Genomic DNA, 1,147,650 nt, shown 5'->3' with positions numbered 1-1,147,650 from the left:
GTCCGTGAGTTTGAGCCCCACGTCGGGCTGTGTGCTGACAGCTCAGAGCCTGGAGCCTGTTTCAGATTCTGTGTCTCCCTCTCTCTGACCCCCCCGCCCCGTTCATACTCTGTTCTCTCTCTGTCTCAAAAGTAAATTAAGATTAAAAAAAAAATTTTTTTTAAGTGTTGAAACTCATTACTAGGATAGGTGACCATTGAGAAACTTGAGGCCAAATAGTAGAAGGCAAATTCCACTTTGAAATTCTTACTGGAAATTCAAGCCACTTTTTCTTTAATTAAAATGGTTAGTTTTATTCCTACAAAAAGTAGTCTTTAGATGAAAGGGCTAAACAATTTGAAGCTATGGGTCATCCATTCTCAGTAGTAAGGTGGCCCAACAGAGCTGGTGCTTAGTCTCACCTTTATAACAAGCTCCCACCATTTTCTTTGACATATTGTTAATTCCAAGATTACTCAAGATATTCACATGAATGTAAGTCCAATTTTTTTGCCCAAATAAAAACTCATTCCTCCTCATTCTCTTCATCTTTCTCCTTCCTTTTCATCCTCCTTGTCCTTCTTCTATGCCTCTTTGGGTATTCCCTCCACTTCTCATTCCCATGATTGTACTGACTTTGATATTGGAGGGTGTGTCCCTAGCAGTGTATTAGAAAACGTACTGACATGCTGTGGGTTAGTACAAATGACTGGGAGCTAAATGGTTTTCTTCGGTCTATTCTCAAGATGTTATTTTACACATAACTAAATGTAATCCTTGCAGTTGAAATGAAAAGTCATAAGCAAAGAGGAGTCAGAACTAGCAATTTTGTGCAAAATTAGAGTGTGGTTTCAGCTTCTGGGTTGTGGTCACCACCACTGGCTGCTTTCATTTCCATTCCTGGCACCGTCTCTAGCAGCTGGGAATGCAAAACTCGTCATTACAACACTGTTGTTTTCACAAAGTCTCAGTGGGTACAGGAAACTGCAGCCCACTGTCTTGGTGGACGAGCTGTTCGACTTTCCATTTACATTCTATGTCCACCTTTAACTAATTCTTCAAAAGCCTGAGGACTTTTGAGGAGATTTGGTTACACAATTCTACTTGGGCCATTTCCCCTACCCGGCTCCCCTTGGCCTTGTGGAAAACCCACCACTGAACCCCCCCCCCCCCACTTCTCACTGATGTAGTTGATTCATTTAACTCATACTATTCTGTTTGTTGACAGAATGCTAGACTTATGGTATCAGAAGGGAATTTGAAGAAGGTGAATCAAGCCCAAACCCACCGGAAGAAATGTGAAGATCATGAAGATTTGAAACCTTGCCCATAGGAACACATAATGAGAAAAGGTGACTATATTCACGGCACCTACAGGGTCTTTACACAAACAAGCCGCAAAACAATCACTGTTCCTTGTATCCCAGCTCCTTTCTCCAGGCTTGGTTGGCACATCAGTCAGCTATGTAGATCCACCCAGATAAGCACTTCTTTCTTTTTTTTTTAAATGTGCATTTATTTTTCAGAGACAGAGGGTGAGCGAGGCAGGAGCAGAGAGAGAGGGAAACACAGAATCTGAAGCGGGCTCCAGGCTCTGAGCTGTGAGCACAGAGCCCAATATGGGGCTCAAACCCACACACAAACCGCGAGATCATGACCTGAGCTGAAGTTGGACACAACCGACTGAGCCACCCAGGTGCCCCAGACCTTAAGCACTTCTTCAACTGACCTGGTCCACATAGCAAGGAATTAGAAACCGTGCTCTGTATCTGAGAACTGATCATCTAGTTCAGGAAACTGCACATGCATTCTAAATAACTTGTCCATTTATACATATGTATTCACACACAAACACACCTAAATATTAATGACCTGTGCTACTCATCTGTGAATGGTTTGAAGAATATCACCCTGAAGGTATTGTATTCAGTGTATCTATTTTCATATCTGTGAACACTTTAAAAAGTGAGACTGTGAATGTGAAATCACTTTGGAAATTAGTAAGAGCTAATAGTTTTAATTATTGTTATTTAAAACTCACTTTTTTTTTTTTTTAATTATTTTTATTTTTATTTTTGGGACAGAGAGAGACAGAGCATGAACGGGGGAGGGGCAGAGAGAGAGGGAGACACAGAATCGGAAACAGGCTCCAGGCTCCGAGCCATCAGCCCAGAGCCTGACGCGGGGCTCGAACTCATGGACGGTGAGATCGTGACCTGGCTGAAGTCGGACGCTCAACCGACTGCGCCACCCAGGCGCCCCTAAAACTCACTTTTTTAAATTTATTTTTTTTTTTAATGTTTATTTATTTTTGAGACAGAGAGAGAGACAGAGCATGAACGAGGGAGGGGCAGAGAGAGAGGGAGACACAGAATCGGAAGCAGGCTCCAGGCTCTGAGCCATCAGCCCAGAGCCCGACGCGGGGCTCGAACTCACGGACTGCGAGATCGTGACCTGAGCCGAAGTCGGATGCTTAACCGACCGAGCCACCCAGGCGCCCCTTAATTTTATTTTTTATTTTTTAAAATTTGCATCCAAATTAGTTAGCATATAGTGAAACAATGACTTCAGGAGTAGATTCTTTAATGCTCCTTACCCATTTAGCCCATCCCCCCTCCCACAACCCCTCCAGTAACCCTCAGTTTGTTCTCCATATTTATGAGTCTCTTCTGTTTTGTCCCCCTCCCTGTTTTTATATTATTTTTGTTTCCTTTCCTTATGTTCATCTGTTTTGTCTCTTAAAGTCCTCATATGAGTGAAGTCATATGATTTTTGTCTTTCTCTGACTAATTTCACTTAGCATAATACCCTCCAGTTCCATCCACATAGTTGCAAATGGCAATACTTTTAAATTTACACCTGGTGTTATGATATTTCTCAAAAATATGATGTTGGCCTTTTTCACTGTACTGCACACTTCAAAGGGGGGGTGAGTGGTCTTCTTAATCCAGCAAATCGGGAGTATTTTTTTAGATTTTTTTTTTCTTTGGCATTTTCCTTCCCGCAATTATCTGTTTTTTCTTTCAGGAACTCCAGAAAGAGAGATGTTGAACCTTGTGGATTTGGTCTCTACTCCTGATTGTTTTTCAATGTTCTTATCTCTTTATTCCTACTTTTTATTTCCTTATATTTTGTTCTGTCTCAGGGAAACTTACTTACTGTTATCTTCTAACCCTTCTATTAATTTGGGGAAATGGTTATCTATCACAGGCTTTGTTTCTTTTAAGATTTTATTTTTAAGTAATCTCTACACCCAGTGTAGGGCTTGAACTCACAACCCCAAGATCAAAGTCACATGCTCTACTGACTGAGCCAGCCAGGTGCTCCAATCACAGTTTTTATTGCTAATTTCCCCCCTTTTTCCATCATCATTCCTATTCTTAGACCATCTTGTTCTTGTTTAGTGAAGGCAATAACTACTGTAAACTCAGGACATCATAGTTTTGTTGAGTTTTTCTTCTTGCATTGTTTGTTAATCTGGCAATATAATAGTAATATATGGGATTTGAGGGAGGAGAAAAGGAGCTTAAATGTCCAAGAAGGTAATGCCAGATATCTTCATTTACCTCTCCAAAACCACTCTCTGCCCTGATCCTTCTGTGCCTGTGAAATCTATGTGTACTTCATCAATGGGCTCTCTTCCTTGTATTTCTGGCCAAAGGGGAGTTCTCACATGAAATCAGGGAGGGAAGCAAGTGAAGTTGGAGTATTTATGCCCTCAGGTCTCTCAAAGAATTGACTTGGCCTGACTGCATCTCTTGACAGGAAGTCACAGCTCCTCTCAAGGAGTCCTCTCTGAGTTCCCATAAGCCTGCCAGCCTAGGATGGTAACAACCCTACTGTCACTAGCCCTAGGAGACTGCACTATTCTTATACCCTGCTCACAATTGCATAAAGTCCCTTTATGAAGTCCTTCTTGAATTAACCTAATTTGAATCTGCTGCTGAGCCTGCTAAGCCCCTGACGGATACTGGTGGCTGACATAATAAACATTATACTACATGTGCTATCGTCACTGTTGTCACTGTTATTCCACATCTGCATTGTATTTTCATATGTTGTGGTTCAAGGATACAAAGATCTTGTGGACTCATCAAAGTTGGATTTTGTGTTTCTGTTTCTTATTATTGCAGTGGATTGTTTTATGAGAAGAAACAGGAAAATATCTTTCAAAAACAAAGACAAAATAAACAAGGACTTTTTCAGGCATGCCACATCCCAAAGCCAAAAGACTTCATAACCAACAGACCTATACTACAAGAAATGTTAAAGAACCTTCTTTCAAGAGAGAAAAATGATACTGGATGGAAGTATGGATCCATGCAACAGAAAGAAAAGCCCTGAAAAAGCAACTATGTGGGGAAAATAGGAAATACTCTTCTTATCGTATAAATCTCCTTAAAGGATTGAGTTCTAGCCATTCTGGACTAATAAGGATAGTTTTACCTTTTCACCTGAAACAACAAGAAAAAGGCAGCGTATATGAAACTGTGGCTTTAAAGATGCTGAACATCAGATATTGAAGAACAATGGCCCTGAGAGAGGGAGAGCAAATGACTGAGCCCTGTGATTGCTCCAGCTATGGCCTTGAGAAGGTTTTCAGGCAGCAGTGCAGAGAGTGGGAACCCAGACTGAGTCCAGTGAACTCACTGAGTGGAAGAGATATAGCTAATAATTCTGGGAGACCAAAGCAGCTACACTACAGAGAAGAGAGCAATGCCTGGAGAGAGAACCATGGTGGTCTATAGAGGGACACACTCAGGTGCTCAGCTGAGTACTGATGAGTGCACACACGTGAAGAAACTACCCAAGGGTGGGGGAAACTATCCAAAAGGATTAGAGGGAACTCACACAGTGCTGGGAATAGTGCCTATTCCCACAAACCGCACCAGAAGAATATCATAATTGGGTAAAGTACTCAGAAGGGCCTACTTTCAGTAGTGGGGAATAATTACCTCTACACTAAACACTAGCCTGGTTTGCACCTAACAAGTCTTAAAAGAAAGGCTAAAAAGGATCAAACCATTTCCAAGTAACTTAACTGCATATCAGAACAAAATTCAATTGTTTATACGAATACAAAATTATCCAGCATCTAACAGGGTAAAATTCACAGTGTCTGACATCTAATTGAGGGCTACAAGCCCTGCAGGAAAGGACAACCCATAGTGAAGAGGGAGGAAAAAAAAATTAAAACCAACCCAGAACTAACATAGATGTAGGTGCATCACAAGTTATAGCTGTGTTCCATATTTTTAATGTTAAGTGGAGAAATGAAAAATATGAAGAAAGACCCAAATCTAACTTCTAGAGATGCAAACTACCATGTATGAGATGAAAAATACACTGGATGGGAATAATAGCAGATTATGCCTTACAGGAAAAAAAAGATAATTTTTTAAATAAAAATACTACCCGTATGTCACAAGACAACTTTAAGCACCCTAATGTGCATGTAATTGGAGTCTCTAAAGGAATGGAGACAGGAGACAGAAGAAATATTTGAAGAAATAATTGTAAACATTTTTCTAAACTTGATGAAAACTATTACCCTACAGATCCAAGAAGCTCAAAACCCCATACATAAGAAACAATAGAACTACCCCAAGGCATAACATAATCAACTTGTTCAAAACCAGTGATAAAGGGTGCCTGGCTGGCTCAGTTGGTAGAACATGTGACTCTTGATCTCAGAATTTTAAGTTCAAGTCCCACATTGGGTGTAAAAATAAAACCTTAAAAAAAAAAACAGTGATAAAGAGAAAATGTTAAAAAGTAGCCAGTAGAAAGACATGGTACATACAAAGGAGCAAAGCTAAGGATGGCAAAAGATTTCTTATTAGAAACAAGGCAAGCAAGAACACACTGAATGATATCTTTAAATTACTGAAAGAAATATAACTGAACATGGAATTCCATACCCAGTGAATATATCTTTTAAAAGCAAAATTATTTTCTAACATAAAAAAACTGTAAGAGTACCTTACCAGGAGACCAAAACTACAAGAAATGTTAAAAGAAGTCCTTGAGGCAGAAGGAAAATGATACTAATGGTTAATTTCACATCCAAAATTAGTCAATATAATTCATCACGTTAAAAAAAGAAAAAAGGTGGGGAACACATGATCATCCCAATATTAAAAGAAGTATTTGGGGGGTGCCTGGGTAGCTCGGTCAGTTAAGCGTGTGACTCTGGCTCAGGTCGCGATCTCACAGTTCATGGGTTCAAGCCTCACATCAGGCTCTGTGCTGACAGCTCAGAGCCTGGAGCCTGCTTCAGATTCTGTGTCTCCCTCTCTCTCTACCCTGTCTGTCTGTCTCTCTGTCTCAAAAACATGGATAGAGCTAGAGAGTATAATGTTAACTGAAATAAGTCAATCAGAGAAACCATATGATTTCACTCATATGTAGAATTTAAGAAACAAACCAAACAAAGTGGAAAAAAGGAGACAAATCAAAAAATAGATTCTTAACTATAGAGAACACACAAATGACTACCAAAGAGGAGGTTGGCAGGGGATGGGTGAAATAAATGAAGGAGATTAAGAGTATACTTATCAATGAGCGCGAGTAATATATAGAATTGTTGAATCACTGTATTCTATACCTGAAACATTGAATGCTGTACTGGATTAAACTTTTTAAATGGACTAAAAAACAATAAATAAAAATGGACCAAAGATTTTCACAGACGCTTGACAAAAAAGATCTATACGTGGCAAATAAGCACATTAAAAATGCTCAACATCACTAGTCATGAGGTGAATGAAAGTTAGTACCACAATGAGATGCCACTATTCACCTATTATAAATCTGGAATTAAAAAGACTATAACAAACAGCATATAAAAAGATGCTCAGTATCTCTAATTAGTAGAGAAATGCAGTTCGAAACCTCAATAACATTAGGATGTCTATTATTTAAAAAAAAAAAACAAAAAGATATTAGTAAGGATGTGGAGAAATTGAAACACTTCTGCACTGTTGGTGGGGATGTAAAATGGTGCAGCTGCTATGGAAAACAGTAAGGTGGTTCCTCAAAAAAATTAAAATAGAATTTCCATATGTTCCAGCAATCCCACACTTTGGGTATATATACAAAAGAATTGAAAGCAGAGTCTTGAAGAGGTAGTGATACCACAACCACGTTCACTGTAGCATTATTAACAATAGCCAAGAAGTGGAAGGAACCCAAGTCTATAAAGAGATGAGTGGATAAACAAAATGTGGTATATATACACAATGGAATATTATTCAGCCTTACAAAGGAAAGAAATCCTGTCACATTCTACAACATGGATAAACTTGAGGACATTATACTAAATGAGCTATGCCAGCCACAAAAAGACAGATGCTACATGATTCCGCTTATACGAGGTATTGAGAAATTCATAGAAATTCATAGAAACAGAAAGTAGAATGTTGGTACCCAGGAGCTAGGGGGAGAGGGAAATGGAAGTTGTTGTTTAATGGGCATAGAGTTTTAGTTTTGCAAAATGAAAAAGTTTTAGAGCTCTGTTGTACAATGACATAAATATACTTAACACTACTGACCTGCACACTTGAAAATGGTTAAGACAGTAAAGCTTATGTTCTGTGTTTTTTACCACAATTAAAAATAATAAGAGGCACCTGGGTGGTTCAGTACATTAAGTGTCTGACTCTTGATTTCAGCTCAGGTCATGATCTCATGATTTGTGAGATCGAGCACCGCATTGGGCTCTGTGCTGACAGCGCTGAGCCTAATTGGGATTCTCTTTCTCCCTCTCTCTGCCCCCTCCAAAATAAATAAATTAATAAACATTTTAAAAGTAACAAAATAAAAGATTAACCAGATTTCTGGTGAGATAAGATGATATAGAATCATTCCTCCCTGTTATTCCCTACTAAGTACAACAATAAACCCTGAAAATAACACAAGAGGCAACCACAGGAGAACTCTGAAGGGTAGTAATAGAAAGGTGAACTGGTTTTGGACCTCAGAACTAGAGGAACAACACAGTGGCAGGGTGTCTTCCACTCAACTGAAGGTGACCCACGCCAGCATTTCCTGACGCAGGAATGGGAAGCAGCCCAGGTAGGTTCGGTCCACCTCCAGATCAAACAGACAGAGGGTGTTGAAGTCCCTCTGTCAACACCGGGTGAACTCAGCACTACCTGCAATAGGGACCAATTGGGAGCCCTAACAGTAAGTGCCAGGAAGGCATTCCTTTCCCACCACGTCTGAGGCAACCCTCCCCCACCAAGAGATACTAGAGTAACCAGGTAGCACTGGCAAGAGGGACTCTGCTGCAACAAGTGGCCAGCCCAGGAAGCGTCTTTGCTCCCATGGGCCTTAGACTCACCTCCTCCACTCAGAGACACCTGGTGGTCCAACCTGGGAAACACCCTCCGCCTCTTCAGCACCAGCAAGAACCAGTGGGAGCCCCATCAGCTCCAGAAATTTTATCACTCAGAAAATTAATCTGCCTTTGGAACCACAGCCTCCCAAATTGGGTGAAGACCTGCATGCTAAACCTAGAGTCACTGCCTGCTAAAATAAAATATTTAAATAGCACCTATCCTCCCAACATAATTTTAAAAAAAGAATGCTTAGGATGCAATAAAACAATCACCTATCATACCAAAAGCCAGGAAAATTACAACTTAAGAAAAGCAATCAGTTGATGCCAACATCAATCAATATGTCAAATACTGGCAACATCTGACCAGGATTTTAAATCAGCCGTCATAAAAATACTTCAAAAATCTATTGCAAATTCTCTTGAAACAAATTTTAAAAACAGAAAAATCTCAGCAAAGAAATAGAACTTAACATGAAAAGTTATCAAATAGAAAGTATAGAACGCGAAAATACAAAGAAGTTAAAAAAAATGCTTTTGGCTTGATAGTAAAGTGGAGATGATAGACAATAGGATCAGAAACTCTACAGAAGATCAATAGAATTTACCTGAACCATAGAGAGAAAATAGAAAGAAGTTAACAGAGCCCCAGGAACCTGTAAGACTTAAAAACAAAAGCAAAAACAAAAACAAAAAAACATTGGCATCACACACATCCAATTAAGTGTAAGTTAAACTGGGAAAATCTGAGTAAGATTGGCATATGATATCAATGTGAATATCCTGGTTATGTACTATTGTATAGTTTTACAAAATGTTACCATTGGGGTAAACTAGGTGAATGGCCAACTCTTTGTATTATTTGTTACAACTGCAGGTAAATTCACAATAATCCCAGTAAAAACTTTAGTTACAAGATGGCCTAGCTGCAATGTGGAGCTTGAATAGCCGGTGCTGAAGGAGAAGCATGACTGAGAGAGAACACCAGGAGTTCCAGTTTGCACGTGTTAAACTGGAGTCTCCTATGAGATATCAAGTGGCAGTACAAGTGACTGAGTCAGGGATGTCTAGTCTGCCAGCATTTGGTTTGCAATCTACCGGACTAGGCAAAGATTTATTTTTCGCTTTGAATCATATTAATGAGGTATAATTTACATACATGCAAAATAACCCATCTTAAGTGTACTGCTCACTGACTTTGGAAAAACATTTACACTCATGTAACCACAACCACAGTAAAGATGTAAAACTTTTCCATTATTCCAAAAAATTCCCTTGTGCTCCTTCCCAGTCAATACCTTCACCTACTCCCCATCCTGCCATTGGCTCCAGTTTATTCTTTTTTCTGTTGCTATAGCTTAGGTTTTACTTTTCTAGAGTTTCATATAGCTGGAACAAAGTAGTATGTATTCTTTTGTTTGGCTACTTTCCCTCATCACAACATTTTTAATATTCAGGTTGTCATATATACCAATTGTACATTCTTATTGGAGTATATGGATGTAGATACATGTATGAATGTATATATCCATCAGCATTTTGTTGATGAATAGTATTCTATGATATGAATATACCAAAATTTGTTTATGCATTCACATGTTGATGGGCTTATAACCGAAGTTGCTGTAAACATTCACATGCAAGTCTTAGCATAGATCTGTATTTTCATTTCTTTTGGGTAAATTAGTACAATTGATGGGGTACATTTAGCTTTATAAAAAACTTCTCAATTATTTTCCATATGATTGTATCATTTTATATTCCCAGGAGTAAATCTCAGTTACTGTATGTCCTCAAAAACACATGGTATTGTTTAGCTGTTTCTCCCTCTCTCATGATACTGGTAGGCTTGTCACCATATCTGATAGCGATTTTCACTGTATTTCCCTAATTACTAATAATGTTGAGATTCTTTTCATGTTCTTTATCGGCCATCCTCATATCTACTTTTGTGAAGTGTTTGTTCAAATATTTTGCCCATTTTCATAGGGTTATTTGTGTTCTCAATATTGAGTTCTGAGAGCTCTTTATATATTATAGAAGCAAGTCCTTTATCAAGTTTTTGCTTTGCAAATGACTATCCTTCCATTGATATTACATAGCCTTGATTCTTGTAGCTTTATGGCACTTCTTAAAATTGGATAGTCTAAACATTTTTTTCTTGTTTTTTCATGATTACTTTGGCTATTTTAAATCCTCTGTTTTTTTCCAAATAAATTTTAGAGTAAGCTTATCAATTTTTACAAAAAACGTGCTGAGATTTTGACTGGTATTGTATTAATTAAGATCAATTCAAGGAAAATTACATTTTAATAGTATTGTGTTTTTCTTTTTTTTAATTTTTAATGTTTATTTATTTTTGAGAGAGAGAAAGAGCATGAGGGGGAGGAGCAGAGAGATAGGGAGACACAGAATCTAAAGCAGGCTCCAGGCTCTGACCTGTCAGCACAGAGCCTGATGCCTGAGGGCTCAGACTCACGAACCGTGAGATCATGACCCGAGCCGAAGTCAAGAGTCAGATGCTTAACTGACTGAGCCATCCAGGTGCCCCAATAATATTGTGTCTTTCAATCAATGGACATGTTTTTTGTCTATATATATTTTTGTCTTTGAATAGGTCCTTTGAATATATCAGATTAAGTTTTCTCTCTCCTAATTTGCTGAGAAATTATTTTGCTTGTTTTTATATCTTGAATCATGTTGAATTTTATCAAAAGTTATTTAATTTATTGAGGTGATCATATGGTTCCCCCTTTTTATTTTAATGTGATGAATTATATTAATTTTCTAACATTAAATTAAACCAGCTTCACATTCCTAGGATCTACACTACTTGGTCTTAGAGTATCCTTTTTTTTTCTATTTTATTTTATTTTTTCAATTTTTTATTAACAATTGTAGTTAGTTAACATACTGGTTAGTTAACATATTGCAACATTGGTTTCAGGAGTAGAATTAAGTGATTCATCACTTACAACATCCAGTGTTCATCATAACTAGTGCCCTCCTTAACACACATCACCCATCTAGCCCCTTCTCCACCCATCTCCCTCCATCAACCCTCAGTTTGTTCTCTATCTTTAGAGTCTCTTATGGTTTGTTTCCCTCTCTCTTTCTTTCCCTCCCATATGTTCATGTTTTGTTTCTTACATTCCACATATGAATGAAATCATATGGTCTTTGTGTTTCTCTGCCTGACTTATTTTGCTTAGCAAAATACTGTACACTGTAGCTCCATCCACATCGTTGCAAGATTTCATTCTTTTGATGGCTGAGTAATATTCCATTATATGGAATGGTTATATGGAATATGATGAAATATACATATATATGTGTATACAAACACACACACACACACACACACACACCACATCTTCTTTTATCCAATAACCACATCTTCTTTATCCATTCATGAGTCAATGGATATTTGGGCTCTTTCTGTAGTTTGGCTATTGTTGATAATGTGCTATAAACATCGGCGTGCATGTACCCCTTTGAATCTGTATTTTTGTATCCTTTGGGTAAATACCTAGTAGTGCAATTGCTGAATCACAGAGTAGTTCTATTTCTAACTTTTTGAGGAACCTCCACACTGTTTTTTAGAGTGGCTGTACCAGTTTGCATTCCCACCAACAGTGCAGGAAGGTTCCCCTCTGTCCACATCCTCATCAATACCTGTTGTTTCTTGTGTTGTTAATTTTAGCCATTCTGACAGGTGTGAGGTGATATCTCATTGTGGGGTTTTAATTTTATTTTAGAAAGAGCAAGAGGGGGACAGGGGCAGAAGTCTCAAGCAGAGAGATTGCTTATCAGGAAGCCCAACACAGGGCTGAATCCTGGGATCATGACCTGAGCCGAAATCGAGTTGGACACTCAACGGACTGAGCCATCCAGGCACCCCTCATTGTAGTTTTGATTTGTATATCCCTGATGATGAGTGTTGTTGAGTATCTTTTCATGTGTCTGTTAGCCATCTGGATGTCTTCTTTTGAAAATGTCTATTCTATTCATGTGTTCTGCCCATTCCTTAACTGTTTTTTGGGGTGTTGAGTTTGCTAAGTTCTTTATGTATTTTGGATACTAACTCTTTATCAGAAATGTCATTTGCAAATATCTTCTCCCATCCCATAGGCTTCCTTTTGATTTTGTTATTTCCTTTGTGATGCAGAAGCTTTTTATCTTGATGAAGTCCCAATAGTTCATGTTTGCTTTTGTTTTCTTGCCTCTAGCAACGTGTCTTGTAAGAAGTTGTGATGGCCAAGGTCAAAGAGGCAGTTGCCTGTGTTCTCTAGGATTTTGCTGGTTTCCTGTCTCACATTCAGGTCTTTCATCCATTTTTAATTTATTTGTGTATGGTATAAGGAAGTGGTCCGGTTTCACTCTTCTGCATGTTGCTGTCCAATTTTCCCAGCACCATTTGTTGAAGAGACTGTCTTTTTTCCATTGGATATTCTTTCCTGCTTTGTCGAAGATTCATTGACCATATAGCTGTGGGTCCATTTCTGGGTTTTCTCTTCTGTTTCATTGATCTGTGTGTCTGTTTTGTGCCAGAACGATACTGTCTTGATGACTACAGCTTTGTAATATAGCTTGAAGTCCAGAATCATGATGCCTTCAGCTGTGCTTTGCTTTTTCAGGGTTGCTTTGGCTATTTGGGATCTTTTTTGGTTCCATACAATTTTTTTTTAATTTTTTTTAATGTTTATTTATTTTTGAGAGAGAGAGTGAGATAGAGTGTGAGCAGGGGAGGGCCAGAGAGAGGGAGACACAGAATCGGAAGCAGGCTCCAGGCTCTGAGCTGTCAGCACAGAGCCCGACTTGGGGCTCGAACCCATGGACCACGAGATCATGACCTGAGCTGAAGTCGGACACCCAACTGACTGAGCCACCCAGGCGCCCCTGGTTTTGTACAAATTTAAGGATTGTTTGTTTTAGCTCTGTGAAAAATGCTGGTGGTATTTTGATAGGGATTGCACTAAATATATAGATTGCTTTGGGTAGTAATGACATTTTAACAATGTTTGTTCTTCTAATCCATGAACATAGAATTCTTTTCCATTTCTTTGTGTACTCTTCAATTTCCTTCTTAAGTGTTTTACAGTTTTCAGAGTACATGTCTTTTACCTCTTTGGTTACGTTTATTCCTAGGTTTCTTATGGTTTTTGGTGCAATTGTAAATGGGATTGATTCCTTAATTTCTTTTTCTGTTGCTTCATTATTAGTGTACCGAAATGCAACTGATTTCTGTGTGTTGACTTTATATCCTGTAACTTTGCTGAATTCATGTATTAGTTCCAGCAATTTTTTTGGTGGAGTCTTTCAGATTTTCTACATAGAGTATCATGTCATCTGCAAATAGTGAAAATTTGACTTCTTCCTTGCTGATTTGGATGCCATTTATTTCTTTTTGTTGTCTGATTGCTGAGGCTAAGACTTCCCATACTATGTTAAATAATAGTGGTGAAGGTGGACATGCCTGTTTTATTCCTGAACATAGAGGAAAAGCTCTCAGTTTTTCCTCATTGAGGATGCTATTAGCTGTGGGTCTTTTGCATATGGCTTTTATGATGTTGAGGTATGTTCATCTATCCTTACTTTGTTGAGGCTTTTTATCAAGAATGGATGCTGTATTTGGTCAAAGGCTTTTTCTGCATCTACTGAGAGGATCATATGGTTCTTATCCTTTCTTTTATTAATGTGGTGTATCACATTGATTGATTTGTGAATATTGAACCAAACCTGCAGCCCAGGAAAAAATTCTACTCGATTGTGGTGAATAATTCTTTTAATATACTATTGGATTCAGTTAGCTAGTATCTTGTTAAGAGCTTTTGCATCCATGTTCATCAGGGATATTGGCCTGTAATTCTCCTTTTTAATGGCATCTTTGTCTAGTTTTAGAATCGAGGTAATGCTGGCCTCATAAAAGGAGTTTGGAAGTTTTCCTTCCATTCCTATTTTTTGGAACAGCTTAAAAAGAATAGGTATTAACTCTTCTTTAAATATCTGGTAGAATTCTCCTGGAATCCATGTGTTTTGTTTGTTTGTTTCTTTGTTTTTAAGATTTTATTTTTGTGCTCACTTCAGCAGCACATATACTAAAGATTTTATTTTTAAGTAATCTCCACATCCAACATGAGGCTTGACCTTCAACCCCAAGATCAAGAGTCACATGTTGTACCAACTGAGCCAGGCAGGCACCCCTTAGAGTATCATTTTTAATCCTTATAAATCTATTGAGAATTGTTTTATATCCCAACATATGGTCTATCTTGGTGAATGTTTCATGTGTGTTTGAAGTGAATGTGAACTCGGATAGCATTGGGTAGGATGTCAATCAGTTGAAGTTGGTGAAGTTGGTTTAGAGTGCTGTTTAAGTATTCTATATCAATGTTGGTTTCCTGTCCAACTTTTATATCAATTAATTTTTTAAAAAAGTATTCAGGGGCTCCTGGGGTGCTTGGTTGGTTAAGCGTCTAACTTTGGCTCAGGTCATGACCTCTCACTTCATGAGTTCAAGCCCCACATTGGACTCTGCACTGATAGTGCAGAGCTTGCTTAGAATTCTCCGCACCCCCTCCCCCAACCCTTCCCTGACTTACACTTTAAATAAATAAATAAATGAACAAATAAACTTTCACAAAAAGCATTCAAATTTCTAAGTACAATTTTGGATTTATCTGTTTTTCCTTTTAGTTCTATAAGTTTTTGTGTATGTATTTTGAAGCTTTGTTATTGGGTGCAAACACATTCAGGATTATTGTATCTTCTGGTTGAATTAACCCTTTTATCATGAAATGTCCTCATTATCTCTGGTAATGTTCCTCATTCTAAAGTCTCTTTTTAATATTAATATAACGACTCTAGCTTTCTTCTGATTAGTGCATATATACCTTTTGTCATCACATCTTTTAATCCATATGTCTTTTTATTTAGATAGATTTCTTGCAAAAGGCATTATGGGTCTCACTTTTTTTTTTTAACCTAGCCTGACAATCTCTTTCTTTTAATTGGAGGTTTTATACCCTGTATACTTAATGTAATTATCAATATACTTCATTATAGGTCTACCATCTTGTTACTTTTTTTGTTTACATAGCATTTGTTCTTTCCTTTTTTCTACCTTTAGATTTAGTACTTTTTAATATTTCATTTTATCTCCCTTATTGGCTTATTAATTATTCTCTCTCTTTCTGTCTCTCTCGCTCTCACTCTCTCTCTCTTTTGGTAGTGATTATTATCACAACCTTATCCTAAGTTTTATCATAGTCTACCATGAAATAATATTATACTGTTTCATTTATAATTTAGGAAACTATTACCAGTACACTTCGTTTCCCCTTCTCCATTCTCTGTGCTACTGTTGTTATACATTTGTTTCCTTATGTTAAAACCCTACAATGTGTTGTCATTTTTTCTTAATAAAGGTATTTATCTTCTAAAGAAATAAATTACATAAAATCATGTTACATTTATGCACTTATTTACTATTTGTAGTACTTTTACTTCCTTTGTGTATATCAAGATTTCCTTTGTTATCATCTTATTTCAATCTGAAGAACTTCTTTTATTGGCAGTCTACTAGTAACAAATTCTTTCAGTTTTTGTTGGAAAATGTCTTTAATTTTGCTGTAGTTTTTTTTTTTTTAATCTTTATTTATTTTGAGAAACAGAGAGGCAGAGCTCGAGTTGGGGAGGGGCAGAGAGAGAGGGAGACACAGAATCCGAAGCAGGCTCCAGACTCCAAGCTGTCAGCACAGAGCCCGATGTGGGGCTCGAACTCACAAACCACAAGATCATGACCTGAGCCAGTCAGACGCTCAACCGACTGAGCCACCCAGGGGCCCCTAATTTTGCCTTAGTTTTTAAAGGATATTTTCATTGGACATAGAATTCTAGTCTGATATTTTTTTTTCTTTCAGCACTTTAAAGATGAAATTGCATTATTTTCTGGTTTGCATAGTTTCTGACAAGAAGCCTGTGGTAATTCTTATCTTATTCTTTTATGTAGATGTGGTGGTGAGGGTCAGGGGTGTTTCTTTGTTTTGTTGTTGTTGTTGCGTTTAGGATTGTTTCTTAATTATTGGTGTTTGACAACTTGATTATGACATGACTTGTTATGGTTTGTATCTGTGAATGTGTTTAACTTTCTTGGGGTTCACTAAGTTTCTTGAATTTTTGAGTTTATAATTTTCACAAAATTTGGAAAACTATAGTCCACTATTTCTTCAAATAGTTTTTTGTACTCCCCTCCTTTAGGGATTCCCCCAATTACACACATATTAGATCACTCCATGTATTCCCACGGGTTACTGAGGCTCTATTCATTTTATTTTCTAGTCTTTTAAAAATTTGGGCTTTCTTTCATGTAGATTCTATTGCTAGGTAATCAAGTTCACTAGTTTATTTTGGGGTTTAGCAATGTCTAATCTTATTAATGCCATTTAGAGAAATTTTAATTTCTGATACTATATTTTTCATCTCAGGATGTTCCATTTGGTCCTTTTATGTATCTTCCATTTCTTTCCTCATTGTGTTCATATTTTTATTTAAATATGCTTACATTGTTATAATAGATACCTTAATATTCTTATCTGTTAGTCCCACCAACTGTATAATTTCTATGTCTGTTTTTATTGCTTTTTTTCTCTCAGTTATGAATCAACATTTTCCTAATTCTTGGCATGTCTAGTAATATTTTATCAAATAGTGAACATTACGAGTGTCTGAATTTTATTGTTTTCCTTTATAGAATGTTAGGCTCTGTTCCGGCTGGCAAGTAAGTTAATTATGGAACAATCTGATCCTTTTAAGGCTTATTTTAATTTTTGCTACAGGAGGTGCAAATTGGCCTTTACTCTGGGAATTGTTCAGTCTTACTACTGAGTTGAGGATTTGGGTTAATTGACTTTCCCACATCTCTCCACTCAGCTCTGGGTATTACTCAATTTACAACTACAACTCGCTCAGCCTTATGAAGTTTCACCTACACGTGCATGGTCAGGGGACATCTGAGTAAGAATTCTGGGTCTCTTTCTGCACAGCTCCCTATTCTCTAGAATTCTGCCTTGCAAATTTCAGTCAGCTTGGCCTCCTCAAATTTTCAACTCAGAGAAGACTGCTGGGCTCTGATTGCATTTCCCTCCCCACATACATGCCGGGGAATTGCCTCTAGACAAAAGTCTGAGGTGGCTGTAGGGCTTACCTTTCTGTTTCCTTTCTTTCAGAGATCACAATCCATACTACCTATTGTGTAATGTCTTAATACCATTGTTTTACATATTTTGTCCAATTTCCTAGTTGTTTATACGAGGAGGACAAGTCTGATCTTAGTTGTTCCAGTATGACTGGAATCAGGAGTCCTAAAATCATTTAAAACATTTTTGTTTTAAAATATACCAGGTACATATACAATGGAATATTATTCAGCCTTGAAAAGGAAGGAAATTCTCACACATGCAGCACCATGGATGAACCTTGAGGACATTATACTAAGTGAGCAAGCCAATCATGAGAAAACAAATACCGTATGATTTCACTTATACGAGGTAACCACAATAGTTGAAATCATAGCGACAAAAAGTAGAATGGTGGTTCCTATCAGCTAGGAGAGGGAGAAAGGGAAATTGTTCTTTAATGGGTACAGAGTTTCAGTTTTGCAAGATAATATAGTTCTGAAGAGTAGTTGCACATAATGTGGATTTACTGATCTATATTCTTAAAAATAGTTAAGATGGTAAATTTTTTGTTAGGTTTAATCATTTAAAGAAAAAAATTAATTATTACATATGGTAACAAATATTTTAATATATTTATATATTTACAATGTTATATTAAAGTATTAAGTATTTATGATCTTTATATATTATATTATACTATTGTTATGTTATTACTATGTTTTAATGTGTAATTATATGCAATATAAAAGCAAATACATGAATAAATAATATTGTTAAGTAATAATTTAGCAATAATATTAATAATTAAATAAATTAAAAAACTTTTGAAAAAACAATGAACACTGTTCCTGTCACTAACATTTAATCTTGAGCCCCTTGAAGTACAGCTACTATTATTATCTACCTTTTAACAATAAGGAAATTGAGACACATAGTTAGAATATATTTTTTAAAAGAATTCCACTGAGGCAAGGAGGGGGGAAATGAATACTTATATTCATATACATACATACCTACATAAGAATTCCACTGTACCTTAAACCATGACCTTCGTAAAAGAGTTGACAAACCACCAGCAAATGATCCCATCAAGATATTGTGGCTCATATTGGTTCCCTCCTTCTATTGCCTTAGGTCCTATCCATCCAAGAGCCTTCAGCAGTCTCAGAACTCTGGAAAGAATTCCATTCTGCCTAACTGTAATTCCATGATTACTATGAGAGAAACTAATATATATATTGTATATCAGGTAAGATATAAGTTTAGATATAAGACAAACTAACATATATATGAACATATATAAACATATATATATCACATACTCTTCTGCTGAATATTTAAAAAATATTGTTAAGCAACATAAAAAAGTGGCTAAGGTTTTTAAAAACAGCTTAGTGAACTTTTGCTGCCCTCTGCTGGAAGGTTTATGTATATGCTCCCAAAGGTCTGGTTTGGGGCAACAAAAGGATTGGTTAAAAAGCATCAAGTGTTGTATTTACTAGCCCAATGATAGATTCTGTTCTCAGAGCCTGGATCTTCAAGAAAGTGTCTTGGGGCACCTGGGTGGCTCCCACGGTTAAGCGTCTGACTTCCGCTGGGGTCATGATCTCACGTTTGGTGAGTTCGAGCACCGTGGCTGGAGATGGGCTCTGTGCTGACAGCTCCGAGGAACCTGGAGCTGGCTATGGATTCTATTGTGTCTCCAGCTGTCTCTGACCCTCCCCTGCTCACGCTCTCTCTCAGAAAGCAGGAGACGCAACAGAATCCGAAGCGAGCTCCAGACTCAAAAAAAAAACAAAAAACAAAAACGAAAACAAAAGTGTCTTAAAAAAAAAAAAGAGCCTTAGACATTCTGCAAGTGTCTGCTTCAAATTTTATTTTCTAAACACTGAAATTATTTTTACAATAAAAACAATACGGTGTATTTAGGGGCGCTTGGGTGGCTCAGTCAGTTGAGCATTTGACTTTGGCTCAGGTCATGATGTCACAGCTGGTGAGTTCAAGTCCCGCGTTGGGCTCTGTGCTGACAGCTTGGAGCCTGGAGCTAGCTTCTGATTCTGTGTCTTCCTCTCTCTCTCTGCCCCTCCCCTGCTTGCGTTCTGATTCTCTCTCTCTCTCAAAAATAAATAAATAAATAAATAAATAAATAAAAACAATAGGGTGTCTTTAAATGTTACATAATCTAATTTTGACACACCAGACACCACCTGAATCTAGCCTTAGAATGAAACGAGAAAATCTTAACCCATTCAGTCTTCTTACTATCTGCTCTTCTTAAACTTTTGTGCTCTATCACTCCATTTCAAACCCTATGGTCCTCTGCTATGCAATTCCAATAGGGAAAATACCTTATACTATTTCATAGGGGATGTTTTTTGCTTGAAATTTGTGAAGCATTGTAGGGTCTTCTGCATCTGAGTAATGAATTGGAACTGTTCTCATCCTTTATACAGCTTACTTAAAAACACCTGGCAATATCACTTCATAGTTTACTACTTGGTCCTTTCAGGGAATTCTAGATTCCATATTTTTAAAAAAGGAATATGGTGGCAGGGAGAACAGCAACAGCTTCCTTAGTAACTATTATTGATTTCTTCCATCTCTTTACTTCTTCCCTCTGAAATTCTCTCACGCTGTAACACAGCCTTGGTTTGTATCTAGGCCGACAACTACCAAGGCTGGGAGGTCCTAAGCCATCTCTTACCTAGATTTTAGCAAAGTGTCCTAACTGGTCTTCTGCCTTTATGTTATATCCCTAAAATCCACCTTCTATAACAAGAACCAGAATGATCTGCCTCAAATACACATCTGATTGGGTCAGCCTCTACCTAAAGTCACTAGGTTCTTATCTCTTGCCGTCAGGATTAGGTCCAAGTTCCTTAACATAGCACATGAGCTTTTTCTGTGATTCAGCTCAGCCTGCCTCTTGCATTGCCGCCTCACCCTGTATTCCAAAAAAGAGCCGCCTGTGCTTCCCTGCTGCATAAACCTTTTTGCTTCTCACATTAGTATCTTTGTCCCTTTTTCTCACTGTCCTCTCTACCTGGATTCCCTGAATTCCCTGCCACTTCACTTCCTCTTCATCTCTGGCCTTTGCTAGAGTGAGTCTCGACTAGATTGTCTCCTTTGCTTGATTGCTTTATTGTCTTTACGAGCAGGAACTACATCTTATGTTTAATCTTCTGCATCAGATACAGTTCCTGGCAAACACAAACTGTTCAATAAAGAATCGCTAAATAATTAAATGGGTTTAGCAAATAAGTACCAGTGACATGAGAGTGGTAAGCTCCAAATTATCAGTGTCCCAGTGTGAGGGTATGAGGCATTGTCCTACCTTACAAATTTCCTGGGTTATTGTACACAGGCTGTGATTGAAGGTTGCTTGAGACATTGAGATATGCTTGTATGTTAAAACTTGCAGTATGGTATGCCTGGGTGACTTGGTGGGTTAAGCATCCAACTCTTGATTTCATCTCAGGTCATGATCTCACAGTTGGTGAGATGGAGCCCACATCAGGAAATCTGCTCTGATAGCACAGAGTCTGCTTGGGATTCTCTCTCTGCCCCTCCTCCACACATGCTCTCTCTGAGAATAAATAAACTTTAAAAAAAAATTTAAAAACAAACAAAAAACTTGCAATTTGACTCCATTTCAGACATCTTAGGTAGGAAATAGGGACTTAGGACTTTGCTTGCATAATTTATGAAGCTTAAATATCTGGGATACATTGTCTTGTGTGCAATTCTGCAAAAATGTAAGATCTGTCGAATATGCTTTTTGTAGAAATGCTCTTTACAGAGCACAAGAAATACTTGGAAAAATTTGACAGTATTAAATGTCTTACACGGCTTATTATATTAATAGGAAACAGAAATTCAACTAAAGGACATAGGACCTATGATAGCAAATTGATTAGGATAGTGATGAATTGGTTAGCATTTAAAGAAGAAGCAACACATAATGGTGAGTGTAACTAACATCTCTAGTGGGAATGTGGATAAACATCTGGAAAGGACTTATAGGGTTATATTGTTTTAATGCAATTTTTATTAAAGAAATGTATATAAATAGTATTTTATATTTAATATATATTTTGAGCCTTTGCAAAGTAAAGCAAAATGAATTTGAAACATTATTACCATATGCTGTCCCCAGAGAAACACATTTAGATTCTCAAGAGAATGGACTGATCACCAAATGGCACAAACCACAAGCAGGATTCCTCTAGACAAGTAACTAAACACCACATTTTCTTCAATTAGATAAATGTCTGGTGTTATGTTTCTATAATTTATGTAAATTGCAACTATAGACCTACCAATTATCCTATTTAAACTTGGCTGGTTCCCCAAAGACTTCTTAGAAGAAAACTTATAATAACTAGTTGCCTATCTATATAGAGCCACCGGGGGGTACCAAAACTCTAGGACATATTTTTTGTAAAGCTTTATTTTTACAAATCTCTTCTAGCTAATCAGGATTTTTTTTTTACATTAAATGGAAAAATAATTGGGGAAAACATGGTTTTTTTTGTATGTTTGGGAATATAATGAGAAAGGACATTTGAAATAAAATATTTAAAGCCAAACAATAATCTAACTTTTATTTTAAGTAGCTGAAATGGATTTTTTGGGAAAATAATCTGGAATATTTTATATTGATAATTCATGAGGACTTCTGTTCAATGTTATTTTTATAGGAGTTAATATTAATTAACTTTAATGAAAATTTAAAATATAAAAATCAAAAAAGACACAGCTAACACTTTTCTACTTATATATGCACATATTATAATGGGTGGATATAGACATGTATAGATGTCAATTGTTGCTGCCTTAATTGACCCAGACTATGTTTCAGAGGTAATATTTGCATTATGCCACTGCTGTATGGGTAGAATCTGGTGTTTTTCCTTTTTCTTTGAAGAGAAAACATAGAAAATTGCTTACTCAGCTATCTCTACATAGTCAACACAGAAGTAAGTAACCAGTAAGCAAGTAAGTCAACCAGTAAGCACTGTTTGGAGGTCACAATAACTTCCTACATCATGTGCCTGAAAAAGTGTTTCCCCCAAGTTATTACTGGACCACTTTGTCAATTCCCTTTTCAAAAAAGCTTTATTGATATAATTCACATACCAACAAATTATTAAAGCATGCAATTAGTAGTCTTTAGCATAATCACCACATTTAATTTAAGAACATTTTCATCATCCTAAAAAGAAACCATACCCTTTAGCTTTCACCCATTCCTCCAGCTCTAGGCAACCACAAATGTACCTCTGTCTCTATAGGCTTCCCTATATTCCAGCCATTTCGTGTAAATGGAATCATTCCATACATGGCCTTTTGTGACCGGCTTCTTTCACTTAGCATGGGTTTTAAGGTTCATCTATGTTGCACATACCAATTCTTCATCCTTTAGTATTCATTCCATTGCATGGAGTATACAACATTTTGTTCACCTGTTTATCAGTTGATAGGCATTTGCTAATGTTCTTTTAAAATCACTATTTACTGTGTAGCAAAAGGTCATGTCAAAAGCATCTTTTGTTGCTAGGCTTTTATGAATTGGGAGAAAGTGTCCAAAGTTAAAGTCAGTCTGAATCCCCTGCTGGTACTGTGAAGTTCCAAATAATAAAGGAATAATCTGAATCATGTGATGTAAAAGGGAAAATTCTTGGTTCAGTTTTTGGTCAGTTGAGGAAACTGGATGAGTAATTTGCCTCTGTCTGTCTAAAAACCATCTACAAATCCGTAAGTGCCATTAGAAACAAGTAAAAATGAAAGAAGCTTGTGTTTGTAAGGGATTTGGTGGAACATTTCCTATTGGAAGAATAGACAGACAAAAAAGGGGAGAGAACTGACACATTGGAGAGTGACCGAAGTAAAATAGGGCTGTACTTCATCCTGTTTCTTATCTCTTGAGAGCCTTGATCAGCAAACTAGAGGCATAAAGCAAGTGGAATTTTTCATGAGGTTCCAAAAGCCTGAAATCTGAGTTAGGAGATGCAAATTTGACTGCTGCTCCATCACTTCTCGTGGTGTTTCTTTCAGCAAGACAACTAAGCCATCGTTTCCCCCTCTGCCCAAAGTGGAAATGTTTCTCTGGCAACTTCTGTGAAGATTTAATATGGCAAGGGGAAGCCCCAGATTGTGAGCCTATGGTTAGGATGGATGTTTTCAGCTGTATGCCCAGGAGCCCAGCCTGGGGCCGGGTAGCAGAGAGGATTCCAAGAAGTATTTGTTGAGAGAATGAAGCCTGTGGTAAACCGTAAGGAGTTATTCAAATGTTCTTTCTGTCTTACTACTCCTTTTCTTCTAATTTATTCACTCTTCCAAACTAAGCGGTGTGATGCATTTTCTGAAAACATCAATTCCTACACGACGTTCTTTTGCCCTCCTGTATTATAAGAAACATAAAAGCAAAGACACTTTTAACTTAAATTTTTTTTCACACATTTCACCACTGCTTGCACTCTTGCAATGTACCACTTCCTCTGGAACATTTTTTTCCTCTTTGTGTGACTTGTTTCCTTGGTACCATCCTCCATCTTAGAGACTCTACAATGTAAATTTAGTATAAATCTGAGTCTTTCTTCAGGTGGAAATTGCAGTGGTATAAATGATCTCATGACTAGGTCTGTACTGGTCAGCCAGCAGATAGGACATGACCATCACTTCCAACTGTCAAATCCTTTGGATTTAAACAAATCTTGGATTTGGCAGATGAAGTTCACCTGTCTTCTCAAATGCACTACAAGGCACTTTGAATTTGTATACAATGTTCAAAGGGCATTGACTAGACACACCTCAATTTATACTTTGGGTAAATTTATTTTGTTTATGTTTACTTATTTATTTTTGAGAGAGACAGAGCAGGGAAGAAGCAGAGAAAGGGAGACAGAATTCAAAGCAGGCTTAGTGCTGTCAGCACAGAGCCTGTTGCAGGGCTCAAACTCACAAACCGTGAGATCGTGACTTGAGCCAAAGCTAGATGCTTAACCAACTGAGCCACCCAGGTGCCCCTATTTTGGGTAAATTTAGATTCTTATGTAATGGATCCAGTTTGCATAAAGCCAGATATATCAGTAAACACTTAATGGGGTAAACCCAAATCAGGTTGTGTGAGATATTAGCAATTTTCTAGCAAGAAAATACCAGATGCAACTCTTTGTCCTCAGCAATCAAAACATACTTCGTAAACACCTACTCTGTACCAAGCACTGTGCCAGGCCCTGGGAATACCATGGTAAGCAAACCCAGATATTGCCCTCAGCCCATGGAGCAGACCATAGGGTCTAATGGGAGAGACAGATTGAATTAAATTATCCCACAAATGAAGGAGTAATTGCAGATTGAGGGAAGTGGTAAGTAAATAGTCTGAGTGCAAGAAACAAGATTCTATGAGAGCACCAAACAGGGAACCCAATCTAGACGATCGAGGAAGCTTACACGAGGAAGTGAAGCTTGAGCCAAAGAAAGTGCAGGAGCTAATTGGGAAGAGGGAGGCACGAGAAAGAAGGGCACACCACACTGAGGAAATAGCACATTAAGGTTGATCATGTGGCAAGGAAAGCTTGGCAAGTGTGCCAGACTGCTTAGGGAAGAGGAGTGCAGATGGAATGGTAGATAAGGGTTAGAATCAGCAAGGTTCGGGGTGCCTGGGTGGCTCAGTAGGTTGAACGTCAGACTTCGACTAAGGTCACGATTTCATGGTTTGTGAGTTCGAGCCCCACATCAGGCTCACTACTGTAAACGCAGAGCCCGGTTCAGATCCTCTATCCCCCCCACTCTCTGCCCCTTCCATGCTCATGCTCTCTCTCTCTCTGAAAAATAAGCAAAACATTAAAAAAAAAAAAAGAAGAAGAAGAAGAATCAGCAAGGCAATATGGGCCACGTGAAGAATTCTTTATCCCTTGAATAACGAGAACCCTCATTTTTGTTTTTTTGTTTGAAGAATAACATCATAGGGTAAAAGGCACAACGGTAAAGTGTACAGTCCAATAAATATTTATATACGTATACCCTGTGTAACAATCACCCAAATCAAGATACAGAACATCTCCATCATTCCAGAAAGTTCCTCATGTCTCCTTTGAATCAACACCCTCTCCCCACCATACACAAGGAGACCACTATTCTTTTATCATCATAGATTATTCTTGCCTGTTCTTGAACTTCATATAAGTGGAATCATACTATACACACTCTTTTTGTATCTGACTTATTTCATTTAACATTGTGCCTGTGAGATTCATCCATAGTATTAAATTTAACAGAAGCCTTAGAAGGGTTCGACTCAAATGAAACAAAAACTTAACAGTAACTTAGTAACAGCTCTTGATTCCTGGGTTTAGCCGATACTTGTGGTTACCAGAGTCAGCTGTGTAGTTGAAGAGATACTTGCATACTTGCTCATCCCTAATTATATTCTTATCTTCAACTGAGACTTCTCTTCATTGCGTGGACGTTTTTTCCTTCCAGACATCAACCATGAATGAATTTCAAACAAATTTGTTGTCAAACTACAGGGTCTTTTTTTTTTTTTTCTTGAGAGAGATACGGGGGCAAGGGAGCAGAGGGAGAGAGAAAATCTTAAGCAGCCTCCACGCCCAGCACAGAGCCGGATGTGGGGCTCCATCTCATAACTGTTAGATGGTGACCTGAGCCACAATCAGGAGTCAGATGCTTAACCAGTTGAGCGCCCCCCCCCCCCCCCCCGCCCGGGAGCCTCCCTTGTTTTGTTGTTGTTGTTTGTTTTGTGGTGTGTGTGTGTGTGTGTGTGTGTGTGTTAAACAGGGTCTTTCTTATACCTACTTGGGATACACTCAAGAAATATCTCGTAACAGGATAAGCACTTTGGAAAAAGAAGATTCCATGGAAGAATTGTTGTTTTATCTGAAGTGTAATGGAAGGAATGACACTTTCATATTTTTTGATGCATCTGAATAGGCAATGGAGTTGCCTTGTAATACTGTCTTTATTCATAAAGACATGGGTTGGACTAATTAATCTCTTAAGATCCTTGGAGTTCTATGAATTGAATCTGGTAGTGGTGGTTTTGTTGGTTGGTGTTCATTATCTTTCCATACTGCTGCTTTTCAATGGGCATGTCAAAAAAAAAAAATCTTAGCTGTGTGACCTTGAAGTTTCAAGGTATGTGTGATCATAAGTAGCGTCTATTACCTGAAAAAGACACATGAAAATTGCCTTGCAAATGTTAGGGGAATGTTGTTACTATCCATCTTATTAGTGATTTTGTTTACTTCAGAAGTACTATTAGTGGTGCTTCTGTTTGACTATGTGTGAATCTTGTAACTATTTACTTACCTAATAGCTTTCTTTGACCAGCATGTGGAAGTCTATAATTCCTCTAGACTGAAACATAGGGACCCTTCTAAAATCTCTGTATTGGCTTTCTGGATGATTACTGAGATACTAGTTTTACTCTTGCTAATGACAATGACAGCTTCTGAGCATGCTTTTCTATACCTTCTTTCCCTTTCTTTTTTAAAAAATAATTTTTTGGGTAAGGGATGCATTCATATGCTTTAAAGTATGAGAGGGTGTGAAGTCTCTCCCACTTCTTTCAGAACCTAGTCCCTTTCCGTAGGAAACCAATGTTGCTAATTACTCATGTAGCTTTCCACAAAAGTTTTACGCAAATAGGTGCATATACTTAACTGTATTTCCCCCTTTTTGGTGCAAATGCTACTACCATTCTATCCATCCTGTTCTGTACCTTGCTTTTTTTAAGCACATAATGAGCTACTTCGTTCCAAAAAGGGAATTGTTTTAAGTACCTACCTCATAAAGTTGAGAAAATTGAATAAGCTTAACATACGCAAAGCACTTAGAAAACACCAAGTATATTGTAGCCTCTATGTTAGTTTTCCATTTCTGCATAACAAAATTACCACAAACTTAGTGGCATAAAACAATACCCATGTATTAATCTCACAGTTTCTGTAAGACGGAGTCTGGGCATGGCTTAGCCGGTTTCTGTGCCTGGGTCTCACAAGGCTGAAATCATGATGTCAGCTGGGGTTCATTCTCACCTGGAGACTCACTAGGAAAGAATTTGCTTCTAAGTGCTCTCAAGTGTTGGCAGCTGGAGAACCCGTGGCAGTTTGCTTTATCAAAGCCAGGAGCACAGGAAAGTCTCCACTGCTTGGAGTCTCTGTCCTCAGGGAATAAGTACGTCCTCTATTTTTTTTTTTTCCATTGAGCTATAATTCGTAAGTCACAAAATCCATCCTTTTTAAAAAACAATTTTTTAAGTATGCTCTATGCCCAACATGGGGCTTGAACCCATGACCCTGGATCAAGAGTTGCATGTTCCATGGACTGAGCCAGCCAGGCACCCCAAAATCCATCCTTGTAAAGTGTATAATTCGAAAAAATAATAAAGTGTATACTTCAAGGCAACTGACTGGCTCAGTCAGAAGAGTGTGTAACTCTTGATCTCAGGGTCATGAGTTAGAGCCCCATGTTGGGTACAGAGATTACTTAAATAAATAAAAACTTTAAAAAAGTGGGGCACCTGGGTAACTCAGTCGGCTAAGTCATGATTTCACAGTTTGTGAGTTAGAGCCCTACATCCTGCTGTCTGCTGTCAGCACAGAGTCCGCTTTCCATCCTCTCCCTCTTCTCTGCCCCACACCCCCTTCACTCTCTCAAAAATAAACATTTAAAAATTTTAAAATAAAATAAAAATAAAAATTTAGAAAGTGTATAATTCAGTGGTTGTTAGTATATTCACAGAGTTGTGCAACTATCATCATATCTAATTTCAGAATATTTTCATTACACCCAAAAGAAATCCCATACTCATTAGCAGTTTGTCTTCATTCCCCAGCACCCACCCTGCCCACCCCCCCACCCCCCCCCCCCCCCCCCCAAGCCTCTGGTAACCACCAATCTGCTTTCTGTTACTATGGATTTGCCTATTCTGAACATTCACATGAATGGATATGCAATACAATATGTGGCCTTTCATCGCTGGCTTCTTTCACTTAGCATAATGTTTTCTTCAAGTTGCATCCATGTTGTAACATGTGCCAGTGCTTCATTCCTTGTTGTGGCTGCATAGTATTCCATTGTGTGGATATATCCTATTGGTAGATATTTAGGTTGTGTCCAATCCTTTCCTACTACAAACACTTGATATCCCATTATAAACAACAACAGATATGCCCGAATAAACATTTTGAATGAGAATGTGTATAGCTGTACTATAAATTTCTAGAAGTAAAATTGCTAGAACAAAGTTTTATGCATCTGTCAGGCTCTGAGCTGACAGCATGGAAACTGCTTAGGATTCTCTGTCTCTCTCTCTCTGTCTCTCTCTCTCTCTCTCTCTGCCCCTTCCCTGTTCACTCTCTCTCTCTCAAAAATAAATAAACATTTTTAAAAACTAAAGTACTGTTTGAGGGAGGTGAAATTGTATCTGGACTTTATTTTACCACTGATAAAAGAAGTTAGCATATACTGGTTATTAACAACTCTGCCTCACTTTCTTTATCTGCAAAATAGGGATAACATTAATGCTTTTCATGGGGATTAATGAAACAATACATGTAAAACTTTTATATCAGTGCCTGATGCATAGAAAGTGCACAATAAATGTTAAGTCTTATTAGCTGGCAATGTGATCTTGGGCCACTGTCTTTCTTTATTTTTAAAATGAGAAGTTGAAGTAGGTTATTATGTTTCCAAGTTTTAAAATGTGAATGTGGTTATTTATTTATTTTTAAGAGAGAGAGCACAAACAAGGGAGGGACAGTGAGAGAGAGAGAGGGAGACACAGAATCCGAAGCAGGCTCCAGGCTCTGAGTTGTCAGTGCAGAGCCTGACACCAGGCTCCATCCCACCAATCCTGAAATCATGCCCTGAGCCAAAATCTAGAGTCAGGTAGTTCACCCTACTGGGCCACCTAGCACCCCTGTGTTGTAGGTCGTGATCGCTTATGAACTCCGGACAGCAAAAACAGGATCAAAACAAGTTTATTATGGCCAGGCCAGACAGGGAAATACAACAGGTCCAGAAAGTCTGGCCCCGAACAAGCTTAGGAAATTTCTTATAAAGGCTACATCGACCAATCGAATTGCAAAGGGTGGCAGTTGGAGAGGGCGGGCTCCAATCAAACAGTCCTAAAGGCTTTTGAAATATGGTGCCTGACTCTAGCTAGTTGAATGATGAATCATGTTGTTTATAATATTAGCCTTCTATCTAGTTCGAACAGGATGTGATGACCGAAAATGGGGAAGCGCGATTATGCCAAGCAGGTTTATAGAAGCTCAAACAAGCGGGGCGCCTGGGTGGCGCAGTCGGTTAAGCGTCCGACTTCAGCCAGGTCACGATCTCGCACTCCGTGAGTTCGAGCCCCGAGTCGGCTCTGGGCTGATGGCTCGGAGCCTGGAGCCTGTTTCTGATTCTGTGTCTCCCTCTCTCTCTGCCCCTCCCACGTTCATGCTTTGTCTCTCTCTGTCCCAAAAATAAATAAAAAACGTTGAAAAAAAAATTAAAAAAAAAAAAAAAAAGAAGCTCAAACAAGCAATTAAAAGGGAAGGTTTGTTTTCCAGTAACTCAGCAAATGTGGTTTTAAGCAGAACTAATGTAGGGAACAGCAACAGTATTTCTATGAAAGCCCGAAGCAAACACAGGTTCACCTCACCATCTCATGTTCTGAAGTCCCTTTAAGTTTATATGGGTCATAGCTTATTTTCGGCCTAAGGAAGGCTAGGTCCGTTTGCCCTTTATCACCCTGGATATTTAATTATATACTGTCTCCTATTGTTCTCTAATGTTCCTTGTGTTATTGTTTTGTTCATTACTGTGGATAGGGGGCAACATAGGTTTTATACTTTTAACCTTTGGTAGTCTTTACTCTAGAACCATGTGCATCTGTAGTAGTTCATCCCCTTGCATTTCCTCTCTCCCTCCCCTGCCTTGCCCTACCAAACATATATATATATATATATATATATATATATATATACACACACATATATATACTGGATATCTATATGCATAAATATACATATGGATAGCCTCTCTATCTTACTGTGTTAGTTTTCCTGAGATAGGTAGGATTTAGCCAATTTATGCCTCCTCTATCCCTTTCTTGTAGCTGAAACTTTACTTCATCTTTAGGTCTCTGCTTCTTCACCACCATAGATCCTAATTTTACATATATTCCCACTGATTTGTAAACTTGAAGGAGGTAACCACGTCCATTTGCTTCAGAGTTATAGCCTCATCACATAGCAGTGCTTAGCTCCCAATAAGCAATTAAAAAGTATTTTTAATATTGAATATTAGTAATGTGACCCAGCTAAACCTAAATATTTTTGCTATGTACAATAACTGAATATATAGTTAAGATTATGTTAGAGCTTCCTTTTTTTTTTTCTTTACCTTATGAGATATAATAGTAAATTCATTAAAAAAAATGTAGGGGCACCTCGGTGGCTCAATGGGTTGAGTGTCCAACTCTTAATTTCGGCTCAGGTTGTGGTCTCAGGGTCGTGGAATCAAGCCCCATGTCAGATTCCATGCTGAGCATGGAACCTGCTCAAGATTCTCTCTCTCTCTCTCTCTCTCTCTCTCTCTCTCTCTATCCCCCCCCATCCTCCCCAGCTTGCACTCTCTAAAAAAAAAAAAAAAAAAAAAAAAAAAAAAAATTTAAATAATTTGGAATGGAAAAAATTTTGATCTCACAAAATTTAAGATTCAATCTCTGTGGAAGACTAATGGTTTCTCTGGCCTTAGTTTTAGGTAACTCATTACCAACAACCAGCACCAGCACGTTTGCCTTATATATAGCCTAAGGGTTTCTACTTTCCAAATAGAATGGCTTTTGCTGAGCAAATGCCGAAAGCCTTAGTTGAGTAATGGCACCAGTGTGCAGTTAGCTCCTACTTATCTTTTGATCTGATAAAAATGAGCTTGCAGGGATGCCTTTAATGAACCAACAAAAAAGACAGTTGGCATCTGGAGACCTCAACATCTGAGTCTGATCTTCTGTAACTTCATTTATATCAAGTGAAGCCTCTTTCCCTAAGTTTAAAGGTTACTTTTAACTTAAAATAATGTAGCGTTTTGTCTCAACATAGCCCCACATGTTTTCATCAGCATTTAAAAATGTTTTTACACTAACTATTTACTAAAAGGAGTGACTGTTTTAAACTCACTTTCCTATGGTTTACTGAGCTGATGCAAATATATTGGGCAAGATTAGCTTTTCAATATCGGCTGGGATGGTATTTAACCGGACACAGGAATCCAACTTTCCTGTTGCCCTTGGGAATGTTCTTTAAGTACTAGCCATGTGGCAAGGCCTAGGGTTTTATTATAATTATAGGTTTGGTCAGCCAACTGCTTGGGAGACGGTTGGAGTTTGAAAATGGAGATATGGTCCCAATTCTGACCCTGCTGCTTGGAGACTCTGAGCAAAGTATCCTCATTTCTTCATCCATAAAATTCATAAAGGTGCGGGATTGCTGTGAAGATTAAGTCTTAGAGAAGCAGTGAAGTGCAAGCACTCTGTGTCGGAGTTAAATAGACCTGCCTTCAAATTCTGATTTTATTAACTTAAATTGCTCAATGTCTTGCAACACTTTTTAAATTGTGTAAAATAGTGTGTTCTTGATACCTGTTGTTGTGAAGATTCAATAGAGATAAAGTGCCTGGTATACAGAAAGCACCCTGTAAATACTGACTGTACTCAAGATAACTCATGATGGTAATTTCCATCTAGTTAGCATAAAGTATTTAAACTGCCTTCCACTTGACGGTCAAACTGTTTTAAAGGAGAGCGACCACCTGCTGTATATTTTTTAATGTGGCTGCAAACTTTTGTATTTTTCTTTAATATATACTCAATACAGGAAAACCGAAAACACCAAAGAAGAAAAGTCTAAAAGCCAGCAGTCCCCCTCCCTTCAAGCTCCCCAGAACCAAATCCGGTTAACACTAGGCTGTGAAGTCACATTAAAGGGTCTCAGGTATTGTCTGCTGGCTGGAGGCGTGTCACTGGTTCTAACGCTTTAAGATAAAAAGGGATGCATTAAAGGGTCTCAAGTATTGTCTGCTGGCTGGAGGCGTGTCACTGGTTCTAACGCTTTAAGATAAAAAGGGATGCGGGGAGTAATATATTGTAAAGATGCAGATCCGGTGGTCAAGGCAGATCACTGGGCCCAGAGGCTTTCAGGCTGTCGTCGTCGTAAGACCACTGTCTTATCTCCTCTCTCCAGGTCTATCTATGCACGCAAATACTTCACAAAGCCGGGTTCATCCTGCATCCAGTGCTTGAATCCTGTTTTGGCTGAGGGAACTCGTGCTGGGGGAAGGGCCGTTATCTCGCTAAGACAGGCGACGCCAGAGCTCACGGGACCTATCAGGCGCGCCTTCCTCGCCTGCGGCGCTGGCTAGGCGCGGTCCGAGAACTCGCAGCTCGCGGTAAGCCCTGTCCACCCCGCAGCGGTCCGCGGCGTCGAGGTATTCGCAGGGCGTTGCGGTCGCCCCTTTTGGCGGGCTCGGGCGCCCCGAGGCTCCGCCCCCCAGCGCTGTCTATCCGCACCCGCGGAGGCGGGCACCGCGCCCCCATTGGCGGAGAGGCCCGCGACGGCCCCGCCCCCTCCCGGCCCCGACGCCAGCACGTTGAGTGGCGGGGGCCGGCAGAAGAACTGCCCGAGCGAGGAGCGGCTCCTAGGGCGGGCGGCACGGTTGGGGCGCCGGCGTTGGGGCCCCGGAGAGGCTGTTGGGTCGGGACCGGGGTCCGCGGCCACGGGGGGAAGGGGGTGGGTAGGCTGAGAGCAGCTCGGCAGCGAGGCCGGCCCGTCGCCCCTTCCCCCCACCCCCGCCGACCTTGCCGGTAGAAGCTTCCCGGAGCTCTTCACGCCGGCGCGATGGCGACTGCTGGGGAGACGGAGGCCTCTCCGCCGACGGACGCGAGCTGGGAAAGTGGCGGCGGCGGGGACGACGAGATGAAGCAGGCGCTTCCGGAGCTTGAGTCCTCCCCACAAAATGGCGGCGGCGGCCTCAGCATCGCGGAGCCCGGCGGCGGCGCCGGGCCTGAGGAGACAGCAGCGGCCTCGGCCGCCCCGAGCGTCAGCCACGAGCAGACTCAGGACTCGTCTGAGGCGGGCGCGGCCGCTGTGCCCAAAGGCCCCGAAGAGCCCGAAAGACCCGTTAGGAGGAGTTTTCAGATCCCCAGGAAGAGCAGAGAAAAGAAAGGTGGTGCTTCCCCTCTCCCCCAACCCCTCTTTCTCTCTCCCCTCCATCTTTTCATTAGAACCTCTCTGTCTCCTCTTCCCACACCCATCCGAGACACGTAAACACGCATGCAGCGCCAGCCGCCTCTCCCCTCACTGCCACGGCCACCCAGCTGCTGCGCCTGGTGCGAGAGGAAAGCGGTGGAACCACGCTCCCCTGCTCCCCCTCTCCCCGTGGAAGTTGGAAGTAGCTCAGGTTTGAAGCTTGTCCGTAAGGCTGCAGCTCCCAGAGAGGAAAGATGGTGCTCGGCGCCCCTCCCTCCCAACCCCTGAAGGCACAGAAGCTGGTGTGTCCTCCTCAGGATGCTTCTGACAAGTCTCACTCTGGAAATAGCCCGTGGCCGTGGATTCTGGGGCTTTCTCCAAGGCCATTGCATTCAGAGGACCACAAGTGCTTCTCCCTATGGAAATTCTTCAGCTAGAAGTGTCTACTTGAAATTTGCTCGATGTCAGCGTCTCCCCTTGTTTAGAAATCTCCATTAGATGTGATCCATGCACACTGCTGTCTTCCATCACACTTCATTTCCATGTAGATTTTTCCCCCCTTGTTCAAGCGTTAGATTAAAATAGGTCTCTCTTTAAATCCAAACTTTGGTATGTTTTCTCTTGTATTTGAGAAGAATGGGAAGGTAGGTTCTTGGTGCAGTAATTTCCCTATGGAAAAAATAGAAGTTAGCTTATGCCCAAGAGTCACCAACTTGATCTTGCAGATGAGAGAACTTAAGTTGGTTTTTTGGTTTTTTTAAGGCCAGTCACTTGTTTTTTGGTTTTTTTTAAGGCCAGTCTACTTTTTGGAACCAATATGGGAATAGTTACATGAACTACTTTTACGTTTTTAAAACAATGCTATATTGGGACACATTTCTAATGGAGATCAAAAGTAGTATTATGGTTTTCTATTACACTGTTTTTGACTCTCCAGTGATTTGGACTTAGTCAACTTAAAGTCTCTTTTTCTTTTACCTCATGGTTCAGGTTTTCATGATTTACTTTGGGAAATAATAGGAATTTTTTATTTGCAGAATGCTTTTTTATTTGTAATTAAAGTCTTAGTAGACGTGGAATCTTGATTGAAGCATGTGCTTCTTTTTTCCATGTGCTTAACCACCTCCCATTTGCACAACTGAAATTGTTAGAGCCTTGTATCAAGAAGATACAAATAAAATCAAACTTAATTTCTTTTTGGATGAGAAAACCAAGGAAATCTTGGTGTCAGAAACCATGTTGACAAAGATGAAGTTACCTTTTGCCCACTAGCATGAGGAATGTTTCTAGAAATATCTTTTGGGTGAATTAATGTAATGTATTTTAGAGTTCAAGGGATATTTGTAAAGGTCAAGGCTGTCCATTATTTTGGTTTATTTAGTCAAGATGTATGGTACAGCCTATATGAGGAAAGTTAGGTGTTCTTCCCAAATTAATCAATTGCTAGAGAATAGGTTGGAAGTACATTCACGTGGCCTCTGGTTTATGAGGTAGGAGATTGAACTTTTCTCTTGTTCGTAGCTTGATAAAATTTTGAAGTCCATTTTTCTCTTTTTCCTCTATTTCTTTCTTTTCTTTTTTTTTCCTTTCTTTCCTTTTTTCTTTCATTTTTAAGTGCCCAAGAATATGGTTTATGTTACACCATAAACAATGGATGTACCATCTTTTAAAACTTTTGATAGGACCAGAATATTGGTGTAGAAAGCCTCATAGTTTGGTTTGAAATGAGGGAAGTCACCAGGAAATGTTAAAAGGCACTGTTTACATGTATTTTTTTTAGTTAGGTAAATCCAGAGGTTGCTGTAAAATAGAACTTTATTTGAACACACTAAAAGTGGAAATAATTGAGGAATTAGGAAATATAAAATCTAGCTGTTTTCTCCCCCGAGTCTGATGCTCCATGGGGAAAATTTGTTTTCCATTTTCATGTAGAGGCAAAAGGTTGTCAACCTTGGGGAAGTTATAGCTAAGGAAAATAAAACACACTGGACTTTCTTCATATTTAGTGAAAATAATTGATGCACTAAGCAGCAGCTGTTCAAATAATTCAATAACGACTTAACTAGAGCTTTTAAAACTTAAACAAGCAGGTATTTTACCACCATGGACTTTATCCTATCCAAACTGAAAGAAGTTAGTGCTTGGTGATAGAATTTAATAGAAAAATTCAACTTTTCATTATTTTAAAAAGAAAGTTTTATTAGAAATGGTATAGCAGGAACTGTTAATTTCGCACTTCATCCCCACATCTTTGCCTCTTGAAAGGCTTGAAAGGTATCACTTTATGTATAGGATGTGGCTAGATACTAGTTGTGGTCACAGGAGTCTTTTATCATGACTATTAAATCATTTTCAGGAGATCCCTCTGAACCTTCCAGTATCAAAGATTCTGTTGCATTCATATTTTAATATGGCAGACCTGTGCTTGTGACTGTGCGTTTCCAGTGAAACTTAACATGACTTGATTATGGTACCTCAGATATATGTGAGTATAGCTTGCTGACTCAAAGTTCGTTTCCTTGTCTCGACAGTAGCATAACATGCAGAATACTGCCATTCTAATTAATGGTAGTGGCAAACACTTTATAGTGCTTAGTAAGTTGTGGGCATGTTTAAGGCAGTTTACATGTGTGGACCAAATTCTATGTAGTAGGTACTATTCCCATTTTACAGATGAGGAAACCGAAGTATTGAAAAGTTAAATAACTTGCCCAAGGTCACACAAATTCCAACTTGAACTTGGAATTTGAATTTAGGTGTACAGTACTTATCATTACACAAACTGTAGCAAGACTTCTTTTTTTGTAATATAAGTGCTCTTGTTAGCTTTTGATTTGACCTATTAAATTTTTTAACCAATGTTAAACTTAGATATATTTAGTATGTCTTCATCTCTGGGGTATTTTGAGATTCAGAAATTATGTTCATTATGAAATTAACACATTTAATCTGTGGTGACAGATTAAATGACCTAACTTGACTGGAAGGGTAAAATTTTACTCTTTGATGTATGTTGTGTTGTTTATTGGCTGGGCTCTTCTATAGTGTAAAGAGGCACTGTTCTTATATTTAACCAAATTGTACAATTGGATTTTGTCGGTAGATGTTTCTCTATTGCCTTCTTTTACTCTAAAATCTAATACTATAAGTCATTAAAAGTAAATTAAAATTGGCAATTTGATATAATTTTTCCCTCCAAAGTTCTTGGGACATGAAGTAGTGATGATTCATTTTCTGGAAAGTGTTTATTGGTCAATGTTTTTTTTCTGTAGGACACAAGACTAACTTCTCATGCACCTGTGTCCATACTGGTCTAGGCTAGCACAATTAATGGCTAATTCTCCTCCCCAGCACCCATCTTTTCCCACAGAATTTGCAGTTGTCTTTTTTAAGACTGGAGCAAAGTTTCCTTTAAGGAAATTTGCATCGTGTTTCAGTAGTTGTATATGAATGACTGGGTTCTAAGTACCACAGATTTCTCTATCTACAGGTAAGCAGGGAAGTATAGGCAGAATCCAGTTATCCACATAAAACATTTGATAGGTGTGTATCAATTTTAAGTAATGTAAGTAAAATTTTCTTTGACCTATTCCCTGGGCCAGAAAAAGTCAATAGTTTTTAGTTTTAGTCATATTTGTACTTGTATCTCTAGTTCTCTGCCAGCATATTCGTTCTTAATTCTGTATTGTGTTCAATCTTGATTTAGAGATGAAACGTCCATTCCTAAAGCATTATGTCTTTAGCAATTTTATTAGACTGGAGAAAAGTGATCTTTAAAATATCTTTCAGATAAATTATTGGAAGGAACAAATGGCTAGACATCAGAGAGATGGATTCAGAGAATTGAACACACATGATCTGCAGCCTACTCTTGGCTATTTCCTTTTCTTCCATGAATTAGTTACTTTAAATTGGAATGTTTATTTCACATTGGCTATTTATATGTTTTGATAATAGTGGTCTATCTTTTAAAAGTTTAGCTTATTTTTACATATATATATAGATGGGTTTTTTGTTTTACATATATACATAAATCGTAATACAAACATAAAGATTGGCATTTACACTAAGTAAATTGGTAAAAGTAATTGAAAATTGTTCCTTTGACAAAGGAACAAAGCTGTTGCATGACCTAAATTTTATGTCTATTCCAACTGCTTAAATAGAACATTAAATTCAATATATATTTGTATGCTACCAGTAGTAAAAAATATTTAATGATAGTATAGATAGTATGGAGTCAGGAGACCTGAATTCTAGTTCTAATTTTGTGATCCATTTTCCTTGTCCGAATTATAAATCTCCTAATGTCTTTTTAAATCTGTTCTTCAGTCCCATAAAACATCTATTATCAATTTTGTCCATAAGGAAACCTTGTAAATTATGTACATCAACTCATTTCTGACATGTATGTTATGGAAATCCTATAAATAAGCAAAATCGTGTTTCTCGGTGTGTGGAGGAACTATGGTTACTTCTGTTAACCTTTAGAACCCTAAAAAGGGCACGTTGGCTTTTGGCTCTATTAAAATGAGAAAAACAAGAGATCTGATAGAAGAGACACATAAGAGGGTAGAAAGAGCATAATCCTGGACATCAAGTTCTTTTTCTTTAATACCTAATTTTCTGTGTCTAAGTGTTCTATATGATTTCTTGGTCTAAAATGAAGAAACAATTTTATTCGCCCAGTTCTGTAATGATCAGTTTCAGCTCTTACACACACACACACACACACACACACACACACACACACACACACACACACACACACACCTTCTACTTAGAGTTCAGGATATAAGATTTGGAGCTAGGCAGCCTGAATTTGAATCCTACCTGCCCTGTTATTCACAACTATGTAACCTTGGGTCATATTGGCTGTTAGCTCTCAGGTTCATTTGTGAAATGAGTATAATTGAACTAAGTAGGATGGTTTTAATGATTAAGTGAGATCATTTATGTAAAGCTCTTAGTATAGTTATCTAAATAGTAATAATGACCCACTAGTGGTTAGACTCCGTAATTGTCAGAATCCAGAAAACAATATATTGGATACTGACTTTTCATAAGTGAAATAATTATCATATAAAATGTTCTGTTCCCCATTTGGATAATCACAGGGTTGTTTATTAATTGCCTCAAATAATGGCCTATAATTAAGGTTATGATGTATACATGTTTTCTTTAAGAGAAGTGATAGGATACGTTGACCAAGGGATGTGGAGTAAGAGGATTATTAAGGACAAAATAGGCCACTAGGGAATGTACATTCAGAACAAAAACTTGTTAAATTTCTAATTATGATTACCAGCACTTTGACTTGAAGTCCTTAAAAAGAGTTAACAGCATAATTTTATTTTTGTAGAAATGAAAACTGGGAGGAAAAAGAGAAATTACAACTTTGGCCTAACTAGTAAAGCCAATGGAATCATTTGATATATAAAATAACTAGGACACAGGCATCTTTTTCTATATTTTCATTCACAAGAATGTTTTCCCCCCAATGGCAGTCTACTTGAGGACACTTGACATGACTATAGGACATTGCTTTGGAATGAAACAAATGTTAAGTACTTTTCTGATAATTGGAATGTTAATTTCTCTATAAACTTATATGATGAAATTTTCCCCATATGATTAGATTGATAGTCAAAATAGTGTTGGGACAGCTTAACTAAGGAAAATGCTTTATGTAGACTTGTAAGATTTCATAGAAGTTTAAAGCCACATGAAACTTTTGCAGAAGGAGCATTTTAGATGTCTGAAGTCACTTAGAAACAACAAAAAAAGGAATCGTGCATAAAACCCAATTTTTGAAATCATCCTTAACCCATTTTGGATGTGAAAGCCTATAAAGACTATTCCAAATACATGCTGTTCTCCTTGCCAAGTTTTTCCCAATTTAGTTGGGGACAGTCACAAAGATGTTTTTTCCTATTCTGTAAAACTGATTTTGACTTAAGAGGATTTATTTCAGAGCTTATATTTTGTTTTACATATTACTGAATTATTGAATCTGTGGGACTTAATTTAAGATGACACAGCAATGATACTTTGGTAGGTGTAGAATATGTTTGTATTCAGTATAAACTTTAAGTTTATTTTGAAAGAGAATGCAAGTGGGGGAGGGGCAAAGAGGAGGATAGAGAATCTGAAGCAGGTTTGGTGAGGCCAGCAGAGAGCCTGATGTGGGGCTTGAACTCATGAATAATGAGATCATGACCTGAGCCAAAGTCAGCTGTTTAACCAACTAAGCCACCCAGGCACCCCTCAGTATAAAAATCATTGAGAAAGTTTATTCTCACTTTCTTTACAAACTTACTTATTCAACTTACTTGGGTCCAGTGCTCACAGTTCTAGCTACTGGCATATGATAAAGGTAGAGTAATAAAGCACATATGGTTCTGGCTCTCTGGAGGTTACAACAGTAGAGGTTACAACAGTAGATTATTGAATGTATTCATCTGCTACAAATTTAATTATAGGACACTTTGTGTTTAATTGTTCTATTTGAGGTTTTTTGTTTTTTGTTTTTTTTTTTCTGATTAACCCTAGTCAGTGTCTTCATTGCATTATAACTATGTTGGCTTTATTTCTTTATTTTAGTGTGCGATCCCAAAGTAGTGGGCACCGTATATACACATTTTGTCATCGATATACACATTTATACACACGTTACAGTTTTACAGACACTTTTGTAATAATATACATGGTTTGGTGAAGGGATGGATGGATATGTCATTTGACATGTCCTTTAAAGCCTAATAGTATGTTTAGAAAATACGGTGAAAATATCTTATTTGCTGTCTAGTACTGTTAAGAGTACGTACAATTTTTAGTAGTAGCCTAAAAGTATTTTGACCGTGAAATTTATTGACTCTTTAGAAATAGTACCTCAAAAGAAATTAAGGTAACACAGTGTAACAAGTTCTATGAATGAATACTTCTATATACAGTGAAATATAAGTAGTTCCTTTTTTGGCTTGGGGAAATTTTATGTACATAGATTCTTGAAATTTATTATTAAGTTAAACTATTTCATGCATGAAGTGGAAATTTGAAATTATTAGACCAGTAATCCACTGGTCTAAGAACAAGTGGATATTTAAGTATTTTAAAAATTAACTGGGTTGTGGAATAGTTGTAGGTGTGGGGAGTAAAAACTTTTATTGTCTTACTTGAACAACAGATGTTGTGCTTAGAGCTTTTTCTGTGTATTGTATCATGTGTGGCATGTAGAATTTAGTGGTTATTAGGATAGCTGGAATGAATTCTTACAGGTAAGAGAACTGAGCTTATTTTTGGTTAAGTGAATTGATTTACCCAGGGACTTCCACAAAGCTAGTAAATGCTAGATCTGATATTTGTGTCCATGCTTCACTCCAGAGCTCTACATCTTTCCATTTCACTAAGCTTTCATAATGTCCCACTACTTTGTATTGGTAATACAAGAAGCCAATGGATGCAGTGTATTTTATTCTAACGTTAGTACTAAAAACCAGGTAGGGTAGTTTTATTATATAGATACATAAGTATCTTAAATGTTTTTATGCATTCATTTATGCTGTAAGCATTTAGTTTGCTCAAGTAAATGGTCCTAGACCTATTTCAGTGTAACATAAAAAAGGAGTGGAGACAAGTTGAGCTTATGCACAGATTCTTTCTTATGAGAGTCTTTATGCAATTAAAGTTGCCTGATGTAACATTCTTAAGGTTTGCAAAATTGTAACCTGCTCGTGCATGTGTAACGGCCAGATACTTATTGCTGAAGGAACTGAACAATGTAGGCAATTGATTTTTATTTTCTCTCTGTTAATATGTGTTTCTTTTGAATATCACAAAATTAGCCTTGATGCCTTATTTCAACCTTATTTAAAAGTTATAGTAAGCCCACAAAAGTTTAAGAAATTACGCTTAAGAAGGAATAATCTTAAAATTAATGTTTGTTTTGTTTTGTTTTAGCACTTTTTCAGCCATTAACTCCAGGCTCTCGAGAATTTGAAGACGTTCTAAATATTCTCCATTCATCTTACCTTGAACCAACCTCAGTAACAAATTTTAACTACAAACGTGCTTGCTTGATACATAATGAACTTTTGGAAAAGGAGGTAAGTTTTAAATAGTACTTATTGTAAGATTCTTCATAACCAGTTAATAGCCTGGAAGTTGTTTTATGTTCCTTTTCTTTAAAAATGCTAGTTTTGGGAGAACCTGGGTGGCTCATTCAGTTTAAGTGTCTGACTTCAGTTCATGATCTCACGGTTCGTGAGTTTGAGCCATGCAGGCACCCAATAAATAAAACTTAAAAAAAAAAAAAAAAGTAAACAAAGGGGAATAGTTAAGTATGTAAGATAGTAAATTTAAGTTTCATGTAGATTATAAACGTTTTTAGGAAAAGCCAGAATGAGGAATTCTGCAGTAATACAAATGAGATGTTTAGAAATATTTTGTGTTTGTTGCTTTCTAATGCACATGAACTACTATTAATTTTGTACTTTTGTAAAGTGGTCAACCCAGTGCTACCAGAATTGAACTTCGAAGGAATCCCTGAAGTTACTGGCTACTTGAGAAAATTAAAACCTTGATAGTTTGATATGATTTTAGGGTGTGATAGGGGTTATTTATTAACTTTATATGAAAATTTTGTCTAATAATTCTTTAATTACTGAACATCAGTAATAGCCTGAATACTGCATATTAATCTCTTAGATGTATGTTCCATATTTTGAATGTATATCCATTTGCTTGTATCTAAAAGTGAAAGCAGTTTGGGTGACTTGCAGTTGAGTTATACTTAGAGGATGTCACTTTTATCCAGGAAATATATATGGAGTACATCTTATGTACTTGGCATTGAGAATGTAGTTATAAAGAAAACATTTTTCCTTGTCCTAATTGAGTTTATAGTCCAGAAGTTGGCCATTCCGCAGAGATTTATTAAACCACCTACTTTATGCAGTGTACCATGTTATGTAAAATGAGAGATCCAGAGATAACTATTAACTTAAAAATCTGTGGGAGAGTTGGAATATGGCAAAATTTTAGTAGACATTTAGTTAAAATTCATAGATATTAGATGTTTATTTGATTATTACAAGGTATAAAGAGCTAGTTATAATGGGGTAAAAATTAATCGAAGCATGGAAATTATAGGGAGAGAAAAGATCATTTCTGCTTTGGTTACATTTGGGATTTCTTAGAAATAAAATTCCTGAAGCTATTAGCTTGAAAGACGTAATCACATGCTAAGGAGTTATTACAGATTTTATTTTATTTAGTTCACCGAAAAGCGAAGAGAACTGAAGTTTGATGGTCGTTTGGATAAAGAACTTTCGGAATCCTATGCATTTCTTATGGTTGATCGATATCAGGTGTGTGAACTCCTTTTATAAAAAACAATTTGAGGATGTTTCCACTGTAAGTTACTAATTTTGCAGTGTGAACAATACACTTGGTAATTATAAACTAATGTTTTACATTTTACTATAAATGATATGTGTAAATGGATCTATATGTGGAAGAAATGATTTAGTAGGGCAAGATATTTCATTGTTATGTAATTTATTTTTCAAATGTGCTTATTTTTTCTCTGACCAAGCCTATTTTCTTTGCCTAGGATGTGCTTGATAATAATTTTCTCTTTATTAAAGTAGATTATCTTCTGTATTGTTGATTATATGTACTAGGAGCTGTTTTGTCTCCTTTAATTAAAGTTGTGTAGGTGGAGTTACTTTCTCTTTAAATGTTTTGCCAGTTCTAATTCTCTTTAAAAGGGAATGTTTGTATATACGAGTGGCATGAATTCTGAGTATCTGTCACACCTAGTATAAACAAAAATGGATATCTGCTATGGTTACATTGGAAGCATAAGCCAGTTTCACACTGATATTTAGTCATAAATTGTCATGTGTATAAAATTTCTATAATGTAGAACTTATAGGGTTTAGGAGCTTGTATTTTATTTAAAACAAGTTTATAAATTATCTTTTCATGTTTTAAATGTATTATGATTGCAAGATGAAGTGTTTTGTTTATTTAGGTGCAAAGCATATGTGAAAAAGGATTACAGGTGGGCCAGTCCAAAATAACCATTCTTGGCAGTCCTTCCATGGGTAATCTTTTTTTTTTTTTCATTTATCTATTATTAAGTTGCCACTTAAACATGTTTAATTTTGTTGCAGTCCTTATAATTAAATTCATGTTTGCTTTGTCACGTTCTCAGAAAAAGGAGGATAGTTTGAGGTTATGCAGCGTAAAACCAGTTTTACCCTTTGTTTCTGATTTGCATACTTCAAATTGATCAAAGATTATTATTTTTTTAACTCAGTCCTGGTGATTTTGAGAAATTTGGATAGTTTCACAGGTTTTTTTGTTGTTTTGTGGTTTTGTTTTTTGTTTGTTTTGCTTTGGATTAATATCCACTGTCTTTACTGCCATTACATTTTTTTTAAGTTGTCATACTTTTTCTCTCATCATTAGATTAAATGTTTGAATTTTCTTTTTAGTATTTGTGCCCTTATTCAAATTATTTAATTTTTCCCTCTTTACTAGGTATCTATCTTTCTAAGTATGCTGATTTATTACAAGCTAACCCTTTGGAAGCTGGGGCAGTGGGCGATGTTGTTATTTTTAAAATAATGAAGGTAATTTTAACTTTTACATTTCATATATCAAAGACAGCATTTGGTTTGGATTTTAGTTGGCTCTGTCTTTAGGAGTTTGATTAAAATTGATGCTTGCTTTATTTAGTAGATAAACATACTTTGAAGAGTGGTTTGCCATCTTTAATCTATTTGACTTCCTTTCCAAAGAAAAGAATGAAGAGGTAATACAACTGGTAATGTCATTTAGGCTAATGAACAGTGTTGTGAATAAAATTTTTATTTCCTTGGGGCGCCTGGGTGGCTCAGTCGGTTGAGCGTCCGACTTCAGGTCATGATCCACGGTTTGTGGTTTCGAGCCCCACATCAGGCTCTGTGCTGACAGCTCAGAGCCTGGAGCCTGCTTCGGATTCTGTGTCTCCCCTCTCTCTCTGCCCCTTCCCTGCTCATGGTCTGTCTGTCTGTCTCTCTCTCTCTCTCAAAAATAAACATTTAAAGAAAATTTTTTTTATTTCCTTGTTATTAAATTCAAACAGCACTTTTTTTCATGGTTAACTCCTTTTTACTGCTTCAATATTGGTAAAAAGTGTTGAGTGTTACCAGGTATTAAAGGAAAGAACTGTTGTCATAGGTGATCTGTATTCAGAGAGGTATTTTGTAATGTCATATAGTCAATAATTAGGTTAGGTGGACTTAAAAAAGGTTTTCTTTATTTTAGGGTAAAATAAAAAGTTTGGAGTCTATATTAAATAAAAGTGCTTTGGACCCAACGCCGAAACATGAATGTCACGTGTCAAAGAATGCCAATAGAGTTACATCACTTTTGGCTTACAGAGCCTATGAGCTTACCCAGGTAAGTGCCTGGATTCATTTCAGTGTTAATGACTTCATATCTGTTTTGTCATCAAATCCTTTAAAATGTCTCCTTTTCTGTACCTTCTGCCACCACACCAGTCTAACCTCTGGTGTCCATATAACACTACCAGACTCCAGTGTTTCTCACTACTGTTTGTTCCGTGTTTTCAAGACCATTCAGAAACCTAAGTCTTGTGGCTCCCCAGACTTAACAAAGTAATACATTCCTTAGTCTAGTTCTTCCTTCCAAGCTGATGTTTTGTATGATTGCTGCCCTCAGTAAACCTCATTTTATTTGAAGCCTAGGCTTCTCTTGGCCTAGATCCTGGCCTAGAAAGATATCCTGTCTAATAAAATACTACTCATTCTTCAAGGTAAAGTTGAAGCCCCTTGAATTACCTTAATTGATGTAATTTTGCACTGTTGATTTGATATTTTTTATTTTAACGTTTTTCTAAGACTACAAACTTAGAGTTTTCTAAGATGTAAGTTTTATTCAGATATAATTGATAATACAGTAAACTACAGGTACTTAAAAGTATAATATTTACCAAATTTTAGTCATTTTGTTTTGGAAGTGCACACGCGCAGGCGGGGTCAAGGGAGAGAACCTTTTTTTGTTTGTTTCATTGTACTAGTTTTTTATTGCTGCATAACAAATTACTACAAATTTAGTGGCTTAAAACAACACAAATTTATTATTGTACAGTTTTGATTGGTCAGGAGTCTGGGGACAAGTTAGCAAGGTCCTTTCCTCATGTTTCACCAGGTGAATCATGGTGTTGGCCATTGCTGCCATATTCTCTGAGGCTCAGGATTCTCCAGAGAGAGAATCTCAAGCAGGCTTCACACCCAGCTCCTTAAAAAAAAAAAAAATTGTGAGTGTGAGTGAAGCTTTTGTGTTTTTTTTTTTTTTTTGTGGTTTGTTGTTGTTGTTTTTTTAAGTAATCTTAATCTCTACACCCAACATGGGGCTTGAACTCATGAACTCCAGATCTAGAGTTACACAGTGTACTGACTGAGCCAACCAGATATCCTTGAAACTTTTTTTAATTGAAATGTATAGTTGACTTTTTGAAGACTCTGAATGGGCAAGACGTATTGTTGGGGGCTTTCAGCAAAAATTATGTTCACCAAAGATGTCTGGGCTGACTTGTTTGTTTGCCTTCTGAACAGTAGTTGGAGAAGGTAGCAATAGGCTTTTCTTTTTCTTTTTTTTGTATAGTTGTTTTTGAGAGAGAGAGCGTGCACATGAGCAAATGTGGGGGAGGGACAAAGAGAAGGAGAGAGAATTCTAAGCAGGCTCTGTGCCATCAGTGCAGAACTGGATGTGGGGCTCAAACTCAGGAACCTTGTAAGCTGAAGTCAAGAGATGCTTAACCACTGAGCCACCCAGTGCCCCCCACCCCCCCGCCCTTTTCTTAAAGCAGTAGGTTTTTCTAGCAGAACTTGTAAACTGGCTTGATGTTTCCAAAAAATTTCCAGGCATTTTTAGAGCAGCAACAATATTGAAAATCAGTAGTTTCCCAAGGGAATAAACTTTGAAGGACAATGCTTTCTTTATAAACCAGGGCATTCTTTTTAATGAAAATCACTAGTCTGGGTTGGTGCCTGGGTGGCTCAGTTGGTTAGGTGTCCCACTTCGGCTTGGGTCATGATCTTCCAGTCTGTGGGTTTGAGCCCCATGTCAGGCTCTGTGCTGACAGCTCAGAACCTGGAGCCTGCTTCGGATTCAGTGTCTCCCTCTCTCTCTGACCCTCCCATGCTCTCTCTCTCTCTCTCTCTCTCTCTCAAAAAAAAAAAAAAAAAAATCACTAGCCTGTGAGTCACAAAACCCTAATGAATGTTGTGAATAGGTGAAGGGGAGAAGCAGATGGGTAGTAAGACAATTAGCTACGTTTGTCACCTGTGTTCATAATCTCTTCTACCTCCTTTTTTCTGGTTAGTCTGTGGTTAGAGCCAAGAATATATTTTTCTTTTGAAATAATGAACAGAATACTAGATTTGGTTGAGATTGTGTCCTTAGCATTTTACTTTTCGGATCGAATTGACTTTTCTGGGCTGGCTTGGAGCTTATAAATGTCCATTTGTAACATTTTTATGAGGAAATTTGTTGCACATACCGAGCCCTCAGCTCTTTAGTAATAACTTTTTCAAGTACCTATTAGTGCTCTGGCATGATTGATTGATAGGTAGGTAGGTAGGTAGGTAGGTAGATAGATAGATAGAAGCAGAATACTTTATACCATAAAATGAATATAAAGTGCAAATTATTTTAAATAAATTAACAAGCAGTGCTTAAAGATACTTCCTGTTAGAGATATTTAAATGGTGTTATGTTTCTCTAAAGTCAGGCAACTAAAGATTCTACTCTGTACCTTTTTGTCTTTTTATAGAAGTTAATTTTGCATTTTCTTATTTTTAGTATTATTTTTATGAGTATATCTTTGATGAACTCAGGCGAAGACCAAGACATGTGTGTCCATATGCCGTTGTATCTTTTACTTACAAAGATGATATACAAACTCCGAAGTTTGTACCTTCATCAAGGTAAGACTCATGAGTTTTAGACATCATTCAGAATACTAATTTACATATCCTGCATGGCCTAGAACACTCTTTTCTTCCCATTTTTTTTCTTGCCTTGCAACTAATTAGATGCACAGTGTTTATGATGACTTGTAAAAGTAGAGTGTGAAAAATGTACTTTATATGCAACTAAAATTTACTTAAACCTCACCAGTTAACCCTTTTTTTTTCTTGATATTGAAGGTTTGCATAGTTGAGTAAAATGCAGCTTTTATTTATTTATTAAAAAAAATTTTTTTTTGATGTTTATTCATTTTTGAGAGAGAGAGGGAGACACAGAATCCGAAGCGGCTCCAGTCTCTGAGCTATGGGGGGGCTCAGAGCCCTATGCAGGGCTTAAACCCAGGAGCCGTGAGATCATGACTGAGCTGAAGTCAGACGCTTAACCAACTGAGCCACCCAGGTCCCCCTAAAATGCAGCTTTTAAAAAAAAGTGAAATTTTGTGTGTTAGCTCTCCTACAAATGAGGAGCTTCTACAAAAGATCCCTGATCCTACCTCAAACAAATTAAATCAAATGTGTATTAAGGAGCCTAGGCATTGGTAATTTTTTTTCAGTGTTTGTTTATTTTGAGAGACAGGAGGAGCAGAGAGAGAATCCCAAGCAGGCTGTGCTGTCAGTGCAGAGCTCAATGTGGGGCTCAATCTCACAAACCGTGAGATCATGACATAAGCGGGAATCAACGAACTTAGCCCTCCCTAGGCATTGGTAATTTTAAAAGCTTCCAGGTGATTCTGATTTTCAGTGAGTTGAGTACCACTGATGATTTCTTATAAGCTTTAATACAAAGTGACCAAATGCAAAGTAGTCTCCCTTATTGTTTCGCCCATGTGGTGATTCCAGAAAAAATGTTGGTAAAATTGAATAAGTAAATGTATAGGGATGTAGGTGAAATGGTCAAATGTCTGTTTAAAGTTATGTATGAGCCTTATTAATTTAGAAATACTGTTTTTAAAAAGCCACATATCATGAAACACATTTTTGAGGTCAACCTTTTCGTTGGTTTTCCAGATCAAATCATCTTGTCTTTCTTTAAGTTGTTTGAGATCCAGCACACTTATTTCATGTCACCAAATAGCCCTGGTAACCATCCATCCATAGCCATAAGTAGCAGTTCATATGTTATCCAGACACTTGTGATTTTCATTTTTCTTGTGGCTCTGTGTTTATGATTTCCATGATAAATTTACAATAGGGCCTTTCGATAGTAATCTTTAAAAGACATCCACCACTTAGTAATTATGAGGTCATACCTCCAGGAATTGTAACTGTGTTAATTTTTTTTTTTTTTTGCCTCTTCTTTGATTCTATCTTTTGGTCTCCATATCATTTAAAAATGAGCATTGTTTGAACACCTTTGCTATACCTCAAATGCTGCTATGAATCATTCTGCCTCAGGGCCTCTGCATTTACTGTTCTCTTTTCCCAATTAGCTACATTGTTTACACTAAAAACCTTTATCAGATCTCTCCTTAAAGGTGACTTTATCAGTGAGGCCTTTCATGATTTTTGTTTTTAACCCCATAACCTTATTGCTTTCTCTTTTTCTGGTTTCACTTAAAACCATCATCTGGTAAACTATATACTACTTTTGGTTGTTGCCTGGAATCTTCATGAGGTTGTAAACTCTATGAAGGCAGGGGCTTTGTTCATCCTGGTAATCCTGTTATCTAGAACTGTGCCTGGTAAATAATAGGAACTTGGTAAATATTTATTGAATGATGAATAAATACATTTAAGTGTATTTTGAGGCTATTTTTTCAAATCTTATCACCAAAATAAAGTAATTCACAGAGACTTTAATGGACTCTGTTTTCTCCTGATGACTATTTTTGGGGAAAATAGCTCCCATAAATTTGGACAGATATGATAATTTGAGCCAAGTAAGTAATTGTTTTCTTCATATAGACTTAGATTTTTAAGTGTTGTAATAAGTAGTTCATATGTATTTCCCACTTGGATAAAAAGGATTTAATTTTTCTTGTACCTTATGCCATTAGAAATAGTGCTTATGTCAAGATCCTGAATATTAACTTTCTTGTTACCAATCAGTAATGTTTTCTTTTCTTTTTAAAACTTGTAGATCTAACAGTTTCAATGCAGATAGAAACACTGGTAAGATTCTTTTATTATTTTCCTTTAGTTTTATAAATTGGAAGAATACATAAAGTAAAAAAATTAGTGTTTTGCTTTATTTTTATAATGGACAAAAATCTGCAAAGTATGATAAAGGGGGTGAGGCCATGTTATGATATAGCATCAACATTTGGTTGTCCAAGCATAAGGTCTTCTTTAGAAGCTGCTGAAACTATGAGTAAACCAAAGGATTTTAGCACTTTGATAAAAGTAAACAAACAAGCTTTACAACTTAGATAATTAAAATACATTTATCAGAAGTTTAGGATTTAGAAGACACAGAAAAGATTAAAAGCAAAATTGACATTTTCTGTCATCAAGTTTCTCCACAATGAAAAGAAAGTGAGTAGAGAGGATAGGAGATGCTGTGGGGATTTGTGATTTGTGTAGTTAACTGGATTTAATATAGTAAGATAGTCTCCTTTGGGTGAAATAAGAAGGCAGTAAATGCTTGGTCTTTGCTCTTCAACTGTCTGATATGAAGACATTTAGACAAATTTGTTAATTTTTTGCAGCTGGAATAATCCTGTAGGGGAAAAGATACCTGAAACAAAAATCCTATTATTTGAACTCTCTCCTAAATAGCAATGTCATGGGTGTTTTTTGTGTGATTTTTGTTTTTTGTTGTCATAGATGTTTTTCCCTTATTTGTAGTAAACATGTATTTGCTTCTGGGCTGCTAGAGGCTGAATTATATCATTCTTTTTATTTAGACAAATTTAACTACACCTTGTGGAAAGGACAGCTTTTAAATAAAGGAAAGCTTTTGTGTTATATTTCTCTGAGGTCAACCACTCGTGCTTTTTTGCCTATCAAGCTGTAAGTATGTTATAAGAAATAGCAATTAGCGGTTGCTCAATATAGTTTCTTCTTTTGCTTTTTATTCTTATATTTAAATTTTGCTTTGGTCCACAAGAACTTCAATATAAATGTCGATTTGTTTTAAAAGATTGATAACTTGGGAAACACAGTTGGCAAAATGGGCCCTCTGCTTTTCTATCTTGGTTTGAGAATGGGCTAAATAGTCATATACATTTATAGCATAAAAGTTTCTGAATGATTTTAAATTTTAAAAGTAATTTTTCAGAGTTTTATCCTAATTAGATATATTTGTCATTTAGCAATTTGAACATGGTAGACCTAAAAGTTATCAGTTCTTTGTTGGAAACCTCTTTGATGTGGTGAGGTAAGTTAAAATTTATAGACTGTTTTCAGTCCTGTGCAGCATATATTAGAATAGAATGGTCTAAAATGATCTTTTGCTACCACCCAAACATTATGGGCCTTCATTAAATGTTTGATGATTACTTTCAGGATTCATACTCAAATTGTCTTAATAAAAGGACAGCCTTTAATCCTTTGTGGTTAGGAAAATTGGTGTATAAGATTAGCTTCTGGCTTAAAAATGGAAGGTTGGTGATATTACCAGTCTTCCTATCTACTTCTCTATATATCTGGGCTTCCCATTTCCAATCCTCTTTAGAATCAAGTCTAATATTAATAGTATGTTGTGGGTGGAAAGGAGATAACATTGCTAGAGTTAAAAATACAGGTGAGGCAAACATACTTTTTCAATTTTCTTTCAGTCCCGAAAAGTTAGATGTTGAAACAGTTATGAGTATTGATCATCTGAAACAGAAAATCCCTCCCGCGCTGTTTTATAAGGAAACATACTTAGGTCCAAGTGAAGGTAAGTAATTTAATTTTATTAAAATATATAAGAAGCAGATTTGATTTGAATATTTACCTTGTATTTTTTCTTATGTCAGTTTTGAAGAATGGAATGTATTGCAGCCTTTATGAAGTTGTAGAAAAGACAAGAATTGGAAGTAACATGGAGAGTTTACTACAAAAACTAGAGAAAGAAAAACTTGTGAGTAAAAGGTTTTAAAATGTTCCTCATTCTCCCTTAGAAATAAGTGTTTGAATAAGTGATCATATTAATATTTCAATTTATTTCATTTTTGCCTCAGAGTACCATAGGGTCTCTGTCTTTGTCGATATTATTTAGTGAACCATTTTACTATGGCCTTTAGTAGTTGTTGTCGTTGTTTTTTTTTTTTTTAAAAGCCATGACACTAGACCTTCTGCAAGTCTTCTCCATGAAGTATCTTTATTGTATTTTGTGATTGTGACAACAAATATTTATTGAATATTTTCTTATGCAGGGTGTATAATTCCAAAAAGAATGAGATAAGGACTTTTCTGGATCATATACAGAGTGATAAATGGAGTTACTCAATATGGTTTGTTCTAGTAGGACTGTGCCATATTTGAAGAATCATCAGAACAATTGCTTGGTGAGGTTGAAAGAGAAAGGAACACTAGAGTAGTTGGGGGAAAGTGGTAGGACTTGAGACTAGAAAAGTTGTGGGGGTGGGGCCTGTGTCCTGCAGTGTTGTGTAGGCAGTGTTCAAGTGTTTGGAATTTTGGGTGTGATCCTAAGAGCAGTTGGTTTTAAAGGGAGCGCAGGATATGTTTTTGATTGTGTATACAACATGATCAGATCTGTGTTTGGGAAATTTATTTGGTTACTCTGTAAAGAATAAAGAGGCGAGATGGGGCAGGAAAGTAGCATTACATTAGAGGGTGGTAGTGGGTTAGAGGAGAGAGGTAAGAACGATGATATGAGACTGATTTAAGAGCTGTTTACTAGGTAGTATCCAATAATAGATACTGATTTTATTGAGTTTAGATTGAGGGTTTAGGTCAGGCATTAGTTGTGATGGGTTTAGGAAAGAACAAGATGAATACATGCTATTATGTGTAGTTCTGCTGAAGGAGAGGAGTTGGTTACAGAGAGGGGTTATTGCAAGGTTTTGGTTAACCTTGGAATGTTGGTGAGACATTTCAATAGGGGAAGAAGTTTTTTGCACAGGTATGCCATGTGATAAAAGCTTTTCAGCAGTTAACTTCTTTCTACTCATTTTATTGAGCCTCAATTTCCAGGTAGTCAAATGGAGGTTACTATCAGTGATTTTCAGAACTGACAACTGCATTTTTAATGGTTATGTAGAATTTTGTTGTATGCATATTTATTTTCTTAACCCATCCATTGTTTAGAGTGGCAGAGTCAAATTGTGTACAAAATTTATAGGCAGAGTTTATATAGTTATGAATTGGTGGACATCTAACAATAATTTTTTGACTAACCAGCTGGAAATCTTTGGACTGGGCATCTTATAACACATACATATGGACAGATGCACATTCACCACATATGAATATACTCATATTTACATTTGTTTGTTTTCTTCTGAAAGCTTGCCTAATACAACTATTCCTCACATCAAAATCTGTTTAATTCCTGAGTTCAGAAAGTGAAAGTTCAGATTGTAGGTTTGGGTATGGTGAGATACTGGGTTATCCAAATCTGTTCAGTTCTTGCATTTCAGAGAATGAGTATTGAGAATCTTGACAATGAGGAGTTTATCAGAAAATTACAGTATCTTCCATTCTAATAGTGAGACTCGGGATAGGAAGATACTGGTATCTTATTCTTCACCTGAGCAAGTACTATATTAGATTCTTAGAGGACTGGGTTTTCTCAGGGTTAAGAAATAGAGTAAGATCCTATGTCTTAGAGGGCATGAGCATTCTGCAGGGGTATACTACCTGAGTCTAACGGAGTTGAGATATTTTTGTATAGCTATCCCTTTTCCTGCAACCTCATTGGGAATTATTCTAACTATGGCTACTTTCTTCATAGTTCTAATGAAGATGGGAGATACATTGGGGACTGTTGAGTTCTCAATAGTTTTATCTTGAATATGCACACTAAATGTTCTGAATCAGAGATAGATTTAGTGAATACCTCACGGTAGTAAATATATTGGCCTTCCTTTGCCCCCTAGTCCTTAGCCTTAGGGCATCCCGAGGAAAGACAGGTCTGTTATCCTGTGCAGGTGGCTGGATATTCCACAGGCAAGGGATGAGGAAAAATTACTTTTCTTTGCTTATTAAGGGAAGAAGGCCACTGTCTCCCTCCCCTTCTGGGAAGTTCTCCTTGAAAATGTGATGAATATTAACTCCAATACTGTGATAAATAAATAAAATCTCTTCAGGATACATTCAGCCCTCTGGAACTTAAAACAGAGGAACTAATCTGTGCTGTAACCTCTTGTTCCTCTTGTGTACCCACATGGCACTCTCAGGGAGATAAGAGAAATTTAATTATCTTTTTGGATCAGAGCAGTTACTTAGATAATTGGCTATAAAGTACGTGAGGAGTAAAATATTTCTGGGGGAAGTGAATGCAAACATTTCCCTATCTGTATATTTACTTTTTTGTGCATCAGAAGGCTAGTTTTGGAGGACCACAGAGAAATTAGGGAAACTTTATTTCCTCACAAGGAGATTTGTACTATAAGTAAAATTATATTGAGCTTTCTTTTGGTTGGTTATTGATAAGTTAGTAATTCTTAAAACTAACTTAATATAAAGGAAAATGATATATGTCACTAAATTTGAACGTTATTTCTGATGTGAACACTCTTCTGTATATCTCCCAGTGTGACATGTACAAAAATTTTTTCTCTTGGGTATATATCTAGTATATTAGATTTATTATCGATAAGTAGAATCATTGAATCATAATTCTACATGACTAGCTTTACAAGATAATGTCATATTGTTTTAAATATCTGTACCAATTAAAAAAAATATTTGTACCAATTTATATCCCTTACTACCAGCAAGTTCTCATAAATTCACGGTTACTAGTATAGTCAGACTGTGGCATAATCTTGCCAGTATGGTAGGTATAAAATATATTGTACTGTGATTTTAGCCTGTATTTTCCTGAAATATGATGAGTTGATCATCCATTTATGAATGTATTTCTTTCCATATTCAGTTGCCTATTGTTTGAGTGCTTTGTGTTTCTATTTTATTATTTTTTTTTACTATTTTATTTCTTAAAATTTTTTAAATGTTTATTTTTGAGAGAGAGAGAGCGAGCGAGCAAGCAAGCAGGGGAGGGGCAGAGAGAGAGGGAGACACAGAATCCAAAGCTGGCTCCAGGCTCTGAGCTGTCAGCACAGAACCTGATGTGGGGCTCCAACCCACAACCCTTGAGATCATGACCTGAGCCAAAGTCAGATGCTTAACTGACTGAGCCACCCAGGTGCCCCTGCCTTGCGTTTTCTTACTTATTAGAGAAATTTTTAATACATTTTTGGGTCCTAATACTGAGCTATGTGTGCTAGAATTTTTTTTTCATAATCTATGCTTGCCTTTTCACTTTATTCCTGGTGTTTTTTGAAGAACAGATGTTCCTAACTTCAGTGTGTTTAAATTTATCTGCCTGAATGTTAAGCACTGTTTGTGACTTTAACAAATCTTTCCTTACCCCCTAGATCTTACAGGTATTGCCCCTGTGCTTTCTTCTGAATATGTTATGATTTTGCCTTTGGCACCTAGGTCTTTAAATAAATAAATAGGTTTTTGCTTGTTTTGTTTTTGTGTGATATAATATAGGAATCCAATATTCATTTTTTTCCCCAATATGAATACCAAATTGTTCCTGAAACATTTCTCCACCGAGAAGCCTTGATATGAGGTAGAGTCAACTGACTCTTTTGGGAACTGTTTTGCTATTTGAGATGGAACTTTTTTCCAAATATTTAAATATCAGCTTTGCTTTTTTCTTTCTTTAATTTTTTTTTTTTTTTTTTTTTCATTTTAGAGAGAATCCTAAGCAGGCTCTGGGCTGATGTGGGATCCCATGACTCTGGGATCATGACATGAGCTGAAATCAGGAGTCTGTTGCTCAACTGAGTGAGCTCCTTAGGCTCCCCTCAGCTTTGCTTTATGCAAAAAATGTTAGAATCAGATTTTAAGGTGCCTCCCCCCCCCCCAAAAAAGCCCTATTGAGATTTTGTTAATCTATAGATGAAATTTGAGAGAATTGATGTGTTTTATGTTACTGTCTTATCCATGAACAGGATTATCTCTTTACTCTTTTAGGGTATTCTTTTAGTAGAGCTTTATAGTTTTCTGGGTACATGTCTTGCTTATTTTTTGTTTGGTTTATCCCCAGCCATTTAATTGTTTTTGGTGTGATTGTAAACAGTATTTTCCATTTCAGTACATTTTCTGTTCGTTGTGTATATAAAAATGTAATTGATATTTATGTATTAATTATATGTTAGATCAGAGTATGAAATTTGAATAATTTATTTTTTGTACATTGTTTGAGATTGCTATATAGATTTTATTATCTGGAAGCAACATTGGTTTTTTTTTCCTTTCTAGTCTTCAAGCTTTGTATTTCTCTTTCTTGCATTAGTATTACTGTGTAATCTAGGATCTCCAGTACAATGTTGAATAAAAGTGGTAGTTGGAGGCATTCTCTGGTCTTTGATTTTAAAAAGAACATGTCTAACATGAACCATTAGGTAGGAAGTTTGTAGTAGATTTTTCATAGATACCTTTATCAGTTTAAAAATTTCCTTCATTATTTTAACCACTATGGGTTTTGAATTTTTTTTAATGCTTTTTTCATTTTTTGTTGTTGTTTTTGTTTTTGGCTTTTATCAAGTTGGTAACAAGGTGTATTAGGGTTCTCCAGAGGAACAGAACTAATAGGATGTACATATATAGAAAGAGATTTATTATAAAGAATTGGCTCACACAGTTATGGAGCCCATAAAATTCCAAAATTTGCAGTCACCAAGCTGGAGAATCAGGAAAGCTTATGTGTTAAAGTCATCCAAAAATATTCTCAGAAACAGCCAGAATAGAGTTTGACCAAATATCTGGACACCCTGTGGCCCAGTCATGTTGACACACAAAATTAACTATCACATGTAATATTTATTCTGTAGACTTAGAAGATGAATTACATTTATCTTTTGCCAGTATTAAACTATGTTTGGGGGCGCCTGGGTGGCGCAGTCGGTTAAGCGTCCGACTTCAGCCAGGTCCCGATCTCGCGGTCCGTGAGTTCGAGCCCCACATCAGGCTCTGGGCTGATGGCTCGGAGCCTGGAGCCTGTTTCCAATTCTGTGTCTCCCTCTCTCTCTCTGCCCCTCCCCCGTTCATGCTCTGTCTCTCTCTGTCCCAAAAATAAATAAACGTTAAAAAAAAAAAACAAAAACAAAAAACTATGTTTGTATTGCTAGTTAAGAACACCAACTTCACTTTTTTTTTTTTTTTGTAATGTATGGTTTGATCTGTGAATGTTTTGTTGAAAAATTTTGTATCTGTGATAAGTTAGATTGACCTGCAATCTTGTTCTTGTCTAGTTTTTGTATCAAAGTTATACTAGTGGGCACCTGGATGGTTCAGTCAGTTAAATGTCCAACTTTTGATCTTGGCTCAGGTCATGATCTCATGGTGAGATTGAGCCCTGCATCAAGGTCTACACTGACAGCACAGAGCCTGCTTGGAATTCTCTCTCCCTCTCTCTTTGCCCCTTCCCTGCTAGTGCACACACACACTTTCTCTCAAAATAAATAAATAAAAACTTAAAAGTTACACTAGCTTCTCAGAATTGAGTTGGATAGTTTTCCTCATTTTGTAAGAGATGTTTGTACATATGATTAGAATAATCTGTTCTTTGGATGTTGGCTAGCACTTAATTACAAAACTGTCTTCGTTTTTCTGGATGATTTTAAAGTACTGATTGAATTTAATAGTTAAACTTCTCAGGTTTTCTATTCTTATGTCAGTTTAGATATATTATGGTTTTGTTTGATTTTTAGGAATTTGTCCATTTTTTCTGTGTTTTAGTTTATTGCAATATAGTCATTTAAATAGTCTATTAATAGCTGTTGTGAGCATTATTATGTGATAATATTTTCATTATGCCTTCCCTTATTAGTCACTTTCACCAGGGGTTTGTGTGTTTTATTAATCTTAACCAAATTATGGTTTTAACCTTCTGTTATATCTTTGTTTTACTCTTTTCCTAATTTTAGCTGTTCTATTAATTTCAACTTTTGGGAGGTTCATTTTATTTCTGCTTTCTTAAGTTGGAAAAATGGTCAATGCAAGTACTCTTTTAGTTGCATTCCACAACTTTTAATATGTAGGATTTTCATTATCATTCAGTTCTAAGTACTTTTTAGTTTCCATTATGATTTTCTATTTTGATATGTGATATAGAGGATTGTTTTTAAATTTCCAAATATATAAGAATACTTTTGTCTTTTTTTTTCCCCATTTAATTGTTATAATCAAAACAGGTGGTGATTATTTGAAATGTATTGATACTTGATCTAAAGCCAACTTTGTGGTCAATTTTTGAACATGCCCTGTAGATGCTCTGTAGATTTGCCAAAAAAAGTGTATTCTTTGTCAGATTCTGGTTACACAATTCTGGGTTGACAGCTATTTCCTCTTAGTGCTTTGACTATATTACAATATCTTCCGGCTTCTATTTTTGTTGAGAGGTCAGTTCTTAGTCTAATTATCGTTCCTTTGTAGGTCGTCATCTTTTTTCTGGTTGTTTTTTTTAATCTTTGTCTTTGGTGTTTTTCAACTCTATATCTAGGTATAGATTTCTTATTTATCCACCTTGGTATAATTTGATATCTGGATTTATAGATGCATTTCTATAATACAATTAGTCATTATCTTTCTGATTATATTTCTCCTTCATTCTTTGTAGACTGTTTTTCTAGGAACCTGGAGCATCCTATGTCAGGTCTTTTCATTATGTTCTTGATGTCTGTGAACTTCTTGTGTTTTACATCTACTTGTTTCTCTGCTTCATTCTGAGTGATTTCATCATAGTTACCCTCTAGTTTACAAATTCTGTCTTTAGCTGTGTCTGGTTTGTTATTTAATCCATTCGTTGAGTTTCCAATTTCACATAATATTTTTGATTTCTTAAAAGTTGTATTTGCTTATTTTTAAGACCTGCCTGGTCTTTTTTTTTTTTTCTTTTTAAATAGATTCTTGTTAATATTTTTTAGAAATACTTATTGAGGACATGGAGGTTCTATTCTGATATTCAGGAGGTATATTGAAATAAGCTTCATTTTAGCCATTTCTATTTTTATTATTATTTTTTAGAGAGAATGCGAGTGAGGGAGAGGGACAGAGAGAATCTTAAGCAGGCTTCATACTCAGTGTGGAGCCCAACATGGGGCTCGATCCCACGGCCCTGGGATCATGACCTGAGCCAAAATCAAGAGTTGGATGCTCAACTGACTGATGTTTATTTATTTATTTTGAGAGAGAGAGTGTGAGCAGGAGAGAGGCAGAGAGGGAGAGAGAGAATCTTAAACAGGCTCCATGCTCAGCACAGAGCCCAACACGGGGCTCAATCCCACAACCACAAGATCACAATTTGAGCCTATATCAAGAACCAGATGCTCAACCAACTGAGTCACCCAGATGCCCCATGCCTAGCCATTTTTAAGTGTACACCTTTTCAGTGATGTTTAGTAGATTCACAGTGTTGTGTGGCCATCATCACTATCTAATTTCAGAACATTTTTATCACCCTAGAAAGAAAAGAAACCTCATACCTGGTAACCATACATTCTGTATTTGTTCCTCCTCCAATCCCACTATGAATCTACTTCTGTCCTTATGGATTTGTCTATTCCAGACATTTTATATAAATGAAATCATGCAGTATGTGGCCTTTAGTGCATTGCTTCTTTCACTCAGCATAATTAAAAAAAATTTTTTTTAATGTTTATTTATTTTTGAGAGAGTTGAGCAGGGGAGGGGGAGAGAGAGAGGAAGACACAGAATCCGAAGTAGGCTCCAGGCTCTGAGCTGTCTGCACAGCTTGAACCCATGGCTTGAACCCATGAGCAACGAGATCATGACCCGAGCTGAAGTCGGGGATGCTTAACCAACTGAGATACCCAAGCACCCCTCACTCAACATAATGTTTTTAAGGTTCATCCATGTTGTAGCATGTCAGTACTTCATTCCTTTTTATGGCTGAACAGTATTTCATTGTATGGATAATACCACATTTTGTCAATTGTTTCTATTCTTTGTTATGAATAAGCTGCTATGAACATCTGTGTATCAATTTTTATGTGAATATGTTTTCAGTTCTACCAGTTATTTCTTTAAGCATCTCATACCTGTTTTATATATTACATCTGTTATTCCAGTTTGAAGCCCTTGGGCATTTGAATCTCTTGTTTCTGCTAAATCTCACTTAGGGTAGCTTATTTCCTCCTAGGTTGTGAGCTTGATGTTTTATATTATTAACACACTTTTGTTTGTTTGTTTGTGTGTTTGTGTGTTTTTAAAGATTTTCTTTTTAGGTAATCTCCACATCCAACATAGGGCTCGAACTCACAACCCTGAGATCAAGAGTCATATGCTCCACCGACTGAGACATCCAGGCGCCCCAACACATTTTTGTTTTTGTACCGTGTTACCTGTAATATTTATATGGAAAGTCAAAATAGTAGAATTGAGTAATAAAAATTAATGACTGGGTTAATACTGTTTTCTGAGGGGAAGAAAACAATAAGGTGTAATCGAGGTAGTAGGAGAACCTAGTTAACAGGTGTTTGCTTTCCTATAGCATTTAAAGTATTTCTTGGAGCTAAAGGGCAAAAATACTACTGTTAGGGCCTCTGTCTGCCTGAGTGGTGTTGCTGGGTATAGAGTCCCTGTGCTCCATGAGACTCTGGGGACATTGATGCCCCTTAAAAGACAAGGAGGGTCTTTATGCCACAGAGCCAATGGAATTTTTAAAAACCTGGTACTTGGAGTGAGGCGAGACATTAAAAAGAATCTTTCTCCTTAGTTACCACAAAACATGAAAATCTTACTCATGCTTCCCAACTTCCTGTTCTGACAAACCCGGAGTTGGGTAAAATGTTAACAGAAATATATAGGATGTATAAAACATTTTTGGACAAAAGTGGTTGAATCTGAAACAAAATGTTGCAGGTACATTTTCCACCTTACTTTTGGCTATTCAAACGGTGTTTTTATTTTTTATGTTATTTAAAAAACATTTTTTTTTAAGTTTATTTATTTATTTTGAGAGAGACTCAGACAGTGCAAGTGGGGGAGTGACAGAGAAAGAGAAGGAGAGAGAAAATCCCAAGCAGGCTCTGTGCTGTCAGGCAGGGCTCCAACTTATGAAACTGTGAGATCATGACCTGAGTTGAAACCAAGAGTCGGTCACTTAAATCGACTGAGCCACCCAAGCTCCCCTAAACCACTGTTTTATTAAATGTAAATTGATAGCAGTTACTTTTTGTCCTTTAAATTTGCGTTCTTACACAGACTTTGTTTACTGGAATAGTTACAAATTTACAATACAAATTTAGGTAGCACACATTTCCTTTCAGAGCCCGGAATTCGTTTGTGTGCAACTGTCATGCTCAGTTCTTCCTTTACTTCCCCTTTCTTTAAAATGTATTGTGAACAATTACAATAGCTCCTGAAGTTTCTTTGCATTACATTGTTTTCTTCCCCCTCCTGCGCAGTGCTGTTGGGTTTTTGTTGTTTTTTGAACTCCCGTTCAAAAGGATATATTTTTGAGGGCATTCCTGGCTAACTTGGCATCCTTGTCTTTTTACAAATGAGCCAGTGATCTTTTCTTCTAGATTTGTGTGTTTGTCATAGTCTGTCATTACCCTTTTCCCAGTCATAAGTACTCTGATGCCTGCAAACTGTTCATCAATTATAATTCTGCCTTTGTTCATGATGTTGCCTCTATTGAAATGTTCTTCCCATAATCTCAGGCTCTTGGCAGTATTCCCATCCTTCAACATCCAACTTAAGTATGCTCTTGGCATCTCTTCTAACCATAAATAAATTATAGTTTTTCTCTGTTGTTTTATAAATCTTTTCAAGAACTTTTCTATCTTGACTAATTATTGACATTTCTTGTGTTACTCTCTCCATCCATTTATAAATTACTCTCAAGACTCTTGTGTTGCTTATCTTTGAAGTTACTTCTGGCAAGGGAAATTGCCTTAGATGTGAAATGTGTTCTTTATGTGAAAACATTAGATTATAGCAACACATTTCATTTGAGATTAGCCTGTACTCACAGAAAGGCAATGTTTGTGCTGTAGTTGTTTTATACCCCCAACATCCAACACACTGCCTTAGCAACTAATAATAGGTCTTTTGAATTGCTGAGGAAGATATTTGAAGTCTTTAGTTTGGTCCTTGCATTTTAACTTCAAGGAAAAATCAGCAAGTTGGTTTCACAGTTAATTAGAGGAACTCTTTCAGTAGTAATTTCTTGTTTTCATTCTGAGAACTAAGTAATTTTTATTCGATTGGAATTCTGTTAATCAGAGAGTAGAGCTTTTAATTTAGTAGAATTATTTTTCCTAAAGAAAGATGATCAATAACTTATTGTTTTCTTTATAATTAGTAGAAATTGCTATGTCTTTGCCTTATGAGTAATAATAAAACAGATGCAACTTGTTCCCTCTTCCAAAAATGCAGGTTCTTGTTAAACCTTTGGGAGACCGAGGATACCTATTTCTTCTCTCTCCTTGTCAAATGGTTTCTCCATATGGTAGGTGATCTCTTTAATTTTTACAGTTCTTTCTAAAATTTTTAGTTAAAACATATTGCTAATCAATTTGGCTTCTGGTTTTTTTGTTTTTTTTTTTTTTAGAACATCAGACTGCCAAGTCTCGAGTCCTGCATGCTTTATTTCTATTTCAAGAACCTAGAGGCATAGTTACTTGTAAGTTCTTTGAGTGTCTAAATCTAGTTACTTATAGATACTTAACATTTTATCGAAATTTTCCAAATATTTTGTTTCTTACGTTTTGGGAAATACTGGGAATATTAAGAGGTCTTAGCAAAATAAAAACACATTATATATGACTTGGGTTTTTTTTTAACTATTAAAAATTATTTGGTTGTTATCAGTATTTTCACTAAATAAACATGGGCTGTAATTATTAAAATACTACAGCTTAGATTTTTGGGTTTTATATTAATTTTTATCTTAGTTCAATTTTGCATCCAGATTTTAGTAACGATAAAAGAATCGTGTGCTAGGTTAAATTTATGCCATTTAAAGTTATAAAAGCTTTTCACACTGATTTTTTTTTTTTTTAATTGAACTTAGTTAACATACAGTATAGTCTTGGCTTCAGGATTAGTAGAACCCAGGGATTCATCTCTTAAATATGACACACAGTGCTCATCCCAAAAAGTGCCCTCCTTAATGCCCATCACCCCTTTAGCCCATTTCTCCACCAACCTCCCCTCCAGCAGCCCTCAGTTTGTTCTATTTTTCACACTGAGGTTAGAGAAAATTTGCTATTCACTGTTTCTAAGAACATACTTCAATGCTATATTAAGGTAAAAGTCCCACTAATGGGTTTCACTGTTAGATTAGGAATGTCATTTTCTTTTCTTTTCTTTTCTTTCTTTTTTTCTTTTCTTTTTTTTTTTTTTAATGTTTATTTATTTTTGAGAGAGAGCGCGAACAGGGGAGGGGCAGAGAGAGGAAGACACAGAATCTGAAGCAGGCTCCAGGTTCTAAGCTGTCAGCACAGAGCCTGATGTGGGGCTCAAAACCATGAACTGTGAGATCATGACCTGAGCCAAAGTCAGACGTTCAACTGACTGAGCCATCCAGGCGCCCCAAGAATGACATTTTCAATTGTAGCCACTTGGTGCCTGCATATCTGCTTATGGGGGTAGAACATTTATGTGTAGTTAAAGTTGTTACAGTATAGCAGGAAGGAGTGACATTGCTATCGGTTGCAGGACTCTTGCTAGGAGCCTCATATCTTGCCCTGCTTCTTTATTTCTCCTTACATTTTGCTTGCCATCAGTTGAATTGCTTAGGGACAATGGGAAATGAAGAAGATCTTCAATGAGTGGGTTTTTCCCTTTACAGATATGTTCTGCAATTTTGTTTTAGTTTTAATTTCTTATTGGCCTGTTTTTAGAAGCACGCTATTCATCTATTTCTGTATTACATATATGTACTAGGGTACATACTTCTAGTTTGGTTCGTCATTAATGTATGAATGATTGCATTTCTCTGACAACATATAGATCTGTATTTGATTAATTTCTTGCTTGCTAACATAGTTTGCTTTTTTGTTTGTTTACAGCACAAAAAGGTTCAACTAATGCAGCACCACAGAAGAGACATGAGAGCATGACAGATGTATTAAAAATAACTCAGTTTTTACAGTTTGCTTTGATTCAGTGTCGAAAGGAATTCAAAAATATGAATACTATAAATTTTCATTCTGTTGTTGAAAAGTATGTAAATGAATTTTTTAAGCGAGGTTTTGGTTCAGGTAAACGAGAGTTTATCATGTTTCCATACGATTCACGATTAGATGATAAAAAATTCTTATACTCAGCTCCAAAAAATAAATCCCATATTGATAATTGTTTGCATGCCTATATTTTTCGGCCTGAAATGTATCAGTTACCAATTTGTAAATTAAAAGAGCTTTTTGAAGAAAATAGAAAACTTCAACAGTTCAGTCCACTTTCAGATTATGAAGGCCAAGAAGAAGAAATGAATGGTACAAAAATGAAATTTGGAAAACGAAATAACTCAAGGGGTGAAACTATTATACCTAGAAAGCACAAGTCCTCTCATTCTTTGGATTATGATAAGGATAGAGTCAAAGAGTTGATTAATTTAATTCAGTGTAGGAAAAAAAATGTGGGTGGGGACTCAGACACAGAAGATATGAGAAGCAAAACTGTCTTGAAGAGGAAGCTTGAGGATCTACCTGAAAATATGAGAAAGCTCGCCAAAACCAGTAATTTATCTGAAAATTGCCATCTATATGAAGGTAAAAATATCAGGTTGCTTTTATATAGTATAAAAATAACAACCAAAACTAAAGTAGTTCTGTCCTTTCCCCTAGTACAGGGGTCTGCAAATTACAGCCTGAGAGCCAATCCAGCCTGTCCCCTGTTTTTGGAAAGAAAGTTTCAATGGACTACAACCACGCTTATTTATGTGTATATGGCTGCTTTCACGCTATAATGGCAGAGTTGAGGCAGAGACTGCTTGGCCCATGAAGCCTAAAATATTTATTGTCTGGTTCTTTACAAAAAATATTTGCCAACTACTGCCTTAGGACATCAGGTTTCTGAATTGTGTAGCTTAGGCTGATAGGAGGAAAATAAGTATGCGTAGCTCTTATTCTATTAATTGGAGTTCTTGTCCTTTTATATCCCTTTAATTGTATAATTGGAAAAGTACATTGAATATTGGGTTCTTTTAGCATGTTGCTTAATGAAAGGAACCTTCTGAGCTTTAAAATTAAGTTTCTTTGATGCATACACATTTTTTTTCCACTCCAGGAGCCTAGTAATATGTTTGGCTTCTCTTTTTTTTTTTATTTTTATTTTTTTATTTTTCTTTATTTTGTTTTAGTTGACAGTAAAAGACAGAAATGGGAGACCCTAAACTGTGTGTTTCAGTATTGCAAGTAATACAAACATTTTTCATCTAGAATTTTAAGATCTTTGCTAAAGTAAGCATGAAATGTGTTCCTTGCGTTCAGACACCTTTGAATTTTGCAATGCTGCTGCTGTTCTTATTGATTATGGCAGATCTCAGTATTCCATTCCTGTTGCTTACTAAGCTGTTTTACTTGTATGTGTTCGCATTCAGTGGGTCTCAGAACTAATTTGAATCAATGTCTTTATTGTACTATTCTTCTAGCAATCTGTTTGTATCCTCAGTTACTTTTTACTTACCTGCTTTCCTTAAATTCTTCTCTTCCTGCACATATGGTAGCCACTAGCCACGTGTTGTTATTTAAGTTTAAGTTGAAATGAAGTAAGAATTCATTTCATGCTTTATACTTGATATATTTCATCAGCCATACCACCATATTGAAATAGCACAGATAGAGGACATTTCCATCATTGCATAAAGTTTTTTTAGCCAGTGCTGTTGTTTTCAGTCTTTCAAGTGTTCTTTCTTCACTTGACCTGTGTTCTTTTTCTTTCCAACATTTTCATCTTATTCTTACCTTTGGCTGGCTTTCCTAGCATCTGTCACTCATTTCAGTATCATCTTCCAGTCTTAGCTTCTGTATTTGTCTTTCAAAGCTTTTTTTATAGGCTGGCATGTCCAGCCTGAATAACCATGATTCCCACTCTTTTTTCACATGTTCTTTGATTAGGGCTCATCTCTCTCCTCAGAATATGTCATGGTCAGCAGTTTACTTCTCTTTCTTTCTTCATGTATGAAGCATCTTTGATTTATCTCAAGCCTCATATCTTTGCTTGATCCCTCCTTAGCTTTTTGGCTCTTTTCCTTGACGGTTTTCATTTCCTTTAGCTTACGCTGTGCTGAACCTGTTGACATTTAGTGATCTGCACTCATACTGTTGACCTGTATCTTGAAAATTAAGTGCTTACTATGTGCCAGGTGCTTTACATTTATGGACTCATTTAGTTCTTGAGTGGTAGACATTATTATTCTTATTTTTCAGATGAGGAAACCATCTCAGAGAAGTTAAATAATTTCCCCTAAAGTTCATAGTTCACTAATCCATGTTTAATCCATAACTTACTTGTGACTGACTTTAAAACATTGTTCCTAAACTTGACTGTGTTTCCTAGCACTGAGCACATAATGGTCAAGATACTTAAATTTCAGTACTGTTTTAGCTGTTAATTGACTAATTTTGTTAAAAATGTAAAAAAAATAGTTGTGGGTGACAGGCTTTATCAATAATAAAATGGTGGGAAAGCCATGCTAATTATAATAACTTGAAGGAGAAGCAGGGCAGGGGAGAAGGGAGAAGAGATAGGTTAAACTGGAACAAGCGACAGTCAGACTTGTATTTCTAGGTGTTCCTCATTTGTGTTTCTTTTTAGTCATTTTGATTTTTTAATTTTTGATTTCCGAAAGTAGAGATTTAAAGGTTGGATTCTAACTTTTAAAATACCCTCACCTTGATTTGATGATGAATCTACTCATTTAATAAGAGGTAATCTCCTAACCTCCCTACCCTCTTTCACATTAACTTTTTGAGGTATGATTTATGTATAATGTACCCATTTAAGTGTACAGTTTAAAGATGAGTTTTGATAGCTATGTTACCACCACTCCAATATAGAGAACATTTCCATCACTCCCACATGTTGCCTTGTATTCCTTTGTAATCTCACCCCTCCCTACCACTGAAATGCTTTCTGTCTCTATATAATAGTTTTCCTACTTCTATAATTTTATAATTTCATATATTTAGAATCATACAGTATATACTATATTATTTCTAACTTTTTTTGTTTTTGGTACATTATATATACTATGGTACATTATATATACTCTGTCTGCCTAAATTGGAAATCATGACATCTACTCAGGCTTTACCCTCCTTCAGCATTAAAAGCATGGGACTTTTGAACATCTATTCCTTTTGCAGGCTTTAAATATAATGGTTGTGGGGTGCCTGGGTGGCGCAGTCGGTTAAGAGTCCGACTTCAGCCAGGTCACAATCTCACGGTCTGTGAGTTCGAGCCCCGCATCAGGCTCTGGGCTGATGGCTCAGAGCCTGGAGCCTGTTTCCGATTCTGTGTCTCCCTCTCTCTCTGCCCCTCCCCTGCTCATGCTCTGTCTCTCTCTGTCCCAAAAATAAATAAAAGTTGAAAAAAAAAATTTTTTTTTTTTTTAAATAAATATAATGGTTGTGCAGATTACCCAGATTTACATCTGCTTGGAACCATGTCTTAACATGTTTTCTCTCATACTGCTTTTTGTTCTTAGTGCAGGTTTGGTATAGATTTCTTCAGGATGATTTTGTAGCTTTGTTATGAAATTAAGTAATCTAGTCATTCAAAATAAGGTTTTAGATTATAAGAATATCAGTCATTATCTTAAAGACAAAATCTAGTAGGTATAGTCCTGGTTTGTTTTTTAGTAGATTTAAATGTAACCTGCATATCTTCCTAACATTTTGCAAAATTACAAGTATACAGATATTTTATATAGTTTTCAAGTCACTTGATAGACTTTGGGGTTTTGGTAATAGAGTTTAAGGTGAATACAGTACAGGTATTAATATATATTATTCATACTACCAGCATGTCTGAGCTCATTTCTCCATTGATACAGTTTTCTTTTTTTAAAAAAAATTTTTTTCAACGTTTTTATTTTATTTTTGGGACAGAGAGAGACAGAGCATGAACGGGGTAGGGGCAGAGAGAGAGGGAGACACAGAATCAGAAACAGGCTCCAGGCTCTGAGCCGTCAGCCCAGAGCCCGACGCGGGGCTCGAACTCACGGACCGCGAGATCGTGACCTGGCTGAAGTCGGACGCTTAACCGACTGCGCCACCCAGGCACCCCAATACAGTTTTCAAATTATGAAAATAAGCTTTCATTTATGGGAAATTTTAGTTTTGTGCAAAATTTTAGAACCTGTCATATCTGTAAAGAAAGGGATGGATATTCTTGTACAGTCTAAGCCAGTGGTTTGATTGAATTCCTGCCCACAAATGTCTTATGATAATTTTTAAATATACTTGATTTTTTTAATTTTTATGCTACCATTCCAAACTTAACTTTGAAAGATGGTTTTTCTTTCTCTTTCCCTTCAGAGTCTCTGCAGCCTATTGGCTCTCTTGGGCATGATGCTGATTTGAGACCTCAGCAGCAAGATACCTCTAACTCCGGTGTTGCTGACATCCATCGGCTGTTTAACTGGCTATCAGAAACACTAGCAAATGCACGTCATTCTGATGCATCCTTGACAGACACAGTCAACAAAGCCTTAGGATTGAACACTGATGATGCCTATGAAGAGTTGAGACAAAAGCATGAGTATGAGTTGAACTCTCCCGCAGATAAGAAAGAATATGAGCAGCCTACTTGTGCAAAAATTGAAAATGTGCATTTTAAGGGTACTCAGAGCCCATTGTTAGAAATTGATACATCATTGTTAAAGTATCCTGTTGCTGTTTCTACCAGTGAAGTAGGCACTGACCATAAACTACATTTGAAAGAAGTAAGCATATGTCTTTTGATTACCTTTGTTGCTTTTGTGAATGTGTGTCTGAAAGAGGATGTAGGTGTGTTTCAATGGGTTTTTTTTTCCCCTTTCAAAAAGAAATTACACATTTACAATGAAAGTATCCAGGATAGTATTTCTAAGTTATCCCTGTTACAGAGGGATAAATGTAGATGTAGTTGTTTTCCTTCCTGCTTAGAGAATTATGTATATAGGCTTATATATAAAGTTGAATCCTCAAAAGATTAGTTTTCTACTGGCAGTACCAGAATCCGAAAGTGAGGCAGATGAGGTGACCACAGCCTGTACATCAGTGTCACAAACAAGACTAGGTACTTTGTATTTTTCATGCAAATAGGAATGGAAAGTGAGTGTCCTTTAGGATTACCTCTGAAGTGACTCAGCATTGCTTGACAGGACATCCAGTTTGTTTATGATACAAGCTTAGAGAGTACTGATCTCTAGCTGAGAAGTAACCTTATCTCCTCCAAGAAGGGGTTGTATCTCTGGGGAATAATAATAATAGGATAGCACCATGTTCCTACTGGCTTATTTCTAATTTCCTCTTTCCTCCTGTATTTCTTCCCTGTCTTTGAATAAAAGTTGTATGCATGTCCCCAGGCTTTCTCCATGCAGTTTTAGGATATTTTTTTTTTAAGAGGAGGTTGATGGCAGGAGACCACTTGGGGAAGTATGTAACTTATGTAACTTAAATTCTTAACATTTCTTGACATATTTAATACTCTAAATCAGGTCAATGGCAGCATCAGCCCATTGCCTATTTTTGTAACTAAATTTTTTTGTGGAATACAGCCATGCTCATGTGCTTAGGTATTGCCTCTGGCTGCTTTTGCACTACAGTGGCAGAGCTGAGTATCTGGCCCACAAGGCTTAAAATATTTGGTGCTTTACCAAAAAAAGCTTACCAACCTCTGCTCTAAATCAACATCAAATTATGTTTTGAGGGAAAAAATTATGTTTAAATTTAAGACTAGAGAGTTACAACTTTGTCATGTTGATCTTACTCATTTGTAATGTTTAGATTGAAGCTTGTGGATTTGCTATTAAAAAATAGTTGTTTAGGGGCGCACTGCCTGGCTCAGTTGGTGGAGCATGCAACTCTTGATCTTGAGTTGCGAGTTCAAGCCCCACGTTGGGCGTGGAGCCTATTTTAAAAAAGAGAGAGAGAAAGAAAGAAAGAAAATAGTTGTTTATTCTTGACATAAAGATTAATTGAAAAGAAAGCTATTGAATGTGTACTCTAATTTTTAGGATCCAAATTTAATTAGCATGAATAATTTTGAAGATTGCAGTTTGTGTCCCACTGTTCCCATTGAACATGGATTCCGCAGACAATCTAAGTCAAATGATGTTGAAGAGACTGAAATACATTGGAAACTGATTCCAATTACAGGTAAGAACAAGTATACTGAGACTTAGGTTTGCTTGGTTTTACTTAGGGACCAGTTTCCTGATGGGTTTCATCTTTTCTAGATTCCATTCTTGGGTCACTAGGTGGTTCATCTTACTTGGCTCTGACATCTTGGTATCTTATTTTGAACAATGTAATTGTTCATTATTGAGTGTTGCTGTTTTTGGTCAGTATCAGCAAGTATGTGCAAAACAGCCTATAAAATCAGAAGGATTTAAAACATACTTACTCTTCCTGTGGAGTTGTTAGCATGCAGACTTCCAAATGAAAATTGTTGACAGAAATGGAGTTTCTGATAAGGTGAGCTAGTGACAGAGATGAAATGATGGTCTTTGGGGTAGCGGATTAAATACTATCTTCTCAAATTATTAGAGCAGACTTCACTGTAACAAGCTATCATCTGAGAAGTGGGCATGTTGAGGTTCATCTATTTGAAAGAAATTTCTTAATATTAGATTATCCTAGAGAAATTAGGTCATTGTAGAGAATGGCCTAAAATTATCAAATGCAAAAATCCCTAGAAAGCTTATTGAACCATGTAGGTTAGCAAATGTTGAAAGATCATTTTGCAGTATTCTAATTTCTCTGTGCAAACACATACATATATACACACATATATACATACTCTTAATATTCCAAGTTCTTACTCATCTTTGTAAGCTAAGCATTTTTGGAAATATTCCCAGGGCACATCGTTTCCATTCCTAGACCTTTATATAAACTTTAAAAAGAAAAAACAAATAACTTTTTGCTAAAAAGTCAGTAGACTGGCTTGTGACCCAGAAGCTACTAAGGCCTCCAAGGCCTCTGAGAAGAATTTCTAAAACTTGATGAGTTTCCATGGGCTTTAGCACATTCTCTACTTAGTACCTTACCAGAGGGGGCAAGAGCCTCAGGAGTGATGGTAGAGAGGTAGCTGATACTTAGGAGCTGGAGACATCGGCTTGAGTAGGAGGAACAATAAGAAAGTAGGCAGTTCAAGATGATTATCCTAACCATTCCTCGTTTAGGCACCTTCATAGTTGATGTTCAGAGCTATTTGAAGGCACAGCATCTAGGTGTTGATATTCTATCATCACCTGAACGGAAAGGGAAACAACTTGCTATTTCTGAATGACCCTTCTGGATTATTTTAGGCAAAAGGTGGAATACTTGGATTTGTTAGCATTTGGGGTTGTCTGAAAGGTGCTTAATAGGTATCACCAATATCTGAAGAGAGTCTACAAATCTAATGGATGCTTTCCCTCAGGAGGGAATGCAAGAAGCCCAGAAGACCAGCTGGGGAAACATGGTGAGAAACAAACACCAGGTGAGAAGGCTCCCTTTGCTTTTCTTCCCAATGTGCCCTTCTTCAGAACTGCTACTTGCATTTCTGGTTCTCCATCAATAGGGCATCATATTAAGTTCTGTTAATGACAGAAAATTTGGATAATCTCATATTTGCATTTAAATCATTTGATTTGTATCAAAGAAGTCACTGAATCATTCTTAGAGGTTAAGTTTTCTTCGCCTATAGTGTGATTCTATCTGATATGATGACTTCAGAAGACTGGAATATTTTTCTTAATCTGTTCCTGCAGAATATCCTATGAGAAGCAGTCTTCAAGTTTCTTTAAGACCATTTAAGGCCTTTTACTAGGATTAAGGCCATTTATCTTTTAGGTACATTATTCCTAATCTTGGATTTTTTGACCCAGTTCTTCTTCTAATTATTTAAATAAGACAGTGTAATTAAGAGATTAGGAAACTTTGGGATTCCAGAAACAATTACAGATGTTGCTGATTAGCTAGTTGCCATTGGTTCCTAGAAGACCTATTCTTTTGTCTGAAATCAGTCAATTGAACATCTCTGCAGATGGGCATAGGCATTGTTTTCTTGCTTTGAGTTTGGTGGTCAGACTTTTTTGTTTCCATTTCGTTGTGTCTTACTCTTTCAGAAATCTTCAGTGGTGGTTTGTTTTTTTGTTTTTGTTTTTTCTTAATTTTGAAGAAAAGCCAAGTGACTTTTAATTTTAGTAGATCTTTATGGTTTTCCTCTCTTTGGGGATTAGAAAAAGATTGAATAGTTTTCTTCAAGGACGTCTTTGTCCTAGGAAAAGATGACCCCAAAAAGCAAAACAGGAATAACAGATCTATGACATAAAGTGCATAAATCTTTAGTGCACAGCTCGATGGATTTTTACATGTGCATACACTTATGTTACCTCTATCCAAATTGAGATGTAGACCATTTCCAGCACCCCAGGTTTTCTTTTGTATGCTTCCAGTCAGCACTCTCCCTGACCCAACAGTAATCACTAATCCGATTTCTTTCACAGTAGATTATTTTTACCTGTTCTTAATTAAGGTAAATGGAACCTACACATGTCCTGTTTTGTTTTTGGCTCTTTCACTCAACATTATGTCTGGAATTCATCTATTTTCTATCTGTCAGTAATTCTTTCTTATTAGAAGCAGCAGGGCATCTTGTTTATGCTTCACCATGCTCCCTCAGCATCTGCAGTCCTCTTATTTGGCATACCCATCTTTATATTTTGTGTTTAATAGTGTAAATACCTGAATGATGCTGCCTTTAGAGAACTCACTACTCACACTTAAATCCTGCATTGCTTGAATGTCAGTAGAAAACATGCATTATTCTTGATATCTGTGTGTTTTTCTTTTAAATCATTTACTGATGAAGACATTTTTTAAAATAATAAAGTCAGTGTTAGTAATTAGAATCATATAGGGGAAATTTGTGCAAAATAGAATTAGGTGATGATAATTTGCATTTTTAAGCAGGGTTTGTTTAGAGGGTTTTTTTTCTTAATATTTATTTTTGAGGGGGGTGTGAGCACATGTGCACAGAGGAGGGGCAGAGAGGGAGGGAGACAGTATCTGAAGCAAGCTCCGTGCTGACAGCAGAGAGCCTGATGTGGGGCTTGAACTCATGAACCACAAGATCATGACCTGAGCCAAGGTTGGATGCTTAAACTGACCGAGCCACTAAGGGGACCCTAGAGTTGTTGTTGTTGTTGTTGTTGTTGTTGTTGTTGTTGTTGTTTTAAGGTTTATTTATTTATTTTTGAGAGAGAGCATGCATAAGCAGGGGAGGGGCAGAGAGAGAGGGAGGGAGACACAGAACCTAAAGCAGGCTCCAGGCTCTGAGCTGTCAGCACAGAAGCTGAACAGCTTGAAGCTTGTGCTTCACAGCACAAGCACGTGAAGCTTGAACCCACGAACTGCGAGATCGTGACCTGCTCCAAAGTCAGACGCTTAACCAACTGAGCTACCCAGGCGCCCCTAAAGCTCTGTTCCACTTTAGAAAAAAATTTCTTTTATCCATAGCCCTTCAAGTATAAGCTTATTGGTTTGAACTACAGCTGTACATTTTGGGAAGCAGGTTATTTCACTTGAAATAATCAGAAATTTAAAAATTATAGGTAGTCTTCTGCAACCCATTTGTTATGTAAGATAGAATTTAAAATGTATTTTGTGTGTGTACTAAACCCCATGTTGCAATTTTAAGAAGGATGTTTTGTATTCCTGAGTTATTTTATGGAACTTGAATTTTCTGGTTTCCAGTTCATATAGTTTTCTTATCTTGGTGCATTGGTTATTTTGTTCCCCTTCTACCTATAGACCTGTTGTGGTCTTGCTGACAGGTGTCTGTGCAGTAGTTAATGGGTGGAGTGGCTCATGGTAAATACCAAGATTGGTGGAAAAATGTCACAAGCTGACAGCTGCTGATGCTGTTAAAGCCCTTAGAAAAGTGTGAATATGAGGAAACCCAAACTGAATGTGTGTGGAGAGGGCATGCAGCCACACCTAGGTGCAAACTTGAATAGGGAATTCACTATATCTTTAAAGTACCGTGGTTTTGAAGACTATACTTGTGCCTGCACTTCTTCGTATGGAGGTACCATTTTGTAGACTACAACAGCAATTTGTTGGGGAATATTTGCTAAGATCTAAGAAAATTAAAAATAAAATTGTATAATACCATCTAGGCAAAGATTTTTTCTTTTCCTAAAAATATTATTACTATAAATTGCCGTTAAACATATTTTCCCCTTTTAAAAAAGGACTTAGGGTGTCTGTTTTGAACTGTAGTTTTAAAACCATATTGTGTTTTGAATTTAGAATTTCTGGGGAAAAAAGTATAATCTGTGGATTGCGCTGGTTGTCAAAAGTCAGAGTTATGGTTCCATTAAAATCAGTAGTTAGCTGAATGACCTCTTCATCTCAAGAGTGTAACTGTTAATGCAGATATGAAATATGTCCTCTTCCATATTCTTGAGCCTTTCTTTTCCTGATCTGAGAAGCAGAAATAAGCAAATGACTTAATTTGTATTGTTGCCAGTTCCAAATTGGCATTTGTTCAAACACTTCAAAAGGAATCAAGGAAAATAACATCCAAACTTGTTACTCTAGCTACCTAAATCCAAAAACCAGCCATAGATAGGGCACTTAGAAAATAGGGTTCACATCATTATTTGAGATTCTTATTCTACCTTCCAGTATGTAATTAATTCTAAGTATATGCTTTGATCTGACATTCCTATTTATGAGTTTGTGTTTTCAGGTGTTATTTTTTTGGATTGCTGTTACAATAATGAACTCTTCCTATATAGGTATGAAATCACCAGAAGAACAACTGGTGTGTCTGCCACCACAGGAGGCCTTTCCTAACGACCCCCGGGTAATAAGTAGACAGAGAAGTTCTGATTACCAGTTTCCATCCTCTCCATTTACAGACACACTAAAGGGCACCACTGAGGATGACGTGTTGACAGGTCAGGTGGTGACAGTGGAGGAGCAGTGTGTGCCAGCAGCAGAGCCACCAACAATGAGTGAAACCACAGAGAGGACAGTGTTAGGAGAGTACAGTCTCTTTTCTAGGAAGATAGAAGAGATTTTGAAGCAAAAGAATGTTTCATATGTCAGTAGAATTTCCACACCTATTTTTTCAACACAAGAGAAGATGAAACGGCTTTCTGAGTTCATATATTCTAAGACTTCCAAAGCTGGTGTACAGGAGTTTGTAGATGGCTTGCATGAGAAACTAAATACTATTATTATCAAAGCATCAGCCAAGGGTGGGAATTTGCCACCAGTCAGTCCTAATGATTCTGGTACTAAGATAGCACTGAATCCTCTGGGAAAGCCCGTCATCCCAATTTCCTCAAGTGACTTCAACAATAAACAGCTCCTTGAGCCACTTTGTAGTGATCCTTTGAAAGACACCAACTCCAGTGAGCAGCATTCCTCTTCATCTTTGGGTTTAACCGAAGTAGAAGTGAACCAGCCACACCATGCCACAGAGCTAATGGTGACTTCTGACCATACTGTACCTGGTGATATTGTACGGGAACCAGTAGAAAAAGAAACAACAAAATCGCCCAGTGATGTAAACATTTCTGCCCAACCAGCTCTTTCAAATTTTATAAGCCAGTTAGAACCTGAAGTATTTAACAGTTTGGTTAAAATCATGAAAGATGTCCAGAAAAATACTGTGAAATTTTATATTCATGAAGAAGAAGAGAGTGTGCTCTGTAAAGAAATAAAGGTAACTAAATGAGAAGGTAATAGTAATGCTATATAAACTTGTCTTGTGTCTAATGTCTATAAAATGATTTTTTTTTGTTTTTAAATGTTGATGATATACTTTCTTACGTAATTTAATACAGACTGAAATAAACTAGTAAGTTCAATTAAATTTAGAACCTGTGATCTAAGTATCTTAGGATTAACATCTTGTTTTATTAGGTGGTATTGAAGACCATTTGTATGCACACTGCAAATACCTTTAAACTCTTGATTCAGAGATTTTAAATGCTTTGTACTTGGGTTTTTAATGAAGGGGAGGGAAAGATACAGAGAAGTAGAGGAAGCTATCAGTGTTTACCTCTTATGGGTTTTTTATCAATCAGATAGAAAAAACTGTCCAGGGATGACCTAATCATGATATATGTGATCTTTTGGCATTTTCTTGATACCCTGGTCATGTCAGGATTCCTTATAGCCTTTTTGATCAAAAAACATGATGATCATGAAAGATTCCTCACTGCAAGGTGTATTTTTTTTCTACTGAAGCTACAGAGTAAGACTAGTGTTTCAAGTATGTGATTTTTAAAAACACTTGCGTGTGTCTGTGCAGATGCATAAGTATGTAACATTTGTAACGATAGGTAAATTATAACACAGTAACAATTATATCAGTGTTTTCATATTAACAATTAGCATTCACTAAATTACAGGATTTCAATTCCTTAAGGGAATACCATAGGTTTTAAAATAAATGCCTCCTCCCATTTATGGAATTTACTTACCATGATGAGTTTCTGTTTGTTTTGTTAGAGGAAGCAGAAAGGACTATAAATAAGGGCCTTGTAGCCTACAGTGGCCCAGAAACTCTGTGCTCTGTGCTGCTGACATGTCCTGAGCCTTTGTCAGTTTGGGGATCTCTTTGATGTCAGCATGTTTCATGTAGTGCAGCCATAAGAACATGAAGGGCATGGAAATGAAGAGGGAGGAAGAGCGCTCAGTGTGATTTCTTGGAAAGATGAGATCAGACTGTTCAACCATCTTACCTAAAATGAACTTGCTTTTAAAACTTCTTACTGTAAAAAGACCAAAAATTATACACTGGTCTGTCAGCAATTTACTTTTTCATTACCTGACTGTAAGCTGTTTTGAGATCTGCCCAGAAGCTTTAATTATCTAATAATACAGAAGACGCTGCTTTATTTAATTTAGGGCTACATAGAAACATCCTCTTTGGGGGTGACACTTGTAGACCGTTCTTAACAGAGCAGTAGACTGGTTGTGAGGCAAGCTGGGTTTAGATTTAATGGCTATCTAACCAGCCTTGCCAATCTTGAGAAAATTAATCTGCTCCTGTATCTGTGAAAAGAGGAATGTGACCTCTAGGACCCTGCAGTTTACCTCAGACTTCAGGATTCCACCAGCAAGCAAAGAGCAAAGGAAATTGCCTGTACTACCACCATGTGTCCTTTGAAAGGTAGTACCATGTCACCAACATGGAGGGAGGTATTAATTAGATGGGAGGGTCTATTTCGGCTGAAGGTATAAACTTGACAGACATGGCTAACTAGTATGTGAATGCCATTGTATACGCTGAAGCTCTGTATGAATGACTTTGGGACTGCTGTGAATTAAATGAGCTACAATAAGAAAAGTGCTTTATAACTAAAGGAGTATACTGGCAACCTTGCTGCAAATAGCCAAGGGCTTGCCTTAAATGGAGTGGAAAATGGGAGTGAGGGAGTGGTTGATGATTGGACTCTGGGTTGCCCAGAATAAGTAATGGAACTGGATTAAGAACCTGGCTAACCACTGTTCTTATGGTTCTTTCTATTACCCACCATTGACATTTACTTAGTTTTCACTGCATAGCATTGTAACATTGTGACTGGCCACTTAAATTCTGAGCTATAGGTTGTTCTATAAGAAGAGTGGACTTGATCTCTAGGGTCCCTAGAGTATAAGGTCATCATTGCTAGTGTTCGAACAGTAGTTACACTTGCCAGTTTATCTTGCATTTGTAGTGTTAAATGGATATTTGCAAAAAAAAAAAAAACTTCTTAATGTTGATTTAGTTTTTTTCTTTAACAGGAATATCTTATCAAATTAGGCAATACAGAATGTCATCCAGAACAGTTTTTGGAAAGAAGATCAAAATTAGATAAACTATTGATTATTATTCAGAATGAAGACATTGCAGGCTTCATTCACAAGGTAGAATATTAAGTCAAATTCACTATTATTTTGGCTATAAAAACTCCCTTATTTTAAAATCTTACTGCCTTTGAGACTAAAGCTCTTTGTTTTTAAAATATCCTTGTAAGGTCTGAAAAGAGAGAAAACTTCAAGGTTGGTAGATTTAGGGCTTGAGACCTAAATGATACTTCTGTGAATCAGTTTGTGATCAAGTTTGTACCTTTGCAAAATTTTAAATTGCGGCATGTCCCATACCCTCCCTGTCACTCATCAAGACTAGGAATACTGACTCCTTGAATGTCAGTGGGTCTGTTCACTCTCTTTACATTGTCATTTTCATTCGTATGTCCCAGGTAAAACCTGTTTGTACCCTTTCTCTGCCACATCATTTCCCCTTTCCGTTGCATTTGGAGGAACCCCACCCAGTCTTCTGAGCTTGTCTCAAGTCCTACTGCCCTTTGAAGGCTTTCCTGACTGTTCCAGTACCATAGGCTCTTGCCCTCTGAATTCTGCCTGCACTCACAAGGCCAGACAGGTTGGCCTATATCATTGTTTCCAAGTCCGTTTGTAGGTACCTTTTCTTTAGAGCATTCTGTTTATGGTATTCACCGAGTACATAAATGTTGATTTATGTATTTGAACATGTTGGGAATATTATTTTTGTGCTTGGCTTTCCAGAAGCAACACACTAATATAGATGAGCTGTAGTGCATTTTGTTAGACTTTTCCTATAGGTCACTTCACACTTGAGTCTTAACCATTTCATTCTTTATTTGTTTTTGTTTTGGGATTTAAATAGGTACCTGGCTTGGTGACTTTAAAGAAGCTCCCTTGTGTTAGTTTTGCTGGTGTTGATAGTCTGGATGATGTTAAAAATCATACATACAATGAATTATTTGTATCTGGAGGTTTTATCGTGTCTGATGAATCCATTCTAAATCCAGAAGTTATCACAATTGGTAAGATTTGTGCATTCTTTCGAGTATGAACTTCTGTCTTTTCTAGGTTTTTCTGATTAATGACTCATGGTTTTGTGTTTTGTTTTTAAAGTTTATTTATTTTGAGAGAGCTAGAGCGCATACGAGCAGTGGAGAGGCAGAGGGAGAGAGAGAATGAGAATGAATATCCCAAGCAGGCTCCACATGTCAGTGCAGAGCCCGACGCAGGGCTCTATCCCACAAACTGAGATCATGACCTAAGCTGAAACCAAGAGTCAGACATTTAACTGACTGAGCGACCCAGGCACCTCAGTGACTCATGCTTTTTAAATGTATTGTCCATTCTGCCAATCACAGATAACTAATACATTTTCATCGTTTTCTTGAGGTTTTATTGCCTCAAATTTCTTTACTCTTCTCTTAGTCTTTGCAAATAATTTCCTCTAAATCTGGTATAAAGCAAGGCTACCTGCTCCTACTGCATTTGTATCACTTCTGCTTTGTTATTGTTATCATCCTGTTCTTTTTTTTTTTTTTATGTAGATGTTCTTAAATCTAAGAGTATGTATAGATCTGTCTCCCTCAGAGGGAAAAAAGTGGGGGGCAACACTACATAGGAAAGTAGACATTTATGGAAACCAATTTGACAATAAATTTCATATATTTTAAAAAAAAACAAAGTAAAATAAAAAAAAAGGAAAGTAGACATTTCTGTATAATATCAACAAAAATTTCTTCCATAATTCAGTTGTGGATTGACTATTATTTATTGAATTTAAGGTGAACTTTGTTATCTCTAACAGAAAACCTTAAAAATTTTTTGACATTCCTCGAAGAACTTAGTACTCCGGAAGGAAAATGGCAATGGAAAGTCCACTGTAAATTTCAGAAAAAACTAAAGGAATTGGGCAGGTAAGATTTGAAAAATAACTGTATAATGGTTGCTGATTTAAAATTTTATTTTTCTGTGTTTATAGATTATCATTGATGCTGCTCAGTTTTCACAGGTATCTTTAGCCAGCCATAAGGGAATGTAGATATAATTCTAGCCTATTTGGAAGTAGTATTCTTATTTAGGTAGAGTTTTTCTTAAGTTGAAGTTCTAGTTTCTAGTTATGTATATAGGTAAAATGGTTTTCATCTTTGCCAGTTGGGGATTTAGAATAATCAAGAGGGAATAGTCTGGGTTTTTTTTTTTTTGTTTGTTTTTTTAACCAAACTGTATATGCCAACTAGGTCAGACTCTTTCCCAACTGAGGACTAATTTAGGCAGCTAATCTAGTGACGCGCATACATACTGAGACAAGGATTGATCCCGACATAAGGGGATTTGTGATTAGGACATTTATTTATGGAAATAGGTGATTTCTAGCATACCCAGTGGTCCTTAGAACACTAGTCAGCTTGAGAGGCTTCACAAATGATAGAGGAGTTTTGGATACTGTATCTTCCTACTAGAGAGTCCATATAGTATATTTACATAATTAGGGATCTGAGAGACTAAGACTTCTGTTCTACAGGGGTGCTTGCGTGGCTCATTCGGTGAATTGTCCGACTCTTGATATTGGCTCAGGTTGTGATCTAAACGGTTGTGAGATGGAACCCCATGTCTGGTTCCTCGCTGAGTGCGGAACCTGCTTGGGATTCTGTCTGCCCCTCCCCCACTCACACTTTTTCTCTCAAAATTAAAAAAAAAAACCTACATTTTGTCAGCCAGCATTTCTGAAACAGACTACAAAACACTTTTTTTTTATACCCTAATACCTTCTAATCCCATGGTACACTTAAGAAGGAAATTCAGGCTTCAATAACTGAAAAGTAACTTTTTGTAGTAATTCACTCTTTTGAAACTTGTTTTATCTTCAAATCATGTGAAATAGGCATCAGTAAAGCCTTACTTTTGTATACCAGATAACAGTGAGGCCCACAGGTGTAACTCTGGTACAAAGTTAGTACCTTTATCTTCCTGACAGTAGTCAGTAATTTCTACCACTTGTTGCCTTGTGCTTGGAGGTGTAGAAACAGCTTAGAGCCATGTATTTTTTTGAAGGAGATATTTATATATATTTTTTGTCCTTCTGTGTCCTTCATTCAAGTTCTAAATTAGTAAAGTTAAAGGGAACTGTTGTTTTTTATTAAGTAAAACAACTGAGATTTTTTAGCCTAAGCTGAATAGCCGGCTCTCAGGCTATTACACCCATATGAAGCCCCTGGACTTACATGTAGGTTGCACAATTCCTGCTCCCTTCTCTTCCCTAGGAGAAACCCATTCACTAGGCACTGAACTAAGCAGTGCAGTTGTCATTAGTTGCCTCAATTGAGAAATTATGGTTTTAATTTGAAGCAAAAATTTCCATACTGTAGAAATGCAGATCCAGATATTGAACTATTTAATTTCACAGATTGAATGCTAAAGCTCTAAGTCTGTTGACGCTTCTGAATGTCTATCAGAAGAAGCATCTGGTTGAAATTCTGTCGTACCACAATTGTGATTCACAAACTCGAAATGCACCAGAATTGGATTGCCTCATCAGACTTCAGGCTCAGAACGTACAGCAAAGACACATAGTCTTTTTAACAGGTAAAGAGCGCCCTTAAGCTTCCTATTGTGAATGTAGGTGTGGATGCAAGGATTTTCTGGGCCTGTGGTAGGTGTTGAGCACTTTTATGGGGAATGGGGGCAGGCACCATCATTTGTCCATGTATAGTTTCAAGTGTTTTATACTAGAAACTTGTTTTTAATTTAGAAAAGAATATCAAGATGATTTCCAGTTATACAGATAATGGAATAGTGGTTGCAACTACTGAAGACTTTATGCAAAACTTTAAAAATCTTGTGGGCTATCACAACTCAATCACAGAAGAAAACCTTCCACTGCTTGGTGCTAATGAGAATCTTGAGTCGCAGTCAGGTAACTTTTCCGTAGTTTTCCTTTTCTTTAAGGCAGACAGAAAAAGAGGAACGGTTTTGTTTCATTTTCATATAACGAAATGCCTGTCCTGAAACTACTCACCCTCAGTGTTAATAGCTTCAGGGAAAGTATTTCAAGGCACCTATGATTTTTATACTTAGCATCCACAAAATCTGCTCATTTATACTGTAATCACTACAAGCTGTTAAGAGTTACTGTGTCGCATACTATAGAGTAGGCATTTTCTCGAGGGTTTGTAAGCTTTTATTGGCTGCTGTTGTCAGCAAAGGGGTTCTATTTTTAAAAGGAGGACACCAGATAATGGGGATTTAGCATTGGGCTACTAAATCTCCCCAGATGTATAAAGCAATTTAATTACAAGGTAGTAAGGGATATCCATAGCTTTAGTCTTTTGTGAGATGGCCTCTGCTTTGGTTCCAGGTTTTATGTTAAATGAAAGATGTAATTTGTTTTTGAGGAAAAGCAGAGATGATCAAACATTTGATAGAACTAACTGGTTTAGTCATAATCCAGTGAAGCTAGATGTCAAAATTTTTATTTTTTATTTGTCTTGTCAAATACTGAATTACCGTATAACTTTAGATGCTGTTTTGACATTAACCCCTTTGGAGCTGGGAGTTGGGATTTCCCAACATTAAACGTGAACACATTTCGCAGAAGCTTTTAGCATCGGATTATCTGGACATTCACACCTAGTGTGAGTGTTGTGACTAAGTGAACTTGTGGCAGAAGACCAAGCTTTAAGGGATTGTGGACTTGCAGACCCTGACGCGTTATATTGTGTGAGTAGTGTATAATTTTAAAACTTAAACAAATTGTGTATTTCAATAGAGGAGGACTTTTTGTTTTTTAAATGTAGCTCTTTTAGAAAACGATGAAAAGGATGAAGAGGATATGTCTCTGGATTCAGGGGATGAAATCTCACAAATAGAAGTATGCAGCAATTTTCATTCAGAAATATTGGCGAAAGAGACCAAAGGATCACGTGGAACAGATCAAAATAAGAATATTCAAATTGAGTTGCAATCGTCTCTTGACGTGCAAAAAAGTTTATTAGAAGATAAGACTTGTCAGATTGATTCTGAAGAGAGAGCTTCTGTTGCTCTAGTGTGCTCTGAAGGAGAGAACAGCAGTTCAACTGAACAAGATGCATATAGCAGCTTTCAGGTTTATCACAGTCAATTACATATGTCCCATCAGTTTAGTCATTTTAACGTTCTCACTCATCAGACATTTTTGGGGACACCATATGCCCTTTCATCAAGTCAGTCTCAAGAAAGTGAAAATTACTTTTTATCTGCTTATACTCAAAGCTTGGATAGAGATAAATCTCCATCTCCATTAAGTTGGGGGAAAAGTGATTCTTCCAGGCCGTTTTCAAAAGAGAAATAATTATAGTAATTTTTTTTTGAAACAGGTTGTTATGGACTTTGTTTCTTATAAGTGAAATAACAATTTATATTTCATTCTCTAAACAAAAGGTTTCTTGTCCTTTCTCAAATGTTTTTTTTCCTTTTATTTAAATCATGATGGCCTGTAACAGTTGAAGCATCTGAAAATTGAAATAAATATATATATTTTTAACATATATTGTACTTGAATTATCTCATGTTGGCACTTTTAAGTTTTACATTTATATGTCACCTGTACTTAGACTTCAAATTGAAGCCTGTTTTATACATAAAATTAGATATTTGCAAAACCACAGTAAATAACTTTTTCCCCCCCCTCTGTCAGGATACCAGCTACTTTTGCTGAAATGACATATCAGTCAACTATTGTATTTATTTTAAGCTTTTGTATAGTGTTTTTATACAGGTATAAGCCAGTGATGTCAATAAATAATTTACAGGATTTGGCTCAATACCTCAAGATTTAAGACCTAGGACTTAATACCAGGCAGCATTATTTTTATCTTTAAGCTTAGCCATGTAAAAATTGCCTGTTGCTAAAATTTTGCTCAACCTTTTATTCGAGGGTATTTGATAATTAACGATTTTCAGTACTTAGTGTGAAATTTGACTTACTCAAATTCAGTCTCCTATTTCAAAAGATAGGTTTGTTTATTAAAGGCATTGAACAAATTTGCTATGGATTTTTAAATTGGTAGTCTTAGCAAAATGTAAGTATATTTTTTGAGGTGTTAAACACTTAAGTGCTGTTCTAAAAAATAACTTCAAATTCACAAAGTATATGGCGATCAGTTTTAAAACTATAGTGGTAATAACTGCCTGCATTACAAATGCAAACTGTTTTTGAAAATGCAGTTTCCACAAGTGAAAAAAAAAAAAAGGATTTAGAGAAAAGAAATACCAAATCAGCTACTCTAGTAAAAGTTGGGATGTGTTAAGTCAGACCTTCCTTTGGGCCCGCCCTTCAGGAGAACTTAGAATCTGAGTTCTAACCTTTCAAATCTTTTTATAGAGCAAAATACCTAAGTGGTATCTTAGTAATAAGCTTCATAAGTGTAGAAGAACGTTGTCTGTGAACAGGTCAGAAACCTGTCGTAAGGTAAGTGGAAAGTGTTTTTACAGGACTTAAATGCCTAGATTGTGATAGAGCAGAAATTTTTTTTTTCTTTACTAAGCTTTACAAAAAATGTCCGTTTTATTGTAATATATATATATATACACAGTGTTGTACTACATAATGTACAAGTTTTAAATAAGCATTTTTAAAATAAATCTAGGTTATTTGGAAAATACAGTTATGCAATGAACACATTTTATAATTTAGAAGACAACAAACGTGAAGGATTTGATTTTCTACATTTAAAACGAAGAATTAAAATTCTCTTCTTGATTTGCAGCTAAAGGCATGAGATTAGTTTCCAACTCCCTTTGCTTCTGGAGAAGGCCCTGAAATCACATTAATATGTTAGTGAGGTGTGCAGCAGACTTGCAAAATTATTCCTATTTTACATTTCAGCCCTGCTAACCCAGAATTCTATTTACTTTGAAAAACCTATAGTAATAAATTCCATTACTCAACCATAGCTTGTCATGTTGAATTTTGAACCACTCAAAAAACTTACTCACTTGGATGTTGTATACCCAGGATTACCTTCTTAGGATAAAAACCAAGAGGGATGACTAACTTGTAAAACAAAGTCTCCCCAATGACATGGCTCTTAAAATGGTAATGAGACACACTGAAGGAGTCTCCCCGAACATCCCGTGTTTATCTTGACTGCACTAACCTTAGTGGCTTAGACAAGGCTCTGCTGAAATAAGATGTGGCTACTATACAGGTGGGTCACTGTGTACAATCATATATATTCCTGCCTCTTGACCTCACAACTTTTACCTCTATTAAGTGCCTTGTCACTTTAAAGGAAAATTGAAAATATTTACATGTAGCCAAAGCTAGCATTTGGAGAACTGAAGGATACTTTCTACATAATTCTGTTAGTATGGGTGATTTTCTAGCTCTGTGAGAACTAGTAAGCAACTGTTCAACAATTTGAAATGCAAGAGGCATTAGCAAATGACTGGACATGGAAAAGGGCATTTCTAAAGTGGCAGTTTATTTTTCCTGATAGAAAAAGGTTATAGCCTTAAAATAGTGTGTATGTTACCAGATTTTATTTTTATCTGACAATAATTGGTCTGGGAGGAAAAGATGTAGTCTGATGAGTAAGGTTATATGTATGATTTCACACTGGATTATATTATTCTTTGGGACTTGGATCACTGTTCTGTTCTGAACACTGCCAACACATTCAATTAAAAAAACGTGAACTGCATTACTAAGAGTTTATTAAAGCATAATTGTGTATTTTCTGCTTTTGGTTTTAGGGCCTTATTGATCATGTTTTACCTTTCAAATGTATGCTTTTTTTTCCCCATTCAATAAAATTGTCTTAATATTAGAACTGTCTCATGATTTCATACTGGAAAGATTTTTAAAATATCAAATCTTATTTCCATTCAAGGTTAATACACAGGTGAATTTCTTATGTGGGAGAAGTGACCTAAATCATGTAACCAATTAGGCATTGTAAGTAAGTAAAACACAGCCATTCCAACATACAGCCTTCCAGGGGCTCCTGGGTGGCTTAGTCGGTTGAACTCTCGACTCGGGTCCGGTCATGATCCCAGGATTGTGGGATTGAGCCCTGCATTGGGCCACACGCTAAGCATGGAGCCTGCTTAAGAGCCAACACACAGCCCTCCATCAGTTACATCCACACTTGGTGAAAAAGCTCATCATACCTGTCTCAGTTCTGATAGTCCCTTAAGGATTGCTTGTTGTCGATCCCTGTTTTTCAACAAGTTAGGATTAAGAAGTGGGTCCCTGACACCAAAGTCAAGTAGCTGTCCTTGTTCTTGGTCACAGTCTGAAGCCAGATGAAAGTAGTATGTTAAATATAACTCTAATATGATACAACCCTATCTTAGAGTAGTCTAAGGATTCATTAACAAACTTACATATTCAATTAAAAATTTAGTTATGCACCCCAAAATGGAAATTATACCTCTCCTGGCTAAGGGCAAGAATATTAATTTGGATTTTGAATTTACTTACCATGTGGATTTTGGTACTGAAGATCCTGGGTTAAAGGCCTAGACAGTGGTGCATCTGGATCAAGGTAATAGATCTCATTGGTTCGGACATAGGGGATAAAATGGGATGGTTCAGAAACCCCAAGTGATGTTTCTGTTTGACTGCCTTCTAAGATCAGATTCTCTCTTTCATAATTACTGTTTAGTGTCTGAGTCTGTTGTGTTCTGTTTTTCACCACTGGAACTGGTGGTGGTGATGGAGACCTGTGTTTTTCAAAAAAGCACAATAAGGACTAAGAAGATTTAATGCAAAATCATGCATTTTAGAGTAAGTATATCTGCTCTTCAATCACATTTCAATTTATCCTAAATGTAAAACCTTTAGGAACACTATGTACAGAAGTGAGTTCTAGGATACTTTCCCTAAATAGCAACAGAATAGGATGAGTTTTTACTTGGCAAGGATACATACAGCATAGAGGAAAAAAGGGCGATCAACATTAGCTGGGTTAACGTAAGCCTAATGTTTCTCCTGAGATAATTTAGCATAAAATAATATACTTACCATTTGAACTAAACTCATTAGAGCCACATTCTGACAGAACTCTAAACCATCTGGTTCAAAGGCATAGAATCAAATTCCTAACAATCTAAATCTCCTACTGGTTAACTGAATTTTTCATTATCCCTACTAGTCATTTTTTCATCCAAGTACAATGTCTATTCCACTGTTGACATAGCTAAAATAGTTGGAATTTCCAGTTAAGTTTGCAGACAACAATACCTTACCTACGTTCCCACCCAGGATGTTTAATTAGGCCCAGTCCAAATTGGGCCTTCAAATTTTAGGTAAAATGCCAGCCACATATCCCTTAAACCTCTATGCCTCACGTGGAAGTCTGACCTCCAGTTACCGACTTCATACATGCTCATGTTTTCATCTCAATTGTATTCTCAGCAAATATTGTGTATTTCTTTACCACATATACACAGCACTAAGTAGCTGTGGAATCCATCCAGTCCGTAACATACCTTTCCTTGCTGAAAGAATTAATTTTCAGAGGATCTTCTTCCTAAAAGATAGATAAATGCAGAAAGGAGTAACAGTATTTGCCTTATATACCCACAAATACTTCTGATGATTACTTGTGGAAATAATCTGAGGATAATATTTGAATAACAGATACTGGATGATGGGATAGAGACTTTGTATTTTTCCAGTCACAGGGAACCAATACAGTAATACGTGACCTTGTAAAATTACCCTCTGTCAATATGGACTATAAACAAGAATTCTGAGTAGCTATTTGAATAATGGAATAATGAACAGCATTAATCTAGACAGGGTTTAAGTGTCAAGTTTTTATGTAAAGGGCCAGACAGTAAACACTTTTAGCTTTGTGGGCCATGTGGTCTCTTGCAACCACTCTAAGCCACCCACTGACAATTCATAAAGGAATGAACATGGCTATGTTCCTATAAAACTTGATGGAGTTGCCATAGTTTAACAATCCTTTATAAACTAAAGCACATTTCTTAAACTCTTGTTCAGATACAGAACAGCCTTGTCAAAACATGCATGTGGGGAATCTGGTTTTCAATCTAGAAACATCAATACATACTTCAAAATATATTTTAAGACAGAGGAGTTTTACCTTTTTGATTAGATGCCACCTGAACCTTGGCTCAGTTTCTTGAGATGAAGGAAGAACTGGTGAAGGCCCTCTATTTTGAGAGAGGTGTCCAGGACTATTTCTTTCTACCAAATTAAGCAGTTCCATCTGCCTTCTTACTTTTTTTTCTTCTCTCTGCTTTTGAAGCTGTTTAGGGTACTTTTCTGATGCTGGAATATACCTTTTGAGTGGCTTATTTATATTCCAGTCGGGCCTTTTAGGACCTTTCTTCACTGGTTTTGTTTTCTCTGTCCTTGTGAATTCATTCCACTGATCATTATACCAACTGTTTTCTTTTTCTAAGTTGGCTCCTTTATCCTGATTTGTTAGTTCCTGTTTGTCTTTCTTAGTGTGAAGTTGTTCAATAAATTCTGCAGGAATCTCAGGGGATGAACAATTTATAATTTCCCTCTCTATTACTGATCCACAGCATGATTCTGCATTGGTGAACATTCCTGTATTTAAGTCATCTAAAAAGAAAAACTTCAAAGGCTTAATTTTAATTGTTGTAACACAAAATTTAGGTTTTTTTCTCAAAGGTATTACACAGGGTTTTTTGTTTTGTTTTTTCAAAACAAATCCTATACCCATTAAACTACTCCCCATTCCTCCCTCCCTGCCTGAAGCTCCTGGCTACCACCATTCTACTTTGTTTCTATAAATTTGACTACTCTTAAGTACTTCATGTCAGTAGGATCCTACAGTATTTGTCTTTCTGGGACAGGCTTGTTTCGTATTAGGATAATGTTCTCGAAGTTCATCCAAGCTGTACATGTGTCATAATTCCTCCTTTTTTAAGGCTGAATAATATATACCATCAGAGGTGTCTAAATGCCACACTTTATCTATTTATCTGTTAAGGGACATCTGGATTACTTCCACCTTTTAGTTATCATGACTAATGTTGCAGTAACACTGGTGTCCAAATAGCTCTTCAAGACTTCAGGGTATATACCCCGAAGGGGAACTGCTGAATCATATGGCAATTGTATTTTGAATTATTTGAGGAAATTCTTTATGTTTTCTATAGTGACTACATAGTATTTTACATTACCACCAACTGTGCACAAGTGTTCCAATTTCTCCAAATCTTCCATTCAACCATTTTTAAGTGTACCATTCACTGCAGCAAGCATACCCACAGGGCTGCACAATTTCAGACCCTTTCATTACCCCAAACATACCCTGTATACACTAAGCAGTAACTCCACATTCCACTCTCAACCCCCAGCAACCTCTATTTTCCATCTCTATGAATGTGTCCACCCCACCCTGGATTGCTCACATAAGTGGAACTATGTAATATTTGTGTGTCTGTGCACTCCTCCCCAACCCTATGTTCAGCTTATTTACTCAGCATAATTCCTTGGTCACCCATGCCACAGCATGGATCGAAACTTAAGCTGATTCATTCTTAGCGTCACATAATATAGACCATTTTTTAAACAAAACTTTTCACAGGACTGTCCTGGTTTTCATTTAGAATATACAGAAACCGTATGTAATATCATCTTCTACATCTAAGTGTATTTCTGAGCAAAACTCTTAATTTAATTTTCCCTGTAACAGTAACTGACAAAAGTGTCACAAAAGCAATGTAAAAAATTTCTTCTGAGATGTTAAGTTTTTCTGGTAACTTGTTTTGAAATTAACAACATACAAAAATATACAGGATCTGGAAAACGTCCTTCTGTCTTCACCCCAAAAGTGCTGGGAAAATTTCTTTTATACCTCCCTCCTTGGAACCAAATTTTTAGGGAAATGTTGCTACTGATAAAAGTCACATTGCATTTTGTGTATTTAGATCTATAGATCTCATACACCATTATACTCAGCCTGCAGATCATCCCTGAATCACACACAATGTCAGGAACAGTTCACTCAAAAAAACATCTGAAATTTTACAACTCACATGTTTAGTGATGTGTTCAGCTGTAACAGCTATGGGACCAGTTGAACAATCTTTTAAAAGGTTTTCTTTCACTCAAGATTAAAATTTTAAATACATAATTAGGTCATGAAAAAAGGTTTGTGTTCACATTAAAAAAAATTAACTCTAGCTATTGCTCTCTTATTTTGCACACTTACTAGGTGTGTTATTCCAGGCTGGACATGCTTTAGGACCAATCCATAGTAAGGCTGCCCAGCCTGCATCACTCTCATAGTGGGTATCTTCTTTTGCCACTCTGTACCCACTTAACACCTTTTTCTACCCTGGCAAGATGACTGGTATGAACTGTATTAATGGGTTCCTGATCCTCTGGCTTCAGTCAACAGGGTTCACAAGCAGAGTAAAGGGAGGGAACAGAATGAAATCAGGATATTTACTCCACTGGCTCATTCTCTTAGTTGACCTGAGGCTGACTCTGTCCCTTTACCATAGTTCATCATTCCCCTCAAAGTTCCCTCGGACACAACTTCTGTCTTCTAGGTTCCGGTAATCAGTTTAGTTGCTACCTAGCACAAGAGTCATGCACCCTCTCTGGTTCCCATAAATCTGATATATGCACTACCTCTGATTCTCCTTTGAATCTCTGACTCTCCTTTAGAAATACTCCCTTCCTACATAAACCATTTTGAATTATTCTATTTTGGGACTCTGACTGATTGAATTCCCTTATTTAGAGCTGCTCAGTGAAAAGACACATAGTTTCATTATTTTAAAAACTTATTTTCACTTTCCCTTAATGTGTAGGATTTATATAACTTAGTAATTTATCTGGACCTAGGGATGGAACTGAACCAGATTCTTCAAGCTTAAGAGTGAAGTATCAAAAAATACCAAGAGCTCATAAGCAGAATAATTTTAAGTAAGCAAGTGGCTTAAGTAGGTAAGTTAGTAACCCAGAGCGGCTCCCTAAGGTGCGATGGGTTTGAACCCTACATCAGGCACTCCAACTTTTAAGACCTGCACTTGAGAAATGAGCCCCCAAAACATCTTGCTTTGAAAGCCAACAGGCTCATGCCCATGAGACCCACCAAGCTATAGTGGAGGGAAGAAATGGCTTTTAAAGGGTTGTTGTGTAGACTCACTTGCCCCAGGGCCAAGTGCAGAGGTAGCCAATAGTGCCCAGTGTGTAATATAAGTAGATGAGCCTCTTTCACATAAAGTGAGGGGCAGGCATCTAACAACACACACCTAGGGACCTGCTGGGATACTGTTCCAGGGAACTAAGGCTGGCAAGTACTACCTTCATTTAAAACTCTAGGTATCCCCTGCACCCCTGGCAGATGCTATCTTTAGAGACCTTCCTCCATCCACTCCTGTCTACCTCACTCCAACCAGTAGGTGTCATCTTCACGTTCTTCCTCTGTCCTGTTCCACGGTCCCAGTATCTCCTTATACATGTCTGTTGCCCGGGATTTTATGTTTTGTGCCCTGGTTTCTGCAGCTGCTATGTGCAGGGTGCCCCTTGATCACCTGGCTCTGGAGGCCAGCTACGCTTCTGCTTGTGGTCCTGTTGGGACCGTATATGCTTTTATACGTTAAAAGCTGATGCCTGAAGGTCTGGCTTCCACTCAGCCTGAAACTAGGTGCTGACTGAGATATTCCCCTCTAGGGCACTGACCCGGTCTTGGCACACTCAATCTCCCCCTCCCCTTTTTTTTTTTTAATATTTATTTTTGAGAGAGAGAGCATGAACAGGCTAGGGGCAGTGAGAGAGGGAGACAGAGAATTTGAAGCAGGCTCCAGGCTCTGAGCTGCCAGCACAGACCTGTGTTCATGACCTGAGCCAAAGTAGGATGCCCAACTTAATGAGCCACCCAGGTGCCCCTCAAAATAAACAAACTTAAAAAAAAATAGAAGTAATTTACCTGATAGAGTTCAAAGTAATGATAAAGATGCTCACAGAACTCAAAAGAATGGATAAGCAAGGAAAACTTCAAAAAGAAAATAAATGTAAGTATCAAAGTACCAAACAGAAGTCACAGAGCTGAGGAACAGAATAACTGTACTGAAACATACACTAGAAGGGTACAGCAGACAAGACGAAGCAGAAAAAAGGATCAGTGAACTCAAAAATAAATAAAAGTGAAGATAGCTCAAGGAACTTATGGGATAACATCAAACAGACTAATATTCACATTATATGATGGAATCCTGGAAGAAGAGAAAGGGGCAGAAAACTTCTAGGAGAAAAAAACATCTCCTAACCTGGAGAAGAAATAGATATACAGATACAGGAAGCCCCGAGAATTCAAAATTAGATAAAAACAAAGAAACCATCACAAAGATACATTATAATTAAAATGTTAAAACTTTAAGACAAGGAGCAAATCTTAAAAATGGTGAGAAAACAACTTGTTACATACAAGGAACCCTCCTAAAGACTACATGAAATTTTTCAGCAGAAATTCTGTAGGCCAGAAGGCAGTGACTCAATATATTCAAAGTGCCAAAAGAAAAAACTTCCAACCAGGAATAATGTACGTGGCAAAGTTATCATTCAGAATTAAAGAATTTACTTTCTAGACAAGCAAAACATTAAGAGTTCATCACCACTAAACCAGACTTAAAAGGAATGTAAAACAAACACTAATCAACAACAAATGGAAAACTAAAAATCTCATTAGTAAACATTAATACAAAATAAAAGTAGTAGCTTAATCATTTATAAGACCAGTCTAAAGGTTGAAACCCTGAAACAATAGGAGCGCCTGGGTGGCTCAGTAGGTTAAGCATCCAACTTCCGGCTGAGGTCATGATCTCACAGTTCATGAGTTCAGGCCCCACGTTGGACTCTGTGCTGACAGCTCGGAGCCTGGAGCCTGCTTCAGATTCTGTGTCTCCTCTCTCTGCCCCATCCCTGCTCACACTCTCTCTCAAAAATGAATAAACATTAAAAAAAATTTTTAAAAACACTGAAGTAGTAAAAATCACCATAACTGGAATAACTAGTTAGGGATACAAAAGATAAAAAGATGCAAAATGTGCCACCAGAAGCAAAATATGAGGGAGGGGGGTAAAAACGTAGAGCTTTAGAATATGTTAAAACTTAAATTGTTACCAACTTAAAACACACTGTTCTAAGTTACACTGTAAGTAAACCTAATGTTAACCACAAAGTAAAAACCTACAGTAGATGCACAAAGGACAGAGTCACAAAAGATCAAGAAAAGAATCTAACAATACCATTAAAGTCATCAAAACAAAGGAAGAGAAGCAGAAAGGAACTAGAAAACAATGAAAAAAATAATTCCTCTCAATGTAAATGTACTAAATTTTCCAAATCAAAAGACATGGAATGGGTGAATGGATTAAAAAAAATAATAATAAGACCTATCTAAATGCTGCCTATAAAGAGACTCCCTTCAGAAGGACACATACAGATTGAAAATAAGGGATGAGAAAAGATGTTCCATGCAAATGGACAATAAAAGAAATTGAAGGTAGCCACACTTATATCAAACAAAATGGACTTTAAAACAAAGACTACAATAAAGAGACAAAGAAGGGCATTACATACTGATAAAGAGGTCAATCCACAAGAGAATGTAACATTTGTAAATATTTATACACTCAACACGTGAGCACCTAAATACATGTATATATATATAAAGCAAGTATTAACAGGCATAAACAGCAGTACAACAACAGGAAACTTTAAAACCCCACATACATCAGTGAATAGATCGTCCAAACAGAAAGTAAAAAAACAAAGGCCTTAAATGTTAGACCAGATGAACTTCACACATATATTCAGAACATTCAATCTAAAAGCAACAGAAAACACATTCTTCACAGGTACACATGGAACATTCTCCAGGCTAGATCATGTTAGGCCACAAGACAAGCCTTAATAAAATACATTCATGAAATTTCAATGAATATCTACACACAGTTTTCCCAACCACAATGATATGAAACGAGAAATTAATAATTACATGAAGAAAACTGGAAAATTCATAATTATGTGGAGATTAAATTAAGGAGTCCAAACATCAAAAGAGAAATAAAAAAATGTCGAGACAAATTAAAATGGAAATACAACATTAAAACTTATGGGATGCAGTAAAAGCAGTTCTAAGAGGGAAGTGAAGTTCATCGTGATAAATGCCTACATCAAGAAACAAGAAAAATAAGCAACATAACTTTAAATCTCAAGGAAAAAGAAGACCAACCAAATTCAGTACAAGGAAGGAAATAACAAAGATCAGAGGGGGAAAAAAAGGAAGTGGAGACTATAAAAACAATAGACAGTATCAGTGAAACTAAGAGCTGATTTTTGGAAAAGATAAACAAAACTGACAAACTTTCGCTAGAATCATCAAGAAAAATGAGGATTCAAAAATCAGAAGGAAAGAGGAGACATTACAACTGACACCACAGAAATACAAAGGATCATAAGACTACTATGAACAACTACACACCAACAAATTTGACAACCTAGAACAAATGGATAAATTCCTAGAAACATACAACCTATCGAGACTAAATGATGCAGAAATAGAAAATGTGAACAGACCTATTACTAGTAAGGAGAATCAGTAATAAAGTAAAATAAAAAAAATAAAATAAAAAAAAAAGAACCTCCCTATAAACAAAAGTCCAGGACCAGATGGAATCACTAGTGAATTCTACCCTGCATTCAAAGAATTAATAACCAATCCTCAAACTATTCCAAAAAACAGAAGAGGGAACACTTCCAAACTCATTTTATGGGACCAGCATCGCCCCAATACCAAAATCAGAGAAGAATGCCACAAGAAAATTACAGGCCAATACCCGTGACAAATATAGATGCAAAAAACTCAACAAAATATCAGCAAACAGAATTCAACAATACATTAAAAGGATCATACACCATGATCAAGTAGGATTTATTCCAGGGATGCAAGGATGTTCCAACATCTGCAAATAAATCAATGAGATACAACATATTAACAAAATGAAAGATAAAGATCACATCAATGGATGCAGAAAAAGCAAAACTCAACATCCATTTATGATAAGAACTCTTATACAGAGAGTATAGAGGGAATACACTTCAACATAATAAGGCCATATATGTCAAGTAAACAGCTAACATCACACTCAGCAGTGAAAAGGTGAAAGTTTTTTCTAAGATAAAGAACAAGATAGGGATGTCTACTCTCCCCACTGTTATTCAACATAGTACTGGAAATCCAAGTCACTGCAATTAGGCAAGAAAAACAAAATAAAAGGCATCCAAACTGGAAAGGAAGAAGTAAAACTGTCACTATTTGCAGATGACATACACAGAAAATCCTAAAGACTCTACCAAAATCTGTCAGAAAAATACAAATTCTGTAAGGTGCAGGACATAAAATTAATACACAAAAATGTGTTGCATTTCTATACACTAATACTATTAGAGAAATTAAGAAACCAATCCCATTTGCAATTGCATCAAAAATAAATACCTAGGAATAAATTCAACCAAGGAGGTGAAAGACCTGCACACTGAAAACTATAAGATGTTACTAAAAGAAACTGAAGAAGAATACACAAATGGAAAAGATATTCCATACTCACTGGAAGAATTAATAACATTCTTAAAATGTCTGTACTGTCCAAAGCAATCTGCAAATTCAGTGCAATCCCTATCAAAATTCCAATGGCATGTTTCACAGAAATAAACAATGCCGAAATTTCTATGGAACTACAAAAGCACCCCAAATAGCCAAAGTAAGCATGAAAAAGAATACGGTGGAGGCATTACACCACCTGATTTCAAATTATATTACAAAGCTATAGTCATCATAAGAGTAAGGTACTGACATAAAAACAGATACAGATCAAAAGAACTGGGCGCCCAGAAATAAACCCATGCTTATACAGTCATTTAATTGACAACAAAGGAGCCAAAAAATCCATAATAGGGAAAGGACAGTCTCTTCAATGAATAGTGCTGGGAAAACTGGACAGTCAACTGCAAAATAATGAAACCAGACCACTATCTTACACTATACACAAAAATTAACTCAAAATGGATGAAAAACTTGAATGTATGACCTAAAACTATAAAACTCCTAAAAATAAAAACACAGGCATTAAACTCCTTGACACTGGTCTTGGCGATGATATTTTGAATCTGAGTCCAAAAGCAAAGGCAACAAAAATAAAAGTAAACGAGACTACATCAAACTAAAAACATTCTTCATAGCAAAGGGCACAAGAAACCATCAAAAAACTGAACAGGCAACCTACTGAAGGAAGAAAATATTTGCAAACAATGTATCTGATAAGAGGTTAATATCCAAAATACAAAGAACTCATACAATGCAATAGCAAAAGCAAAAACATAATCTGATTTAAAATGGACAGGGGCACCTGGGAGGCTCAGTCGGTTAGGCGTCTGACTTCGGCTCAGGTCATGATCTCACAGTTTGTGAGTTTGAGCCCCGCGTCAGGCTCTGTGCTGACAGCTCAGAGCCTGGAGCCTGCTTCAGATTCTGTGTCTCCCTCTCTCTCTGACCCTCCCCCACTCACACTCTGTCTCTGTCTCTCTCTCAAGAATAAACATTAACATTTTTTTAAATGAAACAATAACAAAGAAATAAATAATGGGCAGAACATCTGAATGATTTTCCAAAGACAACCTACTGATGGCCAACAGCTACATGAAAAGATACTCAACACCACTGACCATCAGGAAATAAAAAACACAATGAGACATGGCCTTTAACCAATCAGAATGGGAGTACCAAAAAGACAAGAAATGACCAGAGTTGGCAAGGATGCGGAGAAAAGGGAATTTTCATGCACTGTTAGTGAGAATTATAAATTGGTACATTTCTACTATGGAAAACAGTACAAAGGTTTCTCAAAAAATTAAAAGTAGAACTACCACATGATCCAGCAATTCCACTTCAGGGTATTTAACTGACAGAAACAAAAACACTAACTCAAAAAGATACATATACTCCCATGTTCACTGCAGCATTATTTACTATAGTGAAGACACGGAAGCAACATTAAGTGTCGGACAAATATAAAGAAAATGTAGTGTGTGTACACACACACACACACACACAAGAATGATTATCAGGCCATAAAAACAAATGAAGTCTTGCCATTTGTGACAACATGGATGGACCCTGAGAGTATTACGCTAAGTGAAAAAAGAGAAAGACAAATACCATAATGATCTTACTTCTATGTGGAATCTTAAAAAAACACACATAGTCAAAAAAAAAAAAAAATATATATATATATATCCAGAAGCTCATAGGTACAGATACTGTTGCCAAGAGCAGCAGTTGGTGTAAAAGGAAGGACAAAATGGGTGAACGGTCAAAAGGTACAAACTCCAGTTATATGTCTTGGGATGTAATGTACAACACAGTGACTATAGTTAAAAATAATTCTATATTTGAAAGTTGCGAGTAAATCTTAAAAGTTCTCATCACAAGAAAAAATTCTGTAATCGATGGTGAAACTGCTAATTAGACTTACTGTGATCATTTTTCAACATATACAAATATAGAATCACTATTGTACAACTGAAAAAATGTTATATGTCAACTATATCTCAATTTAAAAAGGTGAAAAGATAAAGGGGTTTCCTGCAAGTTCATAAAAAATTCCCAGGAAGAGGGACGCCTGGGTGGCTCACTTGCTTAAGTGTCTGACTTCGGCTCAGGTGATGATCTCACAGTTAGTGAGTTCGAGCCCCATGTCGGGTTCTGTGCTGGCAGCTCAGACCCCAGAACCTGCTTTGGATTCTGTGTCTCCCTCTCTCTCTGCCCCTCCCCCGCGCACGCTCCCGTGCACACACACTCTCTCTCTCAAAATTAAACATTAAAACAATTATATAAAAAAAAATTTTCCTAGAAAGATAAATAAAGGGGAAAGGATTCACAGTAAGCATGGAGATCTATGATAATAATATCCAACATGGATATTACCTTATCAACTTTTTAAAATTTAAAATGAACAAATAAAAAAGATGTTCAACATCATTAGTCACTGGGGAAATGCAGATCAAAACCACAATGACATACCACTTCACTACCATGAGAATAAGTGCAGGGGAACATGCAGAAAAACTGAAACCCTCATACACTGCCGATGGAAATATAAAATGATACAGTTGTTTGGAAAATGGTTTTGTAGTTCCTCAAATGCTAAGCATAAAGTTGGTTATATATGACTCAGCAATGTTACTCTTTTCTCCCAGGAAACCTGAAAATACAGGTTCTGCATGAGTGTTCATAGCATATCTGTAATTAAAAAGTGTAATTAACCAAAAAGTCCATCAACTGATGAAGGAATAAACAAAATGTGGTATATGCACAAAATGGGATATTATTCAATGATAAAAAAAGAATGAAGTACACGCTATAACATGCTGAACCTTAAAACATTATGCAAAGAAATAATCCAGACACAAAACACCACATATGGTATGATTCCAATTATATGAAATGTCTAGGACAGACAAATCTAGAGTAACAGAAAGTAGATTAGTGGTTGCCTATGACTAGAGAGGAGGGAGGAAGTGGACAAAAGCTGCTGATGAATACAGAGGTTCTTTCTAGAGTTATAAAAGTGTTCTAAAATTGTGGAGATGGTTGCACAACTCTAAATATTCTCTAATTGTACTCTAGAAAAAACACATTGCATTGTATTCTTTAAAAGAGGTAATTTTATGTTATCTGAGTTGTATCTCAATAAAGCTGTTACAAAGAAATGAAAAGCCAAGAGATCCCTTTATTTTCTTATTCTTACTGAAAACCTTGAATTCATTTTTTAACTGAGCTCAATTTTAAATTGAGCTTAATTCTAACTGTGATGTTAATTTTAAGTAAATCTTAAACCAAATCACAACTTTTAAACAAATACCTGTTTGCACAGCAGTGTCCTTTTTGGGAGAGGTTGTAGAATTGATACATATATTCATTTTATCAATGACGTCATCCAAGCCATGTCCTAAATTTGAAATGTTAGTAGATTCATTATATTCCACTTGTATTAACTGACAAGAGACATATGTTACCCAACATAATGACACTTCAGAAATGTTAACAGAAATTATGTATAGCGGCAACTAAATACAAAGACGACGTTTGGTGTAATCAGGAAGTGTGAACACTGCAATACAAATTTAAAAGGGCTCTCCTAAAGTTTCTTACAAAAAATTACCTGCATTTTAATCTGTTATTGAATTTTAGGGAGATCACTTAATATATTCCTCCAAAAACTGGGTAAAAAAGCAAACATTTTCCCTACTGTGAGCAAAACATAAAGAGAATTTAAGATTACTAGAAAATGTAACATTTAGTATACTCTTAAGGTGATTTCTCAAATAAAATAAGCATTATAGAGTTCCAATAGCTCAAAGTCTGAAATTCCTTAAAAAACATTTAGTTAATAGGTGTGTTAAAGGCACTAAAAATAAGAAATTACTTAAAAGCATCTTCAAAAGATACTATAAGTAAAATTCTTTTTAATTATTTTATTATTTTTAAGTTTATTTATTTAGAGACAGCATGGTGCATGAGCAGGGGAGAGGCAGAGAAAGAGAGAGAAAGAATACCGAGCCCAGTGCAGGGTTCAATTCCATGAAATGTGAGTCATGAAGTAAACCAAGATCAAGAGTTGGATGGACTCTCAACCGACTGAGACACCCAGGCACCCCATAAGTAAAATACTAGTGAAGCGCTTACCGCCAAGATTTTTAATCAATCCAGAAGTGTCATGTCCCTTTTGAGCCAATTCTCGGATTCTCTGTTCCTGTTTCAGTCTCTGTGCTAGCTCTTGTGCTCTTTGCATTGTCTGGAATAGCTCATTTGTCTTGAGAGCCATGATTTCCTATTGAGGTGCACAAAGGTATTAAATACAATTATCAAACACGTACAGACTTGACAATTCTGAGTAGATAAGCTACTATGTGTCAGACACTATTCAAGATATTGGGAGAACAGTCTGGGCAAAGTTCCTTCCCTTTTGAAGCTCACATTTTAGTATCTTTTCTCTGTATTTAATATCTTTTTATCTGTATTAGATCACAAATTTAAGAACCCTTTTACCCACTCAAATTTATAATAAAGTTTTGAAAACTTCTAAAACCAATGGTCAATTCCATCAGAATTCCATTAAGAGTAAAAATAGATTAAGATGTAGGACACAAGATTTACACGGGGCGCCTGGGGGGCTTAGTCGGTTAAGCGACTTTGGCTCAGGTCATGATCTCACAGTTTGTGAGTTTGAGCCCCGCATCAGGCAGGCTCTGTGCTGTCAGCTGGGAGCCTAGAGCCTGCTTTGGATTCTGTCTCCCTCTCTCTCTCTCTGCCCTCCTCTGCTTGTGCTGTCCCTCTCTCTCTCTCTCTCTCTCAATACTAAATAAACATTAAAAATTTTTAAATAAAAACAAAAAAAAACCTATAAGGTTTATGGCCACTTCTTGCAATTCAAGCACGCGATACTTAGATTTTTTTCATGTATACAGTTATTTCATAGGAGTAGTTAGCTCAGCCTATTCAACATAATCAAATTAGAACCCCGACCATATGCTGTTTCATCAGCTAAGTGTGGAGTGAAGGCTGCAAATGGGAAAAATCAAGAAAATGCAGGCTCTTAGACCCATCTCCCAGCTCCAGAGAAAAGGCTCTAAGGCTCTTCTACAAACCTCCCAAATCCTTGGCAATCAAATGTCACTGTATGACATGGTACTTGACACAACCGTACCTATGCTGCCTGTGCCACTTAATAGAGATGTTTTCCTAGCCAACCAGAGATCTACTCTTTTTGAAAAGACTCTTACTGGGGCACCTGGGTGGCTCAGTTAGTTAGGCATCAGACTCCTGATTTTGGTTCAGGTCATGATCTTACCATTGTGAGATCAAGCCCTACATCAGGCTCTGCGCTGCTTATGGAGCCTGCTTGGGCTTCTCTCTCCCCTTCTTTCTGCCCCTCCCCCACTCAAACATGCTTTCTTTGTCAAAATAAATAAGCTTAAAAAAATCAATTTTTTACTCTAAAATATTATTTATAATGTAAATATTACCATGTTCATGGGCTGGAAGAATTAACACTGCTAAAAGTCCATTCTATCCAAAGCAATCTACAGATTCAATGCAGTCCCTATCAAAACACCAATAGTATTTTTCCCAGAACTAGAACAAATAATCCTAAAACTTGTATGGAACCACAAAGGATCCCAAATAGCCAATGTAATTTGAGAAAGAAGAACAAAACTAAAGGTATCACAATCTCAGATTTGAAGTATATATACTACAAAGCTTTAGTAATCAAAATAGGATAGTAATGGCACAAAACAGACAGAGATCAAAGAGGATAGAGCGCCCAGGAATAAAACCATGCTTAATATGGTCAACTAATCTACAACAGAGGCAAGAATATGCAATGGGAAAAAGAAGTCACTTCAACAAATAGTGCTGGGAAAACTGGACAGTTACAAGCACAAGAATGAAACTGGACCACTTCCTTCACCATACACAAAAATAAACTCAAAATGGATTACAGATCTAAATTGTGAGACCTAAAACCATAAAACTCCTTAAAGAAACATAGGTAGTAACCTTTTGGACACTGGCCTTAGCAACAATTTTCTAGATATGTCTCCTCAAGCTACAGAAACAAAAGTAAAAATAAACTGTTGGGATTACATCAAAATAAAATACTTCTGACCATCCACAAAAGGCAACTTACTGAATGCGAAGGTTATCTATAAACAATGTATGTGAAAAAGAGTTAATATCCAAAATACATAAAGAAGTTATACAACAACAACCTAAACCTCAAATAACTTGATTTTTTAAAAAAAGGGCAGAAGATTCAAATAGAGGTTTTTCCAAAGACACAGATGACCAACAAACACAGGAAAAGATGCTCAACGACAGGGAAATGCAAATCAAAACCATAATTATACCATCTCACATTGGTCAGACTGGTTAATATCAAAAAGACAAGAAATAACAAGTGTTGGTGAGGATATAGAGAAAAGGGAACTTTCATACACTGTTGGTGAGAATGGAAATCGGTACAGCCATTGCGGAACAGTATGAACTTTCCTCAAAAAACTAAAAATAGCACTACCATACAATCCAATAATTCCACTACTGAGTATCTGCCTGAGGAAACAAGAGAGATATGCACTCCTATGTTTATTGCAGCATTATTTACAACAGCCAAAATATGGAAGCAACCGAAGTATCCATAGGTAGATGAATGGATAAAGAAGATGTGGTGTATACATATTCTATATTTTATTTGACCATAAGAAAGAATGAGATCTTGACATTTGCACTAACATGCATGGACCTAGAGGGTATTATGCTAAGCAAAATAAGTCAGATGGGAAAGACAAATACCATATGAAGTCACTTACATGTGGAATCTAAAAAATATTAAATGAAAAGCAAAACAAAAAACCCCACACAAACACAAAAACAGCCCCACAAACTGGTAGGATGGAGTCAGTAAACGGGTGAAGAGGAGTGGAAGGTATAGGGTTCCAGTTATGTAACGAATAAGTCATGGGGATGAAAGCTACAACATAGGGAATATAGTCAATGGTACTCTAATAGTGTGTATGATGACAGATGGTACCTACGAACACACATAACATACAGGACTGCTGAATCACTATTTTGTATAGCTGAAACTACCATTGTGTGTCAACTGTATTTCAATTAAAAAAATTTTTTAATATATACTTACTTCCTTTTGTTTTTGCTTAAGTATGTCTTCTTCATACTGCTTCTGCATTTCTTCTCGCTCCCGTGCTAAGCGACACTCCTCTTCTTGTTCTTCCTTCTTTCTTTGCTGTTCTTCCAGCTGTTTCTTCCTGCGTTTCTCCTCTACCTGAGCAGTGATAGCTTTCTGGTCATAAATCATAAATGACACAAATTACTGTTACAAATTAAAAAATCCATTTTTAGCATTTGTTTATATTCCTAAAATAAGCTTATCGGTATCAGATGATACACAATACGGTATTACATATATAAGTAAAGTTAAATTGTCAAATTCCCAATCTATTTCTCCCATCTCATCTGTCAAGTTCTACATATGCTTTTTCTTTAACCCCAGGAGGGCTGTTAGAAGAACTAATCCAGAAACAGCTGAGTGCTTAGTGCTTAGCATAATGCCTGGTAAGCAACAGATACTCTATAAATGTCTGTTCACTAAACTAAGAGTAACATTATTAAAAAAAGTTTGTAATACTTATTTTTGAGAGAGAGAGAAAGAGCACAAGTGGGGGAGGGGCAGACAGCGAGGGAGACACAGAATCTGAAGCAGGCTCCGGGCTCTGAGCTATCAGCACAGAGCCCGACGCAGGACTCAAACTCACAAACCCTGACATCATAACCTGAGCCAAAGTCAGACGCTCAATCAACTGAGCCATCCACACGCCCCAAGAGTAACATTTTTAATTAAACTGAATTCTTCATGTATCAGTGATTTTAAAGAATTATTCAGAATTTTAAGTCCCTTTAGTGTTAGACTAAAATTAGGAGAGAAATTAAATCTTAGTCTCCTTTCTTACGTTGTCTGCTAGATTTCTCAATCAGAATTCTACTTCAATGCCCTATATAATTCCCTTACAAAGAACTAATTCTTATCCTGAACAGAATTCAGGAGAACTAAACCAATGAAAAAAAATAACCAATATTAACTTAAGACTTAGTGCCACTTCATATGTGCAACTTACATATTAAAGACCTCTTCTGGCAGGCAGGTGGCTGGCTGTACTACATGATACTGTCTAGTTCTTAGCATGAGTGTAATTTTACTATAATGCCAGTTGAAGTAAGAATTAGATTTATCACAGGATTGGACAGGGCCTGTGCTACACATTTAACTGAAATTTTAACTGCCATTTACTTAGGCATCTGCTGGCTATGACTATTATTTATTAAGGCAAAGAACAATATTTTACAGTGCAATACCTGATGTTCTAACTGTTTTTGTCGTCGCCTGTCACGTTCTTCAATCTGAGCTGGGTCCAAGAGAGCAGTCATAGAACGGAGAAAACTGGCAAGACAGACACTTTAGCTATTCAAAACCCCCAAAAGGTGGGTTTAACAAGGTGCTAAATCACTTTTGTTTCAGATATATCCACTATTCATTTATACTTTAAACAAAAATACCAAACCTAAAATCAATTAAGACATATTATAAATATAACAGCTCTTTTAATAAAGCACAGACTTTCTTAAACCTCAATCAATACTGAAGAATAAACTTACTTCGTTTTCTGACTGTTTGCCATAGTCGTATCTCTAAGAGGTTTTGCTATATGTTCCTCCTCTGAAGGTTCAACCTGGCTTCCACTCATAGGTGTATAAACACTGTTGATATCAGCCAGCTCCTGAGTGTCCGGAGAGACACAGAAGTACTCTGGTTGGTTGTATGTTGACCGAGAGGAGAGTTGAGACTGAGAAGCAGGATAGTTCTTTAATGAACCAAAATGCATTGTCCATCTGTCATGTTCCTCACCCTAATCGTGATAAGTAAGAATTACTAAGAATTTTTCCAATTGTTCACATGTATAAAGTCCTATACAACAAACACAATTAAAAAAAAATTTTTTTTAATGTTTGTTTATTCTGTGGGGGAGGGGGGGTGCAGAGAGAGGGAGAGAGAGAATCCCAAGCTGGTTCCACACTGTCAGTGCACAGCACGATGCAGGGCTCAAACCCACAAACCATGAGATCATGACCTGAGCCGATATCAAGAGTCAGATCCTTAACCGACTGAGCCACCTAGGTGCCCCTCAAACATGATTTTTAAAAGTTACCACAGAACAGAATAAGAATAAAATTAATGAAACTACATTCTTTATTGATTCCATATACATTTTGGTAACTAGCTTCAAGAATATGAGAAATTCAAAGAATTAGGAAATTCCTAAGAAGTTAGTTTTAAGTATGCAAAATCACACTTACTAAATGCATTCGATAAAAGTTTCAGAAGAACAACTGTGTAAGAATTTGAATAGTGTAGTCTTGTCAAATAGTTTCAGGATATTTTTATGTTTATGATTAAAGACTTTGAAATTATTTTTTTCACCTTTATATCCACATATATTTGCCACCTTACCTTTGAAGATGTAATTTTTTCCTCTGTTTTTCTTTGCCGATCATCCTCTATTTGTTTGTTCAAATCTTCGATCCATTTTCTCTGCTGTTCTTGTTTCACAGCATTGAAAGAGTGCTCCAGTGGTACTGCTTCCTAAACAAGAGTCATCAATACTAGCTGAAGTTCGCTTCTCTTTTTGTTACCACTTTATATTTATAAATCTTGCCAAGAACTTATATAGATTTAAGCAGAAAGGCACTGATCTCTAAGAGGAACAATAATTTTAAAGAAAAAAATTTGAGTTATACAATTAAATAGATCTATTCCAATTTCTAGAATCATACTTGTAACATACAGAAGTAGAGAACACAGTAAGGTAACTAAATGTAAAAAAAGGAATTTTATAATAAAAAATTCTTTTTCTAAAATAATTATAAGATTTTTAAAAGTTTTTCCTAATATCTCATTTAGACTTTGAAAGGAGTTACTGATCATTTAAGTTAGATGTAAAATACTGTTTTACATCTGGCTTCAGAACACAGGAAATACTGCCTCTGGACCAAGAGCCAGGAAGATATGAGTACCAGAGGCTTTCTCTATTGAATCATGTCTCTCTAGAGATCCCTCTTTTCCATTTCTACTGCTACAGCCTTATCACAGTAGATGACATTTCAATAAGATAAACATATTGTGTCTAGGTTAAGTCCTTGAATTCTAAGAAAAAAACAAAAATTAGAATAGTAGCATAAAAATTTGTTGCTTCTTAATTTATGAAAATTTAGGATACTCTAACAAAAAGAAAATAATATATACTACTCAAACTGTCCTGAAATGCACCAGCTAAGTAACAAACATACTGTTACACGAAATAACTGCAGGACATAATTAAAAAAAACAGCTTGATAGACTACTACAGTCACAATATATCTCATAATACTACTTTCTACCTTTGTTTTTTTTTTTTGTTTGTTTGTTTTTTTTTAACATTTATTTATTTTTGAGACAGAGAGAGACAGAGCATGAATGGGGGGAGGGCCAGAGAGAGGGAGACACAGAATCTGAAGCAGGCTCCAGGCTCTGAGCTGTCGGCACAGAGCCCGATGCGGGGCTCGAACTCACGGACAGTGAGATCGTGACCTGAGTGAAGTCGGACGCTCAACCGACTGAGCCACCCAGGCGCCCCTCTACCTTTGTTTTTAACAGAAACAATGGCAATTGACAAACTGCTTTAGTTAAAGGAAGGAAATATTTATACAACAAGAAAAAATTTTAGTATCTCATGTATTCTTACATGTTTTAAAGAGATAAAAACCGTCACATTTCCTTAAGCCTAAAAGAGTCACTTCAAAAGAAGCATTATCTTCAAGTAAGTAATTCAACAATTCTATTTCTAGAAATATGATTTTGAAGATCAAAATGGAAAAGAAGCAAATGTCCCTTTTTACCTCCTTACAAGACTTTCTCAACATGGCACTCAATCATTTTAGACTCTGTCATCTGTTTAAGTCTGATTTAACTAGACGTGGTTTCAAATTTCAGTCGAGTTACAAATTATTCAGTTTAGGTACAAGTCAAAATTACCCTTGAAAATTTCTAAAATCACTCACAAAATGTTTTGTATACGTGTCTTTACAACCCTATGGAAAACTTAATGAGTTCATTTCTCTTAAATATAGAGAACAAAGAGAGGGTTGCTGGATGGGCTGGGGGAGGAGGGATGGGCTAAATGGGTAAGGGGCATTAAGGAATCTACTCCTGAAATCACTGTTGTACTATATGCTAATTTGGATGTAAATTAAAAAATAATTTTTAAAAAATCAGTTTTTAATTCAGTCTTCCACTTCCTACTCAAGGATGTCTTATAACTTCCTTACCACTTGAATAATTCGTTTTACTTCTCTAACTTACTAGGAAACACTTAAAATTATTATTTTCTCTTGGGGTACCTGGGTGGCTCAGTCGGTTGAGCGTCCAACTCTTAATTTCAGCTCAGGTCATGATCTCACAGTTCACGGGTTTGAGTCCCATGTCAGGCTCTGTGCTAATGTCACAGAACCTGCTTGGGATTCTCTCTCTGCCCCTCCCCTGCTCACACTCTCTCTCAAAATAGACTTAAAGAAATTTTAAAAATTAGTTATTACTGAATTTTTGGGGTTTTAAAAGATATAGTCTAGATACAGCCCTTTATCAGGTAATTTGCAAATATTTTCTCCATGTATTTTATAATCTAACAGTAATATTCGCAGAGTACTTTTTAAAGTTTGAGAGAGAGAGAGAGAGCGCGCAAACCCACAAACCCTGAGATCGTGACCTGAGCCAAAGTCAGACACTTAACCAACTAAGCCACCCAGGTGCCCTCAAAGAGAACTTTTTAAATTTATTTTCAAGTTAGTTAACATATAGTCTTGGCTTCAGTAGAGCCCAGTGATTCATCTCTTACCATATGACACCCAGTGCTCATCCCAAAAAGTACCGTCCTTAATGCCCATCACCCATTTAACCCAACTGCCACCCTCCCGCCCCGCCCCAGCAACCCTCGGTTTTGTTCTCTGTATTTAAGAGTCTCTTATGGTTTGCCTCCCTGTTTTTATCTTATTTTTCCTTCCCTTCCCCTATGCTCATCTGTTGAGTTTCTCAAATTGCACATGAGTGAAATCATAGGATATCTTTCTCTGATTGACTTATTTCGCTTATCATAATACCCTCCAGTTCTATCCACATTGTTGCAAATAGCAAGGTTCCATTACTTTTCATCACCAAGTAGCATTCCATTGTGTGTGTATGTATAAATATATACCACACCTTCTTTATCCATTCATCAGTTGGTGGACATTTGGGCCACCAGTGTTGTGTCCTTGATGTCAGCATATTTTTATATCTTAACCCTTTGATTAAATTTACCTGTCATTCCTCAAAACACAAGGGAGTATCATTGACTTCTGAATGTTAAACCCAGCCTGTGTTCCTTGAATAAACCCAACTCATCATGATGTACCATTTAAAATTCTTCTCTTTCGGGGCGCCTGGGTGGCGTAGTCGGTTGAGCGTCCGACTTCAGCCAGGTCACGATCTCGCGGTCCGTGAGTTCGAGCCCCGCGTCGGGCTCTGGGCTGATGTTTCAGATTCTGTGTCTCCCTCTCTCTCTGCCCCTCCCCCGTTCATGCTCTGTCTCTCTCTGTCCCAAAAATAAATAAACGTTGAAAAAAAAAATTTTTTTAAATAAAAAATAAAATTCTTCTTTCTTGTACTGTCAAGTTTTCATATCAAAATATTTGTCTTGTCAGCTTTGAGTATCAGGTTTTGTTTATTCCACTCTCATAAACCTTGAAAAGCTTTCTCTTCTACTTTAATTACGTGGAAGAATTCACCAATAAAAATGTCTGGGCCTTGGGTTTATTTTGTGAGATTTTTAATGATGGAGTCCAGCTCTTTAATAAATAGGTTCATCAAGATTTTCCATTTCATGTGTCAATTTTAGTAATTTGTTTTTTCTAATATTTTGTCCATTTTCATAAATTCTCTAACGTACTGACAAAAGTTCATGTATTCTCTTACTTTTTTTTAAGCTTATTTTTGAGGAAGAGTGAGCACAAGCTTGGGAGGGGTAGAGGGAGAGGGGGACAGAGGATCTGAAGCAAGCTCCATACTGGCAGCAGGGAGCCCAATGTGAGGGTCAAACTCACGATCCGTAAGACCATGACCTAAGCTGAAATCAGATGCTCAACCAACTGAGCTACCAGGTACTCCCATTCTTACCTTTTTAATGTCCATAGACCCTTTAGTGGTATCCCCTTTTTCATTCATGCCAGTCTTCACAAGGGGTTTATCAATTTAAAAACCTTTATAAAGGACTACTGTTGATCTCTTAATTCTGTACATTTATTTCCAATTTTACTAATATCCACTCTGATCTTATTTCTCTCCTTCTACTTGTTTTGGGTATAATTTTTGCTCTTTCTCTAACTTCTTAAATGAATTACTTAGATCATTAATGTTTTGTCTTCCAGTCTTCCTTTTTCGAGAAATGGATTTAAGTCTATAAACTTACCTCTAAGCACAGAAAACCCATGTTTTTATAAGCAATATTTTCATTTTCAGAGTTCATATACTTTGTTTTTCATTCACACAGAACTGTATTGCTTAAATATTAAACATTTGGAAATTTTCTTTTTACTATTTGTTACTGATATCTAGCTCAATTCCACTGTGATCAGGTAACATATTCTGTGTAATCTGAACCTATGAAATTTGTTAAAATTTTATGGCCTTTCAAATTATTAATCCTCACTTTTTGTCCATAGATGTTTTAGGTTTTATTTCTATATAAATGAAAAATCATTACAATTTTATTTTTTCTTTTCCAGTTCTTATGACTTAATTTTGTCCCCTTGTCTTGCTATACTGGCTAGGACCAATCAATAACAAATAATAACCTGAACATCTTATCTCCTTATGGAATACTTCTAAAATTTCTCACTTAGGATGTTAGCTTTAGGGTTTTGTTTTGTAACTCCAGTATAGTTAACATACAATGTTCTACTAGTTTCAGATGTACAATATAGTGATTCAACAATTCTACACATTACTCAGTGCTCATCAAGTATACTCTTAATCCCCTCCACCTATTTCACCCATCCCCCCTCTGGTAACCACTAGTTTGTTCTCTATAATTAAGAGTCTATTTTTCAGTTTGCTTTTTTTTTCTTTGTTGGTTTCTTATATTCACATTTGGGTAAAATCATATGGTATTTGTCATTCTCTGATTTATTTCACTTAGTATTATACTCTCTAGCTCCATCCATGTTGCAAATGGCAAGATTACATTCTTTTTTATGGCTGAGTAACATTCCACTGTACATATATAACACATCTTCTTTATCCATTCATCTATCAATGGATACTTGGGCCTGCTTCCATAATTTGGCTATTGTAATAATGCTGCAATGAACACTGGGATGCATATATCCTTTCAAATTAGTGTTTTCATATTCTTTGGGTAAATACCCTGTAATGCGATTTCTGGATCATATAGTAGTTCTATCTTTAATTTTTGGAGCATACTGTTTTCCACAGTGGCGGCACCAGTTTGCATTCCCACCAACAGTGCATGAGAGTTCCTTTTTCTCCACATCTTCACCAATGCTCGTTTGTGTTTTTGATTTGCATTTCCCTGATGATAAGTGATGCTGAGTATCTTTTCATATGTCTTTTGGCAATCTGTATGTCTTCTTTGGAGAAATGTCTGTTCATGTCTTCTGCGCATTTTTGAATTGCATTATTTGGGTTTTTTTGGTGCTAAACTTGCATAAGTGCTTTATCTATTTTGGACACTAAACCTTTATCAGTTTTGTCATTTGCAAATATCTTCTCCCACTCAGTAGGTTGTCTTTTAGTTTTGTTGATTATCTCCTTTATTATACAGAAGCTTTTTTACTTTGAGGAAGTCCCAATAGTTTATTTTTGCTTTTGTTTCTCTTGCCTGAGATGAAATCTAAACAAAAAAAAAAATGTTGGCTATGGCCGATGTCACAGAAATTACTGCCTGCGCTCCTTTCTAGGATTTTTACGGTTTCAGGTCTCAAGTTTGGGTCCTTAATCCATTTTGAGTTTATTTTTGTGTATGGTGTAAGAAAGTGGTCCAGTTTCATTCTTTTGCATGTAGCTATCCAGTTTTTCCAACATATGGTAGTGTTTTGATTTGTTTTTTTAAATACTCAATTGGAAATTCCTTAACTGGGGTTAAATTTTATCAAGTGCTTTATCTGCACCTATTGAAATGTTTTCTTTTGTTATTAAAATGGTATAATATACTTGTGGATTTTATTTTATTTTGGAGTCTATAAGAAAATGGATTTTTTTCTCCAAATTTTTATTTAGACTTTAGTTAAAATATAGCATAATATTGGTTTCAGGGGTAAAAACTAGTGATTTATCACTTACATGTAACACCCAGTACTCACCATAACAAGTGCCCTCCTTAATGCCCATCACCCATTTAGCCCATTCCCCCTTGCCCCTCCATCAACCCTCAGTTTGTTCTCTATCTTTAAAGAGTCTCTTATGGTTTGCTTCCCTCCCTCTCTCTCTTCCCTATTGTGGATTTTAAAATATTTCCTTAACTACCTAGCAAAAATCTGCCTTAGTCGTGATATATTATCGCCTTTCTATATATTACTAAATTTTAATTGGGAATATTTTCTTTAGAATTTTTGGGTATATATTCCTGAACAAAATAAACTTTATTTTCCTTTTTTGTTTTGTATTTTTCTGGCTTTAATACCAAGTTTACACAGTCTTATAGAATTAATTGGGAGCTATTCCATATTTTTACTGCCTGATCATGTGAATAGAGTTTGGTAGAAACTGTTAGTAAAACCACTTGGGTATTTTGCATCTCTTGTGGGAAAATCTTTCTAACTAGATCTACCTTTAACAGTAACAGGATTATTCAAGCTTTCGGTTTCCTTTTAAGTCAGTTCCTTTAAGTTATAATTTTTATAGTAATTTGTCCATTTCACCAAGGTTTTCAGAATTGTTGGCATAAGATATTCACTAGTGATTACTCTCTGTAATTATGCCACTCATAATTTTTATCTTCTTGATCATCTTTCCTAGAGATTTATTACTTCTTTCCGAACAGGCAACTTTCAGCTTTAGGTTAGGACTGGTATCCTTATTTTCATGATTTCTTCGAATTTATTCTGTTGTTCTTAGGGCGCCTACGTGGCTCAGTTGGGTAAGTGTCCAACTTCAGTTCAGGTCATGATCTAACAGTTCGTGAGTTCGAGCCCCGCGTTGGGCTCTGTGCTGACAGCCTGGAGACTGGAGCCTGCTTCAGATTCTGTGTCTCCCTCTCCCTCTGCCCCTCCCCAACTTGTGCATATGTGCACATGCACACCCTCTCTCTCAAAAATACACATTAAAAAAAATAATTTATTCTGTTGTTCTTTTTCTAACTTCTTTAGACACCTAGCATTTAAAGATTTTCTTTTCTAATACACTTTCTCTTGAACTTATGATGTGTTTCTGATGTATGCATATACACAGTAATTCTGTTCCAAGTATCTGTGATTTCCACTATGATTTTTTTACTCAAGTTATTCATTAGTGTGATTTTTAATTTCCAAATACATATGTAGTACTTAAAAATCTCTTTTTACACGGGCGCCTGGGTGGCTCAGTCGGTTGAGTGTCTGACTTTGGCTCAGGTCATGATCTTGCAGTTCGTGAGTTTGAGCCCCGGGTCGGGTTCTGCTGCTGATGGCACAGAGCCTGGAGCCTGCTTCGAATTCTGTGTCTCCCTCTCCCTGCCCTTTCCCCACTCATGCTTGCTCTCTGTCTCTCAAAAATGAATAAATGTTAAAAAAAAAAAAATCTTTTTTTAAATCTCTAAAACTTCTAAGTTACTTGTAGTCAGACATCACTGTAAAATAGCTATTTAAATTTTATCTGAGCCTTTCTTTATGGCCTAACACAAATCACTTTTTGTAAATATCCATGTGTGCCTGAGAAAAATATTTCCCAACTGTTGGACAAGGCACCTGATATATGTTACTTAGGACCAACTTGCTGTTCTTACAAGCACGGGCTCTGCTCTGTGCTGATGATGCAGAGGCTGCCTGGGATTCTCTCTCTCTCTCTCTGCCCCTCCCACATGTTCTCTCTCTCTCTCAAAATAAGCAAAGAAACTTGAAAGAAGGAAAGAAAGAAAGAAAGAAAGAAAGAAAGAAAGAAAGAAAGAAAGAAAAGAAAACAATTCCATGTATCATAGCACCAAAAATAAAATACCTAGGAATAAGAAGGCAAAAGATGTGTACACTGAAAACTGTAAAACACTGCTGAGGGAAATTAAAGAAGGCACAAATAAATGGAAAGATACTCTGTGTTCATCAAATCAGAAAACTTAATATTGTCAAAATTACCTAAAGTGATCTACAGATTCAACACAACCACTATGAAAAACTTGATGCATTTTGCAGAAATAGAAAAATCCACCCTAAGATTCCTATGGTATCTCAAGAAAGCCTGAAGAGCTACAACAATCTTAAAAACGAACAAAACTGGAGAATTCACACTTCATGCTTTCAAAACCTACTACAAAGATTGGACAATTAAAAGAGTGAGACAGTGACATAAAGAGACATACAGAACAATGGAATGGAGTGCCCAGAATTAAACTCTTGCATTTACAGTCACATGATTTTTGACCATCATTGAGTCATCATGATTGACCATCAAGGACAATCTTTTCAAATAAATGGTGCTGAGAAAACTGGATACCAATGCAAAATATGTGAAAGAATAAAACTGGACCCTTATCTTACACTATATACAAAAATTAACTCCAAGTGAATCAAGGACCTAAACATAAGAACTGAAACTACAAAAATCTTAGAAGAAAACATAGGGGAAAAGTTCTGTATCAGATTTGGCAATGGTTTCTTGGATAGGAGACAAAAAGCACAGGCAACAAAGGAAAAAAAAACAGATAAAATGGAGTTCATCAAAATTAAAAACTTTTGTGCATCAAAAGGCTCTATCAAGAAAGTGAAAAGGCAACATAAAGAATGGTACAAATCATACATCGGATCAGGTATTAATACCCAGAATAAAGAATGCCTACAACTCAACGACAAGAAAAACCCAATTCAAAAATGGGCACAAAACTTGACATCCCTCCAAAGAAGATACACAGATGGCCAACAAGCATATGAAAAAAATGTTCAACATCACTAATCATTAAGGAAATGTAAACCAAAATTACAATGAGCTACCACTTCACGCCTATTAGGTCAGTTATTACAAAAAAGTCGGTGAGGATGTGGCGAAATTAGAATCCTTGTGCACTGCTGATGGAAATGTGCAATGGTAGAACAACTATGGCAAACAATACAGTTAAATATAAAATTACCAAATTAAAACTGGTAAAACCTAACAAAAAATTAAATATAAAATTATCATACGATGCAGCAATTCCACATATGGGTATCTACCCAAAAGAACTGAGAGTAGAGCCTCAAAGAGATTGTCTGTACACCAATGTTCATTGCAGCATTATTCCACAATAGCCAAAAAGGGGTAACAACTCAAATATCCATCAACATTTGGATGGATGAACAAAATGCAGTATTATAAATACAATGAAATATTATTTAGCCTTAAAAAGGAATGAGACTCTGATACATGCTATAACACGGATGAACCCTGAAAACAGTATAAATGAAGTATGTCAGACACAAAAGAGCAAATATTACGTGATTCCACTTAAAGTATCTAGAATAGTCAAATTCATAGACAAATTAGAATGGCTGCCAGGGGCTAGGGGGAGGGAAAAATGGGGAGTGACTGTAATGGATAGTTTCAGTTTGGAATGATGAAAAAATTCTGGAGGTGGACAGCGGCAATGGTTGACTGACAAAATGAATGTACTGAATCCCTCTACATGTACACTTAAAAATGATCAAAATGGTAAATTCTATGTTTTGTGTATTTTACCACAAAAAAAAAGGTTAAAAAGGAAAAAACATATAATTTTTTATTGGCCAAATGCAGAACTATAGTATGGTGGTAGCATTAAGAAACTTAGCAGAATGATAACCTCCCTTTCTTCCCCATGTTAAAGAATGCATTTGAATATACTTCCTTCACTTAAGAGGTTTCCCAGCAAGGAGTAGTGATTAGGGAAAGCCAAGTCTGCATGGGGGTGAGATGTTCTCAAAAAAGTTGAGGCTAGGGGCGCCTGGGTGGCACAGTCGGTTAAGCGACCGACTTCAGCCAGGTCACGATCTCGCGGTCCGTGAGTTCGAGCCCCGCGTCGGGCTCTGGGCTGATGGCTCGGAGCCTGGAGCCTGTTTCCGATTCTGTGTCTCCCTCTCTCTCTGCCCCTCCCCCGTTCATGCTCTGTCTCTCTCTGTCCCAAAAATAAATAAACGTTGAAAAAAAAAAAAAATTAAAAAATAAATAAATAAATAAATAAACATTTAAAAAAATTTAAGAAAATAATCATAGTATAAATTACTCTCAGATAATAAATGACCTAAAAATAGTACAAATTAAGCAATAAGAAATGATATACTAACATTTCAATCTAAATTTTTTTGGTAACTGAAAATACCTTACCATTTTTAGTATTAAAGATACTTCAATGCTAATGTTGAACTGTAAATAAGCTAACAACTAATTCTTACCAATTTCATGAACAGTTTTAGTTGTAATTTTTAGTAATATCTGCATGCATCAAAGTATTTTGTTTTTGACAGAGTGCACACACAAGTTGGGGAGGGGCTGAGAGAGAAAATCCCAAGCAGGCTATGTGCTGTCAGCACAGATCTCACTAACCAGGAAATTGTGACCTGAGCCAAAACCTAGAGTCGGACACTCAACCAACTGAGCCACCCAGGCGCCCCTGCATGTATCAATTTTTAAACTTTACACTTTAACTTTACACTTAAAATTATCCTTTAAAACTAAGATTTTTGTAAAATGCCTTCTATCAAGACTATTGCCTTTCAACAGTCAAAGTACTTTTGGGAATGTGGAAAAATACAATTCAGATTTCATTCCTTTTGTTAATGTAAAATTATCAACAACTATAGAACTCTTTGATATAGGCAAGTCAGCCCTATATGGAGCAGAACAAACAGCCATGGAAGCCACACAATCTAACCTGGAGGGGTTCTATAAGAAATCTACCAGTGCCGAAAACGTCTACCACCAGAATCATCCCTTTAGGTTACTGCATTATTTTCAGAACACATTTGTTAAACTGTAAACGTTCACTAGGAAAGAAAAATTATTATATATATATATAAAAAAGAAAAGTTCATATTTTTTTAAATTTAAGGAGCATAATGCACTCAGTAAAAATTAACTGTTAATTAAAATAAAATAAAAATATTTAGATTCACTCCTTCAAGGAAAATAGAGATCAAGTACTAAAAGGCTTATATATTCAAAGTAATGGCACTTACCTCTAAAATTTGACCAACTCTAATTAGTGGGTGCCCATCATCCTGGACCACTGTTACCTGACAAGGAGACTGTGACAGAATGCTAGAAGAGCTAGCACAAGTCTAAAAACAAAGAGAAAACACAAGGACACTTTCTTTATATAATATTAAACCTAGGCAAAATTTAAAGGTCACTAAAACACTACTTAAGGGACACCTGGTATATACTTATGTTTGACATAACCTTGTGGTGGATACCACATGGTCACTGGCAGTGTTTTGTGGTCACCTAAAAAAATGCAGAGCTCTTTTACAGGAGCCTGAAGGAGGTGCCTCAGGCCTCTACACTCATCTATATAGTAAGACAATTTACAGAATGCAAATAGAACCTAGTTGAGGTCATAATTAAATTCAAAATAAAATTGTTCTAAAATAAGATATGAGAGGTGCCTGGATGGCTCAGTCAGTTAAGCATCCAACTCTTAATCTTAGCTCAGGTCTTAGCTCAGGTCTTGAACTCTTGTGAGTTCAAGCCCCACATTGGGCTCCATGCTGTGCATGAAGCCTACTAACGGAATGAATGAATGAATGAATGAGATAAAATAACATGAAAAATAATTTTTTTTAAAAAGCTTTATGATATGAACATGGCTTAGAATTTAAAAAAGTAGGGGCGCCTGGGTGGCTCAGTTGGTTGAGCATCCGACTTCGGCTCAGGTCATGATCTCGCGGTCCGTGGGTTCGAGCCCCGCGTCAGGCTCTGTGCTGACCGCTCAGAACCTGGAGCCTGTTTCGGATTCTGTGTCTCCCTCTCTCTCTGACCCTCCCCCATTCATGCTCTGTCTCTCTCTGTCTCAAGAATAAATAAACGTTAAAAAAAAAAAAATTTTTTTTTTAAGTAAAATTAAGATGTCTCATATTCTAAAAATGCTTCATTTTTATACTCTTACCTTAGACTGGTCAAGAATTTGAAATTTTTCCCATACTCTTTTATCACTTTCAAATTTTTTCCAAGGATTGTTCCATTTTTCAGAAGCTTCTTTTTCTTTCTTCTTTAAAGCAACCTGTTCATCTGTAAATAATGTCCTTTTTAAAAAAAATGTATAAAAAATGTAAAAAAAAAATCATGTAAACAAATCATGACCTTCTTAAAGAGTGCAGATTCCAACACAGATCTAATCAAAACTGTTTTTTAGGGAGATTACCTCACAAAACAGAGAAGAATTTTAAGAAATATGGAATAAAAGAAAACATTTAACCAGAACCAAACTTATGTATGGCACAGATGGATGTAAAAATGTTTATCACAATTGGCAATAAAAAGCAATTTTTTCAGAACGTATTTTATAACATGCTAATTATTCTGAAGTTCTACTTTCCTATAATGTTCACTCAGGTATTACAAAGAGATTGAAAAGTGAGACCTCTGGATTCAGAGAACCCTGTAAGCGAATCCTAGTTCAACCACTTCCTATCTGTGTAACGGGGCAAATCGCTGTTCACCTTTCTAAAACTCAGTTTCTTCTTTTGTAAAATGAGAATAGTGCCTATTTCAGTATAGGACCTAGCACAAAGTAAGTATGTAATAAATGCCATTATTATTCATAACTGCTGAAAAGTGAAAAAACAAAATCTTGTATCTAACAAACTAATATAACAACAAGGTCCCAAATCAATAGTTCTTAAAAATTCAGGGATGTATAGGAGCACCTGGGTGGCTCAGTCGGTTAAACACCCGACTCTTGGTTTTGGCTCAGGTCATGGTCTCATGGTCTCACGAGTTCAAGCCCCACGTCAGGCTCCACACTGACAGTGCAGAGCCTACTTGGGATTCTCTGTCTCCCTCTCTCTCTGCCCCTCCCCACTCATGTTGTCTCTCTCTCAAAAATAAACTTTAAAAAGATTCAGAGATGTATAAATCTAAATTTCAAGAAAATTAATGAAAGCAGGACTTTAACAAAGAGAAAGGTGCTTTCTTAACAGTAGAAGAAAGTAAACTCTTTTTAGGTAATAAAACATAAAACACTTTAGTCATTTCCAAGCAGTTCCATCTTACTTCAGAAGTTTGGTGTTACAGTCTGATAAGCAAAATGTGTATTGAAAGAAAATATTTAGGGGCGCCTGGGTGGCGCAGTCGGTTAAGCGTCCGACTTCAGCCAGGTCACGATCTCGCGCTCCGTGAGTTCGAGCCCCGCATCAGGCTCTGGGCTGATGGCTCGGAGCCTGGAGCCTGCTTCGGATTCTGTGTCTCCCTCTCTCTCTGCCCCTCCCCCGTTCATGCTCGGTCTCTCTCTGTCCCAAAAATAAATAAAAACGTTGAAAAAAAAAATTTTAAAAAAAGAAAGAAAATATTTAAAGCTGAAATTATGATATAAAGACAAAACGAATCTCCAGACCTTCAGATACTGTTAGCATACATTTAATTTCTTCAAACTTCTGCTACTTTGACTTCCAACATAAATAATTCATTCCCAATTTCTTCTGCTTATCTCTTTTTCTATATCACCTGTCTCATCAGCGATATGACTGCCTCACAGGACTTTCTAGTTGAGTGGAAGATGAAGCCCATCTCTATGCTTTTACTTTTTTTTTATTTTTTTTTTTAATGTTTATTTATTTTGAGAGTGAGAGACAGACAGACAGACAGAGTGCAAGCAGGGGAGGGGCAGAGAGAGAGAGAGAGAGACAGACAGACAGACAGACAGACATAGAATCCAAAGCAGGCTCCAAGCTCTGAGCTGTCAGCACAGAGCCCGGCACGGGGCTCGAACTCATGGACTATGACATCATGCCCTGAGCCAAAGTCAGACGCCTAACCGACTGAGTCACCCAGGTGCCCCGAACCCAATTATTTTTAAATAAAACCATTAAATGCATAGGGTTTCTACAATAGAAAAATATGAAAATGGATTCTCAGGAACCAAGAAAAGTTTAGGAATCTTTGAGCTCCAGAATGATACTAATGATATTAATGCTCATCGCTCACCTCTGGTCTTTTGGTGCACACTGGGTAGACAAAAAGACACAACCTAATCTATAATAATAACAGGTATAATAATTACCTACCAAGCTCTTTCCTCCACTGGGCTTTTTTTGCTTCCAACAAACTTCTATCACGTTCTCTTTCCCCCAGGGTACTGAATATGTCAGCTGGTTTCCATGCATTCTCTCTAACACAAAAAATAACAGAAACCTTATTATGTGTTTCTATACAAGTTACCCATAAAAATTAAGTAATAAACTTTTAAACAGCTCACAGTTTTCACAGTAAATATTTCACATGCAAGTCAAGGAAAAGCAGAACCATTTTCACCAGATGACCCCACAATAACATATAGGAGTTACATACATGGCAATTTTCTGTTTATACTGCTTAGACGTCTCTTGATTTTTATTTAAAACAGATTTACTTTCATCTAGGACAGATGAAAGAGCCTCAGTTTTTTGGAGTACTCCCATAACGTTTTCGTCATTTGGCTGATTAGAAATATTGTTTAAATGTAGACTGCCCCGACCTAGGGAGTAAAAATGCATGTTTTAAAATTAACACTAAAATTACACATATTACAATACCTTATCTTGGCATACTGCTACACACTTTAAAAATACTGCCTTAACATTACCAAAGTAATTACCTCTCACAGCAATCCTTCAGTAGGTATTATCGTTCCCTTTTGTCAAAAAAGGAAACTGAGCCCAGCGGTTAAATGGTCCAGAAGATCTATATAATCTCGTGTCAAATATGAAAACAAACAAGCAACAACAACAAAAACCCTCCATTTACTCCTGTTGATAATATTTTTACAAATAATATAATACAAATCACAACTTAAAGGAGAATAAATGCAAACAGCTTTATGAAAAACTCATTACCTTGTCCTTATTTTTCTCATTTAGCTGGGAAATCAATGGAAAACTTTATTATGGACCACTGTCTCTATGCCTCTGTTATATCTGTTACAAATGTTTTATACAGGTTCCTATGCTTGGCTCAAACACTGTTCTAATTCTTCCTCAATGTGCTAGTTTTCCCAGTGAAGAGAAAGCATATTTAATATGCAGGTCAATACATGATTAGACAAATTCTGCCTTCAACTTTGTTGATGTTATCTCTCACTATGCATAGTAAGTTTTTATTTTTTGTTCTCTAGGCTACAATTCTAGCCTCTAAAGACCCAGCTCCCTCATTTTACAAAGAATAATCTAGACCAAGAGAAGGTAAATTACTCCAACTTGTCCCCAAGTCAGTTGTGGGGCCTCTTTCTGGTGACTGTTAATTTTAATTTATTTCATTATCGCCTAACAAAATTTGAATGATATTTCTACTCATATTAATTCCTTAGCTCAAAGCTGAAACTGGAAGGCTTTTAAAAACATAACACAATGCCCTAATGAAACAGAAGACATGTGACACTCTACTACTCCTTCCAAATCTATGTTTTACATTGGTTAAAAAGATAGTGCTGCCAATCCTCAACGTAGATTAAGGGTGAAAGAAGGCAAAATGCAGGAGCCAGGAAAAAATCTTTTCAGCAACTCAAGTCAAATATTCAAAGTAAAGTTTCCCTCAATTTTCACTAGAAATTCTATAGTGGTCTTTTAAAACATTTAATATAATTATTGTTAATGTAAGTAGAGCCTTCTATATTCTAAAATAAGTACCATAGCTTTTTTACTCTAGAGTCCACAGAATTGGGTTTCTTAAGGCTATGGTACCATGATTGTACTGTGTTTTGAGCATTAACCTTAAAATGTGGCACATTATAACTATACAAGTAATTCTGCATGAGAAAACTGTTCTCTAAAAGAATAATTATTTTAAAAGATTGTTACACAGTAACTTAGAATTTAAGAGGCACAGTTATATCAAATCCAATGAATGAGAAATTTGAAAACAAGTACATATTGGTAAAGTTAATATTAATTAAAACTTCAAAAAAAAACCTTACATGTTTCCTCCTTTCCATTTTCAATCAGGGAAATAGATCCATTCCCTTGGTTCACAGTCATCAAAATCTGTTGTAGTTGGTCTTGTGTTAGACACACCAAACTGCTCTTCATATTTTCAGCTGTGATGTGTTTTTGGCAAAGCTTCTCTTTAGATACTATAGATGTATTTATGGTGTTTCTAGTCTTCTGTATATTGGGGGTGGCAGGTAAAATCTCTTTCTGGACATAAAGACAGTCTTTATCTACATACTGCTTGCATAAATCCTTAGTGGGTGAAAAAGTCATACTATTTTTTTCACCTTTTGCCTGTGAAGTTTCTGAACCCATTCTCTTCTTTTGCAAAAGTTTTCCACTCTTGATACAAGTATTTTGTGTTGATTTTAGAATGTATCCAGTTTGTTTTGTTCTTAATGGACATTTTGCAATCTTGGTCTTATTTCCCATCTGTTAAAACACGAGAAATTTATACTTTATAACAGCCCATGAAAAAATCAAACAATTATCTTTATTTATATTGTCTGTGATGTCAGGCTTCTAAATTTTTTTTCCATTTTGCTGTTAAAAGATTATATCCATGAGAAAATAACATTTAACCTTTGCAAATCTACTTGAAAGCTTCATCAACAACTGGAAATTATTTTATTTCAAGATAATGAATACAGAAGAATTTTCATTCTAGCTGTTGTAGAATATCTCCATTCTACTCCAGCTTGGAATCTCATGTCATGATTATACCACTCATACTACCAATTTTCTTTATAGGTATCTATAGACCTGTGCATTAGTAACTTAGGTTAGTTACGCCTTGAATAACTTAACTTGTGGGTCGACATCCCTCTAGCGTAACTCCTGTCTTAATTATTAGTGCTTTCATATCCACATAGATCATTTTTCCAATTCCCTGGCCTCTCATTTCCTTAACTCGGTTTTTCTACTCTTGTCCTCCAAGCTACCTCGGTTACTCATTCCCATAGTGATATCTTATATTGACCTTGTTACTCCTAACTTGCAATCCCTCCATAATCTCAATTTCAATCACGGCACAATGACCAACACTCTCCTTGCATATCCCAATTCTGATAATTCTTTAACTCATCTGGGATCTATAATCTATTGATTCTACTACCTTCCTCTTGTCCTCATTTCCTTCCTTAAATTCCACAATCAACCAAAACCACCATTGCCTTCCATTCCCAACTCCTGCTCTGACACACACTTTGCAAATCCCCAAACTGGTAAAATCTAACTCTTCATCACCTACTTTGTGCCTGCACTACTCAGGAAGAAAAATACCAAGCCACAATATTTAGTTTCACCTTAAATACATAGCCCAAACAACATGCTACCCTACAGTCAAACATTTCCCAAATTCATTTACTCTTAACAATTTCAACTTTCTCCTCTTTCCCAAATTCCTAACACTTTCTTTCATAACTTATTCTCAGCTGAAAATCTTGATCAATATTTCACTAAAAATCTTATAGAGAAGCATTCTGAAAAAACTTCAAGAAATTTCTACCACCAAATCTGTACCAGCATCAATAGTCATGCAAACCTGCTTGTACTCCTGTTATTCATACATATTCATATAACCCGTTCTCAGGGATCTTTCTCCAGCAATTCTTTGCTTTCTCCTGAATCAACTGTTTCTTTTCTGCTGGATCACATCATTTTTTATCACCTTAAAAAATACATGATTCGGGGCGCCTGGGTGGCGCAGTCAGTTAAGCGTCTGACTTCAGCCAGGTCACGATCTCGCAGTCCGTGAGTTCGAGCCCCGCGTCGGGCTCTGGGCTGATGGCTCAGAGCCTGGAGCCAGTTTCCGATTCTGTGTCTCCCTCTCTCTCTGCCCCTCCCCCGTTCATGCTCTGTCTCTCTCTGTCCCAAAAATAAATAAACGTTGAAAAAAAAAATTAAAAAAAAAAAAAATACATGATTCCACTTTCTCCTCTCATCTCCCATAATCCCATTCCCAACAAGCTTTCACCCACACGACTCCACTAAAACTCATCAAGGTCACTAATAACTTTTATGTTGCAAATCCAGTGACTGATTCTCAGATCCTCATCCTAACATTATTATCAGCATGTGACACAGTTGATTATTCCTTCTATTTTGAATACTTAAAAAAAATTTAATATTTATTTTTGAGAGACACAGAGCATGAGTAGGGGAGAAGCAGAGAGACGAGAGACCGAAGCAGGCTCCAGGCTCTGATCTGTCAGCACAGAGTCCGACATGGGGCTCAAATTCACAAACTGTGAGATCATGAGCTGAAAAGTCCGATGCTCAGCCAACTGAGCCACCCAGGGGCCCCAACTCCTTCCACTTTGAATCACTTTCTCTACTTCACTTCCAGGACTCCACAATCCTGGTTCTTGCTGCTCCTTTCCCCCAGACCTCTTAAAGTTGCTCAGTCCCAGGATCTCTTCTCTAAGTTACCTCATTCACTTGCTAATTTCTTTTACCCTTGTGGCTCTAAATATTACCCATATACTGAGGACTCCCAAATTTGTCTCCAGCATGGAACTCTCCCCTAACTTAAGGTTCCATCTGTCTATCCAAACACTTCCACTGGGTTTCTAATAGCCATTTAAAACTCGGCATGCCCCACATAACCTATGAAAAGAATTCACAGTGACAAAAGTACATTATACACAGGACTTCCAAACGTTCTCATATTTATCATTTAATGAAATATATACATTCCTGCAAAGTCTGCTATGGACTGTGTATATGTGCACACACAGATTGGATAGGATCAAATAAAATTGTCTTTAATTACAAAAAAAAAAAAAAAAAAAAAGCCTCAGCAAGCCCCAAATCAAACTCTTGATCTCCCACATGCCCCTAAATAACTTCCTCCTTTCAGAGGAAGCTACCCATGCCAAAAATTTTGGAATTATCTCTCATATGCCACACTTGTCATCAAACCTTGTTTTGCTCCATCTTCAAAATATATCCTGAATCTGACCACTCCTGAACATTTCTTGTGCCCTCTACTCCAAGCCATTATAATGCTCTTGCCTGAATTTCTAAAAGCCTGCTTTTCCTACTTCTGCCTTCACTTCCCAGTCTGTGCTCAGCACAGCAGCCACAGGGTACCTTAGTAGGTAAAGTCACATCATGTCACTTTTTTCAAAAGCTTCTAAGGCCTTCCTATCTTACTTAGGAAGAAAACTGAACTTCTTACTCTGACCTAATGATCTGCACATGCTTCACATTTTATCCCCTTACCTGATCTCTCTGATCTCATTTTGTCTTAGCCTCCAGACACGTGGGCTTCTTATTCCTTGAATAAGACTCTCCTAATTTCAGGCCTCAGCATTAGTCAATCCCTCTACCTGGGCCATTCTTCGAAGACCTCATGGTTTATGTACTCACCTCCTTCAAATCTTTGCTCCAACATCACTGGCTCAGTGAGGTCTTCTCTGACCAACTGATTTAAATTTGCAGGTTTCCTGTTCTCCCTCACTCTCTCACCTACCTAACACTTCCTTTTCCAAAGACTGCTGTGCCCCTAAAGTGACTGTGCCTCTTCCCTTTCTCTTTTTCCCTATAGCACTTTTCATCTTGTGACATTGTATATTTTGCTTACTGTATGCCCATTCAACGCAATCTTCTTTTTTTAATGTTTATTTTTGAGACAGAGCGTGAGCAGGGGAGGGGCAGAGAGACAGGGAGACAGAACCAGAAGCAGGTTCCAGGCTCCGCGCTGTCAGCACAGAGCCCGAAGCAGCACTCGGACCCACGAACTGTGAGATTATGATCTGAGCTGAAGTTGGATGCTTAACTGACTGAGCCACCCCAAGTGCCTCTATTCGTTTCCAATGTAAACTCCCTAGGGCAGAGATTTTTTATACTTTGTCCACTGTATAGCTCCAGTACAGAACAATGAGTGGAACAAAATAGGTGTTGAGTGAATTTTTTGTTGACTACCCTCAACTACGCTATTTTAAAGACTGAATTATCTCTCTCCCCCATATTTATTCCCCTTTCCAAAATATCCTATTTCTGTGGCACTGTTGTCCTAATCTCTCAGACCAGTAAGCATGGAGTCATCTTTAACTTTATCCTCTTTCATGGTCTTCTTTGGCTTATAAACAAGTATTGGTCATTTCTTCCTTTCAAATCTTTTTCTCACCATTTACATGATGATAAGCCTAAATTCAGGTTTTCATTACCACACTACTAGATTACAGTCTGCCTAATTCATACCTTTCCTCTATTAATCCATTATACATTTCAGTAAATCCAATTAACCGAAAGTAATTCAACACTCATTTAGTCACTATTAACTGTTGCTTTTTATGTGCTCACCAATACAGAAAAGCACTAGAGGTGTAAAAATGAAGAAGATATTTGCTGTCAAACAGTAGGGCAGATGCCCCACGACTTTCACCCGGCTTATCATATCCCAACTCTCCTGGTCTTTCAGTAACTTATATAATATACAACCACACTTAAACCAATTAGCCATTCACATTTCACCTGACTTTTCAAAATGTACCTGTAGTATCAGCCACAGATCTGTTATTCTCTTCACCTCATCCAAATCCTATTTGCTCCTAGCTTCAGGCTTTTGATAATACCAATGTAATTGGTACCACAATGTAAAATGCCTTTTATCCTCTCATCCCTGTGGCTATTTTAATATAACTAATTCTCTGAGAAATGGCAAACTTGAATACATACTGTAAATTAGGCTAGGTAGGAAACAAGATGAGTTGAAAAGCATTTTTCCACCTAAAGGAGGCAGTCACCATCAGAACCAGCCTACACTGCCAAACAGGAATCCAGTATTTCAAGAGAACCAAAAATGACAGATTTTACATTAAACTCTCCAATGTTTAGATACTGGCAATTCACTCTAGTTTTTGAAAACCATTGTGTGGAATAAGCAAATTATTAGCAGACTGCATGTAGCTTATACAGCTGAGCCCTACCACCTCAGACTCCAACTACAGCTCCTACTTTCTCACCCTTCTTTGACTCATATGGGCCTTTTTTTGGTCACTAATAGTTGAGCATTTTGTTTCTCTAATCAGTTGCTCATTCAAACTAAGTGCAGTGCATGCCATTAACATATCTTGAAGTCATTTGTCCCCTTTTTACCATTTCACTAGCCACCACCCATGTTCAAGAACTTATGACTCTCCCTGGACCATATTTGGCCCATAACTATGGTCTCTCAGTTACAATCTGTCCTTTGTAGGGCTGTCCGAAGCCCTATCCTACAACACAAATTATACCGTATCTACTCCACTTTTCAAAAATACTTTAATGCTCCCTACATACAAATCAAGAAGTTCAAATTCTTTAAGTATATATTTAAACTCTTTAAAGGGTGCCTGGCTGTCTCAGTCTGTTAAGCATCTGACTCCTGACTTCAGCTCAGGTCACGATCTCAGTTCATGAGATCGGGCTCTGCATCGGACTCTTGCACTGATGGCGCAGAGCCTGCTTGGGATTCTCTCTCTCCATCTGTCTCTGCCCCCTCCCCTACTCATGCTCTCAAAATAAATAAAATTAAAAAAAAATTAAACTCTTTAAGACTAAACCCTCCCCTAAGCTTTATGTTCTATACTTCCCTGAGATACACACTATTCCCCAAATGCAAATTAGGCTTTCTATCTTGGTATTGTGCCCAGTATTTTCTCTGAACTTAGAATACACTCCCCTACCTCTTTACCTATAAATATCTGCCTGATCTTTTAAGTTCTAATTAAAATGTCACCTCGTTTATGAAGCATTCCCTGGTCTCCTCAAACCACAAAGAGCTGCTCTTTGCAGTGTTGTCTGCCTTTTATAACCCTACTGTGGTATACATTATCCTACTATAGTACACATCATATTCTACTTGTAATATAGTTATTTACCTGACACCCTCACTTCCAAAACACAAGGACCAGGTTTTGCTCATTTCCTTTCTTTCAATCACAGAAGAAATAAAGCCAAGAATGGCACTCTACTAGAATTTTAAATCTTCAGTAAATCCTTGTTAAATAAAAACTTACTAATTGACGATCTAATTTAAATAGAATTATCCTGCAAAATTTCACTTACAAAAAAAAATAGACCAAAAAATCTTCTAAAAATATTTAATAAAATGGGGGTAGGGGGGTGGGCAGGAAGGGCAATGATGTGGCATGAGGTCAATATATCCTCAGCTCAATTCTGATTATTTTTTGTAGCTAAATGGCAGGGGAGGAAAAAAAAAATAACAAAACCAATAAATGGAAGCAGCAAAAGATCATGAACTACCAAATAAACATTCAATTATGTTCAGGTTACTTATTAAGAAAAAGCAATCTAGACCAAATAATTCCAAGTGTTTACTGGATTATGTGAATTTTAATAGATCAAAACAGATCAAGTTTTCATGTCAAAATTTTTACATAGCCAAATTGTTTTTTAACTAGTTTTAATTCTATCAATATTTTTCATAATACAATGTCCAATGAATTTGTTTAGTACTGGCTGACTTTATCATTTATATGGGGCCAGGATGCCAAAGCTAGAAAGAATCAGAGAAAAGTAACATTTTAAGATATAAAATGTGCTACTTAACACTAATATTGTGTATATCCTTTTGCATGACACCATTCTGCTTCTCACATGTAGAAATACCTATGAAAAAAATTTTTTAATGTTTTATATTTCAACTAATACGTGTGACAATTTTTTTTAATGTTTGTTTTTGAGAGAGAGAGAGACAAAGTGCAAGCAGGGCAGGGGCAGACAGAGAGCAAGACAGAGAACCTGAAGCAGGCTCTAGGCTATGAGCTGTCAGTACAGAGCCTGACCTGGGGCTCGAACTCACAAACCTCAAGATAATGGCCTGAGCCAAAGTCAGACACAACCAACAGAGCCACCCAGGCGCCCAAGTGACAATTTTAAGTGTAAGAGTTTAGAAGTTTATTCATTTATTTTGAGAGAGAGCAGGGGAGGGGCAGAGAGAGTGAGAGAAAGAGAATCCTAACCAGGTTCCACACTGTCAGTGCAGAGCCCAATGCAGGGCTCAATCCCACGAATCAAGTGATCATGACCTGAGCCAAAGAGTCAGACATTTAATCAACTGAGCAACCCAGGTGCCCGAGTATAAGAGTTTAGAATTTATAAATTACTCATGACACTGAATCATTAACATTTCTTTCATTTCTCTTCCTAAAAGCTTAAGAAATTAAACTGGTAACCACCTTTAACTTCATATTCCTTACCACGGATTTAAAAAAAATGCAGAAGGGATTTTGAAAAATTTAAAAAGTACTCGGACCACAGAGGTGTTAAACTTAATCATGACGAGATGAGAGTTCAGCTGTGTTTAAAGAGCACACTATGGGGCGCCTGGGTGGCTCAGTCGGTTTAGCGTCCGACTTCGGCTCAGGTCATCATCTCACAGTCTGTGGGTTCGAGCCCCGCATCAGGATCTGTGCTGACAGCTCAGAGCCTGGAGCCTGCTTCCGATTCTGTGTCTCCCTCTCTCTCTGCCCCTCCCCTGCTCATGCTCTGTCTCTCTCTGTCGCAAAAATAAATTAAAAAAAAAATTATTAAAAAAATTTAAAAAATAAAAAAAAATAAAGAGCACACTATGACAATGACAGTAATTCAACCTATGAGGAAAGGGAAAACCAGAACTGTAGGTAGGTGTTGTAGTCACTCAGGAGCTTCTCCCAGTAGAAGAAAAACACTATGAAGAGAGAATTCATGAATAACTTATGGAAAAGAGAATCCAACATAAAGCTGAATGAGATTTGGGAAATTAAAAACAGATTTAAGCAAAAAAAAAAAAAAAAAAAAAAAAAAGACAAGTACTACTATCTTTGTATTTTACCTTCTGTGAGGAGCAAAGAAAGAAATGAGGAAGATCTCAGCAACCCCTATAAATAAGGGAAGAGAAGCTCCTTAAAGTAAAATCAATCTAGAAGGGAGACTTAGGTTTCATCAGAATTTTTTCCCCAGCTTTATTAAGGTATAATTGACAATTAAAAACTGTATATATTTAAGGCGTACAACTAGATGATTTCATAAATGCATACACTGTGAAATAGTCACCACAATCAAGGAAATTAACATATCCATCACCTTATATAGTTACCATCATCAGTATTTTGAAGTCTCAAAAGCAAGAGGAATAAAATCAAACAATTTGCTCCAAGACAGTGAATAATAATTTAAGATCAACATCGACTGAGACATAGTTACTCTGGAAAAAAAGAATCCTAGAATAAAATATTTTTAGATTGCTAACAGAATCTTGTGATGATTCTATCAAAAGTCCAAGACTAGTAATTTTATTATAGGCATGAAAGGAGATCGCCATATGTTCTAGGCTGGTTAAAAAGACAATAAAATGTCTTCACAAAATGTGGTGACTGAAGCAAATCCATTAAGGACATTGATGGAAGAAGAAACAGGTGAAAGAAAACTGAGGTCAAGGGAAGATGGAAACCAACTATTACAAGCAGCTTTTTATCTAAGAGCTAAAAAAGGGGTGCTGTAGTTGTTAATGTGACTCAAATAAAATAATTAGTTCCAATATTTTAATAGAGCAGGACCAGGAAAAAATATATAATTTGCATTCTGTGATTTTAAAAAGCACACAAGGTATACAACTATATACCATATTCTGAGAGATAATTTTTACTGGTAACATGTGGAATTACTGATTATCATCACCCATTTATGAAGTCATTATTATGCTCGGTACTCAAGGAACTTCACCTTGATCAAACCTGGAAAAAAGAGCAAAGCCATCAAGAGCTCAGAGTTGAAAAGTGCCACATCGTCCAAATTGAGCTCTATTCACAGAAACACAAAAGACTTTAAGATGCTACAATGATAAAGGAAAAAGGAGGGCTACAGTGAATTATGGAAGAGATGAAATTTCTGCTCCTATTAATCTAAACATGGAAAAAAAATAGGGAACAAGAAAAGTATGATATCAAAAAACTGTGAAAGTGGTACTGTATTTTGTAGAAAAAGTCACTATGGGTTCCTGATAAAAATTTAAAAGGAAAATTATCATTAAGCTCAAGTACGACCTCTTAAAGGAAAAGGCAAAATGCATGTAAGTCTGTGAATCAGATACACCGTTTTGATGTGGGAAAATGGAATTTGAATATGAAAAGAAAAATATTCTCATTTTAAAGAATATGTATTTTTAAAGATCTTAGGAACTGCACTGTCCAGTGTAGTAACTACTAAATTTGCACTCAAAATTAAATAAAATTAAAAATTCACTTCCTTAGTCATACTAGCCACATTTTAAGTGCTAAATAACCACGTATGACTAGTTGCTGACGACCATATTAGAAAACAATGATCTTAGAATATTTCCATCATCACAAAAAGATTTACTAGGCAGCACTGATGTAGAGAAAAATGTTCTATACAGCTTTTTAAACTGAAAAATTATGATCCCATTTCTGTGAAAGGACCAGCCTGAAAGCAAGAGAACAATAACTCCTCATCATTATCCCAAACCCATTATGATAATTTCACAGGAATTCTTTTCAAACCACTATAAAGAAAACCACATTTTACATTCAAAAACAGGTCAGGTCATTTGGCTTACCTTCACAGAATATTTTGATTTACATTCTACAAAAGAAAAAAATAATTACTGAGCCATCAAACAAAAACACACTAAGGCAGTCACAAAATAAATTTTAATTAGCATTGTTTTAAGAAGGTATTTAATAGAAATATTAACCCCAGAAGCATTAACTTTAGGTCCTGAGTGTTCTAACTTTTACAGAATAGTTCAAGAATTTCTATTTCACTTCTATTTATTTTCCAAGATAAAGCTATAAACAGATCAGGAAAAAAAAAAATAGTAATATGAATGAGCGGACTACCAAAGTTTACTGAGTTTTAAAACTAATAGTAAAAATGATTTTAGCAACTGTGGTCTTACTACAAATTTAATTTTCTCAAACTACATTCTTTATATACACAGAACATAATTACACAAACTTCACCCAGATTATCCATTAGGCAACATATTAAACATTAAAATATACTGGGACATTTAAGTTTTATGAATAAATACTGAGAGTGGTAAGCAGTGACGTAATCTGACTTTACTTGGCTAAAAATAAATCTGAAAAAGTGAAAACAGCTTTTTGCAAAGAATCATTTAAATATTACTCTATTATAAGCAAAAAGTACATTAAACTCATATGAATTTTAGGTAGGAATATAAAAGTTAACATTTTAGGTTTCCAGTAACACAGCATACCATATGGAGACAATATTAACTTGGTTTTTCCATCCAATAATTCAGTTTCAAGCTTTAAACCATCTCTGAAAAATAAAAGAAAGTTGTCATTTTTAAGAAACAGCAAAGTTTTAAAGAGAAATGAAATACTCATTTGAATCTTGAAAATATATACGTTCTTCCCAATTTATACAAGAACTGTAAATATTAAACCATTCTTTTAATTAAAATCGTTTTTCAATCCAAGATAAAACTAAACACTCAGAAAATTCCTGAAACTTTCCAATAATAAAAGAATTTATTACCTTTAACATGAAACTTCGTATTTTACTGGTAAGCAATGAATTCAATTATCATGCCATTATTTAACTCTTATAAATCCAGACTGGAAAAAATGCTGTTACCAAAACTCTCCACCTAAGTTAAAGTAGCAAAACATATCTAACTACTATTTGTTCATGACTAATACATTCTATGGCCTGCTACATCATTAATCTGAAAGTGGCCTGTAACATTGCCACCACTGTTACTAACTTTTTGAGCACACTGACACTTTGTTACTATAACAACAATAAATCTGTAATAAGTTTTGGCTGTTATAATTTATTTGTGCATGTCCTATGCAAGAGCACAAAGTTAACGGTAGACACTACCAAGGTAACTTGTACAAATCAAGGTCCTAATAAAAATTCCACTGAAAATAAAAATAGTCCACATTTAATTCACTGTTTCCTAAAAGTGGGGGAGGAATAAGTGTGGGTCAATAAACATCAATGGGGACAAATGTGATGTCTAAGAGACAAAATTAAATCCAGCGGGATCACCCAAGGAAAAAGAGAAAGGTTGAAAAAAAGTCTCATTGGGAACACAAAACTGTAGTGTTGGTAAGTAGAGGAAATCAAAATACCCTGTTTTATTAAAACAGTGGGGGAAAACGGACTTTAAAAGTTTCCCTGTTGCAGCGTTAGAATACTCCATGTTTACGCGTTCGTGAAACTCAACAAACAAAAGAATGAAACCGAAAAGTACGTCTGTTCAGTATTACTGCACTGTAAACTCCTTTAGGGGCAGCCTGTCTTATTTATTTTTCTCTCTACAGATTCTAGGATACAAAATTCATTTGCTAAATGATGTGTAGTCTGAGTTTGGTAACTTTTCATCTTCTTAAAACATGAACTTCCCCATCACTTCCCTGCAACAGTCCTTTTTACTCAACAAACTTAATGAGGGCCTATTAGGGGCCAAGCACTGGCAATGCATCGGTTGCTCAAGACTCGGTTCCCCGCATTACGGGCGTTAAACGCCTGTGGGCGCTCCGACAACCTGCAGAGACGCCAAAGGCGCAAAAAAAAAAAAAAAAAAACCAGGGCCGGGGCCAGGATTTCTCCCCGGGAAGCCACTAAACTTTATCTCTCCATCTGCCCTTACTGCTTTCCGCCTCTCTTCCCTCACCACCGTGAGGTTAATGAGAGGGCGGAAAGGAGGTCCCGGACAGATTTACTGCCAGTAACGTTGTGCAAAAGCGGCGGCGGCGACAAACGCCGTCCCGGGCCTCTGGTCCCCTCTCCGCCACAGGCAGCCGAACAATGCCGTATGAGGCGGCGCAAGCCGGGAAGGTGTTCCACGAAGGATTCCAAGGGCCAACCCAGCCTCACCCCGTCTCCGCTAGAGACCACCCTTCTCGCCCCAGCTTACCCTAAGTTCATGGCCTGACCTCTCGCTCTCTCCACGAACGCTCAGGTCCCCTGTGTATGCCGGTTGCCTCCGCCGCTCAACAAGCGCTACGCCCATTGGATACGGTGATACCGGCGAGCTGGGAGAACAGACCAATCAGAATTAGTCGTGCTGGAGGGTGCTCTCTCTACCGGGGAGAAGCCACTGTGGAGACCCGCTGGGTTAGCCTGGCATCAGGCGCTTCGCCCTCGTTCTTGGGTAGTGGGGATCTTCGTTCGTTGGAGTTGTAGGCACACCACCCTCCTCCCTCCGCCCCTAGTTCACTCGAACCCCCCAGAGAAGTGCCTCAGCTCAGGTGGAGGTGGCAAAAATATGGAAAAACTAAAAACATAAGCTTTTTAGGAAATAAACATTTCCCGTATTTCGTATTTGTAAGAGAGGGTTATTCGGGTATAAAATAAATTGGGAGTGGGGACCTGGGGAGAGACTCCTAGGTCCGGTACAGGGTTTGTCCTGTTTCTGGCTCTGACCTCCGCAGGAAGCCTAATGCATTGTAACTCTTTTTTAAATGGCAACAATCACAAGTACTGAATTTCAGCTCTTTTGTGCAGACTGGGAGCTAAGGGCTTTAGGTCTATTGAAGCTTTACATTATCTCTGAGGCACAGAGAGGTTAATCAAACAGTTTAACCCCGGAGCCCATGTTCCGAACTAGTGTTTTATGAGTCTAACTGCTGTTAGTTCTTAAAAATCTAAATTTAAACGTACTTCCTCCAAGAACCTCCTCTGGCTAGTGGGTAAATCAGGAACCTATTCTCTGGAGCTTCCAGTCCCTGCCCTTTTGATCCGCGCGCTCATACGTTTAAGATCCTGTGTCAGCGTGAGCTTCAGAGGGCCAGGCAGTTGGTGTCTCATATACCTCCATAGCCACAGCACCTGGCACTGAAAAGCATAGACAGTAAATAATTGTCACATGAAAACACAGCAAAAAATAAAAAATGCCAACAACTTTATTAAATTTGGCTGAATGCTATTTCGTGATAGGGATTATAATGCAGCTACTAAAAGTTCACAGGGTGTTCATCTACTCAAGCAATTTTTGGAAACTAGTTTTATAGGCACATTGAACTCTCATAGTACATTCAGTGAAAACTCAGAGATCTTTTAATATTCGTTTATGTACCTGGTCTGTGGAAGATATACTTAAATCAACATTTGTTAATCTACTTGACTGAGTAAATGAACAGGTACCAGAGTACATTTGATCCTGTGTTTTGTTTTGTTCTGTTTTAAGGAACACTTACCTAGGCATAGAAAAAAAAAAGGCTAAAAAGATTTAAACTGACATGCTAACAGGAGTATTTTTGGGAGATAGAGTGGTGTGACTTTTAAAATGTTACTTTGGGGGCACCTGGGTAGCTCAGTCGATTGAGTGCCTGCCTCTTGATTTTCGCTTAGGTTATGATCTCACAGTATGTGAGATCGAGTCCTTTGTCAGGCTCTCTGCTGACAGCATGAAGACTGCTTGGGATTCTCTCTCTCCTCTTTGCCCTTCCCCCTACTCGTGTGTTCTCTTTCTTTCTCTCTCTCTCTCTCAAGTAAATAAGCATTAAAAAATAATGAATAACTATAATAATAGTTAATAGATCTGGCATAATGAGAGATTGACTAGTAAGAAATAAAGAGAATTCTAAAAAATATACAAATAGCAGATATAAAGAGCAGTTTAGATAAAGTCCCCAAGGAAGAGCCCCGTTGCCCCACAGGACTGAGATCCAGACCTTACTGGAAGTCATGACCCTGGCTTATGCCAGGAGATCTTGCCGGAAATCCATCTTCTAGGTTACTGGGGGAATCCATTCAAGGTATCTCACCAGGGGCCTGTCACTACAAAACTGCCCGAGGGGGTTGCTGGGGGAAGCTGCTGATGGCTGGGTGCTTCTGGGTGCTGAAGCAAGCTTGTGTGCTGGGGGCTTGACCCTGGAGATGCTGCCCATGCTGCATGAGCTTGATGTTGGAGAAGCTGCCAGTGCTGCAGAAGCTGGAAACTGGGGGAAGCCTCTTCCACTGAGATATTGGATTCCAAGGAGCCTACCAAGTGAACACACTGGAAGCAAGGACAGGATTCTTTTTTCCTGCAGTGTCTCTCCAGAAATCTTAGGGGTGCCTGAGCGGCTCAGTCGGTTGAGCGTCCGACTTTGGCTCAGGCCGTGATCTTATGGTCTGTGAGTTCGAACCCCACTTTGGGCTCTGTGCTCAGTTCAGAGGCTGGAGCCTGCTTTGGATTCTGTGTCTCCCTCTCTCTCTGCCCCTCCCCCACTCATGCTCTGTCTCTCTCTGTCTTTCAAAAAATGAATAAACGTTAAAAAGAATGTTTTTAAAAAAAGAAATCTTAGGGGCACCTGGGTGACTCAGTTGGTTGAGCATCCAACTTTGACTAAGGTCATGATCTCGTGGTTCTTCATTTGAGCCCCATGCCAGGCTCTGTGCTGACAGCTCAGAGCCTGGAAGCTGCTTCGAATACTGTGTACCCCCCTCTCTCTGCCCCTCCCCCACTCGTGAGAAAAAAAAAAAGCTTAACATCCTGTCAGGTACAAAGGAAAAATATTTAAAGGGCCCAGATCCATTTTACATAGAAGATTAATTTAAAGCTGAGTTAATCAGTGTGGAGTTTCCTCAGAAAATTAAAAATAGACCTACCCTATGACCCAGCAATAGCACTGCTAGGAATTTACCCAAGGGATACAGGAGTACTGATGTATAGGGGCACTTGTACCCCAATATTTATAGCAGCACTTCTAATAATAGTCAAATTATGGAAACAGCCTAAATGTCCATCAACTGATGAATGGATAAAGAAATTGTGTTGGGGCGCCTGGGTGGCGCAGTCGGTTAAGCGTCCGACTTCAGCCAGGTCACGATCTCGCGGTCCGTGAGTTCGAGCCCCGCATCAGGCTCTGGGCTGATGGCTCAGAGCCTGGAGCCTGTTTCCGATTCTGTGTCTCCCTCTCTCTCTGCCCGTCCCCCGTTCATGCTCTGTCTCTCTCTGTCCCAAAAATAAATAAACGTTGAAAAAAAAAAATTTAAAAAAAAAAAAAAAAAAAAAAAAAAGAAATTGTGGTTTATATACACAATGGAATACTACATGGCAATGAGAAAGAATGAAATATGGCCCTTTGTAGCAATGTGGATGGAACTCGAGAGTGTGATGCTAAGTGAAATAAGCCATACAGAGAAAGACAGATACCATATGGTTTCACTCTTATGTGGATCCTAAGAAACTTAACAGAAACCCATGGGGGAAGGGAAGGAAAAAAAAAAAAAAAAAGAGGTTAGAGTGGGAGAGAGCCAAAACATAAGAGACTCTTAAAAACTGAGAACAAACTGAGGGTTGACAGGGGGTGGGAGGGAGGGGGGGGTGGGTGATGGGTATTGAGGAGGACACCTTTTGGGATGAGCACTGGGTGTTGTATGGAAACCAATTTGACAATAAATTTCATATATTGAAAAAAAACTGAGTTAATAAATTGATAACTGAATTATCTTTTTGATACTTACCAAGGCTTTCACTAATACCATGAATTTAATACCAATAGAACAGTCTTTCAACAAAGAACTACATCATAATACTGAGGTTCATTCCATGATCTAATGGACGTTGAATACCAATTAATACAGCCATGGATATTGGATGTATTAATGGATACATGGATAGCATATTCTGCTTGAGAAGACTACATGTTTCAGGTGTTTTTACATGTTTCTGTCCATTTTAGAATTTATTTAATAACCCTCTCCTTGAAATATTTTATTTATGTGACCAGTTTATATTCTTAATAAAAACTGATTTTTAAAAAAACATTTATTTATTTGTTTTGAGAGAGCCAGTGAGCATGAGCAGAGAATGGGCAGAGAGAGGGAAGGAGAATCACAAGCAGGCTCCACACTCTCAACTCAGAGCCTGATACGGGATTTGATCCCATGAATTATGAGGTCATGATATCAAGAGTCAGACACTTGGGGTGCCTGGGTGGCTGAGTCAGTTTAAGCATCCGACTTCAGCTCAGGTCATGGTCTCACAGTTCATGGGTTCGAGCCCTGTATCGGGCTCTGTGCTGACAGCTCAGAGCCTGGATCCTGCTCTGGGTTCTATGTCTCCCTCTCTCTCTCTCTGTCCCTCCCAGGCTTGTGCTGTCTCTCTTTCTCTTAAACATAAATAAACATTAAAAAAAAAAAGAGTCAGATACTTAACCAACTGAGCCACCCAGGTGCCCTTAAAAACTGATTTAAGGGGCGCCTGTGTGGCGCAGTCGGTTAAGCGTCCGACTTCAGCCAGGTCACAATCTCGCGGTCCGTGAGTTCGAGCCCCGCGTCAGGCTCTGGGCTGATGGCTTGGAGCCTGGAGCCTGTTTCCAATTCTGTGTCTCCCTCTCTCTCTGCCCCTCCCCTGTTCATGCTCTGTCTCTCTCTGTCCCCCAAAAAATAAATAAACGTTGAAAAAAAAGATTAAAAAAATAAAAAAACTGATTTAAAAAGAAAATTACATATACTGCAATCCCTATCAAAATAACACCAGCGTTCTTCACAGAGCTAGAACAAACAATCCTAAAATTTGTATGGGACCAGAAAAGACCCCGAATAGCCAAAACAATTCTGAAAAGAAAACCAAAGCTGGAGGCATCACAATTCCACACTTCAAGCTGTGTTACAAAGCTGTAATCATCAAGACAGTATGGGACTGGCACAAAAACAGAGCAATGGAACAGAATAGAGGACCCAGAAATGGACTGACAAATGTATGGCCAACTAATCTTTCACAAAGCGGAAAAGAATTTCCAATGGAAAAATGACAGTGTCTTCAGCAAATGGTGTTGGTAAAACTGGATAGCAACATGCAGAAGAATGAACCTGGACCACTTAACACGATACACAAAAATAAACTCAAAATGAGTGAAAGACCTAAACATAAGACAGGAAGCCATCAAAATCCTAGAGGAGAAAAAGGCAACCAATGGAATGGGCAATATTTGCAAATGAGATATCAAATAAAGGGTTAGTACCCAAAATCTATAAAGAACTTATCAAACTCAACACCCAAAAAACAGATAATCCAGTGAAGAAATGGGCAAAAGACATGAATAGACACTATTCCAAAGAAGGCATCTAGATGGCTAACAGACACATGAAAAGATGCTGAACATAACTCATTGTCAAGGAAATACAAATCAAAACCACAAGGAGATATTACCTCACACCAATCAGAATGGCTAACATTAACTCAGGCAACAACAGATGTTGGCGAGGATGCAGAGAAAGAAGAACCCTTTTGCACTGCTGGTGGGAACACAAACTGGTGCAGCCACTCTGGAAAACAGTATAGAGGCTCCTCTAAGACTTAAAAATAGAATACCCCATGACCCAGCAATTGCACTACTAGGTTTTTATCCAAAGGATATAGGAGCGCTGATTTGAAGGGGCACATGCACCCCAATGTTTATAGCAGCACTATCAACAATGGCTAAAGTATGGAAAGAGCCCAAAAGTCCATCGACTGATGAATGGATAAAGATGTGGTATATATCTACAATGGAATATTACTCGGTGATCAAAAAGAATGAAATTTTGCCATTTGCAACAACATGGATGGAACTAGAGGGTAAAATGCTAAGCAAAATAAGTCAGAGAAAGACAAATATCATATGATTTCACTATGTGGAATTTAAGATTCAAAACAGATGAACATAAGGGAAGGGAAGCAAAAATAATATAAAAACAGAGAGGGAGAAAAACCATAAGAGACTCTTAAATACAGAGAACAAATGGAGGGTTGCTGGCCGGGTGTTGGGTGGGGGAAGGGCTAAATGGGCAAGAGGCATTAAGGAGGACACTTGTTGGGATGAGCACTGGATGTTATATGTAAGTGATGAATCACTGAATTTAAATTTTTAAAAAATTTTATATATGGTAAAATGCACAGATCTTAGGGTATAATTCAGAGACTTTTTTGGTAAATATATGTACTCATTTAACCACCACTTCAGTCAAGATACAGAATATTTCTGTGACCCCCAAAAGTTCTCTTGTACCCTTTCCATCAATCCCTACCCCTTTTTGTAGGCAATCACTGTTCTGATTTCTATCACCATAGATTTAGTTTAGTCTTTTCTAGAATGTCACATAAATGGAAGCACACAAGGTGTGGGTTTTGAGTCTGATCTCTTTTACTTAGCACAACATTTGTGAATTCATCATGTTATGTGAGTATAGGAATTTGTTCTTGTTTTGTTGCTGAGTTCATACATTGTAGGAATGTATGACAATCTGAGAATATTTGGATCACTTCTAGTTTGGGGGTATTATGAAAAAAAAGCCGCTCTATATACTCTTGTGCAAGTCTGTTTGTACACATGTATTTTCATTCCTCGTGGGCAAATACTTGGAAGGAGACTCATTGCTGGGTCTGAGGACAGATGTTTTAAAATTTTTGTTAGAAACTACCAGACTGTTTTCTGAAGAGGTTGTGCCATTACACACCCCCAATGTATGAGGATGAGGGTTCTAATAGCTTTCATACCTTCACCAACATTTGGTATTATCAACTTTATTTATTTATTTATTTATTTATTTATTTATTTATTTATTCTTTAATTTTTTTAATGTTTACTTTTGAGGGGGGGGAGGAGCAGAAAGAGAGGGAGACACAGAATCCAAAGCAGGCCCTGGGCTCTGAGTTGTCAGCACAGAGCCCGACATGGGGATTGAACTCACAAACCACAAGATCATGACCTGAACCAAGGTCGGACACTTAAATGACTAAGCCATCCAGGCTCCCCTGGTATTGTCAGCTTTTAATTTTAGCCACTCTAGTGGATGTAAAATGGTATCTCATTTTGGTTTCAAGCTGCATTTCTGTACTGACTAATGATTTTTAATACATTTACTCAGTTTTTATGGAGTTTGCAAGGGGAGGCCCCACTACTGAGATCTTTCTTCCATTGGGTCCCATAGGAGGCTCTGTTTTTTTGTTTTGTTTTGGTTTGTTTTGTTTTGTTTTAAACTGTGGCTATTTCTTTTTTTTTTTTTAATTTTTTTTTAATTTCTTTATTTTTGACAGAGACAGAGTGTGAGCACGAGCGGGGGAGGGGCAGAGAGAGGGGGAGACACAGAATCCGAAGCACGCTCCAGGCTCCAAGCTGCCAGCACAGAGCCCGACGCGGGGCTCGAACTCACGAACTGTGAGATCATGACCTGGGCCAAAGTCGGATGCTCAACCGACTGAGCCACCCAGGTGCCCCTAGGAGGCTCTGTTAAATTCACTCCTGGCACTTCTACCCTACCAACCCATCAGATATACTTAAACATTTCTGACAGACAGGGTGTGGCAGTGCACCATTCGGTCTTAATTTATATCACAATGTGATATAAATACAATATATCATGTATATCAAGCATCTGCAGTGGGTACAGGGGCATTGGGATAGATAAAAACCAGTGGCCTTAGAACTGTGAAGTTGTGATGTCTGTCCCTATCAGGACTACCTAGAACCCCTTTTCACCATCAATGCCTAAGGATTCATGGTTTGTTTCCAGAAGGACTTCAGCAGAACCATTTGTATATGATACAAAATAATTAAAATCCTACCTTGGAAAGTTGCATTCTGGACTGATTTCTGTAGTTTTGTTTGAAACTGTTCCAAAGCTTTTCAGAAATACACATTTGGGAAGATTTTCCAGCATCCCCCATTTGTGGAATCCACTTTCCTCCCTACACATCACCACCATTAGGCAGTTTTTGTGATTCATTTGTGAGTGCTGCTCTACAGAGCCGGTTAATTAGCTGTCTTCTCTGTCTCCAGGAGCAGATGATACAAACCAAAGGACCAATACGTTAGACAAAAGCAAAATTAAATGAAGTAAATTGTTCAGGTGTGAAGGCATGCACAATTCTGAGAAGCATCTTAAGAAATACTGAAAGAGCAGAGGAAGAAGAGAAAGAAAACCACTGTAGGAATAAGTCAACCCTCTCTGACCTCAGGTTCTTCATATAAAAGATTAGATGAGCTGTCTAAAGTTCCTTTCAGTTCCTAAGTGGATTCTAAATTGTCATCATCTCTCTCCATGCCCATTGGTCCACCCTATTTAGAGCCCCCCCCCCAACTCCTGGGGAATCTCTCCCCCGGACTATTCCAACAACCTCCTAACCAGTCTCTATTTTGTGGCCAGAATGATTCCTAAAATGGGAGTCTGTTTGGGTCGCCTGGGTGGCTCAGTCGGTTAGGCGTCCGACTTTGGCTCAGGTCATGATCTCATAGTTTGTGAGTTCGAGCCCCACATCAGTCTCTGTGCTGAGAGCTCAGAGCCTGGAGTCTGCTTCAGATTCTGTCTCTCTCTGTCTCTGACCCTCCCCCACTCACACTCTGTCTCTGTTTCTCTCTCTCAAGAATAAACATTAAAAAAAAAATTTTTTTAATGGGAGTCTGTTTAAGTCACTGTGCTGCTTAAAATCTGGCAATAATTTGAAAACTCTGTTGCCCTTGCTACAAAGTCTGAAGGACATAGCGTGTTTATCAGCCCCATCTTGATCTAAGTTTCCCCCTCACCACTGCCCCTTGAGCCCCGAGCCTCCCTACACTAATGTTCCACTTCCTCTAATGTAGCCACTTTTCCTGCCTCCCATTTTACATAATCCTTTGCACCACAGATTTTATTGGGTGCCTATTGTATCCCAAGAATTGTTTTAGCATAAAGGATAAAAGAGTAACCCAAATCGACAAAAATCCCTGCCCTCCTAGAACTATTTCTTCTTGCTGGAGTGCTTTTCCTCATGGCACTTCACTGAGTAACTTCACTGAGTAACTTGTCCTGTAGGTCTTCGCTGAGATGTCACATCCTCCTGGGAGGCTCCTCTTACTGCCTTCTCTCCTCTTCCCACTTCTCCAGGGTGCATTCTCCACTCCTCCCCAAATAGTATTTGTTACCCTGTGTGACCATCCCTGCATTCCACTAGAGTGTTCTGTGTGAGACCATGGACATGCTCCCTTCTTCATCATTTCCTCCCAAAGCCTGACACATGGTACCTTCTAAATAAATATTGGTTGGAAAGAAGATAAATTAAAATGGCCACAAACCAATGACTTCCTGCTAGAAAAGACATCCTGTAAAATGGGAAAGTGCTACCCATGAATCCATAGTAGGGTAACAGAGGCTCATAATTTATATATTTTCTTAGACATACCAAAGAAAGAGGTACACTAGAGTAGGTATAAGATGTAGCAGCAACAAAGAGAGGTTAGCTGGGCAGCTCTGAGTTGTAAATTTGGGGAAAAATCTCTTTTGTAACAAGTGTATAAGAATACAGATCTCAGGACACCTGAGTGGCTCAGTCTGTTGAGTGTCCGACTCTTGATTTTGGCTCAGGTCATGATCCTAGGGTCATAGGACCAAGCCCCACATTGGAGTACATGCTGAGTGTGGAGCCTGCTTGAGATTCTCTCTCTCTCTGCTCCTCTCCCCTGCTCACTCTCTCTTTCCCTCAAAAAAAAAAAAAAAAAAAAAAAGGAATCGCAATTTCTCTACTAACTCCCCAAGATGAGTTGCTAGCAGAGACTTCTTCACTGGTCAATCTTAATAAAGCACACAGGGGCGCCTGGGTGGCGCAGTCGGTTAAGCGACCGACTTCAGCCAGGTCACGATCTCGCGGTCCGGGAGTTCGAGCCCCGCATCAGGCTCTGGGCTGATGGCCCAGAGCCTGGAGCCTGTTTCCGATTCTGTGTCTCCCTCTCTCTCTGCCCCTCCCCCGTTCATGCTCTGTCTCTCTCTGTCCCAAAAATAAATAAACGTTGAAAAAAAAATTAAAAAAAAAAATAAAAAAAAATAAAGCACACAGAAGTAAAAGGTGAAACCTTTGTGGAAATGAACTGTGCCATCAAGTAATCATATTTATGACAGGTCACATACATGAAAGTACATTGTGGTAGCCAGAATGATGTGTCCCTCACTCCTCACCCCAAAAAGGTCCCTGACGTTCCTAGAATGTTCCCAGAAACTGAATAAGCAACCTAACATGACACAGGGGAATTAAGGTTGCAGATAGAATTCAGTTTGCTACTCAGCTCACCTTCAAATAGGGAGATTATCCTAGATAATCTGAGTGGATCTAAAGTTATCACAAAGGTCCTTAAACATGGAAAAGGGAGTCAGAAGAGGGTCAGAGAAAGAGATGTGACAATGGAAACAGGGTCAAAGAGATGCTATGTTGTTGGCTTTGAGGATGGAGGAAGGAAACCATGAGCCAAGGAATGCAGGTACCCTCTAGAAGCTGGAAAAGGCAAGGAAATGGATTCCTCCCTACAGCCTCCAGAAGGAATGCAGGCTTACCAACATCTTGATTTTAGCCCAGTGAGGCCTATATCAGACTTCTGACCTTACAGTTAGTAAGTCTGTGCTGTTTTAAGCCACTTGGTGTGTGGTAATTTGTTAAAGTGGTAATAAAACTAGTACATATGCTTATTCTGTAAAGCACACCTTCTTTCTAGTATAACAACCAAAAAGAGTTGAGGCCCCCAAATCTGACTGAGAGCCGATCACTGTTGTGATAAACAAATTGTAGAATTTGCTTTGGATCTATGAATGCTTAGGGTTCCTAGCTTTCCTTATTTGTTCCCTCCTACACATGTTTCACTACACACATGCAAACATAAAAACATAAACCACCACCTGATTCAGTAAGACTTGGCCTGCCAGAAATATGCCTAAGATCCCTCTTTAGCAATAGCATCTAAAGAGGTGGCTTTCAGGGCGCCTGGGGATACAGTCAGCAGATCATGTGACTCTTTATCTCAGGGTGGTGAGTTTGATCCCCATGTTGGGTATGGAGATTACCTCAAAATAAACTCTTAAAAGAAAAAGAGGGCGAGAGATGGCTTTCTTCTCCCTATAACCTAGACTCTGCAGGCTCCTCTCTAGTGGTGGCTTCTCTTTTCCTTCCGGTTGGCCTGATATTCATCTAAGCCAGTTTATTCTTACATTAAATTATTGAAGGAGGTGGGGAAAGGCTTGTAGATAGTGCAACATCTCAGGCTCCATGTCTTTCCTCCTGGGATTGCCTCTATTCAGGTGCATTAGAAGAAAAGGACACATGTGAGATAAAACCAAAAGAAAGGATTTGGTTATAGCCAGCAACAGAGGAGTCAGTGCTGGGACAATTGGGATGGGGTATTTTTATCATTCGCAGAGTGGGGTACTGTGGCATCTCAGTACTGACTCCTCCCGTTGTATTTTCTACAACTCTCCTCCTAAGCCCTTCTTCTGACTGCTCATCCCCCACTCACATTTACGATCTTACCTCTGTACAGGTGGCTCTGAAATTGCCAGACTCTACTTCTCTCCTTAGCTACAAAGTCCCCAATTGCTGGCTGCCACAGTTCTCAGGCTATTCAGAATCAATTCAAATGCAGCAGAGGTCATGCTAATTGTGCCATTCTTTCCCCCATTTGACTCTTGTTCATGTTTTCCTTCATTCTGTGAATGACACAATGGGTTTCTCTGCCCTCGGTACTCAGTGTGCCTGTGGTAGGACATGTCCTCTGTATTTCCCCTTCCTCCTAGTGCTCCAGCTGTGACAATCTATTTATTCTTCTCCACATACCCTTTGTATTCTCTCTCATTTCTATGTCTTTTCTTTAGCTCTCCCCTACCTAGAATGCACATCTTCCCACATGAACCTGTAATGGGACAAATAGCATTTTAGACATACCGCAGAAAGGGAGGCACCATGATTGGAGTGTTAGTGACAACCAGGGAGAAGTTACTTGGGCAGCTGTGAGTCTTAAATTGGGGAGAAATACTCTTCGGGACAGGTGTAGCGGAACAGAGCTCTTTCTGCTAGCTAGCTTCCCAGGATGAAATGTTACTACCATAGAGACTTCTTCACTGGAAAACCTAGATAAAGCACACAAAAGTAAAAAGGTGAACATATTTACCTATAAGATGTATGCATTTGCTTATTAAAAACTTTCCAGTGATAAGCATGACATTAAAGAGTGATTTCTTTGGCATGGGTGTAGGAGTGGTGGAGAATGGGACCAGGGAGACAAACAGGCATTTATGTATTTATTTATTTATTTATTTATTTAAATATAGGTGGTGGGGACTTAAGTTTTGTCATACTATTCTCTATTGTTTTTTTCATGTCCAATTCAACACACACACACAATTCCTCTCCACACTTCCAATACAATTTGAAACATATAATTGCAAGCATTTATTTTCCCTTGTGCTCATTTTCCACAATATAGGCTCTCCATATGTATATTTTGCATTCTTCAAGTCCAGTTTATGTGGGTGATTTTTCACCTAATCTTGACACAGCAGATGGCAGTGTGGGTCCAGTTTCCTATGTAGTGATGACACGTTTTCGTTCATAGATGAAACTTAACTTTAGCTGAAAACTTGTGGTTTCAAATGGTTAACATAGAAAATATAAAATTGTAGAAAGTCATGACTCCCTGGAGATTTAGAGACGCATTTTCTAATTATATTCAACTCATTAAAAAATACTTCATTAATAAAGTGAAAGCTAATTCTTACTCAGAAATAGGAATCATCGCCTCCAAAGAGACATTGAGCAACTCTCATTCTCACAAGATTTGAGTGATTATCTGAACTGGTCAGCACTTCAAGTTTGACTTTGACTTTGGCAAATAAACCCCCTTACATAAAATTAGTTAAGAATCTTCATGTACCGTTACCATTGTATAAGATTACATTTTTTGCAAGACTCAAAAAAAAAAAAATCAAACACAAAGAGAGTTAAATTAAATCGATTTTTATTTAAGAGCTGCAGATAGGAGATTTTGCCAGTACGTTTTCTTTGCCTCCCTCTGCTCCACCCTCCCTCACAGTCCCCCTCCCCGACAGTTGCCCCCCCCCCACCTTGGTTTCCCAGATTCTATTGAATCTACAGCTTTCCACCCATTAGTAAGAACTACAGGGGCAGTACCGGAAGATGCAGGAAAGAATAGGCTCTGGTTAAACAGAACCGGATTCAAATCTCTGCGTTGCTGCTAACCACCTGCACGATAAGGAGGAAGTTAATTGGCCCCAGTTAATTGGTCTCAGTTTCCTTCTCTGTAAAATGGAGACAATAATAGATTTTAGCCTTTAGAGTTATGTGATAATATGCTCACAGTATTACCACAGATGACAGCTCTTGAGGATTGCCAGTCTTCACTCTCACTGTTATCCCCTTACATATATTCTCTCTCTCTTCCCTTCTACAGAATGTGTAAAAACACCAACTCCTGATGTCTTTCCTCCCCAGCCTTTCGAGAGATGTCTCCAATATGCTGCCCTTCATTTGGCCCTGATAGTTTTCTTCCCTCCTCATTCTCTCTCCCATTCTGAAACCCCACTTGTCTCTCATTTTGCTCACCAGTGTTCATCTCATTTACTCCTAATTTCTAAAGAAATTAGCAACAGACCTTGTTTACTCCTTCCCTGCTGGGGACACAGGCTTCTTCTCTTCAGGGTCCACCCACCCTTTCCCAAGAAAGGCTCAGGACTACTGAGAACTGCCTGCCTCAGCTAGGAGATGTACCAACCGGCTTTCCTCTCAGTATTAGAAATATTTGGAAATGGGACACTTTAAAAAGGTACTTGAAAGTATTAAGTCATTGTAGATTTTTCATTCTGTTGGAGAGATTTTTGTAGTGGTTTAATTTTGTATTTTATTTTGTGTATATATTTTAAAGGGGGACATTAAAATTTTGTGTGTGTGTTTTATTTATTTTTGAGAGACAGAACACAAGTGGGGGAGGGGCAGAGAGAGAGGGAGACACAGAATGCGAAGCAGGCTCCCTCCAGGCTCTGAGCTGTCAGCACAGAGCCCGACACAGGACTCCAACTCATGAACCACCAGATCATGACCTGACCCAAAGTCAGACACTTAAGCGACTGAATCACCCAGGTGCCCCTATTTTGTATATATTTTTGAAACCTTCATTAATTTTTCCAGAACACAAAATACATCACAGCAAGAATTAATTAACTCTGGGGTACCTGGGCAGCTCAATTGGTTAAGCACTTCACTTTGGCTCAGGTCATGGTCACACTGTTCATGGGTTCCAGCCCCACATGGAAATTTGTGCTGATGGCTTGGAGCCTGGAGCCTCCTTCAGATTCTGTGTGTGTGTCTCTCTCTCTGCCCATCCCCTGCTCTCTCTCTCTCTTTCAAAAATAAACATTAAAAAAAAAAGGAAAAAAAGAATTACCTAATTTTATTTCTACCGAGAATCACTGAATGTTTACAAAAATTTTAATCATGATATTCTTCTTGAACACAGAACAACAAAATAACTAATTTATTAGTTGTTTCACTGACGATACATTGAAATAAACTCCCTTTTATTGAATACCTACTATATATTAGGCATAGTACTAAGAACTTTAAAAGCATTTGTCTCAATTTATTGGTTTTCTCAATTTATTCTTTAAACAAAATCCTCAACTACAGATATTAATATTATTTCCATAATACAGATAATAAAACTGAGGCCTAGAAAGGTTATTTAACTTGAGTAAGTTCAGACAGTAAGTAAGTGCAAAGTAACTCTGAAGTCTAACCTCAATGTTAATTTTTTTAAATTATCATTAAGGTATAATTGATGTACAGCACAATACTAGTTGCAAGTGTACAACGTAATGATTTTTTATGTGTGTATATATTGCAAAATAATCACAATAAGTGTAGTTAACTTATAACCACACATAGTTATAATTTTTTCTTGTGATGAGAATTTTTAAGATGTACTCTTTTAGCATCTTTCAAATATACAATATAGTACTATTAACTATAATCACCATGCTGTATGTTACATCCCAAGACTTATCTATCTTACACCTAGAAGTCTATACTTTTTGACCACCTTCATCCATTTTGTTCAATGTTACTATTCCATGGTAACTAGCCAGTACAAGGCAAGTTTTCCCAGTGAAATTGGCCACTTGGATTCTGAATCAATTCTACAGGTTCATCTTTTTTTTTTAAGTTTTTTTTAACGTTTATTTATTATTGAGAGACAGAGAGACACAGAGCGTGAGCAGTGTGGGTGAGTAGAGAGAGGGGGAGACACAGAATCTGAAATAGGCTCCAGGCTCTGAGCTGTCAGCACAGAGCCCGACATGGGGCTCAAACTCACAAACTGTGAGATCATGACCTGAGCCGAAGTCGGTCGCGCAACCAACTGAGCCACCCAAGCGCCCCCAGGTTCGTCTTTTTAAAACTAGTTTTCAATTATCAAGGAACTTATTTATACACAAATTTATTAGGCACTTACCACATAAAAGTCATTCTTAATTTCTCCCTTTCCCTTCTCACCCACAAGAAATCCATCTACAAACTCTACTGACTATCTGAGAAATGTGTCTCAAGTGGATCAAGTTCTCGCTCCTTTCTCCTCCCTTCCCTCACTCTCTTCCAAGTTAAAATCATCTCTGTTCTCTGGATGGCTGGAGCAGCCTTCTAACTGGGTTCTCTTTTTCTGTTTTCTAAATGTGCTATGCTTTATATGTTTATTGGCTACCTCTTTCACCCCTATGTAAACTCCATAAGAGCAAAGACTCTGTCTTGCTCAATGTTGTATCTCTAGGACATAGAACAGTGCCTGGCATATGGTGAAAAGCTCAGGAAATGTTTATTGGTTGGATGAATTTTTTTTTAAGTTTTATTTATTTATTTTGAGGAGGAGAGAGGGGCAAAGAAAGAGGGAGAGAGAGAGAATCCCAAGCAGGCTCCATATTGTCAGCACAGAGCCTGACATGAGACTCGATCCCACAAACCATGAGATTATGACCTGAGCCAAAGCTGGACCCTTAACTGAATGAGTCACCTAGGCGCCCCATGGTTGGATGAATTTAACACTAGCCACCTAATGAAGGAAATACATTCTTTATCCTCATGGGAGGTACTAGATATTACTGGGAACAGACAAATAAGCAAATATATACAATGCCATGTGATAAATGCAGTAAAGGGGGCACATACAAGATTTAGTTCATAGTGATATGAAAAGGCAGGGGAGTGATTCTACCTGGTGGAGATGGGAAGGTCTAGGGAAAGTTTATAGGGTAGTCTAGGTTAAAGAAGAGTTGTCCAGATGGAAGAGGAGAAAGAATATTCCAGGCAGAAGAAACAGTGTGTTCAAAGAGAAGTAGGTGCTGGTAAGTGTTGGTGGGTGGGATGGGGAGGACAACTATAAATGTCTTGAAATGGCTGGAGCCAACAGCACATGTGGGGGAATGGTGAGGAATGAAGGTGGAAGAATGGGAAGGGGCCTCATCATGAAGTCATGAAATATGCCACACTAAGCAGCTCAAATTTTATTCTAAAAATGAGAGTGCCATAAAAGATCTTTAAGCAGGCAATAATAAGAGATTGATATTTAGGATATTTAGGATTTAGGAAAAAATAAGACTCTGGTGAATTGAGAACAGATTACAAAAGTTTGAGACAAGGTGATCTGTTAAGATTTCATTGCAAGATTTCCTTTTCTGATCAGTACGGAGTAACAGGCCTAGATTTACCCTCCTTCCTGAAATAACACACACACACACACACACACACACACACACACACACACACATGTGATTTTCAAACACACTGGATAACAGGCCTCAAAGGACAGAGATCCCTGTGAAACAGAAAACAATTGAGATGAGCCCTGTGATTGATTGCCCCAACTTACTGCCTTGAGAGAGTTTCTAGACTGCAGTACAGAGAGGGGAAAACAGGTGGGCTCCAGCAGTCTCCCTGATCAAAGAGACAGACTTAAGAGTCTGGGGAGATCAGGACAGCTGAGTTCATAGAATAGAACACCAGAGAGGAGAAAGCAAACAGAGAGGGAGAGACTGTAGATTTGTAGAGATCCCCTCCCTGTATTCAGCAGAGTACTAACCAGCATGTGTATGAGGCCAGGGAAAAAAACATTCAAAAGGATTAGAAAGTATAGTGCCTGCCACTCATGTAGAGCCAGGAGTAGTAACCATTCCCAGACTGGAAAAACCAATAACTCGTGGCATTGGGTAGATCAATCAGGAAGGTTTGTTTTGTTTTGTTTTTCAGTATTGAGGAATAATTATTCCTAGCACCACTCTGGACCTGCCTAACAAATCATAAAAACTAGAAAGGATCAAACTATTCCCAAGTTAATCGACTGCCTCCTGGAACAAAGGTCAAGAAGATTTATCAGATTATAAAAATATTCAGTACTCGGCAAGGTAACATTTACAATGTCTGGTGTCCAATCAAAAATTACCACATGGGGCACTTGGATGGGTCAGTCAGTTAAGCTTCTGACTCTTCATCATGGCTCAGATCATGATCTCACAGTTCGTGAGATTAAGCCCTGCATTGGGCTCCATGCTGACCATGCAGAGCCTGCTTAGAATTCTCTCTCTTTCTCTCTCTCAAAATACATACATACTGGGGTGCCTGGGTGGCTCAGTCAGTTAAGCGTCCGACTTCGGCTCAGGTCATGATCTCGCGGTCTGTGAGTTTGAGCCCCGCGTTGGGCTCTGGGCTGACAGCTCAGAGCCTGGAGCCTGTTTCAGATTCTGTGTCTCCCTCTCTCTCTGACCCTCCCCTGTTCATGCTCTGTCTCTCCCTGTCTCAAAAATAAACATTAAAAAAAAATTTTTTTTTTAAAAAAAGAAGAAAAAAAATACATACATACATACATACATACTAAAAAAAAAAAAAAAGATTATCACATACAAGAAGTAGGAAAACATGGTCCATAATAAGAATAGTAATCAGTTAATTGAAACTGACTAGGAACCCACATAGGTGTTAGAACTAGTAGAGAGAAAACATGAAAACTATTGTTATAACTATATTGTATATATCTAAAAAGCTAAGTATAAATACAGAAGATATAAAAAAGATTCAAATTGAACTTTTTTTTAAGATTTTACTTGAGGGGCGCCTGGGTGGCTCAGTCAGTTGAGCAACCAACTTCGGCTCAGGTCATGATTTCACAGTTTGTGGGTTCGAGCCCCACGTCGGGCTCTGTGCTGACAGCTCAGAGCCTGAAGCCTGCTTCCTAATCTTTGTCTTCCTCCCTCTCTGCCCCTCCCCCTGCTTGCAGTTTGCCCCCCCCCCCCTCAAAAATAAACATTTTTAAAAAATTTTTTTAAAAAGATCTTATTTGAGGGGCACCAAGCTGGCTCATGGTGGAACATGGGACTCTTGATCTCAGGGTTGTGAGTTCAAGCCCCGCTTTGAATGAGGAGATTACCTAAAAATAAAATATTTATTTTATTTGTTTACTTACTTTCTTAAGGTTTTATTTTTAAGTAATCTCTACACTCAACATGAGGCTTGAACTCACAACCCTGAGATCAAGAGTCACCCACACCACCCCCTAAGCCAGCCAGGCCCCTCAGATTGAGCTTCTTTATTTTTTTAATTTATTTTTTTTACATTTATTTATTTTTGGGAGACAGAGTGAGACAGAGTGCGAATGGAGGAGGGGCAGAGAGAGAAGGAGACAGAGTCTGAAGCAGACTCCTAGCAAGCATTCAGCACAGAGCCTGATGCGGGGCTCGAACCCACAAACTGTGAGGTCATGACCTGAGCCGAAGTCATACACTTAACTGACTGAGCCACCCAGGCCTCCCCCTCAGATTGAACTTCTAAAGATGACAAATACTATCAGAATTTCCTGACCGGTGGATAAGAGTGTGGGAGCATAAAAGGAGAGGGAGATTGGATGTGACATCTTGCTATTAATGAGAACAAGGAATAAGGAAGGAAAGATATAAAAGGGAGAAAGGAAGATTGAGTTTTGGGCTTATTGAAGTGCTCCGTGGTAGAACTCTGAGCAACTCCATCGTTAAAGGGATTGATAGTAAAGAAGAGGAACTTATCAAAGTGAGAAAGTGTGGTCCTGGAAAAAGAGGGAAAGCAGGTATATGAGGCTTCATGGAAGCCAAAACCTGAAATTTCAAGGAGGAAATGGTTGGCATGACCAGTGCTGCGGATATCAAATAGGAGAAAAATTGAGAAGTGGCCAAAGTGGTCCCTGGACTTGGCAGGTACGGGGTCCCTGATGGTCTCATGTACATGATGGAAGGGATCTTATCTGTTTTGTTCAGCCAGTGCATATTCTGCAGTTTCTGAAACAGAATGGGTGCTCAAAACCGATTGGTGAATGGCTGGATGAATTCAATAGTTATAAGGTACACTGTGTGTGGGAGAGCACCTTTGTGATGAGAATTGTAGTAGATTTAGTGGGATCAAAAGGGCAGAAGCTAGACTACAGTGGCTTTGGTGCAGACTGGAAAGTGAAGAGAAGAAGGCCATAGGAAGATGCAGCACCCAGAAAAACTTTTATTTTGGGGACGGGGTGCAGGTATTGAGAAATTTGAAAAACACTGAGACAGAATAGCATAGAAAAGCATGTGTTTCAAAACACATACATGTCCAGGAGCTGAATTGTGTGGGCCAAACGTTGTACACTGAACTTAGAGTTATTAACTTCTCTGAGCCTTATTTCCCGGATCTGCAATAGTACTCCCTACCTTATAAGGCTTTGTCAAGACTTAAGGAGGTAACACAGGCAAAGTGCTTGGAACTGTGCCTGGCTCATTAAATGAGCTGTGACTGTTGAGAGGATGGGACCATAAGAGACAGACAGGAGGGCAGAGGTGGCAGATTGCCTTGATGAGGAAGGAGTCTCTCACTCGAAGAGACAGGAGGGAAGGAGGAAGGATGGGGTGGAGGTAGGTAAGCTCCAGAGAAATGAGGGTGTTTATGGAACTGAAGTTTTATGTTTTAGGGACGTGGGGTTTAAAAAGCTGTTTGAATTTTGAGAAGGGTTATCTGGATGTAAAAGAAGCCACACATCACAGCTTGGAAATGAAGGGGGTTTCACAGAAGTTGTGCTAGAAATGCACTAGAGGGATGACTGGAAAAGGGTGTGGCCTGGGTCAGTTCAAAACAATGGGTCCAAGCAACCATTGTGTTTGAGCATGTGTGCAGGTTAAATGAAACGTATTCCTTTAGCTATAATTTTAAAACGGAAAGCATCAATCCCTAGCCTTGAGAAGTGCTGTAATACAGAAGTCTTTACATCTGGTTAGGGTAAAGGAGGTAGGAAAATATAACCGTTTGGGTTCTTTGGCTATGAGCAAAAGAAAGGAACTCTGGCTAATTTAAATAAAAATAAACAATTTGGAAGTAGCTCACAGGATTTAAAGGCAAGTTGAAGAACCCTGTCTCAGACTGAAAGGCCCAAAGGCCCAAAGACCCAAAGGCTCAGACAGGGCCCAATGGAACAAAAGCTGACAGCTTGTCTTCGTAGGACCTCAGGCATTTGACCAGTATAATCCCCTCAATATTTAAATTCCTGGGAGAGAACAGGTCTGATTGGCTTGCCTCAAGGCACATGGTCACAATCAAATTGCTTTCTGAATGTGTGACTTCCATCACCCCTATTCCCTCCTTCAGCGAGATTGGCTGGACCCGAAGGATGGCTCCAGGAAAATAATCTAGTGTGCTGTTTTTCTTTTCTTTCTTTCCTCCTTCAAAGAATACTTTATGTGGTTGCTCTGTGCCAGGCACTTGTTAGTAAAAAGAGATACAATCAATAAGGAGCAAAATGAGACAAGGACGCTGCTCCCCTGGTGGGTAGAACTGTGGGAGATCGGCATTAATTCAACATTTAACTTAATGATTATGCAATTGCAAACCAAGGAAATGCTCTGAAGGAAATGAATGGCTCTTGGAGACTGGAGAGCATATAACAAGGGAGTCTGGTCTGACTTTGGGCCTGCGAATAGATTTCCTACAGGAAGAGACGCCAGAACTGAGATATGAGGGATGAACAAAGAGTCTGGCAAACATGCAAACAGTGTGTGCAAAAGGTCTGTGGCTGGAGAGAGCCTGTGATATACCCTAGTAACAGCAGCTCTTGAATATGGGGCTTCTTTGCTTTTATCATCTAGCAAGTTTGACATAAGTAGTTTTATAGATGACTCTACCTGCTCCTATTTGTGATATCAGTATACTTCAATTAATAAAGGAAGTATTTAAATGTGGGTTTAGTGAGGTCACCTACTTTTTTGAGGACACAAAAGATTACATTTTTTGTATATTTTGACTGATACATATCTGAAGGTTGAATACAAACTTTGCAGTGAAAATTAAGTCCAATTTTATCAAGATGTAACTTTGTATTGTATAAGAGTTATTTTATATAACTCACAATAAAGAAAAAACAATTTAAATCAAGTTCAAGAATTTTACTTTAAGTGGACTATTCTCTGTGGAGAACAATTACATAAAATGTGCAGAAACCGCAAGAGCCAAGATAAGATGTTTTCATAGTTGTGTGTGTAATCATTAATTAAATATGACACCTTAAAATTTGTCTACTAAATAGAATTAAATGTTGATCATAGACATAATTATCGCTTGAGCTTTAAACATTCTGGCAATACTTTATTAACTATAAGATAAAATAGTCATGAAAACTCAAATCAAATTTTGTAATTGTTTTTGAGAAACATTTCTCATACACAAATGTAACCGAACCAATATGAGTTCACTCCTTGGTGAGTCAGAAATTACACCGGGTTGAGTTATCTCACAAAGAAAACTTATTTGCATCAAGTAAGGAGATCAAGAGAATGGCTTCCAAAGCCATGATTCCCCCAGAGAGATGGTGAATGGATTCCTTTTGTTTAGGGTTAGGATGAATATTTAGATAGGCAAGCCTTATCATCCTCCGTAGAGACAGGCTTAAAGTCACGCATGCTCCTTAAGGAAACATGCCCATACATAATTGTGTGTTATGTAAATGAGGCTAAGTCTCCTTCTTGGGAAGAGATTTTAGTATTACAATGAGGTAAAGGTAATCGTAGGTCATTCCAGAGGTCATGCCATGTTCCATCTGCGCAGGTGCAAGTCAGGTTTGGCTCAAACGATGTGGGTGGCCTGGGCCTGCAGGAGGTCTTGTCAGGGGGTCTTCTGGGTTTCATTGGCCTGAGTCTAGACGTAAGCAGGACAGAAGAGCTTAGGGAAAAATGTAAGACAAAGGTTAGTGAGCACACATGCGTTTCGGCAGTAAAGGCCAGGTCTTGGGGTCTGGCTGGTGACACAAATACTTATTTTACATAATAGTTGATATACATAAGCATTTTTACCATTAGTACAAAGTTTCATGATCACATTGGGCCTTATTTTTCAATTCACTGGATTTGGGGAAAACCTTTTGAGAAGTCATTCATCACCACTGATGAGGGAGCCAAAGGCAAGCTGAGGGCAAAACAGGAACTAACATCCTGCACCACCCCCCACCCCCAGGGCACTCCTGGCTGCCCAAGAACAAAGAAAAGGGAAAAACAAATGGTTAATTGATAGAGACCACAGTCATGCAGGACTTGAGTCTCCACTGGTTTACAAATATCTCAGTAAATTACAAGAAAAAGGCAATTTTATCAATAGCCTAACCTCCAGAAACCTATAGAATAAATTTCCTGGAGTGTTAACATCACCCTCCCCTCCATAGTGAGGTGGGGAACAAAGGCAAGAAGAAAATGTAGATAAAATTAAATTTCCTTATAACCTGCAACCCACTGACAAATACTTGAGGCATGCAGAGTATAACATTTCTCCAGAAAATCCCTGCTGTCTTAATGCTTTGCTAGAGGGAAAAACAACCTTAGCTTGACAATAGCTGGGTCTCTAGTATCTAGCTATTCCACAATATCATGTGGAAGTCCTTTTGGAAAACTCCCTTTTTCTTTTACCCACCCTAACTCCCAGGTATATTGTCAGTCAATCCTCACAACCCCAGTGCAGCTTTCTGCCCATAGGTCCTGTGCCCATATCTTAATAAAATCCCCTTTTTTGCACCAATGATGTCTCAAGAATTCTTTTTCGGCCATTGGCTCTGGACCCCCACCACTACTCCAAAACGGCACCAACCACCATCATTCCAAAATGTTCCCTCTAAGATTTATATGCATTTCTTGAAACAACGGTAACCTGAAAGAGTACAGTTGACTCTTGAAGAACACAGGGATTAGGGACACCAATCCTATGCACAGTTGGAAATCCACATATAAATTCTGACTCCCTCAAACTTAACTACTAATAGAATAGCCTACTGTTGACTAGAAGCCTTACAGATAACATAAGCAGTCAATTAACACATATTTTACATGTCATGTGTATTGTATACTGTATTTTTAAAAGGAAGTAAGCTAGAGAAAAGAAAATGTTATTAAGAAAATCATAAGGAAGAGGGGGCCCTGGGTGGCAAAATCGGTTGGGCATCTGCTCAGGTCATGATCTCACGGTTCGCGAGTTAGAGCCCTGTGTTGGGCTTTGTGCTGACAGCTCAGAGCCTGGAGCCTGCTTTGGATTCTGTGTCTACCTCTGTGTCTGCCTGCTTGCACTCTGTCTCTCTCTCTCTCAGAAATAAATAAACATCAAAAAAGAAAGAAAGAAAATCATAAGGAAGAGAAAATATACTTACAGTACTAAGCCATGTTTATTGGGGAAAAATGCACATAGAAGTGGACCCACGCAGTTTAAACCTAGTTGTTCAAGTGTCAACTGTAATTATATGTAAATGGACTGAAAAATGTTTGTTGTTGATTAGGCAAGCCAATCAATCTTAAAAATCCAATTTCAAAAACAAATGAGATTTCATCCACACTCCCTCCACCACCCCCAGGCAACTACTGATCTATTTTTTGCCTCCATAGAGAAGCTTTTGACCTGGTTAAATTTAGTTCAGCCAGAGAAAAATGTGGGAAAAATTGCATATAATGTGGTTCAACATGTAGTTAATAGCACATAGTAGGTACTCAATAAATGTAGTCCTTGGTACATACCATGTATAAATTCTGAATGTATTGTAATTGATTTTTAATATTTTTCTTCCTTCTGGTACCAGTATACAAAATACTATATCCTCAAGGGTTGCAAAGAAGGAGATATAATGCAATTCTATGTATCTTGATGCTTTATTCACATCTTTTTTTTTTTTTAAGTTTTTTTTATTTATTTAGAGAGAGTTAAGATAGTAGGGAGTGCCTAGAGATTAGGCTATTGATAAGTTTGCCTTTTTTTTTTTTTTTGTAATTTACCAAGATATTTGTAAACTGGACTCTAATCAGTTTAACCATTTGTTTTCTGTCCTTTCTTTTATTCTTGGGTAGCCAGGACCTGAAGAATATCACACATATCTCACCTGGAGATGGGGGGTGGGGGGTGGTCTTGTGCTTTGTCCTCAGCTTCCCTTATGCTCCCTTGTCAAAATGTTCTCTGTTTATAGATTTTTTAAAGCATTGGTAAGGTATAAACATTTATCTAGGACGCTAATTTACTATTACATTTTAAAGTAGTCTAAATAATTTTAAAAGTAATGATAATTTGACAATGAAGAATCTTCAGAGGAACAGAACACATTTTGTGTTCAAAACCAAAGGAACTTCTTGGACTTCTTTGTCTGTGGATGGAAGGAAACATGCATGAGAGGAGAGAGTGAACAAGCAAGGAATCTGATGACAACATTCATGTCCTAGGTAGGATCCATCCATGTTTAAGCAATCTTGACTTCTATTATTCTCAGATCTTAAACCAATAATTTCCCCTTGCACTTGAGCCAATCTGGTTGGATTTCTGTTGCATGCAACCAAAACCGTTCTGACATATGTATGTTCTATTTTTCTTTTTCTGACATATGTGTGTTCTATTTTTCTTTTTTAAAAGAAGCTTATTTTTTGAAAATTTCAAGCACACAGAGGACATACATAATGGATACAATCAGTGAACATCAGGGTATTCACATAAGAAGCATATCTTCACAAAGACCATTGGAGTCTCTGGTGTGCTCCTTCCTGAGCTCATCCCTCTCCCAGCCACCAACAAGACCAAAAAGATAAATTTTAGCTATCTATTTTATTTTTTTGCTTTTCATTGTAGCTTTACTTAAATGTAGATATCTGTTATGGGCTGAATTCTGTTCCCCCCAAATCCATATTTTGAAGTCCTAACCTCCAGTACTTTAGAATATGACTATTTGGGGGCAACTGGCTGCCTCATTGGGTAGAGCATGTGATTCTTGATCTGGGGGTTGTGAGTTCAAGCCTCACATTGGGCACACAGCCTACTAAAAAACAAAAGGATTTAAAAAAAAAGAATATTACTATTTGGAGATAGAGTCTTCAAAGAGATAATAAAGTTAAAATGAGATAATTAGAGTGGACTTTAAGCCAGTATGACTAGAGTCCCTATAAGAAGAGGAAATTTGGACACATATGTATGTACAGAGGAAAGACCATGTGAGACACAGGGAGAAGACAGCCATCTGCAAGCCAATGAGACTGACTTCAGAAGAAACCAGTTTTGCTCAGACATTCGTCTTGGGCTTCTAGGCTACAGAATTGTGAGAAAATAAATTTCTGTTGTTTTATGTTACTTTGTTATGGCAGCCCTAGCGAACTAATAAAATATTCCTAGCAGTGTATTCTGTAGTTTTTGATTTGTTCTTGAACTCCTTCCACTGCTGTATAAAACTTACTTATTTGAACATATCACACACACAAAAAAATCCATTTACCTATTAATGAACAGTTAGATTGCTTACATGATCTTTTTGTCTGTTAGTTTTTATTTTTTGCTCATAAGCAATGGTGCTATAATAATTCTGTACCTATTTCTGGTCGTACAGACTCAACTTTATCAGAGAGGACCAAACTGTTTTTTAAATTGTTTCCTATTTTACTCCTACCAGCATTGCACAGGCATTTCTCTTGTTCCCAATCCTCATCAACTTTTGGTATTTCAGATGTGTTCATTTTTGCCAATCTGAAAGATATATAATGGTACCTTGTTTGTTTTAGTTAGCATTTTCCTGATTATTGATGAGGTTTTTTATCTCTTTATATTTTTAGTATTTGTATATCCTCTTCCGTGAAAATTCACTTATATTTTGCTCCTTTCTATGTTAGATTATGCATTTTCCTCTTTATATTGGGTTGTCTGTTTCTTATTCACATATTCTTACAGGTACTCTGAATACTAATCCTTGGTGGCTTACATGCACTGCGCATTTTTGCTCTCAGTTTGTGAACTATCTTTTCCCTTTATGGTGTATTGTTAACAGAAATTTTTTCTTTCTTTCTTATTTTTTAATTTAAATTTTAGTTATTTAACATACAGTGCAATATTTGTTTCAGGAGAATTCAGTGATTCATCACTTATATTCAACACCCAGTGCTCATCACAAGTGCCCTCCTTAGTGCCTATCACCCATCTAGAGTCCATCTCCCACCCACTTCCCTCCATCAACCCTCAGTTTGTTCTGTATCATTGAATCTCTTGTGGTTTGTTTCCCTCTCTCCTCTTCCCCCACCTTCCCATATGTTCATTTGTTTCATTTCTTAAATTCCACATTTGAGTGAAATCATATGGTATTTGTCTTTCTCTGATTGACTTATTTCACTTAGTATGATTCATTCTCACTCCCTCCATGTCCTTGCAAATGGCAAGATTTTGTTCTTTCTGATGGCTGAGTGATATTTCAGTGTGTGTGTGTGTGTGTGTGTGTGTGTGTGTGCGCGCGCATGTGCGTGTGAATGTGTGTACCACATCTTCTTTAGCCATTCAGCAGTCAATGAATATTTGGGTTCTCTCCATAGTTTGGCTGTTGATAATGCTGCTATAAACATTGGGGTACATGTACCCCTTCAAATTTGTGTTTTTTTAATCTTTTGGGTAAATACCTAGTAATGCAATTGCTGGATCCTAGGGTAGTTCTATTTTTAGTTTTTTGAGGAAACTCCATACTGTTCTCCATAGTGGCTGTACCAATTTTATTAACAGAAATTCTTAATCTTCATGTAGTAAAATATGTAAATATTTTCCTTTATTATTTGCATATGTTGTCTCTTAAGGAAATTTTCTCTGTTAAGGAAGTTCCTATATTGTACGTGTGTTTTGATTTAAAGACAATTTTTAAGAGCAATTTTAAGTTTACAGCAAAACTGAGAGGAAGGTACAGAGATTTCCCACATACGCCTTGTCCTCACACATACATAGCCTCCCCTCTATCAGTCTCCCCCACCAGACTGGTACATTTGCTACAATTAAAGAAGCCACACCAACACATTACAATCGCCCAAAGTCCATAGTTTACATTAGGGTTCACTCTTGGTGTTGTATATTCTGTGCATTCAGACAAATGTAAAATGATATATAACCATCATTATGACATACAGAGAGGTCTTCCACTGCTTTAAAAATCCTCTGTGTTCTACCTATTCATCTCTCCCTGCCCTAAAAGTTGTGTTTCTTACATTAAAATCTCATCCACCAGTAACTGATTTTTGTGTGTGGGATGAATTTGGAGTGCTTCCTCCATTGTTCTACAATGCCACTTCTCTCATACGTCAACGTTACATAGTGTGTTGGGCCGATTTGTTTTTTCCCTTCTCCTCACCAGTATATTTCCTTACCTTAATGCTTCATGTCTAAATTACTAAAGCTTTAAAATAAATCTTGATTTCCAGCATGGCAGATCTTCCCACTTTGATTTTAATCTTGGGAGGTCTTTTCCCTTCCATATATATTTTAATATTAGCCTGTCAAGTTCCTTGACAGGAATTGCACTGAATCTATAGGTCAGGTAAGGGAGAACTGAAATCTTTTTGATATAGAGGCTTCCTGTCCACAAACAGGCATACCTCTTCATCTGAGTTACTTTTAAATGTCTTTCAAAAAATGTTACGATTTTCTTCATAGAAGTTTTAAGCATATTTGCTAGATTAAATTAAAATTATCTCAGTTTTGGCTTTGCAAATGGTATCTTTATAATTGTGTTTGTGTCTGTAAAGAGTATCTTTTTGAAAACAATATTGAATCTTTGTTACTCATATCTGTTTATTAATCTTACAAGTTACATTCATAACTTTACAAATTTCAGGAATTTGTAGATTCTTTTAAACAATTATATCATTTTCAAATAAATACAACTTATTTTTATTTATTTTATTTTTTTATTTTTTAAAAATGTTTATTTATTTTTAAATTTTTTTTTTTTTAACGTTTATTTATTTTTGGGACAGAGAGAGACAGAGCATGAATGGGGGAGGGGCAGAGAGAGAGGGAGACACAGAATCGGAAACAGGCTCCAGGCTCTGAGCCATCAGCCCAGAGCCCGACGCGGGGCTCAAACTCACGGACCGCGAGATCGTGACCTGGCTGAAGTCGGACGCTTAACCGACTGCGCCACCCAGGCGCCCCAAAAATGTTTATTTATTTTTGAGAGAGAGACAGAGTGTGTGCAGGGGAGGGGCAGAAAGAGAGGGAGACACAGAATCTGAAGCAGGTTCCAGGCTCCAAGCTGTCAGCACAGAGACTGATGTGAGTCTCGAATGCATGAACCATGAGATCATGACCTGAGCTGAAGTCAGACACTTAACTGATTGAGGTACCCAACTGCCCCCAATTTGTTTTGTTTTGTTTTTTACTATCTAATTTCAATACTTTTATTTCTTTTCCATCTCTTACTCATCTGGTTAGGATCTCTGGTGTAATGCTAAATAGAGGTGATACTAGAGGGTGGGCTTGACTTACTTTTGTTTTAATAAGAATGCTCAAGATCTTGGGACTTCTGCGTGGCTCAGTCAGTTAAATGTCTGACTCTTGATTTCAGCTCAGGTCATGATCTCACGGTTTGTGGGGTCGAGCCCTGCATGGGGCTCTGCTGATAGCACACAGAGCCTGTTTGAGATTCTCTCTCTCTTCCTTTCCCCGTGTGTGTGTGTGTGTGTGTGTGTGTGTGTGTCTCAAAATAAATAAACATTAAAAATAAAAGGGGATGCCTGGGTGGCTCAGTCAGTTGACTGTCCAACTTTGGCTTAGGTCATGATCTCACAATTGGTGAGTTCCAACCCCACATGGAGCTGACAAGTCAGAGCCTGGAGCCTGCTTTGGATTCTGTGTCTCCCTCTCTTTCTGCCCCTGCCCCACTCATGCGCGCGTGAGCTCTCTCGAGCTCTCTCTCTTTCAAAAAAAAAAAAAAAAAAAAAGAATGGTCAAGGTCTTGCCATTGTGAAGGATATTTGTTGTAGATATTCTGTAGTCATCCTTTTACAGGTTAAAGAAGCTCACTTTTATTTTGAAAGGATGCATTAAATTTTATCAAACATTTTTTCTGAAACTACTGAGTTAATTATATGATTTTTTTTTCTTCTTTAATCTATAAATGTCATTAAGTACACTAACAAATTATTCTAAGGTTAGACCAATCTTAGATTTCTTGGGTAAATCAAACTTGCTCATTATGGTAGTATATAGTTTAGTTTACCAATCTTTTTTTTAGGATTCTTGTTTTGATGCATAAGTGAATATAATTGGCCTGGAACTTCCTTTTCCTGAATGTTCCTTATTTTGTTTTGATATCAAGGTTATATTAAGTTTATAAAATGACCTGGGTCATTTTCTTTTATGCTCTGGAGAGTTTGTGTAAGATTGGAATATTTTATTTTATTTTATTTTATTTTATTTTATTTTATTTTATTTTTGAGAGAGAGTGAGTGCATTGAGAGCAGGGGAAGGGCAGAGAGAGAGGGAGAGGGAATCTAAGGCAGGCTCCACACCCATTGCTGAGCCTAACATGGGGTTCAATCTCACGACTGTGAGATCACAACCTGAGCTGAAATCAAGAGTTGGATGCTTAACCAACTGAGCCAACCAGGCACCCCTGGAATTATTTAGTAACTAAAAATTTTGATATATGTATCTTTATCTTATCTATAATCTTCAAAGTTAGGTGTGGAAAGAGAAACATATGGAAACTGACATTTGCAAAGCTAAATAATAAATCAGGGTTTAAATAATTAGTGTTAACAACCAGACCTTCCTACAGTATTCACAACATGTAACTAACAAGAGAGAAAAGATAAAGCAATTACAAATTGTGAGAATTTTCTCTAGGTGTAATGCTTCCTTGGTGAGCATTGATGTAGGCAGGAAAGACAAAAATGAAAAGCTTTGAACTTCCATTGAAATTAAGAGAATCCCTATTTACACAAGACAAATTGAAGCTGATTGCCACCTTTCTCCAGACATACATCTAGCTCTTCTCTTTTGCCATCAGATAGGGAAGATTGATGTGCACTGCCATTCCTTAAAATGTTGTGTTGCCATAGACACTGGCCCAGTTCTCAAACCCCCTTCATTTCATACATTTCCTTCACAAAAGGAGTGCTGATTGAGTTCAAACAAATTTATGTCAAAAAAAAAAAAAAAGAAAGAAAGAAAAAGCATACATAGAAAGGAAACGAAATTAGAATCTGGCTGAGTTTCTTTCCTTCCTAAATCCCCACCTTCAGATTCTTTTCTTAGTTAATGGAAAGAGCAGCTTGCTTAATGGCATATACATACATTTCATTACTCCTTCTAAGCTCATTCAATAATTCGTGAAATAAATCTTAGCCAAAAAAGTAAAGCTGCATAAAAATGAATTGAGAAGTTTTGTCACAAATTTCTTTTTATTAAATGTGGTTTTATTTTGAGAGAGGGAGAGAGTGCATGTGTGCATGGGAGAAGGGCAGAGAGAGAGGGAGAGAGAGAGTCCCAAGTAGGCTCCACACTGCCAGCACAGAGCCTGACATGGGGCTCGATCTCATAAACTGTGAGATCTGAGGTCAGAGTTGGACGCCTTACTGACTGAGCCACCCAGGTGTCCCTATCACAAATTTCTTAATTTCATCACTCTCCTTTTCTTGCACTGAATGTCATTATTAATATTTTCACTTTGTGTTTTTTTTTTTTAACGTTTATTTTTGAGAGACAGAGAGACAGAGCATGATCAGGGGAGGAGCAGAGAGAGAGATGGAGACACAATCTGAAGCAGGCTCCAGTCTCTGAGCTGTCAGCACAGAGCCCGACGCAGGGCTTGAACCCACAAACCGTGAGATCATGACTTGAGCCAAAGTCGGACACAACTGACTGAGCCATCCAGGTGCCCCTACTTTTCCTTTGTATTAATGTTACATTTCGTAGATTAAAACTACTGTTTGTTAAATATTATTTCTATGTCTTTGCAATACTATCTAGTGATATAGGCAAGACAGGCATCATTCTTGTTTTAACAAATGGGGAATCAGGCTAAGAATAGTCATGTATTTCCCAATGGGAATATTAAAGCACCAAGTACTTAGGGTATTTCAATTATCTAGAAGTTGATTAAGATTACTTCATTGAGGGGCCTGGGTGGCTCAGTCAGTTGAGCATCTGACTGTGGCTCAGGTCAAGATCTCCTGGTTCGTGAGTTCCAGTCCCATGTCAGGCTCTGTGCAGACAGCTCAGAGCCTGGAGCCTGCTTTGGATTCTGTGTTTCCCTCTCTGTCTGCCCCTCCCCCACTCATGCTCTGTCTCTGTCTCTCTCTCTCTCTCTCTCTCAGAAATAAATAAACATTAAAAAAAGAGAGAGATTACTTCATTTGAGAACTTTTCTTGCCTAGGAAAAGGAAAAAGTTAGACCCTTGGAAAGCAAAAATATCTTTATGCTATTTAGAATTTTTTTTTTCTCTTGGCTACAGAAGCAAAAGGATAAAAACATGAAACTGCCCGTCTTTGCTGGTGGTGAGATTGAATCTACTTTAATATGGCGCTATTATCTGAAACATTTGTAATTTGTTGGGTCAATTTAGATTCTGCCTGTTATGGGCTGAACTGTGTCCCCCCCTAAATTTATATGCTGAGGCCCTAAACCCTGGTACTTTAGAATGTGACTCTATTTGGAAATAGGGCTTTTAAAGAGGTGAATAAGTTAAAATGAGGCTGTGAGGCTGGGCCCTAATCCAATGTGACTGGTATCCTTATAAGAAGAGGAAATTTGGACACACAGAGGCACACCAGGGACGTGCATGCACAGAGAAAAAAGACCACGTGAGGGCATAGCGGGAAGACACCATCTGCAAGCCAAGGGGAGAGGCCTGAGGAGAAACCGAACTTGCCAACACCTTGATCTTGGATTTCTAGCCTCCAGACTTGTGAGGAAATTAACTTCTGTTGTTAAAATAAGCCACCCAGTGTGTGGTATTCTGTTACAACAGCCCTAGCAAACTATGACATTGGCCTACAAACACTGGATCTGAGGAGGAGAAAGGATCAGTTATCAATGAGAAGCATTCTCAGGCTCCTTCAGTTACTCAAGTCACAAATTAGGGCTTTCAAAAAGGAGTCTTCCCATGAACTAAAAAACAAAGATTGGCATTTCACTATAAATACTCAAAGAATCATTTCATGAATAGCATCCTATATTTTGCAAAAATGGCTCCAAATGAACTGCTCATTACCCAACATTTGACTGAACCACATTATGCAAAAGCATGGCAAGGATTCAGCAGCATTTGCAAGTTAACAATAAGCTATAAACAGCTCTATATTCTTTTTCTGGGCCTTTCTCCAGAAGGAATTATTTAATTTGGAATTAATTTTTGTATTCAAATAAGTGTTTAATACAGTGGTTTTTTTTTTTTGAAAGAGCACATTTGCAGGAAAAATATAGTTTAGGTGCTATCTTTAAAAAAAGTTTATTGAGGTGAAATTCACATAATACAAAATTAACTAGTTTAAAGTAAACAATTCAATGCATTAATTATAGTCACAATGTTGTGCAACCTCCGCTTCTACATAGTTGAAAAACATTTCTGTCACTCCGTAGTAAAACCCTTTAACCACTAAAGAATTTCTCCTCATTGCTGTCTCCCCCCAGCTTCTAGCACCATCCAGTCTGTGTTCTATCTCTAAGAATTTATCCATTCTGAATATTTCACATAATAGAATCATTTTGTCTTTCTGTGTCTGACTTCTTTCACTTAGCATAACGTTTTCGAGGTCCTTTCATGTTATAGGATATGCCAGTACTGGATTCCTTTTTATGGCTGAATAATATTCCATCATACATATATACCACATTTGGTTTATTCATTTATTTATTGATAAACATTTGGACTAGTTTTACCTTATGGCTACCGTGAATAGTGCTGCTGTGAACCTGTAGGTGTATGTACCTGTTTGAATAACTGTTTTCAGTTCTTTCACGTGTATACCTAGGAGTGGGATTGCTGGGTCATACGATAATTCTATGTTTAACTATTTAAGGAACTGTCAAACTGTTTTACAATGGCTGCACTATTTTACATTTACATTAGCAATGTATGAATATTCCAATTTCTCCATATCCTCCACAACCATTAAAAAAATTATAGCTTTTGTTATTTTTCCTTTTAAAAACAAATTACAGCCATTCCAGTGGGTGTAAAGAGCTATCTCTTTGTGGTTTTGATTTGCATTTACTTAATGACTTCTGATGTTAATCATCTTTTCATATGCTTGTTGGTCATTTGTAGGTCTTCTTTGGAGAAATGTCTATCCAATCTTTTGCCTATTTTTATTTTTATTTATTATTATTTTTTAATGTTTATTTATTTATTTTGAGAAAGAGTGAGCATGCACACAAGGGAGGTACAGAAACAGAGGGTAAGAGAGAATCCCAAGAAGGCTCCTTGCCATCAGTGCAGAGCCTGATGCAGGGCTAAATCCCATGAACTACAAAATCATGACCTGAGCCAAAATCAAGAGTCAGATGCTTAACAGACTAAGCCCTCCAGGTGCCCCTGCCCATTTTTAAATTGGATTGTTCATGTATTTGTTTTTGCAAGAGTTTTTTAAAAAATATATTCTGGATATTAAACCCTTATCAAATATATGGTTTGCAAGTATTTTATCCCATTCTGTAGGTTGTCTTCTCACTTTTTTTTTTTAATTTTAGAGAGAGAAAGAGCGTGAACAGGAGAGAGGGGCAGAGGGACAGAGGGAGAGGAAGAGAATCTCAAGCAGGCTTCATGCTCAGCAGAGAGCCTGATGTGAGGCTGGATCCCACTGTGAGAGCATGACCTAAGCCAAAATCAAGAGGTGGATGATCAACCTACTGAGCCACTCAGGTGCCCTGTCTTCTCACTTTTTAAATAACCTTTGGAGCACAAAAGTTTTTAATTTTGATGATGTTCAAGTTATCTATTTTTTCTTTTCTTCTTTGTGCTTTTAGTGTCCTAGCTAAGAATCCATTGCTAAATTCAAGGTCATAATTATTTACTGCTCTATTTTTTTCCAAGAATTTTATGGATGTATTCCTTATACTTAGGTTGTTGATTCATTTTGAATCATTTTTGATTCATTTTTCTGTATAGGGTGAGGTAGAGGTCCAACTTCATTCTTATGCAGGTAGAAAGGCAGTTGTCCTGGCACCATTTATCAGAAACCCTTCCTTCCCCATTAAATGGACTTAGCACCCTTGTCAAAAATCAATTGGATTTCTGGACTCTCATTTGTATTCCATTGGTCTATATGTCTATCTTTATGATAGGATCACACTGTTTTTGATTACTGCAGCTTTGTAGTAAATTTTGAAATTGGGAAATGTGAATCCTCCAATTTTTTTTTTTTAATTTCTCAAGATTGTTTTGGCTGTTCAGAGCCCCTTGCAAATCTGTATGAGTTAGAGGATAGGTCTTTCCATTTCTACAAAAATGGCTGTCCAAATTTTGATGGGGAATGTGTTGCAATTGTAGATTGCTTTGGGTTATTAACTTCTCAATGATATTGTCTTCCAGTCTATGTACATGGGATGTGTTTCCATTTCTTTGGGTTTTCTTTAATTTCTTTCAGCCATGTTTTGTAGTTTTGATATGCAAGTCTTTCACTTCCTGACTAAAATTATTCTTAACTATTTTATTCTTTTAGATGCTATTGTAATGTAATGTTTTTTTTAATTTCCTTTTCAGTTTCTTTGCTGGTATATAGAAACACAACTGACTCTTGCCTGTTGATCTTGTCCTATATAATTTTGCTGAATTATTAATAGAGTCATTATTAGCTTAAGCAGTTTTTGGTGGATTCTTGGGATTTTCTATATACAGAATCATGTCATTTGTGAATAGATAATTTTACTTGTTCTTTTCAATTTCAATGTCTTTTATTTCTTTTTCTTGTATAATTGCTCTGGCTAGAACTTCTAGTACAATGTTGAAAGGCAGTGGTTGAAACTGGCATCATTGTCTTGTTACTGATTTTAGGGGGAAAGCTTTTTGTCTCTCATCATTGAGTATGGTGTTAGCTGCTGTTTTTTCATATAATTCCTTTATCATGTTAAGGAATTTCCCTTGTATTCCTAGTTTTCTGGGGTGTTTTAAAAATATATGTATTTTACAAAAATGAACTATTGGGACCTCATCAAAATAAAAAGCCTCGGGGTGCCTGGGTGGCTCAGTTGGTTGAGCATCCGACTTTGGCTCAGGTCATGATCTCATGGTCTGTGAGTTCGAGCCCCGCATCGGGCTCTGTGCTGACAGCTCAGAGCCTGGAGCCTGCTTCGGATTCTGTGTCTCCCTCTCTCTCTGCCCCTCCCCTGCTCATGCTCTGTTTCTCTCTGTCTCAAAAATAAATAAAACATTAAAAAAAATTGTTTTTAAATAAAAAGCTTCTGCACAGCGAAGGAAATGATCAGCAAAACTAAAAGGCAACTGACGGAATGGGAGAAGATCTTTGCAAATGACATTTCAGATAAAGGGTTAGTACCCCAAATCTATAAAGAACTTATCAAACTCAACACCCAAAAACAAATAATCCAGTGAAGTAATGGGCAAAAGACATGAATAGGAACTTCTCCAAAGAAGACATCCAGATGGCCAACCAACACATGAAAAAGTGCTCAACATCACTCATCATCAGGGAAATACAAATCAAAACCACAATGAGATACCGCCTCACACCTATCAGAATGTCTAACTTTAACAACTCAGGCAACAACAGATGTTGGCAAGGATGTGGGGAAAGAGGATCTCTTTTGCACTGTTGGTGGGAATGCAAACTGGTGCAACCACTCTGGAAAACAGTATGGAGTTTCCTCAAAAAATTAAAAATGGAACTACCCTATAACCCAGCAATTGCACTCCTAGGTATTTATCCAAGAGATACAGGTATGCTGTTTCGAAGGGGCACATGCACCGCAATGTTTATGACAGCACTATCGACAAGAGCCAAAATATGGAAAGAGCCTAAATGTCCATAGATGGATAAATGGATAAAGAAGTTGTGGTATATATATACAATGGAGTATTACTCAGCAATCAGAAAGAATGAAATCTTGCCATTTGCAAATACATTGATGGAAATAAAGGGTATTATGCTAAGCAAAATTAGTCAGAGAAAGACAAATATCATAAGACCAAATATGGAGAACAAACAGAGGGTTACGGAGGGGTTATGGGAGGGGGGATGCACTAAATGGGTAAGGGACATTAAGGAATTTACTCCTGAAATCATTGTTGCACTATATGCTAACTAACTTGGATATTAAAAAAATAAATTAAATTAAAATATATTATTTATTTATTTATTTATTTATTTATTTATTTATTTTTATTTTAGAGAGAGAAAGAGTCCAAGTGAGGGAGAGGGGCAGAGAGAGCAAGAAAGAGAATCTTAAGCAGTCTCCATGCTCAGCACAGAGCCCAATGGAGGGCTCAATCCCACAACCCTGAGATCATGACCTGAGCTGAAATCAAGAGTTGGACCTCTGAGTGTTTTTATCATGCAAGAGTGTTAGATTTTGTCAGATGATTTTTCTCTTTTCTGTGTTGAGATGATCATGTATTTTTTTTTCTTTCATTCTCTCGCTCTCTTTTTTTAACGTTTATTTATTTTTGAGACTGACACAGAGCATGAACGGGGGAGGGTCATAGAGAGAGGGAGACACAGAATCCGAAACAGGCTCCAGGCTCTGAGTTATCAGCACAGAGCCCGACGCGGGGCTCGAACTCACAGACCGCGAGATCATGACCTGAGCCAAAGTCCGATGCCCAACCGACTGAGCCACCCAGGCGCCCCTCCTTCATTCTTTTAATGTGATGTACTATATTGACTTATTTTCTTATGTTTAACCACTTTTGCATTCCTAGGATAAATTCCACTTGGTTATAGGGTTATAACCCTTTTAATTTGCTGTTGGATTTGGTTTGCAATCTTTATTCAAAAAGAATATTGTCCTGTAACTTTCTGTTCTTGTGATTCCTTTATTTGGCTTTGGTGTCAGAGTAATGCTGGCCTCAGGGAATGATTTGGGGTGTCTCTTACTCTTCTAACTTTTTAAAGAGTTTGAGAAGGATTGATATTAATTCTTCTTTAAATGTTTTATTGTAGAATTCACCCAAGAAGGCATCTGGTCCTGAAATTTTTCTTTTTTGGTAGGGAGGTTTTTGATTATTCATTCAATCTCTTTACATGTTATAGGTCTGTTGAGGTTTTCTATTTCTTCTTGTGTGTTTCTAGGTATTTGTCCATTTCATCTAGGTTATTTAGTCTGTTGATGTATAATTGTTCAGAATAGTCTCATAATCCTTTGTTTCCTGTAGCTCAGTAGCTTTGTCTCTGTCCATCTAGCTAAGGTTTGTAAGTTTTGTGGATCTTTTCAAAGAACCAACTTCTGGTTTTGTTGATTCTATTTTTTTAATTCTCTATTTCATTTCTTTCTTCTCTAATCTTTATTATTTCCTCTTTTCTGCTTGCTTTAGGCTTAATTTTTTTCTTTTTCTGATTTCCTAACGTGTAAATTCAGATTATTGAGTTGACATCTTTCCTCTTATTTATTTATTTATTTATTTATTTATAAATTTATTTACTTTTTGTGAGAGTGAGTGGGGGAGGGGCAGACAGGGAGAGACAGGATCTGAAGCGGGCTCCGCACCAACAGCAGAGAGTGCAATGTGGGGCTCGAACCCACGAACCATGAGATCGTGATCTGAGCCGAAGACAGACACTTAACCAACTGAGCCACCCAGGTGCCACTCTTCTCTTTTAATAGAGTCATCTGTTGCCATAAATATCCTTCTGATGACTGCCTTGACTAGATTCCATAAGTATTTTGTGTTTTCATTTTTGTTTGTTTCAAATATTTTATAATTTCCATTTTTATTTCATCTTTGATCCATTGGTTATTTAAGAGTATGCTGTTTTATTTCTACATATTTGTGAGTTTTTAGTTTTCATTCTGTTTTTGATTTCTATCTTCATTCCATTGAAGTCAGAAAAGATACTTTCTATGATTTTTATCTTAAATTTATTGAGTCTTGTTTTGTGGGGTAACACATGATTTATTCTAGAGAATGTTCCAAAACAATGAGAAGAATGTATATTCTGACATTGTTGGAGTGTCCTGTGTGTGTCTATTAAGTTTAGTTGATTTGGAGTTTTTGTGTACTAAGTCCAATACCTCTGCTTCTCCAGGGATGGTTTCTGTGAATGTATTTATTTTTTCCTTTGCATGGACAATACTTCCCTGTTTTGTTTTTTGTATGCCTTGTGATTTTTTTGTTGAAAGCTGAACATTTGAATATTATAATATGGTAACTCTAGAAATCAGATTATCCCTCTTCCCCAGGCTCTCGATTGTTGAAGCTGCCATCATCTGTTTACTGACTTTTCCAAAGTATTTTACAAAGATAGTATTACTTGTTGTATCTGCTGACCAAAGTCTCTGTTTAGGTAGTGTTTTGACAGAGATTTCCTTGAACAGGAAGGAAAGAGGAAAAGAAAGAAAGAAAGAAAGAAAGAAAGAAAGAAAGAAAGAAAGAAAAGGAAAAGAAAGATGAAACAAACAGAATAATTTGCTAGTAAGATTTGCTTTGCTTCCTCCAGAACCAAGTACTTGGGTCCCACACCGAGAACATGAGCTTCCATTTTCAGAATCCACAATGAGCCAGAAAAGGAATGGAACAAGAGCAAATAAAAACAACGCAAGGCTTTCCAACTATTTTTAAATTGCCTTTTTCTTGATTCAATGTTTGCTTGATTGCTGGAAACCTATGTTTTTTCAGGGTTCTGACAAAGTTGGTTCTGAGAGTTTCTGCTTAGTTTTTGGTGTTTTCACGGAGGGACTGGCATTTGGAGCTGCCTACTCTGCCATTTTGCTGACATCATTCCATGAAAACTACTTTTAATGAACTTCCTAGCAAAACCATGTAACATCTAAGACCAAATCTCCACAATATTTGGATCATTTTCTTATCCGCTACCACAGTTCTCCCTTCCTTCTTCTCTGAGTCTGTCAGTAGTATCTCTCAGTCACCTAATTTGACGTAGGAATCAAAATTATAGTAAAATAATAGGTAACATTTATTGGGCATTTGCTATGCACTGCGTCCTGGCCTAAGTGCTTTATATGACTTATCTCATTCAATCCACTTAATAATTCCATGGACATGGACACTTACAATCTCTATTCCATAGGTGAGTAAGCAGAGGTTCGGGGGAGTTTGAGGAACTTGTCTAGAGCCAGCTAGTGGCAAATATGGAATTTAAACCCAGTTCTGTAGGATGACAGAGCCTGAGTTTATTTAAGGTTAGACTTTCTTCTTGGGCAGCTGTGACTCATTAGTCCTCACTTCTTGTTAATTCTCCCTAGGCAATATTTTTCCTGTTTGAATGTTTACCCCTTTCATTTATCATTCTGGTTTCCAGGCCAAGGGAAGGGCCAGACTTGAGAGAGAATGGGGTACCTTCCAGGATGCAGGGTCCACTTGTTCCTTTGGCTTTGCAATAAACCCTAATGTTTGGTTGGCTTTGATTTTTTTTCTCTGCTTTCTTCCTCTTTTTTCTTTTCTACGCCTTCTGGATAATTATTCTCCAGCTAACTTGAACCAGGGAAATTTTAAGGCAGGCTGAACAGCGTCCCAGGCTGGCTCTGGGAACTTACAGAAGTTCTCAGTGTCTAGAAATCTCAGTCTTAGTGATCTGTCCTGCAGGGAAATTTACAAACAAAATATTTTATCTCAAGATATTTTGTTTTTTGTTCTTCTGACTACACAGTCTGCTTGTTTATCCTCTCAGTGTCCCAAGGCAAATTAACCTCCTAAGGACAGGGCAGAGACACAAACACAGGATTAGTAGCATTGGATTTTTTTTTTCCCCTTTCAAAATAGCTGACTTGGAATACAGTTTCCAAAAATTTAGTTTATCTAGAAGTTATATGACAAGCTGGTAGTGGTATCCATGTCAGAGGGATGGGAAATATTTTAGGATGTTGCCACTTATTACATACCATTACTGGACTTTTATAAACACTTGAAAAAATGGGACACCTGGGTGACTCCATCAGTTGAGCATCCGACTTTGGCTCAGGTTATGATCTCGTGGTTTGTGAGTTCTCTGCTGTCATCATGGAGCCTGCTTCAGATCTTCTGTCCCCCTCTCTCTCTGCACCTCTCCCACTTGCATGCTCTCTTAAAAATAAATAAACATTAAAAAAAACACATTTGAAGAAGCAAAGTGAAGGGAGAGGTTCTGATCTTGGCTCATTTTTTATTTATTTGTTTTTTATTTTTTAAATGTTGATTCATTTATTTTGAGAGAGAGAGAGAAAGTGGGGGAGGGGCAGAGAGACCGGGAGAGAGATACTCTGCTCTCAGTGCAGAGCCCAATGTGGGGCTAGATCTCACAAACTTTGAGATCATGACCTGAGCTGAAATCATGAGTTGGACGTTTTAACATACTGAGCCACCCAGGCTCTCCTTGGAACACTTTTTAAAGATTTATACCAAATCACCTTTTCCTAGAGCTGCCTCTTAGAGGCATTTGGAGCTGGCATTTCATATTAATTCCTTCAATAGATATTTACCAAGCACTGCAAGGTAGGTAGGGACTCAGTGGTATACAAGAGAGGCTTGGCACCTTCTCTGCAAGCACTGACAGTCTGGTGGGAGGACATCTAATTAAACAAGCCATACTATGACTCTAAGTGTTAAAGGAACCTCCACAGTGGAAACACATGCCATGAACCCTCTTCTCCATTAGAGAAGCAGAAGGCATCTTATTTAGCATCCAGTTTAAACTCCCTATTTTACACGTGTGGAAACTGAGTGCAGAGAAGGGAAGTGGCCTTTTGGTAGTAACTAAACTAGGACTAAAACTTTTGTTTTTCATTTCTCAGTTCAGCTTTAAAACAAATAAACAAGCAAAAAACAACCTCTCTCCTTTAGCTGGATAATTATCTAGTTGGAATACCTGATTTAGTTGGAAAACATGATCTTTGCTTTCAATTTCTTTTTTCCTCAATTAGAAGTTAGTCTGATTGTTCAAACACTGGAGAAGAGTGCTGGCATTTGTGTAAGCTATCACCATGCAGGCGTCCCATGGCACTCTCAGGACATGTTAGCCCCCACTGGTCTGATCTGTGGACAGGACTCTCCTCATCTGAGCCAAACCTGGGATGAAATCTGGAGTGGTTGGATGATACACAAATTCTTCTAGCAGGCTCTGGGTGACCTCAACCCCACTCCTTTCTTCTCAGACCAACCTTAAACCTGACACCTTCAGATTCACTTATCAATTCAGCCTCTCTCTAAACTGTAACTGCCTGGCAAATTTTTATTGCTTAACTTCTGGTTATGCAATGATATAAAAAACAAACAAACATATTTTCGTTTTCAACATGCACTGGGGCCAAACCACATAGTCATTGATGCTTCTTTGGATTTTTATTTCATGTGACATGAGTAGGGCAAGCAGAGGCATGGCTGGTTTTATATGTAAACAAGACAGCCACCAGCAGATCAGGGCTTGAGGGATCTCAGAAGATCTTCCTTGGAGGTCATCTGGAACCACACAATTTCAGGGTTGGAAGGAACCTTAAAAGGGTCACCTAGTTCAACAAACACCCTTCAACTCTTGCATTTCTTTTACTATATATTTCATATATGGACATTCAGCTAGACTGGTGTCTGTCCTCAGTTGTTCCATTGAAACTGCTCTCTTTTATTTTTTTTTATTTTTTTTTATTAAAAAAAATTTTTTTAATGTTTTTTATTTTATTTTTGAGACAGAGAGAGACAGAGCATGAACGGGGAAGGGGCAGAGAGAGAGGGAGACACAGAATCGGAAGCAGGCTCCAGGCTCTGAGCCATCAGCCCAGAGCCCGACGAGGGGCTCGAACTCACGGACTGCGAGATCATGACCTGAGCCGAAGTCGGACGCTTAACCGACTGAGCCACCCAGGTGCCCCAAAACTGTTCTCTTTTAGTTCACTGATGACTTTCTAGTGGCCAAATACTGGCCCCTTCAGTCCTCATTTTACTCAATATCTTTGAGGCATTTATCTTTGTGAATTACTTTGGCTTCTGGGACATAATTTGCTTCTAATTTTCCTCCTATATCTTTGACCAGTGGTTTTCATTCAGGGATCGTCTTTCCCTACAGGGGACATTTAGGAATGTTTGGAGATATTTTTGTTTGTCACAAGGGGCAGAGGGTGCTCCTGGCATCTCATGGGTAGAGGCAATGGATGTTAAACAAATGCACAAGACAGCTTCCTGTGACAAGGAATTACTGGGGCTCAAATGTCAATCATGCTGAGGTTGAGAAATCCTGATCCTGGACCATTCTTTTTCTGTCTCCTTCATGGGACTCTTTTCTTCTGATCACCCAGCTTTTTGGAATTTTGGAATTCCCAGTTTTCCTTAATTTTTGCTTTGTTCTGATGCACTCTTTGCCCGGCACCTCATCCATTTCCATGGCTTCTATTCCTCATTGGATCCATGCTTTCAGCTCTGACATTTCTCAGGAATTCCAACCTGTTAAGCAATTCCAAGTGGGTATCCCTGCTTCTATATCCTGTAAACCCTGCAAATTCAGCAGTTCACCAAACAAATTGGTTGTCTTCCCCTCACATCTTCTGTTATTCTCTTTCCTGTGCAGGATTTCTTCCACTAGCTCCAAGATCTCTAGGGTTGGTTCTAAGGACTCTCACCTCATGTGTGGAATTTGGGTGTCTGTCAGAGGCTTGAGGACTCCCAAGCCACTTCACAGGATGCTGCTTGATCCAGAATGTGCCGCTCCTTTCAGAACCAGAAACCTGCCATCATCTCCCAATGAAACATTTGCAGTTGGAAAAGATATGTCTGAGTGGTCACATATATCTGTTCTTTATGAACATGTCTTACTTGTGCAGCCAAAACCAAGACTTGGTATATCTATCTGCAGTTGGAAGAGGGATGGCTTGAGCTGACCTGCTGACCTGCTGACCCTGTTGTGCTCTGCACACCCCAACAGAGGCCTCAAAAGCTCCTTGAGGGAGGACATGACTTTTCTCTGAGTTACATTTAGGCAGTACTGCTCTTTGCTGGACTGATGGGTCCTAAGGTTATAGCTCTCTGAATTCTCTTCTATTACCAGTCAACCGCTAGGAAAGATGGATGCATGGGCCACCTTCTGGTTTGGGCTGCCTCTTGTACCTACATTGAAGGTTTCCTTCCACCTGATGCCTGGTCCAGAGGTCAGCACACATTTTCATATTTCATCCTTGGGGCCTCATTGTCCCATCTTCCCATTTCTGTTGCCTTGATCAGGGCCATCCTTAATCCGGACCAGGCTGTAAAAAGTAGACATAACTTGGATCTTAGAGAAAAGGATGACTTAGACTTGGTTTAAGATTGTCCCTTTTGTTGTGCCACTGAGCCAGCATGTACTCAGTGCAAAGGACACATATACAGGACCCAGTGAGTGGACATAGTTTCTGGTGTCTCTTTCATCTCATAGAGGTAGCCCTTAAAAGTGGAGGTCTTAGGGGCACCTGGGTGGCTCAGTCAGTTAAGCGTCTGGCTTCAGCTCAGGTCATGAGCTCACAGTTCGTGGGTTTGAGCCCCGCATCGGGCTCTGTGCTGACAGCTCAGAGCCTGGAGCCTGCTTTGGATTCTGTGTCTCCCTCACTCTCTGCTCCTCCCCCACTCATGCTCTCTCTCTCTCTCTCTCTCTCAAAAACAAACATAAAAAAAATTTTTTTTTAATAAAAGAAAAGTGGAAGTCTTAGCGTTTGCATGGTGTAAGAAGTCTGCAATGAGTAGAACCTTAATATCTGGGTTCACCATCTTTTACCATTTGGTTCAGAGTATGGCCATGTCAGCTCTGAACTGTCCACCCTTATCATACAAGAAAGTTTCTTCTCTATAAGTTACATACTTCCCCATTCTAATTCTTTTTGGGCCATTGGGCCCCTAGGTCTAACTATCCCTTATTTTAACCCCAAGCTACCAGATAAATTTCAATAATTTTGAACTCAAAGGGGTAAGGAGCTTAATTCCAGCCTGAGCAGAATTTTTCTGGTTATAAGCAACAAAACAACTGATTCTGCCCAATCTAAGCAAAACACAAAACAAAAACAAACCAAGATTTCATGGAAAGATATCAGATAGCTTGAAAAATAGGAATCTAGACAGGTACTGGAATCTAAGGATCAGGAACTAGTGAAGGTGAGGGGGTGCTGCTGGAGCTATTACACTTCAAATTTTTTCTGTCTTTGTGTTTTTCAGTTCATGTAAAGAGATCATCTGATTGGTCTTGCTTGAGTCATGTGACCATATCTGGCCTTGGTGGGGCTGTGATTGACAGTCTACCAAGATTGCTCTCAATGGGTTCTGCATATTCAAAGGAAAATCAAGGTGCTTTTACCTGACAGAGCATGATTGGTCATCAAGCAACAACACCGCATATCCTTATGGGCCCTTTCTTCCCAGGAGAGTTTGGTATAATCCCCTCCTCAGCAGCTCTTTGCTCTGAGGGTCAATGTGTTGGGAGAGAAGTGACCAGAATCCATTTGCCTTTAGGGCTAGTGTCCAGGGTTTGGTCAAAATATACTGTTCCATCATATTCTCCTAGATTAGACTACATCTTCTGAACTCAGTCTTTTATTTATTGTAGACCTGAAATGTGAAACCAATATATTAAAATTTATTTTCAAGGTTATGGCATCCTCCAAAGCTGCACATAAGGTGCTTTGTTTTGTTTTGTTTTGTTTTCCAGATCAAAGCACTAGAATATGTCAAGAAGAAAATTTTCTAAGCTCAGTAATGCCCACACAGTGTGTTGTAGCTAGCACTGGTGCAATGCAATTTAAAATCAGATATACTGTACACCTAAAACTAATATCACACCGCATGTTAACTAACTGGAATTTAAATTAAAACTTAAAAAAAAGATATAAAGGCAAAATGGAAATGATAAATATAGAAAATAGAATCCAGTAATTATAATTCACTAGTCTCTTAATCAGCTGTCTGCTTACTCATTTATTCATTCCTTAATTATTTATCAAGTACCTGCTCTGTGCCAGGTGCTGTACTGGGTGCTGGGGAAGGGAACAATCCCTACCTGTGTGGAGTTTGCACTCTAGTAAGGATCACATTCTAGTGTTATGTTAATTTAGAAGAAGATTTATAGCTTGAATATTCAACTATTTCAAATACCCAAGTTATAAAACTATGCCAAAGCACATTGGAGAGTTCAAAAGGAGAATTCACATTTTATATTTGGGAATGAATACAGAGTATTTATTTCTCTAACTTCTTCCTACCTTTAATATATATGCCCACTTCTCCCCAATTTCATTTCTTTTTCTTTAAAATAAAATGGAGACAGTGGGGAGAGGACAGGTTCTCCCAAAATTTGGATATGGATCTGTAACCCTCAATTTATAGTGAATAATTCTTTCAAGGAATTATATTGGAGCTCTCCATGAAACAAAGCAGCTTTTCCCAAAACTTGAAAGACCATGCTTGTGCTTAAGGATTGTGCGTGCATACGTGTGTGTGTGTGTGTGTGTGTGTGTGTGTGTGTGTGTTTCTTTTGAGGTATATCAGGTTGGTTGTTAAATGCTCCATGTGGTTCCAAAAGAGGTATCAGGAGGCTTTGGGGGCTATTCAGAGCAGCATCTGTAACAAGCAAGATTAGAGGCTTGTGGGCCTCCTCCCTTCACCCACCCAACTGAACTGCCCACAGGTGGGGCTGCTGCCTCAGGGAGCACAACTATGGGAGGATAGAGATCCCTGCTGCCATGGTCTTATTGGCATTCCCAGCACCAAGCACTGGCTGCAAAGGTGACACTCAATAAGTAATTGTTATATAAATGAGTTAATATAAAAAAAAAGGTTCTTTGAGCAAGAGAAGAGAAAATTAAATTTCCTTGGATTCCTAGTCAGATGATTTTTACAGCTCCTTTGATTAGTTGATTGGAAATTACATTTGATATACTAAGGGCCCAACCCTTATTGTCCCAATAAAAGCAGACAAGGAATTTGGGTGCCCAGAGACCTCAGTTTTTTTGGGAAGTAGTACCAGGTGCTTCTATGATTATATTTAAAGTTGCCATCAATGCCTTTTTGGCCAGTGCTCTGGTTTAATTACAAATTCTTGTTGATTATAGGTTACATTTTGATTTACATAAGACAATTTGAATTCCAGATACATATACTTGGAAGTTATCATTTTGGGATAATTTTTGGTATCTCAGACATTTTACTAATTAAGAAAGATTTCTGCATCTTGTAAGCTCACAGGAGGTTTTCTTATATTGGTGATGGCAAATAGATGGCAAATGGATTTCATCTTACTTGCTGATTTTAATTGATTGATTTGCCTGAAGTGCCAGAATGAGAAGGATTCTGAGGCCAACCCTGGACCCTCTAGGGAAAGCTACCACACATGATAGATTATTAATTTCTTCCTTGGCTGGTAGAGGTGGGGAACAGCACATGTCCCGCATAATTTCCATTTCTGTTCTAAAAAACTATAATGCAAGTTCTGAAGTACCTCTTCTGCAACTATACATCGAATGCAGCCAAGATCTGCAAACCAGGGCGGCAGCGATTAGTAGACACATCAGCACAGTTCCATCTTGAAGGAGAGTTATTTTTTAGCTTGATGGCAAATGGCCTGAAATGAAATTATTGAAGGAGTCTGGTTCCTTGCTAGAAAGATGAAGACCTAAATGAACACAAAGTTTGTGAAGTCTAGGAGGTCACTGATGAATCTGCTGAACCTGGGAAAAGGGTTAATAAGCCTGGTGGGGATAAAAATAGCCCAGGAATGGTGCCAAATAGCTACAGTTCAGCAGCTAGTGATCAGCTGTGTGCCTTTGGGCGATGCAGCCTCTCTACGTGAGGAGATGTGTTCTCATCTCTAAGATATGGATAACAATACCTGCTCTATAGTTGATAACAGATATAAAAAGGGCTTGGCAACTCAAACAATAGTCATTTTTGCCACAGAAATGTAAATTGCTGAGGTTTTGGAAAATTATCCTTTCAACTAGTTTGGTAGTGTTTATGTTTCAAGCATGCTTTTGGGAAAGCTTCTGTTCTAAAAGATCAATGAGTGTGTCAGCTATTGATTGCTGTATGAATACTTAAATAAAGCAACATAACTGCCATGCAGTAGCTGGCATGCATTTTATCTGGCAACCCCTATGTAAGAAGGCAATCTGGATTTAAGATAAATTACCAGTGAATCTGAATCTACTCGTTTTTATCCTCTAGACTAGATATAAGTTGCCTATTGCTGCTTGCACTGCCCAGCTCAAATCAACTTTACCACCTCTTTAACTGCCATGGTAATAGAGTACACAGATCACAAGAAATTATCCAGAATGGATGCATAACTTAGAAAATAGGCAAACTCTGGTTTCAGGGAGAGATGGTGTCTTGCAGGGAGAGATGGTCACCCTTTCATGTGACTCTTATAATTTTGGGTGCTCTTAGAAAGAGATCTTTTTAAGTGGAAGTTACTTTTAAAATCCAATTTAGGCTTAGACTTACCTCCAGTGGAGTCTTAGCAAGGAGGACTATGCAAACATTGTTTATTAAATGGAACTGTTTTCTAGTTCCCTTTAGAATTTCAAAGATAAAAATTCAGGTAGGAAATTATCATTACCAAAATGGTATGTCAACAAAGAAATTTTATCTGTATTTGCTCACCCGTAGGAAAGCAGTCTAAATACCTGCTCTGACTCTACAGGGAGAGAAAGGCGGGCAGCAGGCAAAACTTGTCATTTGCCCATGATTTTAAAATATAAAAAAAATTCCAGCTGGGCCCAAAAGCAAAAGCTGCTTAAAAAAATCCATTTGGATAGAGGAAGATCTAAAAGGCAGAATAGGACAGTCACATTTTGAGTTATTTAGACAATCTAAAAATATTTATTATGGAGAAAGTAAAAAAGAAGACACACACACACACACACACACACACACACCACTGATTGCTGACAAATGATGTGCATGTACATCTAAGAAAAGAAATTATCTAGACATAAGAGATTTAAGTTTTCTTTTCTTTTTTTTCTTTCTTTTTTTAAAAATATAATTTATTGTCAAATTGGCTAACATACAGTGTGTAAAGTGTGCTCTTGGTTTTGGGGGGTAGATTCCCGTGATTCATCACTTATATAAAACACCCAGTACTCATCCCAACAAGTGCCCTCCTCGATGCCCATCACCCATTTTCCCCTCTCCCTCAACCCCCTCCAACCACCCTCAGTTTATTCTCTGTATTTAAAAGTCTCATGGTTTGCCTCCCTCCCTCTCTGTAACTATTTTTCTCCCTTCCCTTCCCCCATGGTCTTCTGTTAAGTTTCTCAAGATCCACATATGAGTGAGAGATTTACCTTTTCACAGAGCTATTTAATAGCATTTCTGTCTTGGGATACAGTAACCTTCAAAGTTCAACTCTAAAGGCTAACAGACCTGGGTGCAAATCCTCACAACCTCCCAGCTGTGTGACCTTGGGGAAGCTACTCCACTTTTTGGGTCTTGGGTTCACCATCTGTAAATCCACAACAACACCAGTATCATGTCGCTGATGCTGTGAGAATTAAGTGAGACACTAATTGTGAAGTGCTCACTATGGACTTTATACTAAAAAGGTCAGTAATGTTAGCCTCAGTCATTTTAAAATTCTGAGGTTGATGCAGTTGGCAGGAGACTCAGAGCTGTCATTGAGCAGAAAACATCCATCCTTCCCAGGTGGATCTTGCATTGGAGGTGGTGGTGGAGAGGGGGTGTTGTCCTTCTGATTGAAAAGCTCCTTTTTCACAGATAGCTTCAGGTATTATTTTAGGAAAGTATATATATATATATATATATATATATATATATATATATGTATACTTTAAATATTCATGAACTGGTTAAGTCACATGTACCTTTGCATGTATGGTCTGCTTGGATAATGAAGCCTTTTTTTTCTTCTTGAGACCCAGCATGACTGGTATTTTCTCCTTGTTTTGTCTCTTTTTCTCTTTCTATCTTCAAATTTAACTAGATACATTTTAAAATATCCATATCAGAGTCTAAACTAAAAGATAAACATCAGATTGGGAGAAAACATTTCTTCTACTTACATTTGCAAAGGATTATATAATCAAGAAGCATCAAAGAGCTCTGTAACAATGGATTAATATCCTTGATATATGATAATGGTTGTACAACTTTATAAATTTGCTTAAAATCATTGAATTAGATACTCACAACTGGTGAATTTTATAGTATGTAAAATATACCTCAATAAAACTGTAAAAAAAAAAAAGTCCTCGATATACGAAGAACTACAAACCAATTGGCGGGAAAGCAAGTCAACAGCAAAATGTGACAGGGTTACAAGCAGGAAGTTCACAGGAAAGTTGGTATGGATGGTGAATAAAGACATAGATAAGCTCGATTTCACTAGCAGTTAGGAAACTGCACTGTAAGGCAGCAACAAGCGTACTTTTCATTGATCATTTGGCAAATTTTTAATATTTTAATTTAAACTGAATAAATTATTTTGGTGGGTAGTACAGAGTTCAAAGATAAAAAATGAAAAAGGGTGTAAAAATGTACAGTGAAAGTTCCCTTTCCTGCTCTTTCTCACAGACATCTAGTGTTTTTTTCCCCCAGTGCAACCAATGTCATCAGCATCCTGTGTAATTCTCCAGAGATACTTGGTGTGCATATGGGAAAATATGTGTGTCTACTGCCACCACTTTATGTACAGATGTTCAGCCACTGTCTGAGCTGCTCTGCACATTGCTCTGTTCCTCTACCTTTCAAGAGCTTCTTCTATGAGTCCCTAGAGAGAGTCATTATTTTTTTATTATTTTTTTTTAATTTTTTTTTCAACGTTTATTTATTTTTGGGACAGAGAGAGACAGAGCATGAACGGGGGTGGGGCAGAGAGAGAGAGGGAGACACAGAATCAGAAACAGGCTCCAGGCTCTGAGCCATCAGCCCAGAGCCTGACGTGGGGCTCGAACTCACGGACCGTGAGATCGTGACCTGGCTGAAATCGGACGCTTAACCGACTGCGCCACCCAGGCGCCCCAGTCATTATTTTTTTAAAAAGGTGTATAGAATTTCATTGTGCAGATAAACCACAGTCTATTTAAAGGTTTCCTACTGGTGGAAATATTTTTCAGCATTTTCCCATCAACATTGCAATGGACATTCATCACCTCACCTATGTATGAACATGTCTGTGGAGTAGATTCCTACATGCAGTTTTGATAAATATGGCAAAACTTTTAAAGGTTGATTGCATATAGCATCAGTGAGGGTTTGGGGAAGTGGATTGCTCATACACTGTTTGGGGGGGAGTGGTCTCGCTCTATATCACAATTAGAAATGTGCTTACGGGGCGCCTGGGTGGCTCAGTCATTTGAGTGTCGGACTTCAGCTCAGGTCATGATCTCCCGGTCTGTGAGTTCGAGCCCCGGGTCGGGCTCTGTGCTGACAGCCTGGAGACTGCTTCCCATTCTGTGTCTCCCTCTCTCTCTGCCCCTCCCTGGCTCATGCTCTCTCTCTCTCTCTCTCTCTCACACACACTCTGTCTCTGTCAAAAATAAATAAACATTAAAAAAAAAGAAGAAATATGCTTACTGTTTGATCCAGAAGTTCCATTTTTAGGAATCTTCTCTGTAGAAATCCTTACAAATGAGCATGAAGTTATATGTTCCAGCGTTGTTTGACATAGAAAAACACTGAAGTCAACCTAAATACATAGCAATCTTAGTAAACAAATTATGATATATCCATACTATGAAATATTATGATGAGATAAAAAGAAAGAGACAGATCTTTATGAATTGACATGGAAAAGCAGCCCTATTGGATGTGTTAGTAAGAAAAGCATGTTATAAGAGCGATGTGGTCCCACATAAGACAGATGGATAGGAAAGATCGACAAATCTATGTATCTAGAAGCCACATATCCCTCTTCATCCCTGCCTCTCAACCTCTCTCCCTTTCTTTCTATAAATGCATAGAAAAAGGTCTAGATATATACATACACAGTAACATTTAGCAGTGGTTAGCTAAGGAGAAAAGAAAAGCATTGAAGAAGGAAAAAGAAATGTCTGGTTTTTATTTTATTTTATTTATTGTTGGACAGTTTTTTGACGACGTGCACATATTCACATATAACTTCTGTAATTAAAAAATGACATTGGGAGGGTGTCTGGGTTGCTCAATCGACTGAGTTTCCAACTTTGGCTCAGGTCATGATCTCGTGGTTAGTAGGTTTGGGTCCTGGGTGGGACTCTGAGGTGAGCCCTGAGCCTGCTTCTGATCTTCTGTCTCCCTCTCTCTCCATTCCTCCCTCTCTCACACTCTGTCTCTAAAAAAAAAAATAATAAACATTAAACAAAATGACATTCGGGTGCTTGGGTGACTCAGTCGGTTAAGCAACCTACTCTTGATTTTAGCTCAGGTCATGATCTCACGGTTTGTGAGTTTGAGCCCTGCATTGGGCTCTGTGCTGATAGTGTGGCGTCTGCTTGGAATTCTCTCTCTTTCCTTCTCTCTCTCTGCCCCTCCCCTATTTGTGCTCGTGCTCTCTCTCTCAAAATAAATAAATAAACTTAAAATGATATTGATAAATACCAAAGCAAATTCTAATGACAATTATCAGCTACCAGGCCAAGACTTTTTTCTTGCTTCCTCTATCCTGTTTTTTGTTAATCTTGAAATTTTTCAAGTATACATAAGGTACAGAAAATAATATAACAGATATTCATGTATCCACCATCCAAATTTAACAGATGTTAACATTTTGTCAAATTTGCTTCAGCGTTTGCTTTAAAAAAAGAATGAAAATGTTACTGCTACTGTTAAAGCTCTGTGCCCTATACCCTCATGTTGGCAATTTTCTTGCAGTTGTATGTCATTTACAAGTTTTTTTTATCATAAAATAAGATGCCCTTAGATGATTCAAAAGAAAAAAAGTCTTAAACTTAGTTTTCCCACATTTTGTGGAAAACTACCTGTAAGAGGAATTACAAATTGCATCCTTCTTTTCTTGGAGGATTTGCCTACTACTTAGAGGGTTTGCCATTTCCTGTTCATCCTGCCTCCACCCTGCTAAAAATGGTCTCACTTCTGTCTCCCTGAATGAGTGGCTTCCCTGGGCTCTTTGCTTCCATCTTCTTCCCTCTGTTGCATCTTGACAGCTATTGCCACACTATCTGCCTAAACCGGGGTTTCTCAACTTTGGCACAACAGACATTTTGGGTGGATAATCCTTTGTCTGGGAGGGGGATGGTTAGGATTAGGTTAGGGGTTAGGTTTTTTGCATTGTATTATGTTTAGCAGCATCCCTGTCCTCTACCTACTAGATGCCAGTACCACCTTCCCCACTTGTGACAACCAAAAATATCTCTGGACATTGCCACATCTCCCTTGGAGGGCAAAGTCATCCTGGTTAAGAACCAAGGACTTTTGATATTGTTTCCATGCTCAAATGGCTTCTCATCTGCCTATCACAACATAAACTCTTCCCTCACCCTCTCCTGCCCCCACCTGAATTCAAGACTTCTGGTAATCTGCCCTTACTTCCCATTTCTCACTTCTTCCCATCAGTCAGGTAGACCTACCTCCCTGTTCCCCTGCCCTCCATGTTAGGCTAATTCTCACTTCTGGGCTTTCGTGCATACTTTTTGGCATCTTATGGTATCTTATCTGTTTCTGTCTGACTGTCCAACTCCTGTTTGTCCTTAAAGGTCAGGCTCAAGTCCCGTTTCTTTCTTAATGTTTCCTGATGATTTTGACCACTAGCGGTGTCTTTCTATGGAGGCAGTGAAATCTGGTGGTTCAGTGGATGACCTTCAGAATCAGGTGAATGTGGGGACAGCTCTCACATTCCTACATACAAGCTGTGTGACTTGGGTGACTAGTTTAGCCTATGTCCTGTCTCCTCATTAGCATATTGGGGACAACAATCCCTCCCTTACAGGTGATCGAAAAGATTAAATTACATTTTTTGGACCCCACATGGCGTCTTGAGTATGTATGCTGTTTTTTGACTTTTCAATTGTTTTCTGTGTTTGTCTTAACTGTCCAAACAGAATGAACTTCTTCAAAGAAGGGGATTATGGGTTAAACTTCTCCTCTGTCTTGTCAACAACAGATCCTTTGTAGATGCCCAATAGATATGACTGACTGTGTGGAGAAAACTGCTGCTATACACATGTACCAGTAACTACATCGCTAATATACTTACAGCCTTGTCTACATAACTTGCTTCCTTGACCTTTCATTCCTTCCAAATGAATTTCAGAAACACTAGGCTTATCATCTTGATTACTTTCAAAAATAAATATATACCACCAGTTGGTTGCTGTTGTGTTGCAACAGCTGAGATGATGGATTGCCCAAATGATCAATGAGGATTACTCATTTCATAGGGCTCTTTGAAATACAGATGAAAATCATGGCACTCAAAAGATTCAGTTCCATGGTTTGTCTTTGGGATCATCTTCTGTTAAGGTGCTGGATGTTGCTAGTAGTTTGAATTTCTTCTCCTTAGTGTCATAGTTAAGAGCACAGGTTTAAAATTCAGAAGTGATTGTAATCCCAACTCTTCTGCGTAATAGCATTTTGAGTGGAAAAAATGTAAAACTTCTTTAAGCTTCAGTTTCTTGATCTGTAAAATGGAGGAATAATAGCACCTTCTTTATGGAATTTCTATGACTATATATATATATATATATATATATATATATATACCAGTCTTAGCACTGTTTCTGGCACATGGCAAGTGTGCAACAAATGTTAGCCATCCAACCATTATTTTTTTCTCTCCACAGTATTTATCAAGCACCAATTATGCTACAGGTAGTGAAAAAGAAGAAAGAAAGAAAGAAAAAAGAAAGAAAGAAAGAAAGAGAAAAGAAATGGCTCTGACCGCATGGAGCTTACAGTCCAGTTTTCATTATTTTGGCTGTGGTAGATAGTTTTTAAATGGAAGGCTCATTTGATTATGTGAAGGTAAAAGTCCTATTACAAAAATTACTTTAAGAACCAATCAAAAAGTTCAAATAGGAATTATTAGGAAGAGACTTGGTAATTTTACAACGTTATTCTATGGTGATTTTCAATGCTTGAAAATAAGCTTGATTGGGATGTAGAGTCTTAACCTTCCAGAAAACCTCTTACATCAAGTATTACTTTCACTGTTGTGGGAAATAAGTATAGTTGGTGTGGTTTGCAGTGACACATGAGCAAACCTGTTCATGGAACCACAGTGCCAAAGCCAGGGACTTAGATGATCCCTGCCTGGTATGCCTTCAACCCCACTCTGTTGCTCACATCACATCCTCAGCATGCAATACCTTCCATGGGCATATTGCATATATCTCATTTTCTTTTTAGACTTAGAAACCAATTTACAAAAGCATGATGAGAAAGTAACCCACTCACTCTGCACTTTTCAGTTTCACTTCTCAGTGGTAGATAGAAGATAGTTCTGAGACATTTGTAATTATCACTCAAAACTGTTGGGGGAGGGTTTTATGACTGGTCTGGGTGTGAAGTCCCATGAATGTGAAATCCTTTGCTTCCTGGCCCCTAAAACATACATTTTTGTCATGTTTCCTCCAACTGATTATAAAGCAAATCATGGAGTGGAAGACTTAATGGTAGATCACTCATTCTCTGGGTGCTAAAAGAATCCTGTGGATCAGAGGAGCAACCCCCTTTTCCGCTTTCCTGGGCTGTCTCTCAACTCTAAAATGACAGTGACTGTGGTGACGTGACAACTGAAAGGCCCAGGGCTTCTTGAGTTAACATTTCAGGAGAGATTAAGTGAGAAATTCCACATCTTAGAAACTGATCTTAAAGAAATGATAGGAATGCAACATGATCTACCTATAAAGATGTTCACTGCAGTGTTTATTCTAATAAAAAGTGGAAACTTCTCAAGTACCCAACAATATAAGATCCATATGGTGGAATGCGCTGCAGCTGTTAAAACTAGAGTAGACATGGAGAGATGTTCAAGATATGGTAAGGCCAAAAAGCAGACTGCAAACAGTAGGCACAGATGCCATTTCAGTAAAAAGAACATATCTCTATGGTATGTGCATCATTGTAAGAAAATATAGAGTGGGTCCCTGGGGATAGTGAGATCATGAGTGATTTGGATTTCCTTATTTTTGGTTCTCTGTATACTCTGCAAATAACTAGTGGCAGTCATTGTTGGTAGCTGTTATGGGCTGAATTGTGTCCCACCCAAAATTCATATGTTGAAGTCCTAACCCCCAGGACCTCAGAATGTGATTGCATTTGGAGACTGAGTCTGTACACAGATGATTAAATTAAAATTAGGCCATTGGGGGGGGCCCTAATCTAATATGACTGGTATCCTCATAAGAAGTAGAAATCTGGAGGTGGGAACACCTGGGTGGCTCAGTTAGTAAGCATCTGACTTCAACTCAGGTCATGATCTCATGGTTTGTGGGTTCGAGCACTGTGCTGACAGCTCAGAGCCTGGAGCCTGCTTCAGATTCTGTGTCTCCCTCTCTCTCTCTGCCCTTCTCCCACTTGTTCTCTCTCTCTCTCTCTCTCTCTCTCTCTCTCAAAAATAAATAAACATTAAAAAAATTAAGAAAAAGAAGAGAAAATCTGGACACAGACATGTTCAGAGGGAACAGCATATGATGACATAGAAAGACAACAGATGGCCATCTACAAGCCAAGGAGAGAGGCTTCAGAAGAAACTGATTATGTCGACACTTGATCTTGGACTTCCAGCTTCCAGAATTGTGAGAAAATAAATTTGTGTTGTTTTTAAGTTGCCCAGACAGTGGTATTTTGTTATAGCAGCTTTCACAAACTAACATAGTACCCAAACTCCAGCAATCTTCATCCCCTTCTTTTCCAATAGAACCTTGACTTGGTTTAAATGTCTACTTTCCTGTGAGAAGTGGGCCCAACCTATGTCCATGCCACTGGATGCCAGCAACACCTGAAGGGTGCTGAATGGGACTGGTAAGCCCATTCTATTGTCAGTTGTTGATTTAGACGTGCATTTGTGACTCAGTTCTAGCCAATAATAAGTGAAAAGTCCATAGGGTTTCTGAATTTTCCTAGGTCTCGAGACACACTGTAAGGCACAGTCCCCTTTTTTGTCATAGCTGCAATGGTGCCTGGAACAGCATGGCCATGTCAGGACTAAGAGAAGCCAGCCTGAGGAGGCTGAGGAGTTTTGCTAAGGATAGGAAAGCAGAAAAACAGAAAGAATCTTGATTGTTGACAACGCTGTTTAACTTCTGAATAAATCATCCTGGGGTCAGCCACCTCTGGACTTATTTAATGAAGTTATATAGTTTCTTTATTTTAAGCAAGCTGAAATTTGGTTTCCCTTTCTTGCAGCCAAAAGCATCCTAATTGGTACAATTGAAACCCAGAACAAAATACATTAGAGCAAAATAAGTTCTATAAATCCTTGGATGCCTTTAGGCCCATACCAAAAAACATGAACTCCCACATCTAATAAACTGCTCCAGCAAAAAATAACTTTCCTTTGACTAAAGCCCAAGGTCTTAGTGAAGGACTCATTTTGTTCAGAATATTGACACCCATAGAATACACATTTGAATGCTTCCCCTTTCATGTTCTCATGTCACTGAGTAGAGTGTGTTCCAGTGGCCAAGGGCTGTGTTGCATAGCAACCTTAGGGATTAATTTTAACAGCAGCCTCATCCCAGCCAGTTAACATTAGAGTGCCCACAGAATGCACAATGCAGGATCCTGATCTGGGTAGAAGCTGGGGGACTCTGAAACATAAGAAATTAAGTCCTGTCAGCTAAATGATTATGTTCAAGTTAGGGGAAGATGGATGGGGAAGAACTCCAAGATAAATAAAAGACAATGTATAGATAGGTAGGAGGAGTAGAGGGGTGGATACAAGGTTTGCTTTCATTGGAGGAGGCAAAGAAAGGACCAGAAAGTCAGGACTGTTTCCTGGTCCCACATATTTATAAACCATTTGCTATGTTTAGCGGTTTTTGTTGTTGTTGTTTTACCTCATTCAGGTCCCTTTGCTAATTTCATTCATACAGAGAAGTCTTTGTTAACCACTCCATCTAAAGTAGAGTAACCCCACCTATGATCCTCAGTCCCTTCTATGCACTGCCCCTGCAGTGTTTTTCTTCATAGCTGTTATGCCTACACTGACACCATCTCTCTAGGGGAAATTGTTTCTCAGTTTCTCTCTTTGTCAGAAACACTGTGCAAATCAATCAATGATGTAGACTCTCAGAGACTTTGGAAGTTAACTGAAAAGTTTTCACTCTCATGCTGGGAATAGATCTTAAAGAATCATGTACATGTAAGCATAAAGACACATACATACTACAGTGTTTATTACAGCATCACTTACAATAGAGGAAAACTAGAAAACAACAGAAATATCCTTTGGTTAAAGGACCATTACATAATTTATGATACAACCATACTATGGAATTCTATGTTACAGTTAATATGAAATTAATAGTAGTAGTAATAATAATGGTAGCTAAGAGTTATTAAATTCTTACCTACATGTTATCATTTCTCTCCCCTAAAATCCCTCTAAGATATGAATTTTTAAAAATTTTTAAAAATGTTTATTTATTTTTTTTTAAAATTTTTTTTTTCAACGTTTATTTATTTTTGGGACAGAGAGAGACAGAGCATGAACGGGGGAGGGGCAGAGAGAGAAGGAGACACAGAATCGGAAACAGGCTCCAGGCTCTGAGCCATCAGCCCAGAGCCCGACGTGGGGCTCGAACTCACGGACCGCGAGATCATGACCTGGCTGAAGTCGGACGCTTAACCGACTGCGCCACCCAGGCGTCCCATAAATGTTTATTTATTTTTGAGGGAGAGAGACAGAGTGCAAGCAGGGAGAGAGGCAGAGAGAAAGGGAGACACAATCTGAAGCAGGCTCCAGGCTCTGAGCTGTCAGCACAGAGCCCAACGCGGGATTGAACTCACGAACCATGAGATCATAACCTGAGCTGAAGTCAGACGCTTAACCAACTGAATCACCCAGGCGCTGCTAGGATATGAATTTTTATTATCCCTGCTCTACAGATGAGTGAACTGAGGTACAAAGAGGTTAAAAGAGTTGGCCAACATCAGACAATTAGGAAGTGGCAGAGTTAGGGTTCATGACCAGTCTGTCGCCAGCACACACACTTTCAACCACTCCTTCATACTGTCTTCCTTGAATGTGAGGAGACATGTGTTCTCAGATAAAAAAAAAAAAATCTCCTAGGAATTCTTTTTGCTGAAAATAAAAGCAAATGGGTCTAGACTGAATCAGTTCACACACACACAAAAGATGTGGGTAAGTATATGTGTGTGTTATGTATTATCAGTGCTTATCTCTGAGAAGGGAGAGAGTGGGGAGAGTAATAGACATTTTCATATTTACTCTCTATATTCTTAAGATGCTTCGGTCTTACTGCATAACAGTAATGCCTTCGTGTGTCACCTGTGTAATTAAAAAACAGTTGTGCAACAACTAAAGCTGCCACTAGAGGGCTCAACAAACTGCTTACCGTGATCTCCCTCTAGAGGTGGTGCCGAGAGAGCTGTCCAGGTGCTGAAGTGGATAGGACGGGTAGCTCACTGGAGTGACACTGCCACATTTAGAAAGCCTCTTGAAGCCTCCACTAACCAAGTTCTGTGAAGGAGAGTCAGTAGGTGTTGGGAGTTAGGCTAGAGTATGGGATTGCACTAAATTCTTTAGTCCTCTCTGTTATTCCAGCATGAATTAGCTCTAGCATGTCAGGGAAGGGTAGGTAAGTGATTGTATTTCAATATGCTCCTCACTCAAGAAGAGAGGACCCTTTGCCATCAGAAATCCTGTTGAGGTTGGCAGTCCAGAAACTTGGAGTGGAAGCTTCACCTAGAAAAAGAGACTAAGAATTTCTGCCTAGTTCTCAAATAGTTGGGAGAAGATATGGACTAGGAAAAGAAGATAAGTGTTTTGGTTTGCTTTTAAGATTTTGTTGTCCTTAAATAACTTAAAGAGCCCAAACTTTAAACTCTTTTGTCACACAGTTTGTAAATGATAGCCAGGCCCTGCATTGTAAGGACACAAATGTGGAAATAAGAATTTAGTAAAAATGAAAACTGTCTACAGTGTTCAAAGTTGGTGAAGGATGTATACTGCTCCTGAGAGTTTAAATTTTTGCAGCCCTTGGGGAGTCTGACTGGTTCAGTTGGTAGAGCATGTGACTCTTGATCTTGGGGTTGTGAGTTGAGCCCCACATTGGGTGTAGAGATTACTTAAAAGTAAAATATTTAAATTGTTGCAGCCCTTTAGAGAGCAGTTTGGCAGAACCTATCAAAATATCAATGAGTATTTTGGGGGGCCCAGTAATTCCACATTAAGTATTTAACCTAGAGAAATATTAATAAGTATGCAGTATCTTCATACTGCAATCATGCAGACATTATAACATTGTTTCTTATGGTAAAAAGTTGGAACCAACCTAAATGTTATTGTCAGGAGACAGGTGAAATTATGGTTCAGCAATTAGTACACAGATACTAAGGTTGATTTATATGAATAGTCAAGGAAAGAGAACCATAACATTTTGTTGGATTAAAAAACCAAGAGTAGAGAATGGTCTACATAATACAATTTATTTAGGTAAAGAAATCTGAATATGTATGGGTAGAAGAATCTAGAAGGCCATACACTAAAATATTAATGGTAGGTTTTGTTCAGAGACTGGGATACCAGGGGAAAGGTGAGGGACTCTTCTCTTGTTTGATACATATTTATATTGTTATTTATACATACAACAAGCATGTGTCATTGTATACTTTTAAAAAAGATAAAAAGGAATTATTTAAACCAAAATATCGAAGTGGAATATATTACCATTCCTTGTGTCTGTATCTTTTTAAAATTTTATTATTTTAAGTTTGGTATTTAATGCCCTAGGAAACTTGATTCTCTTTAGTCTTTCTTTCCCCCTTTTGGTCCCCAGCAAGAAACTTTATCAGAAATCTGTTTTAAAGGGAGATGGATATTACACTAAAAATTCCTCACCAAAAATCAAATCACAAAAGTCCCTTGGCAGCTCAATAGATCAGCTCACATGTCCGTTCTGCAAGGGTTATGGTAAAAAACAGCTAAGGCTGTACAAGCCACTCACCAAGGCTTCTTGGCTGTGAGGTTTCAGGTGCTACTCTATTGAATCCAAGTTCTGGAAAAACAAGGCTTGGGTCCATGCCAACTTATAAGAATAATTTGTAAATTGCCTTATGCCAAGTTCAATTAGTATTGATTAAACTCTTGACTTTGGAAGTGGCAGTGAGGAAGTGGAGAGTGGGATGTCTGTTTAGTTTTGGAAAGATTCCTGGGCCAGCCATAGAAGGAATCTTCTGTAAAGATTGTAAATTAAAGGTGAGTATTGCAACAGATCCTTCATAAAAGACAATCTAAGTCCCCAGATTTATCAATTTTGCAAATTGTACAATTGTAGGATAATTCTTCTGACTTGTGTCAGTGGGGTTGGGGGAGTGAATCATCACAAAGGCTGATATTCTATAACAGATTACACCCCCATCTGCATGTGGGAAATTAGAAATTTTCTAATAAGATCTTAATACATTTAAGCTGTCTTTCTGTACAATCTGTTCAGAATCATGTTTAGGACATTGGAATTACTAGAAAGTTAAAGCAAAAACCAGAACCTTTACATCTAGGGACTGGTAAGTTTACCTTTTAACATTTCTTCATCCTGACATTTTATGTATTCTGTAAATAGAGCATATTGTAGTTGATGCTCTGGCCATGTCAAATTGCTATTTAAACTGAAACATAACAACTAATGGGACTAGAAAACATTACTGAGGCAAAAAGCATTCCATTTTGGAGTGCCAGTGGAAAGAAAAGGGAACCTGGGTTCCATTATTTTTCTCTTTCAACCAGTAAAATTCTCTCTGGCTCATTTCAAAACAAGAAAAAGTGAAAGGCAAGAGGAATATAGTTCTTCATCCACTGGAGAGAACTGAATCTGCAGTGACTTTGTGTCTTCTGGATTAGACCATTTTCCTTTTCCCAGATGTGGTTTCAGAAGAAAATAATAATGATAATAGTTCTCTTTTAATGAAACACTTATCATGTGCCAAACAATTTTATCTCATTTAATCCCCATTGCAATCTCAGAAAAATAATATTTAAAAAATAAAATGTATTGCCCGTTTACAGCTGTGAAAACTGAGGGTAAATTTATCCCAGGTTACATAGCTGGTAACTAAGGGAAGTGTTTTAATTACCACTTATTTAAGCAAGTTAGATTTGTTGAATGTCCAGAGTCTATATCTTCTCTCTAGGCCTTTTAGAATAAAAGATACTTACATAACCTGATTTTTTTCCCCTATGAGTTGATAATGTGCTTTGGGAGATAAGACACATTTTGATGAAGTAATGTGAGAACAAGGGAGCAGTAAATAGAATAGACTTAAATCTGATATAAAGACTGAAGACAAGCCAGTGTAAACTACCAAAGAGGCAGGCTACATAGAAGACCAAAAATCTCCAGAGGGAAGTGTCTTAGGCTGCTCAGGCTGCCATGACAAAATACTGAAGACTGGGTGGATTAAACAACATAAATTTATTTTCTCACCTTTCTGCAGGCTGGAAGTCCAAGATCAAGGTGTTGGCAGGGTTCTCCTGAGGTCTCTCTTCTTGGCTTGCCAAAGACCACCTTCTCTGTGTCCTCACATAGCTTTTTTTCTGTGTGTTGCACTCCTAGTGTCTTTTCCTCTTCTTACAAGGACACTAGTCCTATCGGATTAGGACTCCATCCTTATGACTTCATTTAGCCTCAATTACCTCTTTAAATGCTCTATCTCTAAACACAGTCACATTGGAGGTAAGGGCTTCAACATTGGAATTTTGGGGAACAAAACTCAGTCTGTAACAGTCAGTATGAGCTAGTGCAGTTAGTAAAGTCTTCCCAGTAAAGAAGTGCTATGAAAGATCAATAAGGTATTGACAAACAGAAATTAATGAGGAAAGAATTTAAGGAACAGGTACTAGAACAAGTAAAGGGCTAGAGAGATAGATGCAGGTAGAAATAGAGACAGAGACAGAGATAGTGTTGGAGGTATAGTGGAAGGGAGTATCCTACCTTCTCTAGGTGCCACAAGGTAGAAGAGACAAAGAGCCTTTCCATGATGAAACAGGAGTAGCCTCCTTTTGGGGTGAATGTTAATCCTCTTCCTATTTAGCATCTTTGGAGCAGGCAAGAAAGAGGACAGCAATTAAGGCAATGCATTGTCTCAGTAGTTAGCAACCCATAAAAGGAAGATTTGTTGCTTCACAGTCACATGAATGGATTTTCATGCAGGGATGATAATATCAAGAATACATGAGATGTGCCTACAAGTTCTCGAGCTGTTGGTCTCATTTCCCCACCTTTTATTCCCAGTCCCAAATCTTTTCCATATGACCTCAGATTCCACCTTCTGCTTGGATTGCTCTGAAACTCCTTATCTGTGCCTCTCCCTCTTCTGCAATCCCAAGGTCATTAAAAAAATATAGGCTCTTCTTTAATGTTTATCTGTTTTTGAGAGAGAGAGAGAGCGCGCGTACGCGCGTGCATGCGCAAGTGGGGGAGGGGCAGAGAGAGAGAGGGAAGCACAGAATCCAAAGTAGTCTCCAAGCTCTGAGCTATCAGCATAGAGCCTGACACAGGGCTTAAACCCACAAACCATGAGATCATGACCTGAGCCAAAGTCAGACGCTTAACCAACTGAGCCACCCAGGCACCCCACGCCTCTTCTTTATCATGTCTCTTCCTTGGCTGGGCTGAATTCTCACATTCACCCACTTTCACTGACTTAATGCATTCTATTTCTACCAACAAATATAAAAAGCAAAACAGCTTTAAATACACATGTCCACATAATCACACTTTTCTGCATACAGAACCTCTTTCAAGTTTGAGCTCTCATCAATATAACTGGATTGAATAATTTTAATCTACATTAAAATAATGTATTTTGCTTCCTGATTATTAGTCCCTATCAGTGTGACTTGAGTGGAATAAAGGAAGTGATCTAGAATCAGGGTTTGAGGCTTTGGAGAAACAGAGTTACAGGGAAGTGGCTTACTCAATACGTAATGCTTATTGAGTCCCTACTATGTGCTGGGCCCAGTGGTAGGGACTGGAGATTGGAAGAAAAGTGACACCATATTGGTCTTCAAAAAGTTTATAGTCAATGAAGAGGGAACAGATGAGTACAGAATAATTCCAGTATCACCTGTTAACTATTATGTAAGAGGGTTGACATGGAGGGGAAAGTGGGGGTACATGCTCAAAACCCCTCATACTTGACATATCTCTGTCACTTTCTGGCTTTGTGACCTTGAACACATTACTAGAGGGCAAGTTTACCCCACTTCCTATGTGAAATATGGGGGTGATTATGTCTATTATGCAGGGTTATTGTATCACATTACATGCTATACTGTCTGGTGCATAGTATGTGTTCAATAAGTTTCAGGTCTTATGGTGGTCATTATAATGATAACATTTGTGATGTAGAACGTGTTCCAGAGACTCAGTGGGAACAGGAATGAGTTCTTATGGAGGTCAGGGATGCTTGCTAGGGGAGATGGTGCTGGAAGTATACCTGCATCTGTAGACCATTTGTCAGGAATGTCAGGGGGGAAGCTCTGCACTAGGAAAGTGTTTGATGAGACAACCTCAAAAAGCCTGTCCAAGTATAAGATTCTATGAATATTAGGTTAGAGAAATCTCCAGCTGGCAGAGACCTTTCAGGAAGAGTGCTTGACAAACATTCTTGACAATGTGGGATGAACTGATCAAGCCAAATTGACCCTCAATGTGCATAAATAAATAATTCCTTTTCCCCTTTTTATGCAGATAGTGTAGTACATAAGCTTCTACCAGTTTCTAGGATTTCTATAACTCAGAAGGTCAAGGGTTTTGTTTTCTTGGATTAAGATATTTATGCCTTCTTTTTTTTTTTTTAATTTTTTTTTTCAACGTTTATTTATTTTTGGGACAGAGAGAGACAGAGCATGAACGAGGGAGGGGCAGAGAGAGAGGGAGACACAGAATCGGAAACAGGCTCCAGGCTCTGAGCCATCAGCCCAGAGCCCGACGCGGGGCTCGAACTCACGGACTGCGAGATCGTGACCTGGCTGAAGTCGGACGCTTAACCGACTGTGCCACCCAGGCGCCCCAAGATATTTATGCCTTCTTTAGAGGGGCATCCATTTTCAGTTGGATCTGATTTTAAACTCCTGGAAACTTTGGAACAACAGATAAATGATAGGTGTTTAGCAAACTAATATGCACTTAGCAAATACATAATCACCTGCATAGATACAATGATCCTTCCTCCCAAAAGATGTTTTATTTTAATAAATATAAAGGATAAAAATGTAATACTGTGTCTTCTGGACATCAGACTTCAGATTTTTTTCAAAAAAGTAAAAAATCCAGATGTTTCTGAGTGTATTGTGTCTCTTCAAGATAAGCCCTCCAGCTGTGCAGGGAGTTGTTCCGGCGATGCTCAGGCAATCTGGACTTGTGGGAACAAATGTGGCCTATATACAATCTTACAATCTCTCCCATTTCCTACTTGATTCTAATTCCTACAGAGGCAGGCCTTGTGGCATGTTTTTCTTTGGCCTTGAATTTCTCGAGGTAATGTGCATTAAAGGGAAAAGTCGATATCTGTAGTTCAAGGGCAAAAGAGACCATAAGGTACTGAAAAAATTAGAGTCCTGCAACCCAAGAAGTCTGCTGTGTTGTGCTGGCATATCAGGCCCCAGCAGCAGAGCGAGCCAATTCTTGAGGCAAAAGCCACAGGAAGGGAATTAAAGGAACTCCAAACCTCTTACTCAGCACATGCTGTTATTCATACAGAAGTGGGGATACCAGTAAGACTCAACATGCTGACTCAGCAACAGCCTACAATTCTTATTATGAATAGAGAAATCCTTGAAAGGGCTAACTCCTAAGGGATGAAACACCCATATTATTTTGGGTGAGCATAACCTGATGTGATTTTTGCAGTGGGCAGCGGAAAGGCGATTTGCCCAAGCAAGGGCACAGATGGAAGGGAGAGAAGTACTTCCACTTGCAAATTGCACACAAACTGTGGAGCCCTTAGGAGCCCTAGTGCTGGGGGTGAATGCCTTCTAGCTGTGCCCTTGGGCAAATGGCTTACCTTCTCTATGTCTCCCTTAGTTTACTTATCTGTAAAATGGGGAATAACTTTGGGGACTGGGGAATGCTTGCTTTGTAGGTAGCCCTGGAGGATTAAGTGACGTAATGTATGTGATATGCTTGCTCCAGTGCCCTAACACTTCATGAGTATTCAATAAGTGCTAACAAGTAATTAAGACAGTACCTCATGATGCTTTGTTTCCATTTGGAACAGCAAGCACTACCAGTTGCTCTGAGGCAACTCAGACTTCACCCCTCATTTTTAAACTTCTAGAATTATGCTCATAAAGATTGCTTTTAAAAAAGTAAATAGAGAAAACTAGAAAACTTATTTAAGAAACAGAACAGGAAATTCTCATCAGTGTTCTAAAAAAAAAGATCAATATTACTCTAGGGTCTTAAAATCAGGATCTAACTCTTAAGATTCTGTTGATGATTATTGTGTACACATTGAGATGCTATGTGACAGTCATGCTAAAGGCTTTGCCTGAAATATTTCATGTAACTTTCTTTTTTATTAAGTTTATTTATTTATTTTGAGACAGAGAAAGAATGAGCTGGGGAGGGGCAGGGAGAGAAAGAGAGAGAATCCCAAGCAGGCTCCATGCTGTCAGCAGAGAAACCGATGTGGGGCTTGGACCTATGAACTGTGAGGTCATGACCTGAGGCAAAACCAAGAGTCAGACTCTCAACCCACTGAGCCACCCAGGTGCCCTTCATTTAACTTTCAGAATAACTTGGTGAAATATGATATTATCCCTGTTTCACAGATTAAGAAACTGAGGCTTTAAGAGATCAAGTAAATAGTATAGTTGCTATACAGTTAACTATTGCTGTGTAACAAATTATTCCAAAACTTAGTGTCTTAGGACAGCACACACTTTCAGGGCCAAGACAAGTGTGTGTGAGGGAGGTGTAAAAGTTAAGGGGATGCCAAAAAAACTCAGCAACAAAAATAAATAATATTATTAAAAATCAAAATTCATGTAAAATACCCATGATTAACAAAATACCCATATTTAAATAAAGACAGGATCAGTATTACTGGTTTTTCCTTCTGCCTAGGCTCTAATATGGATAGCCACGGCACTGCTAGTGATCCTGTCTTGCTTTCTATGACCCTATCTTTCAAATGACCACATATTTCACATTGGTCTGCTTATCTCTATTCCCAAAGCCGCTATGCTAGTTGAAGCTCTCTTCTTTCACTTGTGCTACTGAAATTGTCCCCCCAAATGCCTTTCCCAGCTGTGGCCTGGGTTTCCAAGGAAGCAGATTCGGAGATGGAGATTTGCCTGCAGGAATTTTATTGGGGGCACACATGGAATCGACACAGAGGGGAGGTGAGGAAAGCAGGGACAGGCTGGGGGAGAAGTTGAACTGTGATGCAGTCACAACATAGGCCTCAGCTGATTTCACAGGAAGTCCTGGAGGTATCCCACTTGCTACAGTAAGGAACAGGGACTTTATACTGACACCTGCCCCCCACTCTCCCAAACACGTGTAGACTTGCCACTGGGTGCAAGCTGCTCCAAGGAGGGCCATGATCTTAGGCTAGGCTCCTCTTTTCAGCCAAAGTGGATTCCCAGAGAGGGATCAGATGAGTATCATCAGTCATCATTGCCAGGAGAAGCCAGGGGATTGAGTGCTTCAGTCTTGAAGCAGAAAGAGTATCTGGATGACTTATCACAGCATCTATTACCTCTTTCAATTTATCCCCTCCTATAGATGCCTTCCTTAAGCTATTGGAGAAGCTGAGAGCTGCCCATCCTACCCTAGGACTATCATCCTCAGTCTGGAATGCTGTCTCTACTCTGAGCTTTGTCTTCCCAACTCCTACTTTTTCTTCAGCCTAAATGACCAACTCACGGAGTTCTTGCAAGATCCTCAATTGCTTCTACTGCTACATACCAAAGCACCTTAAAACTTAGTGGCTTAAGATGACGTATATTTATCATTTCTCATGATTCTGTGGATTGGCTGAATGGTTCTTCTGCTGGTATTTCCTGGGCTCACTCTTGGGGCTCACAGGTTGACTTGGGGCCGGGCTCAGCTGGGGCAGCGGGCCTTACCTTATCCACATGGTCTTTCATTCTGGCTTTTTCATGGTATGGTGGTTTCAGGGTTGCAAGAGGGTAAGAATGGAAGCTGAGGGCTTCTGGATGCCTAGGCTCTGGAACATGCATATCACCTCTTCTGCCACATTCTGTGGGCCAGAGTAGGTCACAAGGACAGCCAGATTCAAAGGAAAGGAAGATAGATTATGCCTTTTGTTGGGAAGAGCTACAATGACTTTGTGGCCATATTTGATTTATCTGAGCAACCTAACCTAAATACCCATGCTAATCTCTCCCCATTATGTCCTCCTTCATTGTTCTTCTTATCACAATTTACAATCATGTTTATTTCTATCTATTTTTTTCTACTATACTGTGAGTTCTGAGAGAATGGATAACATGCCATTGTTTTTCCACTCATTCCAACTGCCAACTCTAGTGCCTTACAAATAGTTGGTGCCTAATTAATATTGGTTGGATAAGTGAATGCAAGTTCCATCTGAGATCTAACATTCTATGACTGCCATGGATTTTGACAGCCCAGAGTTATGACTGAAATGAATTCTACAAATCTCAAAGTAGTGGTTCTCAAAATATGGTTCCTGAATCAGCAGCGTTGGTATCACTTAGAAACTTGTTAGAAATGCAAATTCTTGGACCCCACCCTAGACCTACTGGGCCAGAAATTCTGGGGGGATGACTGAGAGATCTGTGTCTTATCAAGCTCTACAGGTGATTCTGAGGAGTATAACAATTTGAGAACAATTGTCCCAAAGTATGTTCCCTGGAACAGTAGCTTCTGGGATTTATGAATGTTAAAGGATAAAAGGATTCAATGGACCAATAACTAGGAAGCACTGAATTAAATACAGATAGGTTTCTATACTGCAGGACTTCACTTGCTCAGAACCTTTTATTTGCTAATTTGTAATGGGAATCTCTGAGAAAGGTTTATGGTGTCTAGCTCCTCTTCCAGGAGCATCTAATGGGACTAGCATTCCATGGAATGGACTTTGACTCTTGGGAAAAAACACTGCTATAAATTAGAAGCAGAGTGTATAAACTGGCAAAAAAGTATTACAATGAAAATTATCTATTGAAAAAGAATTCTACAACTGATCCAGCTATAAAAGACATTTTGGGTTTAAGTCACAATGTGTGACATTGTGTCGATTAGTTTGTTGGTAGAACCTATTGCAATGTTATTTTCAAAGTTGCATTGTTTCTAAACTAAATCTGGGTTTTCTGTTGTTATAACCAATTTGCAGATGAGGAAATAAAGGCTCAGAGAGGTCAAGAACTTGCTTGAGGTCATGAAGATGGGATCTCAAGCCCAGCAAGGTATATGGCTACAGAGAAGTTAACATTGACAAAACATTGCAGAGTTTTTCTGTCTGGCTTCTTCCTGGGGATTCAGGACATTTCCAATGGCATTGAGCCTCGGCGGGGAACCAGCCAGCTGGAGTTGCTGCTGTTTCTTCCCACATAGTGAGGGTACTTAGACACTTGTGATGCTCCTGGCACTGCCGTTACTGTTGTTCCTCACCTTTAACAAGAAAGGCCATCCCCCATGCATACTTGGATGCTAGTTGGTGGATGCTCCAATATCATTTTCTTAAAACCTGGCATCTCCTGCATGGTCCTCATCTGGTAAATCTGCTTTGCTAGTTTTGTAATAGGAGAAGAACTAATAAATTATATCTTTCCACCCTGCTGTTGGTGCTGTTCTGGCTTTCTGTTTTCCAAGCAGAAGCAACCATCACTCTATAATGATTCCAGAATTCTCCCCACCAAACAAAGTCACAAATCTAAGTTTCTAGGAATAAACACCAACAAAATACCCATCAATGAGAAATAATTATTACCAAGAAAGAAGATAGAAAGTTGTCCAAAATAAGGATATTTTGCTTATTGCAGTTAATTATATCCAATTTATTATTGGCAATGTTGTTATGTTACTATGATGTGTCAACAGCAGTCTCTCGTTGAGTGCCCACTATGTAATGACAGCTATGCCAGATGCTGTATGTCACTGAATTCTCACAGCAATGCTATGAGGTGGTACACTATCCCCATTTTACTAATGAAGAAACTGAGGCTTAAAAAAGTTCTCCTGCTTCAAAGCCAGCCAGACTGCTTAACCACTCCACCATGCTATATATAGCAATGGGAAGCATAGAAATAATTTAAATGTTCCTTAGAAACACTTGCCTTATTTTCTTTTTGGCATGCAAAATCATAGGATAATGTACTTTTAAGATCTAAACCACTGAATTACTTTTAAGAAATGTCTTTCCTGGGGCGCCTGGGTGGCTCAGTCGGCTAAGCGCCAGACTTCGGCTCAGGTCATGATCTCACGGTTTGTGGGTTCGAGCCCCACATCAGGCTCTGTGCTGACAGCTCAGAGCCTGGAGCCTGCTTCAGATTCTGTGTCTCCCTCTCTCTCTGACCCTCCCCTGCTTGCGCTCTATCTCTCTCTCTCAAAAAATAAACATTAAAAAAAAATTAAAAAAAAAATGTCTTTCCTTCACCCAGTCCCTTAGTTATAGGAGGCAGCATGGTGTTTGGGTGAGCAAAGTTTGGGTGGCTTTGGTATGAGAAATGCCAAGATATGGGGAGAATTACTTTGTGGGACATGGTCCTTCATTTTGCAAATGGGGAATACTACATTCCACCTCCTAGGATTGTGGTGAGTGCTAAGAGAGGAAACATATTTATGTAAAGCAAGTGTTTACTGAGTGGGGGCTATTCTATTATTATTAGGGGAGTCCTTTGAGTTCAGCTCTAGTATCTCCCTGTGTTTAATCTTCCACATCCCAAACTCCATAGCTTTCCTATGCATCTACATTTATTTAAGGCTCGTATTATACCTACTGTCAAACAGTGTTCAAGACAGAGGCTCTAAGTCAATCTCTGTATAAACACAATTGGCTTTGAAGTTATTGGAGAGGTCAGAAGTCATAATGCTAGTCTCAGCCATGTAAAACTTGGCAAGCCCCGTGCCTCAGTTTCCTTATTTATCAGTGGGGATAAAATCAGCACTCTGTTCCTCAAAGTGTTGTTAGTAGGACGATAAATCAAACAAGTGGAAAGCTAAAATGTGCTACCAGCAGTCATTAGTGTCAGCTTCTAGTGAGTTTATAAATGCCACAGAGGGTATGTTCTGCAACAGGAAACAGCCCGACCCCATAATGAAACACAGTGACAGAATAAAGCCTTATTTGTTTATCTTTGGGTCTTCTTCTGTGAACTGCCAATGTGAGAGGGTCAGCCATCCTGTTTTCTGCTTCTTCTAATGAACTCCCTGTGGTACAATTACTTACCTAAGGTCAAAAGGCAAGTCTTCAAGGCAGAAATCTCATTGTCCTCTCTGGTTTACTTCTGACATGGAACTGTTTCGTCCCCTTGAGGTGAAGGTGCTGTGAAGGTCTACTCTTAATTATGTACTTTCTCAAATCAATGGATTTGAAGTTTCCATTGCCCAGAAGCTGAGGTTCATTTGTCATTTTATGTTTTAGAATCCAGTCTCATGGAAGAAATGTGTTCTTTAACCTTCCTTCCCACTCGAGACTACATCTGTTCCCCACCCCCTGTCTTTTAAATGTTTTGCAGTGTTTGCTCTGACAGATTGCCAGCTGCTTTTCTTCAAAGTGGACTGAATGGCCAGAGCTACTTGGACAATTTAGATTGGAACACCTAGCTACAGCCTACTCCAAGGAGGCTGGTACAAATTTATATCCTCTGACTGTGGGGAGCATCTTCTGAAGAAGGAATTGCTTATTTGAAGGCTGGGATGGACATTCTGGAGTTGTCCCAAATGTGTTAGATGGTGAGAGTCTTAGTTGTCTAGTGGTTGGTCAGGAGCTTAGACTTGGGAGGCACACGACCCAGTTGGAGCCTGACCACACTAGCTGTGTGAACTTGGGCAAGTCACCTCACCTCTTTGAGCTTCCCTTTTCTTTTATAGTGCAGCTGGAATGGTAGATGTTTCAGAGTGTTGCTCCGAAGGTTAAATGAAATTAAGCTTGTAAAGTCCTTAGACTAATGCATAATAAGTAGTAAGCACTCAATGGATATCAGCTAGTGCTACTGACACATGCAAAATGCTTGGCATGAATATGTGTATTGAGGGTGGCTGTTGTAACATTATTAGTGTGAGTTTTGTCCCTTGCCACCTAGACCTTGAATCAGCTTTGCTTCAGCCCCCTGGTCTTACAGAACCTTACACAATGGAAGTGGTTCCATCATTTCTGTCTTAGAGGCTTCCTTGCCACAGAACTCAGATACGACTTCCTTGGGCAGTGGGTGGAGGCCATCACCAGTATCTAAAACAGATTCTAAGTTGTCCTCATCCATCTCAGTCTTTGTCCAAGACTAGTGTGACCTTCCTCTTCTTCTCAACATCCCCGTCCCCCACCAAATGCCTCCAAACCCTCACGCAAACCCAGAAGTTCTTTAGGAAAAATGTATCATTCCTTCTTTTGAAGCATGTAATTGACTTGCCATTAGAGCTCAGTCATGTATAGCAGGTACCCCTCACCCAGTCTTGGTCAATATTTTGGTCAAAACTGGTCTAGAGGCTCTCAATCCTGGATACACATCAGATTTGTCTGGTGGGGGGCTTCTAGAACATATAGGTGCCCCACTGTTGGTAATTAAATCACTGTGTAGGACTGGTCCTGTATGTCTGTGTAGCTAAGACTTTTGAGTGTTTATGCCAGGCACTGTACTAAGAGCTTTCTATGAATTAGCTCAGGGAATCCTCATAACAACCATATGAGGTGTTATCCCCATCCTACTGAGAGGTTAAGTAAGCTGGTCAAGGCTGAGTTTGAGGAAGAGCCTGGGTGAAACTTAGGGAGTCTCTTGCTCTCCAAAGCCATAGACTGCTAACAACCAAGCTATTTCTTCCCAAAATCTATTTGAAGAATGACTCAGTATCTGAGCTTCCCTAATATTTTACAACACTTGTTGGAAAGAGTCTCGAGACTCTGATATTAGTGGGTGCCTGATTTCAGCTACAAGGATAGAGGAGGAGGTGGTGTTGAGGCGATGCCCCCCATTTTCACACCCTCACCCACATTACATCTGCAGTAATTGCAAGGTGAGGCAAGTGTTAGTCATGTTCCCTGAGACCCAGCACGTATTGGCCATTTATTCTAATTAGAAGCAATTAAAGAATTACTCCTTATGGTGTAAGTATTTCCTTGCCCAAAAAAGAAAGGTTTTGGGCTTTGGCAAAACAGAGGAAACATTTGACTTTTCCACCTCTTGTCTTATATTAAAAATGAGGCAGATCTATGGGTTTAGTCCATAATTAAGTTTAATTTATTTACGCATTTTGATTTTAAATAGTTTTGAGAATTAACAAAAGAGCTATAAAAATAACTATAGTGGAGTCACCCTCCAGAATCTTATAAACTCACTACTACTTATGTTGATGTGGCAAAATACAATTATATTTATACATATATACCTGCAACATATAACGCACACTCACACATATACATATTTGCTCATAATTCACACACATCACGAAGAAACTTAGTGGTTTATTATATTTTAAAATACAGCAGTAAGCCTCATTTTCCAAATTAGTAAATATTAGTTTATTGACACATCCATTTATTCTGGTTCTGATTAGTGGAATTAGAGTCAGACACACTTTGGTCTTAATGTAGGAAGAAATTACCTAACCCTTTGAACCATTCAATAATGGAATGGACCACTTTGTGGTCTAAGTGAGTCTGGTCTCACAGGGAGGATTCAAGCAGAGGGTAGGCTCTGAGAAGGGGAAGCTGTCTCAGAATTGTCTTCCTTTCAATATTGTGCTAAAACCTAATGTTGTAGGTGCTTTGAGAAGGTAAGCAGTATCATTAGCAACCCTTTAACACTTTGGCCTTTTTCTGGAACCCTCTTTCAAGAATGCCTGAGTAGGGAGGGAAGGTATGGCTTCATCTTATCTGAGCTTCTGTCAGTTCCTTTTTGGATCTAACCAGTTACACATCCAATTAGTGTTAATTGTTATAATTATCACTTTCTTTCCTGAAACTGATAACCAATTAATTTCATAGAATGTAGATCACATGACATCAAATAGCTATAGGTGTGTGTGTGGGGGGGGGAGGTTTTGGTTACATGGAATAAAGGCAGTCTTCTGGCCCTCTTAAGGAAGTCTTCTTAGCAAATTGGCTACTCTTTGAGTTTCCAAATAGTATAAATTCATGGAATAAAAGATTTTATTCTCAAATTTCAACAGTTTTATTATATCACTTATACTAGGCCTGACATCGATGTCAATGTCATAGATATGGTCCTATTCCTGATGGAGCTTGGGAATATAGGTGCTGGATGTCACTGGGTAGACAGTACTGGGTCTGTGAATCAAGCAGTTATTCCATTATAGTCATGATAAGGACCATGAAATAGAATTTCAGGGGTCAATGAGATTTGGTAGCATGGGCACCTAACAGATGGCTCAGGGAGAGCTTCTGAAGAAGATGCCATGTGAGTTGAGACTGAAAGTTGAATAGACATTAATTGGGTGAACTGGTGAGAGAGGAAGGTGTTAAGCAGAGGAACAGGCAAAAATGAGCCCATTTTTGGAGAGGCACTAAATTGGATCCAAAATCAGGTTGCACTTTTTCCCATGGTAGATTTTCTATGAATATTAGTCTGAATTCCTGAGGTGACTTAAAACCAATATGTGAAAGGCCCTTGAGTTTTATTTCACAAACTGTTTTTCTTATGGCTCTAGGAAATTATTCTTCTTGTACCTGTTTTTATTTTGCAGAACATACTCCAGGGAAGGCACTGTGGATGTTGTATTCCACAGTGGATGTGAGCACTGTGGATGTTGTATTCCAATGCAGGACCATTCTTCCTTCTTCAGCCCTGAAATACCCGCTAGAGAGAAATGAAGGCATGCAGCGTATGTTTGAAATGCCCTGAGAAGGGCATATGCCACTCTAAACAACATCTGACATGCATCATGTTCCAATAAACTCTGTTTTTGAACAAGGTCACAGAAAGAATGAATTTTGATCTTTACTCACAGTGTAATTTTTCTTTTAAAGAGAAACCCAACATTACAAAAAGTCATGCATCCCTTTCTTATTTTTAGGACTGTTTTGCTTCCAAATGTGTTCTGGCTGGCACCCAGCTTTTTATGTGTGTTCTGAAAGTTTAGAAAGAACAGTTTTTGAAAGTCACACTGGCAGTTGAGAAACTCAGAAAGTGGAAACCGCATACAGCCCCAACAACGGAATTCACTGTACATCATGAAGAAGATGATGTTACTTCCCTTTTACTGAGCATTTACTATGAGCTTAGCACAGTCATAGAAACTTTCCATGCAATTTCTATTTTTTTTAATTTTTTTTTTTTTTTAAATTTTTTTTTCCACGTTTTTTTATTTATTTTTGGGACAGAGAGAGACAGAGCATGAACGGGGGAGGGGCAGAGAGAGAGGGAGACACAGAATCGGAAACAGGCTCCAGGCTCTGAGCCATCAGCCCAGAGCCCGACGCGGGGCTCGAACTCACGGACCGCGAGATCGTGACCTGGCTGAAGTCGGACGCTTAACCGACTGCGCCACCCAGGCGCCCCTATTTTTTTTAATTTTTAAAAATATTTCTTTATTTTTGAGAGAGAGAGAGAGAGAGAGAGAGAGAGAGACAGAATCAAGCAGACTCCAGGGTCTGAGCTGTCAGCACAGAGCCCAATGCGGGGCTCAAACTCACGAACCATGAGATCATGACCTGAGCTGAAGTCAGACGCCTACTGACTGAGCCACCCAGGTGCCCCCATGCAGTTTCTTATTTAATTCTTTCAAATTGTCTACAGGGCAAGTACTATTAATCACCTCCTCCCCCCTCCCCTTTTTTTTTCTAATGAAGAAATAGGCTTAGATGGATTATGTAAATAACCTAGGACCACACAGCTCATAAATGGAGGGACTGGGACTTGACCTCATTATTCTGTGACCATAAGACCCAAGTTCAGCTCTATTACACTTGCTCCATGCCTGGGAAACTGCATGGTGGAAACACTGGGTGTTAGATCTTTAGGCAAATTCAAACTCAATAGTAACGGTACTTATGGTTGTGGGCCTCAACAAATAAGGCAAACATAGCCTCCTCTCAAGTCACTGGCTAAGTTCTGACAGAGTTTTAAAACCCCTCTGAATGGATGGATGAGTTTGAGTTTACTACGAGGTGTGGTGGAGACACCTGACATGCAAAAGGCATAATCCTTAGTCGCGTGGCAGAGATGATCATAAATCCCGAAGGGGACTCTCCTTTGGGCAGGTATGATGAGTACTGTATGCTGGTTGGGGAATGGGTGTTACTCACACTTCTTCAGTGCTGGTTTCTCATTTACATAACAACCACCAACTTCCCAGCAAGATTTACCTCTCTCTCTTTCTTTCTTGTTTTCTTCTTTCTCTCTCTTTTTAATTTTTCATTTTGCAAATTTCCAGCATACACTTAAGTAGAGAAAATAGCGAAAATGAACTTAGCTCCAACATTGATTGACATTGTGTCACTTTTGTTTCATCCGTCCTTCTACTCCCCCTAATTTTATTTCTTGAGTACCTTATTTTTAAATTTTACTTTTATTTATTTATTTTTGATTTATTTTTTCATTCTTATTTTTATTGAAATAGTTGACATACAATATTATATTGGTTTCAGGTGTATAACACAGCAATTTGACAATTATGTCCATGATGCAATGCTCACCATGTGTAATCACTGCCTGCCACCATGCAAAGTTATTACATTATTGACTACATTCCCTATGCCATAGTTTTCATTTCTGTGACTTATTTATTTTATAACTGGAAGTTTGTATCTTTTTATCCCCTTTACCTACTTTGCCTATCTCCTTCCCCCTTGCAACCACCAGTTTATTTTTGGTATTTGTGAATCTATTTCTGTTGTCTTTTAGATTCCACATATAAGTGGAATCATACAGTATTTGTCTTTTTCTGTCTCACTTATTTCACTTAGCATACCTAAGAGTCTCTAGATCCATCCAAGTTGTCACGATGGGCAAGATTTCATTCTTCTTTACGGCTGACTAATATTCCTCTGTGTGTGTGTGTGTGTGTGTGTGTGTGTGTGTGTGTATTACATCTTCTTTATCCATTCATCTATTGATGGACACTTAAGGTGCTCCCATATTTTGTCTGTTGTAAATAAATAATGCTGCAATAAACAAAGGGGTGCATATATCTTTTTGAATTGATTATTTTTTTCTTTGGGTAAATACCCAGAAGAGGAATTAGTAGGTTGTATGATATTTCCTTCCATTTTTAGTTTTTTGAGGAACTTCCATACTATTTTTCATAGTGGCTGTACCAATTTACATTTTCACCAACAGTGCATGAGGGCTCCCTTTTCTCCACATTCTTGCCAAAATTTGTTATTTCTTATCTTTTTGGTATTAGACATTCTGACTAGTGTGAGGAAATATCTCATTGTGGTTTTGATTTGCACTTTCCTGATATTAGTAATGTTGAGAATCTTGTGTTTATCACTTTTAAAAATGTCTTGTGTTTCTGGCTCTAGAAGAAGGTCAAAAACATTCATCCATTCAATGGACAATGATTCAGACATTAGAAGAGAAAAGGACAATATGCACTGACATGAACTTTTCCGTGATGTACACAGTTTCAGCTGAACAAAATCAAATTGCAGAAGTGTATGTATACTCGGACTCCTTGGGTTGCAAGTGGCAGAAATAGCTTCAGTGAGAAACAGAACTTACTATGGGTCTAGCATAGTCGTAAGAACTAGAAGGAGTGGTAAGAACTCTCTGGAGTACCTCAGAGAGTTGAAGACAATGTTGCATAGAAGAGCTTTGGGCATGATGGGAACTTTGGGGTCCTCGGCAGTGGAATCAGGGACCTGAATGTTCTCAGAGCCAAGACTCTCTGCCTCTTATCTCTGCTTCTACATGTTTGCAGATTTTCTATAAGAGTGGAGGCATGGATGCCACTAACTCTGTAATTGCCTTCATCAAGCTCCTTTTTGCCAGTTGAAAAACCCCAGGGAAGGAGTCTGCCTGGCCTGGCTGTGATCATGTGTCTAGCCCTTGGAGCAATCATTATGGCTAGTGGGGAAAGGTGATGTAAAACCCCCTGAAGACAGAAAGACAAGGTCTAAAGCTAAAAGGAGAAGATAAAAGATACTGAAAGAAAAATAAAACATAATTGGGCCCAATTTTTGTTAAAATATACATTTAAAAAATTCAAGGGAATATACACTGTTAAAAGTGGTTGGTTGTCTCTGAGGGTAGATTTTCACTTTTCCTGGAATGTTTGAATTTTATTTTACAATGTACTTCTCTTTCTTTTGTAAGCTAATTTTTTTATTTTTTAGGATTTTCATTACAAAGTTAAGCAGAAAACGTTCTAAACCAGTATGCTTTTTGTTTGTTCACTTGATAATATATCTCATTAATCAAACCCAGGAGTATCATCTGAAGCTGTTGCCAATTTGGTACATATTTTTATCATTCAAAATAGCTTGTTTTCTTTTATTATTCTCCTCCAAGCAAATTAGTTCCCTTTCATTTAATTGTGTAGTTAAAGCTTTTGTTTGGAAAAGAACTCTGTTTCTCAGAGCTGATCCAAAGCCTGTTTCAAGAAATGGATGAATTCTGGCAACATAAGTTATGAAGCTTTTTACTGTCTGTAAGAATTGCTTGGCGATAGAACATTCAGTAACCTGAGCCATTTTTGTAGGTGGTAGGATATATACCTAATGGTTGGAAGAAAAACTAGCACCTTCTCCTGTTTTCTGGGTTCAGGCCCTGTTCTACCTTTATCTAGCATCAGCCCCTGCCCTGAGGCAGGTTGATTAATAGGCCCATCACTTATATCTTTGCAGTTTAACTGCAGATTCCACTCTTCATATTACATTAACGATTTTCCTATTACTAAAAAACAACTTATGTTTATGGAATTCTCAGAGTGTTTATTCAGACATTTTTCTAGGTGACTTTTCAAATATGTAGCCTAAAGCTCTTATTTTGTAGACCTTGGGTCCTTGGTAAAGTTGGGTAAACAAGTCCACTTTGGTCCCAAGAAACATTTCTAGGTGTCTGGTTACCCTTTCTCTCCACAAGAACCCACCTTTAGGGGAGGTGTTTTTTTCTCCTTCCCAAAGAGATCCATCCAGGCTGTAAAGATAATAGATGAACACAGACATTCTCACAGCACAGGAATGATGTGCTGGAACCACATCAGGAAGTTGGTTGTTAGTTAAAAGTCCTCGTGTAAGAAATTCTTTTTGGAACACCAGGGTGTAAAATCTCTATAATTGAAGCTCCAGCCTCTTTTTCTCTTTGTTTCCTTAAAAATTTGTTGTTGTTGTTGTTGTTCCTAAAAGTTCCAATAAAACTTTATTTACAAAAACAGGCAGTCAGCCCATGGGCTGTAGTTTGCTGATTTGTTTTTCAAAAATATTATATTATTTTTGATTTACCTTGAGTGCTGAGATTTTGGTGCCTCCTTAAATTTTGCACCCCAAGCTAGTATCTCACTTGCCTTGTTTAAGTCTTGACCATTTAGTGTAGAGTTTCACAGATTTGTTTAAAACTCCTAACAATGTAAGTTTTACTCTTTTCCCTAATGCGATCAGCATTATGGGCAGAGAAGCCACCATTCCTTGAGTCTTCTAAGGATTTTTCCTGGATGGTTTTATTTTATCCTTATCATAGCCATATTCAGAAGAAACTGCGAACTACTCCCATTGTATGAATAAGGAGACTGAATCTCTAAGTAAGTCACGTGTCTGAAGACACATAACTATTAAATGCTGAACTTTTGCCACTATGGAGGAAAAGAGAAAAAATGTTGGCTTTGCTATGTTATTGATATTTCATATATCTTTCATGTTTCAACACCCTCATCCCCATTTTAAAAATGATTTTTCTCTCATGTAATGAATCTCATTATTAGCTCCCTTAAAGTTTTGCTGGGTCTTTTCAGCATCTGCATGGGGGGAAATGTGGATAGGATTCAAGGTAAGAACTTTTCAGGGGTTTCTAGAATAGCTTAACTCTCCATAATGCTGCTAGCTTTTTAGAAAGAGAACATGGTGGTGTTTGAATGTAACTGCTTTGGTAGCAAAAAGCAATAGTCTAAAGGAGTAAGGGTTTGAGTGAAGCCAAAAGAATATGTGAGCCTGCAGTATTTTGAAGTTTTTAAACCTTGTATCTGTAGTTAATTCTCTTCTTAGGGGTTTCCAAGAGGACTTTCCACCTTGAAGTTATTCTTGAAAAATGGGCATGGTAAAAAGTCTTTTTAATTTTACAGCTTTTAGCATAATTTAAAATGTGCTAATGAACTACCTTTAAATAGCCATACCAGGGAATGCAGAAAGAAGGGGAGGTCTAAGGGATGGGCAGTACATCATGGAAAATGCCATAAAGAAACAGACACAGGCCAGGCTCAGGGTTTGGCATGGCCATCTGCCACATTTTCCAGAAGCAGAGTAAGTAATACCCAATAACTATAAGAGTATCTACTTATGAGGTTTCCCCCAGGTTTGTTTTCTTTGGGAAATCTGGTAGCTAGGCAAGTTCAGCCTTTGGATTCTAGTGAACTGGAATGAAGGGCATTGTTTGTTTAAGCATGAAGAAGATGGCTTTTCCAATCAGGGAGTGATTGTGGCTGCAAGGAAAAGAAACTTGCTCACGCTACCTGAGGCAGAAAAAAGAAAGGTACGCATGCATTGGAGGGACACAGGGGCCTCTCATGGAACCCAAGGACATCAAGGGTCCCCAGACTTTATGAGTGGCCAGAATTGTGGAAATGGAAAGTTATGAGAAACCAAGGAACTAAAGCAATTGATGTAATTGTACATTATATGAACACTAACCAACATTTTTGCAAGCCCCTGAAAGACTTGCATACCTTGAGATTACAGATTCATAGGAAACTCTAAATGGGGAATTAATAAATGTTTAATTATGAATGTCTACAAAATATAACTTTATGGTTTTTCATATTTACAAACATTTCATTCCATTTGAAAATAATTGTAGGTTAGATTTCATTCTCATCTCACAATAATTCTTGAGTATGCTCTATTATTATGGACAAATCATGGCCACAAGTGAATATAATGAATTAGCCAAATAATTTTAAAAGGAAAGCTAAAAAAACCTTCAAAAATTTCCACCTGGAAAAAAACATTTTGATGGTGCTGGATTTTGATATGCTTGCTATGATGCTTAGGCCTACAAAGTCTTAAAACATTCATGGCAAAGAGAATTGGCTTAGATTGGTTTAGCTAAACCAATAGGTTGGCTTCCTAAGCGTCAGATGATTATTTCTGATCCACTTAACTGTGGTGGTGTTGGTGCTAGTGACTCAGTTCATTGGACCTTTTTTCTTTTATGGCAGCCCAATGATGTTTCTCTTGAATTAAACTTATCCTGTTGAGAGACATGTACAAATAACCGCATGCCTAAAAACAAATAATTGTGAGTTGTTTAGGGATTTTGCTTCTCATCTAACTAAATTCTTCCCATGGCTAATGACTGTACTGGGTTACTCAGCCATGCCTATGACTCTAATTACCAAATGTAATGACTTCCAAGCACAGTCTTTATATTTCTCTCATCTGGCTTCAAAGCACACTGAGATAGTCACCTTCCGGATATTTCCACCATGAGGTCCTTGGCACCACAAATTTAGAAAGCTCCAGCTGAACCCATAAATTATTTGTAAATTTTCATAAACCTGTATCACCCACCCCCACCTTTATTTCCAGTCTTAGTGAATGGCACATTATCCAGTTGCCCAAACCAGACTCCTGGGAGCATTCTTATATCCTCCCTCTTGTCCCATATCCAATCACTCACTAAGTCCATTTGATTTTGTCTTGTTGATTCTAGAGCCAAACTGCCTCATGTTGGAAGAAGTAATTGAGAGGATATGATCACCATTTGACCCATAAGTTGGACCTGGGTTATTTGAGGCTCCTTATCTGCTTCCCAGTCCTTAGAATGTACACTCTTCCCACTGTTCCCACAGTGGGAGCCATTTCAAGGCTTTAGCCTTGAGAGAATAAGGTGTTGAAAGCATTTGGACAGTATACATGACTGAATGCAGTTAAGGCCTTTACATAAACTTTTAAGATTCTAATGGGCAGGTGCAGAGATTTACTCATCTTGCAATCACTGGAGACAAGCCTTGTATGTAAGGTCCCTTGCTTATTAAACCTGCCACCTACCAAACTGGACTGGTCTGCCTCTTTCTTTGGCCTCTCCTTGCTTTCCACAAAGGGGGGCCAGTTTGGGAACCAACACATGGGTTTGAATCTCAGTCCTGCAACTTCTCTATGTATAAAAGAGAGATGTTGTTGTTGTTGTTGTTGTGTATTATGACCCTATATCATTGTGCAATAAGAACAGTTGTTTCTAACCAGTGCTTAGTTCCTGGGCCACTTGGCCACGATGTCTATCTATTGGGCAGGATTATGAGGATTGGCAGTGGTGAATGAACATATTGGGGAACATGAGGCTATAGATATAGTGGTGTTTTTCCATTGGAGAGATTTTATTACTTTTTTTCTACTTGGTTCAAAAAATATATATAGGAGGATACAGTTTTCTTTTTGCTTCAGGATCTAACATGGCACTGGGCATAGCTGACAAAACTGGTTGATGGAGAAGATGTGTGGTATAAGCAAAAGGGGGAATCAGAGATGCTTCTAGGTTTGGACCTGAGCAACTGGATAAAGGGTAGTGTCATTAATCTGATCCACGACTTTGGGAGAGAAGAGATTTGGAACATAAAAACCCAGAGTCCTGTGTAGAACAAACCAAGTTGAGAAGCCAGTTAGATACCCACATTGGGGTTATCAAGTAAGAAGTCGGATACTCAAATATTTTAGATCTTTAGGAATCTGAGTTTCTGTCTACATAGCTATTCTCCTTTCTGCAGACCAGCAAAGGTCTTAGAGCTCATTTCTCAGTGACTTCGGCATCATGGTTTTCGTGCCCTAGTTCTGATTTGGGCTACAAGCTCACCGTTCAGTACCCACTGGCTGACTCATTCCAATGGCCCAGTTTCAAATATTCTGGAGAGAGCTTATGACAGCCCACCCAGGGGCAGGTGTTCTCCAAAGATTTGATCTCCTACAGTTGGATTCACAGAGTATGCAGGCTGCTGCTCTGGGCTGAGCACAGGGTGGGACAGGAAGGGTGGAAATTTGATGACATTTCCTTGGGAAGCCGTTCCCTGAACTCCAGGGAAAAGATTGGCTGTCCTTCTTATATGCTTCTACAGCACCCAGAGCTTTGTCCCTTCATAAGTGGTATTGTAATGGCCTGTTTTCTTGCCTGTCTCTCTTGCTGTACTGTACCTTAAGATCCTTTAGTCCAGGGGCAACTTGGTGGCTCAGCCAGTTAAGCATCTAGTCTTGATTTTGGCTCGAGTCATGATCTCATGGTTTGTGAGTTCCAGGCCCATGTTGGGCTCTGCCCTGACAGTGCAGAGCCTGCTTGGGATTCTCTCTCTCCTCCCTCTCTGCCCCTCCCAACTCATGCTCTCTCTCATTCAAAATAAGTAAACATTTTTTTTTTTTCAAAAAACATCCTTTAGGTCAGGTTTTAATTTTTCAGATGAGAAAACTAAGCCCCAGAGAGGATAAAGACAACTTACGATCCCTAAAACTTCCAGTCCTTGTTTTACTACATAAAGTTGTTTTCTATTTAAAGTGATTATTCTTAACTTTCTCAAGGACCCAATGTGAAAGAAATCTGTTGAGAACCATAGATCTTCTCTCTGGGGGAAAAATGTACATAGGCATATAAACAAGAAGTTGTCCCTATGAAGTCCAATGATTCCTGTTTAGAACCATGGATCAAAGGAAAAGAGACTGGGTGGATGAGAATAGTGAATTTTAGGTATAGATTTAAATATAGTCTCAGCTGGGTATGTTACCTGAGTTTTCTGAAAGACAGAAACATCTTACAGAGTTTTTGTGAGAGTAGTGGAAAAATGTGAGTGGTGCACATAGGAGGTAGTCAAGAAATATTGGTCACATTTCAAAAGGTAAAAGATTTTAGGATTTCTCAAAGGACTCTCAACAAGGTCTATCTATCTATCTATCTATCTATCTATCTATCATCTATCTATCATGCCTTTTTGGCAGAGGCTGTCAAGGATGTACATGGGAAACTAAACACAACAGATATAGTTTGGTTTTACATTGGAGCACCTGGGTCAATCGAATAAGTGCAGATTTCTTGTGACTGAGAGAAAGAAGAAGGTAAGGGCGAAGAGGTCTCAGGGAATATGAGTCTGTGAAAAACTATAAACACCACAAGTGTAAAAGGAAGGCTTAAGGAACAGGGCATTTGGGTAGAGTCTACTTCCTCCATTTAATATTTGAATTCCCATCATGGGAGGAAGGAAGGAGTCATCCATAGTCATTATGCTGATTCCACACCTCTGCTTATCCAGACATCTCATGGCTGGATTTAGCTTCATTTGCCCAAGCTTCCCAGCAGGAAACATTTAGATCTGGCCACTGAAATTGCTGGCAGCAGACTCATCAGGACAAAAGGAAATCACTGCTCCAGTCTTGCAAATTGACTACTCAGTGAGAGACCAAATCTGGAGCTTCCAGTGAGGTTTGGAGTCCCCTCCCTAATACAAAATGGTAGTGGCTGGGGCTCCAGACTTGTTGGCTGGAAGCTTTTTCCAATGAAAAACGTGTCCAAACTCCTGCTGCAAATTATCTTGAGGTGTATACATGTGTGTGTGAATGAACTCAGACGCCATCTTTCTACCTTAAACGGGATGATGCACGCACATTGCAGGGCACAGAGAAGGCACTCAATGAATGGCGATGATGATGATGATGATGATGATGATGATGATGATGATTTTTTTTTTCCTTGCTCCCTTTTTCATCTTCCATTCGCTGTTCTCCTTAGGAGAACAAGAAAGTAAAAATCTTATGAAGTCCCTTCACCCTCCTAAAGAAGATTAAGTTAATAGGGTGCCAGGGCATGGGAACCTCAACCTCCCCTCCCCTCTAAAGCTTAACTTAAAAGACAGTTTGCATCTCCTCTACCAAGTGCCATCCCTGCCCCTGTCGCCAAAGTCACTTGACTAGTCCCAGGAGTGCCTGGCTGCTTTTGGAGGGGGGTACCCGGGAAGGGGCGTCGGGGAGAGGAGAATGAGGGCCACGTGCGTCAAGACGGCCTCCAGGAAGGAGGCGCTTCGAAGACCCCAGCCACCCAGGGCCAGGCGCTCTCTGCTGCCCCCCGCGGAGGCGCCCGCGTCCCAGCCCCGGCCCCCCCAGCGGCTCCTCGGGAATGCTGGGAATGTGAGTCAGGGCCGCGGCGAGCCGGCGAGCGCGCGGAGCGGCCGGGCGGGGGGCCCGGCGGAGCGCAGCCCTGGCAGCGCTGCGCGAGCGCGCGTCTCGGGACTGCGGCGGGTGCCGCCCCCTCGGCCGTCAGCCCCGCCCGGCCCAGCGCCCGGCCCCGGCTCTCGGAGCCGTGCCCTCCCTCCCCGCCCCGCTCCTCCTCCACCTCCTCCCGCTCCTGCTCGCTCGGGCTCCGGCTCCGGCGCCGGCTCCAGCTCCTCCCGGCCGCCCGGGGCCAGGGCGACGTGAGGTTGTAAAAATCCATGTGGGACGGCCCCGGGGCGAGCATCGGAAAGGTGAGACGTCGACGCCGGGGCCGGGGCCGCTGGGCACCCGGCTCCCTCGGGGCGCCCATGCCGGGCATCCCTCGTGCCGGGTCCCCCTCACTAGTGGGGAGCTGCAATGCGTTATCACGGGGAGCCGAGGGGTGAACCATCCGCCTCCCCCGGGGCTTTCTGGGGCGGGGGAAAGGATGGGGCGGCCTAAGGGCGGATTTGCCTTGATGTAGAAACCCCCGGATTGGAACAAGTGCACGGCTTGCACTGGCGCGCGGGCGCCGCTCGCTCGCCCCGGCGGCTCGGGCCACCTCCTGCAGTCCCTCTCCGGCAGCCACCCTCACTGCCATCGCCTTTCTTTTCTCCAGCTCCCCTCTTTCGCCTGGCTTTCCCCCCCTTGCCTCGAGGGGTGGGGTGTACGCAGGGGCAAGGGTCTGGGGGAACCCCAAGCAGAACAAAGTGGAGAAAGGTGGAGCCCCAGCCCAGGGGGGTGGGGTGCCTGACTGCCTTGGTGGGCTCCGAGGGGAGCGTGTTAAAAAAAAAAAAACAAAACAAAACCCGTGTCAGGGAAAATGAAGCCGGCTTTACTGGGGAGGGGTAGAGGGTGGTGGTGTATGAAAACGAATACGCTGTGAAATTAAACTGAACGGCATTCCTTTCCTCCCCTCCCCGTCTCCGAATTATACAAGACAAGGGTACTTAGAAGGTTGTGCCTTATTTTTTTCTTTCTCCTTTTTTTTTTTTTTTTTTTTTTTTAAATTTCGTCCGAGCGTTTGAAAGATCATCTTAGGACAGTGAAGATTAAGGACTGCTTTGGTGCGGGTTAATAAAACAGCGCTCATAAACTCTCGGATCGACCCGGGCTTATTTATTTTGTACTTAAGGGTCTCTGTTCTCCTTTCCAGAGAGGGAGGGTCTGCTCTGTTATGAGCGGATCGATTTTAGGCGGCTACCTGCCTTTGCTGGATGAAAGGCAATTTACTCCCAGAGTGGTGAATTGTCAGGTCCCTCTGTGATTGACAGTCACACCTGCCACTTATGTGGGCAGAACGGGGACCGGTAAAACCTCAAGAGCCAATCAACGCTCGGGAGAGGAGGGCAGCTCCCACTTGTCATGGTTAGTTTCCTGGTTGGCTTTTTGAATCAGTGGTTTTACTTAACCATTGGTTTCCACCAGGTATGAGGCTCCAGCTGTGAGAGGCAGACAAGCGGGAGGAAAACTCTTCGAAAATGGGCTCAGAAGCAAGTATACTTGACTTGTGTTTGTTTCTTCTCTGCCCCTTCCTCCCCTCACTAGTTGTGGTAGTTGGGGATGCTCAGGCCATTGGCTTCAAAAAGATGAAATGGATCTGTGTAAAAAATAATGCAGTGGTGTTGGGGGGGGGAGTATTGGGGGGTTAGAATTGCCCACCTATTTCTCTAGAATTGCAGACTTCTTTATAAGTGACACCATTTACTGTTGAGCTATCTGGAAAAAGGGTGTGGCACTTTGTCTCCTATGGTCACTCTTGTCCTTGTAAAGTCACATAGTTTTTCGGTATATAGTACTTGGTTCTTGGCTCTATTAATGGATTTGTAAGATATTTTTGAAGCAGACAAGCATGCCTTGTTAGGATAACCACGGATTGAAGGGATTCCGTTAGTTTTTGACAGTGTAACTCAACTTCTGGAAGTGAGGGCTTGCCTTCTTCACTTACAGTTTGGCTGTCAGTTTGGAGGTGGCAGTGGGGTCAAGCCAGATCATTTCTGGAGGGTAGAAGAGTTTGCTTTTAAGGTGAGTTTGCTCCTAAGGTGAGCCATCTTGTCTGTCTGCCTCTGTGCTTTAATAAAAGCCTTGCACAGTTTGGGAGGGTGATGTGTGGATGGTGATGGAAGCATGGTTTCACCAGCAAGATGTTCATGGGTGCAGGGAGTGTGGTCTCAATTCTCTATTAGTGAAAGCCTTATTTTTTTCAGTGCCCTTTTCCTGAATTCACTAGAAAAGTTACTGATCAGAGAGCTGTTACCTTATAGAAGCTGTATCTGGAGGTGACTATAAAGCTGTGCATTCAGTGTTTTGTGAACAGATGGTGAGTCAGAGTATACTGATTAGGGTGGTTATCATGTAGGAGCCAGGTTTGTGAGGGTAGTATTATTACTATTACTATTATTGCTATTGCATATGCTAGCACTTTGTGGAGTATTTTACATACATTATGTTTTTAAAAACTTTCAGAGATCCTATGAGGTAGGTGTTATTATTACCCCCAAATTATAGATAAGGAAGCTAAAAGGAGTTTTGTATCGTGTCACAGTTTAGTGTAAGAGTGATCTCTTCAGCACAGGTTTCTCTGACCCAGAGCCTGTGACCTTGGCTATGGCCTTGAATTCGAATTTGGGTTGTGCTGTCTATGTGTCTGTTCTGAAGTATGGACTCTCCCAGCATACATAGGGCCTGTTCTGTTAAGAGTCCATTGCGATGTTAATGACCTTTGCACTGTCCTATGTGTCTTGCCACTCTGAAGGCTGTCACTTCTTACCAATAGGCAAATTGAGTAACTTCGTGTTTTATATATTTCTGGTAGGTCAACTTTAGCTGAGTGGAAATTGGTTCCAAATGTAATGATGATTATTTAAAAGAAGATAAAACAAAACAAAACCCACACTCTTCTATTTTTATTGATACCTTAAACTTCCAGTTGGAGTTTTGAATAGGTATTGGTTGAATACATGATCTTATTCAGTTGGCTTTTTTTTCCCCCATTTGCTAAGGGATTGAAATTTTATTTTCTCTTTCACTTACAAAGAGACTCATTTTCATTAGTGAGTAAATATAATTGTATTTAAAATTATTCTGTTAAAATAGTTTGGCCTCCTTATTTTATTTTGTTGGAAAGGCCACAATACTTAAGCCTTATCAGCGTCTTCCCATTGGTGAAATTCAATGGTCATGGTTTGCCAAAACAGATACCCTCAAATATGAGTTTAAATGAATGGAATCCATAAATTCACCTCAACAGACAGTCTTTGACTTTGGTGATATTGACTTTGTATAATCTACATTTTTGTTTGTTTTATTACAGACACCCTTAAACGCCTTTTATCAGATAAGAAGTTAACATTTTGGCTGTTATATGGGAGACCTACTTGCCAGTCAACAGTTTAGTTTCAGCAAGGATTATATTATTGCTTGATACTTTGTTGTGACTTTCTTTTAGAAAAATAAACAAATGGAAAATGAAAAAGCACTGATATTAATGGGAATGTAGGTCTCATAAATCTAAAACAGTTGATCCAAAGACAGACATCATTGGATGTACCAAAGACAGATATGCTTCACACTGTTCTTTCTTATGTGAAGAAAAGGAACAAAGTGAATCAACATGTAAGAAATGCTAAAATACATCAATTGATAGAAGTTATATTAGGCAACTTTTGCTCTGTGTCAAAACTTTTTGACTTACAGCAACAGGTATTAATTCTCACACTCCTGAATTTTTAAGTTGACTGTGATTTGGCTGATCTAGGCTGGGCTCTTGGGATGGCTGTCCTGTGGGCTACATGTTGGGTTCTGGTCTGCTCCCCATGTGTTCTTGGGCCCAAGCGGAAGGGATCGCAGCTACTTCAGGCATGCCCCTCTTGTGGCAGGTAACTGGATTTGATAGCCAAGTCAAACTGCACAAGCAAATGTCATTTTCACTAATGACCTTTTTGGACATAGCATGTCACATGGTGAAGATCAACATCCATGGGTAAAAGTAGACTCTGCCCATAGTAGAGGAGGGAATATTTGATGAACTGTAATCTGAACTCCCACAGCTTATAAAAAGTAATGTGTGTTAGAGAATTTTATAATGTTTTTCTTCTTATTCTTAGGGAATACAATCTGCATCCTCTCTGTCCCACAACTAGCTTTATGACATACAAACCTAACGTTTAACTTTTACCATGTTATACATGTAATATACCATGTTTGATTCTAGAGGATTGACTATAAATGTGAGTATGAAATGTACATGAATTACTTAAACTATCAAGGCACTGTTTATTAGAGCCTACTGTGTTCCAAGAGACGAGGCTCAATGGAATAATGAACATAGGAGTTTTGGTCAGATGTGGGTTCCGCCACCATAGAACTTATTATTAGGGGTAGGTGTCAGGAAAGACTTCTTGGATGAAATGGCATTTTCCTGGACCTTGAAGTAGAGATAGTGTTGGAAATACATATAGAGCATATAGATAAGTATATAGTAGAAATGTAAGGAGAACATCTAGATATAATGAGTTATTCCATTTGATCAGAGGGTAAGATAGGTGAGTAATAATAACAACAGTAATTATAATGGTAGTAATTACAGCTCTACCTTTATTGAGCTGTTAACTACTGTGCTTAGCACTTTACCTAAAATGTATAATTTAATACTATGATGGACATTACTGATTGCCTATCCAATATTCATTCTCTCCTTTCTAACTAAAAGAACCTCAATTTTGTTTGAGATGGAAAAATATGCCCATCTCACTCCCCAAGACTCTTTTACAGCCTAGAGTGGCCATGAGACTCAGGTCTTATAATGATGTAAGTGGATGTTGTTGGATGAGGGCTTTCCTAAAAGCTTAGTGAGGAGGACACATGTGGCTAGTATACCGCAACAGCTTTGGCCCCTTTCTGCTTCTTGCTCCTGGGAACATAGGTGCAGTGCCTGAAAGGGCAGCAGCCAACTACCGCAACAAAGATATTAAAAATGGCAGAACCATTTTTAATGGTTCCATGGTTCCATTTTAATGACAGTTCCGTAAAAATGGAACCTGGAGGGGCGCCTGGGTGGCGCAGTCGGTTGAGCGTCCGACTTCAGCCAGGTCAGGATCTCGCGGTCCGGGAGTTCGAGCCCCGCGTCGGGCTCTGGGCTGATGGCTTGGAGCCTGGAGCCTGTTTCCGATTCTGTGTCTCCCTCTCTCTCTGCCCCTCCCCCGTTCATGCTCTGTCTCTCTCTGTCCCAAAAATAAATAAACATTGAAAAAAAAATTAAAAAAAAAAATGGAACCTGGAAGGATCTTGATCTCAATGATGTCATTGAGCCATAGTACCAGCATAGACTGACTTCTCCCATACTTCTTATTGCATGAAACAAATTACCTCCTTACTTGCAAGCCACTATTTGTTGCTTGTAGTCAAACACAATCCTCACTGTTACACACTCTCAAGACACTCTCAAAGTACATGCCATCATACTGTTTTAAGGGTGAGAACATTGACACTCAGATTAAGGAACTTGCAGATCTAGGATTTATTATTATGTTATTTTGACTTCTAGGCCCATCATCTTGCCTTTGGCCTGGCAGGATCAGTACTACAACAGAGATAATGTTGGAAGAGTATTGGAATAATGTTGGAATAAAATTGAGGCAACTGCATTCCAGGTTGAAAAGTTTGAGTTTATTTCATGGGCTAGATAGTATAAGATGATTTGAAAAAGAAAGATTGGGGGTTAGAAGACCATTGAGGCCTAAGTATGTGGCACCCAGTGCTTTAGTGTGAATGAAAGGTGGAGGAAAACTGGGCATGAAGCAAAGCTGGGCACATGAGAAAAGAATGAAATTGAGTGAATACACATCCTAGCTGGCTGTTAACCTGTAGTCTTCTGAGAACAAAATGAAAGTGTCCTGAGGTTAGTATTAACTTCTACTAATGGCTTCACATTTGCCAGCAAATAAGGAATGAGTAATGTAGAGCATTGCTAATGGGATGTGAATCATTATTTAGTGCAGTAGGGTGGGGACTACTTACCGTCCATACCATTTATTGTGTGACATGATTTTGGTGTGGGTCTGGCTCTATTGTGCCAGTTAAAGAGAGCAAAGATGAAGGGTAAGGCCAGAGGGTGGTGCAGCCGTACAACAAATCTATCAATGGACTTATTTCTACATCTGGTAAACATTCTGGAGCTTTCCTGGGGGTGTGGTGGGGTCACTTTAACTTCCTGGGCCTCCTTCCCCCCTCCCCCCCTCTACTTTTTTAATCTGTAAAACAAAGGATTTGGTTTACATTAGTGGTTTTTCTAATGTTTTTCAGCTGTAGAAACTTTTTTTGTGTTTCCTAAATAAAAGCTTATCTGGACCCTCAGTATAGTTATAGAAAAAAATCAGAGTTGCTCTCAAAATTCAGAGTCCAGGTGTTGTTTGAGATGTCTTCATGTTTAGGCCACTGCTCTAAAAAACACCCTCTGAGGTCTAGGATTTGAGAACCTTAGAGCTGTCTAGTTGTTTTATTGGAGCATTCTCTTTAACAAATCCTTTTGTTATTCCACAGCTTGTTGGTCTTAGTATCACCTTTGGTAGAGATTGTTTATGTTCACCCTAGCTACTTTTCTCTCCTTCCAGGTGTATGTTGGAAGTGACTAGTGTCACTTCTATGCTAGAATATTTACTTTCCAGCGTGAGACCGAACAGTGCTTGCTTTCTGCTGTGATAGTTATGGAAGCATGTGTTGAGATGGAGTCTTCATCTGCCTGAGTCCTTTAGTCACTAAATGAGCAACTGGCATTGGACATATAATGAGACCAAGAAATAAACCTTTGTTGTTTTAAGCCATTGAGGTTTTGTGATTGTTTGTTGATGTGGCACTCTTTTTAAAGCATAACCTTTCTGATAGATTATCTTTTAGTACGTGTGCCAAACTTCAAGTATTTTTTTTAAATATATGAAATTTATTGTCAAATTGGTTTCCATGCAACACCCAGTGTTCATCCCAAAAGATGCCCTCTTCAATACCCATCATCCACCCTCCCCTCCCTCCCACCCCCCATCAGCCCTCAGTTTGTTCTCAGTTTTTAAGAGTCTCTTATGCTTTGGCTCTCTCCCACTCTAACCTCTCTTTTTTTTTTTTTTCTTCCCCTCCCCCATGGGTTCCTGTTAAGTTTCTCAGGATCCACGTAAGAGTGAAAGCATATGGTATCTGTCTTTCTCTGTATGGTTTATTTCACTTAGCATCACACTCTCCAGTTCCATCCACATTGCTACAAAGGGCCATATTTCGTTCTTTCTCATTGCCATGTAGTACTCCATTGTGTATATAAACCACAATTTCTTTATCCATTCATCAGTTGATGGACACTTAGGCTCTTTCCATAATTTGGCTATTGTTGAGAGTGCTGCTATCAAGTATTTTCTTTTATACAAGATTTTATTTTAATGTAATCTCTACACATAATGTAGGGCTCGAACCTGGACCCTAAGATCAGGAGTCACATGCTCTACCGACTGAGCCAGCCAGGCACCCCATCATTTAACTGTACTTTTTAAGTGTCTTATGGATCAACCTGAAACCTGGCCAACTTGTCCTTACTTTATGGTTAGGAAAGCAGTGGGCAGACATCTGCGTCAGCTGCCTATGCAAGTCTCCGTACTAATAGATTTCTTGAATTGGAATACTTACGTTTAGTAACATTCTATTTTATGTAAAAAGAAGTCTGAAGATATATTGTGTAGTGCACCTTACTTTTATTTAAAAAAGGCTTTAACTTAATGCCTTGTTATTTTTTTTATTTTTTAACTTTTTTTAGAGTGAGAGAAAGCTAGAGAGTGAACAAGGGAGAGGGGCAGAGGGAGAAAGAAAAAGAATCTTAATCAGCCTTCATGCTCAGTGCAGAGCCTGACGTGGGGCTCGATCCCAGGACCCCGGGATCATTACCTGAGCTGAAATCAAGAGTTGGAGGCTCAGGTGACTGAGCCACCCAGGTGCCCCCTTCCCTGTTGCTTTTTTAGGTAATAGAACCTCAGTGGCTTGGGAAAGAATAATGATTATAAGTTACCATAATAATGGCTACTATTGATTGAATAATCATTCATTGATTTGTGAAATACTCATTGAGCACCTACTATGTGATAGGTACTGGGGGGTATAGAGGTAAACCAGAGATAGTTCTTCATCTGGAGCTCACACTCTAGTTGGGAGTTGTAGCTAAGTTAGCTCTGTTCTGTGAAGGATACCATTCACCAAACATTTATTATGTGCTAGGTGCTTTATATTCCTCATTTCAAACTACCTATAATAGTAGGTATATTATTCCCATTTTGTAGATGAGGAAACTGAGGCTCAAAGAATTTGCTAAGCTCTATGAAGGGAAGAGCTTTTGCCTTTTGCTGTATCCCCAGTGCCTAAAAGAGTCTTTAACACATAGTAGATGCTCAAATAAATATCTGTTGATGGAATAAATGAACAGAAGGATTTGCTCAAAGTTAATGCTGTGGCAGATCTAGAAACTGAACCTGCATCTGCCTGACCCTCAAGGTTCCTAAATTATCGCTTGCCATCGTAGTAGTAGTGTATGGCCCCTTGATTACAGCAGAAACAACCCTGAACCCAGTGTCAGTGCAAAGGCACCAGGAAGAGCCAGGCTGGCTTTCTTTCACTGCTCGGGCTGAGTCCTCTTTGTGATTTGCTATTCACTGTGCCTCAGCTGGGGAAGGTCAAGGCTACAACCACACTGACTTAATTGCTCATATAAATGGTCACCCCTCTCTTGGGCCAGTTCAGCTTCTGCCGTTGTCAGATTGCCTTAGTCCTTGGCTGGCTCTGTTTCCCAGGGTTGTGCCTCAGGTTGTGCTTTTAACTTTTGGGCATTCCTTTTCCACTTCCATCTTTCAGATTTATTGCTTTGAAGTTCCAGGAAATCTCTAGTTGCTGGCACCTAGTGGGCACTCAACAAAATTAAAAAGAGAATGAAGAGAAGTGAAAGAAAGGCAGCCAGCACTTTCAGGAAGGAACTAAGTGATTACTTTTTCTTGGAAGTTAATAGTGAGATTGTGGCCCCAGTGGATGAAAAGTGTGGGTTGGGTCGGAGGGCATCTCTGGGGTACACCTGTGGATGAAAGGCCAGTGACAGTGATCATAGATGCCTTATACAAGCAGCTGTACTTTGCCATGGTTTGTTCTTTAGATTCTACATTTTGCTCACTTGATTCTCTTATATGTGTGCAGTGTGTTTGCACGTGTGCATGTGTGTGCATGCCAGGTCTGTTAGTGTTCCTGTTCCATTTTTTTTCCTTCCCTGCCTTGCAGCTTTCCACCCCTAAAGGTAGTTGTCATTACATGATTTCAGAGTATGAATGAATTGCAGGCAGCAAAGTGCATTCCCTGTAAATGTATTAAGAGCAAACTATTAATTCAAGGCAACTTCTTAGTGACTTAGAAGACGAGAGCTTGAATGGGAATTGAGCAATGTGACTGTTCTGTAGGAATACTCTCGGATCCTTATACAGACTGTCAGAGGCTTTCCACTAAAGCAGCGTGGCTAATTATAATAAGAAAGGGCAGGGTTTTATATGAAAAACTAAACCTAGTTATGCATTGTAGTTACTAGGTCTTATGTAGCAAGTTTCTCTAAAACAAGGTGGGTGTGGTCGAGGTGGGAAGTTCATCCTCTGTGGGTCCAAGGTGACTGAAGTGGGTACAGGGTTTTGGAGTTGCCCTGTTGGTGAACTCTGTTCTGAAGGTGGAGGTTTGAGCTGCTCTGCAAGATGTGTGGTTGGATTGGTGCGATGTTCTCTGGTTATTTTCTTGGTGAACTGGTGGCTGCCAAACTCCTACCAGGATGGCTTTCTTATGCCTAGTTGAAGGCAGTTTAACCATGCTGCCTTCCTTTCAGCCAGCTCCAAGTTAACTGTCATCACCTTGGAGGAGCAAGATTGTGGTTCAAAGGGCAGGATCCTGGGAGCAATGTTGTTGACTCTTTCACGTTTGGCTCTCAGAGGAGGGCTTTTGATGTATCTTCTTTCTTTCCTGTGATGTGTGTGTGTGTGTGTGTGTGTGTGTGTGTGTGTGTGTGTGTGTGTGTGTTCTTTCTGGGTAAAGTTCCCTCCTACCCCTTCTTTGTTTTGCATTTTGGCCCTTTAACCTCTTGTTCCTGGAAGTTCCCCATGGCAGGGTGGGGGTGGGGTGCGGGAAGCAGGAGGTTTGGTTGTGAATGTGTTTGGCATTCTTAGGAGCGTGTTGAAAATAGATCTTGTTTGAGCTGGGTGGATACAAAGGCAGCTGAGTTTCAGTGGCTGCTGTTCATTAGGCTTGTAAGCATGGAACAGTTAGCAGGGGTACACAAGGGAAATTCTTTACCTTTTCTGTTAAGTCCAAGACAAAACTATCTTTTTGTACACAGGCTTCAAATACTCTGACAGGCCACCTTGAATTCAGTAACATGAATACTTGCTTAGAATAACTTCAGAGCAGATCCTTTTGGATATATAGATGTGAGTACTGACCTGTGGGTCAAACAACCTGAGTTCCATTTTTGGCTTTGCCACTACTTTTTTCCTTATTTGGGGATCTCTTGGTATGTGTCAAAATCATCTGGTCTCTTTCCAGATCTAAAATGATATTTTTTTACAATAGTTTTTTTCATGCAAAGAATTAAGTAATTGGCATTTAAAAAAAAATTTTTTTTTCAACGTTTATTTATTTTTGGGACAGAGAGAGACAGAGCATGAACGGGGGAGGGGCAGAGAGAGAGGGAGACACAGAATCGGAAACTGGCTCCAGGCTCTGAGCCATCAGCCCAGAGCCTGACGCGGGGCTTGAACTCCCGGACCGCGAGATGGTGACCTGGCTGAAGTCGGACGCTTAACCGACTGCGCCACCCAGGCGCCCCGTAATTGGCATTTTTTAAATGTTTATTTTTGAGACGGGGGAGGGGCATAGAGAGAGGGAGACGGAGGATCCAAAGTGGGCTCCACGCTAATGGCAAAGTGCCCGATGTAGGGCTTGAACCCACAACCCGTGAGATCATGACCTGAGCCAGAGTTGGACGCTCAACCAACTGAGCCACCTGGTGCCCCAGTAATTGTCATTTTATTAGCTATTTTATCCTGGAAAACAAGAATGGCTAGTGTACTTTCATGATGGACTTTATTAGCAAAGAGTTAAGTGCTTATATTATATATTCAACAAATGTGCGTGTGCTTGCTTCTTGCCAGCCCTCTCCTGGGCACAGGGAATGCAACTGTAAACAGAGCAAGTGATATTTAGGGGCTCTGGGATTGTAGCCTTTAGTGAGGCACTAGACAAATAAGCAGGCTATTGTAATGGGAACTATTATGGGGGAGCACCCAGGGTGTCACGGAGGGCTTAGGAGATTCATGGATGAAGGCTGAAGAGGGCTTCTTGAAGAAGGTGACACCTAGGGTGAGGTGGAGCACTAAGTGGAGTTAGCTGGGGTGCCTTTCGTTTTGATGGTAGAAGGAACAGTCTAGGTCCAAAGATGAGCAAGAGAATAGGAGATTTGGGATTTGGGGAGGTGAAAGTAGACCTGTGGAGCTGGAGATTAGCTTAGCTGGGGATGCTAGATGATGAAAGAGGCCAGACAGAGTGAAGGCATGAAGACCCTGTGATCCATTAAGGAGATGAGGTTCGAACTTAACCATCAAGGGGTTTTATCTCTGACACAACCAAAGATGCTGGATTCTCTTTATTCTTTCATTCTACTTTCATGGCAATAACTACCTGCTTTTGGTGTTTGTGGGAGTATAGGGTTTGAAATTGGCATGAGCAAGTAGTAGAATGACCTGGAAAGCAATAGAAAGATTGTGAATATGGTCTTGGGAATCCTAGCACTGCCCATTATGATTCCATTGACCAAACACAATTTATGCAGTTTTAATACCTTTAAAAGACCACTTTCCAGGTGAAGATGCTCCTGTTCTATAATGGGACTCCACACTGCTTGTTGGCTTTGAGAATCTCTCCAAATGTCATCAGGGACCAAGTTCTTTTCAGTGAGTTTTGAGTAGAGCACAGAGAGTATGGCTCTTGTTTTAAAATCTTTGAACATGTTTACAGTTGGCATTAAACTGACTTGGTTAGGCTAAAAGGAAATTCATAGTATACAGCTTCTGAAAGTGGTGTAAGAAAGTTCACGAACGGAAATGGTGTACTCCCTGAAATGTACAAAACTGAGAGTTATATGCTGGAACCACATTCAATGCCCTATGCATATCAGTTGCCTATGACTTTACTTTCGTATGACTTACACCACTTTGTACTTTAGATGGTAACATTGCTAAAGTTCCTTTCATAACATTAATCTTGACTTCTGTGCTTCAACTTATGAACCAATGTTTTGAGCTATTATAATCATGATCTTAACTCTCAAGAAGTAGTTTTATTTCAGCAGCACTTACCATATTTGTATAGCAGAGTTTGTGTGATTATTTGAATATTTCTGGAATCTTGTCATTATTTTATAAAAAGTAAGTGGAAATGGAAAAATATAGGCAGTAATGTAGGAGAAGTATGAGCCTTATAAACTTAATGTAATTGAGGCAAAGATGGAAACCATTAGACATGCCCAGTATGGATGGTGTTTACCTTCAGTCAGATGCTTTGTACTTAGGTTGGCCACCTGTATATAATTGTGAGAGATAAGAACAAAATTGAAGGCTATGGACATATGAGGTGTTAGAAAAAAGCTTTGGGGGATTATGATAAAGGACAAGATATAATTTGGGATTTTATTATTTATTTGTTTTGGTAACAGAGCTTCCCTTTTTAACATGTAAGTGTAGTCAATTTTTGTTCAGCTTTTAAAAAAGCACATATTCAGAAAGCCATTTTCTACAAAAGTAGGGTATAGAAATTGAATTTCTCATCAGTCTTTTTTTTTTTTAACATTTATTTATTTATTTATTTATTTGAGAGAGAGAGAGAGAGCAGGGAAGGGGCAGAGGGAGAAGGAGAGAGAGAATCTTAAGCAGGCTCCATGCCCAGTGTGGAGCCCAATGACATGGGGCTTGATTTCACGACCCTGAGATCATGACCAGAGCTGAAATCAAGAGTCAGATGTTTAACCGACTGAGCCACCCAGGTGCCCTGAATTTCTCATCAGTTTTATTTATGAGAGTCCACCAGAGTCAGTAACCTATTCCTCTGGTTTGCTAATTGGCACAGTTGATCACTGTGCTAACAAAATTCTCTGTGTATTTTGGCAAGCAAGTAAAGAGAAACCAAAGCAAATAAAATGGTACTTAGCAAAGGATACACTTCAATGGATTTTCTTGATGCTATGGTTTCATTTGGTGCACTAGAGAGCAGAAAAGACTCAATGCATCTTAGTCTTCATCATAAGCCTTAATGATGCTAAGATGGTACATTTGGAGGCAAAGAGAAAGGGTAGAGTTAAGGTTTGTGTATTGTTATCCCCATAGCTCCCTAATTCTCCAGGTCAGGAGGGTATGGTGGTGATCTGTCTGTCTTGGAAAATCTGTTATATCTGGGAGTTTATCTAACTTCCTTTGTGGGCTTACCCCACTTCTAAGCAAAGGCTTGAATTGGATGCAAAATTCTAGTTCCTTTTCATGCCTCTTGTGGCTAAATGGCGAATGATAAATCATGGGAGGTGTTAATTGGGTGGAAGATGGAAAACGATAGCTCTTTGATTTTTAATCTCTTCCTGAAACTGAGAGACTTAGTTTAAAAGGCAGGTGACTATTGGGCTAGAAGTTCACGAAGCTAATAAGTAACTACTATGTGGCAGGCATTTTGCTAAGCATGTTTAAGAATAATCTCATTTAATTTTTACAGTAAGTCCATGATCCAAGTATTATTTCTCATGATGAGGAAGTAAGTGTTTAGAGAAGTTAAGACACTTGCCTTCAGTGGCAAACCCTGAGACAAGTATTCTTGTGAAGGTAATTATTTGCTATCACCAGTAGGTGAACCAGGGTGTGAGGTAGGGAAGAGAAGGCAGATAACAGATGGGACGTTATTCAGGAAGTTACTCCAGTGGTGACTGGAGTTTAATCTCACAAGGAGACTCTGAAAATGGGGTAAAACCCCTCCCTTAGGATGATCTCACATGAGGGTTAAGCGAGCAGGGATGTGTAACCAACCACCAGCTTCTGTCAGTTTTTTTTCTTTTCTTTTTTAAAATATATTTTTATTATTCTTATTTTTTTATTGTGGTAAAACATATGTAGCACACATTTACCATTTCAACCATTTTTAAATGTACAACTTTGTGGTTTTAAGTACATGCACGATGTTGTGAAACCATTACCACCATCCGTCTTCGGAATTTTTGCATCAACCCAAAAGGAAACTCTATACCCACTAAACATTGACTTCCCATTCCCTCCTGCCCCCAGTCTCTTGGCAACCATTATTCTACTTTCTGTCTCTTTGAATTTGACTATCCTAGGTACCTCATGTGAGTGGAATCATATAATATTTGTCCCTTTGTATCTGGCTTAATTCACTTAGTGTTGTATTTTCAAGGCTTATCCTTGATGTAGCATGAATGAGAATTTCATTACTTTTTAAGGATGAATAATATTCCATTGTATTTACATACCACATTTTGTTTATCCATTCATCTGTCAATGGACATTTGGTTTGTTTCTACCTTTTGGATATTGTGAATAATGCTTTGGTGAGCACAGACATATAAACATCTCAACCAGTTGTTTTTGAAGGTGGTTACTTTCCTCGAACTTGTATCTTGCACCCTACAAGAGCAGAGTAGTTTTCCAGGGTTCAAAAGAAGTCTTCAGCAGGGATGCTGATATTGGTGGTGTAAAGTGCTTTGTTCTAAAATGTTCAAGTCAGAGGGCGTCTGGGTGGCTCAGTCAGTTGAGCGCCTGACTTCAGCTCAGGTTATGATCTCACGGTTTGTAGGTTTGGGCCCCATCTCGGGGTCTGTGCTGACAGCTCAGAGCCTGGAGCCTGCTTCGGATTCTGTGTCTCCCTCTCTCTCTCTCTCTCTCTCTCTCTCTCTCTGCCCCTCCCCCACTCGTGCTCTCTCTCTCTCTCTCTCTCTTTCTCTCTCTCAAAAATAAATAAATGCTAAAAAAGTTTAAAATGTTCAAGTCAGAGGGACAGTAGAAGGGTACTTAACAGCATCTATTCATAAGGTTGTTAACACAAGTAAGTGGAGAAGCTGGTATTTGAATCTTGAACTCTTGACTCAAAGCCCATGCTTTTAACTGCTCTGCACTAAGCGGCCTTTAATTACAAGTGTAATAGTACTGGGATACAAAGATGAATGAGACATGGCTATTGCCTTTAAGGATCTATCAGGGTTGAATCATCTGTCTTGTACAAGGCTCACGGAAAGACAGTGGCATCACTTGGTGCAATCTGGAATGCACAGAGCCATTCATTGTAAGATGGAATCACAGATAGCAGGTGCATGGGGCCCCTTTCTTTGACATCCTGTGGTGAGGCATGCTTGGGCCAGGCAAGACTGGGCTCTTCATGGGATTGGGCTCCAGGGCAGGCACTCACACACGTGATAACCATTGATGTGGTGAGTTCTAGCCTACACCCATTGATGTTTCCTGCCCTTCACTTGAGCTGTTTGCATAACTATATTATCTCAGTAGGGTTTATCCCCCTTCAGGCCTCTTCAATGATTGCCTTCCTCTTGATGTCCAAGCATTTGGAGCAGCTATTTGTTAGGAAAGAAATCAGTGCCCAGGAATGATAAAGAGAATACATTTGGGCGCAGTTAAAATGGTTAGTTATGTGTAGCTGTGCCTCAAAAGACATCACTTACAAGTGATTTGCATTTAGAGACCTAAGATGAGACATTTTATCCCTGAAAGAATAACATTACCAGACTGGTATTATGGCAAAAGGAGGAAAGAAGTGAGGGAGATGAATCAGTGAGAAAATGCTCCTCTATATTTTAACCTAAATGTTAAAATTTTGTTTTAGTCCTCCATTTGTGGGATCTGCATGTATTTGTCAGATATTGCTAGGTTATGTTGAGGTAACAACCTCCAAATCTCAGTGGTTTATTTCTCTCCCAGGGGTTGTCTGTAATGCTGCCCTACCTTGTCTTTATTCTGGTTGTCAGGCTGAAGGGAATGGTCCTTTTCTTGGATGAGCCGGTCTCACTTACAGAAGAAAAAACGAATGGATTACTCATAAGATGGCTCCTACACCTTTTGTTTGGATATGGCATGTGTTACTTCAACTTGCATTGCATTCGTCAAAACAAGTCACATGGCCAAACCTGATGTCAGAGAGGCAGAAAGGATTCTTTTTTTATGGGAAGGAGAATATAGGAATGAGCTGACTAGAGAGGGACAGTGAATATTTTGAACAAATGATGCAATTTGCTGCACTAGTGAAAATTTTACCCTCGTGTAAATTGCTTAGCAACTTTTTCAATCAGCCAATCTTTGTAAAGCCATTGCAAATGTTTAATATTGTTATTCCTCTTTTATACATAAGAAAGATTGTGCTTAAGGGTCTAGTTCTCTTCCTGGGATACATGTTAAACCACCTACATAGGTAGTATTATTATTTCTAATAATTCAATCAATTTACTTTCTTTCAAGAACTGATCATAGAGATTGAAGGGAATATAAGGCTCAGAATTTGAATGCTTTTCCTAGTCATATGTGAAATTAATAGAGGGCAAAAACTAATTTTAACAAGATGATCATCCTTTAAGAAAACAATACAATGTGTTTGTAGTTAATATTGATGATGGTGAGTGTTGTTGTACTGGGTATTTACTAAGCCCCAGGCACTGTACTGAGTACTTGCATGTGCTCTGATTTCATTAGGACTGACCTTAGTTTTGTGAAGTAGCCATTGTTACTTCTGAGGCCATTGTTATTTACTGAGGCTCAGAAAGTTTTGTGAACTTGCTTAAGGTTAAACAGATAATAAATGTGGGATTCAGGACTTAACCAGAGTTTCTCAAAGTTGGATGAGATACCTTTTAAAATAAATAATTTGGGGCTCCTGGGTGGCTCAGTGAGTTAAACGTCTGACTCTTAGTTTCGGCTCAGGTCATGATATCACTGTTTTGTGAGTTCAAGCCCCATGTTGGGCTCTGCACTAACAGTACAGAGTCTGCCTGGGACTCTCTCTCTCTCTCCCTCTCTTTCTACTCTTCTCCTGTTCACACTCTGTCTCTCTCAAAATAAATAAACATAAAAAAAGTTAAAGTAAATAATTTGTAGAACCCCAGAGTTGACTTAAATCATTATTGTAATGATACTTTTAATTGTAGGGGAGTTTTTGTGTATTTTTTGTTTGTTTTGGGTTTTTTTTTTTTTTTGGTTTTGTTTTGTTTTTAGCCCTTGCACCTTTATAAAACCTAAATCAATTTAGAAATTAAGTACACTTCAGGGTGCCTGGCTGTGCTCAGTTGGAGGAACATGCAACTCTCCATCTTGGGTTGTGGGTTTGAGCCCCACGCTGGGTGTAGAAATTAGTAAAAATAAACTTAAAAAAAAGAAATTAAGTACACTTCCTTATTACTAATTCAATTGAACTATATTTATTTAAGCACATTAGCTAAATTGCTACTTGTAACAAATATGATACTGACTATTCTGGGTGGGTTCTTTGGCATTCTACTGGTCTAACCTGCTGTATGGTGGATGGTGACTCAATTCTCCCACCATATTTACAGTATTCAACTTCTGTGAAACTTTGATTCATGCTGAGGAACTGGACCTCCCTTACCTTTCACTGAGTGAGAACACATCATTTAGATTCCCAAGTCCATCTTTTTTCCTTTTTCATTGACCTAAGTTGATTCCTGAAGGCAGGACATATTGCTCAGACACAATGGTCATGGCTGCTGTGATCATCAAGGATATCCTTACTTATTTGTTTTCAGAGTATTGAAATAAAAACAACCCTGAGTTCTCACGAGATTTGTAAATTCCCTAGACACAACTATGGATCTGCCCCCTCCTTGGTTCTTGCTCAGGTTACAAAACTGGATTTTCTCTCTCTAGTACTACTCTGCCTTTCTTTCATAGGACTCTCTCCATCTAAGACCACACCCTATACTCCTAGAAAGGTTCTCATCTATTTGCAATATTCATAACAGCTGGCAGCCTTGCACAATAATTAGAGATATTGCTCATGTAAACTCGAATAAAGGGGCTGTGGCTCCCTTTTGATATGGAGGGCTTTGGGTCTCTGGAAGGCCAGAAACCATATTGCAGATTTGTTTTCTAGAAATATTGTTGAAATGCTGTAATTTTCCTTTTAATATATTTATATTTTGGGTAAGTTTATCCTTATCCATGCACTAAGAGATTTAACTAAGTTTCTTGATGACTTAGTACAGTTATTAACTTTCATTAACTATAATTTCAGTTTTTAGAGGGGTTTCTTTTTCTTTTTCTTTTTTTTAAAGATTTTCTTTTTAATCTCTATACCTAAGGTGGAACTTGAACTCAAAACCCCAAGATTAAGAGTCACGCGCTCCACCTGCTGAGCCAGCCAGGCACCCTTAGAGGGGTTTCTGAGTACCATTCAGCACCTTAAACTTGGCTCTTGCTAAAGGCTCATGTGACTCCTCCATGGTCATCAGTCATATTTTTGAGAGACCCTGGAGTTAAGATGTAGCATTTATTCTTTCTTTTCTTTGCAGAATACATAGATAAATGCTTATCTCTCAAATGTGCATATTTAAGCCGTTTCCCATCTCTTGCTATTGATGGTGGTCCTTTTTTCCCCTTCTTTTTTGGAATAGCTTGAAAATTTGCTAAAATTTTTCCTTGTGTACATGATTATGTGCATATTCTTTTCTAGCAAAAGCCTATTAGACATAATCCTTCATGTTGATTTTAAATGTAGAAAAATTTTGTGTGATTGAATTTTTAAGGGCATAGGGGTAGAGTTCTTATTCTTTTACCTTTTTACCACTTTCTCTGAAACATCTGTTAGTTGACAGACTGAGGAATTTTTAGTGTAAGACCCAATAATTCCCAAATATTATTTTTTGTAAGTACACTATAGCCAAAGCTTTGGCAATTGACATTTTACATTTGAAGATTAAAGAAAATGCACAGATGTTTTAAAAATGAATCTAAAAACCTTTTATCTCTTCAGTGCAACCAGCTTAATTTGTTACATTTATGAAACTTTCTGAGGCACTGAATAATGTTGTTATAGTCAGTTTATTATATTAATCATAATTATCTTTTTATTTTTGACTTAGCATCTCAGATTTCTGTATTTACTGTTTATTGTTTGAGATTTTGCTGTATTTTTAACTTGTGTGTCTAACTTGTATACTAGTTAGTGGTCTATTCCTTTTTTTTTTTAGTTAAAAAAATTTTTTTTAAATTTATTTTTGAAGAAGAGAGAGAGAGCATGAGTGGGGGAGGAACAGAGAGAGAGAGAGGGAGACACAGAATTCAAAGCAGGTTCCAGGCTCTAAGCTATCAGCATAGAGCCCAGTGCGGGGCTCGAACTCACAAACTGTGAGATCATGACCTGAGCCAAAGTCAGACGCTTAACCGACTGAGCCATCCAGGTGCCCCAGTGGTCTCTTCCTTTGACAAAAGTTTTTGGGTGTTTCAGGTTTTAAACTTAATCTTTAGAATAAATTGATAAGAGTTTGACATTAAAACTGCGGAAATGGTTACTGGAGAGTGCAGTTAGCTAATACGTGGATCTACAGAGTCCTTACCTTGTTGTATGGAACATAGTCAGCCTCTTCACTTAAGCACCTTACCATAAAATAGAGCCAAGGCAGCTGAACATGTAATCATGCTAAATCTGTACATGGAAAACAGTCATTATAAAGCGAGTTTGAGGAAACTAAAAGAGAGAGTAGTGATGTGTGGATGAATGTGTTTGAGTTGCAGAGTGCTTCTTGGAGAATGATGGGAAAGCATCTTTTAAAATCTCTGCTATATCAAGCTCGACTTTTTTCCCCCAATTCATGTCATTGTGGAATTTAAAAATGAAATGGTTTGTTATTGGGACTTTCAATACCTACAGATGTGTAATATTGTAGCCTGAGGAGGATGGGAAAATGGCCATTTTTTCTTTCCAGTTTTAAAAATGGTTGCTGTCTTGAACAGTTTTCAATAGCAGGCTGAGTTTGACTCAGGAGTGTCTGACAAGGCAAGCTCCGTGGACTGGGAGGACTTAAGACAACTTGGAATTTCTAAACCGGTGTGTCTTGTTCTGGTAGCCTGGAGCTTACCCCAGTTAGCTTTCTTTGACCATTAGCCGTGTGCTGGGTGTTGTGCTAATTACTTTTCTTTTCTTATCTTATTTAAGCTTTCCCAAAACACTATGAAAAGTCTTTTACAGCTGAGAAGAGTGAGGATCGGAGAAGTCAAGTAATTTGCTTCAGGCTACACACCAAGAAATTAAAGATGTGTCTCCAGCCAGATCCTTTCTTTCCTTTGTAAAAAACATTGTCTCACCTTCCTGGTTACAATTACAAAATTGTTGCATTAACTGTCATGGAAGTGATTTCAATGATTGATGAAAATATCATAATCTTAAATATATTCTTTCAAATGTTCAAAACTGTTTTGCGTATCTTCTGTGTGCCCTTGGGTCTGATCAGGAAGAGCCCCTGCACCTCAGGTGCTAGAAGGCAGGCTCTGGCCCTCGTCTGACTGCATCTTCCCCGTGGGGGAGGAGTCTGCTGGCATTCCAGGGTCCACTCTGGGTAGCCACGGGCCTGGGACCTCCCTTCCTAAATGACCCTGAGTGGACTTTCAGGGTCTGTTTGGGCTTTTTTGCCAGGTCTGCCTTTCTAAGGAAAAATCATGCTCCTAGTGTATATACCCTTAGGTCTGAAGTTGCTGAGGGGCACCTATTTGTAAAAGTATAGACCAGGTGTCAGCAGACCACTGCATCCGGCTAATGTGGGCTGCATCCAGCTGATGCTTGTTTCTATAAATAAAGTTTTATTGGAACACAGCCATGCTCATCTGGTTACAGAGTATCTACGGCTGCTTTGTGCTGAAATGCAGAGTTGAGTAGTTGTGACAAAGACCGAATGGCCCACAAAATCTAAAATATTTACTGTCTGGTTTTTTATAGAAAACGTTTGTCAGCCCCTGATCTAGACAGAGCTAGCCTAGTGTTCAGGCTGCAGAGTTCAAGTGTGTGAGACCCCCTGGGCTGTGACTGAGCTAGGGATGGGGAGAGAGGGATGTTGACTAGGGGCAGGACGGCCTCTTGGTACTATGTTTTGGCCAGAACTTTGAAGAATCCAAGAATTCTTAGTTTAACATTCAAACTTTACTTTCCACATTTTTTTTTATGTTTATTTTTGAGAGAGAGAGAGAGAGAGAGAACGAGAGAAAGTGCATGCATACGTGCAGGGAAGGGGCAGAGAGGGAGAGGGAGACAGCAGGGAATCTGAAGCAGGCTTGGAGCTGTCAGTGCAGAGCGCAATGCAGGGCTCAAACTCACAAACAGTGAGATCATGACCTGAGTCGAAGTTGGACGCTTAACCGACTGAGCCATCCAGGCTGCCTACCTTTCACATTTTTATATTTGTCAAGATAGGAAGATAGAATACATTTTATTTACCAGTTTGTTAGCTTGATTTATAACTGTAAAATGTATGGATATATGGTGTTTGGCCTCTATTTGTAGTCCTGCTCTGGGCCCCAGATAGGACAAATGTTAAACCTTGGGGTACAGTATAAGGGTTTAAAGTAGGAGACAAGAGATGATCCAATAAGTAATCACACAAATTAATATGGAATTATTATTTTTTTAATAAAGTTTTTTAAAATGTTTATTTTTGAGAGAGAAAGAGAGACAGAGTGTGAGCAGGGGAGGGGTAGAGAGAGAGGGAGACACAGAATCTGAATCAGGCTCCAGGCTCTGAGCTGTCAGCACAAAGCCCTATGCGGGTCTTGAACTCATGAAATGCAAGATCATGACCTAAGTCAGATGCTTAACCAATGGAGCCACCCAGGTGCCCCTAATATGGAATTATAAAGTGAGGAAGGCTTTTGGGTCATACGTGGATTGTTCAAAAACCTTGCTCCAAGTTTCATTTGTCCAAATTAAACCAAAAATGCTGGAACCCACCTGCCAGCTTAGCTGGTAGTTCCAGGTCTTTTCTCCAGGGCTCCCCCACCTCTCTCCACTCTCCCTGTCTCCTTCCCTGACCCCTGACCCCAGAATTACACTGCCCCAAAATAAGGGGGTTATGGATATAAATCCCACCCCCAAGCCCAGAGATGGCTTCTATCCAACTACTCTGCCATATGATTGCATCTTTGTGCCACAAGGTGTTGCTATTGAGACCGGTCTTCCTCAGAAAGATGCTATGGTCCCCACTATATGGTCCTGTAAGGGAAGGCCAATCCAGTTTCCCAGTGGCCGGCTCAGCCACTGGTGTGTCATGCATGGTGCAGCATATGCCACTGGTGTTTCAGCCACATCTCAGCACTCATGGCCTATATTTGGAACATGAGGGTTTTCTCGTGGCCTCTGTGTAGTGCAGGCTGGATGTACCAGGGGAGCAAATATCTGCAAATCATGAATGGGTACCTTACCCTTATGGAGGTATAATTCTGAGGCAGGTTCTTCACTGTGTTTCAGAGCTCCTTCAGCAGGACTGAACCCAGTTTCCTAGCAGAACTCTCCTTGAAGATGTACTCTATATTGACTTCCTTCACTTCCATGTCTTTGCGCTAAATTCCCTCCTGAGTGCTTCCTGGGATTGCCTTCTAAATGAACTACCTGTACCCAAACCCTTGTCTCAGTGTCTGATTGTGCATAACCCTTCCTGGAACCCATGGGCTTCCTTATGAGTCATATCCTTGTGCATAGCATTTGTGCCCCACTGCACAGGCTCCAAACAGCATGGAATGGTCTCCCACCTCACTCACATGCTTTGTCCATACAGGTTTCTCCATGGCTTTTGGGTACTTGTTTTGAGTCCCAATCACTAGCCTGGATACCCTCTTATCTTGAAGTAATTATTTTGTTTTTGGCAGCTGTAGTATTGTTTGTAACCATGTTTGTCTCCTCCCACAGAGCTCACTTACTCTGAATCCTGGGCTTTGCAGGGGCACCTGGGTGGCGCAGTCGGTTAAGCGTCCGGCTTCAGCCAGGTCACGATCTCGCGGTCCGTGAGTTCGAGCCCCGCGTCGGGCTCTGGGCTGATGGCCCGGAGCCTGGAGCCTGTTTCCGATTCTGTGTCTCCCTCTCTCTCTGCCCCTCCCCCGTTCATGCTCTGTCTCTCTCTGTCCCAAAAATAAATAAACGTTGAAAAAAAATTTTTTTTGAATCCTGGGCTTTGTGACTGGAGTGCCCATGACTTTCTGCCCTGAAGGCTCCAGAATCCTTTGTGCATAGTGATTACTCTCCTTTATGCTGTCCCATTTTGCAAACCAAGGGTCTGAGGAGATGCAGTCTTGATTTGGGTGTTTCATACCAAGAGAAAAGAACATTATGCTTTAAGAGAACACAGCCAAGAGATCTGACTTGGATGGGATGGACCATGTAGAGGGTATGCTATTAGATGTTGTGATCTAAGTAATGACTGGGAAAGAGCCCTGCAGATAGAATAGCACAGTTGAAGCTCTGAGTCAGGAAGGGACTTGATACTACTGAGCATCAGAAAGGAAGACTCAGGCAGGGTCAGTGAAGAGAATGGCAAGAGAGGAGGCTGGAACTGTTGGCAGCAGCCAAATTGTATAGGGCCTCAGGCCACAGAAAGGATTTCGGTCTTTGTGCAAAGAGCACTGGGATGCTTTGAAAGGTTTTAAGTGGGTCGGGGAAGATCTTTTGTGATCAGAAGTATACTTTGGAGTACAATTTGTAAGGCAGAAGGGGGAGGATTTGAAAAGGAGAGATGCTTTGGGATGGTATGGGAGAGCTGAAGCAAGTCATGTCAGTGCAATAGGGTGGTGATGGTAGAAGTGGAAATAAAGGAGCAGATCGTGATTGATTTTGGAGGCAGAATTGGTAGGATTTGATAATGGACTTTAACTGGATGGTGAAGGAGAATGAATTCTTTTTAAAGATATATGAGTAAGAGTGGTAAAATTCAAATGCCTGTAGGGACAAGCATGAAAAGAGGGAATCAGACTGAATGTAAAGTAATAGGGAATGGAGGGGACTGTGGCATACTAAAGGGGGCATGCTCTCTCTTGAAGGGGTGGCTGCTGGTTGGCTCTAGCCAGTTGTTGTCACATAGGGAAATGATTTTGACATTGTCAGATTTTCAGAGTTTTAGGAGAAGCTGAAATCTGTATTTTAATGTGAAATGTCTATATCTCTATGTTTGTAACTAGACCACAATTCTAAAGAACACTGTGCTAGCCATATATAACACACTTGCGGGCAGCATCTGGCTCCTGGGCAGCTGCTTCTTGCTTGAGATTTGTTCTACATTCTGTCTTCTTCTAGAAGGATTTCAGAATTAACTGTAGTCCTGTGACACAAAATTTTTTAAAAGTTTGGGATGCTGAGAAGAAAAAAAAAGGATATTTTAATTTGGGCTAAATCTTGGGAGATACTGATGATCTCAGCTCACACGGTCTGTCAGCAGGGCTCAGGTGATGGGCTGAGGCTGAGATTTGTGGAAATAAACTTAACCTAATTTAGAGCAGATAGCAGGAAGTGCTTTCGTCTTAAAATAGACCATTCCAGTCTGAGACACTTGAGGTAGACAGAAATCAAGACTCTCTACCTTTCCCTGCCCTGAGCTTACAGTTCAAGAGTCCATAAACCTTTTAAAGAATGAGTGGATGAGTGTATACTTTATTTATGAATCCATATGCAATTAGAGAAAGTATTCTTATAGGTTTGTAACAGCATCTTTGATTTGATTTTGTGTGTGAACCTTAAATGGAGCTTACCCTTGAACTTGGAATTTTATTCATGAAGTGCTTTTGAAGTGAAAAGTGTCATGCAATTAATTTCTTTGGTGTTATAGTCAGCAACATTTGTCTGTTTCTATGCTCAGTTTAATCTAATTAATAATTTATCCTTCTTAGGATGGTATATCACAACTATATAAGAAAGCAGGTGTTTTTAGGAGTTTACAAGAAAGCTCAATGATTTAGCCTATCTTGGCTTCATAATAGTATTTAAAACAGTAAGAGCTTAACTTTGGCCTTATTTCTTATAATGCATATATAGGTGGGTGGAAAAGCTTAGAGATGGTTTTCGTGCAGTCAGTCATGGAAAATAGAGCATTATTGATTGCTGAATAAAGTTGATCTCTTTGCTCTTTCTCAGGGATTCATTTTAAAAAACCAAAAAAAAAAAAAAAATTAGGATAGACGTAATTAGGAAAATACAACCCAAAAAAGCCCAAGTGTCAAAACAAGTACCTAAACATATTTCAGGTGATTTAAACACAGCTGGGGATGGGGGAGGGGGTTGTGAGTGACTCAGTAGAATAAGTAGGAATCACGAGGCTTAGGAGGACATGACAGCCATGAGACTTGCCTTGGCTTACCTTGTCAATTGGGCCTACCTCATCTGTGATATGAACATCATGTTATGTGCTAGCTAGCTATAAGGGTAAAATTGTTCCAGGAAACCATCCTGCTCTTTGTAAATCTGGGGAAAGAGACTAATTCCCAAATACAGTGTTGGGCCTAGGTGACTATTTATAATTTATTGTTAAGAAGCAGATGTATACTGATGAAGAAATTATTCTGTTACCGTTTTGATGGACTCTGAAGTTCCTATTTGATTTAGTAAGTTCTGTGGAATTGTATATAATGCCTCTTTTCTGGTGTGATCTTGGAGTAGGCAACATCCACCTGTTTCCTCACTTAATAGACATACAGACTGATGATGATGGACCTGTATTCCTTTTGACGTTTTGGCTTTTCTATTGAGTGTTTGAAAAATAAATACAGAATTGTATTTGTTTCTTGCTCTAATAGGGTCATAACTCCAACCAGTTATTATTTTGATCTTCTGTATTTCCCTTTGAGAGGTCAGTTCTGATTCTTTTGGGTCACTTTCATGTCCTTGCCCTTAAAGCAGTGCCTACTGCCTATAGCTGTCTGCTCCTCAAACCAGGTTAGATCTGAGATGAAGAAAATTCTAAGAAAGTCTATTCTAGAGGATAAAATTTCCATAGACAGAAGCTGTGTCTCAGTATTAAACACTGGGAATTAAGCTGATGCTTAAAAATTATTTGTTATATGAATAAATCAAAATGTTCAGTGAAACATTTCCAGGACTTCTGAAGGGAAAAGAGGTTTTCTTGTCAAATAAACTTGGGAAAAGCTACATTATATACTCACTATTGGAAGAGTCACAATAAACATTAGTGTTCTAAAGTCTCTGACACATCTTGGTATAAAATCAAAACCCCCGTTAGCCTTGTTTACCTGAACATTTGCCAAACTGTCAAGAAAGCAGTGGCATAAAGCAGGACTGGTGTAGCACACTATTGGTACTTAAATACTTCTTAACATGTATTTACCAAATATGTAGAACTATGATCCTGAGTTGGATAATTCAAGGATTTTTGGTAGCCTTGAGAGAAGATGGTGGCTTCCAGGATATATTGAGAGTAAAGAGTAGAGGCTGTGGAGGTGAAGTAGCCAAAGGTAAGGGTGGGAGTGTAAATTACTTCAACATTTCTGGGTGGAATTTTGATACTGGGTATCAAATCTTATAATTCTACTTCCAGAACTTTATCCTAGGGAAATGGTAAGAGATGTATACAATGTTTTATCAATCAGAATATTAATTATGATATTTCCAGTTTTAATTTTTTTTGGTTTTTGTTTTTTGAGAGAGAAAGTGAGAGCATGAGTTGCAGAGGGGCAGAGGGAGAGGGAGAGGGAGAGAGAGAATCTTAAGTAGGCTCCACGCCCAGTATGGCTTACCTCACAACCATGAGATCATGACCTGAGCCAAAATCAAGAGTTGGATGCTTAACCAACTGAGCCACCCAGGTGCCCCTATGGTATTTCCATTTTAAAAAGAAATTACCTAAGTGTCCCCATATAGGTGATTGGTTGAATAGTTGATTAGATAACCATTCAATGAGCATTAAGTCACTGTTTCAATTCTTTTGCTGTATAACAACCACCCCCCTGCCCCAAGCTTTGGAGGCTTTAAACAATAATTCATTATTTCCTATCACTCTTTGGGTTGATTGAGTGGTCCTTCTGTTACACATAGTGTTAATTGTCACTCATGTACTTAATTTCTGATGGCAGCTGGGCTGGAAGGTCTAAGATGTCTTGTCTCTAAGGTGTCTTAATGCTGGCTGTTAGCAGGGATACTTTGGTTCTCCTTCTTGTAGCCTCTCTTCACGTGGTGTCTAATCTTCTGGGTCTTTCTGTGTTACTTCTCTTTCCAGTAAGGTAGCTCAGACCTTAGATCTCTGTTTTTTAAGGGAGCAAAAGCAGAGGCTAGTAGGCCTCTTTAGAGCTAGGCTCAGAGCTGGAATAGTGTCACTTCTGAAGCATCTACTAGCCAAGCAGTCACAAGGTCACAAGGCCAGTCTAGATCAAGATAGAAGGAAAATAGAATCCACTTCTTTGTGGAAGGTAAGACAAAGGTATACAGGAAGCGGAGGAATTGGTGGCCCTCTTGGAGACATATGGTGCACATTAAAAATCATGTTTTATTAAGATATTTGGGTATTAATGTTAAGTGGAAAGAAGGAGATGACATTGAGATAAACATTGACAAAAAGGAGAGTACAAGAATTTATACATACTATAATAATTACTTTTGTCTAAAATTACACACACACACACACACACACACACACACACACGCACACACTGAAAAGAATTAGAACCAACAACATCAACAGATAGGGCCTATCAGTGCCAGGATTGGGAGCGTTTTCATTTTCTTCTGTATGCATATCTTTATTTTAAAGTTTTTCTACAATCATCTATTAGTTGCTTTATTTCAATTAAGAAAACTGATCATTTATTGGCCAGTTAGAAAGTCTTTGACAAATTTCAAATATTAGAAACATATATGTTCTATTCTATGATCCCAATGCCAAAAATTAGAATGACTAACCAAAATTAGAACCAATTAGCCAAGAACTTCTAACCACTTTGACATTTAAGTATATCTTTCTGAATAATCCCTGGGATAGAAAAAAATAAAAAGAAAAATAACAAGCTATTTACAAATGACAAGGGTTCTATACATAAAATCCTGGAATATGCAGCCAATGCGTAATCTTACATGCATTCATCAGAAAATATTATTGAAGATAAATGAACATTTGATGCAAAAAGGCAAAGTAAACACAAAGAAAGAAATTATTATCAAGGATAAAGAGATACTGATAAAATGGAAGAGAGTATGTAGTAGAATATATCGACAAAACAAAACTGTATCTTTAAAACACTAAAAAAGTAGACCTACATTTGTCATATGGTCATCAAGAGAAACAGAAAAAAATAAATGACATTAGGAAGGAGATGAGGACATAACTGGAGGAGATTTAAAAATATTTAAGGAAAAGTTACACAAAGCAATATCACTAAGGCTGAAAAATCTGTATGGAATGGACTGTTTCTTAAGAAACATTTTAATGATCTTTGGTACAAAATAGGTAACATACCTGAATAGATCACTAAACCTAGTAAACAATAAAAAGGTAATCAACAACCAAGCCAATTCAGTTTTATGGGTGTGTTCTGCCAAACATTTCAGGGACAGAGCAGTCTGTTATGCTAACTGTTCCAGAAAATGTGAAAAATGGAAAGCTTCTCAACCCATACCATGACACTACATAAACCTGATACTAAGCCAAAAAAAAAAAAAAAAAAAGAGAACCCAAGGAAACTTGGAGCCATTGTCAACATGTATTGCTCTTTAAATAAAGAAACATTGTTTCAAACAAGTTGCTATATCTCTGTATATCATATGTTATATGTGTGTTATGTGTATGTACGTTTCTAAATGATCAGATCTACTTTTTGTTCTTTATTCAGTTCTCCAAAGCCTGGGCCAGCTGGGCTGATAAAATCACCACAGATGAAATCTGTGTGGGTATAAATTTTATTGAATTTGGATTGGGACCTCCACCCTAGCTAGAGACCTCAGAAATGTCTGCCTCTGGATACAAGAGGAGAAGACAGGGAAAGAGCAAGTTAGATTTTATCACTTCTAGGAAGACAACTCTGTAAGTGGTGGCTCAGCTAGGACCTAGATTCCTAGATTCTAAGCATAGCAAAAATAACACGTTCATTTAACTGTTGGAATTTTTAGAAGGAAAAAAAATATTTTCTTAAGTTCACAGTGATGAACACCTACATTAAGAAAAAAAGGAAGATCTCACATAAACAACCTAACTTTATACCTTAAGGAACTAGAGAAAGAATAAACTAAGCCCTAAGTTAGTAGAAGGAAGAAAATAACAAAGATCAGAGCAGAAATAAATGAAATAGAGACTAAAAAGACAGTAGAAAAGATGTTTATTATAGAAAATTTAACACATGCAAATAAAAGGAAGAAAATGAAAACCACTTAGAATTCTACCACTGTTAACATTTTTTTGAATGCTTATTTATTTTGAGAGGGGGTGGGCAGAGGGGGAGGGAGAGAGAGAATCCCATGCATGCTCTGTGCTGACAGCACTTGAGGCTTGATCTCACAAACTGTAAGATTAAGACCTAAGCTGAAATCAAGAGTCAGACGCTTAACCGATTGAGCCATCCAGACACCCCTGTTAACATTTTGATGTGTGTTGTTCCAGTCTTCTCTGTAGGTTAGTGTGTATGTATGTGTGTTTTACAATGTGGTTAAACCATAAACATGTTTTGTAGTCTGCTCCAACACCCTTGCTCTGACTACTCTGTCATGAACATCTTTCCATCTCATTAACTATTCATATTACGGTCACATTATTCTACTGTCTGTCTCTCTCATCATATATGTAACTACTATTGTTGGAACTGTTGATTTACCTTTCCTACAGGACACATTATCATGAAAAAAATCTTAGATACAAAATGATTTTTTTTAATGTTTATTTATTTTTGAGAGAGAGAGAGAGAGAGAGAGAGAGAGTGCAAGTGAGGGGAGAGGCAGACAGAGAGAGAGACACACACACACACAGAAGCTGAAGTAGGATCCAGGCTCTGAGCTGTCAGCATGGAGACAGCCGGGTGCAGGCCTTGAACCTGTGAACCGTGAGATCATGACCTGAGTGGAAGTCAACCGCTTAACTGACTGAGCCACCCAGGCACCCCCAAAATGATTTGTGTATTTTTTTCAAGTAAAACAAAATAAAGTCCTGAGCAACATAAACATATTTATTTTTAATTCTTTTTAAACAGGAGCTTAATTATTTTTAGGGACTTTTTAGGGAAAGGAGGTACTTTTATGGAAAATATTTTTCATACTATATATGAGGACTCTTTAGGGTATAAGATACCCCAACTAGAATGGAATGAAAAAAGAAACTTATGAGTGAATGTATCCATTGTCTGTTGCTCCAGAAGTCCTGCAGAACATCCAACTGCGAAACATCATGACATGCTAAGAAGTATTTTTTTAGTCCATGAGTGTATGGAGCTCATTGGACTTGCTCATGCATCTGTGGTCAGCTGGTGGTTGGCTAGGCAGCTCTGCTGATCTTGGCTGGGCTTGCTCAAATGTCTTGGGTTTGGTTGGCTATTGGCTAGGACACTGTGGCTCTATTTTATATTTCTCATCTTCCATCAGGCTACACTGGGCATATTCTTTTTTTTTTTTTTCTTAAATGTTTATTTACTTTTGAGAGGGAGAGAGAGAGACACACAGAGTTCAAGCAGGAGAGGGGCAGAGAGAGGGAGACAGAATCTGAAGCAGGCCCCAGGCTCTGAGCTGTCAGCACAGGGCATGGGGCTTGAACTCACAAACCCATGACATAATGACCTGAGCCAAAGTCAAACACCGACTGAGCCACCCAGGCGCCCCTACACTGGGAATATTCTAATTAGTACTACAGAGGAAAATGAGCAAAAGAGTAAATACACAAATGCTACTTCAGGCCTCTGCTTCCTTTGCATTTGCTATCACATTATGGGCCAAAGCAAATCATATGAATGAACTCAGAGTCAGATGGGAGGGCATGCCAAGGGCATAGATTCAGGAAGGGGTAAAGAATTGGGGCCTTTAATGCAGTCACTCTACCTGGCATGTGTAACTAAACTGGCCTGGGGCAGATGTACCTTCAGTGACTGCTAGATCCAGGGTATCAAGTGATGTCACTTGGTTTGATTTCAAACTATCTAAAGTTTGGTTTGCTTTCCTTTGCATTAGTTTCTCTCCCGGGGAAGCCATTTCCACATGGTAGTACTAAGAAGCGCCACATCAAAGCAAGAAAATTCTAGCTGAAAAAGAGCTTATCTTTTCCAATTGTTCCAGCTAAAGTATGGCATAAATCTTTTTGGACCAATGTGGGTCACATGCCCATCCCTAACCTAAGGTCATTCAGCTAGCCAATGTTAGAGTGGAGATCTGAACCTTGGTTTGCCCCTTTCCAAAATCTGTGGTCTTAGTGTCTAAAACGCTGAAGAAAAATAAAGTACTTTACACATATCCTAAGAAGAAGAGCAGGAAGCCATGATACACCCCATTAAGGCCATTTGGGTCCTAACACTGAGGGAATAATCACAACCCTGTAGCCCAGTTACATAAAATTGTGTACCAAAGTGCTTGAGTAACCATGACAGGGAACTTCTACTATTTTTCTCTAGGGGGTAAGGGACCAGGAAATCTAACACGGTGTACTGTTCTTGTACCATTTCTGTACAGGTGTGGGGTAGTGTGGAGTGAATATTTAGGTCAACCAAAATGGAAAAGCAGTCCCAAAACACCAGCCTGAAAGATGTATGTGAAAGGAGAAAAAGCCAGGATTGCCATTTTCTCTGGTAATAGCATTTAGGGATCTGGCTAGATATATATGAGTCTTGATGGTTGAGCCACCTCTTTTTAAAAAAAAAAATTTAATTTTAATTTTTTTTAATTTTATTTTTTATTTTTAAAAATTTACATCCAAATTTGTCAGCATATAGTGAAACAATGATTTCAGGAGTAGATTCCTTAATGCCCCTTACCCATTTAGCCCATCCCTGCTCCCACAACCCCTCCAGCAACCCTCAACTTGTTCTCCATATTTATGAGTCTCTTCTGTTTTGTCCTCCTCCCTGTTTTTATATCATTTTTGTTTCCCTTCCCTTGTGTTCATCTGTTTTGTCTCTTCAAGTCCTCATATGAGTGAAGTCATATGATTTTTTGTCTTTGACTGATTTCACTTAGCATAATACCATCCAGTTCCATCCACATAGTTGCAAATGGCAAGATTTCATTCTTTTTGATTGCCAAGTAATACTCCAGTGTGTGTGTGTGTGTGTGTGTGTGTGTGTGTGTATAAATACTCCATTGTGTGTGTGTGCATATATATATATATATATATATATATATATATATATATACACACACCACATCTTCTTTATCCATTCATCCATCGATGGACATTTGGGCTCTTTCCATACTTTGGCTGTTGTTGATAGTGCTGCTATAAACATGGGGTGCATGTGTCCCTTTGAAACAGCACACCTATATCCCGTGGATAAATGCCTAGTAGTGCAATTGCTGGGTCGTAGGGTAGTTCTATTTTTAGTTTTTTGAGGAACCTCCATACTGTTTTCCAGAGTGGCTGCACCAGCTTGCATTCCCACCAACAATGCAAAAGAGATCCTCTTTCTCCGCATCCCTCGCCAACATCTGTTGTTGCCTGAGTTGTTAATGTTAGCCATTCTAACAGGTGTAAGGTGGTATCTCATTGTGGTTTTGATTTGTATTTCCCTGATGATGAGTGACGTTGAGCATTTTTTCATGTGTCGGTTGGCCATCTGGATGTCTTCCTTGGAGAAGTGTGTATTCATGTCTTTTGCCCATTTCTTCACTGGATTATTTGTTTTTTTGAGCCACCTCTTTTTCTTCTAGCTTCAAAATGGTCAATAGGTTCAAACTCCTGAGTCGATGCTAGTTGATTGGTGGTAAACCATCTAGAATATTATGTTGAGAAGAATTCCAATCTTAGTGGAAATGAGGACAGTGATGGATTACTGATGTCTGGAATGAGTACAGAATGGAGAGGTAACAACCTGCTTGACTGTTATTTGATATCCTAGGAAGCAAAAGCTTCTCAGAGTTACTGTCAAGCCACTTGTGTATGGGGGGGTCACACCCCTAGGATGGAGTATTTTATAGCCAAGTTCTCTATGAGGAGGAATTCTATGGTGAATTTTCTGGACGTCCCAACTGTCACTTAGCACAAACCAAAATGCAAAGCTTCATTTTCCTAAGAAAAAACAAGTTTCCTTTTTGCTGTGAGGACTTTTGACCTTGCTTGGGGGCAGGGTGGGGGAAATATACAAAATGTTTGCATGTTGTAAGTAAAGTTTGGGGTCATTCAAAAAATGAATATGGGTGTGACTCTCTGATGTTCATGTATCTATCATTATCATCATTGATCTATAAATGTATTTTTAAAAATATAATACAGTTTGTTTTTGATTATCTTTTTTCTCATTTTTCAGGTCTCTATTTGGAGTCATTTTCTGGTACAGACGGTGAAAAATATGCAGTGAAAATTCAGGCCAATAGTGGAAATACTGGCTTACCTCCCAACTTAGTATAGCATTCCTTCTCTTCAGTAGCACCTCATAATAGAAGAAAAATGTATGGAAGTGCAAGAACAATCACCAATCTGGAAGGTAGCCCTTCCAGATCTCCTCGTTTGCCAAGGTCTCCTCGTTTGGGCCACAGAAGAACAAGCAGTGGGGGAGGTGGAGGAACAGGCAAGACACTGTCCATGGAGAATATCCAGTCCCTTAATGCAGCTTATGCTACGTCTGGACCCATGTATTTGAGTGATCATGAGGGGGTGGCTTCGACAACTTACCCAAAGGGCACCATGACTCTGGGAAGGGCCACAAATAGAGCTGTATATGGAGGCCGAGTCACAGCCATGGGGAGTAGTCCCAATATTGCTTCTGCTGGACTTTCCCACACAGATGTTCTTTCATACACGGATCAACATGGTGGTCTGACAAGCTCGTCTCATCATCACCACCACCAGGTCCCCTCCATGTTGAGGCAGGTAAGGGATAGCACAATGTTAGACCTTCAAGCCCAGCTCAAAGAACTTCAGAGAGAGAATGACCTCCTCCGGAAAGAGCTAGACATCAAGGACAGCAAGTTGGGATCTTCCATGAACAGTATCAAGACCTTCTGGAGCCCTGAGCTCAAGAAGGAGAGAGTCTTGAGGAAAGAAGAGGCAGCCCGAATGTCTGTCCTCAAGGAGCAGATGAGGGTTTCCCATGAAGAAAATCAGGTAGGTTATGACTCATCTCAGGGTTTTTCAGCCTTGGCTTCTCACTGAGTAATTGATGCTTTGCAGATGGCACCATGACCTGTGCAGAAGGAAGTTTGGCCTCATCAAGAAAGCTATGGCTTAGTACGTGTTTGACTTGGAGACCACAAAAGGGCATAAGAAATATGAAATTATGGCTTATTATCTTATTTTCCAATAACTTTTTCACCCTGTTGCTGAAGGGGAGGAACCATTCTTCATTGCCTAACTTTTGTACTTGGTTAATTTGTTTTTCTTTTTCAGCAGTAACAACAGCAGCTCAGATGTACTTCCCTCTGCATAGAAGAAGAAAATGTTAATTTTTGCCAGAGTAGACACTGTAACAGCAACATTTAGAGAGCCACACTTGACTGATCAATTGACTTATTTTTGAAGCCACAGCAGCTTTATTTCTTTCTAGAATGAGGGGAATTTATTCTCTAAATAGCAAACCAAACATTAAATAGCACTGGATAGAATGGGTTTGGTATCATCTTGGAGAAACACAATAAGTTTTAACCTGGTCTTTCCTTTATCCATTCATATTAAATGCACATGTATTATGTGCAAGGCACCTTCTTATTCTTCTTTAATCTATCTTCCATGTCATAGCAAGATTAGTTTTCCCAGGGCCTACTTGCATTATATGCCATTTCTCTGCTTTAAAGCTCTCAATTATTGCTTATTGCCTTCAGAGTGAAGTCTGCCTCTTTGGCTGAGCTGACAGCATCATCAGCTGAAAGGCCAGAGCCAGCCTTCCCAGCCTTATCTCATACCTCTTCCCTGCACATTTCCTATGCTACCTGCACTATACTTGGTAATTCCTGCACACACTCAGGGTTTTCCACCTCTATTCCTTAGCTTTTTCTGTTCCCTTTCACTAATGGCCTTCTCAGGGCCTCCTCTCCTTGCCTCTCCCCTTTCAGTGCCAGCCAGTCTCCATTTCCAAATCCTACCTATTCTGTGAGGTTCATTTATCTGCTGCCATTTTCATAAGGGTTTTGGAGTCTGATATGCCTGGGTTTAAATCCCAGCTTCACCTCTTACTGATAGTGAGGTAAGTGCTATGAGATGGGGAATAGAGAGCTCTGTGCCATTTGGCTGAAAAATTCCCAGATATCATTTAACTTTCTGTAGAAATTTGAGATAATTCTAACTTGGCTGAACTAGTGATTCTTCAATAATTGGTTTGGATGTTGGCCTAACAAAGCTCTCTGCCTTTCTTGGGGTTATCTGCTGGCCCTCCTGTTTCCCTGGATACCACACTTTGGAGTCCAAGTATCTTTAGAAGCATTTCTGATCTGTATGAGAATCTGCTCTTCATCCTGCTTCTATGTGTAGAAAGCAATCACCTTATCCTTTTAACTATCTGACAGAGCCTTTGCTGGTTTTCAGATGTGGAAACGTGATTTTTAGTTGGAACAGAAAGTTTTGTTCTTCAACCCTAAATCAAATCTATGCTCCTCACTATCATTTCTGCTTTTGTTTTTTTTTTCTTCTGACTTTGCTGGTTCATGATGTCCTTATGAACCTGTTACTGCTATGTGAATTTCCCTAGTTCTGTATTGGTTTTCTTCTTTTTTAGTTGCTTTGGAAAATGGTTACAGCAGTTTAGGAATGATGCAAATAGCGACAAAAAGTGTGAAGGCCATTCTTTAAACTGTCAGTTTCAAAGTTACTTTTATCCTATGCTCCTATCATTAAATTTTTTTGAGCAGAGACCCCAACTTATACATGTATATTTATGATGTGCTATTATGCCAATATATTATGTGTCTATTCTGACATTCATACAGATGTAAATATGGAAGTGACAACATAAAATAAATAATATATTGAGGTACATTTTAATGATGCACAAAACCTTTTTGGTTTGTAAAAACATTTTAAACCCCTTTTCTATTTCATAAGGGTTAGTTTTAGTTTAAAGTAGAAAATATCCATAGTTCTACTTAACTGTCCCATGTTGCCTTAAGCCAGAAACAATTGAACACTTGAGGGTGCTCCCAGTACCCCTTCCTAGTTCTGGAAACTACTATGATCACAGGCTATGTTTGGTACTATGGGTGCCATATGACCATGTGACATATGATCCAGTAAGAGCCCCAGTATTAACCTGTGTATTAAATAGAAGTAAAATGTAATTATTTTCTTTTTTAGGTTAAAAATATAAAAGGAGGAAGAAGCATGGAGAGTTTGAAAAGTCAATTTGCTTGCAATATGAGGTAGTATTACAAAGTAAAGAATCCAAATATTGACAAAAAGCAAGTTATTTTTTAACAATTGAAGCACCTCTCTTTCTCCTCTGGGAATTATGTCAGGATCCCTTTTAGAGGTATTGGAGTACCTATTGGTCAGGATAGGGTGTTAATCAACAAACCTCAAATCTGAGTGGCTTAACACATCAAGATTCCTTCCTTATTCACCTAAAGTGTGAAGTAGGTCAAGTGAGTCTCCAGGGCAGCCCTCCTCCAGGCAGTGACTCAGGATCCCGGCTTTCTGCACCTTGGCACATGGCTTCAAGAGTTACTACACCAGAGGAAGGGAGTGCCTGGAGATGGCACATTGGCTTCACAATTCCTTGGATTGGAAGTGACATGATTGCAAGGGGTCAGGAGGTATAGTCCTCTCCTCTTTCCAGGAAGGAGAGTCAGATATGAAGGAACACTAGAAACTTCTATCAGTGGGGTTTTTATGTTTGTCAAAAAGTGGAGTTAGATGAAATAAAGTTAGGGGAACAATCCAGATTCCTGCTGTTGCTGCTGTTTCTATTATTACTGCTACTGCTACCGATAGACATCTGTTGGGGTTTACTATGTGCCAGGCATTGTTCTTAGAACTTTGTGTACATTATCTTATTTAGTGTTTGTGTCAGTCACCTGAGGTAGGTGCTAGACTTTTTCTCATTTTACAGATGAAAAATAAATGTAAGAAGAATAAGCAGCTTGCCCAAATGCACACAGCTAGTAAATGAGAGAGCTGGGCTTTAAGGCTTTGGTATAGTTTATGCCAACGGCTAAGACTTTATGTTCACTAACTCCTTAGAGGATCACTGAGCTGTGAGTATAATCTTATCATCATATGTGTTAGATGAAAAAAAAAAAGACTAACTCTGATAAAATGATTAAGAATGTGATTTAGTTTAATTGGGATTTTTATTCTTAATTAGGAATTTATTTCTTTTTCCCAGAAGTGTTTTTTGTGCTGTTTAGAGTTTCTGCCATTTACCATAACTGACTATAATTTCCCTTTAGAGGAAAAAATCATGGAAACTTTTTCTGTATGGAAGAAAAGAATGTAAAGGAGATATGGAACATTTGATTGTGGTTTCTTATGCACAACAACCACGGACTACATCTACAAATGTGGTTCTACCAGAGGGTATCTGGATAATTAGAATTTCACTAACCTAAATTTGGGTGATCTAAAACCATTTGAACTATACAATGTAAATACAAATGGGAAGCAGATCCATCATAGGGTGGAGGTCAGGAAGCTCAGAGTGCTCTTGTATATGAAATTCATGGTTCTATGAATTTAATGCTCACTAATGCAAACCTTTCACCCTTATGTGCATTGTTGAAGAGGGCTCCCACTCATGAATTCTTTTGCAGTATATTTGGAAGTTCTAGTGGTTCTGTCCAAGGGAGCTGAACCTAACTGCAGATCAAAGGGAGGATGTTGAGCATTTTCCCTGTGTTATTGGAAGCACACGACTGTTGGAAACTTGGAGACAATGGGTAGGTGGCTGTGACCAAATCTCTTATGTGCAAAGAGTAGCTACTCAGGTTCCTGGATGGATATTTCATCTCAGACTCCCTCCCCACTCCTATCCCCCAGGTTCTCTCCCCGGCCCTGCTTCTCAGCCACACAGAGCTGCATGACTAGAAATATATTTGGGACCATGAAGAGTTACAGTATTGGCAGTTGGCATCATTGGCATGTTTGTATCAACTGGAGTGCATGGATGCACAGTTACTCTTACGTTATCACTTGTACTTTTTACTTCATGATGTGCTGTCTTGAATGGAAGAAGAGGGTGGTAGAGTATTACAGACAGCTAATCTTTGGAATGGTGTGAACTCAATGTCAAACCTGTAGAATGATTTGGGGGAGAGGTGAGAAGAAAAGATTTGGAGTGGACGTTTGGCTGCCACTTGAGGCAGCCCCCTTGTTATTTGTAATTCCTATGGGGTTGGGTGTGGATGTTGGGGGCAGGAGAATGCAACTATTAGAAAGTAAAGTAGCCTAATTTTCTCTAAAAGGTTATATGATCGTCTTTACAGCTCCTTTCTATTTACCTGTGTGATAGAGATCACAGAGGGAACACATGGTAGAGGAGAAATTTTCAGAAATTTCATAAGGACTTATGTTTTGCAGTTTGATGCATATTACATTATTGACTTTTCATATTCCTGGATTTTTTTTGCAATAATTAACTTTATATTTTTAATAGATTACTTTTTCCAAATTAGATGTATATTAAGCAATTTTGAGACATTTTCCTAACTTGCACATGGCTGGCCAAGGATCTGCATGAATATAAATAGCATCACACGCTGGGAGATTGTACTAGATCTAATATTTACCCATCTTGTGAATGCAGAAGTGGGACAAGGTCATTGGGAAATGTAACCTAAGAAGTGTAAGTAAACCTGCCTGGGGAGTTTTATGGCTTTTAAGCAATGGTTATGTGATGATTTCTATTTCTAGCTTAACACAATAGGAAATAATCTACTCTAAATCAATATTAATATGGGTTTTTGATGAGTTTTTGAGCTAGTTTCAGCATATGATTTATTGGTTCTCATTTTGAGCCTGTAACTTGAAAAGGTCGAGATGGATCACATTTCTGTGTTTCTTTTATCATTTTGTTTTGTTTGTATAACTGTAGGGCCATTTCAACAGGGTCATTAAACTCTGTTCTAAAATGCTCATTTCATTGGGAATGTACAGATATGAAGGGTTGTACCACTAGGAAGTGGGTGATAGAATTAATTCTATCTCCTATTGGGAAGGTGGCAAGGCAGCTGCATTGTGAGGGGGTATCCACTAACAGTGAAATGCAGCTGCAGTCACCTTCAGTACTGGGTGTTTGTGGGATTAAGGGCTCAGCCTTGGAGTGTCCAGAACTGTCCAATTTGTGGATGGGACTTAAATATATTCACTATTCAGACCTGTCTTTTCCCTGTGCCTTCTTTCAGGCTCCATTCCTTCTTTTTTTTTTTTTTTTTTTTTAATTTTTTTTTCAACGTTTATTTATTTTTGGGACAGAGAGAGACAGAGCATGAACGGGGGAGGGGCAGAGAGAGGGAGACACAGAATCGGAAACAGGCTCCAGGCTCTGAGCCATCAGCCCAGAGCCCGACGCGGGGCTCGAACCCACGGACCGCGAGATCGTGACCTGGCTGAAGTCGGACGCTTAACCGACTGCGCCACCCAGGCGCCCCTAGGCTCCATTCCTTCTGCTACTCTAAGTCTGAGATCCATCAATCCCTCAAAGCCAGTTTTCCAAAGTGTATCCAGGGAAATGACACTTGGCAGATGGGATTTTCTGGTCAAATAAACTTGAGACATGATATACTAGATACTTCTATCCTGGAAATTAATAATACTTATGTTATGGATTGAATTATGTTCTCCTCAAAGAGATACATTGGAATCTTAATCCCCTGTAACTCATAATGTGTTTTTATTTGGGGATAGGGTCTTTACAGAGGTAATCAAGTTAAAATGAGGTCATTTGAGGGGGCCCTAACCGAATTTGTCTAATGTCCTTACCAAAAGGGGAAATATGTGGGGCACCTGGGTGGCTCAGTTGGTTAAGCATCTGACTCTTGATTTCAGCTCAGGTCATGATCCCACAATTCGTGAGATCAAGCCCTATGTTGGGCTCTGCACTGACAGTAGATTCTCTCTCTCCCTCTCTCTCTGCCCCTCCTCCACTCGTGCTCTCTCCCACCCCCTCCGTCTCAAAATAAAGAAACATTAAAAAAAACTGGGGGGGAAATTTGGACACAGACATAAACACGCACCAAGGGAAGATCATATGAAGAGACAGGGAGAAGATGGCCATCTACAAGCCAAGGAAAGAGGCCTGGATTCTTCACCCACAGTCCTCAGAAGGAAGTAACCCTGGTGACACCTTGATCTTGAACTTCTAGCCTCCAGAACTGTGAGACAATAAATTTCTGTTGTGTAAGCCACCCAGTTTGTTCTACTTTATTATGGCAGCCCTAGCAAACTAATACAATATATCCCCATGTGAAATGAAATGCTCTAACTCCTACAGTTAAAAAAAAACTATTAAGTTTGCTTAATCCCACAAAGTCCACGAAACTTTATCTTAAACCAAGCATCTATGTATTAAGCAGCTATTGCTTCAGTAATGCTGTGTAACAAGCCATTCCAAAACCTACTGTCTTAAAAAAACATTTACCTCTCCCTCACATATCTGCAGGTTGGTTGCAACTTAGTTGAACAGGGCTAGACTCAGGGCATCAGGCTCTAGGACAAAAGTTCAGTTCAAATATGTTCTACATGCATCCACATTCTCCTTGGAACAGAAGCTATTCAGGAATTCATCTTACAGTGGATCACAGATGCCAAGTCTCTAACCAAATCACATAAACACATTTCAAACCTATGTGCATATCAAGTCTACTAACATTCTGTTGCCTAAAGCATCTTACATGGTCAGGCCCAAAGTCATTGGGGCCAGGGGATTGTACTTCCTTCCAAATCACATTTATATGTATATGTGTGTGTATATATATGTATGTATCTGTTATTCTGTTATATATGTTAACATATATGTTATTATTATATATATTGCTTATATATTTTAAATAATCCTATTTGTCATAAACTATAAATATTCCTAGAACTAAAGGCCACACTTTAAGAATGTCTGCATCAGGAGTAGCTCTGGAAGCAATATATTAAAGTTTGAGACTTATGAAGGTAGATGAGCACTTTCAGTGTGGTCAAAGTCTCCTTCAGTGGCTGGGCCTTCCAGAGTGTCCTAATGATGCCTATTTATTTATTTATTTATTTATTTATTTATTTATTTTTTAAGGTTTATTTATTTTTGAGACAGAAAGAGACAGAGCATGAGCAGGGGAGGGTCAGAGAGAGAGGGAGACACAGAATCTGAAACAGGCTCCGGGCTCCGAGCTGTCAGCACGGAGCCTGCCGCGGGGCTCGAACTCAGGGACCGTGAGATCATGACCTGAGCCGAAGTCAGATGCTCAACCGACTGAGCCATCCAGGCGCCCCATAATGATGCCTATTTAATGGCCGAGTGTCAGGCCCCTCCCTTTCTGTCTCATGTAACTGGGCAATGAAACCCAAGTGGGTATCTGAGAGGTTCTGGGAAAGCTTTTGTTTTCCTGATAAAAAGAGTAAATATATGTCACCAGTGATGCTTTTTCCCACTTCTTCCTGTCTTGAGTGTTGATATGTTGCCTGGAGCTGTATCAGCCGTATAATAACCATGAGAGAAAGGCCAAGCCAAACACAGAAACATACGTCCTCCCATCTCTGAGCACTTGCAACAGTACCTACAATGGTTGGCCTCCAGACCTCTAGTCATGTGAGAAAATAGCCCCTTTTAGTTTTTTTTTTAATATGAAATTTATTGTCAAATTGGTTTCCATACAACACTCAGTGCTCATCCCAACAGGTGCACTCTTCACTGCCCATCACCCACTTTCCCTTCCCTCCCACCCCCATCAACCCTCAGTTTATTCTCAGTTTTTAAGAGTCTCTTATGATTTGTCTCCCTCCCTCCCTAACCTTTTTTTCCCCCTTCCCTTCCCCCATGGTCTCCTGTTAAGTTTCTCAGGATCCACATAGATGAAAACATATGGTATCTGTCTTTCTCTGTATGACTTATTTCACTTAGCATAACACTCTCCAGTTCCATCCACATTGCTACAAACGGCCATATTTCATTCTTTCTCATTGCCAAGTAGTATTCCATTGTGTATATAAACCACAATTTCTTTATCCATTCATCAGTTGATGGACATTTAGGCTCTTTCCATAATTTGGCTATTGTTGAAAGTGCTGCTATGCATCAGCACTCCTGTATCCCTTGGGTAAACTCCTAGCAGTGCTATTTCTGGGTCATAGGGTAGATCTATTTTTAATTTTTGAGGAACTTCCAAACTGTTTTCCAGAGTTAGCCCCTCGTAGTTTAAATCACTGTTGGTTGGATATTCTATTACTTGCAGCTCAATACCTTCCTAATAAAATAGTAAGTTATTAGTTGAGAACTATTATTCATAATAATTATCAGTCATGATAACCATAAAAATATGTGTATTTCAGTGGGCTGAAATGAGACCTTAAAGGACCTTACACATTAGATTGAAGAAACCTACTTACTAATTGTATTGGGCAATACTCCAAAGTAGTGACACAAATCTCAAAGCCTGTGTATGCAAAACAGGGGGATCTATTAGTTCTAATAATGAAATTGCAGAAAGGCTCAGATGTTGAGCTTGGGGTTGACTGGATCCAGTGCCTCACACTGTAGTAGGATTTTGTCTCTCCTCATTGTTTCATCTCTGGTTCTTGATCTCTGCCTCTGTCTGTGTGTAAGCCTCATTTTTGTCTTTCATGTGGCGGGTGGTCTTGGCTGCCAGTACCCCCAGGTCATAACTGAATGGTTAAGAGATCCCTGTCTTCACTTCCCATTTGGAAAATTTATAGAAGGATTTTTGGTCCTGCCTTGGTCATATCCTGTCTCTAGTACTTGGTGAGTGTGAATTGCTAGGGCAAGGGGCAGGTATGTGAGAAAGGTTTACTATGACAGGTGAGTCTATTAGACTTTAGGGAGGGGGCAGGGTTTTTTTTTTTTTTTTTTTTAAGTAGGCTTTATGCCCAGTGTGGAGCCTGATGAGGGGCTTGAGCTGAGATCAAGAGATCAAGGGTAGGATTCTTAACCGACTGAGCCACCCAGGAGCCCTTAGATCAAGACCTGAGCTGAGACCAAGAGATCAAAAGTAGGATTCTTAACCAACTGAGCCACCCAGGCGCCCTGAGGGGCAGTTCTTTAAAAAGACTGAGATGAAGGGCAAAGGGATGCTCTAGGACAAAAACAGATGTTCACTGCACTGACTTGAGCTGTCCTTAGTTACCCTCTTTCTTCAAATATTTTAAGGGTTTATAGTCATATTAAGAGACCTGGGAGATTAGGTCAATCAAATACCAATTAGGTATATAACTTTTTTTTTCATTTGAACTCTGATTTAAATTATGAGTGTTTATGTATGCCTTCCCCAATGTGACAAAGGCGAACAGATTTAGAACTGAGTAATATAAACCAGTTTAGCACCACAGTATAACTTGGAATGCTGAATTTTAGAAGGACAACAACAACAAAAAGTCAACCTTCCTCATCTTGAAATAGTCTTCCTCAGCTCCTCAGAGAACTGTAGCTTTTGTCTACCTTTCCAGCAAGGTGGAAAACCCTTTGGTCCAGATTTAGGCAATGACCTACTTAGACTGAAACCACAATTTTAAATGGCTTTCATGGGTAGGTGAAAACTTCCTTTGGTTCTGAAGATAGATGAGATGGCACAGAGCCAACAGTTGATTTCTTTGTTTGCTAGAATGTAGGAGAATGATTTGAAGTGAACTACACACACATCTTTGTCACAGATGTCAGCTGGTTTTTTCCTCAGTAATCTCTTGCAGTCAGCCCTAAGATCAGCCATGTGCACTGCATTAGTAGTCCTACAGATTTTTATTCCCAGGTTTTATTTTATGAAAGACTTGGCTAATGGGGGAAGGAATATAAACATTCCTGTATGCTGGACCTTGGGAGAGCTAAATGACTTCCATCTTCCATTTTCTCTCTGGATCACTTTATTTTGGCAATGGGATAGCAACAACACACAAGGAACTAAAGAAAACGTTTTGGAATATTTCAACAAATAGATTATTATAACCTCACTTGTGCCAAAGGCACTTTTTGAAACCAAGCTCCAAGTGGGGAAAGGCAGAGGGAGTGGTTACCCCCAAAACACTGCCTAATAAAATTCCCTATAGAAGACATCCTCAGAGGATTTTAAGAAGCAAGTATATGTTGACAGGAGAAAAGTAACAGAGTGATTTTATCGGCCAAAGCAGATGGGGTGGGTTCTGAACCTAGCCTCTTCTGGCCAGAGTGCAATTTCAGTTTCTATAATTAGTTGCAGGTGGAGCTCTTGTGTTGTTGTTTTGGCATCCACTGACATCTGTGTGCAAATTCCCACCACCCCCAGTTGGCATTTGGACTCAATAAGTGGTTTTGGCTTTGCAGGAATATAGAAAATTGTAAATCTATTTCACACACACACATAGATAAAGCTGCTCTAAAGGTCAGGTTCTGAAAGCTGTGGAAAGCATTTTCAAAAGTTTGGGAAGTAGGTTTTAGGCAGGGTGTGGGCATGCAGCCAAGAGCTAGGGCAGCTTGACAAACAGAATTCTGGCACGTGCAATTTCTCCTCTGTTTCTCCGTGAAGCCAGCATTTGATTGTATCTTGGAAGTGATGTGCAGCCATTTTGTTTTTTAATGGGAACATTCTGGAGAGAAAAAGTACAGATACTTCCTGTCTTACAATCCCGTAGCTTGGTTTGTACTATCTGGTTTGGCTATATACATTGATCAAGTTAACTTATTTGTTCTCAAGTGAGGGCAAATTGCCTCCTAAGGGACATTTGGCAATGTCTGAAGACATTTTTGGCTGTCACTACTGGGTGGGGTGACATTCAGTGGGTAGAAGCCAGGGGTGCTGCTAAACAGCTCAAAGTACATAGAACTGCCCCCTATATTATCTGGCCAACAATGTCAATAGCTACAATGATGAGAAACCCTGAGTTAATTGGATGATTACTATATCTTCATTTTATTTATTTATTTTTTAACATTTATTTTTGAGAGACAGAGAGAGCAAGACAGCATGCAACAGAGCACGAGCAGGGGAGGGGCAGAGAGAGAAGGAGACACAGAATCCAAAGCAGTCTCCAGGCTCTGAGCTGTCAGCACAGAGCCCAACATGGGGCTGGAACCCATGAACTGTGAGATCATGACCAGAGCTGAAGTTGGACGCTTAATCAACTGAGCCACCCAGGCACCCCTATATCTTCATTTTCTAAATACTTTGCCTATATGCAATTCTTTCACTTTGTGATGACCAAAATTTATGTATTTATGTAAAAATATTCATATAAAAGGTAAAAGTTGATTCATCACTTCCATCATTTTGCGGGAAAGAATTAATTGTGAATTATGTCTTCTTTTTTTTTTTTTTTTAATCTTGACCTGGATTAGTAACCATGAATCTTCAAATACCTTGATTCTTTTATAGGTAGACATTTGGTAAATAGAGATTCATCTTTTTTTTTTAAGTTTATTTATTTATTTTGAGAGAGACAGAGACAGTGCAAGTGGGGGAGGGGCAGAGAGAAAGAGGCAGAGAGAGAGAATCCCAAGCAGGTTCTGCATGGCCAGCACAGAGCCCAACATGTGGCTCAAACCCATAAAGCTGTGAGATCATAACCTGAGCTGAAATCAAGAGTCAGACACTCAACTGACAGAACCACCCAGGCGCCTGGATAGAGATTAATCTTTTAAGGAAAGAGACAACCCTTTAAAAAAAAATGAAATCTATTTTTTAAACCATCATTTCTTTACACCTTTAGTGGATTTTTATGGTGTTTTTTTTGACTATGTCTGACATTGATTTTGAAAAGGAAAGGGAGTATTTTTGAGCTCCTTCTTTGTACTAGGAATTTACTAGTTGCTTTCCATGTGTGTGAGCTCAACAGCCCTGCAAAACACATGGCACCCTCATTTTTATAGATGTAAAACAAGACACGGAGATTAAGTGGCCTGAGGTCTCACCATTAGGTAGAGCTGGAATTTGAATCTCAGGTATGCTTAGCTTCAAAGGTGTGTTCTTTCTATTGTCTTAAAGGGGAAAACAACAGATTTGTTGAAAACCAGGGAATTTAGTGTGGAAATGGAAGTCCTAATGTACAGTGGAAGTAGAAATGTGCTGCTTGACAGTATCTTAAGGATGCTGTCAAGGAGTTATATAGAAAGGACAGAAAGCCAGAATGAGCAAGGGAGCATGTTGTCAAGAGCAACAGAGGAGAGAAGGCAAGCAGGAACGAGCAAATGCATTCTTGTCAAGTACATTAGCAGAGGAGGATGCCAAAGGAAAACTATCTTGGAAACCCACTGAGAAGGATGGGAGGAGGCAATTCCCAAGAACTGGCTGGAAAATTAAAACTGCAGGTGGCAGAAGAATGAGAGAGATTATCTCTTACGATGTTCATTAAAGATCTGGCAGATCCATTCAGGTGGTTATGGCTTTGACAAATTGACTGGATCTATAAGAGCAGGGCTTCAGGAATGGGGAAGTTCTTTATTATGGATTATCCGTACTCCAATGAGGATGGTTTCATAAATTGAGCTAGAATTCTTCCCAAACTTGCCTCTATCTACAGGAACTTCAAGGTACATGGAGAGCTTTCTGGTGCAGGAGTCCTTCAGCTGGAGCTCTCAGTGTCCTTTTCAGTTGGTTTCTGGCCTCATTGGGATAGCCACACCTATTTAGGATTTGTCTTTTGACTTGTTCCAAATCTTGTGTCTCAAAGTCAGATCTTATCCTCTTGGGTCCCAGCATTCCTCATTTCCACCTCTCCCAACAACTTTCCCCTATGAAACCTCTTTGTCCTTTTTGAGAATCCAGTTCACTTATTTACTAATTGATTTAGTCACCACTTACTTAAGGGAAAATGTATTTGCAAGTAGCAGAAACCCATTCAAACATGTTGAAGGGAAAAAGAAAGGGATTTACTAGGAACATATAAAAGTTCTTTTCCAACCCTATGTGTATGTAGGGGCAGCCAGGTGTCCTGGGGGCTAGAATCAAGTTAGTTGGAAAATAATCAGGAATAAGGACAAAGTCAGTTTTCACTATTTCTGTCTCACGTTTCTCTTATTTTCTCTCTTGATATGTTTTTATATGCTGCTTCTGAAAAGGTGGCCACTCAAGGAAAGCATCTTCTCCATTCAAGTGCTTCATAGAGACTGCCTAGAGTTGGTTGGTTTCAATTTCAAATTCAGAGAACCAAAAATCTGATTGGCCCAGCTTGAATCCAGAGTTTGTGATAGGTCCAATTAGCTGTGGCTAAGGGAGTCATGAGATCCAGGCTCTCAACAGAGCTATGAAAAGACTGCTGAAACCAGGGCATGAGGGGTAGATTCTCTAACAAGGAAACATATGGGTAAGGTGATAAGGAGGAAAGGACCGCCCTTGCTGGGAAATACATTTGTGGAACACATAAATGAGAGATTGCCATATTTCAGTTTTTAAGAAGACCATGACCAAAGAAAGTTAACTATTATCATCTGTCTATAGACAGCTATTTCAACAGCAGATTCAGTAGCCTTTTGGGGTCTCTGGGCCTTCTCACCCATGTTGTCAATCCCTACCTCTGATTATGCTCACTGAAGAAATTCCAGAAGTGGTATTAACTGACATGAGGATCAATTCATGCTGTCTTATCTTAGTGGATCCGTGTGGTTTCTTTATATAATGTCAGGTTGCATCCTCTATGGAACTTTAAAAAATTCTCCACTTTTTGTAAGCTTCCTTAGTCTCTTTGGAAAATTAGGTCTCCAAAGTGGATGAGATTATGTTGCCAGTTACAAACTTTTAGAACTAGGCATTTTATAATCTGGCATCTTCTATTTTAAGTTACAGCAGTTAGCTTGAGTTCTAAAAAGTTTTGTCTCCTGAGCATATATTATCTAAAAAGGAATTGAAAAAAATTAAAATTCGTCCCTTGGATGAGCTTTCTGAAATATCCGTGTAAAGTAATATAAAAGTTCCCAAAGAATCCTGGAACCAGAGGAATAAGTAAATATATGAGATGGAAAGTTGGACAGTGCACATGATGACCACATTTAGAAATTGCTCAAATTTAGAAGTGTGGCAAATAATAAAGTTTGCTTTCTCAAATTTTTTAAACTTCTGTTTGTGGTTTTTAACTTTGGGGAGCCATATCCTCTTTTAGAAGCCAATGAAAACTTTTACATTTTCCCTAGAAAAATGTGCATAACCTGAATTGTGCACAACATTTCACTTCCTTATCTCTGCTCTAAACTCCAAGGGTATCTGAGGTTATTTAGGTAAAACCTCTGTCTGGATATTTCCATTTAATATTACATATTGCACATGTATTGGGAGTAGGTAGTTCCTGGCAGTTAATGAAATGAATGAGCTTTAGGTAATGTAAGACATGTCTTCAGCTCACTGGTCTTCAATTTTTACTGAGAAGTAGGGGACATGTGCTAGGATTTTGGTGATAGTTAAAGGTGTGTACATTGGTACAGTGGAAACTGATAGATGGACAGCACCCATTACTAAACATATTCAAATACAATATCCTAAAGGTGATAGATTTTAGTCCACCCTCAGGAATAAGTTATCCCGGAAGAATTTGCATGATGTTGGGTGTCATACTTAAGTATATGTTTAAATATTTTCATTAAGGATTTTTGTTTGGTTCATTACGTTTGTCTTGGGATGCCGAAATTCCCACTTCACCACAGATAATTCTATTTCACTTTTTTGTGATTGCAAATAAAATAGAACACTGCAAACCAAATTATGCTGTAGGCATTTGTGATAGTGCAAGGAACAAAAGATTTTGGGAAGTTACTAAGTAAGGGTAATTGGGCACGTACTGTGTTCCCAGTAACAGGCTACCAGCTGAAGAAGACTCTAAAGTGTAAGACACATTTACTATTTTGTAAAAATCATTAGAGACCTATTTTTTTTCCATGTAGATAGTAACTAAGGAACATAGATAGCAGTCATGTACCTTGTTTTTGATGGGCAGTTTACTCTACCTTGGAACTTGAACATGAAATTTGGGCTAGGGAAGAAATCTTCTCTCTCAATTTACCTACCTTTCTGAGAAGAACCCTTGATAGGACTTCTCTCTCTTCTGTGGAAGCCTACCCAGGGTCCAGGAGAGTGGGCTCAGCATCCTCCCAACAGCCAGATAGTATAAGGTTTCTTGAAGGGGTTCAGGAGGGGGAGTTAGAGAAAGTTTGGGCTTTGCCTTTCTCAGGCAAGCATGTGAGTCTGTGAATCACTTTCCCATCTAGAACACCCACCTGACTACAATATGTTCCCTTGATAAGAATAAAAATGATCAGTATAGCTCGTAAAGCACTTCCTACGTATACCCTAAATGAGATAGTGATATTTCAAACATTGTGCTGATGGGCTCACATATGGTATCTCATTTAATCCTCATGATGACCCTGTGAAGTAGGTACTATTAATAATATCACTATTTCATATGCGAGTAAGGTATGGCTAGAGGAGAGATCACTTGTCCAAGGTTACAGTTAGCAAGTGGCAGAGCTGGAGTTGAGCCCAGGCAGACTAACTCCAAAGTTGGTCTTCAGTCAGTCAGCCCTGACTATGGTATAGAGTGCCATCCCTGTGTACACAAGGTGATCTTAGGACAGGCATGGAGTCTGCATTATACAACTTGGAAGCCCAAGCCACTGGGCTTTCCAATGAGAAAGTCATTGCCTTTCCAGATCTTATCCAGTACTTCTAGTGAACTTCAGTGAGAAAATCTCAACTTGGTACCAGTTTTGAGCACCCTCTTAACACCTATTACGTGTTTCCTTACTGTAGGCTGTGGAATGACATTCCTAAACGATGCTTATATTGTAATCTGGCAGCCCTGGTTTTACCCTTTGTATCTGATATGCTGTCCATTCAGAGTTTCTGTGAGCAGACTGGTAATGTGGCCCTAGTGTGGCCTGCCTTTTCAGGTCTTGCTTGACTATCCTTGACAGTGGTTGAGAGCATCAGCTTTGGAGGCGGATTGCTGAGGTTCTGTTTCCAGCTGTGGAACTTCAGGCAACTTCTCTCTTTGAAATTGTTTCCTCACCTGTAAAGTAGGTGTAATGACAATACCTGCTTTAGGGGTACATTTACTGCTAGTGGAATAAATTTAATAGGATTTAAGTTTAATTGGATTAAATGAGGGAGTTCATGTAAAAATATTTAGCACCATGCTAACCTGAGTAAATATCAAAGTAATAGATGATGAAGATAATCATGAGGGAAAAATGAGGACAAAGGCATCACATGGGGGAGTAAAGTGCTAAAAGAGTGGCAGAGAAATGGTATGGTAGAGCCATACTGAAGATTGCCCCATCTCTGATTATTCTGCAATTTGTATAAGCCAATTTGAGTTGAGGCTTTATTACTAATAGCCCAATGCATCTTGATAGGGCCATGAATATTCAGGGCTCTCTGTTTAGAAGTTTTATGGTTACAAAAATGAGTAGGTCCCAGCTCCTGCCTTGAGAACCTAGTCTAGCTGAGAAAATGCTGTACTCCTAAAAACCCATAAAAGAGGGGCGCCTGGGTGGCGCAGCCGGTTAAGCGTCCGACTTCAGCCAGGTCACGATCTCGCGGTCCGGGAGTTCGAGCCCTGCGTCGGGCTCTGGGCTGATGGCTCAGAGCCTGGAGCCTGTTTCTGATTCTGTGTCTCCCTCTCTCTCTGCCCCTCCCCCGTTCATGCTCTGTCTCTCTCTGTCCCAAAAATAAATAAACGTTGAAAAAAAATTAAAAAAAAACCCATAAAAGAGAATTATAAAAAAAGGGAAGAAATTTGTCCATGCCATTAAAAGATATAATTTGATTTAGGAGTCCAGAGAAGGAAGAGATGAAGGAAGACTTTATATAGAGGTGGTGTTAGAGATAATTCCTGAGGATGGACAACTATTCAAGATGGTAGGTGGGAGCAGGGGTTGGTGGTGGTGTTTTGAAGTTCTCAATGGAGGGAATGGCCAAAATAAATTAGATGGCTGGAGATTTATTTCATAAAGCACAGGTATGAAGGTAGGGCAAAAGTAGTGGTACAAGTATTACACTTACATCTAAAGAGTAGAAAGAGAAATTGACACTTGGAGATCACCTTTTTTTATTTTTCTGAATTAAGAGATGTTAGTATGGTGGTTAATATATATGGAGGCATATGTTGGGACAAACTGTATTTTGCTTCTATGATTTTTCCTATGTGTTCCTGGCCCTGTGAACTCCTCTGGGACTGCCATGGTACAGCAGAAGGATGACTTTAAGAGCCCCTCTGTCAATATGCTGAAGGTTAAAAGGGAAAGGTGCTTATGAATCCAGCAAAAGCTCTGGGTTTGTTGAGTTGAGAACAGCTTGATTTTCCTTGGCTTAATTCTTTGACATCCCTTTTCTATTATTAATGTGTGTGTGTGTGTGTGTGTGTGTGTGTGTGTGTGACAGACGGGGTGGGGGGGAGAGAATAGAGAGAAAGAGAAACAGAGAGAGGGAGAAAGAAAGAGAGGGAGAGAGAGAGATGCCATCTTCAAAATGTCATTGTTGGATGTGTAAGTATTGTTATATGCCAAGGAGATACCATATTACAATTTTGGGAACGGTTTTTTTGCTGTTGTTGTCCTGTTGTTCTTAGGGGTGGCTAGGAGAGTTTTCATGACCAAGGTATTGACCCCTTTAGCTGAATCCAAGCCAGTTCATGTTGTTTTGCAGATGGCTGCTCTGGAAAATTTTGGGCCATAGCCAGACCTTTATCATGCTTTAAAAAAAAAGTAAGAATCACATTACATTTTTCTAGTAGGCTGAATTGAATATTTTCTGCGGTATGAGATGGAAACTGTAAATTTTTGTATCACTATAGGGAGTAATAGAGAAAAAAGATGAGGATGACTTCCCAGTAAATGCTGTTGTCTGAGACCTCAGGAAAGGCAAACTCTCAAGTTGCCCACAAAAGGTCACATGGTTTCCAAGTCTACATAGCTTCACACATTAATCCAACCAGCTAAAAACCTGAGGACTCACAGGAGGTGTTTGATTGATTGATTTTTGTAAACTTTGGCCTGGTTTGCTAATCTTTGTCTACTGAATCCATCTGCTGCATAATCTTTGGCCAACTAAAACTCTTATGATGACACTTTAACAGTTTGTGCCAAAGGAGTGGTCTCTCAAATAAAGTTCTCTAACCCAAATCTCTCCATTGGCCTTAGATGTGTTTACTCAGTTTCCACTGGAGATGTCACTGGTGTCCCCCAAGAGGGTAAAGCAAGATGATGACTGAATGGCTGAAATGGGTCAACAAATATGGAACTTCTACCATGTGTTGGGCTAGGTGCTGAGGGTATAGTAATAGACAAAAATTCCTTCCTGTATGGAACTTCTATCCCTGTGGGGGAAAAGGCATCAAAAATTTTGGGCTTGAGCCATTGGGGAAGACTGAGGGCAAAACAGGTTTAGGATGTAGGGAGATTAGGAGTTTGGTTCTTTGATCAAGTTTGGTTGCAAAGACTCATTTATCCAAGTGGTGATGCTAAGTGGGGATGTGGATCAGGTGGAATTGGCCATCTTGTAGCCTCTGCTGGAACATCATGGAGGTGGTAACAGTGGATATTGGGCTGCAGTGGGGTAGAAGTGGTAATGTTGATGATTATATTCTTCCTGCAAGGAGCTTGGCTTTGAAAAGTGGTAACTGGAGGAGATACAGAATTTGGGGAAGATCCTCTCACCAATATGTGACATACTTGACCATATTCTTACTATGCAGGGAATGGGCCTGTAGAGGGAGGGTTATTGGTGAAACAAAGTCTGAAAGGGGAGGGTGAAGATGAGATCAGCTGTGGGCAGGTGGTGAGGTTTTCCTCGAATCCAGAGAGGAGGTGTTCAGGAAAGGTCCAGATAAAGAGACAGTAGGTGTGGAATAAAAGAAGATTAAACCTAAGGAGATTGCGTGGTGTAATGAAAAGAGAAAGCTTTGGACTAGGAACTAACTTAGATTTCACTTTGATGCCAAATAGGATGTGATGTCGGCCAAATCACCTCCTCTCCTTGAGCCCCAATTTTCCCTATTGTATTACTGTGCTGAATAAAATGGTCTCAAAGGCTCATGTTGACTAAAACATGCCACAGGTATAAGCTAAATTTTCAGGAAAATTGAGTGCCCCGTGGGAAAAGAGTCGTATGTGCAATTTGATGGGGGGCATGTGGCTAGGATGAGGCAGGTGTGGTTGAAACACACAAAGATAGATGTGTTGGTGGTCACTTTGGTGTGTGGGAGGTTTATTCAGGTGCTGCTGGTGGGGCAATTTGCTTGTTGTGGGATGACACAGCAAGCCCAATACTCTGCTTGGTGGAGACAGGAGCCACCAGCTTTTCCCAGGAGACATTTTACAAGTAAAGGCTAATTTTACTTTTGCTGTTGATGGCATTCTTAGCTACACTAATTACCATCCTGATAGAAACGCTGCAGAAATATACCCTGTGTTCCCAAGAGTGCAGAGGAGTAAAGAGGTTGTTCTTAAATAATCCAATAAGAGGTTTTACCTGTGGATTAAAGCTACAATGCTTCCTTAGTTATGGTTTTCATAGTGGAAGATGCTTTGGCATAAACAGAATTTTGGATATCAGATCCAAATTCAATTGCAAATAAAGTTATTGTAGGAAGGAAAATGATAGTTATGGATTAAATTTGTGTCTCAGTTTTGTGTGGGTGTGTATGTCCGTTTTTCAAAAAAGGTATGTTGTAAACTTGAGAATTATGTTTTGCTTTCTTTAGTTCCTTAATAAATATATGGCTGTCCATCCATCCATCCATCCATCCATCCACTTATTAAAATAATATCCCTGAATAATAGCTGCCCTGAAGGTCTGGTAGCCTTGAACCCAGTGAGCTAAAGCTAAACAGGTATTGCTTGCCTTACCTGGGATGTTGTCTCTTCAGATTCCTTTAGAACATTCCTTGGTTTACAGATATACATTCTTAGTTTGAAGGTGAAATGGAGAATATCTTCAAATTCAAGGTTTTAATAAGATATGAGCATCTTTGGCCTCAGAGTCTTGGATGAAAATCCTGACCCTACCCGTGAGAGAGGTGGTTGTGTCATCTTAATTCTCTTGACCTCTAGGAGTTTAAGAGCCACCCACTCAGACTTGGAAATAGGAAAGGGCCTCATTTTGATATATAAGGAAGGAGAAATGGGTAAGGTATATCAGGCACTGGTTAATTCTTGTAAGTCAAAGTCAACCGACATGATTATGGGCAATGGTGGAGGTCTGGTGCCTGGCCTGGAGTAAAAGGGATCAGGTTTCCCAAATGAATGGAACAAAAAGGAAGAGAGAAGTGCTACAAATTCACCATAGACTAAGGTCTGACCCTTTATGCTAAGAAGGCAGATGCTGAGGCCCTTTTAGGGAATTTGCTTTGTAGGAGAGGAGCTGCCTTTGTTTGTTTTTCTGATGACTTGGATTTCTACAGCTGCTCATGGTTCTTGAACTTCCTGGAGAAAGTACAGGCAGATAGAATTGTGATGAAATCAGCATCCCAGCCCTATGTTTCCTAAGGACACTGTTGATTCCAATAGTACTTAGCTTAATTCTAGCAGCTGGCTTGGATTTTATATTGGGATAGATATCATAAGGGGTGTAGTGTGTATTCATGTGTGCTTGTGTGTGCTTGTGTGTGCGTGTGTGTGTGTGTGTGTGTAGACCTGGTGCTATAATTAGGACAGGATAACCATTATACAAAATTGATGGTTATTTGGTTTGGGGGAGAAATGGCTTTAATTTCCCCAAGTATTTCATTTTCTTGGTATTCTTCAAGTGTGCATTATCATTCAGATGACTAATAGGAAGTTCAGTACATTGGAGGACACTTTATAATGCGCATTATTCTTTGTAAAAATTTAGCTTATTGGAGACATTTTCCATCAGAAGGTAATATAAGGTTAGGAGTTTGGATAGGTTTGTAGTGTCTGAATGCTACTGCTTTTTCTGCCCCTCTCCAGGGTCTGACCAAAAGGGATATATGCCTAAAGACCAGCAGTCAAAAGGGAAACGCAATGGCTATATTAATCCCTGAGGATAGGCACAGTATCCCTTCATGCAGGGATTTTTTGACTAGGTGAGATAGCTTAGTATTCCTTCGCCATCAGACCCGCAGATGGTCTTGCCTTCTGCATGTTGACTCCATGTAGCCACCATGCTCAGGGGGAAATCAAGGTTAGCAAGAGGAGGAGGTTCTGCTGTGCTTACCACATGGATACCCAGAAAAGAAAGAGTAAAAGTGGGCAGGGCCCTGTCCCTGCCTGCTTTACTGGTCCTCATAGTTAGAAACTTGGGTGGATGGCAGAACTGCCTAAGAAAGCAGTGTTTTCAGGAGTGGTCACCATGGGAGAGCAGGAAGTAGATGGGAGGCGTGGGGCTACTTGCTCTGTTGGGCCTGCACAGTTGGAAAAGAAAATGTTGGGCATGACAGTGTTCCTTTTGCTAGCACACACATTTCAGTCAATGTCCTGTCCAATCATATTGGCATTCCTTTTTGGGAGTGGGGCCAGTGAAGACTGTCAAAGAGATATAAGTCAAGGATGATGGATATTACCTTTTGAGGTTCAACATCCTCATAAGAAATTGGGAAATAAGGTTTGTCACAAATTTCCACATATAAAGATAAGCCATGCTAATGTGTCTATCAGGTTTTTTTCTAGGCATTGACATATTCCTGATTTTATAATTTGCCCCTTAACAACAGCTAAATAGATATTGGAATAAAATAATCATGATAACTAACATTTATTGAGAGCTAATGCATACTACTTATATATATTGATTCACTTGCTTCCCCAAATAACACTGTGAGGTAGTTGTCATTTCGGTTCCCATTTTGCAGATGAGAAAACAGGAGTACACAACTAGCAAATGGCAGAACAAGGACACCAATATAGGTGGCCAGGTTCTAAAGTGCATGTTTAATTCTGTCTCTCATAGAAGTGGGTTAAGAAGAGGGGGCCAGCCCAGGAATTGGGAGACCAGCATGTAGCCTAGAGCCTGGCTTGGCCCTTCCATAAACCTGTTGTGTGATTGAGAGCATGCTAAAGAATTCCTCATTCTGAACCTCAGTTTCCTTATCTGTAAAGTGAGGATGTGATTTCTGTTCAGGGTTTTTGGGCCCATGACTCACTGTATTAGTTTCCTGGGGCTTTCATAATAAATTACCATTAACTTGGTGGCTCAATTTCACAGCAGAAATTTATTCTCCTCACAGCTGTAGAGGCCAGAAGTCTGAAATCAAGGTGTATGCAGAGTTAGTTCCTTCTGGAGGCTCTGAGGGAGAATACATCACATACCTTTCTCTTAGCTTCTGTTGGCTGTCAGTAACTGTTGGCATTCCTTGGCTTGTAGACACATCACTTCAATCTCTCTGTCTTCACATCACCTTCTTCCCTGTGTCTCTGTGTCTCAAATCTCCCTCTCTTTACCTCTTATTAGGACACTTGTCTTTGGATTTAGGGTTTTCCCTAAATCCAGGAAGATCTCATCTCAAGATCTATAACTTTAATTACATTTGCAGAGACTCTTGTTCCAAATAAGTTCACATTCACAGATTCAGGGGGTAAGGAATTAGACATATATTTTTTGAGGCCACTATTCAACCCACTACACTCACAATCCAGCTTTTTTCTGCTGTAATATGACAATGACAACAGCTATTGGAAGAGAAATAATTAAAGCTAGGTAGTGGGTAAAACCTCCTGGGCAGATTGGTGCAGTGTGTAAGAACCTAGTATGTGGAGGGGCGCGTGGGTGGCTCAGTCGGTTGAGCGACCGAATTCGGCTCAGGTCATGATCTCATGGTTTGTGAGTTTGAGCCCCGCGTCTGGCTCTGTGCTGACAGCTCAGAGCTTGGAGCCTGCTTCTGATTCTGTGTCTCCCTCTCTCTCTGCCCCTCCCCCACTCATGCTCTGTCTCAGAAACAAATAAACATTAAAAAAAAAAAAAAAGAACCTACTATGTGGAGTCCAGATGCCTGGTTTCAAGAAATGGCTCTGCTACCATCAGCCCTGTGACCTTGAACAAATCACTGAATGCCCCCTGGGCCTCAGTTTTCTACTCTGTAAAATGGAGCTAGTAATAGCAACATTATAGGATTGTTAAGTAGATGACCATAAAGTGCTTAGAACAATGTTATGTTAACATGAGCTGCTATTATTGTTGCTGTTGCTGTTGTTACTTCCATTTAGAAGTTAAGTTTATGCCTATGATTTTGTTAGAGAAATAAATTTTATAGGAATGCATTTAAAATATGGCAAGGAACAACCCACAAGTATGCTATTTTTCCACCATATTTTAAATTAGGATGTCCAAATGTGTCTGAAATGTGAGGATTATACTTTCCAGCGTGCTGAAACAATTTTTGGCTTAATCTTTTTAGACATCAAATAAGCTGAAAATGGAGCGAGCCTGGGGCTCACGTTGGAAGAGGCGGGCAAGCAGATGGAAGGTGGCTGAGGGAGCATTTTGATGTGCTCGTGGAGGAGGCGTTAATATTTCAACATCTTTCTTGTTATTTACAGATAATTTTTATGAGAGATTTTGAGATGCTCAGTTTTTTCCCTTTTCTCTGAGTGGCACAGAGTTGTCACAGATCAATCTATTAATATGAAGCTAAAGAATTTAGCAGTCTCCTGTGTGGGGACTGACGCAGTGCGAATTTTGCATCTAAAATGAAGTTTAGTTTTCTGAATCCTGATTTTTTTTCTGTGATAATTCATTGCCTTGCAAAATTCACCCAATAGCCTAGAGTCAGCAGGAGTGATTATTGGCCTGTTTTATTTTAGAAATAGATGAGCTAATTGCTTTGTATTAATATTGTATTCTTATTCTATCTTAGGCAAGGAGGAGACAGAGGTGAATAGGAGAGCCATAAACTCTTCAAAGGTAGATTCATAGTGGAGGACAGACCTTCAAATAAACCATCACAACACAGTATATGATAGGTGCTCTACTTGAGATGCTTGAAGTGGTTAAGACAAGGCTTTGGTAGGCAGATATACCTGCATTTAAAATTTGCCTCTAAAATCAAAATCAGCTAGTTGGTCTCGCTTTGGGTTTCCATTTTCATAGCTGTAACTAGGGTTATTTTACCATTTTCCCAATAGTGAGGTTTAAATGAGATAATATACATAGAGTGCTTAGCATGAAGCTTGGCACATAGTAAGTGCCCAGTAAATATTAGTCATTATTACTGTCAAATAAAGTGTTATGGGAAGAGCTGTCTATGAAGTAATTTTGTTAATTGATTCATATGACTTGCTATTTATGTATCACATTACATGGTACATTTAATGAGTGCATGTTTTATTACCCATCTTTATATCTTCACCAAAGTTCATTTACCAAATTTATATTCTGTATCACATGGACATAAATTAAAATCAGTTTGCCCTCTATATATCCTGAAATTTGACATTTTGGATACAGCTTTACATATAATTTTTTAAAAAGCCATCACTCTATAATTACAGGCACTGATAGATACTTAGACACTTGAAAAGGATATTCTGTTCCATCTGTAAGGAACAGAGCCTCACTCAGACCAACTCGAGTAATGAGTCTCTGTTTTAAGAAAATAAGAATCAATTAATCATAGTGGTTAATAGTACAGACATTTGTTGGAGTCGCAGGTCTACCCCTTACAGCTTTATGACTCCGGGTGAGTAACTCTTAGAGATGCCTCTTGGGGTATAAACACAGGGATAGTGATTCTTGCTTCAATACATACTAGCGAAGACTACGTGAGACAACATGAAAAGCCCTTAACTCAAAGCACAGAGCAAGTGTTCGATACATAATATTACTACCCAAATGGTATTAAGAGGGTTAGAATCTTCCAGAAATCTGATGATAAGAACCAAGGGCTTGGGGTTCTGAATATATGGCCACACTAGGGGCAGAGGAGTAGAGGAGTTTTAAATCTTTACTTGAGTTCTGTTATTAACATATCTTCTCCACAATTACTTCCCGCCCCCTGCCTACTTTTCTCACCTCTAACTGGTTCGGTATTTTCATTCTCCGGGGTTAAGCTCCCGCCAGAATCTGATGGGCGCCTCTCGATACCACGCCCCGCTGGTTGAGTAAAGGCTAGCACGAGGCTGGTGGCCCGGATTGAGTGTGCCGGGGTCACGTGCTAACCTCTGGACCAATGAGCGAAAGCGGGTGGGTCCTGGAGGCAAAGCCTGCCGGCTAGGGCGCCTGCTCTCAGCTGACTGGAACCAGAACGCTGAGAAGGGTAGGTGAACCCGCTGGTAGAGATTTTGGTGACTGGATTGGTGGTCACATGGGTGGAAAAGGTCGTGAATCTGGAGGTAAGATGTGGCCTCAGCTAGCTCGCCCACTTTATCGTGTTCTTGTTCCTTCACTCCCTCAGCGACGGCCGCCCCAACAACGCTGTGTCTTCTCGGGTGTGGCCGCAGAGCCGTGCTTTGGGGCCTTTGCCGGCACGACCTCAGCCTGCATTGCTTTTTCCGGCCTTGCCCGGTCGTCTTGCGGAAAAGCTGGCTTCCTTCCCCTCCAGGTTCCAGCCTCACCGGCACACCCCCGCAGGGAGGCCCGCCTTCCTGAAGGTGTCTGAAGGAGCGTGCAGGCCCTGCCTCGCCACCCCGTTCGGTTCCGTTGTGCATTGAACCAGTTTCCTTGTTTCCTTATCCCCGTTATCTGTCTGGTAATAGATCAGTCGAGTCTATTACTCACATATTTCTAAAATGCCTCCATTGGAGCAGGCACTGGGCGACACATTTGTTTTCAACGGACGAGGATGAACTAATGTGTCTAGCATGCAAATATAATAACTGAGCTGTGGCTGCTCTGGCTTTGTGACCATTACGAAGCGTGTGAGAGAGAGAGAGGGAGAGGGAGAGGGAGAGGGAGAGAGGTGAGAGAGAGACACACACAGAGAGAGGCAGAAAGAAAAGGAAAAAAGGAAGGAAAGAAAGGAAAAGAAAGAAAAGAAAGAGAAAGGAAAGAAAGGAAAAAGAAAAGAAAGAAAGCATAAAAGAAGGCGGAAGGAAGGAAGAAAGAAAGAATGGGAACGCTTCTGTAGTCCCTCATTGTTCGTGTTTCCCTTTCTTAACCTAAATTACTTGGGTTCAAGTCCTGCTTCCTCCACTAGGGGCCTCCAGCTGTGACTCCTTTGGCATGCATCTTAGTCTCTGTGCTTCACTTTTTCATCCATAAAACAGGGATAATAATTATACCTATCTCATAGGATTGTGTGAAGGTGAAATTAATTGAACCTCGGTAAAATATTGAGAACGGAGGCTGGCACAGAGTCAGGTAGATCAACCCACCTTAGCATTTGTTAGTGGGAAGTGAGTGTAACTGTTGAGGTTATAGTGGTGAGTGGAGGACTGGGATCTGTGGCCCGCCAAGGCTAGTGGGGTGAGGTGGGCATTATTCCTTCATTTGCACAAAAATACATCATTATAAAATATGTGATGCTCTGAAGGGTGCTCAGGGTGCTATGAACAGTATAAATGCAGGGACCTCATTTGGATTCACGCTGGGGCCGGTCAGGAAGTCTTCCCTGTGGAGAGGACATTGGAGCTGCAATGTGAAGACAGAGAGAAGGGTTTAATGAGGCCAAGAATGAGGAGGTAGGTGGTAGTGAAGAAATTGTGCATGCAAAGACTCCAAAGTGAAGGGACAGCCTGATGGGAGAGCAGGGTGTTTGGAAGATGATTAGTGATGAATGATATCTCATGTGGGTACTATTCTCATTTTGTAGACAGGGAAACTGAGGCTCAGTTGGGAATCAGAATTGGGCTGCACACTCCAATGTGCAGCTGGAGTGGGAACTAATGCTCTCGGCTTGTTAGAAATGCAGACTCTCAACCCCCTACCCAGACCGAGTGGATCAGAACCTGCATTTTAACAACATCTCCAGGTGATATGTGTGTACAATGAAGGGAGTAGCGGGAGAAGTTCTGGTTTGCACATAGACTCACCCAACATTGGTGAAAAGAATCAATTTCTGCGCTCTGTCCTCAGATATGTTGATTCAGAAGGTCCAGTATAGGGCCCAGAAATCAGCATTCTTAAGAATGTAGTTCAGAAGCAGTTGATCCAAGACCAGATTTAAGAACATGCTCTGGAGAATGTCGGGATGGGAGTTGGGATGGGAGTTAGGACGTGAGAAGGATATGGACTTGAACTTAAACGTGAAAATGGTTCTGGCCTGATGATGTCTGGGGCCTCCCCCCTATGAATCCATCTGCAGAATTCAAATACTTTTTGATCGTCTAAGCTTTAAATAAAACTTGGGAAAAGGGCAGTGTTCACACTAGGGATACTAATGGTCTATTAAATTTCGAGGGTTGATGAAAGTTGTTGAGGGTAGCAAGATTAGTGGTCTGGGTTCCTCTGGAATAGTTTTTATCGGCTCCTGAGACCAAATGTTTTATGTGGCTCAGAATAATAAAAAGACACTTATCCTGTCTGTCTTAATTTTCCAGATGGCCTCCAGGAAAATTTCCAAGCAGAAATCACATTTATTTAGTTCAAGAACCTACTAGGAAGATGATATAGTCATAGCAAAAGCCAAATTCTCATTGACTTTGAATTTAATGTTTTTCTGAATTATTATCTCTCTAGGTTTTTTAAAACTTTGTTTACTTTTTTCTTGTCATGACCCCTCTGAATCTCAGTGACTTTGATTTGACTTCATTGTTTCCCTGAACTGTGTAACTAATGAAATTAAAAGGTAATTTGATAATGACTTTTTTGGAAAAAAAAAAAAAGATACAATTGATGTAGATTTAGTTTGATTTTTCTCCTCCCCCTTTCCTATAAACACAATAATATTGTGCTATTTGGGGGAAGTTTTTAATGTCTCTTATGTGCAACACATCCTCTTAGGCACTATGGGGTATGAGCAAGACTGGCTAATTTTGGGGACTCACTGCACAAAGAAAATGTAGGGCCCTTGTTAAAAAATTTTTGGACAATAGACATTAAACCAACTTGGCGCTTTTCTAAGTCTGGGGCCCTAGGAGGCTCCACAGGTCACACCTGTGAAGTTAGCCTGGGTGTGAAGTCCTGGGGTATGAGGAGTCCCAGTCATACAGAGAGATAAAAATCAACTGTACCTTGCACCTCCCTCGGGCAGTAGACCCTCTCCTCTCTGGTCTGCTTCCTGACACCGCTGAGGAAGGGGGTAGGATATCCAGAAGCCTACATTATTTTGGTGAGATAGATATAGTCACATATAATGAACAAACACACATACCAATGTTGGACGTTTAAATGGGAACCTGTTTTGTGATATGAAATTGGTAAATGTATATTGAAAGTCTTAAAAATACTCCTTTTTTAAAATATGAAATTTATTGTCAAATTGGTTTCCATACAACACCCAGTGCTCATCCCAACAGGTGCCCTCCTCAATACCCATCACCCACCCTCTCCTCCCTCTCACCCCCATCAACCATCAGTCTGTTCTTAGTTTTCAAGTCTCCCATGGTTTGGTTCCCTCCCTCTCCAACTTTTTTTTTCCTCCTTCCCCTCCCCCATGGTCTTCCGTTAAGTGTCTCAGGATCCACATAAGAGTGAAAACACATGGTATCTGTCTTTGTATGACTTATTTCACTTAGCACAACACTCTCCAGTTCCATCCACATTGCTACAAAAGGCCATATTTCATTCTTTCTCATTGCCACATAGTATTCCTCTGTGTATATAAACCACAATTTCTTTATCCATTCATCAGTTGATGGACATTTAAGCTCTTTCCATAATTTGGCTGTTGTTGAAAGTGCTGCTGTAAACATTGGGGTACATGTGCCCCTATGCATCAGCACTCCTGTATCCCTTGGGTAAATTCCTGGCAGTGCTATTGCTGGGTCATAGGGTAGATCTATTTTTAATTTTTTGAGGAACCTCCACACTTTTCCAGAGTGGCTGTACCAGTTTGCATTCCTACCGGCAGTGCAAGAGGGTTCCTGTTTCTCCACATCCTCTCCAGCATCTGCAGTCTCCTGATTTGTTCATTTTAGCCACTCTGACTGGCGTGAGGTGGTATCTGAGTGTGGTTTTGATTTGTATTTCCCTGATGAGGAGTGATGTTGAGCATCTTTTCATGTGCCTGTTGGCCATCAGTTGCATTCTTATACACTAATAATGAAGCAACAGAAAGACAAATAAAGAAACTGATCCCATTCACGATTGCACCAAGAATCATAAAATACCTAGAAATAAACCTAACCAAAGATGTAAAAGATCTGTATGCTGAAAGCTATAGAAAGCTTATGAAGGAAATTGAAGAAGATATAAAGAAATGGAAAAACATTCCATGCTCATGGATTGGAAGAATAAATATTATTAAAATTTCAAAACAATCTACACATTCAATGCAATCCTAATCAAAATTGCACCAGCATTCTTCTCAAGCTAGAACAAGCAATCCTAAAATTTGTATGGAACCACAAAAGACCCCGAATAGTCAAAGTAATATTGAAGAAGAAGACCAAAGTGGGAGGCATCACAATCCCAGACTTCAGCCTCTACTGCAAAGCTGTAATCATCAAGACAGTATGGTATTGGCACAAAACCAGACACATAGACCAATGGAATAGAATAGAGACTCCAGAATTGGACATGCAAAAGTATGGCCAACTAATCTTTGACAAAGCAGAAAAGAATATCCAATGGAAAAAAGTCTCTTTAACAAATGGTGCTGGGAGAACTGGACAGCAATGTGTAGAAGAATGAAACTAGACCACTTTCTTACACCATTCACAAAAATAAACTCAAAATGGATAAAGGACCTGAATGTGAGACAGGAAACCATCAAAACCCTAGAGGAGAAAGCAGGAAAAAACCTCTCTGACCTCAGCCGCAGCAATTTACTTGACACATCTCCAAAGGCAAGGGACTTCAAAGCAAAAATGAACTATTGGGACCTCATGAAGATAAAAACCTTCTGCACTGCAAAGGAAACGATCAACAAAACTAAAAGGCAACCAACAGGATGGGAAAAGAGATTTGCAAATGACATGTCAGACAAAGGGCTAGTATCCAAAATCTATAAAAAACTCACCAAACTCCACACCCGAAAAACAAATAACCCAGTGAAGAAATGGGCAGAAAACATGAATAGACACTTCTCTAAAAATATTCTTTTTAAAAAAAGTTTATTTTTTTTGAGGTAGAGAGAGAGTGCACTCATGTGCACATGAATGGGGGAGGGGCAGAGAGATTGGGAGAGAGAAGATCCGAAGCAGGCTCTGCACTGTTAGCACAGACTTGGGCCTGATCTCAGGGGATTGTGAGATCATTACCTGGACTGAAATCAAGAGCTGGACACTAACAGACTGAGCCACCCAGGCACCCCACAGAGTCTCGAGAATATTCTTTTTCTTTCACCAGTAATTCCTCTTCTAGGAATTATATGCACACAAAGTAAAAATATGTTCATTACGATTGTTCTATTTTAAGTATTAACAAAACATGGGAGCTAGCCTAAATATCCAAAGTAAAATATTATATTACTAAATACCATCCAGACATTTAAAAACTGAAGAATATTCAGTGACATGGAAGTTGCTGTACCTTATGCTGTATATTATGAATAAATAATCATTGATACTTCCCCTTCAGTCAACCCTGATAATAGACACACTTAGATTTTGTAGGGACAGTGACTTTGCTCAGGGCCACTTCCCCAGTCAAGATCAATTCATTCTTTCCTAATATCAAATGTGTCCACCACTTGTCCTCTGGCCTTTTCTGCCTCATTTCCCACCATGCATCTATTACTTTGGCCAAAGTAGATGCATCTGTATTTGCACCTCCCTTGTTCTGCGTCTTTGCTTGGTTGGCCAGGACTAGTCTCCAGATATGTGCACCTACATGTTGAAATCCTATCAGTCTTTCAAACAATTACAAATTCTGTTCCCTCTGAGAAGTTTTTTTCTCTTTCTAATTATCCTGGCTAGAAATTGAGTGGTTCCTCCTCTGAATTTTTTATATAGTTTGTTGATTGTATTACTTATATAGTATGCTCTGTATATCGCTTTCTATCACAATTATTTCTGTCCAAGTCTTTTTTTCCCATCTGATTATTAGCCCTTCAAGGAGGAGATATTGCATATCTTTGAATCAGAAGTCACCTCCCTCGTAAGAGTCACTTGATGTATTAGTTTCCTAGTGCATATGTTCAATTAATATGTATGATGAAGGCAGCATGAATAGGAAATTTCTAGGGATGACACGGAAAAGATATAGCAAAATGAGAAAAGGATAAAAGGCACTGTAAAAAATTTTAAACTCTGGAATTAGTTTAGTGGAAAAATCAAAATAATTTTAACTTATTTGAGAATAAGAGGCCATCTCACAGGTGTTGTCATATGTCTAGTGTTTTTCTTCACTGGGTACATCATGTATTTATGTGGAATATACTTGTAAAAATAAGGAGGAGAACATTATAAGACTTAAAGACAACTGAGTCATTGATGTCAGTAATAAAATGTTCTGTGGGTAGACCACTTTTGTACAATGAGAGTTGATCCTGTCACAGATACAGGTTAAGTGTTGGTAAAGACTACTTTTGTTTATTTGTTTTGATGTAGATGAATATATCTTAATGAAAAGGCTGTCATTTTGGTTGACCTGATTTGGGGACTGGATATAAAAGAGAGTGTCTTGCTTTTGTCATAAAGTATTGGTAGTGAGAGAGGATTTGGAAAAAATTAGCTGGTCTTCAATCTTTAAAACAATAGAAATCTAATCTCATAATTTTGGTTTTTTTTTGCTGGAAAAATTCTATTGGTTTCTGAAACAACACATTTTGGAATTAGTGATTTCAAGTATCAGTACAGTTAGGCAGATTAATAACTGGGTTAGAAATATATCTAAGAGTCTCAGTAGATTCATATAGGCAGGGGGGAAGAAGATTCTGTGGAACTCTAGGTCACTATTCTGGATTTCCTCCTGTTTAACATTTTTGAATGTTTGGAAGAATAAATAGGCATGCTCGTCAAGTTTTCAAAATTGGGTGAAAGAATTGGGACACATTAGGGATTTGGTAGATGAAGCCAAAAGACAGAAGCCAACAAGATTAAATTTAATATAGATAATTGTACATTTCTGAACATCAGTTTAAGCAAGTATCTGCAAAAGTTTATGGAATGTGTGACTTCACTGCAGTTCCATGAAGAAGGCCCAAGGAATCACAAATTTATTACGTGCCTCTAGTGTGATCTGGCTGATGAGAAATTACTAAATAAGGACAAATCTAATGCAAACTGAGGCTACATTGAAAGAAATGTGATATTCAGCTCAAAGAAAGTGATGGTCTCAATTTCAGACCTCTCCTGAAGCACAGCCTCACCTTCTGTCCTTTATAGACTGGAAGATGATAGAGGGAAGTGAAGAGCTGGATCAGTGGAGATTTGGAAACTAGGTCATATGATGAAAAGCTGAGGATGTTTTAGTCTAGAGAAGTAAGGACTTGTGGAATGATGGCACATTTGATAACAGACCTCAGAAGTTTCAGTCACCCAGTGCAATGCTTCTCAAACTTCTGAGTGCACGTAAATCACCTGGAGATCTTGTTAAGATGAAGATCCCGATGTATAGTAGGTCTGGGGTGGGGCCCAAGATTCTGTATTTCTCACAAGCATTTGGATGGTGCCAGTGCTGCTGGTGTTTGAACCACACTTTGAGTGGAAAGATTCTAGAGCAGTTCCGTACAGTGGAACACTCTGCAATGATGGGAATGTTCAATACCTGTGCTGCCCAATATGGCAACCACCTGCCACATGTGGCTGCTGAACACTTGAAATGTGGCTAGTGTGATTGAGGAACCAAATTTTAAATTTTATTTAATTTCACTTAATTTAAATTTAAATGTAGTCCCTTATGGTTAGCAGCTACTGTATTGAACAGTGCAGTTCTAGATGGTATAACTGAAATCAATACTTGGAACTTAAAGGGATTTAGACTTCATTTTAGTTGTATGGGTTTTGGAACAACTGTAGCGATTCAGTATTGAGAGAAAATTAGTATAATAATCAAGTCTGTAAAAAAATCTTTAAACAATATTGAAGAAAGGACACTCCTATTGAATGGAGAATGGGGGGTATTAGTATCCAAGAGGCTGTAGCATGTAATTGGAACAGAGGGTTAATCAACCTAACACTGTAGTTCTCAGCCAGGGACTATTTTGCTCTCCACAGGACATGTGGCAATGCTTGGAGACATTTTTGGTTGTCACAACCGGAGGGAATGTTTCTGGCATTTAGTGGGTAGAGGCCAGGGATGCGCTAAGCATCCTGCAGAACAGGGCAGTCCCCCACAACAAAGAATTATCCAGCCCAAAATGTCAGTAATGCTGAGGGGGAGGAACCGTGCTTTAATATATACAGAGTTTTTATTAGTTAGTAATAACAAGATTAACAATGGAGTAGAGAAATTAGTGAAAAACATGGACAGGCAATTCCCAGGGGGGAAAAGATTTAGGGAAAGATAGTAACCTTACTATCTTTGATAAAAGATATATGCAGGTTAAAATAATGAGATTATTTTCAACTATCATATTGCCAAAGTTTAAAGGGAAAGCTAATGCACAATAGTGGGCAGAGTGGTGAAATGGACCCTAGTCGCTGTTAGTGGGGCTCTAAATTGCTCCATCCCTTCTGGGAGCAATTTGTTGTTATTCCATATTTTAAATGGGCATACCCTTTGCCCATCAGCTATTCTACTTCTAAGAATTTATCCTGGAGAAATAATGGGCCAGATTCACATAGATCTACATATTTGGACATGCATTATAGCCTTGTTTATTTTGGCAAAGAACCTAAACGTCCAATTTAAAGGATTGGGTAAATAAATTATGGTACATTTCTGCCATGGAATATTCTGTAGCTGTTTGCATATTAAGGTGCACCTTGAAAAATGGAAGGATTTTAGTGATAGAAAAAATGTTGATTAGTTTATAGAATAGTAATTTATGTTGAAAAAAATTGTACATATGACCATGTATTTACATTCAGGGGAATGGGCAAATATTAGGATTAGTTGTCAGAGGATGTAAGTTCAAGTCAACTGTTCCTTGACTCTTCTCATTTGATAAATCTGTTAATTCAGAGTCATAGTTTCTTCACGTGTAAAGTGAGAGTAATTCCTGAGCTGCCTACTCATTTTACAAGATGCCTAGGCTGAAATTGATGCTTTGTTTGCAAAAAAACCACTGTGTGTTTAATGCCTCCAGGTTGGCACTGGCCCAATTTAAAATTATTTAAGCTTTTGGGATATAAAAGTTTAAGGGAGCTAGAAGAATTCACAGGCTGTTTCCCCCAGGCATTGTTTAGGTTGTACAACCTTGGGACTTGCTTTCTTTCCTCTTTTCAGTTAATGGCTGGAGAGAAAACAAACTAAAGGAGAATGCAAGAATAGGGCAGCTTTTTTTTTTTTGCAAGATTATTGCTGATTAGGCTGATAAAAATTATTTCACGGTACAGGTGTTGAGGTTTATTACTAGCAAACTTTTTTTTTTTTTTTTAAAACGGAGCTTAAGTTTCTTAGCTTCTATTAAAATCAGACTAAATTATCTTTCTCTTTTGATATTTGGTTGATGTTCCAATTATATATCAGACTAAAAGCTGGAACACAGAGTATTGAACATAGTAAAAACAACTGTTAGAAAAATAATTTGTTAGGGCTTTGTTTATAGTTTTATGATGGAAAATAATTGCTTTTTTAGGAGACAGGTCTTGATTTTGTTGACTTGTAGGAAATTTAAATGTGTTTGAAATTACCTTAACTTGTATTTTTCTTCATTTAATTCATAACGAGTGAGCCAGACCCTTCATGAAGATATTCAAGACAAAGGGTTTTATCTGAATCAATGCATTATTCACCATAGGATATGAAATAATGGGATTGTTTAAATCATTTTTTCTAATGGAATATTATCATATTTCAGATATTTGCAGCTATCCTCAGGTTTTAGTTTAATTTTTTTGGCATGTACTAGAAATTTTTAAAAAATTGTGGAGAATCTCAAACATGCAGAAATATAAACAGAAAGTAGTGTAATGACTCCCTGTGTATACTTATAACCTTTTCCCAATCCATCAACTGGCCACTCCTGCCTTTTCCTCAACTACCTACTTCCTAACCTTCTATTGGTTTAAAGCAGAGCATAGACATTCTATCAGTTCATCCATAAATATTTTAGTCTTTATCTCTAAAAGAGAAGGATCTTCAGACAAGTTCTAAATATAATACTATTGTCACATGCACTGAAAAAGTAACAGTACTTTTTTAATACTACAAAATATTCAGGCAGCATTCAAATTTTTAATCTTCTCATTGGTGCCATAGTTTTTGTTTTTTAGAACAGTTTGAATCAGGGTTTAAATAAGGATCACACATTGTAGTTGGATAATGCTTTTTAAGTCTCATTTACTTTTTTTCCCATTTGTTATTTAGACATTGAGGAGACCAAGTTGTTTGTTCTGTAGAGTTAACTGGCCTGGATTTTGTTGATTGCATCCCTGCAGAGTTTAAAATGTTGCTCTGTCCTTTGTGTTTTTTGGAAATTGGTAGCTGAATTTAGAGACTGGATAACAATCAGGTTCTTTTTTTTTTTTTTTTTAACCCAGTTTGCTAAAGTTTGGAAAGTTGAGTTTTCAGGTGTTTCTCTTTTAGGGAACTAATGTACATAACTTAGCGTGAAAAACATGCTTAGAGCTACAGTTCTTGATTTCTTTGTTATAAAATGTGTGTGCCTGTAAAATCTTGTGACATGAAAACTTTGCAGAGCTGTTTTTTTGTAATCAGGAAGAGGGGATATGAAGAGGTCTTAATTTGTTAGGTTTAAAAATTTTAAACCATATATAGAGAATGAAACCATATATAGAGAACTACTGGCATAGTTGAAATTTTCAGCTTGGTTCCCCATTCCCAGACATTGTTACTATTGTGAAGTGACTACTGAATTTCAAAGGAGTTCTAAATGCTGTAGCATGTCTGTATTCCATCCTTGTGTTCTTCTCTGCATGTATAATAAACCAGAACTCTGGCAAGAATTGCCTACTTTCAGCCTCTGGAAATCTGCATTAATTTAAGCCTAATTTTATTTTGAACAAGAGCAGGTTGGCGCTGATGGATGGATTTACTGTAACCTCCATGGAACAGTTGGTTTGTTACCCATGTATTTATGACATAGAAAAACTCACTTAAGCATATGGCATGGATAGCATGTCTGAACCTTTATAAAAGCTAATCTTTGGTGGAAAGTTATATTCTTTGTAGATTATTGGTGTTCTTTACTTCATTATTAACTAAGTGTCCATTTGACATGTGCATGTTGTACATAAGAAAAATGGGATGAAAGTCAAGAGATTTAAATTCTAAAGCTCTGCTGTAGAGTTGCTAGAATTAGCAAATAAAAATATAGGATGTGCAGTTAAATTTGAATTTCAGAAGGATAATTTTTCAGTGTAAGTATGTCTCAAATATTACATGTGACATACTTATAGTAAAAATTGCTTATTTATCTGAAATTAAAGTTTTATTGTGTGTCCTATATTTTATCTGGCAACCCTACTCTGCTGGGAGATAGTTATGTGATTTTTGGCAAGTTACTTCACTTCTTTGAGTCTTAATCCTCATCTGTAAAATGAGAGAATTGGAACAGGGTCTCTAAAACCTCCCATATTATTCTTATCATAATTTCTGCAAAGATACTCTCATATAAGTGTTCAAAGGCAGATATGTAGGATGTTCTTTGCTGTTTTGTTTGACATGCAAAAGATTGGAAGAAACCTGTGGCAGAGACTCTTCTGTGAATTCCCATAAAAGAATTCTTAGTTTAGGATGGGCACATGGCTGCCTTGAGTAAAGACTGCATTTCTTAGCCCTTGGAACAGAGTGTGACCATGTCACTAAGTTGTAAGTGTAATAGTGTACGGTTTACAATAGTGTAAAAGTGTACAGTTTCTGGAAAGTGCACTTAAAGGGAGGGCATGCCTTTCTCCTTTCTTTTCCTTCTTGTTGTTGACTGGAGTATGGACATAGTAGCTGGAGTTGGAGCTATGTGGTGAACCTGGAATGAGGCCATTCCTTGTGGAATAATAAGAAGGGAGAGACACGGGTGCCTGATATTGTAGAGTACCAGAACAGCCCTGTCATACTGACTTACACACCTTTTGGTAATAAAGAAAGATAATTTTATTCTGTTTAAGACACTGTTATCTTGAGTAAAGCTAGACTTTATCCTAAATAATATACACACTAAATATGTGAGGGAGAGACTGGCTAAATTAGTTGTGGTACAACTATAAGATATGATATTGGGATGCATTTAACAAGATTAATAAGGTATTGATCAGATATGTATGTACCAATATGAAACATTTGCATAATTATTTAAGAAAAAAAAAACAAGCTATAGAACAGAGCGTGTGTTACCATTTGTGTAAAGAAAAGGGGCTATAGGAATGCATATACAATATATATGCAGACTGTCTCTGAAAGAATAGACAAGATATTTAACAGGCATTGACAGGTACTGGGGAACTGAGACTCCAGAATGAGAGGAAGACATTTTTATTCTTTTGTACTGCTTGAATTTTTAAAACCCAAGCCATTAAGAAAACTTTAACAATAAAAACTGTTCTTTAAAAGTTCTGATATGCTTGCTGAAGTTCTCCAGAACACTGTATAGGCATTGTCCTTTATGCTGTGGAGGACCTAGAGATAAACTGAATTGAGTCCTTTGTTTTATAGGAGCTTGTGCTCCAACAAGAGGGTAAAGGCATTAGAATTGATCGATCCATTCAGTAGGTTTGAGGTAGAAAGTGGTTAAATTTCAGAGTCTGGAAAGGAAGGGCTGTGGGAGATAAGAAAAGGGGAGGGGAGTGACTTTTGCAGTGGAAGGTAGAAAGTGGAGACAGTTGCAATTTCTGTCTCTTGCAGTTCCCCCTGCCACCCCACCCCCATTCTCCAGAGAGCCTAACAAAGGAGAGGGAAAATTAAAACAAAACAAAACAATTTTCTTTTTTTCTGCTTGCAAGAGTAATACAATTCAGTCTTGAATTGTAAAACAATTCTAAGTGGAGAGAAATATTTAACATAGAAAATGAAATCCCATCAGTCTTAGATAAGTACCATTATTTTTTTATTTTTTGAAAGTTTGCTTATTTATTTTGAGAGAGAGAGAGCAGGCACTCATGAGTACGAACAGGGGAGGGGCAGAGAGGGAGAGAGAGAGAGAATCCCAAGCTGATAGTGAGGAGCCTGGGAGCCCAATATGTGGGGCTCCATCCCAGGAACTGTGAGATCATGACCTGAGCCGAAATCAAGAGTTGGACGCTTAACTGACTGTGCCACCCAGATTATTATTATTTTTTAATGTTTATTTATTTTGAGGGAGAGAGAAAGAGCGGGGAGAGGGACAAATGGAGGGGAAGAGTGAGAATCCAAGCAGGGTCTGCACTGTCTGCATAGAGCCCAAGGTGTTGCTCAAACTCATGAACCATGAGATCATGACCTGAGCTGAAATCAAAAGTTGGATGCCTAAATGACTGAACCCTGTAGGCTCTCCTGAACATGTATAATCTTAAAAGCTAGTGCCAAATTGTACTCAAGATGGTTGTGCATATTTCTACTTCCACCAACAGTGAGTATGAATTCCTTTTTATTTATTAATTTTTTTTAGAGAGTGTGAGCAGGGGAGGGACGAAGGGAGAGGGAGAGAGAGAATCCTGAGCAGACTCCACACCCAGTGCAGAGCCCAGTGTGGGGCTTAATCTCACCACCATGAGATCATGACCTAAGCTGAAATCAAGCGTCAGATGTTTGGGGCACCTGGGTGGCTCAGTTGGTTGGGCGTTCAACTTCGGCTGAGGTCATGATCTCACAGCTTGTGAGTTCTTGCCCTGCATTGGGCTCTGTGCTGACAGCCCAGAGCCCAGAGCCTGGAGCCTGGTTCAGATTCTGTGTCTCCCTCTCTCTCTGCCCCTCCCCTGCTCATGCTCTGTCTCTCTCCTTCAAAAATAAATAAACATTAAAAAAAATTAATAAATCAGATGTTTAACTGACTGAGCCACCCAGGCATCCCATGAATTCCTTTTTTTAAAAAAAAAATGTATATTTTTAAAATTTATTTTTGAAAGACAGAGAGAGAGCACAAGCAGGGTGGGGTGGAGAGAGAGGGGGACACAGAATCTGAAGCAGGCTCCAGGCTCTGAGCTGTCAACACAGAGCCCGACGCGGGGGTTGAACTCACAAACCATGAGATCGTGACCTGAGCCAAAGTCAGATGCTCAACCAACTGAGTCACCCAGACACCCCTCATGAATTCCTTTTTAACTACACATTTTCTAAACCTGAGCCTTTTATCTGTATTATAAGCAAAAAAGTTAAATTTTGTTTTTAATTTACATTTAAAAAATTCTTAAGTAGATTAGTTTAGCACTTATTTGGAGTTTCTCTTTAGTGAACTGTCCATTCTGTGAAAAGGATGGAAAGAGATCTGAACCTACTGGTGAAAGTGTTCTTTCCTGAAATTCCCATTCAAAATACAGCAGTCTCCAACTGGATCGTTTTTAAGCCACAAAAACTTCAGTTTCCCTTTTAACAATTGAAGACTGAATCCAAAAACAACAACAGGGGTTGGTGGGATGTGAAGAAAGGGGAACCCTCTTACACTGTTGGTGAGAATGCAAACTGGTATAGTCACTCTGGTAAACAGTATGGAGGTTCCTCAAAAAGTTAAAAATAGAACTACCCTATGATCCAGCAATTGTACTATTAGTATTTACCCAAAGTTTACAAAAATACAGAGTTGAAAGGGTACATGCACTCCGATGTTTATAGCAGCACTATCAACAATAGCCAAACTACGGAAAGAGCACAAATGTCCATCAGTTGATGAATGGATAAAGAAGATGTGGAGATCTATCTATCTATCTATCTATCTATCTATCTATCTACTTAAGTATCATGGAATATTGCTCAGTCATCGAAAAGAATTAAGTCTTGCCATTTGCAATGACATGGATGGAGCTAGAGTGCATTATACTAAACCAAATAAGTCAGGCAGAGAAAGACCATATGATTTGTGGAATCATAAATCGACAAATGTGGATTTTATGAAACAAATTTAAGAAATTTAAGAAACAAAAGAGATGGATATATGGGAAGGGGGACAAAAAGAAAAAAGAAGGAAGCAAACCCTAGGAGGCTCTTAACAATAGAGAACAACTGAGGGTTGATGGAGGGACGAGGGTGGGGGATGGGCTAGATGGGTGATCTGCAGTAAGGAGAGCATTTGTTATGATGAGCATTGGGTGCTGTATGTAAGTGATGAATCACTGAATTCTCCTGAAACCAATATTGCACTGTCTGTTAACTAACTAGAATTTAAATACAAATTTGAAAAGAAAAAAAAAGAATGTAGGTTTGAAATAAAGACCCTGGCACTTTGGTTTTTATAGCTTAAAGTCTGAAATTTTTTTAAATAACAGCTTTAATGAGGTATAATTTACATACTATACAATTCACCCACTTAAAGTGTACAATTCAGTAATTTTTAGTATATTCAGAGAGATGAGAAAACATCACTACTATCAATTTTAGAATGTTTCATCTCCTGAAAAAGAAACTTTTGACTGATAGCTCACCAAACATTGTGCTATGACTCTTTCATGGTCTTTCCTGAGGTTTCTAGTAGTGTAGCTTGTGGTTTGCTGATCCTGGCTTTCAGTCAACTAGCCCGTGTTTGATTTGGGAAAAGAATAAAGGAGAAAAAAGGTTCTTTTTGGGGGGGGGGAGGGAGGATAGCTTTTTATTTTGATGCAGTATCAAACAAAAGAAAATTTGCAAGAGAAGTACAAAGGATATCCATATGTATTTTTTTTCTAGAATCATAGATTGTTAGCATTTTGGTGCATTCGTTTTATCATGCAATGCCTATTACCTGTCTATACAGAAGAAAAAGGTTCTTGGTTGGAGAACTTTCTAATTATTCAATTCAGTTCATTCTTTCATTTATTCTATGAATTTATAAAGCCATGTGCCAGAAACTGTCTGAACTATTAGGGATACAGGAGTGAAAAAGACAGACTTAATTCTTGGTTTCAAGAACTTATAGTGTAGCATGATAATTCCTAAATAGCTATACAGGTAATGAATTGCAACATGGTTAAGTGGTATGGAAAGAGGGTATAACTGTGGGCCATAACGGAATCCTCTGTGTAAGACACAGAGAAAGATTCTCTGAGGGAGTGATTTTTTAGCTATAATATAAAGGGTGACTGGGGAAAGGTAGAAGTACAGGATATTCCAGGTAAAGGGAATAGCAGGTGTGGAGACCTTGAGGAAGTGGTGAGTGGGAGGAACTGGAAGGAAATTTTGGAGAAGAAAGAGCTAAAAGGAGGGCAGTTTCAGGTGAGATTTGGGAGCTTGGTAGTTGCCAAGTAGTAGGACTTCCTTGGCCAAGGCAGCTTGTTTGGACTTCGCCAGCCACAGTGAGTGGCTAGTAAGGAGAGGGTTACAAATATGAGGTCTTTGTTCACTGACATTCTGTGATTATAACTAACATTCTCTTTATTGGAAGCCATTTACTATTGAAATTTGTATAAAAGTCTCATGTCCAAGTGACATTTTAAAATACATATTCAGGATTTTTTCCTCCTTTTTACCTCCATGGAAAGCTAGTTAACTCTGCCCCATCCTGTTAGTTTGCTCTGAGAGAGGACTATATTATACTTTTGTGAATTCTAATATAATGGTCAAAGAAGGAGGATAGACAGAAGTTAGTATGAGTACCTTTGGGCAAAATGCATCTCAGTAAGGGAGTCCATGTAAATATTTTTCATCTCCCTGTAGAATCAGTGAGTTTTGAGTCACTGTGTGCATGCCTACAACTTCTTTCTTAAATTGTCCTATTATAAGACCCAATAGGTAGATAGAGGATGCTTTTGTTGGTAGCAAATATCACAATGAAATTAACATTCCATGAAGTTAACTTGGTTCAAGATGGAGAGCCAAAGATGTAAGTGAGATATTTCCACAGCTTATGGTCATAAAATACAAAGGAAATAAAACTGGATGGTGGCATTAAATGTTACATGGGCATTCATATATACACACATACACACTTTTGCTTGGAGGAATCTGCTTGCATCTTGATATTTTTGATGTTTGAAACATTTCTTTAAAACCATTTCTTTAAAATTGTGAATTTGAAGAGCTTCTTCACTTTTATCTAGCAGAGGATAGCATCTTTGCTAATATTTTCACTAAGGGGTTATAATATATTTACTTGAATACATTGCACAGCATATCAGCTGCTTACTATACTTTGTATACAGTAGATGCATGGTAAATGCTTGATTTGGCTTCAAACTGAATAGCGTTCATGGAATGGAAAAAATAATCTTCCATCAGATATGATTTGGGATAATATGATGTCCAGGGGCCAAAGTTTATTATTAGTATTCTTTTCTAAAACCTATAGGCCTATTTTCATTTGGCAAATAAACAAAGTATCTAATTACAGGCATGTTTTTCTACCCCCTGGAGAGATGTTCTCATTAGTAACCCATTCCTGTGAATGATTGCTTTACCAGTACACTCTACCATATATGAAACCTCAGTTTCTACCTCTATAATTGAAGCTCATTTTCTTTGATCTCTTCTTAAGTGATAACAGAGAATATGGGGTCATCATTCAGCTGTCACAATTTATCTACTTACTAGAGTTGATGATTGTTACTTTAAACAATAGACAGGGCATGACATTTGGAATCAAGGTTACAACCCTCTCCCTGTCCCCCACTTCCTATTCCTTTAATCTTTCTCTTTCTTAGGCTTCCTATTCTAAAAATGGGAATGATGGTAATACCACTACTGGATATGAGGGTCTTTTTGTGGTCAATTATTGATAAACTCTAAAGTTCTAGACAGAAGTTAATTATTGACATTATTTTGTTCTTATCCCCTCACTGATGAGGGGGGTGTGGTTAATGGTGCACATTGCAAGCTGTGACTAGGCAACTTAGGTGGAGTGACACTGTGACTTCAATCCAGGGGATGGCGGGGAGGGGGGTGGGAGACTCAACCTCTTGTGCCTCATGGTTATCTTTCAGTGGAGAATAATTTGCAATGTTGGTATTTGGGAACCTAATTTAGCATTTATTTTTGGAGTGTCTTTTAGATGTGAGATCAAAAGGTGTTCAAGGTATGCTATGGTCAGAATGCTTCATTTTGGTTCTCATTTTAACTTCCACAAGAAATGAGATGAGTGCTAGAACCATTATCACCGTTTAATGATGACAAAACTAAGGCTCAAGGGTCAGTCTGACATATTCTGAGTCAAATTTAGAAATTGGAGCAGGTGCTCCAAGTTCAGTTCTTTTTTCTTCATAGCCCTTTGCCCACAGCTCATTTAGGCTGTTCGAGTACAGCAAAATGAGTAGTCTCCTCCAACTGGGGAGGGGTCTTTGTGAATAGTGCTTCCTATTAATCCTGGATGTGATCTAGACCCAAAGCAATAGATTACATTTGGTGGCATCACAATCTCCCCCTTTCATCAGGCCAGGTCATTGAACTCTTATGCTGCATGTGAACTAGCAGAATCTTAAAAATAGAACAATTTAGTAATCTTCTTGCTATTGAAAATGTTTCTCAATTCTTTCCTCTTGTTTCCAACTAGTATGTATATAGATTGCCCCGATGACAAAGATACTTCTCCCCATTTCAATGGCAGAAATTACTAATCAATCATGAGACTTTCCTGCTACACTAAACCTAGTTTTTGCTTTAGAATCTTTCTAAACCCAGTGCTGTAAGGCAGCGAGTCACTACCATTCACTGTTTTTTGTTGCTTTTCATTGTTAATGTAGCTTATAACATTCTCATTACTTAATCACATAGGGTCAGTTTAGTTTGAAAAGCAAGCTATGAGAAGAAAGTCATGAAATTCTATTTTTGTTGTATGAATAAGAACGATATTGGAAACCCAGTGTTGAGTTGGTTGTAATCTTTTTCCCTGAAACTCAGCAGGAGGATTTCTAAGAGGTTGAGTGATAGATCTTTTGTAGAGGGTAAAATACACTTGATGGAAAAGCTGATGGAAAAGCTAATTAACAGAGTTACTAATCAGGGCATTTTATCCTGTTGAGAGAGGTTTTGAGAAAAGGATTATTTTTTTTATTGTAAGAACACTTTATTCCATTCCTGAGTTAAACATGGACATTTATTTATTGACTCACTTGTTTCGAATGGAAGAAGGAATTTTTAACTAAGATCATTTTCATTGTTAAAATTTCAGCCCTATTTTAGGCTCCCTTTCAGAGTCACCTGTAGATTCAACCACAAAATTTAGCAGCCTTTGTGAAGTTGGATTTTTAGAGCTGCGGTTAGTTGTTGTTAACTTCTTGTTCTTGGCCTCCCATCTGGATGGGTCTAGCCCTCCTACATCAAGAGACAACAGATTCCTGCAGGTTTCTTGAATATGTTGAACCTTTCTTTACCCAGAGAATGACATCTGACATTTATGGGTTCTCAGTTTAGGCTTCTTGATTTCTGGGGTTTTCTCCCAAGCACTGAATTAAAGGGTAGACAGAGTGAGATAATGGGAATAGACAATGGTATGATTTATTATCTCTGCTGACTCCAACCAAAGTCAGCTGGAGAAGCAATAGGCCAGCTCTCTTGAGAGGTTCAAGAGAGGTTCAACCTAATGTCTAGTTTTTCTTTTTGGGACATCATTCTTTCTGTAGCACAACTCCTAAGGTGGCACTAATAAGACCATGTGTTGACCTCATCTGCCATTGTAGGTGAGATGGTTTCATTTCATTTGAAGGTGGCTTTTATCATTGTCATGCCATTGGCATGAGCTAGGGTGCCCCTTTCCGAGTAACTGAATATTATGTATGTAGGTCTAGAGATCAAGAACATTGCTTAGTCAGGTTCCTTCTGTGTGCCTTACTCTTATGGTAGAATTAATACAGATCATTCCACAGTGAGACCTGCTTTTTTTTCTGCATTTTGTTTGCTCTTTTTCTCAGTGAACTACGACTCTCACCTCAGAGTCTGGATGACTGGCACAGTTTCTTCTGCATTTGTTAACTCCTTGATATATTTCCATCCCCCAATTGTAGTAGTTTCCCCTTGTGATCAGTATTTAATACCAAACAGCTATTGCTTAACTGGCTTATATTTTTTGTTTTCCCAGGTAGAGTGTGGTCAGACCAGAAAGTGAGCTATTCCTTCTTCATCCTTACAAGAAGAGTACTATAATATGTGCACCATAATTTTTGTACTCTTTGTCTCCTAATACTATGAATGTTCTGTTGCCCCATAATTTTCATAAATGCATCTTCCTACCTGTAATTTCTCTCTAGACTCTGGAAATGTAGTTAGTCCTGATTTTGAAGCTTGCCCCCTTTTTTTTTCCCCTTGTGTTTTTTATTCAGTTTATAATTTGGGGATGGGGGTCTGCCTATAAGCAAGGTATCAGGTGAGGTGCTATTGGGGTTCAAAAATGAATAAGGGCCTAAGCTTCTGGATGAAAGGGGATATGTGATGTGTATGCAGTTGCCATACAAAGTAGTACAGATGTAGGTGTGTAGAATAAGGAAAGGAACCATGGAAGGCCTCCTGGAGGAGGTGACATTTGAAATAGCCATGGAAAGTCTAAACTTTAAGCTCCATGAGGGATGGGTCTGTGGATACTTTTGGGTACCATTGTATGCTTAGGGCTGAGCATAGTCCTTAGCACACAATAAGTGCTCCGTAACTATTCATTATGAAAATGATGAGTTGGGAATTGGGTATATATATATAACATTGGAAAAGTTTTAATCAAAGGAAAGGAGTGATCATGGGGAAGAATAAGAATGGGAGATGAAAACAGGAATCATCTGTGAGGATCATGTCTGTCTACAAATGTATGAGAAGATACAGTATTCATCTGCAAATTCCAGTTTTCTGTACATACCAAATTATTCTAGTTACAAGCAGACAGCTTTTCTTGATAAAGAAAGTTAGAGACAGGAACATGATACCTCTCTGCCCCTTACCCAATCAATCATGTCTCTTTAGCATTGATGGCTGGGTCATACACTTCTTGAGAGGACACTCTTGGAAAAGAAAGAGGTGACAGAAAGGCAATGATATTTTTCTTTGAAATGGAATTTGATTAGCCTCTCCTATGTTCAGGCAGTGAGAAGGCCCAACTAGAGAGGTTTTAAAATCTCATTATTTTTGAAGGCTTGGATGCATTAGCAGAGGCGATGGTGTTGTCATGGTGAAAGTATATTATCCTGCACCTCCCTGACCTAATCTCAGGTTTTATAGACACAACATGGCAGAGACTATGAATAGTCAAACATGGGAGGGACACCAGGGAAATAATCTTTAGTATGGTACACTGCCCACTTTATTGGCATGTTCATTTTAGAAGATTTGAAAAATCACTTTGCATTATGCGGGTTAAAGAGAAACCAGGAACATGTACAATGTGATGAGAATTCTTGAGGGTTAGGCAAAGTTAGATGAAGGTCAGAATTGTTGAATTTCATAGCAGAGATTTCATGTGTGTGTGTGTGTGTGTGTGTGTGTGTGTGTGTGTATGGGGCTGTATAGTCATAATAACAACTGTTAAATCTTTCACAGTGATTATGAATTATTTCAATTCATAGCACTTTTACATTTTTTAAAAGTTCACTTATTTACTTATTTTAAAAGAGAAGAGAGAGAGCATGCAGGAAGAGGCAGAGGGAGAGTCAGAGAGAATCCCAAGCAGGATCCATGCTGTCAGCATGGTGCCCGATGTAGGGCTCCATCTTACAAACTGTGAGATCATGACCTGAGCCGAAATTAAGAGTCAGATGCTTAGCTGACTGAGCCACCTGGGTGCCCCAAGATTTTGCATTTTTAAAGTTGATTTGACATTTCTTAATGTCTATATTGTATTTATAATTTAGCTGAAATTTGGACCCACTTTAAAATTTTAATGTAAGTATTAAATTCGTATATTTTACTGACTTTTGATGCTATTTCACTATAGCACATTTCTGGTATATTTTTTAATAGTACGTATTTATGCATCTTAACATGCCTCAATTCTGGTTGACTGTAGTGAAGCCTTATCTCCTTGGCTTGACTGTAAATCCCAGTTGGGTTAAGTTCCAGACGGAGCCATTGTCCGATCCCAGTTTAGCCCCTGATGTGACTGGCGTAATGGTTGGCCTGTCATAGTTCTTTAGAAATTATGGGATTAAATTAAAGCAAAGCATGTCAGTTCTTTTGTTGTTGTCATATTTATTTCTAAACTAAGGCAAGAAAGTTGTGGTAGAGACTATTTCTACTCAACAACTGTTACTCATCTTTCTTGGTAATAGAAATTGATTTTGTTTGGATCGCCAATATCCAAGCCCAGAAGTTGATATACACTGGTCAAGATAATCCTACTTCCTCTGATAAAATCTTTATTTCCTAGCATCCCTTGTAGTTAGGAGTGATCATGTTACCCATGGACTACTTACTGACACATAAGAGGAAAATTACTGGAGGGAGCTTTTGGGAAAGCTGATATCTTCCCCTTTTCCACTTCCTTTTGGTTTGACATGGACATGATGCTGGAGCTGAAGTGGCCATTTTGCTTTGGTGATACAAATATGGAGATAAGAATGAAGAAAGACTGAAAGAATAGGGGTTTTGGATGGCATCATTCAATGGCACAACTGATGCCAGCAACCACCTACCTCCAGACTTCTTATTTTGTAAAGTAAAACAAAGACCTCTTGGTTGTGATCACTGCAGTTGGATTTCTGTTGCTGTTGAGTTGAAATAGAGACGGTATAGTGAGGGAGAATGTCAGTGCCAGGTCTTCTTTTCATCTAAGGGATATCTGTGACAGGAGGACACTTGAAAACCACCTGAATCTTTCTCACAGGTGGTTCTAGGCAACTCCTTGCTGTCAACAGAAGGGTTCAGGGTCTGTTGTAATCACCTTCATATACTATTCATGTTGGATGAAAGAGCTTATGTTGTATCCATTATTTTACCTGGCCACAATCTTAAATTACACAAAGTGTTTGTATTTGGTGTTGGCTTTAGAATTGGCATTATATTGTATGCACTTCTCCATGTTTCTGTGTGGTCTAGAATTCATGTTTAATAGCAGTAGCTGTCTCCCTGTGACAGTGGTGCCCTATTCACTGCCAGAGCCAATTACTAATGGTATCTCTCTAGCATGGAAAACCAGTAGAGGCGTGGGGTCTGGACCAACAGTTTCCAAGACGCACTTGTCATAAGAATCACCTGGGGGAAATTTAAAAAATAATAAAAAACAGGTAGCAACACCCAACTGTAGAGATTCTGATTTAGTGTCTAGAATGGAGCCTGTATTTCCAAAATCTCTCCAGAAGGTTTGGAGGGTCTCCAGGGTTGGGAAATTCTGAGGGTAATTCCATGATCTGGTTCTATCAAAATAAACTAAGAAAAAGTATAATCAGAGCTGCTCTCTGTAAGCATTGTACCAGGAGCAACAGTCAGAGGAATCTGGGATGCTTGAGGTGTTTCATTCTGACTTAATCCTTGATATTTAATTTCATCTAGAATATTCTGTAGTTGACAACATTATTTTTTCTGTTATTGAATTTGGGGTCTCTCTTGATTTTCTACCGATGGTCATTCTTCTACCAAGCAGTCTGGGGCTTCACAGTGTAGATACAAGCTTTGTTTGACTGTTTTCCTAATAATTTCTAGAAGATTTCTTAATTTTTCTGGAGTTATGTTCACTCTTAAGATGTAGTTGGGTCTTTCATTTATTCATAATAAACAACCCTTTCCATTTTCTCTTTTTGCCCTCTCTTTTTAAAATTTATTTTTAATAGAAGTGTAGTTGTCATATATTAATTTCAACATAATGATTTAACAATTATATACATTACAAAATGTTCATCATAAGTGTAGTTACCATCTGTCACCATACAAAGTTATTATAATACTATTAACTATATTCCTTATGATATAATTTTTATCCTCATGACTTATTTATTTTATAGTTGGAAGCTTGTACCTCTTAATTCCCTTCACCTATTTCGCCGATTCCCCTAACCTCTTTGCCCTGGCAACCACAAATTTGTTCTCTATATTTATGAGTCTGTTTTCTATTGTGTGTTCATTTTTTTGCTTGCTTTTTAGATTCCACATATAAGTGAAATCATATGGTATTTGTCTTTCTCTGACTTATTCATTGCCCAGTACTCTCTAGGCTCATTCGTATTGTCACAAATGGCAAGATTTCATTCTTTTTGGGGGGCCGAATGATATTCTATGGGTGTGTATCTCCCACGTCCTCCCCTCCATTTATATATATTATATTGAGAATGGTTCTAAGGTATTTGGTTTTGGCCATGTGAAACTTGGGATGTCTGTTAGGCATCTAAGTGGAGATGATTAGGCTGTATACATTAGGAATTCAAGGGAGAGACAGTCAGGCTAAAGATATAAATTTGGAACTGATAGCAGAAGTTTGGATCAGATCACCAAGAGCATGAGTGTTATATAAACTATATAGTATAAACAGAGAAGAAAGAATGGCCAAGAACTAAGCCCTCAGATACTGCAACATTAACAGGTCAAGTAGTTGAGGTGGAATGAAATAAGGAGTATGGTATCCTTGAAGTCAAGTGAAAAAAAGTATTTCACAAGGCCAGGCATAATCAATTGTTTCAAATGCTTCAGAAAGATCAGGTAATGTGATAACTGAAAATTGACTATTGACTTATTAAGATTACGAGGACTTCAAATTGCTAAGAGCTCTTTTGGGAAACTGGTGGAAAAAGCTTGATTCTATTTGGACACCATAGCATAGACAACTTTTTAAATAATTTTTGATGAAAAACTAAATAAATATGAATTCTAATGCTCTTTCCTTCTTTGAAATGGGGTAAAGTCATTAAAAAACATATAGTTCGGGGCGCCTGGGTGGCGCAGTCGGTTAAGCGTCCGACTTCAGCCAGGTCACCATCTCGCGGTCCGTGAGTTCGAGCCCCGCGTCAGGCTCTGGGCTGATGGCCCAGAGCCTGGAGCCTGTTTCCGATTCTGTGTCTCCCTCTCTCTCTGCCCCTCCCCCGTTCATGCTCTGTCTCTCTCTGTCCCCCCAAAAAATAAATAAACGTTGACAAAAAAATTAAAAAAAAAACCATATAGTTCTTTAGAATTACTAATGATGAAGTGGTTAGAAAAAAATTCTCATATTTTTCCTTAAAAAACCTGAAATTCCCTGTGAGCAACATTGGAATAATGCCTTGTTTTACGTGTGAGTCTTAGGATTTTCCCTGGCCTAGTCAAATCAAATAATGCAAAACTTGCAAAGCTTGGAAAGTGCTATCTTATTAATTGGTTGTGTGTAGTTAAACTTTTCTGATTTTCCCTCTTTTAGCCTTGGGGACTGATGGTTAAGAAACAGAAAGAAATTGGCACACATAGAAATGTTTTTCTTTTCTTCTGCTGTTGTCCCAGTTTTTAGGTGGTTTCAGAGGGATTGTAGGTGTAAATTGGCCTAGTTTGATATTCAGTTATCATTTAAAATAATTTTGAATTGTTTAACAGGCAGATTATAAGTAATTTTCACATACTAAAATAGGACAAAACAATTAGCTTCTATTTCCCATGTGTTTAATATAGCTTCTATTTCCCATGTGTTTAATATTTCAAGAACAAATTTACAACTTCTCTTTAGATCCATTTGTGAAGTTTACATTTATAGGCACATCTCATTTTATATTAAAGGTGATTTTGTGGCTTTTAATTGCTGTTGGTTAGGCTTTTGTATTAAGAACATGAGGATACGTTCTCCATAAGGAGGTATTTGGGTTTTAAATGTTTATTTGTTCATTCATACCATGCCAACCAGAAAGGTAATTAACCATGAAAACATGGGTAGAAATACAGCTCAAGGAGCACAAGATGGAAGGGGAAGCTAAGGTGGTTGTAGCAGAAGGAGAGCTTCTCAGCAATGAGACACTGAAGATGTCAGTAGTACTGGGATTGAGAAACTCAGTCTTTAGCACAGTGCATGGTCCAGAGCAAAGGCTCCAAGAATGTTAGTTCTTATTAAAATTATAACATAATGATCATTCTCATCCTCCTCCTCCTCCTCCTCCTCCTCATCAGTTGCTGACATAAAAATTTTCAGTTCATTGCCAATTTGTTTTTCCCCTTGAACATGTTTCTTGCTCTCTCCTTTCCATACCTTGTAGATGAATTTATCCTTGTACCTTAAGCCTCCATTTCTGTCCCAGCCTTTTCAAATATTTCCCTGAATCTTTTCTGATCTGCACACTCACATTAGAGTAAGATTTCTTAGCCATTTATCTCCTGTTTTTTCTTTACTCTTTATTGTTGAGTAAGTATGATGAATTAGAGTCAGCCTGTTCTAGAGTCAGCCTGTTTGGGTTGAAATCCAAGCACTACCACCTGCTAGAAGAATGCCTTAGGCAGATTATTAATTTTCTGTGTTCCAGTTTTCTTATATGTAAAATGGGTATTACATTGCACGTTATTTGGTTGTTGTGAGCATTAAATGAAATGAGCTATGTAAAGTGCTTCGCTTCACGCCTGGCATGAAGATAGTGCTCACTATTTATGTTATTTCATGAGTGAATAGAGGCTGCACCAGGTTATTTTGCTTTTGCATCTCTGTGTGGTTGGGCTTTAGTTTAAATTCATGATAGATGACATATGGTAAGTGATAACACAAAAAAGTCTCTACTGATTAGTAAGGTAGGAGAAATGCACTAACCCCGTACTATCCAATATGGTAGCCATGAGCCACATGTGGTGATTGAGCATTTCGAATGTGGGCCGTCCAAATTGAGATGTGCTTTAAGTGTGACATACACATGGGGTTAAAAGACTGAGTACAAACAAGGATTGTAAAGCCAACTTTTAATGTTGATTGCATGTTGAAATGATACTTTTTATATATTGGGTTAAATAAAAAATATTAACATTAATTTTGCCTCTTTGTGTTTACATTTTTATTTTATTTTATTTTATTTATTTAAATTTTTTTTTAACGTTTTATTTATTTTTGAGACAGGGAGAGACAGAGCATGAACAGGGGAGGGTCAGAGAGAGGCAGACACAGAATCCGAAACAGGCTCCAGGCTCTGAGCTGTCAGCACAGAGCCTGACGTGGGGCTCGAACTCACGGACCGCGAGATCATGACCTGAGCCAAAGTCGGCCGCTTAACCGACTGAGCCACCCAGGCGCCCCTGTGTTTACATTTTTAAAATGTGGCTACCAGATGGAGGGTCCTCAAAACATTAAAAATAGAACTACCCTACAACCAAGCAATTGTACTACTAAGTATTTACTCAAAGGATGCAAAAACAGATTCCAAGGAGTTCATACACCCTAAGGTTTATAGTAGCTTTATCAATAATAGTCAAACTATGGAAAGAGCCCAAATGTCCACCTACTAATGAATGGATGAAGAAACACACACAGACACACACACACACACACACACACACACACACACACACACCATGGAATATTACTCAGCCATCAAAAAGAATGAAATCTTGCCTTTTTCAACAATATGGATAGAGCTAGAGTCTGTTATGCTAAGCCAAATAAGTCAGGGAGAGACACACAAATACCATACGATTTCATATGTGGAATATAAGAAACAAAACAGATGAACATATGGTAAGGGGGAAAAAAGAGGGAAGCAAACAATAAGAGACTCTTAACGATAGAGAAGAAACTGAGGATTGATGGAGGGAGGTGAGTTGGGAATGGGCTAGAGGGGTGATGGATATTAAGGAGGGCACTTGTTATGATGAGCACTGGGTGTTGAATGTAAGTGATGCATCCCTAAATTCTACACCTGAAACCAATATTACACTGTATGTTAACTAGAATTTAAATAAAAATTTGAAGAAGAAAAATAATAAAATGTGGCTACTAGAAAATATAAAATTACATATGTAGTTTGCTTTATATTTCCATTAGACCGTGCAGAGCTAACCTAAGGGGCAAGACTTTTTGAATGGAGGTGCATCTGCCAGAATCAGAATGCCCCTATTGCAGTGGAGATGTCACATAACTTTTACTGGCACACCATCAGTATAGTCATGATGAGGCAGGAATGGGTGCCTGCCTCTGAGCCCAATTCATCTTGTTTATCTGGTTAAGTTGTAAACTGGAGAAATGTGGATGATTTTGAGCTCTCTTTGGAACTTGGAATTATATGGAAGAAGTGTTTTCTATCTGTATAAACCTAAAGTGCATCTGGAGAGTAGTTTCACATGGCTGCCTTTTGTTTCCAAAATGGAAGGTATTGAACTCTGGGAAGGTTCCTGTTTTCTGCTATTTTTGTGACTTAGTCCAGTGATTCATGATAAACATATGAAGTTTACATACATATGTGCTAAATCTCTTTCTACTTAATTGACTACATTTGGGGGTAATCATCTTGTAGGTTAGATGCTACAAAACATCTCAGAGACTGGTGGAATTAATGTACTGCACAATCCACAGATTCTCATGTGGTTATTTGTAATATAATATTTTCTCCCATTTGATACCTGTTTTGGGGCCTAAAGTATGAAATGATTAATTATATTTATTGCTCTGCAGGTGTTGATCTCTTATATTTTTTCCACATGGCATTTAAGAATTCAGTTGTCAGGTTGAAAAATTGACAAGCAAGATGACAATCTATTATAAATAAGTCTTTAAACTTGGAAAGTTATGGCAGCAATGTCAAGATGATAAAATTGTAAAAGTGAATGTCATGGGGTCCAAAAGTCTGTTTTACAGTGGTTTCTGGTAGCTCTTTTTGCATTAAAACCATTCTGGAAAATGCAGACAAGTTTATCAAAGAAAATAAAAAATGGAGCTGACTTCCATTTGTGGTCATGACTTCTTATGTTTTGATGTATTTCTTTCTCATCTTCTGTGCATATTTCTTATTATAGAAATGAGATCATGTTTTACTTATTTGGTAAAAATATATTAAATTCTTACTATGTGGCAGGCATTGTACTAGACACTGAGGATACAGTGGCGATTGAGACTGACACTGGCCCTCCACTCTAATGGGAGAAAATAGTAAACAGTTCAGTTGCAGTTCAGAATCTTAAGGGATTTGATGCGGGGAGATAGAGGGTGCCGTGGGAGCGCTGAAATACTATCTTATAATCGAATGTGCATCTTACACTTGAGAAAAATAAATGTAGGGGAAGCTAGTTACCTGTTGCCTCCCAAATTATATTTTAGAAACAGTCTCCTCCTATTTATTTTGACTTCTTTGTTTACTATAATTTTATGCCGTTCTGGTTCTACTAGAATCTCTCTACCCCAATTCTTACACTCAGCCAATTGGCTAAAGAGGGACTTTCTTCATTCACATTTCTTCTCTGGGAACAAGTGAGATTCTCTGTGGAATAGTTGGAACCAGTTCAGTCCAACCTATTGGGAGGGATGATTTCCAATTGTAATGTCAGTGTTACCATATTAGAGCTTCTGGACTTTGGCAGTGAATAATACCCTATGAAAAGTTTCTTTTGGGGCATTTTGGTGGCTCAGTCGATTAAGCATCTGACTTTGGCTCAGGTCATGATCTCGTGGTTTGTGGGGTCAAGCCCCATGTTGCACTCTGTGCTGTCAGTGCAGGGCCTGTTTCAGATCCTCTCTCCCCCACTGTCTGTGCCCCTCCCATGTTTATACTTGCTCTCTCAAAAACAAATAAATATTTTAAAAAATAATTTTTTTTTGTGGGAAACGAGAAATTTGAAAAGTTTAGTGGTATTTTCTGGGCAACCAGTTGTGGTATCTGTATTAGTTTATTTGTTGCTGTGTAACAAATATCTCCAAAACTTAGTGCTTTCAGCAGTGATGCTTATTATCTCATAGTTTCTGTAGGTCAGGAATTTGGGAGCAGCTTACTTGGATCCCCTGACTCAGGGTCTCTGTTATGTTGTAATCAGTGTGCAGCTGGAGCTACAGTCTCATCTGGACAGATGGGGGAGGATCTGCTTCCAATCTCATCTATGAGGTTGTTGCAGAATTTAGTTCCTTGTAGCCTGTTGGACTGAAAGCCCCAGTTCCTCATGGGCTGTTGTTGGTGGCTGTCCTCAGTTCCTTGCCATTTGGACCTTTCCATAGGGCAGCTCATATATGGGAAGCTGGCTTTTCTCAGAGTAAATGTGCAAGAGAGAGCAAGAAGGAGAAAGGGTGTAAGCAAGGCAGTAGTCACAGTGTTTAATAACCTAATCTCAGAAGTGACATCCCATCTTTTTTGCAATATTCTGTTCAATTGAAGCAAGTTGGTAGGTCAGGCCCACCCTGAAGGGCATGTGTATCAGGAGATGGGGATCATTGGAAACCATTTTAAGAAACTGCCTGGGTGTGCCTGGGTGGCTCAGTCGGTTGGGCAAGTGTAAGATGCACATTCAATTATAAGATAGTCGGTTGAGCATTCGGCTCAGGTCATGATCTTGCATTCACGAGTTCGAGTCCTGCATTGGGCTCTGTGCTGACAGCTCAGAGCCTGGAGCCTGCTTTGGATCCTGTGCCTCTCTCTCTGCTCCTCCCCTGCTTGCACTCTGGCTCTCAAAAAATTAAATAAAATGTTAAAAAAAACTGCCTTTTTAAGGCATTTAAAGATGCAGCATCCTTAATGGTTCTCTTCCAATTGGTATTCACATAGGACTCAGTATTTCCACATGGTCAGCTCCTCTACCTTTATTTTCATTAGTGGATTGCCTTCCATCAATTGCCTCTAAACCAGTGAGGGCGGAGACCATGTCTGTGTTGTCCACGGCTACATCCCCAAGGCTTAGGTTTGTGGCACAAAGTGGTGCTCAGTACAAAGGAGTGGAAGAGGCCACAGGTTCAATAAAAACTTTTCCTTCTCTTTTCACCAGTGTCAGCTTCTTTCTTGTGCTCAGTTTCCTGGACCCACCCTGTTTGCCTGACCCCACATGAACACCCTTGACTTTAGACCTAATTCTTGTGTCTCTTTCTGCTCTCTCAGACCTGATGTTTTAGGAGCTCCTTTGGCCCTAGAGTTCACTTCCTCTTGCTTCCATTCTCCCTTTCCTGCCCCTCTCCCACACCTAGCCCAGCCTCCAGGGTCTTGGCTTTGTCATTCCAAGAAGAGAAATGTGGGATTTCTTTCCCAGAGGGAAAGATTTTGGTGAACAATTACAATGTAAATCTCCCTTTGTTTGTGGGCAGATATGACCTGGTAACCTTGGAAGCATGCTGGGTCCCTCCTTTGATGCAAGTACCAAGGAAGAACATGTAGGGAAGGCTGGTGTCATCCATTTGAAAAAAGCTAAAATATGAGGGTGGCCTTTCTGGACAGATTTTTGCAGACCCTAGTTCTTCATACTCACACTCATTGATAAATACTGCTACATTGAAACTGACAGAGTTCACTGTTAAATGAAAGAGATGACAGAACTAGTCATTTTTGGAAGAAATTTAGAAATAGGAGCTTTTCTTAGTGTGTTGGTGGCTGTGACCTGTGATCTGTTGATGTTTCCTCTTTGTTACTCTTCATGTTAAAAGCTTCCTGGTTGACTCTTACTTTTCTCTCCTGCCTTCTGCCCCATAGAAGCCCTTTTAGGAAGACATCTAAAAGTGGGGTACTAATAGTGAGGACTGTGGAGTTAGTCTGCTTAGCTCTAGTCTCATGACCTTGGGTAAGTTACTTCTCTCTCAGTTTTCTCATCTGTAAAATGAAAATAATGATAGAACCCACGTTTAACATTAGGGAGAGGAATGAATGAAATGATACGCTCAAAGCACTTCATATATGTCTGAGCATACAGTAAGCACTTAATAAGTACTAGCAGTATTTATTGTTTGAAAACAGATACTAGATGATCTCTGCACGGAGGTGGAGACACAAGGTGTGAACTTGATTGAGGATGTGATTATAAAACAAAGCAAAACATAACTGGACAATTCTGCTTTAGATCAGGAGTCAGCAAACTAGGACCCGAGGGCCAAGTCACTTCCACTTCCTGTTTTCATAAAGCTCATGAGCAAGAATGGATTTTTATTTTTAAATAGTTGAAAAAAATCCAAAGGACAGTACTTCAGAGCACACAAAAATTACATGAAATACTAATGCCCATACCCAGAAATAAAGTTTATAAAATAAATTAAAAACAAATAAATAAAATTTAAAAATAAATTCATTAAAAATAAAAATAAAGTTTATATAATAGCTACATTCATTTATTTCATCTGTAATGCCCCTGATTTCGAATCTGAGAGACCACCAAGGAGCCGATACCGATGCAAACGCACGAGGGTTTATTTGCAAGCTTGAGCTTGGGCCCAAGTGTACCCGACACAGCAGAGCAGGGACTTGGACCCCTAGGTTAAGAGGCAGAGCAGTTTTATAGGGGCCAGTGGCCAATGAGATTGTAACACACACAGAAAGTTGCATAGTCATGTCAGTCCACACGTAGGTGGCCAACTGAATTACAATTTACCCTATAGTAACTGTTTGAACTAGCCTATCACTCTGGTCAGAATTGGTGCACAAGTTTGGAGGGCAAAAGGCGGGGTTTACATTCTTTGGCAGTTAGGGGTTCTGCATTCCTATATGAGCCAGTTTCCAGTAAGGGTGTGCTCAGCACCTTGACTAGGGTGGGGGAGTGTCTTAAGCAATAAGTAGGTCATGTGGGGGTTATACATGAGATGGTGGGTGTAGCACAAAATGGAGTTAGTCTTGCTCTGCTTGTCCAGGGGTAGGGGATTTTTGTTAAATTCCTTGGGTCCCACACATCATTCTCTCGGGCTGCTTTTGTGCTACATTGGCAGAGTTGAATAGCTGTGACAGAGAATATTTGTTGGCATTGACTAAAATATTTACTGTCTGGCCCTTTACAGGAAAGTTTACTGACCTGGGGTTTAGACCAATATGCTGCTGTCTATTTCTAGCATAAAGTTGGGATGGGTGGAGGTGGTGAGATGGGGAAGCCAAAAAGCTCTGCAACTAATCCCTGGTTGAGTCTTAAGTATGCTTTCATGGTGTGGTGATGTCCCAGATTAGTCATACACCATATTCAGATTTAGGAAGTAACACATCCTGAGGTTGAATAGACTAAATGAGTTTCAAATTCCCTCCTCTTTTTAGTTTATAGAAATGGACTCTCTGTAAAAATATCATGTTATTGAATCTACTTCTTCTGAAATAGCACACATGTTTAGTATGATATATAGATTTTTTTTGTTGTTGATATTAGCTTGGCTTCCATGTAAGTTTATGGGATCTTTATGATTAAAATATATTAGTTAAATTTCCCTTAATATTAGGCTGAAAAATGAGGATGAAATGCTGACCTGGTGCATAAAACAGACTATTACAATATATGAAATTACTTTAGTTGCTACCATCTCAAATAATTTGGGAGACAATTGCTGACATAAAGTCAATTTTAAAACCACAGGAAATTGAAACACTGAAAGGAATTTATATTCTGTATTTGTCAGAGTGCAACACAAGTATCTAACCAGAATTGACATAATTAGTAATAGCTGATTTGATATAAATTTGATTTTATATATTAATTTTTAGATGCTGAGTAATGTTGAATCTTCTCTCCCTTGTATACCTTTGTTTTTCTTCGTATTAAACTATCATTCCTAAGTTGCTAATGTGTGGTCAGTCAAGTATGGGTTATATAAAGCCTTTTAAATTAGAGTTGATAGCTCAGGATATGAAGTCTAACTGATTATAGCTGGGTTCTAGTTTCTCTTCTGCTCTGTGACCTTGCTCTGATTTTATTAGCTTCAGTTTCCCCATCTGTACAGTGAGTTCACTCACAGACCCTGCATCATCAAGCTGTTGAGAGATTCAGAAGAAACGTGTGAATACTTGGTAATAGTGAATGGAATATCATGAAAGTTTATTAAGTGTTCAATATATTGTTATGATATGATTAATCTTAATATTATTTAATATTGCTAATATTAATCAATATAATTTAGATGCTTTGCCATCAGTGGGAATGTGAGAATATTAGGGGTCCCACCTGTTTGGAACCACATTGCAGTTTGTAGCTTTTATATTTCTCAGAATTTGAAAGCACAGAATACCTCCTAGTCACACAACTCTTCAGCTTATTTCCTTGGGGAGTGACTCTCTTGGCCATCAAAAGCATCCTGTTAATGTTTCTCTCATTTTGGGCATCTTGTCAAAGCCCCATATGCCCATACAGATTCCTTCCCAGGGCAAAAACTAGCACACAGTACAAAAGATCCAAGGACTGTGTGGCATGGAAACTTCTTAGTGCTTTTCCAGCTTTCTCAGGCTGTGACATACACAGAAAATTGTAACATTTCTGTGTCACTTTAGAGTGAGAGGCTAATGTTATCCATGTCTGGAAATGCCTGGTTGGGGTGGTTGTGTGAGAATCAATGACTTCTCAGTACATTGGTAACCCACAACCACATGGCTTTGCCATGGTATATGGATGGTCAGGAAGCTCCATCTCTGAGCAGAGTCTGGGTACAGTGATAGGATGTCAGATTATCCAAGGAAGCAAGGGGAAGGGCATATTTGTAGTTGGTTGCAACTGGACTTGAGCTACCTACTGGTGGGTAGGGTAGAGGAACAGTATGGTATCTCACTGAAGAGTGACCCTCCTTTATGGCTGCTGGGATTTCTAATGTCTTGCACATGGTCCTGCTGTGTGTGTTGTGTGTGGTGGTGGTAGGCGTCATGTTTGTGTGGAAATAAATGAAGATCACCTAAAAGAGAGCAAACAGAGGTTATGTATTTAGAGCTGGCTATAACAAGGAATGGAGTCACCATCCCTTGCATTTGACAAAGACTCTTAGGCAGTTGGTGGAATGGGAAATCTCAACAGTGAAAAAGGGGCGACTTAAGTTATATATGGTTTGGTTGGAGATTGTTGGCATGGGGAAACTGCAGAGAGGCTAACTAGAAGCAGGGTATCTTATGTGATTTGTTTTGGGGAGAATATTTGGTTTCCTTTGCTTGGTCCTGAGTTAGAAGCCAGGACAAAAAATAAGGGAGCTGGCTGGCAGTCATTGACCGAAGCCTAATTGTTGCAGGCTGATTGCAGCAGAATTTTTAGTCAGAATTCTGTTCTCATGGCCATTCACATCCATTCGTATATTCAGTCTTTCAGTCCTCTCTTTGTTTTGCGTGTGACTGGTTGACCAATTCAGGAAAGGCTAGAGATTCAGACCTTCCTCTGTCAGAGATGGTCCAGTTGTCTCCATAGACGATTGTATTGCAAGATCTTCTTGGACTTTTTGTTGTATTATCAGAGCAGTCATTTGACCACTATGGCAGCAGTGAGAACACTTAATAGTCCCTATAAGTTGCTTCAGAACCAGGAACACCACAATTTCTACACCCAGTCTAAAAGAACAAATTCCATAGACCATGAGGATCTATGTTAGAAAGGCAAGTAACTATTTCCTTAAGGCAATGTTTAGCCTATTTTACCTTTCCTGTTTTGCTGATCCAGGTATAGCAGGCAGCATTGGCAATGGCACAGACACCACCATCACTTAGCCAAAAAGAAATATAGAGCAATGCAGTTTCATCACTGCTTGTGCCAATGAGTTGAGACTGATCTGTATTCATCTGGGGTAGAAGTAGTATTATTAATAATGTCTGCCAGAGTTAGTCATTAATTTCTTACAGATGTTTCTATTTGTAAGATTCCCATTATTGGGAGAACTGCTCTGATTGTTTGCATAAAGAATGAGTCATTCATTTCCCCAGGTAGAATGCCTGAATAATCAAGGGTGGCCTCATTTTGGAGCTCATGTCCAGCCTTGGTGATATATAGAATTAGAGTCTCTGTGCATGGACAGGTCTTGGAATATTATTCCTAAAGTGCATGAGGTATTAGCCTGAGGCAAACAGGATCAGGCATTTTGGCTGCAAAAGGAGTAGTAGGTGGTTGTGGAGATCCTGGACAAAAGGAGTTGTTTGTAATATGAGATCAGAACCAAAGCATCACATTAGCTGGCTTAGATATTGAATCTCCAAGAGTCTCCTTCAGGTGGCAAGTATTTGAACCATTACTCTAGGAAATTTGTTGAATTCAAATGTGAAATTGTCTAGGATTCGGAACAACAGATGGTGGTAATTCTTTTTTTTTTTCGGGGAGAGAGACTCACTAGCAAAATCACATATTGGTTTGTTTAAGGTCATTTGGCCACATAGATGTAAGTGGAAATGCCATTGACTATAACTCCCAATGTTCTCATTTGATGACACTGGAATTGTCCAGAGGACTGTGTCATGGGTATCCAGTGATGAATGGCATATCAGCAATCAGGAACATGAGGCAGTGTCTAGTGTTTGGGGTGATCTAGGAATGAATATTTTCTTACCTAACAATTACAATAGGAAAGAGGAGAGAAAAAAAAGTGCTATCAAGGATGGACAGCAATCAGGGGTCTATAGAGAAAGAAAAATGACTGCAAGGAGTCAGATTAAAAAACAGCAATTAGATAGAGTTCTGGAGGTGGCCTTGAGTGGAAGCTGGCTTCTATCTGAGGTCATTAGTTTGTTCTAGAGGTCTTGGGTCAGCTATCTACTTCTGAAAATTGGCTGCTTCTAGAGGGTCACAGAGAATCCTCAATTTGAGGTCACCATGTTTGAGTGGCATTCTAGTTCTGTGGAATTCTGTGTATCTAGTTGTGAAATATAAGCCCAGGGACTGACTCCTTGGAGTTTCATTGCTGTATTTGTTGTTAGCAGTTCCAAATAATGTCTCCTCCAACAAGGTTAAAGAGAGGTTTTTCTCTGGTGTTTCTTCTAATTGATAAATCTTCAGATTGAAGATCGTGGAGAGGCTGTTTAGAAAGATGTTGTAGGAAGGAGGCCTTCAACTCTTGGAGGTAGGGTTGGGTGTAGTACATGAGTCCCTGGCAACATTTTGCCATGTCTGCAAGCAGCAGGTCAGAATCTAGTATTCAAAGTAAAATCCCTAAACATATGGCCCTTTCCGTTATTCATTCACAGGAGAATAATGTGTCCCTGAGGAAGTGGGCCACATTGCCATAAAGGGTTAGTGGGAGTACCTTTGGCCAAGATGAAAAGAGCCACTATTAGATTAGCACCTTCTTTAACTCTTGAATGTTGTCAACAGTTAGTTTTTAGGCTATTTTGAAAATCTGTAGTTTCATCTTTTTTCATCTTCAGCATGATTGAACTGCAGTCCAATCTATTTTTATTGGAAACATTGTGGGTATGGCTTTTAGAAGATTTTGCCCTACTTTTCAGGCCTTTCATTTTATTTTGTTTTTTTATCCTCAGGTTTATGGTGGAAAGAGAGATCCTATAGGTCTTTTTCTGGGACAGTCCAATTAGCTTTTGCTACTCAGAATTTAGATTCCAACCAACATGTGTACAAGTTGAAAAAAACCTGATAACCCTGGGTCATATGCACTCAAAAGAATTCCAGATTCTTCTGTGAATAGCTTCTGCTCTTGTCTGGATTTAGGAAAACCCTTAATTATGGCTCTCAATCAGCTTGGGTCCAAGGTTTAAATTCTGTAGTTGCCTAAATACCAAACTCATGGATGGAATGGATCTTTAGACACAACTGGCATCTTGGGGTCTTAGGTGAGTCATTGGGAAAAGGTGGAAGGTTTGGATAAGGGGAAGAGGAGGAGTATGCAAAGGTGCAGATGGAGAAAGCAGAAGGATGAGGGGGAAGAGGAAGAGTTGGCAACTGGAAGATGGAGGTAGAATTTACTAGGGAAATGAGTCTACTAGGGAAATGAGCTTAAGATTGTTAAATTTTTCATTAGCTTCAGCTAAATAATCTTTTAATGAGACAGTTTTTGAGTCAGAATTTTGTTTGGAGTCCTCTATTTGCCAATAACAAATGCTGCCATGATAGGATGATTTCTAGTGACGTGGGATCCCATGGATGTTCAATCCTATAGGGTGGACTGGGTGGGACAGGAAGCTTTCCCTGGTGGTGATGCTTAGGGCCCCAGGAGATAAAATTAGATGGGCCAGTGGGGTCAGAGGTTCATGGAGGGTGTCAGAGGCCAAGCGAGTAGGAGTACTTGGTAATTAGTAGACCTTGGGGTAAGAGGGGAAAAGGTCAGCTGGAACCTCTTGCCCTTACTGAGATGAGGCCTGAGAAGGAGGAATAAGTCTGTAATGTTAGAGCTCAAAGAAGTTATGTATATTTTTCTCTCATCTCTTTCACATTCACATGTAAGCAAAAGTGCACCCACACACATGCACATGCATTCATGTACAGTACACACGCACACACTTACAAGGGCTTCAAATGTAGGAGGTTCTTAATAAACCCAATCAATATGGCGCTTGTAATCTGGGAGGAGGTTTTAGTTTTTACATTCTATAAACGGAGAATTCTAATTCCTAACTCCCAGCTCTTTTAAAAAGATTATATAAGGTAACATGCGTGCACTGTAGCACCTGATGTGTATTAACTGCCCAACAACCATAATTTCCCTTTGCTCTTTGTAACTGTGAAGTGTTGTTCAAGTTAGTGATCACTCTGTATTTTATTTTCTTCTGTGCGAACTCATTAACAAAAATGCTGCTCATTAGGCCTGAAAAGTCCTATTCCTCTTCCTCCTTTTTCCCTTTGGCACTTCTCAAATAAACAATTTTGTTTAATAAATGTTTTCTAGATTGTCCATTGAAGGTGGCATGGATGAAGTGAGGCAAGAGAGGTGCAAGAATTAGGAATGTAATGAAAGTTCATATAAGAAGCAGGGTTTTTTTCCTGCAGGAGGAAGGAATTAGATTTTGATGACCCCATGAGGACTGGCAGCAGTTTGGCTTGTGTACTTAATGTCTTGGACCCTCAACCTGTCCGTGGCTGCCTTCCATTGCAGACCTGGTAATGTGTATCTCCCTAGCAGGAAGACTAGAGAGAGTGGTCTTTCTGTATTAAAACCAAACTCTCAGGACAAAAAATGGAGACGGAAGGAGAGTCTTCTCTGGTTTTATTGATGACTCACAGAAAAGCTTGTCTAAATGGACACTGGCCTGGTGAGAACCACAAAATCAGTCTGTGAGACAGGCTCAAACAACAGGCTTATATGGCCTATTGCCTGGTGTTCTACACTGTGATTCCTTTTGTGACAAACAATACTTTTAGATGGCACAATATAAAATAGATTAAAAAAAATGGAATGGCCTGATTCCTCCAAACAAATGGGAACCAATAACAAAGTCTGGGTACTACCAAATGGAGAATAAATGGTCAAGAACTCAATGCAAACAGAGTGGTGTTCAGACCCAGTGATGATTCATCATACTGACAGAGTTGGCAAGCTGGGTGCAGCAAGGCACAAGGGACCTCGTTGGGTACCACATCTGGGGGTCAGCAAACATTTTCTGTAAAGGCTGAGATAGTGAATATTTTAGGCTTTTCATGCCAGAAGTCTTTGTTGCAATACTATGAAAGCAGATATAGAGAATATATAAATGTAGAGGAGAGCCTGTGTTCTAGTAAAATTTTACTTATGCACATTGGAATTTAAATTTTATATAATTTTCACATGTCATGAAATTTCAGCCTTCTTTTGATTTTTAAAAATTATTTAAATATGTAAAAACTGTTCTTGGCTTATGGGCCATACAGAAACATGTGGTGGGTTGGATTGGGCCCTTGGATCACAGTGTGCTATTCCCTGCTTAGTAGGGGATTGATAACTACTCACGTGAGTGTAGTAGAGCAACAGCAGCAATACAAATAATAACAGCCAATAGTTGACTAAACACTTAGGTCAAAGTACTTGGTGTCAGATGTGGTTTTAAGCATTTCATGTAAATTATCTCATTTATTCTCTTGATAACATTATTACTCCCATTGCTCAGATGAGGAAACAAGAGGGGCCCATTGAGTGGTGGAACCTGAAAGTCTTCCTTGCAATCTTCCTGCAGTCCGTGGCTGCATTATTAAGCTGTATTGACCACCAAAACACATCATAAACAGACACATCGAAGTGGTCAGGGGCTCACTCAGCAAAGGAGAATGCAGGCAGCATTAGGTGCTTAGGGACTCCCTTTGCCAGGTCACCCAACAGGAGAATATCACTGCTTATGTCTTATTTTTATCTTGTTTGAAGTTTTAGTGTTTTTTTTTTTAATTTTTTTAACGTTTTAATTTTTATTTTTGAGACAGAGAGAGACAGAGCATGAATGGGGAGGGTCAGAGAGAGGGAGACACAGAATCTGGAACAGGCTCCAGGCTCTGAGCTGTCAGCACAGAGCCCGATGCAGGGCTCGAACTCACAGACCGCGAGATCATGACCTGAGCCGAAGTTGGCCGCCCAACTGACTGAGCCACCCAGGCGCCCCGAAGTTTTAGTGTTTTTAAAACGACAATTATTCTCCCTTTTCTGGCTGTAAAAGCAGTATGACACAAGCTCATTATGAAACATTGAGAGAATGTAGAAAATCTCAGATAAGAACCTAGGATGTCCTGTATCTTGCCATCCAGAATTCCTGTTACTAGTTAGGAATATATGATCCCTTCTCTCACAGTAGTAGTTTATGTACATGTTGTACATCTTTTTAACAATTGTATTGAGATATAATTTACATGCAATACAATTTATCCATTTAAAGTGTATAATTCAGTGGGTTTGGGCATGTTACATTATTAATTTTAAAAAATGTGGTAAAATACATTTAGCATAAAATTTCTTACTTTAACCTTTCTTAAGTATACAATTCAATGGCATTAATTATATTCACATTTTTGTGCATCCATTGCCACTATTTCTCAAACTTTCTCATTATCCCAAACAGAAACTCTGTAATCATTAAGCAATAGTTGCTCACTTCCCGTCTCTCCAGCCTCCCCTAATCTCCAATCTACTTTCTCTCTCTATGAATCTGCATGTGCTAGATATTTCATGTAAGTGGAATCATACAATTTGTCCTTTTGTGTCTAGCTTATTCACTTAGGATACTATTTTCAAATTTCATCCATATTGTGCATGTGTCATATCTACATATTGCTTTGTAGCCTACTTTTTAACTTAACACCACATTGTGAAAATGTACCTGGTCAGACCTGGTACATTTCTTCCTGTGTTTACTCTGGTTTTGATTGACCAGTGTCCTTCCTTCCATTTGGGAAGAGCGGTGGACTGAGTTTTATAGGCCACACTATAGAGTTTGGATTTTCTCCTGTGGGCAATGAGGGAATGGCATTTTTTTTTTTTTTTTTTTTAATTTTTAAGCAGGGGAATGACATGATGAGATTTCTGTTTCAGAAGGAGCACTCTGGCACAGGTGTATGGAAGAGGCCTGAGACTTGGTGATTTTGGAAGCCTTAGGCTCAAACTTGAGTAAACAGACTTGCCCATGGTGTTTATAATAATGCAGATTCCCTGGCTTCACCTTAGAGTTCTTCCTCAGTGGAATGAGGGTGGGAGTCTGCATTTTAAACCTTGTCCTGGTTGATTGTTATGCAGATGTTCCTGGACTTTATTTTGAGAAATATTGGCTAAAGGTTGGAAGACTAATTTGTAGTTTTTCCCAGTTTGATTTTTAAAATTTTAGTGATAGATGAAACGCCTTTCTATTTAAAATGAAGCAAAAGCCACTTTGTAGTTGCACCTTTTTTTAAGGCGGATTTTAAGGGGATTTTTTTTGACTGGAAGAAACACATGATATTGCAGTGTCACTGCCTGATGACTTTTGCCTCTCACTATATAAATTCTCTTTTTCATTAATTCAGTCATGTACACCTTGCTTGTACCAACTTGGGTTTTAAGCTACTTTGGATAAGGAGCCTGCTTTACTGCTCTCTCATTTGAAAACAAGGGATTAAATTCTGAGGTTGAAATATTATGTGTTTATTTTTCATTCTGTGGATGGCTTATTCAAACAAATTCAGTGAATCTCTTTTTAAAAAAATTATGGCCATTTTTGTTCATTAGGAGTATATTCCTAAAGTCTGATTACACATTTAATCTATTTCTTTTTTTAAAAATCTATTTCTCATAGTCTTTTCTATTCTGCTCTGTTCTCTACTCCTTAATGTTATCCTCACCCACAGATTCAATTCTTATTTTTTCTGTATCATAAAAGTATCATGAAGAAATGATATGCATTATACTGCCATATAGACTGACTACTGTTTGTTTCTATATGTAGCTGTCCTAAAAGCCAATTACAACTATCTTGTTTACTTCTCCCAAAGGAGACCAGGCTGTGAGGAGACAACATCCTTTATTAGGTGTGTCTGCCAGTAGCTAGGCAGATTTTTTTTTTTTTTTCAACGTTTTTATTTATTTTTGGGACAGAGAGAGACAGAGCATGAACGGGGGAGGGGCAGAGAGAGAGGGAGACACAGACTCGGAAACAGGCTCCAGGCTCTGAGCCATCAGCCCAGAGCCCGACGCGGGGCTCGAACTCACGGACCGCGAGATCGTGACCTGGCTGAAGTCGGATGCTCAACCGACTGCGCCACCCAGGCGCCCCAGCTAGGCAGATTTTTGAGACATCTAGAAAGCCCAGGCTCGAAAACCCAAGAAAGCTTATACTGTAAGAAAGAAGAAGCCTCCCAGCAGTCAGATGGAGCTTCCAGAGCAGGATCCCTCTGTTCCAATGGGACAAGCATTCTCATGGGAAGAGGATGGCATCTGTCATCAGATGGATGACAGTGGATGCCCACTGTCAACCTCCTTGCAGCCGTAAATAACTAATTGTCCCTTCTGAATAGGCTTGTATGTCACTGTTCCTGAATTTTCATACTAGAAAAAATAATTAATTCAAGGCACTCTGGAGACACACAACAGGAGCAGGCGAGAATGGAACTGTAAGAGCCATCTATCCATCACCAAAATCAGTTATTTAGAGTGGTCCCAAACTAGAGTGTGACTGGTTTATGGTCTTTCTTTCCTGAAGAGGGGTTTGAGTCTACCAGTGTGGGAGGGGCTTATTATTTACCTGAGGACTTGGGTTCTGGTCCCTAGCAAAAGCAGTATCTTAGAATGGAAAATGTAAGAAGCCCTGATTTCCATCCCCCCCCCCCCCCGCCCCGCCGCTTCTTCCTCCCACCCCGCCACTCCAATGTGCTATATGAGGCTGTGAGTATCTTCCATATTTTGGTCTTTGCTTTTCTGATCAATAAAGCAGAAGTTTGGGAAATATGGTCTCTGAGGAACCTGGCAGCTCTAATACTTAAAAATCACTCCTTTTCCCTGGTAGCTTGTGTATCTTTCTTCCTGTGTTTACTTTGGTTTTGATTGACCAGTGTCCTTCCTTCCATTTGGCAAGAGATACAGTGTTCAATCTTTATCTTGTTTTTATTGGGAACTCTCCTGAATCCCCCTGACAGAGGATTGGCTGGACTTTAAAGTTCTCTGCATCAATAGAAATTTATCACTTTCCTTTTTACAGAAGTGGTCTGTATAATTGAAGTGGAGTTGTTTTTTTTTTAACCTTTAATTTCTGAGTATGAGTCCTGACTTGCAGCCAGCATCACGAGAGCAATATTGAGGATAATAAGGAAGTTGTGCTGTCGTTTTAGGTCTTACTGTTTTCTGGGTTGTACCCTGGGACCCATGCTCCCCATCTGTATATGATTTATGGTTTATGAGGAAAATACAGAAAACTGACCCTTGTGTGCATGACCCTTGTCCCTATAGCAATATATACCATCTTTACTATTTGGGTTGTGTTGGTTGACCATGGTTGCTCTAACTGATGGTACCAGATCACTTCTTGATATCCTCTGAGTATCCTGTGGTCCAGTGATACCACTTCCAAACAAACTAATTGTGTTTGTTTTTATTTTTTGGTCCCTTTCAATTTCTTATGCCATTTAGTTAAGTTTCTATTAACACATAGAATATTGAGTCTTACCTTTTACATTTTGGTTTCTGTTAATCTCTGTTGGAGACCTTGTGCTAATCTCTATCACTTTCACTTTTGAAACTTTCTCTTTTCCTTAATGGTCTAAATCAAATATACTATTGGCTTGTTTTGTTTTCAATTCTGTGTTCCAAATATCAAGGATCCTATACTGCTCTTATTTCTCTTGTGGGATGTTGTCTGGTTAGACCTCCTGTGAGAAGGCATCTTTCTTCCATATTTCATGTCAGCCTTTGATGTCCTTACATCCCTTGTCTCCACCCTGTGAGTGTGCCTTAAATTCACCCCACTGTCCTTCATCCTCTTTACTCTGTTCTGGTGCACCAGTTGCCTTGCTGGTCTCTTTATGCCTGCAACTAGTCTACAGAATCCACTCCACACTCTCTAGCATGGCTGGTAAGGCCTTACTGTCAGCCCCTAGTTTTCCTTTGTAGGTTGCTCCCACTTCCCTCAAAGGTCAGTCATACACCTCCCATCTTACTATCTCTAACATGCAAGAATCTTTCCTATGTCTGTGGTTCTGTTTGCATGATTACCCCAAGCTTGGATGCCTTTTTCCTACTTTTCTGGCTGGCAAATTCTTACTCATCCTTTAATACTCAGCTCTTCACTCCTGGACTAAGTCCTCTCCTCCTTGGAGCTTCTATAACACATTGTTTTTAGTCCTAGAAAACATGTTTTTACATTGTATCATCATTACTTGCTTTGGTCTTTCCTTCCCATTAGACTATATGCTCCTTGAGGATAAGAGACAATCTTAGTTTCTTAGTTTGCCCCTCTGTTACAGAGCTTGGAGAAGTGGCAAGGGCTCTTAGGAAGAGTTTTGTTACCAGTGAGGGTAGGGTCCAAATCTTGACTCAACCACTTACAGCTCTGTGGGCTTGGGCAGGTCACTTCATTTGTAAAAGCCTTGGCTTCCTGATTTGTGAAAGGGGAATAAGAATAGGTACTTTGCATGTTGATTATCAGATTAATGACAACAATACTAAGCAGATGCTAAAAGTATCTGGTGCAGGGCAGCTCCTGGTGTTTATTGTGTGAATAATCAAACGGTGCTGCTCTTTGATACTTTCTCTTACATCCTTATTCTCCTAGGTCTTTCTTTTCCATTTTACTTTTTTTTCTGATCTCATTTCTGAGCTGTATATTCTTGGCATGGGGAAGCAGGTTCGTTTGTGGGAGGGTGATGAGAAGTGGAGAAAGAAAAAAGGAAATTGAGAAACTGCCTTCATTTGGACAGTGATGATCTAAATTTAACTTGACAGTTGTTCTGTGATAGACTCCCCAGTCTGGTTAGATACACGAGGCACGATGATCATGTGGTGGAGTTTTAGGAAATATGCCAGAATTTGCACATATACACATCTCTGCCAATTCATGGACACGTGTACACATGTTGAAATGAATTTCTGCCAACTGAGTTAACCCCATATCAAGGTGTCACGTTAGGCTGTCCACCTTTCTCAGTAATTTTACCTTTCAGCCTTCCCTTTGAGTTCTCCTTTCAGAGCCGCACATTCTTTAGAATTTCCTCAATGATAACAAGCTAACATTAATAATAACAGGAATATCATAGCCTATAGGTATTGAACATTTACAAGGAGTGAGGCAGCATATCTAATTACATTTAATATGGATTTACATGGATTTAATATGTACTTATATAGATTATCTCCTTTCGCAGTTATAACAAGCTCATGGAGTGGGCACCATCATCCCATATTGTAGATCAGGAGGATAACAAGTCTCTGAGAGGCTAGTGGCTTGCCCACATCCACACTTACTAAGTGTCAGAGTTCAGATAAGACCCAAGAAGCCTGACTTTAGTTCCCATGGCCCAGGCCATCAGCCTGAGTGAGCATCTACTGCCCAGTTTTGGATGTGATTGCCTTTTGGAAACTGAGCTACGTCTGTCCAATTAGGTAATAGCTGTATTATATTACCTGCACTGAGTATGTAAACTAGATTGAAGTATGCTTTTGATCTATTAACTATTTCATATACTTGGTTGTGGACCAAAAACAAACCTAGGAAGACTACCACTTTAGATAATTCCAATTTAAATGTGTCACAGTGCCTTTTTTACCTTATGCTAATAACTAGTTGGAAGTTTAAAAGAACATGTATGTGAAGCAAAACAACAGACACTGTGGCGGCTATTCTGTTTCATGTGGTGTAAAAAAATTCCTCATATAAGAGGAAAGTGGAGGGGGAGGACTAGTATTTGGGCTGGTTGCTTTAGAAATATTGTTTCATGTAATCAAGAACTGTCACCATAGTCATTTTTGTTCTCATGTTCCAGATGGCGAACTTGAGGATTAGTGAAGTTCAAGATCACTCCAACAACAGTAAAGTAGCTTTTTGACTCCAAAATTCATGTTCTCTTCAGTGGGTGACATATCAGCCCATGGGAGAAAAAGAATTTATTCCTTTGTAATCAGGGCCCATTTTCCCCTTTTCTCTGCTCAGGCAGCATGGGACTTGTCTTTATCCAATATTTGTAGAATTAGGGCAGAAGAAGTCTTATGGAGGAGGGAATGTCATATGAAGATATGGTTTAATAGGGCAGATTGGTGCCTCAGAATACAATGAGGCACACCTAGAGTGGGGACTGTATATGAAAGGACTCTGGGAAATGATTTCCTTGGTTCTTGCAATATTTATTTATAATAAAAAATTACATTATGGGACATGATGTATTGGATCCCTTGGATCATTCATTTTGCTAAATATAATGGTTCATAAAAGTTTAACAGTAAAATATGAAATCAGGCCTTTTGAAATGACCCTTGATCTTTTAGTTACCTGAAATGTTTTCTGCTTGTTCAAAGCAGTGAGAGGCAGCACTCTCTATGAGACCTGCATCATCAGGCTTGAAGCTGCAGTGGCTACATAAATATCTCCTGTGGACACACATGATGGCAGAGCAGCCAAGATACCAGGACTCCATCCTGGGTGCTCACACTGAAGAGGTGTTGGTTTCAGCTTTAGTTACTGATCATATACAGCTTGTGCAGGTAGAAAATGCAGCTCTGGAGTCAGACTGCCTGGATTTAAGTCTCAGCCTACCAGCTGAGGTAATCAGCAAGGTAACCTTAAGAAGTTCCTTCAGTTCTCAAAGCACATCCACTCAAATGGGAATAGTACTGGCCTCTGCTTTGTGGGAAGATTGTTGTGAGGTCTTCCGGAAACATAGAGTCTGGCTTCTACCAAGCTCCTGGTGTAGGTAGCTATTACTGTGGGTAAGTCTAGACTGTGCACAGTCGGGGGAGGGATATTGCCAAGGTCCAGTAGCCCATTGACTGTGTTTTAAGGGCATGTTTCATACAGGCCTGTGGGCTACCTGTTTTCAAAACTGCTGATGAGCTAAGAATGTTTTTTTTAAATTTATTTTTTTTAAATGTTTGTTTATTTTTGAGAGAGAGAGTGTGTGTGTGAGCAGGGGAGGGGCAGAAAGCTAAGAATATTTTATTTTATTTTATTTTATTTTATTTTATTTTATTTTATTTTATTTTATTTAAAAATGTTTATTTTTGAGAGAGTGTGTGTGTGAGGAAGGGAGGGGCAGAAAGCTAAGAATTTTTTTAAATTTTATTTTATCAAAATATTTTTTTTTTTTTTGAGAGAGAGTGTGTGTGAGTGGGGGAGGGACAGAGAGCAGGGGAGACAGAGGATCCGAAGCTGGCTCTGCACTGACAGTGCAGAGCTCAATGCAGGGCTACAACTCACAAACCATGAGATCATGACCTGAGCTGAAGTTGGACACTTAACTGACCGAGCCACCCAGGTGCCCCTCATTTTGTTTTTAATAAAAATGTTTACTTATTTATTTTGAGAGAGAGAAGGTGGGGAGGGGCAGAGAGAGAATCCCAAGCAGGCTCTACACTGTCAGCACAGAGTCCTATGTGGGGCTTGATCTTACAAACTGTGAGATCATGACCTGAGCTGAAATCAGGAGTCAGATGCTTAACCAACTGATCCACCCAAGCGCCCCATGTTTTTTTTTTTTTTTCCATTTTTAAATGGTTGCTTTCACACTATAATTGCAGGCCGAGTTGAGAGGTTGAGACAGAGAATGTGTGGCCTGTAAAGCCTAAAATATTTACTGTCTGGCCATTTACAGAAGTTTTCTGAGACCTGATTTAGTGCCTAAAAAAGACATGGGTATGAGTTCCAGTTTCACCATTTACTAGCTGTGTGATCTGGGGCAATTTACTTTTCCTCTCCTAACTTCAGTTCTCTCATAGGTAAAGTGGGGCAAGAAGTATATACCTGGCATAGGAAAATTAAATCAGGTCAGTTATATAAAGATTTGGGCATGGTATGTGGAACATTATAAGAGCTCAACAAATAACTGCCCTGATACCCAGTATTCAGAGAATAATGTGAGACTATGTTAGCTAGAATTGGTCAAAGTTGGCTTCTTAGGGGAGGTGAAGCTTGATTTAGGCTGCTGGGTTGTGGAGAATGTATAGAAAGAATCTGGGTAAGCAGACACCAGGAAAGAAAGGGAAAGTCATAATAAAGGTCCCTCATGTAAGAGTACATGCTTAGACAGTGTAGGTGGAATGAATAAAGAGAGAGGTAGATCTTGGTAGATCTTGAGGTCTGGGCTGAGGAGTCAGATGTGATTGGATGAAAGAATGAATGGAGGGATATAGATAGATGCCGATAGATGCCTACTTACACTCCAGACCAGATCTTAGCCAAGGGCTTGGCCCACCCATATAAGCTCACCCACCCCCATAGAATCACGCTAATGCTCAGATGAACTTTACCCCCGGGCAACTTTACTTCAGGCCTTGGTACATACCTGTATTTGCTGTTTTCTTTAAAAAAAAAAATTTTTTTTTAATGTTTATTTTTGAGAGAAAGAGCATGCGCGCACATGCGCGCATACACATGGGTGGGGAGGGGCAGAGAGAGAGGGAGGCATAGAATCTGAAGCATGCCCCAGGCTCTGAGTTGTCAGCACAGAGCCTGACATGGCTTGAACCCATGAACCACTAGATCATGACCTGAACCCAAGTCGGATGCTTAACCGACTGAGCCACCCAGGCACCCCATATTGCTGTTTTCTGATGCTGTTTATTATGTGCTCAGGGAGCTTTAAGGGTAATGTTCAAATTAGTTTAGGAAAATTATATTTGAGAAGTTAGATCTGTTCTTTCAAAGAACAACCTTCAGAGAATTTCAAATGTGATTATTAGTGATTTTGGGGTTCCCTACTGCTTTGAATCTCTCATGCCCCCATTAAAAATAATCTGTGGCTGATTGTACAAAGCAGCCATTGTCTTTCACAACCAGCATGGATTTGATTCTTTGAGAGGTGGGAAACAGTGGGAGCTAATGGCTTTGGTTTAAAGGCCTTGCTGACTGCTGGGTTGCAAGGCTGTCTGATTCACTGGGCTTCTGTGTACAGCCTCACTAATTGGGTGTAATCAAGACACTCCTGTAATCAGAGACTGCATTGTCCTGTCCAGTTTGATTCATCAGCTCCCCATGGAAAGTATAGTGCTAGAGCAGACAGCATTTTGGAGCCTTCTTAGCAGTGTGGGCGTGGTCCCAAAGGTTTTAGGCTATTTGGGATTCAGTGGACTTGTTTTTTTGTTTATCTGAATGTGAAAGAGGAACCTGATTGTACCCTGAGATTGGGTCACAGAGGCATGGAGATATAAGGTATGGCATTTCCCTACTTGGTAGAAAATTCACTGGGATGGTCACTTGACTGGACTACAGATTTAGATTTCTATATGTTGAAAAATAGAGTAATAACTCCTTCTTCCTAGGATTACATATACACAACTCCTACTTGTGCTAACAAGCCATGAGGACTCTTTCATCATTCAGCAAATACATCGGACGTACTATAGAACAAAAATGTTCTCTTCCCTCACAGTGATTTGTGATTTAAAAAAAAAGGATCATTTTTGGAACCTAGTCCATTTGTATGTCCTTGCCTTTCATATGTTTAAGGGGTGAGTGTTTGTGTATGGAAATAAACACCTTCTAGTCCTTGGCATTTGATGATGCTTCTGGGTCTGTCTGTCTCAGTCTCACGTATTGTTTGATTTATCTGATTTTTCTAAACCAAAGATTTGTTTGCTAATTCAACTGTATAGGTGCTGGAGGCTGCTCTGGGTAGGGCTGTGTTAGTTCCAGAAGTAAATTAGCCTTCAGCAAATTCAGAGTAGAAGCTCTTAATTTGGAGGGAATATGTTAATTGTTGAATAAATAACTTTTATAGAAATAAAGCCTACTATGCCTTTGAAATAGATTTAGATTCAAAAAGCATTTATTGGACATTAACCATGTTTGGATCTTAGGCATAGGTTGGGAAAGGTAGAGTGAGAGGAACTCATGAAGTCCCTGCTCTGATGGCATGTAGGTTTATCTTGGAGAGTTAGGACAAATACATATAAAAAAAAATTAGAGAATTTTATATCGATACACATTAGGATATCTCAAACTTGACACTATAGAGACTTTGGGCTGGATAATTCCTTGTTGTTGGGGGGCGGGGTGCCCTGTGCCCTGTAAGAGATTTAGCAGCATCCCTGGCCTTTACCAACAATATGCCAGCAGTACCCTCTCTCTAGTCATGACAATCAAAAATGTCTCCAGACATTTCCAAATGCTCCTTGCAAGGCAAAATCACCCCTGGTTGAGAACAGCTGATGCAGATTATAATCCAAGTACCAAGGCAACATGAGATGGACCACTGATGTCCAGCTGAGGAGCCATATGGGGAGGACTGTGAGGCTCTGCAAATGGTTGCCAATCCACATCATCTGTGGAGAGAAAATGTTTGCACATGTATGTACTGTCTTCTGCAAATATTTGTAGATTCTGTTGTGGGAAAAAATTACAAATGTATGTAAAACTGTTCCTGAACTCAAAGTAGCTTTTGGCTATTTTGTATTTTTTCATTCAGAAGATCCTAAAAATGCAACTGGTGATGTTTAAGTGCCTGGTCTGGCTTTGAGTGTGGGCTCTGCAGTCAGACTGCTCACTACCCACCACTTAATTAGCTATCTGACTTGGACTAAGTGTCGTAGCCTCTCTGTGTCTCAACTTTCCCATGTGAAAAAGGAATGATATTTGCACTTAACTCTGTATCATTGTGAGGATTAAATGAGATATTACATATATGATTTCCAGTAGAATGAGTAAGCATTTAGGAAGTGGTAGCTATTATTTATTTTGGGAGATAATGCAGTTTTCTGACCCTCAAAATCTGGAAACCATTAGTTTAGATTTTAGGTGCTAGAAGACCAGCATGGGAGGGGGGAGGGGGTAGCCTCTTTGGGAAGCTTTCATGAAAGGGATTGAATTTAGAGGGATAGAAGGGTTATGGAACTATATTTGCATACCATTTAGTATCTAGTCACTTAGGCCATGGGGCAATAGGAGGTAAGAACATGGGTCCAAGAGTTTCCAACTTCTGGAGACCAAATGAAAATGAGTGTGGTGGATAGACTGTAAGGCGTCCCTCATGATCCCCACTTCCTTGATCCATGCCTTTGTGTGATCCTCTGAATAAGGTGGGGGATCTATGACTTGCTTCTAACCAATAAAATACTGCAAAGGTGATGATGTATATGTGATTGGGTATATGTGATTATGTTGCATAAGATTGTAATGCCTGTATTGCAAGGAGATGTTTATCCTTGCTAGCTTTCAAGAACACTGTTATGTTATCAGTTGCCTATGGAAAGGCTATGTAGCAGGAAGTGCCAGTAAGAAACTGAGGCCCTCAGTCTCATAGCCTACAATGAACTGAATGCTGACAATAGACATATGAATTAAGAAATGGAGTCTTCCCCAGCTGAGCTTCAGAGGAGCACCCAGCCATAGCTGACACATTGATTGTAGTCTTGGCCACCCAGTTTAGGGCACCTGGGTGGCTCAGTTGGTTGAGTGTCTGACTTTTGATTTTGGCTCAGGTCATGATCCCAGAGTCGTGGGATTGAGCCCTGTATCAGCCTCTGTGCAGAGTGTGGAGCCTGGTTGGGATTCTCTGTCTCTTTCTGTCTCTCTCTCGCTCTGCCTCTCTGTCTCTGTCTCACTCAAACACAATAAAGAAATAAAAAAGACCCAGTTTAGTCATATCTGGACTCCTGACTTGCAGAAACTATGAGATAAATATGTGTTGCTTGAAGCTGCTAAATTTGTGCTAATATTGATATGTAACAATAGATAACTAACACAATGAGTGTGATGTAGACACAGATGACTAGGAATTCTCACCAAAGACCCTTTAAACTCAACATGTCCAAGTCTGAACTTGCTACCTTCCCCCAATCTTATCCTCTGTCCTTTTCTTAGGGAATTTTTCTAGCATCCCCAAACCAGCACAACCAAACTACACACTGAAGCCAACCTTGATTCTTTTTATCCTCTTCATAACCCCTACCCAAATTGGTCCCAAATTCCAACTGATCATCTCCCCCAAGTGTCTCTTGACTCCGTTCCCTCTTTCTCATTCTCCCATCTCTACACAAGTTTAGGTTTTAGTATCTGTAGCTTGAACAATTGCAGTAGTCTCTTGTCTTACCTCCTTGCCTCCGGTATACATGTCTTTCCAATGTGTTACCCACATTGCCTCCAGATTTTTATTTTTTAATGCCAATCTAGACATGTAATCCTCCTGATAATGGAACACTGAATTCCAGCTTTCCATTTCCCTCAGGATAGAATATAAAGCTCTTGCAATGGCAGACAAAGCTCTATCCCTGATAACCTCTCCAACCTTCCTTCCACCTCTTTCCTTGGCCATTCCCCACTTTAAGACTCATATGTCGGGGCGCCTGGGTGGCTCAGTCGGTTAAGCGTCGACTTCAGCTCAGGTCATGATCTCACAGTTTGTGAGTTCGAGCCCTGCATCAGGGTCTGTGCTGACAGCTAGGAGCCTGAAGCCTGCTTTGGATTCTGTGTCTCCCTCTCTCTGTTCCTCCCCCACTCGCACTCTGTCTCTCTCAAAAAATAAAGATTAAAAAAAAAAGACTCATATGTCACCTTTGAGAAAACTTCCTCAGCTCTTCCTCCTGAATCCTTCTGAGTCCTCTAGTCTGAGTTCCTAGAATCCCTGGGACATACTTCATCATTGGTCATATTAATTGATTTATTACTAGCCTGAAAATTTCTAGAAGATAGTTAGCTTCTTAAGGATAGGGACTATGTCTGGTTCCTCAGAGTATCTCCAGCTTCTGTTGATGAGCCAGGCTCATAGTAGGGGCTTGGTAAATGTTGCATGAATGAATGAATGAATACACATGCCAGAGCTACATCTGTGCACTAGTTCTCTAGGCACCCTGCCACCTCCTCTAACCTTCCCAAAATAGTTATCCTGCTTTTCTGGGTGTGAACCTTCTTCCTCTTCACATCTGTCACTTCAAGTGTGATTCTGCAGAATTTGGAAGAAAACACGTGATGAGCTGCTTAGTTTTCTGAGTTGTTAGTTTTCTTTTCTTTGTCTTTCTCTGTCTCTTTTTCTTTCTTTCAAGTGATCATGTCTTGGAGCATTGTCATGAGTAAACTTTTTAGGGGTATGGTCTATAAATGAAATTCTGTCACAAAGAGAGCTATTTCCTTTGCTGATATTACTGCAAGTTTTGTTATCTCAAATATTAAAGAAAAAGGAATAGTAAAAGACGTCTGTTATTTTCCATCCACTAGTAGTTCTGTTTTATTTTCCATCCCAGTATTCTGTCAGTTGTTTTTACACGGGCAGTCATTTGGCCTGTCAACCCCTGGTTTTATCTTTCACCAGAAAAGGTTTTTCTTCTCTTTTAGAATGAATGCTTTAAAGAATTGCTCTGTTTCTTTAACAATTAAATGGGGGATATCAAACCTATGTTATAGGATTGTCCAATGGAAACAATCATGCACTCACTCATTAGCTACAAAGAGCACAGACCATGTACCAGATGCTGTGCTGGAGAGATGTGGTCTCGGCCCTCACAGAGCTGTGGTGGCTACAGAGTGCAGAGAGGTAGGGGCATCATTGAATAGCATCATTCTTTTTCTTTTCTCTCCTTTTCTCGCCTCTTCTCCTCCCCAGGGCAGGCTTTGGAAGTAGGCAGACCTGGAATTCAGTTCAGTTATGCCCTTTCCTAGTGAGGTGACCTTGGGCTTGAACTCTCTAGGCCACTGTAGCTTCATCTGTAAAATGGACATAATACCTACCTCACAGTGTCGCTGAGAGGATTGAGTAAGAAAAAGCAGGTGAAGTACTTGGCATTGAGCCTGCATGCCTGAGTCCACAACAAACATCAGATGCTACTCTGACAGCCATGAGACTAATGATATTTATGTGCTTCTGGGCTACTTCAAATTGGTTCCTTCCTTTTGATCCCAGAGTACTGCCTGTTTGTGTCCTCCCCTTTTTCACAGTCTCTTCCAGCTTTTCAGCAAGTGGCACTGTTTTTTAAGACCTGCTTTGAGCAACGGGCTGATGCAGTCCTCTTCATTTCTTTAATACATCTCCCTTTCTTTTTTGCATTTGGTGTCTCTGCCTTGTGTTCTGGCATCTCACAATATATATGTCCTTTTGTTTCCCAAGTGCCTTTGATTTGTCTTCATACTGAAATATCCTGAGTCTGATTTGTGAACTTTGAAATCAAACAGACTAGTTAGAATTTTGCATCTAGTAAAAGTTAATGGGCTGAAGATACAATAGGTCTCCAAGGAGCCTTTAGGGCATGGCCTTTGTGCCAACCATACAAACTCTGCCGAGGCCTTTTATGATTCCTTTATGGCTTTTGGATATGAGGTTGTGGGGTTTAGATAGGTTAGTTTTCACTGTAGTTGACAATAAGCACCTGTGGAGGTGAAGCAAAGTAAGTTGGCTGTGAGAAATTGTATTTTGTTCCTTCTGTAGCAGTAACACACAGGGACATGTTGGAATAAGAAACAAGAAATTAACCCATTCTCCTCCCCCCTCCCCCAAGCTCTAGCATTACTGACATTGCTTTGTCCCCAGGTGATGGATTTCATGTGGTGATTTGCTGTTAGACATTTCAGGCAGCAGGCACCATACTGCTTTGGAGTTTGCTTTGAGGCTGATAGAGTGTGACTGGGAAATGTAGCTAAGCTTTTAAAAGGGCATGAGTTTTTAGTTCACATCTGGTAATTATAGAGCCAGTGTGTCTTTCTTTTGTAGATTGGGTAATTGTACATGGGGAGGTGGTGTTGGGAGGTAAGTGGGTGTGTGCCCTTATGTGTATCCAAGTGGTCGACTTACTCAAATGACGCCTTCTCCATTTTGGAGCCTTAGGTGTTGGTGAGATGAGCAGAGGGTAATTTACCACCAGATCAAGCCCTAATTTCATTGTCACCATCTTGGTATGTGTACACCAGGCCTACTCTATTTGTGTCATTTAGAACTCTAGAACAAACTGTTCTGTAAATATTACTTAAAAAATAATGTAGCACTGTTATCTTCTTCTAAAATAAACTTTAAAAGCTTAACTTTAGAGAGCTATTTTCTCCTTTAATTTTTTAGAATTGAATCCCAGATTTTCTGAGGGTTTACATCAAGTAGTGTCTTCTGTTACTCAATTGTTTCTTGCCTTCTTTCATTTTCATGGTAACTTGGAAAAGTGGCAGGGAAAAGAATCCTATTTTTGGTTTGCTGTTATGGCTCAGAGCTCTGTAGGTAACTATTAAAAAATAAACGGTTTTAATCATCACATCTTTGTACAGAAAATGGAATATATTGAATGGATTTAGTAAAAGGCGAAAGATTTATGCGATCTGAAGAGAAACCAGAGTATTATATTGAATGGATTTAGTGCCAACATAGGATAGTGGTAGCAAACAGGGCAAATAGGTGGGATTGGGAAAGTTTTAGTTAGCCTGCACAGAGTATGAAAGAAAACTGAGCCAATGTATAGAAACTTAGAGATTTCACATAAGAATCTTGATTTTTTTCTACCTCCTTTGAAAAATTGAAGCTCTGACATGTAGTCAGGGCACACACCTTGCAGTCCCACAACTCCCTATTTTTCTGACTCTGAGGCTGACTGTGGTTGCAATACTATACTTTCATAATGATGGCACTGTAGTCTAGGAGTTCTTATGCCTTGGCAGGCACCTCTCCTGCGTATCCTGCCTTCCCATTTCAGTCTGGGGTGGACATTTCAGTTTCTAACCTCCATCATGAGGAAAAAAACCCGAGGGCCCTGGACCCTAGACTCTGTCTGTTTCGCCACTGTGGCTCATCCTTTTTGGTGGACTGGTCCTTGGGGTTTTGTGATGGAGAATTAGGAAGAAAGGAGTTGAGGAGGAAGATAAGAGACCAGAGGAGAAACAAAGGGTAGAAGGAATTTCAGGGGAAGGGGAGACTCTTGAGGAATCAGGCCTGGGAACAGCTGTAGTCTTTGAGAGTAGCAGGTGGGATTTTAAGTAAAGTTCAGAATCATGTGTCTACTTCATAGTGCTCAAGACACACAAATGTGGATTTGAGTTATTTTGAAATTGCTGGATTTTGTTACTGTCAGTCTAGTTTGAGTCAGGAGATGGAAACCACACCAGTTATTTTCACCAAGAGAATTTAATATTGAAGGTTATCAACTTGATACTGAAGAACTGAAAAGGCAACAAGAGGGGCGCCTGGGTGGCTCAGTCGGTTAAGTGGCCGACTTCGGCTCAGGTCATGATCTCGCGGTCTGTGAGTTCGAGCCCCGCGTTGGGCTCTGTGCTGATAGCCCAGAGCCTGGAGCCTGTTTCAGATTCTGTGTCTCCCTCTCTCTGACCCTCCCCCGTTCATGCTCTGTCTCTCTCTGTCTCAAAAATAAATAAACGTTAAAAAAAATTAAAAAGAAAAGGCAACAAGAGAACATTACGGTATCATGGAAGTAGCAACCATAGGAGGCACTTGCCACTACTAGGGTTGGGATTATAAAGATTTAGAAGCTTGGAGGAGGGACTCTGTGGGGCTGAACTCACATCTCCAAAATGATAGGCTGGTGCTGAGGCCTTTGAGCAAAGGAGGAGGGAACCTGAGGGCCTGGTACCCAGAACTCTGAGAGGTGGTGCTACTTGGTTGGTGTTGGAGTCTTTGAGCTCTGGTGAGGGGCAGCAGGCTGGGGCTGGGGCCTGGACCTGTGGAGGTAGTAGACTGAGACTGTGGTCTTTGAGAGGGCACAATGAGGTTGGTTACAGAAACATCCATAAACTGGATTCAGCAGCTGCCACAGGAAGGAAGTACCTATGTTAGAGTGAGGGAACATAGCTGAGCCACACCCATAGGAGCTGGAAGCCAATAGGAAGCAGACAGGAAGGACCAGGCTCCACCTCTCCTCCTGTCTCATGGCTTTGGTCTAGCACCCCTGTGGGCACAGCCAAACAGGCAGCAGCTGGCAAAGTAGGAAGGTGTTTCACAGAACCCCAACCCTAGCATCACAGAGATGGTATGGTAGAATGGGTATGGAGCTGAGAAACAGTGACGTAATTACAGGCTCAGTGTCCCTTCAGCCAGTATAGAACTTTGAGACTGGACTTGGAGGCCTTCACAAGCACCACACAAAACCCCAGTTCCAGTTTCAGAAGTGTAATTTAGGAGAGTTTGGTTGTTCTTGTGATCTCCAGATTTTCATCTTGCACAACACTGGTTTCCAACTTGGCATTTAATTACTGATCTTTTTATAATGTACCCCCAAATAGTATTATTATTAATTGATTTTGCCCTTTGGTGAAGGGGTTGGTAAACTATAGCCCATGGGCTAGGTGTGACTGTCTGTTTTAATAAATTCAATTTTATGGGGATGGACAGTCATGTCCATTTGCTTACCAGAAAAGTTTGCACACTCCTCTAGTATAAATTTCAGTTTTTCATTAGTTCTGACTTAAAAACAGAGGACTATGACACATAAGTTTAGACAAGTAATTTTCACACTGTGAAAACCATACGCACAGGATAGATCTTTATTTGAAAAAATAAAGGCATTGTCCAAATGTGGAATGAGTAACACCAAAATTTACCTTGACTTTCTCAGAGAATGGACAATTTTTTGACTTACTGATAAAGTCAAGATAATGCCATCTTTCTTGAGAAGATAATAGCTGTTTGGACAGAATGTATCCAAATGCAGCATTTCACTAGAAGCATTTGGGGTGGAGCAGAAAGAATGTTGAGTTTGGAATCAGACTCTTGGAGGCCAGGCGTCACCATATTTGTATTTCTCTGTGACTGGACAAATTAGTTATAACCTCTGAGATACATTTTCTCATAGATTAGGACTAGAATTTTCACATTTATCCATATAGTTCCTCATTCTTTTTAAAGAAAAAAAATTTTTTTTTTAACGTTTATTTATTTTTGAGACAGAGAGAGACAGAACATGAACGGGGGAGGAGCAGAGAGAGAGGGAGACACAGAATCGGAAGCAGGCTCCAGGCTCTGAGCCGTCAGCCCAGAGCCCGACGCGGGGCTTGAACTCACAGAGTGCGAGATTGTGACCTGAGCCGAAGTCGGACGCTTAACCGACTGCGCCACCCAGGCGCCCCTAGCTCCTCATTCTTTATCTCTGACCCTGGTATGTTTCTAAACTCGAGCCTGCACACAAGATGGTCTTCTTTGGCTGTCCAGATGGCATGCTTTGATTGTTCTGCAGGTACTTCAGACTTAACATGTCAGTCATGGACATTACTTCTGACCATTTTTATTTATTTATAAAAGTATTAATTTAAATTCTAATTAGTTAACATACAGTGTAATATTAGTTTCAGGTGTGTAATATAGTGTGATTCACCACTTTCATACAGCACCTGGTGCACATTGCAACAAGAGCCCTCCTTAATCCCCATCACCTATTTCACCCATCTCCCCCAACCAACTTCCCTCTGTTTGTTCTCTATAGTTAGGAGTTGATTTCTTGGTTTGATCTCTCTTTTTTCCCCCTTTGCTCATTTGTTTTGTTTCTTAAATTCCACATATGAGTGAAATCATTTGGTATTTGTCTTTCTCTGGCTGACTTATTTTGCTTAGCATAATATACTCTAGCTCCATCCATGTCATTGTAAATGGCAAGATTTCTTTCTTTTTGATGGCTGAGTAATATTCCATTTGTGTGTGTGTGTGTGTGTGTGTGTGTGTGTGTGTATGTGAGTGTCTGTGCGTGTGTGTGTGTGTGTAGATAATGCTGCTATAAACACAGGGTGCATTTATCCCTTTATTAATATTTTTGTATTCTTTGGATAAATACCTAGTAGTGCAATTGCTGGATTGTAGGTAGTTCTATTTTTATGTTTTTGAGGAAACTCCATAATGTTTCCCACATTGGGTGTACCAGTTTGCATTCCCACTGATAGTGCAAGAGGGTTCCCTTTTGTCCATATCCTTGCCAACACCTGTTGTTTCTTGTGTTGTTGGTATTAGCCATTTTGATGGGTGTGAGGTAGTAGTTTTGATTTGTATTTCTCTGATGATGAGTGATGTTGAGCATCTTTTCACGTGTCTGCCATCTGGATGTCTTCTTTGGAAAAATGTCTGTTCATGTCTTCTGCCCATTTTTTAATTGGATTATTCATTTTTTGGGCATTGAGTTTTGTAAGTTCTTTATATATTTTGGGTACTAACCTTTTATCAGATACGACATTGGCAAATATCTTCTCCCATTCCATAGATTGCCTTTTAGTTTTGTTGGTTGTTTCTTCTGCTGTGCAGAAGCTTTTTATTTTCACGAAGTCCCAATAGTTTATTTTTGCTTTTGTTTCCCTTGCCTCAGGAGACATATCTAGAAAGAAGTTGCTACAGCCACTGTCAAAGAGGTTACTATCTGTGTTCTCTTCCAAGATTTTTATAGTTTAAGGTCTCACATTTTGGTCTTTAATCCATTTTGAATTTATTTTTGTGTGTAGTGTAAGAAAGTGGTCTAGTTTCATTCTTCTGCATGTTGCTGTCCAGTTTTCCTAATACCATTTGTTGAAGAGACTGTCTTTTTCCCATTGGATATTCTTTCCTGCTTTGTTGAAGATTAAGTGACCATATAGTTGTGGGTTCATTTCTGGGTTTTCCATTCTGTTCCATTGATCTATGTGTTTATTTTTGTGCCAGTAACATACTGTTTTGATCACTACAGCTTGTGATATAACTTTAACTCTGGAATTGTGATACTTGCAGCTTTGCTTTTCTTTTTCAAGGTTGCCTTGGCTATTCAGGATTGTTTGTTCTAGCTCTGTGAAAAATACTGTTGGCATTTTGATAGGAATTGCCTTAAATATGTAGGTTGTGTTGGGTAGTATTGATATTTTAAAAATATTTGTTCTTCTAGTCTATGAGCATGGAATGTCTTTCCATTTCTTTGTGTCATCTTCAATTTCTTCCTTCAGTGTTTTATAGTTTTCAGGTACAGTTCTTTCACCTCTTTGGTTAAATTTATTCCTAGGTATCTTATTATTTTTGATGCAATTATAAATGGGATTGATTGCTTAATTTCTCTTTCTGCTACTTCATCATTAGTGTATAGAAATGAAGCTGATTTCTGTATGTTGATTTTGTATTCTGTGACTTTACTGAATTTGTTTAGCAGTTCTAGCATTTTTTTGGTGGAGTCTTTAGGGTTTTCTATATAGCATGTCATCTGCAAAGAGTGAAAGTTTTTTACTTCTTTGCCAGTTTGGATGCTTTTTATTTCTTTTTGTTGTCTGATTGCTGTGGCTAAGACTTCCAGTACTATGTTAAATAACAGTGGTGAGAGTAGACTTCTCTGTCTTGATTCTGACTGTAGAGGAAAGGCTTTCAGTTTTTCCCCATTGAAGATGACATCAATTGTAGGTTTTGCAAAAATGACCTTTAGGATTTTGAGGTATGTTCCCTCTAAACCTACCTTGTTGAGGGTTTTATCATGAACGGATGCTGTACTTTGTCAAGTGCTTTTTCTGCATCTATTGAAATGATCATATGGTTGTTATCCTTTCTTTTATCAGTGTAGTATATCCCATTGATTGATTTCCAAATATTAAACCACCCTTGAAACTCAGTAATAAATCCCACTTGAGCATTGTGAATTATTTTTTAAATGTTTTGCTAGTATTTTATTGAGAATTTTTGCATCCATGTTCACCAAGGATATTCGCCTGTAGTTCTGTTTTTTGGTGGAGTCTTTTTTTTTTTTTGTTAAATTTTTTTTTTAACGTTTATTCATTTTTAAGACAGAGAGAGACAGAGCATGAACAGGGGAAGGTCAGAGAGAGAGGGAGACACAGAATCTGAAACAGGCTCCAGGCTCTGAGCTGTCAGCACAGAGCCCGATGCGGGGCTCAAACTCACAGACCACGAGATCATGACCTGAGCTGAAGTTGGACGCCCAACTGACTGAGCCACCCAGGCGCCCCTTGGTGGAGTCTTTATCTGGTTTTATTATCAGGGTAATGCTGCTTTCATAGAATTAACTTGGAATTTTTTCCTTCCTTTTATATTTTTTTTGGAGTAGTTTGAGAAGAATAGATGTGTTTGGTAGAATTTAAATGTTTGGTAGAATTCACCTGTGAAGTCATCTGGTCCTGGACTTTTGTTTATTGGGAGTTTTTTGATTCCTGATTCAATTTCTTTGCTGGTTATTAGTCTGTTCGAGTTTTCTATTTCTTCCTGTTTCAGTTTTGGTAGGTCCTATGTTTCTATGAATTTATCCATTTGTGCCAGGTTGTCCAATTTGTTGGCTTAGGGTTTTTCACAATAATTCTATTATAAGTGTTTGTATTTATGTGGTGTTTGTTGTTATTTCTTCTCTTGTATTTGTAATTTTATTTACTTGGGTCACTTTTATTTTGATAAGTCTGGCTAGAGGTTTATCAATTTTATTAATTTTTTCAAAGAACCAGCTCTTTGTTTCATTGATCTTTCTATTGTTTTTTAGTTTTCTATATCATTTATTTCTGTTCTGGTCTTTATTATTTCCTTACTTCTGCTGCCTTTAGGCTATGTTTGTTGTTCTTTTTCTGGCTCCTTTAGGTATAAGGATAGGTTGTTTATTTGAGATTTTTCTTGCTTCTTGAGGTAGACTTATATTCCTAGAAACTTCCCTCTAGGTTGGGACTTCCCTCTAGGACTGTTTTTGCTGTAGTCCAAAGGTTTTGGACTGTTGTGTTTTCATATTCATTTATTTCCATGTATTTTTAATTTTTTTCCTTGATTTCCTGGTTGACCCATTCACTGTTTAGTAGCATGTTGTTTACCCTCCATTTATTTGTGGTATTTCCTAATTTTTCTTTGTGGCTGACGTCTAGTTTCATAGCATTGTGGTCAGAAAAGGTGTATGGTATGATTTCAATCTTTTTTGTATTTGTTGAGTTCTGTTTTGTAACCTAATATGTGATCTGTTCTGGAGAATGTTCCATGTGCACTTGGAAAGAATGTGTATTCTGCTGTTTTATGATGGAATGTTCTGAATATATCTATTAAGTCCATCTGCCAACCACTCAGCACTCAGAGCTGTTTCTAAAAAGATTGCAACCTCTTTGCCTCCGTGAAGTTAGACACAATCTTATGTCTATTTTTGGCCAATATTGTGAGCAGAAGTGATGTGTGATACTTCTGGGTCAAAATGTAATTGTTAGGGTGTGAATCTTTAGCACTCCCTTCTCCTGCTTTTGCAGCAGTGTTTTAGATGGTAGGGCCTCCCATCAGTCTGGGACCCAAAGGAGAAGGCGTGTAGATACATAGCATGAGTGAGAATTCAGTCTTTGTTGTTTAAATCACTGAGATTTGGGGATTAGCTGTTACCATAGTTTATCCTAATCTAGGTCAACCAATACATGTCCAGTCACAACTTACTATCTTCCTCTCCATGTCTGCCACTCTTTATTCATTTATTTTTTGTCATAGGATGGTACAACTGTAAGTTTGCTTGCCAGAAACCTGAGATTTATCCTTTTCTTTTCTATCTTCTCTTGCTTTTAATATCCAGCCTATTATCAGATCCCTTAGCTTCTATTTCCTTAATTCCACGTGTATTATACATCTTATTTGATTCCCACCACTATTGCCTTATTTCGGAATGTGTGTCCTCTCTCCTGGACTACTATTTTTTTTAGCTACTTGCTCTTTTTATTATCTTCTCCCAGTGTACCCCCCATCTCCTATAGGAATCCTATATTGGATGTTGTCCCTTCATTTCTCATGAATTAGTTTTATTCTATACCTGAGAGCAAGTCAAACTCCTCAGTATGGTGGGCAAGCCTCTCCATGATTTGCCTAGCTCCCAATATGTCTCTGTGTGTGCTGTCCTTACTAAACTACCTTTAGTGTCCTCTGCCTAGTCCCTCTGTTTCTTCCTGCCCGTCAGTCTCTCAAGTTTTACCTCAAAAGTTACCTCCTCTATGAAGTCATTTCTAAATTTCCCAAATGTACCTAGATGTTCCTTTTTTAATGTTCTTTTTGTTCTTTGTACAAACTTCTTTATACATATTAGATACAATTGCTTGCATGCCTGAATCTCTTACTAGATGTCATCTTCTGGAGGGCAGTTTCTGAATTCTTTTTTTGCTTTTTGGCCCAAGTAATTAGCAGAATGTCTAGCATGTAGGTGATTGTAATCATTGAATGAATCATTGACTGTTACTTCAAAATAAGGAATAAATGTTTTTATAAAGATAAGACACACATACATTATATAATTCAACACCAAAAAACCCCAAACAATTTGATTAAAAAATGGGCAGAGGGCCTGAGTAGACATTTTCCAAAAAAGACATACAGTAGGTCAACAGATACATGAAAAGATGTTCAACATCACTAATAATCAGGGAAATACAAATCAAAACCACAATATCACCTTATACCTGTTAGAATGGCTGAGATAAAAAATAAAAAAGACAAAAAATAACAAGTGTTGGTGAGAATTTGGAGAAAAAGAACGCTTATATACTGTTGGTGGGACTATAAATTGGTACAGCCACTGTGGAAACAGTATGGATGTTCTTCAAAAAGTTAAAAATAGAGGGCGCCTGGGTGGCTCAGTCGGTTAAGCGTCGGACTTCGGCTCAGGTCATGGTCTCGCGGTTTGTGAGTTCAAGTCCCGCGTTGGGCTCTGTGCTGACAGCTCAGAGCCTGGAGCCTGCTTCACATTCTGTGTCTCCCTCTCTATGCCCCTCCCCTGCTCATTCTCTCTCTCTCTCTCTCTGTCTGTCTCTCCCCCTCTCTCTCAAAGAGGAAACAAACATTAAAAAAATTAAAAAAAAAACAACTACAAATAGAAATACCAGATGATTCAATAATTCTAATGGGTATTCACCTAAAGAAAATGAAAACACTAATTTGAAAAGATATATGCACCCCTATGTTTATTGCAGCATTATCTACAATAGCCAAGATATGGAAGCAACCTAAGAGTCCATCAATAGACAGAGGATAAAGAAGATGTGTTGTATACACACACATATGCATGTACACACAATGGAATACTATACAGCCATCAAAATGATGAGATCGTGCCATTTGAAACAACAGAGAGACAACTACTGAGTATTATGCTAAGTGAAATAAGTCAGACCAAGAAAGACAAATGACATATGATTTCACTTATATGTGGAATCTAAAAATAACATGAATACACAAAAAGTAGACTCAAACCTATAAATACAGAGAACAAATTGATGGTTGCCATAAGGGATGCGGGTTGGGAAAAATGGGTGAAGGGTAGTGGGAGATGATGCAGGTATGGAATGTGTAAATCATGGGAATAAAAGGCACAACATAAGGAATATAGTCAATGATATTGTAATAGTGATGTATGGGGATAGATAGTAGCTACCCTTGTGATGAACATAACATATTGTACAAACTTGTTGAATCACTGTGTTGTACACCTGAAACTAATGTAGCATTGTGCATCACCTGTACTCAAATAAAAAGAAATACAAAAAGCGAACAATTTAAGTTCAATAACAAAATTTACTAATATTATGATTGTTATTCTTTTTGAGGGGAGGATAGTATGCATCACATCAAAGACCTTGTATTTTAGCCAAGGCTTAGGTCATTAAAGTACTTTTCAGTCAGTGTCAGTGAAAAGTTATTTTTTATTGTCATTGTCTTATAAAAGGATGAGGGATATTATTTTGATAATCACATGTAATTGGCCAAGATCAGTTTTTAAAATGTTCCAGTTAACAGGTAGGAGTTTAAAAATGAGTGACACAACCATGGAGACCACAGTTTAGTCTCTAAAAATATGTTAGCAAATTCAGAAAGGGCAGCTCTTTTAATATACATAGTAATTTTTTGTATTCCAAGTGTTTTACTGAATTCTGTTTTATAGAGATTTTTAGTAATATAAGAAGCCAAAATGAAATGGACAGAATGTATCAAAACCCTAAAAAAAATCATATCCTATGGCTCAGTGATTCCTTCTCCGGGATGATGTCCCTTTGGGTGATTTTGGTCTCTGTGGGGTCAGGCCACAGAGGGGCAGGTCTCCAAATAATAGAATGAGGCTTTGAGAGCTGTGTGAGATGACTTTCTTCCTCCTCTTGGCTTGGCATAGGCAATAGGCAGGGTGGGAAGTGAGTGTTGCAGAATTCTCAGATTCTCAGAAGCCATTCAGGGCCTCATACACCTAATAAACCCTCTATGTTCCATGATATATGCTTACAGATGACTGTCCTGCGTGTGTTCAACTATCTCATAGTGTTCCCAAGTGTGATTGTGCAGTCTTCTTCTTTGTGTAAATGTCTCATTACTTTTAGACAACCTTGCCTCACCTCTACACTACCCCAGTGTCATTTTCTCTTTTACCCTACAAATGATAGTTTCCATAGACTAGTTGTTTTCATTTCCCTGCCTCAGTGGAACCAGCGCACCTGTGTTATACCTTCACAGCCCCTGCAACTTCTTTGGGTACCATTTGGCTTAGTGAAAACTAGATTGTAAACTCCATGAGAGCTGGGCTGTGTCTTTCTTTCTTAGTGTTCATGTCTTCAGGGATTGACATAAAGTAGATGTTCAATAAATGCTGCTGAATGAATGATTGAACAAAGTGCATTAAAGGCAAACCTGTATTCAGATTTAATTGTTTTCAGAGAATGTAAACTGGATCCTCAAAACGTGGCTTGGTGGTATAAGTGGCCTTGATGAGAATGAACATGCACATTGGGAACTGGTATGTTTGCTTTTCATTAACACAACCCACAAGGGTTTTATCAGTACATCCAACAAAGGTTTGTTGTACATCACTTCTTGAGTGACAGTTACTGTGATTAGAACTGGGAATACAGGGCTCTGTCCCTGAAATATTATCTAACAGATGAATAGAAGTTACAGGGTAATGACCTTTGGCACATAGTAGGCAGTCAATCATTGCTGAGTGAAAGATCCGCTGTCACCAGGACATGATGGAATCAACGGATGTGCCATTAGTGAAAATGCTCCAATTCTGATTTCTTAGTTGCTTCGGGTTAATGGTGTGGTGGGGTGGCTTTATTACAAAAAAGCTACTGAGAGAACAACTCAACCTCATTTTCAAAGTAAATACACCATATTTTGGTGTCAGGGCCCACCTTTTATTATTAAAGAATGGTTCTCTTTTCTTTGTTACTTCTTGAGATTTTGGTGCGAAGGGGGCGGGGTAGGGAGCAGCTTTGGGCTCTTCATTCTGAGTGATGGTGCAGGCATTTCTTGGAGGCAGACATTAGGGCACTTGGTTATTGGTTACAGTAATTGTGAGCTTTGTGCTCAACAGACCATATGAAGGGGTGTTGCTGTCAGGCTCCCTCAGTGTACTAATCAGGGAGGGTGGAAGAGAAGAGGAGGAGCAGGAAGGAAGGGCTCTTCCCTGGGCAGTGGAGGCCTGGTTGTGTTCCAGGGCTTGAAGGCTCAAATGGTGAGTTCAACCTAGGTTATTAAGCATTCTGAGAGGCCTTGCGTCCTTTTCTTACATTTGTTTTCTTTGCTGTTTGTCTTGCCACTTTATCCAGGATATATGAGCAATGAAATTATATTTATTTTACAAATGTGAAAGGATATTTTATTTTATGTGGTATTTGAAATACCCATCTGCCTCTCTCTGCCTGTTTGCTCTGATAAGTCCTAGTAACACAGGCATAGCTGGGTTAGGAGCCAGGGATCATGCAGTGTATTCTCAGGGGGAAAAAAAAATGTTAAATTTCAACAGATAGGATTATTGAAATAAGTAATCCTTTCTTTGTTGTTATTGCATTCTTCAGTCTGGCATGATATTGTGGCTTTTGAATACAAACAGAATTTGTAAAGCTAATGACGATAAGACTTTGTGAGGGAAGGAAATTTATGATTAAAAAACCCAACTTTACAATAAGGAACAACAATTTAGACAACTCTTTTTTGTGGCCTAATGTTTGCTGTTTATTTATTCAGTGAACATTTCTTTTAGTAAGTCACTTTTAGGAAGTCAGACACTTTTGGTCCTGTATGAGCTTACAGTCTTTTGGGAGAGAAAATTATCTAAACATTAAAATTCTGTAATTTGAACAATTATTATGTACTGATTATGTGGCAGGCATTAGAGACAAAGTGATTAGTAGGACAAAGTCCCTGCTCTCATGACTTGTGTAGTCTAGTGAGGAAATGTTAGGGTGTGGTGTGTGTGTATGTGTGTGTGTGATCTTGGAAGGCTGCCCAAAGGAGATGGTACCTTAAGGACAGATCGGGATAAACCTGGTGGAGAAGGAGCATGTGGCATGAAGGCAAGAAAGCCTGTATGGCCTGGCAAGTGCTTAGCTTTGGTAAAGTTCAAAAGGAAGGGAAGTGGGCAACCCCAGGGCCTGAGTGGGGGCAAAGGGAAGATCAGGCAGAGATAGGCCAAGGGGCTTAAACTTCATCAGAGTGAACTCCCCCTTCCTTGGAGAATTTATTTTACCTCTGTGAGCTAAAAGGATCCTCAGAGGTCATTTCCCATCCCATAGATGATCATTTCTTTAGATTCTTAATGACTTCTCTCTCTACTCCAGTCTATTCAATTTTGCACTCCCATTTTATCCCTCTTTCTTCAATTAAGGATTGTTCTAATAAAGATGAAGTCTAGATACATGGATGAATAATCACTCCCTCCTTAGCAGTACCTGACACATACCTCGCAGGTGCCTTGTGGTAATTATCCTCCCCTACTGGAGTGTGAGTCCTCTGAGAGCAGAGACCAGAATGCTTCATCTCCATGTCCCTCATGGTGCATGATGCAGCCTCATGGTTAATGTGTGTTGAATGCAACAGAGGGGAACACTCAAGGATTTGCCATGAGTCCTTTGGAAGTTTGCAGTTATGAAATCATTTTTAAATGGAAATTGACACATCCTTATTAGCACAGTAGCTGGTACATGGAAAATGTGTAATTAATGGTAATTTCCTACCTATTTCAATCAAAAGCTGAATCACTAGGAATATTTATTATTATTATTATGGATTCCAACATTGAAGCTTCATTATGCGACTTCCCTGTTAAAGTCTTACAGTTCTTGCATTGCTTAGTGAATTAAGAGAAGCGGTACATGCTTTTATGGTTATAGTATTTTATTGTGTGAATCTCTTCTAAATTTTGTGATGTCAATAGTAGTATTGTTGGCTTAAAAATCAGGGCAAGAAAGTCTTTGTGCAGCATTTTTAAAGCGGTCTGGAACATTTGAGCTAAAATGTCTGCCAGGTTGAGCTCTGACTGTTTGGAAGAGAGTTGCATCTCTGAGAAGCTGGAGTTCTGTGTTCCTCATGTGAAGGGAGAGGCAGGGCAGCAGGGTGGAGACTGTAGGTTTTTAGAATGCAGTGACAAATGAGCAGCACTATGATCATTGTTAATGCCACCATACCCTTGTTCCCCTTTGCCTCTCTGCCTCTTCAGCCAGCCTTTGGGAATGTCGGCCTAAGTGGGCAACATGAGCTATAGAAAGCACCTTCACAAGCCACCCAGAAGGCCTTGTGCCTGAGATCTCAAACCACTTGTGTGTATGTGGTCTATGGGTGTGTGATGTCTTGCTTAGGAAATAGAAATAAGTGACCAGGAAGTTTACCTTGTGATTTCAGGGATCACAAATAATTAGAAGCCAAAGGGTTGCAATTAAGGATGTTTCCTTGGTGCAGCAATGTTCTGGGGCTAAACAAATGATTCAGGATTGCTAATAGGATTAGAGAACCTTCTTAGGCATGCCCTAGTGGGATGGTATTTGGTGATAGGTAGCTAGGTGGTCTTACAATGGAATTCATCTACCTTGTTATTTTCTTTCAGCTTTTTCTTCTAAAAGGTAGATGACCTCATGACACAAGCCCTTCATAAATAAGCACTCTTACCTGTGGTGGATGTTGCAAATGGGAACAAATAAACTTATCCTAACAGGTTAGCTTTCTCTTCTCATGCTAACAGGAAGCTGGGCCCTTTGAGGTTTATCTATCATTGTGCACAACCTCTGCTTTTTCAAAATGGAAGGCTTGGCTCCCAGGGGTTTAGGCCCAGAGCGCTGTGTTTTTAATTGGCAGAAATATCCCTTAACGCAATAGTGATACATTGTGTCTCTTCCCAGAAAGACTTTCATTTTGGGTTCCCAGAGCTCATGCCAGCCTGGACCAGTTCACCTTAGAATAGCCTTTGTAAAATGGAAGAGGATGGAGTGGGTAGAAAGGAGAAGGTCTCCAATAATCTCATCTTTTTAAAATAACCATGACCTGTTACATTAAGTATTAATTGCAAATCTGTTTCAATTCTTAAATAACATTCAGCTCTTTAAAGATTTACGCTGGCTCTTCTAAGCTCAGTCAAATAAAATGTAAAACAAAGGGAAGAATGATCAACTTCTGGGTATCATTCCGTGTATTAAATTAGCTTCAGGATTTTTCCCCACTGAGAAGTCGGACATTTATTTTTGGACTTACATACTTTTTATTCTGGTGAAAACTGCACAGAAGTAGAACAGGTCTATCTTGAGAAAAGGTCTGTCTACTTAAAAATTTTTCTTACAGGCAACAATACTTTTAACTTTTGTATCATGTAGGAATAACGGGAAGCTAATACCTATAAATCTGGCTCATTGTTTGAGCATAAGCTATAAAGGAACTGTTGTATTTGAACATCTGCTTTACAATTAAAAAAAAAAATTCCCTTGGTTGTCTTCTGGACATGAATTTGGTGCCACCTTGTGGGCAATTGTCAGACTATTGTGCATGCCATTAAAAGAAAACTTGCCCCTAGGCAATTAATAATGCTTGAAAAATATGCTCTGGAAATTAGTTAGATTAAAAAAACCCAAAGTCTCAATGATTATACCACTAGGTTTGTGCAGTTTCATCTTAGAGGCAAAATTGCTACCTAATTTCAGGAAACGTTTGGTTTTTCCTGAGGGATTTTGATACCCTGCTGAGGTACCAGTGCTTTATTACCTGTGGAGAACTTTGTCTGGTTATCTGTATTCTTTTATTAAGGCTTGTTCTTTAAGCATATTTTAACATCTTTTCTTTTCTTTTCTTTTTTTCCATTTCAGCTAAGTATTAGGTATCTATCAATGTAAATTTTCTCAGTGGTAGTATTTAATGCTGTCTTTTAGAGAGAAAATAATAAAGTCAAAACAGATTACTGCAGATATAATATTGGACATTTATAGGTCTGAGAAGTCTTTGTTAATTTACTTAAATAAAATTTAGATTCCATGTTTGTACATATTTACCAAATGATAGGATTAGTATAATTTTCACTAATAAGAAAACAAAGTGTGCCATGTAATGCTATTCTGCGTCAGGATGCTACTTTTACTAAAGTTCTTTGGCAGATTCAAAGATGCTGGGCATGTGATTTTTGACCCACTTTAACACACTTCTCACAAGAGCTGTGTGAAGTGTGTATACATGATCTCATTACTCCTCATTTTGCCCTGGAGAAGATGGGGCCAAAGGCATGGGTGGCTTGCTCTAGCTCACAGGGCCTAGGAGTTGTGGGGCAGGATTAGAACCAAGCTCTCTGAACAGCTGGTCTGCTGCTCTTGTCATTAACTGATGCTGTCCCTATTGCTTACATAATAGGGTGACAGTTGCAAGAAATGAATGTGTTTAGGCTGATGGGAATTTTAGACATTCAGGCCACTGGGGAGGAGAGAGGGAGAGGGGGAGGGAAGAAGGAAGGTGGGGAGAAAGGTGGGATATCTTCCTGCTGTCAGTGACCTTAGGAGACATCTTGCTCTTTCCAAAGGAAATTTGGACTCTGTTTTACCTTGATTGAAGCTTTTCAGAGGCTCCCTTTGTGACCCTTCATGACCAAGTCCAGACTCCTTTATGTGGCTCTAAGCTCTTTTATGACCCACCTTTCTGGCTTCTCCTGCCAACCTCACTTCACTCCAGGAATACTGGAGTACTCTTAGCATCCCCCCAAATTCCTTTTCTTACTCCCCACCTTTGCTCAAGTTGCATCCCCCCGCCCCTTTCCCATTGCCTTGACCACCTTTTCTCCTCTCTTTTCCCTGATGAATCCAAAGCATTATGTAGGGTTCAGCCAACAGGTCATTCCTCCAAAATCCTCCCCTGACCCTTCCCTCTTGTCCAGTCTGGTTAAGATGCTCCACCTCCATATGACTATCATAGTGCTGTTTGACAACTATTTTCCTAGTTAAATTGTGACATCCTTAGAGGAAGCATATATTACTTACTTCTGTATTATTAGAATTGATCACAAAAGCTGACCCATGTTTTGTCACCATAGCTGGGAAGGGCAGAATGGAGCTTATTTTGCAGAAATCAGAGCACCAGTGGTGGAACTGGGGACTCAAGGCTTCCAAACCCTCTAGGCTTTTGCTGGCCTCTGCTCCTTTTGGCATGAAGCCTCATTCTCAGGACTTTGCCTTCTCTCTCTCCAGATCTCAGCCCTCCTTCTCTTTTTTCAGCCTTATTTTTTTACTTGCAGACATGGCTTCCCCACAGAGTTGGAGAAAGTGGCTGCCAGAAGCTCCAAACTTATTCCAAACTCATTTCCTTGAGGCTTGGCAGCCTCAGGGAAAAAGGTGCTTCTTTCCCCCAATATGTCTATATGAATTTTAGAGAAGCAGTTTGGCTCTGCTTGAGTCATATGCCTATTCCTGGGACAATGACTGTGGCCTGGTACTTTGTATATGTTGAATGAATAGTTCATGTGGCATTTCTCCTTGTGTCCCTCATTCCTTGCTTGTGCTGATTATAAGCCTTTCATTCAGTTTTCTTCATTTAATGTCTCAGAAGTGACATGATACAGGACAGGAGCTGACCCTGGGAGTATCCCTTGAGACTGGGCTGGAAAGGGTAGACAGTTCTGTCAAGACAGTCCTAGGTGGTGGGTTCACCTGCTCACCTCTCTTGCATCCTCCCTGCCTGTCAGCCCCCACTAGGATTTTGTCTCAAGCAGACAGGGTTCAGAAAGTCAGAGCTAGCTGCATAAACCACATTCTCCAGTCCTCTGACACTCCTGGGAAGAGGGCATGGATTAGGTGGGGCAGGCAGATTAGTTTTTCAGCTATTTTACAATATCGAAAACATGTAAGAATTGTATAAAACCTAAACATAGAGCTTAATGAATCAATGTAACACTCACATAATGATCATCCGATCAAGAAACAGAACCTTAGAAGCCCTATGTTCTCCTTCCCAATCACAGCCCACCCTCCCCCACGACTCCCCAAAACAAACCATTACTCTTACTTCATGGTAATTTCCTTCTTTTCTTTACTCTTTTACCACCTACATATACATCCTTAAACAATAGAGTTAATTTGCCTGTTTTTGAACTTTATACAAAACTATACTGCCTAGTCTTACTTATTCTTTTGTGTCTGGCTTCTTTCATTCAGCATTGGATTTGAGAGAGTCATCTTGTTTTGGAGTATAATCATAATTTCTTCATTTTTGGCACCATGTGGTATTCTATTATATAAATATACCATCATTTCATCATTTATTTTTCCATTTTACTATTGATGGACATTTGAGTTGTTTCTAGCTTTGGGCTGTTATGAATGATCCTCCTGTGAGCTTTCTTGTTTTTGTCTCTTGGTGTACCTGGGATGCACTTCAGTTGGGTGCTCCCCTAGGGTGGAAGACTGGGGCATGGGGTTAGGTGTGTCTTCACCATTAGCTTATATGCTACTTTTCCAAAACAGGTGACTAATTTACCAGCAGCGTTTTCTTTCTTTACCTCTCCTAAACCCCAATTTTGGTGGCATCGCAGGAACCACAGACAGATAATAATCATAAGTTCCATTTAGTAAGTGCTTACTCTGTATGAGAATCTATGCTAAGTGCTTTTATAAATAGTATATTAAGATGTCCTCACAACAGCCCTTGGAGATAGGTGAAATTGCTTTCTCCATTTTGCAGATGAGGACCCTGAGGATTAGAGAGAGGTTAAGCAACTTATTTAGGGTCACATAAAAGTGTATGGTAGAGCCAGGACTTAAACGTGTGTCTGAGCTCCTTGATTCCTAAACCTGAGCTCTTATCTTTGTGCTGAAAGGCTGGCATTTACCTGGTAGTGAGAATGTGGGAACTGTGGTTTGGCACTCTGGACATGTGCTTTCCTGGTCTGCAGATGTGGATCAAGCCTGTTGGCAGTCATTCCTTTAAAGGAAGAGCCTATTTTCCAGAAGGAAAAAACGTGGAAGAAAATGAGGTAGCTGGGAGTTTGAGGCATTTATTAAGTCTCCTTTGGTTTATGTACCATTAGGGCCAGGTTGAGCTGGGCCTGCCTGGTCCTGAGACTTTGCCTCAAGTACTGGTCCATTCAAATTAGTTTTTTTTTTTTTTTTGAAGTGTCATAAGACTATGCCTTGACCATACCTCCTAGGCCCATATTAATATTCTGAGGTTATAAAATATCAGTTGAGTTTTTTTTAACAGGAATTAGAGTAATAAATGATCGATGGGTCAGTATTTGCCTTTTCTATTAAGTTTTGTTATTAGTGATAAAATTGAAATCTTAGACATGTAGAGTAATGGTGTTGTTTAAACATTATTCAAAGCCTCAGCACTGTTTACATTGACCTTTTTTTCCTTTTAAGCCACACACCACAGAAGCTTTTTTACTGGCCTGCTGGTATGTCTGCATTCATCACCACACCCCCATCAGTCATCCTTATTACAGCCAGTGGATCTTTAAAAAGACCTAGTCTGCTTATGTTTCTTCTCACCAAGTCCTTGTGTGATTTGGCCCCATCTACCCTTCCTCAATCTCATGCTACTCTCCCCTTTTGTCATTGTTCCAACCACAATACTCAGCACTTTTTCATGTGCCAGGCACTGTTATAATAATCCTATTGTATAGGAATTATTACTCCTGTTTTAAATAGGAAGGACAGAGAGGTTAAGTTACTTGCTCAGGCTCACACAGCTAGTAAATGTCAGGCAGAGCTGGGATTCAAACTCATGTCCACTGGCTCCAGAGTCCATACTCTTACTCACTGCACTATGTTGTCTTTCTTTCCTAGACTTCTCTAAGTACCTTTAATACTCCCTATTCCTCTCCTCTGATATTTTTCACTTGGTGTTCCTTTTATCTGAGATGCTCTTCCCTCACCCTGCCTCACCTAATTAACATTTCTCTCCCTTAAGAACCCAGCTTCAGTATACTTACTTTCTTGAACTGCCTATGAGCTAAGATAGATACTTCTATTATTGTTTTTAAAAACTACTTGATGCTTGGGGCGCCTGGGTTGCTCAGTCGGGTGAGCGTCTGACTTCAGCTCAGGTCATGATCTCGTGGTCTGTGGGTTCGAGCCCCGCGTCAGGCTCTGTGCTGACAGCTCAGAGCCTGGAGCCTGCTTTGGATTCTGTGTTTCCCTCTCTGTCCCTCCCCTGCTCACACCTCTGTCTCTCTCTCTATTTTCTCTCAAAAGTAAATAAACATAAAAAAAAAAAAAAAAGAACCTGATGCCATTATAATTACGTGTGAACTGTTTTGCTTTCTTTTGTAGACTATAAGCTGCATGAGAGCCAAGGCCCACCCATGCTGTTTACCCCATGTCTCCCATGCTTGGTGCACAACTGCATACAAAAGTGTTTGTTCATTCAGTGAATGAAAGAATGAATGAATGGAAGGATGGCTCACAGCAGAGTAGCAAAGACAAAGTTGTTTTTCTGTCCCAAGGTATAGTTTTCAAGTAAGCCCTAACTTAAATGAACTCACCTTCTAATTATTATTTAGATGGCTTTTTTGGTCTGGTGCCCAACTGATCTGAATTTTTAATATGTATTTTTAGTTCTCAATCTACTTTCTTTCAGGCATTGCCTTCTAATTTACAAGACTCCATTAGCTTAAGGTGTCCTGCTCATGGTATTGTGTTTCATCTTATGGTTTATGGGTCATTAATAATGCTTAGGCAGAATGTTCGAATCTACATACAGTGCACACTGGAGCTTCTACCTATCAGAATATCCCCCTGCTTTTTTTTTTAAATGACAACTTTCTCAGTTGATTTATTTATTTATTTTAATGGTTACTTTTTTTTTTATTTAATTTTTTTTTTTCAACGTTTATTTATTTTTTTGGGGACAGAGAGAGACAGAGCATGAATGGGCGAGGGGCAGAGAGAGAGGGAGACACAGAATCGGAAACAGGCTCCAGGCTCTGAGCCATCAGCCCAGAGCCCGACGCGGGGCTCGAACTCCCGGACCGCGAGATCGTGACCTGGCTGAAGTTGGACGCTTAACCGACTGCGCCACCCAGGCGCCCCTCTCAGTTGATTTAAAACAATCCTTTTAGTTATGTACTTTGAAAATCATGACCTCTTTGAGGAGAAATCATGGAAGAATTGCAGCTAACATCTGTGTGTCCCATGTGGGCCTTTGTATGCTAACTTGAGAGAAGATGGGACCCTGAGATGAAATGAGCTTTCAGTTCATTCTTTAATTGTGAGCATGTTAACTAGTCTTTTTAGATTACCTAATTGAATAGAGAATCTACCAGCCTTTTAGAAGTCACATTAAAATTTTTTTTAGGGGCGCCTGGGTGGCGCAGTCGGTTAAGCGTCCGACTTCAGCCAGGTCACGATCTCGCGGTCCGGGAGTTCGAGCCCCACGTCAGGCTCTGGGCTGATGGCTCGGAGCCTGGAGCCAGTTTCCGATTCTGTGTCTCCCTCTCTCTCTGCCCCTCCCCCGTTCATGCTCTGTCTCTCTCTGTCCCCAAAAAAATAAACGTTGAAAAAAAAAAAAATTAAAAAAAAAAAATTTTTTTTTAATGTTTATTTATTTTTGAGACAGACCATGAACAGGGGAGGGTCAGAGAGAGGGAGACACAGAATCTGAAGCAGGCTACAGGCTCTGTGCTGATGGCTCTGCTTGACACAGAGCTCGAACTCACGGACTGTGAGATCATGACCTGAGCCGAAGTCGTATGCTTAGTCAATTGAGCCACCCAGGCGCCCCTAGAAGTCACATTTTAAACTAATGTGCTAGTATAAATGCCTTCCATCTGTAAATATATAGATTTTTATGTTCCAATCCTATAAGCTTTGCCTTAAAAAATTTTTAAAGTTAAAAATTTTAAATTTTTTATGAGAGATTTTTATCATCAACTTTATAATCAGTGTGAATTAGCTTGGCAACTTTTCAGATGTTTTCAGCTATTTTAATAAATAAGTTTTTCAGGCATGGCCTTTCCCTAATCTTTAGAAACAAAGCAGTGTTTTTTTCCTTATGTAATATTTCTTAAGGATTCAAACTTAATATTACATGTTTATGGTTGTTACAGATACAAAGAAGTCAGGACATGGTTGTCACCCAAACCAAATCAGCCTATGAAAAATGGGAATTTATTGTCTTACCATAGCTGGGAAAGCCAGAATTGAGGCTAAATTGCAGAAATGGGGCCCTCAGTGCTGGAACTGGGGTCTCTAGGCTTCTAGAATTCTCCCTGTCTGTGCTATGATTGGTCTCAGCTCCTTTTGGCCTTTGGCATCATTCTGCAGCCCTAGCCTTGTCTCTCTTCATTCATAGCCCTCCTTCCCTTTGCCGGTTGGCCTCCTTTTGTTCTCCTGCAGACATGGCTTCCTTCATATGGCTGGAAAAGATGGCCCCCAGATGCTTTAGAAGGCAATTGCTCACACTTTGGCATTTGTGGCACTTTGGGAGGTAGTACTTCTCTCCTTGTATATCCCCATATCTCTTTCTGGACTTTTACCTTGCTTGGCCCATATCCCCTCTCCCTGAACAGTCCCTGTGTCTGGTCAGGGGACTGTGAATGACTGATAGCCCCATCAGAGCTAGGAGGAGGCAGCATAAATTAGCCAGAACAAAGGGGCACCATTGCTTAAAGAAGGAGGACAAGAACATCTAAGGGAATAATGAAACCATGGTTTCCTTACTTGACTAGTGGTTGCTGTTGAAATTAAATAAACATTTGGGTGATTCCTCTGTGTCAGGCACTATGCTACCCACCCAGGGATTCAAAGACTAATAATGACTTAAATGGCATAGATTATAGTGGGAGGGAATGGGTTAAATATAAGGAAAAGCCTCTTGGTAGTGACTGGAGTTCTGTTTTGGAATGTGTGTCATGTTATTCTTTAGAATTTTCTGTTTTGTTGTGTTTTAATGAATTGTCACTTCTCTGGGGGTGATTTGACTATTATAGATATTACAAATCAATTTCCTGAAGTGAACATAGATTTAAAAATTTATTCATTCAGAAAGTTCCTTTTCTTCTTCTGATGAAAAGAATGTATGTTCATTTGGAAAAGATAAAGTATAAAGAAGAAAGTGAAAAATAATTCTAGTAGTCAGGGATAACATCTTGGTTAGCTGCTTAGTATTTTGGAGCATATATGTCTATTTTTTTAGACAAATTGGCAATACTGTTTATATACAGTTTTGAATCGGGCTTTTTATTTAGTGTTTTATTATGAACATTTTCCCTTACCATGAAATATATGTTAGAGATAGGATTTTTATTATTCTGTGCTTCATAGTCCACCAAATGGCTGAACCACAGTTTATTTAACTATTCTTCACATTGAAGTTGTTTGCTAAATTTTGTTAGCATGAGAAATGCAAAGAATGTGCTGGCACCTAAATTCTTGTCTGCCTTTCAGATGATTTCCTTGCATTTCATTCCTAGGAGTAGACTCAGGAGATCAAAGGAAAGACACGCATTTCAGTCTCTGAAACCAGATGGCCACTCTGCCCTTCAAGAGGTTGTTTCAGGTTACGTTCTTACCAGCTGTAGAGGAGAGAGAGCCTATGAGTGTAATGGCCTGTCTCTAACAATTATTAGCGCATGTGTCCAGTTAACTGATTTTATCCTATCTATGAGGGGATACTATGTGTGAACCAACTGTGACCACGTGTTGGATATTGGAAAAGGCTCTGGCAGCATGAACTGAAGGTGTTAATTTTTAAGTGAGAAATAAATGCAGGAATTCCTCCAAATGATTTATTTCTTGATTCAAAAATGCTCTATTTTTACTGTTAAAGCCAAGTAAATGGAAAGTGCAGTGTCCACATCTTTTTTTCTTTACTTTTCCTCCTTTTCCTTTTGCTTCTTCTTCTTTGTCTCTGTCTCTCAAAATAAAAGAGCCTCTTGTTTATCCTCTTGGGTCTGATTCCTAGAAGTGCAGCTTAGGGGATCAAAGGGTGTCACAATCAGTTGAGGCTGCTATAATAATACCACAGACTAGGTGGCTTATAAACAACAAAAATTTATTTCTCAGTTCTGGAAGCTGGAGATCAGGGTGTGAGCATGGTCAGGGTGTATTGAGGACCCTCTTCCAGGTTGCAGACGGCTGTTTTCTTGTTTCATCCTCCCATGGCAGAGAGAAAGGGCAAAAAAGCTCTCTGGGGTCTTTTTTATAAGGATACTAATCCCATTCATGAGTGCTCTCCCATCATGACCTAATCACTTAGTAAAGCCACTCCCTCCTAATGCCATCACATTGAGGGTTAAATTTCAACATGTGAATTTTGAGGAGTCACAAACATTCAGTCTGTAACAAAAGGATACAATAGATCCCATCGTTGACCAACAAAAGCAGTGAAGTCTGATGAGAAGGACCCCAAAGTGAAAGTTATAGCCCTCAATAAACTGGAAGTATGGTTTAAGAAACAACATACTCTTTTACTCAACAGGTATTTATTGAGCATCTACTCTGTGGTAGTATGTTGCCATGTGAAACTAATTGGTCCAGGACAGGATTTGATTCTGAGATACTGGGTATTGTGTCCCCACCCATTTATTTGGTGAAAATGGTTCCTGGTGTGAAATTATGGATGAAGTGGAAGGAACAATGGCTTGGAATCAGACAGATCGGGGTAGAAATCCTGCATCTGCTGGGTGCTTGTACACATTACTTCACCTCTATAAATCTCCATTTCTTCGTAGGGAAATCTAGCCAACTCACAGGAACGTTAGGGGTAAACACAGTGATTCCAGTTACTAATACATTGATGGCATCAGTAGGTGTTCAATAACTGGTAGCTGTTGTTATTTTGGTTACGATTATTATTGTTATGATGATGACAGGGTTATAGAAGCTTGGATGCTTTGACAGTACTTCCTAATACCACCTTAAACACCTTTGCTCAAAGAGCAAAAGCAACTCCATGCATTAATGTGTATGTATGCATACATGGGTGCATGTGTGTGCAATCTATCTACCTATCTCTCTCTCTCTCTCTCTCTCTCCCCACCCCCCCCTTCCTCCCTTGGAATCAGTCCTCTGTATCAGAAGGATTCTTTTTTTTTTTTTTTAAATTTTTTTTTCAACGTTTTTATTTATTTTTGGGACAGAGAGAGACAGAGCATGAACGGGGGAGGGGCAGAGAGAGAGGGAGACACAGAATCGGAAACAGGCTCCAGGCTCTGAGCCATCAGCCCAGAGCCTGACGCGGGGCTCGAACTCACGGGCCGCGAGATCGTGACCTGGCTGAAGTCGGACGCTTAACCGACTGCGCCACCCAGGCGCCCCTCAGAAGGATTCTTATAGGTGGCTGTTGGATTCACATCCTCCCTGCTCTGGTTCCTGAGCCCTGAAAGCTCTTCAGGGTGGAGGCATATGAGGGTGAGCTCCTCTGTGAATCTTCAGCATGAAATCAGGCCTTTCATAATCTGAGTTTTGACCAATAGTGACTGGGAGTGGGGTGCCTGGCTCTGAAAATCGAGATGTGAAGACTCTTCCTCTCCATTCTCATGGCTTTTTGGGTCCAGAAGGCAAGCTTTGGTTATGGGGGAGAGTGAGGAGGTGATGTGTCTCAAAGCCACATGTCCACAAAACACTGGCTGGATTGGGGAAGGCAGTGGGATGGCTACTGAAGTATAATTGATTCCATATGCATTCAGCAGCTACTACCTCCCATGTTTAGGTTCTTGGTGCTTTTATGTTCTCTTGCACTTCTTCTCCTCACCCCCCAACAGATCAAATACTGGTTTAAAATATGTTTGAACATCCTAGTATGTACAAACCTCAGAGCCTTATGGGTGGTAGAAACTTAGTTCTAGAAGCTCCTGAGCCCAAAAGCTATTAATTTGTTGGAATATTATTCCTGTGTTTAAGAAAAAAAATATTGATATTTGTTGAAATAGTAAGGAAGACTTTATTCAGTATTACTGCAATAGAGGCACTAGAATAGAAGAAAGAGGTCGGTTCATCTCCTATTACAGCAAAGGCAGCTGTGAATTACAGCCAATGAGTAGAATGAGAGGCTTAGTGAATGGAAAATTACTAAGGAAACACATCAGGGATAGGGGGATTCTTGCTAAACTGACCTAACAGGATTCTTGGGAAAAGGCAGGTCAAGGATAAGGCATGAAAGGTCCAGGATGAGGAACATCATCAGATATCTAGGGTTGGGGATTTGCTCTTGAATGGACAAGATTCTTGTTAAAACTGGGCTCTGCAGGTTTGGCAAGGGCAGAAGAGAGACCAAGTTGAGGTCTGGTCGAAAAGAGGGCTCAGAGAAGTCTAACTAAAATTTGGTCCAGTGAGAATCTTTGTCTCCTGCCATGATTAGAATGAAGCACAAGTGACAAGTGAGAAATGAACACATGAATTCCTCCAAATGACTCATTTCTTGTTTGATGTGCAACCTTAGGCAAGTGACTTGGCCTGTAGATCCTGAATCTCTTTCCAGAAAATGGACCAAATGGTACATGTCTGATAAAGAAAGCATTGGTGAGCACCCAATGAGATAATGCACAGGAGGGGCTTATCCCAGTGCCTAAAGTAAGGGCCTAAAGTGTCCTAAAGTAAGGGCCTAAAGTGTCCTAAAGTAAGGGCTCAGTAAACGGTATTAATTAGTATTGTAAGTTGGGGACTGTAACCAAGTTTTGATCCAATAAACTTAGTGAACCTTTCTCATCTGTAAGCAACATGGAAGATGTGGTTTAGTGAAAACTGATTTGGGCTGAATGAATGAATAGCTGGGTTTATAATCTGACTCCACCAATGTTTTGCATCCTTTGAGCCTTTAGTTTCTTATTCATAAAATGGGACAATGTCCTATTCCTTGCCTGTCCCATAGGTTGGATGAAGTGAAAGTACTTGGGAAACTTAGGACTATATTTAGCACTTAACCAGAATTTGTCTAATGTTTAATAATCCTGTAATTAGATCTCAGTCTGTGAGTGAGCCTGTGCCCCTGGGCTGTCACCTTCACTAGTGCTTCTCAGTTTTGTTTTGCTTTTCCCCCTTAGGAGAGACAAGAAGCCTGAGGAGAGCTGGAGTTGGGTGTTTCCCTTCCCTCAGTCACTTAGGTTCTGGTAAAATAGTTTCCTTTGAATTTTTTTTTAAATGTTTGTTTATTTTTGAGAGAGGCAGAGACAGAGTGTGAGCAGGGGAGGGGCAGAGAGAGAGGAGGACACTGAATCTGAAACAGGCTGTCAGCCTGTCAGCACAGAGCCCGACGCGGGGCTCGAACACACAAAATGCAAGATCGTGACCTGAGCTGAAGTTGGACGCCAACAGACTGAGCGATCCAAGTGCTCTTCCTTTGGATTTTTTTTTAAGTTTATTTATTTATTTTGAGAGAAAGCAAGAGAGCGCACAAGCAGGGAAGGGGCAGAGAGAAGGGGAGACAGAATCCCAAGCATGCACCGCACCATTAGCTTGGAGCTTGATGCAGGGCTCGAACCCACAAACTGTGAGATCATGACCTGAGCCAAGATTAAGAGTCAGATGCTTAACTGATTGCACCACCCTAGGTGTCCCAAAATAGTTTCCTCTGAAGGTAGACCTTGTTAAAAAAGAACAGAATGCTCTGGGAATATTTCAAAGTAACTGCCTTCCCCATCCCTCTGTGGGAAGAACCAGGGGATATTTCTCCTGTCTTCACAGTGAGTCCCTGGTAGAGCTCCTGAAGGTAAAACACTTGAATGTGTATCGGCTCACCAAGACTGCCTCTCTGGAGTTTTTTTTTTATAACTTAAAAAAAATTAAGATATAAAATAGTAGTATTTTTCTTGTTTTGTTCCCATCAGTCTATAGATTGGACATGGGAAGAGGATTAGCAACTGTTTAAAGAACTTATTTAGAATGAATAATAGCTGATAATAGCTGGCAGCAAAAGTATACCCAATTTGTGGTTATAGCCAGATCCTTCTATCACAAGTGTGTAGTTCAGAAAGACAAAGGGAGTGGATAAAAAGACTAAGTCACTTGTCTTAGGCCCTTTTGGAGGAAGCCAGGTAGTAAAATGGTGGATATTTTAGTAAACAGAAAACCTAATAGTTTCCACTACAAAATATGGTGGATCTTCAAAGTTTACCAAAAGCTAGAAAGTCATAGAAGCTATTGGCTTGCTTTATTTTTTATTTTTTAATTAATTTTGAGAGAGAGAGAGGGAAGGGCAAAGAGAGAGGGAGAGAGAATCCCAAGAAGGCTCCATGCTGTCAGCACAGAACCCCACAAGGGGCTCACACCCATGAGTCATGAGATCATGACCTGAGCCAAAACCAAGAGTTTGATGCTTAACTGACTCAGTCATCAAGATGCCCTCATTGGCTTACTTTAAAATATCAGTTATTTAAACAGTCATTGCTTTGGCAGGTCTTTTAAACTATTTCTTAAAGTATCACTGTGCTGAATGATTTTAATTGTTGGACATTTGGTATAGCCAATTTGCTTCTGATTTATGCTCTAAAGTTAGGTTAAATGAGTAAAAGATAAATTCTTAACTTTCCTCTGAAACAATTTATACTTAATCTGATTATAACAAAATCTTTTAAATATCAGAAGTCTACTTCCCCTGTTGTAATTTGCAAAACTATTTGCTTTTAATTATTTTCAGGATCTATAAGTGTCCTCTTACTGGAGAATAAAAGAAGGTAACCAAGGGTGGGGAGTGTGGGGCACAGAGGGAGGAAATTGGAACATATCTAAACTTCAGTGTCCATGGACTTGTCCATTGCTGTCTGCTCTTCCACTTTCTTGAATTACTTTTAGAATACTGGTAGCTGGGGCTGCATCCTTGAAGAAGCAGCTCTCAGAGAAGATGTTCCTGTACTTTTCCAAACACCAAATCTAGGCTTCTTTCTCTCTCTTCTCACAAAATCTATTTATTCTTTTCCAAATTCAGTGTCAGGTGGTGATGAAGAGTTCAGCTTCTGAGATCAGACTTGCTGGGTTTCAGTCTGGGTCTTAGTCTTCAGCATGTGACCCTAGGTGATTATTTGACCTCTTTCTACTCCAGTTTCCTTGCCAGTGAAATGGGAACACTGATATTACCTCCCTCTTTCAGTGGTTGGAAGAATTAAATAGAGTAATTCAGGTGAAGGCCTTGCTAGAGGATTTGATGAATGTTAGTTGATGCTATTATGGTGTTACCCTTCCCTTTTCCTCTTCTTTTTTCCACTCCTTTCTCACTTCTGTGCCTTTACATAGACTATTCTGAAAATTCCCATTTGTACCTTCTCCTTCTTTAGTGTGGGTGTAGGATATACTACTAATTTCCAGCTCAGTTTCATTTAATACACACACACACACACACACACACACACACACACAGATACTCACACATATTTCTTTAATGAGTACCTGTAGTATGAAAAACACTCTGGTAGATACTGAGGATGAGATACCTGATTTCATGGAATGTGCATCTTGTGAGAAAAATATGGAAGATAATGAGTCAGTTATGAAAGTGGAAGACAGTTCAGGAAGCTGTGGGGTTGTATAGCCAAAGCACAAACCAAGCCTGTGATATTGTGGAAGGCTCTATGAGGACAGAGCATTCTAGCTAAGACTGGAACATTAGGAAGGCCTTCAAGGATTAAATAAAATTCCATCTTCTCCATGGAGGCCTTCATGATCATGGTTTTTTTCTTTGACACTCCTGATTTAGGTTACTGTAGCACTTTATTTCTGCCTCAGGTAGAGCATGTGCAAATGTCTACCTTATCATGTACATATGTGGGTCAATCTCTCTCCCACTGAGTTACAAATACCTTGAAGAATAAGATTAGACCTTATTATCTTTGTTTGGTCAGTGCTTCCTGTATAACACTGTTCAGAGTTCTTTTCAGTTAGTGTTTTCTGAACTTAACCAGTTGTGCTTTGAGGAGGGTAGATCCTGCAAAGGAATTCTCCTTACTCATGCTTTACTCATTTGGGTCTGAGATTCCTCTTTGCATTGTGACTTGTTTTATCATATGCAAGCTGGAAGGATTGAATTAGGATCCTTATAGTTAGGGTTTCTGTGATTCCCTTGAGGAAATCAGGAGGGAGATATGTAGTGCATGGATATCACCAAGAATGGGTGCTTAGAGAAGTGGTGTGTAAATACGGGTACATTATCTTTCAGTGGCCTTCTAAGGAGATACTTTGACTGGGACTGAGTTGAAAGTGCTCAGCAGGTGCCAGGAGCCAGTTGGGCAGCAGCATCCCCTTTGTATGCTCCTTGGCCTCCCAAGTGTAATGGAAGATTTGTGGGAAAGAACTTGAGCTCTGAATTAATGTAAGTGGAATCCAGGCATATGTAGCCCTACCTAGTTTGACGGACTGAGGATCCTGAGAAAGCCAGATTGCTTTCTGAGAGAGATCTGACAGAGATCTTTCTGAGAGAGATTGTGGGATCCTTGAGAAAAGAAATCAAGAGTGAGAAGAATTCACAGAGATCAGAGGAGTAGAGGAGTGGTGGGGCTCACCTAACTGTGAGCAATGCAGCCTTTAGCCTGCTGCTTCCTGGGAATGAGAGGTCTGGGAATAAAGAAAGGGAAAAGAATCATTTGGAGCCCACCAGCTCTGTTGAGGAAATAGTCAGGGGCAGCAGAAGTTGGGAACTGGGGAAGATCATCAGTGGTAGAGAGAGAAAACCCTGAAATCTAGATCTCAGCACTCACTCCTGTATATCTAGGATTAGTTAGTAATTCAAAGTGGTTCTGGATAACAGTTCCAGAGAGGGTCCTGTTGGACAAGAATTTCTCATCCTAAACTTTGTTTTGGTCTGATCAGTCTGTTGCAATATGGTTGCTTATGTAGGTTAAGATTGTTCAAGCTACTTCAAGAAAAAAAGCTGGGGGTTCACTGGAAATGAAACTGAAGCACTATTGGGATCTAAGTCAGCTTCTCTCTTAGGGCATTTCTGTGGCTTTCCTACTCTGTTCTCTCTTCACTCTCTCTTCACCTCAGCCTTCTCCATGTCCATTTTGCTTCCTCAGAACTTAGACTTTCCTGGGGCTTTGGTTTGCCAAGTTCCCCTGTCCTCCTGAGGAATTCCGCTACTGACTGGCTCAGGTTCTCAGTTTCCAGTTCTAATTTTCAGGCAGAGACATCTGACAGCCTAGCCAGGCCATGAGTGAGACACCCATCTCTTGGTCTACTTAGCTTGTGGAATGGTAGGAGCCAGGAGCAGGACCTTATGACATGGAGCTTGGTTATGAACAGAGTGGCTTGGAGTAGGCTGCGATCAGTGCAAGTTGTGATAGACATCTCTAGTTCATAATCCACTCATTCATTCATTGCATTTCCTACTTGACAATGTAGCATTGGGGTTAAGAGCCCAGGTTCCAGAGTCAGACTCAAATCTTGGCTTGACCTTGAGTGACTTCTCTCTGAGGCTTACTTTCCTCATCTGTAAAAAAGGAATGATACTTGTATTCACTTTATAAAGTTGTTTTGAAGAAGACATGAGAAAGTACATATGAACAGCTTAGTATAGGGTCAGTATAGAGTAAGCACTTTGTAAATGTTAATTATTATTTTTACATACAGTCTGTAAGTAACTAAGACAATATAGCATCTGCCTTTATAGAGATTTCAGTCTAACGAGGAAATAATTTTCATGAACCAGTCACATAGAGCACTCTTGGCAACACATTTACAATGCATAGAAGACATCTTAGAGTTAGAAAATTAATTCACTGAACAAATGTTTATTGACCACCTACTAGAGAGGAGGGGAAGATGGCGGCCTAGGAGGACGCTGGGCTCACCGCGCGTCCTGCTGATCACTTAGATTCCACCTACACCTGCCTATTGACCACCTACTAGGTGTGTGGCATTGTCAGCACTGAGTGTACAGTTTTAAAAAAAATTTTTTTTATGTTTATTTTTGAGACAGCAACAGAGCATGAGTGGGGGAGGGGCAGAGAGAGAAGGAGACATAGAATCTGAAGCAGGCTCTAGGCTCTTAGCTGTCATCACAGAGCCAGATGTGGGGCTCGAACCCACAAACTGCGAGATCATGACCTGAGCCAAAATAGCAAAATTCCTGCCCTACTGGAGCTTACATTGTAGTTAGAAGATAAGCACACTTGAAATATATATATATATATATATATATATATATATATATATACACATACACACACATATATATATACATATACATATATACATACATATATATATTGTGTATGTATATATATATATACACACACACATACATACACACACATATATGTAGATATATATATATAGGTAGATAGGTAGATAATGTAGATAGATAGGCAGATAGATAGGTAGATAATGTCTGGTGATGCTATGTGCTATGAGGGTAAAAAAAAAGCAGGGTAAGGCAATAGAGAACGGCAGTGTGTTTGTAGGGACCTCATTGAGGTGGAGTGGCCCAGGATGACCTCTCTAAGGAAGTGGCATTTGATCAGAGGACTACATAAAGTGAAGGAGGAAACCATTCAAAAATCTGGCAGAAGATCATTGCTGGCAGAGGGAAGAGTGAAGGCAACAGCTCCTAGGCAGGGATGCACCTTGGTATACTTGAGGAGCACTAAGGAGGCTGGGGTGACTGGAGCCTAGGGGGTGAAAGTGAGAGCAATGGGAATTGAGGTCTCAGAGTAAACCAGAGGCCAGGGGGTGATTTCTGACAGATTCAGTTACATCTGGTGTCTGTGACTCATCTGGGCTTTTCAGATCAACTTGACCTCCTGGCTTGTCAGTTTCCTCTATGATCGAGAGCAGCAGACAGATGCCCATTTTGAAGCAGTTTGACTTTGGAGATGCATGAAGGCTCATCAGAGTTTTGAACTGTGTTCAGGCTGTTGACTCTTGAGACTGTACTTGGCTTTTCTCCTCACCAGGGTAGGGTGAGTCATGCATGGGAGGGGCTTATGATAAACTTAAGCCTGCTCCCTTTGTCATCACTACCATAGAGCTACTTCCTTAGTCATCCTTTAATCCTGTCTCTGTGTTCTGACCTCTTTCTCCAGAATTAAAATAGCCCAGCATGCTGCATCCAATATGGGCTGAGTGACTCACTGCAAGTGAGAAAGAGGTGAACTGCTTAGCTGTGCCTGAGACCAGCTGCTGCTGAGATAGGAGACCTACACAATACACTGATGTAGGTGCCACAGCAGGGCTATCCTCAATGTCCATGGAAACAAGAAGTGGTATTTCCCTCAGCAGAATCTTGAGAATGTTTCACAGTGGATGTGACATTTGAGTTCTGATATTTCAGGATTCTCTGATTCAAAACATGTTTCCACAATTGTTCTAACTTCCTGCAAGTAAAGAAGGCTATGACTGCTGCATTGGGGCTGACTGCCCTTAGGTATTGGTTTTTGCTGATGGGTGGCAGGGATGGGCCATTTACTGAATATTTATTGCTCATTTTCTATATATACAATATTGTTTGAGACATCTTTTGTGTCAGCTTTCTATTGCAGCATAATAAATCAGCTCAAAACTTGGTGACTTAATGCAACTCTTTTTATTTGCTTGTGATTCTGAAGGTCATTAGTTTTGTCTGGCCTTGACTGGGTTCAGCTGGGTTGTTCTTCTGCTGATCTCTTCTAGGGTTATTCATGAGGCTGCAGTCATCTGTTGATTTGATAGAGGCTGTTTGGTGACATGGTAGGCAACCACAGAGTGGTTGGTGTTGCGTTTTTGCTGGGTCTTTGTTCTCATGGTGTGTTATCCTCAAATAGGGTAGCTTGAGCTTCTTCATATCAAGAGGGCTAAAGTGTAGCTCCAAGTATGGATTCCTCTATCCTTTTGGGTGGTTCTTTCCCTGGCCTTAGGCAGTTTCTTCACACACGTGAAGATTAATAGCTGAGTACTTAATGGGGACCCTCTGAAGCTCTCTGCCCATGAACTCTAGTTGACTTTCTCCTTTCAGATGACCAGCTTCATCTCCTCAAATCAGGCAGACCATACATCTTTGCCTGGGATTCTCTCTGTGTTGCAGCCTGGACACTATTGCCAGGTAGTAGGCTGTGCAGTTTAGTGCTCACCATATTTGATTTTCATCTCTCAGGATCACTGTCCTTGAAACCATTGTTTCATACATATTGTCCAATTTGTTAGCTGTTTCAGGAAAGGAGGTTATTATGTCTCTGTAACTCCATCTTGGCTGGAAGTAGAAGTCTCAGGATGATAAAAGTAGAAGTGGCAAGGTGTCTTGAGGCCTACCTGGGCTTGGAACTCACAGATATCACCTCTGAATTCTAGTAGTCAAAACAAACCCAACACTAGCCCAGACTTAAAGGTTGGAGATACAAACTGGACTTCTTGATAGGAGTAGTGGCAAAGTCATGTTGCAAAGGGGCATGTGGAAAGGGATTGGAGGAGTGATTGAAGCCCTGTTTATAAACATTCTATCCTGTTGTGTGGGTAGGTAGGTAATTATAAGATGATAGCTATCGTTTGTTAAGCGGCTGCTGTGAACCAAGCCCTGTATGAAGCACTTTATACACAGTGCATCTAAACCAAATAACATTGTGAAGTGCTACGAATGTTGTATAACATTGTTCACATGTGGAACAGATTTAACGTTGTGAATCTCATTTTGTAGATGAGGAAACTGCCACTCCTCGAGGGGGTTAATTGACTTGCGTGAGGTTATACCTGGGATCAGGTGACTTTGATACTTGTATGATTTCATGCCTGTGCTCTAAGTCCATCTTTTTACTTTAAACTTTTCTATACCCTTATTTTAGGTATATTTCTTAAGTGTAGATACAGCAGCTTTAAAAAGAATACAAACAGATGATTTCTGTCCTTTTAGGTGGTAAGTTTATTTCATTTACATTTATTGTAATTACTGATATGTTTGGATTAATTTCTACTGTTTTTTTGGGGGGGGGTTCCTACTTACCCTGCATTTTCTAGGCTTTTTTCCTCTTTTTTGATTGTTTGTATTTTCTTTATTCTCCTTTCCTGTAGATTTGAAAGTTTAACTGTATTCTTTATTCTTTTAGCTGTTCCTCTTAAAATTTTAACATATCCACTTGAATTTGTCTAAAGATAACTGTTTTTATCTTCTGTTTTCTAAAAACAAAACAAAACACTAACCATTTGCTTCTCATCTTATGTGTTTTTATTTTTATATCCCTCTGGGGGTATGATAGTTTTATACTTTCCTCTTTCCTTTGAAATTAGGCGTGACCATGTGACTGGCATTGGCCTGTGAAATGTGAGAAACAGGAAGCTTAAAGAGCCAGTGTGTAGTTCATTATGTGACTTGTGTGCGGCAATTGTTGAAGAAGGTTTTGAGGTTAGATCCTTTAGGGGCTACACTGTGTAGAGTCCCCAGCTAGCTCCTGCAAGATATTTAGCATGAGTGGAAGTAAATATTTATTGTTTTCAGCCATAGAGATTTTGGTATTGTTACTGTAGCATAAGGCGATCACCTGACTGATAAACTCCTGATTCTCCAAGTTGTCTTATTATTATTGTCTTATATAGTAAATGCTTATTTAGAATTAAAACACTTACCATATTTACTTACCTTTCCTTCATTCTTACCATCTTCCTTCTATATTCATTTTTCTTTTTTTCTTGAAGTACATATTCTAGAAATATCTTTAAGGTTATTTATAGCGTGCTGGTTACCAATATGTTGTTAAGTGACTCAAAATTCCTGAAAATTTGGCTCTTATGAGCCAGTATAAACACACTGTTATTTCAGGTGGCTTATGTTAGTGGTAAACTCTGTTATTGTCTGGAGATAATCTTTATTTCATCCTCATTTTTGAATGGCAGATTAACTGGGAGTAAAATTCTAAGGTTGAGAGTTATTTTCTTTTAGCATTTTCAAGCTATTGTTGAAATAATATTGTTGCTCCCTTGGGAAGTCCATTGTCATTGTACATTGTTCTTTTGTAGTTAATCTGTTCCTTGTCTCTGGATGCTTTTAAAATCTTCTCTTTGTGTTTAGCATTTTGTAGTTTTACTTTGCTGTGCTTAAGCATGAGTTTAATTATACTTATCCATTTTGCCCCTCTTAATCTTTAATGAGTTTTAGAAATATTTTAGGCGTTCTCTTTTTGAATATCATTTGACTTCTGGCATTCTGTGTGGTCTGGGTCTAGAGACTGGTCCTTGAGAGCACTTTTGTGTTTGTTTTTGCCAAGTATCACCTTGGGATCATTTTCATATGTAATTTTATTTCTCTACTTGGATGTTCTCAGATCTTTAGGCAATGTAAAATGAATCCCAAATTTACATGAAAGTAGACCCTTGGAGAAACTAGTTGTATCTTATCCTGAGCCCAGAGTTCAGGTTTTGTGTCCACCATTTCACTGATCTGGTTTTATGGAAAGGTCTCAGCTGTAACTTGCTTAGAGCCTATTCTGACCCACTTCCAAGGCTGTTAACCCAAGCTACCTCCCTTTACCCCTTTCTAGTCTCTTGATAGCCAAACCCTCAGCTCTTCTCACTTATCTGATTTTTAGTTTTCCTCTTTGTTTTTGGCCCTTGAGTATCTCTCTTACTTTCACGCATGCTCGTCTATACATACAAAGTGATATTGTTGTATTTTCTCTTGATTGTATATTTTCTCTAGCTTTTCCAGGTGTTTGTAGTTATCTGCTCTGTCATATTGCTAGAAGCTGGGTAAAGGTTACACTCTGGGCCCTCACCATCCAATTTCCCTTGGATTATTCCAATACCTTTCCCATTTTTTAATTGCCCATCATTTCATGCTACCTACCTTCCAGTTCTGAAATACTTTCTCCCTATTTTTCTCCTAAATTTGAGTATGTGTACTCTTTTTAAAGTAAAAATTAAAAATAATTCTTGTAGGGGTGCCTGGGTGGCTCAGTCTGTTGAGTGTCTGACTTCAGCTCAGGTCATGATATCACGGTTTGTGAGTTTCAGCCCCACGTCAGGCCCTGTGCTGACAGCGCAGAGCCTGGAGTCTGCTTCTGATTCTGTGTCTCCTTCTCTCTCTGCCCCTCCCCTGCTTGTGCTCTGTCTCTCAAAAATAAATAAATGTAAAAAAATAAAAAAAATTAAAAGTAATTCTTATAGACCTTTAAGAATATTTGTGACAAGTGTGGGGAAACAAAATCTTATTCTCTGAAAAAAATCTTCCAAATATCTTACGCCTTCAGGTCTTTGCTGAAATGTCATTTTAATGAGGAAGGATGACTGACTATTGATCTACCCTGTATAAAATTAACACCTTCTTACCATGTTTATATTTTATTAATCTGTGTAGCACTGTTTCTTGATATGCTATACTTTTGTTTATGGATTGTCTCTCCTTAAGAGATTCTAAGTTCCACGAGGTCATGTACTCTCTCTCTTTGCTCATTGTTATATCCCCAATGCTTAGGATTGTGCCTGGCATATAGTAGATATTCAACAGATATTTTTGAGTGAATGAATAAATGAATGAATGAAATATAAATTATTAGTGCAAAGAAAAGTTGTATCTTAATTTCCAGGTAATTTTATTTTTAAATTATCATTAAAATTAAACAAATTTCAAATTTTATAAAACACAAAGACCTCTCAGAATATATTCATAAGCCCAGTTTACAATATGCAGTACAAAGCACTCCATTTACATCACTCTCTGCTTTATGATGTCTGCATTCTTCATATGGCATTTGGGTCCTTTACTGATGAGCATTACCACCTTTGTACTGCCTCCTGCCACTCTTGATCTTATATTTGGCTCTCAAGCTCCATATTCTTTTCCTTGATTTTTTTCATGCTTTGACACCTTTAACCAAGCCCTTTATCCTGCCTGGAATACCTTCGCTTTTTTGCCTTTAGGAAATTCTTCTGTATTCTAAGTCCCACTCAAAGTTCACATCCTCTGTGGAGTTGTTGCCTGTGCACAGACCAGATTGATGCCTTCCTCTTCTGCACTGCCCTTAGCACATTGTACACCCTTCCTTATGCTCTCATTCCTTTCTGTTGTGATTATTGATCTTCCCATTTGTCACTTTTTCTCTTTTTATTATTATTTTTTAAATGTTTATTTATTTTTGAGAGAGAGAGACAGAGTATGAACAGGGTAGGTACAGAGAGAGGGAGACACAGAATCTGAAGCAGGCTCCAGGCTTTGAGCTGTCAGCACAGAGCCTGACGCAGGGCTCGAATTCACGAACCGTGAGATCATGACCTGAGCAAAGTCCGATGCTTAACCAACTGGGCCACCCAGACACCCCTGTCACTTTTTCTTGACTAAGAGTGTCTCAGGACCAAGGACTATGTCTCATGCTTTCTCTGTCCTTTTATCCTCAATGGCTTATCATACATAGTGCTTAGCACATACAATGAGGTGAGCGAATATTGCCTGGGAGTGGTTGTAGCAAAAATGAATTCAGACTCTCTGGCCTCAAATGAAAGAAGAATTCTTTGTAACATAATGGTTGCCTGATAGGGGGTTGGTGGGAGATTGTGTCATATCCTTAAAAAATCTTTCAAAAAAAGGAAAAAGCCTTCTTTCTTAGGAAGTGAATAAATGTTATCTGGCCTAGAGTTTATTGAATATGTTGCTAAATAACCTTTAAAGATATTTGCCAGCCTAATGGTGTTTTTCACTATTAACACTAATTATAACATTAAGAGAAGTTGTTTATTGAATCCATAGACTATAATAAGCTATGTGTCTGTTTATAAATATATTTTTATATATTCCTATATGTAAACTTACTCATAACTACATTTGTATCATCCTCATTTTACAGTGGAAGAAATTGAGGGAAAATAATTTGCCAGGGATTAAACAGTATAGACAAACAGTGGTAGAACCAGTTCTTGCTTGATACAGGACTCAGCTCTTAACTAGTCTCCCATACTGGATTTCAGCAACTCCTATAATGACAGAGTTTCTTTTCCCCTTTAAAAGGTGATTGGAAAGGTTATTTAAAGGATTAATAAATGAGGGAGGAGGCTCTTTACAGACTGTAAACTGTAAGCTCATCCTAAGTTTATTTTTTCCTCCTTTATAAAACCATGAAGGCTGTAATTCTTTCCACTCTATTTCCCTTTGGGTTTTTAAACCAAAGAAAGAAAACCTTCAAAGATACAGCAAAAGACTCCACCCATTTCACGGTCCCTCCCTCCATTGGTTTTGTAGGGTCCACAGTTAAGGAGGCAAATGATGGTGAGAGGAACAATCATGTTTTAAATGGTGTTACAGATGCATGGACTCAAGAGGGCCATTGGCCTCCCTGTAGCTTGCTGATGGCCCTGGTATGTTGAAATTTATGTAAACCAGGACCAATAGTTCATCTTATTGGGAAAAATGGCAGTAGGACCTAGAGTTACTAAGGTATTACATTAGGACTTGCTTCAATTTAAATTCTTCTTCCATTCAATAATGCTTTTGTTCTGGGCACCGGCAGTGTCTGCGCTGTTAGATACTTTCTTTATATCCCTGTTGGACTTGATAGGTTAGCTCTGTTCCAGAATCAAATTTGAAAGCCATTTTTTTTTATCCCTTCCTGACTTTAAAAGTCTCAAATGAATTATAAAACAAAATAAATATCCAGGGATGAAAAGGGCACTTTGCAGTCCTTGTTTAAGAATACTTTTTACTGTTCTTTTGGAGAAAACTGTACTCTCTTTCACTGGTTTAAAGATTTGAGAAGGAATCTTAAAGCATATGAAATGTATCTATACGTTTATGAATGCATATGTGGGTTTCTGAGTCTTTGCTAAGGAAAACTCTTAATAATATGTAAAAAAATTATCCAGATAAAATAAAAATAACCTCAAATTGATATTATTCAGGATTGGTATCAAGGGATCTTATTTCTCAGCCATATAACATATTCTTCCTGTGAACTGTTCCTTCTGTCTGGTTTTTGCTTTGGCTTCCTCAATGATAGCATGGATCTCCTGTGACTTATCATTATCTTTTCCAGGTTCCTGAGTGGCCCCCTTCATTCTTGACATTTATCTCATATACTTTTTGGGGAAAAATTCCTCTCAAACCTTTTCAAAGTCTTTAAGCTCTCAGGTGGAAGAATGCTATATCTTTCAAAATTCCCTAAAGGTATTCTTTAAGAAGTCCTTTCAGAGAGAAAAGTTACTTCATCCTTCTTGGAATTAATCATTTGTTCCAACTCTTGAAGTCTTGGAGCTGCTGGGTATGGACTGTGGTTACAGCAGCTGTACCATCGGTAGTGTGTGGTGGAAGAGATGCCTCTGGGCCAAAGATGTTTGACTCCAGTGTAGAAATCTGGCTTGTGGCAGCTGTTGCACATACCCTGACACTAATTATGTGGTAACTGGATCCTTTTGCAGTTCAGTGACCAAATAAAACTGGTGCGTGGGGCTAGAAGACAAAGACTGGGACACAGCAGTGTGCTGAGAGTTTGGGGTCTGGGCTTTATAACTAGCAGTGCTGCCATCTCTGCTGTGGCTTTTGGTGACAAGAGGTCCCCCTCTTTGGGCCTCAGGTTATCCTCCTTTAAAAAGAAGCAAAGATGATTATCTTTCTGATCCCTTTCATCACCAATGTTCAGTGATTCTGTTGTTCAGTATTTGCTGTGTCTTTAAAATGCATATACCAGCTTGTAGAAAATCTAGGGTGGTTCTTTCAAAGTATTTTATTTGCTATTAAAAGGTTAGCATCCAAGGTGGCCAAGCCAGAAAGTTCTTCTGGATTAAAGGATTTATTTGTATATGATATAGGCAAACATAATTTCACATTTTTTCCCCTACTCTCATTTCTTTCCATTGCGTTTTGGGAGGGTTTGCAATCTGGGTTTGTATATTCATAACAGAGGCTTTTAAAGATGATGGCTTCCTGTGGGCTGAAGTAGGACTTGCTAAGTATCTGATATGCATTATCTGTTTAACCTTATCATGGTTTTGTGAGATGTTTGTATTTTTAGCAGCTTTTAAAAGAGCTGGAAACTGAGACCTAGAAAACAGAAGTAACCTGTTAATGTCATACAGCCCACTAGAGGCTGTGGAACCCTGTAGCTAGTGTGTGGTCAGATCCATCCCATAGCTACTGAGTGATCATGTTGGAGATCAACCCAAGGCCTCAGACATCAAAGAGAGAGTTTTCAATTGGAGGTATTATTCTCAATAAAATATTTAGGACTTTCACTGTCAACTCAATTTTTTTTTAATGTTTATTTTTTGAGAGAGAGAGAGAGAGTGAGACAGAGCATATGAGCAGGGGAGGGGCAGAGAGAGAGGGATCTGAATCAGAATCTGAACCAGGCTCCAGGCCCTGAGCTGTCAGCACAGCTGTGATTCTAGTGCTTTGATAAAATGGGGAAACAAGAGAATTTGAGTGATTAAACTACTTAGGAACCAGTATATTCACATCTTTTCTATACTGTGCAAGTTCCCTATATTGGTCAAGTTATAATGTGAAAAAGAAGATTCATCTAAGACTCCTCATGGTATTCCCAGTCACTTAAAATTCCACCAAGAGCACAGACATGCATGCGGAAATGCTATTTAAAACTAAAAATGAATACAACAGTTGATTGTAAAGCTTGGTACTGTCATTTCAGATGACTCTTTAAAGCTTCCCTTAGATTCTTTTAAGTAATGGTAACAACAAATGCAGTACAGAATTAAAATTCAGATATTATGTCTCAAAAATAAGCAGTATATATAGCAATATATATTATTTATAATATAATGATATATTTTATATATATAATAAAATATGTTACACATTTAATATTTATTTATTTATATTTAACCTGGCAAGATTTCTTTTTAGACTTGGAGAGGACACTTATGTCTGTCAAATAGCACATAGCTCAGTAATGGTTGAATGAGTGAATGAATGCCCAATTTGTCTGCTCTATCTAGTAGTATCTGATACTAAGGGGCACTACTCATAGTTTATTTAGGTTTAATGAATCACACAAACTAAGTTTTCAGTATACTTCTTAGGACTGGACTATACCACAGTATTCTTTTCATGATGTTTTCCTTCCCCACCTTTTTATTACCAAACAATTGTTACTTAAAGCAGTAGTAAGGGTGAAACTTTTCTGTTTTGAAGTCTGGAGACGTGCTTCTCAAACCTTTATGTGCCTTCAGATTACCTGGCAGTCTTAAAGGCATGTAAAGGCAGTCTTAAATGTAAGAATGCAGATTCTGATATTGCAGGTCTGAGGTGGGACATGAAGTTCCACCTTTCTTACAGGATGCTGCTCTGCTGTTCCTAGGACCACATTCTGAGTCGTGTGGAGGTCAGTTATCCCCCTTACCAGCAGTGGCACAAGGAGTGAGAGAAGCAGGAGGGTAAAGTACTTAGGAAAATTCTCTCCTCATGAAAACTTTGATAGCAAGGACTATAGTTTGGCTGAGGGACCCATGTGGCTCAGAGTAGGGAAGTTCAGTGCATGCCACACAGCTATTTGAATGACAATAATTTAGATAAAACCTCTTACTTGTTTTAAAATATTTAGATGGTTAGCAATTTTGTTAAATAAACATGTCGCGGGGTGAAGAGGAGGTGACAGGGGAGGGAATTGCAATAAATATTTTAAAATGTCATTTACACTAAAGATTTGCTAAGCAATTAAAATCAAAGAGCTGTCCTCTAACTGCATGTGGCTATTAATAATAGAAAACCTCCAATTTTTTTAATTGAAAACATTTTTTTAAATGTTTATTTTTGAGAGAGAGAGAGACAGAACATGAGTGGGGGAGGGGCAGAGAGTGAAGGAGACACAGAATCTGAACTGTCAGCACAGAGACTGACACAGAGCTTGAACCCACGAACTAAGAGATCATGAACTGAGCCAAAGTCCCATGCTCAGCCGACTGAGCCACCCAGGCTCCTAGAAAAGCTCCAGTTTTAACCATTGTTTCCACGAGTACATGATTTGGGTTGCTTCTCTAAACACATTTAAAAAGTATCAATATTTCTTAAACTTGGGTTTTTTTTGTTTTTATTTATTCATTCATACATACACACACACACACACCTGTAACAGGTTGAGCGGTGTCAACATCAGGAGATGCTACTCTCTTTTAGTTGCTTATGTATTACAGGGGACTAGTAGGGGAAAAAACCCTGACTTTCAAAACAGCCATGTTCATGTTGCTATTCCTGAGAGCCCCTTATAGAGTTATTTATAGACCAGTTAATGGGAAATCAATTTTAGCCATCTTTAAGTTGGTCTTAAAACAACTGTTTCCTGTTTCCCTTATTTAAAAAATGCCAAAGTGCTTAGCATTTTGTTTCCCACTGTTGCATTTATTCAATGATCAAAAATGTATGTTCATTATGCTTATGTCTTTTACCTGCTCAAATGGGAGGAGGAAGGAGAGAAATTTTAATTCCAGGCCTCTAGCCACCACCACTGTGTCAACCAGTAACAGTGAACATTTACTGGGTCCATTATGTGCCAGGCCCGGTGCTTTATGCTTTATGGGAACCTGTTCACTTATGTGATGAACATCTCATGTGGTCTTTGTGTGAACCTTGTACCTTAGTTACAATTATTGTTTCTTTTTTATGGATGAATAATTCAATGCTCAAAGTACTTAAGTGATTTGTCCAAGGCAGCATAGGTTATAATAGGTAGATCCAGGATTCAAAACCCAGTTCATCATCACTGTTCTTGGAATCCTAGACAAGATTAGTGATTTTCCCCACATGATATAATTTGTTAGCAGCAAAGCCAGAATTAGAACTTAAGTCCTTAACTCTCAGCTCAGCACAATATTCCAGTACTATGCCATCTTACAGTATTGGTCTGTAATGAGAACCAGAACTTGCTTACAAAAGCAGCTGCCAAGAGGGCTTTTCCATGTATATTGTTCTTAGTGTTATGAATCTTGGCAAAATGTCACATGTTATCAACCAAAGTGGGTTCTGCAGTTATCAGTGACAGTGTATCTGAGGATCCCAGGATCATGGTGCTTTGGTGCTTTTAAAAATCACCTATCAATATTCTTTATTAGTTATGTGTGCATGTTCTTCCCTAAAAGAGAAAGCCTAGGACCATATGTCTAAATATTAGTTTTTTTAATCCTTTCTCAGCAGAACAGCTCTTCCATAGCACACTGGGGCCACATGTTTTTAGCCAGCGTCTGCTGTTTGTCTTTTCACATACATGACGTGGTCCGTGGAAGGGTTGGAGCCACGAGGAGGGCTGTACATCCTGCACATGGGATTATGGAAAAGGGGATCAGACAACCTGCCCTTAAAATTTGATTAGAGACAAACTCAAAAATGATAAATAGGAAAATAAAGTCACAGGAGAAGCAGAGCAGGCCAAGTTGTCTGCAAAGAGATTCTGTTTTCTTTGAAAGTTATGTTAAGCCCTTGCTTGAGAAGGAGTATGGATTTATTAAAAAAAAGTTCAAGACTTTTGGGTATAGGCCAATTCATATTTTTATATAGCTCAGAGACGGTTTTCATAGCAATGAAACCCTAAACTGCTTTATAGCACAAAGCTTTATCATTTTGTTTTGTTTTGTTTTTTCCCCATAGTGTGGAAAAGAGCTTAAGGTCACGAATTTTTTCAAATTTGCCAGGAACTCATATTTTCCATGTTTGGGGATAAGACAGAGTAGATTCTAAACATCTGGCTAGTCCTTATTTAAATAATTGTGTGTTCCATGCACATCATACATATATAATTATTTTTTCATTCTATTTACCTTTTTGTATTTTAGACATGCTGAAATATGGATTAAATTCTGACTCCAGTAGCTATTGGAAGTTATTCTCCTGAATGTTGGCTAAGGCAAAGTATCTTTTCCCCCCTTTTCCATATAAACTCAAGTACGGCTTAGTTTCTTATATTTTTATTGTTCACTTTTTCCCCCCAAGATTAGGTGACTTATAAGAGCTTATAAGAGTTGTACAAAATGAAGTTCTCTATATTTTTTATAGCAGGGCAACTTTAGAATTGGCTGGAGGAAACCTCAGTTTTAGACACTGGCCCATATCTGCTAACAATGTGATTGCAGTCAAATCCCTTAAGCCAGTCCAATTTATCCTCTTGTGAAGTGGACATAGTGCTGGCAGCATCAGAGCAGTCTTGTCAGATGAGTGAGTTGGTGGACGTGAGGCATTTTGAGTTTTGGAGGAGAGAACAGGACAGAGTAATCTGAGGTCAAGGATACCCTCTCCCTCCCTACTGGCCCCACACTCTCCCACCCCTAGTCTAAGTACAGTAAAGCAAAGAGGAATGGAAACCTATTCTCTCTCACAGTGTTCCGCTGTGCCGACCATCTGGTGAGACAATTTCCCTTCTGCTCCTCTCATCTTTCTGCCCATATTTCATTATTTATTGAATACCTATTATGTGCTAGATTTGGGAGTATAATACAAATTTGGCCCAGAACCTGCCCCTGAAAAGCTCACTTTCTTTCTCTTAATCTTTCTCTTTCTTAGAGATTTTCCTTACTTTCTTGTAAGCACAGCAATGCTTTAAAAGATATATTTGGTTTTATTTAGCTGTTGTGTAGTGGGAGGGCTTATCAGAAAACATAGCCTGGTGTAATGCCAGAAACAGAAGTTGTTATGACCTCTTTTATTGTCTGAGACTTGGAATCAATTGAACAGGCTAATCTTATTACACTCGCAGTCTGTTTACCTATGTTTAAAGGACAGACAAATGATTTTAAACTTTTTTTTTCCCTTTTGTGGACTGGAAATGGGGCTAGTCTTTACTATCCAGGGAAGATTTCTTTTTTCTTTTTTTTTTTAATGTCTGTTTTTTTATTTTTGAGAGGTGGGGGGAGAGAGAGAGAGAAAGAGAGAGAGAGGGAGGGAGAACATGAGCCAGGGAGGGGCAGAGAGAGCGAGGGAGACAGAGGATCCGAAGTGGGCTCTGTGCTGACAGCAGAGAACCTGATGTGGGGCTGTAACTCATGAACCGTGAGACCATGACCTGAGCTGAAATGGGACACTCAACCGACTGAGCCACCCAGGCACCTCCAGGGCAGATTTCAAAGTATGCAATTAAGTTTGGCAGGGGGGGGGGGAAGGTTAAAAAAAACTGGGTTGAAGGTATCAGGATATCAGGATAAACATAATGCATTCTATTTGCACTCTTAGCCGAGTGACTGTAAAGAGTAGCCTGGATGCCATTGTGATACCTGCTTTGCTTCTCTTAGTGGTGTCCTCACTGGCAGGCTATGGAGAAGGGAGTTTGCCTTTTGAGCTTTGATACTTTGAAAACAACTGGAGAATGATCCCAGAATTAGGGTAGGGAGTAAACAGCTTTCTGAATGCCCATCTAGTCACAGACTCATTTTTGTTCTTAAAGGGAATTAGCGGTTTTGTCACCTGTTCCACTTGTGCCATAAGTTCTCAGTTGACAGCAGTTTGACTAGGACCCAGGCATGAGGTCAGATCACCTGGTGATGTTTCATCCTAATGAAGGTAGACATTGGAAGGGCTTCCCTCTCCAGATATGCAGTGGAATGGAAGCCACAGAAGAGTGGTTGAGGCTGTGGGAAGTTGAAAGCACAAAGGTAACTGGCAGATTTCAAAGAGAAGGCCCTAGAATACAACCTTACAGATTGCTGGTTTGTAGGTAGGTACCTGATAAAGGTATCAAGCTGAAATGAATGCTCTTGATTATTGATCCAGTAGGGTTTGGGCAATTGCCTTAAAAGAAATGTGCTTTCATGGTTGAGAAGGGGGAGGTGATTCAGTCTGAAGGAATTGAATAATCTGGAAGGGCAGAATTAAAAACTGTGCTTTGTTTTTCTTACCTTTTGGCCCTTAGAGAAGGTGGCTTTGGCTTTGCCAGAGATTTCGCTTGTACTGTGTCTGATCTTCTAGAGCTAGTTTTTCTAGAGCTTGTCCTCTAATAGCTAATTTTAATTAGCTCACAGTCCAATTCTGAAGACTTAGAAAGGAGGTCTCAGTAAATTGTCCTTGGATGTCCCATGCTATTTAACTATTGGATGGGGCCCAGGGAGTAAGTGAAATGATTTAGGTTATCTCTCATCCGCCCTGTTCAAGACATGACTACTGTTTCCTAAGCTGTTAGAGAGCCACCCCCTTTTGTTCTGCTCTTAGCATTACTAGAATACATACCATGATGGAGTTCAGGATTCCAGAAACCAAGCTTCCATGCTCCCAGAAACAGATTCTGGCTTTGGCAATGTGATTGTTCTTTTGGGCCTGCCCTTTAACCTGCGTGATATGATTTTTTCGTTTGTAAAATGAGGTTAACAGGCTAATCTTTAAGGTCTCTTTGAACTATAAGAGTTCTGATTCCTTGTCATCAGTGTGTCAAGTAGATTGTGTCTTTCAGAATATGGGTTTTTGTTGCTGGTGTGAGGGCAGCATATCCTAGCCTATCCTGACTGATGTGATTACTCTGTACTTGGTCCTTTCTACAGCTTTATATGTATTAACTCTTAATTTTCACAATAACCCTGTGTATTAGGAATTATTACTCTTCCCCCCTTTTAAAAATGTTTATTTATTTATATTAGAGAGAGAGAGAGAAAGAGAGAGGTAGAGAGAGAGAGAGAGAGGGAGAGAGAGAATTTCAAGCAGGCTCTGTGTTATCAGCACAGAGCCCAACATGGGGCTTGATCCCACATACCATGAGATCACGACCTGAACTGAGATCAAAAGTTGGATGCTTAACCGACTGAACCACCCAGGCACCCATTACTCTTCCCCTTTTACAAATGAGGAAACTGAGACACAGGATATTCTTTTTAGTGGATTATTAAAAGTGCTGTCTTTGTATTTTAAAATACAAATTGCCTATGTTAAATATCTAGCTAGAAATGACTATCTGGCAAATGAATTTTGAAGCTTGATTGATTTGAATTTCTTAAAAGTAGAACAGTGAGGGAGGATAGAGACAGAGAGAGAAGTTGCTTCAGCTCCCCTTCCCATTCTCCAGTATATGAATGCAGAAAGATGATCAAGACTCTGTAAGGTACATGCCTTTTGTTCAAGAATTCCTTTTTAGGAACAAGGAGAATTCTGCTTAATTTTAAATATTTTAAAAGAGAATGACGGGGTGCCTGGGTGGCTCAGTCAGTTAAGTGTCCCACTTTGGCTCAGGTCATGATATCACAGTTGGTGGGTTTGAGCCCCATGTCAGGCTCTGTGCTGACAGTTGGGAGCCTGGAGCCTGCTTCAGATTCTCTGTCTCCTTCTCTCTCTGCCCCTCCCCTGCTCACACTTTCTCTCTCTCTCTCTCTGAAAAATAAAATAAACATTAAAAAAATTTTTTTAAAGAGAAAGAAAATTAAATGACATGGATTTGAGAAAGTTTTGAACACTAAATTTGGTTGATTATCAGATTGTGTGATCATGCTGAAGTCATTTAATTAAGAAAGAGGCTACCTGGAAAAAAAAATTTTCCTATTAATAAATATGCACCTGAAAGCATCTATCATGATAACCTCTGAATGAGGAACAGCCTGGTTACGATGGCTAACTTTAAATTTGAAGATTTGCGGGGCGCCTGGGTGGCTCAGTCGGTTAAGCGTCCGACTTTGGCTCAGGTCATGATCTCACACTCCGTGAGTTCGAGCCCCGCGTCAGGCTCTGTGCTGACAGCTCAGAGCCTGGAGCCTGTTTCAGACTCTGTGTCTCCCTCTCTCTGTGACCCTACCCCGTTCATGCTCTGTCTCTCCCTGTCTCAAAAATAAATAAACGTTAAAAAAAAATTAAACAAAAAAAAAACAAAAAAAGAAGTAAATTTGAAGATTTGCTGTAAACTGTCATTAATTGCCTGCCTGTCTGCTCTCACAACTCTTGCCTCCACCCTACATTATTTTATTTATTTATTTATTTATTTATTTATTCATTCATTCATTCATTCATTCATTCATTTATCCATCCAGCATCCTGAAGCATTTGTGCCAATTCAGAGGCTACATGGTATAGTGGTTTGAGTAAGGGAGTTGGTGTCAGATAGCCTTCATGAACATCACCTAGGAGGATGACCTGGAGCAAGTTACTTAACCACTTTGCATCTCCATTTCCTCATCCCTTTAATGGAGATCTAAAACAATGGCTACTTCACAGGGTGGTTGTGAGGGTTAAAAAAAGCTTAGGACTATGTGGCATGTTGTAATTGCTATCCAGATTTTTGCTATTACTATTCCTTAATAGGTCTGGTGTGTCTTTGCCTCTGGGCTTTTATACTTTCTCTTCTCTTTCCATATTTCTTCATGGGGCTGACTCTCAATTGTTCTTCAAGATCCAGCTCAGTGGTGGCTCTTTGTTTGGAGTATTTTCTCACAAGTCTCTAGCCTGCGTTACATCCTCTCTGAATTTCTAGCCACCTGGCTATGACTTCTGTCATAACCTCATAACATAGTGGAGCTACTATGGGTTTACTTGTCTGCATGGACTATGAGCATGGACCATTTGTTTTCCCCCTCCCCTCCCTTCCATTTTCCCTTCCTCCATTCCTTCCTTCCTTCCTTCCTTCCTTCTTCCTTTCTTGAGTATAAGGGAGATACCAGGTAAATGTTTGTTGAATGGATAAATAAACCAATTTTCCCTCCATTTCTGTCTCCTTTTTTCCTCCCTCTCTCCCTCCCTCCCATTCTTCTCTTCTACTTTCTTACCTTCTTTTCTTCCTTTCTATCAAACTTCTTCCCTTCCTTTGCTCTCAAACTTGGCACTTGATGCATTACCTTAGTTATTCCTCACAGGAACTCTGTAAATTAAGCATTACGTTTATCCCCATTTTGCAGGTGTGGAAACAAAGGATCAGGATTATGGGCAACTTGCCCATCCAAAGGGGTAGACCCCTTACAGAGTTGTCTTCCAATGTGGCTGTCTCCACTCAAAGCATTTTGGCAATTTTTCCTTGGAATTCCTTTCTGGCTAGTCTATGAACCACATAAGAAAACCAATCTTAGTTTTGGTCACTCTCAGAAAAGATGATTTCCAGTCTCATCATCCCAATTCATCATGTTTGTTTCCAAAAACTTAGATCATCTCATAAATCTGTTTTGTGCTGGTCTCAGTCTATCAATAACTAGTACTGTGGTTGTATTGGCCTTGTGGTTCTTACTGTGATTGCAAGATGCCCTTGAGCAATAATCAGCAAGAAACTTTGAAGGCATATTACTTAAAAGACCTGGAAATTGAACAGCACCACTGGGGGCATACAGTGAGCTCATGGGTAGAGAGTACATGGGCCTGAGGTTCTCCTTTTATTGGGGTCAAGGGAGGAGGGTACCTAGGGTTTTGTGGGCTCATTCTTTATTGGTGAATTTAAAACCTAAGAGGGGAGATTTAAAGTGTTGGAAGAGAAAAAACAAGTAGCTCAAATGTTCAGTTACTGAAATCAATCAAGATCTCTAAAACAAAGGAGCCTCAGTTGGAGGAGGCAGTATGGCTTTTTATCTAGTTGTGTGGTTGGCAATGCCTTTATTTGAGATAGCCATCATTGAAGTGGATGCCTCTTTGAAGTGGATACCTTGGTAATCAAAGCTTATGTCAGGTACTTTCACTGCAAAAGAGAAATAAAACAATTGTCAGGACTTATATAAGTATGTCCATTCTTGCTGCTTTTATTCAACATGTTATTAGAACTCCTAGCCCCAGTAATTAGGTAAGAAAAAAATTAAAAGGCATCCAAATTGGTAAGGAGGAAATAAAACTGTTTCACTATTTGCAGATGACATGGCATTATATATAGAAAACTCTGAAGACTCCACCAAAAAACAAAACAAAACAAAACTACTAGAACTAATAAATGAATTCAGTAAAGTTGCAGGATACAAAACTAGCATACAGAAATCAGTTGCTTTTCTATACACTAATAATAAACTATCAGAAAGAGAAATTCAGAGAACAATTCCATTTATAATTGTATCAAAAAGAATAAAATACTTACAAATAAGTTTAAGCAAGGGGGTGAAAGTTCTGTACTCTGAAAATTTAAGACATCGATGAAAGATATTTCAGGTGGCACCAGCAAATGGAAAGATATACCATGCTCATGGGTTGGAAGAATTAATATTGCTAAATTAATATTGTTAAAATGTCCATACTCAAAGCAATCTACAGATTCTGTGCAATCCCCATCACAATATTAATGTCATTTTTCACAGAGCTACAACAAAGAATCCTAAAATTTGTGTGAAACCACAAAAGATCCCAAATAGTCAAAACAATCCTGATAAAGAACAAAGCTGGAGGTATGACACTCACTGATTTCAAGCTATACTGCAAAGCTATAGTAATCAAAACAATATGGTACTGACATGGAAACAGACACACAGATTAATGAAATAGAATAGAATCAAGAAATAAACCCATACATATATAGTCAACTAATCTGTGACAAAGGAGGCAAGAATATAAAATGGGAAAAAGACAGACTGTTCAATAAATGGTATTGGGAAAACTGGACAGCTACATGCAAAAGAATGAAACTGGACCACTATCTTAGACCATGTAAAAAATAAATTCAAAATGGATTAAAGACTTGAATGTAAGGCCTGAAATCATAAAACTCTTAGAAGAAAACATAGGCGATAAGTTCTTTGACATCAGTCTTAGCAGTATTTTTCTGGATATGTCTCCTCAGGCAAGGGCAGTAAAAGCTAAGATAAATGGGATTACATCACAGTAAAAAGCTTTTGCACAGCAAAGGAGACCATCAACAAAATGAAAAGGCGACCTACGGAATGGGAGAAGATACTTGCAAATCATATATCCGATAGGGGGTTAATATCAGTATATATAAATAACTTCTATAACTTAGTAGAAAAAACAATCTGATTAAAAAATAGGCAGAGGACATGAATAAACATTTTTCTAAAGAAGACATACAGAAAGTAAACAGGCACAGGAAAAGATGCTTAACATCACTAATCATCAGAGAAATGCAAATCAAAACCACACTGAAATATCACCTCACACCAATTAGACTGGCTATTATCAAAAAGACACAAAATAACAAGTGTTGTTGAGGATATCGAGAAAAGGGAACCCTTCTACTCTGTTGGTGGGATGTAAATTGGTGCAACCACTATGGAAAATAGTATGGAGGCTCCTCAAAAAATTAAAGAGAACTATGAACTACCATATGATCCAGTAATTCCGCTTATGGGTATTTATCTGAAGAAAACAAAAACACCGATTAGAAGAGATATATGCACTCCTATGTTTATGGCAGAATTATTTACAATAGCCAAGATATTGGAAGCAACCTAAGTGTCCATAATAGATGAATGGATAAGGTGTGTGTGTATGTATGTGTGTGTGTGTGTGTGTGTGTGTGTGTGTGTTTATATCTCCCAATGAAATATTACTCAGCCATAAAAAAAGAATGAGATCTTGCCATTTGTGACAACATGGGTGGATCTAGAGGGTATTATGCTGAATGAAATAAGTCAGACAAAGCCAAATATTTTATGATTTCACTTATATGTGGAATCTGAAAAACGAGACAAATGAACAAACAAAACAGAAACAGACTCTTAGATACAGGAAACAGATTCTTGGCTACCAGAGTGGATCAGTGTTGGTGGAAGCAGGTAAAGTAGGTGCAGAGGATTAAGAAGTACAAACTTGGGGCGCCTGGGTGGCGCAGTCAGTTAAGCGTCCGACTTCAGCCAGGTCATGATCTCGCGGTCTGCGAGTTCGAGCCCCGCGTCAGGCTCTGGGCTGATGGCTCAGAGCCTGGAGCCTGTTTCCGATTCTGTGTCTCCCTCTCTCTCTGCCCCTCTCCCGTTCATGCTCTGTCTCTCTCTGTCCCAAAAATAAATAAACGTTGAAAAAAAAAATTAAAAAAAAATTAAAAAAAAAGAAGTACAAACTTCTAGTTATAAAATAAATGAGTCACAGGGATACAATGTACAGCATAGGGAATATAGTCAATAATATTGTAATAACTTTGTATGGTGACAGATGGTAACTAGACTTATGGGATCATTTTTGTAATGTACAAAAATATGAAATAACTATTACATACACCTGCAACTGATGGGATACTATATGTTAATTATACTTCATCAAAGAAAATATTTGCCATCATCAAGAATATTTAAATGACTTGAGAGTTGCACTGTCTGTTCCGAAGAGGTTTGGCAGCAGTCACATTACTGGCCCGAAGGCTGTCAATACTCCCGTGGACTTTGTTTTGATGTGATTTTGGGATGGGGAGCTGGTGGAGGGAGGTTATATTACCTTATAATCTCACCTCATGTTTCTTTGTGGCAGATTTATTGAGATACAATTTACGTAGCATACAATTCCCACCTCTAACATGTAAAATTCATTGGTTTTTAGTATATTCACAAAGTTGTACAATCAACACCACTATCTACTTCCAGGAATTTTCATCACCCCCAAAAGAAATCCCATACCCTGTAGTAGTCACCCTCCATTCCCCCTACTCTAGCCACCTTGTCAGTCACCAATTTATTTTCTGTCTGCAGATTTGCTTATTCTGGATATTTCATATCAATGGAATCCTACTACATGTGGTTTCTTGTGACTGGCTTCTTTCACATGGCATAATGTTTTTAAGGTTTATCTATGCTATAGTGATACAATGTGTATCAGTACTTCATTGATTTGTATGACTAAATAATACTCCATTGTGTGGATATACTGCATTTTATTTATTCATTCATCAGGTGATTGACATATAAATTGTTTCTACTTTTTGGCTACTATGGATATTTGTATATGAATCAACTGATGAATGGATAATGCAATGTGGTATGGTTCTATAATGGAATAATATTCACCTGTAAAATGAATTAAGTATGGATACGTGCTACAACATGGATGAGCCTTGAAAGCATGCTACGTGAAAAAGCAACGTATTGCATACTTCCATGGATATGAATATCCAGACTAGGTAAATACATAGAGACAAAAAGTAAACTAGAGGTTTCCAGGGCCTGGGGATAGGAAGGAGGAAGGGAAATGGCTGGCTTAAAAGTATAGGGTTTCTTTTTTTTTATTTTCTCATCTGTCACCATGCAATGTTATTACAATACTATTTTCTCAGTGCTGTACTTTCATCTCTGTGACTTATTTTATAATTAGAAGTTTGTACTTCTTAATCCCCTCACCTATTTCACCTATCACCCCTATACTCCTTCCCTTGTCAACCACCAGTTTGTTCTTTGTATTTATGAGACTGTTTCTGTTTGTTCATTGTTTTATTTTTTAGATTCTGTGTATAAGTGAAATCATATGGTTTTGTTTTTCTCTGACTCATTTTACTTAGCATAATACCCTTTATGTCCATCCATGTTGTCACAAATTACAAGGTCTCATTCTTCTGTATGGTTGAGTGTGTATGTATACACACACACATATTTTCTTTATCTGTTTATCTATCGATGGACACTTAGGTTACTTCAATATTTGGCTATTATAAGTAATGCTGCAGTAAACATAAGGTTGCATATATCTTTTGAATTAGTATTTTCGTTTTCTTTGGGTAAATATTCAGTAGTGGAATCACTGGATCAGATGGCAGTTCTATTTTTGTTTTTAACTTTTTGATAAATCTCTGTACTGTTTTCCACAGTGGTTGCACCAATTTACATTCCCACCAATAGTGCTTAGGGTTCCCTTTTTTTTCCATGACCTTGCCAACACTTGTTATTTCTTTACTTTTTGATAATAACCACTCTGACTGATGTGAAGTGATATTTCATTGTGGTCTTAATTTGCATTTTCCTGATGATTAGTGATATTGAGCATCTTTTCATGTGCCTGTTGACCATCTGTATGTCTTCTTTAGAAAAATGTTTATTCAGGTCCTCTGCCCATTTTTTCATTTTGTGCTCATTTTTTTTTCCCTCCCCTAACTTTGTATCTGGTCTACAGGTAGGAGTGTGTATTTGGTGATTGAATGAGGAACTGCTGTTTTGGAAGCATCCTGGTTTGTTCCTAGGACAAAAATGCCTTCAGGCTTATGGCTGCCTATTCTGACCAGCCTGGGGGTTGGCTCTATTGGGAAGGTGTTGCAGAATTTACCAACTGTTGTCAAGCAACTGTTTATTTTCTCATAACCAGTAACTATTTTGTTTCTCTGGTGTTTTCACTCTGATTTTGGTTAAAATAGTGACCTGGAATAATATGTGGGTACTTGTGGAATGTTTTGCTTTCGTCCCTGGTAATATACCAAAGACTTTGGGTTCCTAGGTCAGAGAGACTTAGGAAAACAAAAGTTGGAATTGACCTAACTTCTTCTTCTTTTTTTCTTTCTTTTGATCACATTTATCAAACAGCAGTGCTATAGATTTTGTGTAGATTATGGGTCTTTGCTGTGATTAGCAGTTGTTTTTATTTTTTTCTTTTTTTTTCTCCGTGAAGGTACTTTATGTTGATTCTTTCTGTTAAATATCCTTTGCTTGCACTGAACTTTTCTTTGTGTTGATTTTTTGCTTCATTTTTGTTTTCCATTTCCCATGCTGTTCAGTTACTGGATGCCCGAAGAACCAAGGTTGGTCCACTGTTTGCAGCTTGTTTGTTTTGCTCTGCACAGCCTCACCTCCTTGTGTGTTTGTGTCTGTCCCTGTCTGCATTTGTTCCCTTTTGCTTGCAGATGCAGTAATCCTGTTTACTAAACCTGTTCACAGCTTTATTTGTAAAAAATAAAGTCCTCGTTTGTGTCTACTTGTAGTGGATGCTATTATTTTCATTTTTTAAATGGAAATGCATTTCTGATGGAAAATAATGGATAGTAGAATAAAGAACACCTTAGGAAACAGGGAATACTGAGTCTGGAGCATTGCGGGCATAAAGAAGGTGTGTTTGTGAGACTTTCCCTTCTAACCCTTTCCACTTACTCAGTTCAATCTCTTTAGATGTATAATTTCCCTGTGACTGACACTAATATACTGTTTCTGTGTATGTGTACATTTCTCTTCTCCTAAGACATTCAGAAAGCATCATTGAATTAATTTCCCCCTCTCCATGTGCTGTACCATGCTTCTGAAGTCACCCTGGAGGACTTCACGGCTGGCCCTCTGGACCTCGTGATTAACATTCCATCTTCATAGTGTGGTAGCAGCAAAAAGCACTTGGCATTTCCATTGACTTTGTCCCCTTCTTTCTCCTCTCCTGCTCCATCTTTCTATCACAGCACCTGCAGTTGACAATCCAAGCCCTTCAGGATGAGCTTCGAACCCAGAGAGACCTCAATCACCTCCTGCAGCAAGAGAGTGGCAACCGTGGAGCCGAACACTTCACCATTGAGCTGACTGAAGAGAACTTCCGGCGGCTCCAAGCTGAGCATGACAGACAAGCTAAGGAGCTGTTCCTTTTAAGGAAGACCTTGGAGGAAATGGAATTGAGAATTGAAACACAGAAACAGACCCTCAACGCCCGAGACGAGTCTATTAAAAAGCTTCTCGAGATGTTGCAAAGTAAAGGTTTGCCTTCTAAAAGTCTTGAGGATGACAATGAGCGGACACGGCGGATGGCAGAGGCTGAGTCTCAAGTCAGCCACTTGGAAGTGATTTTAGATCAGAAAGAAAAGGAAAACATACATCTTAGAGAGGTAAGGATATTTACTCTATTTCCTCAAAGCCATATTTTACAAGTGAAAACATGTTACCAGGTTATTTTCACAGGTTGGAAGATATCTGCAGCCTTAACAAAATTTCCTGGCGTCTGTTTTATAGTCTTCCTATCTGCTTATCACCTTTAAACTAGAATTTTGCATTAGTTCTTCTCTCTGCTCACCATACATATGTTCCATTGTTACTCGACACGTATTCGGGATCCAAGTATGTGTAGCACATGCCAATTCTAAGGTGGCTTACAACTACTTTCCCACAGATGGCCATAGTTTCAGGGTTTAGATGGTTATCAAATATCATCTCTCTAAAGGAGGAAAAGAAATAGGTGATTAGCAAAACAATGAACTTACATATTTTCATAGCTGAATTGGGGTAACATTTGTAGAAAGTAAAGCATATGGATCTTTCCAGGAAGAATGGTAAAATGTGCAGACCAGTTTTGAACACTTAGGTTTAAGACCATCTTTGTCTGCATTTTCTTTTGTCTAAGACAAACTGTTCCAGGTTTTCTGAGTATGCATTTTATACTTAGTGGATTAAAATCATTTGAAGTCCTTCAGAGGCAGCCTCTCTGGCCTGCCACCACTCTTGAATGTTGGGATGCACAGATATCTGAGGATATGTAGTTGGATAGAGCTTATACAAAATGTGGGTGATAGCCAAGGCTTGAAATTTTTATAACGGTTTCTTGCCACTATGGTGGATATGGATCTCAAAAGTACCGTGTAGGCAAAATGCTATGGGAGACACAGATCTCACAGAAAATAGGAAGCAATAACATGGCATTAAGTATATTTAAAAATATGCTATAGCAATAAATAAAAATTCCAAAAGATATTTACATTCAGGCCAAACTAGATTTTTGGCATCATATACCTTTTTGGATGAGCAGTTCTTGTTTTTTATTTTATTTTATTTTTTAATGTTTATTTATTTTTGGGGGAGAGAGAGAGAGAGAGAGAGAGAGAGCGTGCGTGCATGCATGCAAATGAGCAGGGAAGAGGCAGAGAGAGAGAGAGAGAGAGAGAGAGAGAGAGAGAGAGAGAATCTGAAGCAGGCTCCAGGCTCTGAGCTGTTAGCACAGAGCCCAATGCAGGGCTTGAGCTCATGAGCTGTGAAATCATGACCTGAGCTGAAGTTGGATGCTCAACCAACTGAGCCACCCAGGCACCCTGGATGGGCAGTTCTCGTGAGTTACTTGTTTGGTTGTTCAGAATACATGGCATCCATGATGGGGCTTGCTAATGCAGATACTCCTGGGAGTTTTCTCTGATGTAGAGTATATTTGTTTAAAACATTTGAGCAGACTTTTGTGTCTTCAGACTTAATGTCCCCCTTACCTATTCTCCCTTGTTTTATTTTCATGAGACATTAGCAACATGCTTGGGAAACCACATGACTTGGTTTTGTATTGAGATGCTTAAAGAGATGTTTTGTTGGGCCTGGGTCTTCCCATCCATAATGGAATGGGAAGAATGAATGTCATGGGCAGACTTCTAAGATGGCCCCCAATGATTTGTACCTCTTGGAATTCATGCATTTGTGTAAATCCACATCCTTGAGTATAGGCTGAACCTAGTGACTAAACAATAGAATATGGTGAAAGAAATAGGATGCCAATGTGACTTCTATGATTAGATTACATAAGACTTATTTCCATCTTGTTAGCCAACTTTTTTGTGCTCTCACCTTGCTGCTTTGATGAAGCAAGCTGCTATGGAGAGACGCCCATGTGGTGAGGGACTGAGAGTAGCCTCTAGTCAACATGCAGTGAGGAACTGAGACCCTCACTCAAACAGCCACAAAGAACTGAAAATTGACAACAACTATTTTGTGAGGTTGGAAGTGGATCTTTTCCCCAGTGCAACTTTCAGATAAGATGACAGGCCCTGGGCTGACACCTTGACTGCAGCTTTGTGAAAGACTATGAAGCAAAGGACCCAGCTAAGCTATGCCTGGATCCCTGATCCCCAGAAACTGTGATATAATAAATGTGTGTTGTTTTAAGCTGCTGAATTTGGGGATAATTTGTTACACAGCAATAAATAGCTAATACAGTGGAGCAGAAACTAATCTCTTCCTGCCTTACTCCACAGAAGAGGAGCAATAACTGCTGGCATGTAATCCCTTGCACATAGAATGACTGGATTTTGAAATTTTGGTTTTGTTATCTTAGAACTATAGCTAGGAGATCACCATAGTTGAAAAAAAAAAGCTGCTGCTTTATTTTGGGTACCAAGGGGTCATGTTGCATGTACAGCAGGGCAGTGATGCCAGAGAAACCTCTATCTGCAGCATTGACCTTGACTCCATGTTGGGGTCTTGTGGTCAGGGTAGAGTCATTCCCTTTCTGTTATTGAATTCTGCTCATTGGTAGCACTAAGTAGATGGTGCCTTGCTACTGTGTGGATGCCTCCATTTAAATGAATCTAAACACAGTTCAATTTGTGTTTTATGAGATTAGCTTGTCCTCCCAGTGGTCTGGCATGGAAATAGGTCATGTTCAAAGTCTTAAACATCAGTCAAAGAGCCCACAGAGAGTGGTACAGAAAATGTAGCCCAACACATCCAGCTAGTTTCCTTAAGTATCAGATAAAAGTCAGTGGATTGCCTTTTTCTTTGCTTACCAAGAAGGGAGCATGTAGAAAAGGTGTCTCTATATAAAAAAAATCTCATTTTAAACTTAACAAACAAGACTTGGAGCTCTGAAAGGACCTTCCCCAAGAGAAGGATTATTCTGGCTTCAGAAAGCCATTTGCTACATTTTCAGGAATTTTGTGAGCCTGCTTTTAAACCATTGATAACTTGAAATTAGTCTTGGTGGGAGTATTTACACCACAGAAATCAGCAAATGCTACCCCCAGAGCCTACACCTCTGTCACCCCATCCGTAAAGCCCATTCACCACATCTCTGAATAAATGCCAGGAAATGTTTTCCCACAATACATCATGAAGAGGCAAGTTAAATAGTGCAAGAATTATGAGTTCCTCAACCAGTCATCATTCATTGAAAGTTTTCATATCAGCATATGGATAGATGCTTATGTGTCAAGTCGCTTTGAAGAATGCTTTACATTGATTCCTATTTAACTCTCACAACCACCTCATTCATTCATTTATCCATCCATTCAGTGAGCATTTAATGAGGATCTGTTTGGGGATAAAGCAGTAGTAACTAATAAAGTTTGACTTCATTGTGCTTGTATTCTGTCGGGGTGAAATGTAATTTAACAGTTAAACAGAGAAGCATCGGGGCGCCTGGGTGGCTCGGTCGGTTAAGCGTCCGACTTCGGCTCAGGTCATGATCTCACAGTCCGTGGGTTCGAGCCCCGTGTCGGGCTCTGTGCTGACAGCTCAGAGCCTGGAGCCTGTTTCAGATTCTGTGTCTCCCTCTCTCTGTGACCCTCCCCCGTTGATGCTCTGTCTCTCTCTGTCTCAAAAATAAATAAACGTTAAAAAAAAAAATAAACAGAGAAGCATCATGAAGAAAACAAGAGGATGAAGAACTAGTGACCTGGGTGGGGCCAACTTGATTATTTCGTGATCAGGGAAGGCCTCTTGCAGGGGGTGATATTGTGAACTGAGACTTGCATGACAAAAAGGAACAGGCCATGTGAAGCTCTCAGAAGATTCTTCCAGTCATGTGAAAAGACCCATGCCTAGGAGGTAGGTTCTATTATTTTGCCCATTTTACCTGGAGGAGCTGAGGGACGGGTGGCACTTAGAAGCTTGCCCAGTGTCCCACAGCTAATAAGTGGTGAAGCTGTTATTTGAACCTGGCCGACTCCAGACTTTCAGCTCTAAAACCATTTCATTGATCCCTTTTCTAGAGGAATCTTTCCCAAAATGTGCTCTGCAGAACAGCCATTTTGTAGGATGTTGATAAAGTCCTATGAGAGAAAAAGGGCTGCAGGGCCAAATGAATTTGGGAAAATGCTGGATTCCACAGAGTTTACTGTAGGACTCCTCAGACTCCTTAATATGCAAGTGTGTGTCAGTCATTCCCAGGAAGGGGAAGTTCCTCAAGCCCATTTAATTTGCTTTTGTCTTGCTGCACTGGTGTTCTTTTTAAACACTTTGGAAAAATGCTATGCTAGAAAATAAAAAGTGTGCTTTTAATTTGTGACCTGCAAAATACGTAAAAATATACAATTAGTTGTTTCCCATGGCCAAATAACTGGGTAATTTCCTCCATTAGTTATTCTAGAAGGCAAAGTTTATTGTAAGCTGTTTCCATATTTTCTACTGAGTTTTAGAATGTTCTTCTGTCAGGGTATTTTTTTACTTTTTAGTGGAAAAATGTGGCTGACTACTTTTGGAATTAAAGCGGTAAGAATAGCCCAGCTTGAATAAAGAAGTAGCCTGATCTCTGTTAATTTAAATGAATTTAAAACAGGATTTAAAGTGTACTTGAGGTTTTAAGTTCAGTGTGTTCCTGATTTCTTTTTCATTTTGCGTGGTTCAACCCAGTTGGGGCTAGATGGCGTAATGCTGGGGAATAGAGTGCTAGTGGTTTTATGACTCATTCTCAGGCAGAGGTGTTGGATCTCATATAAACCTCATCTCCTGGAATACTGGTTTTGTTTAGGCTATTGTTTGAGGAGATTTTGAGTTGGCAGGAGTTGCACATGGGGAGGGTCAGGTTGCTTTAGTGTCTTGTTATCTTTCGGTGGTCTGGAAAAGGCTGAGGGCGAAACCACTTCTTCGCCTGGCAGGAAACAACAACAAAAAGATTATGATCTCAACTTATTTGGAATACCAAAACTATTGCCCAAGAACTACAACTGATGTGCTAATGTGAGCTGAAGTGTTGGCTGAAACACAGCATTACTCACTAGTGTCGTGTGATACTTTGGATACAGGTTGATTTGATAAGACATTATTTGATGTGGTAATAGTTTACCTTGTTCTTTAGCTTTTTCTGCAGAGAACATATTGTTCCTTGTAAAGATTTTGGTAATCAAGTACCCAAAATCCTATTGATTTAGTTAAAGAAAAAGTGGTTTTATATACCAAATCCCCCTATATTCACTCCCCTTAATATTTTCTCGCTGGTCCTTCGAAGGGTCAGGAGTCTCTGCATTCATTGCACTGTAGGTTTTTGAAGGGAATGGACATATGTTGTGCTGACATGTCTGTTGATTCCCTATGCTTAATCACTTTGGGCTACTTGCCCATCTTTGGTAGCAAGAGCTGAAGAGCACTCAAGTCATTGGGTGCCACAATTACTACCAACCCAGGACCAATAAAGCCCTCAGGAGACTGGGCCTGGGCTTCCCACCATGCTGTCATTGGGGCAGGGAGGAGGAGGGCAGGGCAACATGAATTCTTGCTTTCTTCATTTATTTATCCAGGTTGTCTCCGAGCCAGTGGGAGATCCACCAAGGCAAAGTCTGTGACCTAGAAGTTCTTGAGCTCAGGACCTAGGAAGTCCTTTTACTGATGGCTCAAACCTCCACTATATGATCTTTGCTCAAACTTTTAAACTCCATCGTAGTCACCCTTATCTAAAAACCACATGGTCTTTTTGTAACATAAACTTGTCTCTAGTTCTGCTGGCTGAACCATGATTTTGCCGATGCAGGCATTTCTAATTCTGATTCTACAGATTTAACATGTTCTATTTCTACCAACAAAGCTTATCACAGAAAATATTCCTAAACACCATTGGCCATGTAAACATTTTACATACTTTCTCTTGCAAGAGTTATTTCATATATATATATTATAGAATCTAACAATTGCTCTCTTTTTTAATAAAGTGAGTTTCTTACCTGATTACTACATCTCATCCATATTCCCAGGCCTCAAATATTGCCTGCAGGTGCTCAGTAAATGTTTGAAAGAATGAAAAAATAATTAAAAAACAACTAGAGAATTTCTCTGTGATTTATTTTGCCAGTATTGGAGGGGTGGTTCATAATGATTGTAGTGCCATGCTCTTTTATGTTTTCTCTATCATTGCTCTGTGTTTAGCATGGAGCAGGAACTTGAGTGTAACCCTAACTGGAAGTTTTCTTTTCGTTTTTTTTGAAACTGTGTTGGATGTCATAGAATGCTTGCTGAACATCCATATGCTGTGGGGGCACCTTAGCCAAGTTTGTGGTCTTGTTCAAGGATTCAGGTGGGCAGTAAGAGAACCAGCTCACACTTACTGAGGCTTAATTTGTGATAGGTTCTGTACTACATAAATACTGTTTTCATCATTCCCATCACACAGATAAAGAGACTGGGCACAAAGAAGTAAGTAATTATTTCCAGTCACACAAAGCAAATGCTAGAACCAAGATCAGAACCTTGGATGTCTGGCTCCAGAGTCTATACCTGTCACCATCACATGCTACTATTTCTCAGGGTGGTGTACCAAGAGGACATTGGATGGCACTTACACGCAGTGCAGCTTAGAGGCAGGAGGCTGATGACTGGCTTCATCCAATACAGAGCTGGTCTTCAAAGGCAGGAAGAATTTCAACACACAGGGGTGGTGGAGAAATATGATTGGAAAAGAGATGGCTGAGCCAGGCCTCAGAGGCAGGAACTGTGGTGGGTTTGGGGGTGCCATGAGTCTGGAACAGTTGAAACTCCACCTATCAGGAAGGAAAAGAAATAAGGCTGAATAGGTGGTTTGAGGTCAGGTTGCTGAGGGCCCTGAATGTGTGACACAGGGGATTGGCTTTTACTCGGTAGGCTCTGGGCAGCCTTTGAAGGAGTTTTTCCCGGAGAATGGCATGATCAGAAAAGATTGTTAGTGCTAATTGATACTGGATTGGGGAGGAGGAGGCATGGAGACTAGTTAGAAGAATACCATGGTTGTTCAGGTCACCGAGAGTCTGAATCTGGGCGGTAGCCCCAGAAGCTGAAGGGAAAGGTCATCTCTGCTTGCAGGCAGGACCTTGACAACTTGGGAATCCAGTGCTGAGAGCTGTGAGGAGCAGGCAGCCTTTGTGGGCCTGGGTGCAGGCAGATGGGGGGATAGTGAGTAAATGGGAGTGGTCTGCAAGAGGCACTAGGGTTGAAGAAAGACTTGAATGTGTTGAGTTTGATGAGATCCTGCTGGAGCTATCCAACCAAGGTTGAGAATGTGGCTGAGGAAATGATTGTGAAGTTCTGCCTAAGTGGACAAGGCATTTTCTGACTATTGGTCACATGTTTGTTGTTGCTGTTATTTTCACACAAACTTGATCATTTGTGGCTACCAAGCCCCAGTCTCTGTGATCGTTCCAAAGCCTGCCATGTCATTTAGTCCTACTGTTGTTTAAGAGGTGACCTTAGGAACTGCATACTTTTCTTTCATGCTTCTTTTCTAAGCATTTAATTTTGAATATATCTTTTGAGATTACATGGAAATTTCATTGACTGATACCAACTTGATACAGATTCTCTTTGTTCTCACTGAATTCCATTTTCTACAAGCTCTCTGTACATGATGAATGCCAATGAAACAAGTTTACAGGAAAGCACTCGGTCTGGACTCTTATGAACAACATTTCCAAAAGCAGTATTTCATAACTTTTACCCACAAATTTCTAATGACAAAGAGAATGTACCTGTTCCTGTTTCTGTTTAGCATCATTTGTCTTATCTTTAAATTCTAATACATCCTTTAGTTTGAACACTGCATGCTAATTTGAAATGGTTCAGATTTTACCCCATATTGATTTTAATGAGTACCATTGATTGCTTTTTACAGTAACAGAGACTGGTGGAGCCCTAGGGAGCCATTAGGCACAAGGCATTTTGGAACCTGCTGAGAAAAGAAAGTGGTAGGGTAGAGGGAGGTGAGGGGAGGTGACAGGGATGGGGGAGAATGTCACGTAGTTATGCTAGGAGAGACTCTCATTACTGTTCTCATTGCCCTGTCCTCTTGCTCTACCTTGGGTGTGATGGCTTTTTGAAAAATATTATTTTGGCAACTGACCTAATTTATTATTGTCATCATTTGGTGAAACCAGGCACCACAAATGAAAACTCAGTGGTGAGAAAGTACTCATACTTCAGTATGTCACAAGCTGTGGCAATGGGAAGATGAGACAACTCAACTCTACCAAGGTCCTACCTGTCTTGGATGGAACATCAGCTAGTACCTTGCATAGGAAGGAGGCTTCGTAGTTTATACAGCACACTCCTGTTTTGTTTTGTTTTGTTTTGTTTTGTTTTGTTTTGTTTTATTTTATTTTAGTTTGTTTTGTTTTGTTTTGTCTTATTTCATTTCATCTCATTTCATTTTTTTGAGAGAGAGGGGGCACAAGTGAGTGAAGGGCAGAGAGAGCAGGAGAGAGAGAGAATACCACGAGCGGCAGAGAGAGAGAGAGAGAGAGAGAGAGAGAGAGAGAAGCAGGGCTCATGTGAAGCAGGGCTCAAGCTCACCCCAATCAGGGCTCAAAGAACACACTCCATTTTAATGCTTTCCTATGAAACTCCTGGTAATCCTGTGAGGAAACTGAGGCTCAGAGAAATTAAGAAGTGATGACAAGTAATATTTTCTGGACACTCATGAGCATCAGCCTGTGCTCATCAATTTCCAAGGAGTGCCACTTAATGCTCCCAGCAATACTCTGAGGTGGGTAGTGGTTTCCTGCCTCTCAGATGAGGAGGCTGAGGCCCAAATGGGTGGTGTCTGGTTTAGCTTCTTAGAGCAAGTAGTGATGGATTTGGGATTCAAATTTAGGCCTGCTGTTTCCAGGCACCTGTTCCTACCCACTCTTTGATGATGCCAGGGATAATTCCTGGGTAGACCAGAGACTAGAATTCTAGTCTTCTGACTTCTTGCTCAGGGATATTTTCTCCATAAATGCCAAAAAGGAGAAAAATAATGCAAAAGCTCTGATTTTTTTTTTTTCTTGCTACATCTTATCAGGACTTGTTGAATCCAGGACTGTAAATCTGTGAGGTCACTGGGCAGTGGAAAGGTTAAATAGTGCCATGCAGAGTGCAGCGTCCGAACTGGATCTCCTTAGTCCACTTGTGGCTCATAAAAGTTAAAGTACTATCTTAAAATATGAAGAACAGTACTGCACATCTAGGCCCTCCATGAATTCCTAGGGAATAGATGAATTTTTGTGAATAGAGAATAAGGAGAACAGTAGGTGCTTAGAGCTGTCCTTCTCCATTTTATCTGTTCAAAGTTAGCCTTCCTTTTCAGTGTTTTAACTCTGTCATTATTTCATTGCCTAAAAGAAATGCTTGACCTCCCCAAATTGACTTTACTTTATATCTAGGTTTTGTAGGGTATTTTGGGTTTCTCTCTGTGTCAGTTGTGAGACATTAAAACTGTATTTATAACTTCCTAATAAGTGCTCTTCTAAGTGGCTAAAATTTGATAGAGCAAAATCTACTTTCCCACCCACTCTGGCTTAGATGTGAAAGAGGAAACTATTTGTATTTCCAATTTGGCACATAGGTTGAAGAATGTCTTAAATGTTTTGGGTAAAGTGTTAAATAAGGCAATGTGAGTGCTTGCTGGGTAATCCCTACGATTGGCTTATAGTTACAGCAATTGTAACTTACATAAAGAATGAATCAAATCCTCCTTAATAAAGGAAATATATAATAATATATGAGTGGTTTTTAGAAAAAGGAAATAAAGATGAGTGAGCCTTTAGAATAAATATAAAGACTTACTACTCAATCAGATCAAGAGTGGGCATACTATAGCTTGTGGGGAAACATGGCTCACCATCTGTTTTTTTATTGTCTGGGAACTAAGAATAGTTTTTACATTTTTAAATGGTTATATTTCAAATATTTATATAAATATATAATATCCTAAATACATATGTGTGTCTGTGTGTGTGTGTGTGTGTGTGTGTGTATAATATCTAAATAGTTGCTAAAAAGAAAACTTTTGATTTTACCTCCTGGCCCTCAAAGCCTAAAATATTTAATACTTGTCCCTTTAAGAAAAAGTGTGGTGCATGGGGCACCTGGGTGGCTCAGTCGGTTAAGCGTCCTACTTCAGCTCAGGTCATGATCTCACAGTTCGTGAGTTCAAGCCCCATGTTGGGCTCTATGCTGACAGCACGGAGCCTGAGCCCACTTTGAGTTCTGTGTTTCTCCCTCTCTCTCTGCCCCTCCCCTGCCCCTGCTCACACTCTGTATGTCTCTCTCTCTCTCCCTCTCAAAAATAAACATTAAAAATTTTTTTAAGAAAAAGTGTGGTGCCTCCTGAATTAGATGATAAGTAAATAGTTTTTGAATCAAGATGTTTGGTAAAAAGCATATGTACAATTTGTTATATTTCGAGTATCAAATCTCACTATTTTTGTATAGCTTTTGAGGTTTTTTTTTTAATGAGAGACAATATTTTTTCCTGTCAGTTCTGCCTGTATTTATACCTTTCCAATTATTAGGCTGGTGTTTTTCATCTCACCTTGGGTATTGCCAGTTATCACAAAAGTCTGCAGCTCTTCCCAGAGTAGTGGGTGTTGGGGAGGTAACCTGTGGGTTAAAAAGGGACTGTGTGGGAAGAATTCACTAACCTATAAAGTGCCAGAGAAATGGAGATTGCCATTCAAACTCCAAAAGAACCAGGAATTACTGACCTAATTAAAACAGAGCTTCCAACTCCTCCTCCTTCCCCTCACCCCCCAATGCCTGTGCTTACTGACAGTTTTTAGGCCTACACAATACTTTAGTAAATCTGTGGCTTCTTTGAAGGAACTGGCCTGAAAAAGAAACTGTCTGTGTATAAATAAGTCATGTTAAAAGATACTTACATGTAGTAATTGTTGGTATGCCATAGATTTGCTAGGTTTTCCTGTGGAAAGTATTCTTAATCAGGTAAAGCCAGGGCCTGGTCAGGATAACAACCAAGAAATCCCCTTACCACCTGTCCTTCCTTCAGCCTCTAAGGCAGTCAGATCTGTTTTGGTAACGTGTGGGCTGAGTTGTCAGCTGTATGAACATAGTTAATTTTGGGAAAAGACCCCACCTATTTTTGAAATTTTGCTTCCTTGGTGTGGCCCAGGGTTTCTCAATCTCAGCACTATTGGCATTTGGGGCAGGATAAATCTTTGTTGTGGGGCTGTCCTGTGCATTGTACGATGTTTAGTAGCAGTATCCTGGGCCTCTAATCACTAGGTGCAAAAAGTACCTTTCCCCTTTCCCCAGTTGTGACAACCAAAAATGTCTCCAGACATTGAAAAAATATCTCCCAGGGGGCAAAATCACACAGACTGTGAACTATTGGTGTAGCATGATTGACACATCCTTCTGGTGGTTGGCCTGTGGCTGTGGCAAATACAGTAATTGTCAGCCCCACCTGCTTGAAACTCTGTTTTACTGAGGAAGGGCAGCTCAGTCATGATAATTCTTGACCCAAAGACTGCCTGTAGGGGATTGAACTAGGAAACAGATGTGCTGAGGGGAGACGTGGGCTGGAGTCTGAAAAGAAACAGAAGAGTGTGTGTGTGTGTGTGTGTGTGTGTGTGTGTGTGTGTGTGTGTGAGACAGAGGAAGAGAGAAAGAAAGAGGAAGAGAGAGAGAGATTGAGAAAGAAACTACTTCTGACTCCCCTTCCCTCACTCCTTCCCTCTCAGGAAAGGTGGGGTTGGAAATTAGGCAAGTCCTAGAGAATAAATTTAAGGGAGGGTTTGGGGTGGTGTTTTGATCTAAGATACCATGTGGGAAGGTCGGGAATTTGTGAAAATAAAAGATGTTTGATTCTCTGGTATTTATGGAGTTAATAATTATGGATCTGAGAAGACACATAACTTCCCTTTTTGACTACTGGACTCTCACTGTTAATCAGCAGTTCTATTTTACTGTAAAGGTTGTTGTCCCTGCTTTCCCCCAGATGGCCTCTGAGTCTCCCTTTCTGTTTTTTCAATAAACATTTCTCTACATGAGCTGTTATCCACCCCTTCCCCAGCTCCATCAAACTTCAGAATAATTTTGGAGTGTGGTAGTTTTATCGTGTGGAAATGTAGCACAGATGTTCAGAATTACCTTTCTTTCTCCCCTTTAAAACATCATGACCACACATGCTTTGCTCTAAGTACTATTAAGTATTTTTATTATTACTATTAAAAAAATCTTTCCTCAGGCAGAGTCCTACTAAAGCTCAAGTAAAGGCAAATATTAAAATAGCAGCAAGTATTTATGTATATTGCACTAAAAAGTCTGAACTCATATTTAGCTTTTTATGCAGTTGATACCTTTATTTTTTGACCCACTTGACCAAGTCCTCTAGTTTAGCCCTTTTTTCCTGATTCTAAAACTTTAAGTCTAGACTATAGGATTTTGTTTGCTCTCCTTCCCCCTTCCCCAATTTTCTCTAGACTTGAGTTTTTTCTCTTTATCCCACATGTATGTTTGAACTCAACATATCCGCATATATGTTTGAACTCATATATGTTTAAACTTCACTTAATGAGGTTTCATGGGAGGATTTGGACTGCCAGCATGAATTAGTGCATGTTTTTAAAAGTTATTAATGGAGGAAAGGTCTCTTCTTGCAGAGAATTCCACGGATGAGTGGCAGAGTTTCTCTGTTCTTCAAGTGCTGCATATTGGGGCCAGTGATCATACACAAAGAAAATGCTTTATCAACACTCAATATCTCCCCCACTCAGAAACCTATTTGTGGAGATCAGCTGCTTCTCTAACCTTAGCTTCTTTTGGGTTTATTAGTGCCACTTTCTTTTTATATTTCTTGGCCAGACTTAAACATATTTTTCTAAATAGTTGCTAAAAAGAAAACCTCTTTAGATTTAATCACTTGAACCTGGAATGAAGAGCTCCCTCACCACCTGTGAGCACTTTTTAGCATGCTGGAAATTAATCCTGGTTTAGACAAATGATCTTTAAAGCATTGCTTTTTTTCCATCCACATCCAAATAGGAATGCATTGCAAGGTGATTTTCTTTGAAAGGGCAATGGAGATCTTCGTCCTTCTGTCAGAGTTCATACAGCAAAGAAGAGGCAAAACCTGACTGTGCCTTAGACAGCAGAAATAACACTTAATGTAGGTACTCCACCATAGCTTCATGATACCCAGTGGTGTTCCTGCCAAGAGTCTCTGTTGCAGTACTTTTATGATGCATGTCAACATTTAGATGGTTTTAAGGACTCAAGCTTTAGTTGCTTTAAAAGACAAAATGTTGCACATGACTGGATCTTTGCCAATTCCACACTGGAAGCTTGAGACTCCTTAAAAACCTGCCAGGTGCTAACCTCAATGGATATTCTTAGGCTGCCTCTTGAGCAATTGTTACAGGGAGAGGGATAACCGGAGTTTAGTGGAGATTTGAGGATGCTTATGCTGAGCAGGGACTTCTGACACGTGATGACACATGATTCTCCAGAAGGCTTGAAATCTCTTGGAAGAACTCATTATGTTTTCCCCTCTTTGTAGGCTGTGGTTATCTTTGCATGCTGCCTTCTTGCTTGGTTGCCTCACAGACACAAATGTGAGGGGACTTCAGGAGAATGGTCTAAAATGACCATACTTCCTGAAATCACAGTACCCTCTTGAGAAATCTGTGTAGCACGGTCTGTCCGAGGGCTGTCGCACACAGAGAGAAAGGTTGATGGAGTGTCATCTTGGGAGGGCCTGGCAGGGTGCTGCTAATAGCATAAATCATCAGTGTTGTTGCTGCCACTGGTAAAAAATAGAAGGCTGTCTGGTGCAGGCACGAAGCTCAGTCCTGTACTCAGTTACTCCTCAGAGCAACCCTGTGAGGTGTAGGTGCTGACATTGTCCCATTACTTCATCAGGGAAGCTAAGTAGCTTGCCTAAGGCCTCAGGAGGGATGTGACCTCAGAAATGAGAACCATTGTACCTACTGTTCTATAGAAAAGTCAAAATAATTTCTAGTCATTTCTTCCCACCCGGCTCCTCTCTGTCTCTGTGATTTGTTTTCTTTGACACTTTCCTTTTCTATTTAGGTTTCTGATGTGGCTCACATTATGATTTCATTTAAAATCTTATTCTTTCTCTTATTAAGTTGGTTTCCTTCTCTTTTATTTTAACCTCAATCATTTCCTTCCCTTTGCATTTTCATATGCATTGTTTTATGGGGTTAATTGTCTCTCTTGTTGTGTTCCAAGTAGAAGTTCTGGGCTTTTGTAAGAGACCTAAGAATGCTAGTGAAATTTATAGGAGACTTCTGGCCCAATATAATTTTAGCCAGCAATTTTCCGTGCTTCCTGTAAACCCTTCCATCCACCTGTGCAAGTTTATTCTTCTTTGGTCTTAAATGAAATGACCTATACAAAGCACTTTGCATGAGACTTGGCTCAACAAATGTCATTTATGTTTCTTTGAAGAAAGGTGAGGAGGGGATGAACAAGAGTTATGGTCACATCAGTTGGTCTCCTTGTAAAGCAAGTCCATGCTCCCTTTACAAACCATTGACTTCTCTTTTCAGAATCAAACCTCATTTGGTGGCATTTTATAGGTCACTTGTTGGGGCACAGGTGTTTGTACTGAGCTGTGCAAACTTGAAAGTGACCTTCTCTGCACCATCCTGGGCTCACTTTTATTGCTTCAGAATGTTATAGACTGGATTATATTGTGTTGTAAATACCTAGTTCACAGGGTTTGAATAAACTTAAATGTAATGCATGTAATAGATGAATTATATGTAATACATGAATACATGTAAGGGCTGGCACATTGTAGGTGCTCGTTAAATGTTACTTTACTATCTTTATATCTATATGTTTATCCACCTATCTATATCTCAAGACTGTGCATTTCTTGAGTGCAGGAATCATATCTTATTAATCTTTTTTTTAATTTATTTTTTTTTGCAACGTTTATTTATTTTTGGGACAGAGAGAGACAGAGCATGAACGGGGGAGGGGCAGAGAGAGAGGGAGACACAGAATCGGAAACAGGCTCCAGGCTCTGAGCCATCAGCCCAGAGCCTGACGCGGGGCTCGAACTCACGGACTGCGAGATCGTGACCTGGCTGAAGTCGGACGCTTAACCGACTGTGCCACCCAGGCGCCCCTCTTATTAATCTTTAATATCACCAGCACCTGTCACACAGTAGGTGCTGACTGCTGGTTTATCATTATTGATACATATCTGCCTCTTGTGAGGAGAGATCATCTTACACATCTTAAATAGATGACCAAAGTGTTTGATGTATATAGAAGATGACTGGGGAAAGAAAACATGAGATAATTAGAAGTTGTTACAACCTTTGAGATGACATAAAAGTTCTTTTTTTTTTATTATATGAAATTTATTGTCAAATTAGTTTCCATACAACACCCAGTGCTCATCCCAAAAGATGCCCTCTTCAATGCCCATCACCTACCCTTCCCTCCCTCCCACCCCCCATCAACCCTCAGTTTGTTCTCAGTTTTTAAGAGTCTCTTATGCTTTGGCTCTCTCTCCTACTCTAACTCTTTTTTTCCTTCCCCTTCCCCATGGCTTTCTGTTAAGTTTCTCAGGATCCACATAAGAGTGAAAACATATGGTATCTGTCTTTCTCTGTATGGCTTATTTCACTTAGCATAACACTCTCCAGTTCCATCCACGTTGCTACAAAGGGCCATATTTCATTCTTTCTCATTGCCACGTAGTACTCCATTGTGTATATAAACCACAATTTCTTTATCCATTCATCAGTTGATGGAGATTTAGGCTTTTTCCACAATTTGGCTATTGTTGAAAGTGCTGCTATAAACATTGGGGTACAAGTGCCCCTATGCATCAGCACTCCTGTATCCTTTGGGTAAATTCCTAGCAGTGCTACTGCTGGGTCATAGGGTAGGTCTATTTTTAATTTTTTGAGGAACCTCCACACTGTTTTCCAGAGTGGCTGCACCAGTTTGCTTCCTACCGGCAGTGCAAGAGGGTTCCTGTTTCTCCACATCCTCTCCAGCATCTATAGTCTCCTGATTTGTTCATTTTGGCCACTCTGACTGGCGTGAAGTGATATCTGAGTGTGGTTTTGATTTGTATTTCCCTGATGAAGAGCGATGTTGAGCATCTTTTCATGTGCCTGTTGGCCATATGGATGTCTTCTTTAGAGAAGTTTCTATTCATATTTTCTGCCCATTTCTTCACTGGATTATTTGTTTTTTGGGTGTGGAGTTTGGTGAGCTTTTTATAGATTTTGGATACTAGCCCTCTGTCCGATATGTCATTTGCAAATATCTTTTCCCATTCCGTTGGCTGCCTTTTAGTTTTGTTGATTGTTTCCTTTGCTGTGCAGAAGCTTTTTATCTTCATGAGGTCCCAGTAGTTCATTTTTGCTTTTAATTCCCTTGCCTTTGGGGATGTGTCAAGTAAGAAATGGCTGCGGCTGAGGTCAGAGAGGTCTTTTCCTGCTTTCTTCTCTAGTGTTTTGATGGTTTCCTGTCTCACATTCAAGTCCTTTATCCATTTTGAGTTAATTTTTGTGAGTGGTGTGAGAAAGTGGTCTAGTTTCAACCTTCTGCATGTTGCTGTCCAGTTCTCCCAGCACCATTTGCTAAAGAGACTGTCTTTTTTCCACTGGATGTTCTTTCCTGCTTTGTCAAAGATTAGTTGGCCATACTTTTGTGGGTCTAGTTCTGGGGTTTCTATTCTATTCCATTGGTCTATGTGTCTGTTTTTATGCCAATACCATGCTGTCTTGTTGATTATAGCTTTGTAGCAGAGGCTAAAGTCTGGGATTGTGATGCCTCCTGCTTTGGTCTTCTTCTTCAAAATTACTTTGGCTATTTGGGGCCTTTTGTGGTTCCATATGAATTTTAGGATTGCTTGTTCTAGCTTCGAGAAGAATGCTGGTGCAATTTTGATTAGGATTGCATTGAATGTGTAGATAGCTTTGGGTAGTATTGACATTTTAACAATATTTATTCTTCCAACCCATGAGCATGGAATGTTTTTCCATTTCTTTATATCTTCTTCAATTTCCTTCATAAGCTTTCTATAGTTTTCAGCATACAGATCTTGTACATCTTTGGTGAGATTTATTCCTAGGTATTTTATGCTTCTTGGTGCAGTTGTGAATGGGATCAGTTTCTTTGTCTTTCTGTTGCTTCATTATTAGTGTATAAGAATGCAACTGATTTCTGTACCTTGATTTTGTATCCTGCAACTTTGCTGAATTCGTGTATCAGTTCTAGCAGACTTTTGGTGGAGTCTATTGGATTTTCCATGTATAATATCATGTCAAGATGACATAAAAATTCTTATCATTCATCAAAATATTTTTAATGAATTGTGAACAAATAGAGCTTATAATGGCTACCCTTTACTGAGTACTTGCTTTGTGCTTGGCACTCACCTAAGTGCCAGTCACTCATTATACATTTAATCTCAGTTAAGATTTATCCTCTGTTTATAGATGAGGACACTGAGACACAGAGCAGGTGTGACTTTTGCATGTTAGAGTTAGAATGTGAATAGAGTTCTTCCACTATCCCATTCTTGCCTATAGAAATAATAACTCCTTATAGCATATTTTATCTCATTATAATAGTAGTGGTAATATTCCTGCAGCTAACCTTTTTATTAAAAGAAGATGAAAATTCAGTGGACCTAATTAAACACATACTGAGTACCCAGTTTGTAGAAAATTCTATCCCCAGTGTGGACATGTCTCCTGAGCATTAGGGCCATATATGTAAGTTTCTAGTGAGCAACTTGTGGGTTGCGGAGATATCTTAGCCTGTCCAGAATGGAACTTCTTGTTCTTCCTCCTGTGTCTCTGTCTCGATGACTGTCACCACTGTTTAGCTCCCAACCCAAGCCAGATAACTGGGAGTCATCATCAGTTTCTCTTTCTCCATCACTCCTGTATTAGTTTCCTATTGCTGCTGTAACATATTACCATGAACTTATTGGTTTACAGCATATCCTCATATAATTCTGGGGGTCAGAAGTCTGAAATCAGTTTCACTGTGCTAAAATCAGTGTGTTGGCAGGCCTGTGTCCCTTCTGGAGGCTCTAGGGGAGAATTCATTTCCTTGCCTTTCAAAACCTTTAGAGGCCAGCTGCAATCCTTGGCTCGTGGCCCCTTCCTATATCCTTAAATCTCTCTTTCTATGACCTCTGCTTCTGTTGTTACATTTCCTTCCCTCTGGCTGACCCTTTCACCTCCCTCTTAGGTGGACCCCTGTGCTTCCATTGAGCCCATCCAGATAATCTGGGATAATCTTCTCATCTCAAGATCTTTAACGTAATGTATTTGCAGAGTCCTTGCCATGTAAGGTAACATATACACAGGTTTTGGGGATTAGGATGTGGCCATCTTTGGGGGGCCATTTTTCAGCCTACCACATCCCCTACATCCACTGTATCACTAAATCTTGTTCTCTCCTGCAAATTTTTAGATCTTGTGGCTTTTCATTTCCATTGCTCTTACCTTTGGCTTGGTCCTCTTAACTGCTCTCCCAGCTTTATGCCTCTTGTGGTTCCTTCTTTATGCTGCTATCATAATCATCTTTGAAAAATGCATGTCTATCCTTTCCATACCTTCCATTGCCAGGCAGACCAAGTACACACTCTGGAGCCTGGCTCGCAAGGCTCTTTCCTGCTTGTCCAGTCTCGTTTCTTGCTCTTTCTCTCTGCTCTGCTCCAGTCACCTCAAGTTCTGGCTTTGCTCAGTAACTGGCTTCCGGGCTCTGTGCTTATGTTTATGCAGCTCCCCTATTGTCTGGGGGTACTCTTCCTTCTCCATCTTTACCTGACCAACCTATATTTGTCCTGCATTATTCAGCCCAGGCATTACCTTCTCAGAAGCCCTCACTTTCACTCTCTCTCACCTTAGACTGCCTATGCTTATTTCTTATAGGAATTATTAAATATCCATTTACTTGACTGCGAATATCCAGGCAAAGACCATTCATAGGATCTAGCACTGTCCTTGGTATATGATAACAACCCATAAGATGTGACACACATAGATCCCACCTCCCTGAAAAAGCTATATGATTTTAACCAAACCTTAATTTACACCACCCCTAGTTGTATGCAAATGTACAGTCTTTCTTTCTTTCTTTCTTTCTTTCTTTCCTTTTCTCTCTTCTTTTTTCTTTTCTTTTCTTTTCTTTTTTTTTGTAGTGTTGACCATAAATAAATAAATAAATAAATTAATTAAAAATATGAAATTTATCGTCAAATTGGTTTCCATACAACACCCAGTGCTCGTCTTTCTAATGTATATGCTATATTCAAGCAAAATGACATTTGAAGACAATAAAGTATGGTTACTTCAGGAAAAATACTAAATTGAACTAGTGTTTCTATGCCATAAATATTAAAGATGTAGATGAATGACTGGTTTCTTTACTGAATTTTGGGAATTGAGTGGATGCTGGGAACAAAGCACTACAATATCACAGCACTATTGGTGGTGGGGAGCAATAACTAATGCTGGATAGTAAGAGATGGTTTTGTGTGATCCATCAGGGTAAATGTTTGAACTGCCAGAACAGGAAATTATAAAATTTGCATCTAAAAATAATCTTATCTTTTGCTTTTTCAATTGTGAACTCCAGTGCTAAGAAACAAGGACCTTACAGAAACTCTAGGCAGTTTGTGAAATGCTTCTTTGTAATCAGCTGATTTGATTTTCTTCAGTACGATGGTGGAATATTTGTGAGGAAATTAAACTTCATCATATTGTAGTCATCACTTGCGTGGCATCAACTTTTCTACCAGACTTTAAGGAGAAGTTAAGAAATACTAGAGCTACCTTTGACCCCAGTGCAGGTTTGCAAAACTACAACAGCTTTGGAAAAAGATTAAATGAACTTGGGACCTCTGAAGCAGAATTCCTCAACTGTGTGTCACACTGTTGACATTCTGGGATGGATAATTCTTTGGTGGTGGTGTAGGGTGCATCCTGTATATCGTAGAATGTTTAGCAACATCACTGACCTCCACCTACAAAATTCAGTAGAATCATATTCCCCCAGTTGTAACTATCAAAAATGTCCTCAGACATTGCCAGATGTCCCCTGGTGGGGGGGTGGGGAGGGTACAAAATTGTCTCCAGTTGAGAACCACTGTTCAGAAGCCTTGATACTCAAAGTGTGGTCCAATACTTTTAGTTATAATTGTCTAACCACAATTAGAAATGCAGCATCTCAGCCTCCACCCCAGGCATCTGGAATCAGAATCTGCTTAATAACAAGATCTGCAGGAGACCTGTGAGCATATGAAGGTTTGGTAAGTGCTGACCTGAAGCTCTGCTCAGAGCAGTGTGGTATAGCAGAAAGGCAAGAGCTGTGGAGCCAGACATGGCTTACTGTTACTAACTGTGTGACGTTAGGCAAGTTGTTCAGCCTCTCTCAGACTCAGCTTGCTCTTTTGTAAAATGGGACTAAGAAAATCTATGTTGTGAGAGTAAAGTGAGAGAACCCAGGAAAAGGGCACCTGGCCATTATTAGAATCTCACTGGGCTGGCTTCCTTCCCTCTCTGTATAAAGCTGTTTTTCTTGGCCTTGCTGCACTCACTGTTACTTGTAGTGATGATATAAGAGGATGAGGAAAAGCGATATGTCTGAGTCAGTGCTCTGCAAGTAGAGCAGGTCATAAAAAACCTGCCTGTTTACAGACTTTTATTTTTGAATTATTTACTTTCTTTAAGCTGTGGCTCTTGTGGTCTGGCCTTCCCATTGCTTGGGAAACTGGGATCTCGTTTCTGGAAAACCCATTATCCTGGGCCTTGCGAACTCTTAATGGTCTCATTTAGAGGCCAGAATCTGAAGGTGGGAAAGGTGAAGTTGACGGCAGCTAAACATAACTATTTAAGGAAGAAGAAGTTCACATAGTAAACTTTATTCCTGTACTATATCAAGTGTTTTTTGAAATGGGACAATTATTTTTATGACCATTAGTAAAATTTTTGATCATGTAGGGTAAGAATAAATACTTTTGCCTTGGGAATAAATTGATTGCTCTGGAACTCCAAATTTTCCTCTTTTCCTCTTTCTCTCACTATGACATTGCCTTGGTATAAAAGCATCTGTTTAAAAATTTCTTATCCTGATATATCAAGAATAGCTGTTCTCATGGCTTTGGGCCAGTAATCTAACCTGGCAGACCGTTCTCTCTCTTTTCTTCCTTTCTTTCTTTCTTTCTTTCTTTCTTTCTTTCTTTCTTTCTTTCTTTCTTTCTTCCTCTTTATTTTTTTTTTTGCAAAGTTTATTAAAAAATAATATATACTATGGATACATACATGCATGCATGCAATCACGCACCCACACAAGCGGTATGTAAATCCGACTTGTCAGGACAGTTTTTAGGCAAATCACAAGTAGTTTATCTGAAGTGTTGTGATTCAATGAAGATGAAGAGACATTGCCCAGAACCAACGTATAGTTGTGTAGATAGAGCACTGCACAACTCTGGGGCTGCCATGTATATCATGGACATCATATACTTACATATATATTACTGCAGTGTGTCAGAATATGGCAACACAGCCCCTTGTTCCAACAAAATCATATTGTAACAATTTTCTGGCAGTCAGAAGAGTCAGAAGTAAAGTGTTTTGAGGAAGAGAGTTCCTTTTATAATTTGCACAAAGGTGCCATATAAGCTAGTGGCAGCCCTGCCATCACACATTTCTTTGGAAGCTTCTACTCTGGTGGGCAGAGTAATACAAATCATTATCCCAGAAGTCATAATGTGGTCGAGAGCCATAAGAAAAGTATAGTTTGTTTAATTTGCACATTTCATGCATATGAAAATAGAATCCTCCATAAAAGAGGTCCTTGAATATACCTTTCATCTTGAAGCTATCACTGATGCCTGTGTGTGTATGTTGCTATCCTTTCCATGTGAAGGATAAATAATTTAAGAAATGAAGCAGGTGAGTGACATGGTAGTTGTGCTAGAGAAAGGGGGACAGGGATACTCCTTTTGTACATGAGGCTATACTACACTATAGTATATGTTTTTCTTCAGGACTTTGTTTTTTGGACTTGAGGACTATACACATAACTTAGCATTGGCCATGTGGGCATTATTGGCTTATCTGCTGTCATGCCTTGGGGCATGTGACACATTTTACACATGTTCTTGTTGTTATTCCACTTTCATCTCCATTTCTTTCTAGAGATAGTCTGCTGTTGTACATGGAATTACATTTGAATAGTCACTGAGAGGAAACGTGTCTGTTTAACTTGGCCTCTTTATTATTTAGTTATTCAAGTATTATATTAGTTTTAGGTGTACAATATAATGATTCAACAATTCTATACATTACTCAGTGCTCATCAAGATAAGTGTGCTCTTGGGGCGCCTTGGGTGGCTCAGTCGGTTAAGCGTCTGACTTCGGCTCAGGTCATGATCTCACGGTCCGTGAGTTCGAGCCCCGCGTTGGGCTCTGTGCTGACAGCTCAGAGCCTGGAGCCTGCTTCCGATTCTGTGTCTCCCTCTCTCTCTGCCCCTCCCCCGTTCATACTCTGTCTCTCTCTGTCTCAAAAATAAGTAAACGTTAAAAAAAAACTAAAAAAAAAAAGGTAAGTGTGCTCTTAATCCCTTTCACCTATTTCACCCATTCCCCCTACCTGCCTTCCCTCTGGAGACTGCCAGTTTGTTCTCTGTATGTAAGAGTCTGTTTTTTTTAATCTCTCCTTCTTTAAATTTGTTTGTTTTGTTTCGTAAATTCCACAAGTAAGTAAATTCCACAAGTAAATTCCACAAATAATATGGTATTTGTCTTTTTCTGACTAACTTATTTTAGCATTGTACCCTCTAGGTTGTCCCAAATGGCAAGATCTTATTCTTTTTTATGGCTGAGTAATATTCCATTATATGTTCTATATATATGTTACATTATATGTATATATATGTATACACACATATATGTATTCATATATATAACATATATAACATATATGGTGGAATATTACCCAGCCATAAAAATATCTATTCCATTATATATAAATGTGTATATATATGTATGTGTGTGTAACTGTATATCATTAATATTATATATATATATATATCATTAATATTATATATATATATATAGATATAGATATAGGTGTAACTGTATTTCACCTCTTCTTTATCCATTCATCTATGGATGAACACTTAAGTGCTTCCATAACTTGGCTATTTTCAACTTGATCTTTTTAGATGCAGTAGTATTGTTGATGCAGATAACAGAGAGCTCTTCTAGATGGGCAGGGCAGAAAAGAGAGAATGCAGTTACTGACAGGGAACCAGGTAGAAGAAAACCTACTTTTTTGTACAAGTGGTAAACTCCTGGGTTATTTTTCTTTTTGGGTCCAGATGTGCCAAAATTGGTCATTTTGACTGGATTGCAAAGAAGGATCGCACTGGATATTTTGGTGTTGATGTCATTCTTATGGTTATTAATGCTAGAGCTCTCAACTGTGAGCCTAAGTTGTGAGCTGTGGGGGAAATGATTTGTTCTTAGTAGTTAGGGTAATGAAATTTGCAAATAATGTGTTAAAATTAAATTATGTGGTTATATTATAAAATAAAATGATATAAATATGAGATGCAATATTAGATAGCTTATATAATAGAAAGTTTGGACCCCTAGTTCTCTGAAGGAGGTTGTGTTGTTATCTTTATAAGTGTAGCAACTAGGGCTTAGAGAGGTTAAGTTCACAGTGCTGGGAAGTGGAGGGAATGGAATTTGAATCCAAGTCTGACTGACAAGATTCCCACTCATATTTATATTTCCCTGAGCTAAAAAGACAAGGGGTTGTATGTAACCACATCTCTGGACACCGCCATGGGGATGTGTGAATGTCACTGTTTTTGTGTAGGATGACTGACTATTCCAGGCGCCTAGGAGTGAGGAGGTTCCAGGATGTGGGATTCCAGTTTATAAACCGGAAAAGTGCTGGACAATCAGGCGGAGTTGGTCACCCTACTCCTGTATGCCATGTTAGGGACAAGGTAAGGATCAGGTGGGAACCATTGGATTACTTCATCATCTTTGCTATCGTTATGTGTATTCCGGATGGTTTGGATGAGAGTGTGGTTTTTCCATTACACTTTTTCAGGATGTAAAGAAAATGTGTAAAGAAATTGCAGGACTGTTTTTTTAGGCAGCTCATTGGCCAGGATCCTCAGAGTCTTTCTAAAAACATGTGAAGTAGAAGTTACAAATAAATACATAAGTACGTAGCCTGCCATGATGGTGGGAAACACACTTATTCCCCTTCAGGTCTGGCCACAGTGGTCTCATTTCAGCCAGATGTCTCAGTCCTGTTTTGCCCTAAGTTGATGGATTTTAGTAATTTGGTGCTGGGGGCTGGGGGTGGAGGGTACATACCCTTACCCTATCTTACCCTGATTGGAGGCTGTGTTGCCTCAATTATAGGAGTTTAGAAACTAGAATTTAGTATTTAACAACTATTCACATTATTGTAACTGGAGAAAATAACAATAAATATGCTTATTTAAAAATGGAAACTTGTGGGGCACTTGGGTGGCTCAGTGGGTTAAATGTCTGACTCTTGGTTTTGGCTCAGGTCATGATCTTGTGGTTTTGTGAGTTTGGGCCCCACATTCGTCCCTGCACTGGCAGCACAGAACCTGCTTGGAATTCTCTCTCTCCCTCTCTCTCTCTGCCCCACCCCCAACTCACTCTGTCTCCGTGTCTCTCAAAATACATATATAAACTTAAAAAAAAAAAAAGAAAAAATTAGAAATTTGCTACTTGGAAGTATCTGCTCCCTTATGGAAATCTTTCTGGTTTCATCATCTTTGTGTTGAAGAGCTGCCTGTGGGCCTGGCAGTTGTACAGAGGGAAATTTATCTGGTGCCTTTTTTTGTAAAAAATGAGAATGATTTGTCTTTTTTTTTTTTTTTTCGGTGCTCTTTTGCCTTCATTGGAAACTTGAAATTTTTTTAGCTCATTGATAGTTTACCTATATGGTCACACTTTTTTTTTTTTGGTTTATTTTTTTCCCCCTTTTTAAACAGTTTGGGTGTGGGGAGGAAATATCTGTGCCTCTTTAGGACATCTGTTGTTTGTTGTTATAGCTGACTTTGGAATGCTGTCCTTGGAACTGCTTTCCGATGTGGAGTATATGTATGCAGTGCTTCATTAACTGATGGTGTGGGAGAAGGGAGCTTTCCTTATAAGACAGCTCCCCAAGTGACCATAGCCTCGCCCTTTATGTGTCAACACTTTCAAAAATGATTAACCACTCTGAGGGAAGTCTTTATAGATTACAGCTATTGGAATACTTCCTGACTTTCTTACACAGAGTGTCCCCAGCAGATTGGAACCTTTTATTCATAGCTCAGGGTCAGGATTAGCAGTGTCTATTATTACTCTTTCTTGTGAGGGGGTAGGTGCCTTGGGGTGGTCTTGGGAATATAGGGTTATTTGCCTCTCTCCTAAGTGGTCTCAGATTATCTCCTTTGCATGTATATTTTTGGTGTTTTTTTTCTGGTTCTTCCTATGCTGCTAGAGGACATCTATCCCTGTTAACAATGTTGGTGTCTCTAGCACGTGTTTCACATTTCATCTTTTTATTGTTAGTTTGCTGGAGACTGGGAATTAGAATGCCAAGCTTGTTAGAAGTGTGCAGAGTAGGTAGGGTTTAAACAGACTGATCTATGATTAAGTTGAGTGTGTCTTAATGTGTTGAACTTGAATGATCTAAGATAGGACTTCTAGATAATTGTGATGTAAATGTGTTGTAAGTGTGTTTGACACTGGTGAAATAAAGCTTGTGGAGAATTTGAGTTGAGAACCAGGAAGGATCTTCTGCCTTAGAATGTTAACTTGACTTCACTTCTTTTTTAGTCAAGATAGTGCTGGGAACTCTGAATTCTTTTCTGATATCCTTTCTTTCATCTGGACATGTAACAGAGTTTTATTCATGCTGTTTGGATCTTGCATGTTTATAATGTGAGCCAAAGTACTAGTATTTATGAAATCCCCCTTGTTTTCTTGCTAATGACAGATCCTGAATTTTTTTTATCTTTAGTAACTTCACCTCCTATTTACATCTTTATCCTCAGCCAAGCTGGGTGTAACTAAAAAATAGGAATGGGGGTCACCTGGGTGGCTCAGTTCATTGGGCGTCTGACTTCGGCTCAGGTCATGATCTCACAGCATGAGTTCAAGCCCCGTGTCAGGCTCTGTGCTGACAGCTCAGAGCCTGGATCCTGCTTTGGATTCTGTTGTCTCCTTCTCTCTCTGCTCCTTCCTCCCCAGCTCTCTCTGTCTCTGTGTCTCTCTCTCAAAAATAAATAAACATTAAAAAAATTAAAAATAAAAAATAGGAATGGTATCATTCCATTCTCATCTCCTGTGAGAAGCCTCATAGCAGATTAAAATTCGTATTTCTTAATACCTTGAAAAAGTCAGCTGTGGATAGTGTGTGAGGGTCTGGGAGAAGGTGGTGAAAATTAGAACTTTTAAAGCAATATGTTTTTCTTAGTCTGTTTTATTAGACTGTGAGTGTACATTTTATCAAATTGCCAGCCTGTCTGCTTTGGTCTTATTTGCTTGAAATTAGAATTGCTTTGGATAAGTAGGAAAGTTAAGTCATTTATACCAGTTAGGGTTAATATAATAAATTTAAAGCTGTTTTAGTTTTTACATTACAAACTAACAATTCTATATTATTCTGGCCTACTGAAAATTTCTCAAGTTTTTACTTTCTGTGATTATGTAGGGGGCTAGAATAAATATATATGTTAGAAATCTCTTGTATTTCTGAGTCAGTGAGAAAATCAAAAGCTGATTGGATTGACAGTCTAAAAATAAAAATCACTTTGAATTTGGTACTGTCTTGTAATTTACACGGAGCCTAAGAGTGAAAAGTTAAAGGTTCTTCTACCTGAAAGACCATAAGATGAATGGAAATGGGCTAGTGTTGTATTTTTCTTTTTGCTACTGTGATTTTTGTTTGTTTTGTTCTGCAAATGCCTTTTCTAGTTAGTCTCTGTGTGGGTAGTAATAAGATTAATTCTGTTTTAGGGGGATTAGCTTGTGGCTGTGAAGACATGTAGGGTTAAAACTTCTGTAGCACAAATGTAAGACCAAAGAAGACGTGACAGTCTGTGGAATGTTAACTTCTTACAGGGAATTAGTTAAAACTGTACTTTTATGCAGGAGGTCCCTCTTACACGAAGATGTTCATATTGGGATCCAATTAGGACCAAAATTTGTATAAATAATGAGTAAAGTTAGTAAGTTTAGTTTGGACTTTGATCTTACAAATGGAATTAGTTAAATGAAATTTTGTATCTCACATTTGACAAAATGTATGTGCCATGTATTAAGAAATATTTAGAACAAAGAATGAAATCCAAATATCAATTTTGATTTAGTATGAAATTTTTCTGATCAGATTGACAGCTAGCATGATGCAATGTCTGTCAGTCAGTGTTTGACCTTCATGCTACCATTAAAAAAAAAGTCATTTTCCCAAAAGTAAATTAGAGAGCTTCTTCACATTTCCCAGCAGCCTCTTTAATCTGTTGTTATTCAGGTAATTTTCTTTTGAAGTTCCTATCCTGCCATCATCCTCCTTGATCATCCCACCTCAACAGATTGTCACTGTTGGTAGTTCTGTCTGAGATTCATTGGTTGCCCACCACCTTGCTTTCACTGAGTGCAAGATGTGTGCCAGATACTGTGCTGGGTGGTGGGATGATGTGGCCACAGCATTTTTAGTCTTACAGTAGGGACTTGAAGAGTAGTAATACCAAACATGGTCTACAAAACCTGCAAAGAATGATCAATTTCCATTAAGTGTTAGGAACCCCTATAGGAAGTGGCATTTGAAAGGGGACAGATGTCAGGAGATGAAATGGGATGGGGTAGCAAGTCAAGCAAAAGCTCAAGGGTAGGAACACACAGGGAAAGTTCAGAGGGCAGTGAGTTGTGTAATTTGGCCAGGACGTAGCAAAGGCACAGAGGATCAGAGACAGTTTGGGTTGAGAGGTAGGTGAGGTTTCCGTAGTCTTTACTGACTGCCTACCAGGCACTGTAGATACAACTGTTCATAATATAGACATTGTTGATTCTTATGGAAAACAACAGGTTGCACATAGTTAAATCATTTCATTTACTAAAAAAGGCAGGGAGTGTTTAACAGAGTTTCTTAACTTAGAGGAGGCAAAGAAGGCCTCTCTGGATCAGTGGAGTATAAGCTGAGACTTGAAGGATCAAAAGAAATTCAAGGAGGGGGTGGGGAAGGAAGGGTGGGAATGAATTGGAGGCAAATAGCATAGTTTAGTCAAGTCTGGAGGCAACAGGGAGCTGAGTCCATAGCATTGGAAACAAGGAAAGTCTAGAGCTGTGCTGTCCAATGTGGTAGCCATAGTTAGATGTTACTTTGAGCACTTGAAATGTGGCTATTGCAATCAAGGGACTGAGTTAACCTCCCCATGCTGGTCTAGAATATCTATAACAGAGGGAGAGAAGTTTTCATGGGACTGAAGAGGACCATTGGAGAGTGAGTTTGTGAAATATGGTAAACTATGGTGAGCAGTCAAGACTTTATTCTAGAATGGTAGAGAATCACTGAAAGATCTTATGAAGGGGTGAGCCATAATCAGATTGGCATTCTGCAGTTGGCTTGTGAATAGGATGCTACTGCTGGATTTGAGCAAGGAAGGGGTAGTCATAAAGTTGTACCTAAGGAGGATTGATCTGGAGTAGGGTATGGAATAGACTGGACAGGGGATGGAGGGAGGTGGAGAGGCCAGAGGGGGTAGAGGTAGAGCATAGTGGTTTATAATGCAGGCTCTGGAGTCTGATTGCCAGAGCCAAATTCTGGGTTGGCCATCTTCGATTTGCTTGGAGGAAGGATGTTTCAACTTTGTGAGCAGTGCTTGGTCCTGGAACTGGCTTGACTTACGCAGCTACAGGACAAGTGGAAGGGGGGTTATTTGAGCTTGCAATCACGTCTCTGGGGGCCATTGTGAGTTGCCATTCTGGGAGTGGGGCACAGGGACTATGTCCTCATGTTTTTTGTTTCACTTGGTGCAGAAATTAAGGTCCCTTGATGACATCTCATTCAATCTTCTTTGACCTTATTTGGTAAGCTTTTCACTAAACTTTTATGGAAAGTCTGTTATTCTCATCTGCTTCCCATAAGAAAGTGTTTGGCAGTGGCAGCGAGTCCCAAGACTTACTGGAGAGGAGTGGTTTCCTGAAGGTCCCCCACAACATTCTCATAGAGCTTGCTTTCCCCAGTTGCAGACCAAGCAGACTGATGGAGCAAATTTGCTTTCTCTTTGGAGCATTCTGAGAGGTGTGGCTAGGAAGGTGCAATGAGAATTGGAGCAGGCAGCATATGTGGAAATTAACACTGTAGTTGCAAAAAACCCTAGCTAGCACTATTAGAAAAGGAGGCATTACTGAAAGGACAGCTTGTGGAATCCAAGTGCTGGAATAAAGTAGTCCTGAGGAAGAGCTGGAGAGGGGAACCCTAGGATTGCCAGGATGTTTCAGTTCTTCTGACTACGGGCATTACCTATGCTGCATCTTGCTCCATGTGGTCACCTCAGCCAGCCCTAAGCTCTTGAATTTACCTTTCATAGATCCAGCTGGAACCTGGGAGAGAGCCCAGCTTGGGTCAGTTTTCACCCTTGCTCTAGGCAGGCCTGATTTGCTAGGAATGACCTTGTGGAACAAATATAGCTCCAGGGCCTCCCTTGCCATGATGCTTAGGGCAGGAGTTCCGCTTGGTTGTTGTCAGAATGGTGTTCACTATGGTATCATATATAATAAATATACAATATAAATACATATATAAATATTAATTTCCTAAGCCGTATCTGAGATATTATATCAAAAATTAGTCTAAAACCCACTTTTTCTCCTTATACTTTTACATCCTCAGCCACTCTGGTATAATGCTTATTTTCAAGAAAACTCTTGGGGTGCCTGAGTGGCTCAGTCAGTCGGTTGAGCATCTGACTCTTGATTTCGATTCAGGTCATGATCTCATGGCTTTGGGAGATGGAACCTTGTGTCGGGCTTTGCACTGACAGTGCGGAGCCTGCTTGGGATTCTCTCTCTCCCTTTCTCTCTGTGCCTCCTCACTCTGTTTCTTCTCAGAATAAATAAATAAACTTAAAAAAAAAGAAAACTCTTTGGATTTTGCCTTGTTTTTTTTATAATATCAGCTATTTATACATATGAGTGGAAGGGTAAAACCTAATTTTATATGATACTTCAATGATCTACATCTTTTTGGGGAGGAGGAATTAGAGCGAATGTCTTACAGGAATTAAAATTCACTGTGTATGAAAGATCACATTTGAGATGATCATGATTTATAGAGTAAAATATAGGTTTAAGGTCCTAAACAGCTACTTGGCAAATGAAAGAGACAGAATTTTTGTGTTTTAACAACTTTGGTAAATATTGTACGTAAAATGAAAATAAATCAAAGTTCAAGTTGTACAAGGTAGAGTTTCTGGTGATTTCTGTGATATATTCCACTTTTCTATCTTGAATATCACATTGAATCAAGAGGCAATAAAAATATAGGTCTCTAGTTTAGTTTATGGTTGGTAAACTACAGCCCATGGGCCAAATCTAGCTTGTCACTTGGTTTTTTAGATAAAGTTTTATCAGAGGACTGGCATGCTGATTTGTTTACATATTGTCTCTGGCCACTTTTACGCTACAATGGCAGAGTTGAATAATTGCAACAAGAGACCATTTATGGCCTGCAAAGCAGAAAATGTGTGTTATCTGGCTCTTTACAGAAGAAGTTTGCTGATCCCTGGTTTAGGTCATCTGAGGCAGTGACTTTTAAAGTGGCACTGAGGGGTCCTAGAACCCTGTGAGACAGGCCGAATCAGCCAAGGGTGATACCTAGCAGGGCAAGCCATCTGGGCCCCTAGTCCTATTTCATCCAGAGTAGTTTGACTCTGTTGGGCTTCTGTGTAAGAAGCGATATGAATAAAGAAAGGATTGTCTTGCTTCAAAAATGCTATCAAAGCTACTGATCTCAAAGCACAGGAAGGCGTTCAGAACAGAGAGAGGGTCTCTCTCAGATTGTCTAATTATCTTATTGTGAACAAAGTGATTGCCTTGGCTTGACATAATGTCTCCAATGTAGAAAAAAAAAAAATCCTTGACAGGAATTTGGCTGCTGAGGTGGACCTCTGTAATTACTGACTTGTTGGAAATTGCTTTTCAGTCTCTGGCAGGCTGATTTCCCTTTTTACAGGCAGAGATGCTGAACTTCTTTCTGTGCTGCAGTCAAATTTTAAAAGACTGCTCTGTGACTAGAGTTGATGAAGGGGTGAAGTTCATACTCACAAGGCAATGGCTGAAAATAAAATGTGCCAAATCCTGGACTTTGGTTCTAATTCTTAAAGCATCAACACATTAATCTGGCCTTGAACCTGATGCCATGGAAAATGGCCTTTAACATAGCTAATTTCCTCAAGCGTTTCTATTTTTGTAACTTAGGGGAAAATCTAAATGTGAATTGCAAGAGTTACTCAGGGTGAGAAATGGAGCCTTGGGATTGGGCAATAAGGATAAGGCCATTTGGTTTAGTTTAGGTTAAGCCATATAAACTGCAGATGGTTATCAAGCTTGCCATGCCTGATGAAGATTTTAAACTATGATGCATTACGGTATATGATATGCCAAAAGGATTGCAAAGTCTTGCCAATTTATATGGGCAGAGACTTGGGGCATATGTTTGCAAATGAATTTGCAGGGTGTTAGATCAGGAGGGTGGAATTTATTGTTGGAACAAACACAATTTATACATATGGATGCAGTGACCAGAGGTCATCCAGAAGGGAAAATCTAGAAAGGGTGATGGGGATTGGGTAGCACTTGCTTCATCCCAGAGGTTTACATACATTATCTCATTTAATCCTCACAGTGTCCCTGTGAGATGGCTATTATTATCCATATTTTACAGATAGGGTAACCATTAATTAAGTACTTCTCAAGGTCATGCAGCTAGTAAGTACTTAAGCATATTTGCCCAATGTTTTTCCAGGGGGATGTGATTGGAGTTGGAAAGTGAGTGAGTGTCTGAGAAGAGCTCCCCTGCACCCAGCCCCATTTCATGTCAGGGAAAGGAGAAGTAGATATGGTCTCTTTAGATCCAGAAATCTCTGAATATAATTCAGGAGGAATCTAAAGCAGTGGGGGAACTTAGCGTGTTTCCCAGAGCAGGCTGGGGAGACTAGGTGATGCATATTCAACTGGCCTTGTGAGTGGAGAAGTGGCAATGGCTGAAGACAGCCATATAAGACCCAAGCTCCAATGTGGTATGGAAAAAGAAGCAGTGAGGCTCTTAGCTGTCACAGGAAGCTGTGGTAGATGCTGAGAGGGTTGGAAGACTGGGGAGTCATGGGGCAGGGCCAAGAAAGACTCAGAGTGCGTGGATCTTGTTGAAGTCCATGGTGGGTGCTGCAGTCAGCAGTAGTTGACCTCAGAGGTCAACACCCAAATCCAGGTGGCACCAGTTACTCAGACACTACCTGTAGATGGCAAATATGCCCCAGGGGATGCTTTACCATTTAGGAATTTAGGGTTAGATGAGAAGGTGGGGAAAGAAGAGAATCTCAAAAGACTGATGTTTAAGTAGTGGTGACTGAGTTACTTCTAATTGCCAAGGTTATGTTGTTGTACCTTTGTTCTTTATCAGGGGGTTAGAATTAGGAATTTGGAGGCTACAATGAAATTAAGATATAGAGATATAACATTTTTTGGTACATCAAATATAAAGTTATATTTTGCACATTTCTCTTAATTGCTGATAATTTTTAACCAGAATCAGCTAAATTAATTATGCTAATTTTTTCACATTAGTGACTAAGCTATAGTTTGAATATGAATGGTTTGAAACCATGTTCATGTATATTATTTCACTTAATTTGGGAGGCATGTATAATTGTTTAATATTATGAGGCAGGGTACCATTATTATTTTTTACAAATGTTTTATTTATTTTAATGAGGCTGGTACAGACAATGTCCATTTAAAACACATATCCCCGGTCAAAAAGTACAAATAAAATAAAAAAGAGTAGTGTTCTGTTGAATACACTTCTGCATGAATAACTTTATTAATTGTTAATGAAAATTAGAATATTTCTGAGATCTTCTTTAAAAAAATTTTTTTTTTTTGGGGCGCCTGGGTGGCGCAGTCGGTTAAGCGTCCGACTTCAGCCAGGTCACGATCTCGCAGTCCGTGAGTTCGAGCCCCGCATCGGGCTCTGGGCTGATGGCTCAGAGCCTGGAGCCTGTTTCCGATTCTGTGTCTCCCTCTCTCTCTGCCCCTCCCCCGTTCATGCTCTGTCTCTCTCTGTCCCAAAAATAAATAAACGTTGAAAAAAAAATTTTTTTTAAAAAATGTTTTATTTATTTTTGAGCGGAGTAGAGGAGGGGCAGAGAAAGAGGGAGACACAGAATCCGAAGCAGGCTCCAGGCTCTGAGCTGTCAGCACAGAGCCCAGTGCGGAGCTTAAACTCATGAACTGTGAGATCATGACCCAAGTCGAAGTCAGACACTTAACCAACTGAGCCACCCAGGCACCCCTCTGAGATCTTCTAATAAGACTTTTCTTGTATCTTAAAACACTTTCTTTTCAGTGAAACTATCTTTGAGTTAGTCATTACCCTCGCCATCTCTGTCATCTTGATGCCAGCATGGTATTTCTCTTCTTTTGGTCCAGACCCTCAAATTTTAAAAGTAGCTTCAAGTTAAGGAAAGGTCATTTTTCCATAGTTCACTTCTCCGAAAAACTTTCATCTCCCACTGAAAATCATAGTCCAGGAGTGAAGCAATCACAAGTTAGAACTTCAGGGCCAACTGGAAAGTCGTTGTGAACACTCGCATTGGTCAATCTTATTTATCATAAGACTGAAAAAGCACAGCCTGGGAAAAGTGGGCCCTCTATGCATGCACGTAATTTTTAAAAAGGAGAGGGCTGTATGAAGGGGGCTGAGGTTTGATCACCAAAAATCAGCACAATGAAAACAGGTGGTAATGAATAATGGGCACTAGAATTCAAATTAGCAGATGTTTTAAAGAGATGGGGTGCCAGTTTTCAATTTCATTTTGAACACCACGTTACAAAAGAACTAATTTTAAAAATAGAAAAGGATTTGAGGGTAAAGAAAAAAAAAAGAATATATAAATCATTGATCATTGTTCCTGATAAACTTCAATCACATCTTCCTCCATTCCAATTTCTTTTGGAGTGTAATTATCAGCACTTCTCTGATCTTCAAAGAGAAACCTGAGTGAATTCATTGGAACACTCTTGTCTTTGGCAGTGTGATGTTTTGAGTTTATTGAGGTGTGTTGTCATTTTCACTTTGAACTGAATCTCACTGCTATCCTGTCCAATGACTTTCAGTTTAATGTGTTCTCCTACCTTCTTATCCCACAAGTCCTCAGTTGAAGGTTTTGGCTCCTGGTCAGACATGATGATGGTGGCTTCATCCAGGGTCTCCGTACAGTAGCGCCCTCAGGTAGGCAGAACCTCGCTCCAGGGTTTACAAATCCATCCCTCTTCCCCACCGCACAATACCGCGGCTCTGCAAGGTACCATTATTATCCCACATTTTACAGTTAAGGAAACCGTGGCTCAGAGTAATTAGCTTACTTGGCCACGGTCACACAACTGGTCAATGAATGATGCTGAAGTTATTGATTCAACATCCACTTTTGAATTATCAGAACCTGGCATGGGACCTGACACATAATAAGAGCACAATAAATATTTGAATGAATGAATGATGGCTCAATTGTGTGGCAGTGTCAGTAGGCTAGTTGGTAGGTTGGGAATCCTGTTGTGAGCAAGGTAAGGAAAGAAAAATTAATCAGAGCTGGATCCTCCTCTAGGTGAATTAGCTGTCCCTGATGTGCTATGCATTCTAATTTATAGCTAAACCTTTGGAAATACTCGTGGGTCCTGTCAGAAAATACATGGAAAGCAAAAGAGTTTTAGAAGTGAAAAAAAAAATGTTTTGTGGTTTAGAGACTCCTGAGGAAAGTTAACTCTTGGGCTGAGTATAGTATGGGGGGAGTATGTCAAGGGCCAAGAAAGTATTTCATATCAGTTCATGCCTCTTAGAGTTGCTTTACAACATCTCATCATGTTGCTGTAATCCATGAGCAGAATAAAAGTGGACAGCCTTCCAGGGCAGATGTAAAGAAATTATAGCTAGTTCTCTAGTGCAAAGTAGTGCCAATTTCAAGTTTGGGTACCAGGCCTCTCCCAACCTGTCCAGCCCGACAGTACTTTTGTTTATTTCCACTTTGCATGTGGCTTTCTGTTAATCTGATTAAAATACCAGTTCTGTGTATAGGTGTTATATTTCTGGTTAGCACTTTGAGGTTGGGGTCCTAATTGAGAGCTTTTTTTTCACCTTCTGGAAGTACAAGTCCTTTTGAAAACTTACGGTTTTGGAGTTTTGGGACTCTTTAGAATTTGGCTTTCATGTATGGGGGGAGGTTCTTTACATTAAAGTCTGAGTGTGTGTGCAAACAAGTGAGCATTTCCTGAACCTTCCAAATGCTGTGCATGTTTGACCTGGACTATACTGAGAGTGGTCTGCACACCTATGCTTAATCTCTCATGCCTCCCACTTATAACTGAGGGATCTGAGTCTCATATTTGGTATAAATTATTAGGACAACCACATTGGGGGAAAAGTTTGTCAACGTAAATGAGTCTGTAATCAAATACCTGGATACCTCTGGAATCTATCCTTTAGAGATAATTTTTAGTGCAGAAAAAGAAGTTTTATCCCCAAAGGTTGGCATAAATTGAGAGCAATTTCCCCTTTTTTAAAATAAAAAGTTTTTTTTAAATAAGAGAAAACTTTTAAATAAGATAAAACTTAATAGTTTCCAAATATAAAACTAGCAATGATGTTATATAACCACCAAAATGATTTAAAAAGTACCAAACAAGGTACTTTATTACTTACAATTAATCTTCATTCAAGTTATTATTATCCCATTATTTCAGTCTTGAGGGAAGGGAATAGGCTGTGGAGTTAGAGCTTGTGAACACATAATTCCTTCTTAGAATAACCAGCTTGTAAGGTACAGCCGTGACAAACACTGAAACTGGTGAACAGAGTACTCAGAAAGAAGCCATGAGGCTGACACTTCATAGGTTCCTTGGGATGCCCATAAACACAGCACCCATAATTATTTTTTGTTGTTGAATAAAAAAATTTTTTTTAGAAATCTTTATTTATTTTTGAGAGAGAGAGAGAGAGAGAGAGAGAGAGAGAGAGAGGGAGAGAGAGAGAATGAGAATGAGCAGGGGAGGGGCAGAGAGAGAGGGAGACACAGAATCCAAAGCAGGCTCCAGGCTCTGAGCTGTCAGCACAGAGCCCGACACAGGGCTTGAACCCATGAACTGCAAGATCATGACCTGAGCAGAAGTTGGATGCTTAACCAACTGAGCCACCCAGGCGCCCCTGTTGTTGAAATTTTAAATTTATTTACAAATGAAAATATATTTTAGTTATTTCAGGATAATTTGTAGCAAAAAGCCTTGGAAGATGCTTTTGTAATTCTGTTGCTATTATCCTATATAATATTTGCTATATTTGGGGGATCGGAGGTTTGTAAGGCCTGCCTTTCTTTGAGCTTATTTTTTTTAGCCTATAATTCTTTCGATCCCCACTATCACTACTAGGTATTATGAATGTCCTTCAGGCTTACATTCAAATGAGACATATATGGGAGACATGAGACATAACTTTTACACACTCTTAAATTGTTTCTGCAAAAATATATCTTTAAAAATAATAAAATTTATAGAAATGAACTACCACCCATGTTGATATATAACATTAAGATCAATCCAAAGCCTGATTTAAAAAATAATAACCATCAGAACGTGAAAGGAGAACATTCTTTTAGGTTTTTAAGTCAATGTATAATATTGTCTAAGTGCAATAGGGTATCATTCCAGACTGATAGGTGCTTAAAATGAAACTTTCAGACCTTCCACAATAGAGTTTTAATGCTAGAGTAGAAGGGCAGAGGAAAGTATCCTGTAGCCCACCTCCTTTAGGTTACTTCTGCTCACCCCTCAGGTTACAAAGACAGACCTGTAGGCTTGCCAGACTATAGGCAATACTGGGAACCAGAACAAGTCACTTAAATAGCTGGAAACCTCATGTGTAAACTGTGGAGGCAGGAGTTGGATTAGATCAGCATTTCCTAAACATTGTTTTGAGAAATTCCAGTGTTCTGTGAGGAGTTCAGAGGCATCCACAAGTAAAGAGTTTCCCTGATCAAATATATGTGAGAAATGCCATATCCCTCTTTGGAGATTCCCAGTGTATGTGAGTGAGCATATTCTAGGTTGTGAGATATTCTGTAGTATAGACATACTGTCCAGTGTTTCACCCAGAATTACTTAAATGTATTTGATGACAGAATCCTGTTAACAAGGAACATATTTTGGGAAACACTGAACTAAGTTTTTTTCCAAGCTCCAAGATTCTGGGATTTTAAACATGCCATCCAAAGGTTGCTTAGCAACATGACAGCCACCTGATTTTCCCACTAGATGGCACCCTTGAATGAGATTTACTTTTTATTTTTGACTTGTTTCTCTTTAGACCTTTTTGGACATAGTTTTCCCTATGTACCAGGAGAGTGCAGATCAGATATGAAATTGATGTTAAAGCCATTATGGTAACATTTTACAAGTTATTTAAAATAAAACAGTGTGTCAACCGTAGGGATAAATAACAACCGAGACTGAAATATGATTTTTTTCTCACTGGAGCAAATAACTTTGTAAAAAAATATGATTTGAACAATACTGATATGTCTTATTTTTCACATTTTAAATCAGACTTTAGCCAGACAAAGTTTAGTTGAACATTTGCATTGTTTTACTGATCAACTTGAAATGTTGATCTGTGAGGCTGCCAGGGAATCTAGTGGCAGTTGGGAACTTTCTTTAGTTTCTATGATGGGTTAAAAAAAAAAGTGTCTTCAGCTGTAACACATGTGTATATTTTGTTAGAGATCACTGAAATATTATTGTGTTTAGGTGGCATTTCATCGTCAGAAGGTCTGACTCTCTAGGCAGGCTGTGGTAAGTGGTCTCTTAAAGTCTCCTTCATGTTCTAATAAATTTTTGATTGGTTCTTTATTAAGAATAATTTGCTATTAGGCATTAAGATTTTGCTGGTCTGTGGGTTAGTCAGTCTGTCTTTCACTGGGTCTCACTGTTGTAAGCTTAAGCACATTAGCATCCCCGCCCCCCCCCCCCCCCCCCCCCCCCACTCCTTCCCTGGAGTTCATGGAATTTCACACGTTGGTTTAAGTGTGCCCAGGAGTTTTGGAAAATGAAGGCAACTTTACTTAGGAATAGTCATGCTTCAAGTTTGTTCAACTGAAGGATGTTTACCTATTAGAAATGTGTGCCTTTTTAATGATGGAAAGGGAGCTTTTAAAAGTATAATGAGGAGGCTTCCTGAACAGCTTCCTGAATTACCTGAAATATGTGTGTATATTTGGGGTGGAGGTGACAAGCCAAATTCTGTGACTGGAGTCTCATCTCTCTCTTTCAACGCAACCTTTTGAAGGTGGACTCTTTGTAAGTCCTCTTAGGTCTTATTCCAGTGAAAGATTCTTTCTGAACCCCAAATAGCACCCTGAGGACATTAAAATTCTTTTACTTCCTAAAGGTAAGTTGTCTGAATTGTGATTTTCTTAGCATTACTATCAGATTTGCTACCATCTCTCGCTTCATGCTTTGTGTTTTCTCTTAGCTTTTTCCTCTACAACATTCAGCATGGCACAGGCCCTAGTTTTGAAGTTATCTTTGGGCCTTGGATTTTTAGCATAGTTTGTGTGTTGCACTCTTATTTTGTTAGAGCATTTGTGTGAGAAATTTGATGCAGATTTTGAGTGTGGTTTATAATGGAAATGTCAGTTAAAACACATAATGATAACCTAGTCAGTATGTATTGAGTGCTTATTGCTCCAGGCACTGTGCCAAGCATGTTACATGTATTAGCTCATTTAATCTTCATAGCAACCTGAAGGGGATAGATGTTCTTTCTATGGCATTTTCAGATGAAAATGGGGGATAGATGCTCTTTCTATGGCATTTTTTCACATCTTATGTTTTACTACCACATGAAAGATATGAAATATTCTTGTCCAAATATTTTGTGGAATGTGCATAGGGATCTTTGTAAGGTTGAGACAGGCTGGGCCAAGTGGCTACAAGGTAGCAAGAAATCTCCTGATAATGAGAATTCAACTGCCAAGTTTGTTCTCAGCTCTAGACACCAAGATTTCTTGGCCTGATGGCTTCATATTCAAATATGTTTGGCCATGTTTCTCAAAACACTGAGTTACTATACTTTGCATTAACAGTGCTTGGCTTTGTCTTTTATGCAGAAAGCCCCTCCAGGCCTCTGTAATGTGCTAAAAAAGATCTTGTCTAAAACTCATGAAAATAAATAACATAAAACTGTTCTGAATAAATTTGAGTTAAGTGAACAGAACCCTTTTCTGTGTATGTGTATTGCGTACATACAGTTGTGTGCTCCCGTGAACACATGTTCTGTCGTTGAGCCTAGGACCAATATCCTCCATAGTGAAGGACATCTCATAATTTCCATTATAAATTATTTTAGGGTTTATAACTAATACTGTAAAAAATTCAGCCATGCCTGGAACTTATTTTATTGTGTTTGCAGGTTAGTTATTGCAAGGGAGCATGTAGATGAGAATATATCTTTGTCTTAGCAGTTGGAGGTGGTACAAATATTTTTGTAATTGTTGTGATGGATGGGAGGGATGTCATAAGTAGATCAGGAACCTCAAAGATTCAAGTGGCAAAGAGCAACACGTCAGTTGGATTCTGGATGCCTGAAGGGCAAATACGAAGTTTGATCTTTAACTTGCATGCTAATTATAAATGAGAGGCTACCCAGTATAGCATTGAATTCTGTGAATCTCTTTTTAAAGAAATTAATTGGCAGGAACGAGTGCATTCTTAGAGGCATGTAAGTTTATTTTTATCATTAAGACTAAGACTCAACTCAAAAGTCAACTCTTCTGGAAAGCCTGCAATAGTTTCTAAAATGTACCGAGCACTTTCAGGCAGCATGCTAAGCTCTTTACACGAGTTTTCTCATTTACTCCACTGAACATCTTTATTTTACAGATGAAGAAGCCAAAGATCAGAGACAAAGTATACCAGTAGGAGCTGGTATAAGGGCTGATAGACATGGGGTGCAAGAGCCTACAGTCTGCACGCATTGTGCCTAGTGTTTTCTGATTCCCTCTTTGCACTGACATTCCTTTAATCCAGTTAGTTGTTCTCAGCCCTGGGGCTTATTAGAACAAGCCAACGAACTTAAAAATGCAGACATACAAGTCCACTCAGATAAATTAAATCAAAATCACTGGAAATGAGGCCCAGATGATTTTGCAGAGAACCCCCCCCCCCTTTATTTGTGATCAGCTTTAATAGTTGTGAGGTCAATTATTTCTCATGTAAAAGTTTAATTGATCCATAACCCATTTATTTAAAATTTGTACCGTTTGTATGGGCTGAGCAAAAGTTTGTCTTTTCAAAGGATTTGCTAAGTGAATTAATAGATGATAGTGGAGCATAAAGGAAATGTTTATCCTATTAAAGAGCACAAGCCGCTTTCATGTGTAATCAAAAACTGTATTCATTATAAACAAATTGATAGGTGAATTTCAAGTCATTTTAATATCTGTTAAGTAAATTTCCTAAGTACTCTTCATCTACTACATTTTATTAACCTGATTGATTAGTTGCTTTAAAAAATGTTTTTAAGAAAATAGTCTGTCATTCTTACTTTTGATATAGTCAACTTGAGATTTTCTCACCTTTAGTTGAAATTAGTTTTTGCTGTGTGATGTGCCATAATGTCACTTTGTAGCTGGATGTTTTGCCTCAACCATGAGGTTTCAGATTTCTTAAAGCAAGGATCTCATCTCTAATTTTTTAAAAAGTACTTATGCCTATGTTTTAGTGCTCTGCACTTTGTACGTGCTCTATGAGTGCATACTTTTGACCAAAGTAGTGCCTGCTTGGGGAAAATAAAACTTCAGTTGAGGAAAATGTAGAGCTCACATTCATCCTGTAGATATCAGATAGCTGGTCATACTTATATGAGTTGTTTATGATCCACGTGCATGAGATTGGTCTATGTCCGAGCCATACCAGGTGTCACTGAATTTTATTCCTGGGAAGATGCAAGAGCTCCTGCTGTGCAAATGATATATCCTTAAATGTGTGATGGTTCCTGGATGGCTCTGGGTCACAAAAGACGGAAGATGGAGAGAGACTGTACCCAGTCTACTCCTGTCAATTTTATGAATTTCTAGAAAGGCAAAACAGTGCAGTAGTTTAGAGCTAAGGGTCTGATGTCAGTGGACTCAGGTTCAATAAAAAGTTCTACCACTCAATAATAGTGTGGTCCCAGACAAGCCACTTATCTTCTCTGAGTATTTCCTTATCTTTAAAATGGGGTATTGTGAAGATTGAGTGAGTTAACTTATAAACATGATTGGTGTAGTGGATGGTAAATTGTAAACCTGCATACATATTACCTCTTAGTGTTAAAATAAAATGAAAATAATAAATTATTTAGAGCAGTGGTTATTAACAGGGGATGATTCTGCCTCCCAGGAGACATTTGGCAATGACTGGAGACAGTTTTGGTTATCACAGTGTGTGTGTGTGCGCGCGTGTGCATGTGTGTGCTTTACTGGCATCTAGTGGGTAGAGGCCAAGGATGCTGCTAAACATTCTGCAATACACAGGGCAGTCCCCCCACAACACAGAATTATTTGACCTCCAGCGTCAATAGTGTCAAGGTTGGGAAACCCTAATATAGAGCCTAATAAGCACAAGTAAATGATTTATATTAGCCAAAAAAAGTTGAAATATTAAATTACCCTGGTATATTAAAGGAAGGCAATTCATGAAGATAAATAATCTCATTTAAGAATCTAGGGAATAGACTTACTGTGATGACCAGGGAAGAAAGGTCACTCAGGAAAGGTAAGGGAAGTTTGCTTTCAGGAAATAGGACATAACACAGTGGTGAAATAAGCTTGAAAAAGCCATGAGGATGCTATTTAGGGATTAAGCTGCTAAAAGCCTTGTTCTTTCTGCCACTTCTGGAGCTGTCTTATAAAGAAGCATGCAGGTAATGGTGGAACTGTTTTACTTTTAAAATAAAACTAAAGGTAATGTGTTCATTAACACACATGAGCACACACACATGAATATATGGCTGGCAGATTATGTAGAGTATTAAATTAAGATAATTTGGAAATAACCTCTAATTCATAGCCAGCAGTACATTGGTTGTGTGCTCACATATACTGGGTCCCTTCTGTATGTCTCAAAATGATCAAATTGAAACAAGAATGAGTAGTGGCATTCTTCTTGTGAGTTGAACTCACATTCTACTGTGTACTTTGCTATGAATACAATTGGTTTTGAAGACTAGTTTTAGTGTTAGAATGATCTCTAGTGCCCTAGAACATATATAGAACTTATAATGAACTTAAATAAATATACATTTATTTAACTTATTATATAAAGATTTAAAAATATTATATTTATAAAAATAGAATCCTACCTCTTTGACCTGGCATCCCCAGGTTCTTCACAGTGGTCTCCAAACTATCTGTTGGGCTTTGTCTCCCACCATATTTTTCACCCTACACTCTGCTCTCCTTAAACCCAGTGATGATAATATGAAATCACCTTTAGAATTGTTTTTGCTTCTAAAGAGAACTTGTTTTGCTCTCAGATATATCACTTAGCACAGAATAGGCACTCAATAAATTTGATTAATACATAATAATGGCTCTCTTTGTGGACCAAACACAGATATATTAGGTATTGTGCCTCCTGATCTTTGTGCCTTTATTCCTCCCTTATCCCAAAAGATTTTCTTATGGAAATATTATCTTCTCCTTTAAAATTTACTAAAAAATCTTCTTCACAAGATCTTCTCTTATTTCTTTTTCAACCCCAGTTCTATCAGAATTAACCTCTCCCTCTTGAGAGACCCAAAGGACTGTGTTCTTCTCCATTTGCCTTGTGTTGGATCTGGTCAAAGCAAAGCCCTTGTCCCCTGTATTGTATACAGCTCCAGGTAAGAAGCCATGACTGTACATTCTTCTATCTGCTACAGGGTTTTTGTACAAAGTACCCAAGTCCTGATTGAATAGCTCATTGGGTCTTCCCATGGTCGTCACCCTGAGGTTCTCTTTGCTATCATGCTATTTACTACATGTTTACTTTGAAATAAGTCTAAGGAGATGAAGTTGCCATAGACTTTTAGCTCCCTGAGGGCAGGGCCTGTGTCTAATTCTATTTGGTGACTCCTTATCTAGAGTAACATGGAGAGCATGCTCAACAGATGTCTGGGAAATGATTGATGCCTTGAATTACTGTTAGGTGGTTAGTGCCACTTTGTCAAGTATTTTTATGTGAAAGGCAATTGATGGTCCTCAAAGTGTCTGTTTAATGAACTTAATCAGGGAGATAAATGGAGTTACTCTATCAGTCATATAGCTACTATGGGACTGATTTATAGACTAGATCTTAACTTGTAAAAAAAAAAAAAAGGGTAAAGTGGAGGGCAAAGAGCTTCCTCTAGAAATGGAAATTAGCCTTTAGAAGACCTTTCAGCTCAATTTAGAGGTATGCTGCTCTTAGATTTCTAAAATCACTGCCACTAAGCATACGTTAATTGCGTTTCACTTGGTGCCAGAGGCACTGGGAGAGTAAGACCAGTTTATAATATAGCCCCTGTCCTCTGGTGCCTTATGCCGTAGTAGTGCATGGCTAAGCAAACTTTTTCTTAAAGGGCCATTTGATAAAGATTATAGGCTTTGCAGGCCATTCAGTCTTTTGCAGTTACTCAATTCTGCCATTGTAGTGTTGTTGTAGCACCCGTAGACAGTACATAAATAAGTGAACATGACTGTGTTCAAATAAAACTTTATTAGCAAAACTGGTTTAGCCTGTGTGTCACAGTTTGCTGACTCCTGCTCTAGAGTTTGGGTAAATGTGTATGTAGGTGGGTATGTGTATACATATAAAACTAATTGTTAAAGTGTGTGCTTTTTACTGTTAACATTGTAGGAACTGAGGGGAGCGAGAAGGCTGGGCCAGAGTAGTGGACAGGGGAGGCTTGATGAAGGATTGTCTGTCTCTGTGATCACATGTTTAGAACTGTTCTTCATTTCACTTTCCTATCAAGAAAGTTGTTTGTGAAGTTACTCATTTTTTTCATGTGTTTTATAAATATCTGCTAAGTGGTCATTATATAGAAATGTTCATTCTGACTTTTTTAAGTTTAAGAGTTGGATGTGTTTTCCATATTTCAATGACTTGTTTTACACATTTTAGCATCTCTGAAATTGGGATGTATCTCCCAGTTGATGGTGGTATTATATGATTTTCCTTTCTCTGAGGATATAAATTAAGATATACCTTACAACTGTTGGGGGTTAGATTCAGAAGAAATATGGTAGCTGTTTTAGCACTGCCTTCAGTGTTTTCTAAAGCAGGGCCACTTGTTTTAGATATTTTGGTTTTTACTTTTACATCTACTCAGCAACCTGTTAGACACAAAGATTCTAAGAACATTTTAAGTTAAGATTGGAAATGCTTTTTTTTTAAACTAATACTTTAATTCCTAAAAGAGATTGGTTACTTTACATGTCTCATTTAATGTTCTGTTAAATAAACTTCTTATGTCAAAGCACAGCTTTTCCTGTGCTCTTTGATAATTTTGACTTTGATAATTTTTCCTTCATAAAGGTAAAATATGAACAACAATTTCAGAAATACCATTCTGTGGTCTAGTGAGTAACCTGGTCATAGCCCACTGTGTCTATTACCTATAACATTCCTTTTATTAGAAGCACAGAATTTGAGAACAGGTGTTGCAATATATATGTGTTTTCCCCAATTTATCTCATTTTTACTTCATTGCTCTTGGATTCTTTAAAACTACGAAGTTCTTTATGCAGGACTGGCCTAATTAGGAGAGCTTGGGAAGGTTTGTAAAAGGTTTAATGTTCCCCCTCTTTCCTGTCTGTGTAAATCAATTAAAATGGACTATGAAGAAACTCACACTCAAATCATGTGTAACTCTGGATTTTACTGCTATGTGCTTGTTTTCTACATTTGAAGAGGAGGTTCCGCTTAACTGTATTTATGATTTACGGTAGCCAGAGATACATTTCAACCAGTTTCGTGATATACAGGAACACGACATAACATAGAAACATTATTTATGCCCCCTATCAGAACAGGAAAGCTGTTTCTTATACTGTGCTTATAGTTTAGGCAGTGTTCATAGTAAGCACATCTGTCTTTGTAATTAGTGTAAAAAAATCAGTAAAAATTAAAATTCAGATTAGTATTTCACTACTGACATCTCTAAGTATTTCTAAGTTAATCCTCCTCAGTAATAATAGTAAATACTCTTCAGTGTTTGTAGTCTTTGGCTCCTTTAGGCATGGCTTTTGTTTATTTGTCTTCTTTAAAGTTTTTGTTTGATTGCTAAGTCTTGAAGTAATCTCTACATAGTTTTTTCTTCTTGTGTATTTTAGAAAAGGTTTTCAGTGCAAAAAGGTGGTTAAATATTAATTGACAATTGGTCATTAGAGAGAGATAAACTGTGATTCTTATACCACATGGAGAATTTTACAGTGTGGTATTTGTGGTATTGTGTGTGTGTGTGTGTGTGTGTGTGTGTGTGTGTGTGTGTATTCCAAGGCATTTCAAACTGTAGTTTTACTTAATGACATTCTTATTATAGGGTGTGCAACCTGAGAGGTAGGAAAGGGTAAGCCAGAAGCTACAATTCATTCAAAGATTTCTTCTTGAAATAACTCTGGAAAAATAAATTTTATTATTTTTTTTCTGACATCTTGAATTGCATTTTTTATCCCGCTTTACCTTTAAGGTACTTAAGTGAAAAATATAATGACTTTTTAGAGCAGGCCCAAACTGTAGAGCAATTTAGTTGAGTCCTCTTATTTTTAGACAGAAACCAGAGTTAGGCTGCCCCTACCATTTGAGGGGCCAGGGCAAGTACTAATGGAGAGCCACAGACCAAATATCTAAATATGCAAAAGGTCTACTCAAGCTATGCCTGCCTCCTGTCCTGATGACTGTGGCCTAGTGCCTACAGGTAACAGGGGCCTCAGTCTCTCCAGGGCCTTCCCATGGATCTGCAAGAGCAGGACAGGGTGAGAGTGGACTTAGGTCCAAGACCCCTGAACCCACTGAGCCCCAAATGAGGATAACCTATTCAAACTCTCCAGGGAGGTGTGTTTCTGCCTCCAGGCCTTACTTGTCTGCCTCCAGGCCTTACTTGTCTGAATCAGGCCTTCTAGGGATGCCTCTCTTGGGCAAGGGGAAGGAAGGGAACAGAGTTATCTGGGAGACATCTTGTCTTTGGTTTCCAAGGGCAGAGGCTGTGGTTCATCCTCTCATGGTCCATCAACTCAGTATCCTCTGGCCTGGGGGCCAAGTTCAGCTAAAGAGTCTCTCCTATAGGCTTGGGCAGTTACCAAATAAAAAACAAACAAAACTTCCTTATAAGATTGGAAAGAAAAGAAACTGCATTTTGGAGTTTGTTCTGTGTGGAGCCCTCTACAGTTTGTGGCCCAAGAAAGGGGCCCCTCTGGCCTAGGTCTAAGAAAGGTCTAAGAGAGGTCAAAGGGCCTGGACATTACACAGCTAACTAGTGGTGCAGGCATTATGATCTTCTTCAGAAACTACAGATTTGTTCTATCTACTTTATGACTTACAAACGTGCTTGGTTCTGATAAAGTACAAAAAGGGAAAAAAATGGAAAGACAGAAATAATTTCAATAATGTATTATTCACATTATCATTATCCCATCTCAATTTTTCTTTCTCTGTTGGATAAGGAACCCTTAAAAACTCACATATACATCATGACTTTGAAAGAAAGAAAGGCTATCAAAACACTCTCCTGTGAGAAATTTTCCGTTTCAGAGAATTCAGGTGTGTGAATCACTTCCTTCTGTCCTGTCATAGAAGAAAAAAAAGCAATATGACTTTATATTTCAGCTGAGGAGGCCGTGGTTGGCATTTTCCAGGGAAGATTGCTTATCATGGAGCAGAGCTATATACTGAAATGGATTTCTGCATAGACTTTACAGGAACAGTTTGCAGATGTGGACGGCATTCCCAAGAAAAGATTTTTACAGTGACTGACATCCCCAAAACCTTCCCAGAAAAAGGAAAACGTGTCCTTTCTCAATTTCACGTATGCTTTCTCCTTGATCAAAAGGCTGTTTTATCCATGGTGGCACCTGAAAAATAAATTTTTTAACAAGGTTGCTTCACAGTAAAGATGAAAGTACAAGCAAGTATTAGACAGGCCAACTGGAAGGGCTTGAGTGTGGAGGATTTTATATTTCTTCTTGCAATAAACACATGTGGAGTCCAGGAAGGGTGATGCCGTCATCTGGTGGTGTGATGGAGATCCCCACTGACGCTGGAAAAATACCAGGTTAATGAAGTATGAAATGTAGCATTAGGCACAGGCAGGTATTTTGTGAGTTTGGGAGTCTGTTGAGGGGAGTAAAATCTTAAGTCCTGTTGGTCTCAAGGATCTGGGAGAGGTGAGTGGGCAGAAGGGGTTAGGCTGGGGAGTGATAAGTTGGGTTTGTTTTTGCCTCAGATAACTGCACCTGGAGTGAGAGGGCAGTGAGATGGTTCCTCTGTAGGTTTCATATGGTGACTTGCGTTCATGTTTTTACTGACATGTGTGTTGGTTGTTCATTTAACACCTGTAACATATGTCTATTTTTGCATTGATTGGAGGAATTATGCTTGTTTACATATCTGGCTTTACTGTTGGGCTGTGAGCTTTTCAGGACAGTGCTTAGTCATCTGTTTTTTCCCTTATTCCCAAAAGAACTAATGAAACTTTGGAAGTAGTTATTATTTAGAAGAGGTTGGTTGCATGGAATCAGAAAGGCAAAGTCTCCCTCAGTGGAAAGAGCAATATGCTTCTTACCACCAAGGGTAATGCCTCAAATAATAAATAGACTCCAGCACTTGAGAAGCTGTTGGCAAAAGCTTGGCTTTCAGCAGTGTGAGGTCTGAAAAAACTCCCAAAGCATATCATTTTCATAATGCATATTCTTACAAAATGCAAGATGCAAATTCTAAGAAAAACTGAGGATGCCTTCCTCTACAGAGAAGTCACTGTCCTTTAGAGCAGAAAAGCATTAGAGTGCAAAGAGCATTTGCTGTTCCCCTGGAAACGGCTGCTCAGCAGATGGCCTTCACATTTATGGCCTTGATAGTTTCAGGATTGGAAACTATCATCCTGAAATGGAAAGGAAGAAAATTTGATTTTCTGGGCATGTTCTCTTCAAGTGGAGATGGTTTCTCAAGTGTTACTTGGGAGAAAAAAATACGGCAATATTATCTGAAGCTCCAAATTTATATGTGGCCCTCCATTGCTTAGATGTGTGCTAATCAAGGGTATTTTTTAGTAAGGAGACATGAAATGTCTCAGGAAAGATTTCTGTAAGGATAAATTCCCACCTTACGTTTCCTTATATATTGTTCTCTATGCCTAGATCCCTTTTCCTTCAACTACCTTCAGTCAACTAATGTTGGCACATTTGTCAGGTCCCAGCTTTGTGGTCACTTCCACTGGGGAGCCTACTTTGAATTCTTAGATCCTATGTGGTTCTCCTCTTTAAATAATTTCATATCATCCTGTAGCAGGGCCTGCAAATTGGTATGCCTATAGGAGCCAAGGATGAAATGGACTGTTGATAGTAGAATCTTCTGTGATGATTTATTCTGGTTTATTATGGTAGCTACTAGCCACATGTAGCTTTTGAGTACAGTGGCTAGTGCAACTGAAGACCTGGACTTTTAGTTTTTATTTAGTTTTTAGTTAATTAAAATGAAAATTTAAATAATTACATGTGGCTAGTGGCTACTATAATAGACTAGCACAGGCAGGTCTATAGAAAAATGAGCAGCATAAATATGATCAGTGAGTTGAATTTGGGCTCAGTGTGAAAGATACAGAAAGGAATACTGAGGACTGTGGAAAACCAGAAACCATGTACCTTATCAAAAAAGGACCATTGTTGCTCAGTTCTAACTAATTTTTAAGAAGCATAAGAGAAAATCCTATTCATAAGAGAAAATTTTATTGTGAAATTTCCTTATTTAAAAAAATGTTGGCAACTATCTAAAATTCTTGGTCAGATTTTATTTGTGTGTGGCCATTTTGTGACTTCTGTGACCGCTCCATGGCAAGTATTACTATTACTTGAGAGGAAGTGTTGTCAATACTTGCTGGGACAACATTAACTAGGGCTGACCCAAGCAAACTGGGCACTAGGAGGTTATTGTAGGCTTAAGGTGAGCAAGAGCATGGTAGCCTGGACCGTGTGGCAGCCATGAAGATGACTCCTTGAGAACCTCATTAGAATATACTTTATTTTTTCCTTGGCCCTTTATGTTTATTTGATACTAGATTAAACCTTATATATAAATAATTTCAAACAGGTTCAGTTGTTTCATACATTGGCCTCTGTAAACAAGCTTGTTTCCACCTCACCTATTTCCTTCATCCTATTGCCACAGAATCCATGGGTCTCACCTCTGAAGACATGCTATATGCAATCAGGCCACACAAGTGGCAACAAAGGTATATGCCATGGAACTCGACATCCTGGTTTGTCTGGGTTGAAGCTGTGATTTCTTAAGCCTATGTTTTAAGTTTTCATTGCCTTTCCTACTGATATTGGAGAATGTTGAGCAGTTTGCTGGTTTCTGGCAGTGATTTCCCATAGGCAGCCCATACAGCCTCACCTAGAGATCCTTCCCCGACTCCTGCCTAGTACCTGATTATGGGGAAGGAGTAAGAATATTTGCCAACAAACATGTAATTTCTGTTGCTACCTGTTCTACCATTTTGTGTGAACCTCAGGAAGAAAGTTTTCATACTTGATATCTGGTATTACTATATTTATGTTTACATTTTGCATTCTGACAGTGATGTTCTGGTTCCTTTATAGGATAAAGTTTTATTCATTTACTGCTTGGTTAAATATTATGCAAAGGCCAAATTCTTACAGGCTACCTTTGGGGGTCTCACACGGTCATGTCCCTCACCTACTTTAATAGGCTCACTGTTCACTATAATCCCAAGGGCATTTTCCAATTTTGACACATTTTACAGACTTTTCCCAATATTCCTTGAGCTATTTCTGCTTCTAGAACTTGGTGTTTACTGTTCTCTAACCTGGGATGCCCTTCCATTTTTACAGGTCCATCTCAGAACGAATTTCCCCATTGTAATGCTGTTTTCCCTCTGTGTTCAGTACAGTGTTTGTTTTTCTACTATGACATGTATCAGCTCATACCATGGACATCCCTGAGTCAAGGAGGGATATATTTCATTCCAGTTGTGCCTTGCCCAGAGTATACTTTCAATAAATATTTAATTCCTTGAATTATGAATGTAAGTTTTTTTGAGTAGGTGACATAATTATGAATTTGTATTTGTATTTTATAATGTGGAGCAATTTAAACTGAAGTTTCTTCCTTTTTCCTGTTAGTCCTTAATTGTGGTATAGTTTTTAAAAGAAGTACCAAGATTTATTTTTTTAAAAATGTCCACAGTTTGGCTGGGCCATCTTACTCTTTTCTGAATTGCTTAGATTTTGCTGTGTGGTCAATTTCTAGTATATGTCATATGGCCTTTGGTTATGTCAAAATTTGATAGTGCTTCTGTGAAGTAATTGTTGAATTTATTTTTGAATGTCTTTACTTCACATCCTCTGGGCTTCTCTTAAGCTTTCCTTTTAGGGAAGGCTTTCAGAAGTGTGTGGTTTGGTGTCCATAAATTCCTGGAAGTTCTGGATGGTTGGAAAATGATTCACACAGTAAATATCTAGGGCTGGATTTGCAAATCATATGCTAAAATCTTACAGGCACCATTGGCTATCAATCATTACCCTGCTGGAAGTAAATAAAAGAGATTAGTGCACACACAAATCTTCTCAGTGATGGCTTTGACATAACAGGCGGTCTTTAGGGCAATGGTTGTCAAAGTGTGGTCCTCAGACAAGCAGCGTCAGCATCACTTGGGAATTTGTTAGAAACCCAAAGTTTCAGGACCCACTCCAGACCTACTGAATCAGAAACTCTGAGGTAGGGCTCAGCAGTGTATGGTTTAACAAGTTCTCCATGTGATTCTGATTTACACTAAAGCTTGATAGCCACTGCTTAAGAAGATATGGGGGGGGGGAAATCTTTGAAATTGCCCTGCCTCCTGTATGTACTTGAAACATAAGACCTGGAATAAACCTTGGTTTTCTCTTTAGCTCCTTTTCTGAGCTTCCTCTAAGAGGGTCATCATCATGGGAATTTGTTCTTTTATTTATTTTTATTGAATCTGGCAATTGCAAATCTCAATGCTATATCTGAAAGGAAGATTTTATTCTTTATTAGGAAGGCAGCTGGTAGAGATGTAGGCATTTGAACAGATTATTATAAGTGGTTGCTTGTGACATTAATTAGTTCTCTCACACCTCCTTCCCTAATTGAAAGAGATTTGCTTGTAGGATGATTTAGTTTTGTTCTATGTTGGACAGCATTGCACTAAAATTGCAGCTGGCCAAGAATCTTGGACATGGCACCATGCATAGGGCTTCAGTGAATTAGAAGAAGAATACGTTGTGTTGAGAAGCAAGCAGAGGCTTAGGGAGGGGAGCCACTCATTCAGGGTTTTGTAGCTAACAAGTGGCTGAGCTGAGGCACACCCACACTCCTTCTGAAGTCTCTGCTCTGAACCACCACATGTACTGCCTCACCAGTGTCACTGGGCCATGAGACAGCAAAACATAATTACTGCTCTGTGGACCTCTTTGCTGTCAGAGAATCCATGCTTTTGAACTCCTTAAAATCATCCCTCCTCCCTCCTCTCCAGAGTATAAACTTCCAGTCCAAGAAAAGGCTGCTTTCCAGAAAAACCTTTGAAAAACTACTAAGGATAGCAAAGGGAGCTGGAGATGTTATTTAGACTTAGATTCTCAGAACTTTAGAGTAAAAAACTAGATACGTTAAAACAAGGAAACACATATATATTTACTTATATGTATACCACCAAACCTTTGATGATGGCTGTAGGGTTGCCAGCTTTTAACTTTTCCAGTTTAGGAAATTGAGAAAAAAAAAAAATCACAGCTATCATCAGCTACCTTTATCATTTTCAACCTCAGATTTTTTCTCTTTTCTCAGAACTCCATCCCTGGGTGATCTCATCCAGTTTGTGGCTTTATATACCATCTTTTTATTGATGATTTTAAAATTTATATCTTTGACCTCAACCTCACCTTTGAATTCTAGAATCATATGTTCAATCACTTCTCTACCTTTCTGCTTATATGCCTAATAGGCATTATAAATGCAATGAATCCAACCTAGATTCTTAATTCCCTCCATTCCCTCGATCTTCTTTCAGTATTTACCATCTAAGGTGCAGGACAGAAATTTTGCCTTTATCTTTTGGCCTCACTTTCTCTCACATCCAGTTCATGAGCAAATCTTGTTGGTTCTACTTTCAGCATATATGTGGGATGCATCCCCTTCTTACCACCTCATTTGCCACTCTCCTCACCTAAACCACTGTGATTGTCTTTCGCCTGAATCTAATTTAATAGCCTCCTGATTGGTGTCCGTGCTTCTTGCCTCCTACAGCCTGTTCTCCACACAGCTGCAGAATGATCCTTTTAAAAGTGAGGACATGTCCCTCCTCTGCTCAGAACTCTCCCATGGCTCCCATATCATTCAGAATAAAAGCCAGAGTCCTTCACTGGTAATAAATCATGTGGATATCATATTGTCATCTGATAGGATGTGATGACAAGGACACCCCACCTCTGTGGTATTCTTCCCCAAACTCATAACCCTAAGCTAAACATGAGGAAAATATCAGAGAAATCCATTATGAGGGACAATCTACGAAATACCTGATCAGTATTCTTTAAAAGTGCAAGGGCGGGGCGCCTGGGTGGCGCAGTCGGTTAAGCGTCCGACTTCAGCCAGGTCATGATCTCGCAGTCCGTGAGTTTGAGCCCCACGTCAGGCTCTGGGCTGATGGCTCAGAGCCTGGAGCCTGTTTCCGATTCTGTGTCTCCCTCTCTCTCTGCCCCTCCCCCGTTCATGCTCTGTCTCTCTCTGTCCCAAAAATAAATAAACGTTGAAAAAAAAAATTAAAAAAAAAAAGTGCAAGGGCATGAGGAGCAAGGAAGGACTGAAAAACTGTCACAGAGTGGAAGAGACTAAAAACTCATGTCTACATGCAATGTGGGATCCTGGAAGGGATCTTGGAATGGAAAAAAGATATCAGTAGGAAAACTGGTGATTATGAGGAAAGTCTAGAATTTAATGAATACTACTGTATGGATGCTACAAGTTTTGACAAGTATACCACAGTTGTGTAAGATGTTTAACATTTGGGGAAACTGCTGAGAGATTAGTTTCTGAACTATTTTTATAACTATTCTGCAAATCTAAAATTATTCCAAAATTAAAATTTTATCTAAAAGATAAAAAGCTGAAGTCCTCACAGTGGCCTACTAGACCCTATGTGAACTGTTAAAAAAATTTTTTTTTAATGTTTATTTATTGAGAGACACAGAGAGACAGCATGAACAGGGGAGGGGCAGAGAAAGAGGGGGACACAGAATCTGTAGCAGGCTCCATGCTCTGAGCTATCAGCACAGAACCTGACGCAGGGCTCGAACCCACGAACCACGAGATCATGAACTGAGCCGAAGTCAGATGCTCAACCAACTAAGCCACCCAGGTGCCCTGTGAACTGGTTCTGATAAATGCTCTAACTCTATCTTTTTTTTTTTAAGTTTATTTATTTTGAGAAGGACAGAGAGAGAGAGACAGACAGAGAGAGGGAGAAAGAGAATCCCAAGTAAGCGCCATGCTGTCAGTGCAGAGTCCAGTGAGAGGCTGGATATCACAAACTGTGAGATCATGGCCTGAGCTAAAATCAAGAGTTGGACACTCAGGCACCCCTCTAACCATATCTTCTATAACTTACCTACCTGCTTCAGCCACACTGAATTCTCTCTTGGTCATGTCAGATTTGTTTTTGCTTCCTGGTCTTTGTCCTTGCTTTGTCTTATACATAGAGTGCTCTTTCTTCAGTCCATGGCTAGCTCCATCACCTCCTTCAGATATTTGCTCAAATGGCACAGTATGTGAAAGGGCTTCCCTGACCCTTTTTCTCCCCCTGCCCTACTTTCTATTATCTTTTTCTTTGTAGATGTGTGTGTGTGTGTGTGCGCTTATGTGTATGTATATATGTACATATGTGTGTGTTTATTATCTTTCTCCCTTCTCTAGAATATAAGCTTCATGAAGCAGGATAATTTTTTTTTAACTCTCTTATCTCCAGAATAATGTCTGACATATAGAGAGGACTTATAATAGACATTTTTTGAATGAATGACTAAATTTCATAAAAATTTTAGATTGAATAATCAGTTTCAAAAGGAGCAATGGTTCTTTAGATGGAATGGATTTAGCTTTATGAAAAATTCATAGACTTGAACTTTTCTGGTTTGTTTTGCTGTAGATGAGTGAAAATTTGATAGCAGATTGGTACTGGTCTATGAGCTGGGATTTTAGAGCCAGAGGGCTAGGTCATTGTCTCTTCAGAGTGGTATTTTAGTTATCCTAAACACATGCTATCCAATATAGTAGCCACTGGCCACATGTAGCTGTTTACATTTAAATTAATTAAAGTTAGGTAAAATTAAAAATCCAGTTCCTCCATTGGACTGGCCGTATTTCAAGTGGTCAATAGCCACATGTGGCTAGTAACTACCACATTGGACAGCCCAACTATAGAACATTTCTTTCATCACAAAATGTTGTGTTGGCAGCACAGTTTTTTAAATGTTAACTGTTCTTTAACAGACAAGTCTTTGTTTTAATGCCTTCAGATAATCAAAATCAAACGATAATAGCAGCAGCAGCAGCAGCTATAATTTGTTGGCATTTGCTCTGTGGCAGGCACCGTGCTGTCTGCATTTCTAAGTGTTCTTTCAATCCCCAGATCCTTGGAAGAGGTGCTATTTTTATGTTCTAGATGAGAGAATTGAAGGTCAAGGACAGTAAGTAAGTTTCCCAAGGCCACAGAGCTGGTAAACCGGGTTTCAAACTGAAGACTATTACCAAAGTAAGGCCTGTAAACACTGCAATTCAGAGAAGCAATGTTCACAACCATGAGGAATTACCCCATTTTGGTGTGTCTTTGGAGTACCTTCTCTCATTGTCAGGCAGCATGTTTCTTCCTTTCTTTTCTTTGCAATCTCATCAATGAATCTCAGTTTTATTCTGCCAGGTAAATTTTACTCCTGAATGTCTCCTCACCATTCTGATTTCACAAGTATCTGTCCCCCATGTCCATTGTAAATGTTGGTTGCAGGCACTGCTCACTACTGATGGGTAGGAGCCCTCCTTGCAATGTGTGATAAAGGATAGCAAGGCTGAGTCAGGGTCCTGGCCATTTTATTTTCAGTTTCTCTTTGGGTTGCTGACTGAATACTTTAAAAAATGTTTTATTTGAGTGTAGATGACATACAATATTACGTTAGTTTCAGGTGTACAACATAGTGATTCAACATCTCTAAACATTATGCAGTGCTCCCCACAAATGTAGTTACCATCTGTTATTATAAAATGCTATGACACTATCGTTGGCTATACTTAAAGACTCCATCAAAAAAATACTAGAAGTAATAAATGAATTCAGTAAAGTTATAGAGTACAAAATTGGTACCTAGAAATCTGTAGTGTTTCTATACACCAATAACAAAGTAGAAGAAAGAGAAATTAAGAAAACAATTCTGTTTACTATTCCACCAAAAAGAATAAAACACCGAGGAATAAATTAGGCAAGGAGGTGAAAGACCTGTACTGTAAAAACTATAAAACACTGATGAAAAAAGTCAAAGATGACACAAACAAATGGAAAGATATTCCATGCTTATGGATTGGAAGAATTAATATTGTTAAAATGTCTATACTACCAAAACAATCTACACATTCAGTGCAATCCCTATCAAAATACTAACAGCGTTTTTTTCACAGAATTAGACCAACTAATAGTAAAATTTGTATGGAGCCACAAAAGACTTCAAAGAGACCAAGCAGTCCTGAGAAAGAAAAACAGAGCTGGAAGTATCACAATCTCAGGTTTCAAGACATACTACAAAGCTGTAGTAATCAAAACAGTATGGTACTGGCACAAAAATAGACATATATATCAATGAAATAGAAAAGAGAGTCCAGAAATTAACCTACATGTGTATGGTCAATTAATCTGTGACAAAGGAGAAAAGAATATACAATGATTGAACAGTTTATCTCTGCTTGTGCCCCATTGGGATTGTGACTTTTTACACAAGGGTGAAATCCCAGGGATCGATAGAGCTGGCAATTGCACATGGCTTCTCTGGAATGGAGGTCATTGGAGCATGGGAGGATGTTTCCTGAAAGATAAAAGGAGAGAAATTCTTGATTGTTAGGAGAAAACCCTCTGAGAGAGATCCTGCTTGGTTTGGAAAATGATCCCAAGACTAGTCTTTTTAATCTCATGTATCTAAGTCAGAGAGAATTTTTGTTTCTTAATTTGGTTGTTTTGGTTTATAATTATGGAATGTATCTAACTCTTATATTCTATAAAGAAGTTTTTTTCTAGGGTAAATTGTGTAATGCTTATTTCGTACAGCCAAAGGGTATTTTTAGAGTGGAGAGATAATTTAGGATGATTTCCCTTTCTTATTTAAGCGTTCTTTGAGGGAAATGGTCTGATGTACAGTAATGAGGCCATATATCTGTTGCTGAGGTCACTGTTGACAATTTGAATAATACTGTTCTTGAAGAGAACAGCTAATGGTAGTGATTGACTGCTAAAATTCAGCCTGTCAGGCCTGACCTTGTTCTCTGTGGCTCAAAAAAGAGAAATATGTCTAATGCAGATAAATGTGTCATAACTGTAACCCCTGCATAATTGCCTCAAGCTCAACCTCTTTAATTGATAATGCATTGTGTACACTTTTGTCATAGACTATCATGTGGTTTTTGACTAGGTCAGATGAATTGGTGGGGCATTCCTAAGAGAACAGTGTGCACACAGGTGAAGGTCTTGAAAAGTCTGTTGTATGTTAAAGAAAGATTGTTCAGTTCAATGATTGAAGTGTGAGAGAAGGGTCTTAAAAGATAGGTATGGGGACAGGGCAGGAAGGGCTTTGAAGACTCAATAAGATAATTTTTTGTTTAAAAAATTTTTTTTAACATTTATTTATTTTTGAGACAGAGAGAGACAGAGCATGAACAGGAGGAGGGTCAGAGAGAGAGGGAGACACAGAATCTGAAACAGGCTCCAGGCTCTGAGCTGTCAGCACAGAGCCCGATGTGTGGCTTGAACCCACGGACCGCGAGATCATGACCTGAGCTGAAGTCGGACGCTTAACCGACTGAGCCACCCAGGCGCCCCAAGATAATTTTTTTTTTTAATATAGAGAGAGTCATTCAAGTTAGTGGTGTACCATGCTTTAGAGAGCTTAATTTGAATTCAGAGTATATGTATATAGAAGATGCTTAATGGTGTGTGCCCTGAAATCAGACTGTCCTGATTTGAATTCCAAGTAACTTAAGGATGCCTAAGTTTCAGTTTCTACATCTGTAAAATGGGAGTAGTAATAATTCCTACCTCTTAAGGTTGTTGTGAGGATTAAAGAAGATAAACAAAACACATGTCTCGGTGGTTTGAAAGGGCAAACCCGACATATGTTGTTATCTTAGTTTTTTTTAAAGTTTATTTATTTATTTTTGAGAATAAGAGAGAGGAGGGAGGCATAAAGAGAGGGAGAAAGAGAGTCCCAAGCAGGCTCCTCACTGTTAGTGCAGAGCCTGATGCTGGGCTGGATCTCATGAACTGTGAGATTGTGACCTAAGCTGAAATCAAGAGTTGGATGCTTTTACAATCCCAGACTTTAGCCTCTACTGCAAAGCTGTAATCATCAAGACAGCATGGTATTGACACAAAAACAGACACGTAGACCAATGGAATAGAATAGAAACCCCAGTATTAGACCCACAAAAGTATGGCCAACTAATCTTTGACAAAGCAGGGAAGAATATCCAGTGGAAAAAAGACAGTCTCTTTAACAAATGGTGCTGGGAGAGCTGGGCAGCAACATGCAGAAGAATGAAACTAGACCACTTTCTTACACCATTCACAAAAATAAACACAAAATGGATAAAGGACCTGAATGTGAGACAGGAAACCATCAAAACCCTAGAGGAGAAAGCAGGAAAAAACCTCTCTGACCTCAGCCGCAGCAACTTCTTACTTGACACATCTCCAAAGGCAAGGGAATTAAAAGCAAAAATGAACGATTGGGACCTCATGAAGATAAAAACCTTCTGTACTGCAAAGGAAACAATCAACAAAACTAAAAGGCAACCAACGGAATGGGAAAAGATATTTGCAAATGACATATCGGACAGAGGGCTAGTATCCAAAATCTATAAAGAGCTCACCAAACTCCACACCCGAAAAACAAATAACCCAGTGAAGAAATGGGCAGAAGACATGAATAGACACTTCTCTAAAGAAGACATCCAGATGGCCAACAGGCACATGAAAAGATGCTCAATGTCACTCCTCATCAGGGAAATACAAATCAAAACCACACTCAGATACCACCTCACGCCGGTCAGAGTGGCTAAAATGAATAAATCAAGAAGACTATAGATGCTGGAGAGGATATGGAGAAATGGGAACCCTCTTGCACTGTTGGTGGGAATGCAAACTGGTGCAGCCACTCTAGAAAACAGTGTGGAGGTTCCTCAAAAAATTGAAAATAGACCTACCCTATGACCCAGCAGTAGCACTGCTAGGAATTTACCCAAGGGATTCAGGAGTGCTGATGCATAGGGGCACTTGTACCCCAATGTTTATAGCAGCGCTTTCAACAATAGCCAAATTATGGAAAGAGCCTAAATGTCCATCCACTGATGAATGGATAAAGAAATTGTGGTTTATATACACAATAGAATACTACATGGCAATGAGAAAGAATGAAATATGGCCTTTTGTAGCAATGTGGATGGAACTGGAGAGTGTTATGCTAAGTGAAATAAGTCAGGCAGAGAAAGACAGATACCATATGTTTTCACTCATATGTGGATCCTGAGAAACTTAACAGAAGACCATGGGGGAGGGGAAAGGGAAAAAAATTAAGTTACAGAGAGGGAGGGAGCCAAACCATAAGAGACTCTTAAAAACTGAGAATAAACTGAGGGTTGATGGGGGGTGGGAGGAAGGGGAAAGTGGGTGATGGGCATTGAGGAGGGCACCTGTTGGGGTGAGCACTGGGTGTTGTATGGAAACCAATTTGACAATAAATTTCATGTTAAAAAAAAAAAGAGTTGGATACTTAACTGACTGAGCCACCCAGATGCCCCTATTGTTATCTTAATTTGAATCTTGTTCTCATCACTTGGGTAAAATATGCCTAAAAACTATTGTAATAATTTATGTAAGAGATAGTACATGCCTTGTAGGTTCTAGGAGAAGAGGCAAAAGACATTTGAATGCCTTTGGTACTATTTAAATTTTATGACATAATCTTTAGTTAACTTTTCTTTTCCTACTTTAACAATAAAATGCTTAAAAATCACTAATATTAATTATTTTAGTTGTATAAAGAAGTTAATATTTTCTGACTTTTTTCATTTTGGCATACATAATTTATGAAGTCTTTTCTTTTTCCTGCCTTAATGACTTTGAATTCAAGGATCCTAAGGGAACATACCCTATTACTTTGTAATAATTTGGATAATTTTAAACCACTTTAGTGTGGTGACTTATGGATGCTGTCTTGCCGTATTCAACACTACTGGCTTTGAAATTGTCTGTATCACCCTTTCAAATGGTGGATATGATAAATTATTTTATTTAACAAATGTAAGACTCAACAGTATGATGATAAGTATTTAAAATGATGCTTATTCTCATTTTCTATTTATCATTAGAGATGTCTGAATATCATGTGTTCTGCTTAAGTTATTAATAAACATTATAATAAGACTAGGAACATTCTGGGGAAATTGGCAAGGACTGCCTCATCTTCCTTGAATGTTCTAGCTTGTTACTATAGTTTTTGGTTTTTCTTCTTAGATGATTCTCTGACAAAGATAAACCACTTCAGACTTAGTACCTAAGTTTCATACTCAAGTAGCTTTAGTTTTTATTATTTGTATTGGGCATGTTTCTAGAGGAGAACCAGGAGACCCAAATTCTATTAAGTTTGATACTAACAATATCACTTGGGAGGCTATTGTCATTTCTCTGAAACTACCTTTCTTTATTCATAAAATCTGAAGCTTGTGACTTCTAAGTTTTTAAGAATGGTGGAAGTGCCTTCTTTGTATTTTACACTGTGATTGGGGCTGGACAGAGGATGGACCTTGACCTCATGGAATTTATAGTACAGTGGGGGAACTGGTGTTATATCAATAATAAGTATCTCCACCAACTGTCCCATTAAAAAAACCCTATCTGTATATTATTACGTGAACTCTTGAAATGCAGGGACTTTTTTTGGATTTGTTTTGTTCACTGCTATATCCTCAATAAACAGAAACAATGCTTGGCACATGGTAGGCACTTGGTAAATACATGCTAAATAAATATGTGACACATATTATTAAGTGATATAACAAATACGTATAGTTTTGAAAATTGCGTCTTGTAAAAATAAATATTAAACGTATTGCAGCTTATGGGAAAAATTGGATTGATATGGACTGTTCAATACCTATGCACATTTGTAACCCAAGCACTAACAAAACCAGTAATTGGTGTCCTCTTTTCCCTGCCCCAAGAAAACATAGACAGCCTAAACAGACATCAAAGTCTCACTGGAGGCTGTTTTAGGGGTTGTCTTTTTGTTGCTGTTTAGGTCCTTTTACGCTTTTATTAATGTATGGTGCACAAATCAGTAAAGTGTACACGTCTTAAACGTGTAGTTTGATGGATTTTTAAAAATGTTTGTACCCTAAAAGAATTGAAAGCAGGAACTCAAACAGATATTTGTATATCATGTTCATAGCAACATTATTCACATCATTCACAGACAAAGGTGGAAATACCACAAGTGTCTGCTGACAGATGAATGGATAAACAAATGTTGAATATGTATACAGTGGATATTATTCAGCCTTAAAATATAAGGAACAACTAATACACACTACAACATGGATGGACCTTGAAGACACTATGCTTAATGATATAACCCAGTTACAAAAAGACAAATACCATGTGATTCGACTTAGAATCTAATTAGAATAGTCTAATTCACAGAGACAGAAAGTAGAAGGGTGAGTGCCATGGGCTGATGGTGTGGAGGTATGGGAATTTTTGTTTAATGAGTTGGAATTTCAATTTGGGATGATAAAAAACTTCTGGAGATGGGTGGTGGTGGTGTGGTGATGGTGGCACAATAATGTGTATGTACTTAATGCCATTGAACTGTACACTTAAAATGGTTAAGAGGATAAATTGATATTATGTGTATTTTACCACAATAAAAAAGAAAATTGTTTACGCTCATATAATCTCCACTCAAATCAAGGTATATTTTCTGCTTCCAGAAGACCCTTTGTGCTGCTCCCTGTCAGTTATGTGCCCTTGAGGTAACCCCTATTCTGTCAGTCCTTAAAGCTCACATAAGTGGACTTAAATTGTATGTACTCTTGCATTTGGCTTCTTTTCTTATCATGTCTGTAAAGTTCTTCCATATTGTTGTACTTACCAGTAGTTTGTTGTGTTTTATTGTTGTGTAATGTTCCATTGGGTGAATATACTTGTTTACCCAGTCTGTTGTTGATGACATTTTGGTTGTTTTCAACTTTTGTTAATTTTAAGTAAACTGCTATGAATCCTTGTATATATCTTTGGGTGGACATCTTTCTCATTTCTCTTGGGTAGAATTGTTTGGCCATAAGGTAGTTTGGTAGTACTGCCAAACAGTTTTCCAAAGTGGTCGTATCAGTTTATACTCGCACCAGTATCGTATGAGTGTTCCAACTGAGCCACCTCCTCACCAACTTTTGGTATTGTTAGTGTCTCAGGAAATAATAAAAATATATAACACACTAGGGTGGAAAGGCTGGTTTTGTGGTGCTGAGTTACGCAGTGGAAATAGAGCTGAGTTGGTGGGCCTTAGAATGCATAGGAAAAAGTACCACTTGCTATACCCAGAGAGCCAGGTAGGGCTTGGGTGTGACTCTGGGGAGGCAGCCCAGATGCAGGAGGGTTTTTTTTTTAATTTTTAAAAAATAGATCTGAGAAGGCTTCAGTCAAGTAGAGAGCTGTTTCTTTTCTGCTGGAAGTTGTAAATTGACTCCTGTATTCTTCCCATTGTCTCAGAAAATTTGCTTATGAACCAGTACAACTTACCTATGATACTGGATTCATTCCCTTCTTCACCAATCATCTGAGCTCATTGGCTTATGAAACTTATCTGGTAGTAGAACACGTGTGTGTGTGTGTGTGTGTGTGTGTGTGTGTGTAAAATTAAGAATGGGGCTGGATTTAGTGGGATGGGAAGAACAAAGGATGTGAGGGGTTTGCAAAGGAGCGATTTGATTGATTTGGAGTCTAAGTCGGGGAAGTGGGAGAAATGACCAGGGAGGGCTGATGACAGAGTGGTGAGACCCAAGAATTAGAGATCAGGATGGGGTGGAAGCAGTTGAACAAGGAAGATGGAGGGCGGAAGGTGAGGTTAAAGGGCAGGATATTAGCATAAAGATTTAAAAAAATTTTTTTTAATGTTTATTTATTTTTGAGAGAGACAGAGACAGAATACAAGTGGGTTAGGGGCAGAGAGAGAGGGAGACACAGAAGTAGAAGCAGGCTCCAGGCCCCGAGCTGTCAGCACATAGCCTGTTGCGGGGCTTGAACCCATGAGCTGTGAGATCATGACTTGAGCTGAAGTCGGATGCTCAACTGACTGAGCCACCCAGGCACCCCTAGCATAAAGATTTTTAAAGGGAGCAATTTTTGGTGCTGACAAGATCTTGTAATCATGGGTATGTTGCCATCGAACAAATGGAAAGATTTTTGGACAAGAACAAGAGGCCAGGGTATTTGGATGAGTCCACAAGAAGGTGGAAGTTGTCAGAAATGATGTGAGGAATTGGGATGGAGAAGAGAGCTGTGAGCCCAGGACCTCGAGGTGGGAGTGCTTGTAGGCTCTTCCTCCCTGACCACCATCTGGGAGAGTAGCCTGGAAGTGGGATGGAGACCCTTTTCACATTCTTATGGTGCCTCAGGCTATCTTCTCATCGCTGCAGACTTCCACCTTTCCACATCTCTTGCCTGTCTTTTCTTTTTTTCTTCTTTAATAACATTTCCCATGTATTTTTAATTTTATATAACTACAAAATGTTAGTAAATATTTTGAACTTCTATTATGGTTTAAGCATGGTGCTAGGTGCTGGGGAAATGAGGTAAACAAAACAAGCTCACAGGGATCTTACAGAGGATTAATTGAAAACAAAACAAAACAAAAGAGAAACAGTCTTCTTGAATGGAAGTATTTTCTCTAACTTACCTTGTGGGACTTAATTGCTCATGGGAACAATCATAAGTGAGATACAGATTATGAAATCTTTTGTAGGAGAAAATTATAAATTCTGTCTCTTGATTAGGATCTTAGGCCCTTTAACTGCTAATTATTAATGTAGCTGAAATATTGATATATTTTCACTGAAAGAGAGTAGAAAGCATCTCAGTTGCAATAGTAGTTCAATAAACAGAAATTTGATGTAATTGTATGAGGCATAACTTTCTTTCTTTTTTTTTTTAATATATGAAATTTATTGTCAAATCGGCTTCCATACAACACCCAGTGTTCATCCCAAAAGATGCCCTCTTCAATACCCGTCACAAGGCATAGCTTTCAACTTTCCATAAACGCTGGTGCTTGGGGAGGCAGATGGCTGGATCTGAGGAGGTGAAGTTCTGGCCCTGTGAGTTACGGTTCTGTGAGACAGGGCCAGGGCCTGTCTGCCCAGTGGTTGATGGGGTGGAAGCATCAATAGGGTGGTATCTTATTTCCTTTCAGAACATAGAACTTGGTTTCCTTTGATGTCAGTGCCATCCAACCAGTGGCCTCCAGGAACATACTTGTTGAACATAACTGGATTTATTACTCATTGCAGCAAGGGAGAACAGGCACCATGGGTAAACTTTGTGTGTCAATAAGAGAATGTTAGAGAAAAACTTATTATAGGATTTGGGTTTGGGTTGGGTGATTTAGGAAAGGGAGTTTTGGTCTACATTAGATGCCATGAGAAAGTGAGTACAATTCTGTGATTGAGTAGCTCAATAAATATTATTTATAGGGAGGCAGGCTAGAGCAAAGATAATATTGTCATTGGTAAATAAGCAGCAGTCACTCATTTTAGCCAAGAGAAGGTATTGGTGTTTTGTTGGTGGCATAGTAACCTTATTGTTATCTGTGCTTAGGTGAAATTATGATGTGGTATCGTTTTGTCTCATTTTATCATGGTCTCAGAGTAAGCTTGTGTGATGTTGGTGTTCTGTGAGGTCATTTATGTCTAACAGGAGGTTAACATGGCCCAGCTGTGAGTGCCAGACCAGATCTGGATGTCAGACAATACTTTTTCCCCCTTAGTAGAATGCTCACAGTTTTAGGCTTCCTCCTGGAGCAGCTAACAAATGGGAAAAAAGAGGGGTTGTGCAAAAAGAGGGGTTGAATCTTATGAGAGTCTTTTTTAAAAAAATGTGTATTTTTTATTTTTGAGAGAGAGAGAGAGAGAGGTAAGAAGATAGAGGAAGAGAGAAAATCCCCAGGAGGCCCCATGCTGTCAGCGTGGAGCCCAACACACGGCTTGAACCCCTGAACCATAAGGTCATGACCTGAGTCGAAATCAAGAGTTGGATGCTTAACTGATTGCACCACCTGGGCGCCCCTTATGAGAGACATTATACTAAAGAATCTGGATGGAGGGTGGAAGGCAGAAGTGAGGATGGAAGAATGTGAAAAGATCTGGTGTTCATGAGAGAGAGGTTGCCAGAGGAGAGATTAATGGGATGAACAAGAGATAGACTAGGGAAGAGTGAAAGGAGAGGGAGCATATGACTTCCCACCAGAGGCCATGAAAAGAGTTGATGATAAGAAATATGTGTTGAGTTAATTCTCTGGGTGGCCTGCTGGCCATTGTGTTGGTGGCTATGTAAAGCCCTTCGCGTGTGCCTGGTTCATACCAAATGCACAAATTCTTCTTATTTTTATTAGGATCTCTGGGCCTCCCATAGAGAATGTTTGAGGGTTTCCCACATTGTATGTAGAATACATGTGTGTCTGTGGATTAAGGGTTTATAATCTTGGGTATATGTGCATATTAAAACCTTGTTTGTGTGTGTATGTGTGTATCTATTTTTTTTAAAGAGCCTGGACCCATGTGGGCCAGTCTTTGCATAGTATCTCTGTCTAGGAAACACAATAAGAATTTCAAAGTAGTTCAAAATTCTATAGTTAAAATTCTCAAGTACCATGAAGAAGCATAAATAGACTGCAGGAATACTGCCTTATAATAATAATAAACAAATGTACTCCTCACCTGATCTGTGTTTCTCTTGCCCCACCATCCCTATCCCCATTGCCATGAAAAACCCCTCACTCCTACTCAAGATGTAGCTCTAAGAATTTATGATTTTTTTAAATCTTTCTTGTTTCCTTGTTATTCTGGATTGGATATTTAGGTGTTTAAGAATTTTTTTTGCTCATAAATAGTGCTACCTTAGATGTCCTTTTGCATAAACACCAAGGTCCTCCTGTAAATAAATCCATTGGGTAAATTCCCAGCAGTGGGATTGGTGGGCAAGTCAATTAAAATTTTGCCACATTACCTTATAAAAGAGTTACGCCTATTTAGACATTCACCAGCAGGATTTGAGAGGGCCTGTTTAACCACACTCTGGCCAGTGTTGGCTATGCTAAACCTGAGCATGTTTGCTGATCTGAATCTAAAAATATGATTATATTTAACCCTTTGGATATATATGTATGTATGACTTGGTAAATCTAAGTGACATGTAGTGAACATATGAAAACTTTAAATCTGTGTATCACTTTCCATTCTTCTTATTCTAAGTTGCTATGGATATCTTTTAAAAATATTACTGACATAAAGTTATCTAAAAATAGAATACAGAAATATGCGGGTGAATTAACATGTATATTTGGCAGCTTTTAGTCTTCAGAGATGACATTTTATAGAATTTTTTAAAAAAGTTATTTGGTGGAGAAGAAACCCTGTAAATAAACTTTAACATAGGAACAGTCACTCAAGGAATAAGGACTTGGATCAAGTTGACCCCTGGGGCTGGGACATGATTATTACTACAGGGAGATGCCAAAGAGAGCTTTAGTAGCTAAGGTGCAGGTGCCAAGAAGCAGTGGATTGAACAAAACAAGGGAGTTTTACGTAATTTGCAGGGCTAAAGTGTCAGCAGAAATAGTGTGGTTATGCTGCCAAATCAACTACTGGTTGTCATTTTTTCAGCTATTTTTCTTTGATAGCCTTTGGGTTTGTTGTCCCTCTATTAATTTGTCCCTTCTGTATTTGACAAATATGGATGCCATTTCCTAGCATATTTGTGTGCCATCTTGGTTTTGGGGAAAATGTTTTTCTATCTAAGAGACATAATTAAGTCAGTGTGGTGTGAAATGGGGACAGTGGTTAACAGGGGTCCCACCACAACGCTGACAAGCTTTGCCCTCCCAGCAAAGGAATCTCCTCAAATGGGATCATTCATCCTGACCTACTTGGATGCTCTATTTCTGGTTTCCAAAATGTTCATTTTAGGGACAAAGATTCCTTTGAAAGATGAAATGTGAAGAGGTGAGGACAGTCCAGATTCCACAGAGCCCCATTTGTCAACAGATATGGACGGCTGCCTTGTGTTTGGGAGGGAACCAGTTAAATTCCTCTCTCTCAGCTCAGTCTGTGGTGGTGCACTGTGTGTCTTCATTCCTGGCATGGCAAAAGGCACCCAACTGGGAGATGGCTGCTCATTGGGAAAATATGAGGGAGAGGAGAGGTATGATGGCCTCAATCAGACGCCAACTTGTTCTGGGAACTAGTCATTCCCAAGATGGAAGAAAGATTTAGGCATTGCCTGGAACTCAGTTAGGGAGCAGTCTGGTTTTATGTCTCCTTTTTTCCATTTGACACATCAGAGGGCTTTTTTTTTTGGTTTTTGCTTGGTTATTTGAACCACAGAAACAATGTGACTCTGATATATTTTGCATCTAACTATAGCAGCTATCCATCCATCCATCCATCCATCCATCTACTCAATATATGTTGATCATTAATTATAGGTGAGGCATAGAGAGTTCATTGCTGAAGAAGATCAACACGGTGCCTGTCCTCTGACCTTTGATTCTAGGGGGAGCCCAAAACTGAATAAATAGTTAAAAATGTGGTATTGATTCAGAAATGCGAAGGACAGAGTATATGAGGAGAGTTACGTAAGGACACCTAAATTTATTTTAAATGGTCAGGCAATGCCTTCCAAAGCAAGTGATGTTGCAAGTAAAAGCTGAGAGAGGAAATGCAGTTGGCCAAAGGATGATGGAGAAAGATGGTGGTGGTAGTTTATGTCCATGGTGTTTCCTGCAGAATGGCATCATCTGCAAAAAGTCGGGGAAAAGGAGAGAAATTATTTGTATAGAAAACTAAGAAGAACGTAGTATGGCTATGGTTAAGAGAACTCAGGTCTTTGGGTTTAAACTATGCATTGTGTACACTTCTCACAAATACGAAACAGGATATAATCTGTGACCATTACCTGATATACCCTTCCAATAAACCAGGATGCCTTCTGTAGTATCTGCAATTCTCAGCGTAGAGAATTTTTATTTGCGTTTGGCACCCTCAATAATTTTTAGCCTCTCCAGTCCCACCATGGGTTGTTAGTAACATTGTCTTTGGTTACTAAAACATTTTAATATGCTGTTGACAGTAAATGACAAAGTAAAAGTAAAATGGTGCCTCTCCTTGTACCAGTGAGTGGATTATCTAAGCTTACTCTCTGATTCATCCTAATTTTGTGTCCTCACTTTTTTTTAATTAGAACATTCCAGAGCTGTTCATTGAACTGTTGTGTAGATTGTTTCAGGAATTTTGAAATGCTTCTTAAATTTTGTGCAAAAATGACAGGATATTTCCATGGGGGTAGATAGTGTGCCTTGGAATGTAGTGTGGCTTTGGGAAAGTTCATAACCTGATGAATGGCCCTTGTTTTTTCTTCTGTAGCAGGTTGCAAAGCAGCTGAGTAGAACTCCATGTAAGGCACTTAATATTGTACAGAGCATGCTATATAGTACGTCTCAATAAACAAGAGTAACCATTGTTTTTGTGATGAGTTGGTAACTTTTGTAGGCTCTGAAATAATATCCTTTGACTTCTATAACCAAAGCCAGGAGAATAACATTGTTTGAATTCACTTTTCAGTTTTGCAGGAGTGGGTGGCTTCTTTGTTATTGACACTTGCTAATGCTTAGTCAGTACCTAATGTTAGCCTGACAAGAAGCAGACAAAAAAAGAGAATCTTAGTAACAGCTGCCACATTGCCAAATTAAATTATGGACTTTGAAGTTCCTTACCTCATGGTTTATCTCTAAGAGATATTTATGTGTGTGACTTCCAACAGGTCGCTCAGCCAACATAATATTAAAATATTATGAATACTTAATTTATAAATACATGTACCAGCAAGTGACTTGGCCAATCAGATGAATTAATGCTGGAATTTGAACAGAAACTGGGACAGATACTTTCTATGGCAGTGGTAAAGCCTGAAGTGTACAGACTCTAGGGACAATTGCCAGGGAACCAGTGGCAATGTGTAGTAGTATGTGATGGTGGTTGGGACAGCCATGCTAGATGTATGGTGGTGCTTTGGGTGCTGGGTAGCTGTGAGGCATCTCAACCTGGCTTTCCATCCCTCACAGGACTCCTATGAGCTGCCACATAATCTTTCACTACATTTTCACTTCAATCAGCTAATTTCTGGCTTACAACCGAAACCACAGGTGACCTCCATTGTAGACAGTGTTTCCAATACCATTTGTCCATACAACCTGTTTTTCATTGAGCATTTCATTGGATTACTATGTTGGAAAACATATTGAGAAATGCAGAGTAGCATGATGTAGTAAAACCTGAGGGTAGTGCCAGATTATGAAAAGGACTATGATTAGAAAGTCCCTGTGTGTGTCTGCAGCTAATCTTACCTGCAGAAAGTTTTGTAATCACAATTTAAGGTATTGTAGGGGGTACATACATAGCCATTTACTAATACCTGCAACTTGAAGCAAGACCAAGTTTTGTTCTTTGTGCCATCCAGAGGAGTATGCTTTTGTTTGTTATATTATTCTATTTATAATAGTAATAATAAATAATTGTAAGAGACAACCAATTTTTTATGCTCTTACCATGTGCTAGGCACTTTCCACAATTTCCTTTTTAAATCTCATAATGTGTAGGCAATGTTATCCTTATTTTTCAATCACCAAAAGGGAGGCACAAAAAAGATGAAATAAATTACCTAATATTACCAGCAGTAAAGCTGTGGTTTGAACCTGGAGCCCAGACTCTTTGACCCCTAAGCTCAAATCAGGGAGCACAGACTCTCTTACCTCCCTTATTTTCAAGGCATTGTGGTTGTTCTGGCTGGTTCTGCAAGCCTAGCACTCTTTCTTACTGTTTTTTGCCTCACTTGGGTTTTCTTGCCTTTTAGGTCTCAGCCTAAAGTCACTTCTGAAAAGAGGCAGTTTCTGGTCTTTCAGTCATGTTCCCAGAACCCTTTTTCTATCAGAATACTCTTCATGGTTTTGAATGGTATCTTTACTTGTATGGTTAGTTGGTTTACATTCGTATCCACCTTGGGGCTATAAGCTTTGGTAAACTTGGGTCTGTGTCTGCTTTGTTTACCACTGTTATCTTAGCCCTTGCACAGTGCCTAGCCCATAGACATTTCCTAAATATCACTTAATGAATGGCTCCATTCCTTACTAGAGGCTATGCCAGTGTTTTCCCATCTTTTTCTTTTCCTTATAGCCCCACCTAAGAAGAAAAACTAAATTTAAATTCTCCCTAGTGAGAGAACGTAAATACTAAAGAGTAAGATTTTATGGGGTAGGGTTGGGCTTTCGAAGGCCACCAACCCATTGTTATATCTAAGCTTTTATAACTACCTAAGAACAGAATTTTGCCCCTTGGTGGAGATATCACCCCTGTTGGGAATGGATGGGTTAAGCTTTTGGTTCTTGGTTTCAACTTCTATAAAATAGAGCTAGGACCCTCTAATTTGTAGGGTTTCTGTGAAGATTAAAGCATCAATATATAAAGTTCTTATTGTATTAGAGATGCTTAAATATGGATTCAGGGTATCTTCTAAATGTTAATTGAATATCAGGAGTGACTTCAGTTGGTCAAATAGTGTTAATGTTAATGTTATAGTTTATACAAATATGCAAATATGAAAGATGAGACATAAAAAAATAGCATCTACTGTGCAGCTACTCTGGAAAGCAGTGTGGAGATTCCTCAAGAAACTAAAAATAGAACTACCCTATGATCTAGCAATGGCACTCTTAGGTATTTACTGAAAGGATACAAAAATACAGGTTGAAGAAGTACATGTACCACAATGTTTATAGCAGCATTATCAACAATAGCCAAACTATGGAGAGAGCCCAAATGCCCATCACCCATCAACTGATGAATGGATAAAGAAGGTGTGGTATGTATGTGTGTACACACACACACACGCTGGAATATTACTCAGCCATCAAAATGAATGAAATCTTGCCATTTGCAACGACATGGATGGAGATAGAATTATTATGCTAAGCAAAATAAGTCAATCATAGAAAGACAAATACCATATGATTTCACTCATGTGGTATTTAAGAAACAAAACAGATGAACACATGGGAAGGGAGAAAAAGAGAGGGAAACAAACCACAAGAGGCTCTTTTTTTAATGTTTATTTTTTATTTTTGAGAGAGCAAGCACAACCAAGGGAAGGGCATAGAGAGAAGGAGAGAAAGAATCCCAAGCAGGCTCTGCACTGTCAGTGCAGAGCCCAGTGCGGGGCTCGATCTCATGAACCATGAGATCATAACCTGAGCTGAAATCAAGAGTTGGACGCTTAATGGACTGAGCCACCCAGGTAGCCCCACTAGAGACTCTTAATGATAGAGAAAAAACTGTATCTTGATGGAGGGAGGTGAGTGGGGGATAAGCTTAGATGGGTGATGGGTACTAAGGAGGGCACTTGTTGTGATGAGTACTGGGTGTTGTATGTAGGTGATGAATCACTGAATTCTACTCCTGAAACCAATATTACACTCTATGTTACCTAAAATTTAAATAAAAAAATAGCATTTACTAAAAAGGCACAGAGGTTTATCCAAGATTTCTTCATTTAATGGAGATTTCTGGCCTTAGCTTAATTCAATTTTGAGTCTTCAGTTGTGGAATTTCCTAAGGAATGCCTGATAGTGTAACTTAAGCACAGAATAAAAGCCCACACCTACAAAGTGGATGCATGATTCATTTTAGAGGATGAAATGTAATGTTTAGTACAAAGTACACCTATATGAATTCCTTTAAGAATATGCCATCAGACAATAATTAAATTATGTAAAAACAGTTTAACCCTATTATATATGCATTCTCTGGGCTTCAAAACAGATTTTGAGTCATAAATATTAAAATGTGACATTTTGGGTGTGTTCCCTTCTTTTCAATTAGATAGGTTCAACAAATTATTTTTCCCATAGATAATAACTTTTAGTAAGGGAAACACCACAAATGCATATCTCCATGGCAACTGACTAGAATCCCTTACCAAGTTCTCTTCTAATATGTCTGATTTATCAGCCCCCAGGTAGTTCATTCTTGCACAAAAGAAAACTCTTGTCAGTTAATTAGGAGAAAGAAATAAGATCAGGAACTTTACTTTCAACTTAATTTGCTACAATACATGTTTACATATGTCCTACTGATGATATTGGGGAAATGTCTGTGATCCTAAAACTACTCTTAAAGTTTCTGCTTGGGATTTGTGTCTAAAGCATGTTTTTATGCTGTAGTATGTTATCAGGAATGAAGTAGGAAGGGAAATATGCTCCCCCTCAACTCCACGTAACAGTGCTCCTCTGTCTGAAGAGACTTAGTGCATGATTTCATAGAAATTTCAATTGTATTTTTCATGGTCAGCTCACTTGAGAATTCTCTGATGCCTGGAATGGCTGCTTATATATAGGTTGAAAATGAAGAGGATGATACCATTAATTATGGTAAGAGTCAATAGCCAAGGTGGACCTGGGCCCCCAGGTAGACCCTCATTTTATTTCTACCTGTGAAGGGTTTGGGGGCTGCCCTTACCAAGCAAGACTCAGCGGTCTACCTTTTGAGTTCCTTTGAAAGAGCAACAACATAGCTTATTTGTCTACTTTTTAAATGAATATTTTCTGAACACTGATTATGTACTGTACATGCTGCTAGGAATTGGAAATAGAGTAATGAATGGACAGAAGTTGTCTATGTCTTCATGGGACAGTCTAAAAAGCACCTCAAAGGAAACTTGAGAATGAAGAGTGAAACCAAGGAGACGTGCACCGTATAGCACACCACAGCCTAGTCCGGGAGGCTAAACCAGGCATCTTGGTGACTGAACAGAGACTAGAAGTAGACAAGGTAGAGAAGGGGTGACGTGCATGGGAAGGAGGCAGCACAGGGGTGAAGATTTGAGATAGGGAGGAGCATGAGTGATGTTTTCCAGAAGCTGAAATCAGTCAAGTTCTCTCCTATAAAGAGAGATAGAAGGAAGGCGGGTGGTTTGAGAAGGGTCTGAGCAGGACAGCAAAAGGCCTCAAATGTTGCCTTAAGTTGCTTGCACTTGATCCATTGGGCAGTGGGAAGACTTTGAAACGTTTAAGTGGAAGGGGGCGAGTGATTAAATTGCCCCCATGGCTGTTCTGTGGAAACTGGCTGGAGGATGAAAGTGGACTTGGGCCCAACTCCATCACCAGGCACCTTGTTTCCTGAGCCTGAGTTCCTAAGGCAACTGTGGCCGTGGTCATCCTATAATTTCCAAGCCTGCTGCTTTCTAGCCCCTGCTTCCCCTGGCAACTTCAGGGGGAAGTTGTTGTAACTTCAGTTTTTGTGGAGAGGCCCCAATATTCTTTTCAACATTCCATTTCTTTGCTTTATCTAATGGACTAATGGATGTGCCCCTTAACTGTAGGGCAGTCCCCACTCCATACCACTTGCAGGGTTATATGTTCTTCAACCCCATACTTTCTTTCCTGCTAGAGAGCTTAGACTCTACCATTTGCCTATTTCTAATGAGGCACTGAAATGCCCTTTGCCACTGAGTCAACTTCTGAATGGTTGTTAGTTCTAAGTCTAAGGACAAGAAAGATTTTAAGGGTGAATAATAGCACAAATTTCCCCATTCCTCACGTTTTGCTTCTTCTTGTTAGCTGTTCTCAACATTGGGATTTATAACATTTTAGCACTGTGTTTGCCATTACATCTGTGAAATGATAAAATATAGGAAATCAGTACTTTAAAACTACAGTTTGAAGCAAGTACAGGTAAAATGAACAGGTGTCCTGAATTCCTGACCTGTTGAGTGAAGAAGAACTTGCTAGAATTAACTTTAAGTTGTGGGCAGAAATCTTACTTTCAAATATTTGTTCAGAATCTATGATTTTTGGGATTGCCATCTTTTCAGGCAGAAAGAATGAACTTAGTATTCCTGGCAACAATTAATGATCCATTTGTGGCAGTCCCTCTGACAGCTTTATGATTTGATAGGCTGAATCATGGAAATTTTATCCTGCCCAAGTTAACATCCTAGAAGAGATTGATTGGAAAATCTGCCTGAAGATGCGTCAGTTTATTCCACATTGTCTGGATCTGATAAACCCTGATGCATTTTGGGGGTCAAATTACCACAGTTGACTTTGCTATGTTGCCAGCTAGTTTGCATCCTGCAAAATGGAAGCAGTTTACACTTAGTAAAAATGCCATCTATGAAACAGTAAAACATAATTATGTGTGCAAGCTCTTCTTGAGCTTCACTTAATCTAGCAGAGGCTCACAGTGATTGAAGAACTGAGTTTTCTAGAAACCCCAAGTGTGTGACTCTGTGAGTGTAATCTCTAGAGGCTAATGCCTAACCACCAGCTTTTTTCCCTCCCTTTCTCTTTCTTTGTTTCTTTCTGTTTTTTTTGTTTCTTTCTTTGTTTCTTTCTTTGTTTCTTTCTTTCTTTTCTTTCTTTATTTATTGTGAGAAAGAAAGAAAGCAAGAGTAGAAGAGGGGCAGAAAGAGAGAGGGAGAGGGAGAGGGAGAGGGAGGGAGGGAGGGAGGGAGGGAGAGAGAGAGAGAGAGAGAGAGAGAGAATCCCAAACAGGCTCTGCACCATCCACATGGAGCCGGACACAGGGCTCAATCTCATGAACCCTGAGATCATTACCTGAGCCAAAACCAAGAGTTGGACACTCAAGTGACTGAGCCACCCAGATGCTCCTTTTTCCTCTCTTTAAATAAATATTTATTGTGCCAGGTACTTCTGTAGGCCCTGAAGAAATCATGATGTGGCTAAGACAGCAATGTCCCTAATCTTGTGGTACCCCAGTTGGGATGTGTCCTTTTGTTTGCTGTTTACCAAGTAACTGAACAACATAAAAATCATTTTTAAAACATTTTTTCCCTTGAGAAGATTTACCTTCTTCTAACCCTATAATCAAATCTCTAAACATAAATAAAAGGTAATTATGATCTTTAAGATCCTTTAGGCCTATGAGATGGAATATTCTTTTTTTTTTTTTTTAATTAAAAACAAAATTTTTTTTTTCCAACGTTTATTTATTTTTGGGACAAGAGAGACAGAGCATGAACGGGGGAGGGGCAGAGAGAGAGGGAGACACAGAATCGGAAACAGGCTCCAGGCTCTGAGCCATCAGCCCAGAGCCCGACGTGGGGCTTGAACTCACAGACCGCGAGATTGTGACCTGGCTGAAGTCGGACGCTTAACCGACTATGCCACCCAGGCGCCCCGAGATGGAATATTCTAATGCTATTGCATATAATATTTTTGAAGAATAGTTAATGGAAAATATCTTAGGACATACTGCTAAATGAAAAAGGCAGGATATAAGCTTATTAGATCCTATGATTTCAGTTTTATTTTATGAAAAACCACAAATGTAAATAGGTCTATAGTTTGAAAAATAAATAGGTAAGAGGATGGTTAGAAGTACAGAAAAATGTCAATAGTTATGTGTGGGTATGGTCATAGTGATTACTTTTTTTCCTAAACTATTCTGTATTTTTCTTGTTTTCAAAAATACCATGTCTTACTTTTATAATCAGGGGAAAAGTTATTAAAAATAATTTCTAGTCTTGAATCCCTATGAAATAGGCATTTTATTGTCGTACAGATGCCTGCAGCAAACATCTTGGGGTTTTTGTAACAGTGTGAATAGCAACTGATGGAGTTCTCTTGTGTCCTATTTCTCATATTCTAAATGCTTTCCTTCCCTCCTTGAAGCTGCCCTTCATTTTGCTTATCTCCATCCAGTTCTTCTGATTATTTAACTGCATTATTATTGGTATAAGGTAGAAATTAGTATATTTCAGGCATAGGCTGACTTATCTAGCTGAGTTGCATCTATTTAAACCTAGCCTAGGCAAGAATTCACATCTGTTAAAAGTGGTGAAATTAAGTAAAGATAATTAATGCATGATGTAAACATTCATTTGGTGTGTCTTTGGAGGTATAGGATACTATTAATAGACTGTTAATTAATGGAAGGAAGAGGATTGCCAGAGGATTCTGGAATACTGCTCAGAAAAGTTTTTGGGATCTCAAGAAGTGTTCTGAATCTGGCATGTTTGCATACGTGCGTGTGTGTGTGTGTGTGTGTGTGTGTGTGTGTGTGTTACAAGGTCTGCATATACGTATGCTACAAGGATCTTTTATACTTAGCAAATCATATCTTTTATATATATCAGTACATTATTTTTTCAAATTAATGTAGATGCTGTTATAATGGATATGAAATTAATTTGTTCATTAGCATCATCATCAGTGAATCCAACAAGTAGTTATTATCCTGAGGTCCTTCATAACAATGTTAATGGTAATAAAACACCTAACATTTCTTGGGTATTTAGTATATGCTAGACTCTATGCTAACCTTTTAATTACATGTTAACTTATGAAACATTATGTCATTGGAAATGTGTCTTCATCCTTGGAAAATTGGAAATATCGGTTGAGATTGCCTAGTATGAATTCTAAGTGTAGTGTCATGGTTAAGAACCCGAATCTTAGTGTGAGAGAGACCTGTGTTCAAACCCTGGCCCTTTTTTTGGCCAGGTGACTTTGAGAAAGTTATTAGCATTCTTTGACCTCATTCCCCATTTGTGAAACAGAAATTATTGTTTAAGATTAAATAATACAGGAACAATCCTTCAAAATGCCTATTAAGTAGAGAGGGCTCAACAATGATACCTATTCCATAATGAGCTTATAGAAAGAACAGTAGCCAGTGGCAGTTGCATAAGGAACTCCATATGTGATTTTTGTAGAGTTGACTCTTATGGCTGGAAAAAAAGAGATAAAATTTTCCAAGATTTGCAAATGTTAAGCCTTGTTCAAGATGAAATTTGACAAGAAAGGAGATAAAATTTAAGAGGTCAACTAAAGCTAGTTAGAGAAGTTGGGGGTACCATCATCTATATTGCTAGCTATTGATTCTCAATACCCATGGGATTTGCTCTCCTTTGGGAATACAAGTGGATCTGTTTTCTTAAGTGTGTGCTCCGTCTGCCTTAGTCTTGTTCCTGGCATCTGTTACATCTGGCCTTGTGACCTGATGGTAGTTTCGGTGGCCATGCCCACAGCTGGCAAGGCTGTTGTTATTTTAATGCCTTTAAATAGTCCGTCTGAACCACAGCCCTTGGATACCAAGAATCAACATTATAAAAGATAATGGGCCCTAATGATGTGGGTTGTTAGGTGGTTAGCAGAGTTACAGAGGGTCTTGTTACTGGGCAAGAGTTTGGACAGACATTAATCAGATGCTGGGTAATTGGGGTCCTGCTCAGAATACAATGTACTCCAGTGACTCAAATTGTGAAAAGATACTCCCCTTTTCTAAGACAGCACCCTGAACATGGGGACAACAATTTGGAGATGAGTTTAATGAGGAATATTTCCATAGCAATCATAAGTATTGTCATACACAGCTATGGAACAAAGGCTCCTGCTTACTTTAATCAAGTATTTAGTTGTCTGCAGGCTGAAAAATAAAAGCTGAGGGCAGATGGAACCTGGTTACCATATTCCCTGATAATTTCTTCGATGGAGGAGATGTTGATGCCTGGGTGGCAGATAGTAAGGATTGGGTCTTTTTTGGTTGCTATTGTTCAAAGAAATGGGGATTCTATATGAGACAAGCAGTTTTGTTAAGAGAGGGCAGAGTTTTATGGAGTGTTAAAAGACTTTATGTGAAAATACTTTTGAAGAAACAGAAATCAAAGACAATCTTAGTCCAGTTTACTGGCTTTATAATGAGACACACAGACACACATATACACACACATGTGCACACATGCATGCATAAGCACATGCACACATACCCCATTCTTCAAAAAAAAACCTGTCTTGCTGAGTATAAGTGGCTCTGTTGGGGGCCGTATTTTGCCTTTTTTTCATGTGATTGGGAGATTTTTCAATACTTTCTAAATATACATTTGATTAAGTGTATATGCCACTTTAAAAACTTCAGAGGATCTAATTACAAATATTTGCATGTCTGTTAATAAAAACGGGACTTTAAGTATACTTAGCAAAGCAAAAGTAAAATGAAATCATGCATCCAGTATACAGATATCTTCTGAATGCTGACTCTGTGCCAGGCCCCTTTTTGGGAGATGGGGCACACTGGTGTAAGCAATTGTGATAGACCACCACTGCCTTCATGGAACGTAGAACAATCTGATTAATTGTTGTATTGTGAATGTTTCTCCAAGACAATAAAAATGTAACCTAACAGGGTTGTTCTTTAGGTTAGTCTATGAGCTTATCATGAGAGGGCATTTACTTAGTTCTTACCAAGCTCACTCTAAATAAATACTATAATTTCTATTCCCAAGGTTTCAGTTTGTCTTTTGTATCTTCTGTTTTTAATATGCTTCTTTTCTTGGAGAATAGTCACAAAGTAATTGAGATGATTCAGGGGGTGCTCATTCCTGATCTGTTGTAGAAACAGTACAGATAGGGGAATGTGCCTTTTCATCATATCTGAAACATTTTCAGTTGGTACTTATTAAGTCATTGAAAAAAAGGCTTGATGCAGATTTTAAAGAAATTGCTGTAAAATTATGTATAATTAAAGAGTATACCATGACTTGATAATTGGGTTTTCTTCAAATAAGAAATAATTCTCTCTTTTGTCCTCATTAGGATGAATAGGACTTAATTGTACCCTTTGATGAGAGTGTGGGGCAGGCTGAGGGGCAAAGCACTAACTAGCACCCCGCTTCCAACCAGGAGGGACATGTATGATATTCCTTGGACACTCCAAGCTACTCCAAAACAGGAAAGGACAAAAAACAAATGGTCAAACTGATAAGAGTCTCCACCAGTTTACCAGAAAAAGGCAATCCCAACAATAGGCGAAGTCCAGAAGCTCCATATTGTCTTAATGTTACTGCTTTGCTAGAGGGAAAAGCAACCTTAGGTTGACCATAGCTAGGCCTCCAGTGAGTCTTTAGTATGTGAAAGTCTCTTTGGAAACTTTATCTCTTCCAACTCCATAAAATGGTTACCCCCTACAACCCCAGTGCAGCTCTTCCTGCCATGGGTCCTGTCCCCATGCTTTAATGAAATCACCTGTTTGCACCAAAGACGTCTTCAAGAATTCTTTCTTGGCTGTCAGCTCCATACCCCACGAATCCCCCATCACCCCAAAACTTCATCACTTTTAAGCTAGAGGTCAAGAAATACAAAAGTGGCCAGAAAAATCTGGGTTTCTTCAGCTACCACAAATAGCTCTTAGAGTTACTTAAGGTCAGAGGTTGTTAGGCCACTCTCCTTCTCTCAGGCATTTAATAATAGTTTAATCAAGTCAAGAAGGAGATACTGGGTGATCCCATTCTTGATTGTCTCTGATAAGCTGGTAATGGGCAGAAATGTTTTCCCAAAGAGGGTTAGGTTTCAGTTGTACAAAGAAACTTCTACAATGTCGTTTGGGAAATAGGAGCCCAAATGCAATGCCAGCTTGTCTTTTGCCCGAATGCTTTCTTAGCTTGAAGGCCTAAGATATTTTAGACCTAAAACATGTGTGATTTCAATGTCAGTGGTTGAATAATGCATTTTATATTTCTTAACCAATTAGTAGCATAGGCTTGGTAGCCTTTTAGGAGCTTGAGTTTGGGGACACTCAAAATTCTCTATTACGGTTGCCAACTGTTTTTCATTCTAGATTGCATTGCAGTTACATATGGGTTCCTCAATTAGGATATTTCCAGAGGCTTTATACAGATACAAAATCATTATTATACTCAGATTTTGTAATTATAATTTACCTTTACAGTTATTTATAAGGGTGTATAGTGTTTTTTGGATAATTAAGGGAAACCCGTTTTCACCCCCAGTATCAGTCATTTTATATCTCCCTAAAAGGCACTGCAATTCATGGGTAAGGTAACTTGAGGTTTCAAAACCTAAATGGAATTTTCACCTGAGAAAATTTTTGGCTACAAGTAGTTGTCAGGGAAAGTGACTGCAGACTTTGGATATTGCCAGCAGGCTAAAATCTTATGCTCCTCTCATATGGCCTGTGGTATCCTGCCTAATGGTGGAATACAAAAATGGCCAAACCAATGTTCTGATGACTGTTTTGATCCAGACATTGGAAGAAGTTATGTTTTTGTAATTTGACTCTCAGTTAATGGTAACATTTGCATCTTGTGTAGCCAAGCATGTTAATAAAGCATCCTTTCTGAATGCGGTTCAGAGAACAGACTTCCAGAAGCAAGGAGGAATTCTCTAGAAACATATTAAGGCATTATGTTCTTAGTGTTGTGAAGAAGAAATCATTCCACAAGAACTAATTTATTGTGAATCAGAGTGTATTCTTAACCTTTTATTCTTTGCTGATAGCAAAATGTATGTATCTGATGGTTAGATATTGTCTTAGTATTTTTGTTTTGTTTTGTTTTAGAGAAGTCACTTAACACTCTGGGCTTCTGCTGAGGGTATAGCCTGTTGTACCCACTGAAGCAAATGGCTTTCATCAATCCTCCCCTGGTGGCTGGGATGTGTATGTATAGACAGAGGATTATGGAGTTGGGAATGGATACTTTGCTAGGCTTGTTTTTTTTAATGAATTGTCCTGTTTTATTGATTCTACTCCCAGTTCCTTAAAAAGGAAAAGAAAATTAAGGAAAAAGGGCTTGGAGCATGCTGATTTCTCATACTTCTGGAATAAAGTTTTGATTTGTATGTAGTTCTCCCAAGAGCAGCAGACTGACTCCAAAATGACTCCATTTCATGTTTTATAAGTAAAAAAAAATGAATATGAGCATTCTCATATAGTTCAAATAATAAATAATGATGAACTTCCAAAATATAAACTTCCATGACAGGTTTGTGCATGACACTGAAGGGATACAGAAGGAGTAACAGTTCCATTTGCTTTGTACATGGTAGATGGCTTGCTGAATTTAATTCCTGAGGGATCCAAGGTTTCATAAGGATTGCTGAGACAGATGTTAGGGAGATGGTAGTGAAGGTGGGGTGAGGTGAGAAGGGAAAACTAGGCAGAAGGACTGAGGACAATTTAGGCCAGGAGGAAGGAGGCAGCAAGATGAGTGACAGAAGCTCTGACAAGTTCAGTGTCCTGTCTGGGGGTTGCCGAGCTAAGTGAGGTAACAAGAGTAAGGTGCCTACCACAGTGCCAGGTACACAGCAAGTGCCTATTAAATGGCACCTTAAAAATAAAAGCTGCTTCCAGTGGTGTGCTGGTAAATATTTAACAGCTGGCTCTTAAAAGGGACGGAAACTCCTGATTTGTATCATTTGCAGAGGTCTGTGGGGGTAATTACTCTCACTGTGGCTGATTTCAAGCTACCAATATGATGTCTTTGAACTCAGAGTTGGGAAGAAATGCACAATCAGCTCTCCTAAGCTGGCAAGAAGCTGGTTCCTGCACACCACTGACTGCTTCCTTCTTGTGTGTAATGCTTGAGATCTTTGCAGCCCTCTTTTCTTTTTTTAATCTTTATTTATCTTTGAGAGAGAGACAGAGTGTGAGCAGGGGAGGAGCTGAGGGGAGGGAGACACAGAGTCAGAAGCAGACTCCAGGCCCTGAGCTGTCAGCACAGAGCCCGACGCGGGGCCCGAACTCACGAACCGTGAGATTATGACCTGAGCCTAAATCGGACGCTTCACCAACTGAGCCACCCAGGCGCCCCAATGCAGCCCCTCTTTTCTATCTGAAGGATATTATCTTATGAATCCTGGCCTAAGCAGCAGAAAGTTAACTCAGTTACTAAAAGACAAATGGTATTAATGTGAGCTGTATTATTGGAAATAATTGCTAGGCTCTGGGATATGAATTTTGCTTGGGGGATTTCTAGATTCACATCTTTGGCCAAGAGCCACTTGGAGTTTTAGACATGAGAATAGGAATGGTTTTTTATTCTCGGCTAGATGAGGGTGGCCCTGGTGGGAGGAACTGACTAATGTGACTCACTTGTTAGAGTTGGGAGGAAAGTTAAGCTGGGAGGAAAGATATTTTTGTTAGCAAAAATATGCTAAGTATTTTTCAATTTTTTTTCCCTCCTGATGAGGGTTTGAGTAAGCAGAATGCATGGGAAAGAAGTTAACGGAACAGTCCAGAGTTCTGTGTGGTGGAGGAGAGTAGAAAATGAAGACAAACCAATCCTGAAACCTGATTTTAGGTGTAGATCTATCATGTGGGAAGAGTAATATTGATGAGGAAGACACCTGTTTACAGCCGCTCACCTAATGTGCTGGCCTTGGTGCTGAGTGATGCACACATGTTATTTCTTCATCCCTCACAATAACCTTGAGAGATAAATACTAAAATCCACTCTGCTGCTCAAGCTGGAAACTTTGGAATCATCTTTGATTGTTCCACCCACCCACTCTATCCTATTTATAACTAAGTCCTGATGATTATCCCTCCAATTATATTTCAAAGGCATTTGACTCCTCCTCATATCCCTGACTAACCCCCTGGTCTAGACCACCATTGGTGTTCACTTCTTGTCTGGTGCCCCTGAGTCCACAATTCCTCCTTCATCCATTTTCTACATGGAAGCCAAAAAGTATGTGTCTTATCTTGTTATTCTCCTGCTAAGACACCTTTGATAGCTCTCCATTACCTTTAGAGTGAAATCCAAACTCCTTCCTATGATCTAACCCTTACTCACCATGCCCCTTTGTTTTCTAAGCTTCATAACACTGGTCAGTTTTTCAAACATCCAGCATCTTTCCTTTGTCCTTGTCTAAAGCCCAATTCCCTCTTCCCTTCTCCCCATTGGGTTCTTTCTCATTCTTGAGGTCTCTATTTTTTTTTAAATTTTTAAATGTTTATTTATTTGAGGGAGGGAGAGAGAGAGAGAGAGAGAGAGAGAGAGAGAGAGAGACAGAGAAACAGAGTGTGGGAGGGGAAGGGGCAGAGAGAGAAGGAGACACAGAATCTGAGGCAGAATCCAGGCTTTGAGCTGTCAGCACAGAGCCTGATGTGGGGCTTGAACTCACAAACCATGTGGGGCTTGAACTCACAAACCACGAGATCATGACCTGAGCCAAAGTTGGATGCTTAACTGACTGAGCCACCCAGGAATCTCTTGAGGTCTCTATTTAAATGCTACCTATTAAAAGAAGGCTTCTCTGATCTTATAATCTGAGTAGGTCCTTCCCCTTCCCTGATATTCTCTGTTTCAGTACTGTGTTTTCTTCATGGTATTCTGTATTGATTTTTTATTTGCTTCCTTGTTTTTGGCTTCCTTGCCCACTAGACCATGGGTAGGTGCCAAGTCTCTCTTGTTTACCATGGTTTCTTCAGTCTCTGACACAGTGCCTCTTATATATTAGAGGCTCAATAAACACCTGGTGAATGAATAAAGAAACCAAGCCATAGTCCAAGGTCAGTTGGGTGTTATGCTATTGCCTGTTCTGTTTAGTTAGCACTCAAGCTCCTTCCCATTCCTCATCCCAACTGCCACTTTCTGTTGTGCATTGGGTTTGTGGCACTGAGGGCTGGGGGTGGGGGGTTGGCCTGTGGTGTCTTTGTAGTTAGATCCAATTCCACAGTGACCCCCTGAGTTTAACCATCATTCATTTGCTTCTAATTCCCAAATCTACGTCTCCATAGCACTCTTATTTCACTTCTAGCCCACATTTCTGATGCTGACTGGGCATCTTTGACTGAGCCTCAGGTACCTCAAACATAACTTGTATAAAATTGAATTCATCAAAGTCCCTGTTTCTCTTTCTGTGTTCCTCATCTCACCAAATAGCAGTTTATCTACTCAGTTGTCCAAGTCAGAAGACTGCACTTCCTCCCTGGAGATTTTTCTTATCTATAAGTCAGTCACAGTAGTCTACCAGTTTAAGCCTCTGTGAATCCTCTGACTCAGGGCCCTTCTTTCTCTACCTACCATCTCTGCCTTATTTCAGACCACTGTCTTCTCTGTGGCAACCTTCTCACCATCTCCCTGCTTCACATCAGGCCAGCCCTAGTATATCCCTAGGTATTCATCTGAAATACATATCTGATTATGTATTATGTCATACGTTGAATTCTTAAATAGCCTTTCATGAGTATAGAGGGGAAGTTCAGATCCCTTAGCACATCACAAAGGCCAGGGAAGAATATTGTACACATGTTCTTGTACAAATATTGCACAATTTGTGAAGACTTTATAGGGCTATGATATGAAGAACAAAACCTGGCCTATCACTTGTGCACTCATTGCTAGAGCAGTACCTGGGCTCTGTGCTTGCTTTTGTGCATTCAGAGAGGATTAATCTCTCTTTTTCTTGTCAGGGCTCCTTCTTTATGTATTCTCTCGTCTCTTTTTTAGTGGTCATTTTTCATTTCTCTGTGCACATGTGTGTGTGGGTGTGTGTGCGTGATTATTAATATTAGTTTCTATAGTGTATGATTATAATTAGTTATGTGTTCCAAAAGCAGCCTGGGCTCTAGGAATTGATCAGTGTTTCTAGATGCACGTTTCAGACTCTTAATACCTGAAGTCAGAATGCATGTCATAATTGTAAAGTCTTGTGGAATCAAATACCAAGAATTTTCTGAAAAATTCAAAAGCATCTAGTTTGTCCTTGTGCCCGCTGCCACCACCATTGCTAATAACAACAACTAGCACTTACTGAGCAAGATATTAGTGGATTGTGACAAACACCTGATTTGGTCATGACCAACATGTTTTAAATGAAAAAGATTAGAATTGAGTGGAGTGGAATAGAAATATTAGTTTCTCGTGTTTAGTAAGCAGAGGAATTGTTTCATGAAACTTTCATTTCTGTGAAATCCATGTTTTATGGACTGCCGTTGTCACCAGTACCCCATTCCCTTGTTCTTCATGGGCACACAACTGGACTACATCTTGCAGATGCCTTACATGTATGGCCATATGACTAAGTTCTGGCCAATATGAGCAAAAGTGAATAGTCCACTTTTAGGCATGGACTGTAAAAACCTTGACTCTAGTTATCACTGAAAATTTTTTGCTATAGTAGGAGGCCTATTCTAAACTATATTTCAGAAAAATATTGGAAGCCTTTGTATTATTACATTTAATTCTCATAACTGTGTGAAGCAAGTACTATTACCATTCCCATTGCACAGATACCAAAGCTGAGATACAGAGAGGTTAAGTTACTTGCTCTGGGTCATAACAGCTAGCAACTAATGGAGTCAGGATTTGAATCCAGGCCACTGGGCTGCAGAGCCCGGGTTGTCCATCATAATAGCATTTTGCTATTTCTCATGATGATGTCTGTGTTTCCAGGCAAAGACACTGCCCACATCAAGAGTTTTCCTCACACCTGAGATGGCTGGAGCTCAGTTTCCAGTTATCTTTTTTTTGTTGTTGTTTTGAATCTGTTTTTATAAACATGATCTCTCCAGACACTGTAAAAATACTATTGTGACGTATGACTCTGAAGGCTTAAAAATGTTGTGTTGGGGATTAGCAGTGTTATTCCTAGGGATTCTAATGTGTGTCTGGCTGCCAAAAATCCCTTCCACTGTTTTGGAAAAGACAAAGGGGGGTACCGTCTCATTTATAGGGGCATGGGGTAATTTCTAACATATGGCTCATGATTTACTATCTTGAAGAAACTTTTATCTGTGGCTCAGTAGCTAGGCCTCGTCAAGCCAAAGATGATGAAAGTGTTTATGAGGAATGGATTTGCCAGTTCAGTTATTATTTTAAGGGAATGGCCAACAGGAAAATTATACCATTATAGTTTTTAGAAACTAAACTCCAATTGTGTCTGTGCAGACAGCTTGATTGTTTTTAGAGCAGTTTATTCTGTTTCCCTTATATCTTCTCAATAACTCATCTCAAGAAGTTTTGGTCTTTGATACATTAAAAAAAAAAAAAAGAAAAGGAAAGACAAAAGAAGGAAAAGAAAGAAAGTCATCTGTCCTGTTATTCAGCAGTGAATGTAGAGGAGAACTGCCTGACTGGATGAGTTGCCAGGACTCTATTGAAGATGGGCTGTATTTTTAATATCTTTAATTGACTTTGCCTGACACTTTTCCTCCCAAGATCATAAAGGATATGGTGGGTATTGCCTTACATGTTTTCTGAAGATCTCCATGAGGAGGGAGTGGGGACAGTTTTCTTACTTGTCTAACAAGAGCACAGTGTCTGTGCCTTTCAATTTGTGGCAAAACCAATGAGCCATCCCTGTTTCTGAGAACCTCCACCCCCTGCCAAGACACCATCTTCCCTAGTGCAGCATCTTGCCAAAGAGCGTGGGGCAGTAGATGCTGCCCCTTCCAGGCACAGGTGATAGCAGAGTGGATTGTCTGTGGAGGATTTAGAAACAATAATAAGCAGATTAAAAATCAGTGTGCTTTTATTCACAGTGCTTTTATGTTTCTAAACAATACCAAATAAATTCTCCTACCCATGATGGACCACTCTTACTGCCTCTCCTGGCTGCCTTTACTCATCATTGCCCTGCTGGTCAAGTTTATATAAAAGACTGGGTTATTCAGATTTTATGTCAAGTGCATACAGTAGACTTTTCCACAGCATATATAGTAATGTCCTGTTTTAATAAAGAGAACACATACATGCCCATACACACACACACACACACACACACACACACACACACACACACCCCTACGTATACACATGTACACACATTCAAGTAGAAAAACTCTAGAAAACATGTTTATGCCAGACTGTTGATAGCAGTTATCTTTCATAGTGGGATTATAGGTAAAGTCATTTTTTTCTAAGCATTATTTGAAAAAAAAAAAAAGAGAAACCACCCACTAGTTTTGTTGGTGGCTCTTATGATCAGCATTTTTGTAACCTATTCCCCCTCCACTGGGAGCTGCTTACCAACCATTGTCTGTATAGCCACAACTTGTAGTGGGACATGTGGGTGCCCAAGTCAGATGTAATTCAAGGCCTCCATTCTCTGCTCCAAGCTGGGTAACCTCAGGCAAGCTCCTGAATCTCCAGATTCTCATTGTAAAATGAGAGTGATGCCCATTACCTTGCAAGCATTAGAAATATAGTAATGTCTGTCAGCAGTTGGCATGGGGCCTGGCTTAGAGTAGGGGTTCAGTAAACAGCAGCTGTTGTTACTTTTCTGGATATGTCAATGTGGCCTGACCATCCCTCTCCTCTCCACACTCAATCTCCATCCCCACAGGCCCCCATTTCCTCCGTTATTGAAATAGTTCCTGATGGTCTGGCTTACTTGAACTCCTCAGGCTCCAGATTGCTGACTGATTGTCACTGAGCATATTTCTGAACTTGCAATTCCTGAAACCCATAAACTAAGCTTGAGCTACTCAGTCTGGCATTTAAGGCTTGTGATAATTGGTCACCCTTTTACCTTCACTGACCTCCTACATTTTTCCCTATGCCAGGGTAATTCCAACTACTTGCTGTTCATTGTGCTGATCTGAGACCTGGGTCAAACAACCTTGCATTTCCCTGCAGCTATTGTGAAGACCAGGTGAAGTAATGTCTATGAAGGTGCTATAAATTGTTAAGTGTATTACACTTGCATTGCTGTTGGTAGTGCTGTATATTAGTTTTCTAGGACTGCTGTAACAAATTACCACAAACCAGGTGGCTTAAAATGACAGAGATGTATCTGCTGACAGTTCTGGAGAGCAGAAGTCTGAAACCAGGGTGTCAGCAGGACCATGCTCCCTCCAGAGACCTTAGGGGAGAATTTGTTTCTTGCTTCTTCCAGCTTCTGGTGGCTTCAGGTGTTCCTTGGCTTGTGATCACACTCCCCCCACCCCCCAATCTCTGCCTGCATCTTTATATTACGTTCTCTGCTGTGTGTCTGTGTCTTCCCCCTTCTGTCTCAAATTTCCCTCTGTCTTTCTCTTATGAGGACACTTTTCATTGGATTTAGGACCCATCCAGGTAATCCAGGATGATCTCACCTCAAGATCTTTAACTTAATTACATCTGCAAGGAAGATTTCCCCATATGAGGTAATATTTGTAGGTTTTAAGCAGATATAACTTTTCTTGGGGAAAAGATAGGCACCATCTAACCTACTATACGCTATTTTCTGAACTTCATTCTTTCACTCTTCCAACAAATCTTTATTGGGTGCCTATTGTTTTCTGGGTACTTGCTGTGTGCTAGAATATTGTAGTGACCATGACAGATACTTCACTTACATTTGGAATCTTATCAGCCAGGTAGAAGATGTAGATACTAAGCAATTAGTAATTTGAGCAGACCTGATGACTACCTTTTTTGGTGATCTTCCCAAGGTAATTAAGCTCCTGGATTCAGTTTATTCATCTATATAATGGGGACAAAAGTGGTAGCCCTGCCTGATTCACAAGCAAATATGAAGATCAAATAAGACCATAGGTGTGGAATTATCTTAACCTAGCTATTTTACTGCCATGACTTTGCTAATGCTGTCCCTCTGAGCCCTAAGTTTAGCCTCTGGATTTTGGCTCCTAGATTCAAATTCTGACTGTGTTATCACAAGGTTTTGGGACTCTGGGCAAGTGACTTAACCTCTCTGAGCCTCAGTTTCCTAAGCTACAAAATGGGGATAATAATAGTGCTTCACTGAGTTTTTGTTGCAATTAAAATGAGCTCATACATTGGCAGTTTAAAGGTAAGTATGTATGGCATATTTTCAGACCACAATGCTATGAAACTTGAAGTCAACCACAAGAAAAAATTTGGAAAACCCTCAAATACATGTAGGCTAAAGAATATCCTACTAAAGAATGAATGGGTTAACCAGGAAATTAAAGAAGAAGGAAAAAATACATGGAGGAAAATGAAAATGAAAACACCATTGTCCAAAACCTTTGGGATGCAGCAAAAGCAGTCCTAAGAGGGAAGTATATTGCAATAAGGGTCTACCTCAAGAAGCAAGAAAAGTCTCAAATACACAACCTAACCTTACACCTAAAGGAGCTAGAAAAGGAACAGCAAATCTGCCTAAAGCCACCAGAAGAAGGGAAATAATAAAGATTAGAGCAGAAATAAATAATATAGAAACAAAAAACCCCAGTAGGACAGATCAATGAAACTAAGAGATGATTCTTTGAAAGAATTAATCAAATTGATAACCCTTAGCCAGACTTATCAAAAATAAAAGAGAAAGGACCCATATAGAAAATCATGAATGAAGGAGGAGAGATCACAGCCAACACCACAGAAATACAAACAATTATAACAGAATACTGATGAAAAATTATATGCCAACAAACTGGGCAATCTGGAAGAAATGGACAAATTCCTAGAACTTACAGACTACCAAAATTGAAACAGGAAGAAATAGGAAATTTGGACAGACCCATAATCAGCAAAGAAATTGAATCAGTAATCAAAATTCTTACAACAAACAAAAGTTCTGGGCCACGTGGCTTCCCAGGGGAATTCTACCAGTTACTTAAAGAAGAGTTAATACCTATTCTTCAGAAATTAGGAGTTCCAAAAAATAGGAATGGAAGGAAAACTTCCAAACTCCTATGAAGGCCAGCATTACCTTGATTCTAAAACCAGAAAAGGCCCTACTAAAAAGGAGAATTACAGGCCAATGTGCTTGATGAATATGAATGTAACAATTCTCAAAATACTAGAAAAGTGAATTCAGCAGTACATTAAAAGTATTACTCGCCATGATCAAGTTGTATTTATTCCTGGGCTATAGAATTGGTTCCATATTTGCAAATCAATTAAGTGATACACCACATTAGTAAAAGAAAAAATAAGGGGCACCTGGGTTGCTCAGTCAGTTAGTTAAGCATCTGACTCTTGATTTTGGCTCAGGTAATGATCTCATGCTTCGCGAGATGGAGCCCCGTGTTGGGCTCAGTGCTGACAGCACGGAGTCTGCTTGGCATTCTCTGTCTCTCAGTCTCTCTCTGTCTCTCTCTTCCCCTTCCCTAATTTCCCCCCTCACAATAAATAAACATAAAAATAATAAAAGGATAAGAACCATATGACCTTGTCAATAGGTGCAGAAAAAGGATTTGACACAATACAGCGTCCATTCTTGATAAAAACCCTCAGCAAAGTAGGGATAGATGGAACATACCTTGACATCATAAAGGCCATATATGAAAGACCGACAGCTAATGTCATCCTCAATGGGGAAAAACTGAGAGCTGTTCCCCTATGGTCAGGAAGAAGATAAGGATGTCCATTCTCACCAATACCAGTTAACAGTACTGGAGGTCTAGCCTCAGCAATCTGACAACAAAAAGAAATAAAAGGCATCCAAATTGGCAAGGAGGAAGTGAATCTTTCACTATTTGCAGATGACATGATACTCCATGTAGAAAACCTGAAAGACTCCACCCAAAAATTGCTAGAACTGATATGTGAATTTAGCAAACTTGCAGGATATAAAATCAATGTGCAGAAATCTGTTGCATCTCTTTACACCAATGACAAAGCAGCAGAAAAAGCAATCGAAGGGTTGATTCCATTTGCAGCTATACCAAAAACAAGATACTAAAGAGTAAACCTAACTAAAGCGGTAAAAAATTTGCTTTGTTCATAACATAAGAATACTTATGAAAGAGATTAAAAAGACACAAAGAAATGGAAAAGCATTCCATGCTCATGGATTAGAAGAACAAACATTGTTAAAATATCTATACTACCCACAATAATCTACACATTTAAGAAATCCCTATCAAAATACCACCAGCATTTTTTACAGAGCTAGAGCAAAGTATCCTGAAACTTGTATGGAACCACAAAAGACCTTGAATAGCCAAAGCATTTCTGAAAAAAACAAAACAAAACAAAACTGGAGGTATCATAATTCCAGATTTCAAGCTATATTACAAAGCTTCATTCACCAAGACAGTATGGTACTGGCACAAAAACAGACACATAGATCAATAGAACAGAATAGAAAACCCAGAAATGAACCCACAACTATATGGTCAATTAATCAGAAAAGAATCTTTAACAAATGATGTTGGGAAAACCGGACAGCAACATGAAGAAGAATGAAACTGGACCATTTTTTTAATACCATACACAAAAATAAATTCCAAGTGGTTGAAAGACCTAAATGTGAAATAGAAAACCATCAAAATGCTAGAGGAGAACACAAGCAACAACCTCTTTGATCTTGGTTATAGCAGCTTCTTACTAGACACGTTGCTGGAGGCAAGGGAAACAAAAGCAAACATGAATTATTGGGACCTCATCAGGATAAAAACCTTTTGCATGGTGAAGGAAACAACCAACAAAACTAAAAGGCAACCTATGGAATGGGGGAATATATTTGCAAATGACATAACTGATAAATGGTTAGCATCCAAAATATATAAAGAACTTATCAAACTCTACGCCCAAAAAACAAACAACCCAATTAAGAAATGGGTGGAAGACATGAATAGATACTTTTCCAAAGAAAACATCCAGATGGCTTACAGACACATGAAAAAATGCCCAACATCATTCATCATCAGGGAAATACAAATGAAAACCACGATGAGATACCACCTCACACCTTTCAGAATGGCAAAAATTAACAACACAGCAAACAATAGGTGTTGGTGAGGATGTGAAGAAAGGGGAGCCCTCTTGCACTGTTGGTGGGAATGCAACTGATGCAGCCACTCTGGAGAACAGTATGGAGGTTCCTCAAAAAACTAAAAATAGAACTACCCTAGGATCCCCGAATTGGCTCTACTAGGTATTTACTCAAAGGATACAAGAATACAGATTTGAAGGGGTACATGCACCCCACGGTTTATAGCAGCACTATCAACAATAGCCAGTATGGAGAGAGCCCAGATGTCCATCGACTGATGAATGGATAAAGAAGATGTGTTATCTATATACTATGGAATATTACTCAGTCATCAAAAAGAATGAAATCTTGCCATATATAATGATGGGGATGGAGCTAGAGTGAATTATGCTAAACAAAATAAGTCAATCAGAGAAAGACACATACATGTGATTTCACTCATATGTGGAATTTAAGAAACAAAAAAGATGAACATATGGGAAGTGGGGGAGAGAAGAAGAGAGGGAAACAAACCACAAGAGACTTTTAATGATAGAGAACAAACTGAAGTTTGATGGAGGGAGCTGGGCAGGGGAGGGGCTAGATGGGTGATGGGTATTAAAGAAGGCAGTTGTTGTGATGAGCACTGGGTGTTGTATGTAAGTGATGAATCACTGAATTCTCTTCCTGAAACCAATATTGTACTGTATGTTAACTAACTAAAATTTAAATAAAAATTAAAAAATGAAGATAAGTATGTATAAAATCTTAGGCAACTTTGAAAGTGTAGATTCACAAATGTATGTACTGTTTTTTTTTAACTTAATTTTTTATTTTTTAAAATTTACATCCAAATTAGTTAGCATATAGTGAAACAATGATTTCAGGAGTAGATTCCTTAATGCCCTTACCCATTTAGCCCATCCCCCCTCCCACAACCCCTCCAGCAACCCTCAGTTTGTTCTCTATATTTAAGAGTTTTTTATGTTTTGTCTCCCTCCCTGTTTTTATATTATTTTTGTTTCCCTTCCCTTATGTTCATCTGTTTTGTCTCTCAAAGTCCTCATGAGTGAAGTCATATGATTTTTTCTTTCTCTAATTTCACTTAGCACAATACCCTCCAGTTCCATCCACGTGGTTGCAAATGGCAAGATTTCATTCTTTTTGATTGTGTGTGTGTGTGTGTGTGTGTGTGTGTGTGTGTGTGTACACCACATCTTCTTTATCCATTCATCCATCGATGGACATTTGGGCTGTCTCCGTACTTTGGCTGTTGTTGATAGTACTGCTATAAACATGGGGGTGCATGTGTCCTTTTGAAACAGCACACCTGTATCCCTTGGATAAATGCCTAGTAGTACAATTGCTGGGTCATACGGTAGTACTATTTTTAGTTTTTTGGGGAATCTCCATACTGTTTTCCAGAGTGGCTACACCCACTTGCATTTCCACCAACAATGCAAAAGAGATCATTTCTCTGCATCCTTGCCAACATCTGTTGTTGCCTGAGTTGTTAATGTTAGCCATTCTGACAGGTGTAAGGTGGTATCTCATTGTGGTTTTGATTTGTATTTCCCTGATAATGAGTGATATTGAGCATTTTTTCATGTGTCGGTTGGCCATCTGGATGTCTTCTTTGGAGACGTGTCTATTCATGTCTCTTGCCCATTTCTTCACTGGATTATTTGTTTTTTGGGTGTTGAGTTTGATAAGTTCTTTGTAGAGTTTGGATACTAACCCTTTATCTGATATGTCATTTGCAAATATCTTTTCCCATTCTGTCAGTTGCCTTTTAGTTTTGCTGATTGTTTCCTTTCCTGTGCAGAAGCTTTTTATTTTGATGAGGTCCCAGTAGTTCATTTTTGCTTTTGTTTCCCTTGCCTCTGGAGACGTGTTGAGTAAGAAGTTGCTGCAAGCAAGATCAAAGAGGTTTTTGCCTGCTTTCTCCTCGAGGATTTTGATGGCTTCCTGTCTTACATTGAGATCTTTCATCCATTTTGAGTTTATTTTTGTGTATGGTGTAAGAAAGTGGTCCAGATTCATTCTTCTGCATGTCGCTGTCCAGTTTTCCCAGCACCACTTGCTGAAGAGACTGTCTTTATTCCATTGGATATTCTTTCCTGCTTTGTCAAAGATTAGTTGGCCATACGTTTGTGGGTCCATTTATGGGTTCTCTATTCTGTTCCATTGATCTGAGTGTCTGTTCTTGTGCCAGTACCATACTGTCTTGATGATTATAGCTCTGTAGTATAGCTTGAAGTCTGGGATTGTGATGCGTCCTGCTTTGGTTTTCTTTTTCAAGATTGCTTTGGCTATTCACGGTCTTTTCTGGTTCCATACAAATTTTAGGATTATTTGTTCTAGCTCTGTGAAGAATGCTGGTGTTACTTTTATAGGGATTTCATTGAATATGTAGATTGCTTTGAATGACACATTGGACCAGATGGATTTAACAGACATATTCAGAACATTTCATCCTAAAGCAGCAGAATATACATTCTTCTCCAGTGCACATGGAATGTTCTCCAGAATAGACCATATACTGGGACACAAATCAGCCCTAAGTAAGTACAAAAAGATCGAGATCATACCATGCATATTTTCAGACCACAATGCTATGAAACTTGAAATCAACCACAAGAAAAAATTTGGAAAGGTAACAAATACTTGGAGACTGAAGAACATCCTACTAAGGAATGAATGGGCTAACCAAGTAGTTAAAGAGGAAATTAAAAAGTATATGGAAGTCAATGAAAATGATAGCACCACGACCCCAAACCACTGGGACGCAGCAAAGGCGGTCATAAGAGGAAAGTATATAGCAATCCAGGCCTTCCTAAAGAAGGAAGCAAGATCTCAGATACGCAACCTAACCTTAAGCCTTAAGGAGCTGGAAAAAGAACAGCAAATAAAACCCCAAACCAGCAGAAGACAGGAAATAATAAAGATTAGAGCAGAAATTAATGCTATCGAAACCAAAAAAACAGTAGAACAGATTAAACCAGAAGCCGGTTCTTTGAAAGAATTAACAAAATTGATAAACCACTAGCCAGTTTGATCAAGAAGAAAAAGGAAAGGACCCAAATAAGTAAAATCAAGAATGAAAGAGGAGAGATCACAACCAACACAACAGAAATAAAAACAATAATAAGAGAATATTATAAGCAATTATATGCCAATAAAATGGGCAGTCTGGAAGAAATGGACAAATTCCTAGAAACATATACGCTACCAAAACTGAAACAGGAAGAAATAGAAAATTTGAACAGACCCATAACCAGTAAGGAAATCAAATTAGTAATCAAAAATCTGCCAAAAAACAAGAGTCCAGGACCAGATGGCTTTCCAGGGGAATTCTACCAAACATTTAAGGAAGAGTTAACACCTATTCTCTTGAAACTGTTCCAAAAAATAGAAATGGAAGGAAAACTTCCAAACTCTTTCTATGAAGCCAGCATTACCTTGATTCCAAAACCAGAGACCCCACTAAAAAGGAGAACTATAGACTAATTTCCTTGATGAACATGGATGCAAAAATCCTCAACAAGATATTAGCCAACCAGATCCAACAATACATCAAAAAAATTATTCACCACGACCAAGTGGGATTTATACCTGGGATGCAGGGCTGGTTCAATATCCACAAAACAATTAACGTGATTCATCACATCAATAAAAGAAAGGACAAAAACCATATGATCCTCTGAATAGATGCAGAGAAAGCATTTGACAAAATACAGCAAGGCTTTCTTGATAAAAACCCTAAGAAAGTAGGGATAGAAGGATCATACCTCGAGATCATAAAAGCCATATATGAATGACCCAATGCAAATATCATCCTCAATGGGGAAAAACTGAGAGCTTTCCCCCTAAGGTCAGGAACAAGACAGGGACGTCCACTTTCGCCACTGTTATTCAACATAGTATTGGAAGTCTTAGCCTCTGCAATCAGACAACACAAAGAAATAAAAGGCATCCAAATCGGCCAGGAGGAGGTCAAACTTTCACTCTTCGCAGATGACATGATACTCTATATGGAAAACCCAAAAGATTCCTCCAAAAAACTGCTAGAACTGATTCATGAATTCAGCAAAGTTGCAGGATATAAAATCAATGCACAGAAATCGGTTGCATTCCTATACACCAACAATGAAGCGACAGAAAGAGAAATCAAGGAATCGATCCCATTTACAGTTGCACCAAAAACCATAAAATACCTAGGGATAAATCTTACCAAAGAGGTGAAAAATCTATACACTGAAAACTATAGAAAGCTTATGAAAGAAATTGAAGAAGACACAAAGAAAAGGAAAAAGATTCCATGCTCCTGGATAGGAAGAACAAATATTGTTAAAATGTCAATACCACCCAAAGCAATCTACATATTCAATGCAATCCCTATCAAAGTAACATGAGCATTCTTCACAGAGCTAGAACAAATAATCCTAAAATTTGTATGGAACCAATAAAGACCCTGAATAGCCAAAGCAATCTTGAAAATGCAAACCAAAGCAGGAGGCATCACAATCCTGGACTTCAAGCTATACTACAAAGCTGTAATCAAGACAGTATGGTACTGGCACAAGAACAGACACTCAGATCAATAGAATAGAATGTATGTACTGTTTTGTAAACAACTCTTTCATTTAATTTATTGTGAACATTTTTCTATATTAGTAAATTTTCTTCCCTAACATTATTAATATAGGCTGCCAACTATCATTTATTAGTATTGTAAATTATATACTAGTTTTTAAAGTAATTAAATAATATACACAAATATGAATCAAAATGAGATAGTTTTATGGGCAGAGGCTGCTCAATGGATGTCCCTGCTGCTTGGGCCCCTTCTGTTGGGAGTTAGCTGCTGGCGTTGGCTGTACAGATTAGTGAGGAGAACTATGGGAAACTATCTGACACCCAGTATCAAATGAGTGTATTTTTTGGAGTCTAGGTTTAGGGTCTGCCTGTATCTCAGTTTCTAAAGCTCTCCCAACTCCCCAGTGAACCATTTCTGAGGCCTGTAGGTCACCTTCTTCGGGCTCAGCTCCATCCCAAATTAAGACCCCATTGTCCCTTTCATTGAAGGAAATTCATCTGATTGAGGTAATGCAGTATCACGTTCGCCTTGAAGTGATTCCCACTCCTGTCCCAAGCCTGATCCCCATCTAACAGAAAAGCATGATGTCTGTATTCAGGGAGGCCTGGATTCAAATGGTCTCAGCTGCTTACCAGCCGTGTGACTTGAGTAAAGTTTCACAAATTCTCTGATCCTGAGTTTTTTAGTTGTTAAATGGGGATAAAAATGCACCCCTCAGAGCATTAGTATAAGGATTAAATGTTGCCTTAAATCTATCCTGGAACAACATTGAGAATATAAGTGTGATTATGTATAGTATCTCTCATGGAGTCATTTTGTTTGTTTGTTTATGCATATTATTTCATCTTACCATGTGCCAGGCCCTGTTACAAATATTAGCCTCATTTTAAATATAGATAGAATTTACGTAAGTCAACTAAATTTAGCAGACGGTAGTGAGTGGCAGCAGTGGGTGCACACTGTGAAGTTATGTTAGGGATTGGGATGCCACATTCTATTCTACCCTCCATCCCGCTCCATGGAAGACATACACATGTATATGCATGAAGAATATTGAAAAGAACTGGGTACTAATGACTAAGAGCACAGGCTAGGGATTGAATCACAACTGTGTTCTCTTACGCTACTTGGCTCCTCAGTTTTCTGACCTGCAAAATGGAACTACTTGTGAAGATTGGAGGACATAGAACATGGACAGATTTAGCACAGTATCTGAGACTACTCCAAAATGTTGGCTACTATTGTCAGCATTCTACAGGAAATAAAAGCAAAGTGGAGGGTGAGAGGGAAGAATTAATAAGGGTGTGTGTGTGTAGCCTTTTCCAGTAGATGGGATTTGAACTGGGCTTTTGAGATATTGCAGTGAATGAAGGGAATAGAATAGTAGGGGCAATCTGGGGACTGTGTTGGGGGGGGTGTGGATGGAGGAATGTGAGATATGGTGGAGGATAAGATTGGTGGGCGATATGATGCTTTTTTTTCTAAGAAATGCCTTTTGCGTTTGTTTTGAGACCATGTTGCCAGCTGTCTGTCCATCATCCCTTCCTCATCTGACCACTTAGGCTATTCATTTCACCATGCTGGGCTCTCTCGGGGAGCTATTGGGAGGGTTGTATGAGAGAGGCCGTGAAGAGGACCTAAACTGGCTCAGGCACAGAGAAAACACTTGGCAATGGATGGTAGATGCTCTTGTTTTAGTCATGTGCTGGAGGGTGCCCTGGGCACTGGGGGGCTAGACGGGGATTCAGAGCCTTCTTATAGATAGTTTGTAATGTAGCTCCTGCATATTTAGTACCTGGCTTGGGATCCCATTCCTCCTGCTTCTAGACTGAGACCTGTTTTTTTTTCCCCCTGGACCTCCTGAGGACTAGAGCTTGTCAGGGCTTCTTCCTGCTGCCAGCTTGCCCTATGAGGTCTCTGCCAAGGCCTCCCATTGACCAGCTCTGTCTATGTCAAACTCCACATGTGACTCATCATTGCCCTTCTGCCTAGACTACCTCTCTTGTATTACACTTTTACAATGGGACCGTTTGCTATCCTAGGGGCATCTTCTTTTTGTGACCATCCCTGCCTCCTCCTAGGGTGCATGACCCTTTCCCATCTCACTGCCCTTCCTGCATTGGCTTGTCTTAATGCCCTCTTAACTCCAGATAGTCAGGAAGATAGTAGCTTTTAACTTGACTCAACACTATTAAATAAATATTAAATAGCCAACAGTAATTGAACTATGTTCCAGGTACTCTCTAGGCACCATTGCATACTGGCTTTATACCTTTTAACTCATTTCATATCCTGATAACAAATGGGGTGGGTGCAGCTATTGTCCCCATTTACAGATGGGACCATGAGTCACAGAGAGATCTAGCACCTTGTCCAAGGTTTTACAGCTGGTATGTAGTAAAGCCAGAAGCTACTTGCAAATGAGATTGCACTACATGTTTTACAGGCGGAAGGGACCACTGATCCCAGAGATTTAAAAAGAATTTTAAAATCTTATTTTTCATTTTTTTAGGCACAATCTTTAGGGATCTCTTTCTGACAGCATTAATAGTTTTATTACTCAGCCTCATACTCAAAAGGGAGTTGCCTGGCTAAAGTGTCAATTCATGGTAAAGATGAGCCATTTTGAGCTGTGAAATGTGTGGTGCTACCTGTCTTAGTCCTTTGACTTGTGCTTGTTGTCACTTATGTCAGTCCTTTTGCTTCAGTTTTCCATTAATTTTAGTAAAATAATAAGGTAAAATTCATAAGAACATTCCAGAGTTGCACACAATCTGCTGCAAAGATTAGATGGTAAGGATTTTAAGCAGGTTTAGGGTTGGCTTGCAAACAGCACCAACAGGTTTTGTTTACCATTTGAAACCTTAAACCTCCAATTCAGTGAATGGGTGATGGTGTAAAAGGCTCCATCTATGTTGCCTAAAAGCCAGATGTTTGCAAGGACCACCTATGTATAAGGCAGTTCTCTGGGGGACTGGTCCCAGATTATTCATGTGAGACCTCTTCTTTGTCCCACACATTTATGGTCACACCATTTCTGGTTCGGGAGCATCTTCATTTGATGCAGGAGAGTGTTAGCTTATAGCTGCCAAAATGGCTGCCCCACTTTTTAGCTGTTTACTAAGATGTGTAAGGATGGACGTAATTGTCAGACTGCATGTAGAATGGCCAATTCTTGGCACCACATTTTAGAAAAGAGATTGGAACCTGGAACTTTTTCAGAGAAGGGTCACCAAGATGGTTCTTATTTTGGCTCTTATGTTCTACTGAGAATGATTAAAGGACCTGGACATATTTCAGGTAGAAAGAAAAGTCTGTAGGAGACAGAGGCTTCTAATACTTGGAGTGCCATCTTATGAAAAAGAGGTGGATTTGTTCTCTGGAGGCTGCAAGTCAAAAGTTTGGCTGACCTTTTGGAGAATGACAGCTAAGGATCCAAATCTCAGCTTTGCTTCTTAGTGGTGTGGTCTTGGGCTGCTTCATTATCTACTCTGAGGCTTAGGCCTTCTCCTGATAAATGGGGATAAGATTAGTGCTTGCCTCCCAAGTGTGGGGAGTTAGATGAGATATTTCATGTTAAATACTTAGCACAATGTTTGAGACATGGCAAAGCCTCTGTGGATGGCCAGCGTGAGTCTTATTATTAAATTCTGTGTAGTGAAGAACCGGACCAAGTGGAGGAGAGTTAGAAGGAGCAGATTTTGATTTAGCATACGGAAGGAGAGAACTTCTCTAGCTGCGTGCTCGGTCGAAGAGGACGACCTTCCCCGATAGAGGAGGACCATTCTTCGGTCAAGGGTATACGAGTAGCTGCGCTCCCCTGCTAGAACCTCCAAACAAGCTCTCAAGGAGAGAACTTCTCAACTGTCAGAATTGCTTTTTGGATCTGACTGCCTAGATCTGAAATTGTCCAAGCTTCAGCTCAGTGACCCACATCAGGGAAAGGAAGGAATTCACGTTGTGAGTGAGAAGCTATGCCAGCTAGTTCCTTTGGGGCTTTCCAATTCTATGAACCCTCTGTATTTTACACTATAAGGTTTTACTACAGATGGGTCTTTGAAATGCAAATTGGCAGCAAAAAGAAGACTGAGCCCCCCCCCCTTTTTTTTTTGGTGAAAATGTCACCATGACTACCACAGCGTGTTCCTTCATGGGCTAAACTGTGGCATGTGTCTTCAGCCAGGGAAGTTGTCTGCGTAGGAGCCGCCCTCTGCTCCTGTGATGTGTAGCCATCTGGACCGTGGGGGTGTGCAGGGAACACACTGTTGATTCATATGCCACCCCCTGCTGGCATCTCTAAAATGGGCCCTCTAGCTGGAGGTGTGAAGCAGCCAGCCTCTCTCTCTCCCATGCCTTTTCCAAGTACTCGACAGAGAAAGGGACATGAGGAAAAATGTGTAAAGATCCAGGAACATGGAACGATGGTTGGGTGGCCCCTGTGGGCAACTGGGCAGGTGTATCCATCTTCCTATGGATCGATACGGGTGCTGTGGCCAACAACTCACACTTGTGATCTTTATTGGGAGGTGTGCCTTTGGGTGACTAGAGTCGCCAAACTTCCTCCTGCTCAGAAGTGCCCAGGCAGCCCACAGGCAGTGACTTCCTAGAGCAGGGTTATGAGGGCCAGCCTCCTTGTCTCCAGTGGGACAGATCCTACAGCACAATTTAGTCCCTAGAGCTCCCAGCAGGCTCAGGCTCAGGCTAAATTTTCTATACAACAACACCCTTGCTTAACTTCCTTTTCTTCTCTGTATGATTTATTTTCTTCTCATATGGGTTCCCCTGTGAGCTCTCCCTTAATAAATTACTTGCATAAAAGTCCCTGTCTCAGGTTCTGCCTCTCAGGAATATGACCTAAGACATACAAGTAGACTAAGGTAAGTGGCCTGGGTACTGCTCAGAGCACCTGATGTCATGCTTTGTAAGAAAGAGCAGATAGAATAGGACTTTTTAGTAAGAAGGATTTTGGACCAGGAAGCTGTCATCATGCAGGGGACTGTGATTTGTTCTTTAGTTCTTGGATGAATAGAATGGATGTCTGTATATATAAGCTTCAGGGGCATATATGATACCTCAGTGTAGGGAGAGCTGTCTAACAGGGGAGTCAAAAGGTTAGTGAAAGATTAACTACCTTATGTTAGATTTCTATTGCTGCCATAGCAAACTACTCCACATTTAACAGCTTAAAACAATGCAAATTTATTAACTCACAGATCAGCAGTCCTGGTACAGCATGGCTCAGTTGGATCCTTTGCTTTGAGTCTCATGAGGCCAAAACCAAGCTGTTGTTAGGACTTAGCTCCTTTCTAGAGGCTTTTGAGATCAATCTGCTTCCAAGCTCATTCAGGTTGTTGGCCAAATTTAGTGCCTTGTATTTGTAAGATTGAAGTCCCTATTTCCTTGTTGACTATCAATGGAGGACCATCTTTATTCCCTAGAGACCTCCTCTGGTCCTTGCGCATGTCCCCTATGTCTCAGAACCGACAGTGGCATATTGAATTCTTCTTGTACTTAGGATCTCTCTGACTTCCTCATCTGCTGCATCTCTCTTCTGCCTCCAGTCATAGGAACTTTCTGAGCTTTGAAAGGGCTCAAGTAATTAAATTGTACCCACCCAAATTATCCAGGATAACTTTCCTATTTTAACATCTATAACCCTAATTGTATCTGCAAAGTCCCTTTTTCCATGCCGTGTAACATATTCACAGAAATATATATTCACAGAAAATAGGAGTAGATGTCTTTGGTAGGGGGCATTATTCTGCTGGCTCCACTCTACCACCTGTCCCCCAGAGATGCACATCCTTCCCAAATAAAAAATGCATTCTCCCAACCCAAGGTCTACAAAGCTCTTATCCCAAAGCCCCGTATCTCATCTGAATCTTATCAGTTCAAAAGTCAATCATCTGAATTATCTACATTGTGTATGGATGAGGCTCTGGGTGTAATCTGCTAAATCCAACTCCTGAGGCACAATTCCTTGCCATCAGTGGACCTGTGACACTAAAGAAACAGTTTATCTGCTCCCAACAGACAATGATGGGACAGGCAGAGGTAACAGTTATAGACATTCCAGTTCAGATGGGAGAAATGGAAAGTAAAATGGAGTCACTAGACCAATGCAGTTTCAAAATCCAGCTGGGAAAACTCCATTAGGTTTCAAGACCCGTGAATAATCCTTGTGGTTCTTGGCTCCACACTAAAAGCCTATAGCATCCAGTTTTCTCAGGTGCTCTTCTATCCAAGTACTGACCAGGCCCAAGCTTGCTTAGCTTCCCAGAGCAGATGAGATCAGATGTGTAGGCTGGGGTGAATGAGCAGGATGCTGCTGACAGCACGTAACATTGTACTGTACAAGACATAGTGGACAAAATAATGAGTGCTTAGAAAGAAAGACTTTGGACCACCCACATGTACTCCTCAGTGAAGCTTTCCGCAGTCCTTCCCTCAACAGGCCTGGATGCTTGCCTCGCATTCTCCCCCATAACATATTGTTCAGAACTGGTGGAGTCCTCCCAGGGAACTGAGAAATAGACCAGAAGTCAGATTTGCATACCTGTTAAAATCTTAGATGTCTGTAGAGCATGAAGCAACCACAAATAGCAGTATAAACCAAGTGTTATATTGGTAATTAAGGGTGTGAGTTTAGGTGTCAGACAGGGTGGTTACACTCTCAAGTCTTACTAGCACTGTAATCTTAGGAATACTACTTACCTCTCTGAGTCTGAGTGTTTGCAGCGTTCCCAAGGGGGTGGTAACTCCTACCTATAAGGATGCTATGCAGATCCAGTCAGGGGCTAGATGGGAAGTATGGGGCTTGGCATATGGTAAACATTCTGTAATTGATGGCTGCTGTTATTATTGCAGTCTTGTATTCTAGCTATGCACTCCCTCTACCACCAGAAAACCAAGTTCCTTGAGACCTGGCATGATATTTCATTTATCTTTGTTATCTATGCATTGTCTAGCATGTATTAGATTCTCAGTAGCTATTGAATTAAATAACTAATCTTTATTGTTATTCCTAATGCCATTGGCCAAATATTTGGATCCTGGCATCTTATTCTATTAATTTCTATGGTTCCCAGGATCATAACCTCGAAAGGACCATGATAAATCTGCCAAAGAGTCTTTAATGCAAGTTTAGAAAAAGGAATAGGTTATATATTAAAACAGACTAAGGGAAATGTGTGTGTGTACAGATTCATGGTGTATGATCTTAGATTCCCAAATGTTTATTTTTTGTGAAGACTGAAAAAATTTAACAATAAGTTTATATTACATTTGTGTATTTCCATGGAAACTGTTTTCCCATCTCTCTAGGATCTGAAGGCTTCTGTTTAAGACCAGGATTTTAATGAGGGCCTACATGGCCTTACACAGTCTGTCTCCTCCCCAGCCCTTACCCCTTGGGTCTCATCTCCTACCACTGTATTCATCACTTCCTCCACTCTAACACTGGGCCACTCACTGTACCTTGAGCCCTGTCGGCATGGTTTCACTTCCATTGAGATTGCCTGCACTAGAATGCAAGCTTCACGAAGGCAGGGATTCTCTGTGTGTTTCCTGGGCACGTAGTGGGCCTTCAGCAAGTATTTCTTGAATTGAATTATTCAGGCAGACCTAGTGGCAATGCTCTAATAGTAGCCAGTGTTAGACTGCAGAACAAGTGGGTAGGGAATGCATTCTGCCAGGCTGCATTGTCTGATGTACTTTCAGGAATACTAATAATCATTCAGGATAATGATAATAATAATAAGGATAACAATAATAAGGATAAGTTTCAGTTACTGCTAACGTCCTGTGTGCCAGCCCAGGTGAATACTTCACATGCTTATCTCATTTCAACTTCACCATCCTGAGTATAGAAAATTCAGGAACTTACCCATCATCACACACCTGCTAGGTAGAGACGACTAGGTCTGTTTTACTGTATAGGGTGAATTTTAAGACTTTTTCTGAGCTTTACCTTCCAGATAGTAAGGTTTTGAGGCACCCGGGTGGCTCAGTTAGTTAAGCGTCCAGCTCTGTTTCGGTTCAGGTCATGATCTCACTGTTGGTGGGATTGAGCCCTGTGTTGGACTTCTCACTGACAGTGTGGAGCCTGCTTGGGATTCTCTCCCTGTCTCTCTGCTCCTCCCCTGCAAACGCATACTCTCTCTCTCAAAATAATAAATAAAATAAGCATTTGAATAGTGAGGTTTCATTTTTAACTTTTGGTATTAATTTGTTTTATTGTGTATGGACAAAGAATGTGGCCTGTATCACTTCTGCCTTTGGAATCTGATTAAAGTTTTTTTTGGTGGTCTGTTACATGCTCAATCTGTTTAAATATTCCATGGAATCTTGAAATAGAGGTCTGTAGGATCCAAAGTTCACTGTAATTACCTCTCAGTTTAATCTTACTAATTATATCATTATATCATTTAAATATTTTAGGTTATTTCTTAAATAACCTTGATTTATCAAAAGTTGAGAAGGATGTTAATATTTGAAAGTAATTATTTTTTCCCTCTATTTCTGCATGCCTAACCATGCTTATCATTTACGTTTTAATATCTAATATGGGATATCAGTACCATACAACTGGTATTGAGATGAATCTCTTTAAATTTTCAAGTCCTCAAGAAAGGAGTGAAAAATGGAAGATGGAATTGAAGGAGAAATAGGGAGATGACTATAATGAAAGAAGCCAATGGAGATATAGGTGTCAGCTTCAAATATCAAATCAAAACCATGTGGTGAAACATGGGCAGTATAGCACAGTGGTTAGGAGCAGAGGCCCTGGACCCAGACTTCTCAGGACAAGTTCCAGGAGTGCAATTCAGTAGATTGTGCAGGTTACTGACTCCTTTATGATTCCATGTCTTTGAGTGAAACATGATGATAATAACTGTATCTGCCTATGGAGGTTATTATGATGATTAAACAAGTTAATATTTGTAAAGTGTTTAGAAGGGTGCTTAGCACATAGTAATATATAAGTAACTATTAGCTATTACCATCCTTCACATCAGATTCCTTTTGGTCCAAAGTATTATAGAACTTCTAGGCATATAAGTGCAATGTCATTTATACTCTTTCAGTCAGTCAGTATTTATTGAGCACTTACTTTTTGCAGGCACTATGTTAGTTACTGGGAATATAACGGACATACAAAGTCCCTGTGCTTATGGAGTTTACCACCCAATGGTGAACACAGACATGAATCCACTAATTTTATAAGTTAGTGTCAAATCGCAGCCATTTTCAGTGATATAAAGGAAAGGTACACAATGCTATGAGCGTGTATCTGAGGATGCAGGATGTAGACTAGTCTGAAGGGTCCACTAATGGCCTTTCTGTGATGTATTTGTAATCGATGGCTTTGTGACAAATACTCAGTGTGTGAAACAATGAACACTTATTATCTCACAGATTCTGTGGGTCAGGAATATGGGAGTTGCTTAGCTGGATGGTTCTGGTCCAGAGCTTCTCATGAGGTTGCAGTCAAGCTGTTGGGCAGGGCTCAGGCATCTGAAGGCTTCACTGGGGCTGGATGATCCACTTCTGCTAAGGCTGATTCACATGGCTGTTGGCAGGAGGCCTCAGTTTCATAGTGCATGGGCCTCTCCATAGGGTAGCTTGAGGTATTTTCATGATGTGGCAGCTGGATTCTCCCAGAGCAGGTGATCCAAGATTGTGAGCAAGAAGGAAGCCTTGTCTTTTATGACCAAGCCTCAAAAGTCACAAATGTCACTTCTACTATATTCTGTTTGTTAGACTGAGTTACGTAGCTCAGTCCAGAGTCAAGGGGAAGATATTTAGGCTCCACCCTATAAAGGGAATGTCAGAGAATTTGTAGACATTTGAAACTACCACATGAGGAATTTTTTTTTTTTTTCTTTCTGAGATGGCTAGGATGAGTGTTGAAAATGTCCTGGACCAGGATTGACAGATATATTTTTTTTTTCTGTAAAAGGCCAGATAGTAAATATTTCCAGCTTTGCAAGGTCATATGGTCTCTGCTATAACTACTGAACTCTGTCACTGTAGCATGAAAATCATAGACAATATGTAAATTAATGGAAATAACAGTGTTTCAATAAAACTTTATTTACCAAAACAGATGGTGGGCTGGATTTGGCCTGTGGGCTGTGGTTTGCTGATCCCTGTACACAAAAAGAGGACAAAAAGGGTAGAGGATTATCCCAAGCAGAAGAAACTGAATGTTTCAGAAAGAAAAGAACTGTTATGCAGTTAAAAATGTAAAGATACCTAAAACAGATTTGTTTTTTTTTCATGTACTGTGTTTCATGTACTGTGTTTATTGCAACATTGTTTGTAGTGAATAAAAAGAGTGGGAAACACTTATTTATACAGATAAATTTTGAAAACATAAGTATTGTTGAGGTAAAAACCAAAATGCAAAAGCTTTGTGCAAGGTGGACAGCTGGCATTTATGTAAATTAAAAAAGAATGCACTCTGTTGTTAAATTTATACTATTTACAAGGACATACATATTTTCTAAAAGCACAAAAACATGCATGAGAAATATACCAACTTTTAGATAATGGTTTCTCTCCAGAAGAATGGAGATAGGGAGGGCTGTGGGACTCCAACAAGTTCTGTTATGTTTATGGTTTGAAAAAAATTTAAATTGTGGTTAAATACACAGAACATAAACGTTATCATCTTAACCACTTTTAAGCATACAGTTCAGGAGTATTAAGTATGTTCACATCATTGTGCAAGCAATCTCTTGCTCTGTACCCATTAAACAACAGCTCCATTATTTCCCTACCTTCAGTCCCTGGCAGTCAGCATTCTACTTTCTGTTTCTGTAAGTTTGGCTACTCTGGATACCTCATGTAAGTGAGATCATTCAGTATTTGTCTTTTTGTGACTGCTGTGTTTCACTAAATGTAATACCCTTAAGGTTCATCCATATTGTAGTATGTGTTAGAATCTTGTCCCTTTTTAAGGCTAAGTAATATCCCATTGTAATTATGAACCACATTGTGTTTATCCATCCATCTGTTGATGGATGCTTCCACATTTTGGCTGTTGTAATAATGCTTCTATGAACATGGGTATATACACCTAAATCAAAGTTTTGATGAAAGAAATGATGAGTTAAATAGTACCCTTTGCAAATATAGTAGCCTGAGACTCTTTCCTCCTTCTATTCTCCCACAGCACATTCCAGTCAAACTTGACTCACACTGTCCACCAAAACTGCTCCAGTCACTGTTACTAATGACCTGAGTGCTGCTCAGTCCTGTGGTCCATCTTCTGGCCTCCTCCCATTGACTTCTCAGCAGCAGTGATAAGAATATCAATTTTGCATCCTGGACTCCTTTCTTCACTTGATTTCTGGGATGGTATACTACTGGTTCTCTTCATACCTCACTGGGATTCCTTCTCAATTTCATATGCTGCTTCCTCCTCACTTCTCAGACCCCTTAATTTGGGTCACCCCTGGGCTCAGTCTTCTTTCCTCTCCTCTTCTTTCTATGCACAGTCCCCAGTTGATCTTACCTAGGCTCCCAGATTTAGGTACTATCTATTGGATGATCCTAATTTTTTATTTGTAGCTCTTCTCCCCTCAAATCCAGCTCGTATGTCCATCTGCCCACTGAGTTCTCCACTTGAATGTCTTATAGTGTCACAAATGTAACACATGCAAAACTAAACTCTTGGTTCCCATAACTCCCACTTCTTCTCTCCAATCTTCCCTAGCTTGGTATTCCAGCTGCATTCTTCCTGTTGTCCAGAATACAAGTCATGAAGCCATCCTTTACTTTTCTCTTTCTGGGGTCTCCAGGCAATCTATCAGGAAGTCAAGTCAACTTCACCTTCAAAACATGTCTAAACTCAGTTCTTTCTCTTTGCCTCCATTCTGTCACCCTGGTCCCAGGCTCTATCATCCTTTGCTAGGGTTTTCCCGTTGCTTATTACTAGTCCTTATGGTTCTTCCCTTACCTCCTTCGTCAACCCCAAATTATACTGCAGTCCAGCAGGCAGAGTAATTTAAGGATGTACTTTATATTGTGGTTTGTCTTTGCTCAGAACCTTCCAGTGGCTTCCCATTTTTCTCAGAGTAAAACCAGTGTCCAGACAATGACTCCAGATGTAGAACTCACCTTCTCATCATCCTGCACCCCTGCATATCTCTGACCTACTACTTTCCCATCCCTTATCCAGCGCTAGCCAGGTACTTAAATGTTTGTTATTCTCTCTGCTTGGAACATCTGTACGACTGGTTCTCCCACATCTTATAGATTTTTGCTCAAATGTCACCTTTGCATGAAGTTTTCTGATCACCCTATTTAAAATTACAATTGATCCCCTCACATAGTGTGTCCTGTTCCATCTTTCTGACTTATTTTCCTTTAAAGCACTTACAAACTGGTTTGGTCTCCTTTTAAAATTATTATGCCTCTCTCTTGTTGGAATTTGAAATTAAAAACCCATAAGGGCTGGGGTATCTATCTGCTTGGCTCACTGCTGTATTTCCTATATGCCCTGCATCAAGTTACTATTTGAATATATAAATCTGGCATATCTTAAGACTGATGTAAGTAGGTGTTTGAGATTATAGTGTTACTTTCCTGTCAGCTTCTTCAATTGGTTTTATCCCTCAAGAGTGATAACTTAAAAATATGGCCTGAGATTCTTTGGCACTTTTCCCTAGAATTGAGCAGGCTTGCAACTGCTTCAACCAACAGAGCATGGCAGAGGTGATGCTATGGGACTTCCAAGGTTAGGTAATAAAGGGCCATGCAGTCCTTGGCTTATTTGCTGGAACACTTGCTCTTGGCATCTTTACACCTGAAAGTAAGAGGTTGATACCCTGATGCTGCCATGCTATGAGGAAGTCTAAGCCACATGGAGATGCCATATACAGGTGTCACCATATATAGGTGGCAATTCTAGCTAAACCCAGCTTTCAAGTCTTCTTCCAACCACTATACCATATACATCTTGGAATTGGATCCTCCAGTCCCAGCTGTTCTAGCCCCTGACATCATGCTTTAGAAACAAGCTTTCCCTAGTCTACCCTTTAGAAGTTCATGATCTAGAATTCATGAACATAATCAAATGGTGCTAGTCTGGCACCACTAAATTTGGAGTGGTTTGTTCCATAGCAGTAGATTACTAGGACAGTAAGGGAGAGAGGTCAGATAAAAATAGTGGATAGAAAGTCAAGATTTGAGGTGTTTTTTTTTTCCTACTGAAGAAAGTAGATGGTGTGTGCGAACGTTATTCTTCCAGTTTCATTTTGGAAGCTAGTGTCCATCCACATTAACTCACTAGACTCTAGATTCTCATTAACTGCCAAGAAATGTCATACCAATGAACTACTTGAGATTTCATGTTTAAAATTTTGAGTTCTTGGTATGTTTCCATATTGGTCACCTGGAGGAGCTGGCAGTTTTAGACTAGCTATGGCCAAGTGAGTAATGAAATTATGGGAAAATATATAACCTGGGTTTCTGTGTCACAGTAAGATATTAAAGTTTTTGATGCTGCCAGTTTTCTTTTATTTTTATTATGTTTTTAGAACTGAGAATTGGTGTGACTAGAAATTCCAGCCAGAGATCAGCATTTCAGAATCAGCTGCCTATTAAAAATCTGGATGTTCTCAGAAACCTAGTGATACAGCTTCTTATTCTGTAGCTCAGAGTAGGGAAGAGGTGTGCCCAAGGCCTCAGGCTGGGACTGTGGGCTCCTGACTCTCCACTCCCTGTACAGTGCCCTTTCCTCTCAGTAAGTGTTTTTTTAGCCTGTAGTCTGGTTCAAAGATGAACCCCCAGGTACTGGACCAGGTCCTGTGAAGCAGCTGAAATGCTGCCCACCGTTTTGTTTGTATGTGCTTTTGTACTCATTTGTAAAGAGAATCTATACCTTCCATCTAATTCTTACAGAGATCAGTGACCCAGAAAAGTATAAGTCCACTGTACTTGATTAATACTGTCGTTTAAAAACTACCAGAGTAAGTTAAATCTTGTACTACCTCATATCTACATCAGATGCTTCTAGGGGAATTCTTTAGTTAAGATTAATCCATAATGGGCGCATCTTTCAGATAGTTAGGCATAGTTGAAGCACCCACCAACTGACACATCTTACTGTCAGTTTAGAAAAACTTGGTAAGCTCTCACACATTAAAATCACTTTTGTGATTCAAAAGCAACAAACAACACAGGGCTAATTAGGTATTATTTTTCCTTGTAGCCATTGCAGTAAAGGCAGAGAGGGCTGGGATCTTTACAGAGAGAGCCTGAAAGCACAGAGGCTAACTTAACAGAGGTTTATTTTTCACACACACCACCATCCCATGTTGGTGTTCAGTGACCTTTTTATATGGCATTTCAGGAACTCATTCTCCTTTTCTCTTGGGGTTCTACCAGTGTCTTGGGTCTTGGAGTACTTTACTTCTAGCCAGGAGACAGGAAAAGAGGGAGAATTGAGGACAGGGTAAAAAGTATTTATGGAAGTTGAGTTCCTAATTTCTGCCCATGTCCCACTGGCCAGAAATAAGTAATTTGGCACCATCATCATTGATACATGGGCAGTGGTGGTGGTGCTTACTAGAAACACTCTACTTTAATGAAGAGGAGCACAAATCTTCTTGGTTGGGCAGTTGCTACTCTCTGCCACAGAGTGAGTGTTTTAAGGATGCTCAGTCTCAGAGGTGGATGAAGTGTCTGAGATGGAACTTTCAGACCATCCATGATGTCTGCATGTGGATTACAATCTTCACTTACCTGACACCTTAGGAATTAAGGTGATCCTCAGAAACTTGAAGTCAGGATTGATTGAAATACAGTGTAGTTAAGATAGGAAAATTGCAATTTTCAGGTAACTGGAGATTTTGTTTCGTTTTACATTTTAAGGAGTGATGACACAGCGTAAGGACCTAGTCTTGATTTTGAGCTGGTTTACATTATAATGGAAATTGTATAATTATAGCAAAGAAAACTCTTTCCATTTTTGCAAAACTATTGCTACAAGTTTAGCTTTGTTATTGCATGTTTGCTCAAAAAAATGTTTTTGTGCTTGGCAGAAATTACAACACATACCTTTACTCTATGGTTTTTATTTTCTATTTGTGTTACTTAGTTGCGTCTTAATTATTTTTGCTTATTTTATGCAAACTTCTCTCCTCAAATTATCTTATGATTTTTATTCTGGAATTTGGTTTGGCTATGGTATGAAATTACCATGAATTCGTTTCTCAGATTTTTTCATTACGATGCTTTAAAAAATTTTTTTTAAATGTTTTATTTATTCTTGAGAGAAAGAGAGACAGAGCATGAATGAGGGAAGGGCAGAGCAAGAGAGGGACACAGAACCAGAAGCAGACTCCAGGCTCTGAGCTGTCAGCACAGAGCCCGACCTGAGGCCCGAACTCATGAGCCGTGAGATCATGACCTGAGCTGAAGTCGGACACTCAACTGACTGAGCCACCCAGGCGCCCCTCATTTTTTTTTTTTCAACGTTTATTTATTTTTTTGGGGACAGAGAGAGACAGAGCATGAACGGGGGAGGGGCAAAGAGAGAGGGAGACACAGAATCGGAAACAGGCTCCAGGCTCTGAGCCATCAGCCCAGAGCCTGACGCGGGGCTCGAACTCACGGACCGCGAGATCGTGACCTGGCTGAAGTCGGACGCTTAACCGACTGCGCCACCCAGGCGCCCCAAGGTGCCCCTCATTAAGATGCTTTTGATACATATGGATCAGGATTAGTGACATGTGAAGTGTTTTTCTTCTACCCCTTACTATGGAGGAACTCTGACAAGTGACTTACTGTCCATTTTTTCATCTGTGAAATTTTATTAGTCCAGCGTGTACTCCCAAAAATCTTGGAAGTAACATTGAGGGCTAAAGAAGCTTTCTTTGGAGGTTGAATTCCTTATGTGATTCACTCAGTGGTATGCTGGAACTGGATTGGACTGGTCCATGAAAGTCAAAATTGGAAACTTGTTCTAACAGCTGATGTTACAAATTAAATATATAAACTGACACCTGGGTGGCTCAGTCACTTGTGTCTGACTTCAACTCAGGCCATGATCTCATGGTTCACAGGTTTGAGCCCTGCATTGGCCTCTGTGCTGATAGTTCAGAGCCTGGAACCTGCTTCAGATTCTATGTCTCCCTCTGTCTCTGCCCCTTCCCTGCTCATGCTCTGTCTCTCTCTCTCTAAAAAAAAAAAAAAAAAAAAAAAAACAAACCTCAAACATTAAAAAAAGTTAAAAAAGAAACATTGTATTAAAACTCATAATTTCCTATTTTTTTGTTACATTTTACTGTTATCTGTAAAATGAACACAGATAACAGTATTTTTGATGTTATTACATGTAGTTGGTCCATATGGTATAAATACTGTACAATAGGGTACTATTGTGCCTCTCTTCCCAACTTTGCATTCAGTGACACCACTTAGGTAATTTGAAGTTGGCCATGGTGGGTGCTGGTTGTTAAATAAATATTTACCAGTAGCCAACTTGACTCACCACACAGAGGTTTGATTCTCCATAGCATGATATTGAGGCTTGAAAAAGAGAAGTAGTTAGGCATTTATCCAAGGGATACAGGTGTGCTGTTTCGAAGGGACACATGCACCCCAATGTTTATAGCAGCACTATCAACAATAGCCAACGTATAGAAAGAGCCCAAATGTCCATCGATGGATGAATGGATAAAGAAGGTGTGGTATGTATATACAATGGAGTATTACTCGGCAATCAAAAAGAATGAACTCTTGCCATTTGCAACTATGTGGATGGAACTGGAGGGTATTATGCTAAGTGAAATTAGTCAGAGAAAGACAAAAGTCATATGACTTCACTCATATGAGGACTTTAAGAGACAAAACAGATGAACATAAGGGAAGAGAAACAAAAATAATATATAAAAACAGGGGAACAAAACAGAAGAGACTCATAAATATGGAGAACAAAATGAGAGTTACTGGAGGGGTGTGGGAGGGGGATGGGCTAAATGGGTAAGGGACACTAAGGAATCTACTCCTGAAATCATTGTTGCAGTATATGCTAACTAATTTGGATGTAAATTTTAAAAAATAAAAAATTAAAAAAAAAAAGAGAGAAGTAGTGCCAGGGACATTGTAGGTAATAAAGGAAAGCTGCTTTTTAAAATGTAATATAATATAATATAATATAATATAAGTATAGTATAATTTTTTGTTTTTTTTAGGTTTATTTTTGAGAGAGAGAGAGAGGGAGGGAGAGAGGGAGAAGCAGAGAGAGAGGGAGACACAGAATCCGAAGCAGGCTCCAGGCTCTGACCTGTCAGCACAGAGCCTGATGCAGGGCTGGAACTCATGAACTGTGAGATTATGACGTGAGCTGAAGTTGGATGCTCAACTGACTGAGTCAGCCAGGCGTCCCTTTTATTTTTATTTATTTAATTTTTTAAAAATGTTTTTTAAATTGTTTTTGAGAGAGAGAGAAAGAAAGAGAAAGAAGGAAGGAAAGAAAGAAAAAGAAAGAAAGAAAGAAAGAAAGAAAGAAAGAAAGAAAGAAAGAAAGAAAGAAAAGAAAAGAGAGTGAGTAGGAAGGGGCAGAGAGAGAGGGAGACACAGAAGGGAAGTTGCTTTTAAGGTCATTCCTTCAGAAAATTTCTGCCATTACCATGCAGCCTAAAAATGACCAGTATTGCTGGGTTATTTTAGAACAGGGCCTCCAAAAGGACACAGGCTTTCTTTCTGTCTCTATTCATAAGATGGGTTTGGTAATACTTGACTCTGTATCTTCCAAGGATATGTTAGGGAAAAAATGTCTTTGTGAGACCATTTTGAATAATTAGGAAGCACTAATTCAAATTCTTCTCAAATTGGAGGTTGAGAAGTAGTTTTGCACAAGTTTGCTGGTGTGTGCCAGTGATGACTTTGGGAAGAAAATATGCTGTATTCCAGAGCTGTAGTCGTGATTTTCCAGGGCTGGTTCCTAGACATGTGCACCGTGTTCCATGACCAAGTCTTCTTGGGCCACTGGCAAATAAGAACAACATAATGGGATATGGGCAAAGATTGCTTGTTTTATTATCCTGGGAAGGATTATCTTTTATTGTGGAATTCTGTTTTTCTGGCAATACTTACATTAATATGTTCTGTCTTTATGAGATGGTGATGATAGTAGACGGTAGTGGTGGAATGAGATTTCATTTTAATACCTTTCCTTGGAAAAGCTAGAAATCATGTTAGTTCTCTTCCCTAAAGCCAAGGTAGTTTTTTGTTTGTTTGCTTTTCATTTTTAATGTCTGTGGCCCAGTGGAATGTGAAGGCCTAGAACTACTTCATGTTGAATTTAAATGATTTTTCTGGAAGCAAATAAATCTTATGAAATTACTCCATAGGTGACTAGTATCAGTGGCATGGACATGCGTGAGCACTGTTGTTTTTTCCTCTCATTGGCTGCTTTCATAAAACTGTTTATAATTATTACTAAGAAAATCAAAGTATAAACTGAACAAATCTTATCTTTATGTCTTCTTCTGCCAAGGCAACTTTCAAAGTCTTTACAGAACTGTTCTTTGGAGAAGAGGCATAAAAAAAGTGAGCCTTCAAGTTTAAAATTGTGGTTATGTTGCTTGCTTTTTACCTGAAGTTATATTTGTCATATTCCAGAAGTTCTTGGGTCTGCATCTGGCTTTAACCATTTTTGTATCCTCTCTAACACTGTTGCTATTAATGCCAATTTTAATTTCTTGGCATCATGAGTGTATAAACATATCACACACAGATGTGATTTTGAATAAGGACCGAAACTGTAAATTAGGAAGCAAGATATTCACAGGGTTTCATCACATCAGTTCATTCCAAAAAGTAACACAGTTGTACTGAAAAGGTTTTAAATTGCTCATTTCAAACCTACCTCAGTAGCAAAATGCCATGCGTGCAGTGGATTTGCAACCACGTTAGTCATTTTCTTTCCTCCGTTTCCATGCTGTGTTTGTATTGGGAGCACAGAGAAATGTAATTCAGTAAATTATGATTTGATGGCTGGGCAACAGCCCCAGTGTTGAACAGTATTTGGACTATGATTACTTGCTGGCTTTGTCACAGTTGACATTAATTATTGATGGAAGTTTCAGAAATAGCGCATGTGCCAGGAGGTTTTCACTGGAACGCAGGCTCCAGGCAGGAGTGATGCTAAAGAGGGTGGGGGAAGAGGCACCTGTGGCTTGTTTATGTCTGTGCACAGCAAACCTGCACCCGGTGGGCTGTGTGGTACCTGTGTAAAGGTCATGGTGTAACGGAAGGATGAACCGTCAGGCTTATTTCTATCGTGTTCCTCCACAGGAATTGCACCGAAGAAGCCAACTTCAGCCGGAGCCAGCCAAGACGAAGGCTCTCCAGACTGTCATTGAAATGAAGGTAGGAGCTGTTCACATTTGTCAAAAACAGCTGTGCCTCCGGAGTTTGTTCTAACTTGATGGTGCCTAACATAAACACTTGAAATGAACCTTGTGTTTTTCTCTAGGCACCCTGGCGGGTGCTTTTCTTCTGGATCTTTTTGCTTTCTTGGGTATATTTAATTTATTGGCCCTTTAATTAGGATGCCTTTTCTGGGCAAAAGAATAAAGGACTCAAGTATCCCTTGGCTGAAAGGAGGGGTGGGTTCATTTCCAGAGCATGGCCAATGCTTTCAACCCTAGGGGAGGTTTTGTGTGTGCTTTAAAAGGAAATTTCTAAAGCTAGAATAATTTTTTTCCCCCTTTTCATTCACATTACAATGAAAAGATATCTTAAGAAACTAAGGTTTGGCAAAGAAGTTGACTTACATTCAATGAATTAAATAATTAAAACTGTGCTATCAGGAAAATGTACTTTTCAAAGAATAGTACTTTCCCAGGACTCCAGTATTTTCTCCTAACCAAGTCTGGAAGTAATAATAACTTATTAAGTACTCATAACATAGCTGTGGAAGCATAGAGATATGCTATTTAAAAGAATTATAGATCCTCCTGGATGGATTTAGGGCATTTAAAGAATAATGAAATAAATGATGATGGCTAAGCCATGATGTATGATTAAGAAACAGATCTAAATGAAACCCATTGCTTTGTCAGTATCTAGAAATGTAAATAAAGGTTTTTTACTTTCAGTGTTTGCCAGAGGGAAGCAAATAGTGTTTATCTTAAGAGTAAATAATTCTTGATTTAAATTGTTTCATGAAGAAAAACATAACAGTGATGTTTACAATCTGATAATTCCATACTTGAATTTAACACTTGAGAGTTTGCTGGTCACCATTAGCCTACAAGAGAATTCCGAAACTTGCTGATAGGATAATGATTTTTCTGTCTTTTATAGTGTATGATTTTGAATTGTCTGCCAAAAAATCCCTAAGTCCTGGAGAAAAAGAAATTAACACCAGCTATTGAATTTTTGGCATGTACAGTTCTGACTTAGGATTTTTTTAAAGGTGTTTTCTTTTTGTTTTCTTTCTTTCTTTCTTTCTTTCTTTCTTTCTTTCTTTCTTTCTTTCTTTCTTTCTTTCAATGACAATGTCTTCAAGTGAATTTTTGTGGAAATAATGTAGAACATTTGCTTTGAAACTGTATGTCCCCCGAGTGGGGTTACATGAGTCAAGGCACTCATAATGCATTTGCAGCAAATTGGTTTGAAAAATATCAAAGGGACCAAATGCCAATAAGAATGAACAATACTTGCTAATCTTGGCTCATCAATTCAGTTTGAATTTATGTAATTTGAACTTGTTTTGAAAAGAAACTTATCATTCTACACTTGTGGGGGAGTGTTTCATAACTGAGATTTCTTCCTCACTTTACATTGGAACCAAACCTGAAATTTGGTTAGGGCTTTCTCTCTCTCTCTCTCTCTCTCTCTCTCTCTCTCTCTCTCTCTCTCTCTTTAAAGAAAAGAAAAAAGAGAAAATATTTTATTTTTTTGTAAAGAGTCACTCAATGTTTCTTCCACCCACCTGCATGCCTGCCATTCTGGTCTCTGGCACAGTTACTAATGGAAAAGAGGATGTATACAGAATGTATTTCCAAAGTATCTTTTCTTTTTAAAAAGAGTGAATTCCAGGAATCTTTAGAAAAATCAGGAATGACATCTCTCCCAGTGCATTGGGCATTATCTTTGTAAAGGTCTCTATTCAGACAATTAATACTTTTTGGTGACTTTTAGAAGTAGAAAATCTGTTTAATTTCTACTATTTCTCGTATCGTATGTTTTATTTGAAAACAATAAAATAGTAAATAAATACACCCATTTATGCTATCTATACGGGAAGCCATAAAAACATGATTTTTAGGGCAAATCCACATTCATATATTATCAGTAAATTGAGTGTGGAGTTTTTCTTTTATGGATGCCCATGATGCTGGCTTATAAAACACATTTTTAGGACAAATGATGATCAATACACTTGTCAGGGACTTGAGCCAGGCGTTTTTCTGTTGTTGTTGTTGTTGTTTTGGATGTGTATTAATTTACCAAGCACTGCCTTCTGTTTTGTCAGTGGAGAAGTCTGGGTCCCATTAGCATCTATACTTACCATACATAAATTGAGTTATGGAGGCAGATGGTAGAGGGTCATCTTTTCAGCCATGTGTGTATCTTGTGACAGAGGCTGTGATCTCATCTGATTTTCTATATTACATCCCTGTGAAATTGGAGGGAATATTAGAAACCCATATTTTACAAGCCTTAGGGTTGACTATCAAATATAACTGACCCTTAAACCTGGTGGGTGGAACTCGAGACGCCATTGTGTTTGAACTTAAACACCTTTGGGTAAATACTGGTGTCATCTAGTGCCTTCTCAAAATCTAAGGTTAAAAGGAACTTTCCTAGAGAAAATTTGACCTGTAGTTTCAGGGAGATGACATGAATTAAGGGCTAATAAATTACCTCTACTAGTCCCTTGCTTCTTAGAGAAACTGAGGGTGAACTTCTGACCCCTCATTTTTTCCACACATACACTTTGCATCAACTTAAAATTTGTGAAACCTTGCCCTAATTCAAGCAGTTTTAGAAGTAGGGTCTGGTAGTTCTAGGAGATCTGTACGTGCCCCTCTGGACTTGTACAATTGTGAAAATGTGTCTCTGTGGAGAAGTATTGAGGAGGGCAATCTGCCAGCATCAAAGAGGGAGTAATTCTCTTTTTTTAAAAAATTTTTTTTTCAACATTTTTTTATTTTTGGGACAGAGAGAGACAGAGCATGAACAGGGGAGGGGCAGAGAGAGAGGGAGACACAGAATTGGAAACAGGCTCCAGGCTCCGAGCCATCGGCCCAGAGCCTGACGCGGGGCTCGAACTCACGGACCGCGAGATCGTGACCTGGCTGAAGTCGGACGCTTAACCGACTACGCCACCCAGGCGCCCGAGGGAGTAATTCTCTTGCAGCCATCACATCTCCTGTAGCCAATTGAGCCAGGGGGAAAAAGTCACCTGAATGGAAATGAAAGGAAACAAAATGAATGAAGTTATTTGTGATTTATCTTCTTGCAGGGAGCTCCAAGTTTTAACTTTGATCCCGATTTGCTCTGGCAGGTATGTTTCAGGTTTGCACTAGAACACTGTGTGTGTTTCTCAGAGAAATTAGTTTTCTTCTAGATGGTGCTGTTCTCCTCCTTTTCTTACTTTTGTGTCTAAAGATTCTTTACTAAGCCTCTCTTCTCTGCTCTTAAGGAGAACTGTCAATAAAAATGGTAGTGAAAAGCTTTTTCCCTCTTTTTTTCCCTGTGCTGTTGATCCTTTGAAAGAATGTTTTAACCTGCTTTTATTATAAATTTGATATGACATAAAGATGATGTCCAAAAATTTCACTTTCTTAACGTTCATTCATAAAACTGTACCCAGTTTATTTTTAAGAAAATGAATTATAGTAATGAGAGTACTTGTCAGATAATCTTAAAATTGTTTTCTTTGTTAGCTAGAACTTCCAAGTGAATGAAAATCTAATTCAAAATGGCTAAAACCAAAAGGAAGTTTAGTGGCTCACTCAACTGGAGAAAAACAAGGTATTTCTTCAGGCATAGCTTGATCCAGGGACTCAAAAGATGTTAATGGATTCTAGTTTTTCTCATTCCATTTTGTAGTTTGGCTTCCTTCATGTAAATTCATTTTCAGACAGTCCCAGTCTGCCTGTCTGAGCAAGATGGCTATAGCAGCTCTAACAATCACAAAAGAAAAGGGTAGGGAGAAAGCTGTATTTTAAGAAAATGCAAAAAAAAAAAAAAAAAAAAGAAACCAATCCCAGAATAATGATAATTACTGAGATGGAACATAAACTTCACTCTAAACTTAACCACCGAGGCTAAAAGGATAATACATAAAACCTTTTAGTTCTCATTTGCTTAATAAATTAAATGGCATTCATTCATCAAGAAAAACAAATGTTATACTTGCACTAACTTTGGCCGAATTTATCAGATGGGATCTAAATGAGTGACATTAAGGGATTTAGTAACAGTTGCAGAAAATGTATTTGATCTCGTGAACTTGTTATCTAAAGTGGATTAAGAAGCTAGGGGCATAATATCACTGGATGACAGTATTTCTGTGGTAACTGAAGTGAGGATTGTGGGTATATAGCTTTCCAGTCACATGACCAGCCAGGTACTTGTATGTCATAAATGGTTCTTCTTCAGTAATATTTGTCCTCATCAGGCTTCTCTATGGGAGATGAATAGTGAGCAATTCAACCTTGAACTTGACCAAATTGCTGATTTGTAGTTGTACTGTTGATCAAAGATTATGACTTTGCATTCAGGTGCTAAACTCCAGTGTGAGGTTGATCTTTTGGTATTTAAACTAAAGACCAAGACTTGTCTTTGTGCTTAGGCAGTTGACTGCTGTTCTTCCACATGGGGTGAAGCTGATCTGCAGTTGCATTAAATTTCTTTTAAAAGATACACTGGTATTTGGTCAAATTCTGCCAATTCAGTTCTGTGAGGCATGGAAGGGATGCACTGGAACATGGAGAATGTAAGAGCTACAGTGGCAACTTTTCCAAAGGTCACACAGCTAGGAAAGGAGAGATTTCAAATTCAAACCTAGGCCATTGAATGCATCCCAGTTCCCAGTATGAACTTCATTTGAGTCCTGGGATCTAGTCAGGAACATCACTGCGTGGCCGAAACGTTTTCTTTGGCTCTAAGCTCCTTACGTTTATTTCTTCTGTCTTTTGAACTCTTACCTGTTTGAGTCTAAACACTGCACTCTACTTAGAATGAGTTCTTCTCCCAAGATAAGTTGTTCATAGGAAATTTGTTTCAAGCCCAGTTTTTCTAGCCAGCCATTATGGTGGCTTTTAAACTTTAAAACTTTGCCCCACTCTGTGGCTGTTAAAAAGAATAAGAACAAAAATACCACTTTGCGCCACTGGTGACAACCCACAGCCTGAACACCACTGAACACACGTGGTGTAGGGCACCTGACATATAATAACCTGTGAGTAGGCATAATTAGCCCCATTTCACAGATCAGAAAGTTGTGCTTTAGGAAGGATAAGCAACCTGCTAAGGTCCTACATCTAGGCAGCTGGTAACTGAAATCTGAATGTAGATTTTTCCTCCAGAGTTTCAATCTTTCTACTCCTTCATTCTGCTTTTGCTGAAGAGAGCCCATAGGTTCACCTGGTTTTTCTCTCAAAACTTACTTTGGAAATTATGCACTGGAGTTTGTATCATAGAACAGGTTGAGGCAGCTCATGGGAGCTGAAGAGGTCTCTGATATTTTTGGGGAGGTGTGATGTTGTGCTTTGTGCTACCAAGCAAGAGTCATCACTTTTTTCAGCCCTCCAAATAGGGCTCCAAATATGTACCCTACAGCCAACATATGCCCTGTTTTCCCCCTTGAGTTTTAAGTCTTGCCCTGAAGTCTTTATAACAGTTGGAGCATAACTCATTCAAACTTGCAAAGCCCTGTGTTTTTGATTTGTGCTATCCATTTACGATACCAGAAATGATCCTTTAGCTTATTTTTTTTTCTTGAGAAATTTCTTCATCTTCTCATCTTTCAACTTAAAAAAAAACTTTGTCCCATTTAACTATTTTCCTTAAATAAGGGAAAAAAATGTGGGTTTTAAGTGATAGCCAGAAAAAGCAAAATGTCAAGTTAAATGTTAGCTCTGGATGATATATAGTTGTTATTTGGAAGCAAGGAAGACTTAAAAAAAATGATGAGTCTTCTTTCTTTTTTTTGCTCAAACTCTTCTTATGATGTGTTTGAATATTTGAGTTGCCAGTCAATAATTCCTGCTATGAACAGGTTTCATTTGTGTGAATTTAACTCCTGAAGTTGAATCACAGACACCTGTGTTTACTGAGTAGCTGTTTTGTGCACAGCACCATGGTGGACCTTTCAAAAAAAATTGAACATTCATTAAAAATATTTTAAAATTTATTTTTATTTTTAAATGTTTATTTTTGAGAGAGACAGAGAAAGAGTGAGCGCATAAGCAGGGGAGGGGCAGAGAGAGGCACACACAGAATCTGAAACAGACTCCAGGCTCTGAGCTGTAAGTACAGTGCCCAGTGTGTGGCTCGAACCCACAAACTGTGAGATCATGACCCCAGCTGAAGTTGGGTGCTCAACTGACTGAACCACCTAGGCACCCCCAATTTATTTATTTATTTTTAAATGCCTATTTATTTGTTTATTTATTTATTTATGAGAGAGAGAGAGAGAGAGAGAGAGAGAGAGAGAGACAGTGAGCAAGTGAGCAGGGGAGGGGCAGAGAGAGAGATAGAGAATCCGAAGCAGGCTCTAGGCTGTCAGTGCAGAGCTGGATGCGGGGCTTGAACTCACAAACCTAGAGATCATGACCTGAACTGAAGTCAGACACAACCGACTGAGCCACCCAGGTGCTCCTTAAATTTATTTTTTTAAAGTAATCTCTGCTTGCAACGTAGGGCTTGAATTCACAACTCTAAGATCAAGACTTGCCCATTCCACTGACTGAGGCAGGCAGGTGCCGGGAACACTCAGTTTTTAAGAGGCTAATGGAAGGAAGTATATGAGATAGGATCTAAATAGTGACCTAAGAATGGCAAAATGTGCTGCAGGGGCTCAAAGGATATCAAATGAGAGAGGGGCAGGGAATGATTCCTGGAGGAGGTAGAATTTGAGGAGAGCCTTGAAAAGTTGGCATAATTTTAAAAAGGGGAAGGGTATGGTTTATAAACAATGGGGACTGTATGAGTAAAGGCAAGGAGACTGGAAAATATAAGAAGTATGTGGGGGAGAGCAAGTCATTCAGTTTGGTTGAAAGACTTTCAGTTTAAAAAAACAATAGAAGGTCAAATAAAACCATAAGAAAGTGGGAGAAAAGAAATAATAAAAAAAAGCTGAAATGAATGAAATAGAAACCAAACATATACTGGAGGGGAACACCAAAGCCAAACACTGATTCTTTGAAGAGAGGAACAAAAATAACAAATCCTTGTTAGACTCATTGAGGAAAATAGCCAATATCATGATTGAAAGGGGGCATCACCATCAATCTTATTGACATTAAAAATATGAGAGGATTTTATTAACAACATTATGATAATCAAATAGAAATTTTAGGTAAGTTTTTGTAAAAACACAACTTGTCAAAACTGCCTGAGAAGAAATAGAATATCTGAGTAGTCCTGTACATTAAGGAAAAATGATTCTATATCTAAAATCTTACCACACACACACACACACACACACACACACACACACACACGCAAAGCAATGCCCAAATCCAAAAACCAAACCAAACATAAAAATCTTCAAGCCCAGATGGCTTCTTCAGTGAATGTTACTAAACATTTGAGATTTGAAGAAAAAATTATATTAGTCATACAGAAACTATTCCAGAGACTAGAAGAAGAGGGAACATTTCCTATCTTATTTTATGAGGCCACTGTAACCTTGATATCAGTACCCAACAAAGTCACTACATAAAATTGCAAGCAGTCTCTTTCGTAAACGTGGATTTAAAATATCCTACTGAACTGAACACAGTGACAGTTAAAGGACCTGACCAAGTTGTGCTTATTCCAAGAATGCAAGGTTGAACAAATATTTGGATATCAGTCAATGTTATTTAATTTTCTTGAATGTTTATTTATTTTGAGAGGGAGAGAGAAAAAAAAAAAGAGAAAGAGAGAATCCCAAGCAGGCTCCACACTGTCAGTGCAGAGCCTGTCATGGGGCTTGATCTCGCAAGGGAGATCCCTCTGTGAGATCATGACCTGAGCTGAAATCAAGAGTTAGACACGTAACCAACTGAGCCACACAGGTGCCCCATTTAATGTTATTTACTACATTAATAGGATAAAGGAGAAAAATAAATGTAATTTCAATAAATGCAGAGACATCATTTGATAAATGCAACATCCATCCATATAAAAAAACGTTGTTTTTTATCAAACTCAGGTTAGAAGGAGAGGATTTTCTTAATTTAATAAGAAATAGCTGTTAGAAAACTATGATCAACATCATATCTAATGATAAAATGTTGAAAGCTTTCCTTATGATATAAAAAATAAGACAAAATGCCTGTTACTGTCACTTCTATTCCATAATGTTATGGACATCCTAAGTATAAGAATTATAAAGGAAGAAATAAAACTACTTTTATTCACAGGCACCATAATTGTGTGTGTAAGAAATCTCAATGAATTCATATATAAACAATTAGATTAGTAAATGAACTTAGCGAGGTAGCTAGTCAGTATTTAAAAATGAATCATATTTCTACATGCCAATGACAAACATTTACACAAGGAAAATTTGAAAACAATATTATTTATGATGGTATTAAAAAACCCAAAATATCTAGGAGCAGGTCTAACAATGGTAGTATAAGACTCAACGTAAACAGAAGATTCAAAACATAATTAGATGTGGAATAACAAAAAACTTGAACAAGTGAAATAGCTATCAACAATGGAGTGGATAAATAGTGAAATATTCATGCAATGAAATGTTATATGGCGATGAGAAGTAGCAAGCTATTGCTTCATATAACAGCATAATTCAATACCCCCAAAACAGTGTTGAAAGAAGCCAGACACAAAAGAACACATACAATGTAATTCTGTTTATATGCATGTGTTCCAAAAATAGAAATAATGAATAGTGTTAGATACCTGGATAGTGGATAGTGGAGTGATGGGGTTTGGAGACTGGGAGGGGGCATGAAGGAAGTTTCTAGAGTACAAGGAGTATTCTATTCCATGATCTGGTTTGCATGTGCCCAGGTGTGTTTACTTTGGCATAATTCATCATGCGAAAATTATGATTTGGCTACTTATGTGTAATACACTTTAATTCAAAGTTCATTTAAAAATAAAGGAAGAAGGGGCACCCGGGTGGCTCAGTTGGTTAAGCCTCTGACTCTTGGTTTCAGCTCAGGTCATTTTCTCATTGTAGTGGGATCTGGCTCCGGAGTCAAGTTCTGCTCTATAAGCTCAGAGCCTGCTTAGGATTCTCTCTCTCCCCCTCTCTCTGCTCCTCTCCTGTTCACACGCATGTGTGCACTGTCTCTCTCTCTCTCTTTCTCTCTCAAAACAAATAAATAAACTTAAAAAAAATAAAAGGAAGAAAAAGTCACCGATAAAAAGACAAATAATCTTTTAAAAATTGAGCAAAGGATTTGAATAGACGTTTTTCCAGTGAACACATACAAGTGGGCAATAAGGACACAAAAAGATGTTCCAACAGGAAATGCAAATCAAACCCTCCATTAGATTCAACTGATTCCCCATTAGTATGGCTAAAAAAAAAAAAGACAGATAGTAACAAGTGTTGGGGAGGATGTGGAAAAATCATACTCTCATGTATTGATGGTGAGAGTGTAAAATGGTTCAGTCCATTTTGGAAAACAATTTGGCAGTTCCTTAAAGTGTTAAATGTAGTTGCTGTGTGACTCAGTAGTCCTCCTTGGGTTACACCCGACCAAACTGAAAACATATGTAAAAACCTGGACTGTACACCGGTGCTCATATGCCATTATTAATAATAACCAAAATTCTAAAAAGAAATCCAAGTATCCATTATCCTATGCGAGTAAACAAATTTTGGTAAACACATAGAGTTGGAATATTATTTGTCCATGAAAAGAAATGAAATACTGATACATGCTGTAACCTGGGTGAACCTTGAAAATATAATGCTAAATGAAAGAAGCTGGTGCAAAAAGCCACTTATTATGTGATTCCATTTATATGAAATGTCTAATATAGGTATATCTATAGATATAGTAAGTAGACTAGTTGCTGTTAGGAGATGGGGGAGAGGAGAACAAGGAATGACTGCCAGTGGGTACAGGGCTTTTGGTGGTAAAAATACTGTGGAATAAAGTGTGCACTGGATTGCATACTTTAAAGGGGGTAAATTTTATGGCACATGTGTATATCAATAAAACTATTATTCAAAAATAAAGATATTTCAAAGGAAAGGATCAATAACTTTGATTACTTAAAAATTAAAAATATAAACAGAACTATACAGTAACCTATCAGATGTATTTCTAAGGTTTATAGTAGTTGGTGACTTAATATTCTTACTATATAAAGAAGATATATTCTCAATGTAATGTAGAGTAAAAGCTTGAGGAAAAAAATGTCAAAATGTTGACACTAATTCTGGATGAGGTGATTGTAAAGGATGTTTTCCTCTTCCCCCCCCCTCTAAATTTTTATGTTTGCAGTAATTTGTATTCATTACATAGGAATGATTATGAATTATTATTTAGGAAAAACAATGGTAAGTTCATTTTTAAAAAGCTTAAAGCTGCACAATTTATTCTATCCTGGTTTTCTTTTGTTGAACTGAGAAGATTCCAAAGAGGAAAAGCTTAGATTATTTATGGAAATTGATAATCTGGCTCTCCTGCTTACTGTTTCTCTGGGCTCCAGCTTTCCCATCTGTGAAATGGAACCTTGATACCAGCCTGCATAGGGTTGTGGAGAATGTTAAAAATGAATGAAGGTGTGGGAAAATCCTGGTATATAATAAGTGCTCAAAGAATTCTTTGCTTCTCTATCCCTTCCCTTTTAGACTGAAAATTGTGTTTTACCTATAAAAAAGAGGTGGTACATTTGAATAAGGACAGACAAGAAATTTAACAAGATTACTTCAGGCAGAATTTTAGCTCAGAATACACACACAGCTGGTGTGTGGAAAGACTTTAAAAGCATCTTTGAGAGGAGAAACCAGTGGAGGAAAAAAATAGCAACTCTCAGTAGGCCTGTGGTGTAATAAATGACCTAGGGACCTGGCTTTCTGGCTGTTGGGCCTTTGGCAAGTCACTTGTCTTTTCTGGCTCTTATTATTCTCATTTGGCAATGTAGAGATTGGACCAAGAGTCCTGACTTTAAAAATTCTACCAAGTTTTGAGGCTTGGTGACTGGCAATTTGGAGTCTCAAAGGGCCTGCCTGGAGAGTCTGAATTGACATGACATTCTTGCAGAATTTAAATCTTTGCTTTGTTTGTTCCATCTTGGCCAGCCCTGCCCAGGCCAGTAACCCCTGTACTCTCTCCCTTGTTGGTGCTCAGGTTCCCAGCCTATTGTTTATTTAGGGATTGCGATTTCCTTATTGGCGTGCACCTCAGCCAGCAGGGTTGAAAAGTCAACCACAGGCCTCATGTGAACTTCCCCTTTCAAGTTTCAGTAATGACAGTGTACCGGCTGTCACATGCCTCATCCCTAAGGCATGGTCTAGTTTCCACATCCATCAGGCCGTGCTGGTAACTTGGGGTGGCCTGAATTCCTCTGCCGCCTGTTGCTTTTTCCATGAGATAAACTGGTTGAACATAGAAGGATTTGTGGTATGTTTTGAGATCCTAAGACTTCAACCAGGGCTGTTGAAGGCATTGCAGGGATGGTTTAAAAGGAATGGGAAGAGCAAATACATGTTGCTAGAGGCCAGTGAAGAGAGCTTTCTCACCCAATCTTTTCCTAAAGAGCATTGGAAGAGAATAGAGGTTTCAGATGTCCATCTTTTCAATACTCCTTGAAATGCAATCACTGTTTTACAAAGCAGTATTTCACTGGATCTCTGGGAATTCAAACTCTTTGTATTTATATGTATGTGGAAGATGACTTTGATCCAGGCTTAGGGAGGGTTGGGCTGCACACACCGAGGGGCTACCCTGTCATCTGGAAGCACTTTCTGAAATTTCTTCCTCCCTGTCTTCTCTCCCAAATCTTTTCACTATTTTCTTTTGACCTTGCCCCGTGATCTTTGAAGGCTAATCTTACTGTGTGGAAGAAAGGATCAAAATAGCCCAGCTTCTAGGTGGCAAACCTTCTCTGAGGTTAGTTTTCCTGAGATTTTCCTGGGGACAGTGAGGTCTCACTGTGTGGCTTCTTCTCTTCTATATGTGGAGGGAACCATTCCAGTTTATTAAAGGTGTTTTTAAAATGATTGAAGAAGACAATTTAGGTGATACAAACAAATTTTATCTAGGACTTTTTGAAGCAGTGTCCATTTGGAGTACTGGAAAATGGTGTGGAAGTCAGGAAAGTTTTATAGGATAAAGAATTAAGAACAAGAAAGAACAAAATTTAAAAAAAGAGATGATTGCCTGGGGTCACGTAGTCAAACTTGTTTGAGTTGAGAAGGAACAAGGAAATTAGAATCAGAATTGGCTTGTCATTTGGGGATTGGCTGACTAGATATACTACATTTCTGGTCAAGGGGAGCATTTACAGGGACATGAAAGTTATCTAAGTATTGGTTTGCCGACAAGCAAACCCAAGCAGAAGTAGAGCCATCTTGGGCCTAGAAAGTTATTTCAACAAAGGGAAAATCTTAGGCAAGTTATTTACCTTCTGTAGGTCTTCCAACCTATAAAGTGGATAAAATAAGTACTTAATTCATGAGGTTATAGGGAAGATTAAATGAGATTTTCTAGCACAGTGTTTGCCTTAGTAATCCATACACATTAGCTGTTGTTGTTATTAACTGCATTTTTAATGCCGGAATAGAGAAACTTTGCTTCTGTTCTATATTATTCTTTTCTATAAATTCAGATAATGCAAATATACATATATCTTCAACATAAATGGGGTAGAAAACATAGGTCTAAAAAAGAAATCTTTTGATATGGCTTTGTTCCCCACATGAGGAGCTTACAAATAAATACAGAGTTTTATGTCACCTCCATCCTGAAAGGGAATGTCCTTGGGTGACACCAAGTCATTGATAGTTTTTATTCACTCCCTAGATGAATCTGATGCACCTAGTCCACAGATTGGCACTGGGGAGCCTCTACATTAGTGTATGTCATAGGCACATGGAAATGATTTTGGATTAACCAATGCTCTCTTCCATGCATTGGGAATGTAGAAAGCTATCAGTATTAATTGAAGCAACTTTCTTTGAAGGGCCGATAGCCAAGAGGCACAGGTGCAACTATAGTGGTTAAAATTGAAATACTTCTGTGGTTATCTCAAATCCCCAGAGTACCCTCCCCCACTCCAGCAACTAAAAAGTTAACTCCTGGCCTTTCAGAAACTTCCCCAGACCTGCTTCCATTGTTCTAGGTGGTGTCTGTTCTGGTTGGTTCTCCTCCTATGCTATACTGGTTGTTCAGTGACATAGCAATCACCATGATTCTATGGGATTTAAAGTCTCCTCAAAACTTTTTTGACTCTTTCTTTCTTGACACCTAACTCTCTTATTTTCTGTGACTTTTTTATGACTTCCATCAATTTTACACTTCTTTTTGGTGATTCCTGTACTGTTTTCTGTTTCCTCAATTCTTAACCCTGTCTAAGAATTCTTTCACCACTAGGCTGATGATCTGTCATGTCTACTGTCTCAACTCCCATTTGTCTTATAGTTTTATTATTAACTTCCCAAAGGCTGTCTTGTTGCTGTCTTTTTACCAGCTTATAAATGACTCCCAATCAGACCCAAGTGCAAACTCCTTGCTTGATTCTCAAGAGTGCTTATCATTAAGCTCGTCCTTCTTTTCTTTTCTAACTCCTCTGCAGAAAAAAATTATCTGTACTTCTTCTTTTTTTTTTTTTTGTGATCTGTACTTCTTAATTAGTCCTGTCTTCTTATTCCTCCTTCATACATAATTCATACTTGTTATTTTGTTCTTTCAATTTATATTAATTAAATATTATGTGCTGGACACCATGCTGAGTACTCTTTACTTTGCATGTGTTATTATTTTTGGCCAGAAAGAATTTCATCCTCTCTATGATAATCTTACTCTTATCCATCTCCAGACCCTATATTAGGGGATTTTCTGGAGATTTGTTGACTCTGCTATGGTGGTCTTACCCATTTCTGACCTCTCTCTGTAGATTTGTAGAATATTATATCTAACTGTATTTTGGTATTCTCTTTCATGTTATAACTTTTGTGTTATACTCTTCTAGTTGCAAGTGGCTGAAACCCTGCTATTGTATTTTGGAATTCTGGGGATTGGATGGTTAAGATATAGCTCTATCTAGCTGTTCAAATGATGTTATAAGGGCCCAGTCATTTAGGCAGATTCTTAATCATGGTATCAAAGAAGGCCATAACCAGCCACAGGCCGATATTTTCCTTATCATTCATAATCTCAGAAAAGGAGAAACATAAACTCAGAAAAGGAGAGACCCCTGAAGTTATGTCAGTTCCCTAAAAGAACTCTGATTGTCCTTGATGGCATAATGAGTTTACCCCAGGTGAATCAGCATCCAGAGAATCCATGGTACTTGCCACTGAGCAGGGTCACACATGAAAACCCCACTAAAACCACAGGGAGTTGGGGAGATGTAGTTCCTAAAAGGAAAAGAAGCTGAGTAGACAATTAAAAAGTAATTGATAAATGCTATAGCTAAAAATGGGAAGAAGGTAATCTTTGTAGAGCACCTACTGTGTGTTAGCTTTAATTCTGGGAGATATACATGTTGTCACTCATGTAATTCTTATAACAGCCTTGTGTTACGGGATTAGTAAGGTTAGAAATATGCTCACAAAGTTAAATGGGGTGGACTAAAAGCGGAAGCTACTGTCTTCTACATGTGTACCTCACAAAACTGGGGAATGGGTGGGGACTTACTGTACTGTTATTGGCTTATGATAATGATGACAAACTTTTACTCTCATGGGGAAGGTTCCATGATAGGTACTTTGCATGCATTATAGATCACTTGGAATTTTCATGACATGCTCTTGAGCATGGTCTTATTTCAAAGAGGCTCAGTATCTTGACTGAAGGCATAAAAATCAGGATTTACATCCAGGTTTGTGACTCTTTAAGGGTCAGGAGGATTTTTTTAATGTTTATTTATTTTGAGAGAGAGAGAGAAAGAGAGAGAGAGCGAGCGAGCACACACTTGAGGGGGAGAGGGGCAGAAAGAGAGGGAGAGAGAGAGCATCCCAAGCAGGCTCCATGCTGTCAATGCAGAGCCCAGTGCTGGGGCTGGATCTCAATGCTTAACCAACTGTGCCACCCAGGTGCCCCCAGGAGGATTGTTTTATTTTCAGCTCTTTTTTTTTTTCAGACTTGAGTCTCATAACAACAACAACATCAACAAATTCATACATGCAGACCAAAACCTCAGTGGTTGCATTGTGTCCAGAAAGAAACACTGGATACACATCTTCTGCCCATGGGTCATTAGCAATGTGCACAGAGACAGAACAACAGAAAGGATGCATTCCAGGGACATGGGCTTCATGAAGAATGAGTCAGAAGTAGGCAAATGAGGCCATGGAAAGAAACATTGTAGCACACTAATTACTTGGAACTTGACTTGATTCTGTGCTTGTACATTTTGCTATAAAGAATTAGGTACCATCTGAACAAGCAGACAAACACAAAAAACAATGCTATCACAAAAAACAGCATGTCCCCTGTCATCTTCTCATCTAGGTCACTATCTTTTTACAGTTTGATAAGGCTCAAGAAGGTGAGTTACTGTTTTTTTTTTGTTTTTAGTTTTTCCTTTAACATGCTGTAGGCCGAAGTTGACTTCTTTCTGGAGTGCTTGACTTGGGCTCACAAAACTGTGGCTAATCCCACACAGTAAATGCTTCCAAAGTCAGGGCGTTCCTCAGCCTAAGACCAAGGGCTGTTCAGTTATGTTTGCAACTATAACTAGATGAGTTTTATAAGTTAAGCCTTCAGGAGCCTCTGTGGCATCCAGTAATAATAGTCTAGAATTTTATTCTAAATAAAGTATAATATAATTAGGTTGGGACACTTCCTGAACATTAGATCACATCTTCTTCCTTAAACCAAATTGGCCCTAAGTTTGTTGATCAATGTCTGCAGACCGATATGTGATCACGGTGAGTTCCATGCTCCATAAAAACTGTCTGTATTTTCTTTCTTGGCCTCATATTAAAATAAAACCAGTAATTCTTACTGTATTTGTGAGGAAGGCACATTGTGACACTTAGCAATAACATAATTATTACTTTTTGTGACTAAATGATATTGCTTTTTTTATGTTCTGCCCACTCATCATTTCAGTGTTCACTGTTCCTGGAGAGGACTTGAAATCTTTTTCTTGCTGTTTAAGGGGAACATACTGTTTGACAAATACAAAAGGATAATAAAGGCTTCTGGACTGGCAAAGATGCTCCAGAAAGTTTACTCCCAGGGTTGGTGTATACTTAGGCCAAGTTGGATAGCTCTTGAGAGTAGGTTAATATTTTTCTAAATGTTAGCTTATAAAGTTGTCTTGGTCTCTTCCACATTGGACACAAGTCTTGTCCCTTGTGTATGCTGGACATTTGTAGTCATTTAAAACACCCAAGTCACCTGAGAACCTTGTGAAAATGCAGATTCAGATTCAGTAGGTCTGGGTTGGGACTTGAGATTCTGTATTTCTAAAACTCTCTCAGGTGATGTCAGTGCTGATGGTCTGTGGGCCACACTTTGAGTAATAGTGATCTAGATTATACTCCATGTTAGAGAAGGGTCCCCATGAATCTTGTTAAGATTTAATTAGTATCTCATATACCTGGCAATGTGACTGGTACCCAGTAGATGCTCAGTACATATTTCTAGAATGAATGAGAAAACTGTGCATGTCTCAGTTTACTATCAACTGTAGCAGACATGTCCTAGGAATATTCAGAGATTAGTAAAAAAAAGAAAACAGATAAAGCAGAGATAAACTTATTTCAATCTTCCCATCCATTCTCATTGCTGTACTCCATCACCCATGGGCTCGTGCTAATATTTATGGCTGGTGTAAGAATCAGCACATAGGCCTCTTGGGTTGATGGATGCTAGGGGTTCAATTCCAGTCGTTTATGTGTTAGTTGCCCATCAGATACCTCTTTTATATCTTTTGAATGATAGATGTAAAATAGTCTTAAGTATGGATCTTTAAGTAGGAGTTATGATCTGCAAATATACGTATAAAATTTTTACAAGTATTATTTTATGAATGTGTGGAAAGAAATGATTTGAAAGAGATATTCAATTCAGATAATTTTTTCTAACTAATAGGGAATGAAACAAACACATTTAAGCTGTTTTTTCCCTCCTGAAACTCCCCCCCCTTACAGTTCTTAATGAAAATATGATGTAAAAGCAAAACAGTTTCATGGTTGTCTTACCTCAAGACTATTGAAAAAATGTCACCTATGACATGAAGTGGTAGGTTCTAAGACTATGGGAGTCTGTGTTCTTTCAGTGCTCTGGGCTCAGAGCAGGCACTCAGTAAACCACTTCTGAGTGACAGAAGCCAAAAGGTGATCTGGATATTTAAGCACATAATTATTTTAAATGGGGAATAATCATAGCAAATTTTCCCATGAAGAATCCAAATCATTGTTTTGACTCTTCACTTTAGTATATAACTCTGAGCTTAATGTGGTCATTAAAATCATATATTTTTTTCAATAATTGACTTCTAGAGGATTAGTACTGAGAAAAATCAAATTAAATAGAATACTTTGCTGTAGGACTTCCAGAGCCATTAATGCTGATCAGCACAGGGGATCCCCAATAAGCATTTCTCAAACTTATTTGACCCTGAAATCCCCTTATCACAGAGCTTTTTTGTGTTCTGTGGTTTCAGGAAAAGATTTTCTATGTAGTATTTCACTTTCCCCATCTCCAAGGAAGGTCCACAATTAATCGAGTTTGATAGTTTGCTTATTTGTGAAACATAATCAAAATGAATACTTGAAAGTCACTACATAAATTGTTTAAAATTTGGTGATAAATAACCTGTAAAGATGTTCAGATAAAGGAAACTGGTGATAGGGAGTAAATTTTGCTCTTCTTTCTGAAACTGCACTTTTCAGCACTATGTCTTCATGTTAGGTTTTCCCCCTATCTACTGTAGATTAGTGCTTAGAGTTCTTGGGATGTACAGTTAGTATCAGTTTTGCAGGACAACACCCATGTATCACATTGAGCCATAGTAGGACCTGTGAGGTAATTGCCTTCTGTAGTTCCTAAATATATATGTTTATAGTAAGTTGTCTTAGTTTTAGAGATTTGAAAAAAAAGAAAAAGATAAAATTTCTTCTTCCCAAATTCCTCAGAGGCAGCTGAGAAGCTGTGACCATGACAGACATTATTTGTTTTTCATACTTCTATTTCCTCATGTCTTTATCTGCCTAGAATTTTCAATATTTTCTTGGGCACAGTCAATATACACCATCTTATATATCTATGTATTTTGTATCTTTTCCCTTCTCTAGATCTTAATGATACTCTCCTATCTCCTTTACCCTGTGCTCAAGATTTCAGGTATGAATTCTGTTGACCTTAAACTTGGCTTCTTAAAGAATAGAAACCTAAATAAGAACAGAAAAAAAAATAGATTGTTATTAAAATGACTAAATGACTTCCACAACACCCCCCACTTTTTTTTTTTTTTTTTTTAGTATTTTGGGACACCTGCAGCTTAAGGAAAAAAATTTGTAAGGAAAAAGAAAGGTGATTAATTTAAGAAAATTTGTAGGGTTGGCTGGGTGGCTCAGTCGGTTAGGCGTCTGACTTCGGCTCAGGTCATGATCTCGCGATCCGTGAGTTCAAGCCCCGCGTTGGGCTCTGTGCTGACAGCTCAGAGCCTGGAGCTTGTTTCAGATTCTGTGTCTCCCTCTCTCTCTGACCCTCCCTCATTCATGCTCTGTCTCTCTCTGTCTCAAAAATAAATAAACGTTAAAAAAAAGAAAATTTGTAAAAGTTAAAAATATTCTATTTATAATAGATTTATAAAATATAATAGATTTATAAAATTTATTTACTTAGATCCAAGTTAGTTAATATACAGTGTAGTATTGGTTTCAGGACTTGAATCCAGTGGTTCATCACTTACATATAATACCCAGTGCTCATGCCAACAAGTGCCTTCCTTAATGCCTATCACCAATTTACCCCATTGCCCTACCCACCTCCTCTTATGTGTTTTACTATTTAGTGAAAATTTACTTCAGATGCATATAGGTCAAGATAATTTTTTTCATGTCACAAAACTTTCTATCTTAACCCTGTTCTGATCTTTCTTTAGCAGTATGCAATTTTTTAAAGTGCAGTGAAAAGCTCCTTCCAACCCAGTTAGAAGTTGGTAGTTTTGGTCATTGCTAACTAAAGCCTCAGGATTTGACCAATGGGAAAGGTGAAGATTTCTTCTCCCCATACCTATGTGATTGACACCTGAAAATCTAAGTGTATGAAAACATTAAGGTGTAAGACATGAGGACCACAGTGTATTGCACATATGTCTTTATACATGTATATTTGTGTATACATATGTACATACATACATATAAATATGCTCACTTCAGACTTGGGTCTGAAATCCCGGAAGATTTTGGGTTAGCAAAGCATTGATTTTTTTTTCACACTTAACTTACAGTTAAACTCTTGTAAAGATTGTACTTAGATATTTATAGATGCTGAAAGATTGTATTTAAAAAAGAAAATCTCTGTCATATTGATTAGGGTTTTAATTGATATCTATCTTTTTATATATCTTAAAGTAATAATATAATCCTAAGGCTTTCATGGGTATAAATAAAAGTGTTAATAGTGGGTATATCTGGGTGATGGGATTGTGTACAGTCATAATTATCTATATAGCTTTTCAAGTTTTCTATAATGAGCATATTTTAATTTTATAGTCAGAAAAAATTTTGATTTAAAATGGCTCCCATTTGTTTAGAAGGCTCTTATGAACACTTAGAAGTTCTTTCTCTGCAGCCTTTTTTAATTTTTAATTTTTATTTATTATCCAAATTATTTATTTTTATATAAATATGTATTTACATATGCATAAAATCCAAATTATTTTCATATATCTGATTTGTATGCATATATAATGTTTTATGTACTTTTATATATGTTTATATATAAATATATCCCAGAATAGTACTTTGCCTATACAATGTGTTCAATAAGTATTTCCTTTTTTACTTTTTTAATTATTTTTTTCCAGTAGACCCTTTATTTATTATTTATTTATTATCATTTAAAAATATAATTTATTATTAAGTGGCTAGCATACAGTGTTTACAGTGTGCTCTTGCTTTTTGGGTAGATTCCTGTGATTCATCACTTACATCACTTACATACATCACTTACATACACTTATTGGGCTCATCCCAATAAGTGCCCTCCTCAATGCCCATCACCCATTTTCCCCTCTCCCCTGCAACCCCCATCAACCCTCAGTTTGTTCTCTGTATTTAACAGTCTCTTATAGTTTGCCACCTTCCCTCTCTGTTTGTAACTATTTCCCCCCCGACCATGGTCTTTTGTTAAGTCTCTCAAGTTCCACATATGAGTGACAACATATGATATCTGTGTTACTCTGATTTATTTCACTTAGCATAAAACCCTCCACTTCCATCCACGTTGCTACAAATGGCAGGATTTCATTCTTTCTCATTGCCAAGTAATATTCCATTGTATATATAAACCACATCTTCTTTATCCATACATCAGTTGATAGACATTTAGGCTCTTTCCATAATTTGGCTATTATTGAAAGTATCCACAGCCTTTTTTTTTTATGTTTATTTATTTTTGAGAGACAGAGAGAGAGATTGAGAGTGAGAGAGAAGGAGTGTGAGCGGGGAAGGGGCAGAGAGGAGGCAGGGACAGAGGATCCGAAGTGGACTCTGTGCTGACAGCAGTGCACCTGATGTGGGGCTTGAATTCACAAACTGTGAGATCATGACCTGAGCTGAAGTTGAATGCTCAACTGACTGAGCCATCCAGGTGCCCCTGGTAGCCTTGTTATTATTGCTTCTCTTTTTATCTGCAGAGTTCTTATAGCTCAGAACTCAAAAGAGTCACTAAAGATGCCTCCCTACATCATCACCTTGGGCTGCTATGAGAAAATACCACTTCTGGGGGACTTGAAAAACAGAAATGTATTTTCTCCCAGTTCTGGAGGCTGGATGTCCCAGATCAGGATGCCAACAAGGTTCAGTTCTGGTGAGGGGTCTCTTCCTGGCTCACAGATGGCCACCTTCTTGCTGTGCCCTCACAGGGCAGAGAGAGAGAGAGAGAGAACAAGCTCTTTAGTGTCTCTTCTGACAAGGGCCTCATCCTCATGACCTTGTGTAACACTGATCACCTCCCAAAGGCCTCATCTCCAAATACCATCACATCTCCAGCACATTAGGGGTTAGAGCTTCAACATAGGAATTTTGGAGGCACGTAGACATTTAGTCCTTGACACTCATTTCACTCAAACTGGCAGCATACAAGATTTCTGGAAATTGCATCTAAAAATAGAAAAATCCTGGCAGCAGTACATAAAACATTAGTGATGGTTATCTCTTGATGGTAAGATTAGAGGGGATTTTCTTCATTTTCTAGGAATTTAAGGTGTATTACTTTTATAACTGGAAAAAATAACAATATTATTTTCAAAAGGAGAACGAAATGCTATAGGATATAACATTCCATAATAATCTTGCAAATTTCAGAATCTTTTTATTTCATCTTCTTGAGGTTTTTCTGAGAATTGATAAAAATGTCTTCGGCACTTAGAGCACTTGGATGTTTGCACACAGTGGGACTCAATAAGTATTTGTTTCTCCTCATTTTCCTCTATTTAATGATGATGACAATGTAATGATTATTATATTGCTCCATGAGACATGCCATAGGCCATACAATAGAGGACATTAAGGTAGAAAATAGCCACAAAATCAGGACAGATGTATTTGTTGCAAAGTTTTTCATATGAGTTCGTTATAAATAGAATAGGCCACTCATTGTCTTTATTTTTGGAACTCTTTAGTCTTTTAGATTCTTGAAAATGAATTGATAAAAAAAATTAGATCGTAGTTTGTTTTTCATTAACATTCAAATACAAATGTAATAGCAGCTCCTTGGATCTGTACAATAAAAGAGCAGGTAGATAGGAAACCTACAGTCAAACTTTCAACATGATTCCTTCCCAAAACTGATTGGAGATTAATACCTGAGGTTGGGGAAGGGTTTTTCCCCTTTAAGAGCTCTCTCTTCTCTTTCTAACGCCTCATTTCTTACTATGCTCTATCTTGTGTACAGGGTCTGTCATTTCCTTAAAAAATTACCTATGGTTGGGTTTTTTTTCTCAATCCCACATTTGAGTATAATATTTCTAGTTTTTTAACTCCAAAAGTCAGTAGGTTAGAGATGACCTTCAAGGTAGCAATGTTTTTGTCACTCAGGGAGCTGCTTGCCAAATAAATCATGACATTGTGATATTTTGGTTGCTATAAATTTTCAATATTTAGTATATCAGGATTTAGTTATTTAATTGCACTGATGTCTGTATTCTAGATGAGAATCCTTCTCATTAGTAGATTTTAATTTTCTTCTCTGTCAGAGTCAATTCCAATCATGCCTTATAAATCCAGCTATAGAATGAATGCATGAACAAACCATTTTTATGTTTACAAGTAGACTAGAAATTATATGCTGGTAAACTATATCTGAAATTACAAATTAGTCCACTTAAATAGTGTGTGTGTGTGTGTGTGTGTGTGTGTGTGTGTGTGTGTGTGTATTAACACGTTAGATTGCTTTTATCCTTGTTGCTTTGGTAATCTGATTCCCAGATATTAGACAAACCTATCTAGTCAACTCTCCATATTGTATTGACATATGATCTTTATTGGGAGCTAAAAGAATAATCTCACAAACAATCCTCAGAAGTGAAAAACATAAATTGTTCTGATTTCAGGGCTATGTCTATACCATAGATAATGTATTACTCCCAAAATTACTTTCTAAAATTCTGTTTTGATAATACTGAAAAAACAATTTTCTCTCTCTTTCTCTCACTCTGTCTCTCTCTTTTAACAACAGGACACAAAAATTGCTTCATTAGAGCGAAACATAAGGGATCTGGAGGATGAGATCCAGATGCTAAAAGCCAATGGTGTGCTGAACACTGAGGACCGTGAAGAAGAGATCAAACAAATAGAGGTTTACAAAAGTCACTCCAAGTTCATGAAAACCAAGGTATGGCCCAATGTTACAAACTTTTATACTCTTAATGTGACTGGAAAGTTATGACTTACATACATACTTCCCCAAATACCCACATAACTGGTTTTATGTGATATCATGAAATACGTGGACAATAATGAAGAAGGCAGAAGATTGTTGGTTCAGAAGTGTAGATTCCAAAAGGAAATCGGGGAACATTTTCGTTCAGATTTCTACTAATTAAGGTGTTCAAGATTTTCTAATGAGTAACTTTGATGTCTTGGGAATTAACATTTATTTTGAATAGTCCCCTGTCTTCTGAATTTCCCAAGTTTTCATAAGTTTGCTATTTTTGCAAAGTTTCTGTCATTGCCAAATTTTGACCCATCCCTAAGAAGGTGACTGTCTCAGAAGGTGTTGATCTTGGAAGCCAATTTAACTCACTTCAATGGTATAAAGACATTTTGGTTTTAGCATAGTGTTTAAGGCAGAACTGATTTTGCATCCTAATGCTTAAATTCGCTTAAATTATTCAGCTTCTTTAAGCCTCAGTTTCTTCATCCATGAAATAGGAATGGACAAAAGCAGAGACCTGCATCATTGATTGCTTTCACAATTCCAAGAGATTATGCATTTAAAGCACTTAGTCCCTTGATTGATCTCTAGAAAGCATTCAGTAAATGATGGTCATTGTTGTTGATAGTGTTACTATATTGTTGATATCTGTTGCTATAGAATATTTATAAAGTATAATTATAGTAACCCATTCCATTGATTTATATTGGTATTCCCAGTTTTAAGGAATTTGGTTTGTTATTTTTCAAAATTAAACTTTGGGCTGCAAATGAACCGAACAGCTATTACTTTTACCTATGCATAATTATTAATTTATGAATTGCCCCAAATAGACCTTTTGAGAGTTTGAGATGCTTTTATTTATCCCTGAATTTAAATCATTTTGCTTCTGGAAATAATAACCACACCAATTTTTAAAAATTCTTTTTTTTACCATGTGTTCTTAAGCACCCCTGTTATTGATTGTTCTAAGTTTTATTTTTGTTTGTTGCCTTATAAAATGCAGCAGAGTTAAGAGTCATGCAGACTTCTTTGAGGAAGCAGTGGAAGTGGAGAGAAAAAAAAATTTAAATGATAGTATGATTTTTATCATTGTGAAATACATGCATATTTATTGCAGAGAATTTGCAAATTATAGAGAGGAAATAGTAATATCCAGCATCTACTTCACCACATATGTCTCTGTGTGTATGTATGTGCGTTTCTCCAGGGAAAAAACAAAAATTTTCCTTACTTCTGCCAACTTTCCACTTATAAGTTGACATTGAGATTATGATTAAAACTTTGGATCAAGGAATTGAGGGAGATCTGAGGAGAGTGTCTAGTGGGTTTGAATGTAACCTTTTCCTTTCAAGGAGTTCCACAAAATGCAGAATGGGCTTCCCTGTTCAACCCTCCCTTCTAGTTTCTTTTTGCAGTCCTTCCCTCTCAGAGAGTTGAGCTAGGATGCAGCAAGCATAGTGGTAGGGTAGCCTATTGACTAAATGATGACCATTCACTCTTGCAATGAAACTATGAAGATACGAGTGAACTCATAATGTCTGGGAAAATTACTGTTTTGACTTAAACCTTTCGTCCCATCCTGTCATTCAGCAGTGGAAGATAGTTCAAGCCACTTCTACAACTAAAAATGCCATGAAATTTGTCCAGGTGAATAACCATATATGCATATGGTTTTCAGCAAGCAACTCTTTACCTTATTAGCCGACAGGTGTCTGAGAGACTATCAGTCCTTGAGTTGGTTTTAACTTTTAATGTCTGATTACTTTTTAGAGTTCTTCGAAAAGTGGTTAGGTCAGAAGGATGTTTGAGTAGAGAAATGGAGTAAGGGGGAAAGAGTGCAGGCTGACACCTATAGTGGACTCTGGCAGATCTCTAGCCTGCCTTTTCTAGTTGAATGGCCTTGAGGAGTGAGTTATGTCATGCAACCACTTTCTTCTTGTATAAAATGGGGCAATACCATAATCCTTAAGAGGGAGACTTAGAGGTTTAAATGAAATAATGTAATTAAAATGCCTGGCTCAAAAAGGTAATTAATAATTATGCCCATTATTATTGAGGAAGTATTTATAATTACTAAATTGCTAAGAATTTAGTCCCGAGTGCTTTGTGTTTTGTGTTCTGTGGGATCCCAGAGTCTGTGTGAACTGATTCCAGTTGGGTAAATCATTTGTCATGGAACTTGTTATATTTTAGAGGCATGGATTGATACCCTTTAAAATTGGATGACTAGCATAGTTTATGGTCCATTGTGGCCTATTGGGATAACTTTTCTACAGAATTTATATGAATATGTTGCTTGTCAACATCATCACAGATATCTGAAGAGTTAATTCTTGCAATGATTATGTATGCACATTGATAGAACAATTGTTTAATGTCAACGTTAGAGTCTCTTGAACTCTTTCATTTATGCAGAGTTGCATGGATAAAACTTTCAGTGATGGATTTTGGATCTCTGTGTTCCTCAAAGACTTACTAAACCTTGGTTTTAGCACATGGCACTGAGCTAGCTACTGAGGGGCTCTAAAAGTAGTGCATATTCAAAATATTACTCACTTCAAAGCCAATACTGACCACTTAGTTGGGAAAGTAAGAAATGTACTGGAAAAACTACCCCAAAGATTGGGTGGGAGGAGAGTTCACTTCTGGCTGGAGTAATGAAAGTTATTTAGGCTTAGTTAGTGTTGTTTGTTTGTTTGTTTGTTTGTTTTGTTTTTTTGTCTAAATAACCAGATTGTCAAAACAGCAATGACAGGTCTGGTGAAGAATGCAAACTGAAATCAGTGACTGAGCAAACGTAGAAGGATAAGTAAAAATACCATTCTACCCCAACTCCACACAGAGGAGGAAGTGGGAAGAACTCATGTCTATGTGAAATGGCAGATTTTCCAAAAGGGGAAAAATGTTAGATTTAAATTGCAAACACCTAGAGGCTCTGAAACTTACTTCGGAAACGGAAATGTAGTTTTGAAACTCATTGGGTTTAGTGAGGCAGTGATAGAAATGGAAATCAGAAAGTGACTTTGGATCCCAACTAGCAAAAAATGCTGGATTTGAGGCAGGGATAGTTAACTTTAGAAACCGTTGTTTTAATGGTTTACAAAGACTCAGAGTCTTGGTAGAACATTTCAGAAATTCTTATGAAATGCTGCATAAGGAGGGGAGTGGAACTCTGGGAACCAAATCTGAAATTGCAGCTAAATATTGTTATGTCTTCTTGCTGTTTGCAGTGAATATATAGAAAGCTTTTTACTTTGGATTAAAAAAATTTTTTTTTGTAATGTTTATTTATTTTTGAGAGACAGAGCACAAGCGGGAAGGGGCAGAGAGAGAGGGAGACACAGAATCCAAAGCAGGCTCCAAGCTCTGAGATGTCAGCACAGTGCCTGATGCAGGGCTCGAACTCATGAGCCAGTGAGATCATGACCTGAGCCGAAGTTGGATGCTCAAATGACTGAGCCACTCAGGTGCACCTAGAAAGCTTTTTAAAAGTACCCCAGGGAACTTCTTCTTACCTGCTGTTTTGGAGAGGCTCCTTAGGAGTGATTACTGTTTGCAAAGGCAGCGGGCTTGGAAGTGCTCTTCAATCTGAGTATTTCTTTAAAAGAAATCTAAAATGAGTTCTATTATGATTATTTGGAAGTTTGATACTTTTAAATAAAAAAATAATGGGCACCTGAGTGGCTCTGTCAGTTAAGCGTCCGACCTCAGCTTAGGTTATGATCTCATGGTTCATGGGTTCCAGCCTGGCATCAGGCTCTGTGCTGACAGCTGAGAGCCTGGAGCCTGCTTCAGACTCTGTCTCTGTCTCTCTCTGCCCCTCCCCTGCTTATGTTCTCTCTCTCTCTCTCTCTCTCTCTCTCTCTCTCTCTCAAATATAAATAAACCTTTTAAAAAATTAAAAAAAAATAAGATACAAAAATTCAACCTGATTATGAAAAAAAAATCCTAAAATTGGATAAACACATATTTGTGTTCTATTTGGTTTTTAGGGGGGACATTTTAGCTGAAAATTGTTTTTATGACCCATTGGTGATAAAATTGACTCAACATTTGATTGCTTTTCATTAACAGGGCATGACCTCAAATCAGTCTCAATCTCAATATGTAATTATTTGCTCTAAGTAGGTAATAAAGGCAGCTAATAATAATTCTTGTATATAAACTTATTTTTAAATATAAAAGTATGTTAGAATAGATAATTTTAAATGTTTCAGTGAAAATCTGATATGAAGACAATGTTGTGGTATATAAAGGAGTGCTGCTTGCATTAATTATTAAAATAAGTAAAGCTTTACTGCATTTTACCTCCATTTGATCCTGAACAGATGACTGGGACTGGTAGAGCCTCTTGAAAACTTTGTGATTAAGTTAAGTAGCATTGAAGACCCTAATTGCTTTTATAAATATGATATCATAAAAAAAAACATGACACAACATGTTTGCAAAGGTAGAAGGTGAATTGCAAAAATGTAAAATAGAGTTTAGAATCTCAACTTGTGCAAAGGCATGGATATCAGACATAGTTGGCCAGGATGGAAATCCCTGCATCTTGCAAGGCCTTTGGCATATGCCTGTTTTCCCTGAGAACTGAGACTCTGGGAGGCCTCCTGGGCCTCCAGTTTCTAGAAACTCCAATTTCTACTCTTAGCGCCAAAACTTAGAGGACTCAGACTGTGAGAACAGAATCTAGAGGCAATGGAAAGCATGAGTTACCTTCAGGAGCACTGTTAAACCTTTAAGAATGGAATGTACCATGTAAATAATTGTTTTTCTGGCAGGGAAAGAATGATGGTATCCCCTGTTCTATTCGAGGCTTTGTTTCCAGTGTAACACATTTTTACATTTTTCATCTACTGATCTCAGTACTTCTGTATTAGTCACTCCCTCTGTTTTCAGAGTTTGCCAAAGACACCACTCTGCTGTCTTAGATCTCTTCTTTTATTCTGAATTTGTAACACATTTTCTTATTAACCTCCGAAGGATTACAAACCTCATAACCCAAACGGCATGATAATAAGCATATCACTTTCTAGACATGAGAACTGTATCTGCAGTGAAAAAGAAGCTGTTTTCCTTGGCAAGGGAATGTTTTCAGGGTGTTGGTTGTGTCACAGACGTAAGTGGTGGAAGAACTTTCAGACGAGATGAAGTGTTCCTGATGTCCACATGGACTTCATATAAAGCATGTGATGTAATTCCGATTGGCTTTTCTTCTTGCCATCACAGAGACAGATCTTCCCCAGCCTCAGTTCCCATGTATGTTTGATTGCATCACTTTCCATTTTTATTGAGTTTATGGCTATAAAAGAAGCACAAGGCATATTTTTTATGGAAGAATATGATTTTCTACCCTGTAACTATATTCCCCTTAGAAAAGCCCTCTTCTGTTATTGTCTGCATAAAATATTTATTTAAAATTTACCTCATGGCAGTGATAGTCTGAAAGCTATTTAAAGCAAATGTCTATTTAATATTTATAGACTGAAATAGTTTTGTCATTATCAATCTATTTTTATTGAATAAAGTAGGTGTATGTAGAACCTGTCATGTTCTTCCTTCCTATTAAATGCCATTCTGTTGATCAAGTTAATTTTATTTAAATTTCTCTCTCAGTACCCCATTCCTACACTAGATTTCTACTCTGATACTTGTAGAAGTTAGCCCAAATCATTTTTTAATACTATAAACATCATCTTTGCTTAGGTATTTAAAGTTCAAAGTGTTTTTTAGTTTTATTTTAAGATGAATCAGTTTAATATGTGGAATCAACTAGATACTGTGCTATCAGCTGCAACTGCCTGTGATTTAGAACATACCTCATGGGAAGTATGCTGATATTGGGGCACCTGGGTGGCCCAGTCAGTTAAGCGTCCAATTTTGGCCCGGGTCATGATCTCACAGTTTGTGGGTTCAAGCCCCGTGTCAGGCTCTCTGCTGACAGCTCAGAGCCTGGAGCCTACTTCAAATTCTGTCTCTCTCTCTCCCCCCCCCTCCCCCTTCCCTGCTTGTGCTTTCTCTTAAAAATAAATAAATAAACATTAAAAAAAGAGAAAAGAATGCTGATCTTGCTGATCACAACATATTTAATTTCTTTTATAATTTTAGTTAATCCTAGTTTAGATTTTCCCTCTTTTTATTTATACTCAGCTCTTATTATATGGGAGACAGCGTGCACGAGAGAAATGGAACTTACTTTTATTGCAGGTAAAAATGATAACAGACTCAGGATTCATTAAATTATAAAGAAAAAACTGTGTTTCATGTACTGTATATATCTGGTCAGTGACACCATCTGTTCACACATACTCAGAGAAAATTGATAATCAATCACAAGTCCCTGTCAGTGAATCTTTAAGCATAGTCAGAATCCTTCTCATGACTGCCAGTCACTACTAAATCTTTAAATTTGGAAAGCAAGATGAAACCTATTTGTCTGCTGATCTAGTCTGATTTCATCCTGCAAATGAAACTCCATCTCAACCTTTCTAGTGAATTGCACAGCCTGAACAATTACAAAGGTAGGGGTCTTATTTCTTTGTGTACCCCCACTCCATTCATTCTTAACAGTTATTGTCAGTAGCTTGGTTCTTGTTTATGCAAGTTTTAATTGCTGAAAAGAACAAAAAGTGCTGGATGAAATATATTTTCAAAAGATAAATTTAAAAATGTACTTATGAACTATAAAGTTAGGAAGAATCTCAAGGGTCAAAACTAAGCCAGAGCAGAGGGCTGGAGTGATAATAGAGCACTGGTTCTATCTTCTTGTTGGCATTTGCTAGATATGTGAACTTGAGCATTAATTTCCACAGTCATGGGGCACTGAAGAAAAAAGACAGAAGCCTGGGTCTGTTCAAGAGGAAAAGCCAAGTAGGAATTCCGCTACCACATTAAACTGGGATCCCAGACAGCCACACTCTTAGTACAAGGGTAAACTAAAAACCTCCCCACCGTATGTTTCTTCCACCTAAACTAGGAGAATCCAGGGAAAATAATCTATTTTAAAACTTTGAGCAAAGTGAAAGGTAAAAAAAAACTAGTTTTAAGAATCCATAACCACAGATAGCCCTTGCACCAACATACAATGTGAGGTGATCCAAAAACTTCAAGTAGAGAATGGAGTTTAAAGGGTCCTTGGTTGATAGTGCCCCAGGTATCGGCAGAGACAAATGCTCTGAAGGCCCACATGTTCAGCTTAGACCTCAAAGTTTTTCTCCAGATAAGAGTCCAAGAAACGAGCACACAGTAAAAATCTTTTAAAAATCACAAAGTTTGAAAACAAACAAAAAAAGCTACCATAATTGATAGCTGGTAGAAAGAACAAACAGTATAATCAGAAGGCAAGGACTTCAGAAGTGGGAGTTTTAAGACAAACACTATGAAATAAGCATGTTTAATATGTTTAAACAAATAACAGAGGTGATTAAAAATATGAATAAGGGGAAAGAAACTATAAAGATACCAAGCACAAATTTATAAAGGACTTAACAAACTCAACACCCCAAAAACCAAATAATTCAGTGAAGAAATGGGCAAAAGACATGAATAGACACTTTTCCAAAGAAGACATCCAGATGGCTAACAGACACATGAAAATCAGTCATCATCAACATCAGTCATCATCAGGGAAATACAAATTAAAACCACAATGAGATACCACCTCACTCCAGTCAGAACTGGAGTGTTAACAACTCAGGCAACAACAGATGTTGGCAAGGATGTGAAGAAAGGAGGTCTCTTTTGCACTGTTGGTGGGAATGCAAACTGGTGCAGCCACTCTGGAAAACAGTATGGAGGTTCCTCAAAAAATTAAAAATAGAACTACCCTATGACCCAGCAATTGCACTACTAGGTATTTATACAAGGGATACAGGTGTGCTCTTTTGAAGGGGCACATGCACCCCAGTGTTTATAGGAGCACTATTGACAATAGCCAAACTGTGGAAAGAGCCCAAATGTCCATCGACAGATGAGTGGATAAAGGAGATATGGTGTGTGTGTGTGTGTGTACACACACACAATGGAGTATTACTCGGCAATCAGAAACAGTTAAATCTTGCCATTTGCAACTACGTAGGTGGAACTAGAGTGAAATTGGAGAAAGACAAATATCATGACTTCACTCATATGAGGACTTTAAGATACAAAAAGATGAACATAAGGGGAGGGAAGTAAAAATAATAAAAAACAAGGAGGGGGACAAAACCTAAGAGACTCTTAAATACGGAGAACAAACTGAGGATTGTTGGAGGGGTTGTGGGTGGAGGGGTGGGCTAAATGGGTAAGGGGCATTAAGGAAGACACTTGTTGGGAGGAACGTTGGGTGTTATACATAGGGGATGAATCACTGGAATCTACTGAAATCATTGTTGCACTGTATGCTAATTAACTTGGATGTAAATTTTAAAAAAATAAAAAAATAAAGAGAACCAAAGAATGTCTAGAAATAGGAAAATATAAAAATGGAAATTTGAAAGTTTAATAAATCAGTTCAACTGCGGAATGATCATAGCAGAAAAGACATTTAATGAGCTAGAAAACAGAGTAGTATAAAGTAAATAAAAGATAAAAAGATGAAATACATTAAAGATAAATTAAGATACATAGAAGACAGAATAAACAGGTTTGGCATCTGTCTAATCAGAGTTCTAGAGGAAAAGAGAGATGGAGTAGGGATAAAATCACTACACAGAAGCCATATTTGAAGAGTGGAAAGCTGAGAATTTTCCAAAACTAATGATAGATACAAGTCTATAAATTCATGACTCTTTGAGTACCCCAAAGAGGAAAAGAAATCTGCCCATTTACATAAAATCTCAGAGGCAAAGAAAATGTTTTAAAAAGCCGTTAGAGGGATGCCTGGGTGGCTCAGTCGGTTGAGCGTCTGACATCGGCTCAGGTCATAATCTTGCAGTTCATGAGCTTGAGCCCCACGTTGAGCTCTGTGCTGACAGCTTGGAGCCTGGAGCCTGCTTTGGATTCTGTGTCTCCTTGTTTCTCTCTCTCCCCTTCCCCACTTACATTGTCTGTCTCTCTCTCAAAATTAAATAAACATTAAAAAAATTAAAAAGCAGTTAGAACATTTGTCCAAAGTAGATATATGAATGGCTAATAAGTATATGAAAAGATGCTTAATATGATTAGTCATTAGAGAAATCAAAACCACGATGGCATATTACTTCATACCCACTGGAATGGCTATAAGTAAAAAGATAGATTAACAAGTTTTGGTGAGAGTATGAAGAAATTAGAACCTTCATATATTGGTAGTGGGGATGTGAAATGGTGCAGTCATTTTGGAAAACAGTTTAGAAGTTCCTCAGAATGCTAAACATACAGTTATCATATGGCCTAGAAGTTCCACACCTATATATATGTACACAAGAGAAATAAAAACATATGTCCACACAGACTTGCATATGAATGTTCTTAGAAGCATTATCCATAGTAGCCAGAACATGGAAACAATGTGAGTGTCCCTCAACTGGTGAATGGATAGACAAAATGTGGCATATTCATTCAGTGTAGTATTACTCAACAATAAAAAAGAATGAAGTACAGGTACATACTACAATATGAATGAACCTTGAAATGTCATGCTATGTGAGAGAAGACAGTCACAAAATACATATATTACAAGATTCCATTTATGTAAAATTCCCAGGATAGGCTAATTCGTAGAAACAGAAAGTATATTACTAGTTGCTTAGGGCTGGGGGTAGAGAGTGGGGAATATGGAGAGTGACTTCTAATTGTTACGAGGTTTCTTTTTGGAATGAAGAAAATGCACTAAAGTTTGATTATGATGATGATTGCACAATTCTGTGAATATACTAAAAACCATCAACTCTGTGACTTAAGTGGTTGAATTGTATGGCATATAAATTATATTTCAATAAAGCTATTTTAAAAAGCAGCTAATGGAAAAAGTCCCATTACCTGTAAAGGATTGAATTTGGAGTGATAGCTTGACTTCTTAAAAGCTTATGTTAGCCAGAAGATGGCTGAGAGAAAAAAATATCACTTAACCTAGAAAATTACTTTTAATGCTCAGCAACAATATTAAAAAAAGAATGATGTGGTATTTTTAGACAAAAAAATTGAGTTTGCCACCAAAAAAATCCCACTAAAAGAAATTTAAATGATTAGTTTCAGGTATAAGGAGATTTCTAACAGAACATCTGATATGAAGGAATAATATTGAACAAACATAGTGACAAATGTGGTAAATCTAAATAAACATGGACTGTAAAGAAAGTAATGATGACGGGCGTCTGGGTGGCTCGGTCGGTTAAGCATCCGACTTTGGCTCAGGTCATGATCTTGTGGTTTGTGGCTCTAGCCCGTGTCAGGCTCTGTGCTGATAGCTCAGAGCCTGAAGCCTGCTTTAGATTCGGTGTCTCCCTCTCTCTCTGCCCCTCCCCTGCTTGCATGCTGCTTCTCTCTCTCAAAAATAAATAAACATAAAATTTTTTTTTTTTAAAAAAAGTAATGATGAGTTAAAAACAAAACAGGAAAGAACTAAAATACATGACAGCAATAACATGTATGTCAAGGGGATGGTGGCTGAACTGAAAGTGTCTCAAGATCCTTATATTTTTCTGAAAGAAAATAAGCATAGATTGACTTTAGACTTAGGTAAGTTAAAAATGTAAGCAAGCTATAATTTCTAGGGTAATAACTTAAAGGTTAGAAATAAATGAAATCAAATAAATATAAATAAAGGTATAAGTCTTAAATGAGTAGAGGCAAAAAAAATAGGATAAAAAAATCTTTCAAAAGGCAAGAATGAAGAGAAATAGAAATGGCAATATGTTTAGAAAGCACAAGGTAGGTGGTTGAAATAAGTCACGTATGTCTGTAATGGTAATAAATGCTCCATTTAATTTTATCAGAGAGGATAAAAGAATATGGATATATGCTATTTGCAAGAGACATCTACAACATAAAGTTAATGATACATTGAAAATGAAAAAAGACACATTAGCCAAATATTAACTGTGACAAAGGTGTTACAGACTTTAAGGCAAAGAAACCATTTTTGAGCCAATGATTATAGACTTGCACTCAACAATTTTGGATACATATTGTTTTCTAGCACACAGTGCACAAAATACATTTATGATAAAAGACCGCATACTCTGTCATAAAGCAAGATACACTAATTTCAAATGATTAGTGTATTAGAGACCTTGTTCTCTATTCACAAAGCAAAGCAAGCAAGAAAAAACACAAGGATAACTAGGAAACGTCCATGTATTTGTTGAGTAAGAAGCATAATTATTTGTGAGTTGAAGAAAAATATATATGGAGATCAGAAAATATTTAGGACTGAGCAACAATATCAATATTATGTATCAAACTTGGGGCGCCTGGGTGGCTCAGTCGGTTAAGCGTCCGACTTCGGCTCAGGTCATGATCTCGCAGTCCGTGAGTTCGAGCCCCGCGTCGGACTCTGTGCTGACAGCTCAGAGCCTGGAGCCTGTTTCAGATTCTGTGTCTCCCTCTCTCTCTCACCCTCCCCTGTTCATGCTCTCTCTCTGTCTCAAAAATAAAATAAAATGTTAAAAAAATTAAAAAAAAAAAAGAAAATAAGAATGTTAGACGACCAACACAGCCAAAATTGACTCTTTGAAGAGATTATTTAACATGACATGCCTCTGCTGAGACTCATCAAGAAAAAGAGAGTAAAACTGAAGAGTATTAGGATGAAGAAGACAGTCATAGATGCCATAGATATCAAAAGATAAGTGGTTTTATGAAAATTTCCTGCTAGGTAAAGGTGAGTATTTAGATAAAATGAAAAATTCTTAGGAGAAAAAAGTTATCAGAATTGATTCAAATAATTAGAAACATGAATATTCCTTTAACCACTAATGATGGATGAAGTAAGTAATGGTCTTTGGAGAAAGAAAATGCCAGCTTTAGCTGATTTTACTGTTGATTTCTAATAACACTAATGGGAAGATTTTAATTTTACACAAAACATTTCAGAACACATTAAAAAAAAGGAGCACTCTAAATTGGTACTAAAACCTGACAAGGACAGCACAAAATGGGAAAATTACAAACCAGTCTTATCCATAAACATAGATGAAAGATCCTGACAAAATAGCAAGCTGAATCCAGTAACATATAAAAAATACAGTACATTATGACTAAGTGGAGTTATTCATAGTTGTGCAAAGAGAGCTGAGTATTTTAAAAATCCATTAGTGTAATTCATTACAATAACATATTAAAGGTGAAAAGTGTGATAAATCATGAGATGCAGAATAAAATGTTTATTAATATTAAACATTCCTTAATGATTAAAAAAAAACAACTCTTGGCAAAGTTGTAATAAAAGGGAACTTTCTGAAACTTAAGAGCGCCTATAAAAAGCTAAAACAAACATCAAACTTAATGATGAAACATTGAAATTCTTCCCTTTAAGACCAAGAACAAGATGAAGGAGCCACAATTTCTACCAGGCCTCTCTGTCTTTCTGCCTGGCCGGTCCATGTGTCTGGTATGGGCTTCTTCACAGCTTGGTGGTCAGGGGGGCAGTTAGACTTCTAACATGGTGGCCAGCTTCCAGCTGCCCGTCCTCCTATAGACAAGGTCCAGAACAGGCATGCTGACACTTTGGCTGCATCTAGCTGTTGAAGTAAGCCACAGTTTAGCCCAGGTTCAAGAGTAGGGTAAACAGACTCTACCTCTAGTTGTGAGGAGCAGCGTGTGTGGACAAGTGACAGTCATCTTTGGAGATCATTTACCACAACTCTGTCAGGCTGGCACAAATGTAAATGTCTGGTGACATGAGACATCGGCGAAGATGTGGCATGACTGGCACACTTACACACTGCTTGGGACCCTGAAAGTGAATATAACAGCTTTGGTAAACATTTTGGTGTTCCTCAGTGAAGTTAAGGATGTGCATACTATGTAGCCCAGCAATTTAACTCCTAGATTATTTTTGCTACATATACCAGGTAATATATATAAGAATGTTCAGAATAGCACTTTTTGTTTCAACAAAAAAACCTGGAAACAAACCAAAATGTCTATTAATAGCAGAATGGGCAAATGAATTGTGGTGAAGTCTTACAGTGGAATTCAGTGAAAATGAACAAATTTCATGTACAATAACATGATTTAATCTTCAGGACGTAAGATTGAGTAGAAAAAAGCAAAGTACTAAAAAGAAATACACAACAAATAAAGTTGAAATGCAAAAAAATATATGGTAAAAAGGTAAGCAAGAAAATGACAAACACAAAATTGAGGGTGATAATTATTTCTAAAGGAGATAGAAATGGGTTGGGACACAGGTAATTCTAATGATCTTTTTGCTGAATTGAATGATGGATGTTTCTTGTATTATTTTTCCTTATACTTTACATCATTTTATGTTATTTTGTATCTTGTCAGTATTTAATATAAACAAAAAATCTTTAATGCTTACTTTTTTGGAGGGGGGTAAGAATTCTTTTTTGTCAAACGATGCCCTTGAATGATCATTTCCACTGTGGAATGGCAGAGAAGGACCAGGGTATGTCTTGGGTTAATTACCTTCATTAGCAATCTGTTGACCCTTCTGAGGATAATGGTGAATAGTATATGTGATTTCATGGGTAAGTCTGTTCAGGAAGCCGCCATTCCACTGTGAAGCTTTGTTCTGAGTGGGGTTGATGGTAGAAGACAGTCTGCTGACCTTACCTTTCTATTTTCTGTACTCTCCGCCATCTTTACAGAGCCTCTCCAGACCTGTAAGAACTTCCAAAGCCATCTTTTTGGTTTTTTTTTTAATGTTTATTTATTTTTGAGAAAGCTCATGCCAGGGAGGGGCAGACAGAAGGGGACAGAGGATCCCAAGTGGGCTCTGCTCTGACAGCAGTGAGCCTGATGTGGGGCTCAAACTCATGAACCGTGAGATCATGACCTGAGCTAAAGGTGGACGCTAAACCGACTGAACCACCAAGGTGCCCCCCCCCCAAGGCCATTTTTAGGCAAACTCATGGCTTGCCTTGTTGGAGTAATGATCACTGACTATTGAAAATTAAGAGACATTGGTAGTTCTCAAATGTAAAGAATAGGAACTGTGGCTTCTAATTTCTTGCAATTTTGTTGCTGTTTCACAGATTGATCAGCTGAAGCAGGAGCTTTCAAAGAAGGAGTCAGAACTTCTTGCCTTACAAACAAAGCTTGAAACTCTTAGCAATCAAAATTCAGATTGCAAGCAACACATTGAAGTGCTTAAAGAGTCGCTTACTGCCAAAGAACAGAGGGCTGCCATCCTTCAGACTGAGGTAAGGCACTGTTTCATGATGCCAGGCACCAGACGTTGAGTTGATAGAAAACGTCCTACCTGGACAGCTTTCTTTAGAAGATCCAAACCTTTGAGGCCAGATTTGTTTTGGATGTCAGATATTCCGGGGATTTTAGAAAGGTAAGACCCATTGCATGTATCCTAGATTGCATAAAACTCCCAGTGGGGATATAGTAACACCTTGTAAACAAACACATGACTATATCTGCAGAGAAAAAATTCCGCATACTAAAGTAAGATAAATTAAGACTGTGTAAGTAGCATACTATCAGTTCATGTCTGATTGTGCCATCAAAAGAGTTTGCTTCACTCTGGAATTTTTTTTTCATTTTTTTCAGAGTTTTTTGGATTTGGGAACCACAAATAAATCATTGGATCTAGAATGGTTTTATGAAAAATCATAACAAAGTCAGAATGTCATCTGCCTTACTTACTGTGTGTCTGTATAGGTTCCCCGTCCTGGCACCCATGATTCCAGGGGTTTGTTACTTCCTAAAGGGTATCTTTACTTTTCAAGATTCTTTTACTCATTGAAGAAAGCCGATTTTTGTATGAGTTTCTTGAAAGAAATGTTGGTTTAAGTTTTGTGCAGTGACAGTATCTAAGCCAATGAGGTTTTTCCGAGGTGCACTTATTGCTAATTGGAAAGAAGTGCTGGTTTGTTATTTCTTATTCAAACTTAGAAGAAAGCCTAATATAAGTTACTGTCCTATTTCCTTGCTTCTCCTCATTGGATTATATCTTTGGGCCTGCTAAGATAGGCAAAACACAAGCTAGTTACTATGTAAATAAAACAGTTGCCAGAAAATAAATTATTGCATGTGGGCAATAGCAAAGAATGCGATGAATCTCCCTGATGTTTTCTGTTGAGGCAGTATGTTAAGTGGATTACTGTAGGAGAAGGCAATCTAATTGAGTTACATGTTCTCTCTTGAACTCTTTAAGCTGTGTTTTTGTACATATATGCTTTTGGGTCTGTGGGGAGGTTTAGATTTTCCTTAGAAATAATATGGCCATGGAGTAGGCCTGTGGCCTCAGTCAGGGTGCAGCAGAGTGTCCAGAGGTGAAAGGAAACAACTTCCAGATTGGATAGGCCTTGGCATGGACCTGACTCAGCCCCTATGCACTTGACATTGGCTAATAGGCAGTTGTTTGATTGCTGCAAACCAAAATGATCATTTTGGCCTCAGTGATGTAGATATCTCACATTTAAGAAAATTATTTTCAGTTTTATGTAGTTTTATTGTGAATTTGAAAGCATGGATACTTTATTTTGCAAGGCAAACATTTGAACTATGCCATAAATTGGAAGACAGCTTGTATCTCGTTTGAGGAGGCTGCAGTGAATAGTATCTAGAACTGTGCTAATACTGTAGCCACTAGTCACATGTGGCCATTCAAATTTAATTGAGATTCAGTAAGATTTAAAATGTAGTTTCTTAGCACATTGCTAGCCATAGCACACTAGCCATACTTCAAGTATTTAATAGTCACATGTGACTGCTGACTAGTGAATGAGAAAGCACAGCTGTAGAACATTTCTGCTATCTAGCACTTGTCTAAATAGGGGTTAAAAACTATGGCTTGTGGGACAAATCTTGCCTTATACCTGTCTTTGTAAATAAAATTTTATTAGAACATAGCTGCACCCTGTCATCTACGTGTTGTCTTTAGCTGCTTTTGTGCATTAACAGAACGATTTAATAGCGACAGAGACCATCTGGCCCTTAAAACTGAAAATATTTACTCTCTGGCCCTGTACAGGAAAAGTTTCCCAAGCCCTGGCATTGTGATTTTGTAGGAAGAGGGTTGAGTGGGAGTTGGAATGCCTGGCTGGTCCTCTCTCTAGCAGTTGTACTCTGAACAGGGCCAGATTGTTTGCTGACCCCTGTTGTAGAACGGGGGTCCAGTTTTGTTTTCACAGTGGTTATTCACAACACACAGTTGTGTTGGGTTGGGGAAATACCAGCATTACTAATAAAGTTAGTGTAATTCTGTTGCTGTGTATTAGGTAGAAGGAAATTTGAGAAGCAAGGCAGTCTGCTGTGGTATTACTCAAACAGGGAGTCAGGCTTCTTGATGGTTCCTTTTCAGCAGGAAAGAAAGAAAAGTCAGCTCAGAAAGGCTCACTACCTCCCTCTCACTACCTTGCACAGATGAGTGCCATATCCTCTGGCCTCTTTCCCTTTTCTTATACTCTCCTCAGTATTTTACTCCTCTCAAATTAATGTAGTCCAAATTAGACCTATACATTTTTCATGAAAAAGACAGTGGTGACATTAGGATAGCTTCTGTCCCATGCTCAATAATTAAAATGACCCAATAAAGAGATGGTGCTTTGAAGTAGAAAAAATTATTCTCAAGTGCAGAGAAAGAAGATTTTCTGGTTTCCTGCTTTGAAGTTGGGTGTGTGAGATTAATGATTTTATCAGCTGAAACATCCAAGGAAATTTCTTTTGCCTTTTTTCTTCCTTTAAAATCTTTGTAAATGGAAATGGAGAAAGTTATCTAATGATGTCCATCTCTAAGGGGAAGCAATTTAGGTTGAAATTAGCTCTAATTGTTGGATCATAAGCAAAGGATTTTTGCCAACAGGGTAAAGTACATTAAAGTGATTTTCCTGCTTCTTGGAGAAACAGACAGAAATAAGTCTCCCTACCTAACTGGTGGTGAGTTAGTGGGCAAGTACTCAGTGAATGAGATATGTTCTGTTTCATTACACCCTACAGTGAAAGACCTGAGTTTACACTCATATGAGAGATATGGTGCTTATTCTTGGAGGAGGTTACATGTGATTGTTCCTTCCAATTAGATTCCTGGGTCATTCCTAAAAGCTCTTGCCAAAACAGAAGAGGGCTGTCTCTAGAATGGGAAGAGCCTTGCTGGTTTATCTGGAAAATCTGTGCCATCAACTAGCCAGTTGGCTACTCTTAGAATATGATATAAAGGACAGATGCCACTGGCTTAAAGGTTCATCTCTGCAAGGAGGGCTTTTGCTACCAGGGGATTTGCGTTTAGGAGGTAGTAGAATGAAGGGTGGGAGGCAAGTTGTCTCGGTTTGCGGCTATGTGGCTTGGCTCCTGGGTTGGTTTGTTTTAACTTGTATAAATGCCCAGACGCTCTTTGACATGTGTGCAATAAATCAATGGAATAATAATTACACGCACACAGATATATACCACATAGCTTGTAATATAACATTTTACCTTTTTAAACCGGCTTCAAAGGACCCCAAAGCCAAGTTTCTTGTTTTGCTACTTCCCTTGATGTTTTCTATGTACCAACTTACCTCCATCTGCCAACATATTAATTCCATGGCAGTAGAGATAATAGTGAATGGGCTTTTTTAGCACCTTATTTTTCTGTATTTCAGTGATACTTACCAACATATTCATAAGTTAAGGAGAAGAAAGGCCTAGCTATTATTCTATGATCTGAAGTAAAGTGTGTGAAGAACAGAGCATTTAGAAGCAGGAGATGTGTGGACATGCCTTCGCACCCCCCCCCCCCATTTAATAACTTGTCTGAGCCTCTATGCCTTGATTTATGAAATGGCAGTCACTGTGCCAGCATGATGCATCTATGTGAAAAGTGCTTTGACTCTAGCAAAGGGTTCTAGCTATAAATTGTGTTGATTACCATCATTACTGTTATTATTATTACTATTATAAGTCAGGGATGTTTGGGGAATACCCTACCTCACTTCTTTTTTTTTTTTTAATGTTTATTTTTGAGAGAAGGACAGAGACAGAGTATGAGTGGGGAAGGGGCCTAGAGAGAAGGGGACACAGAATCTGAAGCAGGCTCTAGGCTCTGAGCCATCAGCACAGAGCCCAACGCGGGGCTCGAACCCATGAACCAGGAGATCATGACCTGAACTGAAGTCGGACGTTTAACCAACTGAGCCACCCAGGTGCCTCCCATCTCACTTCGTTAATCATGGGTTCTCTGTGTTCTGCCTCAGTGGGTCTCTTTTGAATTTGTGGTTGCATTTACCAAGCCACAACTTTTATATTTTAATTTGGTCACTTTTTTATGTCTTAGAGTGATACAGAGAAATGAAGGTACTATGAAAGTGCCATCTATTTTGTTCTATCCCCAAATTAAGAGACTTCCTTCTGTTTTCCGGCAGGTAACACTTTTCCCCAGCCCGGCATGATTTCCAAACTGCCAGGCCTGGCAACTCTTTTGCATGTTTTCTGGAAGATGTGTTATATGACAGTGGCATATTATGCTTGCTTTTGTACTCATTTCTGTTCCAAATAGGTCAGGGAAGAGTTCTACTTGTTTAAAAGTAGACACTTCAGAACCTATTAACAGGTATGTAGGGATTTTGCGTTCACAAAGGCAAGGGAAGGGGCAATATATCCAGATTAGGTTAGTGGCAGCTCCATAGAAGAGTCCATAACATTTTTGTGTTTTTTTTTTTAATGTAATCAGTATAGAAGAGAACTTCATGCAATCTATAGGCTCTCTCATCAGAAAAATTTACCTTGGCACATATACGTTTATATTCACATGCAATCATGTATATAATTTTAGGCAGTTTACAGATGCCCTGAAGCATTTCCAAGAATTTCACATTAAAGATCTCTCCCTGTCCTATAGATTCTGTGCATTTTTTCATTCAACACATAAGTTTTGAATGACTGGATATGGTTCTTGCTTTTATCCAGCCAACACTTTGTTTGGTATATGGATATATGATAGAGAACTGATTTATACTACCATAAATACTCAGTGATTTCATTGTCACTGGTTGATGATAATTCCACACAAAATCTTAATTGGACTTCATCTTCCTTCTACTGTTTAAAAGCATATAAATAAAGGAAGGAAAGAAGACAAACAGAAATAAATGTTCAGTATCTTTGAAGATTAAAGTATGTAAGCTGTATGAAAGGTCCATTTATATCTCATATAATTGAAGGCTAATGTTGCTAAGGTGATTATTGGATAATGTTAAGGTTTTATGTTTTGATTAAAGCTGGTCCTCTATGATTCCACACTCAAGCAAATTGACTTTCCTTGAGAAAGGGAATGGTATTTATGGGGTTACAAACACTGCTGGATTGATTATTTCATGAGTTACTGCATCTACTTAGAAGTGCTTCAGTCTGCTGTACTTCAGACAGATGCTTCCCTCGACTTGCCTAAATGAAGCATCATTTGATAATATTTTATAGAGCATCCATCAGGTGCAAGGTGTTGGACAAGGTGGGACCCATAATCTCATGACCTTTGGTGTTGGACTTCTTTAATTTCATTGCTCAAATGGCTGTTGAGTGTCTTGTGGCTACTAGATTGAGTTTCAGGAACTATAGCTAAATGTTCCCCATGTGATACTTTATTTATTTTTATTTTTTTAAAGTTTGTTTATTTACTTTGAGAGAGGGAGAGAGAGAGGGAACATGGGAAAGGGGCAGAGAGAGGGAAAAAGAATCCTAAGTAGGCTCAGCACAGTCAGTGTGGAGCCCAATGCAGGGCTTGAACTTAAGAATCCCTAGATCATGACCCGAGCTGAAATTAAGAGTCAGATGCTCAACCAACTGAGCCACCCAGATGTTCCTCCCATGTGGTACTTATTTTAAACTTGACTTACAACTTGTGAGGTTGGTATTATTGACCTCATTTTTAAGATGAGGAAATAGAGCTTCAGAGAGGATGTGTAACTTGCTTAACGTCACACAATAGTGAGAGACAGGGTCTTGGACTGCAAACCCTGAGCTCTTATACAGAAATTTAGTGCTTTCTAGAAGGGCCCCTGTGGATTGAGTGCTTTTTTTTATGTCAAGGAGCTGACCTACAGTGTCTCATTTAATCTTCATGGCAAAGTTCATGTAAGTTTTCGAATCATGTCTTAACAGGTGAGTTCACTCCTGTTCAGTGCTTACTAGGTAGAACCCTGTATTGGCTATGAAGCATTAAGAATGAATAACTCTGTGACTTAAATCCTCATAGTATCACTGTGGCTATAATAACATTTACATTATGGCCATAATAATGGAGGATATTTCCCAGTATGTGGAGAGGGGACCATTTTCATGAAGTCTGGAATCCTAGTATACTAAGAATTTATTGTATAGTATTTACTTTTTATATCTTTAAAGATGTTTATGATTATGTGTATATACATATACTTATGCATGCGTACTTTGTTTAAAAAAATAAAAGAATGGACAATGGTATCTTCCTGTGTTTCCTCCTTGTGTTGGAGACTCAGGTGATCTTTAAATTGTCTATGATACACATGTTGTACATTTGCAAGGTAAAAAATTAAATGCATTTTAACAGAAGTGGAGCTGATCATTTCTTCAGGGAGATTGTTTCCTCAGCAAGGTGCTACTGGAGGATCAGGAAGTGTTTTCTGAACCAGTGGTGGCATTTTTTCAGCCAAAGATGTTTCAGTTTGATAACACAGCCAGAAAGCAAACTTGGGCTGTCAGTTTTCAAGGTGGATCATAAAAATCAAGCTTTTGACAATGAATATGTTGCTCATACATGGAGAAAAGAACATAACAAGCATGACTCCTTGTTTCTTGGTTTTCTGCATTGAGGTGGGCCCTCTGCCCCACTTCATGATGAGTCTCAGACTCTTGTGTATACAGGTTAACTGTGACTAGGAGTTGGGAATGCTTTGTGGTCTCCAGGGACTGTGAGATAAATGCATTCAAACAGGGCTTTGCAAATGATTCCAGTTACTTGAGGAACTGATCCTTCTGAATTCACACATTTTAAGCAAAAGAGGTTTTTTTTTAAGTGGGTGGAAATAATATTTGCCACAATATATAAGGTGGAATTTATAAGCAGTGCTCCTTTACTTTTAACCAGTAATTTCAACTTTCCTTCTGCCCTCCTGCCATGGTTGACTGGCAAGCAGTGAAGTCCTTTTCAATCACTTCAGTCCAAGCTTCAAAGGATATTTGAAATGACTTTTTTGAGGTAGACTTTTGTTTAATGAACATCATCGTCATGGCATTTAAAAGTGAAGTGTTTTTTTAAGAAGTTAGTAGCATATGACAAAACCAACTTTTAAGACAGTCAAATTACCCCAGTGCTGTGTGAGGGTGCATTGTCTCACTTTCAAGACTTGCAAGGAATATCTTTAAAATTAATAAATTAAGGGATTTGGTGAAAAAAAATATACAGAATAAAATCCTGGTATCATTTGTATTTTTCCATTCTAATCCTGTTGTTGGCTCCACATTTTAAAATGTTTTAATTTGACTGGGAAAGGCATCATTTGAAATTTTTATTGATAACACTCCTAACTGCAAGAAAAAGACATAAACTTGCAAAGCGGTAACTATCATGGTGGCCACAATTGGGAGGTCTGCAGAATGGTTTATTACCGGTAGAAAAAAAGCTGTTGGGAACCACAGTCATTATAGGGGTCACCACCTCTGCTACGTGCATTTTATTTTCTTCCCTTTTCGTTTTGAGGGTATTTATGATGGTAGTGCCAAACTACACACTTTCTCCCCTAATGTCTGTAGGCTTTGTTTTGAATCTCTCTTTACTAATGATGTGAAAACTTTGGGGTTACATAAAAATGAGCCAGGGTCAGTCTTTGTGGGCCCCAGAATGCTGAAAATGTCCCTGTATCTAGTGAAGACATTGTTTAATGGGGCCACATTTTACTTCCTAAGATTTTTGACTATTTGGCAGATTTTAGATATCTAGGTGAAATGTGCAAGGTAGTCCCATACTCTTGCTTTCTTAGGGTAAAGCATGAGAGACTTGTGGTGGAGGAATTAAAATATGTTAAGATTGTTGGCTGCAGTTCCACGCCAATTTCTGCCCTATTAAAGGATGATGCAGGTAGCTATAGACATGATTTCATTCCATAGGTCAAGAGTCTATTGCTTCTGTTGTTGTTACTGTTGTTCAGGCTTTCAGAGAATGCCTTATTTAACACCTTGTTAGTATAAAATTGCTTTTGACTTCATAAATACAGGTGTTCGGTTTGAGTCTTAATGAACTGTGAAATAGGTAGATGTCTAAAAGGAAATTCTATAAATTGTGAACATGGCTCTGTCAGCACACTAAATGGATTAGGAAAATTCACTGTCTGCCCTGTAACTGAACACCAATGAGATGCGTGGGCTTGAATCAGTCCTGAAAAGCCAATAAAATGGAGGGCAAATGTAGAGCTTAGAAGATGTTGATTGTGTGGGTTCCCCCTACCACAAATGAATGTCGGTGCAGGAGGCTCTGAAATCAGAATGGCTGTTCAGAGGACGGCCAAGAAGGAATACATATGAGCAGACAACACAGAATTTATAGAGTAAAACCACAAACACCTTATTTTCCATTGTACTAAAATAATGATATTTTACAGTACTCATTTTGTATGTAATTCTGCTTTCAATTTTATATTGTTACTGCAGCTCAAATCTCATTATAAGTGTTCCAACAAAAATTCCTTTTTAATCAAAAACTTTCCAATCCTTACTTTGTCAACTTATTGTGAGCAACTTATTTTTCTGGTGAAACAAAAGAATTTGGCTCTTGTTTTTGAGTTCATCGGGATGTTATTTCTGTGTGGCTAAACATGTAATTAAGATAACAGAATCATTTTAATTTCTACATTAGATTCCTTCCTAATCTGTGTCTGTTGTTTCAGAATGTTGAGAGATGGAGTCAGAGCCCTTTATATTCTTTGAAACAAAAGAAATAGATTGTTAATACTTTTGTTTGGTTACACTTTTGTTTGAAAAGTCATTGTCTATACTATATTAAGCTGCAACTGGAAGTGACAATATCCAATTAGCCAATCTTCTGTGGGAAAATACATGTCCTCTGGTAAGTGTTACTTAATGGTAAATGGTTTTGCAGCAAAAAAGAATGTATTTCTGTCATGTCTGTGGGAAGCTGACTTGCTGCTTTAAAAAGGAGATGACAGAATTTAGGAGGAGGGAAATTCAACAAAACTCTCACTGACCTCCAAGCTCACATTCTTTCTCTCCCTCTCTGTCTCTCTCTCTCACTCTTTTTCGGTATGAATTTTATGGAAAACAGAATTTATTAAGTACTTCCATTCATTTTTTTCCTTTTGGGGGCACCATTTAGAAATAACCAGTTTACATTATGATTATGTTCTCCTGACACCGGACCCGCGTTTGTAGCACTTACCTCCATTCCTCTGGAAAAAGGCTAACATTTGTGGTGGTTGGGTTTCTTTATGTGTATATTTACATATCAAACCAAAATGTAAAGAGTGAAGTTAAATTGCAGGGCTTCTGCAAGAATATTTTACTCATTTTCATATGAACTTTATTCCTTTTTAAAATTAAATACAGATATTTATTCCACACAGACATATACTTTCCCCCTTCTGTTTTATTAAAAAGGAGAGAGGGAGAAAATACGTGAGGTAAAAAGTTGTATAGATGAGAATCACTTTAACCCTAGAAGTTTGTTTTTATTGCAAGCATTTCTGTCCTTAAATGTATGAAATTTATTTTCTTGCTATTATTTTTAATTTTATTTTCAAACGTAGTGATTTCTTAAATCCTTATGATTATAACAGAATGATGTTTGGTATCTAAAATACTACTTGGCAATTGTTAATTTGAAACTGGACGGATCATAAGTTCTGCCATTAAGATCTAGCCAAAGATGAAGGAAAAGAGAAGATGTAACTCCTCATTTACTGAATGTGACTCCTTTGCCTAGTGCCAGTAAAGCTGGGTGTCAGCTCTCTCCCTAGTGATGACCATCTTTGACAGCTCTTCTGAGGGCAGTACAGGGAGAAGGGAAAGGCATGACTTGGAAAACTGCTTGGAACTGCCAGAAATCTAGAGCTTAGGGTTTGTCAACTCTTCAACCTCCCTTCCATCCAAAATCAAAGTGTACGTTTGTGGAAAAATATACATGAATTTTAAAGAGTTAATTTGGGAAAATGTAATCATTTGCACCTTGCTATGAATGCATGTGTTTTGTGTGTGTGTGTGTGTGTGTGTGTGTGTGTGTGTGTGTGTGTGTGTAAAAGAGAAAGGGACAGAGCACTAAGATATGAAAATTAGGTGTACAACATCATTTTGGTAACCTTCTTTGTTGGATCTTTAGTAGGTTATTTATAAAGTTACTCCTGTGTGTTAGGCATGATGCGATGTGCCAGGAATACAGAAGTAAATAGTGTTGCCAACATTATTACCTATAATATGATTATTGAAAACAAATTAAAATTATTTGTAGTTCTTTTTGTCTTTGAGCATTCACTAGGGTTGGTTCATGAAAAATTCAATCTAGAGAATTGTTGGTTGCTTGACAGAACAATCCCATAAAAACCTTGGGCATACAACAGGGCCTCTGAGTAAGTCTATGAAAGTACCTAACCAAAAGGAGAAATTGTTTTAATGCTTAGAGCTTTTTTCATTTTCATTTACAAATCCTTAAGTTTTCAAGGGTCATATTCTCAGATAAAATCTCTTCATATGGGTTGTGTAGGACACAAAAGTTATTCCTCAGGAACATTGTGGCTTAGCTGGGGTTTTCATTACTGTGCTGCACTTAAGTATTTATCCCTTTATTAACCTAATATTTATATAGAAGGACAAGTTCATCACAGTATAAACTTCTTGAAGGAAAGGACCTTTTGCTTTTTTTTTTTTTTTCCCCACTGGGGTATATGAGCTCTGAGAGCAGTGCCTTACTCCAAAAGTGTTTTTTGGATCTATTGTTATTCTCCTGTATCACTGGAGTTGTAGTGAGAGAATTAGATGAGATGTAGCATCATGGTAGCGATGAAAGTATCCAGTCACAGGCAATGCTTTGATGTTAGTAGTAGGAGAAAATACAGATTGACTGCTCTCTATAACTTATGTATGGGTAAAACCTTCCTAACTATGAATCAAGATCTGGTAACCATAATGTAGAAGATTGATACATTTGATGACATGAAGTAAAGAATTTTTGCATGGCAAAAAGTATCCCAGGCAGGGTAAAAGACAGATAACAACTTGGGCCACATACTTGGAAGCTATACAAATAAAGGGTTCAGATCCCTAATAAAATAAGGTTTTTAAAAACAGAGAACTGAAAAACCAACAACCCTAGAGAATAATGGGCCTGATATATACATAGTACATGGGAAAATGAATATAAAGTGCCTAATGTATGATGCTCAACCTGACACAGGATAAGAGAGATGCATATTAACTCTACATTGAAAAATAATTGGCAAAAATTCCAAAAACTTGAAATGTACTCTATTTGTTGGTAAGGCTGTGGGAGTAACTAGCTCTTTAGTAACATTGCTGATGGAATGCAAAATGGTATATCCCCTTTCAGAGGGGAATTTGGCAACATCTAACAAATTACACATGCTTACCTTTGACTGCAATCCCAATTCTTCCTACAGTCCCTAGATCCCAAAGATACACTGGCAGAAATATAAAATATCAGAAACTGTTCATTGCAACACTATCTGTAATAGCAAAAGTCTGGAAGCCACCAAGATCTCTACCAGGAAGGGATTGATTGAATAAATCATTGTGATCCACAAAATGGATTACTTGTAGCTGTGTAAATGATGAAGAATATCCCTATATACTGATAATCGAGTGACCTCTAGAATATATTGTTAAATGGAAAAAAAAGAAGGTGGTACCAAAGTGTATAAGGTATGTTATTGTTGACCTAAGAGATTAAGGGGATGCAAATATATATTTATTTTGCAACCTCTGATGATTTAATTAATGGAGCTGAGGATTGAGTTTTAATGCATGTCACATCAAATAGTACATGCCTCCTGATCCAAGTACACTCTACTGCAATTAGCGGTCTTGTCAGAGAAATCAAGCCTGAATTTTACTGGCAATAGGACAGAAAGAAACTTGGCAAACAGCTCCAAGGGATGCAGGAGCAAGTTCCCCATCATGCAAAACCCTTGTAGGATAGATGACTCTGTTTTTGTTCTTATTTTAAAACAACAACAAAAGTTTTCAATGAAAAAGAGAAAGAGAGAGGGAAACTGTAGATCAAAAAAACTTAAGAGACATATCAGCCAATCATAATGTATGAACCTTGTTCGAATCTTGATTCAAATAAGCAAAATGGTAAAACTGTGAGCCACTGGGGAAATTTGAAGTTTGAACTGATGATAGTAAAGAATCACTGGTAAATTCTTCTAAGGTGTGATGATGGAATTATTAAAATTTAATATAGAGTTCTTATCTTTAAAAAAAATCCATACTAAAACATTTACAGATGAAATGATATAATATCTGGAATTCAATTTTAAATAATTAGGGGGTGAGAAGGGGCTGTGTTTGGGTTCATAGGAGAAACAGGAGTAGCCATGAGTGGGTACTTGTTAAAGTGAGGATTGGGTACATTGAGGTTCATTGTGTTGTTTTCTGTATTTTTGTATATGTTTGAAATTTATGTAAGAAAACATTGAAAACAAAGTAAAAATAAATGAGCAGTGACCTGCGTAGGCTCTTTGAATTTCATTCTCAGTGACATGGATATGCCACAAGATGTCTCCCACCTACTTAACCTGGGAAATTATGTCCTTATTTATACAGATCCTTTTTCTGCTACAAGTATTCTAAACTTGATGGTGACCCTGAAGATGATTTCAGACCTTTTACTGAATCAACTAAAGTACACTTTTTAGAAGGAAAAAGTCTTATTTTAACTTTTTCTACCTTTTCTAAGTCTTTGTTTTTATGAGGAGGAAATTTAGATGTAAGAGAGAGACCTAGAAGAAAGCATTGGGAAATCTGATAGGGAAACTGAATCAGTTGAGCTTTTTATGTTGAAGCTTTGGAAATCTTTTTTCAATCTAGCCAGTTGCTGTAAGACTTTGCAGCTGGCTGATGTCAGGGACCTGCTAATGACTCACTCCATTTAGGCGGGGTCTGTCCTCGAGAACTTCGCTAGAAATGGTTTGGCTTGCCAGGCACAGTCCAGGGCCACATGGTTTTTGCTTGACATCATTTCTTTCACCCACATTGGTGGCTATCAGTGATCAGAGGATCTAATTTCTATTTCACACTCAGCCTAGAAGTTTAGAAGACTTTATTTTGCCTGCTTGGATTCTTCTATTCATTTGACAATCTGGGTGTTTTCTTATTAGTAAAACATAAGTCTAGCTCAAGGAATTCTCAATATTTATCTTATATATTTTAGGGAAGGAAAGTATATAAAAAATGAAATACAAATCGTAAAACCTTATTAATTGTATCCTGTCTTTGTGCCAATTTTGAAGCTTCGAGTACTACAAAAGGAGAAGCACATTTACTATGGAGTGAATTGTTAGAGGGCAGGGGTGTGTGTTTTGTAAATTGACTTTATCTAAATCCCACTCTAGAAGAACTAAACCAGCTTTCTCTAGTCTTTCTCTAGAAAGTGAGTTTCAAAGTGATACCATATGTTGGGTGCAATACAATAGAGCTAAGATCGTTATCAAGATATCTTAATATATTGTAGAGTGGATTTGAGAACATAAAAAGGAAAAGAATGCTCATTAATTTATGTAATATTTGAGAGAGAATTAAGACATAGGCACTTTGAAAGTATTTCTTTTGTTCAGTTATAGAACTTGTATAGATTAAGTTATGGCAGGCTCATTTCCTTTTTTTTTTTTTTTCTTTGCATTTGGACAAATTTCACATCTTCATTTCTCCACATATCTTTAGGTCCTGGCAGATAACTATTTATGCTCGTAATCCCCAGATGATGTTTCCTTGATTGCTTTCTCTGCTCCCTCTCAGCACAGTGCTTGCCATTGAGTCTCCAGAATTGCTCTCTCACTTGACAGTGAGTTTCTTGAGGATGGAGTCATCCTGACATATTTTTTCCTGCTTCTGCAAAATCCAGTTTTGTTCAATTCCCTCTGTTAGCTACTGGAAGTATGGGTTTTATCAAAGAATCTTGGCAAGGTTTGGGAGTGTTTCTGAGCCCAGGAAGATATTGTATTGAGTGACTATTGTGGGAAGGTGAATGTAGCTTTGCATATATTTTCATTTTTGTAGTACTTGGTTATAATGCCAGTCTTTTAGAAATTATTACACAAAGTCTTATGCTGGGCATTGCACTATCTATAAGCTGAAAATTTTAATTCGAGTTAGCAACATTTCTAAAGCATATAGTTCTTATTTTTATTGGCCACCTAATGCTTTATACTGATGATAAACATAATTAAAGTGCTTTTCCTTTAGGTGCTTGCAATGGAAAAAATCAGTAGAATGAGGTTACTAATGGCATTAGTGCAATTTGACACATTTTGCTAACAAGAAGTCTTATATATTACTAACTGAAACAGTAGAAGTATATCATATTTATTAAACATTTACCAGGTGGCAAGCCCATTTATGATGTCAGATCATCCTCATATCAGTCTTATGAGGTTGTTACTACCTGGTACTTTTGATAGCCTTTTTTATTTTATAAAACTTTTATGTATACAAAGTGATCATACTTAGAATGGATTTTAAGAATTATCTGTAATACATATTGACTGAGAAACCTCAGGGTAGGTTAGATGACATCCCCTTGTCCTTACCGTCTCCCTATTTGGAGACTCAGAACCAAAGATAACATTATGAGAATATGTTCAATAATAAAGGCAGAAACAGAGAACTATGAAACACCAGGGATTAACATGCCTGTGGGGGGAGGGAGTAAAGACAGGTGGGGAGTGGACTTTCAGGTGGACCCTGATGGAGGAACAGTGTTATCTGTGATGGAAAGGGGGGAGGGGTGCTATTTGAAGCAGAAGAAATAGTATAGAGGGTAAAAGTGTGGCCTATACAAGGAACAGTGAGTAATTCTTTGTGCCTGGTGTGCCCTGCTTCCCGTGTGTGTGTGTGTGTGTGTGTGTGTGTGTGTGTGTGTGTGTGTAGAGGTGAAAAATAGGGATGGGATGGGTAAATGAGCTATATGTATAGCATAAAGGTTGATTTAATCAGTTCTGGGGTCAGAAACAAGACTGCTTTAGGGTCCTATGTCTGTGTCTTCCTAGCTCTGTACCACCTGACAATTTGCTCAGTTATTTATTCCTTTATTCATTCAACATGTATTCGTTGACGTCTTCTATAAAGTTGACATTACCCTAAGTACTAGGGATAGAGCAGTGAGCCTAACAGGCAAAAATCCCTGCTTGCATGGAGCTTATAGTCAAGTGTAAATTTGGGGGATGGTGGTGGAGTAAAGAAACATATATGAAAAGGACCATTTAACAGTAAGTATGCTAGATGAGAAAGTGGTCCCAGGTAGAGGGAGGCACAAGTGCCCGCCCAGGCTCTCAGGAAGGAGTGAGCTTTGTGTACACAGAACAAAGAGAAACCAGTGAGGCCCAAGTAGGGTGCTTGAGTGTAGAGTAGGAGAAAGTAAACTTGGAGAGATGGCAGAGGCCAGGCCAAGGAGAGTCTTGTTGGCCACAGCAAGGAAATAAGATTGGGTTCACAGTGCAACGGGAAGCCACTGGCAGGATTTAAGCAAGGTGGTAGGTGGTCTGATTTTCATTCGTAAAAGACCATTCTGGCTGCTGTGTGAGAATGGCCTAAGAGGCCACAGGCAGGCATCCTGGTAAGGAATGATGGTGGCCTGGATCCAGTGATGGTGTGGAGGTGGAGAAAAGAGGATGGTTTTGCTGATGATTTTGGAAAGATAGTTGTCAGGATGTGGAGGAATTGGATATAGAGGCAGAAGTAAAGCAAGAGAGGAATTAAGGACAGATTCTAAGATTTTAGATTGGACTAACTAGATGGGTAAGTCACTTGTCTCCTTGAATTCCAGAGATCTGTTCCAAAGATTAAATGGGATTGGAGAGGTATATGGAATGATAGATGAGTTCATTAAATATACTTTGTGCTATCTTGGGGTGTTTGAACTCAAGGTATAAAGACACAAAACCACTATGTACAGTGTTAGAAAAATTGAGAGAGAGCTAAAGAGAAAGTACTTAGCAGAAGCTATGAGGCAGCAAACAGAAGACATCAGGTGGAGAGAAAAGGAGGGTGTTGGTAACAGTAGAAGAAGCAGTGGCCAAGAGATTGAATTACAAGAGCAGTGGGTGTTTTGGCATGGCACCTGAGCCACCCCATCTCCTTGGATATCAGGAAAGGAATTTCCCTTCCCCCCAAGAGCGAGCGGTACTGTTGCCCAAAGTTTTCTGGCCCTTCTTTTGCCACCCATGAGCCCTTTGTACCTGGAAAAACTGAGTTGTCTACTCATCCGACCTCATGAGTCAAAACAGGACAACTTAGACCTCTTTACGTGGGAGGACACATTTTTCTATTACAAGTGGATTTTTATTTATTTCTAAGTTTTAAAGTAATACAAAACTAAATTTTTATTGTCAATTAAAAATGTAAAATAAACAATAAAAACATAAAATAAATTCCTCTTCTATCTTTCTGAACACTTGAAAGTGTGTCCCCTCCCCAAGAGTAACCACCCTTATCATTTTAAGGGTGTATACTTCCAAATACATAGTTACCATATATATATATATATATATATATATATATATATATATATATATATATATAATTGTGGGGATTTTCCAAACATAAATGAGATCATATTAGACATGAAAAGCAATCACTGTCTTTTTTTATTTACTGTTTCTTAAGTTTCTTCTATATCAGTGCACAGACCTGTCTCACTGTCCACGGCTGCCCAGTATTCCATTTACCATGTTTTAGTCAATCATTCTTTTGTAAATGATCAGTAAAATTGTTTCCAACGTTTCTGCTATTACAGACTTATTTTTGAGAGCTGGGCTGTGATACTATGTGACCTTTCACATTTGGGCAAAGCCAAAGTAATCTCAGTGAAGTCCTTTGCCATTTAGTAGCTGTGCAATGCATCTCAGCCCTGGGGTTAGGCTCATTTGCAGGCAGAATCCATGGGGCTTGTGTGGATTGCAAGTCAGGCACATGTGGCAGCAATTTTCCTCGTTTTCTGTTGCTGCAGGGAGGAATTAGAACGGGGGGTGGGGCAGGTGGTGGCAGGGTGAGCCTTGAATGTTGCAGTCTCCTCAAGGAAAACTTGAAGTAAACTACCCTGTTTATATTAACACCTAGTAAAAGAAAATATTAACTTTGCTAAAATAATCTTCTAAAGAAACAGGTTTAATGAGAATACCTGAATTAAATTTAAGAGCTTTAATTAAACATGCAAAGGATAAACAGTATCTTCAAAGTTCAGCCTTAAGAAGTAATAACTATTTCTTAAGAAGGAAAAATATTTAACTACACTGCCTGCCTGGATGTTTGATCTTTAAAAGCTGGAGCATTCATGTTTTTGAAAATTAATCTAAAAACATAAAGCAACTTAAGTCTTTAGGGTAGTCATAATTTGTATGCTTTCTGTAGATAGGTTCACGGAAGCCATGATTTCTTTGAAGTAATACACTTTTATTTTAGAGAAAGACATTGTACTTTCTGAAAGACAGTAGTGGTCTAGTTGTTCTTATATATTTTGCTAGTACTCTCAAAAGTAAAGACAGTAAGACAATGCAAATGGTTGACCTTACTATGCCTGTTTCTGGGGGTTGGGAGGGCTGGGAAGGAGCAACCTGTATGTGCTACAGACTTTATAAACCTAGTGTTAGTATATTGTTATAGCAGTTTTACACAACAGATGGTGCTGTCCCCATTTTACAGATGAGAATACTGAGTCTGAGAGAAATAAAGTAAATATCCCAAAGACATACCACTATAAAGTGGTAGTGTAGGATTTTAACCTAGGGCTGACCTGCTGTTTTCACTGCTGACCTGTTTTCACTGCTCTTTCAAACTGTGATTCTAGGGTCATATTTTTTTTCCCTTTTTTGGATTTATCAGCCCTTTTACTATCCAGAACTGAAACAATTCTCCTTCCTTATGGTATATAAAGTATCATGATTGTTAAATTCACTGGCCAACCTTGGCTGTGAAATAGACCTTCATGTCCTGAAGTCTTAAGTTAACTCCCAAGGTTGTCACAGGGACTGGTAAGCAAAATGGTGCACATCTTCTTATAGAGCAGTTTATTGACCACTGCTCTTAAACATAGCTCCAAGATGTGGAAGGTTTGAGTGAGATAGTTTCTAGTATTTTGCATCTGGATAACTCTCTTAGGTATTCAGAACCCCTTGTATCATATGGTACTGAATCTGATCATTCTAATCGGAAGCACTGTGGGTGCACCCTCCTTCACTGCCGTGTGCTCCAGGAGCTGATTTCTCTTCCTGCCCCTGTCCTGTGTTTAGACATTTATAATACTATCACTAAGGTGAAAACTTCCCACCTCCTTAGTATTTCTATTTTGGCTTCTAATTTCACCACTACAATATCTCTTTTTCCCTTTCTGCTTGCCCCTCTCCTTCTCTCCATTCCTTCCTTCTTGCCTTTTGATATCCTTCCCAAAGGGAACTAAATAATCACTTTCTCCTATCTTTCTACTCAGCTTGTAGCCCTCCTCCTCTAAATCCTCACTACCAAGTCTCCATATAACCCAGGTGTTCCCATATCAATGTAGCAGGGCCCAGGTAGGTTTTGTATTTCGGAGAAGCCATCTGAGTGGAGCCTGTTATAACTGGAGAGCAGAGGCTCAGTCTAAAGTTGATTCTTGGCCTCAGGAATTAGGGGTCCAGAGATGCCAGATCTCTGCCTTTAAGAGAAGCAGGAAATCCATACTTTTGGGTGTAATCTCTCCTTTTTTAATGCTGGCAACTAATTAAAAAATTATTTTGCAGTAGTGTGTGGGCAAACATAAGACATCTGTTAGCTATCACTTGGAATCTCTTAGTAAAACAAAAAAAAATTTTGAACTTTCTTATTTTGGAAGTAGTCACTGAACTCCCCATACTTTCCTACCTTTTGGCCAAGGTGATCTTTTCTTTGGTACTTTTATTTCCCACTTATGTTATCTCAAGATTCCTGGGAGGCAGTAGGGTGTTCTGCTTAAGATCAAGGCTTGAGTATCAGCTGAATCTGGGTTGAATTATAGCTCAATCACATAATAATTTTGTTGCCTTGGATTGTTCATTGCAGCTCTGTGAGTCACCAATAAAAAGTGTCTACTAATGATCTGTCTTAATTGCTTTATGACACAACAAATATTTATTGAGTATCAATTACATCCCAGACACTGGGTTAGGGATGCCACAGTGGACAAAACCAGATATAGCTCTGGCCTTCCTGTAGCTCACTATCCAGTAGAAGAGAAAGATATTAATCAAATAATTTCAGTAATATGCTTATAATGAGAAAAAGAACTTAAGTGCTCTGCCAAAATCTAATCTGGTTCTAGTTTGGCCTTCCTGGAGAAAGAGAGGCTTGATCTTGTATCTGAAAGATGAGTTGGAATAAATCAGGTGAGAAGGGGATGGAATAGCATTTCTGGCCAAAGGTCCGGGATGTGCCCTCTCTATAAGGCACTGAAATCACACTGATATGATTCAACCAGATTAAATAACAATCTGAACCCAAGTCAGTTTTCCATGTTTCTGTTTTAACAAATGTTCTTTTAGAGGAACACAGAAGTGCCATTACTTCTTTACCACTTTCCAGCAGGATTCCCTTTGTCAAGTGTAGTAGTGGTTTTATCAGATAGTATGGTCTAGGTTATGCTGTCATAACAACCTCAAAAATCTCAATGGCTTAAAGCAGAGGTCAACAGACCATAACCCACAGGCCAGATCTTACTACTGCCAGCGTTGTTTTTTTTTTTCCTAATTTTTACTGAAGTACAGTTACACACACACATATGTTACATTAGTTTCAGATTTTGTAAATAAATTTTTATTGGAACACACCCATACTGGCTCATTCATATATTGTCTTGGGCTGCTTTTACATTACAGTGGTAGAATTGATTAGCTGGAAAAGAGACTACATAGCCTCCAAAGCCAAAAATATTTACTACCTGGCCGTTTACCCAAGAATTTGCCAAATCCTGCTTAAGAGTATTGGTAGGAGCTTCCTCAATGGAAAACTGGAAATTATACTACCTATACATGCGGCTGTATAAAGGAACAAATTAGTGCATGGAAAAGACCTAGCCTGGTGCCTGGCATGTAATATGCTGCTATTTATTGTTGTTCTTAATACTGTCTTCTTTCTTTTTGTTCTCAGAAACCCCTGCTGTTAATGCTGAGCCTGGTGCATGTTATATCAGTATTATTACTGCCACCACTGACAATAATACTTTGCATTTATTGCTCACCTATGATGTTTTAGGCACTGTCTGGGAGCTTTGTTTATCATCTCCTTTAACCCTTACAATAGTTCTCTTAAATAGAAGTATCCTAATTGTATAAACCCTGCTTATATTAGTAACAAACACTACAGTTGACTGAGCATTTACTCCATGCCCAAACATGGTGCTCACATAAGTTGTAGGTCCCTACAAAACCATCACGTTTTACAGAACAGGAAGCTGAGCTCTAGAGAGGTGAGTTACTTATTCTGGGCCCCACATTCTGAAGTGGCAGAACTGGGATTCTAATTCCAGCCCATGTAACACCAAAGCCCTTGAACATAACTCTCCATCACTGTGTCATCTGTCATCCCATGAGTAATCAAGATAGAGTGGGTAAAAGGACTGCTTCAGTCACTCCTGTGGGCTGACCCATTCCCTGTCCCTGGGACAGCTTTTTTTGTTGTTGTATTTCCTCTGCTCAAGGTAGTCTTGCTTTTTGCTTCCCACTGTCTGAAATCTGCTCACCTCGAAACCCTTGTGTCCAAGAAGCTTGTTCTCATTGCCATGGTGACCTCTCCTTCCTCCAGCCTGTACTGAGCATTTGGATTGCTTACTGGACGTTGAAATGATAATGCAGCATACACTTGGATGAACCCCTTGCACAGAGCAAGCACTCATTTAGTGTGGTTTTTCCTATGTACTTACTGAACTGCAGCTATCATTTCTCTTCATCTTCCTTCTTTTTGAACAGCTTACTAGCACTTTTATATTGTGTCAGGCTTCATGCCATTTTCATACCCTTATACCCCTCTGCAAAGGGGTTCTCTTCTTATCCTGATTTACGGATGCAGAAACTGAGACTGGCCCAAGGTCACTCTCTAGGGAGGGCTGAAGTGGGTGTGAAGGCAACAGGAAAGAGATGTCAGAGAGGAGGGGAAGAATCAATTCCTCCAGACTAAGGGGCATTTGGGAAGTCTCCATCATGGAGGCAAACTAAAACTTGCAGGATAAAAGAATCCTGGTGGGCAAAAATGGCTAGGAGAGGGAACGGCATTCTAGGCCAAGGGAACAGTGTGAGCAAAGATAAAGGGACAAGAAAAAAGGTGTGTTCAGGGAAATCTTCATGGTGTTGTGTGGCTGGAAAGGGGAGGGCAAATGGAAAGATGTGGAGAGTCTGACTTTATGAATATTAAATGAAATATTTCTGGAACAGATGACTCCGAGTATGTGGTGTCGTCCCAATGAATATGCAACTGTTCCTTCTGTGGATGCCTGCCATTCCTAGAGACTGCAAAGTGATCTCCTTTTTCCTGAAAGAAGATACAAAAGTTTGCTATTCTGCCCTCAAGACATTAATGCCTTGACATCACATGCAGCAGGATAAATTTGCCTTTTCCAAATTCAATACCAGAGATACAATTGCCCTTACTACTTGCATTTCCATGGCAGAAAACAGTATCACTCCCCTGCACCCCACCCACTGCAACCATAAATGTTCCTGAAGCCAGGCTTCTGAGCCATACATGCTTAGGTGACGGTTAAAGAGTGAAGCATGGCTTTTTTATTGTTTCACAATGTAGATTTAATTTTTATTTAGTTTGGTGAGGCCAACAAATCAGGAGACAGTTGCAACTGGATAGTTTGTTACAGTTCCCAAGAAAGAGAAGGGGCCATGCCAGGCCATGGGTGCCTCACAGGGAAGCACCAGAGTCTGTCAGGAGATAGAAGGAATGAGGGGAAAACATGAAAAAGAGGCTTAATTGTGGTTTTCATGGAGAGAATGAATGTGGTAGAGTAAGCTCATTTAGGATTGCTAGTTTGAATAATTTCAGAGGTGTCTGGGGCCTAGGGGTATCTTGCTTGGGGTGATTGGAGCAGGGGAACAGTGGCACAGAGTGTAAAAGCCTGATGGAGGAGGTGGGTGGGGGTGTGGGCTCTGAATTCGTTAGTTTGCACATGAAAGGCACATGAAAGCTTGAGTCTTTTACTCTCTTTAGGAATTGGCTGGCCCTGGGAGAGGCAGTTTTGGGGTCAGCAAGGCCACAAGTGTCAAAACATCAGAATACAGAAAGTGAAAAGGTATAATTAATATACTTATGTCCTTGACAATGCAAGAAAATTGTGTCCTTCAGGAGTTTAAAGAAATTCTGATATTCCTACAGAGGACACACACACACACACACACACACACACACACACACACACACCACTAAAAAGTGTGTGGTTTCAGGATGTGGGCATTCCATTGCAGAGAGCTGCTCCAGGAAAGCATCTTCTGTCCTCAACACCAGGCATAGGCATGTTCATGGTCAGAAGATACGCTCTGAAGCACCATAAAAATCACCTGATTCATGTTTTCAGTATTACTTACGTGATTAATTTCATAGAAGTTTTTCAGAATAATGTTTTCAATTTCAGTTCTTTATCATTGCCTTTTCCTTAATGCATCCCTATTCTTATATTCAAAAAACTAAGAAAGAAAACTCGTGTTCACATGAGGCTTTGGTACAGCAGCTGATGTCTGTCTTGTGAACTAGAGCTTGTATGTTGGGCCCTGTCAAGCCATTTAATTCTCAAAACAGATATTAACACCCCCCATCTGTAAGATGGAGAAACACACATTTGGAGTTGCTCAGTAACTTTCCAGGGTTTCATACCATGAGAGGCAGAGAAGCTTATCCAGATTTTTCATGTTGTCTTTTGGGTACCACTTGCCTGAAAGATTATATGGCATTGGTCTATTTTTCCTGCCCAGGTAGCTAATATCTCTGATGATAGGTCTTTATAGGGTTTATGTGTTGGGCCATGCTTGCATGCATCTTAGAATTTTGTAGTCAGAGGAGTGTGGTGTTGAACCTCTAGTGGAAATGAGAAATTTAGACTCTCTCCTCCCCTTTGCGTCCTGAATCTTAAACATGTATTATCTTTATCATGGTAAAATACTTTGCAACCACCCCTACTGGTTTTCTCATAATATATGAAGTTAGTTAAATGCATGAACTCTGCTTTCCAGTTTATCCCTGAACTTACATATTTTAAATTGTGATTTTAAAACTCCAGGATCATCTTTTAATAATGACAACCAGCCAGAACTAAATGGTTTAATGTGATATTCTCCTTAGAGACTACAGAGGAATTGATAGCTTCTCTAACAGCAATTTTGTGCCTTCCAGTGTGTGTGTGTCTGTGTGTGTGTGTGTGTGTGTGTGTGTGTGTGAGAGAGAGAGAGAGAGAGAGAGAGAGAGAGAGAGAGAGAGAGAGAGAGAAATTCTATCCCTCAAGGCTTGTTACTCTCTGCTAATATGCTATTGCTTAGGATTGCTTAATTAAACATGACTTTAAAGTTTGCATTATGCTTTAAACTAGTGACAGATATTGCTTAACATGATTTCTTGGTTATATGCTGCCTTTGGAATGGCAAGAAAACAGGGTCGAGAAAATGCATTCATTCTGTTAAATCTTTATTTATTTTCTAAGGAGTGAGAGAGCATTTTTATCCAAGTGATGAGAACCTCCTGGAGTTGATTGACTTAAATTAGCTTGATTGCTTTTTATCAATTGCAGCTGCACTGTTTAGCATAAAAATGCAAAACATCTAAAAAGCATTTGCCTTGCAGCATACTGGAAAGATGTTTTTAGTTAGTTTTAAGATGTTTCAAATTTTTATTCTGCACAGATTCTCTGAGAATGTATCCAGAACATATCTAGTTACAGAGAATTAGTACAGATATTGTAAACTTTGAGAAAATGAATTAAAGAAAATATGCTGTTTTATGAATTACATATTTAGAATTTGGGCTTTTTAGCTTTTGAATGTCTCTCGTAAGTTAAACAGTTCAGCAATATTTGTTGCAGTGGCCAAGCCAAGCAACCGCTGCTAAACATTAAGTAACAGTCGTTGGAACTTTTCTTGTAATGAGCCATTTGGCCTTTCTTGTGGAGCTGTGATATGGTTCAGTGGAAACTGGCTGTTGTAAAGTTAGGTAAAACCATCTTTGTCTTGAAATCCTATGAATGGATTTTAGACCATCATCTTTGTTTTCTTCTTGGCTTAGGTGGCTTAATGATGGGTATGGCTGACTTACTAAGTCTTCTTGTGTGGGTGCTGCTGGGAGGGGTCTGCTCTGAGAGACGCTCTGGTTCTCTTCCTGACCCGCTGCTGTTTTTCTGATTCCCCCTTATTTGGCAGATTTTCCCCTTTGGTGCTTTTGGACATTATCAATACCAAAACCAGAAGAAAGTACACTCTTGCAGTTATTGAGGGGTGGGGGGAGGGAGAGAATGGGCTGGTTGCTTGTTTTCTCACTTTTGTCAAAACTGGTCTTGGTTGATAGAGAATCTCCTTCAGACACTAGGACTGAAACACAGGACTCCAGTTCTTAAGGGCAGAGCCTCAAGGACATGTTCAAAGGTGACTGGTCAGAGAGAGGACTCTCAGGGGCATCTTCCTTTAGGGTAGGCTCTGGGTTGTACTTCATGATGGAGAAACAAATTTTATTGTAAAAATATTTTTCAAATGCAGCACCTACATTTCTTTGTTGGACATTTTATAAGTTCTGTGGGGGAGAATGTCACATGCCTACCTTTTTACATGGCTGATTTTTCTTGTAATTTGAAGATGTGATGTGTTATGCTCCTGGGTCTGTAATAGGGATGTAGAGACCACGGGCCTTCAATTGGAGACGGCACTGGGGTCCTTGAGTGATTGTCAGGCTGTGGGCTTCCCACCCCTGCCAACCCCACTGTGAAAGCATCGGGTGGGTAGTGATCCCTTCAACAATCCAAAGAGGCAGGGCTATTCCATAGGAACAGGTGGGGATCCTAACAAGAGCAGGTATATGTCCTGGACTCCACAGGTAACTTTGGCAGATGTGAGTTCAAAGGCTTTTCCCACTGCTTTTCATTCTGGATAAATCTCTGATTATTCATTTAGCTTTGTAGAATCAAATAAGCCTGTATTTGATGTGTCACATCATTCTGGGTAAAAGTTTGAAAAATACTTACGTGTTTCAATACTGCCTACAGGCTACTTTCCAGAAATCCTTCTTCCTCCCACTTTTAATGTCTTATTAATATGCTGTAATGCTATTATTAATGTTTAAATCAATCACAGTTTTAATATTATGACAGAATTTTAAAAATTGTTCCCATATTCCCTTTTCATCTTTGTTATGCAGTGTTCACATTACATTTGACATAGCTGCTTTTATAATATACCTAAAATTTAGGCCTTTGTTTTTTTTTTAATATAATGTCATTAAAAGTGTGTCTGTGTGATGATGTCTTCTGGTTTTTATTCTTAATCACATTGCTGTGATTTCCCCAGCCATACTCCCACTTTTAGTCATTGCGGTTGTTGTTAAAAATTTTCACTGATAAAGACAATATTTCAGTGTGAATGTCTTTGAGTATTTGGATTGCTGGATCAAAGAATGTAACCACTTTTATGGCATTTTATGTGCATATCTAAATTGATTGAAAGCAGGATACATGTATAAGGTCAAAATAATTTAAACATTGAAGTTTAGGGGTGCCTGGGTGGCTCAGTCGGTTAAGCGTCTGACTTCGGCTCAGGTCATGATCTCAGGGTTCTTGGGTTCCAGTCCTGCATCAGGCTCTGTGCTGATAGCTCAGAGCTTGGAGTCTGCTTCAGATGCTGTGTCGCACTCTCTCTCTGCCCCTCCCGCCCTTCTCTCTTTCAAAAATAAGTAAACATTAAAAAATTTTTTTTGAAAACATCGAAGTTTGAAGTGTCCTATGTCAGTAGTTGTATACCTACAGGAACTTCAGTTAGCAGTATGCCCAAGGACTCATTCTACCCCAAAGAGATAGTTGACCTTATGCTTTTCACTACTGCATTGTACTCCATTAGGTGCATAGAGAGTAATTATTTAGCCAGTTTGCCTTTATTTGAAGAAACTTGCTTGGTAGAATCTATCTAGAGTCTATTTTAGCATATCTTGCAAAGTATAAGTCTAAATTAAATATTTTTATTTGACTAATTTATCCTAATGCAATTTACTTAATGGTCTTTCTTCATTGTTTTTGATTCAGTCTCACCACATTTCCTATATATAATTGGCTCTGTTCTGAAGTTCTCTCTCCTGTCAGCCTGATGATTACTGCTATATCTTGCCTCAGGCTACACTATTTTTATGTTTTAGGAAGGGAGACTGTTCTCCTTAATCCAGGCTTTTTCAGAATGATACTTGATATGATTACCTGATTTTCTCCCCCAGTTTATTTTAGAACTATTTTTGCTTGTTTATTTCTCAGAAGAGTCATATAATAATTTAGAGTTAGTCAATGCAGCAATGTGTCTTGAAGAGAATCATGATAAATAACTGTGGTTGATAAGTAAATGGTTTGACCAGATAAATAGATTATTGTCCCAATAAATTGACCAGTGGGAATTTCCTGAAGCTAATAGTCAATTTATTTATTGGTGTATAGCCTTTCAGGGCAGAGATTTCCTGGAACAAACAACTAAGATGTTGACATGGGTTCTACTGTCATATCGGAGTCATAGTTACAAATGTGGTCTCAATCCTCTCTTCTTGTGACTCTTTCAGATATCTAGTTCATTCATTCATCTATTGTTCAGTCATTAATTCATACATCTGAAAAATCAGCCATTTTTTATTTATCTCAGGTTCCTTATTTCACACTCACCTATTCTGTAGCTTCTCAAATCCCTGCACACTTCTTTTGATATCAGAGTCCTGCAGCTTTTTGGAATCTCTCATCCTGTCCCCTTGTGCCCCTTTTAAAAAATATATGGATTGACTTAAAAATGTTTTTTTGTAGCTGATTTCAGAGTTTCTCAGCCTTGGACTATTGACATTTGGGGCTGGACAATTCCACCTACTAGATATCAGTCACATGCCCTTGCACCCCAAAATGTCTCCAGACATTATCAAATGTTCCCTGGGAGGCAAAATTGTCCTGGTTGAGAGCCATTAGCTTAGTCCATTGTTTGAATTTTGTATAAGAGGGAGCCTGAGAACTGACCCAGCAAGTGAAAAGTCATCCACTTAGAAGAAGGAAGGGTGCATCTGTGCACATGTTGATACTTTGGCACCACTATATCTTTGCTGAGTGCTCCTTCTCAAGGGCATTGTCTCCTTATGCCATTTTTCATTGCCATCAGGGTAAGACCCCAAATCCACAGCATGGCTCAGTTCACCTTTCTCCTCTCTCTACTGCTCTCCACTCATCCCTGTTATTTAACTCTGCAGGCACATCAGCTCTTTTGGGGTTTCCCAACCAGTAACACTGTTTCCTGCCTTTAGATTCGAAGTCTTTTCCATCTCAGATGATTCCCTTCCTTTCACTGACCTTTGTGCCTTCACTCTGAGCTTTAATATCCTCCTCCAGGCAGCTCTCCCTAATTCATCCTAGAGTAACTTAGGTGGTCCCATAGTACTGTCTAGTTTTCCTTATCATAGGAGGTGGCCAAACTATTTGGATTGCTATTTAATTGTATTTCTTGCTAGGTTATCAGCCCAGTGAAAAAGATAGGAGTATCTCATTCACCATTGTTTGTTTCTTTAAAGCTCAACATAAAGCATGGACCTGGTCAATATTGACAAAAAAAGTTGTAAAATTAATGTTTGAAAATAATGTTTAGTGTACTAATTTGGTGAATAATGCATAGATTTTTTTGACAAGCGTTCAGTTAAAGTAAAAGTGACAATAAGAAAAACAACAAAACAAACCCAACTACTTAACAGTATCAACAGATTCATTGGAAGAAATTCAACAACTTCTTCCCTGAAACTTTTAGAAATTTAGAATATTAAAATATCAATATAAAGAATTTAAAATTATATATTTCTTCTTTGTCTTATTGTAAATTCAAAGTAAACCTTTTCTTTGGAAAATATAACTCTGTTAAGCTGTCTCTTCTGTTCTTTTTTTTAATTTTTTTTTTAACATTTATTTATTTTTGAGACAGAGAGAAACAGAGCATGAACAGGGGAGGGGCAGAGAGAGAGGGAGACACAGAATCCGAAACAGGCTCCGGGCTCCGAGCTGTCAGCACAGAGCCCGACGCGGGGCTCAACTCACGAACCGTGAGATCATGACCTGAGTCGAAGTTGGATGCTTAACCGACCAAGCCACCCAGGCGCCCCTCTTCTGTTCTTTTTAATGAAATGATCTTAACTTACTCCTCATTCTTTAACTGTTGTGTTTAGCAGAAGTTTTACAAGCTGGAAACCCGCAAGGTGAATCCAACCCAGATTTAGTTTACTGGGCTCACCCAGTGTCTTTTTTTTGTTTTGTTTTTCCTTTGGGAAATTAAAAAAAAGTGGCTAGAAATGAAAAAATCATAACATGTCACATAATAATGTAGATTTCTAGTTTCTCTTGAGTAGGGTGAAGCTCTCAGCAGTGCCATCATGTCCTCTTGACAACCTTGGGGGCTGGCAGTGGCTGGCTGCCCCACAGCAGTGACTGTGCTCCCCAGTCCCCACCCAACCAGTTAATCTTGAGTGTCACTGGCCTGTCCTCTTTGGCATTTAATTTGCAGTTCCAGTGTTTAGTGTGCTGTATAAGTGAAGTTAAGGGAGGGAAAGGTTAGCCAGTGAACGTTTGAATAAAATATGAGTGTAAGAACATCCAGGTGACAAGGATCTGGTTAACAGTTGTTATTGAACGTGCCTAATTTTACTAGATTTAAACTTTACTCTGAAAAGAAACCCAATCAAAAACCATTTTTATGCTTCCAATACCAATAGAGTTTGCAGAGGATGAGGGGAAGATGTGATGCTATTTGGCCGAGGCATGTACAGCCTACTTCCCTTAGCTCAGCAGGTCTGAACACAAACATCTTGCTTCTCTCCTCTGTGGCTTAGAGCAACCCAATTTCCTCCTGCTGGGTAGAGTATTTCCAACCTAGTGTATTTTCTTCTCTAATGAATGACTTCCTGTCCTACATTACTGGGACACTAAAACTATAATGACTTCTCCGGGCCCTGAGTTGGGAGGCAGAAAAACTGAGTTCTTGGAGCCTGTTTGTTTGTCATTATGTACTCCAGGTCTCCTAGTGTTTAAGGCTATTCTGAGGGACAGATGAGCCTCAGTTCTGACTTTGAGTGGATGTGGGGTCATAGGCCGAGTCCTTCCCTTTACTGAAGCTCACTTCCTTTCTTTGAAAACAGGAAGAATGATACTCTACCTCATCATCACACCTTTAGGCTGGCATGTTGTACTTAAGGCATTGAATAAATATTAGTAGGTTTTGTTATTATCACAACGTTGTTTTTTAAAAAAGGGATTAGAATGTAGCCCCTCAGAAACTTATAGGAGTAGTGAAGGTGTGTATATGAGTAACATGATTTCTTTGAAGGATAACAGTTTCTCTCTTTTTCTGTTTGCAATATTGTTGTTATTGTCCAACTTGTAACTGCTCTTATCTTCATTGGTATCAGAAAGCACTCTTGCAGGATCTGTTTAAGGTGTGCAAGGTGTGAAAAGGATTATGGAGGTGAGGGCATGCGGCCCAAATGCCGACAGCTTGAAGAGTGCAGGGCCTGCCTATTCATCTCTGAACGTGTCAGAAAATGGCTACTTTTCAGAGCAGGCATCATCCTATCCAATGAAATAGATGTTTATTTTCACAACTTTTATAGAGATTAGATAGAGCAGAATTCCATTCATCTTTGTCTGGAAAATAACTTTGCGTTCAGAACTGTACTGAGAAGAGAAAAACAGAAGAATTTTTTTTCCCCTTTAATTTGATGTACTCCAAAATTTCTGTGTTGAGGACTCTTGTCAGAGGTAAGAGAATGAGTTTTTATGCTCCTTTCCTTGTAATTCCATCTTCCTTATAATTTTTTTTCAGTTTCCTTTTATTTTTGCATTTCTTATTTTTTCTGATCACATCTGAGATAATACATATGAATTATGAAAGAAAATTCTAATATTATAGAACTATATAATGTACAAAGTGCATCCACCCTGTAATGTGTGGAAAGAGTAAACTTCCCCATAATTCTAACTCCTGACTCTTGAACAGTATGAACAGTTCAGATTATCTTCCTCCATATTTTCTATAATACATTTTTAAAGCAAAAAAACAATCTATATTTTGTAACTTGCTTTTTTTCATGTTAGATGTTGAATATCTTTTCATGTTTTGGACTTATATGTTAATAGAGTTTTTAATTTTAATTTTAATGCTGTAAAAAGGTTTTCAGGAAATCTTAAAAAAGCTTTTCTAAGCAGTAAATTCCATGGTCTCTCTTTTTGTTCATCTAATAGAGGAATCAGCCGTTGCTATTTTAGTTTAGCAGACCACCTGCCATAACGGGCTTGCAGGTTAGCAAGCTCAGTCAGCAGGGGTGCTCTTTAGACTGGACTCCATTCTCAGAATTTTCTTACTTTAGATCTTTCTGCTATCCTTCTTTTCTCTTCTGTGTTTCATTTCCAGTATCACATTTATAGCCATTAGGGGATCTCAGAGATGGGCTAAAGAGTAAAGCAATGTAAATATGTAGCCACAGAAGTACTACTCAGAGTCTGCTCACAGAGTTACCAGAACCTGCGTCCAGCATTCTCTATGTGACAAGGCTAGATGGGTTCCTTTCTGCTTTCTTCTGTTTCTTTTAGGGTGATAACATTCATTTAATAAAAATACGTTGATTACGTGCCAGTTGCTATGCCGAGTGTGATGCCTAAATACAAGGGTGGATAAATGGAAGCCTATACCCTCACAGAGCTCAATCTGTAGTACATTTCGAACAGGTATGGAGGCTGTGCCTCCAGGGGAGGAAGCATGGCAAGTTGTATAGTTTCTTTTTTCTTTTTTTTTTCCCTTCTCTCTCCCTTTATTTATTTTTTTAAACCATTTTTTTTCCAATATATGAAATTTATTGTCAAATTGGTTTCCACACAACACCCAGTGCTCATCCCAAAAGGTGCCCTCCTCAATACCCATCACCTACCCTCCCCTCCCTCCCACCCCCCATCAACCCTCAGTTTGTTCTCAGTTTTTAAGAGTCTCTTATGCTTTGGCTGTCTCCCACTCTAACCTCTTTTTTTTTTTTTTTTCCTTCCCCTCCCCCATGGGTTTCTGTTAAGTTTCTCAGGATCCACATAAGGGTGAAACCATATGGTATCTGTCTTTCTCTGTATGGCTTATTTCACTTAGCATCACACTCTCCAGTTCCATCCACGTTGCTACAAAAGGCCATATTTCATTCTTTCTCATTGCCACGTAGTATTCCATTGTGTATATAAACCACAATTTCTTTATCCATTCATCAGTTGATGGACATTTAGGCTCTTTCCATAATTTGGCTATTGTTGAGAGTGCTGCTATAAACATTGGGGTACAAGTGCCCCATGCATCAGTACTCCTGTATCCCTTGGGTAAATTCCTAGCAGCGCTATTGCTGGGTCATAGGGTAGGTCTATTTTTAATTTTCTGAGGAACCTCCACACTGCTTTCCAGAGCGGCTGCACCAATTTGCATTCCCACCAACAGTGCAAGAGGGTTCCTGTTTCTCCACATCCTCTCCAGCATCTATAGTCTCCTGATTTGTTCATTTTGGCCACTCTGACTGGCGTGAGGTGGTATCTGAGTGTGGTTTTGATTTGTATTTCCCTGATAAGGAGCGACGTTGAACATCTTTTCATGTGCCTGTTGGCCATCCGGATGTCTTCTTTAGAGAAGTGTCTATTCATGTTTTCTGCCCATTTCTTCACTGGGTTGTTTGTTTTTTGGGTGTGGAGTTTGTTGGGCTCTTTATAGATTTTGGATACTAGCCTTTTGTCTGATATGTCATTTGCAAATATCTTTTCCCATTCCGTTGGTTGCCTTTTAGTTTTGTTGGTTGTTTCCTTTCCTTATAATTTTTATGGCACATGTAGTCATGAAATAACGAAGAGATTATTTTAACAGCTTTTGTTGTACTGTGGTGCAAGCATAAATATATTACAACTTAATAACGTTAATGAAAGTAACCAATGATGACAGGGGTTATAGAGAAATGGCATAGAAGTAAACCCCAGCCCTAGTCTTCTGAAAGGAGATATTTTAGAAAATGCCCTCTTTTTCCCCAAGCTTGTGGGGATTCTTAGGAGTATGACAAGATTCGACGTTCGAAAATGATAAATTTTATAGGCTATTTTTCCCCCTTTGTGCAAACAATACTTAGAATTATTAGCAGTCAGGATGAAAAATCTCTTTCCAATGGGGTTACTTCTAACCCACTTTTATTGTGTGATCATTTTGTCAGGTGTAGAATTAAATCATATTGCATGATGGGTGGCCACGTAAAACTTCTGAGGGCACAGACACCATCTTCTCCATGCTATGTTTCCAGGGCTGACCACTATGTTCTGGATGTGGGTGCTTAGTGCATGCTTGCTGAGTGGTCCAGAGGACATTATGTTCAGGCCCATGTTTTCTGATAAAGGTGTTGAGTTCTGGGTAGGAAAGGGGAAAACATTTAGACTATCAACTGAACTAACACTGTATACTGAGAACCTGCTGAATATAGAATGTAATATTAAACTTCTATTTGAAAAATAACATTATTCTAGTGCAGCTTTTTCCATAGTATGTTCCCTTGGATATTAACAGAATGTAATAAGAAAGAGAGTGTTAGAGTTAAGTAAGCTTGGATGATGCTGATTAGTCAAAGTTTAAGTGGACTTCTTGGAGTATTTTGTAAATTCTTGGAAAAGCATTTCCCAAATTTATTTTATGGTGGAACATTCTCCCCTATCCGCCTGCCAGTCCTTTTTTCCCCAACAGGAGTACGTGTAGAATTGGTTTGCTCTGGAAATTCTTTTGGGAATGGTAAGATTACACAGAGCAAAGAGTTTTGAGGGGAAGAAGACTTCCTGCAAACATCACTAGCAAGGTGGAATGGCACTCCAGGATCAGGGACACAAAGGCTGTGTTTATATTGGGAATGAGTGTGAACTTTTCATTCTTGAGTATGACCAAGGTAGGAAGAGAAGCCTTCATATATGTTTTACATGATCAGGAAAGGCATTTTCTATAGATTTCCTGTCTTTCCTACAGGAAAACAATGTCAAGCTCGTTAGCGTGGTGTACACAGCTTTAGGATCTGGCATCTCACTTCATGGCTCTGGTGGCTTCCTCTGTGTCCTGCTGGCCCACCCCATGGACATCCTGTGCACCCCCTTCTCCCTGTGAACTTATTCTCCCAGGCTCAGCTCAGATATTACATCCTCTGAGAACATGTTCGGTACTTGTTTGGGAGAGTTCTGTACTTGTCTCTCATAGTGGTTGGTTTACATGCCACTCCCTCTAGAACATAGGGCTCTGGAGAGCAAGGGTGCTATTTATCTTTGGATTCCCATGACAAATAATGAACATTGATTGTTGGTAGTGAGTGGGTGAATGAAAGAGGATGCTGTATCAGTTTTCTGGGGATGCCATAATAAATTACCACAACCTTGGTGGCTTAAAACAACAACAAAATTGTCTGACAGGTCTAGAAACCAGTTATCCGAAATCAAGGGGTTGGCAAAGGTGCAGTCCCTCCAGAGGCTGTAGGGGAAAATCTTCCTTTGTCTATTCTAGCTTCTGGTGGCTCCAGGCATTCCTTGACTTGGGCTGCCTAACTGCAACCCCTGCCTCCGTCTTTGTGTGGCCTTCGTCTCTTCTGTCTATGTCTCTGCTCCATGTGTCTCTGATAAGGATCTTTATCATTGGACTTAAGGACCATCCAGATAATCCAGGATGATCTCATCTCTAGATCTTTAATTACATCTTAGAAAGACTTTTCTTTGATCCAGATAAAGTCACATTTACAATTTCTGTAACATGGACATATTTTGAGGGGGGCCACCATTCAACTCACTACAAATATGAAGTAGATTTTTCAAGATCAGAGGTTGTGTGAGAAAAGCCTACTCCAAGAATAGGGGACCATCCATGCATATAAGGGTGAAGATTATCAGGGTTGAGTGTTCTGGATTCAAAGAGCTCAGATAGGCATACCATTGTTCCCCAAACTTGTGTGCTTAACAACACTTCACGTCTTCATTCTGGCAATCTTCTTACCAAGTCTGGGTGTGGCCTTAGGATCCTCCTTAAAACCAGCCTCTATAAAGCTACTTCCAGTCTACTGGAATGGGCACATGAGGCAAACAAACAGAACCCTGAGATGATGAACAGAACAGACTTTCTTTTTTTAAAATGTTTATTTATTTTGAGAGAGTAAGAGAAAGAGAGAGCATGTTCGTGCAGGGGAGTGGGAGTTGGGGCATAAAGAGAGGGAGAGAGAGAATCCCAAACTGACAGCATGGAGCCTGACATGGGGCTCAGTCTCATGAATTGTGAGATCATGACCTAAGCCAAAATCAAGAGTTGGATGCTTAACCAACTGAGCCATCTGGGCACCCTGAACACAGCAGACTTTCTAGGAGCCATGGACTGTCTTGTTGAAAGAGTTCCATAAGAGACCAAGGAGTTCAAGCTTAATGGATATAGGATACAAGCATATTATCTTATCCAATGAAACATGTTATTTCTTCTAGGGAATGCTTCGGGGATAGGGTGGGGGTATTTGTGCATGCTTCTGGTGCTTCCCCTCAGGATCCCCACAGGATCCAAAATGCCTGGTGTCAAGAAACTTAGAGGGAAGAAGTGCCCTCCTCTGTATTCTACTTCCTAATCTACAGAAGAAATTGGGACCGCTCTGGTTAATGATGACAGCTTCTAAAAGACTCAAATTCTGCCTGGATATGGATGTAAAGGAGTCTGGCAATATATTTGTCCTGGCAACATCCTTACTCATCTTGTCTTTTGTGTGAACTTGCTTGTGTTTGAGATGCAGTAGAATGGCAAGCTTGCTTGGTGCATTTGGTTTCTTCATCATCAGAAGGTTGTAGTTTCTAGACATATTTTTTCCCCTCTGGCTCAGACAGTACTTCCTTTTAGATTACTGTTCTCATTTCTGGGAATTACTTATGTTTCAGCTAGATAGGATGCTGTCAGCATATTTCCCCCCCTCGCTGTAAAATTGGTGATTGTGAAAGGTAGGGCTATGATTTTTAGCTATTTTCTATCCAAGACACTTTGTTTGCAAGATTAAATGTGATGCAAAGTGCTGTCTGTATTCCCCCCTTAGGCTGCACTTAAAATGCTTACTGTTTGAATAGGTAAATGCCTAGTGACCCGGTTTGCTTGTAGGATATCAGTCTGCTCAGAAACAACAGTCCCTTAGTTTGTGGGTGGTTTAAGGAGTTCCAGTATTGTAGAATATGAACTAACAAAATAGAATCATAAAATTACAGAATGTCATTGTTAGAACTGGATCAGTGAGTTCAGCCTCCTTATTTTACAGATATGAAAATGGTGGGAACTTCCAATCACCAATTTTTACTCTTTGAGCAGGTCATTTGTGATTGTGTGTTAAAATTGTAGGACTCTAAACAAAGAAACCACTGCTGCAACAATAGTACACTAGAATATTGTGGACTCACATGGTAAATTGATTTACATGCGTACAACACATACTCACGTGTGCATGCACACTCACAGAAAATTTGTAGGATGCAATGGATTTTCCACACCAAAATTTGTTCCCCGCCATAGTAATGCTGTGATCATGGTAAATATTTTTAGCAGCAATGGTGGTGAACCCAGAAGGGATGGTTCTTTGTTTGTCTTTAAGGAAAAAAATGAGCAAAGAACATATTTAGCATGACTTGACTATTTTAAACGTCATGGTATTTCCTTGTTTCTGGCTTAAATGGTTTATATAATGATGGATTATCTTCTTTACTCCTGGAGTTGTGTTTATTTCCAACTCCATGTTCCTTAGTAACAAAATGCTTACAAATTGGAAGAGTCTATAACAAGTCCCAACAGAGAAACAATTGCTTGTTCTGGCCAAAGTAAATTTGCACAGGATTTGGTGTTACCACCCATTTCAGAATCATTTATGCTCTTTTTGAAAGTCAATGATGTGAGGCTTCAACTTGGCTTAAAAGTGTAAATGTGTTCCTAAATTCAGTACATACCTTAGTGGGGTGTGTTACAATGGGACTATAGTAGTGAATCTTCCTTTCCTTCAGTTATTTGTGTAAAGATGTTTCTAAATATCTTAGTATAGAACTGTTTTCATTATTTTGAAAAGCAAATCTGTGAAAACTATATCAGGAGCAAATATTTGGCTGAAGTTGAAACAGTACAACATGAGACTATATAAATAGTATATATCTGTAGGCATTTTGCAGGATTTTCTTATTGATGACATTTTGTTCAGGGCATTTTATTTTATTTATTTATTTTTTATTTTATTTTATATTTATTTTTAATTCCGGTTAATTAATAGTAATACAGTGTTATATTAGTTTCAGGTGTACAATATAGTGATTCAACAATATCATACATCACCCGGTGCTTATCACCTTAATCCCCATCACCTATTTAACTCATTCCCCCACCTGCTTCCTCTCTGCTAACCATCAGTTCTCTATAATTAAGAGTATGTTTCTTTAATTTTTTTTTCAACGTTTTTTATTTATTTTTGGGACAGAGAGAGACAGAGCATGAACGGGGGAGGGGCAGAGAGAGAGGGAGACACAGAATCGGAAACAGGCTCCAGGCTCCGAGCCATCAGCCCAGAGCCTGACGCGGGGCTCGAACTCACGGACCGCGAGATCGTGACCTGGCTGAGGTCGGACGCTTAACCGACTGCGCCACCCAGGCACCCCAAGAGTATGTTTCTTAATTTGTCTCTCTCTCTCTCTTTTTCCATTTGTTCTTTTTTTCCCTTAAAATCCACATGAGTGAAATCATGTGGTATTTGTCTTTCTCTGACTGATGTATTTTACTTAGCATAATACTCTCTAGCTCCATCCATGTCATTGCAAATGGCAAGATTTCATTCTTTTTATGGCTGAATAACATTCCACTGTGTGTGTGTGTGTATGTATATATATATATATATATATACATACACACACACACACACACACACACACACCACATCTTTATCCATTTATCAGTCAATGGGCATTTTAACTCTCTCCATAGTTGGCTATTGTTGATAATGCTGCTATAAAAATTGGGGTGCATGTACTTCTTCAACTGTGTGGTTTTGTATCCTTTGGGTAAATACCCAGTAGTACAATTTTTAGATCATATGGTAGATCTATTTTTAACTTTTTGAGGAACCTCCATACAGTTTTCCACAGTGGCTGCACCAGTTCGCATTTTCACCAACATTGCACAAGTGTTCTTTTTTCTCCACATCTTTGTAAGCATCTGTTCTTTCTTCTTCTTCTTCTTCTTCTTCTTCTTTCAAAAAATTTTTTAAACGTTTATTTATTTTTGAGAGACAGAGAGACAGAGAGCAAGCAGGGGAGGAACAGAAAGAGAGACACACACACAGAATCCGAGACAGGCTCCAGGCTCAGAGCTGTCAGTACAGAGCCTGACATGGGGCTTGAAACCACGAACCGTGAGATCATGACCTGAGTCGAAGTCAGTTGCTTAACCGACTGAGCCACCCAGGTGCCCCTGTTCTTTTCTTCTTGATTAATTTCTTGTTGGTTAGGCATTCTGATAGGTGAGAGGTGATATCTCATTGTAGTTTTGGTTTGCATTTCCCTGATGGTGAGCAGTGTTGAGCATCTTTTTATGCATCTGTTGGCCATCTGGATGTCTTTGGAGAAATGTCTGTTCATGCCTTCTGCCCATTTTTAATTGGATTGTTTGTTTTTTTGGTATTGAGTTGTGTAAGTTTTTTATATATTTTGGATGCTAACACCATATTGGATATGTCATTTGCAAATATCTTCTCCCATTCTGTAGACTGCCCTTTAGTTTTGTTGATTGTTTCCTTTGCTATGCAGAAACTTTTTATTTTGATATAGTCCCAATAGTTTAGTTCTGCTTTTGTTTCCCCTGCCTCAGGAGACATATCTAGAAAGAAGTTTGCTATGGCCAGTGTCAAAGAGGTTACTGCCTGTGCTGTCTTTAGGATTTTTATGGTTTCAGTTCTCACATTTAGGTCTTTAGTTTGAATTTATTTTTGTGTATGGTGTATGAAGTGGTCCAGGTTCTTTGCATATTGCTGTCCAGTTTTCCAGTACCATTTGTTGAAGAGACTTTTCTTTTCCCATTGAATAGTCATTCCTGCTTTGTTGAAGATTAATTGAGCATATAGTTGTGGGTTTATTTCTGGATTTTCCATTCTGTTCTATTGATCTATGTGTCTATTTTTGTGCCAGTACCACAATTTTGATTGCTACAGCTTTGTAACATAACTTGAAGTTGAGAATTATGAATCCTCCAGCTTTGCTTTTCTTTTTTAAGATTACTTTGGCTATTCAGGATCTTTTGTGGTTTCATACAAATTTTAGGATTATTTATTCTAATTCTGTGAAACATGCTGTTGGTATAGGGTTTGCATTAAATGTATAGACTGCTTTGGGTAGTATTGACATTTTAACAATAGTTGCTCTTCTGATCCATGAGCGTGGAATGTCTTTCCATTTTTTTTGTCTCATCTTCAATTTCTTCCATCGGTATTTTATAGTGTTCAGAGTCCAGGTCCTTCACCTCTTTGGTTAGGTTTATTCCTAGGTATCTTATTATTTTTGGTGTAATTATAAATGGGATTGTTTTATTAATTTCTCTTTCTGCTCCTTCATTAGTGGTGTATAGAAATGCAACATATTTGTATACATTGATTTTGTTTCCTGCGATTGTACTGAATTCGTTTATCAGCTCTAGCAGTTTTTTGGTGGAATCTTCCAGGTTTTCTATACATAGTAATGTTACCTGCAAATAGTGAAAGTTTTACTTCTTCCTTACTGATTTGGATTCTTTTTGTTTCTTTTTGTTGTTTAACTGCTGTGGCTAGGACTTCTAGTACTATGTTGAATAAAAGTGGTATGAGTAGACATCCTTATTTTATTACTCATCTTAAGGGAAAAGCTCTCAGTTTTTCTCCATTAAGGATGATGCTATGGGTAGCTCAGTTGGTTAAGCGTCCAACTCTTAATTTCAGCTCAGGTCATGATCTCACAGTTGTGAGATAAAGCCCCTCATTGGGCTCTGTGCTGACAGCATGGAGCCTGCTTGGGATTCTCTCTTTCTCCATTTCTCTCTGCCCCTCTCCCCACTCCTTCTCTCTTTCTGTCTCTCTCTCTCTCTCTCAAAATAAATAATCATAAAAAAAAAGAATAATGTTAGCTGTGGGTTTTTCATGTATGGCCTTTATTATTGAGGTCTGTTCCCTCTAAACCTACTTTGATGAGGGTTTTTATCATGAGTGAATATTGTATTTTGTCAAATGCTCTTTCTTTGGCTATTGAAATGATTATGTGGTTCTTATTCTTTCTTTTATTGATGTGATGTATCATGTTTGAACCACCCTTGCAACCCACGATTAAATTCCACTTGATTGTGAATTATTTCTTAAATATATTATTGATTTCTGTTTGCAAGTATATGTTGAGGATTTTTTAATCTATGTTCATCAGAGATACTGTCCTGTAGTACAGGACAGTATTATAGAGGAATTATATTATATTATAATTATTATATATAATATATAATATAATAAATATATAATATATATAATGTTATATATTATATATATTATATAATTATTATATATGCTATTATTATATACTATTATTAGTATTATAAAGGATAATATCTATATCTATATCTATATCTATATATATATAGGAATAATTTGAGAAAAGTCGGTATTAACTCTTCTTGAAATGTTTATTAGAATTTGCCAGTGAAGCCATCTGATCCTGGACTTCTGTTTTTTGGGAATTATTTGATTACTGATTAAATTTCTTTACTGGTTATCAGTTTTGTTTCGTTTCGTTTTGTTTTGTTTCAAATTTTCTATATCATCCTAAGTTTTGGTAGTTTGTATGTTTCTAGGAATTTATTCATGTCTTCTAGGTTGTCCAATTTGTTACCATATAGTTTTTCATAATATTCTCTTATAATTATATTTCTGTGCTGTTGGTTATTATTCTCCTCTTTCATTTGTGATTTTATTTTATTTATTTATTTATAATATTTATTATTATTTTATTTTATTTATTATTTCTCCTCTTTCATTTGTGACTTTATTTATTTGAGTCCTTTCTATTTTTTTTTCTTGATAAGTGTGGGTAGAGGTTTACCAGTTTTATTGATTTTTTTTTCAAACAACCAGCTCTATTGCTTTTTTAGTTTCTATATCTTTTGTTTCTGTTATAGTATTTATTATTTCCTTCCTTCTCTGGTTTTAGGTTTGTCTGTTGTTCTTTTTCTAACTCCTTTAGGTGTAAGGTTAAGTTTTTGTTTTTGAAAATTTTCATGCTTCTTGAAGTAGGTCTGTATTGCTATAAACTTCCTTCTTAGAACCACTTTTGCTCTATCCCAAAGGTTTTGGACCATTGTGTTTTCATTTTCATTTGTTTTCATACACTTTTTAATTTCTTCTTTGATTTTCCGGTTGGCCCATTCATTGTTTAGTAGCATGTTTTTAACCTCCATGTATTTGTGGTCTTTCCAGGTTTTTTCTTGTGGTTGACTTCTAGTTTGATAGCACTGTGGTCTGAAAACCTACATGGTATGACTTTGATCTTCTGGAATTTGTTGAGGCTTGTTTTGTGGGCTAATATGTGATCTGTTTTGGAGAATGTTCTATGTACACTTGAAAAGAATGTGTATTCTGCTGTTTTAGGATGGAATATTCTGAATATATATGGTAAATCCATCTGTTCCAGTGTATCATTCAAAACCATTGTTTCCTTGTTAATATTTTTTAGTTAGATGATCTGTCCATTGATGTTTAATTATGTCCATTGATGATTAATACCAATGGGGTATTAAAACCCCCTACTATTAGTGTATTATTATCTATTTATTACTTTGCATTTGTTATTATCTGTTTATGTATCTGGGTGCTTATTTATTAGGTGTATAAATATTTACAATTGTTATACCTTCTTGTTAGATTGTTCCCTTTTTTATTATATGTAGCCTTCTTTTTCTTTTGTTACAATCTTTGTTTTAAAGTTTATTTTGTCTGATAGAAGTGTTGCTACTCCAGCTTTCTTTTGACATTCATTTGCATGGTAGATGTTCCTGCATCCCTTACTTTTAATCTAAGGCATATTGAGGTCTAATATGAATCTCTTTTAGGCAGCATATAGATGGGTCTTGTTTTGTATCCATTCTTTCACCTTATGTCTTTTGACTGGAGCATTTAGTCTGTTTACTTTCAAAGTAATTATTGATGGATATGTATTTATTGCCATTTTGTTACTTGTTTTGTGGCTGTTTCTGAAGATTTTCTCTGATTCTTTCTCTCATTTCTCTCTTTCATGGTTTGCTGATTTTCTTTATTGATGTATTTGAATTTCTTTCTCTTTATTTTTTGCATATTTCTTAGTGGGTTTTGATATATGGTTACAATTAGGTTTGTATATAACCTCTTCTGCATATAATAGTCTACATTTAGTTGATGTTGTTTAGGTTTGAATCCATTGTTTGCTCCTCTTCTTCCCATGTTTTAGGGAAATGTTTTTATATTTTACATCCTTTCATTTTATGGGTTCCTTGACTTATTTTTTGAACAAATATTCATTTTTACTGCTTTTGTGTTTCCTACCTTTATACTGTTACTTTTGGTCTCTTCTTTACACTCAAAAAGTCCCCTTTAATATTTCTTGCAGGGCTGGTGTAGTGGTCATGAACTCCTTTAGTTTTTCTTTGTCAGAGAAACCTTTATCTCTCCTTCTGCTTTGAATGATAGCCTTGCTGGATAGAGTATTCTTGGCTGCAGATTTTTCCCATTCAGCACTTTGGAAGTATCATGCTACTCCTTTCTGGCTTAGAAAGTTTCTGCTGAAAAATCCTCTAGCTTTTTGGGTTTTCCTTAGTAAGTTACTGTCTTCTTTTGTCTTGCTGCTTTAAAAGTTTTTCTTTATCACTATATTTTGCCAATTTAATTACAATATGTCTTGGTGTGGGTCTGCTTTTGTTAATTTTGATGGGAGTTCTCTGTGTCTCTTGGATCTGGATATCTGTTTCCTTCCCCGGATTGGGGGAATTTTCAGCTGTTATTTCTTCAAATAAATTTTGTGTTCCCTTCTCTCTCTTTTCTTCTTCTGGGACTCCTATAATATGAATATATTATCTTTCATGGAATCACTGAGTTCCCTACGTCTGTTCTCATTTTGCATCATTATATTTTTCTCTTTTGTTCAGCTTGAGTACTTCACATTACTCTGTATTCTAGGTCACTAATTCGTTCCTCTGATTCTTCTTTCTTGCTATTCATTCCTTTAGGTATGTTTCTTATTTCTTTTATTTAGCCCATTATCTCTGCTCTGTTATTCAATATCTCTTTGTTAAGGGTCTCTCATATCTAATATTCTTTTCTCAAGTCCAGTAAGTATCCTTATGATCATTACTTTAAATTTTCTATAATCAGGTTATTTATATATGTTTTGCTTAGATCTCTGGCCATGGTCTTGTCCTGTTCTTTCATTCAGGATAAATTTCTCTGTCTTCTCACTTTAAGTCTTTATGTCTATTTCTATGTGTTAGGAAAGTCAGCTACATCTCCTGTTCCTGAGGGTAATGGCCTCATGAAGAGGTCCTGTAGTGCCCTGTTGTGTGGTTCTCCAGGGCCTGGCACTTCTGGAAGTGTCTCCAGTGTGTGCTGCATGTGCTCTGCTGTTTTGCCCTGGCCGCTTTATCCTTCAGGTCATTCATCTGCAGAGTCTCTCTTTGCTTTTTGTGAGCAGTGTTAGTTAGGTCCCTTGCTGGATATGGCATGTTTTAAGTAGGTGTACTCTGGTCTTCTTGTGAATTGAGACCTGTTGACACCACCAGAACTGAGGCTCCACAAAACTCCCCTATAAGGAGATGCTGTGTGAGCAGGCATTTGGGCTGGTCTTCTAGGGGAGGGAACCTATTGTGTTGGGACTGAGGCAAGCATGACTAGGAGGTGCAGTTCCACTGGAGCATGGGATGTGGGGCTTAGCGTAAGCAAATTAGGTGATGTGCATCTACACTACGCTGGTTTCTGCAGATGGACCTGTGCTTATGCTGAGGGGTGTAGGGGGGAAATGTCATCAGCCAGTTCCTTTGTTACCACAGTTGTCTGTCAGTGAATGCCATCTCTCTGGGACATGCTGCAATGTTCAGGGCATTTTAGACCTGGATGGAGAATAGAACTATTATTTGCTGCCATATATTATATCCTATATGGCATATAATATATGGCAGCAAATAATTTATTTTATTTTATTTTATTTTATTTTATTTTATTTTATTTTATTTTATTTTTTGTTATTTTATTTTTTGTTATTTTATGTTATTTTATGTTATGTTATTTTATTTTATTTTATTTTAAATAGTTATTTACTAATTTTTGACACAGAGAGAGCCAAGTACATGGGGAGAGGTGCAGAGAGAGAGGAAAGAGAGAATACCAAGCAGGCTCTATGCTATCGGTGGCGCAGAGCCCAATGTGGGGCTTGATCCCACCAACTGTGAGATCATGACCTGAGCCAAAATCAAGAGTCGGTTGCTTCGCTGTTGAAGCCACCCAGGCACCCAAAATAATATATTTTAATTTTATATTATATCATTATTTACATGTAAAGGTATATTATATATAATTAATATATAATTACATACTATATATAATATAATATATGATACATAAACATACTTTATATAAGCATATATTATATAAAGTATATAAGTATATAATAAATATATCTATAAATTGTAGTTCTACCATGTTAGCCTGGAGACCCCTCAGGCCTCAGTGTTTTCAACTATAAACAATACCTACCAATACCAATATATCAGAAAGGATAAAATACATACTATCATTTTACCAATGACCTTTTTTTCTTTTGTTTTTTTTGGCTTCATGCTATATTCCTCTTCATTCCCATGGTTGTCATTCATACTGTTCACATATTTACAGCTTTCCTCATTCTGAGCATGAGTTTCAGAGCAGGCCCTTTGGAGTCTGATAGACATGGGTGGGCTCAAGTCTCAGGTTTGCCATTGCAAGCTGTGTGGCTTTAAGCCTTATAAAATGGAGGGTAGCATCTCTACCTGTCCCAAAGTGCTAGATGGTCACATGAAACTACATAGGTGTGTTAACTAATGTTCCCATAATTCTTGTCAGTATGATTAACTTTTAATGATAGCTGCTAGAATATTAGCATACAGCACTCCAGTGACTAAATTTATTAATCATATATGGATTATTAGTAATCATAAATTATTACCATTCACTGTTAAACAGCAGCTACTCTTCATTGATTGTTTCCATTTATTTCTTAGTGCATGACCCTGTAGGTCATGGTTCAGTGAAACCTTATAGAACAGCACTATTATCCAGGCATCTGGGGGGCTCAGTCAGTTAAGCATGTGACATTGGCTCAGGTCATGATCTCATAGCTGATGGGTTCGAGCCCCGCATCAGGCTCTGTGCCAACAGCTCGGAGCCTGGATCCTGCTTCAGATTCTGTGTCTCCTCTCTCTCTGCCCTTCTCCCCTTGCACTCTCTCTCTCAAAAATAAATCAACATTAAGAAAAAATTTAAAAAGAACAGTACTATTATTATCCTCACTTTATGGACTGGGAAACTTAAGTTTTGGGGGATTGTGTCTTTCTCTAAGTTATGGTGAATAAGTGGAAGGTTAAGATTTGAATTTGAAGAGTCTAGTTTAAGAGCCTCAGTGTGTAACTATTTAACTTGCCCTCCAACAATGTGTATATATATATATGTGTATATATGTATATATGTGTGTGTGTGTGTGTGTGTATATATATATGTATACACATACACACACACATATATACATATGTATATGTATACATACATACATATACATATATACATGTGTATACATACATATATATATATATATATGTATGTATGTATGTATACACACACACAGATAGTCATAGCAATTATAATATGTACCACCATATATAATTCTTCCAGGAAAGACTGTCCTTGCCTGTTCCTCTAACTGCAGCATTTCTGCCATGATAAGAGGTCAGTTTGAAAGGCAAATGATCAGTTGATTTTTTGGGAGCTCTGGACCTGATTGGATTCACCTTATTCTGAGGTCCCCATAGCAGTTAGTGGGATGCTATAGTTAGCTTACAAGTAGAATTGACTAATCTTAATTTAATCCTTGTTTTTATCACTTCTATAATTTAGCATGTAGTAGGCATTTAATAAACTCTTACTTATTTGCTCATGTGTTCTTTCAGAAATATTCTGTGCACACACAAGCACACATTGCTTCTGTTATTCCCAAGGGAACATATTACACCTACTGGAACCCATGTTGCATTTTACATTTGGCTTTTGCAGATATCTTCTACAGTTTGCCTTTTGCCTTTTTTCATGAAGACATTTTAATTTGTATTTAATCTTATTTGTCTATCTTTTATGGTATTCAAACTTTTTCTCTTGCTTAGAAAGTGCTTCTATAGATACTCATCTCCACCCCTCTGCTTATTTGCAGTTTTGCTTTCATGGTTTCAGTTACTTAGGGTCAACCGCTGTTTGGAAGCAGATGATCCTCCTCTGACATAACATCAGAAAGTCTATAGTAGCTTAGTGCTGTGTCACAATGCCTGCATCATTCACCTCACTTCATCTTACCATGTAGGCATTTTATCAACTCATGTCATCAATAAGCTGAGGGGGTGATTATAATAGAAAAAGGTATTTTGAGAGAGAAGGAGAAAGACCACATTGACATAAGTGTTATTATATATTATAATTGTTATATTTTATTATTAGTTGTTGATCTCTTACTGTGCCTAATTTATAAATTAAACTTTATCATAGGTATGTATGTGTATGTAGGTATGATGTATGTATATATACCCATATATTTATATATACTATGCTTTTCCCATATATATATATTTATATATACTATGTTTTTTCCCATATATATATATATAGAGAGAGAGAGAGAGAGAGAGAGAGAGATGGGAAAAAACATAGTATATATAAAATTTGGTACTATCCATGGTTTCAGGCATCCATTGGGTTTCTTGGAACATATCCCTGCATATCAGAGGGGACTACTGTATTTCAGAAATAAGAAGAGCCCCATATTTTTTGGTAGAATTTTCATGGTTTAATTTTTTTTACATCTAATTCTTTATTAGGAATTTATTTTTGTCATAAGGAGATAGGTAAGGCTTTACCTTTATTATTTTTGTAAATGGATAATTAGTTTTCAGTCATTAATTAAATAATCCATATTTTCTCTATTGAATCTAAATCTTGCATTTATCATATACTAAATTTCCATAAGTATGTGACTCTATTTTGTAAGTCCATAAGTACGTGACTTCCTCCTTTTCTTTCTGCATCAATACCAAACTCTTTTAGTTACCCAAGTTTTAAAATATGTTTTAGGGGCGCCTGGGTGGCTCAGTTGGTTAGGCATCTGACTTCAGCTTAGGTCATGATCCTCATGGTTTATGAGTTCAAGCCCTGCGTTGGGCTCTGTGCAGACAGCTCAGAGCCTGGAGCCTACGTTGGATTCTATGTCTCCCTCTCTGTCTTCCCTCCCCCACTTGTGCTCTCCTTCTATCAAAAATAAATAAACATTAAAAATTTTTTTTTAATAAATATGTTTTAATATCTGGATCACTCGCTTTCAGACATCATGAAAGTTGAGGTAGGTGATGACCTTAGAGGCCATCGAGCAAAATTGTACTAGAGGAGGTAGCTGAGTCCCTGAGAAGCAAGTGACCTCCCCAAAGGCCCCATCTCCAGGTGCCCGCAGAGCCACAAATGAACCTGGAGGCAGACTAGTGGAGTGGATCTTGAACCAGAAGATGGGACTTTAATGCAGTCTACTGAGTTAGCCTTATAAGCCCTCAAAGCTTCAGTGTTTTTACTTATAAACAATACCTCTCTCACAGGTAGCCCTGAGGAGTGCATAAGACACTATGGTGCATCACCTAACAGTATGAGTCACAGAGCACATCTTGAAAATATTTAGTTGACCCTGAACCAGTGCCTTCTGAATCTAATCCAGTGGTGTGTCTGCATTTCACCTCATATCCATGCCATGCCTTAAAATTTGATGCCTGAAACATACTCAAGAACAAACATTTGTTTTTTTTTAATGCTTGTTTATTATTTTTGAGAGAGAGAGAGAGAGAGAGAGAGAGAGAGAGAGAGAGAGAGAGTGTGTGTGTGTGTGTGTGTGTGTGTGTATGTGTGAGGGGGGCAGGGCAGAGAGAGAGAGGGAGACACAGAATTTAAAGCAGGCTCCAGGCTTCAAGCTGTCAGCACAGAGCTGGATGTGGGGCTCAAACCCACAAACCATGAGATCATGACCTGAGCTGAAGTCAGACAGTCAACCAACTGAGTAATCCAGGTGCCTTTTCCAAAACATTTCTGAAGGATATTATTATGTGTTTTAGAAAAACATGGGTTCTGTGGCTAAATTGATGTAGGAAAAGGTGAGTTAGGTATAAGATCTTTGTTATGGGATGTCAGAACTTTAGTATGCTAATGTCTGCCTAAAATCAGGAGAACTTAGCTACATTTCCCCATTTGGCTTGATCTTGGAACACACTTCCACTACTCCCTCCACTTAATATTTTCACAACACCCAGGAGGATCTCAAAGAACAAGTACTGTTTACTTAGAGCAGTGTGTCTCACATTTGGGAAGAAATTCCTTTTGAAAGAAAAAAATGAAAAGAATGTTGTAGACTTTCAGTATTTCTTAATGTAATAATTGTTACTTATGCTACTTAATTAGGCACAAAGGTAAGACTAGGCATGCTTATAACTCTTACAGAACTATGATGCCAAATCAAAATTACACACTAAATGGAAATATGATGCCAAAGCCTATAAAATTTAAACTAATGATATTTATTAACTTTATCTAGAGAAGGATTGTTTGCTGGACATTAATTGATACTTGATATAGATATGGTGCCAACTGCTATAACTCAGATGCTAGTTCAGGAGGTCTGCATAGTGGTGTACTGTGTGATATCCTGCTTTCCTCGCCAATTGTTGTTTCTGTAATTCTGATGAACTTCTTGTTTGCATGGTCACTTTGATGTCTGATGGTGAAGATTTGAAGGGAATATATAAGAGCAGTAAGAAGCCCTTCTGTGCTTTCTCCACTTCACCCCAGAGGAATCTTAAATGTAAACACAAAGGCAGATAGTGAAATCTCTTAACAATTCTTGGGTATAAGGAGTTATTTACATGATTCAGAATAAGTTCATTTTAGCTTTTGAGATAATCATTGAAAAGAAAAGACAACATAAAACAATTCTTGTAGCAAATTCATGGATCCTTGAACACAAGTGCCCATCCTCCTGGAGTCTGAGTCTTTAAACTTTAAAATGTGGATTTAATTCTCTTTTAAATAAAATGACTACAGTTCTTAATTTGTCAGTTATTGACAAACATGTTAAACATATCCAGATGGAAATTACTTAGTTTGATTTACTGAAAAACACTGAATTGAGATCACAAAAATTATTGCTTAAATCTTGGTACTAAATTATTAGTGATTTAAGTTCTTTGGGCTTCAGTGATAGTTTAGAAAGTTCATGGCATATCTAAATAGAACCAATATTTTAAAATTTTATGTTAAAATGCATCTTCATGTTTAAATATAATGTGCTCACTTGAAGGGAAAATGCAATATGAATGATACATGGTATTTTCTTAAACTTGTTTTTTTGATAATAATAAATGTTTTGAAGATGGGGTTTTTAAATGTTAGGAGTTACTAAGATTGATAGGTTTGCAAATTGGTTTTAAGTATTTTGAATTTATAACTATCATCATGTTGCAAAATAACATTGACTTTGGAATGGCTTACTTCCTTTTGTAGTAATTCAAAAATATTATGACAGCTATAGTTTTATAGTGAGCATAAAAACCAGTGAGGTAAGTTCAATGAGGTAAGGTTAGTGTTGGAAGTTTTATTAACAAAAACTTTAAGTATTAACACATGAGTTACAATTCCCATGTGTTTTCAGAAATTTGCTGGAACTGAACTGAACATTAAATTTTGAACTTTGGACTAGTCACTTAAAACCACCTAATTTTAGTGTAAGAAGTAGCCAAAAACTTAAGTATGAAAACAGGCTTTATAAAGTTGGCTGGATTATTAACCCACATATGATATGAATTCTTCCATGTAGGTGATATGAAGCACTCTTAACTGAGCATTGTTTTCTTCAAGTAGGTGGCATGTAGGTCTTGGGTATAATTTTTTGACAGGTAGGTAAGACAAAATGCATCTTTACAACCTGAAAATCTCAACTGTGTTATTAACAAGCTGGTGATTGTAACTTAACTTTTATAAGCACAGCATGTGGTTATGCAATACTAAATATTCCTGAATTTTATTTTTTGAGTTGAAATTGTATAAGGGAACATACTTATAATTTAAGAGAAAGGTATAGTTTAAAATATGAAGCACTTTATAATACAACCATTATTGTTTCATTTTGTGCTATCTAAATATCTTAAAATACAATCTAGGTTTTTTCCTTGGTCAAATGTATAAGCTTTTGGTTGCTAAAGGAAAGCCAGCCCACAGAAGTGGATCATATAGGCCTCCCCCCACCCCCTTTTTCCCCCCAGGGAGTATTAATCTACTGACTGCAGTGATCAATAGGAGAATAATACATCATTGACATTAGCTAGTCTCCTTGAAGAACTTACGGGCATAATAGAAATGATCAAGTCTCTTGATACTCATGACTGTGTGGAGAAGAGAGACCTTATAAATAAAACTCAGAAAAAAAAGCCACCCAGAGATCTTTTTAGGAAAGGGTTTTCCCTTGGTTTTCAACTATATAGATGTCATCTCTTTGTAAGTGTTTATTAACTTGGTCTCAGCTGCATCTAAGTAGGAGTTAATCTGTAAATGTACAGTACGTGTTTTCCGGAGGAATGTTGACATAAGTACAGGACTGCTCATCTACATGTACGTTAGACTACAAGTCATGTTCTATTGTCTCAGAGTCTTCCAAGTTATATAGTCATTTACCTTTAGATGTTTCCTTGCATCTCAAACTATGTAGAACCTAATCCCAGCCTCTTGATTTCCTGCCCCCCAAATCTGAGACTTCCCAGTCTTTCCCTGCAGATGCAGTAATTGCATTATTTAAAGAGTTGCTCCAGCCAGTAGCCCAGGAGTTATTTTGGATTCTTTCCTTCCTTTCATCCCTCTACATGCAAACCCTCAGTTCTGCCAGCTGCCTCTTGATTGTATCTCAAAATATGTCTCAAGCACAGCCACAGTCTTCCTCTCCATTACATCTCCATCCTCGTTGTGGCAGCTATTATCTCTCTGGTTGATTGGTTGACTAGTGTAGCTCCCTACCTAGCCCCAGACTCTGCTCCTGCCCCCTGATGTTTGTTTATACGACCAATCATCCAATTGTCCCATCCTTGGCCAATAAAAAGACTATTTAATCTGTAGTAATTTTCTTGCTTTCTGATTCAATAAACTATTCTATATTCACTTTGTATGTTCCTTGCCACAGATATAAAATTAATCATTTCTACAATGAAACTGATTTCTTTTAGTGAGATATAGTTTTTAGAGACCACAGTCTAGGCATTTTGGGTGAGTGCTTATTGCTATGGAGGCAGTCACTTTTTCTAAACCTTTTTAATGGACAAAGCTGGAAAATAAGTTTTTAAAAGAGAAAATACCTCATCTGTTCATAACTTATTAGTATCACAAGGCTTTTTTTTAAAGACCCAGATTTATTAAAATCCAAAATTATCTTGAAAGTAGTGGAACAGGTATAAAGCACAACTTATTTAAAGATCAGTGAAGACCATTCGGTGTTCCAAGATTGCACAGTAAAGCATAGCTATTGGTTAAATAAACCATTTTACTGAATACCAAACTGCCTGCCCAGGTTTGATTTATAATAGCTGATATTTATTAAATCATTAATTTTATTATTTTGTATACATACAAATACACATATAAACATTTTCACCAATAAACACAAATACCCACAAAATAGCCTTTTGTTATTCCAGTTTTTTATAAAGATTTTACATAAGCTTTTAGATTTTATATTTGTACTACTTTCCACTTACCCTAAAAATTGTGTTTACTAATTATATTGATGTAGTAACTTGTTTGCTCTACTTTACCCCCAACTTCACAAATATGTGGTTCAATAAGCCACAGACCTGATGGTCTTGTTAAAAGGTTGTATCTCTAACATAGAACAGTGCCTGACACAAAATCACTTCTCTATATTTGTTAAATGAATGAATAAGTAATTCTAGTTAGTGTAGATTTTTAAAAAGCTCCTATAGAAAGAAGAAATCTGAAATAAAAATAGCTGTGGAAATCCAAGAGTAGAAGGGCATAACCTGACCAAGCATAGGAGAAGAGATGGACACACCCTCATCTATATTGCTGGTGTTTGATAGTGTGGCTGCTGAAGGACATTTTTTTTTTCTTAAAGGCGGCTTTTGCTATAATTAGGGATTAGTGTGAAAGATTTTTTAAAAAGAAATGATTATTCTGAATTCTTTTTAACAAAACTGCAAAAAACTATGCCAATAGAATCACCAAGCCAGTTAGGTCATTGACCATTATGTGGTTCTCTTTGGTAAAGATCAATAACCTCTGATGGTTAGAGAAAGGAAGGCTATAGGATTCCTACCTCATGACTTTGCCTTCTGGTAGTACATCACAGCTTCTCAGAGTGCTCCTTCAAGTTCTAGCTCTCTGTCCTTTTGAGGCCAAAAGGGGTTTATACTAGCTAGGTCAATGTGATGATATTTTCTGGGCAGAGCTCAGCCAGCCTTGCTTGCTGTTGGGCCAGAATCCTCCCTGAAGCATTTATGTGCAACAGAGATTGAAATCTAAGGGTTGAAACTTTTGGGCTTACTAGATTCATAGTCCTGCACTGTCCAATATGGTGGCTATGAACTGTATGTGGCTATTGAGCACCTGAAATGTGGCTAGTCCTAATTGAGATATGCTGAAAGGGTAAAATAGATGTTGGATTTTAAAGAAAAAAAAAAGAATGTATAATACCTCATTAATGTCTTTCGTATTGATTACAGTTTAAATAATGTTTTGGATATAGTGGGTCAAATTAAACATATTATTAAAAGTAATTTTATCTGTTTATTTTTCCTTGTTTTTACATGGCTACTAGAAAGTTTAAAGTTACAGATATGACTTACATCATTTCTCCATTGGACACACCATCTTAAATTTTGTTCCTGGAAGAGTAGGAGTACTTGGGCAGCATTTCTAACCAATCCACACATCTCAAACACCACTCACATCTCCAAGGGAAAATCACTCCTCACATCAATTATGTTAATTGACCAAATTTCAGGTGTTCATCAAATATAAAGAATATCTCGGCACTTTTGGTAGCTGACTCTGGCATGTCAGCTTTTAATTAAAGTCTTTCATAGGCTAATTAACTACCCCTGGAGAATTCATTCCCAGTTGGGAAATACACCCCTCCACCCACCCAGCCATAGACCCCTCCACATATACACATATTGTACAGTGTATGCTGGAATATTTTAAAGTAAATGACAGACAGTGTAACACCCTGGTACATGCTGGAGCACAGAATCTTATTTGCTGAGTCTCTACTTTTCCTAGGGCTGCTGATTAGCAACCTTTATTGCATTCCTACAGTATATAAATCACTGGGTTGGAAACTGTAGAAAGCAGAATAGTAAAATATAATAACAATAGCAAAGATTTATTGAGTGTTTCTAGGTGCCAGGCATTGTGCTAAGTGCATTACATGTTATTTAATTTAATCCTCAAATAACTTGATGAAGGAGGTATTGTTATTATCCTCATTTTGCTTCTAACACCTTTGTTGTGTTCCTGACATTTGGAAGGCCTGTGGGTAAGTCCATGGCCATTACCGTAAGTTACTTGAACATATATATTTGCAGGGCAGACACTTTTGCAAAACAGTTGTCCACTTGGGCCATTTGTCTGTACAGATGGAAGTTCAAGGCACTGGGCTTAAGGGGGCTCTTCCTCTTCAATGTTTCTTTCTGCTCCCAAGATCTTGACCTTTGACCTCAGTGTCCACTCCCCAGGGTTCTGCTACTTGCTCCATTTAGCTCTGTCCTTGGCTCTCCATCATTTTTTCCCCTTCTCTGGATTTGGGGTGAAAGAATAGGGGAAAGGAGATTTTGAGGTCCAACACATAGAAGGAGTAGAGGGAAGAATTTTGGTCCTTTTTCTTTTAGGTTTATAGCAATCTCTAAGACCAGCAAACCTTTCTAGTTTTAAGGTGCCCATTCCCTAGCAAAACCAGTTGAAGTTATAATAATTTCAGAGTGGTTCGACACATCATATTGTAAGTCCAACCCATGTTGAGGGTCGAGAATTGGAGCAGCAGAACATGGGGAGTGACCCTGCTTCTTGTGGTCAACTGAGAATACTGATTTATGGGGGGGTTGCCATCTTGTAACTCCACTATCTGGAAAATGTAGCCTTCAAGATCTCTGAGGAAGGGAAAGAGTGTGGGGGTGGCATGGATGGAAACTGACATATGTCACTCCTGTTTACATTTCATGAATAAAACACACAGACCCATATTCCTGCAAGGGGCTGGGAAGGGAGACCTTCCCTGTATTCAGGAAGGACAGGAGAATTGGATTGTGAGTGAGAACTAGTACTTACTACCACAGCAAGCTTTAGGTTATTTTTAGTGTTTGTGTCTTCGGAGGCTGTGTACATTATGCATACTTGCAACTTTGAAACTGTCCCCCATTTGAATGATTGCAAGTTGAATCAAATTCAAATATACCCTTAATCCAAGTCTACTATCAGGAAAAACAAACAAACGAAGTTTTGAATGTGAAATAAAACCGTATTGGGAGTTTTGTGAGTGTTCCAGTTTCATTTTCTTTTAAAGTTTTTCTTTGTGATAGCATGTTTATTCAATTCCTGAAGTGTTGTCAAGTAAGTAGTATTTAATCTGTGAAAATTTTCAAGTGGACCCTTTTTCTCTCTCAAGGGTTTTCTTTCTTTTTTTTTTATTTTCTCAAGTGTTGCTGTAGTCATTTTAAGATTGAAATGAACCGTTTGATTTTAAAAAATTATTTATGGCACATCAAGTAGCACTTAGTGTTTTGTCACAACATTGAAACTGTTTCTGAAACCTATGTAAAATACAGCAGAAAGGTCGGGAGGCTTATGTATAGAAACATACCTCACCATTGGAACTGGTTATAATTCCTGGGTGCTGACATCAAGATTAATAATATTTAACTCCGATTTTGGCAATTTTTGCCAATTTTATTGCCATGGTCCTTTTCTTTCAAGTTATTAACTGGAACTGAAGTGATAACAAATGTTTCATGCTTTATATTGCCAGATAAAAGGTTAAATTTTCATATGTTACATGCTCTTAACATACATACACACACACACACACACACACACAGACAAATATTCATACAACTGGATCAGAAGGAAATGAGTAATTCTCCTAAAATGAAAAGATTGTCCTAGTTTTAACATTAGGTGACTAGTTCCCATGCGGTTAAGTCATATGTAAAAATTGGAAATTCAACCTATGGGTCTTTGTGCATTGACTGTATCATACAGTTCTAATTTTCTTTTGTTTTTCTGGGAAATGATGGTGCTCTTTGCTTTGCCAAGTTTTATTATTGAGTCAACTGCCAAAGTTTAAGAGAGAGAGTTAAGGCCCTGAAAATTATTTGGTGTTGAGTGAAGAGGCAGAGAAAGGTATTTCATATTCCCAAACATTTTAACTTTTATGTCTCTACCTGATGTTGGAATATAATCTAACCTTCAAGGCTTTTCTGATTCCTTTATAAATGATGTACACTGTTGAGTGAAATCAGAATATTTGTGAAGGGGACCCAGTTTGGAAGTACATAGTCTAATTTTTGATAGACTGTATTCTTTCTTGCCTGATCGTCCCTGTATTTAAACTTCTGTGCATCAGGAGGCCTTTGTGCCTGCTTGTGGTTTTGTACCATCTGGAAGTTAAAATTTGATTTTAGAAATGATGTCATACTTGCTTACTGCAAACTGGGCTAATGTTGGTTGAGAATTGGATACAGTTCAGGTCAAAGTTTTGTTTTAAAAAAAGACTCTTAAACCTTGTTTCTTGATTCCAGGAGACTGCAAAGCTATGAGGATAGACTGGAGTGATTGAAGGTCGTGATTCAAATTCCTTTGAAGCTAAATAAATGCATTTGGGTGTATGGAAAATAAACTTCCCAACAGAAGACCTTAGCTGGCACAGGCTCCCTCCTGCCATGTAGAATTTGGATGTTTGCGAGCAGTGTGCTGACCATGGCCATCCTTGCTCTCTATTTTATTCTTGGAGGAGAGATATTCTTACAGCCAGAGTTTTGTCTCTTCTAGGTTCAGGAAGATGAGGCAGGGCACTGATAGATCACACATGTGGGAAGGCACAGTAAATTTTAAGCATATTATTCATCAGTGCAGAGTCTCTTTTTCTAAACTCTTTCCAGCATCTGTTACTACCTCCCAAATTGTAATTTATTTACGTCAAAGTTTTGAATGTTAGACATTTCCTCTAGTCCAGATACAGACCATCCATGTTTGATAGCTAGAATGTAGGGCTCATAGGACCACAGTTTCTTCTCAAATTCACACTGAATCCTAGTCAGCCTGTGGGAAATCTTTTCAATGGAATGTAACCCCTTATAGCCACTACTATAATCTGGAGTGCTCAACATGTCCTGCCAATTTCCAAAGAACCTACCAAATGCCATCTTTTATGTATAAAGTAAAAATCACATTTTTTTTCCAAATAGGATGAAAACCCAAAGAGAACTATTGATGTTATTTTGGGTTGGTAGATGGAGATGACTTTATATTTTATTTTCTTAATTTGAAATGTATTATCAAATTGGTTTCCATACAACACCCAGTGCTCATCCCAACAGGTGCCCTCCTAAGTACCCATCACCAACCCTCCCCTTTCTTACACCATACACAAAAATAAACTCAAAATGGATAAAGGACCTGAATGTGAAACAGGAAACCATCAAAACCCTAGAGGAGAAAGCAGGAAAAAACCTCTCTGACCTCAGCCTCAGCAATTTCTTACTTGACACACCTCCAAAGGCAAGGGAATTAAGAGATGACTTTAAACAATCTGGGATGTTTAAACAATCTTGAGAATCTGGGATGCTGAAGCTTTAGTGCAACTGGCATGAATTTTCTTTTAGTCAAAGGAAGATCCCTAGGACATGAGTATCCCTCTCACATCCCAGCTGCTAGATATCCATGGCCCCTAGGTAAGAAGAAGCACAACTATCAAATATTTAAGGAATCTGCTGTTTTTGCCCTGTGCAGTCACAGAATGTCCATCCTGTCTCATAATGTGGTCAGGGTCATTCTGCCAACAGGGCTTTATAAGCACTGTTTCACCCCTTCCCTTGTGGAGACCTCCCTGCTTCATCCACCTCCCTGGGATAGAAACTGGAGAAACTCTCTACTCACCAACCTCTCATCACCTTTGACCTTTAGAAACACAGCTTTGGTGCTTCTTTTTTGGAAAGGGGTAAGAAAAGGAGATTCTACTCTGATAACTTTTTAAAATCTCTAATATCATCATTTCTTCCCTGATCTACCTAAGACTGATTCTTGCCTTTAAAATCATAAAATGTCAGATACTTAGGGGGTTCCAACCTCTTTGTTTTATGGATGGGGAAACTGAGGCTGGAGGGCTGGGTGGGGAGGGGGGAGTGAGAGTTATTTGTCCTGATTCTCATAGCTAGATAGAAGCAGAATCCAATCTAAAACCAAAGTGTCCTCTTTCCAGTGTTCCAAGTTGCCTTTTGATTCTCTGTCTTGACAGTATTTACAAAACTATTTATTTTGGCTTATTATGGTATTCTCACCTCATTTTCCCTTAATTTTTGTGTTTTTTTTCATCCAAATTTTACTTGCTGGTAGTATAGTATAAAAAACTACTCAACAAGATTTGTGAACAGATACAGCAGACCCCTACCTCATTTTTCCTTCCCCAAGACAACCTGTTTTCAACTCCTTTTGCCTGGTTATTTTGATATCTCTAAATAACGTGCTTGCATCACTACTTGATTTTTGATGTAACTACTGTCTATCAAATGCCTGGTATGGAGGGTGAGGATTAAATTTTTCCATCACCCCAAAACCTCACATTATCCATGTGAACCTTTATTGCATATGGTCATTGGAATGTTAAGTTTAAAAATAATGTTTATGTTTCCTTATGTCTATTACTGACATTTGAAAAGCAGGAATTGTAAAAATCTAATTTTTGAGCTAAGGTAGAAATAGGTATTTTTTGTATGCCTTTTTTTTTTCTTACATATTTGGAAAGCAGTCTTTCATAACACTGGAGAGTGGTCATCTCCACAGCATTTCCTTCCTCCAGTAGCATTTCCTTCCTCTTGGCAGCTTGTATTTTTCTCCTTCAGGAGTGTTTCTCTACATGTTTGTCTTTTTCCAGACGTCTGTGGCATGGCTCATCATGTTCTCCATATTCCTGGAGGATGTTGCAGAGCACAAGCAGTGTTGTGCCTTCCCTGTGCAATGGAATAGTGATGTGCTTTGTTTTCTAGCTAATGGTTTCACAGCAGGGAGACATACTACTATTTCATAATGCCTTATTTTATATAAACCTTATATTAAAAAAAGTGTCACAGTTCAGATTCACATATGACAGGACTTTGAGGTGGATACAGGCTGTTAAAATGCATGGCATTGAGGTGCCCATGAGCAATGGTTTGACCATGCTGTGCTGAGAAGATGCACTGCTGCCCTGTTCCCTCCCCGGGCCTAACGGTTACTGATGACCACTGTGTAAAACCACAATCTTCTTTCTTTTTCCTGACTTCAGGTAGATGCACTGAGATTACGCCTGGAAGAGAAAGAGTCTTTTCTCAATAAAAAAACAAAACAGCTGCAGGACCTCACAGAAGAGAAAGGGACACTGGCTGGAGAGATTCGAGACATGAAAGATATGTTAGAAGTGAAGGAAAGAAAAATCAATGTTCTTCAGAAGAAGGTAAGTAGTTGACATAAGCCATTCAGGCTGGGAATTGGTATCATCCATGTTTTGTCATTTCAGAGAAATTTTTGAGTACATGGAAAAGAAGAAATTATTTTTTTTAGAGTTTTAGGTTAGGAAGTATATACTTTTAATATGCTGGTACTTAACTTACTGGTGGTTGTGTCATGCCATTCTTAGCATGGACTGATGAATTTTCTGTTTGCCTGAAAAATAAATAGAGATGATTCTTTTTATAGTTTCCACCTTAAATATGGATAATTGTACAAATTTAGATATATGTCTAAAATAATAAAATGTCTGAAAAGTTAATTTTTTCTTTTTCCTTACCAAGAGTTGAACAATGTATTCTGTGGGTCTTGAAGGTATTTTAGATGCATTTTTTATTTATATAAATTTTAGTAGCTCTTACCGTACTGAACCCATACGGATTTGGTGGGGGGAGTAATGTTTACACCTATTACTTAATTGCAATCTGTCAGAGAACATATAATAAGTTCTGACTACAATGGGCTAACACAGAAGATGCTTGATCTAGCTAGGGCCCTTCTTTCCTGTTTTACTGTCAGCAGCTCATTTTCTCCATGTAGGGATCCAGATTTGGGGAATGTACCCTGATTTTTAAAAAAAAATCCCATTTGTTACTTTGTACAGTTTGGGGAACATAGGGTCCCCTACCATCCCCTGGAAAAGAACAGGCAAGAAGAGAAAACGACTACCTGATCTTTTAAGAAAATAAAATATATTGGAAAGGCATAGGGCTGTCAGATTAATAGGCAGCCAGCGTGGAAACTGGGCAGGAACTGACAGTGGGCAGCACAAGCCAGCTGGCTGGGACACTGCTGCAGACAGGCATATTGCCGGACACCCCTACTGCAGCTGCAGCTGCAGACAAATGGACTCTAACTGGCCCCTCCTCCTGGTGTCATTTGCCACTATCATCTCTCACCTTGTTTATATCAACAGCATCCTAGCTGTTTTTCCTGCTTTCACCCTTACCTTTCCTATAGGCTCTTCTTAACACAGAAGCTGGAGTAGTTCTTTTAAAACATAAAACAATTTATACCATTCTGATAAAAAAAATCTCCAGTTGCAGCCACCTACATAATTTGTGCAGAATGAAAATTGTTCAAAGAGAATTTCTGAATGAGCATAAAACCAAGTCTGGGGCCCTTCAGAGTGTGGGGACCTGTGCAGTTACACAAGTCACATGCCCATGAAGCCACCCCTATCCCCTGTGGCTTCCATCCTCACTCTCAAGGTATTGGTCATCTGATGGATTATATTATTAATTCATTTCTGTCAGAATCTTTACAGACAAGGCCCAGGTGTTTTGATCTCCTCTTTGCAGTGCCAACTAATTGACACAGATGTTTAGAAGAGATCTTGGAAGACATGACCAAGGACCCTTGAATCAATGAGGCCGTTGAGGGCAGATGGGACTAACAGAGAGACAGAGTGGCAGTTCTTAGAGTAGGTACTAAGGATTCAAAAGAAAACTTTTTAAAATTCCCAGGAGTGAATGATGATGAAAGCTAACATTTATAGAACTTATTTTGAACACTGTATGCTGGATATTTTGCTATGCTCGTTATGTGCACTCTTTACTTACTCTTGATCATAATACTTTGAGGCAGGTATAGTTATTAACCCAGGAAACTGAAGGACACTGAAGCTTATGGTAGGTAGGCAACCCAGATAGGTGCAAGGTTGTTTTTGTTTGTTTGTTTTGTTTTTTGTTTTTTTGTCTTTGGAAAAGTAGAATACAATGGTTAGTGCAAATTAAAAGAATTAGCGTATGGACCTCAAGTTTTATGATGATGACACCAGCTGTCAATCAAGGAAGAGCATCACAATTCCTTGTTTTACCAGGAGTTGAGACTAAGTGCTCTTATTCTTGAGGAATAAATGGCACTAATGTTATGAATGAAGATTTTGGGAAGGTACTTTCAATGCATAAGTGACAAAAGACATGTGCTGATGGGCACAGTTTGCGAAATTTTATACTTTGCTCCATAAGCCAGACTCAAAGGTTTGGAACTGGCTTGGAAGTTCTTGAGCAAAGCCAATTGTATATTATGACTTCTTTGGGCAACGTGATCATAATCCCACTTATTTAAACCATGTAGATAATGGATTAGGAAGTATTTCATGTGTATTGGGAGAGGTTCTTCAGTTTTACATTTTTTTTCACTGAGTGTTTACCAACACATTTGGGGAGGAAATAACACCACTGGCAACATAGTGAAGGGGCAGGAATTCTATATACCCGCAATGTAAAGGACAGATAATCCCCAAAGAAGTAATACACACAATTCAGAAATCTAGTCAAAATGTGGAAATAATACAGAAGCTAATGGGCCAATGAAACATTGTCTTTGGGACTGAAGACTCAGAGTTTTGACCACATTCAGCCTAATTGGCTGTTTTAGGGCAGGTCTGGATTGGAACAGCATAAGCTTTGGATTAGGGTGTGTTGGCATGGAAGAAATAATAAACTTATGTCAATGTCAGACACGTAGTATTACTTAATATTTCTTTCTTATAGACTCTTTGGCAACCAGCACTGTGTTTTGATGCCAGTGGAAATGGGTATGCTCCTTTCATAGCCATGTTTAACCTGGCGAAGCTAGGCTTGCACCTCGTATCTGTCAGCCTTGCCTTCAGAGGTCTGAGTCTCAGAAATCTCGTGTCCTCCATAAGCCATGTGAACAGGTCACATGTCTGGACAGCAGGCGTGGACACGATGCCCTAATCATTTTGTTACTTGAGGAAGGAAGTGAAGTTGACGAAACAGAGAACCCCAGGTGACAGAATATCTCTGAGCAAGCTTTTGTAGGAACACAGCAGTCATCAAGTATAGATTTTGGTTCTACTGCAATTTGCCTCCACTCCATAATTCCCAGATACGGAGTTCTTTTAGTAGGGGGACAAAAATGTGCATGTATGAAAATTGTTCAGTGGAGCATCCCCTTATGGCTGTGATGCTGAAGTCAGAGGAGCAGTATAGTTTTCAAGCTGCAGACTTAACATTCTGTTCTCATACCTGAATTCAGACTTCAACTGATGAAGTGCTACCTGACTATTGAGTTTTTGTAGGAAATGTCATAAAACCTTGATGACATTGTACATTTGGAAAGTGTATAATGTCCAGGATTTTAGGACATGGTAGCATTATTTGACCCAGATCAAATTCAGACTGTTATGTAGCTCATGCAACATAAACCTACTACCCAAGAAATTTTTAAAAAGTCATTAAATTGGACAAAAGTTCTATCTCCATTTTAATTCTAGGGCTCAATCCCACTTTATAGAGCAGAGGCACTTTATTTATTAGGGGTAGAAAAACAGATGGTGATTTCTCTGGAAGCCAGGTTCACTAGCTACCTACTGGGCTTCATGGATTGCCCTGTGGGTTGGAAAGGACAGGGAGGTGTGAGTGGAATTGGCTTCTAGGGGTGGCATCTATGGACCTGCCCACTTCAGCAGCTTTATTCTACCAATTTGGAAGTGTGGTGGTGAAAATTCTGAATGATGGTAAGTTCAGAGGTAAAGACCCTACAGGACTATGGTTATTAGCATACTGGGTTTCTTCATGAAGTTTATTAAAAATAAAAAATAAAAAACAATTACCTGAGAAGATGATTATAGAACATGGAGATTTCCATGTTGGTGTAAAGTTGATGTAAAGTATGGAGAACTTTTTGAGTCAATTGATCTTTTTCCTGGTGTTTAAACATCCAGTTGCACTTTTATATTATTATTGGCAAGGCTCCTGTTTTTTGAACACGTGCAAAATCATATTATTTTTGCATTTACTGAGTGTTTCCTATGTGTCAGTAAGTCACTACTCTAGGTCCTGGAGGCTCAAAGGGATATAACATATTCTCTAGTCCTCAGGAAGCTGATAGTCTGGTTGGGGAGATAGACATGCATAATCCTAAATGTAAGTACAGTGGAGAGCAACATGGCATATTACCAGAAACAAACTGCTTGATGAATGCAAACAGCAGAAGCTAATTCTGCTACCTTGAGCAAAAGGGAGTTAGTTTATGGCAAGGATATCCAGAGCCCCAATGTCTGGCTGGTAGAACAAGATTAGAAATGATCAAGAGTCAGGACAGCTGTAGAAGACTAAGAGAAAAGAGCGAGTCCCGTGATCTCATAACCAGGAGTGTCTGTTCAGGTGTCTTCTCTGCTGATGGCTGCCCTCTCACCTTCCTCCCTCTTCCCTTACATCACACTGTTGGTTGAGATTTAAAGTCCTGGGGCAGAGCTCCAAATTTCACACAGGTGCCTCTCATTGGTAGGATCTAACCAAACCTGCCCTAAAAGGAATCTGGGAAATGTGGTTCCAAGCTTTACACCTGAGATTTCCACTCAGTTCTTGTGTCACTTACACTGGGAAGTCTTTGCTGACATTGCAGGCTGGGAGAGGTTTTATACTTTTAAAGAACCATTTCTTGGCTCAGTTTGAAATTCTGCATCCCTTTAGTGAGTGTTGGCTTCCCTCCCATGGCTAATCTCCTTGAGTGCCCCAACCGTGATCATCAAGATACTTCCAGCTTTTTGCAGAATTCTTGGCAGGTGATGGTCCTCAATCAATATGCATTGGGTGAATAAATTATATCAGCAAATTCTGAATGAATGAGAACTTGGGAGAAGAGAAATCATTTTGAGATCCACTCCTGGCCCAAGAATATTGTTAGCTATTAGGAGTCTTTTGCCCCAGTGAAATGTTAGACTCACTTATTGTTCCCAGGACAGAATGTTCTCTGTAGGCTGCAAGATGGAACCACCCCATGGGTAATAAAACGGATGAGGAAATTACTTGCTCTACCCACATCTAACACCTCAAGCCTTGGTTCCATTACCCTGACAAGGTAAAAATGGATTAAGGCTTGAGTAAGGGCACTTAACTACTCTTGCTTCATTTTCCTTTTTAATAAAAAGAATATGTGACATTTATCAAGTATACTGTCTTGCTCTGCAAAGAGACTAATGCTTCCTCCTCTAGTTCTCACTTCTAACTTACTGGATTGTTAGAGGCATGGTATTCTATAGAGTGATAAGATGGAATTATTGATCATTCATGGTTATTTTTTTTTTCAACGTTTATTTATTTTTGGGACAGAGAGAGACAGAGCATGAACGGGGAAGGGGCAGAGAGAGAGGGAGACATAGAATCGGAACAGGCTCCAGGCTCTGAGCCATCAGCCCAGAGCCTGATGCGGGGCTCGAACTCACGGACCGCGAGATCGTGACCTGGCTGAAGTGGGACGCTTAACCGACTGCGCCACCCAGGCGCCCCTGTTCATGGTTATTTTTAATTATGACCATGCAAATGATAATTTTTTTATAACAAAAGGATTATTTACTATTCATTGAGCCCTTACTATACACCAGACATTGTGCTAAGGGCTTTGCATCCTTAGGTTATGGGTCCTTATGACAAACCTAATGGCAGATATGTGCTACCACAATCCATATTTTTTTTTTTTAATTTTTTTTTCAACGTTTATTTATTTTTTTTTTCTTTTACAATCCATATTTTTAAAAGAGGAGACTGGTTTAAACTTGTGTGACTTGAGTAACTTGTCCAGACTCTACCCAGTAGGAAACTGATGGAGCTATTCTTAAACACCCCACTATTCTTATATTTTTCTGTTTTGTGATCCTGCCTCACTCATGGGGCAAGTGGGGTCATTAACTTTAAGAGCTAATCTCTACTATGAGCAAATTACCTGAGGTTGATACAAAAGGATGCCTGTATTTATACATTATCAACCAACAGAGATGAGGTAACTAATGTGATAAAAAATAGGAAACCAATTAAGTTAATAAAATACAACATCAGTTCTAGTTAAAAATGTATGTTAATATGTATGTTAAGCTATATTTAGAAAAATGATTGTGATAATCTTCAGTTTACTTTTGTTTTACTTTTCCCCCATGAGATTCTTCATGTACCATTCTAAGCCACTGGATTGTTTTACTGCTTCATTTTCAAAGGATTGCACCACGCTTGCTATCATAGTAATTTCACTTTGTTTTGGTAGTTGGCTTACAGAACCAAGATCTCAAAATAAGATCTGAGGCATCTAAGCAACTTGCCTGGATGAGTTCCAATGTATTTGTGATTTGGGAGACTTCTCACCTGGTCCGAGAGGACATGGTCTGGGAAGCTGCTCCACCTTGCTGTGAGATGCTCACTTTAAGGTCTGACCTCGGTGTAGGCAGGCTCACTCTGCATCTGAAGCCAGGAACTGGGCTGGCGTCCAAGGATTGGAGCGGCAACCGGGGTGGCTGTGAATCTGAGGCAGTGTTCTCGACAAGGAGACACTTTACAACCCTCCCACCCCGGGAACATTTGGCAATGTCTGGGGATAGTTTTGGTTGTCACAGCAGGGGGATTGCTACAAGCATCTCGTGGGTAGTGTCCAGGGGTGCTGCTAAACATCCTGCAATGCACAGGAGATGCTTCCCACCCTCCAAAGCAAATGATGATCCAGACCAAGCCCTGGTCTATAGGATTCCTCTTCTTCCCATGCATGGCCTATCCGACTTGTCTTGGCTTTCTCTTGAGATAGTATTCCTTAAAATGATTTTTACTTTGTATAATGTTGTTCTCTCCATTATCTCTGAATATTGTCTCAGCTGATGTGATTAACATTTTTAGCTACACTTTTTCTCTAGCATCATTATAAGAAGTTTACAGAGATGAACATCTTGTGTATGTGCATATGATGTTTGAACTATTACTATTATTTTCTCTTTTATATTTTTGATGTGTAAGAATCCATACTTTATAGAGTGTGTGTGTGTGTGTATCCACACACACACACACACACACACACACACACACATACACATCACTCTTGGGGTGCCTGGGTGGCTCAGTTGGTTGGGCCACCCACTTCAGCTCAGGTCATGATCTTGCAGTTTGTGAGTTCAAGCCCCGTGTCGCTCTCTGTGCTGACAACTCAGAGCCTGGAGCCTGCTTCGGATTCTGTCTCCCCCTCTCTCTACCCCTCCCCTGCTCATGCTCTGTGTCTCTCTGTCTCTCAATAATAAGTAAACATTAAAAAACTTTTTTTAAGGAGTGTATATATATATATATGTGTGTGTGTATATATATATATATCACTCTTGAAATATTAAAATTATTTAGAATTATCGAAACTTTTGACTACACTGATCATATCAACTAATTTAGAGGGAGGCACTAGTTAGCTGTAATATAGGGAATATATAATAGAAATAAAGCATCTTAGTTAGACTGATGAATGGATCATCCAAATCCACCATTCACACCAACAGGGATGGATATTCCAGCAGGTATCACCCAGTTTAAATTTCTTTGGCTAAATGCCAGCATTCTAGTCATTTAGAAAAGTGACCTTTAAGGCTTTTTTTTTTTTTTTGGAAAAAAAAAATGCACTTGATTTTAGTACCCTTTGGGGCTGAAAATCTAATTTCTGTATTCACATTTAATATATTTTTCATATATTTTATCTAGTTATTTGGGACATGAAAATATTGATTGTGGACTGAATATAGTTTTAAATAATATGTTGCTTAAATATTTGTAACTAAAATGTACTGTCTAGAATAGTGTTTGTGACTTGCCAGGTTTTTTTCAAAAAGTGCCTTCTTCAGTCTAAAAAATATAAGAAAATCCCAACCCACTACATCATATAGCAAATTCTCTCTGTGTATTCTGTTTGTATGGTTATTGGTGTTTGCACGTTGTTCGGCCTAAGCAGAACATCTTTGTTCTAGCATCAGTTAATATTTTGTATCTTTATCGTGGCTTGAAATTGATGCCAAAGTTTCTGGTACTAATGAAATCATACAGCACAAATAATCACCAAGCATGTGTAGCTCCTATTTTTGGCTGGAATTATTTGCCCAATGTTAGTGATGACCTAGGCAAAAATCATCTTGGTGATTTTAACCAATTGATCCCATTGCAAGAATGAAGTGATATTTTGAAGGTCACTTTGCATCCCTTGAGTAGAGATGTGGCTTCTTTGGTAAATCTAAGCTTCTTTATGAAGCAGTAAATTCACCAGCCTCCATTTTCATGTGTATTATTAAGAAATTTGAAGTTGGGGCACCTGGGTGGCTCAGTCGGTTAAGCGGCCGATTTCAGCTCAGGTCATGATCTCACGGTCCGTGAGTTCGACCCCGCGTCGGGCTCTGTGCTGACAGCTCAGAGCCTGGAGCCCGTTTCAGATTCTGTGTCTCCCTCTCTCTCTGACCCTCCCCTGCTCATGCTCTGTCTCTCTCTGTCTCAAAAATAAGTAAACGTTAAAAAAAAAATAAAAAAATTAAAAAATTAAAAAATAAAAAAGAAATTTGAAGTTGCCATTCTCTTAGAGATGATATTCATAAAATGATATTTTGTTGTCAAAAGAACTAAAAAGTTCACCTTCTAAAGAGATTTCAAGAAGCCTGCTCATTCATTCATGCATGCATTCAGGAGCTATAGTTACGGTCTTCAATTAGCTGCATCTTTCTACTCCCTGGCTCTATTGGACACAACCCTATGTGATCGGACTTTAAAAGATATGTAAAAGTAGGTATGCTGATGAAGTGTGGACAATCCTAAAGACAGATATGAGAGAACAGAAAACCTGGAAGATACTTGATGGGCCCTTCTGGTCAGGTCTTTTCATTCTTTCCACTCAGGACTGAGAAGTCCTGAGAGAAAAAGTGACTTGTTTAGAGTCACAGAGCTAATTAGTGACAGGGCCTGTGCTCTGGTGACACTTTTCCTTTTTCTTCTTTCCATTCCCCTGTGACATCTGAGGCCTTGGGCGCCATCACTCTATTCTGCCCAGTTTGCCTTCCTTTTCATTGTACCATCCAGTCATCCAACAAAACACGTTCAGCATTGTAATGATCTGGATGCTCTGCAGGCACTGGGGGATACACAGGCTATTGAAGACAATTTCTGCTTTCTATGAGCTCACACTCACAGAAAAAACAAAACAACACTAAAGATTCAATTACAGGGCAGTAAGTGCTGTGTGCAATGCCAGCCAGGTGCATGGTGCACAGAGAAGGGACTCCTCACCTATTGAGAGTAGAGATGGCCACTGGAAAAGTTGATGACTAAATCAAGAGCTGAGGGATTAGGAGGTGTTGTCCAGTCAAAGCAGTGAGAATACCATTGCAAAGATTTGGCTGGAAGAGGCAGCACAGTGCATTTGGTGGAATAAGAAGTAAAAGTAATTTAATATAGATGGACCACACTCCCCTGCCCCATTAGGAAACAGATTTCACAGTTAGAAGTTTTTCTATTCTCTGTGTCTTCTAGCAATTAAATATATTTTATAATTAAGGTTTGAGAGTCATTTTGACTTCTATATTATAAATGTTCTCTTCCAATCCCTTGTGACTTGCAAGTGGCAGGAGTGATTATCTGTGTTATTTCAAAATGCAGTTCAGGGCCAGATCATGCTGAGAACTGATTCTTATTCAACAAGAAAGCTGAGCCTGAGCCAGAGGAGGCAAATTCTCTTTTAAATAAATATTTGCTTCTGGGTTAAGATCTTCTTTTCTGTACTCAATTTCAGCATGATGGATTTTTAAAGGTTTGTTTATAATTACCTGTAAAATCCCTTGAAGATTTAAGATAAAAATGCTTAGAGTATCCTGACAGTGGCTGCTACCCTAATGGATACAGGCATCTTGACACATCTGTCAATCTCAGCTGCCAGCTGTTGTTGTTTTGTGATATGGGATTAGAGGTGGTTGAGCTTTTACATATTTCAGTCTGGAGATGATTCCGTCCTTCTTCCCACATACTCCCCAGGCCATTTGATTTAAATCAACCTTATTTATGTGGGAAGGAAAGTCTTCTGTCTGTCTTTTTTACTTATCCTGTGTTTGGCAATGAATTCTGCTTTGTTATGAAGAGTTTGCACATATCTGTATTAGCATTTATCGTGGTGTATTGTGCAGGGAAGTTCATAATTCACAACTTTTGTAGTATGTATCTAAGTTTCCCATAAGAATAACTGCAAATTAGGGATGATGTGTTCTTGGGGCATATAATGCCACAGTCATTGCGGGTAATGGGCACCTTAATACTTTTCTGATACTATAGTCTCATTGCCATGTTGTTCCTTTATCCTTACCTGGTTATACTACACCTTTTGCAAACTAAAAGAAGTAACTGGTTTAAAAAGACTATTTTCACAGAAGCTGAATTCTAAATTAATGGCATAGTGTATAGCACTTTGGGGCCTTCATCAGAACATTTTGTCCTTTTGTCATACCTCCTTTTTCTTTTTTTTGGTAACTTTATTTTTTATTTTTTAAAATTTACATCCAAATTAGTTAGCATATAGTGAAGCAATGATTTCAGGAGTAGACTCCTTAATGCCGCTTACCCATTTAGCACATCTCCCCTCCCACAACCCCTCCAGCAACCCTCAGTTTGTTCTCCATATTTAAGAGTCTCTTCTGTTTTGTCCCCTTTCCTGTTTTTATATTATTTTTGTTTCCCTTCCCTTATGTTCATCTGTTTTGTCTCTTAAAGTCCTCATATGAGTGAAGTCATATGATTTTTGCCTTTCTCTGACTGACTAGTTTCACTTAGCATAATACCCTCCAGTTCCATCCACGTAGTTGCAAATGGCAAGATTTCATTCTTTTTGATTGCCAAGTAATACTCCATTGTATATATATACCACACCTTCTTTATCCATTCATCCATCGATGGACATTTGGGCTCTTTCCATACTTTGGCTATTGTTGATAGTACTGCTATAAACATAGGGGTGCATGTGTCCCTTCAAAACAGCATACCTGTATCCCTTGGATAAATGCCTAGTAGTGCAATTGCTGGGTCATACGGTAGTACTATTTTTAGTTTTTTGAGGAACCTCCATACTGTTTTCCAGAGTGGCTGTACCAGCTTTCATTCCCACCAACAATGCAAAAGAGATCCTCTTTCTCCGCATCCTCGCCAACATCTGTTGTTGCCTGAGTTGTTAATGTTAGCCATTCTGACAGGTGTGAGGTGGTATCTCATTGTGGTTTTGATTTGTATTTCCCTGATGATGAGTGATGTTGAGCATTTTTTCATGTGTCGGTTGGCCATCTGGATGTCTTCTTTGGAGACGTGTCTATTCATGTCTTTTGCCCATTTCTTCACTGGATTATTTGTTATTTGGGTGTTGAGTTTGATAGGTTCTTTGTAGATTTTGGATACTAACCCTTTATCTGATATGTCATTTGCAAATATCTTCTCCCATTTTGTTGGTTGCCTTTTAGTTTTGTTGATTGTTTCCTTCGCTGTGCAGAAGTGTTTTATTTCGATGAGGTCCCAGTAGTTCATTTTTGCTTTTGTTTCCCTTGCTTCTGGAGACATGTTGAGTAAGAAGTTGCTGCGGGCAAGATCAAAGAGGTTTTTGCCTGCTTTCTCCTCAAGGATTTTGATGGCTTCCTGTCTTACATTGAGGTCTTTCATCCATTTTGAGTTTATTTTTGTGTATGGTGTAAGAAAGTGTCATACCTCCTTTTTAGATTGCTGATTTTGAGACTAGCAATAACACCAACACATAATCAGCTCTTGGATGATATAATTATAGTTTATAAAAGTAATTTACAATTCTAACAAGAGTGTTATGGTAGGTAGAATTCTAAGATGGCCCCCAAGATTTCCTACCTCCCTAGTGTCCATTTTCTGAATAATGCCGAGAACTGTGAATATGATAGATTTAACCCATTATTATATGATGTCATATGGCATAGTTGACTTTAAGAAAGATTTTTGAGTGGGTTTGACCTAGTCACATGAGCCCTTTAAAATGGCGGTTTGTTCAGAAGAAGTTAGAAAATAATTTTGTAGATGAGTGTGTCTCACTCTGATAATAGATAATTACCAATGCATTCACTTATGATTGCTTTTCTTTAAAAGAAAAAAAACACATTACAAAACAAGTGCCTTATACTATGGAAAACAATAAGGTACTCCATGATCATAAAAAATAAAATAAAATAAAAATAAAAATAAATAAAATCTGAGTCCTAAAGTCAGAAACAGGAATGTCTGAGATTCAAAATATGAGGAGGACTTATATGTGAGTAGTTCTGTACTGTTGACTTGAAGATGGAGGGGGCTATGTGGCCAGGAATTGGGGCAGCCCCTGGGCTGTGAGTGGTTCCTGCTAACATCCACCAAGGAAGCAAGGACCTCAATCCTGAGACCACAAGAGCTAAATTTTGCCAATAACAAGAGTAAGCTTGGAAGTGGATATTTCTGTAGAGCCTCCGGGGAAATACTCATTCTGGCTTATACCCTGATTTCTTTCTTGTGATTTCCTGAACAGAAACCCCAGCCAGACAGTGCTGGACTTCTGGACTTTTGGCCCATAGAACTGTGAGCTGATAAGTGGAAGTTGTTTCAAGCCACTAAATTGGCAGTCTTTTGTTACACAGCAAGAGAAAACCCAATACAAGTACATATTAAAATAACTGTCAGTAGTAACAAACCTGCTACAGAAATCCAGAAGTAAGTAAATAATAGTAGAGTTCACAGGACACTGACAAGGAGTGTTGGCCCACTAAAGTGGTATGGTGGTAACTGTAATAAAAGCAGTTTCCAATGACTTTGGCTACTTAGCTTAGAAACTATGGGAGTTTTGTTGAAATGTTATAATTTTAATGGGATTTGCATTATTTCAAAATATATGAGTGAGCCATTATTAGTTTTCATATTATACTATTTCAGATTGTATAATTAATATTTTTGTGTCTTTTTCCTTATTAAACCCTGGGTTCAGCAAAGGAAGTAACTGGGTATTACTTATGTTTTTAGTCCTAGTAGCAAGCACAGTGCTTGGCCTGTGGTAGGTGCTTATTAATAAGGGTTAGCTGGAAAATTGAAATGTAGAATAAAATTGAAAATAGATTAAATAACAAATCTGTCCAAAGTTCTGGTGAGATTCAGAGCAAATAAACAAATAGGAAGGTTGTGTTGCAATAAAACTTTATTTACAAAAACAGGCTGTACACCAGATTTGTCCCATGAGCTATATAGTTTGATGAGCTCTGGTGTAGATCAAAAATGAATATAGCTTGGAAGCAATTCTATCATACAACAACCTTCATGGCAACTGAAATTTTTAAAAAATATATTCCAAATTATTTGATAGGGTTGAACAAGGTATACTTCTTTTCAGGGCTTTATTTATTTGCCTCAGACATTCCTCTCGGTGCAATGGGAAGTAAGTCATTTGTTCCCAAGGGTGAGGTCTTCCCAAGTTCTACTGCATTCTGCTAACCGTTCTTGTGAGTAAAGTTCGAATGGGGCAAAGTTAAGCAAACAGGCTATACTCAAATGAATAGTACTTATTGACTTGGGTGGAGATATTTCTTTCTGTAGTATTAAAATATGAAGTTACATTTTTTTAGGTTGCATATGATGCTCTGACTTACAAAAATATATGAAGGGTAGCATACATATAAACCAAGGCTTTCTCCACATTATGAATGTTTGTGAACTTGTGAGTAGCTGGAGGCATAGACAAGGGTGGCCAGGTGGAAAGGTGAAAATAGAGGCAAGGATCCTTTGCCATTCCATGTTACCAACTTTTAATTGGAGCTTACAGGGGAATATTCTTTGAAAGAGATAGAAGCAGGTATAAAATGTGAGGTAGCTGGGGACAGACAAATGTGGGGCAGTTGACCAAAGCTGCCATTTACTGATTCTTCACCTGGGAATTCATCCTAAGGAAAAATTAAGGATGTAGGCATAGATGTAACCACAGCCTTATTCATCACATGGTTCTTTAGTTTTGTTTTGTTTTTTTTCTGATCAGTGAAAATATTATAAAGTAGAGGAGTGGCTAAATAAATGATGATATATTTCTATGTGGAAATTTTGCCAATAGAAAATTTTTATAGAAGAATATTCAATGATAACAGAAAGATATTTAAGTTATTTTGTTGATTGAGATAAACAGCTTCTGATATGTATATACAGAAAATGATCAGAAGATGCCTGTTTTCTCATACCCTTACCACCACAGTATGACTCTATTTTCATTTTTAAAAGTTTATACATACACATATACATGTACATATACATGCATGCATCAATAGAATTAATTTGTTAAGAACATGGACTGTGACAGGCCTGGCTTTGAATCTTAGCTTATGGGCTTTTTAAACTTAAGCAAAGTTACTTACATTTTCTCTGCCTCATTTTCCCTATCTTTAGAATGAGGATAAGCTCACATCTCACTTTCTGTCTCAATTCTTTTCAACATACTAGGTGTTCGAGTGGTCTTTGTTCAGTGAACAAAGTGCCCAACACTGTTGGTGCACAACAAAATTATTTCATCTAAAAATTTGAATGTAAATGCTAGATCCATCAACTCTTTCAAAGAACTTGGAAAGAAAGTGGAATTACATCATAAAGATCATTTAAAATTGATTTTTAAATTTGCATGCAGTAAAACTCACTCTTTGTGTTGTACATTTCTATGGGTTTTGACAAAAGTGCAGAGTTGTATAACTACCTTCACAATCATGATAAAGGACAGGTCATTCATCTCAGAGACCTCCGTTGTGCTGCCCCCTCTGCAGTCAACCCTTCTTCCCATAGTTTTGACCTTTTCCAGAATGTCATAGAAATGGAATTATACAGTATATAATTATATACGTATATAGTATGTCACATCTGGCTTCTTTCACTTAGCATAATGCATTTGAAATTCATCCATGTTATAGCTTTTATCAATTGTTCATTCTAAAGATAATACTTTTAAAGATAACTCCTATTATTTATGAAACATTCTGTATTATAGCCACCTGGGTCACTTATCCCTGAGGTCGTCCTGAAGCCAGAGTTGCAACAGTGCAAGATGTTAGTGCCAAGGAAGACTTGAGAGACAGCCTAGTCCAACTTGGCTTTAGTTGAGAAGGTGAGGTTTCTGAGAGCCAGAAATCACATGCATTATCCCAGGTGAGCTTAAGTCAGAGTTAAGCACAGAACCCAGAGCCTTGATGTTAAACTAGCAAAGTTATATTGGAAATCAGATAGGGTAAATCTTCTGGTGAAAGACTTGAGGAAAAGCCCCTGAAGGGCAGGGAGAGGTGTGTGGAGTTTGTGTGTGCATGTTCGTGTGGTGTGATATGTTGTGTTGAAAGGATGACATTAAATTATTTTTAGAAGGAAAACCAATACTGTTTTGTGTTTAGAATTAGAAGAAAGGATCTTCTATCATTATTTTTATTTTGTAATAGGGGTGAGTTTGTGTAAATCTACCACCATTTTCTAGCATTTATCATAAGCACTGGTTTAGAGAGTGGCCAGCAGGTGTCATAGATGTCACTTTCATCCCCGGAGCAGATAACATGGTAATTGGCCAATTCCTCATGAGGTTAGTGAGCACCAGATCCCCACAGAAAGCTCACACTAGGTTCTGAAATGTGCAGAGGTGTATGGTTTGCTCTCAAGCCTGAGTTAGAAAGAGTGCTTTTTGGGGCGCCTGGCTGACTCAGTTCGTTGAGTGTTCGACTCTTGATTTCGGTGAGGTCATGATCTCACAGTATGTGAGATTGAGTCCTGCACCAGGCTCTGTGCTGTCAGCACAGAGCCTGCTTGGGGTTCTCGCTCTCCCTCTCCCTCTCCTCCTCCCCCCACTCAAGCTGTCTCTCTTTCTCAATTAAAAAAAAACATTAAAATAATGCATTTATCGTTTGTTATTTATCCTGTTTATCTTTTATTTATAAAGGCACAGTACTGGGGCACCTGGGTGGCTCATTCGGTTAAGCGTCTGACTTTGGCTCAGGTCATGATCTCATGGTTCATGGGTTCAAGCCCCGTGTCAGGCTCTGTGCTGACAGCTCAGAGCCTGGAGCCTGCTTTGAATTCTCCCTCTCTGCCCCTCCCCTGCTCACTTACACGTGCTCTCTCTCTCTCCCAAAAATAAACATTAAAAAAAAAATAAAAGCACAGTACTACTTTATTTTAAATAGTTTACATGTAAGTACCATATTATATATCTTTCTTTAAACGAAATAATGAAATAGGGACACCTGGGTGGCTCAGTAAGTTGAGTGTTTGACTCTTAATTTCAGCTCAGGTCATGCATGATCCCTGGGTCATGGAATCCAGCCCCACATCAGGGGCTTGAATGAATGAATGCTTGGGATTCATTCATATTCTCTCTCTCTCTCTCTCTCTCTCTCTCTGTCTCCCTCTCTCCCCCCGCCTCTTCCTCTCTCCCCCTATCTCCCTCTCCCCTCTCTTTCTGCTCCTCTCACCAGTTCATGCTCTCTCTCTCAAGTAAGATAAATAAATAAACAAATAGAAATAGCAAAATACCTTTTTATTTCTTAAAAAAGTGCAATTAGATTTTTAAAAATGGAATCTCTTTTAAATAGGTGATAGGGATTAAGGAAGGCACTTGTAATGAGCACCAGGTTATGTATGGAAGGGTTGAATCACTATATTGTACACCTGAAGCTAATATGACACTGTACATTAACTAACAGGAATTTAAGTAGAAAACTTAAAAAAATGGAATCTCTTAAGTCTATAATAGAATATTTATCCATTTTTATTACATAATGCAATGAAAAAAATAAATATTTAACCATAAGGAAAATTTAGATTTATGGTTTATAATATGAAAGAATAACCTTCTATAAATAACATGAAACATTTATTCACTAATTTAACTTGGTCACAGTATTGCATGTTTATACCCATGTACATATCAGCACATTTTCCTTTGTCTTATTTTAAACCTTTCTTTAAAAAAGTTTTCATAACAGTTGACAGAACAGAACGTAGTTAAGCATCCGAAGTAATGTATATATTTGCTCCATTTACAATAACTTTAACTTAAATCTATGGTAAACATGGCAATTGTCATAACGAAATATATGTTATTTGCCATTTTATACTCTAAACTCTTGAGGAACTATAATTGGTTCCTTTGGTTTGATATTTCATTTCCGTTTATAGTCCAAACATTTGTTGTGCATTTCTGTGTGGTTTAGTTATGTTTTCACATCGGTACCACCAGACCTTCACTTAGAACATCAAGCTGAATGTTTTTTTTCTTTGAATAATTCATCTTTTAAAGTACCTTCCCTCCTATTGAGTGTCTACATTCGAGGAAATGGAAACTAAGCAGAGAATGTGCTAAGTGTTATGGTAGTTGACAAACTATTTTGGTTAGATAAGTCTCCCAATTGGAGTGTCAAAATGGATTAGTCTAACTCAGGGAGAGAAGAAGAAGGTAGAAAATAATGTCCAAAATGCTTACGAAAGTGAAGAGCTGTGACAGGGAAAGGGCCTTAGACACCATCCCTCTGTTGCATTGAAGGAAAAATCAAGAACGTCAATTTTAGGCATTAAAATTGCCTTACATTGCATGGGAGGTGCTAATTTGCTCAGACATCTTTTGGCAAACTTGCATGTAGAATCTGCTTAGTCCTGTTGTTATTTATGTATAGTAATACCTGCAGCCAGAGAGCTATCTTCCTGGACTTGCCTCTTTCTAACTGAGACTAAAGGCTTGAGGAATATAGGAGATGTCAGTAGCAACAAGCAACTTGAATTCCTCAAGATAAAGACCATGGCTGGGAAGAATTGAGCAGGCAAGTAAAGGTTACTGACTCCACATTAATAATAAATTTACGAGAGTATGGAAAAAATCATGCCAGGCCATCTTTATCGTTTTCTAGGTGGACGTGCAAGATTAAAGAAAGGAATTCAATAGCTATAATATCTGGAATTGAGTAAATCATCTAATTCAGTGTCTCCACAAATCTTTGGGGGCTGTGGGGGTGGGGGCAGGGGATGGGGAGAACCTCAATGAGAATTGGCTCTGAGTACTGTCATGTGGATTCAATTTGGCTGTTGTAATAAATTACAATGGACCAAGGTCCATTGGGACGATGTTGGGATCAATAGAAGGTCAGGCTGTAACATCTCCAGCAGTGGTCTGGAAGAATGGATAACACACTTTATTAAGGTTGGCAGGCCAGAAGGCTTTGGTGCTGTTGTGGTCACCACCAATGTCATTAGCCTTTATGAAGCACCTGTTGGATCTGGGCACTCTGGGGAGTGCTAGAAGAAAGACAGACTGTGTATAATTGTCCAAATGGTCAACCTGTTTAAAAATGTTGATAATAGGTACAATTTATTGAATACTTATAGAGCTGCCATGCATAGTGCTAAGCCTTGTTTATGGATTATTTATTTTAATCCTATTGAAATCATTTTTTTTGTCTCCATTATGCAAATGGGAAAAGTAAGGTATAGAGAATTACAATGGGTGATGCAGCTAGTAAGTGGCAGCAATAGGTTATGAACCGAGGTCATCTGATTTTCTCTTAATTACTATGTATGTATATAGTATCACTATGTGCTCATGGAGAAAACATATGTTCAGTTATTAGTTCATTTATCCAGTTGTTCATTCATTCAGCAAACATTCTAAATGTACTTAAGACATTCCTGGTGTAGCAGAAGAGACAAAACCTATTTAAAGGTAATTTTAAAAAATGGTAATATTATGACTCTACTACAGGTATAACATGAACATGTGTTAAAGATTTTATTTAACTCATTAATTGATGAAGGAACCATTCAGATATTAGAACTGGAGAGAGAACCTGGAGAGCAGAAATATTTGTAGATCAGAAATACTGAAATGGATTTGCAAATGGTGATAAAACTGGTTTTCCCCAAATATGGAGGTGAGTCAAAAAACTTCAATTGCTCAGGTCAGAATTGTATGATGATAAACAAGAATTATTTTTATTGCTGTGAGTTATCTATAATTTACCATGTTGCAAAATCGCTCAAAGACAGTGAAAGACTAGTATCAGATAATGTTAAAGGGTATGATCTAAACAATAGTTTTCTATTATTTAGGAAACTATTTTCTCCAGATCAGGGTAGGAAAGCCCCGGACCCAAATGTCTGTGTGGGGAAGGAAAGACCAAGAATATTAGTTGGGATTCTTCAGAGAAACAGAACCAATAGGATGTGTGTGTTTACACACACACACACACACACACACACACACACACACACACACATGAGAGAGACAGAGACAGAGAGAAAGAGAGAGAGACAGATTTTAAGGAATCACCTCATGTGACTGGAGGCTCGGCAAGTCCAAAATCTCATGGAAGAGGTGGCAGTCTAGAACCTCAGGGAGGAATTTCAGTTTGAGTGCGGGGCAATCTGCTGTTGAACTAGGAAGAGCTGATGTCGCAGATAAAATCTGAAAGCAGTCTGCTGGAGAATCTTCTCTTGCTTGGGGGAGATTAGCATTTTGTTCAATTCAGGCCTTCCTTCAGCTGATTGGGTGAGGTACACCCACATTATGAGAGCAATCTGCTTTTGCCAAAGACCACTGACTGACATATAAATTTCATCCAAAACACTCTCACAGAAACATCTAGAATACTGTTTGACCCAATATCTGGACATTGTGACCTTGCCAAATTGACACATAAAGTTGACCATCACGTTAAGTCAGAGGACTGAGTGGCTTTGCTACTACAGAGAGGTGATTAGGGTTGGCAGAGTTGTTAGGGACATGCTGGATACCAGATACCTGGGGGGTGGTATGGTGAGCAATAGCAAAGTTGTGAATCAGGAGGTAAAGTTTTTCCAACTTCACAACTTTCCCAAGAGCCAGTCCTTGAAAGTCCATAGGTAAAAATAATTGTGGACACCTGTAATATGTCTGTACATCTGTCTTTCAAGGGTATGTGTCTCCTAGGGTATGAAGGAGAGGGGTGGGTTCAGAATAGGTCTCCGGATAGTTACCACTTTATAGAGTATGTCTTGGTATTGGGAATTATAACTGAAGGGCAGCTAATTATCAAGTCCAGGGTATCTTAATACAGAAATTGTAACCTGAATTGATGATCTGTTTTATAAGAATTTCTCTGAAAATGATGTTGATTTTACCCTCACTTTGAGGATATCTGATAACTAGAAATCAATTATTTAGAGAGGAGTTTAGTGTGAGCGTAATGCAAAGAAAAGCAATAAATTTTTAATTTTGTTTACTTCTGTGGCTTTATCAGACCCCCTGGGAGTAAGACCAAGAAGGTTTTGTCGTTGTTATCATCTTGTAAGTATTATTTTATAATAGCAGCTAATACTTATTAAGCAGCTCCTTTACTGAGTGTTAGGTACTTTATGGATTAGAAGGGAGGCTTCCTCACCAGCTCCAAGTGTTTCCTGTATTGTCACCTTGATGAGGCTGCCCAACTCCCTTATACAACAGTGCAGCCGGCTTGCCCCTATCCCAGAAGTCTTTATCCTTCTTACTTTGTTCCACTTATTCTTTTTTACCCGTAATAATTTACCTATCGATATAATCTTATCATTTAATTATTATTGTGTTTATTGTCATTTATCCCTTCGCTGGAATCTAAGCTCCACAGTGGCAGGGATTTTTATGTTTTATGTTTTATGTGCTGATGTAGCCCAAGTGCACAGATTTATTCCAGGTCAGCTTCAAGGACATGACCTGGTCAGTGCTGTTGATTTGCATCTTTCTCTTCTATCTGAGATAGTTGACATTGGGGCCACTGAGTTGTAATTCTTCTTTTCTTGTTTGAGGCATGAAGAAGTAGGTTTCTCCTGTTTCCCAAGAGAAACATCACAAATTCATAGCAAGCGTTCCTTTATGACATTGAGAAAGCTGTAGAGACCTAATGGTGTTTCATGTCATCCTTTCCTCGCCTTATGGGAACAGATATAAATTATCTCTTAGGAATGGATCAGACCAAACCTTGTGTCCTTTACAGACAGGTTTTTCAAAAGAGTTTGACTCCAGGTGAAGGAAAGATTGTCACATGACAAATAGATTGTCACAGACATGACATTGTCTTGGCCTGACAAGGCAGGATGATCTGAGGGTTTTCTGGACATTGCTCAGTAGGCATGCATTATTACTAATGATTCAAGTTCATGCCCTCTTCCTTCTGCAAGTCTCTTCCAAAGCCCTGGAAGTATGTTCTCATTTTTATATGTTTTGTTAATTTTAGAAAATTAAGATATTTCTGTATGTTTTTAAAAAGAGCCTCCCCTACTCCCAGTCAATTCAGCCCCCACAAAATCTGGATCCATCCCTGTTTGTCATTGCTGTCGAAATATGGACAGATAGTACCAACCACAACATGGCAACTCTCAACACAGGGATAAGTGCAAGTAGAGAGAAAAGAGACTCAGAGCAGGTTGGGCCAGGAGGTGGAGATGGAATGAATTCACTGTAAAAGTAAGAAGACTCTACAGCTGAGTCGTGTTCTAATGATGGGGCTGATGGGCCCCTGGAGAGTGGGAGATTTGGAAGTCAGCCTCCATTACCTCTGCAGTCTGTCCATCTCGCTTCTTGTGCAGGACATTCTAGTAGGAAGAGTACTGCTTGAGCTCTTTGGGGCAGACTTGATGACTAATGTCTTTTAAGTCAAATTTCCTGTGAACAATAGAAGCTAAGGTTGTATATCAGAGCCAGACATAAATATATTTGGCCATGGATTACGATAAAATTTACTGGTGCTAAAGATAATCAAACCATTTCACTTTCCATGAATTTTATTGTCTGAAAAAAAGTGATATCGCTCCTTGGAAGGGAGGGCAATGACTGGCTTCATATGCTATTCTGCTGGGAGAGAAAAATCTCTGAAACTTGAAGGCAACCCATGCCTTTTCTCCCCATGTCTGCCCTTCCCATCAAAGAACACTGCCATCCCGTCTACAGTGCACCAGCTCGGGTTGTTCTGTCAGCCTACCCAGGCTTTATAGCAGGCAGGCCATATCACATTACCTTTGCTGGCTGGTGGAGAGGCAAACTGTTGAGCAGATGTTGAGTTAAAGGGGCCCAGGTTGCTGTGTTCGGCATTTCAGTTTGTTCAGTGGGGCTTTGATAGCTTATACACAGAGGGCTTGTGTCTCACCCGCTCGAGGTAACGAATTTTGTAACTCAACACTAGCATTGTCTTTCGGAGCCACTGCGTTGGAGTATTGGATTACATCACACTGCCACGAGGGCTGTGAACCTCTGAAGACCAGCATTTGGCTCACGTCAGATCTTAATTGCTTTTCACTGTAGAAGTATATATGCTAAGCATGAGGGCAATTTTGAATGACTTAATAAAAATGGGAGCATCTTGAAAACAGGCCTTTTATTATGTTATTGCACCCATGTTTTCCTGCTTGCTTGCTGGGTATTGTATTGGCAGAATCACTTGATTTTAACCATTGTTCCAAAGGAGCCGGACTGTGTTTTGTTTGTTTTAATGTTTTAATGTTTATTTTTGAGAGAGCTAGAGAGAACAGGGGAGGGGCAGAGAGAGAGGGAGACACAGAATCTCAAGCAGGCTCCAGACTCTGTACTCTCAGCACAGAGCCTGATGCAGAGCTTGAACTCGTGAACTGCAAGCTCATGACCTGAGCTAAAGTTGGCCGCTTAACCAACTGAGCCACCTAGGCGCCCCAACTGGGCTGTGTTTTTATCGATAAATGGTATGTTGAACCAGTGACTTACTTACTAGCTGTGTGGACTTGGTCCAGTTATTTTACTGTTTTAAGCCTCAGTTTTGTCCTTGATAAAACACTTTCTTCCCCCATTGGATTGTGATGAGTGTGAAATGAGATAATGGATATATGAATGGCATTTATTCAGTCATTTATTCAATATTATTGTTCACCCACTGTGATCCATGTCAGGGCTTCACTCATTTGTTATCTCAAAATAGAGTTGGCTGCAGTGGTTTGAAATGAGTTTTTCTTGAATTTTTCTTTTCAAACCCTTGAAGTCACTTTCCCCTGTTCAGCAATGTATTTCAATTCAAAGCAGGGTCATCACTTTGGGCCATGTGTGGGCATAGTCCTGCTATTTTTCTTGAAGCACTACTTGACATTCCCTAAAGAAATAGCCCTACAGCCCTGGGTCAGGATGCAGATATTGTACACATCTTTGTGTAAAGATGACTTTATCTTATTCTCATCTGTTTCCCAAAGGAGTGTGACCTTAATGCTAAAAACCAAGTGGATATAATTATTGCCATACAATTGATACAAGTTCAAGTAGGAACATGAAAGAAAGTTCAAGATGGTTTAAAGGCACACTTTCAAATGAATGGTCTCAGCCTATTGGAAAAGAAGGACCATGAGCTGCAGTTGGCCTGTCTACCTCTTCCTATCTCCTAATGCAGCTCTGAGGTAGTCACCAGTTTTATTGCCTAGAATTAAGAGGGGAGAAAATGTAAACTGCTTCAGGATCTTTGAAGTTTTGGTTTTAAGGGGTTAGATTGGTTAATGTTTTGCCAAAAAGTCAACTATTTCTTAATGATGCCACATTACACTGGGATGGGGCTTTACAGTGTTCATGGGGCACGTGTGCCGCTTGAGCTCTTCAGTAACCCTGTGGGGTCATCAGGGTGGCTATTATGCCTAATTTTCTAGACAAGGAAGCTGAGGCCTAGAAGTAGTTAAATAGTTTGAGATCATGAGTTAGAAAAGCAATGGGAATCACGTTTTCTGACTCCCAGTAAATAGTACCAAAGACAGTAATTATATTGGCAAGGACATATGAAAGATCAGGAAGTGTTTTATGTGGCAGCTTCCGTGCTAAGTTCCTAATGTGTGTAATTCAGGAACCATCCAAGGTCACCCTGTCCTTTGAGATGAGTAAATATAGCTTACTTGTCCAATTCCACATCCAGTAAGAAGCCCATCCCCCTAAAGGGGGCTGTCCCTCACTGTCCCTCACAGCCTCCTGTTCTCAGGATACCCTTCAGTTGTGAGTTTCCACCCTTGTTACACTGCTGAACTGGCCTATACCTCCTTCCCCTAGTAGGTCTTGTTGTTCTGTGTACCCCATCATTGAACACAGCACCTCTTCCATTCCCCACTCTGCCCCTGGCTTAATTTCTACTTTTACCACTCACACAAGGTGTGTGGTGGGTGAGCAGCCCTTCCTGAAACTTTAAGGTGGGAGAGTAGGTCACATTAGGCCATACTTGAGAAAATGGAGCACCAGGCTTCCTGATTCTTTGCGAAGTTTGTGTTGCCTCATCCTGTGGAGTTTTTGACTGGTTACCTTTGTCTCCTTATTTCAGCAGCTTGCCCTGTCTCCTGCCTATTTCTCTCCCTGGCCCACCTTATCTTCCTTTACACTTTCACCCCAGCTCACTTGAGTATAGCTGAGTTCAGGTCATTGTGTGCTCCTCTGCCTCCCTACAGACCACACCTCCAACCCCTTGTCTTTCCTGTATGAAAAGGACTGTGTAATATTTCCTAATTCCCTAAGCAAGGTCAGTTTTATCCCCAAGTGAAATTCAGGTGCCAGCTCTTAAAATCCCATTTCCCTCCTAGCTTTCTATAAATGCATTAACTTCTGTAGCTACCATAATTACCCTATGGGATAGGTATTATAATTTTTATCCCGTTGTAGAGTTGATGAACCCAAGGCTCAAAGAGATTAGTTAACTGCCTAAGGTCATGCAGAGTTCTAATCTCTTATCCACTTCATCAGGAGTCATCAAGTATTTTTAAAGGGCCAGATGGTCTCTATTGCAACTCCTCAATTCTGCTATTTGTAACAAAGCAGTAAAGCAGGTATAGACATTATGTACACAAATGGACATGGCTGGGTTTCAGTAAATTTTGTTTACAAAAACAGGTGGTGGGCTGGAAACTGGCCTGCGGGCCAGAGTTTGCTGACCCTGCACTTTACTGTACTGCCTTTTTCCGTAATACTGGCTCTTTATTTAATGTCTCTAATTTAATGTCTATAGTGGATTGAGAACAGAATCCACATGGCCACATCGTTTCAAGCTCCTTTTCTTTTTCTGGCTGAAAGCAATCTGTAGCTTTGTACAGAGTGAACAAGTTTGTAGTGATTGTTAAACTATCCATAGGGCACCCATAATAGTGGTGCCTCTGAACTTCATTGGAGACATGCTGGGATTTTACAGTCTGGGCTAAGGGCACATTGCTAGAATTGTGTGGCTGTTATTTATACTTTCTTTTAAGCAAAATGGACAGTGCATGTACTGCCCACATTTCTCAAAGTCTGGTTTTCTCTCTGGGGCCTTTAGAGACCTTAGAGAGCATAGTTTATGCTCAATTTATTGTGTCTAGAGAACAGCAGTAGTTGCTGTTTCCTACATCTTGGGACACTAAGTCTGACAAATAAATGTGACCAGGTTAAATTTGTCCTGTTTTTTCAAATGGCTGCCCAGTGCACTGTGGTGATGGAAGTCGACACCCTTTTTTGCCTGAGTCAACTTTCCCATAAAAAACATTTCCCATGTTTGTGCAGTGGTCTCATCTCTAATGACTGGTCCTCAAGATTAATGTTGAAAACAAAGACTTTTCCTCTCTATAAGAATGTTTTAAAGAAACACGGAAACTGCTTTTCAGTTTTTCTTTTTATGGCAATCCAGTAACTTACAAGTGGCTAAAGGTTGGACTCTCTCTCTTTCTCCGTTTATTTAAAAAAATATCTGTGAAGACAGTCCATCATTATATGGTAAGTTTCAGCTTAGAATTAAGTTTCTGGCTTATCATGCAAGTCCCTGAAAATAGGGGTTTATAATGGAATTGTTGAAACCATCTTAATCTGCTTCATTCTAGCACTTATCTGAGTTCCAACAGGGCATTGGAAAATTATTCCTGGGCCTCTTATTGAATCTACGAATCATGAATTGCATTCATTTCAGAGCAAGCAGAGCAAAGTTCCCATGAAGCCTACAGCCTAGGAAAGTGCCTCATTCTGAACAGTAAATAGGTCCTGCCTGCATGTATCTTATCTTGAGTACTTCAGCTGCATGCATTGGGGAAATGAGAGGAAAGAGGCTTTCTTCTCTCTGTAAATGAGGGGAAATGAGGGGAAAGAGGCCTTATATAAGTTTCTCACCTGCTTTCCCTATTAACTACTCATTTAGAAGAATCAAGAAGATGTTCCAAAATATCTTATATTTTTAATGAGCAATTTATTGAAATTTATTTAACACATGTATTGAGGCCTATTCTGTACTAGAGACTAGGGACATAGGAGGAGATGAGAAAGATAGGGTCCCTGACCCCAGGGATCCTCGGTGGAAAATGACAGTAAATAAGAGTCAGGCTGTAATTAGGGACTTAATGACCTGACTGTAGTTGCAGGGAGTGTCATGAAAAAGTACAGGTGCAGAGAGCAGAAGAGTAGAAGCTGGGTGGGGGAAGGGGCTCACTCCCTTGCAGGGATGGGAAGGTCTCAGGGAAACCTGTGCCATTTCAGGGGAAGGGGAAAAAAGACAAACTGTTTGCCAAGATAGAGAGTGTGGAGGTGAGGGAGCTTATCAGTTCAAGAGCTTCAGTGAGGCAGGGTTGAAAGGAGGCTGGGGAGTTAGGCAGGGCCAGTTGGTGGTAGTCATGGTAGGGTCTTATAGGCATACATGTTTTCACACTTGATCCTAACACTTTCCCACCTCTTTTTGCATGTGAATCTGAGACAAAGGAACCTCAACAATCAACCAGCAGGCTTCTTCTATCCTCATCCCCTGGAGATCCCAAACCCAATTGGAGAGTGTTTCAGACTGAGGGTGTTATGCAGAAACATCTCATGGAGGCCATGGGCTCTGCCTCTTATTCGAGTTTTAGTGGTTCAAACCTTTAGATATGTAATCACTTTTTACCAGTCTAGTCATTTAAAAATATATTATGTGATTTATATATGGTAAAATTGTCCTCTTGGGCATACATAGGTGGTGTACAACCATGCATTTTAAAAAATGCCTAGAGCAAAAATATGGAGACAGAAAAAGAACCAGTGGTTGCCAGGGTTGGGGTGGAGAGAGGGATGAATAGGCAGAACACAGAGGATTTTTAGGGCAGTGAAAATAAACTGTGATACTATACTGGTAGATATACATCATTATATATTTGTCCAAACCCATAGAATGTACAACACTAAGAGTTGACTATGGATTTTTGGGTGATAATGATGTGTTAGTGTAGATTCATCGGTTGTAACACATGTATGGTGAGTGATATTGATGATGGGGAAGCGGTGCATGCTTCAGTGCAGGGTATATATGGGAAATCTCTGTACCTTCCCTTCAATTTTTCTCTGAACCTAAATCTACTCTTAAAAAAATAAAGTCTTAAAAATAATTTAAAAAAATGCGTATAGTCATGTGACCACCACTGTAATTAAGATATACAACAGTTTCATCATCCTGTGAAAGTCCCTGGTGCCCGTTTGCAAGTGAGCCTTAGCCCCTGCAACCCATTGATCTGTTGTTTTGTCCTTGTAATTTTGCGTTTTTCACAGTCTCATGTAAGTAGAATCATACTTCTCTATTCTTTGGGCATGGCTTCTTTCACTTGACGTTTGAGGTTCATTTGTGCAGTTGTGGGCACCAGTAGTTCATCACTTTTTATAGCCAAGTAGTATTCCATTGTGTGGATGAACTGCAGTTGTCTGCCCATTCACCTGTTGAAGTTGTCCAGTTGCTGTCATATGGGTGCCCCATCAGTCATCTTGCTTGCATGGCTGTGGGAGCTGCCTGCCCTTGCTGCTTTCACCCTGCTCTCCTCTACATTCACCCATAGCAGCCAGCATCATCTTCATCAGACACAAGTCGAGTCATGCTGTTCCCATGCTCCAAACTTTAAAGGCTCCCGTTACCCTCAGGATAATGGTCCTTAGTATTCTCACAATCCCTTGTAATTTGGGCCTCCTCTGTCCCACTTTTGCCCCCTTCACTCTCTCCTGTAGCCATTTGGAGCTACTTCCAGATCCTAGAACAAAACGTTGCTCTCTCTTGCCTCTTTCTGCACACTTTCTCCTCCTCAGAGGACATTTTCCTTGACCCATAGAATGAGCAGGACTCTTCCTAAGTGCCATGCTGGCTCTGTACTTACTCATAACATCACACTCCTTTGTAATTCCCTGTTTATTTCTGGGTCTTCTCCCTTATAAGATCCTTGAAGACAGGAGCTGTGTTGTTCATTGCTTTGTCCCAATATCTAGTGGGTACCTAGCACTCAGCTAGTATCTGTTGAGTAAATGAAGATGTTTGGGGAAACATGATTATCATTCTAGCTATAGAAAGTAGAACACTGAGGCTTGGAATGCTCAGCTAACTGGGGGAATTCCAGCTTCTCTGGGCCTTTCTATCCTGCCATATGTGATATGACTCCAGAGTGTAGGGAAACTCTCCAGTTTTCTGTATTACACAAGGTCTTATGACTGCATATACTTCCTCCACTCATTCAACATTGGTAGAAACCTTGTAGTGCCCCTAGAAATAGAACCCCAGCTTCTCTGAGGTTCAAGGGTATGTTCCTGTATCCCAACCAGAGTATATAAGACTGAATATCACTTAATCAGCTTAACCCTGGAGGATTGCCCAATCTAAAACTGAGTTCACCTTGGTACTCTCTGAATTTGGGGGAAGGTTCTGTTTGGGTCTTCAGGCATGAGGTTTTTCTTCTCTTCTCTCTCTGTGGAGTCTGTTCTGATGTGCTATTGGTGAATTGACCCCTAGGTTGGGAGTCTCATGCTAGGGAACATACCTCTGTAAACCATCTAACTAGGCATCCCTCCTGTAGTAGACACCCAATAATTCTCTGTCAAATCAGTGGGTGAATAAGTAAATAACAAAAGAATGGGTGACTGCCTCAGCTTTTATAGAGATTTTAATCATATTTTAATCTCTTTGGAGGTAAAAAGCTTTATTACCAGGCAGTATGATGCTGTCTGTTGCTTTGTGAAGCCTTCTTGCTGTTCCTGAACTCCCCTGTCTTTTTCTGACCTCAGGGCCTTTGTACTGTAGTTCTCCCCATTTGGTTCTTCATAGCATTCATGTCTCTGGTCAGATGTCACTGCCTCCAAGAAGTGTTCTTAAGCACCACATCTGACATAACGCTGTTCTAACTTCCACCATTTTCTGTTTCCTGATCTGATTTAGTTTTTTCATATACTTTGTACTTCTGTCTGAAGTTACTGTGTTTTATGAGCATTTGTTGACTGGTGTATTGACTTCCTCCTTTTATGTACATAAACCCTTGTGGGGGCTAGGAGCTTGTTTGGCTTCTTTGCCAGGTCTGTAAGGGTATCTGGCATACAAATATTAGCTTAATACTGGATAAACTAAAACATATAAAAATATAAATTTAAAAAGTATATATATGTATATGATATATGTGTGTATGTATATATATGTATATACATAGACATATCAGGAAAAAAGATGCCTTGATCTTCTTATTAGTGAACAATTTACTGTGCATTGTCTTGTAACTGTTAGATCTTTCCTGGGACTGTACCTGTGGGAGGTGGGCAAAGGGAAGTGTTAATAGTATGTAGTCAGACCAGTCAGGAATAAATGATTACAGAAGAGCTATTCTTGAGCTGCTGTGTCCAATCTACATTAAATATTAAAACAATAAATATTAAAGTAGTAGCTATATGACTATGGTTTAAAAAAAAAGGACAGTGTTTAGAATCTGACACATCTAGGTTCAAGTCCTACTTTTCCATCTAGTAGAAATGTGATAGTTTTTCTTGTCTGTGAAATAGGGATCATTGTTACCAAATCATAGGGTCATCATGAAGGTTCAATCAACAAACACAGCACCTGGCATGGGAGGCCTCCCTCTGCATAGTGTTTCCTTCTTGTTCTTTCCTTCTGGAGTGAAAAGAAGACTGAGGCAGAGCTAGCAAAACACTGAAGCAATCTAAGCCTTCATACTTACATCAAGATAAGTATCGAGAGTTGGTTTGACTTGCTCATCAGAATGTCACCGACATATACTTAATCCTATTGTTTTGACTGTTCTTGTTCGTTTGTCCTAAGGAAGATCACCAAGACAGCCCATTTGGGGGACTAAGTAGAGAAGCACCCTATGAATCACTGGGTTACTGTGTTGCCTGTCTCGGAGTTCTGCTCCATCTAGGGCCCTATGGTATAGAAGCTGCTGCTTTTTTTTTGGGTACAATTCTACATCTGCAACTGATTGAGTCTGCAGATGGGCCTGTACAGAAATAATTAGCCACTTGCCCCTTATTTTGAGGTGCAAGTGGCCCCTCTTGCCAGCAATTACTGAATCATGGAAAAGAGTAAGCCTTAGGGGAGAGCCTGTGGAAATTTAAGCATGAGGGCAAATTGCTTTTAGTTTTTAGAAGTTACAGCTATCTTCTTCTTAAAAAAGCACTTGTAAGTATGTAAGCCACCTTGGAATGGACCTACCAGCAATTCCATGTACCTTTCCCAGGGTGTAACACTTCAAATATTTCCCAGTTTTCCTCTTGATTTTATTCTAAGGGCTTATTTAAAGATGCTATGTGTTTTACGTGCTGCATTTGGTTTCACAGTTGGTTCATGCTACACTAATTCACTAATTACTGGTAAAGTATCTGACTCGTGAACTCTGATCCATTTTCCTCTGGAAAGATCCCTTGCTTCCTTGCAGCAGCTCCTTGCATCTTAATATACTTTTCCTGGGGATTTTGCAGTGATCTGTGTGGTACCTTTGGATACATCTGAATGTGAATCACTTACCCCAGACGTGTTCTATGATTAAGGAAAGCTTCCAATGGTATTAAGGGACCAGAAGAGTTCATTAACAAAGGATAGAAGTTGTCGATGGCCATCTTGAAACATCGATCTGTGAGATTCAGAAATTACACAAGGGGAAGCTGCCTTGGACAATAAAAGCACAAAACACATTCTAGATCTTAATAGGAAACAAAAGTGCATAAACAAAAACAGACTGCTTCTTCAAAATATATGATTTCAGAACAAGACTAGCCTCCCAGGAAGGTTTAAGGAACCCTGAATCTAATTGGGAAAAGAAGCGGGTTTGCATTTTCTTTAGTGTCAGGCTAGCAGATGACATTGAATTTTTGACACTTTGCAGAAGATGGACTTCTTTCCATTAGCTGAGTGAATCTGGGGCCTGCGTCATTATTTTATTTTGTAAATTCTCCATGTGCTGGAATCAGACCTCTCAAATGCAGATGGTTACTGCTGGAAGGAATGAACAAAGTTAAACTTAGAAAAGAAAAAAATGAAAGCCTTGCTTAACCATTTCAGCTCATCTCTCCAGCCCCAGGGTTTAAATCACAGGCATAATCTTTTTGTGCTTCTTTTCTCCTGACACATTTAAGATCTCATGAAGTTATTTTACCAGCAACTTGAGAGGAAGAGAATATACAGAATCTGTTTCTTTTATGCTGTACTCTGTCCATTAGCATTTACCACGTCCTGTTATTTTTATGGGTGCTTCTTATATCTTCAGCCTCTTTGTCTTATCTTCAACGTCTTATGTGTTCCAAGTGAAGATAGGCAATGGATAAGTTTTGTCATAAGTAACTGGTGACTTCCCATTTAGAGAGACTTATAGGGAGATTGGATCTTTCTAGGCCCTTGCTTTCTCATAGAAGATGATGCTGCCAAATGCAAACACCACTGACATACATATAAGCTATTCGTGAGAAGGAAGGTACAAGGAAAGTGGTCCCTCCCTCCCGCCCCAGCCTCTACCTTGATCCATGTTCTGGGGGTGCTTTTTAAATTCTCAGGCTTATGAAAAATAACTTCAGTTATGAGAAACTAAGGGAAAATATTTCCAGATTTTTTTTGATGACGAAGAAGATGATGATTGAGGGAGAAATTAATTTCTCTACTCAGCTTGATGTAAAAATGTTTCATTGCCAGTATTTCTTAAAACTCTGATCCATGGACTATTTGATCAAAGTGACCTGCAGTCCTTGTTAAATATGTGGACCTAAATATGTGGACCCAACCTCCCTCTGCACCTAATGAGTCAGCACCTCTGGTCCTGGAGCCCAGGAATCTGCATTCTCAGCTACTCAGCTGATTCTTTTATGTGGCCAAGTCGGAAGCCACACTATTTTGGATAATTTTTATATTTTAACAGTTGAGTGCATTTTTGCAGATATGAGAAAGATTCATTACAACATAATGAGTGATAGGAATGGTTGATCCCTTTTGGACCGTTGACTGTATTTATTGTGCAAATCATTAGGATGCTGGTATCTCTCACAGGTTGCTGAATTACATTCTGGTGGGCTTTTTGTCCACCCATCCCTTTGGTCCAGGGAAGAACATAACTCATTATGTCACAAAAAAATTCTTGAGAAGGGATTTTGTCTTAGCTTCATGAAAACTCTTCATTTCCAGAGATCCTTTCAGGATTAGCTCCCCACATATTTGAGATAAATGTTAAAGATGCTCAGAATTACTGTATAATGTTTGTGAAGCTCAAACAGGATACTGTGACTATAGTTAGAATGACATGTGAGATTATGTCCCTAAAGAGATACACCTAAAGTGGAGGGGATAGGGGGGAAGGCAAGACCTATCTAAGAGGTTCTGCCGGGGCCATTTAAGACTGATCTCTGGAAGGTTTAGGGTGGGGCAGCTCTTGCCATGTACAGATAAAGCACATTTTTTAAAGAATCAATTGTAAAAATCAAAGGAAAAAACACTCAGTTACAGAATGATCGTCCAACAGGTCATGCTCATGTACCTAATTGAAGAAATGTTATTTGTTTATACTTTGTGCTGTTTCTAAGAAGAGAATAAAAAGTGAATTTACAAATCTTGCCTTTAGTGCTTGTATGTAACATAGACCCATTTTAGAGACAGCACGTTAATCTCTGTTTCACAAAGCTTTTATTCCAACTAAAAAATAATTGTGATATACTGTTAGGATATTTTACAAATTATATCGATAGTATGATTCATACATACTGAGCTTTAGATTAATGTTCATTTTTCTAATCTACCATAAATATATTCTCTAGCCACCACAACTATTGCTTTGGTGGTTTCTCTTTCCAGCACATGTTACTATGTTTTTGAAATGGAACATTTGCTATAGGGGACAGAACATTTAGCATGAAGGATACTAAGCAATAACAAAATAAATTGTCTGCAAATAATGATGTAGGGTGCTTTGACATAATGTTTCTATTTTTCAGTCTAGTGGTTCATCTCCTTGTCCTTCCTCTGGGTTTGCATTTGATTTGGAGAGAAAGAGCCAGCATTTGTTTATTTAGGAAGTAGATGCAACAGTCCAAAAATGAACTGTGTCCTAATCCTGCCCCCCCCCCCCCCCCCACCAGTGACTCTTATAACAACATGGTGGGGAACATTTTGAAACGCTACCTCTTCTTAGGAAGAAATTTTCTGCAATGTGAGTATTTTATCCTATTAAGTATTTCTTAAATTAAATGAAAGAGCTTAGAATACTTTAAGTTGGAAAATAGTTTCTCAAGTTACTAGGTAGAGAGTGCTGTCATTTTTTCCCAAGTGCATGCATATTTTTAATCTCAGATTCAGTTTCTTCTATTATTTAATTTGTAAACTTAAATAAATCTTTTCTTTTTATTCCCTGCATGCAGGTTTCAAATATTTAGCTCATAAAATTATATAATCCCTTAAAAAAACAAAAGACCATAAGCCAAATTTGGAACTCAAAACAAGGACTGTAAATAAAATAATTCTTAAAAAAAAAAACTTCCTAAAACCCCAGCAAGACAGTCATAATTGTGAAAAGACATCAACTTGAGATAATTTAGGTGACACAATTTTATGACTCTTTTAGAATGACCTTGAAAAAATATTTCCTAAAATGAATTCTCTCTTCAATAATTATTTTAGACAGAGTCTTGAAGAACAAACTCTCATGAAGTAAATTGTTTTCTTTGATGCTGATATTTTCTTGCAAATTCCAGAGGACACAATCATTAGTTTTAACTCAAGATGATGAAAGTATTTTTCCTTTGAGAACTAGGTTTTCCACTGATTTCAAAAGCCTGTCTGCAGGTGAGATTTAATTTAATCCTTTGAGTACTTAAGAAGCATTCCTGAGACAGTGGCCAAAAAAGTGACAAGATTAGTACTTTGTTTATTGACAGTGTGTGGACAGGAAAAGACTTTTATCCCAAAGAGTTTAATGATTTTTTTTTTTTTTAGTGATCTTAATGACAATTTTTAATTACTAAAATATTCATTATTTAAATAGCCAAAGATTAGATGATACACCTAAAATATAAAGTCAGTTGCAGTTGAATAGCAGCCTAGGAATTAAGTAGCAACAACACAAGCATGAAAGGCAGGTAGTATCTTGCTAACTAAAATTTAGTTTCAGAACAGAGAGTGGAAAATGAATCTGTAAGTATTAAAAGAAAATGCATAAATGAAAACCTACAGAAGATTTGTTATATCTTTCTCAAAATCAGAATCACCTATGTATGGTTTTCATGAGACTTTAAAGATTTTATAAAATGTTTTTTTCTCTCTGTCCCATTATTTCATTTTTAATTCCAGTTTCTATTAGTGTTTTGTGTATTCCAAGGGGCGGACCAATTTTTCTGATGTCAGTTACTATTTGAATAAATTAAAAAGTCCATGAATATGAAAATTATACACATAGTTTGAACTTGAATCAAAAAAATATATATGACTATGACTTTCAGATAAATTAGTATCATAAAAAAAGGTCTTAATTATTTCCTGTTCAATGTGTGTGCAAATGTATTTCTGCATATAATGATTACATTGTTTATAGTTTGCTTTTTATTTTATTTTGGGGAGTACACAATTTTAAAAATTGGAATGTTTTGCATTCTAAATTTGACAGGTTTTCAGGTTTTTTTTTTTTTTTTAATTTTTTTTTCTCAACGTTTATTTATTTTTGGGACAGAGAGAGACAGAGCATGAACAGGGGAGGGGCAGAGAGAGAGGGAGACACAGAATCGGAAACAGGCTCCAGGCTCTGAGCCATCAGCCCAGAGCCTGACGTGGGGCTCAAACTCACGGACCGCGAGATCGTGACCTGGCTGAAGTCGGACGCTTAACCAACTGCGCCACCCAGGCGCCCCAAGGTTTTTTTTTTTTAAACAAAAGTAAAATCTTCTTTCTATTATGACATTCAGCAGAAATGAATTTGCAGAGTATTAGGAGTTTTTTCTGTTTAGGTGGCTCTAGACCTCTTAGCCACCCTGCCATCCTCTCAATAGATTTAGCCATGGTTAGCAAACCATGAAGATCTTGTCTGTAATAATCACTTATTAATATTTTTACATCATGAGAATTTCTAGACAATCCTTGGATCTTGCCTTTCATTTTATCATTGGACATTTTCAGGATGTTCCGTTTTAGAACAATTTGGGATGTTTTAAATTTGCTGCCTATTCATTTTATGTCTAAAGGAAAAATGACACAAAATTCCATACTATTTGGAAACATGCTGTCTTGGTTAGGGTTTGGATCACATTTTAAAATTAGTTTTAAAGGAAAGGAAATCATATAAATGCTCTGGAATTCAGATAAGCACCAAGCATGGGAAGCAGGCACTTGTCTTTTAGAGTGCTTATCCTTTGGGGTCAGACTGATGATGGTAAAAAAAAAAAAAAAAGCATTCTAGACCTTTAAATATTGATTATGCACTTTGGGGAGCTGTTTTCTTTCCTGCTTTCCCTCTGCCCCTTTGAATTTGGACTTTGCTAGAACTTGCAGAGTGCAGTATCTCAAATATTCCACAGGGTGTCATGATATGGTTGTTCTCAGGAACACTCCAGTGGGAGGTAATTTGAGCCAAGCTTCATCCAGTATTTCAAGGATTGGTACATTTTGGTTATAGTTCAGAATTATTTACTGAGGGCCTACTGTGTGTGAGCTCCATGATAAGAAATGTAGCTGTTAGTGTTATCATGCAAATCCCTTTCTTCACTTTGTGTTTGGCATTTTGGCTCGAGTTTTTTTAAATTTACTTGCTATGTAGTTTCAGGCCACTTGGGAGTGAATCTCAAATAGAGGAGTCAGGTTTGAAGCCAAATTCTGGCTCCCTTCCCTCCATCCTGTGGTGGGAATAGATCCCAAGGGGTCCTAGTGCAGGAAGGGGGCTGAGAGTTACTAATCTAAAGGCTCCTGGGGTAGCCATGGGGAGGCTGACACAGAGCTGGGGCCTGAGTTGGACAGTTTGAGTGTTAACTGCCCCTTCATCATTAGTTGTCTGGGTCACCTTAACAAGTTTATTTGCTTTTTTTCATTTTTGATCCATGATGGGGTTTTGAAGAGCAAATTCAACAATCCATTTCTAAACAGTGTTTGGTGGCTTCCAGCTCTGGGACAAGATAATATAAACTCACATTTCCCTTCTCCTTCTCTCTAAATACATCTTATTTATATTGTCTGGAAATAATGCAACAGACAATCATGAAAGGACTCTGAAATGTAGGAAAGAAGAAGGACTGGCCAGGGGCCTCACGAATTGAAGAACACCAGGATGAGTTTCCGGGGGTTTCTTCTTGCTCTTCATATCTCCTTGCCTGGGATGTGGAGAGCCCTGCAACCCTGAACTGCCAACAGAAAGTAGATTAAAATAAAGAAGGATGAAGACTGAAACAAGGTGACTGCTTGCTAAGATATAATATAAATAGGAAAGCAAAACAAAACAAAACAAATCTTGTAACACATACTCAAATGTTCAGGATAAAATAGATTATTACTCATCTCATACCAAGAACCAAAAAAGTCACAATTTGAATGAGAGAAGACAACTAATAACAACACTAAGGTGAATCAAGTATTGGAATTTTATGACAAAAAATATAAAGCAATTATAAAATAGATTGAACAAGCAATTACAAAAATAGAAAGCCTTACTGGAAGGATTCCTTAGTAGAGTGGAAATGACCAAAGATAGAGTCTGTGAACTTGAGGACAGATCAGTACAACTTAATCTGAACAACAGAGGAAAACTAGACTGGAAAATAAATGAACAGACCCTAGAGACCTGTGATTTAATAACAAAAGATCTAAGATTTCATCAGAGACCCAGAAAGAGATGAGAAGGAATATGGGACTGAATAAATATTTGAAGAAGTAATAGCTGTAAACTTCCCAAATTTGGCAAAAGATATAAATCTACATATTTAAAAAGATGAGTGAACCCCAAACGGGATAAGCCCAAAGAAATCCATGCTGACACGTCACAATTAAGCCTCTAAAAAGTAAGAAAAGGAAAAAAGATCTTAGAGCACCCAGAGAGAAAGTACTCAGCATTTATAGAGGGATGGATACCAACTCGAATGATAGTGGATTTCTTATCTGAAACCATGGAGTCCAGACAAAATCGGCATGTTTTTCAAATACAGAAAAAACAAAACAAAACAAAACAAAACAAAACAAAAATAACCCTGCCAGCCATAAATTCTCTAACTGGTGAAACTATCCTTCAGGAATAAAGAGGGAAATAAAGGCATTTTGAAAAAAGGAAAACCAAGAGTATTTGTCCCTAGCTTATCTACCGTTGAACAGTAGCTAAAAGAAGCTCTCTCTAAACAGAAAGGAAATGATAACAGCAGGATTTGAACTTCAGAAAAGAAGAAAGAAGAGTGAAATGGAAAAAATGTGGATAAACATAGTAAACTATCTTCATCCTTATAATTTAAAAAAATTTGACAGTTGAAGCAAAAATTATAGCGATATCTGTTGTGCTCACTGTATGTAGAGGATATAATGAGACAATTATATTTAAAAAGTGAGGAAAATAAAAGAACCTTAAATAAGTGCAATTTTAGTACTTCACTTGAAGTGACAAAACATTTATATCAGTAGGTTATGACATGTTTCAGTAAATTGTACCACATACAGCAGTTGTTAAGAAAATATATAAAACTGTATACTGAAAAATAGTATAAATAAGTGAAGATGGAATCCTAAAAATATTTGCAGTAACCCTCAGGAAGGAAGGAAAGAAATGGAGGAATGAAAATGGGGGAAATGAACAGAAAACAAATAATAAAATAGCAGACTTAAGCCCTAACATAGCAATAGTTACTTTATGTCAGTGGTCAGAATATACCAGTTAAAAGAGATTATCCAAGTAGAGCCAAAAACAAACAAACAAACAAACAAACAAACAACACTCCTCCAAACAAACTAAAAAAAAAAAAAAAAACCCATGACACAATTATATGCTGTCTATAAGAAATTTACTTCAAACACAATGACATTGTAGGTTGAAAAGAAGAGATAAAGGTATATCATATTAACATTAATTTTTAAAAAAAGAGAAATGACTATGTTAATATCAGATTAAGTAGATGTAAGAGCAAAGAAAATTACTGGGAACAATGGGAGACATTATATAATAAAAGAAGTAACTCACCAAGAAGACATAGTGATCCTCAATGTGTATGCAGCAAACAAATATATGAAATAAAAACTGATAGAACTAAAAAGGGAAATAGACAAATTCACAATTATAGTTGGGGACTCCCACACTTCACTATCAGCAGTAGATAGAATTAAGTACAGAAAATTAGCAAATTAAATGAACTGAATAGCTCTATCAACTAACAAGAGCTAGATGACATTTATAAAACACTCTACCCAACAACTGCAAACTATACATTCTTTTCAAGTGTGCATGTAGCATTCATTAAGATAGATCATATTCAGAGTTGTAAAACAAACCTGAACATATTTAAAAGAATTGGATTCATATAATGTGTTGTATGACCATAATAGAGTCAAACTAGAAATCAATAATAGAGGGATATGAGAATCTACAAGTAATCAGTGGTTCAAAGATGCTAAGTAGGGGTGCCTGGCTTACTCAGCCCATAGAGCAGGAGACTCCTGATCTAAGGGTTGTGAGTTCGAGCCCTACATTGGGTTTAGAGATTACTTAAAAAAATAAAAATCTTAAAAAAACAAAGATGCTAAGTAAATAATAATTCACGCCTCAAAGATGAAGTCATAAGGTACAAATATACATATAGCTGAATGAAAATGAAAATACAACGTACCAAAATTTGTGGGATGTAGCTAAAGCAGTGCTAAAAGGAAAATTTATAGTATTAAATGGTTGCATTAGAAAAGAGGAAATGTTACAAATGAATAATCAAAATTTCTACCTCAACAAACCAGAAAAATAAGAACAAAATAAACCAAAGCCAAGTATAAGGAAGGAATAATAGTAGAACAAAAATCAATAAAATGTAAAACATGGAAATAACAGAGAAAATCAATAAAAGCTGCTTATTTGAAAAAAATCAGTAAAATTGGTAAACCTCCAGCAACACTGACAAAGATAAAAGAAGATGAAAATTACCAATATCAGAAATGAAGCAAGAGATATCATTACAGATTCTGTCGCCATTAAAAAGTTGATAGAGGAATATTATAGACAACTTTCTACTCCTAAATTTGACATCTTAGCGGAAAAGGTCCCATTCCTCAAAAACCACAAACTATCAAAACTTAAAAAAAATGAAATAAATAACCTGAATAATCTTATAACCATGAGATAAATTGAATTTTTAATTTAAAAGTTCCTATAAGAGAAATTTCCAGGCCCAGATAGCTTCACTTGGAGATTTTTACCAAATAAAGAATTAATACCAATTATACTAAATTTATTTCTGAAAAGGGAAGAGAGAACAGTTTTCAACAAATTTTATGAGACTAATCTTACCTTGGTACCCAAAACAGAAAAATACAAAAAAAACCCAAAACACCCAACTCCCTAAACCAAAGTCACAGACTACTGTCTCTCATGAACATAAATAAAAGACCCTCAACAAAATATTAGAAAATCAAATACAAAAATGTATAAAAAGAATAATGTATCATGACTAAGTGAGATTTATTTCAGGTATGCAAGGCTTGTTCAACATTTAAAAATCAATCATTGAAAAAAAATCATTGTTACCTACCATATGAACAAAGAAGAAAAAAAACGTGATCATATTACTTAACATAGAAAAAGCATTTTTAAAAATACAGCACTCATTTATGATTAAAAACTCTAAGCAAGTTAGGAATAGAGGGCAACCATCTCAGCTAGGTAAAGAACATATACAAAAAAACCTACAGCTAACATCTATCTTTCACTACTAAGATTAAATATATTTCCCCTAAATTCAGGTAAAAAGCAAGGATGTTTACTCTTACTACTGCTATATAACACAGTACTCTGAAGTGCTCACCACTGTGATAAGAGAAAAAATTAAAAAATAAAACTATCCCTTTTTTCCAAATGACATGATTGTCTACATAGAAAATCCCAAAGTATCTTTAAAAAGAAAAAAAAAAAAGCTCCTAGAACTAATAAGTGAGTTCAGTAAAATCTCAGGATACAAGATCAACAGACAAAAATTAATTACATTTCTATATACTAAAATGAATATGTGGAAAGTAAAATTAAAAATAGAATTTAAGTTGTAATAACTCCAAAGAAAATGAAATACTTATAAATAAATTTACCAAAACAAGTACAGGATCTGTATGCTGAAATATACAAAATGTTGATGAAAAAATCAAAGAGGACCTAAGCAAATTGAGATATGTATTGTATTCATAGTGTGAAAAACTCAGCATATTAACAGTGTCAATTTTCCCCAAATTGAGCTATAGGTTTAATGAAATTCCTTTCAAAATCCCAAGGGTTTTTATTGACATATACAGGCTTATTATAATTTTTTTTATGGAAAGGCACAAGCCCTAGATTAGCTAAAACATTCTTTTAAAAAAAGGTGATATTAACCCTCTACAGCTACTGTAATCAAGACAATCTCCTATTATTGGAGTGACATATCAATGGAACAGAATAGAGCATCCAGCTATATATCCACACAAATATGCCTAATTAATATTTTACAATGGTGCAAAGACATTTCAATGGAGGAAAAATAGCTTTTGAACAAATGGTGTTGTATTAACTGGACATCTGTAGGCAACAAAAATGAACATTGACTTAAAACTCACACCTTATACAAAAATTAACTCAAAGTAAAATGTAAAACATGAAACTATAAATTTGTTAGAAAAACTATAGGATAAAATCATCAGAATGTAGGGCTAAGTAATGAGTTCATAGAATTGACATTAAAAGTATGATCTATAAATTGGACCTTCTGCTCTGTGAAACACCTGTTAAGAGGATGAAAAGATAAGCGACAGACTGGGAGAAAATAATTGTAAGCCATATATCTTACAAGGGATTGGTATCTGGAATACTCTCCAAAGAACTTTGAAAAGTCACCAGTAAATCAAAACCAAAATCAAGCCAATTAGAAAACAGCCAAAAGACATGACCAGATATTTACTGAAGAGGATGTACAGATGGCAAATATGCACATGAAGAGGTGTTCAATGTCATTAACCACACGGGGAACTGCAAAATAAAACTACAATGAGAGAGGCGCCTGGGCGGCTCAGTCTGTTAGGCGTCCAACTTCGGCTCAGGTCATGATCTCGCGGTCTGTGAGTTTGAGCCCCGCCTCGGTCTCTGTGCTGACAGCTCAGAGCCTGGAGCCTGTTTCAGATTCTGTGTCTCCCTCTCTCTCTGACCCTCCCTTGTTCATGATCTGTTTCTCTCTGTCTCAAAAATAAATAAATGTTAAAAAAAAAACTACAATGAGATGTCACTATACATCTGTTGGAATTACTAAAATAATAAGTCATGACAACAGCAAAAGTGTTGGTGGGAATGTAGAAAAATTAGATGTTTCCTACATTGCTTGTGGGAATGTAAAATGGTACAGCCACTTTGGAAAACAGTTTGGCAGTTTCTTACACAGTTAAAATCACAAGTCCCATGACCCAGAAATTTCACTCTGATGGCATTTATGTCAGAGAAATGAAAACTTATGTTAATAGAAAAAACTTATATGTGAATATTCATAGTCTCCTATTTATAATAGCCCCAAACCAGAAACAACCCAAGTGTCCTTTAACAGGTAAATGGTTAAACAGGCTGGTATATCCATATCATGGGCCACTACTTAATAATAAAAGAGAACAAATTATTGATAGACATAACAACTTGGATGACTTTCCAGAGAATCATACTGAATGAAAAAAAAAAAAAAAAAACACTGGCAAAGGTTATGTTATGTACTGTGTTCCTGTGTTTATGTAACATTTGTGAAATGACAAAGTTATAGAAATGGAGGACAAATTCATGGTTGCCAGGGGTTAGAGATGGGGGGCAGAGACAGAAGATAGGTGGGAGCAATTATAAAAGGACAATACAAGGGATCTTTTGGGGGATAGAATTGTTCTGTATCCTGACCTTAGAGGTGGTCACATGAATCTACGTATGTGATACAGTTGCATAGGACTAAATACAGACACACATACACACCAATGAGTGCATGTAAAAATGGTGATACCTGAATAAGATCAGTGGATTGTATGAACATCAATTTCCAGCTTGTGATATTGTACTATAGTTATGCTAGATTTTACTATTAGAGGAAACTGGGTAAAAAGTGTAAAAGGTATCTCTTAATATAATTTCTTACAACTGCATGGAAATCTCAATTATCTCATTATAAAATGTTAAAAAAATAAAAGCAAGTATTTAGGACAGTGCCTGGTTTATAGTGAAGAGGTCTGGGGCATACACTACCTAACCTTTTTATAAGCTGAAAGTTTATTTTTATTTTAATTTTAGGCCATATAAAAATGACTGCATCAGAAATGCCATGTTAAAATGTCACACATCCCATTATAATTAATTCTTCAGATTTGGATAAATTTCTCTTTTAGAATTCTTTGTTTAAGGACTCTTTTAAAACGCTTCTCTGTTTTTATTCCAAATGAAATATATAGGGATAGTAGGCAGAATTCTAGGATGGCCCTCATGACATGGGCTCCCCAGGTGTTATGTCAATGTTTAGATTACATTTTATGCAAAAGGGAATTTGCAGATGTAATTAAGATTGCTATTCAATTGACCTTGAGTTAACCAAAAGGGAGATTATCTGGGTGGGCTTGAACCAATCACTTGAGCATTATAAATTTGAGTCTGGAGGTCAGAGACAGAAAAGTCAGAAAAATTCAAAGCATGGAGGAGGGGATTTGACGTGCAAAAGTGCTCTGTTGCTAGTTTTGAAGATGGAGAGGGGCATATAGCGAAGACCTGAGGCAGGTTCTTGTTGCTAAGAACAACTTCTAACTAATAGCTAGCAGTGAACTGAATAATGCCAACAATCTGAATGGTCTTGAAAGAGGACCCCAAGTTCCAGATGAGAACTCATCCTGATCGACCTTTTGATATCTACTTTCTGAGACCTTAGGCAGAGAAACCAATTACACCGCATTTGGACTTCTGGTGTATAGATTGTGGGACAATACATTCATATTGTTTTAACCTGCAAAGTTTGTGGTAATATTTTGTGTAGCAATAGAAACCCATACAATGGGTTGATTTAAATCTTTGTATTTAAATCCATTGTGTAGTGGATCCTGTTTAGCAACCAGTGTTGCCTTTTCTTTGGTGTTATGTAAAGGGTATTTCTGGAGAAGGATTTTGGGAAGATGGAGGAGTAGAAGGCACCAGGAATTTGTCTCTCCATCTAGACAACAATTGAACCGGCAGAACCTGTCTAATGTAACTATTTTGGAAGTCTGTAGTCCACTAAAGGCTTACAACTTCCAGGGAAGGCTTAGATGGTAAAATGCAGTTAATTTGGGTCAATGTTAGCTCTTAACACAGTAGAAGCTAACCATTTCCCACCCTTCAGCCAAGTGGCAGGCAGCTAAACATGTGTGCCTAGAGCAACCTACACACAGCTTGCAGGAGCCAGGGTGAATAAAAAGAAACCTGCCTTCCAAATATCAAGGAACTGTGTTCTGATCATTGATTGTTGCTTCTGATCAGAGATGCAGTCAGAGTCAGCAGCCATTGTTGTTACACCTCCCCACATTGGTGCAAGCCCCTCCCCTTCTGCTGAAGTGACTTTCAGGAGACTTAGGCTGGCAGTCTTTTTCCCTCTCCATTTTCTCTTTTGAGAGCCATACATTGAGGACTAGGACATTCATGAACAAGCTCATATATAAGGAAAATTAGAAAGTGAGGACACATACCCAGGAAAAGACACAGGCTCAGAAAAGACCTAAGAAGACCTTATATTTATATCTCAGACTGATCTTTGGCACAGAAATAGCCAACAACAACAGCAACAATGACAGCAACAAACACAAAATAAGAAACAGTAAACGACAACAATAACAAAAACAGCAAACCCTGGGATATGGAGAGAAGCTGATTTCCAGAGTACCACACTGTGAGTTTCAAACATCTAGTTTTCAACAACAGCAAAAATCACAAGGCATGCAGAAAGCGGGAAAGTACGATCTATTTAAAGGGGAAAAAATGAACAGAAACTGATCGTGAGAAGACTTGATGGCAGATCTACTAGACAAAGATTAAAATTTTTTTTTAATGTTTATTTATTTTTGAGAGACAGAGAGAGACAGCATGAGCAGGGGAGGGGCAGAGAGAGAGAGGGAGACACAGAACATGAAGCAGGCTCCAGGCTCTGAGCTATCAGCACAGAGCCCGACATGGGGCTTGAACTCACAAGCCGTGAGATCATGACCTGAGCCAAAGTCGGACACTTAACCAACTGAGCCACCCAGGTGCCTCTAGACAAAGATCTTAAAACAACACTCTGAAAGAACTAATGGGAGATGTGGGGGAAATAGAGAAAACAATGTATGAACAAAATGGAAATATCAATGAAAAGATAGAAAACCTCAGAGGAACCCAAAAGGAAATTCTGGAGATGAAAAAGTATAATAACTGAAATGAAAAATTCACTAGAAGCATTCAAAGGCAGCTTTGAGTAGGCAGAAGAACCAATGAACTTGAAACAAAAAAAATATTGAAGAAAATTAAGCAGAATCTGAGGGGCCTCTGGGACATCATCAAGTGGACCAACACACACATTAGGGGAGTCCTAGAAAGGAGAGAGATAAAGGGGCAAAGGAAATTTTTGAAGAAATAATGGCTGATACTTTGCAAATTTGATTTAAGACATGAATATGAACATCCAGGAAGCTCAATAAACTCTCAGAAAAATGAATGCAAAGGGACCCACACCAAGACACATTATAACCAAACTTTTGAAATCCAGAGACAAAGATATACTTACTTGAAAGCATCAAGAGAGAAGTGACTTGTCATTTGCAAGGGATCCTAAATAAGTTTATAAGCAGTTGTCTGATCAGAAACTTTGGAGGCCAGAAGACAGTGGGTTGATATAATTAAATGATAAAAAAAACTGTTAACCAAGAATCATATATTCAGCAAAACTGTTCTTCAAGAGTGAGGGAAAAATTAAGATACTCCCAAATAAACAAAAGCTTAGAAGTTTGTTACCACTGGAACTGACTTACAAGAAGTGCTCAAGAGAGTCATGCAGGGTGAAATGAAAGGACACTAGATGGTAACTCAAAGCCATGTAAGAAACAAATATTTCAATAAAGGCAATACATGGGCAAATATAAAAGCTACTATTATTGTAACAACGGATTGTAACTCCACTTTCTGTTTTCCACATGATCTAAGAGAACGATTTATTTTATTATTATTATTTTAAATGTTTTATTTGTTTCTGAGAGAGGGCAAATAGGGGAGGGGCAGAGAGAGGAGGACCGAGGATCTGAAGCCAACTCTGGGCTGATAGCTGCGAGCCTGATGTGGGGCTTGCACTCATGAACTGTGAGATCATGACCTGAGCCAAAGTCCAACGCTCAACCTACTGAGCCACCCAGGCGCCCCTGAGACTAATATATTTTAAGAAACTATTAGTCTAAAAGCTAGTATCATTGTAACTTTGGTTTGTAACTTTATGTTTAATTTTCTATGTAATGTAAGAGACTAATGCATTAAAAAGAATCATTAGTTTATTTTTGTGAGTACACCATGTATAAAGATATAATTTTGTGACATCAGCAACCAAAAGGGGTGGAGATGGAGCTGTAAAAGAGTCGAGTTTTTGTATGTTATTGAAACTAAACTAGTATAAATTCAAAGTGTTAAGTGTTATAAATTTTGGATGTTACATGTGATACCCACGGTAGTCACAAAGAAAATAGGTGTAGAACACACACACACGCACACACACAAAACGATAATAAAATTCAATAATTTCAGTACAAAGAAGTCAACTAAGTACAAAAGAAGACAGCACTGCAGGAAATGAACAAAAAACATTATCAGGTATGCAAGAAACAAATAACAAAATGACAGATATAAATTCCCCCTTTTCAATAATTACTTTAAATGGATTAAAGTCTCTAATTGAGAGACAGAGATTGACAGAATGGATTAAGATCAAACAATCATAAAAACAGCCCACCCTCAACATGATACAACTATATGCTATCTATGAAAGACTCACTTTAGATCCAAAGACACAAATAGATTGAAAGTGAAAGCAAGGAGAAATATGTCCTTTGCAAGTAGTAATGGAAAGAGAAAAGTTTACAAGAGACAAAGGCATTATAAATTAATTAAAGTTTCAATACTATCAGAAGATATGACATATATAGGCATGTATGAACCTAATGACAGGCCATCAAAATATGTGAAGCAAAAGGTGACAGACCTGAAGGAGGAAAAAGACAGTTTTGCAATAATCGTTGGGGACACCATTACCCCACTCTTAATAATAAAACAACCAGAGAGAAGATATGTAGGGAAATAGAGGACTTAACACAATAAATCAACAAGATCTAACAGACATATTCAGAATACTGTACCCAACAATGACAGCATGTGTAATTTTCTCAAGTGCACATGGGGCATTCCCCATATTCATCCCCAGATTGAGTCTCAATATATTTTCAAAAGATACATGTCATACAGACTATTTTCTCCAACCACAAGAGGATGAAGTTAGAAATCAGTAACAGAAAAACTGGAAGATTTGCTAAGTTATAGAAATTAAACAACATTTATCATTTATTTATTTATTTATTTATTTATTTATTTAGACAATGTGAGCAAGGGAGAGGGGCAGAGGGAGAGAGAGAGAGAGAGAGAAAAGCTTAAGCAGCCTTCACGCTCAGTGTGGAGGCCGACACAGGGCTTGATTCCACGACCCTGGGATCATGACCTGAGCCAAAATCAAGAGTTGGACGCTCAACCAACTAAGCCACCCAGGTGCCCCAAACAATACACTCGTTAACAATGAATGAATTGAAGGGAAAAAAAAAAAGAGAGGGAGAGAGCCAAACCATAAGAGACTCTTAAAAACTGAGAATAAACTGAGGGTTGATGGGGGGTGGGAAGGAGAGGGGGTGGGTGATGGGCATTGAGGAGGGCACCTGTTGGGATGAGCACTGGGTGTTGTATGGAAACCAATTTGACAATAAATTTCATATTAAAAAAAACAACGAATGAATCAAAACAAATCACAAAAGAAGTGAAAAAATTCTTAAAGACGAATGAAATCAAAAGTGCAATGTACCAAAACATATGGAATGTAGAGAAAGCAGTACTAAGGGGGAGATTTATGCATCAAAAGAATTATCAGCAGAGTGAAAAGGCAACCCACAGAATTGGAGGGAACATTTGTAAATTATATGTGTTAAGGGATTTATATGCAGAATATACAGAGAATACCTAAAACTCGACAACAAAAATCAAATGTGATTCAAAAATGGGCAAAAGCGTTTGAATAGGCATTTCTCCCAAGAAGATATACAGATGGCCAGTAAGCACATGGAAAGATCACTCAACATTATTAGTCATTAGGGAAATGAAAATCAAAACTACAATGAGACACCATCTTTTACCCATTAGGATGGCTATTATCAAGAACCATAAAATACCAAGTGCTATTATATTACCTGCATACTGGTAGGACCCCAGCCCTAATCCTCTTCAGTCCTCTCAGTGATTTGGGGAGACCCCAGGGAGTCTCTCACAGGCTTACAGCCTCAATTTCCAGTACCCAAAGTCCCTTGAAATCAGTGCCTACCACTGCCCCAGGGCTGATGCCCTGAGGGAAGGTGTCCTCTGTCCTGTCCAGGGCACTGTCTCCCAGAGTGACAGGGGGTGCCTAATTAGTTTGTTTAGGACCACCATGGATTTACACATTTTCATGTACACAGATGTATCTGTGGGTATGGGCATACTCAAAATAATAACACACAGTCTCCTCATAGAGTCAGTCTTCTCAGCTGTTAGCTTCTTTTACATAACGAGTATCATCCTGACATGTAACTATCCATATTCTTATTCACCCATATATTTATTTATGGAATTGTGTAACCACATGAACACTTGTCTGGAATGGAGGAAACCTTTGTTTTGACTGCAGATGATTATGCCTTTGAGTTCCTGTGTTTTCCATGGAAGGACAGTGAATTCTCACAGTGGGCAGGAATACATTGCATTTTGATGAAAGAGAGACTAATTATTTGACCTATAACTTGAGTTTCCAGGATGTCTGTCTCAAGGCAGAAAACATGTCTTATTGAAAAGATATATTGGTGGGGAAAAAAAAGGAAAGAAGTAGGGAGAGAGGGAAGATGAAGGAAGGAAGGAAGGGAGAGAGGGAGGGAGGGGTAAAAGTCCATTTCTGTTCATTCAAATAGATTGTAGCCATTGGAAAAATTAGCCAAGTCCTGTGTCCTGCCAGTTGAGCGTCAGCAAGGTCAATGTTTTTGCATTCAGAGATATTTTGATGCTACTACCACGGCCACTCCCACTGTCACCCTCTTCTCCTCCTCCTTGTTGCTGCAACTTCTGTCATTATTTGTATCTTATTCCAGATTTATGCTGAATGAATCAAATAATCCAAAAATTTGTTTAAGTCACACACTGTTAAACATGCATTTGGAATGATTTCGTGCGAAAGCCTGGGTGCAGAGTACAAATATTTTGAATGGACTTATCTTAGAGTTGTACTGCTTTACTTGTCACTTTAAAACCCTTAATATGAATAAATTGTTTGTACAGTGTTTTTTTTTAATCCTTAGATAAGAAATACATGGTTTGAAAGCAGAGAATAAAAACATGAATGATAATGTATGCAATGCCCAGGAAAGGTCCTTGCTGCTGCTCATGGGCAGGCGTTATAATCAGCCATTTAGCGTGTTTATTTCAGGCTGCAGATAGTGGATAAAAGTGGCTGGTTGGTTGCCAGCACATGATTTAGTTGCCAAATAGAGTGTGTAGTACTTGTTACATTTGATTTATATCACAAGTTCTTCCCATTAACGGTCTACTGATGATAACCTGGTTGGCTTTTCATGTGGTTACTTTGAAACAGCCACTTGACAACGTTTAGCATATCACAAAGTTTAATACTGAATACAGGAGTGAGTGAATGACGACAACATAGGTCCTGCCTTATATTATTCTGGTGCTTAATGCAGAATGGACACCCAATACTAGTCTTTTCATTGAATGAAAAAATCCTGCATATGTATTCCCTGATACACTGTACGAAGATTAGGTTATGGACTTCAGACTTAAAGGTCTGGTGGGAGGGATAGGAATAATAGTGCTTACATATCTGAAGGCCTTGCATCTGTATACATAGAGGTAGTCTGCTTATCTGTATTGCCATTTGAATACAAAGTTGAATTATGGAAGAATGAAGGACTCATCAAGATGGCCTTGATTCTAAGTCAGTGTAACCTTGTAATGATGACAGTGTCAATAACCTTGGTCTATTTTTTAAAACAGGTCCACTTCAGGAATGTTGTCCTTGGATATGTAATAAAATATGCATTAAATATGGTTAATTTTTATTTTCAGATTGAAAACTTGCAAGAACAGCTTAGGGATAAAGACAAGCAACTAACCAATCTGAAAGACAGAGTAAAGTCCTTGCAGACAGATTCTAGTAACACGGATACTGCGCTAGCAACACTAGAAGAGGCTTTGTCAGAAAAGGTGAGCTTGGGCTGAATAATGGGGGTGGTTGGGAGGAAGTGATCTAAATGTATTTAAATGTGCCTGCCTTTCTCTATGTGCTCTCACTACCCCCAGTCCCAGCTGGACCTCCCACTGCCATGTTAGCCCTCCTCAGTAGACTTGGCACATTAAATAAGCCAGGAGATCCTTGAAATGCAAACCTGATTACATCACATTTGGCCCAGCTTGAAAACCTTCACTAGCTTGTTACTTTTCTTAGGATGGTAAAAAATGAAATCCTTAACCTGGCCTATATAGTCCGTCGCTTCATCTGATCTGGCTCATACCTGGTCATCTACCTCTCTGCCTGCCTTACTCTTCTCTCCTTCCCATCCTTCTTTCCTCTTTCCTTTTCTCCCTTGTATCCTCCCTCCCTTCCTTCTTCCCTTCCTTCCTTCTTTTCCAGCCTCATCCCCATCTCTCTTTCCTCATTCTTTGTATTCTAGCTATGCTGGCCTTCTAAATGTTCAAGTCCACTATGTTCCCTCCTGCCTCAGACCCTTTTCATACCCAATTACCTAGCCTAGAATGTTCTTTACTTCCTGGAGATTTAATTCATCTCCTTATGGGAGTTCAGCTTCCTGAGAAGCTGTATTGCACAGTAGTCAGGGATGTGGACTTTGAGAGCTAGACTGCCTGTCTTCTATATTCCGCATTATCATAGTCTATAAACTGATGTAATAAGGTCAAGTGGAAGGAGACCTAGGAGCCAGTCTCAGCCCTGCCACTAACTTACTGGATGACCTTGGCAGGTAACTGCCTTTCTCAGTACCTCAGATTTGTGTAATGGGAGGCATTAGTTTAAATGGCCACAGGTTTTTTAAGCCATGTATTTTAAAGAAGCCTTCTTTGACTTCTGCTTCAGAATCACCAGGAGTTGCCTGTTGAAAATCTAAATTATTAGGTTCCATCTATACTTACTAAATTAGAACCTTGAAAGGGCTTGGGATTCTGTATTTTAGGAAGTTCCTTGAATCATTGTGATGTACACTCGAGTCTGAGAGCCTCTGCAGTATATAAAAAAATAGAGAAGCTAAAAAGATCTAATTCTTTTTATGGCTAGATAGAAATTATAACATTGTCACATTTATAATATTAAATTATACAGATTTAATTTGAAAACTTACAAGAATAAATAAGATGATTTTTCAGGGAAAATATTCTTTTTAATATTTTCAAGAATTTATTACCAAAACTGTAGTAATTTTGTTTGTAAAACATTTGAATGAGTGAATTGGTCTTAAAACTATTAATGATTATGTATTCTGTTTGCAGTTTTGAGTAATAGGATGTCAGTCCATTACTACCTCTCAATTTCTTTCTGTAACTTTACATAAACATATACCATATAATTTTTTCATATCGTGGATTCTTGGCAGGATTTTATCATTTTTTCCACTGGCCCTATTAAGATTAGATTTATTCTAGTTTAAATCCCGAAACAATTTCCAAATCTGAAACTACTCTTTTTATCTAAGCACCTCCTTTGAGAAGAAGGGGATGACTGCAAGGAAGGCTGAGGTCTGTGGGAGTCTGACCCCCCCCAAACCCATGCCACCACTTGAGAGTTATTGCCTCCCGTGGGGCAAGCCTCTTCTCTTAGTGCCTTATTTTCAAAATTTGCTGACCTCTAAGTTCCATTGTCTGTGGAACTACCTTGATAATAATTAATCAGTCTGCTGATCCAGAATCTGAAGTACATGAAATCTGATTTGGGCAATACATGAGGAGTTGAGTAGTTAGATACCTTGAAGGGCGAGATAGGGAACAAAAATGAGGGAAGAGGGTTTGGTGTGAGACAGTAAGAATTGCTGGCAACTGTGGCAAGCTGCGGAGTCTTTGACTTGCCTCAGATCATTCAAGTTCATATAATACATTAAAGTATTATGATGCTCAAGTCAAATATGATGTGGGCCAGCTTTGGCCTGTGAGCTCTTAGTTTTCAAACCTTATTTGCATCTGACTTGTAGATTTTCACAGTATTGAAGAATACAAGCAAACACAGATCAATTTATATGGAGGGAATTTTTAAAAGGTGCTAAAATCAGGATATTAGTGTATTTGATAAGCACAGATAAAAACATTGGATAGGAACTGTCAAGGTTCTCTGTCATGGGTCGAAGAATAGTAGATTCCTTTCAAGTATTTATCCCAGTGGGTATCGAACTTTTGTATCCAAATATTCTTATCATCTAGGGTTCTTCTTCTTCTTCTTCCTCTTCTTCTTCTTCTTCTTCTTCTTCTTCTTCTTCTTCTTCTTTTTTAATTCTCAAGTCAGTTAACATACCATGCAGTCTTGGCTTCAGGAGTAGAACCCAGTGATTCATCACTTACCTATGACATCCAATTGGGAGCTTCTTCAAATAACAGTTTCCTGGGTCCCATTTCCTAGTGATTCTGATTCAGTTGCTTTGCTCTGGGGCCAAGGAACCTATGATTTTTACAAGCATGCCCAGTGATTCTGATGAAAGTGGTCAGGTGACCACACCTTAAGAAATACCAAACCCATCCTCTTCCATTTTAAAGATGGGAAATTGGCTCAATGAGGTGAAATGACTTGCCCAGAGATGAAAATTTTGGACAGGTGCAGCACCATTCCCCATTTCTGGGTCCTGGGGCTATGTCATGGACAGACCATGGCATGGCCTATGCTAACTTCTGAACCCAGTACTCCAGGAAACCACTTCTAATCTAAGTTGGCCCTTGGTTGGGACTTTGTTGTCTCCCCTGGACTAACCCAGGGCCACTCAGCTCATGGGTGATGGAATGGGACTGAAATTCAAACCTGATAATTGTGCTTTTGACAACATCACAATCACCTTTATTGGCCCTTCCCTCACAAGGTTCATTCAGTTTTATCCACATTTAATTGAACAGACCCCCTGGAACAAGATGGTACAAAAAATAAAATGATTAATTAAAACTTTTGGACTCATAGAGCATCTAATTATTTGCTGTCATTTGGCTGATAAATAGAACCTATTAGGCACTATTCACCATTCCACTTGGGTTGTGACATTCTGGGAAGTGTGTTATTCCTTTTAGTTTCCAGGAACTTATATACATATTCACAGTGCAAAAAAATAATGCCATTTAGCAAGTTAAGATTGAGTATGACATAGTTCTAGGATTGACACACAGAAGCTCAAGAGACGGAACCCACAGTATTTATAAAGCTGGTCTCGCCAAGTTTGCTGTAGCCATATAGCAGATAAGCAGTTGAGAAAGGCAGATAACAGAGCCGGAGGCCACTGCAATTCAGTTCCCGCTCAGTGATAAAGCACAAATAGATTAGATTCGTGCAGAGCCAGATGAGTGCACAAGGAACACTTGCCAATGCAAATAAGACTAAAACAAGAACACATTGTTGGAATTTCTGCAAGTTAGTTGTTAATCAAGTAGATCATGGCATATTAGGGCCTTTTAACACATGTTTTTGACATCTGGCCCTGCGTGGCTGACAGTTAAATTAGTTTTGTGATTGACGGAGAAATATTTCGTAGTATTGAATCATCAATAACACTTAAAAACATTATAGTGCTTGCTGATTTTTTTTGTCATCAATGCCCAGTCAATAGTAAAAGTGGTTAGAGTGAATCAACCTACTTACCAAATGACTCTGACACCTTCTGGATGTTAACACGTATACTTAATTTTATTTCCCTTCCTTTGAAGCTAAGATGATCCCTAATTTGACTTCTTATTCGTGCCTCCAGCATGCCAGACAGTTTGCCCAGCCATGGGTTAAAAGACTCACAGGAGTTGAGTGCCTTCTTTGGAAAGCTGGGCTGGGAGGAACGGACATGCAGTAAAACCACATGAAGGGTGCCGAGTGGGAATAAACGCCATATAATCCGGCAGGAGTGATTCCTGTGAAGGCTTCCAAATAGTGAAGTGACATAGTCAGTTTGGGACTTTAAAAAAATGTCACTCCAACATCCCATATGGTGGAAATGATGGGATGGAGAGGGCCTGGTAGCTGGGTGACCATTTGTGATGCTTTTGCAGTAAGTGTAGGCATAAGGCAGTAAGGGCTCAGTTGCCGAAATTTTTAAAAGCCCTTAAGAGACTTCCTGTGCACTGAGGCCAGTGTCTTTTGTAGATCCATAATTATCCACTCACCAGTGTCACAGACAGAGTGAAATAGGACTATAACTGGAATCAAGAAGAAACAAATGTAGGCAATTAGTAGACTGATTTGTTCTGTTTCCACCCCCACTGTTGTAATAATATACTTCATTTTAAAGTGTTTTTAACTAATTGAAAAACAATAATGATACTTCTTTTTTTCCTTGAAAGCATTAAGTACATAAATTATTGTCATTGGGGTAGAACAGTTGCTTCCCTGGGGGACCTTAAATCACAGGCTAAGTGTTCAAACTAACTTCCCTCTGCACCACATACTGTTTTACATTGTCTTATGTATCAGGCCTTGTCTTGTACTATGTACTCATAAGCATATAAAAGATAATATCAGGATCCTTAAAAGTAGCTGTTGCACCAGTATTTTTTAAGGATCACTATCCAGAAAGGATGCTGTATTTTGTCAAATGCTTTTTCTACATCTATTGAAAGGATCATATGGTTCTTATCCTTTCTTTTATTAATGTGGCATATCACATTGATTGATTTATGAATATTGAACCAGCCCTGCTGCCCAGGAATGAGTCCTGGTGATCATGGTGAATAATTCTTCTAATGTACTGTTGAATTCGATTTAGTAGTATCTTGTTGAGAATTTTTGCATCCAGGTTCATCGGGGATAATGGCCCGTAATTTTCCTTTTTAGTGGGGTCTTTGTCTGGTTTTGGAATCAAGGTAATGCTGGCTTCATGGAATGAGTTTGGAAGTTTCTGTTCCATTTCTATTTTTTTTGAACAGTTTGAGAAGCATAGATATTAACTCTGCTTTAAATGGCTGGTAGAATTCCCCTGGCAAGCCATCTGGCCCAAGACTCTTATTTGTTGGGAGATTTTTGATAACTGATTCAATTTCCTTTCTTGATAAAAATCTTCAAGAAAGTAAGCATAGAAGAAATATTCCTCAACTTCATAAAGGCCATATACGAAAGGCCCACAGCTAATATCATCCTTGATGGGGAAAAATTTAGAGCTTTCTTCCTAATATCAGGAACATGACAGGGATGTCCAGTCTCACTACCATCATTCAACATAGTACTGGACGTCCTAGCCTTAGCAGTCAGACAACAAAATGAAATAAAAGGCATTCAAATTGGCAAGAAAGAAGTCAAACTTTAACTCTTCACAGATGACATGATACTCTACATGGGAAACCTGAAAGACTTCACCAAAAAACTGCTAGAGTTGATCCATGAATTCTGCAAAGTCGCAGGAAATAAAGTCAATGTACAGAAATCCATTGCATTTCTATACACAATAATGAATCAGCAGAAAGTGATACCAAGGAATTTATTCCATTTAAAATTGCACCAAAAACCATAAAATACCTAGGAATAAACCTAACCAAAGAGGTAAATGTTCTGTACACTGAAAACTATAGAAAGCTTATGAAAGAAATTGAAGAAGACACAAACAAATGGAAAAGCATTCCATGCTCATGGATTGAAAGAACAAATAATGTTAAAATGTCCATACTACCCAATCTATACATTCAGTGCAATCTCTATCAAAGTAACACCAGCATTCTTCACATAGCTAGAACAAACAAGCCTAAAATTTGTATTGAACCTCAAAAGACCCCAAATAGCCAAAGTAATGTTGAAAAAGAAAACCACAGCTGAAGGCATCACAATTCCAGACTTTAAGCTGTATTACAAAACTGTAATTATCAAGATGGTATGGTGCTGGCACAAAATCAGACACACAGATCAGTGGAATAGAATAGAGAACCCAGAAATGGACCCACAAACATATGGCCAACTAATCTTTGACAAAGCAGGAAAGAGTATCCAATGGAAACAAGATAGTCTCTTAAGCAAATGGCACTGGGAAAACTGGACAGCGACATGCAGAGGAATGAGCCTAGACACTTTCTTATACCATACACAACAATAAACTCAAAATGGATGAAATACCTAAATGTGAGACACGAAGTCATCAAAATCCTGCAGGAGAAAATAGGCAGTAACCTCTTTGACCTTGGCCGCAGCAACTTCTTACTTAACATGTCTCTGGAAGCAAGGTAAATAAAAGCAAAAATGAACTATTGGGATCTCCTCAAGAAAAAAAGCTTCTGCACAGCAACGGAAACAATCAACAAAACTAAAAGGCACCCGATGGAATGGGAGAAGATATTTGCAAGTGACATAACAGATAAAGGGTTATATCCAAAAATCTATAAATAACTACCAACTCAACACCTCAAAAACAAATAATCCAGTGAATAAGTGGGCAGAAGACATCAATAGGTGCTTTTCCAAAGAAGACATGCAGATGGGTGGCAGACACATGAAAAGATGCTCAACACCATTCATTTTCAAATGGGAAATAGAAATCAAAACCACAATGAGATACCACCTTACACCTGTCAAAATGGCTAAAATCAACAACTCAAGAAACGACAGATGTTGGCAAGGATGTGGAAATAGGGTGAACACTTTTGCACTGTTGGCAGGAATGCAAACTGGTGCAACCACTCTGGAAAACAGTATGGAGGTTCCTCAAAAAATAAAAAAATAGAACTACCCTATGACCCAGCAATTGCACTATTAAGAGTTTATCTAAACGATACAAAAATGCTGATTTGAAGGGGCACATGCACCCCAATGATAACAGCTCTATCAACAATAGCCAAAGTGTGGAAAGACCTCTAATGTCCATTGACTGATGAATGGATAAAGAAGTTGTGGTGTGTGTATGCGTGTGTGTGTGTGTTGCGCACACACACACACACACACACACACACACAATGGAATACTAGTTGGCAATGAAAAGAATGCAATTTTGTCATTTGCAACAACGTGGTTGGAACTAGAGTGTATCATGCTAAGAGAAATAAGTCAGAGAAAGACAGATATCATATGATTTCACTTGTATGTGGAATTTGAGAAACTCAACAGATGAACATAGGGAAGGGAAGGAAAAATAAGATAAAAACAGAGAGGGAGGCAAACCATAAGAGACTCTTAAATACAGAGGACAAACTGAGGGTTGCTGGAGGGGGAGTGGGGGATGGGTTAAATGGGTGATGGAGGCATTAAGGAGGGCACTTTTAGGGATGAACATTGGGTGTCATATTAAGAGATGAATCACTGGGTTCTACCCCTGAAGCCAAGACTATACTGTATATTATCTAACTTGAATTTAAATTAAAAAAAAAAAAGAATTGCCATCCAAAAGAAAGTTCAGATATGTGTTGGATAATTTGAAACAAATTTCAGAAATCTAACTCAATCTTGCCCAAATGGAATTTTACTTAAAAAGAATAAGGTTCTTGTTCTGATATTGTTAAGTTTCCAAATTTTTGGAAAACATGTCTACCAGAGTAGTGTTTTCAGTATATAAGTCAAGAGCAGCAAGGTGCTCAGATCTTCTTAAATGACACTATGCATATGTTTGTGGCATTGTGGTCTTATGGACATGGCTAAGACTCAGAGAGCCCTGAATGCCAGGGTGTGCCTTCTGTTTATGCGCTGGGTCACCTTGGATGAATTAGCTGGTCCTTGGTCTGAGTTTCTCACTACTACACTGTTACTAGTAGCACGGGGGGTTCAGACCCCACAGTTGTGATGATGCCTAGATGGAGAAGGGCACTTCACAGTGCCTAGCATGTAGTAAGCTTTCAGTAAGGGAAAGCTGCTGTTTGAGCTTTGTCAAATTCAAGCAATATTTTGGGAGTCTCTACTGATTGCCAAGAAGACATTGAAAAAATGTGGAGGAAAATGAACATTTCCAGGCATATTATAAAATCACTTATACAACAGTGAGCTCATTCTTTATTTTGTCTCTGGTTCTCAGCATGAGTTCAGACCCCTAGAGGGCCTAGATCTTGCTCCACTCAGATCCCCTTTCTAGCCAGAGAAGAGTCTTCAGAAACCAAGGAAGTTTTTTTGATATCAAATGGAAAAGCCAAGCAAAGAGGGTTGAACCAAGAAGTTAGTTTCGCTTCTTCCACTTGTCCTTTGAAGGCTTTAGTAAGTCTAGAGTCATGGTGCCTAAACCTCCATCTTCTGGAACTGCTTTTAGAATTTTCCAAGTACTGCCATGAACCAAAACAGCCTCAGAGCTTGAACATTAAAGTCCCTTGCAACTCTGTGATGCTAAATTTTATTAGTAAGCCAAAAGCCATATTGATTGTCTTTCCCAAATGCTGTTATATGTGCATAACAAACCCAATTTAGACTATCTTGCATGTGTTGATTCATATAGAGCATTTCTTACATTTATTGCCTCCCATTTCCTTTTGTAGCATGCCTCAGCACACACACACTGATGGTTTCTCACTTCCTCTTTTTTAACACTTGTCTCAAAGGAGAGAATAATTGAGCGTTTGAAAGAACAGCGGGAGAGAGATGATCGAGAAAGATTGGAAGAAATAGAATCTTTCCGAAAAGAGAACAAAGACCTGAAAGAGAAGGTCAATGCTTTACAAGCTGAACTGACTGAAAAAGAGGTGAGTCTGGAAAAACAAATGAACTATGCTGATAGTCCCATTCATGGGAGCCTCAAGAGACTAAAGAGTTTGTTTGAGGGGCTGTGTGAAGACTTTGGGGACATAGTTTCCTTTGCAAAACTGCCTGAATTCAAAGGAAAATATTTACTGTAATTCCCTTCAGCAGGATGCCCTATGCTTCTCTTCTCTGCTCTGTGTACAATGTAGCTCCTTGAAAGGTTTCTTGTTGTCTTAACCACATTTGTGTGGCTTATTTTATATTTTTTCAATGTCCCAGGATCTTTTGCTTGGGGTAACAACAATATCAATAATAATAACAACATATCCACTTTATTGAGGGCCTGTTATATACTAATCTTTGTGTTGGGTACTCTACATTCATCTGTGCTTCCCAAAAGGATCACTCAATACTTCCAGGTTAGGAGATACGGTACCATGCTGGACACAAAGTGTAGGTTAAATGTGGCTACTCTTCTGGAATATCAATTTTACATTATGGTAAATGACTTAAAACAATATTTTCATGCTAGAGAAACATGGATACAGAATAAAAATTGTAGCCACATTTTTAAAGTAAAACAATATACTTTAAAGAAATTTCTTGCTTGGGGGTTATGGAGAGGATGCTTTGGGCTATCTTCCCCATGCTTGGAGGGATACTTGTAACTCTTTTAGTTTACTTAGGGATACTTTGATGGAAAATTTTGAGGAGCAGTAATGCATGGTGTTTTTTCCAGTCTCCAAAACTCGGAGATATGTGCCATTGTCCACAATTGGCCCCTCCATACTTATTTTTGTCCACAGGAAATGTCCATCTCCTTTTGGCTGTTACAGATCCTTTCACCTTTTTGTACTATATCACTGCCTACTTGTCCATTTTTCAGCCCCACATTGTTACCTCATCCCTTGGGTTTTGATAATTCTATACAAATGAAAGTACTGTCTCAATGAGTAATCCAAGAGGGGAAGAATTGATAAGTAATAGAAACAAAATTCATTTTCCCTAAAATAAGCACACTAGGTTGTTTTTGTTTTTGTTTTATTTTACAGAGGATATTATTTCTTTGATACAAAAATAAAGAGTATAAATCCTACTATTCCTACTATTTCAGTGCTAAATCTAACTTGGGGGATCTGTAATGAATGTAGTTGGTATGTGTCAGAAGGCACAGAAGATTTGACCTCATTTGCAATTTGAATAACTGATTATAAGTGTTATTAATGGGTTTGCACCTTGAAGTCAATGTGTGTGTGTGTGTGTGTGTGTGTGTGTGTGTGTGTGTGTTTGTATAAAGAGCTCTTGATGACATGGTGGAGCATAGCTTTAAATGAAAATAATTTTGTAAACAATGCCTACATTATATGATTTCAGACAGGCATTTCAGCAAACATTTATTGTTCCTGTATAGTAATGTGCCTGCCACTGAGATAGGTGTGTCAGTCAAGGTTCCACCAGAAAAACAGAACTGCATTAAGAAATTTAACCACATTAAGAAATTTATTGCAAGAAATTGGCTTATATAGTTATGGGGGCAAGTCTGAAATTCATAGGGCAGGCCATCAGAAAGGGCAGGCTGGAAACACTCCAGACAGGAATTGGCACAACAGTCCACAGGTGGATTTCTTCCTTCTCAGGGAAATCTCAGTCCTGCTCTTAAGGCCTTACAACTGGTAGGATCAGGCTCACCCAGATTTGGAAAATAATATCCTTTACTTAAAGTCAACTGATGGTAGGTGGTACTCCCATCTATAAAGTACCTCCAAAGCAACACCTAGATTAGTGTTTGATTGAATAACTGGGGACTATAGCCTAGCCAAGTTGATACATAAAGCTATCAGACCTGGAAATTTAAAGTGTATAAAGAAAAACAACATATAATTGTTGTCAGCTTACAATTTAGTTAAGGTGATAATCACCTTCACCATGGCAAAATGCCTGGCTTGCAAAGTCCTTTATTATTTCTGTGGGAGTGGTATGATGAAGAGCATTGAAATTGGAGTCAGAATTCTGGGTTTGGGACCTGTATCTTCCTTTAATAGAGCACAAACCTCAGAGAAGGTGCTCAGTTCATGTGAGCCTCAGTTTCTTGACCGAAAAATGAGAGTGGCTAACCTGTCCTTCAGAGGGTTGTTAGGAGTTAGGTTGTTTGCTGAGTGATGGAGGTGGTGTCTTTATTAACGAGGTTATTCCAAGGTCCAGGAAGCAGCTCTGACACAAATTTTAGGTAACATCATTTACTAAATGGCCCCTGTGTGCTTAGTGTCTTTCTAGGTGCTGCAAATGGCCAAAATGGAAACACACAAGGCCTGATTTTGGGTAAAACCTAAATATTTTAGTCACATAGTTAGATTTTGCTAACTGTGTTTCATGTTTGGTGATAGATATGCCTTTGTAGCTCAGCAGAATTATGTTCCATGATATATGCAAGTATTTACTTCCTTACTTTTTAGAATTCAGACTGTCTAGGAGAGCTCTTGGTTTCTGGGCATGACTGATGAGTGGAACAACTTAGGTAAAGCCATGTCTGAGTTGGGGTTTCATTATATCTGTTGAATTTGGATTTTTAAAGGCTTGGGACATAAAGTCTGCTCTAAATTTTAAAATAATTTTATCTGTGATTCTACAGAAGATATTTTAAAAACCATTGGTTATTTTTCTGTTAAAGAAATGGAATTTGATAAAAACAGGATGCTTCTTTTATATTTGATTTGTCCTTTGGGAGGGAAAGGCATTAAAATCAGTATTTTCTTTCATATTTGTCTTAGCGTCTGCACGATTTGACAGCAATAAATGTAAATGGAAGGTTCAGGGTATCTGTTTTGCCATGACATGTAAAGACCACCTTGGGACTTACATCATTAGCATGACTTTGAGATGTGAAACATGCATTTACTGACCACACCATTTGGTCACATTTGATTCTATTGCAGTTAGATCCTGCTCAGTTCTGTAAGCTGGCCAATTTTAATTTCCTGGCCAGAGCCAGCTATTGTTACCTTAGTAAGACTATATTTACCCTTTCTGTCTAATGCACACTTTATTGCTATGCATAGAATCAATGTATTCAAATTGAAGACTAGTAGAAATTGTAGTGTTTTACTCACTAGTGTTCTTTCCTTTCAGTCTAGTTTAATTGACCTCAAGGAACATGCATCTTCATTAGCCTCAGCAGGACTGAAAAGGGACTCCAAATTAAAATCTCTGGAAATAGCCATTGAACAAAAGAAAGAAGAATGTAGCAAATTGGAAGCACAGTTAAAAAAGGTAAGTGAAGTCCAAGAAAATAAATGCTCGTTATGAATATATAAAATGGAAAAGGAAGAGATATTTTGCAAAGAAACAAACCCCTTATCTTTTGCTGTCTGCTGATAAGAGAATTAGGCACTCTTAGCTTAAGAAGTCTGCATCAAATTGGTTAGTGAACCTAAAAAAAAAATATCTTAGGTTTCCTGTCTGAAAAAAACTTGAAAAATAGATTAAAATAGTAATGGAAGTAAAAAAATATTATAAAAACAAGCTGTTACTCACTGGGGAAATCTCAACTTTAAAAAAGATAAATGGAAATGTTTGTAACAAATCAAAGAATCCAGGGGCCCCATTTATATTGATAAACTTTTACCACTTTCAGAAGTAGGCCAATTATTGTATTAGAACTTTGTAAAAGTTTACCTGACAATATAAATTTCTAAAAGTCTGCCCAAATAGTCAAAATCTCTAGACTATCTGTGGGATGACTCTTTATACTTAACCAAAAATGACCTTAATGTCTTAGAAAGCTTGTTGAATGTAGAAGACTTTGGAAAAGAAAACAGCATCTTTACATTGTAGCATTAACATGTTTTCTCTGAACTGGACATTTTTGTGGAGTACATTTCCAGTCATGCATTGTTCCTTTGACTTTTTCCCTGTGTTGTTTGGTACGTCTGCACTCATTGTCCACATAAAACTCATAACTTTATGAGTTTAAGCATTTTGTTTCCCTTTGACAGCTTATACACTTATTCAAAAGAGGTGATAAGAATCTAAATAATCAAAGCATATAATAACGTTTGATTATATATAATGTATAGCACACTGGAATGGGGATTTATTTGATAAAGTTATGAAAATACATGATGTGGATGATAAGGATGCTAAAGCATCATATATCTGTGGAGAAATTATTCTGAATATATAAAAATTGAATATACTATTTTGTACGATACAATACATAACTGAAATGTTCAGTTTACCATGGAATTTTAGGAAATTGTCCTGAGAAATTTCACACTAGTAAAGTCTCCTTTCTAAAGATAAATATGGAGATCAAATCCCTCTATAACAAAACAGCAAGAAGATCTCTGTATTGCATAATCTGCTTTCCAATCCACTCAGCATCTCACTTTTTTTCAAGTAGTATCTAGTTAAGCAGCCATCTTGAACAATAAATATAAGAATTTAATTTGCCCATTTGAGGGTGCTTAAGTAACAATTGAGTTGTCTATTTATGCATTGGGTGTATGATAATACATTCTTGACACATATAATGAATGTGTGCTGTAATATGTTATACATGCATGTACATATCAAGAAATGAGCCCATGAAAGGTACTTTTAATTTAATGAACAGTTTTGTGATCACAAGGCAGGCTTTAAGATACTGAGAGAGAACTTCATTAAGTTGCTTTGCATTAGCTTACCTCAGTTGCATTGTGCTGAGTCTTGAAGAAGGAGGACCTCAATTAGGTTCTGGCCATGAAACACACCTCATGAACTCTTTGTAGCCCTTATGGAGATGAGGCCACTGCACATATTAATTCTGCAGATACATACTCGACATGCTCCCTTTTAGTGTAAATCACCTGTGGAATTTAAAACTCTCCAGTAATTAAAAAGGAAGAGGTTCACATAATGATACAGTTTCCTTGTATGTGACTTGACTAGTTTAATAAGAGAACATCTATCTAAGCATTTCAATTTAGTTTCCTTCAAGGTAGCTCTGATTTGCCCAAAGTATCACTCACAGCATGTGGTTTTCTTAAACTCTCAGGTAGACATGGTGTGCTGAAGTTCATATAGCAAATTCTGTAAACATTTTAGCATTATTCCTGACAATATTTTAACCTTCTGTCACATCACCAGGATTAAAGTAACAAATATGGTTGTCTTGCTGTAAAGGACCTATTTAATTTATGAAAAGATAACTTATTTCTAAGTGTATAAATAATGTTTGCTTATACTATCTCCTAAATGCATAGTACAGTGAGATTAAATAAAGTAATTATAATTTAAATATTTTCATACCTAACCTGCAGATGCTATTTTGTTATTCTTGGCTCTCTAGCATTAACTAAATTCAAAAGTTTAAAATACTTTTCCTAGTAGTCTTTAATTTCTGCTAATAAATAGTTCCATAAAAACCTCAAGTGCCCATCACCTTAAAAAGAATTGAGATCTACATGAAATATTTGAAAATATAAGCCAACAGTATGTGAATATACATATAAACACATCATTTACTCATGGAAAAATAAGCAGCTATAAAAGCTTAAGGAGTGTCTGGGCCTCCTTTTAAATAAAAGGGTATGTGACTTGTGAATAAAATATAAAGGGTTACTAAATGAAAGCTGAAAACATAATAGTTTTATTATGTCATAAATAAACCATGAATTCCCAATAGAATTTTGCTCAAGATTTGTGAGAGTCCAGGTATTTTTGCCATAAAATGTACACAACGTTGTAGATGTGTTTAGCTGAACAGAAACCTTGTCTGCCAATTACAGTGGCATCCAAATTGTGATTTAAATTTATTTTCGTCTTATGAACAATTCTTGACATTGGTAAGGTGAGTTTTTACATAAAAGTTTATGGAGAACATTCACATGCATAGTTACTTTTAATCCTTTACTGTACTGTTAATTTAAGTCTCCAAATCCTTCATGATGAAAAATGGTTATAGGCAGAAAAGGAATTAGTCCTTACACACTGCATCTCACCTCTTAAAAACAGATATTCACACATCAGATATTCATGTGTGAGGAAAGTTTTACTGATATTTGTGAGGCTGATAAGATGGTATTAACCACATAACATACAACAACTAGTTATGAGCATGCTTTACAAATTAGTGTGTTCATTAATCTTAAATAGACACCCAGGGGTTGAGAAGAACCTGATTAGTGACAAGTGGGTAGTTTTGTCTTTCAAGAATATATGGTGTTCAATATGTAGAAGTAAGTTTACCTTGTATGTCTAGAAATCAATTAAGAATGATTCAAAACATTATAATTTGTGGTATTTGGTAATTTTCCAATTAATATCATCTTTGAGGAGAGTGGGTGTTTTTTTAACCAGGGCAAGATTACCATTTACTTCATCAAAGTTGAACAAATAAAAAATTCAGGCTCTTTAAAGGCACATACATGTCTCAGCGTAAAGCAAAGTGAAATTTCTTACAATATTTCATCTTCTACACCTTGACGTTGAGCCCCAGGTTAATGATGCAGGTATTTAAGAAATAGAACCAGGGAGTGATATTTAAAATAATATTCAGTACATTTAAATCCACCAAAATTTAAATCTTCTACACAAAAAAGACTGGAGAGCATTACAAATTCTGAAGCACTTGGAACATAATAGGATAGTCACTAAAAATTATATTTTTTGTTAATTATGAACTAACAGTACAAGTTGGTAATGGGAAATGGATAATACTGTATTTTGGTTCCCTTTATTCTTCCTGGTGACTTAATTTTTTCTTCTCCCATTTACTGTTAATCCTGTAATGTCTTGCTTACTGATATTTGCTATTGCTAACCTGCTGTTTGCTGATCTATATTTTCCTAAAGTTAGACTGAATAGAAACTTCAGGCTTGTGTTAATATAAAAAAAAAGAGCTATAAATTCAATGATAAGATTTAATTAATCTTTTATTATTACCATCTTTGAAGTTCAGGTAATAAATTGCAGGCTTGGCCAAAAGTACTTCTTCTGATTCATTGCTAGAGGCCAGCACTTCATGTATCATCAAAAGTGGACAGCTTTCTTTATTTCATGGGTTATTTAACTTGAGAAAGGGAAAGTAACACAAACCTTAAATTTCTTATTCCAGCTATTCTTTTTTAGGAGCCAAAGTCAACATTTTTATTTCCCTAGAGCCTCTCACTTTCACCGTGGAATGTTTAGAAACTGAAATTTCTTCTTTTTTAACGACCAGTTTGTCTGTGCAAATGCACTGGATTTGTTGAGCTAATGCTGTTTTTCTGGATCTTTCCTTCTTTCCCTGTCTGTGCTTCAATGCCTCCCCAACTTTGCAATGTAGCAAGCTGAGCAGTTGTTCAATCAGATGTACAACCCAGTAAGTCATTTCTGAAAGTTCCCGCTGTAACATATCAAAGCATGAGGATCCATTGATCACATGTCACGGTGTACCATACTGGGGAGGTTTTAAAAATAGTTATGAGTCTCTTCCCATTTCCGTTTTGTCAAAAGAAATGATCTGTGCAAAGGCCACTGCCATTTCTTTTGAATGTGAAATTTAAAAATTAAGAACTCAAGAAAATATTGCCAGCTCTGCTATCACATCCTTCTAAACTTTATAGAAAAGCTGAGGTCAGCTGCAGATCTGGGCTCAGGGAATTCTTTCTTAGATCCTTCTAACTCAGAGTTACCTATGTGAAATGGGATAGCATTTCATAAAGTAGCAAGCAGCTCGATGTAAATTATATACAAATGATAGAAGTTAAAATAGGTTTAGATTTAAAAATAGGGCTATGCTCTTTGAAATTGGTAAATGATGAACATTATTGTGGGTTTTGTAACAGTTAAAAACATGTCATTTGGCCGAGGACAAACTAAAATATAGCCTCCTAATAACAGATAGTAACAATTCTGATTATAGCTTAATGGTACACAAAACAGGTAACTAGTAAAAATATATGTAAAATGGCTAGCCCAGATGCCACCACTGATTTTTTTAATCCTAATGACAGGTGTGCATTTATATGAAGCAGTTTATTTGTTTTCTTTAACTTATTAAAGAAGAAAGACCTTTTTGTTTTGTCAACTCAACTGGCTTACTGGGTGAAATATTACCTAAAGGTGACCAGAATTTGTCAGTTGGTAGATGTGATCTGTGCTATAATGCATTCTAATTACCTCCTATTTATGAATTCACATCATGGGAAGAATAGCATAGATAAAAGAAACAATTCAGCCAACAACTTTTGTTAAGCTGCTATTCCAGGTTACATCCAGCATGATATACAAGATGCTTGGGTGTATTTAATTAGATTCAACCTCCACTCTCCAAACTTTAAAACAAATTTTGTTTTCGCAAACAATTTCTCAATTTCAGTTGGTGTATCTTTATTAACCTCTTTCCCCAAATACGATTTTTAGTAGACCAGGAAAAATACTCCAGATTTCCTTTCCCTTAACATTTGAATGGGAATGTTAGTAAGCAGGCTCAAAACAATGGGTAGGTGAAGAAGGACAAAGTTTGGAATATCTTTAAGCTTGAAAATTGACCCTGGGAAAAATAAGTATTTTCATTAGATCATTTTTAAAAGATGTAAAGTAATCCCACTGAAATTGTTTCACATTTACTAAAGACAGGAAGAAAACCAAAGTATGTCACATTTTGGGCGTGTGCAGGACATTTTTTCCTGTAGCAGCAAAGATTTATCAGGACCACAATAGGATTTCAGCATCCCTGTCAGGATAGGTAGGACCAAAGAAATACCTCTGTTAACCTTTAGATCATTTCCAGAAATTTTGACAATATGGCATTTATTGGACTTTGCCTTCATATTAACCACAGTGATGGGTCTCCAGGAAGCAAAAACAAACTTTACTCCTCAAATTAATGAAGCTAACCCATTGGTTTGGCATCCTGGACGTATAGCCAACCTCTCATTATTTTAACTCTCCCTGTCTGCAGATATTCTCAGGGTCCAGTTCTTTTTGGAACTGATAGGGATACAGCATGATAGATTTTCTATCCTTAAGAGTCTTTTAAAAAATAATCATGTTTTCCTGGTTATAAAAATAACATATGGTCACAGTGGAGAATTTACAAAAGTATAGAATTATTGGAGAAAATAAAAATAACAGGATGTCTTACAACACAAAGATAATCACTAGGAACATCTGTGTGGTTCCCTACCCAGACATCTTTTTGTTATTCTTGTCCTTTCCTTTCTCCCTTTGTCTTCTTCTTTCTTTCCTTTCTCCCTTCTTCCCCCTACTTCCTTTTTTACTTTCTTCTGTCTCCTTTCTTCTCTTTTATTCTTATTTAATACTCTTATTTCTTTTCACCAAATTGTGTCAGTGTTTATTGAGTTGTAGATCCTGTTTTTATAACATTTCATCAGCATTTTCTCTAGTAACTGTTATTCCAAAACACTGTCTTAGGGATTATGTGACATTTTACTGTATTTACTCATTCCCCAAATGTTGCTCATCCCTTTCCTCCTTTTTTTTTTTTTGCCATTGTATAATGCTCTGAAAAACATCTTTCCATATTAATTTCCAGACATTTCTGTTTTTCATGGAATAAGTTCCTGGTAAATGACTTTTGAAAGGTCCCGATAGTTCTTGCTAAGATGCATTTTAGAGAAATTCTAGCATTGACACTTCCAACACAATGAAGGCAGCCTTTCTGCCACACCCAACCAACATGGAAAACTGCTATTTTACATAACTTGGACAAATGTGTAGATGGAATTTTTTTTCTTATTTTAACTTTATTTTCTTTTATTACTAGAGTGGTTGAGGTTTTTAATAACTTTATTAGCTGTTGGTATTTTTCTTCTCTTAATTGTTTCTTTAAGTCACATAAGCACTTGTTTTTGAGCTTATCATTTCATTCATTGGTTTGTATGAGGCATTCTTTGCTTTATATAGAATCTTTGCCAGATTTGTGATAAAATTTCATTGAAGTATTTTTTAAATAAGTAAAACTATTTTTAGGTTTCTTGGCTTGTGTTTCCCTGTATGATTTTCTCATTTCCTTTATGCTTAGAAGTCATTATTGGATTTCAAGAATAGACACCTACATTTAAAATTTTTTTAATGTTACCTTTCATATCAATTTAACCCCTTTAGTTTATTTTGATTCATTTTGAAAGGTGAAGTTTTCACGTATATATTTTTTAAATGATTTGAATGATTATCTAATTATCCCAGTACCATTTATCAAATAATTCTTTATCCACTGATCTTGATACTGTTCATTGTATGTCTTATTTGGATGAGTGTCTTAGTTTCTGAGCTTCCATTTGGTTTTATCAATGTCTGTTGCTTGTTGAGTCAGAATTTTAATTATTGTTGCTTTATAATATTTTCGAAATATCTAGTGAAATAAATTCCACCCTAGTTTGTTTCTACTTTTCATTTTGGTTTGTTTTAGTATTATTAACCTTTAATTTTCTATTATTCCAAGTAAATTTCAGGATCACCCTTGTCAACTAATTTGTTAATTTTTATTTGAATTATACTCAACCTATAAAATAATTTTAGAATGATATCTTTCCAATATTATTTCTTCCAGTTCATGAACTTGATACAACTTTTGCTTATTTCAGAGATCTTTTACAGTAAAGGTTTGACATTTTTCTATTATAGGCTTGTGATAGTTTCTTTTAAAGATCCTAAGCAGTACTATATATATAATTGTTAAGTTACTAAAAATTTATGTTAGGTGAATTTTGGGGGAATGCTGTATTATTCCTTTTATTTTCTAACCAGTTATTGATACCTAGGAAATTTCTTTTATTATTGTATGTTTATTTTGAATCAGGCCTCCCTATACATTTTGGTGAATTATAACTTAATTATTTTTGTTAAATAAGATCATCTTATAGTCACTTCTATGCCCATTAATCTAAACTAAATCAGAATAAATAAAGATTTAGCTTTAAAGTCTTCCTGGGAACATTTTCTCCTAGAGTAGAAGTAAACCTACTTTTGAAACTCTTTAACTTTTACTTTAGTCACCCATGTAATACTAAGTGATGCTGTAATGCCATTTCGTAGGAATCTAAAATTTTATCTTTGTATCCTTATTATTATAATAATAACCTTTCTGCAGCTTAACTATCAGTCTCTACTCCCGGAGGAGTTTTGTCTTGTCATTATAAACACTGTGCAGGCTATCTTCAGTTGAATTCTTTTTCTTCCCTTAGTTCTTAACTCCAGCAAATAATATGTTTTTTTTTTTAATCAGTCTCAAATACCTTCTTTGCTGTAACTCTAGTAGTTATTATGCCCAGAGATGGTATCCAGAGATCTCATAAATTTTTAATAAAACTTTAGAGCTTCTGGGTCCTCAGCTTAGTGCATTGTACAATATCCTTGTTGCTGCAAGGCAAATGACTGATTTGGAGGCCCTGGGGGCAACTTTGTGACTGGCCAGGGCCCACTTGAGACCCCTCTGATGTACCTCCACACCTGTGAATTTTTCCCCTTGCCTGGTCACTATCCACTGAAATCCTGTCTCTTCTGCAAACGCATCTTTTGCAGGGCTCACATTTTATGCACTGGTTTACAAGAAAAAGACCAAGCATTTTTCCAGTCTAGAGAGAGAAAAAAATCTTGTTAATGTTCAGTTAGGTCTTCTTGATTTATAGGACTGTGCAATCCCAAGAACATGGTGGACTGAATTATAAATGCTTTCACAGTCACTTTTAAGTACAGTGGTTTATTTTTGCAATTTTTTTGCCTATTTATGAAAATTATTTGATTCACTCATAGACTAGTCCCCCAACACAGTGGAAAACTACAACTATTTAAGAGACAATTCATGGCATGCACACAGCATGTACTAACACATGGACCCACACAAACACCTCATACTTGCTCTAGGCTTTCAGTGTCTAAAGAACTCAAGTAATATGTGCAATAACACTGAAGATTTGAGGTCACATGTTTTATTTAAGAACATCCAGAGAACTTCAGTTCTCTATTTTGCTAATTTTAGGACATTTCATAGTTAGAAGGGATTACATTATAATTGTATTTTTGTTTGAATGGTCTTAAAAAGTGTTAAGCATACAGATGATTCTTTTTATTTGTATATGTGTGACATAAGAAAAATTATTTTGAACATTTATTTATTTATAACAGCTTATGTGTTCCATCTGTGAAAAATGTTAGATTTTAGAATAGTTGTTATAAAATGAAAAATGTGAGTATTTCAGATGTACTTAGCTAGAATTATAAAAGAAGAATTTCCTTTAGAAATAAGTAGTATAAGATTCAAAGACATATCATTGTTAGATTTTTAATAAAGTATTGAGGCTCAGCTTTTATATTTTGTATTAATTGGATTTAAATAAAATGTAAATTTTATAATATGTTCTAGTTCTTTAATCATACAAACTTTATTTTAAAAAGTGATATTTTTGGGGCTCCTGGGTGGCGCAGTCAGTTAAGCGTCCGACTTCAGCCAGGTCACGATCTCATGGTCCGTGAGTTCGAGCCCCGCGTCAGGCTCTGGGCTGATGGCTCCGAGCCTGGAGCCTGCTTCCAATTCTGTGTCTCCCTCTCTCTCTGCCCCTCCCCCGTTCATGCTCTGTCTCTCTCTGTCCCAAAAATGAAATAAAAACGTTGAAAAAAAATTTAAAAAAAAAAGTGATATTTAAAAAAAATGGGCACCTGGGAGGCTCAGTTGGTTAAGTGACCAACTTCGGCTTAGGTCATGATCTCAGGGTCTGTGAGTTCAAGCTCCATGTCAGGCTCTGTGCTGACAGCTCAGAGTCTAGAGCCTGTTTCAGATTCTGTCTCACTTCTTCTCTGCCCCTCACACTCTGTCTCTCTCTCTCAAAAATAAACTTAAAAAAATTTTTTTTAAAAACGTAATATTTTGTTCATAAAGATGTGAAGAATGGAACTTTTTTTAGAATATTGAAATCAAATGTAATGTTTAAAGTAGTTTATATACCCTGTTCTGCTGTTCAGATAGGAAAGGAATTTTAAAGTGCTGTTAACAGACACCAAACCCCCAAAGTGCTGCAATCAGGAATCATATTTTCACTGTGCATAAATTTAGCAAATTATTGCTAAAACTCATAAGCATCAGAGAAGAAAAACTATCAGACTCATTAGTTAGTGTTCTGCTTATACTTTACGATCACGACTAATCATTTGTTTATTTTGAAAGAAATAATTTTTTTAAATTGTTAGGCCCTATTTCAAAGAGAGAATGCTATATAATATTATAATTGAATATTCCCTGCCCAATTTTCATAGCAGGTTTCTGGGCCAAAGTTAATGTTTTCCTTTTAAGCACTTAGAATGATGAACTGGAGTTTTACTGAATATAATCAATGTCTAACCTTTATAAGAGAAGTAGTAATAAACTTGCGATTTTTCATATTGATGATATCACTCTCCGGTTTGCCTTAAGCCACTTTTTGCTCTTTAATTTAAATATAAATAACATTAACTTGAAACTTTGCCTTATTTCCTAAAATAGTTCTAAATTCTATAATTAAAATAGCCACTAGGTATTGTTATGTACTACTTGTCCTAAGTCATGACCAGATTTCTCTTTTGTGCTTGAATCAGGCTTTCAAAGTCATTTTACATCAAAATTCCAAGGCTTGCCCACATCATTGAAGCTCCCAAGTTTGTTTTGATTTTTCCCACTTGTGGGGAAATTTCCTTACATGTGGAAATATAGGAAACATAATTGGGGGATCCTCAAAACTTACTGATCCAATACGTAATACAGACATTTCTGAAATATTCTTTCCCCAATTTCTGTGTTTCTGAGATGCTTGAGAGTTGCTGTCAAAGTTACCAGAAATATTTTGAGGCAGAACCAGATATCTAGATTTGCCTTTAAACCAACTGGTTTTAATCAGCAAAATTAAATCTCTACATTAAAAAAAGAATGCTTATTGATATTTTTTTGGTTTTAATGACTGGTGAATATCTTTGAAAGCGATGATATTCTTACCTATATCTATGATAATAAGTAACTTCTAAAACCATTAAATCCCCACCAATCTGTATTTTCAAGAGCTAGATTCCCCACTAATACAGATAGGGGACAAAGTTGATGTGCCTTAGTAGAATGCAATGGGCAATCACTTCTTGACCTTTAGGGAGCACTAATTTGAAATCAACGCATCCATAAGGAGAAAGAATTACTGTGTATTTTTACTTTAAACCTTGAATGGGCCAGAATGCCATGCTAGGAATTTGTTCAGATAATCATTACTCAAATATATTTATTATTTTTGTCTTCAGTGTCTGAAGTAACCAGCCATTCTAGGTTAAAGAACCCATGTTATAATTTGAAAAGGCAAGAGTATTGCTAAATGTAAATAAAGTGCTTCCTTCACTTCATTTTTAGAGGAGGCTCTGGCCTTATAACTTGGATGGAAGCATAGCTTTATAAGCTCAATCTCCTCCTGTGTTTCTTTAGTATATGTAGTATAACCCTCAAGTCCATAGATCACAATATAACACACTCATGTAATGCTGGTTAACAACTTTATCCCATCCTCTGAAAAGTTATGATTCAAGCCGAATGGAGGTGGCTACCTACAATATCTTTTATGAATTCTGTGGAGACTTTTGCCTCCACTACTCAGGTTGGATAGGGGGCTTACCAGCTGTCAGTCATGTGAAACTCATCCCTTGAATCTTTTCATGGACACTAATGATGACCCAGAAGCAATTGTTACTTGCCCATCTCTATACAACTCTTTCTTAATGCTTTCTATTGACTTACAAAAATTTTTTATAGGGTATCTATTTACACCTTTATTTAATTACCCTTCCAAAAATCCTGGCACGTATCATTGATACGGAGATGTATTTAACTCAAAGGTATTCTTGCAGTTGCCCATTCCTTTTAAAAAGAAGAATTACTGGCACCCATAAGTATTATCTAACAGATACCAGGCTAACTGTAAACTTGACTATGATCTCTTTTAATAACATGATCTAATTTTAGTATCACTTGAGGCCAACAGTGGTCTAGATTGAGGTATGTCTTTTGCTAGGCTTTCTGTACTTCGAAACATCCCATGAATCCTTTAACAGTATTCATTTGTTGGGTTGAAAAGAATACCAACCTACCTAATTTCACCTGGTGTCGAAAGCTGGCCTTAGATTATCTTCTCTTCACAGAGCTAAAAGAAGGAATGTGGTCAGATACCCATCCACCAGCAGACTGCTTTTTCTGTAAGCCTAGCAGGAGGCTTCTCTAAGGTGTATGTAGTATCTGGAAGAAAAACTAAATAAACCCATGAACTTAGCTGTATAACAAGCCGTACCAATGGGATGCATATCATAAAGTAATACTCATAATAAGAATACAAATGAATAATACCTTCCCTATGTTTGTTATTTGGTAGTTTTTGCTGTCCTTGGAGAGGCTAACCCCTTTGTCCATAGTAGTCATAAGACACAGGGCTAAATTTAGAATCTAGGTCTTGCAACTAGTAATCCTGTACCCATTTATTAAAAGTAATGATAATAATAATCAGAAGAATAAAAACAACCAAAATAAAGCACAGTGGCTAACTGAACTGCTAGCTCTTTGCGAATCTTTAAATTAGAGTCAAGAGGGAATCCTAAATCAGAAACACACAATCAAAACCTATTTAAAATTTCTTATGTTCTAGCTTCTTATTACTCAGTTCATGAGTCCTTTTTTAAAGATCTTAATATTATTGGTTGGGTAGTTTGAGAAAAATGTCATGAGAAGCTTTCTAGCTGCCATAAAATAATGGTAACATAGCATAAAAGTGGAAGAGAATTAACATGAATATTTTGTTTTCTTTTTCTTAGCAGTTTTTAAAATTTTATATTTTAAGTGCTTTTCTGATACAAGAGAAATGAGTTGATTGTTATCACAAATAGAAGTAGGTATATGGAACAGTTATTTTCTTTTAAAATAGAGTGTCTACTCTGTATTTTAAAAGTGGAGATTAACAAATTTAAATATTCATTACTTCAATTTAAAATAAAATTGTTAGGTGAATAAACTTCTAAAGGCATATTAGCTCAGGATTCTCTTTCAGATTATTTAAATTATACTGAAAAAGCTCAGTAATCTATTAGAATAAAACCTAATGCATATACTAAGTAAACAAAAATAAATGTTTTCTGAGAAGCATTGGTAAAAGGGAATAAACCAGTACCTGATAGTAGTATGTTGAACTGATAAATTTTTCCAAGTTCTTTTGCATAGTTGAGTTTATGTGTTGAGTAAGGAAATCTTAGATTAAAGAACATGAAAGCAAATTATTTTTTCCTATCCTCATGCTTAAATAATATGTTACATGCAAGAATATTATTCTAAAAATGATTTTGTCATAAATAAGAAATTTCTTTTTATACTAATTTTTTAATTTATTTCAACTAAATCATTGCAAAAAACTGTCAACCTTGTAATAGCAGTATTAGTGTTAATTTTTCTAACCATGCATGATTCATTTAACCCCACAGTAGCTATAGCTTGCTTGCCTTGTTTTTTCCCTGAAATTAAAAAAAAAAAAAAGTTATAAAAACACAATGAACATCTGTTCTACATAGCAAGACAGCAGAACAACTTAAGTCCTAATAAATTGTTAACATTGTATTATTTCACACATGGATTTTGGAGATACATACATATATGACTTCTCAGAACTTTCTCTGTTGAATGTGCACTGTTGTTAAACTACTTGTTCTTTCCCTGCCTACTCTTTGAAGAAGTCAATTAGGAATAATGGGAAACAAGGGGTAGGCAAAACATTGCAGTGCAGTGTTCTTTCCATCTGTCTGAGAATATTTCAGCCAAAAGTTTATTTTGGGAAAAAAAAAAGCCATAACACACTTTCAGACACACAAAACCACAAATACTTTGGCTGCAAATTATTCTGCAGTGTTGTTGCTGTGTTGTTGCCTGTGTATGTTCTTGTGTGTGAAGCTGCCACCCACCCATGCATGTGTTTGCAGATTCTTGTCTGTGTGCTTGTTCATGAATTAGCTCATCCTCCTCCTGGTTAAGGTTAAATTTCATCAAGAGAACAAGAATTTATGGGTATGACTGTTAGCTGGAAAGCCCTTCCTCACTTGCAAGTCTGTCTTTCAACCTACATCTTCTGCTGAAATCTCTCAGTGGGATGAAGTGTTCAATGAATAGTCAACCAGTCTCTTACATGTTACCGGACTTTACATATACCCTTGCTGGTTCTTGGAAAAATAATTTAATATTGTTTTATCTCAGTTTCTCTACTGGAAAAGGAAGCTGTTGGTATGAATCTCTTCCTTAACTATGAAGAGTCGAATTGTCTTCGTTCTGCTTGCCAAAGCATCAGGAATAAAGATGTCACAGTCTCTATTCCCAACCATCCCCCATTTTTTGGTGGGGGAAAAATACCCCAAAAGTAGTAACATTTAATGCAACAAAATATTAACAATAAAAGAAACTTCCCTGTGAAACTGTAATATAATTTAAAATCAGCATTGTTCCAAGGAAGCTGAAATGTAGGATTTTCCATTTTGCCTTTTAACTGACAGTATACCCATAATTCTTGATGGTTATTATTTTTTCTCCAAAGATAATTTCTGGGCCATTGGTGACTGCACTACCTATTGTTCTAAATTGTTGTCTTAACTACATTCTTTAAAAATATAATGTTGAAGGCTCATAATATTGAAGATGACTCCAGGATGAACCCTGAGTTTGCAGACCGGATAAAACAACTTGATAAAGAGGCATCTTACTACCGTGATGAGTGTGGCAAGGCCCAAGCGGAAGTCGACCGGTTGCTGGAGATCCTCAAGGAGGTGGAGAATGAAAAGAATGACAAGGACAAGAAAATTGCAGAACTTGAGAGGTAAGTTCTGCAGTCATGTTATGAATTGTCAGCAATGAGTGAACATGGGCTTAAGTTGCCCATTGCAGGTGGTGGGGGATTTGGAATGTGCATTCCTATTTCAAGTTGGAAACAAAGAATGGGGCCTATTAGGGATGATGTGTTTCTCTAGAACATTCAAGAAACCAACTGGCTTATCTTTTGAGCACTTATGTACTTCTTAAGTGTTTAAGAAAGAAATGGCCAAGTTTCTTGAGTGATGTCCCTGATTTCACATTTGGGACAGCAAAGTGTGTGAAAAATTGAGTCTATGACTACTTGAAACCTTAGTAGTGGTTGTTGTTGCTGTTTTCCCATAAAAGACAAGCATTTGTGGTTTAGGTTTGTTTCAGGCAAAGAATATGGAAGAATATATTTGGAAATTCATTCAAGATAGGAGAAAGGGAAAGGAGCTTGCATCCTTTGGATGTCTTTTGGCACACCACAACACACTCATCTTGGGATGTATCTTGTAAGAGGACCTTATAGCATTTGTTAAATAAACATGGTTTAATAGGATCTAAGGCAGGTCTACCTGATAGCAGATTCTGTCTAAAAACAAAGACGGTTGTATCAGGATTCCAGAACATTTAGATTTTCAGATAAATCATATCCATATTGTATTTAGGTATAGGATAGACTCTAAAAATAAGCTTTCTATCAGTGCTTTTTCCTATATTTTATATAAGGAAAGAATTTCTGAATAATCTTACGTAACTCCATTACCTCTGAGGATTTCTTACTGGTTCAGCAATAAGGCAGAATTTGTCTTTCCTAGATTCAGTCCATATGGAAGAGATCAACAAATTTTAAATAAATCAGTGAATGTTTGCCAGCTCTGATCAAGACACTTGTGAGGCCTGAAAGGACGTCAAGACGTGCAGAATAGCTCCCTATGGCCTTGTGGAAAGCTCACGGGCTGTACTGACAAAAAGACCTGGGTTCAAATTTTGCCTCTGCTTCGTGCCAGCTGTGCACCTTAAATCTTGTTAGAAATGAACCTCTAACAATCTCTTAAAATATATCATACTTTTCAGGTGCCAGGTCCTGGTGCAACAGTTCTATTATTAGAATAGTTGAATGCTAAAACAAGTAAATACTCAAGGTTAAGTGGCCATGTATTAAATGGATAGGTTAATTCTCAAATTTTCAACATTTTCAAACATAGAATTTAATGTATTCAGATTCCAAGTCAATTAGTATTTCATTTAAAATCTTAGTATTAGTTCGATGATAATCAGAATTTTATATAGTGTGACCAATTTTAGCGATTAAATCAAGAATTTCTTTTCCTGACTAAGCATACAAATTAAAATCCTTAAGGGCTTAATTTTAATTTTGAGATATGGGAATGTTCTCTCAGTCTATTGGTTCCTAAAAACACTTTTTAATTTAATTTAATTTAATTTAATTTAATTTAATTTAATTTAATTTATTATTAATTAATTTTTTAAAAATGTTTATTTATTTTTGACAGAGAGAGAGCGAGCGAGCGAGCAGGGGAGGGGCAGAGAGAGGGGGAGACACAGAATCCAAAGCAGGTTTCAGGCTCTGAGCTGTCAGCACAGAGCCCTATGTGGGGCTTGAACTCATGAGCTGCAAGATCATGGCCTGAGCCAAAGTCAGATGCTTAACTGACTGAGCCACCCAGGCACCCCATCACTGTTAATTTTAGATGTGTCTACATGGCTACCTTGGAATTATACATTAGGACCAAAACTTTCCTTAAAAAGCTAATGTAAAGTCACAGGGAAGTTATGATCACATCTCTTTTATTGGTGAGGAAACTGAAACCCTGTAAGGTTGAATTACCTTCTGGAGATTGGTCCTGTGGTCAGAAAAAGGCAAAACTGTAATGTATGTTTCCTGACTCCTAGTCTTATTATTCTGAGAATCTGTGAGTCTTTGAAAGGTGTAATATTATCTATTCCCTAGATAATGTTTATAATATTATCTATCCCCTAGATGATAATAATAATAATAGTAATAATAATAATAATATGTATATTTTATGCTCACAATGTATATCAGGCACTTTCCTAGGCACTTGACCTGCAATACTTTATACCATTTAATCTTACAACACAGAAAGTATCATTATCTTCATTTTATAGATGAGAAAACTATGACTTATACAGATTAAGTAACTTTCTAAAATTTCAGAGTTTATAAGAATGAAAGTTGAAATTTGAACCCAGGTCTGACAGGTGAGTGACTGAGAACAATCCAATCTACCAGGGAGCTGGAAGGAAGAAGTTAGTCCAGTAGCACTAAATAGTCACATAACTGGCAGAGAGGCATCGCTGCTGGGCCACAGGAGATCTGTCTCATCTTTATTAGCTTTCATGGAAGCAAGTGATGGGCTCCACATTTTGAAGGCATTTTTCTGTACTAACCCAGCTCCCTAGAACTGTAACTGAAAAATCAGGATCAGCTACTATAAATATTTGCATAAAAATAGCATAGTCTTAGTTGGACAAACAGGTCTTAGCTGGACACTAGTGCCATTAAATCATCAAAAATATTCACATTTTAATATCCTCAATATGGAATGCATTAAAACAACAGTGATTTTATAGGCATTTATCTTTATGTACTTTCTGCACATTTTCTTTATCTCTATCTTTGCCTTTCCTTAAAGCTGATGCCTCCCAAGCACTGTAATTCATTAAACGTGTGGTGGGACTTGAGTCTGTCCCAGTTCTCTGCCTGCCTGTATCTTGGGTCCAGCAGCAGAACATAGTCTGGGAAATGTCTGAGCTCCAGCCCCAACCCAGGCCCCAAAGGAGGTGGGGGTAGAGAGCAAGAGGGAAAGTTTCTTGGGAAAAGGAGAGCTCAGCCTTGGCCTGCCTTTCTGAAGTGTTATCTGCTGAGCTACATGTGTATTCTGACCAAAACATCTTCCTCGTTTGTCAGGCAGCCCTTTTGAAATTGGGCAGTGTCTCCATTTTCTGGCTTAAACTACAAAATTCCTACCTCATAATGTTGGGAACTAAAGATTTCTTAGCAATGTGACATATATCTCCATTTTGGAGTCATGGAGGAGTGTTTGCAATTAAGTTTGTGATTTTGAAAACCAAAAAATTGAACTTGAAATAAATTTGTGGTCTCTGGTCTGTAATGTGACCTACCAGAGTGAAAAGACTTCTTTTTAAAGGCAGCAAGTGTTAAAATATTCCAGAACTTCAGTCATGTGCAACAAAAGGTTCAGGGTTAGTAATAATATAACTCAAATGACACGGACACTGGCCTACTTCTCTCTTAGAGGGCAATTCTTGTTTGTTTTCTACTCTGATAATCTTCCCATTTTTTATTTTCTCCACAATGTATATATTCAAAATAGCATCTGCCTGGCCCTTACATGGATGCATTTACCTCTTAAATTCTACATGAATGATGGTTTTCATCAGCCATTGAAAATTTTGCTTTTCAAAATGCATATTGGACAGTGTGATCCCCATGTGCAGTCTTTCTTATAAAGTCTTGCACTTGGTGCTGATGGCTCAGCAGGGAGCTTCTGCCTTGGACAGCAGGGGACTCTGGGGAAGTTTGACACCCATGGGTGAAGGACTTTGAGCATATCTCTGAGGGTTGGTCCAAATCAGGTCGAAGTCTTTATCTGATCACCAGTGCTAGATACCACGTATGCTATATGATCAGATAGGCAATTAAACATTAGAGGAAGTGAAATATGTGGTCTTTCTGTGTCAGTGCCCATCAAGGGCTCTGAGTTTAATTTAGAGTTTCAGAATTAATTCTGCCTTAGGGAAAAGAGAGAGGTTAATAGAGCTCTTGTCAAACAAGTCCAGCTGCTACTGGATTTCTGACATCTCACCCATGGGAAGGAATTGGTCAGGTAACCTTTCATGTAATTATCTTAAATATGTTAAGGGGGGTTGTTGGTATATGTCTAGAAGACAGGGAATTCCCAAATCAAGCCCTCAATCGCATCCCTCCCCACTGTGGAGAGGAGAGTGGGTCCTTCAGTGTTCTACTCCTAAGACATAATAACATTGGAATAGAAAAGAGGTAGCACTTAATTAACTGGATCAAGACATAATGTCATCAGACATTCAGACATTTGAGAAATCATTTCAGATGCCTAAAAGCACCTTATCTAAGGTTGAGAAACAGACTATGATTTTTCCTTCTGAATTTGTTCAATAATGTGTTGACATAATTTCTCTGATGCCTTTCCTAACAGGTTTTACAAAATGTAGACTGAAGCTTTACTTAAAAAAAAAAAAATGATGATACTGTGTTCTAGAAGCCTCATGATATGTCAGAGAAACCTGATACTAGTTCTGTTTGTTTTGATATAAACTCTTCTTTCTGAGAGATTTCTATTTATGTTTGTTAAAGTGTTTAAAGACCTTTCAATGAAACAAGTGGCTGATGGTTTTGCACCATCCCTAGCAACCCTTGGGAAAAGGTAATGTATATTATGGATGCCTTTGAGAATTTGATGAAAACTAGGAACCCTTGGAAAAGGCAACTAATCTTAAATGTTTGCTTACTGTTTCAATTTAGGATTCTCTAAAGCTTGGCTATGGATCATAGTTTGATATACCTCTCTGATCAAGAAGGATTTGAAGGAACAGCTGGGGCCAGTGTCCCCACTCTGATCATGGCCTGATCTAACTTATTTTTGATCAGTTGTGTGTTCATGATCATGAAACACTCTGCAAAGGGATTTCAAATATGAGGGATTATTGAATCAATGCTTTCACCATGTGTTTAATCTTGAATTTTCTTTTTGAGTTTTATCATCATGGTCAACATTGTTTTCATTTGAAATGTTCTTATTTAAGCTTTCTCCAGATGATTTATTTTTCCTTTCTCTGTGAAATGCTTAAAATTACTTCTTAATAGTATGGAATGGTGGGAGTCCCATTGATAGATAGCTGGTAACCTGTTTGTATATCCACTTTGTTTTTTACAAAGAGCATTATATAGGTTAACAAAATGAATGTCCACTATATGCTCCTGTAGTAGCCTGAAGAAGATCATGACTTTTTTTTTTCTTTTAATTTTTGCTTGATCTGGGACTTTATTGTTTTGACTTATTAGAAGGGCATGTTAAATATTTTTGTACAAATAAGTTATCACGCATCTGGATATTTTCAGTGATGAAGTATGATCGTCATTTTCACAACTGAAAAAAATTACTCTCAGCTTTGGAAGTTGCTCTGTCCTTTTTTGGGAGGCTGATAGGAGGACAACACCTCACCTGAAGCCCTTCTCGCAGTGTCTTTGATCATTGCTAGGTGCCGTGCTTTGTGAGCATCGAAAATGGAAATCTTTGAACAGAAAGCCAAATTGCCCAGCCCCTTTTGTCTTTCAAGGAGGAAGGAAGAATATCTTATAAGATGGTTACTGGTTCAAATCAAATCTTTTCTGACATCAGTCCTTACCACCAGCTCTAATACCTTAGTAACCTCCATTTAAGTTTATAAAATAAAAGAATTTTATATGCACATAGATAGGAACTTTCCCAATGAATAAACCACCAGAAAAGGGCAAATTCCAGCTCTTGGGGTTGCTGGAGTACACCTCTGGTTCACATCAGTGCTTACAGTGATTATGCATATGAGAGCAGGTACTGGTTTCTTATGTATAATATTTAATAGAATAGCTTACAGTGTGTGCCCAGGGCTTTTTGAGGTAATATCAGATAAAAGTTGCTTTATTGTCCTTCATTTGGTTATAAAACCTGCTAATATAACATCTGTTGGCTGTATGTTTAAAACTAATGCATTTCCTTCCTTTTATTCTCTTTTGCTATCCCTTTTCCTTTCTGCTTATCCTCCAAATTGCTGCTTTCACCCTTGCTCCAATCAGCTTGACTCTCAGGTCAGTACTTTGAGTTTTTCTTCTAACTGCCTTTCCCCCCCTAAGCTCAATTTATTGCTTGCACTTGTTTAACAAACACATTTCTGAAATGGTTTTCCTCTGGCCACCACATTTTTTTTTCCCATTTCATCCCATGCCTAGGGATGGTTTATTTTTATGAGAAAGCTGTATAGGTGGGAAAGGGCAAAGAAGAAGATGGAAATAAATCACTGTAGGATTATTTGATACAATTTGATTTCTGGATTATACAATCAGTAAGAGAAATCAGAGTGAAAACTCCCTAGTGTGTTTCTCCTGAGCAGCTCAGAAAATTGATTGCATGATGATAAAACATGTTGCAGTGGAAAAAACAAAATGCAGGATGCTAAATTTAACCTAGGAGAACAAAAGATTTGCCTGTGACACAGCAACTCAAAAGCTGAATTTAATACTGCAAACCACTCAGACTTTTTGCTTAATAAATCACTATGTTTTGAAAGATTTATGATACTTTTTTAAAAGTCACTTTTGAAAATTATCAGTGTGTTGGTAACATATTGTACACACATGTTATTTCCTGTCATTGTTTTGGTTTTTGACTTTTTTACTTCATTTTTATTAGCCATAAGACATACTTTAATTACCTAGGGCATAGCATATGGAACCAAATATAAAACTCGATTCCATGTTGACTATGTACACCCCAATATTAAGAAGCAAAATGAATGTTTTGCTTTAGAAACACATCCCAGATTTGATTCCTCTAAGATAGGGGTCCAAGTCAGTAATTTGTTCTCCTTTAAGTCAAGCAAGGCTTTTCTTTACAATAATATGCAGTAATATCTATTGATTTCTTCAGTCAATGAATTTACCAAAAGGTACTTGCTGTATGTTTTGAACTACCAAAACTTGGAAGAAAAAGACTCAAATTGATAGCCAATGTGGTTGTTCTTTTGAGAGGCAAGCGATACTATTTTCTTCTCTTTATTTAGTGTCTGCACCTATTTATTCTGTCCACTGCTTATCACCTAAGCCACCAGACCAATACATTTATGCTAACAGCAAGTGATTTCAAAATGAGGCCTCCTGCCTACACACCAGTTTTGTCCCACTGTCTGCTCCCAATCCATGTGGCTCATAGACCTTGAAAATGAAACCACATCTCTGCTATTCCCACATACCACACTGGGTGTCCCACAGGAACTGCCTTGAACTTCAACACACTGAACAAAGCCCATTCTCAAGAGTTCACGAGAGATCTAAACAGAGGTTAAAAGCATGGTCCTACAGAAGTGCTCTCATCCAAAAGCTAATGACAGTTCATTAACTTTCTGGTGCCCCTATATGCAGAGAGAGACCTAATAATGAAAGAGAGGAGGAGCTTGGCCACATGGCATCCAAACCTTTCCTCCAAGTTTTGGATCCGCTCTTTTAATGAAGCTTTTAGCCTTCGTCCTTGCGTATGTTTTTTGTTTTCTTTTTCCTTTTGCCTTCGCTCTGCTGCTCCTAATCTGCACCTGTTGATATTGAAGCCCTTGAGACCAGGAACCCCTTTTTCTCTCACACCTCATGTTCCCTGCCAGGGTCTTCAGATGTTGTCCATAGACATTCTACTATGTCTTATATGTCGGGAACTGTATGGTGTAGTACTTAGTTTTTTCCTCATTCATGGTGAATGAACATGAACTCTGACTCTCAGAAGACAAGATGCAGGATTAGGGCTGGGAGAGGTTGTGGGTGACAAGGGGTCTATCTACAGGGGGCTCAGTGTGTTGATTGGTTTTGGTAAAATGTTCAGGCCAGGTCCGTTGTGTGAACTATATGGGCAAATCAAGATTCAGATCATTTCAATATCATTTAACCTCTTGCCCCATAAGCACACAATGGAGAAAATGTGCAATCATTGTAAACAGTCTCTTGTTATATTTTTAGTGTAAGAGAAATTGGGCAGCCCTGCTTTCCTGGAAACAAAAATGTCTATAGGTCTTGGAAGCTTTCTTGAGTTTTGACAAGTTTCCAGAGTTAACTGTGCTCCCCCCTTCCCCAACCACTCCAAGTTTACCAGTTAAAATAAAATGAAATGTAACAATTCTGGAGGGAAAATGGGTGAGGGATGGGTTAAATGGGTGATGGGTATTAAGGAGGGCACTTGCTGTAATGAGCACTGGGTAGTGTATATAAGTGTGAATCACTAAATTTTACACCTGAAACTAATATTACACTATTTTAACTAAGTGGAATTTAGTAAAAGCTTGAAAAAGGAAAAAAAAATAGTTAAGGGAAAAAAATGAAATGTAACAATTGAATTGAATACAGGACCTCTGGCTAGCGTACTTTCTTTATATGACTTATAATTGAGATACATATATTTGTGTATGTATGCATACACATATGTGTGTATATACATATCACATTTTTTTAACGTTTTTTATTTATTTTTTGAGGCAGAGAGAGACAGAGCATGAACAGGGGAGGGGCAGAGAGAGAGGGAGACACAGAATCTGAAACAGGCTCCAGGCTCTGAGCTGTCAGCACAGAGCCCGACGCGGGGCTCAAACTCAGGGACCGTGAGATCATGACCTGAGCCGAAGTCGGACATTTAACCGACCAAGCCACCCAGGCGCCCCTCACATTTTTTTTTTAATGTGTGGTCTTTCTTACCATAGAAGTTTGTAGTCTGCCCTGCACCTTCCTACCTCCCAATCTGAAGTTTGAAAACTTGACTCACTGTTGGGTCTCTTTTTCTTTGCTCTGGACACCATGGGAAATCTTCCCCTCCAACTACTATTTAAAATGGCCTCACTTCCTTTTCAAACTCTATACAGACTGTCCTGCTTGAATTCAGGTGGACAGATAATAAGTATCTGGTTTGGTAAAGTGCAAATGTCATATTCCAAACTGGTCAGATTCTCACTCCAGAAAACTCCCACTTCTGTCAAGAATCTCTTTACACACAAACCAGTGGGAAGCTGGAGAGATTTAACAGGATCTCTGCATTGCACTCTGGGGGAGAGTTTATGTTGAAGTTTGCTCATTTCTAGGAACTATTTGTGAGATTAGTGTGTGACTTATGACAGATGACATTATCTAGATAAATGTATGCAGCAACTGACCAAAAAAAAGAAACAATATCCTTTGGGATTCACTTCTAAATCCTGCCAGAGAGTCAACCAAGTAAAACCAGAAGACTCAGAGCTTTCCTGGGCTCTCCCAGCCTCCAGTTTGCTTTGGATCTTGGGTCAGCTGCTTCCTTGCTTGTGCCTCAGTATCCCTTCTTGGAGAGGAAGGAGCTGTGTTTTGAGTGGGTCTCCTGGGATCCCCCTGCACATATCCTGTGGGGGTACTGTTGGTGACAGGCTGTGTGCATCTCCCTGGCAAGCAGGCTCCAGCTGATGGCTGGCGCCTGGCAGCAGGCGTGAGCTCATTGTTACAGAGTCACTTCAAACACTTCTACCAAAATAAACTCTTTGTGATGTTTCCCCAGAGCTCAGTACTGCACTCTCAATCTCTCATTCTTCTAGCAAAGGATGAAGTCATTGCTCCCGGACCTCAGAGGTCTGTTGCCCAAAGAAATAATGAAAAACAACTTGCCTAGAGCATCCCCTGCTGTCCTGCAGTTTGTTCTTCACTAGTTCTTACCTCATTCTCTCCACAGATACCTAGTGAGCACCTACTGTGTGCTAGGCCTGGCACTATATGCTGGCCTGGCATTTCTAAAAAGCAGCTGATGAAGGGACGCCTGGGTAACTCGATTGGCTGAATGTCTGACTCTTGATATGGGCTCAGGTCATCATCTTGTGGTCATGAAATTGGGCCCTGTGTCAGGCTCCATGCTGGATATGGAGCCTGCTTGGGATTGTCTCTCTCCCTTTCTGCCCCTCCCCTGCTCATGCTCTCTCTTTCTCTCTCTCTCTTTCAAAATAAATGTAAAAAAAGATAGCTGATGAAAAACTGACCAAATCGCTTAAGAAATGATGATGTGTCGGGGCGCCTGGGTGGCTCAGTCAGTTAAGCATCCGACTTCAGACCAGGTCATGATCTCACAGTCCGTGAGTTCAAGCCCCACGTCGGGCTCTGTGCTGACAACTCAGAGCCTGGAGCCTGCTGCGGATTCTGTGACTCCTTTTCTCTCTGTCCCTCCACCTCTTGTGCTCTGTGTCTCTATAAACATTAAAAAAAAAAAGTTAGAAATGATGATGTATATTATATTCATTTTTATATTCGTTATGCACATTGATATTAATAATAATAGAAATAACAGAAGTAGAAGTAACAGCAGCAGTAACAATATTGGACATTAAGTGCCAGCACTGAATTAATAACTTTTTTTGTAGTGTTTACTTATAGCAACTGTATGAGGTTGGGACTGTCTGTTCTTTCATGTTAGAGAAGAGGAAACTGGAGTTCATAAAAGTTAAATATTTTTCTCAAGTTAATACAAGCTAGTAAGTGAAGAAATTGGGGTTTTTCACCCCAAAGCCGGTCCTTTCTGATTTACAAATGCAATCTTTTGCCACTTCTTCAATTGCATTAAAATCATTGAGAAGGCCTGCAGTAGGGACTCCCGTGCAATTGAGTAGGATCCACAGTTTCCCAAATATGGGGTTCATAGAATAGACCACATGAAACACCTTGGGGAAATACTGTCCTGTTGGCTGTGCAGACAGCCTCTCTCTTCACTCTGTGATTCTTACCTCCCTCCCCCTCCACCTCTTCCCCCTCCTTGGGCTGGTTTCTTCTGTAAAAATCCTGCCTCTTCATGGCCCTATCAGGTATCACCTGTCCAACCTTCCCTGAGCCCCTGAAGCAGAAGCAGTTTCTCCCTGCCTTGACCTCCTGAGCTTTATCTGACCCTTTCTCCTGGCCTGTGTTATATCCTACCTTGGATTAGGCACTGTGTCTCCTAGTAGATGGCGGCTTCCTTGAGCACCGGCTGGATCTCCAGCTCCACATGGTGTTGTAGCACACACTGGAAGTGGCAATCACACTCCTGTGTGTTGAATAAATGACTGTTGAAGACAGTAACTTCCTTCGCTCCCTCTCACCCCTCATGCCCTCTACTGGGTCCCTATGGAGAGTTGCTGGTGGGCTCTTCCTGGAGGTGGAGTCGACTGTGTTGACTGCTTCAGACAGGAAGCCCTCAGAAAAGTTATGATTAGTTTTCTATCAAGCTGGTTGCTTGAAAGTTCAAGAAAAGTAAAGACACAGATAAAGGGAGAAGAGGAAACATCTCCTTCTAAATTTATCTTTTTCTCCCTCCCTCTCTCCCTTTCTCTTTCCCTCCTCTACTCCTTCATCTCTCCCTTCTTCCTTTCTTGTCTCCCTGCTCCCCTTCTTATCCCTTTCTTTCTGTCTTTTGTTCCCTCCTTCCATCTTCCTTTCTTTTCCTTTCCTCTTCTTTCTCTTTCCCTCCCTCTCCTTCCCCTCTTTTCTTGACTGTTCATTGAAATCCTTCTGCATTGAGTCAGTGAGGTATGGGAATTTAGCAGTAAAACAGACATGACCCCTTCCCTCACTGAATTCAAAGACCAGCACTTCCTATAAGGAAGGATTTGGCTACTAAGAAAAATAGTTTGTCCCATTTATACTAATAACTGGAAAAACTGGGTTTCAGGTGTTTTTTTAAATTCCTTTTCCTGTTGGGGTTGAAGGGGTTATCCACAGGTCAGAAAATTATTTCCCTCTTTTAGCTGCCTTATACTAATGCTGACATTTCTGGTGAAGTGTCAGAAAATTTTATGCCCAAGCAGAACTGGTAGAAAGCCAGAAATCAGTTGATTTTGCTTTGGGTGCAAATATTTTATTGGGGATGGAAAAAGTTGTTTTCCCTGATTTACAGCTCCTGCAAACATAAAATGGGTTCTATATTTGGAAATGTTTTTGAACTTTTGAGGTGTAGCCAGGGGTTGGTTCTTGCACCTTTCCAACCTGGCCTTGATAGGACTTGCCATGGCTAATGTTTTGCTGAGCCAGCTCCAATTTGTAGAGCTAGGGCTTTATGCTCTATATTATTTTTACTTTTCAACTTTTGCTTGAGTGGCTGCTCTGGCTCTCTATCTGTATTCTCTAGAATGTGAAGAAGATTGAAGGAACACAATTTGCATTGTAGTTGAAATGCTTTGTGGTACAGTGTGTTTCTGAGGTTCCTTGGAGATGAGTAAAACCATTTTGCACTTGCAGATCTGTTAAAACAATGACAACAACAGCAAAATCAAGGGATAGTCCTGGGTAGGCCTGGTAAATCTTGGCCCCAGGAGAAGAGATGCCAAGTTGGTCGGGTTAACCATTCCTTTGTGGTTTTTCAAAACCTTCGCCCCCCCTTCCCCACCCATTCTGTCCATACTCCTGGCTTTTGGTTGGTACTACCATATGGATGAATATCAGCAAATAGTAAATCTTCTCAAGATATGTTAGCCTTTTCTGTAAATGTTGAGAAGGGGAAGGAATTTTTTAAAAAAATAGTTTCTCAGTATTATTATAAATCACTTTCTAGAAAAATAATATCTATTTCCTTTATATGGCTTTTCTTATGAAATGTGAATTCTATCACTTCATTACCCACAATACCAGCTCACGTTGTAGGGAAACCTATCCAACTAGTGACTGGGACTCTCTTCTGTATTGGGTAAAGGTACTTGGAATTTTCACACTGCATAATTTCACATTTTTGTGAAGCCTACGTTTTGGAGGAACCTATTTAAAAATGAGTGGGTACTGTGTATGTTTCTCTGAACAAAATACCTTGTTGTTAATATACCTAACAAGGGTTTTGGAAGTTTCTTTGTAAGGAATTCTTATAATTTTAATATTTGCTGCTCTTTTTAATTTTACCCTAAATTTAATGAATACTATACAGTTGAAGATTAATTATAATATCAAGGTAAATAAATATGAAAAGCAGAATAGGAAGACAGAAATTGGCTGATTTTGCTTTGGGTGCAACTATTTTATTGAGGATGGGAAAAAGTTGTTGTTTTTTTCTAATTCACAGCTCCTGCAAAAATAAAGTGAACTGTGTAGAATTATTTTTATAGAAAAACTTTAATTCTAGAAATTACAGAGCGAGTCAGGGAATGGAAAGAAATTTCCTCTTGAAGACTCTCCTGTTGCTTTTTTTTCAGTCCAAGAGCAGTGAGACTTATGTTTTAACTCTTAGCTTGCCCAGTGACCTTCTCTTCCAGTTTTTTTTTTCTAGTTGGTAACGTTGTTAATATAAGCATTATTCTTATTGGTATAAACATAACTGAGTGTACAATGATTTAGGCTTTGCAATAATTTTTTCAGTGAAAGTTGAAAAATGTGTGATCCTCACCATGTGTGGACAAATTATGCTATTTCTTGTGAGATCCCACATGTAATTGTGAAGACACGTGGTGTGAACATAAGCAACTCTTGAGACATTTTAATGTGTGGCAGGAGCAGAGCTTCAAACAGAGAATTGCCTTGCAAAATTTTACTTCAGGTCTTGGAAAATCTCTCTAGAAGGTTTTGAGAACATAACCATTACCTTTCCTGGATGCGAACATGAAGTAATGGAATAGTCTCTTGATGGCCTTTGGTGTTGGTCAACTGGAATATTCCCATGGCTGGACAGATCTCGATGTGATGTGTGAGTTGAAGTGTAAGAGAGTGGTTTTAAATTTAACTTCAGAGCCCTCTGCTATTTAATCATATGTCAGTTTGATGGTTCCAAGGACAGCATGATATGTTGCTCACAGATAATTACCGTGGAGAAAATGAGTTGGTTATAATAATGAATAGCTGGAGAATCTTCTGATAACCTGTGATGAGTGGGCCTTGGTGAGAAACACTCACTGGGCAATTGGCACATAGGTGTCCTATCACTCTGGTGAGTGTGGGTGCTCTCTGCCACCTAAACATGCAAAGCAGGGGCTTTTTAGGGATTCCTGAACAGATAAAGAAGCACTGATCTTGGATTTCATGTGTATCATCTATCCCAGACCTACTACTTTATATTAGTATTTCACTTGTAATTCAGGTTATTCAAACTGCTACCTATTGTCAGAATGTTACATGTAGAAAATCAAACTCCATCTTAAGAAATAGCATCCTCATTGCTGTGGCATGTCGGACACACATCCACAGGTCTTTAAGCCTATCCTTGTGTGTGTAAAATGGAGACAGTGTATTACACTTATCCCTCAGGAGCTTGTGGTCAGAATGCACGCTGGGCATGGAGCACAGCCTGGCACACAGCAGATGTTCATTAAGTGGTGATGGTTGTGATGAAGATTTTCATGACAAGAATAGCAGGTGGGAGGAGGGAGTTCACGCAAGAGAGAGGTGGGAGGCAATCTGACCAGGCAGCCTCCTTGGCTTTCCTAGTTATAGAAAATTCAGTTGCTAGAATAAAAGGCTTAAGGTGGAAAACAACCTTGCCCTACTGAATGTTTTTTTTTTTTTTCCTGAGGGATGTGAGTAAGTAAACCTAGAAAATTCATCTTATGTCCATTTAAAAGCAATCTTTGTCTTACATAAGGATGTATTTTAGACTTTTCTGGAACAAAATAGCTAAGATTCAGCCATTGGTTTTCTGTATCTGTGCATAAAAGGACCTAACATTGAATTTAGAGGCCAAGTATCCCTGCGTGTTCCTTCATCCATTTGTTTCCTATATTCATTGACTTACTTTCATCAAATAGTACTTGTAAGTATGCTTTGTACCAGGCACTTTGGTGTAACTTGAACTATTCCTAGAAGCAGCATCTAGAAAGATGGAAGCAAATTGATAGGAGTTATAGAATGATACTTATGCGAGTGGTATAATGGAATACAGACTGTTTTGTTCCTTGACTTTCTTTTTTTAAAAATGAAATGTCTGAGATTCTTCCATATCCATACATGAAAGCTTCCATTCCTTTTAACCTTTGCGTACTGTTTTTTTGTACCAGTCTCCTCCTGAGGATTTTTAGATTGTTTCAATTTCCCCCTCCCCTCATATAGACTCCTATAATTAATAACTTTGAATAGGCTTAATTTCATATGTATATGAATATGTCTGTAGGATAAATTCCTAGGTTTGGAATTGCTAGGACAATATATTTCTAATTTTTCTAGTTGCCTTCTATAGAGACTAGACCATTTATAGTCCAATCAGCAATATAAAAGAGAGCCTATTTCTCATTAACTCTGTCAATGCAATGTGGTTTTCATGCTTTTTATTTTTGTCACTATGGAAGGAGAACAATGGCATTTAAATGTAGTTTTCATTTGCTTTTATCTTATTACAGGTGAAGATGGGTATCTTTAAATAGGTTTATAATTTGTCATATTCTTTTTTAAATTTATTTTTAGAAGCTCTTTATATATTAGAAAAATTACCCATTTGTCTGATTTGACTTCAAATTTTTGTTTAACGTTTATTCATTTTTGAGAGACAGAGAGAGACAGAGCATGAGCGGGGAAGGGGCAGAGAGAGGGAGCCTCAGAATCTGAAGCAGGCTCCAGGCTCTGAGCTGTCAGGACAGAGCCTGACACGGGGCTCAAACTCACAAACTGCAAGATCATGACCTGAGCCAAAGTGGGACACTCAACCGACTGAGCCATCCAGGCGCCCCTGATTTGACTTTAAAATGCTCCTCTTGCCAATTTGCTTTTTCTTTTGTGTTAATGGTGGTTTCTGTTATACAGAAATTATTACAAATTATTTTTATGTAGTCAAATATTCAGTGTTTTCTGTTATATCTTCTGAATTTTGTGTCATAAGAACAATTGTCCTGTTTTTTAGGGGGGTTATTTTTATGGTTTGAATTTCTGCATTTAGTCTTTGAACCATCTGGAATTCATCTTACTGTAAGGTATGAAGTATGGATATAACTACTTTTTTCTAGGTCAGGTGAAGTTTAAATGTCACTTCCTCTGTTTGCCTTTCACTGGAGCTAGCCAAGCCCAGGTCTCTTATAAATTCGTGTAACTTCCCACTAGAACATGAAGCACAGACTTAATTCTTGTTCAACATCTATCCTCTAGTCCAGAGTGGAACTTTTATCTGGAAAGAACCTGTCTTATCCACCCCAGTGCCTGTAAAATAGACACTTAATAAATATTTGTATAATGAATTAATAGTGTGAATTATAAAGAGCTGAAGTTATGAGGGGATAGAATTTATGCATAATTAGATGCTACAGAAAGACATACAGGTGGAATGTGAGCCTTTGAAGCTTACATAGAGGGGAACCAAGACAATGGGGTGGTGGAAGATTAGATAGCTATTGCTATTTGGGGCAATAAAACAGCCCTGTGTTTAGAGTCTCCTTGGACCCAAGATGGCTTTCCCAATACCCTTCTCTGTAAGACCCAGCAGGAATATCTCTTTTTTTCTTCTTGGGAAGCCTAATTTCTCAGCTTTCCCTGGGTTTAGTGAGACCTGCCTACATGATTGAGATTCCTGCCTAACGTTGCAGGATGTAGGAACAGGTGTGGAAATATGGCAGGAGCTAAGAACAGAGAGGTTTTGTCCAGCCTGTGTTTTAGATACTTTTGGATAGCTAGGCAGCTCTGTCTAGTAGGCAGATAGGAATTAAAATCTAGAATTGGACAAAGAGGCATTCCCCGTGGCAGAGTATGCCAAATTCAATAAGAATGTCATGGGAATTCAGAGGATAGAGGGGTCAGGGAAGCTTCTATGAATGTGATGGTATTTGCACTGGACCAGAAAAATGGAAAGAATTTTATCAGATGTAGAATTAGGTGAGGAGCATGAGTAAAGGCAACAGGGCTGAGACAGTACAATGTTCAGGAGAGAGGGCAGGGGACTCTGTAGCTTAAGCTCTGGAATGGGGGGAAGAGTAAGCAGTAAAGATTTGCCAGGACAGGGAAAGCCTTGAGTGCTTAGCTCAAGATTTTGAACTTTTTGAGTCTGGGAATAGCAGGCAGGAGTGTCCTCCAGAAGGAATATAGAATCTTAGTGCTGGAGGGCTAGGCAGTAGCCCAAGCTAGAAGGAACAGAGGTACCGAAATAAGGTGGTAGCCCTAGAGGTGAAAAGGGAGGAACAGGCTTAAGAGATGCAAGGATAATTAATAAAATACGCAAACAGACAAAACACAAAAATTAGCAGCCTGTATATCGATCCTTTAGTTTTTAGAAGAAACTAACAAATTAACAAGAGCCAGCAAGACAAGAAAACAAATAAAACCTACATACTCTAATAGCAGGAAGAACATAAAGGTGTGGTGGCAAATAGTTTGCTCAAGCAGTCTGTAGTTGTTATTGTAGCAGAGAAAACAAAAGACTCAATTGAGTACTTACTTGGTCCTATGCATGATGTTATATTCTTTAGAGTTGATCACACATTTTCTTTATAGTAACTCCAAGACAGTACTATTATTGGTCCCATTTGAGATGAGGACAGCCAGGCTCAGAGAAGTTAAGTAACTTGCCCATTGTCACACAGCTATTAATTAGTGGAGTCAGGATTCAAACTCAGCTGTTCTGACTACAGAACCCAGAATCAACCACTGCATTCTATTCCACAGTGAGAAGTTTTGAGCTAGGATAAATTGGTTTGGCTCAAGAACTCCCGATACTGTAGGGACTACTCTTTAATGTGCTTCTTTTGGGGCGGAAAACTGTTTCTATAACATAAAGGATTCCAACCATTGATGAAAACCTCTTGTAATGGAAGTTGAGAAGCTGTTTGTGTTGGCAGATGTAGTAGCCTTTTTTTGAGCTGCTGGTCTGCGTCTTCACCCTCTCTTGAACAGGGATGTGGAGTTCTCTTTCTGAAGTGAGTTTGAGTAGGCTTGGTGAGCGGGCCTCCGTGGAGGCCCCAGCCCCTTTGTAGGCCAGAGACAGTCATCAGCTTCAAATGGGCTTCAAGAAACATGGACAGCAGAGCTGGGGGAAGACCTCAGGCCATCCATCCTCCTGCCTGCTTAAGACAGTTCCCGGTGCGGGAATACTGGGGAGGCGGCCAAGAGAAAAGATGTATTTCCAGGAGGGGTTTTCTGCTTCTTCCAGGAATCATTCTTGGGACAGTTCTTCATGGCCCCACACAGTGTGGTCAAAGAATCCCAGCAGCATAAAAGCTGAAAAGAAATGAAAGCCTTTTTTTTTTTATGATAAATGATGATTTTACTTTTGGAAAAAAAGAAAAAAAAAACAGCACAAACAATACAACTCCCTGATAGAGAGATGGTCTTTTCTGTAGCACAATGTCTGTATCTGCCTTGATCTTATCTGAGGCATGGAGGAGGGTTGGCAGCACATAAAAAAAGGCTGAGAGTTCAGACCTATGCACTCGTGCCCTTGTCCAGGCAGTCATCATACTGGAACCATTTCTCCCTAATCATTATGGTTAGGTCCAGAGGTAGGTATCAGGCCACCAAAATGTAGTATTTTCCTCCTGCAGATATGGGTGGGTTTTTTTGTTTTATTTTTAAACTTTTAAGCTTTAATAACTTCATCTGTGTGCCTGATAAAGAGGATCTGTGTTAGCTTCTCAGTTCTCATAGCTGTTGGGGAGAGCGGGGTTTCTTTTCTGTCCATTGTTTGTCACTTTGTTGAGTTTACCTTCTCATCTCTCATAAACATTTTGCTTTTGTTCAGTCCTTTAAAATGAAGATGCTTTGGGTAGAATGACTAACATAACTCTCCTCAACTGCTCAACATTTTAAGTGTTATTTGTAAATTGTTTTTATCAATAAGCAATTTTGTAAAGTTTAAAAGCACACAAGACCTTTCTGAAGACACACTCTCTCTCCATATGTGTGTGTGTGTGTGTGTGTGTGTGTGCGCGCGCATGTGTGCGTGCTTATTTTTGAGAGAGAGACAGAGTGTGAGTGGGGGAGGGACAGAGAGAGAGGGAGACACAGAATCTGAAGGAAGCTCCAGTCTCTGAGCTGTCAGCATGGAGCCTGACGCAGGGTTCGAAGCCATGAACTGCGAGATCATGACCTGAGCTGAAGCCAGATGCTTAACTGACTGAGCCACCCAGGCACTCCAAAAGACCCTACATTTTTAACATAATTTGGAGGAAAGATAATTCTAAATGCCTTCCTTAGAAAACTTTGCTGATGTTCATTAAGCACTTCCCATGGGCCAGGCTCTGTGAAGAAGACACTGGTGTGAAATATTCTTTCTAGTCCCCAACAACCCTGTAATACAGGGAGTATTAATTTGCAATGGGCAGATGAGTAAACTGAAGCTTAGTGAGGTTATTGCTACCCTTCTCAACATCACTATGTATCTGAACCCAGGTTTTCTCAAAAGCAAGAGACATGGATGCAAATGCACCTGGGTACTCTTGCATGCTATAATAAAAACAATTTAAAAAATTTGTTTTTGTCATGAAGGCAGTGAGGAACGAAATGGTGTTTTAGAAGGGTTTCTGTCTCATATTTCCAGTACAACCAAAATTGGACTCTTCACCCTTTCCTTCACTCATGTTCCCACTACTTCATATACTTGGCATTGAGTCTTGGAACTGGTACAACATCCACCTGTGTTTCTAAGATAGAAACCTTGGTTCCTCCCTCACTCGGTCTAATCCCCTCAAATTTCATCTCTCTCAGTGCCTTTTCCCATTCTAATGGCTGTTATCCCCATTCGTCATTTGGTCTATTGCAGTAGCCTCCAGAGAGTCCTAGCCTGCCCCCATCGTCTGCTCCCAATGAAATCTGGAGGTGAGGCAGGTGAGGCAGCGCCTGTGCCCAGAAGCCCTTGTTGCCTCCTCCTCACACACTGGGCAGCATAGGAAACTCTGTGCCTGGCTTATGGAATCCTTCACACTCTGGACCCCAGGTTGCCTTCAGGTCTTATCTCAAAGCCCTAAATAAATAAAAAGCGCCTCCACCTCCTTATTTTCTACTCTTTGTGTCACTGAATTTTTTCTCATATCCTACACTTGCTAGGTCTTTCCTATCCTATGTCTCTACCTTCTAGCATGCTCTTCCCATTGCTTAAACATGCCTTTCCTCCTCTTTTCCCACAAAACCCTTACTTGTCCTTGAAGTCTCAATTCACATGTCTTCCTCTGATCCTCTCAAAGTCAGTAGTTCCATCTTGTGTCTGACAGTACTTCATGTTGTAAAAAGCATGTTATTTTCTAACCGCATGTTTCTCCCTTCCACTAAACTTTGAACTAATGGTGGAGACAATTTCCTCTTCATCTTTGTGTCTTCAGTTGCTAACACATGGTTGTTGCTCCATAAATATTTGTTGGATGATTAGATGGATGAATGGATGGAAAGATGGATGAAAGGACAGATAGATAATTTGGCAGCAGAGAAGCCAGATAGGAACTATTTCAGTATCTGGACAAAGACAACAAGGCATGAGGTAAGATGGCAGCAGTAATAGTGAGAAGGTAACTATTATGGTAGACATTTTAAATTAAATTAAAACGGCAGATTGTGTGAGGAAGGAGCACTTACTCCTTCTTGACTCCCTATCTTGGATGACCTTGATGGAGAAGAAACTGCAAAAGAAGTAGGGTGATTTTTCACTTTGGAGAGGGACAGGGGATAATTAGGTTTTTTAAAGTTTTTATTTTAATTCTGGTTAGTTAACATACAGTTTTATATTAGTTTCAAGGGTGCAATATAGTGATTCCATGCATCATGTAGTGCTCCTCACAAGTGCACTTCTTAATCCCCATCACCTATGTAACCCATTCTCCCATCCACCCCCACTCTGGTAATTATCAGTTCTCCATAGTTAAGAGTATTAGTTTTGTTTTGTTTTTTTATTTTTTTTATGTTTATTTTTGACACAGAGAGGGAGAGACAGAGAGTGAGTGGGGGAGGGGCAGAGAGAGAGGGAGACAGAATCCAAAGCAGGCTCCAGGCCCTGCACTGTCAGCACAGAGCTTGACGCAGGGCTTAGAACCAGGAACCATGAGATCATGACCTGAGCCAAAGTCAGACGCTCAGGTTGATCTTTTGGTTGTTGAATCTGAGACCCACGTGGGGCTCTGCGCTGACAATGAGGAGCCTGCTTGGGATTCTCTCTCTCTGCCCTTCCCCACCCTCTTTCTCTCTCTCTCAAAATGAATAAATAAACATGAAAAAGAGTCTTAGTTTTGAGTATATTGAGATATATGTAGGATATCCAGAAAGAGTTGTTCAGTAAACATTTGAAAATTTAAGAAAAAGGCCATTGCTCCTCCAGAGGGTGGGATTTCAAGCTACTGCTTGAAATCCCTTCTTTCAGCTCTGCCATCTCTCTCCATCTCCTTTACCCACACACCAGTCTATATGTTCCTCATATAGGAAGATGTCCAAGAAATACTGTAAAATGTAAAGCATTATCTATTTTATTTTTAAAGGGGTATGTGTATCTATTTGTCCAATCTGCCAAAGAAGATCTCCGGAAAGATTGACAAAATATGCTTAACAGTGGGAGTGGTTATTGCAGAGGTGGGGAAGAATATAGGCTTTCTTTTTATAAACTCTTGTACTGTTTTTTTAATCACTAGCATGTATAATTTTTTAATTAAGGTATAATTCATATATAGTAAAATTCCTTTTTATAGCGTATAATTTAATGGTTGTTGGTGTATTCACAAAGTTGTGCAATCATCACCACTAATTCCAGAATTAAATTTTAATCACCAGAGAGAAACCATTAGCAGTCACTCATTTCTCCAATCATCCCCCGCCCCCCCTCCAGCCCCTAGTCTACTCTCTGTCTCTATGGATTTGCATATTTGGGACATTTCATATAAATGAGATCATGTAATATGTGGTCTTTTGTGATTGTATTCTTTCACTTAGCTTAATATGTTTGGATTCATTCATGTTGTAGCATGGGTATTTCCTTCCTTTTTATTGCTTAATAATATTCCGTTATATGAATATAACATTTTGTTTATATATTTATTCGTTGATTAACTTTTGGGTTGTTTGTACTTTTTAGCTAGTTTGAACAATGCTGATATGAACATTCATTTGCAAGTTGTTGTTTAAAAATCTGTTTTCATTCTCTTGGGTATGTACCTTGGAGTGGAATTTCTGTGTCATATGATGATTCTGTTCAAGTTCTTGAGGAACTGCCCAATTGTTTTTCACAGTGGCTGTGCTATTTTACATTTCCATCAGTACCGTGTGATAGTCCCAGTTTCTCCACATTCTCACCAACATGTGTTACTGCCTATCTTTGGATCATAGTCATCCTAGAAGTATGAAGTGGTATCTCACTGTGGTTTCGCTTTGCATTAACCTAATGACTAGTGATGTGAACATATTTTCATGTGCTTATTGGCCATTTGTGTATCTTTCATGGAGAAATGTCTGTTCAGAGTCTTTGCCCATTTTAATTATGTTATTAGTCCTTTTATTGCTGAGTTGTGAGAGTTATTTATATTTTTTGGATGCTAGACCTTATTAGGTACATGATTTCTTATATTCTCTTACGTACTAGTAATCTTACACTTGCATTTTCTATGTTCTGTTCAAAAAATTCTGCTAATACATAATAGTCAACATTTTTTAGTAAGTTGGAAGGATGATAGATTTAACAAAATTATGCTTTCAGGAAAAGCACATGAATTTGTACTATTATAATATGTTGTTAACGAATAAATTACTGGTTAACAATTTTACATTGGCATTGCTTGTTTTTAGAATTAGGAACAGTTTGCTAAATATGAAGAACTTTTTCAAAGTATAATCTTGATGCCAAACATACACACTGTAAACACACAGGTGGTCACTTGTATCAAATGGATACTTACCCTCTTTTCGTTATATCTTAGCTACCTTAGAAATGGACTTTACCTTGAATATTCTCTTAGCTTTTGTCTATCGATATGACTGAACTTCAAAATTTGAGCCACTTCCAACCAAATAATTTGCCCCTTTAAATGTTCAGGGTATGGCCTCATTTTATAGTGCCATAAAATGAAATTTAAAAAGCCTCTCCAGAGAGCTGTGATTACCGTTTTTTTCTTTAGTTGTTAGCCAAGCTAATAAATATTCTTAGCAGTTCTGTCATCATATGTCATATAAAACTAGATCTAATGATCAAATCTATGAGAGGATCCCAATCACCAAGGCCTTCTGTGCAGCTTGAGAGGAAGAAGTGATCCACCTGATCATTAGACCCTTGGGTTTTCTGAAGCAGGACTTAACACACACCTCTCAGAAGGGTGGATGAAGGGGCCCTTAAGAAAGTTTGGCTTGCTGAGGATTGACTGGCTGGCTGCTCAGGGAAGTGAAGCTGTAACTACTTGGCTTATGGTACTTGCTGTATTTTCCCAGTTCTCAGTGAAGAGATGCTTCGCTATATTTGGAGATAGTCCCATGAACCTCTCTTCTGATAAATTGTGTGTGTGTGTGTGTGTGTGTGTGTGTGTGTGTGTGTGTATTATATATACATGCATATATATGTATCCCAATTCCTAACCAGTGCCTTTCCAATCTTCCAGCTTTTCTGGCTCCCCAGCATACCTTCTTGGGTTCTCCAGCACATGGTCTCTCTTTTCAGAGGTCTCCATTAAAGCCTGGGACCTTTCTCAAATTCTTGACAGCCAGTAATTCATAAAGGGAAAATGAATTAACTCCGTTTTAGCGTAGCTGTAGGGCAAGAGAGTTGTTTGGAAGTGATTGCTGCAGGCTGTTAAGACAGCTACTTAGCTTTCAGGGCTGGCAAGAGAAGGATGAAAAGTAATGAGTTAACCTGCTAAGAATTTGGCCATTTTAATCATTCGAGTCTGGCTATACTTTGTCTCCATTTATACCGAGTGGGGAAACAGTTATCTTGATAAGCAGGGATTTATCTCACCCCACCTCTTAGTGGCTGCCTGGATTCAGAGTAGAATAGACTCCTTTATGTAGCAAGGGGAATGGGCATGCTTTGTATGAGTAAGAAAAAGAAAAAAAAAGCCATTGGTATTTTTTCAAAGTTCTTATCAGCAAAGAGCATTACCGAGAAATCCAATAGGGTAGTGATGACATTCAATTTTATTTGTACCAGGAATGCACAGATGGCTAGAGTTAGCAGCTATTCATTTTTAGCACATATCTCTCATTAATGTTAGGGAGAATTACAACAGACCTATCAAAGGGAAAAAATAGAGGAGAGTCTGCAGTATCAAATAAACGTGCATCATTTTTGTGCATGGGGTCACATACTTTGAATAATTCCTTTCTGTAATTGTAACTTTCCATAGTTAGTTTATTCTTCTTGTCGAATTTGTATGTTGTCATGGTATTTTTAATGGCCTGAAGAAAAGCATTTCAGCAAACTGCCCAGGTCTGAGACTTACAATTAGTCATTGCAGCTTGTGGGATCGTTTGTGAATAACTCAATCGAGATGTGTTTTTACATAAAAGTTCCCCTTGATTAATTGCCCAGGAAATGCTTCCAGTTCATAGAGATTTGTAAATCTGTATCATAAAATATTCCATTCCCAACCGCTCAGTCAGTGAGAAACTTGTGATTTTTTTTTTTTAACCATCATGTGTTCACGTGTTGCCAGGACTTAGCCTTTAATCGATTTCCACAAAACAACAATGTAAAAATTAAATCCCAACATCTAGAAAAGCTAGAGTTCTTTATTTCCCTTCTATATTCCAAGACATAAACGGATAGCCTGGTTTTTTAGAAGATCCAAATTAAAATGTGGTATTTTTTAAAAGAGAAAAGAAAGAACAAATGGAAAGAAAATCAATTAATTAAAAATACAAGCAACATAGGACTTGAGTTAAGTGGTACAAACATGCAGTAAGAATTTGACACGTTATTTTCTAATAGAATGTTGCTTTCCTCATGGGCTGAACTTGGATATGTTAAATTTATAGGGGTTTTCAGTTTCTTCAGTTGGGAAAGGGGAAAATCTCTCTTGTTTCCAATTTCTTCTTTGGATGAAAAATAATTCTCATTTTATAAAATAAAACCAGAAATAATTTAGTATTTAAACTAGCAAATGAACTCACTAGTAATAGGAAACATTGCATAAAGTGAAAATATGAGGTTGAGACGTTAATAGAACAGAACACTTACAGTTTTTTTTTTTTTTAATTTTTTTTTCAACGTTTATTTATTTTTTTTGGGACAAAGAGAGACAGAGCATGAACGGGGGAGGGGCAGAGAGAGAGGGAGACACAGAATCGGAAACAGGCTCCAGGCTCTGAGCCATCAGCCCAGAGCCTGACGCGGGGCTCGAACTCACGGACCGCGAGATCGTGACCTGGCTGAAGTCGGACGCCTAACCGACTGCGCCACCCAGGCGCCCCTGAACACTTACAGTTTTAAATGAATTCCTTTTCTTCTGCTTCATCTTAAATTTTAAATATTTTTATTATTTATATAATTAATATTGATGTTTTTCTCATAGAAACGAAAATTTTTAATATGAGTTATCACTTAGTGGTGTAGGAAAATTAGTCTATACAATGTGAGTTTAGATTATTTCTTATTTCTAAATTACATGACAGCTACATTTAATACAGTCAAATCATTATCCTGTCGGAATTGTATACAACTTCAATAATTCTCCAAGCCTCAGCTATTCACTGGGTAAATGATTTCCTTGAATGCTGCATGAGGAGTGTGAGAGCAGGCTTCCTTCTGTCTGTCTGTCTGTCTTCACAGAGTCTCAGATGGTTTTTAGTCTCCTTATTTTATACAATGGATAGAGCCTTTGCCTAAAGGAGAGATGCCCTCACAGTCATCACTTAGGTGTGGTGTGTGAAAGAAATATAAGTATACATAGGTATATGTAAGTTTTTATGTGTAGTAAGTTTAAGAAGTATGTGTGTGAACTAAATATATGTGTGTGTGTATGTATGTGTATATGTGTGTATGTTTGTGTGTGTGTGTATCTCCTGGTGTGAGAAATAGAGCTTTTGCTGAGTTTTCTGTGGTAAGAAGAAGAAAAGATGCTTGGAACTGCTGATGAAGAATGGTGGTAGCATAGCTTTGGGCAAAAAAAATCTTATAGCCAGATAATGGTGCAGTTTTTTGTTTTTTGTTCTTATCTTTGTGGGAGGATTATCCTGGTTAGCAAGTGTTAGCAAGTGAGTTAAATCCAAGAACAATGACAGGTTAGGAAACTGACCTGAGTTGTAGAGTCTAACAGGTTGGGATGGAACCCAGCTCTGCCTCCTTCTAATTGCAGGAGCCCTCCAAGCAAGTTGCTTGCTTGCTCATCCTCATGTTTCTAGTTTATAATGGGGATGGTAATACCTACATCATAGAGTGGTCCTGAGTAATAAACATATACATTGTCCTGTCCAGAGAAATGCCGATAAAATGCTACCTTTCTTTAGCATGCATGCTGATGAACCTGAGTCCTGGTGGCTGCTGTGTGGATTTTAGATGTGACCACAATTCCTCAAAGTTGGGGCACCCTGCCCTTGGGAATTCCAGAAGTCTTGCCATCCAGGTGGAAAGTAGAAAGGGCATGAGAAAACTCCTGTGGATGCTTAGGGTTTTCCTGCATCCCTCCAGGTAAAGATCCTACCATGAGTCCAGTGTGGAAGACTGGGTCCTTTGAGGAAGTAGGCTGGGTCAGGAAGAGGAAAGCATGAGAGGGTTCAGGCGTCTACAGATAGTCTCTGGAGGAAGCCTGAGAGCTTCACTGTATTTTTCAGAATCTTCCTGAAATGAGCAGAGGTCTAGGCTGGCTCTTGGTACTCTCTGACTGTTTTGGTTTGAGTAAATGTCATCAAGTAGAAGACCTTTCCATAGGCAATTGAGAGAACAGGAATGCACTGATTCACAAGAAGAATAGGTGGAGTAAGAGCTGCCCAAATATATTTTATGATTGAGAGGTGGCTGGGAGTTGTCATAACTTACATAGCAGAGCTAAGTCCTGCTCTACAAACCCAGGGAGACAAGGGATGCCACATCTTTATGTCTTTATTGTTTTCAGCGCCACTTAGATCAGAACCCAGATTGGAGGCCACACAACCAGTAGAGGCAGAGGCAGACACGTGACCCACATATGACCTCCAGAACCCTTCAATCTGCCTGTCATGCTGCCTCCTAAAGTTTGAGCTTTTAATTGTGGAACTGAGATAACCCAGCACCTCAGATAGGTGCCACCTTTATGGCACTTTGTGAGTCTTGGGTCCTGGGGTTGAGGGCATTGGCAACCTTCTTTCCAACAGCTTTTTCCAGGTGTCACTGAGTAAAGGCAAGCCAGCCTGGAAGCATGGAGAACAGAAGCCACTAGTATCATTACTCTTGTCCTTATCATTAAAACTGCTCTATGGTGGCATTTATAGATCCCTTAGTATATACTGGTACTCATATTATCTCATATATTTCTCCTTTGAGTAAGTATTATTTTATTGTTCATATCCTGTTTTACAGATAAGGAAACTGATATAAAAAAATGAATTCACCCATCCTAGGTCCTTCAGTGAAGAAATGGTTGATCAGAGATTTAAACTCATGCAATCAGGCTTCAAGTCATGGCTCTTAAGCTCACTTTATCCCACTGTTACTCTAGACCTGTTGCTAGCTTGAAATCAAGGACTGATCCAGGCCATCCTGATTCAGCTTGGATGACCCACTGGTGAAAAGCAAAGGAAGGGCACTATTCTGCTTCCGAGCAAAATCATCAGTTCTGTCAGGGCTGAAATTTCTTTTTTTTTTTAAAAAAAATTTTTTTTTTCAACGTTTATTTATTTTTGGGACAGAGAGAGACAGAGCACGAACGGGCGAGGGGCAGAGAGAGAGGGAGACACAGAATCGGAAACAGGCTCCAGGCTCCGAGCCATCAGCCCAGAGCCCGACGCGGGGCTCGAACTCACGGACCGCGAGATCGTGACCTGGCTGAAGTCGGACGCCCAACCGACTGCGCCACCCAGGCGCCCCAGGGCTGAAATTTCTTAAGGAGAAACTGAAGATCAGTGTTCTGTACCTCCCTAGGAATAATGAAGTTGCTGAACTGCAGCAGAAAGGGTGACTTTCACTAGTACTGCACAAAAGGAGACATCTTAATGGAAGCTCTAATGATGAAACTTGGGGACTGACTCACCTCTCACTTCCCTCAGTATGCTGAGGGCTTTAGACATACTACCTGAGTGTGTGTGTTTGTATGTGTGTGTGTGTGCGCGCGCGCGTGTGCATGTGCGCACGTAAGTCACTGAACTGCTCTGAGCAGTAATCTCATCGGCCATACAAAGAAGAGGGGGATTTAGCTCTTGTTCCTCCTCATTCTTAAATGCTGTCTCTATCATTTCTAGTCATGACTTTGGTGGTACCTGAGAATCTTTGTTATTGTCAGTTATGTGTTTAAAAATTAGGATGCTTTTATGTGGTACAGATGAGCACTTATGTATGTTATTAATTATGCCTCTTTGTATAGAACATCCATAACTTGCAGATCAAATATAAACATATGATTTCATTAATTCTTGCTTAGAAAGAATCTAAGCCTAAAAGGTATGTAAAGTAAAAATATTTAAAGAAAAATATTAAGTAGCACAAGTAGTACATGTTATAGCAAAAATCACTGAGATGATACACTAATAACTAAAACTTGAGAAACTCTCAACACTATTATTCCTTGGACTTTATACATCAGAGCAATAATTCAGTGGGATGATCCTCGGACAGGAAAAGGGTTTGGGTCAAATTAATAAACATATCTTGTCATGTTCCTTTTTAGAGATTCACAGTGCACTTCACAATAGTAAAGGCTCTGGAAAGTTCTGCGGTGTAAGAAACCTGCTCACATTTTTTTTTTTTTACATTTAAGTCCTCAAGACTTACTTGGTCCTAAACCTTTTTTGTTTGTTTGTTTTTGTTTTTCTAAAAATTAGTGACATCCCCCAGAGCTAGTGCTGCCAGAACACTGTTGTAAACCACTGAGTTAGAACAACATCATTGAATGGAATTGAAACAGGTGGCATCACAGTGATGGATTTTGGAAGTGGTTAATTGTGCTGAGGCAATTGTGTGGGGAAGTGGTTTGTTCTGCCTTCTCATGTAATTGGGGGGAAGTGGCTTATGCCCCCTTTGCCGATAATTCTGCCACTTTGTTATCCTTCACTGATTTTCATTTCATCCGCCACCCACCAGTGATTCTGTTTTACTCATTGTCATTAGACTAAGTTAGAAGAGATTTGAGTTATGAGAAAAAGAGTGGAAAGAACAGGCATTTATTTTTGCAGTGTGTTGTCATGGGGATAAATACTTGGGAAAGTAAAAGGATGCATAAATTTCCATAACCCCTCATTGGCCATAAGTTATGCCTTCCAAATGCCTTAGGTTGCACTGGTGAATATGGTTTGGAAGAAGTTTGAGAAATGGAAAAATGAAGTCTGTTAGATAGATACTGAGCTAAATAGTTTGAAATGGACAATAAAAAGATTGTGAAGTACTTTGAAAGATTAGCACAAACAAAATAAAATAAAGGTTTAGAAAGTTTTAAGTAATTAAAGTTAAGTTTGTTTTTATTCTGTTCCCTGGTTTTCACCCCCTTGTATAATCCCCCTCATGGGCAGGACTTGTTACTTGAATCTAACCAATAGAATGTGGCAAAGGTGGTGAGTGCCAGTCCCTTGGACAAGGTATGTTATAAGGCAAAGGTGGTGGATGGCACTCCCGTGATTACTTCACCTTGTATAGGACTCCATCTTAGGAGACTGGAGAGAGATTTGTCTGCTGGCCTTGAAGAATCAAACAGCCATACTATGAACTGCCCATGGAGAGGGCTACATGTCAAGGAGCTACGAGCAGCTTCTAGAACCTGAGGGCTGTCTCCAATTCCAGCCAACAGCCAGTAATAACTAGGAACTTCATTCATTCAGCTGCAAGAAAAAGGGATTTTTCCAACAACCCAAATGAGCCTAGAAGCACATTTTTCTCCAGTAAAGCCAACAGATAAGAAATGCAGTCTGGCTAACATCTTGATTTCAGCCTGGTAAGGCTGGAATCAGAGGGACCAACCAAGCTGTGCCTGGACTTCTGACTCACTGAAGCTGTGAGATAATAAATAAGTGTTGTTTTAGGCTGCTAAGTTTGTGTTAAGTTGCTGCACAGCAATGGAAAACTGACTCAGTGTTAGTCTGGATTATCTTTGGGATGGTCTGATAAGCCATACCTTGGACCAGATCCTAAAGAGAGTGTAACTTACTTATTGAGATTAGTGCTTTGCCTCCCTCTTAGAGAAAAAAAGATTGTAACTCTCAAAAAGGAATGTCTGGGTCTGGCTAGAATGCTCCATTTACTTTAGTGGCAAAGATCTCATAATAATGTACAATAATATTTTATTATTCTCATGTAGCATAATAGATAAGACCAGGAGCTTTGGCATCATAGAAATGATCCTTCCAATTCTGGGTTTCTACTTATTAACTGTATGATATATGATGTTAGCCTAAACCTCAGGTTCTTCATCTGTGAAATGGGGATAAAAATACTCTCCATGTAAGGATGTTGCTTTGTTTAACTGAGGTTATATTTTTATAGTTCTTAAGCACTTAATATGACATCCAAAAACAGAGGGTGTTTTTATTATATGGCAATATTTTAACATTGATTTCTGGTAGGAAATAATATAAACTCTGACACGTTATTTCTGTACTTTAATTTGGAAAATCAGCATATAAGATTTTTATCTTCTTATACCTCTGCTTTGTTTTATGTCTGGGCTGCTGCAGACCAATTCCAGATTGGATGCAATAAAAATAGGTCTTGCATACATGAAGTGCCCCTGTGCTCATAGGTTGCTTTGGCTGTATATTGTCTGGGCAAATCGCCCCCAACCTCTGGCCAGACTGTGGAATGTTGGTTTCCTCCAACATTAGCCCCCCGGGGGTCAATTTTCACAGTTTCCATATGTTTTTATATTACCCCAAACTGTAAATACAACTGACACCCTACCAAATTGGCCCTAATGTGGCTGTGTCTAACAGTGGAGTTGTAGGCTTTTAGAAGAATACAATACTCCCTGGAATTGTGGCAATTATAGGAATGTTTTATTTTTAAAGTGTTTAGATTTTTTTTTATTTGAGAAGTAAATGATGTGCAAGAAGATATGAGTTGGGAACTGGAGAGGAGTTTTAACCTTATGTCTTAGCCCTAACTTGAGTTTGCCCCCATGTTTCCAAAAGTTCTGTCCTAAGATCTGTTACCTGTTATCTGTTATTGTTCTTGAGAAATGGGGCACATTTCTTTTGGTTTCTTCTTAGTTCCCCTTTTTGTTGAGTGTCTACTTTTATCTTCACTTATTTTATCATCTCTAAACTCTTTGTCTCTGATTAAATCTGTCTGTACAGGAAGAGCCAAACTCATTATGATGCAGTGAAGTACCAGGATATGAAATACACTAAACATTTCTTATTGTAGATTCATCCATAAAACCAAATAATTTGTTCAAAAAGTGGTCACATTGAGGTTAACGGGTTCAGAGAACGGAAATTAATAGGGAAATTGCATGGCGTCCTTGTTGGTTTTGTGTTCTGCTTCGGAGCTGGGTCTTCATTTCAGTAACTGTTGCTGCCACCATGAAGTTTGAAGCTGTTAAGCTCCCACCTTCCATTCCAAGGCTCCCCTGGTGGAGAGCCAATATTCTTGGGTAATTACCTCATGTGTATCTAGTTCTCTAATAGCCAACTGAGTTGCAGCTCAGGGCATCCTATAAAGTTAGGAGTGGTGTGCCTTAAAGTGGCTGGACTACAGAACAGAGATTGTATTCTGAGAATTTCCGTTGTTATTCTTTAGACCTTTTGGGGGCGGCCTGGGAGAAGAGAAAGTGAGAGTGGTATGAAGGAACTCGGCAACATTCTCCACAGTTGTGTGGCACAGTACAGAGATTGAGGGGATGGAGGTGGCCTCTGGAGCTAGACTGACCGAGAATCCTGCCTCTGCACTCATTCGCACTACAACTTTGGGGAGTTTCCTCATCAGTAGTAGAAATAATCAAGGGACCTGCCTAATAGGGTTGTTGTGAGTATTAAGTGAGCTAATAAGTGTAAGATGCTTAGAGCACCTCCAATGATGTGCGCATGTGCTGCCTGTGCTTATCATTACTACATAGGAGTATTAGAACATGTCTAGACCAGGGTTCAGCAAACTGTAGCCCATGGGCCAAGTCTAGCCCTGCCACCTGTTCATGTAAATAAAGTTTTATTGGAACACAGCCATGCCCATTTTTGTGTATGTTATCTGTGGCTGCTTTCATAGTACAAGGACAAATTTGAAGCAAAGTTGGTTACTTTCTACAGATGCTGTATGGTTCCCCAAGCCTAAGATATTTACTAGCCTAGCCCTTGATAGAAAAAAGTTTGCTAATCCCTATTTTTAGACTTCAGAAAGCTTTTCTCAGCAGCATTAATGAAAAAAAGGCCATCAGATTGCTGTGAACCATGTAGACTTTTAAAAGCCATCTATTGCTTATGAATTAAATTAGGAAAGAGATACTGTACTGGGTCATTTCTTTTGGGCACGTATTTTTAGATCTTGGGTTTAATTTCAAAAAAATACATTTATAGGAATGAGAACCTGTGTTGTTGTTGTGCTGGTGGCAGGTAGTAATGCCCAGTTGTATTCATCAGCTGTCCAGTCTGATTTCTTTTCACTTTGACTAGATACCATCTCACTGACAATAAGCTGATATTCATTACATGAAATTGAATTCTTCTTTATAGAAAATGCCTTTCTGGAAACAAATATGAGGGCAACCTTAATTCATATAAATCCCTAGATACACATTCCTAAATAATTTTATGGGTTCACATAAAACACCTAGCCAACACAAAGGACCTGTTTCATCCTTTGAATGAACAGGAGCAGGTTTTAGAATTAAATTCAATCCAGAATAACTCTGTTGGTGACAGCAGAGTGGGCATTGTGCTGGATTCTTTAAGAAGAGAATAAGATGGTTGTGATCACTGTAAAGAGGGTGCTTATAGCAGAACAAGGAAGACATTAAAGGATCAGAAATGTGTTGAGTTCTTAGCAAAGCAAGCACAGCATAATTTGGGAATTTGTAATATGGGAAGACTGACCAAGGCTTCCCAGAAGACCTCCTAATAGGGATACATATGAATTACCTGTGATATAAGGGCTGAGATGGGAATGAGGTGAAGAACTTTCTAGAAGAGGAAAGTGCTGTGCAGGGGTCCTGAGGATCCTACAACTCTGTGTATTGAGGGTGCAAATGTAAGGCCAGTGTGGCTGAGTAGAGGGAGTAGGTTGAGATAAGACTTGGAGAGGCAGAAGATAGACCTGGTAGGAGTCATGGGAAGAAGCATGACCTTTTCCACAGGTAGTGGAAATCCAATGAGAAGTTTTAAGCAGCAGAGAAATGTGATTCTGTTTGTGTATCAGATACTCTTTCCCCTCTCCTATAGAGAATGATTTAGATGGACCAATTGGAGCTGGCATCATTGCCCAACTTGGAAGTGAGGGTAGCCTGGGCCAGAGAGGATGAGGTTAGAAGTTATTCCTTCAGTGTTGTGAATACCCCAAGATTTGGCCCTGTTCTGACAGTAATGCCTGCCTGGTGGTGCAACAGTCAGTAATCAGTGAAAAATGCAAATAAACGTATCATTACAAGTTGTGGGGGGTGCACTAGAGGAAGGGCATGGAGTGTGATTGTAGCAGTTTTGGTGAAGGGAGGGGATATTGTTGGATTTGATGCCCAGAAAAGGCCCCTGTGAAGACTCTGAAGACATTGAAGTTGAGATCTGAAGGATCAAAGTCAGCCACAGAGGAGGAGTGATGTCTGTAAGAGGAAAAGGTGGGGGAGCCCCAGACAGAGAGACCAGCACATGTCTGTGCCCCGTGGTGAGAGGGACTGAAAGAAGACTGGCTTTTGGATTCCGTGAGTAAAGGTGAAAATCATGTGGGATGAGGCTGGTCGGTTCCACAGATGTGTGTTTCTATTTTCTGGGAAATGGGAAACTGTTGGAGGATTGTACATCAGCAAGGACATCATCTGACTTGTTCTGAAACACTCACTCTCGCTGCTGGCTGGAGAATGGCTTAAAGGGGGCACAAGAGCAGAAACAGGGAGACCAGTGAGGAGAGAAGAGCATCATGGTCTAGGCAGGAAATAATGGTGACTTGAGGTGTTGTGGTAACAGGAGTGATGGAGGCAAAGGGTCTGCATACTCTGGGTTTCCCTGTCTGCATTCCTGCAGGGCACCAAAGCACCATGGGATAGGTGGAGCTATGGTGTCCTGCGGTAGGGGATGCTTGCGGGTCTGTCAACCTTGCTTTGGCTTCTCCTGGTGATGCCAATTTGGACCATATGGGCTGAGAAGCCTGAGCATATAGTCCAGTCTACAGTGAGAGTAATGAAGAACATCACAACACATTTATCACTTGACAGGGAGAAAAACAATCACTCCAGGGCTACCATTCTCAGACCTTCATGACCAGTCTGTGCTCTCTGGGTCATGACACCTACATGAGAAGCTAAGCAGCAAGACATTTGTTTGATGAATAGTAAATGGGAGCCAGGCTTTTTGGTCATGTGACCCTTGTAACTGTGTATGATTTGCTCACCAGCAACAGTGTCTTGTTCTTAGATGCCCCAGGATTAAACATTGAGTCCTGAGTAGTATGAAAAACAGGCCAGCCTTTTCCCTTTGAGTGTCCTGTGGGTACATGCCAGTCCTACCAAATGCATCTGGAGGAGGACAAGGGGTATCAGAGAGCACCTGGCTTTCTTCTTGGGGTCTTCCATAAGAGTCCCCTACTATCTGCTCTCTTTAGTGTAGGTACTCAGCCATTGAGTTGCATCCATTCTTAGGGTGGTGCTCTACTGATATCTGAAGGGAGGAGGTTCTTCGGGGCCAGAATAAGGGAGAACAGTTGAAGGAAGTCAGCCCTTCGGAACTTCTCCAGAGTGAAATATCTACAAGAAAAACAAATCCTTCTCTTGCTGACGGTGACCAGCTCCTGCTGTGTGACCTGCTTTGTAGGTTTTCCAAGTGTGGGTGGGGAAGTCAACAGTGGAGGGAGGGGAGAGTGCATATGGGCTCTAGAAGAGGGGGAGTTAAGTCATATTGGAGCTAAGTCCTAAGACTTTGGCCCTACTTGCTGCTCTTTGCTGGGAGGAGAGCTGGATTCAAGTAGCCACAGCTGGCCAGATACTTTGTCTTTCAGGAAGGACTATCATGCTCATGACACTTAGCACATCTGTATGTGCTATAAGAATATCTTTGGAATAGTTATGTAGCTTTCTAAAATGTATAGCTATGCCGAAATACTGAATGGTATTTGCAAGCTTTAAAAAAGTGGAATCATCTCAGTGGTTACAGTAAAAGCCATTATTATCAGAAATTCTGCATGCAATACTCATTGTTAGCTTCCATTGTGTATGTGGCCATCTACTTGTGCAGTCACTTCAGGATCCCAGCTCACTTACCCATGCTTGTCGTGACCTTTCTGCAATGCTTCCATTAGGTTAGCCTTCCAGGAATGCATCTCATCTTATTTTTTTTTTAATTTTTTTTCAACGTTTATTTATTTTTGGGACAGAGAGAGAGCATGAACGGGGGAGGGGCAGAGAGAGAGGGAGACACAGAATCGGAAACAGGCTCCAGGCTCTGAGCCATCAGCCCAGAGCCCGACGCGGGGCTCGAACTCACGGACCGCGAGATCATGACCTGGCTGAAGTCGGCCGCTTAACCGACTGCGCCACCCAGGCGCCCCTTTCTCATCTTATTATTAAGTAAAGCACACTGAAAGCTAAATGAATGACACAGAGGGTTTGATAATGCATTCCAAAGTCCACTGTTTGAGGCATTTCAAATAGTTGCTATTCCAATGTGGGAAGTAAGACACTAGATATGTATTCATGACATTACACAAGACATGATCACATTTATATTATGAGCTAAGAATGAAGCAGAGGAAACATGCTGGAATCTGTTGTAAGCATTTTACCTGTACTAACCTATTAGCTCTTCACAGTAACCCTATGAGTTAGCTACAATTATTTCCATTTTATATATGAAGAAGCTGAAGTACAGAGAGGTTAAGAAACTTGCTCATACTCACACAGCTAGAGTGGTGGACTTCTGATGAGAACCCAGGCAACCTAGCTCCAGAGTTTATGCTACTAGCTCCTGCCCTTCAGTGGCTCCTGGAAGATTCTTATATCCCAGAATTGTCTTCCATAGAGGTTACACCATTTTACACTCCCAGTTATACCTACATGTAGTTATTTAACCAAGAGAAATGAAACGATATGTCCACAAAAAATTGGTACAAGAATGTTCATTGCAACCTTATTCTCAACAGCAAAAAATTGGAAATAGCCCAAATATCCATTTAACAAGGGAATAGCTAATCAAACTGTAGTATTTTCATATAATGGAATACCACTTGATTTCAGCTATAAGATGGAACTTAGGCACAATATGAATAAGCCTCAAAAACCTTATGCTGAGTCAGAGAAGTCAGACACAAAAGGGCATGTACTATATGATTCCATGTATATGAGTTCAAGAACACACAAAACAAATCCATGCAGATGAAATCTGGGATAGTGACTACTTCCTCTCAGGGGTCAGGGACATGAGGCTGGGTGATGGCAATGCTCTATATTTTGATTGGTCAAAAATCATCGATTTTTATACTTAATATCTGTGCATTTTCTTATATGTATTTATACCTCACACACACACACACACACACACACACACACGCATACAGTAACACATGGGAGCTCCCCCTTCTTCCCTGATCCATTCTGTTCCTCAGTGGTACAATGTTTACAGACTGGTGTAGGGTTTGTAGCAGTTTCCATTTCCATGGATATGTGTAAATAAACATTCAAATAAGCCTTTATATTTTAACATAAATAAGATCAGACTATATGTATTATTCTGCTACCTGCTTTCTTTTTTGATTAACAATATGTCTTAAAGGTTTTTCTGTGTCCATACTTCAGTTTTGCCTTAATCTTCTTAGCTAGCTTGGAGTTCCAGAGTATGAATGTGCTGGATTTCTTCAGCCAATTTCCTTCTGATGGATATTTGGCAGTTTTCAAATTTTTACTTTGACAGTGTAATGTCAAATTTTGTAATGAAAATTTTGTGCATAAATATTCATGCGTATGTGCAGACATTTTTGTAGGCTACTTTCCTGAATTGGATTTTCTTGGGAAAAAGGTATGGACACTTTGGTGGATACTGCCAAATTAGTTTATAATTTTATAACCAATTTTTGTAAGTTACACTCCTCCTGACATCATATGAGAGAGCTAGATTCTGGTATCCTCTCCAACAATGGATATTATCAATCTTTTAAGATGTTTGAGAGAAGGTAGGTAAAAACAAAACAACAACAAAAAAACCAGCATCTTGTTTCTGCTGAGATTAAAAAAAAAGAAGTTTTGGTTTTTCTCTTTTATACACAATATACATATGGACTTAGAGTAGCATATGCACCTCTTGCTCCACGCTGCCTCCCAGCTATGTGATTCTAGAGGCCATAAAGCCTGACACTTTCTCACCAATAAGTTAGGGAACACTTTCTAATTTTAATTTTAATTTTAATTTGATCCACTGTTCTAGTGAAAAATAGCAGGATTCTGTCCTCTATGATATTCATTCTTAATATAGTAACCATTGTTGGTCTTGATACCTATTGGAATTTTTTAATTTAATCCAAATTCCTTAATGATGTGACATGACTTGCTTAATGACACTAGTCAATTTAAACGGACCCTACCACTGTACTCTCCAACCAACCTAACCCCTCCCCCATAACTGCTTTAAAAATTTTTTTATTTAATGTTTATTATTTTTTTTTGAGAGAGAGAGAGAGAGACAGACACACCATGAACAGGGGAGGGGCAGAGAGAGAAGGAGACACCGAATCCGAAGCAGGCACAAAATCTGTCAGCACAGAGCCCGATGTGGAGCTCAAACCCACAAACCGTGAGATCACGACCTGACCTGAAGTCGGACGCTTAACTGACTGAGCCACCCAGGTGCCCCCATAACTGCTTTTTTAAAAATTTGCATCTTGGATATATTTTTAATGGTGTTTCCCTGGAGAAAAAAAAGCTTATCCCTAGGAAACTTTATTTCTGAACATGGAGCAGGTCAGTCTCTGTCAGAGGCTTAGAATCTGATTTGCCTCGTGGGTGAGAATTTGGGAAGTGGGTATCAATGACACTTTCTTCTCAGACAGTATTGCTAGAGGGCTTTGCATTCTGCACCCCAGGAGTTCTAACTTCCTTAGTTTAGTACAATTGAGAGCTGTATGGAGTTTAGCCCTGTTTATCTATGCATGTGGGTTTACTTCTGCACATGGGAGGAGATGCAGGACTGATAAGTCACCTACAGATTTTATTCTTGGAGATGCTGAAGTTATTACTAGCAAAAACCAGCAAGTGTCTAGTGAGCTTCTGTGGGGGTATTTTGTCTTTATTGGGGGATCTCATATATTTAAATTTCATGAATTCTCTCCCTCTCCTCCTACCCCATAAATTGCTGTTTCAACCTGTTCTTTCAGGTAACCTTGGCTTCTCTGAGGGATACTTGAGAGAGTGACTGTCTAGTAGGTGAGGTTCTGCTCACTCTTAATCTCTTTCCCACCTCGACCAGAGCAATCCTTCTTTTCCTTTTTGGCTTTTAAGTAAACTTTTATTAGAAGAAAGAGTTCTGCTGCTAGAAATATATTTGAAAACCATAGCACTTCTTCAAGGGAGTGTGTGTACTTTATACATATCTATTGATGCTCATGTCTACAAAGATAAGATGACAATTTTCATCACCTTGCTGTGCATGCATCCAAATAGCCAAATTCAGAGTAGTGCCATTCACAACCAAGCTTTTCTTTTCCAATCATTCATGTCCCAAGTCAGACATTTGAATTTCCAGACTTCAGTCTTCCATTTTTCTTAGCCACTTATTTGTATTTCAGGAAAGCTTTAGGGGTGCCTGAGTGGCTCAGTTGGTTAGGTGTCCAACTTTGACTCAGGTCATGATCTCATGGTTCATGAGTTCAAACTCCACATCAGGGTCTATGCGGATAGCTCAGAGCCTGAAGCCTACTTTGAATTCTGTGTGTCTCTTTCTCTCTGCCCTCCCTTACTCCTGCTCTGTCTCTCTCTCAAAAATAAATAAAAACTTAAAAATGTAGAAAAAAAAGGAAAGCTTTAAGGGATGCATGGATTTGGAAGTTTGTTTGTTTTGTATTTTTGGATTGAAAAAAAAATGAAATATTCCTGAAAGTAAGGTCTATGTTCACACTGCCCTGAAAACTTTGTGGGAGTTCGTTATGCAAATGATGTTCATGATAATAGTCTATTTTCTTTATCAGTGGTACTTGGGGTGAAAAACATTTAGCAGTTGGTTCTAGTTAAATGTGTGCTTTAAAGATATAAAAAGTATTTCTTTATAAAAATGTCCTCTACTTAAACAATATCTCTAATAACACTGACCTATCACATCCTATTACTGGGCACTGACCTTATTTCCTGAACTGGAAAGTGTGCTTGCCCCAGATTGGTATGAGTTTTGAAATACTATATCCTTGTTCAATTAGGAAGCAAGAGGTTGCTTTCAACATCTTTATAGTAACCAAAAGATAATTTCCTAAAAGAAGATTAGCGTGTAGACTTGAGTTGGTAGTTTCAGATGTGTATCTTACCTATTTGTATAGGATACAAATAAGGAAATATCAGAGAAAAATTATCTAATCCCCGTGTTGACCAAGTAGATGGCTGTTCTCTCTCACCATAATCCTCTTAATAAGTGTCACTAGGAATACTAAAATCACTGCTTCAGCTGGTACTGTAAATATTCTTAAAGACCAGTGTTCAGAATATTTTCATTAGTAGGAATTCCTGATAGAAGATCATTCAGCTTAATAAACACTTCTCTTGAATTTCATTTTCTTGGAGTGGAAGGGAGTAGCCGAGTATATAATTTTATGCGGACTAGAAATAAAAGTTTCTTATTGAGAGTGTCTTCCATTTGATTAGTAATTATTTCAATTTGACATGTTTGCTGTGTATCATCTATTCTCATCTTGTGCACATTTCCATCAGAGCAGTGATTCTCTCTTGCTTGCTCTGGGAGTCAGGCTCATTGACAGCAGCTGACTTAGCAATACTGGGGAGGAGAAATTGGGGTCAGGAATGATCCCAAAAGATTCTGCTCTGCAACCCTCCTCTTTTGGAATCAGTGCTCCTGAGCCCTCTGTACTGCCCTCCTGCCTCCTCACGTGTGGGATTAGATTTATACCAGCTGCCGTGGACATGGTTGCCTAAATCTGTGGAATGTTTTGCTAAACGCTGCTGGTGAAATAGTCCACATTAAGCCTATAACTCCTCCCCCCACTTTTTTTAACCCATCCTTTGTCTGTAGTCTTTTACTCACTTGCTTACTTTATGGTTTTGCACTTTGACATCCTGTAGATTCATTAAGAACTTTTAATCCGAACACCAGGGCTTTACTTAACATGATGATTACCCAAATTGTTATTCTGTTTGAGCTAAGTGATGACAATGTATTTGATTGGAACCTTGTAATTGTTATTTTAAAATCAAAGTAATGGATTATGATCTCAGAATAGGAACATGATCCAAAAGAATAATAATAATTAGAAGAGCAACCACTTAGAAGAAAATAAATTCTCCGTCATAGACCAGGGGCCCTTTATTCCCTGAGTCCTGCCTACCTTTGCAGTCCTAGGTTCTACCCCTCTTCCAGACCCTTGCCCTGGGCTAGCCTCACTGCAGCCTTCCAGTCCTTAGAAGTAGTTGGTCCTTTCTTGCCTTGGGAATTGCACTTGCTGTTCCCTGCATTTGGGGAGCATCTCTACTGGTGACTTCTTGGCTGGCTCCTTGGAGTCTTACCCAATATTTTGCCACCTCAGGGAGGTTTCCTGGCCACAGTGCCTAAAGTCATCCCCCCACTCAATGCCTGTCCACACATGCAATGCACGTCATCATCTCACAGCATGTGATTTATCACCCCCCTCCACCCCCCTGCTTAGGAAACCTAAGTTGTGTCTCCTTGGTACTGGTCTGCCTCTCCCACTAGACTTAAAGCTGCATGAGTTGGGTGAAGACTATACATACCTCATTCACTACAGCAGCCCCAGTGCCATCCTGGCACTTGGCATTAAGTGGGTGATCAATAAGTACTTGTGCTTAAATGAATTTCGGAATAATCTGAAGTTCTACCTTTTCCCGAATCCATGTCAATATATTCTATCCTTAGTACTCATGTTGTGATAACATATGATCATCCAGTAGTTGAATTTAACCACAGTCTGCTGACTTTTCTCAGGCACATGAAGGATCAGAATAAAAAGGTGGCCAACCTCAAGCACAACCAACAGTTGGAAAAGAAGAAGAATGCCCAGTTACTGGAAGAAGTCCGCAGGCGAGAAGATAGCATGGCTGATAACTCACAGCACTTGCAGGTGAGCTCAGGCTCCTCCTCTTTATACCTAAATAATTGGAGATTGACTTCCTCCGACATGCATCCTTTGCTGTGGAAAAACATGCACAGAAATGGGGGCCTTGCCTTAGCTCTGAGTCCAGCACTAACTGTGTACTCCCAGAGAACCCAATATGTCTTTACAATTATGGAGTATCATTTTCAGAATGGTGCCCAAGAAGAGCTGATTATGCTATAAAATCTAATACTGCACAGAGTCTCTTGGTTCCTAATACCTCACCTTAAAAAGTAAGGGCCGCATTTATAAAGTTGGCAAGAAGCTTAAAACATAGAAGCGTCCTCCTTTTAGAATTGTATTTAAGTGGCTTTGGCATTTGTAGAAGGGTAATGTATGCGTGTTATCACAGAAGGTATTTGAAAAAGGATGCTTTCAGATAGTTTACAAAACTGGTTTTGTTTTGTTCAAAACTCTGAGGCCCTGAGGCAGATCATTATTCTGTCTTCTCTGTGGAATATAGTTATCTCTGAACGGACAGCCCTATCTGAGAAACCAACTGGCTGACTGAAAACACCAATTTTTCCTCATTAACCATCCCTATTTTTGGCAAAGGAGCTCTCCCCATGTGCTCAATAAAACATTCAGGCTAAAACAGGGCATTTGCTTTGAAGTTCCTTTATTTATTCCAATGTGCTTTAAACAGAGTAGTTTAAGTTCAACTTGGCCAGAGTTCATGTTACATTTTGCTTATTAATTAGTGTCTTTCTGTAGTTATATATCAGGTTTCCTCCTTGGAGATAGAAGAAGTTAGATAGTTTCAATATGTACTCACAGTTCATCTTTTTAATTGACCAAAAGAGAAATAAGTAATTATTCTAGGGTAGGAAATACAAGGAAATGTCTTGCACAGAGCATGGCACATGGAGATTACTTAGTCAATATTAGTTTCTTTTTCCTCTGTATCCTAGAGCTGCCTTAATGGTTTCAGTCAAGCCCCTTTGTTTGGATACCTGATTTGGTTTGCACAGTAGTAACATCAGGTCCTTTGTTCAGGCGTGGGACCACTTCACATGGACCATTAGCTTATTTGAATCCACAACTTCCTCCGTTCTTGTCCCAGGATTTTGGACCTTAGTTTCCCCCCCAGTCATATGAGATATTAAATTGGAGCCTATAGACTGAGATGATGAGAACCAAAATTTGTAGAACATTTTATTGCCAGGCATACAGTCTCATTTTTTCTTCACCACAGTGTTAGTGATTTTACATATGGTAAAATTGGAATCTCAGAAAAGTTATCAAGCGACATGCTAGTAAAAGAGTGGAGGTATACCTGACTCCGGGTCTCCCTGCTTTCAAGAAACTAATGTAGAGGAACCATAACAGTGTAGCTATCATTTATAGAATTTTTCAGTATACTAGGTACTGTGCTGTGTACTTTATAGCACCTATTTAATTCTTATATGAACTGGGTTAGTTGGGACTCTTAGTTGCAAGTGACAGGAACACAACTCAGTCTTAACTAAGCAAAAAAGGGCATCAGTTAACTGAAAAGGACAGTTAACTGAAGGGTGGACTTCAGGCCTGACTTCATTCAGATATTCCAACAGTGGCATTAGGAATCCATCTCTACCCTACTCATAGTTGCTCTTTGTTGCTTTGATTCTTAGGAAAGTTGTCCACAGTGATGCCAACCATGGCCATCAGCAGCCAGCCTCCATTGTGAGCGCAGTCACCTTGGGGGAGGAGAAAAGTTATTTCTTAGTGGTTCTAGCAAAAGTTCAAAGAATGAAAGAATGCATATATTGACAAGGCCAGGATGTGACCACCTGGAGCTTAGAGGATAGGGGTTAGCCACACCCAAGTCATATGGGCTGAGAGTGGGAATAGGTGACTTCCCACAAAAAAGAAAGGAGTGTGTTGGTAGAAGTTATGCTGGACAGTAAAACTGTAGAGTGCACTACAACCATCTACATGGTGGTTTACCTGTTACCCCATTTGATGTTTGAGAAGAAGGAGGCTGAGAGGTTACATAACTTGCCCAAGATTACTTGGCTAGTAAGTGGCAGAACCAGGACTCAAACTTAATCTGACCATCTTTAGATGGTGAGAGTTCTGGAGAAGAGTTGTAAGAGGACGACAAGAAAACTGTTGAGTGGTGGAGAGTCTTCCTGGAGCGGTTGGGATTAGAGCTGAATGAGTCTGACATGGGAGGGATGCAGCAGTAGGGACAGCACTCCAGGCAAGAGAACCATCAGCAAAGGTATAGAGTCTGAGTAGAGCAAGGTACAGTCAGGGCACAGAACATAGCAGACGAATTGAGTGTCGTTTTCAGTGATGTAAATATTACTATCTTTCTTTAACTGATTTTGGAGCTTGAATACCCAGGATTTATTCCAAGTTTCAGAATTTACTAGCTGAATGTGCTTGGGCAGATGACTTACTCTCCCTTGGCTTCAGTCTCCTCATCTGTAAAATGGGACTAATCACAATTACATCTACTCCTGAGTTGCTCTGAGGATTAGAGTCAATGCATATAGAGAATTTAGAATTGTACTTGGCACAATCTGTGCTCATAGTAAGTGTTAATGATTAACTGTTATTATGAGAATGAAGAAAAGGTAAAAGGAACATTTTGTGAAATTGTCTATGATATATGTGGGTATTTATACAGTTCTACTCTGTTACGTGTTGAGCATCAAAGTTGCTGTCATTTCTATTTATAGTCGTTTCTTTTCTAAGGACACATCTAGTTATGGAAATTAATGTCTTGTTTTGACTCATGAACTTTTGCATAGCAATATTTTAATAAGGGGCCTTGATAACTACCTCATAGACCTATTCATAAAAGATAGCATGGTCTGGAATTACTTAGTTGCATTCCTGACCACCCCAAATAAAGGATAGCATTTGAAATGCAATAAAAAGTAATCACGATTAATTTTGATGAAAATGTCTCTGATTAAGGTTAATAGAGAGTGAAACTCCCACTTTCTTGGATTGTTAAGCAGATATACTCAGATGAAATAATTACTGCCTTTTGAGGACAGAACTTTCCTTTCTTGGGACATTTGATTTTTTAATGTTACTGTTGTTTTAAGTATTTCCTGTTTATGAGTTAGCTTCTTAATCCTTTTAATAAGTGTCAACTAGGATCTTGTTTGGTTGGTTACATGGGTGGTGGATTGGTTGGTAGTTATGGGATTGACACCTACTAAATTTGATTTTTTCTACACTAGTTTTTTTGTAATGGTTGGACGTGCTAACTTCTTGAATCAGCCAACCAAATAGGTATCATATCCAGAGAAATATCAGGTAGAGTGTTTTCTGCAACAATAATAGCTGTTGGATCAGATTCCAAAGGAGAGATTGAAGAGATTCAGCCTGTTATTAAAATTGGAGACAAAGTTGAATATATTCAAACCAGGACATAATAGCAACAGGCAAAAACTGGGCCGTTTTAGTCCAATCTAGATATACAGTCATGCTAAGAAACATTTCACAAACCCAACCTTCTTTAGTTCTTAGGTTTATAGTTTTATGGCAGGAGTTGCATACTCAGATGCCTTCAGGGTCTAGGTTATTAGCATAAATAAGAAACAGGTTTGGATGTAAGAAAAAATTATTGTGTCTCATTCTTTCAGCCTTTTAATTTTCCTTTTTGGTGGAGATGTATCAGTTAGCAACTGCCATAATAATGCTGTGTAGCAAATCATCCCAAAACCCCATGACTTTAAAGCATCAATAGTTATTCTCACAGATTTTTCAGGCTAAGTGGCTCAGCTTCTCCAGAGTAGACTTGGGTGGGCATGCCTTTTTCTCACTGTAGGTCTGTGGGTGGCTGGAGCAGTTCCTTTCCACATGTTTTTATTCTGAGACTCAGGCTGAAGGGGTGTGAGTGACTTAGGAGAAACTCTTCTGATGATAGTAGCAGAGGCACAGAGAGTAAGCAAAAACATATAAGGTTTCATAAAGCCTAGACTTAAACTGACATTTTTTCACCCCACCCCACTGGCCAAAACAAGGCACGTGGCTGAGCAAATAAGCAAGGATTGGGGAAGCGTTCTCCCCGTGAAGAGAACATTTTACAGGGGCAGATACAAGGAAGGGTAAGGGCTTGAGACCAATTGTTCAATCTGTCAAAAGAGATAGGATTTGTAGAAATATTTCCCTACATAAGAAAAAACAATGACATAGACATAATGAAAATTACATCCTAGTATATGTATATGATAGAGAGTGGTAGGGACTGTGAAGAACTCAAGAGCCCATGGCTCATCAACAGGAATTGAGACAACTAAGCTTTGGCTGAATGCTGCCACAAAGGTAGGTCTAGGGTTGAGAGACCCTATGATTGCCATAAAATAGAAATTTTTATGTGGAATCTATGGGTTTAGTTCACTTTTAAAAAGCACTGTGGGTTCTCTGAAGCACACGTGCAATGGAATTGACCACTGGTTGTCTCTGTTGCACAGCCCTGCATTCTGATCCCACTGGCTTCTCATGATACAAGTGAAGAGACCAACACCCTAGCTAGCCCAGCTTGATAACATTAAGGACAGAAGACAGTTTAGTGCATTTGTCCTGAGTCCTTTTCCTTTTTTGTCTGAAAATACCTTGAATACCTTGAATTATTGCCCCTTGGAGAAAATACCCACAATCTATAGGAATAGAGAGTGTTCTTGATTTAACTTCTTAAATCATGTTTTGGAGAATTTGGCAAGGAGAGCAGGAAGGGAGAGAGAAGGAGCCATGAAGCTGAACTGTCCAGTTTTCAAATACCGACCCTTATTACTATTAGCTTAGGAGTAAGGCTGGGAACCTCTCTGACTCTCACTTTTTTTCATCCATAAATGGGAATTACAGTCTCTACCTCCCTGGGTGGGTTAAATAAGATACACTTTATGAAAGGGCCTTGCACAGTACCTGATCTATGTAGGGTTCGGTTATTAGAGCTTTCTCCCAGAGAGACTGATAATGAGCTTTTAACCATAGAAGACAGTGACCATTGGGAGTATCGTCCAACAGATCCTTTGCAACTATTTTATACTGATGAGTAATACAGATATAGAGCATACAACAATAAACGAAAGTTTCCAATAAAACATTAAACAACATATTGGGCAATAAGGAGGAAAATTAAAACATTTTTCAAGTTTATGTTGAATTGTGTGTTAAAGGTGAATGTAAGATCATGATTTTTTTTGTACAATTCTGTAGAATTGTTCCCCAGGACACAGATTGTGGAGGATGATATTTATGTCTGGCCTTGGGGCTTTGGGCTTCTGTGTGTCCCCTTAGAGATTGCATGGAGATTTTTCAACAAGGTGTCTTTCCGGAGATTCACACTAAATCGTCATTACCAGAATGGGATGCATTCCCACCCCATACCCCCAGCCTCTAGCTATTTCTTGCTGAGTAAATATGCCAATTTGAAATCCCATTGGACATCTTTGTAAATTTTGGCTGCAATTTTCCCTGTGCAGTTATCGAGTTAATGAACTAACATTCTAAGAAATGCACAAGCCAATATTTTATGCTCTTTTTCTGTTGTATGTCTGCAGAATTCTCTTCAATTTATTGCCTGAAAACTAAAGTCTGTTCTTGTGTGCTTCCGTTTCCAAATTATAGGTTCCCAGGGAACTGTAAAGTTTCTTCTCTGCCAGTGGTTAAACCCAAGTGTGATGAGTTTAAAAAGCAAATGAAATGTTCCCATTTATCCTTGTCCTTTTAGTAGAGTTCTAAAAAAAAAAAAAGCTAGAAAGACAATTTTATTTTTCAATTTGTGTGAGCCTCTACATCCATGTCTTTTTTCCAAGGGGACTTCCTTTACTTTGCTTCTCCAATTAGAGTTAGAGGAAGTGTAACAGCTAACAGAGGAAGTGTAACAAACAACATAAACCTCAAAAAATGCATAGCTTTCAGCAAAACATATAGTTCATTATGAAGTTCCCAAGCATTAGTAAGTTGTTTCTTTGCAGAGGGACACATATGTTTTAAGCAGCAATTTTTTAAGCCTCATATCTGTATGTTCATCTCTCCAAGTCACTGAGTTAAGTTCATTTCTCTTTCAATTCCCTAAGCTTAAAATTGTTACTCTAACTGTGATCTATGTTCCTGTGTTATGGTACACTTCTAAGTACTGCCATTAGAAGAAACCTGACCAGTGGAGTTAAGAGATCCATCATTGTCAAAACACGTTTATTCAGTTCCTGGTTTTTCATGGCTGTTCAGTAGGCACAGTGTAGAGTGATTTAGGGAGGCTCCATTTCAGCCATCTTGTTCAACATATGGAAAGATGCGAAAAGTTCTCCAAACACAGGTTTAAAAGAAAAATCCACATTTGTTCAAAATTGCATTAGAATTTAATATGATTTCTTTTAACACTCAATGCAAGGTGTTTTGTTTGCCTTGGGATTTTCAATCTTGATGTGTAGAGATTGGGATGTTCCATTAAGTTGTGAATAAATTCCATCACATTGTTGAAATGTGGACCGAGCCACGTCCAACATTTCCAGACTCTGTTCATGGTTTCAGACAACAAGAAATACTCAAGTATTTTTGAGTCTGTGGAAGGCACAGAATGTTGGAGGGTAGGACTGAGGTTTATTACAGAAGTGCTTTCTTTCCTTGGGGATTTATTTTGACATTTGTTTTTCTTTCACACTATAATCCCCCATGAGCTAAAAATGACTTTTGTTACAACAGATCCCTATAGGCAGTCTCAGAAAATCTTATTTGAAAATTAGTTTCTGGTAGCCTTGAGTTGAGTCGTTACTCTTTGTGGTAACTCATAGACTGTCAGAGGTGATGAGGCATCCTGTGCAATGTATTTGAGAACTAACCATTTGTTAGAAATGTTCCAAGAAGCCCGGTGAAATCATGTAAATAAAACTTGTATATGGAGTTTTTCTTCTTTCCTCCCAATGAAGTATTGTTCGTTTTTCCAAATGTGCAGTAACTTGCATGTTTCTTCTGAGAAACATATTTTGCTTTTTCCTGAGGATTTGTGACCTAATCTCCCACTTCATACAGCCCCTCTGTACGAACACAATATATTTCTATGGAAAAGAGAGGTTTACCCTTAATCAACCTAGTAGGTAGCCTAATCTACCTACTAAATTACCCCCTGGAGACAGAGTGGGGTTCATTATTCTTTTCTGAAGGGTTTTCAGGTTTCACTCCATTAGTGGCTCTTAGACAGTCTTCAGCAAAGTGAATGTTTGTCAAAGGCTGAAGATCCTACAGAATGAAATGCAACATATTTGTCAAATTAAATCATTATTATTATGGAAATAGAGTCCTGAATGCCCTGGGATGACAAAGCTTGAGGAAATGGGAGATGGAGAAAGGAAACTTGATGGAATAATATGGTAATCTCTTACTCATTTTGAAGGAGGCTTCTAAGAAGGATCCAACTATTTTTTAGATATTATTCCATTTTCTCTTTTTGGTCCCTGAAATGTGAATTGTTAAGGGAAAGGCAGCATGCATCCTCCCCTGTGCTCCCCAGTGAGAATTAGAAGCTTTCATAGATGTACTTCAGGTCTAAGGAGAGAGGGGGGCTTGCTTTGTAGAATCTGCCTTTCTTCTATTTACCTTTAACTCTGACCTCTGGGCTTACTTTGAGGTGAGGCTTGGACCATAAACTGGAGACACCATTTTTATATGTTTATTAAAATCACTGCAGATAATCAGTTTAGTCAACAGCAATAACAACAAATCCCAGCCAGAGCTCTGGGTGCTTCTCAAAGTGCTTCCATGGGGGTAATCTTCATGCTGGATCTTCCCATTGATTTTGGGATTGGCTGGGGGCAAGTTTGTATGTTTTCATTTTATAGATGGGGAAACTGAGCCTCAGGCAGTTGTTCACTGACTCATCTGCAATTGTAGGTATCCTTAAAGTCAAAGCTTTGAGGAAGTACTGATGCTTAAGAGTTTTTCCTGTGAGGGGCGCCTGAATGGCTCAGTTGGTTGAGTGTACGACTTCGGTTCAGGTCATGATCTCACGGTTTGTGAGTTTGAGCCCCCACATTGGGCTCTGTGCAAACAGCTCAGAGCCTGGAGTCTGCTTCAGATTCTGTGTCTCCCTCTCTCTCAGCCCCTCCCCTGCTCATGCTCTCTCTCTCTCTCTCAAAAATAAACATGAAAAAAATTAAAAAAAAGTTTTTCCTGTGAAGGTCAGACAACCTCAGCTTTTGGAAACTGAAGAAATTGATTCCCCAGGCAAAAGTTTCTGAACCAAAAGTGCATTAAAAGTCACTGAGAAAAGAAACCTTTAGGGTGTGTACTTGGGAGCATCTGTAGCAGGTGCAGTATAATTTTCTTTTTTTAAAAAAAATTTTTTTTTAACGTTTATTTATTTTTGCGACAGAGAGAGACAGAGCATGAACGGGGGAGAGTCAGAAAGAGAGGGAGACACAGAATCTGAAACAAGCTCCAGGCTCTGAGCAGTCAGCACAGAGCCCGACGCGGGGCTCGAACTCACATACCGCGAGATCGTGACCTGAGCCGAAGTCGGACGCTTAACCGACTGAGCCACCCAGGTGCCCCCAGTATAATTTTCAAAATAGAGAGAATGAAGGAATTACTGAAGAACCCACACTTTGAAGGCAAGGGGATTGAAAGAAGAAAATAATGCTGACAGCACACCTTATTTTCTCAGAGGTAGAATTCACATGATAACTCACACACACTAGGGACCCAGAAATCCCTAAAGGACAGTCATGTTCAACATGCATCAAAAAAAAAAAAAAAAAAAACAATAAAAACAAACCAGTACAGTTAAACCAACTCTTCCTGGTCAGGGTAATTATGGCAGCTTTACCCTGAGATATGACTACCAGAGGTTAGTCAGGGGAGCACCTGCAAATCACAGTGCATGTCACCCCAACATCAATAACCTCTTTTTAATAGATGCTGGTATTTCAGCATGTTGCTATGCAAGGCAGAGACCTGGGCATGGTTAATTTTTTAAAATGTTAACTTTGACTTATGGCTTTGTCCAGAACATTGCTAAATTGTATATTCCAACACTCCAGATTAAGGAAATGACAATCAATGACATGGGCAATGATTTAGATGGAAATCTTGCAAAAGGAAAATACAACTATAAAATCTGTTCCTAGTCACTTAATAGTCTCTCCTGTAATACACATTTGGGAAGTTGGTAATTTGAATTTATGACACTTTTAATTTATTCTCTGGTATTACACTTTCCCTCTACATCTTACTTATTTATGTTGCCTGGAAAGCCCCTGCAATGTTTAGAAATTATAAGGTTTTCTTACTAGCAAGGACCTTACACTTTATTTAATACAAGCCCCTTGCTTTGCTGCTGAGGGATGTCAGGCCCAGCAAAGGCACATGACCTGCCCAAGATTCCAGCTGGAGTTATTGGTAGAGGGGAGACCAAATCTCAGGCCTTGTGCATCCATGTCTGGTGGCATTTGTGTAGCCCACTGAAGCTATATGTCTGCCTTCAGTAGGATTTGAATCATTACTGTAAGCCCCAAACTTGGGCTTGTGCTCTCTCAGCACTGGATATTAGATTGGCCATTTAAGATGACATAAAATGATTCCTCAGAGTACACTAAGCTTTGTGCAAAGTTTATTTTTTTAATGTTTATTAATTTTTTAGAGAGAGAGAGAGAGAGAGAGAGAGACAGAGTGTGACTGAGGGAGGGGAAGAGAGAGAGTGGGAGAGTGGGAGACACAGAATCTGAAGCAGGCTCCAGGCTCTGAGCTATCAGCATACAGAGCCCAACATGAGGCTCAAACCCACGAACCATGAGATCATGACCTGAGCTGAAGTCAGATGCTTAACCAACTAAGCCACCCAGGCACCCCTGCGTTATGCAAAGTTTATAAACAGAGTATTCTATCATCTTCTGTGACTCTTTTTTATGTCTTTAAAATTGGAATACCTAAAGAAGTGCCAAGTCCTTGGTGAAGAAAATTGTGAGAACAGACTATATAACTTAGGACTTTTTAGATGGTAAATAAAGATCTGTTTAAGTTATTTATACCTTTGCCACATTCCTCAACCATAAAGGGATGTCACCTGTAAAGAGACTCAGGAAGACTCTTGTCATAGAAAAGAAGCGTGGATTGCTTAAACATTTCAACAATAAGAATATTAGCCACTACTTTTTATTGAGCAATGAATTATCCTAATGATAATGTCTTTGGTTTAGTTCCCTGCAAAACTGAGAGTGAGATTAACATTCAGGAGGTTTATTGGGACAGGGGGATCTCAGGAAGAGAGAGAAGCAGGACTGGGCACTGGAGAAGTTGAACTGGAATGTAGTTGCAAGGGATGCTCAGTATTTCCCATCAGCACCCCATGGAGGTGGGGTGGCCATTTTGAGGGAGTTGACCCCAATTCAGATGAGAGGGCTGGGCCTTTGTTACCCCTCGTCAATAAGTAAGTGGATCCCAGCAACCTCTGGGAAGGGCATAACCTTGGAAGGCACATCCCTTACAACTAAGGAAGGAATGCCTTAGTCCTGAAGAGGAATCTGGGCAGGACACCACTTCATCGACAGTGAGTATGTGATGTGTATGTGGTATTCTCCTCTTTGACGCCCATGGAAGACACACAGAGTTGGTCTCAGGACTCTTGCCTACCCAGCTTCACACTTCTTTTCAATACAAAAGACCAAACCTAGTTAAAAACTAATCCTAGTTGGCCAAGTTGCTCTGTACACCTGTTGACTTGTTTAATCTTCTCAAGAAGCTTCCCAGGTAGCTACCATCTTTGGAACCATTGTACAGTTGAGAAGATTGGGACTTGGTGACGTTAAAAAGAGAAGGAACTGGCATTCTTTCTCAGGTCTCAGTCATGAGTGGGTGCACCCCTCTCTCCTGTACAGACTGTTTCTTTATATGCTTACTGGTCCCAGTAACTGTGGCACCAGTGAAGATGATGGTCAAGCTACTCCAAAAATGGAAGAATTAGATAGCATAAACTTGGGTAAGGAGGCATCATGTGAATTTTGTGGAATAGTGGATAAGTTTTTTCTTTTCTTTTCTTTTCTTTTTTTAAATAATGGGAGAGACTGGGATGCTTCTTCAGGGCATGCAATGCTCTGCCCTGAGTTCTGCAAGCAGCCCCACTGATGCTTTTTGAGGACTTTTGTGTGCCAGGTACTGTGCTACTTGTTGCAGTTTAACAGTTGGTAAGACAAGATTCTTTACCTTTGAATATCTCAAGATCTTTTTCCTGAATAAAGATGTCCTTCCCTGGGCATCTGATTTGCAGCAGCTTCTGTAAGTGAACCAGATCATGTGTTCCTTGGCTGCTTCTTGCTCTGGAATGAAAAACCGTTGGAAGGAGGTAGCCATGAGGGTATGTCTGCAGCTGGACAAGTCAGAACAGAAGCTTCTAGAAGGCTATCTGAACCACAGGTCTGCTCTGGGCTACAAGGAGTTGAGTGGGTAAGGAAAGAGAGTACCAAGGCAGTTGGGGATGTGGGTTCTAGTCTAGGCTCAGTCACTAATTAACCATGTAATCTTGGGCAAGTAATTTTTTTTTTCCTCTCTGAGCCTGTTTTCTCATCTACAAAATGAGAGGCTTGTATTGAAAGGTAAGTCCCCTTTCAACTCCAAAATCCTGGCATCCTGAGACTAACTTAAGGGTGCATTCATGTGATAATTAAAGGTGCCATCCAAGAGGGCATCTCATGGACAACTGGGGATGCTGCTGCCCACATAGAGCATCCATGTCAGTAGCAAGGATGTCTTCCAGTTGGGAATCCATTGGTCTCCTTCAGTACCAGCTGTGGTGCAAATATATTATTTGGCTTTAAATATCATTTATTCTAAACTCTTTCTCTTCTCTATCTGAAGTGCCACATCTGCCATTTTGAGAAAACTTTGTTGTGTGCACTAAAACATAATGTTTTCTTTCTTCAGAGTAGTTGGTTACAATAACACATCCACCGATTGCTACTTTTTTAGTATAAGATAAAGATTAGAACTGTGACAGTCTGGACACAAGATACACAATGCAGGAACTCCTCAGAATTGAGCCACCTGGGTTTCAGACTTCTTTCTCAAGAGCAGGATCTATGTGGCTTTTAAATGTAATTGTTGGTGAAGTAGACTATTATTTTAATAAGCCACTATGTCATAGCGGCTATTTTCTCCCTCAAGTATGTGGGTCATAATGAACTGTGGGAAAATGGAAAGAGACTAATTTGACAAAAACCGGGTTGATCTGATCTAGGTTCACATTTCCTAAAGCATGTTTATCAAAGTGAAATTCTATGAGATATCATTAGAAGAAAGGATTCCATTTGTCAAATGTTTTTGGAAAACAATACATACTCTATCCTGTGCTTGGAGAACCACTATGCATATTAGCATAGTCAAGACTCTGGATGTTCTGTAATCAAGAGACCTGTTTAATGTTCTTTAATCCAAAATTTCTCCAAGTCATTTAATGAAAAGAATTTTTCTTTTCCTGGAACATCTGTTTACATTGCAAAGAGTTAGTATTTTATGGAACTTGGGTAAATGCTGTTCTAGACAATTCACAGTGCTGATAACTGAGATATACAATTAGCTCTTTGATTATAGTTTGAGATTGAAAAAACTCTGCAGTGACACTGTATTAAGCATAAAATTATCTTTGATGAATAAGAATTCACCTGGGCATCTTGCAGTGTCTTTGTGCCTGACACTTGATTAAAAAGCAGTTTTGTTAGAATGATTGGCCAAGAGAATTCTACCTCTGATATACTTTTTAAAAATTGCACCTCATTTAAAAAGCTGATGTTTACGACAAGCACAGTGATATTCCCTATCACTTCTTGACTTTGGGATCTACACTGACTTCCCAAATTAGATGAAGAATGTTTTGGAGGAATAAGTGGAAATTATTCCAACCTTACCATATACAATTGAATTATTTTACGTATTTGTTGTCAGTTCTCATTTGGACATAGTTTTGCCCTCTTCCCACTAAAGCCGTTCTTTGGTATGTGGACTGTAGCGCTTTAGGTTCCTGCTATGCTGCCAAAATCAATTGTACGGGTTGAAAATGAAGCACAGAACGTCCCTGTGTTGTTACTAGCAGGCTTGTTTTTACTTTGGTTGTACTTATTTGGCTGTGAAAGGAACTTTATGAGAAATTAGAAAACTGCAAATTTGAACACGTTAACAGTTAAACAATATAACCTTGAATGTATGTATGTCTCCTGGATGCCTGAGTCTGATCATAAATGAGCTTATAATTTCTGAATGAACTACACCTCTCTTAACCTGGCTTAATAAAGGCCTTACCCTTTTAGTCACCTTTCAGGTTATTTTGTCCTTTACTCTAAATGGGGGTTTAAGGCCATCCTAGACTATGTCTTGGTCGACTGGATAAAGTTTCACTTCACAGGAATTGCCATGTGTGCACTGGAGTCCAATGTTTGAGACAGGGTGATAGTTAGCAGTACGTCTTTGGGGACTAGGTAGTCTGGGAGGTACATTACAGCCAAAGGAGGACCCTCTTTTCAGCTGTAATAGGTTTTGTAACATTTTAAATTCTTCAGACTTGTTTTTTCCCCACATAAAAATAAGGTCATACATATCTCTATATTTTAAAGCTTATGAAATCGAAGTTGCATTTATATATTCTTTCATTCCACAGTCACTTGTGTCAGGCTCTGTACTAACCTCCTTGGTTTCTGAGACCAGGTTCTTCTCTCTCATTCTGTCTAATGGACAGACAAAACCATAAAGACATAAACATAAGACATACCACGAGATGGGGAAATAATAGCCCAAAGAGATTTTTAAAAATAGGTTGGAGTAGATAGCAGTACAAGTTCAGAAGATGAACACTGTATGCAAAAGCAGCCTGAGTTTTTGCACCCAAGCCACCTCCTGTAGCTTTGTTGGGCTTCCCTGAAAATGTTTTCAGGCTGAGGGATGGACCCTTTCCCTGGTTCTGATGAGCACTACCTTCTGTTATTTATGAGTCAGGAAATATCATTGTATACACCCAAATATAAGCCACCCTGATTATATAGCCATCTAGTATTTCTAAATTTCATAAAAAATGTTCACGTTTGACTATATAAATTTATAGGGGGTATAGATAAAATAGTCAAGATGTCTACTTATGATGCTTATTTTGTTTATTTGGTTACATCTTAAATCACGGATTACTTTTTGTCACTGTTATATTTAATGGCAGAATCTCACCCGAACTATCCACAAACATTCTTTACCCGAGAGCCAGTGACCCTCTGGAGGGGCTTTTCCATCACCTGGTACAGACTTCCCAGTCTAGTTGCCTTTGCCTCTGAGCACTTTGACCCCAGTACTTTGGAAACACATATATGAACAACTCAGTGGAGTCTTACAAAAAGCCACAGTCACTCATTCACATAACATTAGCAGGGTTTGTTTGATAATTTTTGGATACATGTAAATATTTTTTTCTCTTTATCATGTAGAGCTATAATTGCTTTTTCTATGGTGTGCTTTTACCACACTGGTTAAGAGAATGGATTCCTGGGTTGATTCCTGATGTTGCCACTTGCTACCTGTGTGATGTGAGAAAAGTTTCTGGATCTTAGGTGACGGTAGTACCCACCTCCTAGTGCTGTGGTAACTTAGGAAACCAGCACTCAGCACAGAGTACACGTTGGCCAGTGCCACAAGGATGCTGATGAGGCTGTTGATGTCATGTTGTTGTTCCATGTTTACACTTGTTAGGGAGCCCCAGAGACCTCACCATAGCCTGCAGCACCCTGTGCAATTGGTCCAGGTTTTCTTTGAGACTCCTTTCCTCCCATTGTCCCCTTCACTGAGTGCACCAGCACACCAGTCTCCAAGCCTGCCTGCCCTTGGATCTTGGAACTTGCTTTGCCCTTGACTAGAATGCTCTTTCTTCAGATGCATGTGTAACTTATTCCTTTACTTCATGCAGGTCTCTGCTCACATGTAATCCCCTCAGAGAGCCTTCTCTGAATGTTCTTTCTAATTAATTGTTCTTGTAATTCTTTATGTCCCAACCTGACTTTATCTTTCCTCATCATGCATAGCTTAGCCTAAATATAATATAGTTATTTGTGTACTTGTCTCCTAGCTGTCTTTCCATGAGCACATGGGACTTTGTCCATCTCCCTTCCCAGAATGTCAGATTCTCTAATGTATCTAGAACAGGATTGGCCCTTGGTAGGCATCTAATAAATATTTCTGACTAACTGAATGAGTGAATTATGATAAGTGAGCAGAAAGGAAAATGAGCTCCCATAGCATTTCTGTGGATTGGGAGCTGCTGACTTCACAGAGAGAGAAGGACTGGGGAGCTCTGTCCTGGAGGAAAGAGGATTGCCTCCCCCTGGCCAGCAGTGCATGGTGGGGGGCTTGGAGAGAACAGGGGAAGTGTGTTCCAACTGAGATTCTATGGAGGCCTCCTTGGAAGTGAGGGCTTATGTCTTACTGCTGCTGTTTCATTGATAGTAAGTAATAAGATAATGATAACTTATTATTAATAACTGTGGGATAAGTAAATCGCTGAATAATCAGACAATAGAAGATGTACCCACTAGACCTTGTCATGAGGTTTGTTTGAACAGGGTTTTCCTTTAAGAGGCATTCTTGTTCACACTTAAAGATGTGCATCTTTAGAGAGCTGCCCTGGTTATTTTTCCTTCCTCACTTCAGCTACAGGAGGCACCGTCCCCGTTGGAAGCTGCTTGGAGTGACCTTCCTTGAGAGCAGGGCCAGCAGCATAGTGAGAGAACCTCATTCCACCCTGGCCTCTGAGCAACGGCCTTGTGTGGCAGGCACTCTCTATGCACACGTTTAGGAAACACAGTCTGCAGACTGCAAACATCTGGAGAAAGGTGGCAAAATAAGCAACAGGCCCCTTTGAGCAGGTTTTTCCTCCTATCTTAATTCTGCAGCAAAGCAATTCTGTTACGAATGTTCAGGTCTTTGATCTGATTAACTGTTGTAAGAGTGGAGAATTTTTCATTAAGAATGAGTTTGTTTATTGTTTAACTGGCATATGGGTGGAGTCCTAGAGTCATTTATAACTGTGCCGTGGGTACCTGCTGTGTGCCAGGCACCATGTAGGGGGCACTGAGTCAGTGTGAGTGTGATGGCTACATCATTGCCGCCATCTTCAGTAGTCTTGTTTTGACACTGTCATTTCTAAATGCATGTTTCCCTTCTCAGCCACCACCCAGTGGAGCTTGCATACGCTTCCCTGCCCAACGGCTGTTACTCAAAAGCGTTCTGCAACACTCCTGGCCATTTTACAAGCTGCACAAGAGACCTTACTCTTTTATAATCACAACACAAGTTTCTTTCCTAAAACCAGAGTTTCTTATTGTGATCAGCAGCCTTATTCCCCACACTTGGTTCTCAAAGACATGTGACTATTAAGTTATGCTGCTGGCAAGATACTTTGTCACAAAAAAATGTGCCAGACTTTGGAAATGGTTCCAAAGGCTAGTTTCCCAAATTGTCTTGGAGAAAAGCCTGGCTCTTTGGAATAAATAATAACCTCCAAGGTGACTGCTTAGAATAAGGATGATGTACATGGAGATGGCATATTTTGTCAACTTATCTTTTTTTCCTCACACCCCATATTTAAATTTTGAAACGAAGCAATCTACTTTCTAGGCATCATATGAATCATACTGAGTGAGTTTCCAACTTTTCATATGGCTGCTTCTATACAATTCTGCTTCTATACAATGAAAGATTCAAATCATTTACCACTACACAAAAAATTTATGTTGCCATCATTATGTTGACATTGTGGATGCCACTGACTCCTTGGAGGCCTAAATTATCTAGAAAATTCCCTGAGTTCTTCCTGATTTTCTTTCTTATTCTAGATTTGGTTTTTGTTCCTTTCCCAATTCCCCTTTCACAGTGGAGGCTACATATCAATGGCCATCACTTTTCATTCTTTTATCTGTAGTTACACAGGTCTGTAATCTATTGCCCCTCCTTCCACTTTGTGGCTGTGTGGTATTGGGATTTCTTAATCTTGCTGTGCCTCAGTTTTCTTCTCTTAAAAAGGGAATAAGAAGACTGACTATCTCACATATTTGCATGAACCAGTGACATCTCAATGTAAGGTCATTACCACAGTTCTTTGTGCATGGCATGTGCTCAGCAAATGACAGACACAATTACTTTTGCCATCATCACCAATACTGTGGTTAGCATTGACAAAGTCATTTTCTGATACGATTGTTGAGGCCGTTGTTAATTTTAGGTTTTCTGTTAAACTCTCAATTCCTTGGGTTATACTGTATTAAAGATTTGCATGCCTGTTCTGGTAGTTTGGCACTGATTGGGAGAAAAATCTAAGATTTATGTCTTCATATACTTTTTCCAAGCATTGTAAATTTTTAAAACTTTTCTTAATGTTTGGCAGTAAGTCATATCCTCATTGTTTGAGCACACATGCACATGTGGTATATATGCATGTCTATAGATGTATATACACACATATGTATATCCATTCCCAAATTGTTTTATTTTTTACTTGAAACATCATAGCCTCCTTAATTCTGCTTGCTGGAGTTAGATGACTATATTTTCCACCTCTAAATTAAACACCCAAAGAATTTGACACGCAGGCACCAAAGTGGTAGCCTTTAAAAAGCCACTAACTTCACACAGACAGATACTTGAGACAGAAAGCCTTTTCTTCTTTGTGCTCACTTGGTGTCTGGCTTCACCTGGTTGGGTGAAGTGAACTATGGGTAGGTTGAGCTAAATATGGCCTTGCATACCCATGCGGTGGACGAGGGGTTCCCGTAAATCGAGAGGCTGGACGCTGTCTCCAGACTGGAGGCCATGGGAGCGAGGAGACTAAGGAGGAAATGGCATGGCTCCTGTGGCCAAGTGGTTTACCTGCAGTTGGTTTGGACCACAGAGCATACTCCAAAAGTACTTTGATGGCTACTTGGTTAATTTGATTGATGTTATGGGGTGTGGGAGGGAGGCAGGACCCCTGAATAGTATTTATAATTCCTTGCACATACAGGCTGCAGAGGCAGCCACAAAACCAAGCTAAACATAAATTTTAACTATGAAATAAATTTTAGAAATGTTCTATATGCTTCCTCACCAGACTAAGTGCATGTAGCTATTATTACTCTTTCTTCTCATACCTAAAGCATTTCGTTTGCCATCTTTATTGTTGCTTAAAGTTTGCAATTAAAACCTGACCTGACCAATATCCATGTATAGTTGTTTTGCTTAGAAATTAAGATTCTTTTCTTTGGCTTTATCTTTGCATAGAGGGCAAGTTGTTTCCCTTCCCGGCCTGAAGGTTGGCACTTGTGATTTGGCATCGCTATTTCTTTATTCGTCCTAGTAATTAACAAGAGCATTTTTTCCTGGCCAAGCCCATGTATTAATTACTTGCTTTTTCATGGTTCCTTGTCAAAATGTATGTGCATCTCAAGATAGATTGCTTTATTCCAGCTGGGTATTTATTGAAAATAATTCCAGGACGGCTCAGTCATCAGGGTGATCTATCACTTTTGGAAGATTTTGCCACAGTTATGAGCAGGAACTGGACAGTTGCTTTTCTGAGTGCTGAATGTGTTGGGAATATATTTTAAGAGGTACCAGAAAGTGAAAGAAAGCTAATTGTGGAATGAGGAGTATATGGCATTTAAGCTAAGACCTGAAGCAGGAATAGTAGCCAGTCAGGCAAAATGTTGAGGGAAAGAACATTGTAGGTAGAGGAAATAATATGTGTAATAACATGTGTACAGGTCCAAAGGTGAGCATGGGTTACCTCTTCAGAGGAAAAGCATGACACAACATTTAGAATTATCAAAAAAAAAATAGTATATATCTCCTAGGGTTGTTGTAAAGATTAAATCTGATGAAGTTCATTAAATACTTAATGCTAGGCACAATAGCAACATTCTAGTAACAATAGATGTCATAATAACAACATCATTATTGCCTCCATCTGCTTTAAAGCTCTTCTCTGCACATAGTAACTCTTAAAAATACTTTAACAGACATAAAAGGAAAGGAGCATTATATTTCTAGGAACTACTCAGGCCTCTTATCCCCCAGGTTGTTCATCATTCAAGGTTTTCTCAGGCCCTAGCTTTCTTTAGACGTACTCTCTGTCTTCAAACAGATCTGCTTTGATTAGTGAATGGAGACAAGCAAATGGAAGTTGGACTGGAAACATTTATTGCAGTGATGAGAACTTGCAGAAACATGGGAAGAGACTTACATGTTTCTCTATTTATAGAAATCCAATTGATCCTTAGTTTGTAGGGTCAAAGAGGATGAGAACTTAAAAAAGAAAGAAAAATTTTCATTAAGTGTAATACAAATACAGAATACAGCTAAAAACACATGTATGTACAGCTAATGAATTTATAACACCTTTGAATCTACCACTCATGAAAGGACCTAGAACTTTCTAGTTATCCCAGAAGCCCTCCAAGTGATACTGCTCAAATGAACTCATTTATTTCCCCCAAAATAACCACTGTCTTGATTTCTGTGGTAATCATTGTCTTACTTTCCTTTATATTTTTTTCTTACCCAGTTGTATATGCCTACATACTGTATATTAGATTTTTCCACTGTTTTGTCTGTTTGAAAACAAGATTTGAAAGTTCCGCTTTGGAGGAACTGGAATGAAATAAAAGTAGCCATGTTAGGAAGACCCAAAGTCAACAAAATATAGTAGGCATAACTTGGAACTCAATCAGGGTTGGTGACAGAGGAAAATTCTAGGAGAAATTGGGGAGAGAGTGGAGGTGCATGCGAGAGAGTGGAAGAGCCCCTTCCCAGAAGAAAGCCTTCTGTCAGGTGAAGAGGTCTTGCCTTGGAGATTGTGCACAGCAGAATGGTAGCTCTGAGCTGGGAGTTTTAGGATGAGTTGTTTGTTTATACTAGTCTGGAGTTCCTCCTTTGAAAGAACCACAGTCATTTGCCCAGAGCCTGAGGCTCACCGGAGGGAGATCAACAATCAGTGGATAGGAATAATGAAAGGAAGATGAGAGTGGGAGCCTCCCTCTGCTGGCCAAGGAAGAGTGACCCTGGACAAGGAGATGGAAAGAGAATCAGAGGTTGACTCTCTACTACAGGAACAAAGGGATGGCAGAACTCCCTGAGTTCAGTCGTTACCTAAGGATCTTTAAGAAGGGAGAGGAGTTGGGGGAGACAAGGCCTAGTTCTGAGAAGTTACTTCCAGTTAGTACTTACCTTTCTAACTTCACTATTATATGCCATTTTTAAAAGTCATGCTCAACCTCTTTATAGTTATTAATGTAGACTCTGAGACCCCAAACATAAATGGGGTTTTTGTTTCCTTTTAGAAGAACCAGGAAGATCTGGGGAATAGTTTAAGCGCATGGCCCTTGAGGGCCTGGTGAGAGAGGAACCAGCTGGGAAAGCTTATGATAAGGCAAGTCCCCAGATCATCTCACAGCAAAGAGAGGATGGACAGGGATCCAACTGGGAACTGAGTTGCCCTCCATTCCCTGGGGGTGTGTTGTAGGATCTCGATTTTAACTCTGCCATTTCTATTGACTAACTACATACACATTTTTTTAAAAAGAGGGTGGAGGAGCTCCCTGGAGTCAGTTACTTGAAACTATTTATTGAGCTTCTCCTGAGTGCCAGCCACTGCACTGAACATTGGAATCAGCAAGATTATAAGACTCCCATCCTCATAGAGTTGTCTTCTAGGCATGAAGACCGACACTGAACAGGAAATTAATGATAAACTTGTTGAGTGCTGTGGAGGAGAGGCATGAGGGAGGACTTACAATGGGCTGCCCAGCTGGAGGATTTGGCTAGAAAAGTCCCTGGTGATCTTGTCTACCCTCTTCATGTTTCACATATAGAGATGGAAGGTAAGCGAGTAAAGGGGGATCTCTTATTCAAGGCAGTGTGGTTAGCTGGTGATAGAGTCAGGATTCAAACCCTATTCTTGCTTGTGTCCACAGTATGGAACTGGAAGATCAGAAGTCTGTGGTGAGAGTAATTTATCTCAGTCCCTGATAAATGATGTGTCCTTGTGTGTCCTCCAGTTTGCAGTACCTTTGTTCCCATTTTTTATAAAATGTTCCAGGGCACCAGGGTGGCTCAATCCCAGTTAAGTGACCTCCTTCAGCTCAGTACGATCTTGTGGTTCGTGAGTTTGAGCCCCACGTCAGGCTCTTTGCTGACAGCTCAGAGCCTGGAGCCTGCTTGAGATTCTGTGTCTCCCTCTCTCTCTGCCCCTCCCCCGCTATCACTCTGTCTCTCAAAAAATAAATAAACATTAAAAAAAATTTTTTTAAATGTTTCATTAGGGGAACAGTGGGAGTGTAGAAGCCAGAATCCTGGTTCTCTGTTTGAATTTAGATACAGCTTGTAGTTCTTGAAATACCCTCAGGGAGCAGATTTTGCTAAGCCTCTGGACCTTTCACTGCTCATTTTTGTTTTTTTCTCACCCTACATGCCTTTTTGGATTTAGTTACCTGAGACTTGTGGCGCCTTAAGTGTCCAGCAATTCCATGTCATTTTTCTGTAATAATTGGACACCTGTTTAATGATGTGTACACTATTTAAGATAACTTGAAATATTTTTAAAGTCACAAGAATAATAATAATTTATAAACCTAAATAGTAAATGGATGCCCACCTACTCAAATCTTTTTTTCTGGATGAGTAATTTGAAATATGTACTTACTAAAGTTTTCTCCACTGTTTACACATACTCTGTGTAATGAAATACTGCAGGACAGAAAGTGTTCGTCTGAGGCATGGTATGACTGTAAAACACAGACACACATGTGATACACATTTTATAGCTTTGTGTATTTTTCAGGCATAACATTGAAGAAACATTGTAGAAATACTACTGTGTACAGTGAAACCTGATTTAATGGTAGCATCTTTTAGCCCTTCACCTCTAGTGGCCTTTTATTTATACATGTATAATTATAATTTCCAGTACTTATTACCAGGATATTTCCAAACTTGGTTTTATCCTTACATCTTTTTTTTCCCCCCTTGGGAACTTTTTACAGACTGTTTTCTGGGAGAGTAAATCTGTCTGTAGTTGGAAAGATCATATAGGGGTGTGGTGTGGTCTGTCCTCATGGGGTTACATTGTGGCCATCTGCCTAACTGTCCTGGCCAGAAATCTGAGAGTCATCCTGTCTCTCAGGTTTCTTCCCTGTTCCTTGTATCCCCCTACCCTTACATCTAATTGCTCACCAGGTCCTGTTGTGTTATCCTGTAAATATTTCTTGAATCTACTCTCCCCTCCATCCCTCCTATTACCCACCTTTGTTCTGATCTGCGAGGCTTATGCAATGGCTTCTTGACTGGCCCCTTTGCCTCCAGCCTTACTCTGTTCTGATTAATTCTCTACTTTTCCTTATCACTGCCCTACCTAATACCTTCAGCATCTTTGTCATATTGCAGGATACCCTCTATGGTTTTTGTTGGGACATCCTTTGTCTTGCCCCAGCCTAACTCTCAGCCTCATTTTGCATCAGAACCTGAATAGAGTTTTCGAGTCTGGTAGCAATGAAGAGATCCACTCCCCATACACACTTAATCTGCTTTTTCTCTTTCCCTTGGTCCCTGTGGCTCATCATGTTTAGAATGCCCCTACTCCCACTTATCTTCCACAACTACCTCCTGCTTATTCTCACATCTCCAAGAAGCCATATGTTGTTCCTGCAGACTGGCTTAGGTGTTTGATCTTTGTGCTTCCATAATTCCATTCTCAAGTCACAATTTTTCTCTTTGTCTGTCTCTTCCTCTACATTCCTGTGTGTTCCCACCAAGTATCTTTATCTCTTTCAGTCCCACCTTGTATTAAAGACAGACCATCAAATACTTGCTGGGATAAGGATTTTCTTCCCTTTATTAGATGTTATCTTTTAATCTGAAAGCAGATCATCTAGAATGTATATTTTTGCTTATCCTTGTATGAAACCAGAATTTAGATTCCCGCTCTAAATATAAGAAACAGACCTTGCCAAGATCACTGACTTGGACACTGACTTGTTCAAGATCAGTGAACTGCAATGACTGGCCCAGGACTGAGCTACCCTGGCTCTAACCTGGTCCGTACTCATCCTGCTGTATATGATTATTTTTGAGCAGATTTTGTTGGAAGTGGCAATGGATGAAATAACCTTGTGGTAGCTTTGAGCCTGCTTTGCACCAGTTTCCAGAGAAATCTAAGGATATCACTTTTTGTATGACCCTTAGCAAGATAGTAGAGCCCATAACCATACTGGACCCTAATCATGTCAAGCTCACACACGGAATTCAAGAGCACATCCAGACAGGGTTCACTTTGAATGGGCTTGAATTCCATATTCCAATACACCCAGCTTTTGTAAATGGGTGGAAATTGGGGAGTGGCTTCTGTCTTCTACTGATCTACCCCTCAGCCTCCCTCTGGGAGAAGAGCCTTAGTTCTTGACTTTTAGTTCTCAATTCTACATACACCCCACCTACCCACCCAAGAGCACCCCTCTTGTATTCTCTCTCTCTGCCCCTTTCTACTTCCTGCTGTACTTTCTTTGCCAGTTGTCCGTTCAGCTGTTTGTAGGGAGTGCTCAAATCTGGATAGAAATGGTATTCCTGAAGGTAGATAAAAGGAAAGGGAAAGAGGCCCTTAATGAGATCTGGGCTGAAGATGAAATATCTAGAACACTGGTTGGCAAACTATGGCCCACAGACAAAATCCCACCTGCTACCTGTTTTTGTAAATAGTTTTATTGGAACACAGTCATGCCCATTTACTTATGTACTGCCCATAATTGCTTTTATAGGGCAGAGTTGAGTAGTTGCAATAGAGACTGCATGGCCAACAAACTGAACTATTTGCTATCTGTCCCTTTATAAAAGAAGTTTGCTTGTATTGGGTTGCTTTTCTTATACCCTAGCCCTATATGTTTCAGAATCCAGGACAGTGAAAAGACATGGACAGAGACTAGGGCAAACCTGTCCTCCTACATTGTTATTCGATGTCCTTAGCTTAATAGTAGTAACTGGTTTTGAATATGTTGAATTTTAGTTTGGGTAAAAATAACTGAATTGCCACCTAAACCACTATGGCAATTAGATTTCATTTTGACAGGAAGTTCTGATTAATTGGTAGCTGTCCAAACCCTTTGTTAGTAAGGGTTGTGAAATTTCAGGGTCCTTAGCACAAAGCAGTGCTGTGATTGCTTAGTGATGTCTGTCAGGATGTATGCATAGGGAGAAGGTGATTCATTTGTCTTAAGCTAGTGCTTTCTTCCTAAAGCAGTAGAGACTGTGAAGGCATGACTGACTGTGGTTTAATACACCACAGTATAGCCTCTGATCTGATGGGCACTAAAAGGAGAGCCTCTGTAATCCATAACCGTCAAATTTATAGCCTAGTATGGAATTGCAAAAATGGCAGCTCTCGTTGATTTGTAAAAGTAATAGTTGACTGAAAACCATTCTGTGTTTATAATTATATCCTCTGAGTCAACTTTCTTTTATTGTGGTAAAATATAACATAAAATTTCCCATTTTAACCATTTTTAAATGTACAGTTTTATGACTTTAAGTACATTCACTTTGATGTGCAACCATCCAGCTCCAGAACTTTTTTATCTCCTGAACTGAAATTCTGCATCCATTAAACAGTAACTCCTCATTTTCCTCTTCCCCCAGCCACTGGCAACCACCATTCTACTGTCTTACTCTATGCTTTTGACTACTTTAAGTATGTAGCAGAATGTATATGAGCAGAATCATAAAATATTTGTCTTTTTTGTGTCTGGCTTATTTCATTTAGCATAATGTCTTTGGGGTTCATCCATGTTGTATTATGTGTCAGAATTTCCTTCCTTTTTAAGGATTAATAATATTCCATTGCATATCTAAGCACATTTTGTATATCTGGTGGTTGATGGACATAGGTTTGTTTCTACCTTTTTGGTTGTTGTGAATAATGCTGTCATGAACACTGTTTTAGTCTCTGCTTTGGATTCTTTTGGGCATATACCCAGAAGTGGAATTTCTGGGTTGTATGCTAATTCAAGAATCCATTTTTTAAGGAACTGGCACGCTTTTCCACAGTGGCCATACCACTGGACATTGCCACCAATAATGCACAAGGGCTCTGGTTTCCCCACATTTTCATGAACAGTTTCAGTCTGTGGGCAGTGCCATCACATTGTGGTATTGATTTGCATTTCCCTAAGGCTAGTGATGTTGATCATCTTTTCATGTTTCTATTGCATATCTTATTTGGAGAAATGTTTATTCAAATTGAATCTTTTTACTTAGTTCACACTGCTGGTTTCTTTAAAAAGCAGGGGACAGAGTCAATTTCAGCCAGGAATTCCCTGTGTGAGGACTGACAGGTCTCAAAGACAGCCCTGGAGGAGCTCCCTGTGATTGTAATTACAAGCCAGGGAAACCTGAGGGGAAAGAAACTCTAAGTAAAATGGTGATGCTTTGATGCCACTGTAGAAAAGAAAACAGAGAAAGAATGGGGCAGTGTGGGTGGTAGTGGTGGAGAAGAGCTGGTTGATTTTTTTTTTAATCTTCTCTCCTTGCTAAGAGTGAGAGAAAGGGGAGAGGGGACAGAGAGAGATCCAAAGTGTGTTGCTTCCTCTCAACTTCTATTTAAAATAAGTCTCTTTCAAGGCTCCAAAGCCTCAAAACCCACAAGTGACATTTTTAGGACAATTTTTTTTCAGTGTGGAGCCTTTCATTTATCTTACCATAATTACTATGTTTATGGTGTTTTTCTCCCTGTTGACTATATTTTAGGGAAGCAGAGTTTGAGTTGGTTTTGTTAGAAACATCACTCTTGGAGCATTGAATTTACTTTGCCTCCAGTAATAGAAATGATTTAAATAAAGCTTTAATGTACTTGGAGTTACTGATTGGAACTATATGGATCAGAAACATTCTGGGACAGTTCACAGAAAATCTTAGTCCATTTATTTAATTTGAAAACTACATTGCTTCAGGAGGTATGTTTGGAAAGGCTTATGTGAGCTAATGTATAGGATGAGACAATGCCTTTGGATTGGTACTATACAATTACTAGAATTTAGCAAGGAGGTGAAGAGAGATGTGTTTCTGATCTTACTTAACAAAGCTCTGCTTAAATGAGGAAAAATAGTAAGTATTTTAATAATAAAGATTTTCTGAAAAAGTGATTAGCCAACAGTGAATTTTTGTCTTTGATGTCCCACCAAATACTATTGATATTCCCTATGACACATAATTCCTAGTACACATGATTTTCCAGTTGTTTCCATTTATCGGGAATAGTCTCCTCAATATATGAGCTGCATAAATACTTAATCCCCTATTATTAAACGAAGCCACTAGAAAAGTGGTATGCTAATTCTTTTCCATTTTTGTGACTCAAGGTAAAATGTAATTATTTACATTTTTCAGTCTTGATTTTTGTGATCTTAGATGCCTTTGTATTATATTCATTTGGACTTAGCATGTCTCCCTCTCTTATTTATTTATTTATTTATTTATTTATTTATTTATTTATTTATTTATTTTAAAGAGAGGGAGAGGGAGAGAGAGACTCTTAAGCAGTTTCCATGCCCAGTGCAGAGCCTGATGTGGGGCTTGATCCCACCTGAGCCAAAATCAAGAGTGGGACACTTACCTGACTGAGCCAGCCAGATACCCCAGTGAATAGTGTTTTTTTATCATTCAGTTTGCAATAAGAGAATTTTGGCCTGCCATGTTGAGAATTGCCAGTTGAGAGGCAATCTCTAAACTTTGCTTATATGACTTGATAGGACTGATACATGTGTTAACATAGCCTCTAGGGAAATGAATATGGTTTTCAGTGAAAATCAGGTGGCATTTATCAGAGCTGAGTTGGACTCTGCCTCCAGCTTCTCTAAACACCATCTTAAGGATGACAGTGTTTATAAGAGTTTAAAGGGTCACAACTACTTTGGGTTCAATTTTATTTACAAGAGTCAGCAAGATTTCAAATTCATGTTGTTGGGTATTCAAGGTTCACATTGATTCAACTGAAGCCTATAATCCCATCAATGGAAGCAAATATGAACCATACAGTTAATAATTTATTACCCATGGCACACAAACCTATTCACAGTTGGTTTTAACTGTAGTATACAAGTGGCTAATTGTGGGAGCAGTTTTAGGGTGTGCTCAGAGGTTTCTGCATTACCAGCAGAACTTAGTGGTTAAAGTTCAGCCTCTGCCATCAGACAGACTGCAATGTTTGAAGACTGGATTCATCACTTCCCAGCTCTGTGACCTTGGGCAAGTCAGTCACCTCTCTGCACCACTGTTGTTCAGTGGCCAAATGAAAGTACTAACAATGCCTACCTCAGATAACTGTTCGGAAGATTACATATCCTGATACACAGGATGGGACTGTGAGAGGGACTGGCAGGTACTGAGCACTCAATAAATGTCAATGCTATTATTGTCATTATCATCATCATTATTAACCCTCTCCTTCCTGTCCAGTTTTCTACAAGCACCTGCTCTTTGAAATTATATTAGAAACAGAGAGAGAGAGGTACTAAAGGATTAAAGCAGAACCCATGTTGGTATTTGCCATTATGAAAATAGAACCACAATCACTATGTATGGATTAAATCCTACATAATATTATGTGAGAAACGTAGTGGCTATTACCTCCAGGTAGAGATAGTGTCCTTTTTAGTGCAGCCCATACCCAGATGCCTGTTGACTTTTTGGACTATTTGCAAATATACTTCTCACTTGTGTGTGTGTGTGTGTGTGTGTGTGTGTGTGTGTGTGCGCGCGCACGTGTGCGTGTATCCAACTATGTTTCCCCTTTAAGCAGTTGCTAATTATTGATTAAATGCTTATTTACTTCCTTTTTAAAACAAGTTATGAAATATTTAAAACATACTAGAAAATTCAAAGAGTATTGTAATTAAAACCCATTTACCCAACACTCACACTAAATAAATTTTACTTAATAAATAAGTAAATAAATAAAATTTGCCATATTTGCTTGACATTTTTTTTAGGTTTGTTTGTTTGCTTGTTTAGTTAGTTAGTTAGAGGGAGAGAGCAGGGGAGAAGCAGAGAAAGATTTCCAAGCAGGCTCTACACTGTTAGCGTAGACCCCAGTGAGGGGCTCAAACTCGTGAACCATGAGACTGTGACCTGAGCCAAAATCAAGAGTTGGATCCTTAACCTACTGAGCCACCCAGGCACCTCTGCTGGACAATTTTTAAAGAGATAAAATATTATACCCCATCTTGGTCACATTTACCTCATTTTCCTCAATGGGAATTCTATCCTGAAATCAATGTGTATCCGTCCAGGCTTATTTTTATACTTATTTGACATATGTATGTATTCATAACCAAAATAGACTGTTTTTTTAATAATTTTACTAGATATTTATAAGTTCATGAATAATAAGTACTATAATTTTGTGCATTCTTAAAATGCAACATAAATGGCTTCATACTTTCCTCTTTACTATTAAGCCGATTATGCATTGGCCTCCCTATTCCTTGCACACACCAGTTGTACTTCCATGTCACAGCCTTTGCACTTGCAGTTCCCTTTTGCCTAGATTGCCCTTCCCCTAACATCCACACATGGCTAGTTTCCTATTTCCCTTACGTTTTTGTTTAAAAGACTGCCTTAGTGTCTTCATGGGCCACCCCATCTAAAACTGCATTCTCCCTCAATCTTTCATCTCTTTTCCCTTCTTCATTATTCTCTTTAGTACTTTTTGCCATCTAGGTTACTAAACATTTGACTTATTTTCTTTTTTATTGTCTGTATCCCTCCAGTGGAATGCAGGTTCACTGACGACAGGGACTTTTATTCATTTGTTTCCTTTTGTTGTTCTCTTTTTTTGGTCTGTTTTCATAACTGCTTTATCCTAGTAGCCTACATAGTGTTCTGTAAACATTGGATGATTGAATAAATGTGTATCATTGGGTAATTTACTTTCTTTTCTTAATAGTATGTTTTTGAAGTTTATTTCAAGTTAATAGTGGTAGCTCTATTTTATTTTCACTGCTGTATAGCATTCCATTGGCTATCTAAATCATATATTAAATACCCATATTTTTATGGTTGACCTATTATTTTTTCCCATATTTTTTCCTTTTAAAAACAGTGCCGTGTGGACATTTTTCAGCATTTCTCTTTGGGTAGAAGTCTGAGAGTTTATCTATGGTATATATTCAGCAGTGAAATTCCTGGCTATATCAGTTATATATTGTATCACAAAACACCCAAATTTACTGGCTTAAAATAATGATTTACACAATTCTAAGAGTAGACATGGTGGTTCTGTTAGTTTTCCTTAACTCATTGCAATCAGATGATGGCTGAAATGGCTGAATAGTCCAGCATGGCCTCACTTATATGTCTGGCCATTGGGACTGTCTATGGACTAGGGTACCTCAGATCTCCTTCATTTGGCTTCTTATCATCCAGTAGGGTAGGTGAGCTTCCTCACAACATGGCATTCTTGAAACATCATTCCAAGCAGGAGCTGCAAGGCTTTTTAAGTCATAGGCTTTTGAATGCACTCAGTATCATTTCCACCTTATTCTGTTGGTCAAAGCAAGTCGCAAAGCCATCCCAGATTCACAGGATAAGAGAAGTTGCAAAATATTGTAGCCAGGTCTCTCTAATCTACACATTGGATTATAGGTTCCACACATCTTTGACTTTACTATATATTGCCAGGTCACTTTCTAAAGTAGTTTTACCAATTTATTCTCTAATTGGTATTAACTACTTGTTAAGAGAGAATATCTTTAGAGAAATAGTGTGTGTAACAAAATAGATGCTCATAGGCTTTTCCTAATTCTGTCCTCTCTTTAAGTAGTAAATCCTGCTATGTAATTTTCAAGAAAACCTGAATCCTTTTCCTCCTGGACACCAAGATAAGTTCCATTTCCCACATTCCATTGTAGTCAGGGATGGCCATATTGCTGAGTTTGGGGCAATGGAAGTGATTGTTGTTATTTTCAGACTTGGCATATAAGTTACTTTACCAAAGTGTAATTTACCTTCTTGTCCCTGTCTACTGGCTAGGGACAGAAGATCCACTGGAACTGTGAGGCCCAGACTAAAGGATGGTGAAGTTATTATACAGTAAACATTATCCCCTGCCCTTCCCCCTGTTCGCTGGAATCTATTTGAGCTAAAAATACATTTATAATAAGCCATTGAGATATAAGAGTTTATCTGTTAGAGAAGTTGACATTTCCTTAAACAGTGGATCCCAAGATAAGCAGGTAGTATCTTTATTTGTAGACTTTAGGTCTAGATGAGAGTTAATCATCCAGCTTCATCTCCAAAGATATGATTGGTATCTACATGCCAGATCTATGGATATGGGTATGGATACAGGTATGGATATTGATATGAATATGAATGACAGCTTTATTGAGATATGATTCACATTCTGTCCAACTCACCCATTCAAAGTGTACCATTCAGTGATTTTTAGTATTTCCCAGAGTTGTGCAACCATTATTGCAATCAATTTTGAACATTTTTATCACCCCAGAAGGAAATCCTGGACCCTTTAAATAGTTACTCCACATTTTCACCCCTCAATCCCCAATCTTTGGTAGCCACTAATCTGCTTTCTGTATCAATGGGTTTGCCTATTTTGGACATTTGATATAAATGGATTTATATACTATGTGGCCTTTTGTGTCTGGCCTCTTCTACTTAGGACAGTGTTTTCAAGGTTCATCCATGTTATAGCATATGTCAGTATGTACCTTCATAAAAATAAATGGAGAATATTTCATTGTATGGATATTTGGATATACCATCTTTTAATTATTCATTAGTTGATTACATTCATTAGTTGATGACAGTTGGGTTGTTTTCACATTTTTAGTAATGTTTTGGCTGTTATGAGTAATGTTGCTGTGAACATTCATTGCACGCTTTTTTCCACACGTCATTTTTTACCTTTCAAAAATCTTCACAGAGTGTGCATAAGGGCATACTACCAATTAATAATAGAAGAAAATGTATTTGAAAAGTAAACTATTTTTAAAGCATTGAAATCTATCTTCATGATGGAACTTGGGGAATAAGTAAATTAATATGATAACCTCCATTCTGCAGACCATGAACCTGATTAAGATACCTCTCCTCTGGACTATATCTTGTTTTTACAATGATGGAGAACTTAGAATGTAATACAAGTCAAACCTATGGCTTTGCACTATAGTTCAGTGAAAAATCTTAGTACTTTGTGTTAAACTTTTTACTTATTTATTTAGCATACATTTATTGAGTCCCTACTGTCCTAGATATTGTTCCAGGTACTAGGGAAGTGACTGTGAATAAGGAAGAAAAGGCCCTGCCCTCACTAATCAGAAATACATTTAAAAAATGAACAAGACAATTGGAGATTATAATATTTGCTATTAAGGAAATTACCAGGCAATATTATATACAGTGTGGTGTGGAGAGGTAGAGGGCTACTTCTGAAGCTGAAGTATGAGCAGAAGGAAATCTTGTAAAGCACTGGAATGAGTTGACTCCAGGCATCAGGAGCAGCAAGTAAGTGCAAGGTCATCGAGGTGGGAACATGATTGGTATATATCTGAGGAACAGAGAAAATACTAGAGGCATGGACTTTATAAAGGGTGTAACTTTTGATGATGCCGTGCTATCTCATATGATTATTAACTTAAGAAGTATTTTTCTGCTTTCATATATTCTAGAATTCATGTGATTTGATATCAACTAGCATCTTAGAGATGGTTTTTGCCCAGTGTTCTGGAATCACATTCTGGATTCCTAGTGGTGTGAAAAATCACCTGTTACAAGTACCAGTCTAAAAATCTGTCAGCGAGGCAATAAACATTTGGAAACCCTAGAGTAAATCTTTCCAAAAACCTAGATTTTTGTGTAAAATGAGCCCAAAGTCAACTGGCATGCCAAGCATTTTATGGGAATAAATTGGGTGCTTTATGAAGTACACTCATTCTTCTAGGCCACTGGGACCCAAATACTCACCGCGCTGTTGCCACAGCGAGTTGAATGGGTTTGCAGTGGTTAGAGGATTTAGCACTTCTTTCAGAATTGCCTGGCTTGACCTTAAGGTGGAATTCATGCTCTGGGTCAGTGGCTGTGAGTGGGTTGGGATATTCTTATGCAAATACTATGGATATGTGTGTCCTATTTAGAAGACATGAAGAATTTTAGTGATATTTTGTTTTTGTCTTATAATCTAAAAATGTCATGAGTTTTTTAAATAGATAACTTTTGAAATAATCTGTAACTCCTAATTTTTTAGGAACTTATTTATCTAGCATTCTTAACTTTCTCCAATGCAGCAATGAATAAGGAAGCAAACACCAACCTCTGGACAGGCCCAACAAATTAAAAATCAGTTTTCCCAATAACTTCATTAGAGCCTATTGTCTTTCTGCATACACATATTTCTAATGAGGGTGGTTATCTTGTTTCTACCCCCTTAACCAGTTAGAAAATAGGTAAGACATTATCTGTAACTGGGTATATTGACATAAGTAAGAATAAGTGGAATCTTATTCACATTCCTCTTAGCTCAAATATTGTGTGTCTCTCATTAATCCAAACTAATTCAACTTGCAATCAAAATTACAGATGTCAAGTGGCATAATTTAATAAAAGGCGTAAAATGTTTGAATTTAGCAATTTATCTCATAAAACCAAGACATGTTATAAATTTATACAAGTAGTACTAAAAGTACTAAATACTAAAAATGGTAAAGAACATGGGGTTTATATACTTAATATAGTTAAGACAAATATGGAAATTACTAATATCTTAAAAATGCCCATCCTGAGACTTAATCAGGGACACTCTGAAGGTGAAAGCATGTGTGAAATATGGCATAACTGTGTATGCTTCATAAAAGACTCGATTTGAAAAACAAGGTGTCATTAGCTATTTTCAATCTTTGGTTCTATCTTACCTGTATTTCTAAAAATGAATCACGTACCCAAATAGAAGACTGCGGGTTCCACTAGGACTTAGAAAGAAGCACATCCAGGAAGGAAGCATGGAATCTGGTTCCTTTCCTTTCTCGTTCCCATGGTGGATATCTAGTTTTGTGAGATAAACTTGAATAGAGTCCTCAAAATCAACTTAACTTGTAGCTGCTTCTTTTGTGAGTCTACATTGGCATGTTTGTACGTCTCCTGGTTGGCAAATGCTTCAATCAATGAACAAATAATTTCCTCTGGCCTGAGGTAAAGCTTAGTCAACAACTCACTTGCATGAGGGGAATTAATGATCTTCTCAGACATTGTGTTTGAGGGGAAGAGCTATAGGATGATGGCTTTCTAGAAGTGGCAAGAGATTGGTGCATGTACCATTAGAAAAAAGGTATTGGTAAAGGTAGTTTCTACTCTAAAGAGAAAAGCTGGTGGTGTTCTCAGGTGTTAAAGATGACCTCTGAAGCAAACAGATATTCCTGGCCTCTGAGTTCTCTGATCTTCCATTCTATTCTTAGCCAATAAAGAGTGTTAAGAATAATTTAGTATTCAAAGAGAAGAGATCCAATCTCTGCCTCCCTTTCTCCCTAGATGAGACTTGGAACAGAGAGAGTTTGGAAGCCCAAGGCTCTGGTTAGTAAGAAGCTAGTCCATAAAAGGGACTCTCAGTTGTGGACTAATTTCTGCAGGTATCTCAAGATTTTTTCTCATGCTGCATCTTCTCCCTATCATACAGTTAACAAACTTCATGACAAAATATTAACAGAATGTGTTTTTTAAACGTATGACTTTTGGAGACTTTGCTAGGATGAGTGTTCAGTTTCCTTGCTTCCCAGCCACCAGGTTCAATGGCCTGTGTCTTCTTAAAAAGAAACAAACAAACAATTGTGGTAACAGGAAAAGGCAAGATTGTTTTATTGGTCTCAGGATGAAGGAAAGGAATTGGAACGTCTTGACTCACCTAAGGAGGATTCTTTTGAATCTTTGTCTTGGTTTTGAAAACTTAGGATGACCTTTTATTCGTGAAGTGATGACTAGGACCATTTAAAAGGACTGGATACTTAGTCTTGATTATCACTTCCTTCCCCCCCCCCCCAGTAGATGTGTTGTGGGGGAAATTGTGTGGGAAGATAGTATTATGGATGTGAGCAAGGGGAGTGAGTTGGGTGAGTTTAGTGGACAGTAGCATCAAGTTAGAGTCCTGTGCCCCCACCTTCTTTCTAGACAACACCTATCCCATGGATCAGAGTTCTGTATTGGAAAAAGTCATCTTCCAGTTGATCCCTTTCTTTTCCTTTTATTTATTTTTTTTATAAATTACTCATTTTCCTTTTGTACAAGCATTTTTTTTCTTTTTTGATACTTTATTTTTTAAATATAATTTATTGTCAAGTTGGCTAACATACAGTGTGCTCATGGTTTTGGAGGTAGGTTCCCATGATTCATCGCTTACATACAACACCCAGGTGCCCTCCTCAATGCCCATCACCCATTTTCCCCTCTTCCCCCACCCCATAAACCCTCAGTTTGTTTTCTGTGTTTAAGATCCTCTTATGGTTTGCCTCCTTCCCTCTCTGTTTGTAACTATTTTAAAGCAAAGTATAAGTTACAGAAAATATCAGCAGAAAATACAGAGAAACAGAAAGGAAAATAAAATATGATCCTCATGCTGATTTGTATAGTCTTTCAGGAGGCCAATTTGTTGGTGTGTGTTCTAAACCTTAAAGATATGCAAACTCTTTGACCTAGCAAGTGGCCTTCCAGGAACTTATCTTAAGTAATAGTTGGATCATGAGCAGAGAAAATGTTCAGAGATCATTTCTGTACAGTTATTTATATAATTTGAAAACTTGGAAACAACCTCAAGGCCCATTGGGAGGGGATTATGACAGATTACACTGTGGCCACTAGAGAATGAACTGGATCAATATTTACTGGTAGGAAAACGTCAATGGTATTTTGTTAACTTAAAAGGAAGGCCACAAAACAGTATGTGTAGTATGATTGATTTTAGTGAAAGCCATGGGCATAGATGGAAAGAAGTTTAGAAGGCCATAAAAATGGTCAGTGGTTCTCTGGGTCCTGGAGTTGTGTGTGTGTGTGTGTGTGTGTGTGTGTGTGTGTGTGTGTGTGTTTATTTTGCTTTTCTTTCTCTCTCATACTTTCCCATATTTCATAATTAAAAATACATAATAATCATGTATTATTTGATAATTGAGATCAAAGTATTGATAAAGCTGTTTTGGGTTTGGATAATAAATAGAAAAAAAATGCCATGATTCATAACCAAGGGAAACTACTTTTAATTCCCTAATGTATTTTTCTAAATGGTCTTCTCTTATTGTGTGTATGAATATGTATACATGTGTATATAATTTTGTTTTAGAAAACCAGAATGTCTCTTTAATTAATTGAGAAAGATAGATATGACCATCAGGAGGGTTCCATTCTCATATGAAAATAAATGTATACTCACACATGCATACATATTAATACCCATTAGTAGGTATTTATTAACAGGTGATTTTAATATTATTAATTAATAGAGAATTATTAATACCTATAAGTGATAATAAAGATAAGATATTTGATCGTTCTTCAACTTAAGTGGTTTTCACTTCTTTCTTGCTTAATCCCTGAGTTATATTTTTTGTCATGAAATGACTAAAATTATTTAATATCAACAAATGACTAATACTATGTTTCCTATAAAAAAATACATTGATTTTTATGTGTGTTGGTAGCCTTCCTGGTCATCGTCTTTCTTTGTACCATGTGCAATTATCAAATAACTTTTCAGGGCTGAAATATTGGGCTCTGGCATATAACCTCCTCTGAGGTTGCCTGTCTCTCTTGTCCCCACAAAAGTGTCTATCACTTTTGACTATACACCACACACTATGCCAACCCTGGTCCAGTTTAAGCCAGTTTATGCTAGTTCTCCAAAAAGGATACCTGGTCAGTCCCTAACACCACCAATAAAGGACGTTATACAATCTTCTAGATTAACTGGTTCCCTCCAGCAGATCCCTCCAATTTATGGGGGTCCATTTGCTTTCTTTAGGTATCTTTGCATCTCTTTAAATCTTGTGTACTTGTTGGTAGAAGGACCATTCTTTCTCTCCTCTGTGGCTGATATAGAGTACCCACAGTCAAATTGCTCCTTTGACCTTTCAAGTTTGAGGGGAACAAGGGAGACCATTCAGCTAGAATTACCTGAAAATTTGGTTGTATCTACATGAATGTGGCATTATGACTTATGGTATTTTCTACTTTCAGTCCCTAGTGGTGATTTTATTTTGTGGAGGCGTTAGCAAAGAAACTCACCTCATTGAAGCAAAGGAATTTTAGTGTCTTAAATTTTTCCCTCCACATATGGTAACCTGAAATCTCATTCATGCTCTGTGAAATTAAAGAAATTGGATATTTGGGAATGGAAATTGGTGGTCCTCCAAGCAATATGGGATCTAAAAGTGTTAAATCCTTTTATAAATAAACCTTGATTCAGACTGGAATGTCTTGGCTTGATCTTAAAGGTGATATTATAGGAGACATACAGCCGTTGAGTAGCCTTAAAGATAATTATCTGCACATTCCAGTCTTAGGCTGCCATCAGCAGGGCCTGCCTTGTGATGAAGTCAATGCTCTTATGAGAATATTGCATTTAGACAGGCCTCCAACCCCAGGATGTTTGTAAACCAAACTCAGCTCAGGAACTATGAATGCAAAAGAAATCTCTTAATAGTAGCAAATGTTATCTCTCAAGCCTTCTATATTTCCATGCTTCCATGTCTCAGCAATTTGGGTTTATTTCTAATTGGACCATGTCCTGCTATCTTTGGGTTATGAGATCATTATTTGTGATTTGCTTTGTAAATTTTACAAATTTAGCTTTCTTTTAGACCCCTTAAGTTGTGTGTTAGACTCAGCTACATCACTGGGGTATGTGCATATGAGTTTTTGGATGAAGTTGTGAAATGAAGTCTGTTGATGTGGGTAATTTCCTTGGGAATTGAGAGAAGGAGGGAGGGTGAGATGGAGGGAAGGAGAAAATTAAGAGCAAGTTCCTTGCTAGACCGTGAATACCATGAGTGCAGGGACTGAATCCCTCATACCTGGCATAGTACCATAATACATTTTGTTGAATTAATGAGTGGATTTATAGAGAGCTTGAAACATGCTAAATGTTCTACCTTCAATTCTTATAACAGACACTAGGAAGCAAAGTGCTGTAATGGTTATCATAGACTCTGGAGCCTGACAGCCTGAGTTCAAATCTCAGCCCTGCCACTTGCTAGCTGTATGACTGAAGGAAAATTACTTAACCCCTTTGTGCCTCAGTTTCTCCATCTGTAAAATGGGAATGATAGCTCAAAATAATGTCATGAGAAATAAATGGGATTGTAAACAGCTATTCACATACACCTTAGATCAATGCATGACACAGGGTAAATGTCATGTAATTATTGATTGGTATTAATACTTTTTAGTTAATTTGTTACTGAGTATTAATATTAGAGCTTAGGAAAAATCTTAGAATATTTGGTTTATCTCTCATTTTAAGTGGAGATAGACACAAATAATTTATGTGTCTACACATAGACACATACATTATTTTTTTTTGAAATAGAGTTTTATATTTATCTTTTGGAGTAGCTGTTGAGTCAACCTAAAAATAGAGTATTTGAAGAGAAAACTATAAAAATACATAGTGTATATGTACATAAGAGAGAGAAAAGCTTTCCATAATCAGATGGGCAAAATCATCAAACATGAAGACTTCTCAATGTAAATATTTTTCCCTGTAAATAATTATAATTGGCCAAATTAACCTTACAATCTTTGGGTGCAAAACATAATATTTTATTTTTCTAACTCAAATTAATTGTTAGATCACAGCCCTCTTCCCATTAGCCATGCTTAGCAGAAAACAAAATCTCAGCCATTATAGGGGACTCTCTCTCTTCCTCAGGATTCTAATAATAGCCCTGAAGCTTATTCACCCAGAGTGCTTGAGGCAAGGCTCTGGTCTTTAGTTCAGATGGCTACCTCTGGGATGGTCGGGGTCCATGCCAAATGTAGTCACTAATAAACTCCTTCCCATGGCCGCCTGAACCCTTGCCCTTAGCATTTGGTCCTGTGCTTCTTGTCCCCCCACTCTGGGGAGCTGCTTGGGGTGTGATGCAGGTCCTTGCCATCTGTGAAATCCAGCACCTCTGTGGCCACCCAAGGAAGAATCCACATCTCTTAAGTACCCATGCATTCAAACTCATTCTGACAATTTGACTCCTCAGACCAAAAATCCACTTTTTTGGAAACAGCCTCTTAAATCACCTCTGTGTGATTACATACACCTCACAGAGTATAGAAGTATGTAGTATAGGAGTATATAGAGTATACTCCTATACTCTATCCAGGAGTATAGAACTGGCCAGGACTCCAACCCTGGACCACCCTCCCTGGAGCAGGAGAGGGAATCCTAGTCCTAAGCCTTTCTCGATGTACCCATAGCTAAGGAACATTCCCGTTTGGGTTATCCTGCCACATAATTTTGGCACCACTGCGAAGGAACACAGGAACAAAGTGAAAATTTTAAAGATGCTAAAAGGGAGGCAGTTTGACAGAGGGGCTGGGATTAAGGTACTGGATCAGACTGACTCCCTGGCCTGACTGCTGGTCCTGTGATTTCCAGCTATGTGACCTTAGGCCTATTTAACAATTCTAGGCCTATACCATGGGAATAGTAGTGGACCTGTCTTCATTCAATGAGATAATTTTGTTCAGTAAATAGACTGGCATCTGGCCCAAAGCAGGCATTCAGTGAAGGTGCCTGTCTCATTATTTGAGCTACTGCTTTATGCAGAGATTGTGTCTATTCTTAAGGACTTTGGTTCCCCTGCATTGCTCAGGACAGCTTGTCTTCTATGGCTATTAAAGGTGGTGCTTGGGCAGACCTTTAATCCTTTTTCTCCTAATGGGGAGCTAGAGTCACATCCCCCATAACCTACATCACAGAAGCTGCATATAGTGTTCCCCAGGTGGGGAATTTGCAGTGGCACCTGAGTGGTGCAGAAAGGGCTGGAAGGCTACTTAACTCCTCTAATTCAGGAGCTCACCTTACAAAAGGGAAGACTAAGGCCCAAAGAAGGGAAGAGAGTGGCCTGGTAGGGTTTCTGTTCTTCATTTCAAAGTCCTTCCTTTTCCACGTCCATATTCTCAGACCTACCCTGTCAATCCAGCCCATACCTCTCCCTGAAAGCCTTCTCCACATGCTTCTTGCTTCCTGGCATTTCTGTTCCCCATCCTCTCCCTTTCAGTCTCCTGGCTCAGTATTCTGATTTCTGAAAGCTTCCTGGCCTTTCTACCTCTACCTTTCCCCTGCTTCAGCCCAGACTGTTTTCTTGCTAGGATGATCTCACCACTATCCCTGCTTGACAAAACTCTACCCATCCTTTAAAATAGAAGGTGAAAACTGGTAGCCAGTGGCCAGATGTCAACAGTAGATGTGTTTTGTGAATTCAGGTAAGTTTGTGGGGTTTTTTTTCTTTTTAATTGAGATAGTATTTTAAAAATATCAGATTTCCCAAGAAAAGCTCAGATACTTTTTTCTCTTTCAATGAGAGAACCCGTGTTTTTGCCTGTGGAAATTAGTGGCAGTTAAGGAGCATTTTCCCTGCCTGGCCAGCATCAATTCTTGTTAATAAGTGCTTTGCCCTGCCAGTGTTTGGGTTTGTGACTCCTGTTTTAAGACATTGTTTAAATACTATCGCTTCCGAGAAGCTTCCCCTGCCCTTGTCTCACTTTTCCAAATGTATCTTCTCCTTGTTTATGCTCTAACACTCTGCTCATGCCTCTTCTATAGCATAGATGGAATTCTGTCCTGCTTATTGTTAGTTTTAGTGAATAATACTTATCATCTATCAAGTGCTTACTAAGGGGCAGGGCACAGGGCTGAGTGTTTCATGGACATTTTAATCTCCAGGCCTCAGTACGACCTGTGTGAAGTGTATTATTATCTCCAATCTACAAAGGCAGAAGCCCAGAGAGTGTAAGTGGCTTACGCAAGGTCACACAGCTGGTAAGTGGCAGAGAAAGAATTAAAGCCATCAACTACCCAACCTCAGTGCCTGTGTTTCCTCCTATTTTATACTGATGGATCTCTCTCAACACGCTGAAAGCTATGGGATAGACAGGAATATAATTCCCTAACCGCCCTACATTAAAGGCTTTCAGAATGCATACTACATCAGGGGGACATAACTCTGATTCATTTTCCCCAGTTAAACAAGTATGTGATAATGATATTACAGATCATGACAGTGTTTTGAGTACTCACTACATGCCTGATGCTGTGCTGGACATTTACCCTGCAACCTCATTTAATCCCCACAACTGCCCTGTATGGCAGGATGTATGATCCCCATGTCCACTTGAGGAATGGGAGGCTCAGTGAGGTCAGGTATCTTGACCAAAGACATATAGCCTCAAGTGGACAGGATTTGAACATGGATCCTTGTTGACTCTCAGTTCTGTACTTTTTCTTCACCTATTACAAACTCTCTCATGTTTTTGAATCACTTGTTTCCTATAAAGGCAATTAGCCCATTAATAAATTCCATAAGCAAAGCCCCCTTGTTTGCTTCTCCCCAGCTGCACGGATGCCATGGCACCTATTTCAGCCACTGATTCTTCTGTAGACTCTTTCTGAGTGATTACTCTGTGTTAAGTATTAGGTCAAGGCCTGGGTGCAAAGATGACTGACAAACCAAGGTCTGTGTTAAGAACCTTACCATCAAAGTGGGGTTGGGTAGGCAAGCCATCTGGGCTCCTTTCTGGACCATCCCCATGGATAAGGCAGGAATGCCAACCAGTAGTTTGCCTGCAGCATCTTGACATAAAGCCTGATCACTCTGCCTGCATGAACAGAAATGAGCGAGGATATCCTGAATGTGCATTGGTTTTCTTTCACTGACTTTCCCCCAAACATTTATCAATTCAGGGTCTTTTCTGAGCTGAATGATCACAGTCATTGTTTGCTTACAAAGATATATCCCCTGTGACAATGTGCTAATTCTTTCTTTTCTCAAATAGAGGCAGATCAATGACATCTATGCTTAAAGACTCTTTGGAAAGTGGGCAATATTGTTTAAGAACCAGTAGTTCTTAAACTTGAACATGTCTCAGAATCTGTCTGAAGAGTACACAGATTGCTGGGCTATACCGTTAGAATTTCTGATTCAGTAGGTAGAGACAGGGGCACGGGAAAGGATGCTGTGAATGTGCATTCTCACAAATTCCCAGACGAAGCTGCTGCTGCTGGTTAGGGGACCCCCTTGAGAACCACTGGTGTGAATATCAGGTGTTACTTTTTTTTACTAATTCTGGTTATGAGTTAAGTATTTATTAAGTGCCAGCCACATGCCAAACCCCAGTTGGGAATTACAGATAATTGGCTAAGTGAGACGTGAAGCAAAGAGCCTAGTGAGGGAAATGAGAAGGTACGTGCAAAGGAATTGTTAAGTGGAGTAATTTATTGTAATACATGCTATGAAGGAAACAAACGTGGAGCTGAGAGGAATACCAGGGACAGGTGGGAGGCAGACAGCTACTTTAAGGGGATTCAGAGGGGCCTTTTGGAGGTGGTGACATTTTTGTTGAGACCTGATAGGTGAGAAGATGCTTGTTGTTTGAAGGGTTTGGAAAGGGTAGGAGAGTAACAAGGCATGGTAGAGGAGAAAGACCAGATTCTACAAGGGCCAGGGAAGGTCACAGTGGCACGGGATGTTGTTGAGGGTTCAGGGAATGGCTGGATAAAACAGGACCCTTGTCAGTCAGGAGAAGGAGTTGGGGGTTTTATCTGCAAGGTAATAGAAACCATATTGCCTCTTTGAAAACTATATTTTGATTTTGGAAGTCAGTGCTTGTAGGTGTAAAAATTCCTTAGTCTGCTCAATTGTAGGGTTTGGGCTCTCTCCACCTGTAGTACAAAAAATAGAAATGGTAATTCATCCTCAGCTATCACTGAGGGTGGGAATATGCATTGGGGGCATTTATGGGAGGGAACAGGAGGGATGCTCTCTGTGCACATGTGCACACACACATGCACATGCACACCTTACAACACATGCAGCTCCAAACCATGAGCAACATGGTTGGTGATTTGTTGTGTCCTTTGTTCTCACCTTTGGAAACTGGAGCTGCTTTTCTTACACTAGAGAGGATGCATCTGCGTGGAAAATGCTCTTTCCATGCTCACCTTTGCCTTTGAAGAGGTCAGCCTGGTTGCCAAACGTTGTAAGTTAAATCTTAGCAGGAATGGCTCTAAGCAAAGACTGAGCCACGAATCAGAATGGGAACTTGTATTATTAGCTGTCCTGCTTTTCCTTCTCTCTGAATCAAAGTAGAAGATGCCACCAGGCCAGGTGTCTCTGTCCATACCTCAGTGCTCCCGAGTGTCAAGGAGTTCCCATGGCCATCTCGTGCAGAACTGTTTTCTCCAAGATGTTCTCTTTCTTTGCCATAGAGTGGAGTGAGTTACACTTTTTTGAATCATCCAGATGAGAACATGTTCATGATGGTTTCTACAGCATTGGGAATTCCTGCTTTTTTTTGGTCAGGTCTGCTAGAGTTGTAAAAGGACGCTTTCTGGACATTAACTTTGTAGTAAAAAGGGGTAGAATGAGGTTGGCAAGGGAAGAAACAGTTTTGATGTAATAAAAATAGGATTGTTCAGAGCTGAGATGAGAGCTTTCTTACTGTTTGGTATTCAGATGAAATTTAGTTTGGAAGTCACATCAGCGAATATTATGTTTCTTCAGAACCTCGGCTGTGTTTTCCATCAGGGGGCATCTTTATTTCACTTAACTTGCGCAGCAAGCTGAATAGCTGTGTGTCTTTTTTTTTTTTCTTTAGACCTACAGGTACTCCAGCCATTCAAATATGTTTTTAGTGTCTATTCTGGAACTGTAAAGAAATGATTTTGGACAAGGGCAAACATTTTGCGGCACCTACTCCACACAGTCCCTTTCTTTTCTGTGCTTACTTGCATTGGCACTTAATTTGTTACTGTGTATTAGAACATTTCCCTGTCGCCTCTGAAACTGTCTCATAGGCAAGGCTTTTAGAACCTGAAATTTTTTTAAACACGAAACAGGATTATGGATTAATCTCAGGCAGGGAAGTCCCTGGGGGCAATGTAACCTGACAAGTAAGACTCTGCTCTTGGCAAGCTCCTTTTGGGGTCGCCCTCTGTTCCTGCCGTTGACCTAGTGGACGAAAGAGTGGATGTGTGTGTGAGTCTAGGCATGACTTCTCTAAAGATCAACATTTGTACACACTGGAGTCACCTTTTATACATAGTGCTACTGACATTAACCAGAGAAGTGGGCCTGACAGCCCCAGCCTTAAAGCCAGCACGAGAGTGGCTCGGCTGTGTGCACACGGTTTATCTGAAGGGATTCAGCACATTACACAGCCTAATTGTGTTTCGTCCAAAAGGAACTATTGCCCAGATAGAGGCGCCTCTAAGGTTACTGAGTGTGACCCATCAAAATGGGGTATTCATTTCCATATATGTATAGTTGTTAGATATTTTAAATACCAAGAATGTTTCTCTCCTGAAGTCCAGATGTCATGATCTCCTTATAGATAGTTATAACAGTATTAATTCTTAAAGAAAGGAGAGGAGAATTATTTTTAAACAAGGTAATTTACATATTTGAGAAATCATAAAAGAAAGAAAACATCCCAGCAGAAGCATTCAGACCCTTGAGTGAGCATTTGGTGGTCAAGCAAGGAATCCAATGTTTTCACTTACATTTGTCTTGAGACTATTTAATACCAGGGTTATGTTTAATCACTTTATATGGGACTAGACTGTGATCTCATATTAGTAATGAAAATGGTGATTTTTTTTTTTTATCTGAAAAGAGCTACTTGGAGAAAGGATCACTTATTTTGAAACTAGAGTTCAAAGGCATAAATTGTAGAAAACATTTTGTGGGGAAAACATAGATATCTACAAGTACTTGGTAAAACCTGGGATTTAATATGAGTATAAATTGTCCTGTCAACAGAGCACTTTCCATCACAACTGTGAAGTTTTGAAGAACAAAGTGTCACAGGTTAAGATGTGAGTAGTTTTTCTCTCTGCTCGGATTAACAGTGAATGCTCCCAGTGTGTTAGGGTAATTGAGAAAAACAAAAGTTGCTGCTTTTAAGCATGAAAATTATGCTCGGCAGGATGTGTACTTCAGTTGTTTTTATAGGAGTAGGCTGGATTTGACCCTTGCCATCCACCCACTGTCCACTGGGCTCCCTTGGGACCAATACACAGCCCCTAACAGGGACTGAGGGACAATCTCCGGTGCAGAGCCAGGTGAGAAGCAGAGTAACTGGTCCTGGGAGCCCAGTGTCATAACCCCACTCTCATTAGTTCAGATGGATGGCCAGAAAGGAAAGTCTCAGTCCCTGGAGAGCAGGGAGGATGTTGAGCAGCACACTGATGACTGCTGGGATTGGAAGAGAGGCAGAGTTTAGCAGATCTGCTGTTGTGATCCCGTGGATACCTAATTCCACTTAGAGAGGAAGGAAAGTGGATAAACCCTCCATCAAGCTTGAAAGTGCAGTTCTGTTCTGTCTGTCAGCCTCATTTATGTGGCATCTCTCAAACTCATCCCCAGTCACTCTCTGTATGTGGAGAGAGCTGACTGTTTGGGTGGGCGTCTTTGTTCCAAGTCTTCTCTTTATGAAGCGGTTTTCCCAAAGTTAACCAATTAAGAATTGTTTTTTTCCATGCAGCAGTAATCGCTCTGAAAGAAGGGAGCCAAGTCGCTGTGGGGGATGCTGTGCCCCAGGGACACATTTCGGAGGATTTCCTTCTCCTGAAGCCACAGGGTCAACATAAAGCCCTATAAAATGTTTTAAATAAAGAAGAAATTGAAGCGGAAGATTTCATTCTGGCACTTTATGTCTGGTTTTTGCTTTCCTCCCACTGAGGAGCTAACCAAGCCAGAAGTCTGGAGGATGTATTTAGTTTGAGGATAATGAAGCTTTACTATGATTTTTTTTTTACTTACCTGGATTATAATTATAAGGAAACCATACCTTCCAGTGGCCTTTATGGGTTAGCCTATGATGCACTGATAGCTATTATTGAACATAGCATTTTAAAATTGTGTGTGTGGGGGGGGGGTTGGTTTTATAAAAAGGGGACCACAATTATGATATTGTAATCACTTGACTCTTAAGGAAATCACTTTCACATCCTAATTCAGTAGGTATCAACCCATTGATTTGAATGCTGATGGTTTTGCCTGCGTATGTGGTTGACATTGCGACTGGAAAGCATTTACAACATGAGCATTCTCTGCTGACATCCTGATAGTTATGACATTTTGGAGAGGATTCTTCCTCAGGATAATGGGAATGGCCTCACCTTATGTGAGCCTTTCCCGTCTCCCCCAGTATTTGCTCTCACTGTCCTTTTCCCAGCTGAAGTGGGCGCCTAGTATATATGACATACACTTAAAATTGTTTTAACCTTTAATTTTTACATAATGGTAGATTCATAAACAGTTTTCAGAAATTAATAGAGAGGAATCCTGTGTAACCTTTACCCAGTTTCCCCCAGTGGTAACACGTTGTACAACTACAGTACAATATCACAACCAGGGTATTGGCACTGATGCAGTCTGATTACAGAACACTTCCACTGCCATAAGGATCCCTCACACTGCCCTTTTATAACTACATTCAACTTCTTCTCCTTTCTCAGCCCTTATCCCTGGCAAGCATTAATCTGTTCTCCATTTGTATAATTTTGTCATTTCAAGAACATCATGTAAGTGGAATTACATAGGATGCGGCCTTCAGGGATTGGTTTTTTCAATTTCATAATTTACTGGTGAATCCTCCAAATTGTTGGTTGTATCAATACTTTGCTTCTTGCTATTGCTGAGTAGTATTCCACAGTATAGATATGCCACAATCTGTTTTACTATTCACCAGTTAAAGGAAACCCTGGTTGTTTTCAGTTTTTGGCTATCAGTAATACAGCTCCTATCAACGTTCAACACAGGTTTTTGTGTGAACGCAAGTTTTTATTTCTCTGACGTAAATAATTAGACTACCATTGCTGGACCATATGGTAGTTGCATGCTAAATTTTATAAGAAACTGCCAAATTGTTTTCCAAAGTCGTTGCACCACTTTACATTCCTGCCAGCATTGTATGAGGGATCCAGTTTCTCGGGATCCTCACCAGCATTTGATATTGTCACTACTTTTAATTTTAGCCGTTCAGATAGGTGTGTGGCAATATTTCATTGTGGTCTTAATTTACAATTCTCGAATGGCTAGTGATATAGAACGTTTTGTGTGTGCCTACTTGCCATCTGCATGTTCTTTTCAGCAACATAGTCTGTTCATGTCTTCGTCTATTTTGGAATTGTATTAGAGATTTTACTGTTAAGTTTTGAGACTTCTTGACTATAGTTTAGTGCAATATCTTTTTGCTGTTCATTTGTGGATGTCCAAATATTCTAGCACGACTTATTGAAAAGGCTATCTATCTTTTACTCCACTGAATTGCTTTTGCTCCTCTGCCAAACATCACTGGAACATTTTCATGTATGTCTGTTTCTGTGTTCTATTCCGTATACTGACCTATGTGTCTGTCCCTCTGCCAATATTACTGGTCTTGGTAACTGTAACTATACAGTAGCCTTAATATCAGGTAGAGTGATTTTTTCCACTTTATTCTTCTTTGCCAGTATTGTTTTAGCTTTCTGGATCCTGTGCCTTTCCATATCAATTTTAGAGTAAGCTTATCTATGTCTAAAAAAAAAAACTTGCTGAGATTAAAAAAAAATGTTTTTAATGTTTATTTATTTTTGAGGGGGGAGGGGCAGGGAGAGAGGGAGACAGATTATCTGAAGTAGGCTCTGTGCTGACAGAAGAGAGCCTGATGCGGGGCTTGAACTCATGAACCATGAGATCATGACCTGAGCTGAAGTCAGATGCCTAGCCAACTGAGCCAACCTGGCACCCCTAAACTTGCTGGGATTTTGATAGGAACTACATTAAACATGCATATCAATCTTGGAAAGGTTGACATACTTACTATGTTTAGTCTTCTAATCTGTGAACGCTCCATATTGCTCTCTTTATTTAAATTCTCTTTGATTTCTTTAATCAGAATTTTGTAATTTCCAGCATATACATCCTATACATGTTTTAAGTTAATACTTAAATATTTCATTTTTTGGAATGATTATAAATGGTATTTGCTTTTTAATTTTGGTTTCCACATATTTACTATATATACATATATATATATATACACACACACACACACACACACACATATATATATATATATATAATTTTTGTGTGTTGATCTTGTATTCTGCAACCTTGCTGAACACATTTGTTAGTTCTAGGAATTTTCTCAGGATTTTCTGCATAGACATTTCATTAGCAAGTAGTGATAGTTTTGTTATTTTCTTTCTAATTATTATGCTTTTCATTTATTTTTCTTGCTTTAGTGCAGTGGCTAGAACTCCAGATATTCTGTTGAATAAGATAGGTAAGAGCAGGGGCACCTGTGTAGCTTAGTCAGTTCAGCGTCAGACTTTGGCTCAGGTCATGATCTCGTGGTTCATGAGTTTGAGCCACGTTGGGCTCTGTGCTGACAGCTCAGAGCCTGGAGCTTGCTTCAGATTCTGTGTCTCCCTCTCCCTCTACCCCTTCCCTGCTCATGCTCTGTCTTTTTCTCTCTCAAAAATAAAATAAGCATTAAAGAAATGAAAAAAAAAGAAGGGTAAGAGCAGATATCCTTTCCTTGCTTTTGATCTTAGAGGAAAGCATTCAGTCTTTTACCATTAAGTATGATGGTAGCTGTAGATTATTTTTGGTAAATGTTCTTTATCATGTTAAAGAAGTTCCCCTGTATTTGGCACATATATTTTGAAATGCAATTTTATATTTTTACAGTGATTAGGTATGTTATATGACATACTTGCCTTTAAGAAAGGGAGATTATTCTTGGTGGGCCTGATCTAATTAGTGAGCCCTTAAAAGGGAGTGGGCAATTTCTGAAGAAAAAGAGTCAAGGCATGAGAAAAATTTGATGCAAGCGTGATTTTTTTTATTGCTGGATTTAAAAATTTGAGTGGGCCATGTGACAAGGAATGAAAATGGTCTCTAGGAGCTAGGAGTGCTAAGGAGAAGGGAACTTCACACCTACAACTGCAGGGAACTGAATTCTGCTTCAACTGCATAAACTTGGAAGAGGGTCCCCCTGAGCTCTGGATGAGAAGGTAGCCTGCTGTATCTCAATTTCAACCTTGTGAGGCCCTGAGTGGAGAAACCAGCCACACCATGCTTCCTGCCTGGACTTCTGACCTATGGAACTGTCAGCTGTCAAGTTGGTGGCAAATTGTTACATAGTAATGGAAAATTAATAACTAAAGTCAAGTAAGATATTTTGGAACAGCACTGGAATCAAAGCAGTATAGTGAATATTCTACTCCAGTGACTCAAATGAGACCCAGGTCTATTCACTAAATTATGTTCATCCATATATCTTTGGCTTCTGGCTGTATGCTAGATGCTGTGTTCAGGCCTGAGGACACAGAGGAGAATGAGCCAAGGTCTTTGTTTATTTGTTTGTTTGTTTGTTTGTGTTTAACTGTTGAGGGTCTCATGGCCCACATCATCTCAATATAGCCCCATCTAACAATTGTCTTACTATATTTGTACTCAACAGTCAGACTCACATTCTGGGAAAGAGTAAGACATCTACAATTCTCAGGTAAATCCCGTATCTTTTCTGAACTTGAGTTACTCATCAGTTGAATGATCTGCTCCTTTGGAAGTATGTCAGGATCAAATGGGTTTTAGGAAACCATATTATTTAAATCAGACGTAATGATTACTTTTCCACAGTATAGTTTCTTCTCTTCTTTTCTCTCTCTTGGCATTCCTCCCACAATTATTTATTGACCCTATACTGTGTGTTTGAGCAGATGCTGGGTCCAGTGGGAGGATCAAGGATGCATTGGACTCCATATGATCGAGGACCAAGGTGACATACAGAGAGGCCACTACCTATTTCTCAAGGTTGATGGAACTGTGATGCAAGGGGCCTGTGGGTACCAGGAAAGGGGTTGGAGTCAGGCTTGATTTGGGTGATTGAAATATGTCATCATTGACAAGGATCTCCTGCAAAGCCAAGCCAGTAGGAGAATTCAGAGTGAAAGAGGCCCCCTTCTTTCATTCTTGCTCCTTGGAAATGCCTCAGAATTGTTCCTTGCATCACAAGAAAGTAGGTCTGTTTGAGAACATTGCCCTGATTTGTTGAATAGCAATGAATAGACCTTGCTAATAGAGGTGGCTTAGTGGCATGAACAAATGGTTCTGGCTTTTTAGGGCCTGACAACTAATTTTGAGTGATGCAGAAACAAAATAATAATAACAGAATTATAAAATGCTGCACAAACACAACACAAAACAAAACAAATGAAAAAACAACCATACTGGACTTCCAAAACCCATAGGAACTTTCTTAAGGAACAGTAATGAAATGAACAACATTCAAGCACATTGTGGGGTAGGGTGAGGTGGTAGGAATGACTGTTGACAGCTCCGGAGTCACCAACACTCAAACACTCCCTGGTGAACCGGGATTATAATCAGCATAAATCTAAGTGACTGTCAAGGGGCAAAGCAGCCATGCCCGGAAGTGTGGCCTGAGTTAAGATTATTTTGGCTGAGGGTAGCTGCCACTGTAACTGCCACCAGAGGGCCCCGCCCTGCTCTAGACTTCTGCTTTATAAATCTCCTTTGGAGACTGGTTTACCAGCAACCAATTGTTCAGTGGGAACAGTAGTACTTTCTGCAGAACTTCCTTGGTTGCAATTTTCAAAACAGTATTCTTTTTACATTAATAATTCATATTTGCAACAAAAATACAAAGAAGAATATAATAGATTACCTGAAATGTCTGTGCCTAGAAACAAACCCATCATTAATATTTTGATGTGCTTCGTTCTAGTCTTTTTGTTTTCTGTGAATATGCATTTAAAACCCCACATATGGTTTGGATTGTATTGTATTTTCTATTTACTAACTTGCTTTTCTCACTTAGGAATTCGTGAGCCTCTTTCCTTTACATTTACAGTGTTTAATATCTGTCCAACATCTCAACAATTGTATGCCTCTAATTTACTCTCCAGTTTCTTTGTAACACACACACACACACACACACACACACACACACACTCGAATTTATTTAACTCATTTATTTGCAAGGTATATTTATATGTATGCATTTGTATTTATATATGTGTCTATACATATACATACACAATTTTTCTGATTTTTATAAACAACACTATGATGAACATGTTTATTGTATCCTCACAATAATTTCCTCTGGGAACATCCCTTAGGATATACTTAGAATAAATTCCTAAGGTGGAAACACTGGATCAAATGGTAATTCATGAATTATAGTGAATTTAAAGGAATTTAAAAGTTTTTATCAGATATTTAAAAAAGGTAAACTTTCCACAAAGATTGAAATAATTTCTAAATACTGGCTCTTTTCATTACAGTAGCCATTAGAATTGGCTATTAAATTTTAATTAAGATTAAACTGCCATAAAAATTCATTTCTTAAGTTGCACCAGTAATATTTCCCGTGCTCTATTGCCACATGTAGTGACATGTGTATTGGACAGTGCAGATTAGAACCTCACCATCATTATAGTAAGTTCAGTTGGATAACACTTCTCTAATATCTTCATGAGTTCCTTCATGGTTGTGTTTGGAATTCAGCTAAGTTAGACTAAAATATGAATAACACATATTTTGAGGGTGATTAATTTGTTTGTTATAGATTTCGTAGTAAAAATTTTCACCATTCCATTGAAGATGAAAAATACCGTGTCTCTCTGAAAATGTAGTAAGATGGAAATTCACTTTTTTCCTTGCTTACTTCTCCTCTACTAGGCTGAGTAAACTAACATCACTATTGATACTGATTACAGGTTACTGCCTGCTTGCTATGTGCCCACTATGTAACTATTACAACTCAGGTATTCTTTGCAAGGAGCCCAGGAGGTACAATTATTATCCACATTTTACAGAGAAGGAAACTGATGTTAACAGAGGTCAAGTATCTCTTACAAAGTCATACAGCTAGCACATGGCTGGATCCTGATTGGGACCTAAGCCTTCTTGCTTCAAGGTTCATAGTCTTAACCATTAGCTATACTGCTTCCAAGAATGTCTGGGACTGTTAAGGAAAAGACCAGCTCTTTGCCATGCTGCAGAACTGTGCACACGTAAAGTAAAGAATGCTTCCCAATTGTTCAAGAAGTACTACACCAAAAAATAAACAGAAACTCATCTACACAGTCTTTTTATCAAGGAGGTTCCACTGAGCCTAGTCCAATCTGGAATGAAGAATTCTCAGGACATTGTAGAGAAACTTTTCTTCATTTGTATTCTAACACTGTTTGATTTAACAGAGTCTAAGTCAGATGTATGCATTGTACACATTTCTTCTCTACCCATCTTCTTGTTATGGTGTGAAGTTTTGTTAATAAGCCCGGGAAGAGAAAAGGGAAAAGGGAGAATTTAAAATGCAGTCAAAACCAAAGAGCTTGAACCCAAACACACTCATTTGATGTGGGTGTTTGTTTGCTGCTGAAGGATCAGAGGTGTCACATTTAAGCAAACCTCCTAGATGCTTTAACTTCAGCAAGGAGGAAACAAATCCCAAACACAATCTTGAGGGTGGCCAGGTCCAGGCAGACAGCAGTCTGAGCATTTTCAGTTTCAACCATTTCCAAAAGGTGTCACTCTAAGGCAGCAGTGGGGAGGTGGGAAGGAGGTGGAGATAGAAATGTCAGATAAGAATAATTGGAAAAATAAGATTAGGAGCCTCGTTTTAACAGCTCCTTTGCTCACAACATCACTGTCTGAGATGTTCTTGCTGTTGAGGAGAGAGGTTTCAGGTTTATCAGGGTGACCTCTGTGCCCAGAGGAGAGCTGGGCTAGGTCCTGGCTATTCCCACAGGACCAATTCACATTCCAATTTGGCTATAACCTGGGGTATGGGGATTTCATTGGCTCTGTGTTCTGGTGCAAACTGAGAACTACCATCTTCTTGCACTCAGGATGAGTGAAGACAGAAAGCCAGGATGGATGGTGAAGTCTAAGGCCGAAGAGCCTGTGTATTTTTAAAACATGGTTTAAAAACTTTAAAAATTACAAATCATTAACACAAAATAGACACTAACTCAATACTGACTTACGATTTAAGAAAAAAAATTGTTTTATCAAAATATTTGAAGATCAGCTCTTGCCAAGCAGGCCTCATGAAAAGCACGAGATGTTGCCACGTGTCAGAAAGAGACACACAGAACCCAGAGTGGGGCTCTTGGCAGATAACTGAGAGAAAAGCTGGTTTTCAAATATTTAGTTAAACAACACAAATGTATGTGTAAGTCTAAGTCGACACATGTTAATGATTTAAGGTCTTAAACAGGTTTTTTATTTTATTGTTTTAAGACTCCACTGTTCACTTTAAAAGTTCCGACAGTTTCTCCAGAGCTGGGTGTAAGCACTGGACTCTAGAAATTCATTTGACCGCTTCATTATTCTTTTATTTTTAACTGTTTATTTATTTTTGAGGAAGAGAGAGAAAGAGAAAGAGAGAGGGAGAGAGAGATAGGGGAGGAGCAGAGAGAGAGAGGGAGACACAGAATCCAATGAGGGTTCCAGGCTCCGAGCTGTCAGCACAGAATCTGACGCGGAGCTCGAACTTGTGAACCATGAAATCATGACTTGAGCTGAAGTTGGACACTTAACCAACTGAGCCAGCCAGGTGCCCCGTGGCTTCATTATTCTTAAAGTGTACAGAGTTATGAATTATTTGAATACAATTGAATAGTCCTGGTAATTCAACAATTTTATAATCTGCCACATGGAATGACTAATAAAATCAGAAATGACACACAACTATATAAGTTTTTTTAAATTGGTGTGCCCCTGTGGCCTAGTAGACATCTAGCTTGAAGAAGCCTTTAATTATTATTTTCTAGATTTGTAACACCAAGCTGATATATTTTAAAATGTAATCCTAGCTTTCTAGGTATAGGATCAGAATTTTGGTCTTGACGTATTTCGGGACTTTTTAGGAAATTGTTTTAAACTGGAACATCTTGAGACTTGCAAAAGACTTCTGAGGTTGCTGTGAATTCTGTTTTCATCGAAGGTGGCATTTTAGGAATTAAACAGCTTTCTAAAAAAAATGTTTCCCCCAGCAAATATTATGGTCTGGTGAATTACCAATAGATGTACTTCTAAAAGAAGCAAACGCTGTGTTAAGTCGAGACAAATGTGTTGTTTTCCTGCTGGACTTCTCAAAAGCGGTTATTGATTCATAAACACTGTAATTCTCCAAGTAATAATTCCCTAATGAAGAGGACCACAAGGCCCCACAGCCTGGGCAACCAGCATTCATTTTTTCCTTCCTCTTCAACAAGCCACTCCCACTCGACTGATTTAGGGAGGCAGACCATGAGGCCTAGGGCAGGATTGGCTCTTGTTTTACTCTTGCTTATCACTCAGTACTTTTCTTTAATAGCTTTTTTTTTTTAAATCACAATTGTGATTAAATAGTTTTTTCATTTAAGCCTGCCTGCCAAACCAGACCGCTTCTGAGGGGGAGCCTGTCACAAGTGTCCAGCAGAGTGCCTGGCACATAGGAGACATCCAGTGAGGTGGTGGAAGGAAGGAGGGAGTATACATCTTCCAGGTCCCAGGGCAGAGCATGTGGACTACAGAGCAGGACAAAACCCTGGCTTGCTTGTACCCCAGGTCAAAGCTTGGGACACTTTTATTGTGCCCAGAAACTCAGGTTTCTGGGTGCTCTTAGTGGCTGCCGGGGTTACAGTGAATGTGGGACCCCCTTGCATTCAAGATCTGGGTAACTGAGCCCTCTCATCTCCATAGCAAAGAGAAGGTGCTTGAGGCAGCAGAGAGCAAGACCTTGAAGGGTGTTTGGTGAGGATGATGGCAAGGGGACCACTGATTTATGGGGTAGGAAAGTATCAGGTTCGGACTTACACTTCATCCATCATTGCACTAAGTGAGCCAAAGGAGGGCGTTTCAGAATTATGCCTTTGCATTCCCCTTCCTCCCATTCTGTAGGTATTTATTGAGTATGGATGCTAGTGTTGTGTCAGACGCTGAAGGCACTTCCAAAGAAGACAGAGATGTGGTCTTTGCCCTCCAGGGGATTATGATCCAGTGGTAGCAATTAAGCATACACATGAAAAGTTGTGCAGAAATGTGAAGTGGTATTTGATTAGGTGGCATAAAGTCAAGTGTCGACAGTAAGAACTGGTATTTGGTACTTGGGTTGGACTAGGGACAATGGTAACTGTCATGTACTGGACATTTCCAGGGTGTCCAACACAGAGGGCTGGATGCTTTATGCTCTTGCCAATCCCGTGCAGTAGTTTCCATCTCCTTCCCATTTTATAGGGGAGGACCTGCAGATTTAGAGAGACGTCAGTAATATCCAGGGTATCTAGACTCGGCTGCACTTTGGAATTACTTTGAAATCATCCGCAACTTTAATAAAATATAAAGCCTGACTCCCATCCTCAAACACTGGGATTTAATGCAACCATGGCATCAGGATTTTTCACATCTTTCCAAAGGATTCTAATGTGCAACAAAGTTTAGGAAGCACTGAGTTAAGATTGGCCTCAGGTTGTAGAGATCCTATTGTGAAACCAAAGCTTTAACCAGGTATGTGCTTTTCAGAGCTCCAGTTTTTAATTGCTGTATCCTGTGAAGTGACAGAACTTAAAAGATGGAAGATTTCAGTAACTGGAGCGGGTCAACATAGGGCAGTCCAGGGGTGTGCATGTGTGCGTGTGCATCTGTGTGTGTGTGTGTGTGTGTGTATGCGGTTGAGGGTAGGTGACAGGAAGCAAAAAATTTGAACTCAGTAATAACTAAACATAAAATGGGTTGAATCCTTACTAGGCACTGTATTAATAAGAGCTGACATTTCTATGACACCAAGTACTAGGCATTGTTTGTAGGGTATCACAAATGTTAACCCATTGAATCTTTATAAAAGTCCTGTGAGCTAAGGTCTGTTATTACCCTTATATCACAATTGAGGGACCTGAGGCCCACTGAACTTTTATAATTCAGAGTGACACAGATAGTGAGTGGTAAGCTATTTCCTGAATTCTGTTTCATTAACATTACTACCTCTTCTTTTAAGAATGTACTGGTTTCATATTTGCCATTGCCAGTGTCTGCACTAAGAACTTTACATTCATTGCTTCACTTAATACTTGTAGTAACTCTTATGAGAAATAATTTTGTTACAGATGAGAAAACTCAGACCCTTTCCCAAAGTTTTATGACTCATATATGGTAAAACAGTATGTTTAGTACAGTCTGCTTCATAATCATGCTTTTAATCATTCTCAGTATTTTAAAATATGTTAAACTTTTTTTAAAAATTTGAAATTAAATCCTGAGTGGAATTCTATATATAAAACAAATACAAGTAGAACGACTCCCTGTGAATGTGGGATGGTGGACAAAGATCCCTGCTAATTCACACTCCTCTTCCCATGCCATTGATCTGTTATCAGGCCACAGGTGCCCTTGGGAAACCCTGGGGCTCTAGGGAACACAATTTGAAGGCCACTACTGTGGGTAATTGGGAGCTCCTTGAGATGTTGGAGCCGGGCCAGTAATATTTTTGACAAAATATTGGTGGTTTAGGCATATTGTTTTGGCAGTAGGCATAAGTTGTGACAGTGAGTCCTGTGGGACATCTTTGAATCTCAGACCTAAGGGATCCAGTTAAAAGACACATTCAAACACACACAGTCAAAACAGCTGAAAAAAATCAAAAGGGTAGTCTAATTCTTCAATGTGTGTCTTTGGAAAACATTGAAGGGGCCCCAGGAATAACCCATAGTGACTTTTTCCTCCTTCCCTTTTTCTCTTCTTTGCAATTTCCTTATTTTGCCCTTAAAATAAACTTCTCTCTGTCCCAAGTCTCAAGGATCATTCTTCTTCTTTCCCCTCTGACTTCTTTCTCCCACTTTTTATTACATAGAGCACCGTAGCCTGTGCTTCAAAGTCCTGTACCTTTGTGCTCAGTTTCTCAAGTTTACTTTGCTACCCATTAGCTAATTCTACATCCTAAAATCCAGCAATGGACCTCACTGAGAGATATACTATGATGGGGGAGAAGCTGATCAAACAAAGCCATGTATTTATTTAGGGTAGGGGTAGAGACAAAGGCTAGGAACAGACACACATGCACACACACACACACAAACACACACACTCACGCAATTATTTTCAACCCCTCCAGAAATGTGGGAGGGGAAGAGGCCTGAGCTTGTGGCATCAAAAGTAATGATAAAAGGAAATGATAGATCCCAGAAGTGTTTCCAAAATAGAGCTATTAAGACTTGATAATAAATGGAAAATAAATGAAGAAAGAGAAGAAAGAAACAAATGTAGTTCTGAGGTCTTAAACATGAGAGACTGAGAAAAGGTTAGGGTGTTGGACTTGTGGGTGTGTTAGTGGGTGGCAGGTTGGGAGGGCAGGAGTAGGTAATAAGGATTTGGTTTAGGCAGGTGTGCATGGGTCATGAGCTGGCTTTTGATTATAATGAATCTAAAGTGATGTTAGGACATTCAAATCAAAGTGATCAACAGGTGGTTAGGTATATGTAAAAGAGGTCAAGTGAGTAAAAGATAAAGTTTGGAAAGGTATCTTCATATAGGTGAGAGCTGTGGAGACAGACCTCAATTCTCCTCCTAAGAATCCACATGGGTGAAGAAAATGTCTCTAGTAATGAATAATAAGAGGAAGGATCCAATTATAGACTACAGGAAGATGAAGAATTTACAAAAGAAACATGGGAAGTAGGTTTCCAATCTAAAAGAGAGCTTCAGAGAACCCAAGGGAAGAGTTGGTTTGAAGAAAATGAGGGTGGATATGACCCCTGTGTTTACAAGAGACTATTTAAAAAAATTTTTTTTTAATTTTATTTTTTATTTTTTTTAAATTTATATCCAAATTAGTTAGCATATAGTGAGACAATGATTTCAGGAGTAGATTCCTTAGTGACCCTTACCCATTTAGCCCATCCCCTCTCCCACAACCCCTCCAGTAACCCTCAGTTTGTTCTCCATATTTATGAGTCTCTTCTGTTTTGTCCCCCTCCCTGTTTTTATGTTATTTTTGTTACCCTTCCCTTATGTTCATCTGTTTTGTCTCTTAAAGTCCTCATATGATTGAAGTAATATGACTTTTGTCTTTCTCTGACTGATTAATTTCACTTAGCACAATACCCTCCAGTTCCATCCACGTAGTTGCAAATGGCAAGATTTCATTCTTTTTTGATTGCTGAGTAATACTCCATTGTATATGTATACCACATTTTCTTTATCCATTTATCCAAAAATGGATGTTTGGGCTCTTTCCATACTTTGGCTATTGTTGATAGTGCTGCTATAAACATCGGGGTGCATGTGTACCTCCGAAATAGCACCAAAGGTTTCTATCTTGCTTGTATGATGTGGGTTGGCTTTGGGCTTCATTGTGGTTACTCAGGGACTCAGGCTGAAGGAGGCGTCATCTGAAACATGCTTCTATAGTCACAGAGAAAAGGGAAAATTGGGGTTGAGTACTAGCACTTAAATTTTTCCACCTGGAAATGACATTATTTTATTGGCCAAAGACCCACCCCAGTTAAAAGGGAGAGGGGAACATCCCCAAAGGCAAGGGAATTAAAAGCAAAAATGAACTGTTGGGACCTCATGACGATAAAAAGCTTCTGCACAGCAAAGGAAACAATCAACAAAACTAAAAGGCAACCAACGGAATGGGAAAAGATATTTGCAAATGACATGTCGGACAAAGGGCTAGTATCCAAAATCTATAAAGAGCTCACCAAACTCCACACCCGAAAAACAAATGATCCAGTGAAGAAATGGGCAGAAAACATGAGTAGACACTTCTCTAAAGAAGACATCTGGATGGCCAACAGGCACATGAAAAGATGCTGAACGTCGCTCCTCATCAGGGAAATACAAATCAAAACCACACTCAGATATCACCTCACGCCAGTCAGAGTGGCCAAAATGAACAAATCAGGAGACTATAGATGCTGGAGAGGATGCAGAGAAACAGGAACCCTCTTGCACTGTTGGTGGGAATGCAAACTGGTGCAGCCACTCTGGAAAACAGTGTGGAGGTTCCTCAAAAAATTAAAAATAGACCTACCCTATGACCCAGCAGTAGCACTGCTAGGAATTTACCCAAAGGATACAGGAGTGCTGATGCATAGGGGCACTTGTACCCCAATGTTTATAGCAGCGCTTTCAACAATAGCCAAATTGTGGAAAAAGCCTAAATGTCCATCAACTGATGAATGGATAAAGAAATTGTGGTTTATATACACAATGGAGTACTACGTGGCAATGAGAAAGAATGAAATATGGCCCTTTGTAGCAACGTGGATGGAACTGGAGAGTGTGATGCTAAGTGAAATAAGCCATACAGAGAAAGACAGATACCATATGTTTTCACTCTTACGTGGATCCTGAGAAACTTAACAGAAACCCATGGGGGAGGAGAAGGAAAAAAAAAAAGAGGTTAGAGTGGGAGAGAGCCAAAGCATAAGAGACTCTTAAAAAACTGAGAACAAACTGAGGGTTGATGGGGGATGGGAGGGAGGGGAGGGTGGGTGATGGGTATTGAGGAGGGCATCTTTTGGGATGAGCACTGGGTGTTGTATGGAAACCAATTGGACAATAAATTTCATATATTAAAAAAAATTAAAATAAAAAAAAAGGAGAGGGGAGTGTGGCCCTACCATGTGCCCCAAAGAAGGAGAACTAGAATATGTGAGCCACAACAGGGAAAATATTTCTTTCTTTTTAAAGCTCCCGCTGTGGTAGCAAGGGAAATAGTTTGCAGAACTCCAGGCATTTAGCAGAGGAGGTATCATGGGCATCACCTAGAAAGCTGCAGCTCAAAGAATCAAGTGGTCATTTGTACAGAATCACAGGGACAAACAGTGTCTGTGTGAAGACTAGAACTATGTACCTGACGCCAGTAGCCCCAATGGTCCTCAGTGTGCCATGCTCACTGGCCTGGGGTATGTGAATTTGGAGGAGTGGGAAACCTTGGCCTGGGAAACTGTTGGAGACTCTGGTGCAAGCTGTTGAGAATAGGAGTCTCACCTCACACTAGGAGTTATTGATGCTGGAAGCCAATGGCATCTCCATCAGTAAAAACGCTGGACTGCATCTCTTAGGTGCCCATGTTTCTCTATGTGGTTATTGCTGAAATGGCCAGGGAAGTCTGCAAGTCATTACTTTAAGGTGTAATTGTTACAATTGGGTTAATATAAAATTAGTTGGGGCTGGCCCCAAATAGTACAGTAGCAGGTGAACTAAGAACTGGGAGCCCAGTTGAGTAGCTCTGTGTCTATGGATTGCAGACAGGTCAGCTTCAACTTCATGAGAGAGAGATTTAGCAAGTGAGAATCCTGGATACTCTCCCTGTTCTCTGGGATCAGTAGTGCATTTGAATAGAGCGATTTATGAAAGGAAACAGGGACATGAAGACACAGGCCATCCCATAGAGGGTTAGACAGACTGAATATTTGTTGGTACTTGGAATGACCATAATTCTGATATTTTTTTACACTGCTATCAAAAATGGGGGCGGAGGGGAAGGAGGAAAAAAACCTGCTTCAGTCTCACCAAGCACTTCTTGATAGAAGGGCTGCTAGTCATATTTATAATATTCTATAAATTTATATGAGAAACAAATTATGATTGCTTTTTAAATTTTGTATGTTTCTAAAGTTAAATAATAATACTATTTATTCTACAATTAAGCAGGTGTAGTTCTGGGACTTTCATGGTTAATCCTCATATTCCTTGCTTTTTAAACTCTTTTTGGTTTTGGCTTTGATTTACATTCTATGGTTATCAAATTCCTCTTTTTATCAGGGAAAATGGAGGGTTTTCTGAATCTTAAAAGCATGTGATTTACCTTGGATGTGAACTATAATGCTTATTCTGAGTAAATTCCATGTAAAACTGAAGAAATTGTGTAGAAAGTCTTTATGAATTGGAACTTAACATGTCATTGACACATTTTGAAGGGTTTTCTGTTGACTTTAGTGATGGATGATCCCATTCTGCCAAGTTCAGCTGGAAGGAGGGTGGCTTAGAAACCCAAACATCAACTCTGGAATCTAGAAACTTCCTGGAACCATGGTTTTAAATCAGCAGGGTGGATGCGGCATGCATCTGTGCAAGGGATGGCATTTCACTGGCTTGCTCCACGGAAGTCTCTGGTGCAGAACCATAAACACCAGCCCTTTTTGTTGTGTGTTGGCTTTTAAAAGCCCCCAATGGTTTGGGGAGGATAAAGCCTTGCCTTGGGGCTCCCTGGTCCAATTTTTTGGGACCTGGCTAAAAATCCTGGATATTTGATAGTCTGGCTTATTTCTATGGTGTATTAGCACCCTATAAAAGTTACATGTCATTTATTTCAAGTTTAGAACCCTCTCAAACTTCAGGGGCAAATCAAACTTGAACCTTTTGTGGCTGGAATTCTGTTTACCTTTGGCCAAACCTTGCTTCCTGAAAGTGAGGCAGGGATGTGAGGTGAGAAGGGACTCCTGAGGCCCCTTGGACATCAAATCGCTTTTGCCAAACAAGGTTTTGATAGGTTAAAACATGAATGAATCTGAAACACGTAGATTAACTTCCTGTCAGAATACTCTGGGGCCTACACACAAAAGTATATTGTGCTGGGCAAATGCATTTTGAGTGTTGCCTTCCACCAACTGTGAGGCAGTATCTGAGACTTTTGCCAAACACAGGTTGAAAATGGGTCAAGCCAGTTACCTTCTACTTCTAATAAATATATTAAATAGTTTCTATAAAGGTTATTGGACAATCCAATTGAAAGAGGACCTTGGAGAAATTTGCATATTTCTTGTGTTTGAAACATTTATTTTCAACCAGTGACAAAGAAAGAATGGGCTCTAAGTTACAGTACCTGTTCAAGAATGGCTATGATTCCTTTGTGTGTGTTGTCAGAATACAGACTTGCAAAGAAGGCCTTGTGCTTCAATGAAGGAGAAATAATGCACCATGTTCCCTGTGCCTTTCAGATAGAGGAACTGATGAATGCATTGGAGAAGACCAGACAAGAACTAGATGCCACCAAGGCACGCCTAGCCTCCACACAGCAGTCCCTGGCTGAAAAAGAAGCCCATTTGGCTAACCTCCGAATAGAAAGGAGAAAACAACTGGAGGAGATCCTGGAGATGAAGTGAGTACCCATTTTTGTTTTCCTACATTCTCTTTCCTAACTTTTCTTTCGGGATGGGGAAGGGAAGGCTAGAGAAGACGAAGAGAGAGCTTGAAGAAAGAATAATTTAGCCAACACTTGACTATTCATTTCTGTAACCATGCTTCTTATTCTTTCAATATAGCTTCCATGTCCCAATTTGCACATTCTTCATATTTGTTATTCAAAAAAAGTCCAGCATTAAATTTTGTGTGTCTGTGTTTTGTGGACTGCACTGTTATTCTTAGATTTGTCTCAAAGGTTTGAGCTGGCTAAGAGACAGAGTCCTCGTTAAGCACAATAGTAATTTGAGTGCTGCTCAAAGTTAATTGGAAACCTTTCTGAGGAGGTATTTCCTAATTGTGACTATAACTTTGCTAATTATATTCTTTTCACATGTGTACAATGCATAGCTTGTGTTGGCTTTCATAGAGTCTCAAGGTTGGCACCTCTTTGTTTAGAAAGCAAGGACTCTGATTTGCTGGGCTGATAAAAACACACTTGGAAATCCCCCTGCTACTTCCTCCTCCTCACCCGAGGGTAGGGTAGGTAAGGGGTAGGGGGAGACTGGAACCAATCTTTCTTTGATTTAATCAATAAAGTGTGGCCTCCTGCTGGGCAGTGATCCTTCCTGTGGGCCTATGACACACCCATCTCTACCTAGCTCTTATTTCATTCTTACAATGAAATAATATCACCATGGAAGAACAGAGGAAAGAAAATTACTCAAAGGTTTTAGAAATAATCACTTGCTCTGGATCTGTTCCTAAAGAAGTAGGCAAGAAGCAGCATCTCTCTATAGGTTAAGATGAAATGATCACTAAGATATAATTTAAATTTAACTTCCTTCCACAGTAAGGGAAACATACATAATTATGGCATCTTAAGCCTGTAACATAGACTTTGAAATTGGTGGCTAGGTATAGAAGCATGACCTTATCCTGACCCCACAAGTCTTACACATGGTTAACATTAAACACAGAAAGCTTAGATCATGGAAAATATGGAATGAAATATTTTGAAGGATTTAATAATGAGGACAAAACTTTTATTCCTTGTCAACTACCTCAGTTTCTCCAAGACCAAAGAATAAGTAGTTTTTTTCCTGTATAAACTCGCCTTTTTCTAATAAAGTAATATGTAATAAAAACAGATATTATTATCCTCAGTTTAGAAGTAAGGGAACTGATATTTAGCGAGATTTCAAGTAATTTGCTTAAGGCCATCTGGCCAGGATTAAAACCAAAATCTTCTACCTCAGGTTCCCTTTCTACTATCTTATTTTCTCATGGAGCTTATGTGAATTCCACCAAGCCTGGAACTTTCATCAGTTTGAGTCACTGTGGTTATCATACTGCCTAGAACAGTTCCTAGCATATGGTAAATGCTCAGTAATTGTTTATTGAATGAGTGAATAGATTAAAGGTGAAAAGTGGATTTTACATAGCTAAGAAGAAAAGTATTTTAAACATCTGTGACATTACTGGCTTGATCAATAATTTATTAACAATAACAGTACATTGATACCATCAGCCTTTATTCTTTTCCATTCACCAGTCCCACTTTCTGCCTCCTTGTATGTTGTGATGTGTAAAGTTCAGCCTAGATTCTCTCATTGTTCTCCAGCTAATCTCAGATTAACTCTGTATCTCCTGGAGTGATTTATTATGCCTTTTGAAGGAGACTTCCATTACTTCCTGTTTATAAAAAGGACTTACACTTTCAACGTTTCCAGAGAACAAATAATGGTGAAGCATCTTGGTTTGGCAATCATCAGACCTAGGTTGGAATCCTGTAGCTTCCACTTGGCGGCTCTATGGTTTAGGGGAAATGACCTTAACATTGCTGACCCTTCTGTTTCCTCCCATAATGACTTTCATGGAGTGGTTGAGAGGAGAGGCACTCAGGAGGGCTTGGCACATGGAAAATGATATATGTGTATAAATGACGCTATCAGCCAATGAAAATATGTCATTTGTTTAGTATACTTTGTGAAGAGTATCATTTATCTAAAATTTGGATTTATTTTTCTTAAACATATAAACCTTTTCCATGTGTATGTTTTCCCACTTAATTTCATGATTTCAGATAGCACCTAACTAAGACCTCTTTTGGTGAATTGCCACATTATTGCTCAAGTGCTTAATCTTCTGCCACTGCAAAATAAATACAGAATTCCTCTGTTAATTCCTTTGGTAAAAGTAACAAAGCCCTGCTTCATTAAGTCCAATATGGACCCTATTCACTATTTAACTGGCCCAGAAGCCCCACTTATGGGCTCTGTCCCGGGACTGTGGGGACACAGGTACCGGGTAGTTATATTGACCAACAACCCCAACTAGATTCATAAGCCTCCTGGGCTATTCAAGGCAACCAACTGGTTTGACCAATCTTGACTTTTTAAGCTGAGGTGACATGTTGGTTACTTGACATTAACTGAGTCAATGTAAGTTAGTGGAAACAAAAAGTTGGGTATATCCCTATCAGTACTCACTGTCACTCTGTGTCAAGCATTGTTGGTTTTCTTTCAAGTGGCAGGCATCATGTAAACAACTTTAGGTGAAGTATAACCATTTCCAAACCCTGGTTGGGAAGAGAGAGGCTATGTGGTGTTAGAGGACAGAGAGGTAGGGCTGTGAGTCAAGAGAAAGGAGATGAGCTCTATTAGCTCATCCATAACATTGTGAGATCACTCTCTGGTTACCTCAGTTTTGTCTTCAGTAACATAGAGGTGATAATAACTGCTTTGCCTACTCTATAGAATTGTTGTGCAGACAGGATTTTTTTTTTAAAAAGTACTGAAAGGAATATAAACCAGCATATGTGAAAGTGCTTTGAAACATAAAAGGGGCTTTTGAAATGAAAGGTGGTGTCTGTTAAATTCGTTGTAAAATCAAATGGCACAGAGTTTTAAAATTGGAAAGCAGCTGGGTCCAACCTCCCAGTGTGCATAAACCAGACTCCTGTCCACATAATCACTAATAGGGCATTCACCAGTCCCTGGTGAACACCATTTTCATTGGAAGCCATGAGCACATGTAGGTACCTCACTGGTTCTTATATGGAACTGAAATGGCTTTCCATGGAATCTTCCCACTTGGTTTGGTTTTTGTTCAGAGCTACACAGAATTCACCTAAGCCCCATACATAGCAGAGACAGCATTTTAGATATTTCTTCTGGTAGTAGGATTCATTTTAGAAAAGAAAAATAAAGAAATATGAAGACAAAATAAAAAACAAAATCACCCATGATCCTACCATGCGGAGACAGATGCTGTGGCATTTGGTGTATCTTTACTTTTTAACAGAATTCAATTGTAATCTCATATTTTGTAAATCCTGCTTCTTTTGCTTACTGAGTGGTGAACAGCCTCTGTGTCACATAGAATTGTATTATTTTTAATTACTTAATATATTGTCACATAGGTTCACTTCTTTATTGGACATTTACCTTGGTTCCAATGTTTTGTCAATATAAAGAACGTTTTGTTTTGTTTTTAATTTTTTTAATGTTTATTCATTTTTGAGAGACAGAGTGCAAGTGGGGGAGGGTCAGAAAGACAGGGAGACACAGAGTCCGAAGCAGGCTCCAGGCTCTGAGCTGTCAGCACAGAGCCCGATGTGGGGCTTGAACTCATGAGCTGCGAGATCATGACCTGAACCAAAGTCTGACGCTCAACCAACTGAGCCACCCAGGAACCCCATAAAGAATGTTTTGATAAGTATTCTGCTCTTTTGTTTTGTTAACCTATTTTTAAGTAATTGTAGATTCGTATGCTGTTATAAGAAATCATTTTCCTCAGTGGTAACATCTTGCATAATTATAGCACAACATCACACCAGGAAATACAATTTACCAACTTTATTAAGATTTCTCTGGTTTTACATGCACTCGTGTGTGTGTGTATCTAGTTATATGCAATTTCAACATGGATATAAATTTGTGTAGTCACTGTCACAGTCAAGATATAGAACTGTTCTATCATTGCAAAGATTCCTACCTTTTGATAGCTACACCCAGCTGTTTCATTTTTAAACAGGGTTTTGTTTTGTGTTATATAATTTTGGGACATGTGCCATACTGGTCTACATTTTTTCCCTCCCATTCTTCTTGGGCAGGGCAGGGGATTATCTTCCTAGTTTAAATTCAGACCAAAATTTAGAATGAGAAAACATTGCTTGATTCCTCTAATTTGAAGATTCTCATCAGTTGGTTTTATTTTATTTATAGTGGAATTTCTTTTTCATATTGGATATCTAGAACCTGTCATGTGGTAGGCATTTCATCAACTTTTGAGGATGAAAGGATGAATTAGCTCAAAAATTCATAAATATTCGTTGAGCACCTACTATGTGGCAGGTACTATTCTAGGTGAACAAACAGAAAAATGTTTTACCTGATGAAGCTTACATTTTAGTGAAATGAATGAAGGAGATGAACAAACTCATAAATAAGCAAATAAATGAATAAATACATGAATAAAGTAGTTTCTTCTGTAAGAAATTTGGGATATCCTTAGAAAGCTATTTCCAAAGGTAAGGACCCTCATAGCTCTTTGGGGTAAAGATGGACATAGAAAATGCAGTGTACCTTCCTGTAGCCTGAGAACCCTTTTAGGAACCAAGGTCAGAGGAGAGCCTTTGACTGTATTTCATGTACGATTCTTTCCCCCCACCTCCAACACTTCCCCATTTAGTTTGCTTTTTATTGGTTACTATTCTAACTGCCAGTCATTATTCCCATACTGGAAGGAACTAACAGTCCCCAACACTGTATCTTAATAGAAGAACACAATATTCCCTTTCCCTTGTGTGTAAGATTATTCTTTTACTTAAAAAATATCTAAAACCTCTTGCTAAAACATTTCCTAATGTTTCATCTTTGTTCAGTTTACTCCTATTTAAAAGGAATTTTATTAAAATAATATTAAGAACATCATTCTATATGTTTGGTTTTATTAATGCTGGTTAATAAGCTTACATTTCAGTAACCAAAGCTCAATTATTTAATTTGTGACAGGTGAATTTGATATCTGTAGCTAAAAGGAATTGAAGGCCATGAGATACGTACATAAAATCTATCTGTGTGTGCTTGCTCAGGCTATTCCAACTAGCATTGTAATTTAATAGGTAGACAGGCAGGCTGACTGATATGTTGCATTTAATGTTAAATTCTGAATGAATAAGGGTTTTGAGAGCTGGTTAATAGTTGCATGATTTGAAGTGTGTATTTTAGACTTCCTGTGGTGATTTCTGGTGCTTATGTCATGAAAAGATTTTAGGGAAACTTCTACATTTTAAACTCATCTGATGATATTGTAAGATCCATCTTAATTTACTGGGTATTGTTGCATTTTAGATATCTTCTCTAGATAGCCCCGAAAGCCTTTGTATACATTGAGCTATTTTAGGAAATTTACTGTGAGGTAAGGCAGCAGCTTATTCCAAGGCATTATCCTGTTGGCCTCTTTGATCTGGGATCCCTTTTGAGAGAGCCACTCATTAGGTAAGTACCCTTCAAAGGAGAGGCAGGGTGCAGAAAATGATAAAAATCAATTTATTCTTTACTTCATGTCAGCATGAGAAAAGACAAATCACATTTCTTTAGGGAGGAATCCTAAGTGCCTGGCAATTTGGACAGGATAAATGAAGCCTGGGAGAGGAGTTTTGAAGGCATCCGTTACTTAAAATTGATAAACTCAGTTACAATATCTTACGGAGATGTTAGGGGGATTGAATGAAATTATACATTTATGAGAAAGTGATTTTTAAGCAGTAAAGGTCATATATGTATGTGTGTATGTATATATGTATGTGTGTGTATAATGTTATGTTGCATATTAATATGTTAGTTAAACACAGTTTGTATACATTGATCCTATCTTCAGATTCCAGTTAGCCTTATGCTGTCAACAATGTTTTTTTTTTTGTTTTGGCTACAATGCCATCTTTTCTCTATCCAGTAGTTTGTTTAGAAAAACTTTGACATGTCCCCTTTAAAAAATATTAAATACTATGGTAACATGTTGTAGAATGTCCCAGTTTGTCTGGTTGTTTGTATTTACCACCTGCTCAGTTTGAAAAGTAAATTGAGCCAGGCAGAACACCAATGAAGCTTGTCATAGCTTTCTAGGTTACCTGCAATGATTGAGGACAGGTGGTAGACACAGAGGGGAAATAAATGTCATGATTGTCATCCATGGAAATGTCATCCAACATTGATTGTGGTTTGAGCTGCAGGCAGTCACATAAATGCATAATGGCTTATCACTGATGATTTCTGTTTCTCTTGTAACCCTGAAGTTGGTGGCTTAGAGTCTTTAGTGGAAGAGAAAAGACCTGCTGTACACAAAGCTTATAGAGGGTAGTAAAACTTAACTACAAAGACAATAACTTTAGAATAGTAGAATGGTCTAATTAACTTTAAATGCAAGGAACAGAAAATCTCACATTCCAGAAGCTCATACAAGTAGCTGTGTAGTCTCTGGGGACCTCCACTCCTTCCATCTTGATGCTTTGCCATTCTCAGCGTATGGCTTCCACCCGGATGCAAGATTTTTATCCCAGCTCCAACCACCCCATCCACATTCCAGTTAGCAGAAAGGAGAAACGAACCCCCCTACCCTTTAAGGCGCACATACTATCCATTGAACACCTCAGTCATTACCAGTTTATTCAGTAAGCATCCACTATGTACAAGGACTCTCCTGTGCCTTAGGCAGCGATCTAAGCACTGTTCTAAGTGAACAGAGGACACAAATCCCTCCAATGTGTACATTCTAAGTAGGTGCAAGAACTAGTGCAGAGGCAGCAGTCAGGTGGCCAGCGCTGAAATCACATGGTCACACTTCGCTACAAGGCAAGCCAGAAAATGAAGCCTTCAGCTGGGTGGTTCTATGTCCAGTTAACATTCAGGGAAGCTAGTACCAATGGAGGAAGGAAATAAATTGGCAGCAATTAGCAGTCTTTGCCAAAATAAAGTATGAAAAAAGTATGTCAATTTGTATGTTATCTCACTAAGCATATACAAACAGTGTTGCAATTACACCTTTAGAAATTGTCTAACAGAGGGGCGCCTGGGTGGCTCAGTCGGTCAAGTGTTTGACTTCAGCTCAGGTCATGATCTCACAGTCTGTGGTTTCGAGCCCTGCATCGGGCTCTGTGCTGACAGCTTGGAGCCTGGAGCTTGCTTCAGATTCTGTGTCTCCCTCTCTCTCTGCCCCCTCCCCTGCTCATGCTCTGTCTCTCTCTGTCTCAAAAATAAAAAATAAAAAAAAACAAAAACAACCCCAAAAAACATTAAAAGAAATTGTCTAGCAGACATTTAGTCATATGGATGCATGTCTAGTATTATGAGTTTATTTCTGGGTACCAATGGTGGTAAACTATGGGGGAGACATATGAGTAACCAGTTCAGGAATACCTGACAAATCTTGTCATAGCTGGGACAGTTAATGAGTGAAGGGTGTTAGGTCTAGAGAAGGCCAAGAAGCAGATGCTTCCTTCAGCTATTAAAGAGGTGACATATAATAAAAGAAGTAGGCTTGATTTATGTTGCCTCAGATGATTGTGCTGGAGCTGGGGTGTAGAATTTAAGAGGCGGAAGACCTTCCTTCAGTGCTTTGTAGAACTTTGCAGTGGTAGGAACTCTGCAGCCTTTTGAGGTAGCTCCCAAGGTATGTCTGAAATTCCTGTGGGAGCAAAAAATACCTGTTCTGGGTGTTATGAAAGGAATTTCCATCTCCAGGGAGGGGGCAGCAGGGTGATCACAGCCCTTCCAATGGGAATTCTATTCATAACTTCATTAAATAAATGACCTGAAACATGAGTAATATTTAGGAGATGCCAAAATCTTCTTTGTTCTTCCCTTGAGGAGCTTTGTTTAAATGTAGAAACTTGCCAAAAGCCAAAAAATGACTGCTTGGTTTAGGACACAGCCTTCTCTAATAGGGCCACAATAGAATTTTTCTAGATTTTTGTACACTGTGTTATTTTTTGTAATACGCTTTAATAATTTTTTATTTAATGTTTATTTGTTTTGAGAGAGAGAGAGATAGAGTATGAGCAGGGGAGAGGCAGAGAGAGGGGAAGACACAGAATCCGAAGCAGGCTCCAGGCTCTGACCTGTCAGCACAGAGCCCAACGCAGGGCTAGAACTCATGAGCTGTGAGATCATGACCTGAGCCGAAGTCGGGTGCTCAACCAACTGAGCCACCCAGGTGTCCCTTTCATAATACTCTTTAGATGTAAAATGTACTAGCCACACAGAAGCATGTTTCACAAAGCATTATAGGGAAAGAATCCCTGGTTCCATTGCATGTCAGGTAGAATCAAGAGCCCTTCACTCTCCCTGCCTTGAGGAATGTACTATCTCTGATTCACATGCCTTCAGAGAATTAAACTGTCCCAGGCATATATATTATTCAGTGCAGTCAAGACTTTGGGTGATGAAATTACTATTACCAGTGAACTTTTCTTAAGTGTTTATTACATGTCAGGCAGGGCCACATTTCTGCGACCTCCTGTGAGCTGGGGAGCATTATTATCCCTATGTAGATGCAGAAACTGAGGCCCAGATGCCTGCAACTCAAAGGTAAATCTGTTTAATAGTATAGTCCGTGATCGTAACCATTGAGCACACTGTCTCTGAATGAAGAACTCAGATGTCATTGTGAGAATTTTAAGTGTGGGAATGGCAGGACTAGTTTTGATTAAATAGTAGAAGGCAGTGGGCAGATAGGTGCTTCTTCCAACTTGCCTCTCTAGGGAGTAAGGACAGCAGGTTAGGGTGATGCTGGGAGGGAGGGGGCTAGGAGAGAGCTACTTAGAAGAGGACTTTGAAGTCAGCTTCCCTATCTTAAAACAAAATAAGGGACATACTGTCTCTCTCCAAAAATATACACTGTACGTATAGTTTTAATAGTGCAAAATGTCAGTCAAAAGGGCCCTTGGCCTGGTGGTTTTTAATGGAAATACAAACATTTTCTGAGCTAAAGCAGTATAATCTTTCAGCTTAAATAATCATAATGAGCAGTTAAATAATCTAAATGCTTGTGAATTGTGGAGCTTAAATAATTCCAGCCACTATACTTCATGTTGTCTCCAACCTCACAGGAGCTCCATGGGGGCTTGGGAAGGTCAACCATTAAGATGGGGAAAGAGAAATGTACAGGCCTTCCAACCTCATAAAGCACAGCAAGTCAAAGGGGACAGTTGTGGTCCTTCTCCCAATCCAAGAGCAACATCCTGTTGGAGGAATTTTTTTAAGTGATCTAATGCTTCATCTAATGCTGCCGGTTGGGGGGATGGGGAATGCTTCCAGGGTTAGCCTCAGGAGGCAATGGGTGGGGCAGCTGCATCACACAAAGAGAAACCAGGGGCCAGACAGTACACCCAAGGTCATACTCAAGTTCTGAAACAAGAATTCTCTGGTCCAGTGAGCAGGGCTCTTGGGACTTGAGTTCACAGCCTGAATCTGCCACTTACAGCTGAGTGAGCTGAGGCAGCCTGACCCAGTCTCTCCAGCTGTGAACAGGGTTTTGGACTCAGATGAACACATTAATCGTTTGTGATTCTTTAAACAGTGGGTTTCACTACGGGGTTGATGTTGCTCTCTTTGTTTGGCAAAGTCTGGAGACATTTTTGATTGTCACAACTAGAGGGAGTTGTTCCTGGCATCTAGTGAGTAGAGACCAGGGATGCTCTAAACATCCTAGAGTGCACAGGACAGCCTCTCCAACGTTAAAGAATGATCCAACTCCAAACTCCAGTAGTGGACATTAAGAAACCCATAACTAGCCTCCCTCTTTAAAAACTAGTGTTTAAGTTTGGGAAGAGAGAAAAGCTTTGTAGGGTCTCTCTCTGATTTAATTTGACTTATTTTCAAAGGGGACTCACATAGGATATGTTTTCCCCATTCAGGATCATGATCTTGGCCCAAAAGGTTTGGTGGACTGGGGGTTTCCTATTTTGTGTAAATGACTTTGACTTGCTTTCTTGGGACTAGAGACAAGCTCACCGTGGAGGAATGGAGTGGAATTGGCATAGGTCTCAGATCTGAATTCCCAGGAGACTGTGGTCCCTATAAAATATAAATCCTCACTAAGATACAAAAGACCTGATCCGTCCATGTCTACTGGTCAACAGACCATGTGATCCTCTCTAGCTCTGTTATTTCATCATCCTTTAATCTGTGGGTCTTTCTGGTCCTCAGTTTGCCCAACTATAATTAAGGGTATGACTTATTTCACTTAGCATAAGACCCTCCAGTTCCATCCACGTTGCTACAAAAGGCCATATTTCATTCTTTCTCATTGCCATGTAGTATTCCATTGTGTATGGAAACCAATTTGACAATAAATTTCATATTAAAAAAAGATTTTGATACATTCAAATTTTAATTTTGATACAGCCCAATTTATTAAAATATTAATAATAAAAAATAAAAAATTAAGGGTATGAATTTGGATAGTTCTCAATGGAATAGTCCTCTAGCCAGCTCTATAAATTGATGCCTCTCTCTCTCCACCTTTGTTTCTCCCTTCCATTTTTTCCTTCCTTCACTACATCCCTCTGGGTACCTAGGTCTTTCCTAGGAACCACTTCTTTCAATGTTTGTTTAAAGAAAAAGGATAGAAGAAAAATGAGGACACTGCTAAGGTATAAGAACATATACCAGAGCAGAGGCTGGAGGCATCAATGGAAACCAGACTGTTTCCCAGATGCCAGCCTCCTGCCAGAATTTCAAAGGGCAGGACTTGGGACAAATCCCAACTTAGAAGGTTTTCTGCCTTCCTGGACTATCTTCTTTGCATAGGTAAAATATACTCCAGATATGATCGGGAGAAGCCTCAACCCTGAAGATATAGAGGGTGAACAGGTAAATATCAAGATACTTATCCTCACTGGAAGAGGATATCACAGAGGCTCCAACTCAGTGAATATGTATAGGGCTATAGGGCAAGGCATATTCTCAGTGAATATGTATAGGGCTATAGGGCAAGGTTTTGAATGTTCTAGAGCCCTGGAAAACATTTAATAAAAGTTTGTTGAAGGAATGAATGCATGCTGATGAAAGTTTTACTTTGCCTCCTGCTCACTGCCTCTTCCTCCTTTCCCTTTTCCTTGGCTACTCCTGCCTTTTCTTCCACTCAGCCTCCTCTTTCTTTTCCTTTCTCTCTTCCTTCTTTCCTTTACTTCTTACCACCATCCTCTCTCTTCTTCTTCCTTTCCCCTCTCTTTCCTACCCCTGTTCTGGTGCCCTACAAAAAACTGGGGTTCAAAATATTTTCTGGATTTTCTCAGCATAATGTTTGTCTTGCTAGACTCTAATTTTGACTGTTGGGCAGGAGGCAGACCAAGCACCTGGGAAGGAGTATGTGTGTGTGTGTGTGTGTGTGTGTGTGTGTGTGTGTGTGTGTATACATACATGCATGTACACATGTTTGAGGGAGAGAAGGGCCTGGCTCTGGCAATCTTGCCTGGATAATGAGATGTTGAGAGGAGACCACTCAGTTCACCAGCAGCAAAACAATTGAGAACTATAGCCTGAAGCCAAGCCGCCAATCAAGTATGTCCAAGGTCTTTTGTTTTCCAGTCACGGAATTTGGGAACCAACGGATTGTGAAAATTGAAATGCAGTGTTTGACTTGATCTTTGGGTTAAGCCAATATCCCTGGGATCTTAATTCGAACCTGCAGGAGTCTGTGGCCAAGTTTGAGAATCTGTTATTACTCATACCCTACACTTTGCTTACTTGAAGAGATTTGCAGAGTGCATGCAGCTAGTGCCAGCATGCAGTTATGATAAAAGTTAAATTGCTGTCTTTCTGTTCTGTTTTGAAATTGGTGTTTGTGTGTTCACTTCATCAGTCCTGAGCTTGGAGCTTCTTTCTCCTCTGGCTCTTTCTCTGGAAGTTTTCTTGGAAAACTTTCCTTTCGATACATTTCTAAGACTTCACCAGCTAAGGCTTTATTCTAAGGCAACATGGGATTGGGTAGGCCCAGTGGTTACTCTCTGCTCTTTCCTACCCCCTGCCGTTCTTTGTTTTTCTTTTTTAAGTTTTTTTTTTTAAACATTTATTTCTGCTTGAGACACAGCGAGAGAGAGTGCAAAGTGGGGGAGAGGCAGAGAGAGAAGGAGACAGAATCCTAAGCAGGCTCCAGGTTCTGAGCTGTCAGCACGCAGAGCCCCACGTGGGACTCGAACCCACAAACTGTGAAATCATGACCTCAGCCGAAGTCGGATGCTTAACTGACTGAGCCACCCCGGTGCTACCCTCTCCCTTCCCCTGCCCTCACCAGTGCCATTCTTTGGGAGGGGAGGCTGTGCCCTGGGAAGCTGCCCTCCGTGGGGTGTATATCCAGGGCTCCTTTGCTGGCTGACTCCTGGTTGGGTTCAAGGCCAACAGGAAGCACTGTAGGAAATGGAAGGGTAGGAGGAGAAAAAAGCTAGAGAGTTGCCTCCCGTTCCCGTGCTGCTTTGTGGCCATGCCTCTGGAGGTAGCAACTTCTCTCCATGACTACGGCTCCCTCTCAGCAGCGCCCTATCCATGCCTCCTGCTGGCACTGGGATTAACTCTTGTTTCCTTTTGCTCCTCAGCCCAAGGTACTGAAATGGCTGCTCACTATTGCTTTTCTGGGTGCCTCTCCGTATCTCATTTGTTTTATTCACCCTGTCCATGTCTCCTCCATCATCCTTTCATTGAAGTCTTCTCATTGGACCCATCTGTGGTGAATTCTGTCTCCAGCCAGACCCAGACTGGTACAGTAGGGAAGCCTACGGTGCCATGTTCACATGTGCAAGATTTGTTAGGATGATTTGAGAAAGCGCTGTTAGAAAATGTTTACATTTCCCATATTAAGTAATTTTGGAAAAAGAAGCAGATTGCTTGATGCTTAAGTCAAAACACTGAAACAAAACTGCCATTCTGTGGTTTTTCTAAAAACACTTGGCTTCCAAATGACCCTTCAACATGAATGACTGCTGCTGCCCTGACCCCAGAAAGATGTGGGGCTGATGTTCCCAGAGTCAGCCTCAGCCTTAGGAGTAGTGAAAACAGTCTCCTGCTCCTGTCACACACAAGGGAAAACAATTCTTCCCCTGTTCTTCAGGCTTGGGGATGTTGGCTTGACTGAGGAAAAAGAGCTTCTGGAGATAGGAGGAAAGAGAGCATTCTAGGGCTTCCTGGCCAGAGTACAAGTCTGTACTCCAGGCCACAGGTAGCCACCTTTCAGCCTACCAAGCTCATAGCCTTTGGGGTTTCCATAAAGCTAAAGGCATCCAGCTTTGAGCAGCAACTGCTGCACAGGTAACACTCTAGCCTCAAGTATAAGCTAAACACTCCTTATTGACTCCGGAATTTATTCAGTCATTGACTTATTCACTCATTTGTAAAACAGATCATTCAGGGAAGTCAGAGTTATTTATTGAGAGAATGAATGAATAATTTGATATCCAATCCCAGGATTAGAAATCTGAGTGCAGAATGATTGCTAGGATAAATGTGCACCAAAGGAAAGGTTTGTGGAGTAATGAGAGTATCCTGAAAGTAGAAGAGTCCCCTGATGATGTGTTTGTGAGCCATGATGTGCTGGGTGAGTGGGAGTTCATCAGGTGAAGAGGTGGGGCTGCTAAGTAGGGTCAGGTGAGGGAACACATTCCAAGAGGAAGGGACTGCCCCTGCAAAGGCCCTGTGACAGAAGGGACAACATGCCTTCCATTAGCTCATAGGAGGCCTGTGTAGCTGGAACACACAGACAAAGTGGGGTAGCAGGATTGGTTAAGGCTGGAAGGGTGTCAGAGGCCAGACCACCCAGGACCTTGAGGTCCTTGGTCTGATTGTCAATATTTATCCTGTGGAAGAACAGGAATCCATTGAAGGGGAGCAGCATGATGGGATTAGGATTTGAAAATAATAAAAAAGCAATTACAGTGTACTTACCATGTGCCAGAAACTTTTAAAAAAGCTTTGTAAACGTCAACTTATTTCATCTTCACAATGACCCTCTAAGATTTTACATTTACCTTCTCCATTTTACATGTGAAGAAACAGAGATAGGGAGGGGTTAAGTAACTAGACCAAGGTCACATAACAAAGGTGAGATTTGAACCTCTCAGGATTATCAGGTAGTCTGGGCACATGCTTGACCACCACACCATACTGGTCTCTGTGTTCCACCCTACTGCCTCTGGCTTTTGCACAGATAGATTTGGGTGTGGGCATACTAGTTAGGAAGCTGGTGCAGTCTTTCAGGGGAAGAGAGCTTGTCTTAGGATTTTGGCAGTGGAGCCACAGAAGAGAAGTAAAAGATTTCAACAGACCCACAGAATGCTGAATTTACATATTCAGGGTTAGATTGGCTCTGGGAGTAGCGGAGATGGGTGCCCCTGTCTTTCCCTTCTTCCTGCCAGCTCTGTGTTCTGCTCCCCTGGCACTTTCATCCCTCCATGCACGGGGCCTGTGAGGGGGTTATCGTAGTAACTACTGCTTTAGCCCGAGGGTCCTCAACTGACATTGGAATGGATGATTCTTTCTTGTGGGGACTGTTCTCTTTAGTAAAATCCCTGGCCTTTGACTACTAGATGCCGGGAGCAATCCCCCCCTCCAGTTGTCAATTAAAAATGTCTCCAGATATTGCCAAAAGTTCCTTAGAAGGTAAAACCAGCCCTGATTGAGAAGACCTGGTCTAGACCTAGCCTGCATTACATTGATAATTTCTCACCTCGGACCAGGAACTCTGCTCCTTCCTGGAATACCACGGACCTTGAGCTAATGTGGTAGTGGCACCAGTAGCATTGTAACACTGGTCCATGTCCAGCATGTAGGCCTTCTCTCACCTGGAAGCAGGTGGCCACAGACCAGGTAGATTCAGAAAGCTTAGAAAGGAGTCCTTTCCACATTCAATAATGTTATTCATCTAACAGTCTTTAGTGGGTAGACTAGAAACTTGGGTCACCATTCAGAGCCATTTTCTTTTCTTCAGGGACATAGGCTCTTAAGTTCTGTGGAACTGATTTTAACATGATCTCTCTGTAATCTCCTCTCATGTGTGGGTATTATTGCCTGCATCTTATGTTCTAGAGCAACTACTTTCTAACCTCCTCCAAAGATTTCCTATGCAGACTTTCATTTACTTAAAAAGTCTTTCAGGGAAGAATATAGTGAAGTCAGATAAGCTTCTCATTTGGAAAGGTGAATTTATCAAGTGCCTATATTCAGAGAAGAGCATTTTAAAGAATTTTGGTCAGGGGCACCTGGGTGGCTCAGTCGTTTAAGAGTTCACCTTTGGCTCAGGTCATGATCTCACAGTTTGTGAGTTCAAGCCCCACATCTGGCTCTCTGGTGTCAGCACAGAGCCTGGAGCCTACTTTGGATTCTGTGTCTCCCTCTCTCTCTCTGCCCCTCTCCCACTTGTGCTCGCTTGTGCTCGCTCGCTCTCTCTCTCTCTCTCTCTCTCTCTCTCTCAAAAATAAATAAATAAACTTAAAAAAGTTTTAAAAACAATTTTGGTCAGTTGAAAATACCCGACTAAGTCATATTTTTTAGATAAGTTATCTTGAGAACCCTGCCTTTAATGTGGGATCCATGCAGATATTTGAACAAGCACTCAAGTGAGATATGACTGTAAGTTTGGTATGATGAGTGATAGTCTCCCTTCTTTCAAAAGGAGGTGTCACCTCCATGGAACAGAGAGGAATACTCCTATGAGAATCATGTATTTCCAAATTGGTGGCCCAATTCACTTGGATAAAATACTATTAAAATTTTTTTAAGATCAATTATATACAAAAGTAAAATGAACCCCATATACCCTTTACCCAACTTCAGCAATTATTCACCTCGTTGACAGTCCTTTTTCCTTTCTATCTAGCAGTTCCACACACCTATCCATGGGTTATTTTGAAGCAAATCCCAGACATTATATCATTTATATGATATAAATATTTCAGTAGAAACATTCTTTTTTTTTCAGATAAACATTTTGACACCAAATTACAAACACTTTAAGGTGGAGGAGAATTCTAATGGAGGCCTTTCCCCATAAAGTTGAAACTCCCTGGATCCAAATGTGAGAAGCTTAGATTTTAATTTGTTTTAATGTTGCTATAAAACAGCAAAATGGACCACTTAGTGGTATTATACAGGGAAATAGAAGGATTTACGTCACTTGACACATTCCTTAATCAATTTTCATCTCTGTTCTCCCTGACTTTCGCTTAAGTCTTAGTGTTCCCAGGACTGACATAATGACATAGTGGATAGAGTATTTGTTATCTCTTAGCACATATTGACATTTCTACACATAACTGGAAGGGAAATTCTTTTCTTGGTTGTGTCTCTTTTCAGCTTCTTTACTGAAAGGTAACTCTCCAGGATTTTGAGGAAATAAACAATAAATTTTAAAGTGTGAACATGAACTGGTGATTAGTCGCATCTATTACACCTAAGGGTTCTTGGGTCTTGATTAATAGCAGCTTTTCTACAGAGAATAAAATTAAAATTAAGCTTCTACAGAGAATAAAATTAAAATTAAGAAAATTAAAATTTTCTTTGTAATGAGATTAAACTCCTGAATCTCTGGCAAGACCTGAAGATAACCACTCAGCTTCTTGCACTGTTTTTGCTAATGATCATATCTGCTTGCTCCCAGAAACCCCTATATCATTGGGACAAAAATTTAATCTCTGCAGGGTTATTCTAGAGTATTTGTTTGTTAATTATAGTTGACCCTTGAATAATGTGGGTTTGAATTGCATGCACTTTTTTTATATAAATACAGTAAAGCACTATAAATGTATTTTCTCATGATTTTTTAAATAACCTTTTCTCTAGCTTATTTTATTGTGAGAATATAGCATATAATGCATAAAACAGGAAATATGTGTTAATTGACTGTTTATGTTGTCAGAAAGGCTTCCAGTCAACAGTGGGCTAATAGTAGCTAACTTTTTGGGGAGTCAGAAGTTATACATGGATTTTCAACTGTGCAGGTAGTTAGTGCCTTAGCCTCTGTGTTGTTCAAGCATCAACGGTTATACAACCATCATTTCTTGACCAATAACTAGGGACTTCCCACTGTGCTAGATGCTCATCTAGTCATGACTCAGACCTAGTCCCCCCAGCTTAGTCTTGATGTTTTGATTACTTGAATATCTATTACATATCCAATATTGGTGATTGAGGGAGCAGTGGGATGGCTTCCATATCCAAATATCCTCTGTGTCCTTCTCTTCCTCAACTAGGTAACCATGTGACGACACTGGGTTGAGCCAGAGTTTTGTCTTGGGCTTGGCATTCAAATCTGGTGGCTCCAGAGGGGAATGACTCAAGAAGTCATAACATCTGGGCCAAGGTCTTGGCAGCATTCTAGTACTGGCCACAGTAGAAGGTAGGGAGAAAAGGTGTCCCAAAAGGGTGGGGAAATGTGAAAGCTAGGGTCCCACACGAGAACAGACTTTATGGCCATTACATTTTGGTTGGCTTGGAGCCAAGCAAGACCAAGTGGTGACAATTAAGTGTTGTTATGGAAACAAACTGTTTCATATCATCTAGCCTGTTATCTCATATGGTGGTGCTCCCTAACTCCTCTGTAGCCTCTCTGGGAAGGGGTCCTTTAGGCTCTTCCTGGGATCAATGGTGATGATGAATGCATTAGCACAAGGGCCGAGCATCTGGACTTTGAAGGGTCAGATGACTGGGTTTGAATCTTGGCCCTATATGTACGCTGCTTGCACTATGACCTTGACCAAATGTATAGTTGACATTGCCTTCCTTGTGATGTTTCTCTGATGATTAAATGAGTTAATACGTATAAAACAGTTATGCTACTTAGTAAGTCTTAATCTACATGAGTGTTCTGGGAAACTCATTCTCTTTTCAGAGAACTCTGTAGTAAAATGTTTGCCTTTTGTTCTACTATAATAACTTTCTGTATCATTTTATCCTCTTGTTCTTTGGTTCTTTTACATTTTGCTTTTTGAGGCCATGTAGGCATTTAATCCATCTGTATAATCTTTGAGTATTTAAAGCTATTCTCCTGCCCTGTCTTCTCTCTAGTCCCCTTCACCCTGCAGAATCTTTTCATCTCCATCTGAAAGTACCCAGTTCTTTCTTTTCTGCTTTTTGTGACAGGTTTAGAGGACCCTCACTATTCTAACCCATCTCCTTTGGATATTCTGTGTGTTCCTTACTTGTGCCCTCCACAGTTAGTCACTGGACATTATCTATGGGTTGAGCACTGAGTCTAGCCCTGGTGACAAGGTCCCTGTCTAGGAGAGCTCATATACTAATGAGGAAGATGAAAAGAAGGAGTAAGTGCTCTGATAGGGAAGGCCCTGGGATATTGGGACATCTAATCCAGATTGGAAGGAAGCATGGGAATTTGGCTTCTAGGAGGGAGGAACAGTTCAAGTGAGACCTAAGAGATACATAAGGGGGAGAGGAAGAGTGTCTCATATGGGACTCAAAATCAAATACCATATTCAAATGGCCAATAAAAATAACAATAGTTGAACAGATTGGGTCCTGCTAAAAGCCCAAAACATCTCTGGGAGATTCTGCTGAAAGTGCGCGTGTTTATGGGGGAAGGGGTTCAAAAATACCACCCCCACAAGGATGTGATAATAGCTAATCTTCTACCACAACATCCTTGGACTCCTAACCTTATCCTTGCCTCAAAACAAGCAGTTTCATTCCATGCAGGTCTATAGTGCCCCTTTCCCTCCATTTTCTCCTTCTTCTTGACATGTGGCTATTATACGTTGGCTACTAACCCAAGTCATTTTTTCCAAGCTACCATTAGAGATGCTGTGTCCACAATGTGTTGTTATGTGGTTTATATTCACATGGGTCAGCTGTGACTAGATATGAAATCTTCAGCATTATCTTTCCTTCATGATGGTATTAGCAGCAACTTACATATTTAAAATAAGAAAGGATTTTTTTTTTTTTAATTTTTTTTTCAACGTTTTTATTTATTTTTGGGACAGAGAGAGACAGAGCATGAACGGGGGAGGGGCAGAGAGAGAGGGAGACACAGAATTGGAAACAGGCTCCAGGCTCTGAGCCATCAGCCCAGAGCCTGACGCGGGGCTCGAACTCCCGGACCGCGAGATCGTGACCTGGCTGAAGTCGGACATTTAACCGACTGCGCCACCCAGGTGCCCCAAAATAAGAAAGGATTTTTAAAAATAAGATACACAATGAAAGAAGCTCCCAGAACTGGTCTGGAATTTTTCAAGGAGATATTGAGCTTGGACAATATTTAAAACTCCAGCTTGGAGTTTAGCTTTTAATGCAACTAAAAGTGTATACATAAAAATCTGTGGCAGCAAATTTGAGCCACTTTCCATTGCACAGCTAATGTTTTATTATTTTAATTTTTCAAACAATATGATTTTACCAAGAGAACATAAAATCTTAGGGAAAAAAAAGAGTTGACTTCTGCCAAGGCTGACCTCAGCCAAAATGGGCCTCTACCCCTTAGCAGCTATCTCTGAAAACATGCTTTCTTTAAGTTTTATTAACTGAGGAAATAATGATGATCAAAATGATGGAATGGGATGGTGTTTTTATTGAGCAGAAGCCAGTGGAAGACCAGGAAAGCCTTGGCCTCTGACGTCAAAGTACACAGAACAAGGGCTCTCCAAAATCATCTGGGAGGGAAGGAGGGAAGGCTTCTGTTGCCAAGGACTGCTTTTTTTCTTTTTTTTGTAAGCTGACTGAATTATGCCCTTGTCTCCTGAAACTCTCTTAGCATCATTCCCTTGGGCCTCGGTGGCACCCAGGGCAGAACAGATCAACTACAGGCTCCAGGGTTCTTAAATCCAGCCAACAAACTGATTACAGAAATCCAGCAGATGTTCCTGCATCTTAGGCACAGGTTATATTATAGCCAACTTGCCCCACCTGCAGGAGCAAAGCCTTCCAGTTGGAGATGCAGGGCTTGACAGTGCACATGTATGTGTGCATAGCCCCCACACACAACTCATACCCTCCCTGATAAGTCCTACAGGTGTAAAGGTTACTTTACTTAAAGGTTAAGGAGCCATTAAATTAATCTTTAATATGTGGAATTGCACACATGATCAGTAAGGCAGGAAGGAGGCAGGGCCAAATGAATATAGAAAAGTATCTGTGCTAAATGATCAGAAATTCTATGAGTGCTAGATATTTTAATAGTTTAATGAGTTGGATGGTGTTGATTAATTGTTATTATTCAACATAATAGTAGCCAATTTGACAATAAAGTATATTCATAAAAAAGAGTAGTAAGTCATATTTGTATAGGACTTTGTAATTATAAAAATGCTTTCTCTTGTATAACATTTTCAAATGACTCATAGCAGTGATGTTACATCCCTTTCGTGTCTGAAAAATCAAGAATAAATATTTATTTCAAAAGAGACCTCTTTTTTAAAAAATGGAAATTAAATGTGTATATTATAGCAAATGCTGACTAGCAGAAAGAAGAAAGCATTTACCCAAGAAAAGGACTTGTCATTTTGAATTCTTTTTTTCCTAGTCTGTTTTCCCATGCATGCATTTTACATAGTCTTGATTACACAGTTATTATTTTTTCTCTTGATGTTTTTTTCATTTACATGGAGTAATGCTTGTTGTTCAGTTGTGATAAAATAAATGTGGTTGCTTTTTTTTTTTTCAAAATTGAATATGGATGGAACGGTGCTTGTACACTGTAAAGAAGGGAATCCTTATAGTTCGGTTTGGAACTCATGGATAGGATTTGACTATTCAAATTAAGCCCTAAAACACTTAATGCCAGTCCCTGTTCTGAGGTTGGTGGGGGGCAGTGTGACTGCTAAAGGGTTGTTTAGACAACCAAGACCTACAAAGGATGTTTTCAGTGAGCTTACACTTCAGTTAGGAGGAGAATTAAGAGAGGAAATTAAGAGGTAATATGGGAGATGGTAGTTAGGAAGGAAGGAACTTAGGAAAGAAAGGAAGAAGAAACTTGAATAGGGGGCAGGGAGGAAAGAAGAAAAGGAAGAAGGGGGAGAGAAGAAGGGAGGAAGGAAAGGGAAGGGAAGGGAAGGAGAAAGGAAAGGAAAGGAGGAAGGAGAAAAGAAAGAGGGGAAGAAGGGAGGAACTCAGGGTTTGAGAGAGGAGATAAGGAAGGAGAAGAAACAACACTAAAAACCAAGAAACAATAGACCTCTATTGAATATTCAGTATTCAGAATATGGAAATTATTCAAGATCATGAAAGGAAAATATCACAGGACAATAGGAAATCAAAATTTGAGGAATTTTACCAACATCATTAGTGTCTCAATGATGAACAATATTTTTAGCTTTCTTAGATTCTCCCTGTATAAAATTCACAGAACATCTTGAATGCCAGGTCTCTGTAAAATGCTTATGAAGAAAAATACTTGAGTATCATTGCCACTGAAGAGGAGCTATCAGTAATATGTGTATGAGGTCCATAAAGAATGTGTGGACAATTCATTTCCAAAACTTACAAGCTATGTCAAAGGCTCTTTCATACCATATACAAAAATTAACTCAAAATGGATTACAGATCCAAATGTAAGAGTTAAAATGGTAACACTCCTATCATAAAACATAGGTATAAATCTTTGTGACCTTGTGTTAGACAAAGCCTTTTTAGATATGATATCAAAAGCACAAGCAACTAAAACAAGAATAAATTGGACTTCATCAAAATGAAAAACTTCTGTGCTTCAAAGGACATCATCAAGAAAATACAATCCATAAAAAGGGAGAAAATATTTTCTATCATATCTGATTAGGGACTTGTATCCAGAATATGTAAAGAACTCTTACAACTTAATAAAAATTCAAATAACCAACTTTAAAAAGGGCAAGGAATTTGAATAGATATATCTCCAAAGAAGATATACAAGTGGCCAATAAGTACATGAAAAGATACTCAACATCAGTAATCCTAGGGAAATGTAAATCAGACCACAATGAGGTTTCCCTTCACACTCACTAGGATAGCTATAATGAAAAAGACAATAACAAGTATTGATGATGTGGAGAAACTGGAACCCTCACACATTGCCAGTGGCATTGTAAAGTGGTGTAGCCACTTTGGAAAACAATTTGGTAATTCCTCAAAATGTTAAACACACAGTTCCCAAATGACATAGCAATTCCACTCCTAGGTACATACCCAAAAGAAATAAAAACATACCTCTTATGCAAAAAATTGTATATGAATATACACAGCTGCGTTAATGAATAATATCCAAAAAGTGGAAACAAATGGGTGAATTGATGATTAATGGATACCCAAAATGAGGTATATCCATACATGGGATGATATTTGACAATAAACAGAAAATAAACTACTGATAGATGCTACAACATGGAAGAACCTTGGAAACATCATGCTAGTAAAAGAAGCCAATCACAAAAGACCACATATTGTAAGATACAGTGTATGTACAAATAGGTGAATATACAGAGGCAGAAATTAGATTTATGGCTGCCCAGGGTTCAGGGGAGGGGATGAAGGGTGACTAATAATGGTATAGGGTTCTGTTGGAGGTAATGAAAATTTTCTAAAATTTGATGTGGATGATAGTTTCACAGATGAATATACAGAAACCCATGTAATTTTATACTTTAAATGGGTGAATTGTATATGTGAATTATATTTCAGTAAAGCTATTAAAAGTGGGGGGGGGATACTCTACATAGTGCTGTGAAACAAAGATACACAAGTTATGGCCCACGTCCATATTTATTTACAATCTGTTTGAAGGCAAAATATATATAAAATGATTGGAAATATTAGATCACAGCCTCAAAATCATTTTTTAAATGTACTACCCAGTGTACACACTTGAAATCTATTCATTTGCATTCAACCAATTTATAGTTATTCTGAATCCTAGAATTGGTACCTGACCCAGTGCAAGGAGCTAAAAGTAGGGAGGGAAGATTGCATAATTGGGTCATTATGTTATAACCTAGACATGTACAAAGGACGTTTTCAGTGGTTTTGCTGAGGTGAGAGAGCAATTCATTTGGCCTGTGAGGTGGGGAGAACTTTGAGGGATGATTTTAAACTAGGTCTTAAAGATTCAATAGGAGTTCAATGGATGAAGAAGTGAAAATGTCTTAGGGAAGTGGGTAAAGGAACTAAGGAAGGACTTACTATACAGAAGGTATGTGATGATGATCATAATGCTGTTGGTAATGATGATGGGTGATGATGACAGTGGTGTTGATGACAACAATGATGCTGATGGTCATGGTGGTGGAGACAGCAATGGTAAAGACAATGATGGTGATGATCATGGTAATAATGATGTTGATGTTGGTGGTGATGGAAGTTTCAGAGGTTATGGTTTTGCAAAGATTGAATGTGAGGAGCTTTGAGGCATCTAAGTGATGTGCTTCCAGGAGTCTGCAGTCATAGGCCTTGAGCTGCACATGGTGACCAGGAACATCCAGTGCCTTACTTTTTGATCAAGTATTATCTTTCAGTCAGGTTTGTAGAAACTGTGTTATGGCTTAGAAAAGAGGAAGCAAACACTTTAGCAATTAATGAATTGCTGCACTTGGACCTGAAATATAATTGGTCCATACTTTTGCAATCAGCAACCACTTAAGACAGTGATTTTATTGGAGGCCTACTGTGAGCCTAAGTTTCAAATCTCACCATAAACCATCTCATGAGAACTTTGGGTTAAAATATTAAGCTGAACCATATGAAATTGCCATTTTTGTAGTTCAAAAATATCAGAAATTTCATCTGGATTGACGTTGAGCATCTTTTCATATGCCTGTTGGCCATCTGGATATCTTCTTTAGAAAAGTGTCTGTTCATGTCCTCTGCCCATTTCTTCACTGGATTATTTGTTTTTTGGGTGTGGAATTTGGTGTCTTCTTTATAGATTTTGGATCCTAGCCCTTTATCCGATATGTCATTTGCAAATATCTTTTCCCATTCTGTCAGTTGCCTTTTAGTTTTGTTGATTGTTTCCTTTGCTTAACGTCACTCCTCATCAGGGAAATACAAATCAAAACCACACTCAGATGCCACCTCATGCCCGTCAGAGTGGCTAAAATGAACAAATCAAGAGACTATAGATACTGGAGAGGATGTGGAGAAATGGGAACCCTCTTGCACTGTTGGTGGGAATGCAAACTAGTGCAGCCACTCTGGAAAACAGTGTGGAGTTTCCTCAAAAAATTAAAAATAGATCTACCCTATGACCCAGCAATAGCACTGCTAGGAATTTACCCAAGGGATACAGGAGTGCTGATGCATAGGGGCACTTGTACCCCAATGTTTATATCAGCATTTTATGGAAATATAGCCAAATTATGGAAAGAGCCTAAATGTCCATCAACTGATGAATGGATAAAGAAGATGTGGTTTGTGTATACAATGGAATACTACTTGGCAATGAGAAAGAACGAAATGTGGCCATTTGCAGCAATGTGGATAGAACTGGAGAGTGTTATGCTAAGTGAAATAAGTCAGGCAGAGAAAGACAGATACCATACGTTTTCACTCATATGTAGATCCTGAGAAACTTAACAGAAGACCAGGGAGGGGGGAGGGGGAAAAAGTTACAGATAGGGAAGGAGGCAAACCATAAGAGACTCTTAACTACTGAGAACAAACTGAGGGTTGATGGGGGGTGAGGGAGAGGGGAAAGTGGGTGATGGGCATTGAGGAGGGCACCTGTTGGGATAAGCACAGGGTGCTGTATGGTGCTTATATTATTATATATTATTATATTATTATATTATTATGTTATAATATTGTTAACATAATATTATATATATAAAATAATAAATTTCATCTGGATTAAGCTATACTATGCCTATGCTGATTTATATCCCCTCCCTTCCTTCACTAAATATATGAGATGGGCATAAGGGGTAAAAAAATATACATGTTATTCTGCTCTTATGAAAGCCTTTGTGCCATTTATAGTGTGTGTGTGTGTGTGTACATGATAGGTACTATAGATCAGGGTTGTCCAGTACATGAGCCATGAACCTTACGTGGCTATTGAGCATTTGAAATGTGGCTGGTCCAAATTGAAGTGTGCTACGAGTATAAAATACATGCCTGATTTCAAAAACTTAGTATGAAAAAAAGAATATAAATTATCTCAGTAATGAATTTTATATTGATTATATGTTCCAGTAATAATATTTTGGATATATTGGGTTAAATAAAAATATTAATATCAATTTCACTAATTTTTTCTTACATTTGTAATGTGGCTATTAGAAAATTTGGCTTGTATTATATTTCTGTTTGACAGTGTGCTACAGACAGAAAGTTCTTGTCAGTGCACTTTTTTTGGCAGATTCATGAAGAAGGTAATTCCAAGTGGCTTTTAGAAATTGCCCTTGAATATTCTGAACCCAAATCTGCTTCAGTTTCCTCAAAAAAAGAAAGGAAAACCAATCTGGCCTCTAAAATCTACATTTTGAAAATTGCCTTATGGACATACATTTCCTCCCAAATATACAGAATAAATTCTAGAGGCTCATCGTTTTTCCATGTACTTAGAGTATTTTCTTTTCTTTCACTTTTTGTTCTCTGTGTTCTTCCTGTCATCACTTTATCAAAATATTGAGGCCCTGGCATTGAGCAAGTAGAGATATTCGAGATACATAAATGCCTCACTTATTTGGTACTAAGTTTATCTGAATCACTTGGGGATTGGCTAAGTGTATAAGCATTCGGATTTCTCCAAAATTGAGACCATGCCATGCAGTGTGGGATTAGTGGGGAGAAAAGTGTGTCAGTCTCCTGGCGCTGACAATTTGAACTGTCAGGGTCAGCGCCCTGTGGTCTCCTTTTGCTCCCCTAATCCTGACTAAGAAGGTAATTTAAGTAGAATCCTGGGGTGCTAAATTAAGGAGGCTCTAATGGGAAAATGGGAAGTGGAGGGTTTAAAGGACACCCATTAATGTGTTCACTTCAAGATGTACTCTCGTCAGTGCTTCTTAGGAGGGCACATGCTCGCCAGTAATGTCTTTTCTTTTTGGAACACAACCAACGGCAAGTATGGAGATTTTTAAACATAATATTTTGGAACCCAAGGGAAGCCAAAATATCACAGACAGTGATAAAACTATGATTTAGTAATTGTGCTGTGTGATCTTACAGCATGTGGTGGGGCTGCTACAGAGGGAAGTGTGACAAGTTTGGGCAGCAGACATTCTGCATCTCAGGTTCCCATCTAATTCTTCCTTAACTAGGCCCAGGCAAATGTGTTGGTGTCCAGAAATCCTCTTTTCTCCGTAGCTGCATCATCTAAGCCATAGAGAAATCAGGGTAGATATCAGCTAGGGATGTACTTGCCTTCCCCAACAGAAAACACCCAAATTGACTAATTTGTTTTTTCACATAAGGTAAGTGTGGAGGTATGTAGCCCAGAAAGTATAGGGTATTTTACTATTGCCATCCTGTCTTATCCTCTGGCATGGCCAGCTTTTGCCTTCATGTTTCAAAATTGCTGCTGCAGCTCCAGCCATCATATCTGTATTCAATCAGAAGGAAGGGTACATGCTAAACAACTTCACCTGTAGGAAGGGATATCACCTTCCAAGGAGCTTTGCCTGTGTCATTGGCTTGAAGTGGCCACATGGTTTCTCCCATATGCCAGGGTCTCTGAGTAGGCAAGACTCTATGGGGTCTATGGAACCCATAGACCTTGCCATTCTGACAAAAGAAGATATATAGTGTGTGTAAATAGCTCCTAATGCAGGTCTTGGCACATAGTATAAATTTAAAAAATGGATCTTGGGGCATTCTGGGTGGCTCAGTCAGTTAAGCATCTGACTCTCGGTTTCGGCTCAGGTCGTGATCTCATGATTTGTAAGATCAAGCCCCTAGTCAGGCTCTGCACTGACAGAGCAAAGCCTGCTTGGGATTTTCTCTCTCTTCTTCTCTCCACCCTTTCCCTGCTTATGCTCTCGCTCTCTCTCAAAATAAATAAGTAAACATTCAAAAAAAACATCTTGAGATAACCTCACCTTTGTAGTTAAAAGACCATACCAAGCAACACTACAACTGTATCTTTGACAAATAATGATTACTTTGATGAAAGCAGTGTCTAACACTTACCAAGCGTGTCCTTTAAGCATAGACCTTTAAGCTTATAGACCACAGGTTCAGGGCTCAGGGCTTTACATCTTACTTGTTCCTTGTAACAACCTGATAAAGAAGATATTCTTCCCAGGTTACAGAGAAGGAAACCAAGGAGGCTCAAAGAGGATAAGGAAACTTGCCTAAAGTATGAAGCTAATGTGGAGGAGGGCTGGGATGCTAACCCTTGCTTCTTTCTATGTCTTTATAACCTCTAAGCTCTTGTAGAAAGCTCTCAGTGGGTAATTGGTTTGCCTGTTAATTTGCTAACCCAGTTTAAAACTAAAGACCTTAGAATGAATAGCAAGAATAAAAGAAAGGAAAAAAAATTTAGGATAACTTTGGAGTACTTGAAATAGGTCCCCATAACATGGGCTGTTAATAGCCTAAGTGATGCTAAGTTCTGGACTCTAAATCATAGAATTTTTCATGAATTCTCTCTTTGGGGGGATTTGCTGTGATCCCACATAGTAATGGTTTGTTTGGGGTTGTCTAGAGGCATTCTTAGGAACAGTTAGACTATTTGGTGCTGGGTGCTGTTCAGGAGAAGTGAGAAGGAGCTGTGTGCATGTCTTGGGGTGCAACCAGCCCCTGCCAGAGCATGGTCCCTGGCTGCCATGAGATCCGGTAGCATGGAAGGAGGGGTGCATCAGAATCACCTCCAAGGAATAAAGGTTCCCCAAGAATGATGGATCTGCCTTTGATGTCTAGCAGCTTCCAAATAGCACAGAAATGATACAGATACATGCCAAAGGGGGGAAAAACAACTTTTGATCTAGTTAGAACTAATTAAACTTTCAATGTGCATGAAAGAAACTTGAGTGCTAGCCAGTTGTTTGCCATGGATGGATTTTGTCAAAGAGCATAGTTGAAAATAATGTAACTGAAGTAAACCCCTTCCTGGCGTTCTACTTGGGGGGAATTAATTTTTTGGTCTTTGCTTCTAAAATGTTAAGGATCCCTCCCCAACCCCTTGCAGGCTGAAATTACCTGCAGTCTCTTTTTTTTTTTATACAGTGATATTAAGAGTGATGTTTTTCTTTAATGTTTTCTCAGAAGGCTCTCCCTTCAGCCCTTCCTTGTTGTCATATCTTGTTTAGTCTAATGTATGTTTTCTGTTAGTGTGTGGACTAAAAAAGGTAATCTAATTAACAGTAGAAGGTAAGAAGCCCTGAAGGATTTTGGCAACAAGAGAAAAACATGGGCTCTGGTATGTGACCAATAACTCCCACTTTAAAGCTTACAACTCTTACCTCGTTAGCAAGAGAGTTTTTCGCTCTTTATAAGCAGGCTTCAACAGAATATAAAGTGTGTATTTGACAGGACAACAGTCAGGTCTAAGAGTGGCTTTTGGAAATTTCGACTGCCTTTATTCAGAGCGACTGGTCTGGTAAATGTTTAGAGGGCTCTAATTGTGCTTTGGAGCGATTAAAACATTGTGGATTTATGCTGTTCCACTAAGGAGAACGGCCTACTCCACATACCAAGAAAGAAAGAAAAAAAAAACTAAAAGGGAGGAAAGAAAAGAAAAAGGGGAGTTGGGGGGGGGTGGAGAGAGCACACCACCCCTGCTTGGAGAGGAGGCCTCTTGGTAGAGCATATGAATCCACTTACATGTAAATTGCTTGTCGCTATGAATTAAGGGAAGGCTATGAAAGAGCTGCTTTGCCGTGTTTACTATAGGATTTTTGACAGACTCTTTCCTCTTTCAAGTAAATTTGGCTTAAGTCCATAGTCAGTCCAGTTTTAAGTAAACTCCTCTTTTGTTACATTAACAAGGTTATAACATCACTGGGGCAGATTTCCAGCTGCAGAAACCGAGGCCTAAGTATGGGGCTGAGGGTATAATTAAAACCTTCGGGTGGGAGAGTTAAACTCTCAAGTAAAATTGGATAAAAGGCTAATTGTCCATAGCAACATAATACATGCTCTAAATATCTGTGAAATGAAGATGAATAGTAGGAGGCTTGGAAAAGAACCTTTCCTGCTCTGTGAATCGAGATCTGATTTTTTAGTTTCAGGGTAAAGGGCATCCCCCCTCCTCTGTCTCCAAGTCAGTTTCCAAAGCACAGTGCTGTCCCCTATAGTCCCTGTGACTTGTCTTCTAACTGTGCTGAAGGTCTACCATCTTTTACAGACCTTCTCTTACAAAATGGGGAGCATTTATAGCTGATAAGCAGGACCGTGAGCGGAGTCCTGGATTTTCTGGTTCCCCAGGTCCAAACAAAGGTGTTGAGTGCTTTGTCCACTTTTGTCAGACTTTCCTTTATAGCAGGGGTGGTGATGGGGGTGCGAGTGGGTGGGAGGGGAGTCCAGGGGAAGGGCACACATACCTGCAGTGACCTTCTCAAAGATGACATCCAGCCAAGCAAGATGATACATTACCACAACACTAAAAAAACAAAAGGGCTTGTAATGGCAGCTTGTCCTGGGCAAACGCATTGGGGAAGGCCCATTTGTTATTCATTAGGAGCAGCCTGGCGTGGTAGGGAGCCTGAGACTTAAGGTCATTCTACACCCTTGCCCCAGTGGCACGGACAACAGTGAAGACGGCTTTAGCAGCCCCTACACTTCTAGACCTTGCCGCACTGCTGTTTGAAGCTCTGCAGGAATGAAGGTGTTCTAAAACAGTCTCGAGTTACTCCAAGGGTGGGAGGGGGGTGAGGGTGGAAGGGAAGAAGAAGAAGAGGGAAAAAAGAAAAAATTATTTCGTGGGTAAAGTGACTGCATGGAGCTAAGCACAGTGAGCCCACAGCTGAGAAGTCCTGCAGCCTCCCTCCAGCAGCCCAGGAAGTGTACCCCTCTCCATCTGAAATAGGGACAGTGGGAAGAGAGGGTGTGTGAGGAGCCCAAGGCTGTTGGAGAGTGGTCAGTGTTTAAGGGCTTGCTGGAAGAAGTGCGTGGCCATGTCAAACTAATAGAGTTGCTGCTGGTGCGACATGGTAAGGCATTGAGGGGGCCTTGGCACTGCAAGAGGGGCAGGCTAGTTCTTTGCAAAGCCAGAAATGCAGTGCTGAAGCCAAGAGGGGAGCTGGGGCTGGGCAGAGGGAATGGAAGGGCAGTGGGAAAGCTGATGGTTTGGGACCTCAGCGAGTGGATGGATTGCTACTATAGGTCCATGCCAGGAAATCAGGATCCAGCCCCTAAGCTCTGAAGCACAGAGTGGTAGAGAGGCTGGCCTAAACTCTGCCTGTCCTGGCAGCTCTATGATGTTACTGGTTTAAAGGAGAACACCCAGGAAGTATATTTTTGGCGTTTTCTACCTGGCTGTATTGCAGACTACTTTTGTCTTGTTGCACAATGTGGAGATTTGTGTTTTGAATGAAAAAGTTCCTTCTCACTTTGTGAATCTGAGTACTTTCAAATAGGACACACCTACTTACTGGAGCTGGGGTGCTTTTCAGCAGGGCTGAGATGCTGGTCTTCAGGTTCATTGTGAGCATCAGTGTGCTTTTACGATAAGCACTGGAGCCTCCTTTCAATATTTTTTCTCAGAGAGTTGTTCAGGTCACACATTTGCCTCGTGGCAGCTTACTACCAGTAGTGTTGTAAGTATGTTTAAGTATGTTGAATAAGAGCTTATATTTTAGAGTGTATAAATCCATTTCTCTTGCCAGCATTGTAAATTTAAATTCCTTCTTACATGTACCAAAGACACATAATATATAAACTGGATTATAGACCAGAATAAGAATGACGTTATGAGAAAATAAAGCTGAGAATGCTATGTTTAATAGGAACCAACTCTTATTTGTTCAACTAATAAAATTTTAGTCATCTTTACATTTCTTTGTCTTTTAAAGTGACATATTTCCTTTTTAAAGTAGAGGTTTAGTTGTTATGTGTGTGTGCATGCATGTGTGTGTACATACATACATTACAAATTAGCTTAAGTGAAAAAAGCACTGCTCTTTCTGTGAGTTATTACATTTTGATGCCAAGATATGGAAAAATAGTTCTGTTATATTTTTTGAAGTTACATACTCTTCAGAGAGAAGTTGGGATTTCTTAGACCTGGATTTTGTTGGATGGCCATTCATTCTGTAAAGCACATGGATATGGGGCGGTGTCTGTTTATTTCAGACATGAGAGTCCACGCTCTCTGCATGAGTCAACAAATATTTGAAAATCAAATGTTTCATGATGAGGGAAGGACCTTCCCACCAAAAGGCTGATCTCGCCAGACATCCCTTTTTCCCTGACTTCCCCATCATTTTCTCTCAACACAATTATTGCTGTTGTCATCATTAATCCTTTATTGAACAGGAGAGAAACAAAACAGTGATGTAAGTATACTCCTGGCTTACCTTTTCCCTTGTAAAGCAGTTTTTCTTATTTTGTTTTGTTTTGTTTTGTTTTGTTTTTCTGTATTAATGACCTAACTGTAGCCTTAAAAGAAGAATAGCTTGAGATAATGAAAAAGTTTTGGAAATAGATGGTGGTGACGGTTACACAATATTATAATGAAAAGTGGTTAAAATGAAAAATTTTGTTGTAAAAGAAGGGAGAGAGAGAAAGAGGAACAGCAGAGAACAAAGCCCCAGATATCTTTTTGGCACGTAACATCATTACATTTAAAGTTCTGCCTCAGTGTTAACTGAGAAGACTTTTCTGATAGCACAAATAGCACCTTTCTGTCACTCTCTGTACTCTTAGCCTGCTCTATTATTCCTACTTTTTAATAATATTTTAAAACTTTAAATAAAATTCACATAACACAAAATTTAACATTTTAACCAAGTAAAGCATCCAATGCAGTGATTTTCAGTATATTCACAATGTTGTTTAAATATCACCACTATCTAATTCCAGAACATTTTTACCACCCCCAAAACCCCATGCCCATTAAACAGTCACTCTCTATTACCTTTTTTCCCCAGCCTCTGGCAACCACTAATCTACTTTCTGTCTGTATAGATTTGCCTATTCTTGGTATGCCATATAAATGAAATCATACACTCTGTGGCCTTTTGTGTTTGACTTCTTTCATGTAGCGTGGTGTTTTCAAGGTTCATCTATATTGTAACATATATCAGTACTTCATTTCTTTTTATTGCCAAATAATATTCTGCTGCATAATGCACCACATTTTGTTTATCCATTCATCAGTTGATGGACATTTGGGTTATTTCCACTCCTGGCTGTTATGAATAATGCTGCTATGAATATTTGTGTACAGTTTTTATGTGGATATATGTTTTCATTTCTCTAAGGTATAGATATTTTTCTTTGTAACACTCACCACTTTCTATACACACCCACCCACATACACATGTGTACAGTGGTAGTGGTGTATAATGTATAAATATACATATATATGTCTGTATACATGTATTTTGTTTATTTATTCATTGTCCACTTTGGAATGTCCCTACTTTAGAATGTAAGCTCTGGGAGAACCTGGACTTTATCTTACTTATTCTTTGCTGTATCTTCAGTACATAGCATAGTGCCAATTAAATGAATTAGCTGATAAAGAATGAATGGTGTTCTGTGTTAGATGAGCCACAAAATTCTTCCTGAGCCACAGAGTTAGTTCTTTGGTCTTTCTCTCTTTCAAGCCATTCTTTGGGTGGGATATGGCCGAGAGGACCACTCAAACAAAGGAGCTGTTACTGAATACCACGGCTGTGTTGGTAGACTCAACCAAGCCTTCTTCCAGGCTGACATCCAAAGACACACACACACACAAAATCCTGGGATGTCTTAACCAACCACAAACCCAAGTTCAGTTTTGATGCTGATTGCTAATATCAGAAGAATCAGTTCTGCCTATGAGAGACATCCTTTTGCATTTGTAATAAAGGCAAAGATAAAGTTCTTTTTTAGTAGTGCCAAGAAGAGCACGATCTTCATCTTTCTCAGAGGCGTGATGTCCATCTCTCTTTTGACAGACATGCCAAAGAGGAAAGAACAGGATGTTGCAGCCCTTGTGGTGGTGGGGGAGTGGGGGGTGGGTGGTGGGGGAGTGGGGGGTGAGTGGTGGCCAAGTCCATTATTATTTACTAGTTGCATTTAAGAGGCCAGGGACATCTTTTTACACAAAACCAAAGTAAAATTGAAATTGCTGCAAAACTTTTGTATACTTTAACAAGAAAACTGTCAGTCCTGGACAAGGGAAATAAGACATTCTAGCATTTGCCTTCACATCTCTGATGAATCTTGGAAGTTATTATTTTGGCTTTTAGGAGTTCTGCTAGCTGTACCTTTGTTCTAATTAACTATATGATTCCTTTTAAAATATTCTTCATGGATTCTATAGGACTTTGATTCTGTCTCAATTTTTCTTTATAGTTCATCTACCTTTAAGCATTTAGAGGAAATAGTTCAATTTTTAAAAAACTTCCACAGGATGGGATGTGTATTTTAAGTGATAAATCTTTCCCCCTAAAGAAATGTCATGACATGAAAGCAGACATAGTTATCACACTGTTTATTATTTGACTTGGCTAAAGGCCTAGATTTGGGTTCTAATTTTAATATATTAGAATGTACTTTTCTTGGAGGTTTGCATATGAAGATTATATGTTTGGCGACTGGGTGAACAGCAAGGTAAGCTGAAATTGTGCTTGACTGGATTATTTTCTCCATGTTTATTAGTTCTTTCTTTCATCAACGAATGAGGAATTTCTCATCTTATGTGTTACAGGTGAGCATTTTTCTGTCCGAGATGCTCTTGTAATGGAGTAGGTCAGGAGAACAGATTTTGAGTTTATTGGGGATGGTTTACATCTCCAAAATGTCTTCAGTCATGAGTCATGATATATGGATCATCTGCTGTCACAATCTAGGTGGAAATAGATTCCTCTGGAATATTTTTTAGACTGAGTTCTTATTCTTTTTTTTTTTTTAAGAAAATAAAAATTGGCAAGAGAGACTCTTAAAGGAATTCAAGGTTCTGGACTCCCATGGATAACCTGGCTGTTTATACTTTGGGCACTTGAAGAAAACTGTAAGACCCACATCAAACAAGAGAAGGTCCCCACTGTCAGCTGAGCTTTGGGGAGGGGCCCTCTGTTAAAACAAGGGTGGATGAACCATCCCACCACCCCACTAGCTTCCCCCTGCAGTTTACAGTACGCCAGCCCATAGGAATGTGAATCCCACTTCAGAGCCCATTGTGAATGTGTTTCTGAGTTGTTTAACGTGTTTCTCACAAACAGGACATGACATGTATGGTTTAAATGAAAATAATGGCCTTGCCGCTCAGTACCAGACCGTCTTTTGTCAAGAGCATCCTGGCAATTGGAAGGGCTCTGGGCTGACGTGGCCCACAGGGTGAGTCCTGAGGGGATCTGGACTTGCTGTGTTTCACACAGAGGAGGCTCTTAAATCAGGGGGCCTCCCCGAGGGCCTGTGCCCTGGTGCATGCATGTGCACTGCTCTGCAGCAGGCACTGAAGCCCTGCTTGCTGCTGTTGCTTCTGGCCAGGAATTAAAAGGGAGATCTTCTTAGTCTTCAGAGTCCTTAGGTGTGGAGTTTGTTTCCCAAACAAACAACCCTCCACCCGTCCCTCCCCCACCCCCCAGAATAAGAAGAAACAAAACAATAATAACAAAAAACAGGTTTTTTTATATGGGATTTCAAAGCATATCTAGCTGCTTTTGTTTTGTGGAATTTAGGCCTTGTGATGACTTTTTTAAAAGAATTTTAACCATTTTTTAAAATATTGTAGTAGAATATACATAACATAAAATTTGCCATTTTAACCATTTTTAAGTGTACAGTTCTATGGCATTAAGTAAAGTTACATTGTTGTACAGCCATCTCCACCATCCACTTTCAGAAGCCCTTTGTCTTTCCAAGCTGAATCTCTGTAACCATTAAATAATAACTCCAATTTCCTTTGCTCCACCCCAGCCCCTGGAAACCACCGTTCTATTTTCTGTCTCTATGAATATGACTACTCTAGATTCCTCCTATGAGTAGAATCAGGCAATATTTTGTCCTTTTGTAATGGGCTTATTTCACTTAGTATAATATATTTGATGGTGATAATGTTTGATATAAGCAGATTAGATGATATCAAATCAGTTTATATTTTCTGAGTACTTTCTATGTGTATCTTTTAATATACCTTCAGTTGATTCATTACACTTTGTGTTTCATGAATGACATGGGAGTATGCTGTCACCAAAGATCAGTTGTTCTCATCCAGGGACTATTGGGCCCTCCAGGAACATTTGACAGTAACTAGAGATACTATTTTTGGTTGTCATAACTTTGGGGACAAGAGGGCACGGTACTGGCATCTACGGGGAAGAGGCCAGGATGCTAAGAAACATCCTGGAATGGCCAAGACAGCTCCCACAACAAAGAATTATGAGGCCCAAATATCAATAGTGCCCAGTTTAAGAGATCCTGTCAGGGGTTCATAAATTTGTCAGTAACTTACAGGGAAGAAAAATCTGGAGGAAAATGCAGGACAGATTTTTATTGGGTAGTTTTGAAATTAATATCTATGCTGTCATCTCTTACTAATTCAGTAAAACATTAAATATTGAGGGTTCAATATAAACAAATGCAGACTGAATTTCTGACTTCATGAAAGATTTCAGTCATAAAAAGTAGAGAATTCAAAAGCTTCTATATACTTGTAACTTCATTAATGCCACTGTGAGTTCTTTTAGGAACTTTTGCATTTCTGTGCAGATTATCTTACAGTGAGGTTGGATGGCTATACAGAGGTAGTAAGGCACAGAACTGGAGCTAGGAGACCTATTCTTGTCCCTGTTCTGTTGCTAAATGGCTGTGTGACATTTAACAGTTCTGATGATCAGTTTGTGCCTTATTTTTCTTACCTGTAAAATGACACCATGGTATTATAATGAAACACGCATGTCTTTGACATGAGTGAAATGGATAATTTTTAGCAAGTGACTTTTCTTTATTTGTAAATTACTGATAAAGTACATTATAATTCGTACTTATAAAGCACATTTTGCTACACAGCTATATTTAAGGGAAGACTAAACATTGCTTAATAAAGTAGTAGGTTTTTAATAAATGAGTAATACATGAGTAGGTTAAGCCTGAAGCTAACTGCCAATGGAGGTACTACATTCTCTGCATACTACATTCTCTGCAGAGTCTGAGGCCATAAGCTTTTTCTGCCATCATGTCCTCTTATTATAAGGTCATATTCTTACCACCAATATCAGTATGATACCTGTGTAATCCAATGGATTAATTTTTAATGAAGTTTTAGTGTGGTCCACTTCAATGAGAGCAGATGATTTATCTAGAAAATTTTAATATTAGGTGGGCAGGAAAAGCAAAAAGATAATATAATCAAGCTATTTATAAATTTCTAGACAAGAGAGGTGGGGAATAAGTATCTAAAACCAAAGCTCTGGAGTCCAATTATTAGTATGCCTTCCATAATGATGGTGTGAAGCAAACATAGAACCCTGGTGATCCTCAAGTTTGTAAGTTGTGCACACAATCTAGGAAAATTTTATTTCCTTGGAACATGTGTCTTTTCCCAGTGCACTTCCTCTGTTGTGTGTGTGTGTGTGTTTGTGTGTGTGTGTGTGTGTGTGTGTTTAAATAAAGACAACTGAAAAGGAATTGATTGTGAAGAGTTGTAGCAAATGCCATTATCTGTAGCAAAGTCCATGTAAAGACTGAGAATTCTGAGGATGAAGGCTGGGCTCTGGGGAAGCCGTATGGAGGCTTTTCCAGTATAGTACACCTGCTGTCCTGTTACCACGTACATTTTCATCCCCACCCCAGCCCTCATTGTTGGCTTAAAAAAATCATTATCTAGTATTTTTTCTTAGAGGTTGAAGCAAGGTTTCTTCCTAAGGCCAGAGCTTTTCCAAGAATGTGCTGGCAGCCCCTGCAGTCTTTGAATTTCAAACAAAGTCTGGTGGGATCTGGATTTTGAGCCTGGGCTTCCGTCTGGCTCTCTATGCTGTTTGATCTGATCCAGTTTTGCACTGTCAGTGTTGGAAGGCAGATACAAGTCCTAAGGGAAGGCAGGTTAGAAGACAGGATAGGGGCTTGCCTTCCAGGAAGAGACAGAGGAGACCAAATCCCTCATCATTCTGTGCTCTTCATTTTTTTTTATTTGTAAAATGAAAGATCCTGGAACCAGGATGACAAAGAGGTTTCATCTTGTATGCCCCCTCAAACTGACTGCCAAGAAATGTTTGGAACACTCGAGACTATCTTCAGGCTCCATAGGAAAGTATTCTGTGATCACTTAGTGCTGTCATGGTTGGAAGTAAGCTGCAATAGCATATACATTATGAATTTCCCAGCACTGTTATGTGTGGAGCTCTTAAATTAACAATGCAACTCTAGAAGTGGTCCCATCTGTTTATTAGGGCACTTTGAATGTGGTAAATGCATCTGAGGCAGTTGACTCTGGTGTGAAGAATGGATTTCTGAGCCAAATTGCTTGAATTGAAATACTAATTCTACCTTTTACCACCTGTGGGATCTTGGGACAATTACTAGACCTCTATGTCTTTACCTTTCTCACATATAAAATAGGGGAGTGGTTACCTCCTCTAGTTATTGTGAAGACAAAATGACTTAATACACATTATTTAGAACAACGGTTCCTGGCAGGCAGTAAACTTTCAACCAGTGTTGGCATATGGCTTGAATAGTGGCCCCTGAATGGTATATCTCCTTGAAACCTCAGAATATGACTTTATTTGGGATAAGAGTTTTTGCAGGTGTAGTTAAGGTAAATATCCCAAGATGAGACCATTCTGAGTCAGGGTGGACCCTTAATCCAATGACTGGTGCTCTTAGAAAAGGAGAAGAGGCACTGGGTAGAAGATCATGTGAAGATGGAGGCAGAAATTGGAGTGATGCATCTACAAGAAATGTCAAAAGACTTCTAGCCGTCACCAAAAAATGGGAGATAAGGTACGAAATGGATTCTTTCTCAGAGTCTCCACAAGAACCCATCCTGCTGATGTCTTGATTTCAGACTTCTGGCCTCCTGAACTGGGAGAGAATAAATTTCTATTGTTGTAAGCCACCACAAAAGTAATTTGTTATGGCAGCCCTAGGAAACAAATACAGTTGGTTGGTGGTATTATTACTGCCATTGTCTTCAAGATGAAGAGTAAGTCGTTGGTTATCTGGACAGTCCTGGTGTTTGTTGACACTTCGATAAAGGCAGCCAGAATCTCAGGCTGCCGAGAGGCACTATTATCTCTGATGGTGGTGAGTGACTGGTCACTGGGCTCCTTTTCTTTCTCAGCTATTGGCTCTCAGAACGGTTAAATTTGAAATAACCAGAATGCACAACATAAAGAGGAGAGACCCAGATCATCACTGAGATAGAAATAGAATGATTGACAGTAGAAAGGACAAAGCACCTTTCTGGTTTATATACCAACTCTTACTTCATCAGAATTTGAGAGAAGGCAAGAAGTTGAATCTAGGCAAAGTGAGCTCTGGGACAAAAATAAAAAATGTGTAAAGACGATGTATTCCCAGGGGGACAGCAACTGAGAGACCACAGACCCATGGGGTGGATGCTTAAGCTAGCCTAAAGCAAACTGAAAGTTTTATAACCTGAGAATACATTGACTACGTTCTTATTTGGAAAACTGGATTTTAGGAGCCAGTGCTTCCTGCATGTTCAGACTGGTCCAGGTCCATATACATTTATATAGGAACTGAACCTTGAGTCAGATGGCAGTCCAGAGCTCCCACCTCAGATCTGTCATTACTGCATGGTCTCTGGAAAGTTACTTAACCTCTTGGCCTCAGTTTTGGCCACCCAGAAAATGGGAGTGATTGCTCCTACCACTCATACTCACCCAGCAATGATCCTGGCACACAGCAGGTGCTCATAGCTTTTTTTTTTTTTAACTTCTTTTCTAAGTGCCTAAGATGTGGAAAACTCTGTGCTAGGTGCTTCAGGGAATAAAAAGATAAGCAAAAAAAAAAAAAATGAATCCACTCACAAAAGCTCCACATTGTAGTAAAAAAGACCTGGGCACACTTAGAAGAGTGAGTATTAATGAAAAAAGGCAATCTCTTTTGGTTGGTTTGGCTTCCCAAACTGGGGGATGAGCAAGAGTATCATAAAGGAGATCCAATTTGATCTGAATTTTGAAATAGAATTTCCATAATCAGAGAAAGGGTAGGAGCATTTGCTTCTTAGTGGACAGTATGACCCATGTCATAGAAATATAAACCTAGGTGGTAAGTGTAGAGGATGGTGGTGAGTGTAGAGAATTATTGAAGGCTCAGGATGAAAAGGGTTGAGCATAGGAGAAGTGAGGCTGGAAGTGCAAATTTGGGGCCAGAGGGAAATGTGGGATACTTTTAACAGCACAATAGGAGGGGCCTCTGTGGTATAAAGATGAATCAGAGTCACAGTTACAGAAACACAGGTGCAAGTTAGGAGGCTGGAGGGATGATCCAGGTGAGAGCCTCGTGATGGAGATGGGGCCTCGACGAGGCGAAGAAGAGGGGAGGGGAGACACACTCAGAAAAGATGGGTCATTTCTATGCCAGGCTCATTTCTATTTAACACCAAAGAGGCAGCCTGAACTTCACCAGCTGCTTGCTCTATTTGCACAACCTTTAGTACAGGTGGCTACTGTATTGAGAAATTAAATGGGCTCCTGTGAACTGAGTTACCTTCATCCCTTGACACACAAGGAACCTCTTGAATCGAGTGTGCTGGGCATTGATAGGCTCAATAGACTTTGGATATCCATGGATAATCTGAATAAAAACATAATGATATCACCTTCTTTTAATATCCATTGCAAAAAAATGGAATTTAAATAATTCAAATGGTATAAGAGTAAAAATTGTTGCTTGTAGGTAAAACAATTGGTATTAAGTTTTATATTGTCAACATTAGACCCAAATGTTGTTATCAGATTTTGCTAAAAGGCCATCCTTCCTACTTTTCCATTTTTGCCTATTCTCTGTAATGTTTCTCACTGTCCTCTGATGTGAATTGTTTCTCTCTCTATATATATATATCTCCATCATATTCTTTAGTCTTAAAACTGTTTTTAAAAAGTTTCTTTTAATGTTTATTTATTTTTTAGAGAGACAGAGTGTGAGTGGGGGAAGGAGCGTAGAGAGAGGGAGACACAGAATCTGAAGCAGGCCCCGGGCTCTGAGCGTCAGCACAGAGCCTGATGTGGGACTTGAATTCATGAACCGCAAGATCATGACCTGAGCCAAAGTCAGATGTTTAACCAACTGAGCCACCCAGGCGCCCCAGCCTCAAAAATGTTTTAGATGGAAGGTTGCAATAATCTTTTAACTTTGCTTTTGGTGTTATAACTGATATTTTGGATTCATGTATTTTTTTTTAAATCTTCTTAAAATTGATATATAGCATACATGCCTGAAAGTGCACAAATCGTATGCCTTCTGCTTGGTAAGTTTTCACAAAGTAAACACACCCATGTAAACTAGCACCCAGATAAAAAACTAGCATATCTTGGGTACTCCAGAAATCTTCCATTCCCTCCCAGTCATTATTTCTCTCAAAGGTGACTATTCTGATTTCTAACACTAGATTAATTTTGCCTGGTTTTGAACTATATGTTAATGAAGTCATGAAGTATGCATTCTTTTCCTTTTTTGTGTGCAACATTTTATTTATGAGATTCACCCATATTGTTTTGTATACTTGTAACCAATTCTCATTCCCTTTGAATATTCCCTTGCTTGAGTATAAAATGTTTTTATCCATTCTGCTTTTCATTCACACTTTTCACAATAGTCCCCAAATGGAAATGTCCCAAATGTCCTATGCTGTTTCCACTTGGGGACTATTGGGAACAGTGTGACTTGTGTTTTGGTGAACATCTGCACACATTTCTTTTGCTTATATTCCCAGGAGTAGAAATTATGGTAGGAGGTATATTCCAAAGTGATGGAAGAGAGTATGTACCATGTTTTGCATGAAGGTGGACTATGATGCTGTGCATTTTTATATTTCTGGGGGAATATATCCGTATTTGGTTTATGAAAGGAATTGAAAAATGTTCATTTACTTTGGCATGGTTTCCTTTATTAGCTTTTATCTGAGAAGTCACAAGTTATTCTATAGGTAATATGGTCTGAAGTAAATTGAGTGTAAATGTACAATCCTTGCCCCATTCCAATTTACCAAGCCCAGAGGAAAACATTTGTTATCCTATATTTTTACAGTACTTCATTGTGATATGATGAGGCTTCAAGCTTTAAGAAAAGGAAATTGGGAGGAAAGAACTAATATGATCCAGTGCGATTTTAAGGTAACAACTAGAATCCTTAGCTAAGGAAGGAACCTACAGGTCTGGCGTGAAGTATTGGGTCCGCATATTTAGAAGTGTGATTAAGGGAATAAAGAAACTTGTGCTTTTCAAAATTAGAAGTCCTTCTCCCAAACATTCCACATTTAAAGCATAATATTCTAAGGCATCAGAAAGAAGTGGCAAGCCATATTTGAGCCAGCCAAACTTGACTACATTTTCTAGATTTCAAGTCTGTGGCAATAAATTACACTTTTGATCTCTTCATGAATTTACACCATGTGGCAGTTGGAGGAGGTGTTTCTAGAAAAGTTCATTGCAATGAAATAAAATCCTCCTTTCCATCAATATAATTTGATATCTTTGTCCTAATTGTCAATCTTGTATGACCTAATGTGTTAGTTAGGTTTCAGATTAGGCTGCTATCACAAAGAGATCCTAAAATCCAGTGGCTCAAATAAGATAGAAGTTTACTTCTTCCTTGAATCAAAGTCTGTGTAGGTCACCTAGGACTGCCTTGGTGGTTTGACAGTGAAAGAGAGCCAGGCTTCTTCGCTCTTATTGCTTTTATCTTACTGCCATCCTCAGCACATAACACTTTTCATTTTGTGGTTCACGTGGCTGGCTGCTCCAGCTCCCTCTATCCAGTGTGTGCCCTACCCACCAGAAGAGGGTACAGGAGACAGGGGAAGAACATATCCCTTTCCTTTAAGGGTACAGTGTGGATGCTGCATTTATCAGTATGGCACCCATCTCCTTGGCCAAAACTTAGTCATGTGGCCGCATCCAGTTTGTAGGGAGGCTGGAAAATGTACTCTCTGAGCTGAAGGCTACAGGCCAGCTAAAATTCCATAACTATAGGAGGGGAGAATAGATATTGAAGAACAACTGCAGCCCTTTGTGGGTTTGGAGATTTTATAAGTATATCAGATATTTTTATTTATGGACTCTGACTTCTTCATCTCTCTTACCTCTTGTCTTTCTTGCTTGTTTTCCTTCTTGCATAGAACTCATCTCTTAAATCTTTTCAACTCACTTTTGACCCATGGTAGTTCCTTGTTAATAAGGTCAGAAAACCTGTGATCCTACATGTTATTTCTCAAATCTTAATTTGGGAAAACAGACTTTTTTGTTGTTGCTGTTTTGTTTTACCCACTATACGTGTTAATTTTTCTGAAGTAATTGGGATGGTTCTAGAATCCTGAATGTAAATACCCTGGTAAAGTTGAGCTTAAAAAAAAAAAGCCCATCCCAATTCCTAGCAACCTATATATAACCAGAACACATGTAAGTATGTGTTAGACAAGGAAATAATAGTTATCAGTCTCCACTGAATTATAAAGGAAAAATAATTAGTTAACCTTGAGATAGCAGGGGTGCTGGACAGCTGAATAGCAGAGCCCCTCCACTCTTCAAGAGGGCTGGCAGCTTGGAATGCATTGTCTTCAGAGATCAGGATTGCTGAGCATTTATTTTGTATCCCTGAAACAGGACACCCACATTCTTTTGTAAGCTTGTCCCAGCTCATCTGCAGCCCTTCAACACCTCTGAGCCACTTGTGGTCACCTTAGAGGGAGGTGGCACCTTAGAGGGAGGTGGCAGACAGATTTTGAGCATCTCATTCGGAGAGTCAGAAGTCTTCCAGCTCTAGAGTTAGCTAACCTGAGTTTGACTTCCAATTTCACCACTACTCATCTGTTGGGTGGCTTTATGCAAATTTATTCATCTCCTTCTGAGCTTCTATTGCCTCCATTTTTTAACATGAGGAAATTTTGCTAGTAGGCTTGAGTTAACTCACTTCATTAATTTATGCAACAGTTTTTGGTTATGTGAACAGAGGGAGGTTGAACACAGATTCCATCTGTGCTGACTAGGGAGGCCAGAAAGTACACATTTAGTTAGCATAGGTTTGGTCAGTCTAGAGTGATTATTATGTCTCTGGCAGGATATTTCCAACAAGGGATGCACTATGATGAAGCTGTGAAGAGCTCAAGCTCTGAAGGCAAACAGATCTAGAATGGAGCCCAGGTCTATGTGACCTTCTCTGAGTCTGTTTCCTGATGGTATTGTCACTAAGATCATTGACTCTAGAACAAATTCCAGCTCTACCTCTTTCTAATTTTGTGACTTTAGGAATATGATGTAACCTCTCTGTGTCTCAGACTCCCTTTAATAGTACCAGCCTTGGAGTACTTGTTGGGATGAGCACTGGATGTTAGATGTAAGTGATGAATCACAAATTCTATTCCTGAGACTAATACTACACTATATGCTAACTAATTTGAATTTAAATTAAAAAAATAGTAACTGCCTTAGAGTTTTCAAAAGAAGTAATATAATACATGAAAGGCATTTTAATGTGGCACTTGGAACATAGTAAATGTTTAGTAAGAGGTAGCTGCTATGTTGTTTTGGTCATTGCCAGATTTTTTTTTAAGTTTATCTATTTTGAGAGAGAGCGCATGTGCAGAAGTGGAGGAGGGGAAGAAAGAGAGAGAGAGAGACAAAATCCCAAGCAGGCTCCATGCTGTCAGTGCAGAGCCAAATGCAGGGCTCAATCCCACAAACTGTATGATCATGACCTGAGCTGAGATAAAGAGTCATACACTCAACTGACTGGGCCACCCAAGTGCCCCACAAATTTTTTTTAATTTAGGAATTTATTAAAGTTTAAACAGCTTTATTTAGGTATGACTGACATACAATAAGCTGCACTTAATGTGTAAAACTTGATAACTTTTGGAATATGGAGCATATTCCACTAAGTCAAGGTATTATGCATATCCATTACTTCCCCAAATTTCTTCATGCCTCTTTGTAATCCATTCCTCCTTTCTCTCTATAATCCCTCTACCCCACACTCTAGTCAAGCACTGATCTACTTTGTCTTGCTATAGATTTGTCTGCAATTTCTAGAATTTCATATGAATGGAATCTTTCTTGACTTGCTTCTTCTCACTCATCCATGTTATATGAAACAATAGGTCATTGCTTGTTACTGCTGACTAGTATGCCAGTTATCTTGGTATATTATTTATCCATTCACCTATTGTTGGATATTTGGGTTGTTTCCAGTTTGGGGCTATTATAAAGAGACTGTGTTCATTCCTGTTTAAGTCTTTGCATTCAGAAATATTTCTTTTTCTCTTGTGTTAATACCTAAGATAAATGGCTAGGTCATACATATGGCAGTGTATATCTGACGTTTTGAGAAATTGCCAGCTGTTTTCCAAAGTGTTTGTACCATTTTGCTTTCCCACCATCAGCATATGAGAATTTCAGTTCCTTCAAATCTTCACCAACACTTGATATGGTCAGTCTTTTTAATTTAGCCATTCTAATTAGTATGTAGTGGTATCTCATTATGACTTTAATTTGCCTTTACTTAATGACTAATGAAGTTGAGCATTTTTCCATGTGCATATTTGCCACCTGTGTAGATTCTTTGGTAAAGTCTTTGTTTAGATTTTTTTTTTCCATCTTGTGTTGGGTTGTTTTCTTTTCTTTTCTTTTCTTTTCTTTTCTTTTCTTTTAATTTTGTGGTTTTGTTTTTTGTTTTGTTTTGTTTTGTTTTGTTTTGTTTTGTTTTGTTTTTTGAGACAGAGAGAGACAGAGCATGGGCAGGGGAGGGGCAGAGAGAGAGGGAGACACAGAATCTGAAGCAGGCTCCAGGTTCTGAGCTGTCAGCACAGAGCCCCATGCAGGGCTCAAACTCATGAACCACGAGATCATGACCTGAGCCAAAGTTGGACGCTTAACTGACTGAACCACCCAGGCACCCCTGGGTTGTTTGTTTTCTTATTTTTGAGTTTTGAGAGTTCTTTATATATTCTACATTTGGCTGGTTTATTATATATGTGATTTATAAATATTTTCTTCCAGTGTGACGATTGTCTTCTTATTCTCTTAATATCTTTTGAAGAGCACATGTTCTTTTTAAGAAATCTAATATAGCAAATGTTTTTTCTTGTATTAATTGTGGTATGGCTAAGAAATCTTAACCTAACTTAAGGGCACACATATTTTTCTCCTAGACATTTTATAGTTTAAGGTTTCACATTTAGGTCTATTAGCCATTTGGAGTTAATTTTGAATATGGTGTGAGGTTTGAATCAAAGTTGGGTTTTGTTTTTGGTTTTGTTTATGCTTTTTGTATAGATATACCAAATTGTTCCAGAATCATTTGTTGAAAGTACTATCTTTTTCCACTGAGTTGTCTTTTCACTTGTTCAATATCAACTAACTATAAATGTGTAGACCTGTTTTTGGATTCTATACTCTATTCTGTCCTATTGATCTATGTGTCTATGTCAATGCCAGTATTACACTGTCTCACTTACTATAACTTTATAATAAAGTGTTGAAATCCAATAGGGTAAGTTTTCCATCTTTGTTTTTCTTTTTCAAAATTGTTTGGCTATTCTAGGTCCATGTGAAGTTTAGAACCAACTTGTCAATTTTGGGGTGTCTTGGTGGCTCAGTCAGTTAAGCTTCCGACTCTTGATATCAACTTGGGTCATGATCTCATGGTTGCAAGATCAAGCATCCTGTTGGGCTCCATGCTGAGTGTGGAACCTGCTTGGGATTCTGTCTCTCCCTTTCTCTCCTTCCCTCTACTGCTTGCTCTCTCTCTTTCAAAATAAATAAATAAACATTTTTTTAAAAATTTAAAAAGAACCAACTTGTCATTTTTTACAAATGTATCTGCTTGAATTTGGTTGAGATTGGGCTGAATCTCTAGATTAATATGGGGAAAATTGACATCGTCACAATATGGAGCCTTCTGATCCATAAACAGAGTATATCTCTCCATCTATTAAGGTTTTCAGTGTTTCTTAGCAATATTTTGTAGTTTTCAGTGGAAAATCTTGCACATTTCTTTGTTAGATTTATTCCTAAGTATTTCAAATTTGTTATTTTGTTGTAAAAGTTTAATTTTAATTTATGATTGTACATTGCTAGGGTATAGAAATATAATTTATTATATATTTTATACATTGTTCTTGTCTGTAAAAACTTGCTAAACTCACTATTACTATTAGTTATATTAGGTTTTTTAAATTTTTTAATGTTTATTTTTGAGAGAGAGAGAGACAAAGTGCAAGCAGGAAGGGACAGAGAGAGAGGGAGACACAGTATCAGAAACAGGCTCCAGGCTTTGAGCTGTCATCACAGAGCGTGATGTAGGGCTCAAACTCACAAACCATGAGATCATGACCTGAACTGAAGTCAGCCACTTAACTAACTGAGTCACCCACGTGCCCCTAGTTGTTTTTTTTTTTTTAACATTCTCTAGGATTTTCTATGGAAATGATCATGTCATCTATGAAAAAAGGTAATTCTATTTCTTTCCTTAAATCTAGATGTTTTAAATTTTCTTTTTCTTCCCTTATTGCACTAACTAAAGCCTAAAGTAAAAACAGACATTTTTGTCTTCTTTTTGATCCTGGACACTGATCATATCATTTTTCTTTTTTAAGTCTGTTAATATGGTTAAAAATATTGATAAAATTCTGTTTGGGTTAATTTAAAATGCTAAGAAAATAAAACCTCTTTATTCCTTGGATAAACCTCACTTGACTATGATGTATTTACCTTTTTATGTATTGTTGAATTTAATTTCTGAAATTTTTAAAATAACTTTTGTATTTATGTCCTTGAAGGATATTGGTCTATAGATTTTTTTGGAATTGTTTTGTTTCGTTTTGATTGTAGAGTATTTCTAACCTCATTGAATGAGTTGGGAATTAGTGACTTAAATTCAATTTTCTTGAAGAGTTTGTGTGCAGTGGTCATATTTTTTCTTGGGTATTTGGTAGAATTCTCCAGGGAAACCATTTGGGCCTAGAGCATTTATTGTAGGAAGATGTTTAACTACATATTCAGTTCTTACAGGTTGCATAGGGTTGTCTGTTGCTTCATGAATAAGTGAATTTGTTCATTTTCATCTGTGTTGTCAAAATTTTTGTCATTATGTTGTTTATAATATTTTCCTTCCCTTTGACATCAGTGCAACATATAGTGATATCATTTCTACCATGATAATGATAGATGATAATTTGTTTTTCTCTATATATATTTTTTTCTAATTAATCTGGTGAGAGATTTATCAATTTTATAGACCCTCTTAAAGAATTAATTTTTCTGTAGTGTGTTTGTGTTTAGTATTCCATTGATACTCACTCTGATCTTTGTTATTTCCCTTTCTTAAATTACTTTGGGTTTAATTTTTTCTTTTTGTAGTTTTGTAAGGTACAAACTTAAATCATTCGTTTGAGACCTTTTTAATTTTTAATGTAGGCATTTAGTGCTATAAATTGTCTTTTTTTCATTCCAAGTTTTTATTTAAATTTCAGTTAGTTAATATTAGTTTTAGGTGTAAAATTTATATAAATTTCCCTCTAACTACAACTTTAGCTGAATCTGAATTTGATTTGTTGTATTTTAGTTTTCATTCAAATGCTTTCTAATTTTCCTTTTAATTTCATCTTTCACCCCTGGATTATTTAAGTGCCTTATTTAGTTTCCATACACTTGGGGATTTTTAAAGATATCTTTATGTTATTGATTTCTATTGATTTCCAGTTGTAATCAGAGAACATAATTTATAGTAATTCAATCCTTTAGATTTATCAAGACTTATTTTATGTCCCAGATTATGTGGTATCTTAGTAAATGTTTCACATGCTCTTGAAAAGAGCCTATTTTCTGTAATTATTGGTGGGAGTACTCTAAAAATGTCATTTAGGTTAAGTTGGTGGTTAGTGTTGTTCAAGTCTCTGTGTCCTTAGAGATTTTCTGTCTACTTGGTTCTATCAATTATTGAGAAGGGTATTGAAATCCCCAATTCTAATTGTGAATTTGCCAGTTTCTTCTTGCAGATCTGTTCATTTTTTCCTTTATTTACTTTTAAATTCTGCGAATAGGAGCATAAGCATTTAGGATTGTTATATCCTCTTTGTTAAATGACCACTTTATTATTATGGAATGACTCTCACCATTCCTGCTAATATTTTTTGTTCTGGAATCAACTTTAGAATTAACATAACCACTCTGATTTTCTTTTGATTAGTATTAACACCATATATGTTTTCCCAACTTTTTACTTCCTTTCTATTTGTGTCTTTATACTTACAGTGGGTTACTTGTAGGCAACATATATTTGGGACTAGGATTTTCATCCAATATGAAAATCACTGCCTTTTAGTTGGTGGTATTTAGACCAAATACATTTAATGTGATTATTTGTTATGTTTAGTTTAAATGTATCTTGCTGTTTGTTTTCTGTTTGCCCCATCATTTCTTTAATCCCTCTTTTCTGCCTTCTTTTGGATTTAGGATTTTTAATTGATTCACTTTTATCTTCTTTGTTAGCTTATTCACTATAACTCTTTATTTTGTTATTTTTGGTGGTGGTCTTTTAGAATTTATAATATATATCTTTAACTTATCACAATCTACCTTCAAATGATATTATACCATTTCATGTACAGTATAAGAATTTTACAGCATTAAAATATTTCCATTTTTTCCTCCTAGTTTTTGTGCTTTTGCTATATACATTTTATTTCTATTTTTGCAATAAACCCCACAATACAGGACACCTGGGTGGCTCAGTCATTAGGCGTCCAGCTTTGGCTCAGGTCACGAACTTGTGGTTTGTGAATTTCAGCCCCTGTCAGGCTCTCTGCTGCCAGTGCAGAGCCAGCCCATTTTGGATCCTCTGTCTCCTCCCTCTCTGCCCTCCCCCAATTGTGTGCACATTCTCTCTCTCTCAAACATTACAGAATAAATTTAAAAACCCTATAATACATTTTTTATTATGTTTGCTTCAAATAGTAGATTATCTTTTAAAAAATTTTTTTTAATGCTTATTTATTTTTGAGAGAGAAATAGACAGAATCAAGTTGGGGAGAGGCAGAGACAGGGAGACACAGAATCCAAAGCAGAGCCCTATGTGGGGTTTGAACTCGCGGACCATGAGATCATGACCTGAACGGAAGTCAGACACTTAACCAACTGAGCCACCCAGGCATCCCATCAAATGGTAGATTATCTTTTAGAGAGATTTAATAATAAGAAAAAAGCTCTTTCTATTTGCTCATGTAGTTAACATTTTTGATGCTCTTAATTCCTTTTTGTAAGTTGAAATATTCATCGGATATAATATTCCTTGTTCTTATAGACTGTAACTTTTTGGGTAGATCAAGTCTGATGAATTCTTTAATCTTTTGTTTATATGAAGAAGTCTTTATTTCACCTTTGTTTTTAAAGGTACCTTTTCTAGATGTAGAATTGTAGGTTGACTGATTTTTTTTTCATTAGTCCTGTAATGATGTTGCGCCACTATGTTCTAACTTGCATTGTTTCTGAGACAAAAATCTGCTGTCATCTTTATTTTTGTTTTCTGTGTGTAATGTGTCTTTGTTTTCTTCTGGCTATTTTTAAGATACCTCATTATCATTAGGTTCAGGTAGTTTGATTATGATATGCCTTGCTTTAGTTTTCTTCACGTTCTTTGTACTTTGTGTGTGTGTTTGGCACACTTTTTCGATCTGTGGGTTTATAGTTTTGTTGCTATTTTAAGCTACCTTCATGACTGGCAGGATATATTTAAGAGATCACTTAGATTATTAATTTCTTTTTTGAGTGAGCTTTAGTAGTCTGTTTCTTTCAAGATATTGGTTCATTTTATCAATATTTTCAGATTTTTGGACATAAAATTGTAGTTTAATACTCCCTATTAATGTTTTAGGATTCATAGTGATGGTCTGTTTTTTTCCCTGATATAGGTAACTTCTGTCTAGTTTCTTTTTTTTTTTTCTTAGTCAGTATGCCTGGAGGCTTATCTACTTTAGTGATCTTTTAAAGAATATATTTTTTTGTTTCATTGATTTCTTTTTGCATTTTTTCTGGCTTTAATTTCATTGGTTTGAAATTTTTTCACCTTTTTGTCTAATAAAGCATATATTATCATAAAGTTCTCTCTAATCATTGCATCATCTGCATTCTATATGTTTTTGTTTTATTTTCATTTTCTTTCAATTCAAAATATTTTCTAATATCCTTTGTGACTCTCTCTTTAACCCATAGGTTATATAGAGGTATGTTATTTAATTTTCAAATATTGGTGACTTTCCCAGATAGCTTTCTGTTATAGATATCCAGTTTCACTCTATTATGCTTTAAAAAGTGCTTTTCATTATCTTTATTCTTTTAAATTTCCTAAGATTTATTGTACTATAGAATATGATCTATTTGGGTGAATGTTTGATTTGGACTTGATAAGAATGTGTAGTCTACTGTTATTGAGTGAGGTGTTCTTTAAATGTCACGTAAGCCGAATTTTTTTGGTTAATAATATTACACAGATCTCATATACCATTATTGATTTTCTGTCTATTCCATTGATTACTCTGAGAAGAATGTTGAAGTCCAGGTAGAATGATTCGTTCACCTTCAGCTCCGTCAGTTTTTGCTTGATATATCTCGAAGTTCTGTTATTAAGTACTCAAATGTTTAATTTTGTTTTAACCTCTTATTATTATATAATGACCTTTTATTGCCAGGAATTTTTGTTATTCTTGGTAATATTCTTTGTCTGGAAATGGAATTTTTCTGATATTAATGCAGCCATTGCAGTTTGTTTCAGTTGTTGCATGATATGTCTTTCTCATTCTTATTACTTTTAATATATGTATATCTATGTATTTAAGGTGAGTTTCTTATAGATAGTATATAGTAGGATCTTGCTTTTTAATCCATAATAAAAGTTTCTGTATTTTAATTAATGTTTGAATTATTTACTTAATTATAATTATTGATGCAATTAGATTTAAGTTTACCATTATGTATTTCCTATTTGCCTTATTTTTGTTTTTCTGCTTCTCCATTAGACCTTCTTTTAGATTATTTGATATTTTTAAATGTTTTTATTTATTTTTGAGACAGAGAGAGACAGAGCATGAGTGGGGGAGGGGCAGAGAGAGGGGGAGACACAGAATCTGAAGCGGGCTCCAGGCTCTGAGCTGTCAGCACAGAGCCCGATGCAGGGCTTGAACTCACAGAGTGTGAGATCATGACCTGAACTGAAGTTGGATACTTGACCAACTGAGCCACCCAGGCACCCCTGATATATTTTAATATTTAAGTTTAATTTACCTATTGGCTTTTTTACTATATCTCTTTAATTTTTGAATTATTGCTCTAGAGGGTACAATATATATACCTAACCTTTCACAATCTACTTTGAGTTATTATTTTACCATATCAAGTATAGTGGAGAAACCTTACAACTATTTCCTTTTACAACTTTCCATTTACAGGTTATATTTGTGAGATGTGTTACATACATACATTGAAAACTCCAGACAGCATTATTTTTGCATTTGACAGTGATACATATTTTAAAGGCCCAAAGAAGAGAAAACGTCTATTGTATTTTTCAGTTACTTCTCATTGCTGTTGAACTTCCTTTTAGTCTGCATTTCTGGGTTTCCTTCTGGTTTTATTAAACCTCTTCCTGAGCACCTATTTTTTTTTATTATTATTTAATGAATATTTTAGAGAAGGTCTGATGTTAATTCTCTGCATTTGTCTTTATCATAGAATGCCTTCCTCTTCATTCCTGAAGAATATATAGAATGTATAGAATATATATAGAATATATTCTATAGCTATAGATATAGCTGTAGTATTCTAGACTGACAAGTTTTTCCTGTCAGGACTTTAAAGGACATGTTTGACTCTCTTCTGGTCTCCATGATTCCTGAGGAGACATGTACAATCATTCCATTAATTGTTCACCTCTAAGTAACATGCCAGTTTTCTCTAGTGCTTTTTGAGACTGTTTTTCTTTTTTTCAGTCTTTGGTTTTTAGCAGTTTGATTTTGATGTAGCTGCCATTGGTTTTCCTGAAGTTTATCGTGTTGATAAATTGTAAATTTGTATATTTTACAATGTTTAAGAAGTTTCAGCAATTTTGGGGGGGAGCAAATCCTTTTTTCACCATTAAACTCTTTTTCTTTTTTGGGGACTCCAGTGGCACAAATATTAAGCATTTCTGTATTGTTCCACAGGTCCATGAGGCTTTGTTTATATTTTGTTAAACTTTTTCTTTCCTTTTCTTTGGATCAGATGATGTTTATTGATTTACCTTTAAGTTTCCTGACTCTTTCCTTGGTCATTTCCATTCTGCCATTGAAACAGCCATGATTTTTAATTTCAGATATCTTATTTTTATATTTCTATCTCTGCTGAGAATTTTTATTTTTCCACCTATTTTAAGTGTATTAACATTTATTTTATGGAGCATAGTTGTAATAGTTGCTTTAAGGTTTTTGTCTCAATAATCTGGGTCATATTGAAGTTGACATCTATTGGTTAGCTTTTTCTTTGCAAATTGGTCACATTTTCCTATTTTCTGTGTGTCAAGTATCCTGAACATTTTGAATATTATGAAGTTTAGACTCTGGGTCCTGCTAAAATCCTCTGGAGAATATTGGGGGGTTTTATTTGCTTGGTTGCTTGGTTGTTTTTTGGGGGTTTTTTGATGTTTTTTGGTTTTTGGTTTTTTTGTTTGTTTGTCTTGTTTTTTGCTTAGCAGGCAGTCATTCTAGTTAGGTTCACACTGCAAGTTCCGTTTCACCTTCTGTGAGTGATGCTTCCAATGTCAGTTCAGTTTTCAAAGCCTTTAGATCCGTCCTTCATGTGCACAGCTTAAGGATAAGCCTGGTCGTTTTACAGGTAAATACACAGATATATGGAATTTTCTTCTTCAACTTTTTCCTCTCCAAGTTTCCCTCCACATTTCCCTCCAGCTTGCAGGGCCCTTCTTCTCATTCTTCTGATTAGGAGATTAGAAAGATGGGATTTCTCTTTGGACACCCACTGTTCCAGCTGTTACAGCGCGTCTCTGCAATATGATCCACCTTGAGACAAAACTGGAAGAGAAAGAAGGGAAGGTAAATGGAGATTTCCCTATACTCCTTGGATCTTAGAGGCCTCTTTCCCCATTTCTATGGCCAGAAAGACAAGATTTCTTTCAGAGTTCTAGTAGTATGGGTTGCTACTGACATATCACTTTCAGGGTCCTCAGGTAGTTGCTTTTATATTTTGTTAGAGTGTTTAGTTGTAATTAGTGAGAGAGATAGGCTGTAGTGGGCTATTTCATCTTGGCCAGCAATGAAGTCGCTGGGAATTATTTAATGGGTTAAGTGTTGCCCACCATTATGAAGTATTCCCCTTGCTCTTTAAAAGTTAAGTTGAGAATTTATTCTTTCCTGCCTCTTATTGCTTAAGTGATTTTTCTAAACAGTTACAGTTGGTAGCACAACTGTGATCTAAGCTGAATGTTTAAAATGGCTGACAACTTTCCAGCTGGTTTTAATCGGTTTGTCCACAGCAATGGATGTGCTGAACACAGGCAATGTCATATGGCTTCCACCGTTGCTTCTGAGTGGAACAGGTTTGTAAACATCACGAATGACAGTCTCTCATGAGGAGCTCTGCATTTATCATGAATTCTCGAACTTTCTACTGGCACAAGTTCTTATTCTTGATCCATGAGCCATACAGCTCCCATTGATTCCTAGCATTTCTCACAAGCTTAAGCCCAAGCTTTGTCGGTGTGAGGGATGGAAAAGATGTACAATTCATAGGGACCCATGTACCATGGGAGAGGTAGTATTGTACTTCAGAGATCTCTTCTCATTATATGGGAATGGCTATATTAAAACAACAACTTGATTTACATTATCCCCAAGATTTTTCCATGACAGATTGACTGATTAAATTTGTATAGTGATTATTCAGTCACTATCTTTACCCACATTTGCAATGGCATTTATGAATAATTAAATATAGCATTTCAAGAAGCAAGGTGGGGGTTAATTATGACCATGTGACTATTTATCTTTTTTTTTCCACATGAAGGGAATGAATAAAATACTGGAATAGGGCCAGGAATGCTCCTTACTCAAGAGGGAATTGTTGCAGAGGAGTCCAGAACAATTAGACCGTGTTACTTCTTTTTGTTAAGGTAGTCATCTGGGGTCATAGCTAATGTAAAGGAGGGCATTGTCAGTAACAAGTAAAGTGAGGCTGTTGTTAAAATGAAACAGGCTGTGCTTTGCTCTGTGACCTCTCACTACAACCAGCTCTTCCATGATAGCCATTGGCGCCAAGGAAAATCGGGCAGAAGAGTTGGAACCCTTCCCAGTCCAGAATATGCCTTACCAGCCCTTCTATTTGAAAGCTATTTTAAATCTTTTTGGAACTATCCAAGTGGTTAGTGATAAAGTAAAAAAATACATACATTGCTTATAGATATATAAGTTTAATAAAGACTTTCTACAGAATGAACAAAGGACAGAGAAAACTGAAACATAAATCAGGAATCATGGACTTGTTAATGGAACATAGTTTATGAAACTTTCTGGGCCTCAGTTTCAGCTCTTTGTGTAATAGGGAGGAAGGGTATATCTAATAGAGCAAATAACGAATTGAAAATGATTATTGAACAATGATCAGTGTCACGCTTTGTGCTATGTGCATTATATGGATTCTCTGCATTATTTAACCTTATAATAACTATAATATACATACTGTTAATATTCCCTTTCTTCAGGTGAGGGAATTGAGGCTTAGAGAAGTTATCTGATTTGCCAAAGTCAGATAGTTTGGCTTCAAATTATCCTGCCTAGACTCTGATAGACTCTTGACAACTGTAACTACTTATGTGGAGGTCAGCTGGAGCCCTAATTCTGATTATTTTGTGGTGGCTTCATGGAGCACTGTGTTTACTGTCATTTTGAGGTCCATACTAGCTAAGTGCACTAGAATAGTCCCTGATGGATAATTGATGCCTGCCATGGCACAGGAGGGCAAAAGGAAGACACATATGCCCAGTGTTTGCCATTCACACCAGGTAGTTACTGAGGGCCCTTCCAACAAAAACACTAAACCAAATAGTTAATGATACCAACAAATATGGCAGTTTTTCAGTTTCTGTAATTTTAAATTAACTTTGGGACTTTGTAATATCACCATAGATAAAATACTAGTTTTCCAGAGAAGAGCTCTTCTCTTTAAAATATCTTTTGATAAGTTATCACAGGACTAAATTACCACAGGACTAACAGAAACATTATACATATATACCAGTCCTAATATAAAAAAAAATTCAGAAGTAACTATGTTAGTCAGAAAAACCCCAGTATTATGTGATCTCAAATAATAATTATTAAGTATTTTTTAGTTAAATGTTGTTTTCTGAAGAATAATGTTATTTTTAAGTTGTTATACAAATACATACACACATATACATAAACACTTTGTGGCAAATTAAGTCTGGGAAAATTTGTAGATTATATCCTACTCTTGGAGGTTTAGAGGTTCAGAATATAATCATTACATAAAGAAATGTGACAAATTTTACATTGTATTTCCCAATAATTTTGACCTTGGAACCGTTTTATTTGTTAATAACTATTAAAATTCTGTGAGGAATCATTGTCAGACTTTAAGAAATGCCAACCCAAGACCCACATAGATAAGTAGGAGTAGTTTTCAGGATTACTCCTATGACTTGGCATGGACTTGAATTTGTGACATTAAGAGCTAAGCAGCCCTCCTCACAGCTTGAAATGAGGACACAAGGAAGAACTCTCTGGGTGAAGTTGTCAACTATAAATGTAATTTCAATTGAAAGTTACTAAGATAAGTCCTAATAATAAACAAATGGTGGTTTTGGCAGAGACCTCAAGCCAGTGATAAATCACCATAAAATAGTGATGATTAAAGGAAAGAGAGAATTATTTGTTTTACCTAAAACAGAAAATAAAATTGAATTAGCATGTTTGATAATTCCTTGGAGAAAAATCTCAAAACTTATCTCAATAGCTAACCACATTTAGTCAAGAACAGCTTTGGTATACCCATTCAATGTTCATTTAAAAATTAGAAAGGGGCCCACCAGGTAAACCAATACTTCTTACATTTTAGCATGCATTTGAGTGACATATAGGCTTATTAAAAAATGTGAGTCTCCCACATGCACTGAAATTTTGATTAGCAGGTGTGGGTTGTGGCTCAGGATTCCATACCTTTACAACACTTTAAGAAGCACTGATGCAAACCATGTAATAATAATAGAAATGATAAAAGTATTGTGGGAGCTCTCAGAATCCTCAAAATAAATAATCATTCCACCCAGACTGATTTTTGGCAAAATGTCAAAAAATGCATTGCCCTTTATGTTGTTTGGAGCCAGCTAATGCTTTAATAACATATAGATCCCAAAATAGATAAATGCTCAAACATATAGGAGTTTGTTTCTTGCTCATACAGAATTTTATTTTTGCTCCTGTAAACAGCCCAAGGAGTGTCCAAGTTAACAAGGGTCTCTGCTCCCATATAATCATTCTGGGACCCAGGATGATGAAGGTTGGCCATCTTCAACTTATGACTTCTAACATCACTTGGATGCTAAGCCAAATGGTGGAAGGGGAGAGAGCCTGGAGAATCATGAAAAGTGTTATGGGCTGAATTGTGTTCCCTGCTCCCAATTCATATGTTGAAGTTCTAACCCCCAGGACCTCAGGATATGGCCATATTTGGAAATAGAACCTTTAAAAAGATTATTAAGTTAAACAAGGACCTTGGATTGGCCATAACCCAATATGACTGGTGCCTTTATAAAAAGAGAAAATTTGGATATACAGAAAGACATTAAGGATGTGTGTGCAAAGAGAAAAGACCATGTGAAGGCACAGCAAGAATGTGCCAAGAAGAGAGGCCTTAGGAGAAACCAAACCTGCCAACATCTTGATCTTAGACTTACAGTTTTCTTAACTGAGAAAATAAATTTCTGTTGTTTAAGCCACACAGTCTGTGGCATTTTGTTATGGCAGACCTAGCAAACTAATACAAGTAGGAGTTTAAAGGTTGGCATGACATTATTTTCACTCACACTTCATTAACTAGAAGTCAGTCATATGGCTCCCTAAGTGCAGTGGAGTCTGGAGAATACAACCCAGCTACATGCCAGGAAGATCAAGTGAGTTTAGTAAGTACTGTCTGTGACACATTTTGCCTCTTCTTTTGCATTTGGACCACTCATCTGTGAATCTAGAGAAAGCTTCTCAATTCTGCTAGACCAAATCATCAGCATCCTTGTCCAACCCTATCAAAGCTCTTCCTTTGGTGGGAGGTGAGTAGATGGGTACCAGCAAAGGCAAAGGTAGGAAATATCTGCAGAATCAGGGACAGCTTCTGTCTCATGGGCCTGAACCTACCATACATTATTGTTGGAAGGAGGAAAGACTGGAAAGAAGAAAGCAAGACAGATGGAACCAGGAACACTAAGAGTAGCAACCATTTACATGGTCCAGAGCCCAAAATGGAAGGATTGTTTGTTTCAATAGCAAGTCTGTTAGCTTCAACATTATTAAGTGAGGAGAGTTTTTCCAATTTTTAATTTAAGAAAAAGAACATGAATTCTAGGGGTATAGCTTGACGAATTTTAAGCAAACTCAACTTACCGGTGAAACCAGCAACCAGATAATGAAATACAAGACCAGCACCGCATCAGCAGCAGCCTCTTATACCTTTCCAATCATTACACTCCAAGTTCTATCCAGACTTTGAGCCTCATAGATTAGTTTTGCCTGCTAAACTTTATATAAATGAGATCATACAATATGTACTTCTTTGTGTCCATCTCTTTAACTCAACATTATGTTATGGGATTCATCCATGTTGTGCGTATCCAGTCTATTAATTAATGCGTTCTTGTTGTGTAGTATTTCATTGCATGACTAGATCATATTTCATGTGTCCATTCTTTTCTTGATAGGCATTTAGACAGTTTCCAATTTGAGACAATTACAAACAATGCTGGTATTTGTAGTATGTTTCCTTTGTGAGTATATATGTATATTTCTCTTGGAAGTAAAAGTCATAGATATACATACTTACAGCTTTAGTACATAGTGCAAAACAATTTTCCAAAGTGATTGTACCAAAATATTTTACTTTTTGTTCCATATACTGCTCTTCTTTTCTGTACTACTCTCCAAAAATTCTTCCTGCTGCATGCCTATGAACCTGTTGCTGATCCCTAAGACCTGAATCTATCCAACTTCCTGTAGAAGGCATCATTTAGACCATGTGCCTTCTCTGTCAATGTTTGCCTGTTATTCTCATTCTCTTAGGTCCTTTTTAACTTTAAATAAAATCAGTTCCAAATTACTTATGAAACATTCCACTAGTTAGTACACTACAGCTGACAGAAGCTCAATGCAAAGTAGTTTAAGTCAGAAAGGGAATTAATTGGTCCTCATACCTGAGAGAAGCTGGAGAGACACAGTACTCCAGCACAGTCATCAAGGCCCTTTTCCTCCTATAGTCTGTCTTCCCCCTGTATAGTAGCTTTCTTGTCTCCTGTTAGGGATGGGTTTTCTCCATGCAGTGGGTAGCAGTAGTCCCAAATTTGCATTACCTCTTACTGGGCACTTCTTGGGTTTTAGACATACCTCTGAACCAACCATTTGTTGTGCCAGTGAGGGGGTGGGGCATGCACTATGAATGACACAGGATGGGTAAAATGCCCAGCATGAGGCAGGGAGAAGTAGGATCCATGTTTGAGATGTTATGAAGACAACAGGGCATGATAAGGCCATTTGCCAGTGTGAAGGGTACTGGGCCAGCAAAGACAAGAGCTGTCCATTACAAAGTCAGCCAGTGCTTCCTCTGTGAGGATATTGGCATTTCCAAAAAGTATCACATGTAGTCCAGCTTTAATGATGGAAATTTAAGGTCCTGGAGCAGTGTGCGAACTCTCTCACTTCAAATCACTCAGATGGGTGACTGCTGATGGCCAGCTTTCTCATGAAGGCCATCTCAATTATAATGAGATGTCTCATTAAAATGGACCCAGTTTTGGTCTACTAACTCAGCACAAAGAGGCCAAGTGACTTCTTTACATCTTTTAAAATGGAAATGAGAGGAAGTGCACAGTGCTTGACCTCATCAGTTTAGTAAAGATGATACTGGCAAAGCCATATTTGATTGGTGCAAGAAGGGAGGGAGGAAGGGGCTTGCCATGGAAAATCTGGGGTACTGTAACGGCTGTTAATAATTCCTGTGAGTCAAGAACTGTCTGACTGGTGGTAAGAGCCAGTGATGAGGATGAGAAAACAATTAAACTCACTGATAGGGGCACTCAGATATTACTTTCATTGCCATGCAATCCATGGTAAAGCAGAGCAATTTAACTAAAGAGATGTAACAAGTTTTAACTCTAATGGAGTGACTTGGAGATTATCTTGTAACAGTCTGAATTTCAGGAATGGGGCCCACATGTTACTTTATTTTAAATTCTTTGTGGAATAAATAAGGACCTTAAAAGACATTATTTTGGATAACTATCATCATACCATATTCAAATTTTCCTGAGTGACTGCCCTATGCCAAGTTCAAATCTCAGGGCATTTTAGAAAGGACAGCCAACACGTATTCTTGCATGGCTTTACATTAAGCCAATAGAATAAATGCCTAGCTATTTAATGAAATCAGTAAAGCAAGGCAGACTTTTATATAGTGGAAGTGTCCTTAACACTGTCTCAGAAAAGAAAATATATTTGAAGTTTTAAGTGAAGTCCTAAGAAACATCAAAGGAAAGATCCATTTCAAACCACCTCCATGTGCATGCTGGCAGCAGAGTGTGAAAGCATCCAAGTGTACATATTCCCTCTGTTCTGCCATTTGCTAGCTGTGTGGTCTTGGGCAAGTGCTGGACTTTCCTAAGCCTCAGCCTATGGAATTTACTTCAAAGAATTATTGTGAGATATTCTCCATCATCAGATAATCTCTTAATGGAACTTTGCATGGTGTGGGACACATGGAAGCTCTCAATATGTATTAGCTTATTACTATGTTCATAGATTTATAGCAAATCATAGGCTTGTCATGAGGATTGAATGATGGTCCCTGAGAAAAAGTTAGCATGCACACTGAGTCACCTCTCAGTGACCATTGAGTGGTCATTACAGATGACCATCAACCTCATCAGGAAACAATGGTTTGGTTTCTTTTCGTTCTGGTGCTCTCCCAAGTTTTGTTCATCCTTTTGGAAACATTACTGCTAATCTTCTGTTTCAGTCTGAGACACTCATCCCAACAATAGGTTAATATGTAATTATGTTTTTATTAAAATGTGCTTCAAGGGGTGCCTGGGTGGCTCAGTCAGTTAAGCATCTGACTTCGGCTCAGGTTATGATCTCATGGCTCATAAGTTCGAGCCCCGTGTCAGGTTTTGTGCTGACTGCTCGGAGCCTGGAGCCTGCTTTGGATTCTGTGTCTCTGTCTGTCTCTGCCCCTCCCCTGCTCATGCTCTGTCTCTGTCTCTCTCTTTCTCTCTCAAAAATAGATAAACATTAAAAAAAAATTTTTTTAATGTGCTTCAATAAGATGACAGAATACAGTTGGTCAGAATACAGTTGGTTCAGACCCAACAATACAGAATGGGTCAGTGGAATGTGGCTCAGCAGTCTTGGCTTCATCACTGAATCCAGAGATTCTTCAAGCTCCTTGATATGTATTGGTTGAGTTTCCCAGAATGCAACCACTCAGAATTACCCCTTTCATAGGCCACAGAGGTCAGGGAGCCAGGGTCTGTTTGGTTTTCAGATTTCAACGTGGGGACTAGTTTTTGACAGTCCCATAGAATGCCTGCTCTTATTGTTAAAGTAAGAAATACGCAAATGGGGACACAACATTCTTTAGTATAATCCCAGTGGTTGGTTGATATGGCTTCTCCCCATTTCTCATAAAGGGATTTGTTTTCAGAAGGCAAACTAATTTTCAAGGCTTGTCTTTCTCCTTTTTCTTCATACTAACTCTTGCTCTCCTTCCATGTCTCACTCCCTACCTCTCTCCTTTGCTCACTCTCTCTTTCCTTCCTTCTCTCTTGTTCATTCTCTCTTTTAATTTCCCCCACATTAATCAAGCAGCTAGGGAAAATTGTAGGTTATAACCTGACATTTGTGCTGGACCACAGCACTCAATGAATATTCCTTGAATTGTTAAATGGATGAATAAATGGATGCACAAATGAATGATCTAGTAGTGTCTTGCAGAGCAAATTCTTAACTACCTGTTTCCATCTTCTCATTTGAAAGTGTTCTCATCTTGAGTAGCAAGCTAGGTAGTGCCCTGTAACCAGCCTGCCTGGCTTTGAGATCTGGTTCCACTCCTTACTAGTCTTGTCACCCTGGGCATGTTACTTTATCTCCCTGTGCCTCAGTTTATATTCTTTAAAATGGGTATAATAATTCTCTAAAGTGGTGTTTCAAGAGTATTGATTGAACACATATACAAACATTCACACACACACACACACACACACACACACACACACACACACACACTTAGGATAACAGCTGGCCCAGTAAGCACTCAGTACTATTATTATTAAAATTTTGAATATTATAACTTTAAGTTTTAAGTATGTGAGCTCACACAAGATGATTTATATGAAAATTCTTTAAGTATAAAGCTTGTTGCAAAGTTAATAGAGACTTGTTTTTCTCACGGAGTTGATCTTCTTGATCTACGAAAGGTTAATTCTGTAACTCTGGTCCACTTCTGTGGAATTTTATGGAATTGCTCAATGTCCTCAGCCCAGAGCTTTTATCCTTTTTGTCTCAGAGAACCCCGAAGCCAACCCTCTATGTGGGGCCTCACTTCTAAACTCCAGATGCACACCTGACACTTATTCCTAAATGCCCAGCATTGTGTCTCAAAGAGCCAGATACCCAGACAGTGGTCTGCAGTGGAGCATTCTACTCAACCTGGACAGGAACTGTGACCACCTCGTGGGCACAATTATCCACTTGCCCCCTCAAAGTGAGGTGGAAATTGCTAATTACACCTGCAAGAGCCTAACTGGGGACTCCATTGCATGCAGCAGAAATGCACCTGCAAATAATTAACTGCAGACACCCAAATTGTGCCCATAAGAAGGGAAAAGAAGCCCAAGCTGAGACTCCAGTCTCTCTGAAAAGGCTCATGTTTCCCAGGTTTGCAGTTGGACCCTTTGAACATCCAAAGGGGCAGAGAAGGAGGTTTCCATGCACAGCCACGGAGTCTGGTGCAGCGTTCCAAAGCGGCACGTGTCTTTGCAGTCTTAATATCATCATTATCCAATAGATGCTATCCCACAAGTGGGAAAACAAAATAGGCTCCAGAGCCTTTTCTTTCTCTTCCCGCCGTGTGTGGTAGAGAATTTCCACTCACCACATGTCCTTCCTTTGTATCTCTATGGTATCTGCCAAAATAAATATTGTAGTCCCTTTATTTTTAGTTGTATTGCTCAGGTCCTTTTCAGATTAAACAGTCAGAGGTCAGGAAAGTTGAGATGAACCATAGGTTTAAAACCATTGTACTTCATGGAGCTATTAATATAGAGGTTTTTCATATATAGACTTGATTAAAAGCTGAGGATATTTGCTCAGCAGAGAGGGGAAAAACCATCATTATCTGATTTTACATGGAATTCGGTGGCTGCTAATCAAACCCGGGCCTGCGTCTGGTTAAGACATACTTGGCACCAGCTTGTCACAAGTAGAGGTTTTGCCATGTCAAGGGGATCTTTCACTCAAAGCGGCGACCCATATTGGACTGAACAAACACATGAGTTTTTAATCGAGAACAATAGTTTAACAAACCACTTCCCAGGACCATCGAAAGAAAGGTATGTGCCCATGGCAGTTCTGGCACCAAAAGATGTTTATTTGAGTGCATTTACTTCAAACCATAGCCCAAAATGCCCAGCAGAGGAGGACCATTAAAGGCTAATGCAGAAAACTGAATTTCCATGGGGTGACCCACATGGGCTGGCACCAGCACCGACCTTGAAGTATATACCCTGGTCTCTGCAAAAATCCATCTCTTCCCATGAGCCCAAGTGGACACAGGGACATTTAGGGACTTGCATATGTGCATTTACTGTGAAATTCTTTTCATTAGGAAGTATAAGCCTGTTGTTCCTTTTCTAAATCCATTGGTAATTTCTTTGCTGACTTTTTGCCAGTGAATCTACACGGTGAGTTTTGAAGAACTTTAATAAGAAGAAACATTTCTAATACTTTTTGAACACCAGGTGCATTGCTAAGTGCTTTAGCGGCCTTGTTGCGCTTTATACACACAGCAACCCTCTGAGTTTGGTAGTCTTGATATCATCATCTTACAGATGATGAGAATGTGGCCTATGTGGTTAGCTCACCTGCTGAGTGGCCTGGCTAGCAATAAGCCAGCCAGAGTTTAAGCCTGGATCCATCGGAGCCAAAGATCAGCTTCTGTGCTCCTCTTTTTCTTTGGGAGAAGAAAGATTATTGTGCTGTTGTACTGTGTGTTTCATAGAAATCTTACCAGTGTAATGACATTGGATGATTGTCACTATTTGATCCAGGAACAAACTTATGTTGAAAGCATTCATCTAGGCATAACAGTTGATAGTTCTGCTTTTTAAATATGAGTTTTTAGGGTCTGTTTGCTCTTTAAGGGCCCTGCTCTATGCTGCCAAAATGAAAGGCATGTCACCATGCTTTCCTCTAGGGCAGGGACCAGGTTGATTGGACTGTGAGGTTCGAACTCTGAGTGTGGAACTTGGGGTACAGAATATGTTTCATGAATGTCACTGTAATGAATTGGAACATTCGGGGTTTGCTCTCTTCCCAGGCACCTCGGGAAGGGCCTTGGCAGGTTTGCCAACAGAGAAGAGGAATTCCACTTAACAGTCCATCATGCAGACCTTCAATCCTACTTATGATCCCCCAGAAGTGTGGTTCCCTGTGAAAGAGGCAGTGACAAGCAGTCAGATGGCTGACTTAAAGGTCAACAAGGTCAACAAGGAGAGGCCAAGTCTGGGCCTTTATCCAGTGAGAGAACTGGAAGGCAGTTCTTGTGACTTAGCTGGAGTTGCTGTGTCCAAATCAGAGGTTTGCCAGTAATAACAAAGAACTGGAAAATAGTGTGATAACAATGACAGTGAGATGAACATTTATTGACAGCTTGTTATGTCCCAGGCATAATGTAAAGCTCTTTATGTGTAGGATTTTATTTGATCCTCACAGTATTCCCATGAGCAGATAGTATACAATAGCCTACTAGACAGATGGGAAAACTGAGATTCAGAGAACTTAATTGCTTTGCTCCACATATCGCTTAGCTGTAATTGGTGGAATCAAGTAGGTGAACTCAAAAGTTCTCTCAGCTTCAGTGCCCAAGGACTTAACCACTACACAACATTGCCTCAACCAAGGTTTGGGAGTAGTTGACTTTTTCTTAATATATGAGAATGGATTCAAAGTTATTCTCCTAACAACATAAATGTTACTTATTTGCAAACTGAAGTGCTTTCTTGAGTAAAAGAAGTGAGACTGAATTTGATAAGCTGCAGGCTGCCCATTCATTGGGTGAGCTTCCAAAAGGGTACAGTTGTGGATGCTGTGGCACCAGCCAGGGTTGGCAGGAGGCAGCTTATCCAGGAGGCTGCTGAAACACTCAGCCATTTGGCGCCTGGCACTGTGTGAAACACAGAAAGTTGGGAGATGTTTGAAGCAGGGACCAAAGTAGCAGGTCAGACCTGGGGTTCAGATCTTAGCTTTTTGTGACTTTAGTTCAGGTAAATGAGCTAACCTTTCAGAGCCTCACTTTCCTCATCTATAAAATGGGGGTAGTAATAATAGCAGAATATGGTTGTGAATATTACATAAATGATGCCTAGCTCAGGGCCTAGAAAACAAAAAACAGTACCAATGTACTGGGCACCAGTGTACTGGACCCCTCGTGTCATACAAACCTTGTCTTTGAGAAGTGGGACTTGAAGCATCCAGTGTTAAGTGATGCCTGAACTTTAGCTCCACTGTGATATTCTAGAGCCCTGCCACATGCAAGAAGCAAGTGTCTCCGCCGTACCACATACACTGCACACCAGCAAATGTTTTCAAGTCCCTTTCACAGTTTGTATAAGGAATTCCCACCTGGCCAGCTCTGCTTGCTTCAGGTACTATTTTCTGATACAATGTGTTCTGTAGAACAATACCACTCATTCTTGCTGTAAGAAGCTCCTTGTTTTGCAATCGCAACCTTTTGTCTGAGGAAAGGTGGGATTTAAATTGTCTTGAAATAATGGAAATCACGTGGGGAGTGAGATTGTATCTGACAGAGAGGTAATTATGCCTCTGCTGAAAAACCAGTTCCTCCCTGGGTCTCTTGCGTCCTCAGACTGTCCCCAAGCACTAGATTTCAGTCTTTGTTTTTGGACGTCTTACCATTATTATATGGTAATATATATATATATTTTATATATATATATATATATGAACAATGCCTGTATTTATAATGTGGCTTTCATTTGGGAAGTCCAAAGTGGTTAAAGATGTGCACAATGGTATGGAGAGAGGCCACACAGAGCACAGTACTGATAGGGCTCACATCTGTGTTCATAAAGCTGTGTCATTTGGCAGAAGGATTCAGGACAGATAAGCCTTGCCAGTGGACATAGTAGGGAGTTGTAGTAAGGAGGCTGAGAAAGCCTCTCCTATAGGTATAATACTAAAATTTCTTCTTTTGAGATTTACTGTTGAGAAGGTTAAATATCTCCCATTTTCTGTAAGTCCTCCTTTAAGTGCATAGCAACCCCAGCTTGTACTGCTTTTCGAGAAGTTCATTTATCAGAATTGCTTTCCTCCTTTAAAATTAATTTTTTAATGTTCTTATTTATTTTTGAGGCAGAGAGAGAGACAGAGCATGACCAGGGGAGGGGCAGAGAGAGAGGGAGACACAGAATCCAAAGCAGGCTCCAGGCTCTGAGCTGTCAGCACAGAGCCTGAAACGGGGCTCAAACTCATGGACTGCGAGATCATGACCTGAGCCGAAGTCAGATCACCCAGGTGCCTCGCTTTCCTCTTTTAGAGTAGAGACTGCAAGGCGGAAGGAACTATAGAAAGTCCAGAGGTGCTAGAGAATTAATGCCCCTGAGAACAGGTCTCACCAATGGCAGGTGAGAGCAGGTGGATCAGGGCTCTGGTTACCTACCCTCGGAGAGGGTAACTAAAGCTGATTCTGTAGGTTTCCTAGAGGTCCCCAGAAGGACTGAGCCCCTGTTCCCCCAGTGGTAACTGGATTATATTGGCTTTCCAATACACCACTCTTTAGTGATTATCTCCCTAGCTAAAAACTTGGAGTCAGGGGCACCTGGGTGGCTCAGTTGGTTGAGTGTCTGAATGTTAGTTTTGGCTCAGGTCATGATCTCACAGTTCATGAGTTTGAGCCCTATCTGGGGCTCTGCAAGCCTGCATGGGATTCTCACTCTCTCTACCTCTCTCTCTGCCCTTCCCCTCCTCATGCTCTCTCTTTCAAAATAAGGAAACTTAAAAAGAAAAAAAAAACCTTGAAGTCAAATTCTGTCTGAGGGTCTTCTGCTTCTAGAGAAAGCCCCTGTATTAGTTTTCTATTGTTGCCATAACAAATGACCACAAATGTAGCAGCTTAAAACATCACACCTTTATTATCTCACAGTTTTTACATGTTAGAATTCTGGCACAGCACAGTAGGATTCTCTGCCCAGGGTCTCACCAGGCTAACATCAAAATATCTGTTGGGGTGCCTGGGTGGCTTAGTAAATTAAGCATCCACATTTGGCTCAGGTCATTATCTTGCACTTTGTGACTTCGAGCCCCACATTGGGGTCTGTGCTGAGAGTTCGGAGCCTGGAGCCTGCTTCTGATTCTGTGTCTCCCTCTCTCTTTGCTCCTGCCCTGCTCACACTCTGTCCCTCTCTCTCTATCTCTTTCAAAACTAAACATTAAAAAAAAAGATATCAGTTGCGGCTGCAGTTCTTATCTGGGGTTCAGACTCCTCTGCCAAGCTCCTGGGGTTTTGGCAGAATTAACTTCCTTCTCATGCTTTTCATATAGCTCCCCCCATCTTCAAGCCAACAATGGCAGGTCAAACTCTTATGTTTTGAATCTTTCTGATTTCCTCTTCTGAATTCTTTTTCTGCTTTTAAGGGCTCAAATTACTACATTGGGCCCATTGTGATAATCCAGGATAATCTGCCTCTTTTAGAGTCAAGTCAACTTAATTACACCTGTAAAGTTTTTATGCCGGATCATGAACATATTCATGATCTGATACCAGGGAACCAAAAAGTCTGCCTGTCACACCCACTAAGAGAGCAAGTGTCTTAAGCAAATACCTACAAGGACATCCCTGCCATATTGGAACCCTGATTAAAGCTGGAACTACTTGTTAGATCATTTGTTCGTGTATCCATGACACGGACAAACAAACATTACTTCAGTGAGTAGTTGTTCAGCAAACATTACTGGTGGCTACTCTGTGTTAAACCCAGATCCAGCACTTGAAGAACCTGCCAACCGGGAGCTCATAGTCTTAGTGTCAAAGACAGACTAAACAGGGGTTTAGAACAGAATGAACCTTCCCAGTGAGAGTGGGAAGCTGCTATGGAAAGGGTCAGTAGTGCTGAGGAGCTAAGGGAGGCTTCTGGATAAAGTGACACCTGCAGAACGTAGACCTCTCGGATTAGAAGGATTGAAGCAGATAGAGGTGCACAGGGCAGAGCAGACCTCTTGACAGACACCACGCCTGTGTTAGATGACTTGCTGTCATTGCATGGGGTCCACTGATCCCATACAGTCTTAGCATGGGCTGTACGCTTGTGTGTTTGATAGAGAGGAGAGGGCCAGGAAAAATGTTCTCACGTGGGACACAGGGAAAGGGGAGTAGGGCCATATATCCACCCAACTTTGATGTAAGCCTATAAATAAGTAGCCCACATGTACCAGCCCACGTATATCTTACAATTTGTCATCTGCTATGTAACTCCTTTCATAGAAAGGTTGACCACATCAGCCAGTTCTTATATTTTGGTAGTTATTTCATGCCCTAGCTATGGATTTCAAAGGCTTTGTTTACTTAAGCCTGGCCATGGTGGGCTTAAACTGAAAGAGAAGAGAATCTGATTGACATTTCAAAATGCAAAAATAAAAAATAAAAATATAAAAATAAAGTAAAATGCAGCTTGAGTATAGCAAAAACTCATCAGAATTGGCAGCAAGAAATCTTTGTTTGATCCTGTATCTCTGCCAATTTGCAAACCTAATTGTGTTTTTCTTACCTGCGAGATGAACATGCAGCCTTGTGCCCCTTGCTGGATTGTCAGGAGAATCAGAAGGAGAAGTGATCTTGAAGATTTGATGATTCATATCTAATAACCAAAGGGCATTTTGTAACTTGTATCTTCATGAATTTTAAGGCACTCAAATAATCAGGTATCTGGGAAGGGCATTTGGAATGCCAAAGACATACTTTTATTTTTGTTTTTCATTCCGTTTCTTCTGCAGTTTGCCTGTGCTGATGCATTTGCAAAGATATTCATAAATGCTTTCATCTAGCTCTACAAAATTCATATCTTATCCCATCCCTGGAAGCTTTTCTTCTTGGCCTTGTAGATCCTGTTCCCGCCTCTCACATGCTTTGAAGTGGGTTTTGTAGCATTCACAGTAGCCAAGAGGGTTACATGAGAAGAAATGGAAAAGCGTATGTTGCCCAGGGCTAGGAGAGCGGTTGACTAAACGAGCAAATGTGGCTTTGATGGAAGAACTTGCATTTAATAGGAGAAATGATTTTGAAGGAATGATAAAAATTTGGTGTTTATAATAAGGCCAGCTCTTTGAAGGTGTTGTAGCAAGTTTTTATTTTCTCTTATGTAACTATTTACACATGCTGAACATTTCTGTGTTTCATAAGTTTTAGTTTCTCATTTTTTCAGAAAAATGGTCAGTGTAGAGCGCAAGGCTAGTTTTAAAAGCTGGCCACCTCATCAGGCAGTCCCAGATCCCCTGGTGCCCTTTTAGCTCAGCGCAGGGTGGATATCTAAGAACCTTCCTGAGCTGTTGAGATTCTGTAAGGGGTGTCAACATCAGAAAGCTGCGTTTGGGAAGAAGTGTGGAGTAGTGGGAAAAGGACTGAACCAGAGATAAGTCAACTTGAGCTATGTTCCTGGGTCTGCAACCATCTAAGCCAGGGCTGTCCAATGGAACTTTCTGTGATGATGCGTTCCCCATCTCACTCTCCAGGAGGCTGGCCACTAGCTCTATGTGGCTGTTGAGCACTTGAAATATGACAAGTGCAACATGAAATGGAATTGAAAATTTCCTTTAATTTCAATTCAGATAGCCATATGTGGCTAGTAAGAACAATATTGGATAGTGCAGGTAACCAATAAAGAGTCTGAGAAGGCTGTGGCATAGCAGTTTAGAAAATCGTGGCTCTGGAGTCCAGTTGCCTTGGTGTAAATCCTGACACTCACTTCCCATAGAATGTTGGCAAGGTACATGTTTTGTCTGAGCCTCAATTGCCTAATCTGTAAAATGGGGATAAAAATGTACTTACCTTGTTTGACTGTTGTGAGAATTTAAATGAGAAAGCGTAAGGTGTTTAACATAGTGCCTGACATCCATTCATATGTATTTTAATGGATTTCAGATTATAAAATTGCTTTAACCAGGATTCTTGATTCATGACATACTACCATCATTGGTACGTGCAACATGCAAGACATATGCATACACATACATGCACACACATGTATACGTATATGGACTTAATACTTACACCAGGAATCATCAGATCATGAATTATAACTGTATGTCTGTATGGGTTTCCCCATTCCTAGCCCATAGCCTTTCTCTAATATATGCCCATAACCCTAGATTTTGTGTTCACCATCACCATACTTTAGTCAATCACATATGTATGAATATTTAAACTGTAATTTGGTTTTATTTTCTTAACATTATAAAAAAGATAGCATACTGTGTGTGATCTTCTGGGACTTGATTTTTCCCAGCCAATATGATATTACTCAAAACTATCCATAGTATCCATAGTTATTAATTTTGCTGCTGCATTATATTCCACTGTGTGAGCACTCTACAGTTTATTTTTCCATTTTCCTGTCAATGGCACTTAGTACTACTTCCAGTTTTTCTTCTCCCTACAAGCAGGGCTTAAGTAAACCTACTCACATACAATAATTTCTCTTGGTTATATGCTTAGGAATGTGATCACTGGATCATAGGGTATGTGACAAATTCTCAGTTGCTTTCAGAAGTCACTACACCAGTTTATACTCCCCCCCAGGCATGTATGAGATCCCATGGAGATCCAAATAGTTGCCAACGTTTGATATGTACAACTTCTTAATTTTTCAGGTGGAATAATGTGAAATGGTATCTTCTTGGGGTCTCGAATTCCATATTCCTGTTTTGAGGTTGAACATCTCTTCCTCTGTTTAGCCAGATGTCATGACAATAAGTGAGCCATCTCTCGGTCTTATCCAGTGGCCCACAGTTGCCCCCTCTGATCACTCCAGCCTCATGAGTCTCTCCTGGAGTCTCTCTGCACATAGAGGGCACAGAACACCATCCCACCCTTGTCTTTGTTTCTTATGTTAATTTCATGAGGTAAAATAAATGGTGAGCTCCTAAGGCAAGGGTTCCAACCAGAGATGATCACAAGCACTGCCTTGTCTAGAGTGCATCCTTTGTGCTGTGCTCTGGACCCCATGTTTTATATTTTTTTGCATCCCTTTTAATACAACAATTCCAGGAGGGATGAATTTCATTCCCATTTTATGGATAAAGAAAACAGTTCAGAAAGGTAAAGGAATTTGTGGATATTTGGGAACTTGATATATAATGAAGGTGATACCCAAAGTGGTGAAGAGACGATAGTCAGCCACTTTGTAATAGTTGTAAACTAAATAGGATCACTATATGGAAAAAGCAAAACTGGGTCCTTACTTGGCCCCACATGTAAAAGTGTATCACCTGGATTAAAATGCCAAATGAGAAGGGCAAAACATTAAAGCTTAACAGAAGATAATTTGTAACAATCTTTTTGAGACCTAAGAATAAGGAGAGTCTTCTTTTTTTTTAATGTTTATTTATTATTTTGAAAAAGCCCATGTGGAGGCAAAGACAGAGAGAGAGAGAGAGAGAGAGAGAGAGAGAGAGAGAGAGAGAATTCCAAGCAGGCTCTGCACTGTCCGCAGAGTTCGATGTGGAGCTCAGTCTCATGAACTATGAGATCATGACCTGAGCCCAAATCAAGATTCAGATGCTCAGCTGAGCCACCCAGGCACCCCTAAGGAAAGTCTTCTTAATAAAAATCCCAAAAGCACAAAACATGGCATGAAAAAATAAAATCACTTTATTCCATCACAATCTAGGATTTTTATCCCAGGAAGTATATGATAAACACAGTTTAAAACTAGATGATGGGTTGAAAGAAGATATTTATAATGTCAAAAACTGATTAGGAATTAATATCTAGAATGTATAGAGAATATTAGCAGGTCACCAAACAATAGATAACTCAATAGAAAAAAATAAAAGTTGTGAATAGGCACTTCTCAGAAGAAGAAATACAAGTGATCAGGTCTAGTTAGAGATGCTCAAACTTGCAACTATTTAGGGAAAAACAAACTAAAACAACAGTGAGATATTACTTTATATTCATTAGACTGGTCAAAATTGGAAAGGTGAGAGTTGGCGTATGAAGATATATACATCTCTAGTATGACATCTCTTGTGCTGCTGGTGTGAGTTTTAATGGGTGTAGCCCTTTTGGAGAACAATCTATGACAACGTTGAGTCAAATGACTTTGTACCTATGTGAGCGGTTCTTAACTGGGAATGATTTTGCCCAACAAGGGCCCTTTAGCAATGTCTGGAGACATTTTAGATTGTTACATCAGAGGGATGGAGTGATGCCACTTATATGTAGTGGGCAGAGAAATGCTACTTAACATCCTGCAAGTGGTTAGTGGCTACGGTGCAGATAGTACTGCTGTGGGACATTTCCAGGTCACAGAGTTCTGTTAAACAGCTCTCAACAATACTCATCCTAGTGCAGGAATTATAAGCTTCTTAAGCCTTAAAATATTTCTTTTCTTTGGTGTGACTATTCTTTTAGGAATTTAGCCTATGGAAACAACTGTGACCATTCTTTTAGGAATTCAGCCTATGGAATTTAGCCTGTGGAAACAATATGTCGAGATCTAGGTACATGGATGCCCATATTTATTAAAGAATCGTTTATGAAAGTGAGAAAAGGAAAAGAGTCATCCCATTTGTCCAACAGTGGGGCACATTCAATACAGGCACATTTTGTTTTATTGCATTTTATTGTATTGCACTTCACAGATACTGCAGTTTTTACACATTGAAGGTTTGTGGCAGCCCCGTGTCCAGCAAGTCTATGGTGCCATTTTTCCAACAGCATTTGCTCATTTATGTCTCTGTGTCACATTTTCATGGTCATTCTTGCAATATTTCAAACTTGTTATCATTATTGTACTTGTTATGGTGATCTGTAATCAGATATTACTATTGGAATTGTTTTGGGGTGCCAGGAAGCACACCCATATAAGATGGTGAACTTAATTGATAATATTGTGTGTTCTGACAGCTCTACTGACTGGCCATTCATTCCCCTGTATCCCTTTCCTGGGACTTCCCTATTCCCTGAGACACAAGAATATTTAAGTTAGGCCAGTTAATAAGCCTACAACAGCCTCTGAGTGTTTAAATGAAAGGAAGACTTGCATGCTGCTCACTTTAAATCAAAAGCTAGAAATGAGTAGGCTTAGCAAGAAGGGCATGTTAAAAACTGAGATAGGCCAAATGCTAGGCCTTTTGGGCCAGTTAGCCATGCCGTGGATGCAGAGGAAAAGTTCTTAAAGGAAATTAAAAGTGCTACTCCAGTGAACACACTAATGATTAGAGAGTGGAATAGCTCTGTTGCTGATAGGGAGAAAGTTTGAATGGTCTGGGTAGAAGATCAAATCAGCCACAACATCCCCTCTAGCCAAAGCCTAACCCAGAGTAAGGCTGTAACTCTCTTCAGTTCTATAAAGCCTGAGAGAGGCAGGGAAGCTGCAGAAGTTTAAAGCTAGCAGACGCTGGTTCATGAAATTTAAGGAAAGGAGCCATATATATAACATAAAAGTGCAAGGTGAAGAAGCAACTGCTGATGTAGAAGCTACAGCAAATTCTCCAGAAGGCCTACCTAAGATAATTCATGAAGGTGCCTACACTAAACAATAGATCTTCAATGTAGACAAAATAGCCTTATATGGGAAGAAGATGCCATCTAGAACTTTCATAGCTAGAGAGAAATCAATACCTAGCTTCAAAGCATCAAAGAGGTTGACTCACTTGTTAGAGGCTAGTGCAGCTGATGATTTTAAGATGAAGCCAGTGCTCATTTACCTTAAGAATTATAATAAATGTACTCTGCCAATGCTGTATAAATGGAACGACAAAGCCTGGATGACAGCAAAGCTATTTCAGCATGGTTATTGAGTAGTTTAAGCCTACTGTTGAGACATACTGTTTAGAAAAAAATGTTCCTTTCAAAATATTACTGTTCACTGACAATGCACCTGGGCATCCAAGAGCTCTGATGGAGATGTACAATGAGACTAATGTTTCTTTCATACTGGCTAACACAACATCCATTCTTCAACCCATGAATCAGGGAGAAAATTTGACTTTCAAGTCTTATTATTTAAGAAATACATTTTATAAGGTTAGAGCTGCCATAGACAGTGATTCTTCTGATGGATTCAGATAAAGTAAGTTGAAAACCTCTGGAAAGGATTCACCATTATAGAGGCCATTAAGAGCATTCATGATTCATGGGGAAAGGTCAAAATATCATGAGAACTTTGGAAGGAGTTGATTCCAACTCTCATGGAGGACTTTAAGGGGTTCAACTTCAGTGGAGGAAGTCACTGCAGATGTGGTAGCAACAACAAGAAAACTAGAATTAGAAGTGGAGGCTGAAGATAGGACTGAATTGCTGTAGTCTTATAAAACTTGAATGGATGAGGAGTTGCTACTTAGGGATGAACGAAGAAAGTGATTTCTTGAGCTGGAATCTATTCCAGGTGAAGATGCTGTGATGATTTTTGAAATAACAACAATGGATTCGTAATATTACATAAACTTAGTTGATAAAGCAGCAGCAGGATTTGAAAAGATTGGCTCCAATTTTGAAAGAAGTTCTACTGTGGGTAAAATACTATCAAACAGCATCACATGCTACCGAGAAATCATTTATGAAAGCAAGAGTCACTCAATGCAGCAAACTTCACTGTTGTCTTCACTATTTAAAGAAATTGTCACAGCCTCCCTTAACCTTCAGCAGCCACAGCCCTGATCAGTGAACAACTTGCTGAAAGCTCAGATGATGGTTAGCATTTTTTAGCAATAAAATATTTTTAAATTAAGGTATGTACATTTTTTAGACATGCTACTATTGCACACACTTAATAAACTATATATAATGTAAACATAAATTTTATATGCACATTTGACTCGCTTTATTGTGATATTTGCTTTATGGAGGTGGTCTGGAACTGAACCCACGGTATCTCTAAGGTATGCCTACAATGGTGTATTTGCACACAAACGTATGTTTACACTTACTCATAGTGGAAGTCAATAATAGCTGTTAATAGGGATAATACATATATGCATTTACTTTCATTAAAAGATTCTACATATATCACTAACTGAAAAAAGTCAGGTTAATATGTATAGTGTGCATGATTTTAAGATGTTTATGTCTGTGTGTTGTGGTATAGAGGAGAGGGGAGGGAAAAATGAGTGCATAAGAGAAAAATAGATATTTGGAGGTATATTTACCAGTGTCTAAAAGTTAATTATTTTTAATTGATGAGATCAATTTTCTACTTTTATTTTTCTTACCTATATCTTCTCAGTTTTTCTGTAGGGTATGAGTTGTGTGTATAGCCAAAAAAAAAAGGAGTGAAAATGTTTGCACATGCCAGAATATGAAAATGCATGCGTGAACAGAAGACTATCAAGACAGATTTTTAAAATGTACAGTAGTTGCCTGATGATTTGCAGACATGCAAGTGAGTTACATATACTTTGTGAGTAGAAGGATTTATCTCCTTAAAATCTTGTCATCATGGATTATTCAGTGTGAAATCTTTGCTCTTTCTGTGGAAACCTTCCCAGTCCCTTTGACACTAGGCTTAAGAATTAGCAGAACTGTTTTCTTCTACCTGAGATAACCTTGATTGTAACATATTTGGTGTATCTGAAAATGTGTTGAAAAGGTTTGTACATGCATTTCCCCTGCAGTTTGAGGGATCAAAAATGGGGCCAGCAGTTGTTCCAGCTAATTCCTTACCACAAAACCTCTGTGATTTGAAGCATGGATGCCAACTGACTTGTAAGAGAGCTCACTGGGGACTTTATACTTTGGTTGTGTGGATAGACAAATGGTCCTGGTATGAGCTCCTAATACTGGATTGTGATCCTAGAACTTCATAGCCAATGATATCCTTTTGAATACCAGGGTGGTGAATTTAATTTTTGTACATATTTGCACTAGGTACTGTAAAATACATGGCTTAAGTGAAAATCAACAGCCCAGCAGTCATGTTCTAAACATTTTCATGTCCTAACTTGTCAAAGAAGTGATGGTTTATTGAATTTGGGGGCCAATGTCTCCCTGACTTCTTGAGTATCTGTGCCACTCTGAGGAAGACGAGAATAAGTGCTCCCAAGACTTACAACTCCATGATGAATAGCAGCCTGGGTGGGGGGCCCTGCCATGTAGAGCTGTGTTGGAATGTTTATCTTTCTGTACATTTAGCATGTGCTATTAAGATGCTTTGGAAAACAGAGGAGCATCTATGTAAAGATATAGGGAAATTGAGAACAGAAAACTGAATTTTGCACATGATGACCCTTTAGAATCTTAATTCAGACAACTAGCAGCCCCCCTCTTCCCTCATCTTATTTCCAAAAGCCACAGAATTCAATAGAAAAAAAAAAGCTGCATTGAGGGACATAGCTGTCATTATTTGACAGGAATACATGTAAATATCTTCTTTATTCATACCATTTTTCTGTAGAAAACTGAGTGAAGTTAAGAATTCAGTCAAAATTTTGACAGTTTTATTAACTTCAAGTTTTGTAAGAGTGTGTGATTTGGTCATAAAAATTGATTTAAAAATTTAGGCTGCGGCACCGGGGTGGCTCAGTCAGTTAAGCATCCATGCTATTTCTTCCCCGAAGGCTTCTTTGTTCCCTCTCGTCTAGGGTAGATCTTCCTTATTGGAGCTTCTTTACCCTCTAACACATCACTGCAGTAACATCCCTACATCTTTATTATTATTGCTCCCTTATATGCCTGATTCCCATGATTAACTCCATGAAGATGGAGATTACATTCATTTTACCCACTGCAGTATCCTGGGACCTAGCATAGTGCCTGGCACATAGGAGACCCTTTAGACATATCTGCTGAGTGAAGGAGTGACCATTGTGAGGTAGGTGCTGCCAGCATTTTCTATTTAACAGATGAATACAGTTAAGCACAGTGGGGATATGTCATTTGCCTCTTGACTACTAAGTAACCGTCTGTCATTTGTCACTTGGCTACTTAGGGTTAGAGGTGGAACACCAATGCAGGTTTGTTTGCCTTCAAAGCTCATACTCCCTAAGTCAGGCTTTCTCAAACTTACCACTATTGGCATTTTGGAGTGGATAATCCCTTTGGGACATGGAGGGCATTGTAGGATGCTTAGTAGCATTCCTGGTCTCTACCCACTAGATGTCATTAACACCTTCCTCCACCCAGAACTCCAGGAATCTGTAGTTCCCCTGCTTCACCTTGGTAGTGACTTTGGGATTCTTCCTTCCTTGAGTAGTGACCCTCATTTTAGCCCAGGTCACATGCCTCATCCTCCCTTAAGTCTTCCTTGATGCAGCCTTCAGATAACCAGCCTTTCCTTTCTCTGCACTCCTACTGTATGCTGTTTTTATCACATCATGATGCTTCGTATAAAACCTAGGTGTTTTACTGTCTTTCTCTTCATAGTAGACTGTGAGTTACTTAAAGACAGGGAGTCATCTTCCCCAGTTACCAACTGCAGATGACACTGGGTAGCCCTCAGTCAGTGTTCATTGAGTTGAATTGCAGCCATCTGAACCAGCCAGGAGCTGAAGGCTAGGAGGTGAAATACCACAGAGGAATTGTGGGCAACTTCTATTGCTGGTATAATTCCATCAACACCATTTGTTTTAGTGTTTGTTTCCTAAATCTGGGGATATGGCTATTGTTTCAGAACTCAACTTCTTTCATTTTTTTGTTAATTGTGAAGAAGCAATAATAGCAAGACACTCCTGGTCAAAGGGTGCCATTACTCACAAAGCACTGCCAAGTGATACCCTTAAGGTGTTGCCCCACCTGGTAGGAGTCTTCAATTATTCAAGTAACCCTGGGCCCAGAGTTGGGGTATTAAGTAGCAATTGGGTACAGATGACAGAAGGCTTAGTTCCAAAATGCATGCCTCAGGCAAGTTTTTGAACCTTGTTGAGCCTCTATTCCGTTATTTAGTCAATGGTTATTGCGCATCTACCATGTGCCACGCACTAGTAGGGATATGGCAATAAATGAAACAGACCAAGATGTGAATCCCTTTTGGAATGGAGGGTCTAATGGGGTAGGCAGGACACAGAAAATAAATTAAATACATAAAACATATAGTAGGTGACATGGTAATAAAAATTAACCAGAGGGAACTAACAATATATACTTGGTGCCTATTGTGAAGATTAAAAGAGCTCATGTATGTCACATGAGCATTGATCTAGGTGCTAAATTAACATTAGTAATGTCCCTCTCTTCTTTCCTTAATTGTTTCACCTGTAAAGTGACAGTGAAAATATTGTTTCTATGTGAAAGTGGGGGGCTAAAATGTATGCAATCCTGATACTAATTCACATTGTGTTGTCTATGGCTTCTGACATTTGTAAACCTCTATCATCCACTTTATGTCTAAGAAATGATCACATTTCAAATGGAAAGACCTCTTGAAGGAAGCAGAAGGAACTGGTGCTTTTAGACCTCTGGTCCAAACAGGAAGTAGATTGCCTGTCCTCATTAAAATAGACTCTGACTAAAGTAGTAGAAAGAACGATGGTGGTATTTCATTTTGCTGGTTGTTGCTGTTGATTTTTTAGATCCAATCCTGCTGCTGAAGGTGACTGGATTTGGTTAGTCACCACAGGGCAGACTGGCAGAGAGGCTAAGAGCAGTGGCTTTGAAGTCAGCCATATCTCCTCCCTGGAGTTGTGTCTCTGTTACTTCTTCACAACAGGTCATGGGGTAAGGAGCTAACATCTCTGAGCCTCATATCTCTCACAGGATGCTGAGAGAATTGAAGGAGATAAGGCAAATAAAACAGGTAGACCTAATTGTCTTCACCTAGCAAATCCAGTAGATTCTTAACTGTTATCTCTGTCTCTGGGATTGGGTGAGCAAGGACTCATTGGCCAAAGTGTTCTTTCTAAAGGCAAACCAGGGGCGCCTGGGTGGCTCAGTCGGTTAAGCGTCCGACTTCGGCTCAGGTCATGATCTCACGGTCTGCGAATTCGAGCCCCGTGTCGGGCTCTGTGCTGACAGCTCAGAGCCTGGAGCCCGTTTCAGATTCTGTGTCTCCCTCTCTCTCTGCCCCTCCCCTGTTCATGCTCTGTGTCTCTCTGTCTCAAAAATAAATAAACATTAAAAAAAATTTAAAAAAAAAAAGGCAAACCAACAGTGTCACACCCCATTGTCTTGATAGCAGAATCTGTTCTCTTAAGCAGAGTACCAGGAGGGCCTAAAGGAACATGGCATGTCGAATGGACATAAGAGAGCTTTACTATAGGAGTAGAACCACAACTGTAAATGGTTACCCTCAAAGGGTCACCTGGATATAAAATGAATAACTGATAATTGGGGCTACTTTACTAGACACCGTGAGGCAGTGACAGACTAGAGTATTATTGTTGTTGAAACTTATTTATAATTATTTTCAATCTCTTAATCCTTGAGAGTGCTACCAGACTTTCTAATATTTGAAAATATGCTACATAGTGTTTAGAACCACTGCAGCACATAAGAGTTAAACACAGAAAAAATAGTTTGATCTTGTACTAGTTCCAGTCACTTAACAGTGACTACCAGAGTGCTGTGATGAGAAGTATACCAATGCTCATCTGAATGCTGAAGAAGTTCCAGGATCATTTAATAATGTCTGCCACTGTGGCAGAAATAAAAAGTAGGGGCTCAGGTGCATGTTTGGCTTTCCTTGGGTTTACCTGTGTGTTTAAAAAGTCACTAGAAAGAAATAAACTAAATTATTACTGTACCATCTGTAATCAACCCCATTATAGAGATGGCCCAACATCTGTTCTCAGAATGAACCAGTGTTCCATGACTATGTTTACAGTTTGACACAGCGCTGCAGTTCACAGTTGTTAACTTTATAGATAAATATTTATAAATTGATTCTTATGCAATTTCATTGTGAATTTTAAAATATTGGCGGTTAAATTAACATAAGTTGACAGTAGACCAGGTACAAAATACTCTTTTATCTCTACTTGAAATAGAAATGTGGATCTTACAGAAAACATTGTCAGAATCTCATACTGAACATTCATCTGTTGAAAATACTTTTGATTTGAAGATTTGCATTGGAAACTTGAGTTTCCCATATTTATTATTATGTTTTAGAAGTCTGGCATAAGGTTTTCTTAGTGTCCTTCATTAACATTCTTCCCATAAGCTCTTATAATGTGGTACATACATTTTCATCTTATTTATGTTTTAGTGGTGGAATAGAAAGGTTGTAAGGGGAAAAATAATTTTATTTTCTCAATGTCATTTAAAAATTTTACAATTACAATTATTTAATTTTACTAAAATTACAGTAGAAAATGCAATAAATTTAGCCTAGAATATAGGCAGTTAATTATCAACAGTTGAGGCCTAGAGGGAAGAATATTCTGGAAATTGCAGACAATTGTGCAGTTGGCTGCTGATCTTTCTTTGAAGGCAGACATGACCTTATCAGATTTGTTTAATACTGCTGGAGCTCTCATATTTTTTCCTGGCGTCAGAACAATGGAGTTCAGAGGTCAAGAATACCTACATTCCATATGAACAAACTTTTCATCCTTTGAAATTATCGTGATGATTAGTCAACAGCCAGCCACATTGTATATCCAGGAGTAGAAACCAGAACACTGAAGCTGGTATAGACTCTTGTAGGCCGTGATGCAGAGAACATTTGTGAAAATAAATTGGCAGTGGCTTTGTGAGACTTTGAAAGTGACAATGGGGTAGTTTAATCTTCTTCATAGTTTCTTTTTGTGGTCTTTCAAAAAAAACTCACCCTACACTCACTGATTTTCTCAACTACTACCTTGATTATTCCAAGTGGTGCATTTGAAAATTTCTGAAGGTTTTGTTTGTGTGTTTATAGACTCGATATTTCAACATAGGATGGAACTTCATAATTAGTTTTTAAGTTTGTTTGTTTGTTTGTTTATTTTCAGAGGGAGAGAGAGAGTGCACGAGTGGGGGAGTAGCAGAGAGAGAGAGAGAGAGAGAGAGAGAGAGAGTGAATGAATGAATGAATCCCAGGCAGGCTCTGTGCCTCCAGCGCAGAGCCTGATGTAGGGCTCAAACTCAAAAACTGTGAAATCATGACCTGAGCTGAAGTCGGACATTTAACCAGCTGAGCCACCCAGGCACCCCAGGAAACAATCTCAGTTTCTAATTCATCGCACCATAATAATGTTTTTTGGTGAAAACAAATGTTCTCTCAGTAAGGTATTAGGTGTTTTAATGGGAAGGGCCAGTCCACCACCTCCTCTGTTTTCTGATCCACATATTCTTACTATGTGGGCGATGATATCATATATTGGCCTATGATTTAAGACATATACTGCATTCCCAAAGGACAATATCCCAACCTCTTTGGGTATTGTCTCTCTTTGGATGCTAAACCAGCATTTTTAGGTGATGGGCCCACCAATGTACTTCCTTTGCTATAAAATGTGTCCCATGGTTGGGGGTGATGTTGCGCAGCCTATCATGAGATGGATAAGGCACTTTGTATGTCTAAAAATCACGGTCCTGACAGAAGTGCTGAAAAAAAGGGAAATCCATAAGCAGGAAGTTCCTATCCTTTTGAAGTCAAGGCAGTGACTTCTTCAGAGTCAGAGAAGTCTAATGTCATCATTCCGTCTGTAGGTAGCCAGTTAGTTCACCCAGGGCTCAGTATTGGCCTTTGCTGCGGGCAGATTTTGTACTTAGTTGTGGTGGTAATTAGATCAGGTAGTTACTTAGATCTTCTCTTAATGAGAAGAAGACTATGCGACTGACCTGTGCATGGCCCGTATTTCTGCCAGCCTGGCCAATGACTTCCCTCTCCCAGACAATATAAAGATGATAAAATGTGCTCTGTTCATCCCCCTGTTATTTACATGTTTTTGTCCAGTACTTTAATTATGCCTTTTTTTTGGATCAATGAATTAGATTCTGTTTAAAAAATAAACATATTAGCAAATCTAAACAAATCTGTATGTAAAATTATTTTTAAAAAATAGTATTCTTGGTTCACCATTTCTTTTTACATTATAAACTTTCCATCTCAGCTTATAATCTTTTATGCTTTTACAAGTTCTTTTAGTATAGATCTATTGGTGATAAGCTCTTTTCAATTTTTGTTTCTCGGGAAATATCTTTATTTCACCCTCATCACTGAATTAACCAATTTTAATTGATAGTTGTTTTCTCTTAGCAACCTGTTATTGTAACTAAAGGCTTCCATTATTACTGTGGAAAAGTCTGCTTTCCAGCTAATTGTAAGTGACTAGCTTTCCTCTGATTGTTATTAGTCTTGTTAAGATGTATGTATAGCTATGAATTTTATTTTATGTATTCTGCTTCCTATATATGTAAGTTCCTATCTTTCACCAACTCTGTAATTCTCAGCCATTATTTCTTTAAATATCTCCTTCCCTCCGCATCTCTAGTCTCTCTTCATGGGACTCCAGTTCATGTGTGTTAGATATCCCCTTTTTGTCCTCCATATCATTTAACATCCCATTCTCATTTTCCTTCTCCTAATCTCTCAGCTGCATACTGGGTAACCTCTCTATTGATATCTTCTAATTCACATGCTCTCTCCTCAACTGTCTCTAACCTGTGCCTAACACATTCATTGAGTGTTTTAGATTAACCATTATATATATAATATTTATATTTATATTTATATTTATATTTATATTTATATTTATATACATATATATATTGTTCTCCCAAATTTAATTTGGATTTTTTTAGATCTTTCTAGTTACTTTTGATAGTTTCTTGTTGGATGCTTATTTTATTTAATTCTCTTACTTATTTCTTTAAGATTTCATAACTAGCTATTTTACATTCTATAGTTAATATTTCAAATATCTGAAGCCATTGGGTATATATATATATATGTGTATGTGTATATATATGTATGTACACATATATATATGTGTGTGTGTGTATATATATATATACACACACACTAATATATACATATTCTTGTTTAGTATAGTGTCTTTCTCTCACTGGTAATTGGTTTCCTTATGTGATTGATAATCTTTGAGGATTTATATTGGCAAATCTTAGTGGGAGCCCTGAGTGACTAAAATAGGGATTCTTAGGGCACCTGGGTGGCTGTCGGTTAAGCTTCTGACTCTTGATTTAACTCAGGTCATGATCTCACTGTTCGTGAGTTTGAACCCTGCATCCTAGTTCTGCACCAACAGCACGGGCCCTGCTTGGGTTTCTCTCTCTCCCTCTGTCTCTGCTCCTCCCCTGTTCACACTCTCTGTCTCTTCAAATAAACAAATAAGCAAACATTAAAAAAAATAAAATAAAAGAGGGATTCTTTTCACCAGAAGGGATTTATTTTTGTTTCTTCTGGAAGCAAGAAGGGCTGCTGCCGATCTACGACCACTTAGTTCTTTCAAAAATCCTGGTTTAGTCAGAGCTTCCAGGTTAAGCTCTTCCAACTTGCCACTGACTTCTTAGTCTCTCAGTTCTGTAAATGACCTTGGTATTTGCTCTCAGAGCAACCCCTGCTATTTATGTGGGCTTTCAGCACAGTATTCTGGTTTCAGCTCAGTTCTGGAGTTTTGTTTGTTTATTTTAGTCCTTTAGAGGTTTTCCTTAGTTCCCAAGAGACCAACAATGCAATAAAAATTATGTTTTGAAAGAGGGCTTCATAGCATCTAGTCAGCCATGATGCTGGAAGCAGAAGTTTCTTATTTAATATGCTCAATGTGCACACACTATTAATAGAAATAATCTTTAAATATTTTGTTTTTCCATCTTATAATATTCTACATTCTAAATTTCCCAGAATTTCTAATTTAACCTGTCTCTCAAAGATTTTTCAAGTTAAATCCCATTACTTCCTGATTCCCATGCATATGAAAGATGGTTTAATGTTGTTTTAAGTTAAAAAATTACATTTATTCACATCTTAAGAGCACAGAAATCTTGAAATTCAAGGAAAACTCCAGTTTAAGTTGCTATATTTTATGTGGAATCCAAGAAAAAACAGATTTGGGGCCTGAAATATGATCTGCTGCTAAAGATCATATTACTTTAAAAAAAAGACTTTATTTTTTTAAAGCAGTCCTAGCTTCACAACAAAATTGAGTGAACAGTACAGAGAATTTCCATATATCCCCTGCCCTCACACATGCATAGCCTCCCCTCCTATCAACATCCCCCACCAGAGTGGTACATTTGTTACAATTGATAAACTTGCATTAACACATCGTTGTCACCCAGAGTCCATATTTTACATTAGGATTCATTCTTGGTGTTGTACACAGTTTGGGTTTGGATGAATTTATAATGACATGTATCCATCATTGTAGTATCCCAAAGAGTAGTTACACTGCCCTGAATATTCTCTGTGCTTTGCCTATTTATTCCTACCTCTCCACAACCCCAGGCAACCACTGATATTTTAACTCTCTTCATAGTCTGCCTTTTCCAGAATGTCATAGTTGGAATCATACAGTATTGGCTTACTTTGTTGTTGTTTACTTAAACATTTATTGGAAGTTACTCTATTTCAGAATTGGCACCCGTTTTCTTAAAGGGCCAGATAGTAAATATTTTAGACTTTCAGGTCTGTTGCAGCCACTTAGCTCTGTTGTTGTAGTGTGAAAGCAGCCATAGACAATACATAAACAAATGAATGTGGCCATGTGCCAATAAAACTTTTATTACAGAAACAGGCAGTAGGCCAATGAGCTGTAGTTTGCTGATATCTGATCTGTTCTAAACTCTGGATTACGTTTTTGTTTTTTATTTTTGCATATTAAATCTCCATTGATATGCACCAATCTTGTTGTGTGGGTTTTCCCTCCTTACACAGTCTCCTGAAGACACAGTGGTCCACTTTCTTTCTCAAAAAAGCCAAGTTTTGCATATGCTGTTCCTCTTCCTGGAAGGCCCTTTCTGCTTCCTTCAGTGTAGCCTTCAGATCATAACCTAAATGCTTCCTGCTTAAGATTTCCCCATACAAAGACATTTTCCCCCACTTCTCATTGGTACTCTCCAAAGAGTTCTGTCATTTCCTTTAGAGCATTTATCAAAATTTATAACTATATACTGTATTTTCATTTGTTGGTTTAGTATGTAACTGCCCAAGTAGATTGAAAGAAATTTCCCTGAAGGTAGGATCCATGTGTATTCTGTGTACCTAGTGGTTGGCACAGTTCCTGGCAAACAGTAGGTACTCTAGGTAATGATTTCCTGAATGAATGAAGTAGCTTTATAAGTGTGGTACTGTTATTAGTAGTCACCTTTTACAGATGAAGGGGCTTAGGTCCCACAGAATTAAATAACTTTAAGTCACGTAACTAGTAAGTGGCAGACCCCAGATTTAATATGAGGTCGGTCTGTCTGATTCCAGGCCCTGTGCTGATATCCAGGCTCTCTGTGGCCTCTTGGTTTTTTTGGTTATGTGCAGAGTTAAAGAACAAAGCCACCCAGCTATTCTTGGAGACCTGTCAAGGGATTGAGAGGTAGGGGTGGAGAAGTGGGGTTACAGAAGCATGGTGTTAGTATCAAATGAACGTTTTCAAGTTAAATAGGAAAAGGATCAGTTACTTAATTGCAAACAATCCCACTGTTAAGGTATAGCTTTATGATTCAGGGGTCAAAACAGTTTTATGCCAGCGGGATCCCAGTGTTCTTATGGTGGTAAAGGAGAAAGTAAGTAGGAAGGTTCCAGTCTCAATGGAGATTCAGGGCAAAGCGAAGTGCCCCAGCTTATCCAGGAGGTCTGGCAACTATTAAAGAGAAATGACTTCCTAAATTCTAACTGACAGGAGGACTGAATGCATTGTACCATCCAGGAGGCAGAGCCCCCGTGCTCAGGGAAATGAATATGGTTTAAAAACTCATGGGATCTTTCCGGTTTGTCCCAAGCTTGAGAATTCAATGCGGGACATTGTTTTTAAACAACAATTTGAAAGAAAGTTAATGTACTTCTCTTAGGATTTTGAAAAGCTGTGTTTTGCTTATTAGTCAGTGGAAAATCTGTAACACTAAAATATGTTTAAATGTAAGCTAGCTAATAGACTAGGCTCAGGGCAGGAAAATAGACCATTTGAAACAAATCAACCATTAATTTCATATGTATTACTTAAGAAAAAAGAAAACATTGAAGAGAAGTGAAAATGACATGATGGTCCATTTCAAACATTTGGTAAATGTAATGTAAATGAATTCTCTGCAGTGATTGTGTGAGTTCAGCCAAGCCATCAGAGCCAACTTTAAGGACTTCATGATAACTGTGAGCTTAACAAAGTTTTGTAGAATTATGGTGTTAATTTTTCTGAAAGGCATCAGCTATAAATAAAGATATATTATTTTGTCAAAGAAATAATCCATAAACAGAGTAAAACTTGTCTGGGTATAATACTGACAAGCACTTAACTTGTATAGAAGTAGTTGTTCCCAAAGAGAAAGACAAGATACTTATGCTCACACACATGTGTATGAAAAGTATTTGTACCAAGAAAAAAAGCATATTTTTACATCTTTCTGGATCTTGCTTTTATGCAATAAACATAATCCATCATTTTCCAAAAAAGAATTGAAGTTATAATAAAGTCCAGGTCGCAAGTGTGTGTGCATGAACATGTGCATACACACACACACACACACACACACACACACATGATTAATAAAAATAAAAAATGAAAATAAAAGCCTTGAAAACCTGGAGGAAGTAACTCTGCTAACCACAAAGTCCATTATAATTACTATGATTGATCATCAAGTTTGGCCCTGAACTCCCTGGCAGCCAGGGCAAAAAGGGAAACAGGATAAATTGTACCATTTTTGTTATTAGAAAGGAGGAAACAGACGAGTTCCTGGAGATAGAGATTTTCCTGGCACCAGATATTAAAAAGTTTCTTGTGTGTGATTTTCTATAGGAATATTGAACCACATAATGGATAATGTCCTCAACAGCCCTTTCCAGCAAATAAATGCAGATGTGGTTTTCATAGAGCTGTCTCCTGCAACGACCCCCAATTAAAAAAAAAAAAAGCTGGTGCCATAACATTAAGTGCAGCTTAGAGAAGGCACATTTTGTGACAGTACTGGTTTTTATTTCCATATTGTGAAAGGTGCATGGTTTTGCTTTCAATGCATATTTTAAAGGTCCAGAAGAAATTCTAATTTGTTTGCCTCTGTTGCAGAGATCTGGCCCCATTTCTATATCTAGGCATGTGCCTGGGTATTTTTACTTGGGTATATCACACATTAAAAAAATTTCCATTTACCACCATCCTCCAAATATATTGAAAGTTCCAAGTCAGCACTCAAGTTTTTCTGTTGGTCTACCTCTCTCTTTATTCATTAATGATGTAATAAGATTTTCAATAATTTGGTCAAGTGTAGACAGAGGCCCTAAATTCTATAGTAATTCATAGGAAAGATAGTGATAGCCCTTTTAGCATATTCAGTGTAAATTATTTCTGCTTCATCAAGGCTTTTCTATTTGTTTTTAATTCTATTTTTTTATTAACAATATTATTTTGGGGGCATCTGGGTGGCTTAGTCGGTTAAGTGTCCGACTCTAGATTTTGGCTCCGGTCATGATCTCACGGTTCATAAGTTCAACCCCATGTAGGATTCCTCGCTGACAGTGTGGAGCCTGCTTGGGACTCTCACTCTCCCTTTCTCTCTCTACCCCTCCCCCGCTCATGTGCGTGCATTCTCCCTCTCAAAATAAATAAACTTAAAAATATATATTATTTTATTATTATATTTATACACTCAGTATGTCACACTAACATGGCTTGTGTGATAATCAAAACACATTTTGGGGGGGCGGCACCTGGCTGGCTCAGTTGGTTGAGTGCCAGACAATAGCTCAGGTCATGATCTCTCAGTTTGTGAATTCAAGCCCCACATCAGGCTCACTGCTGTCAGCCTGCTAGCACAGAGCCTGCTTTGTATCCTCTGTCCCCCTCTCTCAACCATTCCCTCGCTTGAGCTCTCCCCAAAATAAATACATTTTTAAAAGAAAAAAACAAGCAAAAAACACATTTTTGGGGTCTCCTACCACTCCTTTAAACATTTAAAACTGTAGAAAAAACCTTCTCCATGGGACTAGGTAAAAACTTAATAAACCCAGTATCTTCTCTGCTAACTTGTAGGCAAAAATGTCATGTAAACATCATAAGTCACAGACATTCTGTCATTGAAAAGTTCACCTGGGTTTTTGGTTGGCAAACAATCAACTATAACACACTCAAAAGAAGATGTAACTGATTAGTTGAATTCATTAGCTTAGAAAGGCTAAACCAGTAGTTCTTACCTTTCTGTTTTCATGACATTCTTTCAAATTCTATTATTATATGGACAGATTCATTTACTGCCCAAAGCTCAGACTTTTAGCACCACTAGGCATGGTCCTCCCATGTATTAGTAAGCACATGAACTTGTACTGGTGATAACATGACATTTGTCTTATCCCATTTCTTAATTGCCAAAAATGGCACTTCACTCTATGATGTATCCCATAACCCATTCAGCTTTCTAGTCTCTGGAAGATGTGGTGGGCCTTAGCAGCACAGAGCCTCATTTGTAGCCATTGGACAGCTACCAAGGACTTGGTTTTGCCTTCTCAGCTTTGGGAAAGTCATGTGCACTCATTTGTTAGCCCATCCTATATTTTTGTAAAAGATAAATGTGAGAAATTGTCTAGGATTCCAATTTGCATAAAGATATTTAATTGTATTCGGGTTTCTATTACTGCTGTTACTGGGCATTGTATATTCATGTGTGCATTTCATTGCTGCACCAGTGGACAATAAATGGAAATCAAAAAGCAGTTCCTTTAACAAATGTTTATCAGCTGCCTACTGTGAATTGAGCACAAGGGTGGGTGATGGAGTGCGGGAAAGGAGGTTGGTCAACTCTCTTCATTTTAGCATCATTATGGTCTAAAGAAGACACAAACATTTGTCAACAACAAAATTATCTATTAGCAAGATAGTGGGTAACTTAGTACGCAGTGAATTTTTAATGTCTGCCTTTAAGAGCTATTCAATACTCTCTCTACTCTCAGCCTTCTTTCCTGCTCCCCTTATTGGAAAAGATGGGGTTTTCCTTTTTGATTGTCCTGAGTTTTGCTGAGTTAGCAAAGGCAGTACAATTTACCCAGTCTTAACCTCAAAGTCTGCAAGAGGAGCCCGGTGAAATATTGCACAAGTGCACTCTTGGGTTAGCCATGAATTATACATTGTGTATTTAGACTATTCTACTGTTATAGTCTGTTTATCTGTTGACTTCCACCAAGATTTAGGGTTTTGTTGTACTTAATAACTTGCTTTATTTTGTTTGACATGTATTTTATGTCCTCCATGTGCACGGATACATAAGATACACAGTCGTGGGTGAGGGTCTGGAGAGAAAGCCCAGCTCTGGAAGCACAAACCTTGAGAACTCTGGGGTAAAAATTTGTGACTGCTTTTCACTTTTATATACTGCTAATCAATATGACAATGGATCAGAGTTTTTCCATCTGCCTAGAACACAAAAAAGTTAAATGGTGGAAAGAAAATGAATTTAGGTTTCTCTTATTTATCAATTGTGGCTCTTTTTAAAGCTGGTCCTTAAATTGAAAAAGATGTCAAAAGAGATGTTCAGTTAGTTCCATATTGATGTTCAGTATTAACTACAACTAAAAATTTCACTGTTTTAGACCATATTCTAATTTTTTCATTCTTATTCTTTTATTAAGTTTTATATTCAAAATTGTGGTCTGGTGGTTTAATACAGGATTTTCCATGTCTCAAAAAATAAAAGCAGTGTTATGAAGATAGTAGGATGGAACTTGGTTTTATTTTATTTTAAAGTTTATTTATTTATTTTGAGAGAGAGAGAGAGAGAGAAAACGAGCAGGGGAGGGGCAAAGAGAGAGGGAGAGAGACTCCCAAGCAGGCTCCATGCTGGGGCTCAGTCCCATACACTCAGTCCCATGAGATCATGACCTGAGCTGAAATCAAGAGTTAGACACTTAACCCACTGAGCCACCCAGGCGCCCTGAGATTAAATTTGATTTTAGCTTGATCTGAAAAAATATATTTCTCAGCATGTTTGTGTGTGTATTTGGGAGTTTTGAAGCTGTTAAAGGAGAAAAACAAAGTAAAAAACATACTGAGATTTTTCATATTTAATATGGTTTACTAGAAGTCTACTGTCATATATATATATATATCAGAAACATAGATGCAGACATATCTTTTATGTCTACTTACCTTCAGCAATTATTTCTAGACTTTTAAAAGCCTATTTTACTCCCTTATTTCCATCAGAACAGAGATGTCAGCCTCTCAATCTCAAAACTCTCAAAATGGATTTAACTGTTTACCCAGCCCCTGTTTTCATCAACTTCCTCTTCCTGCCACAAGTGCTTGTGGTATCTGGGATAAAATCTCCTTCCCTCTATTTAGGCACAGAGAATTACATGATCACTTAAAATAAGGACAATTTACATTTGTGTAACTCCCCAGTTTTAAACCGCTCTCCTCCTTAAGACTCATAAAGACCCCTACTGGGCAGACTGGGATACTGAGGCTCAGGAGTCTTATCCCCAGCTCCCAACCTGCCCAAGTTTACACCAGTCAGAAGTGGAGGATTGTTTTTTTTTAATGAACCCAGGACTTTTGACTCAAGAGCCTTTGCTTTTGCTAGGCTCCATATTGCTTTAAATAGAAAATCAACAATGAAATAAGTGTTCACTGCATGTCACACCCCCTTTATTCAGTAAATATCTACTCTGTGCCAGGCATGTGGTAGGCACTGATGATGCCCGCTGATGAATGAGAGACCTCAGTTGCTAACTTCCCTGAGCTCACAGTCGGACTGGGAGATGGGCCAGTGTCTCAGTCTGAGTTTCCCCAGAAGCAGACCCACAGACAAGGATTTGAATGCAAGTAGCTTATTTGTAGGGGAAGAAAGCTGGACTCTTCAGTCTCCATCTTCATTCCACCCTAAGTTGAGGGATGCTCCCTAGAGCAGTAACTGCCAGTGCTCCTGGCCTGTATGTGCGTTGCAAACCAAGAAGCCCTCAGGTGGAGTTAGGGGTGTACACAGTAGGAATCTGTCGGCAAATTCTGTACTCATGAGTGCCAAGGGGATGAGGGTGAGGAACTGGCCAGGGCTGCTGCAGTAACAGGGAACAGGGCAGCAGTGTGTAATCAGTGTGTTGTGAGATGCTACAGGGCCATTAAGAGGCCACCAAGAAGCCTTTGCAGAGAAACAAGCAGTTCCCTGAGGCCTATGAGACAGGCAGGATTAGCCGGGTGAAGGCTAGGGGGAAGCCTTCTAGGCCGAGGGAACAACAAGACATTTCATATAGCTGGAGTATAATGACAGAGAGCAAGCAAGGTAAAGCAGAGGTCCACTCCAGGAGCACTGAAGACCACAATGGAGAATTTGGACTTTATCCTGTGGGCAATAGGGAATCATGGAAGGATCTAAAATGGAGGCCTATCATGATCAGGTTTGCATTTGGGTAAGATCCTGCAGGCTTCAGTTCAGAAAATGTGGGGAAGAAGTCACAGCTGGAGACTAGAAGCCCAATTAAGAGTGTGTTGCAGTAATCCAGGTTTGTGAGGCTAAGTCACTACCTTAAATCTGGCCAATAGAACAGCCAGTCTTCAGACTGACATGTCCCAAGAGTGTCAACGTTAGCTGCCAAATCAAATCATGTTGATGTCAAAAGGTCTCCTGGTCTTGTCAAGCAATGTAGATGATGGCTCTGGAACTTCTCTTGCCTTTCTGCAGCACCAGTAGGCTCATTACCTCTGTGTTCGATCATTTGCTGCAGTAGGAAGGTTTTTATTTCATTTTACAGAAACATGGCTAAATTGTTTTTAAACTCTATTCAGTTTATTAGCCCCAGATTACAGCAACCCTGTGCCTTTCTCTTTGAGTATTCCTTGTGAGCTTTTCCCAGACTAATTGTTTAGACAAACAATAGCAATCTTACCTGGCATAACCCCACAAAATGCCTTTATCCTTCTTCATGAACTTGAATTATTTTCTTTCATTTATGCTGAATGTGTTTTCTTTAAATTAGGTTGTGTATTTGGTTTCCTGTCTGTGTCTATATTCTCTCAATGTATCAATGTTGTCTTTTTTGCCTAAAACTCCTAAGGAGTCTCCGGTCTTATCTATATCAATCTCATAGAACAGTAACAAGAACAAAAAGATGTTGCTTAAAGAAGTTTGATACTGTTAGCACTTTGCTTTCAACTTCTCTGGGCAGAAGGCCTCTGAGGACTTAGAGCACAGCATCCATGGCCCCAAGATGTAGTCAACCAAGACTGTCTCAGACAGTTCAGGCATGTTCTTCCGCTTTTTTGCTTCTTTTGCAGGGCAATCACAGTAGGTCAGGAGCTATAGGTCAAAATTTGGGACATCTAGTAGTAGCCACAAATATTAAACCTTAGATTAATAGTATATTAGCGCAGTGGAATACTCTAGAGCAGTAACAATGAGCTATTGTAATCTTCACACCAAAAATGAATCTCACCAATATGTTGAGTGAAAGAACCCAGGCACAAAGAAGAAAAGAATGTATGATCCCATAAAGTCCAAATGACTAAAACTCATTTATGGTGTTAGAACTTACAATTACGACTCTTGGTGGGGAGAGGTGACTGAAAGAGTACACAAGGCCGGTTATGTTCTATTTCTGGAGATGGCTGCTGGTTGCCTAGTCTATGATAACTTTGTGAAATGCATGGAGCGATACACTTGTAATGTATGAAATTTGCTGTATGCATGTAATTCTCCAATAAATACACTGATTTAAAAATGAAACAAAAATGAAAATGGAAACTTTAAGCCTCAGAACTGAAGAAAACTAACCATAATGGCCATATGCTCCAGCCTATATGTCTTTACATCTAGGAAGAGGTAGAATATGTTCAAGGCCTCTGACCAACTACCCAGCTGCAGAAGGCCCAGACGGACCCTTCTCCTAGGCCATTGCTCCTGTCTCTATATCATCCTAATTACATGATGGACTCAGCCTATCCAGATGAGAATTCATAAGGAAGGAATTGAAAATTGATTAGGTTATTAAGGAAAGTAACCTCTGATACTAGAATCCACAGGATTAAAGGATCAAGATACTTTTTGTGTCACTTTTGTTTGTGTGTTTTACATTTCCTCCTTTTTCCTTCCTTTGTAGCTATGATCATGCTTGGCAGAAACAAAGGAGATTTCATGGACTCTTTCCAAGCACATAGCCAGGACTTAAGATACTCTTTGAGAGTGGCTCCTGCTGCCCAGTGTTTAAGGAACTCAGAGATTGTCAGGGTAGATTCTAGACCATCTCTTAACAGGCAGACCCATAGCCCTTCACCCCAAGTGAAACTGGCCCAACCCCCACCACATTCTTCTTGGCTTTCAGATGAGAGAAGAGAGATAGGAAGACATGGCCTAAACAATATTTGAGGTGAATGGGTTTAATTCGGTGTATGAGGGATTAGTTAAGAGCCCTCTCCTCTCCTTTTTTCTGGTAAGTCTAATATATAAGTTTCTGGAAGCACTGCATTATTTTGTAATGATTTTGTAATGAAACAATTGAAAATTTTGTAATGTATTTTATAATTAAATGATTGAAAAAAATAGATGTATTCTTGGCTTCTTAGTTAATAATACTGGTGACTAGGGGCTGGGTCTACATGAAAAATCTGTCATGTCTCCTAAGCACGGCTTTCTGCTTTTAGATACTAAAAGGTCCTAAGAATTAGAAAGCCTCTGTGTTTCAGGAGACTTCTTTGGGCTTGAGGTGTGGTTACTTCTTGAATATTTGAGCTCAATACATTTTTTTTTTATTTTTTTTTCAACGTTTATTTATTTTTGGGACAGAGAGAGACAGAGCATGAACGGGGGAGGGGCAGAGAGAGAGGGAGACACAGAATCAGAAACAGGCTCCAGGCTCTGAGCCATCAGCCCAGAGCCTGACGTGGGGCTCGAACTCCCGGACCGCGAGATCGTGACCTGGCTGAAGTCGGACGCTTAACCGACTGCGCCACCCAGGCGCCCCAAGCTCAATACATTTTTGAGCCTGTAGGGGTAGTATTGTCAGATGTGGTATGGTAAATTTTCTATAGTGAGCTCTTATGATTGATTAATGGAGATCTGTCTGTTTTAGGTCTTGGTAGATTTGCTGGAGAAATAAATGTTGCTTACCTTCCTTGTTCCTATTTCTCACTTAACATAAAATGAAATATTAGTAACTAAAAGATCTATATAAGGTATAATACATAAAAATAGTGAAATACACTGCCATATAAAATTAATAAAGATGCCAAGTCAAGCCCTATATCTGAATGGAGGTGACTGAGCATGCCTAACAACAATAAAAATAGAAGTCATTTTTTAGCAATCAGGCACTGGGCTAAATTATCTAACATATTTCTCATGGCAACCCAACTAGGTATCAATAGACATATAATATTCTTATCCCCATTTTACAGGTGAGAAAACTGATGCTCAAGGACACTAAGTGTCTTGCCCAAGATGTGATAGTAATTAGGGGAACTAGTGTTAAAACCAGGTTCTGTCCCATACTACAGTTTATGTTGCATATATATGTATTCTAGGACAGGGACTCAAAGCATCATATTCTCTCCTGGGAGTGATCTTTCCAAGGACTGGAGCATTAACTGAATAGGTCTTTCCTTTTGGATACAGCCCAAGGGCATTTTTCATTATTTACCGTCTTAAGGGAAATGCTACCATTGTCCTTGGTAGGGCTTATTCAACTCACCCTCTGTTCCAGCCATAGCCAAAACCTGAAGCCAACATTCCCTAGGACTCCGGAACAGCAATGCAGGTATTGATCAAGAAACCAAACTTTGGAGTAGACACATTTTGGTTCATACGACTTATACCTTTCCAAAACTCAGTTTATTCATTCATAAAATGGGGATAATAATAGTACTTACCATATAACAGGCTTATTGGGAAGGCTAAATGAGACATGTGAAATAGTTGGCACAGTGCCTGGCTCATAGTAAATGTCACACAGTTATAGATGATTATATATAATCAGCAGTGGCAACAAGAAAGTCTCATGCATACATCCATAGTCACAGTCACACACGTGGAATTAATTGTGAGGCATGACTCTAGCACGGAGAGTCAGAGATCAGACTCTTATCCTTCTAGAATGAACTAATGGGCATGGACCTTGGCACCAAGAAAGCATTTGAATAATTTTCAGGGGATTAGATTCAATGTGTAGAGGGCTGTAATCTCCTCAAAAAAATATGGTTAAACCAGGCTTTAGCTTTCTCAAAAGAACTCCCTACCCTCCACCTCACCACCATTCACTCACATTGCACAGAAGGGCAGGACTTGGCTCATTTTCGATCAGATTTGCAAAAGAAAAGATAATTGTTCCACTGAATGTTGGCATATTGCAGGCTAAGTGTGACATACTACGATGGAGAGTTAACTCAGTGATGAAGGAATTTTAAAAAATCCCCACATCTAAAACAGATGTATAGGCAGGATCCATAAGTGGTAGTCAGTTCATGAATTAAGAAACTAAGTGAAAGGATAAATGCACATTTCAAGATCTAAGTCTTTGTGCAATAAACACATGGCTGATTTCAAAGTCCCTGTAACCACTGAGTTGGAAAGCAACCCACTCAGAAGTAGCTGGCACCTTGGAGGAAAGGATTAGAATTCCTTGTGTCCTTGATATGTTAAAGAAGCGATCAGAAACAATCAGACTGAAGTCAGTGAGGCGGAGAAAAACAGTCTGTGAGCAGAAGGTGGTGCAGAGCTGGCTTTGTGTATCCCCAGTGAAGAGAACCAACCCCAAGTGGAGGCATGGCTGAAAGTCAGGGGCACTTCTAGGCAGCATTAAGGAGAAGATTTGGACTCCACAGGGCTCGGGAGACATTTCTCACTCTTGTTCATTGTCACAAGACAGAGCACACTGCAATGCCACGTGAGATCCACAGGGAAGGGAAGAGTTGAGGTTGAGGAATGCAGGGCATTAGGGGTTGGGAAGAGAAGACAGTTGATGTGAAGACCACAGGAAGCAGCTATAGCCCAGGGAGACAGGAAGAAGAAACAGGCTCAAAATTACAGCAGTGGGACAGAGGCTAGCTAAAAGAAGAAACTGAAAAAGTTGTGGCAGAAACCTTGAAACTTCATAAGTTTAATAGCGTCTCTTTTTTTTAGAGTAATTTGAAGTGAGCTTTGGTGAGAAGGCAGGAGATGGTGCTGGTTAATTTGTGAAGCCCCTTTCTGTCATCTAAACACTGAAAGGCTAAGCAGGAATGTTAAGAAAGTCTTTTGATCAAGACTTATTTCCGGTTCTCCATGTGTACCCTAAGTGATCTCACCTCCAGGTAGTTTTAATCATTCTGTTTGGGTCAAATGCTTTTTTCATTCCCTGTATAACAACCCTACCATTCCTTCAGGGCCTAGCTCAAATGACACCCTTTCCAAGAAGTCTTTCCTGAAGCTGGGAGTAACCTTTACTCTTTCTCAACCCCTCGACAGCTTTGTACTATGGTTGTCTCTCTTGCGATGCTTTCTTTCATAGAATCTTTGGTTATTCCTTTAAATATCCTTCTTATCCAGAATTATCCACATATATAAAGTGCTAGGTAATATTTAATGAAGGCCTAAATGAGCAACACTTTCTTTTGTTGGTACTTGTGCAAACTCTAGTTTTGGCAGAAATTTTCAGCCACATGTAAAGGACTAACTCCTTACAAATACCAAGAGACAACAGGATATTTCGCAGTTGGCTTCCTGTGGTTGGTGATTGAAGCACAATTTGAAAGTCAAGGAAGAGTTCACCTATGTTACTGTGATTTGTATAGACCTACATTATTTGAATTGAATCCACAGAACCTAGAAAAACGTGGGAGGAAAAAGGAACTGTAGATGTTAAAACATAAAAAGGGTGAAGAAAGCCCTCCAAGTCATCTTTGTTAGGAGAGGGACTTGAAACAATGAACAGACCATGGGAGGCTTTTTCACCTACAGGCACAATTTATTTTATAAGTTCCTATGAAGTCTCACAGAGTCCTGTTGTTGATATGACTGGTTTGGGCCTTAGGACCTTGCCAGGAAGCCTTTTTTACACAGTTCCATAAATTGGTAACCAATATGAAGAAACTTGACAAGCCCTATAAAAACTTTCTTCCAAACTGTTTTTTCAGAATAGATGGAAAACGATGAATGTCTATGACCTATCTGTAAATTTTAAATCTTCTGTAAAATGAGTCACAGTTCCCTCTCAACTTTCATTCCATTCCTCTGTGGAGATAGAAAATTACAAAGACAGGGAAGACAAACCAGACTTCTCTAAACCAGAAAAGCCACATGATCTCAGAGGACATGGGATTTTCCATCTTTTACATAACCTATGAGAACTCCTAAAAAGCCCTAGTCTATATTTGCCTGTTCAAAATGAACTGTGTCTACTATAACAAGTACTTTTGTCCTCTAGAGTGAAATCATCCCAGTTTAAGATAATATCTTAACCACATGAAATTAATTTTTAAAAATCTTTTTATTTAAGAACATGAAATGTGGTAACTTATAGTGGTTGATGGTAAAAGATAGAGACATGTCATGAAAGTCCATGTCATTTTGGATCTTTGACAGCCAACCCTGGTTTCTTAGTTACTGTCCTATCTTTTTAATGGCTACCTGTGGCTTTCAGTGTTGGGACCCTGCCTTGGGAATGTGTGTTTGGTGATCTACATGTTATCATCTATAAAGGTAAGATATAATGCTTTGTCACCCAAGATGGATGGCTGTTTTTCCCATATTCTCAAGGACAGGCAATCTCTAAACCTGGTAATGCTAAGGGATATGTGCATCAAGGGCACACCATCATTCTACCTCCTAATTTAGCTTGCAGGTAATAATGATATTTTTATTTTATTTTATTTTATTTTTCAACGTTTATTTATTTTTGGGACAGAAAGAGACAGAGCATGAACGGGGGAGGGGCAGAGAGAGAGGGAGACACAAAATCGGAAACAGGCTCCAGGCTCTGAGCCATCAGCCCAGAGCCTGACGCGGGGCTCGAACTCACGGACCGCGAGATCGTGACCTGGCTGAAGTCGGACGCTCAACCGACTGCGCCACCCAGGCGCCCCATTAATGATATTTTTAAATGGCATCAGCAGAAAAGCTTTTCTGTAGGGCAGTCATTCTGGGGCCAAGAGCAAAATATTTCAAAAGGTAAATTCCATATTTCTCATTACTTGAGATCAAATCAGTTTCAGCACTAGAAAATCTAACAGTTATAGGTGGGCTGTGGGATTAAGAAAAATAAAATTGGTTTACAAAATAGCTTTAAAAATAACAAGTAACCCAGCGCCAAGCTAAGGCACTTATTAGTACTATAAAATATTTGCTCCTTTGGTGAATGGCGAAACTGAGGCTCAGACTGATAACATGGCCAGGCAGTGGCCAAGCTGGCATCTGAGCTCGTGCAGTCATCCTGAAGAACCTGTACTCCTGGCTATGTATATATATATTTCCTCCGTATTAAGTGCAAGTATTTGTAAAAACAGAATTCCTTCATTTTGTGCTTTGAGAGTAGTCCCTGCATCCCTCCAGGTACTATTGGGAAAGAATTATTTGATGATGTAGGTGAAGAGTGTGGCCTTCCCTGTGTGGGACATGTCGGGGTACAACTAGAGGAAAGTATTCCATTTTGCAGCCTCTGCTGTGGCTGGCCACACCAGCTCTTTCTGGCTTTGAAGTCTTGGTATGAATTCTGACTCTACCATTTACTATCTGCTGAACCTCTCTTTACTGCTTTATAAAATGGGTATTATAGCAGCCTCCACCTCGTAGGGTATAGTGCTTCATTAAATGAAGAAAGCGGTTATTCTAGTGCTCAGTAAATGGTAGTGCTTATTGTGGTTGATATTGTCATAATGATATAAATTTGTGACATTTTTGCCTGCTTGGCAGCAAACATCCTGTCAAATCAACATACACAACATTAGTCTATTCACTGCATTTACTGAGTACCCACTGTGTACAAGACAGTATAAGAATAACTGTGAAAAGATTACAAGCCTATAAGGGAGTTTTTGGACTAGCTGAGAGGACAAAATTTAACAGTGAAATGGAACCTCACTTGTATTTTGCCATTGAACTCCTGCTAAATAGTAGGTGCTTAATAAATAGTTGCTTCAATGGTTGGATCATAAGTCCTGGAGTTAAAAAGTGTGCCTTGTAGCTTACTTCAGTATTTCCAATCCTAATACCAGATGAAGTATGAAGCATGCAATGAGCATAGAGTAAATATTCACTGTGATGGTAAAACTGTTTATTTGTCAAATACTCTTTTGATGCCTGTTGATTACAGTGACAAACGATGCAGGGTGATGAAAGTTATTTAGAGTGTCAATAGATGTTTCTGAGTAGAACAGTGATTTGATCTGATTTGCATCTTTTTTTTTTTTTTTTTTAAATTTTTTTTTTTTTTTCAACGTTTATTTACTTTTGGGACAGAGAGAGACAGAGCATGAGCAGGGGAGGGGCAGAGAGAGAGGGAGACACAGAATCGGAAACAGGCTCCAGGCTCTGAGCCATCAGCCCAGAGCCTGACGCGGGGCTCGAACTCACGGACCGCGAGATCGTGACCTGGCTGAAGTCGGATGCTTAACCGACTGCGCCACCCAGGCGCCCCTGATTTGCATCTTGAAAAGATGGTCTGGCTGCCCTATGGAGTGCGGGAGGTGCTTGGAGGGGGTGGGAGCAGAAGAGCCTTTTTGCCATTTAATCAGGAGGCTTCTTGATACTTGTGACAAGAATGCAGTACTCTTTGCTTCTCATCCCATTTTCCCACATGTTTTTTTATTTGCTTGTTTTTGTTTGTTTGTTTGTTTTTTACCACTGTGTTCCAGCACCTAGAATAGTAGGAACTTAATATTTTTTGAATAAATGGATAAAAATGGGACAGTAAGTAAGGAGTTTGTTGGGGTTGTGACATGTGACATGGTAGTAGTCTTCCTATGGAAATGGAGAGAAGAGTACTGATGCAAGATGAATAAATGGAGTGAACCTACTGGGAAAGAAACAGATGTAAATTTTAAAAAATAAAAAATAAAGTTAAAAAAAAAAGAAGTCAAGAATATCTGTTATGATTACATGGCCAATGATGGTGTCTTTTGCTAAAATACAAAAGGACACAGGAGAGAGAGGTAAGGGTGTGGGGAGATGAGGATAGGTGGAAAAACCAGTGGGACCAAACAACCCAAGGAACCCAGGAAAATGCTGTCATTACCTCTTCAGTAAGACCCCTGTGATCTCTGATATCCGCAAGAATGTCTGCTTGACACATGCAGACCTTCCTCAGTGGGTTGTTTCTCCGGAAGAGGTGAGAAGGAAGAAAATTCCAGTTGAGATGTGAGATAGGCTTAAAATTACTAAAGGGTGTCTCAGAGTACATAGTGGGAACTAATATGAGATGCTTTCTCTGATAGTCCAGGGACATCGGCATGGGACCTGAGGGAAGAGGAGAGGGAGATGTCCTCTCAGGTCCCGTCTCCTTACACTCCACTATTCCCATTTTACAGGGAATTTTAAAATGGTACCTACAGGCTGCTTTTCCAATATGGTCATTAATCCTTCGTATACCTCTTTTATGCCATTTCATTCCTCAGATATTCTGAGAGAAAGAAAGGAGCAAGGAACTAAGGCATGACAAAAAAGTTTTTAAAAAATTAATTAAATTTAAAAATTAAATGAATGTATTATATAAACTTAAAAATTTACAGACAACAAGTAGTTCCTCCCCCAGGCCTTCATTAGGATCATATAGAGAAGTCTGGGAATGTTTTCTAAGTATCTACCCTGGAGAGCAGGGCTGGCAGGGAAGGCCTGTGGTTTTAGGAATGTGGGGTCTCATTCCCTTCCTGGTGCTTCTCCTGCCAACAGTTCAAGTGTTGCTTTCAGTCTCAAAGTGGAGACTCTGGAAGAGGTTTCAAGGGCAGGTCTGAACTTGAAACACAGTGATGAATATGGGATGTCCTCTGCAAAATGTCATGGCCCTGGACATCCCTTCCTGGCCTGTACTGTGGCTGCCTCAGCATTGTTTTGAATATTGACAGAGTACTCAGCTCAGCAAAGGCAAACTTGCTTGTCCAAGGTCTCACACAAAGTCTTGGGTGAGAGCCCAAAACAACAGCCACGACAGAGTGTCCAAATGTATTTGGGTGACATACCACAAGCTGAGGCCCTGGACTTTACCAGTGGTTTCTTTCAAAACCTCTTGTTGCTTTTCTCCACTTAGGAAGTCTTAGTAAATAGTGACATGGAAACATTTTGACTCTCATGAGCTCTTTTTGGCATATCATTTACTGACACACAACACAGGACTGTAGAACAAGATGCTCCCATTCTAGGGGGAGGGGGTGGGCGGGGAGACATTCTCATAGACTTGTGGTCAGGAGCAAGGCAGATTTGGCTGGATTTGAGTCCAGGATTTGACACCTACTAGATTTGCACCCTTGAACAAACTGGGTACGATAATAGGCATATCCCAACTAGGCATTTCCCAATTGTTATAGTAGGAAATGAAATAATGCATGTAAAACACTTATCTCCATGCAATAACTGGCCCATTTTATACTTTCAGTATATAGTAGTTATTATGTTTGAGATACTCTTTTATATTTTGTTATGTTTTTCCTGTTCACTTATTGTGTAAATTTAATGCTAAGATGCAAGTTTTCTCTATTTTGATATTTTTCATACTGCAACTCATAATTGATTTTTTTATTTATTGGTGTTGGATATACATATTGGCTATTATGAGTGGAACATTTTCCCGTTGTCTTTTTGAACTGGCCGTGCAAGTTATAGGAGAGCTTCATGAATTTTTTTAGCTTGCCACTTTGCTGATTTATCTTATTTCTTCAGGTAGGTTTTGGTTGACTCTTGCACTTTCTGAATAGATAACTGCATAATCTATAAATAATCACAATTGGGCTTCTCTTTTACAATAGCTATGTTTTAATATAGTTTTCTTGTCTTATTGCTTATTTAGAATATCTGGAGCAATATTAAATACTAGTAACCTTGGTAAATATCCTTGTCTTATACCTGATTTTTACGGGAATGCTGCTAGTAGTTTACCATTATTATGTTTACTATTCAGATGAGATCATCCTTATTAAAGGGACTTATTTTAATTTCCTATGATTTTATATCAAAATTGTTCAATTGTTATCAAATGCCTCTTACATATTTTTCTAAATCAGTGGTTCTCAAAGGATATATAAGAATTCCCAAAGAACACTTAAAAAAAAAAAACAAACAAAACAGGACTTGTTCCAGATATATTGCAGGATCATTTGCCATGATAGAAATCAGACCAATGATTCTGACTTATACCACTGATTAAGAAGCATTAATTTGGATGATTACATATATCTCTCTTGACTTAACTAATGTTATGAACTATATTTTAAAACTCCTCTAATATTAAACCATCTCTACTTTTCTTGAATAAACACTAGTTGGTCATGTTTATATTATTCTTTTAATGTGCCTCTGGGTTTTCTTTGTCAGTATTACAATGTACAGTTTTTATGTCAAAGTCATAAGTGGAAGTGGCCTGTACTTTTTTTTAATGTATCCAAACTATGGCAGCTTCGAAAATTAAATTGTGAGGCAGTCTATACTTCCAGAACTATTTAAACAGCCAAAAAAATAAAATACTGGTCTATTATTGAAAGTATGATAATAGTATTAAGTGACCCAAACCTAGTGCCATATTTGGAGATCCTTATTTGGCAATATTTTCCATTTATTTCATGACTTGGGAAGCATTAGTTCATTTAGATTATCTTCCCTTTTCCCAGTGAATTTTACTATTTTTATTGTTCTAGAGTATTATCCACTTCATTCACCTATATATCCATTGTTCTTATTCCAATCTCTTCTGTATCTGTTATATTCTCTTGCCTTTATTCATTTTGTAATTAGTTGCTTGAATTCTTTCTCTGCCTTTTTTCCTTGACTACACTTTCCAAGAAGGAGGTCTTCTGTTTTCTTAATTTTTATTTTCCTAAGTTTGGTGTATGTGAACACCCTTTGATCAATTAGTAATTTGCATGTCCCTCTTCAGTGATATGCCTATTCATAGCCTTTGTCCATATTTCTCCTGGGCTATTGGACCTTTTTAAAATTAATGTGTCATATTGTGGATGCATATTCTTTATCTGAAATGTACATATCTAATTGTCACTTATCATACACCTTTGCTAATGTGACATCTTTTGCTGTTGTTTGTTTTGGGTTGTTACAGTTGTCTGTTTTCTGCTACACAAAACTTTTATAATTATATGAATCTCAGTCTTTTACTTTATAGTGTCCAGATTTCATATCATTTGAAAAGTATTTTGAATGCCAATATTTTGAAAATAAAGTTGAGAAAATAAGTGGGCATAATACTCAACAAGGTACATGAAACACAGTAGGCACTGCACAAATATTCCCTCCTCAGCCTTCTCTTCATCCTCTTTTTTTCCTTTTCCTCACTGCACCACTCTGAATGGGGAGTAAACATGCCCAAGTGGAGTCTAAGGACTTACCCAAACACTGTTTCCCAAGGACTTGATTTTCTTCACAGTTATTACCATCAGTAGCCCTCTTGGGATTTAAGGAACACCTGCACTTGCCTAATCTTACGTATATGTACATACGTACATGTTCACACATATTTATTTCATTATGCATAAGCATATGCATATACACACATAGATTCATTCTAGTGTAACAAAATCCCTCCTTGAAAAGTTTTAAATATGTATTTTTTCCCATGGGTATTTGGATTTATTACATTGAAAAGTGATCATATTGACCATCAGTAAACATTAATAATCTTACCTAATCAGATGTGAAACATCATCAGGGAAATTTCCTATGCACTGAAAGTTTTTGTTTCTTTAAAAAAAACATAAATAAAGAAACCGCACAAAGCTGATTTTTTAAAAATTGCCTCATATAGGAAATAGTCAATTATGTCAAATTTCACCATGATAAACAGTACACTAAATAGGCACAGTATTCTGAAATTCACATGTGGAAGAGAACCACACAAGTGTAAAGAGTAAAATTTATATACAGGATTAAGGGTAAAAGTGTATGTTACAACATGTTTGCCTGATAGTGTATAATTGCTGAGCATTATTTGTCGGTTAGGGGGATCAGCTAAAGCCCGGTGTATAAAAATTCATGCCAGTAGGAAATTTACCATAAATCAAAGTCTAGATTACTCCATAACATTATGTCTTCAAGTTGTAAATTAACTTGCACAAATATGGCTTTCTGGGTAATAAGCAACATTTCCAGTGGAGCTGGAGGTCTACCATAAATAAGTTCAAATTAGACACCAAGCCTCACTTCCCCTTCTGCCATTCTGGGGGGTGTCAGTATGCTTGCTTTTGTTGCTGGACTTGCATCCAGAGATAGCCTGGAGAGTGTGTCCTTGGGTGTGGGTTAAGGACACCCATCTTCAGCCATGTCTGTAGAACACCATGGGAAATGTTATTTTCACTGTAACAAAGCTGCAGCTATTTCCTGCTGTAGGTGGGTCCAGTTTTGCTTGCCAACAGGGCCTTGCCCCAGAACCTAGTGATGTATGGGCCTTCAGATGCCACACTGAAGCCCCATGTCCCTGGCACTGGAACATGTTACCGAGTGTGAACCATAAGGTGCCAAGTGCTTCTGCCTGGAAGGGCCAGGCAAATTAATTAATTTGAAAATTAAAATTAATTTTTAATGTGTTTTTAAACATCCTTGGGTAAAAGAGGAGGGAGACACTGGATCCTTTAAGCAAGAAGTAAGTCTTTGCAAGAGAGTTCTGGAAAAAATGGGACTGAGGAGTTAGAGATGTCCACAGTGTTTCTTTAGGACCCACTAGCCAAATGGAATCCCATTAAGCAGAAAAACTACTATCAATACCAATACTAAACCTAGTACTAATGCTAATTCTAACCGTAGTGCTAAGCCTAATATTTGTGTATATTTGCTACATGTCAAGTACCGTGCTATTTCCCTGCATGTGCGTTCTCATTTTCTTCTCCCACCAACTCTGTGGGATAGGTTTACAACCAGGAACTCAAGGCGTAGAGAGGTCAGGGTCAAATGTCTGAGGTCACCAGCTCCAGGTTATAATCTCTAGAATGCTCTGGAGCCAGTACTCAAACCCATGTCTAGCTGGCCCACAGCAACTGGCTCCTTTTGTCCGTCAAGAATGCACATCAGAGGGGCGCCTGGGTGGCGCAGTCGGTTAAGTGTCCGACTTCAGCCAGGTCACGATCTCGCGGTCCGTGAGTTCGAGCCCCGCGTCGGGCTCTGGGCTGATGGCTCAGAGCCTGGAGCCTGTTTCCGATTCTGTGTCTCCCTCTCTCTCTGCCCCTCCCCCGTTCATGCTCTGTCTCTCTCTGTCCCAAAAATAAATAAATGTTGGAAAAAAAAAAAAAAAAAAAAGAATGCACATCAGAGACTCATGCCATATCTTTGTGTAGGACTTCTCCCTCTGCTCTTAGGCGCCTCTGGTTTCAAGAATCCTCAGTTGATGTTCCTAGTGAAGGCTTGTTCCATCAGATTGCCTCTTTAGTCCTAGCAGATCCACTCGGCCCGTTCCTTGCTCCATCCCTGAGGAGCCATCTGCCTTCTGTCTCCACCTTCAGTCACATTTTGTGCCTGAAGAATTATACCTTAGACTTCTGGATGATAACCTCTCCTCAATTTCCACTCTTATCCTCTCTCCATGGAGTGAAACAGGCCTGCTTCTGACATTTCCAGGGCCTAGGACAAGAGGACAAATGGCAACCCAGCTTGGCTTGTGTGTCCTTTTTTGGTAATTCCAGTTCACTTGGTCAGTTAGTAAACTATCAGCAACAACTTTCTTAAGAGCCAGGAAAGAAAAAAAAATTATATATGGGTGTTTTGATATACAGGCCCTCGGAGCAGGGGCCCAGGCCAGGGAACCCTCTTGCACAGTCTCAGGGTAGAACAAGACTTGGTCTTACCTCAGCAAGGCCACTCTGGGGACCAGCCTGCCATCCTAATCCTTGTTTCCTTTCTAGTGTCTTTCTTTCTTTTAAAATTGAAAGGCAGGTGGATTTATGCAAATTAGGATCCAACTGGGGTTGCTCCTACCTTACACAGAACAAAGCAAATTATCTGGAAACTAGCAGAGATTGGCAGAGAAAAGTTAGTTTGGGCTCATAACTAATTGTGTGCTTCTCTGAATATTGGAAGGTCAGGAGGGGAAAGTATTTTTCTGATCAGATTTTTCTGGTCGAGCTTGGGGAGGGCATTCTCATCTTCTCTCTGTCTCATGCTTTCCCACTTATTTATATTATCTTCTCTCTCATTCTCTCTTACAGTCTTATCATCATTGAAAGGAAAGGAGGGAGGAGGGGAAGGAGGGAGGAAGGAAAAAATAGTAAACTGAGGACAGAAAAGGTCTTTCCCTTGCAGTTTTGTAGACTGAAAGCTGAATAATGAGGCTCAAGCCAGGAGGAACTATCTGGGGATTTTCAAGGCATGTAAGACTTCTGCCTCAACTTTGTAAAGACCCCCACAGGGTGCTGACTCTCCTAAAATGTCCACTGAATTCAAATTTGTTCTCTAGTTAGACCAGGGAATTAGAATTAGTGTTGGTGGAAGCAGTGACCTATGACAATTTAAAATTTAATGAGGCAAGAACCAAATTGGGCTTGGGTTTTATGTCTCTAAAACTTGTAAAACATGCCATTCTCTTAACCATGTTAAAACAAATATTAGTAATTAGTTAATATTAATGGCTATTTTGATGAAGGTCTTTCTTCTTAAACGGAAAATAAAGCAAATTGACTGGAAAAATGTATTATGTTCCCCCTGGCTGGGTCAGACTATGCTGTCTACCTGGTGACAGCCACCTAGGCTCAAGGCAGAGGGTCTGGGGGAGATGTCCACCTCCAAAGGCCTGGTCTTGGAAAGCCAGACCTGCAGAATGAGGAGCTACATCACCACCTTTGAAGCTCACCTGGAGGAAACCATCAGAGGATCTAGGGAGTGAGACATGGAGAACCAAACCTGGGAACAGGAGAGCCCAGGAAAGGGGATACCGCAGCCGCATAAAATTAGCAACAGACCACGGAGTCAGGGAGTCCCTGAGTGTCTTGTCATCCTGCTCCAGGCCGCAGCTCAGGGAATTCACTTACCCAGTGTCTAAATGCATATCCAGCCCTGAGCTTGGGCTGTGGAATTCATCTTAACTTGCTGGAAGAACCAATGTTGACATAATGCCTCCCTGCATGAGATCCCATGGGCTTTCTTCCCAACCCTGCTTAGGTGGTTCTTGGACTACTGGAACACTGGGGTTGCGGTTATGCCCCATTGTCTCCTCTTTCCCTAAAGTAAGGACATCTTTCATCCAGCCTGGTTCGAGATTAAATGTATCATATTAAAAGTGTGTTACATGAGGATGTCCCATGTCTCAAAAGGCTGTGGGGTTAATTACTGCTTTGAACTTAAGCAGGGCAACCAGAAGGATGTTTTTTTAAAAAGATTATGATTATGGGGCTTCTGGTTAGAATCCTTTGGGCATCAGGCAGGGGTAGCAGCCCAAATTTGGTGGATAGGAGAATAAAATGACAAGAATCTCAAATTGGATAAGTATATATACAGAGGCAGCCTCTTTTCCCTCTGTAATCTCTGTTCCTTTCAATATATCCCGGGTTTTTAGTGAACCGGAAAATACACTTAAAGCTTTTTCCACTGCATTTTCAAAAAGCCCAGAATACTTTAACCAAAATTGCCTTTCCCAGGAACACCTGTCAGCAGTTGTTTTTTGTTTGTTTGTTTGTTTGTTTGTTTTTGGTTTTGGGGTTTGTTGTTTGTTTGTTTGTTTTTCATTTTTAACTGAAACTGAAGCACTGAGCCACATTCATTATTCAATGAATGACTATTAACTGGGGACCTAACACTATTTTGTGCCAAACACTGTTCTAGATGCTGGGAATGCAGTAAACAAAACCAACATCTCTCTTCTTGTGGAGCTGGTTTTCTAGAGAAGGACAAAAACAATCAACATGATAAGTATGATAAATATTAGATTGGTCCACATGACATTGCCATTTTTTAGGTCAAAAAGTTTAAAAATTGGCAATTCCATAAGGTTCAGTTTAGCATACAGTATTTTGATGGTGATGAGTGCCAAGGAGAAAAAAATTAAAGTAAGAAAGGGAATAGGAAATGTTGAGGTTAGGGATTTTTCATTAAGGAAATCCCTCACAGAGAAGGTGAGATTTGAACAAAAGTTGAAGGGAGTAAGGGAGCCAGCCAAATGCATATCTGGGGATAACATTCTGGGCAGAAGGAATACAAGTTCAAAGGCCTGTGTGGTAGGAATCAAGTATGTGGGGGAAGGATGAGTAGAAATGTTGTTAGAAAAGTAATTAGGAACCAGGTCATGTAGGGCTGGTGCCATTAGGATGCCTTTGGCTTGACTCAGTAAAATGGGGAGCCTTTTGGGAAGTTTTTTGAGCAGAGGAATGACTTGCTCCAATGTGACATTTCAACAGGATTCTCTGTTGAGCAGACTGCAGGGGCAAGAGCAAAAACAGAAGGACCAACTAGGAGGCCACCACAGTGATCCAGGCAAGAGATGATGGAGAGCCAGATCAGGTGGTGGCAGCAGGTGGTAGTGTGGTGGTCCACTTCTGTATCTGTTTTGAAGGGAGAGCCAAGCAGAAATGCTGAAGGATCAGATGTAAGGCATGAGAGTGCGGGGGTGTTAAAGTTGACACTGAGGTTTTGGGTCTGAGCAGTGGGAAGAATGGAGTTGCTGAACTGAAATGAGGATGGCTGTATTAAAACTCCAGGGACTTTCTCCATCTCAGCAGGTTTTACAATTCCAGTATGATGGGCTCAGTTCTGATAAATGAAAATGTGTAGGGGAGGAAGAGGGAAGAAAATAGCTTTAAATAGCCTTTTCAGTAATAAAAATAAATGATAATTCTAAGAATAGGTATTGAGCACTTACTGTGAGCACCATTCTAATCTTTGAGCATGCGTTTTCCCATCTACTTCACACAACAACCTCTGTGACAGCTGGAGAAGCCCACAGATGTGAGGCCTTGGAGCCCAGAGCCTTTCTGAGTTGTTCTTGGGTTGCTGATGGATTTCACCTTGTGCAAAGGGAGTGGTTATTTGTGAGGCTCACCAGTAGGTAAGAGCAAAAGACTAGGCTTGGTTAGGACTTCTGAGAAAACCAGTAACTACTGATATATGGGGTGGTCTGCTCAAAGGGGGATTCCAAGAGCAAGTGGAGAACCTGCCTCTGAAGGCATGTGGTGGGACAGAGCGGGAATTGCAGAGGGCACAGTCTCATCACATGTGCAGGTTAACAATCTCAGCTCAGCTCAATGGGAATGAGAGACATCGCTGCCTCTATAGAGCCCTGAGAGAGAACAGTGTTTAACTGGAAGCTGAATTTAATTAGGTGGCATATTCTCTGCACCTGTATAAACAGCTAACCTAGGAGGGTCTGTGCCTCAACATCCAGATGGGGGTGAGGACAGAGGCCTGGAGAGAAAGGTTTGGTGTTCAGCAACACTAGCAGACTGGCGTCTAAAATGTGACTCTGTGGCAGGAGCTGATAAGTAAATCATCTCAGTTAATCTATTGCTTAGAATTTGCTCCTAACCACCCCAGAGGGAAGCCATTTCTTCAGCCACTCCATGCAATGGGAAAGCTCAAGATAATGGTATCACAGCAAGTGAAATTATTGAGGACACAAAGCCATATATAAATTGTAAGAAAGGTTGGTAAGAGGAGAAAAATACCAGACTCTAGAAAGAACCATGTAATGTTCTGTTTTGGTGTGTGTGTGTGTGTGTGTGTGTGTGTGTGTGTGTGTGTGTGTGTGTTCTAATTTTTTTCTTCTTCAGATAGACCTGAGTTTAAGTCGTAGCCTCACTTTTTACTAGTTGTCTAGCTCTGAGCAGCTGTTAGCCTTCCAAACCTCAGTTTCCTCATCTGTGCAGTCATAGTAGGGTTGACACAAAAACTTGATGAGGATAATGCATGGAAGGTACGTAGCAGGTTGAGTGTTGCAGATGTCATTCTTCATTTTATCTTTAAGGCAAGTAATCAAGACAATTTGTAATCTTAGTAATCCATATTGGGCTGGTTATAAGAAAAACAACAGTTTATCAGTCGTGATAACTGGCAATGAACTAGGAGATTCAGAACCAGAGAGACACTAGGAAATAGGACTAGAGACCACCTGCCCCTTGAAAGGGGCTCATTTCCGCATGATTTCTGTCATGTAGGAATACAATCTCAGGATTACTAATTCCACCTGGTCTTAAAGAAGGCCCAACTTTGGGATATTTATATAAAGGCAACTAATATAAAAACCTTTTTTTAAATTCCATGAAAGTCAAACAAAATGTTTTTGTGGGTCAGAAGTGGCTTAGGGTGCATGGTTGGCTCAGTCAGTTAAGCTCCCGACTTTGCCTCAGGCCATGATCTCCTGGCTCTTGGATTTGAGTCCCTCATCAGGTTCTGTGCTGACAGTTCAGAGCCTGGATCCTGCTTCACATTCTGTGTCTCCCTCTCTCTCTCTCTGCCCCTCCCCCACTTTGCGTGTGTGCGCTCTCTCTCTCTCTCTCTCTCTCTCTGTCTCTCTCAAATAAATAAACGTTTAAAAAAGTGACTTGAAGGGTGCCAGTTTCTAAGCTGTATATCATTTGCAAACTATATCAGTTTTGCTATATAACAAATGAGCCCCACAGCTCAGTGGTTATAAACTAGTCGTGAGCCAGTGGGGCCTGATCTCTTCATGTCATTGTCACTTGAAGATCCAGGATGAAGTAGCAGCCGCTTTTCAGGACATAACATTCTCATGGCAAAGGGGGGAAGTACACAATGGTCTTGGTGTTTTTGCTTAGAACTGGCATGTCTCACTTTCTTTTGCATCTTTTGGCCAAATGGACCCCTGACAATGGTGAGGAAGAGAGTACATTCTTTCTACAGGAAGACCCTGTAGATCACCAGGCAGTGGGAAGGGATATTGGCTGCTCTTACAGGGAAGTAGGGAGCAAAGAATGGGGAATGGCAAAATAATCGACCACAAGAACCTTCTGCCTGATCCTCGTCCTTCCATTCACTTGCCTTTCCAGGGCTTTGTTCAACTGTTGCCAGTTACCTTCTAAAATCCAGATGCAAATGTATATATATTTCCTTAGAAACAAGTATAACTCCTTGTGGCTTGTGGGATGAATACCCAATCCCTAAACATGGCACTCAAGCCTTCCATAATTTGGCTTCTATATATTAGGTTGAACTGAATGAAATTGCTGATATTCAACTGTTTTTCAATATGAAAAGTGATAATTTTATATTATCCAACCAAATATATTTGTAATTTTTTATCCTCTGAGAGTTGAAGGCTGGACTATACAACATTGTCTAACAATACCCTGTAATTCCACCTGTGGACCTTTGTTCCTTTTGCTCCCTTGTATGTACTTCACCCTCTGCCCACACCAGAGACTCTGTTGTTTTGCCCCTAAGATGTGCTTGGGAATAGGATCAGCAGAGAAGGAAAAGGGGCCCTGCCTGTAAACTACTAGAGAATAGCCTCATGTGTCCCAGAGCTCCTACCCAGGCTGGGCTGACTCAGCCCCCAACATATCCCTGAATAAATGCTGAATGACTTGATCTTGTCAGTAATGATGATAACCTCCAAGGTCTTAAATGGCAAAAGGACAGGCCTTATGTGTGTGAAAAGCAGATATTCATTCAGGATATATTTACTGATGTGTGTGTGTGTGTGTGTGTGTGTGTGTGTGTGTGTGCGCCCCTGGTCAGAGTTCCAAGGAGGATAACAGTGAACAAGGCAGACAGGCTCACTGTGGCCCTGGAGCTCAGCCCAGTGCATCACAGATGTTAGTGTTTCAGAGCCAAAGGGACCTTGGACACCATGACATCCCACACCTCCATTTTAAAGATGAGGAAACCATGGTCCAGCTTTGACTCCAGCCCTGCAATCCATCTACACAGCAGCCACAAGGGTGGTCTTAGGGCACAAGTTAGGTCATGTCTGTTTCCTGCACTGCATCTTCATATGCATATCACTGCATTTCTGTAATTAGTGTTAACACATAAAAATACAGTAAGTTGGGCCACCTGAGTGGCTCAGTCAGTTGAGAACCCAGCTTTGGCTCAGGTCATTATGTCAGGGTTCTCGAATTTAGGCCCAAATATGACTCTCTGTTGTCTGCTCTGGAGCCTGCTTTGGATCCTCTGACTGCCACCGCTCCCCACCCACCCTCCCCCCTCTGCCCCTCCCCTACTCCCAAACATAAATAAATGTTAAAAAAAAAAATGAAGTCCAAACCCCTCACTAGAATGTGCAGCCTGTCTCTGCCCACTGCCTACTTCCCCAAATCCATCTGGTATCCATCTCCCTCTCACTTCTAAGTTCCAGCCTCACCGATTTGATTTTTCTAAGCTCATTCCTGCCTTGTAGCTTTTACACTTATTGTACCTACCCTCTGCTGCATAAGCTCTTTCCTCCAATCTGCCCATGGGTGATCCCATCTCCTCATTCTTCAGTTCCTCAATTTTTCAATTCACATGTCTTTTCACAAAGGAGAGCCTGACTAAAGACCACCCCCTTCCCTGTAACTATCACTTTACTTTTTTAGGTTGTCTTTATCTGAAATTATATTTATGTGTTTACTTATTTATTGTTCTTCTGTACTGTAGACTTTGAATTTCAGGACAGCAGAACCTAGTCCTTCAAGTTCACCCTTGTGTCCTATTACAGAGTTGGTTATTATTAATGAATTGTTGAATGAATAAATGAATGAATGAATGAATATATGAATAGCATCAACAGTCTGGCTTAGGGGTACTAGATGATGCTTTGTTCCAGAATTGGTGTTCTGATTTGTGAATTAGCCTTCTTCCCATCGTTCTACAGTGGGTATTTAGCAGGCATTCAAATATTTGTCAAATGAATATTAGAGGTGTTCATAGCCTGGTTGTCATAGGGAGGACATTTCATTTTTATGTCTGTCACAGACATCAGTAATCACTCAAGACAATCATTTCTTGCTCAGCCTCAAAACCCTCTTCAATTTAGTGTTCCTGGGGGGAATCACCCATAGATCAGAGCAGGTCTATTTACCATTCCTATTTGCCATTCCTGGTTTAAGCTGAGTCTTCATGTATCTGGGCATACCTGATTAGGCAGTCCCCTTAGAGGTCTAACACATGAACGACCACCTTGTCTCTTGCAATTTAAAGCATCATGAGTGAATCTGGGCCTGAGAGGCAAGAAGTGACTTTGAGTAGTGCTGGGCATCTGTCACACAGGGAGTTTTCTGTTTTACTTCCCTCACACATGTGTCTGAAGGCAAAGAGCCCACAGTCAGGACAGCCAGTGAAAATTGAATAGGCTGCCTGACTAAAGTCTCTGGAGTCTTTGACAGCCCCTGGAACCAGCCACTTTGGAGTTGGCAGATATGTTAGCAATAGAAGAAGGTGCTAGTGACTTGGAAGTTGGCACCCCTGGCAAAAAATCTGAAGCCCTTGGACAATTTACATTTTATAGTACTGCATGCTAATTGATTATGCCAGTAGAGCTCCAAAGTTTACATTTTATCTGTATGACTGTTTAATTAGTACTTCCTCACTTATTATTGACCCCCTCCACGCATTAAGTCATAACTCCATGAATACAGCAGGACTCTTGCCTAGTTTTGCTCACCATTTTATCCTTGATGCCCAGTCCAGGGCCTGGCACACAATAAACAAATATTTGCTGCCTGAATGTCCTGGGAAGGATAGGTGACAGGACAAACATGATAAGAGGGGGAGGTGACCTGGGCTATGATGTGGAGGATTAGGCAGGTGACCCACCCTCAGCTCTGTTCCAGGAAGTGGAGGTGTGATGGCAAAGGAGAAATGTAGAGTGCTTTTGGACAGCCCTTCCTCTCCCTAGATGTTGGACTTTCAGAGAAGGTGAGTTCTGGGCTATAGTCCTAGAGTTCTTTACATAACCAAATCCTAGCATGCCTGGGATCTCCAAGAGGGTCATCAACTCCTCCCGAGCTGTGCCAGACATAAGGGGTGGGGCTGGATGGTGAACACTGCCTTCTAAGTACCTTCTTTTGTGGAATCTCAGCCTCTCTCCCAGGCTCCACTCATCTCCTATCCCCCTTATTGTTCCTGAGACAAGCTGTAGTCTGGTTTTCTCCACATCCACTTGAAATACCAACCTTGCCTGACCTCCTTCGGTCATTTCCAAGGCTAGACAGGGAGAGCTCTCATACTGTTGTTTGATTCAATTAAAATCATCCACCTAAACACTCACAAGTCCATTCCTCTTTTATTCTGTTTGGGTCTTTGTTTTCCTTCCCTGTGGAGAGAACCAGGAGGCATGTTCTAATCTTAAATGGAGGAGATGCCCATGGATAAGGCTCCACATCCCCAGATTTCCTGTTGCCAGCCCCTGGTGACAGCAGTGATCTTGGTGAATTGTTGGGATTTAGCATGAATGTGGGTGGACTGGACTTTCTTCTGCCTGGGCAGTAGAAGTAGATTCCTTCAGTTCCCTCTGCTCTGGGATGCAGACAGAGCCTGGGCACCTCCAAGGGGGCGGGTCTGAGCCCTTTAGCAGATTCCTCCCCAGATCTGGAGTCCAGCCTGGAGCCAGCTCATCCAAGGACCACACTATATCACCTTCAGACTCATTCTGTCACCAAAAAAATGTTTTTTTTTCTGAGATTAATGAAAACTAAGAGACGGTGGGGTCATTTAATCATTTTATTAAGCAAAATACACTAAAACCAAACTCACCTGAACAGGTGAAGAATAGCCGCTCTGCAGACATGGACAAGATTTCCTCAGGCTTTTCCTCGAGTCTGCTGCCTCCTCTTTAAAGTGTCTTTGCGCTGTTTTGTATTAATACACTATCTGCATGAGGTAATAGCTCCAGTGACAGCTACTCCCTAAACCTCTGGGAAAAAACCTTAAGTAACAACCCACTCTCTAATGCACGTTCCCTCTGTTGAGGATGCCTCTGCCAGTTTAGATTGTCTAAAAATGTTCATTTTGAGTCATTAGGGCAGAAAGCCATAACAATAGTTGCACATGCTACGTCATCGAGTAGAATACAATAGCTCTCTTAGACCCTGGGAAAGATTGATTGCTGCATTTATCTCTAGATTAAATATGAATTTGGGGACCTTTAGGATCAGCCTTTGCAGAACCATTACACTAGTTTGAACAAGTACCAATGGCTGGAGATGGATGGGCAACTTAATCTGCCAAGAAAACTAGATTTTACATTGTTCTTGTGTCTTGAGAGAGAAAAAAAAAGTCTTTTTTTTAAACAGGTAATGTGAGTAATTGCATGTTTTTTGCATAATTTGATTTATGAGAATACTATAGTCACATATGTGCCCTGGTCTGAATTCCCTATCTTAGGAATTTCAGCTTAATTCAGTCAAAAAAAAAAAAAAAAGAAAAGAAAAGAAAAAGAAATAGATCATGTGAGACTTGATTATGACTTACTTTTATGACCATTGGAAGAACCAGTAGTATGCTGACAACTTCTAAGAAGCTATCTTGAGTTGGATTAAAACCCATCTCCTAGAAATTGTTCTAATGGGTAATTCTTGAAATTGACAGTTTGGCACAGAGTTGAAGGGCTGTAGAATTTGGCAGCCAATTCTAACCCAATGTGTTGCCAAAAAGAAGAAAAGCCCCACCAAAAATGGGCCTGGCTGGCGTGTATTCCGTTGTTCATAGTCATATACAGCTACAAACAGAGGAGGAGTACTCCTCTCATTTAAGATACAGGGAAAGGGAGACCCTATGCCTCTATTCTTAGGTTTCTAGATTTTATTGGGTGTTAGTCTATAGATGAATCCTAGGGAGATATGTGGGTAGTAAAAGTGCGGATTCATTCAGTGATTGTCTAGGAAGGCAAAGTTTGATGAGCAAAATAACAGCATGACCAGAGCCCTAAGGTATCTCATTCACTTATGTAAATATTCAGCCAACTCTGGGGCACCTGGGTGGTTCAGTCAGTTAAGTGTCTGACTCTTGATTTCCGCTCAGATCATGATCTCATGTTTTGTGAGTTTAAGCCCCATGTTGGGGCTCTGCACTGATAGAGAATTCCAAGATCTGCTCGCTCACTCGCTCTCTCTCTCTCTCTCTCTCTCTGCCTCTCCCCCATTCATGCTCTCTCTCTCTTTCTCTCATAAATACATATATGCATACATACATGTATACATACATACATATTCAACCAGCACTTATTGTGGGTTTAGTATCTGCCAGGCTCTGGGCCAGGTATTGGAGACTGTGATGAATACAGGCCTGGTGTCCACAGTTCAGGAGACAAGAATCCATTAACAAGTAAATGTGGTACAAGTGCCACAGCACATGTTGCAAAAGTCAGTTCTCTTCCAAGGGGTGGCTGAGGCAAGAAGGAGGGAGCAGTCTGTGCTCACCTGGAAGCAAAAGTTACCTGAAAAGGAAAAGAAATTGTTTATAAATGGGGCTAGTAATTACAGATGTGCTTCATGATCTGCATGGCTTTTGCCAAGACTTAATTTCACTTAGAACTGTTGTCTTTGAGAGGAAAATACTTTTTCTAAGTTTGGAGAACATTATAGGGTTCAAGTGTAAGAATTGTAAAACCTTATTCTAACTACATAGGATAAGGGAAATGGAGAAAGTAGTTTTGAGAATTTGTTTTGGGGACTTCCACAAGATTGGAAGAGGTATGTCTGCATGTATGAGTTAGTGAATACACTAAAATAGTGTTCACAAAGCTGTATCATGAGAATCCAACATTTTTTTAAAGATTTTATTTTTTAAGTAATCTTTATACCTAATGTGGGGCTTGAACTCACAGTCCCAAGATCCAGAATCACATGCTTTCAGCCAGATGCCCTGAAAATCCAACATTTTATTTTTTAAAGAGGGAGGCTTTAAATATTGATAATAGTATTCTTTATTAGGAATATAGGAGAAAGTTCTTACATTTTAGAAACACATACTGACCTATTTACGGATGAAATGTGTTGTTGTCCAACTTCAAAATATTTTAAAAATAAAAGATGAAAAATATGGCATATCTATTAAGTCTTGGCAATGGGCTTGTGGGTGTTTCTCTTCTCCTTTTCTGTATGTTTGAAAATGTCTAACTTATAGTCAGAAGATCTTTATTTATAGTATTTGCTGAATATCTTCTATGTCCAGGACAGTTATGCTTGCTACTAGATATTTGTCCTCTCTAAATTTCACAACAACCATGCAAGGGCAGTAAAACCATCCTCCTTTATTTAAAAAAATTTTTTTAATGTTTATTTATTTATTTTTGTGTGTGTGTGTGAGAGAGAGAGAGAGAGAGAGAGAGAGGGAGACAGAATCCAAAGCAGTAAAATCCAAAGCTGTCAGCACAGAGCCTGATGCAGGGCTCAAACCCATGAACCATGAAATCATGACCTGAGCCAAAGTTGGACACTTAAATGACTGAACCACCCAGGTCACCCTAAGCCATCCTCCTTTAAAGAGGGCAGATCTGGAACCCAGGGTCACCCAATTAATGGGAGGCCGACTCTGTCTCTGAATCTGGGTGTATTTAATGCCAGATACACCCCACATATCTTCATCATGAGTACAAACTCCTATCCAGAGCAGGAATTCTCTTCACAGTCTCTGTCAAAATGGCCATTCTCCCCCCTGTTGGAGAATTTGATAGATGGGCAGCATTCCATAAATGCTAGATGCCTCTTCCTTAAGTTGAGCCATACTCCACCTAGGTAAAATGGACACCTACTACTAATGTAAACTTTTTAAAATCTCATCAGCATCCCTGGGAGATAGTTAATTCTTCCACTGACCCCCTTCCCTGAGATGCATGTCCCAAATATCTCTTGTGATATACTTATACTAAAAAAATAAAAGTATCCACTGTTTATCTCAAATTCAAATTTAACTGAACTCTTGTGTTTTTATTTGCTAAATCAGGCAAGCCTGCCTATAAAGCCTAAAATCTTTACTATCTGGCGCCTTACAGAAAAAGTTTGCTGACATCTGAGCTGTTGTAATAATAATGATGATAGAAATAGCTGGAATAAGAATAACAACAGTAATAAATGTGGCAACAGCCTCTTTGATTTACATTATCAATTTCGGTGCATTATCTCATCTAATTCTTAAAAGCGTCTACATGAACATGGGCAGAGGTTCTGGATCACACAATGAGCACATGGCATGTCCCTCTTTGGCATGTCCTGATCTACCCTGGGCCTATCTACTCTTTTTGGAGGGAGGTTTGTGGCTCATCATTGTTTATTTCCTAGGTTTATATCACACCTTTCAGGCTTTCCTATTCCAGAAACAAGTCAAGACACCCCTGAACCACTACTGTTTGCTGTATTTCATTCCTCAGTTAAATGACTCCATATGCTTACTGTATGTGTCAAATAATTGTAGTGTTATTTCTGGACTATTTTATCTAAGAGTTGTTTTTACATGGCACATTCTCATGCACTGAACCACCTTTGGGCAGACCAGTAGAGACACCCTGTGGGAAGCCAGGTTCTATATGAATGAGTATTTAATAAGGATGTCTTAATTGTATATCCTAGTTCATTTATTTTTCTCCCCACTGTATATATGAAAATACTTTAATAATGTATTGAGCAGCAACTAGATTTAATAACTAAGTTTTGCTACTCAGTCTATTTCAAGTGTTTCTGAGCCATAGTAAAATAATATTTCAGTCCTTATGTGCAGCAAATATCAAAGAGCTGATCCATGTAACTATTATTAAAAACACTAGGTTGGGGTCTTCAAAGTGCCCCCAATCAATTTTTTACAACCACATTGAGATAGTTGCTTACATTACAGACAGTAGACTATTACCTTTAAGGAAGAAGGTGATTGGAAGATAAAACAGCTTCAGAATGTGTTTCTGAAGAATCCAATCTGCTCCTTGACTTTGGACAGTGGGAGGCACATAATTTACCTATGATACTGCAGGCTCTCAGATGTCAACATGCTATTCCATTGGGGCTGTGAATTTGCTTTTTTCAGCCATTAGAGAAGAATGAGACTGGAACCTACAGTCTGTTTTCATGTGATAACCTTGACACTGGACTACTGTTTGGTAGGGGGCTCATGTCAGGGAGGGGGCCTGACGCTCAGTAGGTAAAAAGGTTAAACCCAATAACAAGGTATGTATTATGAAAAGTCACAGTGCTGGAATTAACTTCTTTTTTAACCAAAGTGCTCAAACTTCTAATGCAGAAAGATGAAGCCATTAAAGTAAAGCATAATTTTGTTACTCTTTTTCTTTTGTGTAAAAATATTCTTCATGTAAGTTTAAGTGCACTGCTCTTCAAAATCAACTGTAAAACTTGAAAGTGTCAGTCATGCAGATAATTGGAAACATATAAATTAAAGGAATGTGCAGCTGTAAAATTAACTAGTAGAGTCTTAAAAGACTAGATTTACTAAAGGTAAAATCTGCTGTTTTCCAAAACCCTTTTTTCTCCTCCATGATTATGTTGCAAGGAAAGAAAAAAACAATCTTCATCATACATGTAGTGAATTTTAATGTTACATTTTTTTGTTGTTTAGTCTTCCGTCCTTGAGTATTGAGAATAGAAACTACCATGTTTATCATACTTATTTTGACCTTAACCTTCTTTTTTTAATGAAAGAGACTTAAAATGTCCCAGCTGGTCTGTCTCCCAGTGAGGGGGAGGAGACAATAGAGAACCCTTCTTCCTGTGCAAATGTTGAGAAGATAGAGTAAGACCTGAGTGATTTAAGTGAACTGTGAAGTAGTCATTATCTTTATTCATGAAAAATTTAGGGAGCTGTTTCTAAAAATTGTAATATGATTGTAATTTTCAAAATTTCAAGAAGAAATGGCACAACAATGCACCAATTCGGGGACTGTTTCCTTTAGAATTCTGCTCCTAATTTGTTTTAATTCATGCTCTTTTGGATTGGCAAAAAAGGGGGAATTCCGTAGATAGGTAAACTGGGGGAGCCTGAAACATTGTAAAAGAGGAGTTGCTTTTGAGGTTTGCCTTAATTGTTAGGGAGTAAAATTTTATCCCAAATTGAAATTTTACTGCAAAGAACTAAAAATATTAAGAATTAGAGTCTGTAATCTAAAAACAAAAAGGAAACACCACCTTATCTGGTGGGATTTGGTGGTTAGCCCTCACCTTGGCAGTCCAAGTGCTTTGAATTTCCAAAATGGACACTTTTAATATGCTTAAGCCTTATTTGTTGGTAGGAACCTCACTGAAGAATATATTTGATCCATTCACCTTCATTGACATAAACCCACTGAACGTTCTTGGAAAATGTTATATAGTTTGAGTTGGTTTGGCTTTTAATGTATAATAAGACAAGTGAAAAGATCCAATATCCACAATTTCTTAGATTAAATGGCTGGATTTCTTTTGGCTACAGACATGACCCACCTTGTCTGAATGCCAGGTCTCAGTGTGCAGGCTAGCAGTGTCCTAACAGACAAGGAAACCTACCTCAGAAAGTTGTAAAATAGGGATAGAGATCTTAAAAGTCCAAACATTCCTAAAGGGAATCTAGGGCCACTGGTGTGGGGTGAGGAGGCTTTGAAGGATGGCAGGAGTCCACCCCTCATTAGTCCACCCCTCACCATTCACAATACCAAAGTCAAAGAAGTGGGTCCAAGGGTGATGGAGTTCTAGGAAAAGCACACAAAGGGAGCAGGCAGAGGTTTCTGTGACCTTCTTGGGGGTGAGCAGTGTGGCTGTGGTGTGGGTAATTTGGAATTGCGGAACCCATTTCACTTGATTTGGTTTAACACATTTTAGAAATCCGAGACTACCTTGGCTATAGATTGGGAAAAGTTCCTTAATCTTTCAGAAGTGGATACTTGAGTATGATATGGCTTTTTCAAATGGAGGATTTTTAGATAAAACTTAATATACATGGGGCTATCACTTCTTCATGAACTTAGAACAACCCGTGTTTTTTGGGGGTGGTGGTGGGAGATCAGTGAATTACTAGAGTCACCTGGCACAGCTCAGGGAATTGCTAGGAAATATTGGGTTGCCACAGGATTGGAAAAGAGTTAATATTTTAGCCACTCTACCTCTAGTGATCAAATGTAATTCTCTCCAGGTGATAAGAATGTCCCTGTTGTTATTTGAATACAAAATATAAGAACTCAAAGACATAAATGTGTGTATGTTGATATAACATTTATCTTGATTTGATAGAATGGCCTTTTACAAGAGGTATATTAACTAAGCCTAAAATAAAACTGACTTTTTAAAAATATGAGACTGAGAACACTTAGTTAATATTAACTAAAAATTGTGATTACATTTCTTAAATTGTAAGTTATTTGATAAATAGCCAATGTTTATGTAAGTATCAATTGCCTAAACTATTGGAGTATTCAAAATGAACAATATTTACAGGTTTATAATTCCTCTTCCTCCTACTACACGCATTTATTGAATGCTTACCATGTGTCAGGCATTCTCTTAAGCCCTTTGTAGATGGCATTTCCTGATTTCTCACATCAATCCTGTGAGAATATTATTATTAGACTCATTTCGTATATGCAGAAAGTAAGGCACTGTATTATTAGATTGAACCTTATATTGTCATTTTTGTGGATTGAACCTACCTACACACTAGAAATTTCATGTAGATCTACCAAATATAACTTTATTATAATGATTTTATATACATAGTTATAATTATTGTATGAATTTGGATATAACACTGGTCAAATTATGGTGCCACTATGAACTTCCTCACCACAAAGCATGAGATAGAGGTCAGTCTAGAAGGCAGGCCCTCTGATACCCCTTGAATTTCTTTAAAAATCCAAATTTACTTTATGCTCAGTTACATCATAGTGTTCTTTTGTAGAAGGTCAGTCTTCCAGAACTTACCTGTTACAGAATTGCTCATTAAAGCTGGGAAAGGTGTCCCAGAGTAAGGGGAAGCTCTGCTCAGCTGGAAATGGCAGTAATTCACCAGGCTATCCACTGGTACCATTTGATGTTCTTTCTGATAGCCGGGATTCTCTTTAATTTCAAGCAGTGTAGTTTTTAGTTCAACGTGGAGCACTTTTACCAAAAGCATACTGAATTTGGTGTGTTTGTGTATTAAGAAAGTGGGTTTTATTTTAAAAAGGTTGAAAAGGTGGATGCATATTTTAACATTGATTTGGGTATGCATTTTTTTTCTTTCTTTGTATCTTACTATTTTTTAAATCAGAGTTAAAAGTAGCTACTTTTGCTTTCTCCCACTTTGTGGGAGGAAAACTGAAGTGCTTTTCTTTGCCTTGGTGGGGGAAGTGCTGTGGTAGGTGAGAGATTCAAAGAGGCAAGGACTGACTACCCTTTCTAAAAGGAGTGATCTTCTAGGCATTTTAATGGGTTGAAAACAAACAGTTGCTATTGCCACTCTGTTTTCAAGTGATTTGATTTTTCATGGCTTGGGCCAGTGTTTGGAAATAATTCATCAGAAGGAGATGTCAGGATGAACAACAGACACATGAAAGTGAAACAGCTTTTGACATGTCATACCTCTGGTGCTTTGAGACTTTTAATTTTGAAATTTTAGGAAGATAATCTAACCGGAAAAACAGTGATCCACAGCATCAAAAATACTTACTGTCAAGTCCAATTTCCCATTTCTTGTGTCCCATTGGGCATGTAGGGGAAGCTTCATTGCACCTTTTAAAGTGAGACTAGCCTTGAATATTTAGATGTCAAGCAGCATAAACCAAGTTCACTAATATTAGTCATCTAAGATCATGTTAGCATCAAAAAGCCTCCTGGTACCCCCAGTTTTAATAGTTATCAGTGCCTACGATGATGTAGCCTACTATGATGTACACCTACTATTATGTATGCACCTCCTATTATGTAGGTGCAAAAGTACTTGAAGATGATAAAAGTACGCTTAAAAGTCTAGGGATAATGAAATTATGTCAAGGTGGCTTTTTAGCTTAGTGATTGTGTTTCAATTTGTAAATGTTATAACTGTTTTAAAAAATTTTTTTTTCTCTAGCAAGCTGCAAACTTTTAAAGACATTAAGCCTGCCAAATTATAGCCACTTATTTCTGCCTGACGTATTTTTCAGCTTAGAACCACAGAGGGACTGCCAAGCCTGTTCCTTTTCATTACCTGTTCTGTGTCTGGCCCAGAGTTTAGATTTTCGAAAATGGAAAAAAGCTGTTTGCAAAATCACAAGGCTCTTGAGCTCTTAGTTTCTTCTTAGTATCAACGTTTATTTATTTAGGTTTGGGCTAGGTTTCAAAAGATTGAAATTGGAAACAGAGAAGGTGACTCTGAACACCATTTATCTGTATATAAGCGAACGTTCAATGTACGTTTAATTTAAAAAATTGCTGTTTCCTACAAGAGGGAGCTATTTTTCACATTGTTACAACATTTTTAGAGGTCACTAGGTGGTCATGTCACCAGCAGGGAGTTTTTGTTTGGCAGGCAGCATTGGCAGTTAGTTACAAATGCCTCCCATGATTCAGTGTTCAAAGGGGGCTGCTTTGCAAGTAACAAATACTTACAACCTGAGAACTGAAGTATAAAAAGTAGTGACAGGGGAAAATGTTTGGAAATGTAAAACAGCATCTTTAGTGGCCAAATTGGGGTGTTCGGGGAGTTGAAGATTACATGTCTACTTTATACTTGAGTTTAGCGTTTACAGAAGCAATAATGCCTTAACTACCCCACTTGGCCGTCACCTTTCTTCTAGTTAGCAAGTGCTCTTAATTTGTGAGTCATTGGTTACTGTGATTTGGAATAATGTTCAGATTCCTGACAATAATCTTTATTAACCTCATACCCTGCATTTGCCATCCTGATGGGTTATTCAACCTGTGCCTCTTGGTCATTCCTCATTGTGAATGCTGGTAATTTAAGCAAGATTAAGTGGGCAGCTAAAAGCACCAATTACCGGGGCTTCTAGGCTTCCATATTTACAGACAAACCAGTATTTCAAATTTGGGATAAGCGAATTATAAGCTGTCTTTATGTGGAAATAAATAAATGAAGTGCAGATGGATCTTTGAGGAAACGGTTAAGTTGGAAAAAAAAAAAATAAAGATTAATAGCCAGTCATTAGAACTGCAAGCGTTTTATTTGTAATTAATTTTTAAAAGTCTTAAAATGGAGATAGATTTTTTTTTTGTCTTCCAAACAGGACAATTGCTGTGTCTCCCCTACTCTCCCCTTTTTAAACTAAGGCATGACCTAAAGAACAGGTATCAGTTAGGAATACAATACAGTTAATTTGCTATATTATGCAACTCGTATAAGATACCTTATATATTTTTAAGCTAGAAACTAAATTCAATTTGAGCAAAGAATTGTCATGGCTCATGTTGAGTTGTTCAGGGTAGAAAAGCCTCAGAATTTCAGACTCATTTAACAGAACAAAGAAAGACATTTGGCACCTGTGTCTATTTGCAGTTCAAAGAGAAACTATAAATAAATTGATGAGTCTTTCATTTATTTGATTATAGCAGTTCACTGATATTTTTCCCCTTATAATTTTGTGGAGTTTTACAATTCTCTGTGTAAGAACGAGCAACTGTCACAGGCACCCAGTTGTTGTGTTTTTTTTTTCCTCCAAGTGAATTAAATTTATATTCTTAATAACACTTTGCTACTTCTTTAATCCTTTGTAGAAAGCTTTTTGGCTCTGAAGATCCATTGAAATACTGGGTTTGGATATTCAAAAGAGTTCTGCTAACTGATTTAAAAAAGGAAGCCAGAATCCAGAGTGGAAATGTTGTCTTGGATACACTGTCAATTTTATTAATTCAGTTTTTCTTTTTGCACTTACTAGAAAAATTCATTTCTACTCTCCAGTTTACAGTTGCTCACATGTGTGCAAGTGGAATTATGATACCATGGTAAACACTAGGAATGTACTAAATCTCTGGATACAAACACAGAAAACAGAATATCGTTACTCAACATTCCTTTTTAAAAAAATACAGTTTTCTTTTCTGGTCCCTAGCAGCTGGGAATACTCATATTCCTCCCTTGATAATTGGAGATTTGAACATGTTTATCTTGTAGCTAAATAATAATAGTAAATTAATTAAATGAATAAAAATGGCAATAATAACTACAGTTTGCATTTATAATAGTAATAGCTGCTTATTCTTATTTGATGTGCTCAATGGTTTACATGTTTTATCTCCTATAGTACCCCACGAAAGTGAGTATTATTATCCTCATCTTATGAATAAAGAAACTGAAATTTACAGAGGTAATTTCCCCCAAATCACACAGGTGCTAGTGGTGTAGAACTAGGATTTGAATCCAGATCCTTGGAATCCCATTCATGCATTCAACAACTATTCATCGAATCTTCAGTGGATTTAAAAAAGTGATAATTTTCCAATTCTGTTTAGAAAGAGTCCTTGTCTTTCCTGCCAATGGATTATGGTCACTTCTCTCAAGGAATCATTGGGAAAGAAAAACTGTATTTCCTCCAGATAGTAACTTTCCTTTCGTGGACTTACATTATTTGTCCCAGGTGAAACACCCACCAGCCATTTGAACTGAGGATGTTATGCTAGCTAAAGAAGTTTGGTTCAACTGATAGAAGCAGTGCCAGTTCAGAATGAGTCCATCACAGATATTGTTTGGGATGAATCGCTGTTTGGGCTTCAGGGACCACAGCTGTGTGAGTAGGGATACTGCCCATAGTAATGCTCACTATTTTCATGAGATTATGCAGTTTATGAGGTGCTTTCCTGTGGGTCATCTCATTTGAAGCTCTCAGTGACTGTGGAAGTAGGTAACATTATTTTCATTTTACAGGCCCCACAGCTAAGATGTCAAGTGACTTGTCCAAGGCACACATCTAAAATCAGGTGACTGTCTTTCTATGAGTCCCCTCCTTTCTATTTACCCAATAGTACCAGCGGGGGAGGTGGGTTGAAGGTTCAGACCTATCTCCCCTTTCTCATGGTGCTTGCAGCATCATGGTGGTTCACTGACCACTGAGTCCTGAAACGCTGCCGCCACTCACTTAGGGAATTCTGGCACTATACACTCTGAATCTCTCGACTTGTAGCAGCCCTAGATTTGGCTTTAGTCCACAGGCATTCCAACAATTGAAAGGGATGAACGTCCAAGTACTAGTTGTGAGCTGTCCTGGGTTGCTCTCACTGACAGCGGCTTTGTGACTAAAGTGAGATCCTTTTATTGGAATTCAACCAAGCTCTCACTGGGTTCAAAGTGATTGGGTTGTCTGTTTTTTTTTTCTGTGTCAGTGGTATCATTACTTAAACAACAGTTCGACCACGTTGTCTATTTTTATTTTGAGACTTATTAAATTATAGCCTTACTGGGTTCAGAACTCCACTTTGCCATTAATTAGCCATGTGAACTCCAGCAAGTGATTTCATTCCTCTGTCTCTATTTCCTTATCTGTAAATGGGGACATAATAGCACCTGCTTCATTAGATGGCTGTGCAGATTGAATGACTTAATATATAGAAAGGAGTTAGAATAGTGTAGCATATAGTATGGTGTTATAGTGCTGTAGAATTATAGCATTATACTAGCTAGTAATGCTGTAGTCTAGTGTTTGGTGCAGAAAAAATGCTGGGCAGTGTTAGCTAGATATTCTCTATTGTGGGATCTGTAACATGTTCTCTGGGGTGGATACCAGTCTTGGCAAGACTGTTCAATAATCTTGAAATAGGCCAATGGTGTGCTGGTAAACCAGGTCAACAGGGGAGGGGGAAGAGCCCTGATTGCTAGTATTTGCCAGTTTCCATAATGTAAATGCTCCTGCCATGGCCAGGGTACTGACTGACCATAAATTTGGACAGAGATGCACATAACTGACTCTCACTAGCCAGTGGCAGCCAGTTCCAACACACCACTGAAATAGACCCTTTAGGCTGTAAGATTATTGAAGTAATTGCCAATGAGAATGGCCCTCAAACCCTAGCTATCCCTTTTTCTTCTGATGTGAATACGTTTGTTTAGGGTTGGTTCCCAGTGATAGGGACCCCCCCCCCCGCCCGAGCTGTAGCTGATTGACTGCATTGGGCTAATCTATTTTCTTTCTAGGAAGGTCAAATATTCTTTTTCCATGAAGTCTGAGGTTGTAGCAGAGTTATTCTATAAATGGTATGTCTTCTAAGATGGATTTGGAATTTCCTGCTATGAGGATACTGCAGCTCTTTCTCATTGACCTTCCTAAGACTCACTTGTTAGCTCTTTTTTTTTCCTTGACCTATCCAAGTGTCCTTCTAAATACTCCCTCCCTTTGCTAAGTTAGCTGGAATCAGTTTCTGTAGCTTGGAATCCAAAGAAACCTAACCAAAACACACATTTAGTCATACCACTCATCTTTTGTTAGAATTCTTTCTCTGGGAATTGCTTGACATGGTCCTCTGTTGTCTGCACAGATACTTTCACAGATGGGAATGAGGCATCTTGTGCTATTGTTTGATAGCTGTGACTTAGCCAGAGGTCTTTCTGTCATTGAATTGACATCAGCGTTACCTACCTGTGACTTCCATCCTTAGGTCCTAATTCAAATCTTTGGGTCCCTGGGGAGCAAGCCTCATCTGTATTCACTTTAGCCAGTAGTTGGAGGAATAACTACCATGTTCCTAAACCTTCCCAGGCTCCATACGTATACATATATTGCATTAAAAATCTAATGAAAGGAGAGGGGGTATCTCATATGTCATACTAGTCCCTCTGGCCCCCTTTAGATTCCTAAGGGTTGATGTTGATCAACCTAGCTTTTCTTTCCTCTTCTGCTAACTGAGGGCCTGAGAAGGACCTGGACCTCATGCATGGCAGGGTCTACTTGTGAAATAAAAGATTACTCTCTATGTGTATCCTAAGGATACAATGTCTGTAACAGATATCAAAGAAAGCGTGCACTTAGTAAGAACAATTGGGGTTCAACATGACTTTCTAAGGCACCCTGCTTGGAAACCTCAGTAATATTTAGTGAAAGGTCAAGTACTTTTCAAAAGGAATGACAAGCCCTCATCTATGCAGGGTAAAAGGGAATGGCCAGATGTTCTTCAAACATACCCTAATTATAATATTCAGCAATCAAATGAATGCTTTCTAGATTTTGAGTGTCATGGACCAATAATGTGAAAAAATATTTTTGAAAACAACATAAAGCTTGGTTACCTATTTAAGCTATTAAATTAAATACGGCTATTTAAATATTAACTCTGTCACCATCATTTGATAAAAGGGCATTTTAACACCACAAATGAGGAAGGACATTACCTAATTTCAGAATAAAAGGCTGCCATTGCCTGGCATTGGTGTTGGTAATCTTATCCCCACAATATTTGCCCATGTCCTCACCTATGTGCATGGGTGCATGAGTGAGCATATATGCGCTTATACATGCATGTGCAAATGAGTGTGTGTGTGAATGTATGAGAACTTCAGCACAAACAAGTGCCAGGCTTTGGTTTGTTACTTAGGAATCACTTAATCGGGTTATGTTTTTTTCCTTGGTGGTACTCTAACATCCCTGGAAGTTATACAGTTGGAAATAGGTACTCCTAAATACACAAGATAGGTATAATTTTAAAAGAATCCTCTTAGTTTTTCCTCAGATGCTTATTCCCATCTGAAATCCTCTTTTTTCCTTCCATAGCCCTCCAGTACAGCCTTCCTTCACACCACACAACCACCTCTGCATTCTGTGAAACCTACCACTATCATCCCAGACCAAAGGGATGTTCGTTCCATCCCACAATCAAGCATTTTAATGAAATGACCACATCACACAGACTTGGATTCAAATTCTAGTTTCCCCATTTAAAAGCTATGTGACTTTGGGCAATGTGCTTAAATTTCAGACTCAGTTTATTCAACTTAATAATAAGAATAATAATAACTTTCTTTTCAGAGGATAATTGGAGAGGACTAAATGAAACTACATGCTTTACTCACACCTCACATATGCACATAGCAAACAAAGTAGTAACTGTTAATAATTGTTAATCCTCCGTCTTAACAATGGAGGCATTAATTGACTATTATTTGTCTTTTGTGATTTAATTTTTCATATACATTTGTTTTCCTTACCAGAACAGTTTGCAAGCCATACCCCTTATTGTTTCTGCATAGCGTCTAGCACAGTACTTGTCCACAGTAAGTTCTCTTCACATATGTGTAAAGATTAAGACATGGATTGACATTGGATTGACATTAGACAGTCCTTTCATGCCACCACACATGACTGTATCACCATCCTCAAGGATGCTCCTTTATTGGTCCTCTTATTAATGGGAATTTAGCGTTCTGTAGCCACATTCTTCTTTGACTCCTGCCTTATGTCCTATGACTTGAAGTTCAAATCTAAAGGAAGGTACTCCACTGCAGCTCAGGGGCACAGGGCAGCCTCAAGGCTGTCTTGGGAGATAGATGATCTCAAAGCAATCAGTCACCAGGCCAGTATCTCAGTGAATGGTAATCAGTGTCAGGTTGGGATCTGGTCACCGGGAAGATTCTCACTAAGTGGTTTCCCAGGTCTGGGGGCACCCAGTAAGGGACTGGGATTTGTCACCTTTCTGGGCTTCTAGTTCCCCTCCTCTTGCTCTGATTTGTGTAGCAGGCTCTCTCCTTTAGGCTGGGTTGTTTCTGGTAGTTAGTTTTGGGTGCATGTAAGATTAATAGTTTGATATTGTGGAGAGGAAATAGCCTCAATCTTTTAAGTCTTTCAGGTTAGAAAGTGATAAAGAATTAAAATTATCTATGGAGGTGTATTATAAACAAGCAGATGAAGAACTAATAAAGCTGCTTATTATAGAAGAAGATTGTTAGGTTGAACTACACAAAATCATTGATATTTGACTGTTTCTGACTCACAAAAAAGAATTCACTTCATATCATTCAGCCTGATGGCTGTGAATATGAGGTGTTGGGTTTCTGTTTATTTGTTTATTTTGAGCTTCTGGATTGCAGCTGCATCACACTGGACATTCAGAAGGAAGAGCACAGGATGGGAGAGAGCTTCTAAGTCAATTATCCCAGTATTTGATGCATGTGGGTGAGCATGCCATGTGAATTCTCTTTTTTTAATGTTTTTACTTATTTTTGAGAGAGAGAAAAATGAGCGTGAGTGGGGGAGGGGCAGAGAGAGAGGGAGACACGGATGAAACAGGCCCCAGGCCCTGAGCTGTCGGCACAGAGCCCAACAGAGGGCTTGAACTTATGAACGAGAGAGATCATGACCTCAGCTAAAGTCAGACGCTTAACTGACTGAGCCACCCAGGCACCCCTTGCCATGTGAATTCTTATGCCCAGACTTTGAGTTGGTAAGCAGGATTCATGGATCTCTTCTTTGCCTGGTATTTGTTGATGATCTGGTATTTGTTACTGACAGAAATAGAACAGTATTTCTCTGTGGTTTGTGGCACCATTCAGGGTCAGCCCATCATGACTATGTAGATGGAGAGTCTTTGGGGTCTACCGTATGGTTAATTCCATAGAAGCAAGAGTTGTGGCTGTCTTCTTTGTCCTTTCCTCCCTGATACCTGGTATGCAGTGGGCACTCAGTTGATATGTGTTCAAAGAATTGAAGAACTGGACTCTGATCATCTGGTTGGTTTATTCTTACTTGTGTGGTCAGTAAACAGCCACCCCAGGGGAACATGTCCACTCAAGTTTCTTGGGAGTGGGCATCCTAATTTCACATCAGAAATACTCCTGCTTCTAAGCGATCGCTCCTCCCAAACTGGAAATTTCACTTCCATGAGCCACAAGGCCACCCATACTGTAAATCTGAGACTGCTTTCTATACCATTGTGTCTTGGGCTGGTTCCCCCACGATTCTTTCCAGATGTGGAGTGCTTTCAGGTAGTTTACCAGACTCTTTTCATTCTGCATCCGCTGTCTGGTTTCACGTTCCCTCCACCTCTGAGAAGCAGCATGCTGGTAGTGTCCCATATATTATATTCATGAATTCAGAAATTTCGGGTAACTAACAGATGTAACTTCTCGTTATTTCTGGGTTCACTGGCTGATCTTTGTAGCACCTCATTGTGTATGTCTTTTAAATTAGTTGCTTAGCAATGCAATACTTTAGGTGTATGTATGTGTATGCATAGTTTTATACTCCTGTAGTTTGGGCTCTGAAATTAATTTGTGGCTGTGGAATATGCTTTTGCATCTCTTTTTAGTTTAGAGCTTATCATTCATCAGTGAGACCTTGCGGAGAATAGCCACATCGTTTGCTCTGTCTCCCATTGACACCTGCAACAAGTGGTTAGTGAGTGTGCCTTAGACAGACTCAGTGTGTTTTCATGGCAGCATTTTAGCAATTTCTTACCAACATATAACTGCTATAAATCTGGTCTCACTTTTTTTCTTCACGGTGTTGAAGTGTGTATTTCTAATCTCTGTCATTTAGACTTTAAGTTTTTTCCAGAAAAAACATATCATCCTAGGTTTCAGGTATGAATCCCCTTTGGATTTACAATCTATTTCATTCTGTATCTTCTCAAAGCAAATTCATGTATGACAGGTACAGAAATGCTGAGACTTTCATTTGTTTGAAAGCAACTATGTGTCCATGAAGTTTTCTCTCTCTTTTTTAAAGTTTATTTATTTATTTTGAGACAGAGAAAGAGCATGAGCAGGGGACGGGCAGAGAGAGAGGAGAGAGTGAGAACCCCCAGCAGGCTCTGCAGTGTTAGCACAGAGCCCGATGTGAGTGAACTGTGAGATCATAACCCAAGCTGAAATCAAGAGTTGGTTGCTTGGGGCGCCTGGGTGGCGCAGTCGGTTAAGCGTCCGACTTCAGCCAGGTCACGATCTTGCGGCCCGTGAGTTCGAGCCCCGCGTCAGGCTCTGGGCTGATGGCTCAGAGCCTGGAGCCTGTTTCCGATTCTGTGTCTCCCTCTCTCTCTGCCCCTCCCCCGTTCATGCTCTGTCTCTCTCTGTCCCAAAAATAAATAAATGTTGAAAAAAAAAAAAAAGAGTTGGTTGCTTAAATGACTGAGCCACCCAGGTGCCCTGAAATTTTCTCTTAAAAGAAAAAAACACATAAAATATGCCTGTCACCTATTAACAAAGTTCTCAGCAGGGCCAATCCTATACTGAATGTTTATTTGATAATTTGATAAATGATAATTTCAATCTAGGCTTCCCTCAAGAAAAATGTGTGCAGAAGGAGGATCAGAATGTGAAATGCCCTGTGGCTCCTTATGCATCATGGAGCGCTTCTGTGGCTAATGTTTATTTTGTTAATAACCACCCTCTGTGGTACTCTTTTAGAATGTAGATGGTAGAGATGTAATTACTTTGGGAAAAAATGGAAAAAGGCAGTATTTATTGCAGTGGCCACGAGATGGCAGACCTAAAATCCAGACTTCTCAAAGAGATTTACTTGAGGAATTACATCTTTGAAATCTCTTTAAAAGCCATCAGCTTACCAAAGGAGGACTCCTATCGGTTGTCCCAAATTGCTGTGCAGTTTCTGTGGCAGGCACAGCAAGGGAGAACAGCTCAAGTTGATGGGAATCTGTTTACTTCTCCTCCATATCAGATATCATGGCTTCCTGCCCCTTCTGGAAACCTGCTTTTTGCTGGCCGCTACAGTTACCCACGGCACATACAGACACACCACTCTGTTCCCTTCCCCCAGTGTAGAAGCAGCACTGCCTTTTTCCTTCCTGTGAATAGTAACTTTCACAATGGAGCTGCTTCCATCCAACTTAATTTTTTTTTATTTCTTTCTACAAAGTTCTGCTTTATAGAACCTAATTCAATTTTCTTCAAATGTTGCATTAACAAAATTCTGGAATGTGCCCCCTTCTGTTCATATTCCTCTTACAGCAATGACATGACGATCTGTTTTGTTTTTCATTATAATTTAGCCTATGGGAATATTCTATTCCATGTAAGCATAAATAAAGGGAGGTTTGATTTAACACAAAAATTTCAAATTAGGAAGGGAAATATTTAGTTCAAGATGTAGGAGGGCAATTTGCTGCTCTGTGCAAAGACTTACTAGCAAATCTTAGCAGCCTTAAATATACAGTAGAGGGAAAATTAAAATATATTACCTTAGGAGGTATATATAATATATATTATATATATGTTATATATATTATATATGTTATATGTATATTATACATTATCTATATATTATATATATTATCTATATATTATCTATATATCTATATAGATATCTATATAGATATATAGATATAAGATCAGTGACTTATTTTCTGGAAATTATTCATTTCCAACCAAAAAGTTAACATGATAAGGCAGGTGTCTTGACAGTAACTAATCATCCATGGACAGTAGGTTTAGTTTAGGTGGGTGCTGGGCAAAGCTCTGGCCCACAGTGAAGTCTAGATGTATTTAGTTTTCTTATTATCAGTCACCAATAATACCTCCAGGGAGTCTGATTGGGTGTATTTCACATTGAAAGCTACATTGGCAGAGTTAAGTGGTCAAGAGAGAAGCCTTCTCATCACTGAATGAGAATAATGAGAATGAATGAGAATTATACATTAATGCCCGGTGTGCTAGTGTGTGTGCCTGGTGTGCCTGCTGAAGGGTCAGAGGCTCTTCATTTCACTTGCACTCTCTGCCTTCAAAATTTACCATTTCTTTAAGTTTTTTTTTTTTAATGGAAGAATTTTTGTTTGAAGTTGTTTGACTTTGGTTAGATTTTGCACTTGACCTTGACTTTTAAAAGGTCACCTTTCAAAACACATTTCCATTTCTCATGCAGCATGAAATCACATCTTGCCCACTTTTGTGCAGCCTTTCCTATCAGTTTGGATGGAATGATATTGAACAGTTATTGCAAGTCAGACCTGGCTGGCCTAGGATGCAACTCCTCTATGATGAACGAACTGTGTTAATACTTAAGCTTTATTTTCTCCTTTAAATTTATTTGTGAACTTCTTATTAGACACATCACCAAAGGCAAGGAAAACAAAAGCAAACATGAACTATTGGGACTTCATCAAGATAAAAAGCTTCTGCACGGTAAAGGAAACAATCATTGAAACTAAAAGACAGTCTATGGAATGGGAGAAGATATTTGCAAATGATATATCAGATAAAGGGTTAGTATCTAAAATCTATAAGGAACTTGCCAAACTCAACGCACAAAAAACAAACAACCCAGTTAAGAAATGAACAGAAGACATGAATAGACACTTTTCCAAAGAAGATATCCAGATGGCTAACAGACACATGAAAAGATGCTCCACATCACTCATCATCAGGGAAATACAAATCAAAATCACAATGAGATACCACCTCACACTTCTCAGAATGGTTGAAATCAACAACATAAGAAACAACAGGTGTTGGCAAGGATGCAGAGAGAAGGGAATCCTCTTGCACTGTTGGTGGGAATGCAAACTGGTGCAGCCATTCTGGAGAACATTCTGGATATTCCTCAAGAATGTAAAAATAGAACTACCCTACGATCAAGCAATTACACTATTAGGTATTTGCCCAAAGGACACAAAAATACAGATTCAAAGGGGTACATGAACCCCATTGTTTATAGCAGCATTACCAACAATAGCCAAACTATAGAGGGAACCAAATGTCCATTGACTGATGAATGGATAAAGATGTGTTTGGTGTGCATGTGTATACACGTTTTATATATGTGTGTGTGCGCATATATATATATATATATATATATATATATATGGAATATTACTCAACCATCAAAAAGAATGAAGTCTTGGCCATTTGAAATGGTATGGATGGAGCTAGAATGTATTAGGCTATTAAGTGAAATCAGTCAATCAGAGAAAGACAAATACCATATGATTTCACTCATATGTGGAATTTAAGAAATGAAACAAAGGAACATATGGGAAGCAGAGGGAAGAGGAGAGAGGGAAACAAACCACAAGAGACTCAATGATAGAGAACAAACTGAGGGTTGATGGAGGGAGGTGGGTGGGAGATGGACTCTAGATGAGTGATGAGCACTGGGTGTTGAATGTAAGTGATGAATCATTGAATTCTCCTGAAATGAATATTGCACTGTATGTTAAATAACCAAAATTTAAATCAATCAATAAATCACTAATTTGTTTGCAAAACATACCCCATTTCATAAAATTCAAATGTGCAACCTAACAGAAACCAATTTCAGAGTCAGTCTTGAAAATTAGAAACCCACTGGCATGTGTAGAATGTTTAGTATAAAGGGGAGCCTGATAGAAAATAATGAAAAACTTGAATCTTTACATTTGGTGGGATCTATGTTGTGTAATAATAAATAATTGGCTAACATTTGTATGGTCACGTCAAGCACTGAACAGAATCTTTACATTCATTATCACATTTAACTCTCACAAAGATTAAAGAGAGAGTTACTATCATCCTTCTTAGTTCAATTGTGAAGACATCTAACTTTCAGAGTCATTAAGTAACTTTCCCAGGGTCGCAGAAACAACAGATATTGCTGAGATTCAAACCCAGATATATTTGATTCCAAAGCTCAGGTACTAAATCAAGTACCTTAATCAAGTACCATAATCAAATCTTAATGATGTGAGTGATATTTTATTTGTGTAGGTAAGTTCCAAGAAATCATAATAGGCTACGGTAATCAAAATAAGTATTTTCATATCTCTGGTGTGTGTGTGGGTGTGTGTGTGTGTGACACAGTACTCCGTAATGTATCACACTCATGTCTTCTACCAGGACTCCAAGAGGGGCTTCTCCCATCCCTCATTGCCTTTTTATCACTTCTCTCAAGGGATGGGAATGGAGAGAGCAGTTTAAGATGAGGGTAGTAGCTCTTCCTGGCACTGATCCTACTCTGCCCTTGGACCTTGTCTATATCAGAAAAGTTGGCCTCAGACTCCCAGATACCTATTTGTAGCAGGATGCCAAGTGGTACCAGCATTTGCCATCTTAGTGTCCTGAAGCACTCTGTGTTGCCACTTCAGAGCTTCCTGGCCTAGCTGCACTTGGAGGAATCCAAGGATGGGCCAGGTCCCTACCTAGGTCACATCCTGAGTGAGTAGGGGGATAGAAGCTGCTGCATGGAGCAAAGAGCTTCCATAAGACTTCATGGCCCCTGCGTTAGGAAATTCCAGTCATGTGCTATTAGGTTTCAAAGACAAAATTCTCCATAATTGGAGTAAACTATTTCTTGAGGTCAGTTTTAGGTGGGCAACAGAAAGTAAACCGCATTAAGAAGTCTGGGCTGCCAAAGCGTGGCCTTTACAAATCTGGTCTGTTCTTTGTCCTTGCCGGAACTTGTGGTTGTTCAAATATATCTCACCCTGTGGGCCCCACCTTGTGTGAGCAGCTTTGCTTTCTGCGTGGGCCCTTCTGTGTACACAATCCATCATTCTGCTGGTGGGTAGTGTTGATATTAATTGATATCACAAGACTTTTCTTTCTCAAGATGCTTTTTTAAAAATCCTGCTTTTAAAATTTAGGCAAAGGAGCATCTATCCCCAGGGTTGATCACAGCAAACCTCCACCCATCCTCACCCTAGGGGTTAGAGAGAGGCTGTTTTGAACAGGATCTTTCGTCACCGTCTGTCTTAAGTCACCTCCTACTGAACTTACGGTTGAAGATTCAGGGTCATAAGGGAAAGAAAACAGTAATTAACTGGGAAAAGTTGATTGAGCGGAATTTTTTTTCCCACAGTATGATTAGAACATGACTGCGGGCTGAGCACCATACATAATGTAGGTTCTCCCCTACATGTCATTATCCAAACATTTCTTAATGGAATGCGTTTTTTAAGCATCTGCTTTTGTAATTGAATGTGTTCCTAAAGATGGGCCGGCTAACTAAAACAAGAGCCCTCAAGAAAAAAAATGTGTTAATGCTTTTCCCCCATCCAATTTATAACAGTTCCTAATTGGACTGCCTCATTTACAATTCCTAAAATTAATTCTGGACCCTCTCTCAGAGCTCAAGTCATCATTAATCGAGCGACAGCAACAGGGAGTGAAATAGAAATGTTTATAAAGCTCCCTTTTAAATTGACTGTGATAAGTGATGTAGTGATGTATTACCATCAGAGGATTCTGCAGCTCTCTTTGAGAAGGTTAGCCACAGGCAACACTCAAAAGAAGGCATTTATCTTGGTGGGAGACACCCTTCGGTCCTCTTTTGTTTTATTCCATTGAGGTTTTTTTTCTTTTTTTTCAGGGTGGCTAAAACCATTTTTTTTGGTGTTTTATTAGCTGTATCTTGACTACCTCCTACAAACTGAATGACAGCATAGGGTTATTAAATGTGTTCTTGCACATATTTTTATCCATTGTTAACCCTGACTAAATGTGTGTGAGGGCACAGAATCCCCCCCCCCAACTTTTTTACTTCATTGTTGCCCATATTTGTTAAAGAAATTATTCCCTTTGACGTTTGTTTAGGCTGCACTTTGATAAAATGCTGTCTATAGTCCCCTTTCTTAGTTTGGCATTCAGCAGACTCTTATAGATTTATTTCTCTTTGCATTATCTTATCTTCCTTTCTAGCTTATTTGGGCTTCCTTTTCATATTTTAAGCTACATCTTAGGGCATAGACAGATCACCTTAGTAATTGTATACTGAAGCATTTCAGTGTTCTAAAGATAACATTGCAAGCCTTTGGCATATACTTAACCCCACTAACTATCTAAAGATGAGGAAATATGTTCTTTTCATGTTTCTGTGAACAGAAAGGACAGTTTAAGTGCTGAAGGTGATTTTAGACTTATAGAAACTTTCCTCAGGCTGATGGGACTGTAACAATTTCTGAAGCAATGTAAATCTGGTCTTGAATCTAGAATGTGATTCACTTGATGGAGGAAATAATAAGTTTTCTTTGTGTTTCCAGTTTATATCCAAATGTCTTGTCATGGATATACCCTTTATGTTTAAACACTTTTTAAAAGATGTAGATGTAAAAGAGGCATTAAAACTGCAAATATTTCAGTTTTCCCAGACTTTGAAAGGCTGAATCAAAATTCCCTATTGGAAAAAAAGGGGGGGCAACATTTAAGCTTCCTGATTTATTACAATGTTTGCCATTATTTTCAGTAAAGTATTTGTCATAAGGTGCTTTAAGTAGATGTATTAGCAAATTTCCTTATGGGAATTGCAAAAAGTGTAGACTCTAATACAGGGCTGGCAAATGAACTTCATCTTTAAAAAGGTGTATGTTCAGTATCCCTTACCCTCAAAAAGCCCCTGACTTCTAATGCAGGAATAATAAAGATCCATAACTGTGCAGAATTAGCTAACAGCAATTTAAATTACTAGTTGAAATGTATCAGCTTTATAAAGAATTATTTAAAACTCATTTTATAAATCTTATTGCTTAAAAAAAAATACAAATGGGGGCGCCTGGGTGGCTCAGTTTGTTGAGGGTCCAACTTCGGTTCAGGTCATGATCTCACGGTCTGTGAGTTCGAGCCCCACATCAGGCTCTGTGCTGACAGCTCAGAGCCTGGAACCTGCTTCAGATTCTGTGTCTCCCCCTCTCTCTGCCCCTTCCCTGCTCGTGCTCTTTCTCTCAATAATAAATAAACATTAAAAAAATTAAACACACACACACACACAAATGGAATGGTTGTGTCAGCCTACAAGAGTTTGGTTTGCCTGGCATCCCTGTACAAATAGGTAATGGCCAGATACAGCCTTAACAGAGTTAGAACATCTCTCCAAATATCCTGAAGTGTGAAGTATTCATATTTTTCTAGCTTTATATACTTTTCTACCAATTACTATTTGGTTTAAATAGACTGGAATTATTTAATGTAGGTTTCAATCAGGTTATTTTAAGAGAAATTATCATAGTTATGGATAATATTTAAATGAGGGTTTCTAAGGGTGCCTGGGTGCCAGGGTGCGTCAGTTGGTTAAGCATCTGACTTGATTTCAACTCAGTTCATGATCTCACGGCTCCTGAGTTTGAGCCCAGAGCAGTGCAGAGCCTGCTTGGGATTCTCCCTCTGCCCGTCCTCCACTCACGCACATGCACATGCACACACACACACACACACACACACACACACTCCCTCTCTCTCAAAATAAATAAATAAACTTTAAAAACAAAATAAATGAGTCTGTGTGTCCTTGTTACACTAATAACAGAGTTCTATGATTGTATAATACCAGTATTCATAAAACAGATTTGTTAGCCAAAAGCAAACAAAACAAAATAAAAAAATTAAGGAAAATATTACAAAGAACAAAATGGGTTATTTTCTATGAATATTAATTATGTTGATGAGTAGTGGTTTTAAATGTACTTTTATAAAGATGATTTTAAATGTATTTTGAGTATAATAATAATAGTATTTGGGGCTATGTTTAGTAGTATCATCTGTAGAGAATTAGGAATTGATACATGTTTTGTGATCGACGGTTTTCGGATTGACAGATAATTAGAAAATAATTCATTGGGACTTTCAATGATATTACAAGCAAAGAAATAAGTGTTAGGTTTGGAAAATCCTAAATTATAGAATTATGGGGCAAAAGGAGTTTAGGAGGGTCATTCTTTAGATTGATGATGACTTTTTAACAGTTTTTAAAGCTGTGTAATTCTGAATATTGACCTGAAAGAGGAAAATGGATTAAAAGGGACTATAGGACAGAGGAGCATAAAAGTGAACACAGGGAGCCTACTTTGACAATGATTACAACTGTCCAAGTGGGAGATGATGTAGACTGTACCAGATGTGTGTACGTTAAAGTATGTGTACGTGCACTTACCTATGCATGAAGAGTAAGAGGGACAGAGGGAACATAAACACCTTGATGGGAGAATGAACAAATTTCACATATGCCAAGTATTTGAAGCATGTACCTGCAGTTTATTTAGTGACTGAAAAGTTTTATTTGCAATTTCTTAATGTTTACTCTTATGATATTTTGTGAGAGAGACAGAATGCAGGAAGATTTAAGCAGAAAAAAAAGCAAAAACCAGCTTATCCATTTCACAACCATGAGAGATAATGACTATTAGCATTTTGGTGTCTGTCCTTCCTATTTTTATGTTTGGGGGATTTTCTTGCATATACATATGAACATCAAGAACTGTAAGGATTTTGAGATTTTTCCCTACTGGCATGTTAGCCTGGCTCTCAGTTTCATGGATTATGGTAGATGACCAGAGACTTTGAGGTCAGAAACAAAAGATTTCATTGCTCAAGGTGCAGAGAGCAGTATCAGGGTATTTATGTCAATTCTCCTATCCTCAAGTCCCAGGGAGGCAAGGCAGATGGGCCAGATGAAAAGCTGTACATGCAGTGGGTTGCATTACAAGACAACAACCCTGTGCTTATGGAATCTGAATCTTTTATAATGGCAGTTAACATGCCTGCCCTTTGCTCTGGAAGGACACACTGTTAGACAAGGGCAGTAAGCATGTCTTCCCTTTGATCCTAAGGGAGAAATTACCTCTGTCTTCTAAGGGTATTCACTATACAAACATTCTGGAAAAATTGTGAGAAAAGGTAGTGCCTTTGCTTGTAAAATGTGCAGAAATATGAGACACATGGAGAATTGCCTCCAAACAGACATTTTCACATTTTTTTTAAATCAGCATTTTAAATGCAGCATATAGCTATAAAAAATGTAGATATGCAGCATAATTTACTATCAATCTTCAATTTTCTTACTAATGATTTCTTAGGTTGTTTAGATTAAAAAAGCCTCACATGGACATTTCAATTTGGGGCAGAGTGGGGTAAAATATTGCAGTTACCTTGGGTGTGTGGTAGTTAAGTTGGAGTTGGTAGCAAATGGGCTTTCCCTGATTTGAAGGCTGTGCAGCCTCTTTGGCTTGACTTTATGTACAAATATGCACTAGCTGTGAACGGCAAGCATGTCTACTGTCTCAAGATGTTATCCAGAAGGAGACAGGCTGTGTGAAGCTGGATTTGAATGCTGCTGTTGATAGTCCAGGCTGCCCTGGCTTTCTTCTGGAAAGTGGACATATTCCCTGACATTTCTGCTGCTCATATGTCTGACTGAGCCTCCAACAGAAGCTCCTACTCCCTGCCATTAGTGGGGCCCAGAAAAGTCCATACAAATCCCTGCAGTGAAAAGGAGGAAACTCTGAGATCCAAATAATGACCATCTTATTCAAACATCTGGAGAGGGCCTGGTCTGGTGATGGGAATTAAAAAAAGACAAAATAGGATCATGACCAGGTTTTAGTCCTGGGACTTGTGTACAAAGAAAATACCCAATACAGAGGCTTTCCCGGGGCTGTGGGGTCTTATAGGGTATCTAGAATGTGGCAGGAGTGATGGAGATTGGGACAAGACTTCCTCAGTGGAAAGAAGGACTAAATGAAAGACACCAGAAGAGCCATTTTCTAGTCAGAAATAGTCCCCCAAAACTCCATGTTGAAATTTGTGACAGATGTTGCCAGAAAATTGAACTGTAAGATGGAAGGAGGCAACTGTAATACTCCTCTGAGTAAAGAATGATCAAAGATTAAGGAGTCAAAGCATTATAATTTTTCTTTCAACGTTTATTTATTTTTGGGGGGACAGAGAGAGACAGAGCATGAACGGGGGAGGGGCAGAGAGAGAGGGAGACACAGAATCGGAAACAGGCTCCAGGCTCTGAGCCATCAGCCCAGAGCCTGACGCGGGGCTCGAACTCACGGACCGCGAGATCGTGACCTGGCTGAAGTCGGATGCTCAACCGACTGCGCCACCCAGGCGCCCCAAAGCTTTATAATTTTTTAAAAAATGAAAGGATTATTTGTACAATGGTATCTTCAAACATTTTTTAAAGTACAAAGTAAAATTACTTATTTCTTGAACAAATATTTTAGGCACTTACTATGTACTCAGTACTCTTCTAGAAGCCAGAGTGCACAAGATAGATGAGGTTCTAATATCATGGACTGTCAAGTCTGGATAACAAATAATAGATATCTAAGACCTATCTATCTATCTATCTATCTGTCTGTCTGTCTATTTATTTAAGAGGGGAATGGGGAGGGACAGAGAGAGAGGGAGAGAGAGAATCCCATCATGGAGATTGCATGGAGCCTAAGATGGCACAGTCCCTCAACCCTGAGATCATGACCTGAGCTGAAATCAAGATTCAGACACTTAACTGACTGAACCACCCAGGCATCCCTCTAAGATCCTTTTAAATAACCGAGAGTTATAGGAAGAAAAAGTGTAATGTGACAGACCAGTGGCTTGGGCACAAAGTGAAAGGTAGGGAGGCATTGCTAGGGAAAGTGGCTGGCGAGAGCTTTTCTGAGGAAAATACATATCATTTGAGACCTGAAGGGTAAGGACCTGTGTGAGGTGAGGGCATTCCTGTCAGAGGGTATGGCAAAGGCAAAGCTTATGAGGTGAGGACAAATATAACATTTTCAAGGACAAGAAAGAGTTCAGACACAAAATGAGCTGGAGCCTAATGAATGCAGAAGGAGAAGGGGCACAAGATGACCTCAGAGAGGTGGTTAGGGCCAGTTGGTGTAATGAGTCACAGGCATCGGTAAAGGGTCTGATTTCAAGTCTAATGGATTTTGCAAGCAACATAATGGTGGAATCCATATTTATAATGTTTTTAAAGATGACCCTTCTTTGTTCCTCGGAGACTAGTGGGCTGCAGGAGTAGATGCTAGTGGTTGGGAGTGGTTTGGTAGCAGTAGATCAGTTTAGATAAGGAATGTCTCGTGGAGTAAAACCTACTGAAGTTGTTGATGGATCATCTCTGAGTGGAGAAGAGAGGGAAGAAATCAAGGATGACTTCTAGGTTTGGAGCTTGGGTTACTCAGTAGATGGTGGTGTAATTACTAGGTAAGGAAGACTGAGGAGGGAATGGTTTTTGGTGGAATGGCATGAAAGCATCATTAATTACATTGAAAATGGAAAGGATACCCTACTAAATATGTCTGCCTGCCTTCAAAAGAAAATCTTGCATGAAAAAAAAATATATTGATATTTAAATTGCTGCCCAGTTTTGTTGGATTGTCTTGGAGTACCTAGAACTTTACTTGGCAGATGGGTAGATGGATGGATGGGTGGGTGGATGGATGAATGGCTGCATCCATTAAAGTACCCTAGAAGTGAGTGTTCAAATTGACTCCCTCCATTTCTAATTTGCAGCTTTGTCTATGAAGCCAGTGAAAGATGGCTCCTTCAGAGGAAGCAGTGCATGGGTCTCAGGGATTCTGACCCAAATTACTTTGTCCATTCTGAGAATCAAAGAGTTACTTTGTCTTTAATTCCTTCCTATTAAGACAGTGCTCTATGGTTCATTTCAACTATAAATGACAAGTTTTTTTTTTACATTTCATAAAAATGATCACAATAATCTTTATTTTACCAGACAAGAAGCACTGCTTGCAGCAATCAGTGAAAAAGATGCAAATATTGCCTTGCTGGAATTGTCTGCTTCCAAAAAGAAAAAGACACAGGAAGAAGTCATGGCTCTCAAGCGGGAAAAAGATCGACTCGTGCATCAGTTAAAGCAGCAGGTGGGGCCTCCTGCACAAAAGGTGTGTCTTGCTGGGTTTGGGGCCTTGCGTGCTTTCTCTGGGTTTAGCTACTCTTCATTCTCCCATGTCCATCCTGCAGGCTCAAGCAGCTAAAACCAGGTAGGAATGAATTGGCCCGAGTTGTTGCTAGAACATCATTTTACTGCTTTTCTGTGTTTATGTGCATGTGCCTGGGCTTGTGTGGTTTGCAGCCAGTGCTGTTTTCCTTTCTTTTGTATTAGCATCATCTTCCCAGATATAACTCTCAGGTCTCTTCCTTCCAGTGGACTTTGTATGACTTCTCACTAAATCGTAGAAACTACTAATTAAATTCTGGGCACCTTCTTTCCCATTGGAAATGTTACCTTCTGTCTTGCTTACTTTCTGGGCCCCATCAATAACTCTCCTCATCCAGTTCTTTAGATTTCTTTCTCTCCATACTTCCAACTTTGGTTCTTCAGCTAGTTCTTTCAGGACCTTTTAGCTAAGGAATATTCCCCAGCCCCTAGCACCGCCAGACTATGCTTGGAGACCTCCCCAGCCATTATTTAGTTAACATCCTTTTTTATCACCTATTTACTCAATTATCCATTTATTCCTCCTCTCTAGGCCACTGTATTTCTTCTGAGGGAAAAGGAAGGAGGGGGAAAGTCTTGTGCACAAAGTTCTTTTCTTTTTGGAGGGTTTTCTGTGAGTGGCTTAAATAGACATAATTGCACTTGAAGTGTACTGCGAAATAATTCCTGAAATCTTCAGACATTAGTTCTTCTCCATATATAATTTAGGAACTTTTGGAAGCAGTGGTTAAAGATATTCACTTGGACTCTAACTTCATTATAAAACCAATTCAGCAGATATTATGGCTCAGTGGTCTGTGGTCTCACAAGGTGGCTGTCACATCTTAGCTTGGGCCACATGTGGCTCTGAAGCTCTGTAAATGCCACATGGTACCATATGGAGTGTGTCCACATCAATTTCAGCCCCGAGGGCTGGCTCTCTGCCTGCTAGGGTGATCTGGGCCAGTGTGCAAGGTGACTGGAAGGGAAGCCCAAAGAAATAAGACCCTTCCTCTAGCAACGGGGCCAACTCTTGGAAGGAAAAGGCATCCTTTGGCCGTGAAACAGAGTCCATTTCTCATAGGGCTGCCTTGCTGAGGGAGAGAGACCACCGCCATGCCTGGGTGCCCTCTCCTGCAGAGGCACCCAGTCACTGCCAGACATTGGGGTCATTCCATAGAGCAGCATGCCTTGCTAGTGCTGGCCCTGGGGGTCGGGAACCGCTTACATCTGACCTCTTTGTTTGGAGCTGTGCATCTTCTACACTGGGTTTTCCACCCACCTGGCCACAGAAAGTCAAGACAAGCCCCCTTCTTTGCTTTCTCCTAACTCCTTCCCTGTGAGCCCTGCTCCCTCCCCTCCTGCACCTAACCATTGTAGCTTTCTCCCACAGGTATATAGACCTAGGAAACAGCCCCTGAGCTCGAATATACCATGCACTTGTGATGCTGGCTACAGCCCAGATATTACGGCCAAGTACCACGGGTCCAGCTACGATGCATACATGATCCAAAGGTCTCAGGTCAGTCAGCAGCTAAGGAGACACTCGACCCCACCATGGGGGGGGGTGGGGGTACATAACAGCTACATCCTACCTTGCCCTTTATCTCTTTTTATGATTGCTAGTACTTGGTGGCCAAAAAGTCTGAGACCATAGATGATAGCATTATATCTTGATTTGTAAAGTGATTTCATTTATTATGTATTTGTCAAAGGTTCCAGATTTGGTGGCTACCCGATGGGGCCAGCTCTTCTGGCTACCCAGTGGAGCCAGCCAGAGGCCTCGCTGTCAGGCATAGTGGATTATATTTTCCTTTCTGTCTCCTAGATACCTTGCTCCTCAAACCCCCCTCTATTTTTCCAATAAGGAATTTTTTAAGGCTATTTTTTTCTCAGCATCATGAAAATGCACTCCTGGATTCCAGGAAGGATTGAGTGTAGCCCTTCAATTTGCTCCTGGGAAACTGCACAAAGCCTTCATTATTCACGACGGGCTTGGTTTTGGGTATCATGGGGCACATTTGGGAAACCCCAGCCATGCAGAGTTAGGCTCCCGCCTGAACTAAGGCAGGGTCTGAAGGGCTATTGTGGAAAAAGAGGCAGAAGGAGAAGGATGGGATCCTTGATGATTTAGATTTGAAATCCTTCCCCACACCCTACAGGCAACAGAGAAAAAAAAAGCACGTGAATTGATGTACCCTTGTTGTAAATGATATGATCCTAAGGATAATGATTCATTGGCTTGGAAAAGCACCCCCTTTGTATTGAGTGTTTGCTCTGTGCCAGGGTGCATATCCAGTGTCCCTCAGGGGCTTTGTCCCACTGTCCTCACAGCAGCCCTGTGGTGTGGGTGGCAGGATTGCCTCCCTTTTCCAGGGAGTGTAGCTGAGACTCAGAGTGTGGAATAACCAGCCTAAAGCACAAAGCTTGTAAGCAATAGGGCTTGGATCTGAGATAGTCCACCTGAGTCTACACATGCCCCACCAGATTGAGGCTCAGAAAGGAATTCAGAGTGACAAGCGGGAGGGTATTCTAGAACCTGTGAGGTCCCCTTATCTTTGTAAGCTTGAAGTAGATGCCAAAGTATCCATTTAAGAATGTTCTCTGGCTATTCATAAGGAGTGGGTTCTGCCTAGAGCTCTTAGGCTTAGGCTATTTGATCATACCAATACTTCCTAATACTTCTGAGTTCTCCCCACATGCCAGGCATGGCTGTAAAGGCTTTGCATACACTGACTCATCAGCTCCCAATGAAACTGAAGCACTGATACTCTTATAGGAGAAGGAACCAAAAGTCCAGAGAGGTTTGGTGCCTTGCCCAGGCTTTACAGCTGTACATTCCATGATGCTTGAAAAGACCCTTTACCATACAACCAGTAACTGAATTGTTAGTACCATCTAGAGTTGGACTGCTTGGGATGACTCTTGTCTGAGCACTTGTTAGCTGTGTGATCATGGGAAAAATACTAAACCTTTATGAGCCTCAGTTTCCTTGTCTGTAAACTGGGCTAATAACCTAATTCAAAGTATTGTGAGTATAAGGTATATAAAGAGCTCTGCATATGCTTGGCACATAATAGGTACTGTATATGTGTGAGCTTCTATTACTACTGCTACTATTAATTGATTTTATCACTACCATCCTCAAAGGTAGCTTGATTTTGATTTCATTGTTGATATTTTTCACAAGCCTGGGAGTCATAACTGGTTGAGACACTCTTGAACTGTAGGAGAAAGAGCTGTAGACATTAGCACTTAGGCCTTCTTGGTATCCCTCCCTTGAAGCCCAAGCACTTGGGAGCAGTGGGGAGACATGTCAGGAACAGTAGACCTCAACTCCCAGTGTGCACCAAAGAGGCTCACACTGCTTATTAAATTTGCTTGGTTAGTGTATGCAGTCCACATAGAGTCAATCAGACAGGGTACCCCTGGGAGAGTGAGTCTCAGACCTCAGCTGTCATCACCTGCATGAGTGACTTGGGAGGGCAGAGCTCTTTCAGATGCCTGGGCCAACGGGAGGGGAAGGCCTTTGGTTCATCTGCCTGATGTTCTGTGAGGATACTGAGGCAGACTGGCTCATGAGAGATGCCACCCCTTCAGGCTGCCTTCTGCTCAGCTCATCTCATGCAGAAGGTTTCTCTACTGCCCATGACATTCCCAGTGACTGAACATCAGTAGTTCATTTAACAATCCCCACAGTTATTGCACTTTGCCAAGCACATAGTACCCACTCAATAAATATTTGTTTTGTGAATGAATGGATGACACATGCCAGGCTCTATCAAGTGCTTTATGTAAATATAAGTTTACAAACATTATCTCACTTTTTCCTCATAATCCACCAACCAACATATTGCATATCTGCTATGTGCCAGGCTCTCAGACAGGTGCTGGGTATTCATCCACAACAGAAATTTTATCTGCCCCAGTGAGAAGAGCATCATTCTTATTTTTGAGTTGATCAAATCAAGGCTCCGAGAGACCACATGACTCAACTACCATACCTATGCATATCACACATACCTGGTAGTGCAGGGTTGGGCTCCTAAGACATAGCAGTGCTGACACTTTGCTCTTAGCTAGGCTCAATACTGCATCTCTAAAGCCATGGATTAGCTCCCACACCTCACAGATATTGTCCGAGGAATCGAGTTCCAATGCCTCAGCTTATGGAGAGGCCACATGCTATGTTGGAATTCAACTCAACAATATTCATTGAGTACCTTCCCTGTGTTAGAATGCTAGGCACTTTTGGAATATGTCAGTGACCAAAATAAAGACCCCTTCCTCGTGGGGCATATGTTTTAATGTTGGAGTGGGGGGCAGGTGGGAGAAAAGCAATAAACTATGAATGTAATAAATAAGTAAATCATATGGTAAAAAAAGAAAAATGTAGACCAGTATAAGGAGAACAGGAGTGTCAGGGAAGGATTGAGGACAAGGTGACAATGTAAAATAGGGTAGACAGATGGGCCTCAATGAGAAGAAGACATTTGAGCAAAGACTTGAAGGAGGTGAGAGAGTGCGCTTTTACACATCTAGGGGAAGAGTGTTTTGGTGGAGGGAACAGCCTGCACACAGCTCTAAGGCAGGAACATGCTGGTGTGTTTGGGAAAGAACAGGGAAGCCAGTGTGGCTGGAGTGGAGCACACAAGGAGATGAAGAGGTGAGCTGTCAGCACAGTGACTGAGTGAGGATAGGATGTGTAGAACTCTGCAGGATCTGCTAAGAGTGGTACATTCTGAAGCAGAAGTTCTCTGCAGTTACCAAACAAAATACATTAGTCATGCAACTCCAGAGCAGGGAGGGCTCTCAGACCACTCAGCATGACCTGTCTCAGTCTGCCCTACTGAGCCCACTCTCCAGATCTCTGCCTTCAGCTTCTAAGGAGTCCCAGGGCTTAGCCTGCATTTTTAAAAATCATTGCCACTTCCATTAAAGCCGTGAAGAACTAATGCCAGAATTTGTTTGTCATGGCTGGTGAGATTTTTGAGTAGGAACAGGATCCTTTGACAAAATACTCTCCCTGACTTTCGGGCAGTCTCCACGATAATACCGCTGGAGTCCAAATCTTACATTCTCTTTTCTGTGAGGAGGCAGGCAGGTGTTCAGTAATGGCTTAGATGGCTGTGCCTAGGAAAAGTGCAGCCAGCCTCCAGGCCAGGGCAGAGATTCTCAAACCTCAGTGGGCAAAAATATGATCTTTTCTAAAGATAAATCTCATGATACACTCATCACTCTCCAGCCCTTACTGCTGAAACGTCTTCCCTGGCTTCCTTTACTGCTGGTATAAAGACAAATTCAAACCAATGGGCCTTGTACATGCAATGCAATCCCCTCTGCCTGGAATACATTTCCGTCTTTTCCTCACCTAGTTAATGCACATTCACCCATTCACTCTCAATCCAAGATCAGGGAAACCTTCTGGGATTTTCTCAATTGTATCAAATCTCCAGTTTGACAATCCTGTAGAATGTAGACATCACTTAATTGCACTGTAGCAGATGCAACTTTGTATTTATTTTTGTGATTATTTGAATAGTAACTATCTATCCTGCTAGTTTATGAATTTGTGTTTTTGTGATTATTTGAATAGTAACTATCTATCCTGCTAGTTTATGAATTTGTGTTTTTGTGATTATTTGAATAGTAACTATCTACCCTGCTAGTTATGAGCACTGAGAATGTGATCCTGTGACCTTTTTTGCTGACCGTTTATCTCCAGGCCTAGCCCAATTGCTAGGACATAGTGGGCATTCAGCAAATATTTGTTGAAGGTATAAGTAAATGAGTGAGTGAGTGAATTGCCAGGGCAGCTTATTTAAAAAAAAGAGACATTATTGGTCAATCATGACTTTAGACAAAACTTAGCCTATGATTCTTCTCACCCCAGTATTCCAGGCTGCCACCAAGTATAGGAGCTGGTAGAAGAGATGAGTCTTGGGGCGCCTGGGTGGCTCAGTCGGTTAAGCGTCCGACTTCGGCTCAGGTCATGATCTTCCGGTCCGTGAATTCGAGCCCCGCGTCGGGCTCTGTGCTGACAGCTCAGAGCCTGGAACCTGTTTCAGATTCTATGTCTCCCTCTGTCTCTGACCCTCCCCCGTTCATGCTCTGTCTCTCTCTGTCTCAAAAATAAATGAACATTAAAAAAAAAAGAGATGAGACTTGTTTGCCATGATGACCACAGAATGGTGTCATGTTTTTTTTCCTGCCATGTTGCAGTGTGCTTTGTAGAGATGCCTTTTCCCATACTTGAATTATTTGCAGTGGTGGCCATTTTGACCCTTTCCTCTGAATCTTCCTTTTCACTGTATTTTAGTTCAAATCTCTTCTAAATTTGGGGGTTCTTCTTGTCACTGAGCTTCCAAATGTGGTAAAGGTGACTTGTTGTTATGAAGGGAGCGCCGCTACTTCATCCCTGAGAATTTCTGAGTGTCATAAATCAGTTTGCCTAGAAATATCTAAACTCCTGTTAAACATCTGTCAAGAGAGCCAGAAAAGGTGATATGAAATGAGTCCAGAAATTCCACCTATGCTTAACAACAAAAGAATCTTTATGACGCTCTTCAGGTGTTGACATTTGGGTTGGTTCTAGGCTGAGTAAGGTATAAAGCTAAGAGAGCAGTACAAATTAACTTTCTGTTGGCATTAAAAAAGATAAAGGATTAATCATAGCTTGGTAGTAGATATAGGTCTATCTAACTTTTGTATTCTTCCCAATTGCATTTCTTCATAAGCACACACCTCTGACGCTTTTACTATACCTCTTTTTTTAAAAATCTGGCTTCCAGATTTTTGCAGTTTTGGGAGAAAGTCTCGATTGGGAATGAGTTAAGTTTTTTGGTTTTTTTGGTTTTGGGCTTTTTGTTCTTTCCGTGGGGAGACTAGTTCTAAAAATATTATTAAAAATAATCATTTTTCTTTCTTTTGTGTTTTGGATCAATTCTCTCCCTAATTCTTTTTCTCCACCCTTGAAAAAAAGACTGACATCAAAATAATTAATTCTGAAATCATTGGATTTTTTTTGCTGCTAAGGGGTTTTTGAAGAAAGCTTAAAACTAAATCTTACCCCCTAAGCCTTATTCCCAAATGCTCCCCTGTGTGCTGAAGTAGTGATATGCACATCCTTGATGAAAATGCCTTCTTAAAATGAGGGCCAGACACTATTGTTTAGCTAAAATTAGAACCAGCTTATTTCTCAGAACTGGTTAGAATACTTCTGTGATCAGAGATAAATTGTGCTTTGTTTTCGTTTCGCTTTCCTACCAGTTCTGGGCACTGCTTTTGGCTACCAAAACATACTGGGCATTTGGGAGCAGGGAGACTTTAGGACCAGGAGAGACTAGTCCAGGTCAACATTCTGAAGGCAACACTAAGTCTGCACAGTGTATCTGTTTAGGCAGTTTTTCCCCCTCCTGTGTGTTGTTCAAAAGTTGGTAAGACTCATCTCTAAGAATTAGCCAAATAGGTGTGGCCAAGAATGGGAGAAGGCGGAGGTTGCCCTGGAAAGTGTTCAGGAAAGCTGGTTGTAAGGATGGAATCCTAGTCAAAATTGGATGTTGGCAGAGACAGAACCATCCTGTCAGGAACAGTGGGAAGCACCTGAGTGGGATGGTTAGTCAGGCATTTCTTTCCTTCTCTGCTTGAGGCCGTACATGGTTTTACTTCATATTTACACTTCCATTGCATTGTATGTAGATGACTTTTAATTATACTTTATGGTTCAGAAGGTGAGCACAATTAAACAGCAGTGGAGGAACTGTATGCAGTAGGGTTCCCATAGCCCTGTGTTTTGGTTGGATGAGCTCCAGAAAAGCTTGATTTGATCCCAGCATTGTAATGCATCACAGACTTGCCCCAGATCAAATTGCTGAAATGCAAATGCATTGGTTTTCACTGCAGACTCACTTTGGGTTAAGCTGTTCATGTCCCACTGGTAGAGTCTAGGCACATCTCTATTTATAATTGATTTCAATGCAAAGTATCTTTACAGTATGTTCTAGAGAACCCCCTTTTAAAAAAGAAATACCCAGATCCCTCTTTGATAGGCCAAGGACAGGGCATTCTCAAGGAGGTAAAACCTTTCAGTGTTACTGAAAAGCTTCCTCTTAGTACCAAGTAGTTGGTCAGGACACTAGTCTGCTCTCTTAGCCTGGACATTCCCTAATCTAAATAGCTTATGCTTCAGCTCCAGTACTCAGGGAGTCCATTCAGTTGGCCACTTGCAACACACACTACCACTCAGATTGTGGAGGAAAAGATTTTCTCAGCGATTCCACGAGTTTCTCAAATCTCTTTTAGGAGGGCTTTTTACCAGATCTTCAAGTGGACTCTGATGGTCTACTTTCTGAGTCTTTCATTTGAATAAAGCCATAGTATAAAAACCACTTTAGTTCCCCTACAGGAGAGACTCTGTTTGCCCTTGAGCCTTGGTTTTTTATCTTCTGTACCACTAGGCAGATGTTAGCTCAAGAAACAGATAACAGGGAAAATTCCTATTTTTTTGGTGCAGATGTGTTACAGACATTCAAAAATCTGCTTGCTGGAGAGGTAGGGAATGCTTCCTACAGAAGTAGAAATTCCTATTTTATGATTGGCAGTCCATAGCCTCTCTTTTTTTGTGACTGATACCTATCCATGATACTTTCTCTGAAGTATTTAAGGATTTTAGTGTAAAAATTGCTAGTGTTAGAAAAGCTTGATCTTTACTTTCTTAACATACCTTTTTAAGTAGAAAAACTTGAAAAGACCAACTTCATCAGTGTGTTCCCTGCTTTTAGAAATACATAAAGGGAGGGATGGGTCTGACTTTTAAGTTTCTGAGTGATTTTCCAACTTTGCTTCAGTAATTTCAAGCACCCCCTGCAGTATCTAGCAGTTGGCAGAGCATATTAGAATAACAGGCTTAGCTGAAGGTGACCGAAACAGAGAATAGCGTACAAATGCCAAGAAGATCTCTCACGCGCTGTCTCCTTTTTTTTTATTCAAATTTCACATCTGTGCTCTATTTTTAAACATTTATTCTTTAAGTGATAACGCATGTTTTACCAAGCCTCTTATTGGATTAGACATGTTTGAAATCCCCCCAATTTTAACCTGTTCATTACTGCCTCCAAGAACATTTCAGATCCACCACCAAAGCACAGAGTATATACAGGGGAAATTCCCAAGATGTCGGCCACCAGGAAACCATTGTATTTTGGGAAAGCCTGGATCCAGCTGTTGCACTGGGTAGATTGGTGGGGAGGATCTTAGACTGACATTGCTTCAAGAGAACTTTAAGTGTGGCTATAATGTGTGCATCATTCTTGCTCTTCATGACAGTTTTTCTATTCACCTTTTAGAGTGGGAGAAACTAACGGTTTTTGAACTCTTGCTATATACCTGGCACTGGGCTGGGGATTTTAAATATATTATCTCCATTGATCTTCACAACTCTGAAAACTGGGTGTTAGTAATCCCATTTTAGAGATAAGGAAATCAAGGTCCAGCAACTGGGTGAAGATGCCACAACTGAGGAAGGAGCCTCATTCCACAGCTCTTCCATTCTCTTCTCAGCACATGTCCCCAAGTTGCTGCCATAACTCATTAGGCCATAGCCCCCCCCCCCCCCCCACACACACACCCCAGCGAAGGGGCTAACAAGTTGCATAAAAAGAAGGCTTTATCCTGTGACCCTGAGCACCACTCCTAGCTCCTCCCTCTGGTCCCAGCCGGCTCCTGTGCTGACCTGAGGTCACATGTGCAGGCTGGGGAGGGTGACTTATCTCTTCCTGCATCACCAGGCGGCCCCCTTCACCCACTGCCAGGGGGAGGGGTTGCTACAGCCTTGATCAGGTGTGCCGCATTTTCTGCTTTCCTATGTGAGATGTTGGCACTTGCTTCTTGCAGCCTTTGTGTTTCATTCTCAAGATATCTGCTTGGAAGCCTTTTTCCCTTCTGTTTTCCATTTTCTTCTTCATCATTTCACGTATAAAACAGGTTTCTCCTGGTCTCTTTTCTCTCCCTCCTTTCCTTCCTCTCATCGTATAATTAAAAGTCCTTCCAGGCTGTCTTCACCTTATCATTTCACATGAATTGAAAAAAGATCTGACTTCCTGCCCTTGTGTCTTCCTGATGCTGAATTTCAAAATGAAAGAAAAGTCCTTTTTCCTGCTCCCTTTTTGTTCACATTGCCCCTTACATAACTATGTTTAAATCACACTGGTTTTGTCATAAACAGTATTGGTGTGCATACTGTGTTTGCCCTTTTCTGGCTTCAGAATTTCCTCTTTTAGGCTTTTTCAAATAACACTTTAACAGGAAAGGGAATTTTCACCCTCCACTCTCATGATTGCAGAAAGACCATTATCAAATGCAACATTTAACATTTCCAGTAATTTATCTTTTCTCTTACTTAACTGCATATTCTTTTTGGGAAGATGCCACTTTTTTTTCATTCTCTGCAACATGCTACTAAAGACAGAGTTAAAACTTCCAGGATCTCTCATGTGTACTATTTTTAAAAATCTTAACCCATAATAATGCACAGTATTAAAAAGTAATAAGGATTTGATTTTGTAACCATCCTTATTATCTAAATGATACTTTTCCATAGTTGGAAGCATATAAATAAATGTTTTATCATAAAAATGATATATGCTCTTTATAGAAACTTAGAAAAATGTAAATAAGAATCTAAAATCACCCATAATCCAGCCATTCAGAAATAACTGTCATTAAGATTTATGGTTTCCTACATTCCATTGTCTACATACATATTTGAACGAAGACATGACATACTACATAATAAAGTTTTTTTAGCCTTATAAACATTTAATGTTGTACATTTTCCCATGTCCTTAAAAGCCTTCAAAAACATATATCTTGGTTGTATGATTTCCATCATTGCCATACTTAATTTTATTATTCTCTTATTGGGTTTTCAATTTGTTTCTAGTTTTTCACTTTTATAATCATACTTGATGAACATCTCAGTATATAAATCTTTTTTTTTCTGTTATTTGTCTTAAGATTAGTGCCCAAAAGTTGAAATAGTAGAGTTATAGTTGTTTGAAGGATTTTAAAGAATTAAGAAATAGCTGTCTCCTACAAAGTCCAAACATTTCTAAGTTTTTACAAAACTGTCAGTTATTTGTGTTAAGTTTGTCAAATCCACACTCTGATGACATGCCAATCATAGATTCGGAGCAGAATATTGCTCTGAGTAGTGCAAGTGGCCAGTATACAGAGAGAGAGAGGCAGAGGGAGATTTTTAAAACTTCTTAGGGGAGTAGGTATGGGAAGAAGTAGGCAATTCATTCAGCAAATCTTACTGAGCACATACTATGTGCCAGACACTGTTCTGGACACTGGGGACACCATAATGAGCAAAGCACAAAACTCCCTGCCCCTAGAGAGCTTGTATTCTAGCAGAGGACACAAACAAGAAACAAAATAAAGACATCACATATATGCCATGTTAAATAACAATCAATGGTGTGGGGGGAAAATAAAGATGGTGTTCTATAAGGTGTGTGGAGGGTGACTTTGAATAGGGTGTTCTCAGGACATGTGAAAGGGTCCTGTTGAACAAGTATGTGCAAGGAGGTGGGGGGTGGAGGTGAGTCATGTGGAGTCACGTGGAGGGAGGGAGTCCCCAGAGGGGCAGACTACAGCCAGGAGAGTTGGAATCTATTCTTCTCAGGTTGGAGCCTGAAGTGCAGTTGCTGAGTTGACAAGGTGGGGGAGCCAGAACCCCACAACACCAATGTTTAGATGAGATTATTTTTTAAAAATACATACACAACAACCAAAACCCCACTCTCTTATCTTTGCCCTGATACGGTCATCGGGAAATGCCTGTTAGACATAGCCAGCAAATCTGTGTTCAGGTGATCTTTGATACAGTCTGGAAATGGAATTGTGCAAAGAGGTTAATAAATTCAGATTGGACCGAAAGGCTGTCATTTTAGGGAACAATGAAAATCGGCTGAACAAGAATGACAGCTCAGAAGGTTGTAATCCAGGGTAGTTCTTATGCCCCAGAAACCTCTGATTAACTGGTCATCTTGAGGCTGGTTTATTTCCTCTCTCTTATGGCCCAGCACACCTAGAATTACGAACACAGCTCAGAAGCCAACCACTTCCTACTATGGGCTGCCTTGGATGTGCCAATGCCTCTTTGGATGCTCAGGTAGAAAGCAGGTGTGTAGGTCACAAGGCCAGGAAGTTTCTGTTATCAGTTTTCTTGGATTTGGAGCGCCAGTGCTCTCTGAGATATCTGACAGCAAGCAGCCATCTAGAAAGTATTTAAACACAAGACACAAAAGACACCTCAGCAGGTAATAGAAGGTGCAAGATCTGAGAATGGATGTGGGGATCAGAGTTCTCACCTAGCTCTGACCCTAACACACTCACAAACTTGGGGCAACTTATTTTGCTTTTCTCTTACAGGCATAGTTTCTCCATCTGCAAGATGAAGGGAATAAACTAACAGAACTCTACATTCCTTGCATTTTTGGTAGTCAGAGACAATTTCAGTACATTCTCACATACAGTATATTGAGTACTTGATCTACACCAAGGACTTTGAGGCAAATGACAATGGCAATCATTTGCTTTCTCGGAGGCTACAGTTGAGTAGGAGAGATGCATTGTTCAGTAGTATGTGAACCCAGCTATCATCTCTTGAACAAATGATATTCTAGGCACAGTGTTGCACTTTTTGTTTTATTACAGCCCTCACAAAAACATCATTATCCCTATTTTGCATATGGAGAAGCCAAGTCACCACAGGGCTGGTGGGTGCTCAAGTCAAGAATGTCCTCAGTGAATCTGTCGGTAGGGGTAGCACTCTCAGCCCCTTTGTTTTCCATCTTTGTTGCCATCTTTCCCACCAGGGCATATGAGGATTCTAGATTTCAAAGACAAGGAAGAAGGAAGGCTCTGCAGTTTGCTCATTTGGCTTGTGTAATCCTGACTCATCTCTATTTATTACTTGTATGATGGTGAGCAGATCAACTTATTTTCCTGTAGAAATGGGTATTTTATTTCCTACCTAACTCACAAAGAAGCATTACCATGAAGCATCTTCTTTGGGGAAAGGTCTTAAAAATCCCTGAGGGGCTGCACAAATGTGAAGAATGTTGATCTCAATTCTGAGAAGCAAAGACAGGGCTATATTATTCTTCTCCATAGGGTAATGCTGAGGAATGATGGTCCCGCATTGTCTCTGGTGACAATCCATTGACACAAACCACACCCCGTATGACTTGTTCCCCTGACCAAAGATAAAAGAACTTGAGTAACAATGTTTGTAAATAGTCCCTGCCTTCTGCATTTTTAGGAGGCAGACCCTGATTCACCCTTGAAGAAAACGAAGTAATGCAGAAGGTGCAGACATTGCCTTGAAAGAACCCAGTTTGGTATGGGTTCAGACATGTTCCTTCCAAGGAAGGGAGTGCCCAGACCTCTCAGCCCCAGACTTGCTTGTCCAAGGCCTTCTGAGGCTTCTTGACATGAGACTGGGCTTCAAGGAGAGCCTCTGTGTCCTTGAGCTTTCTAGTGATGCAATCCTTGGTGAGGCAGAGAAACAAAAAGCTGATATTTTGGAATGGGAAGAACGATCTCCAGGGGATTATTTTTTATGAACAAAAGACACTTAAGTGTTGCTGATTTATCTTAATAGCAGATACTATGAGCAAATGTCCCAGTTGCCTCTTTGTGCTTTTGGCAAGTATGGATGAGAAATGGAATGGAGCAGACCCAATCGGAGCTGGCTAGCTCAAAGTTCAGGAGTCTTAATCTTCCACACTCCAAATATGTAACTTAGAACTGTTTCCAAAATTTTCCAAGTTGCAGGTGGACACCCAGCATTGGAAAGAGGCAAAACGGGGTCCATCACCAGGTTTTCTGCTTCCAGAATGATTATCTTGGATTCAAGGGGAGAAATGCCTGCATCTCTCCTAGGTAGTTAGTTATTTAAGCTTAGTTACCATGTTCTGGTTCTGAGGGTACTGTTTCTGTATAAAGAAACTTTCTTTTGTCACGACAAGAGCCCTCCTGCTTGTCGTGCACATGATTGGGATTCTCAGAGGACATCACAGGACTGCTCAACAGATCCTCCTATGTCAGGGCTGGAATGAGAGCACGCTGAACCCAGTGCCGTAGAAGTTGGAATATAAATTATGTCAAGGCCATGTTCAGTGTTGTAGCATTTGCTAATCCTTATTAGATATGGATAAATTCTCATGGCTTAATTTGGCATGTTGAGCCAGTTCTTCAGATTGTCTTCGGGGACTGGAGAGGAAATGCACAACTTTACTATAATTTTTCTTTTGTTTCTTTAGAATGGGACATAATTTTTTATTGTTAGCTGGTGGAAACTATGGTGAATCGTGGCCAACTGTGGCTCACCCCCACAGGAAGAAAGCATCAGACTTTAGCTGAGAACATATTCTTTGAAACAAACCAGAATATTTGATTTTTAAAATATCTTCCCACTTAAAAACATGCTGTCCAACAAATATTAATGTTCTGACCAAGACCAAGAGAATTGAGGAAGTAGAAAGCTATAATTTCTCTCTGAGGAAAATTTTAGAGTGATGTGTGATGCTTTAGTTTAATGATAACTCCGCTGAGCATGGAAAGAGTCTGTGAGGACACAGGTACAGACACAGAATTTACAGACCATCCTCTCACTGTTGGTCCTTCTTCCTCCAAAGTGGAAGGGGCTAACACTGGCTGGAGTTCAGGCATTCCACATTCCTTTATCAGGTCACCCACGTATGCATGACCTTGGGCACATCCTGTCACTTAATTTCCATTTCTGGAATCTGATCCAAAAAACAGACTTGCCAATAGGCTCTCCCTGTTTGCTGCCAAACAGTTTTATGTGGAAAACCATTGTTGAGTATTTTACATTGCTTGGGTTGGAAGTCATTGTCTTGTTCTTTATTCTTTTTTTTCAGTATCTCACATAGTTTGGTGGTCAGTCATGCATGCTCGGTAACCACCTTTAGGAGACTTGAATCTTGTCGAGTTTGACTAGTCCGATCAGGTTTGGGGTTATTGAATCAGTTGGTATTAAAGCTGCAAAATTATTTAAGTGAAATTCTTGTTCTGTTCATAATTACAGGTTTGTTTTAACAGATCTGTTTTGCAGATTTTTATGAGCAGAAATTCTCTTGGGCAAATCCACGTGAATTCTCAGTGAGGTGAGGGCAGGTGATTTTTCATCTCTGGGGTGGTTTTTCAAAAGAGGAGTCACATAAAAAAGCCTGATGTTGTCTTTTAGCCACACCCAGTTTTCAGCTTCTGCTGAGAGCAAGACCCAAAATTATCCCCCCATCTCCTTATGAAATTCTGTTGAAAAACATTACTCCCTGTGTACTGTGCACAAAAGCCAAATTACTTTTGGAATGTTCCGTGGAACTCTGGGAATCCAGATAGGGATCAAGGAAACAGCACAGCATCTTTTCCCCCCTCTGCTCAATCTGTTGATTGATTTGTAGGCAATTATTCTCCTTACTTTCAACCATCTGGGATAAAGTCTTGGGTCTAACCTCTGTTGTTTGTTTGTTGATTCCTTTGTTTGTTTGTTTGTTTTTTAAGTATTACGTTTTGTTCTCAAACTCAGAGAATGCAAAGAAAGTTCTGGGAAGGAAGAGGCCTCATTCTCCAGTTAAAGCAATTTTCTCCTGATAGTTTGCCAGGAGGTTAGCATGTTTCTCAGATCTTGCACACTGCTGAAATGCAAATCAAAGAAAGAGCTTCTGGAACAAACCAAATAAAAACCACACACTTATTCAGGGACAGAGTTGATATATGTGTATGCTGGTTTTCATACTCACTGATACCAAGATCTTTATGGGCATGTAGCCTTCCCAGGACTTCGGGGAGGCATCTCGTAGGAAGCAAGAAAATTTAAAAAGGAGGGAGAAAGAATCCTTTCCTGATTATTCTTCAGCAGTGGCATATTGAGAAGAAATAGTAAATATTGGACTTTCCAAGTATGCAGTGATTCCCAGCTTGGAACTCCCAAAATGCTTAATGCTGTGCCTTATAGACTCAGAGATAAAGAAGGAAGATCACAAATTAGAAGGGGAAAGAAAATGAAAAAATTATAAAGACAATACAGATTATTATTTTAACTTCTGCTTCTCTGTAATGTTTTTGGCTATCTCATGGCAAAATGCTCAAAAACAATTTATGTGTGTCTTAATGTTTCAAATAGTTATATTAACTGTAGCAGCAGATCCTAAACTGTTTGTATGTGGTGAGCTTCTTGCCCACCTTCACCAAATACCAACTCTACCACCAGCCTTACAAACTACACCACCTTAGAAACTCAGGGAAAGGCTGCTAAAAGCTTATGGATGTGATTGACAGATCAGCATTTGATCTAATGAAGGAGGTCAGCAACCCCCCAAGGAGGGAATCTTTTGGTATCCAAATGCTTACTCTCTCTATATAGACAGCCTTGCAGATTCAAGCACTGTAAACATAAAATAAATGGCAAGATTCGGGATGGTTTTTGGCTGTAGTTGTCACCAGAAGAGGTGTACCTGGGGGCTGGGATGGGACCATGTAGCAGGAATGAGTGTGGGAGTGGAGATAAGCTGGTCAGCACAGGCACACAATGATAATGGGTAAGAGAGATAGTTGCTCAACAGAGTTTATTGAGCCCATAGAAGATCTGATCCTTGTTTCAGATATTCCTGGGCTATAAAAAGGAATCAGAAGCCACAGGCTGAGCTCAGAGAATCTCCTTTGGTATCCAGTAGCCTCCTCATGCCTTTTGCACAAAATCAGAGAGGTTGAATAATTTTCTGGTAGTTAAACAGCTCTTAAGTGACTTAACTTTGACCTCTTGACAATGCCTTCTGACTTCACTTCTAGTTTTCTTTACTCTCCAGGACACTTCCAGTTATGGAAATTGTTTTAATGGGTTACATTTGAGGTCTAGCTATGATGGAGGCTGTAGGACCTGGCTTTGTAAGAAGAGGTCATTCCTGGCCCAAGGTAAGCACTCACAGGCAGAAATGACCCAGCAACCTAATCTCAGAGTAGTGGCCAGGATAGAGATGAATCTGTGCGTACATGGTTTTGGAGACCATCTTTGGGGAGAGTTTCTGTGGATGCAGCAGGGAGGAGGTGGATTGTTGAGGAATAAAGGGAATGGTTGGCCTTGTCCAGCGACTGAACTGTTTCTATGTGATACATAAGACAATAGGGAGCTATTGTGTATTCTTAAGGGAGATTATGATATGAAAACTGTCGACACGAAACAAGTTTGGAACCAGCATTTTGATTAATGATAGAATGGCTTCTGAGATTAGGTTGCTGGGTCATTTCTGCCTATGAGTGCTAACCTTGGGTTTGATGAAGCTTGGGTACCTCCCAGGGCATATTCTTGTTTTCTGCATACTTAAGAATAGTTTGCCAGTAATGACTTGGGTCTTTTATTAATGTCCCCCCCAATACCATACCAAGTATAAAATAACAGCTTCTTTCAATTATACAGCCTATGAGACATGGAAACTTGAAGTCTTTCCCTCTGTATCACAAATTTCAAATAATGTCCTATAAAGCTTCAGGACCTGAGAGATCCTTGGGCCATTAACCTTCAAATCCCAGAACTAAAGACTTCATTTTGCTGCCAGTTTCCATCTCATGTCTGTTTCTAAATAATCATTATGGTACATTATTTTGTTAATGGGTTATTTCCCAAAATGGGAAAGAGAGAGAGGGCCCACCATTTGATTTTGGGTGCTGGGTTTTTTGTTTTGTTTTGTGGAGTAGGACCTGGCCTGAAATGTCCCCAGGCTCATGCTGTTTCTGAGCCATAATTATGCTTTTTAACCCACTCCTTTATGTCTGGGTCCTTAATGTCCAAGCTTCTATATAATTACCAAGTTTTAGAGTGTGGGAATGAGACAAATATTTTTTGCATGACTTTAGCCTATACATTACTGCAATGCCATATTATTACAAGAAATTTCCTGAACTTGGAACTGTACTATTAACTCTCCCAGTTTGAAAAGACCCAGCAAAGAGATACACCCAATCTTTGGCCCATGAGGCAGAACTCAAATGGACAGTGACTTGATCCAGCTGAGGGCTCCGGGGCTCTTGGGGGAGGACTTGAGTTTGGCAGTGGTGCACTGGTTCAGAGCCTGACAGGGACTTGGGAGATTTCCCTCTTCCAACCAGCTGTGCTACACAGCCCCAGCCATGCCTCTCAATGCAGTTGTGAAGTACATGCATTCGTCAGTATTTTTTTTTTCAACATTTATTTATTTTTGGGACAGAGAGAGATAGAGCATGAACGGGGGAGGGGCAGAGAGAGAGGGAGACACAGAATCGGAAACAGGCTCCAGGCTCTGAGCCATCAGCCCAGAGCCCGACGTGGGGCTCGAACTCCCGGACCGCGAGATTGTGACCTGGCTGAAGTCGGACGCTTAACCGACTGCGCCACCCAGGCGCCCCAATTCGTCAGTATTTAAAAGGGGCCAGGTTTGTTAAATGCCTCTTGTGAAGCAAGTTGCCGTGTTAGTTTGCTAGCATCTGAAAGGATCAGGCTGAAAGGAAGAGATCTGTGGCCAAGAAGTCAGGGCTCCATTCAACCCTGCACTATCGAAGTGCACAGAAACAGAAGACTGCAAGGGACTGAGACAGCCTCAGTCTCAGGAGTCCATTCCCCTGAGCTAAAATGATTTTGACCCTATTTCCTTCTAATTGAAGAAACAATTTATATCTCAGCATTTTAATATATGGAGGAGAGAAATCATTTTTATTGTTTCATTTCTTATTTCCTATAATTTATTGAATATTCAAATAATTTAGAAAGGAATAAAGGAGTAAGTAAACTCCCTGAAATCCAAGCACTTGGCAATAACCATCAATATTTAGTGTTCATCTTTCTGGGCCTTTTTCACATATGTATGTATGTATGTATGTATGTATGTATCCATATACACAAATACATATATAAACCTGCAAAAGTGTTTAAATATAGATATTTATATTTTATTTTATATGAACATGTTGTTCTACCATCTGTTTCTCCTTCCATTCAACTATATGTTGTGATATTTTTCCTTCTGATGAATATAAATATCTATTACTCTTGAATGGTTTCTGAGGATTCCATTATATGACAATGGTTATTCAACAATCTGTTAAGCAAAATCCTGATAGATGAACATTTTATTTACTTCTCATTAATTGCTACCGTGATCAACATCCCAGTGAATATCCTTTTCATCCCTGTGTACCTGTCTAACTTTCTTTTCAAGAGGAGACTCTTTTACCCCAGGGCATGCATATTTTGAATTTTAATACATAGTATCAAATAGCCCTTGAGAAAATTTTTTCTAGTTTACCTGCCAGCAGTGGATAAAAGCACCTAAAGAACAGGGAAACTAACTTCCCTTTTTCTTAGGATTTTCTAAATTTTACCCACCTCCAGAATTTAACTTCTAAATGCCTAAGAGGCATATGTGTTTATGAAGTGCTGTAAGTTTGAAATTGATCCACACCCAGATTCCAGAACAAGTATTCAATCTATGGTTTGTTAAACCTGGAATAAAATCAGCAATTGCTAAGATTCTTTATTTGTTTGCTAAGATTAAGAAATGCTGGGGCGCCTGGGTGGCGCAGTCGGTTAAGCGTCCGACTTCAGCCAGGTCACGATCTCGCGGTCCGGGAGTTCGAGCCCCGCGTCAGGCTTTGGGCTGATGGCTCAGAGCCTGGAGCTTGTTTCCGATTCTGTGTCTCCCTCTCTCTCTGCCCCTCCCCGTTCATGCTCTGTCTCTCTCTGTCCCAAAAATAAATAAATGTTGAAAAAAAAATTAAAAAAAAAAAAAGAAATGCTAAGCTCACTTTGTTTTTTGATAAGATCAATATAAAGGTAGGTTGAGGGAATGCCATAGACACAAGGTACCAGGATTTCAGCTAGGCATTTGTATTAGTTTGTATTCTTTTTTCCTTTTTCCTTTCTCTCCTTTTTTTTTTTTTTTTTTTTTTGACCAGATGCAGAAATAAGGACTAAATAGTGGTCCATTTGGATGAACTTACTGTTTGAACAACTCCACCCTAGGCAGGTTGGTTAGGGGATCCTGTCACCTCTACAGAGAGATTGCCAGAAGTGCTGGACTCTGTCCCTCCAGCATGTACATGGACCCAATTATATGATCTTTGAAAACACACTTTCGAAAATGTGATGGCTCAAAGCTGGGAAGGTTACCTAAAACAATGGAAGACATAATTAGAATTGAGAAATATCTCAGCAGGATGGAATGACAGACCCAAATTTAGTTAGGATAAGTCAAAGCAAATATTCAGTAAGGAAAAGAATGAAGTTTATGCTTAGAATTAAAATTCTTGGGGCGCCTGGGTGGCGCAGTCGGTTAAGCGTCCGACTTCAGCCAGGTCACGATCTCGCGGTCCGGGAGTTCGAGCCCCGCGTCAGGCTCTGGGCTGATGGCTCAGAGCCTGGAGCCTGTTTCAGATTCTGTGTCTCCCTCTCTCTATGCCCCTCCCCCGTTCATGCTCTGTCTCTCTCTGTCCCAAAAATAAATAAACGTTGAAAAAAAAATTTTTTAATTCTGGCATGCACATGCTGCGCGTCTCGTGTGTGTGTGTGTGTGTGTGTGTGTGTGTGCGCGCGCGCGCACACGTGCGCAGCCGTATGTGTGAGTATATAAATGGAGGGGAAACTGGCCATCAAGGATATGAGTTTAATCAATTGCTAATTTTAATATGAGTCATCATTGCCCAGCAGATGTTAAGAGATCAAGGCAACATAAGAGTGTATTAATTATTTTTAAATAGTATTTAATGCAGGTTAAGGACACATGTGAAGACTTGGATTATTCAGACTCTGTTCAGGGAATTATTCTCTTAGAGGAGTCCTGACACACTGCAATGACCCCATGTGTGATGGGGTACATAGAGGAGACAAGGAGAAAATGATCAGTAGAGAATACAAAGAATGGTTAAGCTAGGTAAGCTAGAGATAGCAGGCATAACTGTATAGAAATGTCTAAAAACCTGGGCCCCCTCCCAAAAACCAGAATTAGGACAAGTGGACTGAAACTGCAGCCAAAAAGCTCAAAATATTTCAGGAATGGGGGAGGGAAGACACTTTAAGCCATTTAATATATCGTCTCATAAGGTATCGAGTTTCCCATCACTAGGTAATGTATCCACCAGGACTGCTATACAGGGAATTCCTGTTTGGGGAAGAAAGTTGCATTAGATTCTTCCCACTAACACATGCATGATGAGTGGCATTTACATGCCCAGTACTCTCCCATGGATGGATGGCCCAGATTTTGAAGAAACCCACAAGCCTTTTGCAGAGAAGTGAAACACCATATGAACGCTCACACTAGTCTCCTGCTAATGTTCCACCTATAACCGCCGCCTCCTTGCTGGGCTGTGGCATAGAGGGAAGGGGGCCAGCTCTGTTTGCATCCCAGCACACCACTGGCTAATACTTCCCCCTTTCTCTCCTGCTCAAGTGAACATTCCAGATGCTGATGTGCTCCAATAATCACAGATACCCCAGCATCCTCAAATCTAGCCTGTCTGTGGACATTTCCCTTTCCACACATAGTCTGCTGGTACTTGCTTTCTTCCCACTTTTACTTAGGTTCTTGTCTTTCTGAAAGGAGCTCTTGCTAATTTTTTTTTTAATTTTTTTTTCAAAGTTTATTTTATTTTTTGGGACAGAGAGAGACAGAGCATGAATGGGGGAGGGGCAGAGAGAGAGGGAGACACAGAATCGGAAACAGGCTCCAGGCTCCGAGCCATCAGCCCAGAGCCTGACGCGGGGCTCGAACTCACGGACCGCGAGATCGTGACCTGGCTGAAGTCGGACGCTTAACCGACTGCGCCACCCAGGCGCCCCATTGCTAATTTTTTTTAAATATGCAATTATTGTTACAACCAGTAAGAGAAAAGTCCCCCGATCCCTCCCCCAAAGTGGGCAAAAGGAGGCTCACAGATAGTGAAATAGAAACAGCCAATAAATGTTTGAAAAGATGCTCAGCCTCAAATTATATTGAAGGAAATATGAATGTGATACAGTTTTTCACGTATTGGATTTTTGAAGATTAGAATTTGAAGAGACTCTGTGTTGGCACAGTCTGGGGAAAAGGGCACAGACTGGAAGTTGGCCAACATTTCTAAAGGGAAATTTAGTGATATCTTTCAAGGTTTAAAATGTGTATACTCTATTCTAGGGGTCTCTCCTAAATCTCTTTTCCTAGCACGTTATAGAAACAGCTTTTATAAGCTGTTTCAGCACCCATCCTTGATGAGAACAAGCACATGAGGACAGATAAAACTATCCCTGTGGAAAAGTATTCTTTAAATATTTTTGGAATAATGAAAAACTGGAAATGACCCAAATGTCCCTCATTCATTCATTCATTCATTCATTCATTCATTTATTCATTCAACAAACATTCACTGTGTGCCAGGTAATGTTTTAGGTGCTTGGGATAGAACTTTGAACAAAATAAAGAGTTCTGCCCACTATTTTAGTACATCAACAGAAGATTGGTAAATAAAAGTACATGCACGGAATGGAATAATGTGTAACCATTAGAAATGATATCACTCTATATGATCTTGATATGTAAGGCTGGTCAAGACATATTGGGCATTTTATTTCTAGAGGAGTATGTACAAGTGTCTGTGTTTGCATTATGCATAAAAATTGTCTGGTAAAACACAAAAAAACCTTAACAGTGGGAATAGATATTCAGATAGTCAGAGAGGGAATATTACTTTTCTTTTCATAAAGTCTTTTGTATTATTTAATTTTTCACAGCTAGCATGTATGCTTTATGTAATAAAAAACTAATAGATGCTATAAAAAAGAAGAAATTATAAAGCTAAATCAGTAGTTCTGCTAGGGAACTAAGACTCATATCTCAAAGAAAATGGAAAATTCCTTAACCTATCTGTAGGCATTGAGACCAAAATGATTAGGTGTTTGATGCTGTTCAGACTGCAAGAATGGAAATTAATACCATAGTACTTTGGAATGCAAAACAAAGACATAAGGTGGTCTGTGGTGTTACTGGTCATGGGCATGGTGGACTTGTCTACACATGCAAATCAAATGGGAAAGCAGCCAGGGGCACAGGAAGGGCCTGGGGCCAACAGTCAAGTATTCTAGGGCTTTCTCCTGGGTTTGTGATTAACTTCAACCTTTTGGAGACTTAGTCTGTCTTTCAGTAAAATAGTAAACTTGGATTCATTGATTTAAGGTGTGGCCAACCACTAACATTGCCGTGAATCTGGATTATTCTGGTAAGCCCTCATTTGTAGAAGAGAGATTTTGAGATTGTTCCTGAAATTCTCAAGAGTCTTAGAAGAGATCACCTCAGAGTGCCTGGGTGGCTCAGTCAGTTAAGTGACTGACTCTTGATTTCAGCTCAGGTCATGATCTCAGGGTTCATGAGTTCAAGCCCAGTGTTGGGCTCTGTGCTGACAGCATGGAACCTGCTTGGGATTCTCTATCTCCCTCTCTCTCTGCCCCTCCCCTACTCAATCTCTATCTCTCTCACTATCAAAATAAAGAAATAAACATTTAAAAAAAGAGAGAGATTACCTCAACTGTCCAGTTACCCACCTTTTCCTAGTGCTGTGAAGAAATGTTCATTCTGTACTTTAATGCCTGTTTCTGTTTAGATTCAAGTTTAAGTACATCTGGTTATTTACTACTTACACTATTAACACTTCAGGATGATAGAAAAATCAGCATTTTGGATTCTACCCTAAACAAGTGACTAAGAAAAAAAATGTTTTCAAAATACATCCATTTGATGAATTTAATATAATGTTGGGGGCAGTGGGGGCGGTGACGGGGGGGAGTGGGGAACATGATTCAACACCCTGGGCATCTCCAGATGAAATCAGAATGTCATTTCATCCTTTCTGGAAATTGTATTTCTGTCAGACTCAGAAACCCAGGAGTTCCACTTTGTCTGTTATTTGGTGTTAAGTTTTCACAGGAGAAGAGGTGGTGGTTATGGATGAGTTTTCATTTTTGTGTGCTGAGGGAATATCAGCTCAAGAAGCACGTGAGTGCCAACGAATGATGTGCCTGTCGTGTCTGTGCGTCCCTGGGGGGGGGTAGTTGTCCACTGAGACCTACCCAGAGTGGAACATGTGACTCACACTCTTTTTACCATGTGGAAGTAAATTGGTGCTAGCTAGCCTAAGTTAGGAGTAGCCCATATAAAGCTAGTAAGGGCACTGAAATCCAAACAGCAAACAGCCCAATGAGGAGATAAACACCAGAGGGAATGTTTCATAATTTTGGTATTTGGGACACTCCGCTGCCATTTCTTTCTTCTCATTTGTTTTCCAACTGATTGGAAAACTACTAATGAGTGTGTTTACATTTTCTCCAATTGTTTTACCCAAGTGTGAGAGCAGCTGGGGAGAGGGGTTTTGTTCTCTGTCCAGGGCCTAAGCTGTCTTTCACTGTCTTCCTCCTGCTCTCTACTGCCAGGCCCCTGCGCCCTGCCAAACCTCTGCTCTTGCCTCCCCACCCTTCCCTGGGCTTCTCTCTGTGTGTAGAATGGCCAACAGCCCCATCACATGTTTTGTGTTGCTCACACCCTCCCTCTTTCCCCCTTTTGTTGTCAATTGTCTTGTTTTGAAGGGACTGAGGTGCAGAGGAGGTCTTGGGTTGATGCCCTTCCACTCAGCTTCAGAACTGGGAGCAGGCCCAGATTTCATTTGCTCCCAGTTCTGCGTTGAGGTCAAAAGCCCCTGGAGAATGTCCTTCTGTCCTCTGACAGTTCCTGGGGATGCATTCGTTCTCCCCAAGCTACTCCAGATTCCAGACTCTGCTGTCCACAACCGAATCCATTCCCAACTGCTCTTTCCTCTTGATGAGGGTGTCTCAAGCTTCAGTCATTTTGAGAACCACCTTCACTACGTTTTCCATGTCTTCTGATATAATTTGTATGAATTCTGTGTTTGATGTGCTTGTTGCATTCAAATGCATTTTTAAGTAAATCCATAACTATTACAAAGTCCATTTACTCCCTGTGAATATTCTTGTATATCTCCAGGTGTGTGGACACTGGTCTTCTTAGCCCTCGTCTTGTAAGACTCTCTGTCCCTTCCTGAGGTGTGCTGGGCTACCCAAGTCCTTCAAGTTCTCCTTGGAATTGTTACTCACTGGCATTTTACAATCTATTGGCTAATTATGTTAGGCTAGACACTGGGGTGGGTTGATGAGATGATGTGGTAATGCCAGTTCTGCCTAGGCCAGTGATAATAAATATTTGTTGACTGTGTGAATTGAATGAAGACCTTAACCTCCCTGTCAACACAATTACAGAGTTTGAATCCCAGTGCCTGCAAATAGCCTCCTCTGTTTCTTTCTTCCTTTTTTCTTTTTCCTTTTTCATCTGTCTTCTGTTTCTTTTCCTTCATCCTTCCTTCCTTCCTCCCTTCCTTCCTTTCTTTCCACCCCCCTTTTTTCTTTTTAGCTAAAAAATTGGGATTTGATTTTTGAAACTCACTTTCTGAAGAAACTCATAATAGACCATGCAGAGAATGCATCCTTAGTTAGAAGGACAGCCTATTTTTTTTGTTTTTTTGTTTTTTGTGTTTTTTTTTTCCAGAGACCCTCTATTGACTCTCTGAGTTGAAATAGTTTAGACTCCACATAAAATATGTGTTGTTTACCCAGGCTCTTCATGCTCTGCATACTGTTACAGTCCTTGAAGAGCTTGTCAGTGACAAGTAAGATAAATGAATGAAGAGGACTTTACAAGTGTTTAAAAGCTAAGTATAGCATGTGCTGCCCACTACTTAATTAAACAGACCTGTGCTTAACTAAGTAACTTTGTGGTAGAAACTTCTAGAGTTTTTCCCTCCCGCCCACCCCCTGGACCCCACCACCTCCAACAGTGCTCAGGATGTTAGAAATTCCTTGGTTGTCTGCAGTTGCTAATATCCTAGCCTAGCTGCAAAACCATCTTGGTTGAAGCATTAAAAGTTAGTATGGATTGTGGGTAATGACTTTTGAATTTATATTAGGGTCGGTCAGTAACATGGACTCCTTTGAGACTCAATCAAGATTTTAGAGTATGTCTGAGTCTCATTGTTTTCAGAGAACATTAAAATCAATAAAGTGAACTGCTTCTCTTCTCAGCTCTAGAGTCATTGGGCAGAGAGTTGGAGCCCATTCCCAGATCAATCTTTTTTTTTTTTTTTTTAATGCAGGTGTCAGTCCTTATGGATCTGAGCAGTAGGGTACAGTGGTTACATAGAAGGCTCTGGAATTAGAGTTCCAAATCTACCAGTTGTGTGATCTTGGGTAAACTTCCTAGTCTTCCTAAACCTCAGTTTCTTCATCTGTAAAGTGGGGATGCTAACAGCCTCTACCAGGACTGACAACAAAGTCATTTGCATTTGAGTCACTCTTGGTTCTTTTGGTTTCTGCCCCTGTTATAGCAGCTATTAAAGTTTTTGAGGGGTGCCTGAGTGGCTCACATTCCGTTAAGCTTCTGACTCTTGACTTTGACTCTGGTCACAATCTCATGGTCATAGGATCAAGCCTGGCATTGGGCTCCATGCCGCGTGTGGAGCCTGCTTGATTCTCCCTCTGCCCCTCTCCCCCGCTCATTCGCTCATTCTCTCTCTCTCTCTCTCTCTCTCTCTCTCTCTCAAAAAAAAAAAAGATCCTCAATATGCCCCTCACCTTCAACCTACATCGCTGTTGGTGTAATGGACTAAATTAGATGACAACAGCAAAGTTGCTATGCTTGGCACACAACAGGCCTGGGGAAGCATTGGTTGTCATCACTGATATTTATAGGTGACTCCCATCCCATAATGCTGGCCTTTTTTCTGCCATTGTGAAGAATCCTAACCTCCCCATTACTGGCAGAGCACATAGAACTCTTTCTCTGTAGATAATTCTCCCCCCATGGGCTGCACTGGCTGGTAATAGAACAGAGGCAAGCATGCTTTCCCTTCAGTCGTTGTCTACAACCTTTCTGGGAACTCTTCAGGTTCCTAAGGTGGCAGCAGGAAGTAGTCTACCAGAATAATTTCTCTCCCTTGATTTTAGAAGGAAAAAAGAAGGAAAAACTGTGCAAAATGTACAACAAGGAATAAGAACAATAGACCAGCATCTTATCTATGTAGAGTTTGGTTCATGCTAAAGACATTCTTTCTTCTCTTGCCCATTTTATAGATACAGGAACTGAGGCTCATAGAAAAGTAATTCAGCCTAAGTCTCATATTAAATATTTGGCAGAAACAGAACTAGTGCCAGGCCTATGTTACTCCCCTAGAAAAGATGAGAGATCTATGTTCCCAGGTGATAAGAAATCTCAAGAGCTGTCCATGGAAAGGCCTGGTAGTCACAGGAATGTTAGTCCTGTGCAAAAGTTAGACATAGGCTTGTTAATCATTTGCTGGGGTTCTCACAAAAACATACCCAGAGACAAAGATTTGGTGCAGGTAATTTATTTGGGAGGTGATCCCAAGAAGCATGATGAGAAAATTGAGAAGTGAAACAGAATGTGAAAATGCCAATAAAGGTGAATTAATGTGTGCTTACCTGCTAAAATCAGCCAGGGCTACAGTCTGCTAGGATCTTTTGAGAGATTCTGAAACACACCATAGGATGGTCCCACAAAAGGACTGGGACATTGGTTATTTATACATCACCTCCCTCCTTCCCTCCCTCATAGATCGAGCATTGTTCTAAGGACGTGAACTCCCCACACTTTGGCCTGCCCTGTTCCCTGGCCAAACTGCATCTGTGGCTAGAGGAAGACTTCGGGCAGAGAGGTACATGGATTTGAGATGGGAAGATAGCAGCACATCCAGGACTGCAGGTCCATTCAAGCTGCAAGTGACTTCCAGGGTAGACAAGAGGATATGACATTCTCTATAATAATTAAAAATAAAATAAAATAACGGCATTTAATGAATAGGTAGCAAAAATAGCTTCTAAACTCTCCATGGTGACCTACTAATTTTCCATTTATAAATAAAGACTGAGGGAGGGCTTCTAACACAGTGGGAATTCAGAAAGGACTGATCAGCTGAATGAATTGGAGGATATGAGACCAGTTTTCAAAGCAGGACTGATGTTGTAGCAGTAGATGTATAGACAGTTGTAAATACATAGATGTCCAGAGCCTGGCTCATTTTCTCAGAGATGCCATGGTTTGACATGTGTGAGCATATGACGATTGCTCTGTCTTAAATACCTTCCCAAATGTCCCACGTTCATAAGGTCTTTTGAGAAATAAGATAGTTAATTATCATCTCAAATGTTTCCTACTCTCCCCACATCCAATATGGGAATGAAGAAAGCAACACACACACACACACACACACACACACACACCCCTCATATTTTGGATTCCAGTCCCCCTATTGATCTGTTTTTCCTCTCAAGGTGAGTTTACCATGGAATCTCCCCAGCCTGCTCTTCTTCATACTCATGTCCCTGCCAACTTTCAAGTCTTAGTTCAAGGGCATCTGACCCATGGGGCCTTATTTGATGCCCCTGCCCTCAGCTGGAGGGGATTTTTCCCGTCTTTGGGCATTTGTGTAAACCAATCCCTTCCCTCTTTTTTTCCTTCCCATATTGTGACATAGTCCTCTAATTCCTCATGTCTTATTTATTTTTGCTTTGTCTGTCCCCAGTCTCTGGCCTGGGACCTACCCTTCACCTCACTACAATAGGACTTGGGAGTCAGAAACCTGGGTTTCAGTCCTGTTCCTCCAGTGAGTGGAGCTGAGCAATGATGGGTTTGGGTTTCTCAACTATAAAAGAAGGCCCATAAGAATAGCTATCTCAAAAGCAAGGAGTCAACGCAAGTATACTAACCAAACATTTAGCCTGCCACATCATTGTTCTTTATGGTTACAGAATTTTGGTAAGTGTTGAATGAATTTCTGTGCAATGTCCACAGTGGAAGCCTTTCCATCATTGATTCTTACTTAATCCCATAAAGTTCCCTGATGCGGCACACTCCCCTAATAGCTTCTTCATCCTGCTGCTTCATTTTGTCCTCCAAGAGTGACCCAACCATTGGAACCCAGACGCCACTCAATTATGATTCATTGCCATGTGGGCCTGGTGGATGTACAGGAAATCCCTTGCCTCCTCACTGTCCAGTTGTTGTCTGGTTTCTCCATCTTTTGCTCTGAGACAAGAACTGTTGACCTTGCTCTGATTTAGCAGAAACAAGACCAGTAGAAGAGTTCTGGACTATTTCAGATTTCCCTGGCAGGAAAGAGGGAGAAAACAAAACCTGATAGAAGAAAGTGTAATTGCTATTGTATGGTATTATCTCCATATCCCATAGCAACAAATCTTATTATATTTTTTTCTTATTTAAACCATATTCATGAAGGTTTTATTGTTAACTTGATCCAGATGACTGATCAAAGCATAGTTCATTATTGCCACCTTGCTAAAATATTTTTAAAGGCAGTTTTAATATTACACTTTTATAGCTACATATTGCCATTAAGCTATTGAGTCTATTACTAGTCAATCAAGGATTTTCATTTTGTTTCAAGAGCTCCTTGGATAAACTCTTCAGAAATGTCAAAGAGATGGAGTATATGGCACCTTTTCACAGATGGTGTTCATCAGGGATTTTAGTTAATGGATAAAGTTTCAGTTTTCCATGGTTGACTTTTGGTACTAACAAAAGTATTCTAAAGACTCCTTCTCTTCTAAAGGCTAGGGGATAGTAAGGAAATGAATCCCATAACACCCCCAATCCTTTATTCTTAATGAGGTAAGTTAACCAGGGACACGGAGTATTTCACTGGGTCCATTTTACTAAAGAATGGAATATATCTTGAAGAAAACCAATTCAGCTTTTCCAACAGCTCCAAAACTATACTAACTTGTGCTCCCATTCCCAAGAACAGCAACCAAAAACAAATACACAATAGGAAGAGTTAAACTATCACATGAAGATTTATATACTCAGCTGGCTCATCGTAGAAGCTAAGTGTACACTTTTCCCTTTCATCTGTTCCAGAATCGTCTACACCCATTTTATTCATTCCTTCATACATCCATACATTTATCTGACACACATTTATTTACTACATATGCACCAAACTCTGTGCCAGGTGGTAAGTACAAGGATTCAGATGTAGTGCTTTCCTCAAGAGAATTTTAACCTAGTGGTGGAGAAAGCCAAGATGGCACATGATTATTTACCATTCATTGGGATAAGTGCTATAATGGAAAGGAGCTTGGAGGTGGCTACATGATCCGGGGAAGGCAGTGGAAGAGAACCGAATCCCTTCTGTGGCAGGCTCGGGGGAGGCGTTCCTGGAGGTGATGGTGTTAAAGCTAAGGCCAGAAGAATTAACGGGTATAACTCAGGTGAAGGGAGGGAGAATGAAGAGCATGACTGGAACTGTGAATGGCACATCCCAGGGCTGGGGATATGGAGCCCAAGAGGTGAGGTTGGAAATGAACAGCAAGCAGTTACTGCCCAAGAGCTTTGTAAGCTGTGGAGGAGCTGGGGCTCTTTTCCTGAGGGCAGTGGGGAGTCTCTGAGGAGCTTGAAGCCAGGGACTAACAGGGTTCTGATGTCACTCCAGCTATGGATTGTGTTCAGTGGGAGGCAAGAGTGCAGCGGGAGAGCTGTTAGAGGAGTCTTTCGCCCTAGAGAAATAAGGTGGCGCCTGGAAGAAAGAGGAAGTGGAAAATAAAATCTGATTAGATCTGTCTCAGCAGTCATGACATAATATAGTAAAATGAATATAACACAGTTAGCCAAAGGCAAACGTGTCAGGTCAGCAGTTTGGTAGACACTGAAAAGGAAATAAAAATGGGCCTCAGTGCATTGCTAAATGAGTCCACGAGTTCCCAAGTGCGGTGCTGTGGAAAGCTCTCCCTCTCTCTAACTGTATTGATTTTCCTGAGATTCCAGTTATGACTGCCCAGAAGAACTGCTATTTAAGGCTTTGTGGTGGGCACCTTGTGTATCTGTCGACTGCAGGGATATGAACCATTGCACATGGAGTCACCTGGTAAGCGTGTCTAGAGTTCTTTGAACACATGCTATCTTTGTTACAATTTTCTATAGTTTTTCTTCCATCAATCTTCAAGGGAGATTTATTCATGTCTTTTCACCCTTCTAGACCATTCTTGGTATGTTAGGAAGCCAATATAATTGGGTGGAGATGAGGATAGGTAATATAGATTTTTTTAAAAAAATCAAAAGAGGGGCGCCTGGGTGGCTCAGGGAGTTAAGCATCCGACTCTTGGTTTGGGCTCAGGTCACAATCTCACAGTTTCATGAGTTTGAGCCCCACATTGGGCTCTGTGCTGGCAGCATGGAGCCTACTTGGGATTCTCTCTCTCCCTCTCTCTCTGCCCCTCCCCCATTTACACTGTCTCTGTCTCTCTCAAAAATAAATAAATGAACATAAAAAAATAATAAAAGAGATCCATTTTTCAGTTTGACAATTAAGTGAGTATTGGTCAAACTTTTTTTATAGACGGGAAAACTAGCATCCAGCCTGTAAGAAATCGGTCACAGTTTAGGGGATATGTTACAAGCAAGATAAATAAAAATGGTCTAGAGTATCAAGCCAAATTCTCATTATTCATCTCTGGGGTTCACACTCTTCTCTTCCATTCCAGACTAATCAAAAGAAGCCTCTTCCGCTCACAATTGCTCTGTGTACATTTCCCCCAGATCTGGTATTCACATGAACAACATGGTTTATTTATATTTCAGCACCAAATTGGAAAGATGACATCATTCATTTACAGTCTTTATCCCATGACATGCCTATTCTCCAACACCTCATTTCAGCAGACACATTTAGGACTGCATATAGCATCTTGTTTAGCTTGTACATTCTTTTATGGGATACAGTTCAAAGGTAGGAAACTTTAGGCTTGTTGCTAGTAAGAAAATAATCTCATAAAATCACAGGAGCTTCCCCAAAGGATAAGGACATTATGATGTTTACAATAGCAGAGTTATTATTTGTTCATTTAGGCTTCATCGCTCATTCTTGGGTGAGCCCCTTCCTTCTTGACCGTGGCAGGTCTTACAGCTCCCTTCAGGCTCTCAGAATTCTGTTAGAAGAAACAATTTCAGATTTATTAGTTCATGAGTTCAAAAGTACAGGTTCCTAACAATATTGGAGTGAATTTCAGGCGTGAACACTGTATTTGAGAATACTTGTAGGAGGGCAGGCCGAATGAGGGGATTCTCAGTACTTGGTCGGCAACAGCTCCACTGACCTGCTCTTTCTCACAAGCTGTAACTTGCCCATTGGGTCTTCTGACACTTTAAGTGGACAGGAGAAGGGTGAAATTGCTATCAGCTGCCAAAGATTGCCTGGGATTTTTTATTTAATTGTTAGGTGGACTTTTCCCTCTGTTTTTATTGTTTTTAACCATACACATGCATTTTGTTACACCCACTGTGAGGACTTTCAGATATCATACACATTTTTCAAAATGGGGTGAGTAAATCATGAGATATCCACTGGCAGATAGAACTGGGATATGAAGTGTTTCCAAAACTTAACAGAACCAAAGCATCTATGGGAAAGCTGTTTCTGTTTGATTAGCTATTTGTCTTTTCTGCTAGTAGCATGGCAAAGAGCAAAGGCTAGATATTGAGAATTGGAAGACCCAGGAAATCTCTATGTTCTATGTAAAAATGAGACTCTGGGGGCTGAAATCTCTGTCTTGATTTTCTAGCTGCAAGTGAGGATACTAATAATTCCTCCCAGGAAAGTTTTGAGGATTAGTTAGATTGTACATGAAACATGCTACAAGAATACACTATGTTAGGTCCAGAATTGTTATCAAACTATTATTTATATTACCTAATAAAATTCCAGCCACTTGGAGGCTCTGCCTTTGATTTCCAGCTCTCCTGAAGTGCTGATGTTTCGCTATCATCTCAAGCCACCAGTGGGATTGTTATGGCAACTCCTGAGATGTCCTCAACTCTCAGTGACCTTCCCTGGCTAAAAACAAGTGTGCAGTCACCTCTAGGATGGCAGCATCCCTCAAAATCCTGGCTCTTCTTTCTTTCAGTCCCTCGTTGCAGCACAGTGTATTTACATCTACTAGGCCCGGTGCTAGATTCTGGGGAGAGACAGGGGAAAGAAACAGCCTCAAGTCTACTGACAGCTGGACAGGAAGATCTGAGGTTACAGAGTGATGATAAGCAGGAGACGCACATGTCCTGGCATCAGGGATGGGGTCAGGAAAAGGCTCCTAGAGAAAAAATTGTGAATTAGCCAGACACAGAAGGAAGAGGTGAGGGAAGGTGGCTGGGGGAGGTACCACAGGCTGAGGACATACCATGTATAAGAAGGAGAGGTTTCTTACTGTCAACAATGGCAAAAATATTAGTAATAATGGCATTTGATTTTTTACTGTAAGCCTATTATGGACCACGAACTGACACTTGAAGCCCATTGTATCCCTTGCTCCTCACAGTGACCTCATGGAGGGAGACACCATTACTCCAATTTATAGTTGAGGAAATTGAAGCTTACAAATAGTTAACTCTCAAAAGACCACATAACCAGCAAAGACATAGAGTGGGGCTTGAATACAGACAGTCATTATCTCCAAATACACACGTGTAGTCTCTACATTTCCTGGCTTTCTGGGCTGGATATTTTTATCTGCCTTTTTCCATGGTCTTTAGGCATTTTTCTAGGTTCTATGACCCTGTTAGGTCAATTCATTGCTGTTCTGTTTCTTGCCCTACATAATAAAACGGTACAATTGTATGTCCTGGGAATTGAAACCATGACACCTGGGTGCCTCATGTGACAAACATAGTGGGGCATAAATTGCAGTGGTCAGCTCTTCTACATCAACTTTGCTCCTTTTGCTCAATTTCCCCAAAAAGCACTATCAATTAAATTGTCCATAGAGAGCTTTCCCTAGAAGCCATCATAGCATCTCCATCACTATTTTTGCATTTGGCAGCTTTTGAGTGGATTCCTCTGCCTTGTCTTGTAAGACCATCACATGTCTGTAGTTCTGTGTCTTTGCCCAGCCCTTTCCCATCTTTTCATCCAGGGCTTCCTTCTCTCGCTTGCTCTAGGATGTAGGATGTGATTGTTGGCAGTTTGTGATTGTAAGCTTACTCTGGACCTGTCTGATCGCTTGATAATGTAAAACAAAGCACCTTCAGGTATATATCCGCTTTTTTCCCCCTTTTAAATCACATAGGGGGAAGTGCACTTAGATCTAATGTAGGTCCAAGCTCTTTTACCAAATGGCATGGTGCATTCTTTATTAAGTTTCAATTTGACTAAAAATGAAAACTTCTGGATCAGGAACAAAAGGAGCCCTATAGGTGCTGTAATTTTGCCCTGTGTCTTTTTGGCTGGTCTTCCAGCTCCTGATGGAATCTTCTCTGGTTTTTGTTCTGTGCAGACCCAGAACAGAATGAAGCTGATGGCAGACAACTATGATGAGGACCACCACCATTACCACCACCACCACCACCACCACCACCACCGATCTCCTGGGAGGCCACAACATTCCAATCACAGGCCCTCTCCCGACCAGGTCAGTTTCACTGCCGCTTACCTCCAGGACCCCTTTTACCCTTTGGATATTTTAAGATAAAATAAATAATCCTCAAGAAATAATAAACAGCATAAAGTGATATGTCCTTTGAACTGAAACTAATAGCTTTGGTATTTATTTCCATCACTCAAGGAGTCTAAATGTTTTCCTTTCTCCTTCCTCTTTAAGGTTTTGTCTGTTCTTGTTTATGTTATGCATTTTCTTTCCTCCCCTCCTTTCTATTTTCATAGATATGAAGTCTATTGCTGGCTCAGTATCTAATGGTGGGTTACTTTGGAATGTCTCTTTCAGAGTTTTAAGAGAAAGCACTTCGTTTCCATGAGCTTGGCAACCAGAGAAGCCTTGAGTTTGCTGAGTACTTTCCTAGAAAATTCCTTAGTGATACAAATTAACTGTGGGGTAAAACAACATGAAGAGAAATCAGTTTTGCTTGCATTTTAGCTGGTGAAGTCAAAGGGTCTGGTTTATTTGATTTGGACCCTATCTTCTCCCTTGACTAAGCAAAACAAGTTAAAAGAAGGATTGACAAAAACAAAAATCTCCTGTGGTCTTCCATGATATTTGCATTCACCCAGCAAATATAAAAACTATTTACAGTGTTTAGGATTAAAACTCCTGAAGGTTAATTTCATGGACATTATGAAATTAAATGCAAACTAGCAGGTTATATAATCAATATTAATAGTATTTTCTCCTTTATGGTACTCTGAGCTTCTTGTGTGTGTAATCCTAGTATAACTTACACAATAAATTTCAAGAGCGATGGGGCCATAGGTAATGGAATAGAATCATCTGGATAAGTATGAATGCCTTTGTTACATGTTTCTGGATATGTGAAGGGGGAGGGCTTATTGGAATTACCTGTGTGAAGAGTGTTTAACTGTTTGTTGGAGGAGGAGGTGCTTATTATGCCTCTACAACTTTTTTTTTTTTCCGGACGGCTCTGTTTCCTTTTCATCTCATGTCACTAGCATCCCAAAGGAGAAGTTAAGATTGCTAAGTCTCCAAGATGTTTTACCAGGAGTACAACTCCGGCGGAGCCATTTATATGGCATGCTACATAAGAAGAGCTCCCTGGAGCTGTGCAGCGAAGTAGCTCCAACCAGGAGGCCCTCTGCCCCCAGCCCAGCTTGGCCCTACCCTTTTACCCAGAAGCATTTGCCCTCAGAGTCCTCAACACTGCAGATGTTCTTATAGGACATCTAGATTTCTGAAGCCAAGTGCAGAAAGGCACCAGTTCCTGTTATTAGCTCTCAAAAATAGTTCTTAATTGGGCAATCAGCAAAGTATACAGAGAGAGATAAATTTCATGTCATTATCTTGTATGCCTGTGGTTTTGCTTTGATTTAGCTTTATTTTTTCAATTCTCATCCCTTGCCATCCCTACCACCAGTCACCCAACCTAGTATACCTGACGTCCTACTAATTAAACATCTTCATTCTTATTCTTGGTCCCTGCCTTTTTCCATACTGCCCTTTGCTCCTTGACCTGCTCCCAGAAGGGGTAAGTGTGAGGTTTCATTGGTGCTAGAAGGCCACCCTGGGCTTTCCCCCAGAGAGAGGAAAAGAGAGCACCATAAGGCAGAAAGAAGGATTTGGAGCGAAATTAGGGGAGTGAGTCACACAAAGACCTGCTGAGGTAACAAACAGGCTTGTTTCATCACAGAGACACGTATGCTAATATGTCCTGCTAGAAACCAGATACCAGATCAAATTTATCGCCTTTGTGAATGATATTTCTCACAAAAGCCAGTCTCCTGCTGTTTTTCCAGAGATCTTTAATCGCAAAATAGAGGTCTCACCAGCTTGGTTGACCCTGTTATGTTTGTCCACCAACAAACAGTAGAGGTTGTCTTAGGGCAGAAGTCATTGCTCTGGGGCAATGCCCTTTCCAGAAGAGTTAGCATCCCTCAAGGTGTGTCTGGCTAAGATGTGTCATCAGGAGCTTTGTCATCGCTACTGTTAGGAAGATGGTGATGGTCTTCCACTCTCACATCCTTCATCTCAGTGACCACTCTAAGTGACCCATGGACATAGAGGCAGATAACCTCTTCTACAAATGAGAAACCCAAGCCCTCACTGGGGGGTGGAGGTAGTGGACTGACTAGGTTGGGCCCTGCTTCTGATTATTTGCTTGCTCAGCTAATACTTGGAACACATATTCCATGCCAGCCTCTACACTGGCTTTGGGAAAGAAGATGAGGGACAAGACAGAACCCCTGCCTTCAGGGAGTTTGCTGTCTAGTCTGAAGACAAAAATCTAGGTTATCAGATGTCTCTTTCAGTTTTTTTCTGGATCATATCAATCAGAACCTGCCATTTAAAAGGTAGTTATGATTTAACTAAGGGCCCATGACTTAGGAATTAACTCTTCAGTGAAGTTCACCTTGAAAGTGACACCCTTGACCAGAAGGATAACTTTGTGGTTTTCAATTGGAGTCAGCAAAAGTATAAGGCTTCCTTGATACACTCTTTCAATTAGAAAAGAGAGTTGACTAAGAAGACCTGGCATGAGTAGGTTGACTCCAAGGATGGAGATGGCAACATCCTCTGGGCTGGTGATCTTTTTGACTAGGAGTCCCAGGTCTAGGACAACCATGCTTTCAGCTATAATCACCAACAGCTTATATACCAAAATATGGGTTGTTGTAAACTAAGTTCCACAATGTAACAGTCATCTGAAGGCTTGGAAGTCTTTCCTAGATGATTACAAACTCTATTCAAAATTGTGCAAACATATATACTAATATGTGTGGAGTGGAGGTATATCTCGGGAGAAAGTGGCAGTGTAAGAGTCTGAACAATGATTGATTTGGATAAAATTTAAACTAAATGTCCATGATGTACCCATGTTAACTGAACCGGCTTAAAGGGGAGAGGTCTCTTCCAAGCAATTCCTGATTCTGTTCCTGCGAATATTCCAGCCATGAGTTTCCTGTGGCCTGAGAATTGACCAACAGTGTCTTCTGTAAGAGAGGCTACAAAATGTTGCCATTGTCTCTTGAGCTTTATAAAAAGATCAAAACACATGAAAATAGAGAAATATAAGAAAACCAGTCACTTTGCTACTTTTCCAGAGAAATTCATTTTTCCTTAGGAAATTCAATTTAAGTATTGCTCGGTACTTGCAGAATTAGATTCTTTTTCCATTTCTTCCCCATTCCTTTCTCCTTCACAATGATTTTGCTTTCTCCTCAGGAGAAACTGAATCCAAGGGTTATAAGTCTAGACGAGCATTTCCCAAAGTAACCTTTGGAACATTAGTCCCAGGAGGAAAGTCTTGAAACAAAGATTCAGTGAGCAAAGAATTTTGGGAAAATGCTGCATATTATAACTCAATTTTAGAGAGTCTTGGTGCAATTAGCAGATCAAAGGATCTACAAAGTCATATAAGAAAGAAAGCTCTCCAATTTTATTTAATCCAGCATTTCCCAGACTTATTTGATCATAGAATTTTTTTTCTTTTCTTTTCTAGTAACATCTGTGCTCTGAAAAATACTGTTCTCAGAGTATCAGGTGAAGAAACAGACTACCCGGTTTAAAACATAAGTGATCCAGTTTCCAGCAGGGTTTTTCATCAGACGGTGGAGTTTTGAGGCAATTTCTGCTTTGCTCTGCATACCAGAAAATGAGAGTGCCTCTTTCATTCATTTCTTGGGATACCTTTATAAAGACTATAATGTCTGAGAATGAGTTATCCCACCAATAACCCAGTAGATCTGAACTAAAGGAATCATTATAAGGGTCAGGATCCAGGAAAACAAGGATAATCATAAATACACAGCCCTTCACGAATTGAAAATGAGTGTTATGAGGGGAAGGGACAATTTGGAGATCATATAAGTCAGTAGGGTGTACCAGTGCAATAAATAGCCTAGACCCCTACCCAAGAAAGGAGTAGGTGGTAACTGGTGGCCTGTCCCCATGATGGCCATAGCCACTGAAAATATCCAAGTAGATCATTCAGACACTTTTCAGTAATAATGCCTTAGGAAGTTTTTCAAACCAAGAAGTGGGCACAAGGGGGTACAATAAGCTACTGATAAGCTTTGAGAAACAACACGGACCAAAGAATAAATGGGACAGACTGGAACCACATTTGTGATTTTATTTTTAGTGGGGTTACCAAGACTGATTTCAGAAAATCTAAGTGGAAACTCAACTTCTCCTAAATGCCCTATGTACCTGTCATCGGTATCTGTTATTTTCTATAAGTACTGTCTTTCTTTGCCATGTCAATTATGTCAAGTCTTTTTACTACTTTTCTAAACATCGTATGATTTTTATTGTCCTACAAAAAAATCGTATTTTATTAATCTCCTTCTAGTGGCTTCCAGGTATGCAGAAAATCATCAGAGTGAACTCCGCACTACAGCCACCTCAAAATGCCAGGCCTTGTTCAGGCTGCCCTTTGGCATCCAGAACTCACATTCCTGTGCCTGGCTCTTAGGTTGGGCATTGGATCTTTAAGGACCTAGATCACACTATTTTTTTGTGTGTGCAAAATATGCTTCCATTTGTTAAAGAGTCTCACTCTGATTCTCATTTGTAGGAGCCTAAACAGTAAAATCTTAAACATTTCTGGTCTGGAAACCTCAGAATATATGGCCACTTTCCAAGCCCAGAACTTGCCTTTCTTCTCTCTCCCTCACACACAGGAGTTGGGAAGCTCAAGGACTTTTGACTACTTTGAAGACCAATTTAAAATTTAAATTTCACATTTTACTTATGGAAATCCTACTTCTAAAAGGAAAGCTACAGAGTTCAAGAGCATGGAAACATAATACTTCTTAAATTATTATGGAAAAATGTGGTTGAATTGCACGTTCCATTCATACTCTTTGTTATGTATTGCAAAGCATATTCACACCTGCCTGGCCCATAGTAGGCACTCAATAAATGTCTGTTGAAGGAATTATTCCCTTGGTACCTTTGGAAAATGGGAAGTGCAGATGAAAGTATCCCCATTGTACATGTAAAGAAGCTGGAGCTCAGGGATGTTGTTAATTATTTAGAGTCACACACCTGACAATCAGCAGGCCTACAATGAGGTCCTGAGTCTCTGACTGCTGTACATTGGTGGCAAACCTCTTTGGCTGTCAGTATGGGTGTATTTATGCAACCACGTATATTAAATACGGTTGCATGCCTATAACATCAGCTTTTTCTAGAGTACAAATGTGCTCTTGTTCCTTTTTCCCACTGAATTACGGTAAATTTTATCCTTTTTAAATTTAATTTCCAAACTTGAAATAAAATGTCATTTCATCAGCTCTGTTTCCATTCCCCCCAGCCCCCATTGTCTTTATTTCCATTCTTCTGTTATGTGCCTTTATCTTTTCATTTCCTCCCCTTTCACCTGTTCCCCTTTACTCTTTATTCTTGCTGTCCCTGTGCCAGGGAATTACCCTAGCTTTCTACAACTCTCCCGCTGCCACGGAATTACCACAGTGAGACCCTCAAGCAGTGGAGAGCATGGTACAGAGAGGGAGGGGGATTGTTCTGGGTTACAGAGGGCCCTTAGCAGGGCACTGCCAGGACCCACATTCCCTTGCTTACTCACTTATGGATCTCTGCACATGCAAGGACCTGGGGCAAGGCAGGGGCAAGGCTCTGGTTTCCAGAGCAAAACATAGGATGCTTCAGTGGGCCAGGGGCTGCTACCAGATCTGCCAGGACTCTGGGCACACTTTAAGATAGTGATCTTACTGTGGCAGAAGCTGGTTTTTCCATTTTGCATCCTTAACTTTAGGGTGTCCACTCTGTTAATCTCTTCCCTGAAAATTGGTTGCCTTAATCCTAAATATTGCTCACTCCACTTAGCAATTTCCAAAATTTGTCTGCAAATGTAAATAGTGAACTGTGGTTCTTTCTCTGTTGCCCCTGGATACTGTGTGGTCCTGGTACATGTTAGCTCTCAGCCAAGACTTGAGTTCGTAGGACTGGACACAATTCAGAACACTGAATGTCCACTTCAATTTTCTGCTGAAAATTCTTGTAGAATTTTACTTTAGACACTTGTCATTTTCTCATAAGCTATCAAATAACTTGGTCACTAAAGAACCCAGAACTAGATGTGGCCTTCTTTTCAAGCTGTATATATGGGACAGATATACAGATTATATTTTAGGATGTAATGAAATGATCTTAGTGGTCCCACCCATGTTGACTGCACCTGTACTCTGCTTCACAGAGGCTATAACCCTTGCTACCTTGATTTTGAGATTTCTTGTCTCCAAACATCTCCCCTCTTCCCTCTTCTTACAGACAAAAAAGCCATAAGGTAGAGTTAGTTCAAAATAAAAATAGCATTCTTGCCCTCCTGTCCTCCCACCTCTGTCCATGCTGCACACACCTGAGCCTTGGGTACCTGCTCTCAGATAGAATTAGTCAGTGTCCTGCAGAGCCTTCATGTAGGAATTGCTAACCATCCCTACAGTTAGGTCCTCATTGAGGGTAGTGGCCAGAGGCCAGTGACAACATTTCTAAATCCCAGGTATTTCTTAGCCCCAGACATGTGTGGTAAAAGCCCTCTGCTCTCCCCCTCCTCCAGTGCCTCCTCGTCCCAGAGGCCTGCATTTCATGTTTGGTCAATAAGGAGTTGGTGGAGTCTCATTGTCCACCAGGAGAATGAAGCTGTCACGGCAGCCCCTCCCCAGGCCCTATTACTTCTCAGAAAGCCAACGCAAGGCCCTTGGATTCCCCCCTTGCCCACAGCCCCTCTCTGGGAAATGGTGGATGGGGTTTGTGATTGATGCCCCTGCTTTTGCCTTGTACTTTCACCAACAGATTAGCCAAAGTGCAGCCCTTTGAATTCTAACAAACAGACAAGGGGTTTAACTTACTCTGTTGCCCTCCGAAGATGGATTCTGTATATAGAGTTGTTATTCCTAGCTCTTGCTTAGGGAGGAAAAAAAGAATTTATTTTATGTTTTGAGGTTAAATGAATGTGGGATAAATGTATACATAGTGTCCTGTGTGTATATATGTATGTATCGCTATATGTCAGACGAACTAAGGACTTTTCCACATATGGAAGAATTTCTCAAGATCATGTTTAACTAGAAATTTCTCTCCCTAACTTCCCCTGAGTACATGTTTGAATCTACATTATATATACATATATACGTGTGTGTAAATAGGTTTTCATGTTTCCTACATAGAAGAAAAATTAACTACCATGTATCAGAGCTTACTAAAGTATAGTTACAGAACAATGGAGAAAAGTAGAAATTTTGAGTTCCCCTTGACAGTAACCTAATAAGAAAAGTTACATATCTTAGGTTTTTATTATTGGTTTCCCATTCAAGTTAGTATACCTGAAGCCAGTCTGAATAAGAAACAATCAGGTTTTTTACTTTGCAGACCTAATTTCATGGCCCACTTCTTGGACAAAGTGTTGGGTTTTGGTTTCATCTAGGGATGAAGCCTTCAAATTCAAAACCCTATGAAGAAGACTCTTGTTGGGCTGATGTTTATTGGTTGGGAGAAGGGTTCAGAGATTTCAGCCATTCCCACTCTTGGGCTGGTCCCATCACAGAGCCAAAGATACCCTGGGATGCATTTTGAAATAAATTTTGTGAGCCACTTGTCTCTTTTCTTTTTAGAAATTAAAAACTGAGGTATAACACATTTAACATTATATTTGTTTGGGGTGTATAACATAATGATTTGATATAGGTATGTATTGTGAAGTGATTAGCACAGTAAGTTTAGTCAGCATCCACCACCACACATATTTTTTTTCACAAATTCTTTTTTTTCTTGTGATTATTTGCCTCTTTGCTGGTACTCCTTTTATCACCAGTGGATTGGAAGATGCTGTTTAAAACCCAACAGGTTTTTTCAAGTAGATGAAATAGAAAGATGGCTCAGATGTCACTTTTTTCTTTATCCCTCAAAGACAATGAAAAATCCCCAAAGCTACTGAAACACAAGTCAGGAGGAATGTGTGGTTTCTCACCATTGGGACATAAAGGTGGTGGCTTATGTGTTTGCTTGTTTTTAAGAGCAGAAGCTCTAGAATGACCCTGCCAGGGTCTCTGTGAGGCCACAGGTAAAAAGGGACATGAGGACAAACCTCTGCACCATTGCTGGGAGAGCATTTAACGGCTCCTTCCTCCTCCAGCAGTTGTGAGCTCACCCAACCATCACAAGCCACAGGAGAGCAAGGGAGGCAGGGTGACAGCCCCTGGGAAGCTAGCTTTGCAGATGAGCAGGTTGTCACCAATGCTCTTTAATCTGGGTGTGATGTTAATTCCTGACATGTAAGCACATGAGGGCACGATTTGGTAAACCTTGCCAGACAGCGTCTTCACGCCTGGGAAAAAGGCAGAGCTGCTTAATGCGGCAGGATCCTCTTGTTAGAAAAGGATTTTTCCTTACAGAAGATTTGAGCCTGTGGAAGATTTCAGTCTTACTCTATTTGGGGTAAAGTTTTCGTCCCCCCTTTTACTGATTCCTCTTAGTTTTAAATCTTGTTTGCAGTATTAGGGTTTCATTAAAAGATTTGTTGCAGTATCCTTTGAGTCAACAGGGGTTTTCAGACACAGCCTGCACTCCCCAGCTTGTAGATGTAACTCATCTTGGCAACATTGGAGGGTTGATTCCTTTTCAACTTGCTGCTTTAATCCAGTCACATTTGTCTAAGAGGCAGCCCTTAGGCTCCCCCATTGAAAGGAGGTGGCCAACCTTGAAATGTCTGGAAGCCGGGAAATCCATTTTCTGTTGCTAAACACCATTGCTTCTCTTTTTTTCTTGAACTGATGTCATAAGGATCACGTTTGACTTACACACACCAGGCACTTGCAGCACCCTGAAGATAAGGGAACAGCAGAGGAAGGAGAATTGGAAACATCTTTTTAACTTATAGGGCACACACACACATTCTGAAAACTACCTTACTTATACAACAATAGCACTTTAAAAATTGTTTCAGCATCCCTATATGAATGAATGATCTGATTAGCCTCCAGCTGTGAACACCCCCTGAGATGCTAAAATGTGTACGGATGGTTTTATACACTATCAGGTCCTTTTCACACCTACCCTTTGGCCTTTGGCCTTAATGCAATGTCAAATAATTTGTTGCAACAGTAGTAAGCTTATCAAATGCTAACAACAGGGATGGTGTGCCTAGTTATATTCGTATATATTTGTAACATCTACAGAGTGGTTTAATTTACATTCTCCAATTTAATTCAGTCGGCACCCTGTGAAGTGTCAGGGTCAGGATATGATCCCATTTTCTTTTTGAGGCAGCTGAAGAAATGACGAGTCAAGAAACTAGGGGATTTGGTTGCCCACTAGCCAGAAAATAGCAGAACCAGAATCGTGTTAAAAACACAGTTTTCACTGTATTTAACAAAGCCAAGTGTTAATGACTGATGGATGAGGGAGCAAATATAAAGCCTGTCTCCACCCTCACCCCTTTTTATGACTATCTGGCAGTGGCTCAGCTTTTAACAGATGTTGACTTTGGGCTCTGAAACAATATTGTTGGCCAACGTAGAGCCTTCCAGTATTTCCATCTACAGCTGGGTATCTTGCATCTTTCAGCTGAGAGATCTGGTGCCATGTACAAAAGACTGATTTGTCAGAATTACTTTTGCTTGAAGGAAATAGAAAACTAGTTTCTTCAGGTTGCCCCACAATGAAGCCTCCCCCCTCCCCCGCCAAATCAAGAAAATGCCTGAAGATACTTCTTTAGAAGTGAAGGAGAAAGCCAACCACTGCCCCTCGCCAAATTCTGTAATGTTTTTTGATGACTTAGCAAAGGACTCAGATGGTTGCCCTCCTTAGGGTATCCCTGTGAGTTGAACTTGCTGAGAAGAACCACCCCAGACAGCACAGGCTTCTAGTCTCTGCCTCACCCTTGAGGAATACCCTGGTGTGTCTTTTAAAGTACTAACCTCTCCTGTCAAGTTCCTGCTCAGCCAGTGACAGTCAGCTTTCACCAACTGGGGTTGGAAGAATAAACCAGGAAAGTGGCTGGTGTAGTGCAAAGGAGGAAGGAGCCATTCTTAGGAGAAACAAGTAAACACAATCTTGGCAACTCTAAGGAACTCTGGAATCTAGGCAGCCTTCTGTCTCAGAGGAGTTGAGTCATTCAGAAAAGAAAGAAACTGATCCTATATACTTACTCATTTGGAAATAATTTGTTAAATTCCCACATCTGAGACATTGTGAGGCCATATGAAGTGAGTGAAGGCTCTCCTTTTCCCCTTAGGGACCTTGAAATTTGTTGGGGTGCTGCTAATATAAGCCCATTTAAGGGACAGGTACTGTGTGCATGTGAGGTTCTCTTTCTTTGAAGAACCAGAGAGACCATATCTAAGTTGTGCCATCCCACTCCAACCAGGACCTTCAATAGCTCGCAAAGAGGGCAGTACAAAGTCCAAAGTACTTCAGAGCTGAGAAAAGCAGAACCAACAAATGGCTTTGGGGTCAACATGAGTTCTTCTTTCTGTGGCTTCAGAGTTCACATGTCAGAAGGGTATACCTTTGTAGTCAGACAGACTGGAATTTGACCCTGGCACCACAGCTCCTAGCCAGGTGTCCTGTGGTGAGCTACCTGATCTTTTTTCCTGAGACTTCCTTTCCATATCTGCATGAAGCCTCCCCAAGCCTGTGTCATGGGGCTGTGGGGAGACTCAGTGAAGAAACACAGAAAGCGGCCTTGCTCAAACCTTGCACAGGTGCTAATACCTGCGGGCTCATTTCTAGTCCAGGTCGGAAATAAGCTAACATTTATATTGTAACAGGGCACAAAGAAGGTATCTGAACCTAGATAGGACTGTCTTCTTCTTTGGGGTCTGCAAAGGTAACAGATACAGGCTATAACAAATACAGATCATGTAAGAGTTTACAGGCATTCCTGACCTCATCACCTGAATAGAGACATCCATCCATAGGCAAGGAAGGTGAGAGGCATGGATGGAAGGTCTCCAGAGAGAAGATATGGACTTGACCCTGAGAGTAAACTTACTAGTGCTCTGACAAGGCTAGGTGTCCCTGTTTTCCAGATTCATACCCATAGGTTTCCTTTACACATGTGTTTGTCTTCCCTGGCTCTGGCCAAGCCCATAGTTGGAAATGCCAAGAAGAGTTGCTTTGGTTGAACCCAGACACAGGGCACATCATAAATCCCATACTCTAGTCCTGCTTCCAGGACTTGTGCAGCCAAAGTTTGCAGAATCCTTGGGCTTGATGTTTCCAGAAAGTTCAGAGAAGGCATGTACTGAAGTAGGGTAGGGATAGGTCTGGTGACTGTATACACCAGACCCTGTTAGAATCAGGACAATCTGTTTGCATCCCTTCCCTCAAGAGAGCCAAGGTGAACTTTCTGGCAGAGACAGCTAGATGAATTCTCACAGAGGCAGTGGGCTGATTTAAAAGTGATGTTTCCATAATTTTACTCTCATTTTCAGTTAGGACAGGTGTGACAGTAAGGTCCCCTTTAGGGACCTAGTCCTCCAATTTCAAGAAAAAAAGCTAACTGTTAATTCTAATTGCAGGTGTTTTTGAAAAACTATTCAGTGATAAGCTAGGGCTTGCCTGCTGGTTGTAGCCAATACTTGAAAATAGAGACCAACTAAAAGTTTACACTGGGCCATTTATCATGTCATATTATAGAGTTCCTTCCCAGAGCTTCTTTGTTGGGGCTAACAAATGCCTCCCCACCCCCAGCAAAAGGAAGTCACCTGTCTTGTCAATGATGGCTCGTTCCTTTGTCCTTAGATCTTGTCATCAACATAGCCCTGTGAGCGGCCCATCCAGTGAGGAATTTTGTTTTATCTTAGTATTTAGAGAATCCCATTAGGGCCCAGCATCTGGTACTGCAGGATTTCCATCGAGACCCCATATAATCTCTGGAGCTATAGATTCATCCTGAGGTTATTTGATAGCTAAGCCTCCCAGCTCTTCCAAATTTGCTGTGTTTTATGGTCACTGTGCTCTGGTCTGTAGCCCACCTTGGATATTCCCATCCCCAGATGCTGTGGAAAAAAGTACACAGAGGACTGATGGAATAGAGGCTTTCTTCCCATCCAGATATTTTGGCAGCTCCTGGCATAGCAATCACTCAAGAAGGACACGCGAGGGAGCAAACACCAGGCGACATCCAGAAAAGCCAATGCGAAGTAGATTTGGAAACAGAGAAACAAGGAAACAGACTGTCCCAGACCTGATAGATGCATTTTGAAAGTCCCAAGAATTTCTAAATAACTTGGCATGAAGTTAGGGTTCAAGTGACATTTATCTGTTTCTTATTTTTTGGCTCCCAAATTTACATTTCTGTGCAGTAAGGTTGCTGAACAAATTAATATTTGCATACAAAGATGTAGGCAGTGCAGGAGTCAGACAGCTGTGAACGTTTGGAAATACTTGGAGCTCCCCCTCTGATTAGCTCCTGCATTTTTGTTTTTTATTCCCCGAGCGGACACTCACTCTGACCCAGATCACTTGGTGATTAGGGTCAATTCATGTTTAAGCTTTGAAGATTAGAGAGACCAGAAATGGCCACCACCTCCCCTTCTATTTTCAGTTAAAAACTTTCAACTTTAAAAACAAAAAAACCTGAAAAAAAATGCATAATATTCTGAGTTCACTAAAGGAATTTATCCACATTTCTGCCATGTTAAATGTTAGCAAAGTTTATATTGGACTGTCATATTTCTTTACTTTATTCACCAGCATACAAGACGTCGATCTCAACATCTGGTTTTTAATAACCCTGGACATCTGGGAGCTCCTTTTTATTCCTATGGTGGACGAGGCACAGTAGTGATATTGGCAGTGTATATTTTCAACCTACAACTCCTGTCTGTTTCAATCATAATTAATTACCACTTTTTAATATATTTAATTTGCTAAAAGTGATTTGCATTAGACCACATTTCACTGTTAAGAAAATAGTGGTAGATTTTGGTGGCAGTGGCTTTCCTTTTTTCTTTCTTCTTTAAAATGTAAAACCCTCCATGAATGGATTTGAAACAAACTAAATGTATACATGTTTGGGGTTTTAAATGCAAAATGAAATAAACTTCCCTGCAAGGAAAGTGATTTTACAGTCATTTAGACTAAGCGGTCAACAGGGGCTGTGGGCTGCGTTTTAGGGAAACCTCCTATTTTGTTTTGTGACTGACAAATCATAGCATCGCTCTGTGCCTAGAGTTTCCATATGGCAGTGACTTTGGGGCTCAAAAATGTTATAATGAATGCTAGGGCTTCCATCCAGAGAAATATACTTACACACATACCCACAACATTCTTCTTTGAATTTCAAGGAGTGGCTAGACCCCTTGAAACCCATTTGTGGATGCCTGGGGGTCCCTTGACTTGACTTTCCTTCTTCATTAGCATAAAAAGGGACATCAACTTTGCTTTTCTACCGGAACCGGGAGGAAGTTTAATGAATATAAAAATAGTATTTCTCAAGTTATGTAGGGAAAAGAGAAGTTTATTGCCAGGAGCAATTGCTAGATTGTGTAGTGATTAATAAGCACAGATAAATTTTACAAGAGAAGACCTAGCTATAATGATCAGTTGTACCTTACTTTTTTTTGCCAGAATATCCCTATCTAAACTGTCAGTGCAAGTTCACACTGAGTTGTCCAATTCAGACTGTGTGCAAATCACTTGATAGACTCAAATCAGTCAGGGATTGTTAACCCTTTATGGGACATAGATCCCCTTGGGAATCTGGTAAACCCTGGCCCTCTTCTCAGAATATTTTTAAATGCATAAAATAAAATACATAGAAATACAAAGAAAACAAATTATATGAAAACTCACTTCAAAGGCCACAGATCTGAATGTTTGAGTTGATGAAAATCACCTTAGCCTGTTGGCAAGATTAGACTGAACTATATTGCTGTTTTTTTAGGTCAAAAATGGTGAAATATTGGCATTTTTATATGATTCAAACAAATATTACAACAACTTATGCAATAAGAGTCCAAATGGTGAGAAAATGATCCAAGTTATTTTTTTTCCTGTTCCTAGTTTTCAAAACAAAGAAGCAAATCATGGCAAAACCTGATTTCATTGGGGATTTATTAAAGGACACAGCTCCCAAATTATGTGTGAGACCAAGATATGAACCACTCAGTCTTCTACACTTTGTTTCAGTCCTGCAGTAAAAAGTGAGAATTCTTGTTCAAAACATACCTTGGAATGGTAGATTTACCTCTGTCTCCAAAGATTCAATTTTTCTGCCTATTGGCCACTTCACTAAGTGAGGAAAGTGGCCAGAGCCATTCTGGAAACATTTTCAACAACAAGAATTCAGACCAAATAAGTTTCAGTTTATCCATAGTTGAGCACAATTCTTAAGTTAAACAAAACTCTCTTTCTACAAGCATTCTACTGAATTGAAAGTTTACTCTCTTCTCTTTGAAACTTATTTGATTGCAAATGTATAATCATTCCATGCAAATGTATAATCATTCCATGGCGTGTACATCCTCTTTTATGCTGAGAGCAAACAGAACCTGACAAATCAAGAAGATCACAGCATGTTTGAGCCTTTGTGAAATAACCAACGTGAATTATTGCATGCTACAAAAGTTTGTTCCACCCAAGGAGATGGAGTTTTTTTTTTTTTAATTCTTCTTCAGCCTTTATTGATACTCTAAGCTTAAGAGAAATTAAGGGTATTTGATTACTGTAATTACTTCTCTGCTTACTTAAAAGGTTTAATCTACTCCTTAGGCATATGCAATTCAGATTGCATGCTTTCCAAAAATATAATCATCTGCTAATGTAGACTAATTTTAATCTTCTAATCCAATCTTGACACAGAGTCAGAGCTGGGTGGGTGGAATGTTTTGTGTGGGGGTTGCCATAGATACAAAACTGAGTTATGTATTTGACAAGTCAGTGATGTGGAACTTAAGTTACTATAGATTTTTTTTTCCTCACTCTTTAAGATTAAAAAACAAAGTGAAGATCAGTGTGCCTTTCCAGTGCATCACGGTGTAACTAACCTTCTCTTCTTTCATTCCGGTGCTCCCCTCCTCTCCGTGCACCTCCCTACCCGGGCCGGCCACAGGATGACGAGGAGGGCATATGGGCATAGCCGGGCCTGTAAACCAAAGTTCCAGTTTTGTTTTGAGGGGTGAGAAACCATCTTTTATATCATTTTTCTTTTAAAAATTGCATTCTGGTGTTGTATTGTATGTGTGTTCAATTGTGTTCGCTGATGTTTGTGACTGTGCCCTGCTTCTGTGTTCTGTGACCACCCCCAAGAGACCCCTCCTTCCTACTACCCCTCCCCACAACCACATTATTGCTCTGCCGTGTTGGGGCCGGGTTGAGCACGATTCAAATGTTTCTGTGTTATTTAAGACATAAACTATGCCCTTGCTAGGATTTAGACACACTTTTTAAGGCATGATTGTGGACTCAGAAATTGTCACTATTCTCCAGTAGCGGTTTTCAGCCAACTGCTTGCTTTTACCAGATATACCAGTGTGGTGTTGTGACTCTCATGTCCTGGTTCTGTCACATGTTTGGCAAGGAAAATAAAACTGTATACCTTCATGGAGCTGAAACTGTCATCTCTAAGAAGCCCATTTGATGGATTGTACTATCTCTTCTATGGCAGTTTTGAAGAAAACACAAGGATCAAGGCATAGTGATGGTGAATGGGTAACTGTATCTCTTTAAATGAATTAGAATAGAAATCTCAGTATTGGCAGGTTAGTGGCCTTATATCTGTTGCTTTTTTTTTTTTTTTTTTACAATTGTGCTTCTATGGAACTTGTAAATTATAAATTTTGCACATTGCATTTTTTTTCAGAGGGTCTGCTCTTTTAAAGGATGATTTTTAGCCATTAACAACCTACCTTTTATTTCTGTATTATCTGCATTATAAGTGAACAGTGGCACATGTAATTGCCACATGGTTATAAATGGAACATTGAATCCTAGAGCCTTGCTGCCACGAATCACACCTCTGCAGGATACTGCAGGTTGTTTAACAAGTCATTAACTCCCCAGAGTTGAATACCTATGGTTCCATAGAATATGCTGTTGAACTGATGATACTGTATATGACATTTTGTTCAGAACAAGGAATGTGGTCAGTTGTGTGCCAAGGTGATTTTGTATGGTCAAAAAGAACTCAATACGTGGTTCTTTTTCTGGGACAAATGTGAAATGTCACAAATGTCTGTGATTAGAGAGGCAGTTTGGGGGGATAACTTAGCAGATATGCCCTTTCCCAAGTCTTGCCTTCATATTACATGGTAGTGGTGCTTCAGGCAAATTTTAAAACAATAACTGGTATTGTTTATGTTTTGCCCATAAGTGACAGTTTTGTTGGTGTGTTTCACTGCTTAGTTAAACCTGTTGCAGGTCCCACCGGTGATTCAGATGGCTCTCTCTGGTGCTGTGTGGGAATACACGGTGGCAGATTTTCAAATACAACATCTTTCTGCATAGTAAAGATGTAACACCTCCTGGATCCATTTGCTGCCAGTAGAATCTGTTTCTTGGTCACATCAGACTATCTATCTCTCCTCTTCCTGCTTTCCTGGGTAAAGGGGAAAACAGCACTGGAATTAACTCTTCCAGATACAGAGTGTTTCCAGAGGGAAGCTTGTCAGTGTGAAGAGGTGGGGAAACCAGAAAAATTCCTAAGGTCCTATCTTAAAGACTCTCTCCCTATGTAGGAAAAACTTTAAGGGAAACATCACATTTACTTACGCAGAAAGTTAATGCATGTGTCAACTGACCTACAATAACATTAAATAAGGAATAAAGGTTTTACAAGGTTAAAAAGCAAACGTGTGAAACCTGCCCACAGCATGCATGGAACAGGTAGGCAAAGGAAGGTTCTATGAGTTTGGGGTGGCCTTGAGAAGAAAGAGTAAGTCCTACTTGGGGCTCTTCCATGAAGCTCTTTCTTCCACCATCATAAGTGCTGGGGTGCTGGGCTGTATTTGTGTCTCCTCCTGAATAGTAAAGATTTTATTGCTCTTTCACAAGATTCATGACATCCACCCTGCCATCCCCTAAGATAGGACCCAAGTTGTCATCCTCAGGGTGGAACTGGGGCCAAGGCTCATAGAAAACCTTGCTTTGCTCAAGGCAAATGGAGACAACAGTGTTAAGCCCCTACCCCCTTTATTCTTTCATGAATTTCCCAAGCACCATGTACCCCAGAAAACAAATGTCTTCTGAAAATTAGTCAATATATAATCCTACTTTAATATGTTATAATAAATTTTATAGACTTCTGAGGAAAACTACTTATCTTTCTTTATGACTCCTTTAAACAAGTTTGCTCAGATATCCTCAGGCTTTTAAAACCATATCTTAAGGATTTAAATAATGAGATACTGGGGGAGCCTTCCATTTTCGAACAGCCGTTGCATGTTTTGAGTCATATTACAATCTGTGAGGCCTAAGGAGACATTAAATTTATAACTAAAGACGGATAATAGTGGCACATTAAAAATTAACTGTTTTGAATATTTTGATTTATGGCCCTTATAAAAGAAATATTACAAGAAGTCATTTTACTAGCCATCAGTAATATGCTCAGAATAGCATCAGAAGTTTCTGACTTGGATCTGGTGTTTGGTGCTGAAATGAATCATAATTTGGGAAAAGTCGCTCCAAATATTACAACAAATTGGAATTAACCTAACAGCCCTGACAGCTCCTCCTTTTTTTGCCACTTCCAGACACTAGCCCAGGCATGATTTATTTGTCTCACTGTGATCATTCAAGGGTGGTGTTTTCTGAGAGCAAAGTGAACTGGAGAAAGTTTCTTTTCTAAAGGGTTTCAACAGTGCCTAGAGTCAGGCTTTCCCCCTATAAACCTCATCCTCCAGCCCAGCTTTATCAGCATGTGACCTATATAGTCCACAGAACCCCAACCTTAGGACTCCACTCTTGCTTTAACGCTCTGCTGTCACTGTCGTTCTTAATCATTTTTTATTTTGCACTGGGTTGTACAAATTATGTAACTGGTGCAGCTTGGATCCAAAATATATTCCTATATTCTGCCTCCAACTTCTCTCTACCCTCCCTGCTGGCTCCTCCCCACTCCTACTTTTCTTATGCCTAAAATTTACCTTTGGCTTGCCTTATTTTGTGGTTTTCTTGCAGAGACTCCATAGGTCACATTTCCAGCAAGTTGTTGCCCTCATGGGCATCCCTGTAATGTGTGTTCAATCACTGTCCTCTCGCCCCCTACTTTTGATTGTGAAAAATGTGCTCCTGGAGCCCTTACTGCATTTTCTATCTTGCTTTGCAAGACAGAAAAAGCAGCTGCTTAATTCTTCGTTACTTTCCTTCAGGAAAATCCACTTGATGTGGCAATCATTTATGTCAGCAAATAACTCTTCATTTCTACTGAATGGAAGTACTTTCCTTGGACCTCCAAGAGGCCCTTTGTTTCATAAACATTCAATGAGGTGGGGCAACAAGGGACCAAATCTAGGCACCTTATGAGATCTAGTGCCACACCTGCCTTGACATTTGAATGTTTGAGCTTTTACTATGAACTCTCATAATTGAGCAGACATAGAACACAAGATCACATTTATTTCTTAGACCACTGAGAAAGGAAGAAGTCTTTTTAGATTGAAAACATATGTAAATTTTTAGGACCTGATTCATAAAAATACAGATGTGGGCATTAACAAGTTTTGGCAAAGGGCCATGATGCTGGTAGGTGCATCCTGTTCAAAATGAAGAAGTGTAGTTCTGTGCCACCAGCAGATGGACACTGTTACAGTGCAAGTATGAATACAGAGTGCAAGTGTGAATCATAGAGCACTTAGACACAAAGACAGGGTTTTTTTACACGTAGAAGCAGTGCTCAGAGGCCAGTGGAACTCCCTGTCATGGCTCCTATCAGGAAGAATGAGGAAGGAGATATTTTATTATGGCTGGAAAGTTTATATCCTTCTTGTTTTCTCTTGGTACAAAAGGTCTAAACACTAGGTTTGTGCTTGTACTGGGGCAAGAGAAATCCAGTAGCTGGAAAAGAAGTCGTGGAAAGAGCCTTGGGTTTTCAGTTTTCATAACTGATGTTCCATTTTCTCTGCAAAGTAGAGGTTTCCTTATACCTCTTGTACAGGGATACCAACCTCTGTCTCCTATAGCTGGATATCAGATGCATCTCCTCCTTGTGCCATTTTATTTCATTTATTTATCCATTCAGTCATTTTCATATAGTCATCCATTCTTTCATCAAATGGTTAAATTCTTGGTTATATGCTAAGAAAACAATGATAAGTAAAGTAAATATGCCTGCTACTCCGTGGATCTTTCAATATAGTTGAGGGAAACAGACCACAAAGAATTACATGTGAATGGAAACTTTATACATTTGATTGTTGCTTTGATGGAAACCAGGAAGATATTGAAATTAACACTAGGAAGCTACTTGGTTAATCTACTTCAGAAAGGATTTCAGCAAGCATGTCTCCAAGGAAGTGAGTTTTATGCAAAGCCTTGAAAGGAGGAGAGTCAGCGGCATCCGTGCCAAGGTGTGTGTTTGGGAGGTGGTCCTAGGCAGGCATGCAAATGGCAGAGGGTGAGAAAGGGTTTTTTGGGCTGAAGGAGCTTGAAACCGTAACCCAGGATAGAAAATTAAGACAATGAGATGAAGATGAAGAGGTGGGAAAGGGCCAGATAAGGTAAACCCTTTTTAGGCCAATGTAGAGAGTTTGGGTTTTAGCCTAAGAAAAATGAAAACATGAGAAGAAAATTAGAGGATCTTAAGCAGGAACATGGCATGATTCAATTTATGCTGTAGAACAAGCCTGACTGTGGTGTAGAGGATGAACTATCATGGCAGGAAGAGCAGAAGTAGGGGTTCTTCCATCATTTGTGAGAGAACTTGATGGTGCTGACCCAGGGGAGCAGTGGAAGAGATGATACCCAGCAGGGACAAGTGGATAAATTGGAGATGAGACTAGGAAGGGAAGCCAGCAGGACTTTGATGGACAGGTAAGACAAAAAACTAAATTGAGAACACCTCCAAATTTCTACCTTGGGCGTCAAAGCTGGGGCAGGCCATTGTTGAAGGTTGGGGGGCTGAGTAGGAGTCCTGTTCTGTTCTGTTTTCCCTAGGCATCCAGTCAGATAGGCCAGAGGAAAAGCAGACTTTTGACCTCCCTCTTTTCTATTTGCCTACATATCAGCATGGGGATCTTTGGCCTCCCATTGCAGTGACACGCAGACTGTCAAGTTTAAAGAATAGCTGAAGTCCACCCTCAAGAGTTTGTAGCTCCTCTGACTCTCAAAAAAGGGAAGAACTTGAATATCAAAGATTGCAAAGAAAACTCAGCAGTCATATAATAGGGAGACATTTGAGGCATAGTGGTCTACAGAAAATCAAGCTCCTGAAGTTGCAGAAGGATAAAAAGAACCTACAGATAGGAGGAAATGCCACTGGTGATTGTAGTCCCCCCTGAGATCCTCAGGCATCAAGAATTCTGTTAGCTGAGGTACATTTGCGAGATTTTGCCTGCTCGTGAGGACAGGTTTCCCATCTTAACATTCTGAGTGTATTATTTCTAGTAGAAGAAACTTTCTATAACTTGTTTTCAGGAGTTCAGATAAGATGTAACCAGAAGTAGTTTTGAGATGTTTCAGAACGACCATGATAAAGGCTCTGCTTACTTTCAGTGCAGAATTCATTCCTGGGCAAAGTGTGATGTTTTTGCCTTATCTCTTCCCCCACTTTCTTTTTCTGCTTCTCCTTCTCCTTCTCCCTCTCCTCCCCTTCTCCTCATCTTCCTCCTCTTCATCCTCCCCCTCCTCCTCTGCTAGTCTGGAAGATATCTTGTAAAGCTGCTGTTCAGAGCTACAGCTTGTACGTCTTGCCCAAAGTTCTTGCAATCAATAATTCAATAAAAAAATACTTCTTCATCTCAGTACTGGTGTTGAGGCAGTGAACAAAATACAGTACCTACCCTGGAGGAATTTAGATCAGTATACAGATTCTTAAGCTGATATTTATGAATCCCCAAGGATCTGCAAGTCCCTTGACATGGCTAACAGACTTGGTTTTGGGTATGTGCACATCTTCCAAGGAGAGCATCTGTGATCCTCCACAGATACTCATGGGGTCAGTAACCCAGGAAAGCAGAACCACTCATCTATGAGAGATTGGGTGGCAATGTGTTGGGGTGGCTCATAATGGGGTCTCTGAATTTAGATGGTACTGGGTTTGGGTCCTTCTTCCAGCACTCTTTGGCTGAGCGGTCTTGGATAAGCGTCCTTCTCTCTGCGTCCCTCCATTTCCTCATTTGGGGAAGTTTGTGCACACCTCATAGGCTGTGGTTAGTATTACCTGACATGAGGCAAGTAAGACACCTGACCATGTCTGGTGCACGGTGAGAGCACAATCCTCATCAGAATATCACTATTATTATTACTAATAGGCTTGGAAGAGCAGACTCTATAAGCTGACTGAAGAAAGTAGTTGGTACTGTGGGATGGGTGGATTTGGGGGATAAGAGAAAACACAGAATAAAGGAAAACCAAAAGGGGAAATCTATTCCTGTGATCATAGCTATACAAGCCAGCTGCACATTTTCTAGCAGGTCTTAAAGCATGTTTACCCTAAAAAATACTCTTACATTACCTTTGATTTTAATGACACCCAGGTATAAGCAAAGGGAGTTTTGATTGCTGGAGACTCTAGATTAGTTCATATTTCTAGAGGAAGGTTTCTTCCTCAGCTCAAAGAAAAGTCGAGTGTATAACATAAAAAGTCAACAAATATTTGACAAACGACTATGAGCTGATGACTTGGAAGAGAAAAAAGAGGGTAATTATGTCTCAGTCCACCTCTTTCTGCTCTCAAGCATGATGGACTTGGGGGCTGGGGTAGAAGCTTTTAAGTAGAATTGAGAGCAGTAAATAAGTTCTTGTGGGTTTTTCTGGAACTTGTGAGGTTACCTGGCAAAGCAATGCATGTTGGCTTGGATATGACCACACTCTCAGGACCTGAAATCTGGCTGAGAAATCATAAACAAACAGTGGTGATAAATGACTGTGGGCCAGAAGCAAGAGGTGTCTGGTGCAGTGTTGTTGCATTACACTACATCCTTCCTGTGCCAGGGCTGGCGCACAGGGAGTGCTCCAGCCTCTCCCACCCCTTTGTCATTTGCTCTAGAGTACAGTGCTGGTCTGCTCTTGTTTAACCTCTTTATTAATGATCTGTAAAAGGGAGAGAAGAGCATGTGAGGGAAAGTTGCAGATGACACTAATTTGGGAGGTGTTGGAAACACTAGCGAGGTCAGAGAAATCACACAAATGGCCCAAAGAAGGTTAGGAACATGGAGGGAAAGTAACAAATCTTGGAGAGTCCAGACGCTCACATCTGGTGAAAATTAATCTGAAACACAGATATCGATGGGTGGGAGGACTATGGAAAACTGAAGGATAAAAGAAAAATAATAAACTGAGTGGACATCAGGAAATCTAGCCATGGGTGAGAGCAGGGAGAGAAGTGCCAGTGGCAGTTAGCACTGTCCAGAAATCAGCAGGTGCCAGAGAGACATACATCACTGTTGGTGACAACCCTGCCCATAAGTTGTGTCTTACACTTGGGACATCATAATGTTGTATACACTCTTTTCCAGAGAAGCATCTATGTTACCAAGAATATGGAAGAAGTTTTTCAAGAATACAATAACTAAATGAGGTCAAGGCACCATTTAATGTTGGATGTAGATCCAGAATTCCCAGTAAGAGTCAGCATTCAAACACATGGCCAGAATGGCATTTTCAGACAAAGCATAAGGGATTTCTCTTGGAATATTAAATGTGGGCTTGAGAAGACTGATACATCTCATTCCTAGACTTGGGGACCCAGAGTAGACACTTCTCAGAGGCCTACTTTGGGGAGCCATCCAGTTGGTAGGCAATGTTAACAAGCTGGACCAGAATTTTCTTGGTAGTTCAGGGTGAGGGACCCAAGCCCCATCCCTTTTCAACCATATCCATAGCCCCAACAAAATGGAAAACTGAGATGATAACATCCAAACCAAGGGTGCATATTCATGACCACCATTAGATATATGAACCAGAGTGTCTATATTCCTTCCAGCTGGCCATTGAGCCATCCATTGGCTGGAGGCTGTTGGCCACACCCAGGTGGGACTTAACTCTGTCCTCAGGCCTTTTCCCTATATACCTTCCCCAGAGTAGCATGCTGCCTGCAGGAGAAATGTTGACCCACTTGCTTACCAGATGAGCTCATGAAACCCATTTTACCTGGGTGGCCAAAAGGCACCTTCCCCGTGAATGTGTCCATCAGACACTTTGTGATGGTAATGTCCATTCCCTCTAGCCTTATTTTCTAGCAAATGTAATGCAAATGCTCAGAATCACAGCATACAACAACTGAGAACTTCCATCTCGCCTGGCCCTGATTTAAGCTGCCCCTATCTGTCCCATACAGATCCAGTACTCTCAAACACCAGGCCACACTTGCCAGCTAGCTCACAGGGCTGTTCCCATGGTGACAAAAATCACTGAGATGCTGAATCTGCAGAAGGAGGAGCTCTGCCATTTCTTTCAGCCTTCGTGAGCTTTCCACAGCCTGGGGGTCAGCCTGGCCACTGTGTGCCCAAACAAGTCAGGTCCCTCCGGTCATGTCTGAATTGGTAGTCAGGATTCTGCCTGTCCCTAAGCATTTCCTTAGTTCCTTAGTCACTGTATATGCAGAATGGGGCAAACAGAGCTCTCAGAAAGATGTAGAAGAGAGGTTGTTATAATCAGTTTGAAAGATCATTTCTCAGAGAAACCTGCTAGACCCAGAATAAAAAGGCAAATGCCCAAATGGCTAAATACATTGTACTTTCATCCTTCAGAGGGAAACATAGAATGAGGCTCTGAAATAAAAAAATCACAAAGATCACTTTTACCAGAAAACCTGAGCTTCTTAAAGCCATTTTCCTCATTTTTAGTTTTTATGTTTATAATAGAAAACTCAGAAAGTTTAATGAAGAATCAGGAAAAAAGAAGTTCTTAAAGTCCTCATTCAGAGAAAGTACCATTTTTAGGTACCTTTTCCTTTACAGATATGATCATGTAAGCCTATACTTGATGGGGATAACTCCCAATTTTGCATAGCCTTTGGTCCTAAGTGGTTGGTAAGTACCTTGGCTCTAGAGTCACACAGACCAGTTTGAGTACTTGTTCCATCACTTTTAGGTGCTGCCTTGGGCCTTTAAAGGCAGCTAAGACTACTGTTGTTATTTACTCAGTGTCACATGACCATCTTTCCATATTGACAAATTGACATCTGTCTACAAGTTTGATTTCTTCTCTGCACCGGGCAGTTGGGACAGCCCCTGCGGGGAGGGGAAGGCACACAGCAGCTCTGGGGAGGGTGTGAGAGTAATGAATGCTGCCCGGTGCATTTGTTCTTGGCAGTGTGTGAGGCTTCATTGTTCAGCACTAAGGTGTCAGCCCAGGAGCCCGGATGCCTGTGGCCACCCTGAGTCAGCATGTGACCTTGCTGATCCTCCAGCATCCATTCTTCTTTCAGCACACCTTGATCTCTGATGTAACTGCATTATTTGAGAGTAGTTTCTATACAAATCCCTCAACAACAAAGAAAATCAAAACCCCTCCATGATGAAAAAGAGAGTCTCCCCACCGCCTCATGGCATTGGGTTGTACCCAGGCTCTGCATGTTGGTCTTTTTGCTGCTGTTGTGGGTTACTTTATGCTTTAATTAACTTTCTGGACTTGTATCTGCTGGTGCCTGGGCAATAGCTTGGGAGCACGATGAAATCACGTTAGAGGAAATCCTTTACTCTCCTTTGTCCAAAGATAAAGACACACTAGGAAATGGAGCGTGCCTGTTTTGGTCTGAGAGGTTACAGCTTGCTTTAGTAACCGCACCTCCACCAGCTGATCTGAATTCAGCCTCACAGGTCCTTCACTATGATTGGCGACAAAAGAGTTGTCCTCCCCACTCTTGGAATGTGGAAAGGAGAGAGGGAGAATGAGGAAGTGTTCTAGAGCCAAAGAGCAATCTTTGTCCGTTCTTATACAACAGGCTCAGGACTCAGTGAAATCCAGTATGTCAGATAAGGAGGTTGACAGTGTGTGAGGGTGCAGGGCTGAGAAGCGCCTGATGAATTTTCTCCATGTTATTCTTCTTAAAAAATTATGAATTCATTAACATTTTGCAGAGGCCAGACTGTTAAGTCGTTTCCATGCTTCCTGGAAGAATGTGAACACCTGGTCTGAGGCTCAGGACTCCCACCCACAGAGGCTTTCCAGGAGCTTTGTGTAACCAGGAGGCTCTCCCTGTGGGCCAGGGCCAGGGAAAAATGGGCTCTCTCCATCTCCCCCCAGGGCCAGTCACTTTCCCAGTAAACACTGAGGGCAAGAGTGGCTAAGGAGAGACCTGTAGCCCGGCAGCTTTGTGCCTGGTCTGCCCATCCTTGGAAACATCTTCCAAGTTCTTTTCCCACCTCTCACTCACACAGCTCCCTTACTAGTTTAGAGGAAATCCCCAACATCTCTCCTGATTTTCATCAGATTCCCCATCAGCTCTATGAGGGTGGCAGGCAGGTAGCACTATGCCCCTTTTGCAAAGGAAGAAAGTTGACTCCTGGTCACCTGCTCCTTCCCTGGTAGTAGTAATTCCATAAGGATTTCCTTAGAGCATTGATGGTAGTGGATGTTAACAGACACTATTTTTAAAAATTATAATAATAACACTTTATGTTCAAATAAGTGTGAGCAAAACTGTGGAGTAAAGAGAATTAAATAGGTTTCTTCATTTCAGGCCTTTCCAGACCCTTTCAAATCTCCGCTCCAGTCCTCAAGCTCCCACCCAGCCCCTCTCATGAGAAAGGGAAAGTGGGCCTGCTTTCTGAGAATCGTGATACAGCCAGCAAGGGCTCCATCATTTTCTCCCTCTCCACCTCAGGATTTTTCTTCACTGGCCACTTCTTCCCTTTCTTCTGGTCTCACCTTCTTTCACCTCATCTTTCTCCTCTTTTTCTTCCCCTTTTCGTGAGTTCAGGGTTCATCCAGCACATACAGGAGTTCATGGAACAGGGGCAGAGCTCTACCCCTAAACAGCTGTGTGGCCTGGGGCACATTATTTAATCTCTCTGAGCCTCAGAGTCCTCATCTGGAAAATGGTGAAATTACAGTTTTACTTTCCTCCCTTGTGCAGTTCTCATGAAGATCAAATGAGACAGTGGTATAAAACGCTAGCCCAGTGCTGGTACATAATAAGCATTCAGTAAATACCAGCCCCTCTTCCATAACCGTAATGTTTCCCCACTGCCACCTCCTCTGATGTCTTCTTCGCTGATCACCCCTTACAGTGTTGCAGCGTCAGTATTTCTGTAATTATTTATCAAGTATGTGCTGTGTTATAAAGATTTAAATGTTTACTCATTGGTTGTATCCTGAATCACATTGGGTGCTGGGCAGCAGTCTGACTGCTGTGCATCTGTATGCAATACCAGAGGAGCAAACAGAACCAGTGTCTCTGGGGATCTTCATGCTTCAGACCAAAAGCCCTTTGCTGGAACGGTTGGACATAACTTTCCTAGGGTCAAGCAAATGGTCTCAGCAGCAACAACAAAAATATGCACCCGCAAATTCAAAAGCCTTCGATACACAGTCTCAGTAAACTAGCAGAATGAACAGCCAATTGGAATTAGATACATGAAGAGGATACATTAAAACTTTTTAGCCTTTGCAAGAAATATCACCACGATGGGAAGTCAGGAGACTTTCCAAAAGAGGCCATAAAGCAAGGGAAATTAAAAAGAAAATGCTAAAATTGCCTTTTTCCCTAGATATTTGCACTGTCTTATCTTGGCTGATCCAGAATAGATAAAGGAAATACTGGAAACAGCTTGTTGAGAAAGGCAATGTTGCATCTTCTTTGCCTGCAGAAAAGCAAGTACATACTTGCAGACTTTGGAGTGTTCTTAGAGAGGCTTGCAAGAATTGTGCAAGTAGGGTATGTTCCAGAAGATTAGGAGTCCTTTGTGTTTCGTGTTTCATGGTTGCCAGCAGCTGGCATCTTTCAGAAATCCCGTGAAAAGTGGGCAGAGCTCCTTGTGCACACTTCTGAGCAGAGCGTTAAGGAGACTTTGTGTGTGACTTTTAATCTTGTTGGGAAATTTTAGGGTGAAAAATGTAATTACATCTGAAATGCCAACAACCCAGGCCAAAGGAATGTCTCCTCTTTGGAAGGTTCTTTGTTGATGAGATTAACAACTAAGCTCTCGTGCTCCTGCCTACAAATTATTCAGATTATTTGAAAAGAAATGAGAGAAGATACTGGGAGGAAAAACGCCACACACCACATTATGTAGCACTTAACTAATGCTCACCTGTTCAGCAATGAGTTCAACAAATATTTATCAAGTACCTATTGTGTGTAATATAACAGAAACTACACAAATGAGGCTCCTGTTCTTCCTGAGTGATTTTACCCAAGTAAACTATGTTCTCAATTATCTGTCAGTGGTAGCTTATGAGAAGAATTCAAGGACTCTGCAAGTTTAGCACCGGGCAGCTCCCCATTGCATGGTCTCTATTGCCACCAATTCCATGTAGAAATAGATAACCGTATACAATTCAGTTGCTGGACATAGAAGGCTGTGTGATATGGCCTGAACACCAGGGCTGGAGGCGGAAAGGGGTAACACATAAAGGAATTAAAGGAAATAGGACAGTGATACAATAACATTGAAATGTGGGGTCATAGTCATTTAACTGATCTTGTAGAGCAAGGGGTAAATAAGCCATGGAATCCAAGTCATGATGATGGCAAATTTGGTCAGAGGTGGAGAGCAGCCATTATTGAATGTCTCTTTTGTCCACATGCAACTCTACTTAGGCTTCCACCCCAACATGTAGATCTTAGGTTGCCCCACTTTACAAAAACCCCCGAGGTCACACAGCTAGAAGGTAGAGAGCCCAGGCTGGAACCCCATTACTCTGTCATTCACCACCACACCAGCCACCGTATTGCAAGGGGCTCTTCAGACCCAGCTCTTTAAACCACATACTGAAGTCTCTTCCCAGGTGAGTTAAGTTCCAAAAGTTTGCAGGACATCTGACTCATGGTTGGGAAATCAAATAATTATATATATAATATATACAAATATCCCCCACTTTTCAAAAGTTTGCATTTCACCACTTTGCTTTTGCAAAAGACCTACATTGCCACCTGTTTTCACTAAGCAAAAGAAATGTAAAAAGTATTTTCGCTTTTGCAGGAAAAGCAAAAATAGCATTCAGCATTTGTTTTGCAGCAAGCCTGTATAGAGGCAGCACACATCCCTTGCAGTGAGAGCTGCCCACCCAGCCCCTTCTCTGGGAACCACACTCAGCTCCCCAGCATCAGGCTGCCATCGCTTTGACTTGGATCTGTGAGCACCTGTGCTTTGTCTTGATTTATTTTGTGCATCTGTTAGCAACATGTGTCCTAAGGTATCAGAAAAACTTAAGAGAGGTTATTTTGGGGGTCTGGGAAGGCTAAAATAGTTGCTGTATAAATTAATGTTAATTGCTTCTTTACCTTACACCATTTTGGTTTAGAAAAGGTTTCGCAGGAAACTTTCAGACAGGGAAAACCTTTACTGTGTATGTTAAACAGGGTGGTAGGTGCCCAAACTAACTCACAAAAGCCTATGTCATGTTGCTAAAATTCCTATCCTTACAGAGAAGGTTGGGAGACAACCAGGAGATAATAGCCGTAATGTAAGAGGAAAAGCAATAATATTGAATGAAAACTTAATGAGGCAGTGATTGATCTTGGGTTCTGATACTTTAGAGGTGGTTTTGTTTAAAAAGAACAAGAGAAGGCAGGGCCCATCTCATGAAGTTGTTTTGAGGATTAAATCCATTAAACCATGTAGTGTCTGGCGTCTTGTCAAAGTAATGTAAATGCTAGTTGCATAGATAAATGGAGACCTTTGAGAAGATTCCAAAGGGAATTTCTGAATACTTTTGAAGGTTTCAGAGAGGATGCCCTAAATAATTTATTCTGCCTGATTTTACTTTTGCAACAAGGGAGCTTCCTTCTATACCGCAGCTTGCCCTTTCATTTGTGCATATGGTAAGTGCCCGAGTCACACATTCATAAATCCAGCACTGCCCACCTCAGCTAAAATTATAGAATAGTACATTTGAGCAGCAGCTACTGAAGCCCCGTGGTCAGACACCCAAATTCCAGCTTTGGAAATAATAAGGGTGACTATCCAGAGTACTTACAGTGTGCCAGGTACTTGACTTAACACATTGTCATGTACTAACTCATTGCACCCTACCTCTCCCCAAACAAACCCAGAATGTGGGTATTATTATTATTAGTCTCATTTTGAAGATAAGAACACCAGACCCTAGAAAGTTAAGAAAATTTCCCCAGGTTGCAGAACGAATAAGCAGTGGAGCTGGAATTTGCACATGGGCAGTTTGTCTCTGGAGGACACACTCTATGCAGGAATTCTCACCCTCAGCAGTATTAACATTTGGTGCTGGATACTGCTTTGTTGTGTAACTGTGCAAGGTAGGATGTTTAGCAGAATCCCTGGTCTCTACTTGCCAGGTACCAGTAGCATCCCTGTGCTCCTGCTGTGACAACCAAAAAGGACTCCAGAGACTGCAGATGTTCCCACAGTGGGGGCAAAATTGCCCTTGGCTGAGAACCACTGCTCTACATCCAGATGCACTCTAAATGGGTGACCCAGGAGAATTCCTGGAATTGACTTAGAACATTATCAGAGTTTAAACATAGGCTAAAGCAATTTCATAGACTTGACAGCCATGAAGCCACCTTCTGCACTACTTGGAGGAAGCAGAGCTTTCATGTGGAGGGAGGGAAGGGAAATTAACTCTCTGAAAATGCCCATGTGTGCGTGTATTAAGATATAGAAAAAGGGAATGACAGGGTGTGCGTGGTGCATGGAAAGACAGGATGATGGCATCCGCATGGTGACATGAGAGGGCGAAGATGTTGGTGTCGAAAGGAACACACAAATCTGAGCTCTTTTGGCTCTTGCTAATAAGTTCAGAGACTTGGTTCAAACCTCAGCTCCACCACCGATGAGCTATGTGACCTTGGGCCAGTCATTTAACCTCATAGTTTCCACTTCTTTTTCTACAAAACATAGGCGATGTTCATTTCTACCTCATGGTGTGTTAGGAGTTCCTAAAAGTGCCTGTCATGCATACTGAAAGGGCTTATTAGATGTGAATCAGTTTTCCTGGCCACTTCACTTAAGGTTGTGATGTTTAGTGGTTAAGGATCTGGACTCAGACTGCAGCAAGCAGTTGATCCAACATGGCCATGTGCTAGCTGTGTCATCTCGATTGAGGAGCTCAACCTCTGTGAGACTCAGCTTCCTCAGTGCTTGTCCCTACCTCCCAGATTTGATGTGAGGAGGCTTTGAGATGATGCACGTGAAGCCTCTGCCCAGTGCATGGCATCAGCATGAGTGCCAAGGTGGCACTTTCCAACTTAGGATTTATATTAGTTTGTCAGGGCTACTGTAAAAAAGTACCCCAAGCTGGGTGGCTTAAACAACAGAAATTGATTGTTCCACAGTTCTGGAAGCTAGAAATCAAGGGGTCAGCAGGGTTGGTCCCTTCTGAGGGCTGTGACACAGAATCTCTTCCATGACTCTCCCTCAGCTTATGTTCGTTTGCTGGAAATCTGTGGCATTCCTTGGCTTAGAGATGCATCACCTGGCCTCCACCTTGATCTTTACAGAGCTGTCTCCCTGAGTGGGTATGTCTATGCCCAATATTCTCCTTTTTATAAGGATGCCAACCATGTTAAATTGGGGTTCCAATAAGTCCTCATCTTAACCACTTCTATCTGCAATGACCCTATTTTCCAATACAGTCACATTCTGAGTTATGGGGGGAGGGGAAGGCTTAAACATACAAATTTTGAAGGCATGTGATTCAACCCATACAAGGATTCTGTGAATCTTTTTAAGGTTTCTTGTAGCTCTGAACTCCCAGGAGGGATTATTGAAGTCTGAGTAGTTTGGGGAGACCAAAAATGAACCTCTAAGAACAGGATAAAGAACTATTTTAGGAGTCAGAAAGTGTCTGTTTTGTTTTGTTTCGTTTTACTTTTAAAACTTGTTTACTTGGTTGCATCTTCTCTGTCCTGTGGGGCTAATGATGACTACCTTCACCCCTTCCCTAAAAAATTTATTCCACAGACTGAAGAAGAGAGTAGCTGTCAAGACACCTTGAAATTCTAGGGGTTCTGTCTAGGTGCATTGTTATCATCCTCACTATTTATCAGGAATAAAGGGAAATGTTGATTTCTGTGTGTATTCATCGTCTGTTAACAGGGCCTTACTTCTCCATCCCTGCTCGCCTCTCCCCATCAAACACAGACCTGCTGCTGAAGTTTTCAAAAGCTCCCTGTGTTGCAAGATTTCAGCAAACTTGATCTTCCAGGTTTAACTTAAATATTGTTTCCATTTTGAAGCCTGTCATGTGGGTGTACCACAAAGAGCGTTTGGTTTTCCCCCCTGAAGCCCTGGGCCGCGGTATGTAGGCAGTAACAGAATACTAGGAAGAAAGAGAGAGCCTGAAATGGATCCTCAGGCTTTCAGCTTGTGCAGAGACAAAGCAGGATGTAAGTAAAACCATTACTTCTCCCTCCTGATCAAAGGGGAGATGGTAACCCCGCCCCTCCTCCCCACCACCCAGCAAGCAATTAACACAGCCTGGCGTCTCCTCTGGAGTGATGGGATTCAGCCCGCAGGACCAGCTCTGGCCGATCAGTGGTTGAAAGTGGGGTGCCCTGTGTGCCCAGGTTGAAAAATGCATATATTTGCAAATAGAATACATTCTAAAACTGTCCAATGAGGGAGACACACAAACCAACCTTGTTAAAGGATTACTCTCTTCATCTGCATTTGATGCAGATGTGAGATCAGAACTTGCAGCAGGACCTAAAAGTAAAAGGTTAAAATTGCAGTAGCCAAGTAGACTAGCTCCTCTTGGATTTTACAACCACCCAGAATCTTATTAAAGGCAGATTCTGATTCCTCAGTTCTGGGTGGAGCCTGAGATTCTGCATTTCTAACAGACTTTCAGGTAGGGTTGCCAGATTTAGAGAGGGAAAAAAAGATGGATGCCCAGTTAAATTTGAATTTCCTATATTTTATCTGGCAACTCTACTCCCAGGCAATGTAAATGCTGCTGGTGTGCGGACCACACTTTGAATGGCAAAGGTGTATATCATCAAAACATAAAAATTTGATGGAAACATGAAGTTGAGTTAGAGCATGAGCATCTGGTACAATTTAGAAACAAGTTGATGGCTCGCAGGATAGTCACACTACAAAATGTTGTTCAGTTGTTGGCAGAAACAAGCCAAGAGCAGCAAAGAGTATGCTTACATCTCCAGAAATGGGGTTCCCGGAATTCCCCGGCTTGGAGTCCAGGGGCCAGTGTGTTTCTCATGTTCACTTTATGTATTTATTTACTTAGTCACTTCTTAAATATTGGTAAATTCCAAGTGAAGTTATGGCTATAACAGAATAAAAGAGTAAAAGTAAAAAAAAAACAAAAGGCTTTTTAAGAACTACAAATAATGCAGAGTTTTGTGCTTGAGACCTTGGCCTGCATGACATTTCACCACATTCTGCCTCCCTTCCCAACTGGCCCTTCAGAACGAAGGGGCCACATTGACTCCTGCAGGTCAGCCCTTGACAGGTGAGCTGCAGAGAAAGTGAGGGCTAGGCTTAGGTTTACTCCGACGTTTGACATGCAACTCCAAGGCTCTCTTCCTTTGAAGCTAAGGGAACAGATTCCAGCTCCTTTGAAGCTACTTGGCCACCAGAGCAGCCACTTACAGGTTTCAGGAAGGTCGGTACTGGGAGGGAGTTTAACAATCATTTATTTCAGCCCCTGAACTCCACAGATGGAGGGATAGGAATTATGGAGAACTTCCTCCTCTTCTGAGCCCTTTCTTCTCGGACTACTCTGGCATGCATGTTGTGAGAGCTTTATCCTTGGGGGCTGCATAGAGTGAGAATCTGGTTTTGCAAGGGGTCTTGGTTTGTTTTATTTTAAAGTACATCAGGATTGCCTGTAGTCCAGATCTTCCTTGCCTATATTCTATAATGGAATCATTTCCCTTCTGTCCATCCATTCTTGAGATTAGGTTAAATCTGATATATATGTCCACTACAGTTTTAGTAAGCTTGACTTAATCAAAGGCAGGTAACATACTTCCCCAAATTGAATAGTGCCATGTGTTGTATTCTTCAAGTATTTATTGAGCTCCTACTATGTGCCAGGTCTGTGGAAGGCCACGTTATCTAGAAACTATCTTCTCTTGTCCAGCCTGTTTTATGCTTTACTCTACTGTAGCAATTAATAAGCATGGGATTTCCAGGAGCACCTGGGTGGCTCAGTGGGTCAAGAGTCTGACTTTGGCTCAGGTCATGATCTCATGATCTCACAGTTCATGGGTTCAAGTCCCACACTGGGCTCTGTGCTGACAACTCGGAGCCTGGAGCCTGTTTCAGATTCTGTGTCTCTCTCTCTGTCCTTCCCCTGCTCATACACTCTCTCTCTCTCTCTCAAAATAAATGAATAAACATTAAAAAATTTTTAAACAAAAACACAAAAAATAAGCATGGAATTTCCAGCTGAAATGCTCAGAGACTATTTGTTTTAGCACTTTGGCAGGCTTTGATTTCTGAAACACTTTCAAATAAGACCATTTCTCAAGTCCCATTTGTAGAAGTCCTACATGCCCCTACTCCTCAGTGGTAAGTCTAACCTGGTATATTTCACCAAATTTTTCTAGTCTGCAGTTAATTCATGATTCATTTCTCATTGTAAAAGATTTAAGCTATACTGAAGTAAGCAGCTTAAAACCTGAATGCCCCTTTCCCTCTACCCCCCAACTCCACACTTATCCCCAGAAGCAGCATACACTAATCCATTGGCAGATGTGCCCTTTGTATGAATTTGCAAAATATATGTACATTTACAAAGTTCATTTCTAATACAAACTAGATCATATTATACAGATTCTTCTATGATTTGCATTTTTCACATAAGTATGCCTTGCTAGGCTTTCCATTTAGGTACATATGAATTTACCTCATTCTTTTCGAATAGCTATAGAAATATTCCATGGAATTCTCCTGCCAAAGTTTATTTAACTAGTCACATTTGGTGGGTATTTAGATTGTTTGCCATTTTTGTTATGACAAACAAGACTGTGGTAAACAATTTTGTGTATATGTCTTTGGACATATTTGCAAGTATTTCTGCAGAATAGAAACCCAGAATTTTAATTTTCTACATCAAATGGGTTTAGTAAGCTGATGAGAATGGGATCAGTTGCCAATTGGCAAATACATTCCAACCTGAATCTCAAGTTTCTCAGCCCACGCTGTCTTGTTTGAATTAATTCCGGATTGCCCAAGAGTCTCCTATGTTTGGACACTGCTGGCTGACATTTGAAAGCTGGAGTTGAGCATTGTAGATTAAAAACCTTAGCGCTACAATATTTAAATACCTTAAAATAGTATGTATTTTATTGGGCAGAAAGTGGAAAAGAGAAGAATAAAGGGAGTTTCCCTGATAAATGGATTTAAAACTCCATATTGAACAGAATAGTTAGTCTCTTGGGCAAGGAGGTCGGTTATTCTTTTTGAAAAGAACTTCCTCATGTTTTTCTTCCTAGTTGAGCCAACTTCACAAAACAGCCAGAACTAAACACCTAGTGTGTGTGCTGTGTTGACATGGATTTTGAAGCATATTTTAAAGTAAAACTAACAGGGCATGGTAAGCAAAATCCATAGACATCTCCCCAAGACTCCCACTCTTGGCTATTCAGTCAAACACTAATGCAGACACTGGGTGAAGGCACTTTGCAGATGGAACTAAGGTAACTAGTCAGCTGATCTTGAATAAGGGATGTATCCTGGGTCATCCAGGTGGACCCAATGCAATGACACAGGACCTTAAAGTTAAGTAGAAGAGAAAAGCAGAAGAATCAGAGAAATATAGTGGAAGAGGAAAGAGAAAGGAGAGGTGAGGTGAGGCAGAAGGAGAGGTCAGAGGTATGAGAAATTTTGAAGATGGAGGGAATGGGCCATGAGCCATAGAATACAGGAGGCCTCTAGAAGCTAAGTATGACTCCTAGCAGACAGCCACCAAGGGAAGTCCTGTAACTACATGGAACTGAATACTGCCAAGGATTTGAATGAGCTTGGAAGTAGATTAATGCCAGACCTCTAGAGAAGACAGCAGCTTTACCAACATCTTGATTTTGGTCTTGGTAGACCCAGAACAGACAGGTAATAAGTGGATTTTTTAATCTGCTAAATATACAGTAATGTGTCATGACAACAATAAAAAATGAATACAGGGATTGAACCAATGTCTATGTGTTGGGCATAGCAGAAACAGACCCATAGGGCAGGCTGGTGTTTCTTATTTCCTAACATCTGAAGCAGGGCAGGGTCCAGTGTTATAATATGAAGATTAGCTTGCATTTTCTAAATGCTTACATGTGATAGGTACGAGGTGTTCTGCGTGCATTCCCTACCTTGTTCTTTACAAATGGCCCTGCAAGAGTTGGTGTGTTTATTATTATACAATTTTATAGATGAGATAACTGGGCCTCAGAGAGGTTATGTACCTGGGAAGGAATCACACGGCTTCTAAATGACAGGGCTGGACTCAACCCCTTATCTATGGAACATCACACCCAAATGTACACACACGAGCACTGTATTTCACAGTGGTGTATACCACCACCACCCCTGCAATTAATATGCTTCCATAGGCAAAATCACTAATATTTAAACTCTTGCTAAACATTCACATCCAAGAATGCCTTTTGTCACATAAAACCTCTTGACCTTGTTTTAATGCCCTTGGAATACTACACCATCATATGCTGAGCAAGAAGGAAAAAAAAAATCAAAGTTGGATGGTCAAGGAAACAAACTCCTGCCCATCCCCCACACCCAGACTCTTGAAGCCAAAGCACAGTGCACACTCTTATATTTCTCTTCAAATCCTTGGAGGTCCACTTGCTCTAGATTGTGTTAAAGATTGTGCTCTCTTCCCTGCACCAGGCACTCAATTCTAGAGGTGAAAGTTGTGATGGAGACATTTTTATACCTTGAACATAAACATCAGGAGCCAAAAGGAGTATCAAGTGAAACAAATATGGGGCATAACTGACATTTTATCTCAGGGTGGGGGGGCAGTACGCTGATTTGATCTCAGTTGTCTGTGCAGAAAGTGTGACCTCAAATTCAGCTAATGGAAAGTCTGAGCATGCAAGACCCCTCGCGTTCGTTCCATTACATATTTAAACACTTAACACATATGAACTGAGCTCCTCTCATGTGCCAGTTTGCACTGGAAGCTGAGGGTACAGTGATCAATAAGGCAACCTCCATATTCATGAATCTTCCAGGCTAGAGAAAGAATGGATAAGCAAGTAATTGCAGGCTAGTACAAAAGATGCTGAGATGGAGGAGGTACCAGATGCCATGAGAACATATGGAAGAGGTGCCAAATCCAGATTTAGAAACCAGAAAGAGTGGCCTCTAAATTGGAGCCTAAAGGAAAGGTAGAAGGCAGCCAGGAAAATATGGGGTAGAGGGGAATGTTCCAAATAAAAGGAATATCATAATATAGATCTGATCTAGAAACATACACATATATTCATAAATATATCTGGAGTATAGACAGCAAAGAGTCAGAATGGCAAAGGATGATGAGGCTGAAGATATCAGCAAGGACTGAAGTCAGAAAGACTTTCTACTATTTAACAAGTGTGAACTTTATTATAAGGGAAACCATTGAAAGAAAAAGCTGAGCAGAGACATAATCAGATGTGGACGCTTTAGAAGGATCCCTCTGATGGAATGGTCAAGAATGGTTGGAGGAGAGCGAGTGGATACAGGGATACTGTTCGGCAGCTAGAGAAGTGTGGTATGTATAAAGGAAGGGTAGGATTAGAGATGGAGAGAGGCAGCTGGATTCCAGAGATATCTGGGAGGGAGAGCCAACAGTATTTGGTTGTGGACGGGAGGGAGTCTAGGATGACAGCCAGGCCTGACTTGGCTAAATCGTCATCCAAGTATCGTTCTGGGCTGACACGCCAGAGTGTCTGTGGAGGTGAGATGGGGTTATAATTTGTAATTCGTGGAAGGCCTGGGGAGTAGGGGATCAGCCTGGAAGCACATCTTTCTGCTGCGTTGAGACAGCCAAGCGCACCCCTATGGATGGGCAACTTGGGGTTTTCAGAACAGGTGACTCCTGTTGGCTGTTTTGAGTATGCTGACCGAAGAACAAAAGTTTGCTTTTGTCCCAATCCCTTACTAAACAGGAAATGATACACAGTTTGAAATGTTCACTTTTTTCCCTGTGCCCTTGTTTTCTGCAGGGAAGAGTGGCTTTTCTGTTGAAGGTGGTAGGTGCAGGTTGTTCTGTGTGTTTGGAGAAGGGTCAGTGCAGCTATAAACTTCCCACCCCATATGCCCTGAGGTGCTGTGATGTCTTGACAGGTGTCCTGACACTTGGCTTTGACTTGTCATGTCAGGGCTGCCAGTCAGCTGGGACTGGACCCTGAGAAAAGCCTGTGGGTTTGGGACTTAGCAGCACTTGCTTGGTTAAACACCTGTGTGGCTGCTATGACCGACTCCCCCCCCCTCCCCCACCCCATGGCTAAGCCTTGTCTCAGGCTGATAAGTCAGGTTACTCAGATCCACTTACATGGTGATGGTCTTTCCATCCTCTTCTTTTTGCTGTAACCGCAACAGGGGAGAGAGATTTTGCATGAGCAACTGTGTGAAATTCATTCAGTGCCTGCTACTGCCTGCAGTGTATGGCTACTAAGCACTGCTTTGGTTTGCCCATAATCTCCCTCGCCCACATCCCCCTCTTCTGATACCAGCAGCCCACACTGTGTTGGGTATGGGCACATGACTCAAGTCAGCCAATCAGAATCCTCTGCCCCCAGACTCCCATCACTCCCCGAGGGAGTCATCCCTTGGGCCATAGTGATTGGTTCAGGGATGGGCACGTGACCCAAGCAGACCAATGAGTCTCAGTACTGAAAAAAGAAGTGCCAAGCTGGTATGTTGATGTTTGGGGTACCCAGAAAGCAGAGTGGTGGAGAGAGAGAGGAAGTGACAGATCCCTGGAAACATTAATAGGGCAGTGGGGGAGTGGGACAGGGATGGGAAGGCAGCCAATAAAGGGAATCACCACTATGAGGAACTGGTGACTCTTAGGAGCTTAATCCCGCGGGGAACCTCTGGGAGCCAGTATAGGACACAGAACTCAGAGACCTACCTAGGGAAGGAGGGTGAGAGAGCTGGGGTATGTATATACTCTCTCCCATCAGTCACTGGCTGAGAGCTGCTCCCCCAGGGCATCAATACCTTCACACTCCTTACCTGCCACAAGCCTGTGTAGGGTGGGCCTTGGGGGGGCTGTAGATGTCCTCAGGCAAAGGCAGACTAGCATCAGCAGTTGGACACAGACAGTGTCAGCAGGAGAAGGGCCGAAGGAAGCAGTCAGCATTAGCCACTGCATTAGCAAGTGTTCAAGAGACCCTTTAAAACATTCCATCTGCCCCAGTGATGAGGGGTGAATGGCAAAAGCCCTCAGACTGGCTTCATTTGTCCTGTCAGATGAGGCTTCCAACACATGCCTCTGGTCTCCTGCTTGTGCCAAAGCAGGAGTTGAGGCTGGAAAGAGATGTAAGTGAGCTCCTAACAGGAATGCCCGCTGGCCGCGCTTGCCTCTGAGGCTCTGCCTGTCAATTACAGAAAGATCTGCGAGATTCCATTCTCCTCCATTATCTTCCACTGGGGTCTCCAGTGGCAACTCTGCAACCGTTTTCTGCAGAGTGGTTCAAATTGTTTTATATCTCCTTAGCTGCCAAGTACAATGTCATAAGCAATAAATAAATAAATTGGCCTACATGGAAAGCATATTTTGTCCAGATGCGTCCTTGAAACTTCAGCCCTGAAACATGAAAGTCAGATTGGAAACCGCGTTCTCAAAGCTCGGGGGAAGTAGGCTCACGCAGAAAAGCCGTCTGATTGGCAGCTGCTGCCACCCAGCACCTGATGTGTGTCCTGCAGATCGGCTGGGCAGCGCACCTTCTGAAAAACCAAGCATGGGAGCTTTTCACACCAGAGCATAGCATAGGTGGGCCAGTTGGACAGGCCAAGAGCAAAGGGGGTACTCGAGCCTAGAGGTTGCTTGACTGGAGGAGCTGAGATCTGTGCATTCCTTTAATGTCCTCTTGACCAGCAGGCTTGGAGTAAGCCTTCCTCATCAAGATGACTAGTTCAGCACCCTTGTCTGGGGTGCTAGCAGTTCCTGGCAACTTTGCCCTTGCTGCATGCAGAGGGTAAGGCCATGAGGACATGTAGCCAGGAAGAGGATGAAAAGGAGGGAGACCTGAGTAGCTGAAGAATCACACAGAAGGATGCTCGGGGCATTTTAGCTGATTTCGCCAGCCCTGGTATTCTGAGATGGTGTGGGCTTTCCAAGACAGAGAGGGGCTAGCAGGTAGATGACCTGGGAGAGCAGATGTGGCCTCGATGGCAGGAACCACCATGGAGAGCACACCAGTGGTGACCTGGGCTGCCTGTGTCAGCTGGCTGGGAGTGCTTTTAAATGTCATCTTTATTGCTATTTAAATTAAAAATACATGCTCATAAAAAGTTAGACATACCAGAAATGCTTGAAGTGAAAAGTGGAAGTTCCCTCATCAACATCCCTAAATCCACTGACTCTGTGCCCTTCCAGAGATTCTTATAGACTTATGCATGCACACACACACACACACACACACACACACGCACACACGTGCACACACACACACATTTTCATAAGAAATGAGTTTGTATTATGTAAATTATTATATAACTCCCTGATTTGCACTTCATGTAGTTTGGACATCTTTCCACATCAGTATTATCTTTGTCATTGTTTTATGGTGCTCTTTTGACTGATTACAATAATTTGTTACAATTTTCAAGATGACTTCTCATATTTCTTCCTACATTTTCAGGCTGTGATAAATAACCAAAAATGTTAGTTGCTGGTCTGTCATCATTATTACTGGTAGGCATAATCTTTTATTATCTTACCTGTTGAATTCAATAGAAGTTAGGTGAATGATAGAGGAATTCATAAAAAAATAACTACAGAAATAGTGATTTTGGATGTATACATATACATGGGACATATGTGTATAAAGTGTAATCAATTTCAGGAGAGATAATTGAGTAAAACTAAAGACATCCTTCTGAACTGAAACTAAAGAAGTGTTTTTCAAACCTGAGTTTATACCTTTTTCTAAATAAATTCCTTTACCCACCCCCCCAGATTTAACTTTAGACTCCTATGTATTCCTTAACTGGTAGCCCAGCTTGGTAGCTAAGTGTGAGGCTACTACAGGATGCTAAGATGCTTAAGAACATAGGCTGTGGACTCAAATCCAATCCCAGTGCTTTCCAGTATTATAGTCTTAGTGTGCTTAATTCTCTCTGTGCCTCACTTTCCTCATTTCTGAGCAAAATGATGACATGTGCTTCCTAAGGTGATTGAGAGGACTAAAGGAGAGAAGGTCCATGAAGCCCTTACTTGGCACTAAGTACCTGCCCAGCAAATAGGCGTTATTAATACTATGAAGAGGAGTGTGGTCATCACCAGACAGCTGACATCTGTCAGGTGTGTATGCCTCATGAGGTACATGAGATATGCATACTGTAAATATCCGCCTTGATAGATGCTCATTTTCTTCTCCCAGCTGGGTAGTTGAGAAAGAATCATGGAAAATAAAATGAGCATAAAATGCTTTTTAAAGTCAATAGTCAACTAAAACTATTCCAAAATGCCTTGGAGGTTGTCGCAAACCATCAGCTGTCCTAGACCAGAAACAGAACCTGATTTCCAGTTGTAGATAATAAATAAACACAGTGCACTGCCCTTTACAATGAGTGGCTATTTTTTTAACCCATGCAGATGTGTCCTATTTACATTGAAGCTGTCATACAAATTAGCAAAGGTCCATGGAATCTGAAAGAAGGCAGGCTCCAGGCCCTGAAATGTTCACAGGAATGGAAAATGGCTTATCCCCACTCTTCATTGCTCTGGTGTCCCAGTCCTAGTAGGGAATGGCTGGGAAGAACTGCAGAGCTTTTCCAGGCCAGCAGAAATGTTTGCTGACCAAGCAGGCTTTGAAGCTCATCTGCAGGGCTGGGTAGAATGAAATGCAGTAGGGTTTGGAGCTTTGGAGCTGCTGTGATTCTGACTTTTTTGCAATCTGTGGGAAGTCCTGAACCCTTAGCAAATTTGTAAGTCCCCTCATTTGGGACAAGCTTGTGCATGGCAGATGCAGTCTGAATTAAAACACCAATTAGAGCACAATGGATGACTTGGGGTGTTTTTTTTAACATAACATTTTTCTTAGCAAAATGCTTGTTTGGCTACCCTTATCAGACATGGCCCTTATCACATCACAGGTATGGGCTGTTTAGAGGGAGAATATGGAGGACTGAGCCACAAAGGCAAAGCAAGTAAGGACTAGGAGGGTGTTCAGATTTCAGGCTTTTCAATCCCTTCCCCTCTAATAACAAGATAGCAAAGGTTCAGGGAGGTGAATGGGCCAGCTCAAGCAAGGCCTGAGAGTAGAACCCAAGATGCAAGGCTCCCACTAAATGTTCCTTCCACTAGACCACATGGCTTCCAGATGATCTTTCTCTTGGGGGACACACACATGGACACGGAGTTGTAAACACTTTAAACGTAGGCTTTAAAACTCCTCTGGCTTATCTTTCCTGGAGAGGAAGCAAACCCTTGATTGTGTGAATACAGAGATGTTTGGGTTCTAGAAGAGCAATTCATTAATTCTCTAAGCACTGTGGAGGACCTGCAGGAGGCCTAGGACTTACAGGACAACACACTGGTCCCTGCCCTCAAAGCAGATGTGTGCCCTGAAAGCAGAGAGGACAGAGTTGCATTCATTGTCCTCTGAGAGGCAAGCAAAAAGGGCTTTGGGAAAACAAAGCAGGTAGCTTTTCAGTTCTGCCTGAGAATTCAGACAGTTTTATTTCACCTGCATCTTAAAAGGGTAAGCCATCTTTTTCTTGGCAAAGAATCCATCCATTCATTCACTTCACTCCACTTCACTTCACTTCACTTCACTGAAATTTACCAACCACCTTCTTTTTGCCATTCTTTGTGCCTAAACAAGCAGTAGTATAGAGCAGTAAACAAACAATACTCTGCCCTCAAGGGTTTTACATTCTCTTGGGAGGAGTCAGAAATTAAGCAGGTAATTTAAAAGCATAAGGGTGAGGATGCTGCCTCAGATAAAACTGTCCAAAAGGCTGATGGAGGAATGTGACACCGGAGCTGAGGGAGCCAGCAGCAGGAAGCCAGGGTGGAAGTGATCAGGTGGGAAAGGGAAGGTGGTAAGAGATGATACTGGAGAGGCAGGCAGTAGCTAAGTACACAGGTAAGTACGTAGGTATGCAGACCAGCGAAAGTAGGCTGAGTGTTCTTCCTGGACAACTAGAGAGTCTTGGGAGGATTTTGAGCAGGGGATGCTGTGCTATGTGAGGAGGCAGAGAAGCATAACAATCACCAAGGGTGGGGAGGGGGGTAAGAGTTGCAATGGTAGATTTGGGGCTCCCCAGAACACCATGTAGTCAACCTGGATTCTACCAAGAATTTCTTCTCTGGAATCACAAATAGAACTCAGAGATAATCCTTTTGTTTCTCAATGAGGAAACTGAGGCTCTGTGACTCAGCGCATGTGGCCAGCTCTGGCAATGGACAGCCTGGGATACTGAATCCTGTGCTTTTCCCCTGCTTCCTTACCCACCTGCATGTCTTCCAAAAACTGGGATTTACAGTCTGTTCCCTGCCGGACATTTCAGAGTGGGCTTTTAAGATTTGTTGTTAGCAGTGTGTTATAAGGCAGTCACTTTGAATGACTTCTGCTTGTCAGGAATGTCAGCATCGTCACCACCTACTTCAAGGAGCAGTGGCACATACCAGGGGTGTCCTGGCTCCATGGAGAAAGGAGGAGGAAGGCAAAGACTTCTTCACCAGAACTAGAAATCAGATTTAGCTCTTCTCTGACTGTGTGGTTTGACGTTGAGAAAGCCTCTTCTTCACTGTAGACCTGCACTCCTCCTTTATATATGAAGTGAGAGGATTGGGACATAGGTATTATTAAATAACTATTTTGAATAATTTTGAACTAAACTAAGCTAAGCAGATTGTTGCAGGACTTCTCAGTGCCTTTACTATGCTAATGAGCACTCAGACTCTAAGAGGGAGGTATAGTCTGACGCATGTCACAAATGTACTTATGTATGTGGCCCTGGAATGTTTTTGAGGAGGACACCTTGTAGAACTTGTGTTTCTCAGGACATTCTCAGGGAGCTGGCCTTTCAGATGAGCCTAAAGTTCTGAGATATTAGAGATGAAAGGGAGCCTCCATTCATGTCCTTGCTCAGCCTTGTTCAACAACACAGAGCAACAAGTTGTTCAGTGTCTTGGCAGTATGTGTCCCCTCCCCACCCCACTTTCACCCCCTCTCTTCTGCCTCCCTCCAGTGACCCACAAAGGCTATCTTCTGAAGGAGCATAACAGCAGAAACAGCTTCTCTCCTTTTGACCTACTGGGAGCCCTTTATATGCTCCAGCCCCTTAGAAAGTGCCCAGACAGCAGCAGCCACGTCTCTACACCTAGGCAGTGGGATAGTGATATCCTTTTTTGGTAGAGAAACTCTAGGTCCAGTGGTCTCTCTTTCTCTCTGGGGCTTTCTCTGGAACTTTCCCTAAAGACTTATTTACTTTTTACATTTTATCTTGTTACTACTAGGTAAGCTTTTTCTGCTTGTCAACACCATGCAAGGTGCCGTAGGAGGCAACAGCCTGTGTAAGAGATCTTTGATGACTCTGACATGACTGCCATCCTCATCCTAATGTTTGCTATTTGTTGAGCACTTACAATGCTCCAGGAAGTATGTAAAGATCTTTATCTGGAACTAACTCATAGCCTTCTAGCAGCAGCCCTATGAGGTGTGGGCACTGTTATCATTTCTACTGTACAGGTGAGGATACTGAAGTTTGGTCAGGTAACTCCCCCCAAAGTCTCACAGCCAGTACACGTGAGGGCTGGAAGTCCCACCCAAGTCTGTCCTCCAAGTCCGTGCATATGACTGATGCACTGCATTGCTTTGTTAATATTTGAGTGAATGAAAGGTGAATGAACAAACGAACAAGTAAATGAATGAGCACGTTAGGAAAAGATACCCCCCACACACAATCTCACCCCCCCCCCCCCCCAGCTTTAGGAGATCTGCCTGGACATGTGGCAAAGCAGCCAAGCCCCTTTTGAGCCACCATCTTCTTAAGGCCACGTTGTCTGTCACTGTCCTGCCACCCCCTCCCACCGGGGGACCAGTGGGCACTACCTTACTGTGGGGCATGGCAGCTTCCTGCCAGCAGCCACCTGAGATGTCCCAGCAGCAGCCCACATCTACTCCACCCAGCAGAGGGCACACACACCCGGGGTGGGGGAGCTGCCTCAACTGGGTCTCAGTCAGCTGTGCTTTTTTTGGCCTGCTGGGTTTTCGGCTGCCATTGCTGAATTTCTCACCAAGAGGAGGGCAGCTGTTCTGGGATTGAAACATGAAGAAAGATGGGCTGAGATCAGATAAGCATCCCTACCCAAGCGGATGTACCTCCCAATTTGCAGGCCTTTGTTATATTACTAGCAGTCAAGGAATGTTGAAATGGAGCTCTAGCCTTGATCTGAATTATAATCTCTGAAGCTATGTTTAAGTCTACCTAAAGATATTTCAATTTGCTATCTCTCTTTTTTCCCTCCTCTCCTTGGCTGAGAGCACACTTGTATCCCTGCAGAACACAGAAAGCCGGGACATATTTCTTAATGTTTTACATTACAGTTGTAAGTCCTTCTTATCCTTTGATAATCATATTTTAACTTTTAGTCCACGTACTTGTGGGTGTGCCTGCGTCTGTGTTGTATATAAGTTCACATTTATACGAACGGCATTAGCTCCTTTTATCTTTTTTTCCCCCAAAGCCATACTTGTAAGACTACATTCAGCAGCGGATTAATCCCTAAATAACTTAGTTCAGCTTTCGCAGCTGTTGCCAAACAGGCTCTCTCCCCGACAGTATAGACTGTGTGGTGGTTATAATTAAAAGTCTTGGGGGGGGGGGGGTGACACAGGGAATGAGAACTGGGCAAGGAGGTCACCACAAACTAGTGAGAACTGTGGACAGAAGAGCCCACGGAGGACTTTTGTTGGAGGAGGACAGACTTGGGATGAGGGAGGTTGGGTTTTTGTCCCTTCAGCAATTGGCCAGTGATTTGCTGAGGGAGTGGACAAGCTGGGGCAGCCCCTGCATGTGTGTGTCTAAGTGCGGGTGGGTATCAGTGTGTGTTTGTGGGTGTGACTGTGAGAGTGGATGTGTATGTATTGAATGGAGGAGAGAGCATATCTTTTAAGACCGTAGGTTTTGGTATTAGATTTTGTTTGAAATATCATTTATCCCTTATCACCTCCATGCCCTTCAGCAAATTGCTTATAATTGGCCTCCTTGTGGCTCAGTTTCTTTATGTGAAAATGGGGATTCATTCATTATTCAACAAATATTGATTGGGTGCCTGCTGTATTCCAGGCACTGTTCTAGGCATCAGGGATGCAACAATAAACAAAAAGAGAAAAATACTTGCCTATATGGAACTTTCATTCTACAGAAGAAAAAAAAACCCATACAGGGAGGGTTATTATAAGGATTAAAATAGAATATGTATTATAAAATGCCTAACAGTGTCTCGCACCTCATAAGATGTTGGTTAAAAAATGAGCAAATATTAATATCATTATTCTTTGGGTTATATTTATAAAGTAACACTCCTCCCTCCTCCACCAAAAAAAAAACACCCAAGTCATGAGTCTGAATACTACCAGTTTTATTTTACATACTGACTTTTCTTGGGGAAGCAACACAAGAGTACTTTGGGAAAAGATGTTTTCTACATGTTTTGTTAGTTCAGTCAAAACAGCCCATCTTTGCACCAGACATCTTGAAGGATAAAGGTGCTCCTCGAATGGACTTCAGTCAAGGAAGATCAGCTCTCAGGTGACAACACAGACACAACGAACTAGAACAATGCAGAAAGGAATGCATGAAGGGGGTGGGTTAAGAATTGCAGGGCAATTACTTTCTGCAAACTGATATGTGAGAAGAGAACACAGGCACACCTTATTATCCAGAAACACAATAAGCAAAAATTCACTATAACACAATTGCAGAATAGGCAACCCCCTATGAGTTGTTATTAACAAAGTCGGGGAGGCGGGGGGTTTGTGAAAGTGGTTTGGAATGTGGGCCTCATTTTCTACTAGACAGGAGTTCATCGACCGATCCTGAAGGGGTTTATATAACATACACTTGCCTGAAATGTATTCTTTCTCCCTCATCGGTCACTATGCACAACATGGCTTTTATGGGAGAAAGCATTGAAAAGGCCTTTTTGTCCCTTCACCAACTTGGTACCAGTTTCTACTAACTATCCAGGGGTTTTCCTTAAATTCCCTTTATCTAAAAATTTACTCTCTGAAGCTGGTGGTTCAAAGATTGTAGGAAAGCCAAAGTTGCCATGACATTAAAACATTCATGAAATAATTGACCACTTATCAAATTAGGCTCATTTAGACATCTTCCCCCATTTAATGCTGGGCCTCCCACTGTGTTGAGAGTCAGCTCTTTGTACATCTATCTTTTTTGGATTATCCAGTATCCAAGAGTACAGTGAAAATAGATTATATATCATATGAAAAATGAAAAGCAAATTTCTCAAAAGACACAAGATTTTATCAAGTTGATGAAAGTGATGTTGGAAACCAAGTTTGTGTCACAAGCAAATTTATTAACAAATGAAGATAATTTCTTATCAGTTTAAAAAAGGAAAAGTCAGTAAGCATGATCACAGCCCAGGGGCTTCCCAGTGAGTGACTGGATGTTAGAGGCTTATAATAGATCCTTGGGAAAATGGTAGAAGTCTGGAATATGTTTGTGAATGCCACCCTCTTTATAACTGTGCTCATGGAAGTATAAAGGATGTCACATCATGTACTCGTACAACCTGGTTAGGAAAAGAAATAGGCCAAATAAAAATCCACATATTTTACTTCTTGTTCTTTATGCAAACTAGTGAGTTGTTGGCATTGTAAGCTAAATTTTATAAAAAATAAGATATATGTATAATTTCTAAAAATTTTAGCCTCAGTTTTAAAGATAAAATGCCAGGGCACCTGGGTGGCTCAGTCAGTTGAGTGTCCAACTCTTGGCTTTGGCTCAGATCGTGATCCCAAGATCGTGATCCCAAGATCGTGAGACCGAGCCCCTGCATCAGGCTCTGCACTGAACATGGAGCCTGTCTGAGATTCGTTCTCATTCTCTCTCTCTCTCTCTCTCTCTCTCTCTCTCTCTGTCTCTCTCTCTATAAAAAAAAAAAGAAAAGAAAAAAAAAAGATAAAGTACCAAATCTCTTCCCCACTATTACTATTTACTATGAAATTTTGGTCTCTGTCAAAGGGATAGTTTCTTCCAGGTCCCAGTTTTCCTCCATAAAGGAGAACCTGGTATATTTGCATGGGGGAGATTCGCTCTAGATAACCACTGTTTATGCACTCAGAATTAGATTAGGGGCAGTGGGCAACATGGGAGCAAAGTATACATTGGTCTATCTCTTTATCTGTATAGGCATGCTTAACCTTTACAAGGTCATGGACCCCTTAGATGGAAAACATAATAACTGAGGATTGTCTTTCTAGAAAATCCACAGGCACAAAATAAATTTCAAGGGATTCACCTACCTTCTTGATGCCTACTATGGATCACAGATACTAGGTCATAGATTTAATAGCCTTGGTCTACACCCCATGTCCCGGTCATGTATTATTTCTCTCTCTCTCTCTCTCTCTCTCTCTCTCTCTCTCTCTCTCTTTCTCTCTCTCTCTCTCTCTCTCTCACACACACACACACACACACACACACACACCCCTACTAAGTGCCAGAACACTTTATATATTTTATCTTTTTTTGTTGCTGACAGTCCTCCCATGGAGTATGATATTGTCCTAACTTTAACAGACACACAAACTGAGCCTTGAGAAAAGTTCAGTAACTTGCTCCAGGTCATAGTAAGTGACTAGTCTTGCATTTCAAACATCAGCATTTTCTAAGGTCCAAGCCCTCACATTTCCTATAATATTAGGTCAGCCCTGTGTGTTCATATACTACACTAATTATTTCCTTAATAAGTAACTTTTACAAAGCTGTTTTTCTTTACCACACAAGAAATGCATGTTTGTTGTAGAACAGTTAAAGGTTCTAACTCCTAACTTTAGAAGTGCTACTCATTCTCTTTATGTTCATTTTAAATTGAAGAAACAGGAGGTGTTATTATTCCTCTCATTTTTACAGATGGTAAAATAGAGGTACTTGGGACTTCGGTGGCCTGCCAAGATCAACCAGCCTATTGGCAGCTCACTGATGCTGCAACTGAAATTGCCTGGCCCAGACCTGAGCCTGCATGTGGGCTCCTGCTGCTCTCTCTCCCTCTGACCTACTTTGGGCATCTCTTTGACCCCCCTTCATCCTGGCCCCAGAGGCTCCTTATCATTATATCTCTGTGGTCACTTATTAGCCCACTCCAGCATCCAAAAGTCTAGAGGACATTTGTGAGTTCACCTCTCATTATTTTCTCTGTGTATCCTGAAACCCAGAGACCTAATGTTTATAGTGAAAACTGGTTTGCATTTATAATTCAGAGTCTCAATTTTATTTAAAGTTTATTTATTTTGAGAGAGAGAGAGAAAGTATGAGTGGGGGAGGGGAAGAGCGAGAGGGAGAGAGAAAGAGAGAGAATCCCAAGCAGGCTCCACATAGTCAGCACAGAGCCTGATGCAGGGCTCGAACTCTCAAACCATCAGATCGTGACCTGAGCCACCCAGACTTGGATGGGAGTCTCAATTTTATTTAAAATTCAATACTTACTTTTCTCTAAATATTTTCTCTTCAACATTAGATGCTGACTAAAGTCTAATTTTACTACAAATGGAAGCCACCAATTTCTACAAAGATACATTCATCCAGTAATACGTTGAAAGGTAATGAGAAAATAATCATAGCAATAAAGTTGACCCTGTGCCAGATACCCTATTGAGTGTTTTATGTGTATCAACTTGTTTAATCTTTGCAACAACCCTGTGAGGTAGGAATTATTGTTATCCTCATTTTGCAGGTAAAAAAAAAAAACCTGAAGCACAGAGAGTTTGAGTCACTTGCCCAAGACTGTAACACTAATATTGTATTTACCAGACTTCTGTATTCACATGATGATAATTGATGCTCATAATGATTACCTCGAGGCAGAATACAATTTTGAAAAATCTCAGTCATGAAGGAAATAGCAATATCAAGGAAGTATTTGAGGTAATATTAAGTTGGCTTTTTATTTATAAAAAGAAAAGTTGTATTCTAGGTCTATGATAATTGCTAATCTCAAGTTTTACTTTGGTAATACTCTCTCTGATGTCTCTCCAATAACACTCCTTTAATCAAAACACCTTGATCGTATTGAAAAATAGTTTATTGTACAAATATACATATAATTTTGAATTCTGTGTTGACCTAACAAAAATTTAAGGAGAAATTAAAATTTTAACTTCACAAGGATAAAATCTTTTAAAGTAAAGTTACTTTGGGAAAAAATACATTTTTAACAGCTTTTCTTGACAAGGTAAGTAGTAGGAGAAAAAAGGGGACAGGATTAAGAAGGAAGGTTCCTGTGCTGCAAAGAATAGTGACCTATCCAGGCTATGTGAATCTAAAAGGAATATGTAGTAGTCAGTAATCTTGTATCAATCCAAACTACTTTTTAAAAGAGGAGAATAGGAATATATTGACCCTTGTATCTGAAAAGTCAAGATATAATGTTTTCAGGTATGGCTGGATTCAGGGGATTAAAACAAAATCATTAGGACTCTGTCACCATCTCTTGGTTTTGCTTTCCTCTAGCGATATTTCATTCTTTAGCAGACTTCCACTAACATATTCACCATAAGATAAAAAAACATCTGCTAACAGCCTTAGATATTTATATAATAATATAGCTATCCCAGAAGTATCTATGGAAGCCTCACTGTCTTTTTTTTTTTTTAATTTTTTTTTTCAACGTTTATTTATTTTTTGGGGGACAGAGAGAGACAGAGCATGAACGGGGGAGGGGCAGAGAGAGAGGGAGACACAGAATCGGAAACAGGCTCCAGGTTCTGAGCCATCAGCCCAGAGCCCGACGCGGGGCTCGAACTCACGGACCGCGAGATCGTGACCTGGCTGAAGTCGGACGCTCAACCGACTGCGCCACCCAGGCGCCCCAAGCCTCACTGTCTTAATAGTTCCAGCAAAATCCCCAGATGAAGCTCATCCCACCAATTTTTGCCCCGTTCCCATCCATGAACAAACATATCACTGTGTGGGTAAGAAATAGGATATTTTGGCTTAGTTAGGCCTATGTCATGTTCCATGCCCAAGGTCTTACAATGGGTGAGGTGTGATTCCTTGAAGGAAAAAAGAAAAAAACCAAGATACTGCTACAGAAAGAATCTGTCCTGAATGATGAGCAGGTAAAGAGAGCATCTGCTGCAGGGGACGTGTTGAAAACCTGCAGGAGACTCTCACAGAGTTGAAGGGCAGGAAGTGTAGCCGAGCAGCACAAGACTGGATCTGGAGAATGGAAAATCGGGATACCTGTCTATTTTCTCTTCTGTTCTGTCCCCTCTACCTTCATTATACTCTTGCCGTAGCCTACGTGTCCCCACAGCCTTTTCATGGAATTACTCAGTCCCTTGGAATCCCTCTTTCTCAATCCCTAGGGGAAGCAGCTCATTAGTCAATCTCAGAACTAGGCTGCAAGCTCCAGGTGACTGGCTATCCTTATAGATATATTTGCCTAAAGCAAGAGTCCTCACTTGGTATAGTCAACTCTGGCAAGTTAGGGCCGATCAAGCTGTCTGTGGGGTTTCTCCTTCCAGGGGTATGGATAAAGTAGGATCTCTAGAAAGATATGGCAGAGAAAGTAATAACATGTGTCAAGAACAGTCAGAAACTTGGGCAGAATCAGGCTGCAAAGCCATTCCTGGAATGGGAGCATTGTTGAAAAACCTGGAATCTCATTCATTGACAAAGACAGATGGACAAGGAACAGGCTCTCCAGGAAGCAGGGAGGCCAAGTTTGTCACCAAGGAGGCAGACAAAGAATCAAAGCCAAGTCTTAGCTGCTCCAACACAGCCATGGATTTTTTCTCCAAGGGAGGTAAAATGCAGACACAGGACCTGTGAATTGTAGCATCTTTTAATATCAGTCAGTGTAGGACTTCCCAGGCAGCCCTCCTAAAGTTGCTTCCTCTCAGTTTGACGTGACTGTCCTCAAGGCTCCAGCCCTCTGTGGTCTGCCTCCTCATCTGAATGATATACTGCCTCTTCTCTCTCACCCTGGGTCCAAGTGTGAAAACATCTGCTTCCTGCCCTTGATAAACTCATAAGCAGCCCAGGGGGTTAAGTAAGTAATTTTATTAGAAACAAAGATTAAACACACACACACATACACCCACAGGAACAAAAGTACCATAAATTCACACAAGTTGGTTTGGTTGGGTTAAAAGCAAGGGAGCATATTCTTGAATATAAGTATTGAAATTAACCTAGGTGCTACACATGGATATTCTTTCTCCGCTGACATGGGTTTAAGTTGACAGAGCTTTTAGGCCAAGCAGAATGTTAGGCCTCTCCCTATCACTCATTCATTTGTTCATTCATTTAGCATATATGTGTGTGTCCATTGTGGACCAGACATTGTGTCCCAGCATCTTCTTCCTTTCTGGCCCCAGTTTATGCTTTCTTTCCCTTTTGTGGGCACCTAAGCTTCCCTCTTCTCCTAGGTATGAATTCACTGTATTTCCTGATTTCAAGGATCCCTCCATGTAATTCTGCACCTGGGACCCCCCCCCCCCCCCCAGAATTATCCTCATACCCTTGAGATCTCATCTCTGTCCAATTGGTCTGGGTACATGCTAACACCACTTCTGAGGAGGAAGGTAGGGTTTCTGTCCTAGCACCTGGACCTAGTCTCCCCAGAGGTGGCTAACATATTTCCATGGTGTCTGAGCATCAGATTCTGGGCATAGTCAAAGCCCTCTTTTGAGTGAACTTACATGTTCCAGCTTTTTCCTTGAGAACTACCTCCAGCTTTAAGCTTATTTGCCAAGTCAGGCAGCTCACTGACCCTGAATCCAATGAGCAGTTCACCTGCTTTGAAGGCCTTTCTCCAGGGTGTTCTCAATCCACACGTATTGTCAAGGGACATGTAATAGAAGTGCTTTTACTAGAGACCATTCCTTAGATTGTATTTGAAATCCTGGGCTGCCCAGTCTCCAGCAAGATAAGAGATGGGCCATTTTGTGAAGGTTGTAGCTGTACTGTTCTAATGTAATTTGGTGAGTAAAAATGAAGGAAAAAATGTCAAGCTTTCTTGATTTTTTTTTTGTTTTAGTTTCTAAAACAAAGTGGTAGTGATTAGCCAGCCCTATCCACCTTTAAGGAAGTCAATTTAAAACCTGGTAACCAGCCAAAAACATAAAATATTTGAATGCTTCGTATTTATTAATTAATGTATTTACTTGGGGGATGGGCAGGGACTCCAGTTCCTGTTCTTATGGTGCCCTTTGGCAAAGAGACGGCGAACTCTAATGTGATTCTTTGGGGAATCTCTCTGAAGTAGTAAGTCATTCATGGCCAACCTTTTAATTGAAGGTAATAATAATTCCAATAATATTATTAAGAACCACCATTAGCACGGGAAGGACTGAATTCACTGACGTCATGTCAAAGCTATGCCCAGTGATGACTGCCTTGCCGAGCCCCTGGGGGAATAACTTTCATAATCCATTGAAAAGTTATGAGCTCCTTGTGTTTGCACCGAGAAAGAAATCAGCATTAACCATTTGAGAAGCCATGTAAAAATGGAGAAAAAGCCACTTGTACTTTTAACAACTTAATTAATGGTTGCAAATGGAGTTATTTCCCACAAAAACCCCATGGAGGAGGTGGGGATGTGTGTTGACAATGGAAAATTATCCTGATTTTATAGGTGAGAGCAATTTCCAGACACTAGGAACAAACATGGTCAGGGAGAAAGAGAAAAGATGACTTTTGTTGTGGAAGGAACAGGGCCGTCAGCCAACGGACTCACTGTCTGGGTTGGGACAAGGGCGATCATTGTGTGGGGGGAACTGAACGGAGTAAGAAGAATCTGAGTTAAAAGCCTAACAGAATTGGGTTCAATTATTGCTTCTGCCATTTGTTAGCTTCCTGACCTTAGCCTAGAAGGGTTAACCTTTCAGAACCTTAGTTTTATAATCAATAAAATGGGGAAAATAATAGTCACTAACGTGTGGGATTGGAGGAGCCTTTGAGATAATGTATGTCAAATTCTTAGCCTGACGCCCAGCCCACAGACAACTACTACTATCTAGTATCTTCATTATTCTTCTTTTTAAATTAATTCTACAAGTATGTAATTAGCACCTACATTGTGCCAGGGACTGTGCTGTATATACAGATCAGTTTCTTTTGATTTTATAATCTAGTGGGGGAGATGGAAAAGAAAAATAAAATAAATGAGCACATCAGTTAAGTAAAATGCTTGCAAACTGTGCTAACTTTGAAAGCCTGGCTCCCATGAGTACTCAGCTGCCATTTGTGCCCAGGAGCAGACAGTAGTTTTTCATAACTTGGTCTTTTGAGTCAGTCAGACCTGGGTCAGAGCAACTTAGGTGCCAGTTTCTGCTCCAGGCTGTGTCTCTGTGCTTTGTGAGCTCCGCTTCTCCTTCTGTACACTGGGGATGGGGGAACATTCTAGGTGGTGCCTCGAACACAGTAGGCACTCAGGAGAGAAGTGCTAGCCTTTTAGCAGCTCAGGTCCATGGTTTTCCATCTTCTGCAACATGATTCTATACTCCTGAGATTAATAGGAGGAAGGAGTAGCGCTAATAGAAGGAATAGCACTTCCATTTCTTTTCTTGGACACGGATGAGGAGGTTCCTCCTCCATGTCTGAAGATTTTATACAAAAGTGGGTTCCAGGAGGACCTTTGGCTTACCAAGGTGTCTCCAGAGGCCTGGTTCCAAGGAGGAGTTGAGTGCAACAAGGCTGGTTTACAGGATGAATGAGTCTCCAGTTGGGTGGAAGGGCCCCAACATACCTGTGAGACCACGATGAGTCCTGACAGTGGTAGGGAGAGTGTGACAGGGTGCAGGAAATGGTTGCAGTGAAGCTGAGAGGGACTGTCTTACTGCCTCTTAGTTTTCCTTTGAAGGATTTGATCTAACACTAAGCTTATAAGTCATGACTGAACACTTATTTTGAGACTCAGTCTGGTTTGTCATTAGCGGGCTAGGCTTTTAGAATGTAATCTATGGCTTGTGGGCCCAATCCAGTCCCCTGCCTGTCTTTGCAAATAAAGTTTTATGGGCAAACAGCCATACTCATGTCTTTACTGTGTATAGCTGGTTTCTGCACAACACAGAGCTGGGTAGTCATGACAAAGACTACAGGGCCTCCAAAACCTAAAATATTTCTTCTCTGGCCCTTTGAAGGAAAAAATCTGCCAACCCCTGACTTAGAATATTACAGTTTAGGTAGGAATAGATTCATTGGCTGATCCATTCATTCATTCATCAAACAAATAATTATCCACCATAAAGTGCTCTAAACATTGTTCTGGGTTCACAGTGTCCCAGAGAATGTGCTCAATACTTGTAACAGCTGTTGTGAGTCGGTGATGTTATTATCCCATTTTGCAAATGGTGAAATGGAGTCTGGGGAAAGCTGGCTGACTTTACCAAGGTCATTTAGCCAGCAAGTGGCAGAACCAGGACTGGAATCACATTTGTCCTTGTTCTCCCATGTTAGTATGGATTACTGTGAGAAGCAAAGAAAGATATAAACATTGAGAATAATTTATTTAAAAAAAAAATCTCTGACAAAAACTCTTGCAAATTAATGAGATAGGTGAATGAAGTTGCTACTTCCTTGGCAGAGCCTCTCTTGAGATGGCTCTTCATTGTGCCTTGTTCTGATCTCACACACTGATCACTTTAGATGATATCAAAAAATCATCTGAAAATGTTTTCCCTTGTAATGATATGATTTCACCACTAATGTTAATAAACATTACAATGACATAAAGCATTTCCTGTTCCAACCCGAGACATCTTGGAGGATTTGTCTAAATATTAGCATACCTTTAAAATAATCAGCGGGTGATTAACTGGATAAGAGGTCAAAAGTAAGGATGTTTAGAAATAAAGAAATAATAAAGTGAGGCAGGTTTTTCCTCTCAGAACTCCATACGGCTGTGGGAGAGCAGAGAGCTGGCATCCTGCATTAGAAGGTTAGAAAGCAACCATATTCATGAGCAAAAGGGGGATTTTTGTTATCTTTTTGGTGTTCATTCCAGATGTGGCTTTTGCTGGTGTCTCTCCCCTGCAGAAATGCAAACCAGAGTTTCAAGGTGGAAATAAGAGAAGAGCATCTTAGCTGAAGGGACCCTGCTTCCTTCTAATGACAATTTATGAAGACGGTTTAATCTCACAGTCCAAGTAGAGGGTCTACTGACAAGTTCTCATATGAACTGATTAGGCTTCCCCTGTAGACACTTTTATCAGACTGATTCATTCCTCTGGAAGAATGCTGGCTTTTACGTTTTTTTAGAAGAGATTCCAAATGGCTTGTCAAGATTACATCTTGCATGTGAATCTCAGCCAGGATTATATTACAGCCGGGACTGACAATATTTAATAGGTAGAATACAGGCAGGATCATAGAAATGGAGCAAGCTGGTCCCAATAAATAGTCGGAGCATGGTGTATGGTGTACATACATCCCAAGTAGCTTGCAGGCAGTTTGTGGATTGGACATCTTGAGAGAATGCATGGATACGTAAAATGTAATATTCCAAAAAAATCAATTTCTTCAGCTTTTGACAGTTACCTTACAGCATGAGCAGATTCTTATAAACCGTCTTCATGTCCGGGGCATCCCATGACTGGAATTTCTAACCACCCCTTCAGATCCCCTATAAAAACCACATACTTGGGAAGAGAAGGGAACCAAAACCTTTTGTGCCAAGCTGGTGTAATGCAGAGATCTCAGCTGCATTGGGCAAGTGCTGACAAACTCACCACATCTGAAGGGGCGTCTTTGGAGTGGCAGGTCCCTTGCTCCTGGAGCACAAATAGAGCCTCTATCAGGCTACATGGGAGGTGAGCAGAACACGTGGCCTTTCCCATCTCTGACCCTTGACTCCCAGGCATGGCATGGTTTGTAATGAGGCCTGTAGCCAGACAGGAAAGGGGATTGAAGAGATATACATCTGAATCATCTTTGTATTGCTCAAAAAGAATCAAGGACAAAATCCTTTAAGGTTTAGTTTTGCCTTTGCAGGAACATCAAAGGAGAAATGTGTTCATTCTTCCTGGACTCAGTAGAATGTAAGCTCCATAAGGGCAGACACTTCCCCCAGTTTTTTCACTGCTAGAGCCCCAGGTTTGAGACCTGTGCCTGGCCCATAATAGGCACTCAATACATATTTATTAATGAATGAGAGACCACTGAGTATTCATGCACGTATGTGCTCCATCAACACATGTTAAGTTAAACACCTATTATATGCAAGGCATTGAAGTAAGGAGCTCACAGACAAGTAAAGGAAGACACACATGCCAGCCAATAGTTTCCACATTTTCAGAACCTATAGGCAAGTAACATGGAGTTATTTTATAAAACCCCCAAATGTGCCAGGCTGTCCACCGGGCTGATAAGTAAATAATATAGTATAGTTGACTATTTTTTCAAATATATGTAGATTTGGTGTGGTCGATAAAATATAAAATAATTTAAAAGGGTTAATGGATTCCTGATCCTTTTTTGTCATCATGTGATTTCTCACCCATAAATGGTAAAATTATTGTCACGAGAGGGTCATGGAGCTGTGTCCAATACAAAGGGCAGGCAAAATGGCATTGTGGAAAGACTGACTGTACTCCCAGGAAGACCAGCTGGTTAACCATGGCCAAGGCAGGGAAGGACCCAGCCCCTGAAGGTCTCATGCTTCTTTTTATTTCCAAGCCTGTGCACATGCTCTTCCCATTGCCTGGATCATCCCATGCCATACCACCCCTACTCCCACCCCCTTGGCCCTATTAATTCTAAGTCCGGCCCTTCTCCTGCTTCCCCAGGAAAATTTTCCCTGGACCCAGCCTGGGCAGGTCCTTCACTCTAGGGTCTCGTAGCCCATGGCATCCTTTTCTTTTCTTTTTTTTTGTTTATTTATTTATTCATTTAGAGAGAGCAAGAGAGAAGGGGAGAGGCAGAGAGAGAGAGAGACAGAGAATCCCAAACAGGCTCCACACTGTCAGCACAGAGCCCGATGCAGGGCTCAAACTCACAAAATCATGAGATCAAGACCTGAGCTGAAACCAAGAGTCAGACACTTAACCAGCTGAGCCACGAGGTGTCCCCCTCCCCCATGGCATCCTTTTCTTACTCCTCATATTATTTGTCATGTTACTGCTATTTGTGGGATTTAGCTGATAGCCTCCATGAAAGCAGGAGCAGGTTGGTTTTGCTGGTCTTCATAGCCCCCATGCTTGGCACAGGCCTGGCATGTAACAGGGCTAGGCAGATGGACAGATGGACAAATAAAGGAAACTCTGAACAGCATTTTTAAGATGTGGACAGCAACACGTAATGGTGGGGTTGTTACAAGGTTAAATGAGATAATGTGAAAATTCTGGCTTGTACTGCTACAGAATAAAGACTATTATTATTGCTATAAATACGATTAGGAAGATGAAGACCTCGAGTGTATAGAACAAAATAACGCAGGAGGAAGATAATGCAGGAGGCAGTGACTGAATCTTCCAAAGTGCAAAATGCCACCAGAGTTGTCTGGACATCTGGTGCTTTCGGCACCAACCCAGTTGTGTTGTGTAGGGGAAACTATATTGTCAAACCTGGTGGCATCGCAGGAGATCCAGGTGGTGAGTACCAGTGACTGGTGTCTTGGTGCTGTTCAGTGAGCTACACCACTCCTCTGCCAAGTTGAGTTCAGAGCTATGCCTTGCCAAGCTGATACACCCATATCATGATCACTTTTTTTTTTTTTAAGTGTGAGGTGCTAGTCTCCTGGAAGTGACTGTCCCTGAGTTTTGAACCATGCAGGGATCGTGGTGAAAAGACCATCATGTTTTCAGGAGACAGCAGGTGAGCCTCTTTCCATTGTTGGCAAGCAACATAGCATGGTGGCCAAGTGCACAGACTCTGGGGCCAGGCTGCCTCCATGAGAATCTCAGCTCAGCGACTTTCTCACTGTGTGACTCTAGCAAGTCATGTAACCTCTTGACTCCTTGTTTTTCTTGTATGTAAAATGAGAGATAATAGTGCCTGACTCGTAGGGTTATTAGGAGAATTGAGTGTGTTAATGTTTCTATTAACTATTTACTAGTGCTAAGATAATGCCTAGTAAATAGGAAATGCAGATAGATAAATGGATGGGTGGATAAAGCAGAAAAGCTTGTAGTGAAAATGGACAAGAATTCCTGGTAGGAATCACTTGTATTTCTTAAGAATTTTACTTTACTACCTTCTAATTTTCCCAGTAGCCTGACAAGGCAGGTTCTACTACTTTGCCCTCCTGTAGAGCAAGAATCAGAGAGGATAAAGTGCTAACACTTGTCCAAGGACATGTGGAGATTAGGTGGCAGAGCTGGGTTCTAATGTAAGGCTTTCAGAGTCTTGTAAGATTCCAGAGACCTTAGCTCCTGAACTAACACAAGACCCCTTAGAAAAGGTCATGTGAGGGAGTAATTTCTCTCCACAGACACTACTACCTAGTGTTCTGAAAGCCTAGCAGTGCCGATTATGCTGGACTCATTTTGGTTCATTTACTTATTCACTCATTTGTTCATTCAATAAATATTATGGAATGCCTTTTCTGCCTCAGGTACTCTTCCCACTGTTGGGGTATTTGTGGCTCCTTACAGTCTGCCATGAATTGTGTTAATCTGGGTGCTTTCATGCATCTCTTTAGCAAATATTTGAATGGTAGGCCAGGCACAGTTCTAAACATCAGTTATCTGTCTTAGAGCTCACAAAAGACCGAAAAAGAGGGGTTACTCATGTTTGCACTTACCAATACCTAGCAGATAGTAAGTAATAAGGATTCTCTTAACTGGATGGATGCACAAATGGACAACTTATGGATACTCAGGAAAAAAATAGTGGCAGGATGATATAATGGGAAGGCCACATACTATTTGCATACTTGTGTTCTTGTCCTGGCTTTGCCACTTACCTGGTAACCCTTCATAAGTAATTTAACCTCTTAGAAACTTAGCTAGCTAACCAACTTCTTTTCTTCTCTCCCTTTCTTCCACGGAATTGTATTAAGGATCGTGGTTGTAGGTCAATGATAATTGGGAGTGAGATAATATTGATCTAAATTATCTTTAATGTTCTACTTTAAATTTTATAATTTAATGGTAGTTTAGATGAGTTACGTTTTCTGAGTAGTCTTAAAGTTCTAGGTTAGGACTGTAGTCATCTCAGGCTGCTAAAGGTCCCATAGGATAAGGTGAAGGTGAGGGATAATTGATCCTTGGCCAAACTAGGTGTCTTTGGGCCACCCCTTGGGCTTCCACTGAAACCAAACTTAAGAGAATGGAGAGATGGGAATTTGGGCCAATAATCTTTGCCTCCTTACCTCCATCTCACCCTGTCTCCCAGAGACTGACAGCCTTCCAGCAATGGATTAAGAATGAACAGGACCAGATTCAAGAAAAAAAATGACTGGAGCCTCACAGGGATCCATGCCATGGGCCTCCTTTATTATATTCTCTAACCAGTTAGTTCTCCTATCCAATTTGATTGGGATGCGAAGCCATTGTTCTACCAGCAGTTCCCACCACTTGCCAACTTTGCAAGTTGGTGTGTAAATGGGCACACAGCAGGCATTTGCTCTCTGGCTAAAATGTTGAGGCTTCCTTTGCTGGTGTGTATAGAGAGAGCCAGCTGTTTGGCAATCCCTCTAGCTCATCCACCCAATGGGAGTTCACCTAGAGAGTAACTCAGCACAGTATCAGGCGTGAGCAAGAGTTAGTACAGGCTTGAAGGTCAAGCATCCTTGGTTGCAATCCCAGTTCCTTCGTTTGCTAGCTATGAGACCCTGAGCAAAGGACTTAATATCTCAAAGCTTCAGCTCCTACACATGTTCCACAGGGGATGATAAGAATGCTGACCACTTGTTATTGTGAAAGTTTAATGAGATAATCTACGTAGAACACCACACATGGGGCTGATGCACAGTAGATACACAGTAAACAGAAGCACTTTTTATTATTGTTGTTCTTTGTGGAATTCTCTTAGGAGCCAATAGTGTGGATTTGATAGTGATAAAAATCCCCACATGTTTGTCTAGCCGCCTGTCAGGTGATGGTTGGTAGCCAGCCAAAAGTGGTCCATTTGGTTACAGTCTTCTGGAAGTATTCAGCATTCCAACTATTCTTCCTAACTCCTAAATTTTCTCAAGCCTTCTTTTCACCGCAAGGGTTCCTGACTTGAAAGTAGGAAGAAACCAAGTGAGAATTTAGTTGAGCATGCACTATAAAGATGGTCCATTTAGTTGGCAGGGTGAGAGTTTTAGAGAGGGTGTTTGAAAGACTAACTTGTAACTTTTGATGCCAACCCAGAGGCGTGAGGCAATATTTTTTCTTTTCTCCTGGAAGGTCCACAGCCTCCTTCTAAGGCAATCTCTTGGGTTTCGTTGAATTGGCTGTTACATTTGGAAACCAACTTGTGCATCTGAGCATTTGGGGAAAAGCTATTGACTAACCCTTGCTCTCTTTCAGCCTGCCTCCCTTTTTCCAATATTTAGGAGTCTTGGCCAAAACAAAGAGCCCATTGTGTCCCTGGTACAAGCACCAGAACTAAATTAAACGTTCATTGAGTCTTAATTAATTGTATTAAGGTTAGGCAATTCCCACTGCTTGGAAAAAAACCCAAATACTTAATTTACTCGCAATGTGGTGTGTGTCCCCTAGCATTGAGCTAAACCACCACGAAACAATCACTCACTTAACAGAAACTGGGGCCTCGGCCCAGGAACTAATTAGCCCCTCTTTCTCTATATATAGCTATCTTCACCACCAGGACCATCTGGAAGTTGTTACCTTCCAAATTCTTTCCATCTATTTTTTTTTTCCAAACCGATCATTACTGCCATGATTCTTTCTTTCTTTCTTATTCTTATGTTACGTGACTTCCCACTCTTAGATTCTCCGGTGTTATCTAGATCACAGCCCAGCTGCTCTGCGTATTTACCCTCTGTTTAATTTTCAAGTGGCACACCTATTTTTATGTACTTTTCCCAGTGGCAGAAGGGGAAAAAAATCTTTGTGTAAAACTCAGAGACAGAAGCAGGAATGATTGCCAACAGGTTTGGGCCTACCCAAGCTGATTGTGTGCCCACCAGGAGGCCCCCGAACTCTGTGAAGCCCCTACAGTAGTGTCTTTAATGGTCAGAGACACATGGAGAGCTCTTGGAAGACCTTGGTTTCTTGCCCAACTCATTGAGCAAAAAGCACCCATCTAATCTGCCCTTTCTTTGGGGAAAACTCACCCAGGTTAGGGTCTACTGTGCTTTGAGGGTCAATATGGATGTATAGAAACTGCCCTAGCTGACAATATACTTTAGGAGAGTGCCTTCACATATTTCATGAACACTTAATTAGTCCAGAGTCCTTACTCTGACTCTCAAGAGCCCCTCTGGTCTGGCCCCTGTATGCCTCTCTCACTCCCTTTCTTTTTTTTTTTTTTAAGTTTTTTTTAACGTTTTATTTATTTTTGAGACAGGAAGAGACAGAGCATGAACGGAGGAGGGTCAGAGAGAGAGGGAGACACAGAATCTGAAACAGGCTCCAGGCTCTGAGCTGTCAGCACAGAGCCCGATGCGGGGCTCGAACTCACGGACAGTGAGATCGTGACCTGAGCCGAAGTTGGACGCTTAACCGACTGAGCCACCCAGGCGCCCCACTCTCACTCCCTTTCTTATCAACATGCCCTGGTTTACAACAGTCCTGGAACTCTGATTTTCCTTCTGCTCTCCAACACGCCAAGATTAGTTCCACATCAGGACCTCTGAACCTGTTGTCTTCTGTGTCTGGAACCCATTCCCCTCCATCTTTGTAAGACTAGCTCTTTATCATGCAGGTCTCCACTTAACTGTTACAGCCAGAAGAGGCCCTCCCTGGCCACATCATTGGAAGTCTCTTCCCTCCAGGGAAAAGTATTTTTCCCCTCCAGGCCCGCCTTGTCACATCCCCCTGTTTTGTGCTCTCAAGAGCACCTGCCACTATGTGAATTATATTATTTGTGATAATATATCACACAGTGTCTGCCTGTCTTCAGTAGAATATCCATTCATCCATGAGAAGTACCTTTATCTGTATGGTTGACCATTTGTGAGCCCAGCCCCTGGCATAGTTCCTGGCACTATTGTTTAATAGATAAATTATCAGGGAACAGCTAATACCTTAATCTGTAGCTCTCTACATATAATTACATAATGTAAGCATTTGGGATTCTTTCGAAATTTAGAATACAATCCCAAAGTTGCAAGAAGGAATGAATATTATAAGAAACCTTGAATAACTCTAGTAAAATCAACAGGAAAACTCAAAATCATAGGCTAACTTTACCCGAAGTACTCTCCAGTTCACCATAAGTTTCAGCATTTCAGGTTCATTCCCTCTATTTCTGGCATTTTATGGCCCCTTTGGGGTAAGCTTCTCCCCTTCCTACTATCCCCAGGCATCAAAGCAAAAGCAGCCTAGCTTTCCAGAGTTCATCACTCAGTGGCTTCTGACCATCTCTGGGAGACTCGGCCTCCCCATCACCTCATGGCCCTGGCATCCCTTCTGGCATCAAGCTTCACGATATGTATTGCATTTTGGCAGCAAGGCCTGGGGCACTAGAAGTGTAATTATTTCTTGTTTTTTGGAGGATGGTTCTCATCTTCAAGCTTGGAGACTGACTCCCTCCAGGTAAAAGGAGGGAGTCCCTTTTGTCCCTTCACAGTAGCTCATGTGCTTTTTTTTTTTCCCTGCTGCTTCAGCCCCTAGTTCATAGTCCCAAATGGCAGAAATCCCTGGGTAACTAAGCTCCTAGTTCTCAACTCCGTTTATCTTAAAATTCCCCATATAAAAAAGGCCCATGGTGTCCAGATTTCAGTAAGGCTAACAGGACCCTCTCTATAGAGTATCATGTGTCAGAGCTATAAGTCCCAAGGAGGAATCCAGTTACATGGGAGTTCAAGTCCACAACCTGCTCTTCAAGCATTTTGATTTTCCTTTGAGTGTCACATTGGATTCAACTAATTCATTTTTTGGAGGAGAGAAAATATTCTTAACAGCCAGGTTTCTGGCTTGGCTTTCATCTGGGAGGCCTTCAGCTTTTCATCTTCTCTCTTCAGTCACCTTTGTGCAGACCTTTCCTACTAAGCCTCTGGGACTTGAATCCAAAGAAGAAGGAATTCAGGCCTCAGTAGAACCCTGCATAGGTCTGTTTCTTGGCTGATGACAGTCAGACTAAAAAAAAAAAAAAAAAAAAGTCAGAGTAAACATAAGTAAAAAGGAAGGAAATTTTTTAAAAAGTCAAAGGCATACGTAAATAAAATAGAAAATATCAACAACAATAAGAAGAAATGATCCACAAAAATAAAAGCTAAATCTTTGAAAAGATTATACATATATATATAGAGAGAGAGAGAGAGAAAGAGAGAGTCTAATATGGTAATCACTAGCCACATGTGACTATTTAAATTTAAATTAATTAAAATTAAATAAAGTTTTACATCATTTCCTCAGTCACACTAGTCATGTTTCAAGGGCTCAATAACCACACTGAGCTAGTGGCTAGTGCCACAGTATTGGGTAGTGCAGATCTTTCCATATTGTACAGAGCACATAATGGAAGATTTCCATTGTGGCAGAAAATTGAGTTGAACATCTCTTCTATAGTCTAACCTTAATCCAGGGTAAATAAGAGAGAGAAAGAAAAGAAGATACAAAATGCTGCATTAGGAAGAAAAATAGGGACATGACCTCAGAGTAGGGACTTTTTTTATTATCATAAAAGGTATTATTAGTAATTTAGTGCTGATGTATTTGAAAAGCCAGATACAATAAGAAATTTCCTGGAAGAAAATAAACATTTCCAAACTGATTCAAAATAAAATAGAAGCAAGCCTGGATATATTAGTAACCATTGAAGGGACTGAATCCATAGCTAAACTACCTCCTTCCTCCTCACCAAATCAAGTCAAGATAATTTTATAGTCAAGTTCTACTAAAACTCCACGCAACAGCTAATGTCTTGAATTAAAAGTGGAAATGGCCAGAAAGTCCTGGACTGAGAATGTTAGTCCTTCCTCTGTCCCTTCCACGTCCTATGGCTCAAGGCAAGACACTTTCTTGCTATCTATACCCTGAAACAGTTAAACTAAAAGGTTTCTAAGGGTCTAGGCAGTTCCATGGTCCCATTACTCCAGACTCTAAATCACCCATCCTCCCACTAATCTTGTCTGCACATTTATAGCTTCCAAGTATTAAAGTGATAATATCAGGGCTCCTGGGTGGCTCAGTCCATGAAGCCTCTGACTTCGGCTCAGGTCATGATCTCACAGATCATGAGTTTGAGCCCTGCATTGCGCTCTGTGCCGACAGCTCGGAGGCTGGACCCTGCTTCAGGTTCTGTGTCTCCCTCTGCCCCTCTCCCACTCATTCTCTCTCTCTCACTCTTTCTCTCTCTCTCTCTCTCTCTCTCTCTCTCTCTCAACAATAAATAAACATTTAAGAATTTTAAATAAATAAATAAATAAATAAATAAATAAATAAATAAATAAAATGACAATATCAAATCACTTATATGACCAGTCTGATTTGCTCTACCAATGATGGTTGTTAAATAGACCCAGAGAAAAGGGAAATTGCTGGAGAAGCAGTTGACTCAACAGTATTATGGAGAGGAAGCCAAATTATGATTTGTTCCTATCTCATTTAAGGACAGTTTCTCCACTGAAAAGAATCTATTCGTAGCCCTGAATAATAACACTGTCCAGTGGGGGTAGAGGTTGTGCTTTTCTTGATTTTATATTAGTAGCAATAGCTGATATTTATAGAATAATTCTCACATGTCAGGCATAATCTAACTGCTTTATATGCATTAGTCTATTTGACATGCATAATGTCCTATGAGGTAGGTAGATATGGACTTCCTGTTTAATGTTTATTTTATTTAGTTTTGAGAGAAAGAGAGAGAGAGAGAGAGAGAGAGAGTGTGTGTGTGTGTGTGTGTGTGTGTGTGTATGGGTGAGTGAGCAGGGGAGGGGCAGAGAGAGAGGGAGAGCGAGAAAATCCCAAGCAATCTCTATACTGTCAGCACAGCAGTGGGCTCAAACCCACGAACCGCGAGATCATGACCCAACCAAGAGTTGGACACTTAACTGACTGAGCCACCCAGACACCCCAATATTGACTTCCTTTTAAAGGCTAGGAACTGCAACTCAGAGATGTTGTTACTTGCCCAGAGGTCACATGGTTCTCATGTGTTGAACAGAACTCCAGGTCCAAGAGACTGTACAAACTGTGCTCTTATGCACAGATAAGTTATGCGTGCTTGTGGACCGTCTGTGGTAGCTAAACGTATTTTTCTTTTGGTTTTATGTCTTTGGTCAGCAGGAGCAATTCTTCTGTACCATGCATCTGGTAGAAGTTACTTTTCCAATGCCACTTTATCCAAAGGACCGTGAGAAGCCATTTATTTTCTTCTGTAATCAAAGTCATCACTGGCTTTGGCTGTATTCAGTAAGAAAGCCAGCTGAGTAGTTAAAGTGCATTTGTGTCATAATATTAGTCAGTTACATGTGTAAAAGATGGAAGAAAGGATAATTGCTCAGGCATTTTATACTCTAGGAGGGTGTATGGATTGGAGGGGCCATTCCTCAGTGAATATCTTTAGCAGACTTGGGGAAATTACTCCATCATCTGCCTCCTGCTGATTTCTTGAAGGGTCTAAAGTCCTTACACTGGTGACCACCAGAGCTGACCATCAGCAGTGATCAGCAGCAAGTCATTTTGCCTGATGTCCTTTGATTTTTGTGGCTTTTCTCAAAACTTTGTCTACAAATATCACACAGCCCAATATGGAAGTAAATGCTTGCATGCTCGGAGCCATCAAGGACAGTTCTGCAAGGGTCAAAAAGGCATGCTGATGAAGAATTTCCTTGTGTTATCCACTTCCTTAGCTATTCATTCCAGACTTATTAAGTCAAGCACAGCTTACCTCTGCAATTTGCATTGTGCAAGATGGACTTTGGGAAAGTTAGGTGGATGAGGAACATTTCTTGGGAACTAAAACAAAAGTACATTCAGTTTAAATTCTTCAGAACACACCTACCTGAGATAATAGGGCACTTCTTTAAAAGTTTCTGAACCCACCACAAGCCTCCTGTAGAAACACAGACCTGCCTTTCAGTCCCCGTGAGTTATCACAAGGGCTTAAAGGAATAATGTGCCTGGATTTAGCTTTGCTTTAAGTCTTTGTGCTGCTGACAGGGCTTAAAATGGGCAGGTAATCACTGGTACAATGTGTCATCTTTTTTTCTCCCTTTTCTTATGAAATAAAGTGCAAGGTACTTACCCCCCCTCCCTTTTTTTTTTCATCTTAAACCATTTCTTTTAAATGAAATAAAGTTATCACCATTTGCCTTTGGCCTCATGTTTTTGGGAAGACTTGGTTTCCATGGTGAGGTGGAAATGAGTTAGGTATGTAATAGAGGGGATACTTTATTAGTATCTTTATTATTAAAGAGTACATGACTCTCCATTCATACTGACACTTCTGTTTGTCTATGAGGCATTAAATGGATGATGTTAAATGTTAATGAGGTCTCCTGAAGAACAAGCCAGAAAGTAACCAAGGCTGTGTCTCCTTCAGTGGCTTAGGGACTGGGTGTAGAACCTCTGTTTTCTTGCCTCTTGTTTTTAATTCCTTCTTTATCATACCAACACCAAATAAATGGTTACTTTTTTTTTAACCACTTTAGGATGAGCAAGTGTCATGCTAAGTACATTTCATCCTTAGGAAGTAAGCATTTGTGCTTCTATTTTTCAAGGGAGGAAGCTGAACTTAACAAAGAGTCTGTCCCCTGGGCTCAGGGCTGCTGAGTGGCAGAGCTGGGCCTCAAACCCATCCTATGGGATTCTGTATCCAGGGCATTTAGACCTCATGTCCAGATGCCTAGTCAGTGACCAGAGTGCCTCTATCATGCTCCACTTCCTATCTGTCCTCTGCCACGGGACCTCACCCTTCCCGTGGCCTCTTGGTGGCCTCCCTGACTCAGAACTTTCCTAGCCTGTCCAACCTGAGTGCCTCAGCCAGGTTCACCTTCCTGAAACACTTTCTCTGTGCCCCTCCCATGATGAAAGATTGCCAGTTCCTCTTGTTTCCAACCACATTAGGTTCAACTACCTCTACTCAGTCCTCATATTCCTCCCAAATGGGTCCCCTGGGGAAGTTTTTATGAATTTTCCACCACTCCCAGATAATGAGATATTTTTTCCTCTTCTAAAAATATATAGTGTTCATTTTTCTTTCCATGTCTTCTTGAGTATTGTTTGCCATTGTCTGAAATGCCCTATTTTCTGTCTGAATCCTACCTATTGGATTCAGCCTAGATATAATCCTTTAAGCCTCCTGAAAATTTTTGAAAATGTCATTATCTCTCTTTTTCCTGACCTCCTGAGGCTCTTAGAATATCCTAACTCAATTTTCCCCAGGATTCCCTTTTTTTGATCACTGTAATTTCCCCTACGGCCTTCTTGTCTCCAGCTAGACTAGAAGTTCCTTATGGCAAAGCAATGGTCTTTATTGCTGTTGTTCTCGCTGTGCTTAACAGAGGACTAGACAATAGTAATTGTAGCTGACAGTTTTGACCACTTAATATGCACCAGGCAGTGTTTACATGTATTAATTCTTGTAATCTTCACAACAGTCCTCTGAGGTAAAGACTGCTGGTAGCATCATTTTCAGGTGAAGAAACTGAGGGACTGAGATATTAGGTGACTCGCTCAGGTGTTAAAACCATTTTGCAAGCTAGGCAGTGAATCCAGGGCCTCCATGCTGCACTGTGCCCCTTACACTGTCTGATGGGCCAAATACATGTCAATACACTTCCAGACCTAGAGAACAAATGACAGAGTGTGAACTTTTTGTTTGGGATTTTATGCAGCTCATGGTTCTCAGACTCCCTCTAGAACTGGGTTCTCAGCCTCTCCCCTCCCCTGTCACTCAGCAGCTGGAGATTGTGTGCTAAGTTTTAGAAAAGTTTTCTGAGTTTTATCGGCACTCTCCAATCCCACTTGGAGCCAACCTGACCTTTGCATGGTGGGTGTAACTCAAGCCCTCACTCCCCTTCTCCAGTAATAAGAGCCTTTTCTATTTGGCATTAAATGCTTTAATCCTTTTGGGAACAAGGTAGAATATAAACAAACAAACAACGTTGAGTATTTTAACTTTTTAACAGCAACAAAAACTTCCATAAAACTCTTGAAAATGAAGTACAGTTTTGTTGTGAGAAATTTGTGACACTGTCATTTCTGACCCTGGATCTCTGTAGTACATTTAAGCAGCTAATTTTGGGAAATTGCTGGTAGCTTGCATTTTCCCATACAGCAAATTTGCAAATGTTGTTGCTCTAACATGTTTTCCACTTTAGTGCTCTCCTTTTGCCTAGTAAGTGTTGTGCTTTCGGGGATTTTTTTTTTTTTTCTAAATCCAACCAAATTATCATCATCAGAAATGCAAGAAAAAATCACGTTAATAAAAGACCTTTAAATTCTAAGATCCAGGGCGTGTCACTGTGTACCTCCAAATCATACTGTATGCTGGGGTAACACCTCCCCCACCACATCTCTGACTCATCCCCAAGACAGTGCCTTGAATGGAATCAGCACTTAGTATATGTTTACAAGGTAGAATGTTGGATGTTTTCCCTGGATTCTACAAACAGAAGTTGGAATGGTAATCAAAAGCAAAGTGGTTTCCACCAAAAGCGGTGTGACTAGAGTTTCAAAGAGTTAACTTTGTCAAGTTAGATTGGGGGATGTTACAATGGCAGCTGTTGATGCTGAAGGAGAACATAGATTTGGGTAAGAAAAAGAAATTATTCTCACTCAACGACTTCTAGCTGGTTTTAGGAAAAGGGAGCCATTTTATCAGGTCTCCTTTGAACAAGAACATCCTATGTGATGCTAGTACAAACCCCACAGTGTCCTGTCCTGGTTTTGCCTCCTAGTCTCAGCTCTCACTACTGCCCATTGGGCATGTGATGCTCTGGAACGCTGACCCACTTGGCGTTCTCACACATCCTCTGCCCTCCTCAAATCCATGTCTTGCCTGCTGCTCTCCTTGCTGGTAAGGCTCTTCCTTCTCCCCCATTTGGTCTAGCTGTCTCCCTACATTTCTAAGCTTCAGACAAGGAATTATTTTCCCAAAGGAACCTTCCCTGACCATCTCCCTCCCCTAAAAAAGTGGAAATGCCACTTCTCACTGCTTCCTAGAATTTGCTGTGCATGACCTGTTAACACTTTGTATTATAATTATTAATGTACTGGTGTCTCCAGCCTCAGAGTTTCTTGATCTCCGCATCACCCAGCACAGTGCCTGAAATATAGTGGGTACCCAGAGGCCTTGTTGAAAATAGAAGCCCCAAGGGAAGATGAGTGATATTTCACAGTGGGGAGGGAGAAGCTGAAACCTATCTACATGAAATCCCCAAATATATTCCATTCTTTCTTTGTTGCCACCCTATCCTGCCTTTCGTGAGGGAGCAGTTGGCCCCATGTGAAAAGTCAAACACACTAGTCTTCAGGGACATTTTATGTATGTGGAAAAGTCTGGCATTTCCCAGAGGGGTGTTTGGCCAGCCCACCACTTGGGAGTTTTATCATAGAGTGTCTCAGGAGGTGTTATCTCCCTCTCTGGTCTTTGGGAGAGAAAAGGTGATCAAAGAAGCCAGCTGTAGGGGAACTTTTAGAGTCAGAGAGTGGTCTTTATGGATAAGGAAGGGGTCTGAGCTTCCAGGAACAGGGTGGAAATGGGCATGATCACAGTATGGGGAAAATTCTTCAAGAGCCTCCTGACCATTTTCACATGCAGCCATCTTTCATATCCCTATGAGATAAAATCACCCTAAGGGTCATAAACCACTGTCAGGGTATTGGACAAGCCCCATAGGTAGTTGCTCTGAGCCAGTAAAAGCATCTTAATTGACCTAAATGACAACAGTTATGTTATAAATATCTAGAATTTATGACCTGAGAAGGCATAATCACATCTTCCATCAGTTAAGTTTGCATAGGAGAAGCTTGGTGGATTTAAGATAGGGCTGCAAGTTGGGGGAAATCTGATTAGCCTTAACTTTATGACAAACACAGAGCTAAGTGAATCAGACTGCTTTCAAGTTCCTGATCCCTGGGAGTTAAAGGCAGTGGTGTTTCAGAGTCGGTAAAAAGCCACCCCGTCCCCTCTGTGCAGCTGTCATTTTATTGGCCTTGTAAAGTCTCGCGTTCACCGTGACAAATCCAAGACCGTATACCTGCGAAGAAGAGATGTTTTAGATTATGGGGTGTGCAGGAAGCAGACGGTGGAGTTAGAGGGTGTAAGCTGAAGGCTGGTTGGTGTATGTGTTTATGCTGAGCCCTCTTTGGAATGTGCAGAGTCATTGTGAAAAGCAAGTAAATGCAGCACCAAAGAGCACACCAGGATCTGATGAGATGCCTCGGCCTCTACGGCATTTGAGTAGGTGAAATTCAAGGCAGAATTCTAAAATGAATGCATGCATCTAAAAATTCCACAGATCGTTCAAGTTAGTTGAAAATTAAACTTGGGTTTTAAAACATAATGTATTTCCTGAAGTTTTCTATGAAGAGAAAGCACTGATACCAAGCAGTCCCTATTACATGTGAAGCAAAAATCATAACAAAACCATCCCATGAGAGGATGTGTGTTTTTAAAAAGACACATTATAGAGATAAATTTGATATCATTGATCAACCGGGTGATTGCCCTGGACTCAGTGATCAATGGAGTGGAGGAGTCATCTTTGAGGTAAAAGGTAAACAGCCAACTTAATCCCAATTTGCAGAGCTTCAAAGGTGAACAGTCATTTTGCTGGGCAATGAAGAGCTCAAGTTATCTATTTAATGCCAAAGTCTGTGAAGTCAGTGAAAATTCTTTAATGAATTTGAGAACGATCCTTCAAAGAAGCCTCCAATTGAAACCCACAGAGAGGCCAGTTGTCTTTGAACTCCAGAGATGAAGTTTATCCTAGATTAACCTGGTCTTTTGGCTGCCAGGGACAGAGTTCTGAATTTCGAGAGTGGCATTACAGTGCTTTGGCAGTCTTACCTGTCACTGATGTATTATAGCATGGACAAACCTTTTTGCTTCCCAGAGCTTCCTCCATCCAAAGGGTCCCAACCAAAGGGTCCATTTTGCACGTGAAATTCTTGCACATGTGCATGTTCTGTTTCTGAGGGGTCAAATGGACCCTGAGACGTACACTCAATTCCTTACTTCTCAGTGGGTATGAAACAAAACTTCAATTTTAGTTTTATTTTTATCATACTTTCCACTGTACTTCTATACCTTTAAACCTTGCATCTTCCAGATCCAAAATTCCATGCTTTACAATGTGGAAGAAATAGGAAATCTGGAACTGATTATGAAATTATGAAGGAGGGGAGGTGCAGAAACGTACGAGGATAAATGTACAAACGCATAAGCTCTGATATACACAAAGCCTGGTGCGAAGGACACATCATTTTGGGTTTGAACCCCTGCTTTTACATTTCAGCATAATGCAACCTAGCATTTGCTTGGTGTAGTGCTTGGGGAGCTTTTGGTGTTAACAGAATTCTTTTCTAAAGAAATTCCTTTGGATTCCTTCAGAATTTGTCCAGTTTCCAGGTTCCAATAGGAAAAACATGGATGAGATTTTAATAGAAAAATAGTGCTTCAGATTTTTCATTTGGCAAGCACCTACACTAGAGCTCCTCTTGTTTTATTGAGTGGAACGGGTCAGCATAATAGAGGAGCTCTCAGTGTTTGTACGCTGACGAGACAAGCGTGGGCCCCCTGGGAAATAGGCCCTCTGGGGGTTGGAGCCCACTTGTGGTTTGCCATTCATTTTCATCTCGTTGGAGAATACACTTGAACAACAATTATATGTGCCGATAAATCAAGACCAAATCCTTTAATGTTCTTTACTCATATCTCCTTGAGGAGGGAAAGCTGGATCTTTCCGTAAGTTATTTCAGATGTGATTGTCTTCCTATTGATCCAGTGGTGCTGGTAGTGGGATGTTTTATTGTTTGGCTTCAGTGCTTTAAAACTGATTTTAAAGGCAATGCCTTTTTATTATGAAAGATTTCAAATAATTCAGAAGTCTTTGCAAAAGAATTCCATTGTCCAGAAATACTAACACTTTGGTGACATAATGTGTCTCCCCAGTCTTTTTTTCTGTATCTAGCCTCTTAAAAAAAGAAGAAAGAAGTCATATTGTAAATGTTTTTATAACTTGCTTTTTGAACTTAACATTGTGTGTCGGACATGTTTCCACATTAATGGATATATACCTACAGCATCATTTTAATGATAGAATTTTGTGTTATTTAACTAGTCCTTAACGATGAACACTTAGCGCTTTTTAAATGTTTCCTATTAGAATGATGTAGCACTTTGGGTTTTACCTTTATGCATGTGTCCAATAATTTTTTTTAATAAATTCGTAAAAGGGAAGGTCCACATCTGCATGGATACATATTGTGATGTAACCTCTTAGAGAGGCAATGTCCATTCACCCTACTTTTAATTTTTTAAGATTTTTTTTAAGTAATCTCTACACCCAACATGGGGCTCAAACTCACAACCCCAAGATCAAGTCACATTCTCCACTGACTGAGGTGCCCCTCACCCTACTTTTATGTCTTGAATGGGACCACCTTGCTGTACAACCCCCCACCCAAGTCTTTTGGTTTTGTTTTACTTTGCTTTTCCAATTTAACTCTAATTGGTACAGAGTTCTCAGAATTTTACCTCTGGGTGGTAGGGCGCACACCAAGAAAAACAGCTAAAATGCTAAACTTGAAAGTCAGGGCACGGAGGGAGAGAAGAAAAGCATGCTTGTAGAAGTGACATGATGATGCTCAGCTGGCTTTTACCCTGCGGGTACAGTCCCTTAACTTGAATGTACGAAGTTTCTGAAAGAGTCCTCTTTCCCAGTTTCCCTGTGAGGACAGTTTTCTTTGCTGCAGGTGAAGATTTGGAGGCCTTGATCAATAAAATTAGGGAAATGGCCTTTGCTAGAAATGGGCGAGAGGTCCCACTTTCCTTACTCCAGATCTTACAGACACATAAAACAAAATTCAGTTAACCGGCTGATTTTTGCTGGGCATACGTTTTGAATCTGGAGCTTCTTGGCCATTGAGGAGTCTGAGGTTCGGGGCCCTTTTATCCTTTTATTGGTGAATTCACTGAAGTGTAGGCAGACAGAAAATGTTCAAGTGGCAGGCAGATAAACTTGTTAAATCCCTGGGAGTCTTTCCTTCCTTGCTCTGGGAGTTTATCATCTTGGCGGAGTTAAAAGGCAATTAGACCTGCAGGTCTTTGCCGGCTTGTTTATTGGCATTTTACACATGGGTGTTGAAGAGACAGGGTCGTATTAAACATTCCGATCCTGCTGGCCGGAGGGGAATGAGACCTCGGCCCAACTAAGTCTCCTTGAGAGAGAGCCTTGCCAAAAAGCTGGAGGAAAATCGTTTAAATATAGTACCTGTGCCCCACGATGCTCATTGTTGGTGGAAAATTGCAGTCGGCTAGCTCCATGCTGTGTTACATTTCCTGGGAAATGGTTTTATGGAAGGACGTTTGATGAAAAAATTCATTCCTTTTGTAATTGTTAGCTGCCCCTGTGGTGTTAGTTAAGGTAGAAGCACACTGGAAATGCTTCTTGCCCCAAATCTCCAGGGCAAACCCATTCATGATGAGGGAAGGCTACCAGTTTGAAATTGGATGAGGGACAGATTTCCATTAAGCCTCCTGGTCCTTCTGGTTCTCTGGGCCTCCCCTCCCCAGGCAGGCTGGTCCTGGGCAAGATTGTGGAGAAGTAGGTCTTAGATTTCTGCAACAACTTCTCCCTCTTCTTGCACCCCTCCCTCCATCTGCCCAGCCTTTCCAGAAGAACTCTCACACTTGTGTGCTGGTGAAGTAATACGGCCCCCATCCCTGCTTCCCAGGAAATTTGTACTTTGTTTTCAGAGTCAGCTTGGGCACTCATCTCCATGGAAGTGAGGGGAATTTGCAGGGCTGAGCACACCTTGGTGGTTAAAAACACAGGAGTCAAGCACCCATGGGATCAACTTAGGGCTCTATGACTAAACTTGTGGCAGGAATCCCTTCTGATCTCAGTGTTTTGTTTCTATTTTTGTTTTTCTTAATCTGTAAATTAGGGACAAAGATAATCTCTACCATGCTAATTTGTTGAGAGAGTAAATGAAATAATTCATGAAAAGTGCCTATTACCATATGCTTGTCACATAAGAGCACAATAAATGGTGGCTATTATTATTGTCATTATTATTAAAGTAAGCTTTATTTCTCTAACACGCACAGAATATGTGTAATATATGTACAGATGTGTACACACACAAACACATACACACCCCTCGTTGGCAATTATTTTTTGGCCAAACTTGTAATACCTTACTTAGCTATTGTTATTTTACCAGTCTAGGGTGCTGTTGACATATAAAAACTTATGTGGAGAAAGTGAGAAAATTCTTGCTCATGTTCAGAATACCTGGAATGTTTGAGGACTTTCCATTCCCACAAGTGACTATTGTTGTCAGCAGTCAAGGGAACTCCTTCCCTAAGTGGCTGCTGCTTATCCAGATCTTTGTTTCTTAAGAGTCAGGCACCCTGCCTTAATTTTCTCAACTAAAGAAAACACAATAGATGACTGCAGCTTTTATTCCCAATCTGACCTTCCGTGTTCTGAAACTAATTTGCCCTAGTGTCTTGCCAGCGTCTGTGCAAGGACTTCCTCTAGCCGAGTGATGTGGTTCTGATTAAGGACATCCTATAAGACTCAGGAGGATCGCCTGGGAAGGAAACCGGACTGAGGCTCCAGTGAATTTCCATCCTCCAGTCGGATACATGATATTGAAGACCAGAAGGTGTATGGAGTTTATCGTTAGGAAGACTAGGAAAGAGAATTAAAACAAATGGCTGACAAATTGGCTGTCTTTTATGCAGAGTTGACAAGCTAGTAAGCTCTTACCCGAAAGAGGATATGCAGAGCCCTCGGGCCAAATGGCTCTGCAGGCAGCAGGCTTTTTGAAGTCTCTGCTTGCAGGCCACCACTTTTAACAAGGCCTCTGCTGAATTGCCTCCTCATAAAGATGTGAAAACTGAATTTTTTACCTAAAATATCTTAGTTTCAACAACTATGATCATTGAATCCTCTCTAGCGCGTGCGATGTTAGGGTAGAGTGCATGTGTTTTTTTCTCCCTATTGGGTCATAACTGCTAAACCTTGCTTTATTATATGATGCTAGACCTTTCCCTGGAGCCCATGAGGCACCAGCTCACCCCTGCTGTAGCCAGGAGGTGACTCTGTGGAGTGCTCAAGGATCCCCGGAGTCGTGGGTGCTCTGCGTCCCGGGGTCCCCGGGACGGCAGTGGCCATGGCGGGCAGGGGGCAGTGCAGTTTGGAGAGCTTGGAGTGTCTTTACCAAATATCTAAGAATCTACTAATAGTTGTAACTCTAATATGATTTTCTTGTTAATCTCTGTCAAACCATGAAATCTGATATGCTAGCCATGACTAAGCCGTGAAATTTGTCAACTTTGTCTGTGATTTACACAAGCTCTGTTTAAAAAAGAAAAGTCTTAACACAAAGTGTGGAACATTATTTCCCAGCATGCTGCTAGTATCTTATGACAACAAATAAGAACAGAGTGTACACATTTCTTGTGCTGTTTCAGGGACAGAGGATGGAGAAGATAAAACCCCAAAACTAAATAATGTATTTCCCTTTGAGATGATAAATATGCACATGGTAAATCTGCTTGCTAGATGTCAGTAGAGGTGAAATAAACATTCAAAACAGTTTTATGCTTCATATCATTGGGCGTGATAGTAAGCTTCCTTAAAGTGGCAGAGTGCTTGTGAGAGAAAATAAACGAGTAAAGTCTGTATTTTTTTTAAATAGGTTATCGTAGGTTATCTAATTTTCTTTAACATAGTAAAGTGGCCACGAGTGTAGGCGTTGGAACTTGAAATCCTTTTTTATTGTTGGCTAGCTTGGTGAATTGTATAAGTCACAATTGACTTTTTTCCCTCCGTCTTCTCTTCTGAAAAATGGGGGTGATAATATTTTATAGGTACTCTGAGGCACAAGAAAAGATACTATCTCTAAATCATAGAACTAGGCACACATGTCCTTTTTCCATTTGAGCTACCATTATAGTTAGTGGCCTTATAAATGATACAGTAGATTGTTGGGTATCTCCGTTACCCAAAGGAAAATGGATTAAATTAAGTTCGTGTAATTGAGAAAAAAAAGTTGTTGTTTTTTTTTTTATTTTACCAAAGGAGAACTGGGCAGTTTCTGAATTTTCCATGTGAAGGAAGGGAGAGAAGCACAAAGGAGGAGAAACAGGTTGCAGAACTGAGGAGTGGTAGGGCCAGGATGGCTTTCTCTCCTAAACCTGCCAACTGCCTTTTCCCCTGGGATTCAAAGAGAAACAATTCCCAGATCTTAACTGTCTCCTGACCTCTACTCTATAGATTCTAGAATCAGATAATCAGATGACTTAGAACCTTGGTCACTTTGGTGACCATGCAGCCCAGTGTTTTGTTTTGTTTTGTTTTGTTTTTGTTTTTTTTAATGTTTACATATTTTTGAGAGAGAGAGAGAGAGCAGGGGAGGGACAGAGAGAGAGAGGGAGACACAGAATCCGAAGCAGGCTCCAGGCTCTGAGCTGTCAGCACAGAGCCCAATCCGCAGCTCTAACTCACAAACCTCAAGATCATGACCTGCGCTGAAGTCAGACGTTTAACTGACTGAGCCACCCAGATGCCCCTAGCCCAGTGGTTTTAAAATATGTCTTAAGATAACGAGATCTTATACAGTGCTCCAGGATCTAAGAGCGCCTTCTCAGATACCTGTCAGATCTGTGGAACATAACGTGAAAACTGTCAGGCCAATCTGTCCACCTTACTGACGATGAACCTTGAGTTGATGGAGTTCAGAGAGTTGATACAATTCTCACCACTGTTGTCTGAGCACAGCCTAGCCATGTCTTGTTGCCCTAACCAGATCATTTGTTATCACCCCACTTTCCCTCTTCTTGCACAAGTGGGAGGAAAAGAAAATCAAAGCACAACTAACACTTTAGGATGGCTTTAACTTGCCCATGCTCTTCTGGCATTCATGGACTTTTGAAACGTCCATGAGCATCATCACAGAATCTGCCCACTCCCTCCAATTGTAAAATGTTGTGACTGTGTGTATATATATATATATATATATATATATATATATATATATATGCTTCTAGGCAGAAGACCCATAACTTCTATCAGATTCTCTCAAAGGGGTTTGTGACCCTCAAAAGGATTAAGAATGATTTTCTTATAATTTCCTTATAATTAGTCACATTTCTGATTGTGAGTTACAAGATTAACAATTACATTCACTTTCTTAAACTTCCTTGGCAAATGTAGCAAATAAACCATATGAATGCCAAAGGTCCCAGGCTTGCTTGTGAAATAGCAGTTGGGTCCTGAATTCTTTAGGGTATTTCTGTAGCCTTAATTTTCAGCCTGGATTCTAACTGGGACTAGGTTTTAGCCATCTTTGAACCAAGATGGTTCCAAGTTGATAAAATAGTGCATGTTTATTTATAGTGTGCCAGAAAAGTACATTTATTTCCAGATATGAACATTGATTCACTTGCTTAATTCCGCTTGGGTCCTGGATTAGAGTTGTGAGAACTCACACTTAAAAATACAGCCTACCTAGTTATGCTAGTTAGCTCTTTAGAAGAGCTCCTGAGATGGGGGAAATGGATTAGCTCTGCAGATAAGCAAAGAGCCTTCTTTCAACTCCAGAACTTTTGTTATAGACGTTAAGGGAAATTCACCATAAACAAGCACAGGATCTCTCTGAGGTGATGGAAATGTTCTAAAACTGGTTTGTGGTGATGGTTGCCCAACTCTATACATTTACTCAAAATCATTGAACTTGACACTGAAAATGGATGAACTTGGATGCTATGTAAATTATACCATAGATAACTTTTTAAACAAATAAGGGATGGCTTTATAACAACTGTTGTTTAATTTTTCATTCTGAGTGTCAGACTAATTTAAGAATGTGATAAAAACCATAAATCTACTCCTCTCAATAAAGTATGGAAGTGCCCAAACCAAATTTTGCATAAAATTTCTAGATCTACTGAGGCTCAATTCCTACCTTAACCTGTTTTCTGCACAATGTTAAGATCCTTTTCTTGACCTTTGGAGTAAGGTTCAGCCCTGGCTAAAGCAAGGATTTGCTGCTCTTGGAAGTCTTGCTCAGTCATTGGCTCTGAGGGTGACACCTGCCACCCCAGTGAGACTGTCTCCTTCATACTTCATGCTGAGAAGGACATGGGGAGGGCAGAACTTGTCTTAGGTTATATGTAGAGTGTTGGGTATACTTGAGTATACTTGGGTATACTTATACACAGGAAGAGTATGCCCTGAGAAATTCATTCTTTATGTATCAAGAGTTGAGGACTAGTTCCTGCAGATTTAATGATTAAATTCTATAAAGGACAGTTTTCTTTCTTTCTTTCTTTCTTTCTTTCTTTCTTTCTTTCTTTCTTTCTTTCAGTTTGTTTGTTTGTTTGTTTGTTTATGTATTTAGAGACAGCAAGTGGGGAAGGGGCAGAGAGAGAATCCCAAGCAGGCTCCGCACTGTCAGCAGTGTGGAACCAACTGCAGGGCTTGAACTCACAAACTGTGAGATCATGACCTGAGCCAAAATCAAGAGTTGGACATTTAACCGACTAAAACACCTAGGCACCCCAGGACAGTTCTTTATACAGCTTGTAAGAGTCTCTGTGCACCTCTGCTAGAACCTCCAGACAAATACTTGTATTTTTCTATTATTGTTTATTCTACTTTTATCAAAGCAAAAAAACAATAAGCCTAAAAGCACAATGGGAAGAGGGCCAAGGCTCCTGGAGACTCCTTTATTCTTGCTCTTTCTCCATTTGAGAAGTGGTCATACCTTTGCCATCAGATTTCACTGAGTACAGGAAAGAAGTGAGGGCAGTTGGAGAATGAGGGGGGCCAGAAGAATGGGGCAGCTGGAACATGGTGATTGCTGGATGGGGAGGCTGCCTGTGAACTGAGGAAGCAGGGGTGTCACAGCTCTAATAACTTGAACTCCCTTGATACACTTCTCTATCTCCCAAGACATTAAAACTTCCAGTGGGAGAAATTGCTAGAATACAAACATTTTCACCCAACAAAGCCCCAACAAAGGCCAGCCATCACACATAAACCAACCTGGTTCTGACAGAAGTCAGTACTTTAAGGTACACATAAGTCTATGCCTTGAAGCAAAACCTCATTGGAACCCCATTATGGTGCAATCCTGGGCTGGCCTCAGCTAGAGCTGCCTGTGTGAAGACACAACCCTTTAGCTCACAAACCAATTCAAATCCCTTCTTTGAGGCTTAACAATTGATATGCTAATTAAATGAGTTCTATCTTCTCATTCAAATTAATCCTGAAGGAAGGACCTCTGCCAGTCTATTCTTAGTTACTGCTGGCATTTCAAGGAACATAAATAAGTGCATTTCCTTTAAAAAATATTCTATGGGGAGGCCTGGGTGGCTCGGTTGGTTGAGTGCCTGACTCTTGGTTTTGGCTCAGGTCATGATCTCACAGTTTGCAGAGCCTGCTTGGGATTCTCTCTGTCCCCCTCTCTGCCCCTCCCCTGATTGTGCTCTCTCTCTCTCTCTCAAAATAAATAAGTAAACTTAAAAATTAATAATTATAAATATAGATAAATAAACAAGCAAATAAATAAATAATTCTATGAATCCATCAATTTTTCTTATTTTAAATGGCTTTGCCCACATTTGTCCAAATAAGTAAGACTTCACCATCTTGGGCTTTTTCTCTGAAGAGTGAGTGTTAGGTCTTTGTTGGAGGGATAATTTCTGTTTCAGCCCAGCCTCCTCAACCTTTTTGGTTGAACCTGAATCCAGGAAACCCAGTAACAATCTTAAGATTTCATTTTCCTTCCTGTGGAAATGAGAAGCCAAATTCTCATGTTGGAACTCATCGTATAGATGCTTGTTCTTCATTTCTAATTTTCTCCTCCACGTTTTTTTCCTCTTTGTTGTCTTCAGGTAAAATAATTTCTATCTGATACAGTTTACCCCACCCTGGTCCTTAATGGGTCAGTGAGTCTCCTGTGGCTTCATGGCCCTGATAGCAGTGGGTATTGCTGTCTTTGGTCTTTTTGTTTAGTCAGTGCTGCCTAGCAGATTGTTTACATGGCTCTTGGAAAGTTCTAGGAGTGTTCTAGGACTCTAAAGAGTCCTTACACTTTAAGTAGAAGACATCATAATGCTACAAGGAATTATGTTTTCAAAGATGCTGTGAGGAAAATCCAATAAATACCTCAAATGATATATTAAAGCAGTGGTTCTCAGCTGGAGGTAATCTTTGCCCATACCCCTAGATGTCTGACAATGTCAAGAGACATTTCTGGTTGTCCCAACTTGGGGAGGGAGGTGCTACTGGCATCTAGTGGGTAGAGGCCAGAGGACACTTCTACACATCCTATAACATATAATGCAGTCCTAACAACAAAGAGTTATCTGCCCCCAAATTTCAACAGTGTCAAAGTAGAAAATCCTGCATTAAAGGAATTCTCACTCTTTTTTTCTTTTTCCTCAAGACCTGGGAAAAGAGAAGGAAAAAAAAGAAAGAAAATTCTCCATTATCATGAGTGCAAGTGTCCTAAGTTCTTACATCCCACACAGATCAAGAAATTGGAGAGTACAAGGGTACCACTGAGCAGGGCAAAGTGCAAGGTCAAGGCAGGTCTTCTCGGCTCCAACAGCTGTCTCAGCTCCAAGGAGAGACAACTCAGACCAAAGCAGAGGACCAAAAAGTTACAAGGATGTTTAGATTGTGATAAAAATCATTTTGCAGATTAAAGTGCTTCCTCCTGCTCATAAAATGGTATGTTCTTTAAATAACTCAAAACTAGGAGGCATTTAACTGTGTTGTGAGCAGGAGGCAGAACTGCTGCTCAGGGCCACGGTCAATGAATTCCATCCTTGTAATCAAGCCTACCCAAGCTGTAGGTGGTGGCGCTCTCCATATTTTCTCTAATGTGCCATTGAACGACCCCATGTTCTAAATGCCACTATTCTCAACCTGAAGGGATTCCAGAGATATTTCCTTGGACCCAGTTTCTCTCTCTACATCTCTTAGCTCCATTCTCCCTCACTCCTTCGGTAGTAGCTAGATGGCTGCTCAACTGCCGGATGCTTCCTCCTCCCATATGCAAGCCCAGATAGGAAGAATCTCTTTCCCAAGATCCTCAGCAAAGCCTCAGTATGTCTCATTGGCTTTTATTGGGTCACATGCTCATCAGTGAGCATTGAAGTGGCTAGGGAAATTCTAGGAGCCAGTTGTCTGAGGCCAAGGTCATAGCACACTCCTGAGCTGGGGGTGAGTCTAGTGTGATGCATGTGAGCCAGATGTGGGTAGATTTGTTGTGTCAAAGGGAAATTGGGTAAGATAATCAAAATAGGAGGAATGGATGTCCAGGAGAATAAACACACACACACACACACACACACACACACACACACTATTTGCTATGAAGAGGCTTTGGATTCAGAGGTGGAAGCCTCAGGTCCTTGCCTTTAATGACCTGTCTTTGCCATTAACTAGCTGCATCACTTGAGATAATTCCATAACTCTCCTTGCTTCCTTTATCTCATCCACAACATGGAAATAATACTAATATCAGGGTGGTGGTGAAAAATCAACCTTGTGATATTGGAAAGGTTGTGCAAACAAGTAGTGGTGGTGGTGTTTGAGTCAAATGGATTCAGTTCACCTTCTAGAGTCTAGAAGAAGACCAGCTACAACCCACCCAGCAAGTCTATGCCAGCCTTCGGAAGCCAGTGTCTAAATTTATCCCAATCCTCATTGTTGCAGGTCAGTGTGGGAAATCTTCTGAGGTCAATGATTGAGGTAATTGGCTTGCTGTGGATCTTGAAAAAGTCTCTCTGTTAAATGACATAATTGGTTTTAATTATATAATTATGGCACTTAAAGTGTGGGGGTGAAAGGTTACTATTATATTTAGAAGTAAGATCCCCAAATGAAGCAAGGGTGTTCAAGCTAGTGTTTCTTCAAATTTCTCTTTTTATTTTTTCAGAGGGAAGTCAGAGTAGGCTGGCCTTGGCCCTGGCCATTTTGGGATGATTATCCCGCATGAGGTAGTGCTAGGGCTGCTCACGGCATCATAGGAACCTTTGTAAAGAGACGGGAAAAGGGCTTCCGTAAAGACCTCATTGCGATCTGAAGTTAATGAGCAGTGGGAACTCAACTGTCAGCAATTGAATGTGATTGGGCAGGGTAATTATATGATTGCCTCTGGTGTTTGCACATGCACAGGGATATTTTTATTGGAAAAAACCTAATTGCTTACTTACTTAGTGGAGGGAAAATCTAAACAAATTTGTGTTGTCATAGATTAAAAAGACATCCTTTCTTTGTCTCTAAAATAGCTGCTTGCTCTCCTTTTTAGAAGTGAGGGTTTTGTTCTTTTCGTGTTCAATCAGGGATGTTGTTTGCAGGACTTGAATTGTATGCTAATATGAAAATGTAAAGGAAAGCTACTTTGGACTGGGCTTGGTATGTTTTGGTGAAATGGCCATGTGCTTGTTGCCATTTCTTAAACCATCCCCTACAATGGTCTCTTTCATAATGCAAATGCAGCTAGAACCCTGGGCAACACTCAAGCTACTAGGATTTTCACAGGGTTTTTGTTTGTTTGTTTGTTTATTTGTTTGTTTTGTTTTGTTTTCCTGCGTGGAGCCTGGTGGCAAGATTGGCTTCAGGAGCTATCTGGTTTTCCTTAGTTGCATTAGGCAAGTAGGAGGTATCATTTCTATGACAGCCTTTTTGACATCAAAACATCAAGGGTAAGAGGAGCAAAATGTTCCCTTTGTGATTTCCCAGGAACTTGGAGGAAAGGAAAGGGCAAAGTGAGAGAGCCTGAGGGAAGAAGCCTTGGGGCTCTCACTTTGATGATGCCAGATTTCTGCGCAGTGTTGAGTTTTGACAATCCTGAGTAAGTATGGTATCTCACTTACCTGTGATGCTGGTGTGCAAAAAACAGATTGCTGCAACTGGGTCTATTCTAGAGCAGTTCAACTCTGTATTATTGGTTTGTTTTTTCTATCTTCTTATAGAACAAACTATTTTCTAAGTTCTTTCCTGAGATCCCACCAGAAGAGGCCAAAGCATGACTGGATTGTGGGGTTTGGGGGAGCGCCTTGTGATGAGAGCAGCCCCTCAGATCAGCCATGCTCTCTCATCTCAGAATCTTGCACATGCTGCCACACCCTAGTCTTATCTGGCTAACTCCATGCCTCCTCTAGGCTCAGTGTTAAATGTCATGTCTTCCAGGAAGCCTTCCATGACCACTCACCCCAAGTCTGGGTTGGCTGCCTTTGTTTTATGCTCCATGACACCCTCTAGGTTCCTTTATCCACTGTCCTTTAATTGCTTGTCTCATTGTCCTGACAACCCAAAAGGTCCATGAGGGCAGGGCTTGTTTATATTTGTCACTGCTACATCCCTAGAGCCTGGCACAATGCTCCACGAGTGTGTTCAGAATGACCGAATGAGAAAGGAATGGTTGCTGAGTGTCCTAGGGAATTGTGGTATGTGCTGCCTGGGCTTCCCTACCCTTGCTGTTAATACCGCTTTCTTGTTGCTTATAATTTTCATTGCCCCAGATGATCCAGCTCTGTCGGAGGCACGGAGGCACAGTCAAATCTCATGCTGTACATTGATCACCTGTCCAACCTTTGCCTAGAGTGGGAGCCCCCAGTTCCTTCAAGAGATCCAACTTTACCTGTCTGTAAAGAAGAAGAGGAGGAGGGAGACAGCGGGGAGGATCCGGTGGCAGTATAACACCAGAGCAGGTCCAATGTTTACTTTTACCCTTTTGGAGGTGGGTAACTGCAAATACCATGGGGAGCTGGGTTTCAAAGAGAAACCTGTGCAGTGACCTTGGATTTGGGGGCTCACGCATACTTTATTTTTTGCTAGAGTGTAGAGGTTGCTGTTTTTGTATTTAATTCACAGCCAGACCATTCCATGATTACCCCAGCATAGAACAAAGATCAAGGTTCATCATCCACATGATGTAAATTCTTGTTATCGGTCTCATGTTGTTTGTGTCTTGCTATGTGGACAGAGAGTACAGTTCATTCATTGGTTCCTTATTTCCATGACTATTATATTTATCAGTTGCTTTTCAAGGCCTGTGATTTTCAGCAGGCTTTCTTGTTTTGATGCTCTGGCTTTTGATGTTTTGAATCCTCCCCCAACTCCACCTTAGACCATGAGATCCTGAATAACTACCAAAGAAATGAGCTGGCCTTGAGACCACTCCCAGTGTTTAAGTATGGCCTTACACAGCCCCGGGGGTGTGTCTAACCAGCTTTTTCCCTAAGCAGAACGTGAACCTCTGACTTTATAGGCCTCGGGCAAAAGGGCTTCCTACTAAACCCCTAAGCCCCCAAGGTTGGACTGCCTGTTGTGGGTTGGGCCATGATAACAATTTCTGGGTGGATGTACATTTGCATGTGGAAAACCATGGTTCACATGTGGCAGGAAAGAGTAAACCCTCAGAGCCGCAGGGGTGCTTCTTGCACAGTGGTCTGTGCCGACTTCCCTCGATCTAAAGCATACTCTCTATCCTTTGGTTCTGAGTCTCTATCTCGTTTTTGTTCTTCAGTTGCATTTCTGCTTTATCATAATAAGCATCTCAATTGGAATCTTTGGGGGTTCCTTCAAGAAAGAGAGTGAGAAGGGGTACGTGGGTGGCTTAGTCAGTTAAGCATCTGACTTCGGCTCAGGTCATGATCTCATGGTTTGTGAGGTTGAGCCCGCATCGGGCTCTGTGCTGACAGCTCAGAGCCTGGAATCTGCTTTGGATTCTGTGTCTCCCTCTCTCTGCCCCTCCCCCACTTGTGCTCTGTCTCTCTCTATCAAAAAATAAATAAACGTATAAAAATTTAAAAAAAAAAAAAAGAAAGAGAGTAGGAAGAACCTCTTCTTATAGTAGGTGTGTTCAGCAATGTTGTGTTCTTTGAATCAGATGGGGATGGGCCATGGTGAGCTTTATGCCTGAATTCCAAGGAAAAGTTCAGCTTAATTTTCAGTTTTGCCTCAGATGCCTCACTACCTCACATCCTTTTCTGGATTGAGGCAGATAATTACTGCCTACACAAATAAATCACATACTTTTGTAAAAAAAAAAAAATTTTTTTGGAATGACATTTGATTTGCAATTAAGCTTGGTGATGTGGTCTCTGAAGTGTCTCATCTTGTCTAATCACAATGATTTATGTCCTTTCAAAATACTTCTGCACACAGGGCTTAGTTCTCTGGTTATCATTGCATAACGCGGTGCAGGGAATAACTTAAGAACAGAAAAAGACAAATTAGAATAAATGGTTGCCATTTGAGGTCAGGCTCAAACCACTGATTATTTCTGTTGTTTTGTTTGAAAAATGTTTTCATGGCCATTCGTTGACTGATTTATTCAACAAATAGGTTTAAGCACCGTCTGTCTAAGCACCCTGACTGGACCAGCAACCTGCTTTCTGGCATCTATCACCTGGGAACTTGTTAGAAATGCAGATTCTCAGGCCCCACCCAGAACTGCTGAATCAGAAACTCTGCAGGTGGGGTCCAGCAAGCTGGGTTTGAATGGGCTTCCTGGTGATTCTGCTGCACACAGAAGTTTGAGAATATTGGTTTAAAACTTCTGTGAGTATGTGAGGTGAGGGCATTTATAGGAGAATACCTATAGCCCTGTCAGCCAGGAACTTGTAATCAATTTGGGGCACAAAGCATAAATTCATTAGACAGTTTGGCAGAATGATCTTTATAATAAATGTAAATTACATCATACACTCACTTCCTAAATGCCCCCATGCAGTTCCCTTTGTGCTTGGAATAAATATAAATGCTTGGCTAGGGCCTACAAGGCCTGGCATGCACATCCCCTGCCTACCTACCCAGCCTCATCTGGGTGCCATTCCCTCGCGTCCCTGGGGTTCTGCCACAGCACACTGGCCTTCTTTCTGATCCTGAAACACACCTGCTGAGTGATGTCTGCAGCAATAGAGGAAGGGGAAGGAAGAGAGAAAATTGCAAAAGTTAAGTAATAGGCTTGGTCACTGAAGTATTTTTATATACAATTCAATATTTAGAAACCAGTGTTCCTGTTGGCTAATATATTCATATATTGATATTTATATGTATCTATGTGACAATACGTTCATGTGATAACCTAAAGTAGCAGCCTTATCTTGTAGCATAGCAAAGTCTGAAGGAGTTGCTGAATTGTTAAGGAAACATTAAATACCGTTTAGTCTTAAGGTCATCTATTTGTATTGATTTCTGTCTCTAAGACGTGGTCCCATAGGCACAGTGCTCCGTCAGCTACTGAGAACTGAAAAAATGTGGCTGGGGGTATGAGGTGCTGAGTGTGAAATTATCTGTATGGCACCAGAACATGCCTGGAGCCCATGCATAGTTCTTGCTGGCTTCACTTTAGTTTTAGGAAGGATGGTGACCATGTTCATTAGGTTTTGTCTTTGTAAAGAGTTATCTGTGAATGCCAATTGTGGTCTTTGGGGTGTTGTATTAAATGTACCATGTGATTTGGGAACAAAGCAGCTGTTTGGATTTTTATTGAATGTAAAAAAAAAAGTGGTCTCTTAGGATTCTCTTTATAATGAGAAGAGGAAACACATATTTTAAATATGACTTGTTTAAAAAAACTTACTTGATTTCAAGGCAAAGGAGTTGTTAAAGATTTGGGACTCCTAGAGTGAGGAACCGATGGTTTTTGGGTGTTGTTTTTGTCTTGACTACCCACAGCTCTTTTGCAGTAACAGACTGTATTATAGACATAGCATCTCTGGTTTGGGGAATTAGTTGCTTTTTATGAGGTCTCTTGTTTGAGCTCTTCAGTAGAGAAGGGAAAGGTAGGTTTGAAGGAGCCATCAAGAAGAGTGGGAGGTGGAGGGGCGCCTGGGTGGCGCAGTCGGTTAAGTGTCCGACTTCAGCCAGGTCACGATCTCGCGGTCCATGAGTTCGAGCCCTGCGTCAGGCTCTGGGCTGATGGCTCAGAGCCTGGAGCCTGCTTCTGATTCTGTGTCTCCCTCTCTCTCTGCCCCTCCCCCATTCATGCTCTGTCTCTCTCTGTCCCAAAAATAAATAAACGTTGAAAAAAAAAAATTAAAAAAAAAAAAAAAAAGAAGAGTGGGAGGTGGGAAGTGCTCCTGGCAGCCTGACAGCCTTCCCTGGCCTTGTGGAGTTCTCCCTGGGGAGTGGAGGAAAGTCTCCCTACCACGTAAGTGCCCCAACTCACCAGGAAGCCCATCCTACTGGAAGACAAAACTAGGCTACCAGGGGTGACTGAGAATGCACCTGTGAACAAGACAGACACAGCCTATCCCTGCCCTCTGGGAGTCCACAGCCTGGGGGCCAGGAGATACTAGCGAATAACTAGTCAAATAAAGATGCATTTTCATACTGTGAAAGGTGCTCTGAAGGCTAAGAGAGCCAGGAGAGCAGAGAACAAAGCAAAAGATTTCCTCTTGGGTTAGCTGGGGAGGCCTGCTCTTTGGACATGAGCTTGAAGCTGAGAGCCAAAGGATAACCAGGTGGGTATTCATGCAGGTGTCTAGCTTGGTGGCATGGTGGGGGGGGGGGCGGTTAAGAGCGAGCATCCCTGGGGAGCTGGCACCATACCACCTCCCATACTAGCTAGGATTCTGCCCCAGAGACCACCACAGCAGAGAATCTCTGAGCAAGCACATGGGCAAAAACACCCAAAGCCTGGCTGCAGAGTGAGCCCCGGGCGAGGAGCTCTTCCCCCACAGAGACAGATTTCCAAGTGTGCACTGACAGGGCTCCCACCCCTGTGCCTAAGCGTGACGCCAGTACCTGGCCTCCAGTGCTTCCAGTGTTTCTCTGAGATCCCTTCTTTACGGGGCAGCCTTTGTTGGTCTCCCCCTTGAGAGCAAAGCTGCCTGTAGGGAACATTCATCATAACCTGGAAGATTCTTGTGTGACTTTTAGGGAGACATTTCAGTCATATTCAGAGAATCTTCTTAGGCGTGGCCAGCAGCTCTGAGGAATGAGGAGCTGTCTTCACCCGCTGCCTTCTTGACCTGGAGCCATCACTACACGTATCTCATTTGTCCAAGCAGGGACAAAGGTTGAGGGCAGGTTCTTTGTTTTCTTTGGGGATGTGTGTGTGTATGTGCGTGTGCCTAACATGCTGACTTTGCCCAGATCTGGCACTCAGAAATAGCGGACAAATGAGAGAAGATGTTCTGTAAATCGAAATGTCCTTGCAATACTGAAGCTCGATTTGAGGAGTGTGAAATCAAAGTGATATCTGTTTCATTCATTTATTCATTCACCCACCCAAAAGCAGTTACTGAGGTCTTACTGTTTCACTGTGCAGCCGAAACACAATGCCCAGCACATGGTCAGTCAGTCCACAGTCCATACTGATGATTACAGAGGAAAGACAAAACTAACTCTGCCTCCTGAATCTCTTTGTGTTCTGGTCCCACTGAGTTCTGTAGCTGTTCATCCCTCGCCTGTCATTTAGGAGTGACAGTGCAGACTACCAGGCTCTGAGCACGTCTGCTCCTCTTCAGAGAGGCAGAACTCTCCCATAGGAGGGAACTTGTGGCATGAGCTCTGACTTGTAGAGTGCCTAAGCACAGCTCACTGACTGTCTGCACAAAGCCTGGGAGCACAAAATGACAGAGGGCAGTTAAACTTCAGGGTGGTCTGAGTGGCTTTTAAAAAAATTAACAAATTAATAAAGACAGCTCTTTGGAGCATCTGAGTTTCTGCTTGCTGAAAAAAGCCTCGCCTGTTTTCTGAGGAGACAGAGGTTTCCTTTGATTGAAACAAAGGGACCATTTCTGCAGACCTGAAAAATTAGGGGCTAGGGTCCCAAACAGAGCCTATAAGCCAATTCTGCTCAGGTGGCTGTTGGGATGACCCACACAGGGTCCCCCGCCCCCGCCAAACCTGCAAATACCACATATAATCCAGATTTCTGGATCTGGGGGGGGGGGGGGGGGAATCAGATGATCCAGCAACACAGGGCCATATTCCCACAGATTGCTACAGCGGTCCCCTCTCATCCCAGCCTGCCCTTTCAAGTTTACTGGTCACTGATGTCTTGCTTCCAGTGGGCTCATATCCATCATTCACATTACCTTCCTGGTCCCTGTCAGCACAGTGTGCAGCCCCGATGAGGACATGCAGTGGAGGGCCTTGTGGTGGGCTCATAGTTGCGAGCAGCAGCATGGATGACGCCCAGATCTGCCCCTCCAGTAAGCTGTCCAGAGGCCACATGGCACCACCTTGTCGGGTCAATGTCAGTGGATCACCACCCAACCTGAGCTTCTCATAAGAACACAGTGGCCACTCACCCAGGCCCCACCTCATGGATTCTGACTCATTTGCTCCGGGCTAAGTGGGGCTCTGGGATCAGGTCTACCCAGGCAGCTTTGCAAGGCCTGCTCATGACCCATGCACAGACCACCTGCTCTCTCAGCAGGTGCTTACTCTCATCAGCACCTTTATAAGCCCCTATCGCCTTCCTGAATTAATTTGGAGCATTACAGGGACACCTGGGTGGCTCAGTCTGTTAAGCTTCTGCCTTTGGCTCAGCTCATGATTACGAAACTCATGGTTCGTAAGTTTGAGCCCCACCTCAGGCTCTCTGCTGTGTGCACAGAGCCCGCTTCAGATCCTCTGTCTCCCCCTCTCTCTGCCCTTCCCCCACTTATGCACATGCTCCCTCGTTCTCTCTCTCTCTCTCTTTCTCAAAAATAAATAAATAAATAAAAACTTAAGGATCACAAACCACTGTCATAAACATGGATTCAAAGCCAGAGCACACATGTCCAAAGTGGCTCTCAAAAGGGCTATAACACCAAAAACAAAAATGTTTTAGTTTGAAATCCTAGGTATATCAACAAAAACTGGGACTTGGGTGGGGAACATGGTAGACACAGATGCCTGCTTTGTCTTGTGCATAACCGTGGGAGGTCTCTCTATGTCTGGTGGTTCCTGAGGCAGGCCCGATGTGTGCTTCTCAAAGGCAGCCTGCTATTTTCTTACTAGATGCTTGTGGATTGTTTTTTCCTTATGTAGACAAGCCAATAATTTTGCTAACCTATATCTGGTACTTGCTTTCTTTATATTCCTGGTGTTTACTAAGCTCTTTTATCTTGCTGTGTACCTTTTCCATCTGCATAAATGTATTGCTTCTTTTCTTAGTTTTAGCCTTCTCTTCTGGAGCATCTGTTAGCCTCAGGTTCTTCACTATCTAATGCCCATGTCCCTCATCTTGTTGCATCTCCCCATTCTGGGGTAACCTTGCAAGTTGAGGCTTTGTTTCACTGACGGTATTTTCTGCAATGGTGATTCATGTCTTAGTTGCTTCTAATGTCAGCTGTGAGTCCCTTGTTGCATTTTTATGGGGTGGTAGGTGGTAGAATTCTCTTTCCATTTTACATCTTAGCTATGGCCCTCTGCCTCAGTGCCCCATATGAGCTTCTCGACTCATAGGGAAACTGAGGCCCAGAGAAGGATGTATTTACCAAAGGTTATATGGCCGTTTCCTGGTGGCGGTGAGAGTCGAACTCATGTTTCCTACCAGCTCAGTGTCCTTTTTGTCTCCAACATTCCACTTGCAAGATTGACTTGGAGGTGCAAAATAAATAATTAGGTAGGTAATCAACCTAACCAAATGTCATAACTATTGAGTATTCCCACAAAAACTACCTACCCCATATTCAGTTCTCTTCCTCTACAGAATAGCTTGCCTCAATGAGCAAATTTCAGTAGAGAAAGCTAGAACGTAGGGAAAGTTGAAACCAGTGGTTTTCAGTCGGGGGCACTTTTGCCCCCATCCCTACCCCCAGCAGACATTTGGCAATGTCCAGAGACATTTTTAGTGATCACAAACTCAGGTTGTATGTGAGGAGAGTGCTATTGGCATCTAATGGGTAGAGGCCCACTATGCACCGAATAGCCTCGACAACAAAGACTTGCTCTGCCCAAAATATCAATAGTGCTGATGTTTAAAAACCCTGGTTTAAAGGGAACAAAGTCTACATTTTATATCAGTGAAATACAATGTACCTATGGACTAAAGCCCCTTGGGAGTCCTCAACCATACACACACACACACACACACACACACACACACACACACACAAGTCAACCCTGGACCAGAATAGAATGCCTCATAAATATATATGTGACAGTTTCTGACATATATAGATACTATTGTGACTTCTAAAATAATAATTCACTTACAAATTTACTGAATTCCTAGTAGCTTTTTGTTGCCAGGTGTTTTTCTGAATCAAAAAATAAGAGAAATAAAATCACTGAAGAGGAAGGCTGTGCAACATTTTTTATCTTTAAAAGGAGTGCTCATCTAAATTATGCAGCCCCTGTCTTCCATGATAAATTTGAAGTTCGGTTGTGCCCTTTGTCAAGTAGCTCCCAATCTGAAGGAAAATCCTTAATGTCTGATGGCTTTTCCCAGTGGCTACAATGTTGGAGAAGATCTGGCAAACAGATGTTTATGGTGGAAATTTTCCATTCTAGAATAGTTCCTTCTGAGCCAGGAGGAGCGTTAGGTCAGAGAAGAATGTGCCAGACAATATGCCCCTTTGTTAATCAATGCTGTCACCTTGGCTACCCCTCCAGCAGCCTCATCTTCCTGAAATCTTCAGTAAAAAGGCCGTTCAACCAATACATGTGGCATCAGCCAGGAGTTTTCTAGCTCTGCTCTAACAACTAGCAACGACAACAAGAAATGAATTTAGTCAGATTCAAAGGAACCTTAAGACTCATTCTGTAACAATGTCGCATTTCTGAAAGAGCTCCTGAAGGCAGATTATCAAAAGCCAGTTTCTTGAGCAAAACTCTTGAACAATTAATGCAAAGTAATCAAGTTGACTATGCAAGGGTCTGAAAGCTTAGCAACATTTATTAAGTATGCTGGGACACATACTATATATTCAGTGCTCTGTTGGAGTAATTTAATTAGTCTTCATAATAACCTCTGATTTTAAGTACTGATATTATGACCATTTCATAGATATGGAAACTGAGGCTTAGGCCCACTAAGTGACTTGTCCAAGGTCATACAAACTGTTGGGCTAATAATACAGCCAACACTGCTGATTTTGAGTCAATAAGCTATCTCTTGTTAAACTGGAAAATTCAGTCCTTGTAGAGACATGCAGTTATTATAAGAAGTGATTTGAGTCCATTTTAATAGAATTGGCAAAGGATAGTGTCTGTATAATAATAACAGAAACACCAAGTTTGTTGAAAAAGGTATTTCCAGGTTATCTCCTCTGTTCTCATTTGCAGCCTCCACACACGATAGGGTGTGATACAGAAGTGACTTGAAGGGGATCAGAGTGATGCTCACAGTCAAGAATCAGGCACTTCCATTAACAACATGTGGCTCTACGCAGGTCACATGGCTTCTCAAGGGTTCAGACTTCTTCTGGCACACAAGGGAGGTGATAGGTTATTCAGCGACCATTTATTTGGCTCCTATTATGTACACAGATATGATGACAAGCTCACTGTCTCTTACTGAGACAAACATACAAATAATCCTAATGTAATGCAATCTGTTCTAGAGGAGAGATCTGTACTCTAGGAGAGGCTGTGAGTGTTGCAGGCCACCAGGGCAGTCTGTGTTTACTGAGTGCCTACTATGTATCAGGCTCCATTCCAGAAGCAAGAGATTGAAAATGTATTCCATTTTAGTTGGGGGCTAGGGTGGGGTGAGAAGAGATAGTAAGCCAGTAAACAAACAACAGAGTGATCTCCAACACCAGTTAATTACACAAAGAAAATACAACAGAGCGATATAATAGAGTGACAGGGGGTGGAAGGTGCTACTCCACCTAAGGTAATCAGAGAGGGCTTCTCTGAGGAGGTGACAGTAAGAAAAGCCTTGGAAAATGAGAAAATTTTTCTAGGCAAAGAATTGGGTGAAATAGCCTTGATGTGTAATGTTCTAAGATGTCAATATTTTTTCAATGGAGAAGTTCAGATGTCAATCATGTGATATCACTTCTTAAGATTTTTGGAGACTTTTCAATGGCTTAGATGAAGCTTATAAATTATGAAACTGAAATCTTGTATATTCCTATTAATGTTTTAGCTGTTTAACTGTTCAGTTTCTGGGAGAGAAGCATTCAAATACAATGATTATGGATTTGGTCATTTCTGTTAGTAATTCTGTCAGTTTTTGTTTTCTCTATTTCTAGGCTATGCTCTTAACTGTATTCAATTTCTTTATCTAATATTATAGCTTCCTGATGGGTTGTTCTTGTTACCATTAGTATCTCCATTTATCACTATTAATGCTTTTATCTTTAAATTTTATTTTGTCTGATAATATTGCTATAACAGCATTATTTTGGTTAATTTGTGTGAGTGTATGCCTTTCCTATCCTTTTATTTTCAGCTTTTGTGTGTCACTGGTCCATTTTATAAGCAACATAAAGCTGGTTTTTATTTTTAAATCTAGCATCTCTGTCTTTCAGTGGGTGAATTTAAGCTATTTATATTTATTGCGACTAAAGATTTGTCTTCTTATTTTGTTTCTTGTTCTGTTATCACAGGTGGGGTTTTTTTTCCTCTTTGCTTCCTTTTTTTCTCCTTTACTGCCCAATTTGAATTGACTGTGCTTTCTTTATTTCTTTTTACTTTATCCTCTACTGGTTTTGAAGTTACATATTCTATTTCTCTTCTCTTAGTGGTTTGGATAGTATCTAAAGAAGAATTTGGCAAACATTCAGAGATTCTTAATGCGTTACATTGTATTGGCTTAACAGCTTTCTCTGGTATCCTGACTCCCCAGTGGCCAGGTCTTTAATGGGGAAGGGTGTAAATGAAAGTGCAGAGCATGGTCACTGTGATGATTATATCTTCGAGTGTGGATTTCCAGCTTGCCTTTGCCAAGACCTGTGCTGTATTGCCTGAGGGTTCTGGTACTTGACAAACTGTAAAACCCTCATGGGTTATGGGTAACATAGCAGCTTCTAAGCAAGGAGTCACTTGGTTTCTTCTGTTGCCCTTCTCCTTGTCTGCATTTGAGCTCTTGTAAGTGATGATAAACGTTAAATAGCTCCTGTAAAACTGTTGAATTGTCAGTTTTTAAACTGCATAAAACACTGACATTTTCATTAGATCCCAGTCCTGAGGAATGTCCGGCTTTCATCATAACGGATTTGTTTACTTCTGCAGAGAGTCTTAATGTGCTGCCTATGGGAGAGATCTTACTGTCACCTGCTCTTAAATGGGAAAGTCTTTGTTCAGCCAAAGATTTTTGGAAAAGGATTTGCAAGAGGGCTTTTTCACCTCCCCCTCTCCTTCTCCTGCCATTTCAGAAAAGGGTAAGGGATGGGATTAGAGTCTTTGAAGAACTTTGGGATTGGACAGGAAAAATTTCAATGTAAAATAATCCTGCAAAGTCCATTAGGAGACACAATGTTGGAAAGATGCTATTAAACCACTATTTAGTTTCAATGTATCCTGTTAAAGATAAGCAAATTATATCTATGTCTTTTTGACCTCAATCCTTTGCTCTACATTTAAACAGATATCTTGATTTTAGATTAATAAACTCTCTTGTGTATATTAGTAGAGAAAACATTTTAAACTGCTGGGTCCTTCTAAGCAAATAAGAAAGGAGAGAGCTTTTATCTTCTGATCATTGCATTAGATTTTCAACATTTTTTTTTGCAGAAGATGCCAAACTCTAGGAACAAATGTAGAGTCATCTCCATTTAACAAGCTGGAAAATGTGCGTGCTGAAAGACAGTCTTGTCTTAATATGACCAGGGCTTGAGAATGTTAACTTTCCTGGAATCAACATGTTTGCAACTTATGGCAAAGTTTCTTGCTTATTTTTTAAAAGAACTCCCTCTTCTGCATTAGCTTGTTGAATATGACATTGGCAGGTTTATCTTCTCTCACATTTCAAGAGAGAGAGCCTGGCATGAGTCAGGCAGATTAGCATTTAAATTCTCCTCCTAGGACATGCTAACTGTGTAATCATGGATGAATTACTGAACCTTTCTGAGCTTTGGATTTCTCATCTATAAAACTGAAATATCAATAACTGACTTTTCACAATTCATATGATCCTTAAATAAGAGAATATATGTGAAGTCCTCAGCGCAGAACTTGGTGTATATAGTAAGGGACCATTAAGTGACATTTGATAATGATGATACTAATTGTGGTGGGGAGAATAGTCATAAAGATGGTGGTAGTGGTAAGGATGTTAATGATGGTGGTGATGGTGGTGGTGGTGGTGATAACTGGATGTTCTGAGTCCCCTGAGAAAGGCTGAAAGAAGATATCACATAATGAAAGAATCTGTGAAAAGGCAGAATTATCTATTACTACTTGACCCGTATTCTCCCAGCTTCTACGTGGGCACTTTCTGTCACCAGGAGGTCCTTTCTTAATAAAATTCTATTATAGACAGCAAACCACAAAAGCCTAGTTCGTTCATGCAGTTCTGTTTTCAGACCTGGATTTGTCTTAGAAAAAAACAAGAAATGTTACTCTGAGCGATTTGATCCTGTTGGTATCCATCTCCTTCCTAAGCTCGTTCCTTGGCTTCTGTGACATTGGATATTTTGGAGTTCTTTTTCAGTCTCCTTGAACATTTCTCTGTCATCTCTTTGCCAACTTCTCTTTCTGTGGTCATTTGGATACCTGAGTGTGGAACTCAGAGAAGGTGGTGCAGGAGTATGAAGGGCCTATAGTGAGATTGGGACAGAATATGAGTGTAGTGTCACAGGAGCAGAGAGTAGGGACAGTTCCAGGTTGAGGGAAAAGGAACATATGTTTTAATATCAGAGAAATGGTGAGGATGAGGAAGGCTGGGCAAAACCATTTCTTTTGACACTGGAAGTTGGCATTGGACACAAAATCACTGGGATGGTGAAAGAAGAAAAGTAAAGGAATATCTTAGAGATAAGGAGGTGGAGACCATAGAAATGGAAGAAACACAGAGGACATTGCACAGTGGAAAGACTTTTTTTTAGGTAGGAGAGAATCAGGCCTATTTGTAGACCCAAGAGGAGGGAGCCAGAGGAAGCTGAGCATGAAGATGTAAAAGCAGGAGGATTCAGGTATTTTGTCCTGCAGGAAATGGAGAGGTAGGAGCAGGAGTTCACTGGTCCATAAAACCATCTGCCACATCCCCCGTGAGCAGACAGGGGATATCACTAGGTGAGAAAAAGTATAACCTGTGACATATCTGTTGAATGACCTTGACTTTCTCTTAAAGAAGGTAAGGTCTCGAAGAGAGTGAGAGATGTTTACAGGCATGAATTTCTGGGGAGAGAGTTTAAAAAGTAACACTGTCTGAAGTAGAATAAGAAGTCAACCGGTGATAATTATAAAAACTTGCCAAGGAGCCCCATGGAGGGGAGGAGTTGTGTGATTCTGGATCTTACCATCCTGTTCTCACCCTGGTTTCTGTCCCTGGGATCTTCTGTGGACTGTAAGCATCCTGGAATCCCAAGGGTGGCCCTTGATGCTCCCACTCCTCACAGTGGGGTCCTCCCTTTGCCTCTTCCCATGCCCAGCCCTGCCCCCAGATGATTATCACATAGAAATGAACCAAGGGACTGATTTGCACCAAGGTAAGGAAGATTGCAAAGGTGTAATGCCTCATTCCATCCAGGAATTAGTGTGACAGGTAGTCAAATGGAAGGAATGCAGAATCAGGAGTCAAAGGCATGGCATGTGGTTCCAGGTCTAGTTGATTTACCTGCTATTATGCCCTTCTATAGCACAGAATGTCATGTCATTCTTGCCTGCCATTGCAACAGCAGCATGTTATCTAGCACCTGGCCTACAGTAGGGGCTTATAGAATTTATTTGACTAGGTTAATGGATGAAGATATGAAAGATCTTCAAACATCCCATCACCCTGTTCAAATATGAGGGGCTGTTATTTTGATGTGCATTTTAACAAGCAAAATGCCCCAAGAATGACTCTCTAATAATAGAATGTCAGCTACTACTGGTAGGCAGGTGAAACAAAATACTTTCAGCAGAGCTGGGTGGAGGCTTTCGAGAATTGCGGAGATTTAACTACTTTCATGTTGACATCTATTGGTTTGGCTTATAGAAAATTAGCTCCTATCTCTTCAGTAATCTGGTCCAAGGTCATTTTTCATTCTTGCTGTTAAATATATATATATATATATATATATATATATATATATATATATATTTGTGTGTGTGTACATATATATACACACACACATATATATACATATATACATATGTATATGTGTGTGTATATATATGTACACACACACACACACACACACACACACACACACACACTTTGTCATTACAGAAAAGAAGCTAAGGTTCCACAAAGGCAAAGAGAGGTGAAAATAGTTCTAAATAAAGAAGCAGAGCCTCCTTCTCAACCCACTCTTTCTACCCTCCCCCTATCACACACACACAAATAAGATCTTTCTCTACCTTTCCCCAGGACTCCACCACCATGAAGAAATCAATTGTCAGCCAAATCCCAAAAGACTAAAAGAAAAATATCTCTTCAGAAGGAGAGGGCAGATGGAGGAGATGGAATCATCAATAAAGGCTGAAGGGATTGGCCTAGAGAGTGTGGAATCCAAGAGGGTGTTTATTTTCAAAACAAAAGCTTACTGATCATGTACTTTTCAACAGATGAGAAAAATGGAATGAGCAAAGCTTGTGCCTGGGCTTGGGGACATGCCCGCAGTGGCCTGAGCTACTGAGTCAGCAAGAGCGGCTTTTGTTCTCTTTGCTCCAGGAAGGCTGCATCTGGTCTGGTAGCCCTTCCCATTTCTCTAGGTCACATAGAATCCCAACTTCCTGCCCTGCCCGCACATTGGAACAGCCCAGGAAACTCTCACCAGCTATCCTTTGGCATACAGCCTGGCATGATTGAAATGATGTCCATCACAAATCCCACTTTTGGCTGGCATCTTTGGGGGCACTGCTCTTTTCCACAAATGTTTCTTACAAAAAGCCTTTTGAGACAGGGAAGTTGTTTTTCTTTAAGAGCTATGTGTCAGAGCATTAGACAGACATGATTGGGTTTAAAATCTGCCTCAGCCACTTGCACATTGTGTGACCTCATGCAACTGAGTTTTCTGAGCCTCAGTTTCCTGGTTAGTAAAGTGGGGTAAATCAGACTTGCCTCACAGGGTGTGGTAAGGATGAAGGTAATGGAGATTAGATGCTTGATAAGAGGGTCTGGGAAAGAGAAAAAAGTCAGTGGTGGGCAGTGAACTTGGTTGGAGAGACCCCTAGGCCCCAAGACTTGTGCTTATTTCCTGTCGTGGATGTTTGGTTTGGGCCTTGGTCGGTTGCTTTTTCAAACAGAACCACACACATGCTTATGTTTTGAGTGCTCATTCTCTTTGTAAATAGCTCCTGGCCTGTGTGAGTAACAACGTCTTCCAGGCCCTGCTTGCGCTCTGGGTCTTCATGTCCGCACCTGGAAAACAAAGGGTGCAAACTCGATTCTGATTAATTTGAACCAGCTTTGGGGTGCCATTCCAGCCTTGGTGTCTGCAAACTCTCTACTAAGCTTTCTGTACCAGAGACTCCCCCTCCCACTCACAGTGCTGGGTCCCACAAAGATGGAACTGTGAGGTCATACGTGAGATAATGAAAAAAACATTCTTGTTCATGTTTCCCAACTACTCCAGAATTAATTATGTGCACGTGAAAATCAACCACAATGCTACCGCTTAACGATGCAAAGTAGGAAGTCAGTGTTCTGCATCCACTTACTTTTGGCAGTTTCATCACACCCCCCAGATGTTGACAGTTTGGTGTATGTCCTTCCTATTTTTTCCCCTGAGCTTATAACACATATTCCTATTTACATGGATACATGCATATGTATGTAAATTTTGTAGAATTGTGGCCTGCAATTTGCATTTTGGGGTCATTGCAGTTTGTTTAATACTATATCAAGCGCATCCTCGCAGGTCAGTATAAATAAATCTATCTTCTGTGTTTAATGCACCATTTGCATTGTTCACTACATTGTTCTATTGTTCACAACATAGAAAAGCCATAGTTAGGGGCACCTGAGTGGCTCAGACGGTTAAGCATCTGACTCTCAGTTTTGGCTCGGGTCATGATCTCATGGTTTCCGGGTTGTGTTGGGCTCTGCGCTAACAGTGCGGAGCCTACCTGGGATTCTCTCTCTCTCTCTCTCTCTCTCTCTCTCTCTCTCTCTCTCTCTCTCCCCCTTCTGCTTTCTCTCTCAAAATAAATAAACTTTAAAAACAAGAAAGGAAAGGGGCACCTGGGTGGCTCAGTCGGTTGAGCGTCCGACTTCAGCTCAGGTCACGATCTCACGGTTCGTGAGTTCGAGCCCTGCGTCAGGCTCTGGGCTGATGGCTCGGATCCTGGAGCCTGCTTTCGATTCTGTGTCTCCCTCTCTCCCTGCCCCTCCCCCATTCATGCTCTGTCTCTCTCTGTCTCAAAAATAAATAAACATTAAAAAAATTTTAAAAAAACAAGAAAGGAAAAAGAAAAACTGTATTCTGATGGGCAATAGGTTGTTTCTAGTTATGTTTTGTTTTGAGTGGGGGGTGGGTTGGTGCTACCAAGAAGACTGCAGCAAACATACTGCATAAACTGCTGTCTCTTCCTGTGCTTTTATTTCTGCAGAATCAACTTCTCGAAGTGTGACTTCTGAGTCAGAGGGTATACCCTCTTTAAATTTTAATAAAGCCTTCCAGATTGGCTTCCACAATGTTTGACAGGACCCTATAAACCCATGAGGAAAGCATCCATTTCCTCATAATCTTACCAGCTTTGGATATTATCAGCCTCTTTTCCCCAGTCTGATGAGTGGAAAATCGTCTCAGTTTTAAATTTTTTCTCTTAGATTTAGTTTATTTCCATTTGTTCATTGGTCATTTTTGTCTTGAGAATTGCCCATTTGTATCCTTGGCCCGTTTTTTGAGTGAAATTGTCATCTTTAAAAAATATTGTCTTAAAATTGTAATTAGTAAACAATCGAACAAGCCAATAAAGTGATTTTTTATAAGGTCCTCTGAAAATGTAAGACTTCCCAAGGCTGTTGGGAGAACAAGGGCTTCGTTCTCCCAGAGAGGAGAGGAGATGGGTGAGTGGCAGCTAGTATAACTCCTTCTGTGTTCTGTGCGGTTCACGGGCATTTTCTCTCACATGTATTATTGCCCCCATATGCTCCCAGTGTAGTTCCGGGAGGTAGTCTGTGCTCTGGATGACCTTCTGGCTGTCAGACCTTCAACTTGCCCCTGACTGATGAGGCTTGCCTCTTGGGCTTGACCTGAGAATTCTGCTTGCCTGTCTCCTGCTGAGACTGTTGCCTGACAACCTTCCAATGCCCTCCACACACTACCCCTCCCAAATCCTCCACCCATGAGCTCTGCACACTTCCCGGGGGCCTGGGAACTCATGTATAACCTGCTTCAGTGCTATCTGAAAGATTCCTCATGGAGTTCTTTGGTAATGGTATTTTTATTCTTACTGATAAAGTATTAGTTACTGTTTATTGAGGAGTTATCATTTGCAATGCCAATGCTTATGGTGTCGCGCAAGTTGCCCATTACACAACTCTGGGGGCACCATTCATTGCATAGTCATTGTAGATTTGCAGAAGTATTTTTATCAGAAGGCAGTCAAGTATCTTGAAGAAGGGTGCTTTTTTAAGTAATTTGTAAAATAGAATCTTAGGTATAATATACAATCACCATAATTGCAAGCAGAGGCTTAACCATGTGCCAGGCATTGTGCTATGTGCTCTGAACTCATTATTTTTCTTTAATGTTTTATTATTAAATTTTGAGAGAGAGAGAGAGAGAGCTGAGGAGGGGCAGAGAGAGAGGGAGACAGAGAATCCAAAGCAGGCTCCAGGCTCTGAGCTGTCAGCACAGAGCCTGACATGGGGCTCGAACTCACAAACCATGAGATTATGACCTGAGCTGAAGTCAGACGCTTAACCCACTGAACCACCCGGTCACCTCACATTATTTTTTTTAATCATTCCAATAGCCTGATGAGATTGGTGATACTGTCCCCCACCTTTAAAGCTGTGGAAACTGAGTCTCAGAGAGGTTAAGTTGCTTGCTCAAGTCACATAGCTAGTAGTACGTGAATTCAAACTCAGGTCCAGCTGACCCCAAAGCCCTCGCTTAACTTTTGCACTGCTCTTCCTCTGTGTTGGGATCCAGTTACCCCCAAAGGGTCCTCCAGAGTACCCCAGGTTATGGTACAACCTCTGGGTTCAGTTAGCCTGTCCACCATGGTCTTCCTAAAACATTCTGGGAGGGCTGTGTGGCCAATAGGCAGTACTCCTGCATCCAGGAGGAACTTGAAACTACCCAAGGGACCCTCATTATCCAGCAGTGTCTTTCTGTGAACTAAAACCAAAGCATCAGAGAACAGCTCCTGCTCCATAGGAATCTGATCAGAAAGTCAACATCCCTGGAACTCATGTGGGAAGGGAGAATCCCACTTTTTTGCTGTACGCTTTTCCCAAGTCAGGGTTCCCTGATCTCTGTCCCAGGATCGGTTTTCTTTGACCACACTCAAAGTACAGTATGGGTAACTGTAACACAGAGGTGCTAAGAGTGAGAGCCACCATTTCCCATCTTCTGAGTCTGGTGCTGATGGATGGGGACCAGGTGAAAGGGTTTTTCTGGAATTGATTCATCAGGCCAAGGGGATTTCGCTCGTGCTCTCTGCTTTCACTTCTGAGGTTCATGTGTCTTTTTAACATTCCGTCGGCTTACTGGGGCCTGAGTCGAAAGCCATCTTTAAGATCCATTTGTTCTGATTCAATTGCTGAGACTTTATGAGGTTGTTCCCTCTCTTGGAAAAATGCTCCAAATGGCTTGCATGACTGATGCACTCCACAGCACCCTGATTGATGGGGAGGAGGCCCTGGCTGGAGGACTGTTCCTGGAAGGAGGGGCTAGGGTCTGTGAATACCATTACAGCTGGGCCCGGAAGCAAGGATGTCTGCCCTTGACGCCACCCAGCTTGGAACCTTCTGCTGATTCCTTGGGGAAAACGGCCAAGGAAACAGCCTTGACATTTGCACCAGCCTCAGGTTGTGAGTAAGGAGTCAGGTGCTCTGGGTTCAGCCTAGGGATGTGTACCAGTTTTTTAGTCACTTGGGTACCTTCTCTGTGACTTCAAATCATGTGTCTGGTCAGTGAAAAAAGATGTTTTTGTAGTTTTGAAGGCAATGATATTGACTTTTTAAGAACTCTGGAGCCAGGCACAGCTGGTTGCTATTACCAACCTATCACTTGCTGTCAGGTTAACCCTCAGTGGTTTCCCTCTCCAGGCCCGGATTCCTATCTGTGAAATGGGATTGATAAAACCTGTTTTATAAGGTCAGTGCTAGTATTACATGGGACAATTAATGGAATAATATCTGTGAATAGCTTAGCCCAACGCCTGGCAATAGAAACCACTGAACAGTATTATCAGCAGCTCAGCAGACAAGATAAGTAACACTCTACACCACAGGGAAAGTGCGTTGCCCTGACTGCTGGTGTGGATTTTACAACCACTTTGGAGTGCAACTCGGCAATATCTAGTCAAGTTTAAGTTAGATATTCACCATGACATAGCAATTCGACCTCTAGATATACACCCCAGGGAACTGCTTGAATCTGTGTACGAGAGAACATGTGCAGTTAGCATCCTTGAAGCTTTGTAATGGCAAAAAGCTGGATACAATCCAAATATTCATCAATAGGCGTTCTGGTATATTATGCAATAGCATACATCATAGCATTACAATGCACTTGAACCAATTACATTGACATGGATAAATTGCAAAAACATAATGTTGACTGAAAGAAGCATGTTTAATAGTGATAAATGTGGTATGATAACATTTAAAATTTTCAGACTTGAGATTTATTCTACATTTATTAGTGAATGAATATGTAGAGCACAACAGTATTAAACATTTAACAAACACGCACCAAAATAACACTCTCCAACTTCAGTTCAGTGTTTACTTCAGTCACACTAGGAAATCAAGGATGGGGGCTTAAATTAAAGGAAATGATTTGAATGGAATATGGCAAAATGTTAAGATTTATTTATTCTAGATGGTGGGCATATAAATGTTTTAAATATAATTTTCAATTTTGATTAAAAATATACAATCTTTGTTTGAGAACAGTTAGAACTAATATTAGTTTTAAATGCACTTTTTTAAAAATTAATAATGGCTAAATAGGTCACCGACTCAGTCACCAACTCTGTTTGTGAATGCAGAGTGAGGAAATGTCCACCAGGTAAGATGCTTTTCATAATAGTTGCATTTTTTGGCTGTGATGGTCAAATGCAGTAACATAAGCTTACACTTTAGTTATAAATCTTTTCCCAGAGTACCATGGGACCTATGAATAGTGTTTCTCCAGGCATCATGGCTGGAATTCACCTTCATGCTGGTCTACGATGGTTTGGAATTAACGTTGAAAATGCAGGGGAAGACCCCCAGTCCAAAAGCCACTGCACATATTGTTTTCCCTGGCTCTCCAGAGCTTCTTTGGGGCATTTAAATGCCAACATCATCCTCCTCCATCTGAGGAAAGTTTGTGGGTGTCTGCTCTTCTCCTCTTATAAACATGTTATTCTCCTGTTTTAGAATAGGGTCCCATCCACCGAATCTGCTCTCTTTTGGGAAGTGTCAGCCCTCTCTGCCACTTAGTTTTGTCTTGGTTCTTGCCCTACCCACTCCTCCCCCCACCCCCATAATCACTGTTCTTTCTCTGGCCCAGGGTCGTCTTGGGTGCACCAGTGCCCTGGATGTCAGGCCTGCTGCCAGCTCCTCTGTGTGAACCAGGCACAGCCTGGGGGCTCCCAGACTCCCCTTCGGGAAGCCCTGCTCTCAAACGCTGCCCTTTCCAAAGCTTCCTTGAGCCTCCCTCCCACGTCTACAGGCTGAGAAGAAGGATTTTCTTTTCTTGTTTTCAGTCTGGTTTTTTGATTTTCGTTCTGCGGTTCTGCTCTGCCTTGCTTTGTTTATCAGCATCAAAGCTGAAACCAGCTGTGTTTGTTTGTGGATCTTTCATTTCCATGAAACCTGCGGATTTTTCTAGGTCATTCTGTGTTCTTAATAATCAAGAAGGTGGTTCACATGGCCACAAAGGAAAGACTGGGGTCAGAAAAACCGCAAACCCACAGAGACCCCTCAGTAGCCCTACCCTTGGCCCGGATGACTGGGAATAACAATTAAACATACTGATACGGTTTGGTGTTTTGTTATCTTCCAGGGTGAAGTCCCCAGTGAGCTCTAACAAGAGAATTCAAGTGGAAATCTTACTTATTATCTTAAGCAATACCCTATGACAAAGATCTCATTTTTTAAATGAGATCTAGCGGTTATAGGAGTAAGGGGGGTATACGGGAATTGTCTTCAAAATTTAGGACCTTTGGTTGGATGATTACGGGCCTATCAGCTCCCTGAGGTTACAACTGTCGAGCTGCTTTGCTGGAAGAGCATTTGACTGAATGAAGCCCCAGGTCAGCGGCAGTAAAGCCTAGCCATTGAAGGGGTCACTTGATACCCGAGGACAGTTTTCTTTTGCAAAAACCCTGAGCCTTAACACAGGAGAAACAGGAGACCCCATGAAGGCCCCTTTTAGAAATGTAGTCCTAAAACTGTTACCTCATCTTGCCAAGTGCTGCCTGGTTGACAGCACAAATAGACTATAGTGGTGGCTGTTTATTTCAGAACAAACCAGAGAACCTGAGCTGAATAGACAGCGGCACTTAAATTTCAGAATAAACGGGGGAACTCAAATAACCAAATCTCAGGCACCCCAGCAGGAGTAGGAGTCAGCACAGAAGGCCCCAGTTTCTGCCCGAGCTCCTCCCCACCAAGTGGACTGACATACATCAGGCTCCCTAAACAGCAAAGACAAGACCGTATTTGGATTTGTAACACCCCGGGCATTTTGCAGGCAAGTCTGGTTCTCGTTGTCCACTGACTTGGCAATAAAACCAGGGCCTCTGCTCAGTTTGAGACAAGCCATTCATTTGGACACCAACCTCTCTGGGTGGGGATGCCTGAACGTTACCTGGGTGATTCCAGTTTGCAGGTGGAGATCCCCTGCCAGTCTTCCTAGTTCAGTAAGGAACTGCCCCTCTCTGTTTTATGTTATCCTTCCCACGTACATCCTTCTCTCCACACTCTGCTTTGGGGGTCTCCTGAAAAAGGCAGCCTTAGCAGAGGGATGTAGGCCATGGCTGCTTCTCCTCACCAGAGCGGGATGCACAGCTGTAAAGAGCAAGGTCATAAATAGCCCATTTAAATGACATGTGGAAGCGAGAGGGGAGTCTTTGGCCTATGCAAAGTCCACCCAGTGCCTCCAAGTCTCCATATTAAATGGAGTGAGTGGGAAGGAAAGAAATGTGTGGTTTCAAAGCCCTCATCTAATTGAGGGGAATTGCCTTTCCTCTGAGTCTCAGTGAGGCAGGGGTAGAGCCAAGAACCAAGGCCACACCTGGCATGAATGGCTAGTAGTAATCCTAACCATCTTTAGAGAGCATCGATATAAAGCAGGCTTGGTTCTGAGGGCTTCCTGACTATTAACTCACTGAGTCCTTATCAGAACTCCAGGGGGTGGGTGCTGTCATTGGTTCCATTTTGCAGATGTGGAAGCTGAGTCTGTGGGAGGTTAAGTGTACCTTGCCCTGGGTGGCCCACAACTAGGCACACAACAAGGTAGCAGGCCTAAACTTAAAACCCAGGTCACCTGGTTCCAGAGCTTGAGCTCTTATCGGTAGGCTACATGGTGGGGCCTCTGAAGCTCCCATTACTGCTACCAATAATGGCTGTCTACTAAGTGCTTTCCCTGTGCGAGGCACAGTTAAAGAGACGCTTTCTCTACATTCTCTAAGAAAACTAAGGCTTGGGGAAGTTGGGTGACTTACTTAGAGTTGCATAACTCATATGTGGAGGAGTTGAAATTCTATCCCAGGAAGTCTTGGGAAGTTGGACTCCTGAGCCCTGTGCCCGTGTTGGGGAAGTGGGGTAGAGACTGAAGTATGGTCAGACTTGCTGGCAAGGACTCCCGCGTGGCCCTCTGCTGCCATTTGAGGACCACAGTGGGAGAAGCAGCTCAGTGAGCCCTTGGATACTCAGAAGAGCCCAGATTTCTCATGGCCCCCAGTTTCCACCAGCCCATGTGTCTGATAGTAGCTGACTTGGAATTGCACTCGGTAAACTATTAGGGAAGCTGGTATCGCCCAGTGCCTTCTCGTCGTCTTCCCTGAGTGAGTGAATGAATGAATGAATGAATGAGTGCTTCCACATTGGAAACTAGCCAGGAGTTAACATTTCCCATGTGATTTCTCTAGATTCATACTCACTAATGCAAAGAGACTAAAGGACGGTTTTGGGTGAGTAAGAATGTTATTTTGCTTTGACTCTAAAGACTGGGTAACCTAAAGGAAAGGACTCAAGTTCTCTCTCTCTGGCTTAGCTTGCAGAATAGCTGTACCATCATGTACTGGTCTACATAGCATAACAACAACTCTGAGGATATCCCAATAATGATACTGGTACAATAACTAGTTAGTACTTACTCTATTCAGTCTCAGTTGATATTTTTGCAATAAACCTTTATTAGTCCCACCTTGCCAGATGATAAAACTGAAGCTCACAAGATTACATAACCTGTGAAAGACCACTCAGCTGGCAGGTGTTGAGTTAGAATTCAAACTCAGGACTTTGCTTCTGAAGGCCCCTAATCTTATCCACCATGAGGTACATTGAGTCAATTAAGTCCAGGGAAACAGGCTCAGAGATGCTAGATGTTCTTCCAAGGCCCTTAGCTGGTTTGTAACAGAGTCTACATTTGGACTCAGGCCACCTGTGTCATCCTGTCTGTTTTAACAAATGCTCTCAAGATTATGCTCGGCATTTATCCTTCCAGCATGGGAAGGCTGGGCTAGCAGTCCTACAGAAGGACCGCCGTATAGAGTTGTGAAGACTGATATGGCCCAAAGGCAGCCAGTAGTTTGGGCTTGCTTAAAAACTCACCTGAAATGGGAATCAATCAACTGTGCAAAATTCAGTTTTTGAGGTAGATCAATCATTTTTTTAAAAAAGATTCTATCGGGGCACCTGGGTAGCTCAGTCAGTTAGCGTCCGACTTTGGCTCAGGTCATGATCTCGCAGTCTGTGAGTTCGAGCCCCATGTCGGGCTCTGTGCTGACAGCTCAGAGCCTGGAGCCTGCTTCGGTTTCCATGTCTCCCTCTCTCTCTGCACCTCCCCTGCTGACATTCTGTCTCTCTATCTCTTCAAAAATAAAAAAAAAACCACTAAAAAAATTAAAAACAATATTCTACCACAAAAGATTGATAGCCATCTTCTGGGTGTAACTACCCAGGTCTGTAAGAACAACCTTTTGTAGATTGTAGTAGACCATTCTGTGGAGCCTGGCCACTGGTTGGGGAGGGGAGCAGGTTGGTGTCCAGAAGAACTGGCCTCTCTGAGAAGAGTAATTGATCAGCATACCTATCCATCCACTCATCTAGAAATACCTATTGGGTGCCTACTAGATCCAAGGTTCTGTACCGAGGGAGAGAGTCCAACTTCCTGCCCTCACAGAGCTTACATTCTAGCAGGGAAGGGTTCTGTGAAATCAGAGCTCAGGATAAACTCTGATGGGATATGACAAAGGACATGTAGGATGCTATCAGGGTTCATAACCTAGTCTAATTGCCTCCTACAGGAGATGTTGTTTTAGCTAAGACTTGAGTGAAGTGTGACAGCTATATGAAAAGCATGGAAGAGTGTTCTAAGCAACAGGAACAGCATTGTGCAGCCAGGAGGTGAATAAGAGTTTGTGTTCAGTTGGATGACTGGACAATGCTTGGGGCCAGTTGGATTTGGGAGAAAGGAGGGGACAGCATGCATGTGACAATCCAAGTTCTTGGGTATTGGGTTAAAATGGTGCATCTCATGACCCTGAATAAAGACCCCTGTAATATGAAGATGTTGGCTATGCTCTCCCTGATCACAGGGAGTCATCTGCTGACCTGGAAGTAAGAACAGAGATTGCTGTATGCAAAGTCAGTGGTTCTTTATTTTGGAGGAGGTCATGAAATTTTCTGGTAAGCTCTGGACCCTTTTCCAAGGAAAAAGCATGCAGCACATAGGAAATGTTGTATACCATCTCAGAAGGGCCACAGGCACTATCTGAAGCCCGTGGAGTGAGGATGCAGGGAGTACTGGCCAGGAACCCTGCTGTGTCTGCTGTCACCTTGACTTTCACTTGGAAACAGTGCTGGACACAAGCATTGAATGCCTTCTGTTCACGCCTTGCCACCTTTCCTGCCATGCAGGACTTATGCTTACACGTCTAAAAGCCCCACCTCTGGGTGACTTCCCTGGGTTAACAACCCTTCAGTGTAATTACTGTCTTACCAAAGTTACACAGTCTATAAACTCACCCTGATGAATGACCCCTAAACATCTCACCTTTTTGCCCCATGGCAGGACTAAATGATATTATTGCATGTCTATTTTTATAGACTCTGTTTTCTCTCACACACTTACCTTTCTTTTTAAAGGAAGGGGCAGTGGGAAAACGATGGCTCAAGTATTTGAAAAGAGAAAGATTGATAGTACCTTTGTTTCCCCTCTATACTGTTCATCCTGAAGTTGACTTCTTTGAGGGTTGATAGGAATCACTCAGCCCCGCCTCCTCGTTAGAGGAGCACATCCTTAAATTGGTGTCTCACAAGGTCCCTCTACAATGTGTCCTCTTTCCCATCCCCATCCTCCCTTTCACCATTGACCTCAGAGAGACTTCTCAAACAAGCCAGGCATCTACTGCCCCAGGGCCTTTGCACTGCTTATTCTCTCTGCCTGTAATTCTCTTCCCCCAGATGACCACATGGCTCACTCAACCACCTCATTCCAGTCCTTATTCAGATGTCACCTACTTAATGAGGCCTCATCTGACCACCCAATTTAAAAATAAACTCCACCCCCTTCCCTGTTTTATCTGGTACTCATCATCATCAGACATACTGTTGTATTTCACTAGTTTTTGTTTATAAGCCCCAGGCAGGCAAGCATATGGGTTGTTTTGTTCATTCTGCCTAGAACAGTACATGGCATATATTAGGGGTATTCAATCTGTATGTAATGAACCAATGGACCAGTAATGCCCTGGGCAGGTTTGAGGCGGACAAGCATCTCAGGGATCAGAACTATATAGAGTCAGTCAAGATGGTTACCTTCAGGAACTGAAGCATTGCTCAGGCCCAGAGAAATGAGAAAATCACACTCCCCAAGCTCTTGGATTCTGCTCTAGCCAGCGCCCTTATGAAAGCAACTAACACCTTTGATTTGGAGAAATGATTTCAAGGCTCTCATGGGAATAAGTAACAGTCTGAGGACCCCTGAACCAAGCAGTGATTTCCAAAGGAAATTAATTCAGCCTCTTTTGGTCTCCATCCTCCGTCTTTTCTTCCAGATTCCCCTGACATTGAAAAGCTGTTGCTCTTTCTGTGACTGAAATAGGTCTCTTGCCTTTGGGTTCTCAGCCCAGTGATAGCCTTCTTATTTGCCTCTAGCAGCACTGCCCCTTCCCCAAATGGAACCCTCTAGGATTCAAGCTGCCCCAGAGAAAGGTGCCCTTAGGTTTGCTATCAAGTGGCATTTACATTCACTCTTGGCACTTGTGGCAAAAACCTTTCTTGCTTTGGTCCTTTTGCCTCCTCTCAAACGCACAATCATCTCCAAACTGTATCACCTTTTGACTTTTCTTCCGGTGTCCCTGCGGCTGTGGGCTGTATTGTTTGAAACCCTGACCACTGCTATGGAGATATTATATGAAGCACCGCAGCATGGAATGTGTAGGTACTTGAAGCAGGGGTTAAGAGACATTCCGATTTCCTAGAAATGTAACAGTATATTGCCTTGGAGCAGAGAGCAATGCAGGAAGAAGTCTCCTGTTCCAGCGCTGAGTCTGCCGCTCTTCAACGACAAGGAGGTTAAATCATGAGCCGAATGCAGAGCATGTGAAAGGCTGAGGATGTGTTCTGTTTAGGAGACCCTGTAAACGGACTTGTTTTGCTGGATGGAGGAATGAATCATTTCAGCCGTGCACACCAGCTGCGGCCTGTGGAAGTAAAGCGAGGGCTTTCCCACAGCATGCGCTGTATATTTCATTGTTAGAGCTTTGCGTTTTGACAGGTAGTTCTTATCCTTCTGGAAAGAGAGGTCTGAAGCCAGCAGCTGGAGGAAGAGCTGGCAGGGCCTGCTGTCTTTTAAATGGAGAGCAAGCATGTGCAGTGAAACCTCATTATAACATGACCTGTTATTACGTGGATTTTGGTATCCCATGGGGCAGATATGTCTCCCAGTGTAGAACAGCTCCATACAGCAGACGCCTGTTGTAACTTGTCTAGCCCAGAACACAACCTTGTCCCAGAATCCAGTGTCATAAGGGGGTATGTGCCACTTTTTAAAAAAATCGATGAACCCACCAAACCCAGATTGTGAACTATGTATACGCTGTAAGAGGATGGTTAAATCTGTGCATAGTGCATGGTAGGTGCTCACTGAGGCCCTTTGTCTCGTGGAACTTACACTGTAGAAGGAGAATATGGTAGGTTGACTGCCAGAATGTCCCCATTCTTCAGGACCCACATATCTGTACCCTCTGCAGTGTGGTTTTGCAGCCCCTCCCAAACACAGGTGGAATTCTGTTGCACCTCCTCTTGAATCTGGACTCATCTTGAGACTTTCTTTAGCCATCAAAGTGTGGTAGAAATGATGATATGCCGGTTCTGAGCCTAAGGCTTCAGAGGCCTTGTGAGTGTCTTCTCTCTCTCTCTTTCTCTCTCTCTCTCTCTCTCTCTCTCTCTCTCTCTCTCCCTCTCTCTCTCAGAACTCTGCCTAGCCACATGAAAACAAGCCCATGCTAGCCTGGTGGTAGATCAGGGGCCATTTAGAGGAGAGCAGAGTTGTCCCAGTCAAGACCACCCTATACTAGGTCACAGTCAGCCAACCCCCAAACATGTGAAACAGCCCAGCTAAGATCAGCAGAGCTATCTAATAAACCCCTGTAGACACATGGATGAGCCCAGCCAGGACCGAATGAATTATCCAGTTGACCTGTAGACACATGAGCAATAATAAATGGTTGCTATTTTAAGCCACTGAGTTTTGGGGCAGTTTGTTAAATAGCTAACTAATACAGGGAGATTGGTGATGTGTAAGTGAACAAATACAGGAGGGTATTTCAGAAAGGGACAACTGCCTTGAAGGAAAGAAAACAGGGTCACGTGATAGGGAGGGACTTGCAAGGGCTACTTTGTAGAAGAAGCTAGATGAAGAAGGCCTTTCTGAGGAGACAGGTGAGCAGACCCCTGAATGATGGAGAGGATGCAGACTGTGGAAAGAGCTGAGGCAAGAACTTTCCTGGTACAGAGAGAAGCATGTATGAAGGCCACAGGTCAGGGTTCTTGGAATAATGAAGTAGGAAGGAAATGGCAGGAGAAGAGGTCTGGAAGAGAGGCAGGGGCCAGACTCTGGAGTTTGGATGTTGGTATACATGCTGGGAGCAACCACAGAGGGCTTTTCTTTTCTTTTCTTTTTTTTAATGTTTATTTATTTATTTTTGAGAGACAGAGAATGAAAGAGAGAGGGGGGGAGGGGCAGAGAGAGGAAAGAGAGAATCTCAAGCAGGCTCTACCAAGCTGTAAGCACAGAGCCTGATGTGGGACTCGAACTCATGAATCGCGAGATCATGACCTGAACTGAAATCAAGAGTCAGAGCCTTAATGACTGAGCCATGCAGGCGCCCCAGCAGAGGGCTCTGATACAGGGGAGTGACTGTGTTGTTCTCACCCTCTGGCGGTCGTGTAGTGCGAGAGGAACTGCAGGAAATCAGCTGGTCCACCGCTACCGCAGAGGTCAGGTGGGGGAGACACGGCTCAGAGGAGCTGGCCCTATGTGGGCAGATCCCCTTCCTGCCCACTGCAGCACTCACCACAGTCTTACTTGTTTCGAGCCTGCTGTTCACCCACAAGCTCCCCCTGGATGATGATAAGCTCCCTGAGGTGGGCCCTGTCTCCTTTGTTCCCCTTCGTCTCCAGTGCCTCAGACAAACAGGGGCCTGAGCAAGTGCTTGCCCTAGGAAAGCTCTGCTCTGAAGTTTTCATCCTAACTCATGCTTGATGTTCTGTCCAATCTCCTCCGTTTCCTTTCACTCCGTGGCTTGGGAGGGGCGCTCTGCCTCTTTCATAGGACTGTGGAGGCCCCATGAAGTGCTCCAGGACATGGTCTTTTTATTACAAAGCATCTCTTAATGGCCTGTGGCCACCGCAAAGTGGGTTCTTCTCCAAGGCCTAGAGTGCAGTCCGTGCCTGGGCTCTGTTTGGGGTTCAGCCTGACTCATCAGGTGACCATGGGGAAGTCTTTAGGGTTTTTGGCACCTCTTTCTCCTGCTATAAAATCCTCTGGTCTGCACTTCCCACCAACCCACCTCGAAGGCTCTCAAGTGCTACAATCCTGTGTTTATAGAATCCCTGGAGTGATGGAGGCAACCACTGGGAGCAGATGCTACATTTGGGACCCTGCCCTGATGAGCTAGTATTCCCCAAGTACCTTGGGAATCACAAATAAAGGAACTTTATGAGGATATAACCTTATTATTTTTACCCTGTTTCTCACTGCCCTTTTATTAGTAGAATTATTTGGGGCTGGCCTTCTCCTTTCAACTGGCATAAATTTTCTTTGACTCAGCTTGGCTTTTTTTTTTTTCTTTTTTTCCTAGGGAGGTGGGTGGAATTTAGAATTAAAAAGTAGCAATGCAGTGGGAATGCAGACTTGTCTTAAATTTCACAGCAGTTCATGAACTTCAGGAAATCTGAACACACAGCGTGCAATTAAGAGCAGGAGGGGATTTTTTTTAAATCAGTTGTGAAAGAGAAGGTGACCCTCAAGCAAGAGGGGCTGCTTGCTGGCCTCCAAGGCTGGAAGGAAGGCGGCTCTGGAGACAGGGCAGACAATAGCCTGTTGGCAAGCCACAGGCTTCGGCTTGCCTTTTGATCTTTTATCACCTGAACTGTCTAGGACCAAGTGTGACAAGTCCCTCCTCTGGACAGAGAGAGCAGAGCCATGGTCTAGGGACTCTAAATAGGGCTCAGAAAAGGCCAGGGGGCCCTGAGGGTGTGATATCACCCCCTAGAAGATTCTCCCTCAAGCATCTCATGATGCTGTGTCACTGTGCTTGTCACCACTTGGGAGCTGTACTTTTACAGCATGGTTCGGTAGGACAGGAAACCAGGAAGAGATCGTCCGCGGAAGCTATAAGGTGACTGAAAGGGATGTCAGCCAGTGGGAAGGCCCACAAGATGGGCCTGCTTCAGAGCTGGTTAACTACCTGTCGTCTTGGCTGAGAGTTAAAAAGAGAAAGCCCATCTCCTGCTTCTGCTCTAGAGCTAGGAAGAAGCCTCAGGTTGGTGACATACAGAATGCCAAGGGGCAAGTACTTGGAGCCCAGCAGACCTAGATTCAGGTCCTGCTGCATCATCGCCCTTGGGCACATCCCTTCACCTCTCTGGGCCTCAGTTTCCTCATCTGTAAAATTAGATATCTAAATATCGATGTAGATCTATCTCCCTTGAAGGATTTTAAGTGTACACATTTTTGAGGAATAAATCAGTGTACTTTTGCAATGCCGAAATGCCCTTTCTTTTATTAACAACTGTTTATGAGCCAATAGCTCAGAAGAGGGAACCAAAAGTTACCACTCCTTTGGTGTGTGGTTTTTCTATCATGGAGAAGGGGGTGTTTGTGTGGCACAGGGAACTAGCCAGGGCCTTTGAACTGGTCTGTGGAAACACAGGGCCCATTCTGACCTGTGTCTGATGGGGACTGGTGATAGTTCATCTGTCTCTGACTCTCTCAAGAGAAGTTATGGGACTTTGGGGCTTGAGGGAGCAGACAGGATGATCACAGTCATGGTAACAAGGCTACCGTCACTTGGGCTCTCTTGTGAGTGTCACCCAGCAGACATCTTGAATCCTCAACTCTATAAGCCTCTTACCCTCATTTCATATAATACAGAATATGAAGCCAGTGGAGGTTCAGAGAGGCACAGTGATTCACCCCAGGTCATGGGCTGGTGGGTGACAGACCCAAAGCCACAGGAATTTTCCTTGATACCCCCGTCATGGGGCATCATTCTCCTCTTGGACATACCTAGTAGCAGAAAGCTCGTCACCCATGGGATGGCCTATTCTCTGCATCCTTTTATTTAGGTTCATGCATTGGCCAGATGACTTAGGAGAGAAAATGTTGTTTTATTGCACTATTTCCTCAAGAAACTTTGGCAAAGAAGGTCCTATCAAAGATTTCATAGGGGATTTGAGAGAGAAACACTACCAAATGTTGTACATAAAACAGGAAGAGTTTGGGAGTCCTTTGGGCGTGGGTTTCAATTAAGGCCCTTTGGCATTCAAGCCTTGGGTAAGTCATTTCACCTGTATGGACCTGTTTCCTCATTGGTCCGATGGGAATAACAGAACCTACTCTCCAGAGCTCTATCCATAGGGCTAAAAAGTAGTAAATGCAAATGTAAACTGTGTTCTCCTTTTAGAAAACCTTAAAGGTAGGAAAATTATGCATGTTAAGACTGTGGAAATTCATAGTTTGTGGACAGAACCAACTGTTACCGAGGCTGATGGCCTGTGGCAGGCTTCCTGGATGCTTGAACTGCATGCACGCAGAGTAAAGATGGGGCAGGGACCCAGGGGCTCAAGAAGGTGCAGGCAGCTGACTTGGGCAAGCAGAGGACCGAGGGACTGACAGACATTAGCTGTGCAAATGGAGGAAGTAATAATTGTGAGGGATCACACAAGGGGTAGCCCAATGGGTCATTCTAGCTACCCCAGTCTTCCCTTTTACAGCCTGCCTCCAACTAGCCGTGACATTGCCTCTTGGTGCCGCCTTCCAGCTCGCTACCAGATGGCTGCTGTGGACCCGGCTGCCCTGATTGCCCTCCCATCTGTTGCTCTCTTCACATCATCATTCCAGATGTGGGAGGCATGCAAAGAAGAGAGTAAATCATAAAGTTCAACAATCATATTAATGACTAACATTTACTAAGTGCTCCTGCCGCCCAGCTCCATGCGAAATACATCATCTCGGGCGATTCTCAGGGAAATCTATGGAACAATGACTATTGTCAGTGACCATTTTGCAGATAAGAGAATTGAGTCACAGAGAAAGCTAAATACTTCCTAGTAAGTGGTGGAGGTAAAATTCAGGCTGTCTAACATCAAAGCCCATTCCTTACCCACACTTTTATGTGTTGGATCCTGTAATTCTATCACATTCCAGAAATATTTACTTTGAGACAGGAATACTGGTGAGGAAGGAAGTGGTACAGGTAGAGAATTCTTCAAAAAAGAGCTTGGGGTTTTGGAGTCAAACCTGCTTCAAGACTACTTTGTTCCCTTCTCTATGTCTCAGAGAAGTTGAGCCACTTGCTCAAAGTCACAAAGCTGGTGATAGTGGCTTCAAATGCCCTGCAGCTTCTTTAGCTCCCAGAGGAAATCTGCAGTGCTTAGAAGTGTCACTTATTGGGGCACCTGGGTGGCTCAGTTGGTAAGCGTCTGACTTTGGCTCAGGTCATGATCTCACGGTCTGTGGGTTCAAGCCCCGCATCGGGCTCTGTGCTGATGGCTCAGAGCCTGGAGCCTGCTTCGGATTCTGTGTCTCCCTCTTTCTCTGCTCCTACCCCACTCACACTCTGTCTCTCTCTAAAAAATAAATAAACATTTAAAAAATTTAAAAAAATAAGTGTCACTTATTGAGTCAAAATAATAAAACATAAAAAGATTTTTAGTGAGATTATCTGGGGCAACCTCTTTACAGTAGAGAGAGGGAAACTGAGGCCCTACAAGGCCACCCAGCTGAGGTTTTTGAATGCTTAACAGAATTTCGCTGTTAGAGGGAGGCCATGTGGAGTGGTGGAAAGATTTTGAAGCTAGGTATCTCAAGTTTAAACCTGGCCCTATCCTCACCATGTGAACTTGGGCAAGTCCCTTTACCCCAGTCAAACCCCGTGAAAATGGGGATAGTGATACCCCACTGTAGTGTTATTGTGACCTCACACACACAAAGTGCACAGAATGGTGCCTGGCACATAGTAACTGCTCAATAAACATGATGTATTATTTTGTAGAAGATTCCAAATATCCCCAGGGGACAAAAAAAAAAAAAAAAAAGAAAGTGGTCATTGGTGTCATTTCAGCCTGGAAGTGCTTCATTTCTTTCTGATGCCTGCCCAGATGTTTATGGGAGATGCCAGAGATGGGCATGAGGAAAGCTAATGCCAGGAATGGTGTCCCTTCAATAGCCACACTCTCACTTTCAGACCATTGTGCCCCTTGCAGCAGTGTTCCTCTAGCTGGAGGACCCGCAGCCAGGATGCACATAAGTGAGGCGACAAGGCCTGCCTGGCCCCCAGTCTACTTTCTGGCTGTTCCTGAAGTGCTGCCAGGACGGAACCATAAAAGGCGAGGCTCCCTGGCTGTTGTCTTTGTTCTCCTTGCTGGCTGGAATGTCTCATGATGACAGGCAGCCAAGAAAAGCCCCTTCCATGTCCCAACACCCTCTCCCTTCAGCAATGCCACCAGGCTCGCCTTCCTGGGCCACACAAACCCTGCAGGTGGCAGGAAGAACAGCACCCCCTGGGTTTGGGAGGGACCACCTGAATTTTGGCCAAGGTGGTGGCCTAGTATGAAGAAGGAAGAAGCCCAAGGAAACAATGGACAGGGAATCTGGGGGGACTTTTAAGTTTCGAGGCAGGGCTGGAAGACCCCTCTACTTATTCAGTCAGCCAGTCTCCTGCAGATAGTAGTCGAGCACCTACTGTCTGCTGGGTAATATGCTAGGGTTTTAAAATACAGGTTTTATTATTTTTCAGGTATGGTGAGGCCAAGAGATCAGGAGACAACTTTCATTGGAAAGATAGTTTGCTACTTACAGTTCCAAGGGAGAGGAGGCAGGCCATGCCACACAGGGCCACACAGGGATGCACCAGGGTCAGTCAGGAGGCAGAGGGGATTAGGGGAAGGTGGGCAAGAGCCTTTATTGTGGTTTCCATTGGAAAAGAAAGAGAAGGCAGGGTAAACAGGCTTAGGATTGGCTAGTTTGAGCAACTTTGGCAGTCACTGGGTAGTAGAGGTACCTGGCCCTGGGGAGATTAGGGCAGAGAATATTAGCCTAGAGTGTTGAGAGTCTTGTGAGTGCCCCATAAAGGAGGTAGTTAGGGGACATGGGTAGTTAAGGTAGTTGGTTTGTATATGAAAGCCACCAAGTCATGTATTATTTCTGAGAACTAGCTGACCCTCAGGTGATCAGTCACCCTAGGGTCAGTAAGGACCCTGATGTAAAACATCAGAATAAAAAGACATGTTGGATACAGCTAGGGTTTGGGGGTACATCGTGCACAAAACTGACCTGATCCCTGTTCTCATAGAATTTTCAATCCAGCAAGGAAGAGGACATCAGATTACTGATTGGTATCAAATGAGTTGAGAGATTAAAAAACGAAAGAGCAGATTTCTGTGGGAAATTTCATAAGTAAGTAGTGCTGATGGCCTGAAAGAGCCCTCTGCACAGAGAATGGGTATGGAGCGTGAACATCACTTCTCATTACTGATGTTGATCAAAATCTTCTAAACCGGTTAAAAATTGGAACATGTCAAAAGTGAAAAGAAAATGACCCGTACGAGAGGAAAGACCGGAAGTAAGGGAAGGGCAGAGAAGAAACGGGAAGCTCCAAGGTTTCAGAGTTTTCCTTGAACTTCCTTATCACATGCCAGTCTCAAGGGCCTGTCTGACCATCGACCATCTGTTCTTCTCCTGGGATGTCAGTGGTGAGCTAGAGAATATCGTCAGTACTCTTTGAACTCCTGGGAGAGCTGTCCTGCAGAATAGCCACCTCTTCCAATGTATGCGTCATCTGGCTGCTGCAACTCCACCTGGCCCTCCATCTACATTCACCTTCCAATCCCAGACCATTTGGAACCAACCTGGAAGTCATTATCTCGTCAAGTTACATTGTCACATCAGCAAGTGGGAAACTATAACCCTAGATATTAGAACTGGAATTTGCTTCTCCCCTGGCTGAGGTTCACATTCTGACCACACTGTTATTACTGCTCCTTTCCAATGTCCGGCACAGCATTCTCCTCCTCTCCTGGGCAACCAACAGTGACAACAGACCAGGACAAGGACCATTTGGGAGCATGAAATTGAAAGGCGGAAGGGGTCATTCAAGGCACCATCGATACGTGGGAGGAAAGGAGAGTCACTGAATACAAGTCGTGAAGCCATCTTGGAAGTCATCGTCTAAAAGTAGAAATTTATTAGCTCTTGTTTCTTTCTATCCCCAAACTTTGGGCACCACAAAGTGATGCTCAAGCCCAATTAATTATTTGTCATGCCATTTTAAAAAAAGACATGAATAGTGAAATGTTTTTAAATTCTCGACTTAATTGAAATCAGTGTTTATGCAACTTGCCAGAGTTTTAAGAATGTGTGTGACGGGCTGAAAATGTTAGCATTAAGAAGAGTTTCAGGCACATCAAATGCAAAAACATTGAAAACCATTCGTCTAATTTAATTGTCAAGTTGTGCCAAAAATGCTAACGTGATATCTTTGAAGAGTAATTGGTACAAAGAATATCCTCAAAGAGAAATATTTCCACACGTCTGGCTCTTATCTTGCCCTCGTTAAAATTTTTTTCCTCCTCGTTGGCAGAGCGAATGCATGTTCCTTCCCTGCCCCTTCCACACCGAGACCCAACTTGTTCTGCAGATTTTTCAGCCACTGAACTTTAACGTGTTATCAGGATGAATGCAGATTCCTTCTTTAGATTTGGCCCAAGATAATCATGGAGGGATTTTTAATCCTTTGTTGCTGCCAAATGTGGTCTTCTCTTGTATTTGTTTAATCAGATAGGTTGGAAAGTTGCTGCCTGCTCAGCTCCTTGGAGACAGGGGTACCTGCTCACTGAAGTGGGATGAATTCTGGGGTTTCAGTGACATTTCCTTGAAGTGGGTCCAGAGGCAACTTTTAGCTCCTCTCCCTCACATTACCCAGAAGTTCCTGGAATGGTCCCAGTGAGAGATGAGTGAAAGGTGAGGAAAATGGAGAACCCATTCTATTTTCATCACTCTAAAAAGAAGAGGATAAAAAGAAGCAGTGGTCCCCAGGCCAGGGGGTGATGAGAGCCACCCACAGCGTCCCTGCGACACTAGCTCTCCGTTCCGCTTGCCGGGGCTACAGATGACCCGACAGCTTACCAGACTCTCACATCACCTTCCTGCACGGTGACTTTGTTTGCCAAGTCCTGGAACAACAGATCAGCCTACAGCCACGTTCCAGGGCCCCCTTCCTCTGCTCTGCCTCCGCTTGTCCTGTGTCACTTGCACCTTCCAACACCATGGCATCTACTCATTTATCTCACTCACCGCTGCCCCTCATAGAATTTAACCTCCTCGAGGGCAAGGATCTTTGTCTTGTTTGCTATGTACCTGACATATAGTAGATACTCAGTACAAATTTACTAGTATGGTGAATGAAGATGTAAGTATTCACAAAATTATGGACATAATAAATCTCTAGTAAAAGGAGTAGTCAGGGACTGCTAGCCAAATAGTCTTGTTAGCTATTACAGATTCCATACATTTTGAAAAATAGTCTAAATCTAACTTTTTTTTTTTTTTAAGAAACAGAATGCCAAAGGGCTGGATCTTCCTCTGATCACTAAAATCTTGGTCTCAGCCATGTGGAAATCAGCCAGCACTGTGCTCTATCTGGTGGGCAGGATGCCATGTGCCTGTGCTACTGGACAAAGCTTCATAACTTATAAGCTTTTCTAGCCTGGCCCTTCAGTCAGCCTGCTGACAATGTTCTCTCTTTGCCAGCCTAGTTACCCCCACCAACCCTCCGTGGAGGCCAGCTTTGCAGAACCGGGCCCTTGGCTTCCATGATGCAAAATCCAGCGAATGATAAGTATGTGTGTTGAGGGAAGAGGTAGGGCTGGAGAGGGGCATTCCTTGAAGAAAGGAGAATTGTGTTGAAGGGGCTTTAGGAAATGATGGGATAGGAAGAACTCGGAAGGCTGCAGGGAAGGAGAGAAGTATGTACAGATGAAGAGGGGTTTACTGTGTTCTTCTGGACTGGGGTAGCCATTTGGGCCCTTCACCAATCTCAGTCTGGACATAAGGTAGGATTTTACCTCCTCTCCTCCTGAAGTCAGACTCGACCTTGTGTCTTACTCTGGATAATGAAATATGAACAGAGGTAATGTGTGTTACTTCTGGGCAGAAGCTTCTAGAGCCATGTGTCCCTTACCTTGTTCTCTCTTCCTGCCTTTCTGACTGTGGGAGCATGTGCTGAGATGAAGCCCAAGTAACCACAGCAAGCAGGACCCCTTGCTGACCCACAGCAGACACTTGGCATGAGAAAAGAATAAACTTTTTGCTGTGTAAAGCCACTGAAATCTCAGTTTTCTTGTTCCTGCTGTACAACTTGGTATATCCTGGCTGATATGTGATCAATGCCCTTTGTAGTGGTAAAGACAATCCAATAAAAAACTTAAATTTTTAAATAGAGTCTTCTAATTAATTAATTAATTCAATAAATGTTTATCGAGCATCTATAATGTATGCCAGGCACTAGATGAAATACTGGAGATATAGCAATGAACAAAACAAAAATCCCTGCCCTCAGCAAGTTTATATTCTAGTTCAGGGAGAGAGATTATTTGAAAAAAACAAATACGTAAACTGTTTGTTGATGAGAAGTACCTCTGATTCGTATTGTTAAGAAGAATGGAGCAAGAAAAGAAGAGGCTATGTATGGAAGTTTTGGGATGGTTGAAATTAAAAAAAAAAATTTTAATGTTTATTTATTTTTGAGACAGAGAGAGACAGAGCATGAATGGGGGAGGGGCAGAGAGAGAGGGAGACACAGAATCGGAAGCAGGCTCCAGGCTCTGAGCATTCAGCCCAGAGCCCGACGCGGGGCTCCAACTCACGAACCGCGAGATCGTGACCTGAGCTGAAGTCAGACGCTCAACCGACTGAGCCACCCAGGCGCCCCTGGGACGGTTGAAATTTTAGATAAGGATGCTTGGGGAGGCCTCAGTGAAGATGTCATACTTGACTGAAGTTCTAAAGGAGGTAAGGTAGTGAGCTTTGCTTATCTCTGGGGGAAAGGCATTCCTGCTTGTTGGAACAGTACATGCAAAGGCATTGAGGTGGAATGTGTATGACATGTGTTCATGACACTTGACATGAGTATGGTGAGCACTGGGAAAGCAGCAGGGGATGAGTCGGAGAAACCATGTAAGGCCTCCCAGGCCAGTAAAGACTTAGCTCTGCTGTGAGTGAGAAGGGAAGTCATTGGAAGGTTTTGGGTAAATTAGTTTATCATGATCTGACTTTATTTTGATGAGAATTCTCTGTCCCATTGAGAATAGACAGGAGGGGGCAAGGGCACTGAAGGCTGGAAAAAAATATCCAGAAAAGAGATGTTGAGGATTTGGACCAAGGTGGTTAGGTGTAGGTGAAAGGGAGTGGTTGGATTTTTGATAGGGTTTGAAGGAAGAATGACAGTATTTGCTGAAAGGTTGGATGCAGAGTGTGAAAGACAGAAGTCAAAGATAGCCAACATTTAAGCCTGAGAAGCTGGAAGAGAGGAGTGCCACCATCCGGAATAGGGAAGATTACAGAAGGGGATTAATTGATAATGATTAGGAGCTAGGTTTGGAAAATGTTAACTTTGAGATGCCAGATAATTCTTCTCCTGCCTCCTTGCCACTCTGCTTAGATCACATGGGTCCCAGCTTTATAAACATTGCCAAATTGAACCAGGACAATGGCTTAACTAGCACTGACTGAAACTGTGGGCTTCTTGGACCCACTTATGATTCATCACAATTTAGGAGGTAGCCTTCTGGGAGATACCAGGAGAACGTAAGATTTCTCTCTCAATAAGAGCTTACCATTATGAAATGTATTTGGCTAGTGGGACCCATACACTTATAATGAGCTGAATATAGATTCAACCAAGCTATAAAATAAAATAATAACTATTTTAATATACAGCATCTCCCTGCCAAAGCAGCTGAAGAGAAGGCTATGAGCAATAAAATTAGCCCAGAGAAAGAAATGAAAAACCACTGAACACAGCCACCTTCTAAAAGGAAACAGATTAGAAGGGCCCAAAGAGGGAAGCCATCACCAGGAGTGAAACTCACCAGATAGCAATAAAACAGTTGTGAGGGAAAAGGCCGGAAGGAAATTTTCCAGGCTGCTGTCTGTTGCTCCACTAATCACTGGGGTGACCTCATCCATCCCTCTGGCTTCATCTTCCATCCATGGGTGATGAGTCTAAGGCCCGAAGCAGGCCCCCAGACTGCTCTCTCTATCCCCAGTGGGAAATCTTTTCAGTGTCTTTCCACCCTCCTTCCAGTTCTAGTCCACCTTCTTAAAAACCTGGGAATCATTGTCACCTCTTCCTTTTCTCTCACCTCCTGCACCCAGCATGGTGGCCCTGCCATGTCCGTTTCTTACCATGACCAGTTACTACCCAGTCCATCATCCTGGCTGGACCACAGCAGCCTCCTAGCCGGTCATCCTACTTCCACCCTGGTCTCTATACATTCATAAGTATCAGGTTTTAAAATGAAAATTAGATTAAGCTCTCCCTTAAAACCCTCCAGTAGGATTTTGTTTCATTTGGATAAAATCCAAAAAACTTATCAGGAGTTCCAAGTCCCAAATAATGAGAGACTTGCCCACCTCTCCAACTGTACTATAAAGTACAGAGTGGTATAAACCACTTTTCCCTTGCTTAATTGGTCTTCTATCTATTTCTCACTCATATCAAGCCCTTTTGGCCTCAGGGCCTTTGCATAGGCCCACCTTCCTGCCTGTAAAGCTTTTTCCCAGATATGCATATGGTGGTTCAGGCAATCTTCCCCTGACCTCCCCTGTCCACATCATCATTGATTCCTCTCCATCATATAACCCCAGCTGGTTGTTTTCATGGCAGTTATAACTATAGGAAAAAAATCTTCTTTGTGTATTTACATATTGCCTGCCTTCTCCACAAATATATACAAGTGCTAAGAGAAGATGGACTCTCATTTCCTTCTGGATTTCCAGCACCTGGAATGTGGTCTAATATCCATACATACATATTGTTTATATGAATGAATGAATGAATGAATGATGATCAACATAATAACAATGAGCATTCATTGAATAATTACTTTGCAGCAGGCATAAAGCATGCATGGCATTTGTCTACTTTGTTTCCTGCACATCTAACAGTCTCTGGCACATAGTAGGTACTCAAAACTTTTTTTCATAACAAATGAATGAATTTGCAGATGAGAGATTCTACATTTGCCCAAAGTCTTACAGTTGATAAGTGGTGAAGCCAGGATTTGAACCCACACAATCAGATAGAGCAGAGGCCCTTGACACACAGTAGGATGTTCAATGAATGGATATCATAGCATGAAAGTCAAATCTACTTAAATCCAGAACTAGAAAACTCAGTAGCCAGGATGTTTTTTTCCCCAGGGTGAGAGACCTTTGCCTCCCCACTGTATGTAATAATTTCATTTGAGGCATAAGGAAGAAGAAATTCAGAATTTGAGAGAAGTTTGGATTTGAAACTTGACAGCAAAGACTTTTGACTGGCCTTGATTTCAGTTGCTATTGAATGTGCCTGTGAAGAGAAAGTATTTACATCCAGCTCAGTGCTGCCCACAGTTTGAAGGCTGAAATCAAATGATTATTTCTGAAAGTATTTTATTTTAAAAGCCTTTGAGTGACAAATGATTTAGCAAGTTTTCAACACTGTGCTTCATGTGGTTTCGGTTGCCAGAGGGTGACTTATGGCCAAGCCTGGGCGCTCTAACCCAAGTGGGCTTACGTGGGCCTAGGCCGTCACATCTTTTTTATTATATTCAGTAAAGGTTAGTATGTTTTCATTTCTGAGTGTTTTATTGTTGTCCTGATGGGAGCATCTCAGGGGTGGGAAGGAATACCAGCACAGTAGAAGACAAGGCCAGTCACAGGTGGAGAGTGCAACCCCTGACCCCGTGCAGAGGAGAGGTGCATGGCGGAGGGCAGAAAGGGTTAAACTGTACACTCTCCCTGTGGAGCAGGCTCCTTCCCTCTCCCCTGCCGACTTCAAATGTGTTGGCCACCAGCTTCTCAACCTGGAGGTAGCTAAAGCTTTCTTAAGTACAGCTATCTGATTATTATTATAAAATACCCATTCTATTCTGTATCCACTTGTTTTAATATGTATTCTGGGTAGTTCACATGCACCCTTTATTAATTCCATAAACAATTGTAGTTGGAATTAAGTTTGGCCTAGAATGACAAATTCTTTAAAAAACCATGAAATGTATTTTTTTCTCATATAAAATATGCCTGGGAAGAGGCAGTCCATGTTCAGGGAAGGGGTGCCGTGATGTCATCAGAAACCCTGTTTTTTCTTAACTTGCTGCTCTTCTGTCCTAGCAAACTGTGGCCCACAGCCCACCGCCTGGTTTTGCAAATAGAGTGCTATTGGAACACAGCCATACTCATTCATTTACATGTTGTCTGTGCCTGCTTTTGCACCACCAGAGTTGAGTGGCTGCCACAGAGAACATACAGGCTGCAAAGCCAAAAATACTATCTGACCCTGAAAGGAAAACATTTGCTGATCCCTGTCCTAGGACATGGTTTCTGCCTTCTAGTTCAAAATGGCTGCTGATGCTCCAGACTTCGTGGCTAAATTCTAGGCAGCAAGAATGAAAAAGGATCCAAGAAGGACCCTTTTCCCTTCATGGACATATCCTAGAAATTGCATGTAACCCTTCTGCTTATATTTCATCGGTCAGAACTTAGGCAAATGGTCACACACAACTGCAAGAGAGGCTTAGAAATATAGTCATTCCAGTAGCCATGCATTTATTTAAAAGTCAGAGATCGTGGCACCTGGGTGGCTGAGTCGGTTAAGCATCTGACCTTGGCTTAGGTCATGATTTCACAGTTCGTGAGTTCGAGCCCCACGTCAGACTCTGTGCTGACAGCTCAGAGCCTGGAGCCTGCTTCAGATTCTGTGTCTCCCTCTCTCTCTGCCCCTCCCCCACTCGTGCTCTGTCCCTCTCTCTGTCTCTCTCTCTCTTAAAAATAAGTATTAAAAAAAATTAAAGTCAGAGATCCTATGACTAAGAAGAATGGCAAACAAAAAGTATGATAGACAACTAGCAATATTTCTGTTACAGGAATCTTCAACTTAGATATTACTACCACATGATAATTGGGAAAGCTGAATCTCAAGCTCTTAAGCAGTTTATAAGCCACACCCCAGTTTCACAAGTAGTTAAAATATGAAAAAAAAAATAGGCCCCTTAGAATAGGGGGCTTAGAGGACATCAGGGAAGCATCTTCCTTTTGTAATTTTCCACTGTACCAAAACACTAGAAAAGGACCTTCAAGTCCATATCCTACAAGCTTTCCTTCTTCCTCTAGATTTTGCCCACCTTCATCAAGTCCAGAATGATGCCTTCCTGGTTCCAAATAGCTACACATCCCCCATCTCCAAAATACGAAGAAGAAAGCCACTGCTTGACTTAGCAGGGAGATCCGTTAGGATGAGGCCTGTGTCACAGTCATCATCTTAGGTCACTCAGCCCCTCATATAGGCTTTAGAACAGAATAGATTTTTAGCGAACCTTTACCAAACTGAACACAATTAAACTGTGAGCTTCTTTGAAGTAATAACCATGTCATCCTTCTCCTTTATCCAACTTCTCTTATAGTCTTGATCGTGCTGCAAATATTGTGGGTAACTGGATCAGCCAAAATCAGTTCAGTTCCAAGTGGCAGAGCCCCGGTCAAACTGGCTGAAGCAGAAAAGAAGTTTTATTGGTCGAGATTGCTGAGAAGCCCAGGCAGGGGTGGTGGTTCAGTTTGCAAGCACAGCTGGATCTCAGATCTCTCTGCCTCTGTCTTCCTATCTATCTATCCATCCATATCTATCTGTCTACCTACTACCTACCTATCCATCCATATCTACCTATGTGTCTATCTCTCCCACCCCTGTTGCATCTATCTCTCTTCTCTGCTTCTTTCTGCCTGTTAGCCTCATTCCCTTCTCCTACAAAAGACTGGGGGAAAAGTAGCAATTTCTTTACATCTCCTAGTCCTTTCTCCTCAGGATCCTGGAGGAAAATGGTCTCTCTCTCTCTCTCTCTCTCTCTCTCTCTCTCTCTCTCATAGGAGACTCAGATGGGGAACTTGCCACCCTTGAACCAATCACTGTGACCATGGATAATCTGCTTGCTCAGGTCCAAGTCAGGAGCCCATTTGAGAATTGGGAAGGAGCAGGTCAGCCCCTCCAGGTTCCTGATGATGTAGAGAGGGTCTGGATGCCAGATATGCACGAGCGATCTATTGTGCACTTTTTTCTCCTTTTAGACGCGGTCCTTGAAGTAAAAAAAATAGAAAGGTCTTAAGGATGCATAGCCATCAGTCCATTAGCAAAATCTCCTTTGAGGAGCAAAATTGAGACAGCCATTCATGGGAAACAGCACACCTTACTTATTTCAAGAAGCGATTATTATTTTTTTAAACATTGATGAAGGTTTTAGAAGATCAGTCTTTCAAACCTCACCACCATCTTTTCCACATGTGTGCATTCTCTCTGGTATTTGGGGCAGATATTCAGGTCTTTTCCTTGTACATCAGTTATTGTTTATTTGGGATTCATGTGTTGCTTTGACCTTCCGTGCAAGGTTGATGGATGGGTTTTTAAGCATCTTTAAATGAATTACAATATATGCCAAACTTCTATTTTTGTAATATTTCTGCCAAACTGGACTACAGTGGATGGCTTATTTCCACATTCCTTTGGAATGTGCATGTTCATAAAATTTTACGCCTGTCAGTTGGTAATTTGCCAACATTCATTTGCTATCACATCATGATCATTTTTTTTTAAACCACAACAAAAAAATTTAAACACAGGTATTAGCATAGACAGGAATGTCTTCCAATAGCATGTCATTTTGGATGTCTTGGCTGGAGAAATATAAGCTCCGTAAAAGAAGGTACAGCTGGAAAGAAATACAAAAAGGGAGGGGAGGGTGACTGCGCTGGGCAAGCTTGGTGTTCTTTGGTGTTCACCAAGCTCTCAGGCCAGTAAACTGGGAGGTTACTTTCTCTGCAATCTGGGTATGCAAAACACTTAGATTTTTCTCATGTTACATCTCCAGATTCAATTAAGCTATATTTACACTTGTTCTGTTAGCTGAAACTCTTTGTTTCAGAGACAAATATCCAACTCAAATTGGCTTAATTAAAAACAAAGGGGGGAAGGAGCTTAAATAACTAGAAGGTCCAAGGGCCTATTGACTTCAGGTACAGCTGGATCCAGAAGCTTATATGATAGCATCAAGGTACTGTCTCTCTCCTTCTCTTGGCTCTGCTCTCCTCTGGCTTAGATTCATTCTTAGGTTGGCTTTCACAGTAAGGTGGCAAGATAGCTGCTGTCAACTCCCACTTGTCATTCTACAACTCCATGAAGAGATGGCCCCTTTTCTGACAGTTTCAGTGGAAGTCCACAATGGACTCTCATTGGACTGGTTTGGGACCTGTGCCCATCACATTACTGAACAATATTTCATGGCCAAGAGGACTCTGCATCTTAACTGAGCATGTCTGGTCATGTGCTCCCACTTTCATGGGGCATAGACTGAGAGTGGAGGAGGGGTAATTTCCCAAAGGAAATTTGAGGTGCTATTATTAAAAAAGGGGGTGATACCCTGCAGGAAAAAAGAAAAGTGACCCACCATGCCTACTTTTCTGAAATAGCAGTGGGGAAATGGATGCACAGACTGCCACACCCACTCTCCCTCAAGATTAGGAGAAGAGAATTCAGAAATAAGCATTCTAGAAGGTCTCTTACAAACACCTAGTGGCGTTCAGGAGTGTTTTTAGCTTTCATTTTGAAATTAAGAATTCTGCTAAATGTCAGTAAATTCCTTTGGTTGAAGTTTAGCTGGAGGACCCAGAGCTCAGGTTGCTGAGTTCTCTCTCTTACCTTCTAACCTCATAGATACACTGAGTCACTGAGGATCTTCCATGAACTTCTAAGAAACTATATGTGAAAACTTTGTACAGAACTCTAATGGGCATATGGAAAAATTAAAAACTAGGAATGCAGAGGATTTTACCCAAGGCTGCAAAGCTTGTCACCACCTTTCAGAGATGGTTCAACGTAACAGAGATGGTTCCAAATCCCAGGGTGACTAATTTCTAGCCCAAAGGTGTTCTTCTCTAATTTTTTAATTTATTTTTAAGTGTATTTATTTATTTTTCAGAGAGGGGGGAGGAGAGAATCTCAAGCAGGCTCCATGCTGTCAGTGTAGAGCCCCAATGCGGGGCTCAATCTCATGAACCGTGAGTTCATGACCTGAGCCAAAATCAAGAGTCAGACGCTTAACTGACTGAGCCATCCAGGCGTCCCATCTCTCTTTTTTTTTTAAGTGAAGAAGCAATAGCTTGGAGAACTTTCTACTGGGAGCGTGCTGACATCATCTAAACCTTCTGATGAAACCACATTTGCCTGTAGCCACTGATATGTGGATGAGCCAATCCGTCAGGTTTGCATGGATCACCCTCCCTCCCTTGGCACATGAGCCTTGCTGGGAGATAAGATTCAGTGCACTTAGAAGAGGGAGGTGAGGGGCTAATGGGCTGACAGTCTGCCAAGACAGTGACCTAAATATTCTGCCACAACAGTGGGTTTCTGATCATTTGACTCCCATTTGATCATATTTCTAACCTGTGTTGGTAAGACTTTTGACCAAAATGATAGATTTTCCTCATTTTCCTGTGCAGTTACTCCAGTTGTTGCTTGTTGTATGGCTGGCTACACTAAAACCTAGTGGCTAAACAATCATTTTCTTATATCACAATTCTGTAGGTCAGGAATTCTATCAGAAATAAGCTAGGCAGTTTGGTCCCTCTGACCTGATAATATTCAGCTGGTGGCTGGGCTGGGCGGGGCCAGGCTGGCCTGAGAAGTCCAAGAAGGCCTCAGTCACATGCTTTGGTGGATGGGGCTGTAGGTTGGGCTTGGCTGGGCTGCTCTTCTGCACATACTCTCAGAGCCTTTCCTGTGTGGTCCCCCTCTGGGTAGACTGGTTCCTTACATGGTGGTTTAGGGCTCCAGGAGACCAAGTCAGAAGCTGCTAGTCTTTGCAGAGGCTGGGCCATACCACCACTTCCACCATGCCCCCCACTGGTCAGAGCAGATGCAAGGGGTGGAAAACTGGACTCGCTTCTGAAGGCCATCTTCACTCCATATAGTAATACACTGTCGACTCAACCCCCTGTTGCAGTTTGCAGACATCTCTGCATTCCCAAAGGACTTCCCAACTGCAACTTTGGATAGACTTAGTAAAGGCTGTGCCCCTTTTCCAGTGCAAGGGCTCCCAAGGAGGTACAATAATGTGAACATAAAGCAGGGCTGCTCAGACTTACCTGGCATATGTTCCTCTGGGGGGCCTGGTGAAAATGCCGATTCTGAGACAGTAGGTCTGGGATAAGACCTGACAATCTGCATATCTGGTGATCTACCAGGTGAAGCTTGCTGCTGATGTGCTGGTTCCAGGACCACGCTTAGAGAACACAGCCCTCAAGTGATGGGGGTCAGCTCTGTTTAGCAGCTGAGCCCATTTTACAGAAGGAATCTCAAGTTGAGGTTCAGTATTTACAAAAGATAAAAGCAGAGGTGCTCTGGGTGAAGAGAGTGGGGCAAGGGGATCTGGGATCTGGCTAATTGCTATGCTCTGAAGGGTACTGAGAGAACCTCAGAGAAGGGCTTGTGGCCCAGAGCCCAAAATGAAACCTGCAGACTTAGAAGGAAGCGAGAGAGAGACAGTCCGGAAGTAGTGGCCACCCTATGGAAAGGAACCATTGGCCCCAGTCACAGTAACGACACCGGCGTTTCTTTAGAACTTCACAGTTTGCGGAGCCTTTACTCTGTGTTATCTTTCCCGCCTTTCAGGGGCCTTTTGATGGCAGTACTATTGTCATCCCCACTTCACTGACGAGGAACATGAGGCTGCAGGAGGATGGGACACTGGGTCTGAGTCAGCCAGCTAAATGTGGACCTGGAGGAGCCTAGGTCTTGTCTGTACACTGCCCTGCGCAGACACAGGGGAGGCAAGTCTCCATTGTGGGCAGACAGGCCAGACTTGAGGTGCAAAGGACCGGCCCTCCTCCAACCAGTGTCTGAAAGTCGGAGCTGACGTCAGCATCGGAGTGATTCAGGGGCTAAGGGCAAGGGCAGATGGGCTGTAGATTTGAGTCCTGGCCTCTGAACTTGTTGGCTGTGTGATCTAGGGCCCACCTAGCTTTGCTCTAATGTGGGGGCAAAGCAGTACCCACTTCACAGTGTTGCTGCAGTGATGCATGCAAAGCCCGCATCCGAGAGTGCGGCTCTTAGGAGGTGCTCAGTAAGCAGGAGCCGTGGTGCCCCTTCCCGTGATCTGAATCCAGGTAGAGTGGTTGTTCCAAGTGAGAACGTCAGGTATCCCTCTGCCTGCAGGCATGCAAACTGAGGCTGGTACTCCTGGGCAAGAACAACAGTCCAAGGGACACAAATGTCACGGTCTCTTTAAGGTGTCTCCCACCCGGTACTTTCCTGCTCAGAGGATATTTGGCAATGCCTTGAGACAGTTTTGATGGTCATGACTTCAGGGGATGTGCAACTCACATCTAATGGCTGGAGGCCAGGGATGCTGCTGCACAGTGCACAGGACAGCACCCCCCAGAATATTTATGAAGCCCAAAGTGTCAGTAGTTCTGAGGTTGACAAACCCTGCTCCAATCTGACATTCTAAGATCATGTGTTGAGCAGGAAATTTTGTCTGGCCTTATACTAAGACAGAGGTTGGCAAACTGTGCCCTGTAGACCAAACACTGCTTGCTTCGGGAAATCAAGTTTTATTGGAACACAGTCAGACCCATTCAGTTACCTATACTTGCTCTGTGGTACAGAGTCTCTCACCACCGTGCTGTCCTCAGGCTTCCCAGGAAGAGCTGGGCTGCTGAGGGTTTGGCTGGAGCTAAGGAGGGCTGGTTTGGCATCCCTGGGACTGAACGACTGGAGAGAGGCGCCTCAACTCTGGGCTGAAGTTCCTTCAGCAGCACAGCCAAGATAATGCTCCTTGCCCCCACCTTGCTCCGGAGGGTGGGGATGGATGAGATCATGTCTGAGCAGCCTCTGTGGGCTCCTGCAAGATAGGAAGCCATCCATACCCCATGGGTGGTGCCTTGTTCCGCTAGAAACTAATGATTTGGTGTGAAATATGGCCTTGCCTGGGATGGAGCTGAAACAGGCCAAAGCCCGGGGTCAGGCCCCTGCTCAAAGGGAAGGATTAAAAAGAAATTAATCTCTCTTGTTCTCTCTTTGTTCACCATCTCCAGTGGAGAGAGGCCAAGGGCAAGGAGGACATTGATGGATAGACTGAGGGTGTTGTCCTCTGAGGCCCCTTTGGGTGAAGTTTCACGGGGATCTAGGTTGTACCCTGAAAACCTAGCCCACCGCAGTGCCCAGGCCCCATCCATCAGAGGGTTCTACTGAGCCTCATTTCACAGGCTGGGTCTCTCAAGGACACAGGTGTTATCAGAGGAGGCGAGTTTGATTTCTAGCATTGATTTCCAGCAACTTAGTTGCTAAACAGGTAGATATTGAGACCTAAAATGAGATAATGAGGTAAGACCCCAGAAGGGTGGGAGTTCAGATTTCTAGGATATGGTGGGGGCAGGGGGGCAGATTTTATCAGTGTGGCTTCAGTCCCAGTATGAGTGAGGGGTGTGGGTTTTGGGCGTCATGCGTGCATCTCTTATTCCTCTAGCACTTTCTTCTTTGTAAGAAGCCATTTTGAGGGGAGGGTTGTGGCTCAGAACTACACCCCATAAGATGCTTCATGGAATCAGAACCTCCGAGTTGGAGAAGGGGAATGCAGAAAAACTTTCAGAAGGCTGAACAATCCAGGAAGGAAAACATCTCTGTGGTTCAGACCAATTGGGAAACATGTCACGTGAATGCCGCCAGGCTGGCTCAGGCGAGTGGGATGAGGGGAGGGGGGCATCAGGAGGGAGACCCACGCCCAGATAGAGCTGCAGGCCTTGCTCAGTCCAGAGGTGCGGCTCTGGTCGCTGGCAGTCCTCCCTCCATTCCCCATCCGTGCTCAGCCCTCACATCTGCCTCTCTCAACCTTTCTGTAGGACTAATTGGAGGAATTTTGCAGCGGGAACTGCTAATGTCCCCACTGCAAACCCCAAGCCCACTTTCTTTCGGTCATTCGCATCCACGCCGTCCTTTCTGGAGGACCACAGGAAAATGAGGGATCAAAAGTTTGGCATGGAAACTGCTGTTTACCCCTCAATCTATAACGTATTCCATACTTTGGAGATATAGCATGGATCTCAGAGGAGAATTTGGCCCATTATATGGTATGAGACACATATTAAAAACATACCCCAAATATGTAAACTCTCAGACAATAGCATTTCAGAGCAAAGCATAATATTATTTAAAATCTGGGCCAAAGGTCACAAATGCGGAAACTTCCCTGGAACTGTTAGGGATGCTAGAAGAGGAATTATAGTCATTTGATGCACATCAGACAGACTTTTGCTGACTACAGAATGTTGCATCTGGTTGGCTGGCCACGTTTACTCTGAGCTTTGTATCCTTCTTTAAGGAGGAAATGAATTGCTAACGGGAATTCAGTGGCTGGAGCATCTTCTGGAATCTGTTTTCTTCATCTTTGAAACCACAGATGTTTGCAACTTCAAGATCTTGCTCCTGAGTTACTTGGATGGACATCTTGAGATCAGAGTCTGCAAATGATGAGAATATTTAGGTCTAACTTTTTCCTGCCTATCTTCTTTTATTCACACCCGCATTCCCAAAATATTTATGAAGTACTTACTATGTGTCAGGCAATGTGCTAAGTGCTAGAGATATAACAATGGGCAAAACTAGACATCACCCATGCCTCATGGGGTTTTTGGTCAATTGGCAAACACAGATGCCAATCAAAGGATCACATGAATATATTAAATTACATCTGAGAAAAGGCAGAGAAGCAGAAGGATGTGATACTCTTAAGTCATAGGACAATGACTTATGTGTGCTTGGTGTTTTTATGGCTAACATTATTGCCATTATTGAGCCTCTCTCTTATTATGTCAATATTACAGATGAGAAAACAGACACATGAAAATGTCACACACTTAGGAAGCACTGAAGCCAAATTCAAACCCATACATTTTGACTCAGGAATGCTGGCCCCTAATCCATTACTACACGAGGAAGAGTAGAGCCCTGGACATCCAGGAGTGTTTTTATGATGAAGTGGCCATTGTGTCATGATCTAAAGGATAATGGAGTTGATTAGGTAGAGGGATGGTGTTCTGGGCAGAGGGCATAGCACATGCAAAGGCTCTGTGGCCGAGGCCCTGGGGAATGCAGAAAGCAAAAGGCATGGTGGCGTGAGAAGAGGTTGGCAATGGCCAGACCAGGCAAGGCATTGACCAGGGTGTGCCTCCCAGGCTCCTTCCAAGTGGGTTTCGTGCCCACATTGCATGGCTTGATGCTGGAAGCAGCCTTTGGGGAGTGCACAGTGAACTGGCTAGCTCTCAGAGATTGCAGAGCTCACATGGCAACTACTCAATACATAAAGGGTTCCCTCCAGAGGTGGCCCGAATAAGCCAAAGCTAGGTTCCTTGCAGGCTGAGATCTGGTACACAGACTGGCTGCCAGCAGCCTGAGATGACAGAGCTTCATGCAGAGTGGTGCAAAGACACCAGAGGGGCACTGAGAAGAGGGGAGGTCCTGGCCGCACCCCCACAGAATTTCCTGCCATCTGCCTAGTGTTTTCCCTGGTCCCTGTCCTTCATTCTAAAATATGTGTCCCACAACTTGGCCCACACTGTCCCCTCTACCAGGGGCACCATCTGCCACATTCCTCCCCAAACTCTGCTTGTCAGCACAACTCTCTTCAGAATGGTGCTAAAATGCTACCTCCACAGACCTTCCCCTGGCCCTTGGCCTGAAGAAGGCTGTCACTCCTCGTGTGTCAGCAGAATTTTGTGTCCCCTTTTGCAGCATTTGTCACTTTTTTTCTTTTTACTCTTACCATCTCTCAAGTGCGTGTGTCATCTCTCCTAAAGGACTGTCCGTCCCAGACCTCTGTGTGTGTTGTGGTTCTCGTATCCTGTCGCGTCCCCAGCACAGAGCTGGGCACACTGTGGGCTGTCAGGAAGTCCTTGCTGGATGCTGCTGAGAGGCTTTGCCATCCTCTCTGTCAAATATTCAGCTCTTCTCGTTTCCAGCTCTCTGTTGTGAGTGAAAGACAACCCAGCTCAAAAAGCAGATGAGAGAATGTATTGGCTTGTGGAATTGGAAGGTTGAGATGCCACCTTCAAGCATGGTGGGACCCAGGGGCTCAACAAATGATACATATGGTCAAGACCTGATTTCTCTCTACCCAGTCCCTGTACTTTTCTGGGGATTGGTTACTGCCTCAGGCTCCACTTGATAACGTGAGGGCTACCATCTGTCATTCTTCCAGGTTCTGGTCCATTTGCAAAGAGAAGGTGCCTTTCCTCCAACAATTCAGCAAAACTCACTGGATCCGACTGATACCATGTGGGCCAGGGAATGATGGTGTGACTGTCCAAGTTGAGTCACGTGGTCTATGGTGGAGCCTTGGGTGGACCCTGTGGACAGTAGTGGAGGAGGTGGGAATTTGGGCCACATTCCTGGAGGCAGGGTAGCTGGATGCTATGGAGCAACACCCCATGCCCCCTGTATTCTGCCTAAAGGGCAGTAATGTGGGGTGGGGGTGGACCTCCCTGCTTTTGAAAGGCCACTGCTGACATTGTCAGAGTGAGAATATCCACAGTGAGAGAAAGGATGATTCAGCCCCAGATTTTAGGTCCTAACCCTTCTCCCCAAAGACCTGCAAAGGAAATCCCCCAATTTTTAAGGCTGGATGAAGCGTTAGGAAATGCAGTTAAGCGGGTCCCTGAGGCTTCTTTCCTGCTCTCACTCAGCCAAAATGAAATGTTTGTCTCCAAGGGAGGACGTTCATCCTCTGATTAAGAAGGCAGAGATTCCTCCTGTTCTGAGAATTTCTTCAGCCCCTCAGGGTTATCCGTGTGGGTGCCGTGATCTCCAGCATGGGATCTGGGGGAGAGGCATTCGAGAGGCTCCATGGGTCCTGGGGCATAGTCACGTTGGGATTGTTGCAAAGGCTGCTCTCTCTTGCTAAAACCTTTCCTCTCTGACACACTTCCTCAGTAAGGGGTATGATTTCAGCAACTCTAAATGTATTTACTGACAAGGGTACAGAGCACTGCCCAGAGATACCCCAGAGCTGGGCATGAGTTCCTGATTCATGCCTCTTCTCTGCCTGGTCCATCAGCCTCCCGAGGGCAGGGACCATGCCAGATTTGCTAGCTGCCCTGCCTAGAGCTTCATCTCATTTAATTATCACAGTGATCTGTGAAGAGCTTTGCCCAGGGGCACCCAGGTGGTAAGAAGTTGACTTAGGTTGTCTGGTTTTAGAACTTCTGCTTATAACCATTTTTTTTCTGGGCTGCCTAATCTGTGTCTATGACCCTCCCCTGCAAAATGTTAGCACCTCTGGTACCCGTTTCTCTTTCTGGAAGACACTTTGGCTTTTGCTCTCTGAAATCTGGCTGTGATGAAGAGATGCTGCTGCTTCACACAAGTCCTCCCCAGGATTTAGCTGTGCTCCTAGGACTGTTGCCTTTCTTAATTTAAAGCTCAGATGTGCTCAAGCTGGGGCCGATAGGATTTCTTCACCAGTTGAGACAACGAAAACGCATTTCTGGCATGGTTTGAATTAAACGAGAATTTCCCGTTTTTCATAAACATTTACAGTAGTTGTGGATGCAGAGTTGAAAGGTTTAGGGTTTTGGTGTTTAATTAGAAACAAATGCCCTTTATGATCCTGTTAGCAAGGGCGGCAGGTCTCAGATTATTAGGATTATTCCTATTATTTGTGCCTGCATTTTGATTTTTTTTTTTCCACAGTGCCCGGTGCTGACTTCCCTACAGTGGCTAGATGTGGTTGTGGGGAATGGAATCCTCAGAATCACCAGTGAAGTTTCTGTCTGGGACCCAGGGCTCTGGGCTGGCTTTAGGCTTTACCTCCATGTAGCCCAAGGCTCCCTTCCTTCCTTTCTAGGGGCGGGTGTGAGCTGAAGGCTTAAAACAGACAAAGCAGCTGTGGCCTCTCTAGAGGCCTGGGCCGAGAGAAGTTTGCCTGCCTTGAGAACCCAGGTGCTCAGAGATGAGGCTGGCCAGGCCCCAGGTCTCAGCCCTAACTCTTGGTTTAAGACTAGGGTAGCCTGTAGCATGGGGCACATGCGTGGAAACCCAGCCCCTGGGAAAACGCAGAGAAAAATCACAACCATGCAATTTGCAGGTGGCTTTGTTTTGTCATTGATACTGATTCCAAGGCTCTGCCTTCAAGAGCGGAAAAAGGAAAGGCCGGTCATAACAGCCTGAGACACTTCATATCCTAGGAGAGGGTGTCATCCATTTGGTATGTTCTGAAAACAAGCCTGTGTCTCCTGTCATAGTCCCTAAGAGGCTGGCTGTAGTCTGGCTACTAATCCCTTCGGACCTTCTCTGCACCTGCATCTTGAAAGCCATGATAAAGGGACAGAATATGCCCCCTGTCCCCAAGAGTCCTTTGAAGGATATCATGAGCTCCTATAAAGCAGTGTCTTTGAATATTTGGTGACGAAGAGGCCATCTAGATTATCTTCTAAGCAATTAAAGGGGTCATAGGAGTTTTCAGCATTTCAATCTACTAGGCCCATTTTACAAATGAGACATATAAGGCCGGGGAAAGGAAGGAGCTTACCCACATAACTGCAGATGAGCCGGCACAGCCCAGGTCCTCTGAACCCTGGGATACTGCATTCTATCTCAATATACAAAGAATCAGGCAAATTTTGTATGCAGACACTCTCAGATGTATTTTAAACACTTTATAAAAGACACTCAGTCTTCCTTAGATAAGCCTAGGCAGGATTACATTACTTCCCCCACAGAACAGTTAAATAAGCACTATTCCATGATTCGTTAGAGGAAATCTGAAAATTTTAATAAAGTTTAAAGAAGAAATTAAAAGTCACTGATAGCCCTACCTGTCAAAGACAATTATATTGCTATTAGCATGTCTTGGTCTCCTGGCCTCTTTTTTTTTAACTTAGAAAATTAGACTTTAAGTGTTGCTGAGGTTTGGCTGTGAGGTTTGAGTCATTTCCTTGCAGTAACCTGGGACCAGTCACTTAATGCTGTGAAGCGTCCGTGTCCTCATGGGGCTCTTGTGAGAATCCAATGAAATTATTAATCTAGGGCGTTCAGCAGAGTGCTTGGTGCATTTTAATAACTTGCTGTTGTTATCATCCTAAGAAAAATAGAAAAACCTGGAAGCCCCACAATCATAACAACACAAAATTATTAAGTTACAAAAGCCAAACAAAATGACGCTAAAGTAGAAGAATGATTACAAATGATTGAACCACTCAAGAAAAGAATTCACTTGGTCAGTTTTTAAATCCTAGTTCCTAAATCCATTTGGACAATTAAAAAAATAATTTTTAAGGAGAAATTATTAGAACCCCACATAAAATGAGTCCCTGTATCTTCTGCCTACAGGAAAACTCCCAAGTGTTTTTAAACAGCAGAAATGATATGAATGTTGATACGAAATTATGGGACATATATGCCAACAGGGGGCATTTTCAGAGGCCCTTCCATTTCTCTCTCTCTCTCTCTCTCTCTCTCTCTCTCTCTCTCTCTCTCTCCAAATGCACAGGGTGGGGTGAGGCAATTTTAATAGAACAAAGTCATATAATGAACTTTTTCACATAAAATGCATTTTTTCCATGATTCACTCACTGTACCTAGTTTACGAAGCTTGTAAATATGGTAGATTAAATGGGTCCCTTTCTCTAGCATGCAAAAGTCCAGACCCCTCAAAGGCAGAGGAGGAGAATGAAGGGGAGGAGGCTGAGGAGGAAGAGGGAGGAGAAAGCAATAAACAGACGGGGAGCAGGCAGGCACAACATGAAAATGAAAACAAATGTATGGCTGTGGAAAATGGAGAGTGATTTTCTGGAGTAGAAGGTGCAGGCCTTGCCACCTGCCCCACCCCCACCCCCGGCCAAGGTCACCTTATGTGCTGACTTGCTGGAGCACAGAGGAAATGTCTCACTGAGACCGTGAAAGTTGTCCCACAAATCACACTTCCCCTTTCAAGCAGCAGAGTCTGGGCCCTGAGCACTAGAAGCCTCCTGTCGGCATTTCGAAAGACCACGTTCCTCCAAGTTGGGGATAGGAGCCTGCTTTTAGAAGTACGGGAAACTAAGGGCATGTATTGTGGTTGGGTAGGCTTGAGTTCAAAAGTATGTTGGCATATAAAAATATAAAAGCACTTCACCAACAGAAAGAAAAAGAAGAAAGAAGGTTAGCTAAAGCAAATGTAGCAACTTGTTGATCATTGTTGAACCTGAGTGATGGGCATATGGAGGTGGTGACACTTAATTTTATGTGTCAACTTGGATGGGCCATAGTGCCCAGGTATTTTCAAACATTATTAATGGATGTTTTTGTGAGGGTATTTTTGAATGAGATTAACAGTTAAATCTGGAGAATTCAAGTAAAGGAACTTGCCCTCCATAATGTGGGTGGGCCTCATCTAATCGGTTGAAGGCCTTAATGGAACCAAGACTGACCTCCACTGAACAAGAAGGAATTCTGCCAGCACACTGTGTGCCTTTGGACTTGAACTGCAACTCCTTCCTGAATCTCCAGCCTCCTGGCCTCTCCCATCAGATTTTAAAATTACCAAACTTCCAGAATTGAGTGAGCCAATTCCTTAAAATCAACCACTCTCCCTCTCCCCCTCTCTTTCTCATTCCATACACATCATACACACACACACACACACACACACACACACACACACACCTGTTGGTTCTGTTTCTCTGGAGAACCTTTACTAATAGGGAGGTTCACTATATTATTTTCTTAGTGTGTGTTTGGAAGTTTGGAAATGAGGCAGACCTGTGGCTGAATCCCACCTCCATCTCTTACTGGCTGTGTGACCTTGGCTGAGTTGCCGACAGTGTCAGATTCTCGGTCTCCACACGTACAACAAGGGAGTTGTTATACTCATAACATTTACTTGGTGGAGTTTAGAGAGAATTACATGAAATAGTGGGTAGAACCTAATTCACATATCTATGTGGGCACTGACTGAACAAATACTTAGAGTTTACCACCTCTGGTGTTGGAGTTAGGATGTTAAATGCAAAGAGCTGAGTCTCTGCCCTGGAGCAGATTTCAGTGGAGGAGACGGAACTAAATGAGATCATCACACTCCTGAATGTGTAATCGCAAACAGGGATCAAGACTTTGAAGTAATGAACCATGATTCCCTGAGAGCAAAGGAATGTGAGCTGGAAAGGGAGCTTCAGGGAAGGCACCCCAGAGGCAGTGATGCTTGTGCTGAGGAGGGACAACAGGTAGTGCACTGGCCTTGAAGAGAGAGGGAAGAGGCAAGTGTTACTGCAAGAAGGCCTGCTTAGAGGAAGCACCATGAGGCCAGGGAAGGTTGCAGAGGCCCGGGTGCATGGGGACCACATATGGTCCAGACCATAATGGGCAGTAAAAAGCCATGGGAAGGTTTCTGTTAATATAGTGTGTGTGTGTGTGTGTGTGTGTGTGTGTGTGTGTGTGTGTGTGTGTTTCAGAGGGTCAGCCTACTTTGCCTTAAAAAAAGATGACCATGGACTCTAAGGTTTAGTGGGGGGTGGGGGGGAAGCTACAGACGGGGCCCAGTGGGCAGCTGCAGCCATTCTCCAGGCAGGAGTGATAGAGGCTGGAAACAGCTGCTTCTATTCATTAGTACTTGAAGTGCTACTTCCCTTGTTAGTACTGCCACCGAGAATGATATTTCCCAAGATGCTTCAGCTGTCTTAACGCTGGCTGAGGACAGGGCCCTATGCATTAAGCTTGTATTTAGAAAGGTATGTGCTTTGCTAGCAGCTGGCCACCCAGAAAGGATTGCCAGCAGGCAGCAGCCCACAGGGCCTCCATCTCATGCCACTTACATTCTCTGGGACCTTGGTCCCATCATTCTTCTCTATGAGCCTCGGTTTCCCCATCTGGAACATAAGAATACCTGATTTAATAGCCTTGCCTGGCAGCTGTCAGTTTAGTGATATCAGAGCTCGTGAACATGGAATGACTTTGAAAAGTTACAAAAGCACTGAGGGGGGAAAAAAAAAGGTAAGGCAGTGTTTGCTCCGCATCTGGTTTCCATATCGTCTCAGGCATTTGCTTCGGGAGAGCAGCTTCGAGACGCGAGACAGCTTAGCTCCAGGTTTAGGCCTCAGGGTCCCCAGTGGTGAGAAGAATTTTTACATGATGAGAATAACCAGGGCATGGCACTCTACCCTCCCTCAGTCTACCCCTTTGCAAAAGAGACCCCACTGAATCCTCACACTGCACTGGTATTGCCTCCCCAGTCGTAGATAAAGGGAGGGAACGCAGGAGGTGCTTGGTGCCCTGAGTAAGCCCTGCATCCAGGACCCCAGCTCCTGTCTTGGGCAGGCAGTCAGTTCTGTGTTTTACACACACTCCACTTTTCTGTCATAAATAAGTATGGATCATAGAGTTTTAAACCAGGGGTTACTTTAAGGATCAACAAATAGATTTTTTTTTTTTTTACTTGCATGCACACCGCCTTAAGCATCTGATTTTGTTGCCAAGGTTTAAGAATTTGGTGGTTCACATAAAAATCTAGGGTTTTAGTTTCTCTTGAGGAATGGGGAATCCGGCTGCTAAGGATGTCCATTTCTGGAAGACAACACCGGCTGGAGTGGAGGGTTGGTGCAGGGACTCCCCCAGTTTGCTGCCCTGCCCTCCGCTCCTCCTGTGGGGCTTGCCGCCCACCCGGTGCCCAAGGAAACACCTCAGGTTGTGACCCCTAATCAAAGCCAGCCTCCTCGTTTACAAGTGGGAGAACTGAGTTCCAGAGACGCTGGATGACCCTATCAAAGGACACACAGCTTTTGGGGACGAGCATTGGCAGCGAGAGAGGATTGGCTGCCCTTCTCACTCCTGGTCCCACCTCACCTCCTTGCTGAGTCAGGTCAGCCAGATCCACAAGAAAAGCTCCCACATGGCCATTTCTGCTTTGTTCTTCCTGCCCTGCCCGGAGGAAAAGGGCTTCAATGAGAGCACATGTGGCAGATGGAGTGACGCGTCAATGAAGAGTAAGCATGTAGACACGTTTAGGGGAGAAAAGTCCCTGTTGCTTGCGCAAAGAACCCAAATCAGTCGGCTGTATTTAACCCTTTTCTCTCCTGCAACATTCGGCAAAATAATCAATTGGTAGAAGAGTTCCAAAATGATTGATTACCACAAAGGTAACCTGAAAGGAGAAAAACAGCTGTATCTTCGGAGGAGAGCATTGCTTTGCTGTGTAGGGACTGTCCTGTGTGGCACATTTGGAGAGGACCAGGGGCGTTGATGTCCGCCGATGACCACCGAGGGCCTGGGCGGTCAAGCACAAGCATCTAAAATCTGTGTGTTTTGTATTCAGAGGAGGCCTCCTGTTGTCTGTGACACTGGCCACGAGCTACTCCCCCGGCCCCTATTGCAGACCCATCAGCTCTTCATCAGGCACCCCTGACCCTGGCCTACACCTGGCCAGCCTGAAGGAGGCGGTCCCCTGGCAGAAAAGTCTTTCTCTTCTCTGGGCTGCAGGCTTTTGTTGAGGGACTTCTAGAACACCTCCTTCTGCAGCAAAACTTCTTTGGTTGACAACCTCTTTAGAGGGGACCGAGGAACCCAAGTTCCTTTTCCTGCATCTGCAGCATTCAGGATTCCCAGGCCTCGGCTTCTCCTCCTCCCTAGCAGAGGCTGCACTGGCTTGTTTTTCTCTTCCAGTCTCTGAAACTTCCTGGGGACTGAGCAGAGCTCTCCTGCGGCCGAGGGTTTTGTGTGCTACCCCACGGAGGGAGCGTTCATCTTCATTATTTCCAAAGAGGAGCTGCCGGAGCAACAATGAGACATTTTATGAGAAAGAAGACCTTAAACTGGTTTTCATTAAATGTGGCTTGATGGAGGCGAACCGGAAACATCCATTGGAGCAATGGCAGCCTTTCAAAGCCCCCCTGCAGAAACGATAAGCTATAAAAACAAATGGCCCAGCAACAGAACAAAAAACAAGGCTCCGGGAACATTTGCTGGGCTGCAAACATGGCCCGCTGGGCCCTACCCCGCCTCTCAGAGGCGGAACCATCGGTCCTGGCTGATCTAGAAGATAACACCGGTCAGCAAGCTTCCCCAGCCAGGAGATTCACTGGTGGGGGACCTGGACAGAAGAGGGCTGGGGTGAACGGGGAAAGGGTCCTGGGCATCGGTGGAATGGCTACAATGAGAACAGCTAGCATTCACGCTGTGCCAGGCACGAGGGAGACCTTTAAACACATCAGCCATCTCGCTGACTCCCCTCAGATCTGCACTGTCATTGTCCCATTTTGCAGCTGAGAAAGCAGAGGCTCAGAGATGCTGAGAAGTGTCCCAAGGTCCCAGGGCTGAGTGGGGGAAAACTGTACTCAGAGTCTTATTCCAAAGAGACTGCTCCAAGCCCCTGAGGCTCCACCTCCTGTGAGATGATGGTTATGGACTCAAACTGACTTTCAGACCTCAGGAGAGAGAGAGTTTCGGAAATCATCAAGCAAAGACTCCTTATTTTGCGTCTGTGTTGGAAGTGATAGTGGTTGGGTGGGAAGGAAACCGCTCTCAGTATCAGAGAGACCCAAGCACACACACCTCTTCCTCCCTCACCCATTACTGGCTGCTTGCACTTAGTTCCCCACATTCACTAAGCCTCAGTTTGTTCATCTATGAAACCGAAGAGCTGTGACACCTGGTTTTGATTAGCAGCATTATGTTGGTTAAGAGTCATTCGGCAAATGTTTTATTGAGCACCTTCCATGTGCCAGGCACCATGCTTGGCCTTAGAGACACAACAGTGAACAAAATAGACTAAAATCCCTGCCCTATGCAGGCCTGGATTCCAGTGGAAGAGACAGACAATAAATATAATAAATAAGGAAATGAGGCCATGTGTCAGAAGATGATGTAAATCGAGGAACCTGGTGGCTCAGTTAGTTGAGCATCCAACTCTTGGTTTTGGATTAGGTCATGATCCCCAGGTTATGAGATCGAGCCCCACATCAGGCTCCATGCTGAGCGTGCATGCACACACACACTCTCTCTCTCCCTCTCTCAAATTAAAAAAAAAAACAACTTTTTTAAAAAGATGATATAAATAGCTTGGAGAAAATGCAGCCCAGAGGGGTAGAGAGTGGGGTGAAGAACCGGGTTAATAGGGTGACCAAGGAAGGTCTCACTGGAACGGACTTAGAGCAACAACTTGACAGGGATGAGGAAGAGTGCTCCTGGTGGAGGACACAGGAGCACAAAGCCCTGAGGTGGGATAAGGCTGGCCTGAAGCAACAGCAGTGAGGTCAGGGTGTCTGGAATGGCGACAACTATAAAGTGCCTTGCACAGCACCTGGCTCCCAGGTGATCCTTGTTTTCATTCTATTAATTAGCAATGGAGCCGGGGGTCTGGACCCCCCACACCTATCTGAAGCTTTTCTTAACCTACCCCTTTCCTGCTTAGGTGGTGACACTGCCTGGCACCTGGCCACTGGGTCCTCACTTCCTGCTCTACCCTCCTTCTGTCTACTCACTTCTGAAATAATTACTGAGCACTGTGTGCGTGAGCCAGGAGCCAGTGAATGCTCAAGAGACTCTGAAGAAGGCACTGAAGGCAGGTGGTGGGACTCAGGGTCCCCTAAATGGGGTTCTCTAACTCCCCTGTCCCTCGAATTCCTCCAGGAACAGTGGGGGGCCCCCGGCTGTCCAGCCACGCTCTGAACCACGCCCCAGAACTCTGGTCTCCGCCCCGCCCCCCGGCCCCTGCAGGGGGGCCCCAGCCCAGGGGCCCAGCCTCTGAACAGCAGGTGTGGGCCCGGCTTGCCTCCCATCCTGTTGCTTCTTCTTCTGACTCCCTCTCTTCATCTAGTTCTGCACTGCTTCTGCTGCACGTGACACATATGGAAACTCTTTCTTGGAGGGCAGAGATTTGCTGCTACTGAGTGTTCCTCGGTGAAGAAAGTTGCCACTGAAGCAGGTTGTCCCCAGGAGTCCCCCTGAGAAGGTGAACTGCTCCTCGGATGCTCAGGCCTCATGTAGTCTGTGACCCATCCACCTGATCCCACACACGTTGGCCCAGAGCCTTCCACAGCTCTGCAGAAATTCAGTGGGACACCCTTCGAGTCCCTCCCCAGTGGCCTCTTAAAAGGAGCCCTTTGGCTGCCATTTGGAGTTTGGGGTGTGGGCGGGGAGGTGCCGGGACTGAAGGCAGGGAGCCCCTGGCAGGAGCAGGCATCTGGGAGAGAGATGTGGCTGCAGCAGCAGTGAGGATGGGAAACAGGCGCCATCTCCCAGCAACATCCTAAGGATAAAAGCAGCAGGGCTTGGTGCCTAAGTGGGAAAGAAGTCCTTTGGAGGAAGCACTCACAGCAGTACAAATGGTAACCAACAATACCGTTGAGGGTGACGAGGGTGAACCGCAGCAGATGAGAAAAACAAGGACTCTTCTCCACTAAGTGGCAGTAACGTTACCGTGACAACCACAAAAGGCTATCCCTTTAGTAAACTAGTCTCTCGGTCAGTGGATGTCCAGTCGTCTCCTGTCTGGCACTGGTCACAAGGCCTGGGGCACAGTGGTTAAACATGCTTCTTCAGCTGTTGAATGGAGATAGTAATGAGTCCTATCTCACAGGGCTGTGGGGAGCCGGTGAGGTGACAGCCGTAGCACAGTGTCTACCACACTATGAGGTTTATAGATTTTTGTGTTGAATAGCGGTGATTCTTGGATTGTTGTCTCCAGCCCACTCCGCCCCGGGCCTGGCAGGGGTCTCAGAAGTGGCTCCTTGACTTGAAGCTGCCCCATATCAGGCTGAATTCTTTAACAAGTCCAAGGAGTAGCAAGCAAGGAGCCAGCATTTGGCAAACATTTAGGAATTCAGATTTCTCCTGAATGAAGCTGATAAGTGAGAGGAAAACAAGTACCCTCCTAGGGGACAATTCCTAGAAGGATGCCCCTCTCTCCCCCCACTCTGTTGATATGGGGGAAGGGGAAGTGGGGGATATCGTAGGTGGGGAGAGATTGGCCTCTTCACAGTGAGAAGCAGAGGGGGTGGATGTGGTAGATGGGGCAGGGGGGGTGGGGAACAAATGGCACATCAGTCACTGATAAAAGACTCTTGTTGAGGCCCAATAAACCTCGTAGCCAGTCACTGGGCCATATGTGTGAATGGGAAGGTGGTCTTTTTTCCATCTGCTGAGCACTCTGCCAGCCCAAGCAGGAGACACTTGGGGCTCAGGAGGGGGTCAAGCTCTAAAGGGGAGGCTGAAACATGGAGCTTGCAAGACTGAGTTATGTGCTTGACAGGGGAGAGGGAAAGTCCCAGACAGGTCTAGGACTCACCTCACTTTAAAAAATTTTTTTTCAATGTTTATTTATTTTTGGGACAGAGAGAGACAGAGCATGAATGGGCGAGGGGCAGAGAGAGAGGGAGACACAGAATCGGAAACAGGCTCCAGGCTCTGAGCCATCAGCCCAGAGCCCGACGCGGGGCTCGAACTCACGGACCGCGAGATCGTGACCTGGCTGAAGTCGGACGCTCAACCGACTGGGCCACCCAGGCGCCCCTCACCTCACTTTTAAAGAAACCTCCCTCAGCCCTTGGGTCCTGCTACAGAGATGGCCACGTGAAGGCCCCCACTGCCCACTCAGCCCTGCCCCAGCCACCACTGACCAGATGAAGACTGGGCATCTGAACCAGTGACAGCCACCCTTGTCACCCAGATGGTGACCTGTGACCTGGCCTTTCAGGAACTGATGAGATGGGCCAGTCACTGGTTCTTGTCCTTGGGAATCTGAATTGAGGAACATGGAGAGGGAGTATTGGTTAGCTGAGAGTGGTAAGGCTGCAAGGCTGGCAAGGTGAGAGAGGCCAGGCCAGCCAGGACATGCAAACTGAGGTGACAAGGACAGAGAAATGGTGAGGAACCAGAGGAAGAGGGTCAGCAGGGAGGATGGAATGGCACACAGAGACAACACAAGCAGGAGAGAGGAGTTTCAAGCTGTCCCATTTCCTGACACTTTTCCAGGTCCTCTGGGCCAGCTAACTACTTCCCCAAACACATTCTGATGATGTAACTTCAGTGCCTCCTTGATTCTTACAACTGAGGTTGACCGAATGCTGCATCATCTACATGCCCCACCTCCGTGGTCTTCTCCAAGGGAAGGGAACCTGGAAGGAGGCCAGGCTCCAGCCCACCGGAGGCAGCAAGGCCTTGTTTATAACCATGCTGGAGCCGAGCTGGAAGAGCACAGCAGTGACCTGGCCGCTCACTCATCTTTATGAGAACATCCCCCACGTGGGAGCCTTCCCTTTTCATCAGGATGTTTTTCTTGATGTCCAGCCGAAACATTCCCATTTTTTATTTCTTCCTATTAGTCTAAGCTCTGGCCCTTGATATTACTGGCTGATAGAAGCCCTGTCTCCCCGAAGCTCTCCCTCCAAGTTCAGATATTTGACTGCTTACGCGTGGACAGCCCATTGCTGCCGCTCCCCTCCCAGACAACTCCTCAACAGCCCCTGTTGTTTTTTCAGCCTTGCTCCTCCATTCCTCCCAGAGAAGAGGTCCAGTGGAGTTCAGGGATGGATGGAAGGACAGATTAAACACAGCAGGCGCAGGAAGGCAGGCCAGGAGAAGGGATGATCTGGAGCTTGCAGAGGAAGACTGGGGCTGTGGAAGCTTTGAGCAGATATGGGACCTAGGACACCACCCCAGCAACCAAAGCCCAGGAGTCATCTCTACAGAGGTTTTCCTCCCCTAAGGGGTGGAAGCTGAGAGTAACGATATATGATTTTGTAGGAAGACCAGATGCTTTTCTGAGTGGAAATAAGAGGCCAAAGAAATATAAATACTAGCCACAATACAATCTATTAGAAGATTGGAGAAGTCTTTGAGCATTCCTTTTGATGTCAGACAAGAACTATCTGGTCTGCTATTAGGCTCACTGTGGGTCACCTTGAAGCAGACAAAAATTTGGATGAAGAAGGTGCCCAGAGTTCTGTTAATGAGAAGGGGCAAAAGGGGAAATGATTTGGGGGACACTCAGGACCCTTCATTTTTCCACGAAAGGAGATGTGCGCCATCTTCGTTTTTTTGTTCTTGGATATTTCACTGCTAAACTAAGCTGAACTGAAATTTGGTGGCATGTGGCATGGAGTCACTGGGTGTTGCTTTTTCAAAGCAGGAGAGAAAGAAAGCAAGGGGTGGGGGCAGAAAAAGAAATACAGAGACAGAGACAGAGGTGAATTTTGGCCATGATAGATAGTATCTCACTGTTCAGAGTCAGAAAATATATAATACAAATTCCATACCTCTCCTCTCCCATGGCTGGAATCAGTGGTACTTCCCAGCTTTCTTTGCATGGGTCCTTAGTAAATGCCACTTTCCAGGCAGCCAGGGCCCCCCATCTCAATTCACCCTCTAGGTGAAACCTATTTGCCATCTTGGGCAATGTTCTCTTTTTGGTACAGTCTCACATTGTCTTTGAATTAGGGTGGCAAAGGGAAAGGTGATCACCCCTATAGCTGTACTGAGAAGAACCGGAATTGACATCTTCTACAGGATATGTGGGAAAAAACCTAGCTTTGCAAACTTCAATTCAAACTCTGTCTTCATCATATACAAACTCTATGATCTTGGATAAATTGTTAGGTTTTCTGCCTCAATTTTCCCCATCTACAAATGGGTCTCATACTATTAATCGTGCAGGATTACTTTGAGGATTGAAGATGGTATTATTATGTGCCATTGCTTTTCACAGTGCTTGGAAAATAATAAATGTTCAATAAAGGGTCGCTTGAAAATTGAGGAAATCCTGAATTCTGAGTGAAATCTGTTCACCCAACTTCATTTGTGTGGGGCTGAATTGATGCAAACAACGTTGACTTAGCACACTAGCACATTGACTTGACTATTTTCCACATCTCTGAACCTAACCAGCACAAAAACATTCCTGTTTGGACTATTATCTAGAATGTAATGACAGTCTTCATCTGCCTTTCTAGATAACCCACTTTGTGTAGACACTTCGCTGCATAATTTTTGGATTCTGCGGATGTTATGTGCTGAGAAATGGCCAGTTTTTATGTTGGAGAAGGCAACATAAAGATTGTGAAAGCTGCTCTCAATAAATCATTAAACTGTCCTGTGAACTTTCCTTACGAGAGATAATCAGATGCACAAGCCAGATAAGAGTCAAGAATGGGAATGGCCATTCCTAGCTTTTATTTACAGTGGAAAGTCAATGACTTTTCTTCTAGGACCCTATCACCAGGGCTCTTGTCAGCTACGATACAGGGTCCAAACCCCAGCAAACCCTGTTGGCATGACTTGGCAACCTGAGACCACTTGTCAAAGCTGTGTTTTTCTGGGACCTGAGGGGGGAGCCGGACTGTTTTTGGCTGGCTCAAGGTCTTTGTAAAAGTAAGTTGTTTGTCATCCCAATTTTTAAGAGCATGGAATTTGAAGTTCTGGCCAAAAAAATTAGCAACTTTGTGCATTGCATATAGCTTGCCTAACAGATGGTGGTCTGGGAGGTTGATCTTTTTCAAAACTTGATGACTTCACGGCTTGATGTCCTGAATGAAGTTGTTTTCTCTCAGATAGCATTTCAGGAATGGAGACTTTTGATCAGGAGGAAGACCTGAGCTGAACCCAAACTCAGGGCCTAACTTTCTGAGTTTCTGAAATTCCCTTCCAAAGGAAACTTATATATATAACTTCATATATATATATATATATATATGTATATTTGTTGGCTTCTGCACATCTGTACTTCCTGCTTTCTTCTTAGGGAGTGGGAGCCAGACAAGAGAAACTGTTATCTGAGAATCTTGCAGTCCCTGGGGAGTGAGAATGGTCAGCCCTTACAGGACCTACCCCAGGTGCCTCCCAGAAATGGCACAAGCTTTGCATAAGCATTTGTTCTGTGGGGTGCTGGTCTGAACTGACCTTGCTCTTTGAAAGAACAAAGAAGATTCTTTCCCAGAGAAGAGGATTTTGACTTTAAAAGCGGCTATTCATGATAGAGTCATTGTGTGAATGTGGCTTTGAGTGTCACTCCCTCCCGGGAGAGTAGGATAAAGAATGTAAAAGCTGGGAGGGGCCTTCAGGATACTACTGGGGTTCACCTCCCTTTTTTTACAGAAGGGGATTCTAAGACCTCAGATAAGAAGGCATGTCCTGAGTTCAAACATGAAGTCAGTGACCAAGCTTTTGTGAAATCTTCGATTTTCTTCTCCCAAGTGAGGACAGGCTACCTCTTACCTCTACCCCCCAGTCACCTCAGTGTCCATATTTTGTAGTAAGGATCAGCCTGAAATAGGACCAGCCTAGTCTCCTAGCTCACAGTCTGGAACATTCCTACTATACCAAGCTATCATCAGCCAGAGCGGTAGAGCAAAGTGTGAAGTGATTCACATGAATGCTCATTGGACACCTCGTCTGATGAAGAAGTACCCCGGTCTTCCCAAGGCACTTTACTGTGGTTCCCCAAGTGCGTTCCATGTCCTCACCTAAAAGCATGATTCTTTGAAGATGTCACAGAGAGGTGCATGGGCTTACCCTGATCATGAACTCGAAGGCCATCCAGTCTGTGTCTCAATGCCATATTCTTCCCTCTCAGGTAGGGCACACATGAGGTTTAATCCACAGGGCATTAGCCTGTGAATGCAGTAACTCACTGTCCTCTTCTTCCGAGAAACCCCTAAGATGCCTTTGGGATTTTGAGCAAATCCTTTCCTCTTCCTGGGACTCAGTATCTTTGTTTATGAGGTATGGAATTCGATTAGCATTTCCCAAAGTATGTTCTGAGAAACGCAGGGTCATGGGACCATAAAACATTTATTAAAAAAAAAAAAAAAAAAGATTCCCCAAAGGATGTAGTAAATCAGTATTATTTATTTAAAATGGCTTTTTAAATATCTTTCATTTACTTCAATAAACGTTACTTAAGTAAGGATTCTTTTAGAAAAATCACATGAATTTGGCCAATTCTGGACAAAACAAAATTAAGTATGTAGTTTCACTTCAGGACTCAGCAGAGCCTTCGGTATGAAAACGTGCCTTAGAAAAATCCCCAAGCACAGATGAAACATACACTATTTCTCAAACCCATTTGGCCACAGCAGTCTTGTTGAATCGAGCACCCTGCCTCCACTTGACAAACACAGGACAGATGACCTCCCAAACCACGTGCAGTTCTAACTTTGTGCTTCTTTTACATACTCTTCCTTGATACACCTAGTAGCTCTGTTTTCTAAAATAATAGATGGACCCACTTCCAGGTTTTTCTCTCTCATTATCAGTGCGATTCTGTTTGCATTTTCTCAGCTTATGTTTTTTCAGATGCAGAAAATTATGTAATTAGCTGTGAGGTCTCAGGCCATAATTTGGGAAACATTTCCCACTTAAATTAAAGACTCTGCATGCCCACCCAATCCGTAATTGTGTGGATCTTTCAAAACTTTCCGTTGGCTTCATTTAATTGTTAAACATTAATTTAGTGGGGGGAAATCTTCAAAGAAGGGGGAGAGGGATAGAGGAAGCGTGGCTGGTAGGACAAAATATTAATAGGTGGTTAAAAGCAAAACAGTAATTCTTCTGGTCTAAGCTTGCAGTCTTTGGTTGGGTGGAAAAGAAACAATCAGCTATTCTGGGATTATATAGGTTTCATTGACTTAAAATGACCTGAAAGCAGCCAGAGGAGATTTACTTGGTCTTTATTTTTTGCCTGAGGAGACAGAAAGAAAAACAGGGTTTTGTTTTTTAAATTTTGAAAATGCCCTTTTCCGTGCCGGATTCCAAAAGGGGTGGTTAAAGAACTCCATGCTGCCTGACAAAGACCAAAAATTAAAACGGAAAAATCCCATTTTGCCAGCAGAGTTGCTCATATAGCCATTGAGCTCAGCAAACTCCAGCCGGGTCCCCAGTGCAGGGCAGGACTCCGCACCTTCCTGGGCATCTGAGTTGAGGCTGGAGATGTGTGGAGTTGCCATGGTGATTGCTGTCAACAAAGGTTAGCCCTGCTGGAACCTCTTTGGCCCTGTGACCCACACACAGAGTTGGAATAATAGACTCTGTAAGTGGCTTCTGCTCTGCAAATAGAGACAGGGCTGGAAATCAATTATTAATGAGCTGGGTGACATTGACATTCATCCACATTTAATAAAGCACAGCCCGGCAACCAGAGGAGAGCTGGGTTTTACCCAGCAAAGTCCCACGGGTTGGTGGGGAATTTAGAGATAAAGAAAAAGCTAAGGACAGAAACCCAAAGAGAAAGAGATGATGGTCTGTCTATAGCCACTAAACAGATTTTAAATATTTAGATTTGTCTGCTTGACATTCCTTTTGATACCAGTTTTTATCCTAAATGAACTCAAAGGATTTGACAGGCCAGTCATACGGAGCATCTCCTCCTTCCTGCCTCCCACACGCCTACCAGAGAAACAGATCGAAGGTGGTGGGGTTTGTCCGCGGTTTGGCGGGGGTGGGGGTGTGCAGTGTTCTGATCGGCTAGTAGGCACAGCTTTCCTTGGTGGTGCAAAAGCCCTTTGGTTCATTTCTGGACTTCTTTGCAGAGAAGTAAAATGCTAATGAAACATGAAAAAAAAAAGCTGTTGAAATATGTGTCCCCATTCCCTGTGTTCTCCATGCAGAATAAGCAGGACTTTGGTTTCTCAAGGTTTCTGTGTGAATTATTCTGGTTTGTCTTTTAGCTTCTTTCCAAGGCAGCCTGCGATTTCTTTTTATCGGAAACGGTGCACGGCTGCATTCATACTCAGCTAGAGCTGACACATGCATCCTTTGTGGCAAGAGGGGAGACTTGTTTTATTAAAAAACGTACCTCTGCTCTCAGGTGGGAGTTGGGGGCAGAGGCACAGGAAGTTTTCTAGAACCACTTCACAGATTGGTAAGCTAGGACCCAAAGGAATGAGCTGACTATGAACTTTGCTCTGCTGACCTTTGAATTAAAAACGCCAGCCAGCCTGCCTGCCTTTGGCCAGACTTTGTCAAGTCTCAGGCCTGGCATCTCACCCTTTGATATTCTAGAGGTTTTCTGGAGTCCATCCCTTTGAAGGGGGGTGGGGGGAACAGAAGCGTCCTCCACCTCTGCGCACCAAGCCTGGCTTCTGAGACTGTTCTTTCAGCAGACTTGTCCCTTTCAGACATTGATTGCTTGTGGCACCCAGTCTGGTAGCCACAGGGGAGATTCCTCTGGGAAATATGACTGCTGGCCGTACTGGGGCAGCACATTCCCGGTGTCAGGGGAACCCACCCCACCTCTCAGCATGCTGACAAAGGAGGCCAGGGTGCTTGGCAGAGACTGGAGTCAATTAAAGGCTACAACTTGGGAAAAGCCCTCCTTGCATCTCCCTTTTTAATCTGGACCCTTTACCTTTTGATATTCTAGACGCTTTTCTTTTGCCCTCTGTCAACGCAGAGTTTTTGAAGGTGACTGATGTCTCAGGTCAATAATTACATGTGGCAACAGTTCTTCAGCTACAGGTTTAGATGCCTCTAATTTCAAGACAAAAGCTTGAGGCTTCACAGTCCCTCCCTGAAGGGCAAAGCTGGGGCATCGGGAGCAGGGCTGGGGGGCCTTCAGCATGTCAGTGACAGCACCCTAGGCCTGCCCCCACTTCTAGCCGGAGCTCTTGACTGAATAGGATGGTAGGGGCCTCCCCCTGTGCAGCCATTGTCCACACCCCTGTGTTTAGGGTGGCCCCTCCGTGGGAGGCAGGAAGTTAAGATTCATTACTGCCAAACTGTTGGAGTTTTAATTTTTACATTTCACAATATGTCAGTTTATGACTTCAACTCGAGAGACTGATAAATTTGGATTCGGTAAGACCCTCCTCCAAGCCCAACATCAGATCGGCCCAGTGGATCAACAAAAATCGACTGGGCACATACTGTGTGTTGGGCACAGTGCTCGGGCACAGGGTCCCCATCCCCACGCAGCTCGCGGTGTAGCTGGAAAGACCAGGCAGATATGTGGGGGAAGTGCCAGGAAGGAAGGAGCCTGCCAGGATGGAGGCCTTGGGAGCAAGGGCAAGGGTCCTCTGACTCAGACCAGGGCTTCAGAGAAGGCTTCCTGGAGGAGGAGCTGCTATCTAGCCTGAGACCTGAAGGATGAGTTTGAGTTTGTGAGGTAACAGGAAGGCAGGGAGCTACATTGGAGGGTGGCAGCATCTGGGACAAAGAAGGAAGCCAGGAGAGGGTGAATGGTCACGAACCTTTCTCCTGAAAGCAAAGGGGGAATTCCTGAGGCTCTTGCACAAGGGAGAGCCTTAGTCACTTTTATGTCTTAGTCGTTCACTGTTTTGTTTTAGTAACTAGGGATGGAAGAGGGTCCATGTTGGATGGGGGAGATGATCCCACCCCCTTTCCCAGCTCCTGAGGCAGAGAGTGGGTATAAATAGCCCCATTTGTGTGTGTGAGTCTTGCATCTATTTTAATCCCTCCCTTCCTACTGTCATCTGGCTCACATCAGTCACCAGGTCCTCAGTTTCCCCAAACACTTACATCCTCGGTGTAAGTCTTTAGCTCCATTGTGGCTTAGGTTAGACTTCCACTTTATCCTCCCCCTGCTCCCAGACTTACTTCCTAAACAGAGCATTCCCTGGCCTGCAGGAGCACACACACACTGTTGTCCATCTTGAATCTGGAAGGCTGTCATGTAGTAGAATCCCACAGGCTGGTGTAAGATACCCATTTATTTTTGTAAAATAGTTTCCTGCTTTCGGATATTCCGGGAGATACTTCCTATGTCATTTAGACGAGGGGTCTAGTGAAATACCAAGTCAGGCAAGATGAGAGGGAAAGTGTGTCAGCCCCACTCAGAAACTCAGGAAATGAAGCTCTGAGTCACTGAAATAACACGCTGATGTCACATGCAATGAAATACTGTGGTCTGGATGCACCTGGGGTGAGTACGGCCACAAATGCCCCCAGGCTGTTTCAGGTGCTAGACTCCAGTCACTGGATTCTTGGGGGCACCACACCTATCCACCCTTGTCTTCCACTGACTGTGTTACTTACCTGTTTTCTCTCCAAAGCCATGGGGACCACACCGTTCTGTCTGCGTCCTGGTTCTAAAGTGACTGGGGAAACCTCGTGTCATTAATTGGTGCTAACTTGCCTGAGTCCAAGAATAAGAGTCAGAATTTGAAGGAAACTAAAAATAAAACTTGCTACTGTTTATTCAGCTACTACTTTGTGTCAGGCCTAGTGACAGATTTGTTGTTGTTTTTTTTTAAGATTTTTTTAATGTTTATTTGTTTTTGAGAGACAGAGAGAGAGAGAGAGAGAACAAGTGGGAGAGGAGCAAAGAGAGAGGAAGACACAGAATCTGAAGCAGACTCCAGGCTCTGAGTTGTCAGCACAGAGCCTGATCCCAGGCTTGAACCTATGAACTGTGAGATCATAACCTGAGCCAAAGTCAGATGCTTAACTGACTGAGCCACCCAGGAGCCCCAATGACAGGTTCTTTAATACATGTTCTCAGCAAATCCTTCCATGCAGCCAGTGAGGACTTCTTCTTTTCCTTTAACACGGGAGGGAACTGGGCCTTGGAAGGTGATAAATCTTGCCCAGGCCACCACACCAGTAAGTGGCAGAGCTGGGTTTCAAACCCCACAGCTCCCACTGTAGAGGCTGTGTTCCTAACCAGCTTATTGTGCCATCACTCACCTGCTGGGGGACCTCTCCAGGCTTCGTTTTCTCCACATCGTCAGAATGATAGGGAACCTTTAGGAAATCATGTAAGGAGCCTCATAATACAGAAGAGAGAAAATGCAGGGCTGTGGTGATGAAGTGTGGGTATGTGAGGGTCAGGGGGAAGCAGAGAGAGGCCCAGGAGGGGCTCACATGCTCTGTTAGCTGTAATCCTGACCTCTGCACATCAGCTCAAAGAGTAGAAACTCCCTCTGGGCCTCCGTCTTCTCCCCTCACTCCCCCCTGTCTCACCTCCCCTCTTCCTTTCTTTGCCATCTTGGACTCTTTGGCGCCTCTGTCTCCTCTTGTCTGAGATAATGGCCACACAGTGAGTAGGACCGGCATTGGGACGGGATATTGTCACCCACTGTGGGATGGGATATTGTCACCCACTGTACAGGGGGGCAGTGCGGACGAAATGCCTAAGTACAAATCATGCACTCAGCCCCATGTCCAGCACAGGGCACTCGCCAAGTAGTGGGTCCTAATAGGACGAATATGGACATTGCCATTATCATTAAGGACACAGAAGGGAGATGGAGATGAGGGGACCTTGGAGGAGTCGTGAGCCCTGGTGATAATCTCCAGTCTCGTGCTCCTGCCTCTGCCCCACCCCTCACGCTTCTGCCTCCAGAATCACTGAAGTACAGAGAACCCGCCATGTGCTCAGCCTCCGTGCCCAGGAAGCTTCGGTGTCACCTGGGCTGCTCCTGTCTGCGACGCCCCTGCCAGGCCTCACTCTGTCCCTTGATACATCTTTTGCTGACTGAGAAAATGCCCTTTTAGGTGACAAATGTACTTTGAGAAAAGGGGGTCTTCCCTTGAACTCCTCCCAGCAGTAACTCTGTCTTTGCAGTTTATAGAGTTCTGTCAGCTGGGAAGGCATTTTGTGACTTGTGGCCCAGGGTTCTAGGGACTAAGGGTCGTCACCAGTAAGGAAAGATTTTAGGTGGTTGGGGGAGGTCTCTCCTGCTCCCCTGTGAGCCCATGACAGCAGGGACCCTGTCTTTCTCAGCTGCTGCCACAATCCCCCCACCTGGCATTGGGTCAGGCTCCTCCAAGAGGCTCATTAAAATATTTTGGAATAGGGACACCTGGGTGGCTCAGTCGGTTAAGTGTCCAGCTCTTGATTTTGGCTCAGGTCATGATCCCACAGTTGGTGAAATTGAGCCCTGCATCGGGCTCTGTGCTGACAGTGCAGAGCCTGCTTGAGATTCTCTCTCCCCCTCTCCTCTCTCTCTGCCTCTGCCCCACTTGCTCTCTCTCTGTCTCAAAATAAATAAATAGACTTGAAAAACAAAATGTTTTGGAATAAATGAAAAGGTGAGTTGATTAACTGGGAGCGCAGTGAGGAACTGAGGAAGGAACCCCACACCACTGCCGTGTCCTTGCAGTGGGCATGTAGCTTGAGAGGGCCCTTCCATCAGGCTGGGTTTGTCCTGTCCCTTTCACTTAGTACCTGTGTGACCCTGACCAGTTGTCTTGACCTGTTAGATCCTTGGTGTTATCATCTCTCAAACTAGGATGAAAAGAGTATGTACTTAAAAGGCACTTGGGGAGAATTGCTGGGTTAATATATACAATGAGCCTTAGAAACTACCCTTGACACCTGGCGCATGTTCAGTAAGTATCGTCCTCACGATTATACACTTGACATATTAGACAGAGAGGTTTGTTTGCTTGATTGTTTGAGGGCAGGGATGAGTGTGACCGAGCTTTGTGCCCCAGTACTCCCCATGCCAAGCACAAGACAGGAGCCCCTATTGCTGGTGATGTTTGTGTTGATAAAGGGAAAGTAATCATCCCATGTTGGTCCTTAGGTCAGAGGAAGAGACCTCTGCAGCTGCAGGGGCTCTGACCAAAGCACTGAAAAGTTGAGCCACTTAATCCAGGTCACCCTATGTGCTAGTGTTGAAACTGGGACGAGGACACAGGTTCAGGCAGGACCACAAGTTAGCCCTGTGGTCCTTCCATTCATGTGAGGCTTTTTCAAGTCACAGTTACTTTGAAATGGCCCTCACTACCTTTAAACCATGAAAACTATCTGGACTCCTAAGGAGGGGATGATGTGGCTCAAGCAAAGATCTTGAATGGCCCTGGAGTCTTGTAATGAAGCAGCAGTGGATATGGAGTGTCCACACAGAAAGGCTGAAGCCTGGAGGGGAGTTCCCTGGGCTGTATTTGCTGACCTTTTTACAACCGTGATTAATGACTGTGAAATTTCCAGGCCTCTCATTCAAACAAGTGAGAGAAGCTCCCCAGGTTTGCTCTGTGGCTTAAAATTCTTCAAATATGCTGAAGCTGGAGAGAGAGGGAGAAGAGGGGGAGCATGTCCTCTCATTGCCAGTGGTGGTCCCGGGAAAGCCCAGCTTTCTAAGAAAGGCAGCCGGGCCTGGGAGGCAGTTTCCATCACTGAGTTGGGAGCCTGGGCCTGGCTAAGAGTTCCCATCAGCAGGTTGAAATCAGGGGGAGAATTACCTCCTTTCCTGACTAGATCATGAGTATCAGTGATTTGTGCATGTGGTTATACACCAAGCCACCCTTTATCATCTTTTTAAAGGGAACTGAGAGTCTTTGGGGACCTCTCTGTGCTCTGACATTCTGCTAGCAGGAAGTCGAGAGTCATTACTATGAAAAATGGCAGCAAGGACACAAATGCACATCAGGGGCAGACAGTGGGCTGAGCAAACACATTAATGTTCAAGGGGCAAAGGAGGGGTGGCTTGTCCTGTGGAGGGATCGGCTTCCTTTCTCTGGAAGCTACTCCCAATGACTGCTTTACAAGTCGGGAAACTTTGTGCTTGCTTTGGCAAGAGTTCCAGCTTGCCACTCGAGGGTTGCATCAATTCATTCCAAATTGTGTTGGTAAGCGATGGGAGTCTTGCCTTCTGGAGAATTACTGCTCCTTAAAGATATCCTCGCCAGCAAGCCCAGCCCAAAGAGTAGCCGGCCAAGGCCCCCAGGGTAGATTATTCACTTAATAATCAGGTCTTTCCTCCTGGTTCCCTCCATAGCTCTCCCTCCCCTCATCCTGTGCCTCTCTATCGAGGCAAAAATCTAATCAAAGGAATGCAGGGGCAAAGGGACTTGGAAAAATCAGAGAAGGGATCACTCAAAAATGCAACATAATGAGGTTCCCTGAGCAGACTTCAAAAGGTCACTTGGGCTCTGGAGCCCCATGTGATGACCTCACGATCAAACTATTCCTCCATAGTCCTGTTAGAATCCAAATTGTGCTCATGTGTGAGCCGGAAAGGTGTTCTGGTGGGAGCAAAGCCCACTCCTCCTCCAACTGCTGCCTGCAATAATTGGGCATCGTAACTCTTTTAACACTCGGATTTGATTTTCCAGGGAAGACAAGCCAAGTTCCCATGCATGGGTGCTCCATTTCCAACCATCCCTTCCGTCTGATTTCCCTGCTCTTGAGGCCCCAGCCTAATGCAGGGAGACAGTGTGGCTTTGATGCCAATAATCTGGGAGATCTTTGCTCCTCAGCTGAAAACTTGGCTCTTGCAAGGACATTTTTGTAGGCTCTGACTATAGGCAGATGAGCCAAGGGAGAGATGGGCTGTTATTCTTGCAGATATTTCAGGAAGTGGCCGTGCTGCTCTCCAGGCCCAGAGTACCAGAGGCTGATCAAGATGGAGTGGACATATGTGAGATGGTTGGCCACATCAGGGGCCAACTACAGCCCACGGCCAAATCCAGCCCGCCACCTATATTTGTTTTATTGGATCACAGCCACACCCATTCATTTACTGATTGTCTATGGCTACTCTCATGCCACGCTTGTGGAATTGAGTAGTTGTGACAGAGACCATAAGATCCACAAGACTAAAGTATGGACTCTATCCCTTTACTGTCTCGCCAACCCCTGGTCTACACCATGGCTTTCATAAACCTGTAAATCGCTTATGTCCCAGAGTAAGTTATCCTTGGTTTGAGATCACATATGATAGTGGAGACAGCTCAAGGCTTCAGCTGCAGGAAAACCACACCCACACTCATTCACTGAGTCATTCATTCAAGGGATACTTGCTGGGAGCTATTATTATCAAAGGCGTCATCTCTTGGCACCTCCCCAGAGGAACTCCCAGGCTGCATACAGGCTACAACTACTGTGGAAAAGAAAATTATTGACTGATAAAGCAAGAGGAATCCTTTGTTCTCATGCAGTCCAATGGCGTAATTTTACAGATGAGGCAACTGAGGCTCAGTGTTCCATGTGAAATGATGAGTTACTGGCAGAGTTGGAACTGGAGCTGCAGTTGCCCAGGCCAGGGAACTTGGATCACAATAGAGGACTATTACTTCTGCCATGTCCTTTGCATTTGGTCAGTTGTAACCAATGGTTCTGACACCATTTGGGGGAGCAATGGTGGACTATGTGACTCAGCAGTTTCTCTCTCTGCAGAGTACGTCCCTGGTTCCTTCTTAAATGTGGCTGATTGCAGTGATTATTCACATAAATTGCACCTGTCACTCCTCTGCACCATGCCAAACAAGAGGTAATGTGAGCTCCTTGAAAAAGAAACCCGTTTTTTTTTTCAGTGTGATTATAAATTAGATATGAATGTAGGCTTAGGACCTGGCAGACATTCTCCCAGGGAATTCTTTATCTTGCATATATTTGCAGAGTAACCTTTGCAAAGGTTAGGCTACTCCTGAAACTAAAATACAACTTTGAAGTTTAAAAATCTCAAGATATTTTGGGAATATAATAATCCCAATTCTCTTTCTTCTAAGATTTTCCATACACCCCACTGAGTTACCATTTAAGGAGCCGAAACGTGAACTTTGCTCCAAAGGGCCATCCAGGGGCTCATTGGAGAACTGACTTTGTTTGTAGCAATGCTCAGGGATGTGTTGGGTTCAGAATGTGGATCACCTAGAGTCTCCTCCAATGTTCAAGAATTAAAAGTCTGTGACTGATGTGATTTGGCAAATGGGGAGAGAAAAGCCAAATAATCCACAGGTAGAGTAGATATGCAATGATAGTAAACAGGACAAGATCACAGCAGCTCTGGCCTGGGAACCCCCACCTCCAGGATCTCAACATGCAGAAACAAAGTCATGTCATCAAAGATCAGCTCTGACTTCTGCTTAATACAACTCTCTTACCAGAAGTGCAATCTTGGACTTAGCATCACTGGATTCACTCCATCATTTTTTTAAGGCAATGGTTCAAACCTGGGAACAATCCTACTCCCCACCCACTAAGGGAAATTTGGCAGATTTTGGACATGTTTCTGTTAAACCGGTGTCTATGTGGGTAGAGGCCAGGGATGCTGCTAAACACCCTACAATTCACAGGACAGCCCGTGCAGCAAAGAATTATCAAACAAAGAAATATTGGCCCAAAAAGTCAAAAGTGATGGCGTTGAGGAACCTTATCTTACAGGAGGGTACTAGACCCTGTTTATCTTTGTATTTAAAGCAGACAGTATTGTATCTGGCACATGATGGACACTCCAGAAATATCTATTCAACCAATAAACTTGTGCAGATATGTGAATATATGAATGATTGAATATTATGCCTGCTTTGTAAGAGTGCTACACATTTGTTTACTGAAGATAGTCTCTAGACAACAGTTCCTGGCATAGTGCCCAGCGCATAGTAGGTATTCAGTAAATGATCGCTCACCGTGAGACTGATAACGTGAACCTGAATTTGATTCATGCTCATTTTAAATAAGAATTCACTTGTTTTCATCCCTTGCCAAGATAATAGGCAGTCTGTGCAGGCAGAAAGCCCAGTGGGGCTTTTACAAATATTGGTTTACAAAGAATCTTTTTCATCTTGTGTTTTCCAGATAGGTAAGCCAAGGGCCACTTGGTTGTGCCTTCATTTCCGCTCCCTCTGGCAGACTTTTCCTCGGCTGGGTTTTGTTTCTCTAAAATTATTGTTTTATTGCCTTGTTGTTCTGAAGGAACCTGTTGGTTAATATTAATGCATTTTTATGTTGGGCCATTTCCTTCCGGTTCTCTTTTCCAATCTGCCATCGTAGTTTGCTTCATCCTTCCAAGTATCAGTGCTGCTTATGGAGCCCTTTCATGTATGTATCACCTGAGCCTCAGAACAAGACTGTGGGGGTGCTATCATCTCCATTGGAGGTATGGGGAAACTGAGGCTTGGGAAATTAAATGACTGCTAGTCAGTAGCTTCTGATCCCTCCTTCTGACCCCTCCTAGCGTTTGAGAATTGGCAGGGATTTAGGGACAGAGGTCAGAGGAGGAGAGGTGACTGCCCAAATCCACACAGGAAGTGGTGCCCAGAAAGATCTCCTGATGCTTCCATCTTAGTCATTTCTGCCCTTATTTCCCCACAGGTCCTTTGGATCATTTTACAGTTGGATCTCTCATTCATTCATTCATTCACTCATTTATTCAGGCAGGGGTGAGAGAGTGCCTCTGTGCCCTGTCAGGATGTGGTGGGAAAACTTGTGGACTCAGTTCTTGCTCTGTCACTTATCACTGGAAAGCCTTTGCCTGAGTTACTTAACTGCCATGAACTTCAGATTCTTTTATCAGAAGTGGAGATGACAACTCTTGACCTATGTCACAGAGCTGTCATGACAGCCAATAGTGATCAAAGCACTAGAAGGAATTTGCAAAGGGAATTCTCATGAAGACTTTTCTACCCTCTTTTCTCTCCCCCCCTTTTTCCCTGAAGTCTTAAACTGGCAAGTATCAACACTCGTGTTACATTGGCCTGTGATGCCATGAAGAAAAATAGTATGATAGCTAATATTTATGAGCCCTCATTACTGTCAGGCTCTCTACTGAGCACTCAAATGCATGATCTCGTTTAATCCTCTCCACACCTCTGTATTTTTAGTGTCCCCATCTCACAGATGAGGCCGTTGAGGCCCAGAATATAATTCCTTGCTCACGGTTGCACAGCTGACCCTGGGCCAGGCCAGGATTGAACTCAGATTCTGTTGGATCAAAAAGCCTATGCTCTTCATCCATTAACAGATCCATTTAAGAACCTCCTAGTGCCAGGCACAGTACTAGGCACTGAGTGGCTGTGTGGCTGCTTCCCAGCCTCCAACCCTACCCAGGGAGAACCAGGGAAGCAAGGCCCCTCCTCCTCCTGCAGGAGGTGTGGGGACATGTGTCCTCCTGCCAGCCAGGCCCACAGTCCCATCAGCTGTGTCAGCTGGTGTCCCTGGGAAGCGGATGACATTACCGCTTCCAGCTGGGAACAGCTGATCAGCACTAAGGGAGGGCCCGGGGAGGCTCGACTGAGCCACAAGAGAAAGTCCAGCCTGCCAGTAGCACAAGCACAGAAATTGTCCGCAGAGCCCCCCTGAAGCCCTGGGCCCTGGGACCAGTCCCATCATGTTTCCTGAGCTACTCCTGCCAAAGCCCACTGTTTGGGACTTGCATCCCTCCTGGCTCATCTTCAGGGGTTTCCTCAGGACAAGGTTACTTCATGGCCTAAAGACCACACGGATTGAAATCTCTGAAAAAACCTGGTGGGGCTTTCATAGCGCAAACACAACTATTGCCTGGGGACAAATATTGACTTTTGGTGCTAACTCTCTCACAGATGGCCACCCTTGGGAGAGGCCCATCATGGGCCATCAAGCTCTGCTTGCTCAACGGGGTCAAAGGGAGCCAGAGTCAAGGGTAGATGCCTCTTGGATCTTAGATCACCTTCTCCCAAATAGACCCTGGCATCTCAGCACACAAACAGTGTGAGGTTTCAGTATTATTGGGAGCAGTATGGCAAGACTCCACCATGATTCCTGCATTAGTTTACTAGAGCTGCTGTAACAAAGTGCCATGGATTGGCTGGCTTAAGACAACAGAAACATATTCTCTCACAGTGGAAGAATCTAGAAGTCCAGGAGTACCTGGGTGGTTCAGTCGGTTAAGTATCCGACTTTGGCTCCGGTCATGATCTCCATCCAGTTCATGGGTTCGAGCCCCGTGTCAGGCTCTGTACTGACTACTCAGAACCTGGAGCCTGCTTCAGATTCTGTGTCTCCCTCTCTCTCTATCCCTGCCCTGCTCATGCTCTATCTGCACACACACACACTCTCTCTCTCTCTCTCTCTCTCTCTCAAAAATAAACATTTTTTTAAAAAAGAAAAGGGTCTAGAAGTCCAAAATCAAGGTGTTGGCATGACCATGCTCTTTTTGAAGGCTCTAGGGGAGGATCCTTCCTTGTCTCTTCCTGGCTTCTGGTGGTTGCTGGTGATCTTTGGTGTTCTTTAATTTGTAGATGCATCCTTCCAATCCCTGCCTCCATCCTCACATGGTCTTCTCTCTATGTGTGTTTTCTGTGTCTCTGTGTCCACATTTCCATCTTCTTCTAAAGACACCCATCACTGGACTAAGGCCCACCCTAGTCCAGTATAACCTCAACTTAATTTGATTACTTCTTCAATGACTCTATTACTAAATAAGGTCACAGCCACAGGTACTAGGGGTTACAACTTGAACATATCCTTTTAGAGGACACAGTTGCACCCACACCATACTCATGGGGCTGTTTGTCCTTTATCCCACTGCCCTCAGAGAAGCATCCCATCTCCTCAATGTAGCCCAGTGTCCTGTGTGGTCGGCCCTGCTTTTCTCACTACCCTGTATCCACCCCTTCTCCCCTCATGTTCTGTGTTCAGCTGTCCTTGGTGCTTTGCAAGTCTGAGTGGACCTTAGTCTGGCTTTATACTAGGCCTTTACATATCCTTCTGCTGTCATCAGAAAGTCCCTTTCTATCCTCTTTCTCTGACTTCCTCCTACTTATTACTTCTCACGTCTCACCCTGGAAGTCATATCCTACAGGGTTCCCTGTGGACCCTTTTTGAGACTGTACGGGTCCTTCCAGGGCTCCCTTGGCACCCCTCCTGTCCCCCCGTGTTAGCTCGCACATCACGTTGTATTGCCGTTGTCTCCTTACCTGTGGCTCTGCCTTGGCTGTCAGATTTTAAGATCAGTGTCTGTGTCTTACTCCTCACTGTATCCTATCCCCAGTCCTAGCTCAGCAGAAATAAATGCTTCTTGAATAATCGATGGAACGAATGGATGAGAAAGTCAGCAGAAAGTAAAACCAGTGACAAGTAGCCTGGCGGCCGCTTCCTCCTCCTCTTCCTCCTCCTCTTCCTTCGGCTTCTCAGAGTAGACGACCAGGGTATGATAAAAGGAAATAACTCAAAAACAGCCAGATGGAAGAGATGTGTACAGCTAGGTATAAGGAAAAGGCTCGGTGCTCCCATGCCCTCTCCAGACACACCACTCTCCCCAAATCTTTACGTCATCGCCCACCTGGAAGCTCCCACCTTCTTAATCTCATGAAAACTAGAGACTTTTCTGCCTTTTCTCCCAGTGACTGCCTGACACCAGCTTCAACCAGTGACCAGTGCTCAGAGAAATGATGTTTCAGAAGCCATTATTATATACCAGGGTGCGGTCAGGACTTAAGAAATTGGGCAAGACTCCTGGGAGAATCTTGCTTCGTTGTCAGGATGTCCAGCCTTGGGCCATACTAAAGGTGACCATAGTGCCTAAGACCTTCTTTTGAATTTTCAGTCTCACCTCCTTTTTCAGTGAGGGTGGAAGGCGGCAGAAAAAGTGGGTAAACTGAGCTAATTTCTTCTGCTTTGGCACATGTGTAATATAGTTCTTTTGCATGATTGACCATATCTGCCCAGTGAAGAATAAAAACTGTAATCCACTCCCCTTTTCTTCATTGTGTTTAGCCAAAACAAGCTGTGAAAGAATGTGAAATATATCATTTTGTTGGCACCAGTTCACAAGTGAGTCAGTGAACTTGCTCGCATTTACAACTAAAATTGGATTCTAACCTCCCAAAAATTTATGACAACTGCTCCTTCTTGTGGCTTAAATGTTGACATATAATTAATTTAGGATTTCTTCCTGAGGCTTCCTGTCCAGGTTTGTACCTGCCACAGAAATACCCTTGAAAGTTTATCTCACAGCTGGAGTCATGGAAAAAGCCATACCGAAGCTTTGTAAAGCATGCCGGCTGTGCCAACAGGAAGGGCCCAAGGAGAAAGGGTAAGGCTGCCAGTGAGGCTGGCCGCCCGGGGTGCCACAGGTGGGAGGCATGGAATTTGTAGTTTGAGGAAAGCTCTGGGTTCCTTCTACCGCTTTTCCTTCCGGGCCCTTGCGATATGCTCCCTCTTTGTTCCGCCTCCTTCCTTTCATGAAGATGACCAGGCCCTGGCCCAGCCCATGAATAACCTAGGCATGAATATCCCACACTGGAACTTTTGAACTCTGGATCAAGCTGGTCCTGATGCCCATCTCTCTACTCTGTATGGGTTAGTGTAGAGGAGGAGGTGAGAAGCAGTAGTGGTAATTGGACACCTATCACATGTCAGGGACTAGTGTGGGGGCTTTATAAGAAAACTCATTTTATACTCTCAACCACCTGGAGAAGGTAGAATTATTATCATCGCCTTGTAGATGAAAAGAACTGAGGCTCAGAGAGGTCAAGTGATTTGCCTGAGGGCAGCCAAACCAGAAAGGGGAAGAAGTGATAGGTCTTTCACATGTGTAGAGCTTCTGTTAGGCCCTGGTTCATGGTGACCCTCTGAGGTGAATAGTGCCATCCCTCTTATCCATCCCTGGATGACAGACCAAGGGTCCACAAATAGAGTCACTTGAGCAGGGGCGGAAAGGTAGATGGTCCCCAAATTTGGATTGCTTCCAAGTTTGACTGAACTGCAGTATGGGCCTTATGGACCCACCATGCTGAGATGCAGGCAAATCCGGATCTGAGTCTTGGCTTCCCTGTAACATTGCACTGAGCCCTCCTGCATGTCTAAGAGTGCAGTGCACTTGACCTCACCCGGCTAGTTTCTGACAGCCTTGTTTCCAGAGGATCTTGGGTATCACTGGCCACTGACTCAGGAAAGGGAAGCTTCAGTGAAGAGAAGAGTGCAGTCACTTCTGATCTGTACGGAGTCCTTCCAGAAACCCAGCCCAGCTCCAGTAAAGGGCCGTGGTTTGGGACAGTCTGAAAATGCAGCCCAGGGTCATGGCCAGGAAGCTCACTGGGTGAAGATGAGAGAGGCCAGGTCTCAGTCCCACACGGGCCACCTATTTACCTGGGTGGCCTTGAGCCAGCCCGTTTTAATTCCAGCACCTCTTCACATTGAGAAACTGAACCACCTGAATCCTGGCTTAGCTTCCTGCTAGTGATGGGATTAAGGGCGAGTCACTTAGCCACCCTGGGCCTCAGTTTTCTTAACTGTGACACGAGGAAAAGAATAGTTCCCAGTTCCTGGGGTGATTATGCACATTAAGTGGGTCAGTATGTGTACATCGGTTATTCTCAACAGGGACCAAGGGTGGGGTTGCCCTCCCTGGAGGTGTCTGGAAAGTCTGGAAACATTTTTGATTGTCGTGACTTGGGGAGGGGTGCATGTGCCACTGGCATCTAGCAGGTGGGGGCCCAGGATGCTGCTAGACGTCCTACAAAGCACAGGATGGCCCCCACAGCACAGAGTCATCTGATCCAAAATGCCAGTAGTGCCAAAGTGGAAAACCCCTGCTGTAAAGCAGTTAGGAATATTCCTGGCACATGGAAGCATTCGATCCATGTTTGTTACCATCGACAGCTTCCCCTCTCCCCTTAATCCACTTAAATATTTATTGAACACCCACCATGTGGCAGGCATATACAAAATACAGCAGTGAGCAAGACCTACACAGCCTGCCCTCGTGGAGGCAGAGGAGGCTGACATCAGTCAGATGCTGGCATCAGTGCTGATGCAGGGTCATTCCGAGCAGGAGCACGCTGGGGCGGAGGACGGAGTGCTAAGGGCGTGTTTGTCAGGGGGGGATTTGACCAGAAACAGTAGTCAGGGAAGTCCCCCCTGAAGAAGTGGAATTTCAGCAGACATTTAAGGACAAGCAGAAGGCAGCAAGGCGCAATGGGTCGGTGCTCCAGGAGGAGGGAACTGTGTGTGCAAAGGCCCTGAAGGGGGACCCAGCTGTGTGCCTCCTTGTGCATGGGACTCTCCGCACTGCCAGTTGGGAATTGTGTGTGCCTTTGCAGAGGTTTGCGGCATCACATGGGACTGGATCCCAAGGCAGTTCTCTGCGGCAAAGCCAAGGCCTCTGGCGTACCCCTGGGGCACACAGGGACTGCTGGAGTGGTTTGGAGATGTACTGTACCGGTCTTTGGAAACGGCTCCAAAGATGCCACTGGTGTCATCCATCAGGTGGCCACTTGTTAATGCCCCAGCTCCTTAATCTCTGGCCTAGTTCTCCCTCCAGGCATTTCCTAGCCCTCCCTCACTCGGCTGCCAGGCCTGTCTTGGAAGAATTAAACCCAGCCTCTGCCTGGCAGGACCTTAGGATTTAATAGGCAAACTTCCAGCCAGTTCCTAAATTATGAGAATGCGTTTTTTTCCCTCTTCAGTCTTCAAAGTGACCAGCAACAAAAGCAGCACAGGAATCCCCTCTCAGGGCACCTCCACATCTAAGTTGGAAACATTTGTGGTAGCCAGAAGCCTCATGACAGATGAGAGAATGGGTCTGCCTGAGGGGCCCGTGGTTAACTATTTCTCAATCACCCTCAGAGGCCATCAGCCCCAGTGACATTACAGAGTTCACTTAATCCCTGAGCAGGAGCTGCAGGGGAAGGAACACTGAAGGCTGCAGCCCTGGGCCTGTAAGAGCAGACAGCCACTTTAAAATGTAAATTCAGGCCTGGGAGTATGTCTCCTTTTAAGTGCTGTGCAAATGTGACCGACCTGGGATTTCCTCAGAAATAGCCCCTGCTTCCTTCTAGCTCCTCCTTCTATGTTGTTCTTCTTTGTGGGAGACATCATCATTTCCTTTGAAGGTGGTCCATTGAGCAATGGGCTTCCTGAGCAAACCTTGCACGTGTGTGTTTGCAGAGATGAATTGCAATTTTGGAGGCATCTTGTTCTCTACGTGTTGCTTAAAACCTATACCGTGTGAAACTCATAGTGGGTTCTGAGTTGGGACCCACCATTATAGAACACATATTTGGACTTAAGGACCATGTTTTCATTGCCTGCTCCCACCCATACATCTAGCACAAGATCAGCGGTACTATAGACCCTCCAGAAATATCGTTCTATAACGTTCTGGCCATTTTCCTGTGGACCAAGCATCTCTACTCAACATGAAGAGATTATAATGATATCCTGAGTGGAAACCAAAATGGTAGCTATGATGCCAGTGGCCTGGCCCAGATGTCCCAGGAAGGCGCCATTTTGTTTATACTGCAGTAAAAATTCCTTTGTGACAAAGCAGCTTAGGTTAAATAGAAATCTCATGGATAAGAAGTCAAGTCCCACCAATTCCAATGGATTTCATGTGAAGGTTTTCCCCAGGCCTTTCAAAGTTACCTATCAAAGGATAATAAGGTCAGGAAGGCAAGATCCCCTGTGTGGGGGTGGAGGAGAGGGAGTAATTCAGCAGCAGACATCCTGGCCATCACTGAGGGAGGCTCTAATTTGGAGCAAGTAAAGCCTTGGAGTTATACTTTGCCGGTAAAGGCAGACCCTCCCTCAATAATCTTTTTAGCATTCCACTCCTTCAAAGACCACTTGGACCCCAAAGCCCTCGTGCAGCCAGAAGACATGTGAATATCCCATCAGTTGTGTAGAAGCAATAGATTGGAATCCCCCAGATAGTTCACTCAATCTCAGAATGATAAATGATCAATCATTGCATTCCTCCTAAATGAAATTAAGATGTTAAGATATATGGCTTGGGGCTTCTGGATGGGATTTCTGCAGTTGAATTTCCAACTGAAAATGTATTGCTTTGGCACCACTGGGAAAGGGAGCCATTCTGGATCTATGTTAAAACAAAACATTTGACAGTGGAGAAGAATGCTTCAGACATGTTAATTTTTTTCATATTTAAAAGTGATTAATCATCCCCAATGCTGTGAAGCTGGAAGGCCGGGAAGCAAACTCTTGGAGGGGAAGGAGGAAGTATGGACCTTGATACGCTGCAGTGGAGGCTTTTGAAGGAGCCTGTAGGTGAGCCCTTGTTGAGAGACAAAAAGCACCAACAGAAAATCTATTTGAAAGGACAGAGAGTCTGGACAAAACCCTAGGAATGCACAGAAATGCATGGACTTACTTTTCTTTTTTTTTTTTTTTTTTTAATTTTTTTTTTCAATGTTTATTTATTTTTGGGACAGAGAGAGACAGAGCATGAACGGGGGAGGGGCAGAGAGAGAGGGAGACACAGAATCAGAAACAGGCTCCAGGCTCTGAGCCATCAGCCCAGAGCCCGACGCGGGGCTCGAACTCACGGACCGCGAGATCGCGACCCGGCTGAAGTCGGACACTCAACCGACCGCACCACCCAGGAGCCCCCTTTTTTTTTTTTTTTTTAATTTTTTGGACTTACTTTTCTATTAGCACAGTGAGAAAGAAGACGAGGAAGAAGGAGAAGAAGGAGCCATTCCCTTCCAGTAAGCGCATGTAACCACCAGAGAGGTTACTTCCTTGGAAGGCGTTTTCAGCCCTCCTGCCACAGCAGGTCAGGGCCCCGATGTGCTCCTGCAAGTTGGGTTTTGATGTCCCGGTGTGCAAGATTACACCATGGCCCCACCTATCTGTGGGCCCCCCCTAGCTGTGATGTTTAGCATGCAACTTTAGTCTCTGCTCCTGTTTCTGGAGCAGTGTAATGGGTTAATAACAGCAACCCCTTCAGCATGTCAGGACTGGATGGCGTAAAGCAAAATGTCTGTGCTCAGTGAATTTGGGGGCATCATTCTCCTCCTTGGTACTTACTGAAATTTTAATTAGTAAATCATATGCTCATTTTAATTACTTGTGGAATGTAATGTCTGACATGCTCACTAGATGTGCCTTCCATGAAGTCAGTGTCTGTCTCATTCAGCCACATGTCCCCAGGACTTAGCTTGGTTCCTGATAGATGTGTTAAAAATTGTGGGAGGGAGAGTGGGAGGGAGGGGAGGAGGGAAGGAAAAAAGGAGACAAGGAGAAGAAGGAAGAAAAGGAAGGAAGGAAGGAAGGAAGGAAGGAAGGAAGGAAGGAAGGAAGGAAGGAAGGAAGGGAAGAAAGGATTCTCTTACTTTTCATAAGCATAACTTGAAGACAATATCAAATGCAAGCTGAATCTGCCTTTGAGTCTCATTTAAGACCCCATATCCCTTTCAACTCTCAGACCAAATTGAGGTCACTTTTTTCCTATTCCCCTATTTACAGGTGGGTGTGGATTAGGGCTCAGAGGGCTCAGAGACCCTGAATATCTCTAAAAGGCCTGCCTTCACTCAGCTGGTTGCTGGCTTGTGTTCCTACATTTCCTTTTTCCCTTTCCACATACCAAAGTGGTCTTCCCCACCCCCAAGAAGGCTAGTACCTTTTGTTGCAGGAAACTCTGATTTGGCAGTTGCTTAGAAAACACAGAAAAGTTTGAAGCAAGCTGAAATTAAAGCACAGTTAATCAAATGCAAAACTCCATTCAGCCCCTATCTGCCAAAAATAAATAGTTTAAAATATGAATTTCAGATCACCGACAATGATGACTGTGTTTATGGCAGTGGGGTTGACTGCCTTCAGCGGCCATCGTTGCCGGCGTGCAACCAGCATTTAGAAATGAAACAAAAACACATTGAACTTGCTGCATTAGCTGTTGCCACATCGGAACGCTAATGGGTTTAGTGACCACAGCCGACCCAGGCCAGAGTGTGTCAACAGCCCAAGGACCAGCCTCGCTTGCTGTTTGTGCTTTGCCCAAGTTGTTACAAGTTTAATTCTTTGCAGCTTACTTTTCCTGCTGTTTTGGCCTCTCCGGCACTAACTAAAGAGCGCAGCAGCCAGCCCAGCGTCATGTAGCCAGGCCTTGGGGACCCTCGCAAGAGCTCTGTAGATGCAGGCATCTCAGCCTCTTGGGCCTGATGACCGGTGGGATTAGAGCTCCAGAAGGTGTACTTGACCGTCCTTCCCCTCGACCTCCAGCCTTCTTTATTCCAGTCACTTCTAAAATCCGTTCTGGAAATAGCCCAGCCTGAAGCAGATGCAAAGGGCCTCTTGATTTGCCACTCATTTGGAAAAGTGGAGTCTTCCTGCCTCTCTTCCTGCACAAGAAAGCATGCTGCACAGAGTGTGCACCACGAAGGGGGGTTCCTTGCATTACACTCAGGCTTACCGCCCTGTCTGCAAAATGAAGTCCACTGTCTCCAATTCTAAGCAGCCCAGTCGAGCACTGGGCTACAGGACCTTGGTGGTGAAGAGGTTAAATCGCTCAACAGGCTGGATCTGTGTTTTCCTGCCCACACTTGCTCCTGGCCTAAGGCAGTGCCTGCTGTTTGGGAAGGGGGGGAAAGGGAGGTCTCGCCTGGACCCAGGTGGCCGACAGGCAAACCATGTTATTAAGAAGCAGGGATCACAAAACCTTGATCTTCAAAAGAGACCCCTAATTAGTCGCCAGCCCAAGAGTAAATGGCATTCTACCTCAGTGAGGCGGGAAGGGCGCCTTCCAGTTCTGGGGACTAATTGCCATTATTGGCTCTATGAAGATCCTGTTGTAAACACTTGTCATCTGAGCCACTTTTGGTCGGCAGACTGGAGATATCAAATTGTTCCTTCATGTTTCAAATTCTGCAAAATACCTTGCCGGCTCCTCTCTCTAGGAGGGTGCACATGACTGCTTTCTTAGCACCAGGCTAGAGAGATGTTTCCCTGTCGCTGCTCTATGCTGTGGCAAGCTCATACTAAAACTGAGTTCTTGTCAGGAAGGGATTCAAAAACATGTTTTACTTTATCCTCAATTAAATTTGAAAATGCCATCTCAAAAATAAACTGTAATGGCAGGCTGAGGAATTTATCGTGAAGCTAATGGGGCTGAAGCTTTGGGCCCCCTCAAGTGCACAGACTTTTTCCAAGACCCTCAGAGAGGCCCTAATGATGTGGACGAGTCAACTGTTTGTCTATTCTTCGTCTATAAGAGGGCCCACCAAAGGGGATAGAACCAAATGTGCTCTGGGATAGTACCTGGAATGTGTTTCTTTATCTTTTGTATCATGTACTCTTGTTACTTCTGGAAGTATTTTCTCCCTGCTCTTAGACTTACTCGTTCTTGGTCCTTTGGGGCACTTGTGAAGAGAAAGGCAAACTTCTTAGGCCGCGTGCAGAATGCTAGGTTTTGTCTAAGTTTATGCTTGATCTAGGAATGTTTCAAGAACTTGGGGCCGAGGTACCCTGGATCCATGTCAAGGGCAGACTGGATAATACCCAACTCAGATGGCAAAAGAGGCCAACCTAAAGGGAGATTTGGGGGACCTGGGGATTTGGGCTTGTGACTCTCCAGACCACTGGGATTCGATTCTATTGTATGGACACTTCCATGGCAATAAATATGTCAGACTGAGAGAGAGAGAAGGAAAAAGCAGTGAATAATGTGTGAATACTCCTGTGAAGTGTGAGTTTCCTATTCACCTTCAGGACCAGCTTTAGCAAGCATTTAGGGACTGTGAGACGGTATGGTCTATGCTAACATCCACAAGGAGCTATGTTACAGGGCCTAAACTTCATGTCACGACAAACGGCCCCTCTGTCTCCCAAAGCGGAGCTCCAGAACCGTTTCGTCGGGGAGCTAGGGAGTCACCATTACTCAGCAATAATTCCTTTGTGAGAACAGTTCAGGGTGGAAGTTCTATACACAAGGCTTAGGATGTTTGTTCATAGGATTCCATCGTCTCCGTGATGAAAGCGGACGGTTTTTCCCCTCCAGGTAACCTAATAACCTCAGACAACCATCAGGAGCGGTGGTAGTGGCCCTCGCTGCGTGGGGGTTCTCCGGGGCGACTCGGGCATTTCCCCCTCTCTCCGGGGCACGGGTGTTCTGTTTGTTGAAACGGTCCCTGTCTCCAGCGTCACTCTCAGCGCCCCCGAAGATTCCCAAAGCATTATTTTAACCTATACGTTTCACTGATTTGAGATGTTAGACATTGCATGCCAAACTTCTGGTTATTCTAACTAGTTCAGAAAAGAAAGACTAACATCGGTTTTGACAACAAACAAAACCAGTTTTTGTTCTATCACTTATGTTTAAAAGATTCCAATTTCAAACTAAACACAATGTGTGGTTATTCTGTCAGCGGTTTATACAGCCACCAGGGCGCCAGAGTCACACACTGCATACATCATTGTAGTTTTAAAATGTACTTAATGAACATTTTTTTTCTTCTCTAGTAACTACTTCATTGCCTTAAATGAATGCATTCCAATAGAATTTGTAACAAATGACCACTTTGTGTTTGCATTAATGCCAAACACGTTTAACAAATTTTTAACAAGGAGCCCTGGCAAAATGCCAAACTCCTAGAGGGACACTGGAAGAATGCTATAAATTTAAACTAGATTTTACCTTTTCACTTAGCTCAGCAAGTGTCTTAGGTGTCTTGCTATCTCAGGATTGTGGCATTTCTACTCTATGTCAGAGAAGTTGTACATTTTCATTATTTTTATTACTTGGGTTGTACCTATTTCCACAGGACTTTTAAATCTATGCAGCCGTGTCCGAAATAATATGATGGCAGCTTAGAATAGATGTTTATTTCTGCGAAATTGTTCATGCCTTATATAGCTTGGTAGATGCAGGTATGCAATACGTACTTTAACAAAAATATGATATTTAAAACGGCACAGTCAACCATTTAAATACAAAAACAACAGGGGTGCCTGGGTGGCTCAGTCAGTTGAGTGTCGGACTTCAGCTCAGGTCATGATCTCAAGGTTCGTGGGTTCGAGCACCGCGTCGGGCTCTGTGCTGACAGCTCAGAGCCTGGAGCCTGTTTCAGATTCTGTGTCTCCCTCTCTCTCTCTGCCCCTAACCCACTCGCATTCTGTCTCTGTCTCTCTCAAAATAAATAAAACATTTTTAAAAATTTTAAATACAAAAACAACAGATTAGGCCAGCGATTCTCAAGTAGGGGGATTTGCCCCCTAGATGATATTTGGCAATATTGGGAGACATTTTTGATTGTCATGGCCAGGAGAGTGGGTGATGCTACTGGCATCTAGTGGGCAGAGGCCAGGGATGTTGCTACGCATTCTATAACGGTGAGCATCCCCACAACAATGAGTGACCCAGCCCCAAGTGTCCACAGCATCAAATCAAGAAATCCTGGGGTTGAGTGGCAAGGGCCTTTGGCCTCTGGACAGTCTCTCAGGCTAAAGAAACTATTATCTCAAGAAAACTTACAACTAAAAGCACATTTCTTTTCAACCAGTGTTTTAAGAATTACACAGAGTACCTGACACTGATACTGAGTGGCAGATTTCTGACTTTCACTCCTGCTGCTGTCTGTCCTTGAGAAGAGAAAAGCTGGGCTATAGCAGCCTGGCCTAAAATGTCAACTGAGGCAGTGCTGGGGACGGTTTGTGGCCTGAGTATGGGAATGTGCAAGCCCAGTGACCCACTCCAGGTGCTCCTTGCTTAAGGCCACTGCTGGGAAGTGGGAATGATCTCCAAGACAGGGCTGGGGGCAGGCAGGGCCCTGCATGTCCACAAGAAGATAGCTTTAGTGTTCCGTGGACACTTTTATTTTAATAGCTATGCAATTATTATAATGTGTGTTAGACAAATACTGGCTCCATTATGGCATTAAAATAAATCTTTTTTTTCTTTGAGCATAGGCCCTAATTTTTAGAGTTAGGCAAACAAGCACTTACATAAAAATAAATCTTTCTTAAAAAGAAAATTTAAGTTTTTAGAAAATACTTTTAAAGAAAAATATTAATTGTGACAGGTGTTTATGAAGAGATTACAAAAATTGGGAAGGTGGAACACAAAAGATCAAGATTTAGAAAATTCTGCCATCATAGTAAAGAGAATGGGCTCTAGAAGCCAGAAGATGTGGGTTCAGATCAGGCCCCAGAAAGGTGGGAATTTGACCTAAAGCATTCAGTCCCTGGAAGCCTCAGTCTCCTCATCTGTGTCAGGGGCTGATCAACCCGATTAGAACCATGGTGCTCTCCAGCTTGTCTGAGATAATTTCTGCAATAGCACGGAGCACCGTGGCGGATGGCAAGCACCGAACATTAGCTATGAATAAATGACTACACTAATAACTACAGAAATAAATCCTAAGGAGACAGCAGTGTATGCTGCCATTCATCTGATTTCCTTGATTTAAAACAGTGTGGGTAAGTTGCACCCAGTGCACAGAAACCAAAGTCGAAATCCAAATCCGGAGTTCTCTAGGTGCCCTGGCCAGAAAGCTCCACCTCCCTAACAGCAGTTTGCAATTCTGAGCCGCCGGTTTGCTGGGCCCACCCCACCCCCCATCCACAGCCCTTTGGGCTCTCAAGTGTTACATTTTATTGCCCTGTGGAGCTGTAGGAGGCCACTCACAAGGTAAAATGTTGCTCTCCACTCATATTTTTGAATTATGGCTTCAAGGTGGTTGCTCCTATCAAGAAAATTAAATGATTTAACATAATTTGTTGCCACTTTGATCACAACAATAATAAATAAATCTTCGTGAGGAAAACGGGAAACCCATTCCGCCCAGTTTTAAAAGATGTTAAGTAATAACACAGATGTAGTTATAGATTTCTCTCTCTCTCTCTCTCTCTTTTTTTTTTTTAGCAGAAACGACTCTATTGGGTTTTCCTGTGAGCAGAATCACTTAGTGAAGTTATGCTGCAGGATGCCTGCCTCCCCTCCAGAAGGAGCAGCTCTTCTCTTAGGCAGTTGTTAATTAGTCTATCAGGGGCTTGCTGTTCTGTGGGCACCATGTGCAATGTCAGGGGCATCCAAAGCCGACGTGAATGGGTGTCTGTTTTTGTACCTGGGGGCACAGCACACATTTGGAAAGCACATGGAGCGTAATGGACATTAACCCAGATGTCAAAAATAGCCTGCGTTTTACTACTGTTATTAAACAGTTTCCCCTTTAACCCCTCCGTGTTTACCAAAGACCCCTTTCTCCCAGCCAGTTTCTGCAAATCACTACTGAAAGGGCAGGAGAAGAAAGTCATAATCGGGCAGGTGTCTTTATTCCAAAGAAAAACAGTCTGAAGGAATATTTGTGAGACACCACACGTTTATAGCCTGCTCCCCTGGGGGCGCTTGTCCTGGGGCAGAATCTTACCGCGGTGATCAGCCCGCTCGCCCCACCCCCACAGCCACCCCTTACCCCCTGCACACCAAGCGCAGGGGTGGTTCCTTCCCCAAGAACCCAGCCGAGACTTTTCGCAATGGGAACAGCCTTCTATTCTTCTGTGATACCAGTTACACATTCTTTGGTTTAAAAAGTCCAAGAACAAGGAAAATTCCAAGGAAGAAAATTTTTAAACACTGCCCAGAAATAACTATCAATGATATTCTGGTATATGCATTTGCAGGTGTTTATGTTTATGCGTGTGTTGCAGCAAGAATGTGGTTGAGCTGCACATACAGAATTGTGGTCTGAACACTGGAAATTTGTGGACATCTCTCCATATTAAAAAATATATATATGTTCTGATTGTCATATAGTCAGATCTTAAACATGCCTGTCACAGACGCCTGTTCATTTCCTTTGAGGCACAAATTTTTTAAAATCCTCATTCTCTTATTTGTGTATCTATTTGTCTGTCTTGCTCCTAAAAATACAGGTTTCATGAGGGTACAGATTTTGTCTGTCCTGTTTAATGTGGTTTGTTTTTGTTTTTGAGAGAGAGAGAGAGAGAGAGCGCGCGAGAGCCATAAAGCACTAGCAGGGGAGGGGCAGAGAGAGAGAGAGAGAGGGAGACACACAATCTAAAACAGGTCCAGGCTCGGAGCTGTCAGCACAAAGCTTGAACTCACGAACCACCAGATCATAACCTGAGATGAAGTCAGATGCTTAACTGACTGAGCCACCCAGGTGCCCCTGTCTTTTTTACCACTGTACCCCCAGCACCAAGCACACTGCCTGATACAGAGGAGCTGTATTAGTTTGCTATCACTGCATAACAAGTTAACACAAACTTAGTGACTAAAACAACACTCATTTATTAAGTCACAGTTTCTATAGGTCAGAAGCCAAGTCACACACCACTGGGTCCTTGTCTTAGGGTCTCCTAAGGCCAAAGTCAAGGTGTTGACCAGGCTGGACTTTAACCTGGAGGCTCTGGGGAAGCACCCACCTCTGGGCTCATTCAAGTTGTTAGCAGAATTCAGTTCCTTGTGGTTGTAGGACTAAGGGCCCAGTTTTCTCACTGGCTGTTAGCTCGGGGCTGCACATGGACTGTGCAGGACGCTCTCGGGTCCTTGCCCCATGATTCCCTCCATCTCAGCACAGCAAATCCCTCTCGTGTTTCAGATTTCCCTTTCTCTCCTGCTACTAACGAGAGAAGAGCCTGTGCTATTCAAAGTTCCTGTGATTAAATTAGGTCTGCTCAGGTCAACCCTCTTGATTAACTTAAAGTCAATGGATTAGCGACCTCCCTTACATCTGTAAGGTAGCATAATCGTGGTGTGAGATGTTCGCAGTCTCGGTCTCCAGGATCAGAGCAGGAAATATTGCTGGGGAGGGGGTGGGTTCTGCCTACTCTGAATGCTCCCTAATACCTGTGGCATGAAGGAGTGAATCAGTTTGTTCCATGAACTGTGCAAGGCTCAGGGGATGCTAGGTGAGCAAGACTGGCCTGGCCCCTGCCCTTATAGATCTTATAGCCTAGACCAGTATTATTCAGGTAGAAACATAATACCAGCCAATGTTTTTCAGTTTTCTCGTAGCCACATTAAGAATAAGAAGAAACCAACTGAAACTGAAATTAACTGTAATACTATATTAACTTGATCCCATATGTCCAAAATATTATTTTAACACAAAATCAATATTAAAAAACTAAATTCATAGTAACTAATAGTGCATGGTGTGTGAACTAGCTGGAATTTAAAGAAAAATGTAAAAATTCAGAGGAAAAAGAAACGATAAAATAAGAAAACTAAATTCATACTAAATCTAAAATTCAATATATTAATTTATATTCATTCAAAATCAATATAAAAAATAAATCCATACTAAAGCTTCAAAATCTGCTGTGTATTTTCACTTACAGCACATCTCAATTTGGACCAGCCATATTTCAAGTGAATAGCCACACGTGGGTCGTGGCTACCAATATGGATAGTAAAAGTCAGACAAATCACCAGAAGGGGAGAGTGAAGTATGTGTGAGACTCCTCGCTGTATCCCACATTCAGGAGGGTCAGGCAAGTCTTCTAGGGAGGAAGTGACATCTAAACTGAGACCAAAGAGGAAGTAGGCACTGGTCAGGTCAAGGGCTGATGTAAACGCGGGTCAGACAAGTGTGTGAGACAGGAGAAAAGAAGGCTTCGTATTGCAGAATCAAGCCCAGCACAGGTGGGACGTGAAGTGTGGGGCTGGAGAGAGAGAGGCCAGCGTGGCCAGAGTCTCCTCTCCATCCTGAGGGCAATGGGATTGTAAATTCAGGTTGTACACAGGAAACACAAGATGGAATAGATGTCGTTATGGAAATAGCGCTATGGAATAGGCACATGAGAACACTGAGTTGGGTGCTTCGGGAGAAGAGGCGTGGGGACAGAGTGGGCCTGCTGTGACCATCCAGGTAAGGCAGGACTAGCCAGAGATTATCCCACGGTGGGTGGTTGCCCGGATTGCCTCATTGCTGAAAGCTAAGATTCCTTTTTATTTTTTTTAAAGCAGAGGCTTATTTGCCCCCCAGCAAGGGATCATCTGCATTTCTAACTGCCGGCAATGTCATCTGAGTCTTTCTCTCAAAGCCTTTTAGGCCTTCCCGTGAATGGATTGTCTGGTTGAAGGAGCAGCAGCCCTTTCGGAGTGTTCTCTCTTCCTCAGAGCACACCTCATCTAGCACACACATCTCGTGCAGTGCCGTTGTGAGGCACTGTATCTGCCTAGTGACCTGCTACCCAGCTGGAAATCTTTCTCTCAACTGAATAAATGATTGTTCTTTGCTACTTTATCTTGGAAAAACATCAAGGACATCAGACATTCACTGTAATTATTTTTCACTCGTTTCTCCATCTGTAAAATATGACCGGTGCATTTTAGTACTACTTTGGGTTTCTCTTTACCTTTTAATCATGTGGCCTTTTAATATATTGGTCAGCCCTTTAAAAGGATGATTAAGAAATGCTTAATGCACAAAAGAATTAGAGCAATGCACAGCTCACGGAGCAGAAAGCGTGCTCTGACTTACAATTTTCATACAAAGTTTGCAGAGATTTTATGTGCCAGAATGAGTAATATGATCTCCTCTAGGAACTCCCTAGCTTTCTGGCTCTGCAAAAGTCATTTTTTTGCCCCGATTCAAGTTTCTTAACCAGAAGGGTTACACCAAACTCCTCAGAGTATGAATTAGCAGAGTTCATCCAAGCCACATATTTCATTTGCACTGTTTAACGATGGCTGGAAATAACTGCCTACCTGTGCAGACACTGGGATCTTTGGCGCACTCATTAGTCAGTGTGGCTTGAGAAATTCTGTGCATCAGCCACCAAATCAGACAGCTCAGGCTGTATATAAAAAGCGGCTCACACATGTGTGAGTATGTGTATGCGTGTGTGCGTTTGATCTTTCCCCTCCCCACCATATTCCCCAGATAGCTGCACTATTACCAAGTGCCCGGAAACTCCCGAAGCATTCGCAGGCCATATGTGAATGATAATGAGCATCAGCAGGGAAGAAAATCAGCATTTGAAGGGTCATATGGGCTGGTCCTCTCTTCCCACCCATTTTGCTGACTTTCCCAGGCTACACTTGTATTCCACACCAGGGCCTCTTACTGGGGCAGTGAGAACATTTGGGGTGCTTCTGCATATCTGTTCCCCAGGGCATGAAGTATGCAGACGGATGACCGTTACATCTATGCTTGGGGTCGAGTACACACACTCACACACACACACACACACACACACACATACACATACACATACACATGCCATTGCATGCTGGGATGAAGGCCAGCTTTGTTTTGTTCTCTCTTTAATGAGATATCAATGTCCTTTTTAAAGTATGTTTTTATTTTGGTAAAATACACACTAAAATGTACCATTTTAACCAACATAAATGTATAAGTTAAATGTAATTCAGAGGCATTTAGTACATACACGGAGTTGTACAACCACTACTGTCCCTTTCTAGAATTTTCTCACTATCCCAAACGATTGCTTAATTGTACCCACAAAACAGTAACTCCCCCCTCCCCTTCCCTCCAGCCCCTGGCAAGCCTCTAGTCTATTTTATGCTTCTGTGAATTTGTCTATTCCAGATATTTCACATAAGTGGAATCATGCAGTATTTGTCCTTTGGTGTCTGGCTTATTCACTTATTTCACTGCCATGGTGTCTCCCAATGTCATTCATATTGTGGCATGAATCAGAACTTCATTTCTTTTTAGGGCTGTGTACTACTGTTCCACTGTATGCACCACATTTGCTTATCCATCCATTTGCTGATAGACACTTGGGAGTTGTTTCTCCCTGTTTGTTGTCAACAATGCTGCGATGAGCATTTGGATCCAGGTATTTGTTTGAGTCCCTGTTTTCCATTCTTCTGCATTCATACCCAGGAGTGGGATTGCCAGTGCCAGTATGTGTTTAAATCATTGCTCTTAAACGGTTTGTAAGCAAATGTTAAGTTTTCTGGTGTCTTGACCATCTTTAACTCTCTTGTCTCTGTAAAGTCGAGCTAAAAATAGTTTAAGAACCATACTCATTATAGAAAAGTGTGGGGAGAAAAAAAATGAACACATGGTCTGATCACATAGAAATCATCACTGGAACATTTTGGTATATTTCCTTTCAATTTCAGTTTCTTTTTGCCTATCAAGAGACATCTATACCTGGATGTGACATATTTTGAAAGAGGCCTCCTCTCAGATATGTTTCCAGGACATAATTTAACTTCATGTTCACTTTGCCCTTCCTCTGTGCTTCCTCCTCATCGCCCTCTTCCTCATCCCAACCAACCGCAACCAAAGAGAGTGGTGGAGGGTCAGCGCAGGGGTGAGTATGGGAACGCCGGCCAGGATTCTCTCCTGAGTCAATGGCAGTTGCTTCCCCTGCTAAATTGTGTGCTTTCTTGTTGCAGCTATCAGAAGAGCAGACTAAAGGGGAAACGCAGCTCTGCAGCAACATTCTGATAATCTACTGCAGCGTGGCTCACGTCACTGGCCATCACCACCTGGAACGCTCATCAGGCCTGGAAGAGGAGCTTTCATTTCCATTATGGCGCACAGTTCTGTTCGACTTGATATTTCCTACATCATCTCATGTCATTCCTCATGGATTCAGATATGTTGGACAGGAAGAAAGAGGAGGAGGAGAAACATGACAGACCCTCCTTTTTGTCAGGATTTGGGCATTTAAAACATGATCATCTCTTCTGAAGGTCATTATTTGATAAATTTTATTTATGTTACTTAAACATCGTTGAATACATTTGAGCTCCATGGGATTTTAGCTGTGGAGTCTGCTTCTGTTGGACAACTAGCTTCACCTCCAGTATTTCTGCTGGTTCCGCTTAAGTGGTCATTCCTAATGTGTTAGATTATCAAAAAGTGTAAATCCTGTGCGTGAGTGGTGTTGGCAGTGTTTGTATACCAAGATGCATGGAGCGTTTGACAAAGAAAGCAAAACACCAAAAACGGCGAGCCTTTACCCTCCTCTATTTCTTTAATCCGCTGTTTGAAGAACCGCATTTTGATGGTGTAACCAGTAGTTACCTCTGGGCCAGGTTGGAAATGAAATCAATTTTTTAAACCACTAATACTTGCCAAGAAATCGCCTTACGAGAACATGGTGTGTGTCTTTGACGATGCATGGCACATCTAAATTGATCTTTCGTAATTTTATCTGCCCCGGTTTTGTACCGGAGAGTGGCAAAAGCCTGAGGCACCTACATATTTCTATTCCGTGTGTTCCACACATCTCCATGGCTGGGATGAGCCCAAGCCTCAGACTCTTCCCATTCCCGTACATACAGGTCTCCATGAAGAAGCTGGGACTCATTCACATTTCAAGATCCAAATGCTGTGCAAACAGTGTAAGCTTGAAGGGTCATTTCTCATTTTTTAAAAAATGTCTCCAACGTGGATTCCAAAGCATTTTCAGCATCCAACATGAAAGCATTGATGAATGAGGAATAATCACAAACGCTGTGTATCTGTATATAGCTCTACACAACATGTCTGTGGGTACAGCGTCATTATTTAAAGCACATGCCAGGGAAAGAGACCAAATTTTAAGGTCCTTTACATACAGTGACATGGTACTAAGGAGAATTTAACTCCTACTGCTTCCTCTGAAGATTAAAAAATAACTAAAGTTGTTATAACTTCATAAAACTCATGACCAGTCTGGCAAATATGTGCAACTCTCGTATCGATCCACTTTCTCGTCAATGGAAGAAACCCTTCCACATGTATGCAAGTGGGAAATGAAAATCTGCATTCTTAAAAGGATAAACAGTGAAGTTAAGCATGAGTGGCCTTAATAAATACAGTTGTCTTTCTTTGCTGCTGTGGAAAGGATTCTACACAGGTGTTCCTGAAGTCTTGCATTGCATTCAGTCGTTATTATTACTTTTCCAAGTGTTGGTGCAATTAACTCTGGACCTCTCCCGTGAGCCATAGAGGTATTTAAAAGACAGACACCTTACTTGTCGGGGAACATGAATCTGTGTCTGACTTGCACTGTTCATCCTTGGTGCATTAGGAGTAATATATTCAAGCAGGTTTCTCGCTTCTGGCTTTGTTCTTGTCGTCAGTAAGTATAGCGAACTATGTAAAGCTTTTGTGTTGCATAAACAATCCAAATACATTCACGTTTTAAAAGTTTGTCCTTTAACTATCAAAGGGACTTAGGTTTCCATAGGAGAAATGAGCAGAGTTCTTTGCAAGCACATACAGCACATTTCGACATCAGGTCGCACTGCAAACCCAGGCCACAAGTGCGTCCCCGTGAACAATTTGGATGTCCTCAGGTAGGCGGCCCCCACTGCCTCCTACAGCGGGATCCTCACCTGAACTCTGCAACTGAATACTTGAAGTAGGAAGTAGGAGATCCACAGGGAAATTAGGGTCCTCAAAGCAGAAAAAGCAACCAACCGTGTATAGTTAGTGATTTCTAAGTACGTGCCAATTCTGTCACAGCTGTTGTTTTGGGGGATCATTTTTTTGCCCCACTTTTGTTGGATTAAAGTATTACCAACCTTACCATTAGGGGGCATCTTCTTTAGTCCCCTAAAAATTGAATCCCATTGAACATAGCGTCTTTTCCCATCTCATGTACTATTCTCCGATGTTGGGGGGAGGGTTACCAAAAAAATTTCCTTTTCACATCTTAAAAATAGTCTCTGGGTTTACAACAAACACTGTGATGTCGGGAAGATATTTCCTTTGCGCAAACGTTAGCAGGCACCCCTCTAATCATAACGAAGTTGAAAAAAAAGTTGAGGCTGACATTTAGGAGAAGTTGGTCTTCTCTCTGTGCAAAAGCAGGCTTGTACCTTATACCCCATTTGATTTTGATGTACAGTCTCAATTTTGTATTTAATGATTTTTGTGTATCCGGTATGCACGTTAACAGCGTGTCAACTTTCATTTGAAAGTGGGTTTCCATTTACTTTTTAAACAGTGTTTCTGATGAGACCTCCAACGTGTTGTCATAAGCTCTATCTGAGATGTTTTCGTGTAGAGTGGCGTTTGAATGCTGCCAGGGGTCAGTGTATCTAATTCCCAGAGACCCTCGTTTGATAGTGCTTCTTGTAATTTTTCTTCAAGTGAGTGGCATGTGGGTTGTGAATATTGACCATGTGATTATGGACTTCGATATGAAAACAATAAATAAAACTAAGGAACCCTCAGAAACTACCAGTGGGCATGTATTAGCCAGTCATCGTAACCTCGTGTCTAGTAGAACAACATACAAGGTATGTACAGTTCATAAATTTGTTATCATGTGTATGAGAAGTACTTTGTGCTGATCGCCTTATTTATATTCATCAAATAAACTTTGTTTCTTTCTGAAGTGAGTTCATTCCATCTCTAATAAATGCTCCTTTGTGGTGGTTTCTAATCTTTTTCGGGTCATGGATCTTCACTTGAGGAACCTAACAACTTGAAGAAAAAGGAAAGACAAAGGGAAGGTGTATACTCCCTTTACTGAAGTCGTCAAGGCATAAATTTCCCTTTACACATAGCTGGTTGCAGAGGTTCATATTAAGGAATTAAGTCATTGAAGGGGTCTCCCTTCTTCCTTGCTTCCCGCTTTCCCGTCCCTTTGTCTTTCTCTTTCTCTCAATCTCCCCCTGCTTCTCTCTCTCTTCTATGCCTCCCCTCTTAAAAAACAAAAAAACAAATTAATGTTTATTTATTTTTGAGAGAGACAGAGACAGAGCATGAGCGGGGGAGGGGCAGAGAGGGAGGGAGACACGGAATCTGAAGCAGGATCCAGGCTCTGAGCTGACAGTGCAGAGCCCAATGTGGCACTCAGACTCATGAGTTGTGAGACCATGACCTGAGAGGAAGTCAGATGCTTCACTGACTGAGCCACCCAGGTGCCCCTCCCTCCCTCTTTTCCTCCTTCCCACCTTTTCTCTCCTCCCACTTCTTCCTCTCCCTCCCTCCCTTCTGCTTCTCCCCTTGTTTCCTCTGTACTTTCTGTGGGGTTGACATCAGTCACTGCTGGGTTCTTTTCACTTGGTGGTAAAGATAATTCCCAACAGCTTTGAGTATGCTAGGATTTAAGAGGAGGGACCCTCTCCCTCCAAGCATCCATATCAGCCCCCTAAAGGGACTCACTGGTCCTTTTTGGATCATGCATCCAATTACCTTGTTCAAGGGAGTTGGGAGGGTGAGACCCTGTGATTGACAGCCTCACTGATGTGGGAGGGGCAGGTTCCAAAGGGAAAAAATGGGCTTTATTCTAGAAGAGAGGGACAAGAAAGCCGGGCAGGCAGGAATAATAGCTAGCCCTGGATACACTTGGTTACACACACAAAATCATCCAGAAAAACACACAAAATCATCCGTGCAAGGGCTCACCAGCCTTCACAGCCCAACTGTGGATCGTGGTGGGGAACAGCTCCTGGTTTCTTTAAAGGTTTGAGTTGTACTTCAAGAAATGAACTACCACATCTTCCCCGTTATTGCAAGCAAAGAGTAATTGATTATCAAAGCTGGAAAGTATGTCAGATGCCATGTGTCCAATATTCTCTTTTGACAGATGGAGAAACTGAGGCCCAGTTAGAAGTGACTGATTCGAGCACATATGGTAAGTTCACTGCAAGTCCGAGACTGTCCCCAGAGCTCCTGAAACAGAAATACATATCCCTGAAGACTCTCTGGGGAGGAGAGGGTGGGATAAAATCTTCCCCCTAGATGGCCCTTGACGACACTGGGGACATATCATTTGCTTTATGGACTCACAGCCACTGTGTATGCAATTCTCTCACAGTCCGGCACATTGGGGGGCAACCTGCAGTAGTATGCCCTTCTCATTATGTTGCCTTTTTGTAGAAAAAGAACTTCTGTTGGACAAGAATTTCTTACCTCATAGAACTTCCTGAGGCAGCCGGCTCGCATTCAAGCCTGATTATGTAAACCCAGCTGGCCAGATGGAGCCCCTGCTTCTTTTACTCACAAACCACTCCTTTTGTTAGGAAAGGTACCAGCCCACACACTGCTGGACTCGTCTGCAAGTTCATCCATACGTCAGTCCCAGCGAAGCACATGGACTGGATTTTGGTATACCCGAGGTTTTGAAATTAGGAATCTGCCTCGACTAATTGCTAGTATCTGGGAACTGCTCTCACAAAAAAATTGGAGAGCTGTTCTAATTCTTAGAAGTGCTAATCCACAATGATAATTATACTAATAACTGAATGCAGATAAAAAATCATTGGACATTATTATTTTCTAGGAACCAAGCCGTGGTGCTAAAGCCAACATACATGAACTTGTTTGTCCCCGACAACAGTCTCGTGAGGTAGGCACTGTCGTGATCCACACTTTGTAGTGAGGGAAACTCTAGGCCAGCAGAGATGACCAGCATACGTTTACAGGACATGCATCTGGTGCTGGCGTTGTGCTAAATGCTGCGCTTACATGAACTTAGCCTCACAATAATCTCGTGAGGCGGGAATTCTCGTTCTCCTCAGACAAGGAAGGGGAGGCCCGAGGAGATTACATACCTCACCCACCGTCCCCCAGATTCTATGTGGTGGAGCTGGGCTTTGAACTCAATACTCAGTCAGCCCTAGGGATGTAGGGGCTGGGATGAGGATCCCATTTGTTTCCACCTTGCAGTGCTTCCACGTTGCAAGTTTGGGCTCCAACATGGCCATTCAGCTCACAGAGACCTGAAGCAATTGGTTGCTTCAAGAATGCCACAGTTGACCAATACTATGAGAAAATGGATTGCCAGGCAGCAAGGTCATGGATCCCAGGGGAAATCAAGCCACACATGAAAAGAGAGCTCTGACAGGACATTGGATTTAAACCTGCTATCCATGGGCCTCTCTATTTCTTCTAAGTCCCCAGTGTCTGTGCATCAGCACCTCTGACCTAGGTGTTTGGGGTTTGCAGGGTGAAACATCTGGTGACAAGACACTGGACAGAATCCCCAGGTGGGAGAGGGCTTTGAGTGCCATGCTGAAGGGTATAGACCTAATACACTGGCTCTTAACCTCAGTAATTTAAATGCTGCTTTCCTGACTCTTGCTATAGCTGAAGACAATATGTAGTCTTAGTTAAGCAATTTAAAAAAATTGAATGGGCTCACTTTTTTATTTAAATAAGTGTAAAAGGGGGTGCCTGGGTGGCTCAGTCGGTTAAGCGTCTGACTTCAGCTCAGGTCATGATCTCACGGTTCGTGGGTTCGAACTCCACGTCGGGCTCTGTGCTGACTGCTCGGAGCCTGGAGCCTGCTTCAGATTCTGTGTCTCCCTCTCTCTCTGCCCCTCCCCTGCTCATGCTCTGTCTCTCTCTGGCTCAAAAATAAATAAAAACATTTAAAAAAAATTTTTAATAAATAAGTGTAAGGGAAAAAATGCCACTATCATAAAGGAGAAAGTAGGATTGTTTTCTATTCATAGACATCACCAGCTAGAAGAACAGTAAAAATAATGAAAACAGAGTTCTGAGCCTGAGGCTTTCTCCTTCTTTGTTAAAAAGGGAGACCAGCAAAAGTTAGAGAAGTGTTTCTGGGGCCAAACCAAGAATTTTGCTTTGTTACTGAATCAGAAGGATTGAAAAATAATCAATGAAGGCATATTTAACAGTGTGGCTCACAGTTACTTAAGATGTCCAGAAGGATCACTCTAATCATTTCAAGGACCCTTTTGAGCTCTGAATTTTAGGAAACCCTCCTGCAGCAACAGAAATCCAGTGATGAATTTTTGAATACAGTTTATTTTAACACTTTATTTTTTAGAACAGTCTTAGATGTACAGAAAAATTGAGCAGATAGTACAGTGAGCTCCCCTATAAACTTCCCACAAACATAGTTTCTTCTATTATTAACATATTACATCAGTACAGTACATTTGCCACTAATTGAACCAACACTAATACGTTGTTATTAACTAAATATCCCTACTTCATTCTAGTAACTAAAGTCTATGCTTCATTAAGATTTCCCTAGTTTTTACCTAATGCCATTCTCCTATTCAAGGATCTTATCCAGATACCTTATTACATTTAGTTGTCAGGCCTCCTTAAGCACCTCTTGGCTGTAATTTGCTCACACTATCCCTATTTTTGATAAAGACCTTGACAGCTTTGGGGAGTATGGGTCAGATATATTCTGGGTTGCCCCTATCCTGGGATTTTTTCCACATGATCAGACTAGGGATATGGGTTTGAGGAGGAGGACCATGGAGGTTCAATGCTATTCTCACCACAGCATCTCAAGGGTACCCACAATCAACATGGCTTCTCACTATTGATGTTGACCTTGATCACCTGGCTGAGGTCGTATTTATTAGGTTTCTCCACTGTAGTTACTCTTTATCCCCCTCTTTGTGATAGACTTTCAAAGTGCAGATCTCTGTCTCGGAATATTCTTCTGGCAGTGCAGAGGACACACTGGCTAAAGAAGAAAACAGTTCTGAAAGCATTTTGGACCAAGATTGTTGAAACAACAGCTTTACCATTTGGACTGGATTTTCCTTCTTTTTGAAAATCCTTTTACCCCCTCTAACCTCGCCTTCCTCTCTCGGATTACTTATGCATCAATGGCAGAAATGATCAATGTGGGTAGAGGAGACCCTTTCCCAAGCTCAGGGCAAAGCGAGAATTTCTATAGTTTAAAAATAGATGTTGTCTGTGCCAACCACTGTGACTTCACTTAGGGCTCAGGAGAAAAACCTTGCATAAATTCAAGACAAAACCTCCATGCCTACATAACTGCAACTCACTGGATAAAGACATTACAGACTGTTTGAATTTGAGGGGAGAAATATAAGTATTTGAATAAGGGAATCGGTTAGGATTTTTTTTTCTTTTGCACATACCCCACCCTGCCAAAAAAAGAATAAAAGAAAAAAAACTAACACGAGATAACGTGAGCAAAAATAAATATATACATGCACATACATGCATATTGCTTCATGCAATAAACAGTTTAAAGGCAGTGGGTTTCAGATGTGGCTTGTCCCAGGGCTCAAATAACTTCTTGCCATCCGTTTCTTGGTTTTGTTTTCTTGATATTCATCCATTCTGGAGCACTTTTGAGGTTGCAAGTGAGACCCTCGGCCCTAAATCCCTGTCTCTGGGGGAGGAGTCATGTGCTGTTCCTCACGAGGGGAATGCAAATTTTCAAATAAGAAAGGAGGCAAACATCAGATGCGCACAGCAACACGACCCCCAGCAAAATGACCTTGGAGACTGGTTTAATTTGCATAGAGCTTTGGCCCAGAGGGGAGCATCAAGATGTGTGTTCAGCATGAGACAGGCAACCTAGGCATCTCAACCAAATCTCAGTCACCAGGCTCACAGGCAATCATGAAACTGCGTGCACCCTCTGCTTCTGAATCTCATTAATGAGATTGTCTCTCAGCTACCCGACATGGGATGTGAGAACAGGAAATGAGACAAGACATGAAAAATGTTTGGAAAGAACATTTTAACAATACAACTCTCTTCATAACTCTACGTCTTTGAGTGGCTTGTTTCAACGTTCAGAACCTGTATTCGGAGAAGGAGGTCGCCCTCCTTAGTTGCATAGTTGGAAGGTATTCGGGGGAACATACCAAGTAATAGATTTGAGAACAAAAGCCATTGGGAAGGAACTATCCCTACGTGCCACAACACAGATGGGTTTCACGTAATATGCAGTGAAAGCAGACAGATACAAGCAAACATACTGTGTGACTTCATTCAGATAAAGCTCAGAAACAGACAAAATTAATCTAGAGGGTTAGGAGTCAGGATAATTGGCTAACCTTTGGGAGTTCACAACTGGTAGGGCACAAAAAAGTGGTTTGGGGATGCTGGTAACATTCTGATTCTTGGCCTGAAAGTTGGTTAACATGGTTATGTTCAATTTGTGAAAATTCATCAAGTGATAGGATTTGTGTACTTTTCTGTCTGTATTTATGTCTTACTTTAAAAGTTTATCCTAAAAATGTTTAATGTCATTAAGCATTAATCCAGATTCAAATTACAGAAGCTAGAAAATTAATGCCTGTGGAATGAATTCAGGCTTCGAATCTTTCTTGTCTGGCCAGTGCTGTGTCTTAGAATGTTCTGACAGGGCAGTGGTGGCTTGTACCTCTGTTGTCCTCATTTCTCTCTGAGAGGCTACACCCGGCCACCTGTACCCCAGCGCATTACCTGCCTGGCCCCTGGACATATTTGAGTTTGCAGCCTCCCTATTTCCTCATCCTAAAATTATAGTACATTCCCAGAGGGTTGTTCTTTTTTTTTTTTTTTTTTTCGCTTAACAAGGATCAAATGGGCACTTAGCACAATACCAGCCACATAATAGTTTCTGTACAAATGGAAATGATAACTGGTAGTAGTAGTAATATTGTCATAAACAATAAAAATATTTAATGAAATAAAACCAGTGGTCCCTTGCTGACTCCCAGCCATCCTCCCACAAGAATTGCTGCTGGGCTGGCCCTTGTTCAGATCCCATTTTGCCACGTCAGGGTTTTCCTCGACCATGTTTAATAACCAGTTTCCAGATCTGGATATTGGGGGCTGTAAATTTTCCTGGTGACTGTTGCCAATGACAGGGAAGGAAAGACTTGTGTAATTACCACTTGTACTTCCACAAAACACATGAACTCAAGTCAAGAGCGAGGGTTTGGGACAATAAAACACTGGGTTTTTAAAATACAGAAAAGATCTGCCCAGCTTATATGATAAGAAATGTGCACCTGGTTGGAAAAACAGAACAAGGACGACTTGCAGCGGAGCAAAGCACTACTGGACAGGACCGTTTCTCTTTCCCTGCCCAGTACTGCTCACATCTGGAAGAAGAATTAAGGCTTCAGGATTAGTCGTGGGTTGGTTGGGAATCAGTACCTTTGCCTCTGGCCAAAATCTATGGCCTTGGTTTTTAGCATTCCTTTGGTAATGCAGTGCCTTTCTTAGATCATTTTACAGCACAGTTGTATGCAAATGATGCTATGCTGTTCAACACCCTTCAGACAAGGTAGTTTAGTGGGATCCATGGAAATATCCCAAGACAGCAACATACTAGGACTTCTGGA

At 39.7% G+C, this 1,147,650-nt stretch overlaps 3 protein-coding genes and 1 pseudogene across 32 annotated transcripts; 2 read left to right on the top strand and 2 right to left on the bottom strand.

Annotated features, from left to right (window-relative positions):
- The first annotated feature begins 33,128 nt into the window (after positions 1-33,128).
- TASOR (transcription activation suppressor) lies at positions 33,129-85,760 on the top strand. Of its 10 annotated transcripts, none has more exons than XM_043587679.1 (24): positions 33,129-33,741; positions 41,724-41,869; positions 43,040-43,132; positions 43,801-43,873; positions 44,313-44,404; positions 45,081-45,215; positions 47,643-47,767; positions 49,890-49,921; positions 50,656-50,761; positions 51,529-51,632; positions 51,712-51,815; positions 62,342-62,414; positions 62,517-62,588; positions 63,979-64,680; positions 68,452-68,858; positions 70,134-70,275; positions 71,543-71,602; positions 74,910-75,844; positions 77,914-78,036; positions 78,818-78,977; positions 79,760-79,868; positions 81,359-81,537; positions 81,704-81,868; positions 82,749-85,760. In XM_043587679.1, the coding sequence occupies exons 1-24, from the start codon at positions 33,414-33,416 to the stop codon at positions 83,279-83,281; spliced, it is 4,998 nt and encodes a 1,665-aa protein (XP_043443614.1). In that variant the 5' UTR covers positions 33,129-33,413; the 3' UTR covers positions 83,282-85,760. The 10 variants fall into 10 exon arrangements, with proteins under 10 accessions (XP_043443614.1, XP_043443619.1, XP_043443617.1 ...); XM_043587684.1 differs by having other exon boundaries at positions 82,472-83,477; XM_043587682.1 differs by having other exon boundaries at positions 33,162-33,741; positions 75,033-75,844.
- CCDC66 (coiled-coil domain containing 66) lies at positions 82,905-132,984 on the bottom strand. Of its 9 annotated transcripts, none has more exons than XM_043587690.1 (19): positions 132,898-132,984; positions 131,224-131,288; positions 130,558-130,583; positions 120,980-121,424; positions 119,380-119,545; positions 119,093-119,200; positions 116,981-117,116; positions 116,052-116,153; positions 105,103-105,234; positions 104,250-104,500; positions 103,950-104,034; positions 102,718-102,879; positions 99,702-99,846; positions 98,878-98,964; positions 88,050-88,537; positions 87,427-87,467; positions 86,417-86,658; positions 86,104-86,228; positions 82,905-84,747 (listed from the first exon to the last, which is right to left on the bottom strand). In XM_043587690.1, the coding sequence occupies exons 1-19, from the start codon at positions 132,906-132,908 to the stop codon at positions 84,661-84,663; spliced, it is 2,904 nt and encodes a 967-aa protein (XP_043443625.1). In that variant the 5' UTR covers positions 132,909-132,984; the 3' UTR covers positions 82,905-84,660. The 9 variants fall into 9 exon arrangements, with proteins under 9 accessions (XP_043443625.1, XP_043443627.1, XP_043443633.1 ...); XM_043587692.1 differs by having other exon boundaries at positions 116,981-117,102; positions 119,097-119,200; XM_043587698.1 differs by having other exon boundaries at positions 116,981-117,102; positions 119,097-119,200; positions 121,280-121,424.
- Positions 132,985-217,849: 84,865 nt separating this feature from the next.
- ERC2 (ELKS/RAB6-interacting/CAST family member 2) lies at positions 217,850-1,140,956 on the top strand. 13 transcript variants are annotated; one of them, XM_043587669.1, is made up of 21 exons: positions 217,918-218,053; positions 251,297-252,093; positions 386,866-386,889; positions 387,532-387,948; positions 503,320-503,394; positions 526,266-526,421; positions 540,590-540,757; positions 598,858-599,025; positions 648,641-648,778; positions 657,251-657,391; positions 660,516-660,656; positions 664,693-664,728; positions 675,021-675,214; positions 681,074-681,085; positions 716,249-716,384; positions 777,607-777,767; positions 921,145-921,292; positions 955,799-955,933; positions 971,007-971,072; positions 1,040,374-1,040,562; positions 1,138,018-1,140,956. In XM_043587669.1, exons 2-19 carry the CDS (start codon positions 251,437-251,439, stop codon positions 971,031-971,033), a joined length of 2,934 nt encoding a protein of 977 aa, XP_043443604.1. In that variant the 5' UTR covers positions 217,918-218,053; positions 251,297-251,436; the 3' UTR covers positions 971,034-971,072; positions 1,040,374-1,040,562; positions 1,138,018-1,140,956. The 13 variants fall into 13 exon arrangements, with proteins under 13 accessions (XP_043443605.1, XP_043443609.1, XP_043443604.1 ...); XM_043587665.1 differs by having other exon boundaries at positions 921,145-921,313; XM_043587670.1 differs by lacking the exon at positions 386,866-386,889 and having other exon boundaries at positions 217,850-218,053; positions 921,145-921,313.
- Positions 421,360-423,102, bottom strand: LOC122487344 (annotated as a pseudogene).
- Positions 1,140,957-1,147,650: the final 6,694 nt, after the last annotated feature.

Source organism: Prionailurus bengalensis, chromosome A2, assembly GCF_016509475.1.
Source record: "Prionailurus bengalensis isolate Pbe53 chromosome A2, Fcat_Pben_1.1_paternal_pri, whole genome shotgun sequence".
NCBI lineage: Eukaryota > Metazoa > Chordata > Mammalia > Carnivora > Felidae > Prionailurus > Prionailurus bengalensis.
Note: the sequence above shows the minus strand (reverse complement) of the source record. Positions and strands in the feature narration are given on the sequence as shown.

What these genes read in the sequence shown, in the direction of transcription:
- TASOR (XM_043587679.1), top strand. Translation starts at nt 33,414, where the DNA reads ATGGCGACTGCTGGGGAGACGGAGGCCTCTCCGCCGACGGACGCGAGC. An exon ending in ATAAACTACATTTGAAAGAA is followed by an intron (nt 68,859 to 70,133) that starts GTAAGCATATGT and finishes TCTAATTTTTAG; the next exon opens with GATCCAAATTTAATTAGCAT. An exon ending in TTGCAGGCTTCATTCACAAG is followed by an intron (nt 78,037 to 78,817) that starts GTAGAATATTAA and finishes GGATTTAAATAG; the next exon opens with GTACCTGGCTTGGTGACTTT.
- CCDC66 (XM_043587690.1), bottom strand. An exon ending in ATTGATTAAAAATCTTGGCG is followed by an intron (nt 98,965 to 99,701) that starts GTAAGCGCTTCA and finishes TTTCAAATTTAG; the next exon opens with GACATGGCTTGGATGACGTC. An exon ending in GGTGGCATCTAATCAAAAAG is followed by an intron (nt 87,468 to 88,049) that starts GTAAAACTCCTC and finishes TCTATCTTTTAG; the next exon opens with GAAGAAGATCCTCTGAAAAT.
- ERC2 (XM_043587666.1), top strand. Translation starts at nt 251,437, where the DNA reads ATGTATGGAAGTGCAAGAACAATCACCAATCTGGAAGGTAGCCCTTCC. An exon ending in AGACTGTCATTGAAATGAAG is followed by an intron (nt 503,395 to 526,265) that starts GTAGGAGCTGTT and finishes TTTTAACAACAG; the next exon opens with GACACAAAAATTGCTTCATT. An exon ending in TCAATGTTCTTCAGAAGAAG is followed by an intron (nt 599,026 to 648,640) that starts GTAAGTAGTTGA and finishes TTTTATTTTCAG; the next exon opens with ATTGAAAACTTGCAAGAACA.